Here is a 1,053,610-nt window from a genome sequence, read left to right as displayed (position 1 = left end):
TGCAGGCACAGTAGACGGCCAACTTCAAAAGTGAAAGTGAGCCGCAGTGGGGGACCGGAGGATCATCTGGTAATGGTGTGGGCACAGGGCGGCTGCAGGGGGCTGGCAGAAGCCCCAGATAGCCGAAACTTTTTTTTTTTTTAATCCCCCTAAAGACCAGGCCATTTTTTGTGAAATTGGCCACTGCAGCTTTAAGACCAAGCTGCAGGGCCGCACTACACAGCACACAAGTGATCCCCCCCCCCCACCAAAAGAGGTTCCTGTTGGTGGGGTCTGGCACTCCCCCCCCCCCCCCGTTTATTTTTTTGCATAAATATTTATGTCTTTTTTTTTATTCAATTTCCATATTTCTTTCTGTATTTTTTTTTAACCTAACTCCCTCCCTCCCCCAGCCAGCCAATCACGGTGATCGGCTGCAATAGGCTTCATCCTATGAGAGCCGGTCGCTGTCTAGTGCGTGTCACACGGCTGTCCCTAGTACAGTGCTGCTACCATGTTAAAAGACGGTGGTTTCGCCATCTAACAGTCTCCCGAGTGGCGTTCGCTGAAGGTGGGCCGGATCTCTTTCTCCCAAGCAGGAGAGGCTGACACAGCCTGCGCGCGATCTCCTGCAGTAGGCAGCCCCAGGACTTGACGCCAATTGGCGTTAGGTGGTCCTGGGGCTGCCGCCGCGGTCACGCCCCTTTCCGTGACATGGTCTTTAGGTAGTTAAGCCTGAGAACCCCCGATCATGCAACAGTAAAGGACACCAGAGGTGAAAATAAACGAATGAAACAAACAACTGTATCCTCCTAAAAATTACTTTAAGTTATTACTGTTTTATTGTTATTGCTCAATGACACATTCATTGAAGTATGCCAGAGCTAAAATCTATGAACTATTGACCCTTTTTATCTCTTTCCGACTTTCCTGCTCAGAAGCCATTTTCTGCTAGGAAAGTGTTTTTAAGTTGTAATTTCTTATTAGTGAGGGTCACACTGTAGTCTGACCCAGTCCTGACTCAGACAGGAACTGCCACTTACATACCTGATTAACTCTTTCAGGCAGAGAAAGAAAAAAATAAACAGCATAGTTATTTGTGTGCTAGGCACTGTACATACACATGTCTAATTCATCATGTCACCTTGGGTATCCTTTAAGGGCTGAATCACACTGCAAGAGCTTTTTAAGTGCTAGTGATTTGAAAAGCTCTTGCTAATGCAATGCTATGGGGGATTTTTACAAAAATCACATTGCTCCAGTGACAAACACAACAAATAGGATTACATTAGCAAGAGCTTTGTAAAATCATAAGGGCTTCCGCTTTGGTAGCCTTTATTAAAGAGGAAATGTAGAGAAAAACAATGAATAAAAGTGCTTATTTTTTTAAATAATCGCTTATACATTATTTGCCTATTTTAAAATCTTTCCTCTCCCTGATTTACATTCTGACATTTATCACTGGTGGTGACAGCTTTAGTTTTGCCAGGTGATCTGTATGTAATGTTCATTAGGGCCCGTTCACACTGCACACGTTTCCAGCCGCGTTTTGGAAACGCGTGCAGGTGGCCAACACGCAGGACATCAGACATTGCATAGAGTGCAATGTCTGATGTTCACACTGCATGCGTTCCGGACCTGTCCGGGAACGCATGCTGCACGCAGATTTTACAAAAACGCGCGGCTGTCCCATTAACTTTTCAGTGATGGGATCAGCCACGCAACGCATACGAACGCGGATGGCGTGCGTTCGTACGCGTTGCGGTCCGCATGCGTGGCCGTCCACATTTTGCAGTCTGAATGGGCCCTTACTGAGGCAGGGGTCACACTTACCGGCTTTCGTACGCGTTTTCTGCACAGAAAAACTGACTTCAACTGAGAACTCATGTTAATCAATGAGCTAGGTCACACTTTAATGCAGATTTTGTATGCAGAAAAAAAACTGACATCTTGCGCAATTTGTCAGTTTTCTCTATAAATTACATTAGCTGTTGTAAGGTAGAGGTCACATTTGTCTTTCAGTTTTCTGAAAAGTGTAGAAACTGAAAGACAAGTGTGACCCCTGCCTGAGAGTTCTATGCACAGAGAGAGATATTGCTTGCTTGGCAGTTGGAAAAAGCTGTTATTTCCCACAATGCATCACAGTTCACAGACAAACTGTCAGGACATCATGCTATGCAAAGGGGCTACACCAGAATATTAGCCCTGCAGACGCCCCCTGATCTATTTGAGAAAAAGTAAAGATTTCTCATGGGTAAGGTGGTATCAGCTACTGATTGGAATGAAGTTCAATCCTTGGTAAAAGTTCCTAAGAAATTTGGCCCACAACTGTGTTTTAGATTTTGAGTTTGACACCCCTGGTCTAGATGGTGGGTGTCGTGACCAGAAGCAAAACATACCATTTTAGCAGAATTGATGAATGGGCCACTTTCCAACTGGAGTGAAAAATCCTAATCTGTGGATAGGGAGAGCTCTGCAGTGCTCTCCCCAGAATTTTTCTTTCAGCCGGGTGGCATGAAAAAGTAGCCGGGTGAGGAGAATGCAGATTCAACGCTTCTCTGCACAACTCTGCTTATAGCATAAGAGGCGGATGAGGAGGCGAGCCGATGATAGCCACGTGGTCGCAAAAATTAGCTAAATGGAGCACCTGGCTAAGAGCCTGGGGAGAATACTGCTCTGGGTCCTATAGCGCCTTCCCGGTCCTTTCATCACAGTCCCCTTGTTCCAGCACCGTTACCCCCTACTAAGCAAGAGCGAGTAAAAGGTCAAATCCCTTTCACAAATTACTTCTTCATTAAAGTGAACCTTAAGTCAACAAAAAAAAAAAAAAAATGAGTTTTACTCACCTGGGGCTTTCCTCAGCTCCCTGTAGCTGATCGGTGTCCTCGCCATGTCTCTCTGATCCTCCCGTCCCCGCCTGGGGCTACTTCCGGTTTCGCCGCCAGGACCCGACAGGCTGGGAACACGAGTGATTCTTCACGTTCCCAGCCACAATATCGCCCCCTATACTGCTATTTTTTTGTTGTTGACTTAAAGAGAATCTGTATTGTTAAAATCTCACAAAAGTAAACATACCAGTGCGTTAGGGGACATCTCCTATTACCCTCTGTCACAATTTCGCCGCTCCTCGCCGCATTAAAAGTGGTTAAAAACTGTTTTTAAAAGTTTGTTTATAAACAAACAAAATGGCTACCAAAACAGGAAGTAGGTTGATGTACAGCATGTCCACACATAGAAAATACATCCATACACAAGTAGGCTGTATACACCCTTCCTTTTGAATCTCAAGAGATCATTTGTGTGTTTCTTTCCCCCTGCAGCTATCTTCCACTGAAGTGTCAGGCTGTTTCTTCCTGCAGAGTGCAGACAGCTCTCCCCATATGTAATTCCTCAGTATGTGAAAGCCCAGCCAGCTCAGAGGAGGATTTATCCAGCTTGTAAAAGATAATAGAGCAGAGAGAAGCTGCACTAAACTAAATAACACACAGCAGTGTGCAGAGAGGGGCCTGGAGGGGGGAGATGCATCACAGAACCACAACACTGAAGAACTTGGCAGCCTTCCAGACACAGGCTGACAAGTCTGACAAGAGAGAGATAAGTTGATTTATTACAGAGATGGTGATAGTAGAACATGCTGCAGTAAGCCAGAACACATTAGAATAGCTTTTGGAACTTGTAGGATGATAAAAAACAGGATGCAATTTTTGTTACGGAGTCTCTAACCTCCCTGGTGGTAAGCCCGAGCTGAGCTCGGGCTATGCCGCGCAGGAGGATTTCTCAGGCTGTACTGGGGCGATTCGCCCCATTCAAAGTGCTGTGCGCGCAGCCAGCACTTTGCTAGCCGCGCGCACAGCTTGATCGCCGCCGCTCTGCGGCGATCGGCCGCACGCAGCGGCGAAAGAGGCCCCCCGCCAGAGCCCTGCGCTGCCCGGACCAATGAGTTCCAGGGCAGCGCTATGGGCCGGATCGGATGCGCCTGACGTCAGGACGTCGGCTGACGTCATCCCGATCGTCACCATGGCGACAGGAGAAGCCAAACAGGGGAACGCGTAATATACACGCTCCCCTGTTTGCTATTAGTGCCGGCGACGATCGCACTAGAGGGACACATGCGCCCTCTAGTGGTGTTTCATGTAGCTACCACTCTGGTAGCTTTACATGAAACAAAAAAAAAATTTAAAAAAAAAAGGATTTTAGCTCATGTGGCAAAAAAAATTAACCGCCAGGGAGGTTAAGTGCCTCTTTAAAGAGAATCTGTATTGTTAAAAATCACACAAAAGTAAACATACCAGTGCGTTAGGGGACATCTCCTATTACCCTCTGTCACAATTTCGCCGCTCCTCGCCGCATTAAAAGTGGTTAAAAACAGTTTTAAAAAGTTTGTTTATAAACAAACAAAATGGCCACCAAAACAGGAAGTAGGTTGATGTACAGTATGTCCACACATAGAAAATACATTCATACACAAGCAGGCTGTATACACCCTTCCTTTTGAATCTCAAGAGATCATTTGTGTGTTTCTTTCCCCCTGCAGCTATCTTCCACTGAAGTGTCAGGCTGTTTCTTCCTGCAGAGTGCAGACAGCTCTGCCTGTATGTAATTCCTCAGTATGTGAAAGCCCAGCCAGCTCAGAGGAGGATTTATCCAGCTTGTAAAAGATAAGAGAGCAGAGAGAAGCTGCTCTAATCTAAATAACACACAGGCAGTTGTGCAGAGAGGGGCCTGGAGGGGGGAGATGCATCACAGAACCACAACACTGAAGAACTTGGCAGCCTTCCAGAGACAGGCTGACAAGTCTGACAAGAGAGAGATAAGTTGATTTATTACAGAGATGGTGATAGTAGAACGTGCTGCAGTAAGCCAGAACACATTAGAATAGCTTTTGGAAGTTGTAGGATGATAAAAAACAGGATGCAATTTTTGTTACGGAGTCTCTTTAAGGCTGGGTTCCCTCTTGCCACAATCCGTTTTGCACAGATTGGTGTGATCAGTTCAGTCTCCGCTCTGTGTTTTCTTTGTGTCCGGGGCAGATACCTTTACACCATATGTCTCCGTGAGAAACGCATCCGCTGGTTTAGAAAAATACAGCAGGAAGGGACTCAGTGTACTGTTTGCTGCAACACAGCAAACATCCATTTTTAGGATACCAGAGTAGGCCTGAAAGATAAATCGAATTTAAATCGAAATCGCGATCACCAAGATCACAATTTCAGAATCGTCAAAGCGTTGAATATCGCGATCAAGTCATTTCCACATGGGGAAGTTTGAAAAAGTGCCTTCAAACTTTCCCAAAGTACCAGTGCGTGCGGCCCGCAGTGTTGGACATACCTTCCATCCTCTATCGCCCTCTGCCGCCTCTTGTGCTTGTTAAAACTTTGGGTTCCTTCCTGTATGTCACATGATATAAAGGAAGTATGCCGTGCATTAGAGCCTGCAGGAGGCAAAGTGGATAGACGGGCATCGCTGGACTCGTGCTTGAAGCTATGTCCAGAACTGATGCAACTTGGGGGACAGAGGAGGCACAGCGAGACACAGAGGAGGCACAGAGACAGAGATAGGAGACATGGAGGGGGCACAAAGAGACACAGAGTGGGCACAGAGACATAAAGGAGGCAAGAGAGAGACCCAGACGTGGCAAAGGGGGCACAAGGAGAGACAGGGGGACAGAGGGGGAACAAACAGGCACAAAGAGGGGGAACAAAGCTTGATTTGAAGGAAATCGTGAATCGAATCGAAATCGTAATTTTTGACAGAAATCGCTCAATTCAATTTTTTCCTAAAATCGTTCAGGCCTATACCAGAGCCAAAAAAACTTTGGAGAAACAGGGGGAGCAGGCATATACTACTACCCGTCCTTATGCTCACTGCTCTAATTTCTGCCCTCTGTAGCTCACGTAAAAGCCCCCCCTGGGATCGTCTACTGATCGGCTGGGTCGGGACTTACCGCACAGGCGCCGCGCGCGCCTATGGCCAGGAGCGCACTGCGCATGTCACTGCGTCATGCGCTGTAGGACGCAGTGACATCATTCTGTCTGTTTTCGCATCTTTAAAATTGTATGTTGCGGCTGTATGGCCCAGGTTTTGTTTTCTCTACCGCAGTCAATGTGCTGCTCAGCTGCTCTACAGAGCCGTAGACAGAGCACAAATATCTTTTCCCCTGCTCTTGCACTGTTCAACTTCAGTGCGCGAGCGTCTTGATGACGGGCACGTGGCGGCCAAGGTAGGAAAAGCGTGCGCATGCGTACAATTGAGAAGGAGTCGGCTGACGCGTGCGGTGCTGGCCACACACTGAGTGCAGGAAAAAAAGCCGCGCGCGTGCTGGAAAATAGAGAACCATCGGCTCATAGACCCAGGAAGGTCTCGCCGAAAGTAAGCAACAGGCTCATCGACTGGACAGTCGATGAGAAATGACAAGGGGCTACAACAAATACATAGGATGGGGGCAAAAACCAAAGTGCAGACACTACAGTAAGGACTTGATTCACTAACCGGCGCTAAGACGGTTAGTGTGCCCTAAGTGTTAGTGTGCGCAAACCACGACGTTAGGTGGTTTGCGCCCACACAGTTGAAACAAACCCGCTCACTGCGTGCGCAGCGCGGGTAATAGTGCACATTGCTGGCCCTTAAAAGTCACACCCGATGCAACGAAAATGATGCATCAGGTGCCCGTTAAGCAGCGGTACGATGCGCAACTTCGAAGGCACCCGGCGCATCATTTTTATCGCATCGGGTGCGACTTTTAAGGGCCAGCGGGTGCAACGTTATTGTCGCACCGCGCACTAATATCAGCTGTGCACGGGGCCACACGCAAAGTAGCTTTGCGCACACTAGCGGCCAAAAAGGGCTTTTCACACCGGCGCTAACACTTAGCGCCGGTTAGTGAATCAAGCCCTTAGTGTCTGCTATACTTACTAATGAAATGATTCATTTGAATAACTTAGTTTACATTGGTTAAAGAGAACCTGTACTGAGTAAAATTATTTAAAATAAACACATGAAGTAACTGCAAATGAACATTACATAGTTACCTTGCCATCAGTTCCTCTCACAAGCTCACCATTCTCTTCTTACAGTGATCCCTTCCAGTTCTGACAACATTTTGTCAGAACTGAAATATATCAGTTGCTGTCAGTTATATATCAGTTACTGTCAGTTACAGCTGAGAGGAGAACTGATGTGTCCATGTTTCCCTATGGCTCAAGTGGGCGATGTTACAGTTTAACAGTGTGCTGACCAGGAAGCTGTTATGGGGTAAAAGCCATTTTAAAAATGGAGGACGGAGAATTCCATTGATCACGGTGGGCAAACAGGATGCAGGAGAGGAAAAATAGATTGAGGAGTAGACTACACAGGAGGTAAGTATGACTTGTGTATGTTTATTTTGACTTTTAATTTTCAGTTCAGGTTTTCTTTAAGGGCTCGCTGCAGGGCCGTACAACACAGCACACAAGTGATCCCCCCTCCCCTTTCTACCACCAACAGAGCATTCTGTTGGTGGGCTCTGATCCCTGCTGGGATGTTTATTTTTTTTATCCTCTCCCTCCCTCCTCCAGCCAATCCCAGCGATCGGCTCTCAGACATCAGCCTATGAGAGCCGATCGCTCTCTGAGCCATCCAGGGGGACAGCACAGTGTCACGGCTGTCCCCAGTACAGCACTACAGTAAATCGCAGCTCTGTACAAAGTAAATAGACAGCGATCGCTGCTGGGAGACTGATGATGGAGTAGAGTCATTCGAGCGGAGATGCGCATGCGATCACCTGTAAAACCCCGCCCCAGGACCTAACGCCAATAGGCATTGAGCGGTCCTGCGGCTGCCACCGTGTTCACACCGAATGGCTTGGAGCAGTTGCCTAGGCATTAAAAAGCAAATAAATATGGCAGCTTCCATATCCTTCTCACTTCTGGTGTCAGTAGTTGTAATAGCTGTAGAACATGCAGCACCCAGACGCCTGACTCCCGATCTGCCTGCACAAGTCATGTTTACTGGGTGGAATGACGAGAGGTCACGTAATACATGTTATGTTACCAAAGCAGCATGCCTCATGAAGCCTTGACATCAGCAGTGAAGCCAGACACATAATAAGAAGGCTCAGCGCAATAGGAAGCAGGCCCAACAGCAGCAGCAGAAGAAGAAGAAATCCACCCTGCACTCTGGGCCGCACACCATTATAGCCCAGCAATAATAACACGCATGTTCATGCAACCACGACCAAGGGGAACACCAGAAGCAATGTCACACTGGCAGAACACGTCGTCAGATGTATGGCAATGTGCACACAGGATCACCGCCTCCCCCAAACACAAGACATCCACGCAGAAGCAGCCCCGCTTATTGCAATATATACCCAGCAGTGGCGCACACGTCTCCGGAGGCCTGCGCTCACCCATGGCGGCCGCAAGACAAAACAGATCCTAATAGCAGCTCCATGAGGCGCCCATCTGCACTACATGCCGTGCTATACGTTTGATAATGAATGTAGGCTCATTCGACGGGTAGGTTATTTCGTCGGAACACCCGGCTCTGCATTGCTACTCTAGTTATAACGCTCGCATGCACAAGAAGTTCTCTTACCGATCTAGGGGCGGTCAGGGGTGACTAACTGCTCATGTCTACGGCCTCTATCCTTGCGCGCTGCTAATCGCGAATGCCAGGCGCGTGCACAGGTTGCAAACGTCACGTGACACAGAGATCACTAGACTAGAGCCGCTGTGCTGCGCGCGCAGTCTGGACGGGGAAGAAGCTGTGCGTTTTTTTACGTGTTCTGGCAAATGTCCATGATTTCTAAGAACATGTCCAGGCTAGTCGCTAGTTTTCCTTGGATTTATATATCTGTCAGTGAGTGAAATAGAAATATGAGTGTAGCAATAACCATAGCAGATGCTGTGGGGCCCCTGATTATTACCCCCCCATGTCATATGAGTGCTAGTTGTTTGTTAGAGTGACCAGATTTTTGTGGGCTCAACCTGGGACGGGTCGGCGGGGGGGGGGAGGGGGGGGGGGCGTGGCGTGCCGCGGCGAAAAATGGGGGCTGCGCTGCGCCGAAACGTGGTGGCTGCGCGCCACGCTGAAAATGGGCGTGGTCATGACATTGTACGGGTGGAGCTAACGTAATGATGTAACAGCGAGGCATAAGAAAGCAGTGTTTACGCCATGATGTGGTCAAACGAGGATTCGCATCATGGGCATGCAGAAACTGTATGATGCTATTTAATAGTATACCGTAACCCCAAAGCAGCAAACATAGCTGACTATGACCATTAACCACTTGCCGACCGCCTACTTCATATTGGCGGCGGCAAAGTGGCAGCCCCCGGGCCCACGTAACGCAGATTGGCGTCAGGTCCTGGGGCACTCTCTGGCCGGGGATTGCGCGCTGGGATGCGCGCGCATCTGCCGGCAATAGGCTCCGCCCACCCGCGACGTCAACCCGCCGGCCAATCGGAAGCGCCGGCGGGTTGTTAACCCGACGATCGCCGGATAGGAAGCGTATAATACGCTTTGTAATGTTTACAAAGTGTATTATACAGGCTGCCTCCTGCCCTGGTGGTCCCAGTGTCCGAGGGACCACCAGGGCAGGCTGCAGCCACCCTAGTCTGCACCCAAACACACTGATCTGCCCCCCCCCTGCCCCCTGATCGCCCACAGTACCCCTCAGACCCCCCCCTGCCCACCCCCCAGACCACCGTTTGCACACAATCACCCCCCCTAATCACCCATCAATCACTCCCTGTCACTATCTGTCAACGCTATTTTTTTTTTTTAGTCCCTAAACTGCCCCCTGCTCCCTCCTGATCACCCCCCCACCCCTCAGATTCTCCCCAGACCCCCCCCCCCCCTGTGTACTGTATGCATCTATCCCCCCTGATCACCTGTCAATCACCCCCTGTCACTGCCACCCATCAATCACCCCCTGTCACTGCCACCCATCAATCAGCCCCTAACCTGCCCCTTGCGGGCAATCTGATCACCCACCCACACCAATAGATCGCCCGCAGATCCGACATCAGATCACCTCCCAAATCCATTGTTTACATCTATTCTCTCCTCTAAACACCCACTAATTACCCATCAATCACCCATCAATCACCCCCTATCACCACCTGTCACTTTTACCCATCAGATTAGACCCTTGCGGGCACCCAATCACCCGCCCACACGCTCAGATTGCCCTCAAACCCCCCCTTATCGATTCGCCAGTGCATTATTTACATCCGTTCTTCCCTGTAATAACCCACTGATCACCTGTCAATCACCCCCTGTCACTGCCACCCATCAATCACCCCCTGTCACTGCCACCCATCAATCAGCCCCTAACCTGCCCCTTGCGGGCAATCTGATCACCCACCCACACCAATAGATCGCCCGCAGATCCGACATCAGATCACCTCCCAAATCCATTGTTTACATCTATTCTCTCCTCTAAACACCCACTAATTACCCATCAATCACCCATCAATCACCCCCTATCACCACCTGTCACTTTTACCCATCAGATTAGACCCTTGCGGGCACCCAATCACCCGCCCACACGCTCAGATTGCCCTCAAATCCCCCCTTATCGATTCGCCAGTGCATTATTTACATCCGTTCTTCCCTGTAATAACCCACTGATCACCTGTCAATCACCCCCTGTCACTGCCACCCATCAATCACCCCCTGTCACTGCCACCCATCAATCAGCCCCTAACCTGCCCCTTGCGGGCAATCTGATCACCCACCCACACCAATAGATCGCCCGCAGATCCGACATCAGATCACCTCCCAAGTGCAGTGTTTACATCTCTTCTCTCCTCTAAACACCCACTAATTACCCATCAATCACCCCCTATCACCACCTGTCACTGTTACCCATCAGATTAGACCCTAATCTGCCCCTTGCGGGCACCCAATCACCCACCCACACCTCAGAACGCCCTCAGACCCCAGCCCTGATCACCTCGCTAGTGCATTGCTTGCATCTATTTCCCCCCTCTAATCACACCTTGAGACACCCATAAATCACCTCCTGTCACCCCCTAGCACACCTACCCATCAGATCAGGCCCTAATTTGCCCCGTGTGGGCTCCTGATCACTCGGCCAAACCCTCAGATCCCCCTCAGACCCCCTTCCGATCACCTCCCCAGTGCATTGATTGCATCTATTTTCCCTTCTAACCGCCCCCTGAGACACCCATCAATCACCTCCTGTCACCCCCCTAGCACTCCTATACATCCTGTCATCTAAGAGGCCACCCTGCTTATGACCGTTTCCACAAAATTTGCCCCCTCATAGACCACCTGTCATCAAAATTTGCAGATGCTTATACCCCTGAACAGTCATTTTGAGAAATTTGGTTTCCAGACTACTCACAGTTTTGGGCCCGTAAAATGCCAGGGCAGTATAGGAACCCCACAAGTGACCCCATTTTAGAAAGAAGACACCCCAAGGTATTCTGTTAGGTGTATGATGAGTTCATAGAAGATTTTATTTCTTTTCAAAAGTTAGCGGAAATTGGATTTTTATTGTTTTTTTTCACAAAGTGTCATTTTTCACTAACTTGTGACAAAAAATAAAATCTTCTATGAACTCACCATACCCCTAATGGAATACCTTGGGGTGTCTTCTTTCTAAAATGGGGTCACTTGTGGGGTTCCTATACTGCCCTGGCATTTTAGGGGCCCTAAACCGTGGGGAGTAGTCTAGAATCCAAATGCCTCAAAATGACCTGTGAATAGGACGTTGGGCCCCTTAGCGCACCTAGGCTGCAAAAAAGTGTCACACATGTAGTATCGCCATACTCAGGAGAAGTAGTATAATGTGTTTTGGGGTGTATTTTTATACATACCCATGCTGGGTGGGAGAAATCTCTCTGTAAATGGACGATGTGTGTAAAAAAAATCAAATAATTGTCATTTACAGAGATATTTCTCCCACCTAGCATCTGTATGTGTAAAAATACACCCCAAAACACATTATACTACTTCTCCTGAGTACGGCGGTACCACATGTGTGACACTTTTTTGCACCCTAAGTGCGCTAAGGGGCCCAAAGTCCAATGAGTACCTTTAGGATTTCACAGGTCATTTTGCGACATTTGGTTTCAAGACTACTCCTCACGGTTTAGGGCCCCTAAAATGCCAGGGCAGTATAGGAACCCCACAAATGACCCCATTTTAGAAAGAAGACACCCCAAGGTATTCCGTTAGGAGTATGGTGAGTTCATAGAAGATTTTATTTTTGTCACAAGTTAGCGGAAAATGACACTTTGTGAAAAAAAACAATTAAAATCAATTTCCGCTAACTTGTGACAAAAAAAAAAAATCTTCTATGAACTCACCATACTCCGAATGGAATACCTTGGGGTGTCTTCTTTCTAAAATGGGGTAATTTGTGGGATTCCTATACTGTCCTGGCATTTTAGGGGCCCTAAACCGTGAGGAGCAGTCTTGAAACGAAATTTCTCAAAATGACCTGTGAAATCCTAAAGGTACTCATTGGACTTTGGGCCCCTTAGCGCAGTTAGGGTGCAAAAAAGTGCCACACATGTGGTATCGCCGTACTCAGGAGAAGTAGTATAATGTGTTTTGGGGTGTATTTTTCCACATACCCATGCTGAGTGGGAGAAATATCTCTATAAATTGACAATTGTGTGTAAAAAAAAATAAAAAAATTGTCATTTACGGAGATATTTCTCCCACCCAGCATGGGTATGTGTAAAAATACACCCCAAAACACATTATACTACTTCTCCTGAGTACGGCAATACCACATGTGTGGCACTTTTTTGCAGCCTAACTGCGCTAAGGGGCCCAAAGTCCAATGAGCATCTTTAGGCTTTACAGGGGTGCTTACAATTAGGCACCCCCCAAAATGCCAGGACAGTGAACACACCCCACAAATGACCCCATTTTGGAAAGTAGACACTTCAAGGTATTCAGAGAGGAGCATAGTGAGTCCGTGGCAGATTTCATTTTTTTTTGTCGCAAGTTAGAAGAAATGGAAACTTTTTTTTTTTTTTTCTGTCACAAACTGTCATTTTCCGCTAACTTGTGACAAAAAATAAAATCTTCAATGAACTCACCATGCCTCTCACTGAATACTTTGGGATGTCTTCTTTCCAAAATGGGGTCATTTGGGGGGTATTTGTACTATCCTGGAATTTTAGCCCCTCATGAAACCTGACAGGTGCGCAGAAAAGTCAGAGATGCTTGAAAATGGGAAAATTCACTTTTTGCACCATAGTTTGTAAACGCTATAACTTTTACCCAATCCAATAAATATACACTGAATGGTTTTTTTTTTATCAAAGACATGTAGCAGAATAACTTTCGCGCTCAAATGTATAGGAAATTTACTTTATTTGAAAAATGTCAGCACAGAAAGTTAAAAAAGTCATTTTTTTGACAAAATTCATGTCTTTTTTGATGAATATAATAAAAAGTAAAACTCGCAGCAGCAATCAAATAGCACCAAAAGAAAGCTGTATTAGTGACAAGAAAAGGAGGTAAAATTCATTTAGGTGGTAGGTTGTATGACTGAGCAATAAACCGTGAAAGCTGCAGTGGTCCGAATGGAAAAAAAGGCTCTGGTCCTTAAGGGGTTTTATGACTGCAGTCCTTAAGTGGTTAAATAATAAATGCAGCAACAGTTACCCCGGACACCAGAAAATAAACACAATGGGCAACATGTCAGCACAAAATAAACATATTGCGGGCAACATGTCAGCACAAAATAAACACATTGCGGTCAACATGTCAGCACAAAATAAATGCATTGCGGGCAACATGTCAGCATAAAATAAACGCATTGCGGGCAACATTTCAGCACAAAATAAACGTATTGCGGGCAACATGTCAGCACAAAATAAACGCATTGCGGGCAACATTTCAGCACAAAATAAATGCATTGCGGGCAACATGTGAGCACAAAATAAACGCATTGCGGGCAACATTTCAGTACAAAATAAACACAATGGGGCAAACATGTAAGCACTAAATAAACGCATTGTGGGCAACATTTCAGCACAAAATAAACGCATTGCGGGCAACGGGCAACATTTCAGCACAAAATAAATGCAATGGGGCAAACATGTCAGCACAAAATAAACGCATTGCGGGCAACATTTCAGCACAAAATAAACGCATTGCGGGCAACATTTCAGCACAAAATAAATGCATTGCGGGCAACATTTCAGTACAAAATAAACGCAATGGGGGCAAACATGTCGGCACAAAATAAACACATTGCGGGCAACATTTCAGCACAAAATAAACGCATTGCGGGCAACATGTCAGTACAAAATAAACGCATTGCGGGCAACATTTCAGCACAAAATAAACGCATTGGCTATCATTCATAAAGGAGCTGTCGGTAAGGGGAATCAATGCGGGAAAACACAGCTGCCGGTGTTTTAGACTTCTGGGTGGGCATTCATGCGGAGACACGGAAGCTGGCGAGTTGATACATTTCTCCGTGTTCCGCTCTGCTGTAGCTGCCTGGGAGGTCTGTGTGTCTCCATTCACTTACATTGGTATCGCCACATCAGAGGGAGCGGTACTTCCCGACCTCACACCGCTTGCGGTGATCTTCATGAATTAACATTTTGCTACATTTGTTCCGATAATCACCGCACAAGGCGGTGATTTATCACTCTGCTCGGTAGTGTCATTTTTTCATGCGGAAAGAGCCTTTATGAATACTGACTTTGCTACGTGTGCGGTAAAGTCAGCTGTTTTCAGTGGCGTACCTAGGGCATTTGACACCCGGTGCTAGGTATTGAAAGACACCCCCCCCACCCACGGTCCATCACCTGTGGCGCGCGAAGCGCGCCGCGGCGAAAAAATGGGTGTGGCTATGACCGGATGGGGCGGAGCTAATTTAAAAGTGCACCCAAGTTTTAGTCAACCTTTCTCCAGAAAATTCACATCATTGCGCAGCTTTTCTCCAGAAAATACACAAAATGTCAGAAGCTTTCAACATAAAATACACGTAATGCGAGAACATTTCACCAGACATTACACGTTATGTGAGCAGATTTCACAAGAAAATACATTCAATCATGTCGGCAGATTTGACCAGAAAAAAATCATTCAATCTTGCGGTAGATTTGACCAGAACATACACAATGTCAGCACCAGATTTCACCACAAAATACACAATATCGGTAGTTAAACTGACCACAAAATACACAATGACGGTAGTTAAACTGACCACAAAATACACGACGGTAGTTAAACTGACCACAAAATACACAATGACGGTAGTTAAACTGACCACAAAATACACAATGACGGTAGTTAAACTGACCACAAAATACACAATGTCGGCAGTTAATCTGACCACAAAATACACAATGTCGGTAGCAGATCTGACCACAAAATACACAATATCGGTAGCAGATTTGAGTGTTGGCAAGCTGATAGCCTGGTGGGTAGGTGGTTAAGGGTGAGCAGCCTGATTGCCTAGTGGGTAGGTGGGCAGCCTGCTGGGTAGCAGTGGTGGGTAGGGGGGCAGCAGTGGTGGGTAGGTGGGCAGCCTGCTGAGTAGCCTGGTGGGTAGGTGGGCAGCAGTGGTGGGTAGGTGGGTAGCATGGTGGGTAGCCTGGTGGGTAGGGGGGCAGCAGTGGTGGGTAGGTGGGCAGCCTGCTGGGTAGCAGTGGTGGGTAGGTGGGCAGCCTGCTGGGTAGCAGTGGTGGGTAGGTGGGCAGCAGTGGTGGGTAGGTGGGCAGCCTGCTGGGTAGCCTGGTGGGTAGGTGGGCAGCCTGCTGGGTAGCAGTGGTGGGTAGGTGGGCAGCAGTGGTGGGTAGGTGGGCAGCCTGCTGGGTAGCCTGGTGGGTAGGTGGGCAGCCTGCTGGGTAGCCTGGTGGGTAGGTGGGCAGCAGTGGTGGGTAGGTGGGCAGCAGTGGTGGGTAGGTGGGCAGCAGTGGTGCGTAGGTGGGTAGCAGTGGTGGGTAGGTGGGCAGCAGTGGTGGGTAGCCTGGTGGGTAGATGGGCAGCCTGCTGGGTAGCCTGGTGGGTAGGAGGGCAGCAGTGGTGGGTAGGTGGGCTGCAGCGGTGGGTAGGTGGGCAGCAGCGGTGGGTAGGTGGGCAGCAGCGGTGGGTAGGTGGGCAGCAGTGGTGGGTAGCCTGGTGGGTAGGTGGGCAGCCTGCTGGGTAGCCTGGTGGGTAGGTGGGCAGCAGTGGTGGGTAGGTGGGCAGCAGTGGTGGGTAGCCTGGTGGGTAGGTGGGCAGCAGTGGTGGGTAGGTGGGCAGCAGTGGTGGATAGGTGGGCAGCAGTGGTGGGTAGGTGGGCAGCAGTGGTGGGTAGCCTGCTGGGTAGCCTGGTGGGTAGGTAGGCAGCAGTGGTGGGTAGATGGGCAGCCTGCTGGGTAGCCTGGTGGGTAGGTGGGCAGCAGTGGTGGGTAGGTGGGCAGCAGCGGTGGGTAGCCTGCTGGGTAGCCTGGTGGGTAGGTAGGCAGCAGCGGTGGGTAGCCTGGTGGGTAGGTGGGCAGCAGTGGTGGGTAGGTGGGCAGCAGCGGTGGGTAGGTGGGCAGCAGCGGTGGGTAGCCTGGTGGGTAGGTGGGCAGCAGTGGTGGGTAGGTGGTGGGCAGCAGCGGTGGGTAGGTGGGCAGCAGCGGTGGGTGGCCGGGCCGGTGCACCTGTAAAAGAAAAAAAACCCATTCACTTACCTGCAGATGAAACCTCTCTTCCGAATCCCAGGCAGCCTCCGCAGCTCCTCTTGAATGTCCCGCGCCGTCTCCAGCTGCGTCATCAGTGCAGGGCTACGGGAAGATGGCCACCGAAGCCCGCACTGGAGACAAAAATAGACGGCAAGATGGCGTCGGCGGCCATCTTGCCGTCTATTTTTGTCTCCAGTGCGGGCTTCGGCGGCCATCTTCCCGTAGCCCTGCTCAGGTAAACTCAGTGCCCGTTCTGCCCTTGGAGGGGAAGCGCCGAAGGAGGGGACCCAGGTGAGGGAGATGTGGGGGGGTATTTCCCCCCTCCCCGCCGACGCTGCCACCCCTCCTTCAGCGCTGCTTCCCCTCCTGTGTCATCAAGGCTTCTGGGGAGGCCTTGATGACACCCCCCTGGAGCTGACACCCGGAGTGGAGCGCTCCTGGCCGCCCCATGGTAGGGACGCCACTGGCTGTTTTAAGCGTTTCCGCATGCGGAAATGCTTTATGAATGATAGCCATTGCGGGCAACATGTCAGCACGAAATAAACGCATTGCGGGCAACATTTCAGCACAAAATAAACGCATTGCGGGCAACATGTCAGCACAAAATAAACGCATTGCGGGCAACATTTCAGCACAAAATAAACGCTTTGTGGGCAACATGTCAGTACAAAATAAATGCAATGGGGGCAAACATGTCGGCACAAAAAAAACGCATTGCGGGCAACATTTCAGCACAAAATAAACGCATTGCGGGCAGCATGTCAGTACAAAATAAACGCATTGCGGGCAACATTTCAGCACAAAATAAACGCATTGCGGGCAACATGTCAGCACGAAATAAACGCATTGCGGGCAACATGTCAGCACAAAATAAACGCATTGCGGGCAACATTTCAGCACAAAATAAACGCTTTGCGGGCAACATGTCAGTACAAAATAAACACAAGGTAGGCACATTTCACATGGAAAAAAAACTTTTACTCACCTGACAGCGAGCAGCTCCCCCGGACGATCCTCCTCCAATCTTCCGCGCTGACAGGCAGAGCAGGGCTACGGGAAGATGGCGCCCGAAGCCCTGTACTGTCAATTCAAGGTCGGTCGGCACACCAATTCAAGTTTCCAAGTACATTTATTGAATGCACAGCATGACAATTGTTTCGGGGCCACGGAGGGTCCCCTTTATCAGATAAGTGCATTTAAACAAAAAAAAGAAAAAAGACCCCCTCTCTTGTGATCTAATGATAGGTAAAAGCATTCAATCAGGTATAACTCAGGACACCAAAGTTACCATGAAAAAACCTTTATTAATGACCAGCTAATGAATTAAAATCAATTAAAAACAAACAGCCAGACCTGGTACATGTGTCCCTAAGTAATAAATTAACAATTGAGTCTATTGACAGATATCATAAGTATAGTTTCTTCTGGTTGCTCCTGTGATAAGTGAATAAAAGCGGAGTCCTAATCTTGAAAATAATGGTAATAATAATAATAATAGGGACTCCTGCTCCACAGGTCACTATCCCAGAAGAAACATATATAAATATTGAAAATTACTATTCTCACATCTCTCCTGCTGGAGATAAAGTGCTAGTGCTAAAAAAGCTAATTAATAAACTGAAAACTCCCTAATAGAGATAAAGTGATAACCGTGCAAAATCAAATTAATTATATAAAACGAACATATTGCTGCAAAAATTGATAAACATACACCATTGAATCAAAAAAGTGAAATGTGCAAACTACAACAATTGATCAAATAGCCAAGTAAATAGAGACAAAAATTGTCTTAAGGTAAAGGTTGGTGCAAGGAGATGGCCGCAATAGCCAAATCTAAAGTCACCTAAAGTGCATGAATGAGCAGGGAAGGAGATCGTAGGAAGCAAAAAGACTCACCAAATGAAGGAGATAAGGGGACCAGGAAAGGCTGTACAGCGCTGCCCGCGCTGTCCCACTAGTTCCGCCGAAGCTGCCAAGGGACAATCCAATAGGGAAGCTGGCGCAGTTTAAATAATCCCCCCGGACGCGGCCGCGTCATTAGCCTAACCTCACGTGCCGTCAGAAGCGTCAGCACGCAAGGTCAGGCAAGCGTACACTGGAACGCATGAAGACTAGATGATACGCATAAAGAATCAAGTTGCTACCATCTAGTGGACTAATGGAATATTGCACGGAAAATCAATGAAAAAAATATGCGATTCTACAGATAAGGAAGTATGCCGCCACCCAGTGGAGAAAAGAGGAATAACGATTATAACATTATTACATAAAAACAAAGATTTTCACATGGTCTCCAAAACATCCTAAACAGATACCTGATTATTTGGAATGTACATAAATAAATAATCATAGTCTTATGCTAATAAGCATCCTATAAACTTCATTACTAATACATTATATATATATTGAGACAAAATTTAAAACAGTATTCCAAAACATGGCCTCAATAGCAATACAGCCAGGAAACAATCAAGAAATACAGGAATAATACAAGAAAAGATTCCAATCCTGAGGAGTCCATATAGGAAGGCCTTTACATTCCCGACAAACGAGGCGACCCAGATCCCACACTCCCAAAGCCAGAAGCACCATCCAATTGATCCTAAATGTCGGAAATAGACAGTATGTATGAGTACAGCCTTTCCTGGTCCCCTTATCTCCTTCATTTGGTGAGTCTTTTTGCTTCCTACGATCTCCTTCCCTGCTCATTCATGCACTTTAGGTGACTTTAGATTTGGCTATTGCGGCCATCTCCTTGCACCAACCTTTACCTTAAGACAATTTTTGTCTCTATTTACTTGGCTATTTGATCAATTGTTGTAGTTTGCACATTTCGCTTTTTTGATTCAATGGTGTATGTTTATCAATTTTTGCAGCAATATGTTCGTTTTATATAATTAATTTGATTTTGCACGGTTATCACTTTATCTCTATTAGGGAGTTTTCAGTTTATTAATTAGCTTTTTTAGCACTAGCACTTTATCTCCAGCAGGAGAGATGTGAGAATAGTAATTTTCAATATTTATATATGTTTCTTCTGGGATAGTGACCTGTGGAGCAGGAGTCCCTATTATTATTATTATTACCATTATTTTCAAGATTAGGACTCCGCTTTTATTCACTTATCACAGGAGCAACCAGAAGAAACTATACTTATGATATCTGTCAATAGACTCAATTGTTAATTTATTACTTAGGGACACATGTACCAGGTCTGGCTGTTTGTTTTTAATTGATTTTAATTCATTAGCTGGTCATTAATAAAGGTTTTTTCATGGTAACTTTGGTGTCCTGAGTTATACCTGATTGAATGCTTTTACCTATCATTAGATCACAAGAGAGGGGGTCTTTTTTCTTTTTTTTGTTTAAATGTCAGTTTTGAGGTCGTTGACCTATTTCCCCTGATTATTGATACCTATTTAGGTGATTAAGATAATGTGACATTAATTATGCCTGCTCGATTTCTTTGAGTTTTAATCATGGTTAATATGAGGCTGTCTTTTGTCTCTTTTCAGAGCAGCATACTTATAATTATGGCATACAGCTTTATTGATGCCTTTGAGCAAGATTGGAGTAGCAGACTTGATGAAGTATTCCAGAGTGACCAATTAGCAATAGATAGATCACTGCCAGAAGATTTTAAAACCTTATGTGGAACAATCAAGGATAATCATATCCACTATGTCAAGGTCTGGTGGAACATCAGGAGCCTGCAACATTATGATGGGGAGGGATTCTATCCTAGGGGCCTGAGGGTCCAGATTTTCCCTTCCTGGCAATTGGAAGACAGAAACAAGAAAATTTGGGAGAATGGCCTCAACAAATGTGCAAGCATAATTGTTCAGATGCTGATTAATCTGGCAAAGAATTATTACTTAGTTTGAAGAATAAAAATACGGATTTGTTGAAACAATTGACCAAATTTGATCAAAAAACTTTGGTGGAACCATTTGTAGAACAACTTAAGAAAGACATCAAAAAATTAGAAATTGAAGTGATAGAGAATAAGAAGAAGAAACTTCATAGAGATAGACAGGATTATGCAAACTCCAGGGCTTATCTCTGGAGACATAAAAACAACATGCGAGGCAAAAATTTCCCTAGAAGACCCAACCGACCTCGTAAACCGAGGCGACCCATTCCTACACCTCAGGCCCCCAAGGGGAAACAGGGAGAACCAGCTCCCAGTGACTATGTGTCGGATTCCAGTGAGTGGACAGAGTCCGATATTGAGAGCAGTGTACTCCAACACTTGGGGAGACTTGAAGAGATAAGATTGGACCCCCGCCAGGTGGGAAAGAAGCACAAGGGAGACGGAGCAACAGGTGATTTGAATACAGATGTTGAAACATTAAATGTGATCAATTTATCTGCCATTTCTTTAACGGATATTGAACTTAGGCTCTTGAAAAAGGGCCTGACCTTCTCACCAACGAATAAATATGACCCATTTGACATACTCAAAGATCTCTATTTTTTCTGTAGGAAATTAGTCCTCAAAAAATTATATCACAATCAAGGACCCCAAATGCCCTCAATGGAAGGAATGACTCTGGATGAACAAGACAAGACTATATTTCTGGACTTGATGTCCCTATTGGAAGAGCAAACAGAAACCACAAGGGTAAGTAAACAGACCCAATTCAGGCCTGCCTCAAGATTCTTACCTGCATTTAACTCTTGCCCCCAGGTCCAGGTTTTCTTTGATTTGGTATCAAGGGATTTGCAACAAATCACTTGTGATGATAGAGCAAGGGACAATTTAACTAGAGAAGAAAGGAAAGCCCTCAAAGAATTGAGCAATAGACCAGATATCATAATTAGGGAGGCTGACAAAGGGGGAAATATAGTTGTATGGCCGAGAGTTCTTTATGAAAAAGAAACATATAGGCAATTGAAAGATGCCAGATTTTATAAAAAACTTTCTGGCAACCCTACTGAAGCTTTCCAAAAGGAACTCAAAGCGTTACTTCAATTGGGCTTTGAAGAAAAAATTATAACCAAAAAGGAGTTTGACTATTTGTGGGTTGAGAAACCAGTAACCCCTACCTTTTATCTTTTACCCAAAGTACATAAAGATCGACAGAGCCCCCCAGGAAGACCTATTATTGCAGGTATAGGGGGTCTTAATGAAAAGTGTTGTTCATACATAGACTTCTTCCTACAGCCTCACGTTACGTCTCTTGATTCCTACATCCGTGATTCTGCAGATATTATCACGAAATTGAGTGATATACAACTAGATGGTAGAGATCTCTTAGTGACATGTGATGTTGAAAGTCTATACACTAATATTTCACATCAACATGGTTTACAAGCAGTCAAATATTTTTTAAATATGGAGTCAAATGAGAACCAGCAGAGAAATCGGTGGCTGCTTGAACTTTTGGATTTTGTGCTGACACATAACTTTTTTCTTTTTAATGGTGTCTACTATCTCCAGATAAGGGGTGTGGCCATGGGGGCCAAATGTGCGCCCTCAGTGGCCAACCTCTTTCTGGGGTGGTGGGAGAGAGAGTTTCTGTGGACGTCGTCGTTGGAACGATTCCACCCCGCCATTGCGGGGTGGCATCGTTTCATCGATGACGTCTTCATTTTGTGGCAGGATAGTATTGATTCATTACAAGAATTCATTACGACTCTTAATGACAATGATCTGAATATTTTCCTTACTTTTAATGTCTCCCAGAGTGAAGTTTCCTTTCTGGATATAAAGATATTCAAAGGGCCTGAGGGGCAATTGAACACGACATTACATCGGAAAGCTACGGCTGTTAACAGCCTTCTACATTTTTCCTCATTCCATACTATGGCCACTAAACGTGGAATACCCACAGGACAGTTCTTGAGGATCAAGCGAAACTGTACTAATAATGAAGACTTTGAACGAGAGGCTGAGAAGTTGGCAGAAAGATTTAGACATAGAGGTTATCCCAACAAATATATCAGAAAGGCATGGCGAAGGGCGAGATTTACTCCGAGAGAGCAATTACTTCAACCCAAAAGAAAGAGCACAGGAACCAATGAAATAGTCAGATTGATCACGACCTACAATGAAGGCTGGAACAAGATTTATGATGTCCTTAAAAGACACTGGAGGGTACTACAGAGTGACCCTTTAGTAAACAAGTTTATTTCTCCAACACCTTCCATCACTGCTAAAAGAGCTCCGACTTTAAAAGATAAGCTTTGCCATAGCCATTACTCATATCCACAGAGATCTCTGAGTATTAAGGGAAGCTATCCATGTGGGAAATGTTCCATTTGTTCATTAATGCCATCTACTACGAGTGTTGTCAATTTTAGGGACAACTCTCGTGTCATGCTTCATGACTTTATCAATTGCCAGACACCATGGGTAATATACCTACTTGAGTGTGGATGCTCCAAGAGATATGTCGGCCAAACCAAGAATCCTCTAAAGTTTAGAATTCAACAACACCGTTTTAATTTGAAATTGGCAATTAGGGACTACCAAGATGGTAAAATCCTAACCACTGTGGCAGCACATTCCTTGACATGCTCGTTTAGCAGGATAGAGAGATGGAAAGTCTATGGATTACAGAGATTACAGCCTAATATTAGAGGAGGAAATTATATTACCAAACTGCTTCAATGGGAGCTTCGCTGGATACATAAGTTAGGTACGCGGGTCCCAGAAGGCCTTAATGAGGACTATAATTTGGGTTGCTACTTGCCACAGTGATATGTCTTTCTTTCACGTTTGGGTTATATATACTTTTCTCTATGTTTCTTTGATTGGTCCATCTAAAACTCTCGTCTATGACCTTAAGGTGAGGAGGTCAGACTTTTCTATGTCTTGAAGTTACACACTTGTGTTATAATTGTATACCTCTCTGGAGGAGGGCCTTTTGACAGCTAACACTTCTATATATTTTTGATCTCCATTTTGTGAGTAGATGGTGATCTTAGCTTATAACTCTACGGTCCGAGGTAAGAGGACTGGACTTGTCTCCCTTCCCAATAATTGTTTTCTTGACACCAGGGTCTGGATTTATTTGGGAAATGTTTGTTTCTTGTGTTGAGTAGATATATGTGTATACTCATACATACTGTCTATTTCCGACATTTAGGATCAATTGGATGGTGCTTCTGGCTTTGGGAGTGTGGGATCTGGGTCGCCTCGTTTGTCGGGAATGTAAAGGCCTTCCTATATGGACTCCTCAGGATTGGAATCTTTTCTTGTATTATTCCTGTATTTCTTGATTGTTTCCTGGCTGTATTGCTATTGAGGCCATGTTTTGGAATACTGTTTTAAATTTTGTCTCAATATATATATAATGTATTAGTAATGAAGTTTATAGGATGCTTATTAGCATAAGACTATGATTATTTATTTATGTACATTCCAAATAATCAGGTATCTGTTTAGGATGTTTTGGAGACCATGTGAAAATCTTTGTTTTTATGTAATAATGTTATAATCGTTATTCCTCTTTTCTCCACTGGGTGGCGGCATACTTCCTTATCTGTAGAATCGCATATTTTTTTCATTGATTTTCCGTGCAATATTCCATTAGTCCACTAGATGGTAGCAACTTGATTCTTTATGCGTATCATCTAGTCTTCATCAGTGTACGCTTGCCTGACCTTGCGTGCTGACGCTTCTGACGGCACGTGAGGTTAGGCTAATGACGCGGCCGCGTCCGGGGGGATTATTTAAACTGCGTCAGCTTCCCTATTGGATTGTCCCTTGGCAGCTTCGGCGGAACTAGTGGGACAGCGCGGGCAGCGCTGTACAGCCTTTCCTGGTCCCCTTATCTCCTTCATTTGGTGAGTCTTTTTGCTTCCTACGATCTCCTTCCCTGCTCATTCATGCACTTTAGGTGACTTTAGATTTGGCTATTGCGGCCATCTCCTTGCACCAACCTTTACCTTAAGACAATTTTTGTCTCTATTTACTTGGCTATTTGATCAATTGTTGTAGTTTGCACATTTCACTTTTTTGATTCAATGGTGTATGTTTATCAATTTTTGCAGCAATATGTTCGTTTTATATAATTAATTTGATTTTGCACGGTTATCACTTTATCTCTATTAGGGAGTTTTCAGTTTATTAATTAGCTTTTTTAGCACTAGCACTTTATCTCCAGCAGGAGAGATGTGAGAATAGTAATTTTCAATATTTATATATGTTTCTTCTGGGATAGTGACCTGTGGAGCAGGAGTCCCTATTATTATTATTATTACCATTATTTTCAAGATTAGGACTCCGCTTTTATTCACTTATCACAGGAGCAACCAGAAGAAACTATACTTATGATATCTGTCAATAGACTCAATTGTTAATTTATTACTTAGGGACACATGTACCAGGTCTGGCTGTTTGTTTTTAATTGATTTTAATTCATTAGCTGGTCATTAATAAAGGTTTTTTCATGGTAACTTTGGTGTCCTGAGTTATACCTGATTGAATGCTTTTACCTATCATTAGATCACAAGAGAGGGGGTCTTTTTTCTTTTTTTTGTTTAAATGTCAGTTTTGAGGTCGTTGACCTATTTCCCCTGATTATTGATACCTATTTAGGTGATTAAGATAATGTGACATTAATTATGCCTGCTCGATTTCTTTGAGTTTTCATCAGATAAGTGCAGACATATAGACTTATGTCTGCACTTATCTGATGAAGGGGACCCTCCGTGGCCCCGAAACAATTGTCATGCTGTGCATTCAATAAATGTACTTGGAAACTTGAATTGGTGTGCCGACCGACCTTGAATTGATCGTATTGAACTGATGTTGCTTCCACGTCAAGGTTGTGCACCCAACTACTCACGGCAAGGTGTGCCTTTCCTAAAATCGGTTACTGCATCGAAGCCCTGTACTGGAGACACAAAGTCTTCAGTACAGGGCTCCGCCTCCGGACACCATCTTCCTGTAGCCCTGCTCTGCCTGTGCCTGCCGGAGGACAATGCAGGCTGCTGAAGCGGGGCTGCGGGGAATGAACTAGCGCAGCGTCTATGAGACGCTGCGGCTAGTTCATTCAGTACGGTGGCCAGAGTCCCGAGGCCGGGACGTTTCCCGGGACCTCATGCAGCCTGGGACAGGAGACCCGAATCCGGGACCTGTCCCGGGTACTCCGGGACATCTGGTCACTCTAACTTAATTGAATTCAGTATTTGGAGGTCAGTTTGTCCAGAGGGTTCCCCGATCCTTCTCCAGCTTTCCTTTCCAACAATTGGACCCTGTGAAACTATATGACAAAGGGCTATTGGTTGAATAGGTTAACGCTGCCGCACTGTACAGCCGCAATGAAGGCCTGTGCAGTAGCAAGGAACCACTCATGCATGACAGTGCGACTTTGGTCTTGCATGGATGGGAGCGCAGTTGTGAAAAAGGGTATCCTGGCAATCAACAATGAGCTCAGGAAGGATCAGAAAAGCCAGTGGCATACCTTCCAACTTTTGGAGCCAGGAAAAAGGGACACTAAGACACGGCCCTGTCACACCTTTAACCACGCCCCATTTTTCAAAACCACACCCCTCCCTGATACAGTTTCTCCCTCCATCCCATACAGATATTGGCGCATGAAGCGATGGTAGGCAAGTTATTTAATGAATAATCACAGCACACATATACGCTCACCTAAAGGATTATTAGGAACACCTGTTCAGTTTCTCATTAATGCAGTTATCTAATCAACCAATCACATGGTAGTTGCTTCAAAGCATTTAGGTGTGTGGTCCTGGTCAAGACAATCTCCTGATCCTGAACTCCAAACTGAATAGAATTGGAAAGAAAGGTGATTTAAGCAATTTTGAGCGTGGCATGGTTGTTGGTGCCAGACGGGACAGTCTGAGTATTTCACAATCTGCTCAGTTACTGGGATTTCCATGCACAACCATTTCTAGGGTTTACAAAGAATAGTGTGAAAAGGGAAAAACATCCAGTATGCAGTAGTCCTGTGGGCGAAAATGCCTTGTTGATGCTAGAGGTCAGAGGAGAATGGGCCGACTGATTCAAGCTGATAGAAGAGCAAAGTTGACTGAAATAACCACTCGTTACATGCAGCAAAGCATTTGTGAAGCCACAACACGCACAACCTTGAGGCGGATGGGCTAAAACAGCAGAAGACCCCACCTGGTACCACTCATCTCCACTTCAAATAGGAAAAAGAGGCTACAGTTTGCACAAGCTCACCAAAATTGGAAAGTTGAAGACTGGAAAAATGTTGCCTGGTCTGATGAGTCTTGATAGAGTCAGAATTTGGTGTAAACAGAATGAGAACATGAATCCATCATGCCTTGTTAACACTGTGCACGCTGGTGGTGGTGGTGGTGGTGTAATGGTGTGGGGGATGTTTTCTTGGCACACTTTAGGCCCCTTAGTGCCAATTGGGCATCGTTTAAATGCCATGGGCTACTTGAGCATTGTTTCTGAGCATGTTCATCCCTTCATGACCACCATGTACCCATCCTCTGATGGCTACTTCCAGCAGGATAATGCACCATGTCACAAACCTCGAATCATTTCAAATTGCTTTCTTGAACATGACAATGAGTCCACTGTACTAAAATGGCACCAGATCTCAACCCAATAGGGAGCTTCGTGCCCTGGATGTGCATCCCAGAAATCTCCATCAACTGCAAGATGCTATCCTATCAATATGGGCCAACATTTCTAAAGAATGCTTTTAGCACCTTGTTGAATCAGGTTGAATTAAGGCAGTTCTGAAGGCGAAAAGGGGTCAAACACTGTATTAGTAACGTGTTCCTAATAATCCTTTAGGTGAGTGTATATTTAAGGATATAAATTAGAGTAAAACGCTCTACATGAGGAGTTATGAATATATTAAATAAGAAAATAAAGATTGAAATGTGCAAAATATTACATTCTTTGTTTCTGGCCAAAAACTTCACATATCAGAAATGTTAACAGTGCCTACAAGTGCATAACTCTGGTCCTAGGACGGTAAATGCATAAAATCACACAACTCTCCCTAATTAACCTTTTGGGGACCGCCTCTATTAGATCCTACGCCGCACTTGTGGCTGTTCTAGCCTGATGTGGCGTAGGATCTACGCCACCCGCCGTTTTCCACTCCCGACCCGAGAGGGGAGATTAAACTGTCATATAATAGCTGACATCTCCCCTCAGTGATCTGGAGCCATCGCGTATGGCTTCTGATCACGTGATCACTACGATCACCTGCGAATCGTAGTGACCACTGCAACAGCTGCGGCGGTAGGGGGGGAAGAAGAGGATCCACTCACCTTCCTGCCGTTCCCCCGACGATCGGCACCCTCTCCGCTCGCTCTGACATCAGTGCCGGAACTGAGCCGCAGGAGCCTGGGAAGTGAGTAAAGGCTTCCGGCGAAAGGGGTGACATCTGGCTAAAGAGGGGACATCTGGCCCAGCATGCCACACTTGGGATCCGGCTGCCTGACCCCCCCAAAAGTGCCCCCTGCACGCAAATTCGCCTGGTCCTTAAGGGGAGGTTAGGCAACCGGTCCCCAATAGGTTAAGGATCTTTTATCACAGTATAAGTTATTTCTAAGAGCAATAGCACAGAGGAATGCAACCAATAATATTGATACATATAGGATTTCTAGCACAAGCATATTGAAGATAAGATATCCACCCCACTATTCAGATGCTCTATAACCAAATAGCCAGGGTAGAGATCCTTGTCTCGCTCTCTCTCAACTTCAAAGACATTCCTTGCTGAACTGGTAGTTTTATGTTGTTGTGCTGCTGATGCAGTCCAGTGTGAGGCAAAGTTGCAGAGTGTGATGTGATGCATGTATTTTAGTGTTCTCTGCAAAGACTCTGGGCAGTGAAACAGTTAACTGCAAACTCTCCTGCTCTGTGATGAGGTCGGGACATTTGACCAGTGCCCCATGATGCTGTAATAGAGGCTGCAAATCGTTAGTGCCACGGAGAAACCATGATACTTGACCGGTCTGCAGTGGTTTCCCTCTAAACAGTGGCGTAGCAATAAGGGGTGCAGAGATTGTAACTGCAACAGGGCCCACCAGGGGCCCTCCTTCATCCATTTTCATAGCTCCCAACTGTTACTCTTTGGGTGGTACAGTCATTCTTTGGGAGCTCTGTCCCTCTGTCCCACTTTCTTCCTCATTTGTCCCTCTTTCTTCCTCATTTGTCCCTCTTTTAGGGCTCTTTCACACTAAGACGTTGCATTTGATGCGACGTTATGGTCGCATAACGTGCCCCTAACGCAACGTATGTTAGTATTGAAGTTGGACGTTATATTGAACTGCGTTATGCGTCGCTTGATGCGTACTTGATGCATACTTTTTGACACATGGTGATCGAACGAAAACGGCGCATGCGTCAAATAAAAAAAAAAAAACATTACTGAGCATGTGCAAACATTCTAACGCAGCTCAATAGCATGCTGCACTTTCATTTAACATGCAGCGTTATACTCCTACGCAACATGTGCACTGTGAACAGCACATTGATTTTTCATTGCTGTGAGTTGGGCTGCGCTACAGGCTTTAACGTCCCACTGTGAAAGCAGCCTGAGGACTCATGTACAGATCTATGTAAATATATAAATATTTCTACTGCAAATGTGTTTAATTAACTCTAAGGCTGGTTTCACAGTGGGACGTTACAGGCGCACGTTAGAGCAGCCTGTAACGCACAGTAATGAAAAATCAATGGGACTGTTCACAGTGCGGACGTTGCGTTACATTGTAACGCTGCGTCACAAGGCAACGTACTGCATGCAGTACTTTGGACGCGGCTGAGCCGCGTTAGACTGCTTGCACATGCTCAGTAATGTTGGGGAGGAGCGGAGAGCGGCCAGGCACATGGCTAATTAATATGCACTGCACGTTATGACGTGCAGTGTTTACTTCCTGGAGCAGCCGCTCTGTGCGGCGATTGGCCGGCGGGACCACGTGATGCCGCATGCGCACAAGAGTGCGCATCACGGCATCACTGACGCCAAAGTAAGCTGCACAACGCGGCTCACTCTGACGTCCAGATCCAGCACCACCAGGCGTTGAGTTAGGGGGACGTTATGCGACCTTAACGCCCCCTCTAACGCAACGTCCTGGTGTGAAATTAGCCTAAACGTTATCCCCATCCTTTAAATTTAAACCAGGATAGAAAGGACTGGTGTGGTTTGAATTATAAAACAAGGTATTTTTCCTATGAAATCTTTATGGTATGCATGACTAGGGGTGTGTCAGGGGCGTGGTTAGGAGTGTGGCAGAGGCATGGCTTAAGTGTCCCTTTTTCTTATCTCAAAAAATTGGGAGGTATGCATCTTATTAGCTTTTAATTGATGCTTTTCTGGTAATGAACACCTCTTGAATTGAATAGTAGTAATTCTTAACTTCTTCCCATCTGCCTAAAAATAAATAAATAAATAAATAAATAATTAAAATTAAAATAAATTAAAAAAATAGACAATTTTATTAATAATTAAATTACAGATAAATTAATCAAAAAAAATCAAAACTCTGCAGCAACGATCAGAGCCCACCAACAGAATGCTCTGTTGGTGGGCAGAATAGGGGGGGGGAATTCATTTGTGAACTAAGTTGTCCTGCACTGCAGCGAGCTATTAACCCCTTCCCGACCGCCTAATGCTGATAGGCGTCGGGCAGGTGGCAGCCCCAGGGCCACCTAATGCCAATTGGCGTCAAGAGCAGTGGGCGGAGATCAGCGGGGATCGCGCATGCCTATGTGCGCACATCCCCGCTTTAGTTACGGAGCTCCACTCTGTAAACAGCCTGCTAGCCCGCGATCGCAATTAGCAGGCTGTTAGAAGAAAAAAATGTTTTTCTTTATACAGCGCTGGGATCTATGCGCAGCGCTGTAAGGGGACAGCTTAGTGACAAAGCTGTCCCCTCGAGTGGCCCACAATGTGATCCCCTCTCATAGGCTGATACCTGTGATACCTGTGAGAGGTGATCACTGATTGGATCTCAGGAGAGGGAGGGAGGGGGGTGGGATGAAAAAAAAAATAGGGACATTTATTACAAAATAAATACTTAATAAATTAATAATAAAAAAATCTAAACATAATACTTAATAAATTAATAATAATAATAAAAAAAACCTAAACATCCTAGCAGCAATCAGATGCCACCAACAGAAGGCTCTGTTGGTGGCAACAAAAGGGGGCAGATTCATTTGTGTGCTAAGTTGTATGGCTCTGCAGCGAGCTGTTAAAGCTGCAGAGCACTGAATTGTAAAAAATAGCCTGGTCACTCGGGGAGCGTAAAGCCCCATACACACGCTCAACAGCGGTCTTTTATGCAGCACAATTATCAAACAACTTTTGTTGTGAAACAAGTTAAACAACCAAAAAAAAAGTTGCTTGCGGGTTCACACAACTGATAAGATGTCAATCCATCTGTTGAATTGATGTCTTATCAGTTGTTTGAACAATAGCAAGCAACTTTTTTTTAGTTGTTCAACTTGTTTCACAACAAAAGGTGTTTTATAATTGTGCTGCATAAAAGACCGCTGTTGAGTGTGTGTATGGGGCTCAAGCCTGTGGTCCTTAAAGTGAACCTCAGCTGAAGCCCCATACACATGCTCAACAAAAGTCTGTGGTCCTTAAGTGGTTAAAGGATACATCCAGGATTAAAAACAAAACAAAACCAGATCTACTTACCTGGGGCTTCCTCTAGCGCATGGCAGCCTATCAGTCCCTCCCCGCAGCCCCGCTTCCAGCCGGGGTCCCCTCCTCTGCCGATGCCGGCCTCCGAAGTCAGCATCTTCTGTGCGGCCGTGACGCTCGCGTTCGTGCTCCCATGGCCGGAAGTGTTCTGTGCACTTGACAGGCTGCCTATTAGGCGAATCAAAGTGCGGGGATCGTGTGATAGCCACTGGACCTGCCGGGGCTCAGGGCGGGTTTAGTGGAGTGGCCGTTAGAAGGAGTGAGTGTAAGTTACCAACGCACACTACCTGCACTACCGGAGCATAGTGTGCGCTGAACTCGTGTTCCTGTCAAAGTGTACCAGAGCTGTCAAATAATGAAGAGTCGATACTTACCCCCGGCTTCCTCCAGCAGCATAAGCTCGTCTGAGTCCCTTGTCGTCCTCCTGCAGTCTGTCATTCAGCTGCGATCAGCTTTGGTAACAGGCTCAGTTGCGCATTCACAGAAGACTACGACTGACGCAACTGAGCCAGATACCGGGGCTGAACGGCAGGCTGCGGGAGGGTGGCGAGGGACTCAGATAAGCTTATGGGGCTGGAGGAAGCCATAGGTAAGTATCGAATCTTCATTATTTGACAGCTCTGGTACACTTTAATGACAGGAACTTGAGTTCAGCGCATGCTATGCTGCGGTAGTGCAGCTAGCGTGCAATGTTAAATTTACACTCCCTCCTTCTAACTAAGGTCCACTGAACCCGCCCTGAGCCCTGGCGGGTCCAGTGGCTTTCACACGAGCTCTGGTTTCCTTTAAAGAGACACTAAAGCGAAAAAAAAAATTATGATATAATAAATTGGTTGTGCTAGAACATTAGTAGCAAAGAAAATATTCTCATGTTTATATTTTCAGTTATATTGTGTTTTTTTTATAACATTGCATTATTCCCTAATATTTGCAGTTTATACACTACTCAGCATTCTAAATGATTTTACAGAGCAGGTTAGTAAACTTTTGAGCCCTTCTCTGCAGAGAAAAAGAAAATGCAATGAGTGACAGTTGAGATAACAAACTTCAGAAGACAGAACTCTCTGTGACTTTCAAAGCCGTAGAGCTCAATGGCTCTTTTGCATAGATAACGACTGGAGTTTCTTAACTCTTCCTGCACTGGAAACAATATTAGACTTATGTCTCTATTCCTAATGTTTCATTTCTTAGCTGTACTACACATACAAAGCATTATATCATAATTTTTTTTTTTTTTGCTTCAGTGTCTCTTTAAAGAGGAACTTCAGCCTAAACAAACATACTGTCATTAAAGCCATTGTTACCCGATCTAAAAAAACAAAAGTCAGATACTCACCTAAGGAGAGGGACGGCTCTGGTCCTAATGAGCCTTCCCTCTCCTCTCCCGGTGCCCTACGTGCTGTGCTGGCTCCCCTGTTCCAATCCCCCGCCGCGGGGGACTTCGGAAGTCTTCGGGAGCACTCGGGCTCCCGAAGACAGACGGCTCCATACTGCGCACGCGCGAATGCGTCATAGAGGACGCTTGCACATGCGCAGTATGGAGCGGCCCGTCTTCGGGAGCCCGAGTGCTCTCGAAGACTTACGAAACCTCCCTTCGGCAGCGGAAGTGGCAGTATTTGACCGAACTGGTTGAATGCTGCTACGGGGGATTCTGAGCGGGACCGGGCACTGGGAGAGGAGAGGGAAGTCTCATTAGGACTCAGAGCCTTCCCTCTCCTTAGGTGAGTATCTGACTTTTGTTTTTTTAGATCGGGTAACATTGACTTTAAGTTTCATTAGTTATGTTAATTAAAATAGATAGGTAATATAATCTCTTACCCTCCCTGTTTTAAAAGAACAGGCAAATGTTTGTGATTTCATGGGGGCAGCCATCTCTTTGGTTGAAAGGAGGCGACAGGGAGCATGAGACACAGTTTCAACTGTCCTGTGTCCTGTTCACCCCTGCCAGCTTAACTTCTGTGCAGGTAAAAATGAGGTTTGGGTAAGAAAAACAAAGTTCTGATGCTGTGAACTGTTATAGAAACACCAAGCCTTTTCAGTGCTGCTGAGTAGAATTTTAGTCCGGAGGTTCACTTTAAGCTGCGCTGCTTTAGCAGCACAGCTTGATGAATCAATCCCTATATCAATAGAGTGCTTGGGGCCCCATGTAAAACTCGCACTGGTGCCCTAAGCTCCTTAGTTACGCCACTGTCTCTAAAGAGGTAATTTTGTGGGATTTTTTTCCCCCGCAAGTTTGCTTTAAGTTATAGGTTTCCTTAATTAGAAGTATGATCAAATATTGCTCAGAACATTGCCACAAAAGTGTTTGTACTGCTTGATGCAGTATAAAACCATACAGCTGTCAGTCACACACCACTATCAACCATGGACCACCTTGTTTAAGCCATGATTGATGTACGGCATATAATAACACAGCCTCTATGAGTTTCACAAACAAACATTGATCTCTCCATACTTTTCCCCTCTCCCACTTGAACTGGCCAGTTTCACAACTTCTACAGCTTGTTAAATACGGTACTTTTTTAAGTTAACTGCATCTTCTCCTTTTTTTTTTTTTTTTTTCAAGATAGTGAGAAAGGTGTTAGACGTACCCCTTTTGTTTTGTTTTTTGTGATGTCTGTCCGAACTGGGCACATTTTCCATCATTTCCTGTAGGTTTTGGCAATAAAAATATAATAAAGGCGCAGGAAACAGCCAGTAGTAGAAAAACAGTAAATGTACCAATATTCTACTCAATTAATATAGTGGAATATATGTAATATTTGCAGATATTTTATTATGACCTAACCTCTCCCTACTCTCACACAGAACCCCTTCTTCTAAACTTAAATGACAACTGTAATAAGAGGGATACGGAGGCTGCCGTATGTATTTCCTTTTAAACAATACCAGTTGCCTGGCTGTCCTGCTGATCCTCTGCATCTGATACTTGTAGCCATAGACCCGGAACAAGCATGCAGGAGATCAGGTGCTTCTGAAATTATTGTCAGATCTGACAAGATTAGCCACATGCTTGTTTCTGTTGTGATTCAGACACTACAGCAGCCAAACAGATCAGCAGGGCTGGCAGGCAAATGGTATTGTTAAAAAGGAAATAAATATGGCAGCCTCCATATTTCTCTGATTACAGTTGTCCTCTAAACAACCCCCCCCCCCGGGGGCAACTAATCTTAACCTCCGTGGCCACCTAACTTTAACCTCTTCCCCCCCCCCCCCCCCCTCTAACCTTAACCCCAGGCGTCAAAAGGGCTTTTTTTTTTTTTTTTTTTGGCCCCAGCACCTGCTATAATTGCGAACGTACAAATTAGATTGCACTTCTTTTAGATGTTTCGAGTCTCGAGGGACTTAGAACCATTTGTGTTTACTAATAACCCATGTCACTATTGAAAATATTTCTCCTTACTTCCTCTGTCAGAGACCTCTGTGGTTTTAAAGTGGAACTGAATCTTAGTTGTTTATATTCCCATTCAATTCCTGAACTGAATTAACACATGAGGGAGTAAAACTTACATTCAGAAATATAAACTTACCTGTAATAAACATTTTTCTCTTCTTGGCGTCACCCTTTCATCTTCACAATTCTCCTGGCCCCGCCTTCTGCTTTTTGAGTACAGGGTGGGTGTAAGTGTGTGGCAGTTAGTTACATTTTTTAAAGTGTCTTCAGTTGTGCTTCTATGTGAACCTGAGTGATGATGAGGGATTACCAGAGATGAGGGCTAAAAGCTGATTACTCTGTCCTGGTTGTTGTGATCCTGTAATTGAAATATGATGCATTTACCATTATCAATTTACAAAGCACCAACATATTCTGTGGCACTGTACAAAGTGAGAAAAACAAACATGGGGTATATAATTATACAAACAATGGTATACACCAAATATGGACACTGGTGCAAAATACAGAATTGGTCATTACAGTGACAAATGTAACATGATGAATAAAACAGAATACCAAAGCAGCTTGGGGTGAATGAAAACTACTAGGAAAGTATAGGGGACTAAAAGAGACTGTAAAGCCCTCCTATTTAGATGCAATGCTCAGTGTAGTTTGCCTTCTTAAACATTTAAGCCTTTTGGACGTAGCTGCTATGTGCAAAAGGGTGCTGCTATGCGCTCCCACGGCCAATCCCGCACGCTCCCGTGCTGCCGCTCGTTAGCCTGGAAATCAATGAATGGGAATGCAGTCAGTGAATGGGAATGTAGTTTCCATTCATTGATCTAAGTCCCTGTTATGAAGACCAAACGGCTTATATGAGAAGCCGTAATGGTTTGAAATTCTACGTTCCCTCTTCACTCCCAGTAAGCGTACATGTTACGTTTACAGGACGCATAAAAAAATAAAATGACTGAGGCCATCTTGTGGCCGAATAGTAAAACTACATCTACATACTTTTTTTAATAAACAGACACACAATTACATTTAAAATGAACTGTTTACCTCCCACACTCGCCAAAAAATACCCAAATAATATTTTTAATTAAAAAAAAAATTACAATAAAAAAAAAAAAAACATAAATAGTTACCTAAGGCTCTGAACTTTTTTAATATGCATGTAAAGAAGGTATATTACTATTATATTTAAATTATAAGCTTGTAAATAGTGATAGACGCAAAACTGAAAAAATGCACCTTTATTTCCAAATAAAATATTGGCGTCATACATTGTGATAGGGACATAATTTAAATGGTGTAATAACCGGGACAAATGGGCAAATAAAATACATGAGTTTTAATTATGGAAGCATGTATTATTTTAAAGCTATAATAGGCGAAAACTGAGAAATAATGAATTTTTCAATTTTTTTTCTTAATATTCTCATTAAAACGCATTTAGAAAAAAATAATTCTTAGCAAAATGTACCACCCAAAGAAAGCCTAATTGGTGGTGGAAAAAAACAAGATATGGATCTTTTTATTGTGATAAGTAGTGATAAAGTTATTGACAAATGAATGGGAGGTGAAAATTGCTCCAATGCATAAGGTGAATTTTGTGGATGACAATCCCTTTTTTAAGCTGAATTATCGCAAATAACTTATGTGTTATAAAGACAAACTACACTGAGCATAATTAATAAAATTTATAACATTGCAAGATAGAAAATCAACAACACTTTCCAAAATGCAAACGGATGAGAGAGGCCTGCCTTTGCGAGCTTACAATCTAAAGGAATAATGGGGGGGGGGGGGGGCAAGAGGTGGGGTAATATTCAGTATTCATCCAGGCAGTGTGTAGGTTATCTAGTGAGGACTACAACTTGATCAGAGGTTGAAGGGGGAATGGCCTATATTAGATTGTATGCTTGTCGGAAAAGTTTAGTCGGTAGTTTTGAATAAGCATTTAAAGATTTCAAAGGTTGATAATTGACAGATGTGCTGTGGAAGGGCCTTCCAGAGAAGGAGGGGGAAGCATGTGAGAAGTCTTGTTTACATGAATACAGGGAGGTAATTCTAGAGGAGGACAAAGGAAGGTTGTATGCAGATCTTAGATTGTGGATGGGTTGGTATCTGGAAACTAGTGATGAGATGTATAGGGGAGAGAGATTGTGGAGCACTTTGCAGGTTAGGGTAAAGAGATATTGAATTTGATGTTGATAAAATAGCGAAGGGATCACATCCCCCTTTTAATGATTTGCAAAAGAATGGTCAAGCAAAACTGTGACTGAAGCAATCCCCACTCGCTACTTTGGTTTGTTATTTTTTTTTATTTTTTTTTTTTTTTCAAACTCAGATGCATTTTTGATATGGGAAGTTTATCAGCTTATGGTCTAGTCGCTTGGACGCCCAAACCAGCGCTGAAAAATGCTTTCATCATTGTTTGAGCTATACATAGTTGAAACTTTATTTCACTATATTTATGTCTATGCGTGCTTCAAAAACCATAAACTCCCCCCTTCCCTTACGCAACCCTCCCCATTCCAGAATTAACCATGTCTTACCATATCCTGTATCCCCTATATCTTAAATGAAAGGGAGGTGTAATAACCTGTTGTTCTTGCAACCGAGTATGTATACACATTCAGAAACTCTTACATTCAACCAAGCATACCCTTCCTTAACCCATAACCCATCCATATTAACCTGGCCCAACCCACCAGACCACCCCACTTTTCCACTCTTACCCCCACTCGTGTTATACAGCGTAGCCCCTAACCCATCTTATTATATGTATACTTATTGCTTATCCATATAATTTTTTGTAATTGACAGCCAGGTATCCCTATAGGATCTGACCCACTGAGTACAATCTAAGTCAGGTGTGTGATCTGCTGTGTCGCCGTTGATTTCACTGCCACACAACCGATCCATTCTGCTCAACCAGTCATCGAGATGGGGGGGAGTCGAGTCTTTCCATTTTTCTACTATCATTCTTTTTGCGACTTTTGTTCCTAGCTCTTTAATAAGAGCACTTTCTTTACTATCGCCTGCTTCAGATATGCCAAAAATAGCTTCACTTGGAGAAAGTTTAAAGCCCCCTTCTAGCAGGTTTTTACAAAAGCTTATTATACTATCCCAAAAGGTCTTTGATATGGGACATGCCCACCACATGTGCAATTCGGACCCGTCCTCCTGCCCACACCTCCAGCACAATTCTCTTTGTTTGGAAAATTTTTGTATACGTTCCGGGGTAATGTACCATCTAGCAATGGTCTTGTACTGGGTAAGCTGGAGATCAATATCCGGGATCATCCAATTTTTATGCCAAATCGTGAGCCATTTACTTTTAAGCAAAGGGCCGAGGTCTCTTTCCCATTTTGTACAATAGTGTGGAGTAAAATTTTGCCTTTCTCCTTGGCAAATAAGTCTATTAAGTTTGGATAAAGCTTTGTCCATTTTTTTATTAAGGAGAATATGTTTTTCAAAAATATTTGGGTCGTTCCTTAATCTGACAAACTTGAATTTTAATTTATGTATAAAACTTCTCGCTTGCATTGTACACCAAGTCTCCTTTTGCCTACGATTGTTTAATATGCCAGGTATCCCTAATGCAGGGTTTCCCCAGAGATTGATAATGCGCGTATCGGGGCTTATCGTGTTTCTGGAAAACCAGGACCTCACCAAGCCAGGCATGAAATCTGGATTCTCCCTTAAAGTGGTAAGTGGGGATGGGCCTGTGTCTTTGTGCCATTTTGAGACGAACCAAAAAAGAGTTTTTACTGTTGGTTTAATCAAAGGGTGATCCGTAGTGGAGTAAACTTTATAGATGTTTACTGGAATCCACGAGAAAATTAAATCTAAGTTACATTCGTCCTTTTCTAAGATAGACCAAGCTTTACCAGATCCAATGGGGGAAGATTCTATCTTCCAGTCCAAGACCCTTGCCAAGTGTGCACTTCTATAGTAATTTATAATGTTTGGTGCGGCTAGGCCTCCCTCCTCTTTCTGCCTAGAAATAAGTTTATAACTAATTCTACGTCTGGATTTACTCCAGATAAAATTTTGAAAAATGTTATGCCAGTTTTGGAACCATGAGTTGGGGATAGCCACTGGCAGGCTCCGCAAGAGAAAAATAAGTTTTGGTAAAACCAGCATTTTTAATATGCTGATCCTACCGATGACATTAAAACAGGGTCGATCCCATGATTGGAGTTTACCCTTGTACTCTTTAACAGTCTTAGAAAAGTTAGCCGTGAACAGGTCGTTAGGGTCTCTAGTGAGGGTAATACCAAGATATTTAATTGCTTGATCACTCCATCTAAATTTACTGTGTGTTTTAATAGCATTCACGGTGTCATGTGAACAACCCAAATTCAGGATTATAGTTTTAACCTGGTTAATCTTAAAATTAGAGTGTAACGAGAATACCTCAAGAAGTTTCTCACACCTGGCGATGGATTGGATTGGTTTGATCAAAGTTAGTAATAAATCATCGGCGTAGGCAAGTATTTTAATCTCCTCCGTCTTTGTTTTAACTCCTTTAACCATGTTGTCATTCTGAATTAGTTGTATAAATGCTTCTAAACTAAAATTGAAGAGCCATGAAGACAATGGGCAACCTTGCCTAACCCCATTCTTAATATTGAAAGTATTGGATACGGATCCGTTTATATTGACGCCTGCACTTTGATTGATATATAATTTCTTTATTCTGTTTATAAAGTTCCGGCCCAAACCCAATCTTTCCAATATAGCAAAGACAAATTCCCTTGATAGACGGTCAAATGCCTTTTCTGCATCTACTGCAACCATAACTGCTTCTATTTTTCTCTTTTTACAAGTATGGATCAGATTTGTTGCAGCGTAGATATTGTCTTGAATTTGGCTATTTTTGACAAAGCCCGATTGTTGTTTGCACAGAATTCTATCGGCAACCCTGGTCAGTCTATTTGCCAATATTTTTGCATAGATTTTCACATCGCAATTTAATAGTGAAATTGGCCTAAAGTTTGCACAGTCTAAATTTGATTTCCCTTCTTTAGGGATTAGTGTTAGTATAGCTTGGTTAGATTCTTTTGAGAAGGTAGCAGTTCCTTCTTTGTTATTGACCAAGTTGCAGAAAAGAGGGGCCAAAATATGAGCAAAGTGCTGATAGAATTCTATGCAGTAACCGTCAGGGCCCGGGCTTTTCCCCTTCTGAAGCTTAGACACTGTTTCCAGAAATTCACTTTCAGTCACTGGTGTTTCGAGCATTTCGTGGTCACTGTTATCTAAGACAGGTAGGTTAATATTTTCTAAATATTCTCTTGTGTTTGTGGGTTTTGGTATGTCAGTATTGTATATACCTTCAAAGAAACTAGAGAATATCTTACCTATGGTTTCGGTGTCCTGAACAATGCTTCCATCTTGATTTTTTATTTGGTGAATGAAGTTATTTCTTTGTTTTTTGTTGAGTAGGTCTGATAGTATTTTACCTGGTTTGTTCTTCCCGTGTATGAACTGTTTTTGTAAATGTTTGTACTCCTGTGAACATTTGTTATCAAGCAACTGATTTAGTTCTGTCTTAATCTTTGTGAGCTTCAGCAAAGTTTTAGATGAGGGCCAGATTTTATGTTCTGCTTCTTCTGATTGTAGGTGGGCCAGAAGCTCAACAATCCTTTTCTGTTTTGCCTTTTTTTTCCTATTACTTACCAGAATCAGAACTCCTCTAGATACACATTTTAAAGTGTCCCAGAGGATCAATGGTGACGTTACAGACGTCAAATTGAATTTAATAAATTCATTTAATGACTCAGCTATCTGACGTCTGGTGTCTTCTTCCTCTAGTAACGTTTTATCTAGTCTCCAGACTTTTTTCTGAGGTGATTTAAGGCCTAAATAGATTGTCATAATTACGGGGGCATGGTCTGAAAAAGTAATATGGCCAATTGAGACGTCAGAAACTGAAGTGATAAGATTTTCAGATACTAGGAAGTAGTCTAGCCTGGAATAGTTTTGATGTACGCTAGAGAAAAAAGTGTAGTCTTTTTCGTCTAGATTTTTAATTCTCCATATATCGACAAGTTTTAAGGTCTTGAGTTCATTTTTGAGATTAACAATGTCACGTTTGGGAATACATGATAGCCCTTTGGAGGTATCATATTTGGGATCAATCGTGAGGTTAAAATCCCCACCAATAACGGTTAAACCAACTGCTTTATCTTTGACTTTATTGAGGAAGTTAGTCAAAAAGGCCACTTGACCTTTGTTGGGGGTATACACATTAGCTAATGTTATTAGTCTGCCATTAACCGTCCCCAACACTATCAGTTCCCTGGCTTCTTTATCTTTGTATACGCGATTTATACAGAAGTCCATCCCAGATCTTATTGCAATCGCAACTCCGCATGTTTTTTTTTGCTCATTGAAGTTAATGATCCATTCTTTATATCTTTTGTCAAAGAATCTCGGGGTTTTTCCCTTTTGAAAATGTGTTTCTTGAACAAAGGCTATGTCAATTTTATTCTTTATTAATTCATCAATAATTCTTCTACGTTTACATCCGGAGTTGGCACCTTTAACATTAAGTGTAAGAATTCTTAATTTATCAGTCATATTAAAGGTTTATTTATTAAGGCCAGAAGAGAAGGGAGTACACTCTGTACAGGTTGCGCAAGATGGAGCAGAAGGGCGGGACCGCGTCGACAGATCAGGTCAGAATAAGCAACAACACACTCGTACATACCATTCAAAGACTCACATCCATTCAACCTTTCGACAAACAAGCCAGTCTTGTCCGGGTTGACAACTAAGACTTGCCGTAGAGTACCGGACTTTCCTGTTCCAATATTGATTGACATCAACTGGAACAGAGCCCCGCTTATCAGGGAAGATGCCTACAATTCCTCCTATTTGGTAATATGTTTAGAGCGGTGAGGGAAAGTGCAAAAAGGAGAGAAGGGAGAACAAACATAAAAAAAAATAACATAACAAAATTACTATGCGTTTTAAATGTCCTCCCATCCTGGGATCGTCACCAATGGTAGGCCGAGGTTGTTTAGGAACTTTTGCGGTGGTTCTCCATCATTAAGAATGCATGTCTTCCCATCAATCGTGGCTCTCAGGGAAAGAGGGAAACCCCACTTATAGATTCCCCCCTTTTGCTTGATTTTTTCTAGCAATGGTTTCAGTAGTCTCCTACGATCAATTGTTCTTTTGGACAGGTCTGGGAATAGCTCGATTTTCCATTCGTTGAACTTAAGAGAACCTAGGGCGCGTGCTTTAGTTAGAATCTGTTCCTTTTCATGAAAAAAGTGCACTCTGCATAGGACGTCTGTGCTTTTGAAGCTTGAGATTTCTTTTTCTTTACCAATTCTGTGGATTCTATCGATTATGATGCCTGATGGTGAGTCGTTGCCGGTTATCTCTTTAAAAAGCCTTGCGGCAGTTTCATGTAAATCCTTGGAGGGAATCGATGAGGGGAGCCCACGAATTTTAATGTTGTTCCTACGGCTCCTATTCTCCAGGTCGTCTATTTTATGCGTAAGATCTTTTAATACCTTTTTATGTGTTGCTATCTCTGCATTATAAAATCCAACATGTTTAGTATTCTCTTCTGAGTTTTTTTCCAAGATGCCTACCCTATCAGACAACTGTAACATTTCCTCCTTAATCGATTTGAGCTCGCTGCTCATAGCGTCTCTTATTGAGGATTGAACTGTTTCCACCACCGTTTCCTTAATCTTTACCGTGAAGTCCTCCAACATCCTTTTTATTTTTTCGTCATAGAACGTTTCACTGGGATTTTTGTAAGCTGCGGTTGTCTGGCTAGGGGCGGTTGGCTGAGCTTGCGGGTTAGCAGCTGCAGTTGTAGCTACTTTGGTTTGTTATAGCGAGAAATTCCATTAGCATGCTGACGGTAACTTCCTGGTTTATGCTGGATCATGAAATCATATTGCTGTAGGGCTAAGCTCCAAATGGGGAATTTTATGTTGGTACCGACAGTACGTTTCAGCCAGCTGAGGGGGTTGTGGCCTGTGATGACTATGAAGGATTGTCTATATAGATACAATTGTAACTCCTTAAAGTGAACCTCCGGACTAAAAATCTACTCAGCAGAATTGAAAAGGCTTGGTGTTTCTTTAACAGTTTCACAGCATCAGAACTTTGTTTTTCTTACTAAAGCATCATTTTTAGCTGCATTTTTAGCTAAGCTCCACCCATCAAAGAAAAAAACCCAGGCTTTTTTCCCCTGATGCTGTGCAGAGCATGATGGGATTTCCTATGTTGTTATTCACGTTGCCTAGCAACTGGGAGAGGTGCTCAGGACACAGGACAGTTGGAACTGTGTCTTATCCTCCCTGTCACCTCCATTTAGCCAAAAAGATGGCTGCCATCATGAAATCAAACATTTAAAACAGTGTGGGTAAGAGATTATATTACCTATCTATTTTAATTAAGGTAACTAATGTAACTTAATGACAGTATGTTTGTTTAGGCTGGAGTTCCTCTTTAAGGGCTTGTTTCCACCCCATTCCTTTAGATTGTAAGCTCGCAAGGGCAGGGCTCTCACCCTTTTGTGTCATGGAATGTTATTAATTTAATTGCTTGCACTCTGTTAGACATTTAATCTTCTTTCCCACCAGGACGTTGCGTTTTAGGGGACGTTATGGTCGCATAACATGCCCCTAACGCAACGCCTGGTGGTGCTGGATGTGGACGTCAGACTGAGCCGCGTTGTGCAGCTCACTCTGGCGTCCGTGATGCTGTAATGCGTACTCTTGGACGCATGCGGCATCACGTGGTCCCGCCAGCCAATTGCCGCCCAGAGCGGCCGCTCCAGGAAGTAAACACTGCACGTCACACCGTGCAGTGAATATTAATTAGCCATGTGCCTGGCCGCTCTCCCCTCCTCCCCAACATTACTGAGCATGTGCAAGCAGTTGCAAATAATAGCGGAGATGCCGCCGCATGGGCAAGCGGCATGGCGGCCATCTCCGCGTTCCAGCCGGTGGCTTCTGCTACGCAGCTACATGCTGCTGGTTCGCCTAGTCCTTCTAGTGCACACAGATTAAGAGCTACGCGCGTTACTTTTATGCAAGTAAAAGGGGAGTCAGCTGATCAAGCCGGTCAGCTGACTCCAGCTATTCTCCGGATTGGCTGAGTGACTGGGGCGGCGCTGTGGAGCGCTCTGGGTATTTATAGGACTTGCCTGTCAGTTGCGAGTTCTCTGCAGTTGCGAATGCTTACGTGTGAGCACTCAGACCCTAGTCAGATCTTACAGTGTGTTAGAACCAGCCGGAGCTGAGAATTCACACTTAGTCAGATTCCGTTGATAGCTTTAAGTACTATTGTATTGTAAGACTTGTGTACCATTCTTTAGTCTAGTTCCCAGGTGTTGAAACCAAGGACTTCACAGCTAGACTAGGATATTGCTATATTGCTACTGTACATCTATTAGTCTAGTTCCCAGGTGTTGAAACCAAGGACTTCACACCTAGACTAGGATATTGCTATATTACTACTGTTTATCTGTTATGATCTCTCACTTTCCTGACTACTCTCTTGCTTACTGATTCGGTACTTTTGCCTATCTGATGTAACGATCGGTGTAACACAGAGAGGGTCTGAATATTGGTGATCTGCAGTATCACCAAAAATACAGATATATACCTGATTATTGATGATCTGCAGTATCACCGATAATCGGATATATTACTAACCTCTGGACACCTGAGTGATATGAGTGTTTGGTGCAACACTAATACTTTGAGGACAATATCTGGAGAACAGGTACAAAGGCAGTAAGGAATACTGCACTAGAGAACAAGTACCTTTCAGTAGCCTGAAAAATCTCCTGAAGGGAGGAGTCAGGCTGGGAGAAGGCAGGACCAGAGCGTGAGTGACACCAATAGGAGGATGTCACTGACTGATCTGTGAACTATCTCTTAACTGGGGAGATAGTTCTCAAGGTCGGGCAAGCCAGGTCGGCAACACACGAACAGACAAAGTACAAAGACAGGAGGCTGATTCGGTAATCCTAAGGCACGCAGGGTTTGGCAACAGAGTATCAAATATAGCAAAGTACTGAATCAGTGAACAGAAGAGTGGTCAGGAAAGCAGCAAGTCATAACAGATAATAAACAATGCCCAGTCTTGGGTGTGAGCTCCGTGATCATCAACACCCTGGAACTAGTCTGACATATAACAGAATGATAACACAAGTCCCTAGTCTTGGGTGTGAGGTCCGTGATCATCAACACCCTGGAACTAGTCTGAAGTATAACAGAATGATAACACAAGTCCCTAGTCTTGGGTGTGAGGTCCGTGATCATCAACACCCTGGAACTAGTCTGAAGTATAACAGAATGGTAACACAAGTCCCTAATCTTGGGTGTGAGGTCCGTAATCATCAACACCCTGGAACTAGCCTGAAGTATAACAGAATGGTAACACAGATTCTGACAAAAAGGTCTGAGTGCTTCCACGTAGTGATCGCAATGGCAGACAACCAGTGAATAACCAGCACCCATTATATATAGCACAGCGCTCTCCAGCGCCTCCCCTAAGTGCTGGACCAATGGGAACTGGTTGAATCGTCAGCTGACCGGCTTGGTCAGCTGACTCCCTTCTGGCTGTCATAAAAGTTCTGCCTCTCAGCGCGCGCGTCCTTCTGAACCTGTGTGGACTATCAGTCCCAGCCACACCAGACATGTGTTGTGTACCACCCGCCGCGCTGGACGCGAAACCAGCCGCACCGCTATCAGGGTATGCGGCCGTTTCTCCGCGTTCAGCCATACTAGCAGATGTAGGCCTACGCGTGCAAACCGTCGCGTTAGATGCGGAATCAGCCGCCTTGTTCTGAGCACACGCGGCGGCCTTTCCGCGTTTTCTCACAGTACCCCGCCTGAGGAGTGGACTCCGGACAGCTCCTACCCGGTTTCTCAGGATGTAGGGCGTGGAACTCCCTCTTTAATTCATCCGCATGCATGCGGCAATCAGGTACCCATGTTCTTTCCTCAATGCCATAACCCTTCCAGTGAACCAAATACTGTACTGAGTTCTGTACAATACGTGAGTCTAAAATCTTTTCTACTTCATACTCAGGTTGGTCATCCACCATCACAGGGGGAGGAGGAGTGGAATCTACATGCACTGCTGGCTTAAGCAGGGATACATGGAACGATCTCACACCACGCATGCTGGCAGGAAGATCAATGGCATAAGTAACATTGTTGATTTTCCTGGTTACTGGGAAAGGACTCACGAATCTGGGTCCTAGCTTGGGTGAAGGCTGTTTTAAAGCCAAATGACGAGTGGACACCCAGACCAAGTCTCCTGGCCAGAACTTCCACTCTATGGAACGTTTCTTGTCAGCTTGTCCTTTCTGACTCTGAAAAGCCTTCTCTAGATTCTTTTTCACAATTCCCCAAATGTTTTTAAATGACTTTTGCCAAGCCTCCAGAGCTGGAAACGGAGTAGAAGCTACTGGCAATGGGGAGAACCTAGGCAACCTTCCTGTTACCACCTGGAATGGAGAGAATCCAGAAGAAGAGCTTTTCAAATTATTGTGTGCAAATTCTGCAAATGGCAAGAACTTGACCCAATCAGTCTGTGCATCCGCAACATAACACCTTAGAAACTGTTCCAGAGATTGATTAATTCTCTCGGTCTGACCATTGGTCTGTGGGTGGTAGCCCGACGAAAACGAAAGTTCCATGCCCAACTGATGACAGAATGCCCTCCAAAATTTAGAAACAAATTGGACTCCCCGATCTGACACTATATTTTCCGGAATGCCATGTAGCCGGAAGATATGCAGGATGAAGAGATCGGCCAACTCCTGGGCCGAGGGGAGTCCTTTCAGGGGCACAAAATGGGTCATCTTACTGAATCTGTCGACTACCACCAAATGACCGACATGCCCTCAGACTTCGGGAGTTCGCCCACAAAATCCATGGACAAATGGGTCCATGGTTCACTCGGGGTGGGTAAAGGCTGCAATGTTCCCACAGGTGCGTGATGGGAGGGTTTACTTCTTGCACACACTGCACATTCTCTCACATACTCCTTGCAGTCAGTTGCCAATGAAGGCCACCATGCACACCTAGCAACAAGGTCCTGTGTTCTGGTGGCACCAGGATGTCCAGCATTTTTGTAGAAGTGGAACATCTGCAATATCTGGAGGCGAAATGGCAACGGTACAAACATGACCCCTTCAGGCTTTCCTTCAGGGACATCCTGCTGGAAGGGACTTAAAGTTTCAGTCCAGTTCCTCCAGGTCTCTGTGGCTGCCAACACCACTTTCTGTGGGAGAATAGTCTCTGGGTCTGAGGGCTGTGCTGTCTCTGGCTCAAAACATCTGGATAAAGCATCTGCTTTAATGTTTTTACTACCCGGGGTATACGTAATTATAAATCTGAATCTCAAGAAAAACAGTGACCACCGAGCCTGTCGGGGACTCAATCTCTTAGCCCCCTCGATGTATTCCAAATTTTTGTGATCAGTGTAAACTAATCGTATGTTCTGCTCCTTCTAGCCAATGACGCCATTCTTCAAAGGCCAATTTAATGGCTAGGAGCTCCCTGTTGCCTATATCGTAGTTTTTCTCTGCGGGTGAAAATCTACGAGAGAAATAGGCACACGGGTGTAACCTTCCCTGCAACCCAGAACGCTGAGACAGCACAGCCCCTACCCCAACCTCTGAGGCATATACCTCCACAATAAAGGGATAGGAGATGTCGACGTGTCTCAAAATGGGTGCAGTACAAAACAATTCCTTCAGGGTGGAGAAAGCAGCAAGAGCTTCGGAGGACCAGTGGTTAGTATCTGCCCCTTTCTTTGTGAGGCTGGTGAGGGGTGCGATGACTGTGGAGTACCCCTTTATGAACCTTCTATAGTAGTTAGCGAACCCTAAGAATCTCTGGAGAGCCTTCAGTCCCACCGGCTGAGGCCACTCCAGAACAGCAGAGACTTTGGCAGGGTCCATAGAAAGGCCCGAGGTAGAAATTATGTACCCCAGAAAGGTGACAGATGTTACCTCAAAAATGCATTTCTTCAACTTGGCATATAGCATGTTTTGTCTTAGCTTGCGCAACACAAACCTGACATGATCCCTATGCTCTGAGAGGTTGGCTAAGAAGATTAGTATATTATCCAAATATACCAGGACAAATTTGCCTAAAACCTCTCTGAACACCTCATTAATGAGCTCCTGAAAGGCGGCCGGGGCGTTACACAACCCGAAGGGCATCACCAGGTACTCGTAATGCCCATCGGGTGTGTTAAAGGCCGCCTTCCATTCATCGCCCTCTCTGATCCGTACCAGATTGTATGCACCCCGCAAATCCAACTATGAGAAAATCCTAGCATTGGTGACCTGAGTAAACAAATCCTCTATCAAAGGCAATGGATAGCGATTTTTTACTGTGATTTTATTCAGGCCCCGATAATCAATGCACGGCCGAAGGCCTCCGTCTTTTTTCTTTACAAAAAAGAAACCTGCTCCAGCAGACGACCGGGAAGGGTGAATGAACCCTTTAGCTAAGTTTTCACGGATATATTCCTGCATGGCCAACTTTTCGGGCCCAGATAAATTGTAGAGATGACCTCTAGGGGGCATACAACCAGACCGGAGATCAATAGGACAATCGAAAGGGCGGTGTGGAGGAAGTTTATCGGCCGACTTAGGACAAAATACGTCTGCAAACTCAAAATACTGATCTGGCAATCCTTCCACGTGAATCTTGGTCTCACCCAAGGTTACCTTCGCTAAACAATGATGAAAACAATGGGAAGACCAGCTCGTTAGCTGACCAGTGGCCCAATTAATCTGAGGTGAGTGAAGTTGTAACCAAGGCATGCCAAGAATGATCGTGGAGGTTGTCATTCGTAACACAAAAAAAACCAAATTTTCTCTATGCAACACCCCGATAGTGACTCCCACTTCTGGAGTCTGTGACAGAGGACTGTTACCCTGCAGAGGGGAATCATCTACTGCAGTAACCTGAATCTGTGGTTTTACCGGGGTGATCGGAATACCCAACTTTTTTGCAAATTCGTAATCCATAAAATTAGCCGCTGAGCCCGAGTCATTGAAGGCTTCAGTGACTTCAGACCTATCTTCCCACGAAATAGTACAGGGAAGAAGCAAACGTTTATCATCTAGGGGTAAAAACTGCATGCCTAGGGTATTACCCCCGACTACGCCTAGGCAGTAGCGTTTCCCGACTTCTTAGGGCAATTCTGCACTCTATGACCCCCCTCTGCACAATAAAGACAGAGCTGCTCTGATATTCTGCGTTTCCGCTCCACTTCAGACAACTTTGACCGACCAATCTGCATTGGCTCCGGTGGAGGTGAAGCGGGTGGAGGTGGAGTCACTGGGGGTGCAGCGTGGGACACCATTCTCACATGGTTTTTACCCCGGGTCTGTCTCTGATAGCGCAGCCGGCGATCTATCCTGATGGCCGATGAAATGGCCTCATCGATGGACTTAGGTTCAGGCTGACTTAACATAAGATCGGAGACCTCGTCTGACAACCCTGATAAAAAACAATCTAAAAGGGCAAATGTGTCCCACCTGGCCGATACTGACCATCTCCTAAATTCAGCAGCATAATCTTCAACCGGACTCTTGCCTTGACGTAAAAGTTTGAGCTTCCGCTCAGAAGTCGAGGCAATGTCCGGGTCATCGTAAATTATAGCCATAGCTTTAAAAAATTCCTCTACAGAGGTTAGGGCCTGATGACTGATGGGAAGGCTATACGCCCAGGTCTGAGAATCGCCTGATAACAAGGTTTTAATAAAGGTAACCCTTTGGGTCATAGTTCCTGAAGAATTAGGTCTTAACTCAAAGTATGATAACACTCTACTTCTAAAATTTCGGAAGTCAGATCTGTGACCAGAACATTTTTCAGGTACAGGCATACGTATGTCTGTGCTAGGAGGAGATCGCACTTCCTTCACAGCCGTCTGGAGGGTTTGTATAGATCCAGACAAAGCGTCAATTAACGTCTGGTGGGTGCCCAACACTTGATTGATGTTTTCAACCGAAGTGGTAAGTGTGCCCAGACGGCTGGTGAGTGCGTCCATTTGCATTTGGTCTGCCGTTCTGTAACGATCGGTGTAACACAGAGAGGGTCTGATTATTGGTGATCTGCAGTATCACCAAAAATACAGATATATACCTGATTATTGATGATCTGCAGTATCACCGATAATCAGATATATTACTAACCTCTGGACACCTGAGTGATATGAGTGTTTGGTGCAACAGTAATACTTTGAGGACAATATCTGGAGAACAGGTACAAAGGCAGTAAGGAATACTGCACTAGAGAACAAATACCTTTCAGTAGCCTGAGAATCTCCCAAAGGGAGGAGTCAGGCTGGGAGAAGGAAGGACCAGAGCTTGAGTGACACCAATAGGAGGATGTCACTGACTGATCTGTGAACTATCTCTTAACTGGGGAGATAGTTCTCAAGGTCGGGCAAGCCAGGTCGGCAACACACGGACAGACAAAGTACAAAGACAGGAGGCTGATTCGGTAATCCTAAGGCACGCAGGGTTTGGCAACAGAGTATCAAATATAGCGAAGTACCAAATCAGTGAACAGAAGAGTGGTCAGGAAAGCAGAAAGTCATAACAGATAATAAACAATGCCTAGTCTTGGGTGTGAGCTCCGTGATCATCAACACCCTGGAACTAGTCTGACATATAACAGAATGATAACACAAGTCCCTAGTCTTGGGTGTGAGGTCCGTGATCATCAACACCCTGGAACTAGTCTGAAGTATAACAGAATGATAACACATGTCCCTAGTCTTGGGTGTGAGGTCCGTGATCATCAACACCCTGGAACTAGTCTGAAGTATAACAGTTTCAATAATTTTTATTAAGAATTTTTCAAAAAATAACAGTCAAACAGTAATATTTTGAAGTAGCACAAGTCCCTAATCTTGGGTGTGAGGTCCGTGATCATCAACACCCTGGAACTAGTCTGAAGTATAACAGAATGGTAACACAAGTCCCTAATCTTGGGTGTGAGGTCCGTGATCATCAACACCCTGGAACTAGTCTGAAGTATAACAGAATGGTAACACAGATTCTGACAAAAAGGTCTGAGTGCTTCCACGTAGTGATCGCAACGGCAGACAACCAGTGAATAACCAGCACCCAGTATATATAGCACAGCGCTCTCCAGCGCCTCCCCTAAGTGCTGGACCAATGGGAACTGGTTGAATCGTCAGCTGACCGGCTTGGTCAGCTGACTCCCTTCTGGCTGTCATAAAAGTTCTGCCTCTCAGCGCGCGCGTCCTTCTGAACCTGTGTGGACTATCAGTCCCAGCCACACCAGACATGTGTTGTGTACCACCCGCCGCGCTGGACGCGGAACCAGCCGCACCGCTATCAGGGTATGCAGCGGTTTCTCCGCGTTCAGCCATACTAGCAGATGTAGGCCTACGCGTGCAAACCGTCGCGTTAGATGCGGAATCAGCCGCCTTGTTCTGAGCACACGCGGCGGCTTTTCCGCGTTTTCTCACATCTGATAACTGTTGCCGACACTGCCTGTACCTTGATACTGAATGAGTCTTCCGCCTCTGTACTGTATCTGTCCGTTCGTTGCTGACCTTGCTTGTCTGACCTTTCTGTCCTCACTAGTGGGTCTTGCCACTAGTGAGGGAAATCTTAAGGGCTGTCACCTAACCCTTAGGTGATCAGCCTTGCTGTACTGTCTGTCACACTTGTTCTTCAGGTGTCTGTTAGCTGCAAGCAGTGTCTGTTGTTCACCTGCTCCTCAGGAAATCATCTTGCAGCACAGTCAGTGGTCCCTGCTCCTCAGGGGTCCACTGGCTGCAGTACAGTCCGATTCCCTGCTCCTCAGGGAATCCTTGGCTGTAGTACAGTCATAATCACTCATTCCACCTGTGACCACCCTTGCAGCACAGTCAGTGGTCCCTGCTCCTCAGATGTCCACTGGCTGCAGTACTATCTGAATTCCCTGCTCCTCAGGGAATTCTTGGCTGCAGTACAGTCTGTATTCCCTGCTCCTCAGGGGTCCTAGGATAAAGCTTAGTCTTGATCACCTGCCCTTCAGGTGATCATACTCTTTAACACCGTCAGTAGTCCCTGCTTCTCGGGCGTCCACTGGCTGCAGTGCAGTCTGAATCCCCTGCCCTTCAGGGGATCCTTGGCTGCAATATTGTCTGTATCTCCCGCTCCTCGGGAGATCACTTCTCTAATTACTGTTGCACCAAACACAATACCACATTAGGTGTCCTGTGTCTAGCTATACTAGTATTATTGGTGATTCTGCAGATCACCACATAATCAGGTATAGCATCTGTATTATTGGTGATACTGCAGATCACCAATAATCAGAAAAATCTGTGTTGCTGACACCAATCGTTACAGCAGTCTAACGCGGTTTAGCCGCGTATAAAGTACTGCATGCAGTACGTTATCTTGAGGTGCAGCGTTACAATGTAACGTAATGTGGGCACTGTGAACAGCCCATTGATTTTTCATTCCTGTGCGGTGGGGTGCTTTACAGGCTGCTCTAACGTGCGCCTGTAACGTCCCACTGTGAAAGCAGCCTAATACATTTTAGTCATCATGTTAAATTTGCTATTGTAATCAGCAGTTCTGTATTTTGTATCAGTGTTCATATTTGATGTATATCATTGTCTGTATCATTATGTATCCCTTGTTTGTTTTCTTACATTGTACAGCACCACATAATATGTTGGCGCTTTATAAATAATAATAATAATAATAATACAATCGCTAGACACTTTCTCTGTCGTTGAGTATGCGGCCTCCCTTGGATGTAGCTTCCTGCAGAGGAAAGGATGCTCATTCCTAGTCGCATCCATCTGACTAAGTACTGCTCCCAGACCATGGTCAGAAGCGTCAGTTTGTACAATAAACTGACAGGAGAAGTCGGGAGCTTGAAGGTCAGGAGTGCTAGCCAGCACTTCCTTCTATTTTAAAATCTTTACTTGAACATTTTCAAGAATATTGGCAAACAAGTGACAGTATTGCAGAGCACTGCATATCAGAGAGAAGAGAAGTCACAATCATGTACAAATAACAGAGCTAGCACTTCCTTCAAGGCCCCAAAACACCTGTTCTAATTCTGGGTTCCTATTGGTTTGTGTTACCCATTCCATTGGTCAGTGGTTTAGTTACAGTACTATAGGACGGATCAAATTTCCTATAGTACCCTGTCGTTCCCAGAAAAGCCTGTATTTTGTTTCTTGGTGGTAGGCTGTGGCTATGCCACAATGGCATCGACCTTCCCTATCTAGGGTCTCAGGGTCTGATTGTCTACTCTGTGCCCTAGGGACTAAACCTCTGTCATAGCAATCTGACATTTGTTGGGCTTAACCTCCCTGGTGGTAAGCCTGACCTACGGTCGGGCTAGCCACCGCAGAGGATCACATGGCCCAGGAGGATTTTTTGTTAATAAAATGTGGTGTATAGGCTTAAGCTAGCACTTGGCTAGCTAACTATATCCCCCAAGTCCCTCCGCTCGCCACCGATCCCCCCTGATCGCCGCCGTAATACGTACCCCCCAGGGATCCCGCGATGGCGCAGCCTCCCAATCAGCTCCAGGCTTCACTATGGGGAGGATCAGGACTGCGCATGACGTCAATGACGTCATGTCCGATCGTCGCCATAGCGACAAGTGAAGTTGATTGGTGAAGCTGCGGCTCTCGTGGGATCGCGGAGGGGTAAATATTTCCGGTGGCGATCGGGGGGAGGTGCTGCGGGGCTTGGGGCACATAGTTAGCTAGCCAAGTGCTAGCTAACACATAAAAAACACTTTTTATTTTTAAAAAATCCCTCCCGTGGATGCAGCCTCTGAAACTGTGTACCGCCAGCGAGGTTAACAGCCAGATTGGCAGTAGACGGGCTTACCAACAGAGATGGCCCGAACCTCCGATTTTCGGTTTGCGAACCTCCCACGAAAGTTCGGTTCGCGCAAACTTTTGCGAACCCCAATAGACTTCAATAGACGTCAATGGAGAGGCAAACTTGAAAAACTAGAAAAATTTATGCTGGCCACAAAAGTGATGGAAAAGATGTTTCAAGGGGTCTAACACCTGGATTGGGGCATGGCGGAGTGGGTTACACGCCAAAAGTCCCGGGTCATTGTGATACACAAGCCCCTTCACCACGGCAAGGTAATGATCACGAAGGGGAATTGGCACATACAAGAAAAAGTGGGGGGAAGGCTGCGCATCCCTAAACACATTCTGCAATTGAATGGTTAATCGCATAGGCATACACCGCCTCTATTAGACTGAAAAATGCATGCCCCGCATCCAAAACAAGTGCTAACATTTATTACACTAGGAGGAACTTTAGCTTCCAATATGGTTTGCATGCAAAGTATAATGTACTAGACACTTGCGCCACGGTGAGGCAAACCTCCGGGCAAGTGACCTAACCTAAATTTAAAACTGTGTAACTTACATGTTGTTGGACAGCGAGGAGAGCGCCAGCGCATACCACTAAGGCTGCATCTGAAATGACAACCAGCTCATGTGTGCAACACCTCTAATAGGCTTTCTGCACACTTCGCATTCAATTCAGATACAAATCATATGCAAAACTGCTACTACTTATCATGCAAACAGGAAACTCAGGAGGAGGGGCTGGGAGCAGCTAACCTGATAGTTATATACTTGCAGAGTTAAGAAAAAGTGGGGGGAAGGCTGCGCGTCCCTAAACACATGCTGCAATTGAATGGTTAATCGCATAGGCATACACCGCCTCTATTAGACTGAAAAATGCATGCCCTGGAATGGACACATGTACATGCCTTTTGTTTTGTTGTTGCAGCCGCAGTGCAGCCAGAAAAATTAGGCAGGCATGTACATGCACCTGAAAAATTATTATAGCCTTAAAAATTCAGGAATCTGCCTGGAGTCCTGGCAGGGGCGCCTGAAGCAGCAGGCACTACAGGCAGCCGCTTGGGGCGGATGTCTGTCAGAAAGCGCTACCCCGGCTACTAACATTATCGTTTATATGTGTCCCTCCACTTTGCTGCGCGGCTCGGCTTTTGCTGGGCTTCTGGTACTTCCTACACTCTCCTTCTGCTCCCCTGGCCAATTGAGAGACAGCTCAGCCCACCTCTCCGCCCCTTTCTTATAGCAGCCTCAGAGAGTGTGGATCTGCCTCTGGCCCCTGCCTCTAACTCCACCTCCTGCCAGCTAGAAGTTCTTCCCCAGGATTGAGGCTTGCCGCTGTCTGACCCATCGGACCTGCTTCCCCTGTGTCCCCCTGAGTGTGTGACGAGCAGGCAGAGGTGAGGGTGAGCTGCAGGGGGGAGACTGGAATCAGAGCAGCAATGCTGATCAGTGCAGAGGAGAGAGGAGGTCAAGGCAGCTGTGCAATGTGTGAGCCCAGAGCTGTGTATATCGGCATTGTAGCATGTGAGCTGTAGAATGCTGATATACTCAGCTCTGAGCAGCTCATAGTGCAATGCTGTCTGTCAGGAGACTCACACATCCCCTGCTCTTATCAGCGCTGCTGCCAGGAGATCTTCACTGAGTCCTGATAAAAACACTGACTAACCGGCACCTGCTGGGGGGAAGGAGAAGCAATCCGTGCTGACAGTGGGGGAGGGGGGAGGGGGAGATAAAAAACAGCACACAAAGTTAGAGCAATTACCTAGGACTTTGCTGTGGGTGCCCATACATCTAGTGATGATGGGCAAATCAACCATGATGAGACAGGTCTCTCTTTGATGGAATCTAATTAGAGATCTATCAGCTGCCCATACACCACAGGCCGATTCCTGATCGATTTCATGCTGAAACTGATCAGGAATTGGTCTTGTGACGCCGCATCTGACCACCTCCCCACCCTGACGCTGTCCCCCTAATGTAAAGTGTGTCCCCAGGTGCCCTGTACAGTATATGTTACGTGTCAGTGTCCTTCTTCACTCTGCTTTACATACATGCGCCCTAAGTGGTTGCCGACATATACGTGGGTGTGTATGTGACATCACACAGGCATCCACATATACGCTGGTAACCACCAGGGCGTGTGTATGTGAGGCAGTGCAGAGATGGAGCCATTGGCGGACACAGACAGGTAACGTATACTGCACATTACGATTATTTTCTGGTGAAACATCGCTGCATTAAAGTACCCCTGACACCAGTATTTTAAATATGTTTTACTCCCTGGTGCTGTGTGACTAGCAAACAGCATCATCCTCCCACCTCCTGTGCTCCCTGCGGCCCCGTTCTGACATCACATATGGGCAGGGAGGAAGTAGCAGTTCTTCCTCCCATCTGCCCGTCCTCAAATCAGCCCCTTCCACCTGCCGCTCTAGTTCCCCTTATGATCTGCTGCACACGGTGGGCCATGGAGCTGCGCTGTGTGCGGTCTTGTGGCGATTGAGGTTGGAAGGATATCCGACCTCAATAATCACAAGTCCGCACACAGCGCAGCTCTGTGGCCCGCTGTGTGCAGTAGGTCATAAGTGGAACTAGAGTGGCAGGTGGAGGGGAATACATTATGGACGGGCAGAGGGAACGAAGAACTGCCACTTCCTCCCCGTCCATATTCGATCGTCTGTCTCAGTCGAAGATTACTTCTGAGAAGAATGGGGTCTACAAGGGGCCCAGGAGGGGGAGGATGGTGCTGTGTGCTAGTCTCACAGCACCAATAACGTACATGATATTTAAAATTTTGGGGTCTGGGTCAGGGGTACTTTAAGATTATTTTCATGGGGGGGGCACCACAGGGGGGGAGGGGCACTACAGGTTTTCTGGCCTAGAGTGACAAAATAACTAGAGGCACTCCTGAGTCCTGGACCCTGTTGGTGGTGGCGGAGAAGGCAGTCAAGTGGCCTGCAGTGTTACACTCACCATGGCGGCCATCTGCAGCGTTCCCGGAGTTTCTCGCGTGTGCGCACGGGCAGAGGCTCATTGACATGACTTTGTTTGTTTTCTGCGCGGCACGCTGCGTTGCGCGCAGTGCGCGTGCGCACCAAGTATTGTGCGCGCATAAGGTTGTGCGCGTGCGCGTGAGCCGCGGGGCGCGTGTGCGCATGCGCGAGCGTTAATTTTGGCGCCAATCTAGAGTATATAAGCAGCACTGCCCTTAGATGCAGTGCTGCTCGTTCTGACAGCTTGTCTACCTGTTGGTGAACCGTGTTCCTGTTTACTTGATCCTGATCTTCCGTTGTGACCTTGGCCTGTGACCCCGACTACTGCTTGATCTCTGCCTGCCCCGACATCGGTTCTGTCTACTGGATATTCTCTGTCTGCTGCCTGTCCCGACCCCTGGCTTGTGACCCCGACCACCGTTGATCTCCGCCTGCCCCGACCACTGGCTTGTGACCCCGACTTCAGCAATACTCCACCTGTCTTGGAACTCCAGCCTTCATCTGACCAAGTCTACTCCACAATCAGTGTCACCTGTTCTCCCGACCACTCGCTGAGGCAATCTGTTACGATTCATGTTGTATCATCTCCTGCCTGCTGGTGGTGGTATTGAGTTGGACTGCCCTGGACTTCCACTATCCACCAGCAGGTGGCTTATCATTACATTTAAGGACTTGCAGTTCTTTGTATGGCCTGCAGAGGCCTCTAATGTGTCTCTGATCAATTACCACCAGCTGCTTCCTATTACATGGACTATATAAGTCTGCCTCTTCCTGCAAGTCATTGCCAGAACTTCCTTGTTACAGGTCTGAGTCTCTGGTCACCCCTGTTCCTGATACCTGGTTTCTTGTACCCTGCCCTGTGATCTGATTATCTGCTACTGAACCTCTGCTTGTCCTGACTCTGCTTATGCTTACTCCTCTGTACCTTGTATGTATCTGATTATCTGATTACCTGTTGCTGACTTTATTCCGTTTTGACCTGTCTTTGCCTGCTCCTTTTGATACCGCGTTGTTGTATATCATTGCTTGTACATATATATCTCGTGCACACCGTTTGTAAATAGATAGTGTGTGTGTATATATATATATATATATATATATATATATATTGTCACTGCTTCCCGGGTTATTTGTGTATATATTGTGTGCTGTGCATATGTGGTATGGTATTTACATTCACGCTTGTATGTATGCTTGCATTATTGCATTTGCAATAAAACATTATTTTTGCACCTTAATTCCTGGTTCCAGTGTCTGTATGCTGCAAACTGTGGTCAAACCCTGTTTCTCCATTCAGGCCCCTGACAGTAAGTTCTGGCCATATATACACTGACCACTGCAGCTATACTGCACACTGATACCTGGCTGTTCTGTCCAAAAATGGATCTGCAACAAATTGATTATTATGCATTGCTTGCTGATGAGGATGAAGCTGAGTGTCGTGCAGATTTTGCTGATTTCTCTAAAGTTGAATTGCAGCAGTTGATTAGCCAGACATATAGTTATGTCAAATTAGGAATAATTCGTACAGAAGATATTGAAAATTTAGCCAGGATCTGGAATAATCTTGCATACCCCAAAATGACAAATCGTATGAGTGAAGGAGAAAAAGCGGGTGGCACTAGATAAAAATCAGAGGAGGGTGGCTACTACTGGAGTGTCACCTAAAGTTACGTGCGCATCATGTAGAATACTTGTATCATCAGAAGAAAAAAGTTGAGGCACTGTAACTTGCAAAGGTACATTTACTCACAGTATACAGACAGCGGAAATGCGGTGGGGGTGACGAGGCCTGACAGCTGTTTCGCTTAAAATAAGCTTCCTCAGAGGCCAAGGGTATGTACAACAAGACCCGAGTGTGCCCAGTTTTAAATAGGTTTCACTTACCGCCATAGTTGCGGCTGACGCCGTCCGCTCTCGCTGGCCGCGGCTTCCGGCGCATAAGCTCCGCCCCCCGGAAGAGATTCAGACGCTGCTCTAACCTATCGGTGAGCTGCGGGTCTCCCCGCCTCTGTGCGTCATCTACTTCCTTCTGGGGATGTCATTGAGCGCTCACCCATTGGCCAGCAGTAGCGGCGAGCTGTCAACATGTTCATTAACCCTTTAGGGCACACAGGGGGACACAGCCGTCTGTTAAAAAAACAAAGTGGATACAAAACTTTAATTACAAGAAATTTAAAATACACATTGTACTAAGGACTACAGAGAGGAAGTTTCTACACTAGTATTTAGAAAGATAACAATGCAGCTCATTTCTTTCATTAAGCCCTAACGGGCCACATGCATTAGTTTCAGAAATTAACCTTGCTTCTTGTTGCAGTAACATTTGCTCATGATTACCACCCCTATTAGGAACAGGGACTTGTTTCAACCCCATAAATCGCAAATGATTAACATGTCCATCATGGACATCTCTCATATGGGCAATGAATCTACCTGCACCTACTCCTGTCTGCACAGAATGAACATGTTCTTGAAATCTTGCACAGATCATGCGGGTTGTTTGCCCTATATAAAATCGATTGCAAGTACAGATCAGTGCATACACGGCAAATTTGGAGCGGCAATGCAAAAATTGTTTAAAATGTATTGTTTTTGCGCCCAATTGCACGCTTTTGCCAGTTAAAAACTGGTTACAATGATTGCAATTTCCGCATCTGAAGTTGCCTACTGGTATATTTCTCTGCAACCAATTTTGATCTGGTTCCACCTTGAATTCACTATTTGTGACGTGGTCACCAATCGTTTTGGCCTTTCTGAAAGAGATTAAAGGTTTTGAACTAGCTACAGCGGAGGACCTAGTGTTTGATTGAAATTCACACCAATGTTTATGGATTATTGCTCTTATCTTTTCGGCCATAGGGGAGTAGTCAAAAATACAAGTCAGGGCTTTCCCTCCTCTCCTGGAGCTTCGTTTCCTCTCACTTTACTGCTCTGGAACGTACTGACTTGATGATAAACAAAAGTGAGAGGAAACGAAGCTCCAGGAGAGGAGGGAAAGCCCTGACTTGTATTTTTGACTACTCCCCTATGGCCGAAAAGATAAGAGCAATAATCCATAAACATTGGTGTGAATTTCAATCAAACACTAGGTCCTCCGCTGTAGCTAGTTCAAAACCTTTAATCTCTTTCAGAAAGGCCAAAACGATTGGTGACCACGTCACAAATAGTGAATTCAAGGTGGAACCAGATCAAAATTGGTTGCAGAGAAATATACCAGTAGGCAACTTCAGATGCGGAAATTGCAATCATTGTAACCAGTTTTTAACTGGCAAAAGCGTGCAATTGGGCGCAAAAACAATACATTTTAAACAATTTTTGCATTGCCGCTCCAAATTTGCCGTGTATGCACTGATCTGTACTTGCAATCGATTTTATATAGGGCAAACAACCCGCATGATCTGTGCAAGATTTCAAGAACATGTTCATTCTGTGCAGACAGGAGTAGGTGCAGGTAGATTCATTGCCCATATGAGAGATGTCCATGATGGACATGTTAATCATTTGCGATTTATGGGGTTGAAACAAGTCCCTGTTCCTAATAGGGGTGGTAATCATGAGCAAATGTTACTGCAACAAGAAGCAAGGTTAATTTCTGAAACTAATGCATGTGGCCCGTTAGGGCTTAATGAAAGAAATGAGCTGCATTGTTATCTTTCTAAATACTAGTGTAGAAACTTCCTCTCTGTAGTCCTTAGTACAATGTGTATTTTAAATTTCTTGTAATTAAAGTTTTGTATCCACTTTGTTTTTTTAACAGACGGCTGTGTCCCCCTGTGTGCCCTAAAGGGTTAATGAACATGTTGACAGCTCGCCGCTACTGCTGGCCAATGGGTGAGCGCTCAATGACATCCCCAGAAGGAAGTAGATGACGCACAGAGGCGGGGAGACCCGCAGCTCACCGATAGGTTAGAGCAGCGTCTGAATCTCTTCCGGGGGGCGGAGCTTATGCGCCGGAAGCCGCGGCCAGCGAGAGCGGACGGCGTCAGCCGCAACTATGGCGGTAAGTGAAACCTATTTAAAACTGGGCACACTCGGGTCTTGTTGTACATACCCTTGGCCTCTGAGGAAGCTTATTTTAAGCGAAACAGCTGTCAGGCCTCGTCACCCCCACCGCATTTCCGCTGTCTGTATACTGTGAGTAAATGTACCTTTGCAAGTTACAGTGCCTCAACTTTTTTCTTCTGATGATCCAAAATGACAAATGTTTGCATGCAACCTGATTCTGACCAAGGTATAGTCAGTGATTATGATCCACCTTTTGACAATTATGCCATAGAAGCTCTGATTAACTTGTTTGAGGATGACAGGGAATATTTTCTTGATCATTACTCAAACAAAGGTAAACAGACCGTGCAGGCTTGCATAGATTCCCTCCAGTCCCTGATCACTCATTGAATATGCAAGTATGGGAAAGCCTCCCTTCTGTTAAACGCTTGGCAGAAGATTATTTCTGCAGGTTCCACAACCCCTACCTCACCTGTTGTGAATCCAGTTCAGGTTGATTTTACCTCAGAACAAGTGAACATGTATTTCAATTATTTAAAGAGACAAAAATGCCTTTTTTGAATTCTATAAAAGACAAAGCTTTGAGTTTGTAAGGGGGTGTAAATGTGCAATCGAGAATCTGTTGTCTGACAGAAAATGTAAGCCTGAGTCAGCCCATGCTTTGATCAATGCATATTCAGAAATCTTGTCATTATGCACACCTCCTGTTAACCCTCTGAATGCCACTCACTCCCAGTCCACTGCAGTTAAACAGCTGCAAAGTCAGTCTCCCAGCAAAGAAGAATTTAATTTAATTTTTGACTCTGAACTGATTGATGATTTGTTTGATTTTCTGAGAAAGGATAGAGAAGGATTTATTAAGTATTACTGTGACAAAAGTGAAGGTTTTGTGTCTGCCTGTATACGTGCAACTGAGACATTGATTGCGCATAGGCTTTGCAAGTATGAATCCGCTTCTGCCTTAATTGCTGCCTATTTAGAAGTCCTGCAAGTAATCAATTCTTCAGTTAACCCTCCGAATGTCTGTCACATTCAGAATCCTCAGCCCACAGCCAGTAAACAGCTTAAATGCCAATCACCCATTACAAAACAATTTGATTTCATTTTTAACTCTGATCATTTTGATCACTTATATGGTTATTTAAAGAGAGACAAACAAGGGTTTTATGATTCTTACTTTGAGAAGGGGGAATTGTATTTGTCTGCCTGTGTTCGTGCAACTGAGTCATTGATGCTGCATAAGCTCTGTAAGCATGAATTTGCTTCTATGTTGATTACTGCCTGGCGTGAAATCCTTTCTTCCTGTTTCCACTCTCCTCCTTCTGCTCATTCTCCATGTATCTCTTCTTGTGTCCAGAACTCAGAACCTGCAATAGTTAAAAAACCTGTAAAATCAGCAACATTACAAACCGCTATCAGATCCACACCTTGGTCCTGGCAGTGCCCAGTTATACCAAGAGAACCTGCTGTTCCAGTTTCCAGAGTGGTCACCAAAACCAGACGCAAATACTTTCCTACAGCTTCCATTACTCCAGTCATCTCACCTCCCGTGCAGCCTCCAGTCATCTTGTCTTCCGTGCAGCCTCCAGTCATCTCGCCTCTTGTGCAGCCTCCAGTCATCTCGCCTCTTGTGCAGCCTCCAGTCATCTCGCCTCTTGTGCAGCCTCCAGTCATCTCGCCTCTTGTGCAGCCTCCAGTCATCTCGCCTCCTGTGCAGCCTCCAGTCATCTCGCCTCCTGTGCAGCCTCCAGTCATCTCGCCTCCTGTGCAGCCTCCAGTCATCTCGCCTCCTGTGCAGCCTCCAGTCATCTCGCCTCCTGTGCAGCCTCCAGTCATCTCGCCTCCAGTCATCTCGCCTCCTGTGCAGCCTCCAGTCATCTCGCCTCCTGTGCAGCCTCCAGTCATCTCGCCTCCTGTGCAGCCTCCAGTCATCTCGCCTCCTGTGCAGCCTCCAGTCATCTCGCCTCCTGTGCAGCCTCCAGTCATCTCGCCTCCTGTGCAGCCTCCAGTCATCTCGCCTCCTGTGCAGCCTCCATCCAACTCCTGTTTGGTGCAGCCTCAAGTTAATGTTCCTGTGACACTTGTTATACAGACTCTTGCCTTCCTCTCACAACTCTTGCAGACTTTGTATGCTCCAGAATCCAGTCCCGCCATTTGTCTACAAAGCCTTGCCTCCAGCCTGCAGAGACTTTGCCTCCGTCTCCAGAGCCTTGTGCTCAGTCTGCAAAACCTCATTTCCAACCTACAGACTTCAAAACAGCTTGCAGAATCCTGCTCACAGTCTGCAGAGCTTGCAGAATCCTGCTCACAGTCTGCAGAACTTTGCATCCAGTCTGCAGATCCCTGTTCCCAGTCTGCAGAATATTGCTTCCAGCCTGCAGGGACTCTGTCTTCATCTGCAGAGCCTTGCCTCCAGGCTGCAGAGACTTCAAATCAACCTGCAGAATCCTGCTCGCAGTCTGCAGAGCTTTGCATCCAGTCTGCAGAACCTTGTTCCCAGTCTGCAGAATATTGCCTCCAGCTTGCAGGGACTTTGCCTCAGTCTGCAGAACCTCACTTCCAGCCTGCAGAGACTTTGATCCAATTTGCAAAAGTTTGCATCCAGTCTGCAGAAACCTGCACCCAGCCTGCAGAATGTAGCCCTCAGTCTGCAGAATCTCGCCCTCTGCTGGTAGAGACTTTGCCTCAAGATACAGAAACCTGCATACAGCCTACAGAACCTAGTATCTTGCCCACACAGTTTCAGTTCCAGCTCGCACAGGCCCAGTCCGCACAGTCTCAGTGCCAGCTCACACAAACTGTATCAGGGTCTCAGCCAAAGGTCCAGTCAAGTGCTCAGCCAATGGTTCAGCCATGCGCTCAGCCAAATGCTAAGCCAAAGGTCCAGATCCATGAAGTTATACAGTCTGTTGCCCTGCCTGAAACTACTGAGCCTGTTGCCCTCTCTGAAGCTTCCCAACCTGTTAACCTGTCTGAAGTTTTCCTGCCTTCTGTTTCACCTGATGTTATGCAATCTGCTGCCCAGCCGTCACAGACTTTTGCTGCTGCCCAGCCGTCACAGACTTTTGCTGCTGCCCAGCCGTCACAGACTTTTGCTGCTGCCCAGCCGTCACAGACTTTTGCTGCTGCCCAGCCGTCACAGACTTTTGCTGCTGCCCAGCCGTCACAGACTTTTGCTGCTGCCCAGCCGTCACAGACTTTTGCTGCTGCCCAGCCGTCACAGACTTTTGCTGCTGCCCAGCCGTCACAGACTTTTGCTGCTGCCCAGCCGTCACAGACTTTTGCTGCTGCCCAGCCGTCACAGACTTTTGCTGCTGCCCAGCCGTCACAGACTTTTGCTGCTGCCCAGCCGTCACAGACTTTTGCTGCTGCCCAGCTGTCACAGACTTTTGCTGCTGCCCAGCCGTCACAGACTTTTGCTGCTGCCCAGCCGTCACAGATTTTTGCTGCTGCCCAGCCGTCACAGATTTTTGCTGCTGCCCAGCCTCCACAGATTTTTGCTGCTGCCCAGCCTCCACAGATTTTTGCTGCTGCCCAGCCTCCACAGATTTTTGCTGCTGCCCAGCCTCCACAGATTTTTGCTGCTGCCCAGCCTCCACAGATTTTTGCTGCTGCCCAGCCTCCACAGATTTTTGCTGCTGCCCAGCCTCCACAGATTTTTGCTGCTGCCCAGCCTCCACAGATTTTTGCTGCTGCCCAGCCTCCACAGATTTCTGCTGCTGCCCAGCCTCCACAGATTTCTGCTGCTGCCCAGCCTCCACAGATTTCTGCTGCTGCCCAGCCTCCACAGATTTCTGCTGCTGCCCAGCCTCCACAGACTTCTGCTGCTGTCCAGCCACTAGAGACTCCTGCTACTAACGCTCCTGATGCTTCCAGGACTGCTGTCTGCCCTGTCGGTACCAAGCCTGCTGCATCGCCTGATGTTTGCCAGTTTCCTGCTCTGCCTGAGACCTGCCAACCTATTGTTCAGCCTGATCCTGTCCAGTTTCCCGTTCAGTCTGATGATCCTGTCCCGTCTCCTGCTCAGCCTGATGATTCTGTCCAGCCTCCTGCTCAGCCTGATGATGCCTGCCAGTCTCCTGCCAAGCCTGTTGGTGCCTGCCAGTTTCCCGTTCAGCCTGATCCTGTCCAGTTTCCTGCTCAGTCTGGTGATCCTGTCCCGTCTCCTGCTCAGTCTGGTGATCCTCTCCAGTTTCCTGCTCAGCCTGATGATCCTGTCCAGCCTCCTGCTCAGCCTGATGATCCTGTCCAGCCTCCTGCTCAGCCTGATGATCCTGTCCAGCCTCTTGCTCAGCCTGAAGATCCTGTCCAGTTTCCTGTCAAGCCTGATGATGCCTGTCAGTCTCCTGCTCAGCCTAATGATCCTGTTCAGTCCCCTGCCAAGCCTTATGCCTGCCAGTCTCCTGTCCAGCCTGATACCTTGCCTGATATCCTCCAGTTTCCTGAGATCCTGTTTTCTACATTGCTCTTTGTCCAAAAGATGCTGGTCTGGATTTGGTTGGCATTATTTCCCTCCCTGCCCACCCAGGTTTGCCTTTTACTGCCTCCTGTATTTGTTGCTACTTTCTGGGTCCTGCCTGATGTTGTACAGTCTTTTATCCAACTTGACATTCTGCCTGGACGTTTACAGCTTATGTTACAACATCCAAAGACCAAGTTTTCAAAGTGTTTTCCCTCCCTGCCCGCCCAAGCTTGGCCTCTGCGACCCACCTGGCCAATGTGTGGGTTGTCTGCCTTCTTGTGGGACCCTGGCGGACATTTTCTAAAGACACTGTGGAGCGTCCTGAGGCCGCTCCTTCAGGGGGGGGTACTGTTACGATTCATGTTGTATCATCTCCTGCCTGCTGGTGGTGGTATTGAGTTGGACTGCCCTGGACTTCCACTATCCACCAGCAGGTGGCTTATCATTACATTTAAGGACTTGCAGTTCTTTGTATGGCCTGCAGAGGCCTCTAATGTGTCTCTGATCAATTACCACCAGCTGCTTCCTATTACATGGACTATATAAGTCTGCCTCTTCCTGCAAGTCATTGCCAGAACTTCCTTGTTACAGGTCTGAGTCTCTGGTCACCCCTGTTCCTGATACCTGGTTTCTTGTACCCTGCCCTGTGATCTGATTATCTGCTACTGAACCTCTGCTTGTCCTGACTCTGCTTATGCTTACTCCTCTGTACCTTGTATGTATCTGATTACCTGTTGCTGACTTTATTCCGTTTTGACCTGTCTTTGCCTGCTCCTTTTGATACCGCGTTGTTGTATATCATTGCTTGTACATATATATCTCGTGCACACCGTTTGTAAATAGATAGTGTGTGTGTATGTATGTATGTATGTATGTATGTATATATATATATATATATATATATATAGTCACTGCTTCCCGGGTTATTTGTGTATATATTGTGTGCTGTGCATATATGGTATGGTATTTACATTCACGCTTGTATGTATGCTTGCATTTGCAATAAAACATTATTTTTGCACCTTAATTCCTGGTTCCAGTGTCTGTATGCTGCAAACTGTGGTCAAACCCTGTTTCTCCGTTCAGGCCCCTGACACAATCCCAGTAGTGACCTGGTAGGGCACTAGGCAGCTAAGTTGCACATCCCCCTCCTGGGGTTGTGGTCCTGCACTCCCCTCAAGGGGGTGTGGGTGAAGACCCGTGGTCACCTAGACTCTACTACTGGGTAATGCCTCTTCCTTCGTGGGAGGGTCAACAGGGACTGAAGAGAATCGTAACATGCAGGCAGAGAGATGCTGTGTGGGGAGCGACTTAGTCTTGGGGCAGGCAGTCACACGGCGTGCAGGCAGAGATGCTGTGTGTGGGGACTGACTTAGTCTTCGGGCATGCCTGACCGTGCTTTGCAGACCACGTGGTCAGATGGTTGCTTTACCCAACGCTGTGTGCCAGAGATGACACCACTTGCCTTTCAACATCATGGTACAGTTTGGGTATCGCCTTTTTTGAGAAATAATTGCATATCTTCCACTGCGGTGTGTGGATTTGCTTTTGTGTGCTGCTTTCCCTCAGGTGGTCATCCCATTGCAGTTTGTGCTTTGTAATCATGTGCCTTCGTAAGGTAGTTGTCCCTACGCGGGTCCTGGTCTTTCCACGGCTCAATTTTCAGTGGCAGGGAGTACAGATGGCATTGCTCTGCATCTGAGGCAGACACACACAAAAATTTCCACACCGCTGAGCCCTGGGATGATGGCACTTTGGTGGTGGCGGCCGACTGAGTGTTAAGTGGGGTGCCAGAATCAGAGAAGGAGGAGGTAGATATGTCACGCTTCCGTACGGAAGCTGAGAAAGATGAAGGGCTTGATTCACAAAGTCTAAAGTCTTTAGACGTGCTAACCAGGGTGCTAAGTAGGTTAGCACCGGATTTCTCAATTGATTAACCTACTTAGCACCCTGGTTAGCACGTCTAAAGACTTTAGACGTGCTAAGTAGGTTAGCACCGCTTTGTGAATCAAGCCCATAAAGTTTTGCACGCATAAAGTTTTGCGCGCGAAAAGCTCGTTTAGACATGCTAAGGGGGTTTTTACAGGCGTGCTAACAGCTAGCACCGCTTTGTGAATCAAGCCCGAGGTGTTCTGTGTTAAATAGTCAACTATGTCCTGACAATATTGGGGGTTGATGGCATGTGCCTTCTTCTGAACACTGTACTTCGGTCGCAGGCCGCACAAAATCACGACAGCGCGACCTCGAACAGACCTGCCAGGTGGCCTGCCTCTGCCTTTTGTTTTGTCCATATTGGGGAGGATGAAGTGAAAGGTATGCACTGACTTGACTAATACAATGTGCAGTCAGTCACACAGGTGCAGTTAACAGGTATGCACGGAGTGGTATATCACACTGCATGCGCTCACGTAGGTAGGTTGGTGCACGGAAGTGAACAACAGGTAGTAGGTATATGCAGTGATGGGTATTACATGTGCACCTGTCACACAGACAGGTACCGGATAGGCACAGTGACACTGTGTGCGCTCACGTAGGTAGGTGGGTGCACTGAAGTGAACACAACAGGTAGTAGGTATTATTATTTTTTTATTTATATAGCGCCAACATATTCCGCAGCGCTTTACAAAGCACAATAAGACGAAAAGGGGAACATAGATACAACTAACAAATGTACAGCAGAGTTCCAAGCAGCACAAATATTGTTACAAAGCAGTAAACATTAGGAGGATGATCCTGCCCTTGCGAGCTTACACTCTAATAGGTAGTGGGGGACACACTAGGTTGGGGGTGGAGTATGCAGTGATGGGTATTACATGTGCACCTGTCACACACAGACAGGCACAGTGACACTGACTGACAGGGCTGTATATAATGCAAGTGGGCCACACACAAAAAAAAGATCACAAGATTAGCTCTCAAAAGAGCTGTTGAGGGGTGCTTTTTTTAGCAATAACAATCAGCCAGGAGCAAGCTAACAAGTCTACAAGAGCCTAACTAAGCTTTCCCTATGAGAGTCTGCTGCAGCTATCCCTTCACTAATTACTGGAGGCACACGAGTGAGTCCACTGCCTGACGCTGCCTGCCTTTTATAAGGGGGGTGGGGCTCCAGGAGGGAGTGTAGCCTAATTGGCTACAATGTGCCTGCTGACTGTGATGTAGAGGGTCAAAGTTGACCCTCATGATGCACTATGGAGGCGAACGGGAAAAGTTTCCGGTTCACCGCGATCGCGAACCACGGAAGATCGCCGGGAACCGTTTGCCGGCGAACCTTTCGGGCCATTTCTACTTCCCAATACCTATGACAAATGATGGCGGTGATCTTTAAAGGTTAGACTGGGTTTGTTCCTGGCCCGTTGAAAGGTGGCAGGTGCATTTTTCATCTCAAAAGGTATTCAAGAAAACTTATAGAGGCCAAAAGGGGTGATGAATGCGGACTTCACTCTCGCCTCTGATGGGAGTGGACTGTGCCAGTACCCACAGCTCAAATCCATGATTGTCAGATAGCTGGTGGATACTTGCTGATCCAACAATTCATCAATTTGAGGCATGGGACACGTGTCAGTTGTAGTGATGTCATTCAGTCTCTGATAGTCGACACAGAACCGGTTATTCTTGTCATTTTGGGGTACTAGAACTGGAGCGGCCCATGGACTAGAGGATTTCTGGATGCATTCCAGCTACAGCATCTCCTCAATCTCTCACTTGATCTCAGCTTGCTTTTCTGGTGAGGTGTGATAGGGGCCCTGCTGTAAGGGCTAGTGGGTCCCTGTGTGAACTCAGTGAGCTGCTAAGTTGGTTTGGCCAGGGAGTCCTGAGAACGTTGCGCGATACGCATTCAAAAGTGTGGTGTGCTGAAGTTGCTGGGGGTACGAGAGGTGGGGGTTGATGTCCCAATCCTCTGCCACTTCTCGTAGTTCCATTAGCAGGTCTATCAGCAGGTCTGGCTCTTCTGGATCTAGCTAGCTGCACACATACTTCTCACTCTCTTCTCATGTGCCTTCAGCATGCTCACATTGAATGCTTTCTATTGCTTACTTCCCAGGCTCACCAGGTATGTGACTGGGTTCACCTGTTTCATAATGAAACTTCCAGGCGGCCTGCAATTTTTTCTGCCTAATGGGAAGTAGGGCGTATACCTTCTGATCTACGTTTTATGACTAGTGTGCTGGTCATACCAGGCCTTCTGCTTGGCCTGTGCCTTTGACAAATCGTCAGTCATCATGACAATGAGTGACTCCATCTTGTCCGGGAATTTCAGGACATACTCAACTATGGATACTTCTGAGAGGTCATCTTTGTCTTTCCAGGTCTCCTGAATCAGTTTTAATGGCCCATGGACGGCTCATCCTTATGGTATGCTTAATTTGCATTCTCTCAAAGAGAGCGTCTCAGTGGGGAACCCCACATGAATGAAAATCCAGATTTAATTAATCTGCCTCTGGATAACGAGTGGCAATGTACAGTTGTACATGTTAAAATTTACAGTTTGCCAGAACTGCTAGCAATGGGCAGAGAGCCACTTATATCCACTGCCACCCTCAGGAAGGGCTCAGTAATTATGGGAAGCTTGTGTACCTTCTGACAAGTGGTACACAAACGGCAGTACTTCGCTATTTCTGTTCCCATCATGGTCTAATAAAAGTAGTTCTGAACATGTTTGTTGGTATTTCTGGTATCTAAATGTCCCGCTAGTGCAGGGGTCAGGAACCTTTTTTGGCTGAGAGAGCCATAAATGTCATATCTATAAAGGACATGGGGTAGGGGAAAAAACACAAAAAGAGCGCACTCAGAAAACTGATGATAAAAGGGAGACCAGCCGGTCGTAGACAGATCTCACCTGATGTGGTGGCTGATATGTTCTTATGGGTATTATCAGCTTGCAGGCTTTTGTCCCTTTCAGACCAGGGACCAGGTCAGAAGCAGGCTCTTTGTCCAAAGGGATCCTGTGGCTTGAAGCAGGATATCAGGAGAAGCTGTCTGGTTTGTAGCCGTTGGTATCCCAGCACTGGCTATAACACCAGAGCTGCAGGCACCTGTGGGCTGTATGAGACTCAATCCCTTAGCAGGGAGAGTCTCCTTCCTGAAAAGTTAGCAATCCACACACTGCTCTGTTCAGATACACCACAGCAGTGGCTGGGTGGTGAGCAGTAGCACTGAAGTGGCTGAAAGAAAGCACAGGAGACCCGTGCTGGAAGTAACTGATTCTTTAATTAATGTAACAAATACAACTAGTTTCAGGAGGCCATTCCTCCTTTCTTCAGGCCAATCAAAGTGCAGGGATCTTGTCCTACAAAGTTACTGGACCTGACAGGGTCCAGAGTGGGACTATTGGAGCAACTGTTCGTTTTTGGGGGAGCGCGAGGAAGTTAGTAGTGCACTCTACAGCAGTAGCGTGCCTACTTTAAAACATTTAACTTGCGCTGCCTCACTAAGCTGCGCTTCTTGAACAGTGTAGCTTAGTGAATAAACCCCTAACTGTGAGCCAGATGTAGCCATTAAAAGAGCCACATCTTGCTCCCGAGCCATAGGTTCCCTACCCCTGCGCTAGAGCAATGTCATGGGCTGACTTGAGTACCTGTGCCTGGAATTCCCAAAGGACTGCCAGTTGCCTCATATTCTCCCCTGTGTCACCTTCCTTAGGCTGTACAGTCTGTCATTTGCCCAATACACTCCAAAATGTATGGTGTGCCCTTTGCTGGAGGCTTGGTGGCTTGAGTCCTAAACGCTTCCAGACTTGGATCACTCCTGAAGGCCTGCACAAATGCAGTGCTACACATTACCTCTAGCTTGACTGGTAACGTAGGAAGTCAGCTGCAAAGAGTTACCTTAAAATCCTGGGGTCAGATGTAGGTAGAGGGTCAGTTAGTTCTGTAGCCCATGTGAGCTCGGATTATGGGTGACACGGGCAGCGTCTGCCAGCACAGTTACATAAACATTTGTATCATATAACGTTACCTCTTGCATTGTCATCTGCCTGAAGGTCAGGCTCACCAGAGGGGGGCCTCCACTGTTAGTTTTGAGTTTGTTCGGCGGACTATAGCACTTGTAATGGCCAGAACAGGTATAGCTCAATTTACATCACAGTTGTTATCACTGATGCATGTGTTTTTCTCTAAAAGGACAGGTGTAGGACTAGGTAAATGACAGTCAGTGGGTTGTACATTTAAATCTGATACCTCCTGCCTAGATGTGTTAGCTACTGCAGAAATAGTAGGTAAAGTGTCCCCATCTCCCTTTTTCCCCAAAGGTTTCTACAGTACCTGGTTTTGGTCAGGGAGTCCAGTTTGGTTCTTCTGCAAGTCTGCAGGGTACCGTAACGGCACGCAAGGGTGCCCAGATCAGTGCTAGACACTGTTCTAACAGGGATATCATCTAGGACCCTAGCAACCCGCTCTTGACATCCCATCCCCCAATCAATGGTGACTTGAGCTACATATTGAAACATTGTAGCATTGTTCAATGCATTGCAATGCTATAGCCATCAATCTACTGCCGCCCCTGATTCAATGCATTGCAATGCTATTACAATCAATCTAATGCCTTCCCTGATCAATCGAGATTTTCCATCCAATCATAATTTCCAACCTTTTTTTATTCTGAACTCAATCAAAATCAAGATTAGTGTGGCATATTTTGTGTTCTACAGATTGGATCAGAGTGATCGAATCTCCTAGAAATCGACAGGAAAAATCGGTACGTGTTTGCCTGCATTCGAGGCTTGGGCCACACTTGTGACAGAACTCCAATGGCCAGCCAAAGTGGATGCATTTTCACAATAGGCTTCTATAGGAAATGCAGCCACTTTGTCCATAAAAATTGTGCACGTTCGAACTTCACGCTCCGCTGACTTCAATGGGTCCATTGCAAAATGGCTTACATGAACAGACTCTGGTAAAAACATAGGATTTGTCAACATGTCCATTGTTCAATCTGTAAAATGGACAAAGTGCTAGTTTTTCAGCTCAAGTGGGAACCAAGCCTAATGAAGAGCGTGCAAAGTATGCTCAAACTGGCTGAAAGAGGTGAAAATATTGCAATGAATAAAATGGCTTAATTTTTTTATAGTATTCATTGATAAAATGTAGTCAGTGTTTGCTCATTGTAAAATAATTCCTCACCCATTTTACATTCTGAAATGTTTTACAGGTGGTGATATCTTTAGTCCTGCCAGCTGCAGCACTGCATAATGTTTGTTTCTAAGAATTCTGAAGCCAGTGAAAATAATGCCTGGCCTCTCAGAATGCTCTGGGAGGACAATTCCACAGGAGCGTAGGCTAAACATCATGGGGGTGGGGCTATATACCCAATATACAGTAATATATAGATATAGGAAATGTTCTTGAGGCTGAAACCAGGATGATTACTGTAAGAGTGGGTACCCTGAAAGATTTACTGCATTGTACTATATGTCACTACAGTGTCAGACACTTTTGGCATTTTTCATACACTTGGTTGGACTTGATGGATGGATGTCTTTTTTCAACCAAAGTAACTAAGTAACTATGTAACAATGGCGCACTTAACTTTTGGCAGCACATTTTTACTTCTCTCATATCTATACAAAATGAGCTGAGCATATACTGTGATAAACCACAAGTGCTACAGTGATAGAATGAAGCAGAGGTGTTGCTGCTCCTGACTGCAGATCACTTGCAGGCTTGCATAGAAGGGTTGGATTGTGCAGACAAGACTGCACGATCGCAAGACTTCCTACAATCCTGTTGGCACTGCACAGTTCGGCACAGTTCAGCAAAGGCACACAGACTAGGTACAATAAAAATCAGGGGACAAATAGGAACGTATTTTAGAAAAAATAAGTGTACATGTATATTTGGGGCAGTAACTATTTGTAGGCAATTTTTTATTTTGGGATGTTACAATCCCCTTTAGTTGAATGATATTGTTTTGCAATAATATATTTTGCAAACATGGCAATTAGCACACAGAGTATAACTTTCACCCATGTTGTCCTCTCATACCAGCAATAAGTGACACCAGGAGACGAGAACGAGCATTAACAGAGGAGCCTATATGGTTCCTTACAAAATCATATTAAGCGATTTGCAATACAAACAAGCAGTTATACATTTCTTTTTATTTATGTTATTCTTATTTTTCTATTGAAGCTGAAAATTAAACAATTTGATAAATAAAAAGTGGAAATATTTCTGAAGGAAGATAAAAGTAAAATGCTATGTACAAATTTTAAATTAACTAAAATTGTAATTAATGTAATTGATGCGTATTTTTTTTATTTATTTAAACGTGTCCTAATTCATTTATATGAAGTATTCCAGAAATTTATTTCTCTCTGCATCCCCCTCATCTGTCTCTAATTCATAGTGTTTCATGGCCATAAAATATTTTATAAATGGCTCCCCCAAGCATCGTCTCATATATGTGTCTTCTTCCAGAGCAGACAGTGCGTTCTCTAATTTCACGGGCACCGAAGGTACTTTCATCTCAGAGAGTTTGGAGCTGCTGTTGGTATTCCCCAATAGGTTAAGGCCTCGCCTGACGCCATCAAGTCCTGCTGCAATTGTGGCAGCTAAAACTAAATAAGGGTTTGCTGTGGCTGAACATAGCTTGTTTTCTATATAGGGGCCATGGCAGCCATAAGGTTTTATATTGTAGATGCAGTTGTGATCATTAGATCCCCAAGTAACACTAATGCTGCTTCGAGAGTCTTTGTCATCTTTTAAGAAACGCTTTCTGCATGCAGCTACTGGAGCAACTAGGCAGCTAAGTGCAGCTGAATGTAGCAGAAGACCTGATAACCACTGTTTGCCAAGATCCGTCAGGCCTTCTGTACCAGATCCACCATCAAAAACATTCCTTGTCCCACTGAGATCCCACAAGCTGTGTGACAGAAGGCCAGAATTATAAAAACCAACTGAATCTGTAAAAAAGCTTGCTATGTAGCCTTGTTTCTTAGCGGCTTCCTTGATGGCGGTCTTGAAAGTAAAGGCATTGTCAGCAGCAGCCAGTCCATATTCAGGATGAAAGGAAACTTCCATTTGTCCAGGAGCGCTGGAAGGTGAGAAGCTTTCAATGTTCCCACCTATGTAATACAATCCATCAAACAGTTCTTGCATGAATGACTGATGATCAGATAGTAAAGTTGCAGCAGACAATGAAACTGTCTTCGAATTTACAATTTCTGCAACCCCAAATACGCAAAATTCATACACAAAAGCAGCTTTTAGCAAAAATCCACTTTCCTGTAGCTGACTAAGTAAGTGTTTTGCTAGATATCGTGGTGAAGTTGGAAGAGGATTTCCCAAGAAACTAAGTGAGTCACAAATCACTCTTGCAGTTTTTTCAGCCCAAGGTAGAACTCTGAATGTCTGTAAATCGGGTTTCAGCAAAATGTCACCATTAAACTGTTTGGAGCTAATATGGTCTACTCCATTCTCCTTTAATTCCAAGGATAATTCGAGATAACTCCTTGGCATGCATATTCCATTCTCAGCTTTCTCCTAGAAAACATTTGACAAGCATAACTAATAACATTCTAATTGATATTTGTTACTCATATATCTATTATGTGCTCATATCTCTAGTTCTTTATCAGTACTCATTTTTCAAGATAAATAATAATGCAAAAACATAGCAGTTAACAGAAACAAAAATGTTACAGTGTTATACAAATTCAGTGGCAATTATTAAAGATCTAAGGGGAATCTAAAATGATTTTGGTTTTGATATTGATATTCATAATAAGCATTATACAGTATATGCATTTGATAAGTGTAAGGAATGCTATACAATTTGTGAGGGTGGGATTGAAATTTTATTTTTTTATTGTAAATATGTGCATTTTTATTTTTCTTTAACATTTAGATGTAGTTTACTTTTTGGCCACAAGATGGCAGCCATGAGTTTGTATACAGTGACATCACTCTAAGCGCAACACGTACGCTTAGAGCGACGTAGGGGAATGTAGGAAGCAGAAAAAGCGTAGCTTCCGAGAGAAGCTGTCGCTTTTTCTGTGGGGGGAGAGGAATCAGTGATCGGGCACCGTTGCCCGATTCACTGATTCGCTGGCTAACAAACCGCGGGCCGGGAGCGCGTGTGCATGCGCGCGATCGGCCGCGGGAACGCGCAGGAGCGCACATGTCAAATAAGTAAGTATCTCCTCCTCTAAGTCTCTACATCAAGCTACATATCTAATATATTTCTAGTGGAAGGCTGCAGTGCTCACCAGCATACAGTTGCTATGGAACATTCAAATTTCCAGGCTGTCATTTGCCAGGAAGGGGGAGTCTGTGACCACTGAATGAGAAATACAAGTTAACATAATTCTCAGCATTCTGGAGTACTTTACAGTTTGAGGCTGAAAATCATTCCTCACAAAAAGAAAAGACTAGGTGGCGCTGCACATATAGATAAAGCCTATTATTTTTTTGTCTCGCAGCTGTCCTCAAAAAAGTGAGGGAATCTTTTTCTCCACTTTGGTGTGTTAAGATACAAAAAAGAAATAGAGGAGTGCTGGGTATCACACAACATTTTCAATAGTATTTATTAAATGAGAGTACTTACGGTAACTATAAATAGTAGATCACATAACATAAAAATGTACATAAAACTCCTCCATAAAACTGCCTCATGAGGTTTCATGAGGTTCACTACATATACACCACACATACACACACATAGAGCTACCTGGTGTGCCCTGCAAAAAATATAACATTTTTTTGCATTTTATGTTGTGATCTAAACTACTTTTAGTTAAGAACTCTCAATTAATAAATAATAATGACATCCTTAATAGGCAATACCCAGCGATCCTCTATTTTTTTTGTATCTGAAAATCTCTCCTCACCCAGTGAAAAGCACCTCTGACCAATGTTGGAGACAATGGTTTTATACCCACTTCCAGTGCACAGGAGAAGGTGGGGGGAATCAGTATAGAGTGAAAAGTTGTGTTGAATCTAGAAGTCCCTTCAATAATAAGCATCCCCACTCTAATGTTCACCCTCCCTCCAATATCCACCCCACCCTATTAAATGGGTTAAAAGTATAACACCAAAAAATGTTTATTGAAATGCACTTCATCTGTAATTTTTATTTTCTTCATTTATTCTCTTCTGTTCTTTTTTTTTGTAATTATTCTGTTTTTCATCTGTAGATGGTCTATTCTTCATCTGTAATTGTTTTTTTCCCTCTTTAACTCTTTTGTTCTTCATTTATTTTTCTTCTTTTTAACCAGTTAAGATTTCAGGATGTGAATTTCACGTCCTAATTAGCCCCCCTGTTCATTCCAGGAAGTGCATTTCACAATCTGCTCTTTGAATCGCTTCTGCGCTTGCCCCAGCGCGCTCCCACCTGTACGTTCTCATGCATGCTCTGTACTCATTTGAATGTGAATGACTGCTGCTAATAGCAGCTCTCATTCACTGTAAACAGAAAAAAAAATTAAGGGACAGTGTCACTATTAAACAAAAAAGTGTTTACAACCCCCCAAGCAAACTAATAACTCCTATCTAGTTAATTAACCCCTTGTGTCACCTATACTTATCCCTAAGATTAGTGGACACCTGTAAGCGATCATATGCGATCACTAGTGCAACAGTTCTGAGTCAAATCGCTGTACAGATACTTTGCTATGCTGTTTCCTAGCAATGTATCTGTACAGTACTAGGGTCCCCAAACCATGCTCCATAGCGGTCGGATCCGATCGCTACAAACGCACAGACTGGCGATAATGGTACGCCACATTCCCAACTCACGGTGAAATATGGCATGTAGGGTATCATTTTAACTGGAACAAGATAAATCATATATTTTAAGGTGTGTTATAATTGTGGCACTTATGTAACACAGGGTGTAAAATGAAAAAAGTGTATTTTTGCATTTACGCCTAATGCTTTTCTATAAAATGCTTAAAAAATTAAATAATTCTTGTAAACAAATATTATCCCAAGAAAGCCTAGATTGTTCTTAAAAAAACAATATGTGTATCACTTTGATGGCATAAGTAATAAAAAAGTTATTGCTGTATCATTGCGACTCAGCTAATTTGCCAAAATTGTCAGGAATCTTAAGGGGTAAAAACCCCGGAATGCGAACGGGTTAAAAGAGAGTTGGTTGTCTGTATTTCTTCTTCTTTTTATTAATGGAGCACTAGCAATGAACTCATCACATTTTTTATAGGGCAGTATGGAAAGTTTGCCTTTTTTGATGTTCTTTATAAATCAGCCAGGTACTTGTGTGTTGAAGGAGGAGTCCCACTGAACACTGGAAGTAGGCTGTTGTTTGTCCCATGACACAGTTGCACTCCAGAAAGATCTAAAATGCATGTGTCAAAAGGCTGAATAAGGGGGTTTGGTCAAATCAGTCTTTGGTCTTTAGAATACAGTGGTTCGGTAATTTAAGATATTGTTTTGTTGTAGAAAAGTAAACATGCAAGTTAATTATTGGTTTGAAAATCCATATATACCATTTCTCACACTGGTCCATTTCATTTACGCCTGTATTGAATAAATACGCCTCAATAAGATGCACCTCAAAAATGTGATAGATTGGAGCTATCACATGAAACAGGTTTGTGCAGCAGTGTTAAGCTTTGTACACATGCTAGATGTTTCTCAACCTGACCAGATGCTTCTACCAAGAATATAATGGCCCAATATGCAATTCACTTTTTCCCCTTAGTTTTCTCCTAGGTGATATTTTTACAACTTGTCATAAAATGCTTTTTAAGGCACCAGCAAGCAAGCAAATACTTAAAATAAAATTGATAGTACTTTTTCACCAACTTTTGGGTAGTTTTTCAATTGTAAAATGTTGAAAATGTTTGGAAAAATATCTCCTACGAGATAAACCCGGTGAAAAAATGAATTGCATATGGGTAAATGTGTTTTCACCAGCCCCCAATCCTCAGCAATCTGCTTGGCGGATTGACTCTGCCCAGAGCTGAACGAAGGCATTCTTCTCCCCACTCACCCCACTTGCTCTGTGCCGCTCCATTGTTTGTACATCTGCCCTCCTCCCCCATGCATAGGAATAGAATTTGTCAACAGCCTGGAGGCTGACCATATGTCTGTGTAGCCTCTGCCCCACACTGTCACCAGAGAGAACATGTCTCAATTCCTCTTGGGTGACAGTCCTCATACGTATAAGTGTGTTTGTGAGACTTTACAATGGCAATGCTGGAAGTTGTCCTTTGAAACCATTGGCAGTGACAGCAAGATTCTGCAACTTTACAAGAGCATATTTAAGAAATGCAAAAATGATGCAGGACGTGATATACAATGGCATATGCTGTGGGATTAAACCATTGTGTATTACAGTAGAATCCCTTTATAGCAAACTCCAAGGGACCAGGAGAAGTAGTTTACTTTATCAGAAGTTTACTATATCAGAATTGGTCATACATTGTATATTTATACAGAAGCATTTGTTGGGACTGAGTTTACTATATCCAGAGGTTTACTATATCAGAGTTTACCATAACAAGAGTATACTGTAATTTAGCCACAATAATGGAAACTGTTAAAAAATAACATCACAGAGTTAGATCTATTATGTATTCCGATTCACAGTCTTCGTATTGCACCAACACACTCATAAATTCCAGCATAAACTGAACCACACTAACATTTTTTTTAACCTTGAAAACTGGAGTACATTCAGAAAGCACTGAAAGACTACAGGGAAGCATGAAAAGGCAAAGCTATAGCAAAACAACTGTTAAAATTGTATTTGGTGGAAGGTGGCCACTGGCAATGGATTTTCTAAGATTTTACAAGGAATTAAAGACTTCTGGCTCGAAGAAATAAACCACTAAGGTAATAACAAAAATGATTAACTATATAACAAAGGAAACTAATGACCCCTATTAAAGTGGACCAAAACTAAGAACTTCACCTCCACTCTAAAAGATAAGCAACAGCATAATAACCTTTAAATAAAACATTTGTTTGTTACAGCTGATACAAATCCTGCACTAAATCTTTATCGTATTCCTGCTTTCATAGAAGCAGATATATTGTTAACATCCTGTGCTTACAAACGAGCTCTATGCCATGGCAGTCAGCTGACACAGCTAAGGAATTGAATTACAACTTGTGCTTAATCACAGATGAGGGGGGATTAAACAAGCTAAACTCTCTAAGTACATACAGGGTGCATTTCTAGATGTTTTGCTTCTGTTCAGTGCAAGAGTTCAGGTCCACTTTAACACAAACCTGCAATAGGCTGATATGTATCAATGATGACACATGGGGGCCTATTGAATGTAAAATAAAAAAGTAACATTTCTGTAAAAAACAGGTTCCCATGAAGCATACCTGAAAGAAACGTGCTGGAACAGTTTTTGATCTTGAAACTCCATGCAAGTCAGAAGCTTCAAACCGCACAAATCGTATGTCTTCTCTCGCAATCTGTTGCTTGATTTGTTCAATATGAGAAATTAAATGAAGAGAATTCGGAATTTTACTGTCACTATGATCATCATCTTTACCGCTGGCAGACATACTATCTGAAACAAAAGAAAAACATCATACTCAGCAAAATAAACAAAAAGGATTGTAACAAAAATGAAACAACAATATTAGGAGATAGAGACGCATTTTTAGTAACAAATAGCAAATACTAAAAGACGTGTCGCAATATGAATATTGTACTTCAGCATTTACTACTTGAACATAATGTAATTCTAGACCTACGCAAAGAAAAAAACGATTATGTCACATTCTTGTCCCATTTATGTGGCTAGGATTAGCAACACAATATTGGATGTATTTAAATTCAACACAATGTTCAGGCCAATTTTCTAATGTAAAACTATCAAAGTGTGCATCTGTGCATTTTCATTTGTTCACATGCTTTTCAGTAACCTTTTGGCTGAGATGGGGATAAACATTACAGTAAGGTAAAATGAAACTATTCACTATTTAAACAATGCTATTTAAAGGGATACTGTAGGGGGGCCGGGGGAAAATGAGCTGAACTTACCCGGGGCTTCTAATGGTCCCCCGCAGACATGCTGTGTTGGCGCAGCCACTCACCGATGCTCCGGCCCCGCCTCCAGTTCACTTCTGGAATTTCTGACTTTAAAGTCAGAAAACCACTGCGCCTGCGTTGCCGTGTCCTCGCTCCCGCCGATGTCACCAGGAGTGTATAGCAGAAGCCCAGTATGGTCTGTCCCTGCGCAGTACGCTCCTGGTGCCATCAGCGGGATCGAGGACACGGCAACGCAGGCGGAGTGGTTTTCTGACTTTAAAGTCAGAAATTCCAGAAGTGAACCGGAGGCGGGGCCGGAGCATCAGGGAGTGGCTGCGCCAACACAGGATGTCTGCGAGGGACCATTAGAAGCCCCGGGTAAGTTCAGCTCATTTTCCCCCGACCCCCCTACAGTATCCCTTTAAGCATGTAGACTATGGCAAAGCTAGGATTTAACAAGAATAAAAAGCTCAGTTAAAGTTTGCTTTGCACCACCATGATTTTTTTTGAGTTTTTGTGAACTACAGTATCTAAAATTGAGAAAAGACTGGAAGCTAAGGTAAGACCTGCTGTCAACAGTCTCTTATCCATTAGGCTTCCACAGTAGTAAACAGATAGGTACTAGAAGCAGAACACACATTTTAGGCCTGAGACACACTGCAAATTTGCACTTTTTTATTTATCAGTGCTGCATTTGCATAAAAAAATCAAATTGCTACCATTGACTTGCATTAAAATTGCCCAATTACAATTTTTTTTAAGCAGCTAAAGATTCTGATTCACCTGCACAAAGGAAAAAGCAATTCAACCTGTATTGTTCTGCATAACATTTCCTCTAAATGTCCAATGACTACTAAGTGCTTAACTTCTTTTAAGAACATTTAATGGTTGGTGATTGTTTCAAAAAAGCCCTAAGAGTTTATTAGCAGGTTAATTGCATATTTTTATAATTTAATCAAGTAGGTAGCGCTGGGATTCTTCAGTAGTTTTAAAAAACTTTTTAATTGGTGTTTGTCAGATAAACATATAAAATATACATAAACTGTAAATTGTAAAATACATTTCTGTTAAGCCTATTTATATACAGTATACTTGGTTTCAATACATTTTTATTCAATATTCAAATATGTGTTGCATTTATGCGCTCATTCACACATGGGGCCACCAGATGTGTCCTTAGGGCTCTTACACAGTGGGACATTGCCTTACAGGGGACGTTAAGGTCGCATAAAATTCCCCTAACGCAACACATGGTGGTGCTAAAGGTGGACGCTACATAGTGCCGCGTTATGCGGCTCTTGGTGCGCCGTTTTCGTTCGATAGAACCGGCAATGATTCATATTAAAGCGGAATATAACCGTGCATTTCAACTTTGCTCTAAAACATTATTTACAGTATATTATATGCAACCAGCATTTTTTTTTTTACTAGACCAGCATTGGAAGGGTTACATAGGGCTTTAAAGTTCCTGGAGATTTCTGCAGACGCATCCGAAGCTGAAATAGATACATTTTGTTTACATAAATGTATCTAAGTGTTGAATGTGACTCACTCTCTCTCACTGAGAAGGAGCTTGGAGGACAGCCAAAGAGTGTGTAACATTTATCAATAGATACATTCAACTAAATAGAATGTATCTATCTGAACTTCTGCAAATCTCTCCACGGAACTTTAATCCTCTGTGTTTAACCCTTCCAATGCTGGTCTAGTAAAAAAAATGCTTTTTGCATATAATATGCTGTAAATAATATTTTAGAGCAAAGTTGAAATGCAGGGTTATATTCCGCTTTAATCATTGCTAGCAGGCAGAGAACCGAGAATGATTCATATGTATCATTGCTAGCAGGCAGAGAACCAAGGATGATTCATATGAATCATTGCTAGCAGGCAGAGAATGATTCATATGAATCATTGCTAGCAGGCAGAGAATGATTCATATGAATCATTGCTAGCAGGCAGAGAATTATTTATATGAATCATTGCTAGCAGGAAGAGAACCAGCATTGCAGTGCAGTGAATATTAATTAGTTATGTGGCTAGGCAAAATAGCGGACTCTCCCCTCCTCCTCTCCTGCACACAAAAATACAATAAAACAACATTACTGAGCATGTGCAAACAGTCTAACACGGCTAAAACCGCGTATAACGCACAGCATGCTGCACGTTCATAGAACGTGCAGCGTTACAATGTAACGCAATGTGGGCACTGTGAACAGCCCATTGATTTTTCATTACTGTGAGTTGGGCTGCGTTACAGGCTGCTCTAACGTGGGCCTATAACGTCCTACTGTGAAAACAGCCTAAAACAAGGAAAAAAGGAAAAATAAAAATAAGGATAACAATATAAGTAAAAATAAAAAGCAAGGTTGAAAAAAATGTGTATATAAAAAAATATACTGAATGACGTCACCAGAAGTGAGGCACCGTAACCAGGTAGTGACCGCCGCAAGCAACGGAGGGTAACGCAGAGCGGCTTGTCACAAAGAAGGAGGCGGCAGGAGTTGCAGAGCTACCGGCCGGAGCTCCGACTCAACATCAACGGGAAGTAAAGATTGGACTGAGTACACCGGGGAGCACGTGAGTATAACGAAGCAGCTCTACCCGTGTACTCACCGCAGAATCATCGACTGAGGAATATCATAAGTGTGAGTAACAATTTTAGTGTAAAATACTGACACTTCATATAACTAACACTATTATATGGTGGAATCACACTGAGACTAATAGCTTCTAACAATTAGATAATAAAACTACTGGAGAAGATTCTGTTGAAGACCCACATACGAAGTTTGGGAGTGTCTGACAACTTTTAAGTACTGACTTTTTGTACCAAATCCTTGGACATTTACTTCTTGGATACACACGCAGTATATTTTTTTATATACACATATTTTTTCAACCTTGCTTTTTATTTTTACTTATATTTTTATCCTTATTTTTCCTTTTTTCCTTGTTTAAGGACACATCGGGTGGCCCCATGTGTGAATGAGCGCATGAATGCAACACATTAAAAAGTGTTTAGAAACTACTGAAGAATCCCAGCGCTACCTACTTGATTAAATTATTGCACTATAGGAACATTGGGGATAGTGGGGACCCCCGATACGTTGGTAAGCTGCGTGTGAAAATTATAAACCTCACCCCACCGAGCTCTCGCCACCTTACTTACTGTTAATTGCATATTTTTGCTTTTACATTTTTGCCTTTTAATATTTGCTTTTTGCACACTTTTTCAGGACCAGCCCAGTTCCTTTTTTTCACTGTAGTGAGTGGAGGGGGAATGGTTGTGGTCTGATTGAATGTGCTGGTGACTGTAGGTCCGTACATATATACATTTACCTATTTGAATAAATTGTTACATAGTGTTTTAAATACACTTAGTGCTTTTTTATTATTATTGCAATATGGATTAATATGACTCTATGAGTAGGACTTGGGCAGTCAAGAGTCACAGGGTACCCAGTTATTGTGTACCCAGTATTTCATGGTGACTCTTACTAAAAATTATGCTAATTATGATTTTTTTTTCTTAAAACAAAAGGTATTTGCAATTTATCAGCTTAATGTGAGCAAAAAAAGATCTCCCATGATGCATCACTGCTGTATGCTATGCCAGTGACAGTGATTCTAATTCTTCCCCACTCTGTTCAAACTTAATATATAAGTCTTGCTTGGAGCTCATCTGTAATTGTTCCTTTAGCTGTAACAATGGGAATCAATCTGGTTCCAATTCCTCCAGGTAGAATATTTTAATGCTATTGCACTTTCCCATTTTCTCATCTTTTGCCATCACAGTACTTAAAAAGATGCTTATTATCATAAGAACAATAATGAAAAGTATATTTCATACATTGCTTTGCACATCACCCAAAAATTATCCTTACCCTTAAACGTGTTTGTTGGAGTGTCAAACCTGCTTCCAGAGGCAACACTTAATTGATCAGGAAGTAATATTTGGTTTCCATTGAATGGCTGATTGGGTTGTAATGACTGTTCGTCCTTCTGTGCCTGCAGAGGTTCTTGCAAAATTGAGTCAATTAACATCTCATGTGGTTGTTTTGCTTCCACATTTTCCATAGGTTGTGGCTTCTGGATTTGTTTTCCCAAATGTGGCTGAAAAGTTTCAAATGTTAATGTAGACTTATCTCTTGTGCTAACCACAGGTTTTGGAAGACGAATTTCTGTTATGGTAGTGCTTGTTTTGGGGTTCCACCTATTTTTATGATGAATCAATGGACTCTCCTTAAGAATATTCTTAAGTTCTTCCAATGTCTCTTTGGGTATTCCTGAACCACGAGGTAACACATCATCATCAGATTTTTTAACAGCAGCTTTACTGCTTGTTTTTTTATCTATTTTTTCTTGAGACATGTCCTCAACATTCTTGGCGTCAGAAGCCTGTGTAGATACCAGCAATTCCATTCTTTGCTTTTCTTGTTCTGTTTTAGATGTATCATCTCCTCTGTGCTCTGTTTGTGCAGAACCGCGTCTTTCATCCTTGAGAAGTAGTTTAGTAGACATATCAGATGTTTGAAAAATGTTTTCCACATCATCATATATCTTTTCAAAGTAAGAATTACTCAAGGAACTTACAGAATGGGTTGCATGTACCTTCTCCCACTCTAATGGAGGAACGTATCTTCCAGTAACCTTGACACCCTTTCTTCTTCTAAATCTTGAAATCACGCTTCCATCTACTTCATCACTGTCAGTGTTACCTGGCTCCTAAAAGCATCAAAGCAAATGTTTTTCAGTGGGATACCAGTTCATCCCCTTAGGTCACTAAACATACACTTAAAATGAACCTGAGGAGAAAATAAACTGATGAGAATAAACTCCTATTCCTAAAAAAATTACTTTTTTTTAAAGATATACCACAGTTTTATTTTATGTTTAACTAATAACTTAAAAAGTAGCTTTAATGTTTTATTAACTCTGCTCAATGCTACAGTCTTCCCATGTCCCAGAGCTAAAATATATGCAGTGCTGCCCATAATTATTCATACCCCTGCCAAATTTTGACTTAAAGTTGCTTTTATTCAACCAGCAAGTACCTTTTTGATGGAAAATGAGATAGGTGTCTCCCAAAATATAATGAGATGATGTACAAGAGGCATTATTGTGGAAAAAAAACATTTCTCATCTTTTATTTACATTTGAGCAAAAATTGTCCACTCCAAAATTATTCATACCCTTCACAAACTGTCACAGTCTCTGGGAAAATCTAAAGTTCTAAAGTTCTATACCATTCCAAATAGTCCAAGCTGTTCTAAAGCACCTTAATTATCATGATTAATTTGGAACAGCTGTTTTAATCAACTCAACAAGGGAAAAACAGCAGCTCTCTGCAGTTGGTTTGTGGATAGTCATGGCTAAGACAAAGGAGCTTAGTGAGGACCTGCAGCTGCACATTGTGGCTGCTCACAAGTCAGGGAAAGGGTACAATGTCATTTCTAAATGTTTTCAAGTTCCAGTGGTTCCAGTGCAAAGTATTATTAAAAAATACAAGATGTTCCGCACTGTGGAAAATCTCAGAGAACGTGGCCAGAAGCCAAAAGTGACACCTGTACTGGCCAGGGGGATAGTGAGAGAGGGGGAAAAGAATCCAAGGATCACCACCAAGGCCATCCTGGTGAATATGGGCTCTGCTGGTTGCAATGTCTCAAGGCAGACAATCCAACGGACACTGCACACTGCTGTGTTCCATAGATGCAGACCAAGGAGGACGCTACTTATCCAAATAAGGCATACAAAAGCTCTCTTGGCCTTTGCAAATGCTCATCTGGACAAGGAAGGAGACTTATGGTCTTCTGTTATGGTCAGATGAAACAAAAATTGAATTGTTTGGACACAATGAAGGAGAAACCTTCAACTCAAAGAACACCATCCCCACTGTCAAACAGGGTGGTGGGTAGGTACCTAATGCTTTGGGGGTGTTTTTCAGCCAATGGACCAGGGGACCTAATTACAGTAAACGGCACCATTAAAAAAAAGCAATACATAAGGATTCTCAATGACATCATTAGGCAGTCTGCAGAGAAACTTGGCCTTGGGCACCAGTGGACATTTCAGCATGACAATGACCCAAAACACACAGCAAAAGTGGTGAGGAAATGGTTAGCAGACAACAACATTAACATTTCAGCTTAAGGTAGCCATACATCTAGCGATTCTGATTCAATCTACAAAGCGATCAACTTTATTGGGGAATTGACTTCAGTATGGTTGATCAACTAGTGACCCACACTCTACAAGCGATTCCTATGCAATTCACCATCACTAATCGATCTGACTGATGTTGTGTCTCCATGCTCTGAATGTAAAAATCGATTCAGAGTCGATCGAATGATGCGTAAACAGTAGCCGATTCCTGTGCGATCGACCAATATCTTGCTTCCTGCTCGATCAACTAAGCTGGTTGATTCTACATAATATCAGCCACTTTTCATCGTTTGGGAATTCTAAAACACACTCGATTCTCTCTCAATTCAATAAAATGATTGAATCGAATGATCGATCGTACTGCAAAATCGTTAGATGTGTGGGCACCTTTACTGCATCTAAGTCTTAATATATGCTGTATTTTAAAACTCCTAGGAGTTCTGGTTCACCATAAGCTTGCTGGGTAAACTGTAACTCTGTATTTTACCATGGCAACAAAGGGGTGATCACAAGTTTTTTGCCATAACTTTTCCTTTCTTTTTTCCCAGTATGTCTGCATACCATTTATCACACTGCAATGTCTTAAATAAAGAATCACTGTTAAATTGTTCTTTTAATCAACTATTTTATAAAAAATGAGTAAAGTGTAGTGATTTTTACACACTAAGGGCCTGATCCAATTCACTTTTTCACTTAAGTTTTCTCATAGGAGATAATCTTTCATCTTTTGTTTCAAATAACTTTTGCACTCTGCAATTGAAAAAATACTGTAGAGTAGGTGAAAGAGTACTGACAAAAATATTCTTCATATTTTCTTCCTTGCTGGTGACTTAAAAGGTATTTTATTGATAAGGTGAACATATCACCAAGGAGAAAACGTAGGAGAAAAAAATAATTAGATTGGGCCCTAAGGACCTTATTCACTTTTACGCTTTCGTTTTCTCTTAGGAAATATTTTTTTATCTTGTGTTTAAAATAACGTTTTATACTAGGCAATTGAAAAAGTACAAAAAGTAGGTGAAAAAGTACTGTCAAAATTATTCCACATATTTTCCTGTTTTGCTGGTAGTTTAAAGGGCATTTTATTGATAAGGTGTGAACATATCACCAGGGAGAAAACTTAAGAGAAAAAGTAAATTTAATAAGGCCCTAAGTAGGAAAGGAGAAATTAGAGTCTCCTGAGTTATAGTGTCCTAGTATTCACCACGTATTCCAAGTATACTTGGAAAATGTGCAATGAACAAGAATTAAGCATTCTGACGAGTAAAGTCAAATGGGCATTAGAAGGTCCTGTTAATAGCAAGGCTACAGGAAGTGATGGAATTTTAGCGGAACTTCTGAAAACCTTGCATAAGGATGCTGTTGGCAATTTGCCATCAAATGTGGAAATTACAAGAGTTGCCGCTGGCTTGGTAAATCTCACTTTATATTCCAATCCTAAAAAAGGGCAATGCCAAAGAGTGTTTAGATTATCAATTGATTGCACTTATCTCTCATTCTAGCAAGGAAATGCTCAAAATGCTGCAGCAATATATGGCATAAGAACTGCGAGATGCGAAAGCTGGTTTTAGAAGGGGGCGAGGCACAAGGGACCATATCGCCAACATTCAGTGGATAATAGAGTAAGCTAAGGAATTCCAGAAGAATGTCTACTTTTGACTATTCAAAAGCTTTTGACTGTGCAGATCATGATGGTTTGTGGGAGATTATCATGGAAACGGGGATATCAGGCCATTTAATTTGCCTTTTGCAGAATCTATATGCAAACCAAAAAGAAACAGTTGAAAGTGGGCAATAACTGACTAGTTCACAATTGGTAAAGGAGTGTGACACGTTTGGATTGGTAAAATCAGTCTATATTGCAACGTCCTGCTTAAACTAACGCATAAGGCTCCCTGCATACTGCAAATCCGTTTTGCGATTCCGATTCCAATTTCGTTTCCTATTCCGATTTGCAATACCGATTTTTCCTGGATGCAATCAACAGAAAAACAGACGAAAAAACGCAGCATGCAGTAACGATTAAAAATCAAAATCAGATGTAAAAATGTATTAAAAATCGGAATTGAAATCGCATGCAGTGTGCAGGGAGCCTTACATAGTATACCAATTTTCTAGGATTTCTGTAAAGAAAAATAAGTATAATATTAAAGACAAATAAAAAGGAGCTTAATCCACATGGGATAAAAATTGATGCTATTTGTTATAATGCCTACTGGAATTTACTAGTATTACTGAATTGTATTATTGACTTTGGTGAAGCTATCTACCCTCAGTATGAGCATCCAACTACCACACCATAATTGCATTCCTCGATTTTATCTGGTCACCAGTAACATAATGGAAATTGCAGTAACACATCTCCAATAGTGCGATCTGAATAAGGCCCAGGTGCAAACATCTAGCCTGCAGGATTTTTTGAGGTATCTGCGCTTGTGTTAAAGAGAACCTGAGGCGGTTCCATGGGGGGCAGATGGGACACAGAGACATGTTCTCTGCCTCATGACATGCCTCTGTGTCCCCACACCACCGCTGCCTGCCACCCCACTGCCATGCTATAGCCCCCCGACATTAGCAACAATATTTGTTGCTATATCAGAGGGTAAATAGAGGAGAGGGATTCCCTGTTAAAAACGCCTGCTAGGCCTTTCCAGAGCTGGCATTAGGTAGCTCTCTTTTCCTGGCCGCACCCCCTGCTGGTCCTCCGCCTGCCTGCATGCTGGTAGAGAGAGATCTCTCTCCTTCCTGCGTTGTGACCCAGAGGTCACGAAAGTGAAAGTGGGCAAGTGCAGCCCACAGGAGCGGCGTAGAGTGGTGGTTTTGATTTTCTTTCAATGTCCCTGTTTATTTATTCATTTTAACAGAGTGTTTAGAAAAACACAATTACGAAATGAAAACAAATCATCACAAATAGCGCTGAAACACACAGGAAACATGTTGATGTTAATAGCAAAAATCATGACTGCATTATAGTGCAACTTGCAATAGAAAACTACCCATAGTCTCTATGCAACAAAAATCAGAGAAACTTAGAGTTTCAAATTAAAAAAAGAAAACAGTATGAATAAAAATGATGGGACTCTAATGTAATATGTTGTTGCTCAACCTTTAGAGACAATCACTGCAAACAAGTGCAGCTCTCAATAAGACTTCTGTATTTGTCATCAGATAGTGTGACCCACTCATCAGCTGTGTCAGGTTTGTAGACATCATGTTTCAGTTATTTGCATAGATGGTTCTAATAGAAAGGGCTAATAGAAGGTTCCTTCAGAACAGTACAGTGTTTTGTTCTTAACCATTCTTGGTTGTGTGCAAAAGCTGTGTGTTTTGGGTCATTATTCTGCTGCAAGATCCATGAGCTGCAACTGAGGCAGAGCTGTCTAACACTGTGTAGTAGAATATTGTAATAGTTTTAAGATTTCATTTTTTTCTTCCACTGACTACTGGTATATACAGTAAACATCCCTAAAACATAACTGCACCTTTTCCATATTTCACAGTATGCATGGTTTTATTGATCTTTCTGAAAGTTTTGTTGTTTAATGATGTGACTTGCCAAAAGGCTGCAGTTTCATCTCATTTGTCCAAAGCCATTCCCCAGACGCATTATGGTTTTTTAAGAAGTATTTCTTTCGAAAGTGGAGACTTCCTGGGTCTTCTTTTACACTGAGTCCACTGTCACTCAAAAGGCCAGAAGATAAATGGACATAGACCTTTAAGTTAAGTATTGTTGTCCTTGGCATTTTATCTACCATTCTCACTATATGTGCGTGTGCGTGCGCTCGTGTGTGTGTGTATATATGATCCATATATATGGTATATATATTGTTAGCTACAGTCCCACAAACCGTAAAACTTTTTTTATACTACTTGGAACTATGATCACACGATTGACAAGCTCTGAAAGCCTTTGCCTTTAATATGCTTGTGTATAATTTTCCTTCTGATCTCCTCAGACATCTCTCTTCTTTGCTTGTTCTGATCCCTGATCAATGTGGGAAACACAATGATATCTAACAGCAGTATACTTCTCTCCCGGATGAATGCCTCATTGCTCAAATAGCACATGTGTGATTCATATTAAAGAAAAAAAAAGCTAGTTTGCAAAGTCACTTTAATCCAATTATTTATTTTTCCTCAGGGAACCAACAAATGTGTCCAGGCCATGTTTAGAATATCTGTAGAAAAGGTAGCATTATACCTTATTCCTCTTCACACTTGCTTTGCTTTCCTTGATCACATATCAACTGCATGCAGGCATACATGAGACAACTGGTTTGCAATTACCGGTAATCATGTATTATGAACTGTATTGAACAAACAGGCAAAACCCTCTTACCTTTGCTTTGTATCTTTCATTGTCCATTACAATTTCACTATGGTTCAGGTCACCATCTGGAACAGAATTCATAAGCCACAAAAATAAAAATAATGCCTAAACTATATTTATAGTTAAATGTACAATACCATAGTTCCGGAACTGTTTTCCAGTGTTCTATGTGTTTACGTGATAAATGTTTAAATTCTGAACAGAATCCACTGATATATCCATCGCATGAGCATAGTGTACCAGAATGATGCTGAAGTAGTCAAATGATCCAGTTTTTGTTAACTGCCACTATCAAACAAAAAGAACAAAAGGGCACCAAAGTGCTTACTTCTTAAATTACATTCACAATGCACTATTGTGATCGTGCTAAACTCTGGAAACTATAGCTCGCTAAATATTACCTGTCCTCATGTGCAAATGTAAAAGTAACTATTTAGAGACAGCACAGATTGAAGTACAAATTAAATCTCTAGGAATGTATAAAATAAAAATAGATAAAAGCAATCATCAGCACATCCAGCAACAAGAACTCAGTAATACAGACATCAGATTATCATTGTCTTATCCAGTAATTTACAGTTAGATTCAAAACAATCAGCTATCTGTTAAAGCAACACTGAAGCGACCTAAAAAAAAGACTTAAGGTGGCCATACACTGGCCCGATTCCCGGCCGTTTCGACAGCAGATTCGATCCTGGGATCGAATCTGCTGCCAATCGTTCGCGGTAAACGCCGCCGACGATCCGATTTCCTCCCGAAATCGGATCGGTCCGTCGATCGCGCCGTGCGGGAAATTACCCTCGATCGCCCGCGGGTAAAGTGCGCGTCGCTAGCGGCGGCCGATCCGATGAAAAATACATTACCTGATGCGGGCTCCCGGGCGTCTTCTCCGCATCTTCTCAGCGCTGCACCCGCTCCATCCCGGCGCTTCCTGGGTCACTGCAGTGACCCAGGAAGTTCAAATAGAGGGCGCTCTATTTGAACTTCCTGGTCACGGAGTGACACAGGAAGCGCCGAGATGGAGCAAGAACAGAGCGGTGCAGCGTGGAGAAGATGCCCGGGAGCCAGCGTCAGGTAATGTATGCGCGGGGGGAGGACAGGCGGCAGGAGCAGCTGAACAGATTGTGATCGGTTTCAGGCTGAAATCGATTCACAATCTGTTTGCAGTAAAGGCAGCCATACGATCCCTATCTGATCAGATTCGATCAGATAGGGATCTGTCAGCTGGTCGATCTGATGGCACATCGACCAGTGTATGGCTGCCTTTAAAGTGCTTATACAGCTACCCGATCGACCAATAGACAGATCTCTCTCTGATCTAATCTGATCATAGAGAGATGTGTTGGCCGCCATAAACCACACACCGATTTCCGATTGATTACAGCATGAAATCTTTTGGCAGTCGGCCTTGTGACATCGCATCATCGCCACGGCCACTGTCCCCCCTAATGTACATGTACTCCCTGATACCTTTGCATTAAAACTTTACCTCTTCAATGCCCGCAGCTGTGTTGGTCACCATGTGCTAGCAACCATATGGAGCGCAAACCCGTAAGAGTAGTCCAGACACATAGGCGGGCCTCTGAGAGGAAAAGTATTAATGCAGAGGCACCAGGGGTACATGTACACTAGGGGGGACATCGGCCGGGGGTTTACATTGTGTTCGTTTTTCGATTATTACACACTGTTACCGATGCAACCCACAGCCAGTGGTCATCTTTTGTTCATTATTACTGGATGTTGTTGCTGACATAACAGTTATTGGCCTCAATTCACTAAGCTTAACTCCTGTCTTTAATAACTCTTCTGAGCTGTTTTACAGTTATCACAATTATATCACCATGGTGATAACTGTAAAACAGCTCAGAAGAGTTATTAAAGACAGGAGTTAAAGAGAAACTCCAACCAAGGCCTCAATTCACTAAGCTTAACTCCTGTCTTTAATAACTCTTCAGAGCTGTTTTACAGTCATCACAATTATATCACCATGGTGATAACTGTAAAACAGCTCAGAAGAGTTATTAAAGACAGGAGTTAAGCTTAGTGAATTGAGGCCCAAGAATTGAACTTTATCCCAATCAGTAGCTGATACCCCATTTTACATGAGAAATAGAATGATTTTCACAAACAGACCATCAGGGGGCGCTGTGTGACTAATTTTGTGCTGAAACCCCTCCCACAAGAGGCTCTGAATACCGCGGTACTATGGGCAAACTGCCACAATGTAACAATGTTCACAGACAGGAAATGGCTGTTTAAAGCTGTCTAACAGCCAGAGCAGCTAGAAACAGCTACATAACTTGCCCACAGTAACAATGTCACCATGTAATACATGTCAGAATGTGTATCTGGGAGAGGAAAGATTTTACAATGAGCAAACACTGACTAAATCATTTATACATAATTATTGTAAAAATGAAGCACTTTTTTAAATTAAATTATTTTCACCGGAGTTCCTCTTTAAGCTTAGTGAATTGAGGCCATTGTGTTGTCTCGCACACACTGAGGGATCAAACCCATTATCTCTAGGGGAAGTGCAGCAGTTGGAAAAAGAGCAATGACACCCCCTATGCAATGTTCAATCAAAAAGAGCTGACACATCCAAAGTGAATCATTATTGGTTCCATATAAAACATTTAGCCAACATTTCTAAACCACATAGGGCCCCTTTAGGCACAATTTGCTTGAGGCAGGGAAAACACTTGACTGTTTTCGTACACATTTTCTGCACAGAAAAACTGAGAACTGATGTTAATCAATGGGCTAGTACACACTTAATATTTTGTTCGCGCGCAGAAAAAAAACTGACATTCTGCATCATGACTCTGCACATTTTGTCAGTTTTTTGTATCAATTACATCAGCTGCTATGAAAAAACGCACGCATTTTCCTGCATAGAGACACACTTAGTGTGCAGAAAAAGTATGCAGGAAAACGCGTGCAGAAAACTGAAAGACAAGTGTGTTCCCTGCCTGAGGGAAAAAATCTGACTGCCGCTGTAAGCAAGCTCCTGTGGGGTTCATGGGAGAAGGACTCCTCTAGACACTCCCACGCAGTGATGTGTACTCAGCGGGTGGTTCTGTAATAAACATCTCTTATATTTGGCATTGCTTCAAAACTTGTGCAGGCTCTGCCTCTGACCCAGGAGACCTTTATTCGCATCTTGGCTCTTCCTGTTCAGTAAACCAGCACCTATTCAGTAAGGAGTCCTTGTGCTAGACTCCCTAACACTGCTACTGCCTACTCTGCGATCCCTAATGGCTGCAGCTCAAGCCCTTTGAGTCTGCCTGGAAAAAGCACAATATAAATGTTATTTGTCTTGTCTTGTCTCTTCCTCTAATAATTTTAGCCTTAGACCCCTGAGCAAGCATGCAGAACAGATGTTTCTGCCAAAAATCTGACTGGATTGTCAAATGCTTGGTTCAGGTGTATGATTCAGACACTACTACACAAAGAGATCAGTAGGTCTGCCAGGCAACTAGTATTGTTTAAAAGGAAATAAATATGAACCGGGTGTAGTTGTCAAAGAAACTAATTTAATCTGCATTTGATGCATCTTATAAATGAAAAATGAGAGGATAAAAAAGGCTGTTTACAAAGAAATGTTATTTCTTGACATGCTTGTTTAACCTCTTCAGGACCGGAAGGCGATGGCCCCTTAACCCCCCTGGCGGTATGAAAAATTCCGCCAGGGGGCAGCGCAGCAGTTTTTTTTTTTTTTGAAATCATGTAGCGAACCCAGGGCCTTCGGCGATCTCCGATCAGGAAATCCCGTTCAAAGAACTGGATTTCCTGGAGGGCTTCCCCCGTCGCCATGGCGACGGGGCGGGATGACGTCACCGACGTCAGCGACGTCGGGACGTCATTGGGAGTCCCGAACCACCCCTCGGCGCTTCCTGGCACTGATTCGCCAGGCAGCGCACGGGGTCTGGGGGGGGGCCGCGTGCCGCATCAGATAGCGGCAATCGGGCGGGGGCCGGCGGCGATCAGAGTGCTGGCGCAGCTAGCAAAGTGCTAGCTGCGTCCAGCAAAAAAAAAAATTATGAAAATCGGCCCAGCAGGGCCTGAGCGGCACCCTCCGGTGGCTTACCCCGTGTCCAGCACGGGGTTACCGCTAAGGAGGTTAAAGTGAACCTGAACTAAGTAAAATTATTTAAAATAAACACATGATGCACCTGCAAATTAATATTACATACTTACCTCGCCGCCAATTCCTCTCAAAAGTTCATCATTTTCTTCTAATATTGATTTCTTCCAGTTCTGCTTCTTATGATCTGAATAAGCATAGGTGCATGCTACAGTGGTCTGCTGCCACCAGACCCGCTGACACCACCATCTGCTGCTCCTTTTTTTCACTGGATCCGACCTATCAGTAGTGACCTAAAGCCTACGATACCTAGCAGTGACCTTTCAGATGTCAGTGGGTGTCCTTCCTTCAACAACGAAGGAACAATACCTATTAACATCTTATAGGTCACTGCTACCAATGACGGAGCTGTGGTCTCGCCCGCGAAACCATCGGCTCCAGTCATAGAACAGAAGGCAGTCATGATTGGCAGGTCCGGTTGCAGTGCCCCACCTGATTGGTCGCATCTGGAGGCTGTTGAGACTCTCAATCAGCTGGAGCCATGGCGTGCACTTGGAGCAAAAGGATTGTGGTCACAATGGGGGCAAAGGAGGACACAAGGACAGAGGAGACACAGGAGAGCGGAGGAGATAAAAGGGTATAGAGAAGGTCACAAGGGGGGCAAAGGAAGACACAGGGGAACAGACGAGACACAGGGGGAAAGATTAGGACACTGGGAAAAAAAGAAGACACAGGGTGAACAGAAGAGGACACAGGAGGGACAGAGGAGGACACGGGGATGCAATAGGTACAAGGAAGGCACAAGGTGAGCACAAGAGTTACAAGGGGGAGGAGGGTTGAGGGACGAGATCCACAAGATGCTCTTGCACCATGAACACACCAGGTTTAGTATATTTGTTTTTTTTTTACCCTGGTTTTTGTCCTCTACACCAACTTAAAGTTCTCACACAGCTGAGTTGTTGCTAGGCTCTTAAAGAGAACCTTAAGTGAACCAAAAGAGTTCAGTTTAAAGGGAACACGAGGTGAGAGTGATATGGAGGCTGCCATATTTATTTCATTTTAAACAATGCAAGTTGCCTGGCTGTCCTGCTGATTATCTGCCTCTAATACATTTAGCTATAGACCCTGAACAAGCATGCAGATCAGGTGCTCTGAATCAAGTCTTTCTGGATTAGCCACCAGCTTGTTTCAGGTTTGTGACTCAGACACTACTGCAACCAGAGGGATCAGCAGATGGTATTGTTTAAAGAAAATAAATATGGTAGCCTTCCTATCACTCTCACCTCGGGTTCACTTTAAATTACCTGTGGTTTCTTCCACCCATAGATGGCTCGAACTTTAGATTTTCGGTTTGCAAACCTTGAACGGGAACTTCTGCAAAAGTTCGGTTCGCGCGAAATTTCGCAAACCGCAATAGACTTCAATGGGGATGCGAACTTTGAAAAATACAAACATTTATGCTGGCCACAAAAGTGATGGAAAAGATATTTCAAGGGGTCTAACATCTGAGTTTTTGCATAGATGAGTGGGATACATGCCAAAAGTCCCAGGGAAAAATCTGGATTTGACGCAAAGCATCGTTTTAAGGGCAGAAATCACATTGCATGCTAAATTGGAGGCCTAAAGTGCTTTAAAAGATCTTGCATATGTATACATCAATCAGGCAGTGTAATTAGTGTACTGACACTTCACACTGACAGACCAAACTCACTGTGTAACGCACCGCACACAGCTGTTTGTTTAGTGACGGCCGTGCTGGACTGGTGCGCACCGTGGCGAAAGTGCAGGCCATGGCGTTTTTCAAGCCTATATGGTCGCCGGGCTGAGGTAGCTCAATGACAGAACAACAGTGACTGTCCAGCTGATCGAATTTGGTCAATGAAGCAATGACCTTAATATCCGAGACACTCATATAGCCGGCGGTTTCATTACTTCATTTTGATACACAAGCCCCTTCACTGTGGCAAGGTAACAATCAGTGGCGTAGCTAAGGAGCTGTGGGCCTCGATGCAAGATTTACAATGGGGCCCCCCCAAGCACTCTATACATAGAAATTGATACGGCGCACCAAAACCCGCCAATGGCAACTACAGTGTCAGAGGTGCAAGAAGTGGATGGGGAGCAGTTTGTTAATGATTACCACTATTCAAAGTATCTATAGAAGTGATTATTATGAGCACAGGACCAATAGAGAGCTAATACTGTAGTTGAGGGAGGGCCCTTCGGGGCCCCTCTGGCCCAAGGGCCCCGATGCGGCCGCAACCTCTGCAACCCCTATTGCTACGCCCCTGGTAACAATCACGAAGGGGAATTGACACATGTGCATGCCTTTTGTTTTGTTGTTGCAGCTGCAGTGCAGGCAGAAAAATTAGGCAGGCATGTACACGTACCATAAAAATTATTATACCGGCCGCTGCTAGCAGCGGCCTAAAATTCAGGAATCCACCTCGAGTCCTGGTGGACCCTGTTGGTGGTGGCGGAGAAGGCAGTCAAGCGGCCTGCAGGCAGAGATGCTGTGTGGGGACCGACTTATACTTGGGGCAGGCAGTCACACAGCGTGCAGGCAGAGATGCTGTGTGTGGGGACTGACTTAGTCTTCGGGCAGGCCTGAGCATGCTTTGCAGACCAGGCATCTGTGGTCAGATGGACCCTTGACCCAACGCTGTGTGCCAGAGATGTCACCACTTGCCTTTCAACATCACGGTACAGTTTAGGTATCGCCTTTTTTGAGAAATAATTGCGGCCTGGTATCTTCCACTGCGGTGTGTAGCTTTGCTTTTTGTGTGCTGCTTTTCCTCAGGTGGTCATCCCATTGCAGTTTGTGCTTTGTAATCATGTGACTTTGTAAGGTAGTTTTCCCTACGCGGGTCTTGGTCTTTCCACGGCTCAATTTTCGGTGGCAGAGAGTACAGATGGCATTGCTCTCATCTGAGGCAGACACACAAAAATATTCCCACACCGCTGAGCCCTGTGATGATGACACTTAGGTGATGGCTGCCGACGGAGTGTTAAGTGGGGTGCCAGATTCGGAGCAGGAGGAGGAAGATATTTCACACTGCCGTGCGGAAGCTGAGAAAGATGAGGTGTTCTGTGTTAAATAGTCAACTACGTCCTGACAATATTGGGGGTTGATGGCACATGCCTTCTTCTGAACACTGTACTTTGGTTGTGGACAGCACGAAATCACGACAGTGCGACCTCAAACAGACCTGCCAGGTGGCCTGCCTCTGGCTCTGCCTCTTGTTTTGTCCATAATGGGGGGGGGGGGGGGGGGGGATGAAGTGAAAGGTATGGACTGACTTATACAATGTACGGTTACACAGGTGCAGTAAACAGGTTGCAGTGACTGTTGGTACAACAATGTGCGGTCACACAGGTGCAGTGAACAGGTTGCAGTGACTGCTGGTACAAAAATGTGCGGTTACACAGGTCCAGTTAACAGGTATGCATGGACTGGTATATAAAATAGCGTGCGGTCACACAGGTGCAGTGAACAGGTATGCAGAGACTGGTATTGCAAATTTGCAGCTGTCACACACACACAAGTAGGTAGGTGGGTGCACTGAACAACAGGTAGGTATATGCAGTGATGGGTATTACAAATGTGCAGCTGTCACACACAGGTACTGTGAACAGGTACAGTGACTGGTGGTATTAAATATCACACTGCGTGCGCTCATGTAGGTAGGTGGGTGCACTGAACAACAGGTAGGTATGCAGTGATGGGTATTACAAATGTGTACCTGTCTCACACACACACACACAGGTACTGTGAACAGGTGCAGTGACACTGCGTGCAGTCACGTAGGTAGGTGGGTGGGTGCACTGGACAACCCATATGCAGTGATGGGTATTACAAATGTGCAGCTGTCACACACACAGGTAGTCACTGAATGTGCTGGGCCTGGCAGTGGCACAGTGGCAATTACCAACGGGCCAAGGTCCAGCAGCTAAGACTGACTGACAGACAAGACAAGACAAGACAAATAACATTTATATTGCGCTTTTCACCTGGTGGACTCAAAGCGCCAGAGCTGCATCCACTAGGGCGCGCTCTATAGGCAGTAGTAGTGTTAGAGAGACTTGCCTAAGGTCTCCTACTGAACAGGGCTGTATATGCAACACAAGTGTGTGAAGGATTGCGGAATGGCCGCCGCGTGCTCTGGCGGCATGGCGGCCGTTTCCGCGTCTGCTCCAGCGGTTTACACGCGGCGACATGTGTCTGATGCTATACAGCCTTCATGTGCATATAGGCTGCGGAATACACGCGCGCGCGCGGCTAGACAGAAGCTTTATGGGAAGTAGAGAGGGATCAGCTGACCCCGCCGGTCAGCTGAACCAAGGATGGATGCAGATTGGCTGGAAGGGACTGGGCGGCGCTGACCAGCGCTGCACTATATAACCACTTGTCCCTCAGTCTCACATCGTCTGCCATTGCAAATGCTTAACGTGTTAGCACACAGACCTCAGTCAGATCCTACAGTGTGGTTGAACCAGGACGGACCTGGGAATCCACACTTAGAGTTAGATTACCTTCTCATGTTATGTTATTCTATGTTATGCTTAGACCAGTTCCCAGGTGTTGTGACTACAGACCTCACACCCAAGACTAGGATACTGTGTCAGTTCTATGTTATGCTTTAGACCAGTTCCAGGGTGTTGTGACTACGGACCTCACACCCAAGACTAGGATACTGTGTCAGTTCTATGTTATGCTTTAGACTAGTTCCGGGGTGCTGTAACTACGGACCACACACCCAAGACTAGCACTGTATATCTGTACTTCCTTGGTTCGCCACTAGGCTGTAGTGAGATAAGATCTCACAACCAGATAGGGCAAATCTGTTCATATTAGCAGCAGGGCTTCCTGCAACCAGGCCTAGGTCCCTCTCCTAGAAGCCTTTGGCCTAAGGGAATTCACCCACATCTAGGGGTGAATTTCCTTCTCCTCACTGCCTCCAGTCTTCCTGGCAGTTCCCTCTCAAAGTGTTACTGTGATACTGTACACTCACGTCTCAGGTGTCCAGAGGTTAGACATACCTGGATTATTAGTGATTCTGCAGATCATTCATAATCCGGTGTATATCTGCATTATTGGTGAGTCTGCAGCCCACCAATAATCAGATTCTCTCTGCGTGTTGACACCGATCGTTACAAAGTGTCTGTGGGACACACACAAAAAACAAATAGATCACAAGAACAACACTAGCTCTCAAAAGAGCTGTTGAGGATGAGGAATGCTTTTTAGCAATAAGTATCAGCAAGAAAGAGCAACCTAACAAGCCTAACTGTAGCCTAACTAAGCTTTCGCTAATGTTGCTGCAGCACCTCTCCCTTCTCTAATTACTGCAGCCACACGAGTGAGTGAAATGGCTGACGCTGCCTGCTTTTTATAAGGGGGGGGGGGGGCTCCAGGAGGGAGTGTAGCCTGATTGACTACCCTGTGACGGCTGACTGTGATGTATAGGGTCAAAGTTGACCCTAATGATGTAGTATAGGGGGCGGGTCGAACCGCCATAAAGTTCACATTCGTTTGCAAATGCGAACCACCGAAGTGCGCGCGAATAAAGTTCGCAGGCGAACCGTTTGGGCCATCTCTAGCCACCTGTAGTCCTTCAGGTTCCTTGCTGTCCTTCCGGTCTGATCCGTTACGCTACTGTGCTTCTTCAATGGCTTTCCTGTCGCAAAAAGAAATGTCATGAAAATGTTTGAATTGTTGCATTGTTTTTTCTCATTTTCTGAACCTTGCCATGTTTGTATATGAATGCACATGTGTTTGGTGTATTTTATCGGGCATTTTCTCATCGTAGTCGATATTAGCATGGGCGCCTATGACAGTGCCCACATTTCCTGCTTCCCCTTTTTACCCTTTACCCCTTTATTAAAGCTGTGCCGGATTCTAAGCCCAAGCTCTCCTTAATCACAGGCTCCTCCCCTTATCACTTTCAAGACTTTTGGTTACAAAGTGAAAACTTTAAATGAGAGTGACTTTGATATTACTGATAACAATGCATGTAAACATGGTTTCCTGTTCAGGCAAAGCTACACAGTCAGCAACAGTAATTTCATTCACTACCTTTTATTTTATAAGAAGTAAACAGCTGTGCTTGGATTTGCCACTGTGCTTGAGTGAGGTTTCAGTGCCTTGTTTTTGGAATGTGTGATGAAAGTGATATGAGAATTACTTATTTTAATGACGCTTCTGCTGTGCAGCAATTGCAAAGCAATTGCAGTATTTGCTTTTTACCACTAGGTGGTAGTCTTGTATAGCTTGTTTGCAGGTTGAATTCTACAATGAATGCTAAGCTTTCACTTTAAAAAAAAAAAAAATGTATTCAGTGTTTGTATACGCAATTGAACAAGATTATGCAAGTGTTTCAAAACGGCTTCCGGTGAGGATAAGCCCTAAAAGTCTTGCTGCATGATTTTTTAGAAAAGCCAGGCTTGTCATGCAATCTGTCCTCATTGGTAACAATGGTGTTTACATTGCCCTAGCATTTTGCTACAGCTCTATAGCATACACATGTACAAGTACTATGCGAGTAGTATGGATTTTTTAAAAACACATGTAAATGCATATAGGGTGAAAGAGCCCTCAGAACTTGTTTCTACTATATGCGTAAGTATACATATCAAGCAATGCATGAACAGCTCACTTTAAAGAGACACTTTAACCAGGATTGAACTTCATCCCAGTAAGTATCCGATACCTTCTTTCCCACAAGAAATCTTTACTTTTTCTCTATTAGCGCATCAGGGACATCTGTATGACTGATATTGGGGGGAAATATCTCCCAGAGTGTGATGTCAGGGCCATGGTCCCGATACCGTAGTTTCATTGCTTATACAAACACTTCAAGAGTAACTGTCAGGCATAAAATTCATATTGATGCTCTATTAAAAACTGTTCATTAAGTAAAAAAGATGCTAACAAGGCAATTCTAAAGTTTAAAATCAAGACACTTTTTTTTCCCAATAGATTATTAGTCCCCAGGCTCTTTTGTCGTACGCTGGCCGCAAAAGAGAAGTTGTAATGCATGCTAATTCAGCCTGATAGGCTGAAGCCTCTGTCCCTCACCTCTGCTCTTCTCTGATTGGCAGCCTGTTGTTTAGCTGCTTGCAGCTGCTAGGGCGCAGAGAGGGGGGGCCAGAAAGCTGTCCTCTGTCACTGATCTCGGCCCCCCTCCTGCTGTGTGCCTCTCTCTGCACTCCTGACGCATCTCCCCTCGCCCCGCATCCCCCCCTCGCCCTGCATCCCTCCTGACATCTCCTCTCCTCCCCGCACTAAAGCTCAGCGAAGCGGGGAGGAATAAAAGCAGTGCGCACAGACTCACCTCCATATGGTTCCAGCGGTACTGCAGAGTGTATAGACGGAAACTCCAGCGCGTGGAACCATATGGAGGTGAGTCTGTGTGCACTGCTTTTATTCCTCTCCGCTTCGCTGAGTAATAGTGCGGGTAGGAGAGGAGAGGAGATGCAGGGCGAGGGATGCCTAAGCCTGTGGGACCCAAGATGGCCCCTGCCATGGACAGAATTCTGTCCATTTCCCAATATAAAATACACAGCAATCATATGTGTACAGTGAAATGCATCTCTAAAGCAAGTACAGCAAGTAAGTAACTGCTTAAATATGTGTTTATTTTCTCTGGCATAGTATGGCTGATAGTTGTTCTTTAAGGTCCTTACTTCTGCACAGGCCCAGCAGAGTGTACAGGAGAACGGCCATGAGCCCCAGGAGGACACAGGCCTGGAACAGTGAGGTGGAGGGAGATGGGAGGTGGAGGGAGACATTGAAAGCCTTTGGAAAACCTCTCCTGAGGTAAGTATCTATATTTTTTGTTTTCAAACCTTGCAGGTTTGTTTGAACCCCCTTGCCGTTATGATTCTTTATAGATTTTAGGGTCTAAAAGCGGTGCGATTTTTTTGCATGCTTTCAGATCCTAAAACCTGGAAAAATCATGCTGCTAGGGAAATCTACAGCAGCTCAGCATTCACTCACCTCCCTGGGCTCCAGCACTGCAATTTTCCCTCCATCCTCCGGGTGGCGCTGTTACTGTAGCCCTAGATTGCCGGCTGTCATCATGACGACAGATGGCGATCTCACCAGGAGGAGGCAGAGCCTCGGAGGAGAGGAGAAAAAATGGCGGCCAACGTGGGGATCCCCCGGTGGTGAGTTACTCTGCAGTAACCTCCTGGCGGCTACTACGAGTTCAGCTCGGGTATACCGCTCCTGGCATGTTTTTTCCACCCCATGCTGAACTCGTGATTACTGTTCATCATCATAATCATTACTGTGTGCTGTGGGGCTTATGCTACTATGTATCAATTGCATTAAACCAGGCAAAGGCAGGGCATTATAATCCTAAACTACTTTTTATCAGCAGCAGCATTGCATTGTGCTGTAGGCTGTACCAGCCCACAAGATTTTCCCTCTTTCTCTTCAATAGTGTTCAGATTTGGGACGTTCTGAAACTTTTGATCTGTTAAGCCAGAATTAAATATATTTGAGCAATGTACAGTGGTGTACACCAGCCTTCAATGTACAAATACACCTTTCAAGTTTGATTTACCACATTTTTGTAGCATGAAGGTGTATCTAATAATTTTTATTCCATGACTAACAATCGTAAGATTAAACAAGGGTAGGGTTTTTGTTTGTTTGTTTGTTTTTTGTTTATTTGTTTTTATGGTGTAACAAAATTAAATTTAATAATTACCAGAAAAACTTCAGATGAGTACATTTATTTTGCAGCAGTATCAAATGATTTTTCTGCTAAATAAATGTTGAATAATTAAAAAAACAAAAAACTATTTAAATTAAAACTATTTATTTGTTATTTAATAAAATATTAATATTTATAATATTTTTCTTTAAAAAAAATCTTAAATAGGTATTTGACTAAATATATAATTAGCATGTTTTAATCAAGATTTTTAAATGCTTTGTTTTTTGTTGAACCTACATGTCATAGATGCAGTTTTACCTTGCCACCACTAGATGCTACTATAATTTCACTAAATTGTGGACATTTTCTTAATGGCTAGTTACTATTCTCAAACACAAGTAAGAATTCTATTTCAAAGGTAAAGCAAGCTGCGATATTAAACTTAGAAATTACCAGAATTATAGAACATAAAGCTGTTGATGTACAAAGAAAATACATATGCCTTTAAGCATTTTAATAGATATACAGCCATGTAGCTACTCTGTAAGGTATTGGTCAGTTGGGCAGCAGCTTCCTTCTCCTGTGTTGCTTCACATTTTCAGGCTCTCTATTTCATCTGCAGCCTTATCTTCCATATACAGTATCACTCTCGTCAATGTCTTTCATGGCCTATGTGATCTTTGCAGAAATCCAGGCCTCCTACTAATACATGTTTACCTTTAAGCTCTTTTTGGTAGAACATAGTAGAACATGGGAAGCACTGGACAACACGTGATCCAGCCACCCTGGACTTTGTGGAGTCGATGAAAGGTTAGAAAATTAGAAGTTGTGTAAATGCAGTTACTTGCACACACCTGCAGTGTGAGTGGTGATGTTTACATTTTGAACAAGGCAATAATTCTTGTAGTTAGGGATGGTTAATGATATGCAAATAACTCCAGGTTGCATGCAAGTAAAAGTAAACATTTGTGTGTGTGTATGTGTGTGTGTGTTTGTGTGTGTGTGTGTGAGTATGTGTGTTTTCAGTTTAAGGAGTTACATTTTAACTGCACAACAGCCATTTTATTGTGACCTTACAATCTGGATCATTTAACTCCTAAAATAATAATAATGTAATAAACTTTTCAGCTCTCTATTGTTAACAATAGGATTTGCTCACTCAGATAAAACTAGTCAACCCTCACCTTCCCACAATAAAGTGTGCCCAGCAACACCCTCCCCCCCTCACCTGCAAGTGTGGCTGCATGCATGACACTACCTCCCTCTCTCCACTACCCTTACCAACAAGTGACCCCCATAGACAAAGCCTTCTCTCCAGCAATGCACAGTTGAGCAGACAAACTACAGCACCAAATGTCTTCCTCTACTTTCCTTACAGCTGCCAGTTGTACTGCAATATATTCTGTACGGCTCCTGATCCATGTCTTGTGACATGCATTGGAAGTCTATAGAGGATTCATCAGTGCAGCTGATGACTATGAGGAGAGGAAGGAATGGCACCCAGTGCAGTAGTATGTCTGCTCCACTGCGCGCTGCTCTGCATAGCTGGGATGGAGAGAGATAGAGCCCCATGACCCTGAGGAATGACTTGTTGGTTGAGACTGAGAGTACCAGTTGCCTAAATTCCAGACAACTGGGATTCTACTGTAAGTTGTGTCCCTGAGGACCATATATAACAATGTGGCATTTTAAGCACTTTATTTATTTATCCTTTTGGTGTAGAAGCTTTTTAGGGTTGGTTAATGAGATGCTAATAATATCAAAATATATATTAATATTATGAAAACTTTTGTAGGTTGGAATTGGACCAATGAAAATCATCAGCAACTGCATTTCATGTGTCCAATTCCATCTGCACACAATTGCATAAAATTAACATAAAAAAATGCATCAACTCAAAGTTGTTACCATCTTATTGACCATATCTAGCAGTTATGGTGGCTTGTGGCTTAGTAATATAGGAGGCACATTGTATGGGTGAAGAAAATGTGTTACATAAATACAGGGTCTACAGCATGAAACCTAGGTTCATGTACTTTCTTGTTATTTCTACTATCTGGTCTCTTTTTACCATGTCCTTAGAGCTATTTAAACAAGAAACTAACTAAATCAGCCAAACACGTGACAGCAATGCATACATTCCTTAAACTCATACAGTTACAGGTCAGGAGATTTACTTAATATTCACATCGAATTCCAGAATTAGATTTTTTTTTATCCCTGGCAATACTGTGGTATGATTGTTGGAGCCAGGTGGGAAGTTTGAGTATTGGTTCTAGGATTTATTATGATGCAAATTGAGACACTTTGTTGATTAGACTAGAGAAATCTGAAAAGTATGACCAGACTGGTTTAGGTTGACAGAAAGGCTTCAGTTACTCAGCTAACCAATCAATTGTTGTGGGCAGAAAAGCATCTTAGGATGAACAACATGTCAAACCAAGTCAGATTTCAGTTTTGTCAATCAAGTAAAAAAATCTGCAAATGCAGTCTGGTGTAAAGACTCTCCACTTTTTGCTGATGTACACTTATGGAGAGGTCAGACTTTGGGATAAACAGCATGAATTCACAGCTTCAACCTGCCTAGTGTTCACTAGAGATGGCCTGAAGGGCTCGCTGGTGAACGGTTCCCGGCGCACTTCCGGGGTTCGCAATCGCAGAGAACCGCAAACTTTACCGGAAGTTCGATTTGCCCCCATAGTGCATCATGAGGGTCAACTTTGACCCTCTACATCACAGTCAGCAGGCACATAGTAGCCAATCAGGCTACAGTCCCTCCTGGAGCCACTCCCTCCCTTATAAAAGGCAGGCAGTGTCAGCCATTCTACTCACTCGTGTGCCTGCAGTAATTAGAGAAGGGAAAGCTGCTGCAGACTCTCATGCTCTTGTAGGCTTGTTAGCTTGCTCCTTGCTGATTCTTATTGCTAAAAAAAAGCCCCCTCAACAGCTCTTTTGAAAGCTAATCTTGTTCTTGTGATCTATTTTTTTGTGTGTGTGTGTGTCCCACTGACACTTGTGTTAGAAATGCCTTGCCTCAAAGTGGAGACTCACACTGGAGCAGCTCTTTTGGCTGCTCTTAACAAACAGGTGGATCAGTAGCTGACCCCGCACCAGCTGGAGATCAGCAACGTAGTGTGTGACAACGGCAGCAATCTCCTTTCCGCTTTGAATTTGGGAAAGCTGACACATGTACCCTGCATGGCACATGCGCTGAATCTAGTCATTGAAAGATTTGTGTCAAAGTACCCAGGCTTAGCGGACGTCCTGAAGCAGGCCAGGAATTTGTGTGGGCATTTCAGGCGGTCTTACACGGCCATGGAACGCTTTGCAGACATTCAGCGGAGAAACAACTTGCCGGTGAGACGCTTGATATGTGGTAACCCGACTCGTTGGAATTCGACCCTGGTCATGTTCTCTTACCTGCTAGAACAGGAGAAAGCCGTCACCCAGTACCTGTACAATTACAGTAAAAGGACACAATCTGGGGAGATGGGGATGTTCTGGCCCAACAACTGGACACTGATGCGAAATGCATGCAGGCTCATGTGGCCGTTTGAGGAGGTGACCAACCTGGTAAGTCGCAGTGAAGGCACCATCAGCGACTTGATCCCGTACGCTTACTTTCTGGAGCGTGCCGTGCGTAGAGTGGTGGATCAAGCTGTGGAGGAGCATGAACAGGAACAGTTATGGGAAGAACAGTTGTGGGAGCAATTTTCATCAGAACCAGATGTTTCCTCAACACCTGCGGAAGTACAGAGGGGGGAGGAGGAGGAAGAGTCGTGTGAGGAAGAAGAGTCAGACTCGGATGATGAGGAAGGTGTTTCTTTGGAGGAGGTGGCGGCATAAGAACAACCGCAGCAGGCGTCGCAGGGGGCTTGTGCTGCTCGACGTTCCCGTGGTATTGTTCATGGCTGGGGGGAGGAGGAGGACTTACCTGACGTCACTGAGGAAGAGCAAGAGGAGATGGATAGTACGTCTGGATCCAACTTTGTGCAGATGGCATCTTTCATGCTGTCCAGCCTGTTGAGGGACCCCCGTATCAAAAAACTCAAAGGGAATGAGCTGTACTGGGTGGCCACGCTACTAGACCCTCAGTATAGGCACAAAGTGGCGGACATGTTACCAACTCACCTGAAGGCAGAAAGGATGCAGCACATGCAGAACAAGCTGGCAACTATGCTTTACAATGCGTTTAAGGGTGATGTCACAGCACAACGCAATAAAGGTACCACTGCCAGTAATCCTCCTCCCATGTCCACGCAGGCAAGAACAGGACGCTCCAGCGATCTCATGGTGATGTCGAACATGCGGACATTCTTTAGACCAACGCCTCTCCTTAGCGCTTCCAGATCCACCCTCCACCAACGCCTGGACCGGCAGGTAGCCGACTACCTGGTCTTAAGTGTGGATGTAGACACTGTGAGCAGTGATGAACCCTTGGACTACTGGGTGCGCAGTCTTGACCTGTGGCCAGAGCTGTCCCAATTTGCCATCCAACTTCTGTCTTGCCCTGCCTCAAGCGTCCTGTCAGAAAGGACCTTCAGCGCAGCTGGAGGCATTGTCAGTGTGAAAAGAAGTCGCCTAAGTCACAAAAGTGTTCAGTACCTCACCTTTATCAAAATGAATGAGGCATGGATCCCGGAGGGCTACTGCCCGCCCGAACACTAAGTCAGTCCCCACACACAGCATCTCTGCCGGCACACTGTGTGACTCAGTGGCGGACATACGGCCGTGCAGGCCGTGCCACCGCACGAGGGCCCCTGAAGTTCTGCTGCTTCAGGGGCCCATTAAGTATTGCAGGTTTTTTTTTTTTTTTTTTTTTTTTTTTTTAACCTGGGGGGCCCAACTCCTGTCCTCCTCCCTCACCTCACCCCCCCCCCCCTCATGCGGCGGGAGAGCGGAAAATACAAGAAGTCTCCGGCCGGGGCGGCAGCTGCCGCTTGGTCTCCAGCTTTGGAGACATATCGGAAACTAAGCAGCAGCTGCCTCTAGCGTCTGCTGCAGCCCCGGCCGGAGACTTCCTGTATTTTCTGCTCTCCCGCCGGCTGCAGCGCATACCGGGAGGGGGGCCCCGAGGTGAGTGAGGGAGGATAGGAGTCGGGCCCCCCACCCGGATAGCTACCCACCCGGCTACCTTACCCACCCACCCGGCTACCTACCCCGCTACCTAACCATCCACCCGGCTACCTACCCGGCTACCTAACCAGGCTACCTACCCACCCACCCGGCTACCTAGCTACCCACCCGGCTACCTAACCACCCTGCCGGCTACCTACCTGGCTACCTACCCACCCGGCTACCTAGCTACCCACCCGGCTACCTGACCACCCTGCCGGCTATCTACCTGGCTACCTACCCACCCGGCTACCTAGCTACCCACCCGGCTACCTAACCACCCTGCCGGCTATCTACCTGGCTACCTACCCACCCGGCTACCTAGCTACCCACCCGGCTACCTAACCACCCTGCCGGCTACCTACCCACCCGGCTACCTAGCTACCCACCCGGCTACCTAACCACCCTGCCGGCTATCTACCTGGCTACCTACCCACCCGGCTACCTACCCACCCTGCTGGCTACCTACCCACCCGGCTACCTACCCACCCACCCGGCTACCTACCCACCCGGATACCTACCCACCCACCCGGCTACCTACCCACCCACCTGGCTACCTACCCACCCGGCTACCTAACCACCCTGCCGGCTATCTACCTGGCTACCTACCCACCCGGCTACCTACCCACCCGGCTACCTAGCTACCCACCCGGCTACCTAACCACCCTGCCGGCTATCTACCTGGCTACCTACCCACCCGGCTACCTAACCACCCTGCCGGCTATCTACCTGGCTACCTACCCACCCGCCTACCTACCCACCCACCCGGCTACCTACCCACCCGGATACCTACCTACCCACCCGGCTACCTACCCACCCACCCGGCTACCTACCCACCCGGCTACCTAACCACCCACCCGGCTACCTACACACCCACCCGGCTACCTACCTACCCACCAGGCTACCTACCTACCTACCCACCCGGCTACCTACCAACCCACCAGGCTACCTACCCACCCACCCAGCTACCTAACCACCCACCTACCCACCCACCAGGCTACCTACCCACCCGCCTACCCAGCCACCCACCAGGCTACCCACCCGGCTACCCAGCCACCCACCAGGCTACTTACCCACCCGGCTAAGGGCTACCTACCTACCCACCCGGCTGCCTACCTACCCACCAGGCTACCTATCCACCCAACCACCCATGGGAGCTGCGCGCCGGATGGAGGCTGGGACAGGAGGTCTGCTGCTGCAGGTGAGTAAATGTTTTTTTTTTATTATTTATTTTAGCAGGTGTATGTTCTGGGCAGGTCTGCCACATGATTGCGTGTATGTTCTGGGCAGGTCTGCCACATGATTGCGTGTATGTTCTGGGCAGGTCTGCCACATGATTGCATGTATGTTCTGGGCAAATTTGCTACATGATTGCATGTGTTTTCTGGGCAAATCTGCCGACATGATTGCACGTATTTTCTGGGCATATCTGCCGACATGATTGCAGGTATTTTCTGGGCATATCTGCCGACATGATTGCAGGTATTTTCTGGGCATATCTGCCGACATGATTGCAGGTATTTTCTGGGCATATCTGCCGACATGATTGCACGTATTTTCTGGGCATATCTGCCGACATGATTGCACGTATTTTCTGGGCATATCTGCCGACATGATTGCACGTATTTTCTGGGCATATCTGCCGACATGATTGCACGTATTTTCTGAGCATATCTGCCGACATGATTGCACGTATTTTCTGGGCATATCTGCCGACATGATTGCACGTATTTTCTGGGCATATCTGCCGACATGATTGCACGTATTTTCTGGGCATATCTGCCGACATGATTGCACGTATTTTCTGGGCATATCTGCCGACATGATTGCACGTATTTTCTGGGCATATCTGCCGACATGATTGCACGTATTTTCTGGGCATATCTGCCGACATCATTGCACGTATTTTCTGGGCATATCTGCCGACATCATTGCACGTATTTTCTGGGCAAATCTGCCGACATGATTGAATGTATTTTCTGGGCAAATCTGCTCACATTATGTGTATTTTCTTGAGAAAACCTGCACAATTATGTGAATTTTCTGGGGAAAGGGTCACCAAAACTTGGGCCCACTGTCTTTGCGTTGCACTTTTCATGGGAACCTGAGGTGAGAATAATATTGAGGCTGCCATATTTCTCTCCTTTTAAGCAATACCAGTTGCCTGGTTGCCGTTCTGGTCCTCTGCCTCTTATTCTTTCAACCATAGACCCTGAACAAGCATGCAGCAGGTCAGGGGTTTCTGACAATATTGTCAGAACTGAGAAGATTAAGCTGCATGCTTGTTGCTGGTGTAATTCAGTTTATTACTGCAGCCAAATAGATCAGCAGGGCCGCCAGGCAACTAGTATTGTTTAAAAGGAAATAAATATGGCAGCCTCCATATCACTCTCACCCCGGGATCACTTTAAATTACAGTTAGCTCCGCCCTTATCCGGTCATTGCCACGCCCATTCTATCCACGCCCATTTTTTGCCGCGGCGCGCTTCGCGCACCGCAGGTTATAGCTGCACCCATTTTTGGGCGCGGCGCGCTTCGCGCGCCGCAGGTCAGGGGGGCCCACAATTGATATTTTGCACAGGGGCCCACTGCTGCCTGTGTCCGCCACTGGTGTGACTGGCTGCCTGCCCCAAGAATAAGTCACTCCCCACACAGCACCTCTGCTAGCAGACCGCTTGACTGCCTTCTCCGCCACCAACAACAGGGTCCAGGACTCCAGGCGGATTCCTGAATTTTTAAGGCCGCTGCTAGCAGCGGCCGCTATAATAATTTTTGTGGTGCGTGTACATGCCTGCCTAATTTTTCTGGCTGCACTGCAGCTGCAACAACAACAAAAAAGGCATGTACAAGTGCCAATTCCCCTTCGTGATCATTACCTTGCTGCGGTGAAGGGGCTTGCGTATCACAATGAAGCAATGACCGCCGGCTATATGAGTGTCTAGGGGGGTGGCACACCAAAGATAATAAGGTTGTTGCTTCATTGTGGACAGACCAAATTTGATCAGCTGGACAGTCACTGTTCTGTCATTCAGCTACCTCAGCCCGACTATATGGGCTGGAAAGCCGCCATCACCTGCACACTCGTCATGGTGCGCACCAGTCCAGCACGGCCGTCACTACACAATGTTTGCAGTCATTGCATACCTTTCACTACATCTTTGACTGCACATTGCATTATACCTGGCAGTCAGTGCATACCTTTCACTTGAATGGATGGCAGACTTGCCCTCCATAACAGATTCTCGTTAAAGGATTTAAAGTTGATTCATCTCATATACGGCAGGGCCTCGAAAGTCCTCCTGTATTGTTATTTATGGTCACTACCTCGGGACGTGCATGCCATGCCTGCTGCCTTCCTTGGATGTGTGGTAGCCGTTCCTGCTCCTTTGCCCACAGCCTGCCTGTTGCCTTCCTTTGATGTGTGGTGGTGGTAGCCGTTTCTTAGGCTCCCACTCCGGACTGAAATCCAACCCCCCAGCCATTACCCGTGGTCACTCACAATAGCAGACTTGCCCTCCATAACAGATTCTCGTTGCAGGTACTGAACAGCAAGCAGAACAAGTATTTTTAAAAATAGATGCAAGCTTTAACAATGGTAGAGAAAGAACCATCCAAAGTTGATAAGGCAGTCAGACATTACCTGATGTCACTGAGGAAGAGCAATCTCGCCATGGTGCGCACCAGTCCAGCACGGCCGTCACAACATAAACAGCGGTTTGCGGTGCGTTACACAGTGAGTTTAGTGTGTCAGTGTGAAGCAGTACTCTAATAACACTCCCTGATTGATGTATGCACACGCAAGATGTTTTAAAGCACTTTAGGCCTGCAATTTAGCATTCAATGTGATTTCTGCCCTTAAAACGCTGCTTTGCGTCAAATCCAGATTTTTCCCCGGGACTTTTGGTGTCTATCCCACTCCGCCATGCCCCCCTTCAGGTGTTAGACCCCTTAAAACATCTTTTCCATCACTTTTGTGGCCAGCATAAGTGTTTCTAGTTTTCAAAGTTCGCCTCTCCATTGAAGTCTATTGCGGTTCGCGAAAGTTCACGTGAATCGAATGTTTGGCGAAGGTTCGCGAACCGAAAACTGGAGGTTCGGGTACATCTCTAGTGTGCACCTGCCAATTCTTCTAAAAATGTGTTAAACTGTCATGCTAGCATAGACCAGAAACTACCTTTTCAACATCTTCCAGAATCCATTATGAGGTATTGGGAACTGCATTATTATAGTGTTCTTAATTTTTGGTTCAATGACTGTATATACACATTTATGCAGGTATGTAAATTAAATTCTTATACAGTATAATCTCGTTATAATAAACTTAGATACAGTAAACATTCGGGTATAGTAAACTACCTCTCCAAGTCCCGGCCAATCTCCGTTATAAGTCTATGGGAGCAATGCCTGGTATAGTAAACCCAGATATAATAAAACTTCTATTATAGAAAACAGTTTTTTTGGCCCCTAAGTGATAATGACTCTAGATATAGTAAAAAGTGGGCAATGCATGCGTCATGCATCAGTATGAAACCCATGGTCTGCTGCTCTCTTTGGGCTGGTGACTTAACCCTGTAGTCCAACAAATGTGCAAGTGCTTGTTCCACACCTCCAATGGGAGGAGAGAGTTTCTCCTTTGCAGCAGAGAATGTACCAGGACATGCGGGGTAATTTATAGGACAATGTCTGGTACAGTAAACTTCTGATATAGTAAACCACTTTACCAGGTCCTTTGGAGTTTACTATAACAAGATTATACTGTATTCAATTATTAACACTTTGAGGCTGACTGAGGAGACTATACCATAAATACTAATAACCTTTGGAAAGTTATACAAGGAACTAGATTGCTTTTGTACTGATTCTATGCACAACACAAATCAAAGTAATTGCATGTTCTTCAGTGAGCAAATTCACAATAATTTATTGACTCAATTAGTTTGCATTTAAGTACCCATAAGCATGAGAAGTTTTAGACAGCCCTTCTGTATACATCTTTGTGTCATTAGAGTTCCTGCAGAACCCTTGTTTTTCATAGTAATCTTAAAATTATACATTCATGTAAGGCACAGAAAATTATCACTAATGTTAATATAAAGAAAGTAAATATATAATTAATAGATGATTTTATTGGGCCTGATTTGATTTTGTAAGGTGTTTACAACATGGAGGACATTGGAAAAGATAAAGAGCTCTGCAAACCCAATCTGGATTAATAAAAATAAGAGCCACTCAGCAGGTGGCTGGTCTGAAACAGAGAATGTATTCAACGCTGTCAAAAAATACTTTCTTTACAGTTCTCTTTATACTGCACTATTTCAAAAAACAAATTTACTCAGATATTTTTTTGCTGCTTTTAGCATTATATGAATGTATTCATGTCATTTTCTTGGCATGGAAGACAGTGAAATTTACAATCAAAGCTGTGATAAAGTAATTTTCCATTCACGGTCAATAACTGTTTGGCACTTGCTGCAGCTAAACACCACTTGTATCTATTGACCAGGGTCTCATATTGCGGTGGTAGAATTTGAGCCACTCCATGCAGAAATGCCTGACCTCAACAATGCCTGCAAATTCTCAAACAGCTTCAAACAGGTTATTTTTTACTCTGATCAGACAGCTTTAATTTATCATATTTATACTTATTTAAGTTGCATAGGAAATTAAATGTCTAAAGAGGATAAATAGCAGTTATGATAGTACTCAAATATTTATATTAGTGTTGTTCAAATAAGGCTCTTGCAGCTAAACATCCTATCTTGAAATTTTGATCATATGATCAAGAAAAGGCTTGGGACTGAGTGTGAAATTTATACTCTGTGAGTGAGGCTGCCGGTGTTGGGATTACATTATTCCACTGTTCAGATTGCATAAAGATAGGAAGTGACTGAACCTTCCCGAGAAGACCATTAACCTATAGTAATGTTTTTGGTGCAGGAATTGGTTAGTGTCTGATATGACTTTATGAATTTCTGTTTGTTTTTATACTTTCTGATTAAAAAAAGTTCCACTGCCCATGCCAAGTGCTAAAAAGCGCCCGGCTGGTACAAGAGAGCAGCTGACAGGCAGTGAATTTCCTGTATGAAAGACCTATAAGGGAAAGAGGTGCAACACAAACCCATACTGCACACCAATAGCCATATTCTTAAATTGTTCATCAACTCTACTGTGTCAGAATTCTTTGGGTCATAAATTCCAGGCACATATAGCCTCTGTAGCTAAAAATAGTAATGGGCTTCATAACCCAGCCCACCTCCCCGTAGAGCAGCCTTTCTCAACCTTTTTTTTCCCTGGAGGAACCCTGCAAATAATTTTTGAATTTCAAGGAACCCCCTGCAAACAATTTTTGGATCCCAAGGAACCCCTGCATTTATTTTTGCTGGAGGCATGTTTTTTTTTAAAGTAGGAGTGGCTGATTCTTTCCCTAACCCCTTTTACACTGGCCCTCATTTTACCGTCTCTTTATTCTAGTGTTTTTTATTAATGTACTCATTATTTTGACACCCAATTTAGTGCTTTTTTTACGTTACCCCCTATTATAATGTGCTATATTGTACTTACCCCACGATAGGGAGAAATGCCAAGACACCCCTGCAGAGTACTCAAGGAACCCTCGGGCTCCAGAGTACTCTGGTTGAAAAAGCCTGCCATAGAGGGACAGTTTTACAAGAACAGTAAGACAGTAAATTGTACCAAGTTAAATGTTAAATGAGGTTTAATATTACTTTTAAGTTTTTACTATTTTTATATGTGCAAATCACTGCAAATATATTTTGTAGATAAGATGAGAAAACATTGCCTGCCTCAGCAAGAATATTTATTGGAAAGGCGCATATGATTAAAAGAGCAGGTTTACACTGAGCAGCAAGCTCTCAACTTGCAGTAAGCTTAGATTAAGATGAGAGGGTCTCTCAAAGAGGACGCTACTTTGCTTTGTATTATTAGCTTAGGTACAGTTATTACATTAATACACAAAAAGGATAAAGATCTCCTGAAGACAAGACAAGTAGCTATTGCCCAGATCACTGGTGAATGTTGTTCTGGAGTTATCTGCTATCATTCTTGTGAGGAGAGTGCCAGGCCAAACTCGTGGGGATTTTATTACTAATGACTTTGTTCCAGGTAGAAAAGCACAGCATAATGCAACCAGAGCAGGTAATCATATTGATTTTATTAATAGGGAGAAGATTCCTTCAATCTTCCTGTTAGGCAATGCTGAAAAAGCATGTGGTTTTATTCAAGGGGTCCTGAAATATGCAGGGCTAGGCCCATTCATGAGATTATACGTTCTTATTTGTATTTGATGTTCTCATCAAAATTAAGATAGCTTTAAGAACCTGGTAATAAAATATGGTACTAGGCTGGGATGCTCTTCCTTCTCTTCAAAATTTTCATTGTGTATGGATTAATTATTGTGTAGGATAAGGTAAAAACCTGGATACTAAGAGAATTGAAATGTAAGCTGAAGAGAAGCACAAGGTTTCAGCTTATGCTGATTACTGGTGTACTGGTTAAAGTGTACCTGACATAGGGACTTAATAAAAAAAATACATACTTGGGTCTTCCTCCAGCCCCCTCCAGGCTTATTGCTCCCACACAATCCTCTTCCGCCTCCTCGTTCACCTGCAACTGGCCCTGGTAAGTCATCCAGTCGGGGCCAGTCAGCACAGGTGCAGTCTGGCCGTGGGTGCTCCCCCGTCTTGCTCAACAAAAGTTATTTTGCCTGAAGCGAAAAAACTCCCACAAAAAACAGATACTTATCTAAAGGGAGGGAGGGCTCCTATAGAACCTTCCTGCTCCTCTCCTGGTCCCCGCGTTCCACCACTGGCTCGCCTGTTAGCAGTCTCCGACTGATGGGTTGGAGACTGCTCTCTGCCACTGCCCGAGGCTTCAAAAGTCTTCGGGAGCCTGAGTGCTTCCAAAGATGGGCCACTTTGTACTGCACGTGCGCAAACCTGCTCTCTCACGCACTCACGCATACGCAGTACAGAACCGCCCGTCTACAGTAGCACTCAGATTCCCGAATACATATGAAGCCTCCTGCAGCTGGAAATAGGAACCTGGTGCCAGCAATGGAACACAGGAACCATAGGAGGCAGGGGAAGGCTCATTAGGACCCAGAACCTTCCCTATCCTTTGGTAAGTACAGTATATGGTCTTTGTTTTATTTTTGCTTCAGATTTCCTAATATATGACCACTCCACGCCAATTAGCATAGATGCGGTGGCAGCTACAGGACCGCCTAACGCCGATCAGCGTAAGGTCCTGTGGGCGTGTTTTGCTGCATCTCCATTACGGGGGTGGGGGGTTTCACTTGTGTGCTGAGTTGTGCGACCCTGCAGCAAGGCCTTAAAGCTGCAGTGGCCCAATTTGTAAAAATTGGCCTGGTCTTTAGGGGGGAAGTTTAAGCCCGTTGTTCTCAAGAGGTTAAGGCGTGATTATGGGGGTTGGGAAGAACAAGGAGAGGAACGGATAATGCACAGAGGTGTGTGGATCCAGCATGAACAAACCCCTTTGTTTAGCTTAGGTAGCTTTGCCTTGTGTCAGGTTAAGTATTGTAAAAGAGATTATCCCGCTTTCTATCCATTCCATAATTAGAAAAGAAAGCAAGCTAAAGTTAGACTCCAGCCACTCGTGCACTGCATTGCACTGTGAAAATCCAGCCAAGCTGAAAGAACATCTAAACATTTCTGTCAAACTTAATACTGTCACAGATTCACAGATCAGGAGAAAAACCAATATATATATATATATATATATATATATATATATATATATATATATATATATATATTTATACTACTTTATATATATACAGGTAGTCCCCGGTTAAAGAACGATAGGGACTGCAGATTTGTTCTTAACTTGAATCCGTTCTTAAGTCGGGACGTTTGACACAGCTTCTTCAATCTTCCTCACGGAAATGACATCATTGCGACGGGATCGGGCCATTCGTATTGGCGGGTTGTTCGTAAACCAGGGACTACCTGTATATACATACAGTTGGGTGCGAAAGTTTGGGCAACCTTGTTAATCTTCATGATTTTCCTATATAAATCGCTGGTTGTTACGATAAAAAATGTCAGTTAAATATATCATATAGAACAGTGTTCCCCAACCCTGTCCTCAAGGCCCACCAACAGTGCATGTTTTGTAGAATTCCACAGAGGTAGTTAATCAGCCCTGGTGAGACACTAATTTCCTCACCTGTGCATGTTTGTGGTTTTCTGCAAAACATGTACTGTTGGTGGGCCTTGAGGACAGGGTTGGGAAACTGTGATATAGAAGACACACACAGTGATATTTGAGAAGTGAATTGAAGTTTATTGGATTTACAGAAAGTGTGCAATAATTGTTTAAATAAAATTAGGCAAGTGCATAAATTTGAGCACCACAAAAAAGAAATGAAGTCAATATTTAGTAAATCCTACTTTTGCAGAAATTACAGCCTCTAAACGCTTCCTGTAGGTTCCAAAGAGAGTCTGGTTTGTGGTTGAAGGTATTTTGGACCATTCCTCTTTACAAAACATCTCTAGTTCATTCATGTTTGATGGCTTCTGAGCATGGGCAGCTCTCTTTAACTCACACCACAGATTTTCAATTAGATTCAGGTCTGGGGACTAAGATGGCCATTCCAGAATGTCTTAGTGGATTTTGAGCAGTGTTTAGGGTCATTGTCTTGTAGAAAAATCCAGCAGCTTCAGCTTTGTCACTGATTCCTGGACATTGGTCCAGCACATTTGGACAAGCTGGCTTGTCCAAATGTGCTTTAGCATACTTCAAGCGGCTCTGTTTGTGCTGTGGGCAGAGAAAAGGCTTCCCCTGTATCACTCTCGCATACAGCATCTCCTTGTGTAAAGTGCGCCGAATGGTTGAATGATGCACAGCGACTCCATCTGCAGCAAAATGATGTTGTAGGTCTTTGGTGCTGGTCTGTGGGTTGACTCTGACTGTTCTCACCATTCATCACTTCTGTTTATCGGAGATTTTTCTTGGTCTGCCACTTTGATCCTTAACTTGAACTGAGCCTGTGGTCTACCATTTCCTCAATATGTTCCTAACTGTGGAAACAGGCAGCTTACATCTCTGAGACAGCTTTCTGTATCCTTCCCCTAAACCATGATGGTGAACAATCTTTGTCTTCAGGTCATTTGAGAGTTTTTTTGAGACCCCCATGTTGCTACTCTTCTGAGAAAATTAAAAGAGGAGGGACACCTATAATTGACCCCCTTAAATACTTTTTCTCATAATTGGATTCACCTGTGTATGTAGGTCAGGGGTCACTGAGCTTACCAAGCCAATTTGAGTTCCAATAATTAGTTCTAAAGGTTTTGGAAACAATAAAATGACAATTTATCCACCTGCCTAATTTTGTTTAAACAATTATTGCACACTTTCTGTAAATCCAATAAACTTCATTTCACTTCTCAAATATCACTGTGTGTGTCTCCTATATGATATATGTAACTGACATTTTTATCGTAACAACCAGCGATTTATACAGGAAAATCATGACGATTAACAAGGTTGCCCAAACTTTCGCACCCCACTGTGTGTGTGTATATATATATATATATATATATATATATATATATATATATATATATATATATATAATTCTTGTTTAACCTATCATGCAATCTTTCACAGTATTCTGATCTATACTGTGGTAAACAAAACCAGCAGTAGAATGCTTTCTCTGCCAGAACCATCCATAGGCTGTAATATCCGTAGACAGACATCCATTATAACAATGAGTATAATCATTATGAGAAGCCCTTCACATACAATGGTAAAAGATATATGATAGAATTTATCCATGCATTTCTGTACTCAGCTCAATGGCTGGATGGTGTACTGGTTAAGGGCACTGCCTTTGACATGGAAGACCTGGGTTCAAATCCTGGCTAAGGGCAGTACCTACTATTCAGTAAAGAGTTCAAGGCAAGACTCGCTAACACTGCAGGGAGGCCTCTTGAGCGCATCCCAGTGGCTGCAGCGCTTGAACGCTTTGAGTCCGACAGGAGAAAAGTGCTATACAAATGTTCAAATTCTTATTATTCGGATTATTAATGTTAATAGACAATTTGAATGTTTATCTGTTATTCAATGTCACTATGCTATTTTGCAATAGGGAATTGTCATACCTCATATCCTATTGATTGTAGTACAGTTCAAATGTATTTATTTTCTATTTGAGACTAAAATTCTTAACATAATGTAATCACTTTTATTTGCATAAGCAATATTTCCTCTGCTACGATCAGCCCTTGTGGATCACATTAGCGCAGTTTCAGGGTATCTGTAATTAACAGCTAATAATGAAATAAGTGAGGTATAGTTCACAAAGCAAAATGATTCTTCCAGCCACAGAATTCTGGCATGTATGGGGCCCCTAAGGACTGCTGCTGTGCAGCCCTGATCTAATTGTGTGTGTTGCACTTTATTTCTTTCTTTATTGCCTTTAATTGTCACCATGGAAACATCCAAATCTTAATGAGTGTGAATGACATAAACTGCTTTGACGTCCCAGCCAGATAAGTTTTCAGCATATGCAAATACAAGGTCTAAAAAGAGTTACTGTTAAAAACACGAGACTTGGTGATATTTCGCCTGCTGTTACTTTAACCATTTTCTTGACTCTAATTGTACTGTTCAGGTTGCCAAGCAAAATCATCTATGTTTTCATAAAATACATACTGGATACCTGAAAGTACAAAAGTTCTTGTAAAAAATGCACATACAATTTTTGTTTTTAACACATCAATTTATTGATTTAACGATAAACGGATACAAGTGAAGATCAAAACGACTACTATGGTTCTGAACATTACTCAAGAATCTGAACATATTATGGAATGTTACAGTATTTAATGAAATATTGCACATCAAACAAAAAGATATTATTATATACATTGATATATCAATTAATAAAGCATCGAGTATCCTGCTTATAGCTGTCTAGTTAAGTATCGCAATCATTAAAAGAAGACAAAAGTGTAGAGTAACACATAAAGAAATGAAAGAAGAAGAGAGAAAAGAAGAAATCTCCAGCTCCCCCCTCCCCCGGGTCAGTGCTTTAATGTACCTCCAGGTGCTCAGTATGTCTAGTACTAAAACTAGATATACTAAAGTATGATAAATCTGTACCCCAACTCTTGGCAGGTGCAAACACTGGTAAGGACACCACTTCAAGAACTACCAAACACACCAGAATATGCTGTTCAAGATTAGGTATATCTAATCTGTTATCCTTGGTCTATAAAAGTAAATATACATAATTTTAGTCAGGGCCCTTAGTATTTGTATTAATATTGTCAAACAATGGGGAGCATACCTTCTCAAATTTCTGAGGACAGTTTTTATTTTTATAGGTTAATTTTTTTAACGGGATAGCACTATTCACTGTTGTCTTTAAAGTGTGGATACAACAAAATGCTATGCAAACTGTGTGAGATAGTTTAGATATAGTAAAATGCCACCAAAAATGTCTGGAGCTACCTCTGCTGTCACCCCAGAGCAATCATTAAAAGACTGTTTTGGGTGACTTGTATCCACCATCTTCGGGTCGTTTAAAAATGTAGTAAAGTAGTAGTAAAGTAGTATAAAGTGGGTCTTAGATTTTTAATTTCCAATTTTCCTCTAATCTAATTCCTAAAATACTGAGCAATTGTTAGCCATGTGTTTTGGACAAGGAGATTTAATTCCTTACCTACTGTTTCAGCTGCCAAAAGCTTCCTTACTAAAATGAGCTCTTCAGGACTCAGCTGTTTTTATTTACATGCAGGATTACTGTAGAGCTTCAAGACCTCTAACAACTGAAATCTTCCAGCTGGCCATAAAATCCTTTCCAACCATAGTACAGTTGTTAGTCATTTGTCAATGCTCTTTTGCAGCAGACTACGAAAGCATCATGCCAAATGCAAATCATTCCAACAACGGTGGTATAATGGTCTGTACTTAATCTAACAGAAGATTTTACTACTTCAGGAAGCCAGTCTATAAAGGCATGAAACAAAGAGCCGTACTTTTACTGACAAACTTTCTCCCTCACTTGACATTGCAGAAATAGGGGTATAGAAATGATATTTCATGCCTTCTATTTTTAGCCACAAGGTGTCCGTACTATTAATGTGATTTATATGCTGCTGTTAACTGCAGTGTAATGAAAAAGAGCTGGTAACTTTGGATTTCTAACCTTGAGTGTCAAATATTGTTCAATTGACCAATCCAGTTATGCTGCTTTACACTGGGCAGTTTATTTAAAGGAAAATTGCAGTAAAACAAATGTGGAATCTTTCATGTCCTTCTTTTAAAATTTCTACTAGCCTGTTGACTGTTCTGATCATTTGCCTGTCTGATTCTATATTGATCTGTTACTGACACAAAAGGAATATGTAAATTAGGTATTCTGACCACAAATTTGGCTCCACTGGCTGCATACTTGTTGCAGATGTATTCACACAGTACTGAGACCAAAAAGACACATAAAGTAAGAAACTGAATTTTTAAAGGGATGGAAGACGAGGCCCATGTTTCAGGTGATCCTTAGCTAGCTAGTCTGATGGACAGATCAAATAGATAATTTTCGACAGGTACAATCTGAATTCTGATCATTTTTTTCTGCTCAATTTTGTATAGAAGTGATAGGAAAATCGATCAGAAAAATGATCAGAAATCAGATCGGGTCTGTTGAAAAATTATTTATTTGACCCATCTATCTGATGGGAAATTGCATGGTGTGTACCAGGCATAAGACTGAAATAGAATATGTAGGGCAAAGAAACAAGCTTAGGGTACTTTACTTTAGCTACTCATTTGGATGAGCTCTCAGAATCGGAACAATTCTGATTTTCGCATCAGAATTTGGCTGTTCTGAATAAAAACGGGAAAATGAAAAATTGCTCTGTTCCGAGTATCCGTGTTCCATTCTGCTATTGAAACCAATAGCGCTGATTAACTCGGTTAATAACAAAGGTCCAATACATTGTATCGGCACCAAATTTGTCACATATGTTAGTGAGATTAGTAGGAACATGAGATGACATTAATGTCAGCAGCAAGTAGGATACTTATTTAGGCAGCAAGACATTTAGAGACCTGTTTTCAATTGTATATTTATGCCAGACTGCTTTTAGGTACAAAATGTCACTATGAAAGTGACTTTTCAAGAATAGCTTCAGTAATTTCTGTTCATTTTATACTGACATTTTTATTATTGTACAATTCTGCAGCAGTGAAGGAAACATAACTGTTTCACATCCCAGTGAAACTTGGGTTTATTATAAATTGACTTTAAGTTTCCTTTGTGAAGTGCTGCAATTGGCAGTGATGAACTTAGTGGCAGATTTATAACAGTGTTGGCACCAGAAGCATTAATTGTAGCTCTTTAGACTTTATTTGCACACCACAGTGTAACAAGCATGACAGAAGCCACTACCAGTAATCAAATGGGTGACCACCCAATCACTGGGTGGAGCAATGGCATGGACTTGATGGGAAACTGAACAAATATGGAACTCACCCATCCGTCAGAGATGTAAGAGGGGAGGCTCCCACCATCTAGTCATCATAGCACGCCGCACTACTCTCATTTCAAACAGAAGTGGCCGCAACCCGGAACACCGGGGCAGCCATCACTTCCCCATACATGACTGCAGTATAGTCACATGCTAGTAGCCGGCCCATCATTGCATGGTGCGCATAGGCATAGGGCAGTTTACACAGATCAGAATAAGAATATTTTATTTCGCCAAGCACGACTGGGCCGTGCCCGGGATTGGATTTGGCAAATTCAGGGCTAGTGTGAAAAAGAACAAGACATACGATACAATACATAGTAAGCAGCAGGGATACAGTTACAGCAATTGGACCCATATTAAAGAGAGTCTGAAGCGAGAATAAATCTCGCTTCAGACCTCATAGTTAGCAGGGGCATGTGTGCCCTTGCTAAACCGCCGCTATCCCACGGCTAAACGGGGGTCCCTTTACCCCCAAAGCCGGGGAGCACTTCCGCATTGGGGCAGGGCTAACCACCGCAGCCCTGCCCCACGCGCGTCTGTCAGACGCGTACCTCCGCCTCTCCCCCGCCCCTCTCAGTCTTCCTTCACTGAGAGGGGCAGGGGAGAGGCGGCGATGCGCGTCTGATAGACATGACTAGAGGCAGGGCTGCAGTCGTTAGCCCTGCCTCTAGGAAGAGAAAATATACGACCAACTTTGCGACCAAGTCTTGCGGGGGTGGGTTTGGGGGTGAAGGGACCCCCGTTTAGCCGTGGGATAGCGGCGTTTTAGCAAGGGCACACATGCCCCTGCTAACTATGAGTTCTGAAGCTAGATTTATTCTTGCTTCAGACTCTCTTTAACACGTATACATGTAGTGTGCAGCCGTGCAGTCAGGCTAGGTGCTACCAGTAGATAGACCTAAGAGTTCAGATTGTTTACGGCTAAGGGGAAGAAACTGTTCCTGTGCCTTGTGGTCCTTGTGTAGATGGATCAGGATCTCTGGCCTAAGGGAAGTCTACTGAAGAAGCGGAAGCCTGGGTGGGACGGATCATTAGCGATTTTATGAGCTCTGGAGCGCAGTCTAGAGTTGAATATTTGGTCTAGAGAGGGGAGTGGTTTCCCAATGATTCTCCGCTGATCTGATGACTCTCTGCAGTTTGTGTCTGTTGCTGGTGGAGGATCCAGCATACCAGACCAGGATGGAGGAGCAGAGGACAGATTCAATTGTGGCAGTGTAGAAGCTCGTCAGAAGCTCGCGGGCCATACCGAACTTCTTTAGTTGGCGTAGGAAAAATAGTCTCTGCTGGGCTTTTTTCTGGGTGGAGGTTGTGTTGGCTTTCCAAGTCAGGTCCTTAGAGATTGTTGTGGCGAGGAGGCGTGCACAGGGAACGTTCTCAACTACCGTGCCATCAATGCTGATCGGGGGTGGAGTGGTAGCGTGTTTCCTAAAGTCGATGATCATCTCAACTGTTTTAGCAGTGTTGAGGACCAGCCCATTCTCCCTGCACCAGTGGTGAATTCTGTCAACCTGGTGGTGATACTCCTGCTCATCATTCCCATAGATGAGGCCAACAATGGTGGTGTCGTCAGCGAACTTAATGACTTTGACGAAGTTCTCAGTGGACCTGCAGTTGTTAGTGTATAGGGAGAATAGGAACGGCGACAGTACACAACCTTGAGGGGCCCCTGTGTTGGTGGTCCTTGATTGAGACATGATCGTGTCCAGCTTGACGGCCTGGGTTCTGTTACTTAAGAAGTCTGTGATCCAGAGGCGGAGGGTAGGGTGGACCCCAAGGGCAGCCAGGTTCTCTTGAAGTATTTGGGGCCTGATGGTGTTGAACGCCGAGCTAAAGTCGAGTAGAAGGATCCTGGCGTATGAGTCAGGTCTATCCAGGTGTTCATTTACAAGTTCTAGGCAGATGTTTATGGCGTTGTCAGTAGACCTGTTAGCTCTATACGCAAACTGAAACGGGTCCAGCAGAGACTCAGTGTATAGCTTGAGGAGGGGCAAAACTAAGCTTTCAAAGGATTTCATGATGACTGATGTGAGAGCGACCGGCCTGAAATTATTGAGGTCTGAGACACCATGTTTTTTGGGGATAGGGATGATTGTGGACCTCTTAAAGCAAGCAGGGCCCCTGCCTTCCTGGATGAATTTGGTGAAGATGGATGAAAGAATTGGAGCAAGGTGCTGCGTGCAGGTTTTCAGACAGGCTGGTGACACTCCATCTGGGCCTGAAGCTTTCCTTGCATTAATCCCTGACAGGTGTTTTCTGACATCACTCTCATCCACCGCTAGAGGGAATTTGCTTGGGTGTGGGGGTGCCAAGTCCGAGGAGGTGACAGGAGGCTCTAGTGACCTTGCTGGGACTGGCAGGTTCTCAAATCTGCAGTAGAACTCACTGAGGGTCTCAGCGAGCTTGATGCTGGGAGTTGCATGCTGGGGTGGGGGTTTGTAGTTCGTGGCAGCCTCAAGCCCCTTCCAGACCGTATGTGTGTCCCTTGAGGAGAGGTTCTGTTCCAGTTTTACAGCGTAGTTCTTTTTGGCGGCCCTCAGTTCCTTGTTTAGGGTGTTTTTAGCCCTCCTATACTCCTCCTGGTTGCCAGACTTGAACGCCAGTTCCTTGCTTCTGCACAGGTGCCGAAGTTTATTGGAGAACCATGGTTTGTTGTTCAGGTAGTGCTTGCGGATTTTTGTTGGTACACATTGGTCCTCACAGAAGCTGATGTATGAGGATACAATGTCTGCCCACTCGTCTAAGTCCGGTGCTTCCAGAGCCTTCCAGTCCGTACAGTCGAAGCAGGCTTGAAGTTGTAGTTTAGCCTCCTCCGACCATACTTTGCTGGATCTTAGGACTGGTTTTTCAGTTTCCAGGCGTCTCCTGTAGGTGGGTATCAGGTGAATGATGCAGTGGTCCGATGAACCAAGTGCTGCCCATGGGGTTGCCTTGCATGCGTCTTTCAGGACTGTGTAGCAGTGATCCAGAGTGTTGGCGTTCCTAGTGGGGCAGGTGACATGCTGGTGGTAGCGCGGCAGTTCTTGGCGTAGGTTGGCCTTGTTGAAGTCCCCCAAGATAATGAATAACGAGTCTGGAAGGGACGACTCCCACTGTGTGATGGTATCACTGAGCATGCGCAGGGCCGTTTTGACATCAGCGTCAGGAGGTATGTACACCCCAACAAGGACATAGGAGGAAAATTCTCTGGGTGAGTATACTGGTCTGCAGTTTACAAGAAGGAGTTCCAGATCTGGGGAGCATCTCTTGGCAAGAACAGAGGTGTTGGGACACCAGGCGTAGCTGATGTAGAAGCAGATGACACCCCCTTTCCTTTTCCCAGAGAGCACTCTGTTGTGGTCTGCTCGGATGATACTGTAACCAGGGAGGTGGAGGGCACTGTCGGGAATGTCGTCGTGTAGCCATGACTCTATGAAGCAGAGGACTGGGGTGTTGTTGCCAAGTTCCCTCTTGTTGCTGAGGAGCCTCAGTTCGTCCAACTTGTTTGGGAGACGTGTGCCAGGAGGATTGCGGGGATGGCTGATCGCAGTCCTTTCCTTCTTAGTCTCACGCGGGCGCCGGCCCGACAGCCTCTCCGTCGCTGGCCCTAGCGGGGGCCTGACTAGTGTTGGGCGAACACCTAGATGTTCGGGTTCGCGAACGTTCGCCGAACATCGCCGCGATGTTCGGGTGTTCGCGCCGAACTCCGAACATAATGGAAGTCAATGGGGACCCGAACTTTCGTGCTTTGTAAAGCTTCCTTACATGCTACATACCCCAAATTTGCAGGGTATGTGCACCTTGGGAGTGGGTACAAGAGAAAAAAAAATATTTGAAAAAGAGCTGATAGTTTTTGAGAAAATTGATTGTAAAGTTTCAAAGGAAAAACTGTCTTTTAAATGTGGAAAATGTCATGTTTCTTTGCACAGGTAACATGCTTTTTGTCGCCATGCAGTCATAAATGTAATATAGAGAAGAGGTTCCAGGAAAAGGGACCGGTAACGCTAACCCAGCACCAGCAGCAGCACACGTGATGGAACAGGAGGAGGAGGCGCAGGAGGAGAAGGCCACGCTTTTTGAGACACAACAACCCAGGCCTTGCATGAGGACAAGAAGCGTGCGGATAGCATGCTTTTTACCGCCATGCAGTCATAAATGTGATAAAGATGAGAGGTTCCATAAACAGGGACCGGCAACGCTAACCCAGCAGCAGCAGCAGCACACGTGATGGAACAGGAGGAGGCACAGGAGGAGAAGGCCACGCTTTGAGACACAACAACCCAGGCCTTGCATGAGGACAAGAAGCGTGCGGATAGCATGCTTTGTACCGCCATGCAGTCATAAATGTAATAAAGATAAGAGGTTCAATAAACAGGGACCGGGCGGCAACGCTAACCCAGCAGCAGCAGACGTGATGGAACAGGAGGAGGCGCAGGAGGAGAAGGCCACGCTTTCAGGCGCAACTCAGGCCTTGCATGAGGACAAAAAAATGCGTGCGCAAAGCAATGCAATGAGTAGTTTTCAGGACACAATGGGCTATTCGGAGGAGCTATTCCCACCCCCACAATCTTCTACCTGTGAAAGGTCAATGGAACAGCCACAAATGTTGTGCCCGGATTCACAACCTTTTTCTGTGGAAAATGCACCTCGCACTGAAATGCAAGGCGAGGCCGAGGATGAACATGACGTCAACAACTCAACATGACGCAAAATGGGGGCAGAACAGAAAGCTGCTTTCAATGTTTTGAAGGCCTTAATTGCCTCCGGTGGCCAGTTAGATGCATCATTCATCACACCCAAATCCCAGAGCAATGTGTGCAGGAATTTGAATCGCAGGAGGTGTACAGAGATTATCTGGACAAGTGACCAAGTGACCAAGTGACAAGTGACCAAGTGACAAGTGACAAAGTGAAAAGTGACCAGTGAAAAAGTGACAAAGTGACAAAGTGAATGACAAAATGACAAAGTGACAAAATGACAAAGTGACAAGTGACAAGTGACAAAGTGACAAGTGACAAAGTGACAAGTGACAAAGTGACCAGTGACAAAGTGACAAGTGAGAGGTTGTTCTGGGGAGCTCTACTCCACTGCACACAGTCACATATGAGGAGAGGTCTCGTCGGGACTGCTGATCCTCCTCAGCTTGCTCAAAGCCTTGAGGGTTCCTGAAGATCCTCTGCTTGGAGTTCGCCGGGGTTCAGCTTGGTGTCGGGGTCGGCGGCGTCCTCCTCACTCCAACGTGGCAGATCTTCTGTTGAAGGAAAAAAAAAAAAACATTTTTAAAAGTCCAGTACCGCTTCTGATGGACTCACCAAGAGATGCAGGCAGTGCAGTTTCTAGGCTAAAATGCACCCAGGGCGAGGGTGTAAAAATTGCGCCCCCCCCCTAGGTTAGATAGGTAGGTGCCCCTCAGTATAGGTTAGATTAGGTAGGTGCCCCCTAGTATAGGCTAGATTAGACAGGTGCCCCCCAGAATAGGTTAGATTAGGTAGCTGCCCCCCAGTATAGGTTACATAAGGTAGCTGCCCCCCCAGTATAGGTTAGGTAGGTGCCCCCCAGTATAGGTTAGGTAGGTGCCCCCCAGTATAGGTTAGATAGGTAGCTGCCCCCCAGTATAGGTTAGATTAGGTAGCTGCCCCCCAGTATAGGTTAGATTAGGTAGCTGCCCCCCCAGTGTTGGTTATATTAGGTAGCTGCCCCCCAGTGTAGGTTAGATAGGTAGCTGCCCCCCAGTGTAGGTTAGATAGGTAGCTGCCCCCCAGCGTAGGTTAGATTAGGTAGGTGCCCCCCAGTGTAGGTTAGATAGGTAGCTGCCCCCCAGCGTAGGTTAGATTAGGTAGCTGCCCCCAGTATAGGTTAGATAGGTAGCTGCCCCCCAGCGTAGGTTAGATTAGGTAGCTGCCCCCAGTATAGGTTAGATAGGTAGCTGCCCCCCAGTGTAGGTTAGATTAGGTAGGTGCCCCCCAGTGTAGGTTAGATAGGTAGGTGCCCCCCAGCGTAGGTTAGATTAGCAGCTGCCCCCCAGCGTAGGTTAGATTAGGTAGGTGCCCCCAGAATAGGTTAGATAGGTAGATGCCCCCAATAATGGAGGGGGGAGCCGCAGGGAGGGCAGCCCGACCTCTCCCTCCCTCTCCTCTCCCGGGCGCCCTCCGTGCTCCCCCCTCAGATGCAGAGTTCGTGAGCAGCAGGGATTGGGAAGCGCTGTTTACAACTCACCGGCTGCCTGGCTCCAAGCGCTGCTCTCTCGCCGCTGGTCTCCCCTCTCTGTATACATACTGATACACGCTGCTTCCGGCTACAGGAAGCAGCGTGTATCAGTATGTATACAGAGAGAGAGAGGAGACCAGCGGCGAGAGAGCAGCGCTTGGAGCCAGGCAGCCGGTGAGTTGTAAACAGCGCTTCCCTGCTGCTCACGAACTCTGCATCTGAGGGGGGAGCACGGAGGGCGCCCGGGAGAGGAGAGGGAGGGAGAGGTCGGGCTGCCCTCCCCGCGGCTCCGGCTCCCCCCTCCATTATAGCGCCCCCCTCCCAACAGCGCCCCGGGCGGCGGCACGCTCCGCACGGGGCAAGAAACGGGGCTGGATGCAGGAGCGCTTCAATCTAGCGCACCATCGCTCGCTGGGTGATGTCCCTCCCTACGCGCTGGAATTCTACGCTGCACATGCTAGCACGCTTTTGCGCAGTGCCGAGGCGCATTCCAGCAGCTAGCTACCAAGCTTCTGTGGATCTGATTGGGCCACCATGTTGGATCTCTGCCAAGTCCTCCAAAATTTTGAGCAATCCACGTTGCTTGTGACTGAGCAGTGACAACTCTACAGTCAGCATTACAATACCACTGCTGTGTTTACTGAAGAAATCAATGTTGAAGATGGAAACCGCTGGCATGATGCAAGTGGGGGAATCTGAAGATGAAAACGATCAGCATGATGATACCAACATCAGGCAACCTGCCTCAGGAAACGCTGGTCCCAGCTATGACAAAGAACAGGACGAGGAACAGCTGGAGTTGGAGCAGGAATTGGATGCCCCCACTGCCGAGGGACAGAGCGGTGCACGTTGGACTTCCACAATTTAGCGGGAATGGACAGCAGAAGAGGAAGAAAGTGATGCTGGTGACGAATATGGTGCATCACAACAATCACAACGCTCACAAGAACATGAAGACAGAGGAGTCTGGCAGGATTCTCTGGCACACATGGCTCAATTCATGCTAGACTGCATTGAACGCGGCCCGCGCATTATTCACTATTCATTATTATTCATTATTCTGGACAACACCAATTACTGGGTTTATACCCAGTTTATACAAACACAATGTTAAAAAACTGATTGAAGAAAGTGTCAGACAGGTCAAAAATGGAACAATTCCAGCAGGCCCTTGAGGATGGAGACTTTAGAGAGGAGATTGACATCCTCCTCCTTCTCTAGCCAGTTGTACGCCGACAGACTGACTTCAGCAAACCCAGGAGGACCAGGAGGGCAGCAAAGAACACAAGCTGCTGCTAGTGCCCAAAAGGGAATGGTATTGGCAGTGTCCTTGGAGTGGGAACATTTTCTGACACCCATGCAGCAGCCCACAGAACAGCAATCGGGCAGTTCCACGTCCTCCAACACCAATCGCCTGGAGAAGATGGTCAAGGACTACATGTCAGATGGCGTAGCTGTGTTGAACAATCCATCTGCAGACAGACGGTGAGTGTGACAGCACAGAAGGACCATGGCAACTCACTCATAGTACCACAGTTTGATAGTGCTGCCCAAAAAATGATATGGATCCGTGGACCCGGGCAGTACTGGGAAGTGGGAACGCAGATTTTAGTACCTAAACACACCATACAACATGTTTTCCGGGGTCGGACTCTGAGGCACATACAGATGGTCCCGATCATCATCCTCATCATACAACTCTTCTCCTGAGTCTGACCCACCCACCACCTCTGCCACCCCAACATCCCCAGACACAGACCCCTCATTGTCCTCAACATTAACTTGGGATGCTGGCCTGAGCCCGACCTCCTCCTCCACATCAGGCCCCATCATCTCCTCAATGGCAGCCCTCAATAATCGCTCTGGCGCCGTACCGATGGACACAACGTTCTCCTCCGGGGAGGGCTGCTGCTGACCACTGGCTGCTGGGGTGGATGTTATAGCTTGCGTGGGGCGTTGGCTGTTGCTGTTGTTGGGAGTGCTGCTCACAGCGGAGGTCTCTGAGGAACTCATGGTGAGCTCATATAGTGGTTGACGTTGAGTGGAGTATTACTGATCCCAGCAATATACACACTGACTGGCAGAGTACGCAATGCTATATAGTGGTTGACGGTGAGTGAAGTACTACAGATCCCAGCAATATACACAGTGACTGGCAGTACAATGGTATGGGTGGGTGAGCAGAGTACTACAATTCCCAGCAATGCTATATAGTAATGGGGTGACTGAGTGAGCGGCAGTGTACTACTGTTCCCAGCAGACACAGAGTGGCAGTAAACACAATGCTATATAGTGTGGCTGAGCGAGCGGTGTACTACTGTTCCCAGCAGACACAGAGTGGCAGTAAACACAATGCTATATAGTGTGGCTGAGCGAGGTACACAGAGTGGCAGTAAGCACAATGCTATATAGTGTGGCTGAGCGAGCGGTGTAGTACTGTTCCCAGCAGACACAGAGTGGCAGTAAACACAATGCTATATAGTGTGGCTGAGCGAGGTACACAGAGTGACAGTAAACACAATGCTATATAGTGTGGCTGAGTGAGCGGTGTACTACTATTCCCAGCAGACACAGAGTGGCAGTAAACAGAATGCTATATAGTGTGGCTGAGCGAGGTACACAGAGTGGCAGTAAACAGAATGCTATATAGTGTGGCTGAGCGAGGTACACAGAGTGGCAGTAAATAGAATGCTATATAGTGTGGCTGAGCGAGCGGTGTACTACTATTCCCAGCAGACACAGAACAGTAAACAGAATGCTATATAGTGTGGCTGAGCGGTGTACCACTATTCCCAGCAGCGACACAGAGCACAATGCTATACAGTGGCGGGTGAGCGGTGTACCACTATTCCCAGCAGCGACACAGAGCACAATGCTATACAGTGGCGGGTGAGCGGTGTACTACTATTCCCAGCAGACACAGAGTGGCAGTAAACAGAATGCTATATAGTGTGGCTGAGCGAGGTACACAGAGTGGCAGTAAACAGAATGCTATATAGTGTGGCTGAGCGAGCGGTGTACTACTATTCCCAGCAGACACAGAACAGTAAACAGAATGCTATATAGTGTGGCTGAGCGGTGTACCACTATTCCCAGCAGCGACACAGAGCACAATGCTATACAGTGGCGGGTGAGCGGTGTACCACTATTCCCAGCAGCGACACAGAGCACAATGCTATACAGTGGCGGGTGAGCGGTGTACTACTATTCCCAGCAGACACAGAGTGGCAGTAAACAGAATGCTATATAGTGTGGCTGAGCGAGCGGTGTACTACTATTCCCAGCAGACACAGAGTGGCAGTAAACAGAATGCTATATAGTGTGGCTGAGCGAGGTACACAGAGTGGCAGTAAACAGAATGCTATATAGTGTGGCTGAGCGAGCGGTGTACTACTATTCACAGCAGACACAAAACAGTAAACATAATGCTATATAGTGTGGCTGAGCGAGGTACACAGAGTGGCAGTAAACAGAATGCTATATAGTGTGGCTGAGCGAGCGGTGTACTACTATTCCCAGCAGCGACACAATGACTGGGGGGACCCTGGCTAGCGTGGCTGGAGCGCGAACTACCCTGCCTGCCTACCCAAAGCTAAACCCACAGACAAATGGCGGAGATATGACGTGGTTCGGGTATTTATTTACCCGAACCACGTGACAGTTCGGCCAATCAGAGCACGTTCGGGTCCGAACCACGTGACCCGTTCGGCCAATCACAGCGCTAGCCAAACGTTCGGGGAACGATCGGCCATGCGCTCTTAGTTCGGCCATGTGGCCCAACGTTTTGGCCGAACACCATCAGGTGTTCGGCCGAACTCGAACATCACCCGAACAGGGTGATGTTCTGCAGAACCCGAACAGTGGCGAACACTGTTCGCCCAACACTAGGCCTGACTCAGGAGCAGTAATTTTTTGGACATGGCTCCATGGCTTTGGACATTGGCGGGTGAACCAATACAACTGTCAAATCACAGGTCCCCTGTGGCCATAACCAGCTAAATGAAAATATAACCAGCCAAACGAAAACAATGCTGCATACTTGTGTCCACACACCGCCCAGCCAGATTATAGAGAGATCCCCAAATACCAGACATCTAGCACCACTGCACAAACTGCCCAGGGCTAATCTATAATAAGAACAAGAAAAAGAGAAAATATTGAAAGCTAATTACTAAATATAACATCAGAGCAGACAAGTAAACATATTATACGTTTGAAGAGCAAGCCAAAAAAATGCTTAAATGCTGGCGCCAAAATCAAATTCCCTATTCAGGCAACTCACCCCAAGGCATCCAATCACTTTATCCATCAGGCCTCCCTACATAGCAATTTTTTGGACCGATCAACACCCCTCAAAGTCAGTAGTATAGCATCTATTGCCAGTACCCGGAATTGTGACACATTGGGCTCAATTGACAAAAGGGTGCTAACTCAGTTAGCACGCCTAAAAGTTTTGGGCGTGCTAACTAGGGTGCTAAGCAGTTAGCACCCCCAAAGCTTTTATTGATCTCGTGCAAAGTTTAGCGCTGCACAATGCTAAACTTTGCACACGCTAACTTAGCCCGCAAAACTTTGTGCGTCCTAAAGGACTTTAGGCATGCTATGGGGCTTTTAGGCGTGCTAAGTTAGCACCCTTTTGTGAATCATGCCCATTATGTTTGCTCCTGACAAAGTGGTCAGCCACAGCTTGGTCAAATGGCAGATTTGTGTGACACAGCATGATCCTAAATATGCTGGATTGTCATCTCTATATAATTATAACTACAGGGACACTTGAGTAAATACACCATAGGAGGAATCACAAGTGAAATGACTCCTAATATCAAATGCGGTACCCTGAGTGGGATGCCTAACTCTGGTAACTCAGACCGTGCTGCTACACATGTGGCAGAACAGACAAGGAAACATGCCTTTAGCCAGGGTCCGAAATGGCATCCCCAGATTTGAGCATCCACAGGGTTTATCCCTAACTGTGGGAGCCCCCCTGAAAGGCATTAGTAGGGGATATCAAAATTCCAGTACTGTGTGAGTAAACCATCTCTTAAGATATGCCAGTGCCCATTGATCGTTCTGGCTGCATCACTGCATACATTAAATGAGGACACAAAGGGGGGCCTAGCTACACTCTTATGTCTAGGTCTTTTTCCTTCCTCCTTGTCAATCATACGGACCAGCCCTTCTTTTTGTGCTGCACGGATAGAGGGTTCACTCACTATCCTTTCAACTCTGGCAAACTGACTTAACAGGATCCTTGACACTAGAGGGATGATCTGTGAAAACCATCAGATACCAGTCAACTGCCTCTACACCCCCATCATGTGAGATGGAGGTGTAGAGGTTCTCAATGCCTTATGTTACAAACACCACATCATTGTCTAATAGCGGTAAGTCTCTCAACTTTAACAAAAACATGTTTGTATCCTTCAGATAAGAGTCCAAGAAACAAACAATTGTTTGGAGCACTCTGTCAAGAAATTTAGCAATCAGGACAACAAATGGATCCCACGGGTGCCACAATAGGATTCCCAAGCGGGCAAGTTAAAGTATTGTGAATCTTGGGCAGGGTGTACAAGTGGGAAGTAGTGGAGTAGTCCTGTTGACGAAATGTGAACAATACATCAATAATGTCCTTTTGGTCCTATTCCTGTAAAACTACCATGAATGATCACTTAGTTCATAGACCTCCCCATTCCAACAATTGTCTCATTATCCCCGTTTTGTATTGGTTAGTGTCCATCACAACAACCGCCCTGCCCTTATCAGCAGGATGGATCGTGATGTTCCCAATGCTCTTTAATGACTGAAGTGCCTCCGCTTCAGTTCTAAATGAATTGTGAGAGACTTGAAACTGACCATTTCTAAAGCCATGCTCCAAAATCCTGAAATCCTCAGTCACCTATTCACTAGCTAAGCATGGTGAGGAATGTGATGCAGGTATGTGTTACCATCTCAGAGACTTGACCGCATTATTCAACTTAAAAAGGCACCATAGTGACATAAAGTAGAATGCAGTTCATTATTCAGGATACACACTTTAAAGTTAATTTTCCTGGTTTCAATATCAGTATCAGGTCCTAAAGCAATATATAACTGTATATTGTATGTAACCCCACCCTCTCAGGGATGTCACAGCCTATACAGGCTGTTTAGCTATGCAGAATTTTTCTCCCAGAGTATTCTGGTAGACCAACTATATTTTGCATTGACTTCAAAACTCTCAGTAAATGAACTTTCTGTAGAGAATGACCCCACCTGTGATCAATATCTGAATGTAAATAAGGGTGAGTAAAGGATTTACAGTGGGCTAACACTGACTAAATAATTTATACATGAATGTTGTAAAAAATAAGCAATTGTAATTATTATGCTACTTTTACTACAGTTCCTCTTTAAAGCCATACAGGCTATAAATGGAAACTGAGAGTCAGGGTTGTGTAATAAAGTGACACTGTCAATGACCTTGCATTTTACAGCAAGCATGCACCAATATTCATCTAAAAGCAGTTTTTAATCATTTTAGCTGAGTGTACATGTTAGATTTTTTCATCCTTACAGAATTTTGCTCTTGATCTTACTGAGCAAATATTGCAGCGGTCTCATCAGCTTGTTCATCATCCATTTAATGCTGAATCTCTAAACAGCAAACTATGAACAAGCGCTGTCGTCTTCTATTGCTCTTCCTACCTTGGGACACTGCTTACTCAGTTCACAATCTCTTTCCATTAGGGATGGTCAGGAATGCCGTTTTCTGATTCTGTGGCAATACCGATTTCCAACAATGCTGGTTACCAATTCCGTGAATTCCCGATTTCAGTTTTCCAATTTCCGAGTAACCTTTTTTTGGGTAATTTTTTGCATTCTCTGATTGGCCAAATACTCCAGAGTTGACTCTGCATTCTCTGATTGGTCAATTGCTTCTGCGTTTTGTTACTGGACTAAAATTACTTCCTCAGAAATCTGATTTCCATTTTCGATTTCCGAGGAATCTTCTTTGGGTAATTTTTGCCTGCTCTGATTGGCCAAGTACTTCAGAGTTTACTCGCTGATTGGACCATTTCTGCAGAAATCCGATTTCCGAGTTCTGATTGTAAATGCCGCGGAATCCAAATGAGCCTCCCTACTTTCCATAGAACATGATAGACTGATTGACTTAGCTGAGCATCTGTGCAGTGATTGTTCATAATTTTGCACCCAGAACAATCAGTTAGAGAAAGTTTCACAAGGCCGCTATCGTGTGTGTGTGTGTGTATGAGACAGACTTGCATTTAATATAATAAGCTGGCTTATGAGTGGTGAATGAGAAAATATAAACAGTCTTCTCCTACAGATGTTAGCTGTTGCATTGTATCTGCAATTGCCAGTAAAGTGGAGGAATGCTCGTGTTTGTTTCATTGTTTTCCATCTCTCGGGTATGCATTTACCAGACATCAAAAGGACTTGTGCTACATAATAGGGTCAATTTGTAAACCCCTGGCTTTCCCCTGGGGCCTATAATTGTTTTATTTTCCATTTCTCTCCTTCACATTGCTTTTGTTATAATACACATACTGTCAAAAACAATCTTCTTCCCAGGTTCACGTTATTACTAATTAGCTTCTGAAGAATCGTATATACTGTCAGCTATGGGGCCTGACTCCAGCTGAAAGTTAAAGATATTTTTCCAATACTTTTTTTTTTTATGAGCAGCACATTGTAATCCTGCAGGATCTTGCTGGTGATCTGTTACTCTAATAATAGTAAAAGCTCTATTGTAAGGTGGTTGCAATCAGCGCTATCTGATGAATAAATATGTGAGTGTTTTCAGTAAATGCACTTTTTATCTCTACCTGTCAAGGTTCATTGAGCACAAAGTAGAACGGTACATATTGTTATTTATTCACTACGAGTAACCCAGTTCTAAAATCTGATTTTATTAGTCTTGCTAAAGCATGCATGCTAGAATGGAAAAACACATAGCATGTTTAAAAGTACGAACAATGGTGGGACATAGGAATTTATATATTGCATGCAAGTTTTCATTCTTTATTTTTTTACGTGTATATCAAGCAGTTTTAGTCATTAATACATATCCCCATGCTCATAAATTTAAAATTGTCGCTTGGGACATGGGCACTGATTGTTGCCTCAGCTAAAGGTTCTATTAACATTATTCTGCTATTGGCTTGCTTAGCGCCTACCCCTAACCCCAACTCCCAAAGTAACCCCCTACTTAAATGCCTAACTCTAATGCTTCCTCCCCAAAGGAATCTCCATTCTAACCTAATTTCGTCTTGCTGGATATTAAAACTATCCTTCCTGTACTCTATACCCTAACTCCAACCCTCCTAAAATGTATCCTAACCTAATATTATCTCCCTATTAAATTTACTAAGGCCAATACCTGGAGTTTGGCTATATTGCACACATTAAATAACCTAAACAGAGCTAAGCTGTCTGAGCACAGGCACCCCAGCTGCATATCAGCTCCATAGCCAGCACCTGGAGCATAAATTAATGTGGCTAATGGTTCCACATTCTATCTGTTTCATCCCCTGTAATTCCAGAGACCTATTTTGGCTGATAGGCATGTCTCTGCACTGTTTAGTCATTAATATTAATTAATGTTCATTAGTTTCTAGCAATGCATAGACCAACAAAAAGCAGTTTTATGAGCTAAATTAGGTAATCATTGTCATGATCGCTTCTGCAGCATGTACTGCTGGCTGCAGAGGTGCTGCAGCCAAGTAGTTCTGATTCCTTCACATGCATTTGCTAGCATAGCATTGCCAATATATACATATTCTAGTCAGCGCTTGTTATTTTTGCTAGTCTTGCGTCATATATTGGTTCATTGCCAATATATATGCATACTAGCGTGTTTGTTGTTTTCCATATTGCGTTCACGGATTACTGTATCACATTGATAGCTGTTATTATAATTCCTGTGATACTCTTGTGTGATTTATCTGTGCTCTTGTACTCTGCCTTGTGGGTTGCGCCAATCTCCTGTGCAGGAGCGGCGAATCCTCCCAGTCCTGTCCTTGTGAAGTAAGCCATTGCTGCGGTCGCGATTGGCTGCTTCATTCCAGTCCTGTCCTTGCGAGGTAGCCATTGCTGTGGTTGCTGTTGGCTACCTCACTCCAGTCTGTCTTGTATTCGCCTGAATGTTTGCTATCGCAAAAGTAGCGCAACATCGCACTGCGCTGCTATTGCGTATTATTGGAAACCCAGAGCTGCAGTTGCTCTGGGCAGCCTGTGTAGCCTCTTCCATTATCCTGCTCTTAGCTTTATTGTGCTGGGTGGTCAGACAGTATTCCCCCCCAGCATTACATTATGATGGGCCCAATACAAGATCAAATGGAGGAGGCTGCTGACACCGTGTGTTATGGCTCCCTGTCTTTTAGAAAATTTGAAAAGCTTGGCCCTGAAATTGCAGACAAATTTATACCAGAACTGGTTAGATTTGTGGAAAATCCAGATTTTCGAAATTCTGCAATTTCTACCTGGGCTGATCAGATCGTTTGCACTCTTTTTAAGGGCAGACTTTTTGATTGGGCTGTTGATGTTCTGGATCACTCTCATTTGAGACAGCACGGGATAGAATATAATTTCATTTATTAAATGCGAACAGCACTGTGACAACACTCCTGGCACTCCTGATCGTCGCTCGCTCTTATAGCCGTCACTTACTTGACCTGAGGAAGCGGCTTACGCCGAGAAACGCGTCGTCACAGTGCTGTTCGCATTTAATAAATGAAATTATATTCTATTCCGTGTTGACTATATTCTAATTTACAAAGAATACGGGTCTCTAGACATAGAGCGTATTCTCTTTTTAATTGCACAAATCCTTCAATTGGGCGCCTCCTATCTTTCAAATCAGTTGTACCCTACTTAGTAGGGTTTTCGTTCTCGCTAGAACAGCGAATCGAATATTTTTTCCTTTGGAGTTGCGACCGACACCCAGCAAGAAAAGGCCGAGTGGGGACGGCACTTCCCCATCTGTACAAACGAGTGGTTGCCTCCTTGAAGCAACCTATCCTTGTGAGTATAATTATACCAAAGTTACATCACCCTAAATCCAGCTAGACAATGTTACACTAGATCGGGCTCCCGGTGGCTGGGTGTTTTTTGTTTGTGTTTCTTTAACCTTGTCTTCTCATTTGAGACAGGAGCCTTTGGAATTCATAGCGTTTGTGATTCACAACTGGTTACGCCTAGATCCAATGCCTTTCACTTTAAATGAGCTCCTGGCAGCCTGTCAATCAGCTGTTCCTTCAACTGCTTGCAAAAAATCAGCAAGCAGATAGTTGCACTGACAGTTTTCCATCATCTGTGAAGCTTCCACCAAAAGCTGTTAATCCTAAGATTTTGAATAGAGCTAGACGGAAAAAATCTAAAAAAAAAGTTTTGTTGCCCATAGCAACAGCATGTGAGAAGTCTATACCTGTGAGATCTGTAACTCTGTTACCCATGGTAACCAAACCTTTGTTTACCAGTAGTTTTAGACATTCCATTTATGATCCTGCGCTGGTGAAAATTCCCAGAAAGTGTTCCCAACCAGCAAAGTCGTTGTTCATAGCGACTGCGCATCAGACCTATGATCAGTCGCTGCCATTAACAGATAATGACATCCATTTGTCTTCTATGGGAATCTAATGGACTTATGAAACTACTAATGAACTCTCGTTACTAGCTAGGGAGAATAAAAATTCCTGTTTAAATGAATTGTCTGAATATGATTATGAAGAGATATTACAGAGTATCGAGCAGATCAACTTATTTGTGCAGCAAGGGAAATTTGCATTTACTACAGTTCAACACTTGTTACAGGTTTTGGAGATTCTTGGGAATAAGAAATCTGCCAATTGCCTGCTAAATAACCCAATACACGTTCCTGCCAAAAACTGTGTTTAGCCTGAATGTTCAGCTGTGAAGTGTGCATGGGATCCTCCATTTGAGAAATAGAACATTAAAGCCCTGACCTGTGAATTGGAGAGTGATTCAAGTTCATTTTGTCATTTGTTCAGTGTTAAAAGTGAAGCAGTATTGAATACATGCATTAAGTCTGCCTATAATTTAATAAAAACTGGTGTGTGTGGATATAACTGTGTGGCTCCATTGATCGATGTGTGGAAAATGATTTTGGATGATTTTTATGTGATTCAATCAGTTGATACCAGGGAAAGCACACTGTCAGTTGGAGATTGTTCCACTTCCTCAGTTCCTGAGGCTCCGCAATCCAGCCAGGTGACCTCAGAACCTCTGTCCCTGAGTCTCCCAGTTTCACAATTTAACTTGACTCCAGATTCGCAAATTTGGCGTTCTGACCCACCTGCTTCAGCACCTTTGGCTGATTCAGAGAATGATTCAGAGCCCATGTTATGTGAAATTGAAGTTCCTGTAATTCCACCCTGTGCCATGGATAATTCAGTGTTACTTCCCAGTAAGACAGAAGCCACGGATACTTCCTTAACCTTGCCCTGCACAAATTTCTCAGCAGAGGATCCAGAGGTCCTGCTGACCTCTGAGTCCAGTCTAGCCAGTACTCATGAGTCTTTGTTCAGTGAAACAGAAATCAAAGAATTATTGCCTGCCTCAGCAAACACTTCTGTAGAATTTACCTGTGTTGATAAAGCTCAATTTCTGTCTGATCCATCAGACACCAATAGATGCACCACATCAGTTCCTGAGTCTCAGCAATCATGTTTGGAAGCCTTAGAACCCCAGCATCTGAATTTTCCAATCTCCCAGTTGAAAAACTATGGTACAGATTCACAAGCCCTGTGTCCTGATCCTACTGTTTTTGTACCTTGCTCTAGTTCCACAAGTAATTCTGAGCATCTATCATGTGAACGAGAATCATTGCCTTGTTCAGAAAATATTCCTGTGAATTCGCCCTGTACCATGAATTGTTCAATTCTCTCCAATGAAACTCAGCTCACAGAATCATTATGCTGTCCAGCAGGTGCTTCCATGGTTTTGCCCTGCAATATGGACTGTTCAGTGATCCTGTCCAGTGAAGCTGAAATTACAGGGTCTTATGCTTCACTCAATATTGTAGATGCTTCAAGATCTCGAGCAGAATACTCAGCGGCTCTGCTTACTTCAGTTGGTGTTGCAGTAATATTCACTTGTTTAGCAGCTGTTTTGGAATTACAGTCTGCTCTAGTAAAACTTGATGAATCCCTGCCTGGTGAAGCAGAAGCCATTGAGGCATTGTCCTTGTCAGCAAGCGTCTTAGATACCTTGCCCTGTACACAGTCTGATTTTGCTAATGATGTTGAGTCCCTCTCTGATATTACAGTAACCAGGGAACTTCAGCCCTGTCCTCTGAATGTTTCAGAAGTCTTGCCCTGTAACATGGATAAATCTTGCTCTCTGGAAAAAATAATAGATATTTCAGAATTTCAATCTGGGTTTATGAGTGTTCCTGAAACCCAGCCCTGTATCCTGGAAAATTCTGGTTCTCTGGCCGGTGTGGCAGAAGTTCCAGAGTCCCCTTCCTGTCCAGTGAGTTCCTCAGTTTTGCCTAGTTCAGCGGGGGTTGCTGCAATACTGACTTGTTTTGCAGCCCTTTGTGAACTCCAATCCAGTGTATTAGATGAGTCTCTGTCTAGTCCAGAAGAAGCTATGGAAACCCTGTCTAGTTCGGTGCATACATCAGATTTGTCCTGTCTTGTTAATGCCCCTGAACATGATTTGTTAATAACCTTGCTAGAATATGCAACATCTAAGTCTGATCCTGTATTCTTTAGTGAGAATCCAGTAACTGTGAAGTTCAGTCATGATGATTTTTTTTGCCCAGTCCTGGTTTCGGTCCTATCTTGACTGACTCTGAGGTCCGCAGTTCCTTGACATGCCCAGAGGTTTCTCTTGTGCCAGTGTGCCCAGATGTGCTTCATGTGCCAGAATGCCCAAGTGTGTCTAATGTGTTAGCGTGCTCAGATGCTTCCCTAGTGGAGACATGTTCTGATATTGCCAGTTTGCCTGCATGCCCAGAGATGGTTTTGGTCCCTGAAAGCCCTGAACTTGATGTTTATCCTTGTAACCCTGACTCTGGAATTGCCCTGTGTTCCATAGGGGTTCTTGATAGTTCTCCATGTGAGCCTAAGGGGCGTTCTAACCTTTTGGGATCTCTATGGAACTTCAAAGTGTTCTGGGAGATCTCTGAGGAAACTTGTCCTGGTACCTTGGACTGGTTCAACAGTGGGTATTGTGTTGGTAAGGACAGTTCCGGTGGGCATTGCAAAGGGTTTGGCATTTTTGGACAGTCCCTGGAAGGCGATGGGTGTTGCTCAGAGTTTCGGAGGTTTTTTTCTGGAAATCACGGTTCTGATGGGTATTACACTGGGGCTTGTAGTACTGATGGGCATGGTTCTGTAGGTTCTGGTCCTGATGGGTTCAGTCTTGTAGTGACTGATTCTGGAATTTGGTCTTGTCGGGCTGTCCCGGCCATCATGAATTATCAGTCAGATTGTTTTACTGGGAATGTCAGTTTTGATAGGCGTCTGGAAACCGCCTTTAAGGAGGGGGGTACTGTCATGATCGCTTCTGCAGCATGTACTGCTGGCTGCAGAGGTGCTGCAGCCAAGTAGTTCTGATTCCTTCACATGCATTTGCTAGCATTGCTTGTGATAGTCTGTCAGCTAGGGAATGGTGGTCAAGCCAGCCTGCTTGTGACTGATTACCATTCACCTGTGTGGAGATTTGCATCTCTGCTTTCACTGGATGACTTCAGTATAAAGGTTTGCTTCCTGCAGGCGTGCCCCACCCATCATAGTTTCAGTCAGTCTAGGCTGATACTGGGTCTCTGAACACTGTGAAATTTAGTTCCTTGTACTGTTACTTTCTAGTTTAATTCTTGTGGAGTTACGTTATATATTTCCCACGGGGACATATATACGTACTCCTTCTAGTATAGAGTTGTAGTATTGTATTGTCTAGCTTAGTTGCTGCATTGCTGCAGATCTAGCTAGTCATCCTGATTTGTTATATATTGGTTCATTGCCAATATATACTTATTCTAGTCAGCGTTTGTTATTTTTGCTAGTCTTGCGTCATATATTGGTTCATTGCCAATATATACGCATACTAGCGTGTTTGTTGTTTTCTATATTGCGTTCGCGGATTACTGTATCACATTGATAGCTGTAATTATAATTCTTGTGATACTCTTGTGTGATTTATCTGTGCTCTTGTACTCTGCCTTGTGGGTTGCGCCAATCTCCTGTGCAGGAGCGGCGAATCCTCCCAGTCCTGTCCTTGTGAAGTAAGCCATTGCTGCGGTCGCGATTGGCTGCTTCATTCCAGTCCTGTCCTTGCGAGGTAGCCATTGCTGTGGTTGCTGTTGGCTACCTCACTCCAGTCTGTCTTGTATTCGCCTGAATGTTTGCTATCGCAAAAGTAGCACAACATCGCACTGCGCTGCTATTGCGTATCATTGGAAACCCAGAGCTGCAGTTGCTCTGGGCAGCCTGTGTAGCCTCTTCCATTATCCTGCTCTTAGCTGTATTGTGCTGGGTGGTCAGACAGTATTCCCCCCCAGCATTACAATCATGACTAAATTACACTTCTTACTGGTTTGTTTGCTTATTTGCCCTGTCTTAGGAAGCCCTATAGAATGGGGCAACTCCCCTTTTTAGCTTGACCCAAGATGCGCACAGATATATGTAGCTTGAAGATAAACCATGACCAAGGATTGAACTTCATCCCAATTTGTAGCTAGAGTTGGGCCGAACGGTTCGCCTGCGAACGGTTCCATGCGAACTTCCGTGGTTCGCGTTCGCGTCCCGCAGGCGAACTTTTGCGGAAGTTCGGTTCGCCCCATAATGCACCATGAGGGTCAACTTTGACCCTCTCCATCACAGTCAGCAGGCCCAGTGTAGCCAATTAGGCTACACTAGCCCCTGGAGCCCCACCCCCTTATATAAGGCAGGCAGCGGCGGCCATTACGGTCATTCGTGTGCCACTGCCTGCCTGCATTAGTGAGAGTAGGGCGAGCTGCTGCACTGTCTCTCATAGGGAAAGATTAGTTAGGCTTAGCTTGTCTCTGGCTGCATACCTGTTCTGTGAACCCACCACTGCATACCTGTACTGTGAACCCACCACTGCATACCTGTTCTGTGAACCCACCACTGCATACCTGTACTGTGAACCCACCACTGCATACCTGTTCTGTGAACCCACCACTGCATACCTGTTCTGTGAACCCACCACTGCATACCTGTTCAGTGAACCCACCACTGCATACCTGTTCTGTGAACCCACCACTGCATACCTGTTCTGTGAACCCACCACTGCATACCTGTTCAATGAACCCACCACTGCATACCTGTTCAGTGAACCTGCCACTGCATACCTGTTCTGTGAACCCACCACTGCATACCTGTTCTGTGAACCCACCACTGCATACCTGTTCAGTGAACCTGCCACTGCATACCTGTTCTGTGAACCCACCACTGCATACCTGTTCTGTGAACCCACCACTGCATACCTGTTCTGTGAACCCACCACTGCATACCTGTACTGTGAACCCACCACTGCATACCTGTTCTGTGAACCCACCACTGCATACCTGTACTGTGAACCCACCACTGCATACCTGTTCTGTGAACCCACCACTGCATACCTGTACTGTGAACCCACCACTGCATACCTGTTCAGTGAACCTGCCACTGCATACCTGTACTGTTCAGTGAACCCGCCACTGCATACCTGTTCTGTTCAGTGAACCCGCCACTGTATACCTGTTCTGTTCAGTGAACCCGCCACTGCATACCTGTTCTGTTCAGTGAACCCGCCACTGTATACCTGTTCTGTTCAGTGAACCCGCCACTGCATACCTGTTCTGTTCAGTGAACCCGCCACTGTATACCTGTTCTGTTCAGTGAACCCGCCACTGCATACCTGTTCTGTTCAGTGAACCCGCCACTGTATACCTGTTCTGTTCAGTGAACCCGCCACTGCATACCTGTTCTGTTCAGTGAACCCGCCACTGTATACCTGTTCTGTTCAGTGAACAGTTTGGTGTGCCAGTGTGAAGCAGTACCTTAATTACACTACCTGATTGATCTATACACATGCAAGATGTTTTAAAGCACTTTAGGCCTGTCATTTAGCATTCAATATGATTTCTGCCCTTAAAACGCTGCTTTGCGTCAAATCCAGATTTTTCCCGGGGACTTTTGGCGTGTATCCCACTCCGCCATGCCCCACTCCAGGTGTTAGACCCCTTGAAACATCTTTTCCATCACTTTTGTGGCCAGCATAAATTTTTTTTTTTCAAAGTTCGCATCCCCATCGAAGTCTATTGCGGTTCGCGAACTTAACGCGAACCGAACCTTCCGCGAAAGTTCGCGAACCCGGTTCGCGAACCTAAAATCGGAGGTTCGGCCCAACTCTATTTGTAGCTGACACCCCCTTTCCCATGAGAAATCTTTTTCTTTTCACAAACCATCAGGGGGCTCTGTATGGCTGCTATTGTTTTGAAACCCCTCCTACAGTGTGATGTCAGGACCATGGTGCTGACATCACACTGTGGAAGCCTTTTGTTCATTATGTTATCTTCGCTGGAGTTCCTTTTTATTAAGGTTCAAAAACTGGGAATAGATCTGTGCCTGATCTGGCCACTGGGGATCCCAGCAAAGGAAGTTACTACTTGCCCTGGTTTGAACTTCTAGCAAGATTACCTTTAGCTAAGTATTTAAAACGTGCTTATTTGTCTATGAGCGCTAATGCAGCAGATTAATACGGATGCATAACCTTTTCATTTAATCTGTATTTCTACTTTTCATAAATTATTTGTAACCTAAATTACCTCACTGGCAGCTGTATTTCCTGTGGTATCAATCACAATGACTACCTTTTAGGTTTACTCCTTACAACATTCCCTTGTACCTGTAATAGCAGGCATCCCAAATGTTACTTTTATTGGAATAAGTGTTACTTACTTTCTGCAGTGGAGGGGTAAACACAGGCCACATACCATCTAGAAAAGAGGAGGTTCGACTTTGCCTTGGTAGCCACTACTCTTTGATTCCTTGCTAAGTTAGTGATGTTGCTCCTTTCCCACCTTCTCTGAGACAGCATGGAAAGGTGAATGGGGAGCCATGAGCCTAGCTGGACGGGAATGGGAAAAGCAGCATTCAGCTTCCTGGGCCCAGTGTTCGCCACTGTAGTATGGAAACTATGGACTACTTATGGAAAATGAGTACAAAAAAAGTAAAACTGTTTAAAATATAAACAAAGGGTGTTTTTGAAGCTTTTTAATTTAGGTATGTGGATGGATGTTTACCTTTAATATCTACAACCTCTTTAGGTTTATGTTAAATACAACATTTGTTTAATCAGATTGTTCCTTTTGAAACAGTTATAATATAATTTGTCTCACCTTTCTCTATACATTATTATTATTATTATTATTATTATTGAGGCGCTGTACAACAGCATACAGGGTATATCAATACAAAGTATACAATACAACAGTTGATACAAGACAAGTGGGTATAACAGCTAATGGAGTGAACAAATTAACTACATATTTTTACACAGGGGTGGGAGGTATGTTCACCCATTAGACAACATTGTGAGACAAAAGGGGAAGAGAGCCCTGGCCAAAAGGCCTTACTGTATAAACATTTAGGCTGCCTTCACAGTGCGACATTAAAGTCGCACGTTGTAAAATGGAATAACGCAGACTAACGCACAGCAATGCAAAGTATGTGCCACATTCACAGTGCTCACGTTGCGTTGTGTGTAACGTGTAGCAACATTTAGAAAGTGCTGCATGCTGTGCGTTATATGCATTATTAGTTACGTTGGTATGTTTGTACATGCTCAGTAATGGTTTTGATTTTTTTAAAAATGTGACACATGCGCCGTTTTCGTTATTTCAGTTTGCGACGAAAACGGCACATTAACAGACGCATAACGCAGTTCAATACAACATCCAACTTCAAAACTAACATGCGTTGCGTTAGGGGCACGTTGTGTGACCTTAACGTTGCATCAAATGAAACATCCTACTGTGAAAGAGCCCTTAAGGTACAGGACAGTAGGTAAAGGGAAGCTGTGTGGGAAGTGGTAGAAATGGTGGTTAGTGAACAGTGTCCTAGGTTGGAGAGTATGCTTGAGGTGAGTTTTCAGATTGCGCCTAAAAATAGTAAGTGTGGACATAAAAGACATAAAAAAAATATAGAATAGAAATGAACTTCTTTGTGTATTATCACAAATTTGCACAGCTTTGTTTGAGAAAGATAAAGCTTTTTTTTAGCCAAACATTTTAAAAATAGATAAAAAAGATATTTTCTTCATTTTCTCCTACAAAATGTTAACTACCATATATTGTGTAGATACAAGTTTAAACATACTTTTTCTCAAAATTTCTGAGATATCAAACATGTTGGGATTCTGCGTAATATGAACTAATTAAGCTCTCCTTAATTCATCATTAATATATCTATTACCATGGATACATACATTTTGGCGACTTCCATTTAAAGAAAATCATTCCATTTACCACTAAAGGGCTTGATTTACACCGCTAGACACCAATTTGCATTTATCTATAACTTGTCTTAATTAATCTACTTCCTGGATTCCTCACACTTTTTCATATTGTTAAATTATTTATATATAAAAATTACTTGTATTTATTAATAAATGTGTGTTACAATAAAACCATTCCTGTCTGCTTTCAAAACAAGCAGAAGAATAGATAGATGTGGCATGAAAAATCTGGCATTAGGTCTCACCAGTCAGCTAATCATGAAACTGATTGGCTGTTGCAGACACTTTGTGACACAGGCCAATCCCAGAGCACAGACAACAGTTGTAAGAGTGACAGGGACAGCTGTAGCGTGGAGGAATATTGATGCTGTTCCAGCAGTACAGAATATTTACTGCAATGTAGGTCTATGCTCCAGTGGTGAGAAGAGGTCAATAAACTCTGAATGTTCTGGATTTAAACCATACGCTCCTCCCCTAGAATTGGTGTCTAAAAGAATACAGATGAGCACTCTTGTAACTGCGCAAAATATTATCTCTATTAATAAAAAGGCAATCCGTCACACTAAACAATACCAAATATATAACGTAAAGTAGAAACAAATGTCTCAAATGTATTCTTTAGAGCATCTAAAAAAAGTGGTAGACAATGTGGCCCTCCATTTATGGAAGCAATGTCACAGTTATTAAGACACTGTCAATAACTCCAAAGCCATTACTGATGCAAGTTAATAAGGGTAATTCAATACTATAGAAGCTGGTAAATGTTATTTAATTATTCTCTTCTTTGAAGTAAGAGATAAAAATCTTACCCAACTTACAGTGCATTTGTGTGTACAAATATACAGTGGCTTGCAAAAGTATTCGGCCCCCTTGAAGTTTTCCACATTTTGTCACATTACTGCCACAAACCTGAATAAATTTTATTGGAAAGACAATTCCATGTGAAAGACCAAAGTGGTGTACACGTGAGAAGTGGAACAAAAATCATACATGATTCCAAACATTTTTTACAAATAAATAACTGCAAAGTGGGGTGTGCGTAATTATTCAGCCCCCTTAGTCAATACTTTGTAGAACCACCTTTTGCTGTAATTACAGCTGCCAGTCTTTTAGGGTATGTCTCTACCAGCTTTGCACATCTAGAGACTGAAATCCATGCCCATTGCCCATGCTTCTTTGCAAAACAGCTACAGCTCAGTCAGATTAGATGGACAGCGATTGTGAACAGCAGTTTTCAGATCTTGCCACAGATTCTCGATTGGATTTAGATCTGGACTTTGACCGGGCCATTCTAACACATGGATATGTTTTGTTTTAAACTATTCCATTGTTGCCCTGGCTTTATCTTTAGGGTCGTTGTCCTGCTGGAAGGTGAACCTCTGCCCCGGTCTCAAGTCTTTTGCAGACTCCAAGAGGTTTTCTTCCAAGATTGCCCTGTATTTGGCTCCATCTATCTACCCATAAACTTTAACCACCTTCCCTGTCCCTTCTGAAGAGAAGCAACCCCAGAGCATGATGCTGCCACCACCATATTTGACAGTGGGGATGGTGTGTTCAGAGTGATGTGCAGTGTTAGTTTTCTGCCACACATAGCGTTTTGCATTTTGGCCAAAAAGTTCCATTTTGGTCTCATCCGACCAGAGCACCTTCTTCCACATGTTTGCTGTGTCCCCCACATGGCTTGTGGCAAACTGAAAATGGGACTTCTTATGCTTTTCTGTTAACAATGGCTTTCTTCTTGTCACTCTTCCATAAGAGCCAACTTTGTGCAGTGCGCAACTAATAGTTGTCCTATGGACAGATTCCCCCACCTGAGCTGTAGATCTCTGCAGCTCGTCCAGAGTCACCATGGGCCTCTTGACTGCATTTCTGATCAGCGCTCTCCTTGTTCGGCCTGTGAGTTTAGGTACACGGCCTTGTCTTGGTAGGTTTACAGTTGTGCCATACTCCTTCCATTTCTGAATGATCGCTTAAACAGTGCTCCGTGGGATGTTCAAGGCTTTGGAAATCATTTTGTAGCCTAAGCCTGCTTTAAATTTCTCAATAACTTTATCCCTGACCTGTCAGGTGTCTTCTTTGGACTTCATGGTGTTGTTGCTCCCAATATTCTCTTAGACAACCTCTGAGGCTGTCACAGAGCAGCTGTATTTGTACTGACATTAGATTACATACAGGTGCACTCTATTTAGTCATTAGCACTCATCAGGCAATGTCTATGGGCAACTGACTGCACTCAGACCAAAGGGGGCTGAATAATTACGCACATCCCACTTTGCAGTTATTTATTTGTAAAAAATGTTTGGAATCATGTATGATTTTCGTTCCACTTCTCACATGTACACCACTTTGTATTGGTCTTTCACGTGGAATTCCAATAAAATTGATTCATGTTTGTGGCAGTAATGTGATATATACACAATCTCCTAATCGTCTGGGGCTCCGTCCAGCTGGACAGAGCCCCAGACGATCGGGACTCGCGCTGCTGACCACAGTGCGACATCCTCCCCTGTTGAGGGAAGCGGTTGGCTGCCCACTGATAAGCGCTTACACTGATTGTGTTTGTGAGTATAACTTTTAATTCTGAATAAATTGCCTTTTACGATTAATGCGCTATGGCGCGCTCCATCTTTTTCTGATTGTTTTGCCCAACTTACGAACATCCGACTTACGAATGACCAGCTGATATGAACGATGTGGATTCTATGTTTCCATGGGAACAAGCCCCAAAAAATATTTCAAATTGGACTTGTAGTTTTTGAGAAAATTCAAAGAAAAAAATGTCTTTTATACTTGTTTAAGCAGGTACGGAGGGCAGGGGTGACACAGAGGGGGACACTGGAAGCACAGGGGGGCATAGAGGAGGTACAGGGGAGAAATATGGCACAATGTTCCGACCTGAGAACATTCGTTAACCAGGGACTACCTGCATATATATATATATATATATATATATATATATATATATATATATATATATATATATTATATATATATAATATACATATATATATATATATATATATATATATATATATATATATATATATTTATATATATATATATATATATATATATATATATATATATATATATATATATATATATAAATATATATATTCTGTGGATTCAGGATGTTAATGATATCACACAGCTGTTAATTCGCAAAGCTCTCTCAAGACTTGAATATGGGTTTATTTGACCTAGAGGAAAGCAGTGAATCTTAACCATCTAGTATTCATGTTTCATGAGATCTCCAAAGTTGCCTCAGTAAATTAGGTCCATTAGGTCTGTAGCATTTGAAGAACAGTGGTTCTATTTTATTTGGTTATAAAATTGGCTAGGTGGCAACTGTTCTATCCTTTGCATGGCAACTTATAGTGGCTGTAATAGTGTTTACATACTGTTTAACACATTTTTGATTGTGGCTGGAAAACTAACTTGTGTAGATTACAATCCCTATTTTTAAAAAATAATTTGTATTGTGTGGTGCCATGTTTGCAAGATCAATTTTATTTATTACTATATAGCCCTAGTGTAAGGATCCCTCCTGTAGCGTGTTCTGTCCATTGCAGTGGAGCTGCAAACGGACAGTTCTGGCTTATCTGCTTGCATTCGGTTGTGCATTCGCAATAAGTCTCATTTTCATTTGCAATCATTCTGCAGTTCTGGGCAGCTCAGGATGCTGTCATCATTCCACCAATTTCTTGTTGCAGCTGAGCTTCGGCCAGATAGCCCTGGATTTCCTGCATGCATGTTGTTACATAATACTGCATGTATTGCTTATGGGAGTCCTTTGCATTCACAGCCAGCTAGCAAATGGTAATCAAGCCAGCTCAGGATTGAGTGATTACCATTCAGCTGTGTGGAAATTTGCATACTTGCATCCATTGGCTGATGCCGGTTTAAAAGTCTGCCTCCCATTTTAGACCCTGCCCGTCATAGCAGTCAGTACGCTGGTCTGCTGGGTACCTTGTTACTCTGTATAGTTCTGTTATTGTAGTTCTATGCGACCTTATTACTTGTGCTTTAGCTAGTTTCTTGCTAAATATATATGCAGACTTGCTAATATATATTTATCCGTTAGTTGAGCCGTTTGTTATTTTTCTTATTATTGTGTACTGCCTAGTTCCATGCTTGATGGACATTCGCTGCATCCACGGTGGGTCAGTGAAGTCCATTATCCAGATAGCTGGAATTCTGCCATCACCACGTTGGTGACTGGTAGTATTCCTGCTACTCTAGTTTCTGGGAACATAACTATAGGCTGCAGTTGCTATTAGTTACGTTCTATCCTGTAGTCTTGCCTGGATGCTTTCTGGTGACTGTTGTTAGCCAGCTTGCTCTGCTTCTGTGGACGTGACTGTGAGCTGCGGTTGCTACTAGTTATGCTCCAATCTATAGTCCTGTCTTGTACCTGTCTGAATGCTTGCTATCGCTAAGGCAGCGCAACATCGCACTGCGCTGCCATTGTGTTTTATTTGTAGCAATATCGGAAGCCCAGAGCTGCAGTTGCTCTGGGCAGCCTGTGTAGCCTCCTCCATTATTAAGCTACCAGCCTTGTTGCTCTGGGTGGTCAAAGTATAACCCCCAAGCATTACACCTAGTTTATGAAAGAAAAATGTTTTTAATACTAGTTAATGAGGATAAACATTTAAATGACTTAATTCAGATCGTGATATCAGGAAGAATTTTAGTAATTTGTAAATAAAAAAGTCCTTTTAAACCACAGCAAGATAATTCTATTTCATAATAATGCATTAGTGCAATGTGCTGGAAGCATAGGAAAAAGGGGTGACAGAAGGTATCTTGTCTAAGACACCAAGATAGCCCCCCAAAACTTTAACACACACTTATTCCCAGTCCCACACCAAACTTATCAACATTTCTAAATTGAAACTACCTGTTACAAAAGATAATGCCATGATCCTTTTCTGAAGAATAGTCCATTTCTGCTCTTTGCCTACATCTACCAGATATTAATTCTGTTTGTGAAGAATACACAGATGTCAGTAGTATTACATCCATGGGATACATCACTTGAATTAATTGAAAAGTTCGAAGTCTTCAGTATAAACAGTTGACTGACTACTTTAAACTGTTCTGTTCATCCACAATTACATTACTTTTTGTTGTGAAGAGTAAGTGACAGATGCCTTAATAAAAACAGCCAGCTGGTTTATAGACAAAACATCACAATCAATTAAGTCTACAAATTAAAAGCACATAAAACATCTGTACTCATCTAAGGACTTTCAATAGTTTTACATCTTGGGTACAATATATTTCACAATTTCTATAATTAAATGCACTTTTTGTTGATTGAATCTTCTAATTTATTCATTCAAAGAATGAACTTTTCAGAATGACTCTGTCCAATTTGAAGTCTTGTTTTCTCTTAAAACTTTAGGATAAATATAGCACTACTTATTTTAAATAGTACAACTAAGAAAACAAGGAAATTTTTACCTAAAAAAGCAACCCCAACATGCTGCTATACAAACTAAGAAAAAGAGTGTATATTTAAAGTACAACTGACCTGAAACAAACTACAAAGTTTTGAGGCTCACGCCTCTTTTTCAAATTGCTACCAAGCCACAAACCATTGGTGGATCTGATGGGAGACTAGTTCAACAGTATTTAAATTGTGTTGCAGAATACTGAACTTCCTGTCCTGTACCCAATACCACCAATGAAAACAGGAGCAAAAGGGGAGCCTCAGCAAACACTCACAATCATAGGAGGTGGATCAAAGCATGTTGTATGATGTAACCACGCACACCTCTTTAGCTTGTAGAGTGTATTTAATGGTAAACTACAGCAGCCATGAGGGACAAAATGGACAGAGGACTCACCCACTGCTCCTCTCCAATGCGCTGACAGACAAAGACCGCCCACGGGACAGAGTCATGGAGGTTCATGTGGTGAGACGCCAGCCGTGGCATCCCCATCCCTCTAGCAACCAATATAAACAATGATTGCAGAGTGAGGCAAACTGGAGGAAATGTCAAAAGTCAACATGATTATTCATAAGAATGTGTTACGATAAATCAAATTTTCTGTCCATGCCCTTAGGGGACATGGTGTCCATAATTTTTATCCAGTGTGCCATAATACTGACCCCATGCAGAACCCATCTGGCTTCCCCTAGGTGTCCCATTCGGCCAAGGCTCCATTCCAAAATCCAGCATCTCCATATTGAAAATTATGCCAACCCTCAGTGGGGTAGAAAGAAGTGTGAATAAGGTGAGAAAGGGGCAGGAGTGGTACAGACGGATGCAGGAAGCCTACCTCTTCCTATTTCAAAGTTTAAAAGTTTGACTTTCTTAGAAAGTCAAACTTTTCTTCTAGGGATTCCTGGGACCAGGCTAGCGTACAGGACAGACAGTGCACTGCACAGATGTATGTACCATCAGACAGAATGTACCTCTGGGCTTAGCATAAATAATCCTAGTTGGGTCAATTGTCTTTTAATTAATTATTGAAAATTGCTTTGACCACTTGAGGACTGCGGTGTTAACCCCCCTAGTGACCAGTCCATTTTTACTTAATTGGGCCACTGCAGCTTTAAAGCAAAGCTGCAGGACCGCACAACTCAGCTCACAAGTGATTCCCCCCTCCTTTTCTCCCCACCAACAGAGCTCTCTGTTGGTGGGGGTCTGATCGCCCCCACATTGTTTATTTATTTTTTATAAATATTTATGTTTTTTATTTTTAAATACATTTTACAATTTTTTTTTTTACTTTATCCTCCCTCCCTCTCTCTCCCCTGCCGGCCAATCACGCGATCGGCTGTCATAGGCTTCTGCCTATGAAAGCCGATCGCTCTCTTGTCCCCCAGGGGGACAGCCGTGTCACACGGCTGTCCCCAGTACAGCGCTGCTGCTGTTTGCAGCGCTGTACAAAGTAGTTAGATGGCGAAACCGCCATTTAATAGTCTCCCGAGCGGCAATCGCCGCATGGAGACTGAAGGCGGGGCAGAGCTCCACCCCCGAGCAGGAGATGCGCGCGCAGCATGTGCGCAATCTCCTGCTAGCCCCATAGAAGACCGTTCACGCCTATGAGAGTGGAGCGGTCCAGGGGCTGCTGCACAGCTCACGCCAATTGGTGTGGAGCAGTCGGCAAGAGGTTAAAGCAAAACTCCAGGCAGGCAGGTAAATAAAATGTGTGAATACAATGTAAGAAGTAATAATAAGAAGAAGAATATGTTTTCCTGCCTTTTTCCTGCCGCTGTGGTGAATAATACAATAATCTAACAAATGGACGGCACCACACTTGAGTAAATATAGCTCTTCATTTTTTATTTGCACACCACAGTGTGATACAGGACAGCAGCTGTCTCGACCTACGATGGTCTTTGTCAAGCTGCAAATTGGCAAATTGACAGTCTATTGCTGCTGTCATGTTTTACACTCTGGTGTGCAAATAAACATTGATGAGCTATATTTAAACAAGTGTGGTAAATTTTGTATGAACATGGAGGCCAACTTCCTATGCATCAAAAGTATGGCATACAAATCACATTGCAGAAATTTACAATGCTCTACTTTAGTGCGCTAAATAATAAAATCTATGGGTAGAACCCCTACTAAGTAGACAATGCAGGTAAGCAGTGAAAGTATAATTTTAATGAAGCATTGCATAACAACATACTAAGTAATTCAGGATAGCTATTTTTACCTTCATTATTCTGGTTTTGGCTGCATAAATGCTTCTTTTGTCTATATATGGCTGCATATTGGTATGTAAACCTGATCCCCAGTGATGTCACAGCCTAGGCTATGATGTCATGCAGCTTTATGTTCCAGTGCACTGGGAGATCATGTGATGTTTTTGTTCACTTCACAGATAAAAAAAATATTCAACAGAGATTCCCTTTGCTTTAAGGAAGTAAACCAGGGGTGACGTAAGATTTTATAACAGGCACACATTGAATAAATCATTTTAAAATGAGTATTGTGAGAATAAGCAATTAAATTATGTAAATGTCTTTACAGTAGGTGAAGTGGCTATAATCATACTCCTCACATCCACCAGAGTTTTTCTGTGTCATGGACAGTTTCCCTCACTTCATATCCTGGCAGAAAGTAAATACATCTCTTCCATGGGAATTGAGATACTAGTTCATAAAATTAAGTCTGTGTGTGTGGGGGTGTGTGGGAAGGGAATGAGGAGGGTTAAAACTCACATTTGTCATTAATGTGCCTCATTTCCTGTTCCTGGAACAATTAGGGCTCAAATCACAGTCAAAAAGGTCCCAAGCATAACACAGGGGTGAAAAAATACCCAGTGGTGACATGGGCATAAATAAAAATTCAAAAGTGTTTTAATTCTCTTTCATAGCATTTAAAACTGTATTGGACTTCAATATCATTCTAATGATAAGGGATATGTGCTTTTACAGCACTTCCTGCAATGGCAAAGGTGCACTTATAAACAGGGATAAGTGGCAGAATTGACTTCAGTGCATTCCACCTTGTATACCAAATTCTGCTGTCCATCCATACTTATAACTGCCTCAAGCAGTAGCATATTTCAGATGGGCTTTATTTCTATTTCAGAGGGTTTCTGTGTCTGGGACAGTGTCCCTCATTTCATACCTTGGCTGTTTTAAAGGATACATCCAAACTACAAGAAAAATCAAAATCCACTTACATGGGGCTTCCTCCAGCCCCTGGCAGCCTTCCTGGTAGCCGTCCAGGTAAGTGGATTTCGATTTTTTTTTTGCAGCTTGGACCACTCCTTTAAGAAGGCAAAAATACATTTACCTTTGCTTTTTAAAAGAGGGCTTTTTGGTCTCTTTTAGCCATTTATACCTTCCAGGTGGTTCCGAGTGAGCTGTTTGGGTATTCAAGAATGTATACTATTTTAAAATAAAAACCCTCTTTAACCTACACTTGAATTAAGATTTGCAAAGTCCTGTGACCCCTCTCGGTGGAGCCCTACACCATACATTTGACTCACCCTTCTGATCTGCTTACACAGTCAGGCTGTCACTCATCCTCCACACTCTAGGGTAATCTTTTCAAGACTCTTCAGATTCCTAATCTTTCTGAATATGTGCTGAGCACCCCCTCCTCCCCCCAGCATGCTAGGTACTAGTCAAGTAGCAACCTATGTGTAGGGAAGAGTCTTACTCAAAGGTTTTAAGAATTCACATCACATTTGAATTTGAGAACAGTGGAATGAACAACCAGGTTCCACCTGCTGGGTACACATCGCTGGATGCAAGTATTTAGAAGAGATTTCTCCCATTAACCCTACAGGAGCTTGTACAGCGACAGACAGATTTTTGCCCTTGAGCAAATTGTGCCTTGACAAAGGGGTCCTACGTGGCTCCGAGATGTTGGCTATATGTTTTATATGGAACTAATAAAGATTCATCTTGGATGTGCCAGCTCTTTTTGATTGAACATTGCATAGAGGGCATCATCCCTCTTTTTCCAGCTGATGCACTCCCCCTAGAGACGATGGGTTTTATCCTTTAGTGTGTGCAAGACAACACAATAACTGCTAGGAACAGAGGGAGTGCCTGATGGTTACAAATTTGTGCTCAGGAAGTGGGGATTTTGCAAATAATATTTCCAATTTAAGTATAGGACTATATTTAATCTGTTGGAACTCATACATCTGTGCCTAATGCTAAAGGTGTGAAAGACAAAAATCATAACAGCTGCACATTTTGAATAGACTCTTAGAATTAAATAGACCATATTTTTCTAGTTTGAATAAATCATTTTGTTAACCTTCTTTTAACTTCAAATATAATATAAAGCAAAATATGTCTGTACAATAATTCCATAAACTCCTCCACAATATAACCACCACATCATTAAATATTTTATTTAATGTACTCTCCTTAATGCAAACTCCTGCTAACTACTGCCAAGTACAAACAGCAAAGAGCTGCTGATGAACAGTCATACGGATTAATAATTCAACACATTAGAAAGTGAAACTGAGCATTATTACTGAAATATTGAAATTAATTTCTCATAAACATTTAAAAACTAACCATACTTTATGGATGGTGAACAATTTTTTGAATTCTGTATATATTTACTTAATCATGCAGCTGAGCAAATGACTTCATAGTGATAAGTTGAAAATGGACTGAAACACCTGCTATACTACACATGAAAAATATGTGTTATGATATTGGCGATAAAGTAACAATGTCATCCAATCCAAGGAAAGGACACTTAAATTCTAAACCCACTTTAAGATATAAAATAGTTCAAAATATGCTATTTCAGGCATCACTGCATGTACCGTATATCCTCAACTATAAGCTGAATTTTTGAGCCCAAAAAAGTGGCCCAAAAGTATACTCCAGTTGGAGAATGGCAGCCGTCAGTAAGAGTGTCATGTATGTCAGCTCACGGCTCACCGTCGGACGTCAGACAAATGATCTGGCTCACCACAGATGAGTCGGCAGAGACTAATGAGGAATCAAGGCGCACGGTTCACTGCACAGCGTGACCACTGACCGGAAGGCTGATAATGAATGGAGGTGCGTGGCTCACTGCACTCATTCTGCTGATCGGGGAGTGAAAGGAGCCCGCTGGGCAACACTGTTATGCCGGGCCACTTAAAACCATCTCCGCCACATACCCGCACGTGGCGGGGGGGGGGGGGGGTCGCTCAATCATGTAAGACACTTCTCTTCACCCAACCCACTCTGTTAATGCTGGGGACACTTACAACCATCTCCCCGCATACCTGCATGTGATGGGGAGGGGGCTGACATAGGTGACACTTCTCTCCACCCAACCCACGCTGCTTATTCCGGGGGCAACTCGCACTGAACATGTTGGCAAGGCACTCGAGAAGGCAGCTTTATAGATGCCCTGCATACAACATTATTTTTAATCATTTCAATAATGGAGAATATCTTGTGAGTTTAAGTGGCCTGTGTAAAAAGACTGATGGAAAGCAGCTTAGGGACCTACAGTATCTTTAATAATACTTAATATTGTAATCTAAAATACCATTAAGGCAAACAACATTCATCTGTACATAACAATGCAAAACAATAGCTATTCCTAATCCTAAGTGGATCAATTATATCAATTATACAAAATGATAATCACATATAGCTGGTTACAGTATATGTCACAAACATAGGGTTAACACCTGTAACCTTATATGCATTTGCAGTAAATAGAGATCTGGATACATTCTTCTATCTACTATCCCTCATAAAACTTATGACTATTAAATTGTAAAACATAATGAATCTTAGCATTGTAAAATATGAGTATATGTGAACACTGACAAAATCATAAATATGTGTTATGTAGGTTTTTACTTTTTTTTTTCTACGGATCACTATAATTCTACTGTAAAAGATCTATTCTGGACCCATCCCACAGATGTATAATTTTACTATCAAATCTATCAGAAATTGTCTTGCTAGTTGTGCAAATTATAAAATAGGTGAGGGGAAAATACTTGATACATATTTTTACCAAAAACAACCATTTGTGTTTTTTTTCTGATTGAAAGCTTTGACAGCACAGAATGTATATGCCTGCAGTGACAGTTCTTTATATTTCATGGAACCTTCATGTATTATCACCATGAGAATTCCAAGTTAGATGTAATTAAATGTATCCTTATGGCATACAACATAGACCATGCAGACTGGTATAGCTCATGGCACGTAGCGGCATGTGATCTGGCCTCCAAAGTCTGGCTATACCAGCCTGCATGGGTGACAAAAGGTTAGAGTGGGGGGGAGTTGTGTTGTGGAAATTTTGTTTTTGTAGACAGTAAATAGTTGATATGTTTGCCAGGGATCCTTATATAGTAGCATTGCAGCTGTACAGTGATCACCGGCAAAACCATTGAAATTTGGCATGGGGTTTTCTGTTGCTCATATTCACTTCTTTTGTGGGGCATCTATGTACAGCTGCAATACCAATGGGTGAGATACATTTATCTGTCACTTCACCTCATTAGGAAACTGATTTTCCTATAATAACTTTAAAATCAATTTTCTTAAAAACAAAAAAGGTCTTTTTAATTTACTTTTAACTCCTTCCCACTATTCTCCCTAAGATACCTAGCAAATTTGGTAATGACAGCAGGTTTGGGGGCTTTGCTATTGAATTGACTTTAATACAGTTCACGAAAACACGAAATCTGGTCCAAAATGGCCAGACATTTTGTGAGAATTTGTGTAAGCTACAATTTTACTTGCTCATCCATAATAGTCACTCTTATGAATTTGGTGCATCATGGTAGCAGTGTGTTTCTTTGAATTACATTATTCTTTAACTTAAAAACAATTTTTGGATAAATAGTGGTTGATGCATGGCTTTCCCACTAAATATATAATCTTTTGTTGCAGCTTCAAATTTTTTTTTTTTTTTTTATGAATTCAATTTTTACATGTAATATTTTCTGATTTTCTTTAACAACCCTTTTACTTCTTGTTTTACAAATGTCTTACAATACCTATTTTTATTACCTAAGCGCTAATAATTGCTTGTATGCTCCAGTTCATATTATCATAATACATTTTACTGTACAGCACCACACACATTATATGACAGAATAATGATATGTTAGGGTTAGCAACTCACTGTCCTTGGAGCCTTCACATCCTTCAAATCAGTAGACAGGCATGCTGTTAGTGATTATAAATGAATCTTATGAAGACGTAGAATTGGTGCAGTCTCAATATGAACTGGAAGATGCAAGCATGTATAAATTATGTTCCCAAACACTCTATATATAGATTATCTATAAACAGAATCAGGTAGCAGAAAACAACTATAATAAAATGTAGAAGAAAGTTTGTAGTAAATTTTATGATGTAATAAATGATTATAGAATTTCAGCATAATATACAGTACATTAACCTGGTTGGCATGAATTCATAGTTCTAGATGTAGATCACACATGAAGAACATAAATGTTTATTAACAGAGAACTTTAGTCAAAGCTTTGTATTTTAGTTTTAGAAATCATGTAGGAAGGTTAGAACCTCTGATTGACATTCACTGGCAGGGCCGGTTCTAGCTACAATGTGGCCCCTGGGCAACATTAACCTGGGGCCCCTGACAGACCCCCTCACAGCAGCATTAGGGACCTCTTTGTTTCTTCCAAATTTCCCCACTAACCCCCAGTATTCATAAGCCAGCTGCCAGGGTCCCTCCAACTTTATTGTGGTCTGCAGGGCTCCTGTAAAGTTTTCAGCAGTGTAGCAACTCACCTGTCCTGGCTGGCATCCATAGCTACGGGCGTGTACACCTTCATCCTCGCAGGGGCACCTCTCCTCTATTACCCGACTCATGTTATTACGTAATATGCTGCAGACTCACTGAAGAGAGGTAGACAGTGGAGATGAAGACGGGGATGTGCAAAGTCACAAGGAGCGCACCAGTTGGGCAGGTGAGTTGCTACACTGCCAGAAAGTATAAAACTTGAGGTTCTGAGGACCACAACATGGTTGGGGGACACCTGGAGGGTCCAGTAGCTGGCTTGGGGCAATTGCCAAGTTTGCCACTATGGAAACTTTGGCCCTGTTCACTGATACCTATATTCCTGATGGAAAGATTTTCCCTCACTTCTTGTGGTGTCGCCACTAACAGGAAGTGAATAATTCTCTATAACAGTACTACAGCATCTTTGAGAACACCTTAAAAATACTATAACTTAATACCCACAAAAATAAATTAGTGTTTTAGTACAGTCAGTGTTGTCATTGGACAGATTAATTCATTTTCTGCTGTGTTATTAGCAATAGCTCTCTAAAATTGGCGATAGATCATACAATCATGGTGCATGCCTAGTTTTCAATGGCTGCAGGCAACCAAACAGAAATGCCAAAGGCAGTGGCATAGCTAGGGGGTTGTGGACCCCGATGCAAGTTTTACACTGGGGCACCCCAAGGACTCTATACATAGCAATTGATATGGCGCACCAAAACCTGCCAATGGCAACTACAGTGTCTGAGGTGCAAGAAGGGGATGGGGAACAGTTTGTTAAAAATTACCACTAGTCAAAGTATCTATCGAAGTGATTATTATGAGCACAGGACCAATAGAGAGCTAATACTGTAGTTGAGGGAGGGCCCTTCGGGGCCCCTCTGGCCCAAGGGTCCCAATGCGGTCGCAACCTCTGCAATTCCAATTGCTACACCCCTGGCCAAAGGTTTGAATACTTCCTCACACTCTCAAAAATTACTTTAATTTACTCTACAGTTCTATAGATTCTTGGAAAATCTCTTCAGGATTGAGTCCGTAGGTTAATAGGTTGTTTTGTACACTGGCCCACGCCATCCTTTTAGTGGTAAATCTTGCTGCCCACTCTCCTGTTTTGCTCACAACTATTAAGCCTCCCCTGCCATGTACCCTGTTCTTCATATTGTCCAGTGCGTGGTCAGCAGCATCCTGGGGGGTTTCACCTATTAAAAAAAATAGTAATATCAATTACTTGTCAATATGTACTGTGTATATCAATATGAATGAAATACTGTGTTTTTCTACTGTGTCCTGGCACAGGCCAGGTTTACTAAAGTTTTTTTTAAGGGCAGTGGAAAATTTAAAGTATTTTTATACTTCCTCAAAGAGGAAAACAATATGTATCAAATCATCTCTCTATAGATCAAGGATTTTCCCACAATGTACTACACAGACATACCTGCAAATTCTTTGGTATGTTTCAAGTTGATGCTCAATGGCTTTGCATGTTTTATTGTGACAGCTGCCTAGCTTTGCTCTCAGTTGTGAGATGGACATATTTAATCCAGATCTCAATTACATACTGTACACCCATAGTTCTTCCAAATGTGTAGGACCTTCCAACTCTAAGAAATGAATGTGTCACTGCATTAAACACAGCAAAGCAAGGAGTGAAGATGCAGTAAGTTTTATTTCCTGCTTGTGCATACTTAAAGGGCTGGTTCAATGTCCAATGGGGTCCCGGGGAAGAGGAAACCACCTCCCAATCTTCCTTTCAACTCCTCTGCATGACCCTAACCTTCCCCTTATCTTCTATGTGCTCCCCGGGTGCCTCTGCACAATTGCAGCATTGTATCTCACCTGTCCTGGCTTCCGGCGTGCTGCTCCCTGTCTTCTTTCTGCTGCCTGCCTCTTTTGGACAGTGCATGTTATGCATAAGCTCAATGACATGTGTCAGGTCACAAGAGGCAGGCAGTGGAATGAAGATGGGGAGCATGGAAAAAAGCAGAACAGCGTGCCAGCCACTGGGACAAGTGAGACACAATGCTGCTATAGTGCAGGGGCCCTGGGGAGCACATACGAGTTATGGGGGAGGTCAGGGTCCAGCAGCGCGGGAGGCCCGGCAGTGCTCGTGGTCCCTAGGGCAATTTGCCTTAATAGAGGTGCCAGCCCTGCATACATGATAAACAAGTTTGCAGGAAGCCATGGTCACTTCCTGCAAGTTTCCTAAGAGCCCTTTTCTGCTGCTGCAAATTTGCAGCATTTCCCAATGGGTATTGCAGCCTATTGTAATCAATAGGATGCCATCTCACTCGCATGCATGGAAAAATTGGATGGCATGCTGCATTGTTTTCAGATCACACATCTGAATCCTATAGCTGTGCATAGCATGGCTAGAGGGACTCAATTGCATCTCGCATCACAGCTGTGAAAGGATCGCAAGATACATGCTGGCACTGTGTGGAAACGGACCCTAAAACAGTATCAACGTTGAGTAACCTTTTTAAGTGATTTTGCAATCTTGGCCTTAATTAGGTTTGGTGGGAAGACTGGAAAGACTTGCCAGAGCCATGGCAGATCATACATATAACATCATACATATTGTCTTCAGTTCATTACAACAAAAATTCTGAAAACAAATATGTGCATAAAACTGTACATGTACAACTGAAATTTACCTTATCTTTTAGTTTAGTTTTTACTACAGCCTGATATGACCCAGACCAGGATTGAAAACGTTTTACAGCCTAATAGTAAACAATGCCAGCAGGTTTGCTAAGCCGCTTGGTTTTTCTGCTGTTTCCAGCCTGGGGGGGGGGGGGGGGGCTTTATATTTCTATTTTGAAAAATTTCTAGCCTCTACATAAATAAATGAGTTTTGCATTCTGCACCTGTTCCCTGGAATCAGGGGAAGGGGGTAACCATGGGTACTTCCTTGATCAGAAAATAGCAGAATGACAAATGAGGGCCTCTTTCCATTAGGGTTGGAACCAGTGAAGGAAACACTTTAGATACCTCAATTTGTGATTTAGGTATAACAAACATACTCCAAAGTGAATTTTCAAGTTTGTCCTTGTGTAATGATGACATGGAAGGAAGAGTCCCCTGTCCTACAAATGTTGGGCTGCATATTTGTTACAGATTTATACCAAGCAATTACTGCTCACTGCCACATATATGAAGTAAGGTGATTAGACCTGTTCAATATAGTTAACACTAATGAGCAAGAGTCATTAGCAGAATGCTATTTCTAAATTGGATCTAGTTAAACTGACTCCCTGCCTGTCTGTGAGTAGTTCCTGGGATCTGTATATTCCCTGCCAGACAACAATTAAAGTAAATGTCAACCAACCAAAAATTATGTTCAAAATATAAAAAACCATCACCATATGGGAATATGTGTAAGCTGTGATGTACATTGATTACATTATACATAATGCATGAGCTTTGATAGAAGTATTTTCTGTAGAATTACATTGCAAAGCAATTATGGCACATTATTTCTATAGTTTTCCCTATCTTATTGAACATACCACCGTAGATGAACAGTTCAATGATATACATACAACCTTCGTCAATGAAGAAAAAAAAAAAAAAAAAAAAAAAAAGAACTATAGCATGGCCTTCAAAAGTTCAAGTCATTTTTGGGCATATATCATTGAGAACTATAAATCTGTTTGTATTTCTTTTCAAAGGGCATAATAAATATGAGTTATAGAAAAAATAATACCACAAAGCACATATTTTACGATCTAATATTATTGTCCATAGAACATAATAGAATTCCCTAGGCGGCGATATAGTCCGCATGTGTACCAAGTAATAATAAATGGGGATACACCATTTTGAGGAAAAGATGTTCAAAGACAGACCACTGTGCATACAATGTGCAGTACAATCCACACTGCAAATGTAATGTATAAGTAGACAGTAGTTGTCAGAAAAGGTGAAAATTCTATCATCCTAAGATTAACACACTGATCTGCTCAAACAATGTGTGTCTTACATTTGTCTTTCCAAATTGAAGGAAAGATTCAGAAGGGATGCAGTAGAATGTTTGGTGCTGATATATGTGCCTTCCCTATCCATACAACTCATTATAATTGCACAAAGGTGAGCAAATGAATGGAAAACACAAGCTGTCAACTGTCCAGTGCAAAGCATGTAGACCCTGATTGCATGCAAGCGAAGATTTGTACATATTGTATACAGTGGCTTGCAAAAGTATTCGGCCCCCTTGAAATTTTGCACATTTTGTCATATTACTGCCACAAACATGAATAAATTTTATTAGAATTCCACGTGATAGACCAATATAAAGTGGTGTACACGTGAGAAGTGAAAGGAAAATCATACATGATTCCAAACATTTTTTTTACAAATAAATGACTGCAAAGTGGGGTGTGCATAATTATTCAGCCCCCTGAGTCAATACTTTGTAGAACCACCTTTTGCTACAATTACAGCTGCCAGTCTTTTAGGGTATGTCTCTACCAGCTTTGCACATCTAGAGACTGAAATCCTTACCCATTCTTCTTTGCAAAACAGCTCCAGCTCAGTCAGATTAGATGGCCTTGTCTTGGTAGGTTTACAGTTGTGCCATACTCCTTCCATTTCTGAATGATCACTTGAACAGTGCTCCGTGGGATGTTCAAGGCTTTGGAAATATTTTTGTAGCCTAAGCTTGCTTTAAATGTCTCAATAACCTTATCCCTGACCTGTCTGGTGTGTTCTTTGTATTTCATGGTGTTGTTTCTCCCAATATTCTCTTAGACAACCTCTGAGGCTGTCACAGAGCAGCTGTATTTGTACTGACATTAGATTACACACAGGTGCACTCTATTTAGTCATTAGAACTCATCAGGCAATGTCTATGGGCAACTGACTGCACTCAGACCAAAAGGGGCTGAATAATTACGCACACCCCACTTTGCAGTTATTTATTTGTAAACATTTTTTAGAATCATGTATGATTTTCATTCCACTTCTCACGTGTACAGCACGTTGTATTGGTCTTTCATGTGAAATTCCAATAAAACTGATTCATGTTTGTGGCAGTAATGTGACAAAATGTGGAAAACTTCAAGGGGGCCGAATACTTTTGCAAGCCACTGTATTTAGTGTGTTTTACCAAAACAGATTCAGTGCTTGGCTGGAAAATTTTTTAATAGTGTATTGTATAATCCAAAGAAAAGGGGGTATTTTCCCATAGGATCCTTTAACTTTCGGCATTAAACATCTTCCCCAGAAAGATGTAACCACTAGCTAGAATGTGCCAAAAATAACCCTGCTGGCTTTGCTCCATTTATTATGCATGGCCTGCTGCTCTCCCAGTCATCAAGCAACTAATTTCCACATTTTCCTAATCAGACAAAACAGATCCCTGACTGAGATATTATGATTAACATATCCAACATCAAACCAGATTTTAGCTGATTACACATTTTACACTTGGAGCAGTTTATGCAAGAGAATGGCTTTTTGTCCATATCCTACATTTTACTCCACTGCTCCTTTAACTAGCCCCTAAAGCACAGGTGTCAAACTCCAGTTCTAAAGGGCCATGTCCATGCGAATGTTTAGGTTGGACTTAGGAATGGAGAAAATCTGTTCTACTTGATGAACCACACCTTTCCGGATTAAGTCCCAGCAATTCATTTGAGCTGTGCCAAAAAAGTGTGAGGACCTCAGACCTTGAGGACTGGAGTTCAACATCCCTGCCTTAAAGCATCTATTTGACATTACCCTAATGGTGAAGAAGGTAAGTAAGAAGATGATTGGAAGCAGAATGGCATGCTTAACATAAAAGTGTTATTCTGGACAAAGTATGAAATTAACATCAGGTAAGGCTCCAAATGGTCCATAATCCTCCTCTTCTGTTCTGTAGCCTGAAGGTGTATTCTGCCCTGAACCATGCCAAAAGTGAAATGAGTATAACTGCATTCTTTCTTTGGTTGTCCATGCATCTAGTCAAATGTAATAGGGTAGTGGCCTTATCAAAAGGTGCTACCATTTTCTTCCCATACTGCCCTTTACTGAAAAGGATTGGATGCAGCAAGCATCTTGAAAGAGAGTGGTCTGTAGACCATAGAGACCTTTAACGGAAAGGTGAGTATAATATTGTCTGGTACAGGTGCATTTTTACAGTATGGCTGGACTGACACTTTAAAGCTGAACTATTTATTTATTTAAGTGTAACTTTCATGTTCTGGGCTTCTGTCCTGCTAAAAAACAAAACAAATTTTGGTAGTATAATTAGGATTGTATCTTACTCATTTATCACTAGAGCTTTTTCTAGGCATATCTACCTCATCAAAATATCCTTACCTTGCTCCATATTAAAAAGTACAAGTCTTGCAAGTGTAACTTTCATTATGGATTCACCATGTCCTGTTGTAGATACAGCACCATACAAATTATCTGCATATGCCCCAGAACCTGTTAAGACAAAAAAAGAAAGGGAAAAAAGTATGAAAGCTTAACTAACTTGTCACATGTATAGATCACTACATGGGTATTAAAATACTTTAAAATTGTACTTGCTAACAGGGTTCTTTGCACTCTAAAAAAATCTAATTTTGAAAACACCGTCTAAACATGTCATAGGTATAATCTTATTACTACGGTCATCTGTCTCTCTCTCTTCACTCATTCAGTCAAATCTGATTCTTTGTGACCTCATGGATGTCTGCATCCAGACTTGTCTATCAGCCATTTTCTTTGAGGTCCTGCATGACCATGATAGCTGCTTGACAAATGCTGGCTATATGTTTTAGCTTCTGCCACCTCTTCTTCTTTTTCCTTTTCATTTTCCCAGTATCAAGACATTCTCCAGTGAATTTTGTCTTTTTATTACATGGCCAAAATCTTTGAGTTTTAATTTTAAAGTAAATTTGCATTTTCAAATAAGAATTGATTAGCTTATCAGTTTTTTATAGCTACTTCCTGTTTACACTAGGTTGGAGCAGGTCAGATTTGAAGGGAACTATCCACCTGAATTTTTTTAAACAAACCTCCCATTAGTGGGGATTGGGGTGAGCGCCACTACTTACCTAAGGGGTATTTAAAGAAAGAAAATAATTTCAGGTGCTCAGTACCCTTTAACATTTTCTTGACTAAACTTAGTAATGGTTAGTATCTGAACTCTGTGGGCTTGATTCACTAACCGGCGCTAAGTGATAGCGCCGGAGTGAACAACCACTTAGTGCCTCATAAGTAGCTTTGTGGACACTAATAGGCCCGCAAAGCTACATCGCGCACAGCCCAGGGCAGTGCATGTGCAGCCTTTAATAGTGCACGGTGCGATGATACCATCGCACACGCTGCCCTGTAAACAAAAACGGTGCATCGGGTGCCCATGAATCGGCGCAGTGATGTGCCGTTTCGGGGCACCCGATGCACCGTTTTTGTTGCACCGGGTGTAATGTTTACAGGGCAGTGGTTGCAACGTTATCGTCGCACCGTGCACTATTACTGGCTGCGCACGCACTGCCCTGGGCTGTGCGCAAAATATAGGTGCAAACCACTTAACTCAGTGGTTTGCGCCCACTATGTGTTTAGGCTCACTAACCGGCTTAGCGCCGGTTAGTGAATCAAGCTGTTTGACTCCCCCTGTCACCATGCTGAAGTGATCCAATAAACAAGGGAGAAGGCACACAACAGGCTTTTCAACTTGCGTTGATCTAAACCTTAGCAAATACACAACATGGCTCGGGGTAATCTCCTTCATCAGGTGTATTTGCTAAAGTTTAGATAAACGCAAGTTTAAAAGCCTGTTGTGTGCCTTCTGCCTTGTTTATTGAATTACTTGAAGTGGATTTGTGACCCACTGGAGGATCGAGCACCGGCGACTCAGGATAACCTAACCTGAGCAGGTTACTGTTGGTTACATCTGTCTGTGACCATGCTGAAGTGACATATTTCAGACTGAAAATGCAGTGAATCCTCAGTGTTAAGTGCACAGTGATGGCTGCACTGGTTAGATGACAGCTCCCGTATATGAAACAGTGGAAACACTTCAATAAGCATATCTGTTACTTAAGAATGCAGAAAAACGTTGTTCCTTTCTTCAATCAAAAATATCAGTCTTAATGTGCTCTTTATGTCAATAAATAGGTTAAGAAAATGCATCAGCCAAAAGTGCAGTATACGTTTTCATGAGCAAGGTCTGAACAAGTGCAGTAAAAAAGTTGCATCTTTTGAAATTTGCCCAAGCCCTTATTAAATATAAATGGATTTCTTTTGCAAACCCAACAACAAGCAAATCATTTGTAAAGCGTTTTTCTCCCGTAGGAACCAAAGTGCATAAGCCTGTCTCAGATAAATACATAGTGATGTGTACTTCGGAAAAAGTTATGTGATCATAAACAGCAGACTAAACAGGTGGCTTTTCAGCTATGCTTTAAATGTGTCCAGGGTTGGAGCTGTCTTGATTAAGTTTGGCAACAAGTCCTTCATGTATCCGGGGCCTAGGTTATGTAGTAATATGAATGTTAGCATGCCAATTTTGGAAAGGATTCTCCATTTTATGGGTAGCCGGTGTAGGGAGCAAAGGATTGGTGTTATATGGAAATGGCGGGGCTGGCTTGTTATCAGTCTTGTGGCAGCATTCGGTACTAGCTGCAGGAAGTGAAGGGCTTTATTTGGAAGGCCTGTATGGAGGGCATTGCAGCTGTCCAGCCATGATGTGATAAGAGTGTGAACTAGGGTTGGAAGGAATGAGGTTGTTAATTTTTGCAATATTCCTTAGGTGAAAGAAGGAATGTTTGACAACTGCTGAAATTTGATTCCTGAGATTTAATTCTCCATCAATCAGTAAACACAAGCTGTGTGCGCAGCTTGTGTTTACTGATTGAGTTAGTAAGGTCGGAGTTCCCTATCCTCATTGGTGTCAACTGTGTCTGGTGCTGCTTTGCTGTTAGGCGCTGACCTCTGAAGACAAGAACCTTTGTTTTGTCAGCTTAAGCCAGTTGACATTCATCCATTCCTGAAGCTCAGCTAAGCATGTGTTTATTTTTGGAATAGGGTCTGTCATGTTGTGTTTAAATGACAAATATAGCTGGGTGTCATCAGCATAGCAGTGGTATTTCAGACCATGTTTTTGGATTATTTTTCCTAATGGCAGTATGTATATGGTGAACAACAAAGGGGATAGGCAGTAAGAGGTAACTTGAACAGAGGCGCCAGTATAGGATTATCCTATACTAGCACCAGTGTCCAAGTTACCTATTACTGCCTAACTTAGTCCACTCTTGGTGAAGGGGTGTTACCCCATCTTCTCTCTGATCTACAGAGAGAGACTTTTTAGCTAGAGTGAGATCGAGTCTAATCTCCCCACCTGCAGATACAGTGGTTGCCCTAGTGGCAATCCATCTTTGTGAGTTCCTTTCAATTGTTACTTACATTTATCAATCTCCTGTAACCTACTATACTATCAAGGGCTCTTGATTTGTCTTTTTTGTCTTCCTATAAACAAAGGGGATAGTATCACTCCTTGAGGCACACCATATTTTAGTGGTACAGAGTTGGACAAGAAAGATCCCAAGGCTACCCTTTCTGTTCAGCCAGCCAGGAAGAAACCATTGGAGGGCTAAACCATCAATGGCACAGTACTCTTGCAGCCTGTTATGCAACATTTCATGATCAACTGTACCAAAAGCTGCTGAGGGATCAAGCAGTATCAGGATAGAACACTCAACCACACTTCATCCTTATACACACGTTAGATAGGTCTAATCTCTGCTGTGATTTAAAAGTGTGCACCATGGCCCCAATTCCCCCTGGTACTTTAACAAGCAATCCACCTGGCTAAGGACACTGTTCTCCCCACTCAACTGCTGCTCCATCAGGGGTCCACTCCCATGAAAGCAACAGAAAGTGTTGTAGGAGATCTTAACAAGCTGGTGCTTTGAGACCAGTTCTTCAGACATGCCTACTAGGATCAATATGGTAGGTTGCCTGCCAGCTTTCCATGTATTTGGTTCATCGTTGAAGGTGGTATGCATGTGGGTTTTTTTTTTTCATAATAAGTCAGGTGCTAGCTCTACATTTTTCATTACGGCTTTAAAAGTTTAAGATCTTATACTTGGATGGTTACTCCAAGCAATTTCCATAGTTTTATTTCTTTATTTCTTCTGCAAAGAACTTGAGTGTGTCACTATAAAATTCATATTCTGATAAATATTTTAGTAAGCTAGTCAATGATTATATCAGGCAAATAATTATTTGATGGTATTTATCAATATCTCTTGTATCTGTATGAAAGACAAGAAAAATAACAGACAAGCCAAAGATCAAATAAATGTGGTGAAGGGATATAAAGCATTGGAGAATTTATGAGCAAAACACATCCAGATATACACTGGCATCTGCTGACAGAACATATTTTGAGGTAACAGACAGCAATAAAAGGAAGAAAAGTACTTGCAAACATCATTTTTGTTTTGATGAATTTCCAGAGCCCCTCAATGTTTGGCAGCAGCTGGAGTTAATAGTCAAAGCATTTTGGCAGTAAACACTTTTAAATATGGAGATTAAATGAAGTATTTACAAGGCACTAGTGGTCTTTGCCAAATGCCAGAATTCAATATAAACGTGCTCGTCTGCTGGAAAAAAAAACAAACTATAATTAAATAATCTTTTCTTGAAATCTTAAGAAAATGTTGATTGTAATATTAATGTACAAATACACAAACTAGTAAAGTTATCATGACACATACTACAGTTTATACAAGGAAGAGGTAATCATTTTATATTTAAGAAACATTTGTTGTTCTGTTGAGGATGCACAAATCTCAAAAACTGGGGACTCTGGACTAAGTAATACATTATACTAGTCTAATTTCAAAATGTATAATTTTGTTGTTTGTTTACTCTTATATGTCTTAATATCTTTGATCTCAAAAACTAACCCTAGCTACAGTCATGTGCATGGCTAATATATTAAACCTTTCGAAGTGAGAAATTTGTTGATTTTGAATACTGACATAGGAATTTTCACTAAAGACTGGTTATTTATGTACAAAACACCTCTCTCTTCACCAAAAATATACTATATAGCAATGTCTGTACTACCCGTGTTTCCCCAAAAATAAGACACTGTCTTATATTAATTTTTGCTCTAAAAGATGTGCTAGGGTTTATTTTCAGAGGCTGTCTTAGTGTTTGGGCAAACACTGGTAGTTTTCTTATACAAAATGTATATACTGCATGCCATGATGAAACACATGCAACATACACAGAGCTTGTGGTTTGCAGATATTGGCTCTCACTTACAAGAAATTGATTCTGCTGATCATTTGGGTAAGAGTCTATTTCTTGCAGGCAGAGAACTCTGTCAGGCTCCCCAGAGCTATGATAGGATAAGCTGCATGTCCTGGGAAAATGTGAAGAGGTGAAGTGCTACTGCTGCTTATCACTACAGATCAGGAGGGATGGCTCCAACAAAAACACAAATTCCCTGACACATATACAGGACTGTAGAACTCACATTGTACTGCTGCTCTCCTGTATCCAGGCTTTGTATTGAGCATGACTTGCTGGTGTCATGTGGGCTGCTGCTAGCTAGGGCTTAAATTCGGGGGAGGTCTTATATTTCAAGCATACTTGAAATTTATGCTAGGTCTTATTCTCAGGGGATGTCTTATTTTCAGGGAAACACAGTAAAGGCATATTTTTCATAGACTTCTCCCTTTTAAAAGACTTCTGTTTTGAGCCTGTGGAAGCTCCCATTGCTTTCCTCCTTATTAAAGAAAGTACAATTTGCCAAATCATCATGGTGATCATTAGACCTTAGAAGTTTCTGAGTCAAACATATGCAACAAGTTAGTTTAGGTGAAATGGAAACAGAACACCTAATTTGCATACTCATTCTGAGTCAGTAATTAAAAGATTATCAAAGGCGTAGGGAACACCGTGACAGCTAGGAAATCAACATGTTTTAGAATAAAGCCAGGAAAAGCACTTTTCATAATCTCCCCTGGCAGAAGGCGGCATTGATGGTAAAAGGGTTGGGAAAGCTGAGTAACAATGCAGCTGCCTACAATGCTGCTAAGGTTTTGGATGTTTTGAAAACTGTGTGGTTTAAGTGCTTAGACCATTCACCCTGCTTACCCTGTCAGACAAGTTCCTATTTTCAAACCTTAAAAAGCTTATTGGAGCTACTGGTTTAGTTCAGTTCCTCTTCCTTCTTCAGTAGTGACCTGCCCATGCACACCAATGGGAGGGAATTGGCTTTCATTATCACAACCAATAATAAGCTATTCCTTCTTCAGTAGTGACCTGCCCCTGCACACCAATGGGAGGGAATGGGCTTTCATTATCACAGCCAATAATAAGCTATTTTTTTTTATATTAAGCCATTTTGGAAGAAAGTATTTTTTTAACCAAACTATGTATGAAGATATAGTTAGGAACATATTTGCAATGAAACAAGGTAACAGGGCATATGGAATGAATCAGAGGGAAGCCATTCCATCAGGACAATTGAAAATTAACAAGTTACTTATAACTGAAATATATAAAGAGGGCTTAAAAAGGTTCTACTTAACCACCCTGGCGTTCTGATTAAATCGCCAGGGTGGCTGCGGGAGGGTTTTTTTTTTATAAAAAAAAAACTATTTCATGCAGCCAATTGAAAGTTGGCTGCATGAAAGCCCACTAGAGGGCGCTCCGGAGGCGTTCTTCCGATCGCCTCCGGCGCCCAGAATAAACAAGGAAGGCCGCAATGAGCGGCCTTCCTTGTTTTGCTTAGATCGTCGCCATAGCGACGAGCGGAGTGACGTCATGGACGTCAGCCGACGTCCTGACGTCTGCCGCCTCCGATCCAGCCCTTAGCACTGGCCGGAACTTTTTGTTCCGGCTACGCTGGGCTCAGGCGGCTGGGGGGACCCTCTTTCGCCGCTGCTCGCGGCGGATCGCCGCAGAGCGGCGGCGATCGGGCAGCACACGCGGCTGGCAAAGTGCCGGCTGCGTGTGCTGCTCTTTATTTGATGCAAATCGGCCCAGCAGGGCCTGAGCGGCAGCCTCCAGCTGGTTAAACGAAACCAGAGATGAAGACAACCTGCAAAATGGAAAAAGATGTTATACATACCTGGGGCTTCCTCCAGCCCCATAAGCTTGGATTGCTCCCACGCCGCACGTCTTCACTGCCTCTATCGCTGGCACCGGGTCCCGTCCCTTCCGCCGGATGCGACCAGTTGTACGCATGCGCAGGGGCTCCCACCGGCTCTTTACGCATGTGCCTGCGCAGTACGGAGGGAGCGCACTGCGCCTGAATCGACCGGCTCGACTGGCCGAAATGACGGGACCCGGTAGTGGCAGACAGAGGCAGCGGAGGACAGCAGAGTGGGAGCAATCCAGGCTGATGGGGCTGGAGGAAGCCGAAGGTATGTGTAAATCTATTACTTATTTCATCTCTGGTTCTCTTTAAACCATTGGTCAGTGGAGAAAGGAAAACTAAAATTAAAATCTATTGCAGGTGGGGCCATTCCAAGTGGTGTTGGAATACTTAGCCCCCCCCCCCCACAAATGACATTGTATTCCACATAGATTTCAAGAAATGTTCGTAGGCAGTGCAACAAGTATTGAGAGTAATGCTGGGAATACACGGTTTGTTTCTGGCGCTCGATTCTCCTCTCTATCGTTTTTGCTCCTTGATTCTGCAGTCGATTATCTTATCTTCCGCTTGTTTTTCTTATCTTTTTCCATTCACTTCTACCAGAAATCGAGCGGCGAAATGATCAAAAGGGAGATCGAACATGTCGGAAATTATCTATCGAACCATCTAATCACCTCAAAAACGAGCAATATATTCCCAGCATAATACACTAAATCCATAACAAGATAGAATGTGGTTAGTCAGAAAATCAAACCACAATAACATTGGCTACATGACCTCTCACCCATCTATCATCTTCTAGATAAAGAATTCTCCAATGTTCTTGTCTATAAGGAGGGTGTACTAGTCAGTGGATGCTCTGGTCCTCCGCTCAGGCTTCCAAGTGAGGTAGGAGATATGGTTGAAAGGAATAGAAAATATGCAATTTCTGAATTAAAAATGCAATATACCTAGCGTGGGTGTGCGGCTGTTCCCTAGCACACGTTATGTTACAGGCAAAATTACTAGTTGGTTTAATAAACCTAAACATATTGAGTTTACCAGTCTTGTCAACTCTTTTCTTTAATTCAACTAACTTACCTATAATTGGGCTGTCTCCAACACGTCCTACCATCTTATTAGTTATGCCTCCAGTTGATGTGGCACAGGCAACGTTACCTTCACAATCAATTGCTACTGCCCCAACTGTGTCATGCATTCTAAAAAAATGTACAACAAAAAAAAACCCATAAAGCCACAATGATGGTTTACTTAAAGACACAGCTACTTTAACAAACAGCACAAATCTCACATCCTTTTACAATCCTGTCAGTTCCTTGTGCCTGAAAAAGACTTGGTGTTCCTACAAGTCACTCTCAGTGCAAAACTCAATTCACTTCATCCTGGTGGGCTGTCCTGCACTATACATACCCATGCTGGATGGTGGGTGTAGCCAGGTGATCGGCTTTAAATTTGGGAATTAGTACTGTTCACATGTGCTATATAGAGAACTGCTGCAAACTGTAACCCCAAACAACATGAAATGTATGGGCATAAGGACAAAGGATATCATGCAACAGCTTCAATGTATGCTTGATCAGTGAGAACAGCTTAGCAAGTTCTGTTATTCTTGGCTGGGGTAAGGTAACAGAAAAAGACTTGTATATGGTCACATGTTTAATGATTGTACCAGAAGGAAGCCTTGGGATAGCTAAAAGTCCGCTGCTATGTTAGCGAGGCAGCATCTATCTTGGGCAAAAATTACAGTGCATACTCGAATAACTTTGACCCTCTTAATCTGGAATCTTTTAATGGTTCAAATATAAGTCTATCCAGCAAAATTAATGGCTGCACTTGAGGACCAGGAGTAGTTAATGGCTGGACCTTATAAAGTATTGCAGCCAATAGTTTCTCCAGGCCCCCACATGCAGCCATTAACCCTCTTCATGCTTTGAACCTCCCTTTTACCCACCACCACTTAAAGGAGTACTGTCTCTCACTGTCGTATCCTCCATGTAACCCCCTCAATCTCAATGCCCTCCGTTCCCCATGTAAACCCTTCTCCTTGCATTGCCGAAGTTGTTAGTTTCTCTCACCCCTCCCACCCATCACAACCTAAAGTAGTGGCTGCCTTTCACTGTCTTTCCCCCACCCCCGGTGGCAGAATGCAGTGTGGCCAGGGGAAGTCACATTTGCATTGGCATAACTCCAAATTTCACATGACATCGGGAACCAAAGATTTGCTACGCAGACCAGCGTGAGTGAAGGACAGAAGAGGATGCAGTGCCTGGTGCTAGATTGGTTAGGAAGTTGACTTCTGCTGGGCAAACTGCATTGGATTACGAGGGAGAGAGGGAACAGACAATGATAGTGTAATGATCGCTGCTGCAGCAGCTTTTGCTGGAAGTAGTAGTGCTGCAGCTCAGGCAGTTCTGATCTATTTCCATGCAAGCTGCATAGCTTTGTCTGTCTTTCCCTGCTGTCAGCTTGTGACTGATTATCATTCACCTGTGTGGGAATCTGCATGTCTGCTCCCATTGGATGACCTCAGTATAAAGATCTGCTTCCTGCAGGGTTTCCTTGGGTTTTTCATAGCTTCAGTGTAAGCCAGTCTTGCTGTCGCTTTAGCCCCCGATCGTGTTTCTTGTTATAAAGATACTTTGCTGGTCTTTGCATCATATATTGGTTCATTGCCAATATATATGCATACCAGCACGTTTATTATTTTCCTTGTATTTGTGTTACGTTGATACATCAGTGTCGCTGATGTATACGTACACGAACTGTTTATTTCCTGTGTTCAGTTAGTCAGTTTTCCAGCACGTTTCGGTAGTTTGCGCGTACCGTGAACACCCGTGCTGAGCTAGTTATCCTGTTCCTGGTCCTGTTTGTGGATTGCGTTCATCTCTGCGAAGAGATAACGAATCCTTCTGAATCCTGTTCTGTTACTGTTTGTGGATTGCGTTCATCTCTGCGAAGAGATAGCGAATCCTTCTGAATCCTGTTCTGTTACCGTTTGTGGATTGCGTTCATCTCTGCGAAGAGATAGCGAATCCTTCTGAGTCCTGTTCCCTGTATTACTCCAGTCCTAGTCAGCGTTCCTGCTTATGTCATATATCGGTTCATTGCCGATATATACATATGTTAGTCAGACGTTACAAATAGTTTCATTGATAGCTGTAATTGTAATGCGCTAGGAAAACATACTTATTGTATATTTATCTGTGTTACGTTCATCTATCTTAATCCTGCTATTTTCTGACTATCCTGTCCTGTCTTTGTGAGGCACGCCATCGCCGCATCGCATTGGCTGCCTCATTCCAGTCTGTCTGGTTTTGGACGCTTGCTGTCGCTAAGTAGCCGCTAGCTAGCAAGCGTTCATTCTGTCTACCTGTCCTGATCTCCTCAGTTCTGGTTTATGCGCTCAGCGCTACTTTGCGCTGAGACGTTATAACGAAAGCTGTGGCTGTCAGATCTGCACCGGCTCTGTGCGCCACAATCTCCTATTGGAGTCAGTCCTCCCCTCCACTATACTAGGGATAGCCTGTTTCCTGGTGCTAGTGTGTGTACCTCCTCCACGCCAGCTCATGCGTTGCATGCTGACTGTGGAGAATACACCACCAAGCCTTACATTATGAAAACCCCATTACCAATCCCCATTGTGGGGGGGATTCCCAGAAAGTATGACACTGTTAATTATGGTTCCTGTTCCTTTAAGAAATTTGAAGAACTTAGCTCTGAAACAGAAAATGAGTTTTTCTCTGAATGTGCCAGGTTCCTGACCAATCCTGATCTCCAAGCGACTCCTGTTTCAACCTGGGCACTCCAACTAAGTTATATTTTGTTTAAAGGAGAATTATTCCAGTGGGCATTTGATGTTCTCAATCATTCCGATTTGAAAGAAAGACCGCTGGAATTTCTAGCGTTTGTGATCCATAACTGGTTGCGCATAGATCCATTGCCTTTTCCTCCTAATGAACTCCTGGCAGCAGGTCAATCAGCTACTCCGTCAATTGCTTGCAAAAATGTTCAGCAAGCAGAAGGTGTTACTGATAATTTTCCTGCAGCCTTGAATAAATCACCAAGAACAGCAGGGAAAACAGCAGGGTCTAAGGCCAAACGCAAACGTTCTAAGAAACGTGTCCGATCTGCAGAGTCGTTATCCTTAGCGACTGAGACCTATAATGAGATTCTGCCATTAACAGATAATGAAATGCAATTGTCTTTCAGGGGAGTTAAATGGACTTATGAAACTACTAATGAACTTTCCTCCCTGGTTAGGGAAAATAAAGATTTTTGTTTAAAAGAATTATCTGAGTATGATTATGAGGAGATATTACAGAGTATTGAACAAATCAACTTATTTGTGAAGCAAGGAAAGTTTGCATACACTACAGTTCAGCACTTGCTACAGGTATTGGAGATTCTTAGGAATAAGGAATCTGCCAATCACCTGCTAATTAACCCAATATATGTCCCTGCTACAATCATATCTGCAAACCATGATCTGCCTGTTAAGTATGCTTGGAATCCTCCATTTGAGAAAGGAGAGCTGGAAGCTCTGGTCAATAAATGGAAGAATGATTCAAGTTCATTTTGTCAATTTTACAGTGCAAAAAGTGAATTAGTATTGAATGCATGCATTAAGTCTGCCTATAACCTAATAAAAACTGGTGTGTGTGAGTTTGACTTTGTGGCTCTATTGATTGATGTGTGGGAACTGATTTTGGATGATTTTTATGTGACTCCGAATTCGCAAATTTGGCGTTCTGACCTGCCTGCTTCAGCACCTTTGGCTGATTCAGCAGGTGATTCGGAGCTCTTTTTGTGTGAAATTGAAGTTCCTGCAATTCCACCCTGTACCATGGATAACTCAGTGTTACTTACCAGTAAAACAGAAGCCACTGATACATTCTTAACCTTGCCCTGCGCAAATTTCTCAGCAGAGAATCCAGAGGTCCTGCTGACTTCCGAGTCCAGCCTAGCCAGTACTCATGACTCTTTGTTCAGTGAAACAGACACCAGAAAAATCTTGCCTGCCTCTGCAAATACTTCTGCAGAAATTACCTGTGTTAATAAAGTTCAACTCCTGTCTGATCCAGCAGATGCCAATAGATGCACTACATCAGTTTCCGAGTCCCAGCAATCCTGTCTAGAAACATTAGAACCCCGGCATCTGAATTTTCCAATTTTACAAATGAATGGTGATTCAGATGCGCAAACATTGTGTCTTGATCTTCCTGTTTCTACACCTCGCTCTAGTTTCATGAATAGCTCAGAGCATCTGCTATGTGAACCTGAAATCGCAGAATTATTACCTTGTTCAGAAAATCTTCCAGTAAATTTGCCCTGTACCATGAATTGTGCAGTAGATCTCTCAAATGAAACTCAGGTCACAGAATCATTATGCTGTCCAGCAGGTGCTTCCATGGTTTTGCCCTGCAATATGGACTGTTCAGTGATCCTGTCCAGTGAAGCTGTGGTCGCAGAGTCTTATGCTTCACCCAGTACTTTGGATATTTCAAACCCTCTAGCAGAAGGGTCTGAGGCACTGCTTACCTCAGTTGGTGTTGCAGTAATATTCACTTGTCTAGCAGCTGTTTTGGAATTACAGTCTGCTCTAATAAAACTTGGTGAATTTCTGCCCAGCAAAGCAGAAGCCATTGAAATATTGTCCTCGTCAGCAATTGTGTTAGATACCTTGCCCTGTACACAGTCTGATTTAACCAATGTTGAGTCCCTCTCCAGTGTTGTAACAGCCGAGGAACTCCAGCCCTGTCCTCTGAATGTTTCAGAAGTCTTGCCCTGTAACATGGATAATTCTGATTCTCTGGTCAAAATAATAGAAATCTCAGAATTTCAGTCCGGTCTGATGAGTGTTCCTGAAACCCAGCCCTGTATCCTGAAAGATTCTGGTTCTCTGGCCGCTGTGGCAGAGGTTCCAGAGTCCCCTTCCTGTCCAGGGAATTCCTCAGTTTTGCCTAGTCCAGTGGGGGCTGCTGCAATACTGACTTGTTCTGCAGCGCCTCATGAGCTCCAATCCAGTGTATTAAATGAGTCTCTGTCCAGTCCAGAGGTAGTTGTGGAGTCCCTATCTGGTTCAGTGCATACATCAGAAGATTTGTCCTGTCTTGTTAGTGCCCCTGAATCTGATTTGTTACTGACTTTGCTGGAATCAGCGACATCTAAGTCTGATCCAGCATTCTCGTGTAAAAGTCCAGTAGTTGCGAAGTTTAGTCATGATGATTTTTTTTTGGCCAATCCTGGTTTTGGTCCTGTCTTGGCTGACCCTGAGGCTCACAGTTCCTTGACATGCCCAGAGGTTTCTCTTGTGCCGGTGTGCCCAGATGTTCTTTGTGTGCCAGAATGCCCAAGTGTGTCTAAGGTGTTAGCGTGCTCTGATGCTTCCTTAGTGGGAACACGTTCTGATGTTGCCAGTCTGCCTGCATGCCCAGAGATGGTTCTGGTCCCTGAAAGCCCTGATATTGATGTTTGTCCTTGTGGCCCTGACTCGGGAATTGCCCTAGGTTCCATAGGGGTTCTTGATAGTTCTCCATGTGAGCCTAAGGGGCATTCTGACCTATGGGGATCTCTTTGGAGCTTCAAGGTGTTCTGGGAGGTCTCTGAGAAAACTTGTCCTGGTGCCTTGGACTGGTTCAACAGTGGGTTTTGTGTTGGTAAAGACAGTACCGGTGGGCATTGCAAAGGCTTTGGCATTTCTGAACGGTTCCTGGAAGGCGGTGGGTATCGCTCAGGGAATTTCGGAGGGCTTTCTTCTGGAAATCATGGTTCTGATGGGTGTCACACTGGGGCTTGTAGTACTGATGGGCATGGTTCTGTAGGTTCTGGTTCTGATGGGTCCAGTCTTGTGGGGACTGATTCTGGAATTCGGTCTTGCCGGGCTGTCCCGGTCATCATGAATTATCAGTCAGACTGTTTTGTTGGGAATTTCAGTTTTGAAAAGCGTCTGGAATCCGCTTTTAAGGGCGGGGGTACTGTAATGATCGCTGCTGCAGCAGCTTTTGCTGGAAGTAGTAGTGCTGCAGCTCAGGCAGTTCTGATCTATTTCCATGCAAGCTGCATAGCTTTGTCTGTCTTTCCCTGCTGTCCGCTTGTGACTGATTATCATTCACCTGTGTGGGAATCTGCATGTCTGCTCCCATTGGATGACCTCAGTATAAAGATCTGCTTCCTGCAGGGTTTCCTTGGGTTTTTCATAGCTTCAGTGTAAGCCAGTCTTGTTGTCGCTTTAGCCCCCGATCGTGTTTCTTGCTATAAAGATACTTTGCTGGTCTTTGCATCATATATTGGTTCATTGCCAATATATATGCATACCAGCACGTTTATTATTTTCCTTGTATTTGTGTTACGTTGATACATCAGTGTCGCTGATGTATACGTACACGAACTGTTTATTTCCTGTGTTCAGTTAGTCAGTTTTCCAGCACGTTTCGGTAGTTTGCGCGTACCGTGAACACCCGTGCTGAGCTAGTTATCCTGTTCCTGGTCCTGTTTGTGGATTGCGTTCATCTCTGCGAAGAGATAACGAATCCTTCTGAATCCTGTTCTGTTACTGTTTGTGGATTGCGTTCATCTCTGCGAAGAGATAGCGAATCCTTCTGAATCCTGTTCTGTTACCGTTTGTGGATTGCGTTCATCTCTGCGAAGAGATAGCGAATCCTTCTGAGTCCTGTTCCCTGTATTACTCCAGTCCTAGTCAGCGTTCCTGGTTATGTCATATATCGGTTCATTGCCGATATATACATATGTTAGTCAGACGTTACAAATAGTTTCATTGATAGCTGTAATTGTAATGCGCTAGGAAAACATACTTATTGTATATTTATCTGTGTTACGTTCATCTATCTTAAAGAGACTCTGAAGCGAGAATAAATCTCGCTTCAGAGCTCATAAATAGCAGGGGCACGTGTGCCCCTGCTAAAACGCCGCTATCCCGCGGCTAAACGGGGGTCCCTTCACCCCCAACCCACCCCCCGCAAAAGAGTGTCGTAGAAAGGTCGCAGATTTATTGCTTCCTGGAGGCAGGGCTAACGGCTGCAGCCCTGCCTCCAGTCGCGTCTGTCAGCGGCGCATCGCCGCCTCTCCCCCGCCCCTCTCAGTGAAGGAAGACTGAGAGGGGCGGGGGAGAGGCGGAGATACGCGCTGACAGACGCGCGTGGGGCAGGGCTGCGGCGGTTAGCCCTGCCCCAACCAGGAAGCGCTCCCCCGCTGCACCGAGGGGGATTTAGGGGTGAAGGGACCCCCGTTAAGCCGCGCTATAGCGGCGTTTTAGCAGGGGCACACGTGCCCCTGCTATTTATGAGGTCTGAAGCGAGATTTATTCTCGCTTCAGACTCTCTTTAATCCTGCTATTTTCTGACTATCCTGTCCTGTCTTTGTGAGGCACGCCATCGCCGCATCGCATTGGCTGCCTCATTCCAGTCTGTCTGGTTTTGGACGCTTGCTGTCGCTAAGTAGCCGCTAGCTAGCAAGCGTTCATTCTGTCTACCTGTCCTGATCTCCTCAGTTCTGGTTTATGCGCTCAGCGCTACTTTGCGCTGAGACGTTATAACGAAAGCATTGTTTGTGGCTGTCAGATCTGCACCGGCTCTGTGCGCCACAATCTCCTATTGGAGTCAGTCCTCCCCTCCACTATACTAGGGATAGCCTGTTTCCTGGTGCTAGTGTGTGTACCTCCTCCACGCCAGCTCATGCGTTGCATGCTGACTGTGGAGAATACACCACCAAGCCTTACAGATAGGCAGCCACTCTTTGGGTTGTGGTGGGTGGGAGGAAGAGGCCAGAGCAGGTGACAGCTTTGGAGCTTTGGGAAGGAGGAAAGAGAGACGCCCCCACCCTGGCTATAAGTGGAGAAATTTGGGACTGACTCACAAGTACGGCAACCCCATATACTTTTATACTGTGAGTCAGTCAATTTCTCGACGTATGGTCAAATATATACACTAATACTGGAAATCGGGTTTATGTGACATGCATAAAAGGTTTGGTCATTGTTGATTGCGTTTTTAATGGTGATGCACTGAACACGAGCCTGAAAGGCAAGAATGGAAACTGCACACCAGTCATTTTGAAATCCAAACAAATATTACATTCATTATCTTTTTAACAATAATTATTACAATTTATGTAAACGAGGCAGCTGATAATGAACAGAAATTAAACATCTATTCAGATATCTTAAAATTTGGCAGCTTCAATCTTGTTGATTGCATTTTAAGGGCCTTTATTCACTATGTCCTTTGTATTTTAATGCAGCAGACTGCTGATGTGCAATGGACATGCAGAACATTGCCATGCTTTCCTATGAGTTCTTTCACATGTGTCCATTACATCTATGTCTGCTGTAAACCGGGGGTGGGCTAATTGCCAATGCACTGCATGATCCATTTTCTGTGCTATGTTCTAGTGTTTCCATGCTGTTCAGCAACAAGCATCCCTCTGAACTGACCTGCTCTGCTTCTTGTCCCCCACAACAAGTGACTATGTAGAACAGAGGGGATAAAAGGCCCCAGCCAGCTACTTAATTTCTGGAGGAGAGAGGAGAAATCTCTATGGAGAACACCACGGATGTCACAGAGCAGTGTCCCCAGGTAAAGTAAGATGGCACATGCAAACACAGCACCCCTTTAGATACGCCTTTAACTGTCCCGCTAGATTTATCAACTGTACGGTAAATGCTTCAGTTATAGACATATAACCACAGATCTCTAGTAGATTTGTTACCTAAATCCATGTGTAAAAATTCACGGGGCAATTTAGCATGACTGTACAGACAGTCGTTGTGCTCCCTGGGGGAAAAGTGTGTTCTGCTACAAGAGGAGGGAAGAGGCGTGGATAAGTGAGTGGAACAATGCTGCAGGGACTTTCTTTGAATTTCCTACATTGACGTCACATGAGGCGTTCTGTGCTGAAGAATCACTGTAGAGGAGGCTAATGATGTTGAAGGACACCTGTACATACTTTAGATTTCTGGCCAAAACGAACAGGAACAATTCTTTTACCTAAGGAAAACTCAATTGTATGTTGTTTAAAAAGAAACTAGTGAAAATAACATAATAAATACAATTCTTATTCTTACAGTATTCATTTATAAATTATTTACTCAGTGTTTCCCCATTGTAAAATCTCTCCAAACCCTGATTTATATTCTTAAATGTATCACAGACGGCAACATCTTTAGTTCTGTAACGTGAGCACTGCAGAATGTTTGTGTCTGAGAATAGAGATGGCCCGAACCTCCGATTTTTGGTTCGCAAACCGGGTTCGTGAACTTTCACAAATGTTCGCAAACTTGCGAACTTCTGCGAACCGCAATAGACTTCAATGGGGAGGCGAACTAGCTAGCAGCGGCCTTAAAAATTCAGGAATCCGCCTGGAGTCCTGGTGGACCCTGTTAGTGGTGGCGGAGAAGGCAGTCAAGTGGCCTGCAGGCAGTGATGCTGTGTGGGGACCGACTTAGTCTTGGGGCAGGCAGTCACATGGCATGCAGGCAGAGATGCTGTGTGTGGGGACTGACTTTGTCTTTGTGCAGGCCTGAGCGTGCTTTGCAGACCAGGCATCCGTGGTCAGATGGACCCTTGACCCAACGTGGGGTGCCAGAACCAGAGCAGGAGGAGGAAGATATGTCACGCTTCCGTGTGGAAGCTGAGAAAGATGAGGTGTTCTGTGTTAAATAATCAACTACGTCCTGACAATATTGGGGGTTGATGGCACGTGCCTTCTCCTGCACACTGTACTTTGGTCGAGGGCCGCACAAAATCACAACAGCGTGACCTCGAACAGACCTGCCAGGTGGCCTGCCTCTTGCTCTTCCTTTTGTTTTGTCCATATTGGGGGGGATGAAGTGAAAGGTATGCACTGACTTGACTAATACAATGTACGGTTACACAGGTGCAGTGAACAGGTATGCAGTGACTGCTGATACAACAATGTGAGGTTACACAGGTGCAGTGAACAGGTTACAGTGACTGGTATTACAAATGTGTAGCTGCCTGTCACACACACACACACAGGTGCAATGACTGGTGGTATTAACAATGCGTGCGCTTACTTAGGTATAGGTAGGTAGGTGCACTGAACAGTGAACAGGTGCAGTGATTGGGATTACAAATGTGCAGCTGCCTGTCACACACACACGGACTGCAATGACAGGTGCAATGACTGGTGGTATTAACAATGTGTGCGCTCACGTAGGTATAGGTAGGTAGGTGCACTGAACCGTGAACAGGTGCAGTGATTGGGATTACAAATGTGCAGCTGCCTGTCACACACACAGGTAGTCACTGAATGTGCTGAGCCTGGCAGTGGCACAGTAGGAATTAAGGTGCCAAAGGTCAGCTGCGACTGACTGACAGGGCTGTATATAATGCAAGTGGACCACACACACACACACACAAAAAAAAATAGATCACAAGAACAACATTAGCTCTCAAAAGAGCTGTTGAGGGGTGCTTTTTAAGCAATAATAATCAGCAAGGAGCAAGCTAAGAACCCAAGAAGAGCCTAACTAAGCTTTCCCTAATGTCTCTGAAACAACCTCTCCCTTCTCTAATTACTGCAGGCACACGAGTGAGTCCAATGCCTGACGCTGCCTGCCTTTTATAAGGAGGGGGCGGGGCTCCAGGAGGTAGTGTAGCCTGATCGGCTACAATGTGCCTGCTGACTGTGATGTAGAGGGTCAAAGTTGACCCTAATGATGCACTATGGGGGTGAATCGAACTTCCGCAAAAGTTTGTGGTTCTCCGCGATCACAAACCATGGAAATTCGCCGGGAACCGTTCGCCGGCGAACAGTTTGGGCCATCTCTATCTGAGAATTCCAAAGCTAGTGAAAATAATGACTGGTCTCCCAGAATGCTTTGGGAGCAGGATTCTGCATAGCTAAACAGCCTAGGTTAAGCATCACTGGCAGGATGGGGCTACATACCAATATACAGCAATATATAGATATAGGAAGCCTTTCTGATGCTGAAAATAGGAAAAATTACAATAAAAGTGGGTATCCTGAATAATTTACTGCATTCTACTTTATGTCCCTACAATGCCTCTTTAACAGTAGTGGCTCTGTAAGAATACAATTGTACTTTTGGTAACTATGTTGAAAATCTCACTGTAGGATAAAAAGTATAATAATAAACACTCTTAAAATAATCTACTGAAAGATTCATGGAGGATCAGAAATACCGATCAGCATCTCATTTTCAAGTTAAATAATCTCTCGAAGCACCAACATTAATTGACTTCTAAATGTTCTGTGATCAGAGGAAGATATTTCTTATAAAGGGAACATTATTCACAAAAGTGTCATCAGTAATGAAATTTAGACATAAGATGAATGGTGCCAAATTAGCACATTGCCACGCAGGAGAATTCCTCGGCTGTTTTTATTGAGAAGCTGTAGGACAGCACCTCATTTTATTGTATCCGTTGAGCCACTATTCACACATTTTCTGGCCATTTCTAGCATGTGAAATTCAAGGTGACAAGGAGTGCATACTTTTCTAAAACTCTTCTGGCAGACTTCCCAATGCACCTGCCGCTCTGCTTTAATCCCATTCCATATGTTGGCAATAAGAATGGCACTGTAATGCAGCAGTAAAGGGAAAATAGGCTCAACTGGCTCTGCAAGGTTGGTTTTCATTTTTATGCTATATCTTGTAAAATACAAAGGTATTTTATTGTGCAAGTGTGCGAAGGTTGCTTGTTCAAAGAGAGAAGAGGAGATGATACCGACTCACATGAGGTAAGGGCGACCACAGTAACCACAGCATCATCAGAGATAAAAGAAAGCTGTCTAATCATTTTATGTGAGTGATTTAAATACTGTACATACAGAATAAGGTTAATAGTACTTATGCAACATTAACCACTTTACCCCCACGCGCACGCATTTCTCCATCCCTTTTTCCATCCTTTCACCACCAGGGAAGGAGAAATGCGTACTTTCCGCGCTCCCGCCGCTGCCCACGCTCCCGCTCGCTCTAGCGCGCACTCCCACTCGTAAACACGCCGCCGGCCGCTCGCCCGGAGATCAATGAACGGGAAAATCAATTCCCGTTCATTGATCTAAGCCCCGCAATGATCCGCTGCTTATCTGATAAGCAGCGCGATCATTGTGAAAAAAAACAAAACGTTCCCAGCCTCCTAGTACTTCCTGCAAGCGTCCGGAAGGAAGCTTGCAGGTCGCATTAAACAAAAAGTTACTGTTGCCATCTTTTGGCCAAATAGTAAAACTACACCCTAAAGCATTTTTCACATACAAATAAATTAGTTTTACACCAAAAATTAACTCCTTACCTCCCACACTCCCCAAATTTTTTTTTTTGTAATTAACCCTCTGGGCGATACAATTATATCGCCCAAGAGGTGGCGCAGCACTATTTTTTAATTTTTTTTATTTTTTAAATCATGTAGCGAGCCCAGGGCTCGCTACATGATAGCCGCAGCGCAGCGGCATCCCCCCACCCACTCCGATCGCCTTCGGCGATCAGAGTAAGCAGGAAATCCCGTTCAGAACGGGATTTCCTGCTGGGCTTCCCTGGTCGCCATGGCGACGGGGCGGGATGACGTCACCGACGTCATGGACGCCGTGACGTCATAGGGAGTTCCGATCCACCCCTCAGCGCTGCCTGGCACTGATTGGCCAGGCTGCGCAAGGGGTTGGGGAGGGGGGGGTCTGCGCGGAACGGCGGGTAGCGGCGGATCGGCGGCGAGCGGCGGCGATCGGAAGTTACACGCAGCTAGCAAAGTGCTAGCTGCGTGTAACAAAAAAAAAATTATGCAAATCGGCCCAGCGGGGCCTGAGAAATCCTCCTGCGCGACATACCCCGAGCTCAGCTCGGGATTATCGCTCAGGAGGTTAAAAAAAAATTACAATTAAAAAAAATACATAAATAGTTACCTTAGGGACTGAACTTTTTAAATATTTATGTCAAGAGGGTATAACACTGTTACTTTATAAACTATGGGCTTGTAATTAGGGATGGACGCAAAACTGAAAAAAATGCACCTTTATTTCCAATTAAAATATTGGCGCCAAACATTGTGATAGGGACATAATTTAAACGGTTTTATAACCGGGACAAATGGGCAAATACATTTCATGGGTTTAATTACAGTAGCATGCATTATTTAAAAACTATAAAGGACAAAAACTGAAAAATAATAATTTTTTTCCCACATTTTTTCCTATTTTCCCATTAAAACACATTTAGAATAAAATAATTCTTGGCATAATGTCCCACCTAAAGAAAGCCTAATTGGTGGCAAAAAAACCAAGATATAGTTCATTTCATTGGGATAAGTAATAATAAAGTTATAGATGAATGAATGGAAGTAGCGCTGAAAGGTGAAAATTGCTCTGGTGGTCAAGGGGTAAAACCCCTCAGTGGTGAAGTGGTTAAGGAGTAGTATACAGTAAAGCCTTGGATTGAAAGTAACTTGGTTTAAGAGCGATTTGCAATACAAGCAAAACATTTTGTGAAATTTTGACTTGATATGCAAGCAACGTCTTGATATACAAGTAAAAAAAAAGTATACATGCGTCACGTCATCACAACTGAGCCAGTAGTTCTTCTCCCTTGTATACGGTATATTTTTTTTCAACTACTGCTACTACTCACAGTATACCTCTTTTCTGGAGGATTTTATGTACCAAGCTCCTCTCTGTCCTCCACTATGCACCTCTAAATGCAAAATTACACTGAAAGGGTCTGTGTCTACCCTGGCATTAAGCCACCTCCTACACTCCTTTTTAAGACTTGAACACAATAGGTTCCAGGTGGTCAAGCTAGTCGATATCTCCTCTCAAGCAAGGGTCACCACCACAGGTGTCCCACAAGGCTGCATCCTGTCACCAATCTTGTTCTCCTTCTATACGAACAACTGCAGATCTGCAGCAAACTCTGCCAAGGTCATCAAATTGATGACACCACCATTGTGACCTTGGTGGTGGATAGACTTTTCATCATAAACAGATTACACTATGTTTTGTATTTTTGTTCCTCCCCCCCCCCCCCCCGCTTTCTTATTCCTGCGATGATTGGAATGATCTGAGTATCAGCAAGGAAGATTGTTAAAGGAGACTCTCTTTGTTCATGTTGTGAGGACATTTTTGGGTGGATTAATCCTTATGGGGAAATTTGCTTTCATATGAGTGCTTTGAATTACAAGTCATGTTTCCAGAACAAATTATGAGATTGTGTCTTTAATTACTTTCAGTGTTTTCTAACTACTGTTCCTTTTTTAATTCCATAGAAGTCGTTTCTTTTTATGCAGCGTTCTATCTACACCTAAAGGTGTATAAGCAAGTGAGGAGAGGTGACATTTCCTCACTTGTGTATACAGTGGTAGGTGCCTGTTTTGGTGACCCAATTTTGTGAATGCCACTCTTTGGGGTTAATTCACTAACTAATTTTACCAGTATTTATGCCAGTAGAGCAGCACTAGTTGTGCAATTAGCTCTACTTGTGCTATCCGGGAAATGGTCACTTTGTTATGGCAACGCATGTTACATTACTTGCATAAAGCACATTACTGCTGTAACGCAAGTGTTACCCAGGTAACGTGAGTTGTGATAGTTGTGCTAATTGGCAAGATTCTCTATTGGTGTAAGCACTGGTAAACTTGCCGAGCGCTGTCTGCACATTGTAATTTTACGGTTAGTTAGTGAATCAGCCCCTTTGTTACTTCTTACATAAGTTCCTAAAACACTACATCGTATTGGCTCCTGGTTTTCTCTCTCTTTTAGATTTTATGTTGTTGTATATATTACTATGTTATGGTTGTCTGCTACATTTAAACATTACCTCATCAAGCCAGAACCTTTCAATTAGTATTTTTATTACTTTTATTGCTAAGTAGCACAATAGTACTGTATGTACTGTGTTTTTTCCTGCACGTAGGAATGTAGGTTAGGACTTTGACTTTTCTGTGGGCCTAATTTATTACGTTCTATCGAATTGTGCATTCATGCAGAACATAAGTGACCCTGTAAACCTGTCATTGATTTATTACAGATTGACTGTCATTGTATTTATTAAAGATTGACTGCTTCTGAGTTTGTTAAAAATTGCTACTATGTGCTGCTTTCCTCACTTCCCGTCAATCTGACTGGAGCAATAAAATTAGTTTTTGTAGCAGATTTTTCTTGCTATTCGTTTCTTCCCTTTTAAAATTTCCATAGCTTTTCCTCTAGGTGACTCTGATAACCCTGATATTAAGAGAGGATAGTTGTCTACAATGTGAAGATACCATTATTATTATTTAATATAGCACCAGTGTCTTCTGTGGGGCTGTCCAATAACAAACTATGCTAAAATACATACAAGAATAATACAGATAATTGACAGTGATACAGCAGTCTGTGTAATGGTGTCTATACACGGTACAATAAAAAAGTTAGATTTTACCGTTTTTTTGACCAAAACGATCGAATCTAATGAAAGTTTAAAATATTTTTTTCGATGGAGAAAAAGGAATGATTATCCTGTTTTTTTTTCAATAAAAATCTGATCGGACATGTTGAAAAAATCTTTATATTCGATCTAACGGAATAATCGAATTAAATTATTTCATTGAAAAAAAAAATTGTACCATGTATGGGCACTGTAAGAGGGGCAGAACAGATATGACAAGAAAATGCTGCAATAACCTGATCTATATGTCAAATCAGCCACCACCCAGTGGCTGCAGTGAAAGAGATGGGAGGGGGCAAGGAGTAGTCATGGCAATATAAGTGCAAATCATGCGGACACATGCAGCGGGTGGACATGTGGTCTTGAAAAGAATTGGGGGATTACTGGTACATTAGAAAAGAGTGCACTGCTCATGTTCACAGTCTAAAATCCCATGCATCCCTATCTTTGTATTCTTATGTTTACCCACTCTCTTCAAAATAATAAAACAATTTCTAAGATTATTTCCTGTTCTTTTGTTTGTCTGTTTCTCCTACGGTCACTGTTTTTGCAGAATTAGCATATTTATAATCTTCGTTCTAGAATGTCATCTATAGTTAATAACTCCATAATGAGAGATGAGCAGTGGTACAATTGAATACAAATGTTAGCAAATTGGATATAATATAATAATAATGAAATTGATTTTCACACTTCTTCTAGGCTATGTACAATGCATTTCATCAGATCAACTAAAGGTCACTTTGAATATTGTGGAGCATGTGCATTACTGTGCTGCTCTTTCATGCAGAAATGCTTCCATTCTATGTATTAGAACATGGTGTTTTTACCATGTTACTGCTACATCACTAGTCTAGCGATTATTACACAGTAAATTACTATCAGCACTTGAATCCAGTAGTTAAAATTGAGTTTCAAATACATTCACATTGAAAGAAAAAACATAGTTGATGCCTAATAGATTTATTGCAGAAACAAGTAATTCAGTTGTTGAAATGTGTGCACTCTGATGTTACACAAAACTACAGTAAGCATGAAATTGATTTTCATTAGAGGAATCTCAGTGTGCTTCACATAATTAAAAATGTAACCGTTTTCAACTAAACAGTTAGTTTGCGGACAATGAAGAATCAAGGCATTGACAAGGTTGACACTTCATTTCCACTGTAACAGCTTGCTGCATCTAGAGAGACATGAAACATGCTTGCCAAGACAGGGGGAAGTTAAGAGAAGGAGGGTCCTCTATAATAAAACTGCTGTGTCCCTGAGTCTCCTGTCCCTGTGACTGTGAGTGTTCTGCGCATGTGCACACAGTTCAGCCACCTCTGACAGCTCTGCGCGTGTGCACACAGTTCAGCCACCTCTGACAGCTCTGCGCACGTGCACACAGTTCAGCCACCTCTGACAGCTCTGCGCGTGTGCACACAGTTCAGCCACCTCTGACACCTCTGCGCGTGTGCACACAGTTCAGCCACCTCTGACAGCTCTGCGCACGTGCACACAGTTCAGCCACCTCTGACAGCTCTGCGCGTGTGCACACAGTTCAGCCACCTCTGACAGCTCTGCGCGTGTGCACGCAGTTCGGCCTGCTCCGAGGCTCCTGTGCTTGCTAGGGCAACAGGGACACAGAGCGGAGAGCAGGGGAGACGACGTAGCTGCCCTTGCGCACATTATGTAAGGAAAGAAGTTGTAGTGCCCGTTAATTTAACAGGCTTTATATCTAGTAACAAATAATACTTATGTATAAAGAGTCACTAATTTCAATGTTTTTACTAAGAGACAGTACTTCCTACAAATATAATATATTTAAACATAAGCTTTGATAAATGTCTTATCTTCTAGTTTCACAAATATTTATGATTACAATGAATGATTCCATTGAGCACTGCAGAGTACTGAAGCCTATCACAACTGCATACATGTAAGAATGGCGCCTGGAAAAAAGGGCACAGGTTTTTTGCCACTAGAAGAATATTGCTAAGATTAGCAATATTCTACTACTGAATTCCAAAAGTAAAATATTGGTATTTTACAATTGCTAAACCTAACCCTACTCTCACACAGAACCCTCCCTCTACCGATCCTTAACCCCAATACCCTCCCTGGTGGTGCCTAAACCCACCTAGTGGCGCCTTATGCTAACCCCCCCCCAAACCTTTTCTCCCCTTTCTACCGGAAAGCCGCAATATGCGGCAAACAAGGTACATTTTAGCACTGACTAGCAGTAATGATTTAAGATTTACCTTAGATTTAAAATTTACCTTAAATGATTTAAAATAATACCTTGTTTGCTGCATATTGTGGCCATAATAAAAGCGCGATTTGCGGCAAACAAGGTACATTTCGGAGCCCGGTCCAGGATGCGGAGCTGCGTGGACCCCAATGTGATTAGCAACAATGCGTTGTCGCTAATCTTTGGGGGGCTGCGTCCAGCGACAGGAACAACGGAATAGCGAGGGAAGCTTCAATAGGATCCTGAAAGCTTCCCTCTCTTAGGGTAAATGTTTTTGTTCCCGAGCTTTGGCTTGGGTACACTTTATTGCAATGCTTAAAGAATAAATGAATTTATAAATATATTAAAATAGCTCCATATAGCTGTCTGACAAATAATGCAAATAAACTACAAACACTCCAATGTATGTACAAGGGGGAGGAATGCGCAATACTAAATCAATTGGATAAACCCTGTCTGTACAAAATAAAAGATATAACTGTATGAGTATAGTTTAACTACTAGCCGACCGCAATAAAGAAAGAAAGGGCTACACCATATCATTTATAAACATATGATACACTAAATTTCGGTCTCCCAGTACTCGCCGATTTAGCGACACATTACCCCAATTTGTTAAACTTGAAAAAATACATATAAGGCTAGGGTTCTCAATGTGTTGCCAGGTAAACCATTTATTTATGACACTGTACAAAAAGGCTTGACTACATGCAAAAATCAGCTATCTAAAACACTTTAAAACCTTGCTGGAGCATCTGTGCAGCACAATAATAATGAACACGACTCTGACCGATAACCATCTAATCTAAGCCGGCAGTTCATACATTCCTCCACACATACTTGCAGCCATGGCGCCCACAAACGCACTTGAAAGTACTGTAATTCAGTGGCAGTTGCTTAACCAGATTTCAGGCAACCCATAGGGAGCAGAGGGATCCAACTGTATGACAGCGAAAGACAGCAAGTATATTGCAATCCTGTACTTCTCACAGAGATAGTCCCATAATTGGTACAGCAGCAGCTAACAGCCATGCACATGCAATAGCGCTGATAATCTCACCACCTCCGTCGTATGGTTCCTTCAGTGGGTACCCACTCTGTCAACGACTTGCCACTAGGGTTTGGGTGTTCGGAATGGAATTCCGCGTGTGTTCCGTGTATGCCGGTGCATAAGCTAGCACTCCAGCAGCCAGGCCATACACCCTCTCCCATGCGTTTGGGTCATGCAGATCACACAGACGCCAACGGAACTTCCGCAGTTAGGTCAGCATGCAAAGTGTGGAGTAAGTCACATGGACGCACAGGCTCCGCCCATCTACGCGTTTCCCGCCCCTAAACTGGGCGATTCGTCAGCCGACCGCGTCAGGTCGATGGGCGCAGCCACGGCGGCAGCCCCAGGACCGCCTGACGACGATCGGCGTAAAGTACTGGGGCTCTGGTGGGCTGCGCGCGCATCTCCTGCTTGGTGGGTGGATCGGAGCTCCGCTTTCAGTCTCCGATCGGTGATCGCCGTTCGGAAGACTTTTAGACGGCGAAACCGTCATCTAATTACCTGTACAGCGATGCGATCTAAGGCACGGCTGTCCCCTCCTGAGGCACAGAGGTGATCGGCTGTCATAGGCTGAAGCCTATGACAGCTGATCACACGGATTGGCTGGCAGGGGGAGGGAGGACTAAACAAATATTTTAAAAAGACACATTTTTAATAAAAAAACAAACATGCAAATATTGATTTAAGAAAAAAAAAACACCCGTGTGGTGATCAGACCCCACCAACAGAGAACAGAAAGCTCTGTTGGTGGGGAGAAAAGGTGTGGGGGGGGGGGGGGGGGGCGAATCACTTGTGTGCTGTGTTGTGCGGTCCTGCAGCTTGGCCTTAAAGCTGCAGTGGCCTATTTTAGAAAGAATGGCCTGGTCTTTGGGGGGGGGGGGGGGTAAAGCCTGTGGTCCTTAAGTGCTTAAAATGTGCTTGAGAATGTTTGTTTGTAGCAAACATACTGCATACTGCCGGCCTCTTGGTTGGGTAGGTCATACTCATAAAGGATGTGGGGGGCAGGCATGTATGGAGGTCTATGGGTGCTCAGGCACCCCCTTTTTTTATTTGCAATAGAAGTGCCTCTTCAACTGTGCAATGTAAACTCCACCTATGACTGTGAGAAGTTGCACCCCGGTCATGTTAAGTTCTGCTTGTCGCCATGGGAACCTCCACCCAAAGCATCCACGTTGACCTCTCCCAGCACCCACAGTGAACTCTCCCAGCACCTATAGTGACCATTCTCAGCACCCATAGTGATTTCTCCCTCCCCAGCACACATAATGATCTCCCCCTCACCCATAGTGACCTCTTCCTCGTCCAGCACTCAAAGTGACCTTGCTCAACACCCATAGTGACTTCTGATTCTCCCAGCACCCAGAGCGACCTCTCCTTCCCTCAGCACCCAGTGTAACCTCCCCCAGCACCCATAGTGACCCGTGCCTTTTCCAGCATGCACCGTGATATCTCCCTCATCCAGCACCCCCAGTGACCTCTCTTAGCACCCATAGTAACTTCTGACTCTCACAACACCCACAGTGACATCTCTCAGCACCTATAGTGACCTGTGCCTTTCCTAGCACCTACAGGGACCTCTCCCTGCACCCATAGTGACCTCTCCCTCCACCAGCACCCACAGTGACCTCTCTCAGCACTCACACTGACTTCTGACTTTTCCAGCACCCATGGTGACATCTCCCAGCACCCAAAGTGACCTCACCCTCCCTAGCAACCACAGTAAACTTCCCAGCACTCACAGTGACTTCTGTCTCCTCCTACACCCACAGTAACCTCTCTCAGCAGCCATAATGACCTCTACCCATCCCCCAGCACCCACAATGACTACTCCCAGCACCGATAGAGACCTCTCCCTACTCCAGCACTCACAGTAACCTTTCCCATTCCCAGCACCCACAGTGACTTCCATCAACACACACATTTACTTCTCCCAGCACCCATAGTGACCTCTGCTTCCCCAGGATTCACAGTGACCTCCCCCAGCGTTCACACAAGCAAGAGAAGCTGACTCATCCATTTGAGGATTTCAATGGGAAAAGAGGTGCTGAGGGGAGTGGCCAATTTATATATGAACAGTGACAGTAACCCTCTGCACTCAAACACTTACAACATGCTGGGATTAGGTCTCCTTTTTTGAAATTTTAGCACCACCCCTAAAGGATCCTCTGCACAGCTCTGATGGTTGGATCCATGTTGATTCCCCACCACCCCTGTAGGCATGAAAGGGGTGGGAGTGCTATTATCCCCCAATGCTCTGTGACTCTTATCCAATAAATAACATAAATATTGTGAGCTGTACTACTGGAGAGACATTGTGTCAGAGGTAGCTCTGACTTGAGCTATTATACTGCTGGGGGCATGTATGTACTTTTGTTATCACTGCACTATTTCCAGCACTCCTGACAAAGCCCTTTATGGTGAAACATGTAGAGTTTTTTAGTTTGGTAGTAATATGAGCACCCTTTAAATGTTGTTGCCTCATCGTTACAATGCTGCAATACTTACTTTGAGTGGATATTGCTCTCACTGGAGGGGGACGTATCTACAGCACGGATATACTTTATGGTGCTAATATAATAAGTATCATCTACTTTCAAATAATTTAAGACAAAAATACAGATGCCTTTGACACTAAGTATATGTTGATAATGACAGCAAGTGGCACAGCTCACATGATTTTTACTTTGACCACTAGACCTTTACTTAGGACTTACCTTTCAGCATTGAATAGACATGTGACACTCTGTTTATACTTTTGATATTGCTCCCATTCTTTAATAGCAAGTTCAGTCACTAGTTCTTCTTTTGGGACTTTTTTAAAGTCCATTTGTTCAGCAAACTTATTTGCTCCGGTGCCAGTCAGCAAAGCATGTGGAGTCTGCAAGGCATAACATTATCATTTATCAGTCTTAAGATCTTAATTAATCTGCATAGTAATTTCCATATTATGAAGCAGGGCTACTTTCAAGCCAAAACTTCTGAGCATAGGAGCTTTTTATGTCAAATCATTTTATTGAGTTTTACAAAGTGCACGAATGTAGTTTAATAGTGCTGTGAGTTTCAAAAGCAGAACTATTTGTAGTGATCACTGACTAGGCTTCAGATAAATCAATTTATAATAATTATAAGCTTAAAAGCATGAAGCGACAGAAATTATTAGGTAATATAGATGTGAATAACCTAATCACAAAAACAATAAGGGAATAGTGTAAATTAGGATTTTTTGGTTTTATGTACAGAACTAAGCCAAACATTTAAATTAAGCACTTTACCACCCAGCATCCAATACACCTAAGTAACCACTTAGTCTTCTTGTTAAATATCATAATATGACGCTGGGTTCATATTTTGTTGCGTTTGTGCAGTGGATGGTGACAGCACATACACTGTGACCGTTCACAGCACGGTTCAAATTACGACGGGTTTGTACAATAGGCAGTGACAGCGCATATGCTAGGACCATCCACAACACAAATTATATCATTGTAGCATTGCTACTATAAAATGTCTGCCTTCTGTCCAGCATCCATAAAAATCATGCAGATTGGGTTTTTTTGGGCTCAATTCACTAAGCATAACTGCATACGGTAATACTAAAACCAGCTGATTTTACTGGACAGCTTGTCAAATGTGAATTCACTAGGGAATGTTCAAGAAAGTTATCCTTATATGATTGTTTTTTTGCCTGTCTTCTTTAAAGCGGACCTGAACTCAGAGCATTCTCTCTGCTCTAAAAGATTCAAAACAGCATAATAACCTTTAACCTCCTTGGCGGTAACCCCGTGTGTGACACGGGGTAAGCCGCCGGAGGGTGCCGCTCAGGCCCTGCTGGGCCGATTTACTTCATTTTTTTTTGCTGGACGCAGCTAGCACTTTGCTAGCTGCGCCAGCACCCCGATCGCCGCCGCCGCGCGCCCGATCGCCGCTATCCGGTGCGGCGCGTGGCCCCCCCCCCCAGACCCCGAGCGCTGCCTGGCCAATAAGTGCCAGGCAGCGCCGAGGGGTGGATCGGGTCTCCCAATGACGTCCCGACGTCGCTGACGTCGGTGACGTCATTCCGCCCCGTCGCCATGGCGACGGGGGAAGCCCTCCAGGAAATCCCGTTCTTTGAACGGGATTTCCTGATCGCCTATCGCCGGAGGCGATCGGCGGGGCTGGGGGGATGCCGCTGAGCAGCGGCTATCATGTAGCGAGCCCTCGGCTCGCTACATGATTTAAAAAAAAATAATTAAAAAAAAACTGCTGCGCTGCCCCCTGGCGGTATTTTTCATACCGCCAAGGGGGTTAAACAAACATTTCTTGGAATGTCATGCAGGGACCGTAATGAAACATAACTACTTAACATCTAAAATGAACCACACCACACAGGAATGCATATAAATAGGCCATGGCTTTTTTATTAAGGGTTACCAAAATTTTATAACATACCGAACATTCATGCTCACCAAAATAATAAACTCTTAAAAACCATCCTTTAAACAAAAGTACATTCAGCAGAGCTGAATCACCAGCCCACTCTAATAAAAAACCACGACAAAAGTAAAGAAAATAAAAAAGGGGGGGGAGGGTGGGCGGGGGATCACCGCTGCGGTCCGGTCTCCAAAGGTAACGGCCGGCTAGCTACGCAGCTCCACCACTTAAATAACCCCCGCTCAGCCAATCAGATGTTGTCCCCGCGCTGCTCCCCAGTCTTCCAACGTCCTGATAGGCTCCTCTTCTAACTGATCCTCCGGCCAGCTGAAACAGATTAAAATTAATACACCCCCCGACCCCGCAGAAATCCCATGGGCTCGCTCGTGCACCTGCGCTCCCATCCATGGAATGTCATGCAGGGACCGTAATGAAACATAACTACTTAACATCTAAAATGAACCACACCACACAGGAATGCATATAAATAGGCCGTGGCTTTTTTATTAAGGGTTACCAAAATTTTATAACATACCGAACATTCATGCTCACCAAAATAATAAACTCTTAAAAACCATCCTTTAAACAAAAGTACATTCAGCAGAGCTGAATCACCAGCCCACTCTAATAAAAAACCACGACAAAAGTAAAGAAAATAAAAATGGGGGGGAGGGTGGGCGGGGGATCACCGCTGCGGTCCGGTCTCCAAAGGTAACGGCCGGCTAGCTACGCAGCTCCACCACTTAAATAACCCCCGCTCAGCCAATCAGATGTTGTCCCCGCGCTGCTCCCCAGTCTTCCAACGTCCTGATAGGCTCCTCTTCTAACTGATCCTCCGGCCAGCTGAAACAGATTAAAATTAATACACCCCCCGGCCCCGCAGAAATCCCATGGGCTCGCTCGTGCACCTGCGCTCCCATCCATGGAATGTCATGCAGGGACCGTAATGAAACATAACTACTTAACATCTAAAATGAACCACACCACACAGGAATGCATATAAATAGGCCGTGGCTTTTTTATTAAGGGTTACCAAAATTTTATAACATACCGAACATTCATGCTCACCAAAATAATAAACTCTTAAAAACCATCCTTTAAACAAAAGTACATTCAGCAGAGCTGAATCACCAGCCCAACCGTCGAGGCTAAGGGGAGCAACCTGCAGCCTCGACCCGCCCAACCACGACCTTTTCAACCATCTCTTGAACATTAGTATTAAATATATCAATACCAATAGGACTTAAATGAATTTTGTCGGCACAAAATAGGCCGACCAAAAAACCCTCCAGTTCAAAATGGCGGAAGGATGACGCACCCAATTTGATTAAGAAACAGGCCATGGCCCGATTAACCCTACGCCGGATCCGATCCCAATAACTGGATGGGGAAGATGGAGACCAAATGAGGCGGGGGACAATTTCAGAAAAAACCAATTTGGTAAAAGGAAACAAAGATTTTAAAACATAAAAAGACCGTTTCATCTCCCGAATCAATTTACCGGTCTCCACCTTCCCTAAATCATTACCGCCCGCATGAATAATTAAAACATCAGGAGCTGGCCATTGCTGGGAAGCCAAAAATATATTATCTAATAAAGAGTGCCACCTCAGACCCCTTACACCCATCCAAAAAACAGAAAAAACATTGGTATCTAGAGAAAGGTTAGTACCATAAACTCTACCAACCGCTCTATCATGGGCCCAGTGGATGTAAGAGTGTCCAATGATCCATACATTGACACACGAAGGACCTAGAAACATAAAATGTGTTTATTATTAAGAGAAGGACGAACATAGATCTTAAATCTACTACTATTCCACCTACCAATTCGCTGGATTTCAGAACCGGAGAAACCCAGAGAACTGGCAGTGGTAGCAGCCCCAATTCTAAAGGAGTGAGGGGTAAAATGCAAACCAGAAAGACCTAGAGAAACCAATGCCTTATGAAGCACCGATCTGAATTGGTACCCGGTAACCGGGGAACCATCTGAATGAACAAAAAATGAACCCTCCACTCCCGGGCGCAAATTTAAATAAATAGAAACCAACCTTACCGGGCAGATAGATGGCTCCCCCGATTCGGAAAGAACAATCGATCTGCCTACGCCCAGCTGATCATTCTTCGCCCTTTTAAGAAAAATGATAAGCTGCCGATCCCGTAAGGAAACATCTGAAAAAGAAACTATGGAGGCACCCCCTCTATCGGGGGCAGTAATTTCTCCCAACCTAAAAGCTCCGAAAAAACAAACTAAAAAACATGCCGAGAAAAGAGATGCTTTAAATCCCGAAAAACAAACACCATGGAGGGAACGCAATAATTTAGCTAATAGTTCAGGCGAAATAGGCCTACGGGAGTCCGGAACATAACGAGCCCGCCGAAGACCGCGAAGGGACAATTTGATAGCGTGAAAGGACAACAATGAGGGATGCTTAAAAATTTTTAAAAAGAAAGATACCCCTGACAACATTTTATGGACACTAGAATAAGAACCTCCAGAGACCGCAATGGAGTTCAAAAAACTAACAGCCACAGCTTCTGACGGAAACATGAAATCCCAGTCTGAAGCCTGGCAAAATGAACACCATCTGATCCATGAAGAGCAATAATTATTCCACGTCCGCACAGCCAACGAATTCTTCACCAATTCTCCACTCAATCCCACAACAGATCCCATAGGGAAGCCGGGCAGGTCGCTCCATTCAAATCTGCATCGGGTACTAACTCCCGGAATCGAGACATCTGCAAACGGGAGAGGGAATCCGCAATACAATTATCCTTAGAGGGGATATATGATGCCTTCAGCCAAATATTGAGTTTAAAGCATTGCAAAACCAGAAATCTTAGCAGCTTCAGCACTAACTCAGATTTGGAGGACAAACAGTTAACTGCGAATAAGACTCCCTTATTGTCAGTGCGAAGCAAAATGCGCCTGTCACGGAAGCAATCCCCCCAGATGGCAAAAGCTACTACAACCGGAAAAAGTGCCAACAGAACCAAATTACGACGGATCTCGGGAAAATTCCAAGACCCTGGCCATCGCTCCGCGCACCAATGGCCATTCCAAAAAACGCCGAAACCGACAGACCCAGACGCATCAGTAAGTAAACCTAATGCATCTGAATCGATGAAATCTGACTGCCAGATGGCACGTCCATTAAAGTTACTAGGAATTTATCCCAGATACCCAAATCATCCCGAACTTGCCGCGTAATCCTAACATGGGCAAAAGGAGACGTTAAGCCTCTGATCAATAAAGCCAGTCGCCGACAAAAAACGAGTCCCATTGGGATAACTCTGGACGAAAAAGCAAGCAGACCCAGCAATGACTGAATCTCCCGAAGTCTGACCTTTTTACAACCCAAAAATTGCGCAATCAAACCTCTCGTCCGCAAAATTTTTGCCACCGGCAAGCAAAAGACCATGTTTTGGGTATCAATTAAAAATCCTAGGAATTCAAGACACATGCATGGGAAAACCGTTTTGTCATCCGCCAGAGGAATGCCAAAACAATCAGCCATGCTGCAAAAAGCTGACAAAGCGCTTGCACAAACCGAGCTATCTTTACTTCCGATGAAAAGAAAATCGTCCAAGTAATGGATTATCCCAGCCGACGGAATTACCGATGAGATAACCCACTGCAAGAACGTAGAAAAAGCCTCAAAATAGAAGCACGATAACGAAAAACCCATCGGCAAACATTTGTCATAAAAATAAAAACCATTAAACTGAAAGCCAAGGGAACTAAAGCCATCTGGGTGAACCGGTAACAAGCGAAATGCCGATTTCACATCCACCTTTGCTAAAAGAGAGCACTTCCCATAAAACCGCAACAAGGACAGTGCATCATCGAAAGATAAATATGAAACTGAGGCTAAACTCTTGTCAGCCTGATCATTAAGAGACGTCCCTTCCGGGAATGATAAATGGTGTATGAGCCTGTAAGCTCCCTGACCCTTCTTAGGAACCACTCCCAGGGGGGATAATCTAAACCCTGAAAACGGAGGATCCGTGAATGGGCCCGCAACTCTGCCCTCCCTAATTTCTTTCTCAATTTTTTCCGCAGCTACCTCGGGATACTTACGTACAGAAGCCAAATTGTCTACCCAAACACAACCCGTACCATTGAAAGGCGGAACTTCAAAACCCAATTCAAAACCATTAATGAGTAGCGCCGCCATCCGTCGGTTTGGGTATACTTCTAACCACGGACGCATTTCTAACAATCTCACTGGAGTCTGAGCCTTTTGTTGCATTGGGAAGAGGGGGCTGAGACAGGGTTTTCTTAAAGCACCTGCTTGCTGGGTGTGTGCCACCGCAGACATTACATTCATGTCTGTACTTACACTGGGACAGAAAACGACATTGGGCCTCATTGTAGGCAAAACAAACTCCTTTGCGAAAACTCTGAGGGTTTGTTCCAGCAGGCTTAACAGAAGTAAATGGGGGTCTCTGCGGCAACATAAGGTTAAGCCAGAGACCAAAATCTTTAGATCCCCACTTAAGAGACGGAAAGACAGACATTTTCTGCCTGAACGCCTCATCATATGCGTACCACGCTAGGCCCCCGAAATTACGATACGCTTCCAAAATAATGTCCACATGCTGGAACAAACCAGAGCACTTGTCAGGGTGCTTCTCCCCCATCACAGCTGCAAAAATACAAAATGACTGCAACCAATTTTGAAAAGTTCTGGGTATAGCCCTTCGCCTCTCTTCCTCAGATTTCTCATCATTTTTTTTTTCAGATTTATTCAAAAATTCCTTAGATGCTGGCAATAGTGATAACAAGTCAAGGTAATCACCCCGCCAAATTTTTTCCTTGATTGTAATTGATAAGTGATAGCCCAGCGGCGACAGCTCGCAAGGCAATACTTCCTTCAGCACTGACTCCGACACCCCCGCAGGCCTGTGCGGAGCACCCGCAGGCTGCAAAACACTGTCTTGCTGTGAGGATGCAATAGTGGGGTTAGCCCATACACTAGCCACTGGCTGAGTTCTGGAGAAACCAGCAAGGGCCTCAGCCAAAGAACCCACAACCTGACCCAATTGACTAAACATCTGAAAGGTGTTCTCACCATTTCCTGGGTCAGCAGAGGGAAGAGGTCCTTCTTGAATAGCCACCGGCACATGCCGCGGCGACTGGAGAGGAGGCACAGTCTCTCCCTCTCCTCTGAGCAGCCTGTCTGGTCTGCTTATTCCTGGCTCTGCGCTGCGTGGGAGCCCTACGATCATCCAGCTGGTATCCCTGGGCAGGCTCCGGCAAAGGGGACGGGCATCTATTCCTGGCACTCCTACGTGGGCGAGACCTGCTCCCAGAATGCCTGGAGACTGATCCTCTCTCCTCCTCCACTCGCTCTCCCCGTCTGCCATTAGAGCTGGAACGCCTCTCGCCGGACAGATCCTCCTCTGTAGGGCGGGCCGCTGCATACGGAGGAGAGCAAAGGGGAATGTAATCCTGATCAAAGGGAGGCGGCTCGACGAAGGAAGGACCCGCCTCCGGCAAAGCCAAACACTGGGCGATCCACTCCTCTCCTCCCTCAGCTTCAGCGCGCATCAGAAGACGCTGAAAAGGCGACGCCATGACACACTGCTCCGGGGGATCACCGCTGCGGTCCGGTCTCCAAAGGTAATGGCCGGCTAGCTACGCAGCTCCACCACTTAAATAACCCCCGCTCAGCCAATCAGATGTTGTCCCCGCGCTGCTCCCCAGTCTTCCAACGTCCTGATAGGCTCCTCTTCTAACTGATCCTCCGGCCAGCTGAAACAGATTAAAATTAATACACCCCCCGGCCCCGCAGACATCCCATGGGCTCGCTCGTGCACCTGCGCTCCCATCCAGTAAATGAGAAACTTTTGATTTTTTTACACACAATTGTCCATTTCCAGAGATATTTCTCCCACCCAGCATGGGTATGTGTTAAAATACACCCCAAAACACATTATACTACTTCTCCTGAGTACGGCGATACCACATGTGTGACACTTTTTTGCAGCCTAGGTGCACTAAGGGGCCCAAAGTCCTATGAGTACCTTTAGGATTTCACAGGTCATTTTGAGGCATTTGATTTCCAGACTACTCCTCACGGTTTAGGGCCCCTAAAATGCCAGGGCAGTATAGGAACCCCACAAGTGACCCCATGTTAGAAGGACGACACCCCAAGGTATTCCATTCGGAGTATGGTGAGTTCATAGAAGATTTTATTTTTTGTCACAAGTTAGCGGAAATTTATTTGTATTGGTTTTTTTTCACAAAGTGTAATTTTCCACTAATTTGTGACAAAAAAATAAAATCTTCTATGAACTCATCATACACCTAACGGAATACCTTGGGGTGTCTTCTTTCTAAAATGGGGTCATACTGCCCTGGCATTTTAGGGGGCCTAAACCGTGAGGAGTAGTCTAGTAACCAAATGCCTCAAAATGACCTGTAAAATCCTAAAGGTACTCATAGGACGTTGGGCCCCTTAGCGCACCTAGGCTGCAAAAAAGTGTCACACATGTGGTATCGCCGTACTCAGGAGAAGTAGTATAATGTGTTTTTGGGTGTATTTTTACACATACCCATGCTGGGTGGGAGAAATATCTCTGTAAATGAGAATTGTTTTATTTTTGTACACACAATTGTCCATTTACAGAGATATTTCTCCCACCCAGCATGGGTATGTGTAAAAATACACCCCAAAACACATTATACTACTTCTCCTGAGTACGGCGATACCACATGTGTGACACTTTTTTTGCAGCCTAGGTGCGCTAAGGGGCCCAAAGTCCTATGAGTACCTTTAGGATTTCACAGGTCATTTTGAGGCATTTGGTTTCCAGACTACTCTTCATGGTTTAGGGCCCCTAAAATGCCAGGGCAGTTTAGGAACCCCACAAGTGACCCCATTTTAGAAAGACAACACCCCAAGGTATTCCGTTGGGAGTATGTTGAGTTCATAGAAGATTTTATTTTTTGTCACAAGTTAGCGGAAATTAATTTTTATTGTTTTTTTCACAAAGTGTCATTTTCCAAAAATCAAAACTTATCTTCACAGCACCACAGCTATTGTACAGTGTTTTTTGCAGTGATCAGAAAAAAAAGTTCTGTCACTGCGGTGGGGCGGGCTGAACGCAAGTGCAGGCGAACGATTAGGCCTGATCGGTCAAACACTGCGTTTTTAGTGTATCCTAGTGACCCTAATATAGATCTGACTGCGATCAATAATGATCACTTACAGATACTATATAGTAGCAATGCTGATTAGCGACAGTGATGATGCTAATCAGCAACTAATTAGTGACTGCGGTTTGGTGGGCTGGGTGCTAACTGATGCTAACTACCCAACGAAAGGTCCTAGATAAACAACTGGCCTAACTGTTAACAATAGTGATACTTAAAAAGTGACAGTTTTCACTGATCACTGTTTTTAGACCACTAGGAAAGTGACAGGGGGGTGATCGGGGGGGGGGGGGGGGGTATTTGGTTCTGAGGGGGATCTGAGGGTGTGGGTGGGTGATCAGAAGCCCACAGGCGGCAGATTAGGGCCTGATCTGATGGGTAGGAGTGCTAGGAGGTGACAGGTGGTGACAGGAGGTGATGGATGGGTGTCTCAAGGGTGATTAGAGGGGAGGATAGATGCAATCAATGCACTGGGGAGGTGATCAGGGGGGGTCTGAGGGGTCTCTGATGGTGTAGGCGGGTGTTTGGGTGCCCACAAGGGGTAGATTAGGGTCTGATCTGATGGGTAGCAGTGACAGGGGGTGACGGGGTGATTGGTAGGTGATCAGTAGGTGATTACAGGGGAGAATATATACAAGCAATGCACTAGCGAGTTGATCAGAGGGGGTCTGCTGGTGATCTGAGGGTGTGGTCGGGTGATTGCGTGCCTGCAAGGGGCAGATTAGGGTCTGATCTGATGGGTAGCAGTGACAGGTGGTGACAGGGGGTGATTGATGGGTGATTGATGGGTGATCAGTGGGTGATTAGAGGGGAGAACAGATGTAAGCAATGCACTTGGGAGCTGATCTGAGGGCGGGTCTGCAGGCGATCTGAGGGTGTCGGCAGGTGATCAGGTACCCACAAGGGGCAGGTTAGGGTCTGATCTGATGGGTGGCAGTGACAGGTGGTGATAGGGGGTGATTGATGGGCGATTGACAGGGGATCAGTGGGTGATTACCGGGAAGAATAGATGTATACTGTACACAGAGGGGGCCTGGGGGGGCGGCTGGGGAGGATCTGAGGGTGTGGGAGGGTGATCAGGAGCCCCCAGGGGGCAGTTTAGGACCTAATTTAAAGGGTGGCGTTGACAGATAGTCACAGGGAGTGATTGATGGGTGTTTGGGTGCAAATAGTGGTCTGAGGGGGTGATCGGGGGGGGGGGGTCTGAGTGGTGCTGTGGGAGATCAGGGGGCAGGGGGACAGGATCAGTGTGTGTGTGTGTGATTACATACACAGCTGCCTCCTCCCCTGGTGGTCGCTCAATCTCTGGGACCACCATGGGAGGAGGCAGCCGGTATACAACAACCTGCCGGCGCTGCTAATTGGCCATCGGGTTGATGTCGCGGGTGGGCGGAGCCTAATGCTGGCGGATACCCGGCTAATTAGTCCCCCAGGTGCCGCCCCTGATCGGAGTTACGCGGCCCTGGGGGAGCCACCTTGCCGCCGCCAATAGGTAGTGGACGGCAAGTGGTTAAAATTGTATACATTTTGATATTCCATATTAATTTGGGCTTAAACCATTCATTTTTTTCTACTCCATGTTCACATGAATGAATCCAAAAATAGTGATCTTTAATTGAGAGTTCAGTGCTATGCTCTTTCTCAAACTGAAAAAAAATCTACTTAGCGGGAAAAATAAATCCAAACACTTCTTGTTACAGCAGAGATTTACCTATTTTTATTACTCCTCTCTACTTTTGTCTCAGTGATATACTTATCCTTTATTAGCTTATCGCAGAGGATATCATCTCACTAATGCTGGATACACACGTTGCGTTTTGTCGCGCGATTCGCGGGATCGATTTCATCGATTCGATTATTTCCAACATGTTCGATCGGGTTTCGATGGATATGCAAAATCGACGGCTGTATCCATCGAAACACGATCGAACATGTTGGAAATAATCGAATCGATGGAATCGATCCCGCGAATCGCGCAGCAAAACGCAACGTGTGTATCCAGCATAAGAAACTAAAACTGTGTCCAAAAATATTACATGGATGAACCGCTCCTTTGAAAACCAATCAAAGGACTCACTGGAATCTTTGTAAAATTAACCCATACACTGGCGCACCCAGGGGGAGGTTACCGATGTCCAGAATCCCCCCCCTGCTGCAGGGCTGATTCTGGCTGCTATGGTCTTTTTTTGCTTTATGTTTCCCCCTTAATCCTCCCCTACCCCATGACAATTTCACCCCCCCTCAGTTCCAAAATGCAGAGGCAGGCAGATGATTAGGGACTATTTTTTCACAGCTCAACTACACTGTCCTCCGCAGCCGACAATAAATCTTTAGTTCCGGCTGGAGAGAGAGCTGAAGCAGAGGGAGGATGTCAGCTGGGGCTGTGACAATCGTACAGAGGTGAGAGAGTGGAGGAGTCAGCTCCAGGCACCAGGGCTCAGCTGTTTAGCACACAAACTGTTCAGTGTGCAGGATACTCAATTCTTTCATGTTTCCCCAGCATTCTCTCTATACTGCTTCCATTTAGGATCATGCAGGCTCGGCCCCGCCCCCTATCTTTTCTCGGCTGCAGAGACCAATTTGAAAGTGAGCTCTTAGCTCTGGCTGCAGTGACATGCTGTGTGACTCGACCTGCCCAGCAGCAGAGTGAGGAGCCGAGGAGAGACAGTGATGCCAGGGTTCAGATGTGCGGGCTCCTGTTCTCACATGGCATCAGAGAGAAGGTGTGGGGTACAGATACTTGTGTGTTGTCCATTGCTGTATTTCTGAAAGTTTCACAAGGACCTTGCAAAGTGTCACTATCCCCTGATAGTGAGGTGAGGTTTCACTATCCCTTGCAATACTGATCATAATGATAATAGTGTACAGGGTAGCAGAGGTCAGTTGTACTGAGCATTGCAATAAAGGCTGATATTTGTACTGTGTGAGGTCCTGACTTGTTTATGTAAGCTTACTTGTCTGTGGCTGCCAGGACAATGCTAAGTAGAGTCCTCTATCCTGCCCCCCTCCCCCAATCCTGGTATGTCTCCCTGTCTCTATATCTTTCCCCTATGTCACCTCTAAAAGATGGTTATGCACTGCTACAGGACAGCTGAAGAAGACTGCAGTCCTGTTGAGGACACTCTCACTCCAGTTTCTTCCTCTTTCCTTATGCTGGGAACACACAATGCAATTTCCCACCCAATTGACAGATGATCGGAAGTTGTACCATTGAACATGTACAAACTGTTCCCGATCGATAAAGGGATCAATTTTCCGATAATTTCACAAAATTGATTCCTTTCTCAATCAGAAACAGATTGGACATGTCGGAAATAGTTGCCCGATTTCCGATGACTGGATGAGAAATTGTATTGTGTATTCCCAGCATAAGACTCTCCCTCTCCCCCTACTTATGTGTCACTCACAAGCTTTCCTCTGTCTCCCACAATTCCCTGTCCAAACCCCTGCCCCATAGATGTGTACACGGCTTCAGGGTCAGCAACACGGTGCTGCAAGATGCACAGCTCCTGTGTTGCTGGCCGCTACATTGCGGATTCCATTCACCATACACTGAATGGGATTGTGCAGCCCGACACACTGAAATGCATGCAGCACGGTTTGCAGGACACTGTGCTGTGCAGAGCTTTAGTGTGGACATCAGCCAGTCCCCTGAAGGCACCTTATGATCATGCTGGAGATCTTTTTTGCATTGCTGAATCAGTAACACATACTTAAAGACAGAGTCTGTTGCCGGTGCAGAATCAGATCGATCAATCCTTAAGGTGGCAATAAATAGCTCAATCCCGCCTGGATGGGGCAATCAGATCTATTCCTTTTCTGATCAGAATGATCAGCCACACGCTACAGACTATTTCCCAAGATATTTGAAATCTGTTGGGAAATCTCCTAGGTGTACCCCGTGTATGTAGTGTACTGTAGTGGGTAGTGTGTGCAGGTGCAGCCCGTGTATGTAGTGTACTGTAGTGGGTAGTGTGTGCAGGTGCAGCCCGTGTATGTAGTGTACTGTAGTGGGTAGTGTGTGCAGGTGCAGCCCGTGTATGTAGTGTACTGTAGTGGGTAGTGTGTGCAGGTGCAGCCCGTGTATGTAGTGTACTGTAGTGGGTAGTGTGTGCAGGTGCCGTGTCTTGTATATCCCTGTGGCAGGCCTTGCATCAGTCTTCTTCCATCGGGCTGTAATACATGATGCAGGTCTGAGGAGTGGGATCATGTGTCACATATTACAGTCTGTTGGGGGAAGAGGGATGCAAGGCCTACCGCAGGGATATACGAGACACTGCACCTGCACACACACTACATACATGGGGGGACAACGGCTGGGTCTGTCCATCATACACAAATCGAGCACCACTCCTGCTGTGCACCCGTTCAACAGAAATTTGCCCCAAATTTTCCAGCATACTCAATGGATAGTATCGATTGATTTTATATCAAAACTAATCAATCGAGCATGCTTAGGGCAAAAGATATATGTATATGGCAGATTCAATCAAAATCATCGAATGCATGGGCACGCTTAGGGCAACACTGCTGGTAACAAGTGCTGTACAGACACCTTGCTCAGGTATACCTGACTACTTTGTACTGTTGCATTGTAGGGTTGCATTGTAGGGGGTAGTATAGATGACTGTGCGGCACATGATTTAGCAGCTTGCAGAAGAGGGGGTAAGGAGGGAAGCAATGTGTTTGCTTTTCAGTGTTACCGATTCGGCATTCCAGATCTTAAAGTGTTTCATAAGATACATGTACACAGTGGCGTCACACAGGGGGGATCTGACTATATACACTGGCTATATACAAGGGGGATCTGACTATATACACTGCCTATATACAGTGGGATCAGACTATATACACTGGCAACAGACTATATACACTGGCTATATACAAGGGGATCTGACTATATACACTGACTATATACAGGGCGTTCTGACTATATACACTAGCTATATACAGGGAGGATCTGACTATATACACTGGCTATATACAGGGGTGATCTGACTATATACACTGCCTATATACAGGGGGATCTGACTATATACACTGGCTATATACAGGGGGATCTGGCTATATACACTGCCTATATACAGGGGGGATTTGACTATATACACTGTCTATATACAGGGAGATCTGACTATATATACTGGCTATATACAGGGGGGATCTGGCTATATACAGAGGAATCTGACTATATAAACTGGCTATATACAAGGGGGATCTGGTGAAATACAAGCGGGAATCTGGATATATGTACTGAACGAAGAGTCATCTGGCTGTATACTATAAACGGGGATCATGTGGTTACCTATCCTAACTGTGGGGTCATCTAACTACCTATACTGTAAATGGGAGACCCTCCTCTGGCTACCTGTGAGATAAATGGGGGGTGATCTGGTCACCTATACTAAAGGGGAGGTAATTTGGTTATACATAATAAAGGGAGGTTATCTGGTTACCTAATCACTCCCACATTATATATATTTTGGTGAATCACTACTGCATCATGTGTAGTTTGTAGGGAAACACTGCACATCATGTGTATTTTGTAGGAAAACGCATGCGCGGTAGTGTGCGGCTTGCCGAAAGAGACCTTTCAGGAATCCCCCCCCCTTGAAAATCCTGGGTTTGACCCTGCCATAGTGAGAGCCCATCTTTTGTGAAAATTCAGCTTTCACAGTAAAGCCGGTCATGCACTATACAACTGTGTTTTCAATCAGCACTCCCAATAAACATTATGATTGACATCACCAAGAACACAGAGGTTCTGTATTTCTATTGTGATATTGATTGTAATGTTGATACCAAACACAAAAATCCCCTAAAATTCTTGCTCTATTAGCGGAAAGTCTAATTATACAAAAACAATTATAAAAATTGAACAGTGTATAGCCAGCTTTAGATGTAAAATTATTTTCTGATGAGAAAAAAAATGACACAAGCTGGTTGTAAAAAAAAGACATAACATAATTCCCATGACCAGACTTTGTAGTACTTGCCCGTCTTTTGAAAGCTAAAATGCAGGTGTGGGTTAACTGTCCTTACTGCCCATAGGTGGCAGCTGGCATCAGATACATCTATAAATGTAGTTAGCTTAATGTACAAAATATTGATGATGTCAACAAGCACAAGCAAAGCAACTTCCACTAACAGGACTGAGCAACTGCAAGACAATTTCATAATGAACAAGTAGAATATTCTCCTGACCATTCATGGGCCCGAATCAGGAAAAATAGGCAACTATGATAAATGTAGCGATTAGACAGGTGCCTGTCAGTGACAAAATTCACTGTTTTTGCCACAAATCGCAGCTTTCACAGTAAGCAGCTATGTAGGTAAATTTGGGAGCCGGCAGGCACCCAATTAGCAGCAAGAAGGGGGGCATTTAGTACTCAAAGGCTTCCACAAAATAAAATGGCTTGTGGATAACTATATTGTGGCATTGCATAGCGGCGCAAGCTATGCAATAGCTCCATAGCTTCGTGCCTGCTATGCAAAGCCACAATATAGTTATCACGCTAGTGCGTGATGAGGTAACGTACAGATAATTCACAACAATAGTGCAAGGTACCATCTAGATCAGTCAAAACTTGTGCACAAGTATATGTCAAAATACAGAGTCGTTTAATAAAATCGTAGTCAAATTCAAGCAGGGTCATACACGTGTATCAGATATCAGTCGTATTGCAAGGATCAAATGGTAGCAGAGTCAGGGACAGGCCGAGTTGGTAATGTAATCAGATGGCAGTGGTACAGAAGGACTAGACAGGAGCAAGGTCAAAATGCAAGTGAGAGGTCGGTACACAGAAATATATACAGTAAGATGGTACTTCAATAATATCAGGAAGATATTACGAATGAATTACAATAATAATAATCAAATACGAAAAATAACGAATGACTGACTAACTGGAGTACATATATATTGTGCGTCTACACAATATATTAATGTAACTCAAGAATAGCTAGCTAGGCCAAGAACCAGCAAACTGATTAGTATCAAGGCCAGTGAGTGAATGCAATCTCTGGCCTTAAGTACTATCCCCAATTACCCAGAAACCACTCCCTTAGTGATGTCATTATAGTGACATCACTGCTGACCTCAGCTAGTTCCTCCTTCTAAGCCTATAAGGCTTATCGGCGGCCGCGCACACACGTTTGGTCGCACGCACACCTGAACTCACCGCCGGAGGGATGCCGGGGATGATGCCAGAGGACATCGGCTGCGAAGTCCTGCCGCTCGCCCGGACCACGCCGCAGACGCGGCGGGACCTGCTGCTGGAAGGTAAGGATGTTACAATAGTTATTCACAAGCCATTTTAATTTGCGGAAGCCTTTGTGCCCCAAATGCAGCTAATCGTGCACCTGGGGGGCGCCCAAATTTACCTGCATAGTCACTTAACGCGGCTTTGCCACTTATAGCTGCTTATTGCGGATTTAGGGTTATGTGCCACCAGAGGAGGGCTAGGTTTAGGCACCACTACTGGGGATGGGGGGTTTGTTAGGGTTAGACATCGCCAGGGGGGAGTTTTAGCGTTAGGCACTACCTGGGGGGGGGGGGGGTTAGGGTTAGGAACTACCAGAGGGAGTCTTAAGGTTAGGCACCACCAGGGGGGTCTTAGGGTTAGGCACTACCCGGGGGGGAAGGGGGTTGGGGTTAGGACCACCAGGGGGGAGTCCTTGAGTTAGGAACCACCAGGGGGGTAAATATTACCAATATTCTACTATGGAAATTCAGTAGTAGAATATTGCTATTCTCAACGACATTCTACTACCAGCAAACCCTGTGCCTTTTATTCCAGGTGCCTTTTTTTCATGGATGCTCATGGGCCAGTCAGCATCAAGTGATGTTGACAATTATCATAGGGTGCAATTTGGCTAATGACAGTGAAAACTCATCCTGCTGTGTAGGTCAGAGTTTCTTATTACTGCATTATAAGTAAAGTAAGTACTTCAGCATTTATAAACTGTCTATTTATATGGCATATGTCACATTATGAGTGCAAATCAGAAATGAAAAATGCCATTAATACATAAGTAAAAAATATCACTAAAAACACACAAAAATAACTTTTCTTTGTGGATGAAACCATTTAAACTTACTTCTTGGTACCTCCAAGGCAAGCTGTCTGGTGACCTGGGCCCACTAGATGCGGATGATTAAAACTTCAACCCAGGAGCTCCAGCACTAGGATCCTTGCTACCGTGACTTAGGCCCTAACATATCCTACCGTCACCTGCCACATAAAACTCCATACATCCCTGATACTACCTAACCTCAGTATACAGAGACAACAGACCAATACAATAGCTTTGGGAGGAGTGTCTGTCAATCCTCCTAGTTCAGCACCCTTATATGGCTCTTGGTCAGTTGGTTCCTGGGTGAGCTTTCCTTTCTTTTCAGATCAAGTTTGAGTTTAAAATCTGAATAGATTTGTGCTCAAAATCCATATTAACCACCAAACTTTGCCATTGCTTCAAACTCTTTACAAGTCAGTACATTGCTACTACTCACAGGCTGCAGGATCAATTGTCTGCCTAAGTTATGTACAAAGGTCACCTTTATACTTTTGTTTAATAATGAGTACTTATAAGTCACTGTTCTAAACCTGTTTTCCTTATGCTTACACTATTCTATGCTCTTTTCTTCATGTTTTTCAGTATCTTTAATAAAAAATATTTGGTGTAGAAGTTAGTGTTGGGCGAACAGTGTTCGCCACTGTTCGGGTTCTGCAGAACATCACCCTGTTCGGGGGATGTTCGAGTTCGGCCGAACACCTGATGGTGTTCGGCCAAACCGTTCGGCCACATGGCCGAACTAAGAGCGCATGGCCGAACGTTCCCCGAACGTTCCGCTAGCGCTGTGATCGGCCGAACGGGTCACGTGGTTCGGACCCGAACGCGCTTTGATTGGCCGAACTGTCACGTGGTTCGGGTAAATAAATACCCGAACCACGTCATATCGCCGCCATTTGTCTGTGGGTTTAGCTTTGGGTAGGCAGGCAGGGTAGTTCGCGCTCCAGCCACGCTAGCCAGGGTCCCCCCAGTCATTGTGTCGCTGCTGGGAATAGTAGTACACCGCTCGCTCAGCCACACTATATAGCATTGTGTTTACTGCCACTCTGTGTACCTCGCTCAGCCACACTATATAGCATTCTGTTTACTGCCACTCTGTGTCTGCTGGGAATAGTAGTACACCACTCACTCAGCCACACTATATAGCATTGTGTTTACTGCCACTCTGTGTACCTCGCTCAGCCACACTATATAGCATTCTGTTTACTGCCACTCTGTGTCTGCTGGGAATAGTAGTACACCGCTCGCTCAGCCACACTATATAGCATTCTGTTTACTGCCACTCTGTGTACCTCGCTCAGCCACACTATATAGCATTGTGTTTACTGCCACTCTGTGTCTGCTGGGAAAAAAGCATGTTACCTGTGCAAAGAAACATGACATTTTCCACATTTAAAAGACAGTTTTTCCTTTGAAACTTTACAATCAATTTTCTCAAAAACTATAAGCTCTTTTTCAAATATTTTTTTTCCTCTTGTACCCACTCCCAATGTGCACATACCCTGCAAATTTGGGGTATGTAGCATGTAAGGAAGCTTTACAAAGCACGAAAGTTCGGGTCCCCATTGACTTCCATTATGTTCGGAGTTCGGCGCGAACACCCGAACATCGCGGTGATGTTCGACGAATGTTCGCGAACCCGAACATCTAGGTGTTCGCCCAACACTAGTAGAAGTATTTATTGTTGGTCAGCATTCAGTAGAGTGTATTGTTTACTGGAACAGAAAATATAATTTGGGCAACTTAGTGACAAAATGACAAAAAAGTAAAACATTCTGTATGAAAACATGCTAGTAAATGAATTGACTTACTTAAATTGGCCTATTCTGAGCCCAATTAACCCTCCTGGCGGTTTATTAAAATCCGCCAGGGAGCACCGCAGCAGTCTTTCTTAAGTTTTTTTTTAAATCATGTAGCGAGCCCAGGGCTCTATGCAGCGGCATCCCCCTGCCCGCTTCGATCGCCTGCGGTGATCTCCGATCAGGAAATCCCGTTCAAAGAACCGGATTTCCTGGAGGGCTTCCCCCATCGCCATGGCGATGGGTCGGGATGACGTCACCGACATCGTGACGTCATTGGGAGTCCCGATCCACCCCTCAGCGCTGCCTGGCACTGATTGGTCATGCAGCGCACGGGCTCTGGGGGGGGGGCGACGCGGCGGAGCGAATAGCGGCGATCGAGCACGGGGCGGCGGCGATCGCGGTGCTCACGCAGCTAGCAAAGTGCTAGCTGCGTGCAGCAAAAAAAATGTATGCAAATCGGCCCAGCAGGGCCTGAGAAAACCTCCTGCGTGGCTTACCGCCAGGAAGGTTAATGAGATAAATTATTAAATGTGCTATAGTGTGCTATATAAATGTATATTTATAGTAGTAGTAGTGGTAGTAGTAGTAGTAGTAGTAGTAGTAGTAATAGTTTCACACAAGCACATATATAACTACAAATAATAATGACCATACTTTTTTTTTATCTTTCATCTCCACCTTCATCTTATTTTGCAGGCAGAAACTTGCTTTATCACTATAACAATTATAAAAGCTATATTCTCTGACTTCTCTAATAATTATATCTAATGATCTGCTTTTCATTGTGGACAAATTAAATCTTTACTACACAGCAATAAAACAAGAACATTTTCACAAAACATGTCAGTCAAACCAGGCAGGTGGGGTTCCCAAAAAGTAAAACATTTATTTGGAAATTTTACTAAATGTATTTTACTGAATATTTGACTAAATGTGATCAATGACTATAATTTATTGTAGATAGTATTGTACTTGTTAAACGCACCACCTTTGACACAGGAGACCAGGGTTATCATCCTGGATGGAGCCAGTTAACTGTACAATACAGAGTGCTTGGGCAAGACTCCCTAATGCCTGAGGATGGCTTACTGAGTGCGCCTGTAGTGGCTGCAGCTCTCAAGAGCTTTGAGTCCAGCAGGAAAAAAAAGTGCTATGCAAATCTTAACATTATTATTATGAAGCGCATAAAAAAAATTGTGTTTCAAATTCAATTTTTCTCTTGCATTTAGTAACCTTTCCCATTTAGAGCAATCTTAGAACACATGTATGCATTGCAAATAACACTCTAATAATTACAAATGTTATAATTTGTCTTGATTTATGCTATTTTGTCTTCTATGATAATAATTTCAATATATAAGAAAACGTTCTGTACCTTCTCCATAACTGTTCGTGCAAACATGACAGGGTTAGCAATATTTTTGATGCAAGAAACTGCACCTACAGCAAGATTTTTGCCATCCATTATAATTGCATCAAGTTCCACATCACCCTCCGCATTCAGCACAGCCCCATGACCTGTAGAAAGCAATTCAGGTTGAAACAATAGAAAAGATTATTGCCCTAAAGGTTTGAAAAAAATATAAAAAAAACACTTTCAGAGCTATTTGCTACAACTATCCTGGCAGCTATTAGACTTGATTAGAGTGAAAAATACTTGCTACTATTGTCACAAGCTTTTAAGTAAATACAGTGCTTCTGGCAACGTAATAATATCATTGCACAGTTTTAGGAATAAACGTAGTAACTTCTCTTTTATGAAACAATATCTGCAGGCACTGGTTTCTTCGTGTACTATCAGGTTAGAAGAGCTACAAATGGCCATTTAGTGCAATGAATGTTATAATGTTATCGACTTATATACAAATCACAAAACTAAAGTAGATCACTAATCAAAAATATTTACGTTTCTGGCATGCTTATCATCTCTACAATAAAAATAACAATCTAGCCCTTAGGACTTCCGCAGTTTATGTTTATATATCTGTACATTTGGTGTCCTATATATCATCTGCAGTGATTTGATAGATTAGTGTTACACAACAGGCTCCTTTGCTTTGTTGTCCCATTTTTTAACCAGTTGAGGACCACAGGATTACACCCCCTAGTGACCAGGCGATTTTTTTTACAATTCAGCGCACTGCAGCTTTAACAGTTTATTGCTCACTCATACATTTAGCAGCCAAATCAATCTTAACTCATTTTCTTGCCACAAACAGGTCTTTCTTCTGGTGGTCTCTGATCGCTCCTGGGATTTTTTTTTTTTTTTTTTATTAATTAAAAATTATCTTTTTTTTTCCAAAGCCCTATTTACTTTAATCCCCCCCAAATTGTCCCTAGACGGCGATCGGTACACAGTCCTATGCCTGCAAGGCATAAGACTGTGGCAGGGATTAGATTGTGCAGCCATCTGAGAGGCAGTGAAGTGACAAGGCTTTCACTTGTACAGCGCTGTGGTAGATCGCAGCGCTGTTTACATTTTAATTCCTCCCATCCGTAGCTGAAATCCAAAGCCTGCAAGCCGTGATCGCAGACTGTCAGGCTGATCATGGCGGCCTCCTGTGTACCCCTGCAGGGAATCTGTGCTTGAGCAAGCACTCACTCCCTAACAATCTTGCGCATCGCGAGATGACACAATTCCGTGTTAGGCCCACCTGCAGGAGCCACTCTGCAGCGGCCATCCTGCATTAGGCAGTTGCAGAGTGGTTAAGTGTTTTTTACGGCTCTTCCATAGTATTTCTTTTTTTTCTTTTTTTGAGGGGGGGGGGGGGGTTAGTAGGTTTGACTTTCTGCCCCAATGACCCTTAAGGCACTAGTTTGGTTAACTGTATACAGAAGAAGTTGGCATCAAGTATGCAGGTTACAGAACATGAAAAAGTTGTACACGGATAATGAAAGGAAAGCTACAGATAAAAATCAAAAGGTACAGATAAAAAAAAAATGTAAGTATTGGATCACTGGGCCTAATGCCTAATATTCAGGGTCGGACTGGGACACTAAGGGCCCACCAAGGAAGTTTCAGCCTGGGCCCCCCCCCCCCCCCGATCCCCTCCTCCTCGCCACCCCCCCCCCCCCCCCCATTTTGGGCTCACATACACATGTACTCTAGAAATTTTGCATGACTTTATGGTAGGGAAAAGATTGTGAGCACTTCTGAGGACAGTCTCCAATAGGGATATGTCCACATGCGGCGCGCGCAGCGCGCCTCAGCGAAAGTAAATGGGTGTCACCACGCACTGGAACATCGGCGTGGTCACGATGAGTCATGGGCAGACTTAAAAAAAAAAAAAAACACAACATAAGTAGCGGTGTTATTCACAGAGATTAGGTCCGACCAGATACATTTTAGATAAAATATTCAAGTAGTTACATGCCTCATGATAATTCATCAAGTAGTCAAATCGCAGCAGATTTTCCGACAAAATGCAATCAGGTTGGCGGCTGATACCCCCACAAAATGCAATCAGATTGGCGGCAGATACCCCCCAAAATGCAATCAGGTTGGTGCCAGATACCCCCCCCCAAAAGTGGGCAGCAGTGACCAGAAAATCGTAATGTGGGCAGCAGACACCTGAAAATCGCAATGTGGGCAGCAGTGACCAGAAAATCGTACTGTGGGCAGCAGACACCAGAAAATCGTAATGTGGGCAGCAGACACCTGAAAATCGCAATGTGGGCAGCAGTCACCAGAAAAGCGTAATGTGGGCAGCAGACACCTGAAAATCGTAATGTGGGCAGCAGACACCAGAAAATCGCAATGTAGGCAGCAGTGACCAGAAAATCGTAATGTGGGCAGCAGTCACCAGAAAATCATAATGTGGGCAGCAGTGACCAGAAAATCGCAATGTGGGCAGCAGTCACCAGAAAAGCGTAATGTGGGCAGCAGACACCTGAAAATCGTAATGTGGGCAGCAGACACCAGAAAATCGTAATGTGGGCAGCAGACACCTGAAAATCGTAATGTGGGCAGCAGACACCTGAAAATCGTAATGTGGGCAGCAGACACCAGAAAATCGTAATGTGGGCAGCAGACACCTGAAAATCGTAATGTGGGCAGCAGACACCTGAAAATCGTAATGTGGGCAGCAGACACCAGAAAATCGCAATGTGGGCAGCAGTCACCAGAAAAGCGTAATGTGGGCAGCAGACACCTGAAAATCGTAATGTGGGCAGCAGACACCAGAAAATCGTAATGTGGGCAGCAGACACCTGAAAATCGTAATGTGGGCAGCAGACACCTGAAAATCGTAATGTGGGCAGCAGACACCTGAAAATCGTAATGTGGGCAGCAGACACCTGAAAATCGCAATGTGGGCAACAGTGACCAGAAAATCGCAATGTGGGGAGCAGTCACCAGAAAATCGTAATGTGGGGAGCAGTGACCAGAAACCCCCCTCCCTCACCTAGGGGCCCCCCCTCCAGAATTGCAGCCAGCGGCAAATAATCACTTACCAGCATGACGGAGATGAGATCCGTAGCTCTGCGTGCCGCTGGCTGATCTGCTCTCTGCTTCCTGAACTGACTGTCCAATCACGCTCTTGCAGTACTTCCTGCGAGAGCGTGATTGGACAGTCAGTTCAGGAACCAGAGCAGACCAGCCAGCGGCACGCAGAGCTACGGATCTCATCTCCGTAACTCATGCCGTTAAGTGATTCTTCCCCGCTGGCTGCAATTCTGGAGAGGGGGGGGAGCGCGGAAGGGGGGCCCCTAGGTGAGGGAGGGGGGGGAGGCTTCCGCCCCTCCCCGCCGATCTGTGCACAATGTCCCCCCTTCCTGCGCTTAGCCCCCCTCCTTTTTAGCACTGGGGCCCCCAGGAGGCGGGACGGCCGGGGCCCACCGATGGGACCATCGGTGGTTCGGTGGGCCTGTCCGAGGCTGCTAATATTGCTTTATACTATAAAGCTGCCCCTCTTCATCAAATAACCGAGTAGTCCGATTTTTGAGCTAGGACTAAATGGGCCCTAATAGAGGCCACACATGTACTACCATACTCTTTAGCCTCATTCATATGGTCTGGTACCTCAAGTTTACCGCCAACCTCTTTAGGCCTTACCACTTCTACAGGGTGGGCCATTTATATGGGTACACCTTAATAAAATGGGAATGGTTGGTGATATTAACTTCCTGTTTGTGGCACATTAGTATATGTGAGGGGGAAAACTTTTCAAGATGGGTGGTGACCATGGCGGCCATTTTGAAGTTGGCCATTTTGAATCCAACTTTGTTTTCTCAATAGGAAGAGGGTCATGTGACATATAAAACTTATTGGGAATTTAACAAGAAAAACAATGGTGTGCTTTGTTGTAATGTAACTTTATTCTTTCATGAGTTATTTACAAGTTTCTGACCACTTATAAAATGTGTGTAATGTGCTGCCCATTTTGTTGGATTGTCAATGTAACCCTCTTCTCCCACTCTTCACACACTGATAGCAACACCACAGGACAAATGCTAGCACAGGCTTTCAGTATCCGTAGTTTCAGGTGCTGCACATCTCGTATCTTCACAGCAAAGACAATTGCCTTCAGATGATCCCAAAGATAAAAGTCTAATGGGGTCAGATCGGTAGACCTTGGGGGCCATTCATCTGTCCCACGATGACCAATCCACTTTCCAGGAAACTGTTCATCTAGGAATGCTCGGACCTGACACCCATAATGTGGTAGTGCACCATCTTGCTGGAAAAACTCAGGGAACGTGCCAGCTTCAGTGCATAAAGAGGGAAACACATCATCATGTAGCAATTTCACATATCCAGTGGCCTTGAGGTTTCCATTGATGAAGAATGGCCCCACTATCTTTGTACCCCATATACCACACCATACCATCAATTTTTTTGTTCTAACAGTCTTGGAGGGATCTATCCAATGTGGGTTAGTATCAGACCAATAGCGGTGGTTTTGTTTGTTAACTTCACCATTCACATAAAATTTAGCCTCATCGCTGAACAAAATCTTCTGCGTAAACTGAGGGTCCTGGTCCAAATTTTTGTTTTGCCCATTCTGCAAATTCAGTGTGCTGATCTGGGTCATCCTCGTTGAGATGCTGCAGTCGCTGGAGTTTGTAAGGGGGCCATTTGTGAGTAGCTAATATCCACCGAAGGAATGTTTGACTAATGCCACTCTCCAGTGACATACGGCGAGTGCTACGCTGTGGGCTTTTGCTGAATGAAGCTAGGACAGCCACTGTTGTTTCTTCATTAGTGAAAGATTTCATGCGTCCACATTTTGGCAAATCCAATACTGAAACAGTTTCACGAAACTCAGCAAGCAGCTTGCTAACTGTAGCATGGGAGATGGGTGGTCTCGTAGGGTGTCTTCTTGCATTGAAATCTGCTGCAATGACCCTGTTACTGCGTTCAACAGACATCAACACAATTTCTATCCGCTCCTCAAGTGTTAATCTCGGTGACATGACAATGGCTGTAAACAAAGAGAAACTTGTAAGTAACTCATGAAACAATAAAGTTCTTAATCAGACGTTTAGCATGTACCTCAGAGGCGGGTTCCCAAGTATTATCCTCGAGTCCATACCCTTTCCACTTAATCAGGTAATAAATTCTGTTGCCCCTTCTTCTGGAGTCCAGGATTGACTCCACCTCATACTCTTCCTGCCCTCCTACAACTATGGGTGGTGGAGGATCCTCCTTCCTGTCTGGAAATGGGTTATTCCATACTGGTTTCAACAATGAAGAATGAAAAACAGGATGAATTCTGTATCTGCTGGGGAGTAAAAGTTCAAAAGCCACAGGGTTAATTTTCCTCTTGATGGGGAAGGGTCCAATGTACTTGGGTGCCAACTTCCTAGAAGGACATGGTAGTTTCAGATGCTTCGTAGCTAACCAGACTAGATCTCCTTCCTTTAATTCCACATCCCCTCTCCTATGAACGTCAGCAAAATGTTTAAACCTCTCCTGAGCCTGAACCATAGCATCCTGTAATAATTTATTATTCTCGTTCCAAAATCTTATTTTATCCTGAACTGCAGGTACTGTACTTCCGGTAGGTAAGTCTGGCAAAAAGTTTGGGTAAAATCCATAATTTGCAAAAAATGGTGCTTGATTAGTGGCTGAATGAACTGAATTATTGTAAGCGAATTCTGCAAGTGGAAGAAGTGATGACCAATTATCCTGTGTAGATGAAGAGAAACAACGAAGATACTGTTCTAATGACTGATTGGTACGTTCTGTCTGCCCATTGGTTTGTGGATGATATGCTGAAGAGAGGTGTATCTTGATGTTTAGTACTTTACACAGTTCTTTCCAAAATCTTGAGGTGAACTGTACCCCTCTATCTGAAATGATATCACTAGGAACACCGTGTAACCTGACAATGTCTTTAATAAACACATTTGCTGTGGTAAGAGCGGATGGAGTCCCTTCCATAGGAATAAAATGAGCCATTTTAGATAATCGGTCCACAACTACAAAGATGGTAGAAAACCCGCCTGATGGAGGTAACTCTACTATGAAGTCCATAGATATTGAAGTCCACGGTCTCTCTGGAACAGGTAGAGGATTTAGCAGACCCCATGGTCTGTTTTGTGATGACTTACTCCTATTGCAAATGGTACATGAGTCCACAAAGTTCTTGCAATCTGGAATCATACCAGGCCACCAGAATGATCGTTTGACCAGTTCAACAGTCTTTCGAACCCCAAAATGGCCTGCTAGAGGATGATCATGCAGGGTTTGTAATATCTTCGTGCGGCAATTTTTTGGAACAAAGATCTTCTCCTGAAAGAAATATAATCCATCTCTTGTAGTTAGACCTCTAATCCCTTCCGGAGGGGATACAGACTCCACTTTCAGTTTCTCAATTAAATCCGTTTGTAGTAGTAAAAAATTACCTTCTTTCAGGACCGTATCAGGTGTCTGTGTAAGAATATTATCTGCATACATACGGGATAGTGCATCGGGCTTCACATTCTTAGAGCCGGGACGGAATGTTATATGAAAATTAAAACGGGAGAAAAATAATGCCCACCTTGCCTGACGAGGATTTAATTCCCTGTAATCCACACAAGGTCTAAGGGTCTTGTCCTTCTTTTCTACAAAGAATATACCCGCCCCTGCTGGAGAAGATGAAGGTTTGATAAATCCCTTTTCCAGATTTTCTGTAATATATTCGTTCAAGGCTTTTTCTTCAGGTTCAGAAAGAGAGAAAGTACGGCCATACGGAATTCGAGAACCCGGAAGTAGGTCAATCGGACAGTCGTATGACCGATGAGGGGGTAATTGATCTGCTTTTTGTTTATCAAAGACGTCCAGAAAATTATGATAACTGGCTGGAACATATTCCGAGATGTCTGAAACCACTAATATGGAATTGGATTGATCGAGATTGCAGGGTTGCAAACAGTTCTTTACGCAATAGTCCGAGGCAAAAGTAACCTGTTTAGTACTCCAGTTGATGAGTGGATTGTGTGCTTTGAACCAGGGTAGTCCCAGAATAATTGGATATAGTGGTGAGGTAACAACATCAAAAGTCAGTAATTCAGAGTGATGAATTTGTATTGTGGAGAAGATTGGGGGTGTTTCCAAAGTGACAGGTCCTGAGCTGATTGATGTTCCATCAGCAAGATGAATATATAGAGGAGAGGAGCGATTCTGTAGAGGGATTTGATGTGAAATTGCAAAAGTTGAGTCCATGAAGCAACTGCATGCTCCGGAGTCCAGGATAGCAGAAGTTTTAACGATCCCTCCTGGGAACTGTAAGACAATGGGAACAAGAAAATTACTTTCAGAGCTAGGGACTGGAAAGCAAAGATCCTTTTTAAACGTAATTTTCCTACCTGTGGACTTGATGGGACAAGATCTCACATAATGTCCAGGATTTCCACAATACATGCAAAGATTATCTCTTCTTCGTCTATCTCGCTCCTCGGGGGACAGAGAAGGGCAGATTACTCCCAGTTGCATGGGTTCCACAGTGTCAGGATTAGGCTTAGGTGAGGTATTTGCTGAAGCTGCTCCGGAGGTGAAAGCCCAAGGTGGTCTGGTGAAGCCTGCTCTTTCTAGCTGTCGTTCCTGGAATCTTTGATCGATCTGAATTGCTAATTGGATCAAAAGTTCTAGAGTGTCAGGAATTCCTACTCGAGCTAGTTCATCTTTAAGGCTTTCGGAAAGGCCCATCCGGTACTGGAAGCGAAGAGCAGAATCATTCCAAGTTGTGTCAATTGCCCAACGGCGAAACTCAGCTGTATATTCCTCAACGGGTCTACGACCCTGACGATGGTGTCTTAAGGTTGTCTCTGCCGTGATCTCTCTTTGTGGGTCATCATAGAGAACGGACATTGCCTTGAAGAACTCTGTTACTGAGGCTAAGGCAGGATCCTTGAGTTCCATGAGGCTATGGGCCCATGACTGTGGTTCCTCCAATAACAGTGAAATAATAAACCCCACACAAGTTTCTTCAGAAGAAAATGTCCTGGGTTGTAGAGAAAAGTACAGAAGACAAGCACTCCTAAATGATCTGTATTTCTTGCGGTCACCGGAGAATCGTTCGGGCAGGGGAACACGCGGTTCTGGCGCAGGAACCGCAATGGGAGCTACTGCAGGTGCTGGTGGTGGGGGAGTAACTGCGGGCGGATTGGCTTGGGCAGCGGGAACGGAGACAAGTGAATCCAGTCGAGTTTCCAGGTGAGTATATCCCGTTTGTAGTTGTTTTATAGAGTCGGTGAGTGCAGAAACTTGGTTACATAAGGTCGAGAGGGCGGACGCTGCCTCCACGGTATCCATTCTGTGGCTGTAGTATTCTGTCAGGAGTGTAGCGATCACGTACCTGAATCTTCGGATACCAGTGTGTGGAGTGCAGCGACCCTTGCCACTCACTGCCAATTGCCCCTGAGTTTGAGACAGGCAGAGCAAGGCTGTGAGGAGCAGGAGGGCTGTTGGACCTCTGTTTGAGTACGGTCCTCCGGTTAAAGATGAACGCTCCTCCTGATGATGAGTTTCCGGAAAGCCAGGAACTGGCCAGCAAACTCCTTGTTGAGCAGAACAGGGACTGACAGCAGATTGGTTTCTCAGGACAGTCACTACTGGCAACCAGGTAAGTACTTGGACAGAGCAGAAGTCGGCAGCAACTCGGGTTCTCAGACGAGCCAATAACGGTAACCAGGCGGGTAGTCGGACAAAGCAGGATTCAGTAACAGATCGGGTTCTCAGACAAGCCAGTAATGGTAACCAAGCGGGTAGTCGGACAAAGCAGGATTCGGCAACAGATCGGGTTCTCAGACAAGCCAGTAATGGTAACCAAGCGGGTAGTCGGACAAAGCAGGATTCGGCAACAGATCGGGTTTTCAGACAAGCCAGGGTCAGCATTCAGGTACAGGAACAGGACAGAGCACGGAGTCACGGAGACAGACACTAGCTGCAATACTACAGCAACTTGTTAGTGCTGCTTCCTGGTTTAAATAGGCCTCTAGGCGCCAAAATGGGTACGCATGCGCATACGTGATTACGCGTCACGCCAGCGCACGCGCACAGAGAGTCCGCGTCCAACGCGGACCTCCATACGCATGCGCCAACGGACGCGACGTGCCACGCGTCACACCAGCGCACGCGCACAGAGAACCCACACCCAACGCGGACCTCCACACGCATGCGCCAGTGCGCGCGACGTGCATCAACACACCCCCCGGAAAGAGAGCATGTCAACACACACACACACACACGCACGCGCTGGACCCCCGTGTGTACCTGCCGCCGGACCAGGTTAGTGACTGTGACAAAGACTGATTACAGCCAGGTGTGACTGCCTTCATGACATATGACCAATTCTGTGATTGAGTGTCCCCTATGCCTAAAGTTTTCTTGGAATTTAGTCAAATCTCAAATTTTGTGAGGACTTTGTTACCTTGGTCTGCTGACATTAGTCTTAAACAGCTTTTGAAGATCTTTGCATTTCCAAAGGTCGCCAAAAGGGTCTGATCTCAGATATATATTTCACTATATATTTCACTCTGCACAAATCTGTCCCTGCTCATAATTACATGGCTAAATGGGAACAGACCTTGTCCCAACCTATTTCTATTCAAGACTGGGAATCTATTTGGCAAAACGCTAAAGATTCCTCAATATGTGTGAAAATAAAGGAAAATATTTACAGTATATTGTTCAGATGGTATTTGACTCCTTCTCTATTGTCACGTATATTTCCAGGATCCTTTGAACTGTGTTTGTGAGGTTGTGGGATTAAGGGGACACTGGAGCAATTCTTTTGGTCTTGTCCCATTATGGCTTCTTTTTGGATTGAGATCCAAAGAAATCAAGTTGTGGAAATCACTATTCCCATGGACTCAGATTTTATGTTGCTGGGTAAAACAGTACCTCAAGCCCATAAGTTTGATAGAATCCTAATTATTTGTATTCTCACTGCAGCTAGGCTCTCTATAGCCTCCATTTGGAAAAAAAGTTGCTGCACCAGAACTGTCTGAAGTCCTGATAAAAATTAACTGGACTAAGCTGATGGAAAAGTGTACAGCTTCCTTTGAAGATACTGAGATTCAGTTTTCTACGATATGGGGTCCATGGGAACACTATATTAGCAATGAGTGTATCACGCTGGTGCGTGACGAGTTAACATACAGATAATAATACAACAAAAGTACAAGGCATAGCCTAATGGTCAGAACTTGTGCACAAGTTAACGATATCGAGGTACCAAGTCGTTAAGCTAAATCGTAGTTAAATTCGAGCAGGGTCATACACATGTATCAGATGTCAGCCGTATTGCAAGGATCAGGCAGTAACAGAGTCAGGGACAGGCCGAGTCGGTAACGTAAATCAGATGGCAACGGTACAGAAGGACTAGACAAGAGCAAGGTCAGGAAACAAGCGAGAAGTTGGTACACAGAAAATATTCAATAAGATGTTACAATAATATACGAGAAAATATACAAAAATAACACAGACTGACTAACTGGAGTATATATATATTGTGCATCTACACAATATATTAATGTAGCTCAAAGTAGCTAGCTAGACCTAGAACCAGCGAACTGATTAGTATCAAGGTAAGCGAGCACTGAATGCCTCTGGCCTTAAATACAAAACTCTCAAACAGTAGCCACTCCCATTTGGTGATGTCACCTAGTGACATCACCTGCAGTCATCCCTAACCCTCCTCCTGAGCCTATAAGGCTCACTCAAACTCACGCATGCGTGATGTGACCTTTGGGTCGCGCGCGAGCTGGAAGACACCGCCGGAGGGATGCCGCCAGAAGACTCCAGCGCAGAAGTCCCGCCGCTCGCCCGGACCATGCCGGAGATGCCGCGGGACATGCCACTGGAAGGTGAGTTCATTACAATACCGCCCCCCCTCCTCCCCCTGAGGAGTGGTCTCCGAACACTCTCCTCCAGGCTTATCAGGAAATTCCAGATGGAAATCCTGAATTAACTGATCAGCATGAATCTGACGGGCTGGAACCCAACATCTTTCCTCTGGCCCATACCCCTTCCAATCCAGCAAGTACTGTACAGAACCACAAACTTTCCTGGAGTCCAAAATGTTCTCAATTTCATATTCAGGTTTACCATCTACTTCTGTTGGCGGAAGAGGAGCCAAGGATGAAATTGTGTTGGCTGCTGGTTTTAGGAGAGAAACATGAAATTAATTGACTCCTCTGATAGACTGAGGTAATGTTACTCTGTAAACTACATCATTAATCTTCTCTTGAATGGGGTAGGGACCAATAAACCTAGGACCCAGATTTACAGAGGGTTGACGTAAAGGGATGTTTTGGATAGAAACCCATACAAGATCTCCTGGGGAGAATTCAAATTCAGGTGAACGTCTGGCATCAGCATATTTTTTCTGCCGAGACACAGCATTCCGTAAATTTTGTTGTACCTGAGGCCAAATCTGTTAAATGTGAGTACCCCACTCTTCCAAAGCTGGAAGAGGAGAAGGAGACGATGGGAAACCGGTGAATTTGGGATTCTGACCAGTGATGATCCAAAATGCTGACAATTTGGTAGATGAGCTGGGGAGGTTGTTAAATGCAAATTCAGCAAATGGTAAGAATTCCAAACAGGACTCCTGACAGTCTGATGCAAAACAGCAGAGATACTGCTCCAGAGACTGGTTGGTTCTCTCAGTTTGTCCGTTGGTTTCTGGGTGAAACCCCAAGGAAAAAAAGAGTTTAATCCCCAGGAGATCACTGAAAGCACACCAAAAGCGTGATACAAACTGGACTCCCCCGTCTGACACAATATTTTCCGGGATACCATGTAAGCGAAGAATATGTGTAATAAAAAATTTAGCCAATTCTTGAGCAGAGGGAACCCAGGGAGAGGCACGAAATGTGCCATTTTACTGAATCGATCCACAATGACCCAGATTACTCTTTTACCTCCCGATGAAGGCAAATCCACCACAAAGTCCATCGAGAGATGGGACCAAGATTTTGATGGAATTGGCAAAGGCACAAGGGGACCTCGGGGAGCCACCCGAGGCACTTTATTTCTGGCACAAGTGGCGCAAACTGCCACAAATGCTTTTCAATCCCTCTTAATGGAAGGCCTCCACACATGATGGGACAGGAGTGCCAAGGTTTTAGTTTCGCCTGGGTGCCCCGCCAGTTTGGACTCATGAAAAACCTGTAATATCTGAAGTTGTAGATGCAAAGGCACATAATCAACATTATCGGGTTTCCCCGGAGGACTATCAGATTGATAAGACTGTAAAGACTCATATAGATCAGGAAACTCCTGGGTATGAATAACGGTCAGAACGCACTGTGCAGGTACAATACTCTTAAGAACAGTATTCTGAAATGACTCAGGGTCAAAAGTTCTAGATAAAGCATCAGCCTTAACATTTTTGGACCCGGGTTTGTACGTTATTACAAAATTAAAATGGGAAAAGAATAGTGCCCATCAGGCTTGTCTGGGGTTAAGTCTCTTAGCACCTTCAATGTATTCTACATTTTTGTGGTCAGTGTACACTGTAATAGGGTGAATAGCTCCCTCTAGCCAGTGCCTCCACTCCTCAAAGGCCATCTTTACTGCCAAAAGTTCTCGGTTGCCTACATCGTAATGACATTCAGCAGAAAAGAATTTCTTAGAAAAAATGCACAAGGGTGTAATCGCTCTGGGCGACCTGAAAACTGAGAAAGTACGGCTCCCACTCCTAGGTCAGAGGCATCCACCTCCACGATGAAAGGTAGATTAACATTAGCATGAGTAAGGACAAGAGCTGAGCAGAATGCATTCTTAGGGCCCGTTCACACTGCACGCGTTTCCAGCCGCGTTTTGGAAACGCGTGCAGGTGGCCAAAACGCACGACATCAGTACGCACGCGTTCCGCACTCATGGCCATCCGCATTAGATCAGAAAATGCTTTGTAAGCCTGAGGTGACCAATTGACTGGGTCTGCATCCTTTTTGGTCAAATCAGTTAATGGTGCAACCAAAGAGGAACATTTTTTAATGAACCTGCGATAGTAGTTAGCAAACCTGATAAATCGTTGGATGGCCTTGAGACCTTTGGGGGGTGGCCAGTCCTGAGCCGCTGAAAGTTTTTTTTCATCCATGGCCAGACCGGTATCAGAAATGACATAACCAAGGAAAGGAACCTGTGTAACTTCGAACAGACACTTTTCAAATTTAGCAAATAATGAATTCTCTCTTAATTTTTGTAACACAAATCTCACATGCTCACATCTCCCGATGTTCAGATAGAGAATCAGAATATATTAAAATGTCATCTAGATAAACGACCACAAACCTTCCTAATACATCCCTAAAGACATAATATTACAAAATCCTGAAGGACAGCAGGTGTGTTACATAACCCGAAGGGCATAACGAGATATTCATAGTGCCCGTCTTGGGTATTGAAGGCTGTCTTTCATTCGTCACCTTGACAAATTCTAATCAGATTGTATGCCCCTCGCAGATCTAACTTAGAGAAAACCTTTGCTCCTGAAACTTGTGCAAATGAACACCAGCTGGCTGAGGCTGAACTCTGACAAAACAGAGGTGTTGGTGGTAGGTGGTCCACACATGATGGATAAAGTTCAAAACGCTCACCACCTCAAACTAGCAATTGGGGGAGATACTGTACAGTATAAAGACTCTGTGCGAAACCTTGGGGTGATCCTGGATGGAAATCTAAAACTCAGACAGCAGGTATCAGCTGTCGTCAAGTCTTCCTTCTTCCATTTAAGAAATATAGCGAAAATAAAACACCTTATCCCAGCTGAAGACCTACCTGCCCTGGTTCACGCATTTGTATCCTCCCGCCTAGACTACTGCAACGCCCTGTTAATCGGATCTACAGATAAGGTTCTGCGCCCCTTACAGCTAGTACAGAATGCTGCAGCCAGACTCCTAGCCAATGCCCCCCGCAGCTCACACATCACCCCAGTACTGCAAACTCTTCACTGGTTGCCAGTAAAATGGAGAATCAATTTTAAGATCTGCCTGCTGACATTCAAGGCTCTACACCACATGGGACGCAAATACATAGCGGATCTATTGGAACTTTATGCCCCTCCACGCACCCTCCGCTCTGCCAACAAGATGAAGCTGGTTATTCCCAGGATACATTTAACATTTGGTGCTCGGGCCTTTTCCTATGCAGCCCCTACTCTATGGAACTCACTTCCACAATCAGTACGAGAGGCTCCTTCTCTGGACAGCTTTAAAAAAAGGCTAAAAACTCACCTCTTTTCCCTAGCCTTTGAGACTGCATAATGCAGGGTCACAGCGCTTTGAGTCCCCAGGGAGAAAAGCGCTATATAAATATTATTGTTATTGTTGTTATTGTTAAATAAATCATCAATCAGAGGTAACGGGTACCTATTTTTAATGGTAATTTTGTTCAGTCCCCTGTAATCAATACAAGGGCGTAACCCTCCATCTTTTTTCTCCACGAAGAAAAAGCCAGCGCCGGCTGGTGAAGTGGATGGTCTAATAAACCCTTTCTCTAAGTTCTCTTTTATGTATTCTTTCAAAGAAAGTTTCTCAGGCCCTGTGAGATTGTAAAGGTGACCCCACAGAGGCATCATACCGGGCAATAAATCAATAGGACAATCGTATGATCTGTGTGGTGGTAACTTATCGGCTGATTGAGGGGAGAACATGTCAGAAAAATCCTCATACTGTGGTGGTAACGTTATTTGTTTGATCCCTAGACTGAGAAGGGGGATACCCCATATACATGCGCTCTAGCAATGTTGTGACCAGCCTATCAGTTGTCCCGAACACCAATTAATGTGGGGATTATGTCTCTGTAACCAAGATAACCCCAGCACAAGTTGACTAGAAGGCATACGGAATACATATAACTGAATCCTCTCATGATGTAGAGCCCCCACCTGCAATGAAATTTCTGGTGTGATAGATATGGGCTGTTTGGGCTGCAATGGGGTATCGTCTATAGCTGTAACATAGAGTTTATTCTGCAAAGTGAGAGCAGGAATACCCAATTTGGCTGCAAAAACTCTATGAAATTTCCTGCCGCCCCTGAAAAAGGCTTCGGTATGAAGTGAATCATTACCCCAGTGTATGGTGACCGGCAAAATAAGTTTTTTAACTTTTAGAGGAACAATAGGTGAGGTTCCTCAACTTCAACTAGGCGCTGGAGTTTTCCGGAACCTTCGCCTTTGCAGAACAATGCTGTGCAAAATGACCCTTCTCACCATAATACATACAAAGACCAGCCTGTTTTCTTCTGAAAGTCACGAGAAACCCAGTTGCATCGGCTCTTCACTGGAGGATGTGCTACTTGGTCTAAGGTTCCCTGAGACGGAATAGACTTTGTTTTGACGTCTATGTCTAATCCGTCTGTCAACCCTTATAGCCAAGGAGATAGCATCCTCCAGAGTTCTGGGTTCAGGGTGACTCACAAGCATGTCGTTTACTGAATCAGCTAGACCAAAGAGAAATTGGTCGAAGAGTGCTGCCTCACCCCACTTGACCGATACCGACCATTTTCTAAACTCGGCCGCATACTCCTCAACAGTATGCCTTCCCCGACGTAGATCTCGCAACTTGCTAATAGCCGTAGCTGAAATATCTGGGTCAGCATACATTACAGCCATGGCATCAAAAAACGTTTCTATAGACGAAAGAGCTACATCCTCAGGACTTAACCCATATGCCCAAGTTTGTGAGTCTCCCTGTAATAACGTTTTGACCAAAGTAATTTTCTGTGATTCAGTACCAGAAGATCTAGACCTGACCTCAAAGTAAGACATACATCGGTTGTGAAAGTTACTGAAGTCAGCACGAGAACCTGAAAACTTTTCAGGTAATGGCATTTTAGGCTCAATAATAGTAGGAATAAGAGCCGGTGTAGGAGATTGTGGAACATCCGCTGGTATATTGATCTGAGTGAGTGCATTTGATAACTGAGTTATCTGCGTTTGCTGGTTGGCCGGTTGCTCAATAAGGTGATGAACTGTGCCAACCATACTCAGACAATATTATATGTCGATGTAGGGCCTACCACTACTGTTACTTTGGCTTATATTTGTGTTTCAGTAGAAAGGGAACCAACCTGACCCTCCATGCCTGCTATAGGTGCTATAGGCGGTATTTAATCTGTTTTGGCTAACCTTTCTTTTGGTAGCTTTTTTTTGTTGTTGTTGTTCTTGTGTGGTTTTTTTTTTTTCAACAGTATTCAAAAGCTTCTCAAAGGACTTTTTTGCCTTAATATGGTCACTTCCATGGTGCCTGCCTATAATTGACTTTTTGTATTCTCTGCTTGTGGACAGTCTACATGGCAGTTTTTTTCCATAATACGTCACACCTACACCTACATACAACTATAGGTTGTTTATATTTTTTATTAGGCCTTTTGACCTTTTATGATTTACTATTTAGGTGTGGCCGTCCTTTTGCTCTATCAAATCCTTGATGCTTACCTATAACCTCCATGTATCTGTGAAATGGTGCAGTACTGTTGGAAAAGGAGTAATAAGATCATATGTGTATAAAATATACTCACAAAGGTGATGTGAAGAATCGCGGAAAAGCCGCCACATGCACTGACAGCATTGCGGCTAGTTCCGCGTTCAGGCCGGCGGTTTCCGCACGGCGACATATGTCTGATATGGTACAGCCTTCATGTGCACACAGGCTGAGGAATACGCACGTGCGCGCCGAGAGGCAGAAGCTTTATGGGAAACAGAGAGGGATCAGCTGACCCGCGTGGTCAGCTGACCTCGCAGCAAACGGGGATTGGCTGAAGGGCAATGGGCGGCGCTGATCAGCGCTGCACTATATAAGATCTCCCCCTTCAGTCTCACGTTGTCTGCCGTTGCAAATGCTTGCGTGTTAGCACACAGACCATAGTCAGATCCCACAGTGTGTTAGAACCAGGAGGACCTGGGAATTCACACTGAGCCAGATTACTACTCTTATACTTTAGACCAGTGCCGGGGTGTTGTGATCAAGGACCTCACACCCAGACTAGGAAACTGTGTTATTACTGTGTTATACATTAGACCAGTTCCAGGGTGTTGTGATTAAGGACCTCACACCCAGACTAGGAAACTGTGTTATTACTGTGTTATGCTTTAGACCAGTTCCAGGGTGTAGAGACCAAGGACCTCACACCCAAGACTAGGAACCTGTGTTATTACTGTGTTATGCTTTAGACCAGTTCCAGGGTGTAGAGACTAAGGACCTCACACCCAAGACTAGGGACCTGTGTTATTACTGTGTTGTGCCTCAGGCTAGTTCTGGGGTGTAGAGACCAAGGACCTCACACCCAGCTTAGGGCCTCACTTCTATCTATTAGCAGCAGGGCATCCTGCAACTCAGCCTGGGTCCCTCTCCTAGGGGACTCTAGGCTCCAGGAGTATCTCCCACTGTCACAGGGGGTATTCCGCATTGCTTCCGACCACTGGCTCCCCCAGTGGCCTATACTCAAAGTTGGATCTTTACATCATACACTTATTCATTACAGGTGTCCAGAGGTTAGCAATACCTGGATTATTGGTGATTCTGCAGATCATCCATAATCTGGTGTATATCTGTATTCTTGGTGATTCTGCAGATCACCAATAATCAGATTCTCTCTGCGTGTTGACACCGATCGTTACAGGTGAGCTGCAAAACATGCATTAATAAATATATTTTTCCATTAATCTATGGTTTGTCCTACTGAGAAGGTAAGAACCTCCCCTTCTCAACCGTATAAACATTAATAGCAGTTTATCATAAAGGGTGCCTCCACCAGTGTTTTTAGCACAGTGGTTTTTGTAGCATAGTTCCACTTAAACTTTTAAAGGAGTCGTGGCCATATTAGAATTCTTTGTACATTTGTATTATAATGAAACTAAACTCATACTTCCTTTCTCCTTTTAAAGATAAGTCGCTGCATAATATCATGGGGGGGGGGTTCTTCATTACAATTTACGGAAATCCTAAAAAAGACCAATAACCTGAAGTTTTAATTTTCTGCACAGTCATGAGAGCACGAAAAGGCTTAAAGTGTAACAGTCAGGCATACAATAAAAAATAGATTTTCACAAACAAGCACGAAGATATCCTGCGCTCCAAGTTAATGCTGCACACTCAAAGGATGGCTCTCCTTAGCACATTCAGCACTCCGCAGCGCTCCAACAGAGGATGATGGGCAGAAGTACTAAAAGAAGATGAAGCGCGCCATAGTGCATTAAATGTGGAGGAGATTTTATTAACAATTAAAAGTTATACTCACAAACATGAGTGATAAAATCGCTTCTCAGCGGACTGCCAGCCGCTTGCCTCTGCAGTGGGGGATGACGCGCTGTGGCCAGCAGCGCGATTTCCGATGGCTTGGAATCCGTCTCACTGGGAGGTGGGCGTCGCTGGAGTGTCAATCGGCGTGTGACGTCATTACGCGTTTCGGCGCACAGCGCCTTCGTCAGATCCAGTGAGACGGATTCCAAGCCATCGGAAATCGCGCTGCTGGCCACAGCGCGTCATCCCCCACTGCAGAGGCAAGCGGCTGGCAGTCCGCTGAGAAGCGATTTTATCACTCATGTTTGTGAGTATAACTTTTAATTGTTAATAAAATCTCCTCCACATTTAATGCACTATGGCGCGCTTCATCTTTTTTCATACAATAAAAAATACATTCTTTATTCTTATCTGGTAATCAAGTAACAAGGATGCTAACCAGGCAATCCAAAAGTTAAAAATCACTCTTACTTTTCTTCTCCATAAAACATCATTCCCCAGTTTTCCTGACTCTTATTTGGTACATCTGCCACACAAAGGAAGTTGCAGGGCATACTGGGTTTTCTTTTTTCTTCTTTACTTTCCCCTCAGACATAACTAATGCAGCCTGGTTGGCTGAAGCCTCTTCGCCTCCCATTTTCCCTCCCACACTTCCGTTCCTCTCTGTTTGGCCAATATTTCTTATGCTGAGACAATGCACTTTCTACTGCAATGATACACAGACAGTGTAAGGGAGCAAATTATGATAGGATTGGCTTCAAAATAGACACAATCAAAATGTCTTTTTTTACTATAGAAAAATCATTAAAATCAAAATGTGGACAGTGACATATGTTATGTAAGTAGAGCAAGTATTTATCTACTTATATATGTGTTATTTTCTGAGACAGTATGGATGACAGCTCCTCTTTCATCTTCAGTGTTTACTTATTATCACAGAGCAGTAGCACAGCTCAGGCACAGCTCACAGCCCTGATTCACACTTGCTGACAGCAACTAATTACACAGGCTAATCTTCCTAAACACACACAGAACACTCAGCAGTGAATTGCTTAGCAACTATGAATACTTTTTATTGTGTGCTGTGCAAGAGTTTGAATAATCTTTAACCAAAGAATTAGTGAGCATTGTGAGTAAAAGGTTTTCACAGAAGCATACCTGCATCAAATACTGTGTTGTCTTCCAACATTTGCACAGCAGATTCTACAGCTTGAACAGCACTTCCACCTTTAGCCAGGACAGAGTATCCACATTTTGCTGCACATGTAACGCCAATTTTACTGCTTTCCGCAAGATCATCTGGTATCGCCCATGCTCCTCCATGGATCACAATAACTGGCTTGATGTCCATACCTTTATGCTGAAATTAAAAAAGGATGTTAGAGATAGCCAGACGCTGACAGGAATTTGCAATAAACTGAATAGATTGTCTTCTAAACTGTTCTAAAAGTCAAATCTTATGGTAGTATCACCTATGACTAAAAAATACTGTATAAAAATAATAAAAATTAAAAATATATTGAATATCAATTAAACTGTATTACTTCAGTGCTCAATGGAGTGCAACAGTATGGGCCATTGATCTACTGTCCCTCCCGATCCACCCCGGATCAATTGAGATTTTCCAATAAGTTGATAATTTTGAGCAATTTTGGTCTGAAGCCAATGGAAATTTTGCTCGGTCGGACATAAATTTCTGCCAGATTCAGGTGTGTTGCTACCTATAGTTTATACTTACAATAAAATAGTTTATTTTTCTAAACCTTTAACCACTTGACGACCATAGTGCTAACCCCCCCTAACGACCAGGCTGTTTATTGCTAAGCTGGACTGTGCAGGCTTTTCAGCCTCCTGCACAGCCCAGCTATGGAGCCCAGCGATCGGACTCGCCTCCTTTTTTTTGTCCCTAAGGGGACATACCACCAGAGGGGTCCGATTGCTGCGGCAGTTTTTTTTTCTTCAGTCTCTATGAGGCTCTCTCTCCCTCCCTCCCCTTGACTTCTCCCCTCCGGTATCTGAATTGGAACAGGACAGCGATCCATCCTGTTCCGCCTCTCATAGGCATCTCGTACAGTGCTGCGGGGGACCGCAGCGCTGTACAGTTGTAAACAAAGGGGATTTCTTTCCCCTTTCGTTTACAAACAGCCTGCTGTCCGCAATCGGCGGCTAGCAGGCTATTCGTGGAACTCCGTTCCGTGAAGTGGCAGGGAACGATCGCGCATGCGCACGGCCGTTCCCTGGGAAACTTCAGCCCCAGGACTTGATGCCCATTAGCGTTAGGTGGTCTTGGGCCTGCCGCCGTGGCCACGCCCATCGGCGTTAGGCGGTCCCCAGAAGGTTAATCTGTATCGCCACCTGCATTCATAAGTTGTACTAGACTTCCAGGGACTGGGGTCCATAATACTGCAGGATTGAATGCAGAATGGTATCTTTTCACAGAATACTTATGAGTTTACTCCTCCCCTCTAACCCATTCCCAGTAGAGTTCTCATTTTGTACACTGGTAAATATTGTACAAATCAAACATTCTTGGTTGTGGGAGCTTCCAGTCTCCTGGTTACACACTGAAAGTTTAGCTTATTCTCATCTGTGTTCTCTTTCTCCTGTTACCCTGTCTGCATTGCTGAAGACACTTTTGCATCCTCAGTGATTGGACAGTGAATGGGAGAACAGGATAGCGGGATAGTGCATAGCTTTGCCACTGGCAGACAGAAGGGAAAAGTGTTGATGCTTGGGGGTGAGGTAAGGGACACCGTTATTCAATTCAGTTTTTCTCCTAAGTTTCCTCCAGGGGATATTCTTTCATCTCTTTAACCTCCCTGGCGGTTAATTTTTTTGCCAAATTGGCAAAAAAACTTTTTTTTTTTGTTTTTTTTTGTTTCATGTAAAGCTACCAGAGTGGTAACTACATGAAACACCACTAGAGGGCGAATGTGTCCCTCTAGTGCGAACGTCGCCGGCATCTATAGCAAACAGGGGAACGCGTATATAACATGTTCCCCTGTTTGGCTTCTCCTGTCGCCATGGCGACGATCGGGATGACGTCATGGACGTCAGCCGACGTCCTGACGTCAGACACCTCCGATCCAGCCCATAGCGCTGCCCGGAACTCATTGGTCCGGGCAGCGCAGGGCTCTGGCGGGGGGGGGCCTCTTTCGCCGCTGCGTGCGGCCGATCGCCGCAGAGCGGCGGCGATCAAGCTGTGCGCGCGGCTAGCAAAGTGCTGGCTGCGCACACAGCAATTTATAGCATGAAAATCGCCCCACCAGGGGCTGAGATCTCCCCCTGCGCGGCATAGCCCGAGCTCAGCTCGGGCTTACCGCCAGGGAGGTTAAAATAACTTTTCACTATTCTGCAATTGAAAAAGTACAAAAAAGGTGGTAGGTGAAAACATATTGTAAAACTTATTCTGAGTATTTTCTCGCTTGCTCGTGATTTTAAATGCATTTTACTGAAAAAGTGTGAAAATATCACCTAGGAGAAAACCTGAGTAAATGGAATAAGGGCCACTGTCTCTGAACAGCCTATCCGTTTGGGCCTGGACTGGCAGTCACAGCTGAGTTTTGCAAACCATTTTAATAGTTTACCATTTTCCACATAGCATATATAATAATGGCAGGCAGAACATTGTACACCAGTGAGTGTTATAATATTACTGACAACATGCTTTATAGTTATCAAGTTGTCACTTTATGCTTCAAAACCTTTGAACCTGGTTTCTTTTTCGTTTATTACTTTAAAAGCAGCAAAGATAATCTCTGCAGGGCGTAATTGCTGCTCCAGTTGCTATTATCAAGACGTGTCAAAGAAGGAGGGGACCTGACCTACTAAAGTTCATTGTGGCTGGAGCTCATTGCAGAACATCACACTGTCCAGCAAACCATCATGCAATTCAGCTAACCAATATATACACTTTCCTAGGTTTTAAAAAATAGTGAATGCACATGACCTCAATGACACAAATGCTTTCCCTGATCTTTCAGCAAGCCGTGCTATTGCTGCTGCAAACTTAATAATAGTCTGCCAGACTGCTGTTATAAATCACCTTTTGCTCCAGCACCAGCAAACTCATCAGCAAGAGTTGCAAACACGACTCATCACAGCAAGCAGGAGATAGACTTTCTTAAGCGTCTTCAAAGTTTGATGGAGTTTATTAAGTCAACAGATATACAGATACTCATCTCTACATGTCGTTACATCTTAGCGAAACAATCGTTCTTTAAGTCCATTTACGTTACAAGCTCTTGACTAACCTTCCTCCTGAATTAGTCAGGTTATCTTCTTTCTATACTAAATTGCATCTAAACTAAGTATATACAGCATACAAGATAAACCAACGAGACATAAATAAATATAATATGAGTAAAGGGTTCTAGCCAGTAGATAGAAAGCAAGAGTGCCCTCCGTTGGCAACTCATGACCTTTAATACTGACCAGGAAAGAGTTAACCGTGTCATCATCTGAACCATCTATGATCGGTTCAGATCCCTTGTGATGTCCTGATACACACCTACTCACTTAATATTTTATGAGCCCCCTTGCTCCAGTTGCAGGAATGTTATGTTTTATAAATATGACCTATGTTGATTGTTCCCGTAGTCCATTTGTCTGGGGCAGTGTAGGCCTAAGACCTTGGACTAGGAACATCTTCTCAGTATTTGCTTCAAGCAGACACTGAGATGCTTCTGCCTGCATCACGAAAAACTCTATTTAAAGGTATACTCTGCGAACAAGCCTTTTACCTAAAACTCCGTCCAGATAACTGAGGCCTACTTAAATTATAACAATCCCCCCTAAAATGGCTTGATCCGCAGATGTTTCACTTTTCGATGCTTGTGCTCACACACCTTCTCTGCTCTAGGTGGTTATCCCTGGAAGAGAGGGCAAGACCTCTTGGTCGTCCTGTTGTAGCCCTGCTACAAATAGTGCAGCTTCTTTAATTAAAAAAAAAAAAAAACATGTATTTTTATTTCTGGCCAGCATCAGCTATGAGAATTAGTGCTGGCACAGGCTGTATTTACACAGAGCAAGCAGCCAGCACTCAAGATGGCTGTTCTGCTCTCAGTCAGGGGGCGGGTGTCAGTTACACAGGTTGGGAACGCCCCTCCAGCTGAAGAGGCAAGCCCTCTCTGATTTTTACCTCAGAAGGTGACACAGGCAGCGTGAGGAGAGATGACAGAGACCAGAGGGGGAGAAACTGAGCTGACAGAGAGAGAAATGGCATTCAGTAGCAGAGGAATTTTGCTCACTGATGACACACAGAAAGGGGACCATGAGAGACAGCTCCCTGAGTCAAAACAGGGAGACACCTCATCCACAGAGGAGTGAGAGATAGCTCAGCAAGGCCAAGGAGACCACTTCAGGAAAAATTGACAGATAAGTGAAATTTCACCACACAAACACAGAAAGAAAATGACAGGAGTTTTCCTAATAGTAATGACACAAAAATCAGACTGTCAAATCAAATCAGCTAAATATTCTTCGTCTGATTCTCTACAGTTAGATAATATATATACAGTGTGTGTGAGGAGAAGAAATGTTGTCATAGCAACACCAGAGTACTGTATAATGTGAATCAATGACTGTGCTTCCCTACCTGTCACCACAGAGCTGATCAGTGAGAGAATCTGTGTGTGCACTCACTGGTACTGATTATTAATCTGTCTCTCCACAGTAAAGCCAGTCAGCCTGTGTTTGAATGCATTTGCTCTGTACATTGACTGTGCATATGCCTCAAGAATAATCCCCAGTGTGGCTCTGCCTGATATGAGTGGAAAAGACACTTACCTGGCGATATTTTTGGAGTGTTAATCTCTCTGTGTGGAGAAAAGAGAATAACACATTAGTAAAGAAATTTATCAATTCATGGGAGAAAAATAGGAACTTACCCGTGAACAGATCTGTTGCTGTGTTCTGTGTGTTCTGCAAGTGAAGTGATTGCATTTAGAGCTTAAACCAACCTGCAGTGAGAAGTAATAAAAGGAGAGAATTGATACTTACATATGTGACATACAGGAAAAAGAAAAACTTTGATAACAATAAAGGGAAGAAACTTACTTCAGAATTATTGAACTGGCATCTTGGAGTGTGCTGCATGTAAAGTAAAGTAAGGTTATTATAAGCTATCATCTGCTTCAGGAAAAGATCTTTCATCAGCAACTTATCATCAGTTCTTTTAAAGGGGTACCCCTACTCCATGATCATATACAGGTTTAAGTGTGAATATGAATTCATAGCCACTGTATGGTTAGATAAGACTTTTGCGAAGAACTGAAGACTGTTATGGTCATTACCATACAGTAAGGACTACTTCGAGTCAGTCACTACTTATCTACCCAACCAGAAGCATTAGTCCATTTCCTATTTGGTTTCTCTCAGGTGTATTTGTTCACATACATGTATGCATACATATTTTTAGATAGGAAAGAGAAAACTGTATCGCTATAGACGTATTGAGAGTGAGATGAAGAAAAAGGTCTGATGAAGATTTGTGAAATGTGTATTTGCTGTGTTTTGTTCTTTGTTTTTCCTACAGGTGCAGGAACTTCAAGCAAGGTCCAAGTGCAGTAGCCTCTAATGATATTTCAGGAAGTAACCTTTTTCTTTTCAGGTGCTAGATCTTCAAGCAAGAAGTGTTAACTCTGAATTTGTTGCTTATTTTACCTCATTAATTTAGTGTATTTCAAGGGTGGTCTTGATATTGAGGATTTCAATTGGGGGTTTGTATTCTTGTTCTGCATGTTAGTGGACATTATTTCTTTGTTTGCCAAATAAAATCAATTGTTATTTTTCACCAATTTATCCTCCTGGTCAGTCGCTGTCCTTCCGCTTTAAGAGTAATAAGGGAACTCTCTCCTTGTGATAGTAATCGATTGGTCGGTTACACTGTAACCAGGCTATCTAGGAATGCCCTACTTCTAAGTCCCTCTACACCACATTCTCAGCATTTGCGTCACTTGCGTATCACTTACAAACTTGCATGATCACAGAAAAGTGAAACTTGTTTGTCTGTTAAGCATCAGAGCAGTGCCAGGTGTCTTCTAAAAGAACGCCTTTATACAATCAGCTCCATCATAGGTACTGCTACACCTATACCCGTAACCCTGTATATCCCTGAATTTGGAAATATTGGTTCATGAGATTGTTTATGAGGCACCAATCTCTTGACCAGGTTAATTTGTTTTGCGTAATTTAACACACAACCTCACCTGGATAATGATGCCCAAAGTTGTCATCCCCATCCCGACGACCAGTGGGAGTAGGAAGAAATTTTGAACTGCAGAGGCTCAGTCCGAGTGTCCCTGGAACATCGCCGGAAACCTTTTCCACCAGGTCAGACTGGAACTCACCTGCTTATATTTGTGTTTTACCTCGTTAAGATCACCTGGATCATGGTGAAATCTTACCTCTAACTTAGTGTTCTGTTTGTTTAACCGTTGTAACAAAGTGTGGTCGTCTTGTTTCCAAACCTGTACCCATTTGTCCCATGGCAGGTTATCCTTCAGGATGGGAACTCCCACTGAATCTTTGAACTTCAGAGTTCTCTTAACACTTTGAGGAATGATGTCATCAAACGTGGATGACTTAATTCATATGGCATCTCCGCTCATACAATAAGCTCCCCTCGAAAAATCTACCTGATCGGAACAATTATGAAAATGTACCTTGAATGTGTCATTAGACATTATGTTAAAAACCAAACCTTTCCTTCAGCCACCGGAACTATCGGTGTGGCTTCAGGGCGGATCTTTTGAATGGTAGCCTCGCATTCTGTGTTATTGAGCCAGCAGGCTTCTTCACTAAATTTGACTTGCCCCGGCAAACACAGGTACCTCTGTGAGAATTGCCCGAACGAGGACAACTCTACTGGTTTCACCTCCCCATCTAGCACCAAAAAAGGTTGACCTCTCAGGTCATGGTGTAAGACATGTGTTGAGGTGGGAACTAAGGAAGTAGCAGTGCCTAAAGAAATGTTGCACCCTTTCCATTTGTTCACCCAAACATCTCAAAGCTTCCATGCAAAAGATCCTTCTCCAGAAAAATCGATATACCTCTCCTTGTCCAATCTCAGTTGTACAGGATCTTTTAGCATCTCCTTGACAACATATGTCCCCAACTGTCCTGATTGGACCTCTTCCCCCCTTATGTCCTGAGGCAAAATGCGTACCTGAGGTCGGGAAGACTGTACTCTCTGCAATCTTTCAATTAAGAGTACCTCTTCACTTACCCAACTAGCATGAGGATAAGTGGCTGCATATGGACTGTGTAATATTGTCCCTTGTTGTGATCCGTGAAGTGAGTATGGGGTTCCCTGTGTTGGCTTTCCCTCCCTCGGGATCGCTCTCCCCACCCTCTTTGTCCCCTGGAAATGTGACTTGATTTCGATTTTTACTTCTTGTTTCGAGAACCACAAACCCTCGGCTTTCCAGCCTTTACGTGCGTATAGTTGTTCCAGAGACACCCTCTGTTGGTAACTCCAGAGTGTGATGTTGTCCCCTCCTGTAGGAGAAGTGATGCTTACTGCTCATTCCTCTCTAATCTGGAACCATCTCACTCTGGATAACCAAGATAAGATACTCCTGAACCACACACTCCACCTTTTGCATGTACCCATTGTACTGCACTGTACCTTGTAACAAAACTTTGGATTGGTACCTTGGTTCTAGGAGTGTGACATTCCACAGCAGATTTAAGCTGCTGCCAACCTCACACCTTCAGTGCACTTGACCCTCGATACCTTTCACCAACATTGTGCCATGAAATTTGTTTCCACCTGGCACAAGTGCTCTTTTCCTCCATCCCTGCTTGGTCCATCTGTGCCAATCAGAGGGAGGTGGGAAAGGATCAGTACCTTTGTCTCCAAACATTAACATGCTTGGGCCTTGTGTTCTTATGAACCCCTTATTGTTCATGAGAATGTCCTCTCCTTGGTCTCCTAGGACGGAATGGCAGCCTAGGATCACAATCAGCACGGTACTCTTCATTATAAAAGCACCTCCTTGGGAAAGAAAGACATTAGCAATTTGCATTATGCTTTGCTCAGTCAGTTTTTTTAGTCTCTTTCCGATCTCAGAAAACTCGTTTTTCAGTCTCTTTCCGATCTCAGAAATCTTGCTGTTCTCCAAACTCAAATTGGCATCTGGAACTTTTCGCTTATCCGACTGACATCTCCATCTTTGCTGCCAGCACTGCAGCTGTCTCGATTCCATATAAACCAAACTCCTGAAATCGAAATACAATCAAATCAATTTGTATTAATGATTTGGGATTCGCCCTGCGGCTTGTACTCTGTACACTTTAAATTGATCAATATATATACACCGTAATTGATCTCGTTGCTTTATGGTTCTCATGAACTCTGTTTGCTCTTTGTGGTAGACTGGAGCTAAACTCCTCTCCCCTACCTAAGTACTATCCTAAGTACTTACCTTTTTAAAATATGCTCCCGCGGACTTCACCTTTGGAAGCTCTCACCTCATTGCAAACTCTCCCCATATCCCCCCTTCTGTACATACGCGGCCGTCGTATGCACAGATTACGGAGGCCACACACCTGTTGCTGCTTTGCAGGTGAGCCTACAATGCTCTTACTCATTTTCGCATTGACTTACATAGAACTTCATCGATCGCAGCTCTCTCTGCTCGACGTCCTGTTTAGTGTACCCTCTGACCAATGTTTGCCAGGTAACCACACAGGGTTCAGGGCTGTGCATGCCTGCATGCGAATCACTGAATGCCCACTTGGTAGGTAGTCCTATGGCAAACACCGTACTGAGACACTGTCACTCTATAAATGGCAATTCTTTGTTTCTTTGTAATTGCCCCATGACCTGCTTTCAGTTCCGTTCTGTGCTAAACTGAATCAGAGCTGGGGAAAAGAAGAGAAAGAAAAAAATATATATATTTGACCAATCGGTGGGCGAGGAAAAACACACTATTAGACCCGCAATGACCTCTTTGTCAATCTCTGGTCCTGTCCCTGACACAAAAAACCCTGAAAAAAACGTTCTGCAGTGGCAGCGACGTACACCTGGATTGGTCAACTCCTTTCTTTCTCTCTTTTCCATTCCCCCTCTCCCACTATGCACTGTCCTCCCTATCTCTACTGGGAACACATGCTGCAACGCACTTTAAGGTGCCTCAATTAATAATCCCATAAGTACCCCTGTCCAGATACCCCCCCCCCCCCCTGCTCCGCTCTTGCAAATCACTCCCTGGGAAATATCTGACTTTTACATGTCTCCATGCCCCTGGCTGGAAAACACTTCCTATCCGTGACCATGCAACTTGCTTGGCTCACGTATGCGGACACTCTCTGTGCCCAGACTTCTTTTGAGGAAATCATCTGGAATCCTAGATACTCGGTGGAATATCTCTGTCCCCACTCTGGACCCCCCCTCCCACCAGCTGCTTCCATGCATGGCGCCGTGTGCACAGCTGGGACGTGGCACGTGGGATCCCCCCCAGCACATCTTCCCCCCTGCCATTGGGGCGTGCCTATCAGTGGGCGCTTCCCGCCCCCTCCCCTCCTAATCCATCATGAAGGTGGGATTGGCTTTCTCAAACCTCCGACTTTTGAGTCATGGCATGCCAGCCAAGATGGCTGCTATGTAATCCCCCATAGCAACCTCTCAATCCTATACACTTATAGGGGAACTGAAGAGAGAGGTATATGGAGGCTGTCATGTTTATTTCCTTTTAATCAATACCAGTTGCCTGGCAGCCCTGCTGGTCTATTTCTCTGCAGTAGTATCTGATTAAAACCAGAAACAAGCATGCAGCTAGTCTTGTCAGATCAGACTTATAAGTCTGAACCATTGAAACACCTGATCTGCTGTATGCTTGTTCAGGGGCTATGGCTAATAGTATTAGAGGCAGAGGATCAGCAGGGCTGCCAGGCAACTGGTATTGTCTAAAAGGAAATAAACATGACAGCCTCCATATACCTCTCTCTTCAGTTCCCCTTTAAAGAAAAGAAAGATACATGCACATTATACATTGCAGCATATATAGACATTGCAGCATATATAAATATTTCAGCTACATACACTCTTGGATGCCTGAAAAAAACTTAGAAAGACCCCGTCCCAGCTGTAATCCCAACTGCTTCATACATTAGACTCACCCAGGGACGTGTGAATCTCTCCACAAAAAAACAGAAGCTACGCTATTATAAATCCTTCACTTCACTTTACTTGTAGCATAAACTATGCCTGGAATGTGGAGCGACAAAAAAAAGCGAACACATCTTCCAGCTGTTAGCATATACTCCCCCACCCAATCCGTAGAGAGGGGGGTGGGGCCTCTGTATTGGCCCCCCCAACTACACCTACACTGCAATCCGTGAAAAAAAACACATGACACTGAACAATGCAAATCACCGAAAAAAACATGCAAAAGCCAAATACAGCAAGAGCCACACACAGTGCTTCTCCCACTATCCCAGCTGTGACTTTAAATTGCTTCATACCTTCAAAGCGACCCAGTGAAGTGGGCTGTGTGCAATCCTGTATATCCAGCTCACGCAAAAAAAAAATCAGAGAGAAAGAAGAAAAAAAAATATTTCCAACTGCTACCAGACAGCGTAGACTCCCTGACTGGAAAGTTGAATGTCCCTCACTCAACATCTAGCCTTTCTCTCCGGCTTCTCTCACTCTCATTCCCCCTACCACTACTTGTAGACTGCCACCCCCCTTTGCTGCAAGCTCTCCTAACACAGTGCATAGACAGTCGCAGACCTTTCCTGTGAAGCGAGAGGGAGAGAAAAACCGTAGCGGATAACCCAGTTAACATCTGACCAGCGAAAGAAAACATGCCAGTGTATAGACAAACGTGTACAGGTAGTCCTCGGTTAACGAACGAGATAGAGACTGCCCACTCGTTCTTAACCTGAATCTGTCCGTAAGTCGGGACTACCTGTTCTGGCCCGTTGAAAAGGAAGAATATGGGCAGCGGAAAGTAAATGGAGGCCTACTCACCTGATCCTCGGCGGTAGAAGGTGCCCTCGTGGAGCCCGGAAGGTCCACAATCCGTCCTCTCGCTTCCTCCATTGTTCCCCTGGCGGCTCCTGGCTTCACATGCGGCGCATAATGACGTAATCAGGAAAAGCCTCCTAGTGGCGGCGCTTCCTAATTGTGTCATTATGCACCGCATGTGAAGCCATGAGCTGCCGGGGAACAATGGAGGAAATGAGCGGACGGGATGCGGACCTTCCGGGCACCACAGGGCACCTTCTACCGCCGAGGATTAGGTGAGTAGGCCTCCATTTACCTTCCGCTGCCCATATTCTTCCTTTTCAATGGGGCAGAACAGGTAGTCCCCGGCGGACGTGACATCATGCGACGGGACGGAGCTATGGTTGCGGCGTTCGTATCAGCGGGTCGTTCGTAAGTTGGGCATTCGTAACCCGGGGACTACCTGTATATACCCCCTATGTAAGCCGTAACATGCAACACAGGAACATTAAAGCACAAGAAATATCCCCCTCCTTTCGGGGAAAAGAATCCTCACTTGCACATTAAAGCACAGAAACTATGACCAAATCACTTGTACGCTGCCCACGCTGGTGCTGAACAGCTACTGTCAGCCATGTCAGCCCCCCCTCCCTAAACACCCACAGAAGGGAGAGAAAAATCCTCAGCTGCACATAACCCTCAAAATACATTATCAACTCCAAATAAACAAACTTTTATACTTGCCAGTTCCTTGAGACGTTCTCCACGAATGACCGTTCGTTACAGCAGTGGTCAAGTTTTGCTCATGAAGCTCAGGACTCCCTCGGGCTACTGATTCCTCTGTTCATCAGATCGATTCCACTACGGCACTTGCCAAGCCGCCGCCGGGACAGCCTGCGATCTGTAGTCTGGCGTGATGTAATTACTCCAACGTCATTCCGTGCGCCCGGCTTCCTTGCAGCCTGGCAGCACCACTTATCTCTTCTCGATAAGTTTCCAGCGAGCGTCTCAGCGTCTCCTCCGCTTGTTACTGTGAAAGTCCTGGAAAAACTAGATATCAGACTGACATCTGGCCCGGTCCTTGCCTGCCTTTTCTGCTAGACAGAGCTGGGTTCACGGCACCACTGTTATAAATCACCTTTTGCTCCGGCACCAGCAAACTCATCAGCAAGAGTTGCAAACACGACTCATCACAGCAAGCAGGAGATAGACTTTCTTAGGCGTCTTCAAAGTTTGAAGGAGTTTATTAAGTCAACAGATATACAGATACTCATCTTTACATGTCGTTCTTTAAGTCCATTTGTGTTACAAGCTCTTGACTAACCCTCCTGAATGTTAGTCAGGTTATCTTCTTTCTATACTAAGTTGCATCTAAACTAAGTATATACAGCATACAAGATAAACCAACGAGACATAAATAAATATATATGAGTAAAGGGTTCTAGCCAGTAGATAGAAAGCAAGAGTGCCCTCCGTTGCCAACTCATGACCTTTAATACTGACCAGGAAAGAGTTAACTGTGTCATCATCTGAACCATCTATGATCGGTTCAGATCCCTTGTGATGTCCTGATACACACCTACTCACTTAATGTTTGATGAGCCCCCTTGCTCCAGTTGCAGGAATGTTATGTTTTATAAATATGGCCTATGTTGATTGTTCCCGTAGTCCATTTGTCTGGGGCAGTGTAGGCCTAAGACCTTGGGCTAGGGACATCATCTCAGTATCTGCTTGTATCATCTGCTTCAAGCAGACACTGAGATGCTTCTGCCTGCATCACAAAAAACTCTATTTAAAGGTATACTCTGCGAACAAGCCTTTTACCTAAAACTCAGTCCAGATAACTGAGGCCTACTTAAATTATAACAACTGCCACAATAAAATCAACTTTTTAATAAATGAAAGCCAGGTCCACTTTATTATTTAGTTTTGCTGTCCGCAAGTCCTGGACCACTGTAGTAAATTAAGAATGATTTAGAATTGAACAGAACAAAGCTAAAAGGAATCAGACTAGTCTGATGAAGTTGTTTAAAGCACATATTTCTAAATATTTCTACAACATTTTAGCCATAATAGATAGAGGATTTATGCTTATATACTTAAATGCAAAGTATTTCAGCATTAGTGAGGGCAATGTTTACTTCTAGCTCTTGAGCACTGATACATGATGGGAAAACTATTTACAGCAAGCACTACTTGCATCAATAAGATCTTCGTTAGTTTCTCACATTTAATTCAAACCACACCAAATACATAATAATATCAACAGCAAACTTGTCATACCTATGGCTTCTGATTGTGTTTCACTCACAAATCCTTTTCAAGAAAGCAGTTAGTTTTTAAAGCAGGATAGTAATGCTGTATTCCTTAATAGGCAGCTCACCTGTTAATTATTACTGTAACTGGTGACTCTAGTCTGTCATTCTTATCTGGTCTATTTAAAGGGCACTAGACCTATGGAAAATATATATATATATATGCATATATATATATATATATATATATATATATATATATATATATATATATATATATATATATATATATATATATATATATATATATATATATATATATATATATATATATAGTATATATATATATATATATATATATATATATATATATATATATATATATATATATATATATATAAGCTGTTTGTTAAATTTGCAATAAATGTGCTGCACAAATGTTAAATTGTTTTGTCATTTTGATGGATAGCTTGTAAATACCCTGTCTAATGTCACAAATCATCATAAAGTGGACCTGAACTCTTGCAGAGGACAGAAGGAAAACATAGAGAAATCAGTATCAGTTGTAACAAAGAAATGTTTTACTTTAAAGGTTATACTGCTCTTATGTCTTAGAGCAGAGAGGAGGTTCTGAGTTCAAGTCTACTTTATACCAATTCTCTGTAGAAATGATATAGAAATGCAGATTTTTTTCCTCCCCCGTAATACTTCTGTCTCACAAATATTAGCTGTTGTATCTGCTAAAAAAAAAAGTTGTAATTCTCTCCAGAAAGTCTTGCGAATTCATATGAAGCAAAAATGCCAGATTCTTGTTATTCTTGCAATGCCTGATCAGATACACATGCTGACTGTTTGCATCAAACAGCTGCAGTGTCACAATTTCACAGGTTTGATTGAGGCAGCATCTTATGCAGACCAGCCACAGCACCCATGTAGTAAGCCATTCATACTACTGTGGTGTGTAACTGGGACCTCTGTGATGCACACACTTCTGCAACCGCAATCTAGGGACTTGTCTTTATTAGTTGTGCAACTTCCTGTGTCTTTTAACTGTGCTGCTCATTGTCCAATGAAGAGTTAATTAAAAAGTTGTAATGATGAAAGGGTAACTAGATGTGTCCCCTAACTGGTTATGCAATAAGTTTCATTCATTGAGCTTGGAGAAAACTGGAGAACTTATATAAATATATAAAAGGCGTCAGCTATATGGTGGAAGTTTAAAACGCCTGTTTGTTCCACATCAGAAAACAGCAGCTGAAAAGTTTGTGGTTTAGAGTTTGTATTATTATAGTCACAGGCACAAACTCACAGAAAGAACTTATCTTTGATAAATCCAGCACAGCATAAAATTATTAAAAAGAGTTATTAGAAAGCTGTTCTCCCTTCCGTGGAAGATATCAAAATGTATGCCCTTAAAAAGACACTGAAGCGAAAAAAAATTGATGATATTATGATTTGTATGTGTAGTACAGCTAAGAAATAAAACATTAAGATCAGATACATCAGTCTAATTGTTTCCAGTACAGGAAGAGTTGAGAAACTCCAGTTGTTATCTCTATGCAAACAAGCCATTAAGCTCTCCGACTAAGTTAGTCGTGGAGAGGGCTGTTATCTGACTTTTATTATCTCAACTGTTCCTGGACTATTTACTTTTCCTCTGCTAGAGGAGAGGTCATTACTTCACAGACTGCTCTGAAAGACTCATTTTGAATGCTGAGTGTTGTGTAATGTGCACATATTATAGAATGATGCAATGTTAGAAAAAACACTATATACCTGAAAATAAAAGTATGAGAATATTTTCTTTGCTGCTAATCTTCTAGTAATTATTCATAGTACACAACAAATTCACTATATCATATTTTTTTTTCACTTCAGTGTCTCTTTAAGGGTCAAACCCAATTTTGCATCCAGTACGTCCCATTGTGTGTTCTCTAAGGGAGAGGGTCTGATTATCAATAAACAGGGACAACTCCTATCCCTAAGAGATCACAGGTGGTATTCATTTGATGAAATGAGAGCGTTTTACTCTATTTCGTAATCACATTTCCTCATGTATGCTCGAATAAGATTGTTCCCAGCCAAATGTCTTTTGAAAATTGAATCTATAGCAGGCCCTACTCCTTTTGATGTCTTCCTCACATGCGGGGGGGGGGGGGGGAGTAAGCTATCTTTAGCCGAGTTATGGGGCTAAACCTTGTGCACGAGCATCTTTCAAATCCTGATATTGAGGGTAATAATGGTAATTCGATAATAATGCTATTAGAAATAGTGTGATAGGTAGAAGTTGAGAATCTACCTGATGTTCATCTGCCAAGCAAAATATGCATTCAACATTAAGAACAAAAATCCACCAGCAGGCTATGTGAATGAATGCCCTAAGTGTAAGCTGCAGGATGCTAACTTATGGCATTGTTTGTGGGAATGTTCCATCATACAGAAATTCTAGAGGAGGTGAACTTTGCTATTAAAAACTGTTTGCAGATGGCAGTAAAGATCTTTTTCATTTCATAGAAGCGGTTACACAGGTTTGGCCAGCAATCTGATGTACCTTCTCGCATCTCACCCATAGCACATATGATCTTGCTAACAGCAAAGTGGTCTAATTATTGGATATATCCCACAGCGCCAAGCATCACTGATGCACACCTGTTAGAACCAACAAAAATTGGATGATACAAAAAATTGGATGCTGAATACAACATTGGATGTTCTAATACATCAGGATACAGGTGTCAAAACATTCTTCAAGAGATGTCAATCTTATCTCCTTTATTACCTTAAGGATCCCCAGCTAAAGTCCTTTATGGAAACCTTTAAATATTCTGCTTGGTACACCACGGAACAACCTACAGGGACTCTGGGCCATTTGGAAGGTACCTTGAATTTGAGCAGTATCTAGTAGTCATAAAGAGTCAAGTATCTAAGCCAAGAGCAGAGGGAGGGGGCAGGAGAGGGATCTGAGGTTGGTTGGAGGGTGGGAGGAGTGATTGTTCATGTTGATATACCTTTTAGGGGCTACTGTAATATTTTAATTATTGAATGTTGTGATCTTCCTCAACCTCTTATGCAAGCGGCTCCCTATTTAGGGAAATCCTGATTTTGTACATACGTGTGAGGAATTCAAACATATGTTCTTTTCTGTATTCTTGTAGGAAAAATCCCAATAAAATGTGGTTATATAAAATAAATATTGCTGTAGATGCTGCACAAGTCTGCAGTCACACTACCACTACGTGACTTTCTTCCAGCACTTTCACTATATTCTGATTTGACCCAAGTAAAGGTTCCAATTTCCATCAACCTTATAGCTGTCAATTTGTAAAAAAATGCAGTCCAGGTTTGCTGGATCAGTTATGGTAATTAGGTCCTTATTCAATTACTGTAACTTCTCTCCAGGGCCCTTATTGAATTCAATTTTTCTCCCAAATTTTCTCCTAGGAGATACTGTCACACCTTATCAATAAAATGCCTTTTACAGGACAACTAAAGTGAGAAGAATATGGAGGCTGCCATACTTATTTCCTTTTAAATAATATCAGGAGTCTGGAAGCCCTGCTTATCTATTTGACTGCAGTAGTATCTGAATAACTCCAGAAACAACCATGCAGATAATTTTATCATATCTTACAATAATGTCAGAAACACCTGATCTGCTGCATGCTTGTTCAGGGTCTATGGCTAAAAGTGTTAGAGGCAGAAGATCAGGCAGGATAACCAGGAAACTGGAATTTATTAAAAGGAATTACGGTAAATAGGGCAGCCTCCATATCCCTCCTGCTTCAGTTGTCCTTTAAGCTACCAGCAGGCAAGAAAATACTCAAAATCATTTTAACTGTACTTTCCCACCTATGTTTTGGTAATTTTGGAATTGCAGAGAGCTGAAAAGTTATTTTAAACAGAAGATGAAAATGATCTCCTAGGAGAAAACTTGGAAAGTGAATTGAATAATTCTCCATTTCTCCAGGGAGATACTTTTTCATATTATCTGCAAAATATCTTTTCAGCACCCAGCAGCTGAAAAAAAGGTATGCAAAACGTTATAGGCTTAATTTGAATCTTTACAACCTTGCTGTGGGCTTTTAAGGTATTTTGTTGGTAAGTTGTGAGAAATCTTAGGAGAAAAGTTAATTGCATACGCATACACACATACCAACAATCTGTCCAACTATCTTCTAAACTTGTCTGTTGGAAGATAAGTTGGATGTGTGTTTGCCAGATCCAACCGGTAGCTAGTCTAACCAACTTTCAGGTAGGTTAAAATGTGTGTACAAGTGTTTTGAACAACTTTATTGTTTTTGAATGCGGACATGTTGTGAAGTTTGTCATTTAGCTTGCATGCATAGTATTTAAGTGAGTTGGTTGTTGTTTAGTTGGTAGTTGGTACATACTTGTCAGGTAAACAACTTGTTGTGTGGTTGGTCATGTTGTGCAGTTGGTTGTGCATTAAGTTGGACACGTGTATGAGCCTTAGTGTTCTCCACTTTTCTTCACACTTAGTGAATTTAGATTTGTGTAAATCAGGTGAATGGCTGTACAAAACTGCAATTCCTTTATCTGACAACACTTCATTAGATAGATACAGTTCCTCTTTAGTATCTTAAGGCCCATTTTACACTAACAGGCTAAACCTGCATTACCCTATTTTGCCACAAGGGGCTGCAAAAGCAATATGGAGACATTTACACTTATTGCAGTCCCTTGCGGCGCAACGGAAGTATCCAAGCCAATGGCAATGCAAGGGCCACAGCGCATAACTGCAAGCTTTGCGCTTAACACATGGTGCCCAGGGTAATGTAAGTCTATGGGCGATGCACAAAGTGTAAACGAAGGAAGCGCAGTGCGTCGTGGTGCACATGTGCGGACTGATGGGAATCCCAGGGAATTCCAGTGATGTACTTCTGTCCATCAGGGAGTATGTCACTGAAAGGGGGTGGAGCTATGCATATAACCCTATGGGTGCACTCTGCCACAGGGTCATATCTTTGTCATTTTTTATGTTGTGCTGGGATGCGGCAACGCAATGCAAAAAATAGATGTAAAAACAGTATAGATATAAAAGCCTAAAACACTGAAAATGTGAACCTCCAGTGCTGCGCATTTCTAAAAATTACAATCTACTCAGCCCTATGAATATACTTGGGGCAGGGGGAGCATGTGTTTGATTTGCACATCTTTCAAATTGGAGACAAGAGGACACAAGAGGAGGCTGATATTATATCGGTAGAATGCTGTTACTGATAATATATGACTAATATTCTATCGGCTTTGTGAAAGTACTTTTGCCAGGGTCTTCAGCACTGCTGTCTTTCCTTTTGATCATCTATCTCTGGATTATGTCCTCCTCATTTGTAACATTTAACCTTTACTGCCTACTTTATGTGTTTTGCCATACTGTTAGGGTCGTTCCATGGTGCACTTCGATCCGATTTTCAAAGCATAACAGGAATCACAAATGTGCCTGCCGATTGCACCTGGTGAAATGTACAGTATATTAGTTGAGTATTGAAAATTGCAATTGCACCGTGATTACTTTTACAATCACGATTTTCTGTGTGAAAAGCCTATTAAGTCCTTCCTTATGCCTAATCCTAACCTCCCTCCCAATATGCATTGCTTTCTTATGCCTAACCCTAATTTACTAGCAATAACTGATACACATAACTGCCCACAACCCTCCTCAAATAATGCCAAACCCTAATCCCTTACCAGAACCAATACTTTCTTTCCTACATCTTTGTGAGCGGCTTTATTTTGTGGCAGCACTCACAGTACCTCAATAGGCCAGCTCCATTTTGCTATTTTACTACAGAATATCTCAACTCAGCACCAGTGCCTAAGTATAATACGTGGCTCCCAATCGGGGCTGTGGAGTCGGGACAAAAATTTTCCGACTCCAACTCCGACTCCTCAGTTTATGAAACCACGACTCCGACTCCAACTCCGACTCTGGGTACCCAAAACGACTCAGACTCCTCGACTCCGACTCTTTAGTCTAATACTTAACAGGGCTGTGGATTTGTACAAAAATAATCTGACTCCGACTCCTGACTCCGACTCCTCAGTATATGAAATCAACGACTCCAACTCCCACTCCGGGTGCCCAAAATTGCCCCGACTCCGACTCCTCGACTTCGACTCCAACTCCGACTCCACAGCCCTGCTCCCAATGCACATATGGTTTGCATTAGGTGAATAGAAGCACTCAAGTTAGATTATTCACTTACGGTACTTCGGCAGTGGGGTGAGATAGCTTGAAGCACATCAGAGCTCTACAGTTCACTAAAAAACAACAGTAGTTCCTTGGCTTACAGAATCATTGCTTACAGGTCTATATTATACACTTACTGTTACAAAAAATGCAGCCATTTAAGGGGTGGTGCTTTCATAATACCGATGTCATGGAGCTTTAAAAAAAAATGTATTTTTGCCTGGAGTTCAGCTTTTAAGTTGTAACAACTGTAAAAACATCTGTAAAAAGTCTGCTTTAGGTTCAGATGATCACTGTTATTTATCCTATGGTTGAAAACCTTGGTAGGCTATGTAATGGGTTTTGGGAAACATGCTTGTGGCTCTTAGTATTGTAACAAAGTACAAGTTCATGTTCTTTGTCAGCGTAGTCTAAGGACAGATAGAAATCTGCTAACATACAAGAAGGCAAGGAAGCCATAAGGGCATTAAGAATAATAGACCAACACACAGATGCTCACATTCTCTTTCAATAGCATGCTTTTATACAAGTTTCATGCTCACACAAATGCATTACCGTGATATTATCTTCTTTGTTGCAGTGCATTGGCTACAATATTCCATACAGTGTCATGAACACTTCTGCTGTAGCCTACATACAGGAATAGAAACGGAATCTAAAGTATGCAAATCTCTACTGCATGAGTCCATAGTTCACTGTACAGGCTAAAGAATTTCTCCTCATACATAACAGCAGTACTACTATAACAAGTCACATAAGGCTTTTAACTATAAATCCTGAATTAACACAGTCATTATGTTGTGGTTTGCATGGTAATTTACATCATTTGTCATTTTCAATTAACTGATTTGGGAGTTGATTTATAATGTAAATTTATATTCATATTTTAAACACTTTCTAGGCAATTGAAGCTATTTGACCTGTTTGATAATTAGGACCGTCAATTAGAGGAAGTGTTTTAGAATGTAATTACCCATCCCAATCTATATTAGCATTGTGGGTTGCTGATTGTAGACTTTAGATATGTACACATAGTAGATTAAAGTTGGCTGAGGTGGGCTATAACCATGTGTACAGTGGCCCCCGATCTCTGATCTCCACCTGGCCAGTAAACCGCCAGCCGGATCAACTCAGCCGCGTGACGTCACATCTGTACAGCTCCATCAGCCGTCCACTCTCCCCACATTGCAATAGAACAGCCTTGGCCCAGCAATGTCACCCAAGGGATTGGGTTCCAATCCCCATTTGGTGACATCTATCGAGCATGTGTATGGGCCTTTAGGCTCCATCTACCTGCTGCTTGTGGATCTGCCTGTGAACATGCAGGCACCTGCAAGATTCTAGAATGGGCAGTGTGGTACCATCCCTCCTGTGCATGTTACAATCATAATAATAATAATAATAATGGCAGTATTTGTATAGCGCCTTTCTCCTGTCGGACTCAAAGCGCTTGCGAGGCAGCCACTAGAGCGCACTCAGTAGGCAGTAGCAGTGTTAGGGAGTCTTGCCCAATGAACTCCTTTTACAACCATGTCCTCGGAATGCATTATGCTCGCAAACCAAGGTTCTACTGTAGGCTTGCTTTACAGCTCTATGGTCCTTGCTTCAGCTTCTCTCCACATCATCTGGATGGAGCTTGTATGTTTTCTCCACTTTTTGTGTTGGATTTCCTAATACACTAAGTTCCTCCACCATTCCAAAGACAACGTAATTTAATTGGCTTTCTCAAAATTGCTAATATGGTGAAGTAAGGACATTACCTAGTGAGCTCCTCTGAAAGGCAATGAGTGATGTGACTTGCTTAATGTACTCTGTAACACACAGTCTCCAATGTCTGGGTTATATTAATACTAGGATTAAATAAAAACGCATCAAAATTATAATACTGTAAGTGCCACTCTATCAATTTTCATAATATTCGATTGAACTAAATTATTCAGTGTTACTTTATTTTAGCCTGTTGTGAAGAAATTAGGCTTGCCAGGTATATTAATTCTTTTCATTTATCTTGACATTTCTAGAATTATTATTTTGCAGGATCAATATTTTGAAAGGTTTGTTTTTAACGAATTATGAAGATATTTACTGTTTGACCTTTATAAACCAATTCTGCAACCACAAAATACAGATATATGAAAATATGTATTTGACTAAATATTCTAGTCATTGCTGTCAAAATAAAACACTATTTCTATTTATAAGACCCTGTGCTCTATATCATTCCTAGCCTTTTCAGAATTCCTCAGATCTCTGTAGATACAGCATATAGCTTCTATATCACGCTGTCCATATAAATAATTGACACTACTAACATAAAAATGTCATTTTATTTTCCCATCAATTTTTATTTAGCAGCTGCACTTGTACAAAGCATAATTTTAACCTATTTTGGTTCCTGGATGTAGAAACTATGTCCAAGAACCATGCGCGCTACCGCGCGCTCCCACAGCCGATCGCGCGCGTGCACACGCACTCCCGGCCGCGGATTCGGTAGCCAGGGAATCAATGTATCAGGCTATGGTGCCCGATCACTGATTCCTCTCCCCCGCTGAAAAAGCGACAGCTTCTCTCGGAAGCTGCGCCTTTTCTGGCCGTTCCCTCCCCGATGCGTCACTCTAAGCGTGTGTTACGCTTAGAGTGACGTCATGTAAACAAACTCATGGCCGCCATCTTGTGGCCAAAAAGTAATACTACAACTGAAAATAAAAATAAATTAAAATGAACACACATTTACATTATAAATCTATTGTTTACCCCCCACCCTCCCAAAACTACCCAAATAAAATGTTTACTATAAAAAAAAAACCCATTACAATAAAAAAACAACAACATGTAAATATTTACCTTAGGGTCTAAACTTTTTAAATATCAATGTAAAGATGAAATATTTCTATATTTTTTTTTTATTCTAAACTTGTTAATAGTGATAGATGCAAAATGGAAAAAATGCACCTTTATTTCCAAATAAAATATTGTCGCCATACATTGTGATAGGGACATAATTTTAACGGTGTAATAACCGGGACACATGGGCAAATACAATACGTGAGTTTTAATTATGGAGGCATGTATTATTTTAAAACTATAATGGATGAAAACTGAGAAATAATGAATTTTTCCATTTTTTTCTTATTCTTCCTGTTAAAATGCGTTTACAGTAAAGTGGCTCTTAGCAAAATGTACCTCCCAAAGAAAGCCTAATTGGTGGCGGAAAAAAAACAAGATATAGATCAGTTCATTGTGATAAGTAGTGATAAAGTTATAGGCTAATGAATGGGAGGTGAACATTTCTCACGTGAAAACCAAAGTGAATTCTGTGGGGGGCGCATGCGTGCCGCGATCCAAGATGGCTGCCTAGGCGGGGAGCTCCTCCAGATGGCTCGGATCTAATCACCTTAATATTACTTAATTTTCCTTTTTGGCACCCTAAACACGCAGCATCAGCTGGGGGATCAAGCCTACGTCCGATTTATGGGCAAAAAGAGAGGAAGAAGAAGCAAAGGACGCAACACGCTCGATCGGTATCTGCTGAGGCCTGGTCCGCACGCCTCTCTCAAGATGGTGTCTAAAGAAGAGCAGCCGGATCTCGCTTCAGGCTACATTACCAAAGATGTCCTGGAAGGATGCCTTGCAGATCTTTATGCAAAAGTCTCCCACATGATGAGGGACACGATAACGGCCGCGCTGCAGGAACTGAAGGCAGATGTATCTTCGTCCTTATCACGAACATCCAGCCTGGAGAAGGAGGTGACGTCGCTCCAACAACGCTGTGACTATCTAGAGGCAGAAAACTTCAGGTTAACTCTGTTTCCACCTTTCACCGATCCATGGAGGACCAGGAGAATCGGGACAGGAGACAGAACCTGAGACTGAGGGGGGTACCTGATACGGTTCGTCCGCAGGACATCAAACAGTATGTAACAGATCTATGTGTCTCTCTGTCCCCTGAAACACCGAAGGAACTATGGAGGCTGGATAGGGCACATCGTGCACTAGGCCCGAGACCTCCGGGCGCTCCACAATTGAAAGATATAATAGTGCGCTTTCACTATTATGAAGCGAAGGAACTAATAACATTGGCAACTAGGAATATGCAATCATATCTTTTTCTGGACTCAAAAATACAAATTTTGAGTGACATCTCCCCTATTACTTTGGCGAAACGCCGTAAGCTTCGCCTGGTTACTACACTTCTCCGGGAAAAAGGCATCTCATATAGGTGGGGATATCCCTTCAAGCTAATAGTTGTGAAGGAAGGGGTATATCACGCAATATCTGATCCTATGGACGCCGATGGTCTACTCAAAGGACTGGGGCTCACTCTCCCGAAAACTCCAGAAAAAGACTCCTCTCACGATTCCTCAAATCCTCCATTGCTCTCTCCTGCCTATTCTTCGCCTAAAGATAAAGAGCCTTAGCTAGGGTGCCATACATTATATATTATATTGTACTATATATTTTAGTATACCTTTTAAATGTTTTTCCAGTTCAGAAACAGAAATAATTAAGGATTATGTTTATTAAGATGGTTGACATTGTATTGGGCTGGTCCGGGCCTGGAAGCAGCACGGGTCTGGGCATGACCGGGTTGGTGAGTGTTCCATGCTCCCTCACTACGGGTATCAAGTGGGTCATACCCGATGGGAAAATATAATATTTCCCATTAATAATAGATGTATGCACTATCTGTTCTGTTTAATGGTTCTTTTTATAGGAATTTTATTGACACAGTTACAAGCAGCTAGGGCAGCCCGCCATTTTAAGGCGGTGTTCTCTCTGTTCACCTTTCCCTTTTCTTTTTCTTCTCTTTATTTTCTCTCTTTTTCTCTTTTCTTTCTTCTCCCTTCAGAGTGTCTGGGCTATCTATTTGGACATGGTTCAATGAAGCTATATTATAACGCTGGTTTCCTTCTGGGTCATTATACTATCAGCCGCGCTTATATCCACATTTTAGAAAATGGTTAAGATATTGACATTATTATGGTAGAGAACAGAGGCGCCAAAAGGATAAAAACAATATTTAAAAGTTTTAAAATTATTGCTTAGGAGGCAGTGGTGGACTCACCTCCCACAAGCAGCCACAACAACTGTGTATTCACAAAAGGGACATTTATTGGTATACTCCAAATAAGGTTGCAACGCGTTTCGCAGGTCAAACCCGCTTCATCAGACAATTACAGGAAGGAGCACACAACAGCAGTATGTCCAGATAGCACCTGGCGCCCCTTACTGAGGCGCCAGGTGCTATCTGGACATACTGCTGTTGTGTGCTCCTTCCTGTAATTGCCTGATGAAGCGGGTTTGACCTGCGAAACGCGTTGCAACCTTATTTGGAGTATACCAATAAATGTCCCTTTTGTGAATACACAGTTGTTGTGTCTGCTTGTGGGAGGTGAGTCCACCACTGCCTCCTAAGCAATAATTTTAAAACTTTTAAATATTGTTTTTATCCTTTTGGCGCCTCTGTTCTCTACCATAATACTGATTGTATCCACCTTTGGTGGAGGGGGATACCCCTTCTTGTTTTTCAAGCCTACAGAGAGCGACTTCTTATTCCTGAGTGAGGACAGGCTAATCTCCTCACCTGCCTACACAGTGGTTGCCTGGAGGTAACCCTGGTTTGTGAGTATACAATTCATACTCTTTCTAATTATCCAATTACCTTGACATACTACACCATATCGGGCTCTCGGTTCTCTCTTCTTCAAGATATTGACATTAAACGCAAAGGGTCTTAATTCAATTTGCAAACGTTATCTTGCGCTTAAAGACCTGGAGCGTTCCAAGGCGGATTTTGTATTTCTCCAGGAAACCAGATTTTCTACCAAAGGACCTGGTCAGCTTAAGAGCAAGAATTACCCGGTGTCGTTTTTGGCAAGTGCATCCACTAAAAAAGCAGGTGTGGCGATTTTAATTCGACACAACTGTCCGTTCGTAGTATCTGATTCTTATAGTGACCCAGGAGGAAGATTTATTATCTTAAAAGGCTCCCTCTATGGAGTGACAATAGTCATCGCCTCAGTATATGCTCCAAACGATGGACAGATTTCCTTCATAGATAAAGCTCTAAAGAAAATAGCAGCTTTTAACTGTCCTAACACTATAATAGGAGGAGATTTTAATTTGGTCTTTTTCCCCACTAGAGATAGAAAATCAACTACTAAGCCGTTACATTTTTCTGAAATCTGCAAAATCTCCCACAAATTCAGGGAGCTCTTAAAAGAATATGGGTTACTAGATGCCTGGAGAGTACTACATACTCTAGATAATGATTTCACATTTTATTCTCATAATCATGGAACTTTTTCCAGAATTGATTATATTTTTATATCCCCCGCTCTGCTCTCATCATTGAAAAATGCACATATTGGCCCTATATCTTGGTCAGACCATGCCCCAATGGACATCGATCTCTATCTAGCCTGGGCTGGTCAAACACCTACTGCCTGGAAATTAAATAATAGTTTACTTAATGACGCTTCCTTTTCTATAGAAATTTTAGAGGCTATTCAGGAATTCTTCACTCATAATGAGGGCTCAGTTAACTCGATAGCAATATTATGGGAAGCACATAAAGCTACAATAAGGGAAAAGATTATAGCAATGGCATCCAAACGTAAAAAAGAGGCCCAGTTACTTATAGATAAATTATACTCTAAACTAATTTTGCTGGAAGAAAGTTTTAAGAAGAATCCTCGTCCTGACACATATTCCCACTTACAGTCAATGAGACAAGAACTCTCAGAAGTTCAATTTAAGAGAGTAGAAAGATCTATTTTATTCACACGTCAATTATATTATGACAAAGGAAATAAGGCTCATACATTATTAGCCAAAAAACTACGGGAAATGAAATCTTGAAATGCAGTATTTACTCTCAGGGATAGTCAGGGCATTATTCAACATGATATAGGTAAAATTGCCAATATCTTTAAAAACTATTTTGCTTCCATCTATAATTTGCAGGATTCAGATCCCTCCCTAAATTCTTCTATTAATGAAATTCAAAATTATCTTAAGAGCTGTGTTCTCTCCAGGCTATAGGAATCCCAGGCTTCATCACTTCACAAACCCATTAGCAGGGAGGAGGTTATGGAAACTCTGCAAACATTGAAACCACACAAGTCGCTTGGTACGGATGGATTTTCGGGGGCATATTATAAAAAATACGCAGATATTCTAACCCCAAAATTGGTCCGTTTGTACAATGCGTTTCTATTAACAGAACATATCCCACCTTCTTTCCTGAATTCCCATATGGTTGTCATTCCCAAGCCACAAAAGGACCCACTAGATTATAAGAGCTATAGACCAATATCTCTTCTGAATGTGGACCTGAAGATATTCACTAAAATTCTTGCTAATCGGCTCTCACCACTTATGCCCTCGTTGATCCATCCGGATCAGGTTGTATTTATTAGGGGGAGGTATGCTGGGGACAATGTTAGGAGAGCATTTAACATAGTTGACTTAATTAATTACAAACAGATACCTTCGGTCATGCTTAGCCTTGATGCAGAGAAGGCTTTTGACCATTTGAGTTGGCCTTTTCTGTATTAATGTCTTTCTCAAATGGGATTTTCTGGAATTTTTTTGAATGTGATATTCAAGCTGTACTCCTCCCCAAAAATGGCCCTAAAATTACCCTACTCGAATCCACATGATTATTTTTCTATTTCAAATGGTACTCGTCAGGGTTGCCCCTTATCCCCTTTATTATTCGCACTATCTATTGAACCCTTGGCTGCCAGGATAAGGGGCAACCCTGATATAACGGGTATAGATCATGGGGACTCTACTTATAAAATATCATTGTTTGCAGACGATGTCCTCCTGACGTTGTCCAAGCCCTTGCTTTCTTTACCAGTGTTGCAGAAGGAACTACAGGAGTAGGTTACCACTCAAATTATAAAATCAATAATTAAAAATCAGAAGTCTTACTTTTCTATTTATCCCCCTTGGAAACCACCTCATTAAAAGACAGATATGTTTATAGGATCCAATCAAATTCTCTAAAATATCTAGGGGTTCTTATTCCCCGAAACACTAAGGAGGCAGTGCAGCTGAATATCACCCCAACAATTCAGAAAATCAGTAGGGATCTTTTGAAATGGGACTCATACCCCATTTCATGGGTAGGTCGAATGACATCATTTAAAATGAACTCTTTGCCCAAATTGGTTTACTTAATGTCTGTTATGCCCTTATGGATCCCACGATCTTCTTTTCTGCCTCTACAGAAGAAGCTTTTTCATTTTATTTGGAACCATAGACCACCAAGGATAGCTAGAGGCACCCTTATGCTTCAAAGGCAGTTTGGAGGTCTGTCAGTTCCAAATATTTACAACTATTATATAGCTTGTCAGCTTAGGCAGATGTTAGCTTGGGGATCCAAGGTTCCACATGCCCCTTGGGCCAAACTGGAATTTCAACAATTTCTACCCTGGCACCCTAGTTCGGCTCTATTAAATACAAACTGTAATGTACCTTCTGGCACTAAAATATTTACCTCAATTACTGTTAATTCGAAACTCTGGAACTGTCTACACAGATCAATAACTCTATTTCCTAAAGATACAAGTCTTCAACCGCTGTTTGGCAACCCACAATTTTTTCCTGGAATTCCAGAGTTCTCTTTTCCACACTGGAAAGCTAATCAAGTATTATGGATTGAGGACATTCTGGACCCTTTCACCAATCACCTGGCTACATTTGAAGCTTTGAAAGAACGAATACATCTGACGGACTCAGACTTTTTGCAATATCTTCAAATCCAAAGCTTCCTTCACTCAATCTCTCCAACACTGACTTTTCCCACAAAATCGGATTTTGATCGAATTTGGGAGATGGGCCCTACTTCAAAAGGAATTATTTCACAGCTCTATACTTGGCTCAATAACCCTATTAAGGATTCTTCGGATTTTCAACTAAAATATATGAGATACTGGGACACTGTTTGCAATACAACCACCACTTTAAAACAGTGGGAAAAGATCTGGTCTAAGATTGCTAAAACATCGCTATGTGTAACAACTAAAGAAAATATATATAAAATATTAATGTTATGGTGCAGAACTCCTGAACGTTTACACAAATGTTACCCTACAGTATCTCCACTATGTTGGCGTGGGTGTGGCCAAATTGGCACAATGTATCATTTATACTGGGATTGCCCAAAAATACAGGAGTACTGGTCTATGATTATTGATACTATTCATTCTCAGATTGACATTGAGATCCCTCGAGATCCTTGGATATGTGCTTTGGGTAAACCAATTCCTAAAACTAGAGCACATACCCAAAGATTGATAAACCATTACTTGACAGCCGCTAGGTGTCTAATAGCTTTGCATTGGAAGAATTCCAGCTGTCCTACCAAACAGGAATTTTTGGCAAGAGTGTCCTATGTTTATAAAATGGAATATCTTTCAGACCAGTTATCGGACACCATTAATAGGTTTAACAAGAAATGGGAACAATCTCCATTATTTGTAGGTTGAGCACGGTTAATTGAGATTTAATTTTAGGCCTTCTGGACCCCAGGTTTATTCGGTTTCTATAATCTCCTAAATTAGGATCCAGCCCAGACACTCATCTCTTCTCTTTCTTTCTATTCTTCTTTCCTCCCTTTCTCTCTTTTCCCTTCTATTTTCCCTTTCCACCCTAGGGGTATCTCTCTCAAATAATACTCAAAAAACCTCTTGAGAAGTTATCTGGTAATTTTTTATACTCCAGGACTATCTACATGTGGCCTGGTTGTGTGTTTGGGAATTGGTGTATTCCCACAACCATGCCTTTCTGATAATGCTATATAGATGCTGTGATATTGGATACCCTGGTATTCCTCTGCATTATGTTTCATAATTGTTTTATCTGATATTGAGTGTTTACATAATTCAATAGTTTTACTACTCTGCAGTACATTTTGTTACAAGCTTTTACTTCTCAATAAAAAATTTGAATAAAAAAAAAAGTGAATTCTGTGTAGCCCATGACACACAAAAAAAAAAAGATTAGCAGTCCATTCAAAAAATTAAAGTAGGCAAACAGGTATTTTTTAAAATATATTAGTTTGTAAATTCAGTATAAACACCAAATGTAAAGCATATATATTAAAACATAAGGCCATGCTAATCAGTGTTCAGTGATTTTATCAGTAACACATTATTTGGACATGTCTATTTTTGATCACTGTAAGGCAGGAAAACACTTGTCTTTCAGTTTTCTTTGCGCTTTTTTTCTGCATACATTTTCTGCACACCAAGGGCTTGATTCACTAAACCGTGATAACTGAAATATCACACCTTATCAAAGATATCACTCCTTATCAAAATTAACACGCCTTATCAGAGTAGCATAGCGAGCACTACAAACCTGCAGGGGCTCAGGACAGGACGAATTCCATTGCCAATTAGCAGTTTTATTAACATGAGTTAATAACATATTTTTTTTGTGCAGAAATTGTGCACAAAACCAGTCAAGTGTGTTCCCTGCCTAAAAGAAACCTGGATAGGGAGGCTGCCATATTTATTTCCCTTTAAACAATACCAGTTGCCTGGCTGTTGTGCTGATACAGCTACAGGGGTGTTGGGGTAAAAGTGATAGTGTCAGATAAAAAACCTTGTCCAGGGACTTTTGTTTTTCCCAGAATTTGTGTTGTCTGCTAGTCACTCCCATGTGCCTCTACATAGCACGGAAACCATTTGGTATAGCTGATCACTCTAATGCTCGATTCTGCGCCCGATCGTTTTGCCCACTCTATTCTCTTATCTTCCTCTTGTTTTTCTTATCTTTTTTCAATTCACTTCAATGAGAAATGGAGCGGCAAAACGATTGAACGGTGATCGGACATGTCAGAAATTATCTATTGAGTCATCTTATCAGCTCAGAATTGAGCCGTGTATTCCCAGCATTAGAGTCCTCACACCACAGCATGTTCTAAGAACCTTTTATGTCTAAGGCCAATACTTTTTGGAATACACATTTCAGTTCTTAGCTGCAATCATTGATCACTATTACGGTACAATCTTCACCTAGATGTGGTTCCTCTTTCCGCAGTCGTATTTCATTTAAATCTTTTCATAAGCAGCCCGACAAGACTTTGTGATCTATTTGTACAATCTATATGCATTCTTATTCTAATTACGTATTGTAGGAACAGGGGGCACAACAGATGCAGCTAGGATTCAGTACTTGCTCAACAGAGCCCTTAGAGTCCCTCTTTGGTTACTTGATCTTGCAAATTTTGCAGAGGCTACAATGCAATATTATACCTATGGTATACTTTTGGCCTATTTTATCACTCATTTAATTTGTAAATGTTCACAAACTCGCATTATGTAATTTTGAGCATATTCTCAAGTGTCCTCAGAGGCACTTCACAAGTGTCTCTTTGAACAAGTACATGGCAAATGTCAGATACAAGCTGTTAAATTAAGTGTTTCAGCTGTTTTTTGCTTAACTGTTCAATGGACATTATAAAAAAAATCTGATATTATTTACTGAACAATAATATCACTATACCTGTGGAGTGCAGTGTATACCGTAAGTGCAGCGGCTTGGCTGCAGCTTTCAGCAACTGACCACAGTGTTTCTGGCCATTTTCTGTGTTCTGACCTGAGCAGGGAATTCCTGGCACTCATGTCATTGGTTACACTGCATCATGTGTTGCAGAAAATTAGAAATTGAGAATATAATATAATTTAACTCTTCATTTCTTATTGCATTACACAACATTTGCTCAATGGACCAAAGATTACCCCAAATCAAAAGTACATTTTTGTTGCATATATGTAAGGCTTGGTGGTGTATTCTCCACAGTCAGCATGCAACGCATGAGCTGACGTGGAGGAGGTACACACACTAGCACAAGGAAACAGGCTATCCCTAGTATAGTGGAGGGGAGGACTGACTCCAAAAGGAGATTGAGGCGCACAGAGCCGGTGCAGATCCGACAGCCACAAACAATGCTTTCGCTATAACGTCTCAGCGCAAAGTAGCGCTGAGCGCATAAACCAGAACTGAGGAGATCAGGACAGGTAGACAGAATGAACGCTTGCTAGCTAGCCGCTATTTAGTGACAGCAAGCGTCCACAACAAGACAGACTGGAATGAGGCAGCCAATGCGTAGCGGCGATGGCGTGCCTCACAAAGACAGGACAGGATAGTCAGGAAATAGCAGGATCAAGATAGATGAACGTAACACAGATAAATATACAATAAGTATGTTTTCCTAGCCTATTACAATTACAGCTATCAATGAAACTATTTGTAGCGTCTGACTAACATATGTATATATCGGCAATGAACCGATATATGACATAAGCAGGAACACTGACTTAGACTGGAGCAATACAGGGAACAGGACTCAGAAGGATTCGCTATCTCTTCGCAGAGATGAACGCAATCCACAAATGGTAACAGAACAGGATTCAGAAGGATTCGTTATCTCTTTGCAGAGATGAACGCAATCCACAAACGGTAACAGAACAGGATTCAGAAGGATTCGTTATCTCTTCGCAGAGATGAACGCAATCCACAAACAGAACCAGGAGCAGGGTAACTACCTCAGCACGGGTGATCACGGTACGCGCAACCTACCAAAACGTGCTGGAAAGCTGACTAACTGCACACAGGATATAAACAGTTCGTGTACGTATACATCAGCGACACTGATGTATCAAGGTAACACGAATACAAGGAAAATAATAAACGTGCTGGTATGCATATATATTGGCAATGAACCAATATATGATGCAAAGACCAGCAAAGTATCTTTAGAACAAGAAACACGATCGGGGGCTGAAGCGACAGCAAGACAGGCTTAAACTGAAGCTATGAAAACCCGAGGAGTCCTGCAGGAAGCAGATCTTTATACTGAGGTCATCCAATGGGAGCAGACATGCAGATTCCCACACAGGTGAATGATAATCAGTCACAAGCTGACAGCAGGGAAAGGCAGACAAAGCATTGCAGCTTGCATGGAAAGAGATCAGAACTGCCTGAGCACTACTACTTCCAGCAATACCTGCTGCAGCAGCGATCATGACAATATAAAAATGAACATATTCCTTAGAGTGCGTAATGATTGAACAATTGCTTTAACCACTTGCCGACCGCGCACTCATAACGTGCATCGGCAAAGTGGTAGCTGCAGGACCAGCAACGCACATCTGCATCGCTGGCTGCAGGCTAATTAATCAGGAAACAGCCGCACACGCGAGCGGCTGCTTCCTGTCAATTCACGGCCGGGGGCTCCGTGAATAGCCTGCGGGCCGCCGATCGCAGCTCACAGGCTAGATGTAAACACAAGCGGAAATAATCCGCTTTGTTTTCATTTGTGCAACGCTGCTAACAGTAGCAGCGTTGTACTAGATCAGCGATCCCTGGCCAATCAGTGGCCGGGGATCGCTGTCACATGACAGGCAGGAGCCTGTTAGAGGCTGCACAGGACAGATCTGTTCCTGTGCAGCCTCCAATCTCCGGGGCAGGGAGGGAGAAGAGGGAGAGGGGGAATCCTGCGGTGGAGGGGGCTTTGAGGTGCCCCCCCCGCCACCCACAGCATGCAGGAGCGATCAGAACCCCCCAGCACACCATCCCCCTAGTGGATGTGAAAAAGGGGTGCGATCTGGTCGCTTTGCCTGTTGTTTGATTTGTGCTGGGGGCTGTAGAGCCCACCCAGCACAGATCTTCTAAATGAGCGCTGTTTCTTAAGGGGGGGGGGGGTAAAGGCTGGGTCCTCAAGTGGTTAATTCTTTACCCCATGGGGAAGGCTGACTTCAGATACTGGCTGTCACGTGTCTAAAGATGGGGAGACTATGATGAAATGGACAGCTTATCTTGGAGCTCACAGTCCAGGAACCCTGAAAATACTACAGGGAACCAAGAAGGAAAGAGTGCCTTGATTGATAAGCTGCAAAGGAGGCAAACAAGTAGTTCACCAGGCAAGAGTTCAGCAACAGAATGGGTTTTGAAAGAAGAGGTTAGGCAACTAAGTAGTTAGTCGGATAGGTGAAGAGTTGGCACCAAGGGGGTAATTAGGCTAAGGAAAAGTCAAGGTCACAAGTGCAAGAATGCAAATAAAGTGCAACTAGCAGCAATACTACAGCACTGGTCTGTGGGAGCTTACACAGGCTTTTAGCAAAGAAAATGTGGAGCAAAGTCCTTCACTAAATTAGGGATGAGCTTGAATTTTTCAAGTAAATTTTCCATCAAAATTAGCAATTTTTTCACAAAAATTAGACTTTTCTTGCAAATGTGTTTTCTCATGCCCGTTGGCTTCAATGTACTTGGTGAAAATGTGTTTTCTCATGCACCACTATTTTTGCAAATATTCTTATCTGTGCAAAAATGTAACATTATGGTTTGGCCATAATTATGGCGATCAAAATCAAGCAGTGAAAGGTGGCAAAGCTATCTATATTTCCAAATGAATTTTCTGACAGGTGGATGGATCTAAGAGAGATGCAAAATGCTGAAATTTTTTTCCTTCCGTCTTTAAAGAGACTCTGTAACATCAAAAACCTCCCCTGGGGGGTACTCACCTCGGGTGGGGGAAGCCTCCGGATCCTAATGAGGCTTCCCACGCCGTCCTCTGTCCCACGGGGGTCTTGCTGCAGCCCTTCGAACAGCCGGCGACAGACCCAACTGTAGATTCAATATTTACCTTTGCTGGCTCCAGCTGGGGCGCTGTGGCTGCTTTCGGCTCGGAAATAGACGGAAATACCCGATCTCCGTCGGGTCCGCTCTACTGCGCAGGCGCCGGAAACTTGCACCTGCGCAGTAGAGCAGATCCGATGGCGATCGGGTATTTCCGCCTACTTCGGAGCCGACAGCCGTCAGTGCGTTTGCGCAGGAGCCGGGAAGGTAAATATTGACGTCACCGCTGCACGGAGGGCTGCAGCGAGACCCCTGAGGGACGGAGGATGGCGTGGGAAGCCTCATTAGGATCAGGAGGCTTCCCCCACCCGAGGTGAGTACCCCCCAAGGGACGTTTTGACGTTACGGTTCCTTTTTAAAAATCCTGAGGGAAAGTCTTTCAAATGTGTTTTACATTTTGAAAATGCAAATTATTATTCAAAATAAATCTGTGCCTCAGTTTTGTGGAATCCTAAATGAAAAAAAGTTGTATTGTTTCTTAGTTATTATTACACATTACATTTATGTTATAATACTAAAGGACAACAGTTGCTAATAGGAAACACTAATACATATATAGAAGGGGTGTGAAAATAACTCTTGCAATTGGAAATCTGTCTGTCATTGTGAAATAAGGTAACATTTATACAAATTCAATTAAATGACCACTATCACAATCATTGTAAAATGTTAAATACATGTAAAAATAAGAAGTACAGTATGTTTCTTCCAGAGTAAAATGAGCCATAAATTACTTTTCTCCTATGTTGTTGTCGCTTACAGTAGGTAGTAGAAATCTGACAGAACTGACAGGTTTTGAGCTAGGCCATCTCCTCACGGGGCATTATCAGGGTTTTCTTTATTTTCAAAGCACTCAGTAAATTTGCTCCATACAATTGCCAAAAAAGTGTGCAGTGAGCAGGAAAGCTGGCCAACATCTTTGTTTAAATCCTTTTCAGGGAGTGTCTTTATAAAAAAAAAAGGCCCATGCTGAGAATCCCCCATGAAGAGATGGACTACCCCCAAACCTGTCGGTTCTGTCCGAGTTCTACTACCTACTGTAAGTGACAGCAGCATAGGAGAAAAGTAGTTTATGGCTCATTTTACTCTGGAAGAAATGTACTTTTTATTTGTAAGTGTTTAAATATGTTTTAAATTTTACATTTTTTGCAATAGTTGTCTTTTAAACACTATCTATTTTACTTGCTAATAGATAGAACTTAAACACGTTATACTGCAAGTAAGTTTAGTATGCTACTTCTGCTGTTACTTAGTCTTAGTCAAGTCCAAGTCTTTTGTAAAAGGAGATTACATACAAACAAGCAACATGAAAAGAAATCAATGGAATAATTAACTCATTGATTAAGGATCTTCCTTAAAAGTCAAAAGGTTAAATGTGTTACCTGCACATGTATACAGAGATAGTAAGCAAGAAATAATTGTTAAGTGATGGGTAATCAATACAGATCAACAACTTGACTATTTAGGTGACATTGAAATTGAAAAGGGGAAATACAATGGCATACATTATTAACATCCTGATCTCACCATATAAGTGTTTTGCTTTTTCATATTTCACTTCTTTACATACTGTTTTTCACATTGTGAAATGCTAAACATTTTTATGTTGTGGGTTTGTTATATTATACAAGGCAGTTCATTTCAGTGAACCTGACAGTCAAGATACAGAATGGCAGTTTGACATGCCATTGCATGTGGTAAAATTTGCTGGAGTGCTGTTTTTCATCCACTATGAACTATAACAAAACATTCCCCCACTAGAAAAGATCATTTAGATATAGCCCTTGAAAGTATAGTGTCACTCGTGATACCCTCCCCGTTGGTGCTGTAGTGCTGTGGCCTTTGCCACCAGATTTGTATCCAATATTCCATGAAGCGTTAAAGCTCCTTTCCCGTAGATGCAGTTGCCTACTTTCAGGGCTCATTCCCACTAGATGTATTTACATACTTTTCTTGAACCTATTGCTAATATTTGAACTCAAATAGCATTCCAAATACTGCATTAAAATGTTGCAAATGCCTTCTGTTTTCAGAAGAAAAAATTGCACCTTGCAGTGGGTTTTCAGTAACAGCATTTGTAATTTGATCTCTCCCCAGGTCACATTACTGCCATGGCAGAGATGGCACATAGGCTCATTTCAAAGCACAGACTGTTAACATTATGTCTTCTTCCATGAACAGGAAATAGAAACTGTGCAGATGTATTTTATGATTTGTATCAGCTGTAACAAAGAAAAGTTTTTGTTATTAGGTTATTATGCTGTTGTGCATCTTTTAGTGCAGAGAGGACATTCTGAGTTTAGGTCCGTTTTAAGGGATAAAAACCCTTAGTGGTGAAGTGGTTAAAGGAAACGGACACCGAGTTAATGCAGGATTATGCAAATGCCATATGCAAATGGGTCCTGCATGAAAATGGACCAACTGAATCCCAGTAATGTGGAAATTCATTGGTCTTTTTTCAAGCTACAAAATGTGCACAATCCTGCATCAACTCAGAACTATTGGCAACTCATTGACCATCCCTACTGCACTTAACATTTTTAATGGATATTTTCACTACCATCCCTCTTCTTTGTTGATATGTTTTTATGCATCCCTAGTCCTTGCAATCCATGCAATTTAACACGTTTGACACTCTTTGTGCGAGAATGAAAATCTTCACTTAGATACATAATGGTTATAGTAGTACCAAGTGTAGTGAGTCTTTTTCAGCTAACAGAAAATATAGTTTTATTTTTAGGAAGACCACATGGGGCTAAATGATTGATGCTTGCAGGAGTACTTTGTGTGAAAATATGTTTCCACGAAGAATAAAACTGTAGTGAGGACATTGCACAGCCTTTAACCTCTGCAGAGTAAACTATTTTTGTGGGGAAATTAGAACTACTGTCTAAATGTGAGAATCATTCACTAACTGAGTGAGACATACAGGGCAAATTAATTAAACTGAGAAATTGCCACTTTGCCAGTTATCACCTCAAATATCCCTTTAGGTTCATGAAAATGTCTTTTTTTACATTCCCTTGAACCTAATTAGATAATTGAGTTAAAAACAAGAAAAGAGATTTTTTTTCTTCCTTTTAGTGCTCAGCTTAAAATATGGTTCTAAATATACCAACTGACATCTTAGTAAGTATTGTGTCCAGACGTTACTTCTCTCGTATTAGCTTTCTGCAGCTACAATTATGTTTTGTTTTTTTTTAGAAATGGCCACATGTTCTCTAGTACTTAAATTGAAATGAAAGAGTTTAAAGAGAAACTCCGACCAAGAATTGAACTTAATCCCAATCAGTAGCTGATACCCCCTTTTACATGAGAAATCTATTCCTTTTCACAAACAGACCATCAGGGGGCGCTGTATGACTGATATTGTTGTGAAACTCCTCCCACAAGAAACTCTGAGGACCGTCATACTCCTGGCAGTTTCCTGTCTGTAAACCTTGTTGCATTGTGGGAAATAGCTGACATCACCTGCCAACAGTAAAAATGTCACCATGTAACAAATGTCAGAATGTAAATCAGGGATTTAAAAGATTTTACAATGGGCAAACACTGACTAAATCATTTATACATAATTATTGTAAAAATGAAGCACCTTTTTTTATTACATTATTTTCACTGGCGTTCCTCTTTAACCTATTTTGGTTCCTGGACGTAGAAACTTCGTCCAGGAACCATGCACACTCCCGCGCGCTCCTGCGGCCGATCGCGCGCGTGCACGCGCACTCCCGGCCGCGGATTCGGTAGCCAAGGAATCAATGTATGGTGCCCGATCACTGATTCCTCTCCCCCGCTGAAAAAGCGACAGCTTCTCTCGGAAGCTGCGCCTTTTCTGGCCGTTCCCTCCCCGATGAGTCACTCTAAGCGTGTGTTACGCTTAGAGTGACGTCATGTAAACAAACTCATGGCCGCCATCTTGTGGCCAAAAAGTAAAACTACAACTAAAATAAAAAAAAATTCAACATAACACACAATTACATTATAAAGCTATACTTTACATCCCACCCTCCCAAAAATACCCAAATAAAATGATTAATATAAAAAAAAACCATTACAATATAAAAAAAAAACATGTAAATATTTACCTAAGGGTCTAAACTTTTTAAATATCAATGTAAAGATTTAATATTTCTATATTTTTTTTTATTTTAAACTTGTAAATAGTGATAGATGCAAAAACGGAAAAAATGCACCTTTATTTCCAAATAAAATATTGTCGCCATACATTGTGATAGGGACATAATTTTAACGGTGTAATAACCGGGACATATGGGCAAATACAATACGTGAGTTTTAATTATGGAGGCATGTATTATTTTAAAACTATAATGGCTGAAAACTGAGAAATAATGATTTTTTCCGTTTTTTTCTTATTCTTCCTGTTAAAATGCATTTACAGTAAAGTGGCTCTTAGCAAAATGTACTCCCCAAAGAAAGCCTAATTGGTGGCGGAAAAAACAAGATATAGATCAGTTCATTGTGATAAGTAGTGATAAAGTTATAGGCTAATGAATGGGAGGTGAACATTTCTCAAGTGAAAACGACGGAACCTGAATGGGTTAAGTACATTAATTATATAGTACCTGCTTTACTACAAATCATAATTCCTCAACTTAATGCTACCACACTTGTCCAAACAAGGCAAAGATCTCACCAGCTGTTGTAATGTTACCACCATATCACTAATTAAAATTGACGTAAAGGGGCATGGCCTGGCTGATCTGTGAAGCTCTTTGAGCAATGCAGCACTATCGGCACTTACCAGTGAAACCCGGACATGCATTAAAGTGGCCTGAAAGCCAGCATTTCTACTTTGCTCTAAAAGATTCCTCACAGCTTGAAAGCTACTATCTCAGAATTTTTTTTAGCAGAACATCACTGAAATGGTTAAACAAAGCACTTTGTCCTGATGTTCAGCTGCACATCCGCATCCAAACTGTAGATAACAGTATCTTTGTTTACATTCTAATGTTGTTACAATGTGTGTAAACACAGTGTAACAAGTGAAAAGGTGCTCTCTGTGAAGCTCTTTGTGCACACAGTTCAGAACAGCTCATTAGAAGATGTTAATATATATTAAAAAGTAGTTTGAATAAAATGCAATGACAGCTTTTAGGGGCTTGATAAACTACACTTTGGAAACTTGTAATTTGTAAACAGACAATATTACTTACTAGCAGATCCAAGCCCGTTTAAAAACAGGCTCTAGGGTCTGTTTCTCACCGTGCCCGCCGCATGTTACTGTGCGTGCGCACCCACCACGCACACGCTGCGCACGCACACCCGCCACACGCACACCCCGGCTGCCCTGGCCCCTTCCCCATCCTCCTGTCTCTGTGAGGCTGGGTCCGTGGTGCGCACATGCGCAGTAGCAAAAGGCACGGACCAAGCTACACAGGGACAGCGTGATGCAGGGACACAGGGGTTTTATTATAGAGGATGCACAAAAGCAAATATGATAACTGTATGAGTAATAAAAAGTAGGAAAACACATTTTTATTGAATGTTATGTTGGAGTGTCAGACCAGATCTTCTGGTGACACAGAGGTGTGGGAACAACCTGGCAGCAGCATGTTCCGGAAAAAGAACCCGGAGTGAGGCCACAAAGGGCTTCTCTGCAAAACAGCAAGGACCACACGGCAGAGAAAATTCGCACCGCAATGCAGACCCACAGACTACAGAGCAGCAAGAAAAAAAGATGAGAGGCTAAAAACAATCAGACAAGACCCAGGCTGAGAAGCATAACTTGAGGGGAAAGTTTAATCCCTTTGAGAGACAGAAAATAATTATAGCAGAGTCAGCAGATAATTCCCCTCTAAGAAGCAGCCTTCAAAAAAAGCATGCATCTCAGAGAGCATGGGGACATTCAGACAGTGAAGGGGAAGATAGATTAGCAGAGTTAGCCCAAAATGAATAAAGAGGTGGCACACCACTGGCTGCAAAGATGTATGTATTGTGAAACAGAAGCACTGCATGTTATGGACACGCAGGTCCTTCATCAGGCACAGATCTCAGGACAAAGTACACCTGGGCAACTTCTTCCTTGGAACCTTGCTTTTGTTAAATTAGCAGAGCTTCCTGCCTGAGATGTTGCAGTCACTGAATCAGTGCTCAAAGAAATGTTGATGTCCATTAAAAAGCACCATACATAGAGAATTTAATGAAACAACGCAGCAATTACAGAGCTCAATAGATGAAAATGGTGAAATAATTTACCCTATTGAGCACAAATAAAATGGCTTTTAAGTCACCAGCAAGCAAGAAAATAATACTCAGAATAATTCTGACAGTACTTTTTCCCCTACCTTTTACTCCTTTTTTAATTGCAAAGTGCTGAAACGTTAGTTAAAACAGAAGATGAAAATTTACTAGGAGGAAACTTTGGATAAAGTGAATTGCATATGGCCCAAAATGTCTTGCAATGGCAGAGTCAAGGTCATTGTTACATATGGCATGGTACGGTATGTTCCCTTATGTGCTCTGTCTGACATAACCCAGGCCACAAAGCATTTTAGTAGATACATTACATTTGGTATATAGCAACTAAGATTTATGGTTATTGAAAAAATGTTTGCACACAAAAGAGTCAGCAACCTGGAACACAAACATAAACTCTAACGGGAAAGTTTTTGTATGTATGAACTGAATACACTTCATCTCCATGGCCTTAACTAGGAAAATTATATGAGTTTCATTCATAAATGATAGAAATATAAAAATCCTTGCTCTGTAACAGTTTTCCTATAATATGCAACAGTGGGGCTACCATTTGAGCTACCAGGAATCATTGTAGACTTTGTTTTGAAATATTTCCTTTAATGTAGGACATATTAATGTTCGCTAGTACCATAAAAATAACTTTCCTCTGTTTATTTTTATAGTTTATGATTCTTTTTCAGTGTGTGGATATCACTATTGTATTATATATAACATTTTGATTCTTATCCTTTGTGTATAAAAATACCTCTATTAACACCTTGAATCTCCTATTTAACCACTTAAGTACCAGCGGTCTCTGCCCCCTTAAGGACCAGAGACCGCTGGTACAAGAAACGGCAGAATAGCAAGGAATACTGTCGAATCCCCACACTTACCCGCCACCACCACACGTCGGGAACCTGGGCCACCCACTCTGCCGTCACTATGATGACAGAGTTCCTGTGAGCCGGTCAGGAGCAGCTTTCATTGGCTCCTGACCCTGCCTATCAATGTAAGCCAATGGGAGCGGCTTACATTGATAGATTATTTGTGCCCTTCAGCATTCCACTTAGAAATTTCCCAGTCTATGCTTATGTGCCAGTGCACCTGTGCCCACCCTTCTGGTTGTTGAATTTTTTGTCAACCAAGGGAGCATGTCCAATTGTCCACAGTGATTGAGAGAAGCAGTGTCTGTTTCGGTGATGCACTTCTGGTCACAGGACGCCGCTTGAGTTAGCTCTGGGAGCTCAACAAGTGTCATTACTGCCATAAGAAATTTAAAGATTCTTAGGACAAGTGTTTCCAGGCTCTACATAGCCTAAATGCTCCACTTTGTGCTTAAGGGTAATCCCTAGTTGTTGTTCACGGTTTGCCAGCCATATTAGATTTGGCATGTGAGACTTTTTTTGTGTTACTGAGAAGCGGATACCACCCTCCTTTGAAGTGAGTCTGCTATTTATGTGCTTGTTTGGTACCGTATATATGTTACGGCAACAAGTTGTTACCCTTGTTTTGTTAGCAACCTGTTCCATCTGTCTTACTACTGTTTATATAGAAGTATCGCAAACGTTTGCATACAAGTTTGTTTAGAACATAACTTTGTTATTCACAAGATGTATAAGGGCTCGTTTCCACTAGTGCGGTGCGAATCCCTGGGATTCCACCGCTGGCGAAATCGCATGCGGATGCGATTCCGCGTGCGTTTTTTGCCGCGAATTCGCATGCGATTTCGCATAGGCACGGTCTATGCGAATTTAACCATGTCACTGCCTGACTCAATTTGTATTACTTTTCATGCAAAAAACGCACGTGCGTTTTCCCTATTAAATACATGGGCTGCGATTCGACTGCATTCCTCACGCAGGCGAATTCTGCAGGCCCTACCGTGCAGAAAAATCCTGCACAGAAAAACGCACGAAAACAATGACAAGTGGAAACAGTCCCATCCACTTTCATTGCCTATGCGAATTCGCATGCAGGCCACGCATGCGAATTCGCCCTAGTGGAAACGGGCCCTAAGGTGTTCATAGAATCCGCTATTCTGGATATTTTACGAGTAATTGGAAGAATGAATTTACATAGAGAAAAAGTGGATGTTCCTTATATTAGGAAATGGTTGTGACATGTTATACAGTATATAGTAACGGGAGATTATATGGGGTATTTGTGGCTGGACTAGGGAAGACTTGTGGTTGAACACTATGGCCCATACGCAATAAACTTTTTCTCCTGTGTTTTCTCTTAGCTGATATTTTTTAAACTTGTCAATAAATGCCTTTTAAACCACCAGCAAGCAAGACAATACTCATATAACTGAAATAACATTTGTAATACTTTTTCAACTTCTTTTTGGTACTTTTTGAATTGCAAAGTGCTGAAAGGGTATTTTAAATAGAAGATGAAAAATTATCCCCTAGGAGAACACTCAGGAGAAAAAGTTATTTGCATGTGGGTGTATATGAGAAAATGATAGCTGCATACAGTGATATTAATTTTGCTTGCGTCATTTTTTATTATTTTTATTTAAACTCATCTATAATACCGTAAGCTCAAAAATGTTCTCTCTAAAATTGCAGTCAATTTAAATTCTACTAACATACAGTAATGTTCCAAAAAGTACTTGATATATAACGCAAACACATTTTCTAATTGTGGAAACTGAAATACAATATAAATGCCTAGTTTTTACAGGAAAATACCATTTACAGCTGCTGTTCAGAACTGTATAATCAGTTCATTACAATACTTTGCATAGTCCAATAGAACAGAAATGAAACATGTTCACAATAGACTAACAAAATTAATCAGCCTTGAAACCTATGATTTCCTTTGAAAAATCTGCAGTTTCTTTATTAAATATTCAGTAATGCTCAAGTACTTTATGTTTCTGCACAGTGCTTATTATACAATGTAGTGTTGCTGTTCAAATATGGTTTAAAGTCAGGTTCTCCCTAAATATTGATGCTTCACAGTGCACAGCAAAAGGGGATGCAGCAATCACAACGTGGACAGAGGGGACTTGCTTCAACCATTCTCTGGCTGTTCACTGGTGTTATGCTGCTAATGATCACTTGTACATGTATTTTTGATAGCGGTAATTATTAACCACTTCAACCTTCAGTGTCGTCTCACCTTATGCATCCGAGCAACTTTCACCTCCCATTCATTCGCCAATAACTTTATCATTACTTATCACAATCAGAATCAGAATCAGAATCAGTTTATTTCGCCAAGCATGACTGGGTCATGCCGGAATTGGGTTTGGCACAACAGAGAACTCAGCGACACAACATAATAAAAATAAAAAATAAAAGATAAAAAAGCAACACAATGAAATGATCTATATCTTGTTTTTTCCGCCACCATTTAGGATTTCTTTGGTTGGTACATTTTGCTAAGAATTATTTTATTATAAATCCATTTTAACAGAAAGATTAAAAAAATCATTATTTCTCAATTTTTGGCCATTAAAGTTTTAAAATAATACATGCTACTGTAATTAAAACCCATGTATTTTATTTTCCCATTTGTCCTGGTTATTACACCATTTAAATCAGGGGTCCCCAATCCCCGGTCTGCGGCCCACTGCCGGGCCACAGGATGTGCTGAGGTGGGCCATGCACATCTGACTTCCTAGTGCATGGAAGTTGCGAGGAGCGAGTGAGTCACTGAACAGAGTCACTGAACTGGAGAGCAGAGCTGTCTGCATCCATTGTTACTGCTGCCACCTAGTGTCTGTAATTTGTATTGCAGTATACTTTCAACATGGACAGAGGGGACTTGCTTCAACCATTGTCTCAGCTGTTCATTGGTGTTATGCTGGTAATGATCACTTTTACATGTATTTTTGATAGTAGTAATTATTAACCACTTCAACCTTCAGTATCGTTTCACCTTATGCATCCAAGCAACTTTCACCTCCCATTCATTCGCCGATAACTTTATCACTACTTATCACAATGAAATAATCTATATCTTGTTTTTTTCCACCACCATTTAGGCTTTCTTTGGGTGGTACATTTTGCTAAGAATTATTTTATTATAAATACATTTTAACAGAAAGATAAAAAAAAAATCATTATTTCTCAATTTTTGGCCATTAAAGTTTTAAAATAATACATGCTACTGTAATTAAAACCCATGTATTTTATTTTTCCATTTGTCCCGGTTATTACACCATTTAAATCAGGGGTCCCCAATCCCTGATCTGCGGCCCACTGCCGGGACGCAGGATGTGCTGAGGTGGGCCATGCACATCTGACTTCCTAGTGCACGGAAGCTGTGAGGAGCGAGTGAGTCACTGAACAGAGTCACTGAACTGGAGAGCAGAGCCGTCTGCATCCATTGTTACTGCTGCCACCTGGTGTCTGTAATTTGTATTGCAGTATACTGTGTCTGTACGGACACTGAGTGGCAGCAGTGAGGATAACTGTGACGCTCTGGTCTCTTACCAGCCACAGAGTCTGCATGGAGGAGAGCAGCTGGTGCAGGAAGAATGGAAGACTTAGAGAATGGCAAAGTGAGTGTGGGGTAGAGGGAATGATGAAGTGAGTGTGGGTAGGAGAGACAGATGGAGTGTGGGGAGAGGAAAAGGCTGGGGGTGACTGTGCCAGTAGATGGGGAAGCCCAGAAAGTACCCCCCTCTCTTTCACCACCTGTCTCCTGTCACACCAAATGTACCTTGTACTGTTGGGTTATGCAACAGACACATCTTTTCCAAGTTGCTGAGGGTAATGATGGTGGTAGTTGGGTAGGGATGGTGCTGTCAGGACTTTTTTATGTAATGACACTGACACCCATCCCCCCTCTCGCATGCAACCCCGGTCGCTGGAAAAATTTCCTGATGCTGAAGCGGTCCTTGGGGCAAAAAAGTTTGGGGACCACTGATTTTAATTATGTCCCTATCACAATTTATGGCACAGATATTTTATTTGGAAATAAAGGTGCAAAAAATAGCAGTAACATACTTTACTATATACATAGTAAAAACAGTTCAGTCCCTAAGGTAACTATTTATGTAATTTTTTATTGTATATATATATATATATATATATATATATATATATATATATATATATATCAGGTCCACTCTCACTCGCCGCCTGCCAGAATTGTTGGTTTGACACCCTATGGGTGTGGTTACACATGTATATATATATTGTGATGTGTGCACTGCGTGTTACTATGACTTTTGTACAACTTGATAAGTTGCTGTCATGATGTTTGATGTTTGAATAAAGTAATTGGGCTTACATCTGCCAGTGTGATGCCTGTCCTTTGAAGATTTCGATTATCTGGAAATTTTTATTTTCAGATGTAATTTTACCATTTGGCCACAAGATGCCCTCGCAGCTCACTTCTGCATGCGGAAATTTCAGAAGCGATGCGTGGCTGGGACAGAAGGGGATTTGTGAATGACGGAACCGCCTTGTTGATGGTGTCGGTCTTTTATACGGGGACTTAATATAGATCATTGAAGGGGAACTTAATTGATCTCTGGGATAATGGGGGGCGGTGGGAGCTTGTGCGGGAGTGCGCCCAATTGCACACAAGGGGTCGGGCAGCAGTGCAGGCAACTTAAGTGGTTAACAAACTGGCGCCCTCTCCTGCCTATACTCTTGTGACAATGCAGTATGGTTCTCTTACATTGAGTGTGGTGTGGCATGTTCTGACGGAGTAACACACAGCATGCTAACCAGGCAACGTGCATGTTTACAGGGGCAGTAAAGCATACTTTCATTGTACTGAATACTTCACTGTATAGTCACACAGCAGGTCTATCTAATGCGCAGTTAGACTTTTTGACACTGTTGCGATGGTATCGGCTATGCAATGTGCACGTTGTGAAAGAACCCTTAGTGTTTCCTGTAACTCACTCTTGCATACATTGCTCTTGCTTGCAGACCTACAGCTTAAATTAAACCTGAGAATAGATATTTTGAATATCTTCAGATTCATCTATTTGCCCATTAAATGAATTTGAATTGTTAGCAAAAGAAAGAGAAAAGAAGCAAATTTCTCCTATTATGCAATATTAACAGTTACACTTAGTAAATCATGAATTATAATTTGGAAACCTGGGAAATTATGTTTAACTGCATTTTAGAAATAAATGAAAAGGAAGTTTGTGCGTGAATAAAATAAAATATCCACAGAATATTGTATGTACGTTATAATACTGCTGACAGATTAAGACATACAGTCCATATCCTAAAGTACCAGAGCACTACTGGAGGGAACGTGAAGCCCAGGGATCCTTACATCATATTCTGTGGTTTTGTCCTATTACCCATGTGCAGAAAGTTGCAGCATCAATAATATGGTTACACCAGGGAGACTTAGCTACCTATTTTGGGGGGATTTATGGCTCACTAAACTAAGGGCTATGGCTATTTATAATGGGGGATGATTGCTACCTATGTTGGGGATGTTGTGGCTACTTATAATAGAGGGAATTATAGTTACCTACAACAAGGGCATTATGGCTACCTACAACAAGGGTATTATGGCTACCTATAGTGTAGGGAATTATGGCTACCTATACTGAGGGGACAATTGACTACAATTGGCTAACTATACTAAAGACCTACTGGGTGTGTGTGTGTGTGTGTGTGGGGGGGGGGGGTACTATGGCTACCTATTCTGAAAGGGACACTTGGCTACCTATAGAGGGAGGAGGAATTATTGATACCTATAATGGGGGGATTTATGGCTGGCTATACTGGGGAGGGCACTTTACTATTTATATCAGGATGATTAAGATAATGGCTACCTATACTGCGGGACATCTATGATCATGTAGAGGCTTTGTTTAGTCTTGGGGGGATGAAAGTGGGCTTTGGTTAGAGAAAAGTACAAATCCTGACCCGGCTAATTGCTGTGATTACTAAGACCCTTTATTATTAACATGAAGAAGGGGTTGAATCTCAAGAAATTTGTTGTTTGTTATGTCCAATAAAACTCTAAAAAAAACTCCTAGGTAAGACTATATGTTCTTTATTATACCAGCCACTATCCTGACATATCAGTGGGATGCCTCCTCCCTCCCAGTATAGTTACATTCCCCTTTCTAGGTCTATCCCTGCGGCCTATGAGTTCCAATTCCCCCTTTTTTGAGTGCGACCCAAGTCCGGAAGAAGACTTTCCATTCAAGTGGAGACAGATGTCTCCACATGCTCACATGCTCACAAGTTGTAATGTTTGGTACATATAATCCCTTTGGCTTTAAATAATACACTATTGGTGCTCCTGGTTGCTCTCTTAATTTTTTCTCTTTCTGGTCACAGGAGCTCTACGTAGACCTTCTCGTACCAGACACCCCTAGATACTATTATAAATGCTCCTCTGTGTGCCTTGCCATATGTATTGCATCATGCATCATGTACCATGTTGATACATACAGAAATTATACAAGAAGAAGAGTCAAAAAGTCAATTTTTTTCCTGATTTCGCATGCTACTGCTACGCTTCTAGTGTCTTTTACACATACTGCAGTGTTCACAGCTTTAGATAATAATATATTGTATGCATCACAATATTTTGCAACAAAAGTCTTGTGGGCAGTAAATATTAATAAAATACTGACAACTACACATATTTCTGCCATGAGTCTGATCCCAGACTAAGCGTATTAGAGTGATGAAAAAAGGTCAGCAGAGGTAAGAGCAATATATATGCATACATGCAGCCTGAAGCCAGTTGACCGCAAAGTCAGCTCTTAGCACAGGCCAAGCATTTGTGTCCTTGCCAAATTGTCCATGGAAAAAAAGAATAGGAATAATAACTGCATGTAATTGCTGCTTTTCAGTGATAATGTAGTACAATCAACCATGATTGCTCATAACTAGAATGCATTGTCAGGACTGGAATTTAACATAGATCACGTCACCTCTTGTCTGATTGCTGCCAGTTTACTGAGTCAATGATCTATTTGCTGGGTGAACTGGCAGATGGGCCTTTAGATCTAGGATGGAACACAGGCATTCTATTTGTTCACCAACAGACCTTTAGTCAGAAGATAAACAAATTCCTGGAAACTTAAAGGGATATGATGGTTGTCCACACTATGTGTACCTAATCTCATGGAATAATGAATCATGACCCTTGAAGTGTGTAAATGATGTAACAGTTTGTTTTGTTTCTGTCACCATGGCTATTGATTTAACAGCAACTTCAGAATGCATGGATTTCATAATGTTGCTATCCTTTTCTTCTGTTATATGTCTTTTTTTAAACCAAAATAACAATGCAACTAACCATGTTCCATTTCCTATTGCAAGAAGATCTGCATCATCTTAACTGCTTTTTTTTAATTAAAGCTGGTTGGAGCTTGTCTGTGAGTGGCAATGTATAACAACAGGATGAAGAGATACCATTTTCAAATGCTGACAAGGAAGGGATCTAGGTCTGTGCCCCAAAGTTTAAGCTAACTGCTGTATTTTCTTGTTAGAACAATACCTGATAAGATGATAGCTACACCAGAGGAGGCAATACACACCTCTCTCCCCATTACTCAGTGCCATTTCTAGCCTTTTTGCCACCCAGACGAGAAAACCTATTTCAAACAGGTTTTATTTCACATTGTAGGATCAGATTATGAAGTTCCTCTGAGGACAGTCAGTGACATGACTATGTACTCTGTAATGTGCTGCAGAAGATGTCAGGGATATATAAAAACAACAACATAATAATAATAATAATAATAATTATGATAATAATAATAATAGTAATAACAATAATAATAATAATTTGGTAAGACAATAGACCATATAGTAGGAATTAGATAGTGAGCTCCTCCGAGGACAGTCAGTGAATGATTGTGTAGTCGCAAAGTCCCGCAGAATATGTCAGTGTTATATAAATAAAACTAATATGGTAGGACATTAGACTATGACTATGGTAGGGACTAGATCAGGCATGGGCAAACTTGGCCCTCTAGCTGTTAAGGAACTACAAATTCCACAATGCATTTGCCTTTATGAGTCATGACTGTGGCTGTCAGACTCATGCAATGCATTGTGTGACTTGTAGTTCCTCAACAGCTGGAGGGCCAAGTTTGCCCATGCCTGGACTAGATTGTGAGCTCCTCTGAGGACAGTTAGTGACATAATTGTATACAATAAAATATAGCAGAGACAGATGCAGGAAAGTGGAAGAGTGTCACAGAAGAGTGGAGGTAGAAGAGAAGGAAAGTGGGGAAGAAAATAGGTACCATATTTTTCGGACTATAAGACGCACTTTTTCTCCCCCAAAAGTGGGGAGAAAAAGTCAGTGCGTCTTATGGTCCGAATACTAAAATTCCGACCAGCGGCAAAAGCTACAAAGTTCCCCCTCCTCAATGCCTTTGAGGATTCTGGGAATGTAAACTCGTGACATCCTGATGCGGCTTGCTTTAGAAGCACCTGATCTCACCTCGGCTATCATGTCCCCCCGGCAATGAGCGTCTCTCTGCGCGCCACCTTTGTCATCTCCGGCCACTTTATGTGCCTGCTAGCTGCTGGGGGCTATTCGGCATCAAAATCCATGGAGCCCGAATGCAGCCGGCGGTGATGGGGATCGATGACATTCCAGGCAGCCTCCATAGCAGTAGCATTGCAGCGGCAGCAAGATCGTCCCTCTTTCCTCCACGCTGATTGAAATCCACACGCTGCTGGTCTGTCCGTTGATTGGAAGCTCTGATCCCGGAGGCGGGACGACCGCTCGTCATTGCGGCCAATCACAGCACTCCCTTTGCTCAGGGAGTGCTGTGATTGGCCGCAATGATGAGCGGTCGTCCCGCCTCCGGGATCAGAGCTTCCAATCAACGGACAGACCAGCAGCGTGTGGATTTCAATCAGCGTGGAGGAAAGAGGGACGATCTTGCTGCCGCTGCAATGCTACTGCTATGGAGGCTGCCTGGAATGTCATCGATCCCCATCGCCGGCGGCTGCATTCGGGCTCCATGGATTTTAATGCCGAATAGCCCCCAGCAGCTAGCAGGCACATAAAGTGGCCGGAGATGACAAAGGTGGCGCGCAGAGAGACGCTCATTGCCGGGGGGACATGATAGCCGAGGTGAGATCAGGTGCTTCTAAAGCAAGCCGCAGCAGGCTGTCACTGGTTAGTCAGTCACCTGCCAATGCTTGTTTCCTGTCCAGCGCCTTAGCCAATTTGGAGGGTGATTGATGCGGCCAGCAGATAGTTCTATCTGTGTACAATGTCCCCAATCACTGCAGGCTTATCTATGATCGTTGTGCCACGGATATCACACGGTAGCTCCCTACGTGTGATAAATGAACATAGTGTGTGTCCACATTTTGGACACTGATGTGTCCTTTATGTTCTGTCCCATCAATTATTGTGTCATGTGCAGAACGTTATGTCGCTGTGTATGGGGTCCCATATGTTTAGGTACATTACATATCATCTCTGTGTGGTGTGTGATAGAGGTCTGATTCCACCCACAGTTCAACTTGACTTTTCTAATCAGGGGTGCATGTTTAGCATTCAACTTTGATTGGTCAATTGGCGGTACACTGCTTAACTCCTCTCATCATGGGTCACTCCTTGGCAAGTCCTCACATGACACAAGGGGGATAGAGAAGGACAAGGGACAGAGTTGTACACAGGGTACACAAAATGTACAGGGGGAAACAACAGTTAGATAATAATTGGGAGGGAAAGGTCTACAAGATGCCCCTGCACCATGGATGCACAAGGTTTAGTGTATATACTGTATATATATATTTATTTTTTGTCCTCTAAACCTAGGTGCGTCTTATGGTCAGGTGCGTCTTATGGTCCGAAAAATACGGTAGATAGGAGGAAGAGAGGAAAATGAGAGTGACTGAATGTGACTCATCACAGGTGGTCCCGTTTGACAGGGGCATGTTAAAGCATTGGGGAGAGGGCATACAAGATTGAGGGCAGGCAAACATCAAAAACCTTTAGGGCATCTCTGCAGCCAGATTTCTTTAAAAAAGGTGCACAAAGTGTACAAAAACCTAGACAGTGGCATGGCAGAGGGTGATCAAGGGCGAAGTGTTCTTCCACAAATACATATTTTGCATAGAGGTTTTTTTTTCATATATAAATTCCAAAAATCACATATAGTTTCAAAGTTTTTCAAATAAAAGTCTTTAGAATGGCATGCCTAAAATTGTGTGTACCTTAGCCCAATTTTGGGCCCAAGTAGAACATTTAATTAATAATTTCTATCAGCTAGATATACGAATTTCAGCCCCACTCGCATTACTTCTAGTGGGGTTAGAAGACTTTCCCCCATCCATCCAACCGCAGGTTATGCATATCATCCTATCAACACTCTCACAGATAACTAGCAATTGGAAATCAGCCAATTCTCTATCCATGTCCTACCTAATTGCTCAAGTAAATAGCAATCTAGATATGGAATATAAAATCAGAATTAGAACATCAGGGGATCATGAGATTTTTACACTCCCGAGTACCTGGCTGGAATACATAGGATAGACTATTCCCTACGTTTGCAGAAACAATTTATCTGCATAATGCACCACAACCAAAGAATAGAAGGTAGAGATACGTAGACAGGTTAGTTTGTTTTTTTCTTGTTTTTCTTTTCTGTTCTTGCTGGTATTTAGTTTCTTTCTTAAGGGGTATGCCAGATCTCTACATGAAAGTTGGATAATACATGTGTCCTCCAGCACAGCTACGCATTTGTTGCAGTTCTGTACAAAGGCCAAGTTCCTTTTTAAATATTGGCCCGCTGGTTTGATACAGTACATTAGGTCCTTGTACAAGGGAGTTACCTGGCACAGGTCAAGTTAAAACTCGCTGACAAGGACCAAAAACTCAGGAGCGCTATATGTATTAGATATCTCTGTACCCTATAGGAACATCATAATTCATGTATATGTTGCCCTTTTAACAGTTTATATGTACAATAATCTGTATACTCAACAATTTGCATTTATCTGTTTCACCATGTTTGGAATTTGACTATTAATAAAAATTTTATGATGAAAAAAAATTGTGTGTACCTGCCTAAAAATTGTTATGTGCAGCCAGTGTCTGAGATGCCTAAAAAAGTATTGTAAGGGTGGCCACTAATCATCCAATCTTTTTTATCCAATCTTACCAAATCTATGTAGTAGAAGAGTAAACTGATGGAATATATTAATTGGATCCCATAGGCAGTTCCCTTATATAAGATAGAAATGGTAAGATTGGATGAAAAGGATTGGATCATTAGTGGCCAGCATTAGGCTTGAAAATTTGGTCAATTAACTTTCTAAGGGCTCGTTTCCACTGTTGCGGTGCGGAATCTCCTGGATTCCACCGTGGACGAAATCGCATGCGGATGCGTTTCCGCATGCTGGTTTCCCCGTGATTTCGCATGCAATTTCGCATGGCTAGGAAGCAGGCAAATTTAACCATGTCACTGCCTGTGTAAAGTTCCATAGCCTTACATGCGAAATCGCGGGGAAAACCGCATGACAAAGCCGCATGCGATTTCCCTATTAAAAGCATTGCAGGCGATTCGCATTCCTGCCGCACGCGAAATCTGACGGCTCTGCCGTGCAGATTTTCCCCGCACACCAAAACGCACCCGCACGATGCACAAGTGGAAACAATCCCATCCACTTGTATTGCCTATGCGAATCCGCATGCAGTGCCTGCATGCGGATTCGCTATAGTGGAAACGAGCCCTAAAACATTTTTTCAGCAGCCACACCATATGCCTGAAAGAATTGTCAATTACCAGCCACACTGGAGGCCTGAAAATTTTGTCAATTACCTGCTGAATAAATATTTTTATTTCAGCCTCTGTGTGAAACAGGGGACTGAAAAATGTGTCAATTACCTGCCTAAAACATTTTTTGGCAGCCACACCAGAGGCCTGAAAAATATATCAATTGCGTGCCTAAAATTTTTTTGGGCCAGCCGCTTTATAGACCTGAACAATTTGTCAATTACCTGCCAGGAGCGCACAGGGGAAGAAAAGGGCACAGCAGAGGATGAGGACTCACTCAGCTGAGGGAGAGATTGCAGAGGAAGGCCAAGGAGTAGGAGGTGAAGAAGTGGATGGTTTGCATGCAAGATATGGTGGTGGCACAGACTCCACCTGACAGCCATGCAGTCCTTCTTTCCTCACCATCACCACCATGTTTACCCAGTGAACAGTAAAGGTCATGCACCTTCCCTGTCCATGCTTTGAAGACCAGTTGTTGAGATGAATCTTAGCCCCAATGCTGTGTGCCAGAGATTGGTTGATCTGCCATTGCAGATGCCGGTACACGTTCTGGATGCCTGTCTGCAAAAAGTAACTTCTTCCCAGTACCTTCCACTGCAGTGCTGCTAAATCTAAAAATGTTTTGAAGGCCTCAAATTCACAAAGCTGGTATAAGCTGTTAAACCGTAAAAGTCGGTGGGCTAGCAGTGATGACAAGGAAGTGGGCAAGTTGGAAGGTGGAGTATAACTGGGGAGTAGGAAGAGGAGGGCAGTGGAATACAAGGAAACTGGCTTGTGCTTTGACAGCTTCCTGCCACAGAGCATTGTGATGGTACTCCCGGTGCCTTCTCGGTGAAGTTGTTCCTACGTGGGTGCTGGTCTTACCACAACTAATTTTATGGTGACACAGGATGCAGATGGCTTTTAAACTGCCAGCAACATACACACAGAAGTAATTCCATATTTATGAGCTTGTTGATCCGGTCTAGTAGACGTGACTGGGTGCAGTGTCTCCTGTGGCTTAAAGGGGCCATGCCACGGAAGCATAAATGACACCAGGAGTTTGCCCTTTGAACTGGATGGCGTTCCAGGCAAATGCCTGTAGTGTCTGTCCTAAAAGACTGTCCTGCCATTACTGCATTACAGAGAGCAGATTCAAAGAATACAGTATACTAAACAGCATTCTGAAGAACCTTATTACTAGTTAAGTCCTGGACAAAAGTTGTTAACTTCAGTGAAGAGAATTTCTGCAAATCAGCTCTGCCGATGGAATTCAGTGAAGCAAATATGATAATTTCAACAGGGTGAAAGATTGTATTTGACCAAAAAGCTGATCTACTGAGCATTTTTATTTTAAAAAAAAAGCGCCTCTTTTCTAGGGAAGTAATCACTTAGTGGTACATGTAAAAAAGAAAACTTTCTTCACTACTGCATGCCTTTAGCTAAAGCCGCCCAGTTGAAATTTGCGCTATGGTTATATAGATATTGCACAGTTCTGTAGGCATTGCACTACTTGGCCATACAGTCTGCACCCTAATGTATCATCTATCTGGCTAGGATGAATAATACAGTCATACAGGAAACACAAACATTATTAATTTGTAGTGCATTGAATTAAACTTTTCATCCTGTAAGCAACCCCTTTTTTCCATGCTAAGACTATGGAAAGATGACATTTTCAGTCTTAAGTGGTGTATGTCAGGTGTTTTTGCTAATTGAGTGAGAAAGTTGGGGAAGATGGTCCTGCATGTGCTTACTGCTTAGCTGCTTGAGAAGTGAGAGCATTGCCATGTTTAGCACTCCACTTTGACTACTGAGGGCTGAGTGAATAGCACTGAAATAATGCCATGGGGGATGACTTCTTCGCAGTGGGAGGGACGAGTGCTTAATAAGTTGCATGCAAGCTATTACGGAAACCAACATCCTCCAGTGGTAGACAGGTGCATTTTATTTGAATGCTGGGTGTGTATTTTATCCCGCTGGTGGGGCTTGCACTCTCAAGCGGGTGGTCATAAGGATGCAATCTGTTTTTATCCACTTAACGACCAGCTAACGCCGATAGGCGGCGGCTGGTCGTTTGTGGTTTTACATGGAAACGGTCGCTCCATGTCAGTTCACGGAGAGTGTCTCCGTGAACAGCCTGCGAGCCTCCGGTCGCGGCTCGCAGGCTAATTGTAAACACGCGGGGAAGAAATCCCAGCTGTTTACATCAATACGGCACTGCTGTGCAGCAGCGCCGTAAAGGAGATCGGCGATCCCCGGCCTCTGATTGGCCGGGGATTGCCGCCGTGTGATAGGCTGAAGCCTATCAGAGGCGGCGCAGGACGCATCGCTGTCCTGTGCCGCTCATGAAGCGAAGGGGAGGGAGGGAAGGAGAGGGAGGGAGGAATCGTGCTACGGAGGGGGGCTTTGAGGAGACCATTGAAATACTGGATGGAGCCCCCTGTCCTTTATTTAGATAATTTACAATCAGTATAGGCATAGATCAATTTTGATTGGTCAATCACGGACCAATTTTACCACCCCCATGCAGTAAGTGAGCCAACAGACAATGAATTTGATGAACAGAGCTAAAATTGGCTAATCAAAATTGTATGTGTGTACCAGGCTTTACAGCTAATACTGTACATACTGAAAGTAGCAGGGATCAGCATACAATACAGCTGGTTTACAATCAGTAAAGGCACAGAGTAACACCTTATACTGTACACACTGGAGGTAGATCAGCACACAGTGCAGGCACTAGAGAACAGCTTATACTGTACATACTGTAGGCAGCAGAGATCAGACACTGCAGCTAGCTTGCCGAAAAACATGAGGGTTACGTTGTGCGGCGTGCGTAGCACGCTGCACCAAAAAATAGGTGTGGCCATGGACCAGAATGTGGGTGTGGTCACGGGTGGAGACAAATTTAAATGAACCTAGCAATGGTGGGCCATTAGACTAGGACAGTGGTGGTGAACTTTTTGGAGGCCGAGTGCCCAAACTGCAACCCACAAGTCACTTATCTGTCGCAAAGTGGCAACAGCAATTTAAACAAAATACAAATGTTTTACCTCATACATGAACATTATGGAAAATCCAAGTTGAAAATAAACTGTGAACATAAACAATTTCATCCATCCTACTCCTGAATAAATGAATTCATTTTTTAGAACCTCACAGTTTTATTTTCTGTTTTAAAAAGCTAAAAAAGTAGGTTTAATGCTATTGTCTCATATGATGATTCAGCTTTTCCCATAGCCTCGCAGTTAGCAATCATGTGACCCCCAGCAAGACAAATTAAGCAATCATGAGGCCCCTATCAAGATAAATTCAGCAGTCATGAGGCCCCCAACAAATCATGAGGCACCCAACAAGACAAATTCAGCAATCTTGAGGCCCCCAACAAAACAAATTCGGTAGCGACAGGTCCCCTCTAGTTAAGGTAGCGCCAGGAGCCCCCCAGTTCAGGTTGTGACAGGAGCCCCCCAGTGTAGGTAGTGACAGGAGCCCCCCAGTGTATGTAGTGACAGGTGCCCCCCAGTTCAGGTAGTGACCAAGACCCCCCAGTGTATGTAGTGACAGGAGCCCCCAGTTTAGGTAGAGACAGGAGCCCCCAGTTTAGGTAGAGACAGGAGCCCCCAGTTTAGGTAGAGACAGGAGCCCCCAGTTTAGGTAGTGACAGGCACCCCCCAGTTTAGGTATTGCGTGACAGGGACCCCCAGTTAGGTAGTGAGTGACAGGGACCCCCATTTAGGTAGCGAGAGACAGGGGCCCCCATTTAGGCAGCGAGAGACCTGGACCCCCGTTTAGGCAGCGAGAGACAGAGACTCCCGTTTAGGTAGTGAGACAGGGGCCCCCATTTAGGTAGCGAGAGACAGGGGCCCCCATTTAGGTAGCGAGAGACGGGGCCCCCATTTAGGTAGCAAGAGACAGGGGCCCCCGTTTAGGTAGCGAGAGATAGGGGCCCCCGGTAAGGTAGTGAGAGACAGGGGCCCCCGTTTAGGCAGCGAGAGACAGGGACCCCCGTTCAGGCAGTGAAAGACAGGGACCCCCTTTTAGGCAGCAAGAGACAGGGACCCCCGTTTAGGCAGCGAGAGACAGGGACCCCCGTTTAGGCAGCGAGAGACAGGGACCCACGTTTAGGCAGTGAGAGACAGTGACCCACGTTTAGGCAGCGAGAGACAGGGACCCCTGTTTAGGCAGTGAGAGACAGGGACACCCGTTTAGGCTGTGAGAGACAGGGACCCCCGTTTAGGTAGTAAGTGACAGGGACCCCCGTTTAGGTAGTGAGTAACAGGGACCCCCGTTTAAGTAGTGAGTGACAGGGACCCCCGTTTAGGTAGTGAGTGACAGGAACTACCATATATGTAGTGAGAGACAGGGACCCCCGTTTAAGTAGTGAGTGACAGGGACCCCCGTTTAGGTAGTGAGAGACAGGGACCCCCGTTTAGGCAGTGAGTGACAAGGACCCCCCCTCTAGCCGCCGCTCCCCCCTCACCTTGCAGTGTCACTCAGACCTCAATCAGCGGGCGACCCGACCAGTAAGAGCGGGCGCCGAACGCACCACGCTCTATATGCGGAAGTGATGTCACTTCCGCATATCAGTGCGGGGTGCTAGGTCCTAGCGCCCGCACTATTGGTTGCCGCCTGATCGAGGTCTGAAGCGGCTAGAGGGAGGGGGGGTAAGCGGCGGCAAGCGGCGGCCAGGGGGAGGCAGGCAGCCGCCCGTTTTTGCCATAGTGTGGTGTGGACGCCCATGCCCTGAGCGCACCCCCCTAGAGTGGCTGGGGTCACCCCACCTGGTGCGGGTCACACCCTCCGTACCCCGTCACAACGCTACTGGCGCTGTTCCTTTCCTCGCCATGTACAAATGTAGGTAACTTTGATAATCTGCTCCCATTTAATAGCATTGCTTATTGATGCTTATGCAGAGCTTCTGTTTGGTTTCAAAGTTAATTTGTAGTTTCTTGGGGGGCTCAGCGCACCTCTGATTGGTGGCCATTCGGAGGTGGCCTGGTGATGCGCTGATCCACCTTTGCGCAACTTTGAATTTTTACTTGGTAGCGCACCCAGGCTATGCATATGCATCATTTAGGATTAGTTGGTGTTAGGGCCCCTCCCATGGGGGATGACTTCTTCGCAGTGGGAGGGACAAGTGCTTAATAAGTTGCATGCAAGCTATTACGGAAACCAACATCCTCCAGTGGTAGACAGGTGCATTTTATTTGAATGCTGGGTGTGTATTTTATCCCGCTGGTGGGGCTTACGCTCTCAAGCGGGTGGTCATAAGGATGCAATTTGTTTTTATGTAGCACTGTTCCTTTCCTCACCAAGCACTGAAATAACTGTTTATAGAATCCAACAGTTGTTTTCTTTTCTCCTGCAGCTGCTTTCGCCCCTTATTCCCCTTAAGGTGGCCATACACTCATTAGATTAGCAGCAGATAGATCATCAGATAGATTTCTGATCTATCTGATGTGTTTAGGAACATTTTTTACTAGGAACAGATCTCCAATAGATTTCAGTATGAAATCCATTGAAAATCGATCTGATGGCATTTTTTTGCCACCAGATTTTCATTAGGTCCAATGCAAAATGATAAGCAATCTCAACAGATCGACCTAGATTTTCCAGCATGTCAGATCGATCAAAATTGATCGAAATCGGTCAATCGATTTGCGATCGATCGGCCGCTACTCGGCTCAGTGTATGGGCCTCTTTATTCTTTCTTATGGACTATTCCTGAATGCCTATTATGCATATTTACTAGAATGATGTGTGTATATCAGAAGTTGCAAAATTTTAAATAAATCAGTGTTCCTAATGGAAAAAAAAAATACTTAAATGCGGCTGAATTTCATTAGGACTTTATTTAAACATCAATTTAGTATTATTAAGTCCTTTAATGTGTACCTGAGGCAAATGCTGTTCTACAAATGGACACAAAGGCATGTTCCGTGCTCAGTGACATGCCTCTGTGTCCTCTCTACCCTGCTCTTTGATCCCCCTTCCCTCTGTTGTTCCCCCTGAAATTGCAGACAAGCAGCTTGTCGGCATCTTAGTAGGGGAAGGGGCGTCCTTTGCAGGAAAGGCACTCCTGCAGAACACCCACTCTGGCATTAGAAATGCCTCTTCCTGCCTTTCTCCTCCCTTCCTTTCCTTTCTTCACCCTTTCCCGCCCCTCTCTGCTCTTCTGTGAGCCGTGCCTCACCTCTCTCCACCCCTTCCCACCCCTCTACGTCACAGCACAGCTTGCAACTCTCTGTAAGAGCAATGTGAGAGCTGAGGAGCTGCAGCATCATGACCTCCGGGGTGGCAGCCATCTTGAAAAAGATGAAAATTTCCCTGCGACCCAGCAGACAAATGGAGCAACATAGGATGGCAAGGTGCAGATCGTAGGACGCATGGAAAATACATGGTTCAGGTTATATATATATATATATATATATATATATATATATATATATATATATTATTTTATTTCCACCTTGGGTTCTCTTTAAGTATATATAGAGCTCAGTGCCCATTTTTCGACTTTAGAGAGCTATGATTTGTATTTATGCCATAGTAAAAAGAGAAGGAGTACAACTCAGCTTTGGCTTCTCTGTATTGAAAGAAAAGAGGCTTTTAAGAGCCTGAAAGGAAAAGATCTGCTCATTACAAATGACAAAATAAGAAGATAAGAGCATTATCAACAGACACAGTGAAAAAATAAGCGCATTTCATGGATTTTTATATATTGAAACATTTTCCTTGGCTATGAGGTATCATGATCTCCTAAACTCTCACATTGGGTTTTGTGTGTTGAGAGTAACTGAGAACAAAAGGCGAATTGACTGACACATTATATTATTACCTCTAAAATATCCCAGAACATTAACCTTTTCCTCACAAAAGAGGTTTTCTTTTAAAACGACGGGCAAGAAATACATTTTTTAAGAAACACTTTTTCTACTAATAAAATATATAAATGTGAATTCATCTTATTTGCCACGATTTTTGCCTCAGCTTTATAATCTATTATACAAGACCTCCAAACCTTTATGAAACTTTTCCTCCTCCATGTTTGTCGGAAAGAGCTCAGCTGAACCCTTCTTATCTAATTCTATCTGCATATTTAGATACCTGAACTATGGCAAAATATACATAATTAAGTCTTGTTCTTTTTCTGGGATTGTGTTTAAAGGATACCAGAGCCAAAAGGCTCTTTTAAAAGCTGAAGCTGCAGTGGGTAGGGGCAATAATCAAATACTCACTGTGCCTCCCATTCACCTCTGTCCCCCGCCACTCTTCTATGGTCAGTCCCGTTTTCCTGGGCGACTTCGGCGACTCCAAACCCGGACATACTGCACCGTGCTTGCGCAGTATGTCCGTTCTGCCCCCCCTGTTGCCGTGCCGAGCGATGTCACAGAACAGGAGTGCGCTTGCTCCCCCCACATCTCCAATCAGTGCTCACACCGGGACGTAGGAGTAAGTGTGCTCCTGTCCAGTGACATCACTAAGCGGCGACAGGGGAGCAGAACGGACATACTGCGCATGCACGGCGCAGTATGTCCGGGTTTGGAGTCACCAAAAGTTGGCCAGGAAAATGGGACTGACATGTAAAGAGCGGATGGGGACAGAAGTGAACAGGAGGCTCGGTGAGTATTTCATTATTGCCCCCTACCCACTACAGCGGGGGTCCCCATACTTTTTTTGGTCAAGGGCTGAGTCAACATACTTCAGACTGCTGGGGGGCCAGAGTATACATAAAATGATGTTGACATTACATTGAGGTATTGAATCCCCACAATCATGTCTGGAGGAGACCTCCCAGCAGCAGAATTGGATTGGAAGCCAGCGAATGACTGCTTGCTGTCTTCTACAGTATGTGGATGGGTGGTGCCAGCACTGCTATTCAGAATCAGAATTTGTTTATTTCGCCAAGCACGATTGGGGCCGTGCCCGGAATTGGGTTTGGCACATGGATTGGCACAGAAGAGTAATACAAAAGACAAGAGTAATACAACAAAACAAGAGTAATATAACAGAACAAGAGTTATACAACGGAACAGGAGTAATACATTGAAGTAGAGCATTGCGGGTCTAGCAGGAGCAGCCGCATGTAACAGAGATAATTCTAGTACGACCCAAAGCATGGCAGTAAACAGAGCGGCCGCAGCCAAAGTCAGATATTAGTCCGCAGATGGCTACGGGGGGGATCAGTGGGATGGGCAGAGTTCAAGAGTCTGACGGCCGTGGGGAAAAAAGTGTTCATACGCCTCGTAGTCTTAGCAGGGATGGACTGGAACCTCCGGCCCAGTTTGAGTCGACTGAAAAAGCTGTGACCAGGGTGAGAGGGATCGCCTGCAATTTTCATTGCTCTATTACGCAGTCTGATGTTGTAGATGAGATCTAGAGGGGGAAGCTGTTTCCCAATAATCTTCTCCGCTGAGCTGACGACCCTCTGGAGTTTATATCTGTCACTGGCGGTGCAGCTAGCGAACCAGATCAGGATGGATGAGCAGAGGACCTCAGGAGCTCTTGGGCCATACCAAACTTCTTTAGTTGTCAAAGGAAGAATAGTCTTTGCTGTGCCTTCTTCTGAATTGCGGTGGTGTTTGCTCTCCAGGTCAAGTCATCAGAGGTGGTTGTGCCCAGGAGGTGGACGCTTGGAACCCTAGCGACTTCGGTGCTCTCGATATATATTGGGGGGGGGGGGGCATACTGGCATGCTTCCTGAAATCAATGATCATCTCCTCGGTTTTGGCTGTGCTAAGATCTAGCCTATTCTCTCTACACCAATTGCAGATTCTGTCCTTTTGGCTCTGGTATCCTTTAAACACAAATGGAAATTGGAAAAAAAATAAGTCTGTAGTGATTATTTGGTGTGTGGAACCAGCTGCAGAACATCCAGAGAAGACTCAAGTACCACATAGCAGATTAATCAATCACTTTTTTAATCACTGGCAAGAGGTCAAGTCTATAAAAATAAAGCAAGTTGCTTTTGGCTGTGGGTGATTCATTCTGCCATTGTAACGAAAGCTGGTCTTTCTGTGGTCTTTTTATTGTCTGCATTAATTTCCTCAGCAAAGCAACTCAGGTAATCCGAAAGGCTACTTTATTCATCAGTGACTGCCTGCAAGTTCCTCGTAGGTTAACAGGAGAGCGTTTTTGCACTGTAAAATCAACATCTTTTCTGGTAGGTGCTATTGCTTATGTGTGAAGATTTTTCTTCCGGCAAGTGCCAGGGACACAGAATAACAGTTGGAAGTCTGGAAATCCCTCCGGCCACATGCTAAAACAAGTTTGTTTTGAAGACTTCAGCTGTAAGGTTGAATAAAATGATCATTCACTGCATACAGCTAAGTCACAGTAATCTGAAAAAATATGCAGCTATGGTACTTAATAGTGCTTAAAATATCACACTGTTAGCTGAGAAAACTGGAGCAATAAAAAGGAACAGCTGCCCAGAGCGACCAATCAAATTTCAGCTGTTTAGCACCACTATTACCGGTTTACTTTTCACTCATATTTGGTGATCAAGATGAATTTCTGGACTTGTTTACTAAAATGAAATAAGTTTATGCAAGTCGGTACGGTGGCAGAATATAATTATGTACTTGGATAACTTAGTACCTAAGTTCTTAATCTCTTTTTATAGATCTATAAATATAAATTCCATGACACATTAAATAAATATATGTTCTGAGTTATGCCAATGAACGCAATTTGGTTTTGAACACCATTTTCCCTCACTTATAATCCACTTTGAAAGATCACTTAAAGCAAACCTGTGGCTTTTAAATAGCAAAAAGTTAGATACTTACCTCAGTACAGGGTAGCCTCCGGATCCTCCAGGGGCTTCTCCTATCTTTCTTCCTTCCTTATCCTCCAAATTTTGGGGTCCGCAGGATGCATGGTTGCAGAAAAATTTGGACTTAAATGTAGCCAATCGGAAGGGTGCATTTTAGCACTCTTAACCAATTGGAGAGCTGCATTGACTATTGATTGGTATTGGGACTTTCTCAATACATGGGCAGTATCATGACCATTCTGGTAGGATGGAAAATATATACAGGCTCTGCCCTGTTCTAATCAGCATGACATGGAGATATCCTGAACTGACACAAAGGGGGTGGAAAATCACAGAAGCTAATTTGTAGGTGTAAACCATGGAACAGTAATCTTTTATTTGACTTTATATCTTAGGGGCAATGAATCTATACTCTATAAAATTAAGTTTAGGTATACTTTAATATAATGTTAATGACTGTCTTTAAAGCGAACTGTAGTTACTCTTTAAAGGCCAAAAATTCCAAAATCAATTCCCTATTTGTAAGTGGTAAATAAGTAAAAAATATGCTAACCAGGCAATTCAAAATTTCAAAATCAATCTACTTTTTTTTTGCAAGAGATAATCATTCCCCAGGTCCCTTACTCTTATCTTGTACGTCTGCCAGACTCGGGAAGTTGCAATGTATGCTGGGTTTTTTTTCCACTTACTTTATTTTCCGCCCCTTCATTAGTATTCCCCTCAGACACAGCTAATTAAGCCTGATTGACTGAAGCTTCTATCCCTTCCGTACCCCCCCCCCCCCCCCCACACACACACACACACACCTCTGATTGGCCACGCTGGAGATCCTGTTCTCCTCTATGCTGGTGGTCACAGGCTGCTATGGCACACGGAGGGGTGCCAGCACCTTTCCTCTGTCACTGTTCTCCGCCCTTCTCCTATAGTGTGCCACCACCGCCCCCTCTGCGCACTCCCGCTGCATCCCTCCCTGCATCCCCCCTCGGTATCCCCTCTACTCCCCACAGAATTACAGAGTGCAGCGGGGAGAAATAAAGGCAGCGCACACAGACTCACCTCCTCTTGGTTCCAGGCAATGGAGTTCCCATCTATACTCTCTGCTCCGGCCGGCGGTTGTGCAGAGAATATAAGCAGGAACTCTATCGCCTGGAACCAAGAGGAGGTAAGTCTGTGTACGCTGCCTCTAATCCTCCCAGCTCCACTATGTAATTCTGCAGGGAGGAGTGGGAATGCCTAGGGGGATGCAGAGAAAGGGAAGGAAATAAGGGAGGAAATTACATCAGTATTGGCTTCAGCCATTTGGGAACCAAAATGACAACTGCCAGGCACTAGTGTTGCTCGGATACAATCCGTGATCACGGCATAGCCATGATTCACAAGAATTTTTTCACTATCCAACATTGGGATCCAAATCCGTGATCGGGAAACGATCACGGAATTCAATCACGGATGCTGCCGTTATTTCACGTATTTGGCCCATTATCACGGCTGTGATCACGGAAAATATATCTGTGATTATAAGCTGAAAAGCTGCCGACTTTTGCAGTTAATAGCAAAGCCCCCTTACATGATATAAACACCAAAGTTGCAGGATATGTTAAGTAGAGCAGTGGGAACAAGGGGAATTTTCTTTTTCCAAAAGACCTTATTGTTTTTGAGATAATCGATTTTAAAAGTGCAAAGGAAAAAAGTATACATGTAAATTAAATGTATACTATTTTCCTTTGAACCTTTAAAATCCATTATCTCAAAAACTATAAGGTCTTTTTGAGAAAAAAAAATGTCACCTTCCCACTGTTCTACTTGACATATCTGCAAATTTGGTGTTTATAGCATGTAAGTGGGCTTTGCTATTAACTGGTAAATTCAGCGGGTTTTGGCGGTATTTAATTACCAATACTTTTTCATTGGAAACTTTAAATTCGATGTTCTCAAAATCTATAAGGTCTTTTTGAAAATATTTATTTTAAGTTGTAACCACTGATTACCTTTGTAACCCATGCAATATTGGTAATTGTAGCATGTATGGGGGCTCTGCTATGAACGTTAAAGTCTAATCCGTGATCACAGCCGTGATCATGGATTCTACAGGCAATCACGGCTAAAATGTGACTCAAATTCAGAAGTCCATTTCAAATCCGGGTCACAATCATGGCTTATCCGGATTTTAGGACTGCCGTGGCCAGATTTATTTGAATCCGTGATCGGGGGTATCCGAGCAACACTGCCAGGAACAGAATTATCTTTATTTACTATATAAAACTCACTGTAATCAAAACATGGACAGTGCAATACATTTGTTATATAAGTAGTGCAAGTATTTATCTATTATATTTGTGTTTTTTATCTTGAGATATTAACTGATAGTTGCTCTTTAACCACTTGAGGACCGCAGTGTTAAACCCCCCTAAAGACCAGGCTATTTTTCCCTAATTGGCCACTGCAACTTTAAGGCCAAGCTGCAGGGCTGCACAAAACAGCACATGAGTGACCCCCCCCCTTTTCCCCCCCACCAACAGAGCTCTCTGTTGGTGGGGTCTGATCGCTCCAGTGTTGTTTATTTTTTTTATATAAATATTTATTTCATTTAATTTTGAATAAAAATTATTATTTTTTTATTTTTTTCCCCTGCTCCCTCCCTCCCTCCCTCCCTCCCTCCCCCCGCCAGCCAATCAGGGTGATCAGCTGTCATAGGCTTTAGCCTATGACAGCCGATCACTGCCCAACCTATGGAGGGGACAGCCGTGTCACACGACTGTCCCCAGTACAGCACTGCTGCCAATCGCAGGGCAGCGCTGAACATGTAAATAGACGGCGATTACGCCGTCTAACAGTCTCCCAATCGGCGATTGCCACTCGGAGACTGAAGGCGGGGCGGAGCTCCGCCCCCCGAGAAGGAGATGCACGCGATTTCCTTCAGTAGTCGGCTCCAGGACCTGACGCCAATTGGCGTTAGGCGGTCCCGAGGCTGCCACCGCGGCCACGCCCATTGGCGTGGAGCGGTCGTAGAGTAGTTAAAGAGGGAATCTCCAAGACAAAAAGGATACAGGCAACTGAGAGATAATAAAGTGTAGCATTAAAAAACAAATAAAAATAACATTTTAAGAAATTGGTGGGTACTTACAGATGTGGTTATCTACGAGCAACCATACACATGGAAAGTGAGAATAACAAGCCCTTTCTTACTTGGGTCTATAAGGAATCCCCAGGTACTTCCTGCCCAAAAACGGAAAGGACAAGCTGAAAAGTCTATGATCAAACCTCACACCAAAGGCTGGGTGTATAGCTTTTTATGTGTGGAGACACCAATACTATATAAAACATTTAACAGCAGATAAAAGGGTGAGTGATGGAGTTACTTTCAAGGATTAAACAACCACAGTAGGTCATTAGTACATAGTTATTTGAGTTGAAAAAAGACATACGTCCATCTAGTTCAACCAGAAAATAAAGTATTTACCAGACACATCGACAACTAATCTAATTGAAAAAAACAAGCCCCCTAAACATACTGTCTAATAAATACCTGTAGTTTCCTCATCCCTGCACGTGGCTACTCCATTCAAATATTTTTGTAAATAATGTTGCGGTTTTTGCAAAAGCAAATTACCAAATCGTAATGTTCTCGTCAGCAACCTCCAGCTGCTTGCTCACTACCCCCTCCCAGTCAGTCCCCCAGAGTCTGATAGCTATGATAAGCTGGGATAGCTATCAGATCATAATCTCAGTTAGTAGGAACTTACAGTATAGCTTCAGCTAATAGAGGAATCAGTTTTCACCTGGTTGCCCATGTCTCTTAAGTGCACATGTTTTAAATGGTGTCTGGGAGTGAGCAAGGAGATGTAGGTCGCTGAGAAGACAGGGATATATAGGCTAATGTAACTGGTATTTTTCTTTTTTTTATTGCACAAAAAATACTTTTTTTTTTTTTTAGTTTTTATGTATAATCAACTCATTAGCATCTTCGTTTGAAGATGCCATACCCATTTTAACCTCTGCTGACAGAACTTGTTCTGCCTACAGAGGTCATGCAGAGGGGCAAAGAGACTCTTCCATCACCCCTCTCCCACCACCGGGTGGCGCTGCACTGCTGACCTTATCTTCTGAGCCCCGATCACATGCTATTAGTTAGTCAGAAGAGGATGTCGGGAGTGCAGCACTGCAGGTGGAGGAAGAGAAGAAGCCAATCCAGCATCAGGACAGGTAACTATGACATCTCCCAGCACCGCTCTGCATAGCCTGCCAGGCTGGAGAAGGTACACTTCCCCAGAGGCTGAAATAATTTGGCCCTGCGGCCACATGATATTATGTGGTTGCTAAAAGGTTAATTAAAAAAAATATATATACATATATTACTCTATACAAGGAGGGAGAGAGAGGAGAGGAGACCGGCACTGCATTCACTATTTATTCCATATTGTAGCAAAGAGGTAAAAACACGTGACAGTGTAAGTACATAAACATACCAGTTGCTGAAGTGTTGAGGGTAGCAGTGGGTGCTGGGCACTGGGGGCCTTACGGCCGTTTCGCGCAGGTATGCGCTTCCACGGAGGCTCTAGTGCGGGCTGGGTGCTGGCCGGGTGTTTAAATACACTGTATGGTCAGCATTCGGCGCGTACGCGCCAAAGAGAACCGCCCACTTCCTCTCGGAATCTCCAATAGTGCGCTGGAACGCATATGCGATCCGGCTGGAGTTTCCTATATTGTTTAATATATTGAGTTTAATATATTGTGGTCAGTTTCCACATCTTAATTATGTTCAGCACTCGCACTATTAGGTATCAGCGTGTAACTGTTTTTGAATAATATGAAATACTCACTGTCCACAAGAGTTATTAAGTTTTTATGCACATGAAAATACTTTTTTAGCACTGCTTTCTCAAATTTGGCCACAAGATGGCGATCACCCCTCCAATACACTGCCTACACATGCAATTGCATCCAGCAGCCACCTAATAAGTGTGGACTGCTTGGGCAGACGTAGAGGGGTGACGTCATCCTCCAGGAAACTCCAGCCGGATCGCATATGCGTTCCAGCGCACTATTGGAGATTCCGAGAGGAAGTGGGCGGTTCTCTTTGGCGCGTACGCGCCGAATGCTGACCATACAGTGTATTTAAACACCCGGCCAGCACCCAGCCCGCACTAGAGCCTCCGTGGAAGCGCATACCTGCGCGAAACGGCCGTAAGGCCCCCAGTGCCCAGCACCCACTGCTACCCTCAACACTTCAGCAACTGGTATGTTTATGTACTTACACTGTCACGTGTTTTTACCTCTTTGCTACAATATGGAATAAATAGTGAATGCAGTGCCGGTCTCCTCTCCTCTCTCTCCCTCCTTGTATACAGTAACTACGTCTATTACCAGAGCACGCATTCACCACCATATTGAATGAAGAGTTGATGGGCTCTGCCAGCTCCATACTCAAGAATACTTCATCTGCAGTGCCAACCTCCACACCTCTCTACACCATATCGAATACTGTTACATTTGGTTAGAGCACGCAGCATGTCGATGAGTACCGCTCAAGATAGCATCCACTCAGATTCTGACAATGAAAGTTCGGATAGTGGAGACGAAGAAGGAGCAGCTGCAGTAGCAATTGGCAGGAATGACGTAAAGAGTTTCTTCAAAAGCTCCTCAGTATCGTCATATTCCAATAAAACGGTGGGTGCGAGGGTTGCAGAGACCAGTTTGGAGAGATTGAGCGAAAAGGAGATAAAATTATTTTGGACTGTCACGACATTACAACAGTATAAGGACGACCATATCACAGCGAGAGGATTCAGACGATACGTCGAACCATCCGAATATCAAGAAGATGAAGACTTTGTTAAAAAGTGGAAAACGGCCTACCTAGAACATGCGGCAAAGCTTCAGGATATTGTCCTAGATCGATCTAAGCAAGAACACACCAAAACAGTCAAGGAAATAGAAGTCGTGAAACTTCGTTACCAAGAGCTAGTAGACCGCTCTCAGTATACTAAGACACTAAAGAAGATCGATCGCAAGCTGAATACTGTGCAGGACAATATAAAGGAACGCAAGCTGCGAAAGTTCCACAGGGACAAGGAGGACTATCACCTTAAAAAGTACTTCTCCTGGCAAAGAGGAGGACGACCTAGGACCCCAAGAAAAGGCAAAGGTCACTGGACTACAGACACAGAGTCAAGTGACGAAGACGATCAAAAAAGAAAAGGCAAAGTAATCGAAGATCCGACAAGCAAACTAGATGGAAAGAGCCGTGCCCGCCCTTTAGGCGGAGCACAAGGAGAGGGAGAGGCAAACTCAGGAAACAAAAGGAAAGGAAAGCATCTTTCCTGGGAGGACAGGAGAACCCCCAGGAATCAGAAAAAGAAGAGATTTTAGATCTATCAGCACAGTCTGAGAATAATCTTCTCGAAGTTATTAATTTATCCGAACACTCCCTCCCACAGGGAACAATCGAGCTACTACAGAGAGGACTCAATTATAGCCTCTCAACGGATTTTGACTTTGCACACTTCAAGATAGACCTGTACAAAAATATTCGGAGACTGAATATCAAATTGCATTTTCTCAAGAAACAAACTCCAACGGAGGAACCACGCAATATGTATTGGGGTAACGCCAAAGTAGGCCCTTTAGGCTTTAGCCCATCGGTCACATGGACGAGCCAGGATCAACAAAATCTAAACATTCTGACAGAATTAGAATCCCAGTCTAATGATAGCGTAATGAACCCAGATGCTGGCTTTAGACCTTGCAAATCAACTGCACCATTCCCTATTCAGGCAGGGTCAGGTCTTGACATCTTCCAGAAAGTCATTGAAAAAGAATTAAAAGCAGAGATCTACCCAAAAGTGGAGAGCAATTTGTCTATCTCTGAACAAAAAGCCTTGAAATGGTTAAGGAATAGACCTGATCTACAAATAAGAAGAGCGGACAAAGGAGGAGCAATCGTTGTGATGACGGTAGAACAATACCGCAACGAGGCATTAAGACAGCTTCAAGACACTAAAACATACCTAAGCCTACCTTCAGACCCCACTCTACGTTACCTGAATCTACTTAGGTCAATATTAAGAAAAGGTGTTGAACGAGGAGTGTTACCACCCACTTTAGCCCATGGCCTTTTGCCAACACACCCTACCAAGCCCATCTGGTACCATATACCGAAGCTGCACAAGTCCCGGACCAACCCTCCGGGTCGCCCTATCGTTTCTGGAATGGGGTCGACCACGGAGAGGTTGTCCAGGTATCTGGACCATGTCCTGAGGCCCCTATTAGATCTTGTGCCCTCCCACCTGGCGGACACAATTGATGTCCTGAAAGGCGTGGAAGAGCTCCAATGGTATCATGGAGACGTGCTTGCAGCTGTCGACGTTGAGAGCTTGTACAGTCGTATTCCACACCATCTAGGAATCAGAGCGATACGATCATTTTTGGATCGCACCGGAAAGGATGAGACATATAAAGATTTTATATGCGAGTGTTTGCAATTTGTGCTAACACATAATGCCTTCACTTTTGACAGCAAGTGGTACTGGCAGGTTTCGGGCACTGCCATGGGCACAGCTGTATCATGCACCTACGCTAATCTTTTTTTAGCTTGGTGGGAAGAGGAGTACATCCACTCCAATCGTAACCCTTTTATTGGCCAACTCAGGGCATGGTCCAGGTACGTGGATGATATCCTTGTATTCTGGTCCGGGACTTGTGACACCTTTAATGACTTCATGGATTATATTAATAATAACACGGCCAACATGATCTTCACTGCCACTACCTCCCAGGAAAGGATAGCATTCCTAGATCTAGAATTAGTCATCGATGAGGACAAGTTGATCCCTAGAGGATACCGAAAAGCAACAGCATCCAATGCATTGTTACATAAGAAAAGCTTCCATCCTGACCATATCACCCGCTCGCTGCCCTATGCCCAGTTCCTCCGACTGCGTCGTAACAACGCACGCGACACAGATTTTGTTATTCAGTCTGAGGAGCTGGGCAGGAGACTAGCAGCTGGAGGCTACGAAACTGAAATAATACAGAGTGCCTTCAAACGAGCTAAAGACTTAAACAGAGAAGACTTGCTAAGTACCACCTGTAAGAAAGGTATGGATGTCAAGAACAAAGCCCTCTTTTCATTTGACTATACTGGAATGGCAGAACAGATCAAAAAAGCCATCAAAAAGAATTGGGAGATTCTCACCAGAGATCCTTTGCTCAAAAGTCTGGTTCATGATGGACCTCTATTTTCATTTAGGCGTGCCCCCACAATAGGTTCCCAGATAAGTAAAAGTGAATTTCAGAGCCCCCAAACAGAAACCTGGTTATCCAACTTCAGGCCGCAGGGCAACCATAGATGCGGCCATTGTATTTCTTGCCCACAAATGCGCTCCGGAACCAGTTACCAACTGGGACCCCTACGCCGCTCGGTTAAATCATTCTTTACCTGCCAAACCGAGTTTATTGTATACTCGATATGGTGTCCCTGTGGCCGGTTCTATATAGGGGAAACCACTAGATCTGTCAACAGACGGTTCAGGGAACACTTTAATTCAATAAAATCGGGACATGGTTCCCCACGTCTGATTAGACATATGAGAGAAGCTCATGAAGGAAATGCAAGATTGATGACCTTTGCCAGTATACTGCAAGTACCCCCCCTATCACGAGGTGGGGACAGAGAGAAGAAACTGAAAAGAGAGGAAGTCCTCCTCATAATACGTACAGACGCTATGGGTGCATTGGGACTAAATGATTATACTGACTTATCCTGTTTTTTAGACCCATGATACAATGCTAATCTATCCCCTACAACTATATTAAGTGTTGGGATCAAGTGTTAGTGGTTGTATTCCTCCCCAGCCCCTGAATTAATTTCCATCAGAAGCTAGCCACACTATAGAACATAAAGAATATGCCTTTATGCACAAACCATGTGTACACAGGTTCCTTGTAGGTCCATCCTTTATACCATTTAAAATATGGTTCAGTTGTGATGCTTATTTTAATATCTTAATATCTAATTAAAGGTCCTCTGCCCCTCCTTTCGCCCCATTTCTCAACTTATGAAAGCGTGCATATTTGCAGCTTTCTTTTTAGCCAATACTTCACTCTAATTGCCATTTTTCCGTAAGCATAATTTTTAGCACAGCAGCACTTTAATATATTGTGGTCAGTTTCCACATCTTAATTATGTTCAGCACTCGCACTATTAGGTATCAGCGTGTAACTGTTTTTGAATAATATGAAATACTCACTGTCCACAAGAGTTATTAAGTTTTTATGCACATGAAAATACTTTTTTAGCACTGCTTTCTCAAATTTGGCCACAAGATGGCGATCACCCCTCCAATACACTGCCTACACATGCAATTGCATCCAGCAGCCACCTAATAAGTGTGGACTGCTTGGGCAGACGTAAAGGGGTGAAGTCATCCTCCAGGAAACTCCAGCCGGATCGCATATGCGTTCCAGCGCACTATTGGAGATTCCGAGAGGAAGTGGGCGGTTCTCTTTGGCGCGTACGCGCCGAATGCTGACCATACAGTGTATTTAAACACCCAGCCAGCACCCAGCCCGCACTAGAGCCTCCGTGGAAGCGCATACCTGCGCGAAACGGCCGTAAGGCCCCCAGTGCCCAGCACCCACTGCTACCCTCAACACTTCAGCAACTGGTATGTTTATGTACTTACACTGTCACGTGTTTTTACCTCTTTGCTACAATATGGAATAAATAGTGAATGCAGTGCCGGTCTCCTCTCCTCTCTCTCCCTCCTTGTATACAGTAACTACGTCTATTACCAGAGCACGCATTCACCACCATATTGAATGAAGAGTTGATGGGCTCTGCCAGCTCCATACTCAAGAATACTTCATCTGCAGTGCCAACCTCCACACCTCTCTACAACATATATTACTCTGCCTAACCTTTGTCTTTAAAAAACGCAAATCCACAGAAAATCTTTATATTAGTTTTGGATAGCACTGAATGGAGGGAGTCTAATCTCTGTCATTATTGCTATAATATGTGTCCCCCAGTCCCCCAGTGGGGACATTTTTTCTACACCTAGTTCCCCGGGACTTCCAAGGAACTACTGGTCCCAGGAGCTGGATATGAAGTACAGCAGTACATTTTTCATAAGTGGTAAATTCAGTGCAGATTCAGTAAGTTTCTAACAATAAAGCACCTCTGTGCATGAATGCACAGGCCTTACAGACACCAACATCAAGTAAAAGAGAGGCTTACCAGCCCTTATCAACCCGCATTATGAGAGTGTATACAGGTATTTGTATGCAGGAATCAGTCTCCTTACTCCAACTCACATGAGGCACCAGGTCATTTCAATCTCAGGGAGTGCAACACTGGCCCAGCGGAGGTTCAGGGAAAACACCGGTAGCCCTTTCAATAAGAGTGTGACATCACCTGTCATGTGACGTGGTGGGACCCTCTCCTCTCTGCACTCCTCCGTGTGTGCACCTATAATGGATACACACAGGCAAAGCAGCTCGTTCTGTTTGGGGAGAGATGAGAGGAGGCACCACTTGGGGAGCTCTAGGAGAAAAGAGTGCACTGAGAAAAGAGTGCACTGAGCTCTGAAGGCTCCTGCAGAGAAAGGAAAATGCAGTGAGAGGGAAACATGTTGAGGAGGACCGAGGACAATGGGTTAAGCTGCAGAAAGCGTTATGAGCAGGAACAGATTTACCACAAGGCACTGTAGGCACGAGCCTACAGGCGCCTGATAATGGAAAGACTCACTCCCCTCCCCCAGTGCCTCCAGCCTTCCCTGTGCAGAGTCCTGAGCGGAGAGTAAATGAGAGTTTAATCACCAGGGTCTTGGCATTCTACTGACAAGATCTCCCTTTAGTCTGGGACACCTCTAGCTACCTATTACTTAAGAGGGCACCTCTAGCTACTTAATACTGATGGTACCTCTGGCTACCTAATACTAAGGGGAACCTGTAGCTACCTATGACAGGCAAGGGAAGTAAGGGAGAAGTGACAGCTAGGACAGACAGCACACTTGTAGAGCGGTTCGGCAGGGGTTTGTATGCTCATGGAGGGTGAAGTCTAGGTTGCCAGGACATCTGTGCCTATAGGCTCCTGTGATGTAAATCCAGGCCTGAATATGAGGTCACTGTATAGCCTGGCAGCTGAGTGAGGGGGATCACAGTCCTGCCTGGGGTAAGAGATCTTGGCACGATTCCCCCACCTGCCCTTCACAGCACCAGTGGTACTTGGATACCCCCAATCACGGATTCGACTTATTCGGCTGTGATTGAAAAAAAAATCAGGAAAAGGCGTGATTAATTTCCGGATTTGAGACGGACTCACGAATTTGACTCAGATTTTTTTCTGTGAATGAGGCAATCACGGCTAATCACGGCCGCGATCACGGAATAGCATTTAAGCTATTATTAAACCCCCATACATGCTACAATCCCCCAAATTGCATGGATTATAAAGGTTAAAGAGGCTACAACTTAAACAAAAAATTCCAAAAAGAACTTTTAGTTTTTGAGAAAATGGATTTTAAAGTTAAATCCACGTTTTGAATGGGGCTATTAGTTGGTAATAATTGGTTTTAAACAGGGAAATACACTTTAACAACAATAACAATAACAATAATATTTATATAGCGCTTTTCTCCCTGGGGACTCAAAGCGCTGTGACCCTGCATTATGCAGTCTCAAAGGCTAGGGAAAAAAGGTGAGTTTTTAGCCTTTTTTTAGCTGTCCCGAGAGGGAGCCTCTCGTACTGATTGTGGAAGTGAGTTCCATAGAGTAGGGGCTGCGTAGGAAAAGGCCCGAGCACCAAATGTTAAGTGTATCCTGGGAATAATCAGCTTCATCTTGTTGGCAGAGCGGAGGGTGGGTGGAGGGGCATAAAGTTCCAATAGATCCGCTATGTATTTGGGACCCATGTGGTGTAGAGCCTTGAATGTCAGCAGGCAGATCTTAAAATTGATTCTCCATTTTACTGGCAACCAGTGAAGAGTTTGCAGTACTGGGGTGATGTGTGAGCTGCGGGGGGCATTGGCTAGGAGTCTGGCTGCAGCATTCTGTACTAGCTGTAAGGGGCGCAGAACCTTTTCTGTAGATCCGATGAACAGGGCGTTGCAGTAGTCCAGGCGTGAGGATACAAATGCATGAACCAGGGCAGGTAGGTCTTCAGCTGGGATAAAGTGTTTGATTTTCGCTATATTTCTTAGATGGAAGAAGGAAGACTTGACGACAGCTGATATCTGCTGTTTGAGTTTTAGATTTCCATCCAGGATCACCCCAAGGTTTCGCACAGAGTCTTTATACTGTACAGTATCTCCCCCAATTGCTAGTTTGAGGTGGTGAGCGTTTTGAACTTTATCCATCATGTGTGGACCACCTACCACCAACACCTCTGTTTTGTCAGAGTTCAGCCTCAGCCAGCTGGTGTTCATCCAATTTTGTAAATCCACTAGACACGCATTTATGGATGCTGATGGGTCTTGGGTGCCAGGCTTGAAGGACAGATACAGTTGTGTGTCATCTGCATAACAATGGTATCCTAGGCCATAGTTCTGGATTATTTTGCCCAGTGGGAGAATGTAGACTGCAAAGAGTAATGGTGATAGTACAGAACCCTGTGGAACTCCATAGGGAAGTGGCACTGGATTAGAGTAGTGTGTGCCCAGACATACTTGCTGTGTCCTGCCAGATAGGAAGGTCTGAAACCAGCTAAGAACAGTACCCCTTAGGCCACAGTAATTCTTCAGTCGCTGGATTAGTATTTCATGATCCACAGTATCAAATGCTGCAGACAAGTCAAGAAGAATCAAAATTAAGCAATCACCCTTGTCCCTTGCAGTAAGTAGATCATTCATTACTCGGACTAATGCCGTTTCAGTGCTGTGCCTTTTCCTGAATCCTGACTGAAAAGTATCAAAGATGTTGTTATCTGTAAGCCTGGCTTCCAGCTGGTTGGCGACTACTTTCTCGATAACTTTTGCACCACTTTAAGCAATCGCAGAGGTGATGGCGAGTCCCAATGGCACCTGGCGGTGATGGTACCACTGGAGGAGGATGAGTGGGCGATGCCACAAAAACACCCAGAGAGGTTTTTGTAATTTTTTTTGTTTTCTCTTGCAGCAATAGCAATGACATGGCAGCAAAGTTGTCCGTGGACCCTGGGCAGACTTTAGTAGTGAAATAGAACATCAGCAGCAGCAGGAGGAGGACTAAGCGGTCAGCATGGCAGCATAGAACAACCATAGCATCTCACTGGTGGTACCACAACATGATAATGCTGCCCAAAAAATTGTATGCAGCCGTGTACCCTGGCAGCGGGAACGCAGACTTTATTAGTTAAATAGAGGAACATCAGCTGCAGCAGGAGGAGGACAGTACAACGTCACTGACTAAACTTAGTGACTGAACAGTGGCAGTGAATGCAACTAACGTAAGTTGATCACTGGCTAATAAGCTGAATACAAGTGATACAGTAAAGTATTAAAGAGCACAAAAATTAGTGGACAGAGGTCTGCCTGTACTAATAGAACAGTACAATGTCATTGACTAAACTTAGCGACTTAACAGTGGCAGCGACTGCAACTAACTGAAGTTGATCACTGGCTAATGAGATGAATACAAGTGATACAGTAAAATAATTAAGAGCACAGAAATCAGTGGACAGCGATCTGCCTGCACTAATAGAACAGTACAATGTGACTGACTAAACTTAGCGACTGAACAGTGGCAGTGACTGCAACTAACTGAAGTTGATCACTGGCTAATGAGCTGAATACATGTGATACAGTAAAATAATAAAGAGCACAAAAATTAGTGGACAGAGGTCTGCCTGTACTAATAGAACAGTACAATGTCACTGACTAAACTTTGTGACTGAACAGTGGCAGTGAATGCAACTAACTGAAGTTGATCACCTGAATACAAGTGATACAGTAAAATAATAAAGAGCACAAAAATGAGTGGACACTGGACAGCGGTCTGCCTGCACTAATGGAACAGTACAATGCCACTGACTAAACTTAGTGACTGACCAATGGCAGTGACTGTAACTAACTGAAATTGATCACTGGCTAATGAGATGATTACAAGTGATGCAGTAAAATAATAAAGCGCACAAAAATTAATGGACACCGGTCTGCCTGCACTAATAGAACAGTACAATGTCACTGACAAAACTTAGTGACTGACCAGTGGCAGTAACTGCAACTAACTGAAGTTGATCACTGGCTGCCTGGCTTAGCTAACTAACAAGTATACAGTAATAGAGCAGTAGAATCAGTGTGAAATTGAACCTGCCTGCACCAAGCACTGCAAATCAGTACACTGTTACTGATTACTACACTGACTACAGCTTACTTAAGTTAATCACTCACTGGCTAGCTAAATACAAGTATACAGTCAGTAATAGAGCAGTAGTAGATAGAATCAGTGAACCTGTCTGCACTGCACTAAGCACAGCAATCAGTACACTCTCTCACTGACAACTACACTGACTACAACTAACCTTAGTAATCACTCACTGCTAGCTATACAGTATAAGAGCAATGTTAGGACTAAAAACGCTATGTTTTTAAGACAAAACATGCTTACTTTAGCAACAAATTGCCTGGAGATGATCCACTAGCAAGGATGGAGCTTTTCATCATGGCCGCCGCTTTATATACAGGAGGGGAGGGGAGGGCATAGCCTCCCCTCCTATGATTGGTTGCTAGGGCCTGGCTGGGGGCCTCTGATTGGCTCAGGGACGTTATTTCTGCCCAATCACGACCTAACTAAACACGGCTTTCTACCGCGATCACGAGCGTGATCATGGCCTGAATATTTGTAATCACAGCTGCCTTGAGGTAGTGTTGGGCGAACAGTGTTCGCCACTGTTCAGGTTCTGCAGAACATCACCCTGTTCGGGTGATGTTCGAGTTCGACCGAACACCTGATAGTGTTCGGCCTTTTAAGTTCGGGTTCGCCCCGAACTACTGAATGGCCACCGAACAGGGCCGAACAGGGCCCCTGTTCGGCCGAACAGGGCCCTGTTCGCCCGAACAGGGCCCTGTTCGCCCGAACATGCCGCAATACGGCCCCCCTATGGGGTCGCAGGCATAAGGGGGGAGCATGCCCCGATCGCGGGGGGGGGGTCGGAAATTCCCCCCACCCCCTCCGCTAGCGCTCCTCCCTCTGCCCGCTTCCCCATACAAAAGTTTAAGGCAAGTTAAATAGTACTTGGTGGCTGGCACTGGCAGTTGAGTGAGGAGGAGGAGGAGGAGGAGTCCGAGTAGCAGAGTGACGCGTTGAGGCCGGGCAGCGGGCGGTTCAGCGGTAGTACCCTTGTGGTACTTCCGCCCTTTCTCTGACCTCACGTCCTCTGCATACGAGGGTACGCGTCACGCGTACCCTCGTATGCGTCATCACGTAGAGGACGTGAGGTCAGAGAAAGGGCGGAAGTACCACAAGGGTACTACCGCTGAACCGCCCGCTGCCCGGCCTCAACGCATCACTCTGCTACTCGGACTCCTCCTCCTCCTCACTCCACTGCCAGTGCCAGCCACCAAGTACTATTTAACTTGCCTTAAACTTTTTTTATGGGGAAGCGGGCAGAGGGGGGAGCGCTAGCGGAGGGGGTGGGGGGAATTTCTGACCCCCCCCACGATCGGGGCATGCTCCCCCCTTATGCCTGCGACCCCATAGGGCCCCCAAAATGAGCATGTTTGGGGGTCCCATTGACTTCCATTGAGTTCGGCGTTCGGGCCGAACATGCCGAACATCTGGCCCATGTTCGGCCTGTTCGGCCAGAACCCGAACATCCAGGTGTTCGCCCAACACTACCTTGAGGTTGAATACCGTGATTGAAAAGCGATCATGGCTTCGGGGTTGGCAGTTGAATAGTAGAAAAATCCTTGTAGATCACAGCTATTCCGTGATCATGGAAATTATCCGAAGACCACTGCACAGCACACCCCTGCACACTAAACTTGCAGAACTACAAGTGAAACGCACCCCAGCTCCCTGCAAATGCAAATACACATCAGCTATGGGCAATAGCCTTATGTCCAGAGTACATGGCCATGTCACTGACTGTTCTCAGAGGAGCTCACACTCTAATCCTACCAGTGGCATTGTTAGGGCTAAAGATCCGGGGCTCTAATCCTGCCATAGTCATGGTATAATGTTCTACCATAATATTATTATGTAATTATACAGCACTGACATCTTCTGCAGCACTTTACAGAGTGCATAGTCATGTCACTGACTCTCCTCAGAGGAGCTCACACTCTAATCCTACCAGTGGCATTGTTAGGGCTAAAGATCCGGGGCTCTAGCCCCGAATCCCCGCACACTGTGCCCCGTATGTCCCCCCGTACATAATCTAAAGCTCAGCAATGTTGGCATCTGTTGCCAAGGCAACATGCCAGTTTATCTTTCAGCACAGCAGGCGGGCGGGCAGCGCTCACTCACCTGCCACAGGCTCCTGCGATGTGTCCTTGTGTGTTCGTAATCAGCCGGCTTCCTACTGCTTCCTGTTTCTTCTGCACCTCATGTGATTACGCAAGGTGCAGGAGATCGGAGGGCAGATAGCAGCCGGCTGATGCTGAATGCAGAGAGACACATCGGGAGCCTTTGACAGATGAGTGAGAAACTCCAGCGTGTCTCTTCCCTGAAGCCAGGCTCTGCATAGAATCCCTCTCCTCACTTATGCCAAATCCAAATCCAAAAAAGCTTTATTGGCAGGACCAAATACATTTAGCATTGGCAAAGCAAAACGACACATTAACATGGGGGGCGGGGGATTGTGGGAATAAGGGAAATATATAGGTATACAGTCCATAGGAGTGTGGAGGATGTAATGGATGGTATGGGGGGATGAGATATATAGTCCATAGGGGAGGGTGGTATAGGTATATAGTCCATAGGGGAGGGGAGCATGGGGTTATACAGTCCATGTGGTATCATGTTACTCTCAGTTGGTGGCAGGCAGTGATATATCGGGCTGCTATTTGCACAGTTTTTTCCTCTTCCCCCAGTAGGATATAGAGTTTCTTCTCCTCATCCGTGGAGGTTAAATCTGGGATGTGGGCAGAGAGTCACTGGAAGTGGGCGGTCCTCAACGGTGTATATTTGCTGCAGCGTACTAGATAGTGGGCCTCATCCTCCAGGACCCCCTGGTCACATTGCCTGCACAGTCTCTCCTACCGGGGCTTCCATGTCTGTCTGTGTTGCCCTGTCTCTATCTCCAGTTTGTGGGCTCTCAGACGGTACAGGCTCAAGGCCTGTCTGTCTTTGTGGTGGTGTAGCCTCTCCAGATATGGAGCCATTGTGTACTCCCTCTATAGTGATTGGTAGACAGTGAGTTTCTGGGAGTTCTTTATGTCACTTCTCCATTCCTCTAGGTATCGGTCCTTGCAGCTGTCTATCGTTCCTTTTATTTGGGCTGTTGTCAGCCTGAGTTGGTGGTCTTGGCTGGGCTAGCTGTTGACGCTTTGTTCCAAAGTGTGTAGTATGGCCTCGCCACCCCGGCTCAGTGAGGCTTTATGGTAGTAAGTGCTGGGGCTGCTGCTCTGTATATGCGCCCAGTATGAGAGCGCCCTCTGCTGGATAGTCAGCCTGTGAGAGAATGCGGAAAAGCCGGCGCGTGTGCTATTGAGGAGGCGGCTGTTTCCGCGTCCAATGCGGCGGTTTGCACGCAGAGGCGTGCGTCTGGTAACAGGGCAGAACGCGGAAAAGCCGCCACATGTGACAACAGTAAGGCGGCTGGTTCTGCGTCCAGCGTGGCGGTTTGCACGCAGCAGCGTGTGTCTGGTGTGGCTGGGTCTGTTAGTGCACACAGGCTTAGGAATACACGCGCGCGCGCTGAGAGGCAGAACTCTTATACTGGATAGGAGAAGTCAACTGATCACACCGATCAGCTGACGCCAGAGCAAGATACTATTGGTTGATCATTTAGGGGTGGTGCTGGAGAGCACTGCTCCATATATACTTACTGCTGGCCAGTCTTAAGTTGTCTGCCGTTGCGAACACTTACGTGGAAGCACTCAGACCTTAGTCAGATCCAACAGTATGTTTGAACCAGGTGGACCTGGGAATTCACACTGAGCCAGATTACTTGTATTGTTATTCTGTTTATGATTAGACTAGTTTCAGGGTGTAGAGACCACGGACCTCACACCCAGACTAGGGAACTTGCATTATCTTCTGTGTTATACTCCAGACTAGTTCCAGGGTGCAGAGACCACGGACCTCGCACCCAAGACCAGGGAACTTGTGCGATTATTTCTGTTATACATCAGACTAGTTCCAGGGTGTGGAGACCAAGGACCTCACACCGAGACTAGGCATTGTTTGATATCTGTTATGACTTATTGCTTTCCTGACTACTCCTCTGTCCTCTGATTTGGTACCTCGCATATCTGATACTCTGTTGCCAAACCCTGCCAGCCTTGGATACCGAATCAGCCTTCTGTCTATGTACTTTATCTGACCGTGTGTTGCCGACTTGGCTTGCCCGACCTCGAGAGCTATCTCCCTCATTAACAGATAGTCTCTAGATCAGATAGTGACATCCACCTTCTAGGTGTCACTCACCTTCTGGTCCTTCCTACCTCCAGCCTGACTCCACCCCTTGGAGAGTCTCAGGCTGCTGGAAGGTTTCTGTGTTCTCTAGAGCAGTATTCCTTACTGCCTATAATCATCTGCCCAGCAGGTGCATTACTCAAAGTACTACTGTTACACCAAACACTCACTTACCTTAGGTGTCCAGAGGTTAGCAATATATCTGTATTATCGGTGATTCTGCAGAACATCAATAATCAGGTATATATCTGCATTCTTGGTGATACTGCAGATCACCAATAATCAGATTCTCTCTGCGTGCTGACACCAATCGTTACACAGCCATAGTGGGAATCTGCCTAGCTCTGCCTGGCAAGCTGATTTCGAAGTGCTGCAATGGACTTGGAGAAGATACTTGCAGAACTCTAGATGGAAGATTTTTGTTGTGCTGGAGTCCCATTTTGACCCCCTAATACTTGCCAGGGCGTAGATTTCAGCTCACCACTGCCGCGCGTTCTCAATGCTCTCGTCACTCCCATTGGCATCATAGAGATGGCAGGGAGAGTGACATGATCAGCGGGAGCAACAAGAGCATCAAGAACGCGCAGAGTGACCTGAGGCTCCGGGTGTGCAGCATGGACGGTGGTTGCAACAGGTATGTGCGGCGTTTCGTCAGTATCCGGCATCTTCTTAAGTGTTTAAAGTATTCCTGAACTGTATGTTGACTAACCTGTTAAAAAAAAAGCCACCACATGACTTATCTAATCCAAGTTCCCATGCTGTCTTCTCCGCCCTGTCAGCTCTCCATCTCCACCGCCATGTCCGTTTATATCTGCCGGTATTTTCATTACTATGGCGCTGACCAGGAAGTACTTAGTTATCCTAGGAAGCATAACTGCCATATCCTCCCCGGTTATTTTCAACGTTTTAGTCAGTCGAAGATTTCACTGACTAGAGCAGGGGTCACAAGAGGCACTGGAATGAGAGGATGGTGCTGTGACATAGTTCACAGCACCTTCCACAAAACGGAGATGTCAGCAATCAAACCCCCTCTCAGTTTCAGGACAGTTGTGATAGGAAGACTACATATCTATTGTATATGTTGTTTAGGGATTTTGAAGGGAACCAAAACACTGAAGGAAATGCAGACAAACATCGGGGAAACATACAGACTACAGGCAGTAAGTGCTTTGACTGAGATAAAAACCTGAGGCTAACAGCTACAATGCGAGAATGTTATCCAAGTAGCCTCCATGCAGTCTGACTCTTCCACACTTGACTCTATCCGTGCTGTCTTTGTATCTGCTGTACAGCTTGTCCTATTTCCTGTCATGGATACGCAGGCAGCATCAGAAACACCGAAGTGTTTCTAATCCTCTTTTAACAATATTCAAAGCTACAATAAAAAAATGTTTCCTGGAGTTGGGATTTAATTGAAACTGCAACACATGGAACTAATATACTGAATTCAAAAAAGATTTAGGCATATATAAATAGTGAAAGAACTGGAACATTTTGTTAAAATAGACTAAAGAGGATTAACTATCTCATTATTATATTACATGAGAGGCTTGCATTTCATAGTTTGCGACTGCAGCCCAGCAGCTCAACATCTTCAAGCAATATCATTATGGTGTATTTCAAGTAAGGCTCAACCCTCTTACATTTTCATGGCAGTGTACTATTTCATTATCTCAAAGTTTCAAGAAAACCTGGCAGCAGGCTTAAAATGTCAAAGCTATTAGTATGCGGAAAGAGTATATGTTACAAAATGCCCATTTGTGCTATTAGTACTTGCCAGACCAGTGTTCTAGCAGTATAGAAGCTGATAATACTAGTCACATCATCTAATTGTACATCTGTAAGGCTTTGTTCACATCTAAAATTGAAATTGCTGATGGCAGCGTTTTGAGATTTTGTGAGTGATTTTTCCCCCTCTCGCTGCTTACATGCGCGCTACGATTTTGTGTAAAGCGCTTTTAAAAGTGCTTTTGCAGAGTGATTTCTTTTCTCACTTCCTGACATGTGTCTTTGACCCAGAAAATAATAAATACAATGTGCTTGATTTACTAAACTGTGATATCTCATATCACGGGTGCGCTAGCGTTTTTGCATGCGTGTTCGCATGCAACACAAAAAATTTCCGATTGCACGTGAAAATTCTCGATTGCCCGTGGAAACGTGAAAACGCTAGCGCGCCCGTGATATGAGTTATTATGGTTTAGTAAATCAAGCCCCATGTATTTATTCTTAAAAGCGCGAACGCAATCGCAGCAAAAGTTATTTTGTGAGCGTTTTGCGTTTTTTTGTAGCAAAAATCCATTGTAGCAAAATCGTCCCAAAAATAGTGCAGGCAGCGTTTTGGTCAGTGGAATGCTGACGAAACGCGCAGATATGAACAGTCCCATAAAGATTCATTGCACAAGCGCTTTTGAGGCTATTTTCAAAATCGTCAGCGCTGAAAAAATAGCAAAAAGTCTCTAGGTGTGAAAAAGCCCTTAGTGCCACTACTGGAATTCAGTGTGAAGCAGCGCTGGGGCAATGTCCTGCAGAGGAAGGGGAGGGAATAGAGCCTTAATCACTAAAGCTGACACCGAGAAAGAGACAGAGGTTACAGAGAAAGAATCTGCACTGAAAATAATCATGTGATTGCACCTATAATATTGAAATAAGGATACACAGGAAAAAAATAAGTAAACCCTGCATTTCAACTTTGCTCTAAAACATTATTTACAGCATATTATATGCAACCAGCATTTTTTTTACTAGACCAGCATTGGAAGGGTTACACACAGAGCTTTAATGTTCCGTGGAGAGAAATGCAGACGCATCCGAAGTTTTGATAGATACATTTAAGTAAACACAATGTAACAAGTGTGGAATGTGACTCACTCTCTGACTGTGCAGGAGCTCCCGGACACAGAGAGAGAGAGAGTCACATTCCTCACTTGTTACATTGTGTTTACTTAAATGTATCTATCTAAACTTCAGGTGCGTCTGCATTTCTCTCCACGGAACTTTAAAGCTCTGTGTGTAACCCTTCCAATGTTGGTCTAGTAAAAAAAAAAATGCTGGTTGCATATAATATGCTGTAAATAATGCTTTAGAGCAAAGTTGAAATGCAGGGTTATATTCCGCTTTAATTAAAATACCCCTTTAGCAGCCAATTAAAATAAAATGTTATTTGGCTGCAGAGCCAAATTTGTCCTGCCGCTGGGGAAGTGTGCCTTCCCCAGCCTGGCAGGCTCAGCAGGGTATGCAGAGCGGGTGGCAGGGAGCTTTTACAGTTACCTGTCTGGACGCCTGGATCGGCTTCCTCTCTCCTCCACCGTGGTGGGGATGTACTCCCGACATGCCTTCTTGGTTCTGATCACATAAGGCATGTGATTGGGTTCCAGGAGACCATGTCAACATTACAGCACTACCAGTTGGTGGAAGAGGGGTGATGGTCTCTTCCATCTCTCCCATCCCCCTCTTTCACCATCGGATGGCGCTGTAATGCTGACAGTCTCCTGAATCCAAATCACGTCATATCATGTGATAAGTCATGATTGCGACTCAGAAGACCCGTTGGAAGTTCAAACCCGCCAGTGGAGGAAGAGAAGAAGCCGTCTGGAACAGGTAACTATAGCTGCTCTCTGACGCCCGCTTGTTTGGCTGCACTAGGCATAATTCATAGGTTTTAACCACTTCACCACTGAGGGGTTTTACCCCTTGATCTTTAGAGCAATTTTCACCTTTTAGGCGCTCCTACCATTCATTCATCTATAACTTTATCATTACTTATCGCAATGAAATTAAATATATCTTGTTTTTTTCGCCACCAATTTGGCTTTCTTTAGGTGGGACATTATGCCAAGAATTACTTTATTCTAAATTCTTTTAATGGGAAAATAGGAAAAATGTGGGAAAAAATTCATTATTTTTCAGGTTTCGGCCATTATAGTTTTTAAATAATGCATGCTACTGTAATTAAAACCCATGAAATGTATTTGCCCATTTGTCCCCGTTATCAAACCGTTTAAATTATGTCCCTATCACAATGTTTGGCGCCAATATTTTATTTGGAAATAAAGGTTCATTTTTTTCAGTTTTGCGTCCATCCCTAATTACAAGCCCATAGTTTATAAAGTAACAGTGTTGTACCCTCCTAACATAAATATTTAAAAAGTTCAGTCCCTACGGTAACTATTTATGTATTTTTTTTTAAAAGTACATTTTTTTATTTTTTTTTTAATTACAAAAATAAATAAATTGGGGAGTGTGGGAGGTAATGAGTTACTTTTTTGTGTAAAAGTAATGTATTTGTATGTGAAAAATGCTTTAGGGTGTAGTTTTACTAGTTGGCCACAAGATGGCCACAGTAAAATTTTGTTTATGCGACCTGCAAGCATCCAAAAGGACGCTTGCAGGAAGTGCTATGAGGCTGGGAACTTTTTCTTTCTTCACAATGATCGTGCTGCTTCTCGTATCATTGCGGGGCTTAGATCAACGAACGTGAATGGATTTTCCCGTTCATTGATCTCCGGGCGAGCGGGCGGCGGCATGCATGCGAGTGAGAGTGCGCACATGAGCGAGCGGGAGCGCGGGCAGCGGCGGGAGCGCAAGAAGTACGGATTTCTCCATCCCTGGTGGTAAAAGGATGGAAAAAGGGACGGAGAAATCCGTACGGCTGGGGGTAAAGTGGTTAAGGTGAGACAAACATACAAATCAAACCATTTTTGACACGTTAGTAAGGTCTGACAAACCCACTGAGCCATTTTCATATGATTGTGACTACTTCTGGTGCACAATAAACATTTCCTTAACACTTCTAAGTTTACCACTCATATTGCATATCTGTGGAATTGTGGTGTCTTGCTGTATGAAAATATGCAATCCATTTCTTGGTGCGACCTATTGGCATTGAGAGACTGACAAAGCAGGAACCCTGCCAAAATCTCTCTCTTTCTCCGTTAAGGAAAACTGCCCCCTGTTCCAATTACACAAGGCTGGATGGAGCCACTCCAAGCTGAAGAAGTGAGTAAAATCTAGGGACACACTTGGTCCAGAGTCTTTTGTCTATCATATGTTGTGGAATTCCATCAATTGACAGGCCAGCAGGACACTGGACAGATCATACCTTTGGATTATTCCTCACAAAGACTTTATTGCTTGTTGGACTCCAAACATGGTATTTTGAACTTTAACATTTTCTAACTCAGTTTTCATCTCTTAACCACTTCAGCCTTCAGTCGTTTTCACTTTATGCATCCAAGCAATGTTCACCTCCCATTCATTAGCCTATAACTTTATCACTACTTACCACAATGAACTGATCTACATCTTGTTTTTTCCACCACCAATTAGGCTTTCTTTGGGTGGTACATTGTGCTAAGAGCCACTTTACTGTAAATGCATTTTAACAGGAAGAAAAAATTCATTATTTTTCAGTTTTCGGTCATTATAGTTTTAAAATAATACATGCCTTCATAATTAAAACCCATGTATTGTATTTGCCTAATAGTCCCATGAATTACGCTGTTTACATTTTGTCCCTATTACAATGTATGGCGACAATATTTTATTTGGAAATAAAAGTGCATTTGTTCCATTTTGCATCCATCACTATTTACAAGCTTATAATAAAAAAAAGTAGATATATTTAATCTTTACATTGATATTTAAAAAGTTTAGACCATTAGGTAAATATTTACGTGTTTTTTTTTATTGTAATGCTTTTTTTTTGTTTTTTGTTTTTTTACTAAACATTTTATTTGGGTATTTTTGGGAGGGTGGGATGTAAATAGTATTTTTTTTACGTAAATATATGTTTATTTTTTTTATTTTTTTTACATGTAGATGTAGTTTTACTTTTTGGCCACAAGATGGCAGCCATGAGGGACGTAGGGGGATGCAAGAGGCAGAAAAAGCGAGGCTTCCGAGAGAAGCGGTCACTTTTTCTGCGGGGGAGAGGAATCAATCATCGGGCACCATGTCCCGATTGATTAATTCCTGGGCTAACGATCCGCAGCTAGGAGCACGCATGCACACGCACAATCGGCTGCAGGAGCGCACATTGCCTTCTAGACGTAGCTTCTACGTCCAGGAGGCTTAAATGGTTAAGGTAGCCATATATCTAGCGATGATGGGCAGATTCGACAAAGAGACAAATCTCTCTCTGATTGAACCTGATCGGAGAGAGATTTGTCAGCTGCCCATACACTGCAGGCCGATTCCTGATTGATTTCATGCTGAAATCTTGTGAACCCCCATCCGTGTGAACCCCCATCCACCACCTCGAAGCCCCGACTCTGTTTCCCTAATGTTAAATGTCCCCCCTGGTGCCCAGTGCAAGTGATACATTACCTGTCCGCGTTGTCCGCTTGTCCTCCACTACCTCCGGGATTCCTCTGTTCTCCATAAACACGCAACACGAGGTTCAGTTGCATGATAGCACAATTGCTACCTGAGTTTATTTACCTAATTAGCTTGTGAATGGGGACAAGACAAAAAGGCAGCAGTCTTTTGGGAGGGGAGGAGGAGGTCCTGGAGCATTATACCTGATACACACAATGCAATTTTCCGTCTGATCAGAAAATTGATCAGAAAAATTATCTGAAATCAGATCAACTTGATTGAAATGATCAATTCCACTGTCAATCTGATAGGAAATTGCTTCATGTGTACCAGGCATTAGAAGTCAGACTGTAATCACAATAAATATTGATTTCATTTAGATTTTTCTTCTGTTAGCTTACTTTATATTTTGTGAATTGATAAACAACATGTCTTTACACATGCCTTAAACATTTGCAGAGTAATATACTGTATTTTTGGAAATATAAGACACACTTTTTTCTTTCCCAAAACTGGGGGGGGGGAGTGGGTGTGCCTTATATTGCATAGGTTAGGGTAAATGTTGTGCAGAGTGCGCAGGGAGCACCTACCACATCCAGCGCTGCACTCCTCTCTTACATGGTTCTGGGCATCCTCTGATGTGGCTGTACACAGAGGCTGTCTGCTGCTGTACAGCCCCAGCTTCTCGGTTTCTGGTGGCCGCATACTTCCACATTGCTACAGCTTATTGTTACACTAGCGGCTTACGTGCACTAGTTAATTAGCTTAGTTGGGAGGGGAGCAGGGGGTTAGTTTAGTGTAGTGTATAGTCTAGTGTAATGCAGTGCAGTGTGTAGTCAGGTCTAATGTAGTGTGAAGTGTAGTGTAGTGTAGTTGGTAGGGGCAGCAGGGGTTAGTGTATTATAGCTAGTCAGTTTAGCTTAGACAGACTAGCTTAGAGACAGCTAAGGTCCGTAAGATGCCCGCGAACTTCAGACACACCTAGGTTTAGTATTTTTCTCTTTTTCCGTGATTTTTTACCTCTAAACCTAGGTGTGTTTTATATTACGGGGCGTCTTATAGACCGAAAAATACGGTATATAGTGTGCTTGCGTGCGTGCGTGTGTGTGTGTGTGTGTGTGTGTGCGTGCGTGCGTGCGTGCGTGTGTGTGTGCGCGTGTGTGTGTGTGTGTGTGTGTGTGTGTGTGTGCGCGCGTGTGTGTGTGTGTGTGTGTGTGTGTGTGTGTGTGTGTGTGTGTGTGTGTGCTTGCGTGCGTGCGTGTGTGTGTGTGCTTGCGTGTGTGTGTGTGTGTGTGTGCATGTTGGGTTAAAATGCTTTTATACTTTTTTCTTTTTCATACACATTGGTTGCCTGAAGCAAAATACAGTGCAGGAAATGAACACACAGGGCACACATGTCTGGACGTGATTTATGGTATAATAAATAAGGCAGTTTAACATAAATTGTAGAGGTCATTATGAAAAGATGGAAATATAACGTAAATATTGTAATTATTCTACTTGAACTGTAATGAGAACTATACTTCAAAGTAGGAAAAACAGCAGTGTGTAACAAAAGGCATGCTGGTTTGGCACCCACTTGACAGGTATGATGTAGGAATATAACTATTGCTCACAGCATCTACTTGCAACCATCAGAAATCACCATAGCAACCACCAAAGAAATTTGCAGGAAATGCTAGCTGCTGAAGCCAATTTGCTATTTATTTTTTTTCAAATATGCATTTCATAGATGTCACAGTGGAAGCAATGAGTTTAACATTGTATTTTGCTCATTGTTTCCTACATGTAGTATAGTGACTATGACCACAAAAATACATATTAACTAATATGAGTGCCTTAGAATTTTAAAAACCCATGACATCATGCTTTTCCTGTTTCCATATATAGAACTATTACTGGTACACCATTTTCTCTTGTTTTCACTGAGACAGTTATTTAAAGCGGACCTGAACTCAGAACTTCCTCTCTCTACACAACAGCATAATAACCTTTAAAGAAAAACATTTCTTTGTTACAGCTGATAAAAATCCTGCAGTAAATCTTCAGTGTTTCTACTTCCTGCTTTCATGAAAGCAGACATATTGTTAACATCCTGTGCTTTCAAATGAGCTTATCTGCCTTATCTGCCATGGCAGTCAGGTGACACAGGGGAGAGATCATATTACAACTTGTGATTAGACACAAATGAGGGGTAATTAGACAGGCTAAACCTTGTACATACATACAGGGTGATTTCTCTATGTTTTCCTTCTGTCCTTTGCAAGAGTTCAGGCCCACTTTAAAGGAAGAAACAGTGCTGTTTGCTTTGCTGCGTTGTCAGTTTGCAGGACAGCATCAGAAATTTGCTTTAGGAACTCTTGTTTCAAGCACACACTATTTCTTTTTTCCCTACAATATTTTATTAATATTTAGAAGCATATAAACAACTAAACAGTAACACAAACCTTTTTAAAGATTTTATATTCATTTTGATGCAGGATTGTCACATGTGGGGTGATTTACTAATGCAGCTTTAAGTGGTGATTCAACCTAATGCAGGTAAAATCACACTTGCAATCTTTATTTTTTTTAAAATTATGTTGGCACGCCTGTGGCAATGTACATGAATATTTTCACATTGAAAGAGAAAGAACAAGTGCTCTTAAACTAAGCAGCACCTGACTTACTGTATATATGGCTGCAGAAAAACGCCTCCTGGCTCATTGAAATGCACTTACTAAGCTTACGCTCTCTCCAGCACACATAAAGAGGAGCTGAAAGCTGCATGCAAAAAAGACATCAGTTCCACGCATTGTATATTTGCCTTTGGAGATTTTAAATCCAAATGATAAGCCTTAGTTAAGAAAATAAATACATAAATCAGAAGAGAAATGCTAGTTTAACTTATATAACATATGTTTTGTACTGTGAACAATCTGGGTTTTGATCATTTATATGCAAAAGGCATGTGTATGTACAGTGGCAAGCATACAGTTACCTATGCTTAGCTCTTTTTCTTCTTTCCCTGCCTGAAAGAGTTAAAATTCAAGTCTGCAACTGACATTTTCTCTCCAGTGTGAACCCTGTCAGACTATAGGATCCCTCACTGATAAGGAATTACAGCCATAAAGCACTTTCCTGGAAGAGAACTGGGGTTCTGAGTACAGGGGACAGATAAAAAAGGTCAATAGTTCATATATTTTAGCTCTCAGAGACTCAGGACAGACTGTCGCTTAGCTATCTATCTTTTTTTCAAGTTTTTAAACATAATATGAAATGGGGGATATTTAAAAGCCATTTTCAGAAGTAGAAGGATAGATTGCATCTCGGTTTATCTCCTCAGTTTATTGCCTCTGATTGAACCCATTTATAATGTAATTTGCTACCTTTATCTTTTTTTCTCCTCTGCATCAATGTTTGTGTACAATTGCCTGCCCTTCTCCCAGAGTTTACACTCTAAAGGACCATACACAGGCCTGATTAAGGCGGCCAATAATGACCGCCTCAGCCAATAGTCAGGCACGTGTACAGCGATCCCCGACTCCCAACCATTGAGCTCCCCCACCCGCCGCACGATGTAACATATGGGCCGCTCCATCGTCCCTCTGACACCCGCCACATAGCTACAGGATGAGTTGTCAGTTACACAGCTGACATGCGTTTGTACAGGATGAACAGTAATGTTGCCCAAGGGGATCGCCATCTCACACCAGCAGCTGTCAACCTCTTACTTACTTGCTGGCAATAGAAAGATTAAGAGCCAGGAGGCATAGGTATAGTATATAACTTATACTTCTTGTATCATTATAACGTATTCCTATAAATTTATACAAATAGATTTTGATTTGTTTTCACAGGCTCACCTAACCGGTATACGAATCTAATGGAGAGGCCCTGCGACTAATAAAAAAGATGCTCTACAAAACACACCAGGACAAGAACAAAGTACTTGATTTAACGCCATTCTATTTCTATCTCAGATGCTTCAACTGGGACCTCATGCATTGTATAAAAGTTAATGGCTGATATAATGGTAATTTTAACACTCCCATAGCCTGCTTGACTTTAAACTTGCCAGTCTCATTAAACTAATTGACTGCAGAGTTACCCACTGCACCACTGCCACCGCCACTGGTCTCTGCTGCATTAAACCCCAATAGAATTGAGGAAGCCCCAGAAAAAAAATCTTTAATTCTTCCACTGGGGAGCCTAGGCAGTAGATTGAAAGTTGTTTTATGTTAGGGCTTGCTATACTTTCCTATTGGAACTACAGAAGGAACCCCCCCCCCCCCCCCCGGGGTTCAAGTAGGTTGCATCCATTACCACAGCTCCCCACCTCTCCTGCATTCAGTTCTTCCTTTCTTTCGTTCTGTGACCTCTGGGGTCATGGCGCTGCAGATGCACAAAGAGCACAGAGCGTTGAGAGGCATGGAAGGGTCAGGGGAGAGGTGGGGAATAGGTGGGGAGAGCCAGAGGGAAGGCTCTGGATCCAATAAAGGCTCTATCCATCTTTTTGTTCCACCTCTGTTCAAAATTCAGGTCTTCAGAACTTCTCGGAAGGCTTAGGAAGCTTCCGCAGATGGGCGTATCTGTACTGTCCATGCGCCAGTCTGGACTCACGCGTTTTCTGTATGGATATGCTCGCCTTAGGAATGCTGCCTAAGAAAGACCAAAGAGGTATTCGACCTGCTGTTAGAATAATTTCACTGGGGGGACATGGATTGATTGAGAGGATGCAGAGAGGGCCAAGAAGGCTCCATGGGATCCAGAGCCTTCCCTTTACTTAGGTCAGTATCTAAGACTTTTTTTTAGGTCACTTCAGTTTTACTTTTTAACTGCTGGTTGTGTCCCAGGTTGCTGCATGGTGCAAAGGTTAACATCGATCTGTATTTGATTTGACCACATCCCTCAGCACCTGTCACCCGCTGTATAAGGTCTCTGCAGGAGAAGCACAGCTACACTCGTTTGGTATATAATACAACATGTTTAGAGTCACTTGTAGTGATCTATTTTGCAACTTGAAATGGTTAATCCTGTACAGTCACTGAAACAAAGTTTTAACCTATTTTCAATTAAAAAAAGTGATTCATTAGGTTTGTTTTGCCTAGACTGTATGTCACCAGCCTCTAATCAATCTTAGCTAGCGAAAGCATGACAGCAAAGCTATTGATCTTTTCTATTAGATAAAATCTTGAAAGTGTTTCTTTGCTATCAGTTAATTTGGCATGCATGATATCCTGTAATTGGCAACAGAAAGTGCTGAAAAAGCAATTAAGGTGTAAAAACATATTCTCTCACTTCTAATGTTTCTTCTACACTCATCCTTTAACCCATGCATACAAGGAAGCCAGGGCATGGATTCAATATCCTAATTCATAGCTAATAATTTAATGATCCTAAAGAATTTATCCACTGTGTTTTGCTCTTGTGCATTTGAAACTTTTGTCAGGGTGATCTGGATAGATTTATTTTACAAGTTTAGCCAAAATGGATCTTAAGCCTATGGACCACTTGTTACCACAGGATTAGTAAATCAGTTTTGTCTCTTTTCATATCAATCTGTCAAATGTGTATTTTATAGACTAAGGCCAATTTGGAGGAAGCCAATTAACCTATCTGTATGTGTTTGAAATGTTGGGGAAAACCAGAGTGTCCACAGAAAACCCACCGAAACATAAGGAGGCAGAGCTGGGACGAGGTCCTCCAGTACCCAAGGCTGAGACACAAAAGTGCGCCCCCCCATCCCTCCCACCCCAGCCATCACACACTGATTACTATTAGACTAAGAGGTGCCCCAGGGGCCCCCAACACCTTAATCTCTAGTTATCTGGCTTGGAGACACTGCCATGTATGCCCTTTTCTTATCTCTCTGCTTCAAACACGTTAAGGAATGATAGCTGAGTGAGTTGTGCACCCCCTCCTATACTGCACCCTGATGCTGGAGTCTCTCTCGCCTCTGCCTGCGTTGTTAAATACTATTTTCCCTCCGAGTTGTAGCAACTCGGATGGAGATGCAATTAACTTTTTCTCCATCCAACATCTAATATTACACAGTTTTCAGTTATACATATTAATTAATTAACTAATTAGTCCCTCCTAAGAGAGAAGTTGAGATTAGAAAATTCACATCCATGTAAACCAGCAACTCTGATAATGATTCCATGTTTTGCATGCCTCAACTTTTCCCTCATGAGTAAAAGCCGGTACACGCTTGATGGATGTCACCTGACAGGGATCAGGATCCAATCACTTGGGCAACATCGCTGGGCCGAGCCTGTACAGACACGTAGCAGTCTGTAGGCTAACAATGCATTCTGTTGCAATGCAGGAGAGGGGACAGAGAACCTACAGACTGGCACAGATGTGTCATCACGCGCTGGGTTGGGCGAGCAGGGAAAACAAAGCTACCGGCCACCGCTCCCCTGGTGGATCGCTGACCAGGTGGCAGTTGACCAATGACCACCACTGCACTCCTTCCCAGATTATCAGCAGAGGCAATTCTTATCAGCCGCTTCAGCTGCCTTTAATCTTGTGTGTGGATGAGCCCTAAGGCTTATTAACATGATAGGGGACTTTTTAGACTTATGCTAGTCCTCATCAATTCTTGGATACCTACTGCGCTTATTCTGACTAATAAATCACTAACTTTAACTTTATTTAACTTCCTAATTAGCACTAAAATATTGGATGTACTGAGATGTCCTGTGTCAAGCTAAAGTACACCGAGATTGTCTGCAACGAATCCTCTGGATCTGATTTTAACCATTTCCTACGTTCTCTTCAACCACCCAATCTGTTTTGTAGGATAACTGCATTTTTTGAAATTCACTTGAATGCGATTGTATATTTGAATTGAACATAGATTAGATACAAAATTGCTTTTTAGTGAATCTCCTCAATTATATTTAGAAAGTCAGGCATATTCTGTCACCACAATTTATCGTTTAATATCTCACTGCAGTATTTTACTGCTTATTTTCATTTTACTTGGTGATATTGTATGTTGCATTATGTTGCTTCCAGACACAGATTTTTACTGCCATTCAGTATACAAGAAAATGCACTAATTTAATCTCTAAAAATCTGGCATTGTACTAATGTAATATATATAGAGAGTTCTGGATGAATTATTGATCAGTAAAACTGACTGCGTGGAAAATATGAAGTATTGAAATTCATTTCAATTTGAAAACTGATTCCTAGAGGCTGGGAAATATAGCCTAAATTATGTCAGCATTTAATCACTCTAAGCAAAGATTTATTGATATTTCTTTTAAATAATGTATAAAAGGATGAACTCAGGGGCATTTAGGTACTTCATAAAGTCTTACTGCAACATCTTTGTGTGGTATTATATGACTGTACATCCTGTGACCTCAGAATGCTTTTATTTTAGCGACACACAGTGCTTACCACACACACTGATTTATAAACACACTGGTGAGATGAGGGAGTTTACAGGCATATCCTCTCTTGTTCAAATGCTGACAGATTGCTTCATGCATTCCTTCATGAATAGAGATGCTTGGAACTTTTCTGTGAAATTATTTCCACAGCACAGCTGGCGTTTCAACTGAAGCATAATCAAAATAAAATTTGCCTTTTACTTTAATTTATCGTTGCTACATTGGTCTCAAAGTCCAAAATGTGGCCCTATATCTCCCCGGCTTCTGGCTTCAATGATTGGGGTGGGGGTGGTACTGCTAAAGCTTAACTAGTTAAAAAAGGTAAAGGAAAAATAAAATGCATAGGTAAAGGGACCCTGGTTGACCACGGTATATCCATTTTTTTCTGTAGCATGAAGGAAGAAGCCCCACTATGGACAAACCTGACTCACTCCCTGTTGCTGACTCTTTTATCATGGTGACCACTACATTTTGCAATCCTTTCTGATACTGTTGCTTTAGTTGGCTGATTATTTTATAAACAGACAGTTTGTGATGTTGTGCACCGATTTATCATGTATCTTAGGGGCAAAAATGAGAGCTGTGTCTAATGCTGCTTTAAGCAAAATATCATCTGAGATGAGATTTTTACCTTGTTTCATGGTACAGGAGCCCTTACAGGGTAGTGAACCTAACCTAAATGATCAATCCTGTCTGTTACTTGATTTTTTTCATTATTTAGTAATGATTATCTGCTTATGACAGCTCTTGAGTTATTCTTTAAGCCATAATAAAAAAAATGCTCTTTGGTCATGCTGACCTACTGGTCTTTGATCCATGCAATGTAGGATTTGTAACAACAGGTTCACTTTAAGCATATACATTTGTTTTGAATAGACATAAATGTAGCTTCTCTTACCAAATAGTTATCTCCCAAACAATGGTACCAAAAAATGTGTGACATTTAAAGAAACCCATAGTACTGTATTAATGTCCTTGTTTTAAGTCAAATTTGCATTATGGTATTCTTAGTTAAATTTCTATTATCATCCTTTCCTGCACCCGCTGCACATAAATATTCAAAAGCTTAGGCTGTAGAGAGATGGCATGTGGCAAGTACAGGGGAACTCAGCTAGGGGAGCATAAGCAGCAATAAAAGCACAAAAACTGGGTTAATCCAGCATTCTTTTCTGTTGCAATGAACACCTGTTTTTAACTCCTGTTTAGATGATATTGCTGGCTTCACTTTATCTCCAAATGTAAAATTCTAAAAGTTTTGACAGCCTAAGCACAATTTTGCTACTCAGTTTGCCAGTTAATTCAGCATACAATTATGTTCAAATTGTTCATCAATTAAAACCTTTCCATATTTAGCACATACCAAAAGCTCTTTAGACAAAAAACACTCAGTACTAGATACATGAGTTTATTATGATATCCGATTGCCACCAATTTAGTGAAATCATATTGTCACCTTTCCTCTGCTTAATGTGTTCACAGAGGCGTATCTATAGAGGTGCAGGTATGGCATATGCCATGGGCGCCTCTTACTAGGAGTGCTGCTCCTAGCATCCCTAGAATTCTTTATATACAGAAGATTCTAGTTGTTTATCTGTGAGGCATTCTGCTGCCTGGTTACATTATTTGGGGGAACAAGCTGACTGTTATTTGGGAAATATGTATAGGCTGGCATATTGCCATACTTCATTCTTACAGGTCATGCTTCACATCATCTTGGACACAACCAATTCAACTGACACTAACTGTTACATTTTTTGGATGGCACCCACTGAAGAGCCCTTCTCACTTATTGGTCCATGCATGCCATGGGAGAGATTCCTGGAAACCACATTCCTCACCACCTTCTGGAGACAGAGAAACACAGAGACCTGCAGACGAACGGATACTGCCTGATGCTAATCAATAATCCAGCAACTGTGTTAATGAACCAGCTGCCATACGATTGGCCTTCTCCAGGGCAGATTTCAGCGTTAGCCATTGGTGCTGTTTTCCCTAGATGTGGCCCTGTGTGCACAGTATAGGGGTCTCCTTAGAGGGGATTGATGGGCAATTACCTAATTTGCCTCTGCCTCTGTATAACTGTGCTTTGAGATGAGTCTTCTGTCATGTCTGCCAAAAATCACAACTATCCAATATTATATTATTTGTACACAGTAAGTTGGAGCATTCCGGACTGTATTATCAAGTTGGCATAATAATTATTCATTTAAATCCTGACAAACTGAGAAATGTGTCCTCTTGCCTTTCCTTCAAACACAATACAAGCTCCATTAAATATTTAAATAAGATGTTATAAAGCTATCTCAGTGATTTATGCAATATTAGGATTCAGCAGAAACTGGGGCACTAGCTGTATGTTTTGGCTGAGCAGGATACATTTGTTTCATAATGATGGCTTTACATTCTCTTTTTCAGATCATTGCTACATTACTTCCAGCTTTTTTTTTTTTTTTTAAAGGATTCATGCTACATCTAATTTCTTCTTATGGGAAAACTAGTTCCCTGGCTTCCATGCTGATCTTCATCTTCAGAACTCTTTGAAGTTTTGACTTTGCAATGATTTTTCTTGCTGTATTCCTTTTCAGGTAATTCGGAAATAGTGGTGAGGAAGGAATTTTCCCAGCATGCAAATCTTTAATCACCTGGGAAGCAGAAGTCAAGATAGCAAATCAAAACCATATCTCTTGTTCAATCATATGGCAGCTGGTTAACTAAAATAGTTGCTGGCTTATTGATTAGCATCAGGCAGGATCCATTATGGCTCATACACACGGGGCACAACTGTCGACACAAACACGTGGCACGCGCATGTTGCGGCGCCCTGTGTGTATGATGAGGCGTGCACCCCGAACTTTTGCTGGAGACAGCAGTTGCCGTACGATTGAAAAGTTAAATCGCCGGCAACTTCTGTCTCTGCAACTGTCGCTAGTCCGCCGCGTGTACTGCGTGTGTTTGCGCGGACTAGCGACCCACAGCCAGAAGGGAGCTTCCGGCGGGGGGAGGAAACTTTCGGCGACAGCTTCCACCGCATCTCTGTCCCTCTGTGCAAGGTGTGTACAGCTGCCACACAGAGGGACCTGGCGACGAACTGTCGCTGTTTTGTTTTTTTTGTCTCTGGTCTCCAGCATTTGTGCCTCGTGTGTATGAGGCTTTAGTCTGCAGGTCTCCGTGTTTCTCTGCCTTCAGAAGGTGGTGAGGAATGTATATTCTAGGCATCTCTCACGTTTCTGGCATGCATGGGCCAATAAGTGAGAAGGGCTCTTCCGTATATGGAAAGAGTTCTTTATTGTATCAAAAAATCAACAGACATGTCAAAACCAACACGTTTCCTGATGGGATAATCTTGCTTCATCAGGGATCAGATACAAATGGTTGTGGTTTAGGGGACATTTGCATGTTGATAGAAGTTTCTGCAGAATCCTGCTCAAAAAAAGATTGCCTGGGACAACAAGGCCACAGATTTTTCTTTAAACTCACAGTTGCCAGATAGGTAGTGTCCTTAATGTTTAGAGAGTAACTGACTCTAAAGTATGCAGATCAGAACTTCTGATTCCATGCTGCCGAAAGTTGCGAATAGATTTAAAGGGAACCTCAGGTGAGAGGCATATAGAAGCTGCAATATTTACATCATTTTAAATAATACCAGTTGCCTGGCAGTCCTGCTGATCTTTCTTCCATCAGTAGTGTCTGAATCACACACCTGAAGCAAGCATGTGATCAATCTAGTCAGACTTCCGTCAGAATTAATTGATCTGCACGCTTGTTTAGGGAGTGTGGCTGAAAATATTAGGAGCATGGGATCAACTGGACATTAAGGCAAAGTGTATTGTTTAAAAGGAAACAAATATGTCAGTCTCAATATCTCTCCCACCTCAGGTTCCATTTAAGATAGTAATCACCCATGATCCAGCAATTAACGTAATGGTTCGTACACATGCTAGATGAAACTTGGCCAGGGCGGCTGATAACTACCCCGCCCAAGAATCCAGTGTTTGCACAGCAGCCCTATCCCCATCCAGCCACTTAGGCCGAGCAAAGGCGGAGAGCATTGTTGCCCCCACTTAGCCCAACTGCCATGTAATGTCACTCCTGCTCCACTCTGTCCCCCCACCCCCATCCCTGAACAATTATTACTTAATGTGAATCTGAGCAGAGGGGAAAATGAAGGCTGCCAATCTTATTCCTTGTATCGAATGACAAAAAAATCGATGGATGCTGGGCAGAGCCAAGAGCCTCATCCAGCCAGCCACACACACAGAGGTACGAAAAGATACCAAGGCACCCCTCTAAGTTAGGCCACAAATGGGAGCTTGCCTTGCTTGTGCCTGATGTTGGCCCTGAGCCACAACAGGGTCTCTATACAACGCTATACCTGTAACAATTATGTAACTCAGACAGGTTTGTCAGAGTAGAGTACGTGTAATTCACATATATCCATGCTCTAGGACAGTGATTACAAAAGCGTTAAAAGCAGAGGACTTCACAACAGCTTTGTGTGTAACATGTAAAAAAGGGAGTCAGTGGTAGGTCTTTTAGTGTCCCTCTCAGTTCAGGTTTCCTTGAAGTGAAATACAAATGATTATACCTCTAGGCACTTTTTCCAGCCCCTTACAGTACTGGTTTCATTTAGAGCATCAGGAAATGTAATGGGTCCTACTGCAAAACATCCAGAAATTTTGTACAATCTGCTCTAAAGCAGTACCAACTACCTGGGGAGCTCTTTGGCTTGGAAAATTGAATTCCACTTTAAAAGGTCATCATTAACTCTTGCTTAATTCTCTTCTAGCAAGCCTTCTAAGCATTTTCCCCCTAATACAAACATTTAGCCCATCTCAGATTAGCAGTATAGACCCGTGTGATTTAAGAATTACCAGTACAATATAGCCAGGCCACTAGTTGTTATTATTTTTTATTGTTTATATAGCGCCAACATCTTCTGTGGTGCGGTACATAGTACAAAACAAATATTGGGAAACTTAGACACATGAGAAGTTTGAGACACAGTATGATCATGACATCCAGCAACACAAGTTTAAATACATACATAGCTGATGTGTGGTTTGGGACATCAATTAACTTGGTACTTGTTCATATGATAAATTACAGCAAAATAAGAAACAATTGGAGGAGGTCTCTTGTGAGCTTATAATCTAGAGGGTAGTGGGGTGGAAACAATAGGGAAAGAGGCACAGGAGTGGGTATACACGCACGACAGCAGCCAACGACGGGTCCGTCGGCACCTCCCGCTGCGCGGGTTTTCAGCAGACTGTAGTATGTGTGTACGCACTGTCGGCGGACTGATAAGGCTGTTTCTGAATGATCCACCCGGCGGATCATTCAGGAACAGCCTTATCAGTCCGCCGACAATGCGTACACACACTCTACAGTCTGCTGAAAACCCGCCCAATGGGAGGTGTCGACGGATCCGTCGTTGGCTGCTGTCGTGCGTGTGTATGCACCTTAAGCGGATGAAGCCTTGAGCCATTATTGCGACCTACAGCAAATTATAGGCTTGTCTGAAAAGGTGTGTTTTGAGAATGCGTTTGAAGGTTTCCAGGCATGGAGCAGGCTGTGGGAAAGAGTTTCAAAGGAGAGGGGATACTCATGAGAAGTCCTAGATGCGAGAGTGAGAGGAGCTGACCAAGCTAGAGGACAAAAGGGTCTCCTGGGAGGAGCAGAGGTTCAGGCTGGAAAGTATCTGGAGAATAATGAGGACATGTATGGAGGTGACAACATGTGTAGTGCTTTTTATGGTAGTGTGAGGAGTTTAAATTAGATCTTGTAGGAAATTGGTAACCAATGGAGAAATTGGCAGAGAATGGCTGCCTCAGAGGAGTGGGAGGTGAGGTGTATGAGATGAGCAGTAGAGTTTTGTAGGCACTGGAGAGGTGCAAGTATGCCTTTTGGTAGACCACAGGGTAGGGTGTTACAGTAGTCAAGATGGGATATGATTAGAGCATGTACAAACATTTTCTTTGCCTCCTGGAAAAAGAAGGGAAACATTCTGGAAATATGATATGGAGATATTTTATGATATGGATGATAACAGGAGGTAACAAAATATGATATGGAGATAACAGGAGGCAATTAATGTGTTAATATGGGGTCCAGATGAGAGCTCAGAGTCCAGAATTATCCCCAGACAGCGAGCTTTAGAAGTCGAGGTTATTGGGGTGTTTTCTACATTGATGGTGACTATGGGAGGTGGAAAAGAGAAAGAAGGTGGAAATATCACAATCTCTGTTTTGTTCATGTTACAATTAAGGAAACAGGATGACATGATATAGATACAGCGGATATGACAGTCAGGGATTTGAGATAATTGGGTGGAAAGTTTGGGGCTGAAAACTAGGTTTAGATGTCATCAGCATAGATGTGATATTGAAAATCAAAAGCACTTATTTTTTGTCCCAGGCCATGAGTTTAAATGGAGAAGAGAAGAGGTCCAAGGATGGAACCTTGTGGTACTCCAACAGACAGTGGGTGTAGAGAGTTGATATTGGAATAGGAGACAGTGAAGGAGCTTCTAGACATGTAAGAGCAGATCCATGAATGTGCTAGGCCCTTGATCCCCAGTGTCAGGAGGGTCTGGAGAAAATAGAGGATGATCAGCATTGTCACAGCGAGACACAGAGGAAAGGTAGAGGGGTTGTTGGATGCTTTACCTTGATTTAAGTGTATTACATTAAATAAATGACTCGAAAAGGAAGCCTGAAGTTGAATGAGGACAATAGAAGATAATAATACTTACTGAAATACAAAAAGCTTTTCATGCATCCTGCCAACGATTATAGATAGGAAACAACAAGAGAGAGAGCCAATTCTCTCTCTTGTTGTTTCCTAAGTGTATTACATACATCAAAATAAAACTAGAGCAGTTGCCCAGAGCAACCAATCACATTTCAGATCTGTAATTAACCACTTCCCCTTCTTCGGGACAAGTAACTACGTCCCTGCAAAATCCCATATCTCCATGCAGGAACGTAGCTACTACATCCCTTCCCGATCACCCCCGTGTGCTCCCATGATCATTACCACCGCCAATCGTTTGCTGGGAGATCAACAAATGGGAACATAGTTCCCATTCATTGATCTACGTCCCCATGTGAATGACAAAAAAAGATACTTACACACCCACGCATTACTTCCTCTTTGCGTAGCAATACTACTCATAGGGAAGTTATGCGCAAGGATATCTTTTGTTTTGTTGTGATAAGTAGTAATAAAGTTATAGGCAAATTAATGAAAAGAGGGCTGACAGGTGAAAATTGCTCTGGTTTTTTAAAGGGAAAAACCCTCGGAGGTGAAGTGGTTAAACAAGAATACGGATGTAGAATACTTTGCTTTGTGTCAGTTTTCCTTGCACCTGTCTTGATAATCCAGCCTTAGTGTTTGCATACCACAATTCTGTCACAATTTTCTGCTCTGGAAAAAAGGCAACAATCTCCATCAATTTTGAGAGAAGCATAATTCACTATAACAATATCTATGGTGGTTTTAATACTAAGGAAAATAAGTTTTCCAAGCATTTTTAAGTGGCAACATTGCTATTGCCAAATAAATGAATTTGCTAATAATGAGCTCTATCCATTATATCCTATCATGCTGTGTCATCACTGTGTTTCGCAGATCAAACCCATTAAAAGAACATAAATGTTTACTCGTGGGATATTTGGTAACTGGATCAGCAGATACATGCTGTTAAATGTTATCACTTTATATTCAAAGGCCACTAAGCATTTTGTTTTTGCTTTTTTGCTGTAGATAATAAACACAAGGCTAGGAAATGGAAGGATCCAGCTGGATTTGCCCGCATGCTTTGCATTTTTTTTGTGGATGTTCTCTGTATTTTATGCTTTTTTTCTACATATTTTAAGGGCATGTTCACACCAGTTCCGTTGCCCTTACCTTGACTGTACAGTGCAATGTAGTCAAAATGTAGAGACAAGGTTTTGATCATGCTTTTAAGTAATTCAGGGAAAGTGGGGATTGCTATTTGTTTTCCCTTAAAAAAATGCTACTTGCCTCTTTGTAATGTTTCTCTTTGTGTCCTAGCTGTATCTGTAATACTGATATTTGCTAGCTGCTAGCTGTATATGAGTTACACCTAGAAACATGTAGCCACTGCAGTCGCAGCATCTAATCTGCATACCTATTGTGGTTCAGTGATTCAAGAAGTATTAAAGGGAAAGGATCAGCAAAACAGTCTGAAGAGTAGCATCTTTGAAAAGGAAGTACAGATGGCACTTCAGGTTCCTTTCAGTGATGACCAGTGCACCATTCATTTCATTGTGGGCAGAACGGGGCATAGTGGTTAGCGCTCTCGCCTTGCAACGCTGGGTCCCCAGTTTGAATCCCAGCCAGGTCAACATCTGCAAGGAGTTTGTATGTTCTCCCTGTGTCTGTGTGGGTTTCCTCTGGACACTCCGGTTTCCTCCCACATTCCAAAAATATACAGATAAGTTAATTGGCTTCCCCCTAAAAATTGGCCCTAGACTACAATACATACACTACACAATACATACATAGACATATGACTATGGTAGGGATTAGATTGTGAGCTCCTCCGAGGGACAGTTAGTGACATGATTATATATACTCTGTACAGCGCTGCAGAAGATGTTGGCGCTATATAAATACTAAATAATAATAACTGTAAAGCAGTGTGGCAGAAAGACTTTTGTCATTCCCCTTCAGTTATAAGAGATTGCAGTGATAACATGCGCCTAATTAACTAAATACATCATCTTTAGAGATTTATGGGCATCTCCCCAAGCATCACTTAATCCAGTAAATCTGGACCTAATTTCTTAAAATTGTCTGCCTTCAAATTAAAGATTTGGTGTAACGCTTGGTGGTGTATCCTCTACAGTCAGCGCGCAATGCACACTCTGACGTAAAGGAAACACATGCACAAGACGCAAGCAAGGCATAAAACTATGAATCTCAGGGTATAGTGCGAACGCACTGGTGGAGGAGAGGACGGACTCCAGGAGGAGATGTGGCGCACAGAGCAGGCGTAGCTCCGAGCAACCACGCTGACACTTAACAAAGTTTGCTCAGCGCAAAAGCAGCGATGAGCGTTCTTAACCAGAACTCAGAGAGAAAAGGACAGGCAGACAGAATGAACGCTTGCTAATCTAGTCACTCCTCAGTGACAGCAAGCATTCACAAACAGGACAGACTGGAACGAGGCACGACCACAGCGATGGCTTACCTCGCAAGAACAGGACTGAAAGGATTCGCCACTCCTCCACAAGAGATGGGGCAATCCACAAGGCAAGACAAAGGCAGAGCAGGAAACAGGAACAGGAGAAACACAAAAATATACAGTAATCCGCGTCGCAATATGGAAAATAACAAACGCGCTAGTATGCGTATATATTGGCAATGAACCAATATATGACGCAACACCAACTAAAATGCAATAATCCGCGTCGCAATATGGAAAATAACAAACGCACTAGTATGCATATATATTAGCAATGAACCAATATATGATGCAAGACTAGCAAAATAACAAATCTAACTAAGATACGAATATACTGGCGAACCAATATATATGCACGTATCAGGAACTAACTACGGTCCCGAAGGACACACATAAACAAGGACTGAGACAAACGGAATGAACGCTTGCTAATCCAGTCACTCCTCAGTGACAGCAAGCGTTCATACGTAGACAAACAGACAAGAGTGAGATAGTCAATAGCAACCGCAGCTATATGACTACTCTCCAGGAACAGGACTGGAAGGATTCACTGCTCCTCCGCCAGAGCAAGTGCAATCCACACGAGAAACACAAGAACCAGGAACAGAGGTCCAGGAGTAACAGCTTAGACACACTGAAACTGAAACTATGACGGACGGGGAGCACAGCAGGAAGCAACTCTTTATACAGAGGTCATCAAATGGGAGTGGACATGCAAATTCCCACACAGGTGAATGGTAATCAGTCACAAGCTGACAGCAGGAAAAGGCAGACAAAACTATGCAACCTGCATGAAAGGAATTGCAGCTCAGCTACAACAGGCAATGTTTGAACTCACAAGAGCATCTCAAGCTGCCATGAACTGCAGAGCTATTGCAGATGGAATCAACACTTAAAATGAGTGCAAGCAAAGCTATGCAAGCAAATGTATGTAAAGAAATCAGAACTCCTTGGCTGCAGTACAACTGCAGCCAGCAGTACAGGCTGCAAAAGCGATTATGACATTTGGCTTGGGTCATAGTAAAACATAGTGGCGGTTAACCTAGATGAGTTTTAAATGTGTTATGCATGCCTTTTATATAAGTTTTATTTATTTTCAATGAAACTATGGTCCATGCATTTTAGGTTCAGTTTAGGGGAGGAAGACAATGCTTAAAACATAGAATTATAAATGGACCCTAAAGATTCAGCAAATTATATTCTCACTTACTACTGGAGGAACACAAGTATGTAAGACTTCTATCATGTTGATACCACTCCCTAGGGTGTTAGCAGCTGTTAGGTACTTCAAAAGAATAGATTTCCAAAAATATGCCACCCTCTGAAACGTCAGCCTGGTGCTGATGCAAAAAGACCAGTTCATGGTTGTTCCCAAAAGGTGGTGTGAGATTAAAATGGGTTTTTGAAAATTACCATTCATTTGTCACAGGGGTGGAACCCATGAAACGCATTGGGCTTAATTCACAAAGCAGTGCTAAGTGTTAGAACGCCTGTGAAAAGCTGTGTATCATGCATAAAGTTAGTTTAGGCGTGATAAATAGTCCCACTCACAAAACTTTGCATCGCGGTGCGACAAAAACGGTGCACTTGATGCACCTATAAGGTCGCATGGGGTGCCACCTTAATGTCGCAACATCACGTGCGACCTTATAGGCTCATCGGGTGCGCTGTTTTCATCGCACCGCGATGCGATGTTTCGCGTGCACCATGCTGGGCGCGCGCAAAGTTTTGACTTTGCGCGTGATGTGATTTTAAAAAATGGTGCTAACCTACTTAGCACCCTGGTTAACATGCCCAAAGTCTTTAGGCTTGCTAAGTAGGTTAGCACCGCTTTGTGAATCAAGGCCATTGTCTCCAAGTGTTTAATAAAAAATGTTTTCCTTAATTTGCTCTTTGAGTTAAGCCAACTCTTACTATTTTAACTAGTTAGCTCAAACCAAATGCATATAAATGCCCAGTTTTAGCTGCATTTACAGAATCAGGAAGTACAGGTATGTTCGGTCAATCAGTGGCGTTTGCAAACGCGCCATTTGTTCATGGCGGGAATTACTTGTGAGTTATTGATGAATGGGAACATGTGTTCCCTGAGCCAATCAAAGTCCCTGTGTATGAATAAACAAAGCTCCAATCAGGAGCAATGTTCAATAATAGAAAATGTAACAGGATATTGTATGGCACCATCTTTTGGCCAAAAAGTAAACATAAAATAAGTTTTAAAATTCAATTTCCTTATAGTTATTAACCCCTTCCACTCCACCTCTTCCCCAATAGTTACCAAAATAATAAAAATGAATAAAGTGACAGCATTTAAGAAATACATAAATATAGGGACTCAGCTTTTTAATATGTATGTGATGAGGGTATATTATTGTTGTTTCTGCAAATAAGGGCTTGTAATTATTGATAGGGTACAGTCAGAAATAAAAAAAAACAAAAAAAATAAAATAAAAGTAAATAAATACACCCTTATTTTCAAATTCAGTAATATATTGTCGCAAGGATTGTACTAGCAACCTAATTTAAATGTTGTGATAACTGGGACAAAATAGGCAGAAAAATGTGTGAATTTTACCTACTGTACCATTGTTCATAAAACTATAGGGGATGGAATTGGAGAAACAGATTTTTTTTTCATGTTTTTTCCCGTTTTTCCCTTTTACAGTGCTTAACAAATTAAGTAATTACTGAAAACAAATACCATCCACAAAAAAAACTAATTTGTGGTGAGAAAAAAACAAGATATAGATTTTGAGTGTGATAAGCAGTGATAAAGTTACGGCCTAATGACTGGGAGGAGCGCTGACAGGTGAAAATGGCTATTGGCTGAAAGAGATGAAGTGGTTAAATTGTTTTTAAATATTTTATATTTTTTGGGGAGCTGCCTTGCCCCTTTATATTAACTAGATGGCTGCCTTGACCTGTAAAGAATGTATAGTAATTAAAGGTTTAGGGAGTCTGACACTTGCATACAACCCAGACTTGAATAATCTTAAATTAATTGATGAGCATGTGAATTATGATCTTGTCCACAAAATATTGTTGCCAATGATGCATTTTTAGTCCAGTCCAGCAACCACAGAGTTAGTGACAATTAAAGGGACACTATGGCGAAAAATAAAAAAATTTAAAAGATGTGCAAACATATCCAAATAAGAAGTACATTTTTTTCCAGAGTAAAATGAGCCATAAATGACTTTTCTCCTATGTTTCTGTCACTTACAGTAAGTAGTAGAAATCTGACAGAAGCGACAGGTTTTGGACTAGTCCATCTCTTCATGGGGGGATTCTCAGGGATTTATTTAATTTCAAAAGCACTTAGTGAATGGCAGTTGCTCTGTCCAACTGTCAAAAAACTGTGTAGTGAGCAGGGAGGCTGGTCAGCATAATTGTTTAAATCCTTTTTAAGGAATATCTTTACAAAGAATAAAAGCCTTGCTGAGAATCCCTATGAAGAGATGGAGTAATCCAAAACCTGTCAGATTTCTACTACCTACTGTAAGTGACAGCAACATAGGAGAAAATTAATTTATGGCTCATTTTACTCTGGAAAAAAGGCACTTCTTGTTTGTTTACACATATTTTAAAATGTACAATTTTTTGCCATAGTGCCCCTTTAACCTTTTTCCAGGCTGTAATCGATATGAACTCTAAAAGTATCAAAACTGAATCTTTCAACCCAGCTTTCTCCTTCCTTCCTTCTTTATTACTCTTACAAATAGCATACTCAGCATTTAGAAATAATTCTACCTATAGGTCTGTCAGTTGTTTTTTACATGACTTTGTAAATCTTGAAGAGCAGACCCTCAGGGATCTCCACAAATCTAGACAAAGGATAATAACAGCACTGCAGTGACAGGAGCCATGACAAGTCATAAGTGAAGGTTATAAACAGGGCCGGCCCTAGACTTTTTGCCGCCTGAGGAAAAAATGATTGCTGCCGCCGCCCCCCCCCCCCGTGGGGGGGACCGCCGCCGCCTAGCTGGAGGGGTAGCGGGCAGGGCGGGGGTATTGGGCCTAGCGGCGGGGAGGGGGGTCGGACCCCCCCTCCCTCGCCTGGGTCCCCCGTCCTCCGCTCCCCTACAGCCTTAAATAGATAAGAAGCGCAACTCGTAAGAGGCAGTGGGCGGGGAGGACTCACCTCTTCCTCGCTCGATCCAGCGTGCGCTCCACTGACGTCCCTTCCTGCAGCGCCGTCCACTTACAATACAGTGGGCGGCGTTGCAGGAAGTGACGTCAGTGGAGCGCACGCTGGATCGAGCGAGGAAGAGGTGAGTCCTCCCCGCCCACTGCCTCTTACGAGTTGCGCTTCTTATCTATTTAAGGCTGGAGGGGAGCGGAGGACGGGGGGCCCAGGCGAGGGAGGGGGGGCCGACCCCCCTCCCCGCCGCTAGGCCCAATACCCCCGTCCTGCCCGCTACCCCTCCAGCTGGGCGGCCGGCTCCCCGCACCCACCGATGGGCGGATGCCGCCCCTAGAAATTTGCCGCCTCAGGCAAAAGTTTCTCCCCGCCTCATGAGCGGGCCGGCCCTGGTTATAAAGCAGCAGCCTTACATAGTTACATAGTTATTTGGGTTAAAAAAAAGACATTCATCCAGGCTTGAACTGCAAAACAGTGCTCACATTTTCACAGTTCCTACAAGATTCTGTCCCCTTAGCTTTTTATCCTCAGTAGCCACTAAGGAATACTATTGGCAAGCAATTCACAATTCATCCAAGCAAGCATCAAGTTTAGTCTTAGTTGTTTTCAGTGGCTCAGCATCACATCCTAATGGTGACCACACACCGAATAATGTTAATCAACAATCTAAATAGTTTATTAAATAGACTGCATAAGCACTTTTCAAATAAAGCAACACAGCAATGTCAACTTAAGACAATTGATATGAAGCATGCAATCTTTTTATCATTCTGCCTTATCAGAAAGATGAGAGTAATGGACATGGGCAAATTACAGATTTGTGTGTTCATGGCTGCCATAAGACTACTTTAGGCCCTTTCAGTGTGTCTGTTACTGCAGGTCTCTGGAATCCCATTGACTTCCAGGGGAAAAGGGTTCATCTCATCCACAGATGTAATAACTATTCCACTTGTACTTCATCCAATCATTTTGATCATAGCATGTCTACCAAGTTTCTAATTTTAAAGTATGCTAACAACAACTTAGTACTCTTTTTTTATTGCATTGTAATGCCAGGGAAAAAAATATCTCTGCAGTGGCGTAGCTAAGGAGCTGTGGGCCCTGATGCAAGTTTTACAATAGGGCCCCCAAGTACTCTATACATAACAATTGATACGTGCACCAAAACCTGCCAATAGCAACTACAGTGTCAGAGGTGCAAGAAGGGAATGGGGAACAGTTTGTTAATGGTTATCACTATCCAAAGTATTTATAGAAGTGATTATTATGAGCACAGGACCAATAGAGAGCTAATATTGTAGTTGAGGGAGGGCCCTTCATGGCCCCTCTGGCACAAGGGCCCCGATGCCGTGGCAACCTCTGCAACCCCTATTGCTATGCCCCTGTATCCCTGTGTACCAAAAGGTCTATAATTTTCTCCATTGTTACAGTGGCCAGTGGCTCTGCTACATATCCTACAGAGTCTTCAGCTCCCTTCTGTAAAACTCTATTAAAGTGGTATCGTCACCATAAAAATCAAATTTCAACAGCAACTGGTCTGAGTGTATTAAGTGATAAAGATGCTAATCCTGCATTCAAAACTTTCAAAACTTTTTCTGCTGTTATGATTCGGAGTTATCGCATACTTAAGGAGCACTGGCCCTTTAGTAGTCGTGCCAAAGAATTGCATGCTGGGGGTTGTTTTTATCTATAATCTATTCCTCCTCTTCCCTATATTTCCCTGCCAGCTGCTTATCTGAAACCTAATCCCCTACTCACTTGTGTTTACAAGCAAGGCTGAGGCGACTCAGCGATTGGAGGAGACAATAAAAAAAGTAAAGGGCAGAAATGACATCACGAGTTAGCCTTAACTGTGGGCAAAAGACATGGCCCCACCACTAACAGAATTTTTGTCATTTACTATATAACATTCACTGAAATCAAAACGTGGACAGTACAATACATGTGTTATGTAAGTAGATCAAGTATTTATCTACTTATATATGTGTTTTTCCCCCTAGCATAGTATGGCTGATCCTACTGCTTTAAGAGTCTCCTGGAGGTGGAGAACAGTCCTGTATTAAAGATAACCACCGCATTATTTTCTCCCAGTCATCACTCTTCCCTCTTTGTGGGATTAGGTTGCCTTCTCTCCACCTTGCCTTTCCTCCCAGAGTGTAACAACCAAAGACCAGAAGATGTAGTGATCAAGTTTAACGCAGATCACTATACCCTCCAGTCTGCCACTGTGACTTGTATGACTAGCTAGCTGAAAATCAGTAAGCAGTTCTACTGTCGTGAACCTTCAAAATAAGTTTTTCACATAGCTAAACGAAAAAACCAAGACTTTCTATCTTTTCTAAAATATCTATGAAAATAATAATGATGTTATCTATGTTTTGCACAAGCTTCTAAAATGCTTAGAAAGCATACTCCAATTATAAATTACGATAGAATGTCAAAAACTACCAGAGTTGAAGATAAGGAGGAAAAAGGAAAATGCTAACTAAGAAAAAAACAGAACAATAGCAAAGCAAAGCAACAGAATAATCTCTGCATTTACTTGTTAAAAAAATACTTATTTTGTTTTTTATTTTGTTAGCCGAGTGAAATGCGTGGGAGAGAAAAGGACAATAAATTGTAAAAATTATACATTTTAATGGCTAACTGAAAAAGTTTCATAATACTAGCTTTCAGACAAAGTGGTTGTGTTATTATCTAAGAAAATTTGAACAAGCAGCTGGAATAGTTACTATGAGTAACTGTTTCATTATGGACACACCCTGACCGATTAAAAGAGCATACATCTGTTACATCAAGCACAATTTATCAGCTATCAAGATTATTCAAGTAAATGTGCGATGAAGGGCAGTGAAGTTTCACTCTGCTAATTTCGAACATACTGGCCTCAATTCACTAAGCTTATCTCCTGTCTTTAATAACGTTTCTAGAGTGGTCACTATGGTGATAAGGCATGTAGTATTCAGGAAACATTTTACCTCAGGCAAACCTAAAGTTAACTCTCCTGTCTTTAAGTTAACTCTCCAATCCTTAAAATAACTCCAGAGTTAAAAACAGGCTGTGAATTAACTGCGTGTGAAAATAACTACAGAGGAGGTAAATTAACTACACAGGAGGTAAATTAACTACAGAGGAGGTAACTTAAGGATTGAAGAGATAAGATAACTCTTTCACTGTGTGGAGGTAAGTTTTCTCTTGCCTTATTATCTCCAGCATGATCTTAGTGAATTGAGGCCAATGTCAAGTGTAGTGATTACTAGTCAACATCCTGCTGAGTGCTTCAGTGAAGCCTGTCTTTGGCAGTTGGGTGCAGTATCATGTGTACGCTGAGTTTAAGAAAAAAATCCTGTTTTCTCCTCAGCCCCTGATTGGATGTTTCAAATCCACACAGTGAAGCTTCATCAACCACTTGCTTCAATAAACCTCCAGCATTGTTAGTACATTCCACTGATCTACTAGTGTATAAATCTGCCAGGTCAGTCTGCTAATAGGTAGTCAATATTATTCTTCCTCATGGTTTCTTTGCTTATGTTTTTGTAACTCACTCTTTCTGTTTTCTCTGGCCATTTCATCAAAAGCAGATGTATCCATTTTAATGGTAAATTATTAATTTACGTATTGACTATCATGGTGTTTTTATCAGCAGCACTTACTTTATTTCTGACACATGCAGAAAAAAAATAATTCGATTTTCCTGTGAAAAGTAAAGACAGTTGTTGGAAGTGATTTTAAACATGCTTGAAAACCTCTTTGACAAATACTTTAGTGGTATTGTTCAGTACTAGCCTGGCTGACAACACAGCCAGCAAAAAAAAAGCAGACCGTACATTGGTCACTTCTGTGGTTTAGATTCATACATTCATCACATTCTATCCTTAAGCAGCCCATACACTCAGCCGATTTTCTGGCCGACCGATCGATCGCGGTCGATCGATCGATCGATCGATCGCAAATCGGTTGGCCAATCGACCGATCGACGGCCGATTTCGATCGATTTCGATGGATTTCCATCGAACTAGCAGGGTGGAAAATTTAGGTCGATCTGATGAGATTGCTTATCAGTTTGCATTGGCCTTAATGGAAATCTGATGGCAAAAAAATGCCATCAGATCGAATTTCAACAGATTTCAAACTGAAATCTATTGGAATTCTATCCTGGTAAAAAATGTTCTAAAAACGCATCAGATAGATCATCAGATGCATTTCTTATCTGTCTGCTGCCAATCTGACGAGTGTATGGGCACCTTTAGAATCTCCTTCACAGTCCTAGCTATCCGCAATGCACTCGAGGATCATGTGAATATGCTGAAATCTTATGACTCCAGCTGTTCAGTAATTGCTGCTGTTTGACTTTCCCTAATCTTCAATAGTACCTGATGTCTCGGTCCCTGTCCTTATTGTCAGGAAGCTATCTGCGTCCTAGCCACTTAGCGTTCTTTCCAGCACCTCGGACAGCTCCTGGAGAAAGGCTCATCCATTTCTGTCAGTCTGAGGACGTGAGGAGACAACACAACCAATACGATCTCACACTCACACAGAGCTCTCCAATTAGTATGGAGAAAGGCGTGACTCTTGGCTTGCCACCTTTCTAGAGCAGGCTGCTGCTATTATGCTGTGGCTGGATTGTGGTAGAAGTATTTATTATATGAGACAAGGCACCCTCAGCATCCCTTTATATGTGGATGGTTTTTTTCATGTCTTTGCCGGCTGTTTGGTAAGAGATGTTTAAAAAAAATAGATAAAAAAACAAACAAAATGAAAAACTAAAACAAAACTCAAATCTAGAGTATCTCACAATTTTTTTATTATCTCTATTCATGTTTGCAAAACAGTGTAAATTTGCTGTCCCACTCCCATCAAAACAACACACAGCCATTAGAGTCTAAACAACTGGCAAGAATGTAAAATGTGTATTTATTTTGAGAGATAGTGTATATTATTACCGACCCAAACTCACAAACCCCACATAACTAACTATTTCTCTCTTTCCTTTATGAAAAGTGTATAGCCACTTTATAAAATAACATTATTCTGTTTGTATACAACCTAAGTTTTTTCAGGTCAGCATATTTTTCTAGAAATCCAGAGAGTTGCATGAATCAATGGAGACCAAATGTAAACCTATTAAAGCACAATTAGCACATTAATAGTTACTGTCATATTAATAAACCTTTCAGGCTTACTTTGTTATGCTAATCAGCAGTACCCATTTAGGAGTAAAAATTACATTCCTCCCTTTTAGTTTAAATGGAGTTGTATAAAAGAATTCAGTAAAATACAATGTACTAAGAAGAGCTCCGTGGTGCACCCTAGCTATTTGCCTGGTCTGCCTTTAATTAAAGTGTACCAGAGATCTAAGGATATAACATTTTATACATATCTCGGGCTTCCTCAACAGCCCCCTCCTAATGGATCGCTCCCACGCCATCCCCCTCCACCTTATTGTTTTCCCAGTGGAAGTCCAGTTAGCTTGGCCAGTTGAGGCCAGTCTGCACAGGCGCAGTTCACCCACGCTCACACCCCTGTTTTTCTTCCGTGGCTGGTTGCATTCTGTGCCTGCACTGTAGTACTGGCTACGGGGGCTCAGCGGGGTGCGCACGCAGCCAAGCCATGCATGCACAGTATGCCCCAACTGGCCAAGCTAATGGGGCTTCTACCAGGAAAACAAGGAGGCAGAGTAGGATGGAATGGGAACGATCGGTGCGCAGGGGCTGGAGGAAGCCCCGGGTTTGTATAAAACTTTTATATCCTGAGATCTCAGGTTTCCTTTAAAGAGACACTGTAATGAAAAAAAGGGGTACTCCTGGGGGTACTTACCTCAGGAGGGGGAAGCCTTTGGATCTTAACAAGGCTTCCCCCATCCTCGACCGTCCCACGGTGGCAGCCTTACCTCCCCCAAAACTAAAGCCGATAAGGATGTTGGCTGCGGAGCAGGTGCAATAAAACCTGCAAATTTAAACCATTTTTCTTTTCCCCAGATTTTTATGTAACGGAGAAAAGGGAACTATACCATTGCTCACGCAATTTTCATAATTGATGCAGAAGTTTCAGAGTCCCAGAGTTCTGTGCACAAAGTACAGAGCTGCCAGAAAATTTGGAGTTTGTTAGTTTTTCACATAGTAGGCTGAACTGCAAATTTGTTAGGCAATTCAGTTTCCCATCTGATGGCCACCACGGCACATTATGATATATTCCACAGAATATGTATTTACAAAATGGGCCTGAACAAGGCTTTAAGATTTCCTTTCAGTAGAATTAAGGTATTCAGGCAAATCCATAAAAGAAAACTCCAAATTATCTCTCCACTGCCAACAGCTTTACAGTTGGCATTATGCATGCAGGTGGCTTGCCACTGGCATCCGATAAAATTCATCTGTCAGACTGCCAGATGGTGAAACATGATTCATCATTCTAGTGAACATATTTCTCTTTCTCTATGGTCCAGTGCCATCTTGCGTTACACCACTTCAGCCAGCGCTCTGGGTCTGATTTATCCATGGCAATCCCTTGCGATGCAATAAAAATCCCAATAACCCAATTCAGATTTGATTATAACCCTGAATTTTCTTTAGAAAAAAAATGTTTTAGAACATCATTGCAACCTCAGGTGGATATTATAAGTACATTTCATCTGTATTATTTTAATTAAAAAATAATAATAAAGAAAAAAATAAGTCTCTTGCCTTAAGATTTTAGCGGCCCAATGTTAAGTCATGCACACAGGTGGTTAGTGGCAAGTAAGCATGTGATTCTTATTAAAGGGGTCCTTTGATAGCAAATAAGCTCCTCCCATTCTACTTTTCCATTCTTAACTTCAAGTCAATGTCCGTATTTCAAAACCATAAGTCACAACGGGCCCCATGACAGTCTTGTATACTTTCTGCTTGGTATCCTTTTGGTAAAAAATAGAAGCTGAGTAAATTTTTTGAATGCAGTGCAGTCCCTTTGTCTGGCATCAATCCCAGCTTTAATGTCTTCAGTAACACTACAGTTGCTGTCAATTCTAGACTTAAGGTCCGTACACACGCCGGACTTTAGGCAACGCCCGGCGGATCGCTCAGAAACAGCCGTATCAGTCTGACGACAGAGCGTACACACGCCGGACTGTCGCTGGCACGCCCACCCAGCGGGAGGCAACGACGGACCCGTCGTTGCCTAAAGTCCGGCGTGTGTACGGACCTTTACTCAAGTATTTGAATGCTTTACAAATTCCATAACGATAATTGTTATGCTCTGTTTCTTGAAGGCCTTTGTCTACTCTCAGATATTTGGTTTTCTCTTGGTTCACTACCAATCCCTTTTCATTTGTCTCAGCTTCCACCAGCATTTGTTGCTACTTGATGCATTTGAAATTGATATTTCCATTCTTACCAGCTTTCAGCAGCAGAATAAAATGCAATAATGAGAATGCGCCCCTTTGTCTAACTTTTTTTTATTTACTTTTGCCATCAATCTTATCCATTGCTTTTGATCCTTGTAAAGTTACTGCAATATTTAAAAGCTTCTGGGGTATGCCCAGCATGCTCAAATTAGTTGAGGGCTTAGCTCTTTGGACTCTCTTTAAAAGGATAGCTTGTAGTGGATTAAAAGTTTATGCAAAACATAATTGTACTCACAACACTTGTAGCAGCATGTGCACGTCTAGATCAGCCCACACAGACACCACCTGGATAGTCTACATACCATTTTGTCCTCACATTCTGCCCATTATACAGTAGTAGTCAGGAGGACACTTTATAAAAATAGTGTTCAGTAAAGTTATTCCTCTGTAGTGGCTGCATTTTCCCTTACCACCTTTTTTATGTATTGGCACTACACTGCCCTCCTTCAACTACTTTGGCAATTTCTCCTTCTTTCCATACCTTTAATACCAATTCTTATACTCTTTACTGGAAAACAGATACAACATTTTTTAAGAGCTCAGCACTATCTCTTCCTAATGCTTTATAGTTCTTTTAGTTTCTATATTATGTCAGCAGCTTCAGCTTCTGTTGGTTCATGTACCTCCGGAACAGCAGCCGTAAAAACAGTTCCACTTCTTTTCTGCTTGATATTTTCAATCCCCCTTCCCATAAACAACCATGCAATATCTTCCCCATGATTCCATAATCTGACTGCATTCAGGAAGTAGGCAGGGAGGCACACATTACTCCTAGGTATGCAGTGCACAAAGATGTGACATCCTTCATATTTTTCCAATAACTTCCTTATATTTTTCAAGGAACTTGACTTTTCTAGCACATCTATATTTGTAATTGCTGCTTCTCCTTTTGTGTTAGCGTTGAGCCTATAATATTCCTTTCCTCTGTACTCATACTTTTCTACATGTGCTCTTGTTGTTGTTTGTTTAAGGTAATTTTAGTTCCATTGCTTGACTACATTCCTCATCACACCAGTCTTTGTGTATAGATCTCTGGTTATATCCTGTTATGTTCTTTTTCCACTCTTATTGTTACCTATTTAATACTCAGAAAACGTTCATCTATACTTTGGTTCTGATTTCTGGTCCTTTTTATATAGCAGACTACCAACTCATAGTAGGTTACATTAGAGAGGAGTTTGTCTGAAGGGGTTAAGATTTTTATGTTGAGGGTATTTTTACTGGGGGAAACTGCCAAGGAGAGAGAATAGCATTTTACATTAGATGGTTGTGAGTGTCAGGCGATTGCTAGGACGTGAAGGGGAATAGTGTTTCCTGTTAGGAGTTATTATGGCTGGGGTGGCTAGGACTAATTACCGACTTTTGCTACCAATACACTGCACTACTGTGCACTGACAGCTCTGGTGTCAAAGTAAATGATGTCGATCTGTCAGAAGACAAATTCACACATACTGCTTTTATGCAGATAAGCCAGCTATATGCAGGAGCGCCTCTAGCCATTTTGTCACTCCAGGCAAGAAAATCTGTGGTGCCCCCATGGCTCCCCCCACCCACCATGAAAATAATCATAATGCAGCAATGTTTCACCAGAAAATAATCATAATGCGGCAGCATTTCACCAGAAATTACACTTATTGCGGCAACATTTCACCAGAAAATACATGTAAATCTGGCAGCGTTTCACCAGAAAATACGTAAAGGCAGGGAGAAAAGAAGGCGGCAGGGGGGAACTGAAAGAGGCACACAGAGGACAGAAGGAGGCACAGAGCAAGGCTCAGGGGACAGAGGTGGCACATGGCACACAGGAGGATAGAAGAGGCACAAAGGGGCACAGAAGGAGGCAGAGGTGACACCGGGGGACCGAAGGAGGCACATGGAGACAGAAGAAGGCACAAAAGGGACAGAAGGAGGCACAAAGGAGGAAAGAAGGATGCACAATGCACAGAGGTGGCAGCTGCCTGCAACTTAAGCTAAGTAGATGCAACAGAAGCAAGTAATAGAACACCTATGGGGTGGGGCTTAGTGTCCAGGGGTGGGGCTTAATTTTGGGGGTGGGGCTTAATCCAGCAACATGGCGCCCCCCAGGACCAATGGCACTCCAGGCAATGGCCTGTACTGCCTATGCCTAGAGGCGCCCCTGGCTATATGGCACAACCAAGATCAACATCATTCTGCTCTTAAGTTGAGTATAAAATTGAAATTGCTGACAGCAGCGATTTTCGATTTTGTGGGCAATTTTTTCCCCCTCCCGTCGCTCGGGTGGGCGCTGCAGTTTTTTTTAAAGCGCTTTTCTAAGCGCTTTTGCAGAGCGATTCTGATTTTTTTCACTTCCTGACATTTATCCAGAAATGAATAAATACAATAGATTTATTCATCAAAGTGGTGGAGAAATCGCTATACAAAGCACTTTTTTTTCTCTCAAATGGTCTCCCACCAGTAGCCTTTCAAACATTGATTGAAGATGCTCAGTGGAGGTGGATTTCCACTGGTCTATTAAAGGGCCTTTAGGGTATTAGGGATGGGCTTTAGAAAGGAGAAGGGGAATGTGGAGGGGAAAAGTGTCAAAAATACTGTGAACTGTTCAGTCACAAAGCTGATAGTAGAATATTCTAATATTGGCCTTAGTTCACACCCATCTGATCAGTGCCTTTTATTATGTCTCACTCAGCTTCTTAGTGCTTCTCTGGATTTGTCCTAGCGTTCTTGGTATCCCAACACCAGTGGCGTCACTAGCCCTATTTTAGGGGGGCCTGTGCCCCCAACATGTCCTTAGGGTGCCCCTAATCTATGTACAGGGGTGCCCAACCACTGCCCGCTGTCCCCCGGAACAACTACCACTGCAGTGACGGGCCCAGGCTCGCCGCCCCCCCGCTGGCATAAATGCCCCCCAGTGTGCCTCCCGCTGCTGCCTCTCTTGCAGACCTCAGAGCTGGCAGCGACCTGACCGGAGAACGGCAGAGCAGAGTGCACGCTACCAGCAGACACTGCACATGCGGAAGTGATGTCATTGACCATGACCACTTCCTGCATGTGAAGTGGTCCAGGCGGTAGTGTGCGCCCTCCTCTGCCCTTCTCCAGTCCGGTCGCCACCAGCTCTGAGATCTGTGTAAACTCTGCATAGCACCCTGCTCAGCCCTCAGCCCCCAGCATAGCACCCTGCACAGCCCCCAGCATAGCACCCTGCACATCCCCCAGCATAAAACCCTGCACAGCCCCCAGCATAGAATCCTGCCCTGCCCAGCCTCCATCATAGCACCCTGCACAGCCCCCAGCATAGCACCCAGCATAGCACCCTGCACAGCCCCCAGCATAGCACCATGCACAGCCCCCAGCATAGCACCCTGCACAGCCCCCAGCATAGCACCCAGCATAGCACCCTGCCCAGCCCCCATCATAGCACCCTGCACAGCCCCCAGCATAGCACCCTGCACAGCCCCCAGCATTGCACCCTGCACAGCCCCCAGTATAGCACCCTGTGCAGCCTCCAGCATAGCACCCTGCACAGCCCCCAGCATTGCACCCTGCACAGCCCCCAGTATAGCACCCTGTGCAGCCTCCAGCATAGCACCCTGCACAGCCCCCAGCGTCCAGCATAGCACCCTGCACAGTCCCCAGCATTCAGTCCAGCATAGCACCCAGCATCCAGCATAGCCCCCTGCACAGCCCCCAGCATTCAGCATAGCACCCTGCACAGCCCCCAGCATAGCATCCTGCGCAGCCTCCAGCATAGCACCCTGCACAGCCCCCAGCGTCCAGCATAGCACCCTGCACAGCCCCCAGCATTCAGTCGAGCGTAGCACCCAGCATCCAGCATAGCACCCTGCACAGCATCCAGCATTCAGCATAGCACCCTGCACAGCCCCCAGCATTCAGCATAGCACCCTGCACAGCATCCAGCATAGCACCTTGCACAGCATCCAGCATAGCACCCTGCACAGCCCCCCGCATTCAGCACAGCCCCCAGCGTCCAGCATAGCACCCTGCACAGTCCCCAGCATTTAGCCCAGCATAGCACCCTGCACAGGCCCCAGCATTTAGCCCAGCATAGCACCCTGCACAGCCCCCAGCATTCAGCCCAGCATAGCACCCTGCAGAGCCCCAGCACCCAGCCCAGATAGTAAACTAGCTGCAGTGTGTACTGATCTCTGCTGCCTTCAGTATGTACTATATAAACTGTTAATCTGTGCCTGTACTGATAGTAAACTAGCTGCACCGTGCTGATCTCTGCTGCCTCCAGTATATACAGTATAAGCTGTTACTCTGTGCCTGTACTGATAGTAAACTAGCTGCAGTGTGCTGATCTCTGCTGCCTCCAGTATGTACAGTATAAGCTGTTACTCTGTGCCTGTACTGATAGTAAACTAGCTGCAGTGTGCTGATCTCTGCTGCCTACAGTATGTACAGTATAAGCTGTTACTCTGTGCCTGTACTGATAGTAAACTAGCAGCAGCGTGCTGATCTCTGCTGCCTACAGTATGTACAGTATACATTTTTACTCTGTGCCTGTACTGTCAGTAAAGTAGCTGCAGTGTGCTGATCTCTGCTGCCTACAGTATGTACAGTATAATCTATTACTCTGTGCCTGTACTGATAGTAAACTAGCTGCAGTGTGCTGATCTCTGCTGCCTACAGTATGTACAGTATAAGCTGTTCTCTAGTGCCTGCACTGTGTGCTGATCTACCTCCAGTGTGTACAGTATAAGGTGTTACTCTGTGCCTTTACTGATTGTAAACCAGCTGTATTGTATGCTAATCCCTGCTACTTACAGTATGGACAGTATTAGCTGTAAAGCCAGGTACACACATACAATTTTGATTAGCCAATTGTATCTCTGTTCATCAAATTCATTGTCTGTTGGCCCACTTACTGCATGGGGTTGGTAAAATTGGTCAGTGATTGACCAATTAAAATTTTATATGCGTATACATCTTTGATCTATGCTTATACTGATTGTAAATTATCTAAATAAAGGACAGGGTGCTCCATCCAATATTTTGATGGGCAGGCCCGTTATCTGTAGCTTACACCGCTACTGAGTTCATGTACATTTGGCCCCACCCATGGCCATGCCCACTCACTGCATGGCTATGCCCATTTTTGACACCCCCCCCCCACCTAGTGCCCACAGGTGCCCCCGATCTCCAAGGACCCTAGGAAAGCCCCTGCCCCACACTATATTATCAGCTTTCTCAGCCACTTGTGGTGTATTCACAGCTTTGTAGTTTATCTCTATATTTTTAGTTCTCAATGACAACCGACAAAGGCTAACCACACTGTGATCACTGGCATATACTGTGATTGCTCTTTGAACACTGGCTGAGACTGTAACTGGACTTTGGTCGCTGACAGTGACTGTGACTGCTCTTTGACCACTGACAGACAAAGACTGCGACTGCTCTTTGACCACTGGCAGAGACTGTAACAGCTCTTTGACCACTAACAGAGACTGTGACTACTCACTGACAGAGACTGTGACTGCCCTTTGACCATTGTCAGAGACTGTAACAGCTCTTTGACCACTAACAGAGACTGTGACTGCTCACTGACCACTAACAGAGACTGTGATTGCTCTTTGACCACTAGCAGAGACTGTGACTGGACTTTGGTCACTGACAGTGACTGTGACTGCTATTTGACCACTGACAGAGACTGTGACTGCTCTTTGACCACTGGCAGAGACTGTAACAGCTCTTTGACCACTAATAGAGACTGTGACTGCTCACTAACTGCTGACAGAGACTGTGACTGCTCATTGACCACTGACAGAGATTGTGGCTGCTCTTTGACCACTGGCAGAGACTGTGATTGCTCTTTGACCACTGGCAGAGAATGAGACTTGCACATTGATGACTTACAGACACTGTGATTGCAATTAACTCTGACCACTGACAGAAACTGTGACCACACTGTGACCATTGAAAAAGACTGTGACTGTTCTGAATTTACTGGCGTAGAATCTGAGTGGCATATGGGCTTCCAGTGTTATAAGAGACTTCCCAGATCTCTGCAATTCTGTATCACTAATGTATTTTCAACTCATCTACACAGCTACTACTTTCTGCAGTATCACAGCTGCTTCTTTGCTCCCCATTCCTGCCCTCCTCTGTGATCCACAGATTGCAATAGGCGTCCAGAGATCTACATAACATTGGCTAAATTGCATTACATTCAAGAGGCACTAGGCAGGAAAAACTCAAAGGTTCAACTGTTTTCTAACGAGAATGATAAAAGTTATTGCTGTTATATAGAAAGTAGGAGAGAAAGTCAGAAATAAAATACTAAGGGCTGGTTTAGGCTGGATTCACACTGTGCGCCCTGCATAACACATGCATTATAATGAGTGTGAACCACAATGGAGACTAGACTCAGGGCTGGTGCATACCAAGAGCGATTCTGAGTGCTTTTAAAATTGCTAGCACTTCGAAAAGCGCTTGGCTAATGTGTTTGCATGAGCTTGTTCACACCAGTGATGCGATTTTTTCACAAACGTGGGTCCAACAGCATTTGGGAGGCAATTACACCTCAAAGGAATGTGGAAAATTGCTCTAAAAAGCACTGAACAGACCGATTTCCTAGTTTTTTTTATTATTATTATTATTTATTTAAAGCTGATCACTTGCAGAGTAAAGGTTACAAGAATTACAAAATCACTACAACAAAAATCCAAATCCAAAATTGCTAGGCATAAATAGGAAATCGCTAGGCACACGGCACAAATCAGTCGTCAGATCATTTATAACTGACAACTGATTCAGTGTAAACCAGCCCTTGGTGTTCTAACCCTTTCTCATTTTGCTCTAAATTGAAACAAAGGTTTCCTGTGGAGCTGGGGTTAAATTATCATGTAAAGTCAACGAGATCTTTACCTTTGTTTCAGACTAGGCAGAGTTGATAATAGGTTTTCATAGTAGTTTAAGTCCTCTGAGACGTTGGCTGGTATGTCTAGTGGCAAGTGGGGATGAGTAAAGATCGTGCACATCTACAGGGATGCCAGGGATGTTTGCTTTTATATACGGGGAAAGAGACACATAATAGTAAAAGGAGAGAAGACAGGAAAGTGTAGAATCGCTCCTGAGCATCGTGTGGTGTTGTGTGTGTACAATCTGGAGTACTGTTGGTCCCAGCGTACCACCAGTGCTCTGGCACTGCTTGTTCTATCTCATCTAAAGCAGTAGGACTTCTCATATATCAAGGGCGTTGCAATCGGCTGAGCTGAGAGCTGTGCAGTTCAGGCTGACGCTGTCAGTTGTAAGCAGTGTTATGGAGCAGGAGATATACTTGCCAGAGCTGATGGCAGAGAAAGATAGCCTGGATCCATCTTTTGTTCATGCAATGCGCCTTTTGGCTGAAGGTAAGGGGCCTGTCTACCTGTGGTGTCATCATTGCTAAATCTCTGTGTTAATGCAATGATATTGATAGTGATACAGATGAAAGACTTCTGAAAGAGTCAAGGAATTGCTTGCAGAGGCACAGAATTTGTTCAGATGCAGGTTCACCATCTGATATGCAGCATTGCATCTTAATTGAACAGCTGATATCATTAGAGATCAGCAAAGTTTCACAAATTCACTCCATACCTGTTTGGTCTGAATGCAAATTAAGCCGTCTTGGTTGAATTTCCACCCATCTCAACCCTCTTAACTTACATCTACCTCTAAAATGTTGTATTTTTGGGAGGAGGTGTATTAACATTGTGGTTCCAGTCTTTTCATGCTACGTTGTTTTCTGCAAGCCCTTTGTCCTACCTGTATATGTGTATATCACTTGTGTCTTATTTACAGCCTAAGGTTTTTATATCTTTTCTCATCGAAATGATCTGTGTAGTTCCAACTGGCAAACTATCCGTCAGGCTTTTATTAACCCGTGTTCTTGAAGAACATCTTATGGCTTCTTAGCACTATGCACTTTATGCATCTATAAAGTGTTTATAGGAGATGGTCACATGATGGCAATGTCAGATTGCTTTTTTTAAGGTACATTCTAGCTTCAGCATGCTGTTATCCCCATATACCGGTAGTAAAGATCCCAGGCATAAGCACATCTCAGATATTGCTAGCTTGTATGGACATTGATACGGTAGGTGAGTGTGTTTTTACCCATTTAGTGAGATCTGCACACAGGAATTTGTACATGCCATGCCATACCTATTGAAAAACAGAGGTGTGCTAGTATGAAGCCCACACTCTGCACAGTAACTGCAACAAAGCATACAGTAAGAAGGATTATTAAACACCCCATCATGAACAGTACAGGTCCTGTGTTTATCATTTTCTTGTACCTGATAGAACATTTGCAGTGAGTACAGGTTACCCCAATTCATCTGTCTTCCTGTGCATCTGCGAAGATATGTGCCTTTTGTTCCAAGATACCACTATATACAGGCAATGTGTAAATGCAGTTTCAGAACAGTAGTTTGGTTAGAATTTTATCAGCAGTAAAACATGACAAACTTGTTGATTGTTTGCTTGAACTCCGATATATTTGTGATTCTGAACCTCTCTAGAGCTCCTAAGATCAAAACAATATGAAGGGACAGTATGGACAACTACGTAAAGCCAAGTCATGCCTATAAATGCCTTTCTGACAATTATCAATTTAGTAGCTTAAAATAGTAAAAGTTCATGTTGTACACATAAGTTCTATTACCAAGTGAGGTAATTTTTTTTTTGACCTGGCAAAATGAAGTAGTTGAAGGAGCACTGTTGATGTACACGATGCAGTTGTCCATGCACCTAGGGTCTCAGTAGGCATTATAATGTGGGATGAATTCTCTTTGCATGGTTGAGCTTATGAATTCTATTTGTTTGGTTGTAAAATTGTACTCTACCTTTTGAAAATGACTATTAATCTGCCTGGTTGGCTAGCACTCCACTTTGCAACACTATAACCCTTAACCTTAAATCTGGACAGAGTCTACAAGAAGTACTTGTGTTTTCTCAGTGTCTCAGTGGGTTTCATCCAGGCACTCTGGTTTCCTCCATGTACTCTACCCCCCCCCCCCTAAAAAAAAAAAAAGAACATACTGGTAAAATAATTGGTTACCACCAAACAGGACCAATATGATTTCCAAGGAATAGTTTGCAATACATACTATACAATATAGTCTGGAACATGTCAGTGCAATAATAATAAAAAGGTCTACCCATACATATTAGGGATTTTAGAAGGTGGTCTGACTTCCGAGTGATCCTGTAACCCAACAGAAGTGGGGAGCTGGCACAGGCATATCAAGCAGGGAACTACAGTGAACAGGGGCAGAATTTTAACCTTGTCTATGGTTTCCAACTAAGGAGCTCCCAGACAGCTCTCAGCCACTGGTACATGCAGAAAACCTACAGGTGCCCAGGCAACAAGCTGATTGCCATTCCATGTATAGAAATACTTTTAATTTAAAAAAAATAAAAGTTGAGAAGAGAGCAATGACTATGAAAACTGCAGTAATTAACAACAACCTGTCAGGCTGCCTGTTTGACAGGCTAGGTTGTGAAGCAAAATAAAGTTTGGTTCTTATGTGTTGTCATGTGGAAATGAACTTTGCACTGGTTTGTTAAACGAAGCAGAATATGTGTATTAGCCTAATCTACTGCTCTGATTTTTATATATTGATTTTGATGTATTGTACTATACCAATTGTCACTATGTTTCGCTTTTACATTACTTGGTTACTTTCCCATTGATCAGTTACCTGCTATTGTTCTGATGCAAGTTCATGAAAAGGAAAAGAGCACACTGAAGATATGCTTGATAAATGGATAGATAGATAGATAGATAGATAGATAGATAGATAGATAGATAGATAGATAGATAGAGTCTATTCACATGTACCTATATGTACCATTTAATCAGCCTACTGATATACATCAGCCTATTGATTGTATGGTGGTAGAAACTCGCTCTGGTCTTGTATTTTGACAGCAGGGGGAGCATGTGTTATCTGCAAACATTACACATGCATTATCAAGTTAGCCAGAATAGTCCCTTCTATACAACAATGTAGACAGCTAAATATAAGGGGGGACTGTATAATATATGTCAAGCATTCTTCTGTTCAATATGAGTCTTTAAAATATGAGTATTACACCTTCATTTATTGTACTAGCTTACTCGTTTGAAAAGAATGCATTGATGTCTATTTCATTATTTATGTGCAATGGCCACACTACATTCCTTTATATTCTGTTATGAGCAGTTAGATATGCTGGTGCACTGTAGTGATATTGCATTGCAACACATGTTTGTGGAGTAAAAGCAATGCCCTGTTTGAGTCTGAATATTGCAAGGATTTAGATTTTTTACTTAGTTTTTCCTTGCATTTAAAACACAGTCATTTTATCATGTTTCTAACAGAAACTAGAACCTATGACTGTCAGAGTTTGCTGCCAGTTAGAGGATTAGTGCAGGCGTTGAAAATGAGTAGCAGTGGCTCCAGTACTGTGCAGCTAATATTCATTCAACATGGGAATTTTTGGGCATTCTGTACTTTGGAAATAGTACTGTTAGTTGCAAATTAATGTAATTTGCGTTTACTGTCAGTTCAGGGCTTTGTAATCTGCAAATTAAAATAGAAAAATACTTTGTTATAACGTTGAATCACAAAAATACTTATGTGATTCCATTCTAATTATGCGACAGCTGCATAAGGTGATATCACTTTGAGGCTTCTTTGAACCTCCTGTATCACATCACGTTGCGGTACTCTCCCCCATCGCAGCTAGATGCGAAAGCAATGTAAGTCTTAGGAGGCTTACATACAATGGTGATGCAGTGCGACGGAAGTAGTGAAATCGCCATAAGACTGCTACAAACTCTTCAGTGCCTTGGCGCATCATCCATGCCTACTGCATGGATTATGCAGCAATCCACGTCTATAGCGACGCATGGCGATGCAGCAAGTGTAAAACCCAATCGCAGTAGCGTGCAGACGTGAAACTAGCCTTAAATGCGAGGCATGCTAACATTCATGCAGGTGTGTCCCTTACATTTATGGATTACAAAAAATAAGCTTGGAAATTTTCTGTGGTTACCTAGGCTAGCACGTTGTACATTGTTGATGATCTGAGAGAGCATGCTATGTGTTTCTCAGGCTGGATTCACACTAGAGCCCAAAGAGGTCCATTCCATAGAAAACATCACAATGGAGGAACAGATATGTGGACAGATCCTATGTTAAAATGAACTTATAAATAGGAATTTCTTGTAATCCCACAGTCTTATTTTGTGTATAACAGCTAAAAATATAAGTAAATTAAGTTTCTATTATTTCACCTGAACTCACATCTTGAATGATTGACCATTTGTATCTATTCTTTTGGCTAGGCAGACTGTGGTATAGTGGATAGCACTCTCCCCTTGCAACTCTGTGTCCCTGGTTAGAATCCCAGCCAGAGCGCTATTTGCATGGCGTTTGCATGTTCTCCCTTTGTCCTTTGAGTTTCCCCCGGCCACCCTGGTGTCCTCCTCCATTCAGGGCTGGATTTCTGGAAAGGCCGCAAAGGCCCAGGCCTTGGGCGGCAGCAGCCCAAGGGGGAACCTGGACATAAAAGGTTGCTACATATGAAAGAGGAGGCTGAAAATGTGGAGTAACACCTAAGAAAGAGAAACTGATGTTCAAGGGAGCAGTTCATGAAAGAAAGGGGGTGTTGTACATGGATGATACACATGGAAGAGGGGGCTGCACATGAAATGGGAGGGGGCTGCTGCAGATAAAAGGGGAGCAACAGCATACTTAGCCTAGGAGGGGAAAAAGTATAAATCTGGCCTTGCCCTCATCCCAAAAACATACAGATAGTTTATTTGGCTTCCCCTAAAATTGGCCCTAGACTGTGGTAAGGATTAGATTGTGATCTCCTCAAAGGGACAGTGACATGAATGTGCATGGTACTCTGTAAAGTGTTGCGGTAGATGGGGCTACATAAATAATAATAATATTCTTTTCACTAAGATTTGTGTCTCTGTCGTGCAAGAGTTTTATAGCTTACATTTTATTATCGTTGAGAATTAAGCCTTCGGGATGCAATCCCTCGTGTGACAGCTTGGGGCCAAGGCTGTACAAACGCTCTGCTAGCCTGCAAGGTGTGTGTACATAGCTTTACACTACTTAGGTCCAACTGAAGAGAAAGAGCAATTTGCATGAATTAATTCTTAATCATTACAGTGAGAAAAAGAAAAAAAGGATGTGATGGCAGTGATGGAATGCAAAGTCCCGACCTGAATGATTTTTTTACAGAGATTGGATGGAAGTTGGACATGTTCCAATAGAAATACTACTATGGCATGTCCGATGCAATGGGCAAATATGAACAAGAGTTCTGTGGCATGGGCTCATTGTGTGCGCTGTCACTGTCCACAGCACCAATCCGGTCTAGTGTGAATACAGCCTTAAAGTGTACCTGTAATGAAGAAAAGTTAAAAAGTTAGATACTTAAAGCGGATCCGAGATGAAAAGCTAACTGTAACAAGTAACTTGTCTATATATCTTATCTAAAGTTTAGATATTTTACACAGCAAATCTAGCTGCAAACAGCTTTAATAGAATATGATTATTTATTTCTGTGATACAATGACAGCAGCCATGTTGTTTGTAAACATTACACAGAGGCAGGCTTATCTGTATCTTGAGTAAAAAAAACTACTCCCCCCTCCTCCTCCCTCCTCCCCTATGCCTCTGAAATCTCTGGCTAGTAATACCTCCCCCTCGTCCTGCCCAGACTGAGCTCCCGTGAGCCCTTGCTACAGTCTGAAAGTGGCTTGGCTCTGTGAAAACCTCTGGGCGTGGCTTGTTTAGTTATAGGGAATTAGAGTATTAAAACAAAAACAAAAAAAAGTATTTGGCTTGAGGAATGCCCTATAACCAATAGGAAAGGAACACAATTATGCAATGAGTAAAAGTTCATCTCGGATCCACTTTAACCACTTGAGGACCACAGTCTTTCTACCCCTTAAGGACCGGCCACTTTTTTTCCATTCAGACCACTGCAGCTTTCACGGTTTATTGCTCGCTCATACAACCTACCACCTAAATGAATTTTGGCTCCTTTTCTTGTCACTAATAAAGCTTTCTTTTGGTGCTATTTGATTGCTCCTGCGATTTTTACTTTTTATTATATTCATCAAAAAAGACATGAATTTTGGCAAAAAAATGATTTTTTTAACTTTCTGTGCTGACAATTTTCAAATAAAGTAAAATTTCTGTATACATGCAGCGCGAAAAATGTGGACAAACATGTTTTTGATTAAAAAAAAACCATTCAGTGTATATTTATTGGTTTGGGTAAAAGTTATAGCGTTTACAAACTATGGTGCAAAAAGTGAATTTTGCCATTTTCAAGCATCTATGACTTTTCTGACCCCCTGTCATGTTTCATGAGGGGCTAGAATTCCAGGATAGTATAAATACCCCCCAAATGACCCCATTTTGGAAAGAAGACATCCCAAAGTATTCACTGAGAGGCATAGTGAGTTCATAGAAGATATTAATTTTTGTCACAAGTAAGCGGAAAATGACACTTTGTGACAAAAAAAAAGAAAAAAAAAAGGAATCCATTTCTTCTAACTTGCGACAAAAAAAAATGAAATCTGCCACGGACTCACCATGCCCCTCTCTGAATACCTTGAAGGGTCTACTTTCCAAAATGGGGTCATTTGTGGGGTGTGTTTACTGTCCTCGCATTTTGGGGGGTGCTAATTTGTAAGCACCCCTGTAAAGCCTAAAGGTGCTCATTGGACTTTGGGCCCCTTAGCGCAGTTAGGCTGCAAAAAAGTGCCACACATGTGGTATTGCCGTACTCAAGAGAAGTAGTAGAATGTGTTTTGGGGTGTATTTTTACACATACCCATGCTGGGTGGGAGAAATATCTCTGTAAATGACAATTTTTTCATTTTTTTAAACACAATTGTCCATTTACAGAGTTATTTCTCCCACCCAGCATGGGTATGTGTAAAAATACACCCCAAAACACATTGTACTACTTCTCCCGAGTACGGCGATACCACATGTGTGGCACTTTTTTGCACCCTAACTGCGCTAAAGGGCCCAAAGTCCAATGAGTACCTTTAGGATTTCACAAGTCATTTTGCGGAATTTGATTTCCAGACTACTCCTCACGGTTTAGGGCCCCTAAAATGCCAGGGCAGTATAGGAACCCCACAAATGACCCCATTTTAGAAAGAAGACACCCCAAGGTATTCCGTTAGGAGTATGGTGAGTTCATAGAAGATTTTATTTTTTGTCAAAAGTTAGCGGAAAATTGATTTTTATTGTTTTTTTCACAAAGTGTCATTTTCCACTAACTTGTGACAAAAAATAAAATCTTCTATGAACTCACCATACTCCTAACGGAATACCTTGAGGTGTCTTCTTTCTAAAATGGGGTCATTTGTGGGGTTCCTATACTGCCCTGGCATTTTAGGGGCCCTAAACCGTGAGGAGTAGTCTGGAAATCAAATTCCGCAAAATGACCTGTGAAATCCTAAAGGTACTCATTGGACTTTGGGCCCTTTAGCGCAGTTAGGGTTCAAAAAAGTGCCACACATGTGGTATCGCCGTACTCGGGAGAAGTAGTACAATGTGTTTTGGGGTGTATTTTTACACATACCCATGCTGGGTGGGAGAAATAACTCTGTAAATGGACAATTGTGTGTAAAAAAATCAAAAGATTGTCATTTACAGAGGTATTTCTCCCACCCAGCATGGGTATGTGTAAAAATACACCCCAAAACACATTGTACTACTTCTCCCGAGTATGGCAATACCACATGTGTGGCACTTTTTTGCACCCTAACTGCGCTAAAGGGCCCAAAGTCCAATGAGTACCTTTAGGATTTCACAGGTCATTTTGCGAAATTTGATTTCCAGACTACTCCTCATGGTTTAGGGCCCCTAAAATGCCAGTTCAGTATAGGAACCCCACAAATGACCCCATTTTAGAAAGAAGACACCCCAAGGTATTCCGTTAGGAGTATGGTGAGTTCATAGAAGATTTTATTTTTTGTCACAAGTTAGTGGAAAATGACACTTTGTGAAAAAAACAATAAAAATCAATTTTCCGCTAACTTTTGACAAAAAATAAAATCTTCTATGAACTCACCATACTCCTAACGGAATACCTTTGGGTGTCTTCTTTCTAGAATGGGGTCATTTGTGGGGTTACTATACTGCCCTGGCATTTTAGGGGCCCTAAACCGTGAGGAGTAGTCTTGAAACCAAATGTCGCAAAATGACCTGTGAAATCCTAAAGGTACTCATTGGACTTTGGGCCCCTTAGCGTACTTAGGGTGTAAAAAAGTGCCACACATGTGGTACCGCCGTATTCAGGAGAAGTAGTATAATGTGTTTTGGGGTGTATTTTTACACATACCCATGCTAAGTGGGAGAAATATCTCTGTAAATGACAATTGTTTGATTTGTTTTACACACAATTGACCATTTACATAGAAATTTCTCCCACCCAGCATGGGTATGTGTAAAAATACACCCCAAAACACATTATACTACTTTTCCTGAGTACGGCGGTACCACATGTGTGACACTTTTTTGCAGCCTAGGTGCGCTAAGGGGCCCAACGTCCTATTCACGGGTCATTTTGAGGCATTTGTTTTCTAGACTACTCCTCGCGGTTTAGGGCCCCTAAAATGCCAGGGCAGTATAGGAACCCCACAAGTGACCCCATTTTAGAAAGAAGACACCCCAAGGTATTCCGTTAGGTGTATGGCGAGTTCATAGAAGATTTTATTTTTTGTCACAAGTTAGTGAAAAATGACACTTTGTGAAAAAAACCCAATAAAAATCAATTTCCGCTAACTTTTGACAAAAAATAAAATCTTCTATGAACTCGTCATACACCTAACAGAATACCTTGGGGTGTCTTTTTTTCTAAAATGGGGTCACTTGTGGGGGTTCCTATACCGCCCTGGCATTTTACGGGCCCAAAACCGTGAGTAGTCTGGAAACCAAATGTCTCAAAATGACTGTTCAGGAGTATAAGCATCTGCAAATTTTGATGACAGGTGGTCTATGAGGGGGCGAATTTTGTGGAACCGGTCATAAGCAGGGTGGCCTTTTAGATGACAGGTTGTATTGGGCCTGATCTGATGGATAGGAGTGCTAGGGGGGTGACAGGAGGTGATTGATGGGTGTCTCAGGGGGTGGTTAGAGGGGAAAATAGATGCAATCAATGCACTGGGGAGGTGATCGGAAGGGGGTCTGAGGGGGATCTGAGGGTTTGGCCAAGTGATCAGGAGCCCACACGGGGCAAATTAGGGCCTGATCTGATGGGTAGGTGTGCTAGGGGGTGACAGGAGGTGATTGATGGGTGTCTCAAGGTGTGATTAGAGGGGGGAATAGATGCAAGCAATGCACTGGCGAGGTGATCAGGGCTGGGGTCTGAGGGCATTCTGAGGGTGTGGGCGGGTGATTGAGTGCCCTAGGGGCAGATAGGGGTCTAATCTGATAGGTAGCAGTGACAGGGGGTGATTGATGGGTAATTAGTGGGTGTTTAGGGTAGAGAACAGATGTGAACGCTGCACTTGGGAGGTGATCGGACGTCGGATCTGCGGGCGATCTATTGGTGTGGGTGGGTGATCAGATTGCCCGCAAGGGGCAGGTTAGGGGCTGATTGATGGGTGGCAGTGACAGCGGGTGATTGATGGGTGACAGTGACAGGGGGTGATTGATGGGTGATTGATAGGTGATTGACAGGTGATCAGTGGGTTATTACAGGGAAGGACAGATGTAAATAATGCCCTGGCGAATTGATAAGGGGGGGTCTGAGGGCAATCTGAGCGTGTAGGCGGGTGATTGGGTGCCCGCAAGGGGCAGATTAGGGTCTGATCTGATGGGTAACAGTGACAGGTGGTGATAGGGGGTGATTGATGGGTAATTAGTGGTTGTTTAGAGGAGAGAATAGATGGAAACACTGCGCTTGGGTGGTGATCTGATGTCGGATCTGCGGGCGATCTATTGGTGTGGGTGGGTGATCAGTTTGCCCGCAAGGGGCAGGTTAGGGGCTGATTGATGGGTGGCAGTGACAGGGGTGATTGATGGGTGGCAGTGACAGGGGGTGATTGATGGGTGATTGACAGGTGATTGACAGGTGATCAGTGGGTTATTACAGGGAAGGACAGATGTAAATAATGCCCTGGCGAATTGATAAGGGGGGGTCTGAGGGCAATCTGAGCGTGTAGGCGGGTGATTGGGTGCCCGCAAGGGGCAGATTAGGGTCTGATCTGATGGGTAACAGTGACAGGTGGTGATAGGGGGTGATTGATGGGTGATTGATGGGTAATTAGTGAGTGTTTAGAGGAGAGAATAGATGGAAACACTGCGCTTGGGTGGTGATCTGATGTCGGATCTGCGGGCGATCTATTGGTGTGGGTGGGTGATCAGTTTGCCCGCAAGGGGCAGGTTAGGGGCTGATTGTTGGGTGGCAGTGACAGGGGGTGATTGATGGGTGATAGGTGATTGGCAGGTGATTGACAGGTGATCAGTGGGTTATTACAGGGTAGGACAGATGTAATTAATGCACTGGTGAATTGATAAGGGGGGGGGGGGGGTCTGAGGGCAATCTGAGCGTGTGGGCGGGTGATTGGGTGCCCGCAAGGGGCAGCTTAGGGTCTGATCTGATAGGTAACAGTGACAGGTGGTGATAGGGGGTGATTGATGGGTGATTGATGGGTAATTAGTGGGTGTTTAGAGAAGATAACAGATGTAAACAATACATTTGGGAGGTAATCTGACGGCGGGTTTGCGGGCGATCTAATGGTGTGGGTGGGTGATCAGATTGCCCGCAAGGGGCAGGTTAGGGGCTGATTGATGGGTGGCAGTGACAGGGGTGATTGATGGGTGGCAGTGACAGGGGGTGATTGATGGGTGATTGACAGGTGATTGACAGGTGATCAGTGGGTTATTACAGGGAAGGACAGATGTAAATAATGCCCTGGCGAATTGATAAGGGGGGGTCTGAGGGCAATCTGAGCGTGTAGGCGGGTGATTGGGTGCCCGCAAGGGGCAGATTAGGGTCTGATCTGATGGGTAACAGTGACAGGTGGTGATAGGGGGTGATTGATGGGTGATTGATGGGTAATTAGTGAGTGTTTAGAGGAGAGAATAGATGGAAACACTGCGCTTGGGTGGTGATCTGATGTCGGATCTGCGGGCGATCTATTGGTGTGGGTGGGTGATCAGTTTGCCCGCAAGGGGCAGGTTAGGGGCTGATTGTTGGGTGGCAGTGACAGGGGGTGATTGATGGGTGATAGGTGATTGGCAGGTGATTGACAGGTGATCAGTGGGTTATTACAGGGAAGGACAGATGTAATTAATGCACTGGTGAATTGATAAGGGGGGGGGGGGGGGTCTGAGGGCAATCTGAGCGTGTGGGCGGGTGATTGGGTGCCCGCAAGGGGCAGCTTAGGGTCTGATCTGATAGGTAACAGTGACAGGTGGTGATAGGGGGTGATTGATGGGTGATTGATGGGTAATTAGTGGGTGTTTAGAGAAGATAACAGATGTAAACAATACATTTGGGAGGTAATCTGACGGCGGGTTTGCGGGCGATCTAATGGTGTGGGTGGGTGATCAGATTGCCCGCAAGGGGCAGGTTAGGGGCTGATTGATGGGTGGCAGTGACAGGGGGTGATTGATGGGTGATAGGTGATTGGCAGGTGATTGACAGGTGATCAGTGGGTTATTACAGGGAAGAACAGATGTAATTAATGCACTGGCGAATTGATAAGGGGGGGTCAGAGGGCAATCTGAGCGTGTTGGCGGGTGATTGGGTGCCCGCAAGGGGCAGATTAGGGTCTGATCTGATAGGTAAAAGTGACAGGTGGTGATAGGGGGTGATTGATGGGTAATTAGTGGGTGTTTAGAGGAGAGAATAGATGTAAACAATGGATTTGGGAGGTGATCTGATGTCGGATCTGCGGGCGATCTATTGGTGTGGGTGGGTGATCAGATTGCCCGCAAGGGGCAGGTTAGGGGCTGATTGTTGGGTGGCAGTGACAGGGGGTGATTGATGGGTGATTGATGGGTGATTGACGGGTGATTGACAGGTTATCAGGGAAGATAGATGCATACAGTACACAGGGGGGGGGGGGGTCTGGGGGGGGGTCTGGGGAGAATCTGAGGGGTGGGGGGGTGATCAGGAGGGGGCAGGGGGCAGGGGGGGGGGATAAAAAAAAATTAGCGTTGACAGATAGTGACAGGGAGTGATTGATGGGTTATTAGGGGGGTGATTGGGTGCAAACAGGGGTCTGGGGGGTGGGCAGGGGGGGTCTGAGGGGTGCTGTGGGCGATCAGTGGGCGGGGGGGGCAGATCAGTGTGTTTGGGTGCAGACTAGGGTGGCTGCAGCCTGCCCTGGTGGTCCCTCGGACACTGGGACCACCAGGGCAGGAGGCAGCCTGTATAATACACTTTGTATACATTACAAACTGTATTATACACTTTGTAGCGGCGATCGCGGGGTTAACATCCCGCCGGCGCTTCCGTATGGCCGGCGGGATGTTACGGCGGGTGGGCGGAGCCAGTTGCCGGGGGAAGCGCGCGTCATCAATGACGCGATCGCTCCCCCGGCATGCCTAAAGGACGCGCCGCCTGAAGGCGTATTGCGGTCCTTTAGGCGTCCACTTTGCCGCCGCCCATGGGCTGTGGGCGGTCGGCAAGTGGTTAACTTAGTAGTGGGAAACCTTTGGATAGTCCAGAGTCTTACTGAATCTTCCTGCAGCCCATCGTTCCAGTGCATGGTCCCCCAAACCTGTTAAATGGGTTTCTTGTAGTCTGTCTTCCACTGTGGAAAACTACTTCCCGTCTGGCCATGGGTGAGTAAGTTTGGTGCATTTCCAGTAAAACAAAGTTACTTGTGCATGTGTGCTGCAATGTACTGTGCTTGCATGGACCCTACCTGTGCATAACCAGTCAAGATTGGCTCATCCATGGCTAAAAGTGTAATGGTAACCTGGATAAGGATCCAGGAAGACTTAAATCCATAAAGTACCTATCTTACTTAACCTCCCTGCCGTTATAAAAAAATGCTGCGCACGGCAGGGAGGGTGTTTTTTCGCATTATTTTTTTTTTTGTAGCATGTAGCTAGCCTAGCGCTAGCTACATGCTTCCCCCCTCCCTGCGGCGTCCCCCCGAATGCGCCGATCGCCGCCGGCGCATATACCCATCCGGAAATCCCGTTCTGAACGGGATTTCCAGGAGGGCTTCCCCCGTCGCCATGGCGACGGGCGCGATGACGTCACCGACGTCATCGACGTCGTGACGTCAGAGGGAGTCCCGAACCACCCCTCGACGCTGCCTGGCACTGATTGGCCAGGCAGCGCACGGGTCTCGGGGGGGGGGACACCCTCTGTCGCGGCGGGTTGCGGCGAATCGGCGGGGAGCGGCGGCGATCGTAAGTTACACGCAGCTAGCAAAGTGCTAGCTGCGTGTAACAAAAAAAAAATTATGCAAATCGGCCCAGCAGGGCCTGAGGAATCCTCCGCGGCAGGTTACCCCGAGCTGAGCTCGGGATAACCGGCAGGGAGGTTAAAGGGATACTTAAGTCAAAAATAAAAAATGATTTTTACTCCTCACCTGGGGCATCCCTCAGCCCCCTGAAGCTGCATGGTGCCCTTGCAGCCTCGCTCCGATCCTCCTGTCCCCGCCGGCGGCTACTTCCGGGTTCGGCGACAGCCGCTGATAGTCTTGGAACGCGAGTGATTCTCCGCGTTCCCAGCCGCTATATCACCCTCTATGCTGCTATAGCGTATATGTTATACGCTATAGCAGCATAGAGGGTTATATAGCGGCTGGGAACGCGGAGAATCACTCGCATTCCCAGCCTGTCGGCGGCTGTCGTCGAACCCGGAAGTAGCCGCCGGTGGGGACAGGAGGATCGGAGCGAGGCTGCAAGGGCACCTTACAGCGTCAGGGGGCTGAGGGATGCCCCAGGTGAGGAGTAAAAATCATTTTTTATTTTTGACTTACGTATCCCTTTAAATCACATAGGTTATTAATACTGGTCATCCTCAAGGATCCCTGGGCATTCTGTTGTAAACAGGTCCACCATCTGCATACCCTTTCTGGGCAGTGACTTAGACATGATTACAGGCAGAAGATCAGCAAAGCAACCAGGCAGGTGGCGTTTGTTTAAGAGAGAATAAAGATGACAGCTTCCATATCCCTCTCACTGCAGTTTGCCTTTAATAATAGATAATAAAACCAGGAATGGCAAAAAGAATTCAATAAATAAGTAAGCAAACAAACGAAACAAATCATCATAATAAAAATGTGTCTCAGCACTGAAAATATGAGGAAGGGAATACAATATATTCAGGAGTAAAATGAGATTTTACCTCAGATAATAAGATAGTAGGTTTCAGATAAGGCTGAATTATGTGCTCTGTGGAACTGCTTAAGAGAAATTTCTTCAGCGTGTGAGAGCTGAACTGAAGTGCATGGGCTAAAATGTATGCTATACATTAACCTCTGTGTAGATGCAAATTGTATTTAAATAAAAAATACAAAAAAACTGTTTATAAAGTAGTGCTGTGAAAACAACCATTTAAAGTGGACCTAAACTCTTGCACAGGACAGAAGGAAAACATAAAGAAATAAACCCTGTATGTACTGTATTTAGAGAGTTTAGCCTGTCTAATTCCCCCTCATCTGTGACTAACCACAAGTGAAATTTGACCTCAAAACAGGATGTAAACCCTATGGCTGCTTCCATGAAAGCAGGAAGTAGACACACTGCAGATTTATTGCAGGGTTTGTATCAACTGTAACAAAGAAATGCTATTCTTTAAAGATTACTATGCTGTTGTATATTTTTTAGAGCAAAAAGGAAGTTCTGAGTTCAGGTCTACTTTAAAGTAAACCTGTAGTGAGAGGTATATGGAGGGTGCTATGTTTATTTCCTTTCAAATATTGTTAGTTATCTGTCTATCCTGCTGATCATACTGGCTTGAATAGGGCGAGTCCCATACCTGACACAATCATGTGGCTAAGGTTACTTCCTTTCCTTGTGAAGAAGTACTATTATCTTATATTACTCAGAAGAACAGAAGGTCTATCAAGCTGATGTAGACTGTACTCAATGCGTCATAATAACCAGAAGAGGATAAACATTCAGTAATTTTATTTTTGTGTGGATACACCATACTAAACTCACTTAAAATGTTCTAGAGACCATATAAACTAAAAGTTGTATACGTACCTGGGGCTTCCTCCAGCCCCATGCACATGGATTGCTCCCACACCGCCATCCTTAGTCTTCTGTATCACCATTACCGGGTCTAATAACTTCGGCCAGTCACGGCCAGTCTGTGCAAGAGAAGTGTGCCCTTTTTGGTATCTCTCCAGCAGCCGCTGTTCAAACTCTATTTTATCCCTTTAGACTGAATGGTACTAACCATTGTTGATAAACTTAGGTCTTGTCTTTCATTTGCACCAGGTCCTGATTTTTTCCCATGCAAGATTCCGGAGCTATCCACTGTTGGAGGAGTGCCCACTGCACTTGGCTGCTCTTTCCACTCCTGCACTCTGATGTCCTAGAAGTGCCAGCCGATGCCCTCCGCTGTGCTGTTGATTCCAATCTGAGGAGGGGTAACCCCATGCCTAGAGAGGCACAGCAGCAGAGCACTGTGATGGCAGAGGGCACTGTGGCAGCCAACAAGACCTGACGTTCGCCAACTTCTTGCTTCAGGATCCTGGAGATGCGCCTGCTGCCCCACCGCTTCATTGTACGGGCTGGCAAACCCCTGGCTCCAGCTTAACTACATCCTGCAGAGCTTCTATACTGACTTTTAACCAAAGGGCATCAGCTTGCACTTCTGTGACGTTCAGGCGCAGGAACACAGAAGTTGTCACAGCAGCCAGGTTAAGTGGACACCTCTCCCTCAACACTGCATAACTTGGTATCGCTGCATTGAAAAGACTCGGGACCTGGTGCAAATGAAAGCCAAGACCTTTGGCTTGCTAATGATGATAGATCTCACCAAGAGAGCAAATAGAATATGAACAGAAGGCTGACAAAGCATCCAACAGCATAATACATAAGTAAGTTCACTTTTTCTCCTAAGTTTTCTTCTACATGATATTTTCATATTATAAATAATATGCCTTTTAAGTTACCAGCAAACAAGAAAATACTAAAAATAATTTTGGCAATACTTTTTCACCTACTTTTTGGTACTTTTTCAATTGCAAAGTGCAAACGTTATTTTAAACAGAAGATTACATTTTTTTCCTAGGATAAAGCTTAGTTGAAAACGTGAATTGGATCAGGCCCACTATCGTTTTTTCTTGTTTTTACTAAAGCATATACAGTCATGGCTGAAACAGAATTTTTTCCAGAAAATCAAGTATTTCTCACAGAAAAGTAATGCAGTAACATGTTTTGCTACACACATGTTTATTCCCTTTGTGTGTATTGAAACAAAACAAAAAAAGGAGGGGAAAAAACGAATTGAACATAATGTCACACAAAGCTCTAAAAATGGGCTGGACAAAATTATTATACCCTTTCAAAATTGCTGATAAATAAGATTGTTTCAAGCATGTGATGCTCCTTTAAGCTAACCTGGGTAAAGTAATGGGTTTAAGCAATTTAAAAATCACACCTGAAAGCAAATAAAAAGGAGAGAAATCACTTAGTCTTTGTGTTGCGTGTCTGTGTGTGCCAAACTAAGCATGGACAACAGAAAGAGGAAAGAACTGCCTGAAAACTTGAGAAACAAAATTGTGGAAAAAATATAAACAATCTCAAGGTTACAAGTCCATCTCCAGAGATCTATATTTGCCTTTGTCCACAGTGCACATCATTATCAAGAAGTTTGCAACCCATAGCACTGCAGCTAATCTCCCTGGGCATGGATGGAAGAGAAAACTTGATGAAAGTTTGCAACACAGGATAGTCCGGATGGTAAATAAGCAGCCCCAAACAAGTTCCAAAGAAATTCAAGCTGCCTTGCAGCCTCAGGGAACGTTAGTGTCAGTGGGATTTATCTGTTGATATTTAAATGAAATGAAAAGCTATGGCAGGAGATCCAGGAGGACCCCACTGCTGACACAGAGACATAAAAAAGCAAGACTACAGTTTGACAAATTGTACTTATGTAAGCCAAAATCCTTCTGGTAACACATCTTGTGGACAGATGAGACCAAGACAGAGCTATTTGGTAAAGCACATCTTTCTACTGTTTATGAAAATGGAATGAAAAGAACACAGTACCTACAGTGAAAAATGGTAGAGGTTCAATGATGTTTTGGGTTTTTTTTCCGCCTTTGGCACTGGGTGCCTTAAATGTGTGCAAGGCATCATAAAAATTAAGGATTACCAAAGGACTTTTGGTTGCACTGTAGATCCCAGGGTCAGCTGGGTTTGGTTTCTGGTAAAAAAAAAAATTCAGGGGACCCAACAATTTCATCCATGACTGTATTTATACATATTTTATATATACATATATATATATATATATATATATATATATATATATATATATATACATATATATATATATATATATATATATATATATATATATATATTAGTTTTAACCTCCTGTAGGAATGGGTAAGATATACTGGACACCCATTTATATTAAAAGAGACCTCCAGAATCCACCATAAATATCCTACAAATACTATTACCTTCAACTTTGGGGCACATGAAGGTGTGGAAGTGGCCACTGTTCATCGTCGGGACAACAAGGGTTCCTTACAAGGCTAAACTCACCTCACCTGAGTTTGTGCACATATGTTTATTGCCCTCCCTCCCCTGGCCATCTAACCCAGGCACTATTCAGTCAATTTAATTTACCTTAAAATAAGGCTTTAATCAAAAATACATTACGGATATTTGTGACAGCATTAGATAGCCCACTTTCCTAAAGCTTCAGGTTCTAAGATAACATAAATGTAACTTCATCCCTCAGTTCAGTTTTTTACATAGACTTTTTTTTTCTGTCAGAGCAGGCAGGGCTGGATTTATGATAAGGCACTGTAGGCTACAGGCACCTTATGTGAGAGAGGCAGCTCCCCTCCCAATACGGCCTCCTCTCTCCTGATACAGAGGCGCCGCTCTCCTTCCCTGCTGTGTATATGTCCCTAGACTCTGCTTTCTCCCTCCCTCACTCCATCCCTCTGATGCAGGTATCAAGTGCATGGGTACAGGCAATGCCTCTGCTAGTGGCATTTGTGCATTATACCGGCGGCATTCTTCTGTGTTGTGAAACAGAAGAACACTGCTGGTATAATGGGATTTTTAGGATCTTACCCTCTAAACACTGTCTCGTGTAATTCTTAGTGACAGGACACAGTGATTAGAGTGTAAGACCCTAGAAATAGTTAGTGACATGACACAAGGATTAGAGTTTAAAATATATTTTAATTGGGCGTTTGGCCTGTGTTGAGGGGCTGGGTTTAGGGCGCCAGAACACCTGTACCTAGAGGCTCCTGAGCTGTAAATCTGGCACTGGGAGCAGGGAAGATAAACATTGCAGGGAATGGACATTAAGGTGATTAAGGTGGGGGTTCCAACTTACATGGTGTCTGGGAGTGGAATTATGCTGGGAAATAGCTAGGTTACAGCTTGGGTGATGGCTAAAATCCTGCTCATCATACAACCAAATAAAAAAGAACCTAGTTTCAACTGGACCCCTTTTTGTGTTGAAGGCAGTTGGATCACACATTCTATACTCTTTATTCTTACAAAGCAACATCTTCAGTTGTGATGAGTGAAGGAAATACCTAGACAGACAGTTATTAAATACAATTAATCCATTTACTCAAGCTAATTGACACTCGTTATGCAGATTTTAATTATTTAAATGCCTGACTAAATGTGTTATATCAACCATTCCTAATGCAACATCATTTATCATCAACATTAAATGCATTTTTGACGAAGCTAGTTACTCTGTATGAGTGATGAAATATTTTCTACCACAAAAAAGATGTTACGTTTAGACCTTATTTTTTTTTTTAGTTGTGTTGTGTTCCTCTTTAGGTTAGGTAAGGGAGGCGAAGTTGAATATGTCCAGCTTGACTACTCCAGACTAGCAAGCGATGATATCTTATTCACACTCAGTAGGTGTAAGCAGTGTTGGGAAACTTTAGCTTTGTAGATAAGCGTCATACTGTCTGCAGAGCACATGGAGCTCTAGATATTTCTGCAGAAAATGTGTTGATGCCAGACAGGGGTGTATATCAAGGTTAGCAAAAATGATTACAACATAGGAACAGATTATTTCTCTAACTGAATCAGTATATTAGCACTCCACTCTTCCCACATTTCTACTGCAGTATGAATGGAAGAAATAAATAAATAAATAAGATGCAGAAAATGTATCTCATCCTTAATAATATATCTATCTATCTATCTATCTATCTATCTATCTATCTATCTATATATATATAGATATGTATATATATATATATATATATATATATATATATATATATATATATATATATATATATATATATATATATAATATTTATGTATTGTTGATAATATTTCTCTAATTTCTATGATTGTTGTCATTTTCTCTCAGTGAATGGCACAATACAGATAAAAAAACAAAAAAAACAGGCTTGATCAGTAGCCCAAAACTGCTGGCTTAGTTTTTTAAGCCCTAGGTTCTCAACGTGTGGTACGCGTTTCTTAAGGGGTACTTCTGATGGTTCCAGGGGGTACTCAGGCTTGATATACTTAACCAAGAATAACAAATTTAGAGTTTTAGAAAATGATAAATCTTATTTAAAACAATACCAAATTAGTGTTTTAGCTAATTAAAAACAATAGCAAATGCTTGGAAATGGTTTAGAACCAATTATCATGTACTACAATTAAATATATATTTGTCAAAGGGTACGTCTCATAATGTTTACTATGCTAGGGGGTACTTGGTGAGTACAGGTTTTTAAAAGGGGTACATACCAATACAATGTTGAAAAACACTGTTTTAAGCAGTACTCTATAGTGTCTAAATGATTACCTGGTAAGCAGTTAAAGGCAGTACTTATTGTTATCTGTGTAGATGCTTCTTGAAGAACAGATATAGAATAAATCAGTCTCAAGGTGCCCATACATCTAGTGATTAATGGGCAGAATGACTAAGAGACAGATCTCTCTCTGATTGAATCTGATCAGAGAAAGATCTGTTGGCTGCCCATAAACCACAGGCCAATTCCCTATCGATTTCAGCTGATTCCGCCCACCTAGCTTTCCCTCAAATTTAATGTGTCCCTTACACCCCCCCCCCCCCCAGTGCCTGTGCATTATATATCTAATCTGCCCAGCTGCACCGACTCATGGTCTCCGCCCCTCTCTCTACCAAGCGCCCCTGTCACACCACCACCATCATGTGGTGCTGTATATATACCATGTGTGATGTGAAAAGCCCCATAGGAATATCATTGCATCACGTTGCAATGTGGTGATTTTGTCCATTGCGACGTAACACAGCAGACTTGGTGTGGGAAGGCCCTTATGCTACTGTACCAAATGCTTATCTGCATTCCGATGTAAGCCACAAATCTATTCTGAATAGTATTATGAATATATTCTGAATCCAAATAACCACTGGCTATAGCCCGGACTCTTTCAGATACTATACTTTAAAACTTTTATCAATGGAAATTAATAGGCAATGTCTATTGTAATTTTTTTTTTTAATATATCTTACTATTAAACTACAAGTGTTCTTTGAAATAATGAATTCTAACTGATTATGATAATTATAATAACTTTTACAATAATTATTTCCTTTAACAACCATGCATGTTTCAGTAGATAAATGGCTATTGTACTATACAGAGAGATTTGATAAAGAGCGATTCTTTATCCCACAGTAGTCAATGAGATGCCCATTTCATTGTCCACATTTTATTGTCATAGTGACTTGCTGGTTGCTGTGGGCAATAAGACCGGTTGCAAATGAGTGGAGCTCTTAAAGTGAGCCTCCAGACTAAAAATCTAGTCAGCAGCACTGAAAAGGCTTGCTGTTTCTTTAAGTTTCACAGCATCAGAACTTTGTTTTTCTTACCCAAGCCTCATTTTTAGTTGCACAGAAGCTAAGCTCTGCCCCATCAAAGAAATCTGCCCGGGCAATTTTCCCCTGATGCTGTGCAAAGCATGATGGGATTTCTGATGTTGTTGTTCTCATTGCCTAGCACGCACAGCAGGGATCTAGTGATTTCTTAAGATGTCTGAGACATTTTTGCACAAATTTCTAAAAACCTACCAATATTTTGTCTCAGACACTCTTGATAAATGTCCCCACTGTCTCATGCTCACTCTCACCTCCTGTCAACCAAAAAGATGGTTGCCCCCATGAGATCACAAACATTTGCCTGTTCTTTTAAAACAGGGTGGGTAAGAGATTATATTACCTATCTACTTTAATTAACATAACAAGTGTAACTTAATGACAGTATGTTTGTTTAGGCTGAAGTTCCTCTTTAAGCATTCAGCTATATATCAGTCTTAACCTTTAATTTAATCCATTAAAATTCTAGTGGTATAGTGATAAAATACAATAAATCATAGTATTTACAACCTCAACAGGCTGTGAGGTGTTATGGAGGATAGGTTAGTGAATGTGTCGTGCTATTGCAGAGCTTTCTCAAGACCTTGGACCTTGGTCTTGAAAAAGTGTTGCAATGACACGAAACAAATACTTATCTATTTTCCACACTTCCTTATAACCGGTAGAAGTCTGACTTAAAGCATATCGACATAACAATAGGTTTTAATATGGATGCAAGAAAAATGTTTAGTTTTGTGCATGACTTAATGCATAAACATTTTTTTGAAGATGATTTTGGGATGCATTAAAAGGGAAATAAAAACTCGAGATGCTAGCATAATACTGCCCCTGTTTAACTCTCTAGGAAGGCCACATCTGGAATATGGAATTCAGTTCTGGGCACCACATTACAGGAAAGATATTGCACTTTTAGACCAGGTGCAGAGACGAGCAACAAAATTGATACGTGGGATGGAAGGTCTCAATTACCAAGAAATGTTAGAGAAACTGGGTTTATTTAGTCTAGAGAAAAGACGCCTTAGAGGGGATCTAATTAACATGTATAAATACGTGAGAGGGCAATATAAAAGCTTGGCGGATGAGCTTTTTGTCCCTAGGCCTTCTCAAAGGACTAGAGGACATGATCTGCGCATGGAGGAAAAACGTTTTAGCCATTTATTTAGGAAAGGGTTCTTTACAGTAAGAGTGATTAAGATGTGGAATGCATTGCCACAGGAAGTAGTTATGGCAAATTCTATACCTGCATTTTAAGGGGGCTTAGATGCTTTCCTTGCATTGAAAGACATAAATGGCTACAATTACTAGGAATGCCCAATGATGATGATCCAGGGATTTTATCTGATTGACATCAGGAGTCGGGAAGGAATTTTTTCCCTTTTGGGGCTAATTGGACCATGCCTTGTAAGGGTTTTTGCCTTCCTCTGGATCAACAGGGATATGTGAGGGAGCAGGCTGGTGTTGTACTTTGTTCTCTGGTTGAACTCGATGGACGTATGTCTTTTTTTAACCCAAGTAACTATGTACCTATGAGTATAGGTACAGTACTATGAATCAATGGTGGAGCATTGTACAGTGTTTTCTCCTTTAAAAAAGACTGGTGAAGCAGATGCTGGTACCAGTTTTGAAAACAATACAGATTTTGCCAATGAGGTGCATTTTTCTTTATAAAACTAAAATATACAGTTTATTATCTTGGTTTTCCTTTTAGAAAGCTAGAGGTGGTAATTAAACTTCACATTAGCCACACAAAAGTATAATAATTTACGGATATGTCATGCACTGGTTGAGAGCAGCACTGATTAGAAGTAGCTTGTGTACTGCAACCTTTTCACTCAGTGTGCTGTACTGAAGATCACATCTTTATTAAATGACTGCCGGTGCACTAGGTCAGACAAATTCCTCTTACAGCTCCTGCTACGACATCCACCCACATACACATTGCCCACAGAGAACCTGATGCATTCATTATACTCTTTATTTCTCTGGGTGACATTTCATTCCTACATGCTTTCACAATCATGGAATTTTATATTTCCTACCTGAATATGTTTGTTTATGCTTTATATTGACGAAACTCGCAATAAAGACAGCAGTGTTTCTAGACAGGAATACACAGCAGGTTACTGCTTTGACACCAAACAGTGAAGATAAAATTCTTAAAATATTTGGAGTGCACAGATGAAATGCAGTATAGTGTTATGTTTGCTGCAATACCCTCACAGCTCCTGTATACAATACACTCATGACAAGTAAAAGGACACCATTCTAAAGCTATGGTTCTCCCCAATTGTTTTATTGTGCTAAACCCTTAATTATTTTGCTCTAATTATCAGTATCTTGCTTTGAGCTTCCTTTCAGTGCGATCATCCTGCCCCAGGATATCCTGACCCAGGATGATTGCACTGCAACAGAGCCGGGACAAGGTCCTCCAGCACCCAAGGCTGAGACACCAAAGTGCGCCCCTCCGTCCCTCCTACCCCAGTTGTCACACACTGATTGCTATTAGACTAAGAGGAGCCCCAGTGCCGCCAACCCCTCCAACATCTTAATCTCTAGTTATCTGGCTTGCAGTCACTGCCATGTATCCCCTTTTCTTATTCCTATCGGCTTCATACACAATAGGGAAATGATAGCTGAGTGAGTTGCGCGCCCTCTCCTACACTGCGCACTGAGGCTGGAGCCTCTCTCGCCTCTGCCTCGGCCCTGCACTGAAATATGATGTGAAACCAGCCTCATATATCTGTTTCAGCTTTGCCAAATCACTGAGTTTTTCAACTGTTCTCCAGCCTTGAAAACCCATAGCAAAGCTCTAAGGGATATATTCACAAATCCTTGGTATATGGATATGGTGTATGGATGACAACCAAGCACATTATTTGAGGATTTACCATACCCCCCTCTTATGTGCCATTCTATCATACAAGCATACAGCCTCCCCTCTCCACTGAACTTCTTTGTATTTGCTGAAAAGTGTCTGGCAGTGTTTGTGCACTGCAGTGTTGGCTTAATGATTAAGTAATGATCATTAAAGATGACACACAATGAGCATGTGAACAAGCCTTAAACGATGTCTGTAGCTAAAAAAGGGTAAATAAAGTATGTAAGTACATTCCATTATAGATCAGGGCCTCACAGTTCTAAGTACACTGACAGAAATGTATGGCCATGACACCCTTCAGATAAACACTTTCAGCATCTAATTAGCTATTTCAGATGCATGGTTTTGACTTCTCTTGAGTAATGTGAACATGTCAGTGTTGACAGTATTTGGAAACTGATGGCAATAGTTATTGGGTGTAATCCAGTGCTTGGAGTCAGTCCATTGATGTGATAATCTGTGGGTATTTTCCTGTCTCCCTGCTATTCCTGACAATGTAAGTTTTCCTTATGCTTTTCCCACTTGCAACTGTGAGTGGCATCTCTTTTCTCAGAATTGTTTGAGGGTCTTTGAGAGCTCTTTGCTTACTGATCCTGTAGCTGTGGTACATACATGCTGAATCCTGTCTTGTCTGGAAGGTGTTTGTTTTGTATTGCCATTACAAAACACTGTTATGCCTGTAATTCCTACAAGGTGTTCATGATATACCCTGAGACCTGTATCCTGATTACTGTGTTTTGTCACTCCATCACAATGACTTTTCCTTTGTATAGATTACTCTCTTTGCCGCCTCTCTACTAAGCCCGTGTTTCTAAATAATTCATTTTGCTCATGCCTCCTCGTGTTCCTTGACTGCAAGGTCGTGTTGTCTGGGGTAACCTCCATGGGTCTGATGCAGTTCCAGGAGATAAAAGACTTGTATGCAGGTCATCTATCTCTCTGGCATCACACAAAAGGTAGCAGCAGATTCAAATGTAAATGAACTGCTCTACATGCTTGTGTGAGTTTAACCTTGCCTGGCATGATAAACTAATCACCTTGAACATTATAAAAGGAGTGGGACTTTCAGAGAGATGTTAGGAGGTTTCTAATCAAGAGCTGGTCACAGTGTTTTTTTTTTTAAATAAAATTAGAAAAGACATTGCACCTCCTTTCAGAATATTTAACCCCTTATTCCCTATGCTGGCTGGTCTTGCAGGAATGGCTGAGCTGGATCGTGTAGGGCGCTTGGTATATGACATGGGGTAACTCTGCAAGAGAGAGGCAGGACTCCTTCTCCTCTCTTCCAAAGCCCCCTCGTCCATGTGAAGGACAAGTGACTCATCAATGTCCAGGGAAAGGGGGTTTGCTGGGAGCTTTCTTATTCCTAGTGTGGTAGTGCTGCATATCAAGGTGCTGTGGCAGTAGGTGTCAGCACTTCTGTTGTGGGGGGTCTATTACTGCTGCCAGTCCTTTGGCGGTAGTCTGGCAGTGTTGGCAAAAGGCAATGCTACAGCAGCGGTTCAGTGGGGAGCAGTGGGCACAAGGTGACTGCAATCAAGAAAAACAAATAGAGAATAAAATAATGGAAGTACAGTTTAAAGAGAACATGCCGTCTTTATTCCTTCATAAACCATGCCAGTTGCATGACTGTCATGCTGAGCTTTTGGCTTTAGTAGTTTTAAGTCGCACACCTGCAACAAGCATGCAACCGGTGGAGCCAGTCCAAAGTCAAAGCATCTGATCTCAATGCTCATTTTGGGCCAGTGACCAAGGCCTTGTTCACACCAAAAATTGCAATCACTTGTACTTAGTGATTGCATTTTTGCAAACTGATTTTCAAAGAAATTTTTGAATGAATGTGTGTGGAGGTCAGGAGTGTGACGTAGAAGGGAGGAAGCATGTGTATGTGACATATTATGGGACTCGTGTCCTTCAAGACCTTGTCCAAAGTGTGACTGACAGAGGCCTGGGATGTGCCACATGTAACAGCATTCAACTGTTGAAATTAGTAATTTGGCCAAAAAAAATTATATAGTTGTGACGATATTACCTGATCCGCGCGCCTGCGATGTTCCCGGCGCTTCCGGCTTCTCCATCGGGTGTGGGCACCCCAATCATCCCACGGGACATACGCGTCATAGTACGCGTCCCCCTATGCGACCAGGCGGCAGGCGTACCAGAAGTGACGCGTCCAGAGGGTATATAAGGACTTCCGGGATGCGGCTCCATGCCTGTTATAGCGTGAGCATTGCCATTGCTGGGCACACTGTGTGATTTCTTGCTAATATTAGCTTCTACATTATGATTGATCTATTGTGTATGACGCAGCCTGAACTCTAACTATCCGCCTGCCTAAATCCTTAAAGCACTGTGATTGATCTATTGTGTATGACCCAGCCTGAACTCTGACTATCCACCTACCTAATCCTTATTGCATTGTGATTGATCTTATGCTGGGCATACACGGCCGATGCGCCCTTATCAATCGAGCCGCTGATGGCTCGATTGATGATTTCCGACAGGTTTGATGACCCGCCGGATCGATACCCTGCTCGATCCCCGCGGGCGGACAATAGCGGGGAATCGAGCGGTAGATAAGGAGCGCCCGCGGGGACAAGCGGAAATCGGTCCGGCCGCCTGTGGGGACCAGCACGGATGCTGCGGGAGTTGATCCGGTGGCTAATCAAGCCGCCGGGTCGACTCATGTATGCCCAGCATGACGTGTTTGACCGCGGCCTGAATCTCGTTTACCCTTCTCTTTGACACTGCTGCAATACATACTGTATGTTTATACCAGGGTAGTTTCTGATCCTCCAATTACCTAAGTACTTCCGGGTCAGTATCTGCAGTGTCACTTGTGGCTGTACGGCCAGTCCGCCGTTACAATAGCACAGCTGCCTGCTCATCCCAGCAACAGCTGTGTTAGTGAAGACAGCTGGCTCAAGATGTGCTGAAATATCACCATAGCTACTGCCGAGCAAGCCAAATTAGCCCTGTCAATTCTTCATAAAGTTCAGTCTCAGTTAGGTTCTAATAGTTGATCCTATTAATGTATCTGAGGGGTGCTGCCTGCCAATAACTCTCGTCTTTGTAGGTGCACAAATTCTGCATAATGTGGGGCAAAATCCACCCAACCCCCACCCTTTAGATCTACCCCCACCCTTTATATTAAAAGTCTCTGGCAGGGCCCTCCCCCCATGTGTTTCCAGCTTGATCATGCAATATCTCTGTCTGACACACTTCTTGGGAATTAGAACAGACTCGATTTTGAACAAAGACACTGAACTACTGTTATCAAATCATTTGCATGATCTTGTTTTATTGTGAGTTCCTTATATGTCCTTCCATGTATGTTAATCCATTTATCTTTTGTGCAGCGCTACATAATATGTTGGTGCTTTATAAATACAATAAATAATAAAAAAAAATCTCTATACTAACTGTTCAGACCCTTGTAATGCAGATGAAAGAAAAATTGCCTTTTTCCCCTCATTTATAGCTTTAACCATCGTATTACATGACAAAGGGGAAAACATTACTTTTTAATGCCTTTTAAACACTCAAACATTTATTTGACCACTCAGATGGTGAGCAAAAAAATACATTTCACTTTGACATTGTACCTATTATTAGATAAAAAAAGAAATATTTAGCAAAGGTAAATAAAGAAATATATAGAAAAGGTAAATAAAGAAATATATAACAAAGTGAAAATGTGTAATGAATTGGCAGAGCATGTACGTATGTAGCCTGCTCTATCAGTGAAAATCTGACCTAGCATAAAAGTGTCTGTAAAAAAGAAGTATTTCTGTTTTTAAACCATAACAAACTGTTAATGGTATACTCTGAAAGTATACAAACAGAAAAGAATGTGTTTTCTGAAACAGTAGTGTAAGTTACGAAAGTAATGAAAACTTATGATGACAGGAGATGCTTTTTTTGTTATATGGGCAGAAAAAAAAATAGCCACAATTCAGACCATTCATGTTTGTTTATTGTTATTTCCGAATCATGTCTGATCCAGGTGATTAAAAAAAATATAATTTTTAGCCTGTCTGAAAATGAGTTTCAGAGAAAAGTTACTGACACCTACAGTGAGGATTGATATGAGTGCAGGATCAGCTCTTGGTAGCTTAGATACAGAGGCAAGAGCCCCAGTGCCAATTTCACACCTCTCTTTCCATCCCCAGCACTGTGCATCCTTACCCCCAGGCACTTATTCCCAGTACCACCTGTGGTGAGAATCTCTAGCTTGGAATTGTGAACAATTTGTTGATACATATCACTAAGCAAAATACACATAGGCCTCAATTCACTAAGCTTTATCGAACACTTTATCGAACGTTTGATAATTTACCTCATGAGTAAAATCTAATTTTGAATTCACTAAGGTGTTATAGATTTATAGAATGTTTTATCGATAAGATGTTCAATAAATCTATAACACCTTAGTGAATTCAAAATAAGATTTTACTTATTAAGTAATTTATCAAATGTTCAATAAAGTGTTTGATAAAGCTTAGTGAATTGAGGCCATAGTGGTAGTTATTGCCAACTTGCCACAATATCACCAATGGGGAGTACAGGCATTAGCTGACACAGTGACTGCAATCAAAACTTCTCCACCCCTCATTCCTATGACATTGCTAGCTAACAGGATTGTTACAGATTCATGTTCTTTCTATCTTGCTCTCATAACCATAGCACTGTGTTTGCGATAGGAGCATGCTGTATGTATGTGCTGTGGAATAACATACTTGGGGTGTACCCATATTACTTATTGCTGCTGACTGCCCAATAGCGTGGGCTCTCACACCATGTTCTGATTTGGTACACATGCAATGTGCAGAGTTCCCAAACAGGTAGTAGTTTGATTATGCAGAAGTTGTCAAAATCAATGGTTTGTGATCTACAACAACTGCTGCCAAACAAAACAGAAAAATGCATTATATCTGTTGATGACTAGTTTAAAAAAATAGCGTATCCATCTATAAATTCAAAATGAAAACCAGTTTAATTGGCAACCCAAGCCTATACTTCCTGTCAGTTTGCTAGCATTACAGTTTTATGACTTAAATCTGCTATGTTGTAGAGGTGTGAACTTTTATGTCCTCCAAGTTATAAATGTAGAGGAAAAGGGCATGCCAAGCACGGCGATAATTAAGGCACTGTAGGAAATGACTGCAAGACTGAGATCTGGTTTAAATGAGGTTATTAATGCAAGTTGATTCAACATTTTAACAAAATGTGACCCCCGGATCTGCTGAAGAACATTTTATTAATTTAAATAACTAATCAGCAGAAAGAAACATTTTTTAAAGGAAATATACACTGCATGCATATATTTGTATGTGGGTACTGGCAAATGCCCTAATGCCAATGTTACACAGGCAGTGACATATAAAATCTGCCACCCATGGCTTATCTCAGAGTATATGTTTAACCACTTGCCGACGGCTACACGCCGATGGGCGTGGCCGCGGCGGCAGCCCCAGGATCGCCTAACGCCGATTGGCGTAAAGTCCTGGGGCTTGCATTTGCAGGAGATCACGCGCACGCTGCGCGCGCATCTCCTACTTGGTGGGCGTGACACGGCTGTCCCCCTGGAGGGCAAGAGAGCGATCGGCTCTCATAGGCTGAAGCCTATGACAGCCGATCGCCGTTATTGGCTGCCTGGGGGGTGGGAGGGATGGAGGGATTAAGACACATAAAAAAATACAGACATTTAATTTAAAAAAAATAACATAAATATTTATATAAAAAAAACCAAACACTGCAGGGGCGATCAGACCCCACCAATAGAGAGCTCTATTGGTGGGGACAAAAGGGGGGGGAAATCATTTGTGTGCTGTGTTGTGCGGTCCTGCAGCTTGGCCTTAAAGCTGCAGTGGCCAATTTTGAACAAAATTGCCTGGTCACTAGGGGGGTTTAAGCCCACGGTCCTCAAGAGGTTAACAGCCTCTCAATTACTTGAAAGCTCAGGCATACTTTGGCATATCATGCATGGCTAGAAGAACAATGCCTTTTGCATCTGTGCACACTCAGTCTGAACCATGTATCTTCATTCCAGTACAATGGCTGAGGGGCCTTTTGTCAAAGAACAGTATGTTAATCTCTGTGGAAGACTAATTAAGAATTGCCATGCGACTACAAATGGCTTTCTCAATAGCCCTTATGTGATTCCGGGAATATTTTTTACAAATGTGAACCTTGAAAAGCTGACAGACAGCTTTAGCAATTTCAAGCTGTTGTCATTTTTCATTTATATATTTTTCTAGCTGAATGTGAATGATATACTGCCCCTAATTTGCTTCCGTGCTTAATTTCCTTGGGTATGGTGTATAATATTGCCAGAATGTTTATGGAAATATTGTGCCTTATAGTGAATGCACATGACTCCATGTATAAAGACGAGGATATGGACATTTGGGCTATTACAGTGAATGTGTAAACACACTTTACCATCTGTTCACTGGACTTACGAATCTCCTCCTAAAATTGCATTTGAAGTTAGAGGGAGTCTTTGAATATGTGATTATTTTTAAGAATGTTATTATGTTTTTTTGTAATCAAAGAGTACAAAAAACACAGATGAACAAAACGCTGGAGGGGCTAAAAAACAACAAGAAAATGATCCAGTAGTGTTATCAGTATAGATTAGGCATGGGCAAACTCGGCCCTCCAGCTGTTACGGAACTACAAGTCCTACAATGCAATTGCCTTTATGAGTCATGGCTGTGGCTGTCAGACTCCTGCAATGCATTGTGGGACTTGTGCCAAGTTTGTCCATGCCTGGTATAGATAGTTACATATGGCCATTAAAGTACTAGTAAGATAAAGCTACAGTAGAAAGGCTTTGCTAATTCCTGTGGTAGCCAAGTACTCAGGAACACCTATGCAATTCACTTTTTCTCCTGAGTTTTCTCCTGGGTGATATTTTAAAACTTGTCAATAAAATCCCTTTTAAACCACCACTACTTTTTGTTACTTTTTTAATTGCAAAGCGTGGAACAATTAGTCTAAATAGAAGATGAAAAATTATCTCCTAGGAGAAAACTCAGGTGAAAAAGTTAATATTTTTCATCTTGTATTTAAAATAACTTTTCAGCTTTTCCAAATAAATTGAACCAAAACGTATTTGAAAAACTACTATCAAAATTATTTTGAGTATTTTCTTGCTTGTTGGTGATTTAAAATGCATTTTATTTACAAGTTGTGAAAATATCACTTGGGAGAAAACTCAGGTGAAAAAGTGAATTGCATACGGCCCCAGGAGCCCAATGGTGCAACATTGTTAGGTAAATAGGTAAATGGAAGTATTTGTAGCTATTTGCTTACAAAGGTGGGATGCAGAACCCCATTCGAACACTGTATAGGCTTTCAGGAAAATAACAGTCCTCGCTCGGTTTTCCAGATCCCACCGGATGCTGGAAAGTCGCTCTATATTATATTATAGTTTTCAACGAAAAAAAAAAAAAAACCTGCAAAGCTACCTGCAAAGAAGGTTTCACTGAGTAAATAGTGGGATAAAGGTGCCCAGTGTATAGAGAAAATATTTTTCTAATGATGTCCAATATTATAAAGAGAGGTAATCACTTACCTCTCCGGAAGGTAGGACACCAGTTCAGCTGAAAAATTATTTATTCAAATCACAATTAGACAACGCGTTTCATGGGTACTGGTCCGCTTCCTCAGGTAAATATACAGTGCCTTAATCTCCTTAGCAGTAATCCTGAGCCAGGCTTGGGACGGAAATCCGGCCTTTTTCAGCATATGCATGGAGAAGTTCCAGTAGCACCTCCCAGCTCTGAATGCAAAGGCTGCACAGAGATATTCACAATCTTTTGTAGAAATGGATACATTTCAAACATGTTTTCTGATAGCAAAGTATAAGGCACTGGGAGGTGTGACTGACATCCATGTACCACTCACAAAACTGACCTAAATGTGCAAATCTGTGATATAATTGAAAATCTGATTTACAATGGCAACCCAAAGGCCACAAAATTCACCTAACTACTACTGCAGATATTTCTCAAGCAACGTTAAGCCAGAATTGAATGCTGAACCAATGTAAACAAAGCAGGGCTACTTTAGGGGACCCAGCAGCAAAAATCTAAATGAACAGTACTCCAATCACAGCACCCTATATAACACAAATTGTTGTGATTAGCCCTTGTGATTAGCCCGTGATTAGGTTATAGTTTACAAAAATCTAAAACGTAGCAGTTTGATAGGGTGCTGTCCATCCAATCACGTTATCAGACTTTTCCTATGAGGTTTCCTGCTGAGTACCTGAAAGTAGACTAACGCCGCTTAGGGCTTGCACAGGAAGCAGGCCCCCACTTCTGCTTTATTGCATTGGGCGGTATACGGTTTTGACTGCAACTGCCATATTACACTGCAGCTTAGCACAACATAGCCTTGCATGCTACACATGATTTTAAGAGCTACTGAAATCTGTCAGACTGGGGTTGGATGCGTTGCTTTATCTGATTGTAGCAGTGACCAAATGAAATTGTGTGTCAGCATATCACAGTCCTTGCCTCAGATATCTGATATATAACATCCAAAGCAATACAAGGATTTGCCAGAGTGAATTTGCATATTCTACTTAACATTTGATGCTTATGAACATAGATGGTCAATGAGGTGCAAATCATTTTAACTTGCAAGCAAATTTCTTGAAACTGTACCAATCAGATTTACTTCTGGCTGCTTGATTACAGGTTACAGCAATGTATCTATAGTCCTCCAGCCTCCAATCACAAATGTATCAATCATCTACTCAATCTTTTCCTTCTGATCACACATTTATTTATCCTCATCATTAATTTCCTCCCAATCACAAATGTATTGATTGTTTCACTGTACTGTTTTAGTGGCAATTTGCAGAATCACCCGAAGTTTGAGGAAATTCTTGTGAGACTGCCAAAGCCATTCTAGCTCATCCCAACATAAGGTGTTTTTGCAAATTTGCATTTGCCACGCAACTGATGCAAGTCAATGGCATCACATTTGACATGCGTCCTTCCTTGCCTGTAAAAAAATGGGAATGTGAAAATTTGCGTAAAAAAATGGATAGAAAAAAGTAGACTCAGATGCAAAATACTGCAAAACATAGAATGGCAAATCCAAAAACAGTGGAAAAACGCAGTTGAAAATCACAGGGATAATAAGTGTGAAAGCAATGCACTCTTATGCTAGCTAGGTACACACCATACAATTTTCTGGCAGATTTACCTGCCAGAGCTATTATTTCCAACATGTCCAATCTGAATTTCGATTTTCCGATCGTCTTCCTGATTGATTTCTATAGAAGTGAACGAAAATAGATTGGAAAAATAATGGGAAAATTGAATTTGAAAAATACGTTCAAAATTCAGATCGGACATGTTGGAAATAATCGATCTGCTAGGTAAATCTGCCAGAAAATTGTATGGTGTGTACCTAGCATTAAACCTCTCCAAAGCCAAGTAAGCTGATCATAAACCTGGACTTTCTACTGGCAACTGAGTATGTCTGCAGATGAACTGCACAAGCTCTGCAAAAGGGGTATTCACAAAACGTGTACACTGTCACAGCTGCAAGTAAGCATGCTCTGAATTATAAGCCATATCTGGAGAAGCAAAATTGGCTGCAGACTAAAAAGTAAAGGTAATTTTAATATCATCAAACTGCAGAATAGCTTATATAACACTTATATGTTACATCAGATTTTCAACAAATGTTAAGCTTTTATTTCAGGGAGATGTGAATAGAGTATTCACTAGAAAAAAATGTAATTTCTTTGCTGGAATTACACTTTCCTTTTGAATTTTTTTTTATTAAAGATATACAATACAATATAATGAACGTTTGTCTAATATCCCCAATGGCGATATTAAACAACACAGAGCACCAGTAAGTGAGTAACAGAAAAATCAACTGCCTCTCGCTCTGCATCAAGGGAAATATATTATAGCCAATATAAAATACAATTGTATGCACACCATGGGATAGAGTTTCAGCGCTATTAGAAATTTGTATCATATGTTTCCTGCATATATACTCTACCCAGGCCTGCCGTGTGTTTCCAAATGGGGTTATACAGTATTATCTTGTATCAGCAATAGCAATAAGTCTGCAAGACATCCAAGGTGTGGTAATAGGCTTAAATGTAAACTTTATTACGGCATCATGTGGGAAAGGCTCACATGTTTTTAGGCATAAGATTAGCCCTTAGTCATTGCCAAATGATAATGGAACAAACAACCTTTCTAGAGGTACATAGTCTCACTCATCATCATGGGAGGGGGTTCAAAATGAAAAGGACAATTACAGAAAATCACGAATATGAGTCCTCCAAAGTATACTTGTGGTAATATAAGAAAAGTCAACTTACAAATCCTGGATAAATGTGTGCAAAAAAAAACAACAAATTGTGTGCGTATGTGTATATAATATATCTTTATAACACCCATTGTAAATGTTTATATTCATATGCAGGAAAAAAATGTAATACTTCTATATCAATTTTAACCGTAGTCGATAGGCACCCTAGTGAGGGTAAACGTGTGCTAAGCTGATATGGTGCTGTAGTCCAGCAGCTCCCAAAGCATGAAGAGTACAGATCAGCAGCACCACGGAGCTGTATTTAAGCTCTTTATTGCATAAAAGATAAAGCCCAGGGACAGCGACAGACGCTGTTTCGGAGGTGAACTCCGTCCTCAAGCTGTATAGGCCCACTCCTCACATGCACTATGAGCAAAGTTTATAGTGCATGTATGTGTCCCATAGGGCAGAGTTATACCCAGACGTATACCATAGGGTATAACTCTGCCCTATGGGACACATACATGCACTATGAACTTTGCTATCATGCTGATTGCATATGTATTTGTGTTATTCACTTGCTAGCCATGAATCTGCCTATTGTGTACCCATATATAGAGATGGCCCGATCCTCCGATTTTCGGTTTGCGAACTTCCGCAAAAGTTCGGTTCGCGCGAACTTTCGCGAACTGCAATAGACTTCAATGAGAAGGCAAACTTTGAAAACTAGAAACACTTATGCTGGCCAGAAAAGTGATGGAAAAGATGTTTCAAGGGGTCTAACACCTGGAGGGGGGCATGGCGGAGTGGGATAGACGCCAAAAGTCCCGGGGAAAAATCTGGATTTGACGCAAAGCAGCGGTTTAAGGGCAGAAATCACATTGAATGCTAAATTGCATATTATGATAAAACATCTTGCATGTGTATACATCAATCAGGGAGTGTAATTAGAGTACTGCTTCACACTGACACACCAAACTCACTGTGTAACGCACCACAAACAGCTGTTTGTGTTGTGATGGCAGTGCTGGACTGGTGCGCACCATGGCGAGAGTGCAGGCGATAGCAGTTTTCAAGCCCATATGGTCGCTAGGCTGTGGTAGCTCAATGATAGAACAACAGTGACTGTCCAGCTGATCAAATTTGGTCTGTCCACAATAAAGCAACAACCTTATTATTTTGCATGTGCCCCCCCCCCCCCCCGCCACTCATATAGCCGGCGGTCATTGCTTCATTGTGATATGCAAGCCCCTTCACCGTGTCAAGGTAATGATCACAAAGGGGAATTGGCACATGTATATACCCTTTTGTGTTGTTGTTGCAGCTGCAGGTAGGTATATGCAGTGATGGGTATTACATTTACAATGTGCATCTGTCACACACAGACAGGTACCGGACAGGCACAGTGACACTGCGTGCGCTCACGTAGGTGGGTGGGTGCACTGTGAACAACAGGTAGGTATATGCGGTGATGGGTATTATGATGTGCACCTGTCACACACAGACAGGTACCGGACAGGCACAGTGACACTGCATGCGCGCACGTAGGTAGGTGGGTGCACTGACTGAAGTGAACAACAGGTAGGTATATGCAGTGATGGGTATTACAATGTACACCTGTCACACACAGACAGGTACCGGACAGGCACAGTGACACTGCGTGCGCTCACGTAGGTAGGTCGGTGCACAGTGAACAACAGGTAGGTATATGCTGTGATGGGTATTACAATGTGCACCTGGCACACACAGACAGGTACCGGACAGGCACAGTGACACTGCCTGCGCCCACATAGGTAGGTGGGTGCACAGTGAACAACAGGTAGGTATATGCAGTGATGGGTATTACAATGTGCACCTGTCACACACACAGGTAGTCACTGAATGTGCTGGGCCTGGCAGTGGCACACACAGTAGGAATTACCAAGGCTGTCTATGCAACACAAGCGTCAGTGGGACACGCACACACAAAAAAAAATATAGATCACAAGGACAAGATTAGCTCTCAAAAGAGCTGTTGAGGGGTGCTTTTTTTAGCTATAAGAATCAGCAAGGAGCAAGCTAACAAACCTACAAGAGCCTAACTAAGCTTTCCCTATGAAATCTGCAGCAGCTTTCCCTTCTCTAATTAATGCCTGCACACAAGTGAGTCCAATGCCTGATGCTGCCTGCCTTTTATAAGGGGGGGATGGGGCTCCAGGGGGGAGTGTAGCCTGATTGGCTACAATGTGCCTGCTGACTGTGATGTAGAGGGTCAAAGATGACCCTAATGATGCACTATGGGGGCGAACCGAACTTCCGGAAAATTTTGCGTTTGCTGGCGAATGCGAACCATGGAAGTTCTCCGGGAACCATTCGCCAGCGAACCGTTCGGGCCATCTCTACCCATAGATGGTTGTTGATCTTATTCCCATCCTATTGTTTGCCATTGTACATTATTAAGAAGTCTTTTTGATAGCCTATGGCTTTTCTTTGATGTGATTGTATTTGAACATACTGCTTCTGGAATACACTCTTTTCGCATTGAATCCTTGCTGGTGTGTAAGTCAATTTGTTTGTATTAGCCCTAATATTCTCCCTTAATACTTTGACTGCCATTGGTAAGATGCATCTCGGTAAGATCGTACCCTCCACTGACAGCCTTTGCAAAGAGGCATCTCATCAAGGTTGTCCAAATATTAAATCAGTCTTGTTTTGGCAAGCTTGTTTTTAGAATGAAATCCAACTTGTAAAAGAAAAATTTTAAATCCTGCCTCTCCCAGTGTATATGTATGATCTAAACAGCTCTCAAACTGCCTAAATATCCATCCCTATGAACTGTCAGAGATACTGTAAGAGGTAGCAGGAAATTTGGGCGCATAAGGCAAATGGACAAAGAGGGCACCAACATTGACTCTCATGTTAAATATTGTTGAACTGTGTTCCCATTCATTGATCTTCGGCTAATGGCAGGCGGCACAGGGGCACGCACGCGATCGCGCGCAGTAGCAGCCTTTTGGACGTAACAGCTATGTCTAAAAGGCGAAAGTAGTTAAAGTATATCCGAGGTAAAAATAAACTAATGAGATAAACAATAGTGTCTATACTCCTCCTCCTAAAAATGACTTTTTAAGACATTCCACAGTTTTATTTTAAATGTAAATGTACTCTTTAAGTTACTGTTTCATTGTCTCTGCTTAATGACACATTCATTAAAGTATCCCAGTGCTAAAATCTATGAACTATTGACCCTTTTTTGTCTTTCCTGCTCTAAGAAGCTCTTTACTGCCAGGAAAAAAGTCTTAGTGTGGTAATCGCTTATCAGTGAGGATTAAGCTATAGTCCAACCTGGTACCGACCCGGACAGAAACTGTCACTTGTATACTTCATGTTTAACTCTTTCAGACAAAGAAAGAAAAAAAGGAGCACAGCATAGTTATTTCTTTGCTTTGCACTGTACATACACTTGTCTATTTCATCATGTCACATGTCCCCTCGGATGTCCTTTAAACTTACAGATATAATTACCTATTACTCCATTAGGAAACACAAGTTTACTGTACTCAGTACAGCTGCTTCCATTAGGAAAAGGTTTCTAGTTTTTCACCTTCAGTAGGAAATAATCAATTTTTATCATCTAATTTTATAATTATAAATAATTTAAGGGGAATTCAAGTACTGCCTTATTATTTATTATTGTTTATTATTCCAAATAAGCAAATTAGGATTTATACTAGATTGGCAAAAATGGAAGGTAGTCATAAAAACAATTGCCAATACTAAAGAGGATCCTATCACTACAAAGTGTGTCAAGTGACAGGCAGCCTACTGCGCCAATCAAAGTGCATGGACCACATTCTTCAAATCCACATGAACCGATGGGGCTGATGGTGCGCTTATAGGAGCCGCTAGTACTTTACAGGGAGCGAAGTTAGCATTGCACGCTACTCAGCACTCCTGCTTGTAGCATGCTCTGGTGTGCTGGGGATTTTTCTAACTCACGCTGTTCAAACTAAGCTGCGCTGCTTTATCAGCACAGCTTAGTGAATCAAGTCGATTATCTATAATTCTGATGTTTTCACTAAGATTACAACTTAGGCCTACTTCAGTGTAGATGCTGAACAGCTATAAACTTGAAAAACTGCATTTTGAATGATGAGAAATAAGCCATAAAAATCCTAACCCTAGTTAAAGTTATCTTGGTAAAACTTGTTTTGTTTTTGCAGTATTACAATTAAAAGTTTCACTACGCGACTCCCAGACATAACTATGGAACCGTATGCTCCAGGCAAGGGCTGCAAAAACTTGAAATTACTGCTGGGACTACTGCATCTGAATTTTCCATTACGGATTCCGTTTAGTCAATTTATTTAGACCAATCAAAAGTCTTGGTGACAAAATGTAATATAATCATGCTAGGACTTCTGCTTCTACTCAGTTGTAGAGGAGAATGGTTTCAGTCAAACGAAAATAAGCAGAAGAGTTTAGAAAAACAGAAGCTTGATGTGTGATACTGGATTTTAAAGGAACAATTGTAAGACCAGGAATGTTTTCTTTTCCTGTAAAATAGATTAACATGGTGTGAGAGCTTCAACTTATGTGAACAAGTAAGGGGTTATAAAAAAGGTCCTTGTTACTTATTCATATGAGTTTGGGTGGTTATTAGGTAACCTATTTATAAAGCCCTCTGTAATTAGCAATACCTTCTTTATGGGGAAGGTAACAGCTCTTTCTGCCTCAATAAGGATTTGCCTCCTCATCCTTGTAAGTTACCTCCTCACTAGGACTAGGACACAAAAAAAAAACCTTAGGAGATAATGAGTTGTATGTGTAGTGTGAATAATGAATAGAACATTATTAGCAAAGAAAAGAGTCTCACATTTTTATTTTCAGTTATATAACTTTTTTTCTTTTTATAACATTGCATCATTCTGTCACAGTTGAAGTTTTAAAACCGCACTGTCTTTAAAGCTACGAAAAAAATAATGACCCTTTGAACTTCCCTGCAGTAAAACCTTATCTCAGGCTGTGTCTTAAGCTGAATACTCACATGAAGATGGATTGATGCCTCCCAACAAACAAGGTTTTCCGATCCATCTTCCTACCCGAGATGACACGAAACGTCACTCAGCAGCACATGACTGGCACCAACAGAAGTCAAACAATTCTGGTACTTTGCACAGCAGGTGTCAGGGATCTTAAAGAGGAACTCCAGTGTAAATAATGTAATACAATATGTGCTTCATTTTTACAATAATTATGTATAAATGATTTAGTCAGTATTTGCCCATTGTAAAAGCTTTCCTCTCCCTGATTTAAATTATGACATCACATGAGTGACATTTTTACTGCTGGCAAGTGATGTCGGTGGTATTAGCTGCTGATTGCTTTTTTTTTGGCAGTTGGAAACAGCTGTTATTTCCCACAATGCAACAAGGCTCCCACAGTGTGATGTCAGTACCTCAGTGCTGTGGGTCGCTGACATCATTTGTGGGAGGGGTTTCACCACAATATCAGGGCCCCCTGATGATCCGTTTGAGAAAAGGTAAAGATTTTTCATGTAAAAGGGGGTATCAGCTACTGATTGGGATGAAGTTCAATTCATGGTTACGGTTTCTCTTTAAAGAACTGATACAACATGACGGGCATTATCGTTTGTGTAATTGCGGGCTCAGAGAAGCTCTTTTGCATAGATAACAAATGAAGTTTTCTAACTCTTCCTGTACTGAAAAACAATTTGAGACCCCTTTTTTGCTGCTAATGTTCTATTTCTTAGCTGCACTACACATACAAGTCATTATCTCATAAGTTTTTTTTGCTTTAGGTTTGCTTCAAGGCAATGGGAGTGGCATCAGTCCAGAGGGAGGAGCCTCATGCTGACCCACTCACAGGCGGCACTGCAGCAATTCAGGTCTAACATCCTTTTACTGCACAGTCCAATAAGACACAACAGAATACTTCAGGACATAAGTCCACAACGGGGGGGGGGGGGGGGAGAGGGGGGCTCCTCAGGGGGGTCTCAGGGGGGTGCACAGCCAAAAATTGAGCAGGTAACAGCTGTGGAGTTGCTATATCCTTGTTCACAGCTGATTGGTGCAGTTGTGAACCATCTGTGTGGACATTCTTAATAAGGCCTCTTTTCTACAGGTGGCTGGCTGAACTGCTTTTTTTTTTAGAATTTCTGCCTCCCGACTGCCAGCCACAAGCACCATTCAGCTGCAATCACATGCAGCCGAATGGAAGTGTTTGGTAGCACCACACATGTCTGTTTGGCAGCCAAAAACCATATCATGTCACTTCAGATGACAGCAACTGCTGTGCTCAAATGCAACTCCATGGGGAACTGCCTTTCTACCCCTCGTGCTGAATGCTAATGCTAACAAGTGCCTCACCAGTGATTGGGAGCAGCAGTGATAAAATCACCAACTTCAGCTGCTCATGGAAAAGAGGCTTTAAGCTAAATAATCACCATTCTCAACAAAGGAAGATGGACTCCAGCAATGTCCCCCAATGACTAGAATTCCCAGATCCATCATCCTGCCGATGGGTGTATGCAACGTCACATAACGGGCACAAACAAGAGTTCAATCGATAGCGGTACTTTGCATAGGAGTTGTTAGTGATCTTAAAGATCCAATGCGATGTTCGTTTTTTGCGATGTCGTTTGGGTGATAGTGCGCCTGTACCCACATCATGAGATCACAGAAATGATTGTTCATCGCTAAAAAAAATCGCCGATTTTCGGGAAAAGCCTTTAGTCCTCCTAAACTGTGTGTTGTCTTAATGGCTCCACTGTCAATCTAGGCTAGCCCTTAGATTAACTATGAAAAACTTGAACTTCTACATCCATATATAATATATCGATATACTGCAGAGATATAATTAAGGTAGTTAAAAATTAAAGAGATTGAAGTGAGTCCAAAAGAAAACTTTCATCAAAACAGCAAACAAATACCAATAGAATTAAGTACAAAAAAATTGATAAATTGTAGATGTGGAACGTAGAGATGGCCCGAACCTCAGATTTTTGGTTCGCGAACCGCAAACGCGAACTTCCGTGAAAGTTCGGTTCACGCGAACTTTCGCAAACCGCAATAGACTTCAATGGGGAGGCAAACTTTGAAAACTAGAAAAACTTATGCTGGCCAGAAAAGTGATGGAAATGATGTTTCAAGGGGTCTAACATCTGAGTTTTTGCATGGATGAGTGGGATAGACACCAAAAGTCCCGGGGAAAAATCTGGATTTGACACAAAGCAGCGTTTTAAGGGCAGAAATCACATTGAATGCTAAATTGCAGGCTTTAAAACATCTTGCATGTGTCTACATCAATCAGGGAGTGTAATTAGAGTACTGCTTCACATTGACACACCAAACTCACTGTGTAACGCACCGCAAACAGCTGTTTGTGTAGTGACAGCCATGCTGGACTGGTGCGCACCATGTCGAGGGTGCAGGCCGTGGCGGTTTTCAAGTCCATATGGTCGCTGGGCTGTGGTAGCTCAATGATAGAACAACAGAACAACAGTGACTGTCCAGCTGATCAAATTCGGTCTGTCCACAATGAAGCAATGACCTTATTATCTTGGGTGTGCCCATCCACCCCCCCCCCCCACCCCCCGAGACACTCATATAGCCAGCGGTCATTGCTTCATTGTGATACGCAAGCCCCTTCACCGGAGCAAGGTAACGATCACGAAGGGGAACTGACACATGTACATGTCTTTTGTGTTGTTGTTGCAGCTGCAGTGCAGCCAGAAAAATTAGGCAGGCATGTGCACGCACCAGAAAAAATTATTATAGCAGCCGCTGCTAGCAGCGGCCTTAAAAATTCAGGAATCCGCCTGGAGTCCTGGACCCTGTTGGTGGTGGCGGAGAAGGCAGTCAAGCGGCCTGCAGGCATAGATGCTGTGTTAGGGAGTGACTTAGTCTTGGGGCAGGCAGTCACACGGCGTGCAGGCAGAGATGCTGTGTGTGGGGACTGACTTAGTCTTCGGGCGAGCAGTAGCCCTCTGGGATCCATGCCTCATTCATTTTGACAAAAAATAACAATACAGGAGGACTTTCGAAGCCCTGCTGTATGTGAGACGAATCAATTTTAAATCCTTTAACGATAATCTGTTATGGAGGGCAAGTCTGCCATCCATTCAAGTGAAAGGTATTCACTGACTGCCAGGTATAATACAATGTGCAGTCACAGATGCAGTGAAAGGTATGCAGTAACTGGTATTACAATACAATGTGCAGCTGTCACACAGGTGCAGTTAACAGGTATGCTCGGAGTGGTATATTACACAGCGTTCGGTCACACAGGTACTGTGAACAATTATGCAATGACTGGTATTACAAATGTGCACCTGACACACACACACACACACACACACACACACACACACACACACACACACACACACACACAGATACCGGACAGGCACAGTGACACTGCGTGCGCTCACATAGGTAGGCAGGTGCACTGAAGGGAACAACAGGTAAGGTATATGTAGTGATGGGTATTACAATGTGCACCTGTCACACACAGACAGATACCAGACAGGCACAGTGACACTGTGTGCGCTCACGTAGGTAGGTGGGTGCACTGTGAACAACAGGTAGGTGTATGCAGTAATGGGTATTATAATGTGCACCTGTCATGCACAGACAGGTACCGGACAGGCACAGTGACACTGCGTGCGCTCACGTAGGTAGGTGGGTGCACTGAAGTGAACGACAGGTAGGTACATGCAGTGATGGGTATTACAATTATTATTATTATTTTTATTATTTATATAGCGCTGACATCTTACGCAGTGCTGTACAGTATATATATATTGTCTTGTCACTAACTGTCCCTCAAAGGAGCTCACAATCTAATCCCTACTATTATCTTATGTGTATGTTTTTATTATGTAGTGTAAGTACTGTAGTCTAGGGCCAATTTAGCCGTGAGCCAATTAACTTATCTGTATGTTTTTGGGATGTGGGAGGAAACCGGTGCAGACCCGCGGAGAACATACAAAGTCCTTGCAGATGGTGCCCCGGCTGGGATTCGAACCAGAGACCCAGCGCTGCAAGGCGAGAGCGCTAACCACTACGCCACCATGCTGCCCTGTCACAATGTGCACCTGTCACACACAGACAGGTACCGGACAGGTACAGTGACACTGCGTGCACTCACATAGGTAGGTGGGTGCACTGTGAACAACAGGTAGTTATATGCGGTGATGGGTATTACAAATCTGCACCTGGCACAGTAGTAATTACCACCAAGGGGCCAAAGGCCAGCTGTGACTGACTGACAGGGCTGTATATAATGCAAGTGGGCCACAAAAAAAAATAGATTAAATAGATCACAAGAACAAGATTAGCTCTCAAAAAGCTCTTGAGGGGTGCTTTTTTTTAGCAATAAGAATCAGCAAGGAACAGGCTAACAAGCCTACAAGAGCCTAACTAAGCTTTCCCTATGAGAGTCTGCCGCAGCTTTCCCTTTTTAATTACTGCATGCACACGAGTGAGTCCAATGCCTGATGCTGCCTGCCTTTTATATGAGGGGTGGGGCTCCAGGAGGGAGTGTAGCCTGATTAGCTACAATGTGCCTGCTGACTGTGATCCCAGAGTTCACCGTAGTCCCATACAATCTTGCTCCCAAGTCCAGGATAATCACCTCAGCATGTAACAAAACAAAGAGAAGGGCACATAGCGTATTACTGCTATTATAAAATCACTCCATCACCAGTAAGTTCTTCACCGTGCATTCATAGAGCATCACCCATCAACCACCTGTGCTAAGACACACCCTCCAATGTGCCCGTACTCACCCCAAACCACCTCCTCAGGCTCAGCCCCTGATGAGTCATTGTATGACCAAATGCATAGAGCGGAACAGTAGCACACATGACCGGAAGTGAACGCTTGGGACGACAGGAGTGCAGCTTGATCAGGCAAACGGGATTCTGATGTGGCATTCGCTGAGTGGTCACCTGAGGACCAGCGCTGTATGCCTAAACGCTTGTTATCTCCTAGGCTTGTTGCAAGGAGTCTTGTTCGATTACCCCCATACATGATTAATCCTGCCTCCGGAGACTGAGGAGGTTGTTTGGGGTGAGTGCGGGCACATTGGGGGGTGTGTCCTAGCACAGGTGGTTGATGGGTGATCCTCTATGAATGCATGGTGAAGAAATTACTGGTGACGGAGTGATTTTATGATAGCAGTAATACGCTATGTGCCCTTCTCTTTGTTTTTTTACATGCTGAGGTGATTGTCCTGGACTTGGGAGCAAGATTGTATTGGACTACGGTGAACTCTGGGAGACCTATTTGGTGACTGTTGGTAACTCAGTGTGAGACTGTAAACTCCTATGTCCATGAGACAGCGAGCGCGTTTATAATAATTTTATTGTCCTACTGTATTCACACTATCCTTATATCATGTCACTTCAGATGACAGCAACTGCTGTGCTCAAATGCAACTCCATGGGGAACTGCCTTTCTACCCCTCGTGCTGAATGCTAATGCTAACAAGTGCCTCACCAGTGATTGGGAGCAGCAGTGATAAAATCACCAACTTCAGCTGCTCATGGAAAAGAGGCTTTAAGCTAAATAATCACCATTCTCAACAAAGGAAGATGGACTCCAGCAATGTCCCCCAATGACTAGAATTCCCAGATCCATCATCCTGCCGATGGGTGTATGCAACGTCACATAACGGGCACAAACAAGAGTTCAATCGATAGCGGTACTTTGCATAGGAGTTGTTAGTGATCTTAAAGATCCAATGCGATGTTCGTTTTTTGCGATGTCGTTTGGGTGATAGTGCGCCTGTACCCACATCATGAGATCACAGAAATGATTGTTCATCGCTAAAAAAAATCGCAGATTTTCGGGAAAAGCCTTTAGTCCTCCTAAACTGTGTGTTGTCTGAGTGGCTCCACTGTCAATCTAGGCTAGCCCTTAGATTAACTATGAAAAACTTGAACTTCTACATCCATATATAATATATCGATATACTGCAGAGATATAAGTCTCAGTGTGAGACTGTAAACTCCTATGTCCATGAGACAGCGAGCGCGTTTATAATAATTTTATTGTCCTACTGTATTCACACTATCCTTATAACGCGAACCACCGAGTGTAATTTATTTCCTGAGCGCATACTTTATTATTTTTATTGCTGACTGTGATGTAGAGGGTCAAAGTTGACCCTAAATATTCACTATGGGGGCGAATCGAACTTCCCGGAAAAATTTGCGGTTCTCAGCGAACGCGAACCATGGAAGTTTGCTGGGAACCGTTCGCCGGCGAACCGTTCGGGCCATCTCTAGTGGAACGCTGCGATATTGCCTATAGTGGAGAAAAAGTAAAATGAGAGCCTGAAACATTTATTTCTTTCATCAAACAATTCAGGAGCTATCTTCATTCTTTTAAAGGAAAATTCTTAGAATGGGAGAGATCAAAGCCAAGTCAACATGACTGTGAAAGGAAAATTAAGAAAAGATCAAAGATAGTAATTCATGTGGATGAAGGGGACAGTAGGAGTGTTTATTAAGAAGTTCTGTTTTGTAAGTGCTGCATTACACTTCTGATCCTTGCAGAATATGGATTATTTATGAATGTAGATGAGTGAGCTATCACTAAAAGTAAATGTAATGACACCTTTCATGGCTACATGAATGCCTGTTTTTGACTTTTTTGTTGCACAGAGCTTCACTAGGTATAAAAATAATTGGCCTATCTTGCTTTCTAAATTCTCGATGGCAAGCACAGCGGGGTGCCCTGGCCGAGGGCTTTACAATGACTGAATAGAAAAGAGAGGAGGATGAGGTTTGAACATTTTAAAGCACTTTAATGGAAAACTTTGTTGAAAAGTATTTTCTCTGTGTATATGGTATGAAACATCTGTTTTTTTTTAAATATAATTCTTTTATGGTTTCCGTTAAAAATGGCCTATATTGTATTTGCTATAAAGCAATTTTTAATTTTATTTATTTGCATTAAATGTATTGGCATGATTCAAATATTATTTAGCATGTTTATTATAATTTGTAATGAGATTTTTGCAGAATAAAATGCAATGAGCTTGCTGAAACTAGTGGAGATATTTGGGGCTGAATTGTCAACATTGCCATTGCTTTATTTACAAACATATTATCACTGTACATTGTACTAGGGACATAATTTAAACATTGTATTAACGAGGACAAATGGGCAAATAAAAGGTGTGGGTTTATCTACATAGTACATTTTATTTTCAAACTATAATGACTGAAAACTAAGATATCATTTTTTTCCATACTGTAATGATCGGTGTCAGCCAGAACAGATTTTCTGATTATTGGTGATCTGCAGTATCACCAACAATACAGATGTTATACCTGATTATGTGGTGATCTGCAGAATCACCAATAATACAAGTATAGCAAGACACACAGGATACAAAGATGTAGGATGGTGTTTGTTGCAACAGTAAATATAGATGGAGATACCCACTGTCCAGAGGAGCTGGTGAAGGGGGTATCTCTAATCAACACAGTAATCAGTATTCCAGCAAGCTGGAGACTCAGAGGAGTAATGATAGGTTCACCCGAGGAGCAAGTGATGCACAGTAAGACAATGTAGCGAGATCACTCGAGGAGCAAGTGATTCAGACTGTACTGCAACAGGTGATCCCTGAGGGGCAGGAGACGCAGACAGCATATAATGATAGCTAGTCACCTGAGGAGCAGGTGATTAAGGCTGTACTGCAGCTATCAACCCGAGGAGCAGGTGATTCAGACTATACTGCAGCTATCAACCCGAGGAGCAGGTGATTCAGACTATACTGCAGCTATCAACCTGAGGAGCAGGTGATTCAGACTATACTGCAGCTATCAACCTGAGGAGCAGGTGATTCAGACTATACTGCAGCTATCAACCTGAGGAGCAGGTGATTATTAAACTGAAAACCACTCACCAGGACTAGCTCCCTGGTGAGGGCAGAAGAAACAGACAAGCAGGTTCAGCAACACACAGACAGATACGGTACAAAGGCGGAAGACAGAATCAGAGTGAGGGATAGCCAAGTCGGCAACTGGATCAGATAGGCAAAGACACAGAATCACAAGACAGAAGAGTAGTCAAGGCTAGCAGAGGGTCATAACAAATAATACAATTCAATTAGTACTTTAAGCTATCAACAGAATCTGTCTAAGTGTGGATCCCCAGCTCCTGCTGGTTCTAGGCACACTTTCGGATCTGACTAAGGGTCTGAGTGCTAACACGTAGCATATGCAACAGCAGACGAGGAACAACTGACAGGCCTGTTCTATATATACTGGGAGCGCTCCTAAGCACCACCCCCGTCACTGAGCCAATCAGGATCAGTGCTGGAGTCAGCTGACCGGCTGATCAGCTGACTCCCCTTCTGCTTGCATAAAGATCCTGTCTGTGCGCGCACGTGCGTAGACCTCAGTCTATGTGCAACTGAAGGAGCAGGCAAAGATCCACCATGCGACCATGCGGCGAACGCCGCTGGCTGAGACGCGGAGACAGCCGCCATGCCATTCGGCGCTGCAGCGGCTTCCTCCTCATTCCCCACAATCCCAGGCATAATTCCATCATGTATCTGCACCGCGGAAACCGCCCGCTGAGACGCGGAGATAGCCGCCATGCCACTCTCTGATGCGGTGGCATCTCCGCAATCCCTTACACATACTATTCTTTTTAAAATGCATACAAAATAAAATCATTTTTAGACAAAAGTTCAATTTAACCACTTCAGGACCACAGTGCTAAACCTCCCTAAAGACCAGGCTATTTTTTACTAAAAGGGCCACTGCAGCTTTAAGTCCAAGCTGCAGGGCCGCACAATACAGCACACTAATGATTCCCCCCCCTTTTCTCCCCACCAACAGAGCTCTCTGTTGGTGGGGTCTGATCGCCCCCCAGTTGTTTATTTTTTTATATAAGTATATATACAGTCTGTTTATTAAACAAAAAAAGTTTCTGCTGCCTCCCCCAGCCAGCCTCCCTCCCTTCCCCAGCCAGCCTATCACAGCGATCGGCTGTGATAGGCTTCAGCCTATCACAGCCGATCGCTCTTTTGTGCCCCAGGGGGACAGCCGTGTCACACGGCTGTCCCCAGTATGGCTCTGCTGCTGAATACAGCGCTGTACTATGCCCCCTCCCCCCAAGAAGAAGATGTGCGCGCACCCTGCGCCCGATCTCCTTCAGTAGCCGGCTCCAGGACCTGACGCCAATTGGCATTAGCCGGTCCTGGGGCTGCCGCCGTGACCACGCCTGTTGGCATGGAGCGGTCTTCAGGTAGTTAAAGAAAGCCTAGTTTGTGAAAAAAACACAAACAGACAAAAAAAAATATAGATTATTTCAGTGTGATATGTAAAGATAAAGTTATTGGTGAATGAATGGGAGGAGCATGATGTAAAAATTGCTCTGGTTTTTAAAGGGAAAAACCCTATGGTTGGGAAGTGGTTAAGCCTGCACTGGAACATTCTACAAAACCATGTAGGACATCCATATACTCTCTCTTTTTCATATTCTCTCTCTCTCTCTCTCTCTCTCTCTCTCTCTCTCTCTCTCTCTCTCTCTGGGCCATATGCAATTCACTTTTTCTCCTGAGTTTTCTCCTAGGAGATAATTTTTCATCTTCAATTTAAAATAACTTTCTAGCACTTTTCAATTAAAAAAGTACCAACAAGTAGGTGAAGAAGTACTGTCAAAATTATTTTGAGTATTTTCTTGCTTGCTGGTGGCTGTACAAGCATTTTAATGACAAATTTTAAAATATCACCTAGGAGAAAACTCAGGTGAAAAAGTGAATTGCATATGGCCCTCTCTCTCTCTCTCTCTCTCTCTCTCTCTCTCTCTCTCTCTCTCTCTCTCTCTGGCCCATATGCAATTTACTTCTTTCTCATGAGTTTTCATCTAGGTGATATTTTCAAAATTTGTAAATAAGATATATTTTAAACCACCAGAGAGCATGAAACTACTCAAAATAATTTTAATAGTACTTTTTCACCTATTTGTTAGTACATTTTAAATTGCAAAGTGCTGAAAAATTATTTTAAATACAAGATGAGAAATGATCTCCTAGGAGAAAACTCAGGAGGAAAAGTGAATTGCATATGGCCCCCTCTCTCTAGATAGATAGATAGATAGATAGATAGATAGATAGATAGATAGATAGATAGATAGATAGATAGATAGATAGATAGATAGGTAGGTAGGTAGATAGATAGATAGATAGATAGATAGATAGATAGATAGATAGATAGATAGATAGATAGATAGATAGATAGATAGATAGATAGATAGATAGATATACCTTTTGAAATGATATGTTTCAATTGCTTGACCCATCTCTTCCAGAGAATAGTATTGACACTGCTCTATGTGCACATTGAGTTTTTGGGTCTAGTTCCATGATATGTTTATTATACTGTAATATATCACTATTATTATGCAGAGTGTGGAATCATTGTTGTACATTCTGTATTGCTGTCAACAGAGCAAGATGATCTTGGATGGTTTTTACTATGTCTTACCTCTTAGGCGTTATCCATTCTATTCGCAGTAGAATGTTGTACTGTGTTAGCCATCAGTAAAAGCAAGACATTTTAAATGGTATCATCACAGACTTCAATCTGTGTAGCTGATAGTTTCTATGAATGATATATCTGTTTTGCCTTTAATTGTTGGCATCAGCATCTCTAGTATAAACACAGTCCTACATACAGGGGCCTGAAGTGTTTATTAACAGTCTTCAGCAGATGGCAGGCAGCAAATCACTTTCAGCACAAACTTTACTTTAGTATTCAAACTGAGAGAGACAGACATTTTAATTGGAGCAGAAAATTTGGTAGCAATGTAAAATAAACTCTGATGGATTAGGTAGGAGATGGAGGATTTGACAGCTCCTCCATAAAGTACAATACAAGCCAGACGCCAAAAAAAGAGGTAATAATGGCCTCTCTCATGTTCTAAACTACAGCAAAAAAGGCAGCAATCTCCTGCACTGCCTCTTGCGGCTCAGGCTGTAGAAGACACAATTTAAGTATGTGATATCTTTCCACCTTTTCATTTTACTAAAGGCACAAGTTGAGAATGGTATCCAATGTCATGGCTGTCACTGCAGTGCCATTACATATAACATCCCTGGCAACAGGCCCTTGTTCAATTTACTTTTTTGACTAAGTTGTCTCCTAGAAGATCATTTTTCATCCTCTGTTTAAATTAACTTTTCAGCACTCTGCAATTTAAAACACACCAAAAAGTAACTGAAAATAACTGTCAAAATTATTTTTGCTATTTTTTCCTTGCTTGCTGGTAGCTTAAAGAGGAACTCCAGTGAAAATAATGTAATAAAAAAGTGCTTCATTTTTACAATACTTATGTATAAATGATTTAGTCAGTGTTTGCCCATTGTAAAATCTTTTAAATCCCTGATTTACATTCTGACATTTATTACATGGTGACATTTTTATTGTTGGCAGGTGATTTAGCTGCTGCATGCTTTTTTGGCAGTTGGAAATAGCTGTAAACAGCTATTTCCCACAATGCAACAAGGTTCACAGACAGGAAACTGCCAGGAGTACCACGGTCCTCAGAGTTTTCTGTGGGAGGGATTTCACCACAATATCAGTCATACAGCGCCCCCTGATGATCTTTTTGTGAAAAGGAATAGATTTCTCATGTAAAAGGGGGTATCAGCTACTGATTGGGATAAAGTTCAATTCTTGGTCGGAGTTTCTCTTTAAAGAGGAACTCCAGTAAAAATAATGTAATAGAAAATAGTGCTTAATTTTTACAATAATTATATATAAATGATTTAGTCAGTGTTTGCTCATTGTAAAATCTTTCTTCTCCCTGATTTACATTCTGACATTTATCACATGGTGACATTTTTACTGCTGGCAGGTGATGTCACTGGAAGGAGATGCTGCTTGCATTTTTGGCAGTTGGAAACAGCTGTTACTTCCAACAATGCAAAAAGGCTCCCACAGTGTGATGTCAGGGCCTCAGTACTGTGAGGCGCTGACATCACTCTGTGGGAGGGGTTTCATCACAAAATCAGCCATACACAGCTCCCTGATGAACCGTTTGAGAAGAGGAATAGATTTCTCATGGGAAAGGGGGTATAAGCTACTGATTGGTATGAAGTTCAATTCTTGGTTACAGTAAAGGCATTTTATTGATAAGGGCCCATATATAACTAACTTTTTCACATGAGTTTTCTCCTAGGAGATAATTTTTTATTTTCTATTACATTAACTTTCCAGCACTCTGCAATTGAAAAAGTAACAATAACACAGAGTGCTATCAAAACGATTCTGAGTGTTTTCGTGCTTGTTTAAAAGGCATTTTATTTACAAGTTTAAAATATCACCTAGGAAAAAACTCAGAAGAAAAAAAATAATTGCATATGGGCCAAGGTGTAAACCATAAATCTAGGAGAAACCTTTAGAGAAAAAGTGAATTGAATAAGGACTTTAACGTTTAAATAGCATGATCCAGATACATAATGGCCTGGTCATGTGGTCGTTCAACAAACATTACAGGTACCACCCCAAACAGCCCATGGAAAATAGCACCAGCTATGTATTCATAATGGCCTAACATGTGGGTTTTCAGCACTTACTGGTCAACTTCACATTCTGCTTCACATTTTGTAGATTGTGAACACAAAGTGGATAGAGAAGGTATACAACAAAAGACAACAGCACTGCAGGCACAATAATACATTATAAATGACAAAACAGTTCAAGAGTCATGAAAATAATAATAATAATAATAGTTAAAATACAAAAGCCAGCATCACTTATGCAAACAGATATATACCTCATCCAACTCAATGCACCAACCACTATTTTAGCAAATTTTACTCCTGTACTTTTCAATATATGTAACGAAGGGCCTGATGCACAAAGTCGCAGGAATACTGCTGTGCACAGACAGCATATGCAAATATCAGTGGTGCTCATCCGGATTCCGGATATCCGAACTACCCAGATAATCTGAACTTCTTCCACTATCCAAACTTTGAATAGCAATTCAAATATTTTTTAAAATCCGAATAGCGCTATCCGACAAACTCGGATTTCCTATGCGAAATCCGAAATCTGGGCGGATAGTTAGTTCATATATCCGAGCAGAAGTTAAAATCACCTTCAATGTCAAAAATCCCTTTTGAAGGCAGCCAGGCCGAGAGAGAGAGAGAGAGAGAGAGAGAGAGAGAGAGAGAGAGAGAGAGAGAGAGAGAGACCACCAAAAGGGATTTTGACCGTTTGAAGAGACATCGGAAGCATTTTAAGCCATTTTCAAGTCACTTCCGGTTTTCTATCCGGATATCCGAATTCAGCCAGATATTGAGTTTGGATATCCGAATTTACTCGGATACCAAAAAGTTCGGATTCGGATATCCAATTCACATTTGGACATCTGGGTAGCCGGATCCGAATCAATTCGGATTTTGAAAAGGGGTATCTGAGCACCCCTGGCCAATATAACCTTTACTTCCGGCAGCAAGTACCCCAAGTTACGATATTAGCGTGAATTGCGGTACCTAAGCAGCATGCCCATTACTATGGTAACGTGAGCTGCTAACAAGTGTTACCATTGGTAATGCTCATTACCATAGCAATGGTCACGCTACTTGAGTACTGCAGGTTATGCTAACAGCGTAACTCACAGTACTTGCCTCCAGAAGTAAGGGTAATATTGCTGTGTGCTGTCTGTGCATGGCAGTAATACTGCGACTATATGCATCAGGCCAACGTCCCCAATATTTATAGCATTATACTCATAAAGTACCTAATATCTGAACCACTGCAAAATGTCTAATGTTATGTACACATTAAAATATCCTAAAAAAAGAGGAGTCACTTAGCTGTTGCTGTAATTATAGCTTTATAATTATAACTAATGTATATATAACTATATAACTAATGTGCCTAAATGCAATGTATGCATATGTCACATAAGAAACAACTAGGTCATTACTGGGGTTTTGGGTCAAGGCATGTACTTATCTATTTTTGGCTTGTCGGTGCTCCACGCCATTTGATTGTTTTATATGTTACATATGCAGTACACTCTGGGTCTAATATTCCAAGTTCAGCATGACAGCCAGGCAACTTACATTGTCTATATGGAAACAAAGACAGCAGCCCTCATATTCCTTTCACTTCAGGTTCACTTTGAAGAGACTCTGTAACAAAATTTTCAGCCTTATTTCTTCTATCCTATAAGTTCCTATACCTGTTCTAATGTGGTCTGTGTTACTGCAGCCTTTTCTAGTTACACAGTGGCTGTGTTATCTCTGTTATATGATCTAATCTTCTCTTTTGGTAGGTAGGTATGTGACACCACACCACTATACATTCAATCAGGTTTCAGCACTTTGCTGTGGCCACGTATTTTCTATTGGAGTTAAAAAATACTTTACCTGTCTCTTCAATGATATTACTTCTGCTCTGAATAAAATGTGTGATATTGATTTGTAAATCGGTAAATATGTGCTGTTTTTCATTTATGCTGATCACTGTGTTGATGCTTATGAAAAAAATATTATGTGTAGCATGAAGAGCTGTGAGCGAACCACTTTCATTGTTCCAATATATTTGATTTTTTTTTCTCTGCCTTTATCTGTAGCAAAATGAAATGACAAAACAATCAAAAGGGAATGGAATATTCTCTGAACAGAGAGGGGATCTAGGCAGAGCAATTATCTGATTGACTCCCATGGATGAAGTATGTGATACTTCGCCTAAATGTATTGTGTGTTCATCAATGACTCTCTTTTATTCATCTAGTGAATAACATAGCTCTGAACTTTGCATAAATATGAATTACTCATCCTGCATCCCCTATTTCCATAAGACATCAATAATAACATTTGGTTAGGCCTAGCTTGTGAAGATGTACCATTCTCCTGAATGACTTCAGATTCTAAACATTTTACAGAGCCCTTTTTGTTGTGAATATTTTGGTAGTTGAACTTACAATGGCCTCGATTCACTAAAGGGTGCTAAGTGTTAGCACGCCAGTGAAAAGGCACTTAGGATGCAAAAATGGCCGCTTCACGTGCTAATATGAGCGCAAGCGTTTGCGCGCACAAAGGTTAGTTCTGCGCGGTGCTTGTGAAACTTCGCACCGGTGCGCGCAAAACATTGCATCGTTCACGTGCAAAATAGCCTGAAAAGCTATTTTACATGTGAACGGTACAACGTTTCCTGCGCGCACCGGTGCGACATTTTGGGCGCACCAACTTAACGCGCGATCAGTAACAGCTTTGGACGTGAAAACTACTTAGCATCTTAGTTTGCACGTCCAAAGCTTTTAGGCGTGCTAACTGTGTTAGCACCCTGTTGTGAATCAAGCCCTATATGTCCCTTTCACTATAAAGCGATATATAGCAGTCAGAGCTTACTGAATCAGTAATAAAGTCCTGATATAGATACATTAAAAAAAAACACCTATATACAGTATAACTGATCAAAACTGAAACAGGAAATGTGTGCCCTGGTGGCACCACAGTACTTTGGGTGATGCCATAGGCTCCCATGTTTTTAGCTATAAGCTAAATAGCTGATGCTCGGGTCACCTGCTCTCAGGTAGCCAAATTGCACCCAGTTTACCTGATTGGTCAGTTAGTATCTGACCAGGGGTATAAAAGGTGGTATGTTTGTTCAACATGTCATTATGAGCTTGCAGCTTGACACTTCCAAACAGCGGGCTGTAGCTGCGTCCAAGCACATTTTAATTACATGTTTCAATAAAGAGCTATCTTTTTCACGAGCTGTGCTGCTAATTTTGACTTTTTTGGATTGGTGACCCTGGAGGCCATCAGGGTCATATCAGCTGTACCACGCTTCATCTCCATTGGAGTGCTTGGTCTAACGCTCCAACAGCTGAGTAGTTCTCTTTCTCCTTTGCTGCACAATCCAGGGGTCCCTCTGGGGACAGCACAGTATGCATGCAGCCGTAACCTTCCTAAGGATGGAATTGTCCTTCTCCTACTTCCACTTACTTTCTGATCTGATTCACCCAATTCCAAGGTTATTGGAAATCCTGTCTTACTCGGCTGAAAAACTGCAGCCAGCAGTGTGCCAATGTGGCAGCATATGGAGATTTTCCATTCACTGCATTAAACAGAGTTACGTGTGTAAAATTTATGAGTAGAGAATTAAATATTGCATGTTATTTAATGCATTCTGCTTGACTTTTTGTGCAGTAAGAATTCACGTATGTTATTCTGCTTAATACAGCTTAGTGCACGGGTGTAAATATAAATCTTGGAGCTTCAAAACTTTGATGGGGCCCACCAATGTTTACACCCTTTTACTTGCCAACCCCTTGTGACCCTCACAGTCTGGGGCCCATCTTGCAAGGGTCATAAAACAAGTGTAACCATCATCATTTGCACACCCATAACAAGTGTAGCCACAAAAACACCTGATCTGAAGGATGGACTCATTTATTAGATGGAGTGAAGTAGTAGTTGGAGACCTCTTGCAGTAAGAGAGATACGTAGAGGGAACACTTCTCTTGCGCAGACTGGCCGCGACTGGCTGAAGTTACGGGACCCGATACCTTAGAGGGAGATGACTGAGGCTGGCGGCATGGGAGCGATTGGTGCGCATGGGGCTGGAGGAAGCCCCAGGTATATATAAAACTTTTAGTTTAAAACGTCTCTGGTACACTTTAAACAAGATAATTGTCTGCCATTCTCATTGACTCTCTGAGATTTCTTCTTTTTGTAATCCGTGAAATGATCTTGGTAATGTCACTCACAGACAAGTAATCCTTGTACAGAAATCTGAAGTAGGTAGTAATACAATGACAATTATTTCGAATTAGAGAGTAAAGTAATCACGGCAGACCAACACTGCAGTGCCTGTTTTAGAACATAATCACATGTAATCAAACAGAGCTGGGTTCATTTTCCAAATTACTGCTGCTGCCAAAGAAGCCACTACATGCAATAAGCATCCATTAACCATCTCAACATGTGAAGTGGATTCTTTGACTAAATTATACAAGCACATTAATTGTTACTTAGATCTGTTTGCATTAATTAATGCAGTAGAGACAAAGTGCTGGAATACATGCTTATAAAGCACAGGAGGCTGATTTGCTAAGTCGTTATGGAGAATACGTTTCTCAGAAGGAAAGCAGGGAGAGAACAACCCGCGTCTTTAATAAAAATACAGAAGTCATGCAACCCTGCTTGCTACAATGAGCAATAGCCGGAACATTCCATATCTTGTTATTTTTACGTTTTGGGTGATTTTGATATTTTAAAGCAGCCTGGAGGCATTGTACATTTTGCAGTAATTATTTTCTACAGATCATTTGCTGGTTACAGCTGAGAAATGGTAATTGTGCATGTATCTGTTTTTCCATGCCATTGCATGTTACTTGTTATATAGTGTCTGCCTCATGCCGGTAATTGCTCTCATCATTCTATGCGGTTGGCAGAGTGTAGTGGAGAAATAGAGGGCTGTGCCCTGACAATGATTCTTTCTAGTAAAGCCACTGTTTCAATGACAATTATTTCTCCTTAAATAATGCTTTTTGACCTCACTTTATGCTAACATGAAGTATAAGGATAGAACAAGCTAAGCCAACATAGTGCGTTAGTGGTTATGTTTGTGGTTTGCCGTGATATTTTATAGTTGCTATTGCTTTGTACTGGTTGGTTACCCATGAAATAGCCACATTTATCAGCGAGCGAGCATGGTTTTGTGGAAGTAGGCAGGGATGGGAACTTTGGTGGCTTTTCTACTCACTAGTTCATCAACAGCAACCTCTCAGTGGTTGTTTTAGTAAATACATTCAAAAAGGACACCAGGAAAAAAGGGCCCGGCTAAATAACGATAAACATTGTTATCGAATTTGGTTAATGATATACAGTGCTGCCCATAAGTATTCATACCTCTGGCAAAATTTTATTTAAAGTTACTGTTATTCAACCAGCAAGTATTTTTTTGACTGAAAATGACATATGTGTCTCTCCAAGAGACAGTAAGATGATGTGCAAGAGGCAGACCACCTTTTTGCAACTCTCTACAGGTATTTTTGTCCATTCATCTTTAGCAATGAGCTCCAAATCTTTTAGGTTGGAGGGTCTTCTTGCCATCACTCTGATCTTTAGCTCCCTCCGCAGTTTCTCATATGTATTCAAGTCAGGACTCTGGCTGGGCCACTCCAAAACATTAATGTTGTTGTTTGCTAACCATTTCTTCACCACTTTTGCTGTGTGTTTTGGGTCATTGTCATGCTGAAATTTACACTGGTGGCCAAGGCCAAGTTTATTTGCAGACTGCATGAGATTGTTGTTTAGAATCCTCATGTGTTGCTCTTTTTTCATGGTGCCGTTTGCTGTGATTAAGTTCCCTGATCCATTGGCTGAGAACCACACCCAAAGCATTAGGTTCACACCATCATGTTTGACAGTGGCGATGGTGTTCTTTGGGTTGAAGGCTTCTCCTTTTTCAGAACAAATAAGAGAAACATCACTGTGACCAAACAATTCAATTTTTGTTTAATCTGGCCATAACACAGAAGACCAGAGGTCTTCTTCTTTGTCCACATGAGCATTTGCAAAAGCCAAGCAAGTTTTTGTGTGCTTAATCTGGAGAAGTGGGGTCTTCCTTGGTCTGCATCCGTGGAACTCAGCAGTGTGCAGTGTTGATTGGATTGTCTGCCTTGAGATATTGCCACCAGTGGAGCCCAGATTCATCAGGATGGCCTTGGTGGTGATTCTTTTTCACCTCTCTAACTATCTTCCTGGCCAGCACAGGTGTCACTTTTGGCTTCCGACCACGTCTTCTGAGATTTTCCACAGTGCGGAACATCTTGAATTTTTTAATACTTTGCACTGTAGCCACTGGAACTTGAAAACAATTAGAAATGGCCTTGTAGCCCTTTCCTGACATGTGAGCAGCCACAATGCGCAGCCACAGGTCCTCACTGAGTTCCTTTGTCTTAACCATGACTGTCCACAAACCAACTGCAGAGAGCTGCTGTTTTTCACCTGTTGAGTTGATTAAACCAGCTGTTCCCAATTAATCAGGGTAATTAGGATGCTTTAGAACAGCTTGGACTATTTGGAATGGTATAGAACTTTGGATTTTCACACAGACTGTAACAGTTTGGGAAGTGTATGAATAATTTTGGACGGTACACTTTTTGCTCAAATGTAAATAAAAGCTGAGAAATGTTTTCTTTTCCACAATAATACCTCTTGTACATCGTCTTATTATCTTTCGGGAGACACCTATATTATTAACCATCAAAAAAATTACTGGCTAATTGAATAAAAGTAACTTTAAGTCAAAATTTGCCAGGGGTATGAATAATTATGGGCAGCACTATTTACGGTTTAAAACAGATGGTAGTCGATAACGGAAATATATTAACATTAAAAATTGTAACGTAATTCAACAATACAGCTTAACCCAACCCTACTCTCACACAGAACCCTCCCCTGGTGGTGCCTTAAATTTAACCACTCCCCTGGAGGTGCCTTACCCTAACCACCCCCAAGTAGTACCTAACCCTAACCCCCCCCCGCTAATGCCTAACCCTAAAACTCCAGTGATGCCTAACCATCCCCCTGGTGTTGCTTAACCCTATGCCCCCTTTGGGTGGTTCCTAACCCTACCCCCCCATCCCCGGTGGTACCTAAACCTAACCACCCCCCTGGTGTTGCTTAAACTTATGTGCCCTCTGGGTGGTTCCTAAACCTAACCACCCGCCTGGTGGTGCCTAACCCTAACCACTCCCCCTGCAGAAACACCCTTTTACACATAGAAACAATAAAATCTGTACATACAAACGAAAAAATATGACAAAAACTAAACGTCTAAAACGATAATATACTTGTTAAGGATATTTATTGGGCGCCCTTTTTTTTTTTACTTTTTTCGCGGAATTTACGATAATTGCATTGGAGTCTATGGAGGCACCCTTTTCATCCACTAGCTGCCGGCACCCTTTTTTCCAGCTTCCCTATTAGTCATTTTGATAGTGTTTAAAGGTGTTCAAAGAGCTAAAACTTGCTATTTAGTAATGTTGTGAAAGTAATCTTATAGTATGTTAATCTCCTTGGTGCAAGGAATCAGAATCAGAATAAAAATCATTTATTTCACCAAGTACAACCCAGAATTATTTTTAGCACATGGTGCAGTGATGGTGACACAGGGTCGGTGATGGTGCAGTAACAGCAAAATCGCAGATATATACAAGGTAGTTGCAGATACATACATGCAGTCATCATATTACACTACACATTGCACATTACATAACACATTTGACTAGATGGGTCCATCTGAGTGCTATGTCGAGCGGAGCTGCCATACTGTATGCGGCTCTCAAATGCTCTGCAGCAATTACAGACACCCCACCGCATGTCTTGGAAAGTGCAGGTGGTGAGAGAGAAGAAGAAGAGAAAAAAGAAGGAGCGATAGGAGAGAGATAGATAGATAGTCTGAGGGTCCCCATAGGTGGATAATAAAAGTCCAGGCCATGCTTGCAGGGAGCAGGCAGAAATGTAGCCTATCGAAGCCAGTTCCCTTTGTCCTGTCCAAGGGTTCAGGGTGATGAGGCCAGAGTGTGGCATTTTAAGATGGTCATCATCATTGACCCTAGGGTAAACGGAATTGCAACTGTACGTTCTAACATTTGTAACTACTGTAACAGTGAACATAAAAACCAAAATATGCAATATATGCTTGCTACCGTATAAAAATGCAATTAACTTAAAAGACGAAGCTAATATAAAACAAAATCACGCTTATTATGAAGCTATTAAGAAGCTTCAGTCTTTCTGCTTGATTACGTGTATAACCTTGAATTCAATTTGAAAACCTTTATAAGCCCTTGCAATGCTTAGCAGAACTTTTTTTTTATTATTGTAATATGTATATTACATTATGTGCTAAAAACTCTGTTATGTGTACTGCATTGTGATGTTAGTAAATGTCACAGAAGAAGAAATCCTCTAATAACCCAAAGCTGGGCAGACGTCCTAGGCATACAGATGGATCAAAATGTGTAGACAACATTGCAGACCAGCAGAGCCAAATGCTCATAAAGCAATGAATTCCTCAAACACTATTTGAAAACATTTTACCATACATATTTAGCCTCAGCACAAATAAATGTGTGGTTCCCAGATGCAAACCCAGTCTGCCAAGCCTCAAAACCATATGTGCTTGTTTAACAGCTTCCTATACACTTGTTCCATGGTACAGTATCTACTGTCGAAATGTCACGATCGCTATCGAAATCGCTAGGCTAAATACTACAGCAGATTAAACAGCTGAAAATGTGCCCCTGGGATAAACAGCATAAGACATTACAGACATCAGGATAAACTAATCAGGTTCACAAACATATCAACCAAGATGTGAATAGGAGTCAGGGGATATGAAACTGTATATTTTGTGCCTGCGGAAGAAAAAGTCTAATGTTAAGCTGTGAAAAAGCAATTCTATAAACACGGCGCACATGAAAGTAATGCTATTTTATTGCTGCACAAAGTCAGATTTATAGTAACAATAACGAAAAAAATAAAGTTACTCCTAAATATCTCTGAATTGTTGATTAACTGTAGCTTTGGTTGTAGAATAATGTGATCTTAATATGTATTTATTACAAAGAGTACCAGCGTTGGATAAAGACTGTTGAGCGCCACTGTGCAAGAAATAGACTTTTTTGATTCCCCAGTTATGTGGCCTTCACTTTTGTTCCTTCATTTGAAATCACGACACAGGAAATATTATTGTCCTTGAAAATGAACCTTACACATGGGAATAGCACATCAACAATATTCTCTGACTGCACATGCACAGCTTGTGCTATATTTATTATTAATCTGGTGGCACATGCAGTGGCTGTAATCTGAATGTTTTCCCCAGTAAACGCGTTGATTCGGCAGATGTAGCAGAATAAATGGTCTGAACGTAGAGCACTGGAAGACCAATGGGGATAAAGGTTAGGCTTTAAATAGTAATAGTGCAGTATATCTATTGGGGTTTTGTAAAGAAGGTCTCACACCCATAGGTAAAACATCAATTCAAGTTCACAATATTATTATTATTTATACAGCGCTGACATCTACAGCAACGCTTTACAGTGTGCTTCTTCATTTCTCTAAATGTCCCTCAGAAGAGCTTACAATCTAATCCTTGCCATATTCATATGTCCATCGTAGTCTAGGGCCAATTTTAGGGGGAAGCCAATAAACTTAGCTGTACGTTTTTGGGATGTGGGAGGAAACTGGAGTGCACGGAGGAAACAAACACAGAATATAGTTTGTAGTATAACATACAGGATTTTTTCCATATTTATATCCACTATTTGAAGATAATAAATAGTCATGCCCTTTATATGACATTTCATTTTTAGTGTTGGGCCGAACAGTTCGCCTGGCGAACCTCTCTGGGCCTCTTACTACTTCCGGGTCGCAATGACCCGGAGTAGTACGCCTGCGCTGCCCGGCGGAGCGCGTCCTAGATCGCGCTCCTGTTGCCGGGCACTCTCTGCGCATGAGCGTGACGTCACTCATGATCCGTCACTCATGACGTCACGCACATGCGCAGAGAGTGCCCGGCAACGGGAGCGCGATCTAGGACGCGCTCCGCCGGGCAGCGCAGGCGTACTACTCCGGGTCATTGCGACCCGGAAGTAGTAAGAGGCCCATGGATTTAGAGATGTTCGCCGGTGAACGGTTCGGGAACCGTTCGCCACATCTCTATTCATTTTTTGTTTGGAGATCTTGGTGTAGCACTAGATCTCAGACCTACGAGTACTTCAAAAGCTATTAGGTAATTAGAGCAATTTTTCTGGTTCCAAAATATCAGCTCAGGGAAGGGATAGAGGAGGATAACTGTAAGGGTTGTATTAGTGAGAGGGACAGGTTTAAGGCTAGGGGCTTGATTCTCTAAACGGCACTAAAGCTGGCCATACACTGGCCCAATTTGCCGCCGTTTCGACAGCAGATTCGATCACTGGAATCGAATCTCCTGCCAATCGTTCGCGCTACACGCCGAATTTCGATCCATTTCGTCCGATCCCGTCGATCGCTCCTTGCGGAAAATTACCATTGATCGCCCGCGGGTAGGGAGCATGTCGCTAGCGGCGTTCGAGTGGCCGACGACTGACGCAATAGAGCGGCAATACATTACCTGCTCCCCCGGCGCTACTGCCCCCGGTCACCGCTGCTCCATTTCCGCTCTGGTCTCCGGCATGCTTCAGCTCCTCCTGTCCGGCAGGAAGTTTAAACAGTAGAGGGCGCTCTACTGTTTAAACTTCCTGCCAGGCAGGAAGAAGTAAAGCATGCCGGACCTGGAGACCAGAGCGGAGACGGAGCAGCCGTGACCGGGGGCAGTCATGCCGGCGGAGCAGGTAATGTATGCGGGCATGCGGGCGGGAGCGGCGGCAGCAACACCACCACAACAGATTGTGATCGGTTTCAGCCTAAAATCGGTTCACAATCTGTTTGCAGTAAAGGTAGCCATACGATCCCTCTCTGATCAGATAGGGATCTATCTGTTGGTCGAATCTGATGGCAAATCGACCAGTGTATGGCTACCTTAACTGTTAGCACGGGTGTGCTAAACAGTAAGCACGCGAAGTGCCGCTCACGGACTTTTGGTTGCGCAAAGATCATGCAATCGCGGACATTTGCACACGATAACGCAGACTTTTGCGCACGATCAGCGTTATCGCGATCGGTGTTATTGCGTGCAAATGTCCGCGATTGCAGGACTTTGCGTGAGCAAAAGTCCATGAGCGGCACTTCGCGTGCTAACTGACAAGTTGTCTTGTCACTGATTGTCCTCAGAGGTGCTCACAATCTAATCCTACCATAGTCATATGTCTATGTATGAATCGTGTATGTCTATGTATGAATCGTGTATCAAAGTCTAGGGTCAATTTTAGGGGGAAGCCAATTATCTTATATGTATGTTTTGGGATGTGGGAGGAAACCTGAGTGCACGGAGGAAACCCACACAGGCACAAGAAGAACATACAAACTCCTTGCAGATGTTGACCTTATCAACTTATCTGTATGTTTTTGGGATGTGGGAGGAAACCGGAGTGCCCTGAGGAAACCCACACAGACACAGGGAAAACACACAAACTCCTTGTAGATGTTGACCTGGCTGGGATTCAAACCAGCGACCCAGCGCTGCAAGGCGAGAGCGCTAACCATTACGCCTTCGTGCTGCCCACTATTATTTCTAATCAGAAGCTCAGACTGGCAGGGTTTATTCATGTACATACATATAAATATTTTATTAATCTAGCTCAGTATTTAGTTTTTCTGTTTGAAAACAACATATGTCTGCACCTTGAGGTATTGCAAGTCTCACCTTTCCTCCCACCAGCACTCATTGGGACCCTCTGTACCCAGTAGTACTCAGTGTAACCCCCCTCCTTCCAGCAGCACCCAGTGTCACATTCACACCCCCCTACTTTCCCAGCCACGGGCAGAGCAACCCAACCCCCTTTCCAGCAGCACCAGTGTGCCACCAACCCCCATCTACAGATATGATGCCCATCTACAGATATAATGCAGTGTGCTCCCCACCAGGGCCGGGCCAAGGCATAGGCTGGAGAGGCTCCAGCCTCAGGGCGCAGTGTAGGAGGGGGCGCAGAATTCATTCAGCTGTCATTCCTAGTTGTGTTTGAAGCAGAAATAAATAAGAAAAAGGGATACATGGCAGTGACTGCAAGCCAGATAACTAGATATTAAGGTGTTGGGGAGGTTGTGGGCCCTGTGGCCCTCTTAGTCTAATAGCAATCAGTGTGTGACGGCTGGGGTGGCAGGGATGGAGGGGCGCACTTTGGTGTCTCAGCCTTCGGTGCTGGAGGACCTTGTCCCGGCTCTGCTCCCCACGTTCCAGTTTTGGGATGTAAGAGGATACCATAAGACCTGGCAATATCTGTATTTGTAGGGGGGGGGGGGGGGGACCACAGTTTTTCTTGCCTGGAGTGACGAAAAGGCTAGAGGCGCCCCTGATACAGTGGGTACACTAGATATACAGTAGATACATACAGTGCATACATATACATACAGTAGTTACATACAGTAGGTACAATGCATATACAAGGCATAGAGTATAAATTATTGCATTCATTCATACAGATAATTGCTTGGCAGAAAGCTGAGTGCAATCATAATGGCTAGCTAGAGCATTGTCCCAAAATGTTAAAGTGTTATCAGAAGCGAAAAACTGATGAAACCAGCTGGTTTTCATTTGCCCACCACCCCAAAAGAGATATCAGTTATTAGTGTGCTACTAATACAGGGATGGTCATAGTCAGCCAACTTCGCTACGCTGGAAATACGTGTAGTTTTACGCAATTACGTTTTGCCAAACTACGGCTTCAAAATCAAATATTCGCTTCGTATGCATTTCGTAGACTACGCGTTAAAATACGCAATTACGCGTAATGCGAAATGTAGTGTATGCGGATGCTTATGCCCGCATGTAGAAAATTTTACGCATTAATTCCTCTTTAAATGCTTATACCGGGAACTCTTCTTTGCATACATTCCCCTTTCCAATGCGTAAATTTGTAAGCATACAATCGCACGCGGAAAATTAGACGCAAGTAACGCATTCGTAGCTCACTACGCAATACACATGTTAACTACGCATAGTGGGCGTAAGCTACGCATAGCGGTACTTCGCTACGCATCAATTCGTAAGTGTAGTTTTGAAACTTCACCTACGAACTACGATGCGTAGATGCGAACTACGATGCATAAATTCTCACTGGCGTAGTTTCTTCTCATCCCTGTACTAATAGAATCCATTAGGTGTTTATTCATATTCATACTGTAAGCAGAACTTGTCCACAAGGTAGTTATATAATTGACCAACTCAGATCACTCTGCACAGTACACTTTATTGTATATTTTGTACACTTCCCTATATTAGATCTAAAACAGAGGTATTCATTCAAAGGGTGGAAAAGGGGGTGGGGTAGGGACTTATTCATCCTGCCATGAATATACTTTTAAATACTATGGTCCTGATTTAATGTACTTTTCTCCCCCTTTTTTTTCACCTAGGAGATAATTTTTTCATCTTCTGTTTAAAATAACTTTTTAGCATTCTGGAATTGAAAAAGTACCTACAAATAGGTGAAAAGGTACTATTAAAATTATTTTGAGCATTTTCTTGCTTGCTGGTGGCTTAAAGGCATTTTATTGATAAGGTGTCAACATATCACCTAGGAGAAATCTTAGGAGAAAAGTTGAACTGAATAAGGGCCTACTGTATAATGCTAAATAATGGTGATTTCTCTTCATAGAAGCTACCTGAAATACAATGATAGAAGGTGTGTCTTGGCAGTACTGGGACTCCACTGGCTCTTAAATGTTTAAACGCCTATATTGTCCATGACATGTATCACACATCTTGGCAGTTAAGGAGCTAAAATCAGGGATGTTGCTTCATTAGCAGACACAAAATTATCAATTGCTCCTACAATGCCTCCAAATATGGTGTCCTTTCTTCTCTTATCCTCCATTACCTTCATTTTTTTTTCAGAATTGCTTTTCATAGAAATGCAGTTATAAAGAAAACTGCATTTAAATGATATTGCAAAAACACTTGGGGAACATTACTACCAAAATTATTAAAATTACATTATTAAATTATTATAACTATCAAATTATTTCTGCTTAAAGCCAATGGGTACCGCGTACAAAATAAAAAAGTCAGATACTCACCTAAGGAGAGGGAAGGCTCGGTCCTAATGAGCCTTCTCTCTCCTCTCCCAGTGCCCTCGGTGCTGCGCTGGCTCCCCCGTTCGCGTCTGCCGCCACAGGGACTTTGGAGGTCTTCGGGAGCACTCGGGCTTCCGAAGACGGGCCGCTCCATACTACGCACGCGCGATTGCATCATAGATGACGCTCGCGCCTGCGTAGTATGGAGCCGCCCGTCTTCGGGAGCCCGAGTACTCCCGAAGGCTTCCGAAACATCCCTTCGGCTGCGGAAGTGGCAGTATTTGACCGAACTGGTCGAATACTGCTACGGGGGATCCTGCGCGGGACCGGGCACCGGGAGAGGAGAGGGAAGGCTCCTTAGGTGAGTATCTGACTTTTCTATTTTTTAGGTGGTAAACATTCCCTTTAAAGCAGAGGGGTCATCTGTGCTCTCCCCCTTCTCCACCTTCCTTTGTAGTCAGCCAGGTCATTTAGTAACCACAACTAGAGATGGCCGAACAGTTCGGCCGTGAACTTATTCGCGCAAACTTCGGTGATTCACGTTCATGGTGAACCTCGAACTATATGCGAGCTCGACCCGTCCCCTATACTACATCATTAGGTCAACTTTGACCCTCTACATCACAGTCAGCAGACACAGGGTAGCCAATCAGGCTACACTCCCTCCTGGAGCCCCCCCCTTATAAAACACAGACAGCATCAGCCTCTTCACTTACTCGTGTGGCTGCAGTATTGTAATACCCATCACTACATATACCTACCTGTTGTTCCCGTCAGTGCACCCGCCTACCTATGTGAGCGCACGCAGTGTCACTGTGCCTGTCCGGTATCTGTGTGTGTGTGTGTGTGTGTGTGTGTGTGTGTGTGGCAGGTGCACATTTGTAATACCAGTCACTGCATAATTGTTTACAGTACCTGTGTGACGGCACGCTGTGTAATATACCACTCCGAGCATACCTGTTAACTGCACCTGTGTGACAGCTGCACATTGTATTGTAATACCAGTCACTGCATACCTTTCACTGCATCTGTGACTGCACATTGTATTATACCTGGCAGTCAGTGCATTCCTTTCACTTGAATGGATGGCAGACTTGCCCTCCATAACAGATTCTCATTAAAGGATTTAAAGTTGATTCGTCTCATATACAGGAGGGCCTCAAAAGTCCTCCTGTATTGTTATTTTTCTTCACTATCTCCCTGAGTCGGGACTTGCATGCCATGCCTGCTGCCTTCCTTGGATGTGTGGTGGTAGCCGTTCCTGCTCCTTTGCCCATAGCGTGCCTGCTGCCTTCCTTGGATGTGTGGTGGTAGCTGTTCCTGCTCCTTTGCCCACAGCGTGCCTGCTGCCTTCCTTGGATGTGTGGTGGTAGCCGTTTCTCAGGCTCCCACTCCGGACCAGAATTGAACCCTAATTCCCCGGCCATTACCCGTGGTTACCATGGTACTGAGAAAGTAATATGGAAACTTGTTTATCAGTCACACAGTTGAATGAATGGCAGACTTGCCCTCCATAACAGATTTTCGTTAAAGGCAAGTGGTGTCATCTCTGGCACACAGCGTTGGGTCAAGGGTCCATCTGACCACAGATGCCTGGTCTGCAAAGCACGGTCAGAGCAGGTACATTACTTATACAGCACAATGGGTCCTTCCTTGGATGTGTGGTGGTAGCCGTTTCTCAGGCTCTCACTCCAGACCGGACTCGAACCCTGATTCCCCAGCCATTACCCGTGGTCACCATGGTACTGAAAAAGTACCATTGAAAGTTTCACACAGTTGAATGAATGGCAGACTTGCCCTCCATAACAGATTCTCGTTAAAGGTACTGAACAGCCAGCAGAAAAAGTAATTTAAAAAAATAGATGTAAGCTTTAACAACGGTAGAGAAAGAACCATTGAAAGTTGATAAGGCAGTCAGACATTACCTGATATTGTATCACTGAGGAAGAGCAATCTCATCATGGTGCGCACCAGTCATGCACAGCCGTCACTACACAAACAGCTGTATGCGGTGCGTTACACAGTGAGTTTGGTCTGTCAGTGTGAACCAGTACACTAATTACACTCCCTGATTGATGTATACACATGCAAGATGTTTTAAAGCACTTTAGGCCTCCAATTTAGTTTGCAATGTGATTTCTGCCCTTAAAACGCTGCTGTGCGTCAAATCCCGATTTTTCCCCACCACTTTTGGCGTGTATCCCACTCCGCCATGCAAAAACTCAGATGTTAGATCCCTTGAAACATCTTTTCCATCACTTTTGTGGCCAGCATAAATGTTTCTAGTTTTCAAAGTTCGCCTCCCCATTAAAGTCTGGTGCGGTTCGAAAAGTTTGCGCAAACCGAACTTTTTGCGGAAGTTCACGTTCGAGGTTTGAGAACCAAAATCGGTGGTTCGAGCCATCTCTAACCACAACTTGGTCTCATTGGTTTAATCTGCTGGGGAGAGGGAGGTGGAAGGAATGTTATGAGGCTGCAATCTGATTATGGTAAGGATCTTTGCGCATGTGATCCACTACAGCAGTAATATAAAAATTTGCGCAAACCGAACTTTTTGCGGAAATTCACGTTCGAGGTTCGAGAACCAAAAATCGGTGGTTCGAGCCATCTCTAACCACAACTTGGTCTCATTGGTTTAATCTGCTGGGGAGAGGGAGGTGGAAGGAATGTTACGAGGCTGCAATCTGATTATAGTAAGGATCTTTGCGCATGTGATCCACTACAGCAGTAATATAAAAATGTTATATTGCAAAAATGAAACTTTTATCCAGCATAATCTTACAGTGGTCTTGATTTCACATTTATTACATGGTTAATTAGTAATATAATCATTCTTCAGTCACAACTGTTAGCACTTGGCATTTATACAGCTTACCACAAGGTGGTGCTGGTTGCTCACCTTTTACTGTTTGTTTATCTTTGTCTCATAGATATGAGATATGAACTGATTAATGCATTTCTATTGTACGTGCTGTGCGACTGTCTCACACTCTGTCTATGCCATGTGTATGTCTGTCTCACACTCTGTCTATGCCATGTGTATGTCTGTCTCACACTCTGTCTATGCCATGTGTATGTCTGTCTCACACTCTGTCTATGCCATGTGCACCACCAAATAATTCCGATTACAGCTCTTGCTGTACTTTGCGAAATAAAGTGATTTTGATTCTGATTCTGATATAGAACCTTGTCTTTTAAAAAATAGTAAATACAGAGCAGAGGGTATTGAATGTGTAGTTTTGGTGCCTGCACATTGCAAAAGTTAGCCTTATATTGCTGACATCCTTAACATGCATTCTGGCTTAACTTAATTTGGGTGATGTCATTCAATTATTATGTAGCTGAAGCAAAACTCCCATCATTTTGTCAGCTTGTTTTGAGTTAATGTGGGTAAGAACATTTGGATATTCTATATTTCCTTGGTGTTTATCAGTGCCACGGGTTGAGACAATGGAAAATGGGCACTGGTTTTCTTAGGTGTGGTTTAGGTGGTTCACTGTTATGGAGGTAGGGTACAGAGAGGTTATTTTACTTGTTAGCGTTAGCAGACATGGGTTGTGCAACAGAAAAGGAACTTTTGTCAGTAAAATGTAAAAAGAGAAGATTGGGGGTACACTTCAAGATATGGTTAGCATTGTGGGGTGACATGATCAAGGGGTTAATAATAGGGAGAATGTTAGGCTAAGCATCAGGAAGAGGTTCCCATTAGCAAACGGATATTAGTAATAGCCACCATGATGCTAAAAAGGGGGTGTTGAATCCAATGGCTTTGAATATCTGAGAACCAGTTCTGGTACTAAAAGTACCTCACAATGTAAATACAGCACACATAGTCATTGAATTAACTTTAACCACTTCGGTACCAGCAGCCTCTGCCCCCTTAAGGACCAGAGGCTGCTGGTACGCTAAAACGCTGCATACCGACGAATCGCCGCAATAATCCATCGCTCCCGCCGGTCACGCCGTCTGTCCCTGCCTTAGGCTGCTCTCTCTGCCATCTCTATGACGGCAGAGCGCTGTGCGCCGGTCAGGAGCCGCCGCTTTCATTGGCTCCTGACCCTGTCACTCAATGTAAGCCAATGGGATTGGCTTACAAGAATGACAGGGCCAGGAGCCAATGAAAACGGCTCCTGGCTGGCTCACAGTGCTCTGCCGTCATAGAGGCGGCAGGGCAGCACATTGCGGCGGGGGCAGAGTGGCGGGAAGGGCGGGGGCGCGCGGTGAATGGGATGTAGAGTTTAGATCAGAACCGCAGTGCCCCCTGCCCGACGTAGATTTGTACTGCGTCGGTCCCTAAGAAGTTAAAATCTGTAATATGTACAGTGGCGTACCTAGTGTGGTTGACACCCGGTGCTAATTATTCAGAAGCACCCCCCCCCCCCAAAAAAAAGGGGGAAAGGAGTGAGTGTGACAGCTACTGCTGAATCTGACTATAGTAGGTATTCGATTGTGCGCTTCTTTGAGGGAGATTACTATGTACAGTACTAAAGTAATGCAGAAGTTGTCAGCACTGTATAAATATGTAATATGTTAAGATATTAGGCTATGACTATGGTAGGACTCAGGGCTGATATTTCACATAATGTGCACAGTAAACACATAATTATGTGCATGGTGGTATAGTGGTTAGAACTATTGCCTTGCAGCGCTGGGACACCTGTTCAAATCCCAGCAAGGGCACTTTTTTCACAGAGTTTGTATGTTCTCCCTGTGTCTGTGGGGGTTTCCTCTGGGCACTCTGTTTTCCTCCCACATCCAGAAAACATACAGATAAGTAAACTGGCTTGTCCCTAAAAACTGGCCCTACACAGTATAAACTCAATGACTATGGTAGGAATTAAATTGTGAGCTCACTGGGTCCCCGGTTCGAATCTTAGCCAAGGCACTACCTGTACGGAGTTTGTATGTTCTCCCCGTGTCTGTGTGGGTTTCCTCTGGGCACTCAGGTGTCCCCCCACATCCCAAAAACGTATAGATAAGATAATTGGCTTCCCCTTAAATTGACTATAATAGGGATTAGATTGTGAGCCCCTCTGAGGGACAGTTAGTGACAAGAGAATAATAATACTCTGTACAGCGCTGTGGAAGATGTCAGTGCTAAATAAAAAATAATAAAGCAATCATTTTGTGGTCTATATATTTATTCTTTACCTTGCCCTGCTTCTGGGAAGATGTAATGTGAACCCCCCACCCCTTTCCGTGATATGTGGCCTCACTCCCCCCCCCCCCTTCAAACCCTCCTCCCCACCCCCCAAACACGCACAGTACCAGTGAGGCCAGATACAAGTAATAAAGTGTACCTGAGATGGGTTGTATTTATATTTACCTGGGGCTTCCTCCAGCCCCATGAGCTGCATCGGCTTCCTCCCAGTCATTTCCATTCTCTTGTAATCCCCCCTGCCCCCCCCCCCCGGTAAACTGGCCAGTCACATGCTTCTGTGAATGCGTGACTCAGCTGTGCTCAACCCACCGCCACGCTACCGTACCCGGGAGCATTCTGTGCCTTTGCAGTATTACGCAGCAAGTGCAGAATGCTCTAATCTGTGGGAATGTGCGAGCACAACCAAGCCACAAATGCACAGAAGCATGTGACTGGCCAGTTTACCAGGGGGATTACCAGGGGGGATTACAAGAGAACGGAGATGGGCGGAAAAGATGGCGAGCTCATGCACCTCACGGGGCCCCAGGTGAGTATAAATACAGCAAAATACAACCCATCTCAAGTGTCCTTTAAAGTGAAAGCCTCCTCTCAGTCCCACACCGTCGCCCCCTCCCCCCCAAAAAAAATCACAGTATCAGCAACAAGCATTCAAGTCAGGTCCTCCTCCCAGTTCCACACCAATTACCCCCCCCCCCCAAAAAAAGAAGAAAGACAGGGCCCCCCATCTTGCTCCGGGTACCAGGTACTCCGGGTACCCCTTCCCAAGAAAAGAAACACACTACCAGCCAGGCCAGCATCAAGTATTGCACCTCTGTAGTGATGGGCGAACACCTGGATGTTCGGGTTCGGGAAAGTTCGCCGAACATGGCCGAGATGTTCGGCATGTTCGGGCCGAACCCCGAACTTCCCGAACATCCCTATTTTGGGGGCCCTATGGGGTCGCAGGCATAAGGGGGGAGCATGCCCCGATCGCGGGGGGGGTCGGAAATTCCCCCCACCCCCTCCGCTAGCGCTCCCCCCTCTGCCCGCTTCCCCATTCAAAAGTTTCAAGAAGTACCTGTATAGCGGATGGCCTGGCAGTGGGCGGCACTGTGGAGTGAGGAGGAGGAGGAGTCCGGAGAGTGACGAGTTGAGGGAGGCCGGGCAGCGGGCGTGAGGTCAGCGAAAGGGCGGAACTTCCGCCCTTTCTCTGACCTCACGCCCGCTGCCCGGCCTCCCTCAACTCGTCACTCTCCGGACTCCTCCTCCTCCTCACTCCACAGTGCCGCCCACTGCCAGGCCATCCGCTATACAGGTACTTCTTGAAACTTTTGAATGGGGAAGCGGGCAGAGGGGGGAGCGCTAGCGGAGGGGGTGGGGGGAATTTCCGACCCCCCCCGCGATCGGGGCATGCTCCCCCCTTATGCCTGCGACCCCATAGGGGGGCCGTATTGCGGCCTGTTCGGCCGAACAGGGCCCTGTTCGCCCGAACAGGGGCCCTGTTCGGCCCTGTTCGGGGGCATACAGAAGTTCGGGGCGAACCCGAACTTAAAAGGCCGAACACCATGAGGTGTTCGGCCGAACTCGAACATCACCCGAACAGGGTGATGTTCTGCAGAACCCGAACAGTGGCGAACACTGTTCGCCCAACACTACACCTCTGCTGGCCTGGCTTCATAGAGACATCCTCACCAGTCACCAGCATTGCACTAGCCATGGCCAGAAGAGGCGTGCCACTGGGTGACTCAGACAGTCACATCTGTCACTCACTGGAGGTCACACGCTCCCTCCAGCCAACTTTAGTCGCCATCATCGGCCAGTCTCTCCCCCTGGCAGCCACGTCTCCGCTGGTATGTCAGATGACGCGATTGCAATGGAGACGCACCGCGCGTTGATACCAGGAGGAAGCTGCCTCCAGGGTCTTTGATGTGGGGCTCAGTCTCTCTTCCCCCCTGCCCTGGCCTGCTGCCGCAGATCTGTTGGTGGCGGATGGCTGCCGGCAAGTATTTTTTTTTATAATGCACTGCATACAGAGGAAGTCAGGGAGGGGCCACATTAGATGCTTGAGCATCTAGAGCACCACCCTGAGCATTGACTGCTTTCCAAGGCTGAAAGGGAGGGTGGAGAGACGAGGAGCTGAGGTGGAGGAATAAACAGGAGGCAGCCGAGGGAAATGGAACATAGCTGCTGTCTGCCTGGCATCCGTGTTGATTAATGTTGGTGGCCGTAGATGTTTATGCAGCGGAAAGAAGCGGCTGCACAGGGTTCTATGTGTCACCCCCTCCATGATGACACCCGGGGGCGGGCCGCTCCTGCCGCTTGACGGTAGGAACACCACTGAATATGTATCTTGCTGATACAAGACAAATGCAAAAATATGTCAGACTTCCAAATATATACAATTTTTGAAAAATATTAAAAAGTAAATACTTTAACCTCTTGAGGACCGCGGTATTAAACCCCCTAATGACCAGGCCATTTTTTGTTAATAGAGCCACTGCAGCTTTAAGGCCAAGCTGCAGGGCCGCACAGCACACAAGTGATCCACCCCCCCCCCCTTTTCCCCCCACCAACAGAGCTTCCTGTTGGTGGGGTCTGATCATCCCCTCCAGTGTTCATTTTTTTTAAATAAATATTATTATTATTTTTTTTTTTATAAAACTGTGTATATATATTTTTTTTCATTTTGAATACCCCACCCACCAATCATTGTGATCGGCTGTCATAGACTTTAGCCTATGACAGCGGATCACCACCGGCACTCTGGAGGGGACAGCCTTGTCACATGGCTGTCCCCAGTACAGCACTGCCTCAGATCGCAGCTCTGTACTGCCCTAATAGACGGCGGTTTCGCCGTCTAACAGTCTCCGAGCAGCGATTGCCGCATGGAGACTGAAGGCGGGGCAGAACTCCGCCCCCCGAGCAGGAGATGCGCGCAGCATGAGTACTTTTAGGATTTCACAGGTCATTTTGAGGCATTTGGTTTCCAGACTACTCCTCATGGTTTAGGGCCCCAAAATGCCAGGGCAGTATAGGAACCCCACAAGTGACCCCATTTTAGAAAGAAGACACCCCAATGTATTCAGTTAGGTGTATGGTGAGTTCATAGCAGATTTTTTTTCTCACAAGTTAGGGGAAAATGACACTTTGTAAAAAAAAAATTAGTAAAAATCAATTTCCCCTAACTTGTGACAAAAAATAAAATCTTCTATGAACAAAATGGGGTCACTTGTGGGGTTCCTATACTGCCCTGGCATTTTAGGGGCCCTAAACCGTGAGGAGTAGTCTGGAAACCAAATGCCTCAAAATGACCTGTGAAATCCTAAAAGTACTTATAGGACTTTGGGCCCCTTAGCGTACCTAGGCTGCAAAAAAGTGTCCACATGTGGTATCGCCGTACTCAGGAGAAGTAGTATAATGTGTTCTGGGGTGTATTTTTACACATACCCATGCTGGGTGGGAGAAATATCTCTGTAAATGAGAATTTTTTTATTTTTTTTTCTCTTTTACAGAGATATTTCTAGGTGCGCTAAGGGGCCCAAAGTCCTATGAGCACCTTTAGGCTTTACAGGTTAAATTGTAAGCACCCCCCAAAATGCCAGGACAGTAAACACACCCCACAAATGACCCCATTTCGGAAAGTAGACACTCCAAAGTATTCAGAGAGGAGCATGGTGAGTCCATGGCAGATTTCATTTTTTTTTGTCACAAGTTAGCAGAAATTGAAACTTTTGTTTAAAAAAAAATTTGTGTCACAAAGTGTCATTTTCCGCTAACTTGTGACAAAAAATAAAATCTTCTATGAACTCACCATGCCTCTTAGTGAATACTTTGGGATGTCTTCTTTCCAAAATGGGGTCATTTGGGGGGTATTTATACTATCCTGTAATTCTAGCACCTCATGAAACACGACAGGTGCTCAGAAAAGTCAGAGATGCTTCAAACTGGGGAAATTCACTTTTTGCACCATAGTTTGTAAACGCTATAACTATAAGTGTCTATTTATTGATCAAAGAAATGTAGCACAATAAATTTAGACAAAAATGTATACAGAAATTTTACTTTATTTGAAAATGTCAGCACAGAATCATTTTTTGAAAAAATTCATGTCTTTTTTGATGAATATAATAAAAACTAAACTTCGCAGCAGCAATCAAATAGCACCAAAAGAAAGTTGTATTAGTGACAAGAAAAGGAGGTAAAATTCATTTAGGTGGTAGGTTGTATGAGCGAGCAATAAACCGTGAAAGCTGCAGTGGTCTGAATGGAAAAAAAGTGTCTGGTCCTTAAAGGAGTACTATCGATTGAAACGACTTTTTTTTTAATACTCTATATTAGTGTACACATTACCACTAGTGCTAGGGGCACTTTATTTATTCACCCAGGTCTCTCTCTCACTATCCCTGCTTAAAAATTCATTTCTCACACAGCTCATAGTAGTTTGGGTCACCCTGAGCTGCTTGGTTACTCTGTCACACAGCTCACAAATATATTTCACTGTGTCACTCACAGCATGCAGCAGACATGAGGAGAAATAGGCTGATCTGAGGTGGTAACAGGTAACTAAATGAGCTGGAATATTGCTGGAATATAACTAGCTATAACAGTAGTCTGTGTTTATACTCAGACTGGCTCCCTGCTTGAGGGGATTCACTCCAGGCTGCATCCACTTTACAAGCTGCTGAGAGGAGTAGACCACTGTTTACAATTAGCATTATTAGTATCTTTATCAGTAAAGAGAAGCAAAGATAATAAACACACATTGCTAGAATCTTTAACCCCTTACCACCATATCAACAAGATTCTTTCAGCAAGGTGATAATTAAACTATAAACTGAGGAGTTGATAGCATCTCCCCTTTGCAGAGATATGGTCTAGCCCTCTGGGAGCTCAGTATTAGATACATTTTGTATCCAACACTGACGCCAAAACTGACGGAGGATTTTACAACTGAGAGGAACAGCTGTGTGAGGAATCAAATTGCTCCTAGTACTTGCCCTAATGTGTGCTACAACATACAGCATTTAAAAATAAATGCATACATCGATAGTATTCCTTTAAGGGGGTTTAAGGCTGCAGTCCTTACGTGGTTAAAGCAAACTTGACACTAAAAAAAACTTATGATATAATGAATTGTATGTGTAGTATGGATAATTACTAGAACAATAGTAGCAAAAAAAAGAGTCTCCTATTTTTATTTTCCAGATATATAGCTTTTTTTTATTAACATTGCATCATTCTGTCACATTTGCAGTTTTAAAAGCACACTCTGTCTTTTAAAATATAAAATAAAGCAGAAATAATGACCTTTTGAACTCTCCTTCAGTAAAACCTTATCTCACTATTTCTTAGTTGTGTAAGTGCTTCAGAAAACAGGACTGTATTTGACCCAGTAGGTCGAAGAGGTCAGAGAAGCTCTTTTGCATAGATAACAACTGGAGTTTTTGTTTTTTTTACTCTTCCTGTACTGAAAAAAATATATGACTCTTATTTGCTACTATTGTTCTATTTCTCAGTTGTACTACACATGCAATTCATTATATCATAAGTTTATTTTTTCTTCAGGTTTGCTTTAAGAAAAACTTTGGTGTGCTGTTAATCTTTCCTCCTTTAAACTTGCAGAAGTGTAAAACTGTCAAAAGAGTGCTTTATTAACTATAAAAAGTAAAAAAAAAATGAAAAAAGTTGGAAAAATAGGGGAATAACCAGATTAAAATCCAGCTAATATGGATAATAAAGCATATTAGCAAATAGCTAGACCATACCCTTCAGTATTCATGCATTGCTGCTACTAGCTATTACTCTGTATATGTGTACAGGCAATATAGACTCCACAGTTCCTAAGCTAGATAATGTTAGCTATTAATGTTTCAGTCTCACAGTAGAACTTATCAGCTTTAATATTGTCTGGTTACACTAGCCCGAGCATGACATCCCACGATGTACTAGACACAATGAGGACAGATTGAGAGAAGAAATTTAAAAACTTCTCTGGAAAAGACTGAGCCTGCTGTTTATGTTGTGGAAGTCAGTTTAAATACCAAAATATTCATTTTTAATACAAATTGTTTTAGATAGATCTCTACAGTAAATATAATATACTTCTAATCGGCTGAAATATATGTAGAAAGTTTCCGTAACATTTGCTTGTCAAGCAGTTTTCTTGGTATTGTTTCACACTCATGATCCATTACCTACTTAACTGCCAAGTAGGTAAGGGTTTATTATGAGTGTAAAACCGCACCAAGAAAACTGCTTGGCACAAATAGTTACCTTGCTGTTGGGTAGGTTATGTATTAAATGTTTTGAAAGGGTCAACAGCACAGTAACTATATGTGCACATCATTCTTGGGATGGCAATATCTGTATTGGGTATGCCATTGTGCAGGTCCTGTCCTCAAGTACCACCAACAGTACTTGTTTTGCAGAAAACCACAAACATTCACAGGTGATTGGGCAAACCCCGGATTTTCAAGGGGGGGATTCCTAAAAGGTCTCCCGTGGCCACACAAAATATAATAATATGGTAGGACATTAGCATATGACTATGGTAGGAATTAGATTGTGAGCTCCTCTGAGGACAGTCAGTGACAGGACTATGTACTCTGTAAAGTGCTGCATGAGATGTCAGTGCTATATACTTTAAATGTATAATAATATAGTAGGACATTAGACTATGGTAGGGATTAGATTGTGAGTTCTTCTGAGAGACAGTGACATGACTATGTATGCTGTAATGTGCTTCAGGAGATGTCAGTGCTATATAAATACATAATAATAATAATATGGTAGGACATTAGACTGTGACTATGGTAGGGATTAGATTGTGACCTCGGCTGCTGAAAGTCAGTGACATGACTATCTACTCTGTAAAGTGCTGCAGAAGATGTCATTGCTATATAAATACATAACAAACAAGTAACACCCCCCCCCCCCCCCTTATCCTGTACTCAGTTAACCAGAAGTCTAAAGTAACCAGAAAAAGAAAATTCTAGCCTTGTGGGTGCACAAATCTACTTTTACTCTTCTTTATACATTAATCAACCTCTGTTACATTAAGTTAAGTCTGTCCTTTGCCCTGATTTGTTTTTAATTACTGTATTTCAATATTAATACAGAGTTTATGGGAAGCATACAGTGTGGAGTATAGTACTGTTTTTTAGCTAGGCCTATTTTTAACATTAACAATCAAGCAACCAGAAACTACACTTTTTCTGGCATCAGCCAATGGTGCCGGATGATGGGGGTTTTACTGTAGTTAGAATGAGACAAGAGAGTGGAGGAAAGGTAGAGTAAGGAAGTGAAAGGCAGGATACCTGTAGACGTTCTAGTGTCTCAACTTATGCCTGTCTCTAGACACTGCACCGTCCCTGGTCTAAGGGGGGATTCTGGACACTAGTTGTCCCCCCCTAAACTTGCCTTGCCTATAGTATCTCAGTAGAGCTGATTATGTCTGTGGATTTCTGACTTAAAGAGATACTTAAGCCAGAAAAAAAAAGAGTTTTACTCGCCTGGGGCTTCTACCAGCCCCCTGCAGCAGTCCTGTGCCCTCGCAGCCACTCACTAATCTTCTGGTCCCCCTTTGCCAGCTAGTTTCGTTTTTGCCGACAGGCCCGTCACGACTGGCCATGCGTAGCTTTTCCCGCATTCCTAACTGTAATTAGCGCTATTGCAGGCCGCAACGCGTACAAAAATACGCGTTGCCGCATTACGTACACATAGATATGCGGCAACGCGCTAATTGTCAATAGCGCTAATTACAGTCAGGAATGCGGAAAAAGCTATGAGTGGCCAGTCCTGACGAGCTTGTTGGCAAAAACGACACTAGCTGGCAGCGGGGGACCAGAGGATTAGTGAGCGACTGCGAGGGCACAGGACTGCTGCAGGGGGCTAGTAGAAGCTCCAGGTGAGTAAAACTCATTTTTTTTCTGGCTTAAGGTTCACTTTAAGTTAATTATGTGTAAAAACGTAGTGTCACCTTAAGCAAAAAATATGTGAAGTTCAATGAAAATGAACATTTTCATCTTTACACCAGCCAAGATATGATTCTTCATGTATGAAATTGAATCTTGTGATCTAGTCGTGAATTTTTCTGCTCTCAGTTGCTATAATTTTTTCTTTTACTCTCTTTTATTTTGCACAGAGATAGAAAAGTTTCAAGAGTGTGTAGGAAAGAAAGAAGAAGAGGAAAAGAAATACCTAGACATCATCAGCAACAAAAATATTAAACTTTCAGAAAGAGTCCTGATACCAGTTAAACAATATCCAAAGGTAATATTTTCTACACACTAAAAATGTTCATAATGTTTCTGTTAAATTACTACATGGTACAATTATCTCTAGATGTTAAGTATGATGTTAAAGAGGAACTAAACTACAGCACTAGAGACATTGCTTGATGCTTATAATTATAAACAGTACTGGTGAGAGGTTTCTGCACTGTTATTTGCTTTTTAATGTTCTCTCAGTACAGTTTTCTACTTTTACAGTTAATCAGTCTTGATTGAATTAAAGTTTTTTGCCACACAGTTACTACCAGAGATTTACTATACTGGCTTCCCTAACTAGGGTTTTAGACAGGGTCAAGTACCTATTTATGTTCAAAGTAGTGATGTAAGTGAAACTGGAACAATATAGTGGTCAGGGTGGTGTAGGCATTTCCTGGACCCTGAACTCTGACAATCACTGCATACATCCTATGTAAATGTATCATCTTGGCCTCTGTCCGCTGGATGAGCAAAAAGATCATGAAGTAGAGTCAATGACTTCCCACATACTGATAGTTATACACATGAGGCATAGAAACATTTATATAGTATTCTTCTGTCTTCTATTCTTCTATTGTCTTGATAGAAGATTGCCACACATGCCACATTTCACCACAATACTGTTTCAGAGTACTGTCAGCGCACATTCAAATTTCCTGCTGGGACTTCCTATTGGTCAGTGGTGTGAACTTATTGGGAACATTCAAATAAATCCCCTGGTGAATGAGAATTTTCATGGAACGTTGTGTGTTATTTACCTTCCCTTCCCTAGCATGAGGTGGGGATGAGCGCCTTTCCCTTGATATAGAATAGGGGCAGTTTGCCAAGGGAGAAGAAGGCCATGTTGACGCCATATCCACATTGTTTCCCAATTATGTGGATTATGAAGCTTAGTATTGCTCCTGGAACAGGAAAGGGGTTAATGGGTTCACTTAAATTATTGACACTCATCGGGGGGGGGGGGTAGTTTATAGAGGGTTGGTAACAATGTGAGACTGACAAGTCACCCTTCCTCATCAACTCGCCCTTCTTCAAGTTCCCATGCTGATATCTTCACCCTTTTACAAGAAAAAAAGAAAACAATGACTAGCTGGGCATGCATTTTGATAGATGCCCATATGGTATTATTATTTATTGTATTTATAAAGCGCCAACATATTACGCAGCGCTGAACAATAGATAAATGGGTTAACATACAAGAAACTCAAAATAAAACAAGATGATGCAAATGATTTGATAACAGTACAGTGTCATATGTCAAAATAGAGACTGTGTTAGTCCACAAGAGGGGTGATTGACAGTAAGATTGCATAATCAAGCTGGAAACACTAGGGAGGAGGAGGGCCCTGCAAGAGGCTTACAAGCTAAATGGTAAACAATAAATAGTTCCATGATCGAAGCTCATTCAAAAAACATCAATCATTTCACCACCCGACACTACTCAATAGTGTTCACATTTCAACAGAAATCGAATCATACATTGATAAGAATACCACAGTCTCTAGCTTTAGACGTCTCATTTCTGAAAAGTTATGCAGCCATTAGTCAGGTACTGATCCTGCCCATGACACCCTCTCTTCTCCCCAGCACTTTCCTCTGCACTCAGTAATGATAAAAAAATAGTATTTCCTAAACACTCTTTAATATTTTTTATTGACTCTAAGATAATGAAATGAAAAAAAAAAAAATAATGAAATGAAAAATAATGGAAAAAAAAACTTGCATAGTGTATAGTTAGCTTAAAGGCAGCCATATACTGGTCGATTGCCACCAGATCGACCAGCAGATAGGTCCCTCTGTGATTGAATCTGATCAAAGAGGGATCTATTGGCTGCCTACACATCAAACAGATTTTGAATCAATTTCACTATAAAATCGATTCACAATCTGTGGAGCTGCCGCTTCCCCCAGCATACATTACCTGATCCTGCGGGCGCGAGTCCAGGGGCGTAGCAATAGGGGGTGCAGCGGTAGCGACCGCATCGGGGCCCTTGGGCCAAAGGGGCCCCGAAGGGCCCTCCCTCAACTACAGTATTAGCTCTCTATTGGTCCTGTGCTCATAATAATCACTTCTATAGATACTTTGAATAGTGGTAATCATTAACAAACTGTTTACCATCCCTTCCTTGCACCTCTGACTCTGTAGTTGCCATTGGCAGGTTTTGGTGCACCGTATCAATTGCTATGTATAGAGTGCTTGGGGGGCCCCATTGTAAAACTTGCATCGGGGCCCACAGCTCCTTAGCTACGCCACTGCGCGAGTCCCTGCTGTCCCCATGGCCTCTTCTCTGCTCTGGGCTCCAGCTTCACTATACTTCTTGTCGCCGGAAGTTTAAACAGTAGAGGGCTCTCTACTGTTTAAACTTCCCCCGACAGGAAGTAAGTGAAGCCAGCCAGAGCCCAACGCGGAGAAGGGACCACGGGGACAGCGGGGACTCGCGCCGGCTAGATAAGGTAATGTATTGACACTAGCAACGGTCTTCAGACATTGTAACACCGCTATCGATGCACTCCCGAACCGCTGGCAATTGAGCGATATTTTCCGCATGGACAGATCGATGGGATCAATCGATTTCAGATGAAATTGGTCGAACGGTCAGCGTTTGCGTATCGATTTACAGCAGATTCAATCACAGTGATCGAAACTGCTGTCTATCGGCAGGAAATCGAGTAAGTGTATGGGCACCTTAAAACAGTAACTCTGCAATTGAACTCAAACAGAGGGAGATGATGTCCTGAAAAATGTGTGTATTATTGTATGATGTGTGCCAAATACTCCATGACAGCAGTTTTTTTAAGGTTTATTCCTAAAAAACCCTAGACAACCCAGTTGACTGCCAGGAGTATATGCTCAATAAGCCTGTAACATCCTTTCCTTATTGCTCTTGACTGTACATGTACTTGAAACCTTTTATTTATTTGTCAAATGGCTTTTCCAATATAGAAATATTGATAAGGGTAAACAATAGCAAATATAATGAACTCATTTTGACAAATTATAAAATCATGAATGATGGCTGTTATTTCTTTGATCCATTATATACTTTTACCTTGTATGAATTGGGAACATTTGTGGCAAAAGCTTCTCTAAAATTGTTTTAGCCAATATGGTTCAATGTTGGTTGATCTGAACTCATGAGAAGTCCCTTTGGAGCATAGACCAGACTTCCAATCGGAAAAACTCAAAAACAAAACAGGATATTTGGGATTTCTTAGATCTTTGAACAAGATCTTGTTAGATTGTGCTTTGTGTAAATGTAACAGAATTATTTCTACTTGGTATACTCTATACCAGGCATGGGCAAACTTGGCCCTCCAGCTGTTAAGGAGCTTCAAGTCCCACAATGCATTGCAGGAGTCTGACAGCCACAGTCATGACTCATAAAGGCAAATGTATTGTGGGACTTGTAGTTCCGTAACAGCTGGAGGGCCGAGTTTGCCTGCTTTATACTGTACTGTATGTGTTTATTCCTCATTTTTCTTGTTTTTGTATAGTTCTTCTTAAGGTTTGAGAACTGCTTGAAGTGGATAGTGTTTAAGATGTGCTGCAAGAAGGCATTACTAGCAGTAGTGTTGGTGTTCAAATTTTGAACATTATTCCGAATTCACCGGAGCACCACACTTCAGCACCATTCACTGCTGTCCCTGTGGAAAGGGTCAGGGGAAGTTCACGGCATATTTCACATGAGTCAGGCTTTGGAAGGAAAAAGTTTTGGAGCCACGTGTAACGTGTCGTGAAGTGCAAGTGAACTCTTCCTGTCAACAGGTCTAGTGGTGAATTGTGCTGAAGTGTGGTGCTCAGGTGAATTCAAACAATTTTTCCGAATTTGAACACCGACATGAAATAGCAGTGCTTTAGCTAAATGCTTATGTAGATAATATGAATCATCCCTATAGATCCCAATATCAAGGAATTCCATATTGTTTGCTCCATGTAGCCCAGTAAATGGCATATTAAAGTTGTTCACACTGAGGGACAGGAATAGTGTAACAATTGGGGAATTATTTCCGTGGTTAGCGCACAAGATGCGCGCTGACACTGCGGAAATCCTCCACAAGCGTGTAATTAAACAGAACCCAGCTATGGTGCTATGCACCTGTAGAGGGAAATTCCCACCAGCAGATGGAGCTGTGGAGTGCAGAGGAACACAGTCTCTGCACTGCCACAGATGCCAGAAGGGAATTGTACGAGTTGAAGCAATGCAGGGCAAGATAGCCCTTAAAGAGAGAGAGCACAGATACAGAATGTATGTGTGTCCACCAATCTAGTCGCCACCCGGCAACAGTGAACACACAACAGCGGAAACCAAGTGGGAACGCAATCGCAAGAGTGGCGATTGCCAATAGTGACACAAGACCGAGTAAGACAGAGCACAAGTGTAGCAAGAAAGACACAGCAAATAACAAGATCAGAACGTCAAGGAAAATAACAAACGCTAGCTAAACGCGAACTCTGCACTTATTCGCGACAGCGAACGTGTTAAAGACACGATCACCGCGCGTTAGGCGCCCAGTGATAAGCGTGCCACCCTAACTAACCAAAGTAACACAAACACGAATTAGAGAATGCGAACGCTTGCTAAACGGTTACCTCACCGAGCCTACAGCAAGCGTTCATACCAGACAAGACAGAGAGAAGGAATAGCCAGTAGCAACCGCTGCTCTGGCTTGCACCCCTAAGACGGAGTACAGACAGAACGATTTACTGTCGACCGCCTCTGGCGACAAGACAATCGCAACAGAAATACAGTACAAGGCAAAACAGATAATACAACTAATACAACCTGACTATGCTAGAAGGGATGCCTAGTGCAGTCCCAAGGAATTACTCTAAGATAATCTTAGCAAACAATAGCAAAGGCTGATACTCCAGGTGAGTTAGCAGGAACAAACCATCATGACCAGCGAGGAATTCTGGGAGCAAAAGCTATTTATACTGCAGGCCATCAAAGGAAGCAGCTAAGCAATTTGCATGACAAGTGTATGCAAATTCCTCACCAGCAGAGCAACTCTGAAACTTGCAAAGTGAAGACAGGTCTCTTTTCCAGAGACCTGCAGCACTCAGACCTAAAGAATGGACAAACAGCTGTCTGCCCGTGCAGACAGCTGAGCAGATCATTACAAATAGCCATTTGATTTATGTCCAAAGATTCAAGACATCTTTTTTATATCTGTTCAATTTACAGATGTGTAGAACAAATAATGCTCTGTTGTTTAAGTTCCTACTAGTCTCCTTCAGTACAGAAGTCACTAAGTAGTCAGAGAGCTTGCTCATCCTTCAGGTGGCTATTAATGGTACAATCCCATAGTCGATCAATTGTTTCCAATTGCCCCGGTAATAGTAGATTGGAAATGATTGGTTGTGCCCTTTAAAGGCTAAATTCCCACTAACCAATTCAACCACATTGACCAGATTGTTCAGAAAAACAGGTTGATTTCATTATTCTGATCAAATTGTTTTTCAGATACAGTATTTGGCCATTAATGGGCATGTACCATAGTTTCAATCAATGACTACCATGATCAGAAATGATCGATTGCCCATGGGATTGGAAACCCAAGATACTGATGTACCTCATCTGCTTGAAAATCTCAAGTTCAAACTTATTTTTGCTGTCAACATGTTTAACTAGTTGCTGCAAAACAGATTTTGTGCAAAACAGGCGTTTTAAAATTATTGGTTTTGCAGTGTAGCCAATTGAAATAATTGCTTAACTCCACCCACTTTCCCTGAAGTGATGCATTATGGGTATTTCTCCTTTGACTAAGGGGGGCAAATATATGCAGTTATCTTCTGTTATAAGAGTGCAAAATTGTTCATTTTCCTGCCAGTAAATCAGCCCCCTTCTGTGATGTGTTCAGAGACAAAGTAGCTTTCTCAGATGGTCTATTGCTCACCAAAGCCCGGGAGCAGTGAAGTTTAAAGCTGTCAGCTTCACGGCATGTGATGACATAATTTTGCAATTAGCATGAGTAATAGGATCTGACTCAGAAACAAAATATCTAAAAAGACAATGTACATTTTTCTAAGGCCTTATTTTAAGCAGAGGAAGACATAGACGTGGTTTCTGTTTTACATAATTACACAGCATCCTGAGCACCGTGTAATCAAGCAAATAAAAAAGATTCTCTATGTAGAGTGTGTAACGCTGGAAATAGGACAGATCCTCTTGAAATGTACACAACAAATTGCTTTGGTGGTGAATATGAGCTCTTATGAAGTGCATCCGAGTGTTAATGTAAAAAGATTACACAGTCGTCTCCGTCTGCTTTTACAGACAGAAAATACTAGGAGCATTTTAAACCAAGGCATACTCTATTTCTAATGGAGATGATTTGACTGTGAAACCAAGCAGTTACTTTCAGAATATCATATGCAGAGAACTTGATGAATGCTGTAAATGAGTAGGTGGAGGTGAGAAGCAGAAATCACTGAGATTTATGCTTTTAATGATAAATCTCAGTTGACTTTTCTGGTGAATGTTTTATTGAACCAAGTCATAAATCTGTGATAAACTCCTTTGGGGGAACAGAACAAGATACAGACATGTGAAGCCAATTGATACAGAAGAGAAGATTTATGCAGAGAAGCTGACACAAAATATTAGGGGGAAGACTGATTGCTGAGACTTGTTCATCAATTTCCAGCGTAAAATCATTGGCTTTCTGATGCTCCATTAAACGTGTAATGTCAGTGTTGAGGACCCGTTATGTACATTCCAGAGGAGGATGGCTAAATTGACTAGACAGTTATTTAGGACCGAGATGGTTAATTAGCTGTACAAGTAGCTCCAGAGAAACCAGCTGCAACAAGTTCATTAGCAGTGTGAGTCTCATTTATTTTTTATGCTAGTAAAATGCATTGACATGGGGCAAATCAGTTAAAGCGGACCCAAACCAAACATTTTTTAAATTCAAAATATTTACCGTATTTTCCGCCGTATAAGACGCACTTTTTTCTCCCCAAAAAATGGGGAGAAAAAGTCACTGCGTCTTATACGGCAAAGGCAGGGAATCCTCGAGTTACGATCACCCGCCGTTACAAACCGCCGACCCGCCGCATCATCGGGGATTCCCTGCAAAATCCCAGCCGCATGTCTGGTGTGCCGTGTCCCCCCCTTCTGTTACCTATGTGGCCGCTCTGACAAGCCCCGTATATGTGCATCCGATTATGCGTATAAAGTCTTTCCTTGCGTCGTGTGGCCCCGCCAGCTTTGTCCCGCCCCCCCCCCCTTTCCGGTCGGTGTCTCTCCGTGCCTGTTAAAATTAGTTCTAGACAGCGTATCTTACTACATCCACGCTGCCCGGGGATCGCCGATGTCCTCACTTCTTGCTCTAGTGACCGGCACTTGTGGAGATGACGTCATCTCCACAAGCACCGGTCACTAGAGCAAGAAGTGAGGACATCGGCGATCCCCGAGCAGCGTGGATGTAGTAAGTTACGCTGTCTAGAACTAATTTTAACAGGCACGGGGAGACACCGACCGGGAAGGGGGGGCGGGACAAAGCGGGCAGGGCCACACGACGCAAGGAAATACTTTATACACATAAGCTGATGCACATATACGGGGCTTGTCAGAGCGGCCACATAGGTAAAAAAAGGGGGGACACGGCACACCAGCGGAGACAGAGAGACCACACAGGGAGGCGAGGGGACATGTAATACGCAGGGAAATACAGGGGGCTGGACAGAGGCTACACAGGGGTCAGGAGGGGGGGGCAGTCACATAATAAGACAACACCACAGGGGACACCTGGGGAACAGAAGCTGCACAGAACAGCCACACAGTGGGCGGAAGGGGGGCACCCAGTGACAGAAGAAGACACCTGGGGGCACAGGGGACACCTGGGTGCAGAAGGGGACACACAGGAGGTCAAAGAGGACAGAAGGGGACTTCTGGGGACAGAAGGGGACACCATTATAAGACACTCCTGGAATATGGACACACCAGGATTAGTATATATTTTTTTTCCCTGGATTTTGCCCTCTAAACCTGGGTGCGTCTTATATTCCGGAGCGTCTTATACGGCGCGAAATACGGTAGTTGCACCACTCTGACACATACAAAGATAAATAAACACTCCTTCAAGCCTATGAGCATTTAAGTGAATGCTTTTCACCCTTCTCTTTCCACAACTAGGGTTATACTGGGGGCAGCCCTTAGCAATTCCTCCTTTGCTGGACACCATCTACTCCACCAGTTTGCCGGATTCTGTCCCAGCAATATGAAAGGAAGGGAGGGGTTCCTCCAATAAATGCAAAAAAATATATATTTGTCATCATGCAGCTTTAAAAAGGCTGCTATTTATTATTATAATTTAGATAATAGATTTTATTTCTGAAATGTTGTATTTTTAATTTGGGTCCACTTTAAGGTAAATATAGTTTTCCACAGCAATGTGCTGTCCTGCACACTATACTTTGAGGTTTTGACTCACATTTTGCAACACCATGCATGCCAATCCAATATGTCTGATTTTGGACTAATCTACCAAAGCTCAAAGATTATACAAATTGCACTACAGATCGTTTTAGTTCTTTCTTGCTTGAGTTACTGCCATGTAATAATAAGCCATGTAATAAGCATGCAGATTCTTTTGTTAGGCTAAATCCTCAAAGGTGCTAAAAAACATAATTTCCCCATTGTTCCAATTGTTGGGAAAGCATTGGGGAACACCAGCAAAAATATGGACACAAGGCATTCAATGGTGGCGTTCACAGTAATACTGGACGTCGTTGTTCAAATGGCAATGCATTCTTGTAGCATCTTTGATCCATCTTGCAGGCATTCTTATGGGAAATTACAATGCAAGGCAGACTCTAGAGTACTGGCAAACCAACATCGGCATTGAATGTGCAGCAGTGTCAATACAGTGTCTCTTACCTGGATGGCTTCAGTGCTATCATGAATATAGCCTGAGAAGGAATGAGAACTTGTAATCAGCATGCTCATTCTGGAATCTTGCTTGAGAATAATGTATTTTAGAGACATTTGATGCAAACAATAGCTATGTATGTTATTTAAAAGGTTCCTTATTTATTCATTTCATTTTAAATTCCCAGTGAAGAACACATTTAGGGCCATCTGCCTAGTAGATATTTTCATACCGTATCAGCAAAATGACTATAAAGCCAGCAGCAAACAAGAAAATACTCAATAATTTTGACAATATTTTTTTCACCTACTTTTTGGTGCTTTTTCAAATGCAGAGTGCTAAAGTGTTATTTTAAACAGAAGATGAAAAATTATCTCTTGGGGAAAACTTAAGGGAAAATGTGAATTGCGTACGGCCCTTAGCAGTTCGAAAGAAATCATAATGACCGAGCAAAACCTAAGTGGACATGAACTCAGAACTTCCTCTCTGCTTTAAAGATAAGCAATAGCATACTAATCTTTAAAGAAAAATATTTTTGTGGTGCAGGTTACAGAACTCCTGCAATAAACGTGCAATGTGTCTATTTCCTGCTTTCATGGAAGCAGACAAAGGGTTAACATTCTGTGTTTACAAATTAGCTTGGTTTGCCGAGACTGCTGAATTTCTGTGCTGACACAGCTGAGAGATCAAATTACATTGGTGATAACTTACAGATGAGGGGAATTTAGACAGGCCATTCTCTCTAAAAACACACCGTGCATTTCACTCAGTTTTCCCTGTGTCCTGTGCAAGAGTTCAGGTCCACATTACAATAATTCCTGTTGAGTTCTATAAACAAAAATAGACTAATTTGTTTAGTGGGGCAGTTATATTACTAGTTTGCACTAGCATCTTTCTCCCTAATCATAGCATACTGGTTTAGGTTGTTTCCTTTGATGTAGGCTTTGAGCCTTTGACCAGAATTTTGAATCCCAACTCAAGCCAGTATGTAGTCTTTAACAGGCCAGTAAGAAGTCTTTGGTCATGGCTCACTAATGATCCTGATTGCCTGTGGAGCATGCCCTAAGTGTTTGCAACCCTGAAGGACTCTGAGCTTGCAAGGAGAAAAGCACGATATAAATGTTCTGTGTCTTGTCTAATTATGCATGTCTAATTTTTACATGCATAATTAGAAGGTATCTGTTTCCCACAATGCTTCTGTGAGGCAGATCGTGAAATATTTGCATAGGCAAAATAATAACATGTGGAAATCTGTAGAACAAAATTTCTTTAATGTTTAAGCACTTGAGGACCGTGGGCTTTACCCCCCTTAAGGACCAGCCACTTTTTTTCCATTCAGACCACTGCAGCTTTCACGGTTTATTGCTCGCTCATACAACCTACCACCTAAATGAATTTTGGCTCCTTTTCTTGTCACTAATAAAGCTTTCTTTTGGTGCTATTTGATGGCTCCTGCGATTTTTACTTTTTATTATATTCATCAAAAAAGACATGAATTTTGGCAAAAAAATGATTTTTTTAACTTTCTGTGCTGACATTTTTCAAATAAAGTAAAATTTCTGTATACATGCAGCGCGAAAAATGTGGACAAACATGTTTTTGATAAAAAAAAACATTCAGTGTATATTTATTGGTTTGGGTAAAAGTTATAGCGTTTACAAACTATGGTGCAAAAAGTGAATTTTCCCATTTTCAAGCATCTATGACTTTTCTGACCACCTGACATGTTTCATGAGGGGCTAGAATTCCAGGATAGTATAAATACCCCCCAAATGACCCCATTTTGGAAAGAAGACATCCCAAAGTATTCACTGAGAGGCATAGTGAGTTCATAGAAGATATTAATTTTTGTCACAAATAAGCGGAAAATGACACTTTGTGACAAAAAAAAAAAAAAAAAGTTTCCATTTCTTCTGACTTGCGACAAAAAAAAATGAAATCTGCCATGGACTCACCATGCCCCTCTCTAAATACCTTGAAGTGTCTACTTTCCAAAATGGGGTCATTTGTGGGGTGTGTTTACTGTCCTCGCATTTTGGGGGGTGCTAATTTGTAAGCACCCCTGTAAAGCCTAAAGATACTACTCAGGAGAAGTAGTATAATGTGTTTTGGGGTGTATTTTTACACATACCGATGCTGGGTGGGAGAAATATCTGTAAATGACAATTTTTTAATTTTTTTTACACACAATTGCCCATTTACAGAGATCCTTCTCCCACTCAGCATGGGTATGTGTACCAATACACCCCAAAACACATTATACTACTTCTCCTGAGTACGGCGATACCACATGTGTGGCACTTTTTTGCACCCTAACTGCGCTAAGGGGCCCAAAGTCCAATGAGTACCTTTAGGATTTCACAGGTCATTTTGAGAAATTTCGTTTCAAGACTACTCCTCACGGTTTAGGGCCCCTAAAATGCCAGGGCAGTATAGGAACCCCACAAATGACCCTATTTTAGAAAGAAGACACCCCAAGGTATTCCATTAGGAGTATGGTGAGTTCATAGAAGTTTTTATTTTTTTGTCACAAGTTAGCGGAAATTGGTTTTAATTGTTTTTTTTCACAAAGTGTCATTTTCCGCTAACTTGTGACAAAAAATAAAATCTTCTATGAACTCACCATACTCCTAACGAAATACCTTTGGGTGTCTTCTTTCTAGAATGGGGTCATTTGTGGGGTTCCTATACTGCCCTGAGCGTGTAGGCGGGTGATTGGGTGCCCGCAAGGGGCAGATTAGGGTCTGATCTGATGGGTAACAGTGACAGGTGGCGATAGGGGGTGATTGATGGGTGATTGATGGGTAATTAGTGGGTGTTTAGAGGAGAGAATAGATGTAAACACTGCGTTTGGGTGGTGATCTGATGTCGGATCTGCGGGCGATCTATTGGTGTGGGTGGGTGATCAGTTTGCCCGCAAGGGGCAGGTTAGGGGCTGATTGATGGGTGGCAGTGACAGGGGGTGATTGATGGGTGGCAGTGACAGGGGGTGATTGATGGGTGATTGACAGGTGATTGACAGGTGATCAGTGGGTTATTACAGGGAAGGACAGATGTAAATATTGCCCTGGCGAATTGATAAGGGGGGTCTGAGGGCAATCTTAGCGTGTAGGCGGGTGATTGGGTGCCCGCAAGGGGCAGATTAGGGTCTGATCTGATGGGTAACAGTGACAGGTGGTGATAGGGGGTGATTGATGGGTGATTGATGGGTAATTAGTGGGTGTTTAGAGGAGAGAATAGATGTAAACACTGCGCTTGGGGTGGTGATCTGATGTCGGATCTGCGGGCGATCTATTGGTGTGGGTGGGTGATCAGATTGCCCGCAAGGGGCAGGTTAGGGGCTGATTGATGGGTGGCAGTGACAGGGGGTGATTGATGGGTGATTGACAGGTGATTGACAGGTGATCAGGGGGGATAGATGCATACAGTACATGGTGGGGGGGTCTGGGGGGGGGGGTCTGGGGAGAATCTGAGGGGTGGGGGGGTGATCAGGAGGGAGCAGGGGGCAGGGGGGGGATACAAAAAAATAGCGTTGACAGATAGTGACAGGGAGTGATTGATGGGTGATTAGGGGGGTGATTGGGTGCAAACAGGGGTCTGGGGGGTGGGCAGGGGGGGGTCTGATGGGTGCTGTGGGCGATCTGGGGCAGGGGGGGGGGGAAATCAGTGTGCTTGGTGCAGACTAGGGTGGCTGCAGCCTGCCCTGGTGGTCCCTCGGACACTGGGACCACCAGGGCAGGAGGAAGCCTGTATAATACACTTTGTAAACATTACAAAGTGTATTATACACTTTGTATGCGGCGATCGTCGGGTTAACATCCCGCCGGCGCTTCTGTATGGCCGGCGGGATGTTGCGGCGGGTGAGCGAAGCCAGGCGGCGGCGGAGGATCGCATCACGGATGACGCGATCGCTTGGTCCATGCCCCTACAAGGACCGCCGCCAATTGTCAATACGGCGGTCGGGAAGTGGTTAAACATAGGATCTTGACAAAACCTGACTAATATTGTTAGTGTATATCCAGACGTGAAAGAAATGTATATGTGAAAACTTGGAAAGCAGATAAAAACTCCGCTTTAAGTTATGATCTCAAGGGAGTTTTATCAGTGAAGGGCAGCTGTTTCCCCCCTTTTATTTACATTGTGTTGTCTCTCAGTGGCCCTGAGTGTCACGACATCCTGCGATGAGTGTCAGCTGCCAGAGTTTGTTACTTTCACAAAGCTGTCACATCTCAAATGTTTATATCTATTATAAATGAAAAAAAAGAGGCTAAAGGCTTTCTTTTCTGACAGTCATGAACAGGGGTAGAATTCAGTCAGGAGTTCTTCTAGCCTGACAGTAGCTGAGAATCAGAAAAGCAATTTAATTACATAACAGGAAGAAAACAGTTCTAGGCTGGTAAAAAATACAAATAAAACTCCTGTTAGATCAGTGTGAGAGCAGGGTTTCAGGGCTTTACAGATGTATACTTCTGATTTCACTCTTTTTAAGGAGACTGGTATCATTTTTTAACATTCGGTTATTGCTCTTTTCACCAAGCAAATGGAGGGAAATGTTGGCATTAGTAGTACCAATCTCTGTAAAATACCCTTATTGTTAGGTAGCTAGAGAGGAGCCTGGTCTGTGTCTCTACCATTTCAGGATGGCTTTTAAACAGCATGACAGCAACCCTGTGCATCATATTCTGACTGAGAAATGATGACAAAGGCCTTCAGGCAGGTTCAGAGCAGGATCATCCACAAGGTAACCTAGGCATGTGCCTGGGGCCTAATGGGTGTCAGGGGGATCAACTGACCTCTCTCCCATCTCAGATTAACAAAAGGACCATAAGAGGGAACCAAAGGTACAACCTGGCCTTGGGCCCCATTTCATCGTAATCCATCTCTGGGCAGCTTAATATTTTACTCATACTTACCTCCTCTGATGCCATAACATGAGCAGAGTTCTTCTTTAACTACATAACGACCGCGTCACGCCAATGGGCATGACCACGGTGGCGGCCCCAGGACCGCCTAACACCAATTGGTGTCAAGTCCTGGAGCTGTGGTTTTCCAGGAAACAGCCGTGCGCATGCGCGATCGTTCCCTGCTGGTGCACGGAGTTCCGCTCCTTGATCAGCCTGCTAGCCACCGATCGTGGCTAACAGGCTGTTTGTAAACGAAAGGGGAAAGAAATCCCCTTTGTTTACATCTGTACAGCGCTGAGGTCTCCAGCAGCACTGTACGAGATCGGTGATCCCCGGCCTCTGATTGGCCGGGGATCGCCGTCCTCTCATAGGCTGATGCCTATGAGAGGCGGAGAATAGGACAGATCGCTGACCTGTTCATTTCTGTAGGCTGAGTGGAGGGAGGAAGGAGAGGGAGCCTCTATGAGGCAGAAAAAAAAAAGTGGCAGCATATAGAGCCTCTATGAGGCAGAAAAAAAAAAAGTGGCAGCAGCGATCGGACACCTCCGGCAGCATGTCTCCTTAGGGACGAAAATAGAAGGGGAGTCCGAACGCCATGCTTCTTAGCTGGGCTGTGCAGGAGGCTGAAAAGCCTGCACAGCCCAGTGCAGCAAGAAATGGCCTGGTCTTTAGGGGGGTTTAACACTGCGGTCCTCAAGTGGTTAAAGAGGAACATTACTAAATATATCTTAATGAATAAAATGGCCTATTTCTAACTATATTCATTTAGAAATTATTTAGAAAGGGCGATGTACTCACATAGATGGACTATATCTCCTGGCCTGCATTGCAGCAGTAAGAGACACAATGATGACACTTTGGAGTCATTGGCCTCAATTCACTAAGATCATGCTGGAGATAATAAGGCAAGAGAAAACTTACCTCCACACATTGAGAGAGTTATCTTATCTCTCCTTTCCTTAACCAGTTCGGCCTATCTGGACGAGCTTCCTCATCCAGATAGGCACTGCTGCTCCCGCCGCATGGTGCGCGCGATCGCCGCCCGCCGCTAGCCCCCCGATCAGTGAATGGGAATATAATTTCCATTCACCGATCTAACTCCCCCGCAGAAATACCAATGCTTTCTATCCAGAGAGTGCGGTATTTCTGCCCCCAGGAAACTTCTCCTCTGCTTTTTAGTTCCTGGATACGAGATCGCTCGCATCCAGGACTTTTTTCACTGTAATAGTAAACTGCACCCACATACATTTTTAATTAAACAATAATATTACTTTACATTTAAAATAAGCAGTTTCCCTCCCACACCAAAAATTACCCACATACATTTTTTATAAAAAAAAAAAAAAAAAAATACAATAAAAAAAGAAACAACATAAATAGTTACCCAAGGGTCTGAACTTTTTAAATATGCATGTCAAGAGAGTATGTTATTATATTATTTAAAATTATAAGCTTATAAATAGTGATGGACGCAAATTGAAAAAATGCACCTTTATTTCTAAATGAAATGTTGACACCATAAATTGTGATAGGGACATCGTTTAAATGGTGTAATAACCGGGACAGATGGGCAAATAAAACACATGAGTTTTAATTACGGTAGCGTATATTAATTTCAAACTAGAATGGCCAAAAACTGAGAAATAATGAATTTTTTTCATTTCTTTCTTAATCTTCCTCTTAAAATGCATGCAGAAAAAAATAATTCTTAGCAAAATGTACTACCCAAAGAAAGCCTAATTAGTGGCGGAAAAAACAAGATATAGATCAATTCATTGTGATAAGTAGCAATAAAGTTATAGGCGAATGAATGGGAGGTGAACGTTGCTCGGATGCATGAGATTTTCGGCACTGCGATGCTGAACCGGTTAAGTTACCTCCTCTGTAGTTAATTTACATACTCTGTAGTTAATTTACCTCTACTGTAGTTATTTTTACATGCAGTTAATAAACAGCCTGTGTTTAACTGTGGAGTTATTTCAAGGATTGAAGAGTTAATTTAAAGACAGAAGAGTTAACTTTAGGTTTGCCTGAGGTAAAATGTTTCCTGAATACGACATGCCAAATCACCATGGTGATCACTCTAGAAACGTTATTAAAGACAGGAGATAAGCTTAGTGAATTGAGGCCATTGTCTTTAAAAGATCTGGCATTCTGGATCGTTATATGAGCTTGGTGAAGACCTGCACTCCCACTCGATTCTCAGCGGATGTGGCCAGGAATTGCTGCCTCGATCGAGTTTAGTATAACATATATATGCTCATGAGCATACCAATCCCCCCTGCGACCCCTGACATGGTAGGGGGGTTTCGAGGTTTTGGGGGGCCCTTTCCCCAACCCTGTTCACTCACAAAGACGGTCCCCGCCACCTGACAGCAGAACACTCTCTGCTGCCATTCTCAGGCTCCCAATCACGTGACCCGCATGGGGTTCGGGGACCAAGGGGGCCCCATGCTGTTATTTTTGCAGGGGGGCCCTATTAAGTCTAGTTACGCCCCCTGTATATGCTTCTTTATCCTAGGATGTAGCTCTTTAGTTATTTTGTGCATCTTTTCCATTAGCTAGCAGTCATATATATTTACTTATGTTTACTGTTTTTTTTTTCTTGTATTATAACCTTCTTTGGTTTTTTTTTGTGAAGCATTTCTGCTGCTGACATTAATGATTCTGGACATGCACCTACTCTGCTGTTAAGATTCTATCAGCCTTCAAAGGTTTATTTCTGTTCTTTTGGTCAGACCAAACAAGGTGATATCTGGTGGCTTAGCTTTGTATGATAGTTTATTTGATGTGCTAGAGGTAAAAGCTACGGTAGTAATGTATAAATAGCTGCATCTGCCAGTGGGTTTTCTGTACATTGAAGTTGGCTTTCTTTGATGGACATTTCAGTTCATAAAAAGTTCACACAGTTTGTGGAGTTGTCTATTTTAAATGGTAATGATGGATTGAATGAGTAATATTATGAGTAAATCATTTTAGTTTATATCTTTCTATACGTATACTAAAAATCATCAGTGTAGCAATAAGAATTGTGCAAGTTCTGCTATTATGTGTTAAGGTGTTTCTCCCTTATATAAATAAGCTTTCATGCTGTGGGGTCATTTTGCTTCCCCATAATATGGAAACTGATGCCATTATCAAAGATAAAAATTATGGATTTTGCCTGGAAATAGACAATTTAGCAAAAACATACCCCAAAATACAGCACCAAACAGGTAGAAAAATAATCAATTAATCTTTACTGAAAAAAAGCATATACGCATAAAATCAATTAAAATCCCCAAATGGTGATAAGGAACGGTGACAGAAATTTGCAATATCACATACAGCCTGAATCATCATCATCATCATCATCTTCCCTCAACACCTTCAAATCATGAATTATCTAGTGAGCACTAACTATGCAGGTAAAAACAATTTAAAATGGCAGTTATAATAGCAGCTGTTAGCAGGGATAACTGTGAGTGCTTAATATTGATATCTCCCACAGAGGTTACCAAACCTGATTACATCCATCAGTGGGAAAAAGACCTACATCTGAACCTAGAACTAGTTAACTTGAGGAAATTATGGCTATATATTCCAAGAAGTTCATTATGTTCCAATGAAGTTGAGATCAACTATAAAGTTTTATTCAGGTAGTATCTCACACCAGATAAACTGGCCAAATTTGGCACAAAAGATTCTGATAAATGCTTTAGACACTGCAGTCACATAGGAATTCTCCTACATATATGGTGGGAGTTCCCCAAAGTGTGTAAACTATGGCACAGAGCCTATCAAATAGTCTATACAGTAACTGGGACTTTGATCCCTAAACCCTTTTTGAGATTGCCTTATTAGGCCTGAAACCCCTGCAATTTACACATATTCAGAACCAACTGACTTCACATATATTTACTGTCACAAAGCACATGATTGCTTGTGCTTGGGGTACCCCTTTCCTAAGTTTTGAGGAAGTCAAGGAGAATGTGGGCAAGCTATGTTCTATGATAACATGAAAGCAATTCAAGAAAATAAGATGTCCAGTTTTGAGAAAAAATGGCCCCCACTTTATAAAAATTAATATCATATATTCCCCCACCTACTCTGGTGTAAAATATCAAAATATTACCCTGTATCCCCATCTTTCTGCTGGGTCAGACTCAAAATAATCATCAGCTGGTTATCTAATACTCAGGGCAATATACCCCGGCCCTTGGTTTTCACTATCTAGTGGCTGGGTCAAGGGCTCTGCCTCAGACACAGGCGACCTGGGTTCGAATCTCGGCTCTGCCTGTTCAGTAAGCCAGCACCTATTCAGTAAGAGACCTTGGGCAAGTCTCCCTAACTTTGCTACTGCCTATAGAGCATGTCCTAGTGGCTGAAGCTCTGGCGCTTTGAGTCCACCAGGAGAAAAGCACGATATAAATGTTCTGTGTCTGTGTGTGTTTGATCTAGGATTCCTTATACTATAATAACATAAAGCTCAGACCATGGTTTACTGGCAGACAATGGCCCATATGCAATTAACTTTTTCTCCTTGATGATATTTTCAAACATGTCAATAAAATGCCATTTAAACCACCAAAAAGCAGGAAAATACTTAAATAATTTTGATAGTTCTTTTTAATCCACTTTTTGGTACTTTTTCAATTGCAAAGTGCTGATAAGTTAGTCTAAATAGAAGATGAAAAATTATCTCCTAGGAGAAAACACAGGAGAAAAAGTGAATTGCATATGGGCCAATGTGTACATAGCCTACCCACCCCGATTGTTTGCTCCTCCCCCCCCGCTACGCTTATGTGAACCTACTGGCTCGCCCTTTAGAGTCACTGTTTAACAGGTAAAGATGTGAAAAGTTAGGCATTAACTGTTCACTTACCGTTGTTTTTATTTACCACTTAGTTGCTTTAATTCAGGCGACAGTAAATTACGTCGCTAGTCAGCCCCCTATTGGGAGTCAAAATCACCTCCCAACAGCATAGCAATATTTCCCCCAATGAGCATACTGGTCCTGGTTTTCTTGGTGGGGACTCATGAAGTCAGATGACAGTCTCTACTGGTCCCAATCTGTGACCACTATCACAGATCTGTGACCACTATCACTAAAACATGCAAAACCGAGCCTTAAACTATTGGGTATGTCACAATACTTGTCTGAAAATTTCTCATTATCATAGTCAAGCATATGGACATGATTGCCACGTTATGTTCCTCCTTAAATGTCCAATGACTTCAAGAATGGACTATACTTTATTGTCCTTATATGTTATACTGTTTGATGTCCCTTGCATGGGATTTTTTCAGATTCTATCATTATTATATTGAATATGGGTATATCAATTATTCATGTTCATCTTATTGAAATATACAAACAATTTGTATAATTATTTAAAAGCAAGTTCTTCCATTATAAACTAAATAAAATTAATGGTACTGTGGTGAAACAATTTACAAACACAGTTACTGCTTTGTGAAAATGCAACGTGATTTATTTATTGTAACATAACTTAATAACATTATTTGGCACTAAAATCTTTGTGTCATTTGATAATTAAACACAGCAGCATAATTTTAACTATTATAGCTGAATGTTATTCATTTAAATCAAACAAACAATTGTTTTAATTACTATTTTCTTTTACATTTTTAAAATCTTGTTTTCTATGGCACATATTAAGGAAATCACAAAGCAGCTAAAATTATTTAGATTCATTCTTTTAGCATAGTAAAACAAAGAAACTGGCACTGGCATCAATTGAGGAAATCAATATACTGGTATTGGTTGATACAGATAATTATAATAAATTTGTCCACAAAGGTATCTAGCTGTTTTTTGTTTTTTTGTATTTTCAGCAGGGATGGTCGTAGTCAGCCAACTTCGCTACACTGGAACTACGCGTATTTTTACGTAAATACGCTTCGCAATCTACGGCTATGTTATCACAAACTTCACTACGTTTGCATTCCATAGACTACATGTTAAAATATGCAAGCTTCGCGTAGTGCGAAACGTAGTTGATGCGACCGCTTATGCCCTTATGCGGAAAAATTTCCGCAATAATCTTCAACCTATTTGCAAATATAAACTAATATAGGGCCCTTTTCCACTAGCAATCGCTAGCGTTCACGCTGAACACTAGCGATTGCTGAATCGCAATTACCGGCGATTCCCCGACGTTCGCGGCCGCAATTTTGCTATGCTATGCACTGCATAGCAAAATCGCGGCAAATATCGCTCCGCCGCGCGTTCGCGTTCCCGGCAAAAACGAATCGCGGTAGTGGAAATGACCTACCGCGATTCCTATGTTAAAAAGCAAACCGTAGCGATTGTAAAATCGCTAGCAGTTTGCGTTTTTGCGATTCAGCCAGCTCAAACGCGCTGTTGGAAAAGGGCCCATAGGCGTACAATCCACCATCCAAGGCGGAATTGTATGCGTATAAAGGGCAATTATATTTCTGCGCATGCGCAATGATCCATATAGAAGCAGTTATCACACGCGTAGTTGACTTCGCAACACATACGTCAACTACGCGTAGAGGGCGAAGCTTTGCATAGCGAGACTACGACTACGCAGAAATGCGTACGTGTAGTTCTTAAACTTCGCATACGAACTACGATGCGTAGTTGCGTACTACGACGCGTAGCTTGGCGCTGGCGTAGTTTACGAGCAACTCTGATTTTCAGGTTATTCATTATCTCTTCTCCTCTCAGTTCACTTTCAGTTTTTGAGCATTACATTGATCCTAGCTTTAAAGAAAATCATACTTATCACTATTGATGACTATGGAACTAATCCAAGCATTTATGGTACAACTAATCAAGCATTGTATGAATAGTAAATGAGCTTTTCACTAAGTAAAATTTGCTGTTGTTGTTCTTTCATTTTACTGTTAGGTAATGTGTGCATAAAAAAAGAAAACAAATTAAGCAAGCAGTTTTTCTGTGATGGGAAGGAAAAGCCTTGATCTTTTGCCAAACTTTATGAGACATCTGCTTACCCATTCCTGGGATGATCACAATTACTTTTATTTTGCAGTTAAATATAGTTAAATGCTTGCAAAAAGTGAATTGCAAAATTCACGTCTACCTTCCTGAAAGATAAACTTTTTAGTTCTTGTTCATATCTGTCCAGCACTGAAGTCTCTCTGTCCAGGGCTGCAATTCTGCTGTGCTTCTGGTTACCGATGTCTCCTTTATGAGATCTCAACCAGTGGCTGGGTCATGGTCCTCTGCTCATGTACTTGTGCCCTGTGTGCCACTCTAAATCACACTCCAGTGGCACAGGAGTGCTTTACACTTGCACAGTTCACAAAGACTTTAACTGCGCAAGAGCAGAGCGCTCCCGGCCATAGAAGCGCAAACACTAGAGGCGCACGGCGTGCATGTGTGGAAGACCATGGTCCAGCCACGGGTTGGAATCTTATGGAGAGGATAGCTACAACCTGAAGCAGAGCAAAACATAAGTGCTGGACAGAGAGCCCAGGTGAGTAAAGCTTTTCTTTTGTAGGTTTGCCTCATGTATCTTTTAAGGAACAACTATCGAAGAATCTGTTTGTATGTAAACCCCACATACCTATAGAGCTTTTGGCCATCAACACTAGAAAACTTTTCAGAGGTCTCACAGCACAGCCTGTGTGAAAAAAATGCCTTGTTTACCAGCTGTTTGTAACAATTTGTGTCAGCGTCAGGGGGATGGGGAGGCAGAGCTGAACTGCAACCTGGCTGTAAACTGTTTACTTTACACTAGGAGGCAGAGAGAGAGAGAGAGAGAGAGAGAGAGAGAGAGAGAGAGAGAGTGACAGAAACACACAGAGTTGCAGCTGATGATTGTTTACACACAGTTGAAGCTATATTTCTGCTTTCTATCATTCTGAACACATTTTATTAACAAGCTTACTGCTAGTGAGAACTGGACTAACAGGAATCCCCATTGGAGAAACACAAATATGCCTGTGTTTGGCCTCCTGGTCAGTGCTAGTTGAGCAAGGGATGTCAGAGAATGGCAAGGGTGATGTGCTGCTAGAAACATAGTAGTACTAGAAAATAACAAAAACAACAAAAGAGTTGAATTTTGGAACATAGTCCTAGATCTTGGCACTGGATTTTAAAATCTATGTTTCTATTTGTCTTTTTCTTACTGTTTTACCCTTTATAGTAAGTGATTGTTTTGTCAATGAGAACATTTATAAAATGTTCCTGCATGTTTTGATGCACCATCATCACCAGCTATTTAGCTACTTATTTAGCTATTTAGCTACTGATTATTGCAGCTATCACCAGGACCATAGTGATGGATGGGAGTCACATCTGTCATCACAGATTGTGTGTGCCCTCTTTTGCTAAGTTATTAATTGCAATAGATAAACATGCCAGAGGCTCACATAGAGGCTGCCATTCATTTTCACATTGGAAACCAGCGCTACCATAACTTGCTTCAGAATTGTAAACAAGTACAAAAACGGTTATTTGTTTGAGCATGCACATAACCAATGCTAAGGGTGACATTCAAGTTGGCAATTTGGAAAATCCAAAAGAACTGGGTCATCCCTAGCAGACCTTGTAACACTTGTAATGTGACTTTTATGAACCAAGTTAAGGTACCACGGTCAAAACAGGAGGTTTGTCGTGCCACCATGGCTTAATGTGTACTTGTTGCAATCATGTTGGACTAATTGGTACACGGACTTACAAAATTAGGGAAAATATTAATTGTAAAACGGAGAGAGTAGTGTACTCTATAAAATGTCCTTGCAGACTAATGTATATAGGGAAAAGAAAGAGGAAACTAGGGACACGTATCGGAGTACATGTAAATAACATTGAAGAAGCAGACCCAGATAGTCCCTTGGGAACACACTTTGAAAAATACCATAGAGGAAACCCGGAGGGAATGAAATTTAAAGGAATAGTGAAACAATACATATCCAGAAGAGGAGGAGACATAGAAAATGAACTTTATAAAATAGAAGCCAAATGGATATATCGACTGGGAACTTTAATCCCAGAAGGCCTAAACTCAGATTTGAATCTGGCGTACTTCCTTGGAACATAACATGGTGATGTAACTATCTATGTTTTCCTGCATCTATTCTCCTCAAAATCTCCCCACAGTCCAGACAGGCTTCAACTGTGATGTTAATCATGAAAGAAATTATAAGTTCTGAGAGAAATAAAAAGAAAAAATTGAACAAAAAAGACTCTTGGCCGCAGTAGCGTCTGAAAGTTAAATGTGTGTGCAGACGTTGTAAAAAGAGAGAAACACCCTATATTCAATGCCTATGTGTTGAAAGCGCTAAATATTAATCAGTAACAAAGAAGTAGCCACATAAATTGCCTGTGACATGAATAACTTTGAAGTAATGACAGTAATGTAAGATATGTCACTAAGACAACCATAAACCACTCCTCCGTATTTCAAAAGGATTTAAGGAAGAGAAGTACGAGACCTTAGACAGCCCCCTTCTATTTTGAGAAAGCCTCGGTGGGCGGGGTGAAATGCGTCAGTCAGGGCTGACAACGAGGCTGGCGTGGAGAACTACACCAGCATGGCGAGCACAGCCTCCTGAGACGCGCGGCATGAAGTTACAGAGAAGCCGGTCGAGCGGAGCGGAGAGTCAGCGAATGTGACCACCGCAATAGCTCCTGGCTGAAGCACTAACAGCCCAAGCAAGTCTTTGGATGGCAAACAGTGAGTCAGAGGAGGCGCGTCCCTCACACCATTACACTGAATCTATGCAAAAGATGTATACATGCTGCAGTGAAGAACGATATTAATGAGAGCCTAGTTTTACTAATCATGTGTGGATACTGGTTGGGACAGTTGTTAAGGGAAGAGAAAACCGGATGGAAGATCATATGATACATTTGAAAAACTGTGAGTCCCAGGTGTACCTTACATATAACATCTTGTAGATCACAGCAGCTCCACGACTATAGGCAGGACAAGTACCAGTAGGTTGCAACCTATCAGTGAGTGGTGTGATTGAGGCCTCGGTGTGCGTCTGGTGGTGGGGCCACACATAGGTCCAGTGATGCCAAAGTGCAGGGGGGTTATTGCATAGGCTCTTTTGCTGGGCGTCCCTTACCAGTGCACATAAGGCTAGGACCAGTTGCAGAAGAAAGAACTCCAGCACGCCAGCCTTGTGATATTTTTAAAGGGAAGTTTTAAGTCAGGTACAAGTGTACCCAGCTTGTTGGTTTTTGTAACACACAATAAAGTATATTTTGATAACCAATTGAAGACGCGGGTGATACATTTGTATTGTTATGAGAAAATCATTAACACCTTAGCATCTCCTCGCCATACCCCGAATAACTTCTTCCTCTGACTTGCCTAGGGGGGGGGCAATAGTATTTATCACTGCCAGGAATTTGAGCGGCAGCAGGGTGAGCTGTCATTTGGCTCACCCAGCGCCCAACTCACCGACGGTGTACCTACAGTGGTGTGAAAAACTATTTGTCCCCTTCCTGATTTCTTATTCTTTTGCATGTTTGTCACACTTAAATGTTACTGCTCATCAAAAACCGTTAACCATTAGTCAAAGATAACATAACTGAACACAAAATGCAGTTTTAAATGATGGTTTTTATTATTTAGTGAAAAAAAAACTCAAAACCTACATGGCCCTGTGTGAAAAAGAAATTGCCCCCTGAACCTAATAACTGTTTGGGCCACCCTTAGCAGCAATAACTGCAATCAAGCGTTTGCGATAACTTGCAACAAGTCTTTTACAGCGCTCTGGAGGAATTTTGGCCCACTCATCTTTGCAGAATTGTTGTAATTCAGCTTTATTTTAGAGTTTTCTAGCATGAACCACCTTTTTAAGCTCACTCCAAAGTCTTTTAAGGTCACTCCAAAGTCTTCATTTTGTTTTTCTTCAGCCATTCAGAGGTGTATTTGCTGGTGTGTTTTGGGTCATTGTCCTTCTGCAGCACCCAAGATTGCTTCAGCTTGAGTTGACGAACAGATGGCCGGACATTCTCCTTCAGGATTTTTTGGTAGACAGTAGAATGAATGGTTCCATCTATCACAGCAAGCCTTCCAGGTCCTGGAGCAGAAAAACAACCCCAGACCATCACACTACCACCACCATATTTTACTGTTGGTATGATGTTCTTTTGCTGAAATGCTGTGTTACTTCTATGCCAGATGTAACGGGACACGTACCTTCCAAAAAGTTCAACTTTTGTCTCGTCGGTCCACAAGGTATTTTGCCAAAAGTCTTGGCAATCAATGAGACGAGCCTTAATGTTCTTTTTGCTTAAAAGTGGTTTGCGCCTTGGATATCTGCCATGCAGATTGTTTTTGCCCAGTCTCTTTCTTATGGTGGAGTCGTGAACACTGACCTCAATTGAGGCAAGTGAGGCCTGTAGTTCTTTAGATGTTGTCCTGGGGTCTTTTGTGGCCTCTCGAATGAGTTTTCTCTGCGCTCTTGGAGTAATTTTGGTCGGCCGGCCACTCCTGGGAAAGTTCATCACTGTTGAATGTTTTTGCCATTTGTGGATAATGACTCTCACTGTGGTTCGCTGGAGACCCAAAGCTTTAGAAAGGGCTTTATAACCTTTACCAGACTGATAGATCTCAATTACAGTACTTTTGTTTTCATTTGTTCCTTAATTTCTTTGGATCTTGGCATGGTGTCTAGCTTTTGAGGTGCTTTTGGTCTACTTCTCTGTGTCAGATAGCTCCTATTTAAGTGATTTCTTGATTGAAACAGGTGTGGCAGTAATCAGGCCTGGGGGTGACAACAGAAATTGAACTCAGGTGTGATAAACCACAGTTAAGTTATTTTTTAACAAGGGGGGCAATCACTTTTTCACACAGGGCCATGTAGATTTGGAGTTTTTTTTTCTCACTAAATAATAAAAACCATCATTTAAAACTGCATTTTGTGTTCAATTATGTTATTTTTGACTAATAGTTAACGCTTTTTGATGAGCAGAAACATTTAAGTGTGACAATCCTGCTAAAGAATAAGAAATCAGAAAGGGGGCAAATAGTTTTTCACACCACTGTATATGAACCTATATAAACTCATGTTGCTGTGATCAACATGCAATTGTTTGTTTAAGTTTATACACAAAAGGCTTATTTCGACTTACTAAAGGCAAACCCTATTCTGAGAATACATTTCTAGCATCGACAACTGAAGCTCTCATCACTCTTCTAAATGATGTTGCATTTTACCTTTGTAAAACAGGAATGTCCTCTGAGCAAAATAACCTTCACTAATATGTTGTACTAAACATTGACAAGAAAATAAAATAAAAACAATATTTCTGTATAGAGATTTCAGTTTCTGCCTTTAATTGATTGCTTATAGCAAATATAATATAATCACTGCTATCTGAAACAGTAAACACAATTTATTTTAAAAGAAAATAAAGTGATACATGTTTGCCTTGTTTTATATGGCAATCCATCAAACTGCTTGTATTTCATTGTATCCAGTACAGCAGCGGATCGATCAATCCTCCCATCTGGAAGTGTTGCATATAAAGCAATTCTAAAGATTCTTAACAAATACAGTTTTGATACAGTGCACATTTTTGCCATGGCAACAGATATCACTTCATGAATTGCAAACACCCCATTAATCATGAGCTAATAGCATGGCATATCACTTATTTATCACTTACAGAAGGCAAACACTTTAGTGATGTGTCATGTTATGATACTGCTTATGTAAAATGCAGCACAGAATAAATCCATTTCAAAATGCCACATGAGAATTCATTTATATTTTATTAGTCTTTACACTGTTACTTCTCTTAAACTGACCTTTCAGATGAATATGAAAGTAGTTAGCAATGGCGTGATGCAGAATAAATCAACATTATAATGTTTAATAACTTTACTTCCTGAAGCTCAGCTTGTTGTAATTATGGTAGTCACATTGCATTGTGGTGTGTTATAATGTGCGCATAATGCAATGCAAAGCTGGCAAAAAATAATTTGCAGTTGCATGTGATGTACCAATGCAGATTTGAGGATAAAAAAGCTAAGTTAAAAACCATAACTAAGGATTGAACTTCATCCCAATCAGTAGCTGATACCCCCTTTCTCATGAGAAATCTTTTCCTTTTCTTAAATGGATCATCAGGGGGCCCTCTATGGCTGATATTGTGGTGAAACCCCTCCCACAGTGTGATGTCAGCACCAGCTGCTGACATCACACTGTTAGAGCCTTGTTGCATTGTGGGAAATAACAGCTGTTTCCAACTGCCAAAAATCAGCATCTCCTTCCACAGACATCACCTGCCAGCAGTAAAGATGTCACCATGTGATAAATGTCAGAATGTAAATCAGGGAGAGGAAAGATTTTACAATGGGCAAACAATGACTAAATCATTTATAAATAATTATTGTAAAAATTAAACACTTTTTTCATTACGTTATTTTCACTGCAGTTCCTCTTTAAGGTTGTACACATGCTCCACTAATCTGAAAGTACTTCAGTGTGCCCCTTCATTGACTAACACATGTGCATCAGCATGAAGAAATGAACATGTATTGCGTTTGCCAAAGCTAAGCATTGTGTGCATCATGTGATTCTAGCAATGGACTGTTACATAGTTAGGTAGTAACAGTGCATTGCTATAATCACACGTGTTGACCACCATGGGAGTCCACCAGTGTTGACCACCACATGTTGTCCACCAGAGGGAGTAGAATTCTATTAGTATAATCTGGCTGTAGACAGACGGCATATGGGTCTTTAGCTGTTCTTTAAGCAACTTGTGAAAGGTAGCAAAAATTGTCCAGTAACATTGAATGAGACAATGGCTTCAGTTCACTAAGCTTATCTCCTGTCTTTAATAATGTTTCTAAACTGTTTCTAGTGTTATCACCATGGTGATAAAGCATGTAGTATTCACTAAACAAATTATCTATTCTATCTTTAAATTAAGGAGAGATCTCTAAAGTTAAAGTTTTCAATCCTTAAAATAACTCCAGAATTCTAAAGTTAAAGCGGATCCGAGATGAAAAACTAAATATAACAAGTGACTTGTCTATATATCTTATCTAAAGTTTAGATAGTTTACACAGCAAATCTATCTTCAAACACCTTCAACAGTATATTAATATTTTTCCTGTGATACAATGGGAGCAGACATGTTTTCTGCTTGTCACTATTACACAATTACACACACAGGCAAGCTTATCTGTATCTAGGTATGCTAATCTGCATATTCTGTGAAAACTCCACTCTTATCTCCTCCATTACACAAGCAACTGATCTGTATCTGCACTGCAGCTCTCAGATTGTGAAAACTCTGCCTCTGAAATCTATAGCTAGTAACACCTTTTTCACCTGCCCAGACTGAAATCCCACAATCCCTTGCAAGCGCCAAGGCACTCTGGAGAAGCTGTGGGTGTGGCTTGTTTAGTTTATAGGAAATTAGGGTATTAAAACAAAACAAAAACGTATTTGGCTTGAGGAATGCCCTATAAACAATAGGAAAGGAACACAATTATGCAATAAGTAAAAGTTCATCTCGGATCCACTTTAAAGACAGGCTGTTAATTAACTGCATGTGAAAATAACTACAGAGGATGTAACTTAAGGACTGAAATGATAAGATAACTCTCTCACTGTGAAAACGTATCTCTACACCTTCATAAAGCAATCTTAACCACTTCCCGACCGCCGTATATACAAATGGCGGCCGGGAAGCGCACCCCGCAAGGACCGCCGTATAGACAAATGGCGGCGGTCCTTGTAGGGGCATGGGCGGAGCGATCGCGTCATCAGTGACGCGATCCTCCGCCGGGAGTCGGAAGCCTGGCATTTTGCCTCTGCTCGCCGGCCACTTAGCAGAGCCGGCGAGCGGAGGAATCTCCGGGATCCACCAATCAGACAGTATAAGGCACTTTGTTAGGTAAACAAAGTGCCTTATACGTGCTTCCTCCTCGCCTCGTGGTCTCATTGTTGCAGAGACCACCAGCGAGGAGGAACCACTCGTAAGTGTATCCAGCAAACAGCTTTTTTTGACCTCAGCCTCCCTGATCACCCACCCCAGGCCTCATACCCCCCCTGATCACCCCAGCAGACCCCTGCCTAGCACCCTTGCACCCCTACAAAACCCCCACCCCCCCCCACCTGCCACTAACTAGCGACGCTGCCCCTTAGTTTAGGTCCCTAACTGCCTCCTAGTCACCCCTGATCCCCCCCCCTACCTTTAGATCACCCCCAGACCCCATCCCAGACTACCCCCCTGTATACTGTATACATCTGTATACAGCTACCTTACCCTCTGATCCCCCTCTGATCCCCCTCTGATCACCTGTCTATCACCTGTCCATCACCCCTCAGCACCCCCACCCATCAGAGCAGACCCTTACTGCCCCGCGGGGGTAACCGATCACCTGCCCAGGCCCTCGATTGCCCTCATACCCCCCTTCTGATTACATCCCCTGCTCTTTGTTTACATCTGTCCTCCCCAGCAATCACTAACTGATCTTTGATCAGTAACCCCCTGTGTCTGCCTCTCATCAGATCAGGACTCAGTCTGCCCCGTGCAGGCTCCTGATCAACCCCCCACCCCCTCAAATCGCCCTCAGGCCCCCCCCCCTAATCACCGTCCAAGTGCATTGTATTTGACTGTGCTGCGCTTGTATTCGATTGTGCTGCGCTTGTATTTGATTGTGCTGCGATTGTATTTGATTGTCCCGTGATCTGCTTCGATTGTCCCGTGATTGTTTGATTGCCTGAGACCCCACTTCCCACCCCACCCAACCCCCCCCTACCACACCCAACCCCCCCTCCCCCCCCTCCCCCCCACCCACCACCTCCAACCACCACCTTCCGAGTGCATCAGATTTGCTTGTGCTGTGATTGGAGTCGATTGAGCTGTAATTGTATTTGATTGTCCCGTGATCTGCTTCGATTGCCCCGTGATTGTTTGATTGCCTGAGACCCCACTTCCCGCCACACCCAATCCCACCCTCCCCCCATCACCTTCCGAGTGCATCAGATTTGATTGTGCTGTGATTGGAGTCGATTGTGCTGTAATTGTATTTGATTGTCCCGTGATCTGCTTTGATTGCCCCCTGATTGTTTGATTGCCTGAGACCCCACTTCCCGCCACACTCAATCCCACCCTCCCCCCATCACCTTCCGAGTGCATCAGATTTGATTGGGCTGTGATTGGATTCGATTGTGCTGTAATTGTATTTGATTGTCCCGTGATCGGCTTCGCTTGCCCTGTGATTGTTTGATTGCCTGAGACCCCACTTCCCGCCACACCCAATCCGACCCTCCCCCCATCACCTTCCGAGTGCATCAGATTTGATTGTGCTGTGATTGTAGTCTATTGTGCTGTAATTGTATTTGATTGTCCCGTGATCGGCTTCGATTGCACCGTGATTGTTTGATTGCCTGAGACCCCACTTCCCGCCACACCCAATCCCACCCTCCCCCCATCACCTTCCGAGTGCATCAGATTTGATTGTGCTGTGATTGGAGTCGATTGTGCTGTAATTGTATTTGATTGTCCTGTGATTGCTTGATTGCCTCTGAGACCCCACTTCCCACCAACCCCAATACCTCTCAAATACTCCCTTTTTGCTAGGTAGGTGCTCTTTTTTTCTGGGTAGTCTCGGAGGAAAACCCCATAAATTTAGCAATCCAAAATGGCAAGAAGGGGACTTTCCGATGACGAGGTATACAGGTACATGGACCAGTCGGATGAGTTCTTTTGGGAAGAATCATCCGTCGAATCTTCCGGGTCCGAATTTGAACCTGTAGAAAGCAGTGGTTCCCTGACCGATAGTGATGACGAGGCTATGGTCCCGGCTAGAGCCAGGCGTACCAGACCCCAAGTCGTTAGACCGCAGGTGGCGCAGGATCCGCCTCAAGGGCAGCAGGGTGGTGCTAGCGCTGTTGATAGTTTTCTTGGTGAGGCAGGCACCAGCAGCGCAGCATCTCCTGGACTTAGTGCCAGTGCTTCCGTAGACCCTGGCGAAGTGGTGAGCGTCAGCATGGAAGTGGAAACTGGTACGGTGGCAAGTGCAGTAGTACCCCCGTCGCAGCCACCAAGAAGAAGACGGGCCCGTAGTACCCATAGACTCCCAGAGGTGCTGGCACAACCAGATTGGCAATCCCCTGATTCCGCCGCACCCGTAGTGCCCCCTTTCACCGCCCAGTCTGGAGTCCAGGTGGCGACAGCTCATCTAGGAACGGCCCTAGAATTTTTGCAGCTGTTCATCACCCAGGTTCTCTTGGACTTAATTGTGGTTGAGACCAACCGTAAAGCCACACAATTCATCACCGAGCACCCGGAGAGCATGTATGCCCAGCCTTTCGGGTGGAAACCAGTCCAAGTTTCCGACATTAAAATCTTTTTGGCCCTTATCCTTCACTTGGGACTAATGAAACAGAATGTATTGCGGTCGTATTGGTCTACGAACCCAGTACATCATGTTCCCTTGTACCCTGCTGCCATGTCCAGGACACGATTTGAGTCCATCCTGCGCTTCCTGCACTTCAACGACGACAAAACCTGTCATGAAAAGGGCCACCCTGCTTATGACCGGCTCCACAAAATTCGGCCCCTCATAGACCACCTGTCCTCAACATTTGCAGATGCTTATATCCCTGAACAGAACATCTGCGTAGACGAGTCCCTCTTACGCTTTACCGGGCGCCTTGGCATCAAACAGTACATCCCAAGCAAGCGCGCCCGGTATGGGGTGAAACTGTATAAGCTCTGTGAAAGGGCCACAGGCTATACATGTCGTTTTAGGGTCTATGAGGGAAAAGACTCAAAATTGGAGCCGGTCGGATGCCCTGACTACCTGGGGAGCAGTGGAAAGGTTGTGTGGGACTTGGTGTCACCCTTGTTCCGGAAGGGGTACCATCTTTTTGTGGACAATTATTACACAAGTGTGGCCCTCTTTCAGCACTTAAAGTTAGAAGGAATCCGATGCTGTGGCACTGCGCGGCCTAGTCGCCAGGGCTTCCCCCAACGGCTCGTTACCACCAGACTTCAACGGGGGCAGAGGGCCGCCTTGCGTACTGAAGACCTGCTCGCGGTGAAATGGAGGGACAAGAGGGACGTTTACTTTCTGTCCACCATTCACACAGACACGACAGTCCAAATTCAACGGGCAACCAAGGTCATTGAAAAGCCCCTTGTCGTCCACGAATATAATGTCAACATGGGAGGGGTGGACTTCAATGACCAGAGGTTAGCGCCCTATTTAATGACCCGGAAAACAAGACGCTGGTATAAGAAAGTGTCTTTTTATCTGATTCAATTGGCAGTTTACAACAGCTTTGTTCTCTACAGTAAGGCTGGGAGAACTGGATCTTTCCTCCAATTTCAGGAACAGATCATTCTGGACATCCTGTATCCAGGAGGTGCCAGGCCCCCCCCCCCAGATGCAACTAGCCGACTGCATGGTAGGCATTACGCCTATCAGATTCCGTGTGCCCCAGGTCAACGCATCCGAAGAAAACGTTGTCGTGTCTGCAGCAGGACTGGAAGAAGGAATGACACCAGTTTTTATTGTCCCCGCTGTCCTGACCAGCCTGGTCTATGCGTAGGGCCGTGTTTTGAGAGGTACCACGAGCAGGTACACTATTAGAACCTAGGGAACTCCAGACACAGGAGTAGGCACACACTCAGTGGTCTTTCGCACATTGTCGCAGGGAGAGGAGAGGTAAGCTTGAAGACCAAACGGGTAAGCATAAAAGTGGGAAGAAGGATCGGTTTCCATGCTTGATATTGCTGATCTGTCCTGGGTTGGCGATATAAGACGGCATGTTTGAATTTCCCTTGAGTGTGGACACCCCCGGTTTATATGTGATTTGGGCCTATGATGATGCTTTAATGCCACACAGAGTCATCTCTATTGGCAGGCATATTGCTGTATCCTACAGGCATAATGCTGTATACTAAAGTTCTGAGGCCCAGTCACATAAGTTGGTGGCTCACCCTGAGTGCAGGGTGGCACGGGGTGTCTCTCTCCTGAGGTTATCACTGCCATTGATGTGGAGGAAGATCTGCCATTGATGTGGAGCAAGGTATGTTTGCCGTTCATTTTTCCTTTCAGCCCAGAGTGCATTACTTGTATACCCAATATAAGGAGTATAGCAGAAACTCCTAATACTGGCCATACATGTAATGATTGCAGAGACCCTAAAATGCCAGGACAGACTCCACAAATGACCCCATTTTGAAAAGAGGACACCCTAAAGTATTATGTGAGGTGCACGGTGAGTTCATAAAAGATTTTAGTTTTTGTCACAAGTTATCAGAATTTTTTTTTAATTTTTTTTTTAACAAAGTGTCATTTTCCGTTTACTTGTGACAAAAAATAAAATTTTCAATGACCTCACCATTACCCTCATGGAATACCTTGTTGTGTATTCTTTCCAAAATGGGGTCATTTGTGGGGTTTGTTAACTGTCCTGGCAAGTGGGCGGGGTGCTAAATTGTGAGCACCCCTGTAAAGCCTAAAGGTACTCATTGGACTCTGGGCCCCTTAGCGCAGTTAGGGTGCAAAAAAGTGCCACACATGTGGTATCGCCGTACTCGGGAGAAGTAGTATTATGTGTTTTGGGGTGTATTTTTACACATACCCATGCTGGGTGGGAGAAATACCTCTGTAAATGACAATCTTTTGATTTTTTTACACACAATTGTCCATTTACAGAGTTATTTCTCCCACCCAGCATGGGTATGTGTAAAAATACACCTCAAAACACATTGTACTACTTCTCCCGAGTACGGCGATACCACATGTGTGGCACTTTTTTGCACCCTAACTGCGCTAAAGGGCCCAAAGTCCAATGAGTACCTTTAGGATTTCACAGGTCATTTTGCGGAATTTGATTTCCAGACTACTCCTCACGGTTTAGGGCCCCTAAAATGCCAGGGCAGTATAGGAACCCCACAAATGACCCCATTTTAGAAAGAAGACACCCCAAGGTATGCCGTTAGGAGTATGGTGAGTTCATAGAAGATTTTATTTTTTGTCACAAGTTAGCGGAAAATGACACTTTGTGAAAAAAACAATAAAAATCAATTTTCCGCTAACTTTTGACAAAAAATAAAATCTTCTATGAACTCACCATACTCCTAATGGCATACCTTGGGGTGTTTTCTTTCTAAAATGGGGTCATTTGTGGGGTTCCTATACTGCCCTGGCATTTTAGGGGCCCTAAACCGTGAGGAGTAGTCTGGAAATCAAATTCCGCAAAATGACCTGTGAAATCCTAAAGGTACTCATTGGACTTTGGGCCCTTTAGCGCAGTTAGGGTGCAAAAAAGTGCCACACATGTGGTATCGCCGTACTCGGGAGAAGTAGTACAATGTGTTTTAGGTTGTATTTTTACACATACCCATGCTGGGTGGGAGAAATAACTCTGTAAATGGACAATTGTGTGTAAAAAAATCAAAAGATTGTCATTTACAGAGGTATTTCTCCCACCCAGCATGGGTATGTGTAAAAATACACCCCAAAACACATTGTACTACTTCTCCCGAGTACGGCAATACCACATGTGTGGCACTTTTTTGCACCCTAACTGCGCTAAAGGGCCCAAAGTCCAATGAGTACCTTTAGGATTTCACAGGTCATTTTGCGGAATTTAATTTCCAGACTACGCCTCACGGTTTAGGGCCCCTAAAATGCCAGGGCAGTATAGGAACCCCACAAATGACCCTATTTTAGAAAGAAGACACCCCAAGGTATTTTGTTAGGAGTATGGTAAGTTCATAGAAGATTTTATTTTTTGTCAAAAGTTAGAGGAAAATTGATTTTTATTGTTTTTTTCACAAAGTGTCATTTTCCACTAACTTGTGACAAAAAATAAAATCTTCTATGAACTCACCATACTCCTAACGGAATACCTTGGGGTGTCTTCTTTCTAAAATGGGGTCATTTGTGGGGTTCCTATACTGCCCTGGCATTTTAGGGGCCCTAAACCGTGAGGAGTAGTCTGGAAATCAAATTCCGCAAAATGACCTGTGAAATCCTAAAGGTACTCATTGGACTTTGGGCCCTTTAGCGCAGTTAGGGTGCAAAAAAGTGCCACACATGTGGTATTGCCGTACTCGGGAGAAGTAGTACAATGTGTTTTAGGGTGTATTTTTACACATACCCATGCTGGGTGGGAGAAATACCTCTGTAAATGACAATCTTTTGATTTTTTTACACACAATTGTCCGTTTACAGAGTTATTTCTCCCACCCAGCATGGGTATGTGTAAAAATACACCCCAAAACACATTGTACTACTTCTCCCGAGTACGGCGATACCACATGTGTGGCACTTTTTTGCACCCTAACTGCGCTAAAGGGCCCAAAGTCCAATGAGTACCTTTAGGATTTCACAGGTCATTTTGCGGAATTTGATTTCCAGACTACTCCTCACGGTTTAGGGCCCCTAAAATGCCAGGGCAGTATAGGAACCCCACAAATGACCCCATTTTAGAAAGAAGACACCCCAAGGTATTCTGTTAAGAGTATGGTGAGTTCATAGAAGATTTTATTTTTTGTCACAAGTTAGTGGAAAATGACACTTTGTGAAAAAAACAATAAAAATCAATTTTCCGCTAACTTTTGACAAAAAATAAAATCTTCTATGAACTCACCATACTCCTAACGGCATACCTTTGGGTGTCTTCTTTCTAAAATGGGGTCATTTGTGGGGTTCCCATACTGCCCTGGCATTTTAGGGGCCCTAAACCGTGAGGAGTAGTCTGGAAATCAAATTCCGCAAAATGACCTGTGAAATCCTAAAGGTACTCATTTGACTTTGGGCCCCTTAGCGTACTTGGGGTGTAAAAAAGTGCCACACATGTGGTACCGCCGTACTCGGGAGAAGTAGTATAATGTGTTTTGGGGTGTATTTTTACACATACCCATGCTGGGTGGGAGAAATAACTCTGTAAATGGACAATTGTGTGTAAAAAAAATAAAAAATTGTCATTTACAGAGATATTTCTCCCACCCAGCACGGGTATGTGTAAAAATACACCCCAAAACACATTATACTACTTCTCCTGAGTACGGCAATACCACATGTGTGGCACTTTTTTGCAGCCTAACTGCGCTAAGGGGCCCAAAGTCCAATGAGCACCTTTAGGCTTTACAGGGGTGCTTACAATTTAGCACCCCCCAAAATGTCAGGACAGTAAACACACCCCACAAATGACCCCATTTTGGAAAGTAGACCCTTCAAGGTATTCAGAGAGGGGCATGGTGAGTCCGTGGGAGATTTCATTTTTTTTTGTCGCAAGTTAGAAGAAATGGAAACTTTTTTTTTTTTTTTTTTTTGGGTCACAAAGTGTCATTTTCCGCTTACTTGTGACAAAAAATAATATCTTCTATGAACTCACTATGCCTCTCAGTGAATACTTTGGGATGTCTTCTTTCCAAAATGGGGTCATTTGGGGGGTATTTATACTATCCTGGAATTCTAGCCCCTCATGAAACATGACAGGGGGTCAGAAAAGTCAGAGATGCTTGAAAATGGGAAAATTCACTTTTGGCACCATAGTTTGTAAACGCTATAACTTTTACCCAAACCAATAAATATACACTGAATGGGTTTTTTTTTAATCAAAAACATGTTTGTCCACATTTTTCGCGCTGCATGTATACAGAAATTTTACTTTATTTGAAAAATGTCAGCACAGAAAGTTAAAAAAATCATTTTTTTGCCAAAATTCATGTCTTTTTTGATGAATATAATAAAAAGTAAAAATCGCAGGAGCAATCAAATAGCATCAAAAGAAAGCTTTATTAGTGACAAGAAAAGGAGCCAAAATTCATTTAGGTGGTAGGTTGTATGAGCGAGCAATAAACCGTGAAAGCTGCAGTGGTCTGAATGGAAAAAAAGTGGCCGGTCCTTAAGGGGTAGAAAGCCCTAGGTCCTCAAGTGGTTAAGGCCCATATACACGTCGAACTTTTGCGAACGACGGGTCGTTTGAACGTCCCGTCGTTCAGTCGTCCGCACGCGAAATCGGGCGTGTGTACAGACTGTCGTTCGGGTGATAAGACTGAGATTGAGCGATCCACCCGGCAGATCGCTCAAGACCAGTCTTATCACCCGAACGACAGTCTGTACACACGCCCGATTTCGCGTGCGGACGACTGAACGATGGGACGTTCAAACGACCCGTCGTTCACAAAAGTCCGACGTGTATATGGGCCTTTAGTGAATTGAGGCCAATATATGTGAAATTTACAAATTTGTTAAGTCAAGCCCATAATAGGGTGCTAAATTCATGCAAAACCTTTCTTTAGCCTATTAGTTGTTTTTGAAGCATTAGATAAACCGAACTAAAATTAAATAAAATGGACATTAAAGGCAAAAAGGAAGATTTGTTTTCTATAAACCCCATTACCATTGCTTCTTAACCACTTTGTCCTCCTTGACGTATAAAAACGTCAAGGAGGACATGCGCGCTCCCACGGCCGATCGCGCAGCGTGCACGCGCACTCCCGGCCGTGGATTCGTTAGCCCAGGAATCAATGTATCGGGCTATGGTGCCCGATCACTGATTCCTCTCCCCCGCTGAAAAAGCGACAGCTTCTCTCAGAAGCTACGCTTTTTCTGAAGCTATGTCCCGCTAAGCGTACATTGTACGCTTAGAGTGACGTCATGTAAACAAACTCAAGATTGCCATCTTGTGGCCAAAAAGTAAAACTACATCTAAAAGTAAAAAAACATTACAATACACAAATATTTCCCCAAATAAAACACTATTTATATCCCACCCTCCCAAAAATGCCCACAGAAAATGTTTAATAAAAAAAAACAAAAACATTACTATAAAAAAAAAACATAAATATTTACCTAAGGGTCTAAACTTTTTAAATATCTATGTAAAGATGAAATATTTCTTTTATGTTCTTTTATTTCCAAATAAAATATTGTCGCGATACATTGTGATAGGGACATAATTTAAACGGTTAAATAACCCTGACAAATGGACAAATACAATACGTGGGTTTTAATTATGGAGGCATGTATTATTTTAAAACTATAATGGTCGAAAAACTGACAAATAATGAATTTTTTCATTTTTTTTCTTATTCTTACTGTTAAAGTGCATTTACAGTAAGGTAGCTCTTAGCAAAATGTACCCCCCAAAGAAAGCCTAATTGGTGGTGGAAAAAACAAGATATAGATCAGTTCGTTGTGATAAGTAGTGATAAAGTTATAGGCTAATGAAAGGGAGGTGAACATTGCTCGGATGCATAAAGTGAAAACGACTGAGAGCTTAAAGAGACACTGAAGCGAAAAAAAATATATGATATAATGAATTGGTTGTGTACTATGAATAATTACTAGAAGATTAGCAGCAAAGAAAATATTCTCATATTTTTATTTTCAGGTATATAGTGTTTTTTCTAACATTGCATCATTCTCTAATATGTGCAGATTTCACAACACTCAGTATTCAAAATGAGTCTTTCAGAACAGTCTGTGAAGTAATGAACTCTCCTCTAGCAGAGGAAAAGTAAACAGTTCAATTACAGTTGAGATAATAAAAGTCAGATAACAGCCCTCTCCACGACTAAGTTAGTCGGAGAGCTTAATAGCTTTTTTGCATAGAGATAACAACTGGAGTTTCTCAACTCTTCCTGTACTGGAAACAATCACACTGATGTATCTGATCTTAATGTTTTATTTCTTAGCTGTACTACACATACAAATCATAATATCATCATTTTTTTTTCGCTTCAGTGTCTCTTTAAGTGGTTAATTATTGTCAGCCATGAACAATTAAACCAATGGTCTAAAGGGAGGGGAATTCAAAAACACATTTGAGTCATTATTTAATTTCTCATTGCAATTTTTTTCTAGATGAATGGCTCAGTCTGCTCTAGATTTTTAAACTGAGTTTGTCAGTTTTTTGTTTCTATAACGTGCTGCTTTAGCAGTTTTCAGTATGCTTATACATCTACTTGAATGAATTTTTGTCACTGTAAAAACTACAGTCACTTTGTACTCAATGGGAACATTTCTATACCTTTAGGGAATCTAAGATGGCCCATAGCTTCCCACATGGATGGAGGAAGTATTTGAATTTGAAAGAGATACATTTTCTTGTTTCTTAATATCAGAAGAGCAGCCTAAGACTTTGACTTGCATCCTAACATTACAATTACAATAAGCTTATTTTGCAATTTGGGGCAATTAAGATGATAATGGCATTTGAAAGATCATTACAGCTTTTATAGACTCATTAGAAAATAGGACACTAATTTAAATGTCATGCTTTGTAATGCTAACTTGAATTAGAAGACAAATGCAAAGCCATATTAATTCCATCTCCACACTCTCAAAATGATTTTGGCCGGTAAAGTAAAACTACCATCACACACTGTAAATATTTTTCATAGTGATACGTTCCTGCTACATATGCTGAAGGGCTGTATATTGCATACATTTATTAAAGGGACCTGTTGAAAAGGTTGCAGGAAATAGCTGAACTCTACTCTCTAACCTAACTTTACTCTCACACAGAACTCCACCCCTGGTGGGGCCTAACCCTAAGACCCCGCCCTCCCCATGATGGTACATAACTCCCCCACTCCTAACTCTAAAGAACCCCCAGAATCCTAATTCTATCCACTGGCAGCTTGGTGAAAAGAGTATCCAATAAAATAATGGGAGCTGAGGCCACAAGCTATGCAAACTGCGAGTACACATAGTGAGTGCTTTCACTATTTGTAGCTGCAATTTGCATACGGGTCAACCCCAGCGTACACTATCTTATTGGGTGCTCTTTTCAGCAGCAGATGTCTCCTGCCCTTTTTCACTGTTCCATGTCATCCTGCAGCTTTGATGAGTGCAACTGCATCTCTCACTTTAAAGTGGTTTATGATACAGCAAAGGGTTCTTTCAGGGGCAATATTCTTAATATCAATTTCCTTGTGTGTTAAGCAATTTTAACACACACACTTCTTTGGAGGTAACCAATCCCACAGACAGTGTATCAGGGGGTCACTTTTAGCAGCATATACAAAAGTCTGGACACAAATATGAAATGAAATTGTGCTTTTTAATTAAGCATGCTATATACAGATGTGTGAAAACAAATTATAATATCTCCCACAAACACACAACAAATAGTCCACAAACTAGCTAACCATATACAAAATATAACATTTTATAATACTACTCAGGTAATCGCAATACAGGATCATTGGTCATCAAGGTCAGGAAGCAAGCCATAGTCATACACAAACAGATCAGGATAAACAAGTACTGAGTAGAATACAAACAGGTGAACCAGCAACAGAAGCCAAGCTAACTGAAGTTCTGTCAATATTGCAAGGGGTGTGGCAGTCTTAATTAGGAAGTCCAGGTGATTGACTGCAAGGGAACATCTACTGATCAGGGGAGATGTCCAACGGAGAAACTGCTGTAAAGCTTGAAGGTGTATCCTCTACAGTCAGCGCGCAAAGCACACTCTGATGTAAAGGAAACACACGCACAAGATGCAAGCTAGGCATACAACTATGAATCTCAGCGTATAGTGCGAACGCACTGGTGGAGGAGAGGACTGACTCCAGCAGGAGATGTGGCGCACAGAGCAGGCGTAGCTCCGAGCAACCACAATGACACTTAACAAAGTTTGCTCAACGCAAAAGCAGCGCTGAGCATTCTTAACCAGAACTTAGAGAGAAAAGGACAGACCGACAGAATGAACGCTTGCTAATCTAGTCACTCCTCAGTGACAGCAAGCATTCACAAACAGGACAGACTGGAATGAGGCAGCCACTCGCGACCGCAGCGATGGCTTACCTCGCAAGAACAGGACTGAAAGGATTCGCTACTCCTCCAAAAGAGATGGCGCAATCCACAAGGCAAGACAAAGGCAGAGCAAGAAACAAGTACAGAAAATACACAAATATATACAGTAATTTGCATCGCAATATGGAAAATAACAAACGTGCTAGTATGCGTATATATTGGCAATGAACCAATATATGACGCAACAACAACTAAGATGCAATAATCCGCGTCGCAATATGGAAAATAACAAACACGCTAGTATGCATATATATTGGCAATGAACCAATATATGACGCAAGACTAGCAAAATAACAAATCTAACTAAGATACGAATATACTGGCGAACCAATATATATGCACGTATCAGGAACTAACTACGGTCCCGAAGGACACACATAAACAAGGACTGAGACAAACGGAATGAACGCTTGCTAATCCAGTCACTCCTCAGTGACAGCAAGCGTTCATACGTAGACAAACAGACAGGAGTGAGATAGTCAATAGCAACCGCAGCTATATGTCTAACCTCCAGGAACAGGACTGGAAGGATTCACTGCTCCTCCGCAAGAGCCAGTGCAATCCACACGAGAACCAGGAACAGAGGCCCAGGAGTAACAGCTTAGACAGACTGAGACTGAAACTATGACGGGCGGGGAGCACAGCTGGAAGCAACTCTTTATACTGAGGTCATCAAATGGGAGTGGACATGCAAATTCCCACACAGGTGAATGGTAATCAGCCACAAGCTGACAGCAGGAAAAGGCAGACAAAACTATGCAACCTGCATGAAAGTGTTATGATCACTTCTGTAGCATGTACTGCTGGCTGCAGTTTTACTGAAGACAAACAGTTTTTGATTTATTTGCATGCATTTGCTTGCATAGTTTTGCGTGCGCTTACACTGAGTGTTGATTCCATCTGCAGTCGCTCTGAAGTTAATGACAGGTTAATATGCTTTTGTGGAAACAAACATTCTCTGTTGCAATGGAGCTGCAATCCCTTTCTTGCAGGCTGCATATCATTGTCTGCCCTTTCCTGCTGTCAGCCTGTGGTTGATTACCATTCACCTGTGTGGGAATCTGCATGTCTGCTCCCATTGGATGACCTCAGTATAAAGGACTGCTTCCTGCAGTGCTCCATGGGCTATCATAGCTTCAGCATAAGCCTGTCTTGCTGCTGCTTTGGCCCCAGATCGTGTTTCTAGTTCTAATGTTACTTTGCTGGTCTTGCATCATATGTTGGTTCATCGCCGATATATATGCATACTAGCACGTTTGTTATTTTCCTTGTATTCGTGTTACGTTAATACATCAGTGTCGCTGATATATACGTACACGAACTGTTTCTATCCTGTGTTCAGTCAGTCAGCTTCCAGCATGTTTTGGTAGGTTGCGTGTATCGTGATCACCCGTGCTGAGCTAGTCAGTCCTGTTCCTGTTGCCTTGCGTGGATTGCGCTCGCTTCTGCGTAGAAGTAGCGAATCCTTTCTAGTCCTGCTCCAGTTCCTAGTTAGTGTTCCTTGCTTATGTCATATATCGGTTTATCGCCGATATATACATATGTCAGTTAGTCGTTTGTAGTTCATTGATAGCTGTAACCGTGATACGCTAGGAAAGCATACCTATTGTATATTTGTATGTATTACGTCTGCCTTCTTTAACTCTATTTCCCGACTATTCTGTCCTGTCTTTGTGAGGCACGCCACCGCTGCAATCGCATTGGCTGCCTCATTCCTGTCTGTCTTGTCTTGGACGCTTGCTGTCCCTTAAGCAGTGACTAGTTAAGCAAGCATTCATTCTGTTACCTGTTCTGATCTTCTGAGTTCTGGTCTATGCGCTCAGCGCTACCCTGCACTGAGCCACTATAGTGAAAGGATTGTTTGTGGCTGTTCGGATCTACGCCTGCTCTGTGCACCACATCTCCTGTTGGAGTCAGTCCTCTCCTCCACTAAACTGGGGATATCCTGGTTCCTTGTGCTAGTGTGCAGGGATGCTCGGATGTGCCTCATCCACGAATTCGGAAATCCGCGTGGTTGCAAAAAAAAATCCGCATTCGGCCCGCCGCATGCGGATTTTCGTCCGCGTCCACGCAACCACGCGGATTTTTTTCCCGTGAATGGCGTAATCATGCGCGGATTCACGCCCGGAGGCGGATTTTCTTTTAACGTTAATAACAAAGCCCCCATACATGCTACAGTCCCCCAAATAGCATGGATTATCGAGGTGATAAGGGGCAACATAACTTCAACATAAAAAATTCCCCCCCAAAAATTTTTTCTAGAGAAAATGGATTTTAAAGTGAAATCAACACTTTAAATGGGGCTATTAATTGGTAATAAGTGGTTTTAAAAAGGGATATACGCGTTAAGCAGTCAAAGAGGTGAAGGCGAGTTCCAATGGCACTTGGCGGCGAAGGTACCGCTGGAGGAGGATGAGTGGCTGACGGCAAAAAGGCTCCAGAGAGGTTTTTGTAATTTTTTTTTTTTTTTTTTTTTTTTGCAGCAATTAGCAATGACATCGCAGCAGAGTTGTCAGTGGACACGGGCAGTGTGAACGCAGAGTGCAGTGGTGGTAGCGACTGAGTCAGGAGAAGGACTATGCGGGCGGTCAGTTCAGCAGCACAGAAGGACCACGGCAACATACTGGTGGTAGTAATAGCAGCACAGCGTCATAGTGCTGGCCAAAAAATTAAATGCACCCGGTGACCCGGGCAGTGTGAACGCAGAGTGTAGTAGCGACTGAGTCAGGAGGACAAAGCGGGCGGTCAGTTCAGCAGCAGCAGCAGCACAGTAGTAGTAGCACAGCGTCATAGTGCTGGCCAAAAAATTAAATGCACCCGGCGACCCGGGCAGTGTGAACGCAGAGTGTAGTAACGACTGAGTCAGGAGGACAAAGCGGGCGGTCAGTTCAGCAGCAGCAGCACAGTAGTAGTAGCACAGCGTCATAGTGCTGGCCAAAAAATTAAATGCACCCGGCGACCCGGGCAGTGTGAACGCAGAGTGTAGTAGCGACTGAGTCAGGAGGACAAAGCAGGTGGTCAGTTCAGCAGCAGCAGCACAGTAGTAGTAGCACAGCGTCATAGTGCTGGCCAAAAAATTAAATGCACCCGGCGACCCGGGCAGTGTGAACGCAGAGTGTAGTAGCGACTGAGTCAGGAGGACAAAGCGGGCGGTCAGTTTAGCAGCAGCAGCACAGTAGTAGTAGCACAGCGTCATAGTGCTGGCCAAAAAATTAAATGCACCCGGCGACCCGGGCAGTGTGAACGCAGAGTGTAGTAGCGACTGAGTCAGGAGGACAAAGCGGGCGGTCAGTTCAGCAGCAGCAGCAGCAGCAGCACAGTAGTAGTAGCACAGCGTCATAGTGCTGGCCAAAAAATGAAATGCACCCGGCGACCCGGGCAGTGTGAACGCAGAGTGTAGTAGCGACTGAGTCAGGAGGACAAAGCGGGCGGTCAGTTCAGCAGCAGCAGCACAGTAGTAGTAGCACAGCGTCATAGTACTGGCCAAAAAATTAAATGCACCCGGCGACCCGGGCAGTGTGAACGCAGAGTGTAGTAGCGACTGAGTCAGGAGGACAAAGCGGGCGGTCAGTTCAGCAGCAGCAGCACAGTAGTAGTAGCACAGCGTCATAGTGCTGGCCAAAAAATTAAATGCACCCGGCGACCCGGGCAGTGTGAACGCAGAGTGTAGTAGCGACTGAGTCAGGAGGACAAAGCGGGCGGTCAGTTCAGCAGCAGCAGCACAGTAGTAGTAGCACAGCGTCATAGTGCTGGCCAAAAAATTAAATGCACCCGGCGACCCGGGCAGTGTGAACGCAGAGTGTAGTAGCGACTGAGTCAGGAGGACAAAGCAGGCGGTCAGTTCAGCAGCAGCAGCACAGTAGTAGTAGCACAGCGTCATAGTGCTGGCCAAAAAATTAAATGCACCCGGCGACCCGGGCAGTGTGAACGCAGAGTGTAGTAGCGACTGAGTCAGGAGGACAAAGCGGGCGGTCAGTTCAGCAGCAGCAGCACAGTAGTAGTAGCACAGCGTCATAGTGCTGGCCAAAAAATTAAATGCACCCGGCGACCCGGGCAGTGTGAACGCAGAGTGTAGTAGCGACTGAGTCAGGAGGACAAAGCGGGCGGTCAGTTCAGCAGCAGCAGCACAGTAGTAGTAGCACAGCGTCATAGTGCTGGCCAAAAAATTAAATGCACCCGGCGACCCGGGCAGTGTGAACGCAGAGTGTAGTAGCGACTGAGTCAGGAGGACAAAGCGGGCGGTCAGTTCAGCAGCAGCAGCACAGTAGTAGTAGCACAGCGTCATAGTGCTGGCCAAAAAATTAAATGCACCCGGTGACCCGGGCAGTGTGAACGCAGAGTGTAGTAGCGACTGAGTCAGGAGGACAAAGCGGGCGGTCAGTTCAGCAGCTCAGAAGGAGGACCATGGCAACTTACTGGTAGTAGTACCATAACACCAAAAAATTAACCAAGGTAGGCACTAGGCAGGTAGTAAATGTCTTTATAAAGGCAGGCATAGTTAACAACAGCACATGCAGCAGCCACTTCATGTCCCCCTGTGTCCGACAATAGGGGCCAGAAACTCACCTTCCACCCAAGCCTGGTTGATTTTCAGGAAGGTGAGTTTGTCCACAGAGGCGTGGGAGAGCCGAGAGCGCTTCTCTGTGACCACGCCACCGGCCGCACTAAAGCATCTCTCTGAGAGGACACTGGAAGGAGGGCAGGATAGGAGTTCCAGGGCGTACTGGGAAAGCTCGCTCCAGATGTCCAGTCTCTTGACCCAGTACTCCAAGGGGTCCACGGGGCTGTCGGTGTCATTGAGCCCGCTGGATGACCCCATATAGTCAGACACCATGGTGGTCAGTCGTTGCTTGTGCTGGTTGGTGGTGGATGCTGTGGCGGGCACCTCTGTTCTGGGCTGCTGCACTGCATACAGGCTCTTGCTTAGGCTCTTCAGGTCTCCGGGGCGCCAGTTGCTGCTGCTGCTGCTGGTGGTTGTTGTTGTGCTGCTAGTGGCAATGGCAGGCACCTCTTGCTGGCTTGGCAGAGCAGTTACAGTGGGGGTGGAAGGCTGGGGGAATGCTTCCAGTAGTCTGCGCACAAGGGCCTCCTTCAACTCCCTTGTGCGTTGCTCGGTGGTGGATGGCGTCATTAAGTCTCCCAGCTTCCCCTTCAGACGGGGATCAAGCATCAAGGTAATCCAGATGTCCTCCCTTGAACGCATCTGGATCACCCGGGGGTCCCTGCGAAGGCAGCGCAACATGTGCACAGCCATGGGAAACAAGTGGGCCCTGCCAGCAAGATCTCCCTCGTCCTCGCCATTGTCCCATAACGCATGCCTGTCCTCTTCCTGTGCCATGTCGTTGTCCTCCTCAAACCGCCATCCACGTACAACGCCTGCTGCACTCTGCTCCTCCTCCTCCTCCTCATTCAGGTTAGGGACCTCCAACTCTTCCACTACCTGCTGTGAGCCCTCCTCTGAGCTGGACTGTGCTGCCATCTGCTCCTGTTCTTCCAACTGCCTCAGGGCTTCATCCCCACGCTCAATTAAATTGTCCATTGCCTGCTCCAGTAGACAAACCAAGGGCACCCACTGGCACACAGAGGCCCGCTCCTCACTGGCCATCTTGGTTGCCTCCAGGAAGGGACTCAGCACCAGGCATACTTGCTGCATCAGTGTCCACTGAGTGGCAGTAATCATGGGGACTTGCTGGTTGCTGGGGACACTTGGGTCTAGCATGTAGGCCCTAAGAGCCAGCCTGTGCTGACACAGCCGCTCCAACATGGCCAGAGTCGAATTCCAGCGAACTGGCATGTCGATGATCATCCGGTGTTGTGGCCTTCCATACTGCTGCTGTAAGGTGGACAAGAGTGCAGAGGCAGTGGCTGACAGGCGGAAAAAGCGTACCACCGCCCGGGCATCCTGCAGCAGCTCGCTCATCCCCTGGTAGGTGCGCAAGAAGCGCTGCACCACAAGATTGAGCACGTGGGCCAAGCAGGGGATGTGCTGGAGGTTTCCCTGCTGCACTGCTGCCACCAGGTTGGCCCCGTTATCGGCTGCCACATACCCCACTTCCAGGCCTCTGGGGGTCAGCCACCTCCGCTCCTGCTTCCTGAGGGCGGCCAGGACGTTGGTGGCCGTAAGCCTCTCCTTCCCCAGGGTCACCAATTTTAAAAGGGCTTGGCAGTGCCGAGGCTTGGCGCTGCTGCTGCCGAGGCGGGCTTGCTTTCCGGGTGCTGAGGGAGTGTCGTGACAGGACCCTTCTGCATCCCCCCTGATCCCGCGTGGTGGCACCACTAGCTGGGCTGATGCGCTCTTGTCCTCCCTCCCTTCCATCAGTGTCACCCAGTGGGCCGTAAAGGACAGGTAGCGACCTGTCCCAAATCTGCTACTCCACGAGTCCATGGTCACGTGGACCCGCTTGCCCACAGAGTAGTCCAGGGAACAGGCCACGTTTTCCACCGCAAACTTGTGGAGTGCTGGGATCGCGCTCCTGCTGAAATAGTGGCGACTGGGGACTTGCCACTCGGGGATGCCAAATTGGAGCAGCGTCCGCATGGCGCTCCCCTCCTGCACCAGGGAGTAGGGAAGCAGCTGTGATGCCATGGCCCGGGCCAGCAAGCCATTTAGTTTGCGGATCCGCCTGTGGCTTGGAGGCAGAAGCTTGGTCAGACCCTGAAAGGTGTCGCTCAGCAGGGTCTGACGATGCTGGGATGCAGGGGAGACAGAGGAGAGAGACGACCACTGGCTGCCAGCCTCAATGTCTGTGTCCTGAGTAGCCGAGGTGGAAGAGCGCTTGCGTGCTACTACTGCTGCTGCTGTGGGGGATTCACGAAACTGAGGGAGGGATGATGCTGCTGCGCTGGTGGGCCTTCTGCTCTCAGGAACCCCTGCCAGCAGTGCCTGCTTCCTCTTAAACTCCGCATACTCGCGGCAGTGGCGGCTTCTCAGGTGGCCCTGGAGGGATGAGGTATCCATCTTGCTCAGACTTTTCCCACGGCTCAATCTTTTGCTGCATAACCTGCACACCGCATACCTTTTGTCATCAGTACATTCCTCAAAGCAATCCCACACTGGTGACTTTAATTTACTGCGGCCCCCACTAGCAGAGGGTGCAGCGGAGCAATGTGTGGTAGTAGTTGCCGGGGGTTGCATGGTGGTGGTGCCGGCTGAAGCAGTGTCCTGTCTACTTCCTCCACGCCCACTGCTGCCGATGCCCCTGCCCCTGCCTGACATATGGCGATATCCTTGCCTAGGCCGAGGTGACTCGTCATCCTGCTCTGACCATTCTTCCACGGACTCAGCAGTCTGCACATAGTTAGGGTCCACAACGTCATCATCAGCAGCATCATCATAATCCAGCTCTTCCTCTGACTCCCCCGCCTCCTCTTCTGTCCCTACATCCCCAGACACAGACCCCTCTTCTTCATCACCAGAACTCAACAACGCTTGTGATTGTGGCCCGATCTCAATCTCTGCCACATCAGTCCCCAGTAAGTCCTGTGCTTCTTGCATCAGCAGGTTCCCAGATACCGGACTGAGGGACAGAACGCTGTCATCCTGGGAGGGCTGCTGACCAGTGAGTGCTGGGGTGGATGTCACAACAAGCGTGGAATGTTGGCTGCTGCTGCTACTGCTTGGAGTGGTGCTCACAGTAGAGGTCTGGGAGGAAGTCATGATGTCCATGAGTACGTCAGGTTCCATTTGCTCAACCACCACACGGGGACCAGAAACTTTAAAATATTTGGACAATGGCGTCCGCTGACTCGGCCCAGGCTTTGCTGCCCCCTTTTCTGCTGCATCACGACCACGTACAGCTGGGCGTCCTCTCCCTGGACGTGGAGCAGTCCCAGAAGTGGCTGAGGCAATTGAACACCCTTTCCTCTCACCCCGCGAAACCCTGCCAGACATGTTGCTAGTAATGAATCACTGGATGCAGTGGGCACAGTACAAGGTCACAGAAGGATGCAGTGGGCACAGCACAAGGTCACTGAAGGATGCAGTGGCCACAGTACAAGGTCACTGAAGGATGCAGTGGGCACAGCAGTGGGCACTGGATATACAACTAGGTCACTGAAGGATGCAGTGGCCACAGTACAAGGTCACTGAAGGATGCAGTGGGCACAACAGTGGGCACTGGATATACAACTAGGTCACTGAAGGATGCAGTGGGCACAGTACAAGGTCACTGAAGGATGCAGTGGGCACAGTACAAGGTCACTGAAGGATGCAGTGGCCACAGTACAAGGTCACTGAAGAATGCAGTGGGCACAGCAGTGGGCACTGGATATACAACTAGGTCACTGAAGGATGCAGTGGGAACAGTACAAGGTCACTGAAGGATGCAGTGGGCACAGTACAAGGTCACTGAAGGATGCAGTGGCCACAGTACAAGGTCACTGAAGAATGCAGTGGGCACAGCAGTGGGCACTGGATATACAACTAGGTCACTGAAGGATGCAGTGGGCACACAAGGATGTCACACTGTGTAATGAGATGCTCATATGCCAGCGAGCGAGCGAGCAGTGGGCACTGGGCACGGCACAAGGTCACTGACAGAATGAATGAACAGCGCTGGCAGAGAGTGGCGGCGCTGGCGGTGTGACTGGCTGCCTGCAAATAGTACAAGTGTATAACTGTCACTGGAATATACAAGTGAACACTGCAGCTGCACTAACCTGCCTGCCTGCACTCTACACACAGATAATCCCCACTCCCACTACACTGCAGCACTGAACCTGCCTGCACAGCACTACACACAGTTAAATAATCACTAGACTCCCACACTCCCACTACACTACACTGACTACAACTAACTACAGCAATCACTCACTGACTAGCTAACTGTGTACAGTATAAGAGCAGTGTTAGCAAAAAAAACGCTTTGTTTTTAACACAATAAATGCACTTGCTCAAACAACAATGGCCTGGAGATAATCCTCTCAGCACCACAGTCTAGTAGCAAGGACAGAGCTTTTCCATCATGGCCGCCGCTTTATATTCAGGAGGGGAGGGCATAGCTCCCCTCCTGTGATTGGTTGCTAGGGCCTGGCTGGGGCACTCTGATTGGCCTGCAATGTGTCACTTCCGCATAGTTTGACGCATTTCCGCAAACCACGACTTCAGCCCCGGGTTTCACGAGCGTGAATGCGGATTTCTGTCCGCATTCACGCGAAGCCGAAGTAGATTTTCGTGGTTGAAAATCTATTCACGGATTTTCGTGTCCGAGGCGGAATGCGTCAAAATGGTCGTGAATCCACGCGTAAGCGTGATCACGACCTGGCGGTGAGCACCACTGCTTCTTCACGTCAGGTTATGCATGTCGTGCTGACTGTGGAGAATATACCACCAAGCCAGTGGCGGACATACGGCCGTGCAGGCCGTGCTGCCGCACGAGGGCCCCTGAAGTTCCGCTGCTTCAGGGGCCCATTAAGTATTGCAGGTTTTTTTTATTTAATTTTTTTTTTTTTATGTTTTATTTTTTTAACCTGGGGGGCCCAACTCCTGTCCTCCCCCCTCACCTCGCCCCCCCCCTCATGCGGCGGGAGAGCAGAAAATACAGGAAGTCTCCGGCCGGGGCGGCAGCTGCCGCTTGGTCTCCAACTTGGAGACATATCGGAAACTAAGCAGCAGCTGCCTCTAGCGTCTGCTGCAGCCCCGGCCGGAGACTTCCTGTATTTTCTGCTCTCCCGCCGGCCGCCGCGCATACCGGGAGGGGGGCCCCGAGGTGAGTGAGGGAGGATAGGAGTCGGGCCCCCCACCCGGATAGCTACCCACCCGGCTACCTTACCCACCCACCCGGCTACCTACCCCGCTACCTAACCATCCACCCGGCTACCTACCCGGCTACCTAACCACCCTGCCGGCTACCTACCCACCCACCCGGCTACCTAGCTACCCACCCGGCTACCTAACCACCCTGCCAGCTATCTACCTGGCTACCTACCCACCCGGCTACCTACCCACCCGGCTACCTAGCTACCCACCCGGCTACCTAACCACCCTGCCGGCTATCTACCTGGCTACCTACCCACCCGGCTACCTAGCTACCCACCCGGCTACCTAGCTACCCACCCGGCTACCTAACCACCCTGCCGGCTACCTACCTACCTGGCTACCTACACACCCACCCGGCTACCTACCCACCCACCCGGCTACCTTACCCACCCACCCGGCTACCCACCCCGCTACCTAACCACCCACCCGGCTACCTACCCCGCTACCTAACCACCCACCCGGCTACCTACCCGGCTACCTACCCACCCACCCGGCTACCTACACACCCACCCGGCTACCTACCCACCCACCCGGCTACCTTACCCACCCACCCGGCTACCTACCCCGCTACCTAACCACCCACCCGGCTACCTACCCCGCTACCTAACCACCCACCCGGCTACCTACCCGGCTACCTAACCACCCTGCCGGCTACCTACCCACCCACCCGACTACCTAGCTACCCACCCGGCTACCTAACCACCATGCCGGCTACCTACCTGGCTACCTACCCACCCGGCTACCTAGCTACCCACCCGGCTACCTAACCACCCTGCCGGCTACCTACCTACCCGGCTACCTACCCACCCACCCGGCTACCTAACCAACCACCCGGCTACCTAACCACCCACCCAGATACCTACCTACCTACCCGGATACCTACCTACCCACCCGGCTACCTAGCTACCCACCCGGCTACCTAACCACCCTGCCGGTTACCTACCTACCCGGCTACCTACCCACCCGGATACCTACACACCCACCCGGCTACCTACCCGGCTACCTACCCACCCACCCGGCTACCTACACACCCGGATACCTACACACCCACCCGGCTACCTACCCGGCTACCTACCCACCCACCCGGCTACCTACCCACCCGGATACCTAACCACCCACCCGGCTACCTACCCGGCTACCTACACACCCACCCGGCTACCTACCTACCCACCAGGCTACCTACCTACCTACCCACCCGGCTACCTACCAACCCACCAGGCTACCTACCTAAAGACCCACCAGGCTACCTACCCACCCACCCAGCTACCTAACCACCCACCTACCCACCCACCAGGCTACCTACCCACCCGCCTACCCAGCCACCCACCAGGCTACCCACCCGGCTACCCAGCCACCCACCAGGCTACTTACCCACCCGGCTAAGGGCTACCTACCTACCCACCCGGCTGCCTACCTACCCACCAGGCTACCTATCCACCCAACCACCCATGGGAGCTGCGCGCCGGATGGAGGCTGGGACAGGAGGTCTGCTGCTGCAGGTGAGTAAATGTTTTTTTTTATTATTTATTTTAGCAGGTGTATGTTCTGGGCAGGTCTGCCACATGATTGCGTGTATGTTCTGGGCAGGTCTGCCACATGATTGCGTGTATGTTCTGGGCAGGTCTGCCACATGATTGCATGTATGTTCTGGGCAAATTTGCTACATGATTGCATGTGTTTTCTGGGCAAATCTGCCGACATGATTGCACGTATTTTCTGGGCATATCTGCCGACATGATTGCAGGTATTTTCTGGGCATATCTGCCGACATGATTGCAGGTATTTTCTGGGCATATCTGCCGACATGATTGCACGTATTTTCTGGGCATATCTGCCGACATGATTGCACGTATTTTCTGGGCATATCTGCCGACATGATTGCACGTATTTTCTGGGCATATCTGCCGACATCATTGCACGTATTTTCTGGGCATATCTGCCGACATCATTGCACGTATTTTCTGGGCATATCTGCCGACATCATTGCACGTATTTTCTGGGCATATCTGCCGACATCATTGCACGTATTTTCTGGGCATATCTGCCGACATCATTGCACGTATTTTCTGGGCATATCTGCCGACATCATTGCACGTATTTTCTGGGCAAATCTGCCGACATGATTGAATGTATTTTCTGGGCAAATCTGCTCACATTATGTGTATTTTCTTGAGAAAACCTGCACAATTATGTGAATTTTCTGGGGAAAGGGTCACCAAAACTTGGGCCCACTGTCTTTGCGTTGCACTTTTCAAGGGAACCTGAGGTGAGAATAATATTGAGGCTGCCATATTTCTCTCCTTTTAAGCAATACCAGTTGCCTGGTTGCCGTTCTGGTCCTCTGCCTCTTATTCTTTCAACCATAGACCCTGAACAAGCATGCAGCAGGTCAGGGGTTTCTGACAATATTGTCAGAACTGAGAAGATTAAGCTGCATGCTTGTTGCTGGTGTAATTCAGTTTATTACTGCAGCCAAATAGATCAGCAGGGCCGCCAGGCAACTAGTATTGTTTAAAAGGAAATAAATATGGCAGCCTCCATATCACTCTCACCCCGGGATCACTTTAAATTACAGTTAGCTCCGCCCTTATCCGGTCATTGCCACGCCCATTTTTTGCCGCGGCGCCACGCGCCGCAGGTTCTATCCGCGCCCATTTTTAGCCGCACCCATTAAGCGTAACAGAAAGGAATTGCAGCTCAGCTGCAACAGGCAATGTTTGAATTTACAAGAGCATCTCAAGCTGCCATGAACTGCAGAGCTATTGCAGATGGAATCAACATTTAATGTGAGTGCAAGCAAAGCTATGCAAGCAAATGCATGTAAAGAAATCAGAACTGCTTGGCTGCAGTACAACTGCAGCCAGCAGTACATGCTGCAAAAGCGATCATGACAACTGCATCTTGTGTTAAAACTGGGATGAGTTTAAAGATAGCAGAGGCACTTGTTGATGACTAGTGGTGGTAGCAGCAGCATCAGCAGGAGAAGCAGGGTACAGCAGTGCTTATAACACAAACATAAAAAAGATGATTTGAAGCACATCTGTCTCTCTTGTTTAGTAATCAGTCCACTTTTATAAACCAAACAGAGTGACTGAATTCAGCTATACTCATTCTCGCCTTCACCTGTGCTGATACTGTGCCTGTACTGAAATTAGTTTAGCTGATCATTTTGTGCCAGGGTGAAAATATATGGTGTTAGTAATAAAGTTAACTTTTTCTGCTAATAAAGTTATTTGCAATTAATTAATATAGAGCTGATCAAGCTACACAAATCTAAAAACAATGTTAGTCTGTAAATTTGTTGAAGTTAGCGGATCAAAATTGTGAAATTAAAAATACATTTAGTAGCAGTATTGTACCTTAAAACACATATGTTTGCATTCTTATAAGAGATACATTTCTCCCAGACAAAAATGCACTATAAATTACTTTTCTCCTATGTTTTTGTCCCTTACAGTAGTGAAAATCTGATAGATTTGGCAAGCTTTGGAATACTCCATCTCCTCATATGGAATTCGCAGTATTTTCTTTATTCCTAATAAGAACAATCCAGGGAAATATCTGTAATGCTGGGGGGTCATACTTTCCGACCACCCAGCACAACAAGGCTAAGAGCTGGATAATGGAAGAGGCTACACAGGCTGCCCAGAGCAACTGCAGCTCTGGGCTTCCGATATCGCTACAAATAAGAGGCAATGGCAGTGCAGTGCGATGTTGTGCTGCTCTTGCGATAGCAAGCATTCAGACAGATACAAGACAGGACTATAGATTGGAGCGTAACTAGTAGCAACCGCATCTCACAGTCACGTCCACAGAAGCAGAGCAAGCAGGCTAACAAAAGTCACCAGCAAGCATCCATACAGGCAAGACTACAGGACAGAACGTAACTAATAGCAACACAACTATGCTAACTAAGCAAGGGTGGTCACGATAAGTGCAACCTACCAAAACTTGCTAAACTGACCAGCTAACACAGTAACTGAAAAATCTCCATAACTCGAATAAAGAAAATAACAAACGACTCAACTAATGGATTAATATATATTAGCAGGTCTGCATATATATTTATCAAGAACTAGCTAAGCACAAGTAATGGTGATTAACAAGACAAACAAGAGACAGACAGACGGAATGCTCAGCCAATCTAGTCGCTGTTTCAGCAACGGCGGCATTCACACTGAGATAGACAAGACTAAGAGGTAGGAGCGAACTAATGGCAACCGCTGCTATAGTTCATCCTCAAGAACAAAATTAAACATTCTCATGTGCATAAGTTTTAAAATTAAACATTCTCCTGTGGATAAAACAAACACATTTTATTTGCCCAGTTGTCCCAATTATTAAACCATTTAAATTATGTCCCTACCACAATGTATGGCGACAATATATTATTTTGAAATATAGGTGTTATTTTTCTGTTTTTTTTTTTTTGTTCTGGCCATAATTACCAGACCCAATGTAATAAATTAAAATAAAATTTCCCCCATAAAATATAGATTAAAAAAAGCTGAGTCCATAAGGCAACTATTTGTTTTATTTATTTTAAGCTGATTTTTTTTTTACAAGTGTTTTTTTTTTTTTTTTGGGGGGGGGGGGGAGGGTTGGAAGTGTAATTTTATTAATGATGTGTATGTACTTGTGTATGTATGTATTTTGTATGTGTAATATACTTTTTGGCCACAAGAACTAGTGCTAGTGAACACTTTGTTATAGGAAGTGATCACTTTTTTTTTTTACACTTTATTGAAATGTAACAATTTTCACTCAGCATGGGATCCTGATGGAAACAGCGGCGGCAGCGGCGGTAGCGGCGGTAGCGGCGGCGGGAACGCGCGACGTATTAATACGTCATGTTGCTGTTAATAGGGTAAAGCATGACGTTTTAATATGTTAGTGTGTCATTAAATGGTTAAACTGGGAGAAATTTGTCTTTTACATGTGTATACATGTAGTTAAAATTTTACATTTATTTGTGACATTGGTCCTTTAAAATGAACCTGAACTCTTGAACAGGACAGAAGGAAAACATAGAGAAATGCACCCTGTATGTATTTAGAGGTTTAGCCTGTTTAATTCCCCCTCATTTGTGTCTAATCACGAGTTGTAATTTGATTTCTCCCCTGTGTCACATGACTGCCATGGCAGAGATGGCAGATAAGCTCATTTGAAAGCAAAATATGTTAACCATATGTCTGCTTCCATGAATCAGGAAGTAGAAACTGCAGATTTATTTTAGGATTTGTATCAGCTGTAACAAAGAAATGTTTTTTGTTTAAAGGTTATTAATCTCTTGTGCATCTTTTAGAGCAGAGAGGACATTCTGAGTTCAGGTCCACTTAAATGAAAGCGTAATGGACTGTTTTCAAAGCAGCACAACTTGATATAAATGCCATCTTTCAAAATGGGGCATATGCTACAATATTGTTGAGAAACTAACCCATGGAATCTTCCTATAGCTTCCTATAAAATGGCTTTTTATTATGACATTGCATTACAGTCTTCATTCATTATCAATATACAGATCTGCTTCCATAGGATTCACTGCATGTCCAGAGGTCTAGGAAAGCATAGAATTCAATTTTTGCCATTTATATTCAAATATTTGCTCCAAGCCGCCCATACACCATATCTTGTATAAAAATGCCGTTATCTGTTAATGTGCATTTTGAACCTAATTATAATTTGGACACTCAGGACAAGTGCTGTAATTAGGCTAAGTTAACTTGAGAGAATTACTTGCATTTCCAAGGTACATTCACAAACATGAGCATATTCCTATGCAGAAATCTGGTTTAATTACTAGTTTGTAAACCCGATGATAATTGCAAACAAAACACTGGCATTTTACACAGTGAGCTATATTAGCAAAATGTGTCTGTTTTAGCTTTTATAGGAAGTGTAGAGGGCACCATTCAATTTCTTTCTGTAGAACAGATTGCCTGGACCCAGCTCTTTATAATTTGCTCTGCTGACAAATAAACAACATTACCTCAGTGTAAGACACACTTGAGAATATGTAACTGTTGGTTTATGCGATATTTTGCCATTTAAGTGGAATGTAGAAGTAGCTTTTCCATGCTTTATGCTTTCTTGATTTACGAAATGTAAATGTGTATTTCACACAGGGCTCTGTCCAAATTGTGCCTGCACTGCTTCAGGCCTTAGAAGAGTGGAAGAAGTGAACTTTTCAATTATTGAATTAGATTTCACTGCATGCCTGGTCTCAGACATCAAGGAAGTTTAATTGATAACTTTCTGGATTCATTATTAAGCTCCCACAGGCACTATTTTATTTCAGAGCAGTATCTATTTTATGTCACTTGTGGTAAACTTTTATTTCCTTTAGTACAATATTGTTAGGCACTTCAAGTAGACAGCACAGTCACATAAATGAATTCAAATAAAAAAAGTCCATTGCCTTGAATTTGCCTTGTTCTGAGGTTTTTCTATAAAATATAGTTATACTGATGCTGGTACCATATGCTACGATGTCCATGAGCAGGATTGTGTGCATAACTTCTTTGGATGTCACACGTGCCATCCAATCAATGCCACAGGGTCTGGCAAGGTTCTCAAAGAGCCTTTCCGGAAATAAAAACACAAAGAGAACACAGGAGCTCCTTATTGTGTAACATGTAAAAGCAAAAAAATGTGTGAATAATATATAAATAATACTTCTCACTTGGGGAGTGGGGGATTAACTAGGAGGCAAGAGGCGCCCCAAAAGAAAGATGACTTAAATGAGTGATATTTATAACCAAAAAAAGGCTTACCTGAAGGCAGTAAACCACTAAAATTAATAATTCAATATTCTTTATTAGCACTGGAAACAACACGTTTCACAGGTCACTGCCTGCCTCATCAGATTAATCTTAAGCATTTATACAGTAATCCTGACAGCAGAGATCCATACAGGTGCTCCTACAAATGGAATACTTTGTTTGCTGAGACACTGTGTTGGCCTTATGAGGCAGGCAGCGACCAGTGAAACACGTGGTTCCCAGTGCTAATAAAGAAAAATAAATTATTCATTTTAGTGGTTTACTGCCTACAAGTAAGCTTTCTTGGTTTTAAATATCACTCATTTAAGTAATCTTTCCTTTTGGGTGTCTCTTACCTCCCAATTAAACAGTGCCGTAGCCAATCATGGCCATCAGTGATAAGCGAAAATGCAAATATTCTTTTCGCAGAATTTTTCGCCGAAAAAAGCACTAATTTCTTTTCGATAGGCGAATTTTTGATCGAATATTTTCACGTTAATTTTTGCCTAATGCCTGTTATTTTCGCGTTAAATACATAGTTTATCGCGTACATATTTCCGCGTAGTCGTAGTACCGCTATGCGAAGCTTCGCCCGCTACATGTAGTTGACATATGTATTGCAAAGTCAACTACGCGTGCGGTGCAGTAACTGCGTCTATACGGATCATTGCGCATGCGCAGAAATATTATTGCCCTTCTATACGTATACAATTGGAAGGTGGAATGTACGCATGTATTAGTTCACCCATGCGCATATTTAGCGGATTATTTGCGTAAATTTTTCCGCATATGGGCATAAGCGTCCGCATACAGCGAAGTTTCTTTAATTTTCGCTGATGGTCAAAAACGCGAAATTTCTGAAGATTTTCAATGCGAAAATTCTCAAGCAACACTGATGCCCATCACAGCAAGGCAGTCAGACACACACATAGCTGGTGGCTTAGAAATTATTGTTGTAGATTTAATGAATGTTTTGGACTAACACAGTTCTGTAGGAAAGTTTTGGAGCAGGGAAAACAGTTCAGTTTGTATAATGTGAGTTGCTCTTTAACAATATCTTCAAACAAGTTATACAAAGGTAAAATACCGCTCACCCCAGCCAAATGGCAGTGCAGGAACGTGGAACAGGATCCCATATAATTAGCAACAAACAAGGAATTCCGCACTTGTCAAACTGGTAACTTTTATTTAGGACGTATCCCACTTCAGAAAAGCTGACATGATTGTTTATGGCTGGCGTATATGCTGAAAAAACGTCAATGATATTGCTGCGCACAGACTATACAAGTGCTTTGTTAGAAACCGAGCTGCTAGCAGTGTCCTCTGTATAGGCGTTGCACACTTGTAGGAATCCAATACTGCTGCACTTATGTCTCTCAGGTTGCCATCAGTGGAACATGTAGGGAAACAAAGAACACAGAGAGGCAAACATAGGTTGTAACGTAGATGTTAGTTCACCCTCAGTGCAGTTCCACACACTACCAGAAACTGTGAGTGAGCCCCAAACGCACCAGAACTACCACCAGCTCTCCTTATGAATTAGCCGGCTCACCCGCAGTATTCTTGCTTTTAGACATAGTCCCCGACAGCCATTGCCATCAATAAAACAATTCCTAGAGTCGGTATAAAAGTTAACATAGCGTAATCCTATTTATTAAAGTTAAAAGCCTGCTAAAACATTCTGCTTACAATGTAAATTCTTGATAATCAGCATATCACAACATAATACTGCACCGCATCAGCGCGTCCGCCAGCCGAGTGTAGTAGAATGGCTTCACTTCCTGATTGTCTGTGCATGCGTCCAAGCTCCGCCCTACGCGTTTCGTCACGGGGCGTGACTCATCAGTGGCTGGACGCACGCCAATCTTGCCGCACATTTATCCTCATAGCCATCTATGCACTACCTATCATAAGACAGCATTAGGCCACGTCATACTGCTAATACATATTCATGAGAGCCTGTCACTATACGGATTCCGTTACTGATATCCTGGCCCTTCTATTTCAGGATTAGCTGATCCTAATCATTTCTGCTCTTATACCGGTATCTCCTAATATTCATGATATAAGCACTGTATATAAAAAAGACTGTATATAAAAAAGGAGAAGACTACATATAAAAAAGGAGAACAAGATCTAAACAGTAGAAGATTACTGCATAGGGCCAGCATTTACACCTGTGTACACCCAGCTGTCATATGTGTGTAAACATGGTGTAATAACATGCTATATCTCACCCCCTGACCCTGATAGGTATACTAAAAATTCCACAATAGTTGATGTAACAACATCCTACATCATCATATGTGTACACCGCATGCAGCATCTCATATCTTAAAGTCACAGTAAACTTCTAACTCAGTGTGATAGCATCTATCAATATCCCCTTAGGCTTTCACTGAGAGTATGCACCACCTTGTTTCCCCCTCCCACCCCCCTCGAGTATCAGTATACACATCTAGACTCTACTTCCCCCCTGATAAGGAGACACATCTGGCACAATAGTCATTATTAATAAAACAATTAATGTCAATCTCAATGTTAAGACCCTCCGGGGTAAGGGAACGTAATGTGTAAATCCATTTGGTTTCCATTTTACACAGCTCCCATAATCGGTTTGACCCTCTCCATGATGGTAGCAATTTGTCAATTGCTCAATACTGCATCAGGGTAGGGTCACAGCCGTGCTTCTGTTTGAAATGAGCAGATACACTGTGATCTTCATGACCTTTCCTTATTTTATATATATGTTCAGAAATTCGTTGTTTTAGGGGTCTGGTGGTACGTCCAACATATTGGAACCAAGTGGTGCAAGGGTGGGTTCCAATATGTTGGACGTACCACCAGACCCCTAAAACAACGAATTTCTGAACATATATATAAAATAGGGAAAGGTCATGAAGAACACAGTGTATTGGCTCATTTCAAACAGAAGCACGGCTGTGACCCTACCCTGATGCAGTATTGTGCAATTGACAAATTGCTACCATCATGGAGAGGGTCAAACCGATTACGGGAGCTGTGTAAAATGGAAACCAAATGGATTTACACATTACGTTCCCTTACCCCGGAGGGTCTTAACATTGAGATTGACATTCATTGTTTTATTAATAACGACTAGTGTGCCAGATGTGTCTCCTTATCAGGGGGGAATTAGTGTCTAGATGTGTATACTGATACTCAAGCGGGGTGGGAGGGGGAAACAAGAGGGTGCATACTCTCAGTGAAAGCCTAAGGGGATATTGATAGATGCTATGACACACTGAGTTAAAAGTTTACTGTGACTTTAAGATATGAGATGCTGCATGTGGTGTACACATATGATGATGTGGGATGTTGTTACATCAACTATTGTGGAATTTTTAGTATACCTATCAGGGTCAGGGGGTGAGATATAGGATGTTATTACACCATGTTTACACACATATGACAGCTGGGTGTACACAGGTGTATATGCCGGCCCTATGCAGTAATCTTCTACTGTTTAGATTTTGTTCCCCTTTTTTATATGTAGTCTTCTCCTCTTTTTATATACAGTCTTTTTTATATACAGTGCTTATATCATGAATATTAGAAGATACTGGTATAAGAGCAGAAATGATTAGGATCAGCTAATCCTGAAATAGAAGGGCCAGGATATCAGTAACAGAATCCGTATAGTGACAGGCTCTCATGAATATGTATTAGCAGTATGACATGGCATAATGCTGTCCTATGATAGGTAGTGCATAGATGTCTATGAGGATAAATGTGCGGCGAGATTGGCGTGCGTCCAGCCCCTGATGAGTCACGCCCCGTGACGAAACGCGTAGGGTGGAGCTTGGACGCACGCACAGACGATCAGGAAGTGAAGCCATTCTACTACACTCGGCTGGCGGACGCGCTGATGCGGTGCAGTATTATGTTGTGATATGCTGATTATCAAGAATTTACATTGTAAGCAGAATGTTTTAGCAGGCTTTTAACTTTAATAAATAGGATTACGCTATGTTCACTTTTATACCGACTCTAGGAATTGTTTTATTGATGGCAATGGCTGCCGGGGACTATGTCTAAAAGCAAGAATACTGCGGGTGAGCGGCTAATTCATAGGGAGAGCTGGTGGTAGTCCTGGTGCGTTTGGGGCTCACTCACAGTTTCTGGTAGTGTGTGGAACTGCACTGAGGGTGAACTAACATCTACGTTACACCCTATGTTTGCCTCTCTGTGTTCTTTGTTTCCCTACATGTTCCACTGATGGCAACCTGAGAGACATAAGTGCAGCAGTATTGGATTTCTACAAGTGTGCAACGCCTATACAGAGGACACTGCTAGAAGCTCGGTTTCTAACAAAGTACTTGTATAGTCTGTGCGCAGCAATATCATTGACGTTTCTTCTTGTGAGTTATACTGGTTTTTATTGCTGCAGCATGATGGATCTATCCGAACTTCGAGCAAGGAGGGACATGGATATTGATAAGATTTTTGATGAACCGAACTCTGTGATTGTTAATCTAGATCAGGACTTTAGAGCTTTACAAAACCTGATGCAGAAAGAATGTCAAACATGGTGGGGTGTTGCCACTCTGAAAAAATATGGCAGAAAGGGTATTTTCCCACAGAGATTTAGATGGGAGGTCTTTCCTAATGATGGGGAGGAAGGGGAAGATAATGATAGAGAACTATTTGAATATCTGAAATGTGGTCAGGGACTAATTAAAGCGGTTTAACACCCAGCATTACAACTTTGCTTTAAAAGATTGCTTACAGCTTAGAAATTATTATGTCAGATTTTTTTTTAAGCAGAAATTCACTGAATGGGTTAAACATGACATTTTAGTGTTGGATTTAACTTGGAATCCGCATCCGTTCTTATCTTTAGTTACAAATGTATCTTTGTTTGAAATGCAATTAGACCTCTGAAAAGCCTGCCGGGGAAGCCCTCTTTGTTCTCTCAGAGCAGTGTTTGTTTATTACTTTGTAAATAGATACATTTGTAACTAAACCTAAGCAAGGAGGAGGATTTCTAGCTAAATGCAGCACTAAAATGTCATGTTTAATCCATTCAGTGAATTTCTGCTAAAAAAAAAAATCTGGCATAATCGTTTCTAAGCTGTAAGCAATCTTTTAAAGCAAAGTTGAAATGCTGGGTGTTAGACCACTTTAAGCTATTGATTAAGAGAAAAAATGGGCGTCTGGATAGAATAACTAAAGAGGTGGACTTAATTAAGTCTAAAATAGATGTAGTGAAAGACACGGAAGAGTACAAAGTAAAGTCAGAGCAAGTACAGGCAGCTCTTAAGAAAATGGAGAGAGATACTGTCAGTGACAAACAGACAAACAGAAGCAATTTATACGAGCCGTGGAAGCTTACACTAATCAATCTGCATATAGATGGCTGAAAAAGAAAATTAACAGACCCCTAGAACAGCCCGTGGTAGTGGGGGATGCACAACCAATCACTGGTAACATAGGGGCTCCCGTACAAAGCAGGGGTGGTAACCCACCGGTCTATCAAGGGGGAGAGGGAGGGGGGAGGGGTAGATATTTTCATCAGTCCCCCAGGCGCCCCTTTGTACCGTATAAAAAGCCAGTTCATTACCCCAGAATACAGACTAGGGGAAGACTAGAAGGGGCATATGGTGGATAATACGCCTCCTAGAAATGGATATGGTCATCCAGAGTATCGAGTGCCGGTGTCTAATAGATACTATCCATTACAGCAAACACAGGAGGGCATGGGAGGGAATTTTTTGGGGGAGAGGTTACCCCCGCAACTGCCCAGAGAGGGAAGACCAGTATGCCCAGTTACCCCACACTCCAGGAAAAGCTATAAATCGCCAGGCAGAAGGGGACACAGAGCAGGAAGGAGAGTACAAAAGGCTAAGGAATTGGTAGGGGAGGGGATTTTCAATTTGAGTAAAGTCCAATTAGGTTGAGCAGAGCTGAGGATTTTGGATAAGGGTTTGAAATTTGTTCCACCAAAGAATATTAATAAGTTTGGGGCATATGTTGATGCACATACATTCGTCAGGAAAATTAATCTGAGGAGGTACTTCCTGGATACGGAAGGACCTAATTCTAAAGCTAATGTTACCACTAGTGATGTGTTCATGCATACAAAATTTAAAAACAACTCTACCTTTAATCCTCAACAAAACTTGAGTCAAAACTCGATAGAGGTGTTTAAAAGGTTGATATTGGAGGATATCGATACGATTAAGCCAAAAAGGCTACCTAATTATACTAAAGATATGCAAAAATTACTGAAGGAAAATTATTTGATTATCCGTCCAGCTGATAAGGAGGGGGGGGGGGGGTTTGTTGTATTGGATAAAGATAAGTACTTTAATGAACTGGACAGGATTGTGTATGGTGAAAATACGTACCAACAACTAAATGGAAACCCAGTAGGAAACTTCAAAGTGGAACTGACAGCTATCCTCAAAAGGGGGCTGAATATGGGCATCCTAACCGATCAAGAGTATGCCTATCTTCTGCCTGCTGCCCCTAAGACCCCTGTGATTTACCAGACTCCCAAGGTCCATAAAGACCCTGTTAATCCACCTGGAAGGCCCATCATAAGTGGGGTGGGCTCACTCACACATAGGGTTGGTGAATATTTGGATGTCTTTTTACAACCACTTGTCAAAAAACTTCCATATGTATTATTTGATACCAAACATACTCTGCAGATCCTGAGGGATGTGGTCCTCCCGCCTGATGCCGTATTAGGTACAGCGGATGTAAGTTCCCTGTACGCAAACATACCGCACCAAGGTGGGATAGAAGCAGCTAGATACTACTTAGAGCTGGAGGAGGAGATCGATCATGATCAGGTCATTTTTTTATTGGAACTACTAGAGTTTGCCCTCTCCAGGAACTATTTTTGGCATAGGGGTACATACTTTTTACAGCGCTTCGGATGTGCGATGGGGGCCTCATTCGCACCTTCCTTAGCAAATCTATACATGGCCAGGTGGGAGGAGAAAGCCATTGCGGAAGGAAATCAGAATATCTTGCTATGGAGGAGGTACATTGATGACCTCTTAATTATCTGGAGGGGTGATACAGGTGCTTTTAAAGCTTATGTATCACATATCAATAATCTTACAACTAATATTGATTTGACACTGGAGTGTGATAGTGACAGTATACATTTTTTGGACTTGGAGATCATACGCGAGGGCCGTGGTCTTAAAACTAAATGTTTTTCTAAATCCACTGATCGCAATGGGTTCATCCCGGTAAGCAGCTGCCATCATCCAGCTTGGATTAGAGCAGTGCCAAAGGGGCAACTCATCAAGATACATAGAAACTGTACGGAAATTGCGGATTATAACAGTCAAGTTAGTGTCATTAAGAACAGGTTCCTCCAAAAGGGATATCTGGCTGAGGAGATAGATAACACGGTTGAATATGTGAAGAATATGGATAGGGAGAGACTACTGATGAATAAGGCTGATAATGGGGCTGCAGCAAATAGCACTGTAGCAAATACAGCTTTTATTTCAGATTTTTCAGTTCAGTACAAACAGGTGGAAAAGGTGATATTGAAACACTGGCCTGTCTTGCTAACAGACCCGGCCCTGAAAAGAGGGTTGCCAGAACGACCTCAATTCATATATCGCAGGGCCCCTAACCTGCGAGACTATTTGGTGCCAAGCTGTGTGGACCCGCCGGTCACACAAAGGCTAATAGGCTGGCAAAGACCAGGGTTTTTCCCATGTGGAGCATGCAGAGGGTGTGAGCTGAAGGTGGCTAAGAGGACATCCGACTTCACGTCCAATAGTGATAAAAGAAAATATGAAATTAGATCTTTTATGACATGTGGGTCTCATCATGTGGTGTACCTAATTTGGTGCAAGTGTGGGTTCCAATATGTTGGACGTACCACCAGACCCCTAAAACAACAAATTTCTGAACATATATATAACATAGGGAAAGGTTATGAAGATCACAGTGTATCGGCTCATTTCAAACAGAAGCACGGCTGTGACCCTACCCTGATGCAGTATTGTGCAATTGACAAATTGCTACCATCATGGAGAGGGTCAAACCGATTACGGGAGCTGTGTAAAATGGAAACCAAATGGATTTACACATTACGTTCCCTTACCCCGGAGGGTCTTAACATTGAGATTGACATTAATTGTTTTATTAATAACGACTAGTGTGCCAGATGTGTCTACTTATCAGGGGGGAATTAGTGTCTAGATGTGTATACTGATACTCAAGCGGGGTGGGAGGGGGAAACAAGGGGGTGCATACTCTCAGTGAAAGCCTAAGGGGATATTGATAGATGCTATGACACACTGAGTTAGAAGTTTACTGTGACTTTAAGATATGAGATGCTGCATGCGGTGTACACATATGATGATGTGGGATGTTGTTACATCAACTATTGTGGAATTTTTAGTATACCTATCAGGGTCAGGGGGTGAGATATAGGATGTTATTACACCATGTTTACACACATATGACAGCTGGGTGTACACAGGTGTATATGCCGGCCCTATCCAGTAATCTTCTACTGTTTAGATCTTGTTCCCCTTTTTTATATGTAGTCTTCTCCTCTTTTTATATACAGTCTTTTTTATATACAGTGCTTATATCATGAATATTAGGAGATACCGGTATAAGAGCAGAAATGATTAGGATCAGCTAATCCTGAAATAGAAGGGCCAGGATATCAGTAACGGAATCCGTATAGTGACAGGCTCTCATGAATATGTATTAGCAGTATGACATGGCCTAATGCTGTCTTATGATAGGTAGTGCATAGATGTCTATGAGGATAAATGTGCGGCGAGATTGGCGTGCGTCCAGCCCCTGATGAGTCACACCCCGTGACGAAACGGGTAGGGCGGAGCTTGGACGCACGCACAGACGATCAGGAAGTGAAGCTATTCTACTACAAACGGCTGGCGGACGCGCTGATGCGGTGCAGTATTATGTTGTGATATGCTGATTATCAAGAATTTACATTGTAAGCAGAATGTTTTAGCAGGCTTTTAACTTTAATAAATAGGATTACGCTATGTTCACTTTTATACCGACTCTAGGAATTGTTTTATTGATGGCAATGGCTGCCGGGGACTATGTCTAAAAGCAAGAATACTGCGGGTGAGTGGCTAATTCATAGGGAGAGCTGGTGGTAGTCCTGGTGCGTTTGGGGCTCACTTACAGTTTCTGGTAGTGTGTGGAACTGCACTGAGGGTGAACTAACATCTACGTTACACCCTATGTTTGCCTCTCTGTGTTCTTTGTTTCCGTATATGCTGAAAAGCCATAAACAATCATGTCAGCTTTTCTGAAGTGGGATACCTCCTAAATAAAAGTTACCAGTTTGACAAGTGCAGAATTCCTTGTTTGCTTAAAACAAGTTAGCTGCAAGCCTTTGGTTTTTGTTCAATTGAACTCCTAATGTAGCAAAACTTATAATACGGGTTTATCATTCAGCAGTTTAGTGTTACATTTGAACATAAATGTCAGAATTGGAATTGGTCATGGAGAATTTATGTGCATTATAATGTGGTTAATGAACTTTAAAACTGCACAAGACTGGATTTAATTTTAATTTGAAATGTTGCTTCTAATTTAAGTGAAGTCCTTTGGGTATGAAAAAGATTAAACTGAAACCACTGAAACTTTCAGTATAACTTCCTTTAAATAATGGCATTGTTTGATATCTTTTGTATTAGGTTTTCATTGTCTGAGCTTTCACAAGCACACAACATGTAACAGCTTACTGCTCAGAGGAGTGACTGGATAGTATACTGGTTAAGAGCTGCCTCTAACACAGGAGACCAGGGCTCATATTTCGGCTCCTGTTCAATAAGCAAGCACTTATTAACTGCTACTGAGCGCACCCTAGTGGCTGAAGTTCTGGCGACTCGAGTCTGCCAGGAGAAAGGCGCAATATATACATGTTCTGTGTCTTTACTGTTTACGAACATTGTACACAATACAAAATATCTTCATAACACAAAGTCTGGATCGCTAAAAAAAATAGCAACCACGAATGTGCTTGTATTGCATAAAATCCATTTAATTCCCATCATGCTGCAAAAAACAAACAAAAAACCCCCCAAACATTAGGATAATGCAAAATATCATAAATTGTCTTGCATGTTGCGCTTCATGCAAAATGACACATTTCCATTGTTTTAAAATGTGAAAAATGAAGTAGGTCTTTTTTTCTTCTTAAATGTGTTAGGTGTAAGCTAAACATATTGGTCATGATTCACTAAGACATGTCTAGTAATCCCCAAGGATACCCAGTGGGGATATCAGCAGTCAACCAGCAAACCCAGACTGGATTAATTAACAGTTGTCTGGCACAAAGTGGTTAGGATTTGCCACTCGCACTTGAGTCATATCAAATCATTATGAGGTTTGCTGAGAGGTATGTAAATTTCTAGTTGCATAACAACAGTTGAATGCTTGCATTCATAACAAGAACTTTTTTTTCTTAGCAAATTCAGTACTGTCTGAGTTCCGTCATGTATTTGTTTTGTTTTGCAATAACGTTCAAATCTATTTTTGTAAGAAGTACATTTACATTATGCAAAAGAACCTTCAGGTACATTCATACTTACAAACCTTATTAAAAAGAATCTGTAGTGTGAAAATCTTACATAAATAAACATACCAGCCTGTTTGTTGTCTTCTCCTAGCCCCCTCTGTGACATTTTCATTGCTCCCCGCTGCTTTCATGGTTATAAAATCACAGTTTTATTCATTGTTTTTGTAAACAATGAATTTGGCCGCCAAACAGGAAATACATCATCAGAGCAGGTGCCTGTTTGCAGAAGCTCCTCTCAAACGTGATTTGATTGCTGGAATGTTACACCACTTGTTGCCTTAGCTGCTTGTATGAGCTCTGAACTGATCTTTCTGCACTCACAGCTGTTCACAAGGTCACAGCACCTGAGCCTGCAGATGCTGGCTGTGAGCAGAGACCTTGTCTGACTCATACACACAGCACACACACAGAGCCTGCAGGGGGCATGGAGGAGGTGTGTATAACTTCTCCCTATCAGTGCATTCCTCTCTGCCTCGACAAGGCTTAACAAAGGAAAGATGATTCGATTTATTACAGAGACAGTGCAACTAGAAAAGGCTGCAGTAATCCAGACCACATTAGAACAGGTGCAAATTATAAAATCTTAGCGTAGAGCACCCTTTAGTAACTAGAAAATGTTGATCTTATCTTTTAACCTAGCATATTAGATTAAACAAGGTAGTGAGAGGGCACCGAAGAGGGAATAGAAGGTTTTAGGTAGGTAGTTTTAAGGCCCTTTAAAGAATCTAAAAACAGTTATCAAAAGGGATCAAAAATCATAATGTAGTTGCAATGTCATTGCTTAAAATCACCCGGTCACCATTTCTAGTTAACTAAACTGTGGTAAGCAGAATAATGTGTGTAAAATCTTATTGCATGATGAGTAGAGCAGAATCTAATACATTACTGGCAAGGCATTATGCTCTACTCATTGTATTTAGGACTATGCCAACCCTGTGAGCAGAAGACCCTCAGGGATGAAAACCACTTCCTGCTGCAGTGCCCCAAATATACTGCAATCAGGAAAACTTACTTTAAGAAATTGATGGAACTATTCCCAGACTTTATCACATTAGAAGATGAGAGAAAAACATATATCTTACTGGGAGAAGAGGAATCCACAGTGACAATCGTTGCACACTATGTCACAGCATGCCGCAGACTGAGAGGAGCATAACGGAACTGTAAACCTAAAAATGTCCACATACTGCTTAGCCATTGTCACCCTACCATGTCCCCCTTTTCCCCTTGCTTTGGCAATGCATTTATGTATCTTGGTCATGCCAATAAAGCTATCTTTAATTTGATTTGACTTTTTTTTATAATAAGTACTGTAAAATACAGTTTTAGTCAAAGGACAAATTTAAACCAAAGACAATAATTTAATACATAAGCAAAAATGTATCAGTTTTTACTGAATCATGCATCATAATCTATCATAGTAAATACCTAGGACATTAACATAGAAAATGTAAAATGTATTAAAAACAAGATATGTTCTGCCTATACACAAACACTTAAAATTATATTTTTAAACTGTATAATAGAAAAATGTGATAGAGAAAGAAAAAAAATACAATTGCATTAAATAGGTGGGGGTGTCACTTATGCCATTATTTTTACCCAAAGCATATTATTTCAACTCCTGTGTTTTTTACATCTATGTTTTAGTGCAATGGTAATTACAGAAAAATACTTTTCCCCTCTAGTCTGTTACTTTTCCATGAGTTCTAATAAATGTTGTGTCCTATTTTTCTGTACATCTGTCTTACATATTTTTATTCCTGCTGTTAAAGAGCTGAGTGATTTTCTACATTGGTACATTATTCATTCAGTAGCTCATCCATTTTTTAATGCTAACTCAACATGTAACCTGCTGCACTGGATAAATAGGAGAGTGATCGGCTGACTGCTAAGCAGTTTTGTGTGCTACATACATTTTCCTTGTTATTTCTCCATATTGATTTTTATTTTAAATAGAAAAAAACGAAATATTGGTTTCTTGATATTAATTTTACATTTTTTTTCTATTTTATTTTTAATAAATGAAAGTGATATACATATTTTTTTCTGCCTACATATCATTTTTAATCAGTCTGTTGGTACATGGAGAAAGTCTAATAATTTTTTTCCACTTTTATTAAACAAGCCCAAACTGGGTTGAATGAAGATGGAGGTTATCTGGCTTAAAGGGAACCTTAACTGAACGGGGGTAAAGAGTTTGACTTACCTGGGGCTATTACCAGCCCCCTGCAGCAGTCCTGTGCCCTCGGCGCCGCTCTGGAATCCTCTGGTCCCCCGCTGTCACTTAGTTTCGTTTTTGACGACTCACCAGTCGCCAGCCGCCATGCGTATTATTGGACGCATTCACCAATGCAATTAGCGCTATTGCGGACCGCAACGCGTACAAAAATACGCGTTGCCGCATTCCGCACACGTAGATGTATTAACATTTTAAAAGGGTGTGATAACAGGTGAAGAATCCTCACCTGTTACTGCTATCCGGCTTTCCCACAATTTACTATTTGCATTCAAAAGTTTTTATCATATATGGATAGATAAGAAAGCAGCAAGTTTCATTCCTTATCTCATGTGAAACTTTAAAAATAATTGTCTTAGATCTCTCAGGAGGCAGTTGCTCCCCAAGATGACTCTGATTTCAAAAGAAGCTATAATAGTCATTTATAGAGATGGCCCGAACCTCCGATTTTCAGTTTGCGAACTTCCGCGAAAGTTCGGTTTGCACGAACTTTCGCGAACCGCAATAGACTTCAACGGGGAGGTGAACTTTGAAAACTAGAATCATACATTTATGCTGGCCACAAAAGTGATGTAAAATATGTTTCAAGGGGTCTAACACCTGGAGGGGGCATGGCGGACTGGGATAGATGCCAAAAGTCCCGGGGAAAATCTGGATTGGAGGCAAAGCAACGTTTTAAGGACAGAAATCACATTGAATGCATAATTGCAGGCCTAAAATGCTTTAAAACATCTTGCATGTGTATACATCAATCAGGGAGTGTAATTAGAGTACTGCTTCACACTGACACACCAAACTCACTGTGTAAGCACCACAAACAGCTGTTTGTTTAGTGACGGACGTGTTGGACTGGTGCGCACCATTGTGGGAGTGCAGGCCGTGGTGGTTTTCAAACCCATATGGTTGCCGGGCTGTGGTAGCTCACTGATAGATCAACAGTGACTGTCCAACTGTCCAGCTGATCACATTTGGTCTGTCCACAATGAAGCAACGACCTTATTATCTTTGATGTCCCCCCCCCCCCCCCCGAGACACTCATATAGCCGGCGGCGCTCATGGCTTCATTGTGATATGCAGGTAATGATCACGAAGGGGAATTGGCACATGTACATGTCTTTTGTTTTGTTGTTGCAGCTGCAGTGCAGCCAGAAAAGTTAGGCAAGCATGTACAGCAGCCTTAAAAATTCAAGAATCCACCTGGAGTCCTGGACCCTGTTGGTGGAGGCGGAGAAGGCAAGCGGCCTGCAGGCAGAGATGCTGTGTGTGGGGACTGACTTAGTCTTCAGTCGTGCAGTAGCCCTCCGTGATCCATTCCTCATTCATTTTGATAAAGGTCGTGACTTAGGCGACTTCTCTTCTCAGTAACTATGCCTCCAGCTGCACTGAAGGTCCTTTCTGACAGGACGCTTGCGGCAGGGCAAGAGAGAAGTTGTATGGCAAATTGGGACAGCTCTGGCCACAGGTCAAGCCTGCGCAACCAGTAGTCCAAGGGTTCATCGTCGCTTTTCGCCTGCAGGCAGAGATGCTGTGTGGGGACCGACTGAATCATGGGGCAGGCAGTCACACGGCGTGCAGGCAGAGGTGCTGTGTTTGGGGACTGACTTAGTCTTGGGGCGGGCAGTGGGCCTCCTGGATCCATGCCTCATTTATTTTGATAAAGGTGAGGTACTGAACACTTTTGTGACTTAGGCGACTTCTCTTCCAATCTCAGTGACAATGCTTCCAACTGTGCTGAAGGTCCTTTCTGACAGGACACTTAAGGCAGGGCAAGACAGATGTTGGATGGCAAATTGGGACAGCTCTGGCCACAGGTCAAGCCTGCGCACCCAGTAGTCCAAGAGTTCATCGGTGCTCATAGTGTCTACATCCACACTTAAGGCCAGGTAGTCGGCTACCTGCCGGGCCAGGCATTGGTGGTGGGTGGATCCGGAAGCGCTAATGTCCGCATGTCCGATATCACCATGAGATTGCTGGAGCATCCTGTCCTTGCCTGCGTGGACATGGGAGAAGGATTACTGGCAGTGTTACCTTTTATTCTATTGTGCTGTGACATCACCCTTAAACGCATTGTAAAGCATAGTTGCCAGCTTGTTCTGCAAGTGCTGCATCCTTTCTGCCTTCTGGTGAGTTGGTAACATGTCCGCTACCTTGTGCCTATACCGAGGGTCTAGTAGCGTGGCCACCCAGTACAGCTCATTCTCCTTGAGTTCTTTTATAAGGGGGTCCCTCAAAAGGCTGGACAGCATGAAAGACGCAATCTGCACAAAGAGAGTATAGTGTGCATAGTAAACACATGGAACACTTCAAATGCAGGTAGTGAGCAATGACATCAATTCTGCATCTGAAATCTTCCATGGCCATTGTGCACCCTCTGCTCTCTTTGGGTTGTCTCTGACATGAGGTCTGTGAGTGATGGGAAGGTGATGGTAGTGGTGGCGCAGCACGTGGAAAAAAAAGGGCAGTCATGGTGCCTAAGGCACTGCTGGGTCATGCCCAAGCCATGAGTGCACCCCTCTAGGTACGCCTCTGGCTCTGGTAGCACCACTCATGTTAAAGGAAAATGCCATTTAAATGAAAAGTTAAGCTATACCATTAATTAACTAGTTTACCTCTAGGTTCGGAGTCTGGAAAAATATAGACATACATACATGCATACATACATTAATTTACATCATAGATTAACTTCCCAACGACCGCGTCACCCCAATGGGTGGTGGCTCCCCCAGGATCCCCCACACGGTTGCTCCCCCAGGACCGCCTAACACTGATTGGCGTCAAGTCCTGGGGAAGTGCTTTCCCGGATATTGAGTGCGCAGATGCACGTGCATCTACGCTTATATGATGGAGCTCTGCTCCCTCATCAGTCTCCCAGCATCGAGCGCCGCTAGGAGACTGTTAGATGGCAAAACCGCCGTCTATTTACACTGTACAGTGCTGCAATCTATAGCAGCGCTGTACTGGGGACAGCCGTGTCACATGGCTGTCCCCTTGGGAAGCAAGAGGCTGATGCCTATGACAGCCGATCACACTGATTGGCTGGTGAGGGGAGGGAGGGACATGTAAATATAAAAAGGGTTAAATTTATTACAAAAAAATAAATATTTATATATATATATATATATATATATATATATATATATATATATATATATATATAAATATGGTCCTCAAGTGGTTAAGCATATCTCAACCCAACAGCAAGAAAACTCCAAATTATATAAGGCCAGTGTGAACAGCCATTTTTCAGTATCTTCATCTTCAAAAAACAGTGTTAAATATTTTGCTTATATTTAACATTACAACAAACACTGTTGCCAGTGACTCTTTATTTAAAGATGTATTTTGATAGCACACCATCCTGCAGCCACACATTTTCACAGTGATTGCTTACTGTTTGTAAGTCATTTGGGACTGCAATCTGCTTACAGTGAAATGATAGCTATAGAAGTACAGGTCTAAGAGATGAAGTTCATTTTAAAAGCATGCTCACAACATACATATCAACAAGCAAAACATGACAGATTGGAGTGTTCCTTTCTTAGTAGCAAATGGAAAAACTATTGATTGCTTTTAAAGTATGTCATTTGGCATTTCATGCCACAGTACTTTAAAACCTTTTACAGGAGCAAAGGGAAATATGTTTCATAGGTTATGGTCTATATGACACAAAACATTTTGCTTTGAAATATATTGAATAAAGTCACTTGCAGAGACTTTGCTGTAACTTTAGAAAAATAGAAAAATCAAGAGTACTTCTGCCTTATTTTTCTTTTCATGCATACTGTATTTTAGGTAGAGTGTGTAGAGTTAGTTGTTTTGCATGTTTTCCAGTCTTCCCTGAAATCTGACAGCCCAGCAGTGAGATTCCCCTCCACTAGGATATGCATCTTGACTCTCATGTTTAATTTTCGTGCAGTTAAAGGATTTACTTGGGATTGATTCACAAGGCTTCTCTGTTGAATGATTGTGTGTGTGTGTGTGTGTGAGTGTGTGTGTGTGTGTGTGTGTGTGTGTATTTGCGCGTATGTTTTGTTCATTAGTGAAGAATCCCTAGTATTGTGATTATGAATCAGGGTGGAATGATTTAACATACTTGCAACCGAAATCTGCTTCAAATAGGACCTGTTTCCCATCCTCAAAAGAGTAAAAAAACTGGTACATCCAAAGTAATTTTTTATTGGTTCCATTTTAAAAGCATATGGGCAATGTTTCGGAGCCATGCGGGGCCCCTTTATCAAGGCAAAATTTGCTCACAGGCAAAAACCTGTCTGCCGCTGTGTAAGAGTTACAGTAGGAGAAGTGGGAGACCGCTCCTGAATACACTCGCTGCACAGCCATGTGTTTTCACTGGGCGACTGCTAAATATCATTCACCAAAAATATTTTTACTTTTCTAAGAAATACAGAGACTAGCAATAGCTGTGTTGTCAAATCTCACATAAAACATAAACTCACCTCTGCTAATGGATAGGGATGGACAAACTTGTTCGCTGGAGAGTGGTTCCTGGTGAATAATGACTGTGTGCCATTCATTCTTTACTGTGAATTTTCAGTCCAAAATTTTGCAATCGCATTTAACATTTAAGTCAATGGCAGCCAACTTTAGTGGTTAATAGCAAGCCCCCATAAATGCTAGAATCACCAAATTTGGAGAGAATATTAAGGAGAGCAGTGGGGGGAATAACAGAGAAATAAAAAAAAAAACAGTAGTTTTTGAGAAAATCAATTATGAATACTTCAAAAAATGGTTTTAATGTATTTTTAAAAGTATTTTTCTTTACATTTCCCATCACTGATGACTAACAGCAGAAATATCAATAGTGTTTTTCCTGGTATCACTTTTTAGGTTATTTCATAGTTGATTAAAAAAACACGTTTAGAATATCCTCATACCATATGAAAAAAAATCCACCTCCTACTTGACGAAACCCCTATGACAACTCTTGATATTATCTGCAAAATTAAAAATCCTTACATGGGATAAATATGCTCCATGAACGTCCCGAAGGACAGTCTACATGTAGCTGCCATGTTAATATTTTATACAGAACTTTTGGTTTCTTCCTCATTTTTCTCAGTCAATACCACCAAGTCTCCCTTCATTGAGTCAGAGTGTTTACCAGATTTAGTAGATCCGGCTATGACATGCTTGTGATAGATTTGTAATGCCACTCCTCCTGAATCAGCAACATATCCACTACTAAAGCATATCCACACTAAACCAGATGTCCCTCGCCTCCTGATCAATTCTTCAGGCGCTAGGAATGAGCTTCTGGTCTGCATGCAATCATTTTTGTGAGAAAATATCAAAATTTGCTCTCCAATATTCTGTAAAAATTGCATTGTAAGCATTCTGTCTTATGTATTAACCCCCCTGGCGGTATGAAACATTCCGCCAGGGGGCAGCGCAGCAGTTTTTTTATTTATTTATTTTCTTTAAAATCATGTAGCGAGCCCAGGGCCTTCGGCGATCAGGAAATCCCGTTCAAAGAACGGGATTTCCTGGAGGGCTTCCCTCATTGGGAGTCCCGATCCACCCCTCGGCGCTGCCTGGCACTGATTGGCCAGGCAGCGCACGGGGTCTGGGGGGGGGCCCGCTCGCCGCAACGGATAGCGGCGATCGGGCGCGAGCCGGCGGCGATCAGTGTGCTGGCGCAGCTAGCAAAGTGCTAGCTGCGTCCAGCAAAAATTTTTTTATTTAAATCGGCCCAGCAGGGCCTGAGCGGCACCCTCCGGCGGCTTACCCCGTGTCACACACGGGGTTACCGCTAAGGAGGTTAAAAGTCTCACCCTATTTTGTTGGATTTTACTGATTCTCTGGAATGGATATTTGCAGATTTCTGTCTGGACCAGCAACACTGTTCTACACTACAGTGTGGTCTCTTCCTCACCAAGGATAATCATATGAAGTTTTCTTCCCTGACATTGATTATGTTATTATCATGAGATGCAAAGATATCTGGGATATGAACAATACACACAGCATACAGTACCGTCTTCACATGAACATAATATGCCACATAAAGCATTTATATCCCCTTACACATCAAAAAAAAAAATCTGTACCTGCAGACAGAGCAAATCTTCAAGGAGCTGCTGCACACTGCACAAAAGTGCCTTGATGTCTTTAGTATCAAACAACAGGGAAGAAGAGAACTGAAGCCTTGGTAAGTGAGTGACAGAGGTGATGAAGACATGACTAGAGGTCTGAAATTTAGTATTGTTAGGCTCTCCAAGGTATAGGTTAATCTTCTGTAAAGTATGTAACTCTTATTGTAACCTGGATCTTTATGTAATGATCTCTCTTTTCTCTGTGAAAGATAAATAACGTGAGTGTAACATTTTCTGACCTTGTAGTCTTTTATTACATTTATTATCTGCATCCATTTTTTTCATCTAGCCATCTTACTTTTATACTCTTTTTCTCTCTGGAACTGCAGCTTTTACTTTGAAACATCCAATTTTTTGTGCCATTGTTCCTGGCAGGTGTATAAATAATTAACTGTGTGCGTGCTGTGCATAGCTCTCTCCTGCTTAGTTCCACTTTAATCTTCCTCACCTTTCATATGTTAAGCTAACATCTCACCAGTGCGGCTTTCATTTCAAGCCTCTCTCAACAGAGTTGCACAGCTCTTACTCTGGCTGCTTCCTGCTGTTCTTAATGCACAAGCCATTCATAATTAGATAATTTCATGCCACAAACCACAGACCTTGCTTTTGTGTGTTATGTTTTTGTCTGATTTCATTAAAAATAAAGCCTTTTAAAACTTTAATCCCTTCACTTTTTATATTAAGTAAAGTCTGTGACTTTACTTTTGTGCACGTAGATTTATTTTGAATATTCTTTCCGCAATGCCCAGGGGTCAGGATAAGGCAACATATTGTGATCATGTTTTCTGATTAGTTTTTCCATTTACAAATAGAATAAATCACATTCAGTAAAAGGACCTTTTTTTTGGGTAGTAAACTGTTTCATCAGCGCATGACAAAAATATCATTCCATCTTAGCAAGAATTTCTTATAGAAGAACATTACTTGAGAATTTTGGGTGATGAAGAAGCTAAATGTTTGAAGTACTAAAAGCACACCTGAAGTTTGCCAAAACATGGTCGGATAAAGTAGCCACTGCTGACCATCCTTCTGCTGCTCATTGTTTTCAAGGTCCCTTCCGTTCCCCATTCCAGGACCACCCTGAAGACAACATGAGGAATGAAGAGTGTCAGCCCACTGTGGGCCTAAATCACAATGTATTTCTTCACTTTAGGGGTACTTTATTACTGAAAGTAGATGTTTGCTTTAACCCTCCTGGTGGTTTAAAAAAATCCGCCAGGAGGCAGCAAAGTAATGTTTTTGAAATTTTTTTTTGTCTCGCTACATGATAGCCGCTGCTCAGCGGCATCCCCCCAGCCCCTCCGATCGCCGCCGGCGATCGGAGATCAGGAGATCCCATTCAAAGAACGGGATCTCCTGGAGGGATTTCCCCATCGCCATGGCGACGGGCAGGATGACGTCAAAGGGGACTCCCATCCACCCCACAGCGCTGCCTGGCACTGATTGGCCAGGCAGCGCACGGGGTCGGGGGGGGGGGGGGGCGGCCGTGGCGCGACGAATAGCGGCGGATCAGCGGGTAGCGGCGGCGATCGGATGCTACACGCAGCTAGCAAAGTGCTAGCTGCGTGTAGCAAAAAAAAAAAATTATGCAAATCGGCCCAGCGGGGCCTGAGCGGTGCCTCCCGGCGGCATAGCCCGTGCTTAGCACGGGCTTACCGCCAGGGAGGTTAATATACTATACAGTGCTGTTTCCATTGAGTGGAAAATAATTAACCTGAAAATAATGTATAAAAAAATCCATGTTGCTTTTTTTTTCTCTTTGTTTTTTCTGTATTCCAATCTCAGCCCCCTTCTTCCTTCCTTGTATGGATTACCCTTTGGTGGGCCTAATTTACTAAGTAAGCTCCAGGATGGAGGTAACTACATATCAGAGTACATTGATGAGCAATTTTGACCAATCATGGTGGAAAAAACCTAGTATAATGTCAGCCATAGGGCACCCAGCTACAGTGCTGAGGTACTGGCTTACTGTCACATTGTAGCTGCTATGGTGGACTTCTGTAGGTGTCTTAAAGTGTCTTGAGACCTATGGAAGAAAAGCGCTATAGAAATGTTATTGTATTGTATTGTATTGTATTAAAGACTCTATGGACATCCAAAATTTGAGGAAAGTAGTCAGTCATATATAGCTGTGCATGTGTCTGTCATTCAAATTTTTAAAACATGAAAACATGCAATTTTTGTGAAAGATTCATGAAAACTTTATTTTGTAATAGTGAGCTCATATACCCACTTGCCACACATAAATGGCTATTTATTTTTTAAAGGTCTCCTTTAACCTCCTTGCCGGTTATCCTGAACTCAGTTCGGGTTAACCTGCGCAGGAGGATTGCTCAGGCCCTGCTGGGCCGATTTGCATAATTTTTTTTTGTTACAAGCAGCTAGCACTTTGTTAGCTGCTTGTAACTTCCGATCGCCGCTGCTCGCCGCCGATCCGCCGCAATCCACCGCGCCGAGCCATTTCCCCCCGCCCCAGACCCCTGCGCTGCCTGGCCAATCAGTGCCAGGCAGCGTTGAGGGGCGTATCGGGATTCCCCATGACGTCCCGACGTCCATGACGTCGGTGACGTCATCCCGCCCCGTCGCCATGGCGACCGGGGAAGCCCTGCAGGAAATCCCGTTCTGAACGGGATTTCCTGCATTCTCTGATTGCCGAAGACGATCGGAGTGGGTGGGGGGATGCCGCCGCTCAGCGGCTATAATGTAGCGACCCCTCGGCTCGCTACATGATTTAAAAAAAAAAAAAAACTCCTGCGCTGCCTCATTGCCGGAGGAATTGAACCGGCAAGGAGGTTAATGTCAGATACCTATCATACTGGTCATGAAAGTTGTATACATAAATCTTTCTGCAATACAGTTTGCATACATTGTTGTATAACATTATATGCTATTTGTTATTGTAATGCATTAACACTACAAATCATTCGTAATCTAGGCAATGACCATGTCACCCCAGTAGAGTTATGTCCAAGTCTCCCTATAATTGTGAGCCTCCCCGTATAGCCATGCACACCTCAGTATTTCTGTGCCCAACTTTATAGCTATGTCATGCCAAAGAAGCAGGGTGCAGAGAAGCATGTGTTATAGCTTCTTGTCTCTGCACTCACTGCAGTCCTTATTTTACTGTCTCCTTCACTCTCCTGGAGTCTTACCTCTTCTTGTGTCTACATCTCCTGCAGATGGCACCTGTGTCATGGAAGAGGGTCGCCAACAGGAGATTGATGTGAGGAGAAGAAAGTCTCTGGGAGAAAAAGTCAAATGGGAGAAGAGAAATAGCAGTGTGGGAATAGGGATGCTTCCCCGAGGTGTGAGCAGGCAATACCTATAGTTATCAGGCAGCTCTGTGATCCACAAAGAAAGACTGCAAAACAAATAAAAGAGTCCTCTGAGAGACTATATAGTATGTAAGAGTCACTGTCCTATCCAGGGCAGGTCTCGCCTGGAAGATATTGGCTGTCAGCGGTGTCCAGCCAATATTAGTGTGTGTCCCCTTTAAGAAGCCGTGAACCAGGCTCTCCGGATGGACTTTCAAGGTAGAGGGTCCGCAGTAAGTGATTGGTGCTGGTCCCAGCCGGTGGTATCGTCGGCAGCAGGCAGGTGTATATTACAGAACGGCAGCTCTCCTCTGCATGGTGATACAGCGAGAGAGCGGCTCCAGGGTGTACACAGCACCGCCGATTGCTCTGGCCGGGAGGAAACAAATGTCTAGCCATTGCTGGACAATGCAGCGGCTTTCAAAGGATAAACTTGCGCAAGGCTATGAGAATGTTTATTGGATAGGAGATAATGCTTTTCCCCGGAGGAACGCCCTCCATTTCTTTAGATAAATAAAAAGCAATATGGTGGTTGCCACATTTACAAACATAAAGGCATGACATATTTCAAAAATTGACCAATCGGCATGAAGTGGGATGGATTAATCGCATTGAACTTTATTAGGTGGGTCAAGGGGAGGGGAAGGGGAGTAGCAGGAAGGGGTGGGGAAAGATGATGCTGGACAAGATTTTATTGGCGGGACCCAATATCTTCCAGGTGAGACCTGTCCTGGTCTGGATGGGACTGTGACTTTTACGTACTGTTTAGTCTCTCAGGGCACTCTTTTTTGTTGCTTTGCAGAAATGGAAGAAGAGGGACTGCAGTATGAACTCAGACAGGCAGAAATAAATACCCTTGCCTCGTTGCATAGCAGTCTTTGGATCAGGGGCGTTCCTATTGGAGATCGGGGGCACCTGTGGGCACTAGGTGGGGGGGTATATGCGGCACCCGCAGTGCGGCATGGAAAAATGGGCGTGGTCATGCAGTGAGTGGGCGTGGCCATGGGTGGGGCCAAATGTACATGAACTTAGCAGCGGTGTAAGCTACAGATAACAGGCCTGCCCATCGAAATATTGGATGGAGCCCCCTGTTCTTTATTTAGATAATTTACAATCAGTATAGGCATAGATCAAAGATGTATACGCACATACAATTTTGATTGGTCAATCACCGACCAATTTTACCACCCCCATGCAGTAAGTGGGTCAACAGACAATGAATTTGATGAACAGAGCTAAAATTGGCTATCCAAAATTGTATGTGTGTACCAGGCTTTACAGCTAATACTGTACATACTGAAAGTAGCAGGGAAAAGCCTACAATACAGCTGGTTTACAATCAGTAAAGGCACAGAGTAACACCCTATACTGTACACACTGGAGGTAGATCAGCACACAGTGCAGGCACTAGAGACCAGCTTATACTGTCATACTGTAGGCAGCAGAGATCAGCACACTCTTTTTTGTGTTGCTGGCTCGCCGAAAAATATGAGGGTTACATTATGTGGCGCGCACGCCACGCCGAAACATAGGTGTGCCCATGGACCAGAATGTGGATGTGGTCACGGGTGGAGACAAATTTACATGAACTTAGCAATGGTGGGAAATTAGATTAGGACAGTGGTGGCAAACTTTTTGGAGGCCGAGTGCCCAAACTGCAACCCAAAAGTCATCGCAAAGTGGCAACAGCAATTTAAACTAAATAATGTACAAATGTTTTAACACATACATGAACATTATAGAAAATCAAAGTTGAAAATGAACTGTGAAGATAAACAATTTCATCCATCCTACTCCCGAAAAAATGTATTCATTTTTTTAGAACCTCCCAGTTTTATTTCCTGTTTTAAAAAGCTAAAAAAGTAGGTTTAATGCTATTGTCTCATATGATGATGAGTCAGCTTTTCCCATAGTCTCGCATTTAGCAATCATGTGACCCCCAACAAGACAAATTCAACAATCAAGAGGCCCCTATCAAGACAAATTCAGCAATCATGAGGCCCCCAACAAATCATGAGGCCCCCAACAAGACAAATTCAGCAATCTTGAGGCCCCCAACAAATCATGAGTCCCCCAACAAGACAAATTCTGCAATCATGAGGCCCCCCAACAAGACAAATTCAGCAGTCATGGGGCACATAAATAGACAGCATTTTACATAAATAGGCAGAATGCCCACTTAATATGGTAGACACCTCTCACCTGGCTTCTGAATTCTCCGCTACTGGCTGCTGTGCCTGGCAATACTGTTTTTGGCTGGATTGGGGATGATGTGTGGGCTGAAAGGCCTGGCAGTGATGCTGTGGCCTGGCTGGTGGTGATGCTGTGGCCGGATTGGCTGGTAGTGATGCTGTGGCCGATGCTGTGGCTGGGTTGGCTGGCGGTGATGCTGTGACCTGGCTGGTGGTAATGCTGGGCTGTGCTTGGCTGGTTGAAGTAAATGCTGGCCTAACTGTTGGTGATGCTGTGACCATTTTGACAGTGATTCTAGGCTGGTTGGCTGGTGGTGATGCTGGGCTGGCTGGCCTGGATAGTTTAGGTAGCGACAGGTGCCCCCTAGTTTAGGTAGCGCCAGGTGCCCCCTAGTTAAGGTAGCGCCAGGAGTCCCCCAGTTTAGGTAATGACAGGAGCCCCCCAGTTCAGGTAGTGACAGGAGCCCCCCAGCTCATGTAGTGACAGGGACCCCCAGGTTAGGTAGTGAGTGACAGGGGCCCCCAGATTAGGTAGTGAGTGACAGACGCCCCCCAGGTTAGGTAGTGAGTGACAGCCCCAGGCTAGGTAGTGAGTGACAGGGACCCCAGGTTAGGTAGTGAGTGACAGGGACCCCCAGGTTAGGTAGTGAGTGACAGGGACCCCCAGGTTAGGTAGTGAGTGACAGGGACCACCAGGTTAGGTAGTGAGTGACAGGGACCCCAGGTTATGTAATGAGTGACAGGCGCCCCCCAGGTTAGGTAGTGAGTGACAGGGACCCCCAGGTTAGGTAGTGAGTGACAGGCACCCCCAGGTTAGGTAGTGAGTGACAGGTGCCCCCCAGATTAGATAGTGAGTGTCAGGGACCCCCAGGTTAGGTAGTGAGTGACAGGGACCCCCAGGTTAGATAGTGAGTGACTGGGACCCCCAGGTTAGGTAGTGACAGGGACCCCCCAGGTTAGGTAGTGAGTTACAGGGACCCCCCAGGTTAGGTAGTGAGTGACAGGGACCCCCAGGTTATAAAGTGAGTGACAGGGACCCCCAGGTTAGGTAGTGAGTGACAGGGACCCCCAGGTTAGGTAGTGAGTGACAGGGACCCCCAGTTAGGTAGTGAGTGACAGGCCCCCCTCACCTGACAGACAGCCAGAAGCATGTCAGACCTCGATCAGCAGGCAACTTGACCAGTTAGAGCGGGCGCCGGGTGCACCACACTGTATATGTGGAAGTGATGTCACTTCTGCATATCAGCGGTGTCCGCTAGGTCCTAGCGCCAGCTCTAACTGGTCACCCGCTGATTGAGGTCTGACACTGCTGGCTGTCTGGCAGCGGGGACAGCGAGGGGGGGGGGGTAGAGGCGGCCGGGGGAGACATTGGGGCATCCCTGGAAATAGATTGGGGGCACCCCAGGACATGTTGGGGGCATGGATCCACCCAAAATAGGGCTAGCGACTCCCATGCTTTGGATGCCACCAGGAAAGCTGTAGAGAAAAGGCCCCTGTATATGAGGGAGGGTAGGTAAGAATTTCTGCACCCCCCTTCCACAACCCCCCTGGGCTTCTCCCACAATAGCTAATAACAATGGCTACAGTTGAGTATGCAAAACACATCAATACATTGCCAGAGCATATAACCAGTCATTTTCCCAATAGTGTCTGTAATACAATTAAGTGTGATAATATTTAAGACATCTTACTTTTGTCATTGAATGTACTCATGTCATGTGTAGTAAGGAGATACAGTACTTAATAGATATACTGTATATATTGTTATGGCGATAATATATTGCTAATTACAATTTGTTTTATGTGCAGTTTAACTTTGTGGGCAAGTTACTTGGACCAAGAGGAAATTCTTTAAAGCGGTTACAAGAAGAAACTGGTGCAAAAATGTCTATCTTGGGGAAAGGTTCTATGAGAGACAAGACAAAGGTAGCTACGCATTGATACTTCACTCACTATAGATGCTATTTGCTCAACATAACATAACATAACTATGTGATCTTTCAATGTTTTGTACAGTAATGAGCCCTATACAGTCATCTTCTATCTTGAAATTAAAGGGGATGTCCAATCCAAAATCATTGGATTGTGTGTGTGGGACGATTAAGAGAGGAGGGGTTTGGTTGAGATGATACTGCTGGTGGGTGTCACCACTGAGGAGATTTCAGCTCACTCCCTGCCCCCATGAGATAAAATTCCTCCCTCTAGTGAACATTCTCTGTATATTCCCATTGAGAATCTCCTGGGGTCTGGTCCCGGTGTCAATGGCTCTTGAGTAGAGATTCTTTATGAGAATACATAAAGAATAAACAAAAGATAGAGAAAACATTACAATCAGTGTCACTAAGGCATGGAGTAATTATATTCAAAAGGGATATAGAGAACAATAAAAACAGACAGATATTCTAACCTTTCCCTAATCTATCTCATAAAAGATTGGCTGTGATTCTACTTTAAAGTGAACTAGAAATAAAAAAAACTAAATAAGGTGGGAATTCGAAAAGACATATAAAACCAAATAGTTCCAACTATTACATTTGCTTTCACAGTGATGTCACTCAGGGCTGTCATAACTTCCAGCTTGAATATACAAATTCACGAACCAGGAATTTTTGCAAGCGTATTCATATACCAAACATCACACATACAGAATCCTGCTTGTTCCTTGTGAACAGCTAACCTTCTCAGTGGAAGAAGGTGGAGGGAGCAGGGCCTGACACTCCTCACCAGGAAATGATGCAGTAATCCGAAGCTATGGAACTTGCAGGGGCATCAACATTTATAAGTAATGCTATAACAATAATCTTATGGTGCTGGTTATCTTTCAAAGTACCAAATGTGATATGTGCATTGTTATTAATTGCTGCGATTCTGTTGCATGTAATTTCAGCTAAATGACCTTGTGGCCAACAGCCAGGTGGCTGAACTACTCGACAAATGAGCAGTTCAGCTGTCCATGGAAAAGAGGCCTTAATTACATTACAAGGGAACTGATTTAACACCACTTGTGGCACAATGAGGTGCTGTGTAGAAAAAGCATCCAGGTGACTTTTTCTGGTGGTTGAGATGGGTATTCCATTCCATTCCATTTTTTATTTTATTTTTTATTTTTATTTTTTTGTAGCAACTGGAGCATAGTCATTCTGTACTCCATGAACAGCATGAACAGTAGAACATACTGATTTCTATGTGTACATGTCATGAAGGTAGCTTGCACAATACAGAAACACACTATATAACGAAATGAAGAAAAATGTTTTACTCACAAACGTCCTATGTTTACCACAAGTTGTAATCCACGAAAAAGCATTAGTTCAATTGGTATAATGGTTAAAGTTTTAACCTCTTGACGACCAGCTAACGCCGATTGGCGTAAACTGGTCGTCTGCGGGTTTCCATGGAAACGGCTGCTCGCTCGAACGACCTTTCCATGTCCGTTCACGGAGGGTGTCTGGCAAAATGTAAACACGCGGGGAAGACATCCCCGCTGTTTACATCATACGGCGCTACTGCGCAGCAGCGCCGTAAGGTGATCCCCGGCCTCTGATTGGCCGGGGATCGCCGGCCTATGACAGGCTGAAGCCTATCCTTCAATGCGCAGGACGGATATCCGTCCTGCGCAGCTCACAGGGGGAGGGAGAGGGCGGGAGAGGGACGGAGTGCAGAGAACGCTGCGGAGGGGGGCTTTGAAGAGCCCCCCCCCCGCAAAGTGCAGCAAGCCGGCGGCGATCAGACCCCCCCAGCAGGACATCCCCTAGTGGGGAAAAAAGGGGGTAAGTCTGATCGCCCTGGCTCTATCCTGATCTGTGCTGCGGGCTGGAGAGTCCACGCAGCACAGATCCGCCATAAATCCCCTGGTCGTCAAGTGGTTAAAGAAATATATAAGTAAATTTGTATATGTTTTCAGCAGAATGGTTTTGAACAAGATTAAGCTGATTAAAAAGTTAAAATTTGTTTGTGTATAATTAATGTTTGCCTTTTAAGATGATTATATTAGGTTTGTGTATGTTACGTTTAGTTTTAATAGGGTTTTTTTTCTTATTTTAGGTTTATTTCCTGATTTTTGTGTAATTCATTTTAGTAAATTAGATTAAAAGACATGAAGGTGGGGAAGTAATTACTTAGCTGAGATAAAAACAAAAGCCTGGATAACTGAGTTATGTTTTTGTTCTTTCCCTTTTTGTTGATTATTGCATGCTTTTTATCAGATACATTGTCTCATTTAAATTTTCCTTCAATGTACAGAATGTTTTGGGTTTTTTTAAGTTTTCTGAAAATGTGTCATCCTGTTTTGCTCTTCTTATTTGACTGCTTCAACCTGTATATTATATTGTTATTAGAATCAAATCAAATTATTTATATCTGTTTGGTCTAAGCTTGTTGCACATCAGCTCTGCATAAAATATACACTTATATTGTACCATTTGGATTGGTTTAAATTGTCTAATTTTTTCAAGAGTATTGTATTATGCTGTCTTTTTTAGCCAGTCAGTGTAATAGTTATAAAATAAATGTGTTACTTGAATATATTTTGTCCAAATAATATAATGTCATTTCATATTTGGCAGATTTTAAGTAAAACAGTGAAATTCTTTTACTTGGTTTTGAGGCACCTGTTTTCTCAGTACTGAACTGTCCCTATTGCATTTTATAGACTTTCTGTGAAAGAGTGTAATCTTATCACAGATGCTGAAAAGAATACAATAATTGCAACAAATTATTCTCATGTGAGTTCTTTCACACTTACTATGAAATGTTTGCATTTTTAAGCAAATTTCACGGTTGCTAAACCTACCTTTATATATTTTCCATTACTTCCAGGATAACAATACATCAACTATGGGGTTGGTTGAAAAGGTATTCAGTATCTATCTATCTATCTATCTATCTATCTATCTATCTATCTATCTATCTATCTATCTATCTAACTACCTCTCTCTCTATTTCTCTCTCTCCCTCTCTCTCTCTCTCTCTCTCACGCTATATATATATATATATAATATATGTATTTACAGTATATATACAGTGTATATACAGTATATATATACACACACACACACACACACACACACACACACACATATATATATATATATATATATATATATATATATATATATATATATATATATATATATCTTGCTATGCATAACTGCATAACCTCAGATTTAGAAAGGAGCCCCCACAGTAATTATAGAAAATTAACTTAGATTTGAATAGTTTTTCATTATCAGGTTGGCATTCCATAAAAGTTTTTCACAAACAGAAACAGTAAAATATTGTCCTCCTAACTTGCCCTACCTAATTCCAGGCTTCAGTTTATATGAGTCTTAAAGATGATCTGTAATAAAAAAAAGTGCCTCTGGGGGTACTTACCTCAGGAGGGGAAAGGCTAATGAGACTTTCCCTGTCCTCTTCACCCTCTGGGATCCAGCGCTGGCAGCCCTCCAACAGAACACATGCAAATATTTACCTTGTGCACTCCTGCGCAAACGTAGGACGCAGTAGAGGCTTTCTTATGGGCCAAGGCAGAAATAGCCAAGCACGATCAGGTCCGCTGTATTGCGCAGTTGCAGGCAACTTGTGCCTTTGCAGTAGAGCGGATCCATTAGGCCTTGGCTATTTCTGCTGGAGCCCATTTGAAGGCCGCTACTATGCCTGCGCCGGAGCGCAGAAGGTAAATATTGCTTGGTGCATTTTTTAAGGGCTGCCAGTGTTGGTTTACAGAAGGTGAAGAGGACAGGGAAAGCCTCATTAGGATCCAGAGGCTTCCCCCTCCCAAGGTAAGTACCCCCCAAAGGCAATTGTTTGTTACAGATCCTCTTTAAACTAAGACCTCTTTCATAGGAGAGGCTGAAGGCAGTGAATTCACCACCTGCCCACTGCTCCCTTGTACCAGCTAGGTGCTTGCTAGTGCTCAGTACCATCGATGAAGAGGTGCTCGCTCTATGGCATAATATGTGAGCATGGCTGTTCGACATGTCGCAGTTCTCTGCCACGAGGTAACACCACCATTTTTCAAGCGCTGACACCTGGTTACAAACACTGCCTTGTGACCAAATTTAAATTGCACCTGAATGGTTGAGCAGCCCGACAAGCACGCAGTTCAACCTCCTATGAGAAAGAGGCCTTAGAGGAATGTAGATGGTTCCATTGCTGACCATCTTGTGAAAAAAAGAGACGCCTTGTTTTGGGGTTGATGTTCTACCTTTTCTACCTCATCATCCACTAGTTCAGTTAATGAATATGCTCTATTTCTATTGCATACTTAGCGCAGACATGTGACCCAAACTATTGCTTCTCAAAGATCAATCTTATGGCCAGGCGACTACCATTTAAAATGTAATAATTGCAAACTTCACATTCTTTTAGTTCAGGTACCTTTAAAGCATGATTTTCAGCCATAAAATCAAATTCAATTCACCCACTGGCTGCTCTGTGTGTATTATGTAGTCTACATCCTGACCCTGCTTTATAAACATTCCAATATAACCATAAATGTGTCTGCTGCATTGAATCTTATCTCAGTCAGTCTGGCTCTATCCTAGTACATTGCCAGTGTGAGAGAAGCTAGTTATTTCCCCTCCCACATTCCTGCTCCTCACTGATTGAATGAGGGCAGTTGACCGTGACACATGGCTGAGAAGGGAAATACACCTCACCTCAACCAACAGTTTTCTCTTTATATACTATTTAAAATTCACTGAAATCAAAATATGGATAGTACAATACATACTGTATTTTTCGCCGTATAAGACGCTCCTGACCATAAGATGCACCTAGGTTTAGAGGGCAAAAACCAGGGAAAAAAATTGTATAATAAACCTGGTGCGTCTATATTCAGGATCATCTTGTAGATGTCCTTCCCCAATTAATGTCCTCCAGTGTCCCCTATGTGACCTCAGGTGTCCCCGTGTTTCCTCAGGTGTTCCCAGGTGTCCCCATGTGTCCTCAGGTGTCCCCGGTGTGGTTCCCCTGTGTCCTTAGGTGTCCCTCATGTGTCCTCAGGCATCCCAATGTGCCCTCAGGAGTCCCCAGTGTGGTCCTTGGGTGTTATCATGTGTCCTCAGGTGTCCCCCATGTGGTCCCCATGTGTCCTTAGGTGTCCCCCATGCGCCCTTCAGGAGTCCCCACTGTGGTCCTTAGGTGTCCCCCATGTGTCCTCAGGTGTCCCCCATGTGTCCTTAGGTATGTGTAATGATCTGCTCAGCTGTCTGCATGGGCAGAGAGCTATTTGTCCATTCTTTATGTTTGAGTGTTGCAGGTCTCTGGAAAAGAGACCTGTCTTCGCTTTGCAAGTTTCAGAGTTGCTCTGCTGGTGAGGAATTTGCATACACTTGTCATGCAAATTGCTCAGCTGCTTCTTCTGATGGCTTGCAGTATAAAAGCCATTTCTTCCCAGAATTCCTTGCTGGTCATGATGGTTTGTTCCTGCAAACTCTCCTGGAGTGTCAGCCTTGCTGTCGTTTGCTAAGATTATCTTAGAGTAATTCCTTGGGACTGCACTAGGCATCCCTTCTAGTGCAGTCAGGTTGTATTATCTGTATTGCCTTCTTCTGTCTCTCTGTCTCGATTGTCTTGTCGCCAGCGGCGGTCGACAGGAAATCGTTCTGACTGTCTGGGAGTGTAGGCCAGAGCTGCAGTTGCTACTGGCTGCTCCACCTGTCTGGATTGCATTTGCCCTAGTGGTAGTGGCAGTGCTTCCTTCTGTTTTCTGCCTTAGGGGTGCTAACCAGAGCAGTGGTTGCTACTGGTAGCCCCATCTGTTTGTCTGTCTGGATCGCATCCGCTCTAGCGGTAGCAGCGGTGGTTCCTTCTGTATTCTGCTTTAGAGGTGCTAGCCAGAGCGGCGGTTGCTACTGGTAGCCCCATCTGTCTGTCTTGTCTGGTACGAACGCTTGCTGTAGGCTCGGTGAGGTAACCGTTTAGCAAGCGCTCGCGTTCTCTATTTCATGTTTGTGTTTCTTTGGTTAGTTAGGGTGGCACGCTTATCACTGGGTGCCTAACGCGCGGTGATCGTGACGTAAATGCGTTTGCTGTTGCGAATGAGTGCGGTGTTCGCGTTTAGCTAGCTTTTGTTATTTTCCTTGATGTTCTGATTGTTCTTGCTTGCTGTGCCTTTTGCTACTCTCGTGTTCTGTCCTGCTCGGTCTTGTGTCTGTTGGCAATCGCCAGTCTTGCGATTGCGTTCGTACTTTGTTTCTGCGGATGTGTGTTCACCGTTGCTGGGTGGCGACTAGATTGGTGGACACACATAAATTCTGTCTCTGTGCTCTTTCTCTACACTTGTGCTCCATCTAGTTCGGTCTTGTGTCACTTTTGGCAATCGCCACTCTTGCGATTGCGTTCCCACTTCGGTTCTGTTGTTGTGTGTTCACCGTCGCTGGGTGGCGACTAGATTGGTGGACACACATACATTCTGTCTCTGTGTTTTCTCTCTTTAAGGGCTATCTTGCCCTGCATTGCTTACTCGTACAATTCCCAACTGGCATCTGTGGCCGTGCAGAGGCTGTGCTCGTCTGCACTCCACAGCTCCATCTGCCGGTGGGAATTGCCCTCTACAGGTGCATCGCACCCAAGCTGGGTTCTATCAAATTACACGCTTGTGGAGGATTTCCGCAGTGTCAGCGAGCGTCCTGTGCGCTGACCACGGAAATAGTTCCGAGATCGTTACAGTATGCCCTATGTGCCCTCAGTTTTCCCCCATGTGCCCTCAGGAGTCCCCGCTACGTGTGTGGTCTGCTCCCCTGTGTAATTCCCATAAGGGCATGTTTGTATGTGCAGCCAGTATGTGTCCCTGGCTCCCCCCGTGTGGTCCGCTTCCCCTCACTGACTCGCTCCCCTCCCTGCTTGTGTCCATGTCCGCTCCCCTCTCCGCATATGTGCGCTCCCCTACTCGCATATGTACGCTCTCCTCCCCACTTGTTTCCACTCCCCTCCAGCTTGAGTGTGTCTCCTGTCTCGCCATTTCTCTAGTGATGGCTTCTGCAGTACGCAGAAGCCATCACTAGAGGAACGACGAGACATGAGACTCGGTCTGCGATCCCGGGAGCCGCTGGTATAGTAAGACAGCTGCTATGCTGATACTGGGTGGAGCGCACACACAAGTGGGGAGGAGAGCGGAAACAACATGCATGCCCCTACAGGAATTACACAGGGAGCAGACCACACAGGTGGCTAATGCAGGGAATCCCCGATGTGCCGGCAGTTTGTATCAGCGGATGTTCGTAAGTCGGGGATTCCCTGCATTTGCCGTATAAGACGCAGGGACTTTTCCCCGAATTTTGGGGAGAAAAAGTGTGTCTTACACGGCGGAAAATACAGTATGTTATGTAAGTAGAATAACACGTATTTATCTTCTTATATATGTGTTTCCTGGTATAGTATGGCTGTCCCTGCTGTTTTAAGAACTTGCTTTTTTTGGCTAGTTTGATTCACTCAGAGATATGTTTAATTTTACAAGTGCTTAATTTATATGAATCGGAAATAATGTGATATTTATAGTGGATCAGCCATTTTGTGCTATTCAAATTAACAGAAAACAAGTTATTGGATTGAGAATGCTGGATTGTGGGTAGATACAAATACTCACATGAATTTGTACTGCATAACACCATCTGTTAAGAATCACCTACATTTGGAACACGACAGAAATACTCAGATTTGTAGTAATTTATGTATACCTGTGCTTTGGTTCTTTGCTTGCTTTACATTATAGGACTTTTTAGTCAATTGAAACACTGCTACTCTCCTGCCTCCCCTTTCCTCACTCACTGTCAGACTCCTCACACAGCACAACAAGCTGCTTTTCCCCAGTGATGGCCTCTTCACCCCACTCTCCTCTCACTTCTCCTCCTACTCTGACTGCATGCTGTAAGTGTAAACACAGTACAAACATGCCGCCCCTGTAATCTCTGCTCTTGATGCAAGTGTTTCACCTTGCTTCATGAGAGAACTGGCCCTGATTTCATTGGAAATATGTTGTTTAAATTTGAATTATTTAATTGTTTCTACAACAAATTCCTGGTTTAAAATGAAAATTCCTAGGAATGATAACTGTACAGAAAGGTTCTTTCTTTCATTTACCCTAATCAACAAATAATGCATCATGCACATATATAATATACCTTATTCCTATCAAAGGACAATATACATTTTTCTGTCACTTACAGTGATATTCCACCTTTGTTGAGAAATCCCATTGGCTTTACATGTTGTTAGGAATAATGGCCCATTTTAATTGAAATAACGTACCTTGCGTGTTTGAATTAAAGCAGTTTAAAACCCTGACATAATATTCAATAAAACATGTTTTCCTACTTGTTACATGCCATACAGTTATCATATTTGCATTTGTGCATAGGTATTATTATTCATTTAGAAATTACAAGTTACCAAAAGTACTGTTTTTTGCTGTGAGAGCTGACTTTGCATTTTATTCATAACTGGTTTTATTCATTATGTATTGAAGGCAGAAATGCTTTGAGTGTCTTTCTGTGTCCAGGAGCTTCTGCACAGTCAGAGAGTGTGTCACATTCCTCACTTGATACAATTAAGTAAACACAAGATAACATTATCTCCACTTCGGATGCATCCAGATTTCTCTGCACTGAACTTTTAAGTCCTGTGTGTAACCCTTTGAATGCTGTTCTAGTAAAACAATGCTGGTTGTATATAATATAATATGCTGTAAGTAATTTTTTAGAGCAAAGAAGAAATGTTGTGTTTCATTCCGCTTTAAGAAGCTCAGCAATCAAAAACTGGCTTATACAAACTCCATTAAGAGCGAGGGTGTCCCAGCTTCCTATCAAAAACAGTAAGGATCATGTACTGAGGGTGCTGGTCCAAAAATAATGCAACACAGCGTACAACTTTCAAACTAAAACATTATTGCAGCTTGGTGTTATAGTCAATTTTTGAAATTAATTACCAACTGAAATTTTAATAATATTAAATTGCAGAAACATTTGCACAGTCCTGGTACATATTTGTAGTGGATTAGCAAAACAATACTGTGCTTTTAATTATTATATTGGTTATATGTCGCCTTCCTCCTCTTTTTCTAGATTTGGCCCTTTAAAATGTTGTAATTTTTTTTTTGTTTAACAGTATCATTATAGCTTACATGCTCCCTGCTGAAATGAATATTGCAGATTGCCCCCTTCCCCTTTAACTACTATTGGCTGGCTTATTAAGCTTGCTTATTAGTGATGTTATATCTACACTTGGCATTTGTGTTAATGGCATTGGCTTTTCTCTTTTCTCCTGGTTTGCCGGCCGTTTCAGCCAGGTGCATGCATAGAACAACACAGAACAACTTGGACTGCAGGACCTTCGCCTTGTGCTTTGACTAGTTAATTGCTATAACCAGGCATGTGTGATTATTGTGGCTGAAGCTGCAGTTTTGTGCTGTGCTGTGAACTACTGTATTTTCCCTTCTTTTTTTAATCTATAAGCCACTTGTAATTATTGGCTACAAGACTTTTTGAATTTGAATTACTTGCCCTTTGCTTGGTGGTAGCATTATTCTGTAAACCTTCACAAGTCTGTACTGCAATGCCTACTGTTTATAATTATAGATGGCCCGAACGGTTCGCGGGAATGGTTCCCAGTGAACTTCCGTGGTTCGCGTTCGCGGAGAACTTTGAACTTTTCCAGAAGTTCGATTCGCCCCCATAGGGCATCATTAGGGTCAACTTTGACCCTCTACATCACAGTCAGTAGCACATTGTAGCCAATCAGGCTACACTCCCTCTTGGAGCTCCACCCCCCTTATAAAAGGCAGACAGCGTCAGGCTTTTCACTCACTCGTGTGCCTGCAGTAATTAGAGAAGGGAGAGCTGCTGTGCAGAGACCTATAGGGAAAGCTTAGCTAGGCTCTCGTAGGCTTCTTGGCTTGCTCCTTGCTGATTCTTATTGCTAAAAAAGCGCACCCTTAACAGCTCTTTTGAGAGCTAATCTTGTTCTTGTGATCTTTTTTTTTTTGTGTGTGTGTGTCTCGCAGACACTTGTGTTGCATAGACACTGCCAGTCCCAGCACATTCAGTGACTACCTGTGTGTGTGACAGGTGCACATTGTAATACCCATCACTGCATATACCTACTACCTGTTGTTCACTTCAGTGCACCCACCTACCTATGTGAGCACCCGCAGTGTCACTGTGCCTGTCCAGCACCTGTCTGTGTGTGACAGGCGCACATTATAATACCCATCACTGCATATACTTACCTGTTGTTCACAGTGCACCCACCTACCTACGTGAGCGCACACAGTGTGATATTTAATACCACCAGTCACTGTACCTGTTCATGGTACGTGTGTGTGACAGGTGCACATTTGTAATACCTATCACTGCATATACCTACCTGTTGTGTTCAGTGCACCAACCTACCTACGTGAGTGCACGCAGTGTGATATACCACTCCGTGCATACCTGTTAACTGCACCTGTGTGACTGCACATTGTATTAGTCAAGTCAGTGCATACCTTTCACTTCATCCCCCCCAATATGGACAAAACAAAAGGCAGAGGCAGGCCACCTGGCAGGTCTGTTCGAGGTCACGCTGTTGTGATTTCGTGTGGCCCACTACCAAAGTACAGTGTTCAGAAGAAGGCACATGCCATCAACCCCCAATATTGTCAGGACGTAGTTGACTATTTAACACAGAACACCTCATCTTCCTCAGCTTCCGCACGGAAGCATGACATATCTTCCTCCACCTGCTCTGATTCTGGCACCCCACTTAACACTCTATCGGCAGCCATCACCTAAGTGCCATCATCACAGGGCTCAGAGGTGTGGAAATTTTTTTGTGTGTCTACCTCAGATGAGAACAATGCCATCTGTACTCGCTGCCACCGAAAATTGAGCCGTGGAAAGACCAAGACCCGCATAGGGACAACTACCTTATGAAGGCACATAATTACAAAGCACAAACTGCAATGGGATGACCACCTGAGGAAAAGCAGCACACAAAAGCAAAGCCACACACCACAGTGGAAGATACCAGACTGCAATGTTTTCTCAAAAAAGGCGATACCTAAACTGTACCGTGATGTTGCAAGGTACGTGGTGAAATCTCTGGCACACAGCGCTGGGTCAAGGGTCCATCTGACCATGGATGCCTGGTCTGCAAAGCACGCTCAGGCCTGCCCAAAGACTAAGTCAGTCCTCACACACAGCATCTCTGCCTGCATGCTGTGTAACTGCCTGCCCCAAGACTAAGTCGCTCCCCACACAGCATCTCTGCCCGCAGGTGAGTTGAGTGCCTTCTCCACCACCACCAACAGGGTCCAGGACTCCAGGTGGATTCCTTAATTTTTAAGGCTGCTTCTAGCAGTGGCCGCTATAATAATTTTTCTGGTGCTTGTACATGTCTGCCTAATTTTTCTGGCTGCATTGCAGCTGCAACAACAAAACAAATGACATGTACATGTGCCAATTCCCCTTCGTGATCATTACCTTGCCGCGGTGAGGGGCTTGCGTATAGCAATGACCGACGGCTATATGAGTGTGTCGGGGGGGGGGGGGGGGAAACACCGACGATAATAAGGTCATTGCTTCTTTGTGGACAGACCAAATTTGATAAGCTGGACAGTCACTGTTCTATCATTCAGCTACCTCAGCCCAGCGACCATATGGGCTGGAAAGCCGCCATCATCTGCACTCTCGTCATGTTGCGCACCAGTCCAGCACAGCCCTCACTACACAAACAACTGTTTGCAGTCACTGAATACCTTTCACTTCATCTTTGACTGCACATTGTATTATACCTGGCAGTCAGTGCATACCTTTCACTTGAATGGATGGCAGACTTGCCCTCCATAACAGATTCTCATTAAAGGAGTTAATGTTGATTCATCTCACATACAGCGGGGCCTCGAAAGTCCTCCAGTATTGTTATTTTTGGTCACTACCTCGGGACGTGCATGCCATGCCTGCTGCCTTCCTTGGATGTGTGGTAGCAGTTCCTGCTCCTTTGCCCACAGCATGCCTGCTGCCATTCTTGGATGTGTGGTGGTGGTAGCCATTTCTTAAGCTCCAACTCCGGACCGGAATCGAACTAGGATTCCCCGGCCATTACCTGTGGTCACCATGCTACTTAGAAAGTACCATTAAAAGTTTCACACAGTTGAATAAATGGCAGACTTGCCCTCCATAACACATTCTTGGCAAAAGCTTTTCATTTGGCTCATCTTGCGCTGGGTCAAGGGTCCATCTGACCACAGATGCCTGGTCGACAAAGCACGGTCAGGGCAAGTACATTACTTATACAGCAAAAGGGGTCCTTACTTGGATGTGTGATGATGGTAGGCTCCCACTCTGGACCGGAATCGAACCCTGATTGCCCGGTCAATACCCGTGGTCAATCACAATAGCAGACTTGCCCTTCATAACAGATTCTCGTTACAGGTACTGAACAGCCAGCAGAAAATGTAATAAAAAAAATAGATGTAAGCTTTAACAATGGTAGAAAAAGAACCAGTGAAAGTTGATAAGGCAGTCAGACATTACCTGATATCACTTAGGAAGAGCAATCTCGCCATGGTGCGCACCAGTCCAGCACGGCCGTCACAACACAAACAGCTGTTTGCGGTGCGTTACACAGTGAGTTTGGTGTGTCAGTGTGAAACAGTACTCTAATTACACTCCCTGATTGATGTATACACATGCAAGAAGTTTTCAAGCACTTTAGGCCTGCAATTTAGCATTCAATGTGATTTCTGCCCTTGAAACGCTGCTTTGCGTCAAATCCAGATTTTTCCCCGGGACTTTTGGCGTCTATACCACTCATCCATGCAAAAACTCAGATGTTAGACCCCTTGAAACATTTTTTCCATCACTTTTGTGGCCAGCATAAGTGTTTCTAGTTTTCAAAGTTCGCCTCCCCATTGAAGTCTATTGCGGTTGGCGGAAATTCGCGCAAACCAAACTTTTGCGGAAGTTCGCGAACCTGGTTCACGAACCTAAAATCGGAGCTTCGGGCCATCTCTATCTATAATTAGTAGTATTAACCTGAATAAAGAAATGGCTGACTAAATTATGTAAAATGATGCAGCAAGTTTAAGAAAACCAGTTACTTCAACTCTATTAAATAAACTTTGGTGCTTGAAGAGAACTCCATCTGCTCACTAGGAATTTCTATACCTGAACCCCAGTGCTACATTGGTACTCATTAACCCCTTGCTAGTGGGAAAAGCTTTTGCAGAATCAGATTGACTATTTAATTAATGGTGCCTCATCCAATATATGTTACTAATTTCCTATTCCATATGCATTAGCACTTTTTCTATTTTTTGCACAATCTTTTTGGATATATATATTTTTACATTATTATTTTTCCCACTGCAGTGTGGCGATGGGTGCGATTGGTGCGTGCCAGATTGTGTGCTTGAGTACATAATATTTGTATTATACTTTTATATGTCTCATTGCATGTCTCCTTATGAGCTGATTAGCTATTGTGTGATTTACATATGTCCTATATGAAGATTTTCATGCTTCAGCAGTTCATTGTGTAATATTGCATACATTTGAATTTAGTCAGATATTGAACAATTATAGTGATTAACTTAATGTTGGTTTTATTGTGTGATTCGTTGTAATAAAGAATTGAATATCAACAGAATCCTAAGCGCTATTTGGGCATTTTATTTACCTATATTCTGAATCTGGTGAGCAATAGGGAAGCTCTCGTCCCAAACTTGGTTGCTGAAAGTTAATTGGCGGAACGCCATCTCTTTGCATCGTTTGTATAGATAACTGTGCTGGTTTTTTAACACTTAGGGAACTTAGACAAGTAATTAGTAGGACTTATACTAGTACTATATTATCCATATTTATCACATCATGTCACAAGTCAGTTCAGGTACAATTTAATTCAATACTAACTAGACCAGTGTGCTAAAGTGGTAGCAGTGAATGCAGCTGCCTGCTTTTCTTAGCATATGTGTATCAATCCTGTGCTTTTTGCATACAAACTTTCAACTATATTTCTAATATATATTTAAATACATAATCTACATATATATTGTTTACATTATAAACAGAAACAACCAATATTACCTGTTCTTGATGCTGTATGCATTTTTGTACTTTTCATTTAAATGATAAAGAGTCTTCCTGTACGGAAAATGGATTCTCTCCTAATCTGAAGAGCTGTACACGTTGAATCTTTTACCACCTGCAGTGTGGAATATTCCCTGGAGAATTTCCACTAACTTAGAATATATTTAAGTAATGTAGTGATAACATCCAGCGGGCATCTATTTTGGAATGCAAACAGTCTTATTCTGTCTTTGCAATTGAAGTTATTACGGAAATTGCAGGTGTCATGTTGATACTATGTGAAAACCATGCAGTTCAATCTCACAATTACACATAATTCCTCCAAGTATTTCTGTGCCTCAATGGATGCAGCTCTCATATCTTCAGGCTGTAATTTGAATTATGGCTAAAAATCTAAATTCTTCTTTAAAGAATAAATAAACTTATTATAATGAGCACATTAAGTCAGGCTCATATTCTTCCCAGAAGAGCAATGTGGTTATGATTGCTGATTTTGCTCACTGTCGGATTCTGAGAATCCTTTAGTTGCACATCATCTATAAACACTTGTCACTTTACAGCTACCTGCATACTCTAACTCTGTATGCAGGGCCGGATTTACCGTGAAGCACTGTAGGCACGTGCCTACGGGCGCCTGATGATGGAAATGCGGCTCACTCCCCTCCCCGAGCACATTCCTCCCTCCTTCCACCTGTAGAGTCCCGAGCAGAGCGTAGATGAGAGGTTATTTGCCCAGCTTTCGGCATTCCACCAACGAGATCTCCCTTCAGTCGGGGGCACCACTAGCAACTTAATACTGAGGTCCCTCTAGGTACCTAATACTTGAGGGCACCTCTAGCTACTTAATTCTGAGGATACCTCTGGTTACCTAATGCTAAGGGACACTTGTAGCTACCTATGACGGGTAAGGGAGAAGTGACAGCTGGGCCAGCCAGCAAACTAGAAGTGCAGTTCGTCACGAGGTTGTAGGTTCATGGAGGGCGGAGTCTAGGGTGTCAGGACAGCTGTGCCTATAGGCTCTTGTGATGTAAATCTGGGCCTGTCTGTATGCTGTACACCATATCGGTTGTCCCAGCTGTCTGCCCACTTCTCCTTGACTCAAGGGCCGGGGTCCTACTCCTCACATATGTTCAATTTAATTGATAGATCTAAATTAGGAAAGGTGTGGTTCACATAGAACACATTTCTCCATTCCTCTGCCCATCCTAAACACTGAAATGGCTATAGCTCTCGAGCATTGAAGTTGGGCACCCTGCTTTAGAGAATTAACATTGCATACCTAATCCTACAGGATAAATCTTCTCCCACTTTATTGCTCTCAGCAGTAATAGTACTTGTCTGTTTATGATGAAGAGCTTACACCATATATGGTATTTATTCTGAAGAAAGTTGTGGTCTCATCCAACCATGGACATTTTTTCAGTTAACAGGGACTCCAATGTGTCATTAGGAAAAGTGACAAGTCATAGAGTTTTGTAACAGGTTTTCGTTTAGACGCTTTTTTCATCTAACATCCTCCCATTAAGTTGTGACTAATGGAGCACACAGGCCACAGATGGTTATTCATGTGCAGTTTCTGTAATTTCAGCCATTGAGGCTTGTATATACTTTGATGATTTGACATGTTATCTGCACCTATGCACCTGATTGGTACTTCTTAGTAACCTTATCACAAAGTATTCTTTTATCTCTCAATCTAGGTTGTGCAGTAAATAATGAGCTCACCTGAAGTCAGATTTTTGCATGCATGTGTTTTTATAGTATAACAAATTCCAACTCATTCATTATACACTGTTCATCTCCATTTCAATAATAATGTGACAGTGAAAATGAATGGGTTCATCAGCTAACCAGCGATAATTTGGTCATATTACAGGAGGTATAAATTTGTGTTTTGAGGGATCTGCTTTAATTGCAACATTTCTTTATTTTACCGTACTTCATAAATAAATAGTTCAATATGATTTAATGCCCTATGACTTAAAGGAATACTTAAGTCACCTAAAAAAAATGACTTTTACTCACCTGTGGCTCCCCTCAGCCCCCTGCAGCTGAACGGTGCCCTCGCCGTGTCCCTCCGATGCGCCTGGACTCGCCGGCGGCCACTTCCGGTTTGGCCGTCACCGGCCGACAGGCTGGGAACGCAGCTGATTATCCGCGTCCCCAGCCGCAATAGCATTATAGAGGGTGCTATTGCGGCCGAGGACGCGGATAATCAGCCGCGTTCCCAGCCTGTCGGCCGGTGACGGCCAAACCGGAAGTGGCCGCCGGCGAGTCCAGGCGCATCGGAGGGACACGGCAAGGGCACCGTTCAGCTGCAGGGGGCTAAGGGGAGGCCCGGGTGAGTAAAAGTCATTTTTTTAGGTGACTTAAGTATTCCTTTAACTTCAAATACGGAGACTAGACTATAAGCATGCATTTTCAATATATTATATCAGATTCATAAAGTTTTGATTTTTAATCTTATAAGCCATCATGGCCCAGATATTTAAAACAGAAAAAGACACAACCACCAGGAGCCCCCAATAGTGTATTATTGATGATATTGAGGTATAAATGTAATAGCAAATAGAGATATACTCACAAACATTGGTTGCCAAGTGTCGGGCAACCACTCTTAGCGCATATGGGGAAAATAAGCCTGTCCCCACTCAGGCTATGAAGTTGCTCTCCGTAGTAGGAAAAAAGGGGTTTTCACACCCATCCACCAGGTGGATAACAATGTGCAATGGATACAGAGGCGCCAGCAGAATAAAAAACATGAAAGGATTTAAAAACAGTAAAATCATGGGGGTAATGGTGGACTTACCTCCCCAGAAGGTCAAACACAACCAATGTGATTGGTAAAGACAAAATGTAATGTGTACTCCAAATAAAACTAATGCAATGCGTTTCGCGGGTCTCACGCCCACTTCCTCAGGCAAAATACAAAAAGGAGTAACTCAGACGTTGTGCAGTTAGATGCAGCGCAGCATCTAACTGCACAACGTCTGAGTTACTCCTATTTGTATTTTGCCCGAGGAACCGGGCGTGAGACCCGCGAAACGCGTTGCAATTGTTTTATTTGAAGTACAAATTACATTTTGTCTTTGCCAATCACATTGGTTGTGTTTGACCTTCTGGGGAGGTAAGTCCACCTTTACCCCCCTGATTTTACTGTTTTTAAATCCTTTCATGTTTTTTATTCTGCTGGCGCCTCTGTATCCATTGCACATGGCCCAGATATTATCCAGTTATGCAAACTATGCCCCCAAAAGGAACTTGCATAAGAGATGGCTGATCATTTTATACTGGTGGGTAAGTAGGGATAGCCAATGAGATGCAGATGATTTTGTGTTGATGCAGAATTATGCAAATCTTGTATGAAAATGTATGCAGCTTGAAAATTGACCCATTGAAGTCCATCAAGGTGGAATTTTATTTGTACGTTTTTAAAATGCATTCATTTGCACACAAAGTTTTTAAGTCCTGCATTAATTCTGAATTATTTGCATCTCATTGACTATCCCTACTGGCTACTTTATTTGGAGTCTATTGTATGTTAAAGGACAACTGAAGTGAGAGGAATATGGAGGCTTCCATATTTATTTCTTTTTAAGCAATACTAGATGCCTGGCAGCTCAGCTGATCTATTTGGCTGCAGTGTAAAGTGTCTGAAAAACACCATAAACAAGCATGCAGCTAATCATGTCAGGTCTGACAATAATGTCAGAAACACCTGATCTGCATATGCTTTTTTAGGATCTAAAATTATTAGATTTAGGGGATCAGTAGGATAGCCAAGCAACTGGTATTGCTTAAAAAAGAAATAAATATGGCACCCTCCATATCCCACTCGCTTCAGTTGTCCTTTAAGTACATCCCATTGTATGGTAAAGGCTACTTTATTACATGCAGATATGTAAAATAAATGGGAATACCCCTTTAACACCTATAAAGGCTGCATTGAAGAGATACATGAAATTATTTTGCACAGCTGAAATTTCCACATATAAACCATTTATGTCCTTTTAAATATGTAATTAGTTCCTTGCTTCAGCACTTTTCTTGTTAACACATGGGGCATGTAAAATGAAAAAAATGTCTTTATTTTTGCTGATCTCCAGATTCCTGCTGAATCAGCAAAGCACCTTGGAAGAATGATCTTCTAATTTAGAATGTCATAGGCTACAGATTTCTCCCAGGACATTTTTGAACACTACAGTCTAATTTTCACTGTTAACTGTAAGAAAAGCAGTTTTTGTGATTAAAAACAGTGTTCTGAACTAAGCGTGACTTTCAAGGGGATTGTTTTATTAAGCTACATTAGCAATAATAACTAGAAAGACATGAAATGTGTCATCATTATATATTGCTTATATTTGTTTAAAGCAGCTCTGTAGTAAATTAGAAAAACATAACTGTTACTTAAGGCTGCACACTGTGCACTTATAACTACAGAGAGCTCTGTTTAGAATATTTTAGATGATTCCCCAGTTTTATAGTTTGACTGCTCCTGACAAAGTCATCTCACTTTACTTGGCCCAGACTCTGCATGGCACATGATCTGTGATCTGTGGGGCTGTCAGTTCTAGAAGAAATGTCATGAAAATCTTTAAAACACATACAAATGAGAAGTACATTTCTTCCAGAGTATTTCTCCTATGTTGCTGTCACTTACAGTAAGTAGTAGAAATCTGACATTACTGACAGATTTTTGGACTAGCCCATCTTCTCATAGGGGTTCTCAGGGTTTTCTTTATTTTTAAAAGCACTTCATGAATGGCAGTTGCTCCGTCCAACTGCCAAAATAGTGTGCAGCGAGCAGGGAGGTTGGCCAGCATCTTTGTATTAATCATTTTCAAGGAATGTCATAATAAAAAATGTAGGCCATGCTGAGAATCCCCCAGGAAGAGATGGACTAGCCCAAAACCTGTTGGTAATATCAGATTTCTACTACCTACTGTAAGTGACAACAACATAGGAGAAAAGTAATGTATGGCTCATTTTACTCTGGGAGAAATGTACTTTTTATTTGTATGTGTTTTAAATTGTAAGATTTTTGTGACAATTCCTCTTTAAACATTTGGGAAGGTGCAGGAAAGGAGCACAGGCTACATCTTACATAAAAGTTGAAGTGGCAGTGGTGACAGACCTAGCCCGCTTTTCAAACGGGCTAAGGTCACTAGTCTTACATAAAAGTTGAAGTGCCACTATATCGTCCAGCTATGTCCGTGTCAGCGAAGCGCATATGCCGGACGGCCTGCAGCGTGGGGTACAACTTGGAAGTTGCCTTTCTACATCTATACAGTCAAAACTGCTGCCAAGCATGTGGTGATAGGTCCTGGGGTGACTTACTCTGGAATCTGGATGCTCCCTTCAATATCAAGGAGACTCCAAGATTACTTCACTTCAGATCAAGCAGGATATTGGTGCGGGAACATTAGTAAAAGGTAAATATTTGGTGTAAAACAATATTAATGTTTGTTTGTTTTTCAACAATGTAAGTGTGTTTCTTATTTCTAATCCTTTCTGGGAATAGGTCAGGGGAATTAATGTACTCAATCTGGGGTTCCCCTTCCCATTAGTCATTTATTGGGGCCTAACACCACAAGTGTGGTGGTAGCAGCCCCACACTCCTTCCAAGCACCAGAAGTGGACACCAGCCTCTTGCCCATAACCTTGAACACTTTGTTGAGGGAAGGAGGGCTTCACTTCTACACAGTTTAGAGTTCTCTATAATTATATAAAAATGAAAGACTGGGGTGTTGATAGGTTAAATAAGATATAATTTTACTTTATACCAGGTTCAAACATGTGTTTTTCCACCTTTCCACCCAAAAAATGTATTTTGATTTTTGCCAAAAACCAAAAGGTCTTTTAAAAATGATGGAATTGGCAAAATGTGTTATTAAACAATTACCAAATTGCACATTTTTAAATTGGAAATGACAACCTCCAACTGGAAACCTTAATATTGGTATCCCATGGAAGTTGGTGGTCATCTGTATTAGTGACCCAAAAAATCAAATTCACATTAAGGGATGGGAATTTGTTAAAGAAAATAGTTATGACTTTGCACCTAGTGTTGGAACACCACATTAAACCATACACAATAATAACTGTTTATTGGCCCCAAGATGCAGATAATGTGGATTGTAGGAATCGGTTATTCAAGATGTTACAGAAAAAGATGAATGAAGCACAGGGTTCTGTTATAATCTTGGGAGTCTATGTGGGAGAGTGAAAAGGCAGATAAGGAACATTAAAAGTACTCTAGGAAAGTCTGGAGATGATACATACAGTATTGAGAACAGAGAAAGAAAATAATTTGATCATTAGAAATACACAGATCCCAAGACATTGCATAGATACACAAGGAAAAAAACAGCAAGGAAACAATATTCAGTTATAGACTGTATCATTACTGACAAAACAGTGAGGAGGAACCTTATTGATTCCTGTGTGGAAATAAACAACAACCACCACTTGGTAACAGGAAAAAAAAGTATTTGAGAATGACGACCAAAGAACTAAAACTATAAGCCAGTACTGAGTTTTAAGTCTAATTCTGTCTTCTGAATAATTAAGAAATTATCCAGTATATTTAAGTAAGGAAAGGTTGAATTAAGCTGCATCTTTTTGTGAGGCTGTGGATATAGAAAGCAACTGGAAAGCATTTAAAAAGAGTGTGCTTATGGCTTCAGAGATCTGTGAGATCTATCAGAAGTACAGAAGGCTATATTACCTACAGATTGCAAGAAAAAAGTAAGAAACAATGCAGCTCTAAGCTTGGGAGGGTCTTGGAGAAGATATGGAAAAAATGACTAGGAAAATCTGACTTTTTTCAAATTTGAGCAATAAGAATCTTCACACATGGATAAGAAATAATGCAAAAGCTTAAAATAAGTATGATATCTAAATGATTGGAAAATATCAATATTTTCAGAACTGTAACAACATCTCACGCCTGAATGTACCAGGCAATATTTATGCCAGAATACTTGCGAGAAGGGTAAAGGCTAATGTTGAACACTCCCTAAGAGATACAGATTAGGTTTTGGGCCCAGCAGGACTATAAAGACCAGGAATTCAATTCACTTTTTCACCAGACTTTTCTTTTTCATCTTCTGTTTACAATAACTTTTCAGCATTTTGCAAATGAAAAAGTACCAAAAGGTAAATGCAAAGTACTTTTCTCATTTACTGTGATTAAAAGGCATTTTATTGACAAGATGTGAAAATAGCACCTAGGAGAAAACGTAGGAGAAAAGGTGAATTGCATATGGGCTCTGGGTTTTACCTTGCAGGAAAAAGGTTAAAAAGCTTTTGAATGTAATCATTATAATTGTACAGCTTGCATTCTTGTACATGGTAACATATATAAAATATTGCAATTTTTTTTACCATTTTGTATGCAAAAATACATGCACGTTTTCAACATAAAATACAATATAGTTGAAAATGTGCATGGTGCTCAAAAAACAGCAAGATGTGTGTGTGTGTGTGTTTATATTTTAATGAAGACATGGTTACACATTAGAAGTAAAAGGATCAATTGATTAATTTGGGCTATCACTGCTAAAACATTTCAGCACCATAGCAAAATGCCCAAAAATACATTTAATGGGAATTGAGCTTTGAGTTTATCTGATCAACAGGATCAAAGTTCTGAAATCACTGATGAAAATAGCATAAAAAACAGATATTTTAAAGTGGCAGTAAGTGCATTTTTACACAAATCTAATTGGCGATGTGATTATCCTCTCTGCCTGACATTGACGATTTTGTTTTCTTCTTCTTTTTTTACCTTCAGTTTTCTATTGCCTTGCTTTAGGCGTAGTATTTGTTTCATTGCAGTGTGCACATTAATCCTGCTCTTTTTACAAGTTATTTGCTTTTATAAACAGTTCAGCTTTACTTTTCATGCTCTTTGCAGTCATACTAATATGCTCTCTATAACTCTAAAACTTTGGTGCCCCTCGTTCCCTGAAGAAATACCATTTTAATTAGAGCCAGCCTTGACTCTATTGATTTTCTTTCTTGAATCAGATTGGTCTGAAAATGTTCTATCTCAAATGATGCAGCAAAGTAGAGGAAGCAATCAAACATTTCTATCCTCTGCCTGAGTGAGTGGTGGTGTGCGCCTTATCCTTGTAATACGTAGCATTTAATGGTTGTTTTTTATGCCTTTCTATTTAGTAGTTTCTGGAAATCTCAAGCTCAAAAATCATGTATAACATTAAACATTCTTCATAAAATAAGAAGACATACCGAAACTAAATAAAATGGATCTTATTTCTTTGCATGTATAGATAATAGAAATGGAAAGGATGAATCTGTAAGTGGTGACTGATGCAACCACTTAAAACCCAACAGCCACCAAGTAGTCATGAAATAAATATAAATTATTTCCCATGAAAACTTTTGAAGGTCTGATGTACAGCATAAAGGGAACCCAAACTCTTGCACAGCACACAATGAAAAGTTCTTATTCCACATATAGTTGCTGAAGAAATCCACTGTACTGTGTTCTTTGTTTTTTTAGCCAGATCAAAGTATCTAATTAGTTTTTATCAACTGCTGTGAAAAGCCTGCAGGAGAACTGCTAAGGCAGCTCTCCCCATATAGTCAACACTGAGGCTTAACCCCTTCAGTGCCCCTGCAAAGTGAAACCATGTTCTAAATTTTAGGGGTTTTCTTTAGGAGCCCTTAAAGCTGTAGTGGCCTATTTTGTAAAAAATAGCTTGGTCACTAAGAGGATTTAAGACCGTGGTCCTCAATTGGTTAATCAGCCTGTGCTCACAGGCTGAAGGACAACTAGTTTTATGTTACCTACAACAAAAAGATGTACAGAAGATAAATAAACAAAAGTATTAGTGAAACAGATACTTTGGGTTTAATATCCCTATATGATTTTTGCCAGTTCCTCTCAGGTGTTTCTCTCCACTAATACATTTCTTAGTTGCACTTATCGTCTGCCAGGTACTGCACTCATCACCACCTCTCAATACCCAGCCAGAGAAATTGAAATATCCTATTTCGCATATAATGTCCTCACTTTAATAGGTATCATATATACAGTGGGTTGCAAAAGTATTCGGCCCCCTTGAGGTTTTCCACATTTTGTCACATTACTGCCACAAACATGCATCAATTTTATTGGAATTCCATGTGAAAGACCAATACAAAGTGGTGTACACAGGAGAAGTGGAACGAAAACTGTACATGATTCCAAACATTTTTTACAAATCAATAACTGCAAAGTGGGGTGTGCGTAATTATTCGGCCCCCTGAGTCAATACTTTGTAGAACCACCTTTTGCTGCAATTACAGCTGCCAGTCTTTTAGGGTATGTCTCTACCAGCTTTGCACATCTAGAGACTGAAATCCTTGCCCATTCTTCTTTGCAAAACAGCTCAAGCTCAGTCAGATTAGATGGACAGAGTTTGCGAACAGCAGTCTTCAGATCTTGCCACAGATTCTCGATTGGATTTAGATCTGGACTTTGACTGGGCCATTCTAACACATAGATATGTTTTGTTTTAAACAATTCCATTGTTGCCCTGGCTTTATGTTTAGGGTCATTGTCCTGCTGGAAGGTAAACCTCCGCCCCAGTCTCAAGTCTTTTGCAGTCTCCAAGAGGTTTTCTTCCAAATTTGCCCTGTATTTGGCTCCATCCATCTTCCCATCAACTCTGACCAGCTTCCCTGTCCCTGCTGAAGAGATGCACCCCTCGAGCATGATGCTGCCACCACCATATTTGACAGTGGAGATGGTGTGTTCAGAGTGATGTGCAGTGTTAGTTTTCCGCCACACATAGCGTTTTGCATTTTGGCCAAAAAGTTCCATTTTGGTCTCATCTGTCCAGAGCGCCTTCTTCCACATGGTTGCTGTGTCCCCCACATGGCTTGTGGCAAACTGCAAACGGGACTTCTTATGCTTTCTGTTAACAATGCCTTTCTTCTTGCCACTCTTCCATAAAAGCCAACTTTGTACAGTGCATGACTAATAGTTGTCCTATGGACAGAGTCTCCCACCTGAGCTGTAGATCTCTGCAGCTTGTCCAGAGTCACCATGGGCCTCTTGACTGCATTTCTGATCAGCGCTCTTCTTGTTCGGCTTGTGAGTTGTAGGTGGATGGCCTTGTCTTGGTAGGTTTACAGTTGTGCCATACTCCTTCCATTTCTGAATGATCACTTGAACAGTGCTATGTGGGATGTTCAAGGCTTTGGAAATCTTTTTGTAGCCTAAGCCTGATTTAAATTTCTCAATAACTTGATCCCTGACCTGTCTTGTGTGTTCTTTGGACTTCACAGTGTTGTTGCTCCCAATATTCTCTTAGACAACCTCTGAGGCCCTCACAGAGCAGCAGTATTTGTACTGACATTAGATTACACACAGGTGCACTCTATTTAGTGATTAGCACTCATCATGCAATGTCTATAGGCAACTGACTGCACTCAGATCAAAGGGGGCCGAATAATTATGCACACACCACTTTGCAGTTATTTATTTGTAAAAAATGTTTGGGATCATGTATGATTTTTGTTCCACTTCTGATGTGTACACCACTTTGTGTTGGTCTTTCATGTGGAATTCCAATAAAATTGATTCATGTTTGTGGCAGTAATATGACAAAATGTGGAAAACTTCAAGAGGGCCGAATACTTTTGCAACCCACTGTATCAATATTTTTCTTCACAATTCATGCAGCGATAGCATCCTCCATCACAAACACTTCACCCTATGCAGACTAGTGTTGGGCGAACAGTGTTCGCCACTGTTCGGGTTCTGCAGAACATCACCCTGTTCGGGTGATGTTCGAGTTCGGCCGAACACCTGACGGTGCTCGGCCAAACCGTTCGGCCACATGGCCGAACTAAGAGCGCATGGCCGAACGTTCCCCGAACGTTCGGCTAGCGCTGTGATTGGCCGAACGGGTCACGTGGTTCGGACCCGAACGCGCTCTGATTGGCCGAACGGTCACGTGGTTCGGGTAAATAAATACCCGAACCACGTCATATCTCCGCCATTTGTCTGTGGGTTTAGCTTTGGGTAGGCAGGCAGGGTAGTTCGCGCTCCAGCCACGCTAGCCAGGGTCCCCCCTGTCATTGTGTCACTGCTGGGAACAGTAGTACACCGCTTGCTCAGCCACACTATATAGCATTCTGTTTACTGCCACTCTGTGTACCTCGCTCAGCTACACTATATAGCATTCTGTTTACTGCCACTCTGTGTCTGCTGGGAATAGTAGTACACCGCTTGCTCAGCCACACTATATAGCATTCTGTTTACTGCCACTCTGTGTACCTCGCTCAGCCACACTATATAGCATTCTGTTTACTGCCACTCTGTGTCTGCTGGGAATAGTGGTACACCGCTCGCTCAGCCACACTATATAGCATTCTGTTCACTGTTCTGTGTCTGTTTGGAATAGTGGTACACCGCTCGCTCAGCCACACTATATAGCATTCTGTTTACTGTTCTGTGTCTGCTGGGAATAGTGGTACACCGCTCGCTCAGCCACACTATATAGCATTCTGTTTACTGTTCTGTGTCTGCTGGGAATAGTGGTACACCGCTCGCTCAGCCACACTATATAGCATTCTGTTTACTGTTCTGTGTCTGCTGGGAACAGTAGTACACCGCTCGCTCAGCCAGAGTATATAGCATTGTGTTTACTGCCACTCTGTGTACACCGCTCAGCCAGACTATATACCATTGTTTACTGACACTCTGTGTACACCGCTCAGCCAGACTATATACCATTGTTTACTGACACTCTGTGTACACCGCTCAGCCAGACTATATACCATTGTTTACTGCCACTCTGATTCTGCTGGGAACAGTAGTACACCGCTCGCTCAGCCAGACTATATAGCATTGTGTTTACTGCCACTCTGTGTACACCGCTCAGCCAGACTATTTACCATTGTTTACTGACACTCTGTGTACACCGCTCAGCCAGACTATATACCATTGTTTACTGAAACTCTGTGTACACCGCTCAGCCAGACTATATACCATTGTTTACTGCCACTCTGATTCTGCTGGGAACAGTAGTACACCGCTCGCTCAGCCAGACTATATACCATTGTTTACTGACACTATATAGCAGACTATATAGCATTGTGTGTACACCGCTCAGCCAGACTATATACCATTGTTTACTGACACTCTGTGTACACCGCTCAGCCAGACTATATACCATTGTTTACTGCCACTCTGATTCTGCTGGGAACAGTAGTACACCGCTCGCTCAGCCAGACTATATACCATTGTTTACTGACACTCTGTGTACACCGCTCAGCCAGACTATATACCATTGTTTACTGCCACTCTGATTCTGCTGGGAACAGTAGTACACCGCTCGCTCAGCCAGACTATATACCATTGTTTACTGCCACTCTGATTCTGCTGGGAACAGTAGTACACCGCTCGCTCAGCCAGACTATATACCATTGTTTACTGACACTCTGTGTACACCGCTCAGCCAGACTATATACCATTGTTTACTGCCACTCTGATTCTGCTGGGAACAGTAGTACACCGCTCGCTCAGCCAGACTATATAGCATTGTGTTTACTGCCACTCTGTGTACACCGCTCAGCCACACTATATAGCATTGCGTACTCTGCCAGTCAGTGTGTATATTGCTGGGATCAGTAATACTCCACTCACCGTCAACCACTATATGAGCTCAACATGAGTTCCCCAGAGACCTCCGCTGTGAGCAGCACTCCCAACAACAGCAACAGCCAACGCCCCACGCAAGCTATAACATCCACCCCAGCAGCCAGTGGTCAGCAGCAGCCCTCCCCGGAGGAGAACGTTGTGTCCATCAGTCCGTCGCCAGAGCGATTAATGAGGGCTGCCATTGAGGAGATGATGGGGCCTGATGTGGAGGAGGAGGTCTGGCTCAGGCCAGCATCCCAAGTTAATGTTGAGGACGATGAGGGGTCTGTGTCTGGGGATGTTGGGGTGGCAGAGGTGGTGGGTGGGTCAGACTCAGGAGAAGAGTTGTATGATGAGGATGATGATCGGGACCATCTGTATGTGCCTCAGAGTCCGACCCCGGAAAACATGTTGTATCGTGTGTTTAGGTACTAAAATCTGCGTTCCCTCCCAGTAGTGTTGGGCGAACAGTGTTTGCCACTGTTTGGGTTCTGCAGAACATCACCCTGTTCGGGGTGACTATATAGCAGACTATATAGCATTGTGTTTAATGCCACTCTGTGTACACGGCTCAGCCACACTATATAGCATTGTGTTTACTTCCACTCTGTGTCTGCTGGGAACAGTAGTACACCGCTCACCCGCCACTGTATAGCATTGTGCTCTGTGTCACTGCTGACAATAGTGGTACACCGCTCACCCACCACTGTATAGCATTTCTGTACTGCCACTGTACTGCTGCCAGTCAGCGTGTACTTTAAGGATAAGTGAAATGAGGAAGAAATCCGGTGAAAGAGGGAGGGGCAAGGGAAGAGGTGTTTCCCCTGACGGTTCACGTACAGGCCACAGGGGAGCACCCAAGAAAACCCACTCAATACTGCCCATGTTGTCCAGGACAACAACCCTCACAGATCCAAAAGAACAGGACCAGATAATTACTTGGATGACCTCTCAAGCGTCCAGCAGTGGGTTAAGCAGCACCAGCACATCACGCACGAGGTCCGAGTCCTCAGCCAGTTAAAGTCTGGGCTTTCTTTGAAGACTGCACTGAGGATGTTACCATGGCGATTTGCAAGGTGTGCAAGACCCGCCTGAGCAGGGGGAAAAGTATTAACAACCTCTCCACCACCAGCATGAGCCGCCACATTCTATCCAAACATCCCACTCTGTGGGCAAACGCGGCAGGACAGGGTACCACCAGCAACACTGCCTCCCTTGGGTTCACCAGACTCACCACCAGACCCGCCTCAGCAGCAGCAGTAGCCCAGCCATTGCGTGGTTCACAACATTCACAAACATCAGACGATGCTGACACTGTCACTTTCCGGACTAGTGCTCTTGAGGTCTCCCAGTGTTCATCAAACACAACAACCAACAGCCCTTCGGTGTGCAGCGCTACGGTTGAGTTGTCTGTCTCTGAGATGTTTGAGCACAAGAGGAAATTGCCAGCAAATGACCCCCGGGCCGTGGCAGTAACAGCCAGCCAGCATAGCCAAGCTTCTGGCCTGCGAAATGCTGCCATATCGAGTGGTGGAGACAAACAGCTTCAAGGGCATGATGTCAGTGGCCATCCCACGTTACGTGGTTCCCAGCCGCTACCACTTTGCGCGCTCTGCAGTGCCTGAGTTGCATGAGCACGTGGTCAGCTAAATAACCCGAAGCTTGAAGAATGCCGTTGCCTGCAAGGTTCACCTCACCACTGACACCTGGACGAGTGCGTTCGGCCAGGGTCGATACATCTCCCTTACCGCGCACTGGGTGAACCTTGTGGAGCCTGGCAGCGATTCCTCACCTGCTACGGCGCGGGTGTTGCCCACGCCGCAAACAGCTGGATAACAACAGCAGCACCTACCTCTCTGACTCCTTCTCCTCCAACGCATCTCAAAGCTGTACCTCATCCGGAAATGCTAACCCAGCACCAGCAGCAGTAGGATCGTGGAAGCAGTGCAGCACAGCTGTTGGCATGCGTCAGCAAGCGTTGCTGAAGCTGATCTGCCTTGGGGATAAGCAGCACACAGGGGAGGAAATTTGGAGGGGAATAAAGGAACAGACGGATTTGTGGCTGGCACCGCTGGACCTGAAACCGGGCATGAAGCTAGACACCTGGCACGAACTGGCAATGTACGCAATAGAGGTGCTGGCTTGCCCGGCAGCCAGCGTTATGTCGGAACGCTGTTTCAGTGCTGCCGGAGGCATCATCACAGATCGGCGTATCCGCCTCTCCACAGAAAATGCAGACCGTCTGACTCAAATTAAAATGAATCAATCCTGGATTGGAAACGACTACGCAACACTCCTGGACCCCAACCAAGTAACATGACCGATGAACATCTGGGATGGTTTAGCGTTTCCGGTCCCTGTTTATTGAACCTCTCATCTGTATTACATTTATGACTGCATGGCGGCAAAAAGCATTGCTGCTATATCCGCACGCTTTTTGTCCTCATGCAAGGCCTGGGTTGTTGTGTCTCACAAAGCGTGGCCTTCTCCTCCTGCGCCTCCTCCTGTTCCATCACGTGTGCTGCTGCTGCTGCTGCTGGGTTACCGTTGCCGGTCCCTGTTTATGGAACCTCTTATCTTTATTACATTTATGACTACATGGCGGTACAAAGCATGCTATCCGCACGCTTTTTGTCCTCATGCAAGGCCTGGGTTGTTGTGTCTCACAAAGCGTGGCCTTCTCCTCCTGCGCCTCCTCCTGTTCCATCACGTGTGCTGCTGCTGCTGCTGCTGCTGCTGGGTTACCGTTGCCGGTCCCTGTTTATGGAACCTCTTATCTTTATTACATTTATGACTACATGGCGGTACAAAGCATGCTATCCGCACGCTTTTTGTCCTCATGCAAGGCCTGGGTTGTTGTGTCTCACAAAGCGTGGCCTTCTCCTCCTGCGCCTCCTCCTGTTCCATCACGTGTGCTGCTGCTGCTGCTGCTGCTGCTGGGTTACCGTTGCCGGTCCCTGTTTATGGAACCTCTTATCTTTATTACATTTATGACTACATGGCGGTACAAAGCATGCTATCCGCACGCTTTTTGTCCTCATGCAAGGCCTGGGTTGTTGTGTCTCACAAAGCGTGGCCTTCTCCTCCTGCGCCTCCTCCTGTTCCATCACGTGTGCTGCTGCTGCTGCTGCTGCTGCTGGGTTACCGTTGCCGGTCCCTGTTTATGGAACCTCTTATCTTTATTACATTTATGACTACATGGCGGTACAAAGCATGCTATCCGCACGCTTTTTGTCCTCATGCAAGGCCTGGGTTGTTGTGTCTCACAAAGCGTGGCCTTCTCCTCCTGCGCCTCCTCCTGTTCCATCACGTGTGCTGCTGCTGCTGCTGCTGCTGCTGGGTTAGCGTTGCCGCGTGGTCCCTGTTTATTGAACCTCTTGTCTTTATTACATTTATGACTACATGGCGGTACAAAGCATGCTATCCGCACGCTTTTTGTCCTCATGCAAGGCCTGGGTTGTTGTGTCTCACAAAGCGTGGCCTTCTCCTCCTGCGCCTCCTCCTGTTCCATCACGTGTGCTGCTGCTGGGTTAGCGTTGCCGCGTGGTCCCTGTTTATTGAACCACTTATCTTTATTACATTTATGACTGCATGGTGGTACAAAGCATGCTATCCGCACGCTTCTTGTCCTCATGCAAGGCCTGGGTTGTTGTGTCTCAAAGCGTGGCCTTCTCCTCCTGCGCCACCCTCCTCCTGTTCCATCACGTGTGCTGCTGCTGGGTTAGCATTACCGGTCCCTTTTCCTGGAACCTCTTATATGTATTACATTTATGACTGCATGCCGACAAAAAGCATGTTACCTGTGCAAAGAAAACAGACATTTCCCGCATTTAAAAGACAGTTTTCCCTTTGAAACTTTAAAATCGATTTTCTCAAAAACTATAAGCTCTTTTTGCTAAATTTTTTTTCCTCTTGTACCCACTCCCAAGGTGCACATACCCTGTAAATTTGGGGTATGTAGCATGTAAGGAGGCTTTACAAACCACAAAAGTTCGGGTCCCCATTGACTTCCATTATGTTCGGAGTTCGGGTCGAACACCCGAACATCGCGGCCATGTTCGGCCTGTTCGGCCCGAACCCGAACATCTAGATGTTCGCCCAACACTAATGCAGACAACCTTATAGTGCATAATGAGACTCTTATGTACTGGACCATAAGAGCCATTAAGAGGTTAGCAACCCCATGCCACTCAATCTCAACTTTGCCGGACTATCTCTTATTATGAGGTTCTATCTAACCTATATTGGAGGCACCTACCTATCTAACCTATACTGGGGGCACCTACCTATCTAACCTATACTGTGGGCACCTACCTATCTAACCTATTCTGTGGGCACCTACCTATCTAACCTATACTGGAAGCACCTACCTATCTAACCTATACTGGAGGTACCTACTTATCTAACCTATACTGGAGGCACCTACCTATCTAACCTATACTGGGGGCACCTACCTATCTGACCTATACTGTGGGCACCTACCTATCTAACCTATACTGGGGAAACCCACCTATCTAACCTATACTGCGGTCACCTATCTATCTAATATATACTGGGGGAACCTACCTATCTAACCTATACTGTGGACACCTACCTATCTAACCTATACTGAGGGAACCTACCTATTTAACCTATACTGGGGGCACCTACCTATCTAACCTATACTGGAGACACCTACCTATCTGACCTATACTGGGGGCACCTACCTATCTAACCTATACTGGGGGCAACTGTACTGGCTACCTATATTGGAGGTGCCTCCGCCACGCAAGCAGATGTGACTTGTGGGTGTACAGGGCCCCATAATCTCCTATTGCCTGGGAGGCCCATGAGTTGTCAGTCCGCCCCTGCACACAGATCCAGTGTCTTGAAACATTGTATCATGTAGATTGGAAGCTTGAAAGGACAGGGTTTTTCCCCCTTTTGTTTCTTGTTTATGCTGTACTTTAGATGAACATGTACCAGTATGCATCAACTGTTTATATATTTGTACTTGTACTGCTGGATGTCCCATTTGTATTGAGTGTCAAACTACTTATGTATCTATTCTCCCAACTATTGTTTTTTTTGTACTCTATGTAGTGTTACAGAACATGTTGGCACTGTATAAATATATAAAATAATATAATGTGTGTGTGTCAACACATCTATTGTTGAGTAAAGCTCAGTCAAGTTCTGTATAATGCAAGGGTTAAAAGGAAAATATAATTTTAGCTTTTCTTCATTTTTTTATGTGCACACGGAACACAGTAATTTCACTGTATCTCTAACAGAAGCTGAGAGATAGCAATATCAGTGTTTGCTAGCAGTCAAGGGTTTAGCCCAGATGTTGAAATGAGTAAGGAAGACTCCTTCTCTATGCATCTTATTGCTCCTACAGCAAGATGGGAGTTTGTAGGACCTCTTATGGCAATAGCACTCTGATAAGAGTACACTGCGTACTCTAGCCTGGGTTAAAAAGAAGAGCAATTTGTGCTCACTGTCAGTTTTAGAAATTCTTTGGTTTGGAAATGGAAAGAACATTTTTAACACCATTGAGTTCTGAAAAACATATGCAGAATCGCTCTGTTTTAATGGTTACTTTTAACAAAAGTAAAATTTCCTTTTAACTGGGGCATGAAATTGGAGTTCCTCTGTCCATCAAACAAGACGTTTATCATAATGGCACAGAAGCATCATTTTAGCCTTTTGCCATGCCTTAAAAGTGATAGCTAGCTCCTAGTGGCAAGGTAATGCAGGGGGGAAGGTAATGTTATAATAACATGAAATTACAAAATGGCTTTTTTGTCAGTGATATATGTAAAAGTATTTTAACCGGTTCAGCGCCGCGGTCCGAAAATCTCATGCATCCGAGCAACGTTCACCTCCCATTCATTCGCCTATAACTTTATTGCTACTTATCACAATGAATTGATCTATAGCTTGTTTTTTCCGCCACCAATTAGGCTTTCTGTGGGTGATACATTTTGCTAAGAGCCACTTTACTGTAAATGCATTTTAACAGGAAGAATAAGAAAAAAACGGAAGAAATTCATTATTTCTCAGTTTTTGGCCATTATAGTTTGAAATTAATATATGCTACCGTAATTAAAACGCATGTATTTTATTTGCCCATCTGTCCCGGTTATTATACCATTTAAACGATGTCCCTATCACAATTTATGGTGCCGATATTTCATTTAGAAATAAAGGTGCATTTTTTCAATTTGCGTCCATCACTATTTATAAGCTTATAATTTTAAATAATATAATAACATATTCTCTTGACATGCATATTTAAAAAGTTCAGACCCTTGGGTAACTATTTATGTTGTTTTTGTTTGTTTTTTTTAATTGTTTTTTTTTTTTTTTAAATAAAAAAAGTGTATGTGGGTAATTTTTGGTGTGGGAGGGAAACTGCTAATTTTAAATGTAAAATAATGTTTTTTTTTAATCAAAAATGTATGTGGGTGCAGTTTACTATTTGGCCACAAGATGGCCACAGTGAAAAAAGTCCTAGATGCGAACCAGCTCGCATCTAGGAACTAAAATGCTGAGGAGTTGTTTCCTGGGGGCAGAAATACCGCGCTCTCTGGAGAGAAAGCGTCGGTATTTCTGCGGGGAAGTTAGATCGGTGAATGGGAATTATATTCCAATTCACTGATCGGGGGGCTAGCGGCGGGCAGCGGGAGCGCGCGCGGCGGCGCGCCCGATCGCGCGCACGAGCCGGCGGCAGCACCAGTGCCTATCTGGACGAGGAAGCTCGTCCAGATAGGCCGAACTGGTTAAACAAAATTCACTTAAACTTTTTTAATGTAATTCTATTCCAAACTTTGTAATGCTCTCTGGATCCACATTGGGGTTTACAGAAAGTGGGTAAAAATCTCAACACACAGATATCAACAATAAGGTGAAATCACTTCCAACTAATTTCAATCCTGTCTAAACCAATGAGTCCACTTAAGCCAAATTGCCTATAGTTAATCATAATCAAATTTTTGTAGATGTGAAAACCTCTAAAAATACCTATTTTTGACAATCTTAGAAGTTGAATATATGCATAAAATAGAAATAAAAATGAAGGCATACAGAACAGAATTTTGGTCATCTGTGATCATGGTTTCAACACTATTTAAAGTGTTATGTTGACAATTCACTTGACCTGGCTTTTCAGTATAAATACAAATGACTGCATTGTTTGGACTATAAGACACACCTAGTTTTAGAATACAAAAAAACAGGGGAAAATATATACTAAACCTAGTGCATCCATGGTGAAAGGTCATCTTCTGGATTATGCCCTTTTTGTACCTCATGCCACCCTGTATCACTTGTGTCTCCCTGTGTCCCCCTCTGCCCTCCTTGTGTCATCCTTGTGTCCTCCTCTATGCCCCTTTGTGTCCCCATTGTGTCCTCCTCTATGCTCCTTTGTGTCCCCATTGTGTCCTCCTCTATGCCCCTTTGTGTCCCCCTTGTGTCCTACTCTATGCCCCCCATGTCCTTTGTTTGTCCCACTGTGTCCTCCTCTGCATGGGCACAGTACAGGGAGTCCCCAACATTGTGGCGGGTATGAGGTTCGTATTGACAGGCGTTCTCAAGTCAGGGACTCACTGCATTTGGACTATAAGAGGCAGTGACTTTTTCGCCACTTTTGGGGGAGAAAAAGTGAGTCTTCTAGTCCAAAAAAAATATGAAATAACTTTCATATTTGCTCTACAAGAATAAAGAGAAGAGAGATTTGTAGGGATTTTTAGGTGGATGAATACTTTATTCTCATTCCAGTCTACATGTAATGTGATTTAGCAAGGCCTTGTTGTATGACATAAATGTTTTTCTATGTATAAACACAAATATCTGTAACTTCTATATTCCCCTTTTCTAAGAAAAAAAAAGAGTTCTTACCAAATAATCTTTCCAAATTTCAAGTATTTTAGCTACCTGCATTACAAAAGCTTGTGATAGATGTTACTGCATTTGCTCCTTTGCAACCCTTAATTGGTGACATTGATACCTGCTGGTGACATGGGAGTGAATAAACCAACTGTGATGTATGCATAGCCAGAAATGGACGTGCATCATCTCAGCCTGTGTAATGAATGAGTCAGGTAGCAGGAGAGGAAACAGATGCATAAAATGATGCTTTCTACGTTGTACACACTTCTGAACAAATATACATCAAGAAATGAAAATTCTTAAAGGCTTTTTCATTCATTTGTATTTTATTGACATGGTTTCCGGTAAGTTATCTAAAACATCTGAAAAAAACAAAAACGTAAGTATTATATTTTATAGGATTAATTGACAAAATGCACAGCACAGGAAGCCAGCCGATACGGGGCTTGCGGAAAGATTTTGGGGAAAGGAACCAGGTAATACTTCCTATGAGAAGAGGACTCCTGGAATGTGCAATTTACACTGGAGGTCCACTTTAGTATCTTCTGAGATCTATGCTGCTAAAATGGTATGCAGAGAATGTAAACATTTCATTTTTGTTTTCTTATAAAAGTCAGTGTTTACCACTCTGCTTCCCCTTCCAGGCTTCCCTAGTGGTCCTCAGTATTACCGGGGGCTTTACAGACTACCAAGGATTCAGGAAACATTGAAGCTTTCTTACATTTTTGCTTTCAGAAGATTTTAACAGCCTGAGGGCTAATTCACAGTGCACAGTTGTATTGAAGAATAATTCTGCTTGTCAACTCACTGCCCATACAGTTCTGTGGCTGTTCACAGTACTGCATTGTAACAGCTCACGTTATTCTAATGCTCTGCATGCAGGCTTTGTATTAAAGTCTGTATCCAGTCTCCATTGCAGTTCACAATCATTATAATGCCCACACTCTGCAACTGACCACTGTGAACCTGGCCTAAATGTCTGCAACTGAAAAGCACTTTAGCATGTTATCTTTTCACAAAAGATACGGAAACTTTCTATTGCTAAGATCTGTGTTGGATTTGATTGCATTCTAGTAATTATATATCATTTTATTTGTCAAAATTGTAGCACACACTATTTGCAAAATGGAACACTATGTAATATATTCACACTTTATTCATAAAAGAGAATCACATAGTAATAGTAATTATCCAGACTAAAGTCTGAGTTTAAATACTTCAGGAGAGGTCATAGAAACATACATCCCCTTTCATGTTAATTGAAGTACTCATATGTAATATCCCTTAAACCCATGGCGGTGGTGATTGGAATGTTCTCCATCTGCAAATAGCTCCTTATTTCTGAAAGATGAGCTGAAACAAGTCACTTGACTTTTCAGTATTGAATGTATTGACACAGTTGTGACCTAAGACATCTGTGACAGGAAGCATGACCGGATTAGTAGCAGAAGGTGAAGAAGAGCTATGCTAACATTAAGTTTTTTACACCACAACCTAACTTACTCATTGCAGTAAGAGGGGCTGCTTTCTTTAACTGTTTATGGAGTAGAAAAGAAGCACCAACTGATGCAAGGCATAAGGGAGTCATAAAGGAATGGCTTCAAACTAACAAGTCATGTTATCTGCACATCCAGAATTAGTGATTTATTGATTTGAGTAAGCTCTATTATTTATTTATAAAGTGCTAACAAGTTACGATAAATAGGGGAAACAGGTTACAAATTACAAGACAAAGGGTTAGTAAACAAGTAAGGTAACATATGTACAATGTATGGATGTAACAGAGGAGAGAGAGAGTCACTGGGCCTGATCCACTGAGGCGCCAGGTGCTATCTGGACATACTGCTGTTGTGTGCTCCTTCCTATAATTGCCTGATGAAGCGGGTTTGACCTGCGAAACGCGTTGCGACCTTATTTGGAGTATACCAATAAATGTCCCTTTTGTGAATACACAGTTGTTGTGTCTGCTTGTGGGAGGTGAGTCCACCACTGCCTCCTAAGCAATAATTTTAAAACTTTTAAATATTGTTTTTATCCTTTTGGCGCCTCTGTTCTCTACCATAATACTGATCCAATTTACGTTTATACTAAGTATAATAGACAGTTAGAGTTGACAAGCTGAGACATTTGTTTGTAGACCAGGCATTCAAAAGGCTTGGAGTTTTGGTTAAGGCAGATGAGAGGGAGAGGTTATAGAGAGCAAGATGAGAGGGAGAGGTTATAGAGAGCAGAGACTTGGCTGTAAAGTTTGAGTTCAGGAGGGAGGAAGAGATGGGGTCAAAAGTGCTTTAAGGGACATTGGGGTTCAAATTGCAAAGATAAGGTGATGGTCGGTAAAGGGGAAAAGATGAGATGTCCATGTCAGCCAGTGTGGTGGAGCTGGAGAGGATGAGGTCAAGAGTGTGACCAGCAAGTTGAGTGGGGCTATTGAAGTGTTGGGTGAAGGCAAAGGAGCTCGCAATAGAGAGCAGCTGAGTGTAAGCAAAGCAATTGGGGTCATACAGGGGATATTAAAGTATCTGAGGATAATGCTGGGTAGGCCTGCGGACAGGCACATGTGGGTGGGTGGGGGGGGGGCTCTGAGTGCCCAAGCACACACCCCTTTTTATATTCCCATAAAAATGCCCTTTTGACTGCGAAAATGAAGCCCTGCCTCTGACCACGATCAACTCTGCCCACTGCATGCTGGAAATCCCACCCACTGCCCTCAGAAAGCTCCCCCATCTGGGACACTTTGGAGTAAAGAGGTGCCATACTAGTGTAATCACCCCCTGCAGCTGTGTGGGAACGGGTAAGATGATGTTTCCCTGACAACAGTGACCTCTTTCTCCCCCAGCATCCACAGTAACCTCTCCTTTAACCTTGCACCCACAGTGTCCCCTCCCTTTACCTAGGACCCATACCGACCTCTCCCTCCCCAGCACCCACATTGACCTTTCCCTCCCCAGCGGCACCCTTCCTGTCCCCAGCAGCAACAATAGTGACCTCCCCAGTGCCTAAACTGGCCTCTTTCTCCCCCAGCACTCCTAATAACTTTCCCTTCCTGTAGCACCCACACTGACCTCTACTTCTCCCAACATCCACCCACACCCCTTCCCCCCATAGCTGGCACCCAGTCCTCACACTCACATGACACCATGTACCTGCACCCAGTGCTCACACCTGCACACAGCCTCCACATGGCACCCACTAGCTGCACCAAGTGTCCACTTAACTAATACCAAGATGAAGGTCTAGCCTCAGATCCCCAGTATTGTTGCCTTTAGATTTGTCTCTCATAAAGAATTGTTACTAACACTTGAGGAACACATGGTAGCTGGTGGAGCATGGTGTTTTTTTTCAGTGTTTTTTTTTCAGCAAAAAAAATTAATCAAATAACATGAATGTTTGAAAATTGCCTGCTTTTGTGTGAAGTAAGCATTATTTTTCTGGAAATAAAGTGGTGAAAACCAAAGACATATCAGCACCCCCTCACTTGCAATCCTCACAACAATAGCACACAAATATAAGACTAAAAGTCAGCAGGCTGATTATTTTGTCTGATGCCCTATTTTAAGAGTTGTACCCTATATTGTAGGTTTCATATGATTTATTATACAATTACTAAAATGGTATGAATAACCTGATTTTTACAAAAATGATTTGATGGTTGTTCAACATCATCTATCGTACAGTATATTGGCATTTTCAATAAACCATGAGATGTAAGTTAATTCTTTGTGATGAGTGGCATATATGGTAAATAACAGAAATGTACAGTACAGTCTTTCTTTAGACTCATAGATTTATGAATGTGGCAACAAGATTGAAACCCATTTTAATTTAAAAGATTACTTTCATTGTGTTGAATGAATAAAATGTCTTCTATTTATGTATATTTTATTGTGAAAATGTTTATAATTGTGATTTAATATAGAAATCATTACAACAGTACTACATGTACAGTATATAGTGATGAATGAGAGATAGTCTTCACTTTATGAATCTACATATCCATTTTTCTCTCCTTGTAACACCATGGCAACATAAGAGTTGAAAAGCAAAAAATCCAGCTTTGATGAGGGAAGAAATAATCAAGACCTTATTCCTTGTAAATTGCTATGTTCCATGGGAACAATTACAGTGAAATGTTATTAGAATTGCAGCAGTAGATTCTAAAAGGTTCCAGCTTTTCTGCTGATGTACTAAAATGCTTACATTGAAAGACTTAATCATATCACTGGCACAAATCCTTCTGTTTATTAGTTTTTTCATTTTAACTGTACCCTATAGCGGATGCTATGCTTTTTCATTGTAACTGTACCCTATAGCTTATTCTGTACTAGAGTTTACTTTATTTCAAAATGTTCTAACATGTTTTGAGGTATGGTTAGGCACATATTATTTGATAGAATTTAGTTTAATTCAAGGGCACATATTAGTATTATTAGGAAACTCTCCTTTCAACGTCTGGAAGATGTTATTAAAGTACATGTACATTGACAATGTAAAGAATTAAAATACATATACCCTACTACCACCTCCCGCTCACACTAAACAAAATAACATACTCCTCCTCCAGCTAGCTGCCTGTTTGCTAATTGAGGGTGAGGATGCAGTCCTCAAAAAACCCCGTATAGTAAATGCTATAAAGTTCCAAAAGATCCATCTAGGTTGGTGCCCCCGAAATGTCCATCGAGTTGTATATAACATCACTGTCCAATGATTTCACATGTGCATAGATGGATTAAACAACCAAATGCATGAAACTATCATCCACAGATGGTTTTGCTGCCCTATTGTGCTGGACCGTGCACTCCGGGGAGGGGAATATCCCTGGAGCATGCGGACATCCATCAATGTGCAGCAGATGTCCATGCAGATGCCCGTGGAGTGTGCGGACATCCGTTGATGTTTGGCCAATGTCTGCTGCCCCACTGAGGTAGAGAGGGGGCAGGTTGGGGCAAGGGTGAGGGAGTAGACGGAGGCCACCGCATATATGGCAGACATTAGTGTTTGTTAGGCAAGGGAAACCAGAAGTGCGGGTGTCTGTCCCTGATGAGGCTTTGTGAACAACATTAAATGTTGGACTGGAAAGGGGCACAGTTTAAAATGTTATTTGCTGCCATTTCTACACCTGTGACCCAGCTGGCTATTACCCACATACAATACAGTGATCTGTCCATCGCCTTGCTCATGCAATCGAAAAGCAATTGAACTGCATTGGAACACTTTTTAATTGTCAGCCATCTGGAATAGTAACTATGTAATTTTGAATGTGTCCAGAATCTTGCTTAACAAAGTTTAGAGACATTGCTGATCTGCATTCAGGGATGCTCTGCAATTGAGTACAGCCTGATTTATATGGATCTTGAACATCAGTGCTGAGGGCTTCACATCTACGTTGTCCTGTCTTCCGTCAGGTCCGACTGACCCAAGATTGATCACAATTTTTGAAGGGATGGTATATAAGGTTGAAGAGATGAGGTATGCTTTGTACCCCTGCACTTGCCAAGCCTCTTTCCCTCCTATTTTCCCCTACCACACCTCTGTTCCTCTTTGATTTGCCAATATTTCTCATGCTGAGACAATGCACTTTCTATTGCAGAGCTAGGTGGGAGTGTCTGAAGACTGGGCGGAGGGTGGGCAATGCATACACAATCATGCAGGGAGGAAATTACATCAGGATTTGCCTCAAAATAGACACAGTTAAATTGAAGAATCCTAAGAAGGATGTTCTCCTTTTTTACTATAGAAAAATCACTAAAATCAAAATGTGGACAGTGCAATACCTATGTTATGTAAGTAGAACAAGTATTTACCTACTTATATATGTGTTTTGCTTTCTGAGATAGTATGGCTCACAGCTCCTCTTTAACATAATGCTATGGGTGTGATCCCATTTGCGTGATGTAATTTTATAAAAATCACTAGCATTAGCAAAAACTTTTCAAATCACTAGCACTTAGAAAAGGCTGTTAGTGGGTCTGAGCCCATATTGTGCTGTGAGTGGCTAAGAGTTATTATCTTGATTGAAAGCTATATTTACATCCTGCTATAAATACTGGATGCTGGCTATTTGTTCACACAGTTTAGTGAATAAACTACTCATTGAAAATCTTTAGTGCTGGCTCTTTAGTTCTTATCTTAGGAAAGGAGTTCACCATGAGCCACCACAACGTTGGGAAGAAGACAGCATCAGATCTGATTCAGTGTGGGGGTTCCCTTTCATATTTGCTTTGTTTTATACTTGCTTTTCTTGTTCTCATCATGCTTGCTCATCCTGGCTAATACTACACAAGAGAGGCAGCATGAATATAAATAATATGAGGAGGTGTCCTGCATTCTTCAATATATTAATTCTTCTCTCATTGCAGGGAAAATGAGAGGACAAGTTGTCCACAAACCTCAATTTATCCTCATTTTCAAACAATATATTATAACTACACTGAAACATACTTTTTTCTGCTTTCACTTCTATATTGTATTTAAAAGACACTAGCAATTACTAAAAGAAGAATGATATGAGTAATATGGAGATTAAATGATCGATGGAAACAGAGAAGGCTTGAGGTTGATTGAAACAGGACTATTGAGAATTCCATGGGTAATGCTGGTAACTATTAAGAAATCTTGGCGAACAAGTCAGATAGCCTCTCCTTGCTCAAATACATGATTGATAGAGTAGGAAATATTCTAGAGATCTAATATAGGTAGTTTCTGGGAAAGCTGTTCAGAGCAATGTTGAATGAGCTGACAATGTAAAATATGACTAGGATTTGTCTTGATTGCAGTACGCAAGTGACTACACATTACAATCAGTGCTGTTTTTTTTCCTGAATGGATGATAATTCAGTGAACGTTTAATAAAAGATGTTGAGTTTTGTGAAGGATGGCTAGGCATTCCTGAGAAGGTCCAGCTTTATATTTAGGTTGAAATGAGGTGATAAAGTCAGAACTGTAGCATAATAAATAATGTTGGTCTGGATTATTTCTGTTAGTGTATAAGAGTTGACAATTGCAGGCTTAGTGGCGACTTTCACCATGCATAAGGGAATTTTCAGGATATACTCCTTGTTTTATTACCTATAAAATTAAGATCTTTCTATTTAAATATTAAGAGTGTATCAGACAGAGATGGACAAGCAATACAAATCATCTGTATCAGCAGTCCTGTGTTGCAATCTGGTTTACATAGATTCAAGGAAATATATAGTGTGAAATATGGAGGCTGTCATGTTTATTCTCTATTTCAAAGCCAATTCCTTGGCTGCCATGCTGATATTTTCGATTCATTTTGCAATTAGGTGAGTTTGCAATTAGGGGAATCAGAATGAAACCAGACTTTCTGGGCTGCATACTTATTCTGAATCAGTGATTCAGCACAACAAATGAGTAAATGTCAGTTTTCTATCTACTGCTAATAAATCAGCAGTGGACTCCTAGTATTGAATCACAATAGCATAAATAATGGTGACATAGTGACAGAGATGCCCATGTAGTGAATGAGGTGGCAGGAGAAAATTGCACTTCCCTGAAGCAGTTTCATTCATTTTTGGACACATTTGACCTTCCCAACCTAACACAGTCTGACAGGAGCACAGTGGAGTAGTTTTATAGTAGCTAGTTACTATATTCACATGGTCAGTGATCCAGCCTGAGCTTTATATGATCTAGAAATCCAGTGTCACCTTATAAATAGATGAAGTTATAATAGAAGACCAAAAAACCCTTTGTGGTCGAAAAACAAAGTATAGGTAGATGTTCAATGAAACCATAAAATCATATACATGCATGGCGCAGACATAATGGTTAGCACTCTTGCCTTGCAGCGCTGGGTTCCCGGCTTGAATCCCAGCGAGGGTGCTGCACAGAGTTTGTATGTTCTCCCTGTTAGAGGTGTATTTAAAGGGGTGCACATATGGCACCTGCCATAGGCGCCCCTTTTGTCTTACCTGAGGGGGCACATCTGTTATCAAATACATCCCTCCGAACCTGAGCACTTTCTGGCTGCCTGCGGCGATTAGCGCCATTATTGCTATTGCTATGCTGCCCGGCGCCCAGCCCATACTGCAAGAGGAGAGGACTGGCATCCTGTTAACCTCCTGTTGCCCTGGCAATGTCTGCGCCACTCGTATCCCCCTCCTGATTGGCTGCTTGGAGCCATGTGGTATGTGCCGCTAAGGCTGATGGGGGTAGGGGAGGATTGGAGGAGGAACGTGTGAAGCTGTAGTAGCCATGGCGACAGCCTCACCAGCTCTCCAGAAGTCTGTTCCTTCCCTGCAAACATGGGCAACCCCAGGCTGTCACTGCAGGGTTGCCACTTTCCATATTTGGATGGGCAATCTGTTCTAAAAAGTGTTTAATGCCGCGATTCTTTAACCACTTCAGCCTACAGGGTTGAGATTTTTTTTACATCTGAGCAACTTTCACCTCCCATTCATTTGCCAATAACTTTATTACTACTCATCACAATGAATTGATCTACAGTATATCTTGTTTTTTCCACCACCAATTAGGCTTTCTGTGGGTGATACATTTTGCAGAGAATTAATTTATTCTAAATTCATTTTAACAGGAATATTAAGAAAGAAATGGAAAAAAATCATTATTGCTCAGCTTTTGGCCATAATAGTTTGAAATTAATACATGCTACCATAATTAAAACCTATGTACTTTATTTACCAATTTCTCCCACTTATTACACCATTTAAATTATGTCCCTATCACAATGTATGGCACCGATATTTAATTTGGAAATAAAGGAGCATTTTTTCAATTTGTGTCCATCACTATTTAGAAGCCCATAATTTAATAAATCATTTTGATATACTCCTTTGACATGAATATTTAAAAAGTTCAGACCCTTAGGTAACTATTTATGTTTTTTTTCTTTTATTATTGTAATTTTTTCTTTTATTTTTTATTAAAACTTGTATGTGGGTATTTTTTGGTGTGGGAGGTAAACAGGGGATTTTAAATGTGTAACAATGTATTTCTTTAATAAAATGTGGTTTGGGGTGTAGTTTTACTATTTGGCCACAAGATGGCCACATTCAAAAAGTCCTGGGAGCGATCGATCTCGCTCCCAGGAAGAAGAAAGAAGACCAGAGCTCAGAAAAGCCACAGCGTCTGAAGAGACGTCGGCTTTTCTCCGGGGGTGGGGGGGTCCGATCAATGAAAGGGATCTGTAATCCCTTTCATTGATGGCTGGGCTAACGGCCAGGGGCGGGAGCGCACATGGGGGGCCCGCGGGAGCGCGCGTGTCCCGCGGGAGTGCGCACAGCCTAACTGGACGAAAATTTTCGTCCAGTTAAGGTGAAGTGGTTAATGTGCATACACGCGGTATAGGTCCCCGGTCGGCTAAGTATCAGGCCTCCTCCGACCTCCGTTCTTCCCTCCAATCATCAAAAGCCTTCCTTGTATCAGTGCCTCTCTCTTGCCAATAAATAGGAGAGAGGCAGCTGGATGGGCCCGCCCCCACACATCCCCGTACATTACAACAGCAGCTTGCAGGAGAGTGCGTCCAGTATAGCATGTCTCTTATCCTCCTCTTTCTTGCTCTCCCACAACCAGCTCGCGGGAGAAACAGCAGGAGAGGTGATTTGCTCTGAGAGGAGAGTTTGCACTTTGCTCTGCTTGAGAAGTGTCACTTGTTACTGAGCGACAGACAGTATATTATTACAGTTGAGCACACGGCTCACTCTGCTCACTCAGTAACATCACTCCGATCAACTGGTGTAGTGTCCCAATCTCCCCATAATCTTCACCCAGCAGGCTGTTTAGCTAGCAGATAGGACCAGGCAGTGATAACATGCCAGCATGAGTGACATGTAAGTTTATTAACTTTTTGCAGTGCAAGGGGGTGGGGCTCCAGGCTGCCCAGGGAAGGGAACCTTCTGATAAGCAGATCTCTCACCAACTTTGACCTAGGGTCAGTTCTCCTACTGCCCCTTCCACTTCTTTTTCTAGGCTTGAATGTTAAAGGGATACTTAAGCCTGTGCAAAAAAACCAACAACAACAACAGTTTTACTTACCTGGGGCTTCTACCAGCCCCCTGCAGCCGCCCTGTGCCCTTGCAGTCACTCACAGATTCTCCTGTCCCCCGCCACCAGCTAGTTTTGTTTTGTCAACAGGCCTGGCCATGTGTAGCCTTCTTCATGTTACCATGCCTGCAAAATATAAAACTAGGTCGGGCGGGTGACAGGAGGATCTGTGAGTGACTGCGAGGGCACGGGACAGCTGCAGGGTGCTGGTAGAGGCCCCAGGTGTGTAAAACTGATTTTTGTTTTTTACACAGGCTTAAGTATCCCTTTAAATAAAAAGCTTTACTTACCTGGGGCTTCTTTCAGCACCTAGAAGTCTGTGTGTCACAACAGCACAACACACAGAAAATAGAGACTGTATATTACACCACACGGTGAGTTTTTTCAAATTAAAATTTGTGAATTAAAAGGAACCTAAATTGAAACAAACACAAAAAAGTTTCACTTACCTGGGGCTTCCACCAGCCCCCTGCAGTCGCCCTGTGCCTGCATCAACACAGGTCGATCATTCAGTCAATGGCTATTGTGCCTGTGCAACCCTGGCCGCACGTGTCCTCAATCACACTCACAGACTACTTTACATATGTACAGATATGACTAGAGATTAGATTGTGAGCCCCCCTGAGGGACAGTTAAGTGACAAGACAGTATACTCTGTACAGTGCTGCGGATGAGGTCGGCACTATATAAATACTAAATAATAATAATGTATCCTGGAAAATATCATGTGCTCCTCCAAACCAGACTTCATATAACAGACATTGGACTTGATTCACTAACTGTTAGCACGCCTGTGAAAACCCCCTTAGCACGTCTAAACAAGCTTTTCGCACGCAAAACTTTACGCAGGGCGCTCTGCGCGAAGTGCCCATTAAAGCCTATGGGACTTAGCGCGCGCATAGGACTTTGCGCCCGGTACTTAGCGCGCGATCTGATTGAGAAAACCGGTGCTAACCTACTTAGCACCCTGGTTAGCGCGCCTAAAGACTTTAGACGTGCTAAGTAGGTTAGCACCGCATAGTGAATCAAGCCCATTATATACTATGATAATATGCATGAAATACTCACACCACTAATATATCTAAAAGTACATAAACAAAAATGGCCTAAAACATATATAATTGCAGAGATCACCAACACACTGGGATGCCTCACATAAAATATAGTCATTAAAACAGCAGTACTCCTTAACATAAACATTCATATACACCTGCCAATTATTCATCTATGTTATACCTTATCCATGCCACAAATTCCCTGTTCTGGCTTAGTGTGTCGTTCGCCTCCTTGTATTGGACCTGGCATATTTTGGCAGCCTTTGGGTGACACTGTCGAGCTTTTTTACCCACTGTGGAATAAGCTAGACAAAGAGCAGGACTATCACAGTTTAGTAATTTGATTTTCTTTTTACATACATGTATTACTCTAAATGTAAACATGTATAAACATGAAAGATTAAATTGACAGGTAGTGCTGGAATTGGTTATTGTTAGTGCAAAAATAAAAATAAATGTATTTACTTAATAACAAAGTTTGTATTTATTTGTATTTACGTGCCTGTAATAGGACTCCTGTCCCTGCCAGTCTCTCGCCCAAGTCAGAAAGCCCTCCTGGAGTCTAGGGACTGTCAAAAACTTTTCAACTTGCTTAACACCCTATCCACACATGAAGTCATTATGACAATGGGGAGAGACTAGACAGATTTTTTCCCCATGGACCCTCCAGGGAAGCTCTGCCTCATGCTGTGTATATTTACCAGCTTGTAAGATTAAATTGACAGATAGCACTGGAATTGATTATTGTTAGTACAAATATAAAAATAAATAAATGTATTTACTTAATAAAAAAGTTTGTATTTATTTGTCAACTTGATTATACACTTTTAAAACATACATCAAAATAAGTACTGCATTGGCTTACAACACATGTGCTGCATAAAATTATATCTAAAAATAGTATTTATATTATATACACGAAGTGTGTAGTACAAGTTGATTAGTATATGTATAATCACAAGACAAGACAAGACAAATAACATTTATATTGCGCTTTTCTCCTTGCGGACTCAAAGCGCCAGAGCAGAGCAGCAGCCACTAGGGCGCGCTCTATTGGCAGTAGCAGTGTAAGGGAGACTTGCCAAAGGTCTCCTACTGAATTAGTGCTGGCTTACTGAACAGGCAGAGCCGAGATTCGAACCCTGGTCTCCTGTGTCAGAGGCAGAGCCCTTAACCACTACACCATCATCACAACATAAGCCTCAGAGATTACAAGTAAATAGTACTCGATTACTTAATATCACATATACATTCCATATGCATCCACACAGGCAATCCCATTCAAGCCATCCATTGTGTGAGGAAAAAACGTATTTACCGTACTTTCTAAAAAATGTATGTGTATATAAAAAAAATATATATATAGGTGTGCACTCCAGATCTTTGTATAGAAAAAAGAGTTCCACAGGGTATGTCACAAAGTCTTCCTTTTGTTTATAATAATCCAGGTATATATATTGCAAGAATCAAAATAATCGTTAAGGATAAACTGGAGGAGGAGTACACTCCAAAAAACACAAGTGTCTGCATAGAATTATAAACATATAAATTTTATTATAAACTGCCACAATTTAAAAGGAAATAAATTCCACTAAAAAGTACAATGCCCGCAATAAGGTCGGCCGACCCTCAAACCCACCACACATGCCACACATCCAAACACACACACCAGGGGTAGATGAGTTGGAGTGATCACTCAGTTGGAAAAACGGAATTCCTGTATAAAAACTCACTGCACCTTTAGTTCCTCCCGACAGAGATCAAAATAATGTTTCACTATAGATGAATACAGCCCCAGCAGTGTTGTATCAACCACTGGCAATCCAAGCAATAAGCAGCAAAGAAAGAGGAAGCAGGCTCCGCTCACAAGCAAATTCAGAGTGTCAGCATAAGCGGCATATTGCAAGCATGGGAATTGTAAGCATACTCTACCGGCTCCACGGTGTCGGCATCATGTAAATATTGCAGCTTGACATACATGTGTGAGTTCCAGATACTCCAAGTAGAGCCGCTGTAGAACCGCCAGAAAATGCCTCCTGGCTGCTGATGCAAAGTTCGGGATTCACCGTACTGAAGCTGGGAGGCTGTGGCTGGGAGGCTGTGTAAGTCCAACAAGTACCAAGCGTGCACGGTGGGAGATCCACGCCGTGCAGACAATAGCATGAAGACTCCGCACTGCGGAAGGCAAGAGGTGCGGTGATGGTGTCAGGCAGCTGTGGCGGCAGAGGGTGGCTAACACACGCAGGCCGTACCAGAACGCCAAGGACCCGACATGTTTCGCCGGTAGACTTCCGGCTTTCTCAAGGGGGCGTGTCAAACATACACAACCATGGGTGCACACTTCCTATTCATGCAAGTGTTCGGCCAATCAGCATCCATCGGTCACGCCGCTCATACGCCCGCAAACAGCGAGATGCCGTGCGAGCAGAAATGGGCAGGTGGCCGACAGCGCTGAGCGGCACATCATATAAAGAAACATAGTATCAATAATGGAAAGGTGGAAATGACCTCGGAAATTGAATCAAACCCAGACACAAAGGAATGGGAAAAATATTAAAAGGTGAAAAATAATGGCGACTTGGAGACAAAAACATCCATGTCGCCTGACAGGGAAAATACCCTTCAACTAAACCTGTAAGCATTCAATATCAAAGAACAGAGGCCAATGGTGCATGCGGGGTCACAACGCCAGAGATGGAAAAAGGGGGGTCCCACATGGAAGAGAGGGAACAGCTCAGTAGGTGGCCTCCCCCCGGGGGGGACAAAACGGATGGGAGCGCCAACCCCACACAGAGCACAAGGGACTGGACCAGCAGATTATTGAGGTAAGAAGGGGACATAGCTTTGTGTGTCATTCAATCCTGGAGGGACGGTGGCCCTAAGATCAAATATCCAGCGTGCCTCACGCTGGAGGACCAGTCTGTCAAAATCCCCACCACGTATATTGGTGTGAATTCGATCCAGACCGATCACTCTCAGATCTTTATATCTACCCCCATGGACAGTCTTAAAGTGAGATGCCACTGGTGTCAAAGCTTCTAATTTTTTACTTTTAATTTTAGTAATATGCTCATTGATACGTCTCCTAAGTTCCCTCTTGGTCTTGCCCACGTAGAAAGCCCCACATGGGCAGACCAAGAGGTAAACAACCAGGGTGGTGTCGCACTTCACAAAATGAGAGAGGGTCCAAGACCTGCCGTCAGGCAGTTCTACCACTCTACCAACCTGCATAAACTGGCAGATTGTGCACCCCCCACATCTGTAGGTTCCAGTGACCTTACAGTGTCTGGCAGTCTCAGTGGTACCCGAAAAATGGCTATTCACAAGTAGGTCTCTCAAGGAGGGCGCCCTCCTGCAAGAGACCAACGGGGAATCTGGAACCAAGGGACCTAATTTAGGATCATTTTTTAAGATGTACCAGTGACGCTTCAAAGCATCCATTATCAAGCCATGCTGGACGGTGAACCTGGTACAAAAGCGTACCTCGTTATTTAAACGTTTAGAATGTTGTTGTACCCCTATTAGGGCGTCACGGTCAGCGTGCGCTGCACGCTGATATGCTCGTCTCAGGTGGACATCACGATACCCCCTCTCCCTGAATCTGCGACGTAGATCCCTGGCTTCAGTTTCAAAAACCGCCTCCTCAGAACAGTTCCTGCGTACCCTCAGATACTGTCCAGTGGGAACCCCCCTGACAGTATGCGAGGGGTGGAAGCTATCCGCTCTCAACAAAGAATTAGTGGCTGTATCTTTCCTGTAAAGGGAGGTAGACACACAGCCACTTGCATCAATAGAGATCCTCAGATCGAGAAAGGGGATAGACATGGTATCATCCTGGAAGGTAAACCGTAAATTATAGTCATTATTGTTAAGACGACGCACGAATTCGACCAGCAAATCGCGCCCACCTGTCCAGACTAGCAAGACATCATCGATGTACCTGTGCCACGACTCAATGTGGCACACGTACATCGACATAGAATCATCAGAGAAGATCTCACGTTCCCACACCCCCAGGTACAGGTTGGCATACGACGGGGCACAGGTCGTCCCCATCGCCGCACCCTGCACCTGGAGGTAGTGGGTCCCCTCAAAGACAAAAATGTTGTTAGAGAGTAGAAATTCCAACAATGATAGTAGAAAACCATTATGAGCCACATGTGAGATGCTTAGTTCACTGAGAAAAGTGCCAGCTGCATTAATGCCACGTTCATGGGGGATACTTGAGTAGAGGGCCTCCACGTCGAGGGCCACCAGCAGAGTACCAACGGGGACCTGTAAACCGTTGATAATTTGAAGCAAATGCAAGGTGTCTCTAACATACGATGGCAAAGTTTGTACATGCGGTTGTAAATGCCTGTCCAGGTAGATACTGATTTTTTCCGTGAGTGAACCCTTGCCCGATACTATTGGGCGTCCAGGGGGTTTGGTTAGCCGTTTATGCACCTTAGGTAAGGCATAAAATGTAGGGGTGATAGGTTTTGATACCTTTAAAAATTGACTAGTCTCTTCATTAATCACATTCCGATGTACAGCATCGTCAATAAGAGCTTCTAGGTCACCCCGGCAACCGGCGGCCCTCGACATGGGCACCCTCACATAACATCGCCTATCCCCCAGAAGATCCATGCACATATCTCTGTAATCGGCATTGGTCATGATAACCACATTCCCCCCCTTTATCGGAGGGTTTGATTATCCACTCTTTCTGCTCTCTGAGCATATCGAGTGCCATAACCTCCTGTTCAGACAGATTCGTCCTGAGGGGTGTGTCCACTCTGATCTTCAGAAGATCATCCTCAACAACCTGCATGAAAGTCTTCAAACTTGGATTTAATGAAAAGGGGGGAAACTTAGCGGATCTATTCCTCAGACCCACGTCCGCCAGATGTGGCAGATAGACAGGTGGAGCTGAACGTGCTCCCTCCATCATATCCACACTAGGTAGCGTGCGACTTTCAGGGTTCATCTCCAATTCCTCAAGGATGGCGAGGGCTCGTAAATCGTCGTCAGTCCAGACCTCACCCGGGGGAACCGCTGTGCGATTCATTTCCTTGTTAGCAAACAAGGACTGTAGAAGAATCTTTCTGCCGAAGATATGAAAGTCAGTGATGACCTCAAATCTGTCCATGTTATGGGTCGGGCAGAAGCCCAACCCCCTGGACAGAAGTGATACCACCATAGCAGGTAAAGGACTACCTGTTAAATTAATAACCTGTAAAGGATTCAACTCCTGGGCAGAAACATCGCTTAACTCATGGTCTCTTTTCATATCCCCGGGTGAGTCTGTCCTAAAAAAGGAATGACTGAGGACGATGTAGAGTCCCCACCAATAGCACCATGCCCCCGGGACCCCCCTGCAAGGCTCAGCTCTTCTTCCTCCGGTGAAGTGCATGACTGGCTATGTCTCCTCCTGCTAGCCTGTTGAGCAGGCTTCTTTTTCTTTTCCTTACCTTCTTTCGATCTAGATCTGGTGTTATATCGTCCTACGCTATTTTTGGCCGAGCCTGAACTCTGTGACTCCGCCCTACTTGACCCGCTCACCGAGGAATCAGATTCCTCTGCTGCTGGTGGTTGTGCTGGGTCTTTAGCACCCGGTGGCTTAGGTCTACCAGGAAAGGGGCGTTTGATCCCCCACCTATAAGCAGTCCCAATTTTGTACGCCGTCCTGTCCCTCAGAACTTTTTGATCGCGAGCGACTACTAGCTCCTTGTTAAATTTACTGATGTGGCTCTCCAAATCAGAGCTACGTTTTTTATACAACGGATCTGTACTTAGATCCTTGAGAGACTCGGAAATGCGCACTATTTCACTCTCCGTCGATTCTAAATCTGACTCATCAAGCTCGTTCATGAGCGTTAAACAAGTTTCAGCACAGGCCTCAAAATTTTGTTCCCACCTTTTTTTGAAACCGTCGTTTAGATTTTTTCTGTGGGGGAACACCTGGAACCTAAGCCACAAGGGTGCAAAATGATCGCTTAGGTAAAGTTTATTGTAGCGAATGTTCCACCAGATCCTAGACTTCTTCTCATACAATTTGGTAAGTTTACGAAAACCACTATTTATTAATTGCTGTCCGTCCCTTGAACTCTGCGTCTTAGAACAGTCCCTCTCCACCTGCGAGACCAAAGCATCCCACCGTAGCATTATAACCTGTGCCGCTGTAGATGTACCACTCCACTAAAAGGACAAGCCAAAGGTCCCCTGGACTATGTGTCCAGTTTAACCCTAAACAGCTGGGTATATATCCTAGCGGGGACAGAAAGCTGATCACAAATAATCACATATTGGGGTGTCTCCTCCAAAAATAAGAATCAAAATAATCGTTAAGGATAAACTGGAGGAGGAGTACACTCCAAAAAACACAAGTGTCTGCATAGAATTATAAACATATAAATTTTATTATAAACTGCCACAATTTAAAAGGAAATAAATTCCACTAAAAAGTACAATGCCCGCAATAAGGTCGGCCGACCCTCAAACCCACCACACATGCCACACATCCAAACACACACACCAGGGGTAGATGAGTTGGAGTGATCACTCAGTTGGAAAAACGGAATTCCTGTATAAAAACTCACTGCACCTTTAGTTCCTCCCGACAGAGATCAAAATAATGTTTCACTATAGATGAATACAGCCCCAGCAGTGTTGTATCAACCACTGGCAATCCAAGCAATAAGCAGCAAAGAAAGAGGAAGCAGGCTCCGCTCACAAGCAAATTCAGAGTGTCAGCATAAGCGGCATATTGCAAGCATGGGAATTGTAAGCATACTCTACCGGCTCCACGGTGTCGGCATCATGTAAATATTGCAGCTTGACATACATGTGTGAGTTCCAGATACTCCAAGTAGAGCCGCTGTAGAACCGCCAGAAAATGCCTCCTGGCTGCTGATGCAAAGTTCGGGATTCACCGTACTGAAGCTGGGAGGCTGTGGCTGGGAGGCTGTGTAAGTCCAACAAGTACCAAGCGTGCACGGTGGGAGATCCACGCCGTGCAGACAATAGCATGAAGACTCCGCACTGCGGAAGGCAAGAGGTGCGGTGATGGTGTCAGGCAGCTGTGGCGGCAGAGGGTGGCTAACACACGCAGGCCGTACCAGAACGCCAAGGACCCGACATGTTTCGCCGGTAGACTTCCGGCTTTCTCAAGGGGGCGTGTCAAACATACACAACCATGGGTGCACACTTCCTATTCATGCAAGTGTTCGGCCAATCAGCATCCATCGGTCACGCCGCTCATACGCCCGCAAACAGCGAGATGCCGTGCGAGCAGAAATGGGCAGGTGGCCGACAGCGCTGAGCGGCACATCATATAAAGAAACATAGTATCAATAATGGAAAGGTGGAAATGACCTCGGAAATTGAATCAAACCCAGACACAAAGGAATGGGAAAAATATTAAAAGGTGAAAAATAATGGCGACTTGGAGACAAAAACATCCATGTCGCCTGACAGGGAAAATACCCTTCAACTAAACCTGTAAGCATTCAATATCAAAGAACAGAGGCCAATGGTGCATGCGGGGTCACAACGCCAGAGATGGAAAAAGGGGGGTCCCACATGGAAGAGAGGGAACAGCTCAGTAGGTGGCCTCCCCCCGGGGGGGACAAAACGGATGGGAGCGCCAACCCCACACAGAGCACAAGGGACTGGACCAGCAGATTATTGAGGTAAGAAGGGGACATAGCTTTGTGTGTCATTCAATCCTGGAGGGACGGTGGCCCTAAGATCAAATATCCAGCGTGCCTCACGCTGGAGGACCAGTCTGTCAAAATCCCCACCACGTATATTGGTGTGAATTCGATCCAGACCGATCACTCTCAGATCTTTATATCTACCCCCATGGACAGTCTTAAAGTGAGATGCCACTGGTGTCAAAGCTTCTAATTTTTTACTTTTAATTTTAGTAATATGCTCATTGATACGTCTCCTAAGTTCCCTCTTGGTCTTGCCCACGTAGAAAGCCCCACATGGGCAGACCAAGAGGTAAACAACCAGGGTGGTGTCGCAATTCACAAAATGAGAGAGGGTCCAAGACCTGCCGTCAGGCAGTTCTACCACTCTACCAACCTGCATAAACTGGCAGATTGTGCACCCCCCACATCTGTAGGTTCCAGTGACCTTACAGTGTCTGGCAGTCTCAGTGGTACCCGAAAAATGGCTATTCACAAGTAGGTCTCTCAAGGAGGGCGCCCTCCTGCAAGAGACCAACGGGGAATCTGGAACCAAGGGACCTAATTAAGGATCATTTTTTAAGATGTACCAGTGACGCTTCAAAGCATCCATTATCAAGCCATGCTGGACGGTGAACCTGGTACAAAAGCGTACCTCGTTATTTAAACGTTTAGAATGTTGTTGTACCCCTATTAGGGCGTCACGGTCAGCGTGCGCTGCACGCTGATATGCTCGTCTCAGGTGGACATCACGATACCCCCTCTCCCTGAATCTGCGACGTAGATCCCTGGCTTCAGTTTCAAAAACCGCCTCCTCAGAACAGTTCCTGCGTACCCTCAGATACTGTCCAGTGGGAACCCCCCTGACAGTATGCGAGGGGTGGAAGCTATCCGCTCTCAACAAAGAATTAGTGGCTGTATCTTTCCTGTAAAGGGAGGTAGACACACAGCCACTTGCATCAATAGAGATCCTCAGATCGAGAAAGGGGATAGACATGGTATCATCCTGGAAGGTAAACCGTAAATTATAGTCATTATTGTTAAGACGACGCACGAATTCGACCAGCAAATCGCGCCCACCTGTCCAGAATAGCAAGACATCATCGATGTACCTGTGCCACGACTGTAAATGTAAACATGTATAAACATGAAAGATTAAATTGACAGGTAGTGCTGGAATTGGTTATTGTTAGTGCAAAAATAAAAATAAATGTATTTACTTAATAACAAAGTTTGTATTTATTTGTATTTACGTGCCTGTAATAGGACTCCTGTCCCTGCCAGTCTCTCGCCCAAGTCAGAAAGCCCTCCTGGAGTCTAGGGACTGTCAAAAACTTTTCAACTTGCTTAACACCCTATCCACACATGAAGTCATTATGACAATGGGGAGAGACTAGACAGATTTTTTCCCCATGGACCCTCCAGGGAAGCTCTGCCTCATGCTGTGTATATTTACCAGCTTGTAAGATTAAATTGACAGATAGCACTGGAATTGATTATTGTTAGTACAAATATAAAAATAAATAAATGTATTTACTTAATAAAAAAGTTTGTATTTATTTGTCAACTTGATTATACACTTTTAAAACATACATCAAAATAAGTACTGCATTGGCTTACAACACATGTGCTGCATAAAATTATATCTAAAAATAGTATTTATATTATATACACGAAGTGTGTAGTACAAGTTGATTAGTATATGTATAATCACAAGACAAGACAAGACAAATAACATTTATATTGCGCTTTTCTCCTTGCGGACTCAAAGCGCCAGAGCAGAGCAGCAGCCACTAGGGCGCGCTCTATTGGCAGTAGCAGTGTAAGGGAGACTTGCCAAAGGTCTCCTACTGAATTAGTGCTGGCTTACTGAACAGGCAGAGCCGAGATTCGAACCCTGGTCTCCTGTGTCAGAGGCAGAGCCCTTAACCACTACACCATCATCACAACATAAGCCTCAGAGATTACAAGTAAATAGTACTCGATTACTTAATATCACATATACATTCCATATGCATCCACACAGGCAATCCCATTCAAGCCATCCATTGTGTGAGGAAAAAACGTATTTACCGTACTTTCTAAAAAATGTATGTGTATATAAAAAAAATATATATATAGGTGTGCACTCCAGATCTTTGTATAGAAAAAAGAGTTCCACAGGGTATGTCACAAAGTCTTCCTTTTGTTTATAATAATCCAGGTATATATATTGCAAGTCCACATAGAGTCTCTATAGGGCGCTTAAACCAATGCGTGTTTGCAAACCTGTATTAGCTTTACACATCAGACAAACCTCCGTAGTTGAAATCCTGCTGTTGTTAATTATGTAGATAGTATACTCACGCTCCCTAGGAGCCGTTATGGTAAGGAGTGTCCTTTAGTTCTTTGTGAGTTGGAGCTCCGGCCGGCAGCTCTACGACTCTCTGTGCCTCCTGGTCGCCGCTCTGCATTCCAACGCTTGCGGGAACCTCATCCGGGTCTCGGCGGTTCACTTCCGGTGACGTCACTCTCCTCTGCCGTTCGTACTGAACTGGATAGCGCTGTCTGTAGATGAATGTAAGCGCAATGTAAGCGCAACTCCAGTGTACTTTGTTGGACAGAGGGTCTGCTTAAACTGGGGCTACATGTATAAACATGAGTACTTTCTTCTGATGTTAAAGTGAACACACATTTTTGCTTTTAAGATTCAGTTTAGTGTACAAGATGGGGGTCTTAGTAACAAATATATTATAGTGTTTTGAGAGGATACTAGGTTAATACTGTATACTGAATTACGCAATACTGTAAATTGTATTATTCTTGTTCACATCTTTCTTCTGTAATTGATGGCTGATTATTAAGCATAGACCAAAAAACTAAAATCCAAACAAACAAAAAAATGATATATTTATATATATATATATATATATATATATATATATATATATATATATATATATATATATATATATACACACAGTGCTGTCCATAATTATTCATACCCCTGGCAAATTTTGACTTAAAGTTACTTTTATTCAACCAATAAGTAATTTTTTGATGGGAAATTACATAGGTGTCTCCCAAAAGATAATAAGACAATGTACAAGAGGGATTATTGTGGGGAAAAAAAACATTTCTCAGCTTTTATTTACATGTAAGCAAAAAGTTTCCAGTCCAAAATTATTCATACCTCTCAATAATCAATAGCAAAATTCCTTTATTGGCTTTTACAGCAATCAAATGCTTCCTATAATTGCAGACCAGCTTTTTGCATGTCTCCACAGGTACTTTTGCCCATTCATCTTTAGCAATGAGCTCCAAATCTTTCTGGTTGGAGGGTCTTCTTGCCATCACCCTGATCTTTAGCTCCCTCCACAGATTCTCAATTGGATTCAAGTCAGGACTCTGGATGGGCCACTCCAAAACGTTAATGTTTTTGTCTGCTAACCATGTCTTCACCACTTTTGCTGTGTGTTTTGGGTCATTGTCATGCTGAAATGTCTACTGGTGGCCAAGGCCAAGTTTCTCTGCAAACTGCCTGATGTTGTTGTTGAGAATCCTCATGTATTGCTCTTTTTTCATGGTGACATTTACTGTGATTAGGTTCCCTGGTCCATTGGCTGAAAAACACCCCCAAAGCATTAGGTTCCCACCACCATGTTTGACAGTGGGGATGGTGTTCATTGGGTTGAAGGCTTTGCCTTTTTTACGCCAAATGAAGAAAACATCATTGTGACCAAACAATTCAATTTTTGTTTCATCTGACCATAACACAGAAGACCAGAAGTCTTCTTCATTGTCCAGATGAGCATTTGTAAAGGCCAAGTGAGCTTTCGTGTGCCTTATCTGGAGAAGTAGCGTCCTCCTTGTTCTGCGTCTGTGGAACCCAGCAGTGTGCAGTGTCCGTTGGACTGTCTGCCTTGAGATATTGCCACCAGCAGAGCCCAGATTCACCAGGATGGCCTTGGTGGTGATCCTTGGATTCTTTTTAACCTCTCTCACTATCCTCCTGGCCAGCACAGCTGTCACTTTTGGCTTCCGACCATGTCCTCTGAGATTTTAAACAGTGCGGAACATCTTGTATTTTTTAATAATACTTTTCACTGTAGCCACTGGAACTTGAAAACATTTAGAAAAGGCCTTGTAGCCCTTTCCTGACTTGTGAGCAGCCACAATGCACAGCTGCAGGTCCTCACAGAGCTCCTTTGTCCTAGCCATGACTGTCCACAAACCAACTGCAATGAGCTGCTGTTTTTCACCTTTTGGGTTGATTAAAACAGCTGTTCCCAATTAATCAGGGTAATTAGGATGCTTTAGAACAGATTGGACTATTTGGATTGGTATAGAACTTTGGATTTTCCCACAGACTGTGACAGTTTGTGAAGGGTATGAACCAAAGTATACCGATTTTCACAAAAATTTACCAGAAGGAGATTATTTCGCTAATACTTTTCGACATGATTCTAATTGCTAAAAAAAATCATGGATTTTATAATTTTAACAGTTGTGGTGTCATACTGTAAGTGTTTTTTTTTTTTGTTTGTTTGTTTTTTTACAGAGACTGCCTGAATTGCACATACTGTTTGAACATTATCTCTCTCCTATGCTTTTATCTGTTTTACATTATTTATATCATGCATCCAAATATGTGGATACTTTTCTTTTTTTTTTTACTAAATACATTTTTATTGTTTTGTTGAGAAAGCATAACAGAGTAATACATCAACATCAATACAGTCTAAATGAGCATTGATAGATATATGCAGATATAAAACACATAAAGTATTTGAGATAAATTGAGAAATTGAAAAATTTCCAGGATCAACAATAATAACTAATATTTTCCTATTCAGATCATAATGCTATTAGATATAGCACAGCCCAAGACTAACCACCTATCTAGGTGTCGAAACACATCATGTCGAGAGAGGGGTCGTCTAGTGTAGGGCAACAAAAAGATCTTTATAGCATGAAATTTGAAGAATGAAATAGCAAAAGAAATAACAAAAGAAATACCAAAAGAAATAACGAAGAATCTACCCCATAAGGGTGATAGAATAAGCCAGAATGGTATCAGGGGATTTAGCATTGTTGATGGGTGATTATTGGTGATTTACTATTGGAATTTAGTGTTTGCATAGAGTTAACTGGGCATGGGTAAAGAATTTAGGATGTCAAGTATAGTACTGTGGAAACTTTTATATCGAAGGGGACCATGTAAGGACGTCCACCGGCCAGTCAAGAATTGAAGCAGAGAGAGAGAGATGATAATGATCTGTGCTCCCTTATGTTGCGTTCCATGCGTAAATTTAGATCTACTTGAGTTTTCAGTTGATTCAAGGAAGTTATGTCAGTGGTACCCCAGTTTTGTAGTATGAGAGATCTGACTGAACATATAATATGAGTTATGATTAGTCTGAATTTAGAGGGATAATTTTCCAGACCAATATGAAACAAAGCAAGCTCGACTGATATTTTTAGCGGCTTAAGGAGTAATTTGCCTATTAATTTAAATATTAAGCACCAAAATGATTTAATTTTTGGGCACAAGATACGGGAGAGTGGGGTGTAATACCACTTAAGCAGTATTTTATGTAGAGATTCTCTATGATTCATACAAGCGGAGAATTTATAGAGATTATGAAATGCTAAGGATATGTCTGAAGGGGTAATAGAACAATTAAGGTCCTCCATGAATGAGTATATTTATAGAGAAGTATTTGACTGTTAACCATTAGTGTTTTGTACCACACTGATATTCCTCCTTTGAGAGAAGTCGTGGAATTAATATAAGTGTATATGAGAGGCGGAACAGCGCGGCTGGGATTATGACTGGAGCTAAGTAAATATGTGCATACTTTTTAAATTATATACTGATTAAGACACACAAGGGAAGTGATAAATTATTTTAATCACACTAAATACATTTTACAACGTCAAAAGAAAGCAACTTAAGAAGCAATTCAAACAAGCTACTGTTTGTTTTATAAAACAGGAAAGTAAAAAGTGCATGCTAGGTATTTTTGCACCACCCCAGGAATTCAGAAATAATTTTTAATTGTAAGCTGCAATTTGCTTTTTTAATTTGCAATTTGCTTCTTTAAAAAGGTGCACTGAACTATAAATGCCAGAATCATTTCTTATTTAAAAAATGCTCACTGTAAAAATTAGTAGAATTTTTTTTTAATCATTTTTATAACATTTGATAAATTTGATTCGTAACATGGCTAGGGCCAGTACCTATTCAGTAAGGAGTTCAAGGCAAGACTCCCTAACACTGCTGGGTGGCCTCTTGAGTGCATCCCGGTGGCTGCAGCTCTTGAGCGCTTTGAGTTCGACAGGAGGCAAGCGCTATACAAATGTTCAGATTGTTATTATTATCATAACATAATTGCAACGTATTCAAAGGCAGTAAAAACCCCCTTGTTGTGAATTGTTGTTGATAAACTTGCACCACGAGTCCCAAGTTTGAAACCCAGCCGGGACCTTTTCTGTTTGGCATTTGCATGTTTTCTGCATAGTTGCAGGAGTTTCCTCTCATGCTACTCTCCCCTCCCCTATCCTGAAAACATACTGGTAGGTCCACTGGCTTTGTTTATCCATCTGACCATTGAGTAGAGTCAATTGTGCCATTCACTCTCCAAATCTAGCCTAATATGTCAGCACTATATAAATACCACTAGTAATAATATGAATCCTTTGTGGATATTTAATATACCTGCTATTTTATTCACCAAAATAAGGGTTCTTACAGTCTAGGAGGGAGGTTGGCTGAAATGTTACCACACCATTCCTTTCATTGTCTGCAGTCAAGTTGATGACACCCACCACCACATTCTTGAGTCGCCAGTGAAAGGAAATGTTCAGGGTGAACTTGATGTGATTGAAAATCATGCTAGGAAAGAGCAAAGACTAAAGCCCATCTTTCGGCCCAGTTGTAAAAAAAAAAAAACACATAAAGGTTTAAAGGTTTAGTAATCAGAGTTTGTGTTTTAATAGTGCCTTTACATGAGAAACTAGGATTCTGCAGTTTAAAATCCTATGTTAAAACTTTGAACACATGAGCATAAGCTGCTGAATTGAGGTAGTTAGTTTCAGGCCCTGTTGGCAGGGCTGCTTCTGTTTGAATTCCCTTATATTTGTTCAGACTGCAAAATGTCAAGCACAGACGGAACCTCTTTAAGAAGACTGTGGTCAGGACTGTGTCACTCTCCTCACAGATATGAAAGGTTGGCACTGGTGGGAGACATGACTTTACTGGAAATAGAGGTAGATTTCACTACAGGAAAAAATGACAATACTGGTGGGAAGAGGCACCGCTGGAGCGACATAAGTTAGTGGCTGAATAGAGTACTGGTAAGGCCTCTGCTTCTGACCCAGGAGACCAGGATCTGAGTCCTCAGTACTCCAGCAGCTATGCAGTAAGAAGACCTTGGGCAAGACTCCCTAATACTGCTACTGTCTACTGGGAGAGATTATAAATTAGGAAATTCGGAGGTTATGTGTCACTAAAAGATGAATGGGCTACAGGGAAAGGGAAAGGAAATGATAGTTATCAGTTAAGGGGAAGGTTAGATTTAGGCATTGGTGGAGCAGCTATTCTTCAGCTTCTTGGTGCTTTTCTCAGTGTAATGGCAATGGACCCACTGTGTGCTAAAACCCATGCAGCAGTGCTTTGTGTGCTGCAAGGGATGCATTGCCATTACATTGTATTGGCACCAGATCTGGGAGGTAACTAATACGCTTACACAGCATATTTACTGTAAACCAACCCAAACAATGGGACATTTAATTCCATGGTAAAAATTTGGTGAAATACTTTGTGTCACATATTTTGTTAATTCTTTTGCCTCTGGGATGTGAAGCCATATTGAAATTCTCTAACATCAACAATGTAGTGCAGCCTATAACAAGTTCAGCAGGTCATGGATTTCTTCCAAGTTGAAAGGCAAGCAGATCTAATTAATAACACAAAAATGCATGATACTGCATTACAACCCACTGCCGAGCTTCTAAAATACATCACACTGAATTAGTGTGCATTTACTTAAAACTGATTCATTTGATTTGTGATTGCTTATGATATCAATGTAAGAAAATGTCAATATGATTAATTACCTATTGTATCTGATTATTTATATATAACAGGAATTATTCCTTTTACATTACATTTTTCCTAGTATAACTATGCTTACTGTGTAATGGATAATGCACAGGGATGTAATAGGTAGGGGAATGTAAAGTCAGGAATATATTACATACTTTATATGTTTTCATTTAAAAGTACTTCGGTATAACTACTTAAAAATGTTCAAATATATCGTGAGAAGTGTCCAGTTAATCTAAATTGTATAGCTCAGGTAATGGTATTAGGCTTTGGTAAACTCACATGTCTGAGGATGTTTAGCAGTAAAAAACGAAAGGGAACACCTTGGTCAATTTTATTTTATGTTAGAAATTAATAGAAAACCTGTGCTTGCTCTTTGAACAGTTGTGAAATGAGGAGGAAAATGGAAGAGAGTGTGCATTTTCAGAACTATAAAGTTGTCCCTGAAAGTTAGGTTGCTGACTTTTTCCCAAGAAGTAATTGCATCATGTCTCAATGAGCAAATATACAGTATATATATGGGGGTGAGGCTGCGATCTAAAATCTTATACATCAAGATTCCCATCTCTGTTGAAGTTCACAGTAGAACATTGACTGTTAAGGTTGAAATGTGTAGGATAGACTCTGCTTATTGCCTTCGCTGTGTTGTGGGTAGTTTTCACTGAGTGACTGGAGAGATCAGCAAGACAGCAGCATTACAAACCTCGCTACACTAGGTAGTTTACAGATACTGATGCTTAGACTAAATAGGTGCAAACATTAACTAATTTGGGATGAGGGGGTTATGGAATAATCTGTAGCAAGGAAGGAGGCAGCTCTTAGCTTGTCACAGTGACCCAGCAAGACAATACAGGTAAGCAACCTTAAAGAGAACCTAAACCAGCCCCCTACAGCCGCCCTGTGCCCGCATCATCACTGAACGGTCCTCCAGTCCCCTTTAGCACCACTTTCTTGGGCCAATGACTTGGCGAGTCGATGGCCACTGCGCATACCACTGGCCACACGCATCCTCAATAGTGCTCCCGTCATCGGGAGAGTTCTGCACATGCGCAGTAGAGATTTTCCCATACTAAACATACATCCACAGGAGTGCGATCAGGAGGTGTGCAAACCGGGGCCACGCATCCAACTGAAAGAGGGGCACTGCGGGGGACTGGGAGAATCATTCAGTAATGGCGAGGGCACAGGATGGCTGCAGGTGGCTGGTATAAGCCCCAGGTAAGTGAAACTCATTTTTTATTTTTGGATTTAGGTTCACTTTAAGTCACTTATGCCCTTATTCAATTCATTTTTTTTTGCTAAGTTGTATCCCAGGAGATCATTTTTCACATCTTTTGTGTAAAATAACTTTTCAGCACTCTGCAATGAAAAAAAGGTGAAAAAGTACTGTCAAAATTATTCTAAATATTTTCTTGCTTGCCTGTGGCTTAAAAGGTATTTTATTGAAACATAACCTGGGAGAAAACTTAGGAGAAAAAGTGAATAGAATAAGGGTCTTAGTCCAAACCACAGTGGTAGAAAGGCCTATGACTCCACAACTGAAAGCAAATTAATCTTTTTATTAATGCAAAATGTCTATGTTAAAAGCTAACTGGCATGCTTCTGATCCCTAATGGGCCTTAATCATAGTTATGACTAAAGACCCATCGTAATTCAGAAATGCATTAGCTAGCTTTTAACAGAAATGTTCTGCAATCAATAACAACTACTTTGTTCCAGCTGGTGAGTTGATAGCCTTTTCCCTACTATGTTAATGTATAGCTTCACTTCTAACTAAGCAAAAAAACATGTACCAGCACATTGTCACCTAATCACTTTCAGAAGCACAAAATGATTAACAACAGACTACATAACAAAAGAGATTATACATCAACAAGCCCCTTCCATTGCATTTACATTCTACGCAGACCATGTTGGTAGGAAATGTGTAATAATGTTCTTTACCCGAATGGGCATGATTCACAAGGCTTTTTACCGTTTCACCTCTGCTTTCACTTTATCTATGTTACATTTTTAAGCCCCCAAAGAGCAAAAATGCAATATCATTTAGGGAAGAAAAGTAACATTGAAATTAAGTTATTAATCAGGAACAACGTACTTTGAGTGATTATTTTGCTTGTAAATGTGCTGAAAGGGTATTTTTATCAATTAGGTGATCAATAAGTCATTTTGGAGGAGTTTAGTGAAAAGAGCCCAATATGATGATTTGCAACCCATCGAAATCTTGTATTTGATTGAAAATACTGCAAAGACAACATATCAAAGGATGAAACAGAGAAATGTGATGCTTCTGTGACACAAATATGCTCATTTTTTAATTTGATAGCAGCAACACATTTAAATCAAATTGGGATAGGGCAAGCAAAGACTGGAGAAGTTGTGTATTTCATCAAGACAGTGCTAAGCTACATTGTGCAGGTTCCACAGCAACCACAAAAAAGAGTTATATATGCAATTCACTTTTTCATCTAGATTTTCTCCTAGGTGATATTTCTAAATTAGATGCCTTTTTCACCACTAACAAACAAACAAATACAATAAATTTGATAGTACTTTTTCACATACTTTTTGGTACTTTTTCTATTGTGAAGTGCTAAAAAGTTATTTAAAATTGAAGATGAAAAATGATCTCCTAGGAGAAAACTCAGGAAAAAAAGTGAATTGCTTATGGCCCCAGGGCCCATATGCAATCAACTTTTTCTCCTGAGTTTTCTCCTAGGAGTTGTTTTTACACACTGTTATAACATGCATTTTAAACCACCAGCAAGCAAGAAGATATTCAAAATAATTTTGACAGTACCTTTTTAATTGTAAAATGCTGAAAAGTTATTTTAAAGAGAAGATAAAAATTCTCTCCAAGGAGATAACTCAGGAGAAGATGTTAATTGCATATGGGCCCATGTGCTAAACTTGCATGTCTGCAGTCAAGACATTACCTATTGAAAACATTGAGCACATTATGAAATAAACTATACGGTACTCCAAAGGACACCCTGAACTGCAAAGAAGCTGAAGTCCTATATCAGGTGAAGATGGAAAATTCCATTACAGTAACTGGTCTCCTCAGTGTCAAAGTATTTACAGAGTGTTGTAAAAGAAGAGGTGATGCAACACTGCATTAAATGTGCTCTTCTTTCATTTGTTTTGAGATGTGTTGATGGCATCAAAGTCAAAAAGAGCATGAATTTTTCCATTTTCCATTTTTCTAAGTACAAGGTTTAAAGAGACTGAAGCCTCTTAAAAATATTTTTTTATTAAACCATCCTGTTTAATACTTTAATTCTACCTAAACCGCCGTGTCCCCGCACCTGTAAGCTATCTAAAACCCCCCTAACTCGCCCTCCCTCTCCCTGAAAAATCCACTACTTTCTTGGTCGTGGAGTTTGCTGCCCACATTAGCTTCCGTGTGAGGCAGGGCTATGAGCCGCAGCCCTGCCTCACATGCGTCTGTCAGCGACGGATCTCCGCCTCTCCCCCGCCCCTCTCAGCGAAGGAAGACTGAGAGGGGTGGGGGAGAGGCGGCGATGTGCCGCTGACAGACGCGTGTGAGGCAGGGCTGCAGTTCATAGCCCTGCCTCACACGGAAGTGCTCCTCGGATCGCCCCCGGGGGAGTTAGGGGGGTTTTAGATAGCTTACAGCCGCGGGAATGCGGCGATTCAGGTAGGTTGAAGGAATTAACCACTTGCCGACCGCACACTCATACCGTGCGGCGGCAAAGTGGTAGCTGGAGGACCAGCGACGCAGATCTGCATTGCCAGGTGCCTCCCTAATTAATCAGGAAAGGCCGCTCGCGCGAGCAGCCATTTCCTATTAGATCACGGAGCAGGTTTCCGTGAATAGCCTGTGAGCCGCTGATCGCGGCTCGCAGACTAAATGTAAACGCAGGAGACATTTGTCTCCTTTTTTTACATTGAACGGCGCTGCTGCGCAGCAGTGCCGTAAGGCAGATCGGCGATCCCCGGCCAATCAGCGGCCGGGGATTGCCGCCATGTGACAGAGGACATCCTGTCACAGGCTGCACAGGACGGATAGCGTCCTGTGCAGCCCCGATCACCAGGGGGGACAGGTAGGAGAGGGAGGGGGGGAATTTCACTGCGGAGGGGGGCTTTGAGGTGCCCCCCCCCGCAAACCTCAGGCAGGCAGGAGCGATCAGACCCCCCCTGCACATCATCCCCATAGGGGGGAAAAAAGGGGGGCGATCTAATCACTCTGCATGCACCCTGATCTGTGCTGGGGGCTGCAGAGCCCACCCAGCACAGATCACAAAAAACAGCGCTGGTCCTTAAGGGGGTGTAAAGGCTGGGTCATCAAGTGGTTAAACAGGATGGTTTATTAAAAAAGGATTTTTAAGAGGCTTCAGAGTCTTGCAAATCATTTAGTTCTGTTTTTATGTAGATTTTACACAGCTTACCAACTTTGTGAAATAGGGTGGTACCATTTTGGCCCATTTCCACTAGATGCAAATTCATATGGATTTGCTGCACACAAATTTGCATATCAATTCATTTCAATGGGCCCGTTTCCATTATATGCTAAACTTGTATCCAGGAAAAATCTGGTCAGCAGTGCTGTAAGTTTCTAGATGACGGATGAGATTTTTGTATCTGTTTTTGCGTTTTCACATGCATTTTCATTAATGTCAATAAAAACGAAAAAATAAATAAAAAAAAGTAGAGCTTGCACATGAAAATTCGCATGGAAAAAAACAGATGTATATGTATGTAAATTTGCATTTGAATGCAATTTTGTGTCCAAAACATAGCATATGAATTTGCATGCGTCTAGTAGAAATTGGCCCTCAGGCTTGTTTCCACCAGGAACCACCAGGTCCAGGCCCAATGTGACTGTCTGGTAGGTATGCAGGTACATATCTGAGATTAGCATGCGTGGTGGCATAGTGGCTCTATGTTTGTCTATGGAGGAGCAGACATGGTTGATTCACAAAAGAGTGCTAACTGATAGCACAGGCGTGCTATGCAGTTAGCATGCGAAGTGCCGCGCACACTTACTAACGTTTGCGCATGATAATGTGGGCGTTTGTGACTGTGCGCAAAAGTCTGCATTATCGTGCGCAAAAACTTTACGCGTGCAAAATTGTGCGCGCGGCAGTTTGCGTGCTAATTGCATAGCACGCCTGTGTTATCAGTTAGCACTCTATCAGTTTGCATTGGGTGGAAACAGCCAAGGATTTTCAGTGGATGGTCAAATATGATCTGGGTGTTATGTCTATAAGTGTCTGAAATTTGAACTCGGTGGAAACAAAACCTAAGAATATTTTGGGCTACTGCATGAATGCCACCTAACATTTGTCCTGATCTAGGTCTTAACAAAAGGCATTGGTCACTAAAGTCTGTCATTTTTCACTTGTGTGCACTTTATCCTCAGTGTATTTTTAAACATATTTTATGATGGTTGGGGAGGAGGTTCTGTATTTATTTACTTCTGTAATGTCTCCACTGGCCACTTAACTGCTCATACTAGTGTAACTTTCTGTTTGTGCCAGTCCTTGCATTTGTGATGTGACATGATATCAGGAATACAGACCTCAATAATGGAGAATGCCACTAAGATGCTAACAATTTTACCATGCACAAAAATAGAATTCAAACTGTACGCAGTCTTGGCACTTATTTAAGTGCACTTATTTACATCCCGTTAACCATCTTGGCTCATGCAGTGTAGCTGCCCGTGCTGTCCAGTAATCCCAGAATTATTGTTTTGTGTTTTTGTGGTGGTCACACAAAAGCATCTATTTGTGAAAAAAGTGGGTGATCAAACAACATCACAATGAAAATGCATGGTGACTTTATCATGAAACTACAAGTGTCAACATAAGCTATAAGCTAACAGCTTGCAAGCAAATTCTCAAAGAAAGCAGCCACTTTGCAGAATTGCAGAGAATATAGTACATGCTGTACTGGTAATTATCAAGCAGCTACACCGGTGGCACAGCTCATGAATCCTGGACATGAGCATCCTCCCACTAATGAATATAAACTTCTGAAAGTGACTTTGTGTCTAGTATGGGCAAACAGAAATGATTTCTAATGAAAACATACTGCATTTTCTCTTTACTCACAAAACATTGCAAGAAAGATCATTTTATAACTGTGTATGTTTATTTATCCCCTATACCGTTTGTTCAGAATAGAAAAGCAATGTTTACCAACAACTAGAACGATTGAGGATGCTGATCAGGGATAATGATATCTGGAAATATTAATGTTGAATGATTTGTTTGTCAATAGGCAGCCAACCTCCTAGCCTGTCGTTACCTTTCATTGTAATTTGCTGGTGGCTGATGATGCCACCAGCTTGTTCTGTTATCTGCCGCTTGACATTAAAGTGATGAGAGGAGAACTGGCACGATAGGTGGAGAGTACAGTATACCAAGGGTGACTGTGTAGGTTGTCTGTAGCCTCAGGAAGCTGCTGCTCTGTGGAAATGTTTGTGCATCAGAAACATCTCACATAGTATTTTTTTGAGTTTTTGGTTCATGATTTCTTTATTAATTTAATTGAATCTTCTGCATCTGCCAGGTTGATATATTCTGCTTCCATTATCAGCTTGCTCTAAAACTCTCAACCTTGACATTGCTGTGACTTGGTTGCTTTTCCACTTCCACCTTTCCTTAGCAAAATACCCCAGCTATCTATCTATATATATATATATATATATATATATATATATATATATATATATATATATATATATATATATATATATATATATATACAAATACCAAGGGGTGAGCAGCACAAACCAACTTTAATTTTTTTTTTTGCAAAGCATGCACGCAGCAATGGAGATCCCCAATCTCCATAACAAACAGAGGGGCTGCAGCGCACAGCAGGAAAACAGCGACAGGGGCTCTTGGTTACCCTTTAATGCGCTTAAGCTCACCAACTGTGCCAAAGTGTCCCCAATCTGGTGAGTCCTCCTCTAACCATGCAATGCTAGTTTTTTTTTATCAGCAGTCTAGTGGGAACTAATCCAAAAACCCAAGAGTCAACTCAATGGGAGAAAAGGATATTAAAAACATCTCACCTTTCACTAGCTACCAAATGAACTCTATGAACATGTGCAATCCACTCATTTATATGCTTAACTGTGCTAGAGGTGGGCGTGGTTATGCAGGCTCACAGGGGAAAATTGTAAACAAATACCAAGGGGTGAGACCTCACCAGATTGGGGGGCACTTTGGCACAGTTGGTGAGCTTAAGCGCGTTAAAGCGTAACCAAGAGCCCCTGTCACTGTTTTCCTGTTGTGTGCTGCAGTTCCTCTGTATTTATATATTTCTTATGGAGATTGGGGATTCCCATTGCTGCATGTATGTTTTGCAAAAAAATTGCATTAAAGTTGGTTTGTTCTGCTCACCTTTTGGTATTTGTTTATAATTTTCCCCGTGAGCCTGTATAACCACGCCCACCTCTAGCACAGTTAAAGGGGCACTATGGTGAAAAATTGTAAAATTTAAAATATGTGCCAACATAAACAAATAAGAAGTACATTTTTTCCAGAGTAAAATGAGCCATAAATTACTTTTATGCTATGTTGTTGTCACTTACAGTAGGTAGTAGAAATCTGACAGAAGCGACAGGTTTTGGACTAGTCCATCTCTTCATAGGGGATTCTCAGCAAGGCTTTTATACTTTATAAAGATATTCCCTTAAAATGATTTAAACAATGATGCTGGCCAGCTTCCCTGCTCGCTACAGTTTTTTTGGTAGTTGGACAGAGCAACTGCCATTCACTAAGTGCTTTTGAAAATAAATAAATCCCTGAGAATCCCCTATGAAGAGATGAACTAGTCTAAAACCTGTCACTTCTGTCATATTTCTACTACCTACTGCAAGTGACAGCAACATAGGAGAAAAGTAATTTAAGGCTCATTTTACTCTGGAATAAAATGTTCTTTTTATTTGTATATGTTTGCACATATTTTAATTTTACAATTTTTTGCCATAGTGCCCCTTTAAGCATATAAATGAGTGGATTGCACATGTTCAGAGAGTTTATTTGGTATCTAGTGAAAGGTGAGGTGTTTTTAATTTCCTTTTCTCCCATTCAGTTGACTTTTGGGTTTTTGGAATAGTTCCCATCAGACTGCTGATAAAAAAAAACTAGCATTGCATGGTTAGAGGAGGACTCACCAGATTGGGGGCACTTTGGCACAGTTGGTGAGCTGAAGCGCATTCAAGTGCAACCAAGAGCCCCTGCCACTGTTTTCCTGTTGTGTGCTGCAGCTTCCCCCCCCCCCCCTCTCTCTCTCTCTCTCTCTCTCTCTCTCTCTCTATATATATATATATATATATATATACCATTTCACGCCGTATAAGATGCTCCGGAATATAAGACGCACCTAGGTTTAGAGGGCAAAAACCAGGGAAAAATATATATAAACTAAACCTGGTGCATCCATATTTTAGGAGCGTCTTGTACATGACCTCCCCCAAATAGTGCCCTTCTGTGTCCCCATGTCTCCCCCAAGTGTCCTCCTGTCACCCCCAGGTGTCAGTGCTGTACCCCCAGGCGTCAGTGCTGTAACCCCAGGTGTCCTGCTTTCTCCCCATGTGTCCTTCTGTCATGTCCATGTGTCCTCCTGTCCCCCTCAAAGTGTCCTCCTGTCCCCCTCCAAGTGTCTCCCTGTCTCCCCTAAGTGTCCCCCTCTCAGCCCTATGTGTCCTCCTCCTCCTCCAAGTGCCTCCTCTACTCTATGTGTCCCGCTGTGAGTCCCCCCCAACCCCCCCTCCACTTGTCTCTACCCCCTCCTGTGTTGCCGGGTCCCCCCCCCCCCGTGTAAGAAGTGGCAGCGGGCAGCAGCTTACCACCTCCATCTTGCCCGCGGCGATTGAAGACATCCGGCTTCTGTGAGCAGCTTCCTCTAGTGCCGTCTTCTAATGATGCGTCATCAATTACGCGTCATTAGAAGCCGGCACTAGAGGAAGCCGCCCACAGGAGCCGGATGTCTTCAATTGCCGCGGGCAAGATGGAGGAGGTAAGTTGCTGCCCACTGCCGCTTCTTACACGGGGGGGGGGGACCCGGCGACACAGGAGGGGGTACAGACAAGCGGGGGCAAGGGGGAACGCAGCCACAGAGGAACACAGGCAAGGCAGGGAATCCCCAATGACAGCGGGTCGGCGGTTCGTAGCGGCGGGATTCCCTGCCTTTGCCAAATAAGACGCAGGGACTTTTTCTCCCCATTTTTTGGGGAGAAAAACTGTGTCTTATAGGGTGAAAAGTATGGTACATATATGTATATATATATATATATATATATATATATATATATATATATATATACAGTATATATCCTGCTTATGAATTGAAGGAACACTGAGAACACATCAAATCTCGATGAGGAAAAGGTAATGTTGAATATCTATACTGATATTTATTATTATTATTTATTGTACTTATAAAGCGCCAACATATTACGCAGCGCTGCACAATAGATAAATGGGTTAACATACAGGTAGAACATACGGAAACTCACAACAAAACAAGATCATGCAAATGATTTGATAACAATACAGTGTCATAGGTCAAAATAGAGACTGTTCGAGTCTACAAGAGGGGTGGTTGTGAGTAAGATTGCATAATCAAGCTGGATACATTAGGGAGTAGGGCCCTGCCAGAGGCTTACAATCTAAAGGGTAGGGTGGAGACAATAGGTGCATCTTTTGAGAGGGGGTCTAACAGAACATATTATGGTGCTGATGTAGGGGGGTATGCGAGTGTGAAGAGGTGAGTCTTGAGAGCTTGTTTGAAGGTATTAAAGGTGGGGGCGAGTCTGACGGCTGGTGGGAGCGAGTTCCAGAGAGATATGAACTGCATAATGTAATGAGTTAAGAATGAAAGGATGCCACATTGTTTGGTGGCAAATTATTAAACCTACAGATGACTGAATTTAAAGACTTCTCAAAAAATTAAAGTGAACATATTATGTGGCAGGCTAGCCCATGTTGCCATAATTTTATGTCAGTGAATCAGAATAATTTTCAGTAGTTTGAATGACCCCACATGCTTGTATTTATGCCTTGCCTGCCAGTGTGTGGGTATGCAACTAATGACTTGATGGATGATGTCATTGGGAAGTTCTTCCCAGATCTGGAACAAGGCATCCCTGAGCTTCTACACATCATTTTCTGCAACCTGGCAGAGTCAGATAGAATGAGACATAATACCCTAGAGGTGTCCTGTTGGATTTTGCTTAGGCGAGCATGGGGACCAGCCAGTGGTATCAATGTCTACATTGGTGGATCTAGTAGGATGATAATAGAGTAGAGGCCTTTAGATTTAGCAGTTGCCAGGTCGTTGGTAACTTCATCAAAAAGAAAATTAAGTGACAGAGTAAGTCAGAGTAGATGTGGTGCTCAAGTAGTTTGGAATAGAATGGGAGGACGGAAATAACATGGTGGTTGGGCAGGGGTGAGGAGTCAAGAGAAGGTTTTGTGAGCATAGGTATTATGCAGGCTTGCTTGAGTGTGGATGGAAAGATGCCATTGGCAGTGATGCTCATCTGAGCTAGGATATCCGAGGTACTCGGATATCCTAGCTCTTTTTTCACTATTCGAGCTCGAATAGCGAGCTCGAATAGTATTAGCTATCCGGGCTGTGCTATCCGAGCACACTCGGATAGCAAGCAGCTATCCGGAGATATCCTAGCTATCCGAGCTCAGATAGCGCCACGAGCTCGGATAGCGTCACGACAGACGTCACCTCGAGTCCTCACAAACGAATCAGAGGGCTCCAAGCCCTCTGACTGTAGCTAATCACAGAGGGGGAGCCTGGCCAAACCCTCCTCTATAAATAGCGGACGCCATCTTGCCTCACTCGTCCTGCTTGCGACTTACTGACTGATTGTACTGAGAGAACTGCTCCAGTGCTTTTTGTCTGTGTGCAAGTGCATTGCTATTGTTCTAAACCTAGCGTTTTTTACACTCCAACACTTGATCTTCAACTGTATTGCTTTGTATTGTAGATAGATTGTATTTTAGGCAGTTTAGGTTGTGTGATTAGGGACTAGGGAGGGAGACTGTCACTGGTGCTGCTGCAGGCCTGCAGCCAGCAGCTAGGCCCTGTGCCTAGGCAAGGCAGCCTGCCCTGCTCTGTGCTCTAGTCTCTACCTTACCTGTGCTCTCACCTGTCCTACTCTACTCCTGTACTACTACTTCTGTGTTAGATAGATTATTGTACTATAGTATTTTGTAGTTAGCAAGGCCCAGCTTTACTGCTATACCTGTCCTGCTGTATCTCCTCTAATCTAGTCACACCTGTTGAATTATTTAGCTAGATTCTTCTATTGTTTAGTTAGTAGTACTGTAGTCAGTGTACTCTAGTCTGTGTATAGGTACCGTCCGTCACCACGTTACCTAGGGTCTTTGTGTGCGCAGTGCACATCTGCGCTGTCCGCACCCTCTCGTTAGTGCTACACCCGTCCTATTTTTTTCTATTACTTCTGTTGTGTATTTGCTGACTTGTACTGTAGTATGTGTATAGGGACACCGTCAGTCAGCGTCAGCTAGGGTCTTTGTGTGCACAGTGCGCACTCTCTCGTTAGCGCTACACCGATCTCTGCTGTAGAGTACACCTGTCCGTCACCTCACACACCCACCACCACCAGTTCCACTCCATTAAAGTACCCCACTTGTCCCACCCGCCTTTACATACATAAGTTTTTTTTTTCATTTGTTTAATATTAAAAATATACAATGTCTGGCACTGGCAGCCGCGGTGTGGGAAGGGGCAGCAAGGGCAGCAAGGGCATCGCCAAGAGAGGAGGTCGTGAGCGTGGCAGCCGCGCCACCACCACCATGTGCAGTTCTGCATCTGCACCAGTGGCTATTCCGCCATTAGCCACTGGCCATGGACGCCTTGGCCGCCCAACAGCTGGGAGTCACGCTACAGAGACACAGCAGCAGCAGCAGCAGCGTGTGGCCCAGATATTCCTCCCACCGCCAGGTTGTAGCCGTCCTATTGAGGAGAAGGACGCAGAGGCTGTGGTGGAACTGATGGTGGATGAGCAGGCCACCATTAGCTCTGGAACCGAGTCCTCCACCCCCGCCACCACTCCTGTTCACAAGAGCAGCAGCAGCCGCCCAGCACTGCCTGGGGAGCAGGAGGAGGAGGAGTGCAGTTCTCCAGCCCCAGCGGGCGACATCAGCACCCTGTCACTCAGCACCTTCTTATCCCCAAGCACAGCGGGGTTATGGAGTGCTGTTGCGGAAGAATTGGCGGAGGAAGGAATGCTCATGGGCACTTTGGGGGATGATGCTTTGGACAGTCAGACAGTGGTGACTGTCCATCCGCCCATGCATGCAGAAGGGGAGTTTGGGGGATCCCAGCAGGACATGTTTGTGGAGGGGGAGGATGATGATGACATTGTGAAGGACAAAGACTGGTTGCCAGGTCCTGGGAGTGGGGATGTCATCAGCTCTGAGGAGGAGGAGGAGGAGGATGCGTCTGCGGGCCTTGCTAGAAGGATCAGCATCGCAGGCATGGGCAGGATCACAAGTGGGCGTGGTATGCAGGCCACACAGCGTGCTGATCAGGAGACGAGTTCTGCCAGTGCCACCACCAGCCGCACCAAGAACCCCCCCCCCCCCAACCACCACAGGGAGACCAGCGGCAGCAGCACCTTCCAGCCGAAGGGGCAACTTCACCTCCCCAATATGGTATTTTTTCACCCTTCCATATTTGGAGTGCAAGTATGCCACCTGCAACCAGTGCTGCAAGCAGCTCAGCAGAGGGAAGGAGCCCTCTGCGTTTGGCACCACCTCTCTGGTCAACCACCTTGCAGGGAAACACTTTCACGAGCATGAGGAGTTCATGAAGTTGAAGGAAGCTGGCAGTGGCAGTGGCAGACCCGCCACCACTGCGAAGCCGTCGGCAGCAGGAGTGCGTCAGCAACGCACTGCTCCTCCTCCCTCTGCAACTCCTGCCGCCGACACTGAGGCCTGTTCTGGCAGCCAGTCCTCAGTGGTCTCCTCTGCTCCCTCCACTGCTTCCCGTGCCAGCAAAAGACCTCGCCAGACCCTGCTCAGCGACACCTTCCAGGGGTTGGTCAGGGTTCTGCCTCCCAGCAGCCATCACGTGCGTCAGATGAACGGCTTGCTGGCATGGGCCATGTGCTCCCAACTCCTGCCTTATTCCCTTGTGCAGGAGGGGAGCGACATGCGTGCGCTCCTGATGTGTGCAGCCCCCGATTGGCCAATCCCCAGCCGACATTATTTTGCACGCACGGCCATCCCTGAACTCCACCGCTCTGTGATGGCCAATGTCGGGAGAGGGCTGGAGCACGCGGTAGCTCAACGGGTCCACGTCACCATGGACTCATGGAGCAGCCGGTTTGGGACAGGCCGCTATCTGTCCTTCACCACGCATTGGGTCAGCTTGGTGGAAGGGGGTGAGGAGGGGGGAGCAGCATCGGGCACTGTCAGAGCAGCAGCAGCACCAACAACGCAGTGGGTAGTGCCACCATGTAGGGTCAGCGGAACAGCAGCAGGTTCCTCTGATCCGCTTCCATCCTCCGCCACACCAGCCCAAACCCCCCGCCTCCGCAGCAGCGTGAAGCCCCACCACTGCCAAGCGCTGCTGGAATTGGTCAGCCTGGGGAAGACCAAACTGACGGCGAACCACGTCCTGGCCAAACTCCGAGAGCAGGAGAGGAATTGGCTGACCCCCAGAGGCCTCAGAGTCGAAGAGGTGGTGTCCGACAATGGGGCAAACCTGGTTGCTGCCATCAGCAGGGGAGACCTGACCCACATCCCCTGCCTGGCGCACTTCCTGAACCTGGAAGTCCAAAAGTTCCTGCTGACCTACCAGGGGATGGACCGACTCCTTGAGGTGGCAAGGAAGGTTGTGCGTCACTTCCGGCACTCGCCTGCAGCCGTGGCGAGCCTGGAAGAGGTGCTGAAGGAGCTGCACCTGCCACAGCACCGCTCATGCTCGATGTTCCAACTCGCTGGAACTCCACCCTGGCGATGTTGGAGCATCTGGTTGAACAGAGGCAGGCTGTCAGCCAGTACGTTGCACAAGCAACAGTTACCTCCCTCACTGAAACTGGGCGTGCTGCCACCAACCTTCCGTCCATCATCTCCACGGAGGACTGGGGGCACATGCAGCAGGTGTGCTCAGTCCTGGCACCCTTCCTGCAGGCCACCAACATGGTGAGCAGGGACCATGCAATGGTGTGCGAGTGGGTCCCCTTGGTGTGTGTGCTGGACAGGGCCCTGTATGCACTGGTGGAAGAGGGAGCGGCAGCCTTGGACCAGCAGGAGCTGCAGGCAGCTTCACAGGCCACCTCTGATAAGGAGGGCTCGGAGTTGGTGGAGGTCCCTGACCTTGCTGCTGATGAGGGGGAGCAGCAGAGCGCAGCTGGACTGGTGCAGGGGTGGAGAGAGGATGAGGTGGAGGAGGCAGAGGAGGACAGCAATGTCGGCTCTGGGGCTGCCGATGATGTGCCAACAGACGTGGCCAGACTGTTCCCAATGGCAGCGCACATGCTGAGGTGCCTGCGCAAGGACCCAAGGGTGATCCAGATGAAGCAGAGGGAGGACATCTGGATCTGCATGATGCTGGACCCACGTCTGAAGGGGAAGCTCAGCCAGTTCCTGCCAGCGGGCTTGACAGCGTGGCCCCTGTTGATCCCATGGAGTATTGGGTCAAGCACCTGCCGATCTGGAGCGAGCTTGCGCAGTACGCCCTGGAAGTGCTCTCCTGCCCCCCTTCCAGTGTACTGTCAGAGCGTTGCTTCAGTGCAGCCAGTGGAGTCGTCACTGAGAAGCGATCTCGTCTGTCTCACAAGTCTGTGGACAGACTGACGTTTCTCAAAATGAACCAGGCTTGGGTGGAAGGCGAATTCATGGCCCCTGTTGTCGGCGAGAGGGGTACATGAAGTGACGACTGGCACACCCACATACACCTGCTGCTGCTGCTGTTATATTTCATCCTGATGTCTGTGTCTCCACTGCCAGGGAACACATTACAAGGTGCTGCTGCCCAAGCGCCACCAGCTATTACGCTCAACAATAGCTGCATTAATTTGAAAAAAAAAATTGTAATTATTTTAGAGGTGTCCGGGTTGAAAACTGTGCTGTCCCAATTGTGTATTGGACACAATGTGGGCTTTACGACCGCTGTCTGGAACCGCATGCTGTTCATTTACAGCCCTGGAACCACCGCTAGGAACCAGGGCCTACTATGTCTCGCTGTCTGCCCTCCTGCCTGCTGCCAAATGCCAGTCTGCCACACACACTTATCCTCCTCACGCTGCCTGCTGTTATATTTCCTCCTGCTGTCTGTGTCTCCTCTCCACTGCCAGGGAGCACATTACAAGGTGCTGCTGCCAAAGCGCCACCAGCTATTACGCTCAGCAATAGCTGCATTAATTTGAAAAAAAAAATTGTAATTATTTTAGAGGTGTCCGGGTTGAAAACTGTGCTGTCCCAATTGTGTATTGGACACAATGTGGGCTTCACGACCGCTGTCTGGAACGTCATGCTGTTCATTTATGGCCCTGGAACCACAACTAGGAACCAGGGCCTACTATGTCTCGCTGCCTGCCCTCCTGCCTGCTGCCAAATGCCAGTCTGCCACACACACTTATCCTCCTCACGCTGCCTGCTGTTATATTTCCTCCTGCTGTCTGTGTCTCCTCTCCACTGCCAGGGAACACATTACAAGGTGCTGCTGCCCAAGCGCCACCAGCTATTACGCTCAACAATAGCTGCATTAATTTGAAAAAAAAAATTGTAATTATTTTAGAGGTGTCCGGGTTGAAAACTGTGCTGTCCTAATTGTGTATTGGACACAATGTGGGCTTCACGACCGCTGTCTGGAACCTCTTGCTGTTCATTTACGGCCCTGAAACCACCGCTAGGAACCAGGGCCTACTATGTCTTGCTGCCTGCCCTCCTGCCTGCTGCCAAATGCCAGTCTGCCACACACACTTATCCTCCTCACGCTGCCTGCTGTTATATTTCCTCCTGCTGTCTGTGTCTCCTCTCCACTGCCAGGGAACACATTACAAGGTGCTGCTGCCCAAGCGCCACCAGCTATTACGCTCAACAATAGCTGCATTAATTTGAAAAAAAAAATGTAATTATTTTAGAGGTGTCCGGGTTGAAAACTGTGCTGTCCCAATTGTGTATTGGACACAATGTGGGCTTCACGACCGCTGTCTGGAACCTCATGCTGTTCATTTACGGCCCTGAAACCACCGCTAGGAACCAGGGCCTACTATGTCTCGCTGCCTGCCCTCCTGCCTGCTGCCAAATGCCAGTCTTCCACACACACTTATCCTCCTCACGCTGCCTGCTGTTATATTTCCTCCTGCTGTCTGTGTCTCCTTTCCACTGCCAGGGAACACATTACAATGTGCTGCTGCCAAAGCGCCACCAGCTATTACGCTCAACAATAGCTGCATTAATTTGAAAAAAAAAATTGTAATTATTTTAGAGGTGTCCGGGTTGAAAACTGTGCTGTCCCAATTGTGTATTGTAGAAAAAGGGTTCTGAAGGGCACACCATCAAGGTTATTGTCGGGTGCTTGACACTGGGACATAGGCAATGTCTCAAGTATATCTATGGAAGAATGTGTCAGCACACCGCTTTTCCTTTAAATCAAGCTCTTTTAATGAGCCATACGTCACAAAAGGTACAAAACCGACAATTGTTTCGGGGGCCTCACAGGGTCCCCCTTCTTCAAGGCGTAGTTGGTGGTAACTACGCCTTGAAGAAGGGGGACCCTGTGAGGCCCCCGAAACAATTGTCGGTTTTGTACCTTTTGTGACGTATGGCCCATTAAAAGAGCTTGATTTAAAGGAAAAGCGGTGTGCTGACACATTCTTCCACCAATTGTGTATTGGACACAATGTGGGCTTCGCGACCGCTGTCTGGAACCTCATGATGTTCATTTACGGCCCTGGTACCGCCGCTAAGTACCAGCGCCTATTATGTCAGTCACATCACACTGCCTGACACACATTACTCCTCCTCCTGTAGCTGCATTGAGCTTCTGCTGTCTGTGTGCTGCTACCACTGCCAGAGAGAACAGAAGAAGAACTATTTTCTACTGCCACCTGCCCACCCACTCTCCTACCGAGTACCGACTGACTATTACCACACACTACAAATAGCTGCAAGCCTGCAACTACTTCCTCCTTCTGCTGATGTCTGTGTTTTACCACCGCCAGGGTACACAGAAAAAGGCGCTGTGGCTTGCAATGTGCCACTACCTACCTATTATGCCATCAACACAAATATAACTATGGTGTTATTAAAATAAAATATTTCCACAAATGAAGTAAAAAAAAATATTACAAAAGAAAGGAAAACCAAGACACATAATATAATGATAGAGAAGAAGAGGAAGAAGAAGAAGATGAAGAAGAAGAAGATATAGAAGAAGAAGATATAGAAGAAGATGAAGAAGATATAGAAGAAGAAGATATAGAATAAGAAGATATAGAAGATGAAGAAGATATAGAAGAAGAAGATATAGAAGAAGAAAATATAGAAGAAGATGGAGAAGAAGAAGATATAGAAGAAGATGAAGAAGATATAGAAAAAGAAGATATAGAAGAAGATGAAGAAGAAGAAGAAGATATAGAAGAAGAAGAAGAAGAAGAAGAAGAAGATATAGAAGAAGAAGAAGATATAGAAGAAGAAGATATAGAAGAAGAAGATATAGAAGAAGATGAAGAAGAAAAAGAAGAAGATATAGAATAAGAAGAAGATATAGAATAAGAAGAAGAAGATATAGAAGAAGAAGATGAAGACGACATAAATGAAGACTTCCAACAAGCATTTTGGACACACCTTCTCATGCAAACACTTTTCATGAAGTTAATTTACTTTTTTTGAGACCTTTTTTATAACTACTACATCACCACATAATCACTTGATGTTTTTCTTCATAAAAAAGGTGGTTTCATGCATCATTGACCTCCAATACAAGTTTTACAAGCTATTTGAGGCCAGCTCGAATATTTTACTCGAATACAGACTCGGATAGTGACGTCGGATATCCGAGGTCGAATCGGATATTCGATTACATCGGATATTGAACTTCGAGTGAATTCGGATAGTTTACTATCCGAATTCGACCAAACTCGAATAGGATAATGAGGTATCCGAGCAACACTGGCCATTAGTGAGAGAAAGGTTGACGAGGGAGGTTAAGGCAGGTGAGATTGTAGAGCATAGGGGAGTAATAAGGTGAGAGAGAATGGGGTTGAGGGGTCATGAGTGGGACAAGATTTGGAGATGAAAGAGGAGATAGTGAGTTTGGATAGTGGTGAGAAGATCATTAGGGAGGGTATAAGGTTTGGGGTTTGTATGGAGAGCAGTCACTACTTCCTTGTGTTTGGCTGATTCTCATTTCCATATTTTTCGCATTAGCACCTGACTATGTCACCCCCCATTCTGGTATCTGATCAGAAGCCATGATACCTGCAACAACAACAGCTACAGAAATTCCCCTAATTAAGTTGTCAAGCGTGTGTTTTTCCAGCTACTGTCAAAGTAGAAATTAATTCTGTCTATTAACTTGTATTGTGAAATCTCGGAAGCAGTTTTCCCCTTTTGTCTGCTTCAACTGTGGCCCCTCCTCCAAGTCGCTTTGTGTTAATGTCTCTGTAAGAGTGTTCTCTGAAGTCAAATATTAATCTGAAGTCAGCATTATTATTCTGAAAATCAGCAAATATTATTCTGAAGTCAGCATACAGGATTGTTTGCTCCTTTCCTATGACAGCCTTTACTTGTATTAGTGGGCCCACCTAACCACCAGCCCATATCGCATGATCATGTATTTTGTACCGTTTGTATAACTTTGTTCTATGTTGTATAACTTTGTTATGTCTGTCATCCCTGTATCATTGTATGTATTTATTGTCCAGCACTGCATAATATGTTGGGGTTTTATAAATAGAATAAATAATAATAATAATAATGGTCAGAAATGTCAATTTTAGATGAATTTCCGCTTTCAGATAAGTGTCTTTCTGATTTCTGCAGAAATTTTTTTTTTTGTCAATGGTCAGAAATGTCAATTTTAGATGAATTTCCGCTTTCAGATAAGTGTCTTTCTGATTTCTGCAGATATTTTTTTTTGTCAATAAAGTTAGTTCATTGTACAAATTAAAAACATTTAATTTGGGGAACCCGCTATTTTTTGCAGATGTACGCAATTATGTGAAATCCACATTTCCTATCAGCAAAAATTTCCATGGTAATCCGATTTCTAGGGTAAAATTCTGCATTTGCTGATAGGTCCAATGTTTCTGAGTCTTCTGATTGGCTCAAAATGTTTTGGTAATGTGTTTTTCTGCAAATTTCTGATTTCAGTATGCAGTTTACCAAACAATTTAGCGAACGCTTTCTAAGCCATCCTTGTTTTTTTCTGCAATATGGTATTGAGAAGTATGCACAGTACATTCATTTCTGAATCGGTCGAGTCGCACTTTCTGGCCATCCACCAATAACAGTAACTAGGTGGTGAAGCGTGCAGGAAACCTCCCCGGATACCACAGGGACTTCAATGTAGTTCAGCAAGTAGAAATCCGCACCGCTTCTGTAGATAAATCTTGTTTTTATTGATTACAAAAACATACTCATTAAAAAGAATCGTAGGGCAAGACAGTCCACTGTTTCGGACTCCTGCCCATCTTCATATTGCCCGGGCAACATGAAGATGGGCAGGAGTCCGAAACAGTGGACTGTCTTGCCCTACGGTTCTTTTTAATGTGTATGTTTTTGTAATCAATTAAAATAAGATTTATCTACAGAATCAGTACATTCATTTCAGCATGGCACTGACAACAAGTGTTCCTTACAACTTGAAAATGTAATTCAGTATGGCACAAAAAAAATTCTATGTACAGCAGCATTATGTGCAGATAATTAATTTAGACAGACTGTCTTTCAGAGTACCTTAAATCACAGTGCTGTCTACATGTCTGATGTGTTGATCAGATCTGTCTGATGTATTGATCAAAGGATTAATTACTCACTGAGGAAATAATATGGCTTTTATAGCATTAAAGTAAACAATTTTAAAAGTTAAAGCTACCGAAAAAAAATATGTTACAGATAGGGACAACTGTAGGATAAGTTTATAATCATGAGATGAAACTGAATTAACTCAGTTGGTTCAGGAGAACACGTGACAAGCTAATGACATATATGGCCAGCTAATGATGATGGAACTCACTATCCTCCCTTCCAACTACTTCACTCTGCCACTGACGTTTTGTGAGAGTAGGAGTAAGGATGGCCGACAGCATAGTAGATGAGTAACACACACACGCACACATTGGGCAGCATGGTGGCAGAAGGGGGAATCTCACCTTGCTGCATTGAGTCGCGGTTTGAATCCCAGCCAGAGCACTATCTGCATGGAGTTTGGATGTTCTCCATGTGTTTGCGTAGGTTTCCTCTGGGCACTCCAGTTTCCTCCCACATTCCAAAAATATACAGATTAGTAAATTGGCTTCCCCCAAATTTACCCTAGACTACAATGGACATATGACTAGGGTAGGGATTAGATTGTGAGCTTCTCTAAGGGACAGTTAGTGACAAGACTAATACTTACACACAACAAATAGGCAAAGGAAAAGGCATGAATGGATATCAGGCAGCTGAAAGGAACTTCAGACTGATGCTCCCAGCTATCAGCTGACAGACAAGACCAAGGCTTGATGGAAGTGGTCTACCCTGGAAGTATTGATTAAAGTAGCTCGAACAGAAGGAGAGTAAATACAGTACTAAACCTGAATTATAGTGATACAATCTCACAAAGGCACAGTAACTGTAAGAAACTATACGTTGGTTGCTATTGGCAACAACACTACACCTTTGTTCCGGCACCAGCAACTCATTAGAGCTGCAAATCACAGGAAGTGAGATAACTTGACTCTCATCACAGCAACAGCATAGGAGATAGAACTTCTTAGGCATCCTCAAAGTTTAGGAGTTTATTCAGTAAACAGATATACAGTACATGTGGTTACATCTTAGCAAAGCAGATTGTTCTGTAGTAAGTCCTTTGCGTTGCAGCTCTTGGCTCCCTTGCATGGAAACCAGGTTTTCTCTTATGTCTATCCTACGTTACATCTAGGCTACGTTGCTCTTAGTCCTATATACAGCATACAGTTAGATAAGATGACAAGACATATTATAAATAAAAGTAAAGGGTTGAAGCCAGCAGTCACAGGAGGCAGAAAGAGTGACTCTCCACAGCCTGTCACCTGCTTTAATACTGGTCACTAAAGAGTTAAATGTGAGATCATCTGAGCCATACCTCCAAGCCTACAACTGGCTCAGACCCTTGTGGTATCATGACACACACAGTTGTTACTGCGCATGGCCTGGAAAGTCCCATGTTCCAGGCACCGGTCATCTTGTTCTGAAACATAACTGATGTTTACAGAATAAGACTGCCTATCTGTCTGTACATCAGGTAGATAAACTCTTTAACCTTGGGTGGTTCTGTGTAAAGCACAAACACCCATGTTCCAGTGTTTCTAAAAATGCTGTTTGAAGGGAGACTCTGCACATCAAGTCTTTTAACTAAACTCAGTTCAGGTAACTGAGGCCTAAGACTTCAATCATATAATACTTAAATTATAACAGTAACCTCAACATAATACTGAACCTCATTAAAGATGATACAACCTAAAGTCAAATACATTTCACAGATCATTTTTATAGGACACAAACAAATATGTTTTTTCTCTCTTTTTCTCTTGCACTCTCTCTCTGCCACTCCCTGCTGGACTGTCAAATGCAAATGCAACTTATTTGCAACTAACTGTATGCTGCATATATTGGTTGTTAGTTGGAGTTGTTGTCCTAGTGTCTAAAATTAATTTCTGAACCGTTTCAGAAAAACAGACAGATTCAGGTGACACTTGAAAAAGTTTACATCTGACTTTGTATGATAGAGAATTATTTGATGAGAAAGAAACAACTCATGAGAACAGCTAATTAAATAGGGAATAATATTCAGCTCCTATGCAATTAACATTTTCTCCAATGTTTTTTCCTAGGTGACATTTTAACACCTTATCAATAAAATGCCTCTTAAAGAGAAACTGAAGCGGAAAAAAAAATTATGATATAATGATTTGTATGTGTAATACAGCTCAGAACTAAAACATTAGGAGCAGAGACACAAGTCTAACGCTGGGTACACACTTTGGTTCCTGCACTCGATGCCCCACTCAATTCCCGTCGATTCCCGGCCGCTTGATTATTTCCGACATGTCCGATTCGCGTTTTTATGGATCGTTAGGTCAATTTGGCATACGTCACATGAGAATCGACCTAACAATCATCGAAACGTAATCGGAAATGCTAGGAAATAATCGAGCAGCCGGGAATCGAGCGGGGCAACGAGTGTGGGAACGCACCGTGTGTATCCAGGATAATGCTGTTTTCAGTACAGGAAGAGTTAAGAGACTCCAGTTGTTATCTATGCAAAAAAGCCATTGAGCTCTACGACTTTCAAAGTTGATTTCTGAAGGTTGTTATCTGAGCTTTCAGTAAAGGATTTTCTTTTTTTCTGCCAGAGGACAGGTCAATAGTTCACAGTCTGCTCTGTAAGAACATTCAGAATGCTGAGTGTTGTGTAAGCTGCACATATTAGAGAATGATGCAATGTTATGAAAAACACTATGGGCTTGATTCACAAAGCGGTGCTAACCTACTTAGCACGTCTAAAGTCTTTAGACGTGCTAACCAGGGTGCTAAGTAGGTTAGCACCGGATTTCTCAATCAGATCGCGCGCTAATTTTGCGCGCGCAAAGTTTTACTCGCGCTAAGTCCCATAGGCTTTAATGGGCACTTCGGGCGGAGCGCCCTGCGCTCTGTGCAGTACGCGCGTAAAGTTTTACGCGCATAAAGTTTTGCGTGCGTAAAGTTTTATGTGCGAAAAGCTTGTTTAGACGTGCTAAGGGGGTTTTCACAGGCGTGCTAACAGTTAGCACCGCTTTGTGAATTAAGCCCTATATAACAAAATAAAAATATGAGAATATTTTTTTTGCTACTAATCTTCTAGTAATTATCCGTACTACACAACCAATTCATTATATCATTCTTTTTTTCGCTTCAGTGTCTCTTTAAGCCACTAGCAGTGATGAAAATGCTCAGAATTATTTTACAATACTGAAAAGTGCTAAAAAGTGGTTTTAAAGAGAAGATAAAAAATTATCTCCTAGGAGTAACTCAGGAATAAAAGTTAATTACATATGTATGGGCCCTTTTCATAAAATGCATTTTAAACCACCAGCAACCAAGAAAGTACTATTCCATCCCCACTAATTCATAAGCATGCCCTATATAGTTGGGTATAGTCATCTAGGGCACAACTTTAAGCACTCCCAGACTTGCTTCACCCTAATTGTCTTCGACTATACATTGTTTATTATGTCATGGTGTTATTATCTCAAGTCAAATGATGTTAATTGATATTATGTTATTTGGCTTTATCAGAAGCCTTGTTGTATTACGTTAAAAACTGAAAAATTCTATAAAATCTTTGAAACACAAAATAATTTTTATAATATGTTTTCACCAACTATTAGGTACTTTTTCAATTGTAATATGCTTTAAAGTTATTTTAAAGGGGTTCTTTCACGAATGAGGAAAAAAAAAAGTTGTTTATGCATAAACTATTAAACATCATTCTAAAATAGTGTAAAAAGTTTTTTTTTTAAAAAATGAATGGTTTCATCAATACAACAAGTAATGTAAATAGTGACGGATGACAGACTGGGAGGCTAATTCATTTGTTAAGGGTGTTTTTTTTCTTTCTTTTCACAATCATAACTCCTGCCTAAGTAGTTTTCAGTGGTTTAACCCACTTCTAGCAGGAATCTCCATTATAGCCCAAACAGCTGACCTCCGCTGAGCTGCTCAATATGTGTTTACATTGTTGCTAGGCAACCAGAGGCCGGTGCAGGGACTCATTTGTGAAAGAGTCATAAGCTGCTGTGAGAATCAGTACCATCTACACCATATGCTTCTTTGTCAGATTCCATTCAACTTGATTCGATTCATTTATTTGATTCAATTCAATTTGACATGTCCAATTCATGATTCGATTCAATTTGAATCGAATTGAATCAAATCATGAATCGGACATGTCAGATTGAATTAAATCAATTATTCGAATCAAATTGAATCGAATCTGACAAAGAATCATATGGTGTAGATGGGACTGATTCTCCAAGCAGCTTATGACTCTTTTCACAAACGAGTCTCTGCACCGGCCTCTGGTTGCCTAGCAACAATGAAAACACAAATTGAGCAGCTCAGCGGAGCTCAGCTGTTAGTGCTAAAATGGGATTCCTGCTAGAAGTGGGCTATACCACTGAAAACTACTTAGGCAGGAGTTATGGTTGTGAAAAGAAAGTAAAAAAAACACCCCTAACAAATGGATTAGCCTCCCAGTCCATCATCCGTCACTGTTTACATTACATGTTGTATTGATGAAACCATTCATTTAAAAAAAAAAAACTTTTTACACTATTTAAGAAGGATGTTTAATATTTTATGCATAAACCACTTTTTATTTTTTTTCTTATTCGCGAAAGAACCCCTTTAAAGAGAATATGAGAATGATCTCCTAGGAGATAACTCAGGAGTAAAAAAAACAGCTGAATATTCATTTTTTCACCTGAGTTTTCTCCAAGGTGAAATTTTCACAACTTGAAAATAAAATTCTTTTTTAACCACTAGCAAGAAAACAAATGCTTAAAATACTTTTGATAGTACTCTTTCACCTACTTTTTGGTACTTTTTCCATTGCAAAGTGTTAAAAAGTTATTTTAAATTGAAGATGAAAAAATATATCCTAGGAGAAAACTCAGGAGAAAAAATGAATTGCATATGGCCCCATGTGTTAAAATATCTAGTTTATTCAGTTAACTTTACTCCTGAGTTTTCTCTCATACATCTTCATCTTAGCTACAAAACAACTTTTTAGCAGCTGGCAATTCAAAAAGTACTAAAAAGTAAGAAAAGAAGTAACATCAAACTTATTTTGAATATTTTTTGCTTGCTGGGACCAAAAAGATGTTTTATTGATCAGTTTTGAAAACATCTCTTGTGAGAAAGGACAGGAGAAAAGTTAATTGAATAGAGACTTGGAACTCAGAGTACCGGCTTGATTGGGCCCTTTCTTGTATTTGTTATGTCATGTTTAATGTAACTCCATATTATTTATTTTATTTATATCCATATTATTTATTGTATTTATTTATATTATTTATTGTACGGCACATAAATGATAAAATAATCTAAAGTGGGAGAAATATGGAGGTTGCTGTCTCTATTTCTTTTGAAACAATGCCAGCTAGGTGGCTGTAACATTCATTTGGCTTGTGCTTCATACAGCTGTAACAGGTATGCTCCAGCAGAGTCAGAGTGGAGTCAAAGCACCTGATCTGCATACTCATTCTGGGTTGGTGCTTTTCAAAGCAGTCCACACATGATGCAATCTTGATTGTACAATCTTACCACTTCTTTATAGCATGAGAGCTTACATAACCACTTTCAGACGGCAGTGATTGAAAACTATGCCCTGTTTAGAGGCTGTTATTCCTGCCAGGGTGTAGATTTCACTCACCACGCCACTCGCTCTCGCCGCTCTTTCTTCCGCCAATTAAATCAGCTCCTGATTGGCTCAAAGAAGTCTGCCATCATAGAGATGGCAGAGTGGATGGGCTGAGGTGACGAGCGTGCTGCATGAATGGCAGTAGCGGCAATTGAGAGTGGCAATTCACTTGTATGCACTGGTTTCTGGTACCAACGGTCTATGGTCCTTAAGGGGGCAGAGACCGATGGTACTGAAGGGATTAAACAACTTGTTCAAAGCATTCACAATCTGTTGACCCTTATACCATATAGATGTGGTAAGATTATACAATCAAGATTGTATAGCATATGGCCACCTTAAGAAAATATAGTCAGGGGATTTGAATAGCCATATAATTAGCATTTTTAAAACTGATTCAGCAGTCGCACATTCTATATTCCTCTTCCTCTTAAGTCTAAAATATACCCCCTGCAGAGTCTGTGCAAGGTAGATATCCCACTGAAGAGCATTCACTGTTCAGACTGTTCTATTTATAGGTGATATGTAAGTGTGTCTTTGGGCTGAAAACTAGTTTAGACCAGGAAAACTCATTTGTATACATGCCATCTTTAAGGAAGAAGAATTACGGAAGAGTGGAGAGGCAAAATATGCACACTTGAGCGATGAACTACATGTATTAATTGAAGTGTTTGGTCCGCCGGGAGAAGCTTATTCACGCATGAGTCATGCTTTGGAAGAGATTAAAAAATTCCTTGTTCCGGTAAGTGCCAGCTATTTGTCAGGTCAATGATTCACAATATTTATCACATCATCGTATTTTATGTATGAGGGCACTGTGTGAAAGACACTGTTGTATTTTGATTGTGTACTTAATCATGTCAACAATTCAAGAAGGGATTACATGAAGAATTGGGCTGTAGGACACATGAACAAATTCTCCTAAAGCGGAGACACTTAACCCTTGGACTACTGCAGACGGACTATAGGCATTTCTGTGTCTCCGCATCCATACGCCATGGACGTCTAAAGATGTTTTAGCATGAAGTTACTTCCACCTGCTGCAGATATCTACAGATGTTTTTTTCCCCCCCATGTTTCTGTGCCACAGATGTCTAAAGGTGTTTAGTACAAAGTTCCGTCTCAGTGCCAACTTTTTACTTGAGATATGCAAATAATTCCAAATTGATGCAGTATTATGAAAATGTTCCTGCAAATCTTTGCAGTCTAAAAATGGACCAGACAAATTCTTTCACTACAAGATTTTATAACTTCATTTACATTTTAGATTTCATAATAACTAGCATAAATCTGCATCATATTAATTGGAATCATTCTCAATCATCTCAAATGTATTTGCACCTCAATGTGGACTTTGTGGACATGTAGGGTTTTAAAAGACATTTAACCACTTCCTGCAATATGGACACTTAAAAATGTCTTTTTTTGTCACCTTTAGTCAAAAGACATATATAAGTGCACATGTGCACATTTTGTTTTTTTCTTCAGCCCATGGCAGGAATTGGTTAATAAACACAATTCAACAACATAGCTGTCACTGGTATGTAGCTTTAAAAAAAAACGCTGTTGGTCTAATTGGTATGAAACTAAGCATTTATTCTTTATTCTAAAAGATTATATACAGCCTTAAAGGGACTCCGAGCTCACCCAAAAAAAGAAAGTTGTACTCACCAGGGGCTTTCTCCAGCCCAGTGCTGGTCGGGAGGTCCCACGCCGGCGTCCTGGCTCCTCTCCTTCTCCCCGCTCCGGAATGGCTGACAGGCCGCAGCCCGGGCGACACTCGGCAGAGTGTCGGGCTGCTCCTTCCGCGTATGACGCGGCTGACGTCACACTTTTGATGAAACATGTCAAAGGGATGACTGAGCTTACATAAAAGGTGTCCAGTCCAGTCCTGTCAGTTTTTGACAGTTGGCAAGAGTTTTGTATGGATTTTCTATGGCTTGGTTCACACATAATGCAGGTCTGTACATTTCCAGTCCAGTCCTGTCAGTTTTGCATCAGTTCTGTATGAGTTTTATATAGCTTGGTTCAGGCTGTGTTTCCACTTGAGCTAAGAACAGACATAGTTACATAGTTACTTGGGTAGAAAAAAGACAAACGTCCATCGAGATCAACCAAAGAACAAAGTACAACACCAGCCTGCTCCCTCACATATCCCTGTTGATCCAGAGGAAGGCGAAAAACCCTTACAAGGCATGGTCCAATTAGCCCCAAAAGGGAAAAAATTCTTTCCCGACTCCAGATGGCAATCAGATAAAATCCCTGGATCAACATTGGGCATTACCTAGTAATTGTAGCCATGGATGTCTTTCAACGCAAGGAAAGCATCTAAGCCCCCTTTAAATACAGGTATAGAACTTGCCATAACTACTTCCTGTGGCAATGCATTCCACATCTTAATCACTCTTACTGTAAAGAACCCTTTCCTAAATAAATGGCTAAAACGTTTTTCCTCCATGTGCAGATCATGTCCTCTAGTCCATTGAGAAGGCCTAGGGACAAAAAGCTCATCCGTCAAGCTTTTATGTTGCCCTCTGATGTATTTATACATGTTAATTAGATCCCCTCTAAGGTGTCTTTTCCCTAGACTAAATAAACCCAGTTTATCTAACCTTTCTTGGTAAGTGAGACCTTCCATCCCACTTATCAATTTTGTTGCTCGTCTCTGCACCTGCTCTATAACTGCAATATCTTTCCTGTAATGTGGTGCCCAGAACTGAATTCCATATTCCAGATGTGGCCTTACTAGAGAGTTAAACGGGGGCAATATTATGCTAGCATCTCAAGTTTTTCCCTTTTCCCTTTTAATGCATCCCAAAATTTTGTTTGCTTTAGCTGCAGCGGCTTGGCATTGAGTACGTTTATTTAACTTGTTGTCGATGAGTACTCCTAAGTCCTTCTCCAAGTTTGATGTCCCCAACTGTATCCCATTTATTTTGTATGGTGCTAGACCATTGGTACGACCAAAATGCATGACTTTACATTTTTCAACATTGCATTTCATCTGCCATTTATGTGCCCATATAGCCATCCTATCCAGATCCTGTTGCAATATGTCCCTATCTTCCTGAGAGTTGATGATTCTGCACAATTTTGTATCATCTGCAAAAATAGCAACATTGCTTACTACTGAATCTACTGGGTCATTAATAAATACATTGAAGAGCACTGGACCCAGTACAGACCCCTGTGGGACCCCACTGCTAACAGTCACCCATTTTGAGTATGATCCATTGACCACAACTTTTTGTTTTCTGTCCATTAGCTAGTTCCATATCCATGCACACAGACTCTTCCCCAGTCCTTGCATCCTCAACTTTTGCACCAGACTTTTGTGTGGAACAGTGTCGAAGGCCTTTGCAAAGTCCAAGTATAGCACATCTACAGCATTCCCAATATCCACATTAGCGTTCACTACCTCATAAAAGCTGAGCATGTTAGTCAAACAGGACCTGTCTTTAGTAAACCCATGTTGATGCTGAGAAATAAGATTATTTTCTACTATGAAGTCATGTATAGTATCTCTTAGTAGCCCCTCAAATAGTTTTCATACAACTGATGTTAAGCTTACAGGTCTATAATTTCCTGGATCTGATTTTTTGCCCTTCTTAAATAATGAGAAAACGTGGGCTGTACGCCAATCCACTGGGACTCTGCCAGTTGAAAGAGAGTCACAAAAGATAAGATAAAGGGGTTTATCTATAACTGAACTTAATTCCCTTAGGACCCCAGGATGCATGCCATCCAGGCCACGTGCCTTGTCTATTTTTAATTTATTTGGTCTTGCCTTCACTTCTTCCTGCGTTAAGTATTTAATATTACAGTTAGAAGATTGAGACCATTCTGCATCTGTAATTTGCAACAGTGATGTTTCCCTTGTGAAGACAGAAGCAAAGAAAGCAATTAATAACTCTGCCTTACCTTGGTCATCCACCATTGAGTTCCCACCCTCATCCTTTAGGAGTCCAATACAGTCAACCTTTCTTTTTTTAGAGTTGATGTACTTGTAAAACTTCTTTGGGTTAGATTTGATATCCCTAGCGATTTGATTTTCAGCTTCAAACTTTGTCAGCCTAATTTCTTTTTTACAACTTTTATTGCAGTCCTTATAATTGCTTAAAGCAGCCTCAGTCCCCTCCTGCCATAGGAGCTTATAGGTATTCTTTTCCCCCTTAATTTTATCGCTAACCGTTCTATTCATCCATAGAGGCCTTTTTTTATTTCTAGACATTTTGTTTCCATATGGGATATACATACTACAATATTGATTGAGAATAAGTTTAAAAGCTTGCCCTTGCCCTTCAGTGTCCTCCCCTTGTAGTACATTATCCCAGTTCACCAAACTTAGTGTCTGCCTGAGTTGATTGAACTTTGCTTTTCTTAAAATTCATAATTTTAGTGGTTCCGCTGCCCCGCGGCCTATCAGTCACCAGATCAAATGTTATCATGTTTTGATCACTATTTCCCAAATGTTCTTGAACCTGCACATTTGATACATTATCTGGTCTATTAGAAAGTATCAGATCCAGTAACGCATTTTCCCCTAGTTGGTTCCGTTACCATTTGAGTCAGGTAACTGTCCTGTAGTGTTGCCAGAAATCTGCCGCTTTTACCAGAATGGGTAGCCTCAATACTCCAGTCAATGTCTGGAAAGTTAAAGTCACCCATAACTATGACCTCATTTTTACTTGCAGCTTTTTCAATCTGCTGTAGTAATTGCAGTTCTGCAGCTTCATGAATATGTGGTGGCCTGTAGCATACCCCAATAAGCAAATGGCAACCTTTATTTCCACCATGAATATTTGCCCAAACGGACTCCACATCTTCACAATCTTCCTCCATCTCATCGTTCAGGACAGCTATAAAATAATTTTGTCTGTTCTCTGCTCATTGCAAAACAGGGAACAGTGAACGGCTCCAATTTTACTATATACATATATATTTCCAGTCCAGTCCAGTCCTGTCCTTGTATCAGTTTTCTATGGGTGTGTTCACACATAAAAGGTACACAGTTCCAATCATGTCAGGTAAAACTGATAGAAAACTGATGCAAAACTCACAGGACAGGTGTAACGATTGTGGAATCGTCTCCGTGGTCAGCGCACCAGACGTGCGCTGACGCGGCGGATTTCCTCCACAAGCGTATAATTGAGAACACCCAGGCTAGGTGCTATGCACCCGCAGAGAGCAATTCCCACCGGCAGATGGCGCTGTGGAGTGCAGGCGAACACAGCCGCTGCACAGCCACAGATGCCAAATGGGAATTGTACAGATCCAGGACAAGGTACAATCAGGCAGGGCTGGATAGCCCACAGAGAACAGAGCAAAGGGACAGAACCAATGTGTGCCCACCAAACTAGTCGCCACCCAGCAACAGCGAACACACAACGGCGGAAACAAAGTAGGAAATGCAATCGCAAGAATGGCGATTGCCAATAGCGAAACAAGACTGAGCAGGACAGAGCACAAGGGTAGCAAAGGCACAGCAAATCATACAAAGAGAAAGATAAGGAAAATAACAAACGCTAGCTGAACGCGAACACCGCACTCATTCGCAACAGTGCATGCGTTCGTGTGCGGTCTCTGCGTGTTACGCACAACAGAGACAAGCACGCCTAACTAACCAAAGACAGACAAACATGAAACAGAGAACGCGAGCGCTTGCTTAACGGTTACCTCACCGAGCCTACAGCAAGCGTTTGTATCAGACAAGACAGACAAACGTGAAACAGGAACTAGGCAGAAAGGATCCACCGCTCTTCCGTCAGAGCAAGTGTGATCCAAGCAGAAACACAGATTAGAAGGATTCACAGCACTAGCTCAAGGCGAGTGCGATCCAGGTAGACAGAACAGAAGGATCCACAGCACTAGCGCAAGGCGAGTGCGATCCTGGTAGACAGAACAGAAGGATCCACAGCACTAGCTCAAGGCGAGTGCGATCCAGGGAGGCAGAACAGAAGGATCCACAGCACTAGCGGAAAGTGGCTAGCGTGATCCAAGGAGACAGAACAGAAGGGGCTACCAGTAACAACCGCTGTTCCGGTTAGCACCCAGACACACAGAACGACTTCCTATCGACCACCGCTGGGACAGGACAGTCACAACAGACAAAAGAGTAACTGTTAGCCCCAAAAATGAAATTTAAATCTCTATTGCAATGTTTTATTTACTTTTTAAGTGAGCCAAAAAGGCAATGCAGAAGTTAAAAATCAATCTAATTTTTTTACTATGTAGCCTTTTTCCCCAAGCTCCGGACGCAAAGCCGCATATCAGATACTGCTGAGCATGCAGAGCATGCCTATGTCTGCCTTACCCCCCTCTCCCCCCCAGGACCAGGTGCTGATATATTCTCACCCCAAACAGCTGACCGCTCTGACACGGAGAGAGAGCGTGAAAACGGCGGCGGCTGCTCTGCGGTGGCGGCGCTGGAAGTGCTCCCGCTCTCTCTCTTGATTTTTAACTTCTGCATTGCCTTTTTGGCTCACTTAAAAAGTAAATAAAACATTGCAATAGAGATTTAAATTTCATTTTTGGGGCTAACAGTTACTCTAAACAAACAGATAAGCAATCCTGACGGCACTAAAGAAACTGCCTAGTGCAGTCCCCAGAATTACTCTAAGATAACTTCAACAAGAAGTAGCATGGCTGACACTCTCTAGGAGTGTTTACTACAAACCCTGAAGGAATGACCAGCAAAGGACTGTGGGTAATCCCAACCTTTATACTGCCAGTCATCACAAGAGGCAGGTAGGGGATTTGCATAACGAATGTATGCAAATTCCTCAGCAGCAAGCTGCAATACTGACAAAAAGTCTCTCTTAAAGAGACCTGCAGAATGCAGACCTGAACAGTGGTCAAAACGCTGCCTGTCTGCACAGGCAGCTGAGCAGATTCTCACAACAGGACAGAACTAAATTGGAAATGTACAGAGTTAAGTGCGAACCAAGCCTAACACTATCATGTATGTTGTAAATGCTAAAAAAAGGATTGCATTTTTACTGTTAAAGAGGAACTGTAACAACAGCAAAATATTTTAGGATACCCACTTTGACATTAAAGTTAGTGTTTGGCACAGGTAGGAGGTAGGATAGTGTTAGGCATAGATACAGGGCAGGTTAGCGTGAGAAAGGGATAAAATAGGCTGATGGTAGAATATTGGTAAAATTACTGTCAGGAAGGGGGGTTTAGGGTTAGGGGTCAGGAAGGGTGGTCTTAGTGTAAGGCATTGGAGGGGGGAGGGTTCTGAGTGAGAGTAAGGTTAGGTTTAGCTGTAGTAGAATACTGGTAATATTTACTAGTGTTTTACTAATGTCATTACCGATGCAAATATTTTTTCATGTTAATTTGGCACGTAATATACAATGGTATTTATTGTTTACATTTATTTCAGCTTCACCCCGCATCCTTTTAATGCTGTTATTTTACCATAGTCTAATAGAGATAAACATGTACAAATCATTAAAAAAAAACATTGTGATATATGATATTTTTAAATTTTGGTCCCTTTTTCATACCGTTTTTTTTAACATATTTATTATTCTAATGAGATAAAGATGGAGAAACAATAAGAATCATTGTTATAAACGATATTTTGTTATTTTGGCTTCCCCCACGCCTTTTTTCCTTACACTCTATTTAACATATGCATTAAATAGATAGAATGCAATGCTATTACTGATATGTAAGTGCATAACCTTGCATTTATCAAACTGAATCTGACATTTTACTGCCCATCTTGTTAATTCATCAAGATCTTTCTGGAAAATGACAGTATCTTAGTGAGTTTAAAGAAACACTGAAGCCAGTTTAAAAACGGCTTTTTACCTTTTATTTATGTGAGGCGTGTTTGCCCCTGTTAAAACGCTGCTATCCCGCGGCAGAACGTGGGGTCTTTACCCCCCAAATCCCCTGTGCAAAATCCATGACTTTCTTGGTCGTGGATTCTGCTGCTCATGGAGGCAGAGCTTTCGGCTGCAGCTCTGCCTCCATGCGCGTCAATCAGCCGTGGATCTCCGCCTCTTCCCGCCCCTCTCAGTGAAGGAAGACTGAGAGGGGCGGGGAGAGGCTGAGATCAGTGCTGATAGATGCGTGTAGAAACAAAGCTACAGCCAAAAGCTCTGCCTCTCACAGAAGCACTCCCCGCAGTGTGCCCTAGGAGATTTGGGGGGCAAACACCCCTCATTCTGCCACAGGATAGTGGCGTTTTAACAGGGGCAAACATGCCTTACATACATAAAGGGTAAAAAGCCATTTTTAAACTGGCTTCAGTCTGTCTTTAAGTCATATTTTTTTCACCTTCAAAAATAGCAACATCACTATCTTTTTTAGTACCCAGCAAAAGAGTCATATTGTATTTTCCTGCAGGGTGAAATATAGCCGTGATCCTCTGTGATATTCTTGGTGGTATATACATTACCTTCAGAATGAAAGCAGACAAGCTCAGTATCGGAAGCTGGCTCCCCACTATCACGCAGGAAGAAGGGGGAGCTCATGTGATGAGTACAGAGAAGCTTATGTTGTCTGCTACAGAATGTGGAACTATTTTTTATTAACTTTTGAGAACTTAGATTCATTTGCAGGACAACTGAAAACTGTCTTAAATCCCCTAAAACATTGACTTAATAAAAAAGACTGCCATGTAAAATTTAAACTGAATATTGAGGCTAGATTCACAGTGGAACATTATGGTCGTGCGTTCTAAAGTATTATAATACTGCTTACTGCGCTGCAATGATAAGTCTATGCACCATTCACAGTGCAATGTAAGCATTGCTGTTTAACATGTTGCATTATGCTACCATACTTCTGCAGTGCTTAACCTCTAAACACACATGTTAACAGATACAGGGAAGCATACTTTTTATTGCCTGTATGCTTCACTGTATTTACTGTATGCAACGTTAACGCGGCAGTAATGTACGACTTTTGTGCAACATCCCACTGTGAACCTAGCCTAAAAAAAACTGGCAACTAGCATTTAAATGTAAACATACTTCCACCACACTTTAGCCATACACTTTGATATGGTGTATATAAATAAATGAAACACTGTACAGTTACAAAGCAATGTAATTGTATTTCATGAATTAGAAAGACAGACCCAGTTGTGTGCCTTATTGGCACAAAGCAGTTATTTGCTAGTGTTGTACCGATTCTCTTTAGCATTCTGCAGAAATGTATGTAACCTGAATCTAAGTGGAGAACATTACTCACTACTCCAGTGGCAAGACTCCAAAAATGGCTCACTGAAAAATAATCTTTCTTGCCCTTCAGTGTTTTATTCAGGGCAGGAGCATCACCCTTGTTCTGACATTTTAGCGTGAATAATTGGTGCTTGTAGAATTTATTGTTTCTCCCCTCCATTATTTTGGTCAAGTGCAAGCAAGGGGAAACAACAAGTACATGGAATAGCTCTGTTGCATGATTTACAAGTATTTCACATAATAACTCCAGGGACCAAGCATGAACAGCAGTTGAATATCTCTAGATGTCTTCACAGAGAACACACTGCAGCACACAATTGGAAGAAAATACCATCATCAAGGCACCATCAGCTCAAAACAGCTGAAATGCAAACACTGTAGAAAAAAAAACGAGCAAAATGCATATGAGGAGGAAAATTTAGGGCCCTTTTCCACCTGCAATCGCTAGCGTTCACGCTGAACGCTAGCGATTGCTGAATCGCAAAACCGGCGATTCCCCCGACGTTTGCGGCCGCGATTTTGCTATGCTATGCACTGCATAGCAAAATCGCGGCAATTATCGCTCCGCCGCGCGTTCGCGTTCCCCGCAAAAACGAATCGCGGTAGTGGAAATGACCTACCGCGATTCCCATGTTAAAAAGCAAACCGTAGCGATTGTAAAATCGCTAGCGGTTTGCGTTTTTGCGATTCAGCATCGCAAACGCCGCTAGTGGAAAAGGGCCCTAAAGGTTGCTAACCTCAGCAGCATCTTTGTAATGTTGTACTTGATTTTGTACATTTGAATTCCATTTATAGCAAGAAGACATTCCCAAACTAATTAATTCACAGACAGTGCTTACTAACGTGCATTTGCACTATAATTATGGCATCCCTTTGGCAATTAACATTATCTGGGTAGTGCAAACCTGAACAATGAAAACAAATGTCTTGTTTATTTCTTTAGATTTGTATATATTTATTGAACCTAAACCTGAATGTTTGCATCTGGCTGTGGATATTTGTTTCAAGAGATAATTGTTTTGTTTTGTTTCAACAAATGTAAAAGATCATTAAAGGGAACCTGAAAGGAGAGGAATATGGATACTGCCACATGTGTTTCCTTTTAAACAATACCAGTTGCCTGGCAGTCCTGCTGATCATTCTGGCTGCAGTACTGTATAAATTACACCAGAAACGGGCATGCAGCTAATCTTGTCAGATTTGTGTCAGAAACATCTGATCTGCATTTTTGTTCAGAGTCAATGGCTAAATGTATTAGAGGCAGTGTGTCAACAGGACAGCCAGGCAATTGGTATTGTTTAAAACTAAATAAGCATATCAGCCTAAATCATGCGACTTGAGCCATGTGCACAATGCAGTCTATGCTACTTGCATAAACACTGATAATATTGCTGTGCATGCTATTGCTGTGCACGCTATTACCAAAAGGGTGCCTCATTTTTCCTCTCTCTTATCTTTGTATTGTTTGTCTCAAGGCTTCCATTTGCATAACTAATTTAATATACGTTAAAATGTTACATGTCAGCCCTTTATAAGGAAATTAAAATAATCATAAAAGCAGCTTTTACTTTCATTTGTTTATTGGACTGCAATTACAGGCTGTGATCACAGAGGAAGGGATTATGCACCTTACAGAAAGATCACACTGTGTTTAATGGTCTGGTATAGTGGATATAATGGAGTATGGAAGCATGACAGAGATAAGGGTAGATAAATGCAGAGGCAGAGATTAAGCTGTCAGGACTAGAAGAGTTAAGATGGACAGGATGAGTGGAAAGGCAGCAGACAGCTTTATGGCATGTAAAGAAAGCCTCCCAGGAGGTTGTGATGGCAAAGAGAGCAGAAATGCTGATAACATTACATTTGAATGTTATATTGCTGATAATGCTGAGAAGTCTGGGAACAGCATGTATGTCAAAACATGCGCACACAACCAGGACATTATCTGATAGTATATGGATGGGCCCTCTTTCTCTATGTTGTAGACAAGCTAATTTCTTGCTTTTGTAGAGGGAAGCAGAGGTTTTAGAATCAGGATGAAGCCATTTACTGGATGACTGAAAGAGTCACTTATACTTTACAGGTATACTTTAGGACCATTGTAGTCCCTTACACACTCCAATGAGTTCTGGGTCACCATGAGCTTGCTGGTAAGTCTGTACCTCTCGGTGTTACAAGCCCTACTGCATAGAGCCAAATTAATCCATGCCATGCACTGATGAGGATCAAACAATCCGAAACAGTCTGTATGCATGTTGGATTATTATGGTTCTGTACAAATTAACAAACTGACACATCATTGCATTCCAGCGGTTCTGGAGGTGTGTTTAGCTTCTAAGGGTACAATGGTTAATTTGCATATATTCAGCAGTGATGCTCTGGGAGACATCTCAAGCTCACTCCAACCTGAATTATCGCAAATTCTTTCGGTTTTAAGAAAGCAAACTTTTGTTATACTTTACAGGTAAAGTCTTTTTCAGATTTCCATTCTATTTCTGAAAACGTAACGTATACACATTTATGACAGCCTAGTAAATGCTCTTGGGGAATTTTCACAAACCTTGGAAAGTCTGGCTTGAAAGAAGGGCATTGGGAAAGCCCTCATGATGATAGAGCTTGCTGAGCAAGTGAGGGAGGGTAAGGGTCAATGTGTAGGTAGGTTGCTATGGGTGGGGATGTTTAGGTAGGAGCCCTTTCTGATTCCATGTGGGGTGGAGGGTTAGTCAAGGCTACTGAATGTATAGGGGATGGTGCATACAGCAGCGGGAAGCTTGGAAGTTTCCACCCTCTGTGTTCTTTTTTTCTGGATTTACCTTTAGGTGGTAGACAGTTATTTGTTTGAGGTTTTTTCTTTCATTTGTACTGTTTCTTCTAGTTCTCAAGTGTATGTGTCATAACAGCATGGAAAGTTAAGGTCCGTTAATGGTGTGGTGACAGTTTGCCTTGGTGAAAATACCTCTGCTTTGGTGGTTAATCTGCAGTAGCTGTTTATAATGTGGGTGCATGTAGTTGTCCCTGAGCTGTCCACGGCTGGGGGCCAGTTGTAGACTGTATGCTTACTTGTGGTTGGTGACCTCTGGATTTCTTACCTTTGATCTATCTGTTTATAGGATTGTTGTAAATAGGATGATAGTATTTTAATATTGTTAATAAACAAGAGCTGCATTTACCTATTTATCCAAAGTGCTGAACAGTCCATTTCTTATTTGGGTTAGTGTTTTGGTGGGTTGGTACAGGTTTGGTGACAGGAAGCAATAGGCAATACTCCGTATAAAGGATTGTGAATCTGAATCCAAAAGGAAGAATCCTTCCAGCTCAGATGGTCTTATAGTTTCCTGGCCACTGGCCAGCACACTCCACCTTTGTTTCACACCTGGCTACCCGATCATTCTTGGTCAGTCTAGTTCTGGGCCCACCTGTTCCCACCCCCTTTCGCCTAGTTGTGCCAGGGTGGGGCCCATGTGAGCCTACCTTACTATGTACTGTAAATGAAGCCATGATGCTCAATTGGAGTTCAAATGCCACAGCTTTATTACAGCATTAAAACAATATGCAACATAAAATGTGATGAATCACCCACCAATCCCATTTTATTATGATGCAGTTGCCATATTGGTCTCATCCACTTAAGACTTTTGGAGGCGAATCCACTGTGAGCACAATACATGTTTAAGATTGGTTGGTGTGCTCATACATGATACACACAGATACATTTGTTAAAGCAGGGCAGTGAGGCACACACTATTGTTTAAAGAGACTCTGTAACAAATTTTCAGCCTTATTTCTTCTATCCTATAAGTTCCTATACCTGTTCTACTGTGGTCTGTCTTACTGCAGCCTTTTCTAGTTGCACAGTCTCTGTAATACTGTATATCTAATCTTATTTTCTTTGTCAAGCTTTGTCAACCCAGAGAGGAATGGGCTGCCTCTGTTTTAATGGATACAGGTTATGCATGCCCCCTGCAGGCTCTGTGTGCTTTGTTTACTCCTCACCCTCTGCTCTCAGTTTCAGCTTGTGCAGTGTGTGAGGCTGAGGGCGGAAGGAAGCTGCCCCTGTCATATGCTGAGAAACTGTGAGAATCCCAGACTGGAGTGCAGATATATATATATATATATATATATATATATATATATATATATATATGTGTATATATATATATATATATATATATATATATATATATATATATATATAATCCACAAGGGCACGACAGCATCACTGCTTAAACGTTGATGAGTGCACGCAACTGGCGGGTTCCTCACCTCCACCAATTTAAACAAAGAGCAGAAGATTGAAGAACAAACTCTCCTTTATTTTTGGAGCATATGTCAGTTTACAGCAACAGTTTCAACCTTCCCAGGTCTTTATCAAGCTGTCTCTCTCTCTCTCTCTCTCTCTCTCTCTCTCTCTCTCTCTCTCTCTCTCTCTCTCTCTCTCTCTCTCTCTCTCTCTCTCTATATATATATATATATATATATACTGTATATATGTTTACATATATATACATATACATACACACAAATTAATGTATGTGTGTATATATATATACACAAAAAAAGCACAAGGAGTTGCAGCACACAGCTCTTTATTTAGAGCAAACAAAATTTCAATCAGCAAACAGTTTTGGTCGTCCCCGACCTTTGTCAATGCCAAACAACGAATGAATGCATGGTCATATATATACACCCGCCCCACAGGATATGACATCATGACAAACTGGGGTCCACCCCTTAGTTACATCACCAAGTGGTGGTAAACACATAATATAAATAGTGTCAATCATATACACTTATCTCATTTATCATAAATCAGTCCATGATCCAAATCACGTAGTAATATTCTCTCTACCAGTGTAACAGTCAGTTTCTTTATATAACCCTAAGAGAGGGAGAGATTATAAAAACAGATGTAAGTCAAAATCTTTATTTAGGCCACCTGGGCTTAAGCTGCCTAATTTGTGAATCCACATAACTTCCCGGCGTTTTAACATCAAGATCCTGTCACCCCACGTCTAGGTTTTGGAATATGGTCTATAACCATATATCTCAGCTCCACGTCTCTATGTCCAGCCTCCCTCCAATGTTTGGCAACTGGGAGGTCAGAGCTTACTGACCTGACAGAGCTCCTATGTTGTGAGATACGATCCCGTACCTTTTGTGTGGTTTCACCCACATAAAGCAGCCCGCAAGGGCAAATCAACAAGTAAACCACATAGGAGCTCTGACAGGTAAGAAAGTATTTAACCTTGTAACCATCACCGAACGTGGATCCCTTAATCACATATGAACATTCACTGCATGTGAGGCATGGATATGACCCCAACCATATCCATGCCTCACATGCAGTGAATGTTCATATGTGATTAAGGGATCCACGTTCGGTGATGGTTACAAGGTTAAATACTTTCTTACCTGTCAGAGCTCCTATGTGGTTTACTTGTTGATTTGCCCTTGCGGGCTGCTTTATGTGGGTGAAACCACACAAAAGGTACGGGATCGTATCTCACAACATAGGAGCTCTGTCAGGTCAGTAAGCTCTGACCTCCCAGTTGCCAAACATTGGAGGGAGGCTGGACATAGAGACGTGGACCTGAGATATATGGTTATAGACCATATTCCAAAACCTAGACGTGGGGTGACAGGATCTTGATGTTAAAACGCCGGGAAGTTATGTGGATTCACAAATTAGGCAGCTTAAGCCCAGGTGGCCTAAATAAAGATTTTGACTTACATCTGTTTTTATAATCTCTCCCTCTCTTAGGGTTATATAAAGAAACTGACAGTTACACTGGTAGAGAGAATATTACTACGTGATTTGGATCATGGACTGATTTATGATAAATGAGATAAGTGTATATGATTGACACTATTTATATTATGTGTTTACCACCACTTGGTGATGTAACTAAGGGGTGGACCCCAGTTTGTCATGATGTCATATCCTGTGGGGCGGGTGTATATATATGACCATGCATTCATTCGTTGTTTGGCATTGACAAAGGTCGGGGACGACCGAAACTGTTTGCTGATTGAAATTTTGTTTGCTCTAAATAAAGAGCTGTGTGCTGCAACTCCTTGTGCTTTTTTTGTATACTTCAAGGGGGCCTGGGCATCCCCAGTTGCGAGCACCCTCAACCTCCAGCCTGTGACAGCTGCTGACCCCCCCTGGACTCTATATATATATACACACACACACACACACACACACACACATCACTTCCTGGTTAGCGGCCACGTTTTTTTGTTTGTAAACACTGCCTAAAACTGCAGATTGAAAGCCAGGATTGCAGCAGGGAGTGGCGGAAACAGCGAAAAGGGATCCAGGAGATCACAGTGACTCGATTGGTATGTTTTTTATTGTACAAATCGGACAGTACAGATTCCCTTTAATGGGAAGAGAGATGTGTTAGTTAAATTGGTGGCTGAATTGCACTGTATTTTTATGTAATTTGGGCCCCATCTTTTGCCGGTGCCCAAATTACATTCTGAGCGCTACTAAAGCCGTATTTCACATTACAGCCTATGGCAGCACCCAAATGTCTGGTGCCCTTTTTACTTAATTTGGGTCTCCAGCCCTAATACTGACTCTTCTGTGATCACTTACAGTATATGCCTAAGCAGCTGGAGTCATCAGTTAGGAGGTCACATGGCCAGCAAATGTTACTCCACTACTCAGTAGTAAATTTGAACCGCACAATCATGTGTGTTGATAAGATGTAAGAAAATGCGGTTCAGGGTAATAAACAGCATCTGTGCTGTTATTAAATTCTCTGGTTTAAGGATATAACAGTAGATTGAAAGGCATGGATCCATGAAAGGATCACTGTAAGCATTTGTTCATGGCCAAATGATTTTAGAAGACAAATGTGTTAGACAAAATGATATGACAATATTTTCCCAGAGATTATAATAGTTATATTTGAGTATGCATGCCTTTGTGCACATCTGTAAAAACAGCTTAGTTAATGGGTGGGTTACTGCCCAGGCAAACTGCTGTGCATACACAGCACAATATACCACAGTGACTTGTTCATTTTATTAAAATAATGTATGCACTTGAATATGGATAGCAACAATGTAAATGTTAAAGAAAAATATTGCCTGCTTACATCCCTTATTCTGTTTTAACTTCTCTTTTCCATCAACCACGATGTCTTCTCATAGCTGTCTTAAACAAACTAGCAGGAAGTTTTTCTTTAGTTTTTTGTTTTTTTCCCTCAGGTCTCGCCTGCCTAACAATAAAAACCCCACTGCTGTGATACATCCCTTGTGAACGTGTAGCAATGATTTCATGTGAGCTCTTTTGCCTAGGTTTCTTATTTCTTGCAGAAGTGGACTATCACATTGAAGGGAACTAAGCACCTTTTCCCTGGAATTTCTCCTAGTTTCTAGTAGCTAGGAGCTTCCATGTTCATGTGTTAATAAAGTTTTCTAAAGTGCTTTTTGTACTGCAAGATTGCATTCTAGTTCCTCTTTTTTTGCCAATATAAAGTCCTTTCTCTAAAGTAACACAAACACTATACAACGTATCCACTATTTGATAAAATAGCAGGTGTCCAAATAGTGGACGCTTTGTGTAGCGGGTGCCCAAAGTTCCACTTGTAGCTGCAAATAACATGGGCACCTATGGGGTGATCCCATTTCTGTGACACATGATATTTTATGGTTATTAGTGAAGCAGCTATTGCCAGATTTGCAGGGGGGTTAATGTTTGGCATGCCTCTGTCTGGTGTGAGAGCCCTCTGATATGGCACGTGCTCGTGCAGTATAGATGATATACTAATACTAAAACTAAACTACTAAACTAAACTAAACTGAAACTAAAGACTAAACTGCTACTGAAATACATGAAACTACATAAAACTTCAAAAAGCCAGGAGCCATGTGACTGAGGCGACCCGCACAGGCGCCATCTTGGTCTTAAACTGCAGGCCTCAGTATTCCCCCAGGGAGTTCACCTCAATCGTATTCTTTGGAGTCTATATCCCTCCGGACGCAAACACAAAGAATGCCCTGAGTGCACTCAGCGACAGCATCATCAAGTGGGAAACTGCCTTAGTTCCCAGAGGCCCTTTTCATCATCCTGGGAGACTTTAATAGTGCAAACCTGCGTCAGGAGTTGCCCCGCTTCAAGCAATACATATCGTGCCCCACCAGGAACAGCAACACCCTGGATCATTGTTACATGGCTATTAAGAATGCGTACAAGGCCACCCAAGGTGCTGCACTGGGGAACTCAGACCACAACCTAATCCACCTGATCCCCACCTACAGAAGGCACCTGGAAACTACAAAGCCCGCCATAAAGATCGTAAAAAGGTGGACAGCCGAGGCTAAGACGGAGCTACAGGCCTGCTTCGATTGCACTGACTGGGCGGCCCTAGAGGCACCCTCCCTGGATGAAGGGGCAGAGAACATCATCTCCTACATCAGTTTTTGCGAGGAGATGTGCGTTCCTTCAAAGACCTTCAAGATCTTCCCAAACAGCAAGCCGTGGTTCAACAGCAAGCTGCGCCACCTCCGGAAAGTCAAGGAGGAGGCACACAAGCACGGAACCCCAGACGAGTTCAGGGATGCAAGGAACGCTCTGAATCGGGAATTGCGGGTTGCAAAGAGGGCCTACTCTGACAAGCTGGGCCACTTCTTCCAGTCAAATAACCCACGCGAGGTGTGGAAAGGCCTCAGAGCAGCTACGAACTTCAAACCACCCCCCCCCCCGCATGCGACCCCCAGCACCTCACTGGCTGCGGTACTAGACAAGTTTTACTGTCGATTTGAGCACCATCCCAAGCAGCTGGCCAACCCGGCACCCTTGTCAAGGCCCTCCCCGCAGGTCAAGGGTGACCTAGTGCAAATCGAGGTCCAGGAAGCAGATGTACTTCGTCATCTCCGCAGTCTCAATGCCAGGAAAGCAGCCGGCCCAGACGGCATGTCGCCAACTTGCCTGAGAACCTGCGCGGACTAGCTGGCCCCCACGCTCACCTCCCTTTTTAATAGGTCCCTGGCGGAAGGCAGTGTCCCCTCCTGTCTCAAAAGGGCCACAATCATACCGGTCCCAAAAAAGCCAGGCAACACAGAGCTCAACAACTTCAGACCTGTGGCCCTCACCCCCATAGTCATGAAGATCCTCGAACGTCTGGTCCTTGCCCACCTGAAGCGCCTTGCCAGCCCCCTCCTCTAACCACATCAGTTCGCATACAGGGCCAACAGATCCGTGGACGATGCCATCAACATCAGTCTGGCGTACATCACGGAACACCTTGAAAGACCAAACTCCTACGTTAGGATCCTGTTTTTGGACTTCAGCTCGGCATTCAATACAATCTGCCCAAACATATTGACCGACAACCTGGCACATCTTGGAGCCGGCACCACACTCTGTGCATGGGTAAAGGACTTCCTCTCAAACAGGACACAATTGGTGAAGCTCGGCAACTGCTTCTCCAGTGTGAGTAAGACCAGCACAAGTGCTCCACAGGGGTGTGTTCTGTCACCTCTCCTGTTCTCATTGTACACCAACAACTGTACCTCCTCCGCGGACTCTGTAAAGGTCATCAAATTTGCGGACGATACCACTATCATTGGGCTCATAGGGGAGGCTGGGGAACACGAGTATCGCAGCGAGACTGAGAGAATCTGCAGAGGATGCGAAGACAACAAGCTCGTCCTAAATGCAGCCAAAACAGTGGAATTGATCTTGGACTTCAGAAGACACCCCCCACACAACAACCAATCTTCATCAACGAGATTGAAGTGTCCAGGGTCCCCAGCGTTAGGTTCCTGGGCACAACCCTAACGAGCAACCAAAGGTGGGCGCAGAACACCACCAAAATCCAGAAGAAGGCTCAACAGAGAATATTCTTCTTGCGCCAATTGAAAAAATTTGGTATGCCTCAGAAGCTGCTGTCCAGCTTCTACACTGCCACTATTGAAACTACCCTTTGCTCTGCCATTATCGTGTGGTATGCAAGAGCAACCGCCAGTGACAAGTACAAGCTTCAAAGAGTTATCAGCTCAGCAGAAAGGATCATCGGCTCTCCCCTGCCGCCGCTAGACCTCCTCTACACCACCAGAATGAAAACAAGGGCTAGCAGGATCTCCCAGGACCCATCCCACCCAGGCTGCTGCTTCTTTAAGCTCCTCCCATTGGGCCGACGCTACAGGACCACCCGCCCTAAGACTAACAGGCATAGGGACACCTTTTTTCCCCAAGCAGCCCTCCTGCTGAACTCCTGCCTCCCGTCGGCACGCCTGTTGCTCAGGCCAACTTAACCAATCAGCCTGGTCAAGGCACACTGGAGCCCGAGCCTGTAAAGAACCCAGATATTACCCTGGTGCTCTTTTTGGCAGAGCTGTACTCAAGGTGCGGACTCTTTCAATTAACTTACTTATCCATGAGTTGCGCAATATCCACGGAAGATTTCTGCTCGAAGCATACCACATATTGTACTGCATAGACCGTTAGAAATGTGTAGGCACTGACTGTCTCGTTGTACTATTGCCTGTCTTGTTTGTATTATTGCTATTTTTTACGACTGTCCCGCTTGTTATGTTCATTATGTTTATGTCACTGTCTATTGTCTGTTGCCATTGCCATGTGAACCACATCCAATTCCGGGTTCGACCTTGGTCGCACTTGGCGAAATAAATGATTCTGATTCTGATTCTGATGCCTACTGGGTCGGGTAGGCATGGGAGGGGGGGTTAGGTTAGGGTAAGCATCAGTGATAAGGTGTGAACTTGATCTGTCGGGAACATGTTATCTCCATTTGATATCTGAAATTAAACTGTTGGGGACATTATCTGTACTTGACCGGTGTGTGTATGTGTGTGTGCATGTGTACTCATACGAACATGAGTGTGTGCGCTTGTACTCATGGTATATCCAAGACCATTTTTCACTGCTATTCCCTTCAGAAGGCGGGGGCAAAAATTATGTGCCATTTCGGGCCACAAAAACCTTAGTAGCACCCCTCTTCTTCAGGGTCTATGGCTAATAGTATCAGAGACAGAGGATCATCAGGACAGCCAAGCAATTTGCATTGTTTAAAAGGAAATAAATATGGCAGCATCCACATCACTCTTTCTTCAATTGTCCTTTATACGACCGCCTAACGCCGATAGGCGTCAGCGGGTCGTTAGTGGTATAGCATGGAAACAGCCGCTCAATCAAGCGACCTTTCCATGCCAGTTCACCGAGGCTGTCTCCGTGAACAGCCGGAGAGCTGCCGATCGCGGCTCGCCAGCAAAATGTAAACACGCGGGGAAAAAATCCCCGCTGTTTACATCATACGGCGCTGCTGACGTAGATCGGCGATCCCCGGCCTCTGGTTGGCCGGGGATCACTGGCATCTGATAGGCAGAAGCCTATCCTATCAGGCGCAGGACGGATATCCATCCTGCGCTGCTCAGAGGGTAAGGGAGAGGGAGGGAAAGCTGGGGAGGGCGGAAAGCGCTACGGAGGGAGGCTTTGAAGAGCCCCCCTTCCCCCGGAAAGTGTGGGTAGCCGGCGGCGATCAGACCCCCCCAGCAGGACATCCCCCTAGTGGGGAAAAAGGGGGGAAGTCTGATCGCCCTGGCTATTTCCTGATCGGTGCTGCGGGCTGGAGAGTCCACGCAGCACCGATCAGAAGAAAATCCCCTGGTCCTTAAGTGGTTAAAGTGAACCAGAGATGAAGCACCCTCATGTATTTTACCATATATATATCAATGGGAACATGACAGTGAACACCTACTCTGCTCTCTGTTTTATCTTTCACTGCTCAGCTTGCTTCTTATCCGCCCTGATAAAATCCCCGACTGAGCATTCAGTCTGGCTTTGCTCAGGAATCATTATAGCTGAGTCTGTCTTCTCTGATGTTTTTTCAAGCCCAAGCCTGCCCCCTTCTGGCTCTGCTATAATGACTCAGCCATAATGATTCCTGAGCAAAGCCAGACTGAATGCTCAGTCGGGGATTTTATCAAGGCTGATAACAAGGAAGATGAGCAGTGAAGAATGAAACAGAGAGCAGAGTAGGTGTTTTATCTAATGTTCCCACTGATATATATGGTAAAATACATGAGGGTGTTTCATCTCTGGTTCACTTTAAGCTTTTGAGCATACTTGAGGTAAGTTATGCAGTGGAAGACAGTAATATGCATATTTCATTACAGGATGGATGCTTTATAACCCTTGGCAATTACATTATCAGTGATAAATGGCGTAACTTCTAACCAACACTAAAATCTCATAGTGGCTATTGACCTTTAAATTCTAAAACCGTAATCTCTGTGATTACACTAAAATTTACTTTAACCTGAACAAGCGTAGAATATGAGTTATTTTCAGATACGTGCAACAAGACTCTGACAGGTCATGGACATACTGTAGACTAGAATCTGCATCCTGACAGATATACCTTGATACCTTTTAAAGCTCAAAGCACTGTCACACATTACTTCTTACCCATCAGCCACTATTCATGTCTATGATTAATAGATGCTGTAATGCTGGAAAAAAAAGCAAACCTCTGCACTGCATCTCGAAATAACTGAAATGTCCTGGAGCACCATCCGACACTGTGTGTACATTTTAGTGTTTATTCATAGTGACGTCTCACTATTAGCCATTGCGCGTCTGTCAAGGTCATCGGTAGGCATGAAGACTTTATCTTTGGATTTCACCTTCCTGATATGTTACTATAGAAATGTATCACAATAAGCAGGGTGCTTTTATAGCTGCGGACCTTGTTACCAATGTATTTTTATTTTACTAATTAAATTACAACTATCAACAAGACAGAATACAAAATAAATTAAGCAGTATAAAGGGATTTTATTAAAAGTTAGATGAAGCTTAAGTGACATGTGGCCTGAAGAGACAGACACATGTATGTACAGTGCCAAGCACACAAATAAACATTCTGTGTTGCTCTTCTTTCTTTGTCTGAAAGAGTTAATATTTAGCTATTCAACTGACAGTTTTTCTCCAGTTAGGATCCAGTCTGGGCTATTGCGTCCCTCATTGATAAAGAATTACAGTCATGAAATACTTTCTTGACAGATAACTGGACTTCTAAGAGCAGTATAAAACAGAATTTTGCCTTCTTAAAACACAAGGTATTTGTGATTATTCAGGTTGGAGTGAGCAAATGAGGTGTCCCACAGTGAATCGCTGCTGAATATGCAGTGTCCTTTGTTGTCCCTTCTGAGAGCAGGGGATTGGTAATACAAAACTGTGGAATACTAAAGCTGGGTACACACAGTACAATTTTCCATCAGATCAACGGATCTATTAGATAATTTCTGTCCGATTGGATTACGATTGATATCAACATATCAATGCAAAATGTATTGCAAATCAATCGGAAACAATTTGGACGTCTACATAAAATGCAATTTCAAATCACCGGTCAATCTGATGGAAAATTGTACTGTGTGTATGAGGCTTAAAAGTTGTTTTTAGGAATAATAGGATAGATACCATTGTTTAACTTATCAGTTTAATTTCACTTAAATTTCACTTCAACCCCTTCACTACTAAGGGCTTTTCCCCTTTTGTACCAGAGCAATTCTCACCTTTCAGCACTCCTTCCATTCATTCTCCAGTTTGCTAAGAATTGTTTTATTCTAAATGCATTTGAATGGGAAAAAACACATTTTATTTGCCCATTTGTCCCAGATATTGCAATGTTTAAAATATTTCCCTAGTACAAGGTATAGTGCCAATATTTTATTTGGAAATAAAGGTGCATTTTTTTTCAGGTTTGTGTTCATCACTAATTACAACCCCATATTTTCAAAATTAACAGTTATATACCCTTTCGACATACATATTAAAAAAAGTTCAGTCCCAAAGGTAACTATTCATGTATTTTGTTTTTAATTGTATTTTTGTTATGCAAATGTTTTATGTGGGTAATTATGGGAGAGTGTGGGGGGTAAGGGGTTAATTCTAAATGTACGTATGGGTCTTTTTATTAAAATAAATGTTAGTAGGTGTAATTTTACAATTGGGCCACAAGATTTGCTTGTGCATTATTTCCTGTTAGCATACTATTAGTACTATTAGAAATGCGTGGACGTGTCACTTCATCAGTTACAATGACTGGCGATCACTGACGCGGGGATTTAGATCAATGAATGCTAACTAATGGGCGGCAGTGCGAATGCACGTGGGAGGGAGCGCGGGCATGTGTGGTGGCTCTTCGCTGCAATAGATTATTAGCTACATCCCTCAGTAGGAACTGAAGACCTGTGGATCGTAGACAATCCATCTGAAACCACATAAATGGTTAAAATAAACAGCTAAATAGCAGTACACTGAAAAGAAAATAATTGGAAACTTGCTAGTTCCACAAACAATTGGTGAGAATCACAAGTTGCAATAAGTCCTCTCTGAAGAGAGTAATTTTTTTTTATATGTGGGCGTCTGGGCTGATGCATGTCAAATCCAATCTTTCCTTACAAAAGCTAATTGATTTAGAAAAGTTTGCGCCTGGCTTTATCAAAAGAAAATAAAAAGTTGCTTTCAATAAAAACTTGAAGGAGAGATATGCCACCTTGATTTTCTTTAAACACATTATTAGCATGGCTGTCATGTTGATCCTCTAAAACTGCTACACCTTTGGGAATTTTAAATAATCAATTCAGTTTGATTATTTGTGTTAATAAAAGCCTGAAGTCTGATTGCCATTAAGGGAAACCACATACACCCTTGGCACTTCAATCAAAATATTTCCATCCGTTTCAACTGTTTCTCTTTTGAGAAATGATTAAAAAGTACATTAGATCAAATATAAAAGATTTTTTGAAACATTTTATTTTCACTTGATGTAATAAGGTGATTGAACTGACAATCATTTTTATCTCTGTGTGTGGGCACTATAGTACCTTCTGAATAAGGCCTCTTTCACATAGATAACTGAACTGCACACTTGTTGGGTAGTGCAGCCTCTTAGCTGCTGGCCACAAATGCCATTTGGTTGCAATTAAGATGTAACCAAATAGCAGGCACCACCGTGGCTGGTTAAGGCTAGGCACCACGAGGAAGGGAGGGGGGTGGGGGTAGGTAGGGGATAGGCATCGGTAGGAGGACAGTTCTGTGTAAGAGTAAGATTAGGTTAGATCATAATAAAATATCTGTAATGACTGCCAATATTTTACTATCAAAATTAAGTAGCAGAATATTGGTAATCTTACCAATATTCTGCTAGTGGCTATATCCGGTGCCCTTTGTACGCCAGTTCGTGAACACAGGTGCAGCTGACAGGTGGTGAATTTCCTGCCTTCAGACTTCCATGTTAAAGAAGCCTAAGTGGTCCAGAGCAAGTATGTACTTCATACATTTAATTCAAATCTGACCACACTAGCTGCTTGGTGTTTGAAAGTGGGAAACTAGTGCAGCTGAAAGATTAGCAACACAGTCACAGATTTAGTATCTTCAAAGGTAGAAAATGGCAACGTCAGTATCCCTCTAATTGCAAGTTTCCTTTAACATTAGCCAATATGTGTAAGGCTAATCCAGGGATTTACCTGACTGCCATCTGGAGTCGGAAAGTAATTTTTACCTCTTAAGGCTAATTGGCCCAAGCCTTGTAAGGGTTTTTGCCTTCCCCTGGATTAATTAGGATATGTGTAGGTTCAGGGTGGTGTTTTATTTATTTGCTCATTATCCACAGACCCCCCCCCCCCCCCCCAATCAGGAAGACAAAGTGCGGCGCGCTTAGCCGAAAAATGGGGCTACATTGTGCGGCTGCGCTGAAAAATGGGTGTGGTCATGGACCAAAATGTGGGTGTGGTCACAGGTGGAGACAAATTTACATGAACTTAGCAATGGTGGGACATTAGATTAGGACAGTGGTGGCAAACCTTTTGGAGGCCGAGTGCCCAAACTGCAACTCAAAAGTCACTTATCTATCGCAAAGCGCCAACAGTAATTTAAACTAAATACAAACATTTTAACTCATACGTGAACATTATGGAAAATCCAAGTTGAAAATAAACTGTGAAGATAAACAATTTCATCCATCCTACTCCTGAAAAACGTATTGTTTTAGAAACCCCCTCCCCCCAAATTTAATTTTCTGTTTTAAAAAGCTAAAAAAGTAGGTTTAAGGCTATTGTCTCATATGAATATGATTCAGCTTTTCCCATAGTCTCACAGTTAGCAATCATGAGGCCCCCAACAAGACAAATTCAGCAATCATGAGGCCCCCAACAAGTCAAATTCAGCAATCATGAGGCCCCCAACAAGACAAATTCAGAAATCTTGAAGCACCCAACAAATCATGAGGCCACCAACACGACAAATTCAGCAATCATGAAGCCCCCACAAGACAAATTCAGCAATTATGAGGCCACCAACAAGACAAATTCAGCAATCATGAGGCCACCAACAAGACAAATTCAGCAGTCATAAGGCACATAAATAGACAGCATTTCACATAAATGGGCAGAATGCCCCCTTAATATGGTAGACACCTCTCACCTGGCTTCTGAATTCTCCTCTACTGGCTGCTGTGCCTGGCTGGCAATACTGTTTTTGGCTGGATTGGGGATGATGTGTGGACTGAAAGGCCTGGCAGTGATGCTGTGGCCTGGCTGGCAGTGATGCTGTGGCCTGACTGGCGGTGATGCTGTGGCTGGGCTGGCTGGCAGTGATGCTGTGGCTGGGCTGGCTGGTGGTGATGCTGTGGTTGTGCCTGGCTGGTTGAAGTAAATGCTGGCCTGACTGGGGGTGATGCTGTGGCCTTTTTGCCAGTGATTCTGGGCTGGTTGGCTGGTGGTGATGTTGGGCTGGCTGGCCTAGATAGTTTAGGTAGTGAGAGGTGCCCCCTAGTTTAGGTAGCGCCAGGAGCCAGTGTAGGTAGTATAGTAGTCCCCAGTACAGCTAGTATAGTGGCCCCCAGTATAGGTAGTATAGTGGTCCCCAGTATAGCTAGTATAGTGGGCCCCAGTATAGGTTGTATAATGGTCCCCAGTATAGCTAGCATAGTGGCCCCCAGTATAGCTAGTATAGTTGCCCCCAGCCAGTATAGCTAGTATTTTGCCCCCAGTAAGTATAGCTAGTATAGTTGCCCCCAGCCAGTATAGCTAGTATAGTTGCCCCCAGCCAGTATAGCTAGTATAGTTGCCCCCAGCCAGTATAGCTAGTATAGTTGCCCCCAGCCAGTATAGCTAGTATAGTTGCCCCCAGCCAGTATAGTTGCCCCCAGCCAGTATAGCTAGTTTAGTTGTCCCCAGTAAGTATAGCTAGTTTAGTTTCCCCCAGCAAGTATAGCTAGTATAGTTGCCCCCCAGTAAGTATAGCTAGTATAGTTGTCCCTGCCAGTATAGCTAGTATAGTTGCCCCCAGCCAGTATAGCTAGTATAGTTGCCCCCAGCCAGTATAGCTAGTATAGTTGCCCCCGGCCAGTATAGTTGCCCCCAGCCAGTATAGCTAGTATAGTTGCCCCCACTAAGTATAGCTAGTTTAGTTACCCCCAGAAAACATAGCTAGTATAGTTGCCCCCAGCCAGTATAGCTAGTATAGTTGCCCCCAGCCAGTATAGCTAGTATAGTTGCCCCCAGTAAGTATAGCTAGTTTAGTTGCCCCCAGTAAGTATAGCTAGTATAGTTGCCCCCCGCCAGTATAGCTAGTATAGTTGCCCCCAGCCAGTATAGCTAGTTTAGTTGCCCCCAGTAAGTAAAGCTAGTATAGTTGTCCCCAGTAAGTATAGCTAGTATAGTTGCCCCCCGCCAGTATAGCTAGTATAGTTGCCCCCAGCCAGTATAGCTAGTATAGTTGCCCCCAGCCAGTATAGCTAGTTTAGTTGCCCCCAGTAAGTATAGCTAGTATAGTTGCCCCCAGTAAGTATAGCTAGTATAGTTGCCCCAGTATAGCTAGTATAGTTGCCCCCAGTATAGCTAGTATAGTTGCCCCCAGGAGGGTGAAAGCAGCGCTAGAAGGAGTCCCTCACCTGGGACCCCTCCTTCTGCCTCTCTCCCCCTCCATAGCTAACTGTCGGGAAGTGCAGGGGCGGCCAGAGGCGTGCTGAGACTTACCTCATTTCTGCGATCCTAGCATGGCAGCTTCATGATGTCACAGATCTCCACCTTCAATGCCGCCCACTGTGCTTCCGCTAATCAGGAAGCACAGTGGGCGGCGTTGAAGACCTGTGATGACATGACGCTGCGCTCCACGCTTGGAATGCGGAAATTAGGTGAGTAATTCTCAGCACGCCTCCGGCCGCCCCTGCACTTCCCGACAGTTATCTATGGAGGGGGAGAGAGGTAGAAGGAGGGGTCCCAGGTGAGGAAGGGGGGATATTTCCCCCCTCCCCACCGCTGCCTCCACAGCCCCTCCTTCTAGCGCTGCTTTCACCCTCCTGCTGTGCTGCTGTGGGGGGTCGTGGTGACACCCCCCTGGGTGTCTGTCACCCGGTGCGCCACGCCCCCCTGTGCCCTATGGTAGGGACACCACTGGACAAATGTCTTCTTTCAACCAAACTAAGTATGTAACTATGTAATAGGACATATAGTTTTAAATGGAATTACTAAAAGGTGTTTTTGTGTTCCTCACTTCCAACATAGACTATTACAAGGAAGACATGTGGCAAAGATGTATGGCTCATAAATGAAACACAAAGATGGCTCAGACAGCACATATTCATAATTCAGGGTCCAGTGAACACTGACAAAACAAGGCAGCCAGAACAAACTGAGATAAGCAACAGAGGACTAGGGGATGCAGTGGTTTTCAGTAATGCAGCAAAGGCTCAAGATCTCCAAGCACAGAACTGTCAGACAACAATTTTTCCTGTGAATACCCAGGTGATGCTGTGGAAATATAAGCATCTCTATGTGCACATAGATCCCCTGGTTCATAAACATCAACAGTGGCATGACAACACAGTGGCATGCCTTGGAGTATTTCTTCTTATTTTAGAAGCATTGTGTTGCACATCCATATTCCTTGACACGTCTGTTACTTTTAATTACTTACAGGCTGTACAATTGTACACTTAAGTCGTATCCTTTTCAGTTCATTTACAGAGCTATGTATTAAAATATAACGAAATATAACACAACTATATCATTAATATCTTTTGAGTAAGCAAATACAACATAACTAAACGTGGCATGCAAGCCAAAGGCAAAACATAACAAGTCGAAGTCATGGATTAAGTGAAGCTGTGAGCTCCTCCGGCATCTCACGTCACGTCAGCCCATCTTAAAGCAAACTGAATAAAGATGATGGACACGTGAAATAAGCAGTTTCTAAATGGTAAGGAAAATATCATAAACAACTCAGCAAGTTGAAGACACACTGAAAGAATACATAACAGAAATGAAGAATGACATAAACTGAGGGAGCTCTGAAGATAGTTGAATTGATTAAATAGGGCAAGGACAAAATGCACCTTTATGCAAGGATAAAATCAAGGATGAAATACACGGAAAAAAATGTACTTCCACTAAGAAACTTTGAAGGAAATTGTGCCATACCCATGTAAAGTGTACCACCACTATTATTATAAAAAAAACAATCTTTGTCATGTTAGTTATACACACTGCAAGTAGTTTAACACACTTGGTTCCATTGACATACTGTACCTAATGTTGTATCAGACCATACAATGCACTGGTAAACTTCCCATCAGGGACTAATGGGATTCATTAGAGTGTACAAAATAATAAGGCAATTCCCAGCATGCTCAAAGTATATAGTTTTGTCACTAACTCCTTTAGAGGGGGCTCACAATCTAATCCCGATTCCCTACCATATTTATATAGCCATTATATTCTAGGGACAATATAAGGGGTAACCTATTAACTTGTGTGTGTGTTGGGATGTGGAAGGAATCTAGAGTGCCCAGAGGAAATCATGCAGACATGCAGAAAACATACAAACTCCATGCAGATCGTGCCCTGCATGGGGTTTAAACCGGGGACCCATCACTAAAAGGCAAGAGTGCTTAGCGCCGGATCAGTGCTTTTCAGTGCTGCTAGATTTGGGCGCAGCCAGCGCCGCCATAGACTATAATAGAAATCTGTCTATAGCGGCGCTCAGTGAGTAACGTCGGCTCCGTCATAAGACGGAGCCGAAGTTGCTTAAAAAACACAATAATTTGGCTTCCAGCAATAGCTGGAAGCTGAATTATTTCATTCCCCCACTATCCATGGCGGCCTGGAGGGGGAATAGTAATTAAAACGGACTTGTGCAGAAGCAGGATCAGCCATATACCGCTGTATCCTGCGCCCAAGTCTACCGGCGCCGATTTCAAATGTACTCCTTTCCACTACGCCCCTATCAATTTTAAAACAAAAGTGGAGTTACCCTTTCATTCTAACCTCTCACTTCGTAATGAAAATAATGGCCCTTATTCAATTTACATTTTCTCTTAAGTTTTCTCAAAGGAGATAATTTTCCATGTTCTGTTTAAAATAATATTTCAGCACTCTACAAATAAAAAAGAAGGTGAAAAGTACTGTCAAAGTACTGTCAAATTATTCTGAGTATGTTCTTGCTTGGTGATGGCTTAAATGGCATTTTATTGGTAAAGTATGAAAATATCACCAATGAGAACAAGGGAATTTGATAAGGGCCATTATTTGATCTTTTCTTTGCAGTGAAAGAAAACATCTTAACCACTTTACCCCCGCGCGTACGTATTTCTCCGCCCCTTTTTCCATCCCAACCAGGGACGGAGAAACACGTACTTTCCGCGTTCCCGACGCTGCCCGCGCTCCCGCTCGTAAACACGCCGCCCGCCGCTAGTAAACACGCCGCCGCCCGCTCGCCCAGAGATCAATGAACGGGTAAATCCATTCCCGTTCGTTGATCTAAGCCCCGCAATGATCAGCTGCTCTCCTATGGGCAGCGCGATCATTGTGAGAAAAAACTCACAAAAAGTTACTGTGGCCATCTTGTGGCCAAATAGTAAACTACACCCTACACATTTTTCACATACAAATAAATGACTTTTACACATAAAATTAACTCATTACCTCCCACACTCCCCAATTTTTTTTTTTTGTAATTAAAAAAAAATTAAAAAATTTACAATTAAAAAAAATACATAAATAGTTACCTTAGGGACTGAACTTTTTAAATATTTATGTCAAGAGGGTATAACACTGTTACTTTATAAACTATGGGCTTGTAATTAGGGATGGACGCAAAAATGAAAAAAATGCACCTTTATTTCCAAATAAAATATTGGCGCCAAACATTGTGATAGGGACATAATTTAAATGGTTTTATAACCGGGACAAAAGGGCAAATACGTTTCATGGGTTTTAATTACAGTAGCATGCATTATTTAAAAACTATAATGACCGAAAACTGAAAAATAATTATTTTTTTCCCCACATTTTTCCTATTTTTCCATTAAAACACATTTAGAAAAAAATAATTCTTGGCATAATGTCCCACCTAAAGAAAGCCTAATTGGTGGCGCAAAAAACAAGATATAGTTCATTTCATTGCGATAAGTAATGATAAAGTTATAGACGAATGAATGGAAGGAGCGCTGAAAGGTGAAAATTGCTCTGGTGCTCAGGGGGTAAAACCCCTCAGTGGTGAAGTGGTTAATAAACCTTCTTCCTTAAAAAATTACAAAAATGCTGAAAGTGTTGGATTTATTAAAGGAAGTATGGTGAAAAGGGAAGAGGTTATTAGTATTTAGATTTTTTTTAAGCAGGGTTAATTTAATCCATTACAGTCCAAGCAGTCTCTAATATTTAACCACTTGCCGACTGCACGCTTATACCGTGCGTCGGCAAAGTGGCAGCTGCAGGACCAGCGACGCAGTACTGCGTCGCCAGCTGCAGCCTAATTAATCAGGAAGCAGGGGGCTCCGTGAATAGCCTGCGGGCCGCCGATGGCGGCTCGCAAGCTAAATGTAAACACAAGCGGAAATAATCCGCTTTGTTTACATTTGTACGGCGCTGCTGCGCAGCAGCGCCGTAAGGCAGATCGGCGATCCCCGGCCAATCAGCGGCCGGGGATCGCCGCCATGTGACAGAAGACAGCCTGTCACTGGCTGCACAGGACGGATAGCGTCCTGTGCAGCCCAGATCTCCCGGGGGAGCAGGTAGGAGAGGGAGGGGGGAGAATGTCGCCGCGGGGGGGGCTTTGAGGTGCCCCCCCCGCAAAATGCCTGCAAGTAGGAGCGATCAGACCCCCCCTGCACATCATCCCCATAGGGGGGAAAAAAGGGGGGCGATCTGATCGCTCTGTGTGGCCGCGGATCTGTGCTGGGGGCTGCAGAGCCCACCCAGCACAGATCCAAACAAACAGCGCTGGTCCTTAAGGGGGGGTAAAGGGTGGGTCCTCAAGTGGTTAAAGCTGAAACCCACAATAAGGTTAGGTACACCGAAGCAGGTGGCTTCAGCACACCAGGCACTGAAACCAGGTGCCTCATAGCAGCATTGGTATGCTGCACTGGGCGTGTAAGAGTAAGTCGGGGCTCTGGCGATCGCCGAATTACACCTCCCTCCGAGTTGCGATGACTCTGAGGGGTAAAAATATTTAACGCCACCAGGGAGTTTAGCAGTGAGAGCCATCATTTGGTTCTCCCTGCACCCAACTCACCCATGGCGTACTAATACGTACGCAGGTACACAATGGTCAGCTTTATAATGCACACATTTTAATGATTGGGAACTGCAATGGAGACTGGACATTGACATAGCTTGCACTGCAGGGATTTAGAATAACGCAGTCCATTACAATACAGTGCTGTGAACAGGCCATAGAATTGTATGCGCAATGAGTAGACATAAAGAAGTATTCTGCAATGCAACTGAGCGCTGTGAACTAGTCCTAAATGTTTAAATATTGAATGAGTTTTAAAGAGTAGGATTAAACAGAAGTTTGTATAATTATGATTATAGCTCCCCCCAACACAAACACACACACACACACACACACACACACACACACACTCTCTCTCTACACACACACACACACACACACACACACACACACACACACACACACACACACACACACACACACACACACACACACACACACACACACACACACACACACACACACACACACACACACACACACACACACACACACACACACCACTATTAGTTTAGTCAATTATTTTTAACAAAATAAGTGGATTGATTATTTATTTTGATTTTGTTTCATATTCATCTGTGATTAATTTCAATGGTAACAGTGATAATAACAACAGAAAACATATATTTTGTTATTAATTGCATGTAAAAAAGTCAAGCAAAAATATGTTTATTAATAATATTAACATTAAAACATGTAATTTCTCTAATGTCATGCTGTGGTCAAATGTACAATAAACATATACTAACATACTTGTGTGCTTTATTTCTAATAACTGATATATACAGTTTTCAGCAGTGCACTAGTGTGAATTATGGGAAAATATTCTTGACTTACTGTAGTTTATAAACCGCTGACATTGCGTATGTGCAGCCTTGCACTGGAAGTCCATTCATTCTGGAATTGATTTAGCTATCTTGAACAAACTCTTGGCATATGTAATGTCTCTGCTATACCCTAATAGCTTTCCATGATACAGTTTTCTCTTAACCTTGCACTGCAGAATGTGCATGCCTGGTTGTTTAATATATCTATAAAAAATTAAATTAATAATGTGCCCATATTATAGCAAGCAAGTACAAGGTGCAATCTCAGCTTAGCTTTAAATACACCTAAATGTGCATATGCGCTTACAGCGTAATCATTCTTTTCCCATGAATAATTAACTATCTTCCGTCATATCTCTTTAATAATAAATATATTATTTGCAAGTACTGTATGTATATGCTGTAAGTAAGTGCTTTTAATGTTAAATATAGCAAAGTTGTTAAATAATAAAGACATATTCACATATTAGTTTTGCTAGTCATTATCATTATAGCCAACTCTGGGCAATAAAAGAATATTCAAGCCTCCACTCCACTCCCATATGACATTTTAATATTAATGTATCATAAGCATCAAACATCACTTTTTTAGGTTCAGAACTTGGGATCCCTTAAACACTCCTTAAATCTAGGTTCAATGAATAATATATGTGTTCTGCCTTCCCATAATAGTTACCATGAAGTTTGAAGACTACTTCATCACCACTATGGAATACAGTTGCCAACTTTCAAAATCAATAAGCCGAAATGTAAAAAGTAACATATGTTGGGCTTCATTAATTTAAAAAGTTGGGTATTTTATTAAATATTAGCATTCATATAAGAATAGGGGATTGCAGAGGTCTCAATTATGATTAACCCTGGCTTCGGAGGATCTGAATGGTGACATCCTTCAGCAGCTCAGCAAGTTGACATAAGGTATTGGTCTTTATTGGGTGTACTCTGAGCTATCTCTTTCATGCCCATTCCCAATTATCTCAATGTATCATTTGGTTTGATGTAAATCAATGCACATAAAAAGCAGGAAAAAAACATGAGATAAGTAGTTCAGAGCAGAACAGTTAAAAAGAGTGTAAAATGCCTCCTGGTAAAATGGGCACTCGATATAATAGGCCCTAACACCTGCTATTTAATCAGGTGCCCATCTTCCCAGGATGTCTCCTGGTGGCGGATACTCGGATAGTGTTGGGCATCAGCAGGTGGTTGTTCTTTAGTGTTAGATGTCGGTGAGGGATAATTAATGCTAGACATTTGGGGGGAGGGGCTTTAAGGTTAGGCACTAGAAGTTGGGTCTTAGGTCTAGGCTGGGGATACTTAATGTTCTATATTAGAGGGTTAAGGTTAGCTACTGCTTAGGGTTAGTCATCGCCAGGGGAGATTGGTAGAGGGAGGGCTCTGTGTGAGGGTAAGCATAGTTCATAGCAAAATGTTGGTAAAGAATAATGATATGTTACTATCTGAATTAACTAGTAAAATAATGGTAACAGTACTATTACCAATAGTCTACTAGTGGATATCACTCACACCCTTTCAACCTGCAGCTTTTTCAAATGTAGGCATTCAGAGAAGAAACAAAAAAAAGCATCTGATAATTACGACTGTTTTCCTATGCTTGGTGGGAGTGTGCCTGTGCATTGGTGGGAGAGGGGTGGAGACTGGAAAGGATAACCACTTTTCCTCCTTTTAATCTGTTCTTAATTATTTGATGATATACTTGTACCTCCTAGAATACTATTATTTTCATACCCATAGACGTCCAGCTATACCACGTCTTTTTGATGCTGTTTCTGAAATGGACAGGGGTGGTGTGGAGATTTCCAAGGAAACTTTTATTTTTCTGTACAGAATAGGGTATGAGCTAGTTTGTAAGACAAGCAATTTGTCTTGGAAACTGTGAGGCACTAGCTTTGTTCACGTATTTTTTCCTTGACTTGTTTATTTTACATTTAGTCATTAAAGATTAAAGATAGCAACTGTAGGACATTCAGGTCACGGCAGGTCACTACTGTAGCAGTTCACCAGAAGGTGGTATAGCTCAAATTCTTACAGTACAAATACGTAATACATTTCTGAAAGATTTCGCAACTCAGTGTTATGTATCATAAGCAATATATTACCATTTTCTGTTTTGTAGGACTATAATGATGAAATTCGGCAAGAACAGTTAAGAGAGCTGTCCTATTTAAATGGATCTGAAGAATCCAATCAAAGTAAAGTAACCAGAAGTAGAGGAATAAGATTAGTCCCAGCTACAACTGTCAGGTAAATAACTCATCATTTCCATTTGTAATACAGTTTTGCTGTCCAGCTCTCACATTTATACCTTCAAAATGAATACATTTTTGACAAGTTCAACTGTATGTTTGACCATTTGCAATATAATAAATAATACATTTTCATTTTTTAACCAAGTTTATTAGTAGATTATTTTCAGAGTATTATACTGTATAAGGGAAACACTTCAACGTGATTTGTTTAGTGGTTGCTTTCAAAAGAAATTACTTTAAAGTGTTCAAATGAGGTTTTTCTTTTCCCCTTCTGTAAAGTTTGTTAAATTTGAATTGCTTCCAATCCAGTCTTGGTTCCAGTTTTCCCCTTTGGAGTGACTCTACCGCTTGGATTACACTTGCATGAAAACTTGCTTGAAAATGGATTTTAGAGGATCCAAAATGGACATGTTTAATTTCATCATTATTTAAGTGCTAAATATAATTTTGCCTTATTAGCATTCCTTTTTTCGCAAGGGGGATTTTTGGTGTCTTTTAGCCCTGTATCCTGGTCAGGGGTGGTCGTAGTCAGCCAACTTCGCTACGCTGGAACTACGCATAGTTTTACGCAATTATGCTTCACCAAACTACGGTTTTGAAATCAAATATTCGCTTCGTATGCATTTCGTAGACTACGCGTTAAAATACGCAATTACGCGTAGTGCAAAGCGTAGTGTATGCAGATGCTTATGCCATTATGCAGAAAAATGTACGCATTCATTTCACTATTAATGCTGGTACCAGGAGCTCATCTATGCGTACATTCCCCTTTCTAATGCATAATTTTGTAAGCATACAATCGTACGTGGAAAAATAGCAGCGAATAACATTTTCGTAGTTTACATCGCAATACACATGTTAACTACACGTAGGGGGTGTAAACTATGCGTAGCGGTACTTTGCTACGCGTAAATTCGTAAGCGTAGTTTTGAAACTTTACCTACAAACTACGATGCGTAGATGCGAACTACGATGCGTAAATTCGCACTGGCGTAGTTTCTGCTCATCCCTGATCCTAGTGGATCTAAGTCACTATGGGGTGTGCTGTGTTTCATTATATAAGTGGTTTATTATGGTTATTCTGGATTTACTGGATTGAGGATTGAGACATAGTCTTGATAAATCGTACTACTCAAGGGATTTATAAAATTGCTGCTGTAAATAGACGGTGATTTCGCTGTCTAACAGACTGGTAGCGGAGATCGCCACTGGCAGACTGTTGATAGAGTGGAGCTCCGTCACACAATGGGGATGCGTGCGCACTAGTTGCTACTGCATCTGTGCACAATTGAATTGTATAGATAAATAGTGGATGTGCAGAGATGGCAGTATGCCTGTAAATCAACCAAGTAACCCCCCCCCCCACAAAAATGAATATAAAACACATGAATATATATATATATATATATATATATATATATATATATATATATATATATATATATATATATATATATATATATATATACAGTGGCTTGCAAAAGTATTCGGCCCCCTTGAAGTTTTCCACATTTTGTCACATTACTGCCACAAACATGAATCAATTTTATTGGAATTCCATGTGAAAGAACAATACAAAGTGGTGTACATGTGAGAAGTGGAACGAAAATCATACATTATTCCAAACATTTTTTTTACAAATCAATAACTGCAAAGTGGGGTATGCGTAATTATTCAGCCCCCTTTGGTCTGAGTGCAGTCAGTTGCCCATAGACAATGCCTGATGAGTGCTAATGACTAAATAGAGTGCACCTGTGTGTAATCTAATGTCAGTACAAATACAGCTGTTCTGTGACACCCTCAGAGGTTGTATAAGAGAATCTTGGGATCAACAACACCATGAAGTCCAAAGAACACACCAGACAGGTCAGGGATAAAGTTATTGAGAAATTTAAAGCAGGCTTAGGCTACAAAAAGATTTCCAAAGCCTTGAACATCCCACGGAGCACTGTTCAAGCGATGATTCAGAAATGGAAGGAGTATGGCACAACTGTAAACCTACCAAGACAAGGCCGTCCACCTAAACTCACAGGCCGAACAAGGAGAGCGCTAATCAGAAATGCAGTCAAGAGGCTTGTAGGAAATTTTAATATTTAAATCTGCTGCAAAGTAGTCCTGTTGGTCCATAGGACTAGAAAAATAAAAATAAAATCTGAGGTTTAGGAAGTACAGAAAGTATTTGTGATAATTCAGGTTGGAGTGAGGATGATAAAAGTCTACAAATGAAAATGCAGGGAGAAAAAAAATAGTAAGAAGATAATAAGTCCAGTTTCTGGGCTATACTATCCTGCATGGGATGCAAGAAGTTAAAGGGGTGGGAAGCAGCAATACTTTTTTATTTTAAATAACATTGTATTTACAAAAAAATTAAGATTTTCCCCAATGCTGGATTACCCACAAGTTGGGCAAAGCAATTGCCTAAGGCTCTGAGAGAACATCCAGATGGGGCCCATATCAGGCCTCATAGAGACCCACACAGCAGGCCACCTAAACTGTGAGCTGACTGGAGTTTTCAGAGTGCCACACCTTTCCAGGTTCCAGCAATGCATTTTACAGCTTTCTCATCTCAGCCATTTAGCATCCCGTCTCCATGGCTTCAGCGTCATCTAGGCTCTTGTATCTAAGGGGCCCATGGCTGCTCAATTTATGCATCTGTGGAATAGAGTGGCTATTTAATTCTGATTTCTAGGGGAGCCCTTCTGCTTGATTCTGGTATCTGGGGACCACACATCTGTCTGAAAAACGTAGTATGTTTTGCAAATAAAGGTTTAGCTTTTTCTGGGAAAGATCATTGAATTGTGGTCTCCCATTTGTCTGGACTGTGATCTTCCAACTTGCCTGAGCACACTTTCAATTGGTTAACTGTGAGGTCGGGGAGTGGTGGTGGTGATTTTTGTGTGTGGGGGAGGAGGGTCATTGTTTTGCCTGGACTTAATCTGGGTCTGATTTTTCCTGACAAAAATATAAGGTAAATGTTTATAATGAATACCTGAATACTATAAATGCCCATCAGTGAAGCATATTCACCAGCTGGGAATCAGGCAATTGCTGTGTCCGAGCAGGTGACTTGGACTCATCTTACTGAGTTCTCATATGCTCCCAGTGACTGTGTGTCCTGGATGTGCATTGCCAACTTTTGCTTGGTAAATTTGATGTTTATAAAGAACCTGGCATCTAGTAGTAATTTGCATGTGGGTGATGGGTAATTTCATAATTGGTCCAAGGAATGGTCATAACATGTAATTCATTTAAATTAAAATAACTAGATTTAATATCTAATATTGTAGTTTCTGTGTTATCCTTTATTAGGAACCGTGCAGCTGCCATTCCATCTTCAGTACCAGTGCGAAGCACTCCAGTTCCTAGAGGTTCACCTGTGTCACGAGGGGCATTGTCATTACCTCCAATAGCTCGAGGGGTTCCTGCGGCAAGGGCACGAGGAGCTCCGGCTGCACCTGGCTATAGAGCGGCACCAACAGTTACTCTGGAGACTTATGAAGACTATGTAAGTTGCACATCCCTGTTATGGTTGTTGTTTTAGTTAATGAATAAAACAATGGAAAGAATTGTAATATTATCAATTTTTTGTATTATAATTTTAGCAGCCAATTTATTTGGAGGCTTGCAAGTCCTCCAGGCCAATTTGTTTTAGCACATTTTTATTTTGTATTTATTACATTTGCTTGCTACTAAGTAGCACTCCTATAATATGTATTTATGGCCACTTGTCACTATGGGGAAGCATGCTCAATAACAGAGGACTTCTGCTGTAAGTTTCTATATTTTCTGCTAGCAGAGAGACATCAAAGTATTCCAAGAATTTACAGCACAACAAGTTCTGCCAACTGAGGTCAAAAGCAGTGCACTTATCTCAAAAGATAGAAAGAAAAAAAATCTATTGAAGCTGCTATTGAGTTTAAGAAAATTATATTGGCAGAAAAGCAAAGAAAGGTAGCACTGATCTGCTAGGAGTCTTAATACCACATCTTTATTCCAAGTGTGTCATGTTGCAAAATGTACACTGTATAGGATTCCTGAGTGCCCAGGCTGGTGAGTGGCATTGGATGACCAAGAGCTAACAGCTGTTTTGCATGTGGATACACTCTTGCTCACATCCACACGTAAAACAACTGTTAGTTCCTCAGTGTTGTCACCTGATGCCACCTAATAGCCTGAACACTCATGAACTCTAAAATGTGTAGCCTATGCAGCATGACAGACTTGGAATAAAGATTTGGTATTAAGTCTTCTATCAGATCAGTGCTCCCTTTCCTTGTTTTTCTATCAATGTCAAGACCCTACAATACACAATGAGCATGCCCTGCATCTGTCTGGTTTGATACACACAAGATGATTCTGATTTGGAGTGCCCTTACAACTAAGTATCTATGCCTGCCAGATAGCCTTTCCCTGAGTACTTGTACCTTCCCTTTATTTTCCAAAGAAAATAATATACTCACATTCAGAACATAGCTTACCCCTTTTTTCGGACTGTAAGACGCACTTTTTCTCCCCCAAACATGGGGGTGAAAAGTCAGTGCGTCTTATAGTGTGAATGTACGTTTTTTACCTATTCATCAATGCTCCGCCGATGTCATCCAGCCGCTGTATGTAGCAGGTCCTGATGCCTCTATGCTTCCGGATTCACTGGCTGCACTCACAGATATGTGCAGCACCTCCCTCATCAGCCTCGCACACAGGCTTCCTTGCAGCCCTTCCTTCAGCTCCATCATCTCAGGGCCGCTTCTGCTGCTGATCGTGAGGGTGCAAAGGCAACATTGGCACAGGCCTCCAGTGCAGGCCCTCCCTAGATGAGGGCAGAGATGCAGTGGCTGGGACACCAGTGGCGGTAAGAGGGGGACACGCTCCGGCCGCTAACTTTCCGGGCTTTCATGCAGCCCTTCCTCAAGCTTTGTCATGCACCGAGCCACTTCCACTGGGGGTGAGAAAGCATCATTAGCGTAGTCTTCTGGCATAGGCCCTTCCCAGATGAGGGCAGGGATGAAATGGCTGGGACATCGGTGGCAGGAGGAGGGAGACACGTTTCTGTCACTCACTTTCTGGGCATTCATGCAGCCCTTCCTCAAGCTTTGTCACCTGCCCCGCCACTTCCACTGCTGGTCCTGGGGATGCACGGCTTAGTGGCCATGCAGAAGTCATCATTGGCACTCCCATGGTGTGGTAGATGAAGGTGGAGATGCAGGGGCTGGGACATCAGCGGCGGGAATAATAGCAGATGAGCCAAAGTCAGCGTGAGAAGCGAAGATAGTAAGGACTTTCCATCCAGCCATGGCTAGAAGCACTGTAGTGGACCCTGAAGACCCTGTGCATGTGGAGCCGGAAGACTATCAGAGCAACAGCAGAATCACATTAATTGGGACACAACACTTTAAAATTTTATTCTGTGTCACCATTCATATGTATGTATTGGCTTCCTCAGTGTCCAGCAAGAGTGATTAGAATTCATCATGCTATGGCAGTGTAGGGACTGCAGTTAGAATAGCAGTGAGTGTGAGTGTAGTCAGCGTAGCTGAGTGTTTTGTGAGTGTATCTGGTTGGGCAGCAGGGCTTAGTGTAGCTTAGATAGACAGTTTGGGGGAAAAAGGTCCATAAGATGCTCCTGCACCATGGACTCACCTAGGTTTAGTATAAGAAAATTTCCCTGATTTTTTCCCTCTAAAGCTAGGTGCATCTTATAGTCCGGAGCGTCTTATAGTCCGAAAAATACGGTAAATACTAAAATGGCTTCCAAGGTGGAATCCATTTCGAATGCTCTTACATTATAATATCAGTTGTCTTATTGTAACATTTTGTGGAGATGCAGCTGCGGGCAGTCAGGATGCTCCCGCAGCTGCTTCGGTTTCCCTGTCGGGTGATTCTCCTGTCCCCTCGGTGTCTAGCACGCCGAGGGGATTGTCAGTGGCTCATAGAGTAGCTTTGTCGTGCGCGCGCACGCACAGACGGGACCTTTATGCGGGGAGGAGGCGCGTCAGCTGACCTGCCGATCGGCTGATGTCAGAGGAGACTCTCGGCAGCTCTGATTGGCTGATGGGTGTGGGCGTGGCTGAGGGGTCTCCTCCACTTCTTAAGTCTCCAAGAATCTCTCGCAACTTGTCTGCTGTTGTGAATGCTTCGTGTGAGCACTCAGATCTTAGTTAGATCCGGTGTGCTTTGATCTGGGAGGAAACCAGGGATTTCACACAAGACTAGGAATTGATATTACTACTGTTATTATTGCTTGATTATCTGTGTATGACTCTGGCTCTCTTTTGACTACTCTTACGCAATTAGATTCTGTACTTTCACCCATCTGATCCTATTGCTGACTCTGCCTGAAATACCATTATCCTTCTGCCTGCCGATTCTGTACTGTATTCTCCTGTTTGTTGCCGAACCGATCTGTCTGACCACTCCACTCACCAGTGAGCCCTTGTCACTGGTGAGGTTCCTTACTGATAATACCCACCAGCTCCTCTGGTGAGGTGCTGTACTGATTATACCCACCAGCTCCTCTGGTGAGATTCCTTACTGATAGTACCCACCAGCTTCTCTGGTGAGGTTCTGCCAAAACTAATCAGTATTACTGTTGCACCAAGCACTGTACACTTGCTATTACCTTGTTTGCTATACTTGCATTATTGGTGATTCTGCAGATCACCATATGATCAGGTATAGTGTCTGATTATTGGTGATACTGCAGATCACACAATAATCAGACTTCTAATTGCTACACCCATCGTTACAGAACAGCAGACCAAAAATGTCTATGGAGACACTATGCACTCAGGTCAAACTGTTGACCACAGCTGTGAACGATTTTACCAATAGGGTCAACACACAACAGACACAAATTAATTTATTGTCTGAGGTAGTGACCCGTCTTCAAAAGACCAATGCATCAGTGTCATCTCCTGTAGTTGGTGAACCCAGGATGCCTCATTCTGAGAGATTTTCAGGGCACCTGTCTGATTTTCGGAATTTCAAGCATCGTTGCTTATCATACTTTGAGTTATGCCCGGTATCTTCGGGTTCTGAGGGTCAGCGAGTTACCTTTCTAAAAACTTTGTTGTCTGGTGACTCGCAGACTTGGGCTCACAGTCTCCCCACTGGCATTAACATCAGTTCAGGAGTTTTTCAAAGCAATGGCTATTATATATGATGATCCAGATCTAGCTATGACGTCAGAGAGGAAACTCAAAACTCTCCGACAAGGTCATAACACTGTTGAAACTTATGCTGCTGAGTTTATAAAGTGGGCGGTGTCAGCCAGATGGGGGCACTATGCTTTACTAGACTGTTTTTTATCGGGGTTATTTGAGGCTGTTGCTGACCTGATGTTAAGCCACCCAGAACCTAAGACACTAGACGAGGCAATCTCGTTAGCTGTCAAGATTGACCGTCGAGTTTGTTACCAAAGGAAAACTCGAGGTAGAGTTCCTTTCTCTGCTCTTACTCCTTCTTCTCATCCTCAGGATGAACCGATGCAAATCGGACAATCCAAGCTCTCTGAGGTTGAGAAAAATAGGAGACATACTGAGAGACTCTGCCTGTATGGTGCAGAGAAGGGTCATGTGGTACAAACCTGTCCCAGGAAGGCGGAAAACTCTATCGCCTAGGTGTAGCTGGAGGTACTACCCTAGGCGATTCTGTGTTACCTCTAAAGAATAGTCGCTTACTTCTCCCGTGTTCTATCACCTGGGAAGACCAAGTCCAGTCTACCCAGGCCTTTATAGACTCGGGTTCCGCAGCAAATTTTATGGATTATGATTTTGCTGTTAAGTTTGGTTTTCCTCTTCTCTCTTTGGGACGTCAGATTGTTGTTACTGCAATGGATGATTCACCACTGCAGGGCAAACAACCACTTTCTCATACTCCTGTACTGTTGTGTCAAATAGGGGCTCTGCATAAAGAACAGATACAGTTTTTTGTACTTAAGATGGCTACCTCCACTGTGATCCTTGGTATGCGGTGGCTTCAAAAACATTCCCCTCAGATAGACTGGAGTTCCAGGCAATTGTTGACCTGGTCCTCCTACTGCCATCATCATTGTATGAAAAAAGTCACGGTGTGTGCTACCAAGGTTCAAATGCAGGGGTTGCCTATTCAGTATTCTGATTTTGCTGACGTCTTTTGTCCCAAAACGGCAGACAAACTTCCTCCTCATAGAAGTTTTGACTGCCCCATTGACTTGAGATCAGGTTGTATGCCCCCTAGAGGCCATTTATTTAACCTTTCGGGGGCTGAAAAACTGGCCATGCAGGAGTATATTAAAGAAAATTTAGCCAAAGGTGTTTCATCCATCCATCTAGATCCCCGGCCGGGGCAGGTTTCTTTTTTGTACAAAAGAAAGACGGTGGCCTTCGGCCATGCATCAATTACAGAGAATTGAACAAAATTACTGTGAAAAACCGTTATCCTCTTCCTCTGATTGATGACTTGTTCGCTCAGATTACTGATGCAGGGTTTTTCTCTAAACTTGATCTCAGAGGGGCATACAACCTGGTTCGCATAAGAGAGGGTGTCGAGTGGAAGACGGCATTCATCACACCCGATGGGCACTACGAGTACCTTGTGATGCTCTTCGGGTTGTGCAACGCACCCGCCGTCTTCCAGGAATTGATTAACGAAGTCTTTAGGGAGGTTCTAGGGCGGTTCGTTCTAGTCTACTTAGATGACATTCTAATTTTCTCATCTAATATTACTGAACATAGGGAACATGTGAAGTATGTTTTAAGGAAACTACGACAACATTCCCTGTATGCTAAACTCGAGAAAAGTTTATTCAAAGTTTCTGAAATTCCCTTCCTGGGGTACGTAATCTCTACCGCAGGATTCTCCATGGACCCCAAGAAGGTTTCTGCTGTCCTGGAGTGGCCCCAACCTGTAGGGTTGAAGGCACTCCAGTGATTTCTTGGCTTTGATAACTATTACAGGAAGTTTATCAAAGGATTTTCTGCTGTGGTCTCACCCCTCACAGAACTTACCAAAAAGGGGGCAGATACATACAATTGGTCAGCAGAAGCTCAGTCTGCATTTTCATCACTTAAAAAATTGTTCTACTCCGCCCCCATTTTAAGACATGTAGACATCACTCTCCCATTCATTGTTGAGGTGGATGCTTCAGAGATCGGGGTTGGGGCTGTGTTGTCTCAGCACTCCGGTCTGCAGGGCAGGTTGCATCCTTGTGCCTTTTTCTCTAGGAAGTTTTCCCCCGCTGAGAAATATTATGATATTGGGAATCGAGAACTGTTGGCCATCAAACTTGCGTTTGAGGAATGGCGACATTGGCTCGAGGGGGCTGAACATACTATCACAGTCTATACCGATCACAAGAACTTAGAGTATATTGAAGAGGCTAAACGCCTCAGTCCCAGACAAGCCCGTTGGTCCCTGTTTTTCACGAGATTCAGATTCATTGTTACCTACAAACCTGGCAGTAAGAACGTCAAGGCTGATGCATTATCCAGATGTTTCGAGCCCGAGACGATACAGCCCTCAACTCCCGAAAGCATCCTCCCCGAGAAAGTGGTTCTCGCTGCTACTGAGACTTGGGAGGATTGGGCGTCTACTCTTAAACCTTATCAGCAGGAGTTTCCCGAAGGGAAACCTGATGGAGTTCTCTTTGTGCCACTGAAGTTCCGATTGAAAATTCTTCATGTTTTCCATTCTCATAAGAATGCAGGGCATCCAGGGGTTGCCAGAACGCAGGAGCTGTTAGACAGATGTGTCTGGTGGCCATCCATTGTGTCTGATTGTAAAGAGTTTGTCGGAGATTGCTCTGTTTGTGCCAGGAGTAAGCCATCCAGGCGTGCTCCTGTGGGTACGCTACAGTCCCTACCAGTGCCTGAACAACCATGGACCCATCTGTCCATGGATTTTGTGGGTGAGCTGCCCAGATCTGAGGGGAAAACAGTAATCTGGGTGGTAGTCGATAGGTTCAGTAAAATGGCCCATTTTATCCCGCTGGACGGACTCCCCTCTGCTCAGAAACTGGCAGAACTCTTCATTCACCACATTTTCCGGCTGCATGGTATCCCGGAGAATGTGGTGTCAGACAGGGGAGTCCAGTTCGTCTCCAAGTTCTGGAGAGCGTTCTGTCATCACTTAGGTATGAACCTATAATTTTCCTGCGGCTACCATCCACAGACTAATGGGCAAACGGAAAGGGTTAACCAGTCCCTTGAGCAGTTCCTCAGGTGTTATGTGGCGGATGCTCAGTTGAACTGGGTGAAATTTTTACCATTTGCAGAGTTTGCCCATAATAACTTAAAGAGCACCTCTTCAGGTTTATCACCGTTCCAGGTAGTAACGGGGAGATCGCCCAAGTTCTCTCCTCTGCCAGTAGTATCATCTCCTTTTCCTGCTCTGGAAGAGTGGCAGGGAACCTTGAAGGAGATTTGGGGTTTGGTCAAAAGAAACCTAGAAAAGGCCTTTCAAACCCAGAAAAAACAGGAAGATAAGAGACGTTCTGTAGAGTGGGATTTTTCACCAGGTGATATGGTGTGGGTTTCTACCAGGCATTTGGCCTTAAAACAGCCCTCTGCGAAGTTGGGTCCCAGGTTTATAGTTCCATACCCCGTGTCCAAAAAGATCAATAGTGTCACATATGTCATTTCCCTACCTTCCAGTATGAGAGATGTGAAGTCATTCCATGTGTCTTTGTTGAAACCTGCTGTGCATGTGGATTCCTCTCCCCCCCCCTGTGGTGATTGAAGGAGAACCTGAGTTTGAGATGGGTGCAGAATTCCATACAGTACCTTGTTCACTGGAAGGGGTATGGGCCTGAGGAGAGATCTTGGGTACCAGGGCATCGCATGCATGCGGAGAAACTTAGGGAAAAGTTCCATGAATCGCATCCTGAGAAGCCAGGTGGACCATGTCCAGAGTCCATGCCTCAAGGGGGGGGGGGTTACTGTAACATTCAGTGGAGATGCAGCTGCCGGCAGTCAGGATGCTCCCGCAGCTGCTTCGGTTTCCCTGTCGGGTGTTTCTCCTGTCCACTCGGCGTCTAGCACGCCAAGGGGATTGTCAGTGGCTCATAGAGTAGCTTTGTCGCGCGCGCGCACAGACGGGAACTTTATGCGTGGAAGAGGCGCGTCAGCTGACCTGCCGGTCAGCTGACGTCAGAGGAGACTCTCGGCAGCTCTGATTGGCTGATGGGTGTGGGCGTGGCTGAGGGGTCTCCATCGCTTCTTAAGCCTCCGAGAATCACTCGCAACTTGTCTGCTGTTGCGAATGCTTCGTGTGAGCACTCAGACCTTAGTTAGATCCGGTGTGCTTTGATCTGGGAGGAAACCAGGGATTTCACACAAGACTAGGAATTGATATTACTACTGTTATTATTGCTTGCTTATCTGTGTATGACTCTGGCTCTCTTCTGACTACTCTTATAATATTAGATTCTGTACTTTCGCCCATCTGATCCTATTGCTGACTCTGCCTGAAATACCTTTATCCTTCTGCCTGCTGATTCTGTACTGTATTCTCCTGTCTGTTGCCAAACTAATCTGTCTGACCACTCCACTCACCAGTGAGCCCTTGTCACTGGTGAGGTTCCTTACTGATAATACCCACCAGCTCCTCTGGTGAGGTTCTGTACTGATAGTACCCACCAGCTTCTCTGGTGAGGTTCTGCCAAAACTAATCAGTATTACTGTTGCACCAAGCACTGTACAATTGCTATTACCTTGTTTGCTATACTTGCATTATTGGTGATTCTGAAGATCACCATATGATCAGGTATAGTGTCTGATTATTGGTGATACTGCAGATCACACAATAATCAGACTTCTGATTGCTACACCCATCGTTACACTTATCTCCTGTTTATTTAAAGTCAAACAGCAGAATAAACTATAAATACAGTTAATGTTATAACAGAGCTCTATCTGGTTAAACTGCAGGAATCAGTGGAATGAGATTATGTAAAATAATAATTATCTGGTGTAGTTTGCTTTCGCAGACAGCCACATCAAACACTGCCTGCTAAATATATCTGGAAAAGAAAGAAGAAATATATTTCTAAGGATATTTCTTGGCCTTGATAAAACATGCATTGTAACAGTTTATATATATGATACGGCCAGAACCCGTAGTGTGGCCACTTCGCGTTCTGGCCAGCCACTTCGGGTTCTGGCCGGCCAATGTGCGAAGTGGCCGCAGCGGAGCGGCCAATGACAGAAATGTAATTACTACACTAAGCTACAATGTATTTTACGGCCGTCTCGCTGTGGCCAAATGTATAACAACTTGCTTAATTTCATTAAATATAGCCGGCGGCAATGTAATAGATGAAGCCGCCGGCTTTCGCACAGCCTCCTCTCCTCCTCCCCCCCCCCCCCCCGCCTCTCCCCTGCCTCCTATACGGAGCAGCCGCCGGGGACACGCGTGTTCCCGAGAGTCGTTTGTCGCGGCAGGGGAAGCAGAGCACCCGCTCTGCAGGAACGGCAGGATTCCCCTGCCGCGACGAACGACTCTCGGGGACACGCGTGTCCCCGCCGGCTGCTCCGTATCGTATAGGAGGCAGGGGAGAGGCGGGGGGGGGGGAGGAGGAGAGGAGGCAGTGCGAAAGCCGGCGGCTTCATCTATTACATTGCCGCCGGCTATATTTAATGAAATTAAGCAAGTTGTTATACATTTGGCCGCAGCGAGACGGCCGTAAAATACATTGTAGCTTAGTGTAGTAATTACATTTCTGACATTGGCCGCTCCGCTGCGGCCACTTCGCACATTGGCCGGCCAGAACCCGAAGTGGCTGGCCAGAACGCGAAGTGGCCACACTTCGGGTTCTGGCCGTAACATATACAATTTATTTGTTTATGCAGACAAAGCTGTTCAATTCGTTTTTTTTTCTGGGGACAACAGGGTCATGTTTTAATTGCAGCATGACTTTATATCATTAAGCAAGGGGGAAAAAAGCCTTAACTTCCGAAATATGCCAAAGTTTTCACACACAGAAACTCAACACACTTACAACTAAAGATGGCCCGAACGGTTCGCTGGCGAACGGTTCCCGGCGAACTTGGGGGGGTTCGCGATCGTGGAGAACCGCAAACTTTTCCGCAAGTTCGGTTCACCCCCATAATGCACCATTAGGGTCAACTTTGACCCTGGACATCACAGTCAGCAGGCACATTGTAGCCAATCAGGCTACACTCCCTCCTGGAGCCACTCCCCCCTTATAAAAGGTAGGCATCGCCGGCCATTTTACTCACTCGTGTGCCTGCAGTAAATAGAGAAGGGACAGCTGCTGCTGCTGCAGACTCTCATAGGGAAAAATTAGTTAGGCTCTTGTAGGCTTGTTAGCTTGCTCTTTGCTGATTCTTATTACTAAAATATCACCCCACAACAGCTCTTTTGAGAGCTAATCATGTTCTTGTGATCTTTTTTTTTTCTGTGTGTCCCACTGACACTTGTGTTGCATAGACAGCCTTGATAATTCATACTGTGTCTGTGCCACTGCCAGGCCCAGCACATTCAGTGACTACCTGTGTGTGTGAAAGGTGCACATTGTAATACCCATTACTGCATATACCTACCTACCTGTTGTTCACAGTGCACCCACCTACCTACGTGAGTTGAGCGCACGCAGTGTCACTGTGCCTGTCCGCTACCTGTCTGTGTGTGACAGGTGCACATTGTAATACCCATCACTGCATATACCTACCTGTTGTTCACTTCAGTGCACCCACCTACCTACGTGAGCGCACGCAGTGTCACTGTGCCTGTCCACCACCTGTCTGTGTGTGACAGGTGCACATTGTACTACCCATCACTGCATATACCTACCTGTTGTTCACAGTGCACCCACCTACCTACGTGAGCTGAGCGCACGCAGTGTCACTGGGCCTGTCCGGTACCTTTCTGTGTGTGACAGGTGCACATTGTAATACCCATCACTGCATATACCTACCTGTTGTGTTCAGTGCACCCACCTCATCACTGCATATACCTACCTGTTGTGTTCAGTGCATCCACCTACCTACGTGAGTGCACACAGTGTGATATACCACTCCGTGCATACCTGTTAACTGCACCTGTGTGACTGCACATTCTATTAGTCAATCAGTGCATACCTTTCACTTCCTCCCCCCCCCCCCCGATATGTACACAATGGACACAACAGGTAGAGGCAGAGGTAGAGACAGACCCAGAGGAAGGCCACCCAGCAGGTATGTGTGAGATTGTGGTGATATGATTTCGTGCGGCCCTGGCCCAAAGTACAGTGTTCAGAAGAAGGCACATCCCATCAACTTCCAAGATTGTCAGGACGTGGTTGACTATTTAACACAGAACACCTCATCTTCCGCAGCCACCAGCACTACAACAAGCACCACATCCACTGCATTTGACACTTCACAGGAGTTAATTGATGGGGAATTAACTGATTCACAGCCATTATTGTTACAACCAGATGAAGGCGCTAAGCAAGTTACACCACCTCATATGTCTGAGTTAGCGGGCGACACTATGGACGTAACGTGTGAGGAGGAGGAAGATGAAGTACCTGCTGTTGGTGCATTTTTGGAGGTGTCTGAGGCAAGCAAAGCTGGGTAGGATGATTATGATTGATGATTATGATGAACCGGATCCCACATGGGTTCCCAAGAGACAAGATGACCAAGGAGACAGTTCAGAGGGGGAGTCAGAGAGGAGTAGGAGGAGGCGAGTTCCTGAAAGAAGCAGGGGGAGCTCGTCATCAGAAACAGCTGGTGGCAGTGTCCGGTGCCACGTATCACCACCTATGTACAGCCAGCCAACATGCCCTTCAACGTCAGCTGCTGATGCCTCCGTAGTGCCATCACCCCAGGGGGGCTCAGCGGTTTGGACATTTTTGAATGTGTCTGCCTCAGATCGGAACAATGCCATCTGTTCTCTCTGCCTCCAAAAATTGAGCCGTGGAAAGACCAATACTCACGTAGGGACAAGTGCCTTACGAAGGCACATGGAGAAAAGGCACAAACTGCAATGGGAAGAGCACCTGAGCAAAAGCAGCACACAAAAGAAAAGCCACCCTCCTTCTCCTCTTTGTCCTTCAGGTGCAGCATCTTCAGCCGCGTTCTCCCTTTCACCTTCACAGCCACCCTCCTCCACTCCGCCTCTGCTCTTGAGTGGTTTCTGCTCCTCTGCCCACAGCAGCCAGGTGTCCATGAAGGAAATCTTTGAGCGAAAGAAGCCATTTTCTGCCAGTCACCCCCTTGACCTGCGTCTGACAGCTGATGTGGTGGAACTGTTAGCTCGCCAGCTGTTACCATACCAGCTGGTGGACTTTGAGGCCTTCCGTAAATTTGTGACCATTGGGACACCGCGGTGGAAGATACCAGACCGCAATTATTTCTCTAAAAAAGCGATACCCAAACTCTGTACCGTGAAGTTGAGAGGCAAGTGGTGTCATCTCTGGCACACAGCATTGGGTCCCCTGACCACGGATGTCTGGTCTTCCAAGCACGGCCAGGGCAGGTACATAACTTACACAGCCCATTGGGTCAACCTGGTGACCGATGGCAAGCAGGGAGTACGTGGCTGTGCAGCGGACCAACTTGTGACACCTCCATGGCTTGCAGGCATGTCTCCTGCCTCCTCCTCTCCTCCTGCTACATCCTCTTCGCTGTCATCCTCCACCTCCTCCTTGGCTGAGTGGCAGTTCAACTCTACTGGTGCTGTGATCTCCTCTCCAGCTACACAGCCCCAGCTCCCCAGGGCCTATGCTGCATGCCAGGTACGACGGTGTCACGCCATCCTAGACATGTCTTGCCTCAAAGCGGAGAGTCAAACTGGACCAGCTTTCCTGGCTGCTCTTAACAAAACAGGTGGATCAGTGGCTGACCCCGCACCAGCTGGAGATCAGCACAGTGGTGTTTGACAACGGCAGCAATCTCCTTTCCGCATTGAATTTGGGAAAGCTGACACATGTACCCTGCATGGCACATGTGCTCAATTTAGTCATTCAAAGATTTTTGTCAAAGTACCCAGGCTTAGAGGACATCCTGAAGCAGGCCAGGAAGTTGTGTGGGCATTTCAGGTGGTCTTACATGGCCATGGCATGCTTTGCGGACATTCAGCGGAGAAACAACCGGTGAGACACTTGATATGTGATAACCCAACTCGATGGAATTCGACCCTGGTCATGTTCTCTCACCTGCTAGAACAGGAGAAAGCCATCACCAAGTACCTGTACAATTACAGTAGAAGGACACAATCTGGGGAGTTGGGGATGTTCTGGCCCAACAACTGGACGCTGATGCAAAATGCATGCAGGCTCATGCAGCCGTTCGAGGAGGTGACCAACCTGGTGAGTCGCAGTGAAGGCGCCATCAGCGACTTGATCCCATACGCTTACTTCCTGGAGCGTGCCGTGCGTAGAGTGGTGGATCAAGCTGTGGAGGAGCGTGAACAGGAACAGTTACAGCAGGAACAGTTGTGGGAGCAATTTTCATCAGAATCAGATGTTTCCTCAACACCTGTGGCAGCACAGAGGGGAGAGGAGGAGGAAGATTCGTGTGGGGAAGAGGAGTCAGACTCGGATGATGAGGAAGGTGTTTCTTTGGAGGAGGAGGAGGTGGCGGCAGAAGAATAACCGCAGCAGGCGTCGCAGGGGGCTTGTGCTGCTCGACATTCCTGTGGTATTGTTCGTGGCTGGGGGGAGGAGGAGGACTTGCCTGACATCACTGAGGAAGAGCTAGAGGAGATTGATAGTACGTCTGGATCCAATTTTGTGCAGATGATGTCTTTCATGCTGTCCAGCCTGTTGAGGGACCCCCGTATAAAAAAACTCAAGGGGAATGTACTGTACTGGGTGGCCACGCTACTAGACCATTGGTATAGGCACAAAGTGGCGGACATGTTACCAACTCACCAGAAGGCAGAAAGGATGCAGCATATGCAGAACAAGCTGGCAACTACGCTTTACAATGCGTTTAAGGGTGATGTCACAGCACAACGCAATAAAGGTACCACTGCCAGTAATCCTTCTCCAATGTCCACGCAGGCAAGGACAGGACGCTAAAGCGATCACATGGTGATGTTGACCATGCAGACATTCTTTAGTCCAACGCCTCACCTTAGCCCTTCCGGATCCACCCTCCACCAACGCCTGGACCGGCAGGTAGTCGACTACCTGGCCTTAAGTGTGGATGTAGACACCGTGAGCAGCGATGAACCCTTGGACTACTGGGTGCGCAGGCTTGACCTGTGGCCAGAGCTGTCCCAATTTGCCATTCAACTTCTGTCTTGCCCTGCCTCAAGCGTCCTGTCAGAAAGGACCATCAATGCAGCTGGAGGCATTGTCACTGAGAAGAGAAGTCGCCTATGTCACAAAAGTGTTCAGTACCTCACCTTTATCAAAATGAATGAGGCATGGATCCCGGAGGGCTATGGCCCGCCCCAAGACTAAGTTAGTCCCCACACACAGCATCTCTGCCTGCACGCTTTGTGACTGGATGCCTGCCCCAAGACTAAGTCGCTCCCGACACAGCATCTCTGCCTGCAGGCCTCTTGACTGCCTTCTCCGCCACCACCAACAGGGTCCAGGACTCTAGGCGGATTCCTGAATTTTTAAGGCCACTGGTAGCAGCGGCCGCTATAATTATTTTTCTGGTGCGTGTACATGCCTGCCTAATTTTTCTGGCTGCACTGCAGCTGCAACAACAACAAAAAAAGGCATGTACATGTGCCAATTCCCCATCGTGATCATTACCTTGCCACGGGGAAGGGGCTTGCGTATCACAATGAAGCAATGACCGCCGGCTATATGAGTGTCTCGGGGGGGCACACCCAAGATAATAAGGTCATTGCTTCATTGTGGACAGTCAAATGTGATCAGCTGGACAGTCACTGTTCTGTCATTCAGCTGCCTAAGCCCGGGGACCATATGGGCTGGAAAGCCACCATCACCTGAACTCTCATCATGGTGCGCACCAGTCCAGCACGGCCGTCACTACACAAACAGCTGTTTGCAGGCACTGCATACCTTTTACTGCATCTTTGACTTCACATTGTATTATACTTGGCAGTCAGTGCATACCTTTAACTTGAATGGATGGCAGACTTGCCCTCCATAACAGATTCTCGTTACAGGTAGTAAAGTCAATCAGTGTCATATACAGCAGGGCCTCGAAAGTACTCCTGTATTGTTATTTTTGGTCACTACCTCGGGATGTGCATGCCATGCCTGCTGCCTTCCTTGGATGTGTGGTGGTAGCCATTTCTCAGGCTCCAACTCCGGACCGGAATCGAACCCTGATATCCCGGCCATTACCTGTGCTCACAATGGCAGACTTGCCCTCCATAACAGATTCTTGTTAAAGGATTTAAAGTTGATTCATCTTATATACAGCAGGGCCCCGAAAGTCCTCCTGTATTGTTATTTTTGGTCACTACCTCGGGACGTGCATGCCATGCCTGCTGCCTTCCTTGGATGTGTGGTGGTAGCCATTTCTCATGCTCCAACTCCGGACCAGAATCGAACCCTGCTTCCCCGGCCATTACCCGTGGTCACAATGGCAGACTTGCCCTCCATAACAGATTCTCATTAAAGGATTTAAAGTTGATTAATCTCATCTACAGCAGGGCTTCGAAAGTCCTCCTGTATTGTTATTTTTGGTCACTACCTTGGGATGTGCATGCCATGCCTGCTGCCTTCCTTGGATGTGTGGTAGCCATTCCTGCTCCTTTGCCCACCACATGCCTGCTGCCTTCCTTAGATGTGTGATGGTCATAGCCATTTCTTAGGCTCCCACTCCGGACTGAAATTGAACCAGGATTCCCTGGCCATTACCCGTGGTCACCATGCTACTGAGAAAGTACCATCGAAAGTTTCACACAGTTGAATGAATGGAAGACTTGCCCTCCATAACAGATTCTTGATAAAGGCAAGTGGTGTCATTTTTGGCACACGGCATTGGGTCAAGGGTCAAGGGTCAATCTGACCACAGATGCCTGGTCTGCAAAGCACGGTCAGGGCAGGTACATTACTTATAAAGCAAATGGGTCCTTACTTGGATGTGTGGTGGTGGTAGCCAGTTCTCCGGCTCCCACTCCGGACTGGAATCGAAACCTGATTCCCTGGTCATTACCCATGGTCACTCACAATGGCAGACTTGCCCTCCATAACAGATTCTTGTTACAGGTACTGAACAGCCAGCAGAAAATGTAATAAAAAAAATAGATGTAAGCTTTAACAATGGTAGAGAAAGAACCATCAAAAGTTGATAAGGCATTACCTGATATAACTGAGGAAGACATTACCTGATATCACTGAGGAAGAGCAATCTCGCCATGGTGCGCACCAGTCCAGCATGGCCGTCACAACACAAACAGCTGTTTGCGGTGCGTTACACAGTGAGTTTGGTGTGTCAGTGTGAAGCAGTACTCTAATTATACTCCCTGATTGATGTATACACATGCAAGATGTTTTAAAGCACTTTAGGCATTCAATTTAGCATTCAATGTGATTTCTGCCCATAAAACGCTGCTTTGCGTCAAATCCAGATTTTTCCCCGGGACTTTTGGCGTCCATCCCACTCCGCCATGCCCCCCTCCAGGTGTTAGATCCCTTGAAACATCTTTTCCATCACTTTTGTGGCCAGCATAAGTGTTTCTAGTTTTCAAAGTTCGTTTCCCCACTGAAGTCTATTGCGGTTCGCGAAAGTTCGCGCGAACTGAACTTTCGTGGAAGTTTGCAAACCCGGTTCGTGAACCGAAAACCCGGAGGTTTGGGCCATCTCTACTTACAACAAGATGTACTACATAGAAGAACATATACTGAACAAAAGAGAAAGCATTACACCTACAGTATATAATGATGATCAAGATTCCTGTTGCACATTATAAATATAGCTTATTGAATAGTTACTAACTGATAAGATGAGGTTAAAAAAAATTGAAGTTGAGGTGGAACCAGCGGCATACCAATCTGACTTCCACAATATTGCATAATGTAGTAAACAGGCATAATCTATATAGTAAAGTGGTCTCTGCTCTGTAGAAGGACTGTTATTGACCTATTTACCCCTATTTAATTTCCTAACAGGATAATTGATACTTATTTGCTTTCAGTTTGCTCTTTTGTTTGCATTGTGTTGAAATTGTACACCATAGAACACAGGTGTCAAACATGTGGCCCTCGAGAGCATCAAATGTGCATCGCTGCAAGCAGTAAAAGAACAACAGCAAACTGTCTTCCCATCCAGAGGAGCTCACTGGTTACAGTGTTTCTGAATGAAACATTGTGAGTTTGAGGCATGGAGCAGCAATGGGACCTCCCCATTGAAATTAGCATGCAGAACTCTCCTTCCCCTCTCACCTATTTCATGCATTTCAGTGCGTCATATCTCTTATGTTCTTCCTGGCAGTCCTCCTTCTCCCAATCATGTGACATGCCTCAGGAGCCAGAGGTATGCTGCAGAGAGCGTGTGGCTGTTGGGGAGACCGGAGGAGTCTTGAAACAGCACAGGAGCAGGTAAATATTAAACTACTCCACTGCGATACTCTACAGAAGGGGAAGAGTGGGACCCCCACAGTCACTATGGACACCACTTAGTTTGAGGCTGTTCAATAAATTTTAAATCTCAAAAAATAATTTGGCCCACTACTTAAACTAGGTTTTAGATCTTGGCCCCTTACATGATTAAGTTTTACACCCCTGCTATAGAAGAAGAACACAACAATTTGCAATTTCACAAAAGTTCCCCTGCTCCCATCTCTAGATGTGTGTGTTTAACTGGACAGCTAAGAATCAAATATACCAATTGTTTTCATGATGATCCACCTTTTCACTGCCTCAGTCATCACCATTTTTATCACTTTTAGCCATATGTTTTTTTGTTTTGTTTTTGTTTTTGTTTTTTTGTAGTGCTGGGAACTGTAGTCAAACATCAAAACTAGTGTTTTCCCTACTTTGGGAATCATGTGGTCATACTTAACCACTTCCCGACCGCCTAACGCACAGGGGCGGCCGGGAAGTGGAGCCCGCAAGGACCAGCTCACCCACAGAGGCGGCGGTCCTTTTAGGGGCATAAGCGGAGCGATCGCGTCATCCGTGACGCGATCCTCCGCCGGCGCCTGACTCCGCTCACCGCCGGCGGGATGTTAACCCCACGATCGCCGCACGGAAAGTGTATAATACACTTTGTAATGTTTACAAAGTGTATTATACAGGCTACCTCCTGCCCTGGTGGTCCCAGTGTCCGAGGGACCCCCAGGGCAGGCTGCAGCCACCCTAGTCTGCACCCAAGCACACTGATCTCCCCCCCCCCCCTGCCCCCTGATCGCCCACAGCACCCCTCAGACCCCCCCCCCTGCCCACCCCCCAGACCCCTGTTTACACCCAATCACCCCCCTAATCACCCATCAATCACTCCCTGTCACTATTTGTCAATGCTATTTTTTTTTACCCTAAACTGCCCCCTGGGAACTCCTGATCACCCCCCCCACCCCTCAGATTCTCCCCAGACCCCCCTCCCCAGACCCCCCCCCTTGTGTACTGTATACCTCTATCCCCCTGATCACCTGTCAATCACCTGTCAATCACCTGTCAATCACCCATCAATCACCCATCAATCGCCCACTGTCACTGCCACCCATCAATCAGCCCCTAACCTGCCCCTTGCGGGCAATCTGATCACCCACCCACACCAATAGATCGCCTGCAGATCCGACGTCAGATCATCTCCCAAGTGCAGTGTTTACATCTGTTCTCTACCCTAAACACCCACTAATTACCCATCAATCACCCATCAATCACCCCCTATCACCACCTGTCACTGTTACCCATCAGATCAGACCCTAATCTGCCCCTTGCGGGCACCCAATCACCCGCCTACACGCTCAGATTGCCCTCAGACCCCCCCTTATCAATTCGCCAGTGCATTAGTTACATCTGTTCTTCCCTGTAATAACCCACTGATCACCTGTCAATCACCTGTCAATCACCCATCAATCACCCCCTGTCACTGCCACCCATCAATCACCCCCTGGCACTGCCACCCATCAATCACCCCCTGGCACTGCCACCCATCAATCAGCCCCTAACCTGCCCCTTGCGGGCAATCTGATCACCCACCCACACCAATAGATCGCCCGCAGATCCGACATCAGATCACCTCCCAAGTGCATTGTTTACATCTGTTCTCTCCTCCAAACACCCACTAATTACCCATCAATCACCCCCTGTCACTGCTATCCATCAGATTAGACCCCTATCTGCCCCTAGGGCACTCAATCACCCGCCCACACCCTCAGAACACCCTCAGACCCCAGCCCTGATCACCTCGCCAGTGCATTGCTTGCATCTATTCCCCCCTCTAATCACACCTTGAGACACCCATCAATCACCTCCTTTCACCCCCTAGCACACTTACCCATCAGATCAGGCCCCAATTTGCCCTGTGTGGGCTCCTGATCACTCGGGCCAAACCCTCAGATCCCCCTCAGACCCCCTTCCGATCACCTCCCCAGTGCATTGATTGCATCTATTTTCCCCTCTAACCACCCCCTGAGACACCCATCAATCACCTCCTGTCACCCCCCTAGCACTCCTATCCATCAGATCAGGCCCAATACAACCTGTCATCTAAAAGGCCAACCTGCTTATGACCGGTTCCACAAAATTCGCCCCCTCATACACCACCTGTCATCAAAATTTGTAGATGCTTATACCCCTGAACAGTCATTTTGAGACATTTGCTTTCCAGACTACTCACGGTTTTGGGCCCCTAAAATGCCAGGGCGGTATAGGAACCCCACAAGTGACCCCATTTTAGAAAAAAGACACCCCAATGTATTCTGTTAGGTGTATGACGAGTTCATAGAAGATTGTATTTTTTGTCAAAAGTTAGTGGAAATTGGTTTTTATTGTTTTTTTTTCACAAAGTGTCATATTTCACTAACGTGTGACAAAAAAAATAAGATCTTCTATGAACTCACCATACACCTAACGGAATACCTTGGGGTGTCTTCTTTCTAAAATGGGGTCACTTGTGGGGTTCCTGTACTGCCCTGGCATTTTAGGGGCCCTAAATCGTGAGGAGTAGTCTAGAAAACAAATGCCTCAAAATGACCTGTTAATAGGACGTTGGGCCCCTTAGCGCACCTAGGCTGCAAAAAAGTGTCACACATGTGGTACCGCCGTACTCAGGAGAAGTAGTATAATGTGTTTTGGGGTGTATTTTTACACATACCCATGCTGGGTGGGAGAAATCTCTCTGTAAATGGACAATTGTGTGTAAAAAAAATCAAACAATTGTCATTTACAGAGATATTTCTCCCACCCAGCATGGGTATGTGTAAAAATACACCCCAAAACACATTATACTACTTCTCCTGAGTACGGCGGTACCACGTGTGGCACTTTTTTACACCCTAAGTACGCTAAGGGGCCCAAAGTCCAATGAGTACCTTTAGGATTTCACAGGTCATTTTGCGACATTTGGTTTCAAGACTACTCCTCACGGTTTAGGGCCCCTAAAATGCCAGGGCAGTATAGGAACCCCACAAATGACCCCATTCTAGAACGAAGACACCCAAAGGTATTGCGTTAGGAGTATGGTGAGTTCATAGAAGATTTTATTTTTTTGTCACAAGTTAGCGGAAAATGACACTTTGTGAAAAAAAAACAATTAAATTCAATTTCCGCTAACTTGTGACAAAAAAATAAAAACTTCTATGAACTCACCATACTCCTAACGGAATACTTTGGGGTGTCTTCTTTCTAAAATGGGGTCATTAGTGGGGTTCCTATACTGCCCTGGCATTTTAGGGGCCCTAAACCGTGAGGAGTAGTCTTGAAACAAAAATGACCTGTGAAATCCTAAAGGTACTCATTGGACTTTGGGCCCCTTAGCGCAGTTAGGGTGCAAAAAAGTGCCACACATGTGGTATCGACGTACTCAGGAGAAGTAGTATAATGTGTTTTGGGGTGTATTTTTACACATACCCATGCCGAGTGGGAGAAAGATCTCTGTAAATAGACAATTGTGTGTAAAAAAAATTAAAAAATTGTCATTTACAGAGATATTTCTCCCACCCAGCATCGGTATGTGTAAAAATACACCCCAAAACACATTAGAATACTTCTACTGAGTACGGCAATACCACATGTGTGGCACTTTTTTGCAGCCTAACTGCGCTAAGGGGCCCAAAGTCCAATGAGCACCTTTAGGCTTTACAGTGGTGCTTACAAATTAGCACCTCTCAAAATGCGAGGACAGTAAACACACCCCACAAATGACCCCATTTTGGAAAGTAGACACTTCAAGGTATTCAGAGAGGGGCATGGTGAGTCCGTAGCAGATTTCATTTTTTTTTGTCGCAAGTTAGAAGAAATGGAAACTTTTTTTTTTTTGTCACAAAGTGTCATTTTCCGCTTGCTTGTGACAAAAAATAATATCTTCTATGAACTCACTATGCCTCTCAGTGAATACTTTGGGATGTCTTCTTTCCAAAATGGGGTCATTTGGGGGGTATTTATACTATCCTGGAATTCTAGCCCCTCATGAAACATGACAGGGGGTCAGAAAAGTCATAGATGCTTAAAAATGGGAAAATTCACTTTTTGCACCATAGTTTGTAAACTTTTACCCAAACCAATAAATATACACTGAATGGGTTTTTTTTAATCAAAAACATGTTTGTCCACATTTTTCGTGCTGCATGTATACAGCAATTTAACTTTATTTGAAAAATGTCAGCACAGAAAGTTAAAAAAATCATTTTTTTGCCAAAATTCATGTCTTTTTTGATGAATATAATAAAAAGTAAAAATCGCAGCAGCAATCAAATAGCACCAAAATAAAGCTGTATTAGTGACAAGAAAAGGAGCCAAAATTCATTTAGGTGGTAAGTTGTATGAGCGAGCAATAAACCGTGAAAGCTGCAGTGGTCTGAATGGAAAAAAGTTCCTGGTCCTTAAGGGGGGTAAAGCCCACGGTCCTCAAGTGGTTAATTGACCTCTCAGCCAGTTGCAGGTAAATTAATAAAATGCAGAAAGCAGGTAGTAGTGCACTGACAAGCAGAATGACTCATAAAAAATGTATTGTGTCCACTTATTTTCTCTGTATACTGCTAATATTTAATTATGACCCCAACTGATGTTAACATTTGCTCTATTCAATTTGGGGGTTCGTTGTGCGATAAATGTTTCAGTTTTACTTTATTATAGCTTTGTTAACTTTTCTTTCTTGTATCTAAATAGTATATCTGCATCATAGCAGTGGTATGTTATAGACTACCTCATATTGTAATTGTTCATTAAGCATAATGTACCATGTGGGACCACAGACAATATTACATATCTGCATGTGCTCCAATATGAATCTCAGACGAGCGTGCAGTCTGTGTAGCTTGGGATCTACAAAAATATGTGTTTATCTACCTGTCCACTGCAGGAATATTACAAAGGTGATGAACATTACCCATAAACTCATTAGATTTGACACATCTTAAGGCAGCCACACACCATACAATTTTTAAATTTCTAGAATTACAATCATATTTTCTGATTGTAACATTTCAAAAATCTGACCAGTATATCACACACGTGTGCATTTTTTCCACAATTATGAAAAAAAAAATGACTGAAAATTCTGAAAAAATGATTGGGTCTATAAATCAAATTGACAATCTACCTTACACCATTCAATCTACCCTACACCAATCTACCCTATACCATCTAATCTACCCTACACCAATCTACTATCCATTGACATTTAAAGGGAACCTGAAGCGAGTAAATTTATTTAAAATAAACACATGACATATCTGCAAATGAATATTACATACTTGCCTCACCATCAGTTCCTCTCAGAAGCTCACTATTATCTTCTTACAGTGATCCCTTCCAGTTCTGACAATATTTTGTCAGAACTGAAATATATCAGTTGCTGTCAGTTATATACCAGCAGCTGTCAGTTACAACTGAATGTGCAAGGTAATGTCTATGTTTCCCAATGGCTCAAGTGGGTGATATTACAGTTTAACAGTGTGCTGACAAGGAAGCTGTTATGTGGTAATGGTAATTTCCAAATGGAGGACGGAGAATTCCATTGATCACAGTGGACAAATGGGACACTTGCCTCCTGTGTAGTCTACTCTTCAATCTCTTTCTCCTCTCATGTGTCCCATTTGTCACTGTGATCAATGGAATTCTCTGTCCTCCATTTTGAAATGACCACCATTACCCCACAACAGCTTCCTGGTCAGCACACTGTTAAACTGTAATATCACCCACTTGAGCCATAGGGAAACATGGACATTACCTTGCACATTCAGTTGTAACTGACAGCTGCTGATATATAACTGACAGCAACTCGTATATTTCAGTTCTGACAAAATATTGTCAGAACTGGAAGAGATCACTGTAAGAAGAAAATGGTGAGCTTCTGAGAGGAACTGACAGTGAGGTAAGTATGTAATATTCATTTGCAGCTACATCATTTGTTTATTTTAAATAATTTTACCTGCTTCAGGTTCCCTTTAAATGAAATGAAACGCTATGGCAAGAGACCCAGGATGACCCCACTGCTGACACAGAGACATAAAAAAGCAAGACTACAGTTTGCCAAAATGTACCTAAATAAACCAAATTCCTTCCAGGAAAATGTCTTGAGGACAGATGAGACCAAGATAGAGCTTTTTGGTAAAGCTCCTTGTTCTACAGTTTACCGAAAATGGAAAACCTGGAAGCAATGCAATAATGGGCTATTTTTTATCTGTAAGTAGGCGTTTGGCAGGGTAATCCCTTCCCTAGTGTATTCTACATTGTATACTCCTTTCCTACGACCGCCTCATACTTGTATTATGGGACCTACCTAACCAGCCCAAAATTGCATGATCATATATTTTGTACCCTGTTTACCTTGTATAGCTTTGTCCTATGTTGTATGACCTTGTTACGTCTGTCATCCTTTGTATTTATTTATATATATTGTGTATTGTGCAGCGTAATATGTTAGCGCTTTATTAATAAAATCAATAAATAATATTAATAACTTTAAAACAGCATCCAAATTTGATACAAAATATCTGTCATGAGACACATAAACCATCCAATGTAAAGAGAAATGCGCAATGGCACTAGACCATATGGGGTTATAGCGGACCCTATTACAAAAATAGCACCAAATAAATGAATGGTGGCTTTGTTAAATGCAATAGCGTGCCAGAGTGGGTTAGGTAGCTTTATGGCTTTACTCCCCATGTGTACCCGATTTATATTTTGTGTGTCTATAGCAGCATAAACTGTATACCCTGTGATGTAGAATAAAGCAAATTATAGGATTAGGTCATTTTGAGATCCGCTAGGATGAAATATACTGATATGAATCTAGTATTGGATTAAATTCTAAATTATATTTAGCCAAATCTGAACAGCTGGATAGCATATTGATTAAATAAAACTGATTAGATATTATGCCAGAAGCACTTAAATGAAGAGCTAAGGCACAGCTGACAAGCATCTGGTAATGCTTGAGAAATCCAATTGTATTTCCACCATAATAGCAATAAAGTGGAAAGATTTTATTACAGCAAACTATGGGAGTCCGAGAGCAGCACAGTCCTGTGGATGAAGGCTACTAGCAAAAATATCCTTTTGTTTTATGCTTAAAAGCAATAAGAAAATGTCTCAGTTTTGTTGCATGGTCAGCAGAGAAATAAAAGTAAAAGTCACATAAAAAATTCAGAATTTTAATTAAATCTCCTGGTTAAATATTCGCACTGACAGCGCATTAAGTTGATTGTGCTGGCAGAATAAAATAAGACAGTTTTATGGCTACAGCAGCAATAATGCTCAGAACACTTTTGCATCTTCTTATTTCTCTCATTTAGTCACAGAGGTGCTATTGGTTTAGTTACTTTTTTTTTTTACTATGAAATTACTACAAAACTTATGTCTGTAGCAGTTGTGTAAAAACTGCGTGCAGGGATTTAACAAGAAAGAATAATATATGTTTAGTGCTTAAGAGCAATAGAGCATTATTATTTCTTGAAATCGGCAATGACTGTTAAAAATACTGTTATTCAATGATTTTAAAGACAAAATGTAGCATAAGTGAACAAAATGTCTCTGAAAGGAAACTTATATCCAAAGGCATACTTAAAATGACCCAGTAGTAGTTTGAGCCTTTCCAAGCTGATATAAAGATTGCCTACTATGCAGCCTTAACATTATAGCAGTGCTGTATATTGACACTGACAGGTGTTACTTCAGTACTGCTGGTGAGTCCCTGATGTTTGATCTAATTATAGACTTGAATACCAAGCCCGTCCCTCCTCCTTGTGTGACAGCTGACATGCCTCTGTATTTTTTAGGCTATTGCATGGCCAATGGTGGAACATGGCGAACAAAGGAGGGGCATAGCTGAAGTGGGCAAACATTTGATATTGGCAGGTTAAGGATGGGGTGGGATTGGATTGGGAGGTGCCATCTCTGGACTAGAGGCAAATGCAAGGACCCACTAGGACCCAGTAGAGCCATCTTTGTGATGGCAGTTAGAACAGCTTTAACTGACTGCTCTTACAAAGGGTTTGCTACCTAAAATATTTTGGTATTATAAGTTATCACAAATTTGCTGGTTCCAGATTCATAGCTGTATTATTGATAGCACTTAAGATTTTATTTTCGTTTTTTGATTTTTTAGTGAAATGGGCAGATGCGTGTCTGAGAAATGCCACCCTGCAGTTTTGTATTTTCTTAAGCAGTGTAAGCTAATGACATCAGTGATAAACCCAATATAGGGCCAGGTCACATGTGCTTCTGCACAGTGTCAAATGATGTCCACGGCGCTTAAAGGGACACTTAAGCCAGAAAAAAGATTTAGTTTTACTCACCTGGGGCTTCTACCAGCCCCCTGCAGCAGTCCTGAGCCCTCGCAGCAACTCACTTATCCTCTGGTCCCCCGCTGCCAGCTAGTTTCATTTTTGCCGACAGGCCCAACAGGACTGGCCACGCGTAGCTTCCTCCGCATTCCCGACTGCAATTAGTGCTATTGCGGGCCGCAACGCGTACAAAAATACGCGTTGCCGCAATATCTATGCATTGGTAATGTGGCAACGCGTATTTTTGTACACGTTGCGGCTCGCAATAGCGCTAATTGCAGTCGGGAATGCGGAGAAAGCTACGCGTTGCTAGTCCTGTCGGGCCTGTCGGCAAAAAAGAAACAAGCTGGCAGTGGGGTACCAAAGGATTAGTGAGTGGCTGCGAGGGCTCAGGACTGCTGCAGGGGGCTGGTAGAAGCCCCAGGTGAGTAAAACTCATTTTTTTCCTGGCTTAAGTGTCCCTTTAAGTGAATGGACAGTAATGGTACTGTTGTTTACCATCATTTGCTCAATCCAAATTTTTCCCATTGTCTTGGCTATTCCTGGTAGCTACATGTATCTTCCAGGATCGCTAAGCCCCCCACTTTCATGTCCCCCTGTGGGGTCAAAAATGACAAGCAACAGGAAGCACTGCCGCTTCCTGTTGTTCATTACGGGACCCCCACGTGAACAGGTCTTTATACCAGAGCACGTCTGATTAATATTATGACCATAATATCAGTCGTACACTGAATGAGAAAATCCTTTTTTTTTTTTTCGATTGAGGAGTGGGGGTGGACATGGGAAAGCCCACTGGTTATTAAATAATGTAAAGTCCATCTGATAGGGTAGGGTAGGCTTTATGTCTTTTCATAAGATGTCACACTTTATTTTAGTTGTATTCTTAACTACAACAACAAAAATTAGAAAACTTTACCTAATTTCAATAATCTATTGCTATTTTAGGTACAGCTTTATTTAGAACAAACCTTTTCAAATTAGTTAGCAGACTGAATATACAGAAGTTCAGCTTAACATATTGTACCTAAACGTTCTCTGCAAAAGAGCTGTGACTTCTTTCTTGCAGCAGTTCTGTCATTTCAAAGAACAAAACTATTATCTCACGTCCACAACCAAAGAAATGATAATAAAGGACGCTTCTATGAGTGGAATTAATGCAGATCACAGTTCAGTTTCAAGAAATAGAGAATTGACAGGACTTTCCAAGCTGACTTCTCAAGGAAGGTTGTGAATCCCATGCAGGTAAAAAGCAAGAAGCAGAGAGAATAGAAACATACTGTGGCAAGAATCTCTTTTAAATTAAGATGCAGCTAGTGTCACCCCTCATAGCAAAACCTATTTAGTTAAAAATTGCTAAATATATAACTGGTATTCAAACTACTTTGTAATTTAAAGACAGAACAGGTTTATTTAGATGCCACTTTACTTTGTGCTTCGTTTCGCATGGAAAACCTGCTTCTACAGGCAAATATGTATGGGAGTGTCTGAGAACAGGTCTCTGTGAGCTCGGCACCTCTGAAAAAACACGTCATGCAAGTTGTATCAAAATAAAGCTGTTCTGTATTTGTATGGTTCTGTTTGTGTCCTGGTTTGGGAAGCAAGTCCACTTCTACTACCTCTTTAAAAAAAAATTGTGTATCTTCTACTATTTGGTGCTTCTGTTTTATTGACTGTTCCTATATTTGATGTCCCCCCTTGGTAGAGGGGTGCCTTCCTTAGCTTCCAGTTTACTACAGAGAGTAACTTTTTAACCCGAGTGGGTTCAGGTTTGTTTTCCCCACCTGCTCATACAGTGGTTGCCTTTATGCTTGTGAGTACCACTCTATTTTTGTATGTTGAAAATAATCTTTGATCATTTACATACTACACCATAGCGGGCTCTCAATGTTCCCCTCTGTTTTGTATTTTGTAATTTAATGTAAATTATCTTGTAATTTTAGTCCACAGTCAGCTATGATTATCTACACATTTCAAACGACTAAAAAAAAATATTTGCAAAAATGCTGACAGTACATTTTCTAAATAACACTAAATCTGTTAGTGACTCAGGAAGGAAGAAACAAACTTTTTAACACTAAACAGCAAAAATGCTTTGAAAGTTTTACTTGTATGAGGAGAGAGGGCTTGACTGCCAAATTTCCATTTCACAAGCTTGGGTTGATTACATGCAGACATATCTGCTCCCAGCAGCTGTCTGCAATCACAACAGATGTCTCCCCTACCTATCAGCACGATATAATAAAATAATACAATTTACTAACATATTTTCAACGTGCAGCGTCCTAAAAACTGTTTTCCGTGAATTGTTTCCTATCCTTTAAGTGTGCCTTGTTAGAGCAGTGTGTTTGCGTTCCAGATACCATATCCAATTTATTTTTTTATTTACAGTATTTATATTTATGGGAAGAACAATAATATTTGGAAGTAATGAATATATATTAATTGTATTTTGGTACTGTACTCTTTTGTGTTGATAAATATCTGCTACATTAATAAGAACAAACTGCACCCTCAGGCAAACACTGTCTAAAACAATGTCATTCAAAAGGACAGCAAAAGGTTGATGTGTCTAATCAATTTATTTTCTTCATATTGTAATTCAAAGGACAGTAAAAGCTAATTATACCACTGCGTAAACCATATTATAATATTAGAGTTCCAATAATATTTTTTGTCATAATCAAGTATTTTATTGCTGATGTCCCAAACAACTCAATGAGTCATAATATGTTGCAAAAGTAACAATACCTTTATTTAACATTGCAAAAAAGATATTAAAAACTAGCCTGGTACATTTTGTGCAATAATATTGGTGTCACTCAGTATGTAAGTTGACTATTACTGTTCATATACCCACTGTATGGTGGACAAAAGATTGTATATTAAGGCTGCTTTCACAGTGCGACGTTAAAGTCGCACATTATAAAAAGGAATAACGCAGACTAACGCACAGCAATACAAAGTACATGCCACATTCACAGTGCTCACGCTGCGTTGTGTAACGTGTAGCAACATTTAGAAAGTGCTGCATGCTGTGCGTTATATATGTTATTAGCTACGTTGGACTGTTTGCACATGCTCAGTAATGTTTTTGATTTTTTTTCAAATGTGATGCATGCGCTGTTTTTGTTCTATCAGTATGCAACAAAAACGGCGCATCAAGAGACGCATAACGCAGTTCAATATAACGTCCAACTTCAAAACTAACATGCGTTGCGTTAGTGGCACGTTGTGCAACCTTAACGTTGCATCAAACTCAACGTCCCACTGTGAAAGAGCCCTAAAGCTCACGCTGTGCATAAGAAGCAATGCAATCCTTTGAAATGTCTGCGCAAAGCATACACCAACCAATGCTTGCAGGTTAAGATGTTGCTTTAAATCTTAACTGTTAGTTAGCCAGCTCACAATATCATGAGGTGCCACAACTCACATACTCAGTTTTTTCTTCTTTTGGGTTCATATCTTCTCTTGTGGAGCAAGGCCAGGTGGATCTTGCCTTTTTTCAGTTCCTATGCCCCAATCTTTAGCCTATGTGATGTAGCCCTGCTCTACCTTGGGAAAGTTTATGTGTTTCGCTGCTAGCTCATGTGCTGTAGGTCCGCCCTCATTGCATGCACCAGTGAAATTACCATATTATGTGGTGCAGTGTACTGCCAAAGGGGATCAAAGTGTTAAACACAGATGGAGTAAACAAATCAGGCAGCAATTCTAACACTTTCATTCCCTGTTTACAACTGACATAAAAGAAAAAAAAAACACTTCTGTCTAGATTTCCATTTAAAAAGGAGCTACAGTCACCACTATGGCCTCAATTCACAAAGCGGTGCTAACCTACTAAGCACACCTAAAGACTTTGGGCGTGTTAACCAGGGTGCTAATTAGGCTATCACCGTGTTTAAAAATCACATCGTGCGCAAAGTCCCACGTGCAAAACATTGCATGCGCACAGCGTGGTGCGCGCGAAAAAAGTTGCACCCCATGCAACCTTATAGGCACATCAGGTGCGCCGTTTTCGTTGCACTGCGATGTGACAATTTGAGTGCACCGCACTGTGTGTGCGCAAAGTTTTGTGTGCGGGACTTTGCGCGTGAGTGCTATTTATCACGCCTAAACTAACTTTAGGCGTGATACAGGGCTTTTCACAAGCATGCAAACACTTAGCACTGCTTTGTGAATCAAGCCCTATGTCTGAAATGAAATGTCTGAAATGAGCATTGGGCACTTTTTGTAGCATAGACACATAGGCCTCAATTCACTAAGCTTTATCAAACACTTTATCAAACATTTGATAATTTTCCTCAGGGGTAAAATCTAATTTTGAATTCACTAAGGTGTTATAGATTTATTGAACATTTTATTAGTAAATTCAAAATTAGATTTTACCCATGGGAGAAAAAATCAGCATCTATTATTTTATCTGTATATGCAGAACTGCTTCCCAGCATGCATCTGAGTAGGCAGCTACTTGCGGAACTATACTCATGTGACTTCAGCTTGATAAACATTTTTTAGCTTAATACATTTTTCTCTTGGATATATCACAATGGTACATGCTAGGTTGGCTTCAGCATGTAGTGTTGGTGGTGGTATAGCGGTGAGGAGAGCTACCTACCAAGCACTCAGACCTGGGTTCGATTCCTGGCCAATGTATGTGAGCAGGCTTTTGACATCCTACAAATCCCTGGAAGACAAGACAAGAGAGGAGGAAGAGGGAGGGAAAGAGTTTGGGTGGTTGTTTAAGTCACTGGAGCTGAAATTCCTATTTTCCTGCAGAAATAAGTCTGTTGTAAAAAAAATGTTGAATTCCGCAGAAATCCACATCATTCCGCGGAAATTCCGCTATAGCGCTATAGCAATTCCGTTCCATTGCGGTGGAACGGAATTAGCAAATTGTGGTAAAAGCAATTCCGCTGAATTTTTTGAGCATCCCTAGTAATAGCCAATAAAGGCTTTTCTGTTGATTATTGAGAAGGGTATGAATAATTCTGGACTGGACACTTTATGTTTAAATGTAAATAAAAGCTGAGAAATGTTTTTCCCCACAATAGTGCCTCTTGTACATTGTCTTACTATCTTTTGGGAGACATCTTTCATTACCCATCAAAAAAGTACTTGCTGGTTGAATAATAGTGACTTAAAGTCAATATTTTCCAGGGGTATGAATATTTATGGGCTTTGTGTGTGTGTGTGTGTGTGTGTGTGTGTGTGTGTGTGTGTGTGTGTGTATATATATATATATATATATATATATATATATATATATATATATATATATATATATATATATATAAAGAATAATCGCTGACTATAGTTTACCCTTTACATAAGCCATGCAGCCATATCTACAATAACCCAGTCAGTCACTCACAGACAGTTAAGTTAAGGTATGCATTTCTTTCTGTCTCATTAAAAGGAAGTGTGGGACTATTATAAGTGACATGACTGCTGAGTCTTGCATTTTCCTGTCTGTCTATAGCAAAACCCTTTCCTCACTTGCACATTTTAAAAAATGTGATGCCTGCATTACAAAAAAAATCATCTTAATAGGATGTGGGGCACAAAATTTATACATTAGGTGTGACTAACTCATTTCCTTACAGCTAATTTGTAGCTTACAGTTCTCTGGGCATGTATATGTTACGGCTAGAACCCGAAGTGTGGCCACTTCTAGTTCTGGCCGGCCAACGTGCGAAGTGGCCGCAGCGCAGCGGCCAATGTTAGAAATGGCATGATGACACATAAGTTACAATGTATTTTATGGCCATCTCGCTGCAGCCAAATGTATTAGAAGTCTCGCACTGCCTCCTCTCCTCCTCCCCCCCCCCCCCCCGCCTCTCTCCTCTCCCTGCCTCCTATACCACATACGGAGCAGCCGGCGGGGACACGTGGAAGTTGGTTAATTTCATAAAATATAGCCGGCGGCAATGCAATAGATGAAGCCGCCGGCTTTCGCACTGCCTTCTCTCCTCCTCCCCCCCCCCCCCGCCTCTCTCCTCTCCCTGCCTCCTATACCACATAAGGAGCAGCCGGCGGGGACACGCGTGTCCCGGAGGCAGAGTCGTTCGTCACGGCAGGGGAAGCAGAGCGGAGAGGATGCAGACATTGCTTCTGCCAGCACCCGCTCTGCAGGAACGGCAGGATTCCCCTGCCGCAACGAACGACTCTCGGGGACACGCGTGTCCCCGCCGGCTGCTCCGTATGTGGTATAGGAGGCAGGGAGAGGAGAGAGGAGGGGGGGAGGAGGAGAGGAGGAAGTGCGAGACTTCTAATACATTTTGCCGCAGCGAGACGGCCATAAAATACATTGTAACTTATGTGTCATCATGCCATTTCTAACATTGGCCGCTGCACTGCGGCCACTTCGCACATTGGCCGGCCAGAACCCGAAGTGGCTGGCCAGAACGCGAAGTGGCCACACTTCGGGTTCTGGCTGTAACATATATAATACTTTGCAAACAGACAGAATGATATTGCTCTTTAGAATGGTGAAAAAAGGATTCCCAGAGTATAATTTTCACATGTAACTTGTTGCCCTCCCTCATCAACTTGAAAAGTTCTGATTTGTCTTTACTTTCTGTGGTTAGATTACATTTGAAAAAAACTCACACAGGCACTAGGTTTAAATGAGCTTTGTGTAGGAGGTGTAATAGGCTTTTATAAAGTAGGTCTGGTTTATCAAAGACTGTCATCATGTTCATAAAATAAATGACAATGCAAGCAGCTAGAAAGGTGACTCATATTTCTGTATTTTCTTTGTAGAAAAGCCATTATCTAAGTATAGTGGCTTCAGAATAGTGAGTTTTTCCAGCTATTGTTAGGCCATGTTGAGGGCCGGTTCTCTCATGAACCAAGGTGAAATATTTGCATCAAGCATAGAGTTTACAGGGGCGGCATGTTTGTACTGTGTGTTCACACTAACAGCTTGAAGTCAGAGTAGGAGGAGAAGCAAGAGGAGTGCGAGGTGAAGGTCATCATTGGGGAAAAACAGCTTGTTGTGCTGTGTGAAAAGTCTGACATTAAGTGAGGAGGGGAAGGCAGGAGAGCAGCAGTGTTTCATTTGACTTGCATAGCAGAAGGGAGAAGGTCAGTGGTGGGCCAAAATTTCACATGTGCGAAATTTCGCATCGAAATTCGCATTTACGCATCGTAATCGTAATGTGAAAGTTCAGAGAAAATCATAATCGATTTCGTATGTAATAGTAGTATTTCATAATTTTGCGTAATATTTCGCGTAATTTTCGTACAATTTGAAATGTTGTGCCGACTTAAAGGAGTCATTAGGGGAAATATGCTAAAAGAAGTGGTACTTACTGGGGGCTTCCTCCAGCTCCAAGCTCCCAGGACGTCCCTCGCCGAAGCTCTGCCTGCAGCCGTTCGCCACAGGTCCATCCCGGTCCCCGGCGATGACATCACAGCGACCTCCAGGTCGCTCTGTACTGCGCCTGCACGAGCTGTTTAGGGGTAATTTTGGTCCCTAATCCTCTGTACATGTGTAATGATCTGCTCAGCTGCCTGTGCAGGCAGGCAGCTTTTTGACCATTGTTTGGATTTGCATGCTGCAGGACTCTGGAAAGGAGAGCTTCTGTCAGTTTTGCAGCTTGTGTTTGCTGAGGAATTTGCATGCGTTGTCATGCAAATTGCCTGGCCACATTCATTGGAGGCGTGTACTATAAGTACTATGTGTTTCCCACAATGCTTCGCTGGTCATAAGGATTTAGTCCTGTGTAACACTCCTGGAGGGGTGTCAGCCTTACTCTCTGTTTGAAGATCAGCTTAGAGTAATTCCTGGAAAACTGCACTAGGCAGGTTTCCTTAGTGCAGTTAGGATTGCTTATCTGTTTGTTTGTTCTGTTGCGATTGTCCTGTCCCAGCGGTGGTCGACAGGAAATGGTTCTGATCTCTGTTCTTGGAGTATAGCTGGTGCAGCGGTTGCTACCAGCTATCTCTTCTGATATGTCTCACGAGGATCACACTAGCATCTTGCGCTAGTGCTGTGGATCCTTCTGTTCTGCTACTCTGTACCTGGATTGCGCTAGCCACTTTCACTAGTGCTGTGGATCCTTCTGTTCTGCTACTCTGTCTGCCTGGATCGCACTTGCCTAGCGCTAGTGCTGTGGATCCTTCTGTTCTGCTACTCTGTACCTGGATCGCACTAGCATCTTGCACTAGCGCTGTGGATCCTTCTGTTCTGTCTTCCTGGATCGCTCTAGCCACTTTCGCTAGTGCTGTGGATCCTATCTCTCGCTTGTCCTTGTTTTCGTGTGTCTGTCTTGTCAGCTACGAACGCTTGCTGGAGGCTCGGTGAGGTAACCGTTAAGCAAGCACTCGCGTCCTCAGTTACATGTTTGTCTTTCGATGGTTAGTTAGGCGTGCTTGTCTCTATTGTGCTTATCACTTGGAGACCGCGCATGAACGCGTACACTGTTGCAAATGAGTGCGGTGTTCGCGTTCAGTTAGCGTTTGTTATTTTCCTTATCTCCTTATTGTATGATTTGCTATCCTCGTATTCTGTTCTGATCTGCCTTGTGTCACTTTTGGCAATCGCCTTTCTTGCGGTTGCGTTTCTGTTTCGTATCTGCTGTTGTGTGTGCGCTGTCGCGGGGTGGCGACTAGATTGGCGCACACACATACAACCTGTCCCTTTGCTCGTTTTCGTTCGCAATCGCTTCTCTTGCGATTGAGTTCTGCGCTTCGTACAATTCCTGTCTGGCATTTGTGGAGGTACAGAGGATTGGTTCCTCTGCACTCCACAGTGCCATCTGCCGACAGGAATTTCCCTCTACGGGTGCGTAGCACCTTTTGCTGGGTTCCTGCAATTATACGCCTGTGGAGGATTTCTGCCGTATCAGCGCACGCGTTGTGCGCTGATCACGGAGAAAGTTCCACAATCGTTACAACATGCAGCTCTATGTGCACAAGTGTTTGTGCATGTGAGCACAAAAGTTTATGCAATTATTAACTGGCATGCTTGTGCCTTCAAAAACGCAAGTGAGATCATAGATTGGACAATAGGAATGCCCAGGAGTCTGAATGTAGAGTTGATGTCTGACATAGACAACCATTCAGAAGAACCCTGAATGAACTCACTGCTCTGTAAGTGCTTGCCTAAGAGCTAAATCTCTCTAGGTAAATCAGACAAATATGATCACAGGATTCATATTTCAAATATCTTCAATAATGTAGAAAAAGACACTCCACAGGCTTCAAACTTTCGTTTGTAGTTTATTTGAGCATGGACACATACATGTTACGGGTCACCTGACCCTTCCTACGGGTCAGGTGACCCGTAACATGTATGTGGACTTGAGGAAGGGTCAGGTGACTCGTAACATGTATGTGTCCATGCTCAAATAAACTACAAACGAAAGTTTGAAGCCTGTGGAATGCCTTTTTCTACATTATTGAAGATTGTTGGCTAGCAGGAGTGGTGTACCTGCAGTTAAAAGTGCACCGGCTAGTGCTGCCTTATCCAGGTGGCTGGACTGATTTCCAAGGTGACTATTGAATTGATTCATATTTCAAATAGTTTTAATTACCTTCTACCTTCTTGTCTTCTGTTGCTTTTGTGCATGCTAAGAGATCTGCGGGTTGTGTTAATCCATCAAACTCTCTAAGATATCTTCTTGTGTTAATTATTATACTGTTTGTTAAATTGCATAATGTTCAGTATCTAAATACACAATAATATTAATATTATTAATATGTTGTTGTTAATTTTTCTAGTGGATACTCACATTTGTGTCATTCATTTCTTTATCTGTTAACAACATCTTAATCCTGCCCACCTGGTGTCGAGATACTGTATTTCTGTAAACACGCCTTGAACAGACATCACCGGAACACACTTTAAGGGGCATTTTCATAAAGATGTTAATCAGCCAGTTCTCCAGAAAAGTGCAGTTATTCTGCAGAAATTATAGTACTGATCAGATCTCCTTATTTAGGGACAGTTCATAAACGTGATTTCCTGCATGCATGGATTAGCATTTCCCATTTTTCAGGGCTTTTTGGATGAAACTTTCTTACACATTTCTAGTCAATTCAAATGAAGATGTGTCCAATTAACTTCAAAATCACAGACCATTTTTCAGCATTTTTTTAGCATTGCCCTAACGTGCATTGAAATGTACATCACACAGGAAAAATTCAGACCTGCCTTCTGAATTTAAACTGCAGAAAAATTGCAAAATGCAAATTGCACACAAATGCATAAAAATTGTGTTGCCAGTGAAATACATTAGAAGTGCAGGGATTGGGATTTTGCAAAATTGCAACTTGCTTGCATTTTCAAATAAGTGTGACCCCTGCCTTATAGTCAGCACCCATGATTATCACCCCTATGTAAGATCACCACTTTGTTGCTGATACCCAACTTCATCAGAAAACTGGAAGAAAATCATCGTCATATTTTTAAAGTGGCAGTCATTTGATCATAGGCTCTTACGTGAACATTACTGAAAATATTTTGAGTTGTGTATGGAATATCTGCCTATATTCACTGACAATGGGCTCTATTTACAAAACTTTTCATACATGACTTATTTATCACCTAATTTATAAAAATAACCTTTCACCACATTTACACGCAAAATCATCATTTTAAAGTAAGTTGTTCCTGATTAACTTTATTTCAAAATTACTTTTCTTACCTTAATTATATTACATTTTTGCTCTTTGGGAGCTTAAAAATTTAACATAGATAAGGTGAAAACAGATGAAAACATGTGAAAAAGCTTTGTGAATCATGCCCATTATCTGTCTGCCTACATCCACTGATTTTACTGATTGGGGAAGACTGACTTCAAAAGCAGCACCTGCCTTATAAAGCCTTATAAATAGTCTGTAGAAGCCTATCAGCAAACTAACTTCTTTAGCCTTTTGGACCTAGCTGTTACATCCAAAAGGTTGCACGCTCCAGTGCTGCCGCCCGTTAGCATGGAGATCAATGAATGGGAAGGCAGTTCCCATTCATTGATCTAAGTTCCCGTTAGAAAGACCGACGCATTCTATTACAAGCTGTGATCTTTCTAAAGTAAAAAAAAAGTTTCACTTCCTGTAAGCGAAAGTGCTCACTTACAGGATGAAAAAAAATAAAAATGATTGAGGTCATCTTGTGGCCAAATAGTAAAACTACATCCGCATACATTTTTTTAAATATACACATTCAATTACATTTAAAATTAACTGTTTACCACCTTAAAAAAAACCCCAAAATTAAAAAACACAAAAACATAAATAGTTACCTAAGGGCCCTTTTATACTTAATCAGTTGTTCTCAGTTAAAACAGAAAGAAAACTGATTTTCAAAGTAATGCCCATGTTTTCCTATGGCACCTTTCACACTTAACGCGTTTTAACTGAAATCTTTGTCACAATGCACTGCTATAGAAAAAACGCGTACTAACGCGTACCAACGCGTACTAACGCACACTAACGCACACCAACTGATTAAGTGTAAAAGGGGCCTAAGGGTCTGAACTTTTTTGAAATGCATGTCAAGAGGGTATATTACTATTCTTTTTTAAAATTATAAGCTTGTAAATCGTGATGGACACAAAACTGAAAAAATGCACCTGTATTTCCAAATAAATATTGTCACCATACATTGTGATAGGGACATAATTTAAATGGTGTAATAACTGGCACAAATGGGCAAATACAATAAGTAGGTTTTAAGTATGGTTGCATGTGTTATTTTAAAGTTACAATGGCTAAAACTGAGCAATTATGCATTTTTTCCACTTTTTTCTTAATATTCCCGTTAAAATGCATTTAGAGAAAAATAATTCTTAGCAAAATGTACCACCTGTGAGGATCCGCTTGGCTGCCTGCGCAGGCAGGCAGCCTTTTGACCACTGTTCAGGTCTGCATTCTGCAGGTCTCTGGAAGAGAGACCTTTTGTCAGTATTGCAGCTTGCTGCTGAGGAATTTGCATACACTCGTTATGCAAATCCCCTACCTGCTTCCTTTGATGACTGGCAATATAAAGAGCTATGTTTCCCAGAGTCCTTTGCTGGTCATAAGGGTTAGTTCCTGTGAAACACTCCAAGTGTCAGCCTTGCTCTTTGTTTGAAGATTAGCTTAGAGTAATTCCTGGAACTGCACTAGGCAGTTTCCCTAGTGCAGTTAGGATTGCATATCTGTTTTGTTTGTCTGTTGCGATTGTCCTGTCCCAGCGGTGGTCGACAGGAAATCGTTCTGTGTGTCTGGGTGCTAACCGGAACAGTGGTTGTTACTGGTAGCCCCTTCTGATCTGTCTTCCTGGATCGCACTAGCCTCTTTCGCTAGTGCTGTGGATCCTATCTCTCGCTTGTTCATGTTTTCGTGTGTCTGTCTTGTCTGCTATGAACGCTTGCTGGAGGCTCGGTGAGGTAACCATTAAGCAAGCGCTCGCGTCCTCTGTTTCATGTTTGTCTGTCGGTGGTTAGTTAGGCGTGCTTGTCTCCGTTGTGCTTATCACACGGGGACCACGCATAAACGCGTGCATTGTTGCAAATGAGTGCGGTGTTCGCGTTTAGCTAGAATTTGTTATTTTCCTTATCTTCTCATTGTATGATTTGCTGTGCCTTTGCTACTCTCGTGCTCTGCCTTGCTGTAGCCTTGTGTCATCTCTGGCAATCGCCTCTCTCGCGATTGCGTTCCTGCTTCATATCTGCTGTTGTGTATGCACCGTCGCAAGTTGGCGACTAGTTTGGTGCACACACATACAATCTGTCCCTTTGCTCAATCTCATTCGCAATCGCTTCTCAGGCGATTGCGTTCTCACTTGGTTTCTTCTGTTGTGTGTCCACTGTCGCAGGTTGGCGGCTAGATTGGTGGACATACATACATTCCTCATCTGTGCTTATTCGGTCTTGTGTCGCTGTTAGCAATCGCCATCTCTGGCGATTGCCTTCTCACTTTGTCTTCATGGTTGTGTGTTCATCGTCGCAGGGTGGCGACTAGTTTGGTGCACACACATACCCTCTGTCGCTTTGCTCTCTCTCCTTCAGGGCTATCTTGCCCTGCGTTTCTTCCCTTCGTGCAATTCCTGTCTGGCGTGTGTGGCAGGGCAGAGGAGCTGTTCCTCTGCACTCCACAGCTCCACTTGTCTACAGGAATTTCCCTCTACAGGTGCATTGCACCTTTTGCTGGGTTCCCTCAAAATACACGCTTGTGGAGGATTTCCGCAGTGCCAGCGCACGTCTTGTGCGCTGATCATGGAGAGAATTCCACAATCGTTACAGTATGACCAGCCCAACCAAAATTCCCAGTGTAGAGGGAATTTCCGATTTGTACGATTTTGTCGAATATGGCTCTTGTACCTTTAAGAGATTTAAAAATCTTGAACCTGAAACAGCGGATGAATTTTTGTCTGAGTGCACTAAACTTTTAGTGAATCCTGAATTCCAATGCACCCCACTGTCTACCTGGGCCCCCCAAATGGCCTACCTTCTGTTGGGGGCGAAATGTTAAAGTGGGCTTATGATGTGTTAGATCATACCACCCTGAGTCAAAGACCCCTGGAATTCTTGGCCTTTACAATTCATAATTGGCTGAGACTACCTCAGTTACCACACCCCCTTAACGAGTTGTTGTCGGCAGCTCAATCAGCTGTTCCATCTACTCAGTGCAAAATCTCTCAGCCTGCAAAGATTTGCATTAACAGCTCACCTTCATCCAAAAAGCAGCCATCCAAAACCTCTAAGTCTAAACGTAAAAAATCTAGGAAGGCTTCCCAACGGAAAGATCCGTTGCCCATAGCAACCACAAATAAAGAGGTTATTTCTGTCAAGTCTGAAATGTGCAAAACCATTCAGTATGATAATGATGTTGCTCAGTCTCCGGGTTTTTTGCCCCAATCCAAAGCTTATGTGGATCCTATTATAGGATTATAGGATCGCACACTATATTAGAGCAGTTAAAAGATCTTTTCTCGTTCCTGAACTCCACCCATATGCTGATTATCTGGATACTGGCCTGTTTGAACCTCCATTTGTTTAATGGGACATTGGGGCCTTGATGGAGGAATTTGATTTTGATTGGAAAGCTTTTTGCGATTTTTACATCGCAAAAAGCAAAGATGTCTTGAATAATTGTCTCGATTCTATTTACCTTTTGATTGATTCCAATGAATGTGACGAGGGTGATGTGGATCTGGTGATTTATGTATGGCAGACGATTTTGGATGAGTTGCACACACACCAATCAATTGATTCCAATAAAGAGACATCGTTGTCGGATGATTGTTCCTGCCTTTCTGGGGTAAAGCATGTGAGTCGTGACATTGTGCGATCTGAAATGAGTGGGTGTGCCACTGTGGTTGATTCCTGTGCGAATCCTGGAGGATTCTCTCCTGACTGCGTGCAGTTTGAGTCTCTGCGATCTGATGCCTGTTTCTCTGATGTTCCTGCAGATTGTGATCAGCATGAATGTGTCAGTTTTCTCAAGGATGTGTGGGACCCCTTGTCATTTAGAGACAGATCATTAAGATCTTCCATCTGTGATCCTGCTATGGGGAAAATTCCTAAATTATGCAGCATCAAAAGTAAAATTAATATGTCTAATAAAATTTTTCCTGATGTTGTCGCTGTTTCTACTGCAAATGCGTCTTTGTCTCACCCTGTTCACACCTGTAAGGGCCCGTTGCCTGGTGACAGTTGCTCCAGTGTTTCTGTCCTGAATGCCTTACAGTCTGCCCCGCAGATCGCGGAGGTTTGCGCTATGGAAGCGTCAGTTTCACAATCTAAAGCGATTTTTGATTCGCAAGTTTTGCGTTCTGACTCCTTGGATTTGACATTGTTAGCCGAATCTAAGAGTGAGACAGCGCTTCGGTTTTGCGAATCTGATGCTGAAGCCTCTTTGCTTTGCCCAGAGAAGCTTTCTCTGAATCTGCCCTGTACCATGCATGAAAACATGATCTCCACTCACACTGACATTTGTGAGTCCCTTTCTTGTTCTGAGGAAAATACTGATTCTGCACCCTGTACTCTGGATGAGTTAATATGGCCTTGTTTAGAGTCTCCTGCAGTGTCCCTAGAGGCTCGTCTAGGTATTGCTACTATACTCACCTGTTTTTCTGCAGTTTTGGAGTTGCAAGCTAGTTTGACTGCTACGCAGAATTCTGGGTGCAGTGAGATTAAAGTTAGGGAGTCAGTGTTTGTTCCAGTAAATATTCCTGTACGTTCCGCTCATGATGATGAAATTCAGTCTCAGTTTATGGTGGAACCTTCCCTGGGACATCTGCCCTGTCCACAAAATAAAGTTCCAGTTTTGCCCTGTAACATGGATAGTTCAGAATCCTTCTTAGAAAACTTGGAAAATGATGTTCCTGAGGTCTTGTTTGATGTTCTGGAGGTCTCCGAGTTCCTCCCAAAGGGTGCAGAACTTGTAGGAGATGTCTCCTGCCCCCCCCAAGTCCTTCTGAGGTGTTGCCCACTTCAGTAGGCATTGCTGTTGTGCTGACTACCTTTGCAGCTCTGGTGGAGCTTCACTCATATGTAGTCAATGATGATATTACAGTCACAGAAAATTCTGAATTTAAGTCCAAGTCTTCTTTTGAAAGACCAGTACCTGTGACCTCCACTCATGATGATTTTCTGCCCGGTACTGGTTTTGGTCTTGTTGTGTCGGACTCTTAGGTTGGCAGTTCCCCGACATGCTCTGAGGTTCCTCCTGTGCTGGTGTACCCCAATGTGCTCTGTGACCCAGAAAGCCCAAGTGTGCCTCGGTTACCAGCATGCTCAGATGCTTCCTCGGTGGAGACATGCTCTAAAATGGCCTGCCTGCTTGCATGCCCAGAAGTGGTCCCAGAAAGTCCTGATCTTGATGGGTGTCCTCGTAATTCTGAATCCAGAATAGTCATTGGTTCCATAGGAGGGCTTGATAGTTCTCCATGTGAGCCTGGTGATTGTTCTGCCCTCTTGGGATCTCTGTGGAGCTTCAAAAGGTTCTGGGAGATTCCGGGAGAAATTTTGCTTGGTACCCTGGATAAGATCAACAGTGGCTTTTGTGTTGTAAGGGACACTTCGAACAGGTATTGTGGCAGGTTTGGTATTTTCGGACGCTCCCTGGAAGGTGGTGGGTATTGTCTGGAGGGTGTCGATGGCTTCTTCTCTGGCATTCACAGTCCTGATGGGTGTTATACTGAGACTGTTAGTACTGATGGGCATGTTTCGGTGGCATTTGCTTCCGATGAGGTCGGTTTCGGCTGGACTGACTCTGGAATTGGGCCTTGTCGGACTGTCCTGACCTTCATGAGTCTTCAGTTAGAGTCTTTTGCAAATATCAGGTTAGAGGGTTGTCTGGAATCCGACCCTAGAGGGGGGGGTACTGTGAGGATCCGCTTGGCTGCCTGCGCAGGCAGGCAGCCTTTTGACCACTGTTCAGGTCTGCATTCTGCAGGTTTCTTGGAAGAGAGACCTTTTGTCAGTATTGCAGCTTGCTGCTGAGGAATTTGCATACACTCGTTTGACTGACTGGCAATATAAAGAGCGATGTTTCCCAGAGTCCTTTGCTGGTCATAAGGGTTAGTTCCTGTGAAACACTCCAAGTGTCAGCCTTGCTCTTTGTTTGAAGATTAGCTTAGAGTAATTCCTGGAACTGCACTAGGCAGTTTCCCTAGTGCAGTTAGGATTGCATATCTGTTTTGTTTGTCTGTTGCGATTGTCCTGTCCCAGCGGTGGTCGACAGGAAATCGTTCTGTGTGTCTGGGTGCTAACCGGAACAGCGGTTGTTACTGGTAGCCCCTTCTGATCTGTCTTCCTGGATCGCACTAGCCTCTTTCGCTAGTGCTGTGAATCCTATCTCTCGCTTGTTCATGTTTTCGTGTGTCTGTCTTGTCTGCTATGAACGCTTGCTGGAGGCTTGGCGTGGTAACCGTTAAGCAAGCGTTCGTGTCCTCTGTTTCATGTTTGTCTGTCAGTGGTTAGTTAGGCGTGCTTGTCTCTGTTGTGCCTATCACGCGGGGACCGCGCATAAATGCGTGCACTGTTGCGAATGAGTGCGGTGTTCACGTTTAGCTAGCGTTTGTTATTTTCCTTATCTTCTCATTGTATGATTTGCTGTGCCTTTGCTACTCTCGTGCCCTGCCTTGCTGTAGCCTTGTGTCATCTCTGGCAATCGCCTCTCTCGCGATTGCGTTCCTGCTTCATATCTGCTGTTGTGTATGCACCGTCGCGGGTTGGCGACTAGTTTGGTGCACACACATACAATCTGTCCCTTTGCTCAATCTCATTCGCAATCGCTTCTCAGGCGATTGCGTTCTCACTTGGTTTCTTCTGTTGTGTGTCCACTGTCGCAGGTTGGCGGCTAGATTGGTGGACATACATACATTCCTCATCTGTGCTTATTCGGTCTTGTGTCGCTGTTAGCAATCGCCATCTCTGGCGATTGCCTTCTCACTTTGTCTTCATGGTTGTGTGTTCATTGTCGCAGGGTGGCGACTAGTTTGGTGCACACACATACCCTCTGTCGCTTTGCTCTCTCTCCTTCAGGGCTATCTTGCCCTGCGTTTCTTCCCTTCGTGCAATTCCTGTCTGACGTGTGTGGCAGGGCAGAGGAGCTGTTCCTCTGCACTCCACAGCTCCACCTGTCGACAGGAATTTCCCTCTACAGGTGCATTGCACCTTTTGCTGGGTTCCCTCAAATTACACGCTTGTGGAGGATTTCCGCAGTGTCAGCGCACGTCTTGTGTGCTGATCACGGAGATAATTCCACAATCGTTACACCACCCAAACAAAACTTAATTGGTGGTGGAAAAACACAAGATTTAGATCAATTCATTGTGATAAGCAGCGATAAAGTTATTGGCGAATGAATGGGAGGTGAATGTTGCTTGGATGCATAAGGTGAAAAACGACTGAAGGCTGAACTGGTTAAAGGCACAGTACATGCATTCAAACTGCAGTACCAAATTATACTGACCTGATGCCAAATATTGCCTCAAAATAAAGAGAGACCCTCAACTACACATAATAAGTACTTAATAGGTTGCTTTGAAGCCAGTCTTACCTATTCCGTGGTTTTTGTTTGCTTGTAGGGGGGGGGAGGTGTTGTGGGATATCTCCTAGCAGTTATGGATGGTCCCCCCCAGGTGGTGAGAGCAGTTTTGTAGGGCTGTCTGTGCTGCTTGTGCCCCCTCCCCCCCCAGATGTAGCTTGCAGAGCATGGTCCTGGGTGGTGTGAGCACCGAGGACTCTGTCTGTTTTGCACACCTCTGTGTTTGTATTTTTGAAATCCGATAGGTAAGTTGGCCTCCAAGTCGCATATTAGTGGTAGGGACCTTAATATGGTGAAAGGGTTTAGTACAGAATGCCTTTGCATGCAAATCCATTGGTGCAACTGGATGCAAATCTGTGCAAATAGTGCAACTAGATTTTGAAGTTGTTTTTATCATAACTAGAATTCCACCTTTTATGTGTAGTTGAGAGTCTCCATTTAATTTGAAGCAATAGTGGGGTCAGTTCAGCCCTTGCATAATTTGGTACTGCAGTTTGAATGCACATACAGTACTTGCTGATAGGCTTCTGCAGACCATTTATAAAGCAGGTGCTGCTTTGAAGTCAGTCTTACCTATTTAGTGTTTCTTGTATGCATGTGAGAGGAGGTTGTGTGGGTAATCTCCCTAGTGGAGGGAGCAGTTGTGGATGGTCCCCCCAGGCAGTGAGAGCATGTTTTTTTTTGGGGGGGGGGGGCTGTCTGCATTGTTCCTATTGATAGGCAAAACAAATGTGCAAAAGAGACACAGACTTGTTGATCTGTAAGCATTCTTTGGGGACAGAACTGATAATAATAATAATAATAGTAAGTTTAGGCCATAATGTGTGAAAAGCGACAGTGTTCCTTTCAAGCGGATCCGAGATGAAAAACTAACTATAACAAGTAACTTGTCTATATATCCTATCTAAAGTTTAAATAGTTTACACAGAAAATCCAACTGCAAACAGCTTCAAAAAGTATATGATTTGTTTTATTCCTGTGATACAATGAGGGCAGCCATGTTCTGTTTGTGATCATTACACACAGGCAAGCTGATCTGCATCTCCATCCCTCAATCTGTGAAAACGTCAATTCCCTTTTCCTCCTCACTCCTCCCCTCTGCCTGTGAAATCTCTGGCTAGTAACACCACCTCCTCTTCCTGTCCAGACTGAGCTCCCATAAGCCCTTGCTACATCTGTCTCAAAGTGCCAAGGCACTGGAGCTGTGGGCGAGGCTTGTTTAGTTTATAGGGAATTAGAGTATTAAAACAAAAAAAAGTATTGGTGGGCTTGAGGAATGCCATATAAACCATATGAAAGGAACACAATTATGCAATGAGTAAAAGTTTATCTTGGATCCACTTTAAGCATACAAAGGGCAGACTCCATATTTACATATGACACATACAAATGTTTTTTCAGACTTCAGAAGCAATGCTAATAGGCATTTACAACTGTAAATGTATATCAATGCTGGAAGCAACATCATCATTTTTATAGAACAGTTGACAAATACATTTCAAAGGTAATTCTCGCCTGGAGGTTAATTTTCCAGGGTCCTATGCCTTTAACAAAATGTTTCCAGGGAAAATTTAAGTGCGGAAAATGTATGCATCAAATTTGCCTGCATTGTCAATCTTCTACATAATTCAGTGAATTTGCTTACAAAACACTCAGGATCTGAATATTCTTAAGTTGCCAAGTGATGCAGGTAGAGCAATGTAGTGTGACATTCCTGAGCCGAGTGTTAGAATGTATCTGAAATGTGTCACAGTAAAAGGCCAGAAAAATTGTAAAGTAATTGTATTGTGTTTCCACTGCTCAGCTTTCTCTATTGAAACCAGGGACATAAATTCTAATTGCTTTGGACAGTCGAAGCTGTCAATCCACAAGAGCATGTCGGAGGCAGCCTTCGCTACATCAGTAACCTAATTACAGAAAGCCTGGCTCTTCACCAATGTTTTAACACTTGATTTATTTCCTGTTCAACTTGTTCAATAGAGCTAGAGTTAATTGGTTTTCTGAATAAGTGTTAAAATATAAGGATCTGGCTTCATTAAAGGAAGGCTTAAGTTATTAAGCTTCACTGAGTCCATTTACAGGTTAGCAAAACTGGCAGCGTTGGCTTCATGAGCAGATCATCAAATATGAAAGAGATGCCTTTTGTAATGGGATACTTTAAAACAGCAGCAAGGTTGCATTTAAAATTAGTAAAACATTCTGAACAATGGATTAAATCACAGAGATGTCCTAAAGGACAAGCACGCTGACTTTTGATGACTCCTGCATTTCTAAGTTTAATGCCCCAGTTCAGCCTCCTTTTCTTTGAATGCATATGATAATACATATGCAATAATTAACAATGCACATTTGTTTTTTTGCTATGCATGTCTGCAGTTTTTGAATTACATATTTTTAAAGAACCTGTCTCACTTCTGGCAGGCTGAATCTAGTAGCTCCTTATTACCACGAGCCACACAGACCCAGTCGCCACTGACTGGCCAGTGGCGGGGGGCTGGCTCACTGCGGGGATGGGGGGGGGGGTCGGTTTGTCCCGGGAAGGCTGGCTGCAAGGGGCTGGTGGAGACCCTGGGTGGGGTTTTTTTTTAATTCAATTAAGGCTCCCTTTAAGTCTAATTGGCCCAGGCCTTCTAAGGTTTTTCACCTTCCCCTGGATCAAACAGGATAATGGCAGGTTCAGGGTGGTGTTTTTATAAATTTATAATTATTTTTGTTTTTTGTTTTTTTTCTGGGCTTTTTGGCTATACTACGACCATATTACCTGTTGCTAATTAATGCTGCTTCTGCCAGTAACATAGCTGAACTTCCAGCACCTGGTGCCTAAGTGACCTTGTTGGCAGTGCCATAGCCACAATTTCCAAAGTGGCCTATGGTGATGTGCAAATTATCAGGTGCGATCTGCACCCAATTTAGCTGATCTAATTGCAAGAGCATTTTTAATTTAAGCAGTTTAAATTTCAGCAGTTACAAGACTGTGGACTCATCAGCAGCAGCAGTTTGGGTATGTGTGCACATTGCAGGGCAAAAAGGCTGCATCTAAACAAATGCCTGGTTTAATCAATATTAGTTTGCTTGCATTATTGAAGAACCTCTACTTTTGAGAGTTTTTATGGCTTAGAAGGCTTAGCTTGCATAAGAGGTGAAACAGAGCTGCATTGGTTGTCCATTTGGATAAGAATTTAAAGCTATTGCTTAATTTTTGTGACAGAATCTTTTGCCTTACCTTTCCTCTCTCTCTCCCTTTCCTAGGCATGTTTATTAAGAAGAGCTAAACTGCGATCAGTTTATTCTAAACTGTGACAACATAAATAAACCATTGCATTGTATATCGTAACTTTAACATTATTTAATGCATATTATATCGATTAATTTAACAAATCACTTCAAGTGTCCCAAAAGATAGGAATACTTCATCATACCACTAATAAGATGAAAAATATATTAACTTATTTTACAGATAGTAAATTTGATTAATAGAAGACTTTATCAATGTATAATCTATCAAGGATTCGCATAATAAAACCAGAGAGAAAGTATTTCAGTAGCAGGAAAAAAGGGCGCAGGACAAGGGTGGACGAAGAGGGCGCCGCTATAGACTTTAATTGCAATTATCGTTAATACGGCCAAAAAAGCAGAAAAAAGGGCACCGTGAAAAATGTCGTTAACATTAGAACATTATAGTTTTTGAAATAGGTATCGGTTTAGAAGCTTGCAATGATATAGTTTTTGTCATATTATTTCATTTATATGTACAGATTTTACGGTATCAAAGATATTATCATTTCTATGTGTAAAAGGGTGTTTGTGCAGAGGGAGTGGTTAGGGTTAGGCAACACCAGGGAGAGTGGTTAGGGTTAGGCACCATGGAGGGAGGGGGTAATTAGGGTTAGGAAACACTGGGGGGATAATTAGGGTTAGGCACCACCAGGGGAGTGTTTCGTTTTAGGCACCACCATGGAAGATTTCTTTGTGAGAGTAGGGTTGGGTTAAACTGCATTGTTGAATTACATAACGAATTTTAACGTTAATATATTTTCATTATTATTTCCTGTCTGTATTTACAATGGTATTTATCGTTAACCAAGTTTGACAACGATGTTTATCATTATCAGATTTCATTATCCACCCACGCCATTTCATTATTAAGCCAAGCCCTTTTTTCACTGCGCCCTTTTTCATGCACGCAGTATTTCAATATAGAGAAAAGTCCCCGTTATATGGGACTGAGGCAACCAGAAGTCTCAACTAACCGGCATGCTTGAGGGATAATGGGGACTTTGTTTTGGGCGGGTTCTGAGGCTTTTAAAATCCTTACTTACAGCGCTCTCGGAGGAAGCAGGAAAGCTGCTAGGTGCTGCAGGAAGGCTGCTAGATGTCACTGGAGGGTCAATAAGCCAGATTTATCAGAGCATTACCAACAGTTTTTTCTTCTTAAACAGTGCTAACCAGCAGGGGCACTGTTCTGCATGGTGATAAGAAACTTCTTAAATCCTACATAATATTGGCAGTTTAGCATGCATTTCTAGAGCTGCACTACAGTAAAGAAAAGTGCAAATGCATGCCTAAACTGTCGCAGATTAAGAAGTGCTTAATAGCAGTTCTACAGATAGTGCAGCAGTGCAGCTTAGGCATGATTTGTGAATGGCTCCCCCCTTCTGAATTCCTTACTCACAACCTGCAGGTGTCAATACAGCAGATGTGTTTGTTACCTCAGCAATAGCTATTTCCCTCACACACCCTGCCCTGTCTGCGATACCTTCCTAACTCCTATTTTACAACAGTTTTAAAAGGAAACTGCACTATCTTGTTATTTCTTAAAGTGAACCTCCGGACTAAAAATCTACTCAGCAAAACTGAAAAGGCTTGGTGTTTCTTTAACAGTTTAACAGTTGTTTTTCTTACCAAAGCATAATTTTTAGCTGCATTTTTAGCAAAGCTCCACCTATCAAAGAAAAAAAGCCCAGGCTTTTTTCCCTGATGCTATGCAGAGCATGATGGGATTTCCTATGTTGTTATTCACGTTGCCTAGCAACTGGGAGAGGTGCTCAGGACACAGGACAGTTGGAACTGTGTATCATGCTCCCTGTCTCCTCCTTTCCACCAAAAAGATGGCTGCCATCATAAAAATCAAACATTTGCCTGTTCTTTTAAAACAGTGTGGGTAAGAGATTATATTACCTATCTATTTTAATTAACATAACTAATGCAACTTAATGACAGTATGTTTGTTTAGGCTGGAGTTCCTCTTTAAGATGTCTTAGACAGTTATGCATGGATTTCTAAAAACCTATATGTTGCCTCAGACAGTCTTAATAAATGTCCCCCCAATAAATATTTAGGGTGGGAGGTTTGTGCTTTTTAGGCTGGTTGCTCAAGCAACTGGCAAGCAGTTAAATCAGCATCAGGCAATCCGTGCTGGTGCCATATATCAGGGACTGGAGTAAGTGGAAAGCTAATCACCATAAATCAAATAACCCCTACAGCACAATGCGTTTAAATTCGGTGATGTCTGGTACAGACAAATATCGGGGACGGCAATGGGGACAGCAGTGGTCCCCACATTTGCCAATATTTTTTTGGCTAAGTGGGAGGAAAAATACATCTATGGGGATAGCAATCCCTATAGATGTGATCTGAGGGCATGGTCCAGGTATGTTGACGATGTACTGGTCATTTGGGGTTCCACCAGGGACTGTTTTAATTCCTTCATGGAATATTTGGACAAAAATGATAGAAATATGCTGTTCACAGGCGAGTGGGGTGGAGATAGGGTCAATTTTCTTGACCTCACTTTGGAGGTACACGATGGTGAGCTAATCTCTCGGGGACATAGGAAGGCGACAGCTACAAACTCGGTTCTACATCACCAGAGTTACCATCCCTCCCATGTAAAAACGGCAATTCCGTACAGCCAATATCTTAGACTGAGAAGGAATAACTCTAGGGATAGGGATTTTGAGTCTCAGGCAGTGGAGATGACCAACAGATTTGTTGAGATAGGTTACAATATACATGAATTGGAGTTAGCTCTAGACAGGGCTAGAGGAATGAATAGGGATAGCCTTTTAGAAGAGAAAACAGTAGAGCAAGAGGATAGGTTTGTGATCACGTTTGATTTCACACCTATGGCCAATAGGGTGAAGGAAATCATAAACAAAAATTGGTATATTCTGCAACAGGATTGTGGATTCGGTCCTAGAATCCACAGTCCTCCTATGTTAGCGTATAGAAGGGGCCCCACTTTGGGGTCTTTTGTAACAAGAAGTGAATTTGTAAAACCACAGATAAAACCTGGTTAGGCACAAAAAAGATGCAGGGTTGTTTTCCATGTGGACATTGTCCCACGTGTGAACATATTGACAAAACTAAGAATGTGAGATTGGGCCATATACATTTTCAAATTAAGGATTTTATAACCTGTAGAACTGAGTTAGTGGTATACGCCCTCCTATGTCCCTGCTTATTTTTCTATATAGGCAAAACTACCCGCCCAATGAGGGAACGGTTAGTAGAACACATCAGGTTTATTAGGAAGGGCAAAGGTGGAGTCCCAAGACTTGTGGAACATTTCAAAGAGATGCATCAAAGCGACCCCACACAGTTGAGGATGGTGGGACTGTTCTCTGTAGTAACCCCGAGAAGAGGGGGAGATAGAGAGAAATTGCTGTCCCAAAAGGAATAGACTTGGATCTCGAGGACTGATGCAATGGGCCCATTGGGGTTCAATGATAGAAACGAATATTAAGAGATTAGTGGTGTAGTTTGTACTCTCCTTGCCTACATCTGATATTGGGGTGTCACTCTCTGGTGTATATCTCCCTCTAGTCCTTTATAAGTATCATTAACCCTAATAATATGCAAGGATACAGAGGCGCCAGTAGGATAAAACAAGATAAAAGGTTTAAAACGGTTTAGGTGGCGGTGGTGGACCGTCCACACACAAACAGACAAAAAATCGCTGTTGATTGTAGAAAAAAAATTCACAATTTATTCACATACTCCTACATAAAAGTGCAACGCCTTTCACGGGCAAACATCCCGCTTCATCAGGCAATAAACGAACGGAGTATCTCACATCTCTGAGTATATTGATAGCTTGGCACCTCTGTGATTAACAGAGGTGCCAAGCTATCAATATACTCAGAGCTGTGAGATACTCCGTTCGTTTATTGCCTGATGAAGCGGGATGTTTGCCCGTGAAACGCGTTGCACTTTTATGTAGGAGTATGTGAATAAATTGTGAATTTTTTTTTCTACAATCAACAGCGATTTTTTGTCTGTTTGTGTGTGGACGGTCCACCACCGCCACCTAAACCGTTTTAAACCTTTTATCTTGTTTTATCCTACTGGCGCCTCTGTATCCTTGCATATTAAGTTGTCCACCCTTGGTGGAAGGGTGATATACCCTCTTTTCCTATCTACAGAGAGCGACATCTTAGTCCTGAGTGGGGTCAGGCTTAATCTCCCCACCTGCGTATACAGTGGTTGCCTTAGAGCAACCCATGTTTGTAAGTATAATACTTACTTTTAACATTTTTCTCTATTTATACAACATACTACACTATATTGGGCTCTCGGTCTCCCTTTTCTCATCTTATTAACCTTAATAAGTATGCGTAACTTCCTTTACCTTGGTTATGGGATCTTTCTCTTTAAGTGATGCATTGATGTCTTTCACTCAAGGTTTCCCCTGGCCATCCTGCTCAGTGCGGCCTGGATACTCGCAGACTCTCCCATGGCAATGTTGGGCCCAATACATGGTACACAATCACTGCGTCTAACGGGGGTGGTCTTTGACTTACTTCCGGGTGGACGCAGCAAAACTAGGACACTAGTAGGTTACCATGACTGCGACGCTTGAATAGCGCCGCGGAGCGTGGTGACGTGACCATTATTGCCACCAGCGTGAGGCTGCGCTCAGTGATGATGCGCGCCCACGCTGGAGGACTTGGACCCACCATTGGCCAGAAGTGAGTTAGTGGGCGTGCGCAGCATTGCGTATTTGAAGCGCTCACCTTGTCTGCGGCGTTTGAGCCTTATCCCCGCCGCGGAGAGCAGCGGTCCACGAGGAAGCTACATTAGCGAAACAATTGTCGACCCGACAGGCCTCTGTGGGTGGTTTGATCCATTGGAACGGTGATGTATTGCTGATACATTTACTGCACTATGTTGTCTCTTGAATTGCGAAGCTTGCTATTAAATACGACAATTTAACACCAGCTGGTGCCCATGTGAGGACGTTGTTTTTGTTGACAAGTCATAATAAATGCCCCCCCAATAAATATTTAGGGTGGGAGGTTTGTGCTTTTTAGGCTGGTTGCTCAAGCAACTGGCAAGCAGTTGAATCAGCATCAGGCAATCCCTGCTGGTGCCATATATCAGGGACTCTGCAGTAAGTGGAAAGCTAATCACCATAAATCAAATAACCCCTACTGCTACCACCACCAACTTCAGTGTCATTGACAAAAACAGTTCTCACTAGATCACTTGCATACACTATGAGTATTTTAGCAAACTGTGTTACAATGAATGACATACCTGCTCTGCTGTGGATGTAACCATGCAATGCACTGGAATAATGAATAATTGGCAGGAGTCCAAGTGATTAGAGTATACCTTACCAGTGTGTCTTAGCATTACTACCACTCCATGTAAAATAAATGGGTCAGTGTGGTACAGCCAGGGAAACAGAGATGCTGCAAATTTTGCTTCTTGTTATGTGAAATCTTCTGGGAAAGCCCAAAGCAAATTGTGTAAACAGGGATACAAGCATTATGGAAAGTCCTGAGTACAAATCTGCATGCTGTTGCTAAGTTTATAGGTAGTTTAAAAGAGCAATACATTTCAGAATGATTTGTATAGCATTGATACAGTATATGCATGGAGTTTTCATTATCATATATTGCCAGCTCTGTTTTGAAGTTATAGCATTAAAACACATGGATACCTCATCCACCCGAAATCACTTATATTGTTACCTCTTCATTCTGTGCAGATTTATTTAGGAAAGAACCTAATCGACAGCTCACAATTTAATTAACAAGTGGGATTCTCTCACTTACAGTTCATGTAATGGAAATGTGAATAGTCACTGTGTGGTGTCATCTAACTGTGTATCTTAGCTGCAACACTGGGGTCTATGCATTTCACTAGCACCTGTCATCACTTTATTCCGTATCTTAATTGAAACACTGTCTTTTCTATCTTTTTAAGGATTATAGCAGAGATTGTTGACAATACAGTGTTTAATACTCAGATGAAGCTTTATGTGACATCACATTTATAGCAACCCCACCACCAACCCTTCCTCCTGGCTTTGAACATCCTATCATCATTGACGGGATAGTCCCATCAGGAAACCAGAAAGTAAGCTGCCGGCCACAGCTCTTTCTAGCCTCATCTGCTGTTGGAGTAGTGTGGCCATGGCTGCGATATTTAGAGATGTTATTAACTCTTTCCCCCTGCACGCACGCACGCACGCACGCACGCACGCACGCACGCACACACACACACACACACACACACACACACACACACACCACCACCATCACCACCACCACCACCACCACCACCACCAGGTTAAGATCATGGGAAGATATGAGAGTAGAGCAAATACTAGTGGGACACTCCTGTCTGGAAATTAAACAGTAATCTGGAATATTATTGTCATGATTATATTTTTCTATGTGAGTGAAACCTTCATGTGATATACCCCTACTGGCAACTCTATTAGGTATGCTTTGCCAGTACTAGGTTAGACCCCCTTTTGCATTCAGAACTGCCTTAATTTTTCACAGCATAGTTTCCACAATATTTTTTGAAAGAGATTCATAAGAGTCCATAATAACAGAATAGCATTATGTCATTGCCTCAGATTTATCAGCTGCACAATGTATGATGCAAATCTCCCATTCCACCACTTTCCAAAGTTGCTCTTTTGGACCAAGATATAATGACTGCAGAGGATATTGGTGTGCAGTGAACCATTATTATGTTCAAGAAACCAGTTTAAGATGATTTTAGCCTTTATGACGTGGTGCATTATCCCGCTGTAAGTAGCCTTCAGAAGATGGTTGCACTGCGGTCATTAAGTCATGGAGATGGTCAGCTACAATACTCAGGTAGGATGGGAGGTTTAAATGATGCAGATTTGCTATAAGGGGCAAAAGTGTGCCAAGAAAATGTCTATCACATCATCACATCACCACTACCAGCCTGAACTGTTGACAAAAGGCAGAATGGATCCATGTTTTCATGTTGTTTATGCAAAATTCTGACCCTACCATTTGAATGTCGCAGCTGAAATGAAGACTCATTCGAACAGGCAACCTTCTTCAAATTTTGTACTGTCCAATTCCAAACTGATCCTGTGCAATTTGTAGCCTCAGGCAGTTTCCTATTCTTAGCTGACAGGGGTGGCACCTGGTGTGGTCATCTGCTGCTGTAGCACATCTGCTTCAAGATTCAAAGTGGTGCATGCTCATAGATGGTATTCTGCATTCTATGGTAATTATAAGCGGTTATTTGATCTACTGTTGCTTTTCAATTTTTCCAAACTGGTCTGCTCATTCTCTTTTTATCACCGACATCAGTAAGGTATTTTCTTCCACAAAACTACAGCTCACTCAATATTTTCTATTTTTCAGACAATTGTAAACTCTAGAGATGGTTGTGCATGAAAATTCCAGAGGATCATTTTTTTCTGAAATACTCAGCACAACCTCACCACATTTAAAGGACAACTGTATTGAGAGGGATATGGAGGCTGCTCTATTTTTTTTTTTCAATTATTATTATACCAGTTGCCTGGCTATCCAGCTGCTCTTCTGCCTCTAATACTTTTAGCTATGGACCCTTAAAGAGACTCTGTAATGAAAAAAAAAAGTTCCCCTGGGGAGTACTCACCTCGGTAGGACTCCAATGAGGATTTCCCCTCCGCTGTAGCTGCAGTCAATCCAGCGCTGGCTCCCCCGAAGCTTGATAAGCCTGACAAGGCTTGCTATATTTACCTTCCCTGGCTCCAGCGGGGGTGCTGTTGCGGGCACAGGAGACTTGCGTCTGCACAATAGAGCAGGCAGATAGCGATCGGCTATTTCCGCTTATCTCCAAGCGGAGAGCTGGTACTGCGTCTGCGCTGGAGCCGGAAAGGTAAATATTTACATACTTGTTGTTTGGAGGGCCAGAGCGAGACCAGCGTGGGACACAGGAGGATTTGGGGAAGCCTTGATGGGATCCGGAGGCTTCCCTCTACCGAGTTGAGTACCCCCCAGGGGATTTTTTTGTTGTTCCCGATTTCCTTTAATAAACATGCAGCAGATCAGGTGTTTCTGACATTAATGTCAGATCCGACATGATTCTCTGCATTCTTGTTTCTGGTGTGATTCAGACACTACTGTAGCCACATAGACCAGCAGGGCTGCCAGGCAACTGGTATTGTTTAAAAGGAAACAAATATAGCAGCCTCCATCTACCTCTCGTTATAGTTGTCCTTTAAAGTCACTTAAATCCTCTTTCATCTCCATTCTGATGCTCTGTTTGAACTTTGAGTTGCTACCACGTATTGATCATTAGCTATTTGTGCTAATTTATGAAGTGTTCAGGGAGCGTACATTGATGACGTTTCTTTTTAGCTGAATCCTCCATATAGACCTACACATTCATCTAATTAGTCATAGGTTTAGTGCACCTGCAATGAATATAGGGGAGTGTGGAAGTTAGAGTAGTAAAATTAATGCCACTTCAGACTCAATCAGCCCCAAGTGCGGTGTAGATTTTACTACATGCAGTCCCCAAGGAGTTAAGCTACTTCTTGTTTTAACTAATATATAATTTGTGAGTGTTTTTTTACTTGATGGAATCACTAGGATTTATTGATGTACTTTGCCTTATATAGGCATATAAAAGGACACTAGTCCCTTAATGCGTCACGAGAATTTATCCTTAGCGCAGGCTGGATTATTGTTATATTAATCTCAAACTATGCTCTAGCTTTTATAGTGTCCAGTTATAGGTTTCAGCTTTAAATATCATTGGTGCTGAATTTAATATTCCATAGTTTTCAAAATTGAAGGCAAATAAAATAACAGTTGTTTTAATTCAATAACCACCAGTGCAAAAGACTGCAGTGTAAGTGATAATTTGCTTTGCTGCCAAGTATGAAATGGAGCTGCTTTCAGCAATAAAGGTGACATAGGGTCTTGGTAACAACCTTCATGCCTCACCTTTTTAGAGTTTATCAGACTATTATCATAAAAAAAATACAGATTAGCTAAAATGAGTGAACTGAATCACCAGATAGATCACCAAAGTACCATTTATTAAACTATTCAAAATAAATTATTTTCAAAAAGCAAGAGAATATGTATTTAACAATGCAACATTAAGAGCAGAATTTTGTTATTAAACACCAGATCCCACTTACTCTTCCTCTACCTACCACCACTCCATACTCTCATCTTACTCACATTCTCTAAGACATAGAGCATCTTTTCACACTGAAACTCTCCTTCAGCCAGATTCCAGCTCATTCCAGCTCTCGATATGTTCTGCAGGTGCATTCTCATGAAATCTGGCTTTTTACACCATGGGCCATATGCAATTCACTTTTTCACCTGAGTTTTCTCCTAGGAGATAATTTTTCAATGTCTTTTTAAAATAGTTTTTCAGGATTTTGTAATTGAAAAAATACCAAAAGGTAGGTGAAAAAGTACTACCAAAATTATTTTGAGTATTTTCTAGCTTGCTGGTAGCTTAAAATGCATTTTATTGACAAGTTTAAAAATATCACTTTGGAGAAAACTCAGGAGAAAAAGTTAATTGCATATGGCCCCATGTGTGATACCTTACCAACATTTCAAACTAATTGGGCAGATTGGTCTGTTTCTCTCATATTCCTTATCAGTTAGCGGGATATAATTTTTAGAGATCTAATTTTAGCTGATGTGAGGGAAGGTTGTGTAGGCAATTTTGTGTAGTTAATTTTGTTAGATCGTGGAATCTTGCTTAACGGGTTTTCTCTGTTTTATTACTAGATTGCTTGTATAAACATTTATTAATTGGTTATATTTGCTGACACATGTTTTGTATGGTATTGGCAAATTCATCTTTTACAATTATCTGTGCATGTGAAACCTGCATGTCCTTTGTTTATGTTTATTTTGCAATAAAACTGAGTTAAAGAAATCTGGCTTTTTTTGGGATTGCATTGCTGCTTGCTGGGATTCAAGACATATATATAAAGCATTTGGTTAAAAATTGGGAGCTCTGGAAGGACCTGGGCACTAATTCTGGATACAAATTCAGGTCTTTTGGTTCCTTCTTAATATGCTTGTTGGCATTGTGCTCCCATCCTCTTTTTAATTCATGGTTACAGTATGCCTATTTGCCATTTACCCTGCTACCTTGACTTGGATATTTCTCCATTTCATAATTTAAAGCTTGACTTCATTTTTCAGCTGTCTCAGATGAGTGCCCTTTCTGTGGAATTTCAAAATAGCCAGATAGTGATAGCATATCCTGCCACCTTCATATATTTCAAGCCAAATGTATAAATCTTGGTTGTTGTATTTCTAAGACAGCAGACTTAAATGTTTTATGCTTTATTTCAGTTCACCTCCGCTGTAATGGTTGTTCTGCATAGGTGCATTATACATCTTCATCTGTAGAAATCAGTGAAACTGTACAAATAAGTCAGACAGAGATTAGTCAAATTTCATTCAGCGGTCGGTGCAGGTGGCAAGCAGAGAGTAGTCAAAATCCAGGCAGAGGTCGGTGCAGGGGGCAGGCAGAGGTCGGTAACTGTACATATTATATATACACATTTACAGGGTGTTTTTTTCTATTCAAACCTTCTGCCTTCTGCCCTGCAACAACTCTTCAGGGCCACTTAAAAAATGTGTCCCGCCCCCGGTGATGTCACGCCGCACAGCTGCATTGATTAGCCTCGAGCGGGGCTATAGGGATCCCGGTGGCTGGCAAAAGATACAAACAGGCCGGGGAGAGCCAGGAAGAGATGCTGGAGTCCCACTGCGCAGCAGCGATCGCGAGTGGGACTCCTAAACATGTAGGAGAGCAGCTAATTCCCTAGCCCGACCTTAGCTTGGGCTTACCACTATGGGTTATATTTTCCTACCTCGAGCTCAGGTCGGGCTTACCGCCAGGGAGGCTATGGCTAACGTCACTCATGGTGTGGTGCAAATGTCCTGCGGCAGGTCAATCACACTGCACCATCTCCTCTTGCACATTACCCTGCGGCACACTGCTGTGGCAAGGTAATGTGCAGAAGTCTGCCCCCCGAACAGTGACATGCTCCCTGCTGGACAGGAAGTTCTTGACTGACTTTTGGCAGATCGGTGCATGTCCACCGCCACTGCAACAATGTAAATAGCCATAGACTCCAATGCAAATGTGTGTTAAGTGGTAGACTCCAATGTTACTGTTTGTGTAGGCAAAATGTGCAGTTTAGTATATTATTATTGTGTATATTGCTGACATACAGTATTTTGCAGTGCTTTTACACAGTGTATATATTCATGTCACTGATGGGCCCTCAGAGAGACAATCTAATCCCTATAATAGTCAGCCAATGTCTTATGTTCCTAATGTAGGATAAGGGAAGTTTAAATGCATGACCAATTATCAGTAACCTGTTTGTTTTTGGAATGTTGAAGAAAACCATAGAAAACTCCATGCAAATTGTATCCTGTAAACAGTGTGTGATAAAATATGTTTAAAAATGCAAATATTTCCATAGGGTGCCTTTACTTTTTCACATTGTGATAATACTTCTGTGGAGTTGAGCCAGGATAGTTAATTACCTAGAATAAAAAATATCTGGAAAGTCACATAAAGGTCTTTGAAAGATCTTTATTCTTCAAATTGAAAACTGCAGCATCTATTCCCTGTGCTAAACTTAAAAACATCAACCCAATATCGACTCATCTCAGATTTGTGTGTGACATGCTCTTCATCTCCTTCATCTCATAATTAGGAGAGTAATTAAAAAAACAAAATGGTGGTTTCATGGAGTGGCATACTCACCTCTGTATTCACGCAGCTAAACAAACAACTGACTGTAATAGTTTTGCTGAGCTCATCTTGCATATCATATGAAGACTCTTATTTTTTTATTAGAAAAGACAAATTTGAATTTGCTTTTCCTACCGCCAAAAGGCCACATAGAAAATCAGTATAAATCCCTCACACTCAGTGGCACTAGACATTACAACTGTTTAAAGTATTTTAATAAAAATAATATTGTAATAGAAAACAAAATGGAAGTACATTTAATATTTTCCATGAAATTAGTACAGTACAGTATTTGGTTTCACTCATTTAAGATAAAATAATAAACTAAATTACCAAATAATATAAGCCTGGAGGAAATTAATTTGGCACCAACTTTGGGTTTAGGAAATAAAAAAGAAATACATCATATTACCCATCAAGATAACCAACTAGAAACAAAGCAGCAGGTATTAATTTGATATTACAAGCTATCTGAGATTAATGAAAATGTTTATTTTTTAAGATGTTTTTTTCAGATTCCATTCGGAAATCAACACATTTAATTGTCCATAATTTCTTGTTTCATGGATATGAATATAATTCCCAGCTACTAAATTAATAGTAATTGAATGTGGCATAACAGTTAAAGCCTTGGAAACCGAGAGTGGAGGAAAACCATAATTTTGAAAATAAAACACCATGAATGGCAGCATCTAAATGTAATTAAGTACTTAAATTACAGGAGGAATATTTTAGTCATGTTGTGCAACAATGGCCTCTCAATTCACTAAGATCATGCTGTAGATAATAAGGCAAGAGAAAACGTACCTCCACACAGTGAGAGAGTTATCTTATCTCTTCATTCCTTAAAGAAAACCTATACTGAAAATTAAAAGTCAAAATAAACATACACAAGTCATACTTGCCTCCCGTGCAGTATACTCCTCAATCTATTTTTCCTCTCCTGCGTCCTGTTTGTCCACTGTGATCAATAGAATTCTCCGTCCTCCATTTTGAAAATGGCTATTACCCCATAACAGCTTCCTGGTCAGCACACTGTTAAACTGTAACATCGCCCACTTGAGCCATAGGGAAACATGGACACATCAGTTCTCCTTTCAGCTGTAACTGACAGCAACTGATATATAACTGGCAGCAACTGATATATTTCAGTTCTGACAAAATGTTGTCAGAACTGGAAGGGATCACTGTAAGAAGAAAATGGTGAGCTTCTGAGAGGAACTGATGGCAAGGTAACTATGTAATGTTCATTTGAAGTTACCTCATGTGTTTATTTTAAATAATTTTACTCAGTACAGGTTCTCTTTAAGTTACCTCCTCTGTAGTTAATTTACCTCCTCTGTAGTTATTTTCACATGCAGTTAATAAACAGCCTGTCTTTAACTCTGGAGTTATTTTAAGGATTGAAGAGTTAACTTAAAGATAGAAGAGTTAACGTTAGGTTTGCCTGAGGTAAAATGTTTCCTTAATACGACATGCCTCATCACCATGGTGATAACTCTAGAAACGTTATTAAAGACAGGAGATAAGCTTAGTGAATTGAGGTCTATGGTCTCAATTCACTAAGATCATGCTGGAGATAATAAGGCAAGAGAAAACTTACCTCCACACAGTAAGAGAGTTATCTTATCTCTTCATTCCTTACGTTACCTCTTCTGTAGTTAATTTACCTCCTCTGTAGTTACGTTACCTCTTCTTTAGTTAAGTTACCTCCTCTGTAGTTATTTTCACACGCAGTTAATGAACAGCCTGTCTTTAATTCTGGAGTTATTTTAAGGATTAAAGAGTTAACTTAAAGACAGAAGAGTTAGCTTTAGGTTTGCCTGAGGTAAAATGTTTCCTGAATACTACATGCCTTATCACCATGGTAACAACTCTAGAAGAGTTATTAAAGACAGAAGATAAGCTTAGTGAATTGAGGCCAATGTGTTAGTTTTATAAGGGATACACAATTATTTCCAAATAACTAAAAATGTGGTATGTAACCATCTATGAAACATGGATAATAGATTGCTTAGGAAGCAAATCCCAAATATTTAATGGATTACATTTTTACATAAGCAAGAGAAGACCCCCCCCACCCCCCCACCACCACCACCACCACCACCACACACATACACACACATACTTTTTAATATGTAAAAACTTTGTATCTCTATATGCATTCCGAGTCTCAGTATCAATACATGTGGCTTTAAATAATTCTGCTCTGATAGAAGCAGCATTTTTTCATGTTATTTTACTTTCTTTTATTTCTGATAACCTTTCAGCTATATATGTATAACTTTACCTAATTTACATGTCAGGCTGGATATTATTAGAGAACATAAATTATGTAGCAAAGCTGGCTAGAGTATAATAAAATCTTTCTGCTATTGTAACTGTTGTCATATGGGCCATTGTTAGGGTTTCTGATATGTAAGTAAGCATCCCTTCAAATCTCCCCTCCTATAACCACCTATAACAACCACAAACACTGACATTGCTGTATGACTTATTCAGCCAAAAAGAAGATGAGGGTCTCTGTATCTGTGTGTATCTCTCACCCCGGGGTGTAGCAATAGCCACAGCAGCCATAGCAGCTGCTATGAGGCCCTGGAGTAGAGGGGGTACTTAATGTATTCACCATTAACTTTCCTGTGTTCCTTCACCCTCTGACTTTGTCTCAGTGCCCATGGACTATATGCAGTGTAGATTGCATGAATATGTAAAATGCTCAAGTAACTCTTATCCATAGGGTAAGGGCAGGTGGCTTCTCAAGAGTGCCTACATTTGATGACCCCATGTACGTTTTGCTATGGGGTCTCATGTACTCTAGCTACGCCACTGCTCTCATCCATTGTACTTATATGCACTGGGAGTGCGCTTTGATATCTGCATGTTCCCCTCCTTCTTCTCAACCTGTTTTACTGTTGGCTCTTTGGTAATGGCAGCACACCTGAAGCTTTACTGGACGTTACTCAGGATTACTTGAATTTGTGTTCCCCTAGAGGGTTTTATCTACACAAGCACCCAAGAAATAAGTTTAAATGTGTGTGTGTGTGTGCGTTTGTGTTTTTTTTTTTATTTTGCTTGGCAAATGCAGAGGTGTGAAATAAGTAAAGCTGAGTAATTCACAAGTTTTGTAAACTCAACTAATGTGTTCAAATAAGGTGCTCTGCAGACACACAACCAGGAGGTGACAAGACTTTCTTTTATTTTTAGTTTGCCTGTCTACAACAATGTATTTCAGTTTTGGGCACTTCAAAAAGTCAATGTGATAGCATTTAAATATAATGGAATGCACGGCCTCAATTAACTGTGGCGCCACATCACACCATATAGTAATGCACCTATAAGCAAGGTGTTTTTACGTACACTGAATTATGTACCCTCATTCAAATCTGTACATAAACAATGCCTTGAAACCATTGTTGCAACAAAAGTAGTTCTTAATATTATATATGTTAAAGCATGGTTGCCTTCTGTCAGATTTCCATTATCACTGACATAAAAGTAATTTTCCTTGTCCATACAAAATCAACACGAGAAAAATCACTATATGGATTATATAAACTGGAAAGAATGGCTGGAAGGCTTTGAACTATACTTTTCAACCAAAGCCCCCTAGAATACATTTGAATCTACTAACAATAACACATTTCATGGGATAAACAAGTAGATCAATGTATATACAAGTTGTAACCACATTTTTATTACCATATACTAAGAGTGGTACAACATATCCTGTAGGCTAACACAATGGAAATGACCTTCAAATATAATGCTATTTATTTATTGTAGAATTAATAATTATTCACAGTACATGTTTTACAGTTGTATAGTTCAACATCAAAGAGCTTATGTATGTATACTGGTTTATTTCTTTAAAGTATTTTTCTAATGTATTTGCATGCTACACAAAATGTAGCCTCTCCCTGTGCACATCAATATCTGGCAGATTTGATCATAGTGAAAAAATCGATGCTAAAAGTGTAAGGAAAATATCTGTTAGTCTGATGGACTGAATGCTGCATCTCTGCAGGGCCGGAACCAGGTCAACATGATTAAAGAGGAACTCCAGTGAAAATAATGTAATCAATAAAGTGCTTCATTTTTACAATAATTATGTATAAATGATTTAGTCAGTGTTTGCCCATTGTAAAATCTTTCCTCTCCCTGATTTACATTCTGACATTTATTACATGGTGACATTTTTACTGCTGGCAGGTAAAGTCAGTGGAAGGAGATGCTGCTTGCTTTTTTGGCATTTGGAAACAGCTATAAACAGCTGTTATTTCCCACAATGCAACAAGGTTCACAGACAGGAAACTGTCAGGACCATGATCCTGACATCACACTGTGGAAGAGGTTTCACCACAATATCAGCCATACAGATCCTCCTGCTGATCCATTTGTGAAAAGGTAAAGATTTTTCATGGGCAGACTGTACCATGTGTCACCAGCAGAGTGAAGAAAGGTTACATAAATAAAGACCAGGCTTGTGCCTGATCCAGTTTGGAGGAAGACAGCTAGAGGAGGGAGAGCATAGAGCTCTAAAGTCTGCAGGGGAGATAACAGTGAGTGCTGGGAGGTGAGCTACTGCTTAAGTCAGTGCATGCAGTGTGTGTATATCCATGTTGGCGTGTATGTGTGCGATGTGGTTATACATGTATGGTGTGTGATGTGGTTGAGCCTTGAAAATGCACCTGTTTTTTTTTTTCTGGACTCCCTCCTCTAATGTAGTGAGGGTGTCTTATGGTAAGGTGCCTCCTGTGAAGTTAAAGATGCGGTAGGTACCATGGGCTATGCACGAGGCTTGTCCTGATTACATGTGTACTTTCATGTATAAAATGAAATAATCTGTATGAAATTTACATACAAATTGGAATTATTTGTAACTCGTTGATCATTTCTAGAAGATTTGATATTAATATTGACTCCAACATCTAGGGCTTGATTCACAAAAGAGTGATAACTGTTAGCACGGCCGTTTTCGTGCGAATTATCGCATTGCGAGCGATCGCGAACTTTCACACGAAAATTCGCGTTTGCGCGCGAAAACATTCTCGTTTAGCGTGAAACTCGCGCACAATGCGACAATTTGCGCAAAAACGGCCGTGCTAACAGTTAGCACTCTTTTGTGAATCAAGCCCCTAATCTGTTAAAACTAACATGTAGAATATGCCTACTTTTCCATGGATGGAAAGACATCCTGTTGGACTACAAATGTAGATCTGTAAGGAAGTATAGTTAGTTATTTAATTTAGTACACAATATTGTACAAACAGGAGTTAAATGAAGAGCTAGTTAAGACATAAAGGCCTGGCAATATGTTAACAAAATTGCAAGTAATGAAGAGTTTATTGTGTGGAATTTTTCAGCTTCAACCTTCAAGGTCTGATTTGTAATATGTGCGGTTTCACTTAACAAGCCCTGTGTCATCTACTTCACAGCATGTAGGCAGTGAGATTTCTTGCACCTAGGCAGGATTCGGAGAAGGTGCTATATTATTATTAGCTTATGCAGTGCAATGCATTTAATGAAATGATTTCTTTCATAACCAAGATACATTTGAAGGCATTTTATTCTGCAAATAAACCATATTAACCTTTATTCTGTAGATAAGTATTTTCATGTCAGTGTAATTAGTAGTAATTATGGTCATCATAAGTTTTCATATGCCGTTCTCAAAATGTGTGTACCCCTACCTACTGGATTTATTTACCCAGAAGAAGGCTGTCATTGCTAGAATACAACACATCTTGCTTCATAAAAAATAGCTGAAATACATAAGGCATCTCTGGCCTTCATGAATGCAGCCTATTGTGAACAATCTATAGTTTTCACACCGAATAGTATAGCTAGCCAGTAAGTGACTAGTACTTTGTACAGGTGAAATTCGAAAAAAAAAATGAATATTGTGCAAACATTCATTCATTCCAGTGATTGAACTTAAAAGGTTAACATAATATATAAATACATTACATGCAAAGTGAGATATTTCAAGCCTTTATTTGTTATAATTTTGATGATTATGGCTTACAGCTTATGAAAATCCCAACATTAAATCTCAAAAAATTAGAATATTAGCTAATTAATCCAAAACACCTGCAAAGGGTTCCTGAGCCTTTAAGTGATCTCTAAATGGGGCTAAATGGGGCCCTAAGCAAAGTAACTGATTTGGGCCCCCCCATCATGTTGTAATAGAATCAGAAGATGTAGCTGCACAGCAGTATGTCGCACACACCGGGACAGCCGAGCTACTGGTTGCTATGGGCAACAGCCTGCTTTTCTCTGTGGGTGCACAATGCAGGGAATAGCAGCAGCAAAATGCAGAGTGAGAGATGAATGGCTGGGACATTTGCACTCAAGGGCTGGGGCACCCCTGTGAAGAGGGCGCCAGATATCACAGCAGCAGCACTTTCCCCCTGCATCTCCAGCCTGGCAATAGCAGAAAGCTCTGGACACCGCCAAACCGGAAGCCTATCCCCAGACAGAATTACATAACCACCCCCACCACCGAACAACCGATTTCCTCCCAAACTAGACAGCCACCATGCAGCCTCCATCCCAGTGAATACGATAGTCCAGCAAAGAAGGCAGCCGCAGCGGGGGAGAATGACAGCACCAGATGACTCATATTCACCTATTGCGATCCAAGCAATAGAGGTCCCGTCATCCGGAGCCCATCTGTCTCCTCTAGAGTGCTGCCGCTCTGTTACTACTACTATTACTACTTCCTACTTCCTGTCTGATCTGAGAATCAGGAAGTTCAGAGCGAGCAGCTGCACTGTAGAAGAGACAGATGGATTTCAGATGAGGGGATCTCTATCGCTTGGATCATGGATAGGTGAGTGAGCGTTTGCCATCTGCTGCTATCATTTTTGCTGCAGCTGTGGTTCTCTGTGGGAAGGGAGGGAGGAGTGGGCAGCGGCAGAGCGCACAGTAGCAGGAGGGGGACCTAGGGGGAGATATGCATCTTTCCATAGTTACTGCACTGCTCAGAGTCCCTTTAACCATTATACCATCCAGCCACCGCTGACAGGATGGCGAGGGCTGGTTTATGTGCTGATGGGGCCCCTTTGACTCTGATGGGGCCCCAAGCGACTGCTTTTGTTGCCTGGTCGGTAATCGGGCCCTGAGTAGGAATCACAATCATGGAAAAATTTTCTGACCTGACAGTTGAGCAGTAAACCATCACTGACACCCTCCATAAGGAGGAAAACCCTCAAAAGGCAATTGCAAAAGAAGTTGGGTGTTCCCAAAGTGCTACATCAAAGCACATAATAATAATAATAGAATAGTTGTGTAAAAAGGAAAATTGTGGAATAAAAAGGAGCACAAGCAGCAGGGATGACCACAGCTGGGAGAAGATTGTCAGGAAAAGGCCAATCAAACATGTTGTGGACTTTCACAAGGAGTGGATTAGTGTACTGCTTTAGCTGAACTATGGCCAAGAGCATTGCTCTTCCCACCAATACTGACCACACGTGATGTCACTGGGTCCCGGACATGGGCTTAAAATAACGTATTCCTCTTGTTAAATGACAACTGTAGTGAGAAGTATGTGGAGGCTGCCATATTTATTTCCTTTTAAGCAATACCAGTTGCCTGGCTGTCTTGCTGATCTTCTGCCTCAAATGCTTTTAGCCATAGACCCTGAACAAGCATGCAGCAGATCAGGTGTTTCTGACATTATTGTCAGATCACAAGATTACCTGCATGATTGTTTCTGGTGTGATTCAAACACTACTGCAGCCAAATAGATCAGCAGGGCTGCCAGACAACTGGTATTATTTAAAAGGAAACTAATATAGCAGCCTCCACATACATCTCACTACAGTTATCCTTTAAGCTTCTCCTGAAGAACAAACTATGTCATAAGCATCTTACCTGGGCTAAAGGAAAAAATAACTGGTCTGTTGCTCAGTGGTCTAAAGTCCTCTTATCTGGTAAGACCAAATTTTGCATCTCATTTGGTAACCAAGCACCCAGAGTCTGGAGGAAGAATGGAGAGGCACACAATCCAAGATGCTTGAAGTCCAGTGTGAAGTTTCTACAGTCTGTGTTGATTTGGGAAGCCATGTCATCTGCTGGTGACGGTCCACTGTGCTTCATTAAGTCTAGAGTCAATGCAGCTGTCTACCAGGAGATTTTGCAGCACTTAATGCTTCTTTCCGCAAACAAGCTTTAGAGAGATGCTGACTTCATTTTCCAGCGGGACTTGGCACCTGCCCACACTGCCAAAAGTGCCAAAACCTGGTTCAATGACCAAGGGACTACTGTACTTGATTCACCATCAAACGCGCTTGACCTGAAATCCATAGAGATTCTATGGGGCGTTGCCAAGAGAAAGATGAGAGACATGAAACAGAACAATGCAAAAGAACTGAAGGCCGCTATTGAAGCACCCTTCCATAACACATCAGCATTGTCATAGGCTGAATGCATCCATGCCACGCCGCATTAAGGCAATCATTGATGCAAAATGGGCACAAACCAAGTACTGAGTACATATGCATGATTATATTTTTCAAAGGTCTGAAAAATCTTTGTTTCATTGATTTTATGTCATATTCTAACTTTCTGAGATTTTGATTTTAGGGTTTTCATAAACTGTTAGCCATAATCATCAAAATTATAACAAATGCTTGAAATATCTTGCTTAGCATGTAATCAGTCTATTTCATATATTAGTTTCACCCTTTTAAGTTGAATTACTGAAATAAACGAACTTTTGCACGATATTCAAATTTTGGGATTTTCGCCTGTATATTCTGTTGTTGTGTGCATAGCTTCACACAGATCCCTTGGTTTTCTCCTAAATCTCCAATATATAAATCCATGTACACATGCTAATCTTGCTAGATAAAACTCGGCTGAAGGGGCTGCTATGACCATCTCTGCAGGGAATCTAGCATGTGTACAGCAGCCACTTACCCCTCTTGCCCAGCGATCCACCTGGCGGATTGGGATTGGTTTAGCTGAGCGATGGCCAAGAGCGTTGTTATCCCCACCAATCCTGCCCACTTGTGATGTCACTCCTGCAACACTTCATAAACCCTCTTCCTGCCCTCTGCATAGGAATAGAACATATACATAGAGACATATACAGTCTTAGCCATGCAATGCCCCCCAAGGGATAAGGCCCCAATACCTGCTGTATAAATATGGTAAAATGATTATTACTACCAATTCTACCAAATGCTGCATGGCATTGAATACCATTATTTAACTTGTTGTCAACAAGTACCTCTAAGTCCCCATCTGTATCCCTTTCATTATGTATGGTGCTAGACCATTGGTATGACCAAAATGCATGACTTTACATTTTTCAACAAAGAATTTCATCTGGCATTTATGTGTCCATATAGTCATCCTATCCAGGTCCTTCTGAAATATGTCACTATCTTCCTGAGAGTTGATAATTCTGCACAATTTTGTATCTACAAAAATAGCAACATTACTTTCTACTTCATCTACTAGGTCATTAATAAATACATTGAAGAGTTCTGGACCTTGTACTGACCTTTGTGGGACCCCGCTGCTATCAGTCACCCATTTTGAATATGATCCATTGACCACAACTCTTTGCTTTCTGTCCAAAAACCAGATCTCTATCCATGCACACAGATTCTTCCCCAGTTCTTGCATTTTAAACTTTTGCACCAGACTGTTGTGGGTAACATTATGGGTATATTACATTGTGGGTATATTACATCTACAGCGTTCTCACTATTCACAGTAGTATTCACCACCTCATACAAACTGAGCATGTTAGTCAAACAAGACCTGTCCTCCTCAGTAAAACCATGTTGATGCTGAAAAATTAGATCATTCTCTGCTATGAAGTCTTGTATAGCATCTCTAAGGAGCCCCTCAAAAAAAGTGCACACAACTGATGTTAAAGTGTACCTGAGATAGCAAAAACTGAAGTATTTTTACTTAACTGGGGCTTCCTCCAGTCACATGTGGCCCGTTGGCTCCATCATCCCCCTCAGCCTCTCTGTTGTCCTAATGTCACCTCAAGTAATTGCCCCAGCCTCGGCCAGTTGTGCTCTTCTGAGCATGCGTGCCCCTGTTGCGCTTCCACTGCTGGGAACATTATGCTCCTGTGCAGACATACTGCAGACATACTGTGCAGAGGCAGAATGTTCCCGGCTGGAGCAGTGCAAAAGGGGGCATGCATGTGACTGGGCAGCCCATTTGCAGAGTACAGTGACTGGTGAAATTACCTGTGGTGACAATGGTATAAAGGAGCAGAGGATGGTCCATGGACCACATGGAGCTGGAAGAAGTCCCAGTTAAGTATAAATACTTACTTTACTTTAAATACATTTGTTATCTGTTTCCTTTAAGCTTACAGGTCTATAAATTCCCGGATCTGACTTTTGGTCCTTCTTAAATAATGGGAAAATGTTGACTGTATGCCAATCTATTGGAACTATGCCACATTTAATATTAAAATTGGAAGATTGGGACCCTTCCACCGCTGTAATTTGCAACAATGATGTTTCCCCTGTGAAGACAGAAGCAAAGCAAGCATTCAATAGCTCCACCCCACTTTGGTCATTTACCATGGAATTCCCTACCTCATCCTTTAGAAATTTAATACAGTCCACCTTTCTATTTTTTTTAAAGTTAATATAGTCTTAAAACTTCTTGGGATTTGATTTGATATCCCTAGCAATTTGATTTTCAGTTTCAATCTTTTCCAGCCTAATTTCTTTTTTACAACTTTTATTGCACTCCTTACAATTGCTTAATGCAGCCTTGGTCCCATTCTATTGTAATGCCTTGTAGGCATCTTTTTCTATTTCACACTTCAAAGGGGGAATGGCTTAAGATGGAAATGGGCTCAGAAAGAGGCAGGGGGTGACGTCTGAGTACACTGGGTACTCACAGTTGTTAGAGAGATATATTTAGTTTTTAAAGAGGCAGTGACCTATTTTAAGTTAAGGTCCACTTTGACTTCTAAAAGTTTACCCACCATCTTGCTACAGTTTATACAGAACTTTTTTTTTACAGATATATAACATATTATTATTGCTCAACGTATGCTGGGACTGTTTTTTATTTACAGGATGGTAATTTACTAGGCACAACTACAGCTTTGTGAAAGACTGATGCCATCTTCAGTGATTACACACTAATGTATGCTTGTCAAAATTTTAACTTGCTTTTGGAGCATATTATTTTAAAGTGAGGCTCTGGTCTTTAATTCACATGATATTTTTATTAAGAAATGAATTTTTATAGTTCAAACAGATAGATGTAATAGCATTACAGTATCGTGTTTTCTGTTTTCATATTTTAATTATCTGTGTTTTCATATTTATTATCAGGGTTATGATGATGGTTTTGGAGAGGATTATGATGAGCTAAGCTATGAAGATTATGACAACAGCTACACGACACAGCCTCAGAGGTATATTTTTTTCCATAAATAACAGTTAATAATTAATGAGAAATAATTTCACTAAGTGAAGCAAATATAAACAACTATAATATTGGTATGAACATTTTAAAGGTTGGATATGAATATTCTAAACTGGTGAAATGAAATGTAGACATTAACCTCCTTAGCGGTAACCCCGTGTGTGACACGGGGTAAGCCGCCGGAGGGTGCCGCTCAGGCCCTGCTGGGCCGATTTACTTAATTTTTTTTTTGCTAGACGCAGCTAGCACTTTGCTAGCTGCGCCAGCACCCCGATCGCCGCCGCCGCGCGCCCGATCGCCGCTATCCGGTGCGGCGCGCGCCCCCCCCCCCAGACCCCGAGCGCTGCCTGGCCAATCAGTGCCAGGCAGCGCCGAGGGGTGGATCGGGTCTCCCAATGATGTCCCGACGTCGCTGACGTCGGTGACGTCATTCCGCCCCGTCGCCATGGCGACGGGGGAAGCCCTCCAGGAAATCCCGTTCTTTGAACGGGATTTCCTGATCGCCTATCGCCGGAGGCGATCGGCGGGGCTGGGGGGATGCCGCTGAGCAGCGGCTATCATGTAGCGAGCCCTCGGCTCGCTACATGATTTAAAAAAAAAACAATTAAAAAAAAACTGCTGCGCTGCCCCCTGGCGGTATTTTTCATACCGCCAAGGGGGTTAAAGTATATCAGGATATAGTATAACTGGAAAAAAAAAAGATCCTCTTCATGTGGCAGACATTTACTCAGTCAGTGTTATGCTGAAGATGCTCTTAGCTAGCCTGCCATGCAATAATGCCTTAAAGCAAAATGTTATCATGCAACCATGCTTGCAGAAAAAGGGTTGGAGCACTGAATAAAGGCTGTTATACACTATGCAATTTTTACTTTACATCCGATTTGAGCGAGTGATCAGTTTTTATATTCTGTTCTGACATCAGAGCCGGTGCTACCATAGAGGCAAAGGGGGCAATAGCCCTAGGGCACCAGAGCCTGTGGGACCCACAAGGTGTTTCCCCCCCAACTTTACTGTTGCTCCTGGGGCCTCTACAGAGTCTTTTGCAGAGTAGTGTCTCACCTACACTGGCAGGAGCACTCCTCTTTCAGTCTGTGGCTCCTTACTCCCTGTCTTCATCTCCCAACTGACAGAGGAGTGCCAGCACAGGTGAGATGCTACTCTGCAAAAGATTCTGCAAGGGCCCAGGGAGCCCAGTTATCTTGGAAGGTGATCATGTGTGTGCGTGTGTGTGTGTGTGTGGGGGGGGGGTGTTCGGGGCAGTGTCAGCAGCCAGCTACAACCAAGGGCTCCTAATATCGCTTTGTGGTTGGCAGGGGGACGTCTGTTGGGGAGCCCCCTGGTTAATTTTGTTACCATTGTTACTAGAACCAGCTTTGTCAAACATCAGTCGGATTTAGAAGTTTCCTAGAATAGCTGATTTTTTTTTCCGATATTCTGATCGATTTCTGATCATTTTTCCCTTTGAATATGAGCAAAAAATGATCGAAAGGAAGTATTTTGATCGATATTTTCCAGCATGTCTGATTTGCCTCCGATCAGAAATATAGGCTTTTGAGTAGTAAGCCACTAGAAATTGAAATTGTAATGAAGGTTGATTAAGGCAGGTGTGAGCATGCGAGAGGAGGGGTTACTTGCCCAAAAGTCCGTCGGGCTTGTATGCGCATCAATCCACTCACACACGACCTATGGAATGCACTTCCTCCTTCAAGCCAGAAGGCGGAACTGCAGTAGTGAGTAGTGGAATGTGTCCCATAGGTCGCGTGCGAGTGGAGTGATACGCATAGGAGCCCAACGGACTTCTGGGTAAGTAACTCCTCAACTCCCATGCTCACACCTGCCTTAATCAACCTTCATTACAATTTCAGATTTGACTTGCTTTCTATTCGAAATCCCATCTCTGCCTCCAATTGAGAAAGGGATCAATTTTGGGTTTGGAATTGCTTAATGGCTGTTAGTCGGATGTATATATTTTTTGCCCGATCTGATCTTTTTCTTGATTGGACATAGAATCTGAAGTAAAATTGCATAGTGTGTATCAGCCTTAATATCTTAATATAAACATAATGTGATGAAGTGAAAACCACTTAAACCCTATTCTTAATTGAAACAATAAAATAAGAACTTTTATAGTTTTATGAAAAATAACTAGAGTCTAATAATGAACATGCTATGAAATCTATAGTATTATCAGTTCCAGTTTTTTGCCACTGTTATTTGGTTGAAGTATATGATGTAATGATGCAACTACATATCAAATTTAAGTGCCCCTGGCTCCTATTCAGTTCATTTTCTTGCAGAATTTTCTCCCATAATTGTTCATATTACATGAAAAAAACTCATAGCAGTTCACCGCCCGACTAATTTGGTGCAGGCTAAGCTGAATGATGGCTCACCCTGCTGCCGCTGAAATGTTGAGTGGCATTAATTACTTACTATCCCCCCTCCAAGTCATAGCAAGTCAGAGGGAGATGTAATTTGGGGTCTGGCTATTACACTTCTGCACAGCCTTAGCCATAATAACATTATGCAAGTACTTTTTAATAAGTCAAACAAAAGTCAAACAATTAAACTCCCCCACCAACACCAATATACACACACACACACACACGCACGCACGCACGCACGCACGCACGCACGCACGCACGCACGCACACACACACACACACACACACACACACACACACACACACACACACACACACACACACACACACACACACACACACACACACACACCCTTTCCCAATACAAGTTTAATACAACTAATACAACTGATGAAAATGGAAAGGAAGTATATTAAGTGCATATATGTTTTGGACAGCAGATGAACTGATTACCCCGGGAGAAATTTGATTAGGGAAGCAGAATACCATCTCTACAGGTAGATAATAAGCTGAAAGGAAAGAAAAAGGGTAAAGCTTCAAGAACAGCAAGTAAAATTCAGGGTGTTCAGATCAGTAATAGGACAAGAAGCCATTGGGTAAAGGAGCAGAGGGTCATGTACTTGGGTTTCAAGGGCATTTTGAATTTGTCTGTAGTTTGTCTGTAGTTGAGATGCTATCACAGATGTTCTTGCTCAACAGATAATAGTGGTAATATTAAGTGATGATTGCTGTAATCTGCTAATTACGATTACGCTAAATCTTGCATAAAACTTTGCAAATATGGCTGCACGTAATGATAATTTAGAGATTCTATTTATTTTTTGCATAATCCATTTGTAACTTGGGGTAATTTCACTCCGACTTTAATGATTAATAGCAAAGCACCCAAACATGCTACATTCACAAAACAATTGCTAGGCATGTAATGATAAGGTATGTAACTGTGAAATTACGGATCCTGATTATGTTTTTTTTTTTTTTTGTATAATGATTTTGCACCATAATTACAAATTACAATGCCAAATTATGATTATGTAAAATGTGTGTTTATCACTAATAACATATAAATCCTCTCTATCTACCTTAACACATTCTGCACTACATCATCTTCCTCTTCTTAGGTGCTTGCTCCATTTTCCAAACCTCTGTATTTTATGTAGCACAGAATTTTTCCTTTTCTTTACATGATTGCTTATAAAATAAGTGTAATAATAGGTATGTCATATCCAGACATGAATGCTTCAATTATGTCTTTTGTATTTCTTTCAATTCGTGAATGTTGAATGTCATTGGCTTTTATCTTTACTGTGATCTATGTAAGTATCAGCTACACACTAAGGCAATGATTGATTAACTTAAATAATTAATAATAAAGTACATGTATGAATCACAATGTAAAATGGAAATGTTGTATGTCTCAACTCCTCAGTGCAATGCTCATCAAAAGCATAGTTACTTAACACTAGAGATGGCCCGAACGGTTTGCCGGCGAACGGTTCCCGGCGAACTTCCGGGGTTCGCGTCCGCGGAGAACTGCAAACTTTTCCGGAAGTTCGGTTTGCCCCCATAGTGCATCATGAGGGTCAACTTTGACCCTCTACATCACAGTCAGCAGGCACATTGTACCCAATTAGGCTACACTCCCTCCTGGAGCCCCCCCCCCCCTTTATAAAAGGCAGGCAGCGTCAGGCTTTTCACTCACTCGTGTGCCTGCAGTAATTAGTGAAGGGATAGCTGCTGCAGACTCTCATAGGGAAAGCTTAGTTAGGCTCTTGTAGGCTTGTTAGCTTGCTCCTTTCTCATTCTTATTGCTAAAAAAGCACAGCAGCTCTTTTGAGAGCTAATCTTGTTCTTGTGATACATTTTTTTCTGTGTGTCCCACTGACACTTGTGTTGCATAGACAGCCTTACTAATTCCTACTGTGTGTGCCACTGCCAGGCCCAACACATTCAGTGACTACTACCTGTGTGTGTGACAGGTGCACATTGTAATACCCACTGCATATACCTACATGTTGTTCACTGTGTACCCACCCACCTACGTGAGTGCACGCAGTGTCAATGTGTCTGTCCGGTACCTATCTGTGTGTGACAGGTGCACATTGTAATACCCCCTGCATATACCCACCTGTTGTTCACTGTGCACCTACTCACCTACGTGAGTGCACGCAGTGCCACTGTGCTTGTCTGGTACCTGTCTGTGTGTGACAGGTGCACATTGTAATACCCACTGTGATTTGGTGTGGCCCTGGACCAAAGTACAGTGCTTAAGAAGGCACGTCCCATCAACTCCCAAGATTGTCAGGACGTGGTTGACTATTTAACACAGAACATCTAATTTTCCGCAGCCACCAGCGCTACTCCAAGTACCACATCCGCTGCATTTGACAGTTCGCAGGAGTTATTTGGTGGGGAAATCACTGATGCACAGCCATTATTTATACAACCAGATGAAGGTGCTAAGCAAGTTACACCACCTCATATGTCTGAGTTAGGCAACACTATGGACGTAATGTGTGCGGAGGGGGATGATGAAGTACCTGCTGTTGGTGCAGTTTTGGAGGTGTCTGAGGCAAGCGAAGCTGGGCAGGATGATTATGATGATGACGATGATATGGATCCCACGTATGTTCCCAATAGAGGAGATGAACAGGGGGGACAGTGCAGAGGGGGAGTCAGAGAGGAGTAGGAGGAGACAAGTTCCTGAAAGAAGCAGGGGGAGCTCGTCATCAGAAACAGCTGGTGGCAGTGTCCGGCGCCATGTATCACCACCTATGTACAGCCAGACAACATGCCCTTCAACGTCAGCTGCTGATGCCTCCATAGTGCCATCACCCCATGGGGGCTCAGCGGTTTGGATATTTTTAAATGTGTCTGCCTCAGATTGGAGCAATGCCATCTGTTCTCTCTGCCTCCAAAAATTGAGCCTTGGAAAGGCCAACACCCACGTAGGGACAAGTGCCTTACGAAGGCATATGGAGAAATGGCACAAACTGTAACAGGAAGAGCACCTGAGCAAAAGCAGCACACAAAAGAAAAGCCACACTCCTTCTACTCTTCCTCCTTCAGGTGCATCATCTTCAGCCGCTTTCTCCCTTGCACCTTCACAGCCAACCTCCTCCACTCCACCTCTAACCTTGAGCGGTTCCTGCTCCTCTGCCCACAGCAGCCAGGTGTCTGTGAAGGAAATCTTTGAGTGGAAGAAGCCAATTTCTGTCAGTCACCCCCTTGCCCAGCGTCTGACAGCTGGCTTGGCGGAACTGTTAGCTTGCCAGCTGTTACCATACCAGCTGGTGGACTCTGAGGCCTTCCGTAAATTTGTGGCCATTGGGACACCGCAGTGGAAGATGCCAGGCCGCAATTGTTTCTCTAAAAATGCGATGCCCAAACTGAACCGTGAAGTTAAGAGGCAAGTGGTGTCACCTCTGGCACACAGCGTTTGGTCAAGGGTCCTGGTCTGCCAAGCAGGGTCAGGGCAGGTACATTACTTACACAGCCCATTGGGTCAACCTGGTGACCGATGGTAAGCAGGGAGTACGTTGCTGTGCAGCGGACCAACTTGTGACACCTCCACGGCTTGCAGGCCGGCCTCCTGCCACCTCCTCTTCTCCTGCTACATCCTCTTCGCTGTCATCATCCTCCTCCTCCTTGGCTAAGTGGCAGTTCAACTCTACTGGTGCTGCGATCTCCTCTCCAGCTACATAGCCCCAGCTCCCCAGGGCCTATGCTGTATGCCAGGTACGACGGTATCACGCCATCTTAGACATGTCTTGCCTCAAAGCGGAGAGTCACACTGGACCAGCTCTCCTGGCTGATCTTAACAAACAGGTGGATCAGTGGCTGACCCCGCATCAGCTGGAGATCAGCAACGTGGTGTGTGACAACGGCAGCAATCTCATTGCTGCGTTGAATTTGGGAAAGCTGACACATGTACCCTGCATGGCACATGTGCTGAATGTAGTCATTCAAAGATTTGTGTCAAAGTACCAAGGCTTAGAGGACGTCCTGAAGCAGGTCAGGAAGTTGGGTGGGCATTTCAGGCGGTCTTTCATGGCCATGGCACACTTTGCCGAGATTCAGTGGAGAAACAAGTTGCCGATAAGATGCCTCATTTGCGATAGCCCGACTTGCTGGAATTCGACCCTTCTTATGTTCTCTCGCCTGCTAGGACAGGAGAAAGCCGTCACCCAGTACCTCTACAATTTTAGTAGAAGGAAACAATCTGGGGAGATGGGGATCTTCTGGCCCAACAACTGGACACTGATGCGAAATGCATGCAGGCTCATGCGGCCGTTTGAGGAGGTGACCAACCTGGTGAGTCGCAGTGAAGGCACCATCAGTGACTTGATCCCGTACGCTTACTTCCTGGAACGTGCCATGCGTAAAGTGGTGTATCAAACTGTGGAGGAGCGTGAAGAGGTACAGTTACGGAAGGAACAGTTGTGGGAGAAATTTTCAGCAGAACCAGATGTTTCCTCAACACCTGCGGCAGCACAGAGGGGGGGGGGGAGGAAGAGTCGTGTAGGGAAGAGGAGTCAGACTTTGATGATGAGGAAGGTGTTTCTTTGGAGGAGGAGGAGGCGGCCACAGAAGAACAACAGCAGCAGGCGTCGCAGGGGGCTTGTGCTGCTCGACATTCCCGTGGTATTGTTCATGGCTGGGGGGAGGAGGAGGACTTACCTGACGTCACTGAGGAAGAGCAAGAGGATATGGATAGTACGTCTGCATCGAACTTTGTACAGATGGCGTTTTTCATGCTGTCCAGCCTGTTGAAGGACCCCTGTATTAAAAAACTCAAGGAGAATGAGCTGTACTGGGTGGCCATGTTACTAGACCTAGGCACAAAGTGGCGGACATGTTACCAACTCACCAGAAGGTAGAAAGGATGCAGCACTTGCAGAACATGCTTTACAGTGCATTTAAGGGTGATGTCACAGCACAACGGAATAAAGGTACCACTGCCAGTAATCCTTCTCCCATGTCCACGCAGGCAAGGACAGGACGCTCCAGCGATCTCATGGTGATGTCGGACATGCGGACATTCTTTAGTCCATCGCCTCGCCTTAGCGCTTCTGGATCCACCCTCCACCAACGCCTGGACCGGCAGGTAGCCGACTACCTGGCCTTAAGTGTGGATGTAGACACTATGAGCACCCTTGGACTACTGGGTGCCCAGGCTTGACCTGTGGCCAGAGCTGTCCCAATTTGCCATCCAACTTCTGTCTTGCCCTGCCTCAAGTGTCCTATCAGAATGGACCTTCAGCGCAGGTGGAGGCATTGTCACTGAGAAGAGAAGTTGCCTAAGTCACAAAAGTGTTCAGTACCTGACCTTTATCAAAATGAATGAGGCATGGATCCCGGAGGCCTACTGCCCGCCCCAGTCCCCACACAGCATCTCTGTCTGCACACCGTGTGACTGCCTGCCCCAAGACTAAGTCGCTCCCCACACAGCACCTCTGCCCGCAGGCCGCTTGACTGCCTTCTCCACCACCACCAACAGGGTCCAGAACTCCAGGTGGATTCCTGAATTTTTAAGGCCACTGCTAGCAGCGGCCGCTATAGTAATTTTGCTGGTGCGTGTACATGCCTGCCTAATTTTTCTGGCTGCACTGCAGCTGCAACAACAAAACAAAAGGCATGTACATGTGCCAATTCCCCTTCATGATCATTACCTTGCCGCGGTGAAAAGGGTTGCATATCACAATGAAGCAATGACCACCGGCTATATGGGTGTCTCGGGGGGGGGCACACCCAAGATAATAAGGTCATTGCTTCATTGTGGACAGACCAAATTTGATCAGCTGGACAGTCACTGTTCTGTCATTCAGCTACCTCAGCCCGGCAACCATAGGGGCTTGAAAACCGCCATGGCCTGCACTCTGGCCATGGTGCGCACCAGTCCAGCACGGCCGTCACTACAGAAAAAGCTGTTTGCGGTGCATTACACAGTGAGTTTGGTGTGTCAGTGTGAAGCAGTACTCTAATTACACTGCCTGATTGATTTATACACATGCAAGATGTTTTAAAGCACTGGGCTTGAAAACCACCATGGCCTGTACTTTGGCCATGGTGCACACCAGTCCAGCATGGCCATCACTACGCAAACAGCTGTCTGCGGTGCGTTACACAGTGAGTTTGATGTGTCAGTGTGAAGCAGTACTCTAATTACACTCCCTGATTGATGTATACACATGCAAGATGTTATAAAGCACTTTAGGCCTGCAATTTAGCATTCAATGTGATTTCGGCCCTTAAAGCGCTGCTTTGCGTCAAATCCAGATTTTTCCCCAGGACTTTTGACATCTATCCCACTCCGCCATGCCCCCCTCCAGGTGTTAGACCCCTTGAAACATCTTTTCCATCACTTTGTAGCCAGAATAAGTGTTTCTAGTTTTCAAAGTTCGCCTCCCCATTGAAGTCTATTGCGGATCGCGAAAGTTCACGCGAACTGAACTTTTGCGGAAGTTCGCGAACCCAGTTCACAAACCGAAAATCGGAGGTTCGGGCCATCTCTACTTAACACAAGTGAACTCAATACTTATGAATATGTACAACATGTTCTTTTGTTTTTCTATTCTGCTATTCAGCAAAATCTTGAAACATAGCTTTAATAACAATCTGTGAATCACCAGGGAATAAATATATTGAACATTTTGCTTTTGTGATAGAATCACTATACTACTAAATGAACCTCAGGTTTCTGGCTTTAGAAGCTTATGTCATCAGACAAACAGAAGTGATCGATCGTTAAGACTTTTGACTGAGGAAGATAAATAGTGCTGATGCTGCTAGGTTATGTACATGGTGTTTCATTGTACTAAGTCACCTCTAAACCAGCATCCCCGAAGACTGATACAGGTTAATAAAAGCTGTATTTGACAAATATGAGAGTCTGACTATATGCTTAATTAGCCGCTTCTGTGCATCACAGCTAAAGCAGAATTTAATGATCTTGCAAGTGACCTGTATGGTAATAGTTTATGTTTTAGTAAGACCAATATTTGAACTGCTATATCAACAAAAGTAGCTTGCAAATGCATGCAGTTTTGTATTATTATCTTTTATTAATGAGCTCAAAGGCCATGGAAACCACACTGGCCCTTATTCAATTCAGTTTTTCTCCTACGTTTTCTCCTAGGTAATAATTTTTCAGCTTCTGTTTTAAATAACTTTTTAGCATTCTCTCAAAATTATTCTGAGTAATTTTTTTGCTTGCTGGTGGCTTAAAATGCATTTTATCGATAAAGTGTGAATATATCACCAAGGAGATAACTTATGAGAAAAAAAATAATAATTGCATATAGGCCACTGACTATAGAAGCAAACATTGGAGATATGCAACACACAGTGACCAATAACAAATATTTACAGTAGTGTAGAGATAATAATACAATATTAATTCTGACTTGTTATTTATACAGTTTACTTTCTGACTCATGTAATAGTATGTATAGTAAAATTTTACCTTCGTAAAATAAGAAGAGTGTGTAAGTTTCAGCAACATCATTAATGCCTCACTTAGTATATTGAGTGGACAGAAAAGATAATGTCCGCAACACTAGGCAATATATATTGTAAATGAGTGTGCTAGGGCCAAAAACGATAAATGTTAAGAAAAGAAAAAGAAGACCCAGAACAACAGCACCACTCAAGAATAAGCAAAAATTTATTGGTACATAATTACAATGTTTATATAGGACATTTATTGAATATTCAAATGAATAAAAACACTAAAAACAGGCCACATTTTCCCATACTAAACAGCTGCAAACAATCCTGCCAAATGAATGACCTATACACTGAATTGAATACATATATATGTGTGTGTATGTTTCTATATGTGTGTGTCTATAAACCACTAAATCACATATGTGTATAGGTCAGGTCTAGATGAAAAAATATTGAATGAATAAATATACCTTGGTGGGCATCAATAAGAGCCCAACAATGGTTGAACCCGGGTTCAGTAAAGTGCAGAAGTGAAAAATATAAATATAAATATACATACAAGATACATCACATAGGACCATATACTAAAAAGTGCAATGCAAAACACAAGTGAAAATAGCACAGGCTGCAAATCAATGAACAATGCATATATCTCGGAGCAGCCTATATCTGAAGTGCATAAGAGGTAGTGCGCAAAGAATATACTTAGCCCAGGGAGCAATGGAGGATAGACCAGGCAGTGCGGCTGAAGATGGGAAAAGGGTCCCCTCAAAACATTCCCAGCAGCTCCGCGGGCGTTACCCCGCTTTGAAAGGAGGAGAGGACCTGTCCTCCTTTCAAAGCGGGGTAACGCCCGCGGAGCTGCTGGGAATGTTTTGAGGGGACCCTTTTCCCATCTTCAGCCGCACTGCCTGGTCTATCCTCCATTGCTCCCTGGGCTAAGTATCTTCTTTGCGCACTACCTCTTATGCACTTCAGATATAGGCTGCTCCGAGATATATGCATTGTTCATTGATTTGCAGCCTTTGCTATTTTCACTTGTGTTTTGCATTGCACTTTTTAGTATATGGTCCTATGTGATGTATCTTGTATGTATATTTATATTTATATTTTTCACTTCTGCACTTTACTGAACCCAGGTTCAACCATTGTTGGGCTCTTATTGATGCCCACCAAGGTATATTTATTCATTCAATATTTTTTCATCTAGACCTGACCTATACACATATGTGATTTAGTGGTTTATAGACACACACATATAGAAACATACACACACATATATATGTATTCAATTCAGTGTATAGGTCATTCATTTGGCAGGATTGTTTGCAGCTGTTTAGTATGGGAAAATGTGGCCTGTTTTTAGTGTTTTTATTCATTTGAATATTCAATAAATGTCCTATATAAACATTGTAATTATGTACCAATAAATTTTTGCTTATTCTTGAGTGGTGCTGTTGTTCTGGGTCTTCTTTTTCTTTTCTTAACTAGTATATTGAGTGGGCTATGCAAATTATTCCTCATTTCCCTTGTAATCTAAGTATCTTTGAACTTTTGGTCTGACTCTTTAACCAGCGAGTAACCTGTCAATTAAATAAGCTATCTCAGCTGGTCAATAGTAAGGTTATTATACGTTAATATGCTATATAGGCTTAGTATCAGTAATTATGGATTTATAGTTGGCAGTGGCGTACCTAGGGCATTTGACACCCGGTGCTAGGTATTGAAAGACACCCCCCACCCATGGTACACCACCTGCGGCGCGCCGCGGCGAAAAAATGGGCGTGGCTATGACCGGATGGGGCGGAGATAATTTAAAAGTGCACCCAAGTTTTAGTCAACCTTTCTCCAGAAAATTCCCATCATTGCGCAGCTTTTTTCCAGAAAATACACAAAATGTCAGAAGCTTTCAACATAAAATACACGTAATGCGAGAACATTTCACCAGACATTACACGTTATGTGAGCAGATTTCACAAGAAAATACATTCAATCATGTCGGCAGATTTGACCAGAAAAAAAATCATTCAATCTTGCGGTAGATTTGACCAGAACATACACAATGTCAGAACCAGATTTCACCACAAAATACACAATATCGGTAGTTAAACTGACCAGAAAATACACAATGACGGTAGTTAAACTGACCACAAAATACACAATGACGGTAGTTAAACTGACCACAAAATACACAATGACGGTAGTTAAACTAACCACAAAATACACAATGACGGTAGTTAAACTGACCACAAACTACACAATGTCGGCAGTTAATCTGACCACAAAATACACAATGTCGCTAGCAGATCTGACCACAAAATACACAATATCGGTAGCAGATTTGAGTGTTGGCAAGCTGATAGCCTGGTGGGTAGGTGGTGAAGGGTGAGCAGCCCGATTGCCTAGTGGGTAGGTGGGCAGCCTGCTGGGTAGCAGTGGTGGGTAGGGGGGCAGCAGTGGTGGGTAGGTGGGCAGCCTGCTGGGTAGCCTGGTGGGTAGGTGGGCAGCCTGCTGGGTAGCCTGGTGGGTAGGTGGGCAGCAGTGGTGGGTAGCATGGTGGGTAGCCTGGTGGGTAGGGGGGCAGCAGTGGTGGGTAGGTGGCCAGCCTGCTGGGTAGCCTGGTGGGTAGGTGGGCAGCCTGCTGGGTAGCAGTGGTGGGTAGGTGGGCAGCCTGCTGGGTAGCCTGGTGGGTAGGTGGGCAGCAGTGGTGGGTAAGTGGGCAGCAGTGGTGGGTAGGTGGGTAGCAGTAGTGCGTAGGTGGGCAGCAGTGGTGCGTAGCCTTGTGGGTAGGTGGGCAGCCTGCTGGGTAGCCTGGTGGGTAGGTGGGCAGCAGTGGTGGGTAGCAGTGGTGGGTAGGAGGGCAGCAGTGGTGGGTAGGTGGGCAGCAGTGGTGGGTAGCCTGCTGGGTAGCCTGGTGGGTAGGTGGGCAGCAGTGGTGGGTAGGTGGGCAGCAGCGGTGGGTAGGTGGGCAGCAGTGGTGGGTAGCCTGGTGGGTAGCAGCGGTGGGTAGGTTGGCAGCAGTGGTGGGTAGGTGGGCAGCAGTGGTGGGTAGCCTGCTGGGTAGCCTGGTGGGTAGGTGGGCAGCAGTGGTGGGTAGGTGGGCAGCAGCAGTGGGTAGATGGGTAGCCTGCTGGGTAGCCTGGTGGGTAGGTGGGCAGCAGTGGTGGGTAGGTGGGCAGCCTGCTGGGTAGCCTGGTGGGTAGGTGGGCAGCCTGCTGGGTAGCAGTGGTGGGTAGGTGGGCAGCAGTGGTGGGTAGGTGGGCAGCCTGCTGGGTAGCCTGGTGGGTAGGTGGGCAGCAGTAGTGGATAGGTGGGCAGCAGTGGTGGGTAGGTGGGTAGCAGTGGTGCGTAGGTGGGCAGCAGTGGTGGGTAGCCTGGTGGGTAGGTGGGCAGCCTGCTGGGTAGCCTGGTGGGTAGGTGGGCAGCAGTGGTGGGTAGCAGTGGTGGGTAGGTGGGCAGCAGTGGTGGGTAGGTGGGCAGCAGTGGTGGGTAGCCTGCTGGGTAGCCTGGTGGGTAGGTGGGCAGCAGTGGTGGGCAGCAGTGGTGGGTAGGTGGGCAGCAGCGGTGGGTAGGTGGGCAGCAGTGGTGGGTAGCCTGGTGGGTAGGTGGGCAGCAGCGGTGGGTAGGTGGGCAGCAGTGGTGGGTAGCCTGCTGGGTAGCCTGGTGGGTAGGTGGGCAGCAGTGGTGGGTAGGTGGGCAGCAGCAGTGGGTAGGTGGGTAGCCTGCTGGGTAGCCTGGTGGGTAGGTGGGCAGCAGTGGTAGGTAGGTGGGCAGCCTGCTGGGTAGCCTGGTGGGTAGGTGGGCAGCCTGCTGGGTAGCAGTGGTGGGTAGGTGGGCAGCAGTGGTGGGTAGGTGGGCAGCCTGCTGGGTAGCCTGGTGGGTAGGTGGGCAGCAGTGGTGGGTAGGTGGGCAGCAGTGGTGGGTAGGTGGGCAGCAGTGGTGCGTAGGTGGGTAGCAGTGGTGCGTAGGTGGGCAGCAGTGGTGGGTAGCCTGGTGGGTAGGTGGGCAGCCTGCTGGGTAGCCTGGTGGGTAGGTGGGCAGCAGTGGTGGGTAGGTGGGCAGCCTGCTGGGTAGGTGGGCAGCCTGCTGGGTAGCAGTGGTGGGTAGGTGGGCAGCAGTGGTGGGTAGGTGGGCAGCCTGCTGGGTAGCCTGGTGGGTAGGTGGGCAGCAGTGGTGGGTAGGTGGGCAGCCTGCTGGGTAGCCTGGTGGGTAGGTGGGCAGCAGTGGTGGGTAGGTGGGCAGCAGTGGTGCGTAGGTGGGAAGCAGTGGTGCGTAGGTGGGCAGCAGTGGTGGGTAGCCTGGTGGGTAGGTGGGCAGCCTGCTGGGTAGCCTGGTGGGTAGGTGGGTAGCAGTGGTGGGTAGGTGGGCAGCAGTGGTGGGTAGCCTGGTGGGTAGGTGGGCAGCCTGCTGGGTAGCCTGGTGGGTAGGTGGGCAGCAGTGGTGGGTAGCAGTGGTGGGTAGGTGGGCAGCAGTGGTGGGTAGGTGGGCAGCAGTGGTGGGTAGCCTGCTGGGTAGCCTGGTGGGTAGGTGGGCAGCAGTGGTGGGCAGCAGTGGTGGGTAGGTGGGCAGCAGTGGTGGGTAGGTGGGCAGCAGCGGTGGGTAGGTGGGCAGCAGCGGTGGGTAGCCTGCTGGGTAGCCTGGTGGGTAGGTGGGCAGCAGCGGTGGGTAGGTGGGCAGCAGTGGTGGGTAGCCTGCTGGGTAGCCTGGTGGGAAGGTGGGTAGCCTGCTGGGTAGGTGGGCAGCAGTGGTGGGTAGGTAGGCAGCAGCGGTGGGTAGGTGGGCAGCAGTGGTGGGTAGGTGGGGTGGGTAGGTGGCCAGCAGCGGTGGGTAGGTGGGCACTGCTGCTGGTGGGTAGCCTGGTGGGTAGGTGGGCAGCAGTGGTGGGTAGGTGGGGTGGGTAGGTGGCCAGCAGCGGTGGGTAGGTGGGCACTACTGCTGGTGGGTAGCCTGGTGGGCAGGTGGGCAGCAGCGGTGGGTAGGTGGGCAGCAGTGGTGGGTGGCCGGTGCACCTGTAAAAGAAAAAAAAAACATTCACTTACCTGCATATGAAACCTCTCTTCCGAATCCCAGGCAGCCTCTCTCTCCGCAGCTCCTCTTCTTGAATGTCCCGCGCCGTCTCCTGCTGCGTCATCAGTGCAGGGCTACGGGAAGATGGCCGCCGAAGCCCGCACTGGACACAAAAATAGACGGCAAGATGGCATCGGCGGCCATCTTGCCGTCTATTTTTGTCTCCAGTGCGGGCTTCGGCGGCCATCTTCCCGTAGCCCTGCTCGGGTAAACTGAGGGCGGCTATCAGCCGCCCTGTCAGTGCCCGTTGCCAGCGCCCGTGGAGGGGAAGCGCCGAAGGAGGGGACCCAGGTGAGGGAGATGTGGGGGGTATTTCCCCCCTCCCCGCCGACGCTGCCACCCCTCCTTCAGCGCTGCTTCCCCTCCTGTGTCATCAAGGCTTCTGGGGAGGCCTTGATGACACCCCCCCTGGAGATGACACCCGGAGCGGAGCGCTCCTGGCCGCCCCATGGTAGGGACGCCACTGATAGTTGGCTTACAAGAGGTTTAAATAATTGTTTATACACTCAACTGTCCTAATGTGATGCAGGCTGAGTTTTTCTTCTCATTCTTCAAATACTTTTCATAAGGAAAGCATTGTAGTGCTTGTTAGGTATGGGGAGTAAGGACCACAAAAATGTCTGGTAAATCTGGTTGTTCACAGCTTAACCATTTCCGCCGCCCGGACTTGAAGCTCACGTCCGGGCGGCAGCTCTGCAGTGCTCCCGCGCTTGGGTGCGCTCCTGCCCTCGATCGCAGGCACGCCCCCACGTCCCCGTTGTATCCCCCGGTAGCCCTGGGATCAGTGAAAGGGAACATGGTTCCCGATCACCGATCCCTTTCCCCCGCAGAAAACAGAAGCTTCAGTTCTTCTGCCCGGATAGATTTCCGCATCCCCCTTGTACTTCCGCTTAGCGAGAAGTACAAGGAGGGTAAACAAAAATGAAGGTGGCCATCTTGTGGCCAAATAGTAAAACAACATCTACAAATTTTTTACATTACAATTTACACATAAAGCAACATTAAAAAGTTACTGTTTATGTCCCACACCAAAATATTCCCCAAATAAAATTTTTAATAGAAAAAAAAAATTACAATAAAAAAAAAAATAAAAGACATAAATAGTTACCTAAGGGTCTGAACTTTTTAAATATGCATTTGAAGGGGGTATACTACAAACATTTTTTAAATTATAAGCTTGTAAATAGTGATGGACGCAAAATGGAAACAATGCACCTTTATTTCCAAATAAAATATTGGTGCCATACATTGTGATAGAGACAAAATTTAAATGGTATAATAACCGAGACATAGGGGCAAATAAAATAAATAGGTTTTAATTATGGTAGCATGGATTATTTTAAAGAGAATCTGTATTGTTAAAATCGTACAAACGTAAACATACCAGTGCGTTAGGGGGCATCTCCTATTACCCTCTGTCACAATTTCGCCGCTCCCCGCCGCATTAAAAGTGGTTAAAAACAGTTTTAAAAAGTTTGTTTATAAACAAACAAAATGGCCACCAAAACAGGAAGTAGGTTATTGTACAATATGTCCACACATACAAAATACATCCATACACAAGCAGGCTGTATACAGCCTTCCTTTTGAATCTCAAGAGATCATTTGTCTGTTTCTTTCCCCCTTCTGCTCTCATGCACTGAAGTTTCAGGCTGCTCTTTTCTTCCTGCAAACAGCTTTGCCTTTGTCTGAATTTCCTCAGTATGTGAAAGCCCAGCCAGCTCAGAGGACACTTTATCCAGCTTGTAAAAGATACGAGAGCAGAGAGAAGCTGCACTCTAAAATCACATAGGCAGTGTGCAGAGAGGGGCCTGAAAGGGGGAGTTCATAGCAGAACCACAACACTGAAGAACTTGGTAGCCTTCCAGACACAGGCCGACAAGTCTGACAGGGGAAAGATACATTGATTTATTACAGAGACTGTTATAGTAGAAAGTGCTGCAGTGAGCCAGAACACATTAGAATAGCTTTTGGAACTTGTAGGATGATAAAAAACAGGATGCAATTTTTGTTACGGAGTCTCTTTAAGGCTATAATGGCCGAAAACTGAGAAAAAATGAATTTTTTCAATTTTTTTCTTATTAATCCTGTTAAAATGCATTTACGGTAAAGTGGCTCTTAGCAAAATGTACCACCCACTGAAAGCCTAATCAGTGACGGAAAAAACAAGATATAGATCAATAAATTGTGATAAGTAGTGATAAAGTTATTAGCGAATGAATGGGAGGTGAAAATTGCTCCGATGCATAAGGTGAAAAATCCCTGCGGGCTGAAATGGTTAAAGTGGATTTATCACCATAAACTATAGTATATACTGTATAAATTATTGGCACTTTCAATAGTCTGGTTTCCTTACAATAACGCTTTCCATGCATGTTTCAGATGCTATTTTTCATTATATTATGTTATATTATATTATTTTTAACAGCAGTTTAATAAAAGCAAAACTTTCATTGGGGGGCCTTTTTTGACCGCTAAACATTCATTTGTAAGAAACTGACAAAAGCAGGTGTGTCCAACTGCCTATTGCAGTTGTTTATACCTACTTCTGTTTTCTCTTTCTTGATCTCTGGTACATTGTCTGCTTTTTTGCTATGTCACTCAGAACCATATTAGGTCATTTCATTGCCAGGTACACCAAGCACTGCCGTAGAACACAATGTAAATTTGCAGCTATGGTGATGGTGAGTGAAGTACTTATGTTGGTGCCAGGAAGAGAGTGGCTAATAGCGGTGGGGTTTGGCTATGAGTAGTCGAGCTCTGGACCTTAGCACAAGTAAATGGATAATGGTGGCAAGGTTCAACTATGAGTAGCAAAGCTCCAGATATCGGTGAAATCAAGTGGTACGGCTCAGCTGTAAGTAACTGAGTGCTGGATGTTGGCGTTAGGCTATGTTATGGTTATAAGTGGTAGTATTAGGGGATAAGTTAGGAGTAGGATAGAGGTGATATAGAACGGAGGATTAGTGTTTAGCGTTGGGAGAAGGGTTAGTGTAAGGCATTAGTGGTGGATTAGTATTAGGCATTAATAGGTGGTTAGTGTTAAGCATACATAGAGGAGAAGCCAATAGCATAATATTGGTTATATTTTATTACCAATATTATAAATGTCGGCATTACCCGGAGCCAAAATTGATAAACAACTATGGACCCATTTAAGTCCATTCAGTCATGTGTTTACTTATTATTGTGGGTACAATGGAAAGTCAGTGGTAATTTAAGAGTTGCTTTGCATCCTACTATTTAGCTGCCATGTGTTTTCTACATACTCTTAGCCTGTAGACCACCTATGAATTTGGGAGGGTGTTTCCATTCACTACAGTGTTCCATCTACAGTGTCTCGATCCGCTAGATGGTGCCCTCCCATGCCACATGACCAGACTTCACCTCCCAACTACATTTCCAAAGATGCAAGTATTGTCACACAAATTGGGGTGCTGCCCTTTTCCCACTGCACCTCTAAATACATCACCCAAACCAACATGGTCTCTTGGTCAAGAGAGAATCATAAGTGTCACTCACTTATTAGTTGAAGAATTGTTTCCCATATATGCCACATCTAGGAACATTAGTATCACTGATAAAGAGGCAATGATGTACACATTTTCAACATTTAAAGATGCCCATTTAAAGGTGTCCATGCAGTACTCAATTTTCCATCAATCAATTAAGTGATCAGCTTTACTGGACAATCAACAAGTGTGGTTGATTTAAAAAGTCAACCAGATAGTGGCCTACACACTGCAAGTGAGATCCTATGTGATTTTCCTCACTAATTGAGCTAAATGATGTTGTGCCTCTCTGCTCTGAAATCATAAAATTGAATTAAAATATGTGAACAGTAGCCTATTTTTTTTACGATTGACCGATAATTTCCATACTGCCCAATTGAGTAAATTGGTCCATTTGACCAGATATTGGTCAATTTCCATTGAAGTAGCAGAATGGAACATTATATATTTTACCCCAGCCCAATAAAAAGATTATTTCTTTGAATGGTTAGTATTAAGTGAACAAAATATTTGATTGGTCAGAACTACTGAACAATTACAGCAGGGCCAGCCCTAAAGCCGCATCTACACGAGTAGATGCGGCCGCGATGCTCCTTATCAATCGAGCCGCTGTTGCGGCTCGATTGATAAGATCCGACAGGACGCATATCCGCACCACCGATTCCCTGCTCACTCCCCGTGAGGGGACAATGGCAGGGAATCGAGCGGAAGATAAGCGGCGCCGGCGGGAACGAGCGGGCACGAGCGGGGAATCGAATGCGGCGCACGCGCGGCGAGCGGGGACGCGGCGGGCACGCGGAAGAGGCGATCCGGCGGCTAATCGAGCCGCCGGATCGCAGCCTCATCTACCCGTGTAGATAAAGCTTAAAGGCAGCCACCTTTATCCATGGTGATTGTCCCAGCCCAATTAGAGGGTCTATTTATAATTTAGTAGGGGACCTCTGAGACTTCTTTACTGATATATAGTCAAAATTAAAAATGTTTAGCTGTGATGCAGCTTTTAAACTGAGTTGGCTCCAAAAATTCACTTGCACTGGTTTCCAGGTCCCCTGTCATTGGGTGATGTTGAGCAAAACAGTGGTCTGAACACCAAATTGTACAACACTTTAAATGGGGGAATGTCTTCACTTCAACATCTGACATTTGAAAATTAGCAGCTATTTTTTTCAACATTTAGCTGAGGTTTTCCAACATACCTCAAAATCTCTGTTGGTGGTAATTATTTCCAGTGTTCACTGAGCCACATTATAGCCCAACCATTTAAATATAAGTGGCCTAATTGTTATAATGTAAACATATTTTCTGATAATATTCCCCCAAATACAGCATTGACAACCTGTTCCTTACAGGAAATTCCAGTCTTAATTATTGCAAATTATTTGTTGAAAGCAAATTATATTGTTGGCAAGAAGGCACTTCAGTCTGTTCCATTGAATCGTAGCACTGTCAATTTTTGAAAAAGCAAAACAAGCTTTTTCATAAATTGACAGTGCTGATGCTAATTCAATACATTTAAGAGAAAATCTTTTTTTCAGGCTGAATTCTACATTGGCCAGTCTGGCTGCTGTACCAGAGATGATCTTTAATGTTCAAGATAGAAAGGATCCCTTTCCTAGTCATTGAAAATGTAATATAGTATGTACTTCTTACAAGTGGAACATTGTAGTTAAATCTGCTAAACTGCTGAAACATCGTTATCACACTAAAAGCACTATATGCTGTGAACATCCTCTGGCTAGGTTACATAGAAACTAAGGCCATGTTGATTGTCTAAAAGATTTTAGCAAATCCCAGCTTTTTCATTGGGATCTTTTTGCAAGCCATAAGTGTTTGAGGTATAATTCATCTACTTGGCAACCACTGAAATTGATGTCCCATACTATAATATCTGTATTGTCCTTGAAAAAAAACCTGAAGTGACGTTGAATAGAAAATAAAAATGATGAGCTCTACAGTAAACCTGTCTTAGAAGCAGTAAGTGATTGGAGCTGTTCAGTATATAGTATTCTGTAAACTACTGCATAGTGTAAAATGCAGGCCTTATGTAAACAATAATAATAATATGCCATCTAAAATGCAATAGGAAAGCCTGCAGTTATTCTTGTACTGGTTTAGCATTTGGTTTTTGTTGTCATTCCTGAGGCAAAGTAAATTCCTGACTTACATTTTCTGTATTTTTTATTTTTTTAAAAAAAAACAAAACAAAGTTTGCTTTCCTAAAACAGAAAGAATTTGCGATAATTCAGGTTGGAGTGAGCTTGAGATGTCTCCCAGTGCTGAATATATGCAAATTAACCATTGTACCCTTAGAAGCTAAATACACCTCCAGAACCGCTGGAATGCAATGATGTGTCAGCATGTTAATTTGTACAGAGCCATAATAATCCAACATGCATACAGACTGTTTCAGATTGTTTGCTCCTCATCAGTGCATGGCATGGATTAATTTGGCTCTATGGAGTAGGGCTTGTGAATCCGAGAGGCACAGACTAACCAGCAAGCTCATGGTGACCCAGAACTCATTGGAATGTGTAAGGGACTACAATGGTCCTAAAAGCCCCCTTACTAAGATGTTAAGAAAAACCAAAGTTTGCTTTCCTAAAACAGAAAGAATTTGTGATAATTCAGGTTGGAGTGAGCTTGAGATGTCTCCCAGAGCAACACTGCTGATTATATGCAAATTAACCATTGTACCCTTAGAAGCTAAACACACCTCCAGAACCGCTGGAATGCAATGATGTGTCAGCATGTTAATTTGTACAGAGCCATAATAATCCAACATGCATACAGACTGTTTCGGATTTTTTTTTTTTTTTACCTCAGCATAGCCCAAACCCATCCAACCCCAAAGGGAAGGCGAGTTGAACTTTAACCAGTAATTTTACATCATGAATAATCCTGATGTTTTACCAGAATGTTAGCATCATAGGTATTTTACTTTTTAATAAAAACACAGCGTTTTAGAAACAAAATGAATTAAACATGTGAAAACAGATCATACGCATTGTCTCAGCATTAGCATACCACTGAGAATCCTTCATGAAATACTCTCTCAATCTCATATATAACCAACCTGGCATAGTTTTAAACTTCGCAGTTTCCTTGAAGTCCACCTTAAACACAATCTGCAAAACATCAGCCTTCCTTTGTGCATATTCCTCAGCTGATAGTGAGTCATACCACTCATCCACAAGATTCACAAAAAAATACAAGTACCTTGCCGTTGGGTTTGAACCCCACCTATTCATATTTGGACGCCCCTCCACTTTCATCCCTTTTTTAAGCCCTGCTGGACAGTAACACATCAAATGCCCCACACTGTTGCAGTTTTCACATTTAGCATTCCTCTCATACTCTCTGGATACAGCTTTCCTTAGAGAACCCAATGGACTCAAAGGTGGTGTATCATCCTGACTAGAGGCCCCCCCAACTTCTCCTGAATCCGGCAACCCTCTCAAAACCTCATAGGGACTCGGGGACAGCAGCACCTCTGGAGCACTCCCCTCCTCCAGCTTTAACTTTTTCGCCACTCTTACAGACTCACTGTGTTGTCTCTCCACTGTCTGCTTCCTCTGTGCAGGCGTAAGCTGACTCTTACCCACCTGCGTCCATCCACCTCCAGCATCACTGGTGTCCATCTCCTCCTCCTTCTCTTTTTCCAGCAGCACCTCCAATCTCTCCACTTGCGACCCCCAATCTACCTCATCCATACTTTCCTCCTCACTCTCCTCCTCAGAGCTGTCACTCTCCGCCACTTTCTCTCCAGAACTCTGCAACCCCCCAGTCACCACCTTGCTGGAGGAACTACTGGTCCCATCACGCCCCTCCGATTCCTTCACCAGTGTTTTCCCTCCAGCAACAGCACCTCCTTTCTCCACAACAGTCACACCACTGTAACCACCAGTCACCCCGCTCTTTACAGGCTCTTTGCGCACAGCAGAACCTTCCTTAGCGATCTTTGGGACCAGCGCATGGCCACACCCACTACTCTGCATAGCAGGCCCCTGACCATGCCCTCCGGCACCTCCGATCGCTTCCTTCTGCTTTCCTGCAGCCACAGACCCAGCCTCCTTCTTACCAGACTCCACCTTCTCCTTCATAGCAGACACACCTTCCTCCTTTCTCTCAACAGTCACTCCACCCGGGACACTCACTGGTACTTGACCACGCCCCCCACCTTCTCCGCTCGGCTTTGCAGGGATTTCCATACTCCCCTGTACAGACTTCTTCACAGCGGAAACCTTCACCCCATCCGCACCAATCACCTCCCCAGTCACAGGTTTTTCCTCCCGCACAACCGCCACAGAATCACTCGGCAAGGTACTCGGCCCTTGGCCATGCCCCCTGCCATCTCCAGTCTCCTCCGGCGCCATCCTATCCTCGCCACTTGCAGAAAACAATTCAGTTTCCTCCACAACGCCACTTGCCCCTTCACAAGTCACATCACTCACCTCCTCAATCATATCACTCACAGCACCAGCAGTCACCCCACTCTCCACAGCACTATCACCCGACACAGGAGCCTCCACAGCCAGCTCATCCACACCCACACTCTCATCAGCCACCGGTTCAGACACCTCCCTCTGCTCAGTAACTACAGTAGCAGCAGCAGCAGTTACAGTATGCTCACCCCACTTCCCAAACCAACTGCTCCCCTCCTTCGCAACAGCAGCATAGGAGAAGAGACTCCTCCCCCTATTCAACGGGCAGTCCTTGGCTAAGTGTTCAGCCAACCCGCAAAGGTCACACACACGGGGGGCTGAACACTCGTAAGCCTGATGACCCTTCTGCCTGCAGAACCTGCAAGTAGATTTATTAGGACAATGCTCCCTCATGTGCCCATACATATAACAGTAACGGCAGTACTTCGGCTGCCCCTGGTAGCTTATGATGCACTTTTCACCCGCCACAGTAAACATTGCCGGGGGGTGTACAGTGCCACCATAGCCATCCGGATCTGGTTTCAGCTTCACCTCAAATTTTAACTTGCTGCGATACATCCCATACAAATTAGTCAATTTCACAGTGTTTCCTATCTCAGAGCAGTATCTCTTCAGGTAAGATCTAACAGTATGAGTCTCTAAGAAAGGGTTAAACAGATGTACTGTCAGATACTTAACCGTCGCATCAAACAGCAAGTCCACCTCCATCTTCTCCAAAACAGGATACCTGACCTCAGCTTTCACCATTTTCCAATTTTCAAAGACAGACAGCGTTCCTCCGAATGAAAGGAGACAACATATTGGCCCATATCCACAAAATCCTGCATCGCATATATATCCATTACCTGGACACCAAGGATCTCCTTCAAAACTTCGACAGCCACGACTCTCATTCCGATAACCTTCAAATGTTCCTTCCCGACCTGAATCCTCATCGAATTCCTCAGCGGCTTCTTAAAGTCTGCCATTGTTCACAGCACACCAGACCGCCCTCGCCCCTCTGATCTTCCTGGGGCCCCCAAAAGTAGACCCAAAAGTAGACCCCAGCCTAAACCCTCCGATTAAAAACAAGCAAGTACCAACTCACTTGGTCCTAGCCAAAAGGCCGAGAAGCGATGCACAGACTGATTCGGATTGTTTGATCCTCATCAGTGCATGGCATGGATTAATTTGGCTCTATGGAGTAGGGCTTGTGAATCCGAGAGGCACAGACTAACCAGCAAGCTCATGGTGACCCAGAACTCATTGGAGTGTGTAAGGGACTATTTAGACTCTCCTTAAACGTAAAATTTAGGATTCAAAAACAATTAAACTTTCCAATAACCTTACAAAGGGGAAAAAATACTTACTAAAAAATGTGCAAAATATGACATCCGAATAACATGTTTTGTAGTTAATAGCCTCATACAAAAATTAATCTCTCTGAGGCGCTACACCTGCTATTGCTGGAATTCTGTTTTGTCCCCACGTTTATTGCCTGATGAAGCGAGCTCGGCCTGCAAAACGCATTGCACTTTTGGGGTACTATATATTAAATGTGATTGCTATTTTTCAGACTTTCGTGTCTACTTTATGGAGGTAAGTCCACCACTTCCTCCTAGCAAATTTTAAAGGTTTTATCCACTTTTATTCTGCTGGCGCCTCTGTTCTCCTACTGCAAAAATGAATGGACAACATTCATTCCTTTTTATTTGTGTATAAGAATCTAGGAACTTGATTAATTTACATGAAAATGCTCCTTCCATTATGCCCCCATATTCACTTGGCTGACACTAATGTTTAAAATATTAGCTATAGGAACACCTGGCCTGGGGCCACTTTTTCACCAAATTTCTTATTTTTGCATAAATGTGTATTTTTCAAAATTCCTATTATATTTGTGAAAGTTACCATAGCAAAAATTGTAGCTTATCCCTGCCATACACTAGCATGAGCTAAACAAGAGCTTTTATTCTATTTGTGTTTCTCCTCACCTAGATCTATTTTTCATTCTGTTTTAAGAAACGTAGATAAACAGAGGCGCCAACTTAAAACAAAAAAAATACTAAAATCTGGTTAAAAAGGAGGTAGCAGTGGACTTACCTCCAAATGTATGACACAGATGAGCATATGCAATTTATTTTAACCCTGAAGTTTTCTCCTAGAAGATAATTTTTAACTAACTTTTGATCAATCTGCTATTGAAAAAATACTAAAAAGTACTGTCAAAATTATTCTGAATATTTTCTTGCTTGCTGGTGGCTTGAAAGCCATTGCAAGCCATTTTGTTTACTAAGGTGTTAAAATTTCACCTAGGAGAGTAGGAGGAAACTTAGGTGAAAAAGTGAATTGCATATGGCCAAGGTAGTCAAAATATTTTGTAAAACAGTTTTAATTAACCTGCTGGGCGTTTCAATTGTGGCCGCGGGAGGTTTTTTTTCGCCCGATTTTTTTCTTATCATGTAGCTAGCCTAGTGCTAGCTACATGATTCTCCCCTTCCTCCTCTCTCCCTCCCACCCTTCTGATCGCTGCCGGCGATCACGCCCATAAGGAAATCCCATTCTGAACGGGAATTCCTTTAGGGCTTCCCCCGTCGCCATGGCGATGAACGGAGTGACGTCATCGACGTCATGATGTCACTGGGACTACCGATCCACCCCAAAGCGCAGCCTGGTGGCGATTAGCCAGGCTGTGCACAGGGTCTGCGGGGGGGGCCCTCTTTCGCGTCGGGTAGTGGCGGATCGGCGGTGAGCGGCAGCGATGGGGACAAACACGCAGCTAGCAAATTGCTAGCTGCGTGTTTGAAAAGAAAAATGTATCAAAATCGGCCCAGCGGGGCCTGAGCGGAGCCCTCTAGCGTCTCTGGAAAAGCACAGCTCGTCCAGAACGCTAGGGAGGTTAAGACATAAAATACTCCAGAATACATTTTGACCACCAGTGTCATAGATAAGTCCACTGCTACCTCCATTTTCCCCAGAATTTAGTGCATTTTATCCTAACTTTGCTACTGTTTCTTTAAATTGTATTGTCAACCCTTAGTGGAGAGGTGCTGCCTCTTTTACCTCATTTTACTGAGAGCAACATTTTAACCTAAATGGAGTTGGGTTATGTCTCCCAACCTGACTATACGGTGTTTGCCTTTGAGGTAACCCACATTTGTGAGTATTATTCTTCTTATAACTATATGAACATATATTGACAAAACTTAGTACACTATAGTGGGCTCTCTGTTTCTTTCTCCCTATTTTTTAAGTATTTTTAATTTTGGGTTTCCATTCCCATTTTTGGAGAGCATCATGTGCCTCAGATGCATGTACTTCTGTTTGTAATACTTCCAAATTCACTTGCCTCACACAGATGTATCTTATTTTATAAACCGCTCCCCATGGATGGCACACAACTGAGAGGGAAACATACAGCTATCTGTTACAAGTAAAAGCTTGTGTATAGCTAAAAAAAAGCACACTGAGTATTAAACAAGGTCAATGAGATGCAAATCATTCTGGCTTGCATTCAAATTTCATTCATGCAACTTGGAATTGTCCAGAAGTGCATTTGGTTGCCCCAATTCAGAGTTACATACCATTTACATCGAATTTGCATGCAAGCCACAATTACTTGCATCTCACTGGCCATCTTGTCTAAAGATGAAGATCACATAGAAATGCTTTATTCCTAGCAGTTTTTTTTATGTAGAACAGTTAACAAAAAGTAGTACTAATAGTACATTTGAGCTTCAAAGAAAGCAGATTTTTGGAATGATCAGTATCCCCAAAAAGTACTCTAAGCGGAGAGCCCATCTATTACTGGAAGTAGATCCCAGGGTACCACTTCCCTCTGGTATCTTTTCTTTACATTTAAGAAGGAAAATTTCCTTCTACTTTTCTACTAAAGAAATTCTGGCATAAAGCTTCCCTTGGGCAGCAAAGAGACATGCTTTATTGCAAGCAATTAACCTATTTTATTTCCCCGCATGAGTTTTAGACCATTTTATTAACAAGTTCAATACACTTGTTACTTTTTATAGATCAAATTAAGTAAAGGTTAGGTAAGATGCAACCACAGTTCCCATAATTCATTCACCATCTTGTCTTAGGAAGAAGTGCAGTTGTCAGACAAAGTCAAAGGCTGCTCACAGTGCCACACAATAGATAATATATGGCAAAAGTGAGATGGGCTTCACATATGCTTGTACAGACATAGATACATCTACTTCTGTTAGCTTGTTGTTTTTTTCCTTATCTATTGTCTATTCATAGACTCAAAATAATTATTAGCTTTTTGGGAATAATTAAGATAAAGGTCAGGAGGACATCTACTTTTGAGACAGTTCCATAGTCTACAGGATTGCTGCAGTGCTGGATATATTTATTGTGGGGCATGTTCTCCTACTCTTCGCTTGTGGAAATTTAATGGGATCTTGTCCCATTCTTAACTTTCTTAACCACTTGAGGACCGCCCCCAGCCGATGGGCGGCGGCAAAGACTGGGCCCAAACGACCGCAATACGCCCATCGGCGGGGGCGGCTGCAGGAGTGGCTATGCGGCGATCGCGTCATTCGTGACGTGATCAGCCGCCGGGGACTGGCTCCGCCCACCGCTCGTAGTAACCCGCCGGCCGTTCGGAAGCGCCGGCGGGTTACTAGCACCCGGATCGCCGCATGTACATAGTATAATAGGCTTTGCAATGTATACAAAGCCTATTATACTGGCTGCCTCCTGCCCTGGTGGTCCCAGTGTCCGAGGGACCACCAGGGCAGGCTGCAGCCACCCTAGTCTGCACCAAAGCACACTGATTTTCCCCCCCCTGCCCCCTGATCGCCCACAGCACCCCTCAGACCCCCCCCTGCCCACCCCCCAGACCACTGTTTGCACCCAGTCACCCCCCTAATCACCCATCAATCACTCCCTGTCACTATCTGTCAACGCTATTTTTTTTTTATCCCCCCCCTGCCCACTGCCCCCTCCTGATCACCCCCACCCCTCAGATTCTCCCCAGACACCCCCCCCAGACCCCCCCCCCCCGTGTACTGTATGCATCTATCCCCCCTGATCACCTGTCAATCACCTGTCAATCACCCATCAATCACCCCCTGTCACTGCTACCCATCAATCAGCTCCTAACCTGCCCCTTGCGGGCAATCTGATCACCCACCCACACCAATAGATCGCCCGCAGATCCGACATCAGATCACCTCCCAAGTGCAGTGTTTACATCTCTTCTCTCCTCTAAACACCCACTAATTACCCATCAATCACCCATCAATCACCCCCTATCACCACCTGTCACTGTTACCCATCAGATTAGACCCTAATCTACCCCTTGCGGGCACCCAATCACCCGCCCACACGCTCAGATTGCCCTCAGACCCCCCTTTATCAATTCGCCAGTGCAATATTTACATCTGTTATTCCCTGTAATAACCCACTGATCACCTGTCAATCACCTGTCAATCACCCCCTGTCACTGCCACCCATCAATCACCCCCTGTCACTGCCACCCATCAATCAGCCCCTAACCTGCCCCTTGCGGGCAATCTGATCACCCACCCACACCAATAGATCGCCCGCAGATCCGACATCAGATCACCTCCCAAGTGCAGTGTTTACATCTCTTCTCTCCTCTAAACACCCACTAATTACCCATCAATCACCCCCTATCACCACCTGTCACTGTTATCCATCAGATTAGACCCTAATCTACCCCTTGCGGGCACCCAATCACCCGCCCACACACTCAGATTGCCCTCAGACCCCCCCTTATCAATTCGCCAGTGCAATATTTACATCTGTTATTCCCTGTAATAAACCACTGATCATCTGTCAATCACCTATCAATCACCCCCTGTCACTGCCACTCATCAATCTGCCCCTTGCGGGCAATCTGATCACCCACCCACACCAATAGATCGCCCGCAGATCCGACATCAGATCACCTCCCAAGTGCAGTGTTTACATCTCTTCTCTCCTCTAAACACCCACTAATTACCCATCAATCACCCCTTATCACCACCTGTCACGGTTACCCATCAGATTAGACCCTAATCTGCCCCTTGCAGGCACCCAATCACCCGCCCACACCTCAGAACGTCCTCAGACCCCAGCCCTGATCACCTCGCTAGTGCATTGCTTGCATCTATTTTCCCCCTCTAATCACACCTTGAGACACCCATCAATTACCTCCTGTCACCCCTTAGCACACCTACCCATCAGATCAGGCCCTAATTTGCCCCGTGTGGGCTCCTGATCACTCGGCCAAACCCTCAGATCCCCCTCAGACCCCCTTCCGATCACCTCCCCAGTGCATTGATTGCATCTATTTTCCCCTCTAACCGCCCCCTGAGACACCCATCAATCACCTCCTGTCACCCCCCTAGCACTCCTATCCATCAGATCAGGCCTAAAACATCCTGTCATCTAAAAGGCCACCCTGCTTATGACCGGTTCCACAAAATTTGCCCCCTCATAGACCACCTGTCATCAAAATTTGCAGATGCTTATACCCCTGATCAGTCATTTTGAGAAATTTGATTTCCAGACTACTCACAGTTTTGGGCCCGTAAAATGCTAGGGCAGTATAGGAACCCCACAAGTGACCCCATTTTAGAAAGAAGACACCCCAAGGTATTCTGTTAGGCGTATGATGAGTTCATAGAAGATTTTATTTTTTGTCAAAAGTTAGTGGAAATTGGATTTTTATTGTTTTTTTCACAAAGTGTCATTTTTCACTAACTTGTGACAAAAAATAAAATCTTCTATGAACTCACCATACCGCTAACGGAATACCTTGGGGTGTCTTCTTTCTAAAATGGGGTCACTTGTGCAGTTCCTATACTGCCCTGGCATTTTAGGGGCCCTAAACCGTGAGGAGTAGTCTAGAAAACAAATGCCTCAAAATGACCTGTGAATAGGACGTTGGGCCCCTTAGCGCACCTAGGCTGCAAAAAAGTGTCACACATGTGGTATCGCCATACTCAGGAGAAGTAGTATAATGTGTTTTGTGGTGTATTTTTACACATACCCATGCTGGGTGGGAGAAATCTCTCTGTAAATGGACAATTGTGTGTAAAAAAAAATCAAAAATGTGTCATTTACAGAGATATTTCTCCCACCCAGCATGGTTATATGTAAAAATACACCACAAAACACATTATACTACTTCTTCTGAGTACGGCGATACCACATGTGTGACACTTTTTTGCAGCCTAACTGTGCTAAGGGGCCCAAAGTCCAATGAGTACCTTTAGGATTTCACAGGTCATTTTGAGACATTTGGGTTCAAGACTACTCCTCACGGTTTAGGGCCCCTAAAATGCCAGGGCAGTATAGGAACCCCACAAGTGACCCCATTTTAGAAAGAAGACACCCCAAGGTATTCTGTTAGGTGTATGATGAGTTCATAGAAGATTTTATTTTTTGTCACAAGTTAGCGGAAATTGATATGTATTGTTTTTTTTTTTTTACAAAGTGTCATTTTCCGCTAACTTGTGACAAAAAAAAAATCTTCTATGAACTCACCATACTCCTAACAGAATACCTTGGGGTGTCTTCTTTCTAAAATGGGGTCACTTGTGGGGTTCCTATACTGCCCTGGCATTTTAGGGGCCCTAAACCGTGAGCAGTAGTCTAGAATCCAAATGCCTCAAAATGAAACCTCATGAAACCTGATAGGTGCGCAGAAAAGTCAGAGATGCTTGAAAATGGGAAAATTCACTTTTGGCACCATAGTTTGTAAACGCTATAACTTTTACCCAATCCAATAAATATACACTGAATGGTTTTTTTTTATCAAAGACATGTAGCAGAATAACTTTCGCGCTCAAATGTATAGGAAATTTTACTTTATTTGAAAAATGTCAGCACAGCAAGTTAAAAAAGTCATTTTTTTGCCAAAATTCATGTCTTTTTTGATGAATATAATAAAAACTAAAACTCGCAGCAGCAATCAAATAGCAGCAAAAGAAAGCTTTATTAGTGACAAGAAAAGGAGGTAAAATTCATTTAGGTGGTAGGTTGTATGACCGAGCAATAAACCGTGAAAGCTGCAGTGGTCTGAATGGAGAAAAAGGCTCTGGTCCTTAAGGGGCGAAAAGACTGTGGTCCTGAAGTGGTTAAAGAAACATTGTGGGCTTTGAATGAGACAGAGTAGCTTTCTCATGATGCTATGCTGAGATACATATAAGGTGATGTTAAAACAGATATCCAGCCTACAATACAAATTTACAGGATCTTATTCTTGTAAATCAGTCCTGGGGGTCTGAGTCCCAGAAACTTCCAGGGACATAGCCCCACCCCTCCCCCCACAAAAAAAAACAGCATTTATTTTCTGTACTTGAGATACAGAAAACAAAATGCATTTTTTTTTGGTGGGGGGAAAGACTATGCGGATCCCTGACCTGGGTAATTATAACTTTACAGGAGAAGAGAATCCCTTAAATGTGTATTATAGGCTGGATATATGCTTTAAAGAGGTAGTGAGTATTGTGAGTATTGTGAGTATTAGGCAGCATGGTGGCATAGTGGTTAGCGCTCTTGCCTTGCAATGCTGGGTCCCCGGTTTAAATCCCAGCCAGGTCAACATCTGCAAGGAGTTTGTATGTTCTCCCCGTGTCTGCGTGGGTTTTCTCTGGAAATAAGACAAATTTGGTTATTCTCAGGATCCATTGAAAACCATTTGGTGCACAGGGCTTTTCCTATGCAGCCCCTTCTCTGGACAGCTTTAAGAAAAGGCTAAAAACCCAGATCTTTTCCCGAGCCTTTGAGACTGAAGAACGCCGGGTCACAGCTAGGGATGGTCGGAAACACAGATTTCAATTTTCTGATTCTGATTTCCGGGGAGTCTTTTTTTGGGTCATTTTTTCCATCCTCTGATTGGCCAAATACTTCTGCGTTTACTCTGCATTGCCTCATTGGTCTCAGAACTCAATGCTTTTGAGTTCTGTGATTGGGCTAAAATGACCAAGTTGCAGTAATGCAGTATTTCCGCTGAAATCTGATTTCCATTTTCTGACTTCCTAGTTCCAATTGGAAATGCCGGTTTCCGATTAGAAATGCAAATATGTAATTTCCGTGGAATCCGAATGAGCATCGCTAGTCACAACACTTTGAGTCCCCAAAGCTCATTTTCATATCTGGCAACCAGTGGAAAGTGGTGCTAATAGAAGCTTATGATATGAGCTTATGGAAAAGTGTGTAATGACCTATGAGGGTGGCCAAATGCCCAGCCCCACCCAGTTAAAGCATTAAAACTGGTAATATTTTTTATCTCTTTAATTACCAGAAAACCATGCCATGAAAAAAATGAGGTTAAACAAAACACACATACCTGACATTAACAGAATGATAATCAGTGTCTATTTTCCAACATCTTTTCCTTCTTCTTTCTGTTCTTTTTTGTCTTGACACCAAGCTCCTGATCAGGCAGGATGCCAAAACCATTCCATCAATAGCTTGGATGGAAGTCAGGCAGCTAATCAAAGATTTTGTTTACCTCTGAATACTAAATAAAGACAAAACAACCTGCCTTCCTACCATTCAGCATTTATATACCTGACATAAGGTTCTAAGTATGACCACACTACAGTACATTGCAACAAGCAAAACAGATTAATTTAACCCTTAGCACACCACAGTGTCCACTTTAAATTGACATCTGTCTCTACATAAAAAAACTGGACAGTTAAAAACAATTTTTCAAAAGCAGGGATTCCCTTAATGAATATGGGTGGGTGGGTGCGTGTGTGCATTTTGTTGAAGCTCTAAAAATGGCAGCCAGAAAATGTAGGGAATAGAGGCCTGGATAAGGCCCTCACCTTATTGTTTTTGACATTATCAGAATATGACATTTCATACATATATGCCTATATTTCTATATTTCTATGAAATAAACATAAATGTCATTTATGTTTGCATACATCAGTAAGCACAACATCACAGAATAGTTATTTACCAGTGTTAGTATAAAATTCAACAATTCACGTTGTTCAAATTTTTGGGGGGGCTAAAGAATAACAGTTTTTGAGCCTTTTAGAAATATGCATTTTGCTTTATCCTGGAAACATTTCTGTTGCCAGGCCATCATGACCATGCTTAAAAGTTATGGCAACTATAATTTAGTATTTAAGTGGGCTTGCTTGTTTGTTAAACATAATGGTTTCTAAATCATTAAAAGCTGTAATTAGAGATAATCAAGCCAATTCTTCAATTAACACCGCAAGCATCATGATATTTTCAAGTTCATAGCTTCTAGTGATTTTTAATTATGCTTTGATTAGATGACATGGAAAAAAATATATTCGTATTTTCAGAAATGATATATTTCCTTTCAGCTATGTACTGTTTATATTTCTTTATAAATATATGCAGACGATACACAACTGTACCTCTCGGCCCCAGACCTTAACTCCCTCCTCACACGGGTTCCCGACTGCCTGTCCGCTATTTCCTCTTTCATGTCCTCTCGCTTCTTAAAACTTAATATGAATAAAACTGAATGAATAGTCTTTCCACCATCCCTGTCCACCCCTTTGCCTGATATTACAATACATTTTAACAACACGTCTATAACATCAGTTCCCAAAGCACAGTGCTTGGGGGTAATATTTGATTCTTCTATTTCATTTACTCCTCACATTAACTCCCTAACCAGCTCCTGCCATTTCCAACTGAAAAACATAGCACGTATCCGACCTTTTCTCTCCCATGACACAACCAAAATGTTAGTACATGCTCTTATTATATCTCGTTTGGACTATTGCAATTGCTTGGTGGACTTCCAACTAACCGACTAGCACCGCTCAATTCTGTACTGAACTCTGCTGCTCGACTCATTCATCTCTCCTCTCGCTCTTCCTCTGCTGACCCTCTCTGTCAAGCTCTTCACTAGCTACCAATTAATGAGAGGATTCAGTTCAAACTCTTAACTCAAACTCCTAACCTACAAAGCTCTCTACAATCTCTCTCTCCTGTACATCTCCTCACTAGTCTCCAGATACCAACCCAACCGCAATCTCAGATCTGCACACGAGCTTCTTCTATCCTCTTCTACAATTGCCTCCTCACATTCACGTGTACAAGACTTCTCACGTGCCTCACCCCTCCTCTAGAATGCCCTTCCACAACACATCCGCCACTCTCTCACGTTTGAAATCTTTAAACGCTCCCTCAAAACCCACCTTTTCCGACAAGCATATTCTTTAGCTTAGGCCATGCACCCACTAAATAACCTAATTACGCACTGCCTGTACATATACTGTATACTTCTCCACCTCTTGTTTCCACCCCATTCCGTTACATTGTAAGCTCGCAAGGGCAGGGCTCTCACCCTTTTGTGTCATGGAATGTTATTAATTTAATTGCTTGCACACTGTTAGACATTTATACATTTTAGTCATCATGTTAAATCAAATTGTAATCAGCAGTGCTGTATTGTGTATCAGTTTTAATATTTGATGTATATCATTGTCTGTATCATTATGTATCCCTTGTTTGTTTTCTTACATTGTACAGCGCCACGGAATATGTTGGCGCTTTATAAATAAATAATAATAATAATAAAATGGTCACAATGTCTGGTATCTGTTAAATAAAGCCATGCATACAGCTATGATATGTAGTCAGAGGTGTTTTATATCAAAACATTATATTAAAGCTCCTTTATTAAAAAAAAAAATGTATATATTTGTACACATGCATTAAAATGTACATTTTCCCCCAGAGTAAAATGCACTATAAATTACTTTTCTACTATTTTAAAAACACTCACTGGAAAGGAACTACACAAGGGTGCCAGCCAGCCTCCCTATGGGTTTGCACATTATTTTGGCAGGAAGGCTGCCATTCAGTACCATGTATAATCGAGTATAAGCCCCTTGATTGACTCAAGTATAAGCATGTGGGCAGCAACTACCACTGACAGGTGTATAAGCTAAGACCCCACTTTTGGACCATTTTTTGGTTTATACTTGAGTATATATGATAAGTGCTTTTGAAAGCAAAGAAAAGCAAAGAAAACCCTGAGGATCTTCTAGTAGCAGATGTACTAGTCCAAAACCTGTCAGACCTGTCAGTGTATTACTATCTACTGTAAGTGACAGCAAAATTGGAAAAATTAATTTATAGTGCTATTTACATTTTATACATATAACAACAACAAATAACATTTGTAAAGCGCTTTTCTCCCGTGGGACTCAAAGCTCATAAGCATGGCTCCGACCATCGTGGTACAGAGGAAGAATTTTATAAGTCTGGAAATGCCAGGCTAAACAGGTGGCTTTTCAGTCTGGATTTGAATAGCTCCAGGGATGGTGCTGTCTTTACTGGGTGTGGCAGGGAGTTCCAAAGAGTAGGGGCAGCATGACAGAAGGCTCTATCTCCAGATTTTTTGAGGTGCACTCTGGGAGTGACCAAGTTTATAGAACTTGCTGATCTGAGGTTGTGAGAGGTGTGGTGCAGCTTCAGCAAGTCCTTCATGTATCCAGGGCCCAGATTGTGCATGGATTTAAATGTCAGTAGTCCAATCTTGAAGAGTATTCTCCATTCTACTGGTAGCCAGTGCAGTGAGCAAATGTACATTTTATACATATGCATTCACGTGTATTTTTCATTTTACAGTTTTTGTGATAGTGGTCCTTTAAGAACAGCTTATACACATTATATCACACAAATACCTGTAAGTTGAACTTCAGGCAATTAAATAAAAATCCTGCAGAATGATAGAACTAAACTCACCTTTTCCGTGGCAGTCCTAGTGCTGAGAGATCCCTTGATGTTTTAATCTGATATGCCTTCCCTGTGAAAGTGATCACTAGTAAGATTTAAAATATTCAGCATTGTATAACATTTTTTTTTTTAATTTTTATTCATTTATTTTTACAATTCACATTTTTAACATTAGCTGCAGCAGGCACTGTAGCATAGCAAAGAAAGAGACAGCACACTACTGGCTGCAAAAACGTTGCTGTGTATTGCGGAACAGAAGCACTACATGTTACGGACCGTAGTCCTTCATCGGGTGCATAACAGTGACTGAATACAAAACTCACACATATATAGCCAAACAGTAATGGTGGACCCCACCCAAACTTCCTGTTTGACCCGCCCAACATACAATTAACCCTAAGGGCTTGATTCACAGAAGCGTGCTAACTATCAGCACGCCAGTGAAAAGCTTCTTATTACGTGCAAACTGCCTCTTCGCGTGCTAATGGGCATGTAAGAGTTTGCGCACGTAAAGTTTAGTGCGCACTACTTTGCGTGCAAAATCTGCCGCTTTGCGTACTAAGTAGCGTGATAAGCATACTTTGCATGTAAAGCAGACGATTTTGCACGCGAAGTAGTGCGCGTAAAACTTTAATCCCTAAGTGTCTAATGTCACAGATAGTGCATAAATTGCATATAATCGATTTCATAATGGTCGTTGGGCACTCACTCCCTTTGGGCTACTAACTAAGTCCACTGACTGAACGTGATTCAGAGGATTTCCAAAGTGGACTACCTCCTAAAAATACCTGTAGGAATAAACATGTGATTAAAATATTATGCAGTAACCCGCTCACTGCAGCAGTACAAAACTATGAAACAATATATAATGTATCATAAAAAACATTTAAAAGGCAACCTTTCATTCATGCCCCTAAGGCATACAACATCCATAGAATGTATCCATCTAGCTTATCTTTGCTTTACAAATTTCTCATAACTGCCTCCACTTCTAGGGGGACTGACCGCCTCCAGTACACACCACTTCAATTGTGCTGCATTGTGTCCTTCTTCCTTGAAGTGTCTAGCTACTGATGTATTGTAATTTTTCTCACCTATGGCATATTTAGAAATTGTGAGTACACTGTAGAGGAAAATTATCCGGCACCCGGCAATTGAGGTGGGAGGTATTCCCTGCATGCCTGCCAAACTACTATCGTTACTCACACTTCTTTCTGCCACACTTTAATGTGGGTCTGAGTCATCAGCGTCAGGGTATGCATCCGGTTAAAGAAGCGGAAAACATACTTGGTACATTGAGGAAGACCAGGCACCATGCCTTTAATCGCTTTATTTGGTCACTCAGACCTGTTCCTGTATACAGGATTAAGCACATAAACAAGCGCTGTAGTGGCACGAAATGGCTGTTGTGCCACCCCGTCCACCCCTGGTCACTGGTCTTCTATACACTTCATCGCGGTCTACTGATGCAGGTTTGACGTATCTCCTATAGACTGTATGGCAATCTGCTTGTCTTTTATGGAACAGGTCTGAGTGACCAAATAAAGTGATTAAAGCGATGGTGCCTGGTCTTCCTCAATGTACCAATATTTAGAAATTGCCCTTTTGTACTGCTGCAGTGAGCGGGTTACTGCAAATTTTAATCACATGTTTATTCCTACAGGTTGTTTTTAGGAGGTAGTCCACATTGGAAATTCTCTGAATCATGGTCAGTCTATGGACTTTATTAGTTGGTAACCCAAAGGGAGTGCCAAACGACCGTTCTGAAATCGATTATATAAGTTTTATGCACTATGTATGACATTGGACACTTAGGCCCATATGTAATTAACTTTTTCACCTGAGTTATCTCCTAGGAGATAATTTTCACCTTCTCTAAAAAATATCTTTTCAGCAGTTTACATTTAAAAAAGTACTCAAAAGTAGGTGAAAAAGTTTTATCAAATTTATTTTGAGTATTTTCTTGCTTGCTGTTGGTTTGAAAGGCATTTTTTTGCAAGGTGTGAAAATCTCCCCTGGAGAAAACTCAGGTGAAAAAGTTAATTGCATATGGACCTTAGGGTTAATTGTATGTTAGGCGGGTCAAACAGGAAGTTTGGGTGGGGTCTACCATTACTGTTTGGCTATATATGTGTGAGTTTTGTATTCAGTCGCTGTTATGCACCTGATGAAGGACTACAGTCCGTAACATGTAGTGCTACTGTTCCGCAAAACACAGCAACGTTTTTGCAGCCAGTAGTGTGCCGTCTCTTTCTTTGCAAGGTTTGACCCAAGACCGTGTGAGCAATCCAGTCGAGACAAAGCACCAGCCAACTTCATAGGTTTCATACACCTGGATTGCTTGGTCCTTGGCACCACACATACAATCGAGGCACTGTAGCATAGGCCTGGAGAAGGTGGCAGGTAGTGGACTAAACTTTTTAAGTTGCATCTCTGTGTATGCATACATTATTTCTCACTAATTACCACTTTATCAGTTCCTTGTAATGATCCGCTCAGCTGGCTGCACAGGCAGACAGCTGTTTGACCATTCCTTATGTCTGAGGGATGCAGGTCTCTGGAAAAGAGACCTGGCTTCATCTTGCAACTTTCAGAGTTGCTTTGCTGAGGGATTTGCATACATGCAAATTGCCCAGCTGTCTCCTTTGAGGGCTGGCAGTATAAAAGCCTTCTTCTCCCACAATCCTTTGCTGGTCATAATGGTTTGTTAACACACTCCTGGAGTGTCAGCCTTCCCTGTTGGATTGTTAAAGTTATCTTAGAGTATTTTGGGGGCTGTATTAGACACCCCTCTAGTTCAGTTAGGTTGTATTATTATTGTATTGCCTGTTCTGTCTGTCTGGGGGTGCTAACCAGAGCAGCGGTTGCTACTGGTAGCTCCTTCTGTTCGTATGTTTGGTTCGCACAAGCCTCTAGCGGTAGCGGCTGTGGATCCTTCTGATCTGTAATTCTTGGAGGGTAAGCTGGAGCAGCGGTTGCTACTGGCTACCTCATCTTGCTGTACCTGGATCGCACTCGCTCTGGCAGAAAGAGCAGTGGATCCTGCTAACTCTGTTTCTATACTTGGATCACACTCGCTCTGGCGGAAAGAGCAGTGGATCCTGATAAGCTCTGTTGCTTTACTTAGATTGCACTTGCTCTGGCAGAAAGAGCAGTAGATCCTGCTAACTCTCTTTCCCGACTTGGTTCACACTTGCTCTGGCGGAAGAGCAGTGGATCTTTCCTATCCTGTCCCTGAACCCGTATCGCACTCGCTCTGGCGGAGAGAGCAGTGGATCTTTCCTGTCCTATCCCTGAACCCGGATCGCACTCGCTCTGGCGGAAGAGTGGTGGATCGTATCTCTCATATTCCTGTTGTCCGTCCGTCTGTCTGTCTTGTCTGATACGAACGCTTGCGATAGGCTCGGTGAGGTAACCGTTTAGCAATCGCTCGCGTTCTCTGTTTCGTGTTTGTGTGTCGGTGGTTAGTTAGGGTGGCATGCTTGTCTCTTTTGCGCTTAACATGCGGAGAACTGTTAACGCGTTCGCTGTTGCGAATGAGTGCGGTGTTCGCGTTTAGTTAGCGTTTGTTATTTTCCTTATCATTCTCATTGTATGATTTACTGTGCCTTTGCTCTGCTCCTGGGTTTACCTCTGCTTAGTCTTGTGTCACCTCTGGCAATCGCCTCTCTCACGATTGCGTTCCTACTCTCTGCTGTTATGTGTGCACCGTCGCGGGTTGGCGACTAGATTGGTGCACACACATACATTCTGTCCCTGTGCTCATTCTCATTCGCAATCGCATCTCTTGCGATTTCATTCTCACTTCATTTCCTCTGTTGTGTGTTCACCGTCGCAGGTTGGCGACAAGATTGGTGGACATACATACATCCCTTTTCTGTGCTTATTCAGTCTTGTGTCGCTATTAGCAATCGCTATCTCTTGCGATTGCTTTCCCACCTGATCTTCATGGTTGTGTGTTCATCGTCGCAGCTTGACGACTAGATTGGTGAACACACATTCACCCTGTCGCTGTGCTCTCTCTCTTCAAGGGCTATCTTGCCCTGCTCGGTTGCAATTCGGACAATTCCCATCTGGCATCTGTGGCAGTACAGAGGCTTGCTCCTCTGCACTCCACAGCTCTACCTGCCGGTGGGAATTACCCTCTACTGGTGCTTTGCACCAAAGCTGGGTTCTCTCCTTTCATACGCTTGTGGAGGATTTACGCCGTGTCAGTGCACACCTTGTGCGCTGATCACGGAGATAATTCCACAATCGTTACATTCCTACTATTAGCCATTCTACTTCCTGAAGAAAAATTGCCATGATTACATAATTTTGTCAGACCATACAGTTTTGTTAGACCTTTTGAAAATTGGGCTCTAAGAGCACTCTGCAACTGGAGATACATTTATTGGTGAACATTTGACAATGGGAATTGATGTTTAAGTACCTGGCCTAAATATAACAGAGCTCTATCCATTCACAAGGTGGTGTAGCTGAGCTTACAAAGTTCTACAAGCAGTGGATTGTGCCGGGGGGGGGGGGGGTGTTACCCAAGAGGTTCAGGTGGTAAAAGGTAGTTTGACACAAACCAGAAAAACTGTTGCTCCAATTGAGATGCTAAATAATATAAGTGAAAAGCTAGCAAGGCAGCACCACTTAGATTAGTGGGACATTGTAGAACCTGATATTGTAGAACCTGATATTTAAGTTTAGCTCTAGACTTGGGCATTAGATTGGAGAGTGCAATATATATGAGTTTTTTGAAAAAGGCTGTGTGATATATACATTTTTTCATAGCATAGGATTAAGTTACTGCAAAACTCTTTTTGTTAGTTTTGTATAAGATAAAGCTTATAACTTCTGTCATGCTATTGCTGGCATCTTTGTTCACATGACAAACATGTATCCTTACTGCATGTCTCTGGAACCCCAATAGCTCACGAACACCGGGGTCCTCAAAATAAAGGGTCTAACTCGTACTTACTCTGCAAAAAAAGGCATTTATTTACAGTGGCCTCTTTACCTTTTGGAGACATATGCTCAGATAAGGAAAAATCTCCTGAACAAGAGACATAGGCAAACAAAAGACTCCTGAAGAGATTATTACTTTTTTAAACATATCCATAACTAAAATAAAATTATTCTGAAAAGGAGATTTTTTAGTTTATTGTAATACTTTTGTACTCCTTTAATTTATTACAGCGTTCCTGAATATTATGATTATGGTGAAGGAAATGAAGAAAACTACAACAGCTATGGTAAGACACATTATTTTTGTTTAATGAGTGATGTTAGTGAATAAATACATCAGGTGCTCCAGAATATTGTATTCCCAGGTAAATAATAAAATAATAGGCAATAAATATTTTGAATTCTTTGGACATAGATTTACAGTAAACCAGATATGCTACATAAGCTACGTGTAAGATCTTATTTGCTGAGCTCCTAAGGTTTAAGAATAAGTGCTTTTATTCATATAAATGAGTGGGCCTGTGTCCGTAGTTTGAAAGGTATGACTTACAGCATGCACATTCAGAAATGTATCTCTGAATCAGAGCCAGGTATAGGTGCCCGCAATACAGGTTAGCCAGGTCTAGTTGCACCCAGTATAGGTAGCCAGCTATAGGGCCCTCCAGTATAGGTAGCCAGGCATAGGTGCCACAGTATAGGTAGCCAGTATGATTTCCCCCAGTATAGGTTAGCCAGGTAGGTGGCGGTGCCTCCAGTATAGGTAGCCAGTATCATTGCCCCAGCATAGGTTTGATAGGCAGGTGCCTCCAGTATAGATTAGATAGGTAAATGCCCCCAGTATAGGTTAGCTAGGTGAGTGTCTTTAATATAGGTTAGCCAGTATAGTTGCCCCCAGTATAGGTTAGATAGGTAGGCGTCCCCAGTATAGGTAAGCTAGGTAGGTGCCCAGGGTATAGGTTAGATAGGTAGGAACCCCCAGTATAGGTTATATAGGTAGGTGCCCTATTATAGGTTAAATAGGTAGGTACCTGCATTATATATAAGATAGGTAGGCGACCACAGTATAAATTAGATAGGTAGTTGCCTACAGAATAAGTTAGATAGGTAGGAGCCTCCAGTATAGGTTAGATAGGTAGGTGCCCCCAGTATAGGTTAGATAGTTAGGTGCAGGCAGTATAGTTTAGATAGGTAGGTGCCCGCAGTATAGGTTAGATAGGTAGGTGCACCCAGTATAGGTTAGATAAGTAGGTGCCCCCAGTATATGTTAGATAGGTAGGTGCCCCCAGTATAGGTTAGATAGGTAGGTGCCCACAGTATAGGTTATACAGGTAGGTGCCCACAGTGTAAGTGAGATAGGTAGGTGCCCCCAGTATAGACTAAATAGGTAGGTGCCCGCAATATGGTTAGATAGGTAGGCGCCCCTCCGTAATAGAGGGGGGAGTCATCAGCACGGAGGGTGACCTGACTTCTCGCTCCCTTTCTCTCCCTGGGACCGCGCTCCATGCCCCCCCTTCCTCCGCTGCAGAGTTAGCGCAGCGGGAAGCCTTGTATAGAGTAACTCATCTCCCTACTATTCCAATCACCGATCACTTGCCGCTGGTCTCATCTGCATAGCCACTTATACACACTCTACTTCCTGCTAATCAGGAAGAGGAGACCAGCTGCAAGTGATTGTCGATTGTAATGGCATTAAGGTGAGTTGCTCTATACAAGGCTTCCGGCTGTGCTAACTCTGCAGCGGAGGGAGGAACACAGAGGGCGGCCCGGGGAGAGGAAGGGAGGGAGAAGTCGGGCCACCCTACATGCAACTGTGACTCCCCCCTCCATCACGGCATCCCCCCACCCTCAGCGTTCAGGGTGGTCGCACGGTCTGCATGCCCCTAGAAATGGGGCTGCTCTGAATTACAGTAATTTACAATCATCTGTTATTGTAATCCCTACTCCTCATAATAATTACATCACAATCTCTAAAAAGCTGTTATCTTAATTATACTTCTCAAATTCATAATGCTGTACTGCATAATGATTCAAATACTCTGGCACAACCTAAGCACCTAGTCACAGCTATGTATGCAGAGGACTTACCAGTAAGTCAAAAGCTCAAAATTAGACCTATACAGACAGTACTCCATAATTTTGCTGTATTTTATGTCCCAGATTTTGAGGGCAAAGCTCCCTACCTGAACTGGTAGAGAAGTTCAGATTCTGTGTCGCACCGATCACATACTGAAAAGCATTCAGTTCTATTTTTGATACTTTGCTTATTGTGATTGCATTGCTGAGTTTCATCAGATGTAGTATGGATTTTTTACAGTTTTGTGCCAAATGCAATTCCAAATCTCAACTGCAACTGTTGACATGTTTGAGTAATTCAAATTCGGAATTTTGGTTTTAAATTCTTCCAATCTGAACCTGAATATTTACAGATGTGCACCGTGGCAGGGGGTGTTAACTCACCCTTAACGTCACCTCTGTCTGCTGCACTCCACCTCATGTTCCACCTCTCCAATACCTCCTCCTTCACAGCTGGAAGAAAGAAGTATTGGAGAGATGGAACATAAGGTTGAGCACAGCAGCCAGAGGCAGCAACAAGGTTGCGTCAAAAACCCCTGCCATGGTGCACATAGGTAAACATTCAGGTTCAGATCAGAAGAATTTGGAACAACGTTTCGGATTTGAATAATTTGAACATGTCAACGCTACCAGCAATATGCACTGACAGGGGGTCAAGCTCCTGGCAATGTGAGCTAATATTCCTAGCTCTTTATTTCTGAGTCAATAATTCACGTGAGATGTGGGGAGGCAATGTTTCACGGCAAAATTAGGGCAGAAGAATCTGAATTTTACCATTTGCTTCATTTAGGCAAGAAATCAAATGCTCAACTCAAAATGGTGCTTTTTGTATCATTTTTATTTTTTTACTACTTTGAATTTATAAATGACATAGCCTGCCCCAGTCTTCGACCCATCCCCCCCCTCCCCAAATAAAAAGGGTTCTACCCTCCTGTCCCTCTTGCTGACTGGAAATGCTAGCATGGCAGAATGGCTTCTTCAACTGCTCATCCATCAAGGCAGCAATGCGCCCCCTGATTGGGGGCTTTGTGGGAGAGGGGAATGATTACTGCCCTTTCTCCTGCAAAGTCTTATCCATGTCATTGAGTGTGAGGGCTGATGTGGTCCTGAATAGAGGAGTACTACACTTACCAGCTCAGCCGTTATGGAATATCAGCATTCACGGTGGAGAGAGAATTAAAAGGGATATGAACTCAGAACTTCCTTTCTGCTCTAAAAGATAATCAACAGCATAATAACCTTTAAAGAAAAAACATTTCTTTGTTACAGCTGATACAAATTCTGCAATATTTCTGCAGTGTGTCTACTTCCTGTTTTCATTGAAGCAGACATATTGTTAACATCCTGCATTTACAAATGAGCTCTCTGCTATGGCAGTCAGCTGACACAGCTAAGGGATCAAATTACAACTTGTGCTTAGCTACAAATGAGGGGGGATTAGACTGGATACATTCTCTAAATAAACACAGAGTGCACTTCTGTATGTTTTTCTTGTGTCCTGTGCAAGAGTCCACTTAAAATAGATGTGGAGAGTTACGTAATGTTTATTTTGTTGAATTAATTAAAATTAAATTAAATACTGAGGTGACAACTGATGTGTGGTGCTGAAGACTATTCCACTCTCTGCTTCTTGATCAAAAATCACTCACATCTTGCTCAAAAATTACCGAGAAAGACATGTGTCTGTACAGTGGCAAGCATACAAATGCCTGTGCTGTGTTCCTTTTCTTCTTTCTCTGCCTAAAGAAGTTAATATTCAGCTATGCAACTGACAGTATAACTCCAGTCGGACTGAAGTGTCCCTAACTGATAAGGAAGTACAGTTATAAAACACTTTCCTGACAGAGAACTGGGGTTCTGAGAGCAGGAGATAGATACAAAGATCAATAGTTCATATATTTTAGCTCTCAGAGACACGGGACAGACGGTGTCATTGAACTGAGAAAAAAAAACAATAAATCTACTTACGTTTTTAAACACAGCACAAAACTGTGGAATATCTAAAAGTCATTTTTAGGAGTAGGAGGATAGATACAATTGTTTATCTTTTCGGTTTATTTTCACTGATGTTTCACTTTAAGATCCCTTACCCTTAAAGTGTTTAATGTGTTTTATAACTCTAATTTGGCACATGACATTGGGTACAATATATATTTTCAGTAAGTAGACATAGGATATGGAAATTTTCAGTAAGTAGACTAAGGATATGGAAATTTTCAGTAAGTAGACATAGGGTATGGAAAAGTGAGTCTATTGTAAGGCGTGTAATGAAGTAAAATAAAAGTTCATAGCACAGTCCTATTCTGTGATCCTTATGATTCATGCAATTGAACATTTTCTGTTACACTGCAAACTTTGGCTCTCAGCCAAGAAAATTAATGTGTTCCTGTGTTCAAAACTCTAAGCAAAATGTGATGCTGATATAATATTTAGATAAAGAATATTAGTCATGTAAACCCCAAGAAACCTTTAGTATTGGTTTATTACTTCCAGTTTATTTTTATAAATAACTGTTGCAGCTATTGAATGCCATTAAGAAAATATGCCACAAATCCTTTACCCAACTTTAAGTGTAACCAGGCCCGGCCCTAGACTTTTTGCCGCCTGAGGCAAAATTCAAAAAAATCGCCGCCCCTCCCCCCCCCAAGCCGTGTGTGTGTGGGGGGCCGCCCGAGCTGGAGGGGATAGCGGGCAGGAAGGGGGTATTGGGCCTAGCGGCGGGGAGGGGGGTCGGACCCCCCCCCTCCCTCGCCTGGGTCCCCCGTCCTCTGCTCCCCTCCAGCTTTAGAAGTGAGGTCGCTGGCTGCAGCTATATTGTAAGAGGCAACGGGCGGGGATCACTCACCTCTTCCTCGTTCCAGCCCGAGCCTGCGCTCCACTGACATCACTTCCTGCGGCGTAGCAGGAAGTGACGTCAGTGGAGCGCAGGCTCGGGCTGGAACGAGGAAGAGGTGAGTCCTCCCCGCCCGTTGCCTCTTACAATATAGCTGCAGCCAGCGACCTCACTTCTAAAGCTGGAGGGGAGCGGAGGACGGGGGACCCAGGCGAGGGAGGGGGGGGTCCGACCCCCCTCCCCGCCGCTAGGCCCAATACCCCCTTCCTGCCCGCTATCCCCTCCAGCTCGGGCGGCCCCCCACACACACAGACGGGCGGCTGCCGCCCCTCCAGAAGTGCCGCCTGAGGCAAAAGTTTCACCCCGCCTCATGGGCGGGCCGGCCCTGAGTGTAACATCATCTTTAATAAACCTCTTTAACTGTTGCTAGATCCCTAGAAATAAAGCAAATCATACAGACCACAGGAGCAATGCATCGATTAATCTTCATATGAGAGTATAATCTTGCAGATGCCAGATTTTTGCAGATGTTTTCCCTTCTCTCCCTTGAAGGATGTCACTTCAAATTAGTATCAAGGTATGACACGAAATTAAGGTGCAACATGGAATATGTAAATGGTGTACTGAAAGAGGAAGAATATTGGTTTGAAATACAAAATTGTGCATTTCACATTATTTGCATCAGTTATTTATTTTTTCTCTATTTTTCCAAAGTATGCCACAGCTGTACAAAGGTCTCATGATGAGCAAAATTGCTGTACTGGCAGGCAAAATCTTCCAATTTTTATAAAAATCACTCTTTAAAACAGAATTTCTTGAAGTCAGTTTGGGATGGGAGAGAGGTTGAAGATTAAAATCTGCCCCCCAAAATAGTGTAACAGGGGGGTTTAAAGTGTAACTGTCGGGCATAACATAAAAAAATCAATTCTTTATTTCTATCTGGTAAACAAGTAATAAGGATACTAACCAGGCAATTCAAAAGTTAAAAATCACTCTTACTTTTCTTCTCCATAAAACATCATTCCCCAGTTTCCCTGGTTCTTATATGGTACATCTGCTGCACAAAGGAAGTTGCAGGGCATGCTGGGTTATCTTTTTTTTTCTTCACTTTCCCCTCAGAAATAGTTAATGTAGCCTGATTGGCTGAAGCATCTTTTCCTCCGGTTTTCCCCTCACACACCTCTGGTTCTCTCTGATTGGCCCATATTTCTCATGCTGAGACAATGCACTTTCTACTGCAGAGCTGAGTAGGAGTGTCTGAAGACTGGGAGGAGGGCAGGCAATGATAAACAGACAGAGTAAGGGAGGAAATGATGCCTGGATTGGCTACAAGATAGATACAGTCAAAATGGAATATCCTAAGAAGGATTTTCTTTTTTTACTACAGAAGAATCACTAAAAGCAAAATGTGGACAGTGCAATACATATGTTATGTAAGTAGAGCAAGTATTTATCTACTTATATATGTGTTTTTTTCTGAGATAGTATCACTGACAGCTCCTCCTTATGGTCATCTTTAGAGCAACCTGAAGGCCCCTTCCTCTTAAAGAACAACTATCAATGTAAGAGTTTTCAGCAGAAGCCCATTAAGAGAGAGGAGGGACTTAATAGTGAAAGATAGATTACATGTTTTGCACTTTATTATCACTATCACCTTCCTGTAACATGTAACAGCATTTCAGAAGACTGGAGCCGGTGTTGAAGAATAGCAGAGACCATCTGTTAGAGAGGGGAAGCTGTTTGAAGATTCTGGCTGACAGCAACTATGCCCAGACAGGAAGGAAGATTGTGATCTGTGGGCCGGCAGATTACAGGCAGATTACATGTGGATCATGTTTCCATTGGCTGAGTCAGATATTGAATACATAAAAGATAACATTAGCAGGGAAGGCAGCCTCTTGTGAATTGTGTTTTCTCAGGAGGCTGCAGTGTGAGAAGAATGCTGTTTACATCAGTGCTTGGATAGGCAGTAAAGAGCTAATTGGATTGGAATAAATATTAGCTTTCTTTACTGCCTATCCAATCACTGCTGTGAATCAGCATTCTTCTCACACTGCTGCCTCCTGAGGAAACACGAGCTATAAGAGGCTGCCTGCTTATGTCTTTTTATTCATTCAATATCTGTTCTTCTAATCACTCAGCCTATAAACACATGATCCACATGGGTTGCGTGTAATCTGCCCACCCACAAATCACAATCTTCTCACCTGTCTAACAGCCTTCCTTTCAGCCAGCTGTGAGGAGGATACTCTGCAGAATCTTCCATGCTGTCACACGTTGTGGTAATAAAAAATAAAAATAAAAATCTCATTTATTTATCACTACAAAGTTCCTTCTCTCTCTAAGGGTTCAAACCCACTAGCAGCCTTTTCTAAGCGCTAGTCATTTGAAAAAGCTCTTACTAATGCAATGCTATGGGGGATTTTTATAAAGTCACATTACTCAAGTGGGATCACACCCAGAGCATTACATTAGCAAGCGCTCAGAAAAAGCTTGTAGTAGGTCCTGAAAGGGCTTCTAATGAAAACTCTTACTTTGATAACTGAGACCCAGAAGTGTCCAGATCCAGGTCACATAGAGTGATATTCACAATATTATATATTTTTTTATTTACATCACAAAAGTAGCCTAGATACCATCTGCTACTGCAATGGATTGGGTTGTAGTTGTTCCAGCCTATTGCCACTTCCCTGGTGGCAACACTTTGTGCCACTCAGCCTCTTTTATATAAATAATCCATAGGTTTGAGCAGGCATACCATCAGAATGGTTGGGTAGTGGGTACTTAAAATGCAGGGCATTTGCCACAGTCAAGTAGATGCCGAGGATATCAGCACACCATTTTTGGATGACGCCACAAAAGTTTCCACAAAAATCTGACAATTGCTGTGGGGGCCTTGCAGGACCCCCCTTTAGCAAGGCCAGTGGCGTAGCTAGGGTGTTTGACACCCGGTGCGGATAATTTACCGGCACCCCCCCCCCCCCCAAAAAAAGCGAAGCGCGCAGCGGCAAAAAAATGGGTGTTGACATCACATGGGTGGGGGTAACTGTAATGTAACTAACAGTAAGGCAGTGGGCTAATACAGGTAGCCAGAATAGTTGCCCCCAGCATAGGTTAGATAGGTAGGTGCCCCCCAGTATAGGTTAGTTAGGTAGGTGCCTCCAATATAGGTAACCAGTATAGTTGCCACCAGTATAGGCTAGCTAGGTAGGTAGGTGCCCCAGTATAGATTACATAGGTAGCTGCCCCCAGTATAGGTTAGATTGGTAGGTGCCTCCATTGTAGGGTGCATTTAGACATGAACTTTCATGTGTCTCGGTGCTCATCCGTCTTCTGAATCTGGCGCTCTTCCATTAGCCCTATAGCACACCGACGTGTGTGTGCCATGTGCCATGCTGGTGGCGTGTATAAGGCTAATGGAAAAGCAGCGGATTCGGGAGACAGACGGGTGCCGTGACACAGGACAGGTAATGGGTAAATGCACACATACATGCACATTTATACACTGGGGGAACAGCGCTGGTGGTTGCGACATGTTTGCCCCGATATCGCTCATCATTACCACTGCACACCTGATCGAGAAAGTCAGCCCTACATCTTACAGCATTTCCCTACAATACATGCGGACAATTTTAGCCCGAAATTGGTTGCCTGATCAATCGGACATGCAATTGGTGGCACCAATTTTCATCTGATTCAAATATTATAATTGAATTTATGAATGGTCGACCAAGTCACCTGATGTATGGCCACCTAAATACCTTTTAAATAGAAAATGATAAGCAGCAACTATGGATTGTGAAAGCAGGATACACAAAGCTGAAGAAGCCAGGACCAGCAATGTAAGGGTTACTAAAAGAAAATGCAGGCTGGAGTGAGCAGAGGGCATGTCACTGAGAGGCTGTATAGTGGAAGGAAGGGGGGCGAGCAGCTTACAGAGTGTGCCTGGCTGACCTCTGTGCACTGTCCCTCCTTCCTGGGCTAGTTTTGCCAAAGCTAAATCATATGGACACTGGGTCTGTAAGGTCAGTAGGGAGATTAGGTGATTTATATACTATACATAAACATTCCCCGCAGTCCCTAGCCGTAAGCCGCAGCATCAGCACACAGGCACAGTCCGACACAGGCTGTTTTCTGACTCCTGTGTGTGCAGAGAGTAGAGCTGGATGGCTGGGACTGGAGACGTCACTTGTCTCTTATAACTTCCACATGTGTCTCCACAGCGCCCATCAGTTTCCTCCTCTGTAGTCCCAGTCCTCCCTGCCCAGCATCTCTCCATACCCTGCTGCTTCTGATAAATCATAGTGCGCGGGCGGGGAGGAGATGCACACAGATGCTGGAGCCTGGCCGGGATCACATGGGGGCGGGCAGCCAGTGAGAGTCGAGTTAGACTCAATCCTCTCTCTCACTGGCTGCCCGCCCCCATGTGATCCCCATGCAGGCTACGAGTGTCTATCTCTACAGTCACGCTCCGTTGCCATGAAAACGTTCGGGGCACTGCCGATGTGGGCACTCTGGTCCCCCATATCACAGGCACTTCTGCTGAGATCAGGGGCACTGGCCTGACTTGTAAGCCCCTAGCAACGCCACTTTCTGCGGCTCTCCTCTCCATTGCAGCACACCCCCTCTAGGGCAGCTGGGGTCACCCCACCTGGTGCGGGTCGCACCCCCCGCACCCCTGTCACGACGCTACTGAGCAAGGCATGTGGTCAACATAGCTTCTCAAAGTGCAAAAGAATATTTACAGCGATAATCCACTGTATCCCACCCCATAAGTGACCTCATTGATGACATCAAGTTTAAATTACCATCATAAACATATGTAAATATTATGTCCAGGGCAGCAATCAATGCATGTAGTAAACTTGCTTCAATATGCAGTGTACACAATGCTACTGTCGCCAGCCTGCCTTAGCATTTTGCAATGTACCCACAGCCCTGCAGATGAGGTGAAAAGGATAATTGTTACACCGAAGATTCAAATGCAGTCCCATCTGAGAACTGTTACCTCTACGGTTAAGGCATTCAGGGAATTCTGTGTGCCATAATGGTGAGGGTGTTCCACCCCCAGTCGCCATTGGCTGATTTCTCTTTCATGCCACCCATTGTGTTCTGTCTCCATACAGATGATAAACACTCCACTTCCGCTTACGTCATGATTAAGGGGGGTGCAGATGCATGTTTCCACATCGTGCCTACGCTTCTGTGCAAGCCAGACAGGGATGCAGACTGGTCATGTTCCTGTTGCTGGGCAACAAGGGTACACACGCCACGGTTGGAGGCTACTCCGATGATCTGTCCATGTCTCTCACTGTCTGTGGACCTATCCCATTTGGGGATAAAAAAAAAGCACATGAATTTCTGTGTCTCACTTACCCTTTGACAGCACTGCTGTGTCTTAAAGTAACAGTATTCCCTCAAAGCCTAAAAGGTAGAGAAGGTGGCAAGATTTTTGCAGGATTCTTATGTCTTACATTTGCCAGTATAGGTAACCCATATTATCCATAGGATTTACAGTTAAGCTAAAGGCTTGCTGAATTTGTGAAATAATTTCATTTTACTGTAAAAGTGTTATGACTATACACAGTTTATAAATGCAGTGATTCATTTACAAATGTAATGGGTGATATTAGTGCATGGCTTATAATAATGCACTGAGCATGTTGTTTGTCATTTCAGTTTATAGATTTAAATGTGTTAAAGAGAAACCATAACCAATAATTGAACTCCATCCCAATCAATAGCGGATAAAATTAAGCACTATTTTTAATACATTATTTTACTGCAGTTCCTCTTTAAGGTGCCCATTAATGGTACAATTTTGTCAAATGCGATCTTTCGATGCAATTTTTACGATCAAATTATATAGAAGATTCACCATTTATGAAGGCAATCGATAGTGAACAATTCTTTGGTCGATTGCTTTTAAGGATAAAATCGATCAGAAAGTTGGAAAACAGGATCACATTTGAAGAAAGAATTGTTCAGTAAATGTGAACTTTCGATAATTGCCTTCAGATTACTTATGGTAATTTAAATCACATTGAAAGATCGCATTTAGTGAAAAATTGTACCGTTAATGGGCACCTTAAGTGTTAGTTGTAATATGGGGCCCTAGCTGAATACAACTGACCTATTATCGTATTTGTGATTATTATTTATCATGTTTCCAGAATGTGTTTTAGATGTATAATATTAAAAGGACCAACAGAAATGCTTGAAATGTCAAAGAGAACAGCCTTCTACATGACAATGGGGCCTACCTCCTGTCCTGACACTCTCAGCAACAGTTACAATTTAGATATCATTTTATATGTATTTAAAAAAACCCTGAATCATTCTCATGCACTTTTCAGTGATAATCATGTGTTAATTATAATTTCACAAAATTTTCCAGAGCGGATTATGAGACGCATCTAGGTTTAGAGGACAAAAGCCAGGGAAAAAATATATACTAAACATGGTGTGTCCAGGAACGTCTTGAAGATGTTCTCACCCAATTATTGTGACCTTCTGTGTCTCTACACAAAGAGAATTCAACTTCCTTGTAAAGTATGTTTTGTGTTATCAAACAAAGCATGAGTATATTATTGCATTCATATTAGACAGCTTGGATGCATTGCTTATGTACAGGGGCGTTTCTAGATTCCTGGGAGATCCGGGACACCCCCGGGCACCAAGAGGGAAAGGCAAAAATGGGCGTGGTCATGCCGCAGAAAGTGGATGTGGTCATAGGTGGGGCGAAAAGTACATGAACATAGCAGTGGTGTAACTTAAATATATTCAATAGGTAGTATTTCACATAAATAAGCCCCTCACCTGGCTTCTGTCTGTCTTGTTTTTAGCTGGCTGGTCTGTGTGCTGTACTCAGCTGGCGGTTATGCTGGGCTTGCTGGTGGTGATGCTGGTCTGCCTGGCTGGTGGTGATGCTGTGCCGGCCTGGCTTTGCTGGGTGCTGGGCCTGGGGCTTTTCTGGGTGATTTGCTGGGGGCTTTTCTGGGCTGGGCAATTTGCTGGGGGCTTCACTGGGGTGGGGGCATTTTTGGGTGCTTTGCTGGGCTTCGGGCTTTACTAGGTTTTGCTGAGATGGGAGCTTTGCTTGGCTGTACACTTTGCTGGGCTGGGGACCGGAGGCTTTGCTAGGCTGAGGGGTTTGCTTTGCTGGGGGCTGTGCTTTGCTGGGCTAGGGCCTTGGGGCTTTGCTTTTCTGGGCTGCAGGCTTTGCTTTGCTGGGCTGAGACCCAGGGGCTTTGCTTTACTGGGACCAGGGGCTTTGCGTTGCTGGGGCTTTGCTAGGCTGGGCTATGGGCTTTGCTTTGTTTGTCTGGGCTTTACCTTTGCGGGGGGCTTTGTTAGGCTGGGGCTTGGGGTTTTTGCTTTGCTGGGGTCTTTGCTTTGCTGGGCCTGGGGGCTTTGCTTCAGCATAAGTAGCTAGGTATAGATGCCTTCAGGATAGGTACCTAGGTATAGATGCCTTCAGTATAGATAGCTAGGTGTAGAGGCTTTCAGTATAGGTAGGTAGGTGTGGAGTCCTCAGTATAGGTAGGTAGGCATGGGGCCTTCAGTATAGGTAGGTATGTATGGAGTCCTCAGTATAGATAGGTAGGTAGGTATGGGGCCTTCAGTATAGGTAGGTAGATATGGGTTCTCAGTATAGGTAGGTAGGTATGGGGTCTTCAATATATGTAGGTAGGTATGGGGTCTTCAGTATAGGTAGGTATGGGGCCTTCAGTATAGGTATGAAGGTATGGGGTCCTCGGTATCGGTAGGTAGGTATGGCACCTTCAGTATAGGTAGGTAGGTATGGGGCTTTCAGTATAGGTAGGTAGGTATGGGGTCCTCAGTATAGGTAGGTAGGTATGGGGCTTTCAGTATAGGTAGGTATGGGGCCTTCAGTATAGGTAGGTAGGTAGGTATGGGGTCCTCAGTATAGGTAGGTAGGTATGGGGATTTCAGCATAGGTAGGTATGGGGCTTTCAGTATAGGCAGGCAGGTTTAGGGGCCACCCTTCACTCCCTCTCCACCCCCTCCCCCCATTAGTCCCCCCACTGGTCCCCCCCTGGACCCCTGCACACACCCCACTCATCTACAAGTAGCGGGTGATTACCTCTACCTCGATTTCAGCATGGAGCCTGGAGCGCACAGCCGCAGACCTCTCTCTTCCTCCTGCTGTTTCCCAGATGCTCGGTTTCTGCTAATGACATGATTAGCGTCATTAGCAGAAGCTCTGGTCACTAGGGGAACAGAGGGAGAAGAGAGAGGTCTGTGGCTGTGGTCTCCAGGCTCCACGTTGTAATGGAGGCAGAGGTCAGCAGCTGCTGTTTATAGATGAGCGGGGGGGGGGGGGGGGGGCGTGCAGGGGGACCAGCGGGGGGGGGGGTGAAGGGGGTGCATAGTCGCCGCGATCTGAGGTCTGAGAGGACTCGGAGCATGGGAGCACAGCTCACGGGATACTCTGGCCATAATTGATCCGGGGCACCATGGCAACAGGTTTGGATCAAATGCCCTAGTGACACCATTGCTTATGTATATGATTGCTAATTGTATTATTGACATTTAATGTGTGAGTGCAGTATGGCATTGAACTTTATTTTGGTTTCCCAGAGATAATTTTCTGTGGGAAAGCATGTGTAGTTAAGTTTTACATTCACTACCTTTCAGCCTTATATTGATGGGCTTTTGGAGAAAGTGACACAGAGAAGTAATATATTATGCGCTTTCCGAATGACTCCAAGTGCAGAGACGCAGTACTGTGATGCATGATGAGACAAGAAAACATTACATTCGGAAGTGACTGCTGGAGAAAATGTCATCCATGAAATGATGGAGATAGAGAGAAAGGCTGCTCATTGAGTTGTCAAGGGCAGAGGACATTACAAAGCATAGTTGTTCAGGTAAACCTGGACTAGATTTTTTTCAAAAGCAGTAGTCTATCAGGAGACAAAAGTTTACAACCCTCCCTTAGATTATATCACAAGAACACATTGGGTAAGTTGCTGTTTGGACTTGCAGTTCCATACGACTCCTACAGCAAGAATGTTAATAGATCATAATAGACTAAATCAATTAAGATAATTTTAAAAAGCCAGCACTGCAGGTGTTTACTAGGGATGAGCAAGAACGAGTTTCCAAAACTGCAAAAAGTCCTGCAGTGTGTGGGAGATGTTGGCCATGTACACAAGGGTTAACTCATCTAAGCCACTACCTCCCTTCTGATACATTCCACGCTGAATTCCATCTTCCTACACTCTGATGGTGGAAGTGTAAGAAGATTTAATGTGGTTTGGAATGCATCGGAAAGAAGGCTTCAGCTTCCGTGAGTTCACCATTGCGTACACAATTCCCCCCCCCCTTCTCTCCACCACCCCACACACATACATTCTGCAGGAAAATTTCACATTTTGCTCATCCATAGTGTATACACATGGCTGCTGTAACACAATCACTAGTTAATTATACTTTTAAAAATAATACTATATTCTGAGATCCTCCAATGAAAATTTGCATGGTTTAGCTACCTAATACTAGATACCTTACATACCTTACATACCTTACATAGCAAATTCCACATTTGCTAGATCAGTTATGTTCTTCAGTTTTTATTCACATGTTGCGTCGAGGCATCAAAAGTACCTTAGCATATCATTTCTTTATTTTCAAGTAAGCGCACAGCAAAATGACGAAGTGTTAATGAACTGGCCTGGTTTTAATAACTTTATCAGAGAAATTAAAGCATTAAATATTTATACTGGACTCTAGGGTGCAGCAAGCAAATTAAAGTATTGAACAATTTGTAAATATCGCTGCAGACTACACAATCAAATCCTCTAATTCAAGCTAGTTACAATCTTCAGTAATCCAGAGCAAGCTTGCTTATTGGCTTTGACCAAACAGCCCATGAACATTTGTTGTAAGACTCTGATCTGACTTAATAAAGTGCTGCAGAATGTTTAAGAAGCCTATCAGAAAAATGAAAGGGAATGTAAGAAGAATGCACGTGAAGAAAGAAAAGGATTACATATCTCAAAGGACACATGAAAATACAAAAATATATTGAAGTATAAAAACCATACAAAGCTGCTTACTGGAAAGTTTGTGCATGAGGGAAAAGCTATTTTCATGGAGAGATGGCAAGACTTACATTTAGCAGCATTAGCATTTATAACCTAGATACAGTTAAAGAAGCATTATTCAGAAAATCCGTATCTAACACATTTTGAAATACTGAACAGTTAGTCCTCTGAACTGTGGATTAAGCTCCCTTACATTGTATAAGGTAAATTAGTACAACCTCTTAACATTTTGAACCATAATATAGAATGAGACATCTATCACGGAAAAAAAAAACTTTTTTATATTGTATATTAAGAAACACATCTAGTACTAGGACCACACTTTTTCTTCAGACAGCTATCTCTGCTTAAATTCATCCCAGTTCTGAAGTCTGCTAATACACATGCTGGTGAACTGTACTATTTCCTGCAGAGGGAGGGTTAATCTCTTTATAGCATACAAGAAATAGACTAAGCTGATCAGAGATGCAAGAGGTAGCCAGAAGTGCTGTAATATAACTAGCAGTTGGAGAGGTGTATATACACCACTCCTGACTGCTTGTTATGTTACAACATTCCTGGATATCATTTCCTGTTTCCTAGGCAGTAATGACCGAAAATGCTGATATTCTTTTCACATTAATTTTCCCAAAAATGTTTAATTTGACTTTTGAGGGAAAATGCCATTAAGAATCCCTTTGCAGTAATTTTGTGTGGATTTTTTTGCTAATATTCTTGCAAAAAAATGAGTTTTCATGCTAAAATAAAAGATTTTTTGAGTTTTTGCAAATTCTTGCCATATTGTGAAAATACAATGTGTTTTTACTAAATTTTTCTCAATATCAAAAATGCCATTTTCAATGTGACGTGACTATTCCTAGTCACTTGCTGCCCTCCATGCTGGGAGGTGGGGAGACTCACTGATAAAGGAGAATGTCTTTGTGAGATGTGTGAGAAGTCCAAACCATAAACACACACTGCTGGAAACTTAAACCCTTCTTATCACCTGTAGAAATTTCTAACAGCATGGTGGTTATTAGACTTAGATATCATTTGAGGAGTTAGAAGCACCCCCCATGGAAGTAATGGTTCTGTTATCAGTTTCTGAATCAGCAGACCTTAGAACTGATAGAATGATTTTAAAGCAGAGAGCGAACTGTGTGAAGAAATAAATTGCCCCTAGTACTAGTGTTAATATGTGCTCTAATATTCAGTATTAGTATAAAAAAATGTTGTAATAGATGTCATTCTTCCAGAAAACAGTAGGCGCTTGATTCACTAAACCATGATAAGTCATTACACAGCCGTTTTCTCGAGCATTTTCGCATTTGTGCGCCATCGAGAATCTGCGCGCACAATCACGAATTATTGCACGCAAACGCAAAAATGCGGGCAAAAACGTCCGTGATATGACTTATCACGGTTTAGTGAATGAAGCCCTATATAGTCATTTGTATAAAAAAAAATCTAATATATTTGCTTCTTATTTAAAGTACAACTGAATTGAGAAGGATATAGAGGCTGCTATATTTATTTCCTTTTAAACAAGAACAGTTGCCTGGCTATCCTGCAGATATATTTGGCTGCAGTAGTGTCTGAATAACACCAGAAACAAGCATGCAGCTAATATTGTCAGATTTAACAATAATGTCAGAAACGCCTGATCTGCTGCATCCTTGTTCAGTGTATATGGCTAAATGTATTAGAGACAGAGGATCAGCAGAGCAGCCAGGCAACTGGTATTGCTTAAAAAGGAAATACATATGGCAACCTCCATATCCCACTCACTTCAGGTGTCCTTTAAACTGTCCCACTGAGAAGTATAGAATAGGGTACACAAAAACCTTATGTACATTTACATGTATTTAACCTATGTTCTTGTGAAAAGAAGTATTCTCTCAACTTGAATTTGCTCTCTCATTGAGCCCTAATGTTGGTATACAGTTGTGAAAAAAAACACACTGTAGCGCACTGCACCTTCTGGTAGCCAGAAGACTCAGTTTTGCACTTTGTTTCAGACAAGTAGGTCTGACCAGGGAAACCACCATAATACAGGGGCATAACAATTGCCCCCACCATTGTGGGGGGTAGGGTTTAAGCAAGGACGTTCCTGTTAGTGAATGCAGAGTTAAATACAGGGCAGTGAAGCATTATACATTACCTGCTTTTGGCAGCATGACAGGTCCTCTTCACTCCTCTTCTGTGTAGTCGTGCACTTGGCAGACAGCCAATCACTGAACAGCTCACAATACCTGTCACATGATGGGAGCTGCCCTCATGGTGATTGACAGCACAGTGCAGAGCGCACAGAAGAGGGAGGCGATGAAGACATGTCCTGTCACCAGAGACAGGTAATGTATAATGCTTCACTGCTGCTGCTCTGCATTTGCAAACAGAAGCAGGCCCCCCGGGGAATGGGGAGCTGAAGGCCCAAGTGGCAGATCTTTGCTGGGAGGTCCGTTAGGTTGTAGTTATGTCCCTGCCATAATACTTCAGATTTAAACACCTTAAGTATTGTATAAGTGTACTTATACATTATGGTAAACAAAGATATTGGGTCTGGAAGTTTCTAATTCAGTATCGATGGCCGATAGCAGATGGCCTCTAGCTTTTGCTATCATGCATAATTCAATATCAGCTCAGTTTAATAGTCATCAAATCACTTACAGTACTTTTTCTACCATGAAATGGGACAAACAGCTGCTGTCAGTGAGGGCCTCTTCTAATAATGCAGGTAGGACACTTTATTTTGATCACCAATTTATTAGACGATAGTGTGTCAGCCTGTGTCCACTCGTCGCACCAAATGCAGAAGATGTGAACACTTCAAATTCATGTAATGCAATTCTTTATTATTAAATAACCCTAAGTTTCTAATTAATTCATATGTGCAGGGGGGAGATGCTGGGATGGGTTATCTTAATAAAATTAAATAAAAAATGAATCTGTATATAATACATTTAGTCATATACAGGATACTTGTTTTGTTCCCTTGCTCAACTGGATGTATGTGTTGAACATGGTTAATTGTCTAGTGTGTAAGGTGTACAGTTCATAAATCTGTTTCTTTCTTCTCCCTGCAATTTTCATAACACCTTTTAGCAATTATCATCAGCTTGCTCAATGGATACATTATAAAAACACTCTAGCAAAGACAGTAGTAAATAACATTTTTCAAATGTCATGTCACAACACTATGAAATCACATGATCTTACCTAATACCCTTCCAGATAATCATGTCCATACAGTATCACAGACAGCTAGAGCCAGTGATTCAACTAAGATGACCTAAATAAATAACTTTTATGTCTTAAATATGGATCAAGTGATTTGAGCATTGTCTACACCAGGTGCCAGCATAGAATGCAATATCAATTTGCAGCTATGGTGCACCAGATGCTTTATTCAGACACCGGTAAGTGAGCGGCTAATGGCAGCAGGGTTTAACTATAAGCAGTCGAGCCACAGACATTGGGGTAAATGAGCTGCTAATGTCAGAGGGGTTTTGATATTAGTAGCCAAGCTTTGGACATCAGTGAAGGTGAGCGGCTTTTGACAGCGGGCATTGACTATCAGCAGTTGAACTCCTGGCATCTTCAGAAGCAAGTTGTGAGGTATGGCTAGTGCTAGCTAAGCTCTGGACATCGGCAGATTCTAAGTTCATGGCTACATTCATCGGTATTGGGTTCTAATATTTACAATTAGAAGAGTTAGGCCCGGTTCACATTAGCGGTGGCTATATGGAATAGCCGTGCCGGAGCCGCACCGCATGCTGGCCGGATGAAACGGACGCACAGCATAGCAATGTAAGTCTATGCCAGGGTTCACATGTGTCCGTTTCGTCCGGACCGGAGCCGGACCGGATCCGGACTCCGGTGTCCGTTCCAACATGCGCTATTTTTTGGTCCGGCTCCTCCGGCAGCCGTATCCGGGGCGGAGCCGGACTGCACCATCCGGCCAATGGAAACCAATGAGAACCGGAGAGCGCACAACACACTGGCAAAAAATCCGGATGTTCTACCCCACTTCCTATGAGGATTGTTGCGGCGATATTGTATCGGGGACACATGGGCAACCATTTTGGAGTGGAGCAGCACGAGCTGGAGATGTTGGCAGCATGTTGGAGGTGGAGGTGAGTGCTAAACAGCGGAGGGCCTGATTCCACAGGTCCCCCTTCTGCTGACCTCCCAGACCCCAACATTTTTTTTTGTTTTTATACAGGTTGTTATCTCTTTTAGAATCCGGATCCGGACCGCAACCGTGTTCATACCGCACGGAAACCGTATGCAACCGGACCGGATCCGGACAGGAACCGTACGGTTCAGGTCCGATCCGGCTCCGGTGCGGTCCGGACATCCGGTGCGGTTTTTGCAAAACCGCAAGTGTGAACCGGGCCTTAGTGTTAGATATGATAATTAGGGACATAAGATTAGTGTTAGGCATAGGTAGAGGGGTTAGTGTTAGACCATTTGTAAGGGCTTAGTGTTTTAGTGTTAGGCATTCGTAGGAGGGTAAGTGTTAACCATAGGTAATGGGGAAGCTGATCATAGAATATCCGATATTGTACCCATTGGCATCATTCGGAGCCTGACTCAACTCATGACTACTCAATACATACTCCTTAAATAAGTCACTTTAGTTCACAGGAGGAATGGCTTTAGTATCAATAAAAATTTATCATTGTACCGCTAAGCTGTAAAAAAGTCATTCTGAAGTTATATGATTGTACATACAGGACGTCTGCAAACATGCCCTTTTTTCACTTGTGTTTTGGTTCTAGGGCCTGAAGAGTGGTCCTCCTCATCCCGGTCCACCTTAAAAGCATCAATTCAAAGACCAGCTAGAGGATTATATAGAGAACATCCGTATGGTAGATATTGAAGGTCTTCCGCATGTGTGGCCTCCTCTTAGAGACAGTTATTTGCCTTTTGGCTCTGCATAATACAGCAACATGACAAGTAATAGTCCATTTTTATCTTGGGATTACTGCTTGTGGTTTCCTTATGTACTTCCTGTATTTGCGATGACATTGGTGTAGCATTGGCTTTAAATTATTTTTTAACATGGACTGAAAAAAAATAGAAAGATCATTTTGTCTAAACCCATGAAATGGGATAATGTTCTCTTGGCTGTTCTTCATTGTGTTGTACAACTTTTTTAAAAGCATGAGAGTGTCACAATGCTGAAAAATCTTGATAAATACACAACATAGCAGGCCTTGATTTTTGTGTAGGGTTGCTAAACTATTGTAATATGATTTTTGAATACAACACAATTAACTTATAAAGAGGATGTTTCAAAAATGGCTTTTTAATACACGCAAGAAACAAAATGTTGAGTATTAAGTTTGTAAATTTAATTTAAAATGTTGTTTTAATGGGGTTGAAAAATAACCAGCTACTGTAATGTATGTAGCTAACTGAATCTGTCAGTGTTTTAATCTGTATATGTTAAAACAAATCACATAAAGGTCGATGTGTAATATTCTCTAAATAGGAAATCATAATTTGTCAAACATGTTTGCTATAATTTGTCAATAAAGATGAAAGTTTTTTGTAAGAAACTAAACTTGCAATCACTTTTGTATTTTTATTTCTAGGGATGCCTAAAATGACTCACAATTAAAACTTCAAAATGAACCCAAGCGTGTTTTAAGCATTTTGTGTAAGAATTAAATCTTGTTTAAAAACTTTGGCTTGTTAAATAATTTTTAAAAGTTAACTTTCTAAACTGTTATTTGATTCGCGGTTAGGAACTATTAATGTACACCGTGTTAATGGGGACTTGGTCATATAGTGCGATAAATTGCTTTTAAACTATTATTTAAGCATCATCTTGTTAAACAAAAACTTGAGCTGTGTACGCTACAAGGTTGTCTCTTGTGAAAATGTAATGGCGTTAATAGAGGTAAGATTACCACTTGCCAACAACCACTAGACTAGACTGTACTAATGCCTAGATCTTCAAACTTTGAATCACCCTAGACATTAAATACCTTTTTTTAACATGTAATCATTGTCTAGATTTTGGTTTCCACTCTTAGGAGTGTGTTGGCTGCATCTGCTTAATAACCATTTATCTCTATCAATAATTATCAGTGTCACTGCCCAGTTGTTGCTATTTAACTTCACCTTCAAAAACTTTATTTGTAATTTCCAGTGCTTAATATCGCGAACAATGAGAGCAGTTTAAAGAGCTGATATTTCTTTTGAGACTATCAGAATTGATGGCTGTTGATTATTAAGGAAAAGTGTCGCAGGACTCAAAGGATGACTAAACCATAAACAGGTAACACTAATAGTAACTATGTAATTTTCAGTATGCGAGTAAATGTTAAAGATTTCCAATTACTAAGCTACTTATAGTTAAAAAAGTAAACCTGCAAGAATATAACAACTAGGACCTTAGGCTATTTATTAAACCTCTAATTAACATTAACTAGTGAAATCAAAATTCTAAATCTCAAGCAACTAAACACATCTAAAATTAACTATAATAGTAATGCACCTCTTTCTAATATCAGTTACTTAACTTAACGTGTTGTGAAAAAATGAACCCCGAATATGAAATAGGGCCACCAAAATTTATTATATTTTAAATATTTATTTTTTGTTCAAATGCTGGCTTTTTGTCACTGTAATTGGTTTACTTTTTTGATGAGAATAGTTTACATGTTTGTACAGTTTTGTTTATATTCTATAAAGCGCTCAATATCACATTTCAGCTGGAGTTGCATGCTTATCCCTTACTATTATTATTAAGGAATATACATATTGTCTTGCCTTTTTTGAATGCCTTGAACAACATTTCTTTTAAATTATAATACAGCATATTGTTTGGTAAGTCACTTCTATTCAATTTTACCATTACAGATAATCGGTTTAAACAAGACTGAAAATATAAAAACAAAAAAGTAAGTTTAACTTTCTAAATTGTTGCTCTACAATATCAATCAATTAAAAGGGATATTTCGTTTTCTTTAGAATGCTCACTTTAATAATTATGTTTTTTTGGTTGTTTTTGTAATGTAAGTTTAATCACAAACCAATATTTCATTGTTGAAGTATGCTACCTGTTGATTTGAGTGTCAGGGTTTGTGCAGAGAAAAACATCTTATTTCACTGCTGTATTAAGCAAGTCTCAAAAGTTACAGAAGCCAGGTCTCCTAGGTTGGTAACCCCAGTGTGCATTATGCATTTTATGTTATCTTTACTGCGTATCAATAAAACTGTAAACTTTCTAGCTAGTGTATATGTACAGTGGCTTGCAAAAGTATTCGGCCCCCTTGAAGTTTTCCACATTTTGTCACATTACTGCCACAAACATGAATCAATTTTATTGGAATTCCACGTGAAAGACCAATACAAAGTGGTGTACACGTGAGAAGTGGAATCAAAATCATACATGTTCCAAACATTTTTTACAAATCAATAACTGCAAAGTTGGGTGTGCGTAATTATTCAGCCCCCTGAGTCAATACTTTGTAGAACCACCTTTTGCTGCAATTACAGCTGCTAGTCTTTTAGGGTATGTCTCTAGAGATGAGCTGAAATTTTCGAAATTTCGAACTGCTTTTATTACGAATGCGAAATTTAACATTACGACCCAAATTCGTAATTTCGTAATTAATTTTCAAATCGTAATCGAAATTTCACTCCCGTAATTACGAATTTCGTGTCTCCAACCGAAATTTTACTTTTTCACGTTTGTAAAGGTTTGTATCCCTCTAGATGCCTAAAATGAATAGCCCAGCCAGCCTCCTCCTCCTCCTCCTCCTCCTCCTCCTCCTCCTCCTCCTCCTCCTCCCTCTCTCTCTCTCCAGAGATCTGTAGTATTTCAAAACCATACTCACATTCATGACATGTCCAGGGATCAAACCCAGGCCAACCACATGGAAGACAGCTATGCTCACCACCATACCACCAAACACACACTAAATAGACTGCTAACCTAAATCTTACTTGTAGACAGTCATATGAGACACATGCTGGGTGCAGGGCTTTGTGATTGGACCATGGACCATGCGATAGAGTGAGGTGCAAAAATGAAATCATGCCTAGCAGAGGATGGTTTCACAATGCTAAATGCTAGGCTGGCTGTGGTGCAATTGGTTAGTGCATCTGGCTGGTAACAGCAAGGTTACAGGTTCAATTCCATCCAGGCATGTCTTTTCCTTTTGCGTTCAACAGTTGTCCAAACAGAGCCAACAGAGCCCCAGATAGCCATGTAGAGTTAGGTCACAGCTAGCCTGGCTGTGGTGCAATTGGTTAGTGTGTCTGGCTGGTAACAGCAAGGTTACAGGTTCGATTCCATCCAGGCATGTCTTTTCCTTTTGCGTTCAACAGTTGTCCAAACAGAGCCAACAGAGCCCCAGATAGCCATGTAGAGTTAGGTCACAGCTAGCCTGGCTGTGGTGCAATTGGTTAGTGTGTCTGGCTGGTAACAGCAAGGTTACAGGTTCGATTCCATCCAGGCATGTCTTTTCCTTTTGAGTTCAACAGTTGTCCAAACACCGAGCACAAAGTTTTGCATGCGTAAAGTTTTACGCACGCAAAATACCCCATGGGGTTCAATGGCGCAGCGCGCGCACGCAAAAGGAAAAGACATGCCTGGATGGAATCGAACCTGTAACCTTGCTGTTACCAGCCAGACACACTAACCAATTGCACCACAGCCAGGCTAGCTGTGACCTAACTCTACATGGCTATCTGGGGCTCTGTTGGCTCTGTTTGGACAACTGTTGAACGCAAAAGGAAAAGACATGCCTGGATGGAATTGAACCTGTAACCTTGCTGTTACCAGCCAGATGCACTAACCAATTGCACCACAGCCAGCCTAGCATTTAGCATTGTGAAACCATCCTCTGCTAGGCATGATTTCATTTTTGCACCTCACTCTATCGCATGGTCCATGGTCCAATCACAAAGCCCTGCACCCAGCATGTGTCTCATATGACTGTCTACAAGTAAGATTTAGGTTAGCAGTCTATTTAGTGTGTGTTTGGTGGTATGGTGGTGAGCATAGCTGTCTTCCATGTGGTTGGCCTGGGTTTGATCCCTGGACATGTCATGAATGTGAGTATGGTTTTGAAATACTACAGATCTCTGGAGAGAGAGAGAGAGAGGAGGAGGAGGAGGGCTGGCTGGCTGTGCTATTCATTTTAGGCATCTAGAGGGATACAAACTTTAAAATACTAAATTTCGTAATCGTAATTACGAAAATTTGCGTAATTTGCGAAAATTACGAAATTCCGATTACTGTTAAAATCGTAATTGTAGTAATTTCGCGAAATTTCGGAAATTCGTAATTAGGTCATTACGCTCATCCCTATATGTCTCTACCAGCTTTGCACATCTAGAGACTGAAATCCTTGCCCATTCTTCTTTACAAAACAACTCCAGCTCAGTCAGATTAGATGGACAGCATTTGTGAACAGCAGTTTTCAGATCTTGACACAAATTCTCGATTGGATTTAGATCTGGACTTTGACTGGGCCATAATAACACATGGATATGTTTTGTTTTAAACCATTCCATTGTTGCCCTGGGTTTATGTTTAAGGTTGTTGTCCTGCTGAAAGGTGAACCTCTGCACCAGTCTCAAGTGTTTTGCAAACTTCAAGAAGTTTTCTTCCAAGATTGCCCTGTATTTGGCTCCATCCATCTTCCCATCAACTCTGACCAGCTTCCCTGACCCTGCTGGAGAGAAGCACCCCCGGAGCATGATGCTGCCACCACCATATTTGACAGTGGGGATGGTGTGTTCAGAGTGATGTGCAGTGTTAGTTTTCCGCCACACATAACGTTTTGCATTTTTGCCAAAAAGTTCAATTTTGGTCTCATCTGACCAGAGCACCTTCTTCCACATGTTTGCTGTGTCCCCCACATGGCTTGTGGCAAACTGCAAATGGGACTTCTTATGCTTTTCTGTTAACAGTGGCTTTCTTCTTGCCATTCTTCCATAAAGGCCAACTTTGTGCTGTGCGCAACTAATAGTTGTCCTATAGACTGATTCCCCCTCCTGAGCTGTAGATCTCTGCAGCTTGTCCAGAGTCACCATGGGCCTCTTGACTGCATTTCTGATCAGCTCTTCCCTTGTTCGGCCTGTAAGTTTAGGTGGACAGCCTTGTCTTGGTAGGTTTACAGTTGTGCCATACTCCTTCCATTTCTGAATGATCGCTTGAACAGTGCTCCGTGGGATGTTCAAGGCTTTGGAAATCTTTTTGTAGCCTAAGCCTGCTTTAAATTTCTCAATAACTTTATCCCTGACCTGTCTGGTGTGTTCTTTGGACTTCATGGTGTTGTTGCTCCCAAGATTCTCTTAGACAACTTCTGAGGCTGTCACAGAGCAGCTGTATTTGTACTGACATTAGATTACACACAGGTGCACTCCATTTAGTCATTAGCACTCATCAGGCAATGTCTATGGGCAACTGGCTGCACTCAGACCAAAGGAGGCTGAATAATTACGCACACCCCACTTTGCAGTTATTTATTTGTAAAAAATGTTTGGAATCATGTATGATTTTTGTTCCACTTCTCACATGTACACCACTTTGTATTGGTCTTTCACGTGGAATTCCAATAAAATTGATTCATGTTTGTGGCAGTAATATGACAAAATGTGGAAAACTTCAAGGGGGCCGAATACTTTTGCAAGCCACTCTATGTATATCACCACTGGACCCAGATTGGCTTTTATTTTCTATGCAGTCATCACAGAAATGGAGAAGCACCTAAGCAGAGAGACTTTGGAGTGCCGCAGCCTAGGCTCACTGTACCTTGTGGCCAAATAGCAAGCAATCCATGAGGCTGCCACCACCAGTAATGTAAAACAATGCTCTTTTATTGGAATGTCATTAAAATGACATCAAGTCAGTAAATATAACTATGGCGAGCCCGCTGTTTCAAGCTAGTTGCTCTTTATCAAGCTATGCAGCCATAATAAACCGAGGGGAAAGCCCTCCGTAAAGAGGAACTCCAGTGAAAATAATGTACTGTAATAAAAAAATTGCTTCATTTTTACAATAATTATGTATAAATGATTTAGTCAGCGTTTGCCCATTGTAAAATCTTTCCTCTCCCTGATTTACATTCTGACATTTATCACATGATGACATCTTTACTGCTGGCAGGTAATGTCAGTGGAAGTAGTTGCTGCTTGCTTTTCTGGCAGTTGGAAACAGATGTAAATAGCTGCTATTTCCCACAATGTAACAAGGCTCTCACAGTGTGATGTCAGGACCATGGTCCTGACATCACACTGTGGGAGGGATTGCACCACAATATCAGTCATACAGAGCTCCCTAAAGATCCGTTTGTGAAAAGAAAAAGCTTTCTCATGGGAAAGTGGCTATCAGCTACTGATTGGGATGAAGTTCCATTCTTGGTTACGATTTCTCTTTAAACAGTATACAATACAACAATCAACCAATCAGTTTAAAAATCAGATGGCCAATAGCGTTCCCAGACAGTTAGAGAGGACCCGATGGGGAACGATCATACCTTCAAGGAAGTCATGTGATCATCAAGTGTCCAATTGTGTGAGTCAGTGGCCGGAAGCGCCGCTCCGCCAAAATACGCATGCACGCAGAAAAATGTACGCAGGCATCACAAATCATGCATACAAACCAACGGAACTTCCGCCTACGTAAGCATAGATTTTACCCACCAGCTGTTAAAAATACCACCCCATCAGGTCAGATGACCTGTGTAGCTAGAATTGTGTCGGACACCAATTAGAGGTACAACAGGAAATTTTAAGAGATAAATTTAGAGAGAGAGGATACCCCGTACAAACATTTGGTAACAGATGTAAGGGAAATAAGAACAATTTGAAACAATATCGTATGCCTTTTGTTGCTACGTTTAATACATGTAGTGACTCAATTGGTAGAGCCATTAGGAAACATTGGCATCTGTTACAGGGTATCTTCCCACGTATTCTTGAGTTCCGTTACCCCCCATGTTCTCGTTCAAGAGAGCTCATACAGTGCGTGATAAGGTCTTTCATCATCTGGTGTCTGAAGACAGGCCTCAAATTGAAACTAGATCAGGTACTTATCCATGTTTGAATTGCCAGTTTTGCAGTAAAATCACAGAGGGTGGTACATTTACACACCCATCTAAGGGCACAAGATTCTATGTGAAGGGATGCTATTCTTGCTAATTCCAGTTATGTTGTTTATATTATTATTTGTCCTTGTGGCCTTGGATATGTGGGTATGACCACCAAACCCCTTAAAGTCAAGATGTCAGGCCATAACACAGTCAATATGGGGAAGCTTCTCTGTTTGCTGTTTTTTTTTCTTTTTCTTTTTAATTGTGGTGTCACAGTTCACACATCTCTTCAACTACAAGAAAGGCCCAGGAGTAGTCTTAGCTACCATAATATCTATGTTACGGTAGGGCCCTTATTACACTTTCTCTTACAAGGCTATGGAAACCGTTTTGCCCATGCGATAAAGCGAGGTGCAAAAATGAAATCATGCCTAGCAGAGGATGGTTTTGATCCATCAACCTCTGGGTTATGTGCCCAGCACACTTCTGCTGCACCACTCTGCAGTCTGCTTACATTTGTAAACAATCTTCAAGTTTAAGAAGGGTACATTAGTTGAAATAGTTACACTACAGTCTATGTTACAGCAAGGCCCTAATGACACTTTCTCTTAAGGGGCTATAGCCGCAGATTGGCCCATGTGGTAAAGCAAGGTGTAAAAAACAAAATACACCTAGCAGAGGATGGTTTCAAATCATCAACCTCTGGGTTATGGGCTCAGCACACTTCCTCTGCGCCACTCTTCTTCCACACAGTGAATCCTTCATTGTAGGGAAAAGTGGCGTTAAACTTCTTGGAGCAGACTTACTTCCTCCCTCCAAAAGACACACATACATCCCCATAATAATTTGCGATTATTCGGCTGAATTTGAGAGGCACTATTCGGGTAGCTTCGAATTCGTCAACAGCATCAGAATTCGAATTCGGATTCAAATTCAGCAACCATGAAAATTGATTCGAATTTTCGGGTACATAACAAATTTGCGAATTTGGAGAGCAACCCTGCTGCTGACTGTGATGTAGAGGGTCAAAGTTGACCCTAATAATGCACTATGGGGGCGAATCGAAGTTCCGGAAAAGTGTGCGGTTCTCTGCGATTGCGAACGCCGGAAGTTTGCCAGCGTTCGGGCCATCTCTAATGCTCATAAATGTTGAGGTCTGGGGATTGTGGTGGCCAGATGAGATGCTGAACTTCATTAGAATGTTCCTCGTGCCATTCTTTAACAATTCTAGCTGTATGGATTGGGCATTATCATCTTGAAAGATGGCATTCCCCTCCGGAAACAGTTCTTGAACCATAGGATGAACTTGGTCACCCAAAATTCCTCTCGGCTGTTAATTCTTCCATGAAGGGAAATCATTGGCCCGGCGGATTTCCAAGAAATAGCACCCCAGATCATCACAGAACCCCCACCATGTTTTACGGTTGGGAGAAGGCAGTCTGGATGAAATGCTTCTTTCGGCTGTCTCCAAATGTACACTCAGCCGGAGGTCAGAAATAAGGTAAACAATGATTCGTCAGAGAAAATCACATTTTTCCACTGCTCGAGGGACCAATTCTGGTGCTTTCTACACCACTCTAAACGCTTTGAAACATTTGTCTTTGAGAGCAGAGGTTTTCTAATTGCAGTTCGTGAAATTCAGATTTGTGCAGAATCCAGATTTGCGCAGCTCCCGACGAACAGTTTTTGTAGAAACTGGGTTCTGTAGGTGTTCATTCAGCTCTGCAGCGATTTTAGGAGCCGTGGTCTTGCGAGCTTTTCTAACAATTTGATTTAGAGTCCGATGGTCTCTCTCAGACAACTTCGACTTTCAGCCACAACCATGCTTTGCTGAGGACGTTTTTCCTTCTCTTTTAAAGGCAGTCATTACTTTTAAGACAGTACCTCTTGAAATGCCAAGCATTCGGGCAGTTTCTGTTACAGTAGGGCCTGCCATACGAGCACCAACAATTTGGCCTCTTTGAAAGTCTGAGAGACCTGCCATTTTTATAAATTATAACCAACTTTGGTTTAAATATCTGTAAAAAACAATTATTTTATTAAACATATTGTGAGGGACTAGCATCAACTGGTAGGCTTGGCAGACAGTGAAGCAGGCTCTGACACAGTTTCAAGGTGCAAAACTTTGTGTTTTTATTTCACAGCAAAGTGACACAAACAGTTCGAAGATAGTAAGTCCACAGCAAATGCAAACCTTAATATGCAGCGAGTTTCAAACAGCACTTTCCATGCAAAGTCCATATGAAAGGTGGTAGTCTTTGAATGATGCAATCCTGGATAACTCCCAGCAGTTTTGTCAGAGTCTCTAAATAGCAGCCATGCTGCTCACACACACTCTCTAACCAGGAAGTGATCACCTTTTTTATGTGTCAGCTGTGAAGCTGACCAGTTGAGGTAAAACCCGGAGTGCAATTCCACCCAGAATAGGACGACCAGAAGCACCCACCCGCCTTGCTTCTGGTCAGCTCCAGCTCAATAATGAGACTTAGCTATTCCCATAACCAAGCCACACAAACTCTGGAGCTGCTACTGCATGTAGCGTCGGATCCTGGGTGCAACATACCTCCCATCTACTACCATTCCAGACAAAGTGCATAAATATTTTCTATCCACTTTGTTACATACCTCCCCCCTCTGTTCGAACCCATGGGTTCGGACACCTTCTGCCATGAGACAGTGTGTCCTTGAGAGGGCATCAGCATTTCCTTGCAGTTTCCCAGCCCTATGTTCCACAGTGAACCTGAAGGGCTGTAGTGCCAGAAACCAACGTGTTACCCTGGCATTCTGCTCTTTATTTTTACACATCCAGGTGAGTGGAGCATGATCAGTAATGAGACGAAATTGACGACCCAGGAGGTAGTATCGGAGAGCCTCCAGAGCCCATTTGATAGCAAGGCATTCACGCTCTACAATACTATAATTTCTCTCCGCAGGTGTCAGCTTTCGACTCAGATACACAACCGGATGCTCCTCACCTTCCACTTCTTGAGACAACAATGCTCCCAACCCAACACTTGAAGCATCAGTTTTTACAACAAATTCTTTATTGAAGTTAGGAGTGATAAGCACTGGACCCCTGCACAAAAGGGTTTTAAGATCCTGAAATGCCTTCTCAGCCTCTGGGCCCCAGTGTATTTTACCAGAGTCTTTCCCTTTTGTCAAATCAGTAATTGGGGTGGCTACCGTGGCAAAATTGGACAAAAACCTTCTGTAATAACCCACCAGGCCTAAAAAAGTCCTTACTTGTTTTTTTGTTTTAGGCTGAGGCCAGTCTCTAATTGCCTCAACCTTGTTTATTTGGGGCTTTATCAAACCCCGCCCTATGGTGTACCCTAAATACCGGGCTTCCTTTAGTCCTACCGCACATTTCTTTGGATTGGCTGTCAGCCCAGATTTTCTGAGGGAGTCTAAGACAGCCTGCACTTTGGGCAGATGACTGTCCCAGTCATGGCTAAATATGACTATGTCATCTAAATAAGCTGAAGCAAAGTGTTGATGGGGCTTGAGAATTCTGTCCATCATTCTTTGAAAGGTAGCAGGAGCCCCTTGCAACCCAAAGGGCATTTTTTTGTAATGAAATAACCCCTCAGGAGTGGTAAATGCTGTCTTCTCTTTGGCCTGCTCAGTTAAAGGGACCTGCCAATATCCCCTAGTTAAATCAAGGGTTGTTATATACCTGGCCAGGCCCAACCTCTCAATTAATTCATCAACCCTGGGCATGGGGTATGCATCAAATTTCGATACCTCATTTAACTTTCGAAAATCGTTGCAAAACCTCAAGGTCCCGTCTGGCTTAGGGACTAGAACTATGGGACTGTTCCACTCACTGTTAGACTCTTCAATTATCCCCAGCTCTAGCATTCTCTGAACTTCCTCTGCTACTGCCTGTCTACGGGCTTCAGGTATTCGGTAGTGTTGGGCGAACATCTAGATGTTCGGGTTCGGGCCGAACAGGCCGAACATGGCCGCGATGTTCGGGTGTTCGACCCGAACTCCGAACATAATGGAAGTCAATGGGGACCCGAACTTTTGTGGTTTGTAAAGCCTCCTTACATGCTACATACCCCAAATTTACAGGGTATGTGCACCTTGGGAGTGGGTACAAGAGGAAAAAAAATTTAGCAAAAAGAGCTTATAGTTTTTGAGAAAATCGATTTTAAAGTTTCAAAGGGAAAACTGTCTTTTAAATGCGGGAAATGTCTGTTTTCTTTGCACAGGTAACATGCTTTTTGTCGGCATGCAGTCATAAATGTAATACATATAAGAGGTTCCAGGAAAAGGGACCGGTAATGCTAACCCAGCAGCAGCACACGTGATGGAACAGGAGGAGGGTGGCGCAGGAGGAGAAGGCCACGCTTTGAGACACAACAACCCAGGCCTTGCATGAGGACAAGAAGCGTGCGGATAGCATGCTTTGTACCACCATGCAGTCATAAATGTAATAAAGATAAGTGGTTCAATAAACAGGGACCACGCGGCAACGCTAACCCAGCAGCAGCACACGTGATGGAACAGGAGGAGGCGCAGGAGGAGAAGGCCACGCTTTGTGAGACACAACAACCCAGGCCTTGCATGAGGACAAAAAGCGTGCGGATAGCATGCTTTGTACCGCCATGTAGTCATAAATGTAATAAAGATAAGAGGTTCCATAAACAGGGACCGGCAACGGTAACCCAGCAGCAGCAGCAGCAGCACACGTGATGGAACAGGAGGAGGCGCAGGAGGAGAAGGCCACGCTTTGTGAGACACAACAACCCAGGCCTTGCATGAGGACAAAAAGCGTGCGGATATAGCAGCAATGCTTTTTGCCGCCATGCAGTCATAAATGTAATACAGATGAGAGGTTCAATAAACAGGGACCGGAAACGCTAAACCATCCCAGATGTTCATCGGTCATGTTACTTGGTTGGGGTCCAGGAGTGTTGCGTAGTCGTTTCCAATCCAGGATTGATTCATTTTAATTTGAGTCAGACGGTCTGCATTTTCTGTGGAGAGGCGGATACGCCGATCTGTGATGATGCCTCCGGCAGCACTGAAACAGCGTTCCGACATAACGCTGGCTGCCGGGCAAGCCAGCACCTCTATTGCGTACATTGCCAGTTCGTGCCAGGTGTCTAGCTTCATGCCCGGTTTCAGGTCCAGCGGTGCCAGCCACAAATCCGTCTGTTCCTTTATTCCCCTCCAAATTTCCTCCCCTGTGTGCTGCTTATCCCCAAGGCAGATCAGCTTCAGCAACGCTTGCTGACGCATGCCAACAGCTGTGCTGCACTGCTTCCACGATCCTACTGCTGCTGGTGCTGGGTTAGCATTTCCGGATGAGGTACAGCTTTGAGATGCGTTGGAGGAGAAGGAGTCAGAGAGGTAGGTGCTGCTGTTGTTATCCAGCTGTTTGCGGCGTGGGCAACACCCGCGCCGTAGCAGGTGAGGAATCGCTGCCAGGCTCCACAAGGTTCACCCAGTGCGCGGTAAGGGAGATGTATCGACCCTGGCCGAACGCACTCGTCCAGGTGTCAGTGGTGAGGTGAACCTTGCAGGCAACGGCATTCTTCAAGCTTCGGGTTATTTAGCTGACCACGTGCTCATGCAACTCAGGCACTGCAGAGCGCGCAAAGTGGTAGCGGCTGGGAACCACGTAACGTGGGATGGCCACTGACATCATGCCCTTGAAGCTGTTTGTCTCCACCACTCGATATGGCAGCATTTCGCAGGCCAGAAGCTTGGCTATGCTGGCTGGCTGTTACTGCCACGGCCCGGGGGTCATTTGCTGGCAATTTCCTCTTGTGCTCAAACATCTCAGAGACAGACAACTCAACCGTAGCGCTGCACACCGAAGGGCTGTTGGTTGTTGTGTTTGATGAACACTGGGAGACCTCAAGAGCACTAGTCCGGAAAGTGACAGTGTCAGCATCGTCTGATGTTTGTGAATGTTGTGAACCACGCAATGGCTGGGCTACTGCTGCTGCTGAGGCGGGTCTGGTGGTGAGTCTGGTGAACCCAAGGGAGGCAGTGTTGCTGGTGGTACCCTGTCCTGCCGCGTTTGCCCACAGAGTGGGATGTTTGGATAGAATGTGGCGGCTCATGCTGGTGGTGGAGAGGTTGTTAATACTTTTCCCCCTGCTCAGGCGGGTCTTGCACACCTTGCAAATCGCCATGGTAACATCCTCAGTGCAGTCTTCAAAGAAAGCCCAGACTTTAACTGGCTGAGGACTCGGACCTCGTGCGTGATGTGCTGGTGCTGCTTAACCCACTGCTGGACGCTTGAGAGGTCATCCAAGTAATTATCTGGTCCTGTTCTTTTGGATCTGTGAGGGTTGTTGTCCTGGACAACATGGGCAGTATTGAGTGGGTTTTCTTGGGTGCTCCCCTGTGGCCTGTACGTGAACCGTCAGGGGAAACACCTCTTCCCTTGCCCCTCCCTCTTTCACCGGATTTCTTCCTCATTTCACTTATCCTTAAAGTACACGCTGACTGGCAGCAGTACAGTGGCAGTACAGAAATGCTATACAGTGGTGGGTGAGCGGTGTACCACTATTGTCAGCAGTGACACAGAGCACAATGCTATACAGTGGCGGGTGAGCGGTGTACTACTGTTCCCAGCAGACACAGAGTGGAAGTAAACACAATGCTATATAGTGTGGCTGAGCCGTGTACACAGAGTGGCATTAAACACAATGCTATATAGTCTGCTATATAGTCACCCCGAACAGGGTGATGTTCTGCAGAACCCGAACAGTGGCAAACACTGTTCGCCCAACACTACTGGGAGGGAACGCAGATTTTAGTACCTAAACACACGATACAACATGTTTTCCGGGGTCGGACTCTGAGGCACATACAGATGGTCCCGATCATCATCCTCATCATACAACTCTTCTCCTGAGTCTGACCCACCCACCACCTCTGCCACCCCAACATCCCCAGACACAGACCCCTCATCGTCCTCAACATTAACGTGGGATGCTGGCCTGAGCCAGACCTCCTCCTCCACATCTGGCCCCATCATCTCCTCAATGGCAGCCCTCATTAATCGCTCTGGCGACGGACTGATGGACACAACGTTCTCCTCCGGGGAGGGCTGCTGCTGACCACTGGCTGCTGGGGTGGATGTTATAGCTTGCGTGGGGCGTTGGCTGTTGCTGTTGTTGGGAGTGCTGCTCACAGCGGAGGTCTCTGGGGAACTCATGTTGAGCTCATATAGTGGTTGACGGTGAGTGGAGTATTACTGATCCCAGCAATATACACACTGACTGGCAGAGTACGCAATGCTATATAGTGTGGCTGAGCGGTGTACACAGAGTGGCAGTAAACACAATGCTATATAGTCTGGCTGAGCGAGCGGTGTACTACTGTTCCCAGCAGAATCAGAGTGGCAGTAAACAATGGTATATAGTCTGGCTGAGCGGTGTACACAGAGTGTCAGTAAACAATGGTATATAGTCTGGCTGAGCGAGCGGTGTACTACTGTTCCCAGCAGAATCAGAGTGGCAGTAAACAATGGTATATAGTCTGGCTGAGCGGTGTACACAGAGTGTCAGTAAACAATGGTATATAGTCTGGCTGAGCGGTGTACACACAATGCTATATAGTCTGCTATATAGTGTCAGTAAACAATGGTATATAGTCTGGCTGAGCGAGCGGTGTACTACTGTTCCCAGCAGAATCAGAGTGGCAGTAAACAATGGTATATAGTCTGGCTGAGCGGTGTACACAGAGTGTCAGTAAACAATGGTATATAGTCTGGCTGAGCGAGCGGTGTACTACTGTTCCCAGCAGAATCAGAGTGGCAGTAAACAATGGTATATAGTCTGGCTGAGCGGTGTACACAGAGTGTCAGTAAACAATGGTATATAGTCTGGCTGAGCGGTGTACACAGAGTGTCAGTAAACAATGGTATATAGTCTGGCTGAGCGGTGTACACAGAGTGGCAGTAAACACAATGCTATATACTCTGGCTGAGCGAGCGGTGTACTACTGTTCCCAGCAGACACAGAACAGTAAACAGAATGCTATATAGTGTGGCTGAGCGAGCGGTGTACCACTATTCCCAGCAGACACAGAACAGTAAACAGAATGCTATATAGTGTGGCTGAGCGAGCGGTGTACCACTATTCCCAGCAGACACAGAACAGTAAACAGAATGCTATATAGTGTGGCTGAGCGAGCGGTGTACCACTATTCCCAGCAGACACAGAACAGTGAACAGAATGCTATATAGTGTGGCTGAGCGAGCGGTGTACCACTATTCCCAGCAGACACAGAACAGTGAACAGAATGCTATATAGTGTGGCTGAGCGAGCGGTGTACCACTATTCCCAGCAGACACAGAACAGTGAACAGAATGCTATATAGTGTGGCTGAGCGAGCGGTGTACCACTATTCCCAGCAGACACAGAACAGTAAACAGAATGCTATATAGTGTGGCTGAGCGAGCGGTGTACCACTATTCCCAGCAGACACAGAACAGTGAACAGAATGCTATATAGTGTGGCTGAGCGAGCGGTGTACCACTATTCCCAGCAGACACAGAACAGTGAACAGAATGCTATATAGTGTGGCTGAGCGAGCGGTGTACCACTATTCCCAGCAGACACAGAACAGTAAACAGAATGCTATATAGTGTGGCTGAGCGAGCGGTGTACCACTATTCCCAGCAGACACAGAACAGTAAACAGAATGCTATATAGTGTGGCTGAGCGAGCGGTGTACCACTATTCCAAGCAGACACAGAACAGTGAACAGAATGCTATATAGTGTGGCTGAGCGAGCGGTGTACCACTATTCCCAGCAGACACAGAGTGGCAGTAAACAGAATGCTATATAGTGTGGCTGAGCGAGGTACACAGAGTGGCAGTAAACAGAATGCTATATAGTGTGGCTGAGCAAGCGGTGTACTACTATTCCCAGCAGACACAGAGTGGCAGTAAACAGAATGCTATATAGTGTGGCTGAGCGAGGTACACAGAGTGGCAGTAAACAGAATGCTATATAGTGTGGCTGAGCAAGCGGTGTACTACTGTTCCCAGCAGTGACACAATGACAGGGGGGACCCTGGCTAGCGTGGCTGGAGCGCGAACTACCCTGCCTGCCTACCCAAAGCTAAACCCACAGACAAATGGCGGAGATATGACGTGGTTCGGGTATTTATTTACCCGAACCACGTGACAGTTCGGCCAATCAGAGCGCGTTCGGGTCCGAACCACGTGACCCGTTCGGCCAATCACAGCGCTAGCCGAACGTTCGGGGAACGTTCGGCCATGCGCTCTTAGTTCGGCCATATGGCCGAACGGTTTGGCCGAGCACCGTCAGGTGTTCGGCCGAACTCGAACATCACCCGAACAGGGTGATGTTCTGCAGAACCCGAACAGTGGCGAACACTGTTCGCCCAACACTAGTATTCGGTAAGGTTTCACACGAACTTGTACATAGGGATCAGTAACAACATCATGCTGTATCACACTAGTGCAACCTGGAAGCTCTGAAAATATGTCTTTATTCCATAACAAAAACTCTTTAACTTCCTGTTTCTGGGAAGGGGACAGGGTATCAGCAATTGTTACTTCTGGACCTCCCCCACATCGTGATTCCTGTGACACCACCGTAGCAGCCAGGGCCACTCTATCTTTCCAAGGCTTAATGAGGTTGACATGGTACACTTGCTCTGGCTTTCGTCTCCCCGGTTGGTATACTTTGTAATTTACTTCCCCCACCTTCTCAATGATCTCATAGGGGCCCTGCCATTTAGCCAGGAACTTACTTTCTACCGTGGGAATGAGCACGAGTACCCGATCCCCAGGGTTGAAAGTCCTAACTGTTGCTGACCTGTTATATATACGGCTTTGAGCTTCCTGAGCTTGTTGCAAGTGTTCTCTGACCACGGGCATCACTGCTGCTATTCTTTCCTGCATAAGGGAAATGTGCTCTATTACACTTCTATGGGGAGTGGTTTCTTGTTCCCAGGTCTCTTTGGCTATATCCAGTATACCACGGGGTTGCCGTCCGTACAACAACTCAAAGGGCGAGAACCCTGTGGAAGACTGGGGAACCTCCCTAATGGCAAACAATAGATAGGGCAGGAGACAGTCCCAGTCCCTGCCATCTTTTTCCACTACCTTTTTCAGCATATTTTTTAGTGTTTTGTTAAATCGTTCTACAAGACCATCCGTCTGTGGATGATATACTGAAGTACGTAACTGTTTTATTTTCATAACTTTACACAATTCCTTCATTACTTTGGACATAAAGGGTGTCCCTTGATCTGTTAAGATCTCTTTTGGAATACCAGTGCGAGTAAACATCTGAAACAGTTCTTTTGCTATTGTCTTGGAGGAGGAGTTCCTCAATGGCATTGCCTCCGGGTAGCGGGTGGCATAATCCAAGACAACTAAAATGTACTGGTTTCCTCTGGCAGATTTAACCAACGGGCCCACTAGATCCATCGCTATCCTATTAAAGGGTACCTCAATGATAGGCAATGGAACGAGGGGGCTGCGGAAATGTGGCAGAGGAGCAGACATTTGACACTCAGGACATGATTCACAGTATTTCTTTACATCGCCATGCACCCCAGGCCAAAAGAACCTTTGTAAGATCCGATCCTTTGTCTTTTCAGCCCCGAGGTGACCCCCCAGAGGGTGTTTATGTGCTAGATCTAAGGCTAGCTGGCGAAAAGGTTGAGGAACCACAAGCTGTTCGACCACTTCACTTCGGACTTTTTCAATTCTATACAGTAACTCATTATTAACAGCCATATGTGGAAACTCACCCTCTGCACCTGGAGCCTGACTCACACCATTTATTACAGTTACATTTTCCCATGCCCTAACCAGAGTAGGGTCCCTCATTTGGGCAGTACAAAAATTTTCTCGGGAGACCTCCCACTCTGGCATAGGAGATTCACTGGTTATTTCCCCAGGTTCCCCTATTTCACCTGCCATAACTGTTAAAGGGTAAGATACAGCATCACCTCTGAGTTCCTCATCATTTTTACACCCATTTTGCTCACATACAGGCAATAACACTGGAGGTTCAGATACACATTCCAACTTCATATTGCATTGTTTTTGCCCCTCCCATAAGTTCCAGAAAAGGGGAAAATCTCTTCCCAAAATGACACTGTGTGCCAAGTTTGGGACCACTGCTACTTCATGAGAGGCCACTCCACAGTTTGTTTCCAGGGGTAAAAGAGCAGTGGGGTACTTTTTACAGTCTCCATGAACACACAGAACCGATATGTGCCGTTCACCAAGCAGGGTACTCGTTACCAGACTGCCATGGACCAGTGTCACAAGGCTGCCTGAGTCCAGAAGTGCATGTACACTGTCACCAGCAATCTTGACCACAGTCATATGTGACTCAGAGTTCCCCTGGCAGACTGTTAGAGCAAAGAAAGACAGTCTGCGAGCATGGTCACACTCCATAGAAAGCGGACAGTTAGCTGCAATATGTCCCCATTCGTTACACCGCCAACATTCCCACCAAACCCTTTATGTCCCTCTGAAGCGTGACGCTCCCCTTCTACACCCCCAAACACCACAGGTTTAGTCTTACCCATTGCCTTGGGAGCTGACGGCTTTGGGGCTGGGGCTCGCTGAGCTGTCGACCAGGCCAGGGATTCCTCAGCAGCAAGGTAGCATTCCACCATCTCAATTAGCTGGTCTGCCGATTTTGGATTCGAATGGCTCACCCATCTCCATAAAGCTTGAGGAAGCGCTCGCAAGAAACGGTCCATAGTGATCCTTTCCACGATCTGAGGACCTGTTAACACTTACGGCTCAAGCCATTTTTTCATCAGATGAATCAAGTCGTGCATCTGGGACCTAGGAGACTTTGACGGTGAATACTCCCAACTGTGTACTCGTTGGGCCCGTACAGCCGGCGTGACACCCAGACGTCTCAGGATTTCATTTCTCAGTTTGTCATAATCCTTGGCATCTTCCAGGGCAAGGTCAAAGTAGGCTTTCTGGGCATCGCCCGTCAGAAAAGGTGCTACCAACCCTGCCCACTGGGTTTTAGGCCAGGCCTCCCTTTCTGCAGTCCTTTCAAACGTATGCAGGAAGGCCTCCACATCATCATGCGGTGTCATTTTTTGAAGAAAACAACTAGCTCGGATAGAGCCAGCATTGCCAGGGACACCCGCTTGGGCCTCTGAGCTTCGCTCAGAAAGTTTTTGTACAACCTCAGTCAGAAGCTTTCTGTCAGCCTCTGCAGCTGTAGCCAGTCTTTCATACATTTCCTTAGATTGCTCCTGCATAGCTGTTGTTTGCTGCTGAAGGACTGCATTAGTTTGCCGCTGTTCAATAGTAGCCAGTGCCAACTGCTTGACTAACTCCTCCATTCTGCTGTACAGATTCTCAGTCCAAGGAGATGAAAACAATTATTGATGGCACTGTCCATTTAAGAGCACTGCATTTCACTCTGCCACTTTGCCCGCATCCGAGCACCAATTGTGAGGGACTAGCATCAACTGGTAGGCTTGGCAGACAGTGAAGCAGGCTCTGACACAGTTTCAAGGTGCAAAACTTTGTGTTTTTATTTCACAGCAAAGTGACACAAACAGTTCGAAGATAGTAAGTCCACAACAAATGCAAACCTTAATATGCAGCGAGTTTCAAACAGCACTTTCCATGCAAAGTCCATATGAAAGGTGGTAGTCTTTGAATGATGCAATCCTGGATAACTCCCAGCAGTTTTGTCAGAGTCTCTGACTAGCAGCCATGCTGCTCACACACACTCTCTAACCAGGAAGTGATCACCTTTTTTATGTGTCAGCTGTGAAGCTGACCAGTTGAGGTAAAACCCGGAGTGCAATTCCACCCAGAATAGGACGACCAGAAGCACCCACCCGCCTTGCTTCTGGTCAGCTCCAGCCCAATAATGAGACTTAGCTATTCCCATAACCAAGCCACACAAACTCTGGAGCTGCTACTGCATGTAGCGTCGGATCCTGGGTGCAACATACCTCCCATCTACTACCATTCCAGACAAAGTGCATAAATATTTTCTATCCACTTTGTTACAATATCAAATAACAAAAATAATAAACAAAAAAAAATGAACATATGTCAAGTTTTGATTGCTTAAAACATGTTCAAGGATTATGATGCCAAAATGTCAGGTGTTTCCATTATTTTGTCCAACCCCTGTAGCTCGAAACAGCGGGCTGTCACCATAGCTGTATTTACTGAATTGATGTCATTTCAATGACGTTCCAATAAAAGAGCATTGTTTTACATTACAGGTGGTGCTAGCCTCGTGGATTGCTTGCCTTTTATTTTCTACATTTTTTTCCAGTTCCACCTCCAGCCCTTGGTACTTCTTTGGCTTTCCATACAGCTTCTTCCCAATCCTGCATGGAATTGTCACACCTGCATCTATCACCTCTGCTATCTTCTGGTCTTGACCTACTACTATTGGCCCAATATCTGTCTGTCTAGATCTAAACGTTCTACTGGATCTTAGCCCTTTCAGTCTCCATGACCTTTGTGGTATCTCCCATTTGTAGATGGGAGGGTTTAGCCCATTCACTCTGCAGATGCTCTTGGTCACAATCTCAGCTGCGTGGTTGCACTTTTCAGAGTATGCTGTTCCTGCATCTTGCACTCTTCCTCTATGTGCTAGACTGTATATTAGGCCTGTCTGCATTGCCTTCAAATTGAGTCCTGTGTAATAGTTTCTCACTTTGAAGGACCTAGTACTGGTGCCTGTTCTTGTGCTGTCATGATCAAATCCTCAATGTTGTCTTTGAGTCCAGCCTATTCCAGCTGCTGATCGATTGCTTAATGTCAGCCACCTTACTAATGTACTTTTAAATGCTTAGGGATTTATCCAGGACAGTGGCTCTGGGTAGTGTTGGGCGAACAGTGTTCGCCACTGTTCGGGTTCTGCAGAACATCACCCTGTTCGGGTGATGTTCGAGTTCGGCCGAACACCTGATGGTGTTCGGCCAAACCGTTCGGCCACATGGCCGAACTAAGAGCGCATGGCCGAACGTTCCCCGAACGTTCGGCTAGCGCTGTGATTGGCCGAACAGGTCACGTGGTTCGGACCCGAACGCGCTCTGATTGGCCGAACTGTCACGTGGTTTGGGTAAATAAATACCCGAACCACGTCATATTTCCGCCATTTGTCTGTGGGTTTAGCTTTGGGTAGGCAGGCAGGGTAGTTCGCGCTCCAGCCACGCTAGCCAGGGTCCCCCCAGTCATTGTGTCGCTGCTGGGAATAGTAGTACACCGCTCGCCCAGCATTCTGTTTACTGCCACTCTGTGTACCTCGCTCAGCCACACTATATAGCATTCTGTTTACTGTTCTGTGTCTGCTGGGAATAGTAGTACACCGCTCGCTCAGCCACACTATATAGCATTCTGTTTACTGTTCTGTGTCTGCTGTGAATAGTAGTACACGGCTCGGTCAGCCACACTATATAGCATTCTGTTTACTGCCACTCTGTGTACCTCGCTCAGCCACACTATATAGCATTCTGTTTACTGTTCTGTGTCTGCTGGGAATAGTAGTACACCGCTCGCTCAGCCACACTATATAGCATTCTGTTTACTGTTCTGTGTCTGCTGGGAATAGTAGTACACGGCTCGCTCAGCCACACTATATAGCATTCTGTTTACTGCCACTCTGTGTACCTCGCTCAGCCACACTATATAGCATTCTGTTTACTGTTCTGTGTCTGCTGGGAATAGTAGTACACCGCTCGCTCAGCCACACTATATAGCATTCTGTTTACTGCCACTCTGTGTACCTCGCTCAGCCACACTAGATAGCATTCTGTTTACTGTTCTGTGTCTGCTGTGAATAGTAGTACACCGCTCGCTCAGCCACACTATATAGCATTCTGTTTACTGCCACTCTGTGTCTGCTGGGAATAGTAGTACACCGCTCACCCGCCACTGTATAGCATTGTGCTCTGTGTCGCTGCTGGGAATAGTGGTACACCGCTCACCCGCCACTGTATAGCATTGTGCTCTGTGTCGCTGCTGGGAATAGTGGTACACCGCTCACCCGCCACTGTATAGCATTGTGCTCTGTGTCGCTGCTGGGAATAGTGGTACACCGCTCAGCCACACTATATAGCATTCTGTTTACTGTTCTGTGTCTGCTGGGAATAGTAGTACACCGCTCGCTCAGTCACACTATATAGCATTCTGTTTACTGCCACTCTGTGTACCTCGCTCAGCCACACTATATAGCATTCTGTTTACTGCCACTCTGTGTCTTCTGGGAATAGTAGTACACCGCTCACCCGCCACTGTATAGCATTGTGCTCTGTGTCGCTGCTGGGAATAGTGGTACACCGCTCACCCGCCACTGTATAGCATTGTGCTCTGTGTCGCTGCTGGGAATAGTGGTACACCACTCACCCGCCATTGTATAGCATTGTGCTCTGTGTCGCTGCTGGGAATAGTGGTACACCGCTCACCTGCCACTGTATAGCATTGTGCTGTGTGTCGCTGCTGGGAATAGTGGTACACCGCTCAGCCACACTATATAGCATTCTGTTTACTGTTCTGTGTCTGCTGGGAATAGTAGTACACGGCTCGCTCAGCCACACTATATAGCATTCTGTTTACTGCCACTCTGTGTACCTCGCTCAGCCACACTATATAGCATTCTGTTTACTGCCACTCTGTGTCTTCTGGGAATAGTAGTACACCGCTCACCCGCCACTGTATAGCATTGTGCTCTGTGTCGCTGCTGGGAATAGTGGTACACCGCTCACCCGCCACTGTATAGCATTGTGCTCTGTGTCGCTGCTGGGAATAGTGGTACACCGCTCACCCGCCACTGTATAGCATTGTGCTCTGTGTTGCTGCTGGGAATAGTGGTGCACCGCTCAGCCACACTATATAGCATTCTGTTTACTGTTCTGTGTCTGCTGGGAATAGTAGTACACCGCTCGCTCAGCCACACTATATAGCATTCTGTTTACTGCCACTCTGTGTACCTCGCTCAGCCACACTATATAGCATTCTGTTTACTGCCCACTGAACAGCAAGCGTGCAGATCCACCTCCAACACCGATCGCCTGGAGAAGATGGTCAAGGACTACATGTCAGATGACGTAGCTGTGTCGAACAATCCATCTGCACCCTTCAACTATTGGGTATCGAAGCTAGACACCTGGCACGAACTGGCAATGTACGCAATAGAGGTGCTGGCTTGCCCGGCAGCCAGCGTTATGTCGGAACGCTGTTTCAGTGCTGCCGGAGGCATCGTCACAGATCGGCGTATCCGCCTCTCTACAGAAAATGCAGACCGTCTGACTCAAATTAAAATGAATCAATCCTGGATTGGAAATGACTATGCAACACTCCAGGACCCCAACCAAGTAACATGACCAATGAACATCTGGGATGGTGTAGCGTTTCCGGTCCCTGTTTATTGAACCTCTCATCTGTATTACATTTATGACTACATGGCGGCAAAAAGCATTGCTGCCATATCCGCACGCTTTTTGTCCTCATGCAAGGCCTGGGTTGTTGTGTCTCACAAAGCGTGGCCTTCTCCTCCTGCGCCTCCTCCTGTTCCATCACGTCTGCTGGTGCTGGGTTAGCGTTGCCGCGTGGTCCCTGTTTATTGAACCACTTATCTTTATTACATTTATGACTGCATGGCGGTACAAAGCATGCTATCCGCACGCTTCTTGTCCTCATGCAAGGCCTGGGTTGTTGTGTCTCACAAAGCGTGGCCTTCTCCTCCTGCGCCTCCTCCTGTTCCATCACGTCTGCTGCTGCTGGGTTAGCGTTGCCGCGTGGTCCCTGTTTATTGAACCACTTATCTTTATTACATTTATGACTGCATGGCGGTACAAAGCATGCTATCCGCACGCTTCTTGTCCTCATGCAAGGCCTGGGTTGTTGTGTCTCACAAAGCGTGGCCTTCTCCTCCTGCGCCTCCTCCTGTTCCATCACGTCTGCTGCTGCTGGTGCTGGGTTAGCGTTACCGGTCCCTTTTCCTGGAACCTCTTCTCTGTATTACATTTATGACTGCATGGCGAAAAAAAGCATGTTACCTGTGCAAAGAAACATGACATTTTCCACATTTAAAAGACAGTTTTTCCTTTGAAACTTTACAATCAATTTTCTCAAAAACTATAAGCTCTTTTTCAAATATTTTTTTTCCTCTTGTACCCACTCCCAAGGTGCACATACCCTGCTAATTTGGGGTATGTAGCATGTAAGGAAGCTTTACAAAGCATGAAAGTTCGGGTCCCCATTGACTTCCATTATGTTCGGAGTTCGGCACGAACACCCGAACATCGCGGCGATGTTCGGCGAACGTTCGCGAACCCGAACATCTAGGTGTTCGCCCAACACTAGCTCTGGGTACTAGACATGAAGGGGAGAACATATACAAAGTGATGAGCTTTTGGCTCTTCACATCAGGAAGCTTCATGTCCTCCTCTGGCCAGCTTACTATGCCAGTAATGTATCAGATGACTACTGAGTAGCATGTGTTGATGGTATGGTCTTACTCTTCCCATTGAGCATGCTGTTCAGAATCTGTCTTACCTTTTAGTGGTACTTAGTAATTGCTGTCGTCCTTTTCATTGTTTTTTCCACGCCACTGTGGGATCAGTGTTCTTGTAGCTGGCCTGATTGTCAACACTGCTCCACTGGTAGCTCTCCTAATAACTACATTGCCTCTTTTACTACCACCTGGTCACACTTCTCCAGTCAGCCAGTTCCCTCTTTGTATAATCAGGTCAGGAAGATATACAAGTCGGTGCCTTGTATGTTCTTAGCATACAGCTTGATTCAATCCATATACAGGAGGTGGATAATGGCAGTTCCATCAAAATAATAAATATGTTAAAATGACAGGCTGTGCAAGATATTGAGCTTCACTTATCATGCAGATTTATATTTTCATATTATGCATATTCTCTAGTTAAGTTTCTTAATTATTAAGAGTAGTATATTACCTTCTAAGACATATAATCATTCAGATTTGGTGCAGTTTTTGATACACAGATATACAGTATAATTGAATTAAGGTAAGTAACTTCACCCTTTGAAACTAAAAAGTCAGTTATACTGCACGGAAGCAGTTTAAAGCAAAAAGTTACAGGCAGTCAGATATGAATTCATTATTATGTATGATTTGGCTGACTTTAGTGTTCTATAACCTGACCTTATAGTTGGAAATGCTAATCCCCACATGTAAAAGAGGTTTTGAACACTGTTCCTCCTGCAAGCAATGGACGGGTCACACAAATGAAATGGTACAAATGTATTATCATAGCTACAGTATATTCTTTGTCATTTGCAACTGTGTTTTTATTTTCTTTTTGCCCTTAAACAGAATATTTTCAGCAATAACAGTGATCACAGAATGCTTTCCTTGGAATAAGGACATTATTAAGTGACTTTGCTACTTTCAGACGAATCTGGAATGCTTTTTACTAAAACCGGTGTTTTTATGCTGTGTTATTTTCAGTACAAATATCCAGCTACTTAAATGAAAAATTTCTATCTTTGTTCAGTGTCTTCTAGATTGGTTACTATAGAGTCAAGCTAACTCTAAAAGTTGCGTCTACTATGTAAAATGGCAGGGAGGCCTCGCAAATAAACTGTTGCTTAGCTGAGGTCAGGCCTTGATCCTTTGGGCGCCAGTGCAAGGCCGAGGCTGTACAAATGTGTTGGCTAGCCTCTTTGCTAGCAACACATTCTGTTTCTGTAGAGGGATGAGAAGGCCTGATGGAGTGGTACATGATGAAGCAGCATGGAGTAGGCAATGTGAGTGGGGAGAATAATGCTCTCTTGCATAGGCACTGAGGAAGGTTGGGGACCACTGTACACATGCTAGATTCTTGGCAGAGGTGACCCCGGCCACCAAAATCCGAACAGCATGATTGCTGTGAATTGTTGTCCTATGTATATTTGATAAATAACGCAAATCTTACTTGCCAGCATATCCCACTTATAGTTGCTGACCGCTCCACGCCAACTGGCGTGAATGCGGCGGCAGCCCCAGGACCGCTCAACAGCAATTGGTGTGAAGTCCTGGCGCAGAGATTGCAGGGGATTGCACACGCCGATGCGTGCACATCCCCGCTTGAATGACAGAGCCCAGCGGTGATCACCACTAGGAGACTGTTAGACGGCGAAACCACCATCTGTTTACATGGTACAGCTCTGCAATCTACGGCAGCGCTGTACTGGGGACAGCCGTGTCACTCAGCTGTTCCCTTGAGAAACAGAAGAGCAATCGGCTTTCATAGGCTGATGCCTATGACAGCTGATCGCGGTGATTGGCTGGCAGAGGAGGGATGGTCTACAGTTAAAAAACAATTATTTAAAAAAAGACAATAAAATTAATTAAAAAAAACAAAAATGCCTGCAGCAGTGATCAGAGCCCACCAACAGAGACCTGAGTACTTCAGTAGACCCAAAGATGCAGTCGGCAGGAGATTTGAGGGCTTGCCGGGGGAATGAGGGGATGCAGAGGGGAAGGGGAAGGCATTCCCCCCACTTAGGTGAGTATTTAACTTTCTTTTAGGAGGTTACAGTTGTCCTTTAAAGTGCCCATTAATGATACTAATCCTAACATATGTAGTAAATGTTTTAGTAAATTATATATCAAACAGATTATTCAGATCATATTGAATGAAAACAGAGAAGCATGTGGTCCGAGTGATCCTGAGTAGAGCTGCTCAAATCCGGAACCGGGAGATACCCGGATAGTTGCTATCCGGATATCTCCCAGTAAACCTGTGTGGGGTGGGCGGAGGTATCAATCTTACCTGTCTGACGTCTTCTTCATCCATCCTTCAGCGCCTCCCACGATGCGCTCCACGCATGTCACGTGATTACAAACACTTCCTCCTTCAACCCGGAACCGCATCGTGGGAGGCGCCGAGGGACGGACCGAAGCAGACGTCAGACAGGTAAGATTGACCCCCCCGCCCACCCCGCACAGGTAACTGGGATATATCCGAATAGAACTATCCGGATGTCTCCCGGTTCCGGATTTGAGCAGCTCGAATCCTGAGCGATCGCATTATCTATCATTACCGTAAGAAAACTGGTTGATCAAGTTAGCAGATTTTTTTTCCATTGATACAATCGCAACTGGTTTTGATTTCAGAATAGTTTGGGTTTTTTAATGTTGCGGAACAATTAATTCATATTTTTTTTTTGTTCTCAATGATCTTATCAAAATTATGACAATTCACTAAAAATTGCATTGTTAATGGGCACCTTTAGAGAAGTAAGTAATTAAACATTCAATAAATGTTGTGAAAAATAACTTTTAAAAATATTTTATAAGAATTTGTAAGGCCAAATAAATTGCTTACAGCAGTGGTCCCCAACCTTTTCCGGCCCGGGGACCACTTTATGACCAAATTTTTCTCCGGGGCCCGGTCGGGGAGGGGATCTTGGGGGCGGCGGTTGCGCGCGTGACCTAGTGGACAGTGTCGTGCGCAGCGGGTTACCCGGGGGGGGGGGGGGCTGGGGTGCGACGGCATAGCTAGCATAGTTGCCCCAGTATAGGGAGTTTAGTTGCCCCAGTATAGGGAGTTTAGTTGCCCCAGTATGGCTAGTATAGTGCCCCAGTATAGCAACCAGTATAGCTAATATATTGTCCAGTATGGGTAGGTAGTGCCCCAGTATGGCTAGTGTAGTGCTCAGTATAGCTAGTATAGTGCCCAGCATGGCTAGTATAGTGCCCAGTATGGCTAGTATAGTGCCCCAGTATGGCTAGTATAGTGCCCCAGTATGGCTAGTATAGTGCCCCAGCATGGCTAGTATAGTGCCCCAGCATGGCTAGTATAGTGCCCCAGTATGGCTAGTATAGTGCCCAGTATAGCTAGTATAGTGCCCAGCATGGCTAGTATAGTGCCCCAGTATGGCTAGTATAGTGCCCAGCATGGCTAGTATAGTGCCCCAGTATGGCTAGTATAGTGCCCAGCTATAGCTAGTATAGTGCCCAGCTAGTGTTGGGCGAACAGTGTTCGCCACTGTTCGGGTTCTGCAGAACATCACCCTGTTCGGGTGATGTTCGAGTTCGGCCGAACACCTGATGGTGTTCGGCCTTTTAAGTTCGGGTTCGCCCCGAACTACTAAATGGCCGCGAACAGGGCCGAACAGGGCCCCTGTTCGGCCGAACAGGGCCCTGTTCGGCCGAATACTGCCCCCCTATGGGGTCGCAGGCATAAGGGGGGAGCATGCCCCAATCGCGGGGGGGGGTGTCGGAATTTCCCCCCACCCCCTCCGCTAGCGCTCCCCCCTCTGCCCGCTACCCCATACAAAAGTTTAATGAAGTAAAACAGTACCGGTCTGGTGGTAGTGGGTGGCTGGCAGTGGGCGGCACTGTTTAGTGAGTGACTGAGGAGGAGGAGTCCGGAGAGTGACGCGTTGAGGGAGGCCGGGCAGCGGGCGGTTCAGCAGTAGTACGGTACTACTGCTGAACCGCCCGCTGCCCGGCCTCCCTCAACGCGTCACTCTCCGGACTCCTCCTCCTCAGTCACTCACTAAACAGTGCCGCCCACTGCCAGCCACCCACTACCACCAGACCGGTACTGTTTTACTTCATTAAACTTTTGTATGGGGAAGCGGGCAGAGGGGGGAGCGCTAGCGGAGGGGGTGGGGGGAATTTCCGACCCCCCCGCGATCGGGGCATGCTCCCCCCTTATGCCTGCGACCCCATAGGGCCCCCAAAAGCGGGATGTTCGGGGAGTTCGGGGTTCGGCCCGAACATGCCGAACATCGCGGCCATGTTCGGCGAACTTTCCCGAACCCGAACATCCAGGTGTTCGCCCAACACTATGCCCAGCATGGCTAGTATAGTGCCCAGCATGGCTAGTATAGTGCCCAGCTATAGCTAGTAAAGTACCCCAGCATGGCTAGTATAGTGCCCAGCATGGCTAGTATAGTGCCCAGCTATAGCTAGTAAAGTGCCCAGTCTGCCATCTCCCCCCCCCCCCGTGCGCGCGGCCGCCGCTCCTGTCCTGTTACCTTATGAGCGGCGGCCGCTTCCAGATTCCCCCCCAGGCGCCGCTCTCCTTCATCCAGCATCTCCGATAACATCAGCAAAGACGCGCTGCTGTAGGAAGGAAGGAGGCGGGGCAGCGGCTTCCTGTAGCGGCAATATGCATCGCCGCTACCATGGAAACTGCTTCCCCGCCTCCTTCCCTCCTACAGCAGTGCGTCTTTGCTGATGTTATCGGAGATGCTGGATGAAGGAGAGCGGCGCCTGGGGGGGAATCCGGAAGCGGCCGCCTCTCATAAGGTAACAGGACAGGAGTGGTGGCCGCTGGGGGGGGGGGAAATGACAGACTCGCTGCGGCCCAGCTGGAAACTGCCAACGGACCGGCAGTGGGCCGCGGCCCGGTGGTTGGGGACCCCTGGCTTACAGAACAAGTTTCTTCAGATTTATAAATTAATCCAACACTGAATGTTAATCCAATCACAGCAACAATAAATGTAACAAAGATGTCATTTATTGCAGTTACAATTGTACAGTTAATAGATAATGTAATATGCAAAAGTAGCGATGATAAAAAGTTTACTTAGAATAAATCAGGAACTGTTGTTACTTTGAAATTATTTTGCATGACATGAAATGCATTAATTTCACAATTTATCATCATAGCAATTATCAATGTTGACAATAGTAAAGTAAATAACTGCTATATGTAATGTCATTAATATTTTATCTGCTCTATGCAGCTAAATATTCCAATGAAGAACAACTACAAGGATGCATTAATACTTGGAATTAAAGATCTAATAGAGTTGGATGTGTTTAATGATTCATACTCAATGCTAGATGCAAGTAAGTTCCATTTTATGCACACACAGTATGGAATATTATGAATATTTATTTTTAACTTTAGTCCAATACATAAGGAAAGATAACTAAAAATAAATATAATTTAGGTAAACACAAACATGCTACCTGATGCAAGAGGCTTGCCGGTACTGGTAGCGTTAATTACCACCATTACCCGCCACTTCTGCTTAAAGAAATCATTCTATTTAACTTTTAAAAAATGGCCATGATATTGCAGCTTTAACTTTGTGCTTCTCATCACAAAGCATGTAGAAATTCCCATACAGAACTCGACCCATAACGGATGTATATCAAACTTCCTTTTATTTGTAAATAGCAGTGATACAACATACAAAACCAGCACAACATTTCGAGCCTGTCACCCTTTGTCAAGTGCTCCCAAAGGGCGACAGGAGTGAAATGTTGTGCTGGTTTTGTATGTTGTATTATAGCTACGTATTTATGAAATAAAAGTAGTTGGATATACATTCGTTAAGGGTTGAATCCTGTAAGGGAATATCTGAATGATTGGACTTTGGAATCAGAGTTTTGATGCACCTCTTGCCCTACTAGGACTTCCCAAGATTGTAAGTCCCTGAGGCTGGTGGACTCCTCACTTACACTGAATGAGCATGCATACTACTGCAACTGCGCAAATCTGATTTCAATAGATTACAATACAATTCCTGCTATGCTATGATATAATTGGGCACTGGCAGAAGATGCAAGTTTTTGGTTACTTTTTAGCACTTTTTAATTAATCCAGTCTATGTTAGTAAATCAGAATGTCAGAAATACATAAATACCTTAATTCAGGAGGGTGGCTTTGCATTACTATTTTGTTCCACCCAGTATCCACCAACATTAAGTCTCTCTAATGTAGCAAGGGGAAAAGTACTAAAATATGAATAAGAAAACTATACACAGTCTTAAGTTAATTTAGGAGATATTATTTTATGTGCATTTTGGCTTGCTGGGAACTTAACGTGTTTTATTTACATCTCCTATGAGAAAACGTATAAATTGGAGAATCCTTCTTTACAGAATTAGACAGATATAGGGCAAAATGTTGCATAAATGTCCAAAAATGATAGTAATACCAAGGGCTACACCACTTCACAGCGTCATTCCCAACCTATGTCTGTCTGCCTTGGGCTTAAATGTTACAGAGTAAAGCACCTATATGTACTGCAATTTTGACTACTGATCCACTGAATTCTAACTCTTTTATTGAAAATACCACTATATCAATTGTTGACAGTATGTAAAGTGATAATTTTACAGCTGTAAAGATCTGGAGTTTATTGATCCGTATTCAGCAGTTTCAGCATTAGTCTTAGTGCTGGAAGAATTTGTGCAGCTCATCATCAAGTAGGATATTTCCTAGGGAGATAGAGACTCTCTATTTCTGTAACTTTTTTGGGCAGTTAAGTACTGTATCTCCACACTGAAAGAAGGAGCTAGAAAATGAAATAGATTTAGTGAAAGGGAATAGGAGAGATTTTGCCGTCTTTTTCAACCTGATTTTATAGAAGTCATGTGGGGAATGTAAGCTTCAACCAGTGATTCTTCATGGTGTTTGTATGATGTGCTGCAATTTCACCTTCTCCCGCACTGTACATGAGCAAACCTTACAGTCACTAAAGATATGAGAAGTGAGGACTGATTCATTGACAGCAACATGAAACTGTACTGTTACTGTCTGAGGTTGACTACCTTTTATGGCTGCCTCAGATAGAATGTCCTCTGCTGGTCTTTCTCAATGATGTTGATGAAGGTAGCAGTATTGGCCTCCCATTTTAGATTTTGGGAGATTAAGGACTCCTATCAACTCCTCATTTAACATCTTAATAATCATCCTGTTATAAGGAATTTTTACTGTTGTGAAAATAGAACAAAGGTTTTCAGCAATGGGAAATTTATATTCCTGACAAACTCACAGATCTCCTTGGCCATTGTATCTGAAGAGGAGGGAGACTAAATTGATCGAAGGAGCTATATAAGGTAGTCAAAAGTAACATAACTAGCATTCATGGAAATCTGTAAGCACCTACTCCTGACTGCCTGCTCACATTTTAAAGCACTTCTGGCTATCAGCAGCATCTCCTGTGACTACCTCAGCTCTAGTTGCCATCCTGCATGCTAGTAAGGGGGAGAGACACTGATAAAGAAGAATGCCTGGATACATGAAGCACCTGCTGAAGCTGCACCACACCTCTCACAACCTCAGATCAGCAAGTTCTATAAACTTGGTCACTCCCAGAGTGCACCTCAAAAAATCTGGAGATAGAGCCTTCTGTCATGCTGCCCCTACTCTTTGGAACTCCCTGCCACACCCAGTAAAGACAGCACCATCCCTGGAGCTATTGAAATCCAGACTGAACTGCCACCTGTTTAGCCTGGCATTTCCAGACTTATAAAATTCTTCCTCTGTACCACTATGGTCGGAGCCATGCTTATGCGCTTTGAGTCCCATGGGAGAAAAGCGCTTTACAAATGTTATTTGTTGTTATTGTTGCCTTTGTGAGTAGAGATGTCCAGAATGGTTTGCCCAGAAACTGTCTCTTTTTGCCCCAAAAAGCTAAACACACATCCAGGACCACTGGTGTAGTGACCTTTAGCTTATAAATTTCCCAGCACCATACTAATCTAACATGCATACAAAATCGTATATACAATATATACAATACAATACAATAACATTTCTATAGCACTTTTTTCCCATAGGACTCAAAGTGCTTAGGCTCTCTCAGATTCAGTAATTGGTAGTAGTATGAAGTATTCACACAACAAAAGTTATATTTCTTCAAATGCCAAACTGTACAGGTGGGTTTTCAGTCTGGATTTAAACACGTCCAGGGATGGAGCTGTCCTGATCTGTTGAGGTAAGGAGTTCCAATCTTTCTAGCCATTCTGGGTCACCATGAGCTATCTGGGCATTCCAGGATGATTTCAAAGCACAGAGAGAGAGAGCTGTGTAAAGAAACACAGTGCTCCTAGTACCAGTGTTGACAACCTTTCACGTTATTTTTTACTGACAAATACCATAAATTTTACTGACAAAATATTGTTTTTACTGACAAAATCCCCTGAAAAATGGGACTTGGTCACGCAACAGAATGTGGGTGTGGTCACGGGTGGGGCAAATATACATAATTTTAGTAGTGCTGTAAAAGGTCTGCCGGGGAAGTTTGAGCTCTGCCATAGTGTTTCCCCCCCCCCCCTTCCCCCAAAATACATGTAATCTTACAGCATTTTACCAAAAATCCACGTAATCTGGCAGAGGTGCTTCCAAAATACAGATAATATGGCAGTGGTTCCCTAAAAATAGATGTGATCTGGCAGCAGTGATTCCCCCAACATACACATAATCTGGCAGCAGTTCCCCAAAATACACTTAATCTGACAGCAGTAGTTCCCCAAACATAGGTAGCCCCAGGTCTATAGGTGTCCCCAGAATAGGTGGCCAGTGGTATAGATGTCCCCAGAACAGGTAGCCAGGAGTAGAGATGTCCCCAGAACAGGTAGCCAGGGGTAGAGATGTCCCCAGAACAGGTAGCCAGGGGTATATGTGCTCAGTATATGTAATCAGGGGTATATGTGCCCAGTATATGTAGCCAGAGGTATATGTCCCCAGTATATGTAGCCAGAGGTAAAATGTCCCCAGTATATGTAGGCAGGAGTATATGTGCCCAGTATATATAGCCAGAGGTATATGTCCCCAGTATATGTAGTGAGAGGTATATGTCCCCAGTATATGTAGGCGGGGGTATATTTGCCCAGTATAAATAGCCAGAGATATATGTCCCCAGTGTATGTAGGCAGGGGTATATGTCCCCAGTATATGTAGGCAGAGGTATATGTCCCCAGTATTTGTAGGCAGGTGTATATGTGCCCAGTATATGTAGTCGGGGGTATATGTCCCTAGTATATGTAGGCAGGGGTATATGTGCCCAGTATATGTAGGCAGGGGTATATGTCCCCTGTATATGTAGGCAGGTGTATATGTGCCCAGTATATGTAGTCGGGGGTATATGTCCCCAGTATATGTAGGCAGGAGTATATGTGCCCAGTATATGTAGGCAGGGGTATATGTCCCCAGAATAGGTAGCCAGGTGTGCCCCCAGCAGGAGGGGAGCAGCGCAGTGAAGGAGAGCCATCTCCCCCCTCCTTCCCTTACCTTGGGGTTCCCCCTCACTTGCTCTCCCCTCCAGAACTAAGTGTTGTGCAGCGGCTGGCAGTGGGCGGAACTTACCTCCATCTTGTTGCAGGTGCGGGATGGTTGAATGGATTTGCCGCTAGTCTGGTCTGATCCAGAGCAGCAGCCCCAGAACTTCCGGCGCTTGGAGCGAGACGGAGGTAAGTTCCGCCCGCTGCCAGCTGCCACACAAGACTTCGTTCTGGAGGGAAGAATGAGGGAGGGAGAGCCCTAAGGTGAGGGAAGGAGGGGGGAGATGTCCCCCCTTCCCCACTGTGCCCACAACTCTCCCTCTTCTCTGCGCTGCTCCCCTCCTGCTCACAGGGCCGCCCTTACGGACGCTGCTGAATTTCTTACGGAATTCACAGGCGGCTAAATTTCTAACAAAATTTACGGTATGCCCGTAAATTTACGGGCGGTTGACAACACTGCCTAGTACTGGTTATATGTACCTTAACCTCCCTGGCGGTAAGCCTGAGCTACGCTCAGGCTAGCCGCCGGGAGCTCTATGCAAAGCATAGCAGGCAGCGGGCGTTTTTACTCACCTCCCGGGGGATCCAGATGTCGGTAGCCATTCTCCTTCCAGTCCTGTGAGGCTCTGAATCACTCTGGTCAGATCGCTATCAGTTATCTCACTACAGAGTTACAGCACCACCCGGAGGGCAGCGGGAAAATTGTAACGCTGGAGCCCAAGGAGGTGAGTAAGTGCAGGCCAGGGGCTGCTGCAGAAATTCTGGCGGCATGATTTTTTTCCTGATTTTAGGGACATAAAAGTACTGAAAAGACCCTAAAATCTGGAAATAATCATACTACCAGGGAGGTTAATATAAAGTATTTTAAGGGAATTATAATCATAATAGAAAGGACCACTATCGTCAAATTTGTAAAATGCATGCATATAAAATGTACACTTCTCCTGAGTAAAATGCACTATCATTTACTTTTTTCCTATCTTGCTATCTTTTACAGTAGGTACTAAAATGCTGATAGATGTGACAGATTTTAGACTAGTCCAGCACATGATGTGGGATTCTCAATATTACTTTTATTCGTTACAAAAAGGATTTATACAAAGATGTTGGCAAACCTCCCTACTCATGTGCACATTATTTTGGCAGTTGGACTGAGCCACTTCCGTTCAGTAAGTGCTTTTGTAAATTAACTACTTGCCGACCGCGTCACGCCGATGGGCATGGCCGCCGCGGCAGCCCCAGGACCGCCTAACACTAATCGGTGTAAGGTCCTGCAGGCCTGTTTTGCAGGAGATCACACGTGCTGATGCACGCACATCTCTGCTTGGTAGGCAGAGCTCTGCCCTGCCTTCAGTCTCCCAGCGGCCTATGAAAGCCGATCACAGTGATTGGCTGGCGGGGGGAGGGAGGGACTAGCAGAAAAAAAATTGGAAATGTATTAGTAAAAAATAGAAATAAGTATTTACAAATAAAAATAAATAAACCTTGAGGGGGCAATCAGACCCCACCAACAGAAAGCTCTGTTGGTGGGTAGAAAAGGGGGGGATCACTTGTGGGCTGACATATTTCTTGAAAAATGGCGTGATCTTTAGGGGGGTTTAACACTGCGACCCTCAAGTGGGTAAGAAATACCTGAAAATCCCTCATAAGATGACGGACTAGTCAGATCTATCATAATTTCACTACCTGCAAGTGACAGCAAAATAGAAAAAAAAGTAGTTTATAGTAGTTTCAGTTTACTAAATTTTGTATGCATGTATTTTACATTTTATAATTTTAAGGTAAACATGTGGTGATATAAATATAGAGGCAATGCCACTTGCCTGGATGTTGTCCTTGACCTCTTTCTCTCATATTTAGTGTGTCACTGAATTAAGTGTCAGGTTTCCTTACAGTTTTTTTAAAGGGGTTCTTTCGCGAATGAGGAAAAAAATAAAAAGTGGTTTATGCATAAACTATTAAACATCCTTCTAAAATAGTGTAAATTTTTTTTTTTTTTAAATGAATGGTTTCATCAATACAACATATAATGTAAATAGTGACGGATGACGGCTGGGTGGCTAATCCATTTGTTAGGGGTGTTTTTTTCCTTTACTCTCTTTCACAACCATAACTCCTGCCTAAGTAGTTTTCAGTGGTATAACCCACTTCTAGCAGGAATCACAGTTATAGCCCTAACAGCTTAGCTCTGTTGAGCATCTGAATATGTGTTTACATTGTTGCTAGGCAACCAGAGGCCATGCAGAGACTCGAAAGTGAAAAGAGTCATAAGCTGTTGGGAGAATCAGTCCCATCTACACCATATGATTCTTTGTCAGATTCGATTCAATTTGATTCGATTCATTGATTTGATTTGATTCAATCTGACATGTCAGATTCATGATTCAATTCAATTTGAATCGAATGAATGAATCAGACATGTCAGATTGAATCAAATCAATGAATCAAATCAAATTGAATCGAATCTGACAAAGAATCATATGGTGTAGATGGGACTGATTCTCCCAAGAGCTTATGACTCTTTTCACATTGGAGTCTCTGCACCAGCCTCTCTTTGCCTAGCAACAATGTAAACACATATTGAGCAGCTCAGCTGAGCTCAGCCATTAAGGCTATAAATGGGATTCCTGCTAGAAGTGGGTTATACCACTGAAAACTACTTAGGCAGGAGTTATGGTTGTGAAAGAAAGTAAAGAAAAAAAAACACCCCTAACAAATTGATTAGCCTCCCAGTCCATCATCTGTCACTTTGTTACATTACATGTTGTATTGATGAAACCATTCATTTTTAAAAAAAATCTTTTTACACTATTTTAGAAGGATGTTTAATAGCTTATGCATAAACCACTTTTTATTTTTTCCTCATTCGCGAAAGAACCCCTTTAAAATCACGACAGTTGTGAGACATTTTTAAATGTTGTGTTGCCTGGTAAAAAAAAAAGACTTAAAAGTCACTGAAAAAAAAATGCCTTTCAGTGTGTTTGTAACTCATGTATATTAAGTATATTTTAATATTTATTTTAATTCCTATTTGGCTTCTAACCACTTTGAAAAGCTTAAAGGATAACTGTACTGTAAGACTTAAGTTATCCCTAGAGTACTGGTTTATAGTGTTGTGCTCTGCTGTTTGTAATCAAAATTAAGAGTAAGCATGGGAGTAATGCGGACTGCGATAAAATGCAACATGGAGCACATCGGCTATAGGTGGCAACATGGGTAAATTAACCCACCTCTGCCGCAGCCAGCAAGTTCTACTCACAATTTTGATTATGAATGGCGGAGCTATGGGTAGCTCGACACTATTGCTTAAGCATATACAGTATAGGAACCAAAAGTTAGGAGGCACTCAAAACATAAGTGATAAAGGACTGTAAAACTATTAAAATACATAAGCTGACATGTATTATGTTTTAGGCATTTGCTCAAAATGTTACTATTCCTAAGGTGTCGGAGGAGTGACACACTGGCAGATCCGGCAGGACCCGAAAAAAAAACAGATTCCGCCACCCAGAGAACTCTGGTGGATCTTTTTGCCACGCCACGAGGAAGGACGACCACTATATCTAACGCGGCCCAGCAGCAGGAGAAGGGCGCGCAAGCTCAGAAAGCTGCCGGAGCTGAAGCTGCCTCTGCCTCACCACCACCCGCAGGTACTTCCCCACAGTGGGATAAGAAAGAGTTACTGGGGTACATTAAAAAGCTCTTGAAAACAGAGCTTACAACTGCTCTCACAGATATTAAATCCCAGATTCATGAGATTGGCCAGAGGGGGGGACAATATGGACAATATGGCGGATGTTATGGAGGAAGATCAGCAATACCGCACAATGTTAGAGACTAGATTGAGGGCTGCTGAGCAGCATTTAGAAGACTTTGAAAATAGGGCCTGCCACTCTAATTTGCAGATAAGCGGCCTACCAGAATCTTTCACCTCACTTTGGAAGGTAGCAGTTTCTCAGCCCTTCTTCCACAAACTAACACTAGTATGTTTCGCCTGGATAGGATTCATCGCACTTTGGGCAAACCTAGAGCTCCTGACATGCCTCGTGATATTATTTTGAAGTTACACTACTTTGAGGCTAAAGATATGATCCTTTCAGCCGCCAGAGAGCCAACAAACCTTCCAGGTGTGCCTGTCTCAGACCACATATACTCAGATCTTGCACATGTGACCCTTCAGAAGCGCAGAGCTCTCAGGCCTATTTCCCTAGCCTTGATCAGAGAAAAAAAAACAGATACCTCTGGGGTTTCCCCTTCTCTCTGAACTTTTCAATTAATGGACGCTCCCATTCCGTCCGTTCCCTTGAAGAAGGCCTTGAGGTGCTGCGATCTGCCTCCATTGAATGTGATGCTGGAGATCAACAGCCCCTGCTGCAACATCTCCCTTGGCCAGAGAGGGTCTGGTCTACAGCTACTAACAGATCTCCCTGCTCCACAATAGGCCCCCATTCTCTTCAATCAGATAACTGATGTCCTATCTGGGCCCATGGAGTCCTTCTTTGTTTTCATTCTACGTCTGAGACTACATGAAAACTTTTTCATCGTCCCTCCCCTCTGCTGTTCTTTGATAACTCCCTCCATGCACAGTTTCATTCTACAAACGGACTCCTCGATTACTTTGGAGATATCACCCGCTACACTTTTTTTTCCTGGATCCATAACCTTCCGAACTTTTTGCATGCTCTCAACCCAGAATATACGCTTTATATAACCACTGCATGCTTACTTTTTCCATGCTGGGATCCCTCCTCCCCCTTTCTGAGGCTTAGAAAGCTCATCCGGGACTCGACCGGTGCTGCGGGCTAAGAAGGGGAAGCTGGTATGTGTCGAGGGGATTCCTCGCTCCCGTTTTGGGTTCTGGAATTGCTCCTGGGTCACACAGTCCTAGGAACCTTGCCCGGGGTGCCCGCTGGGGCCCTGAATTTTATTTGAGTGGAGCCGGGGAAGGGGGAGGAGAGGTTGTTCTATTACCATCTCTGAAGCTAAGACCTTTTGGGACTACTTTACAATTGATTAGAGTCATATAGATCTAAAAGTTTTATATTTTTCTTTTTTATTATTACTCCTCTGTGTTCCCTAGAGGGATGCTAACTAATTACTATTGAATACATCAGGAGGGACCCCCGAGGCCAAGGAAACTCACCCGGGATTCTGGCGGACTTGCAGGGAAAAAAGGGGAGGCTGGACTGAGGCAGGGGGATTCCTTTGACCTCTTTATGGGCCCTGGAACCCCCTCGGGTTACTCCTACCTAGGAACCTTGCTCGTGAGGCCCATGGGGCCCTTGACTTTATATGGGCAGAGGCCTGGGGGGGGAGGAGTGGGGGGGCTGTTGGGTCTGAGCCTGATGTTTTTAAAGTTTTGCAGTCCCATGACCTGTTAAGTTACGTTATCTATCTGCTAAGAATTTCATCTATTGAAGACTTAAATCCTTAAGTTGCTTCCTCCACCCCTGTAGAGGGGTATCAGCAAAATGTAATTCACTGTATATCTAGCCGGTTGCCAGGTTATCTATGTTTTTGTTCCTGACTAGGGAGCTTTATGAAGTCATCATGACATCACTCACTTCCCGTTACCCTTGTTTGAGGTTTGGGCATTCCAGAATTGGCCCATTTGCTATCCTTATAGCAGCTGGTTACCTGTGTTTCACTGATGGTTGTTCTCCACAAATGTTTTACCATGCACTGTACTATTTGGGTACATCTGACGTTATTTTGTTTCTTACACTATCATGGTCCTAAAGGTCATATCACATAATGTGAGGCTTTTAATGCTGGTGGATATAGGAAGAAGGCGTTCCTAGATTACACAAAGCTTTCTCTGGATATTATTTGTCTTCAGGAAACACATTTTAAACAGAGCTCCTCTCCCTCTTTCTTTAACCGTCATTTCTCCCACTACTACATGGCTTCTGTAGTAAAAAGCAAAGGGGTGTTGTAACTCTGCTCCACAATGATCTCCCCCTAGAGGTCTCTAGTTCTACTGTTGACCCCTCAGGTCGCTTCCTAATCCTCATTGGCAAGCTTCATGGTAAGGATATCTGTATTAACAGTTACTTCCCCTCAGATAAAGTCTTCCAAACGTTCCTATTGATCATGAGCAAACTACAGCTTACTCTTAATACTTACCTAATATGGTGTGGAGACTTTAACATTACCTTGAATGATAAATTGGACAAATCTAGCTTATCCCCAGACAAAGTTGCTAAACATCTAAGAACCAAATGAAATGCTACCCTAAAAGAAGGGCTTATTAGTGTATAGCTGGAGGGAGCTCTAAGGGACAAAAAGAGGCTACACATATCATTCTCCTATTTATAACTCATACTCCAAATTCGATCCTATCCTTGCCTCCACAAACTTAGCACCAACACTTCTCTTCCTCTGCCACATTCCTGCTGTATGGTCTGACCACGACACTCTGCTACTAAGCCTTGACTTAAGGGCTGCTCCATCTCGTATTAAACATTGGAGCCTGGATGAGACTCTCTTACTTGATCCGGATATAGCATCCTCCCTTCCATCTGAATTTGATCAATATTTCTTCATGAATGGCGGAAATGAGGTCTCCCCCCTCACTTGTTGGCTTGCCCATGAAGCCATCATTAGAGGACACCTGATTAAAGCCACCTCCCACAAAAATAAGAAAGATGCTGAAACCCAAAATGATCTTGAATTTTGGCTCAAACGACTTATCCTTCTAAACCAAAAGGAACCTTCCAGATACTTTGCTAAACAAATCTCTGATATTAGTCTCCAACTTGACTCAGTCCTCTCCAGACATGTGGAACGAGCTTTAACCTGGACAAAAGCCAGGTACTACAAATATATTAACAAGCCAGACATGTGGCTGGCGAGGAAACTGAGGCAGCAGGAAAACATTAACGTAATCCACAGATTTAGGCTAGACTATGGCCAAATTACTAGTGATTCATCTAAAATCCACTCTACTTTCGCAAACTTTTACTCTAAACTGTATGATGGCCCCCAGAGTTATAAATGAGTTGAGACTACCAAATTCCTTTCGCCAAATCAACAAGGCCAACTAGGCCACGGCCTAGGGCGGCAGCAGAGACAGGGCAGTTATTAGCCAGCACATAGACTCAGTCCGCAGCCGCCCTGCATTTTTCCCGCTGTCACATCGTGGTGGGCAGCTACAGACCTCCTGCAGAGTTGCGAGCGGAGGGAGGAAGGAGTATAGGCGGTAACTTCTACCGCTGAGCTTTGCAATCAATCACCGTTTCTGGCTGGAACCGAGTCTCTACAACACCGAAGCGTCCTCCCTGAACTGCTGCTGCGTGTCTCTCTACCCGGCATGTCTCACACGTGATTTGCCAATCGCATCACGTGTGAGAGATGCCAGGTGAAGAGAAATGCAGTGACGGCTCAGGGGAAGAGAAATCTTTGGTGTTGTAGCAACTCAGTTCCAGCCAGAAGCAGTGATTGATTGCAAAGCTCAGCGATAAGCTGTGGGGGTCTGACAACTAGGGAGGCTGTTAGCTACACTGGGGGTGGGGTGGGGCCATTAGGTTTGCCGGCTTCTAACTATACTACACAAGGGAGTGGCTAATAGCTAGTCTACATGGGGTGCTGGGGAGCTGGCTACTTTCTATATACTATGTCACCGTGATGTTGCGCTCAGTCCCCACAGAACTCATTCATGCCTGCTCCAGGGCGCGGACCAATGTCCGAGCAGAGGCGCTGAGGACGGACGTCATAACTCCGGTGGATAGGCTTTCCCTGTAATCCGTTGTCCTAACTCTAAACATTGAGCGATCCAAAGTCCCATATAACAAGAAATAACCTCGGACTGTATGCAGCCGGATCAAATGTTTGATGTTTTATGTGCTAACTAGCAAGAAGCCATCTGGTGAGCGGGGATTGAGAGGGGGGGGGGTGTGATCCCCTGTCCTCTGGTGATAGGTATATCCCTCACGCAGTGTGTGAATAAACACGTGTGTGTACTGTTATGAGGCAATACTCACTATGAGGAGACCCGCTTGTCTATATTTTTAATTTTAGGTACTTTCTATATACTACCTAACACAGGGGGCTGGTTACTACCTATACTGGGGAGGGGGGCTAGCTGGCTATTACCTACAGTATACTACACAAGGGTTGGCTATTACCTATACTACACTGGGGAGGGGGGGATTGCCTATTACCTACAGTATACTACATAGAGAGGTTGGCTACTACCTATAATCTAGACAGGGGAAGGGGCTGGCTATTACCTATACTACAAAGGGGGGCAAGCTACTACCTATACTCTGCACAGGGGGACTGGCTATGTATACTACACGGGGGGGGGGGGGGGTACCTATACTATAGGGGGGTGTGGGTCATCTGGCTACCTGTACTGGAGGGGGGTCACGTGGCTACCTATACTGCAGTGGAGGAGTGGGGTATGTGTGGTAATTTGGATACCTATAAAGCAGGAGGGTTAGGTGAGGTTACCTATAGTGTTGGGGAAAATGTGTGTGCAAGAGGAGGGGGGGGGGTTGGTTGAGATGCTGTTGGTCAGGGGGCGGCTGGTGACGGTGGGCCTAGGGTGGTAAAAAGTACAAATCCGGACCTGCACATCGATATCCCTAAACTGTCACGTAAGAGAGGCAAAGCACCAGGCCCTCAAAGTCAGCAGCTCCATTCAGCAGAAAAAGTCGCCCTGTGTAATACAATGTAACTATAGAAAGTTGGATATCATTTTAAAGCTCTCTTTCTCCTCTTTCTGGCGACACCTAAATCGTCGCTCTACGCCTTTTAGTTTTCTCTATTTTCGCGATCGAAATCGCGCCGCGGCAATTTCAATCGCGAAAATAGCGAAAACTAAAAGGCGTAGGGTGGCGGTTTATATATAATTGGAAAAAGGAGAAAGAGAGCTATAAAATGATATGCATCTTTCCATAGTTTCCGCACTGCTCGGAGTCCCTTTAAGTTAAGTATGTATGCGGATGACATTCTGATGACCCTTCAACAACCCTGATCTAGTATTCCGGTTATTTTAAATGTTCTGAAAGGTTTTGGGGTGGTATCAGGACTCCACATCAATGTTAGCAAAACCGAATCCATCACTTGCAATATATCGGACACTGACACTCAGTCCTTAGCCACCACCAGTGGCGTCTCTAGGGGCGGGCGCAGGGGGCGGAGCGCTCCGGGTGTCATCGTGGGAAGGGGGTGACACCTGGGCCAGATATTATAGACAGTGCACGTGCGTACAAGCGGAAGGCATCGGTATTCCCCTTCCTCTTGAAAGTGAGAGGGACGCTGTGCAGACCCCGCCTACGGTTACCAGGAAGTCAGCGAGTGCAGGCCAGGGGGATGATGTGTGTGTGCATACAGTGCAGGGCAGGCTGGTGTGCAGCGGCTCCCTTCTTCCAAGCTTGTGTATATGTGAGAGGGAGCCGCTCTGGCTGCAGATGAGCCTGTCCTGCACTGATCGTAAATGAAAATAAAAACAGCGAGGCCAGCGGTCTCCTCTCTATCTCCTACACAGGCGCCCAGGATTCAGCTCCTCGGTATCCTGCAGACAGTCACAGGTCAGCGGCTCATAAACTTTCAGGAGCAGAGCAGAGGTAATGAGAGGGAGGAGGGGAGAGGAGCTCACATTACTCACTGATAGGGAGTTGGAGGGGCTTTGCCTTTACTGGGAGTGTCAGTGGCAACAGCCTTTATATCTCATCAAAGTTTCCACAAGGGAGGCTTGCATGGGAAGGAACAACCTGTAGATTAGATTGCTATGTATGTGCATATTTGACCAAGAGACAAATCTCTCTCTAATCGAATCTGATTAGAGAGAGATCTGTCAGTTGCCCATACACTGCAGGCAGATTCCCGATCAATTTCATGCTGAAATCGATCTGGAATTGGCCTTGTGACACCGCATCCGTCCGCCTCGCTTCTCCGACGCTGCCTACTAATGTAAATGTCCCACCCTGGTGTAAGGTATGCATTACCTGTCTGCAGCCTCCACTTGTCCCCCGCTGGCTTGCGGGATTGCTCCCGTCATACAAGTGCGCAACGTGGTTTCCTAGTAAGGGCGTGCGTGTATGACGGGAGTGCGCCTGGAGCAGCAGAGGGACAAGCGCAGGCCATGGACAGGTAATGTATACCTTGCATGAGGCACCGGGGAGACATTTACATTAGGGACAGTGCTGGGGTTTCACCGCATTCGTGAACTGTAACAAAATTGCGCACCGTTCCTGCCGTGCAGCTGATCGAGCAAATCGGCCCAACATCTTGCAGCATGCGCAATTGACAATGGGATCAATTTTCATTCCAAAATTGTTTACATTGTGGGTCAGGCATGCACTTGGCAGCACCGATTTTTATCTAATTCGATTATAATAATCGAATTGGATGGTTAATCGGCCGCCAAGTCACTTGATGTGTGGCCACCTTTACTGACAAGGGTATGTAGTGCAGGATGCTAATGGTGAATATTTGCAAGCGTAAGTTTAGCACTGCAGGTGAAGACAGACTAGCTACCTTATTTAACCTCTTCCTGAGCGGTATGCCCGACACTGTCAGGCATACCGCTCACTGGCCTCAGGAGTCCCCCAGGGTTAATGTAAAGTTTGCATGACTGCAAAACCTTTAGCTAGCACTAGGCTAGCTAGTATAAGTAGCCAGCACCCCCTGATCACCTGATCCAGCCACTTATACATTACCCAGCCTCACTTCAGCGATCAGCGCAGCCTCCCCGCACAGCTCCGGTCTTCACTAGGATCGGGTCTGCGCATGACATCATGTACGATCCTCCCCCATAGTGAAGACTGGAGCTGTCCGGGGAGGCTGCGCCGATTGCTGGAGCGAGGCTGGGTAATGTATAAGTGGCTGGATCAGGTGATCGGGGGTTGCTGGGCAGCACGGTGGTGTAGTGGTTAGCGCTCTCGCCTTGCAGCGCTGGGTACCTGGTTCGAATCCCAGCCAGGTCAACATCTGAAAGGAGTTTGTATGTTCTCCCCGTGTCTGCGTGGGTTTCCTCCCACATCCCAAAAACATACAGATAAGTTAATTGGCTTTCCCCTAAATTGGCCCTAGACTGTGCTACATACACGGCACATACATAGACATAGGACTATGGTAGGGACTAGATTGTGAGTTCCTCTGAGGGACAGTAAGTGACAAGACAATATACTCTGTACAGCGCTGCGGAAGATGTCGGCGCTATATAAATACTAAATAATAATAATAATGCTGGCTACTTATACTAGCTAGCCTAGTGCTAGATATAGGTTTTGCAGCCATGCAATCTTTACAGTAACCCTGGGGACTCAAAAGCTGCAAAACCTCCTAAACGTAACGCTCAGAAGGTTAATGTTTAGCTGCTACCCCTGAGCTGCAATTTAGCTCCCCTCCATGAAAGGTCATCCTCACTCCTCCCAAACATCCCTCTGACATCTAAACACCAGGAACCTGTAGCTGCAGGGCATAGGCATGGACAAGCTTGCTGCCTGGGACTTGTAGTGATCCAACAGCTGGACAGTTTCAGGCTGTGATAAGGATGGACGGTGTACTCTTCATTCCTGCCTGTGCTGATTCAACAGGGAGGGAACATCAGGAGCAGCCGAGCAGGTGATAGACATATCAAGCCACAAGCTGCACTCCGCAAATGGGGAGACCAAGGAGGGAGGCCCATATTGAAGGGGGAATAATTTGGTATTCTTGTGAGTGAGAGGGGGAGCAGGCAGTCCCGACACCAAAAGCTTATGCAGCTGGTCAAACTCTCCCACACTCCCACAGTAGCTTTTCCATGCCACTGAAGTTCAGCAAGGATGCACACATAGTTAACAGCACACATGGCTAACAGTGTGAGTGCTGAACTAGTTATGACTCCCTGTGGCTCTTAGTGCAGTCTTACGGATCCTCCCTCCCCCGCAATGATGCTTTTCCTGAGCAACAGGCTAAGTCAGGCATGGGCAAACTCAGCCGTCCCTGAAACGTGGCTGCTATACAAGTTTTCCCCTGTGCACTTAGCCCAGGCATGGGCAAACTCGGCCCTCCAGCTGTTACGGAACTACAAGTCCCACAATGCATTTGCCTTTATGAGTCATGACTGTGGCTGTCAGACTCCTGCAATGCATTGTGGGACTTGTAGTTCCGTAACAGCTGGAGGGCCGAGTTTGCCCATGCCTGGGCTAAGTGCACAGGGGAAAACTTGTATAGCAGCCACGTTTCAGGGAGCTGGAGGTTTGGATGTCACTGTCTGGTACTTTTAGCTGCAGTCCCTGACTATCCCTTCAACTTTTAATGCTTCCCCATCCTGACTTTTTAAACCCCCACCCTGACTGACCCTTTCCTCATCCTCAGCAGGCTGCAGCCAGTCACCTCTCTGCCAGTCTTTCCCCTCACCTTCAGCAGGTGGCTGAAACCTCTCATCCACTCTTCCTTCCTCTACTTTCACCTCTTTCTGCCACCCTCCCCTGCTCCCACTTCTCCCTTACTTCCCGTCACCTTTCTGCCATTCTCCCCTCCCCTCTGGACCCCCTTTCTGCCATCCTCCCCTTCTGTCACCCTTATACCACCCTCCCCTGCCGACACCTATTTGCCACCCTCCTCTTCTGTTACCTCTATACCACCCTCCCCTGCTTGTCACTAGTGTTGGGCGAACACCTGGATGTTCGGGTTCGGGAAAGTTCGCCGAACATGGCCGCGATGTTCGGCATGTTCGGGCCGAACCCCGAACTCCCCGAACATCCCGCTTTTGGGGGCCCTATGGGGTTGCAGGCATAAGGGGGGAGCATGCCCCGATCGCGGGGGGGTCGGAAATTCCCCCCACCCCCTCCGCTAGCGCTCCCCCCTCTGCCCGCTTCCCCATACAAAAGTTTAATGAAGTAAAACAGTACCGGTCTGGTGGTAGTGGGTGGCTGGCAGTGGGCGGCACTGTTTAGTGAGTGACTGAGGAGGAGGAGTCCGGAGAGTGACGCGTTGAGGGAGGCCGGGCAGCGGGCGGTTCAGCAGTAGTACGGTACTACTGCTGAACCGCCCGCTGCCCGGCCTCCCTCAACGCGTCACTCTCCGGACTCCTCCTCCTCAGTCACTCACTAAACAGTGCCGCCCACTGCCAGCCACCCACTACCACCAGACCGGTACTGTTTTACTTCATTAAACTTTTGTATGGGGTAGCGGGCAGAGGGGGGAGCGCTAGCGGAGGGGGTGGGGGGAATTTCCGACCCCCCCCGCGATTGGGGCATGCTCCCCCCTTATGCCTGCGACCCCATAGGGGGGCAGTATTCGGCCGAACAGGGCCCTGTTCGGCCGAACAGGGGCCCTGTTCGGCCCTGTTCGCGGCCATTTAGTAGTTCGGGGCGAACCCGAACTTAAAAGGCCGAACACCATCAGGTGTTCGGCCGAACTCGAACATCACCCGAACAGGGTGATGTTCTGCAGAACCCGAACAGTGGCGAACACTGTTCGCCCAACACTACTTGTCACCTCTCTACCAACCTCCCCGTTGACCCCTCTCTGCCACCCTCCCTTCCTGTCACCTCTACACCACCCTCCCTATCCTCTGTCCCCTCTCTGCCAACCTCTCCTCCTGTCACCTCAATGCCACCCTCCCCAGCTTACCCCTCTCTACTACCCTCCCCTCCTGTCACCTATCTGCCACCTTCTACTCCTCATCTTTTACCTCTCTGCTGATGGGTGCATCCAGTTAATTGTTCATGCTAACTAACTGTACATAGTCATGTCACTGACTGTCCTCAGAGGCGCTCCCACTCTAATTCTACAATAGTCATAGTCTAATGTCCTGCCTTATTATTATTATTATTATTATGTATTTATATAGCACTGACATCATCTGCAGCACTTTACAGAGTACATAGTCATGTCACTGACTGTCCTCAGAGGAGCTCACAATCTAACCCTACCATAGTCATAGTGTAATGTCCTACCATATTATTATTATGTATTTATATAGCACTGACATCTCCTGCAGCACATTACAGAGTACATAGTCATATCACTGACTGTCCTCAGAGGAGCTCACAGTCTAATCCTACCATAGTCATAGTGTAATGTCCTACCATATTATTATTATGTATTTATATAGCACTGACATCTCCTGCAGCACTGTACAGAGTACATAGTCATGTCACTGACTGTTCTCACAGGAGTTCACAATCTAATCCTACCATAGTCATAGTCTAATGTCCTACCATATTATTATTATGTATTTATATAGCACTGACATCATCTGCAGCACTTTACAGAGTACATAGTCATGTCACTGACTGTCCTCCAAGGAGCTCACAATCTAATCCTATCCTAGTCATAGTCTAATCAGAGCAGCACCCAAGGCTGAGACACCAAAGTGCGCCCCTCCATCCCTCCCACCCCAGCTGTCACACACTGATTGCTATTAGACTAAGAGGGCCACAGGGCCCACAACCTCCCCAACACCTTAATATCTAGTTATCTGGCTTGCAGTCACTGCTATGTATCCCCTTTTGTTATTTCTTTCTGCTTCATACACAATTAGGAATGACAGCTGAATGAATTGTGCGCCCCCTCCTACACTGCGCCCTGAGGCTGGAGCCTCTCCAGCCTATGCCTCGGCCCGGCCCTGAGTCTAATGTCCTACCGTATTATTATTTATTTATATAGCGGTGATACCTTCTGCAGCACTTTTTACATAGTCATGCCACTGACTGTCCTCAGAGGAGCTCACAATCTAATCCTAAAATGCTCGCTCTAATATCCTTCTATATTATTATGTATTTATATAGCACTGACATCTACTGCAGCACTTTACAGAATACATAGTCATGTCACTGACCTTCCTCAGAAGAGCTCATTATTATGTATTTATTCTCCACAGTGTTTTACAGAGCACATAGACGCTTCACTCAGAGTGCACAAACAAATCACTACTATAGTAATTTTAGTCAGTGGTAGCTGTCATGCTCATTTTTTTTTCCTCCTGGGGGGGTGCTATCTGAGTAATCAGCACCGGGTGTCACGCACCCTAGGTACGCCACTGGCCACCACCTTTAACTTTCAAATACACATCATTATCTTAAATACCTGGGGGTCAACATCTGTAATTCTAACACTGACCTTTACAAATGGAACTATGCCCAACTTATTCCCTCCCTAATACATGATCTACATTTCTGGCACACCTATCCACTTTCTTGGTATGGACAGATTTCAGCGATGAAAATGAACGTATTACCTACATTAAATTATTTCTTCCTTGTTTTACCAATACCTGTACTTAAACAAACGTTACCTTACTCCAGCGTGAATTTTTTTCTTTTATTTGGGCTAGAAATTGTCCTAGAATAGTGCCCAATGTGTCTAAATGCTATGTAGTTTCCCAGCTAGCTCAGCTTCCTTTGACTCATGCTGGGACTTCAGCCCCCATTTGGGTCAAGATAGAAAACCTACTACTATCTCCTTTTACCTGGAAGGGACTCCTTTGGACTTCTGATAAAGTTAACCTAAAAGTCCGATTAATCTCCCCTATCACGTTCCACTCCCTTTCATTTTGAGGGAAGACTAGGAAGATACCATTTCCAATTCTCCCCCCCCCCCCCCCCTTATTGGCATTGACCATAGGGCATTTTCTTGGTGGTCCTCCAAAAATGTAATCCGCCTCCAGGATTTCTCTATCAATGGTTAGATACAGACCCTTCACCAGCTTATCCAGGAATACCAAGTACCGACCAATGAGCTGTTCCGAGCCATGCAGATCACACATTACTTCAACTCACTAGCCCCAAGGTCAGCAGAACTTAAAAGAACTTCTTTTAAAAGTATGTGCTATGCAGACCCCTTTCATAAAGTTTTGATTTCCCTTTAATACTCGGACCTAAATCAACCCCCTTCAGATCCTAAGCCTTGGTTCATGGTTAAATGGGAGACTGATCGTACTCTTCATTATGAAACATGGATGGGTTGCTTTGAAACTTTAGCCAAAGGCAGGGCCGGCCTTTGACCTGTGCGACCGGAGCGGTCGCACAGGGCGCCGGCTTCTAGGTAGGCGCCATACACGCAGGTCATCTGGCCGCATCTACCTGTCTTGCGGCCGGGCGCCGGGTCTGTGACGTCACGTAACGTCCACGATCTGGCTGCGGCTTGAGGGCAGGTACGCGTAGCCGAGCTACGCCCCCTGGTGCCGCTGGGGGTGATGGGGGCGAAGACCAGGAAGCGACTGGCGGCTGCTACTGCCTCTATCTTGAAGTGAGACAGTAGCGCCGCCCCTCCCATCACAGGCTACACTGGTCCTGGACCGGAGCTGCACATAGGCAGCCAGCACATCTGCTTTTCACATTCAGTGACGGAGTGAGAGACACAGACACTCCTCCTGGTCCTGGACTGGCCATCTTCTTCTGGCTGGTACACTGTGACTGCACAGTAAGTGAAGGGGGAATGTGCCTATATACAGGGGGGGGGGGGGGATGATATGGGAATCTGCTCTTATCTACTTTTATCTACACTAAGGGATCTGCCAATGAGGGGGTTATGCCTATATACAGAGGGGGGGGGGGGGGATCTGCTCTTATCTACACTAAGGGGATCTGCCAATCAGGGGTTTATGCCTATACAGGGGTGGGGGACTGCTCTTATCTACACTAAAGGGGATCTACTAATTCTAAAAGGGGGATATGTCTATATGGGGGAGGGGGGGAGGAATCTGCTTATCTACACTAAAAGGGGATCTACCCAATGCTAAAGGGGGGTATAACTATACACGCTAAAGAGGGGGGGGGGTGCAATCTGCCTACATACACTTTAAGGAATTATCAAGTTTAAAATGCTGCCCCCTAATATACTTACTCGGGGGCTTCCTCCAGCCCCTTGCAGCCAACATGTCCCACGCCGCATCTTCGCTCGCAGCTGCCAGCCAGGGGTTCCGCTGTCTCCTCTAGTGCGCTTGCGGAAGCGCCACCATCAATCAAGCCACTTTTTCAACAACTATTAAGTACTTTTTAAATTATAAAATGCTGAAAAGTTATTTTAAAGCGAAGATGAAAATTTACTAGGAGATAACGCTAGAGAAAAGGTGAATTGTGTGTGTGTGTGTGTGTGTGTGTGTTTGCGTGCGTGCATGGGTGTGTGTGTGAAGAGGATGAATGGGGGGGGGGGAGGCGCCAAAATCTGGCTTCGCTCAGGGCGCTGTGAAACCTAAGGCCGGCCCTGGCCAAAGGCAGTCCCTATAGTACCTATTTGGAAGAATCCCTGAGACTACTACACCACACTTATCTGTCCCCTTCTAGGAGGCATATTTTTTATTCATCAGTTTCAGAGTGTTGCTTTAGGGGGTGCCCAACCAGAGGAACCAGTCTTCATATTTGGTGGTCCTGCCACAAAGCTTCCACCTTTTGGAACAAAATCACCCAACTCATCTAACGAGTTCTTTCTCATAAAATGACTAAAGATCCATGGGCTCTCCTGTTGGGATACAAACCAGCAGCATTTCGACACCCAGCGCATAGGCTTATGCAGCACATAGCTAATGCTGCTAAAGTGCATATTGCAGCTAACGGGCGATCAAAACACCTTTTACTTTGACCGGTTATTAAAAGAATTGATTCTACCATGATTTCCGAAAAAAGAAATGCTAGAATAGCTGATAGATTGGAAAACTTCCTCACAACATGGTCTCCCTGGATTGACTATAGAGAAGTTAGTCACTCACACTCCATCCGTTACAAACATGGTCTGTTCAACGTGTCCCAGGCCTCTAGATGTACACCTATCTGAATTTCATTTACTGCAATGCCCCCCACCCCACACACACTTTTCAAGCTTACCATGATAACCTCTCACTACTCTCCTTTTTTTTTATTCTTGCGTTCCTTATGTTTTACCCTTGCATATTTTGTGGAACCATTAATGACTCTATGTTAGGCCTGACCGACTGGTCTGAGCCTGATACTGTTTATTACTTATTGACTGAATCTTGCTGATCTGAATATTCTATGTTATGTATTATCTCTACTTTCTTCTCTTCTTGTTGATCGCCTCAATAAAGAGATGTCTGAAACTAAATATCCATACTACTCGTACAATTCATTATATCATAATTTATTTATTTATTTTTTGCTTCAGTGTCACTTTAAATTAACTTAAAGGAAACCTGCAGCAAGAGAGATATGGATGTTGTCATATTTATTTACTATTATACAATTGGCTGCAGCAATGTCTGAATCACACACCTGAAACAAGCATGCCGCTAGTCCAGTTAGACTTGAGTCAGAAACACCTAATCAGCATGCTTTTTCAGGGTCTATGGCAAAAAGTATTAGAAGAAGAGGTTCAGCAGGACAGCCAGGCACTCTCCATTAAAGGAAATAAATAAGTCAGCTTCCATATCCTTCTCAGTTCACTTGTGCTTTAACGCATACTGGAAAAACCTTTTTTGATGATCTACTCCTGTTCTGCTTTCTGCCTAAGATCTAGAGGTTCTTTCAGAGAAATTTTAATAGGGTTCTTTTCCACTTGGTGTGATGCGATTTACAAGTGGAAAAATGGCTACCTCACTTCATCACACCACACCATTACACACACGTTAGCAGGGCCGGATTTACCATAAGGCACTGTAGCACATGCCTACAGGCGCCTGATGATGGAAAGGCGGCTCACTCCTCTCCCTCCTTCCCTATGCACAGTCCCAAGCAGAGCATTAATGAGAGGTTGTAAGGAGGCAAAATGTAGAAAACGGGAGCCCCCAATAGTGTATTATTGATGATATAAAATGACAGTAATTAAGCAATAAGAGATATACTCACAAACATGGGTTGCCGGGGTAAGGCAACCACTATATGCACATATGAGGATATTAGACCTGTCCCCACTCAGGTTAAGAAGTCGCTCTCTGTAGTAGGAAAAAGAAGAGGGGTGTTCACACCCATCCACCAGGTGGATAACAATGTACAGTAGTAACAGAGGCGCCAACAGAATAAAAACCAGAACTATTTTAAAATGATAAAAAACAAGGGGGTAAGGGTGGACTTACCTCCCTAATATCAACACAACCACTGTGGTCAGTATGCAAAAAACATTTAATCTGTACTCCAAGTAAAACACATGCAACGCGTTTCGTGGGTCTCAAGCCCGCTTCTTCAGGCAAAATATAAAAAGGAGCAGCTGTAACAAATAGAAAATAAAAAAGCGTACAATAAAAATAAATAACAAAGGAAAAAATATCAGACAAAACAAAAAAAATGGTAAAGAATAATAATAATGTATAAATGAATAAACATGATTATGAATATATATATATGTGTATCAACCATGTGCATAGATACACCACAAGTATAACACGGATGCCATGCCGGCATGTTCAATAAAAGGAGCATATGCATACAAAGTGCATATGCAGGGTGCATCAATCCTATTTGGCAGGGAAAATACACTCCCATTAGTGACTTATTACTGTTACCAACCTCACCGCTATATACATGTACTCTGTGACCCCATTCATATAATTATCGGAGGTATCAGTGTCAACCTATGTATGTGTGCCCTCTGTGAGAACCATGCTGAGTTCTTACCTCAAAGGTTGTGCAGCATAGCGCAGCTCCTCTGTAGCGTGCGGGCGCTGCGCTGGCATCTGATATACTCCGTGGTCATCCACCTAATGCGGAGCTGGCGGGAGATTCGTACGGAGGGCGTGGTCTGCCGGTGGAGGAGTGTTCATGCTAATGGCACAGTGCGCATTCGTCCATGCGGCAAAAGCGGAAGTGCGTCAGCTAAGGGCACACTATCCGCCGCCGCCATGTTGGAACAGGGCATGGTACTCTGCGGGGAAGTACGCTCTGGCTCACAGGGGAAGGAGGGAGATACGTGGCCAGGCGGAAGTTTGTCATAAAAGGGCACACTTCCCGCAGCTGCCATATTGGAACAGGGCTATATCGATACAGGGGATATCCATCCCTAATGGCCATAATACCAATACATTAATATAATACGACCAAATGGTCGTGATAATGCGGGTAATACCAAAGGGGAAAAAAAGGTTTAGTGTACACATGAAAATAAATAAATTAATAGATTAAATCAACTACCAGAATGCGCACAGCAGACACATGTGTAAAGGAAAAAATACCCGTGCACAATAAAAATTTGAAATTCCATCCCATAAAGGCCAGATATATATATATATGGTTGTGTAATGTATAATTACGCATATGGCGCCATGATTCTAAAACGAACTGATCTAAAGGGGCATATATTGAAGGGATGGGAAAAAATTGTGGTGAGTCAGTGGTATTCTAGCACCATCTAGTGGTGTATCTATATTACCATAGAAAACATGGTATTTTTCACTATTGGCTGCTTGTGCAAGCCACCAATAATTAAGGGTACAGAATAAAGCTGGCAATCAAGACCAGTATAAAACTAAAAGCAAGACCTAAAAGGCATAAGATGATAAAAATAACAAAAATAATAATAACAACAATAATACTGGCATTATTATACAATTAATGATATAAATACTTTGTATAAACTTTGTATACAAATTACATACATAAAAGGAATAATCAAGTGATTGATAAAGGGGGAACAATGTTAAAAATGGAGTGACTGTGAGCTAAACTCTATAATTTGGATGTTAATAAATACCAAATTGAAACAGGGGGGCGAGGTGGGGAAGGGGAAAAAAGGAAAAGGGAAGATAGGAGAAGGGGAACTAGAAGGTTTTCTCTAACTGTTCATTCAGACCTGTGGGTACCAGTGTTCTCAAGGTCTGAATCCAGAACATCTCTCTATTTTTTAAAATATGAAATGCATTCCTACCCATAGGGTTGATGGTTTCAATTGCGGTGAAAGTCACCTCAGCCGGATTTCTGTTATGAATGTTATCAAAGTGTCTGAAAAGACTATGATTGGGAAAACCTTTTTCAATGTTGCGTCTATGTTGTCCTATTCTTTCCCGAAACAACTGTGTGGTACGGCCTACATACTGTAATCCACATGGACACGATGCCACATAGATTACAAATCTGGTATCGCAGTCAATGTGTTTCAGAATAGGAAAAGTATCAGTGTTGCTGGACGAAACAATATGTTCAGCATGGGAAATGAAGCTGCATGCCAAACAACGTTTCTTTTGGCATGCATAAAAACCTGCTGGTAGTGTGGGTTTGGGATCTTTCGTTTTTAATTTACTTGGGGCCAAGAGGTTACGAAGGTTGGGTGCCCTACGGTAGGTCATGATCGTTTTTTTAGGGATGGATTCGCGTAGAAAAGGATCCTGACGCAGGATCTCCCATCTGTTGGTGAGAATGTCCTTAAGGGCCTTGTGTTGGGCACTGTACTTTGTTATGAACCTGAGTGCATTCTCCGATTCAGACCGCACCCTGGTGTCATTATTGATTGTCACTCGGGGGTGTCTAGCTTTCTGTCTTGCATTCTGTATTAGCTTCCTCTGGTATTTCCGTTCTCGGAATTTTTTTACCAGAATTTTTGATTGTGTATTGTAATCCTTTAGATCTGATTATATGGGGTATTGAGTGTCCATGGTTTGTAATGAAAACTGTTAAAATGAATGTAATTATTCGATGTCAACTGTTTTAAAGTGTGTTTTGGTTTTAATCTGTCCATGTTCATGGAACAGAACCAGATCCAGAAATTCCATAGATGTAGGGTTATACTGTGCTGTGAAGGACAAACCTGCTCTGTTCCCGTTCAGGTGGCTCAGAAATAGTGGTATATACGATGCATCACCCTTCCAGATGAAAACCAAGTCATCTATATAGCGTTTATACATTACTATATTATCCCGAAAAGGATTTGAGTAGTCCCATGTCCAAATTGTCGTAACTGGGTGCAAAGCTGCTGCCCATCGCCGTGCCTCCTACTTCACGGTATACGGTGTTCATGAAGGAAAAATAATTGTGTGTTAAAATGAATTCCACACATTGTATGAGGAATATTTTTTGTGCCTGTGGCATATCGGTATCTGAATTTAGGTACAATTGTGTTGCCTCTATCCCAAATGTATGGGAAATATTAGTATAAAGTGCTGACACATCGCATGTTAACTAAATATATTCGGGGTCCCACCTATAGTCTTTTAATATATCTATCAGGTGTTTGGAATTCTTTGTGTAAGAATCACGCTTTTGGACATGTTTCTGTAGATGACAATCCACATATCTGTACAGATTACAAGTCACTGAATCTATGCCTGATATTATCGGTCTACCAGGTGGTTTGGATAGGTTTTTATGAATTTTTGGGAGTTGGTAAAAATAAGGAATTGAAGGGTTTTCGATCAGAATGAAGTTACGTTCTCCCTTGGTGATAAGTCCCTTCATGTGGGCCTCATTAATGAAAGTTCTGAGTTGATTGTTATACAGGTTCGTGGGGTCTTCTGTAAGTGTCTCATAACTAGTTGGGTCATTCAAAAGATGAAGGGACTCACTCACATAATCCTCTTTGTTTAGGACCACTATGCCTCCCCCCTTGTCTGCAGGTTTTATAATAAGGTTAGGATTCTTTTTAAGCTGATTGAGTGGTGTCTTTTCGGCCTGGGTAAGATTGGAGGGGTAATGGACGTTCTCTTTACATAGTTTTTGAATATCTTCTAAGGCCAGTACATAGAAGGTCTCTATGAAGTTACCTATTGAGGCTGTAGGGTAAAATCTGGAGCGTCCTTTTAAGGACGTGGTAGTGCATTTTTCCAATTCTAACTCCTGGTCGTTTACTGTCACAACAATGTTATTGGGGTCCTGGGTAAAAATGGGTCTGCAGGTATTGTCTATTCATTTCAAAGCAAAATGCCTCTTGAGTGTGAGCTTTCGGACAAAGGAATTTAAATCCATGAATAATTCCCCCTTTCCCCCTGGATCCCCGTTTTCGGCGTTTTGTAATGGCCGTTTTCGAAGGCTTTTAGGTTGAAAGAAAGTTTGTGACGCTATTGGGCTGGGGAGTTGCTTGTGAAGCGGATCTGGTGGATGACTGGTGAGTGAGATGGGAAGGTCTAAAAAAGGCTCAGATTGGTCACTTGTGTTGTCTAGGGAACCTGTGTTGGCTGGTAAAGGGTCTTCCTCTTTGATGCTAGTGTCCAGCATCTCGAGGGGAGAGATGGTCATGGTGGACTCTTGTGTTCCATGCGTGCTAAGTTGGGAAAGGGAAATATCAATACTGGTATCCTTAGGAGTGTCAACGGGAAGAGAAGATCCTGGGTTGTGGTCCAGCATGCTACCACTGGTGGTCACGGTATGGGGGATAGTCAGGCGCGGAGCTAGGGGGGGTCGGGGTAGGACAAGTGCCCCGGGGCGCCGGGTCCCCAAGGGCGCCCAGCTGAGCTTCGGGTTTTTTTTTTTTTTGCGGGGCTGAGGGGAGCAGCGCAGAGAAGAGAGAGAGCTGTGCGGACGGTGGGGAAGGGGGGCCATCTCCCCCCTCCTTCCCTCACCTTAGGTGCTCTCTCTCTCCCTCGCTGTCCCCTCCGATGTCTGTCCGGTGGCTGGCAGCGGCGGGCGGAACTCACCTCCGTCTCGCTCCAGCGCCGGCCGGAAGTTCGGGTGCGCAGCCGCTGCTCTGGTCTGAACCAGACCGGAGTAGCGGCAGATCCAGCCGGCGCTGCGAGAGATGGAGGTAAGTTCCGCCCGCCGCTGCCAGCCACCGGACAGACATTGGAGGGGACAGCGAGGGAGAGAGAGCAGCTCTTCTCTGCGCTGCTCCCCTCCTGCTGGGGAGGGGGACACCTGGCTACCTACTCTGGGCACCTATACCTCTGGCTACCTACTCTGGGCACATATACCCCTGGCTATTGGCTACCTCCTCTGGGCACATATACCCCTGGCTACCTACTCTGGGCACATATACCCCTGCCTACATATATTGGGCACATATACCCCTAACTACATATACTGGGCATATACCCCTGGCTACCTACTCTGGCCACATATAACCCTCTGATGAGTCCTTTGCGGACGAAACGCGTAAGGCGGAGCTTGGAGCGCCTGACGTCACTGGGAGCATACTAGGAAGCACGAGCCGGTTACAAGTTATACACAAGCCGAAGCGCCGCAGCGGAGACGGGACGCCGAAACCGCATTGGAGGTGACACCGCAAGGCTTATCTGGGCCTGATATGCGCATTATCCACCTATATGACGTGAGTGCACTTTAGCGCAGGGCATTGGCTACTTATGTTTTACGGTTTTACGCTATGTTTGGCCTTGTTGTTTTATTATGATTTTAAGAGGAATCTGGATTAAACTCTTTTGAAGATTTGAGGCTGTTGGTTCGCTGGCTTATTGATTCATGCGAGAGACCCACCTGAAAAGCGAGGTGGACCATATCTGGTGAGCCTGCATTCTGAAGGGGTCGTGGCAATTATTACACCAAGTGTAGAGCACGTGTGGAGCACTTTAAATCACTGGGGTGTCAGTGTGAAAATATAACAGTAATGCACTATGTACAGGTTTTTATCCTGCAGGTTATGATATGAGAAGAGGAGCGCTGTCTGCATATGTATCATCACATATAACCCTGGCTACCTACTCTGGGCACATATACCCCTGCCTACATATAATGGGCACATATACCCCTAACTACATATACTGGGCATATACCCCTGGCTACCTACTCTGGGCACATATACCCCTGCCTACATATACTGGGCATATATACCCCTGGCTACATATACTGGGCATATATACCCCTGGCTACATATACTGGGCATATATACCCCCTGGCTACGTGGACTGGGCATATATACCCCCTGGCTACATATACTGGGCATATATACCCCTGGCTACATATACTGGGCAAATATACCCCCTGGCTACGTGGACTGGGCATATATACCCCCTGGCTACTTATACTGGGCATATATACCCCTGGCTACATATACTGGGCATATATACCCCTGGCTACATATACTGGGCATATATACCCCTGGCTACATATACTGGGCATATATACCCCTGGCTACATATACTGGGCATATATACCCCCTGGCTACGTGGACTGGGCATATATACCCCCTGGCTACATATACTGGGCATATATACCCCTGGCTACATATACTGGGCATATATACCCCCTGGCTACGTGGACTGGGCATATATACCCCCTGGCTACTTATACTGGGCATATATACCCCTGGCTACATATACTGGGCATATATACCCCTGGCTACATATACTGGGCATATATACCCCCTGGCTACGTGGACTGGGCACATATTATTCTCCTGGCTACATACACTTGGCATATATACCCCTGGCTACATATACTGGGCATATATACCCCTGGCTACATATACTGGGCATATATACCCCCTGGCTACATATACTTGGCATATATACCCCTGGCTACATATACTGGGCATATATACACCTGCCTATATATACTGGGCATATATACCCCCTGCCTACATTTATTGGACATATATACCCCTGGCTATATATACTGGGCATATATACCCCCTGGCTACATATACTTGGCATATATACCCCTGGCTACATATACTGGGCATATATACCCCTGCCTATATATACTGGGCATATATACCCCCTGCCTACATATATTGGACATATATACCCCTGGCTACATATACTGGGCATATATACCCCCTGGCTATGTGGACTGGGCATATATACCCCCTGGCTACATATACTGGGCATATATACCCCTGGCTACATATACTGGGCATATATACCCCTGGCTACATATACTGGGCACATATACGCCTGGCTATATATACTGGGCACATATTATTCTCCTGGCTACATATACTGGGCATATATACCACTGGCTACATATACTGGGATACATATACTGGGCACACATACCCCTGCCTACATATACTGGGCACATATACCCCTGGCTAACTGTTCTGTGGACATCTCTACCCCTGGCTACCTGTTCTGGGGACATCTATACCGCTGGCCACCTATTCTGGGGACATCTATACTGCTGGCCACCTATTCTGGGGACAACTATAGACCTGGGGCTACCTATTTTTGGGGAACCACGTCAGATTGAGTGTATTTTGGAGAACTGCTGCCAGGTGAGAGGTGTCTACCATATTAAGAGGGCATTCTACCTATTTATGTGAAATGCTGTCTATTTATGTGACTCATGACTGCTGAATTTGTCTTTTTTTGGGGCCTCATGGTTACTGAATTTGTCTTGTTGGGGGCCTCATGATTTGTTGGGGGCCTCAAGATCGCTGAATTTGTCTTGTTGGGGGCTCATGATTGCTGAATTTGTCTTGTTGGGGGCCTCATGATTGCTAAATTTGTCTTGTTGGGGGCCTCATGATTGCTGAGTTGGTTATGTTGGGAGCCTCATGATTGCGGAATTTGTCTTGATGGGAGGGGGGCTCATGATTGCTGAATTTGTCTTGGAACATGCTGGAAGGTACATACTGAGGGAGGGTGGGTGAGCGTGAGCCTGCTAACCTCCATATAAATTTGGCTCCACCCATAACCACGCCCACATTTATTATGTGACCACGCCCCTTTTTGGCGCGGCGTGCTGTGCGCGCCGCAACCTTGACTTTGGGGGGGCGCATTAATAGTCTTTGTCCCCTGGCACTGAAAATCCTAGCTACGCCTCTGGGGATAGTGTCTGGGATTCTTAGATTCCTGTTTATTAGTGTTGCAGTAACGGGGGTCTGTGTGGAATCAGATTTATTTGGTGTAGCTGTGTCCTTATTATTGAGAATAGTTGGAGGCTGGTGTGCCAATGTAGTTGGTGTTGTAGGTGTAGGTGTAGTAGGTGTCTTTAATAGGCCAACAATTGTGTTATCTCCAATTTTTGGTTGGGATACATTTTTCTTCAATTTGTAAGAATTGATTTTCTTTATAATGGGGCGTGTTGTGCCTGTTGGATTCTCTGGTGTTGTAGCCTGAAGGTGAATTGGTCTGGATTGGTGAGGGCCGGGGTATTCATCTTAGGGGTGGTATTTAGAGTGGTCCCCTGTTTTTGTATAGGGTCAGGGATGGGTATGCCTGCCCCTGACTTAACTGTGGGGTCAGGAAGATTTGGAGGAAGGGGGGGCGGGGGGTAATTGGGATATAAAAAAGGCGGTGGAGGAATGTTGAGGTGCATCAGTTTTGGGATACCAATTATTGGTCCCTTTGGCACATTATTTCCTTGGGGGGCCAAGGATACTGACCACAGTGGTTGTGTTGATATTAGGGAGGTAAGTCCACCCTTACCCCCTTGTTTTTTATCATTTTAAAATAGTTCTGGTTTTTATTCTGTTGGCGCCTCTGTTACTACTGTATAAATGAGAGGTTACTCACCCTGCTCTTGGCACAACACTAATGGGATCTCCCTTCAGCACCACTAGCTAATTAATACAGAGGGTACCTATGGCTACCTAATGCTAAGCAACAACTGTAGCTATGACTGTCAAGGGAAGTAAGGGAGACGTGACAGCTGGGACAGCCAGCACACTTGCAGTGTGGTTTGGCAGAGTTTTGTAGGTTCATGGAGGGTGAAGCTTAGGATGACAGAGCATCGGTGCCTATAGGCTCCTGTGATGTAAATCTGGGCCTGTACTAAATCTACATCTGCACATGAGCACCACACCACAAATGCACCCCAAAAAATGTTCACGTTACTATTGACTTCCACTGCTCCCGGTCCTGCACTTAGTGAATGGTAACGCACTGCAAATTCAGTGTCAGCTGGAGCACTTCCTTTGCATAGCACCGCAGGAAGTGTATCATGTTCCATCGACTTTCATGGTCATTGTGACGAGCAGCGTTAGGAAAGGGTAACGCGATGCAACACAACGTGGTAAGTGTAAAAAGGCCCTCAAGGAAACTATGATTGAGCCTTAGTGCACTATGTATATTTTGCTTGCTTCAATGATGCCATAAGATGTTAGCAAGGAGAATACAAATATAGTTTCCTCCTGAAGGTCGGCACAAAACCAATATGGCAGAATATAAATAGTTGGCACAAATAAACCACATTTTATGGGTCTTGGTGCTCAGTACCCAGGACACCAAGTGCAATTTTGTAGATAGAAAAAGCACTGAACTGGACTTAACTGCTGTCTGTTTTCCTTTTTGTGGCCTGTAGACTGTATTAATGCATGTATGCAACCTGCAATTTTCAAGTATATTTCAGGAAGCATGTCTCTGTGAGAATGACTTGTTCGTTCTCATAAAATGTTAGTCCTGCTGGTTTGAAGATGGAACAAAGAAAATTATTGCTGCTTCAGACAACAAGCACAAATCATTTTTGCATATGCAACCTAGGACTACAGCTGTGTCTGCTTTTCAGACAGATATTAGCTGAGCAGGAGCTTGAAAAGGAGACCTCTTGATATATGGTGGCCAATTTGTATGTCATGGAACTGCAGAGAAAAGGGCACTTACTGTACATCCAGGCACAGCAAAATGTATTTATTTATGAAGAAACACTGTACGGTGTCAACTGCGAAACACACTGCCTCCGTTGCAGAATATATTTTTTTATTTTTTCCAGAATTGGTGTTGTCATCTTAATGTAAGCTAAAGGAGGCCACACACCATACATGTTTTTAAATATCTGTTCAATTTAAGAATTGCAATCAATTTTTCTGACTGATTGTAACATTTCAAAAATATGACCAATGTACCACACACCTATGTTCAATTTTTCCCCAAGTATGATAAAAATGATTGGAAACTGAGAAAATTGCTACGGTGTGTATATTGATAAACTGACAATCTAACACACACCATACAATCTTTAGAAAGATTGAAGAAAAATATCTGGCTTCCGGATCGATAAAAATCGAAGAAAACGGGAAATCCGATCGGATTTTTCAGTCGAATGAAAAAAAAAAGCTTTACATTTTTTGAGGAGACACGATCGTTTTTATCGAATTGCCGTAAAATCTGATAATTTTATTGTATCGTGTGTAGCCACCTTAAGACTTACCTTTTTAAACAGTTTTTAAAAGCTAATATCTTATGATACATATTTTACACACTTTATGTTTTGTACTCTGCGTTAAATATTATTCCCGCTCTGAGTTGTTGCAACTCAGAGGGAGATGTAATTCGGGGTCTGGCAGCCACCAGAGCCCCGAATTACCACTAAGTGAGTTGCGCAGCATAGCATTGCTGCTATGACGGCACCCAGCGCTGGCACCCAACGCTCTCCGCCATGCACCGAAAAAACCTGCTTCATTGCAGAGCTGTGTCCCTGGTTCGATCCAGGCTATCTGCATAGAGATTGTATCTTCTCCCTGTGTTTATGTGGGTTTTCTCCTACATTTTGAAATCACGCTACAGATAAATTAATTGGCTTTCCCCAAATTGACCTTAAACTGTGATAAATGTATGATTATGATAGGGATTTTGTTGAGAGCCCCGCTGAGGGACAGCTAATGACGAGGTCTATGTGCTGTGGACAATGCCAGCACTATATAAATGCTATTTATTCTAAATTGAAATTGCTAGATTTTGGTGTTAAATACAACGTGTACATACTAGTATGTCCAGAATGAGCCTCAGCCAATTAGCGACAGATGCACACATGCCCACCTGCCTCTCGTTCATGGCAGGACCTACATAAAAATTTGGATTGGTAAAAAGGGAACATGTGTTCCCTGAGCTAATCTAAGTGGGAATGAATGAACTTGACTCCACTCAGGAGCTGTGTTCATTCATAAAAGTGAAAGTAATAACTAATGTGAAAAAAAAGAATTATTTAACACTTCCTGGTTACCCAGGATAGTGTTTGTAGCCCCATCGTGTGGCCAAAAGTATAACTAAAACTAAAATATCCATTAAAAATTACTATAATTGTTAACCTCTTCATTCTGGAATGGCCATCTCAGTCCCTAGACCTGAATATCATTAAAAATCTGTGGTGTGAGTTAAAGAGAGCTGTCCATGCTCAGAAGCCATCAAACCTGAATGAACTAGAGATGTTTTGTAAAGAGGAATGGTCCAAAATACCTTCAACCAGAATCCAGATTCTCATTGGAACCTACAGGAAGCATTTAGAGGCTGTAATTTCTACAAGAGGAGGATCTACTAAATATTGATTTCATTTCTTTTTTGTGGTGCCCAAATTTATGCACCTGCCTCATTTTGTTAAAAAAATTATTGCACACTTTCTGTAAATCCAATAAACTTAATTTCACTTCTCAAATATCACTGTGTGTGTCTCCTATATGATATATTTAACTGACATTTTTTATCGTAACAACCAACGATTTATACAGGAAAAGCATGACGATTAACAAGGTTGCCCAAATTTTGCATCCCACTGTAACACTACCCTCCCCACTACCTGTGCCTAACACTAAGCTACCTGCTACCTATTGTTTCTGCTACCCTTAATTCACTGTCACTATGCACCACTGCTACCCAGACTGTCTCCTGTCATTAACTCTGCTGCTGGATCCCCCACTGCTAACTCTACCACTAGTGACAAAGTAGAGTTAGCAACTATTCCAGATAGTGGTATGGATGGTTAATCGGGCCCTTTCTGCACAATAGTTAGTTGCATGGGATCTATCATGGGTTTGGCTATAGTTTAGCTGAACTCTGGTTAGTCAAACTCTGGACAGTCAAACTTGCCACTAACTCTACTTGGCTGCTAGTGCTACCAATTGAGTTAGCGATGGGAGAGACTTTGTGTAGATCTCTATATTATAGTTAAACTTGTGCTAGATTCCCCACTGTTAATTCTACTGTACTCAGGGTCGGACTGGGACACTGGGGGCCCACCAAAGAAATTTCAACCTGGGGCCCACACATCCCATGATTTCAGTGAAAAAGGGGTGTGACATGCACCGGAAGGTGGGCGTGGTTATGATGTATTATGGACGGGGCCAATTGTACATGATCTTAGCAGCATTGTAATTCAGAGACACTGCTGCCCAACAAAACTTTGCATAGAGTCCCCTCCTTCAATATAAAGTAATGTCCTACTTTGCAGAGGTTGCGACCGCAGAGGTTGCAGAGGTTGCAACCACATCGGGGCCCTTGGGCCAATGGGGCCCCGAAGGGCCCTCCCTCAACTACAGTATTACCTCTCTATTGGTCCTGTGCTCATAATAATCACTTCTACAGATACTTTGAGTAGTGGTAATCATTAGCAAGCTGTTCCCCATCCCCTTCTTGCACCTCTGACACTGAGGTTGCCATTGGCAGGTTTTGGTGCGCCATATCAATTATTATGTATAGAGTGCTTGGGGGACCCCATTGTAAAATTTGCATCGAGGCCTACAGCTCCTTAGCTACGCCACTGCTCTCAGCATGAGTGATTACAGCACTGAGAAGAGAATTTTTGTGCTGCAAGCAGCAATTGGAGATCTGTCAGACAAGGAGGGGTGGCCCACCAGAGACCTGGAGGCGGGGCCCACCGAGGGAAAAAACTGTACTATTGTGGCTCAGTCCGACTCTGACTGTACTTTGCCATCAACTCAGGTACTGGATTCACCTCTACTAATGCAAGCCAGAGTTCAGCTATGCTATAGTCAAACTCAGGTAGCCAAATTAACCTGCTGGTACCTCCATAGCTGCTGATTACATTAAGGTTGATTCACTAAGCTGTGCTGCTACAGCAGCGCAGCTTAATGACAGCAGCGCAAGGTAAAAATCTCTTGTGCACGCTATGTTGCCATAGCGTGTGCTGCTAATTTACGCTATGCTCCATTAGCAGCACGGCAGCACGGTGGCGTAGTGGTTAGCTCTCTCGCCTTGCAGCGCTGGGTCCCTGGTTCGAATCCAAGCCAGGGCACTATCTGCAAAGAGTTTGTATGTTCTCTCCGAGTCTGTGTGGGTTTCCTCCGGGCACTCTGGTTTCCTCCCACATTCCAAAAACATACGGATAAGTTAATTGGCTCCCCCTAAAATTGGCCCTAGACTACAGTACTTACACTACATAATATAGACATATGGCAATGGTAAGGATTAGATTGTGAGCTCCTTTGAGGGACAGTTAGTGACAAGATATATATACACTGTACAGTGCTGCGTAATATGTCGGTGCTATATAAATACTAAATAATAATAATAATTAGTTCAACGAGCACTCCATTAACTTAACGGGTGCTCCACTGATCGCCGATGGGTCCAGTGGCTTCAAAAGACAAGATTCCTGCATTTTGATTGGCCCAATATGCTGCCTGTTGATAGCGTAAGATAGCAGCACACACTATGGCAGCATAGCATTAGCGATGGCCCGAACCTCCGATTTTCGGTTTGCGAACCTCCGCAAACGTTTGCGAACTTCCGTGAACTGCAATAGACTTCAATGGGGAGGCGAACTTTGAAAACTAGAAACATTTATGCTGACCACAAAAGTGATGGAAAAGATGTTTCAAGGGGTTTAACATCTGAGTTTTTGCATGGAGGAGTGAGATACATGCCAAAAGTCCCGGGGAAAAATCTGGATTTGGCGCAAAGCAGCATTTTAAGGGCAGAAATCATATTGCATGCTAAATTGGAGGCCTAAAGTGCTTTAAAACATCTTGCATGTGTATACATCAATAAGGGAGTGAAATTAGAGTACTGCTTCACACTGACAGACCAAACTCGCTGTGTAATGCACTGCAAACAGCTGTTTGTGTTGTGACGGCCGTGCTGGACTGGTGCGCACCATGGCCAGAGTGCAGGCCATGGCGGTTTTCAAGCCCATATGGTCGGGCTGAGGTAGCTGAATGACAGAACAACAGTGACTGAGTGTCCAGCTCAGGGGTCTGTAAACTTTTTCAGCCAAGGGCCGGAACAACGTACTTCAGACTGCTGGGGGGCCGGAACATACATAAAATGATGTTAAAAATGTGTACAAAGCGTATTATACAGGCTGCCTCCTGCCCTGGTGGTCCCAGTGATCGAGGGACCACCAGGGCAGGCTGCAGCCACGCAGGTAAACACCCAAGCACACTGATCTGCCCCCCTTCCCTCTGATCACCCACAGCACCCCTCAGACCCCCCCCCCCCTGCCTACCCCTCAGACCCCTGTTTGCACCCAATCACCCCCCTAATCCCCCATCAATCACTCCCTGTCACTATCTGTCAACACTATTTTTCTGATTAGGTCCTAAACTGCCCCCTGGGGGCTCCTGATCACCCCCCCACACACACTCTCAGATCCTCCCCAGACCCCCCCCCCCCCAGACTCCCCCCGTGTACTTCTGTATACATCTATCCTCCCCTGTAATCACCTGTCAATCACCCGCCAATCACCACCTGTCACTGCCATCTATCAGATCAGACCCTAACCTGCCTCTTACGGGCATCTGATCACCCACCCACACCATCAGATTGCCCGCAGACCCACCCTCAGATCACCTCCAAAGTGCATTGTTTATATCTGTTCCACCATCTAATCACCCACTGATCACCCATCCATCAATCACCCATCAATCACCCCCTGTCACCACCTGTCACTGCCACCCATCAGATCAGACCCCTATCTGCCCCTAGGGCACTCAATCACCCGCCCACACCCTCAGAACGACCTCAGACCCCCCCCCCCCTCTTGACCTCCCCACCCTGTGTACTGTATACATCTATTCTCCCCTGTAATCACCTGTCAATCACCTGTCAATCACCCGTCAATCACCCGCCGTACTCAGAAGAAGTAGTATAATGTGTTTTGTGGTGTATTTTTACATATACCCATGTTGGGTGGGAGAAATATCTCTGTAAATGACAATTTTTTGTTTTTGTTTTTACACACAATTGTCCATTTACAGAGATATTTCTCCCACCCAGCATGGGTATGTGTAAAAATACACCCTAAAACACATTATACTACTTCTCCTGAGTACGGCGATAATACATGTGTGACACTTTGTTGCAGCCTAGATGCGCTAAGGGGCCCAACGTCCTATTCACAGGTCATTTTGAGACATTTGGTTTCAAAACTACTCCTCACGGTTTACAGCCGCTAAAATGCCAGGGCAGTATAGGAACCCTACAAGTGACCCCATTTTGGAAAGAAGACACCCCAAGGTAATCCGTTAGGAGTATGGTGAGTTCATAGAAGATTTTATTTTGTGTCACAAGTTAGCGGAAATTGACTTTTATTGTTTTTTTTTCACAAAGTGTCATTTTCCGCTAACTTGTGACAAAAAATAAAATCTTCTATGAACTCACCATACTCCTAACTGAATACCTTGGGGTGTCTTCTTTCTAAAATGGGGTCATTTGTGGGGTTCCTATACTGTCCTGAAATTTTAGGGGCTCCGTGAGGAGTAGTCTTAAAACCAAATGTCTCAAAATGACCTGTGAAATTGTAAAGGTACTCATTGGACTTTGGGCCCCTTAGCGCAGTTGGGGTGCAAAAAAGTGCCACACATGTGGTATCGCTGTACTCAGGAGAAGTAGTATAATGTGTTTTGGGGTGTATTTTTACACATACCCATGCTGGGTGGGAGAAATCTCTCTGTAAATGGACAATTGTGTGTAAAAAAAATCAAAACATTGTCATTTACAGAGATATTTCTCCCACCCAGCATGGGTATGTGTAAAAATACACCCCAAAACACATTATACTACTTCTCCTGAGTACGGCAATACCACATGTGTGGCACTTTTTTGCAGCCTAACTGCGCTAAGGGGCCCAAAGTCCAATGAGCACCTTTAGGCTTTACAGGGGTGCTTACAATTTAGCGCCCCCCAAACAGTGCTGGGCCGAAATTACGCATTAGCGTAATTACGCATCGTAATTCACTACAAATGCACCGTAAGCGTTACGTGTAAGGTTACGGTATTACGCGTAATTAATTACGCGTAGACCGTAGGGTTACGTTTTACGCGTAACAAATTACGCGTAAGACAGTAAACTCCCATTGAAATTACACAGTCTGCCGTAATCGCGTAATATTACGCTCCCGTATAATATAAAAAAGCCGCCGACTTTAAGGGTTAATAGCAAAGCCCCCTTAAGTGCTAAGAGCCTCAAATTTGGAGAATATATTAAGGAGATCAGAAGGAATAAGAGGAAAAAATTTTTTTTCAAAAAGACCTTATAGTTTTTGAGAAAATCGATGTTAAAGTTTCAAAGGAAAAATATATACATTTAAAAACCCGCCGACTTTAACGGTTAATAGCAAAGCCTGCTTAAAATTTAGGAACACCAAATTCACAGGGTATATTAAGGGGATCAGTGGGAATAAGAGGAAAAATTTTTTTTTCAAAAAGACCTTATAGTTTTTGAGAAAATCGATTTTTAAGTTTCAAGGGCGAAAATGTCTTTTAAATGCGCAAAATGTCAGGTTTTTTTGCACAGGTAACAATAGTGTTTTATTTTCATAGATTCCCCCAAGTGGGAAGAGTTTTACTTACTTCGTTCTGAGTGTGGGAAATATAAAAAAAAAACGACGTGGGGTCCCCCCTCCCAGACCTCTTTAACCCCTTGTCCCCCATGCAGACTGGGATAGCCAGAATGCGGAGCACCGGCCGCGTGGGGCTCCGCACCCTGACTATACCAGCCCGCATGGTCCATGGATTGGGGGGTCTCGGAAGGGGAGGGGCAGCCAAGCTTTCCCCTCCCCCTCCGAGCCCTTGTCCAATCCAAGGACAAGGGGCTCTTCTCCACCTCCGATGGGCGGTGGAGGTGGAGGCCGCGATTTCCTGGGGAGGGGTTCATGGTGGCATCTGGGAGTCCCCTTTAAAAAGGGGTCCCCCAGATGCCCACCCCCCTCCCAGGAGAAATGAGTATAGAGGTACTTGTAGTACCCCTTACCCATTTCCTTTAAGAGTTAAAAGTAAATAAACACACAAACACATAGAAAAAGTATTTTAATTGAACAAAAAACATAACCACGAAAAAAGTCCTTTAATATTCTTAATTAACCATTAATACTTACCTGTCCCTTTAAAAGCCAGTTCCCACGCAATATCCTCGGAAATATACTAATCAGTTACAATGTAACAAAGTTATTACAATGTAACAACTTTGTTACATTGTAACTACGCCGCACCCGACGTCACTCACCGCCGCCGCCGCCACCGCGTCTGTGCTGCAGGACCCGACAGAGCTCTGAGCTATAGCTCAGAGCTCTCTAAGCATCTTTGTATTTGGGCTCCAAGGAGCCCCATTGGTCCTTAGCAGACCAATGGGGTTCCTTCTGATTTGAAGGAACCCCATTGGTCTGCTAAGGACCAATGGGGCTCCTTGGAGCCCAAATACAAAGATGCTTTCGAGAGCTCTGAGCTAATATAGCTCAGAGCTCTGTCGGGTGAAGGGACGCTAAGTCCCCGCCGGCTCCGCTGCCCTCCCCGCCTCTCCCACATGTCACCTATATACATGCTGGCACCCATGGGTGCCAGCATGTATATGAGTGACAGGTGTGGGTGGAGTGGACGGCGGGAGCCGGCGGGGACTAGCGTGTATGCGGCGGCCGGCGGGTGAGCGGCGAGTGACGTCGGGTGCGGTGGTGTTACAAAGTAACAAAGTTGTTACATTGTAATAACTTTGTTACATTGTAACTGATTAGTATATTTCCGAGGATATTGCGTGGGAACTGGCTTTTAAAGGGACAGGTAAGTATTAATGGTTAATTAAGAATATTAAAGGACTTTTTTCGTGGTTATGTTTTTTGTTCAATTAAAATACTTTTTCTATGTGTTTGTGTGTTTATTTACTTTTAACTCTTAAAGGAAATGGGTAAGGGGTACTACAAGTACCTCTATACTCATTTCTCCTGGGAGGGGGGTGGGCATCTGGGGGACCCCTTTTTAAAGGGGACTCCCAGATGCCACCATGAACCCCTCCCCAGGAAATCGCGGCCTCCACCTCTACCGCCCATCGGAGGTGGAGAAGAGCCCCTTGTCCTTGGATTGGACAAGGGCTCGGAGGGGGAGGGGAAAGCTTGGCTGCCCCTCCCCTTCTGAGACCCCCCAATCCATGGACCATGCGGGCTGGTATAGTCAGGGTGCGGAGCCCCACGCGGCCGGTGCTCCGCATTCTGGCTATCCCAGTCTGCATGGGGGACAAGGGGTTAAAGAGGTCTGGGAGGGGGGACCCCATGTCGTTTTTTTTTTATATTTCCCACACTCAGAACGAAGTAAGTAAAACTCTTCCCACTTGGGGGAATCTATGAAATAAAACACTATTGTTACCTGTGCAAAAAAAACTGACATTTTGCGCATTTAAAAGACATTTTCGCCCTTGAAACTTAAAAATCGATTTTCTCAAAAACTATAAGGTCTTTTTGAAAAAAAAAAATTTCCTCTTATTCCCACTGATCCCCTTAATATACCCTGTGAATTTGGTGTTCCTAAATTTTAAGCAGGCTTTGCTATTAACCGTTAAAGTCGGCGGGTTTTTAAATGTATATATTTTTCCTTTGAAACTTTAACATCGATTTTCTCAAAAACTATAAGGTCTTTTTGAAAAAAAAATTTTTCCTCTTATTCCTTCTGATCTCCTTAATATATTCTCCAAATTTGAGGCTCTTAGCACTTAAGGGGGCTTTGCTATTAACCCTTAAAGTCGGCGGCTACCTAACATTGATCCATGCGTCAACTTTTCCGCTTGGCAGCATGACCTTACGCATTAATTGCTAGTAGGATTTTACGCGTAAACCTGTAACGTAATAACCTGAATTACGGTATACTTACGCGTAATTGCGTAAGTGCTATGCGTAATTATAGACATGTAACGAAATTGACTGTCTATGCCGTAAGCGTAATTTCGTAATGCGTAATAGCGTAAAATTACGCGTAATGATCCGTAAGCGTAGCTTTCTCCATTACGACCAGCACTGCCCCCAAAATGCCAGGACAGTAAACACACCCCACAAATGACCCCATTTTGGAAAGTAGACACTTCAAGGTATTCAGAGAGGGGCATGATGAGTCCGTGGCAGATTTCATTTTTTTTTTGTCACAAGTTAGCAGAAATGGAAATTTTTGTTTTTTGTTTTAAAGTGTCATTTTCCACTAACTTGTGACAAAAAATAAAATCCTCTATGAACTCACCATGCCTCTCAGTGAATACTTTGGGATGTCTTCTTTCCAAAATGGGGTCATTTGGGGGTTATTTACAGTGGGTTGCAAAAGTATACGGCCTCCTTGAAATGTTCCACATTTTGTCATATTACTGCCACAAACATGAATCAATGTTATTGGAATTCCACATGAAAGACCAACACAAAGTGGTGTACACATGAGAAGTGGAACGAAAATCATACATGATTCCAAACATTTTTTTACAAATAAATAACTGTAAAGTGGTGTGTGCATAATTATTCGGCCCCCTTTGATCTGAGTGCAGTCAGTTGCCTATAGACATTGCCTGATGAGTGCTAATGACTAAATAGAGTGCACCTGTGTGTAATCTAATGTCAGTTCAAATACAGCAGCTCTGTGAGGGCCTCAGAGGTTGTCTAAGAGAATATTGGGAGCAACAACACCGTGAAGTCCAAAGAACACACAAGACAGGTCAGGGATCAAGTTATTGAGAGATTTAAAACAGGCTTAGGCTACAAAAAGATTTCCAAAGCCTTGAACATCCCATGGAGCACTGTTCAAGCGATCATTCAGAAATGGAAGGAGTATGGCACAACTGTACACCTACCAAGACAAGGCCGTCCACCTAAACTCACATGTCGAACAAGGAGAGAGCTGATCAAAAATGCAGTCAAGAGGCCCATGGTGACTCTGGACGAGCTGCAGAGATCTACAGCTCAGGTGGGAGACTCTGTCCATAGGACAACTATTAGTCATGCACTGTACAAAGTTGGCCTTTATGTAAGAGTGGCAAGAAGAAAGGCATTGTTAACAGAAAGCATAAGAAGTCCCATTTGCAGTTTGCCACAAGCCATGTGGTGGACACAGCAACCATGTGGAAGAAGGTGCTCTGGTCAGATGAGACGAAAATTGAACTTTTTGGCCAAAATACAAAACGCTATGTGTGGCAGAAAACTAACACTGCACATCACTCTGAACACACCATCCCCACTGTCAAATATGGTGGTGGCAGCATCATGCTCGGGGGGTGCATCTCTTCAGCAGGGACAGGGAAGCTGGTCAGAGTTGATGGGAAGATGGATGGAGCCAAATACAGGGCAAACTTGGAAGAAAACCTCTTGGAGACTGCAAAAGACTTTAGACTGGGGCAGAGGTTCACCTTCCAGCAGGACAATGACCCTAAACATAAAGGCAACAATGGAATGGTTTAAAACAAAACATATCTATGTGTTAGAATGGCCCAGTCAAAGTCCAGATCTAAATCCAATCGAGAATCTGTAGCAAGATCTGAAAACTGCTGTTCACAAATGCTGTCCATCTAATCTGACTGAGGTGGAGCTGTTTTGCAAAGAAGAATGGGCAAGGATTTCAGTCTCTAGATGTGCAAAGCTGGTAGAGACATACCCTAAAAAGATTGGCAGCTGTAATTGCAGTAAAAGGTGGTTCTACAAAGTATTGACTCAGGGGGCCAAATAAATACGCACACCCCACTTTGCAGTTATTTATTTGTAAAAAATGTTTGGAATGATGTATGATTTTCGATCCACTTCTCACATGTACACCACTTTGTATTGGTCTTTCACGTGGAATTCCAATTAAATTGATGCATGTTTGTGGCAGTAATGTGACAAAATGTGGAAAACTTCAAGGGGGCCGAATACTTTTGCAACCCACTGTATATTATCCTGGAGTTTAGCACCTCATGAACCCTGACAGGTGCTCAGAAAAGTCAGAGATGCTTCCAAATGGGAAAATTCATGTTTGGCACCATAGTTTGTAAACGCTATAACTTTTACCCAAACCAATAAATATACACTGAATGATTTTTTTTATCAAAGACATGTAGCACAATAAATTTGAACAAACACGTATACAGAAATTTTACTTTATTTGACAAATTTTATCACAGAAAGTAAAAAAAAATATTTTTTTTTGACAAAATTCATGTCTTTTTTGATGAATATAATAAAAACTAAAACTTGCAGCAGCAATCAAATAGCACCAAAAGAAATCTGTATTAGTGACAAGAAGAGGAGGTAAAATTCATTTAGATAGTAGGTTGTATGACCGAGCAATAAACCGTTAAAGCTGCAGTGGTCTGAATGGAAAAAAAGGCTCTGGTCCTTAAGGGGCGAAAAGACTGTGGTCCTTAAGTGGTTAATAAACAATCACTCTAAAAAGAAAATTGGAGGACAGACTTAGCTTTAAAATCACTTTATAGATAACACTTACTTTGAAATAAAGGCCCTGATGCTATTAGCTGTTTCTCCCAAGTTTTCTCCTAGGTGACATTTTCTCATTATAAATAAAATTCTTTTTAAGCCACTAGCAAGCAAAAAAATAATTTTAATAGTACTTTTTCACTGACTTTTGGTACTTTTTCAATTGCAGAGTGCAAAATTATTTTAAACAGAAGATGAAAAATGATCTAGGAGAAAACCTAGGAGAAAAAGTGAACTGGATCAGGCCCAAAGTATCCTATTTCTATTGATTAGTGTAAAAAAAAATAATTCTACTATAATTTAAAAAAATGTAAATATTCAAAGAAAGTGAATACTACTGTATATCCAGGCTCTTGAATTGAGAGTTTTGCAAGGGTTCAAAGGAATCATTGTTACACAAATTTGGATGCAAAAAATTGTATTTTAGTAATATTTTTTCTTCATAATTCAGGATTCATATTAACCACTTGCCGACCGTCGATGGGCAGCGACAAAGTGGACGCCGAAAGGACCGCAATACGCCCATGAGCGTTGCGTCCTTTCGGCATGCCGGGGGAGCGATCGCGTCACTGGTGACATGCGCTTTCCCCGGCAACTGGCTCCGCCCACCCACGGCGATAACCCGCTAGCCGCTCGGAAGCGCCGGTGGGTTGTTAACCCCACGATCGCCGCCACAAAGTGTATAATACACTTTGTAATGTATACAAAGTGTATTATACAGGCTGCCTCCTGCCCTGGAGGTCCCAGTGTCCAAGAAACCACCAGGGCAGGCTGCAACCACCCTAGTCTGCACCCAAACACACTGATCTGCCCCCCCTGCCCCCTGATTGCCCACAGCGCCCCTCAGACCCCCCCTGCCTACCCCCCAGACCACTGTTTGCACCCAATCACCCCCCTACTCACCCACCAATCACTCCCTGTCACTATCTGTCAATGCTATTTATTTTATTACCTTAACTGCCCCCTGGGGATGCCTGATCACCCCCCCACCCCTAAGATTCTCCCCAGACACCCCCCTCCCCTGTGTACTGTATGCATCTATCCCCCTGATCACCTGTCAATCACCTGTCAATCACCTGTCAATAACCCATCAATCACCCCCTGTCACTGCCACCCATCAATTAGCCCCTAACCTGCCCCTTGCGGGCAATCTGATCACCCACCCACACCATCAGATCACCTGCAGACCCGCCATCATATCACCTCCCAAGTGCATTGTTTACATCTGTTATCTCCTCTAAACACCCACTAATTACCCATCAATCACCCCCTATCACCACCTGTCACTGTTACCCATCAGATCAGACCCTAATCTGCCCCTTGCCGGCCCCAATTACCCGCCCACATGCTCAGATTGCCCTTAGACCCCTCTTATCAATTTGCCAGTGCATTATTTACATCTCTTCTTCCCTGTAATAACCCACTGATCACCTGTCAATCACCTATCAATAACACATCAATCACCCCCTGTCACTGCCACCCATCAATCAGCCCCTAACCTGCCCATTGCGGGCAATCTGATCACCCACCCACACCAATAGACCGCCTGCAGACCCGCCGTCAGATCACCTCCCAAGTGCATTGTTTACATCTGTTCTCTCCTCTAAACACCCACTAATTACCCATCAATCACCCCTGTCACCACCTGACACTGCTACCCATCAGATTAGACCCCTATCTGCCCCTAGGGCACCCAATCACCTGCCCACACTCTCAGAACGCCCTCAGACCCCAGCCCTGATCACCTCGCCAGTGCATTGCTTGCATCTATTCCCCCCACTAATCACACCTTGAGACACCCATCAATCACCTCCTGTCACCACCTGTCACCCCCTAGCACACATACCCATCAGATCAGGCCCTAATTTGCCCCGTGTGGGCTCCTGATCACTCTGCCAAACCCTCAGATCCCCCTCAGACCCCCTTCCAATCACCTCCCCAGTGCATTGATTGCATCTATTTTCCCCTCTAACCACCCCCTGAGACACCCATCAATCACCTCCTGTCACCCCCCTAGCACTCCTATCCATCAGATCAGGCCCAATATAACCTGTCACCTAAAAGGCCACCCTGCTTATGACCGGTTCCACAAAATTTGCCCCCTCATAGACCACCTGTCATCAAAATTTGCAGATGCTTATACCCCTGAACAGTCATTTTGAGACATTTGGTTTCCAGACTACTCACGGTTTTGGGCCCGTAAAATGCCAGGGCAGTATAGGAACTCCACAACTGACCACATTTTAGAAAAAAGACACCCCAAGGTATTCTGTTAGGTGTATGACGAGTTCATAGAAGATTTTATTTTTTGCCAAAAGTTAGCGGAAAATTATTTTTATTGTTTTTGCACAAAGTGTCATTTTTCACTAACTTGTGACAAAAAAAATAAAATCTTCTATGAACTCACCATACACCTAACGGAATACTTTGGGGTGTCTTCTTTCTAAAATGGGGTCACTTGTGGGGTTCCTATACTGCCCTGGCATTTTAGGGGCCCTAAACCGTGAGGAGTAGTGTAGAATCCAAATGCCTCAAAATGACCTGTGAATAGGACGTTGGGCCCCTTAGCGCACCTAGGCTGCAAAAAAGTGTCACACATGTGGTATTGCCGTACTCAGAAGAAGTAGTATAATGTGTTTTGGGGTGTATTTTTACACATACCCATGCTGGGTGGGAGAAATCTCTCTGTAAATGGACAATTGTGTGTAAAAAAAATCAAAAATGTGTCATTTACAGAGATATTTCTTCCACCCAGCATGGGTATATGTAAAAAATACACCACAAAACACATTATACTACTTCTTCTGAGCATGGCAGTACCACATGTGTGACACTTTTTTTGCAGCCTAAGTGCGCTAAGGGGCCCAAAGTCCAATGAGTACCTTTAGGATTTCACAGGTCATTTTGAGACATTTGGGTTCAAGACTACTCCTCACGGTTTAGGGCCCCTAAAATGCCAGGGCAGTATAGGAACCCCACAAGTGACCCCATTTTAGAAAGAAGAGACCCCAAGGTATTCTGTTAGGTGTATGACGAGTTCATAGAAGATTTTATTTTTTTGTCACAAGTTAGCGGAAATTGATTTGTATTGTTGTTTTTTTTTACAAAGTGTCAATTTCCGCTAACTTGTGACAAAAAAAATCTTCTATGAACTCACCATACTCCTAACAGAATACCTTGGGGTGTCTTCTTTCTAAAATGTGGTCACTTGTTGGGTTCCTATACTGCCCTGGCATTTTAGGGGCCCTAAACTGTGAGGAGTAGTCTAGAATCCAAATGCCTCAAAATGACCTGTGAATAGGACGTTGGGCCCGTTAGCGCACCTAGGTTGCAAAAAAAGTCACACATGTGGTATCGCCGTACTCAGAAGAAGTAGTATAATGTGTTTTGGGGTGTGTTTTTACACATACCCATGCTGGGTGGGAGAAATCTCTCTGTAAATGGACAATTGTGTATAAAAAAAAATAAAAAAAAATTGTCATTTACAGAGATATTTCTCCCACCCAGCATGGGTATGTGTAAAAATACACCACAAAACACATTATACTACTTCTCCTGACTACAACGGTACCACATGTGTGGCACTTTTTTGAACCCTAAGTGCGCTAAGGGGCCCAAACTCCAATGAGTACCTTTAGGATTTCACAGGTCATTTTGCGACATTTGGTTTTAAGACTACTCCTCACGGTTTAGGGCCCCAAAAATGCCAGGGCAGTATAGGAACCCCACAAATGACCCCATTTTAGAAAGAAGACACCCAAAGGTATTCCGTTAGGAGTATGGTGAGTTCATAGAAGATTTTATTTTTTGTCACAAGTTAGCGGAAAATGACACTTTGTGAAAAAAAACAATTAAAATCAAATTCCGCTTACTTGTGACAAAAAATAAAATCTTCTATGAACTCACCATACTCCTAACGGAATACCTTGGGGTGTCTTCTTTCTAAAATGGGGTCATTTGTAGGGTTCCTATACTGCCCTGGGATTTTAGGGGCCCTAAACCGTGAGGAGTAGTCTTGAAACCAAATGTTGCAAAATGACCTGTGAAATCCTAAAGGTACTCATTGGACTTTGGGCCCCTTAGCGCAGTTAGTGTGCAAAAAAGTGCCACACATGTGGTATCGCCATACTCAGGAGAAGTAGTATAATGTGTTTTGGGGTGTATTTTTACACATACCCAGGCTGAGTGGGAGAAAAATCTCTGTAAATGGACAATTGTGTGTAAAAAAATCAAACAATTGTCATTTACAGAGATATTTCTCCTACCCAGCATGGGTATGTGTAAAAATTACTGCAAAACACATTATACTACTTCTCCTGAGTACGGCAATACCACATGTGTGGCACTTTTTTGCAGCCTAACTGCGCTAAGGGGCCCAAAGTCCAATGAGTACCTTTAGGCTTTACAGGGGTGCTTACAATTTAGCACCCCCCAAAATACCAGGACAGTAAACACACCCCACAAATGACCCCATTTTGGAAAGTAGACACTTCAAGGTATTCAGAGAGGAGCATAGTGAGTCCGTGGCAGATTTCATTTTTTTTGTCGCAAGTTAGAAGAAATGGAAACTTTTTTCTTTTTTTTGTCACAAAGTGTCATTTTCCGCTAACTTGTGACAAAAATACAATCTTCTATGAACTCACCATGCCTCTCAGTGAATACTTTGGGATGACTTCTTTCCAAAATGGGGTCATTTGGGGGGTATTTATACTATCCTGGAATTTTAGCACCTCATGAAACATGACAGGTGGTCAGAAAAGACAGAGATGTTTCAAAATGGAAAAATTCACTTTTGGCACCATAGTTTGTAAACGCTATAACTTTTACCCAAACCAATAAATATACACTGAATGGATTTTTTTTATCAAAGACATGTAGCAGAATAAATTTGGACAAAAATGTATACAGAAATTTTACTTTATTTGAAAAATGTCAGCACAGAAAGCAAAAAAAAACACATTTTTTTGACAAAATTCATGTCTTTTTTGATGAATATAATAAAAACTAAAACTCACAACAGCAATCAAATAGCACCAAAAGAAAGCTGTATTAGTGACAAGAAATTCAGCATTCAGCATTCGTCAGCATTCAAAATCAGCATTCGACACTGTCGACCACACTCTACTCCTACAGATCCTTTCATCTATAGGAATAAAGGACCTCTCTCTCTCCTGGATATCTTCCTACCTCTCTGGAAGGTCTTTCACTGTTTCTTATTCAGATCAGGCCTCCTCTTCACATCCTCTGTCTGTAGGGGTACCTCAAGGCTCTGTCCTCGGTCCCCTCCTCTTCTCCATCTACATGCACGGTCTTGGTAACTTAATCAGCTCATTTGGTTTCCAATACCACCTATATGCAGACGATACACAACTGTACCTCTCGGCCCCAGACCTTAACTCCCTCCTCACACGGGTTCCCGACTGCCTGTCCGCTACTTCCTCTTTCATGTCCTCTCGCTTCTTAAAACTTAATATGAATAAAACTGAACTAATAGTCTTTCCACCATCCCTGTCCACCCCTTTGCTTGATATTACAATAAATGTTAACAACACGTCTATAACATCAGTTCCCAAAGCACGGTGCTTGGGGGTAATATTTGATTCTTCTCTCTCATTTACTCCTCACATTAACTCCCTAACCAGCTCCTGCCATTTCCAACTGAAAAACATAGCACGTAACCGACCTTTTCTCTCCCATGACACAACCAAAATGTTAGTACATGCTCTTATTATATCTCGATTGGACTATTGCAATATATTGCTTGGTGGACTTCCAACTAACCGACTAACACCGCTCAATTCTGTACTGAACTCTGCTGCTCGACTCATTCATCTCTCCTCTCGCTCTTCCTCTGCTGACCCTCTCTGTCAAGCTCTTCACTGGCTACCAATTAATGAGAGGATTCAGTTCAAACTCTTAACTCTAACCTACAAAGCTCTCCACAATCTCTCTCCCCTGTACATCTCCTCACTAGTCTCCAGATACCAACCCAACCGCAATCTCAGATCTGCACACGAGCTTCTTCTATCCTCTTCTACAATTACCTCCTCACATTCACGTGTACAAGACTTCTCACATGCCTCACCCCTCCTCTGGAATGCCCTTCCACAACACATCCGGCACTCTCCCACCTTCGAAATCTTTAAACGCTCCCTCAAAACCCACCTTTTCCGACAAGCATATTCTCTAGCTTAGGCCATGCACCCACTAAATAACCTAATTGCACACTGCCTGTACATATACTGTATACATCCCGACCTCTTGTTTCCACCCTATTCCTTTAGATTGTAAGCTCGCAAGGGCAGGACTGTTGTCATGGACTGTTATTAATTTAATTGCTTGCACACTGTTAGACATTTATACATTTTAGTCATCATGTTAAATCAAATTGTAATCAGCAGTGCTGTATCTTGTATCAGTGTTCATATTTGATGTATATCATTGTCTGTATCATTATGTATCCCTTGTTTGTTTTCTTACATTGTACAGCGCCACGGAATATGTTGGCGCTTTATAAATAAATAATAATAATAATAATAAAGAGAAGGAGGTAAAATTCATTTAGGTGGTAGGTTGTATGACCGAGCAATAAACCGTGAAAGCTGCAGTGGTCTGAATGGAGAAAAAGGCTCTGGTCCTTAACCTCCTTAGCGGTAACCCCGTGTGTGACACGGGGTAAGCCGCCGGAGGGTGCCGCTCAGGCCCTGCTGGGCCGATTTACTTAATTTTTTTTTTGCTGGACGCAGCTAGCACTTTGCTAGCTGCGCCAGCACCCCGATCGCCGCCGCCGCGCGCCCGATCGCCGCTATCCGGTGCGGCGCGCGCCCCCCCAGACCCCGAGCGCTGCCTGGCCAATCAGTGCCAGGCAGCGCCGAGGGGTGGATCGGGTCTCCCAATGACGTCCCGACGTCGCTGACGTCGGTGACGTCATTCCGCCCCGTCGCCATGGCGACGGGGGAAGCCCTCCAGGAAATCCCGTTCTTTGAACGGGATTTCCTGATCGCCTATCGCCGGAGGCGATCGGCGGGGCTGGGGGGATGCCGCTGAGCAGCGACTATCATGTAGCGAGCCCTCGGCTCGCTACATGATTTAAAAAAAAAATAATTAAAAAAAAACTGCTGCCCCTTGGCGGTATTTTTCATACCGCCAAGGGGGTTAAAGGACTTACGAGGTGAAAATAAACTTCTGAGAAAAACAGTTATATCTATCCTACTTCTCCTAAAAATGACTTTTTTAGATATCTCATAGTTTTATTTTATATTTAAATGTAGGTTTTAAGCTTTTACTGTTTAATTCTCTCTGCTCAATGACACATTCATTGCAGTATGCCAGAGCTCAAATCTATGAATTATTGACCCCTTTTTATCTCTTTTTCTGCTCTTAAAAGCCATTTAGTGACAGAAAAATGTTTTATGGCTGTAATTACTTATCAGTGAGGGTTATGCTATATTCTGACCCAGTCCGACCCGATCCCGACCCGGCCAGAAATTGTCACTTGCATACTTGATGTTTAACTTTTCCAGGCAGAGAAAGAAAAAAAGGAACACAGCATAGTTATTTGTGTGCTAGGCACTGTACATACCCATGTCTATCTCATCATGTCACATGTCACCTTGTAAGTCCTTTAAGGGGTAGAAAGACTGTGGTCCTCAAGTGGTTAATATTAAAAATGTATATTCCTTGTACAGGAGTCATCACAATGTGGAAAATCTCTACAGTGTTCCAACAATGAATACTACTTTTTTATTTTTATTTTATTATTCAACAAACCAAATTCCATCTTCTACTATGTCATAGAGCAGTCAAGGAAAAAAAAAAAAAAAAGACTTTTTGCAAACTGTAACGATCGGTGTCAGCACACAGAGAGAATCTGATTATTGGTGATCTGCAGTATCACCAAGAATGCAGATATATACCTGATTATTGATGATCTGCAGAATCACCGATAATACAGATATATTGCTAACCTCTGGACACCTAAGGTATGTGAGTGTTTGGTGTAACAGTAATACTTTGAGTAGTGCACCTGCTGAACAGGTGATCATAAGCAGTGATGGAATACTGCTCTGAAGAACACAGAGCCTTCCAGCAGCCTGAAGCTTCCCAAGGGGTGGAGTCAGGCTGAAGGTCAGAAGGATCAGAAAGTGAGTGACACCTGATGATGGATGTCACTATCTGATCTGGAGACTATCTCTTAATGGGAGAGATAGCTCTCGAGGTCGGGCAAGCCAGGTCGGCAACAGACGGTCAGATAAAGTACATAGACAGAAGGCTGATTCGGTATCCAAGGCTAGCAGGGTTTGGCAACAGAGTATCAGATATGCGAGGTACAGAATCAGATGACAGGAGAGTAGTCAGAAAAGCAATAAGTCATAACAGATATCAAACAATGTCTAGTCTGGGTGTGAGGTCCTTGGTCTCTACACCCTGGAACTAGTCTGAAGCATAACAGAATGATTTGCACAAGTTCCCTAGACTTAGGTGCGAGGTCCGTGGTCTCAGCACACTGGAACTAGTCTGGAGTATAACACAGATGACAGTACAGTTCCCTAAACTTGGGTGCGAGGTCCGTGGTCTCAGCACCCTGGAACTAGTCTGGAGTATAACACAGATGACAACACAGTTCCCTAACCTTGGGTGCGAGGTTCGTGGTCTCAGCACCCTGGAACTAGTCTGGAGTATAACACAGATGACAACACAGTTCCCTAATCTTGGGTGCGAGGTCCGTAGTCTCAGCACCCTGGAACTAGTCAGGAGTATAACACAGATGACAGTACAGTTCCCTAATCTGGGTGTGAGGTCCGTGGTCTCTACACCCTGGAACTAGTCTAAGCATAAACAGAATAATTATACAAAGTTTCTGGCTCAGTGTGAATTCCCAGGTCCTCAAGGTTCAAACACACTGTGGGATCTGACTAAGGCCTGAGTGCTTCCACGTAGTGATCGCAACGGCAGACAATTTGAGACTGGCCAGCAGCAAGTATATATGGAGCAGTGCTCTCCAGCACCACCCCTAAATGATCAACCAATAGAATCTTGCCCTGGTGTCAGCTGATCAGCGCGATCAGCTGACCTTCTCCTGTTTAGCATAAGAGCTCTGCTTCTCAGCGCGCGCGCGTGTTCCTAAGCCTGTGTGCACTAACAGACCCAGCCACACCAGACCCACGCTGCTCCGCACAAACCGCCGCGCTGGAGGCGGAATCAGCCGCCTTACCGCTGTCACAAGCGGCGGCTCCTCCGCGTTCTGCCCTGCCACCAGACGCACGCGTCCGCGTGCAAACCGCCGCATTGGACGCGGAAACAGCCGCCTCCTCACCAACAGACGCGGCGGCTTTTCCGCGTTCTCTCACACAAACTAAATTGAATTCACCAGACTCTTCTTTCAGGATAGACCAATACTTGCAGGATAGACCAATACTGCTATCAGTGGACCCTTGCAAAGGTATATATTTATATTTCATTCTGTTAGTAAGAAGTTTCCCAAGAGCTAACTTTAAGAAATGCATTAACCTTTTTCTCCTGAGTTTTTTCCTGGGTGATATTTTCACACCTTGTCAATAAAATGCTTTTCAAGCCACCGGGAAGCAAGCAGGAAAATACTCAAAATAATTTTGCTAGTACTTTTTCACCAACCTTTTGGTACTTTTTCAAACGCAAAGAGCTTAAAAGTTATTTTAAAGAAAAGCTGAAAATTATACCCTAGGAGAAAACTCAGAAGAAAAAGTTAATTGCATGTGGGCTAACAGTATAAAACATCATAGATTAATTATTCAGATTTAAAGAACATGTGAGTCACTAAAATATATGAACGTGAATTGCTTTTTTTTGATTCTCAGGACATTGCTGTGTGATACATCATTTTATATTACCTGTTACGTATCATCATCTCTTTTCAATTATGATATTTTGTCATAAAGACAAACAGACTATGAAATCATTAGTAATTAATTGAGCTGTAAATATTCCAACCATAAATTATCAATGGTACAGTATTTATGTGGGTCATCCTAAAAGTAGCAGCCGTTTTCATTTAGTCAGTTAAGAAAATGTTACATTTATTTTATACACACTGGTCCTGATTTACTAACCTACAGTAAGATCGCCATGAGCAGACAGTGCACAGCAATTTTACCATTACTGCCAATGACAGTGTAGTATGCGTTGCCTAATTGGCAGACCCATGTTACCAAAGTAACATGAGCATTGCTAGGGTAATGCCTGGTGTAGGCATGTACTACCATAGCAATGCTTACATTACTTAGGTAACATAAGTTTCCCAAATTAAGCAACGAGTGCTATGAAGTCAAGATCTTACCATAGGTTAGTGAATCAAGACCACTGAATATAAAATCACACTCCTCACCTATAGGTTGGAGGAATTAAGGACAAAGGTTTCATGTAAATGCTACTAAACAAACAATTACTGGCATTCTGCATTCATGTGAAAAGTAGTGCAGGGAGAGAAGAGATTAACCTGATTATCATCATTTCTCATCACCTGCAGTTTACAATAAAATAAAACCTAAGTAAATTTCCTATTGTTTTTGCCCCCCTGCCCTCAAAATGGGCCCCATCTTACAAGGGTTAAAGATCTTCACATCTATAACATGTGTAGCCACAGAAACACCTGATCTGGAATATTGGAGAAAGTAATGGTTAGTAGTTGGGGACCCCCACACGTCTGTGCCCCCTGAAGTCACAGGGGTGCTTCCCCCTAGCCCCTGCACACAGTCCTTCAATGTTCAAGCAACTTAAGCTTCCAGGAAGATCACTATCATCTTCTGGATGCAGGTTGCCACATCATAATAGTAGTCTAGCTCTTGCTGACACTGCTTAGGTGTTATGACACTCATTCCTTCACTGTTGATTGTATGGGATTTATGACTGTTACCACCATAGGTCTCACCCCTAGTTCATTAGTGAACTAAGGTAATTGTTTCAGTATGTGACATGTGTATTAGAGGTTTTAGGGTGTTGAGTTTACAATGCTAAGTTAGTTGGGTGAAGGTGTTGGCTTAAAAAAAAAATCACTCTGATTTTCCCCATTTCAGCTGCAATCTGTCTTGGGGACTTCCCCTTTCCAACTGTAAAAGAGGAAGTATTGGGAGAATGAGGAGGGGCATGAATTGCTGCAGCCAGAGACAGTGACAAAGATAAGTTAACTACCTTTGCCACTGCTCACAGCCACCAATGCTCTGTTTCATTTTTGCCTCAGGTGAAAATTACTTTTGCTTTTGCCTGGTCATCCTTACTTGTAGCTATCCTCTTTTTGATGATTGAATTTGCCATAATTTGAGGTTGACCAGTTTTACTAAATCAACTCTGCCATTCAACTAAAATTTGATGTAGATCAGAATTCTGACTTTTTTATTTGTAGGTCCTGGGACAGCTTTCTTTATTATTCCAAGTTAATTACAATGCAGCTGAACATGATTTTTCTATCATTCAATGTTAATGTTTTGTTGGAAAAAATGCATTTTTAAGTATGATAAGAGGTGGAATTGCAGCATTTTTTAAGCTATAATCACCCTTCATGCTTCTATACGCTACAATAGAATTTCTCCCAAATCCTTTATCGAAATTTAAAGTGGCACATGTATTTAAAAACAAGTACAAATTTATCAAAAAGATATGGGGTTCTTCCTAATGCTCCCGCCAGACTTTGGTCCAAGCATGTTGTCTGGGTGGCCGGGAAAGGAAGGGCAGTGAATGTGCAAATCCCATCCTGTATCTTACCATATTAAAACTAGTGTACACATATAAATTGAAAATAAATGTATGAGAGAATTGATTGTATGTGTACTATCATTGGTACATAGAACATTAGCACATAGAACAGAGTCTCATATTTTGATTTCCAATTTAAGGGCTGTAATTCTGAGACTGAATTCTATCCATGACAATCTGCTTCATTCATCTGCAAAAAAAAGGAAATATAGCAGCTGCATGAACTTCCCAGCCCTGTCTTGTTATCAGCAATATTTCTTCTTCCAGTTGGAAATGTATTGCCTTCTGTTTGTTTTTCAGGCTGAATTCGATTTCTTTCGGCTGTAACATTTGCATAGATAATGGCACTAGTTTTATTGACTATTGCAATGCTAAAAAACAGAAAAGCAACTAATTAAAATATTAGTAGGACTAGTACACCATAAATCTATGTTTATTCCAGCTTGTCATATTTCAATTCAGGTACCATTTAACATTACAACCAGGCACCATCCAGCATTATTTGATTATTGTGCATTGGTCTACGTCACACCATTTACACCAAAAGGATCCATTGTATTTTACATTTGAGTGAGGATCCCTAAGATGGGTGGAGGAGCACTGGTAGGTATCAGCACTATGAACATTTTGGATCCACAGATGCTGGGTCATATGCTATATGGGAACAAGCGCACATGGACGCAAAACAGCCATAATACTGATCCATACTAATGCCCCTGTACCCATCCCTGGGCTCTTTGCTCAAAGTTCACATATATTGGATACATTTGGTGTAAATGGGGTGGCATAGATCAATGTCCAATAATGACACATTTAATCAGCTGCTAACGTGTGTGGCATGTAGTGAGTCTTTTATTTCCTGTAATTACAACAGGTCCTCTGACCACTTCTGGTTATATGTTCAGAATTTCTGGACAGGAATTTTTAGGGGCATATTAAGCACTCTGTTTATTAGATGGTGCTTGGACATGGGCTTTAAAGGAGATCTTAAAGGAAATGTCAGTCAAAATACCCCCCCCAGCACTACTTACTTGGGGTTTCCTCCTACCCTGTGCAGCCGACATGTCCCTCGCCACAGCTCCACTCTCAGCCGCCGACTGGGGGACCTGCCGGTGCAAACGCTGCTGTCAATCAAGTCAACATTGTCCGGAGTGTACAATGCATGTTGTGTCGGCTGCAAGGGGCTGGAAGAAGACCTGTGTAAGTAGAGCAGGGGGAGGTTATTTTGCCTGACATTTCATTTAATTGACCTTAAGGGAGTGTGATCAAGGAGACATGGGGCTGCAGGGGCCTGGAAAAAGTCCCACGTAAGTTAAACTGAACTTCTTTAGGTCAGTTAAAAGCGCAACACTTTTTAAATTTATTTTTTTTTAAATCATGTAGCGAGCCCAGGGCTCGCTACATGATAGCCGCTGACAAGCGGCACCCCCCTACCCACTCCGATTGCCTTCGGTGATCAGAGTAAGCAGGAAATCCCATTCAGGACGGGATTTCCTGCTGGGCTTCCCCGGTCGCCATGGGGCGGGATTACGTCACCGACGTCATTTACGTCAGGACGTCAAAGGGAATCCTGATCCACCCCTCAGCGCTGCCTGGCACTGATTGGCCAGGCTGCGCTAGGGTTCTGGAGGGGGGGGGGCGGCGTGGCGGGTAGCGGCGAATCAGTGGCGAGCGGAAAAATTACGCAGCTAGCAAAGTGCTAGCTGCGTGCAGTAAAAAAAATTTGAAAATTGGCCCAGCGGAGCCGGAGAAATCCTTCTGCGCGGGTTACCCCGAGCTGAGATCGGGATAACCGGCAGGAAGGTTAAATCCCATCTCCAAGCACAGATACAGTATAAAAATACCATCTTAACGGACGGATTTGTACTTTCCAGCATCCAATGCCCACTGTCACCTCTGTGCCAGAGACTCTTGTTGCCATAAACATCCTTAGGGAAAAAAAAAGCCAGCCATAAATTTAGAGTTTAAAGGCAGTCTGAAGGGAGAAGTATATGGAGGCTGCCATATTTATTTCCTTTTAAACAATACCAGTGGCCTTGAAGTCCTGCCTTGGAAGCCCTGCAGATCTATTTTGCTGCAGTAGTGTCTGAATCACACCAGAATAAAAGTATACAGCTACAGTAATCTCTTCATATTTGACAATCATGTCAGGAACTCCTGATCTGCTGCATGCTTGTTCAGGGTCTATTGCTATTAGTATTAGAGACACAGGATCAGCTGGATACCCAGGCAACTGGTATTGGTTGAAAGGAAATAAATATGGCAGCCTCCATATTCCTCTCACTTCAGTTGTTCTTTAAGACAAGGGGTAAATAAGGATCAAGTCATTAACAGCAGTTAACCAGCAAAAAACTGACAGCTGAAGAAAAAATTAGAAGGAACCAGTGGAGCTGATATTCCCAGTCTGGAAAACTCACCGAACTCTGGAGTTCTGCTCTCCATTGTACAACCCCTGGCACTAATCAGAGTTGTTGTATGTTGTATGTCTCCCTCATCATACAGAGGATGGGATCATCAGAAGATAGCAGATTCAGCCGAGCACGCTGTGCCTGTCATCACAGACCTGTCACAATCTGCATCTGCATGCATGAACTACCTTTGTTTCACCAGCAGATGTCACCAGCCTCCTCTGTGAATTTGCAACCTGAACTTTCCTCTGCCCACCAGCAGAGGGCGGACTTTCCAGAATGTATGTCTCCACAGACAGGGAGGAGGCCTGGACTTTCACATGGTCTCTCAGCATGGCATTTAAGCCACAACTGAACATTCACTAGTTGCTAGCTCTTTGTTCCTGGTTTTAGCCATCCTGCCCTGAGTTACCTGTTCCCGGTATATTATATTTCCTAGTTCCTTGATTCCCTGCTCTATTGATCTCCTGTGTTGACCTTGTGCTTTGTATTACTGGCTATTCTTTGCCTAGCGATTACTGTACTGTTTGATCTCCTGTTGATGACCTATGCTTGCTGACCATCCGTGTGTCTCCTCCTTGAGTGTGCATCTTGTACTTGTATATATTTCTGTGTTTATATTGTGGATAATATTCTGGTTCCAGGGTCAGTGTGCACACAGTTATATACACTGGGTCTACTCTGCATAAATCGCCTTATGCAGAGAGGTTCTTGTATATACCCTGATTCTCATACATTTGTATGCTTATTGAATACATCCGCCGGTATCATCGTTGCTGTGTATATATGTTGTGAATATATCTGCCTATATTATTGCTGCAGTGGATGTATGCCTGTTGAATACTTTGCCTGCAAGTCAATGCTGATTGTTTCTGTGCATGAGGTTAATGCACAGCATTACTTTATTTTCATTTAATAATAAATCCTTATTATTCATTTACTCCTGGTTTGTCAGTCCTTTCCTAACAGTGACATTTCTGTCTGGTTGCGGGTTTGTGCGTTTGCTTCTGTTTTGCTCCAGGTGCAGCGCACAAACTCCATGCAAAATGTAACAACACCAGGTTAGAGAGATGCAGTGAACTCTGGAATTCAGGCTGCAACCTGTGTGTACAGAGCAAAACAGGGAGGTTGCAGACCAGGAAAGATGTTTACTTTGACATGTGACTTCCTATCTGTCAAGTCCTGCCATAGTTCTTATTTTATTGCCCAAGGCCATGGCCTTTGTAGCCTTCCCAGAAATCTGGCTCTACATATAAAAACTAGTAATCGGAGTACTAAATACTACCTTTGTTAAACTGAATTTCTCTAGGTATGTTAACAATTCTTTTAAATACATGTAGCAGAAGCCATTGCTGTACATCTGTAGACACCTACCTGCCTCTGTGAGAATCACTGTGGAAAGACAGTGCATTCTATGCACATACTACATGAAATCTTTGTTTCTCTAAAATCTCTATTCCTTTGCATCATTGGATATTTATAGATTTTATAACAGTATACGTTTAACTTATCACAATATTCAATTATTTTACTATGCCTTTCACTCTTCATATACAGTCAGTCACTAATTACATTCCTGCATGGCAAAAATTGAAAATAACATGACAGCTCTGCCGTATTGTTCAATTTTTTTTTTATCCCTTCTCCATTCTAAATACTATTCAGAATATTTAGACATGACTACATTTCTTGGTAGACAGCTGATATCTAATTATATTTTCTGAAGGTGACAGGCAGAAGTGCTGTGAAATTCATTTGATAACATAAAATTGCTGTGTTCTAGACAGATGATTTAAAAAAAAAAAAAACTTTCTAAAGAAGTTACTGATACACTGGCTATATTCAATCTAGCAATTATCAATAATAATAATTTCCACGCCCGTCGCTATCTGTCTGTATGTCCGTCTGTCCCGCACTTGTCCCCTCCAGCCCTGCCCCATTCTGGTCACAGTGCTGTGTCTGTCTGCCCCGCACCCCCCCCCCCACCTGCACGCTCTAGTTAATAAATCTAATTGCACAATGTTTGAGATACAAGAACTTGTGCTGCTAATATCTTACCATTTTTTTGCAAATTAATTTAATTTTTTATCCAATATAATTGTTTTGAAGTAATTTATTTGCAATGTGTGATACCATAACAAGACAGTCCATCAACTATGCAAGGTGTAACTCAGATGAGTTCAATTTTCTACAGTGAAAGCATTGTTTTTGTGCTCATATTCTTCGATCTCTTAAAATATTAATGCTTTTATATTTAAGTGCTTTTAAGATGTATTAAAATGGGGTCCTGATCAATAAAGCAGTATACTTGCATTATTGATTGTAGTCCTCATTTAAGATACTGATATGCCACTGCCAGTATATACAGTAAAAAGTGGTTACTTTGTGTCTTCATTGGTATTAAAATATCTACAGTGTATACTTATCCCTTACTCCAGCACAAGGGTCTCCAACCTTTTTCGGCCTGGGGACCGCTATCTAGACCAAACTTTCCTCCGGAGAATGGGGGTTGTGGTGTGGGGGTGTGCGCAGTGGATTCCCGGGGGGGTGGGTGCAGGGGCAAAACAATTTGGAGTGTATGTAGGTAGCCAGGTACAGTATGGGTATCCAGTATAGTTGCCCCTGCATAGGGAGTATAGTTGCCCCAGTATAGGGAGTATAGGTGCCCCAGTACAGAGATTATAGTTGCTACAGTATAGGTAGTATAGTTGCTTCAGTATAGGTAGTATAGTTTCCCCAGTATAGCTGGTATAGTTTCCCCAGTATAGGGAGTATAGTTGCCCCAATATAGGTAGTATAGTTGCCCCAGTATAAGGAGTTTATTTGCCCAAGTATAGGGAGTATAGTTACCCCAGTATAGATAGTAAAGTTACCCCAGTATAGGGATTATAGTATCCCCATTATAGGGAATATAGTAGCCCCAGTATAGGGAGTATAGTTACCCCAGTATAGGGAGCATAGTTGCCCCAGTATAAGGAGTATAGTTGCCACAGCATAGAAGGTTTAGTTGTCCCAGTATAGAAGGTTTAGTTGTCCCAGTATAGCGAGTTTAGTTACCCCAGTATAGAGAGTATATTATCCCCAGTAAAGTTAGTATATTTACCTCAGTATGGATAGTATAGTTGCTCCAGTATAGGGAGTATATCCATGCACCATCTTCTATTACAGCAGCGCGTCCCATGGCTGCTGCAAAGAGGATGAAGCAGGAGAACGATTCCCATGGTAACGGCAATACACATTGCCGCTACAGGAAGCCTCAGTCCTGCTTCCTGCCTCTTCACAGCAGCCGCAGGATGCGCTGCTGTAATAGAATATGGTGCATGGAGGAGAGAGGCTGACCAGGAAGCAGCTGCCATCTAAGGTAGCATGAGTGGGGGCCACGGGGGGAGAGGTGGCGAGAGGCCAGACCCACAGACCGGGGGGAAACAGCCCATGGACTGGCAGCGGGCCGTGGACCGGGGGTTGGGGACCCCTTCTCTAGCACACTATGGAGAATATTCCTTAAATGGTGGTAAAATTAAAAATGGGCATACGATTTATCTGCATTTACTTCACTGATAAAGCGCAAGTTACGCAAGTAGCACAACTCATGTTACCTAGGAAATGCAGCAAAAAAGGTTTGGGTCAGCACCGCCAAATAATAAAAGCTAATTTATTAGAAAAAAAATCAAAGTCCATAATAAAACATCCTGCTGTTTCAAGCCAATAGCCCTTTACCAAGACATGCATGGTTTAAAGTGTACCAGAGCTGAAGAAATAAGAAAAATTGATACTTACCCGCTGCTTCCTCCAGTCGCATAAATATGTTGCTTCCAGACTGGGCACGACTGAGACAGTAACCGGGGCTGATCGTGGCTGAACGGCAGACTGCGGGAGAATGGTGAGGGACTCACATGTGTTTATGCTGCTGAAGGAAGCAGCAGTTAAGTATCGATTTTTCTTATTTCTTCAGCTCTGGGTTACTTTAAGGCAGGGGTAGGGAACCTATGGCTCAGGAGCCAGATGTGGCTCTTTTGATGGCTCCAAATTAGTAGAGGTCGATTCACTAAGCTAAACTGCTCAAGCAGCGCAGCTTAGTGTGGCAGTGCAAGTAAAATTTTCAAAGTAGTGCATGCTACTACTGTAGTGTGCACTATTAACTTACTTGTGTTACCCCAAAACGAATGGCTGCTCCAATTGTCCCACCCTGGATCCTGTCAGGTCCAGTTACTTGGTAGGACGAGATCCCGGCACTTTGATTGGCCCAATAGGCTGGCTGTCACTTGACAGGCAGCCTATTGGGCCAAAGTGCAGGGATCTCGTCCTACAAAGTAAATCAACCCACAAGTCAGCTAGCTAATTGTACAAGCTGTTAGTTGGTATTTCTCCTGTCTTGCTCTCGGGGAAATTGCTGATGTTGCTGAAATCCAAAAGATGCTGAAGATGTACACATTACCATGGCAACAGGTGAGCCCTCTGCTGCGCATGTGCACTGTCCCAGTTTGAAACATATTCATATAGGCTCTCACAGAATTACATTTTAAAATATGCTGCATTTATTGCTCGCTCCGACAAAAAGGTTCCTGACCCCTGCTTTAAGGCTTTTTTTTTTGTTTTGTTTTTTTGTATAGTAAATGTATACATGCATCTTAGCACAGGTCTTAAATCCATGGAGCAAGTAAATGGCATTATTAAAGTGAACCAAGCATCATTTTGTAACTCCCAGGTCAGCTGGATAGCAAATTAAAAATGTATGTGAAAAATATGGTAATTTATTAACCATTTAAGCCTTCTGGATGTAGACGCTATGTCCAGAAGGCCATGTGCGCTCCCCTGCACTCCCGCAGCCGATCGCGTACATTCACACGCACTCCTGGCCGCAGATCGTTAGCCCAGGAATCAATTAATCGGGACATAGTGCACGATGACTGATTCCTCTCCCTGGCAGAAAAAGCGACTGTTTCTCTCAGAAGCCTCGCTTTTTCTGCCTCTTACGTCCCCCTATGGCCCTGTAACCGTACATGTTATGCATAGAGGGATGTCATGTAAACAAACTCAAGGTTGCCATCTTGTGGCCAAAGAATAAAACTACATCTACATATAAAAAAAAATAAAAAAAATAATCACATATTTACATAAAAAAATTACTATTATAAAGATTATACAAAAAAAAATTACTATTTACATCCCACCCTCCCAAAAATACCCAAATAAAATGTTTAATTAAAAAAACATTACAATAAAAAAACACGTAAATATTTACCTAAGGGTCTAAACTTTTTAAACATCAATGTAAAGATTAAATATTTCTATTTTTTTTTTTATCATAAGCTTGTAAATAGTGATGGATGCAAAACGGAAAAAAATGCACTTTTTCAAAAAATTGTCGCCATACATTGTGATAGGGACATAATTTAAATGTTGTAATACCCGGGACTATTAGGCAAATACAATACGTGGGTTTTAATTATGAAGGCATGTATTATTTTAAAACTATAATGGCCGAAAACTGAGAAATAATGATTTTTTTCCGTTTTTTTCTTATTCTTCCTGTTAAAATGCATTTACAGTAAAGTGGCTCTTAGCAAAATGTACCACCCAAAGAAAGCCTAATTGGTGGCGGAAAAACAAGATATAGATCAGTTCATTGTGATAAGTAGTGATAAAGTTATAGGCTAATGAATGGGAGGTGACAATTGCTCGGATGCATAAAGTGAAAACGACTAAAAGCTGATGTGGTTAAAAAAAGTCTCATCTTTTTACATTTAAGGGTTAAAATTACAGGCATTAAAGAGTAAATTCCTTTCCCACTTTTTGCCCCCTCTACCTTTTCTGGCTCTTCCTCTTCTTCTACATCCTCGTCTTCGTTTTCGCTTTCCTGTCCTAAAAAAGACACCCCCCTGTCTCCGCCCTCATCATCCTGTCTTTCCTCGGACCGGCTCTGATTGAGTAACCTATTCCTGGATCCACTTCTAGGTCTTCCTCTCTTACATTCATAAAACTCACCTTCATTCCATGATTTCACATCTTCCTGGAATTTCTGTTGTTTCTTTTTTTTTATTTTCAACTGATTTTTTTTCTATTTTCTATTATTTAAAGAGTAACTGTTAGCCCCAAAAATGAAATTTAAATCTCTATTGCAATGTTTTATTTACTTTTTAAGGGAGCCGAAAAGGCAATGCAGAAGTTAAAAATCAATCAAATTTTTTTACTATGTAGCCTTTTCCCCAGGACGCAAAGCCGCATAACAGATACTGTTATGTCTGCCCGACCCCCTCTACCCCCCAGGACCAGGTGCCGATATATTCTCACCCCAAACAGCTGACACGGAGAGAGAGCGGGAGCGGAGTACATCTACACACTTCCAGCGCCGCCACCGCAGAGCGGTGATGAGGGCGGAGACAGGGGGGTGTCTTTTTTAGGACAGGAAAGCGAAAACGAAGACGAGGATGTAGAAGAAGAGGAAGAGCCAGAAAAGGTAGAGGGGGCAAAAAGTGGGAAAGGAATTTTGAAGATTCAGAAAGACAAACTCAAACAGAAAGAGAAAGAGAGGGAGAAGATGAGGGATCAAGAAAAGAAGACAAGGGCTCAATTGGCGAAATTACAGAAGGAGAAATAATGGGGAATAATGTGATTAACTTGGCTATAATCCTACTCGATCCGGACACATTATCTCTGTTGGGCAGGGGTCTCTCATTTGCGCCGATGTGTGGGGGCGATGAATTTTACCGTGTACCGTGACCTTTGCTTTTTCCTCAGACGGATAGCATTGAAACTTATGTTTGGGGGACAGGCAAAAACGGGAAATACGGGATCTGAGCCTGACACCCCACAAACACATTTTGATTTAAACGATAAAGCGTTTTTGATAGACCTCGAATCCCTTAGAGATGAAGCTGAAGGGATGGAAAATTCTGGTTGAAGTTCTTAATCCAAACCCTACAGGTTCCAAAAGGAAATCCAAATACATGCCACCCCTTAATCACAGATTAAAAACCTTCAGGGATTTAGTGCAGCGGGATCTACATACAGTAAAGTGGGTTCCGTGCTCTGGTCGAGATAACCTTACAAAAGGTGAGAGAGAAGCTTTGGAGAAACTAAAACAGAGGAATGATATTATCATCAGAGAGAGCGACAAGGGTGGCAATGTTGTCATCCTGTCAGCAGAATATTATGAGGGGGAGTGTTTGAGACTCTTGAGCGATCATGATACCTATCAAAGGTTACAAGACAATCCCTTCATGATGATAAAAAATAAAGTCAACACCCTTGTTAGGGAGGGTAAGTCAGTGGGAGTCCTGACAAAGGAGGAAGCCACTTTTTGCGAAGTTGATATGCCAATCTTTACATCATCCCAAAGGTTCATAAAAGCCTTGAGTGTCCACCAGGCCGACCTATCGTGTCGGGCATGGGTGGACCCCTGGAGAACCTGGGTAAATTTTTGGATGAAAAACTTAAGGGAATGGTGAAAGACCTTCCATCTTACGTGAAAGATACTGGCGAGGTTTTGACGGCGTTTGGCGGTTTTTCGATTGGTAAAGATGATCTTCTGGTCAGTATTGATGTTGAGGGGTTGTATACCTCCATAACCCATGAAGTCGGGATAGCTGCTGTGGCTTTCTACCTGAGGGAGCACTTCCCTGACTCACCCCTCCATAATCAATTTGTGGTTGAGGCCCTGGAAGTCTTACTGAGCTACAACTGCTTTGCTTTCAATGGACGGTACTACCGCCAGGCCAGCGGCACGTCGATGGGGGCATCCTGCGCTCCGGCGTATGCCTGCCTCCACTTGGGGTTGTGGGAGCGGCAGGATGTGTACCCTATGTGCCTCTTCCAGGAGCATGCGCGGCTCTGGTTGAGGTACATAGATGACGTGGTCCTGGTCTGGCGGGGAACAAAGGAAACACTTGAAAAATGTGTGGATCAACTAGGCAAGAACCAGAGAAATTTAAATTTTACCTATGTGTGGAATGAGGAGGAGATCTCCTTTTTGGATTTGAAAATTAGAAAAGAAGGTGACCGGTTGTTAACAAGCACATATAGAAAGACAACTGCTGGCAATACCCTGCTTCATCTTTCGAGTCACCATCTCCCATATCAGAAAAAAGCTATACCTGGTGGTCAGTTTTATAGATTGAGACGGAACTGCGCGGTGGATGGTGACTTTGAACGTGAGGCGGGGGACCTACAAGGGAGATTACGGGCTAGAGGTTACCCTACTGACCTATTAGAAAAAGAAAAAGAAAAAATGATGACTAAACAGAGAACAGAAATTTTGGATGTGACAAAACAGAAAAGAAGTTTTAAACAACCGGATAAAAAAGAGCCCCTTAGATTTATTACTACCTTCGGGTCTCATTGGACAAGCCTACAGGAACTTCTTCAGAAACACTGGCATGTGATGATGCTAGACGAGAGAGTAAAAGAGTTAGTGGGGGATAGACCGTTTATGATGGCAAGAAAAGCACCAAATTTGAAAAATAAATCTGTTCGATCAGAATATAATAGTCAGAAGAGAGGAACTTGGTTACAGGATTATCCGAAAACGAGAGGCATGTTTAGTTGTGGCTATTGTAGAGTCTGTGGTTACGCAGAAAGAACTAAGGTATTTAGAAATGCAAATAATACTAGACAGTATGAAATTAGGGATTTGATAACCTGTACAACTGAGAGGGTTGTCTATTGTATCGAGTGCCCTTGCGGGCTTCTATACATAGGCAAAACTAAGAAAAAATTGGGTAAAAGGATTGGAGAACACATAACAAATATTGAAGAAGCAGATAAAGATAGCCCCCTGGGACAGCACTTCAAGGACTTCCACTCTGGTAAGCCCAAAGGACTTCATTTTAAGGTATTATAAAACAGAAAATCCCAAACAGGGGAGGCGACATTGAAAACGATCTTTACAAGATTGAGGCCACCTGGATATATTGACTGGGAACAAAGATCCCATATGGTCTGAATTCAGACCTGAATCTGGCATATTTTTTGTAAAACTTCTTTGGGAATAAATTTTTTGTTCAAAGTGATCTTTTTTGTACAAAATCCAGATCCGGGTGGTTTATGGACATTTCTTTGAATTATGTACCTGTCCCTTTAAGGAAAATCAGCTCCAGGAATCAATGGCTAAAAGGATGATTGACATCCACATGAGTGACAATGTGGCTAATATAATGTGATTGTGTATTGGCTATCATTGAAAAGTTAATTCCCAGCAGGAAGGCCCAGCCCTCTGTCTGAACAGTTAAATAGGATTATCCAGCATGTACGACGTGACCCTCTATCACTTTGAGAAAACCCCATGGGCGGGGCGAAATGCATCAGTGGGAGGAGTCAGAACCGGAGTGAGCGCTCACGTGACCTTCCCCCTTTCTGGATGCTGGAGTTGGTTCCCGAGCTGCCGCCGGACGCTATACACGGCGAGGACTGCAGAGAGGCTAGACGCCGGTAGCTGGAGCAACACAGTGCAGGAGCCTGTGGTCACCAGCCAGCAAGTAACGCCGGATGAGCGAAGGCGAGACAGAGAAGGATCCATCTCAGGAGGCATAATTATCCAGGAGCCGTGAGTGCTTGCAGCCCTGCCGGGCTTGTAGAAGTGCAGCAAATCTTAATGATAACAAGTCCTGTCTGGATCAACTCCATTGCATACTAATGAAAGGTGTTGCATTCATTAACTACTGCTACAAATTGCATTGAAAGTGCTCAGGAGTTCCATACAGAAAGGTTATAAGGGCCAGGACAGATGTACCTTGAAATTTCAGGACCTGGACACTAGGTCTATGTCTCCACGGATAACAAGCAGGATAACCAGCATTGAAATATCATAATGAGCAGGTGCAGTCTTGTGTAAAGTACACATGGACTTTCAGAGTAGCTGCTGCAGGTGAGATACCAGTTGCCCATTTCATGGTACAGGGCTTCAATACAAGGACATTTGCAGAACTGATACAGGTTTTCACAAGTGGCTGCAGTCCAACATAGAGGCCTCAGTGGTGTGCGTCGGTGGTGGGTCTACACACGGTCTAACCATATGGGTGGCAGATGCAGTTTGCATAGGCTCAGGCTGGGCGACTGCAGTCTGCAATAACCTAATGGTGACTGGTGGATATTTGTGATGGAGCGCTCCCTCCGGTTCTATTTGTGTTTTTAATATTTTAGATCTGGGAAACCCGCTGCTGTAGGGGATTTTTTCTGTATCAATAAAGGTTTTCTACGCACTTGTAGGACTCACTGGTAATTTTTGGACTGTTGATATAATTGTTTTCCAGCTGAGTCCTCCTCCTTCGGAGTTGTGCTTACTTACAGGAGACCTGCTCGCATATTTTATATAATCCAGGAATCAATTAATCGGGACATAGTGCACAATGACTGATTCCTCTCCCTGGCAGAAAAAGCGACTGTTTCTCTCGGAAGCCTCGCTTTTTCTGCCTCTTACGTCCCCCTATGGCCCAGTAACCGTACATGTTATGCATAGAGTGATGTCATGTAAACAAACTCAAGGTTGTCATCTTGTGGCCAAAAAATAAAACTACATCTACATGTAAAAAAAATTAAAAAAAATAATCACATATTTACATAAAAAAATTACTATTTACATCCCACCCTCCCAAAAATACCCAAATAAAATGTTTAATTAAAAAAACAACAACAACATTACAATAAAAAAACACGTAAATATTTACCTAAGGGTCTAAACTTTTTAAATATCAATGTAAAGATTAAATATTTCTATGTTTTTTTTATTATAAGCTTGTAAATAGTGATGGATGGAAAACGGAAAAAATGCACTTTTTCAAAATATTGTCGCCATACATTGTGATAGGGACATAATTTAAATGTTGTAAAACCCGGGAATATTAGGCAAATACAATACGTGGGTTTTAATTATGGAGGCATGTATTATTTTAAAAATATAATGGCCGAAAACTGAGAAATAATGATTTTTTTCCGTTTTTTTCTTATTCTTCCTGTTAAAATGCATTTACAGTAAAGTGGCTCATAGCAAAATGTACCACCCAAAGAAAGCCTAATTGGTGGCGGAAAAACAAGATATAGATCAGTTCATTGTGATAAGTAGTGATAAAGTTATAGGCTAATGAATGGGAGGTGACAATTGCTCGGATGCATAAAGTGAAAACGACTGAAGGCTGATGTGGTTAAAAAAAAAGTCTCATCTTTTTACATTTAAGGGGTAAAATTACAGGCATTAATTATCTTTCTCCAGCCTCCTGGTGGGTCACAAGCAACAGACACTGGAGGGCTGATAAGGACTCTAATTGACATAATTGACCAGCAGCTAAAATTCAAACAAACCCATTAAGCATTAGGGAGGTGGGAGGAGGGGGGAAGACTGTACTTCAAAGAGATAAGATAAGTGACTTGTTGAACTTCACACCAAGGCTGGATAACTTCACTTTCACTTCAGTGAAAAGGAAGCAGGGTGAGTAGCTTCTTAAACATGGCAGCCCTTTCAGCTATTTCAAAGCAGGAGCTGTTCAGATCCATTTAACCACTTTGCATCCAGATCTTTTTTCCAACTTATGGACCATAAGCTAAGCCACTTATGGATAGTTTAGTTATGTTCCTATGTCCCTATTTAATCCGCAATAACTTTATCCCTACGTATGACACCTAAGTGAAATATATATTGTTTTTTTTTTCAAGACAAACTAGACTTTCATTGTATGCCATTTTTGCCTCAAACAAATTTGCTTTCTATGCATTTTCATGGGAAAAAAGAGGGGAAAAAATTAAAAAAACACATTATTTCTCAGTTTTACTAATTACAGTTTTAAAATAAAAAAGACTACTGTAGATAAAAAACACAATGTAACAAACATGGAAGAGACAGCTGCGGTGAACAGCGATACCACCGCAGCTGCCTCCATCTTCCTGCCTTGCGATCTATCCGTGCCTCAGGCATCTAGCACGCCGAGGACGGGTTTGTCAGCAGCACATAGGGTCGCATTGTCGCGTGCGTGTGCGCACAGATGGGACCTTTATGCGGGGAGGAGGCGCGTCAACTGACCGGTCGGCTGATGTCAGAGAAGACGCTCACCGCTCCTCATTGGTTGATGGGAGTGGGCGTGCCTAAGGGGTCTCCTCTGCTTCTTAAGCCTTGCCGAATTACTCGCACTTGTCTGCTGTTGCGAATACTTCGTGTTAGCGCTCAGACCTTTGATAGAGACGGTGTGCTTTGATCCGGGAGGAAACCGGGGATTTCACACAGTGAAAGAATTTGTTTTGATAGCTATAATTATATCGTAATTCTGTATATACCGCATATACTCGCAAAGAAGCCGAATTTTTCAGAACAAATAATGTGCTGAAAAGTCCCCCCCTCGGCTTCTATGCGAGTCAGCTGATTTTGCCACCCACTGTTACTGTGCTCTTATTATTATTTTATTATTATTATTATTTAGTATTTATATAGCGCCGACATATTACGCAGCGCTGTACAGTGTATATATATATCTTGTCACTAACTGTCCCTCAAAGGAGCTCACAATCTAATCCCTACCATTGCCATATGTCTATATTATGTAGTGTATTTATTGTAGTCTAGGGCCAATTTTTAGGGGGAGCCAATTAACTTATCCGTATTTTTTTGGGGTGTGGGAGGAAACCGGAGCGCCCGGAGGAAACCCACGCAGACACGGAGAGAACATACAAACTCTTTGCAGATAGTGCCCTGGCTGGGATTCGAACCAGGGACCCAGCGCTGCAAGGCGAGAGAGCTAACCACTACGCCACCGTGTTGCCCTTGAGTGCAGCCGTGTGCTGGTTGCCCTGTCCCCGATCTGTGCATAAAAGCAGAGAAAAGATGCAGTCTCTTGCAGATCATTTCACCTACCCACGGCTGTTAAATGTTCGCTCGTTTTTTCTTTGCTGCATCCCCGCACAAGGCTGCACTGTTATGTTCCTGGACATGAGTTGTGTGACAAACAAAAGGCTGAACACTGAATATGCTCAGAGCTGCATACATCCGTGCCTGCAGCTCCCTGACCAGTGCATCCGAAATGGTAGTGAGCTGCAGGCACGGACGTATGCAGCTCTGAGCATAATCACAGTGTCTAGCTGCCTGTCACACAACTCATGTCCAGGCACATAAAAGCAGAGTTTTTCTGTGGTAGATGCAGCAAAGAAGAAAGGAGTGAACATTAAACAGCCGCAGCCACGGGGGGAGGGAGGGGAAGAGAGAGAGTGAAACTAGAAGCACATGGCATAGCTGTCTTTGTGACTACATCTCCCTGCATGCTTTGCTGTCTTCGGCACATGTGCAGTAGGACACAAGATGACAGCACGTGCAGATGGAGACATGAAGTGCAGAGGCGAAGGTTCCCATGGAAGTGAATTATGTGAGCAGGCACATTCCTTGCCTGCAACTTTACAGTTCCCGGGGGAAGCACATAGTGCCCTGGTGAGTCCACTGATCAATCCTTTGTTTATTTGGATGTCTAATTACAGACATTCAGGAGACTCACACTGATATCACTCAGTCACATGATTAAATCAAGCAAATGCTTTGCAGTGAATTATCTTTGAAAATGTCTGCTTAGTTAATTGTTTTTCCTCTTGTTATGTTCTGTGAAGTTAACTGTCCATAAGTGTGCTATCAAGCAGCATTTTTGGATTTATGACTGGTGACTGTTTATAGGACATGGGAGTTGGTTTCCGTACTCCAAAATGATGCTTTAAGATGGTTACTTCTTGCTTGTGTAAAGCTTAATTCTTGCATATACCTTCTGTTTTAGGAAGGGGAGAGTATACTTGGGTTGGTTGTATAGTATTATAGGTGTGATGAAGTATATTATTCCACCCTTCACAGATACAGAAATGGGTAAATATACTTTTAAGCATTTCGGAAGCAATGTTCTGAGGAGCACTGACAAGCAGGTGCACATCTGGCTATGGGGAGGGGTGTTGCCTCACACTGGGGGCCCTTCTGGCTCTTTATACTGTGGTGGTGGTTGGGGGGGGGCTTATATGCGAGTCAATCTTTTTTGCCTGGTTTTGGGGGTAAAAGTGGGTACCTCGGCTTATATGCGGGTCGGCTTATATGCGAGTATATACGGTAATCTGTGTATGACTCTGGCTCGTTCTGACTACTCTTCCGCTCAGTGATTCTGTACCTCTGTCCATCTGATCCTTGTTGCTGACTCTGCCTGTTTTACCTTCTTGCCTTCTGCCTTCTGATTTTGTACCGTATCTGTCTGTCTGTTGCCAACTCGATCAGTCCGACCTCTCTACTCTCACCAGAGGGCCCTTGTCTCTGGTGAGGGGCTTTGTACTGTTAGTACCCACCAGCTCCTCTGGTGAGGTATAGCTAAAACTATCAGTACTACTGTTGCACCAAGCACTACACTTTGTTACTTGCTACCACGTTAGCTGTCTTGTATACTTGTATTATTGGTGATTTTGCAGATCACCATATAATCAGGTATATATCTGTATTATAGGTGATACTGTAGATCACCTAATAATCAGAATTCTGTTTCTTGCTGACACAAATTGTTACACACAAATTTTGTTTGGCTATTTCTACCGTTTATCACAAAACTTAGATTATGTTCCTGTAACAATTTGTGGTTAGGATATTTGATTATGAAACTATGAATTGAGAAAATAAAAGTATTTTTAATGGTAAAAATCAATCTTATTGGCTCAGGGTACATATATTCCCTATCACCAATTAGTGCTGCATCAGATAGTGCTAGAGGTGTGCACAGTAACAAGCTCAATCAAGCACAACTGTGCTTCATCTACAAGACATATATCTACGTCCTCGTGGCTTAGATGAAGTCACAGAGGACGTAGATATAGTGTAATGTTGGGTAAAGTAGTAAATCAGACCACCATTTTGAGAAATTCCCAGGAGCATCTAATGAGACCTTGGGTCAAATTTAACACACTACCTACTAAGGTAAAGGCTAAGTTCGAAACGGCTCTACTTACCTTCCTTCAGTCCTCAATTTGGAACATACATTTGCAGGTCAATTTGCATTTGATGAATGCAGACGCAACAATAGCAATTTTTCCGACCACCCAAATGACCAAACACCAAACCAACCCATATTTTGGAGAATTAGCTTATAACCATTTGTTCACTGCATCAGCTGTAATCCACTCTCATCTTGTATTAACTGTTGTATTGTTTATTTTGTATTGTTATACTCTGTATGATTGTTGTACTTTTCTCCTACGTTCCTGTCACTTACAGTAGACCATTAAAATCTGACAAGTTTTTGACAAATCAGACCAGTTTTGGGGGATACTCGGGGTTCTTTTTATTTTCAAAAGCAGTTACTGAATGGCAGTTGTTCAGTCCATCTGCCAAAAAAAATGTGCAAATAAGTAGGGAGGCTCACTGACATATTTGTATTGATCCTTTCATAGTATTGTTTTTGTAAAGAATATAAAGATACTTCAAATTCTCCATGAGGAGATGGATTTATACAAAATCTGTCAGCTTTTTACTGACTACTGTAAGTGACAGCAATATAGGAAAAAAGTAATTTATAGTGCATTTTACTCTGGGAGAGATGTACTGCAATATAAGTATGTGTACCCATTTATTTTTTTTCTGTAATAGTGGTCCTTTAACCTCTTGACGACCAGCTAACGCCGATTGGCGTAAACTGGTCGTCTGCAGGTTACCATGGAAACGGCCGCTCGATCGAGCGGCCTTTCCATGTCAGTTCACGGAGGGTGTCTCCGTGAACAGCCGGAGAGCCGCCGATCGCAGCTCTCCGGCAAAATGTAAACAGGCGGGGAAGAAATCCCCGCTGTTTACATCATACGGCGCTGCTGCGCAGCAGTGCCGTAAGGCAGATCGGCGATCCCCGGCCTCTGATTGGCCGGGGATCGCCGGCATACGATAGGCTGAAGCCTATCCTTCAATGCGCAGGACGGAACTCCGTCCTGCGCATTACGGAGAGAGGGAGGGAGGGAGGTAAGGAGGAAGAGGGCGGAAATGGCTGCGGAGGGGGGCTTTGAGGAGCCCCCCCCCCGTAAAACGCAGATGGCCGGCGGCAATCAGACCCCCCCAGCAGGACATCCCCCTAGTGGGGAAAAAAGGGGGGTAGTCTGATCGCCCTGCTGCACTCCTGATCGGTGCTGCGGGCTGTAGAGCCCCCGCAGCACCGATCAGTGAAAAATCTATTGGTCGGCAAGTGGTTAAGTACAGTAACACTTTATGTCTTTAATGACATCTGTAGCCATTTATCTTTGTAATACTAAGGACCTTAAATAATAAATTGAAGGTTTGCAGTTTGTGGTGTTAGTATGCCTGTTGCAGTTATAGTTCACAGGCGATTGAACGCTGCTTACCAGTAATAAAGCATCAATGTACAGAAACTGCTGACTCCTGCATATTTTTGCCCATCAGAGGCCATAACCAGCTCTGTTATTAATGAATAGGGAATCAGGGTGCACTTTTTTTACTTCTTCATCATAGGGCAACACATTCCTTGGTTGGTATTCTACTCTCACTATATTAAGTAGTTGTGCTGTGTCCTACATGATAATATCCATGAGTGAAACAGGGAAAAATAGTTCTTTACTTTTTTATTTTTTTAAAGTGTATAGTAAATTTGTAAGCAAGATTTTATCCAGATCTAAGAATAACGCCATACACTGTAGCAATAGTGTATAAGACTTTGCATACAGTTTTTATTTAATAATCAAGTCCAAACACACACTCTCTCTCTCACACACACACACACACACACGCACGCACGCACGCACGCACGCACACACACACTATTAAAGAAACAATCAGTGTATGTATGGTTCAGCAAAGGAGTTGGATAATGTTTTTAACTGAGGATATGTTCTCATTGGTATTATCAGTTGGTTGCACTAAACTCAGTATAACTGCACTGCACTAAATTCAGTATAAACTTGTTCTTTTTCTAAAGTCTAGCTACATATTTTTCCAAAGGTTGCATGCAATGCCTTAGCCTTAGCAGGCAACAGGAAGCTTCCCTCACCTGCTAGAAAAGTATTTTCTAGCCAGGTAAAAGTCAGGAAGAACACAGCTGAAAAAACACAGAAGCCGGATGCACTCATGCATTAAGTATCTATTTCTTACACATGTGGTTTCCCTACCTTGCATTATGTTATCCCACTCTAGACCACCATAGACGTAATATTGAAGGTGAACCCTAGGTCACCAGGGAGGGAAGGAGGGAGGAGGAAAGCATGAGGCACCAGGGAACTGTATAGAGTAAGAGATGAGGCCATTAGACACAAGGGAACTTCATAAAGAAAGGAGTTGGTCCCAGTGTTCAAATTTTGGCCCACTTTGCCTTTGAGTTTGACACCCCTGCCTTATTTGAAAATACTCCTATCTGCCTCCTTTTCTGAGTTATATTTATTTATCAGGTGATGTAGTAAGTAAGTATGCATAACTTTGCTGACTTTTTAAAATTTGTCAATGTAAACTCATCTCTAAATACACAGGTGAAATACATATCTAAAACTTCTCCCCTTCCAAAAGATGTTAACTGTTGTGTCACAACAGGGAGATGTCAATGTATTTAAGGAAAAAACACTCCCTGCCAAACTCCCACCCTTGCAACACATAAAACCAATGAGAACAAATTGCACACATGGGATCTGTGGATTTCAATGGTGCTGTTTGACTACATAGTTTGAGACTGACACACAAATGGTAAGTCACACCTGCATTGTGTAGTTCTGGGAGTGTGTGCACAGTGTGCTGCTTTGATGTTGGTGGGTTTGCTGGTCTGTGAAGCAGCTGTAATTGCACTGTTCAGATGCGTTGCTAGCCTATAGGCAAGGAGGATGTGTCCTATTGCTGTGGAGGAGGGACCATGGGGCAGGCCACACTGGAGGAGTAAGGAGGAGAATATTGTGTTCAGCGAGACAAAATGGCACTTTGGATCTATTGGTGATGCATCAGGGCCACTGAACAAATATGAGATTCTTGGCAGAGACAGCCTTAACCAACCAGCTCAGACGAGAATCCTCTAGGGCTCTGTTCCCTAACCCTGTCATCAAGGCCCACCAACAGTGCATGTTTTGTGGAAATCCACAGAGGTAGTTAATCAGCTCTGCTGAGACTCTAATTATCTCACCTGTGAATGTTTGTGGTTTCCTGCAAAACATGTACTATTGGTGGGCCTTGAGGGGAACCCTGCTCTAGGGTGTGTATGACGCTATATACACAGCCTAGAAAGGAGAGAGGGTAAGTGAAAAAAAATCTATCAAACATTTGAATGAAAGGAACAACCAACGTGTTATTGTGCCTGGGAAACCTGAAATTATTGTGTGTAAAGTTGTGCATTTAGGTGGTATACACCTGAGATGCTGGCTGCAATGTATTTTGTCTGCTTGGTAACTGTCTGCAATGACACCCCTGTGTACTCTGCCCAACAGTCCCATAAAGTACTATGACACTTGTTTTCCCAGCAGCCAAGGGATTTTTTTCTCAATGGGATGACTTTACTAGATGCTCATGTTAATGGGACCATAGACAACATCATTTGTAAAGTGTTTTTCTCTCATAGGACTCAAAATGCATGACTTGTCTCAGTTCAGTAGTTCAGATCACTAATGGCGATTAAATAAATTCTTATAGCTAACTGCCTTGGTCCATTAACTGCACCCCTCTCCATAGACTGAACAAATTTACGCATACATATAAAACCAGAAGCCTGCATTTCATCAGAAAAGATACAATTCCCGGTTCTGCAAACTCATCCAATTCATTCATCTCTGTTCATTACCCATGATTAATTGTGTTTGTACAATACGGTTTTTCTTTACACAAACAAGTTTCATTCCTAGCCGTGAAAGCCTTTATTTTCAACTTACCTAAGATGTTTTAAAGAACACCGCCTATCGATCAAAGAGTTCTGTAAATTGAATCCATGTTTGATTGGTGAATCGCAAATTGTTTTGAATTCTCCATCTGTTAATGTTTTCATTAGTACCTTCCATAGATGAGACACCGCAGAGATTAAAAATTAAACATCTGCCTTTATGCCAAGATTTCAAATGATGTGTTACCAAACCTTCAGTCTCACATCTTAGTCTTCATAATGATAAAATGAGATGCATTTTTTTCTGTACTTTGCAATTATACTTATATAGTAACAAAAGCCTGACCAGGTTTGCAGTGGGATGCAAAAGTTTGGGCAACCTTGTTCATTGTCATGATTTCCCTGTATAAATCGTTGGTTGTTACGATAAAAAATGTCAGTTAAATATATCATATAGGAGAAACACACAGTTATATTTAAGAAGTTAAATGAAGTTTATTGCATTTACAGAAAGTGTGCAATAATTGTTTCAAGGGACTCCGAGCAGTGTCTGTGGGTATGCCTTTAAGCATACCCACAACTAATTAATTATATCCTCACACCTACCGCATGATGTTTGTAATTATATCCCCCTGGGTTCCTTGTATTTCATTGCATTGCACTTAATGGAGCTGCCGACACTGGGGAAAGTGTCGTCCTGCAAGGAATTCAAGATGGTGGCCGCGATTAAGATTACGAATAACGAAAACTAAAAGGCGTTGGGTGGTTTTTATATCATTGGAAAGAGGATAAAGAGAGCTTCAAAATGGTATGCATCTTTCCATAGTTACTGCACTGCTCGGAGTCCCTTTAAATGAAATTAGGCAGGTACATACATTTGGGCACCACAAAAAAATAAATTAAATCAATATTTAGTAGATCCTCCTTTTGCAGAAATTACAGTCTCTAAAATGCTTCCTGTAGGTTCCAAGGAGAGTCTGAATTCTGGTTGAAGGTATTTTGGACCATTCCTCTTTACAAAACATTTCTAGTTCATTCAGGTTTGATGGCTTCCGAGCATGGACAGCTCTCTTTAATTCATACCACAGATTTTAAATTATATTCAGCCAGATGGCCATTCCAGAACATCGTGCTTGTTCCTCTGCATGAATGCCTTAGTGGATTTTGAGCAGTGTTTAGGGTCGGTGTCTTGTTGAAAGATCCAGCCCCAGCGCAGCTTCAGCTTTGTCACTGATTACTGGACATTGGTCTCCATAATCTGCTGATACTGAGTGGAAACCATGCGTCCCTCAACTTTGACAAGATTACCAGTCCCTGCACTGGCCACACAGCCCCACAGCATGATGGAACCACCACCATATTTTACTGTAGGTAGCAGGTGCTTTTCTTGGAATTCTGTGTTGTTTTTCCTCCATGGTTATGCCCAAATAACTCAATTTTAGCTTCAGTCCACAGCACTCTATTCCAAAATGAAGCTTGCTTGTCCAAATGTGCTTTAGCATACCTCAAGTGGCTCTGTTTGTTCTGTGGGCAGAGAAAAGGCTTCCTCTGCATCACTCTTGCATACAGCATCTCCTTGTGTAAAGTGTGCCGAATGGTTAACCGATGCACAGTGACACCATTTGCAGCAAGATGATGTTGTACAGGTGCTGACCTGTGGGTTGACTCTGACTGTTCTCACCATTCGTCGATTCTGTTTATCTGAGATTTTTCTTGGTCTGCCACTTCGAGCCTTAACTTGAACTGAGCCTGTAGTCTTCCATTTCCTCATTATGTTCCTAACTGTGGAAACAGACAGCTGAAATATCTGATACAGCTTTATTTATCCTTCTATTATGGTGAACAGTCTTTGTCTTCAGGTCATTAGAGAGTTGTTTTGAGACCCCCATGTTGCTACTCTTCAGAGAAAATTAAAAGAGAAAGGAAACTTACAATTGACCCCCTTAAATACTCTTTCTCATAATTGGATTCACCTGTGTATGTAGGTCAGGGGTCACTGAGCTTACCAAGCCAATTTGAGTTCCAATAATTAGTTCTAAAGTTTTTGGGAATCCATAAAATGACAAATTTATGCACCTGCCTAATTTTATTTAAACAATTATTGCACTCTTTCTGTAAATCCAATAAACTTAATTTCACTTCTGGAATATCATTGTGTGTGTCTCCTATATGATATATTTAACTGTCATTTTTTATCCAACAAACAACGATTTATACAGGAAAATCATGCCAATTAACAAGGTTACCCAAACTTGCGTATCCCACTGTACATCACAGCTAGTGGTAGGGGAAATGGAAAGGCTTTATTTTCCTCATCATTTCCTGAAAATTAAGTGAATTACTAAAGTCATGAAACCAGCACAAGAGCAGAGTATGGAGGCTACCACAAGCAGTCTTTTCTAAGTGCCAGTGATTTGAAAAGCTTTTGCTAATGCAATGCAATGCTATGCATTATTTTTATAAAATCACTCAAGTGGGATCACGCCCATAGTTTACATTAGTAAGAGCTTTTCAAATCACAAGTGCTTAGAAATGGCTTAGTAACATACTGCTAGTGGGTCAAGGCCTAAATTTGATTTAACAAAATTGCACATGCCTGAGTGGCATACTACTGTCTTGGCTTTATAGCAGATGAAGGTTGCTAAGTACTGTATGGTTCTAAGGATCTATGGAGAAGGAATTTACATCAGTTTTTTTATTTTCAAAATCTAAATTTTCAAAAATGAATTTATTTTCTGAAATACATATGTAGAAACTAGCCTTGAAATTGTACTTTATTGTAGACAAAGGATTGCAGTCAAATTACAGATAAACCAGCAGGACACAAAGGCCCATATGCAATTAACGTTTTCTTCTGCATTTTCTCCTAGGTGATATTTTAAAACTTGCATATAAATGCATTTCAAACTGCCAGCAAGAAAGGAAATGCTCAAAATAATTTTGATAGTATTTTTCACCTACTTGGTACTTTTTCAATTGCAAAGTGCTGAAAAGTTATTTTAAATAGAAGATAAAAATGATTTACTAGGAGAAAACTGTGGAAGAAAATAAGCATGATCATTTTATTTCTTTATTTCTTAATCTGACTCAGATGTTACCTGTAAAAGATTAGTCTTCTTTTATAATTAGAAAAGTGCAGTTATAACAATAGATAAAAATGTTTTCTCTCCACAGGTGGTACCCAGCTATTGTTTCTTGTTTGAAGGCAAATGAAGAGAAAAGAGAAACTTGGGAGCAATATTTTTCTTAACATCAAGCCAAAAGGTATCTGATTATGTTGGCATTTGTGTTGATTTATGTGTGTGCAATGTTTATGTATTTACTCAGCAGAATATTTTAGTCAAACCTATAATTCTGCCTATGCCCAAGTGGGTACACTTTTGTTTGTAATAAAATCATTTTGATCAGAAGCTTAAGGCATACGTTAAAAAAGTCAGATGCTTACCTCAGCAGTGGGAAGCCTCTGGGTAGTCAAGAGGCTTCATAGATGCTTCTACAACTCAATGTTCCAGTGCAGGGTCCCTTTAAACCTTTTCGACAAAAGATTGTCAAATAGGTTTCTTGCAGTGTTGCCAACCGCCCGTAAATTTACGGGCAGCCCGTAATTTTTGATACAAATTAAGCTGCCCGTGAATTCCGTAAGGAATTCAGCAGCGTCCGTAAAAGGGCGGCCAATTGGCCGCCCGCTCCGTTGCAGGAGGACAGCAGCGCAGTGGAGGAAGAGCTGTGGGGGCAGCGGTGGAGAAGGGGGACAATCGCCCCCCCTTCTCTCACCTTAGTGCTCTCCCTCCCTCGCTGACTGTCCCCCTCCTGATCTAAGTGACGAGTGGCTGGCAGTGGCGTTTGGCAGCGGGCGGGACTTACCTTCCGTCTCGCTCCTGCGCCGGAAGTTCTGCTGTTCTGGTCTGGACCAGACCAGAGTAGCGGCAAATCATCCCGCGCCGACCACGAGACGCAGGTAAGTTCCACTCGCTGCCGCCTGCCACTGCCAGCCACTCGTCACTTAGTTCAGGAGGGGAGAGCGAGCTGCTCCCCTCCTGCTTTGGGGGGTGACCTGGCTACCCATGGGCACATGTACCTCTGGCTACATCTACTGGGCACATATAACCCTGGCTACATCTACTGGGCACATATAACCCTGGCTACATCTACTGGGCACATATAACCCTGGCTACATCTACTGGGCACATATAACCCTGGCTACATCTACTGGGCACATATAACCCTGGCTACATCTACTGGGCACATATAACCCTGGCTACATCTACTGGGCACATATAACCCTGGCTACATCTACTGGGCACATATAACCCTGGCTACATCTACTGGGCACATATAACCCTGGCTACATCTACTGGGCACATATAACCCTGGCTACATCTACTGGCCACATATACCTCTGGCTACATATACTGGGCACATATAACCCTGGCTACATATACTGGGCACATATAACCCTGGCTACATATATTGGGCACATATAACCCTGGCTACATCTACTGGCCACATATACCTCTGGCTACAAATACTGGGCACATATAACCCTGGCTACATATACTGGGCACATATAACCCTGGCTACATATATTGGGCACATATAACCCTGGCTACATCTACTGGGCACATATAACCCTGGCTACATCTACTGGGCACATATAACCCTGGCTACATCTACTGGGCACATATAACCCTGGCTACATCTACTGGGCACATAAACCTCTGGCTACATATATTGGGCACATATAACCCTGGCTACATATACTGGGCAGATATAACCCTGGCTACATATACTGGGCACATATAACCCTGGCTACATATACTGGGCACATATAACCCTGCCTAAATATACTGGGGACATATACCGCTGGCTACATATACTGGGCACATATAACCCTGCCCACATATACTGGGCACATATACCCCTGCCTAAATATACTGGGGACATATACCTCTGGCTACATATACTGGGCACATATACCCCTGCCTACATATACTGGGGACATATACCTCTGGCTACATATACTGGGCACATATATCTGCTGGCTACATATACTGAGGACACTGGCTGTTTGCCATTATGTGCATTTACTGGTGAAAAGCTGTCTCTTATGTGCATTTACTGGTGAAAAGCTGTCTCTTATTATGTGCATTTACTGGTGAAAAGCTGTCTCTTATTATGTGCATTTACTGGTGAAAAGCTGTTTCTTATTATGTGCATTTACTGGTGAAATGCTTTCTCTTATTATGTGCATTTGCTGGTGCAAAGCTGTCTCTTATTATGTGCATTTACTGGTGAAAAGCTGTCTCTTATTATGTGCATTTGCTGGTGAAAAGCTGTCTCTTATGTTCATTTACTGGTGAAAAGCTGTCTCTCATTACGTGCATTTACTGGTGAAAAGCTGTCTCTCATTACGTGCATTCGCTGGTGAAAATCTGTCTGTCATTACGTGCATTTACTGGTGAAAGGCGGTCTCTTATGTGCATTTACTGGTGAAAAGCTGTCTGTCATTACATGCATTTACTGGTGAAAGGCTGTCTCTTATGTGCATTTACTGGTGAAACGCTGTCTCTCATTATGTGCATTTACTTGCCATGCCCACTTTAGTCGCCGCAAATTTTCTCGAACATGTTGCCCCCTACCCATTTGACTGCCCCCTCATATGTGCCAGTCTAGAACCAGCCCTGTACCCCTGCCTACATATACTGGGCACATATACCCCTGGCTACCTGTTCTGGGGACACCTCTCCCCCTGGCTACCTGTTCTGGGGACATCTATACCCCTGGCTACCTATTCTGGGGACACCTATAGACCTGGGGCTACCTATTTTTGGGGAACCACTGCTGTCAGATTAAATGTATTTTGGGGAACTGCTGCCAGATTATGTGTATGTTTTGGGAATCGCTGCTGCCAGATTACATCTATTTTTTGGGAACCACTGCCATATTATCTGTATTTTGGAAGAACCTCTGCCAGATTATGTGGATTTTTGGTGAAATGCTGTAAGATTACATGTATTTTGGGGGAAGGGGGGAAACACTATGGCAGAGCTCAAACTTCCCTGGCAGACCTTTCACAGCAATATTAAAATCATGTATATTTGGCCCCACCCATGACCACTCCCACATTCTGTTGCGTGACCACGCCCATTTTTTCGGCGCTACGCGTGGCGCAGGTAGTTTTGGCAGTAAAAAAAATCTTTTGTCAGTAAATTTTTAGGTATTTGTCAGTAAAAAATAATGTGAAAGGTTGGCAACACTGGTTTCTTGTGACCTCGCTCCTGCCTTGGATAACTACATCCAGACTGGTGATGTTTGAGTAAGGTCAAAAAATGTCCAGTGGGTGAAAGCTCTCATGCACAGTGTAAGTGTTTTTGTATTTTAGTTTTGTGATTTTGCATGTGCAAACAGGAAGTGTACTCTGACCCAGAATTGAATGTCTTTTAAAGCAAATTTGCTTAGAAAATGTTCACAAAATTGCTGTTTTTAAGAGTTTAAGAGTTTTTAAATCGATTTTTCCTAAACCTTGTATTGAAGTGCAATCTCCGAGAAAATGCTGCATGACAAGCATTTGGGATTGGAAAAAAAGCTCATCGCTCATGTGAGAACACTCACATAGGATTTCATTACCCAATCACTTTTACAGTGCTTTTAAAAACACTAGCAATTTAAATCAACGCTAGCAATTCAAATAAAAAAAACTCAAAAGGCTCATAGTGAGAACCAGCCCTAAAAAAAACATGCAGGAGGGGCTTCATTCTACAGGGCATGCATGGGCCTTACTTCCAGATGCCCAGTCCTGATTCATTCATCCATGCCGATGGCCAGAAGATGAGAAGCGACCATGTGCTTGGATGGTGGGCTCAACAAGGATCCAGGAAACCACTGGACCTCCAGAGGCTTCTGCCTGTTGAGATTAGCATCCAAAACCCTCCCACTCACATTACAGGGGTTGCATTAAAAATTATTTCACTGATCAACCACTTATTTGCTCCTTCACTGAGGCCCCTTTTACACTATGCTGGATTCATTGTGTTGCATTACCCTTTCTGTACGCAGAGTAACTCAACAGCAATGAAAGTCTAAAGAGCCTAGCGCACTTATCCTGTCGCATTGTTTTGCTCTGGAAGTGCCTGAGTCCCCACTGAGCCATCACAAAGTCAAGTCAACAGCACATTACAGTCAGACTTTCGTGGAGACACAGTGGCGGCAGAATGCATGTAAGTCAATGGGCAATGTAGAAGATTGAAATACGTTGGCAGCAGAGGCGCATATGCAGAACGTTGTGATTATGACAAAGAAACCTGTGAATCCCAGTGACATACTTTTTGTCCAGCAGGGAGTACATAACTGGGCGAGGGGCAGTGAAGGGTGTGCGGGGGGTGTGCAAGGTGCATGCGGGGGGATGGCGCTAAGCATATGACCCTTTCAGGGCACTCTGCCGCAGGGTCATATAAATGTAGTTTTATGTGTTTTGTGGTGCGATGCAATAGGGTAGAGCATTGCAGTGCAACGCTATTGCCAGGTGCAAAACCAGCCTGAGGGAGAATTCCTAACATCCACAAATGTAATTATTTTAGGTATGGTAATGCCCAGTTTTGGTACCATTATGCACCTGCCAACATAATGCTACCTTTGTTCATATGCAAATTTTGTCAAGTTGGGATATTTGTTGAGGGGTTCTTAGAAGTTTTAAGTTTGCATCATTAGTTATTGGGAAAGGCAGGTAATTGGACAGGAGACGGTGGTGTAAAGGGATCTTTATTGAGATGCAAATAATTCTGAATTGATGCAGGATTAGACATATTTTGGACAGAAATGTATGTAGCTTGAAAATTGGATTATTCTATTTTCAAGCTACATACATTTGCTTCCTGCACCAACTCAGAATTCTTTGCATCTCACTGTCCATGCTTTCACATCACCTTCTCCTGTCCAATTACCTGCCTTCTAGTTGTGCTTTCCTAGTCTGGCTTTTGCTATCACTTCACAGTGACATGCTTTTTTTAATACAAAATCTTTTCTCTGAAGTATGCATCAATGCTGGTGAAACAGTTTGTGTAGTGCATTGCTTCCATAAGACATTGTAAATATCTTATTGTGGTAGCTGTTGGGATATCGCAGAATGAGGCCTAAAGCATGTCAAGCAAATTACACCATTAAAGTGGAAGTACTTTTAACATTTGCTGCCTTTGCTCCCCATTTGTATTTATTATTTTGGGTTTACTTAAGTGTTTTTTTTTTACAGTAATAAGGAATATTTTCCTTAATTTACAGATTTAGCTTCTCCCCCCGTGACATGATGTCGAGGCAAGGTACCAGATACAGTGCTAGTCATGATAGGAGCTGATATGATAAGCCCCTTTTTCTCTCTCTCTCTGCAGGACACTTCTGAAAAGAAAGGAAGGAAGGGGGTTTAAAGTGGATCCAAATGAACTTTTACTCATTGCATAATTGTGTTCCTTTCCTATTGTTTATAGTGCATTCCTCAAGCCAAATACTTTTTTGTTTTTGTTTTAATACTCTAATTCCCTATAAACTAAACAAGCCCCGCCCAGTTTTTCAGAGAGCCTTTGCAATAGCAAGGGCTCATGGGAGCTCAGTCTGGGCAGGAAGAGGGGGGGGGGGGGTATTTCTAGCTAGAGATTTCAGAGGCAGAGGGGAGGAGGGAGGATGACGGGGATTAGGTTTTTTTCAGTCTGAGTGCTGATGGTGCAGATAAGCCTGCCTCTGTGTAATGCTTACAAACAACATGGCTGCTGTCATTGCATCACAGGAAGAAATAACCATATTCTATTAAAGCTGTTTGCAGCTAGATTTGCTGTTTAAACTATCTACACTTTACATAAGATATATAGACAAGTTACTTGTAATAGTTAGTTTTTCATCTCGGATCCGCTTTAAGGGGAGGCACACAAGACCAGAGCCCTGGACAGCTTGCAGTGGTATTCACATACTGCCTAAAGCCCCCTCTCTTGGATCTTTTTGGCATGAATATTCTGGGTCACACAACATCACAGGGACACAAACACTTGCACAATCCCACAGCATATAAGCATATTCAGGAGGGATGGGCTGGACAGGGCTAGTGCTTCCATTAATGCAAAGGGGGCAATTGCCTCTGAACCTCCAGTCCATAGGGGCCACTCAAGTGTCTGTCCCCCCTTTAAAAATTAAATGTGTGCCACGAGCCACTGGATCGCCGCAGTGGGCTGAATTATAAAAAAAATAGCCTGATCACTAGGAGGGTGTAAGCCTGTGGTCCTCAAGTGGTTAATTTCAAGGCCACTTTAACTAGCCACATGGACAGTGTAATTTTTAGTTTTACCTGAGAGAAAGCTATCCAAACTCCTCCCTCTACCACATGATCTCCCACACAAACTGTTATCAGAGAGGATGTGAGGCAGAGCACTCTTCTTGTGAGCACTGAGTTAACCTATCGCAGCATATGAAAAGGCTGATCACTAAATGGAAATACCCACTCTGGTGTCATTGGGAAAAGTGAAAAATAAAAGGACTTGTGCTCACGGCCATCTGATTTTAGTGAATTACTCATGTAGCTTTATGGTTAGTTTGTTCTTTTTTTATTTTGTTTGTTTGTTTGTTTGTTTTTTTTAAGATTTGATAAGGGCATAATTGAGCAACCCTGACTAGCAGCTAGCAACCCTACATTTTATTATTATTATTATTATTATTATTATTGTTATTATTATTAGGCAATGTTTGCAACTCTTGCATGCGTTATAAAAAAAAAACATGTCGGGGTGGGGGGCTGCTAAAAGACTAGTAAATTAGCCATGGCGTGACTACAGTCAAGTGCTTGCACCCATGGTGAGATTTGTGAAGAAAACCCTGTGGGTGCATGGATGTGACAGTTGACAAGCAAGCTATAATTTACCTACCTTTCAACAACTCTTGCTGTATTCTTATGTGAGCCAGGTGAGGGTTGCAAACTTTTTTCACCTTAAGGAAGAACATTAAAAAAAATCCACTCAGATTTTTTCAATTTTATACTGATTTCCACTTTTCCATTGTTTTCCAACCCTAGTGAATTATTAATATTTCTTATTCTGCTGTAATTGCAGCAGGTTTTTAATGCTAGCTCAAGTAGTGAATAAATACCTGTCTCCTCCCTCCCACCTCAAACCTATATTTACACACTCTAAATATTAAAGTTTTTTTTTTTTTGCATTGATAGAATTCTATAAATTAAAATTTCTTATATACACATACCGTATGTATGAAAAAATGTAAGTCAATTTTGGATTCACTTTAGAGGAATTTTTATTATTCATTTTAGTCCCTTCTGCGTTCCACTTGTCTGCTTGATATTGGAAGGATGAAAAGTAATTTTCACTCACAAAGAAAGTTCTAAATATATAGTCACTAGGTGTCTCACAACAGTACAGATGAATGTGCTGTAACAACCTTCATTCTCTCCATGGACATGCCAGTGGAATCTTGCTGGGGAAGCTGTCATGTTTAATGGATGCTGCAAGATAAGTTAATAAAAGCATTCTTCAAACTAAGTATGCCATCTAAAAGCATTTAAGACATCTAAACATTTTCTTCCAAGTTTGTGATTTGTGAAAGCAGCTATCAGGACTGTGTTAAGGATTTGATTGCACTATTCTCCATTCATGTCCCCATCAATACTTGCAAATTACCACTTAGCAGTCAGCCATACAATTCCCCTATAGCTTTACAATAGCACCTTATCTTATGCTAGTAAGTTTTACATGGCGTCTCTTCTGGCCTTCGAATCTGCCAACCAGAAAAAAACTGGTAAAATATACATTGACAGTCAATTAGAGAGAATGTAAGATGTCATAAAGTCTTCTCCCTTCTATGCTTCATTCATACTTTGTACATAAGCCACCTTATGTTTACGTATATTGACCCTCTGTATTGTAATATGTGACCTGTGTCTGTGCCATTGTATATTGTTGTAATGTTTCTCCTATTTATTGTGTATTGATACATAATATGTTATACATTAAGATAATAATAAAAAGTCTTAACTTATAATTTATAGAAACAACTTAAAGGACCACTTTTGCAGAAAAATGTAAAATACATACATATATAATGTACATTTCTCCCAGAATAGTATCCACTATAAATTATTTATTTTGTAAATTAATTTTGCTATCACTTACAGTAGGTAGTAAAGCTGACAGATTTTGGACTAGTCCATCTCCTCATAGGAGATTCTCATGATGATCTTTATCCTTTAAAAGAACACTATACAAAGCTGGCAGACAGCTTCCCTACTAATTTGCATACTCTTTTGGGAGTTGAACTTGGCAACTACAGTTCAGTTAGCACGTTCTAACTAAATAAATAAATGAGTATCCCCATGAGGAGATGTACTAGTCAAAAACCTGACAGATCTGTTATATTTTCACTGCCTACAGTAACTAACGGTGACAAAGAAAAAAGTAATTTATAGTGCATTTTACTCTGGGAGCAATGCATAATTGTATATTTGTGTTTTAAATTGTATTTATTTATTTGCAATCCTTATCCTTTAAATACGTTCTAAGAGAGAGATGATGCCAATCAGTTTTGAAAGAGAGGTGTAACGATTGTGGAATTATCTCCGTGATCAGCGCACAAGTCGTGCGCTGACACGGCGGAAATCCTCCACAAGCGTATGAAAGGAGAGAACCCAGCTTTGGTGCAAAGCACCAGTAGAAGGAAATTCCCACCGGCAGGTGGAGCTGTGGAGTGCAGAGGAGCAAGCCTCTGTACTGACACAGATGCCAGATGGGAATTGTCCGAATTGCAACCGAGCAGGGCAAGATAGCCCTTGAAGAGAGAGAGCACAGCGACAGGGTGAATGTGTGTTCACCAATCTAGTCGCCAACCCACGACGATGAACACACAACCGTGAAGATCAGGTGGGAAAGCAATCGCAAGAGATAGCGATTGCTAATAGCGACGCAAGACTGAATAAGCACAGAAAAGGGATGTATGTATGTCCACCAATCGTGTCGCCAACCTGCGACAGTGAACACACAAGAGAAGAAATCAAGTGAGAACGCAATCGCAAGAGATGCGATTGCGGATGAGAATGAGCACAGGGACAGAATGTATGTGTGTGCACCAATCCACTCGCCAACCCGCGATGGTGCACACACAACAGCAGAAACAGAGTAGGAAGGCAATTGCGAGAGAGGCGATTGCCAGAGGTGACACAAGACTAAGCAGAGGTAGACCCAGGAGCAGAGCAAAGGCACAGTAAATCATACAATGAGAATGATAAGGAAAATAACAAACGCAAACTAAACGCGAACACCGAACTCATTCGCAACAGCGAACGCGTCAACAGCGCGGTCTCCGCACGTTAAGCGCAACAGAGACAAGCACGCCAACCTAACTAACCACCGACACACAAACACGAAACAGAGAACGCGAGCGCTTGCTTAACGGTTGCCTCACCGAGCCTACCGCAAGCATTCGTATCAGACAAGACAGACAGACGGACGGACGGACAACGGGAATATGAGAGGTACGATCCACCACTCTTCCGCCAGAGCGAGTGCAATCCGGGCTCAGGGATAGGACAGAAGAGATCCACTGCTCTCTCCACCAGAGCGAGTGTGATCCAAGTAGGGAAACAGAGTTAGCAGGATCCACTGCTCTTTCCGCCAGAGCGAGTGCGATCCAAGTACAGCAACAGAGCTTAGCAGGATCCACTGCTCTTTCCACCAGAGCAAGTGTGATCCAAGTATAGAAACAGAGTTAGCAGGATCCACTGCTCTTTCCGCCAGAGTGAGTGCGATCCAGGTACAGCAAGATGAGGTAGCCAGTAGCAACCGCTGCTCCAGCTTACCCTCCAAGAATACAGATCAGAAGGATCCACAGCCGCTACCGCTAGAGGCTAGTGTGATCCAAACAGATGAACAGAAGGAGCTACCAGTAGCAACTGCTGCTCTGGTTAGCACCCCCAGACAGACAGAACAGGCAATACAAATAATACAACCTGACTGAACTAGAGGGGTGTCTAATACAGCCCCCCAAATACTCTAAGATAACTTTAACAATCCAACAGGAAAGGCTGACACTCAAGGAGTGTGTTAACAAACCATTATGACCAGCAAAGGATTGTGGGAGAAGAAGGCTTTTATACTGCCAGCCCTCAAAGGAGACAGCTGGGCAATTTGCATGTATGCAAATCCCTCAGCAAAGCAACTCTGAAAGTTGCAAGATGAAGCCAGGTCTCTTTTCCAGAGACCTGCATCCCTCAGACATAAGGAATGGTCAAACAGCTGTCTGCCTGTGCAGCCAGCTGAGCGGATCATTACAAGAGGAAACAGTAATTATTACCAAACATATAAAAAACATTGTTCAGCCAAACAAATTTAAGTAAGTATGTGGGTATGTTTAGCCAATCTATAAAATGTAATCAAAATGCTAACATTTGTATAGCGCTTTTTCTCCTGTCAGACTCAAAGGACTTGAAGCTGCAGCTACAGTATGCCACCCTGCAGCATTAGGGATTCTTGCCCAAGGACTAGATATGGTTGGAAATGCAGATTTCTGATTCTGATGAAATTCCAATTTCCGCAAATGCCAACATTCTGATGGATTCCAAAACAGTTTTTTTTTTGACATTTTTGTTAATAAAGTTAGGTAATTGTTTTTTTTTTTAAAGGGTTTTTTTATGGAATCCATAATATTGTCTGACTCTGAAATACTTGGTAGTATTGGAATAATCAGAGAATGAAAAAAATTATCGCAGAAAACGGAAAACCACAGAGATTTTAAACCAATCATAAGAATCTGAAAATTGTGCTTGGTCTAAAATTACCACAGAAATCCATTTTCCACAGAAAAGTGTTTCTTTCTCTGATTGGTGCAATGCTTTTGAGTCCTGTGATTGGACTAGAATTTCCAAGTTGCTGTAATACAGCATTCCTACGGATTCCGAGTGCCGATTTCCGATTACCACTGTGAAATGCCAATTGGAAACTTAGATATCGTCATTCCGTCATAATTTTTTCACCATTATAACCAAGGACTCCTTACTGAATAGATACTGGTCCTAGCCAAGACTCAATCCCTGGTAGCCTACGTAACCAGTACACTGGCCAGTTTTAACTAAAAAGCCAGTTCACGCATAGACGAAAAAGTACTTAAAAACTTTGGAAGACTAAATGGGCCTGATACAATTCACTTTTTCTCCTAAGTTTTCTACTAGGTGAATTTGCACATCTTATCAAAAAAATGTCTTTTAAGCCCCCAGCAAGCAAGAAAATACTCAAAGTAATTTTTTAACGTACTTTTTCAATTGCAAAGTTCTGAAAAGTTATTTAAACAAAAGATGAAAAATGATCTCCTAGGAGAAAACTTAGGAGAAAAAGTGATGCGCAATGTGTTTCAGACTACCTGTGATGACTGGTCATGCAGCCAGTGCTTAGATCTTCATCGTTTGTGAGAAATCACATATGATTTGTGACTTTCCAAAAACCCAATCATCATACATTTAATATATTTCAATGACCTTGCAATTTCTGTGCATTCTTATGTGATTTGCAGTTTGTGTTTATTTTACATTTAAAATTCAGAGGGCAGGTTTGCTTTTTTTCCATGTGTGATTCGTATTTCAATTCAAGTCAATGAAAATGCAGAAAAATAGTGTTTTTCCCCAAAAAGCTTATGCGTTTTCGATTAGTGAGATGTATTTTTCATGTAAATTACCTAATTGATATGCATAGAAAAATTGCAAACACAGGCATAGAAAAATTGTACTTGCATGAAAACTCAAGGTTAGTTGTAGCAAAAATGCATGACTCCTGTAAAGAGCAACAAAAGTGCATGTTTAACTAGTTAACAACTTAGGGGTTTAGGACCAGAGCAATTTTCACCTTTCAGCACTCCTCCCTTTCATTCGCCAATAAGTTTTTCACTACTAATCACAACAAAATGATTTATACCTTGTTTTTTTGCCACCAATTAGGCTTTCTTTGAGTGGTGCATTTTGCTAAGAATTATTTTATTCCAAATGCAGGAAGAATACAGAAGAAAAAAAATAAAAAGAAAAAAATTCTCAGTTTTCATCCATTATAGTTTTAAAATAATATATGCTACCATAAATAAAACCCACTAATTGTATTTGCCCATTTGTTATGGTTATTACACTGTTTAACCACTTCCCAACTGAGGGGTTTTACCCCCTGACCACCAGAGCAATTTTCACCTTTCAGCGCTCCTTCCATTCATTCGTCTATAATTTTATCATTACTTATCGCAATGAAATGAACTATATCTTGTTTTTTTCGCCACCAATTAGGCTTTCTTTAGGTGGGACATTATGCCAAGAATAATTTATTCTAAATGTGTTTTAATTGGAAAATAGGAAAAAATGTGGGAAAAATTTATTATTTTTCAGTTTTCGGCCTTTATAGTTTTTAAATAATGCATGCTACTGTAATTAAAACCCATTAAATGTATATGCCTATTTATCCCGGTTATAAAACCGTTTAAATTATGTCCCTATCACAATGTTTGCCGCCAATATTTTAATTGGAAATAAAGGTGCATTTTTTTCAGTTTTGCGTCCATCCCTAATTACAAGCCCATAGTTTATAAAGTAACAGTGTTATACCCTCTTGACATAAATATTTAAAAAGTTCAGTCCCTAAGGTAACTATTTATGTATTTTTTTTAAATTGTAAATTTTTTATTTTTTTTTTAATTACAAAAAAAAAATTGGGGAGTGTGGGAGGTAAGGAGTTAATTTTTTGTGTAAAACTAGTTTATTTGTGTGTAAAAAATGGTTAGGGTGTAGTTTTACTATTTGGCCACAAGATGACAACAGTAACTTTTTGTTTCATGCGACCTGCAAGCGTCCTTCCGGACGCTTGCAGGAAGTAGAAAGAGGCTGGGACTTTGTTATTGCTCACAATGATCGCGCTGCTCAGCCGAGCGGCAGCGGATCATTGTGGGGCTTAGATCAACGAACGGGAATGGATTTTCCCGTTCGTTGATCTCTGGGCAAGCGGGCGGCGGCGTGTTTACTAGCGGCGGGCGGCGTGTTTACGAGCGGGGGCGCGGGCAGCGACGGGAGTGCGCAAAGTACGGATTTCTCCGTCCCTGGGGGTTAAAGGATGGAAAAAGGGACGGAGAAATCCGTACGGGCGGGGGTAAAGTCGTTAAATTATGTCCCTATCACAATGTATGGCAACAATATTTTATTTTTTCAGTTTTGCATCACTAGCTACAAACCCTATTTGTAAAATAAATAACAAAAATATACATACATATTTTAAAAAAAAGTATTACCTAAGTTCACTATTTATGTTTTTTTTTTTTATGTCACTTTTGTTTAACCACTTCTCCTCCCCGAGACGAGTAACTACGCCCCTGCAAAATGCCACAACTCTGTGCAGGGGCGTAGCTACTATGTCCCTCCCGCCGTGCCCTTTCCCCGTGCTCGGTACCACCGCTCATTACCGCCGATCGTTAGCCGCTAGATCAATGAATGGGAACACAAATCCCATTCAGTGATCTAAGTCCCCCTGTGAATGGCTGGAGCTGTCTATTTAGACGGCTCTGCCATTCACAAATCCTGTCCAAACAGTACTTCCGTTTGTATGTGTAGTACGGATAACTAATAGAACATTAGTAGCAAAGAAAAGAGAATATTTTTATTTTCAGTATAAAGCTTTTTTTATACTGTATATATAACATTGCATCATTATGTCATATTTGCAACTACAACACTCTGTATTTTTAACTATGAAACAAAGCAGGGCTAATGACCCTTTGAGCTCCCCTGCAGTAAAACCTTATCCAAAGCTGTTTTTCACTGTTTCTTTGATGTATAAGTGCTTCAGAAAATAGGACTGTCTCCCACCCAAGTTGGGTCAGAGAGCTCAAAGATCTTTTGCGTATATAACTGAAGTTTTTTTTAATTCTTCCTGTACTGGAAACAATATGAGACTCTTTCCTTTGCTACGTATGATTTTTTTCTTAGCTTTACTACACATACAAATCATTATATCATAAGTTTATTTTCACTTCAGATTCCCTTTAAGCATCCAGATGTGAACCCCCTGCATAATTTTTTGCCCTCAAAGCCTTATTTGCAATCTGCTAATAGGCCAGATATGACATGATGTGTTTTCCTGTAACCTGCTTCTCTAAAACTGCATGAAGCAAATGTTCAGCTGTTACAAAAAAAAAACGAGAGCCCCAAATGCGTTTCTTGTCAGCAGACAGCAGCCAGGTAACTGTAAACTTAAAGCCCATTTCAAGGAATGTATTTCTTTACACTGTCTTCTCCACCCCCCTTTCCTACTAACCTAATTGTAAATTGTTTACTCTCTAAACTACCTCCTCTCTCCCATAACACATATACTTCCCTCCATACTACATATACAGGTAGTCCTCAGTTAACCAACGAGATAGGGACTGTCGGCTCGTCCTTAACCTGAATCTGTCCTTAAGTAGGGACAGCCCCATTTGCCCCCGTTTTTAATGCAGAGTAAGTGCAGCGGAAGGTAGATAGAGAACATCTCACCTGATCCTCGGCAGTAGAAGGTCCCATCGTGCTGCCTGGAAGCTGCGTGGCCCATCCTCTTGCTCCGTCCACTGTCCTCCCGGCGGCTTCACACTCGAAGCATAATGAGGCATCAGGAGGCGCCGCCACTAGGTGACTTTTCCTGATTGCGTCATTATGTGACGCTGCTGGGAGGACCGTGGACAGAGCGAGAGGACGAGCTGCGCAGCTTTCGGGCAGCACGATGGGACCCTCTACCGCCGAGGATCAGGTGAGATAGTTACATAGTTATTTTGGTTGAAAAAAGGCATACGTCCATCGAGTTCAACCAGTATAAAGTACAACACCAACCTGCTCCCTCACATATCCCTGTTGATCCAGAGGAAGGCAAAAAAACCCTTACAAGGCATGGTCCAATTAGCCCCAAAAGGGAAAAATTCCTTCCCGACTCCAGATGGCAATCAGATAAAATCCCTGGATCAACATCATTAGGCATTACCTAGTAATTGTTGCCATGGATGCCTTTCAACGCAAGGAAAGCATCTAAGCCCTCTTTAAATGCAGGTATAGAGTTTGCCATAACAACTTCCTGTGACAATGCATTCTACATCTTAATCACTCTTACTGTAAAGAACCCTTTCCTAAATAAATGGCTAAAACGTTTTTCCTGCATGCGCAAATCATGTCCTCTAGTCCTTTGAGAAGGCCTAGGGACAAAAAGCTCATCCGCCAAGCTAATATATTGCCCTCTGATGTATTTACTGTATACATGTTAATTAGATCACCTCTAAGGCGTCTTTTCTCTAGACTAAATAAACCCAGTTCAACTAACCTTTCTTGGTAAGTGAGACCTTCCATCCCATGTATCAATTTTGTTGCTCGTCTCTGCACCTGTCCTTGTAACGATCGGTGTAACACAGAGAGGGTCTGATTACCGGTGATCTGCAGTATCACCGAGAATGCAGAATATACCCGATTATTGATGATCTGCAGTATCACCGATAATCAGATATATATTCTAACCTCTGGACACCTGAGGGATAAGAGTGTTTTGGTGTAACAGTAATACTTTGAGTATTGCACCTTAGGAGAAGGTACAGAATCAGTAAGGAGTACTGCACAGAAGTAAGTTCCTTCCGTATGCCTAGACTCTCCCAGGGGAGGAGCTAGGCTGAGGATAGGAAGGACAGATCGTGAGTGACACCAGAGAGAGGGTGTCACTAACAGGTCTGGGAACTGCCTCTAACAGTGAGGCCAGTTCTCGAGGTCGGGCAATCCAGGTCGTTAACACACAGACAGATACGGTACAGATTCAGGAGACAGATACGGGATCCAATAAACAGGCAGGGTTTGGCAACAGAGTATCAGAATAGCGGGGTACAGAATCAAGAGGCAAATACAGAGTCCAGGAACGAGCAGAGTTTGGCAACAGGATATCAGAGATAGCAAGGTACAGAATCAGAGTTCAGCAGGATAGTCAGGCAGGCAGAAGGTCATAACAAATAATACAGTTCAATATTCCTAACGCTAAGGTGTGAGGTCCGTGATCATCAACACCTGTGGAAACTATGCTAGAACACAGATACAGACAAGGCCTGAGTGCTACCACGTAGTGATCGCAACGCCAGACACCAGAGGAATGACCAGCACCCAGTATATATACACCAGTACTCTCCAGCACCTCCCTTAAGTGCTGGACCAATGAAAGTTGCTGCAATTGTCAGCTGACCAGCCTGGTCAGCTGACCCTCCTCTGACTGCCATAAAGGCCCTGCCTCTCCGCGTCCTCCTGAACCAGTGTGGACTATCAGTCCCAGCCACACCAGTCATGTGTTGTAATGTTGTTGCTGTATGGGATGCGGAATCCGCCGCCACGCTGTCTGAGCGTGCGGCGTTTCCTCCGCATCCCGCCCCACTGAGAGAAGCAGGCCCATGCGTACAAACCGCCGCGTCAGACGCGGCGGTTTCTCCGCGTTCTGCTCCACGTTTCAGTCCTCTATCTATCTTCTGCTGTGCTTACTCTGCATTAAAAACGGTGCAGAAGAGGTAGTTCCCGGCGGCGTGACGTCATTGCAGCTCGTCGGCGGGCATTTGTATCGGCGGGTCATTCGTAAGTCAGGCGTTCGTAAACCGAGGACTACCTGTACTCCCCTCTTTGGGCCCACAGCTAAATGGTTATCTGAGCCTACCAGTCAGGAGAGTGAAGCTACTCCAAGCCACTTCAGCTCTGAATTATGCTGTCCTCGCTTCTCCTGCTCCTTCACAACCTGAGCCACATCCAAAGAACAATCATGTTTTTCCCACATTACCCACATTACACATTATTTGTGATTAAAAAGTTTATTTTAGAAAGTGTAATGTAATTTTTTGACATGATTTTGTTTTGAAACTTTTATTATACTCAAAATGGATACTAGACCCTTGCTTGCCGGATTTTAGTAAGTTGCAAGCAAAAATGTCACGAAGATTAATTGAACCCCTTTTTGCACAGAAATCCTGCAGAAATTGAATGCTAGGGAAGTTAAACATTAATTTGGGTGTCCCAATGAATATAATTAAGGTGGGATGAGAGAGATCTAACTTTGGGTTAGTTAGGAGAGGGATGGGAGGGAGCATTGTGTCAAATCAGTTATAAGTGTTGATTGCATTTAAACATTGTCACTATTACCATGACTTTGTTCAGTGCTACTTTCTTAAATTGACATTAGTTCTGCTTTAAAGGGAGTCAGAGCTCAGGAAAATAAAAAGATTTATACATACCTGGGGCTTCCTCCAGCCCCATATGCTCCGATTACTCTCATGCCGCCGTCCTCAGTCTTTTGCAGCTCCGGTACCAGGTGCCCACACTTCCAGCAGTTGGAGCCAGTCTATGCAGGAGAAGTGCACTCTTTGCGTATCTCTCCAGCAGCTGCTGAAGAGATACATAAAGAACGCACTTCTCTTACGTCAGACTGCCTCTGACTGTTGGAAGTGTGGGACGTGGACCCCGGTACTGGTACTGCTGAAGACTGAGGATGGTGGTGTGGGAGTGATCAGAGAAAAGAGGGCTGGAGGAAGCCCCAGGTATGTATAAATCTTTTTATTTTTCTGATCTCTGCTACACTTTAAGCTCCTCATTGGCCTGGTATACTGCATTCATGTAAGAAAACATAGCCAGAGACCGTACATACATATCATGTAAGATCATACACCTCTCTGATAGTATTGCATGATATTTAACCACTTAGGACCGCCCCCAGCCGATGGGCGGCGGCAAAGTCCGGGCCCAAACGACCGCAATACGCCCATCGGCGGGGGCGGCTGCGGGCGTTGCTATGCGGCGATCGCGTCATTCGTGACGCGATCAGCCGCCGGGGACTGGCTCCGCCCCCCGTTCGCTGTAACCTGCCGGCCGTTCGGAAGCGCCGGCGGGTTACTAGCACCCGGATCGCCGCATGTACTTTGTATAATAGGCTTTGTAATGTATACAAAGCCTATTATACTGGCTGCCTCCTGCCCTGGTGGTCCCAGTGTCCGAGGGACCACCAGGGCAGGCTGCAGCCATCCTAGTCTGCACCCAAGCACACTGATTTCCCCCCCCCCTTCCCCCTGATCGCCCACAGCACCCCTCAGACCCCCCCCCCTGCCCACCCCCAAGACCACTGTTTGCACCCAGTCACCCCCCTAATCACCCATCAATCACTCCCTGTCACTATCTGTCAATGCTAATTTTTTTTTAGTCCCTAATCTGCCCCCTACTCCCTCCTGATCACCCCCCACCCCTCAGATTCTCCCCAGACCCCCCCCCCCCCCCAGACCCCCCCCCCCCCGTGTACTGTATGCATCTATCCCCCCTGATCACCTGTCAATCACCCATCAATCACCCGTCAATCACCCCATGTCACTGCCACCCATCAATCAGCCCCTAACCTGCCCCTTGCGGGCAATCTGATCACCCACCCACACCAATAGATCACCCGCAGATCCGACATCAGATCACCTCCCAAGTGCAGTGTTTACATCTCTTCTCTCCTCTAAACACCAACTAATTACCCATCAATCACCCCCTATCACCACCTGTCACTGTTACCCATCAGATTAGACCCTAATCTGCTCCTTGCGGGCACCCAATCACCCGCCCACACGCTCAGATTGCCCTCAGACCCCCCCTTATCAATTCGCCAGTGCAATATTTACATCTTTTATTCCCTGTAATAACCCACTGATCACCTGTCAATCACCTATCAATCACCCATCAATCACCCCCTGTCACTGCCACCCATCAATCACCCCCTGTCACTGCCACCCATCAATCACCCCCCTGTCACTGCCACCCATCAATCAGCCCCTAACCTGCCCCTTGCGGGCAATCTGATCATCCACCCACACCAATAGATCGCCCGCAGCTCCGACATCAGATCACCTCCCAAGTGCAGTGTTTACATCTCTTCTCTCCTCTAAACACCCACTAATTATCCATCAATCACCCCCTATCACCACCTGTCACTGTTACCCATCAGATTAGACCCTAATCTGCCCCTTGCGGGCACCCAATCACCCGCCCACACGCTCAGATTTCCCTCAGACCCCCCTTATCAATTCGCCAGTGCAATATTTACATCTGTTATTCCCTGTAATAACCCACTGATCACCTGTCTATCACCCATCAATCACCCCCTGTCACTGCCACCCATCAATCACCCCCTGTCACTGCCACCCATCAATCAGCCCCTAACCTGCCCCTTGTGGGCAATCTGATCACCCACCCACACCAATAGATCGCCCGCAGATCCGACATCAGATCACCTCCCAAGTGCAGTGTTTACATCTCTTCTCTCCTCTAAACACCCACTAATTACCCATCAATCACCCATCAATCACCCCCTATCACCACCTGTCACTGTTACCCATCAGATTAGACCCTAATCTGCCCCTTGCGGGCACCCAATCACCCGCCCACACCTCAGAACGCCCTCAGACCCCAGCCCTGATCACCTCGCTAGTGCATTGCTTGCATCTATTTTCCCCCTCTAATCACACCTTGAGACACCCATCAATCACCTCCTGTCACCCCCTAGCACACCTACCCATCAGATCAGGCCCTAATTTGCCCCGTGTGGGCTCCTGATCACTCAGCCAAACCCTCAGATCCCCCTCAGACCCCCTTCCAATCACCTCCCCAGTGCATTGATTGCATCTATTTTCCCCTCTAGCCGCCCCCTGAGACACCCATCAATCACCTCCTGTCACCCCCCTAGCACTCCTATCCATCAGATCAGGCCCAATACATCCTGTCATCTAAGAGGCCACCCTGCTTATGACCGGTTCCACAAAATTTGCCCCCTCATAGACCACCTGTCATCAAAATTTGCAGATGCTTATACCCCTGAACAGTCATTTTGAGAAATTTGGTTTCCAGACTACTCACAGTTTTGGGCCCGTAAAATGCCAGGGCAGTATAGAAACCCCACAAGTGACCCCATTTTAGAAAGAAGACACCCCAAGGTATTCTGTTAGGTGTATGATGAGTTCACAGAAGATTTTATTTTTTGTCAAAAGTTAGCGGAAATTGGATTTTTATTGTTTTTTTCACAAAGTGTCATTTTTCACTAACTTGTGACAAAAAATAAAATCTTCAATGAACTCACCATACCCCTAACGGAATACCTTGGGGTGTATTCTTTCTAAAATGGGATCACTTGTGGGGTTCCTATACTGCCCTGGCATTTTAGGGGCCCTAAACCGTGAGGAGTAGTCTAGAAAACAAATGCCTCAAAATGACCTGTGAATAGGACGTTGGGCCCCTTAGCGCACCTAGGCTTCAAAAAAGTGTCACACATGTGGTATCGCCATACTCAGGAGAAGTAGTATAATGTGTTTTGTGGTGTATTTTTACACATACCCATGCTGGGTGGGAGAAATCTCTCTGTAAATGGACAATTGTGTGTAAAAAAAATCAAAAATGTGTCATTTACAGAGATATTTCTCCCACCCAGCATGGTTATATGTAAAAATACACCACAAAACACATTGTACTACTTCTTCTGAGTACGGCGATACCACATGTGTGACACTTTTTTGCAGCCTAACTGTGCTAAGGGGCCCAAAGTCCAAGGAGTACCTTTAAGATTTCACAGGTAGTTTTGAGACATTTGGGTTCAAGACTACTCCTCACGGTTTAGGGCCCCTAAAATGCCAGGGCAGTATAGGATTACCCATATCCATGCTGGGTGGGAGAAATCTCTCTGTAAATGGCAATTGTGTGTAAAAAAAAATCAAATAATTGTCATTTACAGAGATATTTCTCCCACCCAGCATCTGTATGTGTAAAAATACACCCCAAAACACATTATACTACTTCTCCTGAGTACGGCGGTACCACATGTGTGGCACTTTTTTGCACCCTAAGTGCGCTAAGGGGCCCAAAGTCCAATGAGTACCTTTAGGATTTCACAGGTCATTTTGCGACATTTGGTTTTAAGACTACTCCTCACGGTTTAGGGCCCGTAAAATGCCAGGGCAGTATAGGAACCCCACAAATGACCCCATTTTAGAAAGAAGACACCCCAAGGTATTCCGTTAGGAGTATGGTGAGTTCATAGAAGATTTTATTTTTTGTCACAAGTTAGCGGAAAATGACACTTTGTGAAAAAAAAACAATTAAAATCAATTTCCGCTAACTTGTGACAAAAAAAAATCTTCTATGAACTCACCATACTCCTAACGGAATACCTTGGGGTGTCTTCTTTCTAAAATGGGGTAATTTGTGGGGTTCCTATACTGTCCTGGCATTTTAGGGGCCCTAAACCGTGAGGAGTAGCCTAATTGTAAGCACCTCTGTAAAGCCTAAAGATGCTCATTGGACTTTGGGCCCCTTAGCGCAGTTAGGGTGCAAAAAAGTGCCACACATGTGTTATCATCGTACTCAGGAGAAGTAGTATAATGTGTTTTGGGGTGTATTTTTCCACATACCCATGCTGAGTGGGAGAAATATCTCTATAAATAGACAATTGTGTGTAAAAAAATAAAAAAATTGACATTTACGGAGATATTTCTCCCACCCAGCATGAGTATGTGTAAAAATACACCCCAAAACACATTATACTACTTCTCCTGAGTACGGCAATACCACATGTGTGGCACTTTTTTGCAGCCTAACTGCGCTAAGGGGCCCAAAGTCCAATGAGCATCTTTAGGCTTTACAGAGGTGCTTACAATTAGGCACCCCCCAAAATGCCAGGACAGTGAACACACCCCACAAATGACCCCATTTTGGAAAGTAGACACTTCAAGGTATTCAGAGAGGAGCATAGTGAGTCCGTGGCAGATTTCATTTTTTTTTGTCGCAAGTTAGAAGAAATGGAAACTTTTTTTTTTTTTGTCACAAAGTGTCATTTTCCGTTAACTTGTGACAAAAAATAAAATCTTCTATGAACTCACCATGCCTCTCACTGAATACTTTGGGATGTCTTCTTTCCAAAATGGGGTCATTTGGGGGGTATTTGTACTATCCTGGAATTTTAGCCCCTCATGAAACCTGACAGGTGCGCAGAAAATTATGAACAAACACACCTGATTTCATCAGTATAACACATTCAAAGGATATATATGTGTTATACAGGTGCGCAGAAAAGTCAGAGATGCTTGAAAATGGGAAAATTCACTTTTGGGACCATAGTTTGTAAACGCTATAACTTTTACCCAATCCAATAAATATACACTGAATGTTTTTTTTTTTTTATCAAAGACATGTAGCAGAATAACTTTCGCGCTCAAATGTATAGGAAATTTTACTTTATTTGAAAAATGTCAGCACAGAAAGTTAAAAAAGTCATTTTTTTGACAAAATTCATGTCTTTTTTGATGAATATAATAAAAAGTAAAACTCGCAGCAGCAATTAAATAGCACCAAAAGAAAGCTGTATTAGTGACAAGAAAAGGAGGTAAAATTTCTTTAGGTGGTAGGTTGTATGACCGAGCAATAAACCGTGAAAGCTGCAGTGGTCTGAATGGAGAAAAAGGCTCTGGTCCTTAAGGGGCGAAAAGACTGTGGTCCTCAAGTGGTTAAGTATCTGCCGGTATTTCTCAGCATTGAGAACACCATTAATCCTGTTGAAATCTCCAACTCCATTTGCATTAAGGCAGCTCTTAACGTTCAAGTAACCTCCACCATGCTTCCCTGTTGCCTGCAGACACTCATTATTGTACCACACAAACTGCCTCCTGCTACAGCCAAATAGTTCATATTTTGACTCATCAGTCCAGAGCCCCTACTGCCATTTTTCTGCACCCCAGTTCCTATGTTTTCATGCATACTTGAGTCACTTGGCCTTGTTGACATGTCGGAAATATTGCTTTTTGGCTACAACTCTTCCATGAAGACCACTTTTGGCCAGACTTCTCTAGACTGTAGATTCGTGTACCTGGGTCCCACTGGTTTCTGACATTTCAGAGCTGATGGCACTGCTGGAATCTTCCGACTTTGAAGGGTAATAAGCTTGATGTGTCTTTCATCTGCTGCACTAAGTTTTCTTGGCTAATCACTGCATCTACAATCCTCAGTGTTGTTTCTTTGTGCTTCTTCTTTGAGCTTCTTCAAAAGAGCTTGAACAGCACATCTTAAAACCCCAGTCTGTTTTGAAATGCTCTGCTGATGCAGTATAACTACCATATTCAATTCATTTTTTCTCATGCGTTTTCTCCTAGGTGATATTTTCACACCTTGTCAATAAAGTGCCTTTTAAGCCACCAGCAAGCAAGACAATACTCAAAATAATTATGATATTACTGTTCCCCTTCTTTTTGGTACTTTTTCAATTGCAAAGTGTTGAAAGGTTATTTTAAAAAAGAAGTTGGAAAACTATCTCCTAGGAGAAAACTCAGGAGAAAAACTTGATTGCGTATGCGTATTTATATTGCATTCAATTTTTCTCCTGAGTTTTCTTCAATTAGTTGATTTTTTCATCTTCTCTTTAAAATACGTTTTCAGCATTTTCTAATTAAAATAGTACCAAAAAGTAGGTAAAAAAACAACTAACAAAACTATTTTACATTTTCTTGCTTGCTGGTGGATAAAAAAGCATTTTATGGACAAGGTGTAAAAATATCACCTAGGAAATAACTCAGGAGAAAAGTTATTTTGATATTGGCCCTAATAGAGATACAACATGAGCTAAGATGGATATGGAATGGTTTTGTGCATCAACCCCACTATGTTACAAATTCTTGAAATATAATTTATGATTACTTGTATAATTACTATATTCTTACATTTATTAATATAACTACTTGTATATATTGAGTATGTATTGAATGTTCATGTATTACTATCCACTGCTGATTCAGATTATGTGATGAAAGGAGCGACTCAAATGTAATCCTATAACAAAATGAATTGGTAGTTAACTTAACCTTTTTTAATAATACAAGTACTAACACAGCTACAGTTATCGTATTTATAATGTGTGCAATGTAAACATAAATACACAGAGTACACAGTCTTGCAGATAAGACAGTTACATGTATGAAACTATTCTAGTATATAGTAGCTAAGTAGCTAAAAACAGAATAGAAGACAAAATAGGTGAATGTATTGTGCCATAACATACCGTAATCAGATGAGAATTTGACACATAGATTACACTTATAATGAAACAAGTCACTCAGTTCTAGTCCATAGTATCCACAGAAAGTGCAAGAGACAAGGCAGAGTTAGATGAGCATATGTGGAACTAACATTAATATCTATCACCCCGTACAGGCTACAAGGCACTCCACTCTAATCCATGGTATTGACCTACGGAGAACATAAGAGACATGACAAAGCCAGATGAGTGTACATGGATCTCATGTTAATATATATTGGAAGGACACTTCCTTCATCAGGACTTAATTTGACATGGTGAGTGCAATCCATGCATGCCATGCTAATGTAATGAGGTTTCGCTGTGATTATAACACCTCTGGTTTGTTTTCTAGTCACTTCCAATGCACAGCAGTTATGCCTGGGCAAAAGAAGAAATCTCTGGGTAAGTTTTCTATATCCCTTTTAAGCATTTTATTTGGCATGTATGCTAAAAGTAAAAATCATACAGCATTAAAAGAGGACACACTTGCTAGTACACAAGTTAATTTTAGTTACAAGATAATTTAAAAGTGCAAAATGTTATGGCTGCTATAATTGTCTAGTTTATATTCAACAAAAGTCAAACTTTGCTTTTTGAATTTTGATCCAGCATTAGATTTGAAATAATAACACAAACAAAAATAGCATGGAAAGAAATATGGACCCCTATTTTCTTGCGCAACCTTTGAGGCAATCGCTGAAAGCAAGTGATTTATGTAACTCTCAGTAAGACTTCTGTACCCACCAAAAAGTAGGTTGGCCTAAAAGCTTCCTGAGCACATCTTTAGTCCTGTCAGGTGATCTTTGCAGAATGTTTGTTTACTGAAGGTTCCTGAAGCAAGTACAAAATCTACCCAGGGCCGGGTAGGTGAAACATTTGCATCAGGCAAAGAGATTACAGGGGCAGCATTTTTGTACTGTGTTTACACTAACAGCATGCAGTCAGGGTAGGAGGAAAAGTGAGAGGAGAGTGAGGTGAAGAGGTCATTATTGGTAAAAAGAAGCTTATTGTGCTGTGTGAGGAATGACAGTGAGTGAGGAAGGGGGAGGCAGGAGAGCAGCAGTGTTTCATTTGACTTGCACAGCAGATGGGGGAAGGTGGCACTGCTGTCCTGAATGGCATGGCTGAGGGATCATTCCAATTTGGAGGAAGGGGAGGCATGGCAGCCTCAGGCAGAAAAAAAAAGTCTGGAACCAGCCCTGAATCTACCTGGTCTCCCAAAATGCTCTAGGAGGAGAATTCCACAAATCTAATCAGCCTAAGCTAAACATCCCCAAGGGGGGCAGGGGGGGGGGGGCAGGGTTGCATACCAATATACCGCAATATAAGGCTAGAGGGAGTATTTCTGATGCTGACACCAGGATAATAAGAATGGATTAACGTAAAAATTTGTGAAAATTAATCCATAGAAATATTTCTGCTATTTTTCCTTTCCTGACATTTTGCATATGCTGTTTGGCTTGGTGAAATAATGGCTGCGATGCTCAGACTGGGTATTTTTTCTTTAATTTCAGTTTGTTCTGGATATTTGTTTTCATAGTTCTCCTGCTGATTATACATTTTTCACTCCTGCCTGGGCTTTGGAAAATTAATTTCAATCTCCAAGCGTAAATTCTATAAAAACAATCCACATAATTGAGGTTCTGACTAAAGTGTCACAAATGGTAAAATTTACTGAATTTGTTGCTTCATAAATTACTAATGAAATGTTTTCCTCCCCTGGTCTTTTTAATTACAAACAGACAAATAATTAACTACATTTGTGGGGATGATGTAAATAAATCCTTTGCTGAATTTTATTATCTCAGCAGATCTAGAAAATGCATCAAAACAGCCAATCTAAAATGTACTTTCTATTTTATAGTCTGCCAGCCTTGTTTCCACAGAATAAGAAAACAAATGAATATACTTTATAAAGAAACTATATTTGTAAGACAAAAATGAAGGAAGGGTCGCTAAAACCACCACATGTATCTATCCAATCCGGAGCAGATAACTGATTATGTCACATACTCAGTGTTGCTCGGATACAATCCGTGATCATGGCATAGCCGAAATTTACGAGCATTTTTTCAATATCAGAAATCATGATTGGAATCCATGATCGGGAATCAATCAAGGTATTCAATCACGGATGCCGCCTTTATTTTGCGTATTCAGCCCATGATCACGGAAAAAATATCTGTGATTATAAGCTGAAAAACCGTTGACTTTAGCGGTTAATAGCAAAGCCCCTTAAATGATATAAATACCAAATTTGCAGGATATGTTAAGTAGAACAGTGTGAAATGTGAAAACATTTTTTTTTCAAAAAGACCTTATAGTTTTTGAGATAAGGGGTAAAGGATCAAAAAGGTTCAAAGGAAAATAGTATACATTTAAATCTGGTAAATAACAGTTAATGTATTTTCTGCATTTACATGTATACTTTTTTCCTTTGAAATTTCAGTTGAACCTTTCAAATCGATTATCTCAAAAACTATAAGGTGTTTTTGAAAAAAAAATAGTTTTCCCTTGTTCCCACTGTACTTAACATATCCTGCAAATTTGGTGTTTATAGCTTTGCTGTTAACCGCTAAAGTCGGCGGGTTTTGGCGGTATTTAATCACCAATACTTTTTCATTGGAAACTTTAAATTCAATTTTCTCAAAAACTATAAGGTCTTTTTGAAAAAATGTATAATCCATGCAATTTTGGTGATTGTAGCATGTATGGGAGCTTTGCTATTAACGTTAAAGTCAAATCCGGATCACGAACCCGTGAGCACGTATTTTACAGGCATTCACGGATAAAATCTGAGTTGAATTTGTCAGTCAGTTTGAAATCCAGATCGATCACAATCACACCTTATCCAGATTTTAGGACTTTCGTGGCCGGATTTATTCGAACCGTGATCGGGGGTATCCGAGCAACACTACACATACATGTCTTTTAAATCCAGACTGAAAACCCACCTGTTCAGTTTGGCATTTGCAGAAATATAACTTCTGTTGTGTGAATACTTCATCCTACTAATTACTGAATCTGAGAGAGCCTAAGCGCTTTAAGTCCTATGGGAGAAAAGTGCTATAGAAATGTTATTGTATTGTATTGTATATCATATTTATGATTAAGAAGGCATGCCTGCTCCGATACGCTTGAGCTGTTTTGCTGTGTGTCCACAGATTTGCAATAAAGATTGGACAGTTACTGAGCCATCGGTGTAGCAGGACATCTTTTTCTTAAAGACAACTATATTTGTAAGACCTTAAAGCAATGCTGTGAGGATCCAACTATGGAAGCCATTACCAAATGTGTTTCAAAGCTCCAGGGCTTTTCATTGTAGAAACTTATGGCAGAACATTGAAGGGAGAACATATTCCAAATATATACTGTGACATAAGTCAAAATCCAAGTCAGGTGTGTTATATTAACCGTCTCCAGATGGTAGAAGTGAGAATCTAGCCCACGTCTGCGGTTCTCTATCTCTGATGTGGCATAGATTCTACACTGCAGCTTTCTGTAGTCCCGAGCCAAACGCTGATTGGTGCACCTACAGACTCAGCTGTTGTGTGACAGCTTCATTCTATCGGTAAGTTGCCAGATTCACTGGCTCCTTACCAGATGATAACTGTGAGCCAATTATTGATAACTGTGAGCCAATAAGTCGGGCAGTACTGTGGACATTGACACTGTATATGTGGTCACCATCCATCGAACAGGCTACCCATTAAAGCATATCCATTGCACCAGACATGCTATTATTATTATTATTATTTATTGTATTTACAAAGCGCCAACATATTACGCAGCGCTGGACATTGGGATTTTGCAGTTTGTTTTTTTGCATCAGAGACAGTGAATACATTTTAAACGCATATTTGTGAATGGATCCTATTAATAACAATTAATCTTTACACATGTCTGTTTATCCACTGGTCCCCTATCTGGAAAATTGTACTTTTTTATGTGGAACTCAGCCTAACTCAGTTACATAAATTAAATATCTCAGTTGAAATCTGTTTTATGCAGGGTAAAGTTATTCATTTTGTAGTATTAGCAGTCAGATACTCTAATATAAACAAAATTCTTGCGCTCCTGGTCTCAGGCAATCACATACAGATGCTTCCTCCTCAATGTATGTACTGCGACGCTCCGTTATAGGGTTGCTTGGAAAAATGGTCTCTAGGTAAAAGAGGAGCGCGCCATAGTGCATTACATCAAGAGAGGGAAATTTATTGTATTACAAGTTATACTCACAAAGGTACAGATAAAAAGCGCGTGTCAGCGGACAGCCAACCGCTTCAGCTCAGTGGAGGATGACGCGCTGTGGCCGGCAGCGCGGGTCCCGATCGTCTGGGTACCGTCTCACTGGAGGTGGGCGTGGCTTGACGCTTGCACTATGGCGCGCTCCTCTTTTACCTAGATACTCTAATATGCAGGGTCACTGATGCTGTCTCCAATTTCCCTACAATTTACATAAAGGAAATACTATTTACATAAAGGATACATTTACTTAAAGGAAAGGAAAGTTCTCCATATGGGTGTATTTCCGGAACATTGATATAGTCTGACAGGATGCAAACAAAAGTTGCAAATCCAAAATTATGGACAATCTTTAAAAAAATGGGCCACTTTTATAGTGAACCTGAAGAGATATGTGACATGATGAGATGAACATAGTTACTTATAATACTAGTACTAGTAAGCCATTCTCTATAGACTCCCTGTTTTCCAGTACAGTAAGTTAAAACTTGAGTTGTTATTTATGCAAAAATAGCTTGTTGATAGCTTGTCAAATTCAGTCCCATTTCCTGAAAAGTAAATATAGGCTAAAGAAACAGTGAGATAAGGCTTCTAAAGAGGTTTAAGTGCAGAAAAGTTCAATGGATCATTACTTCTCTTTCAGTTTAACCAAGTAGAGTGTCGATTCTACACAGCAACTGACAGTCTGATACAGTCTTAAAAATGAAGCCAATAAACTAAAAATAAAAATATTAGATTAATTTCCATGTTACTTATGTTCTATGTATCATTCATTCGTACTACGCATAGAATTTAATTATCTTATAAGTTTATTTTCACTTCAGGTTCACTTGTCGTCAAATGAGCACATGATCCTTCAGCCATGAGGAACCTTAGCAAATCAGGAACAATATATATAACAAGTGGTTTAGTATTTAATAAATATATATTTGACATGGGTGGTGTCATTAGGTCTGTAGTTACCTTTGGGACTGAAGAGGAAAGCATTTTATCAAATACAAAAAGCTTCCAAGAATACAACTTTATCTTAAACCTTCAGGAAATTGTGATATTGAAATTCCATGTTTGAGAAGAAAAGTAGTTGGAATAAGTAGAAAATGAATTTAAATGCTAATCAGAATGAAAATTGAAAATAAAAGTTACAGATTTTTTTCAGAATAGTGTTACCTTGTCTATCCATCAAAGTCTAAATTATTTCACAAATAGATTAAATTCTTTACAAACAATTTCATGTAGAGGTCCTGAGTTTGATGACCAACCCTTTTCATAGATCATACATGTTTTTATAATTTTTGTGGAAGAGTGTTCTGACAGTCTTGGCTTCTTCTCTGTATCTCCGTTGGTAGTCTGGTTCTATTGCTTTTTCTGCTCGAATAGGTAAAAGGCATTTACTAGCACAGGTAACAAGCATTTGCACAGGATTAGACTAGATGCATGAAACAGAAATTTGCCATACAGTATTTGGAATCTACTAAAATGTGCAGTCTCACTGCCTGCACAAATTAAGCACTCACTGCAAAACAGAAATTAATTTTACTTACTGCTTCCTCAGTTAGTCATCAAAGAAATGGAACTTGGGTCAGTTCTAGCTTCACACGTACATTGATGATATTGCTGCAGTTACATCTGTTTTTGTTGTTTTTTTGTTGTTGTTTGTTTTTTTACTTTCCAAAATATATTTTAAATAGTCATTTGTGTTATACTCACAATTCATTTATGTGCTTATGGATTTAGTTATAGGCAAATCTTCCTGTTTTTTTTTCCAGTCATTATTATGAACATCAAATTTGGTTGCAGACACAGATCTCTGAATATGTGGGTGCACCTGTGCTGTAAATAGTATGTGGGGCATTATCACACTGTGTATTTCATTACACAAATGTAATGTGTTCTACCAAGGAAACAAAGAACAAGCACTATAGTACAAAACATATACCGTATATACCGACCCGCGTATAAGCCATGGTACCCACTTTTCCCTCAGAACCAGGAAAAAAGTGATTGACTCGTGTAAAAGCCCCCTACCCAGAATAATCCCCTTCCACAGTAGCCAGACGTGCTCCCAGTACAAATCAGCCCCCCTCCCCATAGCCAGATGTGTCTCAAGGATGATACAGCTGTGTCTAAAGACGGCACTAAATAGCATCATAGATATTAAACACAGTGATTGCCACACAGGAAGAATCCCCAATCATTGCACGCTGAGACGCTGCTTGCATGCTCTGCTCTACAAGCCAGGGGACACAGGTAGTCTTGGGCAGAGCACTCTGCACACCATGTTGCAGGGGATGGAGGGCACAGACAGACCAGGGAGCCAGCTGGCAAGAACAGGATCACTAGTGGATGATCCTTACACTCCTCTGTCAGTAACAAAACCTGCTTCACCATCCGTTCTGCTCCACTGACTCACACATAAGCCGAGGGGGTAACTTTACTGCACATTTTTTTGTGCTGAAAAAATAGGCTTATATGCAAGTATAAAAGGTATTCATAAATATTAATCTTTTAGCCATCTAAAAATTTTCTTGCACCCCCAAACCCTAAAATATTCTTTCTTCCCCTGCCATCAAAAAGTACACACTACAGTGCATACATGCTGGTAACATTGTCTGCCTCTTAAACAAAGACATGTTGCTTCCATTAAAATGAATGCTAAAATACAACAGTCCATTTATATGTGGTAAAAAGGTGTCTAAATACCATATATACTTGAGTATAAGCAGGCCCGAGTATAAGTTAACCCCCTAACTTTTACCTAAAAAAAACAGGGAAAAATAATTGGCCCGAGTATAAGCCAGGCTAGAAATTGCAGAAGCTAAAAATATTCTCCACCGTACACCCTGTAAGCCCTACATGGGTAATCTAATAAAAAATACTTACTGCTAAAAATGTAAATCCTCAAATTCTGATCATTTACAGCTGAGCAGCCTTCTGATTTCTATGTACAGTATACAAAATGTTTCACACAGAACCAGCTACTCAGCCAGATAAAATTAATCAGCACCACCTTATGTGAGCAGTGAGGGGACATGTCCTTACTATCCCCACTCCCTCCCCAATCTACAAATTCCCCTGGCAGAATTCGGAGCAGTAAATTATTTTAAAATTAAACCCCCATCCCCGATGGCCCCCGCCACATGACCATTGCAAAAGTAACCCCCATGGAGGCTGATGTTCATGAGCAGAGACTTCTGACATCTAATGGACACTTGGGACTCTATTCAATGAATCCAGGAGATAATAGACTCCTACTACACTACATTCCCTAGCTGAATCAGTTACAAATGTAATGCTTGAATTGCAATGAATGTTTCAGATGCATGTGAAAATTGTAACTGGTCAAGCACATTAAACGAATCAACAGGGGTATAAGGTGGCTTTAGATCAGTGGTCCTCAAACTGAGGCCGGCGGGCCGAATGTGGCCCCCTGAGGCTTGTTTACCGGCCACACGCACACACGCACACACGCACACACGCGCACACACACACACACACACACACACACACACACACACACACACACAAATTGTATTACTTATAGATGCGGTCAGCTGCATATTTAAATATTGGTGATCCGCAAATAGATTATCAGTGCTGGCACCACCCCTCCACAGGGAAGCCAGAAAGCAGTACAGCTACTGTGAACAGCTCTGCCTCTTTCTGCTATGTTCCTGGAAGCATATTCTGTGACCTTGTGGGTTAAAGAGAGATGAAAGATTATTATCTAGATGGGGAAAGGGGGACTTGTTCTAATTCTGGAATACTGCAGTAGACAGTGCATTTAAATCCTTAACATGATTTAAAGATAAAATATGAAAAAAATCACTTCAGATTCTCTCTAACCCCTATTCAAGATGGCATTTTCAGAACAGCTGAGCTGACCTGCATTGGGCTTCACTGCCTGAAGAATACCAGTCCTCATGCTCCAGATTTCTGCCCCCTCTACTTACAGAGCTGTAGTTGGACCTTGTGAACTGATATTATTCAGGTGGCCCTACACATGCCAGTTTAGCTGTTCAGAGCATACCAGCCTATATGGGAACTATGGGTTTACAGAGACTTGGCGTAGGGAGGCTGAAAAAACTTGTTTCCAGGCCTCCACCCTCAGTCCTCCAAGATACCAAAATGCTGTCTTTTCTGCGCAGGAGAACATCGATTTTGCACACTTAAATGCAGTTCATACACTCTGATTTATTCAGCTTCAGGGTCCAGTATATATACACCTTCAGACAAGCATATGCAAATACAGGCATTGTTTCCATTTACAACTTTCCCACAAGACAGTTTCAGGGAAGTACAACTTTTAATCAATAAAACACATTTTAGCAGTGGGCTACCACTTCCCACTTCCCCTAACAGGACAGCTGCATATACACCACTGCAGCAAATAGAATACATATGATACCTCTTCCACTTTCCCTAGCAGAACAGCTGTGTATACCTATCAATAGAGTGTTATGCTGGGCATACACGGACAGTTTATGCGCAGGTATCGAGCCAGCGGCTCGATGTCGGCACGTCACCACTCTTTCGCGTGTGCGCACGGATTGATTCCCGCTTCAAGCGGGGAATCTATCCGGCGGGTCATCAGACCTGTCGGACATTATGAATCGAGCCATCAGCGGCTTGATTGATAAGGAAAAAACTTGCTGTGTATGCCTAGCATTATAGAGGGTTATCTCCTGGCCCTTTGTAAGTGATAATGGACATCTGTGTTACAACTCTGAGGTAATGAATGGATGCAAAGGCAGTGGTGTTTGATGGTGTTTGGTTGTGAGAGAGCTAGCGGGCACTCGGGCTAGGCTGGTGTTGGCTGGCACTTAAAAGGAAGGAACACCCAGTAAACCATGTGCTCAAGACCCAAATGGAAGAAAGTCCTTAAAATCACAACAGAGATGGGGAATGGTCTGGCACTATGGTTTAATAAATAGCAGCATTGACACAAATAAGCAGTTGGTGAAGTGCATAAACAGGATATGGCTATACAGCAGACATCGGTGAGATGTATCATACCAAGTGATGCTCGGATACCCCTTTTTATTATTCGAGTTTGGTCGAATTCGAATAGTAAATTATTCGAATTCGGTCGAATATTCGAGTCGAATATTTTTTACTATTTGATTCGACCTCGGACTTCGAGCTCACTATTCGAGTCGGTATTCGAGCTCATTATTCGAGCTGACTATTCGAATTGGCCTTAAATAGCTTCCAACACTTGTTTTGAGGGTGAATGATGCAAGAAACATCTTTTTTTCCAAGTAACAACAGCAAGTGATTATGTGGGGATGTTCCTTTAAAAAAAAAAAAAAAGGTGGAAAGAGAAGAGAAGTTGTGTCCAAAATTCTGTTCAGTAGTGTATATACTTCTTCTTCTTCTTCTTCTTTATCTTCTATATTTTCTTCTTCTTCTCCTATATCTTCTTCTTCTTTATTATCTTCTTCTTCTTCTTCTATATCTTCTTCTTCTATATCTTCTTCTTCTTCTTCTATATCTTCTTCTTCTATATCTTCTTCTTCTTCTTCTTCTTCTTCTTCTATATCGTCTTCTTCTTCTTCTTCTTCTTCTTCTTCTTCTTCTTCTTCTTCTTCTTCTTCTTCATCATCTTCTTTTTCTTCTTCTTCTTCTTCATCTTCTTCATCTTCTTCTTCTTCTTCTTCATCATCTTCTTCTTCTTCTTCATCATCATCATCTTCTTCTTCTTCTTCTTCTTCTTCTTCTTCTTCTTCTTCTTCTTCTTCTTCTTCTTCTTCTTCTTCTTCTTCTTCTTCTTCTTCTTCTTCTTCTTCTTCTTCATCTTCTTCATCTTCTTCATCATCTTCTTCTTCATCATCTTCTTCTTCTTTTTCTTCTTCATCTTCTTCATCTTCATCTTCTTTTTCATCTTCTTTTTCTTCATCTTCTTCTTCTTCATCTTCTTCTTCTATATCTTCTTTTTCTATATCTTCTTTTTCTATATCCTCTTCTTCTTATTATTATTTTTCTATTTCGTCTTCTTCTTTTTCTATATCTTCTTCTTCTTCTCCTTCTTCTTCTTCTTTTTCTATATCTTCTTCTTCTTCTATATCGTCTTCTTCTTCTTCACTTATTTCTCTTTTATATATTTTTTTTAAAGAAATGCAGCTATTTTTGAGCGTAATAAATAGCTGGTGGCGCACGCATGTTGGAAGCGCCATCGTATGTGCTCCCTGGCAGTGGAAACACACAGACAGCAGGAGGTAAATTCAGCAGCAGCAGCAGGAGGAGGAGGATGATTGTGTGGCAGCAGGCAGTCAATGAGGCAGGCAGCGAGACATAATAGGCTGTGTGGTACCTAGCGGTGGTACCAGGCCGTAAATACACAGCATGAGGTTCCAGACAGCGGTCGTGAAGCCCACATCATGTCCAATACACAACTGGGACAACACAGTTTTCAACCCGGACACCTCTAAAAATAATATCACAAAGTATTAATAAAAAGTATATATATTTTTTTGTTTTTTTAAAGAAATGCAGCTATTTTTGAGCGTAACAAATAGCTGGTGGCGCATGGTGGAAGCGCCATTGTATGTGCTCCCTGACAGTGGAAACACACAGACAGCAGGAGGTAAATTCAGCAGCAGGAGGAGGAGGATGAGTGTGTGGCAGCAGGCAGTCAATGAGGCAGGCAGCGTGACATAATAGCCCTGGTACCTAGCGGTGATACCAGGGCTGTAAATAAACACAACAGGAAAAAATTAAACCTTTTTTTTTTTTTTTTAATGGTTTACTTATTTTTTTTACAGCAAATTACACAGATATAGCTATTGTTTGACGTAATAGCTGGTGGCAGAGTGGCAGCAGAAGGTAAAATCTGTGTACCCTTGGCAGTGGGAAACACAGACAGGCAGCAGCAGCAGCAGGAGGAATGGAGGAGTAGTGTGAGTGTGGCAGCAGGTAGGTAGGCAGCGTGACATAATAGCCCTGGTACCTAGCGTTGATACCAGGGCTGTAAATAAACACAACAGGAGGTCCCAGACAGCGGTCGTGCAGCCCACATTGTGTCCAATACACAACTGGGACAACACAGTTTTCAACCCGGGCACCTCCGAAAAATTAAAAATTGTTTTGTTTTTTTTAATGGTTTACTTTTTTTTTTTTTTTTTTACAGCAAATTACACAGATATAGCTATTGTTTGACGTAATAGCTGGTGGCAGAGTGGCAGCAGAAGGTAAATCTGTGTACCCTGGCAGTGGGAAACACAGACAGACAGACAGCAGAAGGGCAGTACACAGCAGCCCACTGTAGATGTAAAATGTGTGGCTGCAGGCGACGTAATAGTCAAAGTGAACCAGGCTGGCTTAGTGAGCAGGAGCCAGGAGGTGGTAAAGGGTGGTAAGGCACATTAACGATGGTTCTTCCGGCAGCCAATTCATGTCCCCCTCTCGCCGACAACAGGGGCCAGGAACTCGCCTTCCACCCACGCCTGGTTCATCTTTAGAAACGTCAGTCTGTCCACAGACTTGTGAGACAGACGTGAGCGTTTCTCGGTGACCATGCCACCAGCTGCACTGAAGCAGCGCTCGGACAGCACGCTGGAAGGGGGGCAGGACAGCACTTCCAGGGCGTACTGCGCCAGTTCGCTCCAGACCTCCAGGCGCTTGACCCAATACTCCATGGGATCAACAGGGGCATCGCTGTCAAGCCCGCTGTAGGACCCCATGTAGTCAGCCACCATGCGGGTCAGGCGCTGGCTGTGACCGGAGGAGGATGCTGCTGCATGCACCTCCTCTCTAGTCACTGCTGCCGGAGCCTCTACAGTCCTGTAGAGCTCGTTGCTGAGAGACAGCAGGTCTGTGGGGCGCTTGCTGCTGGATGCAGGCACCTGCTGCTGCCTCTGTGCTGGCTGGACAGTGGGGGTGGAAGGCTGGGGGAAGGCTTCCTCCAAGCGCTCAACAAGGGCCTGCTGCAAGCTCCTTATTTGTTGCGCTGGGTCTCCTCCTGCAGGCGGCAGGAACTGGCTCAACTTCCCCTTGAGGCGTGGGTCCAACATCATGCTGATCCAGATGTCCTCCCTCTGCTTCATCTGGATCACCCTGGGGTCCTTGCGCAGGCACGTCAGCATGTGCACTGCCATTGGGAAGAGGCGGGCCACGTCTGCTGGCACATCGACGGCAGTGCTGTCCTCATCCTCCTCCTCTGCCGCCTCATCCTCTCTCCACCCCCGCACCAACTCAGCTGCGCTGTGCTGATCCCCCTCATCAGCAGCAAGGTCAGGGACCTCCACCAAGTCCTCCTCCTCCTCCCCCTCAGAGGTGGACTGTGCAGCTGCTTGCCGCTCCTGCTGGTTCAAGGCTGCCGCTCCCTGTTCCAGCAAAGCATCGAGGGCCCTGTTCAACAGACAAACCAGGGGCACCCACTCGCAGACCATAGCATGGTCCCTGCTCACCATGTTAGTGGCCTGCAGAAAGGGAGCCAGCACTAAGCACACCTGCTGCATGTGCCCCCAGTCATCATCGGGGACGATGGACGGGATGTTGCTGGTCTTGTCCCTTCTCTGAGCGGCGGAAACAGTGGCCAGGGCAAGGTACTGGTTGACAGCGTGCTTCTGTTCAACCAGATGCTCCAACATCGCCAGGGTGGAGTTCCAGCGAGTTGGAACGTCAAGGATCAGCCGATGGCGTGGCAGATCCAGCTCCTTTTGCACGTCTTCCAAGCTCGCACAGGCTGCAGCCGAGCACCGGAAGTGACGCACAACGTTCCTTGCCGTTTCCAGCAGTTCGCCCATCCCCTGGTAGGTGCGCAAGAACTTCTGCACCACCAGGTTCAGCACGTGGGCAAGACAGGGGATGTGGGTCAGGTTTCCCCTGTCAATTGCGGCAACCAGATTGGCCCCATTGTCGGCCACCACCTCTCCGACTCTGAGGCCTCTGGGGGTCAGCCAAATCCTCTCCTGCTCCTGGAGTTTGGCCAACACATGGGTTGCCGTCAGTTTGGTCTTCCCAAGGCTGACCAACTGCAGCAGCGCTTGGCAGTGGCGGGCCTTCACGCTGCTGCTGAGGCGGGGGGTTTGGCCAGGTGTGCCGGAGGATGGCAGAGGATCGGAGGAACCTGCTGCAGTTCCCCTGACCCTGCGGGGTGGCACCACCCACTGTGTTGCTGCTGCTGCTGTGCCCGCTGCTGCTCTCCCATCCTCACCCCCTTCCACCAAGCTGACCCAGTGGACAGTGAAGGACAGGTAGCAGCCTGTCCCGAAGCGGCTGCTCCAGGAGTCTATGGTGACGTGGACCCTTTCACCAACCGCGTGCTCCAGCCCTCGCTCCACATTGGCCATCACAAAGCGGTGCAGTGCAGGAATGGCCTTGCGGGCAAAGTAGTGTCTGCTGGGGAGCTGCCAGTCTAGGGCTGCACAAGCAAGCAGCGCACGCATGTCGCTCCCCTCCTGCATGAGCGTGTACGGCAGGAGTTTGGAGCACATGGCCCGTGCCAGCAAGCCGTTCAGCTGCCGCACGCGACGGCTGCTGGGAGGCAGAGCCCTAACCACCCCCTGGAAGGACTCGCTCAAAAGGCTCTGGCGTGGCCTTTTGCTAGCACGGGAATCAGCGGACACAGCAGAAGAGGCCACTGAGGACTGGCTGCCAGAACAGGCCTCAGTGTCGGCGGCAGGAGTTGCAGAGTGGGGAGGAGCAGTGCGTTTCCGCACTCCTGCTGGTGCTGCTGGAGGAGCAGGAGGGCGGGTGGCTGCTGTTGCTGCTGCTGCTGCTGAAGGCTGTGCAGTGATGGGTGTGGTGCCACTGCCAGCACCAGATGCCTTCAGCCTCTGGAACTCCTCATGCTGGTGGAAATGTTTAGCAGCAAGGTGGTTGATGAGCGAGCTGGTGCTGAACTTTAAGGGGTCTGCACCTCGGCTCAACTTCCGCTGACAGTGGTTGCAAGTGGCGTACTTGCTGTGGGCATTGTGAAAAATCGCCAGATTGGTGACAAGAACAACCCCCTACGGCCTGGAGCCGCTGCTGCCTGTCTCCCTGTGGTGGTTGGGGGGGGGGGCTTGGGTGCGGCTGGTGGTGGTACTGGCAGATGCTGCTGCTGAGCCTGAGACACCAGCAGGCTGTGGGACCTGCCTACTGCTGCCAATGCTTGCAATGATGCGCCTCCTTGCAAGGCCCACAAGCGCATCCTCCTCCTCCTCCTCAGAGCTGCTGACGATGACATCCCCAGGAGCTGGTGGCACCTAGTCTTTGTCTGTCACCGTGTCATCATCATCCTCCCCCTCCTGAAACATGTCCTGCTGGGATGATGACCCCCCAAACTCCTCTCCTGATGCATGGATGGGCTGCTTGACTGTCGCCACAGTCTTGCTGTCCAATCCCTCCTCCCCCAAAGTGCCCATCAGCATCTCCTCCTCAAAATCGCCAACAACAGCAGACAATTTACTCATGATGCCTAGGGTCAAAAGACTGCTGAATGACAGATCGCCAAGTGACGGTGAACTGGCCTCCTCCCCAGGCCCTGCTGGGTGGCTGCTGCGAACAGGGGTGGTGGTGGTGGTGAGGGTGGAGGCCTCGGATGCAGAGCTGATGGCGGGCTGCTCTTCCTCCGTCATCAGTTGCACCACAGTGGCTGCATCCTTTTCCTCAATGGGACGTTTCCGACCCGGCTGGAGGAAAATAGGAGCAGGTACTACACGCTGCTGCTGCTGCTGTGTCTCTGCAGCGTGAGTTGCAGATGCTCCTGCTGGGCGGCGCCCAAGGCGTCCACGGCCAGTGGCTAGAGGCGGAATGTTAGCCACTGACGCAGCTGCTGCTGCTGCGGAACTGTGCATGGTGGCGCGGCCGCGGCTTGCCACAATGCTGCTCCCTCTCCTCCTGATTCCCTTGCTGCCCTTCCCCTTGCCCAAACCGCGCTGGCTGCCACTTCCAGACATTGATGTTTTGGGCGTAAACAAAAAAGGTTTTTAAAAGGGCGGGTGAAAAAGTGGGGTACTTTAATGGAGTGGGTTGGTGGGTGAGGTGACACTAATCACTAAGTGATTAGATCGCTAAGTGATTACTAGTACAGTACTAATACAAAATACAATAATTCAGTAATCAGTAAGTGTGAACAGTGAACAGTGAGTGTGTCCCCTAGTACACTAACTAGAAAATACAATAATCAGTAGTAATCAGATTCAGTAGAAGGAAATAGAGTGTGTGTAGTACACTACAGACAGTGCACGCACACACGCAGGAGCTAGCCTTTGAACAGTGACTGAGTGTCCCTAGTACAGTAAGTAGTAACAGTAAGTACAACTAGAAATTACAATAATCAGTAGTAATCAGAAGGAAATAGAGTGTGTGTACTGTACAGACAGTGCACGCACGCACACACGCAGGAGCTAGCCTATGAACAGTGACTGAGTGTCCCTAGTACAGTAAGTAGTAACAGTAAGTACAACTAGAAATTAGAATAATCAGTAGTAATCAGAAGGAAATAGAGTGTGTGTACTGTACAGACAGTGCACGCACGCACACACGCAGGAGCTAGCCTATGAACAGTGACTGAGTGTCCCTAGTACAGTAAGTAGTAACAGTAAGTACAACTAAAAATTACAATAATCAGTAGTAATCAGAAGGAAATAGAGTGTGTGTACTGTACAGACAGTGCATGCACACACGCAGGAGCTATGAACGAACAAACAGTGACAGTGAGTGTCCTAGTACAGTTACAGTATACTACAAAATACAATCACTCAGTAGTAAAGGACAGCAGAAACACTGGTATAGATGAGAAATAAACTAACAGAGGACAGGAGGACAGCTGTGACCACACAGGCAAGGCTCTGAGGCCTAAAGCTGTGAGCTTGCCTGCAGCAGCTGGCTGTCTCTATGTAACACACAAGCTACTAACTAAAATACAATGTCTATCTAACTAACAACAATATAGGTGTATATAGGAGGTGTATGTGAGCAAAAACGCTAGGTGATTGACCACAATAAAGCTCTTGCTAAGCCAAAGCACAAAGGAGCAGATCTCTCTCTGTACAAAGTCAGGCAAGGACGGAAAAACCTAAAATGGCGGCCGCTATTTATAGGGTAGGGGCTGGCCAGGGTCCCCCTCTGTGATTGGCTGCCGTCAGAGGGCCTGGGAGCTCTCTGATTGGCTCTAAGGACATCAATCTGGGCTATGACGCTATTCGAGCTCGGTATTCGAGCTCGAATAGCGCTGTTTGCTCGAATAGCGCGAATAGTGAATGGGCTATTCGAATTAACTCGAATAGCCCATTCGAATAGCTGCAGCTATTCGAGCTCGGTATTCAAGCTCGAATAGCTGAAAAAGAGCTCGAATATTCGAGCTACTCGAATATTCGAGCTCTGCTGAGCACCACTGATCATACCATGGTGTCTTGATTGATGCCTGGGTGTAGATAGGAGGCAGCAGGTGTGGGTGCCAAGAGGTGCACGGCCTTACGACCGTTTCGTGTGGCAAACGCCAAACTTCTTCTGAGGCTGAGATGTGCACATCTCAGCCTCAGAAGAAGTTTGGCGTGGCGGTTTTCAAGCCCATATGGTCGCCGGGCTGTGGTAGCTCAATGATAGAACAACAGTGACTGTCCAGCTGATCAAATTTGGTTTGTCCACAATGAACCAACGACCTTATTATCTTGGGTGTGCCCCCCCGAGACACTCATATAGTCATCGGTCATTGCTTCATTGTAATATGCAAGCCCCTTCACTGCGGCAAGGTAATGATCACGAAGGGGAATTGGCACATGTAAATGCCTTTTGTTTTGTTGTTGCAGCTGCAGTGCAGCCAGAAAAATTAGGCAGGCATGTACACGCACCAGAAAAATTAGTATAGCGGCCGCTGCTCCTGCTAGCAGCGGCCTTAAAAATTCAGGAATCCACCTAGAGTCCTGGACCCTGTTGGTGGTGGCGGAGAAGGCAGTCAAGCGGCCTGCGGGCAGAGGTGCTGTGTGGGGAGCGACTTAGTCTTGGGGCAGGCACTCACACGGCGTGCAGATAGAGATACTGTGTGTGGGGACTGACTTAGTCTTCAGACAGGCAGTAGCCCTCCGGGATCCATGCCTCATTCATTTTGATAAAGGTGAGGAACTGAACACTTTTGTGACTTAGGCGACTTCTCTTCTCAGTGACAATGCCTCCAGCTGCGCTGAAGGTCCTTTCTGACAGGACGCTTGAGGCAGGGCAAGACAGAAGATGGATGGCAAATTGTGACAGCTCTGGCCACAGGTCAAGCCTGCACACCCAGTAGTCCAAGGGTTCATCGCTGCTCACAGTGTCTACATCCACACTTAAGGCCAGGTAGTCGGCTACTTGCCGGTCTAGGCGTTGGCAGAGGGTGGATCCGGAAGGGCTAAGGCGAGGTGTTGGACTAAAGAATGTCTGCATGTCCGACATCACCATGAGATCGCTGGAGCGTCTTGTCCTTGCCTGTGTGGACATGGGTGAAGGATTACTGACAGTGGTACGTTTATTGCGTTGTGCTGTGACATCACCATTAAACGTATTGTAAAGCATAGTTGCCAGCTTGTTCTGCAAGTGCTGCATCCTTTCTACCTTCTGGTGATTTGGAAACATCTCCGCCACTTTGTGCCCATACCGAGGGTCTCGTAGCGTGGCCACTGGCCACCCAGTACAGCTCATTCCCTTTGAGATTTTTTTATACAGGGGTCCCTCAACAGGCTGGACAGCCACTTACTCCCTGCTTGTCAGTGGTCACCAGGTTGACCCAATGGGCTGTGTAAGTAATGTAGCTGCCCTGACCGTGCTTGGCAGACCAGGCATCCGTGGTCAGGTGGACCCTTGACCCAATGCTGTGTGCCAGAGATGACACCACTTGCCTCTCAACTTCACGGTACAGTTTGGGTATCGCCTTTTTAGAGAAATAATTGTGGCCTGGTATCTTCCACTGCGGTGTCCCAATGGCCACAAATTTACGGAAGGCCTCAGAGTCCACCAGCTGGTATGGTAACAGCTGGTGAGCTAACAGTTCCGCCAAGCCAGCTGTCAGAGGCAAGGGGGTGACTGGCAGAAATTGGCTTCTTCCGCTCAAAGAATTCCTTCACAGACACCTGGCTGCTGTGGGCAGAGGAGCAGGAACCGCTCAAGGTCAGAGGCGGAGTGGAGGAGGGTGGCTGTGAAGGTGCAAGGAAGAAAGCAGCTGAAGATGCTGCACCTGAAGGAGGAAGAGGAGAAGGAGGGTGGCTTTTTTTGTGTGTGCTGCTTTTGCTCAGGTGCACTTCCCATTGCAGTTTGTGCCTTTTCTGCATGTGCCTTCGTAAGGCAGTTGTCCCTACGTGGGTGTTGGCCTTTCCACGGCTCAATTTTTGGAGGCAGAGAGAACAGATGGCATTGCTCTGATCTGAGGCAGACACATAAAAAAATTCCAAACTGCTGAGCCCCCCCTGGAGTGATGGCATTATGGTGGCATCAGCAGCTGACGTTGAAGGGCATGTTGGCTAGCTGTACATAGGTGACGATACATGCCGCAGGACACTACCACCAGCTGTTTCTGATGACGAACTCCCCTTGCTTCTTTCAGGAACTCATCTCCTCCTACTCTAAACAGACTCCCCCTCTGAACTGTCCCCCTGTTCATCTCCTCTTCCTCTATTGGGAACCCACGTGGCATCCGTATCATCGTCATCATCATAATCATCCTGCCCAGCTTCGGTTGCCTCAGACACCTCCAAAACTGCACCAACAGCAAGTGCTTCATCATCCTCCTCCTCACACGTAACGTGGGAGGTGGAGGATGATGAAGCACTTGCTGTTGGTGCAGTTTTGGAGGTGTCTGAGGCAACCGAAGCTGGGCAGGATGATTATGATGATGATGACGATACGGATACGTAACGTCCATAGTGTCGCCTAACTTGCTTAGCGCCTTCATCTTGTTGTAACAATAATAGCTGTGCATCAGTGATTTCCCCACCAAATAACTCCTGCAAAGTGTCAAATGCAGCACATGTGGTGCTGGTAGTAGCGCTGGTGGCTGCGGAAGATGAGGTGTTCTGTGTTAAATAGTCAACCACATCCTGACAACCTTGGGAGTGGATGGGACATGCCTTCTTCTGAGCACTGTACTTTGGTCCAGGGCTGCACAAAATCACATCACCACAACCTCGCACAGACCTGCCGGGTGCGGAGCAGTGCTTTTCAGCGCTGCTAGATTTGGGCGCAGCCGGCGTCTCCATAGACTACAATAGGAATCACTCCTATTGCAGCGCTCAGTGAGTAACGTCGGGTCCGTCAGAAAACGGAGCCGAGGTTGCTTAAAAAACACAATAATTCGGCCTCCAGCAATCGTTGGAAGCCGAATGATTTCATTCCCCCACTATTCATGTCGGCCTGGAGGGGGAATAGTAATTAAAATGGCCCGGACTTGTGCAGAAGCAGGATCAGCCTTATACCACTGAATCCTGCGCCCAAGTCTACCGGCGCCGATTTCAAATGTACTCTGCCGGGTGGCCTTCCTCTGGGTCTGCCTCTACCTCTGCCTCTATCTGTTTTGTCCATATCAGGGGGGGATGAAGCGAAAGGTATGCACTGACTTGACTAATACACTGTGCAGTCACACAGGTGCAGTTAACAGGTATGCACGGAGTGGTATATCACACTGCGTGTACTCACGTAGGTAGGTGGGTGCACTGAACACAGCAGGTAGGTATATGCAGTGATGGGTATTACAAATGTGCACCTACACGTAAAATGAACAGGCACAGTGACTGGTGGTATTAAATATCACACTCTTCCTTCCGGGCTGGCAGAACACAAAAGGGTAGCCTTGGGGCCTTTCCAGCCCAACCCTGTACCACTAAAATAGGGTGTGCCCCAGGACTCAATACTATCCCCTTAGTTGTTTACCGTATACATGATGCCACTGGGGAAAATCCTCCAAAAACATGGTCATATCACTGACATATCACTGCTATGCTGATGACACCCAGCTATATATGTCATTCAAACCCGAAATGACAGACTCGCAAAAATAAACATATGCTTAGCTGAGCTTCAGGAGTGGATAAATGAAAACTGGCTTAAAGTAAATGCTGAAAAAACTGAGGTACTTGTCATCGAAGGCCAGAGCATAACAGCAATGCAGCTCCAGACACAGTCAACACCACTGAGGTTAGGGAACTCAGGCCTTACTAGCTCCAACAATGTGCACAGCTTGGGAGGGGTGATCAAGACACAGGATAGTTAGAACTGTGTCTCATGCTCTCTGTCACCTCCTTTCAACCAAAAAGATGGCTGCCCCTATGAAATCACAAACATTTGCCTGTTCTTTTAAAACAGGGTGGGTAATAGATTATATTAACTATCTATTTTAGTTAACATAACTAATGTAACTTAATGACAGTACGTTTGTTTAGGCTGAAGCTCCTTTTTAAGCAATAAAATGAAGCATCAGTGACATAGTTACATTTAGCTTGCTCAAGAAATAAGTTGCATTTGATTGGAAGATTAATGTGTTAAATATGAAATTTGACAGGACAATTCACTGGAAATTAAAAAAATGCATATATACTACTTTTACAGATTTACTAGAATCCACAATGTATTCAATATATTGAATAGAAATCAGTATACTGCTGGAAGTCAAGCATCTTAGTACTGTGAATGTTAATCATGGTCATCGAGGTCAACACATGGGATTCAGTATGGCAGGTACAGAGAGAATTGCAAAATTGGTAACATAAATGATTTATTGTTTGGAAATGTATGTTACTCTTAGCAGTCCATCTGAGAAACAGGCTTGCAAGTTTGTATTATTTTTATAGTATCTTTTTTAGAATTGTAGTAATTTTACTTTATTTATATGCTTAATTACTACAGGGAAATAAAACTTCTCATTAACATTCACATGCCAAGTACAGAGCTCATATGTTTAGTTTACTTTCTGCTATATTGCTCTGCCCAGTGGTTTTCAGAATGTAACTTTATTTGACATTTCATGCTATTATTCTCTGTGCTTTCTCCTTCCTTGGAATTCACCATGGGAGTTATTGACTTTGTGAAATACTATGATTTGTAGTTTTTTTTATACAAAACACCCTCCTTCTCCTCCAGAACCATTGGAGGACTTAACCATCAATACCACAGTACTCTTGCAGATTGTTAAGCAAGATTTCATGGTTAACTGTATCAAAAGTCGCTGAGAGATCAAGCAGTATAAGGATGGAACACTCGCCTCTGTCTCTGGCCCTGAGCAGGCAATTGCAAATCTGGACAAAGTCTGTCTCACAGTTGTGGTACTTCTTGAAGCCAGAATGTAGGGGGTCAAAAATGTTGTTTATTGAGCCAGGCTTCAAGTTGGAGGTATGCAGCCTACTCAATAACTTTTACCAGAAAGTGGAGGTTGGAGATAGGTCTGCAGTTGTTTAGAATATCTGGATCTAGGGATGGTTTCTTGTGTAGTGGCCTGATGATTGCTTCTTTCAGACAGGTAGGAAACATCCCTGCTTGCAAGTAAGTTGACTATCTTGTGACATGCTGGCCTGAACATATCAGAGTATTTCAACATGAACTGTGTTGGGGCAGAGTCCAGGAAGTCTGTCGAAGGTTTAGAAGGATGTTCGAGATTACATCTTTGGTAAATACCTTAAAGTCAAACCATGGTGGAAAATTGATATGGCATCCATTATGAGCCTCATAATGGATGCCATATCAACCTTCCACCATGGTCTGATTTTAATCACTTCCCCTCCCCTGGGATGAGTAACTACGTCCCTGCAAGTTCCCATAACTTCTTGCAGGGGCATAGCTATCACGTCCCTCCCCGCCGCACGTTCCAGCTCGCCCCCCTCCCCCACGCTTGTTACTGCTGCCGATCCATAGCTGCTAGATCAATGAATGGGAACATAGTATGAATGACCGCAGCCATCTATGATCCGGCGCTGTCATTCACAAAACCCGTCCATGCATCACTTCCTCTATCTGTAGTAATACTATGCATGAGAAAGTGAGCGGCGAGGACATCTTGTGGCCAAAAAGTTTAATTAGATCTACATTTTTTTTTCAATAAAGGACTTATTAATAATGTATTTTTACATTTTAAATTAACCCTTGACCTCCCACACTCCCCAATAGTTACCCCAAAAAGTTTTTTGAAAGAAAAATGTAAAAAAAATGTACAAATACAAAAAACGTAAATAGTTACCTTAGGAACTAAACTTTTTTAATATGTACTGTATGTCACGAGGGTATATTACTATTACTTCATAAATGATGGGCTTGTAATTAGGGATGGACGCAAAACTGAAAAAATGCACCTTTATTTCCAAATAAAATATTGGCTCCATAAATTGTACAAGGGAAAATTTTAAAACATTGCAATAACCGGGATAAATGGGCAAATAAAATGCGTGGGTTTTAATTATGTTAGTGTGTATTATTTTAAAGCTCTAACGGCTGAAAACTGAGAAATAATGAATTTTTTCCATGTTTTTATTATTTTTCCTGTTAAAACAGTTTTAGAGTAAAATAATTCTTAGCAAAAAGTACCCCCAAAGAAAGCCTAATTGGTGGCGAAAAAAACAAGGTATAGATTGTTTTGTTGTGATAACTAGTAATAAAGTTATAGGCGAATGAATGGAAGGAGTGCTGATGGGTGAACATTTTTCCTTTTTTTAAGGGGAAAAACCCTTGGAGGTGAAGTGGTTAAGGTTAGGTAGGTTAGGTTTTCAGTGTTGTGGATTTGATAGCAGACCTGAATAGATGAGACTTTTTCTGTGAAGAAGAGGGCAAATTTCTCACATAGGTCCTTAGCACTAGATTTACCATTCCTGCGCAGATCTGTGTAAATTCCCTGGACCTCACACCTCCTAGGACCCCTGCTGAGTTTTTTAACATGCCAACAGCTCCATTGTTCTCTTTCTTTTGTTCTGAAAACACACCCATTACCTGTGAGGCCTCCACATTTCCATTTGTTTACTCAAGAGTAGCTTAGATCCAAGGCAGATCTAAACCTGTGTGTAAGACATGGAAACCTTCAGACATGCCTGCCGTATCTATACAAAATATCCCCCACATTCACTGACCTGCAAATATTACAGACACACATTCACAATATATGGAAACACAAGTCTTTTATAAACAATTGTGTGAAAACAGAATGAAAAGTTGCTGATACAATTACATGAATACAATGAAAACTTGCTAACACTTCAGTCTCCAATGTATGTTTGTACACAAATAGTGTGAAGTGTAGAGGACTCTGAAGTGTAGACAAAGGGCTCAATTCTGGTAGCGTTTAGTAAATAATTACCTCATGAAATTGGGTTTACCTCATGAGGGAAATCAACTTTTGAATTCTGGTAGTCTAAGTAAAGTTTTACCTCATGTAATTTCATTGCACTGGCAGGGGCGTTCCTTGGGTCCTTGGAGATCGGGGGCACCTGTGCAGTCCCCTCCCCCCCCCCCCTCCCCGGCCACCACAGCTGTCTCCTCTGCCAGACAGCCAGTAGCGTCAGACCTCGATCAGCCGGCGACCAGTTAGAGTGGGCGCTAGGACCTACCTAGCGGACAACGCTGATATGCGGAAGTGACATCACTTCCGCATATTTGCGCCTGGCACCCGCTCTAACTGGTCGGGTCGCCCGCTGATCGAGGTCTGACGCTGCTGGCGAGTGACAGCAGGGACCCCCAGTTAGGTAGTGAGTGACAGCAGGGACCCCCGTTAGGTAGTGAGTGACAGCAGGGACCCCCGTTAGATAGTGAGTGACAGCAGAGACCCCAGGTTAGATAGTGAGTGACAGGGACCCTCGTTAGGTAGTGAGTGACAGGGACCCCCATTAGGTAGTGAGTGACAGGCGCCCCCTCACCTCGCAGCCAGCAGCGTCAGACCTCGATCAGCGGGTGACCTGACCAGTTAGAGCGGGCGCCAGGTGCAAATATGCGGAAGTGATGTCACTTCCGCATATCAGCGGTGTCCGCTAGGTAGGTATACGCACATACAATTTTGATTGGTCAATCACTGACCAATTTTATCACCCCCATGCAGTAAGTGGGCCAACAGACAATGAATTTGATGAACAGAGCTAAAATTGGCTAATCAAAATTGTATGTGTGTACAAGTTAGGTAGTGACAGCAGGGTCCCCCAGTTAGGTAGTGAGTGACAGCAGGGACCCCTGTTAGGTAGTGAGTGACAGCAGGGACCCCCGTTAGATAGTGAGTGACAGGGACCCCAGGTTAGATAGTGAGTGACAGGGACCCCCGTTAGGTAGTGAATGACAGGCGCCCCCTCACCTCGCAGCCAGCAGCGACCTGACCAGTTAGAGTGGGCGCCGGGCGCAAATATGCAGAAGTGATGTCACTTCCGCATATCAGCGGTGTCCACTAGGTGCTAGCGCCTGCTCTAACTGGTAGGGGCACACCTGGAAATAGATTGGGGGCACCCCAGAAAATTTTGGGGGCATGGGCCCCCCAAAATAGCGCTAGCGACGCCACTGAGCACTGGTGTAAAATTCAGTGCAGTTTCTAGGCTAAAATGCACCCAGGGAGAGGATTTAAAAATTGCGCCCCCCCCAAAGCAAGGTATGGGTGCACGCAGTATAGGTTAGCCAGGTCTAGTTGCACTCAGTATAGATTCCCCCAGTATAGGTAGCCCAGAATAGGTACCCCAGTATAGGTAGCCAGCTATAAGTCCCCCCAGTATAGGTAGCCAGGCATAGGTGAGCCAGTATAGTTGCCTCCGGTATAGGTTAGCCAGTTGGTGCCTCCAGTATAGGTAGCCAGTATAGTTGCCCCCAGTATAGGTTAGATAGGCAGGCGCCCCCGGTATAAGTTAGATAGGTAGGTGCCCCCAGTACAGGTTAGCTAGGTGGGTGCCTCTAATATAGGTAGCCAGAATAGTTGCCCCCAGCATAGATTAGATAGGTAGATGCCCCCAGTATAGGTTAGTTAGGTAGGTGCCTCCAATATAGGTAGCCACTAGCCAGTATAGTTGTCACCTGTATAGGCTAGCTAGGTAGGTAGGTGCCCCCAATACAGGTTAGATAAGTTAATGTTCCCACTATAGGTTAGATAGGTAGCTGCCTCCCAGTATAGGTTAGATAGGTAGGTGCCCCCCAGTATAGGTTAGATAGGTAGGTGCCCCTCAGTATAGGTTAGATTAGGTAGGTGCTCCCCAGGTTAGATAGGTAGGTGCCCCCCAGAATAGGTTAGATAGGTAGCTGCCCCAGTATAGGTTAGGTAGGTGCCCCCCATGATGGAGGGGGGAGCCGCAGCCGCTGGGGAGGGCAGCCCAACCTCTCCCTCCCTTCCTCTCCCCAGCCGCCCTCCGTGCTCCCTCCTCAGACTGCAAAGCAATGGGCAGGGAAGCGCTATACAAAAATACTCACCTCCCTGGTTCCAATCGCTACTCACACGCCGCCAGTCTCCTCTCTGCATAGACGCTGATACACACGCTGCTTCCGGTGTGTGTATCATCGTCTACTCTGTGCAGAGAGGAGACTGTCGGCGAGAGACCAGCGATTGGAACCAGGGAGGTGAGTCGTTTTGTATAGCGCTTCCCGGCCCATTGCTTTGCAGTCTGAGGGGGGAGCACGGAGGGCGGCCTGGGAGAGGAAGGGAGGGAGAGGTCGGGCTGCTGTCCCCGCGGCTGCGGCTCCCCCCTCCATCACAGCGCCCCCCCTCCCAACAGCGCTCAGGACGCCCGCACGGCCCTAGAAACGGCCATGGTAAAATTATACACACATTCACATACCTTCATGTGGTTATAGTCTGTTATCGTGTTGGGTTTCCTCTTTCTGCCGTCACCGATCGTCACGTCTTGGTGCATGGAACTTAGAACACACACAGTCTTGTTTTTTTCCGACAGGGCTTCCCAGTACCACGGTGCATCTTCCGTGGAGGCATGTTGGGTTCTTCTTCTTCTGTCTCCTTTTCAGATTCTTCTGAGGAGGTATCAGTGGCCTGCTGGACAAATGAAATCTCTCCTCCATCAGAGTCTGCTTCGTCCATTTCCTGAAGCCATGCCAAAGCCTGTTGCGCGGAGAGGTTCTTCCTGCGTGGCAGTGATACGCAGGCCATCCTGATGCGTGTTCTTAGAAATGCAAAGAAGAAGTGGTTCTTCCACCTGCATCGGTCTGCTTTTATGCACAGCACTGTGTCATGCCACTCCCTTACATACACTGCTACAATGGATGGACAGGACAGCATCACACCTTTTGGCCACCTCTACAGCATTCATATGTTGTGAAAAGCCAGCCTAATTGTATCTGCCATACTGCCATCAATGCCATGGCAATGGAATGCCTCAGTCTGTCATCATTTGTCATGTCAATGGAACACTGCCAAAAGTGCCAATTGCCCTCTGATTGCATTTTGCTGCATGAATCGGCAACAGAGTTCTGTGTCTGCGTGGGTTTCCTCCGGCACTCAGGTTTCCTCCAACATCCCAAAAACATACAGATAAGTTAATTAGCTTCCCCATAAAATTGGCCCTAGATGACGATACATACACTACATGATACATACATAGACATACTGTATGATTATGACAGGGACTAGATTTTGAGCCCCTCTGAGGGACAGTTAGTGACGAGACAATATACTCTGTACAGTGCTGCGTAATATGTTGGCGCTATATAAATACTTAAATAAAATCTGCCCCTGCCTTTCCACCCATACTGCTCTCAGTCATGCAACACCCAATATCTGCTACAGGCAACCCTACCCCCACCTCTGTTTTACCTCAGACACTTTGTCTACACTTCAGAGTCCTCTACACTTCACACTATTTGTGTACAAACATACATTGGAGACTGAAGTGTTAGCAAGTTTTCATTGTATTCATGTCATTGTATCAGCAACTTTTCATTCTGTTTTCACACAATTGTTTATAAAAAACTTGTGTTTCCATATATTGTGAATGTGTGTCTGTAATATTTGCAGGTCAGTGAATGTGGGGGATATTTTGTATAGATACGGCAGGCATGTCTGAAGGTTTCCAAGTCTCACACAGCTACTTTGTGTAAATAAATGGAAATGTGAAGGCCTTACAGGTAATGGGTGGTTTGCACAACAATAGATTGAAGATAATCAACCCTGAAGACCTGTGAACATCTCAGCACGGGTGAATAACACCTCTAGCCTTGCAACAGAAAATAGAAAACTCGGTAATTCTAGTGTTAAAGGATGTGATGTTGATTTTCCGACAGGATGGATTGCATAGACTGTAAAGTGTGCGGAATAGCTGGGTAGGTTTATTAGCTGATTTTACAATTTCCTGTGATAGACTGAGGACTTTTTCTTGTTGATGATTACCTGGTAATTCTTTTGGTGTTTATCCTTTGAGCACTGGTGTTTGTGCCATTGTCGTTCTAGTCTGCGTCCCTCTTTGTTTAGATCCTTTAAGGAGTTGTTAAACCATCGAGCATTATGTAAGGGTGTGAAAGGTTTTATGCATAAGGGAGCAATAGAGTTCAAGGCATATGCAAACATAAAAGTACTGTTGACAACAAAAGTAGTTATGTAACAAATATGTCACAAATTTGTTACAAACCAATATGATCAATGGTGCCAGAAAGGTATCTGGTGTTTGAACAAAGTGAGCCATGCTCCTGCGAACACTGGCAATCCAGTGCAGGAGACTTGGGCGCAGCCGGCGCCAACATAGACCATAATAGGAATTACGGCTATAGCAGCGCACAGTGAGTAACTTTGGCGCTGCCAGAAGACGGAGCTGAAGTTACTTTTAAAACACTGTAATTTGACCTCCAGCAATAACTGGAAGCTGAATTACATAATTCCCCACCATCCACGTGGGCCTAGAGGGGGAATAGTATTTATCGTCACCGGGAACTTGTGCAGCAAGTAAGCCATACCGGCTGTATTCTGTGCCCAAGTCTCCCGGTGGCGATTCCTCTCATATGCTACTCCTGAGCTTCCATTTATATATGTTTATCAAGCCATCCATCAAAAACTGAGATACTTGGAATGTGAAAGAGGAAGGAAAAAACTTGCTTTTTTAGAAGTGCACATTTGAACTTTGCATATTACATATTGTATACATATCAGGGCAGCTTAGTGATATACTGGTTAACACTCTTGTCTTGCAGTACTAGAGCCACAGGTCCTAGCATGATATTGTCTGCATAGAGTTTGCATGTTCTCCAGATACTCGAGTTTCTTCACATATCTCAAAAACATACATATAAGTTAATTGCCCCTCATTCCCAAACTGACTTTGGACTAGAGAAGAGACAAATTGGCAGTATACCAGCAAAGGATTCCAAGGTTGTGATAACACCAAACTTACCAATAAGTTAATTATCCCCCTCTCCCCTATTGGCTTACTATAAAACGAAGATATTACTAGTGCTTCAGCAATAAGGAATTCCAAGGTTTTGATAACACCAAACTTACTGATAAGTTAATTGTCTTCCTCTCCCTAATTGACTTAAGACTGTGGAAGTAACATAATACTAGTGCTGTAGCAATAAGGGACTTCAAGGTTATGAAGTCACCCAACTTACTGATAAGTTAATTGCCCCCTTCCTACTTAATTGGCTTTAGACTGTAAAAGGAACATACAGGGCCGGTTCTAGACTTTTTGCTGCCTGAGGCAAACTTGTGAGAATATACCTACAACCCGATTTGCAATGATCGCACAGCACCTGAACATTTTCACCCTCAGTAAAGGTAGGTGGGTAGCAAGGTATTGGTGCTCCCTGTATAGGGTGGCCAGGTATAGTTGCCCCCAGTATAGGAAGCCAGTATAGTTGCCCCAGTATAGGTAGCTAGTATAGTTGCCCCAAGTACAGGTAATATAGTTGCCCCAGTATAGGTAGCTGGTATATTTTCCCCCAGTATAGGTATTATAGTTGCCTCCAGTATAGGTAATAAAGTTGCCCCAGTATAGGTATCTAGTATAGTTGCCCTCAGTATAGGTAGTATAGTTGCCCCAGTATAGGTAGTATAGTTGCTCAGTATAGGTAGCTAGTATAATTGCCCCCAGTACAGGTAGTATTGTTTCCCCAGTATAGGTAACTAGTATAGTTGCCCCCAGTATAGGTAGTGTAGTTGCCCCAATATAGGTGGGCCAGGAAGGAGGAGCAATAGGCACACAGTGGTGGGGTGGGTAAACAGACCCCCTTTCCTCACCTTGGCCCCCCCCCCCTTCTGCGATCCCCCCACCAGATATTAGAACAGTGTGTCAGTAGCAGCATGTGGGGAATGAATGACTCACCTTTTCTTCCTTGTTCCAGGTGTAGGAGTGATGCGTGCCACAGGTCTTCTCCTTATTCAATGCCACCCACTGTACGTGCAGAAGTATTGTGGGCAGCATTGAAGAAGGAAAAGACCTATGGCACGCAGCGTTCCAATGTCTGGAAAGCGGGGCCAGGCCTGGAAACATATTACTAGTGCTGTAGCAAAAAGGGACTCCAAGTTTATGAGGTCACCCAAATGACTGATAAGTTAAAGGGGAACTTCAGCCTAAACAAACATACTGTTATTAAGTTACATTAGTTATGTTAATTAGAATAGATAGGTAATATAATCTTTTACCCACCTTGTTTTAAAAGAACAGGCAAATGTTTGTGATTCATGGGGGCTGCCATCTTTGTCATGGGGGCAGCCATCTTTTTGGTTAAAAGGAGGTGACAGGGAGCAGGAGACACAGTTCCAACTGTCCTGTGTCCCGATAACCCCTCCCAGCTGCACACGCTAGGCTTCAAATGTCAAATTCAAAATGTAAAAAAAAAAAATTGCACCAAAACAGCAGAACGAGAACAACATCATCAGAAATCCCATCATGCTTTGCACAGCATAAGGGGAAAACTGCCCGGGCAGTTTTCTTCTGTGCAGCTAAAAATGAGGCTTGTATAAGAGAAACAAAGTTCTGATGCTGTGAAACTGTTAAAGAAACACCAAGCCTTTTCAGTTCTGCTCAGTAGATTTTTAGTCTGGAGGTTCACTTTAAATGTCCCCGTCTCAACAGTTGGATTTAGACTGTAGAAAGAGCATACAATCAGTGGTGTAGCAAGAGAATGCAGGGGTCACATTAGCACCACAGCCCCTGGACCAGAAGGACCCACAGGTCCCTCCCTTCTTCAACGAATGTATTGATTGGCTGTGAATTTTTTCCTAAGAGCACATCTTATTATCTATCCTCAGCCTCTGTTGTCCAAATAGGTTTGGTATAAATAACATGACCCGGTGCATACTCTACTGTGATAAAACGGCATGCTTGTATTGGGAAGTGATGCTCTGACTTCATTTTTCAAACAGAAAATATCATATTTTTCTTCTAAAGCAAGCCTCTGCACAGTACAAAAGGATTTTCTTGGAATTATTTGTTTCTGACAGCTAACAATGAACAGCATTTTGGCTTGTATGCTTTATGAGATTCTCAGCACTTTTTATTATTCTGTATGTATGGACATAATAATAACTATTCTCTTCTGTATGCTGAGTGTAATTCTCAGTGTATATTCTTATTCTGCATGGAAACAGAATTACATTCAGCAGGAATCACATCATCGTGTCTGCTGAAAATGTCCACGAACTTTTATTGGACTGGGTATTGAATGACATTTTAATATATTTCTTTTAAAAATATTTTGATACTCAGAAAATTACCATAAAGGATTTTAATATCCCTTAAATGTAGTCTCACAACAGATTTTTTTGCTGTTATGGGGCAGCTACTAATGATTAGCTCACAATGTAGAGTTACCGTGTAATTAGATAAGGGTAGTCATTAGGGTTTTTATCTGTGGAATCACCTGAATGCTGGGGGGGGGGGGGGGGGGATCGGAAGAAATTGCATTTAGAGTTGAGAAAAAACATTAGCAGCAGGTCTGTGCATTCTTAGTGCGGTCCATCGTGGTGCAAGGTAAAGCTGAAAAATGGATCTTCTTGCTTCTGCACAAACGCCAGGTCCATGCTGATTACTAATTCCCCCTCCGAGTTGTAGCAACTCGGGGGGGGGGGGGGGCACAGATGTAATTTGGACATATCCGGTGGAGAAAATACTCTACCAATTTGTTGGAACCCCCCTCCCCCCAACAGAAACTCTGGAAGCCCAAATCAGGCATGCATCGCTGGCACCGAAACGATCGGTGCAGCGCTGAGCCAAAATCAGTTGGTTCATTAACAGCTCCCATTTACGCACAATGGAGATGTAGTTTGATGTTGAGCACAATAATTTTCAGAACATGCTAACAGGCCAACCCTAAAGTAGACATATACATTATAAGGATAAACATACAGGCTTTCTGGAAATGTTATTATGTAGATTCCCTGTGATGCCACATATGGGTAGTTCAGATAACTGGCACATGGTTATGCTGCTTTAAACTACTAGCAATTGTTGTTCTATGAACCATCTTAAAGGGGACCTGCACTCAGAATGTAATTTCTGCTTTAAAAGATACAGTCCTGGCCAAAAGTTTTGAGACTGTCAAAAATATTGGAAATTAGAAAAGTTGGTGTTTAAGATTTTATAATAGCAATTTGCATATACTCCAGAATGTTATGAAGAGTGTTCAGATGAATTGCATAGTCCTTCTTTGCCATGAAAATTAACTGAATCCCCCCAAAAAAACCTTTCCACTGCATTTAATTGCTGTCATTAAAGGACCTGCTAAGATCATTTCAGTAATCGTCTTGTTAACTCAGGTGAGAATGTTGATGAGCACAAGGCTGGAGATCATTATGTTAGGCTGATTGGGTTAGAATGGCAGACTTGACATGTTAAAAGGAGGGTGATGCTTGAAATCCTTGATCTTCCATTGTTAACCATGGTGACCAGCAAAGAAACGAGTGCAGGCATCATTGCGTTGCATAAAAATGGCTTCACAGGCAAGGATATTGTGGCTACCAAGATTCCACCTAAATCAACAATTTATAGGATCATCAAAAACTTCAAGGAAAAAGGTTCAATTCTTGTTACGAAGGCTTCAGGGCATCCAAGAAAGTCCAGTAAGAGACACGATCATCTCCTAAGGAGGATTCAGCTGTGGGATCGGAATGCAACCAGTGCAGAGGTTGCTCAGGAATGGCAGCAGGCAGGTGTGAGTGCATCTGCATGCACAGTGAGGCGAAGACTTTTGGAAGATCGCCTGGTGTCAAGAAGCACAGCAAAGAAGTCACTTCTCTCCCCAAAAAACTTCAGGGACAGATTGATCATCTGCAGAAAGTATGGTGAATGGACTGCTGAGGAGTGGGGCAAAGTCATATTCTCAGATGAAGCCCCTTTCTGATTGTTTGGGGCATCTGGAAAAAGGCTTGTCAGGAGAAGAAAAGGCGAGTGCTACCATCAGTCCTGTGTTATGCCAACAGTAAAGCATCCTGAGACCATTCATGTGTGGGGTTGTTTCTCATCTAAGGGAGTTGGCTCACTCACAATTTTGCCCAAAAACACAGCCATGAATAAAGAATGGTACCAAAACACCCTCCAACAGCAACTTTTTCCAACAATCCAACAACAGTTTGGTGAAGAACAATGCATTTTCCAGCATGATAGAGTACCGTGTCACAAGGCAAAAGTGATAACTACGAGGCTCGGGGAACAAAACGATGAAATTGTGGGTCCATGGCCTGGAAACTCCCCAGATCTTAATCCCATTGAGAACTTGTAGTCATTCCTCAAGAGGCGGGTGGACAAACAAAAAACAACTAATTCTGAGAAACTAAAAGAAGTGATTATGAAAGAATGGGTTGCTATCAGTCAGGATTTGGCCCAGAAGTTGATTGAGAACATGCCCAGTCAAATTGCTGAGGTCCTGAAAAAGAAGAGTCAACACTGCAAATACTGACTCTTTGCATAAATCTCATGTAATTGTCAATAAAAGCCTTTGAAACTTATGAAGTGCTTATAATTATATTTCAGTACATCTCATAAACAACTGAAACAAAGATCTAAAAGCAGTTTAGCAGCAAACTTTGTGAAAACTCATATTTTTGACAGTCTCAAAACGTTTGGCCATGACTGTACACAGCGTAGTAACCTTTAAACAAAAACATTTCTTTGTTACAGCTGACACAAATCCTAAAATAAATCTGCACTTTTCTACTTCATGATTCATGGAAGCAGACATATTGTTAACCTCCTGTGCTTTCAAATGAGCATATCTGCCATTTCTACCATAGGCAGTCATGTGACACAGGGGAGAGATCAAATTACAACTTGTGATTAGACACAAATGAGGGGGAATTAAACAGGCTAAACTCTCTAAATACATACAGGGTATCAGTCAATACATGAGTTAAACAGGTGCATGCTTACCTAAAGCTGGAGAAGATGTGCATAGAGGTGCTTCACATTAATTTGACAAGATCTGGGCGGGTTGACTTGATACAACTGGGTTACCGGATTTCTCTCTAATACAAGATAGAATATTTGGTGGACTCACCTAATTAAATTATTACTGTTCGGAACTTAATCTCTCCTTGTCATATTTCCCTCTCTTGCTGGATTTACAGTATATGCATTGTCGGCCTGGTCAGGTTGTAGCTATAGTCCTTTTATTGAGGGTCCTGTTTGGTCACACTGTCTCATTGCTTTAAAGAGAAACTGTTAGCCAAAAAAATCAAATTTTTTTGGCTAACAGTTTGGCTAACAGGACGCAAGGCCGCATAACAGATACTGCAGAGCATGCAGAGAGGGTTTTTTTTCTCTGTACTGCCCTTCCTAACTCTTTACTGCAGCCTGATTGGCTGCTTCCTCTCTCTCCCTCCCGCAACCCCCCCCCAACCAGGTGCCGATGTCTGCCCTACACCCCGAACCAGGTGCCGATGTCTGCCCCCCCCCCCCCAGGACCAGGTGGCGATGTCTGTCCGCCCCCCCCCCCCCAGGACCAGGTGCCGGTGTCTGCCCGACCCCCTCTCCCCCCCAGGACCAGGTGCCGATGTCTGTCCGACCCCCCCTCCCCCCCAGGACCAGGTGCCGATATCTTCTCACCCCAAAAAGCTGACACCGAGAGAGAGCGGGAGCAGAGTACATCTACACACTTCCAGCGCTGCCACCGCAGTTTGCCCTGTCGCCGTGCATCTCTCTCTCTCCTGCTCGTGATTCTCTCACATGTGACTTGGCAGCTGAGCTGCGGTGGCGGCGCTGGAAGTGTGTAGATGTACTCTGCTCCCGCTCTCTCTCGGTGTTAGCTTTTTGGGGTGAGAAGATAGCGGCACCTAGTCCTGGGGGGGAGGGGGGGAGGACAGACATCGGCACCTGGTACTGGGGGGGGAGAGGGGGTCGGGCAGACATCGACACCTGGTCCTGGGGGGGGCGGACAGACATCGGCACCTGGTCCTGGGGGGCGGGAGAGGGGGAGGGCAGACATCAGCACCTGGTTCGGGGTGTAGGGCAGACATCAGCACCTGGTTGGGGGGGGGGTTGCGGGAGGGAGAGAGAGGAAGCAGCCAATCAGGCTGCAGTAAAGAGTTAGGGAGGGCAGTACAGAGAAAAAAAACCCTCTCTGCATGCTCTGCAGTATCTGTTATGCGTTAAAACTCCTGTCTCAGAAGTCTATTACTCAACTAATGTATCAGATTTTAGTTCCATTTTAGTCAGGCCCAGATTTACATCACAGGAGCCTATAGGCACAGAAGTTCTGGTGCCCTAGACTCTGCCCACACATCCTGACAGGAATGCTCACCAAATCGCTGCTGGCTGGCCTGGCTGGCGCCTTTCCCCTGCTTTCCCTGCCCGGCATAGTTAGGCAGAGGTACCTCCCGGTATTGGTTATCCATATGAACCCCCAGTAGCTAGAGGTGCCCCAAATATTAAGTAGCCATAGAAGCCCTCAGGTATAGGTAGTCAGACATGCCCTGAAATAGGCAGATGTACACATTTAATATGATATTGAATGCAGATGGGTAAAGATGCCTCCCCCACTGCCTGCAGAGCAGATGAAGGTGGGGACCATTAGTAAATAAGCATGTAATGGGACCAGAGTGCCAGAAGTTCCAGTGCGTGGCAAATGCAGTGAGACATTTGACAGCTGGGAGGCAAAAAATATTCAAAAAGGATTATACCACCTGCATTACAAGTGACTATTAAAACACAAGCATGGCATGTGTTGTAGTTACCATGGGGGTTTAAAAATGCAGTGCTTTTGTAATAGGAGTCCCTACAAATTAAGAAGCATGATGTGTAGAAGATAGTGTCTTTACTTACTAATAAAACAGGCCAGCATTAGGACACTGCAGCCTGAATTCTGCCTGTCCAGGAGACATCCTTATAAATACTGTCTGGAGAGGGAGAGGAGGGGGGCGAGGTGATGGCTCTCTCTCTCTCTCTCCATAAGTAATATAACTTTTTTCTGCTCTGCTTTCCATTACACAAGGATGGAGGGGGGGGGGGGGGGTCTTGGCTGCACACTGCACATAAGCTGCTGTCCACTGCTCACACAGCTAGAGCAGAGCAGCAGCAGTCTGTATCACGCTATAGATGCCTGTGTAAGGGAGAGAAATACACTCAGAGAATGCAGGAACTACCTTTTAAAGGAGCGGGCGCCTGTAAGCACAAGCCTTAGTTATTCTATTGTAAATCCGTCCCTGATTTTAGAAATTTCTCCCACAGAAATGTTCATTTCACCTTACTATGTTTAATGATTTTCCTTGACCGCTTTGAATCTAGTATGAAGCTAGGAGTTATAGAGTGGTAGATTCCATTCTGACATATATTTTTGCTTGATAGTTCCCTTTTAACATATTAATATACTGTAACTGCACTGACAAGGACAAATGTCAGAGATTTTAAATTATACTATTCATTTTGTATTATGTATTTAATTTTTCATTAATTATTTATTCAGTTAAATGCATAAATCACTTTGTAGTTTTCTAATCTTTATTTCTTCTTTTTTATTGAATAGGTGTATCCTTAATGTCTTCCAAAACAATGAATAGTGGACATTCTTCTACAGTCATCTAACATATATTACCTTTTGCAAGACCCACCCGTTGTTTAAACATGTACCTTTGAGTGTATTAAAGATATCAAAAACATATCCTACTTGCTTTCTTAATGTCTACTTTGTCTGAGGACTCTTAATATATGTCATCAATGTTTTCTGCACAAGGCACATGTTCATGAACGTCTTGTAAAATTACCTACAGTGCACAGCAATTTTACTGGAATTTACAGACATAGCGCGTGTTATATAAGTAGTGCAACTCACGTCACCTAGGTAACACTTGCATTGTTTGTATAATATGTCATGCTACTGTGTGTGCGCTTTAATTTTACTGGACTTTTGTGAATATGCGTCATAAACTTCAACCTACCTTTACAACCGAGATTTGTCCAACTGATGTAGGTTGCTTACAATGGTGTCAGTAGTCAATATCTTAACTGTATAACAGTGGAACTCCTTTTTCAGTAACAAAAACCAGTAAGAAGTCTTACCGTGATGTAGATACCTTTTAGCTGCATAGCTAGAAATCATGGGGTCCCATAGCAAAGTTTTGTTTAGGCCCCCTCATCCCCCCAAAAATATAATTATTAGGCACCACAAAGTAGTCTCCCTGGGTATAGGTACCCAGTGTTAGCCCCGCAAGTATAGGTAACCACAAGAACCCCAGTATAGGTAGTCTTAAGGTAGCCAGAGAGTCCCCTCACCACTCAGTATAATTTAGCCAAAAAGCCCTCTCTAAGTTTCAGGTAGCAAGAGAGCCCCAAATATAGGTAGCCAGAAGGGCCCTTCCCCGTTACAGTACAGGTAATAATAGGGCCCCCAGGTATAATGGCCCCTGCAGAGTATCAGCAGCATAAAGAAGTAACTCACTCCCCTCTCCAGGCGGCGATGTGGTCTCTCCTGCATTCCAGTCTCTATAATTAGATATCTATCGTGATGTAATGAGACAAGAGAGGGTGCTGTAGTCATGGAGAAGGAGACACAGGAGAGTGCAGATTTCCACCTGGAGAGGTGAGTGAGTTATTTTTTATGCTCCTGCTGCCAATACTCTGCACTATATTGGGGCCCACCATGGGTCTCCAAGAGGCCGACCGCAGACCCCCATTTTACTACGCAGCCCCCTAGTGGCTATGGGCCCCATAGCAGCCACTATTACTGCTATGGTGATCCCTACACGACTGATACCTGTGCTGTGAATCTGACCATGCATTAGTAAGAAATAACTTATGGCAGGAAGTGATGAGTGGGAGTGGTCAGGATTACAAAAAAACAGGGTATCCCCAACAATGGCTACTTGAATTTCCACAGATATGCTTGCTCTGCATTCTCTGCATAATGAAGGGGTAAATGCAGTAAGCATAGAGACAGTTAGATGTTTTGTTTCCTAATAGGAAAATGTGTCTGGCTAAGCCTTGATCCAATAGCACAAAAAAAGAAATGAGAATGCTGGTCAGTCCTGATTGCAAATCCGTATATGGTAAACAACAAGGTTACTTTGAATTTATTAAAATGTATTAAAATTGAGTGAAGTATGGTCAAGTATTAGTCATGGAGCAGAATTGCAGACATCAAACTAACAAACTTTGATTCCGGTGATACTTTTAATGACTAACTGTACACAGCATATTGCAAGCTTTTGAAAGATCAAGTTTCTTCTTCAGACATTATACAGAACTGTATCGGAACTGTAAACCTAGCTTTTATACGGTTCTGAACCGGTTCTGTATAATGCCTGAAGAAGAAGGCTTGCAATAAACCATGTACAGTCATTATAGAGACTCTGAAGTGAGTCTAAATTTCCTTTTTTAACTCGTAGTTATGTTCATCACTATAACCCCAGCTAAAATGCTGCTATACTGCGGTAAAACGAGGGGTTAATACCCCCCAAATCCCCTCTCCAGTGTCCGGGGAGCGCTTCCTGCTTGATGCAGAGCTCAGCGCCTCAATCCTGGCTGATTGCCGCCTCTCCCCGCCCCTCTCAATCTGCCTTCACAGAGAGGGGTGGGGAGAGGCAGAGATCCACCGGCAGATTGACGCGCATGGAGGCAGAGCTGCAGCTCATAGCTCTGCCTCCATGAGCAGCAAAATCCACGACCAAGAAAGTCATGGATTTTGCAAGGGGGATTTGAGGGTTATTAACCCCTCGTTTTGACACGGGATAGCAGCGTTTTAGCAGGGGTTATAGTGATGAACATAACTACAAGTTAAAAAAGGGAGTTTAGACTCACTTCAGTGTTTCTTTAAAGGTAATTAATCAAATCAACGTTTGATGTCTGGTATTTTGAATTTATTTAAAGGTTATAGCACCTGCACACATAAATAGAAAGGTAATTTATAATAACTTTACATTTTTTGAAGTTATTTACATATCATGGATATTATGCATTATTGTTTTTTTACAAAGGTGCAGAGTGCAGATAAAAAACAATAGAATTGACCGCAGTTCCTGAAGTCTCCCTTGCAGTGGTTGTTCTGTATCAAGCCAGTGATAGTCCAAACCAGACCAGCAACAGTCTTATCTCTATGGCACAAGTAGCCATAGCTAGTTGAGGACTGATCAGCCAAAGGGGTTTCCTGGACCCTCAGGGTTCCTTGAGTACTCTGCAGGGGTTCCTTGGCATTTCCCCCCATCGTGGAGCAAGTATAAGAGAACACATTATAATAGGAAGTACATTAAAAATAAGCACTAACTTGGGGGTCAGAATAATAATGAGCACATTAATAAAAGTGCTAGGATAAGGAGACAGTATAATGAGTGGCAGTGTAATAGGGGGTAGTGAAATAAACAGTCTCACCTACTTTTAAAGACCACGCCCCCTGCAAAATAAATGCAGGGGTTCTTCGAGATCAAAACATTGTTTGCAGGGGTTCCTTGGGATCTAGAAGTTATTTGAAGGGTTCCTCCAGGGTACAGAGGTTGAGAGAGGCAGGACTATTGCTATGGTTACTTTGAGAATAACCTTGTATGGGTTAATATTTCAGTGAAAGAAATATGAGTAGAACGTGCATCTAAAACTAAACATGTTCTGAAAAATGATCTTTACCACGCAAACATAAATGTATGCAAATTAACCAAATCCTCTACAAGCTCTGTGTAATGTTCAAAATATTCAAAGAATGGATGTATATCATTAATGCAAACAGCTACGGTACATAGTCAGAAAAGTTGTACAAGTAATAATCAGATTTCACACATGACTACAGAAAGCCACGGTACAATGGTTTGATTTAATTTCTGGAATAAAGAAGCAGAATGCACAAGGTGTGATGGATTCCTGTAATTATGCTGATCAGTGCATTCCACCCACCATCCTAGCATGCTGGGGTGAGGTAAATACTGCAGAAATCAGTGTTTCTTCTATGCCATGAATTATGTGCATTGATCAATATTCATCCATAACAGATGTTGTAGCAAATATGCACAGTCTTTATTTATAAAGTGCTCCTTTATTTAGTTTATTAAATCTCATAAACACGAAATGTGTTGTATTTTAATTGAAAAGTTTTAGCATCCAGCTGTAGCTTTAAACCCTAATTCTAATTTGGATAGTGTGGAAAAGGATTAGAACCACTTTTGAATTTGTGATGTTTAAAGCAATACTGAAATGAACCTGTTAGATCCTCACCCATAGAGAGAAGGCTCTAGATCCCATAGGGCCTTCCTCTGCCTCTCTTCTTTCACTCATTCCATTTGGGGAAATGTAAAGCAATATTGGCTTCAATATTGCTTTACATTTCCCCAAATCTGTGAGAATTTCCATCACTTCCTTTGTAAACATGTAGAATGTCCAATTATTTTTGTATTGCCATCCCTCATGGCCTGTCCTTGGATCTACCACTTTCCATAATAAAGCCAAAAAGCTTGTTGGTCATCCCAAGGACAAGAAGTGACCTATAAAATACACAACTGTGATTGGAAGTAAAATTACTTTAAGTCAATTTCTGCTGTGAGCCAACTGAAAGTAACTTCTTGATAACTGTGAAATGATAATCCGTCAGATGATAATAAGCCGAGACGGCCAGTGGCAAATTAGTAAGATAGGAAGTCAAGTAATGCAACGTATGAAGTCATAATATCTTGAGCAATATTAATTGAAAAAAAACTGAACCTACAAGCTGAAAGATAAAAGCCTTTTTGTAAGTCTTGGTGGTGTATTCTCCACAGTCAGCATGCAACGCATGAGCTGACGTGAAGGAGGTACACACACTAGCACAAGGTAACAGGCTATCCCTAGTATAGTGGAGGGGAGGACTGACTCCAATAGGAGATTGTGGCGCACAGAGCCGGTGCAGATCCGACAGCCACAAACAATACTTTCGCTATAACGTCTCAGCGCAAAGTAGCGCTGAGCGCATAAACCAGAACTGAGGAGATCAGGACAGGTAGACAGAATGAACGCTTGCTAGCTAGCCGCTACTTAGTGACAGCAAGCGTCCACAACAAGACAGACTGGAATGAGGCAGCAATGCGTAGCAGCGATGGCGTGCCTCACAAAGACAGGACAGGATAGTCAGGAAATAGCAGGATCAAGATAGATGAACGTAACACAGACAAATATACAATAAGTATGTTTTCCTAGCGTATTACAACTACAGCTATCAATGAAACTATTTGTAACGTCTGACTAACATACGTATATATCGGCAATGAACCGATATATGACATAAGCAGGAACACTGACTAGGACTGGAGTAATACAGGGAACAGGACTCAGAAGGATTCGCTATCTCTTCGCAGAGATGAACGCAATCCACAAACGGTCACAGAACAGGATTCAGAAGGATTCGTTATCTCTTCACAGAGATGAACGCAATCCACCAACAGTAACAGAACAGGATTCAGAAGGATTCGTTATCTCTTTGCAGAGATGAACGCAATCCACAAACGGTAACAGAACAGGATTCAGAAGGATTCGTTATCTCTTTGCAGAGATGAACGCAATCCACAAACGGGAACAGAACAGGATTCAGAAGGATTCGTTATCTCTTTGCAGAGATGAACGCAATCCACAAACAGAACCAGGAGCAGGGTAACTAACTCAGCATGGGTGATCACGATACGCGCAACCTACCAAAACGTGCTGAAAAGCTGACTAACTGCACACAGGATATAAACAGTTCGTGTACGTATACATCAGCGACACTGATGTATCAACGTAACATGAATACAAGGAAAATAATAAACGTGCTGGTATGCATATATATTGGCAATGAACCAAAATATGATGCAAAGACCAGCAAAGTATCTTTAGAACAAGAAACACGATCGGGGGCTGAAGCAACAGCAAGACAGGCTTAAACTGAAGCTATGATAACCCGAGGAGTCCTGCAGGAAGCAGATCTTTATACTGAGGTCATCCAATGGGAGCAGACATGCAGATTCCCACACAGGTGAATGATAACCAGTCACAAGCTGACAGCAGGGAAAGGCAGACAAAGCTATGCAGCTTGCATGGAAAGAGATCAGAAGTGCCTGAGCTGCAGCACTACTACTTCCAGCAATACCTGCTGCAGCAGCGATCATGACACTTTTAAATTGAATCAAGGTGTAACGAATCATATCTGTCTTCCCAAGGTTAAGCTGGACATAGAAATCAGACAGTTGACATGATCCAGCAGGGAAAAGACATTTGCTATAAAAAATCACTCCATAACATGCATCTTTGGGTCACTCATATCATATGTTCATGTTTGAGACTGTAAAATGGGGAGTGTGGGAAGGTATCCCTGGTTAAATAGTTTAGATGATTGTATACAAAGCACAGTCTGACAGCCATCTTAATCCATGTATATAAGAACATGTAAACCCAATTTGGCATTCTAAATTGCATGGACAGAATGGGGGTAATAAGCTGAATTCATCCTGCTGGAAGTATTTAACACAGCTGGAAATCCCATGAGGGCAGCAGTGCTGGTTGAATTTGTCTCTGTATGGTTTGGATTCAGTTTTGCCAAATTAGTCCCAATACATGCCACATTCAAGTTCTAGAGAAGTGACAGTGGTTTCCATCAGTGTCTGTTTTTCATCCATTTTCCATTTCAGCTATTTCCATTTTGCCTTCTTTTTTCGTCCACTCTCATCCCTTGATATCCGTGCTTTAATGTACTTTCAAGCTTCTGTAAAAAATAGAGAAAAACATATTGCAATGCACAAATCAATGGATAAAAATGAATAAAAATGGCATTCTATAATGGCAGTATTTGGGTTTCTTTGGTTCCATTCAAACTACGGAGGTCTAGGTCAACCTTGAGAGTGACCCTAATTTGAACATGTACACTACTAAATAGATTCAGTAGCAGTGCAGAAGATACCAAAGGCTTATACAGACATATAACCTGATTCCACCAACAATTATACAATGTTGTAAGTACCTTTTGAAGACAACAATGGTATTTACATATTGGGAATAATTTATGGGATGTTAAAGAATCTTGCTGAACATTCAATTTATGATTCAGCACTCATCAGCTAAGTCTTCATTCACTTCCTATATAAAAGACAGAACTTCTACTCTTGACATTTAACTTCATAGGGACTTTTTATTGTAGCACATCAATTCACTTTTTCACCCGAGTGTTCTCCTAGGTGAGATTTTCACAACTTGTCATAAAATGCCTTTTAAGCCACCAGCAAGCAAGAAAACTCTCAAAATAAATTCAATAGTACATTTTCACCAACTTTTGGGTACTTTTTCTATTATACTGTAAAATGCAGAAAAGTTAGTTTAAAGAGGAGATGAAAGTCATCTCCTAGGAGATAACTCAGGTTAAAAAGTGAATTGCATATGGGCCCTAGGCTCATATGTATTTTGAGGTGATAAGAAGCTTGCCATGTGCAAATTTCCTTTAGCCTTACGTCACTCAGCCTTTACTGGCAAATTAAAATGACAGCTTCACCTGAAGGATGTCCAAAAAGAACAGACAAGCTCAGGCAAATAAAAAAACATTGATTTAAGCATTGGTCTTAGCTTCCAGTCAATGGAGAGTGAGGTTTTTGTGCTGTGGAGCAGTTTTTCAACACCACAGTATTACTAACTCACTCCCATGAGATTAGTTGCACTTGTCACACTTGCACCAACCTTGCTGGGCACTCAACACACACCAAACATCCACTGCTTACCACCCCTACAGCACCAGACATACTGTCAGTCACCCTATGTCCAACGCTACATGCCAGGCTCCCCTGGCACTGCCAGTCCCCACCACATCTGTGCCAACCTTCTTGGGCTGTCATTGCTCTACAACATTTCTTCCTGTCATAGTGAAAACAGGAATCATTGTCAACAAAGGAAAAGTTCGGGCACCATCCGTCATTCAGCTTATTTATTGCATTAACATTACATGTGCGACATAGGACATAGTACATAACACCTGTGGATCATGGCGACATCTGTGCGGGGTGGAGGTGGGTGCTCAGGGCTGTAGAAAGGTCGGCGACGGCCGTTTCACGTCCACCATGACGCTTGGTCACGCTGCGTTCCACTTTTTTGGTGTCCTGAATGGAACAATGGGACCCCAATTGAATATCTTGCCTTTATCGAAATCTTCTTTGTCCCTAAAAAACTTCTTTAACTTTCTCGCCTTAATTTCGTCCTGTATCTTACTGATCTTCTCCTCAAGCTTCTCTGAAACTGTCGTGAATTTGTCCTCTGACACCGAATCTTTGTACCTTTTCTTGGTTTCACTCAGCTCATCGGATACTTTATTGTATTCTAAAGTGGATCTAGCCAATACAATATTCTGGAGGCGTGTGGCATGTTCCAGATGTTCCTCCTCCCAATCTTCCACAAACTGCTTATCCTCCCTATACTCCGAAGGTTCCCAGTACCTCCTAAAACCTCTTGCCACAATGCCGTCCCTCTTGTCGCGTCTAAGGGTAGTCACAGTCCAAAATAGCTTGGTCTCCTGTTCACTCAAACGTCCCAGTTTAAACTCCAAAACCCGTGCACCCACCTCCTTGTTGGCCTCCGTGGAAATCGATAGATTTGAGAAGAAGTTGGTCAGATCTTCTCTTCCGATTGACACCTTTTCACCCACATAAGATAAAGAGTCTATATCCAGACTATCGATATCATCCTCCAAATCTTGATCATTACACTGTGTGTTACCACACATGCTCATATTTGGGTGCTCAACACACTTAGTTGCAGCGAAGAAAGATGTATACAATTTTGTTCCAAGAGAAAGGGTTGTGTGGCACTCCTCCAATCAACATTGGGGATCTGCGGGTCAAATCATGCAGGCCAGAATGAACTCCCGCACAGTGGGTCCCAATGCACGATCGTGCACAGAATAGCCACTGACGTGTGCTCCGTGTGATGAATACAGGAAGAAAGGATACCATGAATCGTTGTCTACAAAGGAAAAGTTCGGGCACCATCCGTCATTCAGCTTATTTATTGCATTAACATTACATGTGCGACATAGGACATAGTACATATCACCTGTGGATCATGGCGACATCTGTGTGGGGTGGAGGTGGGTGCTCAGGGCTGTAGAAAGGTCGGCGACGGCCGTTTCGCGTCCACCAGGACGCTTGGTCACGCTGCGTTCCATTCTGGCCTGCATGATTTGACCCGCAGATCCCCATTGTTGATTGGAGGAGTGCCACACAACCCTTTCTCTTGGAACAAAATAGTGAAAACAGGAGCCATGGCAAAAAGCATCCTCAAAGCTCCCACCGGGGCTTCCCATTGGTCCACTAAGTGGATTAATGAGAATCGACCTCAGATTCCTTCAGTGGGTACAGAGTAAATGCAAGTGAATGTTGTATTTAAAATAAATATCAATACATAATATCATTTGAGGGGTACTTTTACTGAAAGCTCCAAGGCGTTTGTCATTATAACTAACAATAAAATGGGAGAAACACAGAAAATTTGTTTCAGTTTAATAAATGTAACAGATGTACTTTAATAGATCGTATAGTAAATGCAGAGTTGAAATAGCAAAGCTGAGAATAAAATTATTTTAAAAAATACCTGTATGTTTTCTTTCTTTGTATTTTGTATGCTCAGTTTATACATTTATGTTGATAATAGTTTACAAAAATTACAAAGCAGAAACAAATGTACAAAATACAAGAGGTTTTCTAACAACATAACAAACTGAAATTATAGATGATGGACAAAGATTATAATGCAGTGGATGTTACAGAAACCTGGCAAGATGAAAGTCATTGTGACCGGATAATAAAACTGGATAACTAGATTCTGTTTAGAAAGGATCAAAAACACAGGAAAGAGATGGATTTTTCTGTAGCTTGCTTTAAACCAGGTCTGAATGAAGATGACATTAACAGCGAGAAGTCTATATACATAAATGCCAATGCTGAAAGAAATGTTGTGTACTCAAAAGGCTTTGTTAAAATCCACCTCATTTAAATGTATGTGCTGAAATTCAAATACTGCTACGAACTGGGAAAATAAAAAACAGAAATTGATTCCTTTTAAACTATCCAGGTACTAATTGGGTCATTGTAAAGTAAAGGAAATAGATTTTTGGCCCCATAACAAGACAGTTACAGAAGTGGTATGTGACACAATTAGGAGGTTCCACTAGAAATTGCCATTTCCAATAAAGTAAACAGCTTATCAAATGTGCAGGTGCAGGGCAATAATTATCACAATATGGTAATTGAGTCGATGTTCAGTACAATATTGAGTAAGCAATGCAGCCAATACACTTCATTCATTACTGTTTTTGAAAAGCAGCAAGAGAACCAATCATACCTAAGTAAAACTAAGATCAATTATGTGACTCAGAGGTCATACACCCTAATGCTAGGTACACACCATACAATTTTCTGTTAGATTCTTCTGTTAGATTTACCTACAACATGGAAAAAAGCTATCTGGCAGGTACATCTAAGAGAAAATCTAACAGAAAATTGTGTACCTAGCATAATGTGCTAGTTAAAGTTTAATTAGCAAAAAATGTATGTAAATATAGAGGATGGAAACCTTTCTATTTTTGTTAGAACAGGCACAACACTTACCACCTTTAAATTAAAAGCTGCTATTGCAATGCTGACTAGTGACTGGAGAGCTAAGGGGACTATGACTGGAAAATCCTGTAATTGTATAATTACACATATTGTTCTCAGTGATTGTAATGGTTGTTTTGCAAGTGTACCATGCTTATTTGTCCTTTTAAGTGGCAAGTTATAATTGGGAGGCAGGACATGCCAACAGGTAATGGGAATACATCTGGACACTGACTTTTGGGCCCTTATTTAGTTCACTTTTTATCCTGAAATTCCTCCTAGGTGAAATTTTTTACATTTTGTCAATACAATTCATTTTAAACTACCAGAAAGCAACACACTATTCAGAATTATTATAACAGTACTTTTCCACCTACTTGTTAGTAATTTTTAAATTGCAGAGTGCTGAAAAATTATTTTAAACAGAAGATGAAAAATGATCTCCTAAGAGAAAAGTTAGGAGAACAAATAAATTGAATAAGGGCCCAGGGCCCATATGCAGTTAACTATTTCTCCAAAGTTTTCTCCTAGGTGATGTTTTCAGAAGTTCAGAAGTTATCAATAAAATACCTTTTAAACCATAAGCAAGCATGAAAATACTCAAAATAATTTTACTAGTACTTTTTCACTGATGCTTAGGAACTTTTTTGAATTGAAAAGTGCTGAAAAGTTATTTTAAAGAGAAGATAAAATATTATCTGCTAGGAGAAAACTCAGGAGAAAATGCAAATTACATATGGTCCTTAGGCCCTTATTCAAGTTACCTTTTCTCTTAAATTTCCTACTAGGAGATGACTTTTGGAGTTGAAAAAGTACCAACAAGTAGGTGAAAAAGTACAGTCAAAATTATTATGAGTATTTTCTTGCTTGCTGGTGGCTTAAATGGTATTTTATTAATAAGGTGTAGAACTCAGAAAACTCAGGAAAAAAGTTAATTGAATATGGGCCCAAAATTCACTTTTTCTCCTGAGTTTTCTCCTATGTGATATTTCACAACTGGTCAGTAAAATACCTTTTTAAACCACCAGCAAGAAAGAAAATACTCAAAATAATTATGCTAGTAATTTTTCACTTTTTTTGGGGGTACATTTTCTATAAAGTTATTTTAACCACTTCAGCCTTCAGTCATTTTCACTTTATGCATCCGAGCAATGTTCACCTCCCATTCATTAGCCTATAGCTTTATCACTACTTATCACACTGCACTGATCTATATCTTGTTTTTTCCGCCACCAATTAGGCTTTCTTTGGGTGGTACATTTTGCTAAGAGCCGCTTTACTGTATATGCATTTTAACAGGAAGAATAAGAAAAAAAATGAAAAAATTCATTATTTCTCACTTTTCAGCCATTATAGTTTTAAATGAATACATGTCTCCATAATTAAAAGTCACGTTTTGTATTTGCCCATATGTCCCGGTTATTACACCATTAAAATTATGTTCCTATCACAATGTATGGCGACAATATTTTATTTGGAAATAAAGGTGCATTTTTTCCGTTTTTCATCTATCACTATTTACAAGTTTAAAATAAAAAAAATATAGAAATATTTAATCTTTACATTGATATTTAAAAAGTTTAGACCCTTAGGTAAATATTTACATGTTTTTGTTTTTTTATTGTAATGTTTTTTATTTTCTTTTATATTAAACATTTTATTTGGGTATTTTTGGGAGGATGGGATGGAAACAGTCGTTTTTATAATGTAAATGTGTGTTGAATTTTATTTTTTTTACTTTTAGTTGTAGTGTTACTTTTTGGCCACAAGATGGCGGCCATGAGTTTGTTTACATGACATCACTCTAAGCGTAACATACGCTTAGAGAGACGCATGGGGGAGGCAACAGCCAGAAAAAGCAAAGCTTCCGAGAGAAGCTGTCGCTTTTTCGGCGGGGGAGAGGAATCAGTGATCGGGCACCATAGCCCGATTCACTGATTGCCTGGCTAACGAACCGCGGGACGGGAGCGCGCGTGCACGCACGCGACCGGCCGTGGAAGCACGCGGACACGCACATGGCCTCCTGGGCATAGCTAGTATGTCCAGGAGGCCAAAGTAGTTAAAGAGAAAATAAAAAATATTCTCCTAGGAGAAAACTCAGGAGAAAAAGGGAATTGCATATGGGCCCATGCCCTATATGCAATTAACTTTTTCTCCTGAGTTTTCTCCTAGGTGATATTTTTAAACTTACCAATAAAATACCATTTAAACCACCAAAAAGCAAGAAAACACTTAAAATAATTAATATAGTACTTTTTCACCTACTTTTTGGTTCTTTTTCAATTGCAAAGTGCTAAAAAGTTCATTTAAATTGAAGATGAAAAAATATCTCCTAGGAGAAAACTGAGGAGAAAAAGTGAATAGCACAGGCCCCCATGTGTTTTATATTTTCTAGACAAGTGATATAGGAAAACTCTCTGCAATGAAATAGACCTCATAAATAGATAGGTGTTTGACCACTGACCAGCAGTTATCCAAACTAAAAAAGCACTGATTTGTTAAGGTAATGGAATGCACATTGCAGTTCCTTGCCTTAATGCTACTGGGATTGCCTAAGCACTAGACAAGCTGCAGCCATCATCCAAAAGTCAGAGCTATGCCGTGCATTCCATTGAAGTGAATAAGGAAACAGTGTACGTGTGTGCATATCACTCTGTATACCGATGGGAATTTCAATACTGAAATAAATTATGAACTGTGGCCAGAGACTGCAATGCAACTTTTAACAGCACTGTGCTCTCACATATTTGTGAGTATGAGCAGTGTCAAAAGCTGGACTTAGAAAAATTAGTAGTTTGTTTGTTTTTTCTGATGAAAAAAAATAATGAAAAAAAGTTGTAGTCCCCCACCAAGCCCTATAAAACCTTAATACCCCATGCAGGCTGGAATAATCCTGGGAACTTAGCCTACTGCCCTCTGACAATGTCAGCCCATATGCTCCATGATACTTGGGGACACTTTACAAAGGTGAGGGTAGACAAAGTTTCTCCTGTTTTTCCAGGGTGCTCTTGTCCAAGGTTAAGGACAAGGGGATTACCCCCACCTTACGGTTATGGGGATACTCACTGCCATGCAGAAAGCACATTTCAAGATGCCCAATCTATTCCAGATAAATAGGTATAAGGAGTATTTTTTATCATCTACCTACTTTTAACAAAGCATTTATTTATATATTTATTTGAAATAAAAAGCCAAATAAATATGTACTAAAAATTAAAATGCATGAAAAACCCTTTCATGTTTGTTTACCTATTCTCATCTATATTTGTCTTTCTGCTGTATCCTTCTTTCTTCCTATCTTTTATTATTTTCTTCATCCTTCAACTCTTCTATTCTTTAGGTGCTTCTGTATTCTGTTTTCCAGCAGAAAGGACAATTTCTGCTGGTAAACGGATTCTTTTTCCTCAAACTTGGATCTTCTGTATTTTGTACTTAGAATTCTGTAAAATTTTATTATTATGTTCTTGTGTCCTTCTATTATGCAAAATTACAAAAAGAACATTATAAAGCAGTTTCAGATTGATTTTCAATAATGGATTAATGCGTAACATCACCTGATACATTTAATCTAAAATGGTACTACTGATATTACCACATTAACCACTGTGTGTGGCCATCATGTTGGGGTTTCCTGGGAGTGGCAAAATATTGATTGCAGCCTGTAAAAAGTGCTTTTCATGGTAAGCAGAGATTTTTCAACTAATTGGAATTACTTTGTGTGAGCAGCAGTCAACCTCTGCAGTTGTTGAGAAAAATATCATAAAGGTACCCTACAGCAGATTAATTTAATGTACCTCAAGAAGGTGTTTTATAATCTATGATTCCAAGTGAGTTGTCTACCTATTTATAATTTTTAGTACAGATAGACTACTCATTTGATAAGCAATAATAATTTATTGTGAAAGGTCTACATTTTTCTATTCACTTAATTTATCTATGTCTCCAGTAGTCCCTGGAAGTGTAATCTAACACTTCCTAATCCCATGCCCATAATAATAACATTCCCTCACTCTATTATTTGTATCATAGGGAAAACATGCAAACTCCATGTGGTTGGTCCCCTGGCTGGGATTTAACCTGGAATCATAATGTAGCAAGCTGAGAGTGCTGACATAGTGGTGAACATACTATATACTGTACTTACTGAGATATTCAGTGCTCCTCCATCCTCCAATTATCAGTCGGTCCTACCTGCAACCAGTGTTCCTTCTCTCCCCATCCCCAATAGAGTACATTTACTGTATATCCCTCTCATTCAGAAGACATCAATTGTTCCCTATCAATTAAGGTTCATCCTCCTCACCACTCATCCCCACCCCTACACATCTGTTTTGGTCACAAACATATTCTTCCTACTCCCTGCTAAGTAATGGGATTCACTAAAGCCACAACTAATACAGCATTAATGTTATTTTATATTTTGTACTTGAGTTCAGGCACAGAATCATTTAGTCATAAACAGAGCTGTGAAGTAATTGCATATTCATAGTTCTCCAGTGTAGCTGCAATCACATAAACATGTATTGTAGCCAGAGTCAAGTCTCTAATACAATTTGCTAGTATAAAATTGCTCAAGAAGAATGGGGGGGGGGGGGGGGCATTCTTTAGACAAACCAAATGGTAAGTGAAACCAAGACGGCAAATACTGTATAAATGTTTTATGAGTAAAATCTGCATGGTCCAAATAATTTAAATATTTGAATTCCTGCATAAACTTTTCCCAAACAAACTCTGTATTTTGTTTGAAATGCCAGTTTCATTGTTTTACCCACTGTAAAGCATATTTAATATAGTCTATAGTGATGCACATTCCCATAAGCAGTTGTTTAATATTTAATAATCATTACTATTTGATCATATAGATTTAACCAAGTGCAATCACATATTTAGCTTTAGTAAGCTAATACATGTACCGCTCAAAAACACAGATATCGAGCTTAAGAACAAGCATGGTCTAAGGATTAATAAAGGTTTGAAAAATTTAAATTCCATTGTAGGTCACTCTTCCAGTGACTACCACCACTTGCAAGAGGTTAGTTACTCCCTCCTCCTCCTCTTGGACACCAGAGGTGTAAACAAGAGATTTCTTTATAACATCAGACAAGGGTTCTCTGCAAGAGGAGTAAGGCTTTCCTGCCCCTCTGGTAATCTCTTGGGAATACCAGCCTCCATGAGGTACAAAAGGTTAAAAAAAATGATTTTTGTCTGATTTTTTTTTAAACTAAGTGTCTTTGACACACACACACACACACACACACACACACACACACACACACACACACACACACACACACACACACACACACACACACACACACACACACACACACACACGCGCTCACACAGCTTTCCTCTTGCTCAGTACTCTTTAATGTTATGGATCATGTACACTGTTATTGCTTAAAGGGAGCCTAAACTGAGAAGGAAATGGATTTTCCTTTTAAAATAATACCAGCTGCCTAATTCTTCTGCTGATCATGTGTCTCTAATGCTTTCAGCCACAGCCCCTCAACAAGCATGCAGATCAGGTGCTCTGACTGAAGTCAGACTGGATTAGCTGCATGCTTGTTTCAGGTCTGTGATTTAGCCACTACTACAGCCAAATAGATCAGCAGAACTGCCAAATAGATCAGCAGGACTGGTATTGTTTAAAATGAAACATCCATATCCCTCTCAGTTTAGGTTCCCTTTAGAGGACAGAATTCCATGGTGGCAGACCCCTGCATGGTAGTGAAGAAGTTGAAAAAAAAACTTTGCTTGCTGAGATTTTCCCTGACTTTGTTAAAAAAAAAAGTGTACTGCAGTATAAAATGTCTTCTCTGGTCTTGTGTAAAAGAACACAAAAATGACACATTTGGGAGTATTGTTGTAGTATTTTAAAAACCTTTTTAGATTTATATACTAATAATAAACATTACTTATAAGAGGTTGTCAGTTATTTGTTTAGTTTTTCTAAGCCTATGCTGAATTCAAGTCTATCTCCACCCAAGTCTAGGAGGCAAATACTCTTCCCAGGTCGCTCATGAGCAATATACCTCCAGATCATGGCCAAACGCTGAAAGGCATGTATTCCAGAATTGGTAAAGGTGCTCACATCCTAAGATTTTGTGCATGGAAGCACTTAGTAACTGAGAAGGCAAGAGAGACCTGTGAAATGCATTTTACTTTATAAAGTTTGCACTATATCTTATACTCCTCATTGGAAGGTAAGTGGCTATTGACAACACTTCTACTACTTTATCCTGGTGACCTCCAACACACCTTGTAGAGCATCATTATATAATGTTATAAACAATATCTCATTTATACACAAGACCTCAGGGAATACCTATAAATAAATGAATTCATTTCAAGACAGGTGATTCACAATCCTTTCTCTCAGCTCCAGACTGTGCTTCCTCTCTCAAGATCAGATCAGTAAAATTGGACACACGGCCCATTTAGCAGCATGAGCTGTGCTGTCACATGCTAGAGTTTGGCTCTAGTATACCCAAACTGTGGCTACTACATTTAGTGGTGGCTGCAGCTTAATTTAGTGACAGGAGCCTGGACAGCAGAGTTTGGCTACAGTATAACTGAACTCTGGCTATTACACTTAGCATTGGTAGCAGCTTGCTTTAGTAGTCGAAGCAGCGGTGGGGGTTCAGCTGCTGCTAACCCAGATCTTAGCCCTTTGATGAATGGACCCCAACACCAAATTAACCGTCCTCTCACTTGGCATTACCTTTCTGACCCTTAAACCAGTTTCCATTACCTTATTTCCTGAGCCTGCAGTGCCCACTGACAAGGTGTAGCCACTAGTGTTGGGCGAACAGTGTTCGCCACTGTTCGGGTTCTGCAGAACATCACCCTGTTCGGGTGATGTTCGAGTTCGGCCGAACACCTGACGGTGCTCGGCCAAACCGTTCGACCACATGGCCGAACTAAGAGCGCATGGCCGAACGTTCCCCGAACGTTCGGCCAAAGCTGTGATTGGCCGAACGGGTCACGTGGTTCGGGCCCGAACGCGCTCTGATTGGCCGAACGGTCACGTGGTTCGGGTAAATAAATACCCGAACCACGTCATATCTCCGCCATTTCTCTGTGGGTTTAGCTTTGGGTAGGCAGGCAGGGTAGTTCGCTCTCCAGCCACGCTAGCCAGGGTCCCCCCCAGTCATTGTGTGTCGCTGCTGGGAACAGTAGTACACCGCTCGCTCAGCCACACTATATATAGCATTGTTTACTGCCACTGTGTACCTCGCTCAGCCACGCTATATATAGCATTGTGTTTTCTGACACTCTGTGTACACGGCTTAGCCTGGCTATATAGCATTGTGTGTACTGCCACTGTGCACCTCGCTCAGCCACGCTATATATAGCATTGTGTTTTCTGACACTCTGTGTACACGGCTTAGCCTGACTATATAGCATTGTGTGTACTGCCACTGTGTACCTCGCTCAGCCACGCTATATATAGCATTGTGTTTACTGCCACTCTGTGTACACGGCTCAGCCAGACTATATAGCATTGTGTGTACTGCCACTGTGCACCTCGCTCAGCCACGCTATATATAGCATTGTGTTTTCTGACACTCTGTGTACACGGCTTAGCCTGACTATATAGCATTGTGTGTACTGCCACTGTGCACCTCGCTCAGCCACGCTATATATAGCATTGTGTTTACTGCCACTCTGTGTACACCGCTCAGCCAGACTATATACCATTGTTTACTGACACTCTGTGTACACCGCTCAGCCAGACTATATAGCATTGTGTGTACTACCACTGTGTACCTCGCTCAGCCACGCTATATATAGCATTGTTTACTGACACTCTGTGTACACGGCTCAGCCAGACTATATAGCATTGTGTGTACTGCCACTCTGTGTACACGGCTCAGCCAGACTATATAGCATTGTGTGTACTGCCACTCTGTGTACACGGCTCAGCCAGACTATATAGCATTGTGTGTACTGCCACTCTGTGTACACCGCTCAGCCAGACTATATAGCATTGTGTGTACTGCCACTGTGCACCTCGCTCAGCCACGCTATATATAGCATTGTGTTTTCTGACACTCTGTGTACACGGCTTAGCCTGACTATATAGCATTGTGTGTACTGCCACTGTGCACCTCACTCAGCCACGCTATATATAGCATTGTGTTTACTGCCACTCTGTGTACACCGCTCAGCCAGACTATATACCATTGTTTACTGACACTCTGTGTACACCGCTCAGCCAGACTATATAGCATTGTGTGTACTGCCACTGTGTACCTCGCTCAGCCACGCTATATATAGCATTGTTTACTGACACTCTGTGTATACGGCTCAGCCAGACTATATAGCATTGTGTGTACTGCCACTCTGTGTACACGGCTCAGCCAGACTATATAGCATTGTGTGTACTGCCACTCTGTGTACACGGCTCAGCCAGACTATATAGCATTGTGTGTACTGCCACTCTGTGTACACCGCTCAGCCAGACTATATAGCATTGTGTGTACTGCCACTCTGTGTACACCGCTCAGCCAGACTATATAGCATTGTGTGTACTGCCACTCTGTGTACACCGCTCAGCCAGACTATATAGCATTGCGTACTCTGCCAGTCAGTGTGTATATTGCTGGGATCAGTAATACTCCACTCACCGCCAACCACTATATGAGCTCACCATGAGTTCCTCAGAGACCTCCGCTGTGAGCAGCACTCCCAACAACAGCAACAGCCAACGCCCCACGCAAGCTATAACATCCACCCCAGCAGCCAGTGGTCAGCAGCAGCCCTCTCCGGAGGAGAATGTTGTGTCCATCGGTCCGTCGCCAGAACGATTAATGAGGGCTGCCATTGAGGAGATGATGGGGCCTGATGTGGAGGAGGAGGTCTGGCTCAGGCCAGCATCCCAAGTTAATGTTGAGGACGATAAGGGGTCTGTGTCTGGGGATGTTGGGGTGGCAGAGGTGGTGGGTGGGTCAGACTCAGGAGAAGAGTTGTATGATGAGGATGATGATCGGGACCATCTGTATGTGCCTCAGAGTCCGACCCCGGAAAACATGTTGTATCGTGTGTTTAGGTACTAAAATCTGCGTTCCCACTTCCCAGTACTGCCCGCAGTGCCCGGGTCCACGGATCCATATAATTTTTTGGGCAGCACTATCAAACTGTGGTACTATGAGTGAGTTGCCATGGTCCTTCTGTGCTGCCTGTCACACTCACCGTCTGTCTGCATATGGATTGTTCAACACAGCTACGCCATCTGACATGTAGTCCTGGACCTTGACCATCTTTTCCAGGCGATTGGTGTTGGAGGAAGTGGAACTGCCCGATTGCTGTTCTGTGGGCTGCTGCATGGGTGTCAGAAAATGTTCCCACTCCAAGGACACTGCCAATACCATTCCCTTTTCGGCACTAGCAGCAGCTTGTGTTCTTTGCTGCCCTCCTGGTCCTCCTGGGTTTGCTGAAGTCAGTCTGTCGGCGTACAACTGGCTAGAGAAGGAGGAGGATGTCAATCTCCTCTCTAAAGTCTCCATCCTCAAGGGCCTGCTGGAATTGTTCGATTTTTGACCTGTCTGACACTTTCTTCAATCAGTTTTTTAACATTGTGTTTGTATAAACTGGGTATAAACCCAGTAATTGGTGTTGTCCAGATTCCAGAATAATGAATAATAATGAATAGTGAATAATGCGTGGGCTGCGTTCAATGCAGTCTAGCATGAATTGAGCCATGTGTGCCATAGAGTCCTGCCAGACTCCTCTGTCTTCATGTTCTTGTGAGCGTTGTGATTGTTGTGATGCACCATATTCGTCACCAGCATCACTTTCTTCCTCTTCTGCTGTCCATTCCCGCTAAATTGTGGAAGTCCAACGTGCACCGCTCTGTCCCTCGGCAGTGGGGGCATCCAATTCCTGCTCCAACTCCAGCTGTTCCTCGTCCTGTTCTTTGTCATAGCTGGGACCAGCGTTTCCTGAGGCAGGTTGCCTGATGTTGGTATCATCACGCTGATCGTTTTCATCTTCAGAATCCCCCACTTGCATCATGCCAGCGGTTTCCATCTTCAACATTGATTTCTTCAGTAAACACAGCAGTGGTATTGTAATGCTGACTGTAGAGTTGTCACTGCTCAGTCACGCAACGTGGATTGCTCAAAATTTTGGAGGACTTGGCAGAGATCCAACATGGTGGCCCAATCAGATCCACAGAAGCTTGGTAGCTACTAGCTGCTGGAATGCGCCTCGGCACTGCGCAAAAGCGTGCTAGCATGTGCAGCGTAGAATTCCAGCGCGTAGGCAGGGACATCACCCAGCGAGCGATGGTGCGCTAGATTGAAGCGCTCCTGCATCTCTTGGTGAGTCCTTCAGAAGCGGTACTGGACTTTTAACAATGTTTGTTTTTTTTTTCCTTCAACAGAAGATCTGCCACGTTGGAGTGAGGAGGACGCCGCCGACCCCGACACCAAGCTGAACCCCGGCGAACTCCAAGCAGAGGATCTTCAGGAACCCTCAAGGCTTTGAGCAAGCTCAGGAGGATCAGCAGTCCCGACGAGACCTCTCCTCATATGCGACTGAGTGCAGTGGAGCTCCCCAGAACAACCTCTCAGTTGTCACTTTGTCACTGGTCACTTTGTCACTTTGTCACTTTGTCATTTTGTCACTTTGTCAGTTGTCACGTTGTCACTGGTCACTTTGTCACTTGTCACTTTGTCATTTTGTCACTTGTCACTTCTCACTTTGTCACTTTGTCACTTGTCACTTTGTCACTTGTCACTTCTCACTTTGTCACTTGTCACTTTGTCATTTTGTCACTTTGTCACTTTGTCACTGGTCACTTTGTCACTTGTCACTTGGTCACTTGTCCAGATGATCTCGGTACACCTCCTGAGATTCAAATTCCTGCACACATTGCTCTGGGATTTGGGTGTGATGAATGATGCATCTAACTGGCCACCGGAGGCAATTAAGGCCTTCAAAACATTGAAAGCAGCTTTCTGTTCCGCCCCCATTTTGCGTCATGTTGAGTTGTTGACGTCATGTTCATCCTCGGCCTCGCCTTGCATTTCAGTGCGAGGTGCATTTTCCACAGAAAAAGGTTGTGAATCCGGGCACAACATTTGTGGCTGTTCCATTGACCTTTCACAGGTAGAAGATTGTGGGGGTGGGAATAGCTCCTCCGAATAGCCCATTGTGTCCTGAAAACTACTCATTGCATTGCTTTGCGCACACATTTTTTTGTCCTCATGCAAGGCCTGAGTTGCACCTGAAAGCGTGGCCTTCTCCTCCTGCGCCTCCTCCTGTTCCATCACGTCTGCTGCTGCTGGGTTAGCGTTGACGCCCGGTCCCTGTTTATTGAACCTCTTATCTTTATTACATTTATGACTGCATGGAGGTAAAAAGCATGCTATCCGCACGCTTCTTGTCCTCATGCAAGGCCTGGGTTGTTGTGTCTCAAAAAGCATGGCCTTCTCCTCCTGCGCCTGCTCCTGTTCCATCACGTGTGCTGCTGCTGCTGGGTTAGCGTTACCGGTCCCTTTTCCTGGAACCTCTTCTCTGTATTACATTTATGACTGCATGGCGACAAAAAGCATGTTACCTGTGCAAAGAAACATGACATTTTCCACATTTAAAAGACAGTTTTTCCTTTGAAACTTTACAATCAATTTTCTCAAAAACTATAAGCTCTTTTTCAAATATTTTTTTTCCTCTTGTACCCTCTCCCAAGGTGCACATACCCTGCTAATTTGGGGTATGTAGCATGTAAGGAAGCTTTACAAAGCACGAAAGTTCGGGTCCCCATTGACTTCCATTATGTTCGGAGTTCGGCGCGAACACCCGAACATCGCGGCGATGTTCGGCGAACGTTCGCGAACCCGAACATCTAGGTGTTCGCCCAACACTAGTAGCCACACACAACTACAAAGTGACCACTGTCAGAAACTCTGACCCCACTGTGGTGCTGATGATAGCCTTACCGGATTTCCTGCAGTACCACTCTTGTACAGTCATCCACTGGGGAATGCCTGTGGTCCCTGATCTGGATAAGGTAGATGGTTTATACCTTCTGTCATTCAATAGCAAACTAATTTCAGCAAGTTTGAAAATGGATCAAAGTGTTTAATCAACTTCAGTGCAGACTTCAATGCAGTACAAAGGTATACATACTTTGGTTTCTCTGCTCTCTTACCTGTACTTGTTTGAGATAAAGATATGGTGTTCCTGATGAATAATTGATTGATAATTCAATCGAAAACTGAATGAGGTGTTCAAGATTTTCATTGATTTCTTTTAATTTGATCTAATCTATTAAAGTGAATCTTAAGTAAGATGCACATGGAGGCTGCCATATTTATTTCCTGTTAAGTTGTCTGGCAGTCCTGCTGATTATTCCAGCATTATTAGTGCCTGGATCACATACCTGAAACAAGCATGCAGCCAATCTTGTCAGATTTTTGTCAGAAACATGTGATCTGCATGCTTATTCAGGGTCTGAAAAAAATCTAAAAATAGCTATATGCTTATTTCAGGTGCGTGGTTCAGACACTATTAATCTTTTCTAAACTGCTCAGGGCTTCTCTCACCTGCTCAGGGTGCCTCTAGACCAGCAATGATGGACCTGCAGCAGCCAGAGTTTTTCTTGCTGTACGATGCCTCAGCTACTAAAGTTCCTGCCTGACTGCGAGAGATGGTGCGAACCTCCGATTTTCGGTTCGCGAACCGCATTCGCGAACCTCCTGCGAAAGTTCGGTTCCTGCGAACTTTCGCGAACCGCAATAGACTTCAATGGGGAGGCAAACTTTAAAAACTAGAAATATTTATGCTGGCCACAAAAGTGATGGAAAAGATGTTTCAAGGGGTCTAACACCTGCAGGGGGGCATGGCGGAGTGGGATAGACACCAAAAGTCCCGGGGAAAAATCTGGATTGGATGCAAAACAGCGTTTTAAGGGCAGAAATCACATTGAATGCTAAATTGCAGGCCTAAAGTGCTTTAAAACATCTTGCATGTGTATACATCAATCAGGGAGTGTAATTAGAGTACTGCTTCACACTGACACACCAAACTCACTGTGTAAGCACCGCAAACAGCTGTTTGTGTAGTGACGGCCGTGCTGGACTGGTGCGCACCATGGCGAGATTGCTCCTCCTCACTCAGTGATGTCAGGCAATGTCTGACTGCCTTATCAATTTTCGACGGTTCTTTCTCTACCATTGTTAAAGCTTACATCTATTTTTTTAAATACTTGTCCTGCTTGCTGTTCAGTACCTGCAACGAGAATCTTTTATGAAGGGCAAGTCTGCCCTTGCGAGTGACCACAGGTAATTCCCGGGGAATCCTGGTTCGATTCCGGTCTGGAGTGGGAGTCTAAGAAACGGCTACCACCACAACACATCCAAGGAAGGCAGCAGGCACGCTGTGGGCAAAGGAGCAAGAACAGCTACCACACATCCAAAGAAGTCAGAAGGCATTGCATGAAAAAGTAGGAAAGCAATAGGAGCACTCTCTGGTGCATTATCCTCTTTAATAGAATCGTAAAGTTAAAATTACACTTACAAGATAGAAACACTTTCAGGCATATCACATATGTCAAGGACTACCCCGATCCACCATCCAACTGACGGTGTCACCTCACGTTGCTGACCCGCTGTGGCCAGTAGCGGGGATAAATGCTTTGTGCACCGGCGTTTTCCGTCAGGGGGTGGGCGGTGCCTCGATGTCTGTGCCAGTTACGTCATTGCGCCTTTTGGCGCCCTGCGCCTTTGTCAGATCTGATGGCGCACAAAGCATTTATCCCCGCTACTTGCCACAGCGGGTAGGCAACGTGAGGTGACAGCGTCAGTTGGATGGTGGATCGGGATAGTCCTTGACATACGTGATAAGCCTGAAAGTGTTTTTATCATGTAAGTGTAATTTTAACTTTAAGATTGTATTAAAGAGGTTAATGCACCAGAGAGCGCTCCTATTGCTTTCCTAATTTTTCAGACATCCATTTGTATTCCCACAAGTTTAAGGAGCAGCAGAATCTGGCAGCAAAGGCCCCAACACCTTTGTCCATTGGATTGAGCACAGTGGAACACTTGCTTGTTTGTTTTTAGCAGGCATGGCATGCACGTCCCAAGGTAGTGATCAAAAATAACAATACAGGAGGACTTTCGAGGCCCTGCTGTATATGAGATGAATCAACTTTAAATCCTTTAACGAGAATCTGTTATGGAGGGCAAGTCTGCCATCCATTCAAGTGAAAGGTATGCACTGACTTGACTAATACAATGTGCAGTCACAGAGGTGCAGTTAACAGGTATGCACGGAGTGGTATATCACACTGCGTGCACTCACGTAGGTAGGTGGGTGCACTGAACACAACAGGTAGGTATATGCAGTGATGAGGTGGGTGCACTGAACACAACAGGTAGGTATATGCAGTGATTGGTATTACAATGTGCACCTTTCACACACAGACAGGTAGTGGACAGGCACAGTGACACTGCGTGTGCTCACATAGGTAGGTGGGTGCACTGTGAACAACAGGTAGGTAGGTATAGGCAGTACTGGGTATTACAATGTACATCTGTCACACACAGATAGGAAGCGGATCGGCACAGTGACAGTGCGTACGCTCAACTCATGTAGGTAGGTGGGTGCACTGTGAACAACAGTAGGTATATGCAGTAATGGGTATTACAATGTGCACCTGTCACACACAGACAGGTAGCAGACAGGCACAGTGACACTGCGTGCGCTCACGTAGGTAGGTGGGTGCACTGTAAACAACAGGTAGGTAGGTATATGCAGTACTGGGTATTACAATGTGCACCTGTCACACACACACAGACCGGTAGCAGACAGGCACAGTGACACTGCATGTGCTCACGTAGGTAGGTGGGTGCACTGTGAACAACAGGTAGGTAAGTATATGCAGTACTGTGTATTACAATGTGCAGCTGCCTGTCACACACACAGGTAGTCACTGAATGTGCTGAGCCTGGCTGGCAGTGGCACACACACAGTATGAATTAGCAAGGCTGTCTATGCAACACAAGTGTCAGTGGGACACACACACACACACACACACACACACACACACACACACACACACACACAAATAGATCACAAGAACAAGATTAGTTCTTAAAAAAGCTGTTGTGGGATGCTTTTTTAGCAATAAGAATCAGCAAGGAGCAAGCTAAGAAGCCTACAAGAGCCTAACTAATCTTTCCCTATGAGAGGCTGCTCTGTCTGCAGCAGCTGTCCGTTCTCTATTTACTGCAGGCACACGAGTGAGTATAATGGCCAGCGGTGCCTGCCTTTTATAAGGGTGGGAGTGGCTCCAGGAGGGAGTGTAGCCTGATTGGCTACAATGTGCCTGCTGACTGTGATGTAGAGGGTCAAAGTTGACCCTAATGGTGCATTATGGGGGCAAACCGAACTTCCGGATAAGTTTGCGGTTCTCCGCGATCGCGAACCATGGAAGTTCGCCGGGAATGGTTCAGGCCATCTCTACTGAATGCAGGGCAAAGCTACAGGCCATCAATCTCCCACTACTCCTTTCCTGTCCCATCCCACAGAGATTTTCCATGCTGTTCAATCAGACCTTTAATTGCTAAACAGCAAAAAGTGATTGAAAGTCAACTGACTGGATATATGTATGAGCAATACATTACTGGCAAATTCAATCAAAGTTCTAAAAATTGTTGTGTGTATGGCAAGCTTAGATATTTTTTGCCTACTCAATTGATAAAATGAAGGCTACTTAGTTCACCAGTGATATGAACCAATTGTCAGGGCAGTTTCTAGGCTAAATTGCACCCAGGGCGAGGGTGTAAAAATTGCGCCCCCTTCCCCCCACCCCCGTGGACTCGGGAACCCTTACTCTTTAGGAACAGAAACACAGCTACAGGTCACAAGTAGATCTGCCTACTTTCTAGTGACCAGCCGCTCATCCAGAAGGAAGCAGGAAAACACCCAGGCGAGGAGAGCCTGAAAAGCCGACTCCTCCATGGGTGCCGCGCACTCACAGCCTGCAGTACCTCTACAAGACATCAGGTGTCATCACGTGGTGGTGACATGATGATGACTTGAAGTCTGACACAGCCAGCCTAGGAGGAGTCAAGGAAGGTGATCGCGTTGGCAATCTTCTTTCTTCTTCCATTTGGCTGCACCGCGCGTCACCAGCTCCCTAGCGGTAATGTCCTTCTGCCTGCGCCCCCCTTCATCTATATGCTGGTCTGCGACCAGTGCGGTTGCCCTGCCCGCACTACCCAAGAAACGGCCCTGCCAATTGTTAACATCACAAATAGAACTCAAAGCCTTTTGAGCAGAGCAGATCGTCCAAATGACGCTATAATTGCAGAGAAAATTATCTAGAGATGTATCTGGGTGTTACCCTTCAATCCTTTCTCACTAGCGAGCTTCTCCTGAGGGGACAGACCACACACAAATCATTCCAGCCCCCAGCCTGTGTCTGCTGACTCTATAAGCTGAGCTAAGGGGAGGGGGGAAGGCAGAAAGGAGAGCAACTCCATGTGTGTAAGTCATTATCTGTTTAGCTGAGCTTGTTTAGCTTTAGCTGAGTTTTTTTTTTTCAGAGACAGGAAGTTATGAATCAGGATGATACCGTTTATTGGCTATCTTAAAAGAAAACCAGTAAGTTTTCAGTTATAAAGCCTTCTTCAGACTTTATTGATGTAGACTGACAATGTTAGAGCACACTATTTACAAACATTTTTATACACAAAAGGAGGTAGAGAGAAGTTTTGCAAATATAAGTGTCATCCAGATACATTAATTAAAAGAGAGCTTGCAAGGATTGTGAGATATTTATAGTTGATAGATAAGACCATTTGTTTAGTTAAACCCTAGATAGACTCAGGCTGACATGGACAGTTTTTTACAGACCCTATCATGTTCAGTGCATGATCCTGGGGTCTTGAATCAGTTAAATGTATGCTACTGAGTGGTGGGGTGGGGGGGTATTTCGGGGAGCACAGTGAGTCCCAGGGGGGACAGTTGCCCAGCTGGCCCCAATGAAGCGTCGTTACTGGCTAGTACTTTCAGTAATCATATCCCAGTTTCACTCGAGTAACTTTCCCCTTTGTGGACTGCCAACTAATAGACTTGCATATCTTCAATCCATCGTTAACTCTGTCATTTTAATCATCTAAATCTCTTCTCACTCCTCAACTTTTAAGGTCCGTACACACGCCGGACTGCAGGCAACAACGGGTCCGTCGTCACCTCCCGCTGGGTGGGCGTTCCAGCGACAGTCCGGCGTGTATACAGTCTGTCTGCAGACTGATACGGCTGTTTCTGAGCGATCCGCCGGGCGGATCTCTTTGATTTAAAATAACTTTCCAGGACTTTCAACTAAAAAACGACCAAAAAGTAGGTGAAAGGGTACCATCAAAATGATTTTAAGTATTTTCTTGCTCTCTGTTGGCTTAAAAGGCATTTTGTTGACAAGTTTAAAAATATCACCTAAGAGAAAACTCAGGAGAAAAAGTTAATTGCATATGGGCCACTGTGTTTGGTTGACAATGAAATAAAAGCATCCTTTTTAAGGTTTGTAAAATATTGTGCACTCTAGAAAGGAGAAACCTGAATGTATTTATGTTCTATCCACTAAATAAAGCCATCACCTGTTTTAACTCTATGAAGAATATAAAAGCAATAAAATTAGTGGGTTATATGACATCTACAGTATTTTGTAATATCATCTCATATTGTAATTGTGGCCTTTTAATGGCATGACACAGCAGGCCAACATAACAATTTAAATTCAATATCTAATAGTTTTGGATCACTAGCCTAAATATCAGTGACTTCCATTAACATTAATTAAAAAGCAACATGAACTGAATATTTATTACACTATGTCTGCCAGTTTGAATTAAGTTCATAAAGGTCACATTATGAACAAATGACTATAGCTAATACATTTACCGGAAGCACAGTATTAGATCAAATTTGTTTTATGTATAAAGACACAGTGGTATGAAAAGTATTCACCTCCTTTTACAATTTCCCTATTATTGCCAATTTTCCTTATGTCTGGCTTGTAATATTTAAACAGAATGCTCAAAGACTAAACTTGAAACATTTGACAAACTTGCGTAAATATTTAACACGGTTTTAACATTTTACTTCATTTATATTTATATTCTACTTAATTTATATTTTATTTCATTGATATCTTGTATATTTATTTGTTTGCTGATTATTTTGGTTGGAATTGATGGAGGAGTGATGACATCTAGTAAGTAGGGCCTGATGAGAAGGAATGGTGTGGCAGAGCACTCGGCTAAATATGTTTTTAAGTCTTGTGCCAGTGCTGTCACTGGTATCTGAACATAAATTATGCTGTCTCACATTAATCTTTTTAGCGCTGCAGGGCTATTTGTATTTGCTTTTGTTTTTGCTATGACATGTGCAATGTGTGGATAGTTTGAGTGTCTTAGGCTGTCATAGTTACAGGGGACATGGCATACACATGCAGATGGAAGTGCCACTGTTACGTGGGTCATTTAACCCACATTGCAGTAGCCCAGCTCTTATCCCATAATGCGCAAATGTCATCATCGCAAAATGATCATCCTTAGGGATCACCGGTCCTGGCCAGGCATGAGCTTCCGAATTCCGCGGAAGCTAAAATACCGAAATACCGGAATTGAGGTTTCCGCATTGTTCCGCGGAATCCGGAAACGTCAAACCGGAATGCATAATAATGCGGAATTCTGTCAAAATCGGAATCGGAATGAATTGACCAATCAGGAGATGCGGAATGAGTGGACCAATCATGACAAGAAGCTCATGGACGTGAAATTCCGCCTGGGCGCCACCACCCAAACAGTGCGCATATAAAAAAAACAGCATTTCCGTTAAAAAAAAGGCTGAAATTTATAAAAGTACACTTTTCAATCATGTTTCCGTAATATACAACAACTTTATTGACAATAGACAACATAGACACAATTATTTTAAAATTACGGAAGTCCGGATAAAAATTACGGAAAATACATGCGGAATACCGCGGAATACCACGGAATACCACCGGAATGTGCTGGTATGCGGAATTTCGGTATAACGGTATGTGGAATTGTCCCGGAAACGGAAATGGGCTCTTCCGACCATGCCTGGTCCTGGCACCCATACAGCCATGTATATCACCTTCATCATGAAACTGTAAGTGCTGATAACCACTTTTCAATAAAATGCAAAATGGCAGTGCCAGCCTCCTCTCTTTATTTCCCATTATACAAGCATGTCTGCTTCCTGGCTTGAGTATGGCTCATTTGTATACAACAACAGTGCTATGGGGAAGAAATAGACAAGAAAGACAGTCCTGTCTCCTACAGTGGGAGCCTTGAATGCTGACATTTTTCTCTCCCACAACATACATAGATAGGGGAGGGTTTGTGGGAGAGTTGGGGTACAGAGGGGGTAGTGGAATATCAGTAAAATTAACAATTTTCTAATACTGCTATTCCATGCCCACTTTTTCCCTGCACGTTTTTTATATAAATGCCCATTTGTCTGTTCCTCATATAACATAGATGTACTAACAAATGGCATGGGAATGCCACCTTATGTCTGAGGAGTTTCAGTGAAAATAAAAAAATAAAAACAGTAAATCTGTACAGCTGTAGGAAGACTAATCTGTTTGGCTATAAGGGCCAGTGCAGTTTCTAGGTTAAACTGCTCCTAGAGCGAGTATCAAAAATACGCCCCCCCCCCCCCCCAAAAAAAAAAAAGCTAAAATGCTGCCAGCTGCACTTAGTGCTCTTCTGTCCATTTTTATCAGCACATCAATGTTACTGATTGTTACTCATTGCTGAAAAGCGGACAGAAGCACACTAGTGTGTACAGGCCCTAAAGAGTTTAGGCCGCTGACACCAGTCCCACCTGTTCAGTGACATGTTGTGGGCCAGAATAGCATTGCATGAGGGGAGAAATCAACACACGTGGTGATTGGCTCCCGCCTGCAAGGGGAGGGGTGTTGGGCCAGGGCTGCTGGAAGCTGCAGCCAAACTCCCAACTTTTTGAGATGATAAGGAGGGACACTTTAAGACACAACCACAGCTAGAATTGTACTTTTTCCTGCCCGAGGCCCTCTGTCACCAGATGCCCACACACCAATACACATATTCCAACCCCCCCCCCCACCACACACACACACACACACACACACACACACACACACACACACACACACACACACACACACACACACACACTAACAGAAAAAGAACAGTACCTGAAACTACAAAAAGAAAGCTTTTTACATCCCACCATTCCAGCACTGGGGCCCTCTTTGATGAAGTAGGTTTCTTCATAGAGCAAGCACAGGCGTGGGCAAGCGTATCTATACTGGGCATGCACAAGTAAAGTCTGTGCATGCCTAGTAGAACTAAGGCACTTGTGCAAGGCTTTTGTGCACAAGCACTTAATTTTACTGGGCATGTGCGGACCTTGTGCATGCCCAGTACAGATACAGTCGCCCATGCTCGTTTGCGTTCTGAAAGGAAGATACAGGAAACGCCTGGACTATCCTGCCCTTCCATTGAGGCACCACAGCTCCCAGCAAGCCCTACCTCCATTATAGAAGTACAACAGTTTCCAGCATGCTTCTCCCCTCCACAGAGACACCACAGCTCCCAGCATGCTCATTCTCTTCCTTAGAGGCACCACAGTTCTCATATAGTATTTGATTTTCCCTAGGGCCTCAAGAGATGGCTGCAGGGCCCCGTCAGTGCCCCAATGTGAATTATGGTCCCCTGCAGAACATTTTCAGTGGAGCGCACTGACCTGTCCGGCTGGCTTGCTCCTCTGGGCGCCTCATCTCTGTGACCTGACGGCATGAACAATCTCCAGTGGTCACAGAGATGAGGTTCATGTGAAGATGAAAAGCGAAAAACTTGTAGAGGAGCGCACCATCCAGACAGGTGTCTGTGTGCTCTGCTACGAATACTCAGAAGCTCCAGGAGACCACTGTTCACTGGGAGACCAGGGGGGTTTGCCAGCCGACTCTGGGGCCCTGAGGGAAATCACAATACTATATGGAGGAGGAGGGGCATGCTAGGATCTGTGGTGCCTCTATAGAAGGAAGGTGCATTCTGGGACCTGTGGTCTTTCTGTGGAGGAACTTGCTAGGAGCTGTAATGCCTCTATAAAGGGGAGGGAGGAAGGGGCTTGCTGGGAGCTTTGATGTCTCTGCAGAGGGGAGGGAAATGCTGGCAGCTGTAGTATCTGTATAGGCTGGGAGCTGTGGTACCTCTGTAGAAGGGGGGGTTACTTGGAGCACTGGTACCTTTATACAAAGGGGAGGATGGCTTGCTGGGAGCAGTGGTACCTTTATACAAAGGGGAGGGTGGCTTGCTGGGAGCACTGGTACCTTTATACAAAGGGGAGGGTGGCTTGCTGGGAGCACTGGTACCTTTATACAAAGGGGAGGGTGGCTTGCTGGGAGCAGTGGTACCTTTATACAAAGGGGAGGGTGGCTTGCTGGGAGCAGTGGTACCTTTATACAAAGGGGAGGGTGGCTTGCTGGGAGCACTGGTACCTTTATACAAAGGGGAGGGTGGCTTTCTGGGAGCACTGGTACCTTTATACAAAGGGGAGGGTGGCTTGCTGGGAGCAGTGGTACCTTTATACAAAGGGGAGGGTGGCTTGCTGGGAGCACTGGTACCTTTATACAAAGGGGAGGGGGCTTGCTGGGAGCACTGGTACCTTTATACAAAGGGGGGGGGGGTGGCTTGCTGGGAGCAGTGGTACCTTTATACAAAGGAGAGGGTGGCTTGCTGGGAGCACTGGTACCTTTATACAAAGGGGAGGGTGGCTTGCTGGGAGCAGTGGTACCTTTATACAAAGGGGAGGGTGGCTTGCTGGGAGCACTGGTACCTTTATACAAAGGGGAGGGTGGCTTGCTGGGAGCACTGGTACCTTTATACAAAGGGGAGGGTGGCTTGCTGGGAGCACTGGTACCTTTATACAAAGGGGAGAGTGGCTTGCTGGGAGCAGTGGTACCTTTATACAAAGGGGAGGGTGGCTTGCTGGGAGCACTGGTACCTTTATACAAAGGGGAGAGTGGCTTGCTGGGAGCAGTGGTACCTTTATACAAAGGGGAGGTTGGCTTGCTAGGAGCAGCTCTAGTAGGATGCAGCAGGGACCCAGGCAGGAAAATACAAGTGGTCCACGGCAAGTCATCTCCTTCTAGGGCGCCCTGACGCCTGCAGTACTCCTACTGTATGTCAGTGTCACCACACATTGGTCATCATGTGGTGTTAACTTGACATTGGGCACGGCTGGCAAGGCAACAGGACGCCCAGGAGGAGTGCAGAGAGGTGATCACGCTGGTCTTCTTCTTAGGTTAGGCTGCACTGCGTGTCACCGTCTTTCTATCGGTCGGTACTTCTGCCAGCGCCCCCCTTCTCCCCCCTGCTGAACTGCGCCCCGAGTGGTTTCACGTCCCGCACGCCCCCAAAAAACGGCCCTGATAATGGCAACAAGGTAAAGATGCAATTCAGTTCCCTACACTTGACTGTGAGTTTCCAGCATCACATAAATGGGTAAAAATATAATGCTGGTGGTTTATCTCGAAGCCAACCATGGCCTGTATTCAAGTCACTTTTCCTCCTAAATTTTCTCCTAGGTAAAATTTTCTCCCTTTATCAATAAAATGCCGTTTAAAGGACAACTGTAACAAAAGGGATATGGAGGCTGACATATTTATTTCCTCTGCATCTAATAGTTTTAGGCATAGACCCTGGACATTATTGTCAGATCTGACAAGATTAGCTGCATGCTTGTTTTTGATGTGATTCAGACACTACTGCAGCCAAATAGATCAGTGGGGCTGCCAGGCACCTGATATTGTTTGAAAGGAAATAAATATGGCAGCCTCCATATCCCTCTCATTACATTCCTTTAAGCTACCAGCAAGCAAGAAAATATTCAGTCATTTTTTCACCTACTTTTTGGTACTTTTTCAACTGCAGAGTGCTGGAAAGTGGTTTTAATCAGGAGATGAAAAATGATCTCCTAGGAGAAAACTTAGAATAAAAAGTGAATTGATCAAGGACCCATGTGTACACAACACAAATGAAAAGCTTTATTTTTTTATCCAGATTTGTTTTTCTTTTTTAATTTTTTGTTTGCAGACTGTGCATCTAAGGGGTAAGAATTAAGTATGAATAAACAGCTATTCATTTGGCACATATATTGCTGAATAGCACGGTTTTTATTCAAGTTCTTTTCAGTGGAACTAACATTCTCTAAAATCTGCATTTTAGCGGAACTCTGGATTGTAGAATTACAATACTTCCAGCTAACAATATGACTAATGATAGCCATCAGCTCTGTTTAATAATACAAAGAGGTTTTCCCGAGGAAGCATTATAATAAGAATTGCTCTCTTTTCGATTAAGCTGTATTTTCTAACACATAAAATGCAGCAGGCACTTAAATGCAGTGCTCTTTCTAATCTATTCTGTGCTGAGCACGTTCAGTGCTTTCTTGATTTGTTCTCGGTCCTATAAATGCTATAGCAGTGCATCTTCTGGTCTTCATGAATATAATAAGTTTTAAAGTTTCTTAAAAGTGTTTAAAATGACTTACAACGTGTAAAATACATTTGTTGGAGCTTCTAGTAAAGGCTTATTGCTTTATTAAAAAGGTGAACTTCCCCATCCTTCTCTGACTTCCTGCACCAATTCTGCTTATTTGACAGGTATAGTACTTGCCCTGGTAAAAAAAAAAAAATACAAGGCCGAAATGATTTCCGAAAGAGCAATAAGGCATTTATTTCTTTGATTAGAGGTTATATGTGGACAGGTATACTACTTGTAATGATGAAAAAAATACAAGGCCAGAATTATTTCTGATGGAGTAATAGGGCATTTCTTTCTTTCATGAGGTTATATGTGGAAGCTTGAACGCAAGTGTAGTGCCCAAGATAAAAAAAAAACAGAAAAAAAAAAGATTTTACATTTAGCATAGCATTTAATGTTAAGAACTTTTAACTGATAGTTTAATTATGATGCATTTCTGGTAGAATAGCAGAGTTGCTATGGCCCTTATTTACTAAGATTCCCCAGGCAGGAGAGTAAGTCCATGTGGTATAATCTATCATATCTGGCCTTCATTGATTAAAAAGTGTCTGAGATTAGGTGGCAAAATATTTCACCTCTTTCCAAAGTGAGTTAGCAGTTGTGTGGGTGTAGTCATGCTCTCATACCCAAGGTGAGATTCCTGGAGGAGAACTCTGTCTGGATTCATGCTTGGAACTGCAACCCCAAATCTATCATTTTGTTATTAGCTATACTACCTTTGCAGCAACACTTACTCTAGCCCGATGTGACACAGAGACAATGTCAACATTGCCCAAATAACAGACATTGGGCCTGATTCAATTTGTCTTCAATTTTGTTTTCTTCTTCAATTCTTCAATTCTTTAATTATTTTTCTTTAATTCAAATTTTATCTTAGGAAATATTTTTTATCTTCTGTTTAAAATAATTTTTGAGTACTCCGCAATTAAAAAAGTACCAAAGAGTAGGTGAAAAAGTCCTGTCAAAAGTATTTTCTTGATTGCTGGGGGCTTAAAAGGTGTGAAAATATCACCTAGGAGAAAACTTTGAGAAAAATGGGATCAGGCCCATTGTTTTTAATCAATCTACCAGGTTTGCAGGATCACCATATGTTCTGAAATCCAGTCTGGGGAACCTTAGACTAATTAAAATCATTGGGAACTATCTGTAAAAAAAAGCCAGATACTTACCTAAGGAGAGGGGAGGCTCTGGGCCCTATAGAGCCTTCCTTCTTCTCTCCTGGTGCCCTCGGTGCAGCGCTGGCTCCCGCGTTTGAATTTCCACTGCAGGGGACTTTGGAAGTCTTCGGGAGCTGAGTCCTCCTGAAGACAGGCGGCTCCATACAAGCGAGAGCGCGAGAGAGGGCGCTCGCGTGTGCCCAGTATGGAGCGGCCCGTCTTCGGGAGCACTCAGACTCCCATAGACTTTCAAAGCCTCTTTCTGCAGTGGAGCAAGCAGTATTTGACCAAATTGGTCAAATACTGCTCCCGGGGACAGCCCTGCACCGAGGGAACCTGGAGAGGAGCGGGAAGGCTCTATAGGACCCAGAGCATTCCCTCTGCATAGGTAAGTATCTGGCTTTTTTTTACACGGTTCCCATTGACTTCAATGAAGCCGCACATTTCAAATATGCTGTGCTGTAGGAGTGAAGTAATTGTAGGCAATGATTTGTCCCTAACTTATATTGAAAACTAGTCTGTATAGAAAAGCCTCCAGTCATGCATGGTGGTGGTGTGTACTGCCTAGAGATCTTTAAATGAATAATAGGGAAGAGAGTTTTAAGATGTCTTAGACAAAGTGGGCTACTTTTGAATGAGACAACAGTCGAATACAACTTTTTATCCTTTCACTGCTACCAGTATTTATACGTGCTAAATATATCAAACCATAAGGTTTTTATTACTATTATTTTACAAGCGTCAGATCTATATTTGTCCCACTAGTTTTATATACTTCACTGGTTTTTAAATGAACTTCAGAAGTATTACAGTCACTTCTGTTTCACTGACAGAGGTCATCCAGTCAGGAACTGAACAAAAGTGTTCCCAGCTGTGACACGGATAACAATATAAATGCTTGTTTAGTAGAGTGAGAAAGGATGATAGCGTCTATCAGTTGATGTTCTCTTCTACTGACTGTTCTACATTACAGAGATCCCTGTACTGTGACCAGCCATTCGTTATGTTGCCAGCACTGGAATTACAAAAATCCAAAAACAATAAAAAAAATGTAATTAGCCTAGCAAGTGCATGAACAAAGGGAATTTGTGTTGTGGCTAGGAGAACGAATTATTTTAATGGCTTATAAAACAGCCCTGAAAAGTTATGTATGAAAGTATAGAGAAGAAGTAGTGGAGGATGAGGAATACTAACTACAAATGGTAGGAAGAGCATTGAGTAAGATAGGAGGCTTAATGGAGCATTACTATAGATAATGTAGGTGTGGGGTAGCTTTTAGTGTACATTTATCCTGTCAGTGGATGTCAGGGTGTGTGTCAGTCTCCTATTAGTGACATTTATGTGTTGTGTTTTAAGAGATGCACACCTAGTGCCTACTGACATTGAGGAATGTATGATGCTGTCTTTAGACTATGTTGCTTGTCTTACTGAGTGCATAGTGTCATAGGCATATTATTGACTAGGTATTGAATAAAAAATTTTACCTCATAGGTTAATGATTAAATCCAGGATTGATTGATTAGACCCCCTCAAACAGTTGCTGCTCATATCTCTCAATATATATATTGCTTTATATTGTCTTATACTCTTGTGTAATGTGCTGCAATTAATTTAGCTTATGTCAGTGGTGATACCCAGCTCTGTTCCAGCACTGGGACAAAGGACAGAACATAATAATCAGCATTAAAGGTCAAGCACAAGACGTTCTGTGATGCCTAGATATCACAGGACACTGAGCTCATCAGATTGCACCATATTTAATTATGTACACCCCTAACACACTTCTTAACCGGTTCAGCGCGCAGTGCCAAAAATCTCATGCATCCGAGCAACGTTCACCTCCCATTCATTCGCCTATAACTTTATTGCTACTTATCACAATGAATTGATCTATATCTTGTTTTTTCCGCCACTAATTAGGCTTTCTTTGGGTAGTACATTTTGCTAAGAATCATTTTTTTCTAAATCCATTTTAACAGGAAGATTAAGAAAGAAATGAAAAAAATTCATTATTTCTCAGTTTTTGGCCATTATAGTTTGAAATTAATATACGCTACCGTAATTAAAACTCATGTATTTTATTTGCCCATCTGTCCCGGTTATTACACTATTCAAACAATGTCCCTATCACAATTTATGGTGCCGATATTTCATTTAGAAATAAAGGTGCATTTTTTCAATTTGCGTCCATCACTATTTATAAGCTTATAATTTTAAATAATATAATAACATACTCTCTTGACATGCATATTTAAAAAGTTCAGACCCTTGGGTAACTATTTATGTTGTTTTTGTTTTGTTTTTTTATTGTATTTTTCTTTCTTTTTTTTTATAAACAATGTATGTGGGTAATTTTTGGTGTGGGAGGGAAACTGCTAATTTTAAATGTAAAGTAATATACGGTAATTGTTTGTTTAAAAATGTATATGGGTGCAGTTTACTATTTGGCCACAAGATGGCCACAGTGAGAAAAGTCCTGGATGCGAACAATCTTCCATCCAGGAACTAAAATGCAGAGGAGAAGTTTCCTGGGGGCAGAAATACCGCGCTCTCTGGAGAGAAAGCGTCGGTATTTCTGCGGGGAAGTTAGATCGGTGAATGGGAATTATATTCCCATTCACTGATTGGGGGGCTAGCGGCGGGCGGCGGGCGACCGCGCGCACCATGCAGTGGGAGCAGCAGTGCCTATCTGGACGAGGAAGCTCGTCCAGATAGGCCGAACTGGTTAATGATTATGTACACCCTCTACTAACCATAACCCGTCCCTCAAATGAATAAAAATTAATTGTTACATCATGTAATCTATAAAAATCAAGGGCTGCATCCCAATAAACACTTTAATTATGAATCTTATAGATATGATCTCCGTGTCTCTCTGATTCAAGGTTTCTAAATGCATGCATAGAAACAGATTAACAATTAATTTGGAGCACTTGGATAAATCCATCAAGGCGGTGTTCCCCGCTGTATCAATAGTCATAGGCAGACCATGTGAAGAGATTAGTAGGTGTCAGTTTGCTGTCCAGAACCCTGAACAGTGCACATCTGCTATTGATGGAGTGCGTGGAGTGTATTGTTGTGTTGTGTAAACAATTGCTAAGGAAATTAATTGTGTACAGTCCCTTGTTTGTGGCCTCTGTGGCATGTGTATTCTTAGCACCTTCACTCCACATCCACTGTAAAATGCATGTAAAATGAAGCATATCTAAAGCATTTTTTTTTCTCCCCTGATGACGCAAGACTGCGAAACCGGTCGGGAAGGTAACAGGCGGCACCATTGTCTATTGATCTACGATTGACCATTACATGCGCGCTAATCTTCCGGGGTTCCCTGTTTATGGGCCCCGTATGTGAGTTATCGTTTTTATATCTACTGCCTTTTAAAGAAATTTTATCTAAATAAACGGGTTACGCTTAGATATTGCCGTTTTTGTTTCCTATATAAATTCCTGAAACTTTACCTCCATACGGATGTCCACTGGATCTTCACGACGTCTGATGTTCCCTGGACGTTATCTGTAACCTGAGCCATTTTACAACCTTATAATGTGGGTTGTTTGGAGCTGGTAAGCCTTTTCTGGTTTTGATGTTTGGCGGATATCTACCTCTGAGCATTTGATATATTGTGGTGAAGAATTTACCATTCCCTACATATAATGACTTTCTAAACCTGCGCTGACCTTTGATGTATATCTAAAGCATATTCAAAACACATGTAAAGTGCATCTTTGACACATAAATATTTTGGAGCATGGCAATGTGAATAAGCTCACAATCATACTGCACCAATAAAGTAAAAAAGGAAATCTAGTGCTCATGTTACAATGGGGCAGATCCACTAAGGCCTGGGGCCCAGTACTGGTGCTTTGTGGCAAATCACAAAGCACCCACAATTAGCCAAATCGTGGAAGTTCCATGATTTCAAAGAGATTCCCCGGGTGATTGCAATTTAGCTACTACAGCCATTGCTGCAATTGCTCTGGGATCGCTCCCAAATAGAGATGGCCCGAACCTCTGATTTTCAGTTTGCGAACCGGGTTCATGAACCTCCCGCAATAGACTTCAATGGGGATGTGAACTTTGAAAACTAGAAAGACTTATGCTGGCCACAAAAGTGATGGAAAAGATGTTTCAAGGGGTCTAACACCTGGAGGGGGCATGGCGGAGTGGGATAGACGCCAAAAGTCCCAGGGAAAACTCTGTATTGGACGCAAAGCAGCATTTTAAGGGCAGAAATCACATTGAATGCTAAATTGCATGCCTAAAGTGCTTTAAAACATCTTGCAAGTGTATACATCAATCAGGGAGTGTAATTAGAGTACTGCTTCACACTGACACACCAAACTCAAACTGTGTAACACACCACAAACAGCTGTTTGCGTAGTGACGGCCGTGCTGGACTGGTGCGCACTGTGGCGAGATTGCTCTTCCTCACTCAGTGATGTCAGGTAATGTCTGACTGCCTTATCAACTTTTGATGGTTCTTTCTCTACCATTGTTAAAGCTTACATCTATTTTTTTAAATACTTGTTCTGCTTGATGTTCAGTACCTGCATCAAGAATCTTTTATGGAGGGCAAGTCTGCCATTGTGAGTGACCACGGGTAATGGCCGGGGAATCCTGGTTCGATTCCGGTCCGGAGTGGGAGCCTAAGAAACGGCTACCACCACCACACATCCAAGGAAGGCAGCAGGCACGCTGTGGGCAAAGGAGCAGGAGCGGCTACCACACATCCAAGGAAGGCAGCAGGCATGGCATGCACGTCCCGAGGTAGTGACCAAAAACAATGTGCACCTGTCACACACAGACAGGTAGCGGACAGGCACAGTGACACTGCGTGCGCTCACGTAGGTAGGTGAGTGCACTGTGAACAACAGGTAGGTATATGCAGTAATGGGTATTACAATGTGCACCTGTCACACACAGACAGGTAGCGGTCAGCGGACAGGCACAGTGATGCTGCGTGCGCTTACGTAGGTAGGTGGGTGCACTGTGAACAACAGGTAGGTAGGTAGGTATATGCAGTAATGGGTATTACAATGTGCACCCGTCACACACAGACAGGTAGCGGACAGGCACAGTGACACTACATGCGCTCAGCTCATGTAGGTAGGTGGATGCACTGTGAACAACAGGTAGGTAGGTATATGCAGTAATGGGTATTACAATGTGCACCTGTCATACACACATGTAGTCACTGAATGTGCTGGGCCTGGCAGTGGCACACACAGTATGCATTATCAGGGCTGTCTATGCAACACAAGTGTCAATGGGACACACAGAAAAAAAAATAGATCACAAGAACAAGATTAGCTCTCAAAAGAGCTGTTGTGGGGCGCTTTTTAAGTAATAAGAATCAGCAAGGAGCAAGCTAAAAAGCCTACAAGAGCCTAACTAAGCTTTCCCTATTACAGTCTGCAGCAGCTATCCCTTCACTAATTACTGCAGGCACACAAGTGAGTCCACTGCCTGATGCTGCCTGCCTTTTATAAGGGGGAGTGGGGCTCCAGGAGGGAGTGTAGCCTAATTGGCTACAATGTGCCTGCTGACTGTGATGTAGAGGGTCAAAGTTTACCCTAATGGTGCATTATGGGGGCAAACCGAACTTCTGGAAAACTTTGCGTTCACTGGCGAACGCGAACCACCGGAAGTTCGCAGGGAAACATTCGCCGGCGAGCCATTCGGGCCATCTCTACTCCCAAAGTGCTGAAATTGCAACACAATTGCAGCACTGTTTGTGGGACCACCCTCATAGGGATCCACTGGTGCAGCTCTTTTGCCAATTGGTGACAATTGGCAAGTGCTGAAAAAGTGCTTCCAGTGGGCCCAAAGCCTAACTGTTGATAAAATTTACACATGCAGATCGTGTGCATAAATATTCCCAGTGTTTACACTAAGTGCTGGCCAATTGACTAAAGCTAGGCAGTTCATGCATATTTTAGCATTGGTGAATAGGTAGGAGGATCACCAGAAATATGAAGCTGCTCTGCTGTTCTAGCAGTGGGGAAGATTTCCACTCAGTAGACAAAAGGAGACCTCAAATTTCCTACCTTCAAAGAGCAGCAAGTGTAGGGGGTGCTTAGATGTGTGAGGCAAGGCTAAACACTTAAGCCCTAGCACTACTTTTTGATTTATTTATTTTTTGACTTATGTAAAGCTTTAGTGACATTTTATAACTAACTTAAAGTGTACCTGAGATGGTACACTGGCCCTTATTTATACTTACCTGGGGCTTCCGCCAGCTTCCCTCAACATCCTCTTCTTCCCCTCCATTCTGGTGCTACGACTCCTGATAATACTATTAGCCACCTCCAGTTGTGGGCTTCTGTGCATGCATGGCTTGGCAGCGTGCGTGTCCTCGCTACACTCCCATCCCCTGGAGCATTCTGCGACTGCGCAGTACTACTGCACAGGCACAGAATTCTCCAGGGGATGGAATCGCAGCGGGGGTGCATGCGCGACCAAGCAAGACAAGACAAGACAAGACAAATAACATTTATATTGCGCTTTTCTCCTTGCGGACTCAAAGCGCCAGAGCAGAGCAGCAGCCACTAGGGCGCGCTCTATTGGCTGTAGCAGTGTAAGGGAGACTTGCCAAAGGTCTCCTACTGAATTAGTGCTGGCTTACTGAACAGGCAGAGCCGAGATTCGAACCCAGGTCTCCTGTGTCAGAGGCAGAGCCCTTAACCATTACACCATCAGCCAAGCAGCGCATATGCAGAAGCACGGGACTGCCCGTATTGTCTAAAGTCATAGTGGCAGAATGGAGGGACTGAAGAGGACAGCAAGGGAGGGCACGGTGCTCATGGGGCTGGAGGAAGCCCCAGGTAAGTATAAATAGGGGCTAGTGAACTATCTCAGGTTCACTTAAAGTTGTAGTTGTAAGCAGTAAAAAGTCTAAAAAGTACCCAATTACATGTTTTTTTCCCAAGGTTCACTTGTTTACCATAGTGTCATATGGATGGTTTGTTTGCTATATTACAGTAATCAAAAGAAATCTGAGCTGTTGTAATAATAAACAGATGAATGAACTAATTGCAGTACTTAACATAGTTAAACCAAATGTGAAAAGGATATTGGACTGATTTATAAAATAATGCTAGCTGTGTGTGTAAAAATGTGATGGGCGCATCATTACTGTAGAGCAACTTCAAGTCCCGTAGAGCAACTTCAAGACTATTAAACCACAAAACAACTTGCACTTAGCAACAAGTACAAGCCTCTCCCACAAAGCAAGTAGACTATTGACGACCCCTGCTAAACTTTAAATGAATGGTGGTATGTACTTCCATTCTGTCATTGGTCATCTTGTTGACATAGTGTAGTGTTTGACCCAATTGTAACCGTCAACAGGCTGCAGGAAAAAGGGAGAAACTGCTGCAAAATCTTGTCCTGCATATAAGGATGAAGACATGATTACAGAAAATTTTAATTTACATTTACAAAATATAAAATGGCAAAGAATTTCTTAAGTTCTTTGGTCAATGGACCTGTTTAATTTAAGTCACAATGCTGAGGAACGTCTACTGTATGTCCATTTATTACCCTGTAAAGTCAATTGCTGTTAATGCACAAATCATGAAATACATTTCTTTTTTCTGAAATTAAAAATGATATAGTCCTGTTCTCTGAAATGTTTTTTGTTCAAACCAAAAAAAAAACACAGTGGCGTAGTGGTTAGCTCTCTCGCCTTACAGCGCTGGGTCCCTGGTTTCGAATCCCAGCCAGGGCACTATCTGCAAAGAGTTTGTATGTTCTCTCCGTGTCTGTGTGGGTTTCCTCCGGGCACTCCGGTTTCCTCCCACATTCCAAAAACATACGGATAAGTTAATTGGCTCCCCTAAAAAAAAAATTGGCCCTAGACTACAGTACTTACACTACATAATATAGACATATGGCAATGGTAAGGATTAGATTGTGAGCTCCTTTGAGGGACAGTTAGTGACAAGATATATATATACACTGTAATATGTCGGCGCTATATAAATACTAAATAATAATAATAATAATAATAATTAAAGCTGTTAAATTCTGAGAGCACACATGTTGTTTCATGTAAATTGTTAGTATTACTTTCGGCATTGCAATTCGGAATTTAGAAATCTGTTTGATAGCGTTGCTTAGCTGCAGGTGCATACTGATCAGTAATGATACAAGACCACTACACTGGCTGCTTTCTTAGTTTAGGGCCTGAAATCCACTTCCTGTGAATAACTAGTTTATAGCAAGCTGTGCCAACATAGTGACTACTGCCATTCTCTTGTGCATAACACAGAATATGGAAAAGGTTAACAGTCAATGATGATGCTAAATAAAACAAAGCTGTAATTCTGGGAAAAATAGTCCAACATCGGTTGTTCTTTCCAAAGCTGATGTATTCTGCACTGTGCGCCAGCCGTGTAGCGCCTCAGATGGGAGCCGGCATAGCAGTAGTGTTATAGTCTGCTGCCTATGCATGGGTAATTTGGGGTCCCGGCAATCGCCGGACCCCGCCGGACCCCTTTCGAGTTGCTACGACTCGGAGTGGGAATAGTATTTAACACTGCCGGTAATTTGAGTGGCAGCAGGGTGAGCAGTCATTTGGCTCACCCTGCGCCCAACTCACCTCCGGCATACATATACATGTGCTGTTCTTTCTACTTTGAGAGTGACAATTCACTTTTTCTCCGAAGTTTTCTCCTAGGTGATATTTTCACATTATAAATGCAATGCCTTTTAAGCTACCAGCAAGCAAGAAAATATAATAATTTTATCAGTACATTTTCATTGATGTATTGATACTTTTTCAACTGCGGTGTGCAAAAGTTATTTTAAATAGAAGATGAAAAATGATCTACTAGGTGAAAAAAAGAAAGAAAAGTGAATTGGATAGGGCCCTATGTTTAGTAATAAAGAGTATTGTCAGGAAATATTAGAGGTGAAACTCGAGAATTTAGCAAATTCTCAAAGTGTCTGTCTCTAATCAGCTAATTACCATATTTTTCGGACTATAAGACATTTGGACCATGAGGTGCACCTAGGTTTAGGGGACAAATACCATGGAGAAAACTTCTAAACTTTATGCATCTATGGTGTAGGGGCGTTTTGCGGAGCTTCCTCCCCCAAGCTGTATCTATCAACTAAACTACACTACCCAGCTACACTAACCCTTGAGGCCCCTTAAGTACACTAACTCACCCTGTCACCACCAATTACACTAATATCCACTTAGGGCGTGGTCACACTAAGGGCTATTTTCAAGCACAGGCGATCAAAATCGCCCTAAAAACGCTTGTGCAATGATTCCCTACGAGAGAGTTCACATCTGAACGGTTCGTTTCTAATCTGCTCAGCAAAGCGGTGCATGCACCTTTTTTGAGGTGATTCCGCCTCAATAGAGGGTATAGGAAAAACGCGAAATGCTCACAAAATCGCTTTGTGCAGCGATTGCGTTTGCGTTTTTAAGAATATATACATTGTATTTATTATTTTCTGGGTCAAAGAGTTCACTTCCTGACTTGCATCAGGAAGTGAATTAAAAAAACACTCTGGAAAACTACTTAGAAAAGTGCTTTTAACAAAAACGCACCGCCCACCAATTGTGTCAAAAAACGCCCAACACGAGCACTAACGCGATCGGAATGTAATGTGAACAAGGCCTAACTGCATTAACCACTGCTGCCCCCCAAGTACTGTATCCCCCCTGTCACCTCCAATTAAACTAATCCTCACTAACTACTTCTGCCCACCAAGTACACTAAGCCATCCTGTCACCATCAGTTTCCCACATCCCTCAGACCACTGAAGAGTGCAGCCCGCAACCAAACCAGCTAGTTGACCTCTGTGTGGGGATACATGGGACAGGTGTGCTGCAACAATGGAACATTAGCTGCATCACATCAGCAGCTGCCTAACCTCATTCGTGATGAGCAGAGGTGGCCTTAGAGTACGCAGGGCCTGGGGCGAGTGTCATATGCAGGGCCTAAAGACATATGCTGTGGACGCACACACACACACACACACACACACACACACACACACACACACACACACACACACACACACACACACACACACGCTGTGGAAGCACACACTCTGTATAGGTTAGATAGGTAGGTGCCTCCAGTATAGGTTAGACAGGTAGGTGCCCTGCAGTATAGATTAGATAGGTAGGTGCCCTGCAGTATAGATTAGATAGGTAGGTGCCCTGCAGTATAGATTAGAAAGGTTCCTGCAGTATAGGTTAGATAGGTAGGTGCCCTGCAGTATAGATTAGATAGGTAGGTAGGTGCCCTGCAGTATAGATTAGACAGGTAGGTGCCCTGCAGTACAGATTAGGTAGGTAGGTACCCTGCAGTATAGATTAGATAGGTGCCTGCAGTATATATTAGTTAGGTAGGTACCCCGCAGTATATATTAGATAGGTGCGTGCAGTATAGATTAGATAGGTAGGTAGGTGCCCTGCAGTACAGATTAGATAGGTAGGTGCCCTGCAGTACAGATTAGATAGGTGTCTGCAGTATAAATTAGATAGATAGGTGCCAGCCTGCAGTATAGTCTAGATAGGAAGGTGGCTGCAGTATAGATTAGATAGGTAGATGCCTGCAGTATAGATTAGATAGGAAGGTGCCTGCAGTATAGATTAGATAGGTAGGTGCCAGCCTGCAGTATAGATTAGATAGGAAGGTGCCTACAGTATAGATTCGATAGGTAGGTGCCAGCCTGCAGTATAGATTAGATAGGTAGGTGCCCTGCAGTACAGATTAGATAGGTGCCTGCGGTATAAATTAGATAGATATGTGCCAGCCTGCAGTATAGATTAGATAGGTGCCAGCCTGCAGTATATTATTATTATTATTATTATTATTATTATTATTATTATTTAGTATTTATATAGCGCCGACATATTACGCAGCGCTGTACAGTGTATATATATATATATCTTGTCACTAACTGTCCCTCAAAGGAGCTCACAATCTAATCCCTACCATTGCCATATGTCTATAATATGTAGTGTAAGTACTGTAGTCTAGGGGCAATTTTTAGGGGGAACCAATTAACTTATCCGTATGTTTTTGGAATGTGGGAGGAAACCGGAGTGCCTGGAGGAAACCCACGCAGACACGGAGAGAACATACAAACTCTTTGCAGATAGTGCCCTGGCTGGGATTCGAACCAGGGACCCAGCGCTGCAAGACAAGAGCGCTAACCACTACGCCACCGTGCTGCCCACTACCAGTATAGATTAGATAGGAAGGTGCCTGCAGTATAGATTAGATAGGTGCCTGCAGTATAAATTAGATAGATAGGTGCCAGCCTGCAGTATAGATTAGATAGGTGCCAGCCTGCAGTATAGATTAGATAGGAAGGTGCCTGCAGTACAGATTAGATAGGTGTCAGCAGTATAAATTAGATAGATAGGTGCCTGCCGTATAGATTAGATAGGAAGGTGCCTGCAGTATAGATTAGATAGGTGCCAGCCTGCAGTAGAGATTAGATAGGAAGGTGCCTGCAGTATTGGTTAGATAGGTGCCTGCAGTATAGATTAGATAGGTGCCTGCAGTATAGATTAGATAGGTAGGTGCCCCGCAGTACAGGTTAGATATGAAGCTGGCTGCAGCGGTGGGGAGAGGGCATAGTAGTTAAAACTCACGTGTCTTCCTCCGATCCTCACAGCTACCATCTATTTCCTCTCCCAGCATCTGTGTATTGGTAACAGCGCCCCCTGTGGTGGCATGCGGTCACGTCAACATAGGGGGGCTGTTATCAATGCACAGATTTTGGGAGAGGAAATAGATGGTAACTGTGAGGATCGGAGGAAGACACGTGAGTTTTAACTACTATGCCCGCTCTCCCCACAGCTGCAGAGGGTGCGGGGCCTCTTCAGGCGCGGGGCCTTGGGCGATTGCCCCACTTGCCACCCCCAAAGGCCGGCTCTGGTGATGAGCTTCTCCACTCTTCAGCGTGCACACACTTCCTCCGTCCCGAAGCAGAACTCATTCTAGTAGGGACTCCAGTGTTCAGCCTCCAGTCCACCTACTCTCTTGCTTTCTGCCCTCGGCTTCCTCCATGCCGGTGGCAGCGAGATCGGGTGCACACAGAGGGCAGAAGCACTGAACTTGAATCCCCGGGAGGAGCAGCATGGGATTTCTGCCTGCTGACACCCTTGGGTTCCTCCATCCCAATCCACACACATGTGGACAAGAGCCCGGCCTGACGCAACACCAAGGAATCTGCTTTCTCCATCCCATGCAGCACACTTTCTCCTCAATAGCCTGGCCAGCAGCAACAGCAGCAGCAGCGAGTGCGCTGCGTAATATGTTGGCGCTTTATAAATACAACAAATAAATAAATAAAATAAATAAATAAACTGGACTTGAATCTCCGAGTGGAGCAGCATGGGATTTCCACCCACTGACACCCCTGGCTTCCTTCCTCCACACTTCCTCTACAATAGCCCAGCCAGAAGAAGCATCAAGATGGGGTGGACACAGAAGGGCACAAGCACTGGAGATGGAGAAGATGCAACACCAAGGACTCTGCTTCCTCCATCCCATGCCGCACACTTCTTCCATGGACAGCAATGCGGCCTGAATCAGAACTCATTCAAGCTGGGACTCTGGTGTTTAGACTCGCCTACACCCATTCTCTTGGTTTCCGCCCTCAGGCATCCTCCATGTCTGTCACGAAGCGGCAATTAAATTGGCTGCACACAGAGGGCAGAAGCGATGAGACTCAATGCAGCAGCGGAAGCTGAATCGGGTACCACACAGGTGGAGAAGGGGGGGACACAAGCCCAAGGACTCAAAGTGGCAGCTGTAGTAGGAAGAGAACTGCAACGCACCATCTGCATTAAGTGAGATCTCCTGCTGCGCTCTGCAGTAGCATGGGCACACACATTATTCTTCCATTCGGACCATAAGACATTTTGGGGGGAGAAAAAGTATGTCTAATGGTCTGAAAAATATGGTAATCCAAAACACCTGCAAAGGGTTCCTGAGTCTTTATATGGTCTCTGAGTCTGGTTCAGTAGGAATCACAATCATGGAAAAGACTGCTGACCTGACAATTTTGCATAAAACCATTGACACCCTCCATAAAGAGGGGAAAAAATAATATAATGAATTGGTTGTGTAGTACAGCTAAGACATAAAGTATTAGGAGCAGAGACATAAGTCTAATATTTGTTTCCAGTACAGGAAGAGTTAAGAAACTCCAGTTGTTCTCTGCACAAATTACCATTGAGCTCCACGACTTTGAAAGTCGCAGAGAGCTTTGACTTCTGATTAGGTTATTTCAACTGTATTGTGTTTTTCTTTTGCAGAGAACAGTTCAGGACAAGTCAAAAGTTCACTGCCTGTTCTGTAAAAACATTTAGAATGCTGAGTAATGTGTAAACTGCAAATATTAGAGAATGATGCAATGTTATAAAATTAAAGCTGTATAACTAAAAATAAAAATATGAGAATATTTTTTTTGCTACCAATGTTCTAGTAATTACCCCTACTACACAACCAATTCATGATATCATAATTTTTTCCGCTTCAGGGTCTCTTTAATTTGAATTACTGAAATAAATAAACTGTTGCACAATATGTCTTGCTGCAATCTAAAGCCCACACTGCGTATCACACAGAATCACTGTCAGGAAAGACCAATGACTTATCACTGTGTATGATATGGAAGGCTCTCTAAATTATGTGTCCATTTAAAGCCAGCGTGGCTCATTTATTTCACAAACATGGACTTGAAAGGTGTGGTGTGATAGTAAATTTCCCAGTATCCTGAATACACTGAGGAAATTATAAATAAAACCAGATCTTCCTTAATATATTTTCCAAGGGAAAAAACACAGTAATCGCACTCACGGCTCCGTACATTGATTCTTAGTATTAAGAGCCAGGCAGAATGGAAGACTGGTCTGTTATTCCCCACAGCAGCTGTAAATCTAAATGCAGTAGGTGTACTGCTCTCAATATTTAATTATAATATAAGGAAAAAAATGGCAGGTCAACTACTATTACTAATACTACATGAAAGTAATGATAACAAAATAACTCCTCCATGCACCCTAGTAGTTTTTGAGATAAAGTAACCGATATTTAATTAAGATCATATGTAATACAAATGCAGCATTGAGTAGAAATACTCATTCGACCATATCAGGAGGTTTCCTAATCCATTATGGTATTCACAGAAAGGAAATGACAGGAAAATTTGGTTGGACTGAGCAATGAATTTGTGCCTGTGTCCTCCTACACCGTTTTACCGAAAATATTCTACCAGAGAGAACAGTGGCGTAGCTAAGGAGCTATGGGTTCTGGTGCAAGTTTCACATTGGGCCCCCCCAAGCACTCTATACATAACAAAGGATACGGTGTGCCAAAACCTGGCAAGGACATGCACAGTGTCAGAGCAGCAATAATGGGGTGGCGAACAGCTTGTTAATGATTATTACTATTCAAAGCATCTATACAAGAGATTTTTACAAATACAGGACCAATTAGGAGCTTATACTGTGGTTGAGGGAGGGCCCCACAGGGCCCCTCTGACTCAAGGGCCCTGATGTGGCCGCAACCTCTGCAACCCCTATTGCTACACCACTGAGAGAGAATCTACCTAGTACCTACAGATGCAAGCCTCAACTGCAGCACATGCACTGCAGCAGTCCATCAGTGATCACCACAAGCCCCCAGTCAAGAGATGCATAGCATACAGTCCTCCTCAGTATGCCAAATAGAACAGTTCTTGACCACATAGAGTCACAATATCATGCTTAGTGTCTGTAAAATTCAGAAGCACATAATGGGCCTGATTCTATTCACTTTTTCTCCTAAGTTTTCTCCTAGGAGATAATTTTCATCTTCTGTTTAAAATAACTTCTCAGCACTTGCAACTGAAAAAGTGATAAAACGTAGTCGAAAAAGTACTGTTAAAAATTTTCTGAGTATTTTCTAGCTTGCTGGTAGCTTAAACAGCAGTTTATTGATAGGATGTAAAATATTACCTAGGAGAAAAAGTAGGAGAAAAAGTGAATGGAATCAGGCCCAATGCTTCTTAACGCATGGCTCTTGAGTCCCTTGCAACATCATAATCCTCTACACTGCTGTGCAAAGCTTTAGGACAGTATATCGCACTAAGCTCATCCAAGTCAAAGAGACAAAAGAGTATGAGTATGAAGCTTACACAACTCAGACAGCATGGGATCTACCCAGAAGTCCTTTTGTATCTACTGGTAGATGAGAATTTACACAATAAGCATCCCTATAGGTGCCTCCTGCAATGTGTTCCTATGTGTAGTCTGGCTGAGCAGTGTCATGCTGTAACTTGGCTACACATCAGAAGACACTACAGGAGACACCTGTATGTGAGGGAGAGTTGACATGTGATAAAGCAGCATATTAGGCCTTGATGATAAGCATTATATATGTGCCTATGCACTCTGCAAGCATTGTTTACATGATACAAATTACATCACTCAGAGAATCATATGTACATATCATGGGGACCCACAGAAAACCCAAGCCTTAAGTATACATAAGCAATGACACCCTCCCACTCCATTACTTCTGAATATATGCGGACATGAGTCACATACAGCAGTACAAGATTGCAGTGCATGTAAAGATGTAATCTATTTTTTTTTCATTATTATTATTTATATATATATATATATATATATATATATATATATATATAGCACCAACTTCTTCTGTAGCGCTGTACATAGTACAAAACAAATAGTGGGAAGCATAGATACATGATACGGTCAAAACTCCGTACAAACAGGGCATCCAGCAATACAAACACATACATGGTTGATAGGTGGATCTATGTAAGAATAGAGCGCTCCATAGTGCGTTAATCAAAGGGCAAGTTTTATTAATGAAGTTAAAATTTTACTCACAAACATCAATGTTAGATTCACTTGTCAGCGGTAAAGCCAGCCGCTTAAACGCCGGGTGGTGGATGACAACGCGCTGTGGCCAGCAGCGCAATCTCCGATAGCCTGGGCTGTCGTCTCACTTCCGGGTGGGCGTGGCTTGCTGTTAGTGTGCGTCTGACGTCATTACTAGAGGTGTAGCGCACGGTTCGCCGGCGAACGGTTCCAGGCAAACATTGGTGGTTCGCGTTCGCCTGCGCCAGGCGAACTTTTACGGAAGTTCGATTTGCCCCATAATGCACTATGAGGGTCAACTTTGACCCTCTGCATCACAGTCAGCAGGCACATTGTAGCCATTCAGGCTACAGTAAGCCCTGGAGCCCCCCCCCCCCTTATATAAGGCAGGCTCCGGCGGCCATTACACTCACTCGTGTGCCTCTAGTGAGAGGAAAGGGACAGCTGCTGCAGACTTGTTCTTCTAGGGACAGATTAGTTAGGTTCTTGGCTGCTTAGTTTGCTCCTGGCTGATTGTTATTGCTTTATAGCACCCTAGCTTTTGTCAGAGCTCATCCTGTATTTTTTTTTTTTTTTTACTGTGTGTCAAACTGACACTTTTGTTGCATCCACAGCCTTGCTAATTGATAGTGTGTGTGCCACTGCCAGCAGCCCAGCACATTCAGTGACTGACTGCCTGTGTGTGTGACAGGGAGCTGCACATTGTACTACCCAGTACTGCATATACCCAGTACCTGTTGTGTTTACTTAACCCACCTCATCACTGCATATACCTAGCTTTGTGTTGAGTGAACCCAGCTCACTGCATATACCTACTACCTGTTGTGTTGAGTGAACCCAGCTCACTGCATCCTACTACTACCTGTTGTGTTTACTTAACCCACCTCATCACTGCACATAACTACCTGTAGTGTTGAGTGAACCCAGCTCACTGCATATACCTACTACCTGTTGTGTTGAGTGAACCCAGCTCACTGCATCCTACTACTACCTGTTGTGTTTACTTAACCCACCTCATCACTGCACATAACTACCTGTAGTGTTGAGTGAACCCAGCTTACTGCATATACCTACTACCTGTTGTGTTGAGTGAACCCACCTCACTGCATCCTAGTACCTTTACTGTTCAGTGAACCCAGCTCACTGCATATACCTAGCATCCCCCCGAGATGGAAAAACCAGGTAGAGGAAGAGGTAGAGGCAGACTCAGAGGAAGGCCACCAGGCACCGGCAGGTCTGTGTGAGGTGGTGTTGCTGTGATTTCGTGCGGACCTGCCCCAAAATACAGTGCTCAGAAGAAGGCACGTGCCATCACTTCCCAAAATCGTGAGGAGGTGATTGAGTATTTAACACAGAACACCTCATCTCCCGCAGCCACCAGCGCTACAACAAGCACCACATCCGCTGCATTTGACACTTCGCAGGAGTTATTTGGTGGTGGTGGTGGTGAAATCACCGATTCACAGCCACTACTGCAACAACAAGAAGAAGGCGCAGGTACACCACCTCCTACGTCTGAGTTAGGTGGCGATAGTATGGACGTAACGTGTGTGGAGGGGGCTGATGAAACACCTGAAGTTGGTGCAGTTGAGGAGGTGTCTGAGGAAAGTGCAGCTGGCCAGGAGGATTATGATGACGATTATACGGATACCACATATGTTCCCGGTAGAGGAGATGACCAGGGGGACAGTTCAGAGGAGGAGTCAGAGAGGACTAGGAGGAGACAACTCCATGATAGAAGCAGAGGGAGCTCGTCCTCAGAAACAGCTGGGGGCAGTGTCCGGCGCCATGTATCACCAGCTATGGCCAGACAGCCAACATGCCCTTCAACGTCAGCTGCTGATGCCACCGTAGCGCCATCACCCCAGGGGAGCTCAGCGGTTTGGAAATTTTTTAACGTGTGTGTCTCAGATCGGAGTAAAGCCATCTAGTGTCTCTGCCAGCAAAAATTGAGCCGTGGAAAGGCCAACTGTCACGTAGGGACAAGTGCTTTACGAAGGCACCTGGAGAGAAGGCACAAACAGCTATGGCAAGAACACCTGAGGAAAAGCAGCACCCCTCAAAAGACAAGCCGAGGAGAACAACCGCGGCAGCCGTCACAGGGGGCTTCTGCTGCTCCACGTTCCCATGGTATTGTTCGTGGCTGGGGGGAGGAAGAATGGCTAAACTTAAACAATTTAAAAATGCAACCATCTAAACTTTCAAACAATTTAAAAATACAACCATCTAAACTTTCAAACAATTTAAAAATACAACCATCTAAACTTTCAAACTATTTAAAAATACAACCATCTATCATTTTCAAACAATGTAAAAAAAGGGCAAAAAAACTTGCCCTCCGTAAAACATTCTTGGCAAATGCTTTCGACTTGGTTTGTCTTCCGCTGGCTCAAGGGTCCATCTGACCACAGATGCCTGGTCTGCAAAGCACGATCAGGGCAGCTACAGCATGGGTCTCAGCAGGCTCCCACTTCGGGCCGGAATCCAACCTTCATTCCCCGCGGTGACAATGGCAGACTTGCCCTCCATGACGGATTCCCGTTAAAGGATTTAAAGTTAATTCATTTCAAATACACAGCAGGGCCTCGAAAGTCCGCCTCCTGTATTGTTATTTTCGGTCACTATCTCGGGGCGGGCGTGCATGCCCTCCTTGGATGTGTAGTGGTAGCCGTTTCTCAGGCTCCACACCAGATTCCATCCCTCATTCCCTGGCCATTACCCGGGGTCACAAATGGCAGACTTGCTCGCCTCCATATGATTCTCGTGAAAGGAATGTGGTGTCATCTTTGCCCGCCATAACTGGTTCTCGTTCAATGATTTAAAGTACATTCATTTCAAATACACAGCAGTGCCTCAAAAGTCCACCTCCTGTATTGTTATTTTTGGTCACTACCTCGGGGCGGGCGGGCGTGCATGCCTGCCCGCTGCCCTCCTTGGATGTGTAGTGGTAGCCGTTGCTCAGGCTCCACACCGGATTCAAACCTCTCATTCCCCGGCCATTACCCGGGGTCACAATGGCAGACTTGCCCGCCTCCACAGGATTCTCATTGTAGCGGTACTGAACAAGTACACAGCAAGTAGAAAATGTAATTTAAAAACAAAACGTAAGCTGTTTAACAATGCCATGGAAAGTTGAGAAGGAAGTCACACATTACCTGACATCACTGAGTGAGGAAGAGCAATCTCGCCATGTTGCGCAGTAGTCCAGCATGGCCGTCACTACACAAACAGCTGTTTGCGGTGCGTTACACAGTGAGTTTGGTGTGTCAGTGTGAAGCAGTACTCTAATTACAATCCCTGATTGATGTATACACATGCAAGATGTTTTAAAGCACGTTAGGCCTGCAATTTAGCATTCAATGTGATTTCTGCCCTTAAAACGCTGCTTTGCATCACATCCAGATTTTTCCCCGGGACTTTTGGCATGTATCCCACTCCGCCATGCCCCCGTCCAGATGGTAGACCCCTTGAAACATCTTTTCCATCACTTTTGTGGCCAGCATAATTTTTTCTATTTTTCAAAGTTCGCCTCCCCATTGAAGTCTATTGCGGTTCGCAAACATCTCTAGTCATTACACGTTTCGGCGCACTGCGCCTTCATCAGAAGCGAATCTAACATTGATGTTTGTGAGTATAATTTTAACCTCTTTAATAAAACTTGCCCTTTGATAAACGCACTATGGAGCGCTCTATTCTTACATAGATCTACACTACTGAACCCCACATTGAGCAGCACAAGTGTAGTGAATCAAAGAGGAACATCTGTGAAATCTGGTTTGGGAGTGCAAGGAACTTTTTACTTTTCTATGGTTGATAGGTGGCTCGAAATATCACCAATACTGGTACATGATAAATTACCTGTAATGATCTGCTCTGCTGTCTGCACAGGCAGACAGCTGTTTGACCATTTTGTAAATCTGAGTGTGGCAAGTCTCTGGAAAAGAGACCTGTCTCCACTCTGCAAGCTGCAGAGTTGATGTTCTGGGGAGGAATTTGCATCCACTTGTCATGCAAATTGCTAAGCTGCTTCCTCTGATGGCTTGCAGTATAAAAAACATTTCTTCCCAGAATTCCTTGCTGGTCATAATGGTTTGTTCCTGCTAACTTACCTGGAGTCTCAGCCTTTGCTAACTGTTTACTAAGATTATCTTAGAGTAATTCCTTGGGAGTGCACTAGGCATTCCTTCTAGCGTAGTCAGGTTGTATTATCTGTACTGCCTTGTATTGTCTATCTGTTGCGATTGTCTTGTCGCCAACGGCAGTCAACAGGAAATCGTTCTGTCTGTCTGGATCGCATCCGCTCTAGAGGTAGTGGCGGTGGTTCCTTCTGTGCTCTGTCTGGGAGTGTAGGCCAGAGCTGCGGTTGCTGCTGGCTACTCCTTCTCTCTGGCTTGTCTGATAAGAATGCTTGCTGTAGGCTCGGTGAGGTAACCGTTTAGCAAGCGTTCGCGTTCTCTATTTCGTGTTTGTGTTACATTGGTTAGTTAAGGTGGCACGCTTATCAGTGGGCGTCTAACGCGCGGTGATCGTGTCTTTAACGCGTTCACTGTTGCGAATGAGTGCGGAGTTCGCTTTAGCTAGCGTTTGTTATTTTCTTTGACGTTCTGATCATTGTTATTTGCTATGTCTTTCTTGCTACACTTGTGCTCTGTCTAACTCGGTCTTGTGTCACTATTGGCAATCGCCACTCTTGCGATTGCATTCCCACTTCGTTTCCGCTGTTGTGTGTTCACCGTCGCTGGGTGGCTACTAGATTGGTGGACACACACACATTCTGTCTCTGTGCTCTCTCTCTCTAAGGGCTATCTTGCCCTGCATTGCTTAAAGTCGTACAATTCCTATCTGGCCTCTGTGGCAGGGCAGAGGCTGTGTTCCTCTGCACTCCACAGCTCCATCTGCCGGTGGGAATTTCCCTCTACAGGTGCATAGCACCATAGCTGGGTTCTGTTAAATTACACGCTTGTGGAGGATTTCCGCAGTGTCAGCGCAGCTTGTGCGCTGACCACGGAAATAATTCCGCAATCGTTACATTACCGCAAAATAAGAAACACTAGGAGGTGTCCCTGCCCTTGCAAGCTTAGAATCTAGAGAGTAGTGGGTTAGAGCCATTAGTCTATCCCAACTACAGGCACATTAGGGACATACCAGGCTGGACAACATGGCAGCTGCTATATTGCTATGTCCTTGATCATTAACCATATTGTACCTTGAATGCACATACAGAGATTTGCTTTCTAGGAAATGTCTCCTGATGGACGCTCAACAGGTTTTCTTTTTTCTTTTGAAATTTGCAGATTTATTAGCAAAAATATATTGCATATTGTGATATATGCAATTTTTGTATGCTGCTTGGAATTGTAAGTGACAGGTCCACTTTAAGTCACAGATTTTCATTCTGTTAGCTAAGCAGTGACATGACACATACAGCAAAATATGTTGTAATTTTACTGGGGCTACAGAAGAATATTAAATTGTCGTACACAGAACAATTCTATCCTGGGAATTCTGCCTTTTCTGCTAGAAATCCACTTTTATGTTCAATCAATAATTGATTTACTCAAATGCAGAATAACACTGGTGAGAATTTTACTAATGGCTGCAATGCCAGGCAATACGGAAGAAACTTTTACCGTCAGCTATAAAACCAAGCAACCATAACATATTGTAAGAGATGCACTAACAACATTTTTGAAAAGCACCAACAATTATACACATCATTTTACTGTATACATACTGTAAACAGTACAGACATGTGTACATTTCCCTATACATGATCGGCCATCACATCACACTGCTGAAAAGGGGGCCCTACAGCAAATGTATCAAATACATGTTTGTAGGCCAGACAGTGTTATAACCCTTTTGACAGCACAGTGTATGCATACATACTTGAATATGCATAGAGTGTAAAAAGGAATGTATAAAAAATTAGCACACCCCACAATGTATCCCCATTCTTTTAGTATTTCCCTGCCCCAATATTATGGGTAAGGTGCTTATCTCCACTTGAAGCAATGGGTGATGGGGTAACTACAATGCATGTGAGATGTGAGCTTATGATGAAATCTCAGAGCACTCTTTCATGGGCCATGTTAATTTGGGTCTGGAGTGCACCAAGTAAATTTAGGTGCTGCCATAATTGTCCATGTAAATGTTTGCTTGGTCTTGGTGCCAGCTCACCAAATACCAGCTACACAACGCTAAATTAAATTAGGCATTGAAGGTCAGCTATTACATAGCTACAATATAGCTGGTTATTCTTTGTCTATCATTCTATAGGCAATGGAACGAAGACCATGAAAGGTGAGTATTCACTGGGGTCATAGTTTAGGGTTTAGCATTCCTCGGAGTGTACTGCGCAGGCACAGACCATACTGGGCCTGCACAGTACACTCCGGGTGACATCAGCAGGAGCGAGGACACGGCAACGCAGGCGCAGTGGTTTTCAGACTTTAAAGTCTGAAATTCCAGAAGTGAACCGGAGGCGGGGCCGGAACATCGGTGAGTGGCTGCGCGGGCACAGGATGTCTGCGGGGGACTATTAGAAGCCCCGGGTAAGTTCAACTCATTTTCCCCCGACCCCCCTACAGTATCCCTTTAAGCAATATGAAATAATGTGGCATCGATCTTAACAATTTGACAAAAAAGTGACAGCGCTCAAGGATGCACCTGAAATGTAAGCCTACAGAGACAATGCAGAGCCCCTCTGGAACTAAATACATGCCTTGAATTCAAAACAGATGCAAATTATGTGCTAATTCTAATCTAAAATTTTGAAAGTGGATGTGAAGCAGTGAATGCAGCTAGCCACTAGTATACTTACATTCGATTTGCACAGTGGGAGACATGGCAGCGCTTTCAAACAAAACTTATACCTGAATGATTTATCTGCATTGATGTGCAGAGCTCCAATAACTGGACTATATTACACAATTAGCACTCACTACATGCAAAGGGGGGTGTTAGCTTCAGTGATAATGTGTGCACAAACTATTAAATAATAGACTTCCCCTAAGCCCCTTAGGGAAGACCTAACACTAATCTAACGATAAAAACATAATAATCCTCATGCTGCTTATCAAATAAATGGTATATAGATGTTTAGCAATTTGCGGTAATTTATGGCAGTAAAAATATAGTTTTCTGCCTTTTTGCACTTTTTGCACACTGACTGTGCGGCGGTGGCGCCGGTCACAGAGGGGGAAGGGAAAGGGAGAGGGGGTTCCGACAGACCTAGAGTCCATTTTTAAATGGGCTTAGGTCTACTAGTAGACAAGATAAATTGTTTTTGTCCCTCCCCCCAATCCACTAACGTACTGTGGAAATAGAGCCTATAGATTTACTATAAGCATCGATAAACAGAAGAAACCATGGGGATGCCGTTGTCTGATACAGCTTCAGCGCCGGATGCTGAAAAATATATGCTCCCCCCTTGCTGCTGAGTGAAAGCCTCGCACCTATAGTAAGAGGGCATTGAAATGTGTCATTGCTGCCTTCCTAGTGAAAACGTGTGCTTTATGAATTGTCTAATTCAAAACCATTGAATGAAAAGATCAGTAGGCAATGAATGTGTTATCCACCATATTTCTCACTTAGGTTTTCACAAACAGAGACACTATTTTTGAAACATGGGGTATTGATGATCGTAATGTGCTAGTTATGATTTTGAAAATTTTGCATAATTTTTGTAATTACAGTTACTATTGAAATGAAAAAATTATAATGATGAAAAATGTCACGTAATTAAGACCATACAGGAACATTTAAGAATTAAGATCATTTTTGAAATTACCATGGTTTTTGTGACACAATTTTCATAACAGAATTTTTGTAATTTGTGATGATTTTTTGCATAAAAAAATGAAATTACGAATTTGTGTTACCCATAGTTTCATAATTCTGTGAATTTTGTTCATATCTACACTAAATTACAGAATTATGCATGAAACACAAAATCATAATTTAATGTAGAACTACAACATGGAATTACAGAGTTTCAAATCAGGAATTTTCTTCTAATTACAGATTACAATTTTCTGTCATAATTGCAAATTTTGTGTTGTAATTATGAAAACAGGAAATTTCATCACTTTCATCACTAGTCAGTAGAAAAAACATAAAATATACTTCTGATAATACCCTTCTATCATTATATAGATCATTGCTCCATCATGAAGATTAATGCTGCGTACACACTGGCGACTATGGTCGTTTGAAACAGCTCATTAACGATCGTTCCGCCGACAATCGGGGAAAGAACTTTACCCAATGATCATTAACACGAACGTCAAAAGAACGACATCGGGAAGATGGAAATATCCAACCTGACGGATCATATCTACCGACAATCATTACAAAACTATAGTGTGTACAGACATCGGCCGAGAACGATCGTTACAAGGGCCAATGCGCCTGCGTTAAATTCTGCCCAGCTTCAGTACTTCCTTTGTAGCACGGCCGTAAAGATTGTTACATTGCTCATTTCAATTAAACTTTGTTTTCAAGTTAAAGAGTAACTGTCAGGCTGCAGAAGCTAATTTAAACCTCTATTCTCCTGTGTTAAACAGTTTAGAAGGAAGCCCAAAAGCCATTAGTGAAGATAAAAATCTCAGTTACCTTTGATGTGTGCTTATCAGCAAGTCTGTTATAGACCCATAAGGACGCAAGCCGCATACTAAACTGCAAAGCATTCTGGGGCCCTCCCCTCGGCTGCTAATGAGACGTTACAGAAGCTTCTAATCAGTCCAGCGCGTAGCACTGATAAATCTCGGGGCAGAGTACTCTGCAGGAGTCAGCTATTGTTCCTAGCCACATGGCTCATTAATATTCACTGCACACTGTGTTGTTCAAGTAGGAGCTTATCTGTGATCAGGAAGCAGGCAGGACATGAGGACACATTTGACAGAAAAACATGGAGCCTGCCATGAGCTGTCAGGAGCATCTATCTCTGCATATACTATATACAAATTCTGTGAAATCCAAACGTGGACAGTGAAATGCATATGTAATGTAAGTACAGCCAATCTTTAGCTACTGATATATGTGTTTATTTTCTCTAAGACCTTATACCTAACAGCTCCTCTTTAACAATCATATATTTGTATCTATTGTAACTCCATGTCAGTGTTTTTTTTTATTTTATATAAATATGTACGCAACATTTTCTTCTGATCGTTCTTTTCTGCGAGAACTATCATTAAAATGTGTATGATGATCGCTGCATCCCATCGTTGCATACCAATCTTTCCAATATCGTTTGTCTGGTAACTATCGTTCTTTGCAAACGATAGTTATCGCAAGTTTGTACGAAGCATAACTCTTTCTCACTGGCCTTTCCATCTTTCCCTTTTCTCACCTTTGTTAATTAGTAGTTATTTTAACCACTTCACCACTGAGGGGTTTTACCCCCTGAGCACCAGAGCAATTTTCACCTTTCAGCACTCCTTCTATTCATTCGTCTATAACGTCATCATTACTTATCACAATGAAATGAACTATATCTTGTTTTTTCCGCCACCAATTAGGCTTTCTTTAGGTGGGACATTATGCCAATAATTATTGTATTCTAAATGTGTTTTAATGGGAAAATAGGAAAAATGTGGGAAAAAATTAATTATTTTTCAGTTTTCGGCCATTATAGTTTTTAAATAATGCATGCTACTGTAATTAAAACCCATGAAATCTATTTGTCCTTTTGTCCCGGTTATAAAACCGTTTAAATTATGTCCCTATCACAATGTTTGGCGCCAATATTTTATTTGGAAATAAAGGTGCATTTTTTTTCAGTTTTGCGTCCATCCCTAATTACAAGCCCATAGTTTATAAAGTAACAGTGTTGTACCCTCCTGACATAAATATTTAAAAAGTTCAGTCCCTAAGGTAACTATTTATGTATTTTTTTAATTTAAAATTTTCAATTTTTTTTTAAATACAAAAATGGGGAGTGTGGGAGGTAATGAGTTAATTTGTTGTGTCTAAGTACCATATATACTCGCATACAAGCCGAATTTTTGACCCCCAAAAAGGGGGTCAAAAGTTGGGGGGTCGGCTTGTATGCGAGTCTTCCCTGGTGGTCCGTGGTCCGCGGCCCCCGCTACCCCCTGCCCGCTCCCCCCGCCGCTGCTATTACTTGTTTCGGCAGCGGCTTCCTCGTCCCCGGCGGCGCTTCCTCTTCCCCGCTCTCATGCCTCTATGAAGAAATCACAGCAGCGCACCCGGCGCTGCTGCTCTGATGATGCAGGGGGCAGGAAAGAGCGGTTCCCATGGTAACGGCGATGCAGATCGCCGCTACAGGGAGCCGCGCTCTTTCCTGCCCCCTGCATCATCAGAGCAGCAGCGCCGGGCACGCTGCTGTGATTTCTTCATAGAGGCATGAGAGCGGGGAAGAGGAAGCGCCGCCGGGGACGAGGAAGCCGCTGCAGGTAATAGCAGCGGGGGGAGCAGGGCACTATACCGGCCACTACCTACCTACACTGGGTACTATACTAGCTATACTGGGGCACTACCTACCTAAACTGGGCACTATATTAGCTAAACTGGGCACTATACTAGCTATACTGGGGCACTATACTAGGTACTATACTAGCTATACTGGGGCACTACCTACCTATACTGGGTACTATACTAGCTAAACTGGGCACTATACTAGCTAACCTGGGCATTTTACTAGCTATACTGGGGCACTACCTACCTATACTGGGGCACTACCTACCTATACTGGGCACTATACTACCTATACTGGGAACTATACTAGCTATACTGGGCACTATACTTGCTAACCTGGGCACTATACTAGCTATACTTGGGCACTACCTACCTATACTGGGCACTATACTAGCTATACTGGGAACTATACTAGCTAAACTGGGCACTTTACTAGCTAAACTAGGCACTATACTAGCTATACTGGGGCACTATACTAGCTATACTGGGGCACTATACTGGCTATACTGGGGCACTATACTGGCTATACTGGGGCACTATACTAGCTATACTGGGGCACTCTACTAGCTATACTGGGGCACTCTACTAGCTATACTGGGGCACTCTACTAGCTATACTGGGGCACTCTACTAGCTATACTGGGGCACTATACTAGCTATACTGGGCACTATACTAGCTATACTGGGGCACTACCTACCTAAACTGGGCACTATACTGGCTAAACTGGGCACTATACTAGCTAAACTGGGCACTATACTAGCCATACTGGGGCACTACCTACCTATACTGGGCACTATACTGGCTAAACTGGGCACTATACTAGCTAAACTGGGCACTATACTAGCTATACTGGGGCACTACATACCCATACTGGGCACTATACTAGCTATACTGGGACACACTGGGGGGATTACGCGGCCTGCACCAATCCAGCATTTCCTACCCCCGGCTTATATGGGGGTCAATCATTTTTCCCTGTTTTTCCATGGAAAAGTTGGGAGGTCGGCTTATATGCGGGTCGGCTTATATGCGAGTATATACGGTAATTCATTTGTATGTGAAAAATCTTTAGGGTGTCAGAATAGTGTGCAAGAGTTTACAAGCGAGTAGTGAGGCTAGTCAGCATCTTAAAATAAATCCTTTTTAGGAAATGCTTATTTTTAATCCATTTAGGACCAGCTAGTTCTGGCCAACTTAAGGATCAGAGCCTTTTTTCAACTACCAGGCTGTGATTGGCTCACATTGATCACCTGGTAAGGAGCCAATGAAACTAGCTCCTTATCCATAGGAGGAAGCTCGGCTGTCACACGACAGCCAAATCTGCACTTGCAAAAAAGCAGTGATCGACTTGGGACTGTGGGACCTGGTGGCGCAGAATCTATGCCGCATCAGAGATGGATACAAGTGCAGTGTAGATTTTTACTTTTGCAGGGTTAGTTAAACAATAAAGGAATTACTGAGAGTGAGAATGTCCCTTAAGGAAATGGACTAGTCCAAAAACTGTCAGATTTGTATTACTGTATTTGCCACCGTATAAGACACTCCACAATATAAGACACATCTAGGTTTAGAAGGCAAAAAACAGGTAAAAAAAAAAAAAAAAAAAAAAAAAAAAATATATATATATATATATATATATATATATATATATATATATATATATATATATATATATATATGTATTAAACCTGGTGCACCCATATGCCTGGAGTGTCTTGTACATGTTCTGCCCCAAATGGTGTCCTCCTGTGCCCCTTATCTGTCCTCCTGTGTCCCTGAGGCTGGGTGCATACTTGTCAGTGTGTGAAGGGTCGTGTTTTCTGTCATGTGCTTTTTGTGTGTTTTGCATTTTTTTTCCCGCACATGCATTTTTCTTGCAATTTGGGTGCGTTTTAATGCATTTGCGGTTCACATGTACAAAATACATATGCATCTTGTATGCATTTTTTCTATTGCGTTTTATGCAAATTACTAGGAAGACAACAAGAAGCGTAAATACATCAGAAAACATTGTTTAAAAAAAAAAGAAAAAAAAAAAAGAATATAAAAACGCATACAAAATGTTACACATTATACGCATACATTACATTGCATCACCATTGACTGTTGTTCATTTTTATTGCGTTTTTAAAAAAATATGCAACAAAACCAGCGTTTTTAAAAATGCATATTACAAAACGCATAGCCATGCGGCCCATTGAGTAACATTATACACATAAACGCTGCATTTTAGGCAGTGGTAGCATTTCTGCTTAGTGTGTTCCCAGCCTTATGTGTCCTCCTGTGTCGCCCATGCATTGGCATAACATTCACCCCCGCAACCCCTGGCATTTGGGATCCCTTCTCCTCCCTCTCTTCAACCGCATGTGCAGCCAGTTAGCAAAAAAATACCCCTGTTTGCTTTTAAAATAAAAAGTCCCCACCACCTGCTCTGGCCATGTAGAGTTGCGGATGCAATCACATGACCTGCTTCTAGTTCAGGGACTAAGGGGGCCCCATGCTATCGTTTTTTGCAGGGGGGCCCTATTTAGTCGCGTTACATCCCTGCCCCATGTGTCCCTTATGTGTCCTCCAGTGTCCCCATGTGTCCTCCTGTGTCCCCCAGTGTCCCCATGTGTCTCATTGTGTCCCTTATGTGTCCTTCAATGTCCCTTATGTGTCCTCCTGTGTCCAACTGTGTCCATGTGTCCCCTTCTGTCCCTCATGTGTCCTTTTTTGTCCCTCATGTGTCTCCTTTGGTCCCAAGTGAGTGTGCCTGCTCCACTGCTCCCTCCCCCATGTTTCTTCAACCCCCCTTGCATCTCTGCTCCCCCCATGCAGTTTAGAAGTTTATCGGGCCACTGGCTTACCTACTCCATGCACCCATGAGGATTGAAGACCTCACTCTTCTCCATGTGGCTGGATCTAGTGAACAGCTTGTACTTATTGCGTCATTAGTACAAGCCTTCACTAGAGCCAGCTGCATGGAGGAGAAGGAGATCTACAATCCTCGGGGGTGCATGTTCATGTTGGCAATATGCAATTTGTCCATCTGGAACCTGTATTTAAGGAGGGGAAACATTTTACCTGTGCCCAAAAACCTGCAGTTAATAACTAAAAAACAGAAAACAAGGTTACATCAGTTACCTCAGTACATTGCAAAATAACCAGCAGGGATTCTTCAGCAGAAATGGGGGTGTGGACAATGGAGCAGAGGCCACAGCAAGCAGAGGAACTGATCGAATGTGGTAAGGTTTGCACATAAACATAATTTGTGTATAAAAGTAAGAGAAAAGAAAGAAGATGGGGGGAAAAATAATTCTTCAATCAAGCAGCAACAGATTCCACTAGTACCCCTACCTGCCCAATGCTAATCCTAATCCTGTATCTTCATAAACTGAGCACTTGATAAAATTGCACATAAGGAGACGCACAATATGTTTCATCCTAAAAGCAAGACTTCATCTTTAGTGGTTGCATTTCTATCTTTTTTTCTTTAGAAATGCATCTTATTAATTAGGTCTGATTATATTTCTTGCTGTATGCCAGTATTTTAATTTGTGTCTTCTGTTCGCTTGTTATAAACAATTTTACAAACAATATTGCACTACACAATTTTACTCATGCTGAATGCTTCTTTAAATGTAGTGGGTTAGTCTTTCAAACTCCGGTATTTAGGTTATAGTTGAATGCTAGTATGCTTGAAACATATATTTGCTTCATATAACTCTTTGGGATTCAAGCGGCAAAATGTTTCAACAAGTCTGGTTCTATTTTCTGCACAATGGAATCATATCCCTGCTGCTGCAGTAAAAGTTGCCTCTCTCCTCATATGTATTCCATTAATGCGCAATAAATGTAAAATTCAACAACATTCTTCAATATCCACAGCAAGAATGGTATATCTTCCAACTCAGGTGAAAAAATGCAATTACTGAAATCCCTTAAACATATAAGAAACTGCTATGTAACTCAACCTACTTTAGCTATTAAAATTTAAGTGGACTGACTCTTTAATAATTCAAGAGGGAGTCACACCTAAGGCAGCATTGTCGGTGATTTTTTGGAGAAACAGAGATGGTACGGTTCAGCCATGCCCACAAAGCAGGATGGCAGCACACACATCACTTTATATAGCTGCATTATTCAACATGTAATCTACTTTTTTGTTCTGTAGTCAATAGCATTTACTGTATTAAAAAACAAAATGAAAAAAGCCCTCTAAAGGTATTTGCATTTACTCAAAATGCCTGCCAAAAGTGTAATGATTCAGCAGTATATACCGTATTTTTCGGACTATAAGACGCTCCGGACTATAAGATGCACCTAGGTTTAGAGGGCAAAAATCAGAAAAAAAATAAAAATACTAAACCTGGTGGGTCTATAGTGCAGGGGCGTCCCCCCCCCCCCAAACGGTCTCTGTCTAACCAGCTACACTTACTACACACCCAGCTACACTCACTACACACCCATCTATACTCACTACACACCCAGCTATACTCACTACACACCCAGCTACACTCATTACACACCCAGCTACACTCACTACACACCCAGCTACACCCACTACACACCTAGCTATACTCACTACACACCCAGCTACACTCACTACACACCCATCTATACTCACTACACACCCAGCTATACTCACTACACACCCAGCTACACTGACTACACACCCAGCTACACTGACTACACACCCAGCTACACTGACTACACACCCAGCAACACTGACTACACACCCAGCTATACTCACTACACACCCAGCCATACTCACTACACACCCAGCTATACTCACTACACACCCAGCTACACTCACTAAACACCCAGCTACACTTACTACACACCCAGCTACACTCACTACACTGACTACACACCCAGTTACATTCACAGCTACACTCACTACACACCCAGCTGCACTGACTATACACCCAGATACACTCACTAAACACAGCTACACTCACTGACGTTTTGCTCGCTGTCAGCTTGGTGTTGTGGAGTGGGTCAAGTGCCCATAGGAAGCCAAGCCTGAAAGCGTCCGCGATCCCACAGCCCAGCAGTCCAAGCGCGCAGTTGTCCGGGACCTCCGAGTGCATCTCACGCCTGTGGAAGGAGGAGCCGCGGCAGCTAATGCCTGTGGGTGGTAACCGAGCAGGAGGAGTAGCAGCGGGTCATGTGCTGAGCGTGAATAGGAAGCCGAACGTCAAACCTCAAGGCATCCATAACCCTGAAGCCCCCGGCAGTCCCGGCGCAGTTGTAATGATGCATCTCCCGACTGCGGGAGAAGTAAGAGCCGTGGCAGCTAATTACCTGCGAGTGGTCACCGAGCGCACCAGCAGGAGGATGTGTGGAGCCTGGAGCGTGGTGCACACTACCACCAAGGATCTCGGAGACCTGATGCCCGCCGGACCGTACATGCCCCACGAGAGAGCAAAGCTGCACATAGAAGTTCACATAGCGGCTCCAGCGGCAGCTCAGTTCTGCCTTGGTCGCGGTCTCTTCAAGCTTGCTGAGGGTCCGCACTCCGCTCATGGTAAGAGAAGGTCTCTCTCATGCTGCAGCTTAAAGTCACATGGGGACGGGAGATATATCAAAGCACTCCGCCTTTTAAGTGTCCGCATTTTACACATTTACTGTACCTTCGCACTATAAGACGCACTGACTTTTTCCCCCAAAAAAGTGCATCTTATAGTCCGAAAAATACGGTAAGAAGTATTTTTGAAGCCTTTTTTCAAGGCTAGGTTTCCACTTGTGCGATTTTTCAACAAAAATTTGCATTTATATGAAATCCAGTGATTGTAAATGGGCTAGTTTCCATCTTATACAATTTCCGCATACGATTGCATATGTGGGAAAAACTAACAGCCTGTTCCATATTTTTTCATTCCATATCTGATTTTCGTATATAATATGAAAAATCACATTAAAATGTGAATTTTCATGTCTGATTTCTTATAGGAGAAATCGTACATACAGAAACGCATGTAAAATATGATACTTTTCTTTCAATTTCAGAAAAATCGCATGTGGTGTTCCTGATTTAAAAAAGGCAAGGCTACAGTGGAAACGTAGCCTAAATGTATATCTTTGTCACACACTACTGTCCTAAGAAAATGGTAGAAGATAAAAGTTAAAAAAAAACATTTGACACCTTACACCTCTCCAACACTCCCTTCTAACCGAGTTCTTCCAAGTCTACCAAAATAAGCTAACTGTAACGATCGGTGTCAGCACGCAGAGAGAATCTGATTATTGGTGATCTGCAGTATCACCAAGAATACAGATCTTTACCTGATTATGGAGGACCTGCAGAATCACCAATAATACAGATATAGTGCTAACCTCTGGACACCTCTAGATATATATGGTGAGTGTTTGGTGTAACAGTATGACTTTGAGCAACCCACCTGATGAACAGGTGACCCTAAGCAGTACAGAAGACACTGCTATGGAGAGTACAGAAACCTTCCAGCAGCCTGAGACTCTCCAAGGGGTGGAGTCAGGCTGAAGATAGATAGGACCAGAGAGTGAGTGACACCTGAAGGTGGATGTCGCTGACTGATCTTGGAGACTATCTCTTAAGTGTAGAGAGATAGCTCTCGAGGTCGGGCAAGCCAAGTCGGCAACACACAGACAGATAAAGTATAAAGACAGAAGGCAGAGTCGGTATCCAAGACAGGCAGGGTTTCGCAACGTGATATCAGATATGCGTGGTACCGAATCAGAAAGCAAAGGGATAGTCAGGAAAGCAACAGGTCATAACAAATATCAAACAATATATATGCACTGAAAGATAAACCATCCGGCACTACGTTCATAGGTCCATTCATCTGTTATTTATTGCTTCAATATTTCAAAGCATGTACAAATCCATGATAAACATTCATATAGACATTTCAATTCATACCCTGTCCAATAGCTGCTGTGGGGCAATGTGGGAGCAGCGGTCCGCCTGACGACCGTTTCGCTCGAAAACGAGCTTCTTCTGAGGCTCCGTGCGCGGTGTTAAGTCCATAATTGGATCTTTATAGATGCCGGGCATCCGCTCCGGCTTCCGCGTACGTCACGCCACTGCGTCACTTCCCCCTTCCGTCCTCGCGTCAATGCGCATGCGTCAAAAAATCCGTAAGACGCGTAGTAAGTTATTGTGCGCATGCGTACTCTATTGCATACATGACGCGGACACAGCGGAAGTAAAAATAGGGAAGCGTCGTGCGCTCCATGGTGGCTCTCTGATTCCAGATTAGTATGGATATTCAAAGTAGCCACTAGATGGTGCTATACTTAAGAGAGGGCATCTGTTTATCAAAATATTAAAACCACATCTTTAATTCATATCTTATTAAAAAACTCTATATCTTAACAAGACGGTTTCTTCAAGGACTTAACTACTAAAAACGGGGGGAAGGGAGAAAAGGGGGCTATAAGCTTGAATAGAGCGGGGCTGGGGGATCTATATCATTTGACCATTTTAACATTCTCAAATTTCTTATCCCTTATCGGATGTACATTGCATTTCATATATTAGGTATAGCACCTTCAAAAGAGTTTTCTATATCCCACATAACCCCACACTATAGCCTTTCTATCCTCCTTCCCTATATTAAAAACATTCAAGGCAGTTTGGGACAATAACTAAGCTACATCAAAAAGTCCAATATACTATTCAACGAGGATTAAGGATTCAAGAAGCAAGCCATATCGGCACAGTCATTAAGGCCCAATGCCCCCATCGCATTAGTGTTAATTATCCATCTACTCTCTCGTCTAAGTAGACTTTGTTCCCTATTTCCTCCTCTCGAGGGGATTTGAACCTGTTCTAGGCCTGCAAATGATAGACAAGCAGTGTCTCCTCCATGTTCTACTCTAAAGTGCTCAATTAGCCTAGTGCATCCTTTGCCAGTTTCCACTGATTTTATATGTTCCCGTATTCGCTCTCTTAACTCTCGAGTTGTTCTTCCAATATAAAAACGCTTGCACGGGCACCACACTATGTAGACCACATACTTAGTCCTACATGTTATAAAACTTCCTATTTTATTCTCCACAGGTCCTACTTTCAAATATTTTCCAGGTTCCATATGTGAGCAAAAGGAGCAATGGCCACAACGGTAGTTGCCTTTCAGCTGTGCCTGGTCTAACCAGGTGATTTTCTTTGGACTCCTGAATTCACTGGATGTAAGTTTGTCTCCTAGAGTTGGCGCCCTTTTGAAAGTGATCATTGGCGGTTGTTGATACACTTCTTTCAACACTGGGTCTCTCTGTATGATTCTCCAATTTTTCATTATACTTTGTCGTATTTCCCTATACATAGGCGTGTATTCAAATGAAAAGGTTAACCTATCTTTCTCTACATTTTTCTGTTTTTTCTTTTCTTGACCACTTTTTCCTCCAATCAAAGAACTTCTTTCTATCTCACTGGCACGTTTCAACGCTATTTCTAAATTTTCAGTTTCATAACCTCTCTTTTCTAGATTCTGTTTGAGTTTCAAAGCTTGATCCACAAAGTCCTCCTTCCGGGTATTGTTCCGCCTCAGTCTTAAGAATTGTCCATAGGGGAGGGACTTAAAAGTATGTTCTGGGTGATAGCTTTCCCTGTGTAGCAATAAATTACTACTTGTTGGTTTTTTATAGCCCTTTGAAATGATCTTGCCCCCATCTATTTTCAATTCTAAGTCTAAATATGCTATCTTCTCCTCACTGTACTCATATGTAAACTGCATATTTTCTTTCCCTGAGTTCAGATACATCATGAATTCTTCTAAGGCTTCACGCGTCCCGGACCAGTACACCAGGACATCATCCACAAACCTGGACCATCTCCTGAGGCATCCACCATAGGGGACACCGGGGCCATACACATATTTCTCCTCCCACCATGCCAGAAACAAATTGGCATATGTGCATGACACCGACGTCCCCATGGCCGTGCCCGACAGCTGCCAGTACCACTGGCCATCAAAAGTGAAGGCATTGTGAGTGAGCACAAACATGAGACAATCACATACAAAGTCAATGTAGTTATCGTCTTTCTCTCCCCGCCGGAGGAAGGTTCTCACTGCTTCTACTCCAGCTTGATGGGGAATTCTGTTATACAGACTAACGACGTCGATAGTAACTAGGGCATCGCCCTCCCGCCAGGTTTCTCCTTCAATGCTTCTCAGCACATCGAGAGTGTCTTTTAAATAGGATGGCACCTGTCGGAGTAAAGGCCTCAGGAGATGGTCCAGATATTTTGACAGTCTCTCGGTCAGAGAACCTATACCGGAGACTATCGGACGTCCCGGTGGACTGGTCCGGGACTTGTGTATCTTTGGTAGATGATACCACACTGGTCTCCTAGGGTATTCCGGTATTAAATCACTGGCCATCTTTTGACTCAAGATCCCTCTCTCTACACCTCTTCTCAACAGAGTTCTCATTGAGTTCTTAAACTTCGTTGTAGGGTTTACTTTCAAGCGTTGGTATACTTCTTTATCTTCCAGTTGTCTCAATGCTTCACTTTTATATTGGTTTGCTGTCATGATAATCAAGGCACTTCCCTTATCCGCTTTCCTCAAGATCAAGTCCGGCCTGTCTCTAAGCCATTTTATCGCATTCTCCTCTTCTCTTGTTAAGTTTGGTTTTTTCTCTCTGTATTTTAGAGCTTTCAAGTCGTTTTCTACTTGTGTTTGGAAAATGTCAATTGCTGATCCTGGTGTAACCGCGAAGGGCCTGGTGGACCTGCATGGTCTAAAAGCTTCTTTGCTTTCATCCTCTTTAATTTGGGGGTTATCGTCTACCTCTGCCTCTACATTGCTTTCTAACCAAAGCTCCTCAAGTATTTCTAGGGTCTCTAGATCTCTCTCCTCCCAGTCTTTATCTGGGGTGAATCCAATAGGTCCTATTTTCTTCTCCTGTACCTCTGCCCATCGTTTATTATTCAGATCTTTTTTCTCATAAAAGCTCCTAATATTCATCCGTCTCACTCCTTTATAAAGATCTATTTTAAAATCACAAAAATCAAAATCTTGGGCACAAGAGAAATTTAATCCTTTCTTTAAAAGTTTGTAGCATTCTGGTGGCAGAGGTTGGTCACTGATGTTGATTATTTCTACTTGTTGTTCCTCCTGTAAAATTTCCTCTTCTTGGATTTTTGTTCCTCCCAGGCTCTCTGGTCTCCTTTCCATCTGACTTGTTTGTCTTTTGTTTTTGGCCTTGCCCCGCCCCCTGCGGATCCTTTTCCTTGGTAGTCGTTTTTTGATTGGATATTATCTGAATCGCACTGTGGAAGGGGAATCTCCCTGTTATCGTTTCCTCTTTCATCCCCACTAGATTCTGTGTCTGTTGTCCAGTAACCTTTTTTCTGGGATGGTCTCCTTGGATATGTTATTCTAGGTTTATGATATTTGGGTTTACTTATATTCCAATTGAAGAGATTCCCTTGCTTGTAGTCATCTGTATCTCTTACATATTTATTCAATTTCCTCTGCTTTATCTCTTCCTGCATCGGTACTTGCTTCTTTTTAATCCTCTTCAATGTTGCTGTATATCTCTCGTCTGTTACCAGAGACTTATATTGTTCTTTTAAAGACTTTATTTCAGCCGCTAACTTTTTGTGTTCCTCCTCAGTTCTTTCCAACACAATATCTTGTAGAGTTATGGCTTGTGCAGCGTGAGCTTTTTTCCATTTTTCCATGAATTTAGTATCATTTTGGTACTCCGCAGGTTCGTAATAACGTCTGAACCCTCTTGCGGTAATTTGTTTACTTTTATATTTTTTTAAAGTAGTCATAGTCCAAAATACTTTGATTTCTTTTTCACAGAGCCTCTCAAGTTTTAGCTCCACCACTCTTGCACCCACAGCTTTATTTCTGGTGGTTGAGGTTGCTGGATTATCAAACAGATTGTCTGTATCCGCTCTTCCAGCTTCTATTGCCTCCTCAAAATCACTTCCACTTTCAGACTCCGATTCTTCCTCCATACCTTCAATGTTAAAGTCTTCCTCATCCTCCAAATCTCTTCGTGTTCCGCGTGCACTAGTCATATTGATACAAAATTTATTACTGCACTTCAAAGAAAGAAAACAAAAGGAAAAAAAGAAAAAACTGGCACTGCGGTCACCAAACACAGAATGGAGGGATCTCCTGGTATAGAGGGGATAGGGTATCAGCCTTCCGTGTGCTCAGGATGCTGAGGGGGTCATCCAATATATATGCACTGAAAGATAAACCATCCGGCACTACGTTCATAGGTCCATTCATCTGTTATTTATTGCTTCAATATTTCAAAGCATGTACAAATCCATGATAAACATTCATATAGACATTTCAATTCATACCCTGTCCAATAGCTGCTGTGGGGCAATGTGGGAGCAGCGGTCCGCCTGACGACCGTTTCGCTCGAAAACGAGCTTCTTCTGAGGCTCCGTGCGCGGTGTTAAGTCCATAATTGGATCTTTATAGATGCCGGGCATCCGCTCCGGCTTCCGCGTACGTCACGCCGCTGCGTCACTTCCCCCTTCCGCAAAATATATTGGATGACCCCCTCAGCATCCTGAGCACACGGAAGGCTGATACCCTATCCCCTCTATACCAGGAGATCCCTCCATTCTGTGTTTGGTGACCGCAGTGCCAGTTTTTTCTTTTTTTCCTTTTGTTTTCTTTCTTTGAAGTGCAGTAATAAATTTTGTATCAATATGACTAGTGCACGCGGAACACGAAGAGATTTGGAGGATGAGGAAGACTTTAACATTGAAGGTATGGAGGAAGAATCGGAGTCTGAAAGTGGAAGTGATTTTGAGGAGGCAATAGAAGCTGGAAGAGCGGATACAGACAATCTGTTTGATAATCCAGCAACCTCAACCACCAGAAATAAAGCTGTGGGTGCAAGAGTGGTGGAGCTAAAACTTGAGAGGCTCTGTGAAAAAGAAATCAAAGTATTTTGGACTATGACTACTTTAAAAAAATATAAAAGTAAACAAATTACCGCAAGAGGGTTCAGACGTTATTACGAACCTGCGGAGTACCAAAATGATACTAAATTCATGGAAAAATGGAAAAAAGCTCACGCTGCACAAGCCATAACTCTACAAGATATTGTGTTGGAAAGAACTGAGGAGGAACACAAAAAGTTAGCGGCTGAAATAAAGTCTTTAAAAGAACAATATAAGTCTCTGGTAACAGACGAGAGATATACAGCAACATTGAAGAGGATTAAAAAAAAAAAAAAAAAAAAAAAAAAAAAAAAAAGCAAGTACCGATGCAGGAAGAGATAAAGCAGAGGAAATTGAATAAATATGTAAGAGATACAGATGACTACAAGCAAGGGAATCTCTTCAATTGGAATATAAGTAAACCCAAATATCATAAACCTAGAATAACATATCCAAGGAGACCATCCCAGAAAAAAGGTTACTGGACAACAGACACAGAATCTAGTGGGGATGAAAGAGGAAACGATAACAGGGAGATTCCCCTTCCACAGTGCGATTCAGATAATATCCAATCAAAAAACGACTACCAAGGAAAAGGATCCGCAGGGGGCGGGGCAAGGCCAAAAACAAAAGACAAACAAGTCAGATGGAAAGGAGACCAGAGAGCCTGGGAGGAACAAAAATCCAAGAAGAGGAAATTTTACAGGAGGAACAACAAGTAGAAATAATCAACATCAGTGACCAACCTCTGCCACCAGAATGCTACAAACTTTTAAAGAAAGGATTAAATTTCTCTTGTGCCCAAGATTTTGATTTTTGTGATTTTAAAATAGATCTTTATAAAGGAGTGAGACGGATGAATATTAGGAGCTTTTATGAGAAAAAAGATCTGAATAATAAACGATGGGCAGAGGTACAGGAGAAGAAAATAGGACCTATTGGATTCACCCCAGATAAAGACTGGGAGGAGAGAGATCTAGAGACCCTAGAAATACTTGAGGAGCTTTGGTTAGAAAGCAATGTAGAGGCAGAGGTAGACGATAACCCCCAAATTAAAGAGGATGAAAGCAAAGAAGCTTTTAGACCATGCAGGTCCACCAGGCCCTTCGCGGTTACACCAGGATCAGCAATTGACATTTTCCAAACACAAGTAGAAAACGACTTGAAAGCTCTAAAATACAGAGAGAAAAAACCAAACTTAACAAGAGAAGAGGAGAATGCGATAAAATGGCTTAGAGACAGGCCGGACTTGATCTTGAGGAAAGCGGATAAGGGAAGTGCCTTGATTATCATGACAGCAAACCAATATAAAAGTGAAGCATTGAGACAACTGGAAGATAAAGAAGTATACCAACGCTTGAAAGTAAACCCTACAACGAAGTTTAAGAACTCAATGAGAACTCTGTTGAGAAGAGGTGTAGAGAGAGGGATCTTGAGTCAAAAGATGGCCAGTGATTTAATACCGGAATACCCTAGGAGACCAGCGTGGTATCATCTACCAAAGATACACAAGTCCCGGACCAGTCCACCGGGACGTCCGATAGTCTCCGGTATAGGTTCTCTGACCGAGAGACTGTCAAAATATCTGGACCATCTCCTGAGGCCTTTACTCCGACAGGTGCCATCCTATTTAAAAGACACTCTCGATGTGCTGAGAAGCATTGAAGGAGAAACCTGGCGGGAGGGCGATGCCCTAGTTACTATCGACGTCGTTAGTCTGTATAACAGAATTCCCCATCAAGCTGGAGTAGAAGCAGTGAGAACCTTCCTCCGGCGGGGAGAGAAAGACGATAACTACATTGACTTTGTATGTGATTGTCTCATGTTTGTGCTCACTCACAATGCCTTCACTTTTGATGGCCAGTGGTACTGGCAGCTGTCGGGCACGGCCATGGGGACGTCGGTGTCATGCACATATGCCAATTTGTTTCTGGCATGGTGGGAGGAGAAATATGTGTATGGCCCCGGTGTCCCCTATGGTGGATGCCTCAGGAGATGGTCCAGGTTTGTGGATGATGTCCTGGTGTACTGGTCCGGGACGCGTGAAGCCTTAGAAGAATTCATGATGTATCTGAACTCAGGGAAAGAAAATATGCAGTTTACATATGAGTACAGTGAGGAGAAGATAGCATATTTAGACTTAGAATTGAAAATAGATGGGGGCAAGATCATTTCAAAGGGCTATAAAAAACCAACAAGTAGTAATTTATTGCTACACAGGGAAAGCTATCACCCAGAACATACTTTTAAGTCCCTCCCCTATGGACAATTCTTAAGACTGAGGCGGAACAATACCCGGAAGGAGGACTTTGTGGATCAAGCTTTGAAACTCAAACAGAATCTAGAAAAGAGAGGTTATGAAACTGAAAATTTAGAAATAGCGTTGAAACGTGCCAGTGAGATAGAAAGAAGTTCTTTGATTGGAGGAAAAAGTGGTCAAGAAAAGAAAAAACAGAAAAATGTAGAGAAAGATAGGTTAACCTTTTCATTTGAATACACGCCTATGTATAGGGAAATACGACAAAGTATAATGAAAAATTGGAGAATCATACAGAGAGACCCAGTGTTGAAAGAAGTGTATCAACAACCGCCAATGATCACTTTCAAAAGGGCGCCAACTCTAGGAGACAAACTTACATCCAGTGAATTCAGGAGTCCAAAGAAAATCACCTGGTTAGACCAGGCACAGCTGAAAGGCAACTACCGTTGTGGCCATTGCTCCTTTTGCTCACATATGGAACCTGGAAAATATTTGAAAGTAGGACCTGTGGAGAATAAAATAGGAAGTTTTATAACATGTAGGACTAAGTATGTGGTCTACATAGTGTGGTGCCCGTGCAAGCGTTTTTATATTGGAAGAACAACTCGAGAGTTAAGAGAGCGAATACGGGAACATATAAAATCAGTGGAAACTGGCAAAGGATGCACTAGGCTAATTGAGCACTTTAGAGTAGAACATGGAGGAGACACTGCTTGTCTATCATTTGCAGGCCTAGAACAGGTTCAAATCCCCTCGAGAGGAGGAAATAGGGAACAAAGTCTACTTAGACGAGAGAGTAGATGGATAATTAACACTAATGCGATGGGGGCATTGGGCCTTAATGACTGTGCCGATATGGCTTGCTTCTTGAATCCTTAATCCTCGTTGAATAGTATATTGGACTTTTTGATGTAGCTTAGTTATTGTCCCAAACTGCCTTGAATGTTTTTAATATAGGGAAGGAGGATAGAAAGGCTATAGTGTGGGGTTATGTGGGATATAGAAAACTCTTTTGAAGGTGCTATACCTAATATATGAAATGCAATGTACATCCGATAAGGGATAAGAAATTTGAGAATGTTAAAATGGTCAAATGATATAGATCCCCCAGCCCCGCTCTATTCAAGCTTATAGCCCCCTTTTCTCCCTTCCCCCCGTTTTTAGTAGTTAAGTCCTTGAAGAAACCGTCTTGTTAAGATATAGAGTTTTTTAATAAGATATGAATTAAAGATGTGGTTTTAATATTTTGATAAACAGATGCCCTCTCTTAAGTATAGCACCATCTAGTGGCTACTTTGAATATCCATACTAATCTGGAATCAGAGAGCCACCATGGAGCGCACGACGCTTCCCTATTTTTACTTCCGCTGTGTCCGCGTCATGTATGCAATAGAGTACGCATGCGCACAATAACTTACTACGCGTCTTACGGATTTTTTGACGCATGCGCATTGACGCGAGGACGGAAGGGGGAAGTGACGCAGCGGCGTGACGTACGCGGAAGCCGGAGCGGATGCCCGGCATCTATAAAGATCCAATTATGGACTTAACACCGCGCACGGAGCCTCAGAAGAAGCTCGTTTTCGAGCGAAACGGTCGTCAGGCGGACCGCTGCTCCCACATTGCCCCACAGCAGCTATTGGACAGGGTATGAATTGAAATGTCTATATGAATGTTTATCATGGATTTGTACATGCTTTGAAATATTGAAGCAATAAATAACAGATGAATGGACCTATGAACGTAGTGCCGGATGGTTTATCTTTCAGTGCATATATATTGGATGACCCCCTCAGCATCCTGAGCACACGGAAGGCTGATACCCTATCCCCTCTATACCAGGAGATCCCTCCATTCTGTGTTTGGTGACCGCAGTGCCAGTTTTTTCTTTTTTTCCTTTTGTTTTCTTTCTTTGAAGTGCAGAAATATCAAACAATGCCTAGTCTTGGGTGTGAGGTCCGTGGTCTCTACACCCTGGAACTAGTCTGATGTATAACAGAATGATAACACAAGTTCCCTAGTCTTGGTGTGAGGACTGTGGTCTCTACACCCTGGAACTAGTCTGATGTATAACAGAGTGATAACACAAGTTCCCTAGTCTTGGGTGTGAGGTCCGTGGTCTCTACATCCTGGAACTAGTCTGAAGTATAACAGAATAATAACACAAGTTCCCTAGTCTTGGGTGGGAGGTCCGTGGTCTCTAAACCCTGGAACTAGTCTAAAGTATAACAGAATAATAACACAAGTAATCTGGCTCAGTGTGAATTTCCAGGTTCTCCTGGTTCAAACACACTGCTGGATCTGACTAAAGTCTGAGTGCTTCCACGTACTGATCACAACGGCAGACAATTTGAGAGTGGCCAGCAGTAACCATATATAGAGCAGTGCTCTCTGGTGCCACCCTAAAGTGATCAACCAATGGTTACCAGCTCTGAGGTCAGCTGACCGGCCTGGTCAGCTGATCCCCCCTTGACCATCATAAAAGTTCTGCCTAAACCTGTGTGAACTAACAGGCTCAGCCACACCAGCTGCACGCTGCTGCGTGCAAACCGCCGCGCTGGACGCAGCCGCCTTGCTGTCAGTACATGCAGCGGCCTTTTCGCGTTCTGCCATGTCATTAGATGCACGCTTCCGCGTGCAGACCGCCGCGTTGGACGCGGAATCAGCCGCTTTGCTGTCAGTACACGCGGCGGCTTTTCCGCGTTCTCTCACAGTACCCCCCTCTGAGGAGTGGTCTCCGGACAACTCCTACCCGGCTTCCCAGGATGCAAGTTATGGAATTCCTTTTTCAACTCCTCTGCGTGCATACGACAGTCTGACACCCAAGTTCTTTTCTCTATGCCATACCCCTTCCAGTGAACCAAATACTGCACGGAGTTCTGCACAAGCCGTGAGTCCAGAATCTTCTCAATTTCATACTCAGGTTGGTCATCAATCAACACGGGGGGGGGGGTGGCAGGAATCCACGTGCACTGCCGGCTTGAGCAAGGACACATGAAATGATCTCACACCTTGCATGCTGGTAGGGAGATCAATGGCATAAGTGACATTATTGATTTTCCTGGTTACTGGAAAAGGACCCACAAATCTAGGACCTAACTTGGGTGACAGTTGCTTTAGAGCCAAATGTCGCGTGGACACCCAGACCAAGTCCAAGAAATTCCCATTCTATGGAACGTCTCTTGTCAGCCTTTTTTTTCTGGTTCTGAAACGCCCTCCCCAGATTTCTTTCAACCATTCCCCAAATCTGTTTCAAAGACTTCTGCCAGTTCTCCAGTGCTGGAAACGGAGTAGAAGCCACTGGCAATGGGGTGAACTTAGGTAACCTTCCCGTCACCACCTGAAATGGGTAAAATCCTGAGTAGGAACTTTTCAGATTGTTGTGTGCAAATTCTGCAAACGGCAAAAATTTGACCCAGTCGGTTTGTGCATCTGCAACATAACACCTCAGAAATTGTTCCAGAGATTGATTCGTTCTTTTGGTCTGGCCTTTGGTCTGTGGGTGGTAGCCTGATGAGAAAGAAAGCTCCATGTCTAACTGATGGCTGAATGCCCTCCAAAACTTGGAAACAAATTTGACTCCCCGATCTGACACTATATTTTCCGGAATGCCATGCAGCCGGAAAATATGCTGGATGAAGAGATCGGCCAATTCCTGGGCCGAGGGGAGTCCTTTCAGGGGGACAAAATGGGCCATCTTACTGAATCGATCGACTACCACCCAAATGACCATCATGCCCTCAGACCTGGGGAGCTCGCCCACAAAATCCATGGACAAATGGATCCATGGTTCACTCGGGACTGGCAGAGGCTGCAATGTTCCAACAGGTGCCTGACGGGAGGGTTTGCTCCTAGCACACACTGCACATTCCCTCACATACTCCTTTCAGTCAGTTGTCAATGACGGCCACCAGGCACATCTAGCAATGAGATCTTGAGTTCTGGTGGCCCCAGGATGCCCAGCATTCTTGTGGGAATGGAACAGCTGCAATATTTGCAAGCGAAAAGGCAATGGTACAAACATGACCCCCTCAGGCTTCCCCTCTGGTACATCTTGTTGGAACGGACCCAACGTGACTGTCCAGTCTTTCCAGGTCTCAGTGGCTGCCAGAACCATCTTTTGAGGAACAATGGTTTCTGGGTCTGAGGGCTGTGCTGTCTCGGGCTCAAAACATCTGGATAAGGCATCAGCCTTGATGTTCTTACTACCAAGGGTATACGTGATTACAAATTTGAATCTTGAGAAAAATAATGACCACCGGGCCTGTCGGGGGCTAAGTCTCTTAGCGCCTTCAATGTACTCCAAATTCTTGTGGTCAGTGTAAACCGTAATGGTATGTTCTGCCCCTTCTAACCTATGTCGCCATTCCTCAAAGGCCAATTTGATGGCTAGAAGTTCCCTATTGCCTATATCGTAGTTTTTCTCTGCGGGTGAAAACCTACGTGAGAAATAGGCACAAGGATGCAAACCGGAACGCTGAGACAGCACAGCCCCTACCCCTACCCCTGAGGCATCTACCTCCACGATAAAGGGAAAGGAGATGTCAACATGTCTCAGTATGGGTGCAAAACAGAACAGTTTCTTCAGGGTGGAGAAAGCAGCATGGGCATCAGGGGACCAGTGGTGAGTATCTGCCCCTTTTTTGGTGAGACTGGTGAGAGGTGAAGTCACCGTAGAGTACCCCTTTATGAACCTTCTATAGTAGTTGGCGAACCCCAGCAATCTCTGGAGAGCTTTCAGCCCTACAGGTTGGGGCCTGTCATGCTTGGTGGTGTATTCTCCACAGTCAGCATGCAACACATAAGCTGACGTGAAGGAGGTACACACACCAGCACAAGGAATCAGGATATCCCCAGATTAGTGGAGGAGAGGACTGACTCCAATAGGAGATTGTGGCGCACAGAGCCGGTGCAGATCCGAACAGCCACAAACAATGCTTTCGTGATAACGTCTCAGCGCAAAGTAGCGCTGAGCGCATAAACCAGAACTGAGGAGATCAGGACAGGTAGACAGAATGAACGCTTGCTTAACTAGCCTCTACTTAGTGACAGCAAGCGTCCACAACAAGACAGACTGGAATGAGGCAGCCAATCCGTTTGCAGCGATGGCGTGCCTCACAAAGACAGGACAGGACAGGATAGTCAGGAAATAGCGGGATCAAGATAGATGAACGTAACACAGACAAAAATACAATAAGTATGTTTTCCTAGCGTATTACAATTACAGCTATCAATGAATTTGTAACGTCTGACTAACATATGTGTATATCGGCAATGAACCGATATATGACATAAGCAGGAACACTGACTAGGACTGGAGCAATACAGGGAACAGGACTCAGAAGGATTCGCTATCTCTTCGCAGAGATGCACGCAATCCACAAACAGAACCAGGAGCAGGATAACTAACTCAGCACGGGTGATCACGATACGCGCAAACTACCAAAACATGCTGGAAAGCTGACTAACTGAACACAGGATATAAACAGTTCGTGTACGTATACATCAGCGACACTGATGTATCAACGTAACACGAATACAAGGAAAATAATAAACGTGCTGGTATGCATATATATTGGCAATGAACCAATATATGATGCAAGACCAGTAAAGTATCTTTAGAACAAGACACACGATCTGGGGCTGAAGCAACAGCAAGACAGGCTTAAACTGAAGCTATGATAGCCCAAGGAGCCCTGCAGGAAGCAGATCTTTATACTGAGGTAATCCAATGGGAGCAGACATGCAGATTCCCACACAGGTGAATGATAATCAGTCACAAGCTGACAGCAGGAAAAGGCAGACAAAGCTATGCAGCTTGCATGGAAAGAGATCAGAACTGCCTGAGCTGCAGCACTACTACTGCCAGCAGTACCTGCTGCAGAAGCGATCATAACAGGGCCACTCCAAGACAGCTAAAACTTTTCCAGGGTCCATAGAGAGGCCAGAGGTCTAAATTATGTAGCCCAGAAAGGCGACAGAGGTCACTTCGAAAATGTACTTCTCCAATTTAGCATACAGCATATTTTGTCTTAACTTTCGTAACACAAACTTAACATGCTTTCTGTGTTCTGAGAGGTTGGACGAGAAAATTAGTATGTCGTCTAAATACACCAAGACGAATTTGCCCAATACCTCTCTGAACACCTCATTAATCAACTCTTGGAAGACGGCCGGGGCGTTACACAACCCGAAGGGCCTCACTAGGTACTCGTAATGCCCATCGGGCGTGTTAAAGGCCATCTTCCATTCATCACCGTCCCTGATACGCACACGGTTGTATGCACCTCTTAAATTCAGCTTCGAGAAAATCTTAGCACTGGTGACCTGGGTAAACAAATCGTCTATCAAGGGCAGAGGATAACGATTCTTTACTGTAATTTTATTTAAGCCCCGATAATCAATGCATGGATGGAGGCCTCCATCCTTCTTTTTCACAAAAAAGAACCCGGCCCCTGCTGGGGACCGAGAAGGACAAATAAAACCCTTAGCTAAATTTTCTCGGATGTATTCTTGCATGGCTAATTTCTCTGGCCCAGATAGATTATAGAGATGACCTCTAGGGGGCATACAACCAGACCTGAGATCAATGGGGCAATCAAAAGGACGGTGTGGAGGAAGTTTATCGGCTGACTTAGGACAAAACAAGTCCGCAAATTCTGAATACTGATCTGGCAATCCCTCCATGTGAATCTTGGTTTCACCCAAGGTTACCTTCTCTAGATAATGATGATAACAATGGGTAGACCAGCTCGTTAGCTGACCTGTAGCCCAATTGATCTGAGGCGAGTGAAGTTGTAACCATGGCATACCAAGAATGATCATGGAGGTTGTCATTCGCAACACTAGAAACTGTAAATTCTCTTTATGTTACACCCCTACCGTAACCCTTAACTCAGGGGTCTGAGACAGAGGGTGGTTACTCTGCAGGGGGGAGTCATCCACTGCAGTGACCAGAATCTGTTGCTTCAATGGGGAAATTGGAATTCCCAATTTCTTAGCAAATTCATAATCCATAAAGTTGGCTGCTGAGCCAGAGTCAATGAAGGCTTCAGTGGTCTCTGTCTTATCCTTCCAAGATATAGTACAAGGGAGGAGCAAACGTTTATCATCTAGAGGTAATGACTGTGCGCCTAGGGTATTACAAACTTCCTTTCATCCATGACCTTTTCAATTCCAACGCCTTCACCTTCTTTGGGGTCACAGAAACATGGCTGACGCCTTCTGACACGGTCTCACCTGCCGCCCTCTCTTATGGGGGATTCCACTTTAGTCACACGCCTAGAAGTGGGAATAAACATGGCGGTGGTGTGGGCATTCTTTTCTCTGATAGATGCTCCTTCAAGCCACTCACCCCCATTCCTTCTCTTTCTCTACCTTCCTTTGAAGTCCATGCAGTCCGTCTATACTCTCCCTCTAACCTCCAGATCGCAATAATCTACCGCCCTCCTGGCCCTGCTTCCTTCTTCCTAGATCACTTCTCTGCATGGCTCCTCCAGTTCCTGTCCTCCGATATCCCTACCATCATTATGGGCGACTTTAACATTCATGTTGACACCAACAATTCTGCCGCCACTAAACTTCTGTCACTTACTTCCTCCTACGGCCTGTCTCAGTGGTCCACTGCTCCAACTCACTCTAATGGTCATACACTTGACCTCATATTCAGTCGTCTCTGTTCTATCACTGATTTCACTAATTTTCCTCTCCCGCTCTCTGATCATAACCTACTAAACTTCTCTCTCTCCTCCTCTCTTCCTACCACCCTGCCTCAAGCACGCTCATATACACGCAGGCACTACCGCAACATAGACATGCAATCTGTCTCTGATGCCTTGGCACCTCTCCTCACACAACCATTCACTGACCCTGACTCAGCAGCTGCACACTATCACTGCTCAATCACGCAAGTCATGGATGAAATCGCACCCCTCACCAATGTCCGCCCGCACCGTGTCAGTCGCCAACCCTGGCTGACCAAAGCTACTAAACAGCTAAAGGGGTGCTCTAGGGTAGCTGAACGCCGTTGGAGAAAAACTAATACTAATGAGGATTTCATTACTTACAAAAAAGAGTTGAACCAGTTTAAAACCGCTCTCTCTTCTACAAAACAATCATACTTCTCCTCCCTCATATCCTCCCACTTGCACAATCCAAAGCGCCTGTTCAGTACTTTCAACTCCCTTCTCCGTCCACCCCCTCCTCCTCCTTCATCATGCTAATCAGCTGAAGAATTTGCAACATACTTTACAGATAAAATTGCAAAAATCCGTAGTGTGTTTTCCACGCAGACATCAAACTCCATCTCCACTCCTCTTGTTGACTGCTCTCTTTCCAGTTTCTCTCCACTCTCTGAACCTTTGCTCTCTTCCCTTATCTCCAAATCCCATCTAACCACCTGTTCTTTGGATCCTATCCCATCACATCTCATTCCACAGCTATCCACATCCCTCATCCCTGCCCTAACATCGCTGTTTAACCTATCCCTCTCCACCGGAATTTTTCCATCCTCACTCAAGAGGGCTGTTGTAACACCACTACTGAAAAAACCATCTCTAGACCCCACCGAACTTGCTAACTACCGCCCAGTGTCACTTCTTCCATTTGCATCTAAATTACTTGAACGCCACATCCATGCAGAACTAAGTCAGTATTTATCTGCAAATTCCTTGCTCGATCAGTTCCAATCTGGCTTCCGGCCAAACCACTCCACAGAAACAGCCCTCACCAAAGTAGCTAATGATCTCCTCACAGCTAAATCCAAAGGCTATTATTCCATACTCATCCTTCTAGATCTGTCATCAGCATTCGACACTGTCGACCACACTCTACTCCTACAGATCCTTTCATCTATAGGAATAAAGGACCTCTCTCTCTCCTGGATATCTTCCTACCTGTCTGGAAGGTCTTTCACTGTTTCTTATTCAGATCAGGCCTCCTCTTCACATCCTCTGTCTGTAGGGGTACCTCAAGGCTCTGTCCTCGGTCCCCTCCTCTTCTCCATCTACATGCACGGTCTTGGTAACTTAATCAGCTCATTTGGTTTCCAATACCACCTATATGCAGACGATACACAACTGTACCTCTCGGCCCCAGACCTTAACTCCCTTCTCACACGGGTTCCCGACTGCCTGTCCGCTATCTCCTCTTTCATGTCCTCTCGCTTCTTAAAACTTAATATGAATAAAACTGAACTAATAGTCTTTCCACCATCCCTGTCCACCCCTTTGCCTGATATTACAATAAATGTTAACAACACGTCTATAACATCAGTTCCCAAAGCACAGTGCTTGGGGGTAATATTTGATTCTTCTCTCTCATTTACTCCTCACATTAACTCCCTAACCAGCTCCTGCCATTTCCAACTGAAAAACATAGCACGTATCCGACCTTTTCTCTCCCATGACACAACCAAAATGTTAGTACATGCTCTTATTATATCTCGATTGGACTATTGCAATATATTGCTTGGTGGACTTCCAGCTAACCGACTAACACCGCTCAATTCTGTACTGAACTCTGCTGCTCGACTCATTCATCTCTCCTCTCGCTCTTCCTCTGCTGACCCTCTCTGTCAAGCTCTTCACTGGCTACCAATTAATGAGAGGATGCAGTTCAAACTCTTAACCATAACCTACAAAGCTCTCCACAATCTCTCTCCCCTGTACATCTCCTCACTAGTCTCCAGATACCAACCCAACCGCAATCTCAGATCTGCACACGAGCTTCTTCTATCCTCTTCTACAATTACCTCCTCACATTCACGTGTACAAGACTTCTCACGTGCCTCACCCCTCCTCTGGAATGCCCTTCCACAACACATCCGCCACTCTCCCACCTTCGAAATCTTTAAACGTTCCCTCAAAACCCACCTTTTCCGACAAGCATATTCTCTAGCTTAGGCCATGCACCCACTAAATAACCTAATTACGCACTGCCTGTACATATACTGTATACTTCCCCCACCTCTTGTTTCCACCCCATTCCTTTAGATTGTAAGCTCGCAAGGGCAGGGCTCTCACCCTTTTGTGTCATGGACTGTTATTAATTCAATTGCTTGCACACTGTTAGAAATGTATACATTTTAGTCATCATGTTAAATCAAGTTGTAATCAGCAGTGCCGTATCTTGTATCAGTGTTCATATTTCATGTATATCATTGTCTGTATCATTATGTATCCCTTGTTTGTTTTCTTACATTGTACAGAGCCACGGAATATGTTGGCGCTTTATAAATAAATAATAATAATAATAATAATGATAATTACCTCCGACTACACCTTGGCGGCAGCGTTTCCCGACTTCTTGGGACAATTCTGCACTTTATGACCCCCTTCTGCACAGTATAGACAGAGCTGCTCTGTTTCTCTGCGCCTTCGTTCCACCCGGGACAATCTCGATCGGCCAATCTGCATTGGTTCTGGTGGAGGCGAAGCGGGTGGAGATGAAACAGATGGAGGCGCAGCGTAGGACACATATCTCACATTGTTCCTACCCCGAGTCTGTCTTTGGTAACATAAGCGACGGTCAATCCTGATGGCCGATGAAATGGCCTCATCGATAGACTTCGGCTCAGGATGACCCAGCATAAGATCAGAAACTGCGTCTGACAAGCCTGACAAAAAGCAGTCTAGAAGAGCGAATGAGTCCCATCTAGCTGACACTGCCCATTTCCTGAACTCTGCAGCATAGTTCTCTACCGGACCCTTGCCCTGCCACAGTGTCTTGAGCTTACGCTCAGCGGTAGAGGCAATGTCCGGATCATCATAAATTATAGCCATAGCTTTAAAGAATTCTTCCACCGAAGTTAGGGCCGGATGCCCTGTCTGAAGATTATATGCCCAAGTCTGGGAATCCCCTGACAACAAGGTCTTAACCCATTCAGGTTCCGTCGTTTTCACGTGAGAAATGTTCACCTCCCATTCATTAGCCTATAACTTTATCACTACTTATCACAATGCACTGATCTATATCTTGTTTTTTCCGCCACCAATTAGGCTTTCTTTGGGGAGTACATTTTGCTAAGAGCCACTTTACTGTAAATGCATTTAAACAGGAAGAATAAGAAAAAAATGGAAACATTCATTATTTCTCAGTTTTCAGCCATTATAGTTTTAAAATAATACATGCCTCCATAACTAAAACTCACGTATTGTATTTGCCCATATGTCCCGGTTATTACACCATTAAAATTATTTCCCTATCACAATGTATGGCGACAATATTTTATTTGGAAATAAAGGTGCATTTTTTCCATTTTGCATCTATCACTATTTACAAGTTTAAAATAAAAAAAATATAGAAATATTTCATCTTTACATTGATATTTAAAAAGTTTAGACCTTTAGGTAAATATTTACATGTTTTTGTTTTTTTTATTGTAATGGATTTTTTTTTATAGTAAACATCTTATTTGGGTACTTTTGGGAGGGTGGGAGGTAAACAATAGATTTATAATGTAAATGTGTGTTAATTCTTTTTTTTTTTTCAGGTGTAGTATTACTTTTTGGCCACAAGATGGCGGCCATGAGTTTGTTTACATGACGTCACTCTAAGCGTAGCACGCGCTTAGAGTGACACATTGGGAAGGGAACGGCCAGAAAAGGCGCAGCTTCCGAGAGAAGCTGTTGCTTTTTCAGCGGGGGAGAGGAATCAGTGATCGGGCTCCATAGCCCGATACATTGATTCCTTGGCTACCGAATCCGCGGCCGGGAGTGCTTAGCTGCTCCCGAGGTTTTAAATTTAGGTTAGGTCACTTGCCCGGTGGTCTGCCTCACCGTGGCGCAAGTGTCTAGCATAATATACTTTGCATGCAAACCATATTGGAAGCTAAAGTACCACCTAGTTTAATAAATGCTAGCACTTGTCTTGGATGCAGGGCATGCATTTTTCAGTCTGGCAGAGGCGGTGTATGCCTGTGCGATTAACCATTCAATTGCAGCATGTGTTTAGGGATGCGCAGCCTTTCCCCCCACCTTTCCTTAACTTTGTAACTATGTAACTGTCAGGTTAGCTGCTCCCAGCCCCTCCTCCTGAGCTTCCTGTCTGCATGATAAGTAGTAGCAGATTTGCATATGATTTGCATCTGAATTGAATGCGAAGTGTGTAGAAAGTCTATATGGGTGCTACACACTGAGCTGGTGGTCATTTCAGATGCAGCCTTAGTGGTATGCGCTGGCGTTCTCCTCGCTGTTCTACCAAATGTAAGTTACACATTTTTTCTCCTTAGCTGCTCCCGAGATTTTAAATTTAGGTTAGGTCACTTGCCCGGAGGTCTGCCTCACCGTGGCGCAAGTGTCTAGCATAATATACTTTGCATGCAAACCATATTGGAAGCTAAAGTACCTCCTAGTTTAATAAATGTTAGCACTTGTCTTGGATGCAGGGCATGCATTTTTCAGTCTGGCAGAGGCGGTGTATGCCTGTGCGATTAACCATTCAATTGCATCATGTGTTTAGGGAATGCGCAGCCTTTCCCCCCCACCTTTCCTTAACACTGTTGGATCTGACTTAGGTCTGAGTGCTTCCACGTAGTCATCGTAACGGCAGACAGTTTGAGAGTGGCCAGCAGTAACCATATATAGAGCAGTGCTCTCTGGCGCCACCCTAAAGTGATCAACCAATGGTTTCCAGCTCTGAGGTCAGCTGACCGGCCTGGTCAGCTGACCCCCCCTTGACTATCATAAAAGTTCTGCCTTTATTCCTAAACCTGTGTGAACTAACAGGCTCAGCCAAACCGCCGCGCTGGACGTGGAACCAGCCGCCTTGCTGTCAGTACATGCGGCGGCTTATCCGCGTTCTGCCATGTCACTAGATGCACGCTTCCGTGTGCAGACCGCCGCGTTGGACGCGGAATCAGCCGCCTTGCTGTCAGTACACGTGGCGGCTTTTCCGCGTTCTCTCACACTAACTTTCAGGGACTTGCATAATATCATAAACAGAAAGTACTACATCTACACAAAAATAAAATATTTTCAAATATGATTGTGCACTGCATTTACATATGCCTATTATTATCGTATCAGCGCAGCTACTGTACTGATATGAAGAGCTAATTAGTTTTTATGGCCAATTTGTGTTTACCCTGGCTGACAGCATGAATCTCAGCAAACCTTGTGCAAATAGAACAGTGATTAGAAACTCATATTCTCTGATAATTAAGCCCCACTGCAGTCACAAATGTTTTCCTAGATTTGTGTAGACAATTGCAGTTTTTTTTTTTGTCTAGGTAGCAGCACTTAGATTAGTTGATGTCGAACAAATCATTTTTTAAAAGTACCGGGTTAGAAGCTTTGACAGTTTATCCTGTGCGACTGCTACTGCCATAAGCTGCAATGTTCTCAGGGAGATTAAGTCTGCGACTTCCCCCTTATAGAGATGGCCCGAATGGTTCGCGGGTGAACTTGTTTGTGCGAACAACGGGAGTTTGCATCAAACTGCGAACATATAGCATGTTTGACCCGCCATCTATACCACATAATTGGGCTAAACTTTGACCCTCTACATCACAGTCAGCAGACACATGGCAGCCAATCAGACTGTACTCCCTCCCGGACCCCAGCCCCCCCTTATAAAAACGATGCTGCGTCAGTCATCTTCTCACTCTGTCTGCTGCCTGCTCCTAGTGAGAGAAGAGAGAGGTTGCTGGGGAGATAGGGAAAGCATTAGTTAGGTCTTGTTCCTTGCTGATGTTTGTTGCTGAAAAGCCCCACAAAAAAAACCTCTTTTGAGAGCTAATGTTCTTGTGATGATTTTTTTGGTGTGTGTGCCACTGACACTGCATATACAGCCCTGTCTGGCACAGCTGACCCTTGCTAATTGCTATACTGTGCCAGGCCAAGCACAGTCATTGCATACCTTTCAGTGCATCTGTGTGACTGCACATTGTATTATACCAGCATTCAGTACCTTTCACTGCATCTGTGTGACTGCACATTGTATTATACCACCAGTCACTGCCTTTCACTGCATCTGTGTGACTGCACACTGTTTTATATACCAGTCAGTGCATACCTTTTCACTGCATCTGTGTGACTGCACAGTATATTATACCAGTCAGTGCATACCTTTTACTTGAATGGATGGCAGACTTGCCCTCCATAACAGATTCTCGTTATAGGATTTCAAGTGTATTCATCTCATCATTATACAGCAGTCAGTTCATACCTTTCACTGCATCTGTGTGACTGCACATTGTATTATACCACCAGTCAGTGCATACCTTTTCACTGCATCTCTGTGACTGCACATTGTATTATACCAGCAGTCAGTGTATACTTTTCACTGCATCTGGGTGACTGCACATTGTATTAGACCAGCAGTCAGTGTATACCTTTCACTGCATCTGTGTGACTGCACACTGTTTTATATACCAGTCAGTGCATACCTTTGCACTGCATCTGTGTGACTGCACATTGTATTATAATACCAGTCAGTGTATACCGTTCATTGCATCTGTGTGACTGCACATTGTATTAGACCAGCAGTCAGTGTATACCTTTCACTGCATCTGTGTGACTGCACATTGTATTATAATACCAGTCAGTGTATACCGTTCACTGCATCTGTGTGACTGCACATTCTATTATACCAGCAGTCAGTGTATATCTTTCACTGCATCTGTGTGACTGCACAATGTATTATACCAGCAGTCAGTACCTTTCTCTGCATCTGTGTGACTGCACATTGTATTATACCAGCAACCAGTGCATACATTTCACTGCATTTGTGACTGCACATTGTATTAGTCAAGTCAGTGCATAAATTTCACTTCATCCCCCCAATATGGACAAAACAACAGGCAGAGGCAGAGCCAGAGGCCGGCCACCCAGCCGGTCTGTTCGAGGTCGTATTGACATGATTTTGAGTGGCCCTCTACCAAAGTAGAGTGTTCAGAACACACATGCCATCAACTTCCAAGACACAGAACACCTCATCTTCCTCAGCTTCCGCACAGAACTGTGACATATCTTCCTCCTCCTGCTCTGATTCTGGCACCCCACTTAACACTCAGCTGGCAGCCACCATTGCTACTACTAGCACCACATCTGCTCCATTTGATAGTTCCCAGGAGTTATTTGGTGGGGAATTAACTGATTCACAGCTATTATTGTTATAAGATGAAGACGCTAAGCATGTTACACCACCTCATATGTCTGAGTTAGGCATCAGTATGGACATAAGGTGTGAGGATGATGAAGTACCTGTTGTTGGTACAGTTTTGGAGGTGTCTGATACAAGCAGAGCTGTGGAGGATGATTATGATGATGATGATGATACTGCCATGGATGTCACGTGGGTTCCCAATAGACAAGATGAACAGAAGGACAGTTCAGAGGGGGAGTCAGAGAGAAGCTTTGACAGTTTATCCTGTACAGACTGATACTGCCATAAGCTGTAAAGTTGGGTCAACCTGGTGACCGCTGGCAAGCAGGGAGTACGTGGCTGTGCAGCGGACCTAGTTGTGACACCTCCACGGCTTGCAGGTAGGCCCGCTGCCACCTCTTCTCCTTCTCCTACTCCTCCTGCTACATCCTCTTTGCTGTCGTCCTCCTCCTCCTTGGCTGTGTGGCAGTGCCACTCTACTGGTGCTGAAATCTCCTCTCCAACTACACACCCCCAGCTCCCCGGGGCCTATGCTGCATGCCAGGTACAACGGTGTCACGCCATCTTGGACATGTCTTGTCTCAAAGCCAAGAGTCAAACTGGAGCAGGTCTCCTGGCTGCTCTGAACAAACAAGTAGGTCAGTGGCTGACCCCGCAACTGGAGATCGGCAACGAGGTGTGTGAAAACGGCAGCAATCTCTTGTCAGCTTTGAGTTTGGGAAAGTTGACACATGTACCCTGCATGGCACATTTGCTGAATTTTATAATCCAAAGATTTGTGTGTAAGTACCCAGGCTTACAGGAGGTCCTGAAGCAGTCCAGGAAGGTGTGTGTGCATTTCAGGCATTCCTACACAGCCATGGCGCGCTTAGCTGATATTCAGCAGAGAAACAACTTGCTGATGAGGCGCTTGATTTGCGATAGTCTGACTAGCTGGAATTTAACGCTCCTCATGTTTGACCATCTGCTACAACAGGAGAAATCTGTCAATGACTATCTATACAGCTACGATCAAAGGTCATGCTCTGGGGAGCTGGGCATTTTCTGGCCAAAGTACTGGACACTCATGCATAATGCCTGCAGGCTCATGCGTCCGTTTGCAGAGGTGACAAACCTGGTGAGTCACAGTGAAGGCGCCATCAGCGACTTGATCCCATATGCATTCTTCCTGGAGTGTGCCGTCTGTAGATTGGTGGATCAAGCTGTAGAGGAGAGGAGCATGAACAGGTAGAGGAGGAGGAGTTGTTGGAAACATCACAACCAGAACCAGATTTGTCATCAACACTCGCGGCAGCACAGAGGAGGGGGGAGGAGGAGTCTACTGGGGAAGAGGAGTCAGATGAGGAAGGTAGTTTTTTTGAGAAGGAGACAGAAGAACAACCGCAGCAGGCATTGCATGAGGCTTGTGCTGCTCACCTTTCCCGTGATATTGTTCGTGGCTGGGGGGAGGAGAACTTACCTGACATCACTGGGGAAGAGCAAGAGGAGATGACTAGTAGGTCAGCATCCGACTTTGTGCAGATGGGGTCTTTCATGCTGTCCAGCCTGTTGAGGGCCCCCATATAAGAAAACTCAAGGGGAATGACCTGTACTGGGTGGCAGCGCTACTAGACCCTTGGTATAAGCACAAAGTGGCGGAGATGCTACCAAATTACCAGAAGGCAGAAAGGATGCAGCACTTGCACAACAAGCTGGCAAGTATGCTTTACAGTGGGTTTAAGGGTGATGTCACAGCACAACGGAATAAAGGTGCCATTGCCAGTAATCTTCCTCCTCCTCCCATGTCCACGCAGGCAAGGACAGGGAGCTCTAGCGATCTAATGGTGATGTTGGACATGCGGACATTCTTTAGTCCAATGCCTCACCTTAGCCCTTCCGGATCCACCCCCCACCAACGCCTCGACCAGCAGGTAGCTGACTACCTGGCCTTAAGTGCAGATATAGACACTCTGAGCAGCGATGAACCACTGGACTGGTGTGTGTACATGCCTAATTTTTCTGGCTGCACTGTGGCTGCAACAACAAAACAAAAGGCATGTACATGTGTCTATTCCCCTTCGTGATCGTTACTTTGCTGCGGTTAAGGGGCTTGCGTTTCACAATGAAGCAATGACCTATATGAGTGTGTTGGGGGGCACACCCAAGAAAATAATGTCGCTGCTTCATTGTGGACAGACCAAATCCGATCAGCTGGACAGTCACTGTTGTTCTGTAATTGAGCTACCTCAGCCCAATCATATGGGCTTGAAAGCCGACATTGCCTGCATTCTTGCCATTGTGCACTGCAGTCCAGCACGGCCATCACTACACAAACAGCTGTTTGCAGTGTGTTACACAGTGAGTTTGGTCTGTCAGTGTGAAGCAGTACACTACTTACACTACCTGCTGATCCATGTCTACACATGCAAGATGTTTTCAAGCACTTTATGCCTCCAATTTAGGAATGCAATGTGATTTCTGCCTTTTAGGCATTATAACCCTGCTGTGCATCAAATCCGTAATTTTCCCCTGGATTTTTGGCGTGTATCGCAGTCCGCCATGCCCCCCTTCAGGTATTAGACCCCTTGAAACATATTTTCCATAATGTTTGTGGCCAGAAACAGTGTGTGTAGTTTTTCAAGTTCGCCTGCCCATTGAAGTCTATTGTGGTTTGCCCGGTTTGCCCGGTTCGCACAAACTCAAACTTTTGCGAACCCAAAGTCGGAGGTTCGAGCCATCCCTACCCCCTTACACTTTCAACAGCAGGATAATGCAATACACTTTATATAACAATTTAAAAAGTTCATTGATCAAATTCATGTCACTTATTGGCCTCCAGAGGCCATGTTTTTGTGGGAGGAAACCCATGCAAACGCTGGCACAACCAACTCTGTGCAAATAGTGTCCTGCCCAACATATGAATGCTGGTCTTTAGCACTGCAAGGCTAATTGTTTAACTATTGCACTGCCCATTTATCACTGCCAGAGGAAAAAGTTAGTGCACTTAAGAAAATGTTATTACTGGAAAATAATTCACAGAAGATTTGTTGAAAAAACTGAAGATTAGTGGAAATATAGTCTGCAACACTTTACAGGATCAACAGTGTTTATTGGTCAAGAAAAAAATGTTTAGCATTCGCTTGTGATGAATTTATTTAAAGATATTACTATTCTGCCAGTATTACTGAGATCGAGCAACTATATTTCTGTTGCACTATAGGCAATGTAACCATTCACTATTGAATTACTAGCAAGAGTCTGTTTATTTCTGTTATTGCTTCTCTGAGCAATAGTATTTGATTTACTTGTACACCCCTGACTGTTAAGAAATTACACTCTGTGGGTTAGATTTAATTAGGGGTCACATGCTGCTAGACTAATTACATACTACAAGTCTATACATCAGTCTGTTTTTCTGTTTTCTATCTTTTCTGAAAGCAAAATAAAACAATATCAATTCAGTTATGTAACTAATTAGTCTGTGTAAACCAGCCAATGTTAGGCTTTGCATTTGTGGGAACCACAAACCTTATGCCTCCAGGCTATGAAAACTGAGTTTTTATTTTCTAACAAATGTGTGTAATTGATGCTAATGCGTTCCATAACCTTTTTAAACTTGAAAAAGGACGTTGACTAAGCAGGTCATTATTTCCATATAAATTGTCCATTTAACATAACCTCAATGTGATGTTTCAGAACGGCATAAAAGATCCCTCCGATGATCCAGCTTGTCCGATGAAACACGTCTGTTTTAGAGGCCAGCTCTTCTTGCCTCTGAGACTTCCATATTGGACTTATGGTTACACGGATGATACCTCATGATAAGGTGCCTTATTACGGATCTCATCCGACAGGGGTACAAGTAATAAAGGCACCTGGAATAAAAAGGTTCAGGGGATTGCCTCTAGTAGAATATCGGTAAATTTACAGATATTTTACAAATTTCTTCTGATAGTAAAATATTGGCGAAACTAACCATACTCTCACACAGAATCCTTCCTCTACTGATGCCTAACCCTAGGGGGCTCAATTCTACATTCCCCATTGGGGCCCAGAGGTCTATAGCTAGGCCACTGTCTCAGGGTTAATGGAAAACAGTAAATAATTAGTGCAAAATGATAGTTTTATTGAGAGACAGAGCAAACATTCATAGCACAGGCAGTACGACAGGCAGCACGACTGTGGTCTATCAGGAATAGGTACAAATACCTGCAGCATAATGTGTGTGTATAAAATCCAGAATTCTTTGTTGGTATATCCAGAAGACAGGCTTGCAGCTGACACATTTCAGACACATAGGTCGGAGCTATGACTAAGGACCTGCGTGTCTGAAATACGTCAGCTGCCAGCCTGTCTTTTGGATGTACCAATAAAGAATTCTGGATGTTAATCGTACACAGTGTGCGGTGAGCATTTGTACCTATTCCTGTGTTGTTGCCCTGTAGAGGGACTGCCAAGCAGCATTGACATGTGAAGAGGTTTGAAGCAGTCTGCCTGTTCGTTTCATAAAGAGTCTGACAGACACCGTTCCTTGAAAACAATGTTGATCTGTGGTCCATGATGTACCTGAATATAGGAAAAATGTTTAATACCTGGAACACACAGGTGATTTAAGCATTGAAAACCACAAAGTTATGTGGGAGCATGGGGCTGATTAAGGTGAATGCCAAGAGAAAAAATATATATACTCAGACCCTGCTTCAAATTCACTAGAAAAGCTTTATTCAAAAATATAAATAACACTGTATTGACACTTTGTGTCCCTTAAAAACATGCTTTTAAGGGACACAAAGTGTCAATACAGTGTTATTTATATTTTTGAATAAAGCTTTTCTAGTGAATTTGAAGCAGGGTGTGAGTATATATATTTTTTCTCTGTACCTGAATATAGAACACCTACAGAACCCGCACCACTGCTCCCAAACCTGCCGACTTGTTAAATAAGCATGATATTTTTAGATGATGATATGTAATATGTATTCCCTTTGTGTGCAGCTGCCTTTTGGAAAGCTGTTTACATTTAAATCCCCAAAAAAGCTACTAGAACACAAATTAAGGGAAGAAAACAGCAATGCCTTTGGCAAAATAAAACCTCTTTCCCCATTGATGCTTCAGTTGGTACACTTTTGTAGATTTCTCTTCACGTCAACAAATTATTATAAAAAGAGAGAAACAAACTGTACAACTGTAACAAAAAAAAAAGTGGATTAAGAATATCACGCATATCATCATTAAGTCATTTGTCCTTATAAATAAGGTTTTGCAGCAAATTTGGAATAACCTAAAGAACTCAGGAACATCCCTGGCTGAAGCCGTAGTAATGAGTCGGAGTATTTACATGCTGCAGAATGACCATTATGGGCCAGACATTTGTGCAGACTGATGTTTTATAGTGTAAAGTTCACTGTTGTGAATAAATGATAATGCCCTGCAGTGACTACAAGATTAAATTCCATCTGTGGGTGGAATTTATCAAATATACTGCTGAGGAGGTAATAGGCAGTCCTGACAAATTTTGTACTATGTCAGCTTTATTTTTAGTGCTAAGAAATAAGTTACAGCATTGTATGTTGGACTTTCAACTTTAGCGGAGAACCAGAGGTGATTCCCTGCTAAAAATGATGCCAGGCTGCAAAATTCATGTCTCTGATGAAAAGACTAAGAATGCGAGTTAACATAAGCATATGTAGCAAAAGTACTACAGACTGCTTTTAAATAAAATTATTATTGAATAAGTCAAAGGACACTGGTGGCTGAAACTATCAGGAACACTCTTTTTGGATGTTCTGTGTCTCTAAAAAGCGTAATTCTTTCTACAATGTTTTTGTGTTATCTGTCTCTGTGCCATTGGGCTTGATTCACTAAGACAAATAGCATGCCTTATCAAAGTTACCACACCTTGGGCTCGATTCACAAAAGGGTGCTAACTCAGTTAGCACGCCTAAAAGCTTTGGGCGTGCTAACTATGGTGCTAAGCAGTTAGCATGCCCAAAGCTTTTATTGATAGCGCGCAAAGTTAAGCGCTGCACGGTGTGCGAAACGTCACACTGGGTGTGCCGTTTTGAGCGCACCCTGTGCAGCTTTTAGGTGGCACCCAGTATGTTTAGGCGCACCTGGTATGACATTTCGCGCACACCACGCAGCGCTAAACCTTGCGCGCGCTAACTTAGCGCACAAAACTTTGCGTGTCCTAAAGGACTTTAGGCGTGCTAACTAAGTTAGCACCCTTTTGCGAATCAAGCCCCTTATCAGAGTAGCATAGCGAGTGCTACGGACCTGCAGGGGCTCAGGGCAGGACGAGCGTAGCTCTCGTCATTGCCAATTAGCAGGCATAAGTTCGCTATGCTACTCTGATAAGGCGGGTTAACTTTGATAAGGCGTTCTAACTTTAATAAGGCATGCTATTTGTCTTAGTGAATCAAGCCCATTGTGTTTATTCCTGGGTCAAACTTTTTTTGCACTCATCTGTTCAACTTCAATCTATAATGAGACAAGTTTGAGTTTTAGATGTAGTTATCCATTGTAAGATTCCAGTTGGCATTTTAAACCCAAATGGAGATGGACAGGAAATAGAGGAAACAGTTGATGCAGCCTTCTTGTTCTGGAACTCAGCTTGGAAAGTATTAGCTAGTTTATAGTGATGAAAGGAATCCTGACAAAACATAGCTCATTGTCAGTGGTTCACTTCAGCAGAATGTGAATCCTGGAAGAACCTCATGTTTTCCTTTCCATAGGTGATAATGAAGCTATACTACACTGGACGTTTTGATCATAATATCAAAAATTGCATAGGTTTGTTAAATTCAGTGTTATATTGAAAAATATATAGAGCATGCCTACCTTAGATATTGAGTTATGCACTATATATTTTTGATGCTAGGTTCACAGTAGGATGTTGCATTGTGATGCGATGCTAAAGTCGCAACGCAACATTACAACGCAACAAAAAAGTGGTAATGCACTTTAATGCTGCGTTACCATTGCATTAAAGGGGAACTGAAGAGAAAGGTATATGGAGGATGCCATGTTTATTTCTTTTTAAGCAATACCAGTTGCCTGGCAGCCCTGCTGATCCTTTGCCTCTAATACTATTAGCCATAGCCCCTGAACAAGCATGCAACAGATCAGGTGTTTTAGACTTTAAGAGCTGACAAGATTAGCTGCATGCTTGTTTCTGGTGTTATTCAGATACTACTGCAGAGAAATAGACCAGCAGGGCTGCCAGACAACTGGTATTGATTAAAAGGAAATAAAAATTGCAGCCTCAGTATACCTTTTACTTCAGTTCCCCTTTAAGTAGGTACAGTGAAACATAAAGGCAATGAAAAGTATGCCGCTTTCCTGTACCAGATAAATAATGTGTGCATTTAGAGGTAACACACTGTAGCAGTGCGTTACCATAACACAACACATTACCAGGCAATGCTAATATCGCACTGTGAGCATTGCATAGACTTCTAATTGCAGTGTGGTAAGCTGCATTATAAGACTTTATAAAGCAGCAATCAAGCTAAAAATTGAGGCTAGGGTCACAGTAGGACGTTACAACGCAACGCAACAAAAAAGTGGTAATGCACATATAGTTTAAACCTAGCTATATACAATCTTTTTATTCAGCTTTCTTTTATTTCTGGATAGCAGTCTTTTATTATGAATTGCTTGTATTGCCTAATGCAAGGCTGTACTGCCATACATCAGGATCCCTTTTTTTTATCGGTTTTGATTCAAACAGATGTAAATTGCATGCTCTCCCCAAATCTAGTTTCTAAATTCCTGTACCTAAGTATTTTTTCCTTATAGAGCTTAAAACTGCAGTACAAATGACAGATACAAGTAAAAGCATAGAAGACTACAGGGTATACTGTATGTACTATAGTGCCTGTCTTTGTTATTATTATTGTTAACATTAATAATTAAAACACCGAAAATATATCATATACTAAGTTATACATCTTAAATATCATCAACCTTGCTCTGAAAGAAAAGATGTTGGCTAATCCTGACCACAAACAAAGCTGTGTCAATCAACTGAGATCATAAATGCACAAGATGAAGCTGTGGGTGTTTGTACACCTGAAAGGCTAAAGCAGGCCGTGTCTCCTTGCGATGAAAGCATAGAGTCTGCCAAAGGTAACCACGTTTTCCACAGACTGCACAGACTGCACAGACTTGCGGACAAATGCTTCGTACAAACTTGCGATAACTATCGTTTGCAAAGAACGATAGTTACCAGACGAACGATATTGGAAAGATTGGTATGCAACGATGGGATGCAGCGATCATCATACACATTTTAACGATAGTTCTCGCAGAAAAAAACGATCAGAAGGAAATGTTACATACATATTTATATAAAATAAAAAAAACACACACTGACATGGAGTTACAATAGATATAAATATATGATTGTTAACTTGAAAACAAAGTTTATTTGAAATGAGCAATGTAACAATCTTTACGGCCGTGCTACAAAGGAAGTACTGAAGCTGGGCAGAATTCAACGCAGGCGCATTGGCCCTTGTAACGATCGTTCTCGGCCGATGTCTGTACACACTATAGTTTTGTAATGATTGTCAGTAGATATGATCCATCAGGTTGGATATTTCCATTTTCCCGATGTCGTTCTTTTGTCGTTCGTGTTAATGATCGTTGGGTAAAGTTCTTTCCCCGATTGTCGGCGGATCGATCGTTAATGAGCTGTTTCAAACGACCATAGTCGCCAGTGTGTACGCAGCATAACACTGCACACACCAATAATTATAATTGGCTGATACACAAGCTAAGTGGAGTGAGGAGAAAAAATGAAATAAACAGGATGAAGACAACTGTGGTGTAAATCTGGGAACATTTATGTTGTTTTTTTCTAGGCAGCACAAGATTGCATACTGCAATCAAATTCAAGATTCAAGCACTTTATTGTCATTGTGTAACACAACAAAACTACATTCCATTACATGGAATTACGTTGCTCATAAGGAACATAGTGATAGCGACAAAGGTAGAAATAGAGGAATTATACATGTATACCAAATATTTCATATATTTAAAAAAACAGTTGTACACAGTGTTACTTACTATATCAGAGAACATTCGTAGTTTAACAAGTTTATGACAGATTTATGGCAGTCTGTTTGCGTGTTTGCGGACTGATCTAAAACATCCCGATACAACTCCCGACAGCAGGAGCTCATACAAGGCATTTCCAGGATGAGTGTTATCCTTGATAATGTTTTTGGCCCATCTTATACAGTGAATATTGTACAAGAGTTTGAGTGATGGTAGTTCATTGATGATAATGACCACTGCTCTTTTTAACTCACTGCATGACTTCTCTACCAGCCTTGCTACAGCTGTTGTACTAGGCTGTCCTTTGTTAGATAATAGCAATTTTGCGCAATGCAAAATTACATGCACTGCTTTTCAATGGTTTGTTCGTTTTCCAGACCCGATTTGTGTTTGTAATATAAACTGATTTTTTTCGCTGCATTAAAGTGCAGCACACGTTCAATTCCCATAGAGAGGTAGTAGGTGCTGGCAGTCTATTGTGGACGACACACTCACCAAATTGTATAAAGGATGCAAAAAATTGTCAATGGGAAAATGTCAGTGTTTTCTGCTGACACAAGTGTGGCCTCTTTCTAAAGGTGGCCATACATGGTACAATTTTTAATTTTTTTTTTTATTCAATAACTTAGTTAGAGATGTAGCGAACAGTTCCCGAACCGTTCGCCAGCGAACATCTCTGAATACATGGGGCTTTTACTACTTCCGGGTCGCTCTGACCCGGAGTAGTATGCCTGCGCTGCCCGGTGAAGCGCGTCCTAGATCGCGCTCCTGTTGCCGGGCACTCTCTGTGCATGTGCGTGACGTCATGAATGACGTCACGCACATGCGCAGAGAGTGCCCGGCAACAGGAGCGCGATATAGGAAGCGCTTCGCCAGGCAGCACAGGCGTTCTACTCTGGGTCAGAGCGACGTGGAAGTAGTAAAAGCCCCAGAGATGTTCGCCGAGCGAACAGTTCGCAACATCTCTAAACTTAGTTCGATTATTCCGTTAGATCGAATATAAAGATTTTTCCAGCATGTCCGATCTAATTTTTCTCGAAAAAACGGTATAATCGTTCAAATTTCTTGACCGAAAATAAAAATATTTTAACCACTTCAGGACCACAGTCTTTTCGCCCCTTAAGGACCAGAGCCTTTTTCTCCATTCAGACCACTGCAGCTTTCACGGTTTATTGCTCGCTCATACAACCTACCACCTAAATGAATTTTACCTCCTTTTCTTGTCACTAATACAGCTTTCTTTTGGTGCTATTTGATTGCTGCTGCGATTTTTACTTTTTATTATATTCAGCAAAAAAGACATGAATTTTGGCAAAAAAATGATTTTTTTTAACTTTCTGTGCTGACATTTTTCAAATAAAGTAAAATTTCCTATACATTTGAGCGCGAAAGTTATTCTGCTACATGTCTTTGATAAAAAAAAAACCATTCAGTGTATATTTATTGGATTGGGTAAAAGTTATAGCGTTTACAAACTATGGTGCCAAAAGTGAATTTTCCCATTTTCAAGCATCTCTGACTTTTCTGCGCACCTGTCAGGTTTCATGAGGGGCTAAAATTCCAGGAAAGTACAAATACCCCCCAAATGACCCCATTTTGGAAAGAAGACATCCCAAAGTATTCAGTGAGAGGCATGGTGCGTTCATAGAAGATTTTATTTTTTGTCACAAGTTAGCGGAAAATGACACTTTCTGACAAAAAAGAAAAAAAAAAAAAGTTTCCATTTCTTCTAACTTGCGACAAAAAAAAATGAAATCTGCCACGGACTCACTATGCTCCTCTCTGAATACCTTGAAGTGTCTACTTTCCAAAATGGGGTCATTTGTGGGGTGTGTTCACTGTCCTGGCATTTTGGGGGGTGCCTAATTGTAAGCACCCCTGTAAAGCCTAAAGATGCTCATTGGACTTTGGGCCCCTTAGCGCAGTTAGGCTTCAAAAAAGTGCCACACATGTGGTATTGCCGTACTCAGGAGAAGTAGTATAATGTGTTTTGGGGTGTATTTTTACACATACCCATGCTGGGTGGGAGAAATATCTCCGTAAATGACAATTTTTTATTTTTTTTTACACACAATTGTCTATTTATAGAGATATTTCTCCCACTCAGCATGAGTATGTGGAAAAATACACCCCAAAACACATTATACTACTTCTCCTGAGTACGGCGATACCACATGTGTGGCACTTTTTTGCACCCTAACTGCGCTAAGGGGCCCAAAGTCCAATGAGTACCTTTAGGATTTCACAGGTCATTTTGAAAAATTTGGTTTCAAGACTACTCCTCACGGTTTAGGGCCCCTAAAATGCCAGGACAGTATAGGAACCCCACAAATTACCCCATTTTAGAAAGAAGACACCCCAAGGTATTCCGTTAGGAGTATGGTGAGTTCATAGAAGATTTTTTTTTTTTGTCACAAGTTAGCAGAAATTGATTTTAATTTTTTTTTTCACAAAGTGTCATTTTCCGCTAACTTGTGACAAAAAATAAAATCTTCTATGAACTCACCGTACTCCTAACGGAATACCTTGGGGTGTCTTCTTTCTAATATGGGGTCATTTGTGGGATTCCTATACTGCCCTGGCATTTTAGGGGCCCTAAACCGTGAGGAGTAGTCTTGAAACCAAATGTCGCAAAATGACCTGTGAAATCCTAAAGGTACTCATTGGACTTTGGGCCCCTTAGCGCAGTTAGGGTGCAAAAAAGTGCCACACATGTGGTATCGCCGTACTCGGGAGAAGTATTATAATGTGTTTTGGGGTGTATTTTTACACATACCCATGCTGGGTGGGAGAAATATCTCTGTAAATGACAATTATTTGATTTTTTTTACACACAATTGTCCATTTACAGAGAGATTTCTCCCACCCAGCATGGGTATGTATAAAAATACACCCCAAAACACATTATACTACTTCTTCTGAGTACGGCGATACCACATGTGTGACACTTTTTTGCAGCCTAGGTGCGCTAAGGGGCCCAACGTCCTATTCACAGGTCATTTTGAGGCATTTGTTTTCTAGACTACTTCTCACGGTTTAGGGCCCCTAAAATGCCAGGGCAGTATAGGAACCCCACAAGTGACCCCATTTTAGAAAGAAGACACCCCAAGGTATTCCGTTAGGGGTATGGTGAGTTCATAGAAGATTTTATTTTTTGTCACAAGTTAGTGAAAAATGACACTTTGTGAAAAAAACAATAAAAATCCAATTTCCGCTAACTTTTGACAAAAAATAAAATCTTCTATGAACTCATCATACACCTAACAGAATACCTTGGGGTGTCTTCTTTCTAAAATGGGGTCACTTGTGGGGTTCCTATACTGCCCTGGCATTTTAGGGGCCCTAAACCGCGAGGAGTAGTCTAGAAAACAAATGCCTCAAAATGACTGTTCAGGGGTATAAGCATCTGCAAATTTTGATGACAGGTGGTCTATGAGGGGGCAAATTTTGTGGAACCAGTCATAAGCAGGGTGGCCTCTTAGATGACAGGATGTATTGGGCCTGTTCTGATGGATAGGAGTGCTAGGGGGGTGACAGGAGGTGACTGATGGGTGTCTCAGGGGGACGGTTAGAGGGGAAAATAGATGCAATCAATGCACTGGGGAGGTGATCGGAAGGGGGTCTGAGGGGGATCTGAGGGTTTGGCCGAGTGATCAGGAGCCCACACGGGGCAAATTAGGGCCTGATCTGATGGGTAGGTGTGCTAGGGGGTGACAGGAGGTGATTGATGGGTGTCTCAAGGTGTGATTAGAGGGGGGAAATAGATGCAAGCAATGCACTGGCGAGGTGATCAGGGCTGGGGTCTGAGGGCGTTCTGAGGTGTGGGCGGGTGATTGGGTGCCCTAGGGGCAGATTAGGGTCTAATCTGATGGGTAACAGTGACAGGTGGTGATAGGGGGTGATTGATGGGTGATTAGTGGGTGTTTAGAGGAGAGAAGAGATGTAAACACTGCACTTGGGAGGTGATCTGATGTCGGACCTGCGGGCGATCTATTGGTGTGGGTGGGTGATCAGATTGCCCGCAAGGGGCAGGTTAGGGGCTGATTGATGGGTGGCAGTGCCAGGGGGTGATTGATGGGTGGCAGTGACAGGGGGTGATTGATGGGTGATTGACAGGTGATCAGTGGGTTATTACAGGGAATAACAGATGTAAATATTGCACTGGCGAATTGATAAGGGGGGGTCTGAGGGCAATCTGAGTGTGTGGGCGGGTGATTGGGTGCCCGCAAGGGGCAGATTAGGGTCTAATCTGATGGGTAACAGTGACAGGTGGTGATAGGGGGTGATTGATGGGTAATTAGTGGGTGTTTAGAGGAGAGAAGAGATGTAAACACTGCATTTGGGAGGTGATCTGATGTCGGATCTGCGGGCGATCTATTGGTGTGGGTGGGTGATCAGATTGCCCGCAAGGGGCAGGTTAGGGGCTGATTGATGGGTGGCAGTGACAGGGGGTGATTGATGGGTGGCAGTGACAGGGGGTGATTGATGGGTGATTGACAGGTGATCAGTGGGTTATTACAGGGAATAACAGATGTAAATATTGCACTGGCGAATTGATAAGGGGGGGTCTGAGGGCAATCTGAGCGTGTGGGCGGGTGATTGGGTGCCCGCAAGGGGCAGATTAGGGTCTAATCTGATGGGTAACAGTGACAGGTGGTGATAGGGGGTGATTGATGGGTGATTGATGGGTAATTAGTGGGTGTTTAGAGGAGAGAAGAGATGTAAACACTGCATTTGGGAGGTGATCTGATGTCGGATCTGCGGGCGATCTATTGGTGTGGGTGGGTGATCAGATTGCCCGCAAGGGGCAGGTTAGGGGCTGATTGATGGGCGGCAGTGACAGGGGGTGATTGATGGGTGGCAGTGACAGGGGGTGATTGATGGGTGATTGATAGGTGATCAGTGGGTTATTACAGGGAATAACAGATGTAAATATTGCACTGGCGAATTGATAAGGGGGGGTCTGAGGGCAATCTGAGCGTGTGGGCGGGTGATTGGGTGCCGGCAAGGGGCAGATTAGGGTCTAATCTGATGGGTAACAGTGACAGGTGGTGATAGGGGGTGATTGATGGGTGATTGATGGGTAATTAGTGGGTGTTTAGAGGAGAGAAGAGATGTAAACACTGCATTTGGGAGGTGATCTGATGTCGGATCTGCGGGCGATCTATTGGTGTGGGTGGGTGATCAGATTGCCCGCAAGGGGCAGGTTAGGGGCTGATTGATGGGTGGCAGTGACAGGGGGTGATTGACGGGTGATTGACGGGTGATTGACAGGTGATTGACAGGTGATCAGGGGGGATAGATGCATACAGTACACGGGGGGGGGGGTGGGGGGGGGGTCTGGGGAGAATCTGAGGGGTGGGGGGGTGATCAGGAGGGAGTAGGGGGCAGATTAGGGACTAAAAAAAAAATAGCGTTGACAGATAGTGACAGGGAGTGATTGATGGGTGATTAGGGGGGTGATTGGGTGCAAACAGTGGTCTGGGGGGTGGGCAGGGGGGGGGTCTGAAGGGTGCTGTGGGCGATCAGGGGGCAGGGGGGGGGGGAATCAGTGTGCTTGGGTGCAGACTAGGGTGGCTGCAGCCTGCCCTGGTGGTCCCTCGGACACTGGGACCACCAGGGCAGGAGGCAGCCAGTATAATAGGCTTTGTATACATTACAAAGCCTATTATACACTTTCCGTGCGGCGATCGGGCAGCTAGTAACCCGCCGGCGCTTCCGAACGGCCGGCGGGTTACAGCGAGCGGTGGGCGGAGCCAGTCCCCGGCGGCTGATCGCGTCACAAATGACGCGATCGCCGCATAGCCACTCCCGCAGCCGCCCCCGCCGATGGGCGTATTGCGGTCGTTTGGGCCCGGACTTTGCTGCCGCCCATCGGCTGGGGACGGTCGTTAAGTGGTTAAACTTTCATTTGATTCGATCATTTAGATCGAAAAAACGGGATAATCGACCGTTTTTATTGTACCATGTATGGCCACCATAACTCTGCGTCTCTCACAGCAGTTTCTGTTATCTCAGATCTGTGTTCTGAGGTGACAGGAGCTGCTGTGAGGAATCATGTAAATTTGGGTGTAGTGAGTGCCAATAAATTTGAGTGCCACCATAGTTACCCACGGAAAGTGCCGCTAATATTAGCTTTAACAGTAAATTGGGCACAAAAGTCACCAAAGCAATGGAACTGCCCACTATAGAAACTGAAATATATAAATTTTGTGGCTATAAATATACCTCTCAGTGGATTGGGCCCATTTACTATAAAAAGTAATGTAGAAGTGTAAAAATAACGCAAAATGTATGTTTGAAAGGTACGTATTTTTACATTATTTAATGTATCATGATTAACTCAAAATTGTTTGCACTTAACTGTGACAAAACAAAATGTCATGCACATACCTAGTAAATGCATAATATAATGCATCAGTTAGGATATAATAAGAACATTTTAAAAAATGAATGGAAAGATCAAATGCAGCAAAGGCAGAAAATGTTTTATCTATGACTAGTACTAGATTATTGTGTAAGGTCCAACACATGCAACTAATACAAAACATACAAAAGAAAGTACATAGTATCAGGAAAATATCAACTTTTGCTTAGCAGTCAAGTAGGAATAAAAGTCAATGCGCACTATTATGGGTTTTCTAATTATCTGTGTAAAGTGGTCAGCTGTGTGAAAGTTAATTTCCTGTACAATAGGCGTGTGTCTAAGTGAATGAATCAATCGGTGTCTAATTACAAAGAAATTAATTCTATTTTAATGGTTTACATTTTTTTTCCCTTTTTTTTTTAGGTTTCAAGACATTCATGAAATGAGTTACTCTATAGCACATTCAAGTGCTGGTTTGTGGTTTTTCAATGCCACAACTTCCTCGGAAGGCATACACTAATTAGACAGAATGGTGACTTTTCAAGGGTCATTAACCACACTACTTGGTGCATGCAGACGGTTTCTTCAGCTGAAGAACATCAAAACTAAAATGGCATCCAAATAATAAAAAATGCCTCTGGCTTTTCCAAACATGTAGCAGAATCCGTGTTCTTTGCTTTGTAGTAAAAGAATTATAACACTGAAGAACCAGTAAATATAAATCAAAAGTTACTTTGAGTAAAAAAGTTATTAATAACAACTTCAATATTAAAACAGATTTGTTACCAATTAAGGTATTTAGAAGCAGACATTTTAATATATTAGGCATTAGATATAATTTAAAAACAGTAACACTTACACTGTTTTAAACAGTATTACATATTTGCTGTTTCCAGCTACAGAGTAAAGAACCAC

General features: G+C 43.4%; 3 protein-coding genes across 13 annotated transcripts; 1 reads left to right on the top strand and 2 right to left on the bottom strand.

Moving 5' to 3' along the window:
* Positions 1–73,059: 73,059 nt before the first annotated feature.
* LGSN (lengsin, lens protein with glutamine synthetase domain) lies at positions 73,060–90,595 on the bottom strand. Of its 2 annotated transcripts, XM_068281439.1 has the most exons (5): positions 90,433–90,595; positions 84,525–84,656; positions 83,816–84,428; positions 79,277–79,467; positions 73,060–74,461 (listed from the first exon to the last, which is right to left on the bottom strand). In XM_068281439.1, exons 1-5 carry the CDS (start codon positions 90,502–90,504, stop codon positions 73,262–73,264), a joined length of 2,208 nt encoding a protein of 735 aa, XP_068137540.1. In that variant the 5' UTR covers positions 90,505–90,595; the 3' UTR covers positions 73,060–73,261. The 2 variants fall into 2 exon arrangements, with proteins under 2 accessions (XP_068137540.1, XP_068137539.1); XM_068281438.1 differs by having other exon boundaries at positions 83,816–84,656.
* A 69,828-nt stretch (positions 90,596–160,423) lies between these two features.
* On the bottom strand, positions 160,424–358,268 carry LOC137571794 (isoaspartyl peptidase/L-asparaginase-like). 7 transcript variants are annotated; one of them, XM_068281432.1, is made up of 10 exons: positions 348,345–348,497; positions 240,672–240,704; positions 240,503–240,574; positions 240,402–240,430; positions 235,773–235,974; positions 216,313–216,455; positions 196,205–196,368; positions 174,873–174,991; positions 167,003–167,113; positions 160,424–161,898 (listed from the first exon to the last, which is right to left on the bottom strand). In XM_068281432.1, exons 3-10 carry the CDS (start codon positions 240,555–240,557, stop codon positions 161,690–161,692), a joined length of 1,032 nt encoding a protein of 343 aa, XP_068137533.1. In that variant the 5' UTR covers positions 240,558–240,574; positions 240,672–240,704; positions 348,345–348,497; the 3' UTR covers positions 160,424–161,689. The 7 variants fall into 7 exon arrangements, with proteins under 7 accessions (XP_068137533.1, XP_068137531.1, XP_068137532.1 ...); XM_068281430.1 differs by having other exon boundaries at positions 240,402–240,574; XM_068281431.1 differs by lacking the exon at positions 348,345–348,497 and adding an exon at positions 248,851–248,940 and having other exon boundaries at positions 240,402–240,574.
* Positions 358,269–358,409: 141 nt separating this feature from the next.
* On the top strand, positions 358,410–947,050 carry KHDRBS2 (KH RNA binding domain containing, signal transduction associated 2). Of its 4 annotated transcripts, XR_011031440.1 has the most exons (17): positions 358,410–358,704; positions 437,564–437,691; positions 520,989–521,105; positions 608,841–608,987; positions 642,971–643,098; positions 646,413–646,608; positions 716,249–716,331; positions 757,083–757,138; positions 776,591–776,768; positions 778,683–778,723; positions 806,551–806,656; positions 814,268–814,473; positions 886,983–887,072; positions 911,053–911,193; positions 911,271–911,320; positions 931,658–931,786; positions 946,946–947,050. XR_011031440.1 is itself a non-coding variant. In XM_068281437.1 (9 exons), the coding sequence occupies exons 1-9, from the start codon at positions 358,614–358,616 to the stop codon at positions 776,689–776,691; spliced, it is 1,047 nt and encodes a 348-aa protein (XP_068137538.1). In that variant the 5' UTR covers positions 358,410–358,613; the 3' UTR covers positions 776,692–777,259. The 4 variants fall into 4 exon arrangements, 1 of the variants encoding a protein (XP_068137538.1); XR_011031439.1 differs by lacking the exon at positions 931,658–931,786; XR_011031441.1 differs by lacking the exons at positions 608,841–608,987; positions 931,658–931,786.
* The last annotated feature ends 106,560 nt before the right edge of the window (positions 947,051–1,053,610 follow it).

The sequence above is a fragment of the Hyperolius riggenbachi genome, chromosome 4, assembly GCF_040937935.1.
Source record: "Hyperolius riggenbachi isolate aHypRig1 chromosome 4, aHypRig1.pri, whole genome shotgun sequence".
In the NCBI taxonomy this organism is placed as follows: Eukaryota; Metazoa; Chordata; class Amphibia; order Anura; family Hyperoliidae; genus Hyperolius; species Hyperolius riggenbachi.
The sequence above is the reverse complement of the archived record's forward strand: the minus strand, read 5'-3'. Positions and strand labels throughout refer to the sequence as shown.

Coding starts and splice junctions, on each gene's coding strand:
- LGSN (XM_068281438.1), bottom strand. CDS start 90,504: ATGAATTCTGTTCCAGATGGTGACCTGAACCATAGTGAAATTGTAATG. Junction 84,657..90,432: donor ATGAAAGATACAAAGCAAAG/GTAAGAGGGTTT, acceptor TGATGCTTTTAG/GAGCCAGGTAACACTGACAG. Junction 79,468..83,815: donor TCCAACAAACACGTTTAAGG/GTAAGGATAATT, acceptor CTTTTGTTTCAG/ATAGTATGTCTGCCAGCGGT.
- LOC137571794 (XM_068281430.1), bottom strand. CDS start 240,557: ATGCAATCACTTCACTTGCAGAACACACAGAACACAGCAACAGATCTG. Junction 196,369..216,312: donor CACGAACAGTTATGGAGAAG/GTACAGAACGTT, acceptor TATGCCTTGCAG/ACTCCACATGCTTTGCTGAC. Junction 161,899..167,002: donor ACTTTTTAATATGGAGCAAG/GTAAGGATATTT, acceptor TTTTTTTAATAG/GTGAAACCCCCCAGGATGCT.
- KHDRBS2 (XM_068281437.1), top strand. CDS start 358,614: ATGGAGCAGGAGATATACTTGCCAGAGCTGATGGCAGAGAAAGATAGC. Junction 358,705..437,563: donor AATGCGCCTTTTGGCTGAAG/GTAAGGGGCCTG, acceptor TATTTTGCACAG/AGATAGAAAAGTTTCAAGAG. Junction 716,332..757,082: donor TACACGACACAGCCTCAGAG/GTATATTTTTTT, acceptor AATTTATTACAG/CGTTCCTGAATATTATGATT.